The sequence below is a fragment of the Elephas maximus genome, chromosome 23, assembly GCF_024166365.1.
Source record: "Elephas maximus indicus isolate mEleMax1 chromosome 23, mEleMax1 primary haplotype, whole genome shotgun sequence".
NCBI lineage: Eukaryota > Metazoa > Chordata > Mammalia > Proboscidea > Elephantidae > Elephas > Elephas maximus.
This window is the reverse complement of record NC_064841.1, coordinates 25,717,940-26,871,372: the sequence shown is the minus strand read 5'-3', so window position 1 is coordinate 26,871,372 and position 1,153,433 is coordinate 25,717,940. Positions and strand designations below refer to the sequence as shown.

The 1,153,433-nt window shown below is 37.2% G+C and overlaps 1 protein-coding gene, 1 non-coding gene and 1 pseudogene across 2 annotated transcripts; all 3 read left to right on the top strand.

Annotated features, from left to right (window-relative positions):
* Positions 1–234,258: 234,258 nt before the first annotated feature.
* Positions 234,259–1,058,018, top strand: NLGN1 (neuroligin 1). Its single transcript, XM_049867484.1, has 9 exons — positions 234,259–234,274; positions 236,986–237,107; positions 249,645–250,458; positions 250,924–250,983; positions 505,785–505,844; positions 513,014–513,166; positions 1,051,452–1,051,637; positions 1,055,530–1,056,319; positions 1,057,196–1,058,018. Exons 3-9 carry the CDS (start codon positions 249,966–249,968, stop codon positions 1,058,016–1,058,018), a joined length of 2,565 nt encoding a protein of 854 aa, XP_049723441.1. The 5' UTR covers positions 234,259–234,274; positions 236,986–237,107; positions 249,645–249,965.
* Positions 266,642–266,703, top strand: LOC126066640 (U7 small nuclear RNA). Its single transcript, XR_007515218.1, has one exon. It is a non-coding gene; the product is annotated as a U7 small nuclear RNA (small nuclear RNA).
* Positions 906,271–906,459, top strand: LOC126066211 (guanine nucleotide-binding protein G(I)/G(S)/G(O) subunit gamma-5-like; annotated as a pseudogene).
* Positions 1,058,019–1,153,433: the final 95,415 nt, after the last annotated feature.

Sequence of the window (1,153,433 nt, the reverse complement as noted above, 5' to 3'; positions counted from 1 at the left end):
GACTCATTAATAACCTGTGATATGCAAATGACACAACCGCTTGTTGAAAGTGAAGAGGACTTAAAGTGCTTACTGATAAAGATCAAAGACTACAACCTTCAGAGTGGATTACACCTCAACATAAAGAAAACAAAAATCCTCACAATCAGACCAAGAAGCAACATCATGATAAATGGAGAAAATACTGAAGTTGTCAAGGATTTCAATTTACTTGTATTCACAACCAATGCCGTGGAAGCAGCAGTCAAGAAATCAAAAGATATATTTCATCGGGCAAATTTGCTGCAAAAGACCTCTTTCAAGTGTTAGAAAGCAAAGACGTCACCTTGATGACTAAGATGCACTTGACCCCAGCCATGGAATTTTTAGTGGCCTCATATGTGTATGAAAGCTGGACAATCAGTAAGGAAGACCGAAGAAGAATTGATGCCTTTGAATTATAGTGTTGGCAAAGAATAATTGAAGGTAGCATGGACTGCCAGAACAATGAACAAATCTCTCTTGGAAGAAGTATAGCCAGAATGCTCCTTAGAAGTAAGGGTGGTGAGACTTTGTCTCACATATTTTGGACATGTTATCAGGAGGAACCAGTCCGTGGAGAAGAACATCATCCCTGGTAAAGCAGAGGTTCAGTGCAAAAGAGGAAGACCCTCAATGATATAGATTGGCACATTGGTTGCAACAATGGGTTCAAACATATCATATTGTGAGAATGACACAGGAACAGGCAATGTTTCATTCTGTTGTCTATAGGGTGGCTGTGAGTCATAACTAATTCAATGACACCTAACAACAACAACAAATTCTTATGTTGCTGAGTAGTCACATCGTGGTTCATGTCTGATTCTGTGTTCTTGTAAATGCTGCCTCTGGCTATCACCATGCTGCCTGAGGCTTCTGCTCTGCTGCTGGACTACACTGGGCCTTGCCTCACTGGTGGGAACACCCCTGCACAGGATCATCGAAGCCTCTTCCTCTGGACCCTTCTAAGTCTCTGTCCTTCTAAGCCTCTGTTGCTGGCTTCAGCCATACTACTTGTGCCCCAAATTCCCAGGATGGGATGAATTCAACCACTGCAAGGGGAACACTCAAACCTCTCTTGTACTGTGCAAGCATTACAACTCTTTCAACTCCGCTGGCAAGCCTCCTGCCCAGAGACATTCAGCTCTGCCCTGTTGTAGGAGGATCGCTACATAGGATCCTTGTAGGGAACCTCTGCATGGGGCACACTCAAACCTCTGCCCTGCATAAGCAAGTGTTACAGATCTTTTAGCTCCTCAGGCAAGCCTCCTGTCTGAAGGCACACAGCTGTTGCTCCATTGGCCAGAAAGCCCACCTTAGCCACCTTGCTCCATGAGGCCAAGCCTACCACCATTGTCACTTGCCATCCTGTGCCATTTTCAGTGTTACAGCTATCTCTTCTGGTCTAGGAGGTTCTCAGCATAAGAACCCTGGGTCCTAGGTCCAAAGAACCCACTTTGTTCCAGACTCTTCTTGATGGTTGTGAGGCCACCTTCAGCTTCTGTGGGATTGGCTCTTACATAATTAGAAAACAAAAAAACCAAACCCATTGCCATTGAGTCAATTCCATCTCATAGCAACCTTATAGACAGAGTAAAACTTTCCCATAGAGTTCCTAAAGCTGTAATCTTTACGAAAGCAGACTGCCACATCTTTCTTCTGCAGAAAACTTGGTCAGTTTGAACTGCCGACTTTTGATTATTAGCCAAGTGCTTAACCACTGCACCACCAGGGCTTTTTATATATAAGTACACTCCTTGTCAATTTCAAGGCATGGTCTTCCCACCAGTAGTATGAGCTGATGAGTCCCTCTGGTGGAACGCAAATCACTCAATTTGCATAGTAAACTGACTAATACCTTGAAAGATTGTGGCCCAGTCAATCCTTTTAGGAGAGTTAGAAGGTTATGGCTAGAAACACCATAGAAAAACAATTCACTGCACTGCAAATGCTTTTTATACAGACTAATAAAAACTGTTTCATGGTCATCATAGACTAAAAGGGGGATGCACTGTAGCATGTATCCTCACTATATGTCCATATTATATTTGTTTCCAGAATTACTTGTACATAAAGGTTCAGTTAATGGCACACAGTAAGCTGGACTGAAGTTTGTTCTGCTTCCTCCACTTATTTAAAGCCTGGTCAATGCTTGAGCAAGAAGCCTATCTGTTCTTAACCATAACCCTTGAATGGTCACTTTGGTCCTCACAAAGGTCCATTCCATAAGTTTGTATTGAGGACGGTGCTCATTGAGATTCTTGGATCTGCTCAGATACTGACCAGAGGTGGCTTCAGTCTTTCATCTGATAGTGCATAAAAGGAGGTTAATGGTAATGGGTTCCATATCTTTGATGTTGTTCTTTTAGTCTGCATTATGAAACAGACTTGGGCTGAAGGATTCTGAGGGTGAGAGTTGCCAGAGTCATAACAACATGGTATGGAAAAGTGTGGAACTTAGGAGTGACCGTATGCCTCCAGCCTCTTCAAAAACACATTTCTGCATAGAAAACATGAAACAAAACAAAGCCTGCTTCAGATTGCTCTGTGCGTGAACATTTACTGTAATTAAATCTTGTAAAATATTATTTCATTAATCCATATTTTCATTTTGGTAGGGGTTTGTTGACATGTAAAAGCCATTTAATTATTATAGAAACAAGAAATAGTAGGAAAATAAATGTTTTTCTTAAAAAAGGATTATACAAACTTACTTTTTTATTTTTAAAATGAAATGTTGGACGTCTATGACTAATGTTTTTTCTTAATTTTACTTAAAATAAAATGATTAACTTAGCATCTTTCAGTGGGCTGTCTTGCTCATGAGCTCTTATCAGCTGAACACTGTAAACCTCTGATAGTTTTACCTGGGAATTTGCCTAGGTTCATCATGAAAAGAAAAAACTCAACATTTATTTATTTAGGTTCAACCAACAGTTACTGAGTGCCTGTTGTAAGTTAGGCATTACACTATTAACTAGCACTGTAAAATAAAAAAGATATGGACCTTGCCTGCAAGAAGGTTATAGTCAAATTCTATTCAAATAGAAGTATTCAATCCTGCTCAATGGGTGCACCAAATAAATAAGTCTGGTCCCTGACCTCAGAATCTAATGTGGAGGACACACAAATGAATAAGAAGTGCAATGTAGTGTGAGTGTGTATGTTTTAAATTGAGTAGGCTTATCTGGGAGAGCGTTAGCAAGCAAGTGGCCTCAAAGGATTGGATGACATGGGCTAACTGACCACAGTCCACATGCGTTTGTCACCCTTGCAGCCCAGAAACTGGACAATACTGATGGATTCACAGAGATGATCAACCTGTCAGGTAAGGAATCAATAACTATGTTCTCTGGAACCTGATAGATTGAAGTTTTTTTTTTTTTTTTTTTGTCATGATAGGAATGCCCCCTTTCCCGTTATCAAGAATAATAGCAAAGGCTTTCATAAAGCTCCCTCATTTGTCTATCATTTCGTCCTACTGTGGCGGCTTACATGTTGCTGTGATGCTGGAAGCTATGCCACCAGTATTCAAATACCAGCAGGGCCACCTATGGCGGACAGGTTTCAGCTGAGCTTCCAGACTAAGGCACACTAGGAAGAAGGACCCAGCAGTCTACTTCTGAAAAGAATTAGCCAATGAAACCTTATGAATAGCAGCAGAATGTTGTCTGATATAGAGCAAGAAGATGAGCCTCTCAGGTTGGAAGGCACTGAAAATATGACTTGATGAGGTGGTTGGAGTCGAGCTTTTGGGACTTTCATATGGTGATGTGGCACAACTCAAAATGAGAAGAAACAGCTACAAACATCCATTAATGATCAGAACATAGAATGTACAAAGTATGAATCAAGGAAAATTCGAAATCATCAAAAATGAAATGGAACAAATAAACATCGTATCCTAGGCTTTAGTGAGCTGAATGGACTGGTGTTGACCATTTTGATTCAGACAATCACGTGGTCTACTATGCAGGGAATGACAACTTGAAGAGGAATGGCATTGCATTCATCATCAAAAAGAACATTTCAATATCTATCCTGAAGTACAACACTGTCAGTGATAGATAATATCCATACTCCTACAAAGAAGACCAGTTAGTATGACTATTATTCAAATTTATGCACCAAGCACCAAGCACCAAGCCCAAAGATGAAGAAACTGAAGATTTTTACCAACTTCTGCAGTCTGAAATTGACCAAACATGCAACCAAGATGCATTGATGACTACTGGCAATTGGAATGCAAAAATTGAAAACAAAGAAGAAGGATTGGTAGTTGCAAAATATGGCCTTGGTGATAGACACAATGCCTGAGATCACATGACAGAATTTTCAAGATCAATGACTTCATAACAAATACCATTTTCAACAACATAAATGGCAACTATACACATGGATCTCACCACATGGAATACACAGGAATCAAATCAACATCATCTATGGAAAAGACGATGGAAAAGCTCAATATCATCAGTAAGAACAAGGCCAGAGACTGACTGCAGAACAGACCATTTGCTCAAATGCGAATTCAAGTTGAAATCAAAGAAAATTAGAATAAGTCCACCAGAGCCAAAGTACAACCTTGAGTATATCCCACCTGAATTTACAGACCATTTCAAGAATGAAACACTAAAGACCAAAGACAAGATGAGTTGTGGAATGACATCAAGGATATCACACATGAAGAAAGCAAGTGGTCCTTAAAAAGACAGGAAAGAAAGAAAAGATCAAAATGGATGTCAGAAGACACTCTGAAACTTGCTCTTGAACATCAAGTAGCTAAAGTGAATGGAAGAAATGATGAAGTAAAAAAGCTGAACAGAAGATTTCAAAGGGCAGCTCGAGAAGACAAAGTAAAGTATTGTAATGACGTGTGCAAAGACCAGGAGATAGAAAACCAAAAGAGAAGAACATGCTCAGCATTTCTCAAGCTGAAAGAACTGAAGAAAAGAAAATCAAGCCTTGTGTTGCAGTATTGAAGAATTCTACTGGGAAAAGATTAAATGATGCAGGAAGCATCAAAAGAAGATGGAAGGAATACACAGAGTCACTGTATCAAAAATAATTGGTCAATGTTCAACCATTTCAGGAGGTGGAATATGATCAGGAATTAATGGTACTGAAGGAAGAAGTACAAGCTGCACTGAGACACTGGAAACAAACAAGCCTCCAGGAATTGACAGAATACCAACATATGTTTCAACAATTGGATGCAGTGCTGGAATGCTCACTCATCTATGCCAAGAAATTTGGAAAACAGCTACCTGGCCAACCAGCTGGAAGAGAGCCATATTTATGTCTATTCCCAAGAAAGGTGATCCAATCAAATTCAGAAATTGTCAAACAATGTCATTAATATTACACACAAGTAAAATTTTGCTGAAGATCATTCAAAAGTGGCTGCAGCAGTGTACCAACACGGAACTGCCAGAAATTCAAGCCAGAATTAGAAAAGGACAAGGAATGAGAGATCTCATTGATGGTGTCAGACGGATCCTGGCTGAAAGCAGAGAATACCAGAAAGATGCTTACCCGTGTTTTATTGACTAGGCAAAGGCATTTGACTGTATGGATCATAACAAATTACAGACAACATTGCTTGAGAAGAATAGAAATTCCGGAACACTTATTTGTGTTCATGAGGAACCTGTACATGGATCAGGAGGCAGTTGTTGGAACTGAACAAGGGATACTGCATGGCTTAAATTCAGGAAGAGTGTGCGGCAGGGTTGCATCTTTTCACTGTACCTATTCGTTCTGTATGCTGAGCAAATAATCCAAGAAGCTGGACTATATGAAGAAGAACAGGGCATCAAGATTGGAGGAAGACTCATCAACAGCCTGTGTTATGCAGATGACACAATCTTGCTTGCTGAAAGTGAAAAGGACTTGAAGCACTTACTGATGAATATCAAAGACCACAACATTTAGTATGGCTCACACCTCAACATAAAGAAAACAAAAATCCTCACAATTGAACCTATAAGCAACATTATGACAAATGGAGAAAAGATTGTCAAGGATTTCAACTTACTTGTATCCACAATCAACACTCATGGAAGCAGCAGTCAAGAAATCAAAAGATGCATTGCATTGGGTAAATCTGCTGCAAGAGACCTTTTTAAAGTGTTGAAAAGCAAAGATGTTATCTCGAAGACTAAGGTGCGCTTGCCCCATAGTGTTCTCAATTGCCACGTATGCATGCGAAAGCTACACGATGAATAAGGAAAACAGAAGAATAATTGACATTTTTGAATTGTGGTGTTCACAAAGAATGTTGAATACACCATGGACTGCCAAAAGAATGAACAAATCTATCTTGGAAGCAGTACAACCAGAATGCTCCTTAGAACCAAGGATGGCAAGATTTTGTCTCACATACTTCGGACATTTTATCAGGAGTGTTCAGTCCCTGGAGAAGGATATCATGCTGGTAAAGTAGAGGGTCAGCGAAAAAGAGGAAGACCTTCAACGAGATGGATTGACACAGTGGCTGCAACAATGGACTCAAGTATAATAATTGTGGGGATGACGCAGGACTGGGCAGTGTTTCGTTCTGTTGTACATAGGGTCGCTATGAGTCAGAACCATCTCGACGGCACCTAACAACAACATAGAGCTTACTATGGTTTGTATATTTGCAAATTTAATCCTCACCACAAGCTTATGAGCCAGGAAAGATTATTGTTATTTTACAGGTAGGCAAAAATAAGAACAGAGGGTTAAGTAACTTGTCCAAGATTCGATGGCCAGGAAAAGGAAGAACCAGGATTTGAACTCAGTTTAACTTTAAAATTGATGCTTACAACATCTATTGCCTAAAAGAATTTTGAAAGAATTTTGAACTAATTTAAAAAAATACTTTCTTTATACAAGTTATTGTAACTAAATACAAATAGCTGTTTCAAGACATTATATCTTCACAAATGATGTGTTAATTTAAATAGTCTAAATTTTCAGAAGGAAACCTTATTTCCCTGGATCTTGTTCAAGATATACCTTGACTAAGAAGCAGAATAATAAAGGTGTGAACACAAGAACTATGGAAGCAAAATAGAAGACATAAATTTTGTTTTAAAGCCATATAAACCAACATACAAATTAGCGAATATCTCATGCAGTGGTTAAGATCTCAGCTGCTAACCAAAAGTTCGGCAGTTCAAATCCACTAGCCACTCCTCTGAAACCCCACGGGACAGTTCTGCTCGTCTTAAAGGGTTGCTATGAGCTGGAATCAACTCAAAGGCAACGGGTTTTTTTTTTTTTTTTTTTTCTTTTGGTCTCATTCCAATATGCCCATTACTGTCAAGTTGATTCCAACTCACACTGCCCTATGTGGCTAGTAGTAAAAAGTCTCCAAGTTACGACGTGAGAGTATATGCTGACAGTAGTGTCACTAGGGTTTGCGTCATCCAGTGCAGTAACTCCTGGTGTCACCCGCCATGCTAATTACCACAATATTGTAGCTAAAACACCAGAAAATTTGACATCAGTGACTATAAAAACATCGACAGCAATGAAAACAACAGTGCATGCTTATGGCACGTGCAGATGAAACCGGGTGATTCACAGCATCACTGTAATTGGGTAGTAATGACAGTTTTGACCAGAGCACATTAGAAGGTTCAAAAAGTAAATCAGCATAGAGTTTCAGCTTTGCAGGTGCAATGATACACGTAAACTGGGCTTACGAAAAAAATTTTCTGTTTTTATAGCTAACTATAGGGGTTTTTTTTTTAGATAATTTTTATTGTGCTTTAAGTGAAAGTTTACAAATCAAGTCAGTTTGTCACATATAAGCTTATATACACCTTACTACATACTCCCATTTACTCTCCCCCTAATGAGTCAGCCCTCTCCCTCTTCCAGTCTCTCCTTTCGTGACAATTTTTCCAGTTTCTAACCCTCTCTACCCTCCCATCTCCCCTCCAGACAGGAGATGCCAATACAGTCTCAAATGTCCACCTGATACAAGTAGCTCACTCTTCATCAGCATCTCTCTCCAACCCATTGTCCAGTCCCTTCCATGTCTGATGAGTAGTCTTCGGGAATGGTTCCTGTCCTGGGCCAACAGAAGGTTTGGGGACCATGGCTACCGGGAATCTTCTAGTCTCAGTCAGACCGTTAAGTCTGGTCTTTTTATGAGAATTTGGGGTCTGCATCCCACTGTTCTCCTGCTCCCTCAGGAGTTCTCTGTTGTGCTCCCTGTCAGGGCAGTCATCAGTTGTGACCAGGAACCATCTAGTTCTTCTGGTCTCTGGATGATGTAAGTCTCTAGTTCATGTGGCCCTGTCTGTCTCGGGCTCATAGTTATCGTGTGACCTTGGTGTTCTTCATTCTCCTTTGATCCAGGTGGGTTGAGACCAATTGATGCATCTCAGTTGGCCGCTTGTTAGCATTTAAGACCCCAGACGCCACAGTTCAAATTGGGATGCAGAATGTTTTCATAATAGAGTTTATTATGCCAATTGACTTAGAAATCCCCTTAAACCATAGTCCCCAAACCCCCGCCCTTGCTCCACTAACCTTCGAAGCATTCAGTTTATCCAGGAAACTTCTTTGCTTTTGATCCAGTCCAGTTGAGCTGACCTTCCCTGTATTGAGTATTGTCCTTTCCTTCACCTAAAGTAGTTCTTATCTACTAACAAATCAGTAAATAACCCTCTCTCACCCTCCCTCCCTCCCCCTTCTCGTAACCACAAAAGAATGTGTTCTTCTCAGTTTATACTATTTCTCAAGAACTTATAATAATGGTCTTATACAGTATTTGTCCTTTTGCATCTGACTAATTTCACTCAGCATAATGCCTTCCAGGCTCCTCCATGTTATGAAATGTTTCACAGATTCATCACTGTTCTTTATCGATGCGTAGTATTGCACTGTGTGAATGTACCATAATTTATTTAACCATTCATCCGTTGATGGACACCTTGGTTGCTTCCAGCTTTTTGCTATTGTAAACAGTGCTGAAATAACCATGGGCATGCATCTATCTGTTCGTGTAAAGGCTCTTATTTCTCTAGGGTATATCCCGAGGAGTGGGATTTCTGGGTTGTATGGTAGTTCTAACTTTTTAAGAAAACACCAGATAGATTTCCAAAGTGGTTGTACCATTTTACATTCCCACCAGCAGTGTATAAGAGTTCCAATCTCTCCGCAGCCTCTCCAACATTTATTATTTTGTGTTTTTTGGATTAATGCCAGCCTTGTTGGAGTGAGATGGAATCTCATCGTAGTTTTAATTTGCATTTCTCTAATGGCTAATGATCAAGAGCATTTTCTCATGTGTCTGTTAGCTGCCTGAATATCTTCTTTAGTGAAGTGCATGTTCATATCCTTTGCCCACTTTTTGATTGGGTTGTTTGTCTTTTTGTGGTTGAGTTTTAACAGAATCATATAGATTTCAGAGATTGGGCGCTGGTCAGAGATGTCATAACTGAAACTTTTTTCCCAATCCGTAGGTGGTCTTTTTACTTTTTTGGTGAAGTCTTTAGATGAGCATAGGTGTTTGATTTTTAGGAGCTCCCAGTTACCTGGTTTCTCTTCATTGTTTTTAGTAATGTTTTGTATTCTGTTTATGCCTTGTATTAGGGCTCCTAAGGTTGTCCTTTATGTTTAGGTCTTTGATGCACTTGGAGTTAGTTTTTGTGCATGGTGTGAGGTATGGGCCCTGTTATGCCAGCACCATTTGTTAAAAAGACTATCTTTTCCCCAATTAACTGACACTGGGCCTTTGTCAAATATCAGCTGCTCATATGTGGATGGATTTATATCTGGGTTCTCAATTCTGTTCCATTGGTCTATGTGCCTGTTGTTGTACCAATACCAGGCTGTTTTGACTACTGTGGCTGTATAATATGTTCTAAAACCAGGGAGAGTGAGGCATCCCACTTTCTTCTTCTTTTTCAGTAATGCTTTACTTATCCGAGGCTTCTTTCCCTTCCATATGAAGTTGGTGATTTGTTTCTCCATCCCTTTAAAAAATGTCATTGGAATTTGGATTGGAAGTGCATTGTATGTATAGATGGCTTTTGGTAGAATAGACGTTTTTACTGTGTTAAGTCTTCTAGAGGGATATTTTAGTAAAAAAATAATAAATTTCTGCTGAAACACTGCACAAAAAATTTATAGACAACCTTTTGGTGTCACCTCCTTAGACAATGTCACCCAGTGTGATCTGCACCCCCGCACCCCACTGGTGACACCACCTTATATTGATAAGAACATATTTAAGTTTTCTCTTCTCAGGGTTTGTCTGAAGGATCTCTCAGTGTCCTCTGGTTCTAAAAATGGTTATTATTCCATAAAGAACTCTTCCATTTCCTTGTGTATATAAAGTTTTTGTCTTAATTGCAGAGTTAATGTTGTTTTCTGTTGTAGCTATTAGTGTTAATCTCTATGTACAATTTGCTTATTACAGTAAAGCTTCGCTATCTGGAGACCAGGCATCCTAAAACCTTAGGCTTTGGTCCAGATCTGAAAACAACTGGAGAAAATATGCACATGCCTCTACCCACTTCCTTTTTATCATGGACATTTGTTTATTAAGCCTCTTGAAATAAACAAATGAACAAGCCTAGATGAAATGAAGACACCAAGGTTACAGCTTTATGTAATTAATTGATTAGAGGAAAAAAGGAAGAAAAAAAACCTAGATTAAAACAAGATTTTTTTGTGATGAAGAGTACCATGCAGGATGAAACAGGAAAAAGAGAGAGAAAGTAGGGAGAAGTGCAGAAAGGAGAAAGAGAGGAATGGAAATTATTATCATCTGGTTCCCTTACTGTGATCAGGGACAATGAGGGTGAGGATTGGAGGGGATGGTAATTGAATCAGAGAATCCTAATTAAAAACAATATAGTAAAGCTGGAGAAGCAAGCTCACCCGGAAAATCTACTGTAGACAAAGTCTACATGCTGGGAATGAGCAGAGGATTAGGAAAAAATGTTCCATCTCCAGGAGGCCAGAGGCCAAGATCAACATCAGTATGGATCAGTACTGGAATCAAAGAGCAAAGTTTAATACAAGCAAATGGGCATCTAAGGCAAAGGGGAGAGAAGTTTGGAGATTTAGTTTACAACTCAGTAGTGTTTGAGGCTTTTTGAATCAGTAGGAGCTTCTGGCAATGATGGGTGAGTATGGTAAAAAAGGCTAGTGATAGATTTACATGTAACTACAGTGTGACTAAATGTTAATGAAGAAATTGCAGGCTGTGTACAGCAGATACTTAAACAGTGCCCAATAGAGCTACAATAAAAGGACAAGATTAGTTACAAGGTGTTCATTATGCAATGATGGTGTTGGGAGACTTCCTAAACCTCAAATCTTTACTTCTTAACAGTAGAGGATGTTACTGTGTGCGTGTGTACGTGTGTGCATGTGTATCAGTGTATTAGCAGCCATCTGTGTGTCAAAACTGAGAACATCCTGACATCACTGACACCTCAATGTAAATTGGCTTGAAAGCACTGCCTCTTCATTAAACTCAGTTGAAACCACCTGCCACATGTACAATTGACCTAGTGAAGGGTGAGATCCCATGCTCAGTAACTGCAGTTTTAAGACCTGATAGCTGCCAAGGACTATAAGGCATGTGCTGACTTATTCTCTTTCACAAGCCCTCTCAAGCTAAGTCATTACCCATGTTAAGTCCCATCGTCAACCATTATGCTATTTCCTTATATACATGCTTGACTCCATTGCACACTCTCCCTTCATCATAAATACTTGACAAAACTACAACCCTGGTTAAACCCAACTTTTCACCAACTCCATGCCCATATATGTGCATCTGAATGTAGTTGGAGAAAAATGTGTAACCACACTGGCTAAAGTCATGACTACAAACCTCAAATGAGTCCTTCCTTAATACCATCTCGTAGTAATACTGTACTTCTCCAGTTCAATCACTAATTCACGCATCCAAAGTGAAAGTCATCTAAATTCTTCCAACTCATATCGTGGATCAGAAGCATCTTCACCACCTGGGAAAAGCATGTTAGAAATCCAGATTCTCATGCTTCATGAAAGAATTACTGAATCTGATCCTGAATTTTAACAAGATCCCCAGATGATTTGTGTGCACAGTAAAGTTTGAGAAGGAAAGATCTTCTTACCTCATCTTCTATTAACCTCTGCTCTAACCGCACTGGCCTCCTAGCTATTCCTGAAACATACAACTCCTGCATTAGTGTCTTTGTACTGGCTATTTCTTCTGCCTAGAATGTTCTTTCTTTGGTATCCACATGAGTAGCTCCATAACCTCCTTCAAGCTTTGCTCAAATTCAACCATCTCATTGAATTCTAACTTGCCCAATCTATGTAATATTTTAGCTCATTCACCTTGGCACATATGATCCCCCTTTTACCTTTTCTTTTCCATTATACTCATCACTTTTGAAATTATGTAATTTGTGCATTTTCTATAGCTAATTATCATTTGTTTATTTCCTGTATTCCCTCTTACTTGTCTGTCTTGCTTGTCTTATGCGGAGGCTTGCGTGTTGCTGTCATACTGGAAGCTTTGCCAGAAGTATTTCAAATACCAGCAGGGCCACCCTTGATGGACAGGTTTCAGTGTAGCTTACAGACTAAGACAGAGTAGGAGGAAGAATTCAGTCTAATTCTGAAAAAATTGGCTAGTTAAAACCTCATGAATAGCAGCAGAACATTGTATGATATAGTGCCAGAAGATGAGCCCCTCAAGCTGGAAGACACTCAAAATATGACTATGGAAGAGCTGCCTCCTCAAAGTAGATAGAGTCAACCTTAATGAAAAGGATAGAGTCAAGCTTTTGGGACCTTCATTTGCTGATGTGACAAGACTCAAAATGAGAAGAAACAGCTGCAAACATTCATTAATAATCGGACCATGGAATGTACAAAATATGCATCTAGGAAAATTGGAAGTCAAAAAATGAAATGGAATGCATAAAGATTGATTAGCTGAAATGGACTGGAATTGAGTCAGACAAAGATATGCTCTACTATACCAGGAATGACAAATTGAAGATGAATGGCACCACATTCTTCATGAAAAAGAACTTTTCAAGATCTACCCTGAAGTACGATACTGTCAGTGATAGGACAATATTCATACGTCTACAAGGAAGATCAGTTAATATGACTATTATTCAAATGTACATGCCAACCATGGAGGCCAAAGATGAAGAAAGTGAAGATTTTTACAAACTTCTTCAGTCTGAAATTGATCAAACATGCAATCAACATGCATTGATAATTACTGGTGATTGGAATACGAAAGCTGGAAACAAAGAAGAAGGATTGGTAGTTGGAAAATATGGCTTTGGCGATAGAAACAATGTTAGAGATTACATGATAGAATTTTACAAGATCGACGACTTCTTGATTGCAAATATCTTTTTTCACCAACATAAACAGTGACTACTCACCAAATAGTATACACAGGAATCAAACTGACTGCATCTGTGGAAAGAGACAATGGAAAGCTCAATATCATCAGTCAGAAAAAGGCCAGGAGCCAACTGTGGAACAGACCAGCAATTGCTCATATGCAAGTTCAAACTGAAACTGAAGAAAATTAGAATGAATCTACAAGAGCCAAAGTATGACCTTGGGCATAGACCACATGAATTTAGAGAACATCTCAAGAATAGATTTGACTCATTGAACACTAATGACCGAAGACTAGACAAGTCGTAGAATGACATAAAGGACATTGTACATGAAGAAAACAAAAAGTCAAGTCATTAAAAAGACAGGAAAGAAAGAAAAGACCAAAATGGATGTCAGAAGAGACTCTGAAGCTTGTTCTTAAAAGTCGAGTAGCTAATGCGAAGGGAAGAAATGATGAAGCTAGAGAGTTGAACAGAAGATTTCAAAGGGCAGCTCGAGAAGATAAAGTATTAAAATGACACGTGCAAAGGCCTTGAGTTAGAAAACCAGAAGGGAAGAACATGTTTGGCATTACTCAAGCTGAAAGAACTGAAGAAAAAATTCAAGCCTCAAGTTGCAATATTGAAGGATTCTACAGGGAAAATTTTTTTTAATAATTTTTATTGTGTTTTAAGTGAAAGTTTACAAATCAAGTCAGTCTCTCACACAAAAACCCATATACACCTTGCTACACACTCCCAATTACTCTCCCCCTAATGAGACAGCCTGCTCTCTCCCTTTTCGTGTCCATTTCACCAGCTTCTAACCCCCTCCACCCTCTCATCTCCCCTCCAGGCAGGAGATGCCAACATAGTCTCAAGTGTCCACCTGATCCAAGAAGCTCATTCCTTACCAGCATCCCTCTCCAACCCATTGTCCAGTCCAATCCATGTCTGAAGAGTTGGTTTCGGGAATGGTTCCTGTCCTGGGGCAACAGAAGGTCTGGGGTCTGTGACCAACGGGTTCCTTCCTGTCTCAATCAGACCATTAAGTCTGGCCTTATGAGAATTTGGGATCTGCATCCCACTGCTCTCCTGCTCCCTCAGGGGTTCTCTGTTGTGTTCCCTGTCAGGGCAGTCATCGGTTGTAGCTGGGCACCATCTAGTTCTTCTGTCGCAGGGTGATGTAGTCGCTGGTTCATGTGGCCTTTTCTCTACAGGGAAAATTTTAAACGATGTAGGGAGAATCAAAAGAAGATGGAAGGGATACACAGAGTCACTGTATGAAAAATAATTAGTCAACATTCAACCATTTCAGGAGGTAGCTTATAATCAAGAACCAAAGATACTGAAGGAAGAGGTCCAAGCTGCACTGAAGGCATTGGTGAAAAACAAGGTTCTGGGAACTGACAGAATATCTATTGAGGTATTTCAACAAATGGATGCAGTTCTAGAAGTGCTCACTCATCTGTGCCAAGAAATTTGGAAGACAGCTACCTGGCCAACCAACTGGAAGAGATCCATATTTGTACCCATTCCAAAAAAAGGTAAATCCAGCACAATTTGGAAATTATGGAACAATATCATTAATATCACACACAAGTAAAATTTTGCTGAAGATCATTCAAAAGCGGTTGCAGCACTACATCGACAGGGAACTGCCAGAAATCAAAGCCAGATTCAGAGGAGGACATGGAACAAGGGATATCATTGTGAATGTCAGGTGGATCCTGTCAGAGAGCAAAGGCACTCAACTGTGTGGAACATGATAAATTATGGATAACATCGCATTGAGAAGAATGGGAATTCCAGAACTCTTAAGTGTGCTCATGAGGAACCTGTACTTAGACCAAGAGGCAGTCGTTTGAAGAGAACAAGGGGGTATTGTGTGGTTTAAAGTCAGGAAAGGTGTGCATCAGGGTTGCATCCTTTCATTTTGCTTATTCAAACTGTATGCTGAGCAAATAATCCGAGAAACTGGACTGTATGAAGAACACAGCATCAGGATTGGAGGAACACTTATTAACAACCTGCAATATACAGATGACGCAACCTTGCTTGCTGAAATCGAAGAAGACTTGAACCACTTACTGATGAAGATCAAAGACTACAGCCTTCAGTATGGACTATACCTCAACATAAAAGTAACAAAAATCCTCACAATTGGACCAATAACCAACATCATGATAAACGGAGAAAAGACTGAAGTTGTCAAGAATTTTGGTTTAGTTGGATTCACAATCAATGCCCATGGAGGCAACAGTCAAGAAATCAAATGACTCATTCCATTGGGCAAATCTGCTACAAAAGACCTCTTTCAAGTATTAAAAAGCAAAGATGTCACCTTGAGGACTAAGGTGCATTTGACCCAAGCCATGGTATTTTCAATAGACTTACATGCATGTGAAACCTGGACAATGAATGAGGAAGACCAAAGAAGAATTGAAGCCTTTGAATTATGGTGTTGGAAAAGAATATTGAATATACCATGGACTGCCAGAAGAATGAACAAATCTGTCTTTCAAGAAGCCAGAATGCTCCTTAGGAGCAAGGATGGCAAGACTTCATCTCACATACTTTGGACATGTTATCAGGTGGGACCAATCCCTGGAGGAGCACGTCATGCTTGGTAAAGTAGAGGGTCAGCAAAAAAGTGGAAGACCCTCAACAAGATGGATTGACACAGTGGCTGCAACAACGGTCTCAAGCATAGCAATGATTGTGAGGATGGTGCAGGACCGGGCAGGGTTTCGTTCTGTTGTACATAGAATTGCTATGATTTGGAACCGACTCAATGGCACCTAATGGCAACATTCCTTCTTTAGAACATAAACACCACAAGAGTAGATTTCTTTTTCTCTTTAGCCCACCGATGTATTCCAAGCATCTCAAAAATTGTTTGGTTCATAGAAGATATTTAGGAAATGTTCGCTGAATAAGTGAAAGCCAGACAATATGGAAAAAAAAATGCCTGGATCTATTTCCCAAACTTTAGGCCTTTGGTTGAGGCATCGGTTGAATTCTGTTAGGTTGAAGTACCCTCCATTGTACAAGAGGCCGACAGGTGAAAGCTACCATGCCCAACTTTGCTGTTTTCCTCTAACAAGGCTCTTATCCAAGTATCTCCTTTTATCTTTTTTTTCTTTCACACAGCAGCAACACAAAGGTGAGTACTTCTTCTCTGACCTAATTTTTCTTACATTTTTCCTTGCCCTGAGTGCTTGGAATGCCATGATCAAAATATTTCTTTATGTTCTCAACTTTTTCTCAAAACATTCTCTCTACTTTCCAACTGAAACTTGCTATGCCCTGAGAACAACACATTCCCTGCAGGAATTCTCAGGTGGCTGATCTTTATTTTTTGCCAATCCACTCACCTCAGGTAATGGTGATGTCCTTGTTCCCATTAGCTAATTCCAGATCACTGTTCCTTCTCTATAATGCACAACTCCCTGCTGCTCTCACTTTCTCTCTCCCTCACTGCTGTTATATATTAACTCCTGATCCCTCCTTCTCACTTTTTAATGCTGTGGCATGGTCCACTGTGCAAGTCCAGACCATTGGGCATTCTGGCCTTCATGACTTCCAGATCTTTACCTCACCACCTCAGTCACTCAGTTTCCATGGTCACTCCCTTAATTTGTATTTCCCCAAACTGCTCTATTTATGTAGTCATTAATTCAAATATTTCACTCTTGTATGAAAACTTCCTACCTTCAAGATATCTGTTCATTATCTAATTCCACTACAAGTTTTCTGATCTCATCATGATTTCCCAACAATGGCTCTCCCAATGTTCTTTCTGTTAGCCTCCTTTGTTGCCAGTCCCATCCATATCAGTGTTGAGTCCATGGGTCATCATTTCAATCACTGCTTTGTCAATACCCTGAGCCCCCTTGGCCACTTGCCTGACCAGTTACAAACCTGAATAGAAGCAACTAACAAGTTTTCTTTTTCTGGTTTCTAGAATCCTACTTGAGAAAAATCACACCATTAAGATTTTTTTTCACTGAGTTCATCATCATGAGCTGATTCCTCAGTACTGCCTAGGAATTCTGGGGATTTTTTAATAGTCAGAACACATTCCATCTCCTCCAAAAATTATTTCTGTGATCTGAATCCCACTCCTCTCCCCTCTACTTTGATTGTCCAGTTCAAAATGGCCAATGCCAGTCCATTTCAGCTCAATAATGCCTAGGATATTGGTCTTCACGTGCTCCATTTCATTTTTGATGACTTCCAATTTTCCTAGATTCATACTTCATACATCCCATGTTCTGATTATTAATGGATGTTTTCAGCTGTTTCTTCTCATTATGAGTAGTGCCACATCAGTAAATGAAGGTCCCAAAAGCTTGACTTCATCCATGTCAATAAGGTCAACTCGACTTTGAGGAGGTAGCTCTTCCCCATTGTATTTTGAGTGCCTTCCAACCTGAGAGGCTCATTTTCCAGCACCACATCAGACAATATTCTGCTGCTATTCATTTAAAAAAAAATTTTTTTTTTTTATTCATAAGGTTTTCACTGGCCAATTTTTTCAGAAGTAAACTGCCAGGTCCTTCTTCCTAGTCTGTCTTAGTCTGGAAGCTCTGCTGAAAACCTGTCTACCATGGATGAGCCTGCTAGTATTTGAAATACCAATGGCATAGCTTCCAACATCACAGCAACACACAAGCCACCATAGTAGCACAAACTGACAGATGAGTGGTGGGTACTTTGCTTGGGAAATCATTAATAAATGCTAATCGTTATTAATAATCGGTGCAGTGTTTACTTGTCTAATGAGGCTGTTCTTCACATTAGCTTTGTATTAGAATCATTTTTAAACCTTTAGCTCTGACAAGTCTGAGTCATCATAGGTCTGCGGTGGAGTACCCTCAAAAACCATTGCCGTCGAGTCGATTCCAACTCATAGCGACCCTATAGCAGTAGAGTATAGGCATTTGTATTTTTTTAAGCCTTTCAGATGATTCTGATGCACAGCCAAGGCTGAGAGTTACAAACCTAGACTTTATGTGCAAAGTAGTTTTCAACTCAATAAAACTTAAATAGCATCTGTTTATCATCTTGGAAATTAAGACTCCTAGGTTCCACCACACATCGTTTTTGATTCAGTGTATCTAGAGAGGGCCCAGGAATGATCATGATGAGGAAGTATCCAGACCACACTTTGAAATACACTGGTCCTGACTGTGCTCTGTACTAATGATTCCTAATGAACAAATTTGAACATCTGGCCCATATTCACTGGAAGGATAAAATATCTTCATGAACAAATGATGATTAAACCATGTGATTTTTGAAAGGACACCTCAATGTTTCAAACCAAGACATAGCTCATGAAGGCCAGATTTTTTCTCATCCAGATGATCCAGAAAAGCACAACTCTATACTTTGTGTTATTTTTTATTTTTGCCAGTTGTCTACAAAAAGTGAGCACAAACAGCTAAGCAGGAAAAGAAGCTGGAAGCAATATCAGACGTTACAATTGAGTAATCTGGATTCCATGTTTTCGGTGGAGAGAGGGAGCCTTTGTGCGGTAGGAATCAATCTGGAAGCCCCAGTAAGTTTTTGTCCAACAGAAAATGGATGGAACTGCCCTCTTTCTGCCAGAAAGCTTTAATAAGCTGGTTTTATGCAGCCACAGCACAGTTCAGAGGGACCCAGAAAGAGTCAGAAGGCACAGGCCAGAGAACATGCAGAGCAGGAGGGCCACTCCCTGGCAATGAATGGCTGCGGCTGGTTATTTTTCCGAGCTTTTGGAAGAAAAGCAAATCTTCTTAAATCCAAGGATTATGCAGACAATGGAGTAACTACAGGTTATAGAAATACCATTGATAAAGCCTCCAAAGAGTCTGAATGTAAGGCAGATCTCTCCAGGGAGTCCGAGAATTCTCTCCTATTAAAATTAATAACCTCAATTCCTACCTAACATTGGGACACATAAAGTGTAAGATGCAGATGGCAGCACTACATAATGGGGTAAAAACAAAAAACAACCCATTGCCAAGGAGTGGATTCCAACTCACAGCTACCCTCTAGGACAGTAAACTGCACCGTACGGTTTCCAAGGAGCGGCCAGTAGATTCAAACTGCTGATCCTTTGGCTAGCAACCAATTTCTTAACCACTAGGCCATTAGATGTTTGTGTAGAGAATCCAAATGACCCAAGACAGAACTATTTCCTGAGGCCCCAATGGCTAAGGGTTTCACCAGCAGTGCACACACACACAATGTAATTATTTGTCGTTTTTGTATATATTCATATATTGATAGTTCTTTGGATATTATATATGGCTCTTTTTATAGTGCTTGTCTTCTCTTACCCTATACTAATCTTTGTTTCTTCATAAAGTTACATATAGGTGATTGCCTTAAAAAATTGATTCTTTTCTGGGTGTGCTGCCTTTACACAAAATCAAATCAAACCAAACTCATTGCCTTCAAGTCGATCCCAACTCATAGCCCGACTCATAGTGACCCTATAGGACACAGTAGAACTGCCCCATAGGGTTTCCAAGGAGCTGCTGGTAGATTCCACCTGCTAACCTTTTGGTTAGCCACTAAGCTCTTAGCCGCTATACCACCAGGACTCCGGCACTTTACACAAGCACAGTCCAATTGCTGACAGTTTTACAATGCGGACTAAAGCAGTCTGTTTTGGTATATTTAAAGAGAAAGAGGAAATTGACTTTCTTTACATGTGATACCAAAACCCATTGCTGTTGAGTCGATTCTGTATCATAGCAACCCTGCAAGACAGAACAGAACTGCCTCATAGGGTTTCCAAGGAGCAGCTGGTAGATTCAACTGTGGACCTTTCGGTTAGCAGCCATATCTCTTAACCATTGCACCACCAGGGGTGGTAAATGCTAAAAATTCTGTTACTGTGTTGGTAATTGTTAGAAAAGATCATTCTCCTAGAACTTTCAATTATGGCAAGCATACTTAAGAGACTTGGGGGTTGTTTACAAGGATGTTGAATTTTCCTATGATGATCGTGGGGTGGGGGTAGGGATTGTAATGGAAAGCAATGAGTAATTTTATCAAAATGTTCAATAAACAGAGGAAAGTAACCAGGTCATTGAGTGACAGTAGGTGGCAGAAGAGTGGAACAAAATATTACTCATCAAATGAGGGAAGATTTTACACTCAAAAGTAAATATGTCTAGAAGCAGCAAAGGTGATCTAAGAGATTGCCAACATGTCTTCTGAGCTATGGGCTAACAGCATCAGCTATGGGAGTATGAACAGTCTTTACTTGACAGGTTGTTAGGGAAAGCTATGCCCCACCTTGGCTTCAGTTAGTGTAGGATCAGAGACAGGTTACCCAATAAGTGAGGTATGCACAGGCTTACTTGTGCTTACTAATCTGTAGTGCACAATTTCACTTGTTTTGGTGAAATTTGTTTACTGTAAGCTGATGCATACCTTGCTTACTGGTTAATCCACCCCCGTGTAGGACATTTGAGGAAGCATTGAGTGGAAAGGATGTTTACCACAGAACTAGGATTCCAGAGAGCACTAGGGATGGATTGAGAGGAGAAGTAATTCGGATGAAAGAATCAAAATGGAGAAAATCACAGAGTTGTCTGTGGATAGCAGTTTTGAGAAAGTAGTTTATCATAGTGTTTTGCATTTTTTCCACCAACCAAGGGTGAGAGGATTAATACTGGTGATTCTTCAGGCTGCCATCTTGGAAAGACAGATGAGGTTATTAGATTCTGCACTTAGATAGTATATTCCTGAATTCATTTGCTAATTTGTTTTGGTTTGGTTTGTGTTTTGGGATTTTGAGGATTTTGTTTGCTTGTTTGTGGTAAATTTTCTGTAGGTAATAGCAAGAAAGATGTTTGGCTTCTGGGGTTTTTTTTCCTTCCAGGTACAATACCAGTTGCTCAAAACTCTGAACTATCTATTGGGGTATTGAACTTACTTGCATACAGTAGCCTTTAATTATAGTTCTTTTTGGGTGGTTGTAGGAAATTGGTTCAATCTTGAATTTTCACCTCATTATTTCATTTAACACCTAAAAAATCCAGCAATTCAGATATTATAACCCATTTTAGGGATGAGGCTAAACAGCTGTTTCAGTAGGAGAGGCCTGCAAATATGACCACACTCTTCTCAAAGGGGGGAAGACACTGGGGAGGTAGTCACTTGTACTTGGAGTTTTGCTCAAAGTCAAACGTAGGGAGATTCTGGAGAAAAGTGGGGCCTGCCATCATGTTAGCAGTAGTATAACTCTTCAGACAGAGATCAAAGCTTTGCTGCTTCTGGAATACATTTTTCTCAAAACGCCCAAACACATATTTTGCAATAAGGAGGAATATTTTATTTCCATACTTAGAACACATACACTTAGATAAGCATGCAGACTGATAAGGAGATAAACATGATCACTGTGTCACTGACATTAACACTATTGATAATTTTACAACATGATAATAAAAGCCAAGGGTGTGTGCACCAATAGTGAAGAAGGTTATTTTTAAAGAGTAAGAATGACAACACCTCGTAAAATCTGTTTAGACTTCGATTTGATTGCTAAATTTAAGTTATTCCTCCCAGAAAGTAGTTCAGCTTTCCTCATTATTATACCATAATGAAAAAAGAGTAAATCACCTAAAATCTGACATGTGGGTGGGGAGATAGCCAGTATTCTGTCAGATATCTGGCATTATCTGCAGTGTAGAGTAAAAAAATCAATCACCGTGGAGTCGATTCCAATTCATAGTGATCCCATGTGTGTCAAAGTAGAATTGTGGCTAATTTTTCAGAAGTACATCACCAGGCCTTTGTTCCTGGATATCTCTAGGTGGTTTCAAACCACCAACGTTTTGATTAGCAGTGGAGCATGTAACCATTTGCACCATCCAGGGACTCTCAGTGTAGGGTAGAGGTTTTTTCCTTCTATCTCCTAGCTGCAATGGGTCTTTTTCACTGGATGTGACAGTTTGCTGCCCGTCCTCCAGTTACTTAAGGTCTAGGTGCCGCTTTATGCTTTTCCTGCAGAAAAGACCTCTTCCTTCCTCCTGGCCTGTACCACTGAGAGAGGCTTTCTCCAGTCTCCAACTCAGCTAGCAATCTTTCTCATTAGCACCCATTGGAAGTCTATAGAGAAGAGCCTATAAATGGGTGAGGTTCTCAGGGGTTCTCTTCTCTTACCATAGCTCACACTCAGCCTTTATCAATTTGTTAAACTTTTAGCTGAATTCTCCTTCTCTGCTTGTGTGGCACTGGGCATCCATCACTTCCCCCCTTGCTTGCCACAGGTGAAGCATGCTCACATCCTCTCTCTCTTTCCTTGGATTTCAAGGTAGTCAGTTGCTCTGCAAACTTAGCCCTCTGATAGGCTCCAGAAAAGTTAAGATTTTGAAATTTATCTGGCTTTTTCTTATACTTAGGATAGAGCAACACTTTCCAGATTTCTACATCCTAGGCAGAAGCATCAGGCTAAGTAACTTCTTTCAATATTTAATATTTGCTCTTTCCCTTTCCCTGCTGTGCTTTAGGAGAGGTCCTAAGTTCTGTTTTTCATTTGTCCGGTTTAGAGTTTTTTTTTTTTTTTTTTAGTAATTCTAACTTTTTTTTGGTATTATTTATTTTGTCTGTTCTATTCACATCTGTTTGTTTTTGCTTCTTAATTTTTATTTTCATAGCTACCACTTTCCCTCTGTCTCTGAAAATATTATCCCGAATATGTTTAACTAAGTAAAGTAATAATAGAGTACAGGTAATAATAATGATATGCAATTTTACCAAAAAGGAATGAGAGTGTCTAAATGGACATATATCCCAGCCCCAAGAGTTACTAGCTATGTGGTTGTTTCTGACCCCTCAATTCTGAGACTTTACCCCACTGTCTCAGTTTCCTCAGGTACGTAATGGAGATAGTAAATAGTACCTACTTCATAGGATTGTTGTTAAGATCATATAAAGAAGTTAGAATAGTGTCTGGCATAGTGAAAGCTCTTGATAGATGTTGTCTATTATTGTTACTATTATCATTATTTGTTTGTGTGCTTATACCAAATTAAGGTTTCCATGAGTTGGAGCCGACTTGGCAGCAATCAACAACAACATGCCTATTTTTGCACTTAGTCATTTATTCCTAAAGCAAAGCCTGAGTAGTAGATCCGAGCAATCATAGCCTGTACTTTTATGCCTCGAAACTTTGTTTTCTTCATAACAGCTTTCCTGATTGCAAACATCGTGCTACAAGCTCTTCACTACTATCCATGTAAGCCATAAATCCATAATATACTGTCAAGTCCATTCCCATGCACACAAAAAGTTACTTAAATGTGCCTAATAAGATGTTATGTTCAGCTTTTAGTTTTAATCATGATTATGTATATACACACACATACATGTATATATATTTGCTGTTTCAGATATTGATTTTTTGGTCATTTTAAACCTTCAATATTCCTCAACACACACACACACACACCCACACACACACCCCCACACACACGTTCACACAAATTATTTACAGATGATGTTGAATCTTATGTCACTGAACAAGCAGAAACTCCTTCAGCACCCCAACAAATCTGTAAACCTACGTGTATCTGCACTTATCCCCTTGTTAGATGGACAATAGCCATTTTCTTTGCTTTAGCTTCTGGGCCTTTCTGCATTCTCAAGAATCTTATCAATCTTCCATCTCTGTTATCATCAATCTCGACTTCTCTTTTGGATTCTTTCCCTCAACAATTTCAAAATTAATATTTCCAGTATTAAAAACAAAAACACCTCCCCAACCCAATTTCCTTCTTTAGCTACGATTCTATCTTTACCCTCCCCTTTGTAGTCAAACTTGCTGAATGAAATTCCCATAATTTCCATTTCTGTTTTTCCTCTTTTCATGTATGATTCTACACACTTTAGTCTGGCTTCTGTCTTGACTGTTCCATAGTAAGTGTTCTCACTGAGGCCACCAATGTCTCCCACAGACACTTTCCAGTTCTCATTCTGATCTCTCTCACCGGCATTTGATGGTCTTCATCTCTCCTTCCCTAGGCCCCTACTCAGTCTCCTGCAGATTTTTTTTTTTTAACTAAACCCCAAAATAGCATTTTTCCTCCAATCTCTACCCTAGGTCTCTCTCTAATGATCTCTCATGTTCACTTTTACAGTTTTAATTACATATGTATGCTGACCATTCCCAAACACCACCCTTTCAGACTCCAGACCCATAATCAACTGCCTTGTTGATTTTCTCCACTTGAATATCTCACAGGCATGCAAACTTCAACACGTACAAATAAATGAATTATTTTTCTCTCACAAACTGCTGTTTCTTCAGAATTCTCTATCTTTGTAAACGGTATCATCACCTCCTCATGTCCTCCAGCAGGATCATTTCCTCTGCAAATGATCTTGGATGTTCCCTCTCTCACACCTTTCTGTCCATGTCCTACCAATTCTATCTCCTGAAAAGCTTTCATAATTTCCCACTTAGATTCATTTCCACTATCACCATACTAGTCTGTGCCACGACCAGTATTGGTATGGATGGTATGGACACCATCTGGATGACTGTGATAACCTCTTCACTGCCCTTCTTTCTTACATATCTGTTTTTTATTCATTTATTCAAGACTATTTCTGAAGCACTGAGATGTGCAAGACAAGCTATGTGCCAGGCAGTCTAATGTAAAACAAAAATAAAAACCAAACAAAACTTTATGAATCATTTCTCAAATAGTGTAGACAAGAAATGAATAAGAACTACTGTGAAACAAGTAGTGATGCTTGCAGGAAGGGTATTACAGATAAAATGCCAAAGAAGTTCAGAAAAAAAAAGATACTATTTCCATCTTGCAGGAAAAGGGAGCCAGTTTCATGGAAGCGAGAACATTTGAGCTGAACTCTACATTTTTTGGCTTGAGAGAAATGGATTGGAAAAGATAGAGGGAAGAAAGTGTATGGAAGGGAATGCTCTAAGGGAAGAAAACAGAGTGAAGAAAATATGTCCTGTAGTGTGCAAGTAGACAAATCACTGAATCTGCTATCAGGCAGGGTGCTTGAAGGGGTTCAATGGAAGATGAGTCTGACAAATAAATACTTAACACACTTCATGGGAGTCCATTGTTCTCTCATTCCCCAACCTCTGTACATTGCATCTCACATTCCCTACCCTCTGTACATTGCATTTTATTAGGAACATATGGCAAAAGAGAAAGAGAGATTTGAAACTCTTAAAAGCAGAGGGAGATCCCTCTGGCTTCTGCAAGAATGAGGTGTGGAGTTGCCTATCATATCTCACCACTTTAGAGTTACATTTCGTCTGGGAAATAGAATTCATCCCTCCACAGCCAATCTTTACAGAAGGGAAAATTTCTTTTGGGGGATCCTTCCAGGCAGCGCATTTCCCCCTGTACCTGCAGGAGCAAATATCTAGCACCTTCTAGTGATCAAAACATTTTAGTTGGCTCAAAGTGACTAACTACATAAACGAATAGAAATCTTAGCATGTAGGAATATGGGTTTATGGTAAAGCCTAAAAGACTGCTTTCTATAATTACATCGCAAATATTGAGTTCTACCACATTTTCCACTGTGAGAACACTAGAATAAATATGAACCTGGTACTTCAGGCTTGCAGTCTGGTTCATGAATTTCAAAACTGTAATTATTTTAGGTATCAGATGTAGTACTTTTATTCCTCTGAAACAGAGAAAATGGGAAAGAAATGTGAAAGGGCAATTATCTCCAGCTTGAATCCTAAGATACTTAAATCAACTCTTGTTTCCTTTGCATTAAATATTTATATTGATTTCCTAATACTGTAAGGGACTCTTAACACCTCTATTTATATATACATGACTGGAAGAACACTTTTATACTTTCCACTCAAGTAGATTATTAAGAAATAGGCACTTGTTATGACATGAGGAAATATCCTGATACTTTAATGTAGCCCATAAATTATAATTGAGTATATTTAAAACAATACACAGAGTTACTCATTACAAACAGGGAATTCTGAGCCAAACCTTTGCTGTTTTAAATTTAACCCAATCATTTAAGGAAAGACATTTTCCTATACCATCTTTTTAATCACTTATAATTTTTTTTTAAGAAAATAAAAGATTTGGCTTTAAAACTCTGTTTATCTTCTGAATCTCATACTCTTCATATTTTCCAGCCCTAAATCTTACATCAATCCTTAACATATTCCTCTTCTTCAAATATGCTCAGTTTTCCTCTAAATTAAAAAATATATATATATTCTTGACTTCACTACCCTTTTTGGTTAAAAGCCTATTTTTTTCTTTCTTTTTGATGATATAAATTTTTATGCTCTATTTGTTTTTCATTTACCTCGGTTCATTCATTTTGTTTTTTAAATCTATTCCTTCAAAACAAGTAAGTGCTGAATTTCAATCACTTTTAGGAGCCAAACCAAATACTTTCTTCTCCATAAAGTCTTTTCTGAAGACCTTCCCCTTGGTCTTTTTCGTCTTTAAATTTCCATTGTTTTATTCTATTCACTAGAGCTACAGCTGCAAACGAAGAGATAGGCAGTTCAAATCCACCAGCAGCTCCTTGGAAACCCTATGGGGAAATTCTACTCTGTCCTATGGGGTTGCTATAAGTCAGAATTAACTCAAACAGCAAAGGTTTTTGTTTTTTGTTTTTTATTCTATTCACATATAGCCAAGCCCAAGCCCAGTGCCGTCGAGTCGATTCTGACTCATAGCGACTCTATAGAACAGAGTAGAACTGCCCCACAGAGTTGCCAAGGAGAGCCTGGCGGATTCGAACTGCTGATCCTTTGGTTAGCAGCCATAGCACTTAACCACTACGCCCCCAGGGTTTCCTATTCATATATATATATATATATATCTTTTCATACTTTTGTTATTTGTGGAGCCCTGGTAGTGCAGCGGTTAAGAGCTACAGCTGCTAACCAAAGGGTCAGCAATTCGATTCCACCAGTAACTCCTTGGAAACCCTATGGGTCAGTTATACCCTGTCCTATAGGGTCCCTATGAGTCAGAATCAACACGATGACAACAGGTGTGGGTTTTGGTTTTGGTTATTTGTATATGGGTTTTCTCCAGACTTCTAGTTAAAATCTCTTTGAGGGTAGCAACTCTATCCTGTGTATCTTTGTGTCTCTTGAACACATTACTTAGATAATTTCCATTAATGACTACTCATTAGGTTTCTAACATATGCATTAGACGTTAGTTTCTAGAATTTCTACTTTAGTAAGCAGAGAAAGAGAAAGAACTCCAAATAACAAACAAGCTGAACAAAAACTCAGAGGCAAGAAAGGCATGAAATGTGGCTGAGCCATCTAGTAATCCACATTTGGTAGATTGAAGAAACTAGAAAGGGGCTAATGGGAGAAAAGGTGGAAGCAGAATGTGGTGAACTGTTATGGCTAAGTTTAAGTGTGACCAGAAAGTTTTTTCACCTCCTTCTTCTACTAACCTCTCTAGGCTTTTCCTGCAGTAGCCTCTGCTTTGCTGGTAAATCACAGTCGGATCCTTTACCCTGGTATTGGAATATGGCATGTGTCCTGGGCTTGGTAAATCAAATTACTCCCATCTAGTAGAAAGTATCATGTGACTCAATCAAGATCATTTGAAGTCCTTCACAGGATTTCTCTGTTGGAGTTAATGTGGTAATTTTCCCTAGTGATGCCTGGCTGAGAGGGTGTACCTGGAGTTGTGATATCTATCCTGTCCCTCACGCGAAAGAACGTGCCTGAAAATAAATCTGAGCCTAGCCAAAGAATGAAGAAAAAGAAAAGAAAAAACCTAATGACACCACTCAAGCCTCCAAGTACAGTTATGGTAAGAGCTAAATGCACTCTGAATTTCTCAGTTATGCAACCCAATAAATTATGGTTTTGCTTTTGGGGTGTTTGCTTGTTTTACTTAATTGGGCTTGAGTCAGGTTTCTGTTATTTGCATTGTAAAGAGGATGGATGATGTTGAAAGGTAGTCTGTGCTTTTACTGTAAAAATGGAAAACCATTAAAGATTTTTGAGAAAAGTCTGAGGTAATCAAAGTTACAGCAACTTTTTATTCATCCATTCTGTGATTAGTCTTCTTAACTTCAGCAGCCCTCCCCATTTTTCTACTCAAACCTTATCCCACTAGATTGTTGCTAGATTTTATGGCCTTTTCTCAGTTTGTATTTTCCTTGATCTCACTGCAGTGTGTGATGATATTGATAATTTACTGTTTTGATATAGTCTAGGGATAAAGAGAACGGGTTTTGTTGCAGGCTTTAGTTTGAATCCCAACTTTACCAGATTTTGGTTGGGTAAACTTGACCCTTCCTCCAAGTTTACTTGTAAGCTCTAAGAAAGGTATTCAATGGGGAGTAACTGAAATAGAGCTAATGTTCAATGTAGGGTAGCTATACCAAACCAAAACCAAACCCGCTGCCATCCAGTCGATTCCGACTCATAGCAACCCTATAGGACAGAGTAGAACTGCCCCATTCGGTTTCCGAGGAGCGTCTGGCAGATTTTTGAACTGCCAACTTTTTGGTCAGCAGCTGTAGCTCTTAACCACTACACCAACAGGGTTTCCTGAGTTAGCTATAGGGTATAAAAAGTAAAAAAGATAATAAAATGTAATTCCCCATTTTGTCCCCATGCTAAGCACTGATAAAGTGTTGGTGGTAAATGCTTTCATATACATACATATATATGCATATGTGTATAAAAATGTATATATGTGATATATGAATATATACATATATATGGCATATACATATATGGAGACCTGCTTGTGCAGTGGTGCAGTAGTTAAGCTCTCTGCTGTTAAAAAGCAGTTTGAGCCCACCAGCCTCTCCATGGGAGAAAGGTGTGGCAGTCTCTTTGCTTCCTTAAAGATTGCAGCCTTGGGAACCCTGTGAAGCATTTCTACCATGTCCTATAGGGTTGCTATGAGTCGGAATCGACTCAACAGCAGTGGGTTTGCTTGTTTTTTTTTATGGCTAACCACACCAAGCTCAAGCCCCTTCACTTCAGTTGCAATATCTTCCATAAGATTTCACATTAGCTTTTCAACCACTTACTTTTTGTTTATTTTTCCATACCTTTACAGGGTATAATTTTCAAACAATAAAATTCATCCATTTTAAGTGTAGAGTTCAAAGGATTTTAGTAATGTACTTAGTCTTAGAACCACTACCACAGTCAAGATATTGAACATTTCCACCAGTCTCAAAAATTCCTACATAACCCTTTGTAATTCATCTACTACCCCCAGCAAATGGCCTCAGGTAACCACTGACGTTTATTTGATTACTACGTAGAATTTTCTAGAATTTCATAAGAATGAAATCATGCAGTAAGCAGTTTTTCATGTCGGACTTCTCAGCATAATGTTTCTGAGATTTGTTTATGTAGCGCGTGTTTCAATATTATGTTATTTTTTGTTGATGAATAGTATTCCATAATATGGATGCAAAACAATTTGTTCATTTATTCATCAGTTGATGGCACTTGAAGTGTTTCCAGGTTGGAACTATTATGAAGAATGTTGCTATGAAAATTTGCATACAAATCTTTGTGTGAATGTATGAATTCATTTCTTGTGGGTAACTACATGTAAACGGAATATTGAGTCTCATAGCAAATATACACTTATCTTTATAAGAAACTGCTAATCACTTTTCCAAAGAGAATACACTACTTTATGTACCACCAACATTATATAAAAGCTCCAGTGGCTATTTATCTTCGAATATTTTTTTTCCTCCATTCTGTCACTCCTTTTCTTCTGGGTCCACAATTACATGTATGCTTCACTGATGTTGTTTTTAGGTGGCCTGGAGTCAATTACAACTCAGAGCAATCCTATAAACAACAAAACAGAGCACTGCCTGGGTCCTGTACCATCCTCACAACCGTTGCTATGCTTGAGCCCATTGCTGCAGCTACTGTGTCAATCCACCTTGTCGAGGGTCTTCCTCTTCGATGACGCTTTATTCTACCAAGCATGATGTCCTTCTCCAGGGAGTGATCCTGCCAGAGAACATGTTCAAAGCACATGAGACAACTGCTCCCCATCCTCACTTTTAAGGAGCATTCTGACTGTACTTATTGCAAGACAGATTTGTTCATTCTTCTGGTAGTCCTTGGCATATTCAGTGTTCTTTGCCAACACCGTACTTCAAATGCATCAATTCTACTTCAGTCTTCCTTATTGATTGTCTAGCTTTCACATCCATGTAAGGCAATTGAAGGTACCATGGCTTGGGTCAGGCGCATCTTAGTCCTCAAAGTAACCTCTTTGCTTTTTAACCTTTGAAAGGGGTCTTTTGCAGAAGATTTTCCCTGTGAGATATGGCCTTTGATTTCTTGACTATTGCTTCCATGGTCATTGATTACAGATCCGAACAAAATGAAATCTTCAAAAAATTTCAATCTTTTCTTCATTTATCATGATGTTGCTTATTGGTCCAGTTGTTAGGATTTTTGTTTGCTTTATGTTGAGGTGTAATCCGTAACAAGGCTATAGTCTTTGATCTTCATTTTCAGCAAGTAAGGTTGTGTCATTTGCATATCACAGTTGTTAATGAGTCTTCCTCCAATCCTGATGCCGCACTGTTCTTCATTAGTCCATCTTCTGGGATTGTTTGCTCAGCATACAGAATGAATAAGTATGGTGAAGGGATACAACCCTGACACAAACCTTTCCTGATTTTAAAACGTGCGGTAATATCCTCTTCTGCTTTTTGAACTGCTGCCTCTTGGTCGACATACAGGTTCTCCCTGAACACAATTAAGTGTTCTAGAATTTCCATTCTTTGCTATGTTATTCATAATTTGTTATGATCCACACAGTTGAATGCCTTTGGATCGTCAATAAAACACAGTTAAACATCTCTCTGGTATTCTCTGCTTTCAGCCAAATCAATCTGACATTAGCAATGATATCCCTCATTCCACGTACTCTTGTGAATCCGAACTGAACTTCTGGCAGTTCCCTGTTGATGTACTACTGCAACCATTTTTGAATCATCTTCAGCAAAATTTTACTTGTGTGTAATATTAATGATATTTTTCAATAATTTTCATATTTTGTTGGATTGCCTTTCTTTGGAATGGGCACAAATATGAATCTCTTCCAGTCGGTTGGCCAAGTAGCTGTCTTCCAAATTTCTTGGCATAGATCAGTGGGCGCTTCCAGCTTTGCGTCTGTTAATTGAAATGGCTTAGTATTCAGTCAATTTCTGGAGCCTCATGTTTCAAAATTGCCTTCAGTGAAGCTTGGACTTCTTCCTTCAATATTATCAGTTCTTGATCATATGCTACCTCCTGAAATGGCTGAACTTCGACCAATTCTTTTGGGAACAGTGACTCTGTATATTATTTCCATCCTCCGTGGATGCTTCCTGCATCATTCAATATCTTGCCCATAGAATCCTTCAATATTACAACTCCAGTCTTAAATTTTTTCTTCAGTTCCTTTAGTTTGAGAAATGCTGAACATGTTCTTCCTTTTTGGTTTTCTAGCTTCAGGTTTTTGCATGTTCCTTTACAATACTTTACTAATAGTCTTCTCAGGCCGCCCTTTGAAACCGTCTGTTCAGCTCTTTTACTTCAGCATTTCTTCCTTTTGCTTTAGCTACTTGACGTTCAAGAGCAAGTTTCATAGTCTCTTCTGACATCCATTTTGGTCTTTTCTTTCTCATCTTTTTAATGATCTTTTACTTTCTTCGTGTATGATGCCTTTGATGTCGTACCACAACTCATCTAGTCTGGTCATTAGTGTTCACTGAGTGAAATCTTTTCTTGAAATGGCCCCTAAATTCAGGTGGGATGTACTCAAGGTGGTATTTTGTTTCTTGTGGACTTGCTCTAATTTTCATCAGCTTCAAGTCGAACTTGCAGATGAGCAATCGATAGTCTGTTCCAAAGTCAGCCCATGGCCTTGTTCTGACTAATAATATTTAGCTTTTCCACCATCTCTTTCCACAGATGTACTCAATCTGTATTCCATCTTGCAGATCAACATGTGGAATCACAGTTTAGGTTGTTGAAAAAACGTATTTCCAATGAATAGGTTGTTGGTCTTGCAAAATTCTATCGTGCAATCTCTGGCATCATTTCTATCACTAAAGCCATGTTTTCCAATTACGGATTCTTTTTCTTAGTTTCCAATTTTCACATTCCAATCACCAGTAATTGTCAATGCATCTTGACTGACTACTGGATACTGTTTATGTAGCACAATTTTTTCTATCCTTCATATTGCTGTTGTTATTAGGTCCTGTTGAGTTGGTTCTGATTCATAGCAAGCTTTTGTACTACAGAACAAAACACTGCCTGGCCATGTGCCATCCTCACAATGGTTGCTACATTTGAGCCCATTGTTGTAGCCACTACGGCAATCCATCTCATTGAAGAACTTCATCTTTTTAGCTGAACCTCTGCTTTACCACCTGATAGTATGTTCAAAGTATGTGGGATGAAGTCTCGTCATCTTCACTTTTAAGGAGTGTTCTAGTTGTATCTTCCAAGGCAAAATTGTTCTCTCTTTTAGAAATTCCATGTATATTCAACATTCTTCACCAACATCATAATTCAAATGTGTCAGGTCTTTGGTCTTCCTTATTTATTGTCCAGTTTTCACATGCATAAGAGGCAATTGAAAATACCATAGCTTGGGTTAGGCACACTTTAGTCCTCAAAGTGACATCTTTGCTTTTTAACACCTGAAAAAGGTCTTTTGCAGTAGATTTGCCCAATGCAATCTGTCATTTGATTTCCTGGCTGCTGCTTCTATGGGCATTGATTGTGAACCCAAGTAAAATGAAATCCTTGGCAACATCACTCTTTTCTTTGTTTATCATGATGTTGCTTATTGGTCCAGTTGTGAAGATTTTTGTTTTATGTTGAGGTGTAATCCATACTGAAAGCTGTAGTCTTTGATTTGCATCAGTAAGTGCTTCAAGTCGTCTTCATATTTAGCAGGCACTGTTGGGTCATCTGCATATCACAAATTGTTAATGAGTCTTTCTCCAATCCTGATGCCATGTTCTCAGATTATTTGCTCAGCATACAGATCGAACAAGTATGGTGAAAGGATACAACCCTGACCCAAACCTTTTCTGATTTTAAGCCATTTAATGTCCCCTTGTTCTATCGGAATGACTGCCTCTTGGTCTATGTATGGGTTCCTCTTGAGCACAATTAAGTTTTCTGGAATTCCCTTTTGTCGCAGTGTTATCCATAGTTTGTTATGATCCACAGTCAAATGTCTTTGCATAGTTAATAAAACACAGGTAAACATCTTTCTAGTATTCTTTGCTTTCAGCAAGGTCTATCTGACATCAGCATTGATATCCCTTGTTCCACATCCTCTTGTGAATCCAGCTTGAATTCCTGGCAGTTCCCTGTCTATGTACTGCTGAAACCCTTTTTGAGTTGTCTTCAACAAAGTCTACTTGTGTATGATATTAATGGTATTGTTCAATAATTATCACGTTCTGTTGGATCACCTTTCTTTGGCATCTGCATAAATATGGATCTCTTTCAGTAGGTTGGCTAAGAAGCTGACTTCCAAATTTCTTGGCATAAGACGAGTTAGTGCTTCCAGTGTTCCATCCATTTTGTTTAAACATCTCAGTTGGTATTCTGTAATTGCCTGCAACTTTGTTTTTCACCACTGCCTTCATTGCAGCTTGGACTTCTTTCAATACCTTTGGTTCTTGATCATATGCTACCTCCTGAATTGGTTGAATGCCGACAAATACACAGTGACTATGTGCATTCCTTCCATCTGCTCCTATCACTAAGACAGTTGTGCTTCAGGATAGATCTTGAAATGTTCCTTTTGACTATGAATGCAACACCATTGCACTTCAATTTGTCATTCCAGCCACAATAGGCCATATGATTGTCCAATTCAAAATGGCCTATACCAGTACATTTCAGCTCACTAATGCCTAGGATATTGATATTATGTCTTCTGTTTCATTTTTGTTGACTTCCAATTTTCCTACATACTTTGTACATTGCATGTTCCGGTTATTAATGGATGTATGCAGCTGTTTCTTCTCATTTTGAGTCTTGCCATATCAGCAAATGAATGTCCTGTAAGCTCTACTCCATGTATGTCATTAAGATTGACTTTACTTTGAGGATGCAGCTCTTTCCCAGTCATATTTTGAATACCTTCCAACCTGAGGGAACATCTTCTAGCACTACATCAGACTACATCAGACAATGTCCTGCTGTTATTCATAGGGTTTTGACTGGTCATTTAACATTTTTTGTTTTGTTTTGTTTTTTTCACCAGGTCCTTCTTTCTAGTCTATCTTAGTCTGGAACTTCAGCTTAAACCTGCCTACTGGGTGTCCCTGCTGGTTTTTGAACTACCAGTGGCTTAGCTTCCAGCATCACAGCAACATGCAGGCTACCACAGTAAAACAAACTGACAGACGGGGGGGGTGGCTCTTCATATTGATAATATCTATTGTTCTACCTTCAAGTTCCTTGACTCTTTCAGTCATCTCCATTTCACTTTTAAATACATCCAGTGAAATTTTTATTTCTGGTACAGTACTTTTCAGTTCTAGAATGCCCTTTGGTTCTTTTTTTATCGATTTAATTTTTCTAATTAAATTTTCTGCTGAGTGTATTTTATTTTACTTCACTGACAGTAGTTACAATAGCTGCTCTTAAAATTCTTGCTGACTCCTTCCAACATTTAGATAATCTGGAGGTTGGTCTCAGTTGCTTTTCCTTTTTACTAAAAAGATATTTCATTTTCCTGGATTTTCATATGTCAAGTAATTTTGGATTATCTCTTGAACATTATGAATATTAGGTTGTGGATACCCCAAATCTCCTTTTTTTTTGTTTTTTTTAAGTATCATTTATTTTATTTTCAGCAGAGCATTACAGGGTTGGACTTATGTAACAAGCTCATTCTTTTTGGGCACTGTCTCCAGTCTCAGAGCCCTGATGGTACAGTGGTTGAAGTGCTTGGCTGTGAATTGAATGGTCAGCATTTGAACCCACCAGCTGCTCTGCAGAAGAAAGATGTGGCAGTCTGTTTCTGTAAAGATTTACAGCCTTGGTAACCCTGTGGGGGCAATTCTACTCTGTACTATGTGGAATTGATTCAATGGCAGTGGGTGAGTCATTAGGGTCTTTTTCCTCTTATTGAATTGCTGTGGATCTGTTCCACAGGTGTGTAGTTCAGGGATCAATAAAAGACAAGGATAGACAGAATTTGAGTGTCCTCTTCTGCCTCTTTTCTTTCCCCTGGGGATTCCTCCTCCCTTTTCTGGTTTCTTCTGAATTCAGTCTTCTGGTCTTCCAAAACAGAAAGACTTGGTGTTTCTACCACACTAACTGCTTCTAGCTGCGAACTTAACAACTGAAGAAATGAGAAGTCATTCTGTACAATCCACCTCCTTGGAGTATGGATTCTTTATAAGAATCTGCCTGCCTCTGTTTCTTTCAAGTACCTTAGGTCTTTTGTGTTATGTCCAGAGTTTATAGTTGTTATCTGCCAGTCAGGTAAGATCTTATCCAGCAATTAGCAGAAGCCAGTCCTTAATATAATAAGATATCATGATGACATGTGCAAAGACCTGAAGATAGAAAACCAAAAGGGAAGAACAGACACAGCATTTCTCAAGCTGAAAGAACTGAAGAAAAAATTCAAGCCCTGAGTTGCAATACTGAAAGATTCTACATGGAAAATATTAAAGGTTGCAGGAAGCATCAAAAAAAGATGGAAGGAATGCACAGTCACTATCCCAAGAAGAATTGGTTGACATTCAGCCATTTCAGGAGGTAACGTATGATCAGGGACCAATGGTACTGAAGGAAGAAGTACAAGCTGCACTGAAGGCATTGGTGAAAAACAGGGCTCTGAGAATTGACAGAATACCAATTGAGGTGTTTCAACAATGGGGTGCAGCGTTGGAAGTGCTCACTTGTCTATGCAAAGAAATCTGGAAGAGAGCTACCTGCCCAACTGACTGGAAGAGATCCATATTTATGCCTATTCCCAAGAAAGGTGATCCAATCAAATGTGGAAATTATCAAACAATATCATTAACATCACACGCAAGCAAAATTTTGCTGAATGGGCTGCAGCAGTATATTGACAGAGAACTGCCAGAAATTCAAGCCAGATTTAGAAGGGGAGGCGGAACCAGGAATATCATTGCTGATGTCAGATGGATCCTGGCTGAAAGCAGAGAATCCCAGAAAGATGTTTACCTGTGTTTTATTGACTATGCTAAGCCATTTGACTGTGTAGATCATAATAAATTATGATAACATTGTGAAGAATGGGAATTCCAGAAGACTTAATTGTGCTCATGAGGAATCCGTACATGGATCAAGAGGCAGTCATTTGAACAGGATAAGAGAATACCACATGGTTTAAGGTCAGGAAAGGTATGAGTTAAGGTTTTATCCTTTCACAATACCTATTCAATCTGTATGCTGAGAAAATAACCCAAGATGCTGGACTATATGAAGAAGAATGGGGCATCAGGATTGGGGGTAGACTCGTCAACAAGCTGCGTCATGCAGATAACACAACCTTGCTTCCTGAAAGTGAAGGGGACTGGAAGCACTTACTGATGAAGATCAAAGTCTACAGTACGGATTACACCTCAGCATAAAGAAAACAAAAACCCTCACAACTGGACAAATAAGCAACACCATGATAAATGGAGAAAAGATTGAGGTTGTCAAGGATTTCATTTGACTTGGATCCACAATCAACACCTATGGAAGCAGCAGTCAAGAAATCAAAAGACACACTGCATTGAGCAAATTAGCTGCAAAAGACCTCTTTACAGTGTTGAAAAGCAAAGATGTCACCTTGAGGACTAAAGTGCACCTGACACAAGCCATGGTGTTTTTGATCGCCTCATTTGCATGTGAAAGCTGCACAATGAATAAGGAAGACCAAAGAAGAATTGACATCTTTGAATTGTGGTGTTGATGAAGAACATTGACTATACCATGGACTGCCAAAAGAAAGAATAAATCTGCCTTGGAAGAAGTACAACCAGAATGCTCCTTAAAAGCAAAGATGGCCAGACAACATCTCATATCCTTTGGACATGTTATCAGGAGAGATCAGTCTCTGGAGAAGGACATTATGCTTGGTAAAGTAGAGGGTCAGTGAAAAAGAGGAAGAACCTCAACAGGACGGATTGATACAGTGGGCTCAAGCACAGTAACAATTGTGAGGATGGCACAGGACCAGGTAGTGTTTGGTCACTATGAGTCAAAATTGACTCAAGAGCACCTAACAACGACAACAGTCCTTAGTATTTCTTAAAAACACTAGTGTCTATTTAGATGAATTTATTTTGGCCATTCACTCTCAATTCTTTACTTCAAGTATTTAAATAAAGTTTATCCTATAAGCCTAACTATATGTTCCAGTCCTCAACTGAGCTTTTTATAGCTGCAAATTAGATTGTTCTCTTTCTCTCTCTACCTCCCTAAATGCTTATTAAACCCTGAGATAGTTCCTGACATTGAATATATACTAAGCTCCTATCAGTTAACTACACAGGCTCTCTGAACTTCAGGCATTTGCCAAAAGTCTTCAGCTCATTTTGTTGCTGTTGTTGTTGTTGTTCTGAACTCATATTAAATATCAACTTGAATCTACAAATATTTGAAAGCCATGTTCTCACATCTGTTAAAGTCTTTAAGTTCAGGAGGATAGTGTCTAACTGTAGTAAGTTAATTGAATGTGGAGTCAGAGAATTTAGTTTCAAATTCAAGGTGTTTTCCCTTGAATCTAATCACTTTACTCTTGAGTCTTGGTTTCCTTACCTATAAAATGTGTGTACTAGAAATCCCTACTTCATAAAGGCAATGTGATTGACAATGCCATTCATCCAGTTACTCAAGCTCAAAAATCAAGTGTTTTTTGGTCTTGGGGAACATCTAGCTCAATAGACATAATTTATACAGAAAATGTTCTATTTTCTACTTTGGTGAGTAGTGTCTGGGATCTAAAAAGCTTGTGAGCTGCCATCTAAGATACTCCACTGGTCTTATCCCGTCCGGAGCAAGGGAGAATGAAGGAAACCAAATACACAAGGGAAAGATTAGTCCAAAGGACTAATGGACCACAAGTACTACACAGCATCCACCAGACTAAGTCCAGCATAACTAGATGGTACCTGGCTACCACCACTGACTGCTCTGACAGGGATCACCATAGAGGGTTCTGGACAGAGCTGGAGAAAAATGTAGAACAAAATTCTAACTCACACACACACAAAAAAAAACAGACTTACTGGTCTGGCAGAGACTGAAGAAACCCTAAGAGTATGGCCTCTGGGCACCCTTTTAGCTCAGTAATGAAGTCACTGCTGAGGTTCACCCTTCAGCAAAAGATTAGATAGGTCCGTAAAACAAAATGAGACTAAATGGACACATTACCCCAGGGGCAAGGACAAGAAGGCAGGAGGGGACAGGAAAGCTGGTAATTGGGAAGCCAAGGTCAAGAAACGGAGAGTGTTGAAATGTCATGGGGTTGGCAGCCAATGTCAGAAAACAACATGTGTACTAATTGTTTAATGAGAAGCTATTTTGATATGTAAACCTTCATCTAAAGTACAATGAAAAAAGAAAATATTCTACATCCTAGTTTGATGAGTAGCATCTGGGGTGTCTGGGGTCTTAAAAGCTTGGGCACAGCCATCTAAGATACAACTGTTGGTTTCTACTCAACTAGAGCAAAAGAGAACGAAGGAAACCAAAGACTCAAAGAATAAACTAGTTCACAAGACTAATAGCCCACATGAACCACAGCCTCATATGGCTGGAGACCAGAAAAACTAGATGGTGTCCAGCTATCACTACCCATCATTCTGACCAGGAACACAATAGCAGATTCTGGATAGAAAGGGAGAAACACATAGAACAAAACTTTCATTCCTGAGGAAGGCCAGACTTACTGGATCAATAGAGACTACCAAAAAAACAACAACAAAAAAAACAAAACTCAAACCCAGTGCCGTTGAGTCGATTCTGACTCATAGCAACCCTATTGGACAGAGTAGAACTGCCCCATAGAGTTTCCAAGGAGCGCCTGGTGGATTCAAACTGCTGACCCTTTGGTTAGCAGCCGTAACACTTAACTACTACGCTACCAGAGTTTCCATAGACACGACAGCAACCCCCAAAACAATTGCCCTAAGATACCTTTTGAACTTGGAACTGAAACCACTCCCGAATATTTCATCCAAATAATACATTGGCTTATAAAATAATATCATCCATGAATACTTGCTCCCTAGATAATCGACTATATGAGATGGAACGATCACCTTTTACCCTAAAATGAAGAGGAGAAGCTAAGGTGGGGCAGGGAAGCTAGATTAATGGAAACAGTACAAAGAATGGAAATAATGAGGATGTTGAGACATCGTGAAAAATGTAACCAATATCATAGAACAAGTTGTATAAAAATTGCTAAATGGGAACCTAACTTACTATGTCACAGCTTTCACCTAAAACACAATAAAATTAAAAAAAAAATCAAGTGTTTTTAAACTGTTCAGCTCCATGGCTAATCTATTTCCAAGTATTTCTTGTATCAATGCATTACTTTTTAAATTTTTAAGTATACTTTATATTTTAGAGCAATTTTAGGTTTACAGAAAAAATTGTGCAGAAAATACAGAGAATTCCCACGTACACAGTTTCTCCTATTATTAACATCTTACATTGGTGTGGTGCATTTTTTTTCCCTTACAATTTATGAACCAGTATTGATACATTGTTATTCATGAAATGTCCTTAAAATGCTCTGTGCTTCATCTATTAAGCCCTACTCCTCTCTTCCTGAACCCCTGGCAACCACTGATCTTTTTGCTGTCTCTATAGTTTTGTTCTTTTTTTTCAGACTGTCGTACAATTAAGGATCCCTGGTGGTGCAGTGGTTAAGCACTCAGCTTCTAACTGAAAGGTTGGCAGTTCAAACTCACCTGCTGCTCTGTGGGAGAAAGACATAGCAGTCTGCTCTCATCAAGATTACAGCCTGGGAAACCCTATGAAGGTGTTCTACTCTGTCCTATAGGGTCCCTATGAGTAGGAATTGACTCGTTGGCAATGGGTGTAGTTTTCCTTCTTTCCAAAATACCGTACAATTGGAATCATATAGTATCTTGTTTTGCTAAGACTGGCTTCCTTCACTTAGTAATATACACTAAAGATTTCTCTATGTCTTTTTGTAACTTGATGGTACATTTCTGTTTATTGGTAAATAATATTGTATCATTTCTTTCTTATCTACTTACCTACTGAAGGACATCTTCCAATTTTGGACAATTATGAATAAAGATACTGTAATTTTTGACTTCCATGCAGGAGAATCAGGCTCGATATCCAGCCAATGTACTTCATGTGCAGCCACAACCCATCTGTCAGTGGAGGCTTGCATTACATTGCTATGATGCTGAATAGGGTTCAGGGGAGCTTCTAGATGAAGATGGGCAAAGAAGAAAGTACTGGAGACCTACTTCCCAAAATCATCAATGAAACCCTATAGATCATAACGTTCTGATCTGCAGCTGGTCATGGGGGTGGTGCAGGATCAGGCAGCATTGCGTTTCACTGTGCTTGGGGTCGCCATGAGTCAGGGGCCAACTTTATGGCAGCTAACAACAGCAAAAATTTGTTTGCAGGTTTTTGTGTGAATGTAAGTTTTCATTTTTCTCTCCTTTTTTGGGGGGGGGATACTTAGGAGCACAGTTGCTGGATCATATGGTATGCCTATGTTAAGCTCTTTAAGAAACTGCCAGACTGCCTTCCAAAGTGGCTGTACCATTTTGCATTTCCATCAGCAATGAACGAGAGTTCCTGTTGCTTCACTTTCTTACCAGCATTTGGTGTTGTCAGCATTTTGAACTTTAGCCATTCTAACAGCTAACAGGGAACTGCCAAAAATTCAGGCTGGATTCAGAAGAGGACATGGAACAAAGGTCAGATGGATCATGGGTGAAAGCAGAGAATACCAGAAAGATTTTTACCTGTGTTTTATTGACTATGCAAAGGCATTTGACTGTGTAAATCATAACAAATGATGGATACTATTGGGAAGAATGGGAATTACAGAGTAGTTAATTGTACTCTTGGGGAAACTGTACATAGACCAAGTGGCAATTGTTCAAACAGAAGAAGGGGATACTGTGTGGTTTCAAGTCGAGAAAGGTGTGTGTCAAGGTTGTATCCTTTCACCATACTTATTCAATCTGTATGCTGAGCAAATAATCCAAGAAACTGGACTATATGAAGAAGGGCATCAGGATTGGAGGAAGACTCATTTACAACCTGCGTTATGCAGATGACACAACCTTGCTTGCTGAAAGTGAAGAGGACTGGAAGACCACAGCCTTCTGTATGGATTACATCTCAAAATAAAGAAAACAAAAATCCTCACAATTGGCCCAGTAAGCAATATCACGATAAATGGAGAAAAGATTGAAGTTGTAAAGGATTTCATTTTACTTGGTTCCACAACTGACACCAGTGGAAGTAGCAGTCAAGAAATCAGATGATGCATCACATCAGGCAAATCTGCTGCAAAAGACTTCTAAAGTGTTAAAAAGCAAAGACATCACTTTAAGGACTAAGGTGTGCCTGACTCAAGCCATGGTGTTTTTCAATCACCTCATATGCATGTGAAAGCTGGGCAATAAATAAGGAAGACCAAAGTAGAATCCATGCCTTTGAATTATGGTGTTGGCAAAGAATGTTGAATATACAGTGGATTGCCAAAAGAATGAACAAACCTGTCTTGGAAGAAGTGCAGCCAGAATGCTCATCAGAAAAGAGAATGGTGAGGCTTCTTTCACATATTGGACATGTTATCAGGAGGGATCAGTCCCTGGAGAAGAACATCATGCTTGGTACAGTAGACAGCCAGTGAAAAAGAGGAAGACCCTCAATGAGATGAATTGACACAGTGGGATCCAGCATAACAACAACTGTGATGATGGCGCAGGACCAGGAAGTGTTTCCTGCTGTTGTACATAGGTTCTCTATGAGTTGAAACCAACTCCACAGCACCTAACAACAATAGGTATTCAGTGGTATCTCATTTTAAAAAATTTTTAATTCCCTAATAACAGATACTATTGAACATCTTCTCATATGCTTATTTGCCATGTGTATATTTTCTTTATTCAGATATTTTGCTCATTTTAAAATTGGGTTGTTTGCTTTTTTACGGTTGAGTTTTAAGAGTTCTTTGTATGTTTTGGATACAAGCACTTTATCAGATGTATGTTTGCAAATATTTTCTCCCAGTCTGTGCCTTAACCTTTAATTCTCTTAAGAGGATCTTTTGTAGAGCATAAGTTATTCATTTTAATGAAGTCTGACTTATCATTTTATTTTCTTTTATGGATCATGTTTTTGATGTTGTATCTAAAATCTCATTGCCAGACCCAGCATCACCTAAATTATCTTGTTTTCTTCTAGAAGTTTTATAGTTTTGCATATAACAGTAAGGCCTGTGATCCACTTTGAATTAATTTTTTTGAAAGGCATAAGGTCTGTATCTAAATTTCTTTCTTTTTTTTTTTTGCATGTGTTTCTGCAGTTGTTTCAGCACCATTTATTGAAAAGATTAACCTTGCTCCCTTTCTCCACTGAATTGTCTTTGCTTCTTTATCAAAGATCTGATTACCATGTTTGTGTGGATCTATTTCTGGGCTTTCTATTCTGTTCCACTATTTGTCTATTCTTTTGTCAAAACCTATTGTTTTAATCACTGTAGCTTTTTAGTAAGCCTTGAAGTCGGGTAATGTCAGTCATCTGACATTTTGTTCTTCTTCAGCATTGTGTTGTCCTTCTGGGTCTTACGCATTTCCGTATGAACGATATCCACACAATAACTTGTTGGGATTTTGGTTGGGATTGCATTGAGTCCATAGATCTAGTTGGGAAGAATTGACATCTTGGTAATATTAAGTGTGCCTATCCATGAACATGAACCATTTCTCCATTTAATTTAGATCTTCTTTTATTTCTTCCATCACAGATTGTAATCTTCCTCATGTACATATTTTGTTAGATTTAGACCTAAGTTTTTAATTTTTTTTAGTACTAATGTAAATGGTCTTCTCTTTTTATTTCAAATTCCAATTTTTCATTGCTGTTATATAGGAAGACAACTGATTTTTGTATATTAACCTTGTATAATCTTTCTATAGGTTATAGAAACCTATACTTGCTGCAACCTTTCTATAATCTCCTATTAGTTCCAAAAAAAATTTTTCCTTGTCAGTCCTTTGAGATTCTCTACATATACAATCATACCATCTGTGAATAAAGATTCTCATCTTTCCCAATCATACCTTTTATTTCCTTTACTTGTCTTATTGCATCATCTGTGACTTCTAGGAATTGTAAGAGAGGATATCCTTGTCTTGTTCCCTATAGCAGAGGGAAGGTATCTACTTTATCACCATTAAGTATGAGGCAATAGTGAAGGATTCTATGGGAAAATATTAAACGACACAGGAAGCATCAAAAGAAGATGGAAGGAATACACAGAGTCACTATACCAGAAAGAATTAATCGAAGTTCAACCATTTCAAGAGGCAGCATATGATCAGGAACTGATGGTATTGAAGAAAGAAGTCCAAGCTGCACTGAAGGCATTGGTGAAAAACAGAGCTCTGGGAATTGACGGAATATCAACTGAGATGTTTCAACAAGCAGATGCAGCACTGGAGGTGCTCACTTGTCTATGCTAAGAAATATGGAAGACAGCTTCCTCACCAACTGGAAGAGATCCATATTTATGCCTATTCCCAAGAAAGGTGATCCAACTGAATGTGGAAATTATAGAACAATATTATTAATATCACACACAAGCAAAATTTTGCTGAAGATCATTCAAAAATGGCTGCAGCAGTATATTGACAGGGAACTGCCAGAAATTCAGGCTGGTTTCAGAAGAGGACGTGGAACCAGGGATATCATTGCTGATGTCAGATGGATCCTGGCTGAAAGCAGAGAATACCAGAAGGACGTCTACCTGTGTTTCATTGACTATGCAAAAGCATTCGACTATGTGGATCATAGCAAATTACAGATAACATTGCAAAGAATGGGAATTCCAGAACACTTAATTCTGCTCGTGAGGAACGTGTACATAGATCAAGAGGCAGTTGTGCGGACAGAACAAGGCGATACTGGTTAGTTTAATGTCAGGAAAGGTGTGCATCAGGGTTGGATCTTTTCAACATACTTATTCAATCTGTATAGAAAAAAGCAAATAATATAAGAAGCTGGACTATATGAAGAAGAACGAGGCATCAAGATTGGAAGAAGACACATCAGCAACCTGCGTTATGCAGACGACACAACCTTGCTTGTTGAAAGTGAAGATAACTTGAAGCACTTACTAATGAAGATCAGAGACCACAGCCTTCAGTATGGATTGCACCTCAACATAAAGAAAACAAAAATCCTCACAACTGGACAAATAAGCAACATCACGATAAACAGAGAAAAGATTGAGGTTGTCAAGGATTTCATTTTACTTGGATCCACAGTCAACATGCATGGAAGCAGCAGTCAAGAAATCAAAAGATGTATTGCACTGGGTAAATCTGCAAAGGACCTCTTTAAAGTGTTGAAAAGCAAAGACGTCACCTTGAGGACCAAGGAGCACCTGACCAAAGCCATGGTATTTTCATTCGCATCATATGCATGCGAAAGCTGGACAATGAATAAGGAAGGCTGAAGAAGAATTGACGCCTTCGAATTGTAGTGTTGGCGAAGAATATCGAATATACCATGGACAGCCAAAAGAATGAACAAATCTGTCTTGGAAAAAGTACAGTCAGAATGCTCCTTAGAAGCAAGGGTGATGAGACTGCATCTTACATACTTTGGACATGTTGTCAGGAGGGATCAGTCCCTGGAGAAGAACATCATGTTTGGCAAAGTACAGGGTCAGTGGAAAAGAAGACTCTCAATGAGGTGGACTGACACAGTGGCTGCAACAATGAGCTCAAGCATAACAACGATTGTAAGGATGGCACAGGACCCAGAAGTGTTTTGTTTTGTTGTGCTGAGTCAGAACTGACTTGACGGCACCTAACTACAACAAGTATGATGTTAGCTGTTGGTGTTTTGTGTACTTTATCAAACTGAGAAAGTTCTCCTCTATTCCTAGTTTGCTGAGGGTAACACAGTACTCTTAATTTCTTTTTGTTCCTGCTGTTGTTGCTTTTGTTGCTGATGGGAGTGTAATTCAGACCCTTCCATCTCTTTTGTGTACTACTGCAATAATTTCAAAACTGGCGTCTCTGTCTTCATTTTTGCTACTCCTTCCCTAACCCACTCCCTATGCTGCTATAGACAGACCTTTCTAAAAGGCAAATGCAATCGTACTTCTTCCTTGTGTAAAGCTTTCCACTGCTCTGCCTGAAGGGTCAGGTCCAAACTTCATTGCCTGCTGCAGAATTTCCCTCATCATCTCACCATCCTTATCCACCAGCTCATTTCTTGCCACTCCCTTGCATGCCTCCCGTGCTCCAGGTGAACTGAGATGCTTGATCTTAAAAACCCATTTTTCTCTCTAGTGAGCTCATGACTTTGCACAAGTTGCTCCTATTTGGAATGCCTTTCCCTGAAAGATTTTCTTTTTTTTTTGCATGAAGGTATCATATGGTCTAAGCATAATCCCGATTCAGAGATGCTGTACATTTCAAGTGGGAAAGAATCATGTGTCATAGTTCTTTTGATCCTCCATTAATGCAGTGATAGATACAAAACAGGTATTCAAAGGGTTAATGAGAATTCATTTATTGAGTAATATAAAGCAGTCATGACTTACTTAAGAACTAAACATGTAGTATATGATAAATGTGATTTTTGCTTTAATAACTGTTTTTATAAATTGCAAATTTTTAAAAAAATAAAAAAGAGTTTTAGAACCTAAGAAAAATAACATCACTTATTTCCACTTTAAAATAATAAAACTCTGAGAAATGAGTACATACAGAAGCTAAGGCTTATGTAATAAAATGCCATTGGCTCTTAGGTGAACAAAGTATCTCTGGAAATAGGGTATTCTTGCTTTGTGAACAAATTTGGAGCTAATGTATGCTTATGTTAAACAGTATCTCAAAAAGTGAGACCCATATACTAAAATTATTCCTTTAATGTATTTTAAGCAAATCAAGCACTAAAAAGCTATTTTTCAAGAATATTGAGCAAAGTCCTATGCCTTCATGCTCAACTGTTGACTGAACTAAGAGGTAGCCTGTAATCATGCCCCCAAAATTGCTGTTAATGAACCAAGGTGATCCCATTCATTCATTCATTTATTCAATACTTATTTATAGAGCACCACAATGAGTCAGTCATACTTCTAAGTGCTGGTCATATAGTAGTAAACAAAACAAAGTGCCTGATGTCATGGCACTTACCTTCTGGGGATAGAAACAAATAATAAACAAATAAATATAATAAAGTTATAACTAATTTGAAGCAAATATAAGAAGTTACAGAGAGTGAATGAGGAGGAGAGTACTATTTTAGATAATGGAGTTAGGAAAGATCTTTTCTGAAGGTAACATCTGAACAGAGACCTATATGAACTAGAGAGGAAGACATATTAGAGGGAAGAGAGGCCTGGACAGAGGAAATGTTGATTGCAAAGGTCCTGGGATAAGAGATTGTTGGGTGTTTTTTAAGAATGTTGAGGGAATCAAAAGATCCAGAAATAATAATAACACAAGATAGCCTGTGTAATTGTATCATGGGAAGTATAGATTATGGACATTCAGAGTAAGTGAAAGTAATTTCTGGGTGAGGGAATCTTTGAGATAGTATCCTTGGTAGTTTTTAGTAGGTAGAGATGGTGCTTTGGATAGTACAAGAGAAGAAAGTATCAGGCTTGTCCTTGGAGACCAGGGAGTGACATTTTTTGGAAGAAATATAGAGATTAGAAATGAGAGTGAAGGGAGAGACAATGAAATAAAGATGTATGGGATAGAACGCTAGGATAAAAAGTTTATTTCACATGATAGAAAATATTTACTGAGAATTTTCAAAAATGGCTTTACTTGAACAGAGCAGATAAAAAAAGGAATGAATTTGGCCAAACCACGCAGATTGTGCAGGGCGGCAGATGGCTTCTGGGTAGACTATAGAGTTGAAGATCAGATGGACTGTGGTCAAATGGATACTATATCCTACCAGACTATGCTGGTGATCCTAAAAATCAAGATCTGTCTTTTCAGGTTAATAATATCTACGTTTTTTGTCTAGGTCATAATAAAACATTTCCAGGAAGCCGTACAGGTAATTCACTTGCCAACGCCACAACTCAACAGATTACCAGCCTCTGTCTTTTATTTCTTTCAGAGCAGAAATATGAGCTATCACTTTCCCTATAAACTCTCAGTATATTATTTATATTTAACTCATTTTAAGTACAATACATATAATTTATGAGAAAAGTTGCAGTAAAATTTCATCTACGTGTAAAATTTTATTAATACTTTTTCTTCCTAACTCCCTTGGAAAAGAAAAATAAAGTGCTAATCTCCTGCTGTGAATCTTTGGGATTTTCTAAACAATAAGTAATACTCTTGGTTTTTCTTTACTTTAGGAGAACATGCCATCTAATTTTCTTTATATATATATATGATTACTGGGGAAAAATATCTTCCCACTTAATGACCTTCTGAACTGAGAGCAAACTGAGCCTACATACTACTGTATTGAAGTGTCTGAAATTATTATATTTACCTTCAAGCCTATCCTTCTTTTCCAATATTTTCATTTTTATTTCTGGGAAAATAAATTTTCAAACCACAAAAATCAGGTAGTATGTATATACTGAAAATATAAAGGTGATTTTACTACTCCTCTAGTGCCCTCCCCCTCCTCCTCCCAGATTGTCAGCCAATATATTGGTTTTCATACTAAGGCTCTTTTAAGCCAATATTTCTAGAAAATGCAAAAACTTTATATATGTATTAAATTGAAGTCTTCTTCCAAATCACAGCTGAACAGATTTGCTTGCACAAAACTTCACAGGGTTTTTATTTGTATTTGACTTTACAGAGTTCCAATATTCATTCCAAACAACTCAACATGATAAACTCATGTACGTTTTTGTCATGGTTAATGCAAAACCAGAGGGCCATATGACTTACAATGTAAATTGAATTCATTTTCCTACATTGGTGTTGTCATTACCTGTTCACATTTGTTTTATGTTTTCTTTTTTCTATCTCATCGCCCACTTTTAATATGATCCCCTACACTAAAATGAAGTAATGACAGGCAGACACTGTATCACAAGAAAAAGAAAAGGCAGCGAGGGCTGGGAGTTACTCTCAACCCACCATTTCAACCAAATTTCATGTCAGTTTTCATTCCCAAACCCAAATGTCCCTTACATATACAGATATTTGAATCAGAAGAAACATATCACATGATACTAAAAATAGAGTGAACACTGAAGGATTCTTTACTTATGTGCCAGTTGTTTTACATGTATTATCTTGGATCATCCTCGCAGCAACTCCACCAGGTAGACACTATTATCTCCACTTTGCATAAGCTGAATTTAAGGCTTATGAAGGTTAAGTAACATGTACCAGGCAATACCAAATTAAGGGCATATTCAGGATTCAAACTCAGACATTTTGATTCCAAAGTCCCAGTTCTTAGCTACCTACCAGCAAAAGGCATGTAAAGAAAAGAAAGCACAAAATATCTTGCTATTTAATTGCTTTTGGGATCAAATGTTTTGGGGTGACTTTATTACCCTAAGAAGGTTTGATTGGGAAAGTGGAGAAAAATGAACAAGAGAAGTTTGGCTCATTTGCCTGTATTTACATGGGTGTGATAAATGCTGCTTGTGTGACAATTCTATTTTGTTAAAATTCTTGGGCTTCTGTAAGACTAACTCATAAAAATGAGATAATAATGCCCAGGTGATAAAGTGTAGCTGTGAAACGACAAATGGAAAAATACAATAGAACCTATTTAAAATAGTTAATCTCGTACTATAAATACTAGATATTAGAAATGAAAAATGTTCAGTCATTACTTTTAGGGGTCTGATATTAACCTCACTAGAGGCATTTGGAAGCTTTGGTGGCGTAGTGGTTAAAAGCTATGGCTGCTAACCAAAAGGTTGGCAGTTCTAGTCCACCAGGTGCTCCTTGGAAACACTATGGGGCAGTTCTACTCTGTCTTGTAGGCTTGCTGTGTCAGAATTGACTTGAAGGCAACCGACTTGGTTTCTTTTTTCTTTTTTTTTTTCAGGCATTTAGAAAGCGGTGCCTAAATGAGATCCCAAAACACTACGATGCATAGATTACAATAACAGATTTAATCATCATTCTTTTTTTAAAAGTTTGGTCTTGCAGTTGTCACACTGCTCCCCTTTTACAGGTTCTTTTTTAATTGTGTAGTCTGGTGAAAGTTGGAAGGATTCAATTAGGTGCTACTGATATTGAAATATATGCCTGTTTCTCACCTTTCCTAGGAAGTTTTAGAGAAGTTTCTCAGGATTTAGGTTTTCAAATTCTACAAACTTAGGCAGTATATAGAACCGTCACCAAGAATCAGATGCATGTTTTAGTAAGATGAAATTTCTCTTTTGGGGAACAATGTAGAAATCTGAATTTGTCGACACGTCACCCATAGATGGCTTCAGGAAAAAGCAAAATGACAAGATTGAATTTTAAAGCTATGTCACGAAAACGTGGTACTGAATTCCATTTAAATCCAAGGAATTACTCTGATGTTTAAGATTGTTTTTAAAGGTCACAGCAGCACTAGAACCTTAGGTTTCTTTTTTATTGCTATTAATTAATTAATTTGTGATAGTCCACGGCAACACAATGCTGTTAGTTAAATTAAATTTTAATATTCCTCCCTTTTACCTGAATTTGAGAGATTAAAGTATTCATGTAATTGAGAAATGTGAAGATCTTAAAGGATAAAAACAAGCAAACAAACAAACAGCAGCAACAACAACACACTTTTCTAGACCAAGGGTTACTGATGTCTGTAGGGATTTTTTTACTTGTGGATTTTTTAAAATGGTTATTGCTATCAATTAATTTCATTGTGTTGTTGGCAGGGACCTGTCCCCAACTCGCTTGCATTAAAAATTTGCGGGGGGAGAAACCTAGTGGGAGGCAGGTAGGTGTAAACAATGTGGTATAGTGAGTCGCAATCCTCAGGAAAGCCAACACCGATTAATTTTGATAAAATTTCAAAAATCACCTCTCCATTGGCAGAGAATGTGGGCGCAGCCAGGGGGGAGAGGCCAAGGCAGCGGCAGCAGCGTCGCATTTACAATACTCCCACCACACGAGGAGGAATACAACCGCTTTTGCGATCCGGGGCTTACTCTGCCTCCATCTGGAGAAAACAGAAAATAGGGGACAATTTGGTGGCAAGAGATCTACCAAGGAAGAAGAAAAAGAAGAAGAAAAAAAAAAAAAAACAAAACTGAAAAGGCAGAATGGAAGGCTGTCGTCTCCAACTCCGCGCTCCCTGTCATCAGGACGAAAGCGCCTGGAAGCGGAGCGCTATGACGCCTGGCACAGGGCAACTCAACGAGTGCGAGGCCTCGGGCCCCACTGCCGCGCCGCTTCACCCGCACGCTCCTCCCGGTGGCTTGGCGAACGTCACACGTGGCGCCCGGGGCCCTGAACCCCTCCTGCCGCCGCGGGCGCTGAGGGCGCTGCGGGCAAAGGACGCTCGGCGGCCGCGGGAGGTGGGAGGGATGAAGGGAGGGAGGAGGGACTGCCACCAGCTCCGCGTCTGCCACCGCCGGACTCGCGCCCCCGGAGCCCACCCTCTCCCCTTGTTCGCGTTTCGGACCCCGGGGGGAGGAGGCGTGCAGGAGAGGGGACGCCGAGCAATAAACCAAGCGGCCGGGGGGAGGCAGGGACGGGAATCGTGGCTGTGAGGGGGCAGGAGGACCGGCTGAGCGCGATTCAGACTCCCGCACCGACATCTCCGCGGAGAGGGGGGAGAGGAGAGAGGAGCTTGTGCTGTGTGTGTGCGCGCGTGTGTGTGTGTCTACAGGTAGCAGCGGCGGCGGCGGCGGGGACCGGAGCAAGGGACGCATCTGCAGCCACCTCCCCGCCTGTGATTTTCGGAGGCGATTGCTCACTTAGCTGACGGATCTGTGGCCCCGGAGATTGTCTCATCCTCTCCATTTCCACGCTTCTTAGGGCGTCTTCGAGTTGCCAGTGTGTGTGTTGAGTATTTCATTTTTCGATTACTATTAGCATTATTATTTTTATTCTCCCTCTAAATCTTCCCGGAATTCCGCATATTGAAGCAGGTGGCTCCTGGTAGGAAATCTTTGGATACATTTTGCTTGCCAAGTTTTTCTATACTCCGTCCCCTCCTGTTTCCAGAGGCATCTGTACTGCTTTTCTTTTGGGATTTATATGCAGAAAACGTATATATGTTTATATACTGACCGCATAATATATAAATACATATACGCGTGTCCAAGCGCCCGGTTTTCATCTCTCTTCCCGACAAGCGGAATGGTTTGGAGCTGATGGATAACGAGAACAGTACTAACATTCTTTCGAGCCTGTTTTTTAAAAAGGGGAGGGCGCGTGAAGAATTGTTCAGCATTCGGCCATCGTTTGGCTGCACACTAAGCACCACGAAGTATTTATGGTTGCAGATCAGGTGCAAACGGGGCTTAGAAAGGTAAGGGAGCATCCTGCGTCCTAGCTCCAGGCTTTATCTTAATCCCGGGAATTGCCAATTAACTTCCTACTCTGTGCCTCCCCCTCTCCTTTCCCACCTCCCACCAACCCTGCCCTGCTCTCGCTCTTCTGCACTCTCTCCCCCTTTTCCAATTTTATTGGGTTATTGGGGGAGGGAGGGTGATGGAGGTTTTGGTAGAGTTTAAGTATCATGTCTCTCTCCAGTTGGGTAACTGAGTTTTCCAATTCTCTTTTTAGCTGTTTTAAGAAATAAATTTTTTAAAAATAAGGCTGCCTAGATAACTGTTTTAAAGATCTCTTGGTGCCAATCCCTTACCCCTATCCGCTGACAAAAAAGCAAAATAAATAATAAAATAAATTAAAAAAGAAGAACTTTAATGACCTGGGTGGTTTCTTTAGCACTGGGGTTCATGGAACCTCCCAAACGCTTATTCTCATTTTAAAAGAAAGACCGAACGGCAAACAAACCGACGCCCCAGGATGAGTCCACAGTGGGGGAAATTCAGCTTCCGTTTCTATGTGGAACCAAGTCATTTCACTTGGACGGTCATTTACCAGACTTGATCGAGATGGAGCTGAGTCTGGCGTAGGGAAAACTACATGACAGTTAATTCCTTTTCAAGTCCACCCTTTACACCATGGCCAGTTCCCATTTAACTCCCGGTTTAGGGACGCGTTTTCAGACCCGACCTTTGGGAGAGAGGTGGGAACTTCCCTAGTCTTTTCCTCTCTCCCTTCAACCTCCTCGCTCGTCCGCGCAGCAGCTCTCGCCCAGGCAGTTTGTAATTGCCCATTTTGCCCACCCCTCCGGGTGGGTGTTCTCTCCCCTCTCCACTCCTCCCACCTCTGTCCTTTCTTCATTGGCGCGTTCAGAGCAGATTCCTCGCTTTTCTAGGGCTCGCTCTCCCGCCACCCCCTCCCCACCTGCCCCTGCTCCCCTCGCTCCTCCTCTCCGCCTCCCCGCCGCCAGCTGACCTTTTAATCCCTAGTCCCGGCCTGCGGGCGGGGGGCGCGGTGCCAGCGCGCCGACGACAAGGCGGTCGTGCGGGGAGCGCGCGGAGCTCGTGAGAGGAGACACGGCAGGAAAGGCGAGCCCGAGTGGGTGTTGAGAGGCCGGGAGAGCCCGTCCGAGCCGGAGAGACCCGGAGCAAAGGAAGACGCCGGGTGTGCGGCGCGCACGCTGCCCAAGCCCGGGCGCACGAGTGCAGTCGCCTCCAAATCCGTAGAGCGGCGCCCCAGTCACTGCAGCTTTTCATCCTAGAGCTGTGCCCTGGGACCACAGAGACCAAGAGCTGGGAAATCGGCACTGAGGTACCAAAGGAAAAAAAAAAAAAAAAAGATTACGAGCGAGCGGGGAGGGTTTCCTGGCGTAAGACCGAGGCAGAGCAGATGGAGGAACAATGCCGCCTCCAGAAGAAAATCCTAGCTGAAGCCGGCGGAGCGCGGAGGCGCTGCCTTCAGCCTTCTGCTTGCCCCAGACCCTCGGGCTAGTTGTGGGGCTGGTGCCGCCGCTTAGTTTGACAGGGATAGGAAAGTTGCTCTTCATCCCCACGACATTTCCTGCGAAGTGGGTTTTAGGTGTGCGTGGTTCAAGTCAAGATGTCACTGCCTAGATCCCCCGCGATGAGCAGCTAATAGATTATGCGTTATTGGGCAATAAACTCCCCTGGGAAGGGAAGGTAGTCCAAACATGTGAAACGTTCCCCCCTGGCTCCCGCCCGCCTCAGCATAACGCCTTGTGAGTAGAAATGAAAAACCACCTGCAGTGAATTTAAAATTATTTGGGATGAAATTTTAAATTGGGAATAATTTATTCCAGAGTTGGTTGTTAGGTTATAGGCAAGAGGGAAATTATGAGTCCACTATTTGATTCATTTGTGATTATTCTAAATCATGAGCAGTTGGCCTCCACAAAGGGACTATACTCTTTCTTTTTGCATTCCCCCAACCTTAGTGATGTATGCAGGACTTGGGAAACATGGATTCAGATAGCTAACACTGTATCTGTTACTCTTCATTTTTTTTTTTTGATAGACTCATCTTTCTTTTTATACTAAAAACTGCAGTAGACTGACTTTTGCTAAAATAAATGGAATCGTCATGCTGTACCTGAAAATTACAGGGTCTTATTGTATTTCTCAAGAATTAATTGTGCTCAGTTATTATTAGGATTATAGATATAAGAATGTTACTGAGAAAAGGGGTGGGTACCTGTGTTGGAGTCTAACACCTATGACATTTCTCAGTATTTCCATCAGCCTAACAGAATACCTCTTGGAAATGAGCTTAGTAGCTAGGGCTATGCATGTATTTAAAATATTAAATGTTAAGTACAAAAACATTAAGCTTACTGTATCTTTGGCCGAGAATGAGTCTCAGTCTACCTGCACTGCTGAGTGATTGAATGATTCACAGAGAAACTGGAAGTTAATCATTACCCAGGCCTTCTGATTACATGGTTTGATTAAAAGGAGTAACTGTTTTCTGTAAGCCTGTTATTCTACAGTTAGTCTTTCCAATCCTCTTAAGGAACTGAGGAGTTGATCTTTCAGCAGAATATACTGGCGTTCCTGTAGAGTACGGTAAAAAGGCTCTCTTCAGCGCCCCTCCTTCTCATCCCTCTCCTTCCTTCCAGCCCCCAGAGTGCTTTCCGTCAATCTTTTCTTTATTCCCTCAGTTGGGCTTCATCTTGGGAAACAGTTCATTTATATATTTAGGGGTAACATATTTTCAAATACAAACATTTCATAAAGCTTAAAGCAAGAATTGTTCTGAAATTGAAGGTGAAATATATACCCAGGGAAGGTAGGCCTAGAACCCCATTTGCTGCAGGTATGGTGTTGAAGTCTTGATGACTCTTTGCGTGGCTGGATGACTTACTCTGAATCACTCTTTGAAGTCTCTTCCAGTCCTGATATTCTTGTATTTTATTCAATTTCTATCATTTCACGTGGTTATCCAGTGACACCATCCATCCTCATACTCCTTTAAATTTCCTTCAATAGAGTTATATTAAGTGTTGATTTTTAATAACTGGTAGCTAGAACTAAAAAAAAAAAAAAACTAGAGAACACAAATATAAGATCTTGAAGTAGTTTTTTAAAAATTTATCACATAAATGTTACTGTTATTGACAACTTTTTGTGGAGAAATATTAGTATAAATATGTAATTGATAAATATCTCTTTGGTTTTCGTGTGTTGAAACAAACATTTTAAACATTTTTAGCAAAGCGTAGCAGTGGTTGTCTCTAGAATTATTTATTTTTATACAATGGAATTTTTTCATAAGTTATCAACAAATACTAATTTGTAGCTTTTGTGAGTAAAACACAATTGGAATTTACAGTAGAGATGGCACTGGGTGGGTAGAAACTGTAACAGTGTAACAATATATCCTTACCACATTGAAAGCTGTTAGAAGTTTGATGCCTATTTCCGTCATATTATAGAGGTTATAAATAGGAAGATAACATTCTTCAATTATATTTCAGTCATTTGTAAGTAAAATCACACAAGTCCAATCCACCAGACTTATTTTTGTCTCGAGTGCAGCAGTTCTAGCCTTTGCTCTATGATTAACAATGGACAGTGAGTGGTTCCTTATGCCCTAGAGGCTAAAGTCCAGAACCCTCATGGCATTCAACTTTTTCACAATTTGTTACCAGAATAAGGTTCTTACCTCTTACTGGTCAAGAATGCGCAGGTACGGTGTGTAGTTCACGAGCAAAGCTTTATTGAAGAGTCTGAAGAGGCTTGCAAGCTGAGATGAGGAGGGCCTAGAGCAATGCATACCCTGTCTCACAGAACAAAAGACAGGCCTGAGGTTTTAAAAGTTCTTGGGGTGGAGGGAAGGTTCATGTTTATTCATAGACACAAGGGGGGATGTGTTAACTAAGGTGCACACCTAGAGGCAGCTTTCCAAGATGGCTCCTGTTCCAGAGACCTCTGGGATTCGTAGCAGGACTTATTATGGGGTGTTGCGCCTGTGTAGTTTCTCGCTCCCCAGGTATGATTCCCTGGCTCCGGCTGTAGCCCCTCACTGCCCCTGGTGGAAGGTCACACAGCGGTCACAGGTGGATGTTCTGCCTATGTCCCTGGGCCTGGTTTTCTCCAGCTGCTTCTGAAAGGCAACTTTAGAGAACTTTTGCGGGCTATTTTTTGGTGCCCTGTCCCATTGTTGTGGGGAATGGCTTTGTTTCTGTGCCCTGGCCCATTTCTTGTTACTTTGTGACAAGGCTTGGGGGCCCTTCTGTTCTCTGTTTTACTAAGTCGTTAGGTATCACACTCACCTTCATATTACCTCCCTGATGGTATAGCCTCTCTCTCTTTTACTTGCTTCTCTAACCACACCAGTCTCTTCACTCTTTCTCAAACAGGTACCCTCTGATCTCAGGGCCTTTGCTCCCTGTCTTAAATTTATTCGACTTCCCTTTTTAAACTGGACGCTCCTCCACAATTCACTCTTTACTCCATTCGAAAGAGCCTTGTTTACTATTTTCCCCCACCCAACATACCTCTTTAGGCTTCTGTGCTTTCCTTATGCTAGTCTTTCTTTGTGGATTCCACCCGGCCAGCCCCCAACCTCACACTCGCAAACTATAGGACAGGAAAGCATTTTATTTCCTTGTGATGATCATCCTGCTTCCTTCCATTATAGTCTTACTCTGAGCTCCCACAAAACACTTTATTCACACCAGGACTAGCCCACTTTCCATACTTTTGGAGATTGGCTTCTTCATGAGGTAGTTGGTTCCCAGAGGTCAAAAACCATGGCTGATTTATTATTTCATTCCAAATGCCCAGCCCCATGTCTGAACATAAAGTAGACCATCACGAATTAATAAATGTGTCATTTAGAAGTACATTTGGCCACGAAAAGCCCATTAAAAAAAAACATTGCTGTAGAGCCGATTCTGACTCATAGCGACCCTATAGGATAGAGTAGAACTGCCCCGTAGGATTTCCAAAGTTGTAACCTTTACAGAAGCAGGTGGCCACATCTTTCTCCCAGGAAGCGTCTGGTGTGTTCGAACTGCCAACCTTTTAGTTAGCAGCTGAGCACTGGACCACTGTGCCATCAGGGTTCCTCTTTGGCCATGAAAGTGACAGAAAATTTGACATACAGTGGAGTAAACAAACAAGGGCTTATTTCACATAATAAAAAGTCTGGAAAGACAATTGCCTAAGTATGCAATCAGGGAATCAGCCTCTTTCAATTATTTTGTTACTTCTCAAGGTTGCAAGATAACTGCTGTGCCTCAGACGCCTTGTCTGCTTTCTTGGCCTGACGTAGGTGGGGGAAGAGACCAAGGAAACCTTCTCCTGGAGCATTTTGTTTTTTTATGTGCTGTGGAAGTTCTCGCCAGAGACTTCTATATCGTGACCAGAACTGTGTCACCTGGCAATTCCTAGGTACAAGAGAAGTTGGAAGATCTCATATTTTTAGTGTGGCAGATTGCTACCTTGACCAGAGCCAGATTCTGTGAGAAAGGAGGAAAAATTAATTTGGGGTTGAAAATTAGCAGTGTTTGCCACTGTCACAGAATAAATGAACATGGAAAATTTACCTAAATATTACTTTCTTTTTTTTTTATTAAAGAAAAAGGAACCCCGGTGGCACAGTGGTTAAGAGCTCGGCTGCTAACCAAAAGGTCAGCAGTTCGAACCCAACAGCTGCTTTGTGGGTGAAAGATGTGGAAGTCTGCTTCCATAAAGCTCATGGTCTTGGAAATCCTATGGGGCAGCTCTACTCTGTCCTGTAGGGTCATTATGAGTTGAAATATACTCAATGGTGGTGAGTGGAAGTAGCCATAACAGAAGGTAGAAAAAATATTGATAAAATAATTATGATAATAGTGTGATTTCTTTTTCCTTTGGGTGATCTTTTACTTGAAAAATAGCTGGGCATAATGGTGATGTTTTGTTTTTCCTGATATTTCTTTAATCAGACAGTGTCTCACCTATTCCAATCTATTGATTAAAGCAATAAACCTTGCTATTTGAACTGACAAATTAGTGATGAAAGGAGGCTAGCATGTGGAAATGTCAGAGGAGATAAAGATGTAGATCTTTTGTTTTAATACTCCTTTCAAACTTTTATATTTAGAAATACATGAAAAGTTAGGATGGTATTAGGTAAAATGATGGTTCCTTCATATAGATGTGTTCACATAGACTACCCAAAACCAAACCAAACCTATTGCCATCGAGTTCATTCCAACTAATAGCTTACCCTATAAAACAAAGTAGAACTGCCCTATAGAGTTTCCAAGGAGCAGCTGGTGAATTCGAACTGCCGACCTTTTGGTTAGCAGCTGAGCTCTTTAACCACTATCCTACCAGGGCTCCTTGTGGACAAAAAAACACATTGCCGTTGAGTTGATTCTGACTCATAGAGGCCCTATAGGACAGAGTAGAACTGCCCTATAGGGTTTCCAGGGAGCACCTGGTGGATTCAAACTGCTAACCTTTTGGTTAGCAGCTGTAGCTCTTAACTACTATGCTACCAGGGTTTCCCCATGGACTATAATAGCTTTAAATTAGTTTGCAAACCCATTTATCCCAGTGTGGTCGTAATTACCATTGGATATTGCTGTAGGAAAGAATTCTGACTTACAAAGTTGTATCAACATTATTGGAGATGATTAATGATCTTGTTTAATTTATTACAGTGTTCTGTTTTGTTTTTCTCATCTTTGATTATCTGTGAGTTTGTTGAATGCTAAATTTTTGCTCAGTTCTCTATGTTCTCTACAGAAATACAAAATACTGTGTCATCAGGAAACTTTTGCCTGCAAGTAAAGCTAAATGCTCAGCTAAAGGCATAAACAATAAGGACTTTCATTATCTTGTAGAGCAAGGATCCTGGAGGTGGGCAGGTCTGGGGTTGGTTAACTCAGCAGTTCAAGGATGTTAGGGCTCTGGTTTAGCTTCACTATAATTCTCTTGGCTCTCCATGTTGGCAGCAAGATGCTAACATAGAGTCAAACATCACCTCTTATCACCTCCTCTCACAGTCTCACTCAATGTGAGGGAGTGATACAAGAATGGGTTCTAGATAGAAGAATTGCAGACACTAAATTATGCTGTATTACATGTTTAAATCCAAAATACCTTTTAAATTTATACCTCCATCCTATAATACAAACTAGGATTGAACAAGAGCATGTTCTTAACAGTTGAAGTGGCCTCATCTCTTTGTCACGTGATCTTATCATACTTCAGGAATAGTGCGAGAAACGATTGAACCAATTACTGTGAGGAAGGGCTTGATATCAGTTATGCCCCAATACAATTTATGCCTATGTTTTTGATAACTGTTTATTAACTTAGTGGATCATTTCTCTCATAGAACATTATGAGTCTTTTTTTTTTTTAAAGGGAAACTTTGTTTCCATTCTTTTACCTCACTCTGTGCAAGCTCAGAGCCAATTCTGTACTCAGTTGAAAAGGTGACCTTAACTGTCTCCTTTTACCCAGCTTCATTATTTGAATCTGTTCTCTACCTTTGTCTTAAGATTTGATTGTATTTGGGCTTTTTATCATAAGTGGTTTCAAATTATTTTTGGAAGGAAGAAGAAGATAATAAATACATGTACAAATGAGCGCCGTTACCAATTGCTCAATAAATGTCTGCTTCATGAATGAATACATGTTCAGAAATGAAAAGATACTGTGTGCAGTAAACTTCTGAATTTATGGTACAGTCAATATGTGCAATAGGATTTCAGAGAGGGGAGAGATTAGAAATGCTTGAGTCATTTTGATGGAGATACATAGTGATACATATAAACAGGTAGAAAACTAGAGCCGAATAGGTGAGAGAACCTAAATAAGTAGAAATCATTGTACTTATTTTGCTCTGAGCTCAGGTATCAGCGGTCTTTCAAACTCTTTTTTTTCTTCTAGCCTTAGAATTTCAGTAGCCTCATTCCTATCCCATATTTCACTCTCCAATAGAAAGGGACAAATGATCTTTAACCTCAGAACAACAATATAAAGTAACCTTGAGCTAAGGAAAGAATGGGTTTGATATCTCACTTGTCACAAAGCAAAATTTTCAATGGATGTTGGCTATCTCCTCGGTTTACCTTCAGCATTTTAAGATCTTGCTTTCAGAATATCTCATCATTCTGTTGACAATGCTGTTTTCAGGCCCCAGGCCTAAAGCTGTTGAGACCTCAGCAACCGACCCCCTCTTAATTCGGCTTCTTGCCTCCAGGGGAATTGATTTTAACTCAGACTTAAAGTGATAATTAGTTAACTCCATCTGTGTTTAAGGTCAGAAACAGATGCTTTGCCTTTTTTATTTTAGTGGAAGGTATATTTGACAGCAGGGACATAGTGAAATTGGGTTTTAAATAAGTCCACATTTTAATGGGCACTGCTATATTAAGTAATGAACACCAAGAGAATATGTTTTTTAAGCATATATGTCAGCTTTTCTCATGGGAACCTCTACAGTACCTTGTAAAATAATTGTGGTCCAAAGTGTTGACTCTAAGGTATTGCAAGTTCCTGAACCCCTCTTGTTGTTGTTGTTAGTTGCCATGAGTCAATTCCAGCTCTTGGCGACCCCACGTGCAGAGTAGAACTGCTCCAAGGGGTTTTCAAGATTGTGACCTTTCGGAAGCAAATCACCAGGTCTGCCTTCCAGATTCCTCTGGGTGGGTTCAAACTGCCAATCTTTCCACTGGTAGTCGAGTGCTTAACCATTTGCACCACTCGGGACTCAGAACCCCTCTTTAGGAATAAAATATTTAAATTATATTTAATGTATAATTTTTCTTTAAAAATAAGGAGCCACTGATAACAGGGTGCACTATTATTTTACACATGCTTCAGAAGGAAAAATGTACCAATTGCATAACCATACACTGCTTTCCTGCCACTTAGAATTTTTATTTTATACTTTTTAAAAGAGCAATTTTAGTCTTAAATGGATGAAGATTTTCAAATATCAATTTTGTACATGGGTAAAAACTATAGTATTAGCAAAATACATTACGTATTCCAAAAACTTCTTCCTATTCGGGACAACACTCTTTTAGACTTTTTTTTTTTTGACTCAGAGTCATTCATATCCATGGTTTTCTGTACAATATTTTGTGTGTCTTGATGATGAACTGCTGCTTCTTTTTTTTAATTTTATTGTACTTTAGGTGAAAGTTTATGGCACAAATTTAGTTTCTCATTCAAAAATTTATACAGAGATTGTTTTGTGACATTGGTTGCAATCCCTGCAATGTGTTAATACACTCTCCCTTTCTGCCACAGATTCCCTGTGTCCATTTGTCCAGTTTTCTTGTCCTTTCCTGACTTCTTGTCCTTGCTTTTGGGCAGGCGTTGCCCATTTGGTCTCTTATACTTGATTGAATTATGAAACATGTTCCTCACTTTTGTTATTGTTTGTTTTATAAACCCCTTTAATCTTTGGATAAAGGTGGACCTTGGGAATGGCTCCATTTCTGAGTTTAGCAGGGTGTCCAGGGGTCACAGTCTCTGGGGTTTCTTTAGTCTCTGTCAGACCATTAAGTTAGGTTTGTGAATTTGAATTCTGTTCTACAGTTTTTCTTTTTTTCCCTCTCTGCCCAGGACCCCATTATTGTGATCCCTGCCAGAGCAGTCAGTGGTGGTAATCAGGCACCATCTAGTTCTTCTCGGCTCAGGCTGGTGCAGTCTCTGGTTCATGTGGTCCATTAGTATTGTGGACTAACATTTTACTGTCTTTGGTTTTCTTCATTCTCCTTTGCTCCGGACAGGATGGGACCAATAGGTGTATCTTAGATGACTGCTCACAAGCTTTTAAGATGTCAGATGCTACTCACCAAAGTAGGATGTAGAGCATTTTCTTTATGAACTGTGTTGTGCCAATTGACCTAGGTATCCCCCCAGGACTATGGTTTCCAGTTCTCAACCACAGTTCTCAATTCCTTAAGGTGTTCGGCTATGTCTAGGAAGCTTTCTATGACTTTGTCTTGGTCAGGTTGTGCTGACTTCCCCTATATTGTGTGTTGTCTTTCCTTTCACCAAAGCTGACACTTGTCTACTATCTAGTTAGCGATTTCGTCTCCCCATCCCTCACCTGCCTCATACTATCAAAGATTGTTTTTTTCTTCCACAAATTAGACTTCATCAAAATTAAAAACTTTTATTATATTTTAGATGAAGGTTTACAGAGCAAGTTAGTTTCTCAATAAACAATTAATACACATATTGTTTTGTGACATTGGTTGCCACCCCCGTGACACGCCAACATTTTTCCCTTCTGGATCTTGGGTTCCCCATTACCAACTTTCCTGTCCCCTCTTGCCTTCTCATCCTTACCCTTGTGCTGGTATGTCCATTTAGTCTCATTTTGTTTTATGGGCCTGTCTCATTTTTGGCTGAGGGGTTAACCTCAGGAGTGACTTCAGTACTGAGTTAAAAGGGAGTTTGGGGGTAGTACTCTTGGGGTTTCTCCATTCTCTGTCAGACCAGTAAGTCTGGTGTTTTTTTTCTGTGAGTTAGAATTTTGTTCTACATTTTTCTCCAACTCTGTCTGGGAATTTTTTTTTTTTTCTTTGTTTGTAAACCTTTTCTTGAATTTTTATAATAATGCTCTCATACAATATTTGTCCTTTTGTGATTGATTTATTTCACTCAGCATAATGCTGTCCAGATTCATCCATGTTGTGAGATGTTTCAAAGATTCATCATTTTTCTTTTTTATTGCATAGTATTCCATTCTTTGTATGTGGCATAATTTGTTTATCCATTCATCTGTTGATGGGCTCTTAGGTTGTTGCCATCTTTTTGCTATTGTGAATAATGCCGCAATGAACATGGGTGTGCATATTTCTATTTGTGTGAAGGCTCTTACTTCTCTAGATATATTCCTAGGTGTGGGGTTGCTAGATCATATGGTATTTCTATTTCTAGTTTTTTAAGGAGGTGCCATATCATTTTTCATAGCGGTTGTGCCATTTTTCATTCCCACCAGCAGTACGTAAGAGTTCCAGTCTCCCCACAACCTCTCCAACATTTGTTATTTTGTGTTTTTATGATTAGTTCTAGTAATGTTGGGGTGAGGTTGTATCTCTTTGTAGTTTTGATTTGCGTAATAGCTAATGATCCCGAGTATCTACTCACGTGCCAGTGGTCTGAATGTCTTGCACTATTTCTTAAGAGCACCCTGCGATTGTCTTCAGGATTTGATCCCAGGCTGCTGGCACCTTTCGAAAGATTTGTTGCTAACATTTTGTTGATCTTACCAGAATGTGACAATGGAAGATTTTCAAACAACAACCAGAGCTAGATATTCCTTCCTTAACTTGTCCTGAAATGTCAGGGATGGTGGTTTTCTGGTCATGCCAAGAGGAATACAACCAATATTCACATACATAGTCAATTGCAACTGTGTCTCCAGTACTGTCTGGCCATAGGGAATTATAAAATGCATCCTAATTTCAGACATGTCAAAGGTTAAAAAAAAAAGTCGATTAGAGTCAGTGAAGTATGGCAATTTTCATGATAGGTGTCCTCTTTTTTTAAAATAAGTTAATGCAATAATGCTAATAAATTAACCAAGCTACTTAATTAATCTCTAAGCATTGAATAAGAGATTACTATGTAATTTTCAGACAGTACGATTAAAATTTAATTCCATTGCTTTTTATTCTCTACTCATCCTCCCGTTATGCAATATATAAATTGTAGTTAGTCTTTGAAAAGGAAAGAATGATAAAGTGAGAGACCGAGAATCAAGAGTCCAGTGTTATAGGGAGACTCTTCTTTATTTTATTTTTTTATTGTATTTTAGATGAAGGTTTACAGAACAAACTAGTTTCTCATCAAATAGTACACACATAGTTATATGACATCGGTTAACAACCGCACGACATGTCAACATCCTCTCTTTTCAACCCTGGATTCCCTATTGCCAGCTTTCCTGTTCCCTCTTGCCTTCCAGTCCCTGCCCCAGCACTGGTGTGCCCCTTTAGTCTTATTTTGTTCCATGGGCCTATTCAGTCTTTGGCTGAAGGGTGAACCTCAGGAGTGATCTCATTACTGAGCTGAAAGGGTGCCCGGGGTCCATACTCTCAGGGTTTCTTCAGTCTCTGTCAGGCCAGCAAGTCTGGTCTTTCTTTTTGAGTTAGAATTTTGTTCTTATAGGCAGACTCTTCTGATGACTATTTCTGTCACTTCTTGTGATTCACTTTTTCTCTCTGGGCCTTAGTTTTTACATTTATAATGTATCAACCAAAATCAAACCCACTACAGTTGAGTTGATTCCAACTCATAGTGACCCCATAGGGATTCCAAGGTGTAAATCTCTATGGAGGCAGACTGCCACATCTTTCTTTATAATGTATAGGTTGGGCTAATTATAATTGTGTCTTTTGACCCTTAAAACAAAGATAATCAGTGATAAAGAATTTTAGTAATAGTAATGTATTATATCTTTTAAGATGGTAATTTGTTGTATAGTTTTAAGATTTCACAGACTTTTGGAAGCTTATACACATCTTATTTGTTCTTTAAAACAACTGCAAGCAATGCAGAAGGTTTAACAGAACAGTGTAAAGATTTAGGAGTCCCGCTCCTCAAACATACTGGATGAGAAAGATCACTGAATAAATCAAAACCAAATAAAAGAAGTAGAAGTGGGATGAGGCAAGGAGAAAATGCATTTTCTATCAACAACAAAGAAAACTTACCCAAGGAATTAGCTATCATTCTATATAAATGCTCTGCTAGAAAGAGCCATCAGTAAAAAGCAAGAGAAAACTGGCAGGTAGAAAATGCGGTTTCCCTTTTTTTTATTTTATCATTACTCAACCATCTACCACTGATTTTTAAACATAAGAATAAAAGGAAGAAGAGTCTATGGTAGTACCAGTCAGATGCTACTATTTGTGGATATATCTTGACAGTTCTTACTGTGCAATTCCACAGACAACAGTGTTTCTTCCCTGTATTGTATTTGAAAATTGCCACTGCGCTTAAGTGGTCAGAAAGCTGGGCACTTACTTTCTGATGAATAACAAGCTCTCCAGAGGTGTGCCACTCTCTTTTCTCTCATTGTAGCTGTAGTCACCACAGAGAAAATGCTGTGTTGCTTTTCACCTACCTGTTTTGATAGAAAAGTGAGTTGCTTTATAGAGCATGAAAAAAACTCTTTTTTATTTTTTGTTTTGACTACATCATCTTGAAGCTCCCTTTCAATGTGATTAAAATACAAAAAAATGCATAAGATATAGATATAATATGGTTGCCAGTGAGTCGTTTGTACTTGAATTATTAATAAAATTATCTTAATTGTCTACTTAGGCCACTTTGTCCAGGAGACTAATATTCAAAATACTAGTTATTGAGATGGAGAACATTATTTAATGGCTTAGACTCTTTGACCGTTAAATAGAGTTCTGAGATTCATATCGCCATCAGTTTTTTATGATTAAAGCGGAAAAATCACAAGTTTTGACCCCAGGTGATTTATAAAAACATATTATTCCTTTGGAAAGAGGAATAGTACATTTTTAAAAACTTTAATAAAATTTCCAGTGGTCTTTTCAGGTTAAAAGCTGAAAGGGCCATAATGGTTACTTAGACAGTTATAGGCCAGCTTCCTCAGTTTATGGCTGACAAAACTGAGGCCCAGAGATAAGAAAGACTTCTTTGTTTATACAATTGTAGAGCTTGAACCTAAACCTCCATCTTCATGTAATGCCTGCATGCATCAATTTTATTTACAGGACAGTGTTATGTGTATCAGAGCCCTGGTGGTGCAGCGGTTAAGAGCTCGGCTGCTAATCAAAAGGTCAGCAGTTCAAATTCACCAGCTGCTCCTTGGAAACCCTATGGGGCAGTTCTACTCTGTCTTTTAGGGTCGCTATGAGTCAGAATCAGCTTGATGGCAATGGGTGTGGGTTACATACACCAGCACCCGTATACCAATATGATATAGATATAATATTATTGATATTGTAGAAATATTTGAATTATAGGCAAGAATTGACAGAAATAATAAGGAAGGAGTTAAATTTTTAGAACGTTTAGTGGAGAAGTTATTACTTAAATTGGCCCTTGAAGAAGATTAGGATATGAATAAATGGAGAAGAGAAAGTATTACTTGAATAAAAGCCATTGGAAACAAGCATAAGGCATGTAGCAGAGGCAATTGGCTAACTAGACTTTTACAAAATTAAAAAAAATATATTGAGAAATAGTATTGTAGAGAAGAAAGAAAGGTAGTTATTAAAAAGATACATCTCATTCTTTGTGCAGTAGCTTGGCTTAAGACCCCTACAGATCATAATTATCAACTATGTATTTATCCTAAAATAAATGGGTCCTGTGGAAAATTGCTTTATATGACGAAACCTGTGAGAGCCGAAACTCAGTGCGACTGCCTTGTTTTTCTGGATCCTGAAAGCTTTCTACCTTTTACAGCGTGCTGTCTTACCACTTTTCTACCCTTCTATTAATGGAAAATATTTGAGTTTTCCTTCTCTGACAGGTTTCTGTCTCATGGTTTCCAGACTTTACAGGATTTACTGTAATGCTCCTATCAGAAGAAGCTCATTTCTGCCAGAAAACTAATTAAGTTTTTAAAATGGAAAATGTAACTTTCCGAGCATGTCTATTCATACAACTGGTTGAGCCAAAATCCATTTGATATCATTTGATTTCTTGTCTTCAGATAAGGATCGTGCCTATCATAAGCCCACCCAGGTACTCTTTTCTAACCTGGGTACTTCTGTCTCCAGGAGGTACTAGAAATACGCTGCCCCCTGAAATATATCTTCTTTTCCATGCTTCCTTTCAATACAATCCTCTTGAGTCCTTTCAGACCTGCTGATTACAACACATATATATATAATTAAAATGTTTTATTTCCCTAAGGGAGAGAACCTCTAGTTGGTGCTAATCTGTCTTTTAACACCTGGTGATCGTACTCACCATCATGTAAAAAAATTAAAAAAAATTTTAAGGCATAGAGATGCAATTTCAAGTGAGATACATTTTTTCTGTTTCTACTGAATTTTTACTGAATTGCACATGAAGTCAACACATCCCTCCTGACTCTCTTTGAATCAACTCTCTGTAAAAACAGCAGCTCATTTTGGGAGCCAGTGGCTAGAATAACCAGTACCCGGGGAACAGGGAGGGAATCAGTCAAAAGAGTGTGGAATGCTTTCTGTAGAGCTCCATAAACATGGCTGTAATTTCTCATGAATCAGTGCACTACAACTCTGCCACTCAGAAATATACTGGGAATAGTCCTGATAATCAGTTCTGAATGTCTTTCCCTCACCAGTCCTCTCTAAAACTCCGTGAAGCACCAGACTGTACAGAACAACCTCCCCTTGTCTCGACAGGACCTCTCTCCACCATGCAAAGCTGAGAACAAGAGAGTGATGTGTTGGTGCTATAGGTGCAGAAGAAATATGGAAAGGGATAATAGAAAGTATAGAAATACAGAAATGAGGTGTGATTACTGAAAATTGAACAGTCTGTTGGGGATACATAGAGAGTATAAAGAGCATTTTTAAGTTGGTAATATTCTGTAACTCTCCTGCTACATTTAACTTGCAAAAGAGTAACACATACACACACACACATTAAAAAAAAAAAAAAAAGCAAACCCTTGCTGTTGTGTTGATTCTGACTCATAGCAACCCCATAGGACACAGTAGAATTGCCCCATCGTGTTTCCAAGGCTGTAAATCTTTATGAAAACACACTGCCACATATTTCTCTTACCCAGAGGCTGGTGGGTTCGAACCACCGACCTTTCAGTTAGCAGCCGAGCATTTAACCACTGCGCCACCAGGGCTCCTTATGCATATATGTATGCATGTATGTATATGTACATGTATACCTGTTATTGTTGTTAGGTGCCATTGAGTTGTTTTCGACTCATAGCAACCCTGTGCGCCAGAATAGAACTGCCCCATATGGCTTTCTTGGCCATAATCTTTATGGGGAAGCAGGTCTTTCTCCTGCTGGGTGAGTTGAAACTGCCAGCCTTTCCGTTAGTAGTAAGGTGCTTAACCCTTTGCACCACCAGGGCTCCTTGTGTGTGTGTGCGTGTGTGGGTATGTGTGTATATATATATATATATATATATATATATATGATTTAATTGAAAATTATAGATGAATGCCTGATATGAGAAAGAACAAGAAGAAGCAAGTACCTTTTGTGGAAAGGTCATTCGTATTCCATACCCCCTATACATGAGAAAACAGAAAAGACTCTAGGATATTTGTTCCTGGCCACTGAGGAAATCAATCCAGTGTCCGTCTATTAGTGTGTATACTTTTTTCTTGTCATTACGAATATTCTTTCATTCCTCCATAGGATTGCCCCCTGACATCCTTTATGTAAGCCTAGAGCCCAAATTCAAAATTTTCTAGAGCACCTTTGGACTACGGTGAAGGTCTCCTAGCTGCTAGTGTCGGCAGTCAACACTCTAGTGTGAATACGTCCCTCCACCGGCTTGTGATACTTGGCTACACAGAATGAAACGTAAAATAGATAGATCTTGATGGGGAAGGGCTGCAAGGTCAGTTAAACTAGAACCATTGCCAGTGAGATGAAGCTGAAGTCCATTGCCAAGTGCTTACCAGAATGATGTGACAGGGCCCTAGTATAGGGAGGCCAAAAGGAGGCCTGATGGCATAGTGGTTAAGAGCCTGACTGCTAACCAAGAGGTCAGCAGTTCAAACCCACCAGCTGCTCTGCAGGAGAAAGATGTGGCAGTCTGCTTCTGTGAATATTATAGCCTTGGAAACCTTACAGAGCAGTTCTCCTCGGTCCTATAGGGTCACTATGAGTTGGAATTGACTCAATGGCAATGGGTTTGGGTTTCTTTTTTTCAGGGAGGCCAAGAGAGGATCTTTGGAGACAGTAGGGGATTGAGGAACTGGGGCATGGGAAAGGGGCTAAAAAAAAAAAAGGAGCAAGACTGAGAAAAACAAACTTGTTATGTATCACTAATTAGCCCAAAATGTGATGCTGTTGCTAAGTTAGTATAAGAATGTGTGATTCTTTGTAGACATCATCTTTCTTGGATTTAGTTTTTGTGTCTGTAAAACAGGGTAGATAATGCCAACTTCATGACTCTTGTGGGGGGAAAATGAAGTAATGTATTAAAGCACTTAGTTCCTGGCATAAAAAGTATTTGATGGTGTTTTCTATGATAACCTTTCACATGTACACAGAAACACACTCTTTGCATACTCTTTAATAGCTATTTATCAAACACTTTCTACACGCTAAGTCTGGCATGGTGCTGGGCACAGTGGGAAGGCAAAGATGAGTCAGACACTGTCTCAGTCATCGTAAGGATCCTTGTTTTTTCCCCTGGAGCCTTTGAAGTTAATACGTAAGAGCATTCTATAGCTCCGTGTCAGCTAATGCATGGAAGACAGGTCTGTTTTGATTTCACTAGCACATGGAAGGAAGGATAAAACATTTCGAAATGGTGAAATTGGTAGCTTGAAAACAAATTCACGGATGCTTTTTTATCAGCATTACAATGTGAAGCCATTTGAGTTACAGGCTTGCTAGGGAGCGAGTGTTTAATAGGTGCCTTTGTGAAATCTCCAAACTAAGCTGTATCATCTTCTATACATGCTTAAATCTCTTAATTACAAAGCTACTTTAATTACACATAAAGTATGCCTCTTCAATCATGTTTTAATCACACATGAAAAAAAAATTAAATTTATCCCAAAGTTATTTTCTGCATTTCAGTTCTGGTTTTTAAACTGTGGCATTTTCTGTACCAAAAAATTGCATTAAGCTAATGTTTATACTTGCACATAACCCCACACTTTCAAGGCAACACTTAAAATATTCAGAAGAGCTTCACAAGAGGGAGTCGTTTAAGTCTGTTGTTGACTCAGAGCCATTGTTCTTCACAGTTACAGCTCCACTGGCATAGGCTGCATATGGTCACTTGTTTTCTCAGTGTACAGAGTGATAATGCATTAACATTCTGGCTGCTGGTGGAGGCTATGCTGTGCTTTAGAGAAATCTATCAGGGAGGATGTGTTGCCTCTTGGGTAGAAAGGAGGACAAGATGACCATGGGAGAGCCTACAGATTGCTGTAAACTAATCACTGTGGCTTTACACTGTGATGACTGACCTAGGAGCCGAATCATTCCCTTATGGAGCCTAAATTTCCAACCCTGTCTGTGGGTAAGACTTCTATGGAAAGAGTGGTCATCAGAGACAGCTATTGATCACAGCAGTGGAAAGAGTTTATGCCGCCCTTCTCCACCACTGCTATTCAGAGATGATATTTTGGAGCCTTTGGTTGCCACGTGGAACAGATTTTTTTTTCGACCCCACTTTTGCTCTAATCATTGCTATGTCGGAAACAGGCCAAGTGGAGTTCTGGGCTAGGGACTGATGAGCGTATGTAGGTTCATTAGACGTATTCCAGTAGTTCTTAGGGCATTAGTCTTTTCAACAGCAAGCATGGGGGACTATGGGCAGGGTTTGGTGAACATGAGTTTTCTACCATTTGCAGTTCCCTTTTTTTTTGGTGTCTATGAAATGAAGACACAGGCCAAGGAACGTATTAAGTGACAACTGTCATATCAAAAATGACCTCATTCTTCTTGCAATTTGATTCCCTAGAAGAACTGCATCCCTAGAGACATTTCTAGTAATACAGGCCCTGAGAGCTTCTACTTACCTTTCCCTTCTAACCTGGATTGCATCTATTGTTATACATGAATGAAAAAATACTAGTAGTAGCGCCAGAGGGAGCCACTTACACAGTTTTGTCTCAAGCGTCAGCAAAGCTGACAAAAGAGGCTTTAAATGCAGAAATATTGAGATTTCATTGTGTTTTCTAAAAAAGACTGGCAGAAAAGTAGATGATATGTAAAATCTGTTAGCAGCAATTCCAAATTATGGGGCTAGTAGCAACCATTTCTTTTCTTGCACTTGAAATATTTGTGAATGGCAATTTCCTGGCTACAATCCAGAAAGTAAATTGTATTTCAAAATGTAAAATTGTATTTGGTGCAAGAGGTATTCTTTCTGATCCTGGTATTGTCCATCTGAAGAATATGGTTAGCAAGTTTGTACGTTTGAAACCTATGCCTGCTTATTGTTTTTGAAATGTAAACGATGCTACCAAAAATAAAGATGGAGGAAAAATAACACAAAAACAAAAACTCTTTAGATGTACATGCCAGTGCTCCAACATATTCATACTCTGTCTTTTTGTCTCTCTCTTTCACACACAAACTCACGCACACTTGCACCCACACATTTACACTAGTGATTTTCATGTCAAGCAATAGAACCAGAGTCGTTTTAAAGACATCAGGTAAGCTTGCTTTTGAGTCTTCTTGAAGGCATGAGTCTTTATTACATATTGATCTTTTTTCAGGAAAACAACAACAACAAAAAGAGTCAAATGCATACAATCTTCCGTGATATCCTGTTAATTACAACTCTTTCAAAATATTTCAGGAAAATGCATTGTTGTCATCATTCTCTTCTCTAAAGGGAGGTTTCCAGCCCTTATGTTCTTTTTGCTTGGCCAACTCTAACCCAAACCATAAAAATACTGGGAAGGTAGAATTGCCATAGTTCTTTTTTGAACAAAAAAGACTTATTCTGAATCGTCCTCAGCCTCTCCAGATTTGACAGCGTTCGGTAAATCCCATTACACAGAGTCACAAGGGAGAAGGATTCTGTAAAGTAAAACTATCTCCATTGGCTCAGGTGTTGTCTGATTATAATAGTTGTTGTATATCATGCTGACAACAAATGCTTTCTTAGGTCCCTTTCCATGTAATAGTGATTCTTTTCAAGAAAGTACTTGATTATTTGCAGTTTGTGCTACAGACAGAAAGGACACAATGAGAGTGCAGATTAGTTGCACTTGACTCTGGCAGTTTTTATCCCTTCCTGCACTTCCCACTCTCCACCAACCTGCTCCCCTTACAAAAGGCTACCCATATTTCATCCACTTGCAAGTGGAAGTGGTGGAGAGAGGGCTGTTGGGGGAATGCAGTGTGACTTTAATCAAGTGTCCTGTCTATGGGACTATTAAGTATACAAATTTACTATATTTTACTTTTGTTGGTCTTTCTGTCTATCTACCTCCCCACTCATCCATGTATTTTATTTTTTTTGGCGGTACTTCTTATTTTAGAAAGAGTGACCATTACTGAGGAAAGGGTCCAGAAGAATTTTGCCAACTGCCAGGAGTCTAGGAGGCATTCATTAGTCTTTCCCAGGAACTCTGGCCTTTTGGTGTCTAGAAATGCTCTGGAATGGCGTGGTGGGTAGACTCAGAAACCATGGACCTAATGACATCAGGGATTTGCTGACCCCATAGGCAAAAAGGTGGACAGGGGTCTCTTGTATCTATTTATCTGTCTATCTTGGAAGAGAATGAGGGTGAAAGCAGCAGTGGTGTGGCAGGTGGCCAGGGAAGGCAGAGGGTAGATAGGAGCTTCACATGGAGAGGGTTCCCTCACAATGCCCCAGTGGCGTTTCCATACTTAATGTGGTATTGGGATGTGTGATGTATGGGGACTGGAGTGGAACCTCAAAGAGGAGAGGGGCGTGCAGCACATGATATGGTTGTCCTTAGGCCCTGTCTCCAAGCTGTGTCTCGTCTCTGTATTGCTGACTGAAGAGAAAGACAGGGGGATGCCTGAATATTGATTTGAGTGTGAGAAAAAAGATCTTTATTATATAGTCCTCTTCTTGGTAGTCTGCAAAAGGCTTGGGGAGGGCAGGATAAGTAGAATACCAAGTAATGGTTACATTGCTATATTAGAATTGGACTGGAGGACAAGCAGTCCTCAGGGAGCTCTGATACAAAAGAATTTAAGGAGTCAGTGGTCCTAAATATATACAGATATATTTAGCAGAGGGCACATAGAGGCTCCAGTTTACTACCTCAGAGGGAAATCCGGACCTTTAGATAAGAAACTAGAACTCTATTACATGTTTTATAACTTTTCTATTGTTGGTTTTATTTTCCTCTATTGTTTATTTTGTTTCCCTCCAGTGATTAGCAGGAAAACCTTTGAAAAGAAAAATATCTACGTATTTATGTTCTTGGGGAGAGCAAGGACTTGGAGAGCAACTTCTCACTTTGAAGTTGGGTTTGGGCAAGCAGGACAACAGGGTGGAGTGAGAAGACCTAAAGTGACCTAAGAAGAAAACAGTAGAACTCTGGTACGAAGTCTAGCCTGAGAAGGGATCCTGGGTCAGAGCTGTGGAGGGACCCTAGGACACCCACGTGTGAAAGCCTTCATCAGAAAGAGTGCCTGAAAACCCTAAACAAATAAATTGAAACAAGAACTCACGGTAAGAAATAGAAAGGGGTCAATGAAGGAGTACAAGGCAAAGAGAGTGGAGCTTTCCATGGTCTTTGGTTCCATGTTTATCAAGTGATGTCAGATCATTTGGAATACCTTTAAAACCACACATGTTTTTCAAGCTAATTATGACTAAAGGGTGATTTCAAATACTTAGATTTAACATTCCTCCAAACAGTTATAGTAATTCAATGGTATATGTTTAAATTCTGGACCTTCAAGCAATGCTTTCGGCACAAACCTCCTTTGTCAAGTGCAAAATAGGCAAATTTACAACTCCCTATTTTATAGGAATTGCCTTTTAAATCTAATGAGATGGCAGGGGGCAGGAGGGGGTGATAATTTAAGGCAAGTGACAGGCATTATATCTCTTTCTCTGATCTTTATTTTTTTTTATAAGTAATTTAGCAGTATGAAGACAATTTTTTTTTTTTTTTTTTCCTACAAAAAGTAGGATGTAAAAGAGCTTGATGCAGTGGCTAGTGTTCTGGACTTGAAGTTGGATGATAGAGATGTGAGTTTTAACTTTGCCATGTATTGATTTGGTGGAGGCTATTTAACCTTGCTGAGTCTTAGTGTTTTTATATACAAGATGGGAAAGACAAGAAATTTCCTTGTCTGTTTCATATCGCAGCTGTAAGGATCTAATGACTCAATGTCTGGGAAGGCATTTTATAAACCGTTCATCTCTATATGAATTTAGGAATGCCGTGGAGTAAAGCAGAGCAAAAGTGTATCCTGTGATGGAGTCAGTACAGTGTAGGGGTTCAGAGCATATGCGTTAGAGGCAGAGGGGCCTAGATGTGAATTTCAGGCCTGCCATCAAGTTTTTTAGCCTTTCCGTGCCTCAATTTCCTTATTTGCAAAGGAAAATAAGGATAGTTCTACTTTTGGAGCGAAGGAGAATGCACATAAGGTGCTTGACACAGAGCCTGACACACAGCTATTACTAGGTGTGTTATTGTGGCTGACTCTACTGAACGTATATACCTTGGAAATAATGAACATATAAATATATATATATAATAAATCTATATAGCAACCTGTGTACAACAGAACAAAACACTGCCCAGTCCTGCACCGTCCTCACAATTGATATGCCTGAGCCCATTGCTAGAGCAACTGTGTCAATCCATCTCATCAAGGATCTTCCTCTTTTTCTCTGACCCTCTACTTTATTGTGCATGATGTCATTCTCTAGGGACTGATCCCTCCTGATAACATGGCCAAAGTATGTGAGACAAAATCTTGCCATCCTTGCTTCTAAGGAGCTTCCTTGCTGTACTTTGGCAGCTCATGGTATATTCAATATTCTTTACCAACACCGTAATTCAAAGGCATCAGTTCTTCTTCGGTCTTCCTTTTACACACACACACACACACACACACACACACACACACACACACACACACACACACACACACACACACACACACACACACACACAGTGGTTGGGCTTTGAGGTCCCTTATATGTTGTTGTTAGGTGCTGTTGAGTCAGTTTCGACTCACAGTGACCCTATGCGCAACAGAATGAAACACTGTCAGGTCCTGCGCCATCCTCATAATTGTTCCTGTGCTTGAGCGCATTATTGTAGCCACTGTGTCAATCCATCTCATTGAGAGTTTTCCTCCTTTTCACTGCGTCTCTACTTTACTAAACATAATGTCCTTCTTCAGGGACTGATCCCTCCTGATAACATGTCCAGAGTATGTGAGACATAGTCTTGTCATCCTTGCTTCTAAGGAGCATTCTTGTTGTGCTTCTTCCAAGGCAGATTTGCTCATTCTTTTGGAAGTCCGTGGTATATTCAATATTCTTCACCAACACCACAGTTCAAAGATATCAATTCTTCTTCGGTCTTCCTTATTCATGGTCCAGCTTTTGCAAGCCTATGAGGTGATTGAAAACACCATGGCTTGAATCAGGTGCTCCTTAGTCCTCAAGGTGACATCTTTGCTTTTCAACACTTTAAAGATGTCTTTTGCAGCCAATTTGCCCAGGGCAATCTTTTCTGCATTTATCATGATATTGCTTATTGGTCCAGTTGTGAGGATTTTTATTTTCTTCATGTTGAGGCATAATCCATACTGAAGGCCGTGGTCTTTGATCTTCATCAGTAAGTGCTTCGAATTCTCTTCACTTCCAGCAAGCAAGGTCGTGTCATCTGCATATCACAGGTTGTTAATGAGCCTTCCTCCAATCCTGATGCCCTGTTCTTCTTCATATAGTCCAGCTTCTTAGATTTGCTCAGCATACAGATTAAGTAGGTATGGTGAAGGGCTACGACCCTGACGGATACCTTTCTTGACTTTAAGCCATATAGTATCTACTTCTTCTGTTCTAACAACTGCCTATGTGTGTGTGTGTGTGTGTGTGTGTGTATATATATCACTCACATCAGTCTATTTAAATATATAATTTGAAATATTGGAGGAGTAACATCTGTATATTTTATAAAAAAAATTTTTTTTATAGCTAACAATATACAGAAAGTAGGGCATTCATATATATATATTTTTCACTTGGGGAATTTAGCATTATATTATTGGAATACCTTTGTCTGTCTGTCTGTCTCTATCTATCATCTACATATTTATGTATCTATGTATCTATCTATTTATCTATCTACCTCTCATCCATCTACCTACGTACCTTCCTACCTACCTATCTATCATCTATCTAATCTATCATCTATCTGTCTACCTACCTACCTACCTATCTACCTATCTACCTATCTGTCTACCTCCCTACCTCTCTCCCTCCTTACCTACCCACTCACCCTCCCTCCCTCCCTTCCTCCCTTCTTTTGGTTTTGTGGGTTTTGGTTTCAGTGTCCTTTAATAGTCATCCATTGTATGTAATGGTTATCAGGTGAATGAATGAACATCATGCTTAGTGGACAGACCTGTTTGACCACAAGCAAGGAATATTCGAAACAGCCCTTCCATATTCTGTGCCCCAACTGTGTTTACTAAAGCCATAAGGCAGCAAAATCCAGTGGTTCCCTTAGCAGGTGGTTTACAAAAGAGAAGGATAGAGGGTTTATTTTTTCTTTTTGTTTCTCTTTTCCTTCTGTCCTCTATATATTTTTTTCTGTCTTTTTCCTTTCCTACCCTTTCTTGGCCCTGACCACACAGGTACTTAGAGAGCTCTGGAGTTTTGGGATGCAGCAAGTTAGTGACAATTTGACTTCTGAAGCCTCATTCTTATTTTGTTGTACTGTAGTTGGTAAATGGATACCTGTTGGGATCTCTTTAAATAGATATCTAGATAGGGGATGGAATCCTCAGCCTTATCTGAGAGACTATGGTTCTGCTACCTGCTTTCAGGTTCTCCTCAAGCTCTCCTCAAGCGAAGTCTTCATCTGTGTGATGGTGACTGCTTATGACTTCTGCATTACCACCATGCTTGCCCCAGCATTGGGGTTTTTCACTGCTCCTGATTCTCTCCCTGCCCTGCCCTGTGCTCAAGGCTACTCTCTCTAACATCACTATGCATTACTGTAGCCCATTACCATCTGTCTCCCTAACCTCCCTGAAAGGGAAGACTTGTGACTTTTAGCTCAGTATTTCTAGTGTCTAAGTACATTAAGTGCCTGGTTTTTCTGGATTCTCAGAAAATGTTTGAAAGACTGTTGGGCCGTTTGATGCCTCCCCTAGTAGTTGGTTGCAGTGCTCCTGGAGCAGACTTCCTCTCAGCCTTTGCTGCTAGGTTTGCATAGACAAAGTGGTAAAATGCTACCTGGTGATAATCAGTGAATCCATGATAAGAAAAAAACCTAAATTCAGTCTTCAAAGAAGAATAGCAGTTCAGCAGATACTGGAATCCTGGAATGGGGTATTCAGATAAATAAAAACCAAAAAAACCAAACCCAGTGCCATCGAGTCGATTCTGACTCATAGCGACCCTACAGGACAGAGTAGAGCTGCCCCATAGAGTTTCCGAGGAGTGCCTGGCAGATTCGAACTGCTGACCCTTTGGTTCGCAGCTGTAGCACTTAACCACTACACCACCAGGGTTTCCTTAAGATAGACATTGCTTTTTCTGGACCTGTAAGTAGTATGTACAGCAATCCCTTTTTATTCAGTTATCTTTGTCATTTGGCTCCAAACACTTTTATTTTGACCTATAGCAGAGAAAAGGTATTGTTTTCTAAATTGCATAAGTGGTCTTTGAATTAGATATAGATTCTAATCTTATCTCTGTTTTTAACCATTCCTTGATCTCAGATAACTGACCTCTTCATCAGTTCCCTCATGTGTCACTTACATTAGTAATAAGGCCCAACATGTTGATGTAGGGTAAGTTCAACAGAAGTTCATTGCCTTTCGTTCTTAACTCAGCTCTCAGCTTTTCCTAGACATATCTTGACTCACTTTCTCAGAAAGTTTGTGATACTTTTCAGCAGCAGCTTGATAAGTTAAATATTCTGGGTGAAATCTGTTTATATTTAATTCTCGTTCCCTATTGTTTTGTCAAGATTTTTTATTATCCGGATCTTGAAACATTAATTTCCATGTCATGAGCATACATCTTTGATGATGGGCTTTTGTAAATAACTTTTTTGGGTTTATTTTTATCTTTACGTTTATCCTTCACTCTACTTGTTTTTCCACCAGATTCTCTCACACCTCACCATTTCCCTTTTGCTGTTTTTTTCCTTTGCTCGTAATTCTTCCTTTTTGAACATAATATAAAATATGGAATGTAGACATCAAGGTGGGATTCTCTAGAAATAATAAGTATTCATAGAAGATGAATATATTGTTATATTCATGTAATGTAATGATTCAATTGGTTAAATCATGGGCATTTTTTTTTTATTGTTGTAAAAATACAGGTAACACAAGATTTGCTAATTCATCATTTTTGGCTTGTACAATTCGGTGAAACTAATTACATCAATCATGTTGTGCAACCATCACCAACATCCATTGCCATATTTTCCATCCCTATATATAGAAATAAATTATGCCTTTTTTTTTTTTTTTAAATGACGATTCCATTTCAACTAAACTGTGAAGATTATGTTGTTGTTGTTAGGTGCCATTGAGTCAGTTCCAACTCATAATGACCCTGTGTACAACAGAACGAAACGCTGCCTGGTCCTTCGCCATCCTCACAATTGTTGCTATGCTTGAGCCCGTTGTTGCATCCACTGTGTCAGTCCATCTCATTGAGGGTCTTCCTCTTTTTCACTGACCCTCTACTTTACCAAGCATGATGTCCTTCTCTGGGGCCTGATCCCTCCTGACAACATGTCCAAAGTATGTGAGACGTAGTTGTGCCATCCTTGCTTCTAAGGAGCACTCTGGCTGTATTTCTTCTAAGATTTGTTTGTTCTTTTGGAAGTCCGTGGTATATTTGATATCCTTCACTAGCACCACAATTCAAAAGCATCAATTCTTCTTTGGTCTTCCTTATTCATTGTCTAGCTCTTGCATGTGTATGAGGCAATTGAAAACACCATGGCTTGGGTCAGGCACACCTGAGTCCTCAAGGTGACACCTTTGCTTTTTATCACTTTAAAGAGATCTCTTGCAGCTGATTTGCCTAATGCAATGCATATTTTGATTCCTTGACTGCTGCTTCCATAGGTGTTGATTGTAGATCCAAGTAAAATGAAATCCTTGACAACCTCAGTCTTTTCTCTGTTTATCAGGATGTTGCTTATTTGTCCAGTTGTGAGGATTTTGTTTTCTTTATGTTGAGGTGTAATCTATATTGAAGGCTATGGTCTTGGATCTTCGTCAGTAAGTGCTTCAAGTCCTCTTCACTTTCAGCAAGCAAGGTTGTGTTATCTGCATAACACAGGTTGTTAATGAGCCTTCCTCCAATCCTGATGCCCTGCTCTTCTTCATATAGTCCAGCTTCTCAGATTATTTGTTCAGCATACAGATGGAGTAGGTATGGGGAAAGGATGCAACTCTCATGCACACCTTCCCTGACTTTAAACCATGCCTTATCCCCTCATTCTATTTGAACGATTGCCTTTTGATCCATTATACAGATTCCTCATGAGCACAGTTAAATGTTCTGGAATTCCCATTCTCCACAATGTTATCCATAATTTGTTATGATTCACATAGTCAGATGCCTTAGCATAGTCAGTAAAACACAGGTAAACACCTTTCTGATATTCTCTGCTTTCAGCCAGGATCCATCTGACATCAGCAATGATATCCCTGGTTCCACATCGTCTTCTAAGTCCGGCTTGAATTTCTGGCAGTTCCCTGTGAATATACTGCTGCAGCTGCTTTGCAAAATTTTGTTTGCATGAGATTTTAATGATATTGTTTTATAATTTACACATTTGATTGGATCACCTTTCTTGGGAATAGGCATAAATATGGATCTCTTTCAGCTGGTTGGCCAGGTAGCTGTCTTCCAAATTTCTTGGCATGGACGAGTGAGCACTTCCAGTGCTGCATCCATTTATTCAAACATCTCAATTGGTATTCTGTCAATTCCCAGGGCCTTGTTTTTCACCAATGCCTTCAGTGCAGCTTGGACTTCTTCCTTCAGTACTATAGGTTCCTGATCATATGGTACTTCCTGAAGTGGTTGAAACGATTGAAGATTATAGAATTTGTGATAATCAGTTCAGAGGCATTTGAACTAAGGATACCATTCTTTTAGTGAGAGACTTACAAAAAGGGTAGGTGTAGAGAGTTAGGATTAATAGTGGAAACTGACTAGAATTTAAAGTTTGATTGATTGATTGATTTAAAAAAATGTTTATTCCACTCGGCTTGGAGAAGACTCTTAGGTTACAACAGTGAAGTAAAGAGACAAAAATTCCTTCACTCTTGGGGCTTACATCTTAGTTTGGGAGAGATAGACTATAAAGAAAATGAATAAAGTATGTTCAAAGATGATCAGTGCTATGGAGAAAAAATAAATGGGCAAAGAATATGAGCGGTGGGGGCAGGAGTGTTTTTTCAGCTCAAAATAGGATGGTCAGTAAGAAGATGATAGTTGGATAAGTCTTGAAGGAGGTAAATGAGCAAACCATATGTGTGTCTGGGAAAAAAGCTCTTCAGGTAGAGGAAACAGGCAGTGGAAAATCCTTACCATGAAAACATATCTGGTGTGTCTGGGAAAACATCAGGGAGGCAACTAAGAATGGAATGGGGGAAGTAAAAGGGAGAATATTAAGAGATGAGGTTTTAGAAGCAGACCACGTAGGCCGTTATAGAACTTTGGCGTCTACTTTTATTAAGATGAAGCCCTTGAATGGTTATGGTCAGAAGAATGATGAAATCTGACATTTTTGGAAAGATAATTCTGAGTGTTGTGTTGATTATAAAGTATAGGGAAAGCAAAATTTTAAACAAGGAGATTAGCTGCAATAATCCTGCTGAGATATGGTAATGTCTTTCACCATGGTGGTGGTGTGTTCAGGGTAAAAAGTGGTTGGATTCTGTAAATACTTTGAAGGTAGAACCTACAGGATTTGCTGATAAGCGGAAAGTGGATTCTGAGAGAAGAGTTGAGTCAAGGATGACTCAGGTTTTTGGTTTAAGAAACTGGGAGGATGAAGTTGCTATCAGCTGTGATGGATGAGACTGAGGATGGAGAAGGTTTGGGGAAGTGAATATCAGGAGTTCAATTTTGGACATGTTGAATTTGACTGTTTTTTAGCATCCATATAGAAATGCCTAAACTGTCAAGCAGGCATTTGGACAAAAGAATCCAGAGTTCATGGGAAGAGGTCCAGGCTGGACATAATATAAGTGGGAGTTGTCACTATAAAGGTGGTGTTTAAGCTAGGAAACTGGACTAGTTCACCAAGGGAGTAAGCGTAGATAGGTGCTCAAGATATGCGTTCCATCTCCAAACCTTATGCACTGTGTGTCCTTATGCAAGCGCCTTATCTTTTCAACCCTCATTTTCTTCATCTGTAAAATGGGCATAACAGTACCTTCCTCACAACATGAGAGGATTAAATGAAATAGTGTATATAGAATATGTGATAATGCATTGAACTGATTTCATTCTGTTCTTTCAATGGTAACCCAAAATACAGAGATGGCATTGAAAGACCGAAGGAAAAACGGCACCAGTGGCAGCTTCCTTCTCATTGGTTTCAGTGTATTGGTGATTTTCTTTGAATGCCATTTCTTATGCTTTCTCAATTTCTAAATGGTTCTCTGTTTCAGTTCAGAAAACATTGTCTTTGATCACAAAGCTGATTCCTATCAGATATAATCCTGAGTCTTTGACTAATAAAACCAAAATTAAAATGTAAAATGATGTGTTTTATTCTTTATTTGGCTATCATACCAGAACATGTGGGAATCAGGACTGGAGGTCAGAAGGGGAGGGGGGCTATATGTAGTTGCAAATAATAACTGTATCCTTTAGAATTTAGTATGGCCGAATGGACCTAGGCATGGTACAAGTGAAAAGATTACACCATTTTAAATGTATAGTTGAAGTGAGGCTAATGCTCTTTGACAGCTATATAAAGAAACTCAAGTGTTTATTTTGACTCTTCTACAAATATTTTTGAAATCGAACTGTAACATTTCACATTTGTTTTAAATCAACTCTTCTGTCAAATAATATCAATATATGCTCTTATAATTATAAAATCGAGACTTTTTGAAAGTACAAATTGGTGATCTTGGGGGTACATTTCTTTGAATTAGTGCTTTGTGTTATTTGTTTATAGAAAATGATCTACCTTTTTGGTAAGAAGTACTACATTTTAGAGTCACTATGAGTAAGAATCAACTTGATGGCGATGGGTTGGTCAATGTCATAGGTACTCTATGGCCCCACAGATGACATTTTTATTAGTCATTTATGCCACTGAATTTAAATATCCAATGTCAGTCCAAAGGAGTTTGTGGCAATAGGAAGCAAATAAAAATAAACTTTCTGATGCTGTTTTTAAAATGGACGTTTTCTGTTTTGAGATTATATAGGCAATCATTTAAAAGTTCACTAATTAAAATCATTAAAAATAGTTCTTATTGTGATACTTCAGCTCAAGTCTCAATCTATTTACATTGGAAAGAATGTTTTCTTATTTTGCTTAATTATCTGAATCATATAAGCATTTTTAATTTCATGGAAGCAATCATAAAAAAACAATCATACCCTTTATAAAATTAGTAATCCGTATTTTCTTTTCATTTTGTGGATTTAAATATTATCTTAGAAAATATGTCTCAAATACTAACGCTAATTCCTTTGGCCTGCTTCGTGTTATTTCATACCCTTGACAGAAGTATAATAATTTATAACAGATTGCTTGTAAACAATGACTTGCAATTTCAAAGATGTTTGGGTCTCTATTACTTATACAATTTTTATAACATAAATAGTCCTGCTACATATATATTACGTAACAGATACTGTAATGTAAAATATGAATAGATTGCACAGTACGAAAAATTAAATTAACTACATTTTTTAGAGTTTTATTTCTTTAAATTTTTCTTTTGTAAATTTCCTGCCTCCTTATTACTTCTTTAGATGAGATTTTCCTCATAACTTTTTTGACTTTTACTATCTTTATTAAATAAGGAATGCATATTCATTTTATTATATTTGGGAAATAAAACATGTGAGAAGATAGAAAAAGCCTACAGTCCTGTCATCTTGAGAAAGTTACTTTTATCCTTCCATTTCAATTGTCTTTTCCTTTCTCTGGCTTTCTCTTACTCTCTAATTCCCTGTATTTCTCTCCACCCGAGAAAACATATTTATACTTTTTAAATGCAAAAAATGGTCTGTAATGTTCTGTTATGCATGTATTTAATATGTTTAGATCAGAAATATTATATAACGTATTAGTTCATTGTTTGATACACTTAACACCTTTTATTAGCCTTTATTTTTTCCAGTTTTTTTTTTTTCCCCTTGTTATCAACAATGACCATTGCATGTGCATATTTGTCCACTTATTTATTTCCTTAGGGTAAATTCTTGATAGGGAATTTGAAGGATATACACATTTTTAATTCTTTCATATATATTTCCAAGGTGCCCTTCCAAGAGATTGTAGCCCATGTAATCTCTCTGGTAGAGATTTAGGGTGCTCTCCTCTATATTGGGCATTGTATTTTTTAAAAACTATTTGCCAGTTCAGTAGGTGGAATCTGCTTTCTCATTGCCTTAGCGGGCAGGTCTTCGATTACTAATGATGTAAAACATCTTAAGATATATTTATTTGCCAAATGAATTTCATCTTTGAGATTTATCTAGTTTTTCTTATCTGTTACCTCTTCATTCTCTTTATGTAAACAAAATGAGGATATCTCTCTTACTTTTACTCTGCCTTACCTGATTACTTTAAGACATGTTTGTTCAGTAAGGAAAAAGAAAGGGGGCAAAAGAGGCAAAAGAGGGCTAACTCTCCTTCTGTATCCTTCACTAAAATTTATACTTTTGTTTTCAGTTCTCTTTTATACTCCTAGCCATTTTGTATATTTGCTTATATTGTGAACATTTCTTTCTTTTTTCCCTTCTCTATTTTTTTTTTTATATAGCTGGCATATATAGGAAAGTTTTAATTTATATTTTGAGTGTTTACATTTTAACCAACTAACTTCTTGAGCTCTTTTATTAGATATAATCATTTTGTGATTTGGAAATCATAATTTCACCTTCAAAGACTGATCATTTTGCCCCCTTCTCACATGGATTTAATCTGACATTTCTTACATTAGTTTCCATATGGCTGTATGCTTAATGAGAGCTTTCCTAAACAGACATTAGTCTTTTGTAGTTGAGAAGTTTTGGGCTTAGGTGGTGTAATTTGTATTTATAGGAAAAAAAAAATTAAAGTGTCCATGAAATCTTATTGCTTAGTATTAAAAATCACGTCTGAATTACATATAAACTTATAAAATTTAAAAGAGTAAAGGCCTTTAAAAAAATTCTAAGAATCAGCTAAAATACTGATTGATTTTTAAGCCTAAATTTTGTTTTTCTACTGGACTGTTGAAGTGGAAAATCTCCAATTACACAGAGCCCTAGAATTGACTTTAATCTAAAAGCCTTATCCAGAAGGCAGGGGTGGAAATTATGAAATTAAAATTATTTACTATGGTTCGTTCATATATAAATTTGAGACATAATTGAAATACTGAAAATGTTTTTCCCTCTAGTTTTTACTTTTCCTAAAGTCTTCTAAAGGTATCAAAAGCATAGCAAAATAGATTCTAATGGTCACGTTCTTGTTCCTGAAATAATCCCTGAGGCCTTTGTAGCAGTCGTTTTCAAATTTTATGAATTACCTGAGTATGGGGGCTGGAAATTTGCATTTTTATCAAATATTTCAGGTGATCAAAGATGTATGGACCTCACTTAAGAAACACTGATTTAGAGTGAGACAATGCTTAAATAAATATTTCAACTAGTATATTTTGTTCAAAGTGGAGGATAAAAGTACAAGTATTTTTCCAGTGAGGATATCAGAATTCAGGGAATAAAGAGCATCCCTGAACTCTGATGTCCTGGACTCAACTGCACTCTATAGCTTTGCCTTGAGAACGGGCTGCAGATGACGTTTACCATCTCTCTGAGATTAAGAGCTAAATTCTGTTAAATCTTCCCATCCTTTCTGAAGTTCTTAGTAAAATGACACCACATAAAATAGTCTAAAAGAAGTTGCAAAGCCAGTCTATCTTATAGTCATTTGTCCAGTTTTCAGTGTTTAGGAAGCTGTCTTCTAGGCAAGATTAAGTTCAGGATTATCTGTAAAGAGCTACAAAATAATGGCTGTTGTTTGGAAGCTCCTAAGTATAGCACACGTTTTGGAGGAAATTATTTGGTCATTTGGCCAAATGTAAAACTGAAAGGTGGCCTGAAATTTGCCCAACAATTTTAAGATATGTTGGTGTTCAGTTCCCTGTAACTAATGCTCTCCTTTCTCTGTGGTCCCTTTGCTTTCTGTCACTTCCGAGGACCAGAGGTGTGACGCTTGAGGCCACTCAGGTTCCAAATTTGTGACAAATCCTCCAGGGCTCACTGCAGTGGCAGTAAATTCTCGCAGTTGGATTTCCTTTCAACCACTGAAGTGTTAGAAAAGTAGCAACAAAGTCTCCCACGGAAAACAGCAGTTCAGTTTCCTGAGTATCTGCCATAGTCACGACTTAGCTGTTTTGTTCCATTGACTTTTTGTTGACTAATTTTAATGTTTTTCTCCATATAACGTATGTTACAGTTATCACAAGCAGAAATAACCCTTTAACTGTGCTCTGAACATAGCCGTTATTTCTCATGTTCTTCCTCCTTCTACCCTTGTCATCTGCCATAGCAAAGTTGATTGTATGATTAAAAATTTTCCAACTTTTAAGCTTAAAAATATTTTTATTTAAAAAAAATAATGTCTTTGTAAATTTTGTTTTCTTTTAAGAGTATAGAGATATGTAATCTCTAATGCTCATAGAAGCATTATTTGTGATATTTTATCATCAGTTTCGTAAAAGCAAGTCATTTGTAGGGAAAAGTATAGTGTAACTCTAGGCTATGGATTCAGTTAAAAAGGAGGGGAAACATTTTTAATGAGGAAAGGATATAACAAGGAGGAAATAATGGGTTTGGAACCATTCTGGACTTAGTTACAAAACTGATTCCCTGTTCTTTGTAACTATACTCAAACAAATGGGTAAATCTACAAAAGCAAGAGCAAAATCAAACAACATGTGATCTACATTATTATCAGTATTGTGCTTACTTTTGAACATGTTTAAAACTTCTTTTTTATTTCATTTTATTTTTTAATAAGTTTTATTGTGCTTTAAGTGAAAGTTTACAAATCAAGTCAGTCTCTCACATATAAACTTATATACACCTTACTACATACTTCCACTTACTCTCCCCCTAACGAGTCAGCCCGCTCCCTCCTTCCAGTTTCTCCTTTCCTGACCGTTTTGCCAGTTTCTAACCCTCTCTACCCTCCCATCTCCCCTCCAGACAGGCGATGCCAACATAGTCTCAAGTGTCCGCCTAGATGCAAGTAGCTCACTCCTCATCAGCATCTCTCTCCTACCCATTGTCCAGTCCAATCCATGTCTGATGAGTTGGCTTTGGGAATGGTTCCTGTCCTGGACTGACAGAAGGTTTGGGGACCATGACCACCAGGATTCTTCTAGCCTTAGTCAGACCATTAAGTCTGGTCTTTTTATGAGAATTTGGGTCTGCATCCCACTGTTCTTCTGCTCCCTCAGGGGTTCTCTGTTGTGCCCCCTGTCAGGGCAGTCATCACTTGTGGCCGGGCACCATCTAGTTCTTCTGGTCTCAGGGTGATGTAGTCTCTAGTTCATGTAGCCATTTTTGTCTCTTGGGCTCATAATTACCTTGGTGTTCTTCATTCTCCTTTGATCCAGGTGGTTTGAGACTCAATGATGCATCTTAGATGGCTGCTTGCTAGCGTTTAAGACCCCAGACGCCACTCTTCAAAGTGGGATGCAAAATGTTTTCTTAATAGAATTTATTTTGCCAATTGACTTAGATGTCCCCTGAAGCTATAGTCCCCAAACCCCCACCTCTGCTTTGCTGCCCTTTGAAGCATTCATTCAGGAAACTTCTTTGCTTTTGGTCCAGTCCAGTTGTGCTGACCTCCCCTGAATTCAGTGTTGTCCTTCCCTTCACCTAAAGTAGTTCTTATCTACTATCTAATCAGTAAATAAACCTCTCCCACCCTCCCTCCCCTCTCTCATAACCACAAAAGAATGTGTTCTTCTCAGTTTTAACTATTTCTCAAGATCTTATAATAGTGGTCTTATACAATATTTGTCCTTTTGCATGTGACTAATTTCACTCAGCATAATGCCTTCCAGGTTCCTCCAGGTTATGAAATGTTTCACAGATTCATCACTGTTCTTTATTGATGCGTAGTATTCCATTGTGTGACTATACCATAATCTATCCATTCATCCGTTGATGGACACCTTGGTTGCTTTCAGCTTTTTGCTGTTGTAAACAGTGCTGGAATAAACATGGGTGTGCATCTATCTGTTCGTGTAAAGGCTTTTATTTCTCTAGGGTATATTCCGAGGAGCGGGTTTTCTGGGTTGTATGGTAGTTCTATTTCTAACTTTTTAAGAAAACGCCAGATAGATTTCCAAAGTTTTGGTACCATTTTACATTCCCACCAGCAGTGTATAAGAGTTCCAATCTCTCCACAGCCCCTCCAACATTTATTATTTTGTGTTTTTTGGATTAATGCCAGCCTTGTTGGAGTGAGATGGAATCTCATCGTAGTTTTCATTTGCATTTCTCTAATGGCTAATGATCGAGAGCATTTTCTCATGTGTCTGTTAGCTGCCTGAATATCTTCTTTAGTGAAGTGCGTGTTCTTATCCTTTGCCCACTTTTTGATTGGGTTGTTTGTCTTTTTGTGGTTGAGTTTTAACAGAATCATATAGATTTTAGAGATCAGGCGCTGGTCAGAGATGTCATAGCTGAAACTTTTTTCCCAATCTGTAGGTGGTCTTTTTACTCTTTTGGTGAAGTCTTTAGATGAGTATAAGTGTTTGATTTTCAGAAGCTCCCAGTTATCTGGTTTCTCTTCATCATTTTTAGTAATGTTTTGTATTCTATTTATGTCTTGTATTAGGGCTCGTAACGTTGTCCCTATTTTTTCTTCCATGATCTTTATTGTTTTAGTTTTTATGTTTAGGTCTTTGATCCATTTGGAAAACCTTTTTTTTTAATGACTTAACAAATAGTAAGTGAACCAGCCCTTGTCAAGAAAGAAGGACAGAAATTATTATGTAGCATTTTTAGGAGATTGGTTTTAAATGACCAGCATTAAAACCAAAACAGTTGTTCATGCTGACCATTCAAATATGCTGATAAAAAAGCATCTATAATGTATTTCCCAATATTTAAATTTTTTCAGAGTATTTAGAAAAAACAAAAAATGCTACTCATCATACATTTTCTGTTTGTTCTGATTAATGACTCCCATCCTTTTGGCAAATAATTCCTGGTACACATATGAGTCCTGAGATGTGTGTGCTTTTTTTCCCCTACTTTTTTTTTAAATTGAACTTTAGATGAAGGTTTACAGAATAACCTAGTTTCTCATCAAACAGTTAGTATACACATTGTCGTATGATATTGGTTAACAGCCCCACGACATGTCAACGCTCTCCCTTCTCAACCCTGGGTTCCCTATTACCAGCGTTCCTGTTCCCTTCTACCTTCCGGTTCCTGCCCCAGGGCTGGTGCACCCCTTTAGTCTTGTTTTGTTCCATGGGTCTGTTCAATCTTTGGCTGAAGGGTGAGCCTCAGGAGTGGCCTCATTACTGAGCTGAAAGGGTGCCTGGGGTCCATACACTCAGGGTTTCTCCAGTCTCTGTCAGGCCAGCAAGTCTGGTCTTTCTTTTTGAATTAGAATTTTGTTCTACATTTTTCTCCAGCTCTGTCCGGGACCCTGTATTGTGATACCTGCCAGAGCAGTCAGTGGTGGTAGCCGGGCACCATCTTGTTGTTCTGGACTCACTCTGGTGGAGGCCATGGTAGATGTGGTCCATTAGTCCTTTGGACTAAGCTTTCCCTTGTGTCTTTAGTTTTCTTCATTCTTCCTTTCTCCCGAAGGGGTGAGACCAGTGAAGTGTTCTAGATGGCTACTCACAGGCTTTTAAGACCCTGGGCACTACTCACCAAAGTAGAATGTAGAACTTTTTTTTTATAAACTCTGTTATGCCAATTGAGCTAGATGTTCACTGAGACCATGGTCCCCTCAACCCTCAGCCCAGCAATTCGGTCCCTCAGGGAGTTTGGAGCTACCATGGCCCTGCCTTGTGCAGGCTGTGCTGGCTTCCCCAGTATTGTGTACTGTTTTACCCCTCACCAAAATTACTGCTTATCTATTGTCTGTTAAGTGTTTTTCCATCCCCACCACTCCCCACCCTTGTAACCATCAAAGAGTGTTTCTTTTTGTATGTAAAATTTTTCATGAGTATTTACAGTAGTGGTCTCATACAATATTTGTCCTTTTGTGATTAACTTATTTCACTCAGCGTAATGTTCTCCAGATGCATCCATGTTACGTGATGCTTCACAGATTCATCGTTGTTCTTTAGTGTTGCGTAATATTCCACTGTGTGTATGTACCACAGTTTGTTTATCCATTCATCTGTCGATGGGCATCTAGGTTGTTTCCACTGAGGTGTGTTTTAATAACTCTGATTTCCCTCCCACTCATGGTCCATCTCTCATAATATGGAGATTCTTACTACAGGGAAGCCAAATGGGGAAGCCTATGTCTGGGGCCAGAAGAGTTGATTCCTAGGCATGGTTTAACTGTGTATCCCAATAATGCTATAAAATATCTACTGGTTCTTATCTAGTTGTCACTCCAGCTCACCAAGTCTCATGTTCTCCTCTTCTCTGTATTGTTCTGTGCCCTGGGAGGCTAATCTTAACCTCTATGAGCTGCATTTACCTAGGCTCACTTGACAGTTGGCTTACTGTTGAAATACAACAAATGCAAGTCAGCTACAGGAGACCAGAGGATAGGAAGACAGAGTTTGGATTATTTTTTTCCCCTCATTGATCCCTACTCTGGCGGTGATTTCTAGCAGTAACTGTATCCGTCCATGAGTACAACCCTGCTGGGTAGCCCTAATCCATGCCTTCACTTCTAACTGTACTCAAGTGACACAATTTTGAGCTCTTGCACTTTGGTCAGGTAACGACTTCCTTTAGTTGGTAGTCTCTGGGTGCTGCAACATTGCTTTTAGTTTCCTTAATTCTGCCCCAAACTCAATTAGTCATCATTTATTAAAATACCTTGAATTGGCTTCTGTTTTCTCTATGACTGACACAGTATGTAATATCAAGGAAATGCACTACATAAACACATTTGATTGTCACAATTTCATTCTTAGATATGGAAAGGGAGTGAGTAATACAGAAGATCCCCAAGATACGATATGCCTAGAAAGAACTTAACACTTGAAATAGCTTGCATCTTGCTCCCTACTGCATCTCAGGTCCTGCTTTCTCAGTTACTGCAACCATCTCCTCAGCTGCTGGCATTACCACCCCCAATACCACCATGCCAACTGTGGCAACAACTACTGCTTTTACTTTCACTCCTACTCCTAGGAACCCATCGCCTACAGTGATTGGAAGGATTTTAAGGAGGGGTAACAGAAGATGAGGCTTTTTCAGGAACATTAGTAAAAGACAATTGATGCTGCAATAAGGCATGTGCTGGAATTTATCCATTACTCCTGTGTGTGGCCCTCTGCCCTTTCTGCTACCGAACCGTGATGAATATGAGATTGGTTCTAACCTCAGTGTACATCTTGGTGCTTGGTTTGGAGCTGGCTGTCCCTACTCTGACTTGACTCTTTGTTTAGCTTAGTGGACTTACTTTTCCTCTCATTTGGCTGTTCACATTTAATTCTCTTGAAACCCAGCTCGCAGACTAAATATGTCAAATACCATGCAGGAGATTTTGTCACCTCCATTGCTCTTCCTGCCACCAGGGCTCTTGGCTTTGCCTCTGCTGCTGACTTTACTTTCACACCCTCTCCTTCATGTGTGCCTTCATCACTGCTGCCACTGCCTCTTGATCTGCCATCTTTTGCTTCCCTAACCTGCCTTTCCTACTACCAGTTACCCTTCAACCACTGCCACCATCATCTCCACCACCAACTCTGTATTTTCCACCAACAGACAATTTAACTGACTGTTTCCTTCTTTATTTCAGCCCTTAAGTGAGCTCCCGAATATCTTAGTCCCCACAGATTATGAAGTTTGGTATTTTGGTTTTTGTTTTTAACACTGTAAAATTCATTTAAAGGGAGGTTAGTCCTCAAGGATTCATTAGTTTTGGGTTTATAGCAGATGCACATGAATATATTTTTCTCTTGAGAAAATAGAAGCGTGCCTTTGATCGTTTGGCTATTTTGATATAAATTTCATCTTAACAGTGTTTTTTTGGTCTAGATTTTCAAATCAAAACTCTTTCCGTTCAGCAGTGGAGAAAATTTTATGTCTTGGATGCATAAATGTTTTGTGTAATACAGTTTCTATAGCAGAATTCCAATTTCCTGGTTAAAATAGGCATAGAGTTTAAATAAGGTGATGAAAAACTGAGTACTTATTACATATTATCTTTTCTGTGGAGTCCTTGAGTGGTGCAAGTGGTTAAGGGCTCAGCTACTAGCAAAAAGGTTGGCAGTTTGAATCTACCCAGAAGTGCCTAGGAAGACAGGCCTGGTGATCTGCTTCTAAAAGGTCACAGCCTTGAAAACCTTATGGAGCAGTTCTGCTCTGCACATATGAGGTCACCATGAGTCATAATCAACTCTAAGGCACCTAACAGCAATACCTTTCCTATTAAAACTATATAAGAAAAAAAAAAACTGACAGAATGAAGGAAAGAACAAAATGAAAGAGAGTTGCCAGCTTTCTTCAGAATCTCTTTAGATTATAGAATATACTGCTAGTGTGGGGATTACAGATCTACTATGTAATCTTTCCCAAGCAATGTTTAATATAATTTTCTTATTTAAAAAAAAAATCAACATTGTTCTGAAATTCGTAATTACAAATCCTTGAGATAAATTTTACTTATTTTTGTGTAGCTTTTTTTTCAAAGTTTAAGCCCCTAATTTTAAGAAAGTCATAGACAAACTGTATGGAATTTAGAAACATTAAAAATGGCTCAAGAATTTTAAAACGGGACCTCTGAGGAAAGCTTAAAAGCTTAGAGAAATTAGAATTATTCCGTAGAGATAAAAGCTGAAGATACAGCTGCCTTCACGGGGTTAATGGGCAGCGGATATCCTTTTTCTTCCTTGAACATAAGACAAGGGAATAGTGATATATGTTATGAAGAAAAGAAAAACCATAGCTGCTGCCTGGGCTTTTTAAGAATTCTCTTTTCTGAAGTTCTTCAAAAACAGACTTACCTGGAAAAATTTTTCAGCATTTCCCAAGTTACATTCAGTGGAACCACAATTTATCAGAACTCTTCACTTTTCTAAGATCTCCTTGGTCAAATTGTCAAATAGGCTTGGGAAATGTTGCATATTAAATTCCCTTCTACTGTATTAGCAATATACATTCACGTATTAAAGGCACTGAAGAAGTTCAGCAAAGGGAAAAAAAACACAAAAACTTGTGTGAGTCTGTTTAATGCTTAGGCAACCAAGTTGATCTGCACAAGGGAAAGATTTTCTCCCCCGTAGCGCACATCAGATTCTCCAGCACAGTTTTCCCTTAACACTTGAGAAGCGCTGGTTTGAAGCTTAGAAAATGAATCTCCATGTCTGTTGTGTCTCATTTGTTGAGTTTTATGATTATATTCAGAACTGGTTATAAACTTCTGGAATTTAATCCAAGGCATGAATGGAATTTTAAGAAGAAATAGGCAGGAAACTATAGGGAACAATTACCTCAAGGTTGAATAAATGCTTTATGACTCTATTCCCTTGAACTATGTGTCCCAGGAGGGAGAACAAAAGGGAAAATGGGTGGTTTCAAGTATTTGAAGAAGCTGAGGTCTGTTTCACGCTGCTAAGGGCTCCATCTATTCACCTACAAAATAATATATATGAAGTGTATGTTAACTCTGTTAAACCACCAGGCTATGACATAATGCTTGGATGCCTTCTGCATTAATCTAATTTTAGTATTTTGAAGTGAACTGAGAGAAATTTTGATTATAGAAAGTTGAGTTGCGTATTAGCCCTTTTAACTTCAAAATCATGACACTTCCACTCAAATTATTTAAAAATATGTGTAAGCAGTAATTTACTTAAATTTGGAGAAGTGTCTTTATAGGTTGGAAAAATGCCAGTAACATTTGGAAGCTTACTTCTGTTACCCAGTTTCCCCCATGCACTGATTTCTGTTCAGTTCATTGTCAATTTACTCTTGATTTAAAAAATATTCTGGACATATGAAAAGTATTGAGTTATGATAGCTGCATTTAAAATATGTCGAATGTTTATTTTTTCCCATGCAATTACTAATCAATTTTTTTTACGCCAAATTCTTTCCAAACTATTTTCATTCTCGGATTAACTCAATGTAGTCCCTCCATATAATATAGCAGATTACATTTTTCTTGTACCCAACCAAAAATAATGTGTAACATTCAATGTGTGCCGTGTTTCAGGGACTGGAAGGCAGGAGGGAAAAGGAAAGCTGGTAATAGGGAACCGAGGATTGAGAAGGGAGAGTGTTGACATCTCATGGAGTTGTTAACCAGTGTCATAGAACAGTGTCTGTACTGTCTGATGAGAAACTGGTTTGTTCATAAACCTTCATCTAAAGTACAATGAAAAAAACAAAAACAAAGTGTGCCATGTTCTCCAAGGAGAGACGCTCCTACAGACTTGTTTTTGTAATTTTACTTTGTTAGTACGTGAATGACTATATAGGGATGTCTGTGTTGAAGGGATTAAATTTCCCTTGAGTTTTCTTGTACATTTTCAGTAATTACTGATTCTTAACATTAGACTCATATCTATAAAACATTTTTATGATTATATTAAAACATAAAAATATATTATTTTTGGAAGGTGTTTGATTAATTCTATTAACAAAAATTTAGTGAGTACCTACCCTGTACAAGATATCATGGTAAGCTCTGTGGAGATAATATAACCTAGGGTTCCTGAACTTAAGGGTATCGATGAGTTGGCTGCTATTAGTATTAATTATAAATCATTTACAATTTTAGACTTCTGCCTGATTAATTATAGTATACCAAAACCAAACCAAACCCATTGCTGTCAAGTTGATTCCTACTCATAGTGACCGTGTAAGACAGAGTAGAACTGCCTCATAGAGTTTCCAAGGAACGCCTGGTGGATTCGAACTGCTGACTTTTTGGTTAGCAGCCATAGCACTTAACTACTACACCACCAGGGTTTCTCATTATAGTATAAGTTGGTCAAAAAAACTAGGAAATCTGTATCTATATCTCCATCTCGATCTCTGTCTCCATCTCTGTACCTGTACCCATATCTATATCCATATCTATATCTTTCTGTATATTATCTACTTCATCTCCTTAATTATGCCAGCCAGAGATCTTCACTCTTAACTAAATACAATATAATTCTCTATAATCAGTTCAGAGAAAATGACAGAATGATTTGAAGCCCATTGGTCTTTATAATTAAATGCCTGCATCACCAGTCTTTCTAGGGCAGGTAATTGGTTGTTTTCTTAGGCTGGGTTCTCCAGAGAAGCAAAACTAGTGAAACGTATATACACACACACACACACACACATATACACATACATAGATACATATGTATGTGTATATATATATGTGTATATGTTGTTGTTGTTAGGTGCCATCAAGCCAGTTCCGACTCATAGCTACCCTATGCACAACAGGACGAAACACTGCCCGGTCCTGCGCCATCCTTACAATCGTTGTTTATGCTTGAGCTCATTGTTGCAGCCACTGTGTCAGTCCACCTCCGTGAGGGTCTTCCTCTTTTCCGCTGACCCTGCACTTTGCCAAGCATGCTGTCCTTCTCCAGGTCTGATCCCTCCTGACATGTCCAAGGTATGTAAGACACAGTCTCGCCATCCTTGCTTCTAAGGAGCATTCTGGTTGTACTTCTTCTAAGACAGATTTGTTTGTTCTTTTGGCAGTCCATGGTATATTCAGTATTCTTTGCCAACACCACGATTCAAAGGCATCAGTTCTTCTTCGGTCTTCCTTATTCATTGTCCAGCTTTCACATGCATATGATGCGATTGAAAATACTATGGCTTGGGTCAGGCGCACCTTAGTCTTCAAGGTGGCATCTTTGCTCTTCAACACTTTAAAGAGGTCCTTTGCAGCAGATTTACCCAATGCAGTGTGTCTTTTGATTTCTCGACTGCTGCTTCCATGGCCGTTGATTGTGGATCCAAGTAAAATGAAACCCTTGACAACTTCAGTCTTTTCCCCATTTATCATGATGTTGCTCATTGGTCCAGTAGTGAGGATTTTTGTTTTCTTTATGTTGAGGTGCAAATGTATATATATATGTATGAATATATGTGTCTATCTATCTATATATGTAGAGAAAGAGAGAAGAATTTACCTCAAGGAAATGACTCATGCAGTTGTAGAGGCTGGCAAGTCCCAAGTTCATGGGTTAGGTGTCAGGCTGGAGGCTTCTCCTGACTGGGGTAGCAGCAGGGGCTAACGAACCTAGGATGAGTAGGTCAGATGGCAGGCCACTGGCTCACAGGCTGTGGAGGCTGACGAATCCCAAGATCAGCAGGCAATATAGCAGGATCAAGAACTGGAGGTCAGATGATGGTTAGCCAGATGCAGGATCCAGAGCAAGCTTTTTCAGAACATCCATATATATATTGGATGCCAGCCACACCCCTGAGGAAACTCCCCTTACAATTGGTTGGCTGATCACATCAGACCACAGCATGGGGGATGACTACATCATTACATAACTGCCAAATTACATCGTTATGTAACTGCCAAACTACATCATTACATAACTGCCAAACTACATCATTACACGACTGCTAAACTACGTCATTACATAACTGCCAAACCACTGTGAATCATGGCCTAGCCCAGTTGACACAAAACCTTAATCATCACAGTTTTATATTTTCAGTTAGAAACAGAGTATTTGAAATTGAATGATAAAGTTTTATTTTTCTCTTTGATAACATATGTATTCATAATGTGATAAATTGAAGCTTTGTGATTAAATTATTGTTTATTTTTTCTTAGAAAATGTGCTTTTCTCCCAGTTTTTTAAAAACTGTTGCCTATTTTTGAAAACATTTGATGAGAAATGGGAGAGGAGAAAACAACATATATTTGCATTTGCAGAATCAATAAAATTTGGCCCAACATCTCTGTAGATCACACAACTGACTGTACAGAACTATTGTACATTTGATTGCCTGTAGCAGATTTTTAAAATTTAGTTTCAAACTTAAACTTTAAGTATTTAATTCCCAACTTTCGGCAACATTTACTTTTCTGGTGATTTATGAGTTTCTATTGCTTTAGGAAAGGGAAAATGTATACATTATTGCTAAACTGGAAATATTTTAATGAATAACTTCATTATATTTTAGCCATAGAAAGGCTACTATGCAAGTTAAACCCATAACCATTAAATATTGGAAATTACAATGCTATACAGAAATAAAAAAAGAGGGATCAAATTCTTTCAAGTTAATACAATTTTTGAAATAGTTAATTTATACTTACTCATATTCATTCATTGATAACATGTTGCTCCATAAATAACAAGGCACTTAACTGAGCAGTGCACATGCTTTCTTGGGTAATAAGCTACATAAAATCGCATTGATACTTTTGTATTAATTTTCTCCTAATTTAAACTTCACTTTTTTTTTGTTTTTGTTTTTGGTAATGCTTGCATATAATTATAACAAAAAAAAACTGCAGATAATACCATTTATAAAACATAGCACATACTGGGCACTTTTAAAAAAATCTTGGCAATTACTGGAATATGATACTAAGACTAAAACCGCTATAAACAGAAAAAAACATACTCATTGCTGTCAAGTTGATTCCAAGTCATTGTGACCCTAGAAGACAGATTAGAACTTACCCTATAGGGTTTCCAAGGAGCGGCTGGTGGATTCCAACTGCTGACCTTTTGGTTGGCAGCTGAATGCTTAACTGCTTCACCACCAGGACTGAGCTTATAGAAATTTAACATTGCAGTCTTGTTCATAAAACCCTGACTTAAACATCTTTTCAGAAAGTTCTATGTCTGCTTTTTTAAGGTTAATATAAAATCTATTCCATATTTGACATTATGTTGCATGACTAGGTAAAGCAATTGATAGATTACCATGGCTACCTGTCTGTATAGCAGAAGCAGAGCAGGTAATGCTGCTCATCAAAGTGGATTGGCTCTAATACCCGTGCAATGGAGGATAAAACTTAGGCTTCCGCTTGAATTAAATGAGCCACTCCTGTCATTTCATGCAGGTCTGGCATACCTTTATTCCTTTAATTCTGCCCTTCTCTTCTTCCAATCCTGACAAGGCAACTTCTACATATTTGATTTATGATCTAGAAATCACAACGTTACTATTTTAAGTACACGTGTAGATTTTGGACTTTAAAAAGTACTTGCTCTTGATTCTTATTATTTTGTAAAAGTAAAATCAAAAGCCCAAAAAAATTACTGTCTATTTTACTTTCTTCAATTTGGTTTCCTGGAAGAAAATGGCTAATGTTGAAAAAATTTGAAAATGTCATTATCATACATTTATATTTTGTGCTTCCTATCAAATGCTAGGTGTGTGCAGCTATAGGCTGCAGAATCATATTGAAAGACTTAATTTTTTTCATATTTATGCATACATATATAAATTATATTTTATAGTCCTTTAAAATTATAGGGATTATAGAAAATATTTTCTTTGGTGTTTTGCTGAACCACTTCAGAAATGCAACACCTAAGGAAGCATGTAAAAAATTATTCATGCGAAGAACCGTTATGGTTCTCTGTCAATCAGTGTCTTCTTTATCTGGAATTGTAGTAGAATGACCTGTTCCGTATGCATGACATTCCCAGGTTAATTACAGTTAAATTCCCAGGCTTAAAACAACTCTTCAAGGAAGGCATACTTATTTCAACTTATAGAAGCAAAAAGTGAGACTTGGAGAGATTAGTATCACACTGCTAGTAAGTGGCTGAACTGACTCCAGTTCCTGAGCTTGTTGCCCTCCCCATGCAGTGAGCTCAGTTGTGACTCTCTGCACTAATACACCAATGCTTTTAGAGCCTGGTGAGGTGTGTTGGACAGTTTGCGTGCACACTGAATGGCCTCAGATCGCTAGACCTTTGGAGCCATTGTGCTTTTTACAGATTGGCAGCTTCCTTCCCCATTCTTGGCTGACCCCAGCAGGGTCTGCTTTCTCTGTGCTTGCACCGGGTCAGCTATGCACTGTTGGAGGAAATCAGAAAATAGGGAGGTTTGGGAATACTTTAAATTCACACTGACCAACCTCTGTGGGCCCTGGCAATACTACTGCCCTCCTCTGGTCCCCTGCTCTGTGCAATGAGGATTTCAGATCCTCTCCATCCTTTCCAGACACGTGATCTAGCTATCCTTCCCCTTACTGTGAGCAGATGACCCTTTATTCTGCTTTACCGAGAAAATAAAAGAGCAGATGTAAATACCTTCAGCTTTCCTGCCACCATTCAAATATTTTTGTTGCTGCATTAAAGAGAAGGTCATAGGTAAACTTTATTCTAGACACTGTGGGTACTCACATGAACAAGGTGAATGTCTTCCCTGTTCTCATGAGCTGTCATTCTGTAGTGGAGACAGACAGTAAGCACTGGTGGTACAGGGGCTAAGCCCTCAACTGCAAACCAGAAGGTCAGAAGTTTGAACCCACCAGCCGCTCCATGGGAGAAAGGTGTAACAGTCTGATTCTGTAAAGATTTACAGCCTTGGAAACTCCATGGGGCAGTTCTACTCTGTTCTTTAGGGTTGCAGTGAGTTGGAATTGACTCGATGGCAATAGGTTTTGGTTGTGAATAATTATAAATGATAAGTTTTTTTTTAAAAGATAAACTCTAGGAAGAGAATAAGGCAGGTTATGTGAAACAGTGACTGGGGTGGGGCAAGGCAGTGTTTGCTAGGGCAGCAGGGAAAGATGCCTCTTGGGAAGCAACTTAGCATGGAGGTTAAGAGCATAGACTCAGATCCAGATTCTACTTCCTATTGGCTGGGTAACCGTGCGTGAGTTACTTAAACTCTCTGTTCCTGAGTTTTCTCATTTGTAGAGCTGGAGTCTTAATAGGACTTTACATAATAGGGTTAATGTGAAGTTTAAATACATGTAATGTTTTTAGAACAGTGCCTGGATTATAGGAAGTGTTCAATAATCATAGCTATTGTATTTGTCAAAGATCACATAGCATACTCAAAAGAGTTCATCTGAAGAGAATTTAGCGAAGAGGCCATTTATAGAGATACGATTTTAGCTAAGGGAACCAATAGGAGATAGCACACCACCTGGTTGCCATCCTTAAACCTGAAGGGAGAAAGGGAAGGAATGGTTGTATTTTATTTACCACAGCCTGGTGGGAGCAGTATCTGTGGAGAAGGACCTTCAATGACAAGAGCCACTGTTAAAAGAGAGGCTTGGCAGGGAATAGCTGAGTGCCGGAGGGGACTGGTATCTTGACCTCTCTCTGTCCAATCTTCTACCAGTGCCTACTATCAATGAACCCAACTGGAATTCAGAGGCAAGGGCTTCTAGATGATGCTGTCAGTGGTAGTCATCCTCTCAAGACACAGAGCAAGGCTGAGAAGGGTGGAGAATGAATTGGTGAGGCAAGTAGTCAATCAGCTATTGTCATCATCATCATCATCATCAATTTTCATTATTTTTGTGTGATTTTTGAGCTGAGGCTCCTGTTTCCACTTTCCTGAGTAATCTCTAAATCCTTTAGGGGTGTTTGTGTGTGTAAATATCGTAGCAAACAGATTTGGACAGAATGTCTGATAACTCCCTTGTAACTAATGCATAAACTCTGTGACATTTCTTTGGTTAATCAGAGCCTTACAGCTAATTTCTCATTCTCAAGTTTGTTATGATAAGCAGAGATTGACAAATAAGTGGGTTTTTTTTTTTTTTTATACCAATGAGAGATTATCTTATTTCTTGTTGAAAATAAGATCATGGAAAATCATGGCAGACATTTCTATGCTCATATTTCTTTTTAAGTATCTGAAATAATCTGAAGGAAATTAATGTCTGATTGCACTTAAAGAAGCAAAATGAAACCATCACCATAATTATATTTATGATAATATTTATATTATAATGATAAGCCATCCAGAAAAAACACACCCATTTCAAGAGAGTTCTTATAATAGGTTTCAATGAGAGACAAGTCCTAAATAATTTGGAGTTAAACACTGTAATAACCTTTTTCATAAGAGTGCCACATACATATTTTTAGTTTATTAAAAAAGAAATGATAATCATGATAATCGGGGACCTTATTTATAAAGCAGTTACCTAGAATTATTGGGAATTTTTAAACCTTTATTTTAAATAAAAATATATGAGAAGCAGTTATATTTGTAGCATATGTAGATGAAAGTTGACAATTCATAGGTATTTTTGCCGTGAGAGTTCCTAGATACCCTAAACAATAATATAAAAAAAAAATTTTTTTTTAACATATTGTTAACAAATATTTAGAGAGCTGCTAATGTAGGCCAGGCACTATGGTAATAAGAGTTGATTGCAAATTTTGGAGTTAGAATATATATTTTTATAAACCATATAAGAATTTTCAAATGCTATAATTACCCTTTGGACTTATAATAGTGTATTGTAGGTATTCTTAGTTATTTGTAAAATACTTCTAAGATGGCTGAACATAGACAAGAAAAAGAAATAAACAGTATTAAAGGCACCTAAATGTTTCATAATGAAGACAATTTACATAGCTTCCAGAAAATTGTAAGCCTTTAGAGGATTTACATCTTAGTTGAGGAGATCAGACAAATGTAAAACAATTACCAAAAAAAAAAAAAAAAATGGAAAGCTAAAAAGAAAATTATTCCTCTGTGTCCTTTTCTCAAATCCTGACATCCCTTCCTCCTGGGAAGATGAACTAAGTGAGAACTATGAAAGTGTTGGGTGTTGTGACCCAAATATTACCCCAGAACTCAAAAGCTCAAGACATGCTTTATTAATTTTTCTTGGGAGCTATTAGGGTTGAACATACCAGTCAGGAGGAGCAGGCAATTGGTTGTTTGGGTTCTTTGTAATTGAATCATTTGCCAAATAGTTAGATGTGTTCTGTGTTTCAGAATTTCTACTTTCCTGGCCCAGACAAAAGTAGGGCCTATGAAGGGTAAAGAAATTTTAATTTGGTCATAATCAGTTTTTTGTTGTCTATTTTTTTTTTTTTATATGACTATACAAGAAAGGTTTTCAGGGACAAACTCTCTGTGGTGTAGACGTTGGGCCCAGCATCTCAACTTCCCTTCACAGTAATGGTCCCTCAGTATGAAGGGCTGCCTTGGAAACTCTCTTTCTCCAAGCTGACAGGCACAGTTCTGTCCACTCTGCAGTAATCTTGCAGAGTTGGGTTTGACAGGGGCTTAGGCTGTTGCCCAGGAGACATCTGGACAGCGTCCCACATGAGGATGAGTCAGAGAAAGCGGAGTATGAAGAGACAGGAGTCTTGCTCTAGGAATTATCGAACACCAGGGAGGTCCTTTACAAGCAAGCCAGATACATCTCCCAGTCAACTCCAAGCAATTAACACCTATATGATCCTTGATGTAAGGAAATCAGTCAAACAGATTGAACTGTCTATGCATGGCTGGAATCCTTGATTTTGAATTAGAAGGGTGGTAAAGTACTAAATTTAGTTAGAGCTTTTAGTGAGCACTTGGGGAATTTTATACTCTAGCCATCCATATGGTTATGCAATCCTCTTGGGAAAATAAAAGCTCCCAAGAGCACTAGTCCCCCATCCCATTTAGTTTTATTAATACTTTTTGAGTTCTCACATTAGCCATGCACTGTGCTGAGTTTTGCATGGACCACCCATTTAATTCTCAAGCGGGAAAGATTCTATTATCTTGACCATGATATAGATGAGGAAATGGAGGCTTAGACAGGCTATTAACTTAATTGCACCCAATTAGACTGTCACCAACACTAATGTTTGCATTTCTTCATAGTACCATGTCACACATGTAGCAGGCCTTTAATACATATTTGAGGAATTAAATAATAATAACTCACAAGTCAACATCAAAACCATCTTTCGAGTAGGTTTTTGTGTTGTTTTATAAACACTTGTCATTTAATTCGTAAATATTATTGAACCATATTGCAGGCATTCACAAAAGAAATTAGAAAGATTCTCTCCCCATGCGATGTTCTCTTTCCACCTTGAAAGGATACTGCAATATTCTGTGAAAGTGTTTCCCCTTCCCTTGCTATTCTTGTCTCCTCACCACTGTTCCAAATCTTCCTTATCTTTGTAGATTACATTTCTTAGCACTTAGTAGCAGTGTGAGTTTGCTTGTGCCTCAATTCTTTATCTGTAAAACAGGCATAATAATAGTACTTACTTGATGGCATAGCTATGAGAAATAAAGCGGATAAATCACGGAAAGCTGTGCATCTTCGACTATCTCTGGTGAATGACTACTTTGTATTGTTTATCATCCGTTATAGATGGATACTTTTGTAAAGTACCAAAAAAATGCATTCCAAGAAAAATAAAATGAGAAATAAAAAGAATTCATTATTATTGTATTCAGCAGACACAATGTTACTGTGTTGAATTGCTATGAATATGTCTCAATGCTTACTTTCATTTCCGTACTTACCTACATGCAGACTATAGCAAATAGTTCATTGGCAATAGTCCACTGATCTGTTATGAGTAGCATTAATACTCCTAAAAGAGTGCCCTGCACATATTAAATGCTTAATAAGTATTTGTATTTCCATTGAAACCAAGCAAGGTGCCAATGGCATGATTGGTTCTCCTCTTTTGTGATCTGATGCTTTAGGCAATATAATCTAGTGGTCATTTTGGCACTATGTATCTGCTCATAGCCTCTAGTTTTATAAATAAGAATAACTTCTATTTGCTGAGAGCTTACCACTGAGAGGTATGTTATGTACATTAGCTCTAATCCAATCAGTAACACTGCAAATTTGCTTCCTTATTCTAATTTTGAATATGTGGAAACTGAGGTTCAGAGGAATTAAGGAATTCCTCAAGTCTTCTCAGAAACTAAGTGGTAGAGTCTGAATTCACAACCCTGCTTGACTCCAAATCCTTACTATTTCTTACTATTTAACACTACCTTTCAAAAATGCATATCCCTCAAACTGCCTCCTGTGGTATCAGTTACAGTTCTATACCCAAGGAGGTAATGAGTGAAATGATTGTTGAATAGATACGGCTTTCAGAAGTCTTTAATGGCAAAGGTTAATCTTCAAATGGCATATTCACCTCTAGAACTATTCATTTCCCAACACTGTTTTTAGTTCCGGATTGTCGGCTATAGGCAGTGGGGTATTGGTTGTGGTGCCAATAGGTTTCGAAGAATGAACACAATTTATTCATCTTTTACTTAAAGTAAGCTTTTAGAGCTTAAAAAAAAAAATTTTTTTTAATTCACCTGTAGATGCTTAACTTAAACAAAAATATTTCATAATTACATTTCCTGATAATATGCTTAGTAATTTCTCCACAGAAGGAATTGAGATTTTCAAAGTTATCAGTACGTAATTAAGCTTTGTTCAGTTAACTGGCCAGCTGCCATGCTTGCAGGGCACTGTGTCCTGCAACCAGGAAACTGACATGGTACCACAAAGGATGTGGGCTTCCGTAGACTGAGCCAACACTGAACACATAATGTTTAGGTAAAAAATAACCTGAATAATCAATTTTATTTGTTCCTGAGAACTCCTTTGATAATTGAGCTCATCTTGTAGCAATGTGTAAACCTTATCCCGGGAAAGATCCTGGTAGATAAGATATCCCAGGGCAGCAGGAAGGCAAGAAACCCCTACCTAGTGTACAGAAAACACAGGAGTTATCTGAGGAAGGGAATTCGTACGAAAGATAATAAATTTTGTTGTTGTTAGGTGCCATCTAGTCGGTTCTGATTCTTAGTGACCCTATGTACAACAGAACAAAACACTGCCCGGTCCTGTGCCATGCTCACAATCATTGCTGTATTTGAGCCCATCGTGGCAGCCACTCTGTCAATCCCTCTCGTCAGTGGTCTTTTTAGATGACCCTCTACCTTACCAAGCATGATATCCTTCTCAAGGACTGGTCCCTCCTGATAACATGTCCAAAGTATGTGAGATGAAGTCTCACCATCCTTGCTTCCAGGGAGCACTCTGGCTGTACTTCTTCCGAGACAGATGTGTTTGTTCTTCTTTGCCAACACCATAATTCAAAGGCATCAGTTCTTCTTTGGGCTTCGTTATTCATTGCATGCTTCCGCATGCATACGAAGTGATTGAAAATATCAAAGTGACGTCTTTGCTTTTCAACACTTTAAAGTGTTTTTTCCGGCAGATTTGCCCAATGTAATACATTGTTTGATTTCTTGACTGCCACTTCCATAAATGTTGATTGTAGATCCAAGTAAAATGAATCTTTGACAACTTCATTTTGGGTTTAGCCAAATTTGATGTAAAGGCTGGATTTTCAAATGGAAATGTTAAATAGTCAGTTAGAAATCTCTGACTGAGCTTATGGAAAGAACAAGACAATTCATAGAAGTAAATGTTTTTGGATTAGATGTGAGAGATAAAGCTATACTTTTTTTTTTAAGGAAAATCATAAAGTGATAATCTCAAGGAGATGACTGCTAAATTGTCTATAAATTCCATTGTTAAACTGAGGGACTAATAAAAGAATAAGGTAAAAATGCAAAGAAAATATGGTAGGATATGCAATAAAGAATGTGAAGTGCTTCCAAGATCTAATGAGGAAGAATTTTCAAGAAGGAAGCTTCCATCAACAGTATGAAATGTTCCAGAAAAGGTAGAATAAAAAGGAGAAAGAATATTGGACTTGTTAATAAGGAGGTCATTGATGACTTGAGAGTTGTTGGTATGGGAGCTAGATTACAAATCAGTAAACAGTAGCTTGAGGAACAAGTGGAAAGACAACAATTATAAATAAAGAGGGAGAAAATGGACAAGGTTCTAGAGAATACTGGAGAGATGAAGTTAGGATTATGAATTGATGAGTTGAGAGACCAATTTCTTCACCTTCAGATTATCAACAAAAATGTGAAACATATTCATTGGATACCTGTGATATGCAGACACTGGTCTAGATGCTTGGAATCTACCAGTGAACAATAAAAACCAAGATCTGTGTGCTGTGGAGCTTAACATTTTTTAAAAATTCTTAACAAAGTCCTGGCCCTGGGCTAATTAAACACTATTAGAAGAGTCATACTGAGTTGCATGAGATGGTAAGCTGTAAAATGGCTCACTAAAAATGAAATAAATAATAAAAAGTCCTGGTATACAGTGACCGCCCTGACAGGGAACAAAACAGAGAGTCCCTGACGGCGCAGGAGGAAAGTGGGGTGCAGAACTCAAATTCTAGTTAAAATACCAGACTTAATGGCCTGTCGAGACTGAAGGAACTCTGGAAGACGTGGCCTCTGGATTCTTGGTTAACCCCGAACTAAAAACATTCATGAAGCCAACTCTTCAGACAAAAATTGACTGGACTATAAGACCTAAAATGATACTTGTGAAGGGTGTGTTTTTTAGTTCAAGTAGATAGAGGAGACTAAATGGACAGCTCCTGTCCGGAGGCAAGATGAGGAGGCAGAAAGGGATAGGACCTGGTTGAATGGACACGGGAAATCCAGGGTGGAAAGGAGGAGTGTGCTGTCACATTATAGAGAGAGCAACTAGGGTCATATAACAATATGTGTATAAATTTTTGTATGAGAAACTAGAACTGTAAACTTTCACTTAAAGCATGAAAAAAAAAAGTCCTCGTATAATGTTTGAGGGCTTTCTTGGTGTAAATATTCCCACAAGGGCCAATTTAAGCTGCCTATTTTTTTTTTTTTTACATGACAATACTGATGGAAGTTGGGGAGGACGTGCAGAATGGGCTTATGAGACAGTATGAACTGGCATCAACATACCACTGGTATTGTTTTATATTCTAGGTTTTTTTTTTTTTTATTAACACACAACTGCCTTACTTGATTCATCTGTAAAATGGGAGTATATCATGCAAATATTATGGGGAGGTAGTTTATTCTTGATTAGTTCTGGTAGAATCAAAATCAGGAGAATTGCAATCTGTCAAATTAATCACTGTAACACAGAACTATATCTTTATATGTGAAAACAATTTTAAATTTAGATTTGAAAAACCACAGACAATTAAAAAATAAGCTCGCAGATGGTAAACAACTTTTAGAAATGCTGTAATAACACCTCACTTATCTAACATCAGGGAATGAGCTGTTTCCCATAAGTGAATTTTCTAAATAAATAAAACATTTAAGCACTAGCGCTTTTTAATTTTAACAAGCTTATGCGGAAACCTTTTAAAAATGGATTAGAAAATTTCTTGCCTTCTTTATTTTTATAACATATATTTTGAGTTTAAAAATAACACATAATCATTATATAAAATTTTCAAAATACAGAGACATAGGGAGAAAATAAAAGTCTATTTCTAATCTCGTCATCTAGAGATAACATTAACAGGTTGGTTTAATACTTTTGCATTTTTTTATTTGTATTCATGTTTTAAAAAATTAGAATATTTTGTGTCAAGCATATGTCATGTAAATTTATTTGTAATTTCTGACATAATTAAATATTCTTGTATACTTTTTAATGGCTGCATAATATTTCATCAGATGGATATAGTTGAATTATTTTAACTATACATATGTGTTTGTCAGTTTGTCTCGAGTTTTCATAATTATAGTGTGCTGCAGTGAAAAACTTCGTACATCTCTATGTGATCTATAGCAATTCTAATAAATTTGTGTAAATGGAATTAATGGGTCAAAAGATAAAGTTGTATTAGGCTTTTTGTACAATTGGTTGAACACTTGTATTAAATACACTGTCTCTCTATGGTTTTACTATCAGCTGGCATTATTAGGTTTGCATTTTGAAACAACATGCAAAATCTAATAATTATTCAAACATAATGATGATATCATATACGTGTCATTATTAGCTGCCATCTAGTTGGCTCCAACTCATATGGACCCATGTACAACAGAATGAAACACTTCCTGGTCTTGCACCATCCTCACAATTGTTACACTTGAGCCCATTGTTACAGCCACTGTGTCAATCTGTCTCATTGAGGGTCTTCCTTTTTTTCACTGAACTTCTACTTTCCCAACCATGATATCATTCTGCAGGGACTGATCCCACCTGATAGCATGTCCAAAGTATGTGAGACGAAGTCTTGCCACCCTTGCTTCTAAAGAGCGTTCTGACTGTACTTCTTCCAAGACAGATTTCTTCGTTCTTCCAACAGTCCATGGTATATTCAGTATTCTTTGAGGACATCATAATCCAAAGGCGTCAATTCTTATTTTGTCTTCTTTATTCATTGCTCAGCTTTCCCATACATATGAAGCAATTGAAAACACCATGGCTTTGGTCAGGTACCATCTTAGTCCTTAAGATGACATCTTTGCTTTTTAACACTTTGAAGAGATCTTTTGCAGCAGATTTGCCCAATTCAGTTAGTCATATGATTTGACTACTCCTTCAATGGGCACTGATTGTGGATCCAAGTAAAATGAAACCCTTGACAACTTCAAACTTTTCTCCATTTATCATGATATTGCTTATTGGTCCAATTTGAGGATTTTTGTTTTCTTTTATGTTAAGGTGTAATCCATACTGAAGACTGTAATCTTTGATATTCACCAATAAGTGCTTCAAGTCCTCTTCATTTTTAGGAAGCAAAGTTGTGTCGTCTACATATCATAGGTTGTTAATGAATCTTCCATCAATACTGATGCCACATTCTTCTTCATGTAGTCCAGCTTCTCTGATTATTAGATCAGCATACAGATTGAATAAGTATGGTGAAAGGATACAACCCTGATGCACACCTTTCCTGATTTTAAACCCCGCAGTATTCCCTTATTCTTTCAAATGACTGCCTATTGGTCTATGTACAGATTCCTCATGAGCACAATTAAGTGTTCTGGTATCCCCATTCTTCAAAGTGTTGATCATAATATGTTGTGATCCACACGGTGGAATGCCTTTGCATAGTCAGTAAAATACAGGTAAACTTCTTTCTGGTGTTCTCTACTTTCCCATATGATCCATCTGACATCAACAATGATATCCCTTGTTCCATATCGTCTTCTGTATTTGGCTTGAATTTTTGGCAGTTCCCTGTCAATGTACTGCTGTAGCTGCTTTTGAATGGTCTTCAGCAAAACTTTACATGTATGTGATATTAATGATATTGTTTGATAATTTCTGCATTCAGTTGCTTCACCTTTCTTCGGAATGAGCATAAATATGGATCTTTTCCAGTCAGTTGGTCAAGTAGCTGTGTTCCAGTTCTCTTGGTCTAGATGAGTGAGCAATTCCAGCTCTGCATCCATTTGTTGAAACATCTCAACTGGTATTCCATCAATTCCTGGAGCCTTGTTTTTCATTAAGCTTTCAGTGCAGCTTGAACGTCTTCCTTCAGTACCATCAGTTCTTGATCATATGCTGCCTTCTGAAATAGTTGAACATCAACCAATTCCTTCTGGTACATTGACTCTGTATATTCCTTTCGTCTTCTTTCGATGCTCCTTGTAGTATCCTTCGCTATTGCAACTTGAGGCTTGAATTTTTTTCTCACACTTTATTCAGCCTGAGAAATGCTGAGCGTGTTCTTCCCTTTTGGTTTTCTAACGTTGGGTCTTTGCATATTTCATTATAATACTTTACTTTGTCTTCTTGAGCTGACCTTTGAAATCTTCTGTTCAGCTCTTTTACTTAATTTCTTCCTTTCTCTTTAGCTACTGTATCTTCAAGAGCAAGTTTCTGAGCCTCTTCTGACACCAATTTTGGTCTTTCTTTCCTGTCTTTTTAATGACTGACTTCTTGCTTTCTTCATGTATGTTATCTTTGATGTTGTTCCACAACTCTTCTCAAAACTATTCTTGAGATGGTCTTTAAATTCAGGTAGGATATACTCAGGATCATACTTTGGCTCTCATGGACTTGCTGTAATTTTCATCAGCTTCAACTTGAGCTTGCGTATGAGCATCTGACGGTCTGTTCCACAGTCAGCCCCTGGCCTTGTTCTGATTATATTTAGCTTTTCCATCATCTTTTTCCACAGATATAGTCAATTTGATTCCTATGTATTCCTTCTGGCTAGGTCCACGTGTATTGTCACCATTTATGTTGATGAAAAAAGGTATTTGCAATGAAGGTCATTGGTCTCGCAAAATCTATCATGTGATCTCTGGCATCATTTCTATCACCAAGGCCATATTTTCCAGCTACCATCCCTTCTTTGTTTCCAACTTTCACATTCCAATCATCAGTAATTATCAATGCATCTTGATTGCATGTTTGATCAATTTCAGACTGTGGAAGTTGGTGGAAATCTTCTATTTCCTCATCTTTGGCATTAGTGGTTGATGTGTAAATTTGAATAATAGTCCTATTAACTGGTCTTCCTTGTAGGCTTATGGATATTATCCTGTCACTGACTGCATTATACTTCAGGATAGATCTTGAAATGTTCTTTTTGATGATGAATGCCAAGGCTTTCCTCTTCAATTTTTCATTCCTGGCATAGCATACCATATGATTGTCCAATTCAGAATGGCTAATACCAGTGCATTACAGCTCACTAATGCCTAAGATATTGATGTTTATGCATTCCATTTCATTTTTGATGACTTTCAATTTTCCTAGATTCGTACTTTGTACATTCTACATTCCAATTATTAATGGATGTTTGAAGCTATTTTTTCTCATTTTGAGTCATGCTACATCAGCAAATGAAGGTTCCAAAAGCTTGATTCCATCCATGTCAGTAAGGTCAATTCTAGTTTGAGGAGGCAGCTCTTCCCCAGTCATATTTTGAGTGCCTTCCAACCTGAGGGGCTCATCTTCCAGCATTATATCAGACAAGGCTCCACTGCTGTTCATAATGTTTCGCTGGCTAATTGTTTCAGAAGTGGACTACCAGGTCCTTTTTTCTAGCCTCTATTCATCTGGAAGCTCAGTTGAAACCTGTCCACTGTGGGCGAGCCTACTGATATTTGAAATAGTGATGGCAAAGCTTCCAGTATCTTTGTCTCCTCAGCACTTAATATAGGATACTTAATAGGTACTCCATAAATTATGTTTGTGCTAATGAATACAGAAATAAATAACAAATGTACTTTTTGATCTGTTGTCTGCTTTTGTAGTTCATATTTCCTTCCGTGTGGCATCTGCTTTGTTCTTTTAGTGAGTCTCCCTCTACCAAGTATCATAATCTTCTTCAAATATCTAGTTCTCAGTGGGGCTGAAAAACTCTTCGTGACGTTACACTTTGGAAATTTAATAAAATTACTTTAAATGACACTTTCTTGCTTTCTCGTCTATGGTTATGTTCTAGGCAACTGAGACCATAAAAAAAGTAAATTTGAACTAGTGAGGCAAATTTATAAATCAGTGTAGGCAAATACTCTATTACCCCCAAAACTGGATGTGTATTTTCCTTATTTGGTGAATGATCCTCTTTCCTCAGCAGTAGTGTTTGGCATATTTGAATTAAATGTTTTCCCACATTTTGTGATCCTTGGGTAAGATCTTTTCTGCAGTAAAAGGAAACAAAGAGCACTTAACTAGGTTATCAAAGAGCCTATCCATTTCATGACTGTGAAAGTATATCAATATATAATAAGTGAGTTGAATCAACTCAATTTCATGTTGTGGTTAAAGCCTGAAAATAAAGGGTGCTGTGTTACCCACTGCAATTGAATTAAAAGTCAGTATGCAATAGGGGGTTCTCCTCTGTGTTCAGGAGTTGAGGAACTGATCTAACTCAGTGTATGACTAGGATGTGGTAGAAACAGCTACTTCTGTTTTCACCCCTACTTGATGTGTGGTCTTAGGGAGACTTCCATCTGAAAAATAAGTCTTATAATATCTCTTCTGCCTCTATTATGATGTTATTAGGCTTAGGTAAAATCAACTAATCACAAGAAATAAAAATGTTATAAAAACTGAAAGTAATACTACTTATTCTAAATAATATACTATACTTCTTGTTAAAGCCCTAATATTTACTTATCTGATTTTTCTAGCAGTTGCTGGTTTGGGCATATTTTATTCAAAATTCTAGTCATTTAATCTGGACACTACACAAAGATAATGCACCTTTAAAATAGCTGCTAAAATAATTTTTTAAAGAGAGCAGTTTTGTCAATTTCCAACTAGGCCTTTGACCACTTGTGGTCCACTAAAACAGCAATGCCTCCAGATTGTCAATTAGTTCGCCTACTCCCACTTAGGCTGATGATTGCCTCCTCTTCTCTAATGGCTCCTGGGGAATCAGTCCGATTACATAGGCCGTTGCATATTCAGTTGACCAATTAATAACTATGTTATTTCAAAATGCTCTTTGACTTGTAGTACTTGTGCCAGTAACCGTTAAAGATTCAGGAGAGTTTTCCTAGGCTTGGTGAATTGGACCTGGCATTTGGGGGATGTGTGTGAAGCAGCATTAATTCCGCAAAATGTTGAGATGTATATATATGTGTGTGTGTATATATATATATACACACACACACATACATATAAATATATATGTATGTGTATATATACCTATATATGTGTATATATGTGTGGGTAAATAAGTATATATACTTTTAAAAAATTTTTTATTTGGACATAATTTCAAGCTTGAAAAAAGTTGTAAAAATAGTACAAAGAACACCTATGTACCCTTTATCCAGATCCACCTATAGCTAACATTTTACCCCATTTACATCATCATTTACTCTCTCTTTATGTATAACCAAAAATAAATAAATAAATAAAGATCCCATTTCTGTCACCTCAATTCTAACTCATTGTGACCCTGTTATATTATATGTAATATTTATAATTTTATGAACCATTTGAGGGTGACCCTCAGACACCTGTGATCTCAGATGCAACTTTAGAACTGACTTGCCCTCTTCCATGAGCCACCAGGGCTGCATCTAAAACACAGACATGGTTGTGTCTCTCATATGCTCAAAACCCATTGGTGACTCCTTTTTTATACATAGTAATCTCCAAACGGTTTTGCAGGGCATTCCGTGTGCTCCACACCCTGTCTTCAAACCTCCTGTCCCTCCTTTTCCAAATAGATAGGCTTATGATTGCTTAGAGACCATGAACCTGAACTTTGCTGAAGCAAGCAGGTTTGCAAATTTTAGCAGTGTTGACATTCCAAGAAAGAAGGTAATGAATTCCAGCTTCCAGAAATTCACATCTGGTCATTAAGACAGAAGTGTGTTTGGGGTTAATATAAAACTCAGCAGAAGTAAAACATTTAGAGGAACTGAGGAGTCATCTTAGAATTTAGAGACATAGGAAGCTTGCAGTCCTTCTCTTAAGAAAAGGTAATTATATCCAAAGTAAAGCACACAATATTCCCAACCTTCCAAATGCAGAGACAAGATGTTGGTACATTAAGGTATAGGATAAATCTGAAAATGCTTAGCTTCCTACTGTGCCCACTGGTGATATCTCTTCTAGAGTTTGATCATACGTGTATTATTACTATCTCTTCCTTTTTTGATTTTCACCTACAGAGATCTTCCCCGTCTTTCTGTAATTTCATCCTCAGTCATAATGTCTTCATGAACAATTCTGTTGTTTTACCTCCTTAAATTTCTCCCTGTAAAGAAAGTTTAAATGTGAGTCATACAGGAAATGATGTTACTTGCCTGGAAAGGATTATTTCAAGAGTAAAATTTGCTTAACTCAGAGTTAGGAGTTATATTCAATAGTTAGAAGGGAGAATAGTTTCATTTAGCAAATTGTATTTGAGTTAACCCTAAGGAACTCCTAGTACCTGGCATTGTGCCTTGGGTAGAAGGAATTTATTAATATCACCAAACCCCTTGGACTTATTAAAATTATCCCTTGTTTAATATTTTGGACTAAAAATTAATATGTTGCTCTTTTGTTAATACTAATAAAGGGATAGGCTTACCTGGCATGGGAACACTTATAAAAATTGTCCTAAAGACACAAGTTCTTAAAGAATTTAATACCTGTGGCTACAGTATCTTATTCTTAGCAATTTTTGACCATCGACCTCAGGGGAAAAAAAAATTGTTCATACAGCATAAGACATTTTTGTTCAGCTCTTGGGTTTTTTACCCAAATGATATAAGCAAATTGTTTTCGTGTATCCTCCCAAGAACCTGGCTTGATGAATCTCACATCATGAATAATTAAACAGTGTTGGCTTGTAAATTCTAAGAGAAACACAATATCTCAAAGATTAGTATTTATTTCACCAAAGATGGGTATGTCGAGGAAGTACATCTGCCAGTTCCATGTAAAGTTCATTTTCAAGTGTGAAATGTGAGGAATAGTTTGCGTAACGAGAAGTCCAAATCCTTGATGGCCACTGTGTTAATAAATATATAACAGAAATGGATGAAAAGTACATTACCCTTTTAAAACCTTCCTCATATTAAGATTTCCCCATTGGTGAATTCATTTCTGTATGAAAATTTACATCTGATGCCTCTAAGAAAAAGAAATATATGAAATCTGTATTGATTATTATGCAAGTTGAGCATCTGACCTGTCTCAGCAAGAGCACCTGGCCTTTCCTAGAGTAATGAGAGACAACTTCAAAGAAGACATTATTCTCTCTGTTCATCTGAATTGGGTTTAAAGCAGGGATTAATTTCCCACTGTGGAAAATGAGCATTGAAATACCTAAAATACTGATTTACAGAAAAGTTTAGAATGAGTTCACCTTTCCCTGCTTTGAGTTTCAAATATGGACCTTGAATTCCAGGAAGAAAAAAAAAAATTGTAAACATTAAATTTCAGTGAAATAATTGCCACTTGAGGAATCTGAACTTTGTGCAATATTTCTTTTAGATAGTGATATAACCTGCTCTCTTGTGGAAAATTCATTCTCTCACTCCTCTGCATTCCCTCACCCCTGCAATTGTCTGTTAAAAATAGAAATATTATATAATAAAATAATGATTTCTTTCTTTTTTTTTTTGCACTGGGCAGTAATTTCCAGTCTATTTAAAGTGTGTGTTCTTTATTCAGTCCCCAAAGAAATATTCTCAAGTCGGCTTCTCAGCGTCGTTTTGCTGGTCAGGAGGACAAACCTGCTGTGTGCTCTACAGCTGCTCAGATGCCAGAAGGCTAATAAAGCAGTGATCCTGTAATTAGGCGGCAGATTTCCTACCTCTGAAAATTAGGAATGCTGGTCTCTGCAGTCATTTGGCACAGGGTTGCCTTTCCCTTGTAAACTTTCTCCTAGTATCGTTAGAAAGAGAGCCCCTGTTATTCTCAAAGTCAGAGCAAACTGCAAGTAAAATATGTTGTTAGCCTAGATTGGGTCTCAAGTGAAGATTATAGCACCCTGTGTAATTTTCTTCTTCTCTTCCTCCTCCTCCTCTTTTTGAAGTTTAGTTTGTTTTTATTTGGGAGTATTAAAACCTCCCTCAACTAGCACAAGGTAGGATCTTCAGTACTATTTAAAAGATCTGTCTTTCTTATAACTGGAAACAAACAAACCAAACTGGATCAACATCAGTTTTAACAAACAGTTCAAGAATTCACACATTCAAAAAAATCCAGTTAGTCTGTGGAACATTGCATCATCCTAAAAAAATTAATTCCTATACACTTTCTTAAAAATATCTACATCTATCTATATACTACAAGGGTAAGTAAAAAAGTATTGCTACTAGGATTTCAGATCATTCATACGAGTTTATTTCAAACAAAACATGTTTAAACACGTCTCTGTGATCAGTGGATGGCTACAGACAAGTTCTCTCAGTAATTCACTTGTCTTAGTCTCATTAGGGTGCCTTAAAAAAAAAAAGGATACTTTTTGTGCCGTGGAAAAAAATGATTTTGAGGTCAGGGCTAATACCAGATTTTTAACAATGCTTGAGTGGACATCTTCCCAAATCATTGAAGCTTTGTAACAAGTTTATGGGAATGCTGTCCCACATAAAACAACAGTTTTTAGATAGGTCAAACATTTTAAGGAAGGTTGGGATGATGTCAAAGATGAGCCAAGAGAGGGAAGACAGCTCAGAAGGTTATGGTGTTTTTTGGGATACCAAAGGGGTAATCTTGATAGATTTTCTCGATGGGCACAGAACGATCACGGGGGCTTATTATGAAGAAGTTTTAGGAAAATTGAAAACTGCGCTGGTGAGAAAAAGTCCAGGAAAGTTATGCGGAGGAATTTTTTTCCATCGTGAAAATGCGTTTGCTCATTCTTCAAGGATAGTGTCTTAGTCTGAGTTCTCTAGAGAAGCAACACCGATAAAGCCTATAAATGTATATAGAAAGAGATTTATATCAGGGAAATGGCTCATGCAGTTGTAGAGGCTGGAACGTCCCAAGTCTGTGGGTCAGGATAGAGACGTCTCCTGATTCATATAGCCACAGGGACTGGCGATCAGCAGGTCAGAGAGCAGGGCTTTTGCTCACAGGCTGCAAAGACTGACAAATTCCAAGATTGCAGGCAAGACTGCAGGTAAACTGTTAGCTCAGGTCACAAGAACTGGAGGTCAGATGAACAGGAGCCAGCTGCAGGATCCAGAGTGAGCGAAAGCCCCCAAGCCTTGCCAGAATGTCCACTTACATTTGATGCAGGAATGATGCAAGGAAACTCCTTTCAACTGATTGGCTACTCACAGCAGATCCCATTGTGGAGGTGATCACATTATATCAAATCTCGTCATGGAAGTGATCACAATATCATATGACTGCCAAAACCACTGAGAATCATGGCCCAGCCAAGTTGACATACAGCCTTAACCATCACAGGTAGCAAGGGCTGCCTTTGAGAATTTCATTGGGAAACCTTACCCATCCACACCCTACAGCCCTGATCTTGTCCCTTCAGACTTCTTTTTGTTCTCAAAAGGAACATGATTTGAGTCCTTCAAGGATGCCAAAACTGCAGTTTTGACGTAGTGTAAATAGAAGAGGGCAGAATTCTTCAGGTAAGAGAGAGACAGAAACACCACTGTCAGAAGTGTATAGACATACCTGTAATCTGTTGCCATCAATTTGATTCCGACTCATAGTGACCCTGTAGGACAGAATAGAACTTCCCCATAGGGTTTCCAAGAAGCAGCTGGGGAATTCAAACTGCCCATCTTTTGGTTAGCAGCTGAGCTTTTTAACCACTATCCCACCAGGGCTCCTGTGTATAGATGTACTTGAAGGATATGTTGAGAAACAATAGTTTCACATTTTGATATTTTTGTTAAATAAAGGTTTCTATGATTTTGTGGCAGTACTTTTTTACTTACCCTCATATATCTATCTATATATGAATACATGTATAAAGTATATTAAAAAGTATATATATTCATATACAAATATGCAACATTTAAAAAAAGTTCAACATTATTTGTGAAGACAGATAAACCTGGAATCACTTGTGTAAAATGATATTTTAGAGGCTATTCTGACATACAGTTTGATTAATGTGTACATACTGATTGCCACAGTTTCCTTGGTCGATTTAAACATAAAATATACCTGTGATTTATTATATATATGCATAAAATAGTCAAAGTTTTGAATAGTAAGTAAATGTTTTTTCTGCTAACATATTTAGATGCCCAAGTCATTAACTTCATAATTACCAAAATTTATGAAAATTAGAGTATAGTTGCAAAAGGTATGTCACTGAAATGACTTGTTAGTATAGTCAATGCTATGTATTATCAGTAAGCACACATTATATCTGTATAATGCTTTAAACTTATTCCAAAGTGAATCATTCTGTTGTTTGCTGATTAATTACTAAAGTCCCTCAGATTATAATCATATATAATCATTGTATGTGTGAATTATCATAAACAAAAATACCAAAACCATTGCCCTCGAGTCTATTCTAGCTCATAGCAACCCTATAGAATAGAGCAGAACTGCCCCCTAAGGCTTCCAGGGAGTAGCTAGTGGATTTAAACTGCTGACCTTATGGTTAGCAGCCGACCTCTTAACCACTGCACCACCAGAGCTGCAAGTATACATACATACATATATATACACACACACACACCAACATACATAAATACATGTATATGTATATAAAACAAACAAACAAAAAAACAAAGGTGTTGGGGTCGAGTTGATTCTGACACATTGCGACCCTATATGACAGAGTAGAACTGCCCCATAGGGTTTCCAAGGAGTGCCTGGTGAATTCGAACTGCAGACCTCTTGGTTAGCAGCTGTAGCTCTTAACCACTATGCCAACCAGGGTGTCATATATATATGTATGTATTTGTTGTTGTTACTAGGTGCTACAGAGTTGGCTCCGCAGTCCATGGTATATTCAATATTCTTCACCAACACCACAATTCAAAGGCATGAGTTCTTCTTGAGTCTTCCTTATTTATCATCTAGCTTTCCTTTGCATTTGAGGCAATTGAAAATACCACAGCTTGGGTCAGGTGTACCTTAATCCTCAAAGTGACATCTTTGCTTTTGAACACTCTAAAGAGGTTTTTGCAGCAAGTTTTCCCACTGCATTACAGACTTTGATTTCTAGACTGCTGCTTTTGTGGGTCTTGATTGTGGATCCAAATAAAATGAAAGCCTTAACAACTTCAATATTTTCTCTGTTGATCATGATGTTGCTGCTTGGTCCAGTCGGGAGGATTTTTTTTTTTTCTTCATGTTGAGGTGTAATCCATACCGCAGGCTGTAGTCTTTGATCTTCATCAGTATTTCAAGTCTTCTTTGCTTTCAGCAAGCAATAGTTGTGTTATCTGCATATCACAAGTTGTTAATGAGTCTTCCTCTAATCCTAATGCCACATGTTTCTTCATATAGCCACGCTTCTTGTAATGTTTTCTCAGCATACAGACTAAGTGTGGTGAAAGGATACAACACTGATGCACACCCTTCCCGAATTATTCCCTTCTTCTGCTCGAAAGACTGCCTCTTGGTCTATGTACACGCTCCTCATGAGCACAAGTGTTCTAGAATTCCCATTCCTCTCAATATTATCCATAGTTTAAGATCCAAACAGTTGAATTCCTTTGCATAGTTAATAAAACACAGGTAAACATCTTTCTGGTATTCCCTGCTTTCAGCCAAGATCTATCTGACATAAGCAGTGATATTCCTTGCTCCACATCCTCTTCTGAAACCACCTTGAAATTCTGGCAATTCCATGTCCATGTATTGCTGCAACAGTTTTTGAATGATCTTCAGCAAAATTCTACCTGTGTGTGGTATTAATGATATTGTTCGATAATTTCTGCATTCTCTTGGATCATCTTTCTTTGGAAAGATGGTTCTCTTCCAGTCGGTTGCCTAGGTAGCTATCTTCCAAATTTCTTTGCATAGATGAGTGAGCACCACCAGCCTTGCATCCATTTGTTGAATCGTCTCGATTAGTATTCTGTCAATTCCGGGAGCCATGTTTTTGGACAATGTTTTCAGTGCTGCTTGGACTTCTTTCTGTACCATAGGCTGATGACCATGTACTACCTCCTGAAGTGGTTGAACATCGACCAATTCTTTTTGAAACAGTGGCTCTGTGTATTCCTTCCATCTTCTTTTTATGCCTCCTGCGTCATTCAGTATTTTCGCATAAAAAAAAATTAAAAAAAATTTTTTTTTTATTTTCCCATAGAACCCTTCAATGTTGCAACTTGAGGTTTGAATTTTCTCTTCAGTTCTTTCAGCTTAAGAAATGCCAAGCATGTTCTTCCCTTTTGGTCTTCTAACTTCAGGTCTTTCACATTTCACGATGTTACTTCGTCCTTTCGAGCCACCCTTTGAAATCTTATGTTCGTCTCTTTTACATGATCATTTTTTCTGTTTGCTTTAGGTATACTATGTCCAAGGACATGTTTCAGAGTTCCTTCTGACATCCATTTTGGCCTTTTCTTTCCTTCCTGCCAGTATATGTATATACACATTATTCAGCCTCTGATTACTCAGATCTCTTATGGTACATCTCAATTCACTGTTATGCTTATCTCCTGTAGTGGTTAAGATCTATGGCTGCTAACCAAAAGGTTAGCAGTTCTCATCTACCAGGCAGTCCTTGGAAACCCTATGGGACAGTGCTACTCTGTCCTATATGGTCGCTAAGAGTCAGAATCCACTTGCTGGCAATGGGTTTGGTTTTTTTGGTTTATGTTTATCTCCAGATCTCTAACAAAGGTAGGAATTAAATCCACAGTTCAAAAGCAAAACATCTTCTATGGTATATGAATTTTTGCTTACAAATCTGTCTGCTACGTAGGAAAAAAAAAATTTTTTTTGGAAATAACTGTTACATCTTATCCACCATTGAATCTTCAGATTCTTACATGGTGACTGTTATATGATGGGAGCTCAACAAATGTTTGCAGTGTGAATTAATAACTGGTTGATTTGTTTGGAGAGCAAAATTTACTACTAATCATGCCTCAAGTGTATGTTCTTTTTTGACTAAGCATGTTACTCTTAGAAAGATTTATAAAATTGTGGAAGTGATGTTATATACTGTAATCTTTTCAACTGAAACAGCTTCTAAAAGAGACCAACAGCTGAATGTTGTTTGAGATCATTAATTGGGTCTATTTATTAACTAAACATGCATTGTGCTTTAAAAGAAGTGGCATTAAGTCCAGCTAATGGGATGAAAGAAAGGAAGGGAGTCTTTTTCTTCCCTGAGAAATTGGTAGAGACAACATGGTGTTATGATATTTTACGACTGCAGTTCTCTGCCTCCAGTGTCTCATAAATATTGATTACTTGAGGGCAGAGTGAGAAATAAGCTGTAGAATTACCTAAGGAGAAGGCCAAGAAGAGAATGAAAACCCCATGTGGCCGGAAGACATAATTCAACTCGGCAGCAAGCTGATGTCTCCCTTTTGACCAGCCGAGCACAGCCCAAGCAGGAACTCTATACTCTAGAGACAGTGGTATTGCTAGGAGTTGATGACAGGTTTCCAGGGAGACATTGGCAAATAATCAAAACTTTATCATAAATCATATAAAAATTTTATTTCTTGTATTAACCTGTATGTGGAAGAAAGATTTGAATAAGCTTAATATTATAGCTTTTAGGAGTTAAAATAATTAGACAAAATAACTACATGCATAATTATAAATCTATTTACCATCTATTTGAAAAATTGTTCTAAAGATTTGTCATTTTTGTGCACAGTAGTGTACTAGACATTGAGGTGGGGGTTTCAGAAAGAGCAAACAGGGTGCGTAGAGCCCTGGATGCATAAGAGAATATGGAGCACTTAGGGAACTGTGTAATGCATACGTGTCATAGTTGATGGAGATGAGACTGAAGACGTAGAAAGGGTTGGAGGGTGAAGGTCCCCGTGTGCTAAGTTAAGGAATTTGTGCTTTATTTATCATTAATGTGAAACAACACATTAAGGTTGCATTTTGAAAGGGTCATTCTGACATCTCTGTAGAGAGTGAGTGGATGGGGCATCACCAGCGGAGAGAGACTAGTAGTAGAGTGAGTATTCTAGGTGAGGCAGAAAATTTATTTGAATGTAGAAGGTAGAATCCATAGACTTGACTGTGGATGATTATGAATTGGAGAGAGAGAGAGAGAGGTGTGAAAAGTGTAACCTGCATCAAGGTAGCTGTGAGAGCAATTGAAAGAATAGTGGTGACATTGACCAAGTTAAGGAAGGGAGGAGGAAGAACAGGTTGAGGGGAGGGTGAGAAATTCATGATTTTAGTACTGAGCTTGAGGTATCTGTGTATCTAAGTGAAATGACCATCAGTAGCTAGTTAGATATATTGCTTAGAATCCAGGAGAGAGAAAAGGGAAGAGATAAAGCTAGTACCAGTTACAGAATACCAACCCAAAATATCAGAAGTCAGAAAGAGAAATTGTTGGCTCTTATAATTGGGTGGTTTAGGGATGAATGTGGCTTTTATAGAGCTGGAACCAGAGATCAAAGTCTTCACATCTGTGACAGTCTGTGTCCCATATAGTGCTGGCTTAATTCTGCACATAAGCTTGTTTTATGTCATTAGTTATGTGGCCACTGAGTGCTCCAGATTTCCCTCTGCCATTTTAGCAACCTCAAGGGAAAAGACTCTTCTTACTCCTAGCATTGTTGTATTCATCCACAGAAGTTTTCTCCTTGACCAGTCCTGGCTATGTGCCTGCTCTAGATCACAGAAAAAGGTGGGTGTGGGAAACCCAGTGAAGACCTCAAAGGAAGGGCAACAGGGTTAAGGATCTGGGACAGGGAAAAAAGAGGAATTGACCACAGCAAAGAAAAGAAAATTTTGTATGATTTGAGAGAGGGTCTACATTTGAAGGAATAAACATATGATCATTTTTCTTTTTGGGGGGGAATCTATAAAAGTGAGAGGGATTGGAGTCAAGTTAGGGACTGGAGATGGTCATGAAGATTTTCAGCTGTCATTGATGAAAACTAAAAAAAAAAAAAAAAATGCCGACTGGGATATATAAAAAAGATGAAGTTGTGGGGAGATTTTTGAAGAGTTAGAAAGACAGTAGATTCGGTTTAGAGGAACTGGGGTATATTTTATTGCTACTACTTATTTTTTTGTGAGCCTAGGCAACAGTTTTTTCTCTGAGCCTCATTTTTTTTTCTTTTTCTTCACTTGTGCAAATGAAATGCGCAAAGCATGTGAAGCTCAGTGCTGGCTACAAACTAGGCATTACACGTATAGGGGTTAGGATTCCAACAAATGTTTTTTTTGGTACACAATTCAATCCATAACAGAAGACAAATGCATGGGTTGCTTCTTGGAAATGAAATGAAAAATGGATTTCTGTTAGAAATTAATATTTAACTTTCACTGAACAGAAAGTTTAAAATAAACCAAAGTTCACTATCCTTCTCTGGTCTTAAATATATTAAAAATTAAGCTGCTGTATCTGTGGTTCTCTTTACACACACCCTCAGACTTGAATAAACCAAGGGAGAATGTAAGATGAATAGGTCCAAGAACGTTACTCATGGGGTCTGTGTAGATACTAAGACAGATTTATAGCAGCTACTTTCTGTATCTCATTACATAATTACCCGATCAAGGACATCAACAGGATTTAGTCTGATTAAATTGGTAGTAAATGTAGTGAATTTTCTAATTTATCACTAGGAAAGCTAGATAATTTGGCTAGGTGATAGTTCTTGCTATTTAATTATTCCACTTAATTATTCAATCACTTATCTGGGCCTCGAAGCTCTTTGGATAAATGCTACTTGATATAGTAACTGTGTAGGGTCTGTAAAACTATCTAGATTGTAGCTAAAGTCCAGACAGTTTAGTTCCTTTGTGTTCATCTCAGAAGTAAAATCAAATCGATTAGGTATTAAGTAATTACTGTTTCACTAGCACAACTAGCATGTGTATGTGTTTGTGTCTAAGTCCTTATATCACATTTGTTATGTGCCAGGCACTTTTTTTAATGCTTTACATATATTGTACTCATTTGACCTTCAGGAACATGCCTTGAGACAGATATTGTTATTATTTATTATTATTAGTAGTAATATTCTAAGGTCCCTGTGTGGTGCTAATTTTTCAGATGAAGAAATTGATGTGCAGAGAGTTAGTTTTCAAATGAAGGTAATCTCACTCCTGAATACATGTTATCAATAATACAATAAATTTGTTGTAAATCTATGCTATTGTAGAGAGAGTATGTATACAAATTTTTATTTTTTTGGAATTGATACAATTAGGTAATGATTCATAATAATGAAAGAAATATTTATACTGGAGCACCTCCTATTTTGGAATATGGTTTAATATTTTCCTTTTTACAAGTAATATAAACCATCAAGAGAAAGATCAAAAAGAGACTAAATATACACATGAAATACCCAGCTGAGCTGATAACTGTTACCAGCTTTGGTATCTTTCCTTCTAGCCTTCTTATTATGATATAAATTTTTCATTTTATAAAATTTAGATCAAATTTGAAATACATTTTTATGTATTTCTTTCATTTAACATTTGATGATGACAGTCCTCCCATGGTCTTAGAAATCCTTCAAATCAAGAATGTTCTTAGATACAACTTTTTCATATGGGTGTTACATAATATGTTTGTTCCTTTTCGATTTCTGGTTTTTTATTACCTTAAGTAATAATATCATCATCATTGTTACTTGTTTTGATTTTTTTAAGGCAGCTACTTAGATGTGGAATTGCTCGATTAAAAGAAATGAAAATTTTTAAAGCTCTTTGAAAGACACTCCCATATTACTCTCTGGGACTATTATTATACCAGTTTACATTCTCACCAGCAGAGTGTGAAAATACCCATCTTTTCATATTCTAATTAGGATGAATATTTTCACTTAAAAAAATCCTTGACACTTGGATAAGTGACAAAATTATATTTCATTGGTGATGTTTTTTAATTTCTTTGATATTAGTCAAATGAAACACTTTTTATGTTTGTAAATCATTTGTGTTTTTATTATGAATTGGTAAAGTGTTTTGTGTTTATCACTTATAAATTTACACATAGTGACTTTGTTTTTCAGATTCTTCTCCACTCTCTATAAATTGCCATTGGTCTTCTAATTTTGTTTGTGTTTATATTTGATGAGGTTCTACTTCTGTGTAATCAAATCAAGTGGTCTATTATGTGTTATTTTGGCTTCGATGGCATGTATGGAAACATCTTTATTGTAAGATTATATTTATCTGTATATATTCCTAGTACTTTTATGTTTTTAACTTTTACAATTAGATTTTAGTATATCCACATTTATTTTTTAGGTATGGTGTGAGGAGGGGCACAACATTTCTTTCCAAAGTTCTTTTGCAATTAATAATTTATCATGAAATGTGAATTCTTTAATACACTTGATTTTTCTTTTCCTGTGGATAGGCCTTTGTCTTCTGGTTTTTGCACTCTTTTAAATTCCTATACCCCCTATTCTCCACCAGCTTCACATCCCACAATGCACTATCAAAATTTTCCTGTATAGGTTTTCCTGTCTAAATAAATGATGGGAACATTTTTCTTATTATTCAAAATATAACATTAGGTATTCTATTCAAAATTGGTTACATCTCTTGGTATTTTGAATATGATCTATTGAATTTGAATATTTTTCCTGGAGACTATTTTAGGTGGTGTGGCCAGGGAAGGTTACTCTGACATTCAGTGACAATTGAGTAGAGGCGTGAGTGAGAGGGTGAACCTGAAACATACATGCACATGAGGAAAGATCACGCTAGTCAGTTAGGTTAAGGAGATAGTGAGACCTCATAATATCAGTAATTTACTGAATACTATAAGTAAATGCAGACAAAGTGCTTAATTATTTATAGCCATTATCCCATGGATGGAATTTTAGATTATTAAGAGATTAGAAGGAAAGCTAAATGAAGAAAAATTTATTAAGAATTAATTAGAAAGGAAAGCTAGTATTACAACTTCTTTCACTAGTATTCTTATCCGAATTGTAATGTTTTCTAGGTCACATAACCAGTGGTAGAATTTCGAGCAGAACTAAATCACCTTCTTCCCTCTTCCTTGTCCATTATTCTAAATCTCTCACCCTCCAGTAATTGACTCTGCAGTGGTCATGTGTTAGGAACTGTAGATTACTAATTATCCAGATATTCATGATAAAAAGTCCATCAGTAATTGAGCACATTGTTCTGATCTAGTTTACTTTTGCATCTCTGAAAGACATATTCCAAAGTTCCAAAGTGTAATTTTAAGAAGTTTTAATGACAATCCAATTTCCACGTCAGGATACAGTGGCTAGTATGCTTGTAAGATTTATGTTTCAGTATGGTATTTTTTTTTTTATGGTATTTTCCCTGCCCTGGTGGTGCAGTGGTTAAACCATTCTACCAGCTGCTCCTTGGAAACCCCGTGGGGCAGTCATAGTGTGTCCTATACGGTCCCTATAAGTCAGAATTGACTCAACAGCAATGGGTTTATGGTATTTTCCGTCAAATCTATAAAATATCAAGTGCTGTCCCCTCCTTCAGTATCACCCTTCCTTTGAGACACATGAAGAGACTTGCTTGATAGATCGAAGGGTATGCCCATCTTCACTTTTATTCAATATTGCCATATAGAATGCTAGTGGAATTGAATATCCTTTCATTAGTTTTGTGGCCTGTTTTTGTCTTTTATCTCAACCCTATCCTCTTTTTGGGGTTCATTCTCATTGGTTTCAGGAGTTTTTATGTAAATATTCTAGTTATTAAACTTTTAAAGGTTGTATGTACTGCACATAAGCTCATTCAGTCTGTGGACTGACTTATAGTGATTTTTTTAATTTATTCAGACATTTTAATAAGTCCTTATTTATTCGTATTTCTCATATACATTGGATCTTTTATATTTTAAGAAATCTATGTCTTCCCCAAGATCCAAAGATATTATTATTATTATTAGTTTTTGTAAAATATTTCAGAGTTTTGAATTTTACATTCAGCTCTTCAATCACTTTGATGTGATTTTATATATTGTAAATTAGGGATATTTTTATCTGTTTTGGAAACCCTGGTGGTGTAGTGGTTAAGGTCGGCATTTCAAATCCACCAGGTGCTCCTTGGAAACTCTATGAGGCAGTTCCACTCTGTCGTACAGGGTCGCTATGAGTTGGAATCGATTCGAAGGCAACGGTTTTTTTGGGTTATCTGTTTCAGTACAGAATGCTAACTATCCTAGTACTATTTAATCAATGAACCGTTCTTTTTCCATTGATTTATTCTGTGTCAAATATATATATAGGTTTAAGTTCTTTTTTTCTGTTTAATTGGTCTATTGTCCATAACTATGTGATACCACATTATTTAATTCCCTACAGTATGTAATAATCCATGTTATCTGTAGGATAAATCTCTCAGTCTCCTCCTTCAAAGCTGTGCATATATTTTACTTTTCCTCTTCTACTGAATTCCAGGATCAACTTGTCAAGTCCCATAAAAACTCATATTGGGAATGAATGTGAAGGAAATAGCCAAATTCTTTCATGAATATAGTTTATCCCTTAATATTTTCAGTTGATTTTTAGATCCTTCAATCCAGCATACACAATTATCTGCACAGAGTACTTGTATGGTTTTGAAAGATTTGTTTTAAGGCGCCTTAATTTTTTGTTGCTATTGTACGTAACACTTCTTTTACAATAATGGGTGTTGAATTTGCTAATAGAAATGAAATTGATTTTTATATATTTATATTGTATCTAGCACGGATTTTGTAGATTTTTTTCCTACATAGATAATCTGCAAATAATCTGCAAATGTCGCATTTATTTCTTTCCTTTTGCCTTTGTTTTCTTTTATTAATTTGACTAGATATTCCAGGAAATGTCACATTTATTTACTTCTTTTAGGTCTTATCTTTTTTTTTTTTTTTGGTCAATAACCTTGCAAAGCTCTCCAAAGTAATGTTGAAAAGTATGGGTGATCGCATCTTTGCCTAGTATCTAACTTTAGAAAAAAATGCTTCTGAAGTTTCACTGTTAGGTATGACATTTGCTGTCGGCTTTCAGTAGATACCTTGCTTTCAATTAAGGAAATGTCCTTCTATGTTTTCGTTTGTTAGAAACTTTTTAAAACCATGATTGGATGTTCAATTTTATAAAATTTGAAATAATCAAATGTTTTTCTTGCCAATCTGTTATTGTGGTGAATTAGATTAATAGATTTTTACTATTAACCCATTTTTTCACTTCGATAAAATTTACTTGGGAGATAAAGAAAAAGTGTGAGATTTAGTTAGAAAAAGTGTGATTTAGTTAGAAAAAGTTTAGAAAAAGTGTGAGATTTGTGAACTACATTTAGTTCACAGTTATTAGATTCATTCTTTTATAATTCTTAAATATTGTATATAGTATCATATTTAAATTGTATTTTCTACTTCCTTAATATTATCATATAAAAACAACAGAAATTTATAAATTAATCGTATCACCAGCCACCTTGTAAAATTATCTTACTGTTTCCAATAATGCCTAATAATCTAGTAATATATTCTTTGGAGTTTTCTACACAAATTATCATATAATATAAAGCAAAGACTGTTGTAACAACATTTTATCATTTTATTTCATATATTTTTTGCAGTGTTCCCTGAACTTGTCTCCCCTTTTAACTAAATGTTGCACCTACAACTTTTCAAGATAGTGTTTGAATTGTAATGACCTTATGTGCCTGAGAATATTTTTATCCTCCTTTCATATTGGCAGAGCAGTTTCAGTAGATACAAAATTGTTGCTTCTAAATATTTTCATTCAGTACTTTGAAAACACTTCATTGTTGTCTTCTTTTGTCTAGAGTTGCTGCTGAAAATTAGTCAATTTGGCTCTTGTTCTTTTGCATACCATTTGCTCCTTCTCTCTGACAAATTAAAAAGTTTGTTTTTGATTTTTAAATCTTACTATAATGTGTATAGGTGTGAATTTTCCTGATGTTTTCCTATTTCACACTTTATGGACCCTTTCAGTCTGAGGATTTTAACCTTTTTTAATCCAAGAAATTTAAATTCATCATTTTTCAAATATTTACTCATCTCTATTTCCTCCTTTCCATGTCTTTCTGAGGTTCCTGTTATCTTCATATTTGCATTTCTATTGCTATCCTCTATGTAACTCCAGGAATTGATGGAATATCAATTGAGATGTTTGAACAAATGGATGAAAGCCTGCACGTATTCATTCATCTATACCAGGAAATTTGGAAGACAGCTACCTGGCCAACCAACTGGAAGAGACCCATATTTGTACCCATTCCAAAGAAAGGCGATCCAACAGAATACAGAAATTATTGAAAAATATCATTAATATCACATGCAAGTAAAATTTTGCTGAAGATAATTCAAAAACAGCTTCAGTAGTTCATCGACAGGGCACTGCCAGAAATTCAAGCTGAATTTAGAAGAGGACATGAAACAAGGGATATCTTTGCTGATATCAGATGAATCTTGGCCAAAAGCAGAGAATACCAGAAAGATATTTACCTATGTTTTATTGACTATGCGAAGGCATTTGCCTGTGTGGACCATAATAAATTATGGATAACAGTGTGAAGATTTGGAATTCCAGAACACTTATTTGTGCTCATTGAAAACCTGTACATAAACCAAGAGGCAGCCATTCAAACAGAACAAGGATATACTGAATGGTTTAAAATCAGGAAAGATGTGTATCAGGGTGGTATCCTTTCAGTCTGTATGCTGAGCATATAATCTTACATGGTGGACCATATGAAGAAGAACAGGGCATCAGGATTGGAGGAAGACTCGTTAACTTTTGATATGCAAATAATACAACCTTGATTGCTGAAAGCGAGGGGTTGTTGAAGTACTTACTGATGAAGATCAAAGACTACAGCCTTCAGTATGGATTACATCTCAACGTAAAGAAAACAAAAATCCGCACAACTAGACCAATAAGCAACATCGTGATCAACAGAGAAAAGATTGCAGTCATCAAGGATTTCATTTTATTTGGATCCACGATCAACACTTATGGAAGCAGCAATGAAGAAGTCAAACTCTGTATTGTAGTGGGCAAATCTGCTGCAAAAGACCTTTTTAAAGCGTTAAAAAGCAAAGATGTCACTTTAAGGACTACGATGTGCCTGACCCAAGCCATGGTATTTTGAATCCCTTCATATGCGCAGGAAAGCTGGACAATGAGTAAAGAAGACTGAGGAAGAATTGATATCTTTGAATTATGTTGTTGTCAAAGAATACTGAATACTGCACCATGGACTGCGAGAAGAATGAACAAATCTTTCTTGGACGAAGTACAACCATAATGCTCCTTAGAAGTGAGAATGGTGACATTCATCTCACATATTTTGGACATGTTATCAGGAGGGAGCAATCCCTGGATAAGGACATCATGCTTGGTAAAGTAGAGGGTCATCGAAAAAGAAGACCCTCAACAGGATGGATTGACACAGTAGGTGCAATAGTGAGCTCAAGCATAACAATTGTGAGGATCCCACAAAACTGGTCAATGTTATGTTGTATTGTACATGAGTCGCTATGATTTGGAACTGACTCCATGGCAACTAAGAACAACATATAACTTAGATTTTTTTCATTTTCTCTTTCATTGTTTTTTCCTTCTGACTTTTTGGAGAATTCTTCTGCCGGTTCTTCTAATTTGCTAATCTGCTTTTCAGCTATATCGATTTGGCTCTTTAATCTGTCTGTTTTCCTTGCTTCAGCGAATGTTTCTTATAACTTACATTTCTCCTTTTATTCATTTTTATTCTTTACTATCCTCTTTCCACATTGCTAATATGTTCCCTTCTCTCTCTTGCTATGTTTATTGGGTTAATTTAAAACTCTTGATTTTTAAGTTCTAAAATTTCTGATTCTAGTGGAATTTGAAATATGTTTTTCCTTTTAAATGGTTGTACTTCTAAAATGTCTGTATTTTTTTCTTTTCTTTCCACCACCTCTCACCGCCTTCATTTCCCCCCAGGGATATTTCCTACTCTGTTAGGAAATTCTTTGCTTAGATGACAGCCCTTGTTAGCTATAATGAGACAGGAGTTGAGGTGATGGGTGAACCATAGGGTACAGAGCAAGATCCAGACAGCACAAATTCACAGAAAAATCTATCTGGCTCCACAGAATAAATTCTTAGGTCAAGGCTTCACTTTTTGACCCTGGGGAAAAGCAGCATTAGGAAAAAAACACACTTCAGATCAGGGGGCCTATGAACATATGAAACAAAACTACATCTTTTTTTAACCGCTTTCTAACTCAATTTTAGCATTTCTTTCAATAATGAATGTAGTCCTTACCACTGATACATAACACAGATGTTTTTATTAGGAGCTCTCACAGAAGCTCCTTGTAGAGCAGTAGTTAAAGGGCTTGGCTGCTAACTGAGAGGTCGGTGTTTGAATCCACCAGCCACTCCATGGAAGAAAGATGTGGCGGTCTGCTTCCATAAAGATTTATAGCCTTGGAAACCCTATGGGACAGTTCTACTTTGTCTTATAGGGTCACTATGAGTTGGAATCCACTTGACTGCAGTGGGTTTGGGCCTTTTTTTTTTTTTTTTTTTTGGTTATCACAGATGTTTTTATGCCATTTATAGTTGTTTGAGATATCTCAAGTATTATTTCTGCTTATTATTACTTATAAATTATAATAGGTATTAGACTTGCAGCTATTTTATTTAAAGCATTATTTAAAAAACATACATAACACCATATTACAAGTTTGTAATATTTTGATGGCTTAATTTCTTTCCTTTGTAGTGTTATATTTTATTATCTATATTTACAAATATTTAAAGATGAGATTTGTAGGCTTCACCAGATTATCAAAGGGTTTTATGACTCAAAAATTATCTGTTTAGGGATTTGCAGTGGAAGCTCTAGAGAAAGGACTTCATAAGCCAGGTAGTTTGCCTTCTGTCTTTAATCCCCTCATAAGCACTGTGCCATTTGATTTACTTCTGTGGACACCTAAACCACGCTCTGGGTCACTGAAGATCTTAGTCATTGCAGATCTTTGAGCAGGCATTGCTTAGCTCAGAGCAATGGCAGGAGAGAAGCAATAGCATAATTCTAATAGATCCTTAGTATTTTATCCTCCCACACTCATCAATAAATGTCTTCAGACCAAGATCCATATCTGAGCTAAACAGTGCTCTTTGGCTCTGGAGTTTCTCAGTTTCCTTCCAAATAATCATCTTTTGCCTGGCTTATCTTCTTTGTTGTAACTTAGCTTGTGTATTCCATTAATTTCTGCTTAAACAGAATTCCCTTCATTGTAATGATTTCAGATTGATGTATTTTAAAAATTTTCTAACATCTTCGGTTAGATTAGTTAATTCATTTTCAACCTTTCTTCTTTTCTGATAAAAAAAAAAGTTTTTTTTATACATTTAAGTCTATGAATATTCCTCTAAGTACTGCTATAGACATATCTCACAAAACATATGTAGTGTTCTAATTGACATTTCAGATCTATATTTTACTAATTTCTTTTGCAATCTCTTCTTTGACCTTGAGCTATTAAAAAGATGTATTTATATCTTTTAAAACCATAATATTGTTATTTTGTTCTGATATTGTTGCATTTTGGTCAGAGAATTTAGTTTGTATGATATCAATTCTTTGGTATTTGTTAAGACATGCTTTGCTATCACTTCTGGTGGATGTTCTACGTGTGTTTGGAAATAGTGCTGATTAATTGTTCTGACAAGAGTTTTGTACATATCTGATATCATTATTTGTCTTTTTCAGATAGTCCATATTCTGGTATTACTTTTTCATTTAACACATACTAAAAGAACTATATTAAAATCTGCATATTCAACTTTATGGTTAATTTTCTCATATTTCTTTTGTATTTTTATATTTGTTTATTTTCCTAGGGAACTTCTCTTTTTATCATTCTGTAATTACCCATTTTACCTCTAGTATTTCTTGTTGCCTTAAAGTGTATTTTGTCTGAAATTAATGCAACTGTACCAGTTTTCCTTTCATGACTAATTTCTCTTTTTCCCTCCCTTTCTTTATTCTACCCTGTCATTATATCTTAGTTGTATTTCTTTTAAACAGCCTTCATCTGTCATTTTTAATCAATTCTAAGAGTCTCTAAACTGGTAAGTTTAATTTATATCAATTATGGTTACTGATCTATTTCAGTTTCTTCCATTAAGTCTTATAATGTGCTTCCAAATTTTTAGTTTGTGTGTGTATATATATTTGTTTGTTTTGTTTACCTTTCTGCTTTGCTTCTTTATTTTCCTTTCCAGCCTTCTATTTGACTAATGACATTTTGTTGTTGTTGTTCTACTTTAGAAGTTATGTTCTTTTTTTCTTAGCGATTATACTCAAATTTTTAACATTTATTTGATGAAAGAGTGCCTAACAGTAAGCAATAGCTATACATTCCTTTCTAACAGTACAAGGCTCTTAGGATACTGTTTAATTCTAATCATTGCCCTCCCTCACTATTTTATGTATTATTGTTTCTGTTGGTTTTAAGATTTTAGCTTCAACTTATTTTTAAATCCCCTAAAATTAAACCCTATTACGTGCTTTTTTTCTTTGCAGTCAGTAATTTTTTATATACCCACATATTTTTTCATCCTTTGCTAGCTATTGTTTCTTATGTTCTACTGCTTCCTCCTGAATTGAACTTATTTTTCCTGAAGTATGTGCTTTAGCATTTCTTTTTTGTGAGTGTCTGTAAGTGGTACACATTTTGTAGTGTCTGTCTGAAAATATCTTTGTCACTTTCAGTTTTGAATTACAGTTTAACTGAGTGTAGACTTTTAGGGAAAACATTTTTCACAGAACACTTTGAATTCCATTGTATTCTGTTCCCTATTGGTGAGGATGAGAAATCTGGTGCTATTTAATTTTTCTTCAAAAGTAATCTGTTTTTGTCTTTGGCTGTCGTTTCATACACACACATATCCCAGGTGTGCTGCATTTTCATTGTGGTAGGTCTATGGTTTATTTTTATTTATTTTACTTAGATTATTTTGCATTATTCTACAGTTGTTCTGAATCTGAAAATTAATGCATTCAATCTCTTATGGAAAAATTCTCAATCATTATGTCTTTCAAGCTTTTCTTTCTCTCACATTTTGTTATTTTTTTCCTCTCTGGAACTCCCATTAACTTTAAGCTTTCTTTTAGTGTTCATCTCTTTATTTCTCAGCATTGGACTCTGGGCAAATCCTATAAATTTAGCTTTAATTTCACCTGCACTTAATCGGAATTTTAAATATAAATTTCTCATTTCCTGTTTGCTCCATTTCAGCTTTCTCTCTCTGTATGTATCTTAAATATTGCTCTCCTGGATTTTATCTCCGCTCATACTGTTTCTAGGACCTGTGTTTGTCTTACTCTTCAATCACGTACCCTATATTTAGCATGGCCCTGGTGGTGTGGTGGCTAAGCATTTGGCTGCTAACCAAAATGTCGGCACTTTGAATCCATCAGCCTTTCCTTGAAACCCTATGGGGCAGTTCTACTCTGTCCTATAGTGTCACTATGAGTCAGAATTGACTTGACAGCAACAGTTTTCATTTTGATTATATCACTAGGATGTTTCTTAAACCCAGTTCCTAAAGTGACTGCATCTCCCTTCCTAAATATGGTCTTATTTCACCCTTCTGTAAAACACCTGCCACCAGTTGCTGAAGCTAGTGTCTTAGATGTTGTCCTAAATCCTGTTCATTCTATTACTTGTTACCCACCTCTATTCCTTATTGTCTTAAACCAAAATCAAATCAAACCAGTTGCTGTGTAGATGATTCTGACTCTGTTGTGACCCTAACTGTTGCAGAGTAGAACTACTCCATAGGATTTTCAAGGCTGTGACCATTAGAAAGCAGATCACCAGGACTTTCTTCTGCAGTGCCTCTGGCTGGGTTCAAACTGCCAACCATTTGGGTTAATAGTTTAGCACTTAACATTTTTCACTCCCAGGGATTCCTTTCTTATTGCTTTAGCCTTTACCATTTATCACTTGATTCCTGGGGTTCCCTCCCTCACTGAGAGAGAGGTATGATAGTAGATAAGGGGCAGAATCTAGAAAAAGGCAGACTGGGTTTGGATTATATTTCTGGTTGTACTCTGTGACCTTTGCATAATTTCTCTAAGCTTCAGTCCTTCATTTAAAATGGGAGGATAATAACATTTATATCATGGGGTTTATATAAGCATTTATAGAGAAAATGCATGAAAGAGTTCAGTAATGTGTGGCATATGGTAGGTGTCAATGAGTGTTAGCTCCTATTACTATTATGACCTAGTCTCCCTGTGTCTTCATTCTGTGTAATGTAGAGCTGTCACATATAATCATTTAATGAGCTTAGGCATTTAATGTTAACACTTTTAGATATGATGCTTGACTCACTTATGAATAAAGACCTAGGCATAGTAATTAGTACATACACAATATTGCTAGATAGATATTTACCTCTTGTGAGTTAACCAAGAAGCATTTCAATGCAAAAGAGATAAAAGTTATAAATTATAGCATTTGTTACTTTAAGATGTCCTGTATACCTGGACTTTTTCTAAAAAGGCAAGGTTAAAATTAGTCTGCATATGTATGGCTCATGTTTATATTAAAATTAAGTAAATTATTAAAAAAAGACTATAAAAAATAATTGGTCACATATAATAAATAAAATTGGCAAAGGAAAATTTCTTAAAATATGTTAAATCACAATCCATTGTAAATGTAATATTTCACTGAATTAGAAGGCTAATGGAAAAGTAGAATAGGTTGGAAGAACATTTAAGGAGGCTAAAGGAACCTGTAACCTTTGGCTAAATTATATGCACTGAATTACTATGGAATATATTAGCATAAATATATTGATATTTAAGCATTGAGCAGCTAGGCAACAAGAATGGTTTCGTTCTGAAGTTGCTTGCTCATAAATGAAGAGTTTTTTTTTTTAATATACCCCTTTCAATATAAATATAATCATTTTTAAATTCTGAAGAACCAAATAAAGTACCTAAAAGCAAGATATCAACTCAAAGCAATAAGACATTCAAACGATATGAACATAAGCTATAAAGTTCCAAGTGTAACTCTTCTGTATTTCTCAGGAAACTTTTCAGACATTCCAAAATTTCTCTCTGTCAATTACTTACATAGTATTTTGATTTATTCTATAACAGTAAAAAAACAAAAATAAAAACAAAAACAGTAGGTTAGTTAAAAGACAGATAATATTGACAATTCCAGGAAATTTAGTTGTGCTAGTACAACCCTCTGTGATGAGTTTATAATCTATAATACCGGTGTTCTAACCTGGTGAATAATAGTGTTCCCCTAGGATTCCTGGGAGAAGGAACTTTCTGGATCATCAGTCCTGCCCTTCAGCTACAGATCATTGTCAGTGGTTTCTGAGATATCTCGTCATTATATATCAATAAATATTTTTCAAGTAGTAATAAAAATGAGAACTTGACTTATTGAATTTATATTACATGGCATACTTTGTACTAAAAGTTTTACGTACCTTAAATTTCATTTATTCCTTAATATACGCCTATGGGGTATTATCAACCTCATTTTACAAATGAAGAAATTGAAGTTCAGCAACATTAAATATCATGCCCCAGGTCACACAGCTGTTGAGCCACTTGCCTGAGAATTCAATCCAGGCGTGTTTATGAAGTATGAACCACAGGCTTCGCCTTCTGGACACATGCCATATTTTGCCTAAGTAGTGAAGGGACTCATTTTTACATGCTCCCTGGTCCAAAGAATATAAAATAACATCATTTCAGCATCTCATAACAAACTGCAATTTTTTCGTCAGTTGAATCTGCTTTTAAAAATGGGGATTAGTTACCAAACAACTTAGTGTGTACTCTTGCCTGTTGCAAGTATATATGAGGTAGATGATGTACGTAAGAGTTCATGTATATACTGTAAAATTATTACTATTTTAAGTGCTTACCATAGTGATAGGCAGATTCCAAGTACTTTACATGCATAAACTCTTTAAATGCTTACAACAATCTTACCAAAATGGGACCCTTATTAAACCCTTATTTTACAGATGAGGAAAGTAAGGCACCGAGAGGTTAAATATTTTGTCCAAGTCTACACTGCTGTTAAGTGGAAAACTGGTATTAAAACCCAGCAGTGAAGGACAAGAATTTAGGTGCTTAACCACCACTCTATGAGATAAGCACAGATAGAAAAAAAATTTAACAAACATGTAATGAAAGATTTAATTGAAATATTTAAAAGCGGTATTTCCTAATGGTTTACATTCTTATTTTTTAACAGTTTTCAGGGAAAATTTCTAAATATTTACAAAAGATGAAAGAAAACTGTAATAAAATTTTATATAGCCAACGCCCAGATTCAAGAATTACAGCAATTCGCTGTATTTTTTTCGTCTGTCCCTTTTAGCTCTTCACATCTCTTTGGTTTTCTTTTGCGGTGGTAGTTTAAAGCAAATTGATGGCAACAGATTACTTCGTTCCTAAATTATTCTGTTTGTATCTCTATAAAACACGGTCATTTTTCATATTCCCATTTTCACATGTTGTTCTTGTTGTTAGTTGCTGTCGTGTTGGCTCCGACTCGTGGTGTCCGTATGTGTAACAGGACAAAACGTTGCCAGGTCCTGCTCTGTCTTCGTGGTTGTTGGTATGTTTGAGGCCATTGTTAACAGCTATTGTGTAATGCCTTCCAGCATAGGGGACTCATCTTCCAACACTATATGGGACAATACTCTGCTGCGATCCGTAGGGTTTTCACTGGCCAATTTTTAGAAATATTTCCAGGCCTGTTTTCCTCGTCTGTCTTAGTCTGGAAGCACCCGAGACCTGTTCATAATGCGTATTTGAAATACTGGTTGGCATGGTTTCAGCATTTTTTTAATATGCAAGTCCCCGGAGTACAACAAACTGATGCAAGTTGTTGTACGCAGGTTGTGGGGTGGGTGCGTAGTCCTATATTTTTGTGGCTACAGTTTGGATTTGCCTGATGTCATGATTTGGGTACTTTGTCATGCACTTATTAACCATTCGTAGATCTCCTTGGTGAAGTGTTTTTTTCAAGACTTTTGTCATTGATTTTGTTTTTTTGTCTTTTTGTTATTGAGTGGTACGGGTTCTGTAATAGATTCTGGATCATAATTCTTTGTCAGATATATGTTTTACAAATATTGTCTCCCAGTTTGTTACTTTCCTGTTTATATTTTTCCAATGTTTTTTAATGGGTAAAACTTTTTAATGTGATGAAGCCCAACATATCATTGTTTTTCTTTTTTTGGTTTGCTTTTTGCAACCTGCCTAAGAAACACTTTCTTCCGTGTTATTCTCTAACCACTTTATATTTTAGATTTTGTATTTAAATGTATGACCCTGGTGGTGTAGTGGTTAAGAGCTATGGCTGCTTAACCAAAAGGTCGGCGGTTTGAATCTACCAGGTGCACCTTGAAAACTCTATGGGACAGTTCAACTCTGTCCTGTAGGGTCCCTGTGAGTTGGAATTGACTCGATGGCAATGGGTTTAGTTTTGGTTTGATTCTGCTACCTGCCTAAGAGACACATTCTTATGTGTTATTCTCTAACAGCTTTATATTTTAGATTTTATTTTTGAAAGTATGACTCTAATTATTTTAAATGTATGATTCGAAATAGGGGCCAAGAGTCATTTTTTCCATATGGATATCCACCTACACCAGCACCATTTGTTGAAGAGTTGCGTTTACTCATTTGATTGCTTTAGCATATTTGTTGAATGTCAGATGAGTAAATAAGTGTGAATTTATTTCAGGGCTCTTTATTCTGTTCCATTGATCTGCTTGTCAATTTTTATGCCAATAACACATAATCTTTTTTAACACGTAATCTTGATTACTGTTGCATTACAGTAACTCTTGAAGTCAGGCAGTGTGGGGCCCCCAACTTTGTTCTTTTTCTAATTTGCTTTGATCTTTTGCATTTCCATGTAAGTTTTGTAAGTAACTTGTCAATTTCTATAGAACATCTGCTGAAATTATGATTGAAATTGTGTTTAACCTATTGGCAACTAGGTGAGAATTGCCATATTAACAGTATTGAGTCTTCCAGTTCAGAAGCCTCTGTTTATGTTTTCCTTAATTTCTGTCAGCAAGGTTTGGTTTCTAACATCCAGTCCTACACATTTTTTTGCTAATTTTATTCCTAAATATTTTATGATTGTTGGTGATATTGTAAATGTAATTAATTTTTATATTCCAGTTGGCTGCTCCTAGTAAATAAAAATACAGTTGATTTGTATATACTAATCTTGTATCTTATGACATTTCTAAATTAACTTATTAGTTCTAGCCATTTTGTAGATTCCATAAAATATTCTACATAAGCTTTTACTTAATCTGCGCATATAGAAAGTTTTCCATCTTTGTTTCTGATATTTATAACTCTTATTTTTTTTCCTTGCCTCACTGGAATGGGTAGAGCCCCAGTAAAATACTAAAGAAAAGTAGTGAGAGTACATATCACCTTCCTCTGGATTTAAGGAGAAAAGTGTTCAGTGTTTCACATTAAGTTTGATGCTAGCTGTAGATTTTTCTGGATGCCTTTATCAGAGTGAGGAAATTTTCTTCTCCTAGCATTAAATTACTCCCAAACATTCCCTTATGTCCCATCCCAGTAAATTCCTATTCCTAATCTAAGGCTCTGTTTTCTGTCACAATAGGTTAGATTTGTACTTTCAAGAAGACGTATAATTTCATATAATTGGAATCACAGAGTTTGTACTCTTCTGTGCCTAGTTTCTTTTATTCAGCATGTTTTCTGAGGTAAATGCATGTTGTTGCATCTATCAGAAGGCTGCTCTTTTTTATCGATATATAGTATTCCACTTTTTTTTTACCATATAGATATTCAATCATTTCTCTATTGTTGATGGACAGTTGGCAGTTGGGCCTATTATAAACATACATGTATAAGTCTTTATGTGGGTATATGTTTTCTTTGCTAAAGATGACTATTTTCATGGTCTTATTTTCCATTTCTATATATTCTTCAGTGAAGTGTTTTTTTTTTTTTAAATAGTTTGCCAATTTAAAATAATTGGGTTTTTTTTTTCTTATGTAGGGTCACTATGAGTTGGAATTGACTCAGTGGCAGTGGATTTGGTTTGGCTTTGCTTTATTGGGTTATAAGAGTAACATAAATATTCTGGAAATAATTTCTTTGTCAGATAAATGTTTTACAAATATTTTTTCTGAATCTGTGAATTACCTTTTCATTTTCTTTTTTTATTGTACTTTATATGAAAGTTTACAAAACAAACTAGTTTCTCATCAAACAGTTAGTATACACATTGTTCTGTGACATTGGTTAACAACCCCACGATATGTCAATACTCTGCCTTCTCAATCCTGGGTTTCCTGTTACCAGTTTTTCTGTTCCCTCCTGCCTTCCAGTCCCTGCCCCAGGGCTGGTGTGCCCCTTTAGTCTTTTTTGTTCCATGGGCCTATTCAATCTTTGGCTGAAGTGTGAACCTCAGGAGTGACCTCATTACTAAGCTGAAAGAGTGACTGGGGGCCATATTCTCAGAGTTTCTCCAGTCTCTGTCAGGCCAGCAAGTTTGGCCTTTCTTTTTGAGTGAGAATTTTGTTCTACATTTTTCTCCAGCTCTGTCTGGGACCCTCTATTGTGATCCTTGTCAGAGCAGTCAGTGGTGGTAGCCAGGCACCATCTCGTTGTACCGGACTCAGTCTGGTGGAGGCCGTGGTAGATTTGGTCTATTAGTTCTTTTCATTTTCTTAATTGACTTTCTCAAAAAACAAATTTTTTAGTTTTGAAGATGTACAATTTTTTTTTCTTTTTTGGGTTTTTACTTTTTATGTCTAATAAAAGAACATTTTGCCTAACCAAAATAAAAGGGACTTTATTCTATTTTTTCCCATAAGATATATCCTTAATTTCATATGTTCATAAAATATATGACTCATTTTGAATTATTTTTATATATGCTGTGAAAGATAGGTCTAGGATAGTTTTTGTCACTTGAATATGAAGTTGCTCCAACACCGTTTTTTGAAAACACTATCCTTTCCCCTTTTAAATTACCTTTCTACCTTTGTTAAAACCCAATTGATCAAAAGTGTGTGTGGGTCTATTTCTGAACTCATTATTCTATTCCATTCATCTATATGTCCAGCCTTACAGTGCTTTGACACTCTTTGATTACTGTAGCTTTATACACACTTAGTGTAAGTCTTTCCATTCGTTTTTTCCAAAATTGTTTTGGTTATTTAAGGTATTTTGCCTTTACATGCAAGGTTTATAATATGCTTGTCAATTTATGTATACATGTATACTATATAATGTATATATTATATATACTTAATAAATTCTATTTGGGATTGCATTGAACCTGTGGGTTTGTTTCGAATAATAGACATCTTTCAATTAATGTCTTGTTTAATTTCTGTCTGCGATATTTTGTTGTTTTTAGCATGCTGCATTGGTTTTGAAAACCTTTTGTTAAATGTGTCTTTTAGTATTTCTTATTTTGATGCAACTATAAATGATATCTTTTAAATTTTGAGAAGAAACAGTTGCAAACATCCATTAATAATTGAATCAGACAATCATATGGTCTACTATGCCAGGAATGACAAATTGAAGAGAATGGCTTCACATTCATGGTCAAAAAGAACATTTCAAGATCTATCCTGAAGTACAATGCTGTGAGTGATAGGATAATACCCATATGCCTAGAAAGAAGAGCAGTTGATATGAGTATTATTCAAATTTATGCACCAACCAGTAATGCCAAAAATGAAGAAATTGAAGATTTTTACCAGCTCGTACAGACTGAAGTTTATCAAACATGCAGTCAAGATGCATTGATAATTACTGAAAATTGGAAAAAAAAAAAAAGGATTGTTAGTTGGAAAATATGGCCTTGGTGATAGAAATGATGCCAGAGAACTCATGATAGAATTGTGCAAGAACAACCACTTCTCCACTGCCAGTACCTTTTTTTTCAACAAAATAAATTGCGACTATATATGTGGACCTGGCCAGATGGAATACATGGGAATCAAATTGACTACATCTGTGGAAAGAGACAATGGAAAAGCTCAATATCATCAGTCAGAACAAGGCCAGGGGCCGACTGCAGAACAGATCATCAATTGCTCATATGCAAGTTCAAGGTGAAGCTGAGGGAAATTAGAACAAGTCCTCAAGAGCCAAAGTATGACCTTGAGTATATCCCACCTGAATTTAGAGGCGATCTCAAAAATAGATTTGACACGTTGAACACTAATGACCAAAGACCAGACGAGTTGTAGAATGACATTGAGGACAACACACATGAAGAAAGCAAGAGGTTATTAAAAAGACAGGAAAGAAAGAAAAGACCAAACTGGATGTCAGAAGAGACTCTGAAACTTATTCTAAAACGTTGAGCAGCTAAAGCAAATGGAAGAAATAATGAAGTAAAACAGCTGAACAGAAGATTTCAAAGGGCAGCTCGAGAAGACAAAGTCAAGTATTATAATGACGTGCAAAGACCTGGATTTAGAAAACCAAAAGGGAAGAACACGCTCAGCATTTCTCAAGCTGAAAGAACTGAAAAAAAAAATTCAAACCTCAAGTTGCAATACTGAAGGATTCTACAGGGAAAATACTAAACAATGCAGGAAGCAGCAAAAGATGGAAGAAATATACAGAGTCATTGTACCAGAAAAAGTTGGTCCGCATTCATCCATTTCAGGGGGTAACATATGATCAGGAACTGATGGTACTGAAGGAAGAGGTCCAAGCTGCACTGAAGGCATTGGCGAAAAAACAAGGCTCCAGGAATTGACAGAATAGCAATTAAGATGTTTCAACAAACCAATACAGTGCTGGCAGTGCTTACTCGTCTCAGCCAAGAAATTTGGAAGATAGCTACCTTGCCAACCAACTGGAAGAGATCCGTATTTATGCCTATTCCAAAGAAAGGTGATCGAACCAAATGCAGGAATTATCAAACAATATCATTAAAATCAGCTGAAACCTCCTCGGAAACCCTATGGGGCATTGCATAGGGTCGCTATGAGTAGGAATCGCAAGTAAAATTTTGCTGAAGATCATTCAGAGGTGTAGCAGTACATTGACAGGAACTGCCAGAAATTCAAGCCCAGTTCAGAAGAGGATGTGGAACCAGGAGTACCATTGCTGATGTCAGATGGATCGTGGCTGAAAGCAGAGAATACCAGAAAGATGTTTACCTGTGTTTTATTGACTATACAAAGGCATTCAACTGTGTGAATAATAACATATTATGGCTAACACTGCGAAGAATGGGAATTCTGGAACACTTAATTGTGCTCATGAGAAACCTGTACATAGATCAAGAGGCAGTCATTCGAACAGAACAAGGGGGTACTGTGTGGTTTAAAGTCAATAAAGATGTGGGTCAGGGTTATATCCTTTTAGCATACTTATTCAGTCTGTATGCTGAGCAGATAATCTGAGAACTGCACTATATGGAGAAGAACGGGTGGTGGGGGAGTGGGGCATCAGGACTGGAGGAAGGCTAATTAACAACCTGTGTTATACAGATAACACAGCCTTGCTTGCTGAAAATGAAGAAGACTTGAAGCACTTACTGATGAAGATCAAAGACCACTGCCTTCAGTGTGGATCACGCCTCAACAAAACAAAAATCCTCACCACTGGATCAATAAGCAACATCGTGATAAATGGAGAAAAGATTGAAGTTGTCAAGGATTGCATTTTACTTGTATCTTCCATCAACACCCATGGAAGCAGCTTTCAAGAAATCAAATGATGCATTGCATTGGGCAGATACGCTGCAAAATGTCTGTTTAAATTGTTAAAAAATAAAGATGTCACCTTGAAGACTAAGGTGCACCTGACCCAAGCTATGGTGTTTTCAATCACCTCATATACATGAGAAAGCTGGACAATGAATAAAGAAGACCAAAGAAAGATTAATGCTTTGAATTAAATGATGGTGGCAAAGAACATTGCATATACCATGGACTGACAAAAGAACCAACAAATCTGTCTTGGAAGAAGTACAGCCAGAATGCTCCTTAGAAGCAAGCATGATGATGAGACTTTGTCTCACATGTTTTGGACATATTATCAGGAGAGATCAGTCCCTGCAGAGGGACATCAGGCTTGGTAAAGTAGAGGGTCAGGGAAAATGAAGAAGACCTTCAAGGAGTTGAATTGACACATTGGCTGCAGCAGTGGGCTGAAGCATAACTGATGGTGAGGAGATGCAGGACCAGACAGCATTTTGTTCTGTTGTACACTGAGTCACTGTGGATTGGAACCAATATGATGGCACCTAACAACAACAATGACAACATAAATGATATCTTTTAAATTTTGATTTTCAGTTTGTTGTGTGTGTGTATATATGTATATGTTGTTAGGTGTCGCCGAGTTGGTTCCAACTTACAGCAACCCTATAGGCAGAATAGAACTGCTCCATAGGATTTTGAAAGAGCAGCTTGTGGATTTGAACAGCTGACCTTTTGGTTAGTGGCCGAGCTCTTAGCCACTGCTTCACCAGGGCTCCATACATATGTAGATGTATATACATATGGATGCATGAGGATACATAAAACCTACATAGACATCATAAAAATATATATATGTATATATATATACACATACACCTATGTGTGTACATGTAGGTGTATATATATATGTATATAGATGTATATGCACATAGGGAAACCCTGGTGGCTTAGTGGTTAAGAACTACAGCTGCTAACCAAAAGATTGGCAGTTTGAATCCACCAGGTGCTCCACCAAGCACTCAATGGAAACCATACGGGGCAGTTCTACTCTGTCCTATAGGGTTGCTATGAGTCGGAATCCACTCGACGGCAATGGGTTTGGTTAGGGTTTTTTATATGTACATAGATTTATGGGTATATAGATGTATATGTGTATATGTATATATATCCTGTTGCCATCAAGGGGATTCCGACTCGTAGCAACCGTATAAGATAGAGTAGAACTGCCCTATAGTTTCCAAGGACGGACTGATAGATTAGAACTGCCAACCTTTTGGTTAGTAGCTGTGCTCTTAACCACTATGCTACCAGGGGTCCATATGTGTGTGTGTATACACACACACACATATATACATATATATGTGTGTGTGTGTATATATAAAAAAAAAAACAGTGCTATCAAGTCAATTCCGACCCTATGCAAACATATGTATATATGTGTGTGTCTATTTATATATACATATTATGATGTCTCTGTGTCCTGTGGAAACCCTGGTGGTGTAGTGGTTAAGTGCTATGACTGCTAACCAAAAGGTCAGCAATTCGAATCTTCCAGGTGTTCCTTGGAAACTCTACAGGGCAGTTCTACTCTGTCCTGTAGGGTTGCTATGAGTTAGAATTGACTTGACGGCAGTGGGTTTTTTTTTTTTTAAAGTGTTCTGTTACTTTTCAAAAATCAGTTTTGAGTCCCATAGCTTTTTAATAGATTCTTTAGGGTTTTCTCTGCCAGCAATAATGGTGCTTATGAATAAAATTGTTTTACTTCTTTCTTTCTTATTTGTCTGGTTATATTATTTTTTCTTGCTGTATTGCACTGGCTGGAACTTCCACCACAAACTTGAATAAGTAAACAGATATTCCTGCTTTGTTCTCAACCTAAGGGGAAAGTATTTAATATTTCACAATTAAGTAGGTTGTTTGTGATATATTTTTTAAAGAGGCTTAGTCAAGCAGGAGTTTATTGTTTTTTCTATAACAGAACAGTCTGGAGGTATGTGTCTGCTGATACTTGTTTAATTGGTTGACTGTCCCAGAGCTGTTGTCAATACAGGTAGTCCCCAACTTACGATGCAGTTCCGTTTCAATGACTCCATTTTAAGTTGGTTCTGACATAAGTCAATACCTCACTTTTTTTTTTTTTCGTTTTCATTATTATTGCCTTTATTATCAATATTTTTATAAATCCAATCTTTATCTGTCTTTGGGGGTTGGAAACATTACATGTAAACTTACAGATATATTTTAATACACACATACGTACATAAGAAAATACACAAATTATAGAAATTTACTCCAACAATGAGGAATAGTTGGGTGATGCTGGCATTTTGTCAGTTGTGGTAATAACTCCATTTGTGGAAGGTTCTGGATCACCTGGATTATCCTTGTGAATGGGGATGGCGTTTCTAGTCAGAAAATCAGTGAGAGTTGTCTGTATGGTCCTTTTCTTTTTTTCCTCATATATTTTTCAGTAGCGTCTTACTGTTTCCTAAATCTGCCTTTTGACTTTACCAAGTGATCAGTGTTTGGGTCCTTGTTTTTAAGCAACTGAAGTTTCTTGTTTAGTTTAGAAAAAAACCCAGCTAATCCTTTCACTGTAAAAATTTTTTTGACAACTTCTCTCCTTCTTCCTCATTATTTCTTTTCTCCTTCAGCATTTCTTGCTTCTTCAAAAATCCGTTAAGTCCTAATATGTCAGTTCCCTTTCTTCATGATCTGTGAGGTGTTCCACATCAGTGAAATCAAGTTCTAAATTCAGTCTGGCCACATGGACAGCTTTTCCACAGACCTTTTCCATCATATCATCCTGATCAGATGGTTGGAGTGTGTTTACATAACTCAGCATTTTTTTCCATATCCCTTGTATGCATTTTCTCATAACATCCTTCCAGGAAGATGCAGCGTTCCAGATACACTGATGGTCCCAAGTGTGGGGTGTTGTAACTTGAATACGTCTTAATTTGGAAATTAGCTGTATACATTAATTTTTCATATGTTTTGTCCCAGAAATCAAAAAAGACGTCATAACAAGTTACACACTCATTTTTCATACATACTGTCTCAGAGTTGGATCTTTCTTTTCATGCATTTTGAAAAACTGTGTCTTTCGATTGCAGTGTTTGGTTCATTATCATTTATAGAAATTACTGATTTATTTGATGTTATGCATTCTATTTTATTATTTTTATGTTTGTCCTTTTTGTGTTTTGGTCTTTTTTTTTTTTTTCTGACCTGCCTTCTTCTAGATTATTTAACATATTTTTAGAACTTAATTTTAACTTTTCTATTGATTTTTTAAAATATTTTTCATAGTTGCTCTAGAGATTCTGATATACACCTCCTTAACATATTACTGTCTGCTTTAAGATGTTTTATCACTTCACATGAAAAAATGTAGACTCTGAATCCATATAGATCTGTCTATTCCCACTCCCACCATCCCTTAGTTATAGTTGTCATATATATTTATATATATCGTTAACCCCACAATTTAATAATCTAATTTTGCATCAGTCATATGTATTTTGAAGGAATTTAAAGAAAAAAAAAGTCTTTTATCATTACCCAAATATTTTCAGCCTCAATTCATTTCATCCTTTCCTAAAAATCTCAATTTCCCTCTAGTATGAATTATCTTAACCCTTAAATTTATTTAGTATTTGTTTTACCACAGACTGCTAACAACAAATTCTCTTTATTTCATCTTCATCCCTAAAGGATAATATTGTTTAATATGGAATTCTGGGTTGATAGTTTTTTTGTTTGTTTGTTTTTCCAGAATTTTAAAGATGTTTTTCCACTGTTTTCTGGCCTGCATAACTTCTGATAAGAACACAACAGTCATTTGGCTTGTTTTATGCCTATAAGTAATATATCCTTTTTCTTTGTCTACTTTCAAGATTTTTTTCTTTATTTTTGTTTTAGCAATTTGATTATAAAGACATGATTTTCTTTGTATGTATCCTGCTGTAGTTTGGTTTCATTGAATATGTAAAGTTGTATTTTTCACCCAGTTGTGAAATATTTGGCCATTGACCGTAATATAATTTCTGCCTTTTTCTCTCCTTTCTTTCCTTGCAGAACTCCCATGACATACATGTTAGACTTTCAGATATTGTCCCCAAGGTTCTTGAGGCTCTGTTAACTTTTTTTCTAATCTTTATTCTCTCTGTTCTTCAGATTCTTACATGTCTTAACAAAGAATAATTAGTTGTGATCTTTAGGGTGATATATAAAGACAAAATTGATTAAAGTTAAATTATTTCTGAGGAAATCCACATTCAGATGATATTTGAAGTAGAATTTTTATTCATCCAAAGTTCAAAAATTAATTAGAGCTATTTAGTTAAGACCTGTGCGTTAGACCCTGTGGGTTTTCTAAGAAATATAGGCTATAAGCTGTTTGGGAAGATAAGAATTATTTAAGCAAAAATATACGTAAATCTCAGCTGTATATGTTCCATCCTGTTTCATCATAGCCAAGGTCATACCTTATCTACATGATTATGCTACACTCTAAACATACCTCTACTATAGTATTTCTCACGTGACCTTCCAGCTTGCCACGTGCCTATCACTAGGCTTTGACTCTAAGCTTCTTGAGAGGAGACAGCTATTATTTACTTTCATACTTTCAACACCTACTTCAATATGTGGCACATTGTAGGTCTTCATTAATACTTGTTTGTTTTATAATTATTAATAGGGAGTACATATGCATACTGGACAGAAATTTAGTTAATTATTAGACCAGCAGATTACCAGGGATATAGAACAGGGCAAAAAGCAGAGCGTTGTGAAGTTGGCCCCTGTGTCCTCTCTTCTAGAGACAGTGCAGTCAGGGACCTCAAACCTTTGAGGGGAAAAATCAGTGAAGGTGCATAGGTCTAAGGATTTACTCTGCTGGTCATTTTTAACCCCCTACTCTCTGCCTTTTAAAATTTTATAAATATTTAAAACATTTTGAGTTTCATTTTTGTTACTTTTGCCTGTTTTATATTTTATTTGCTGTTCTATATATTTAGATTATTTTATTATTTGTATATACTTATACTATTTTTGATTATTTTATATATTTAGATTATTTTGTTAAATATTTACAATATATTTATATTTCATTTTTTAATTTTATGTTTAGATTATTTTGGTATTTATAGATTATTTATATTTCATATATATTTAGTATTTAGTAATAGCATTATGCCATTTTAATTTTTAATAATTTATATTATTGATTTTATCTGTCAGCTCTTTTTCACTTTTAACTCTTATTACTTTCCTTTATCTTTTTTTGGTAATAGTTTTTAAAATTGTCCGATTTCACCCTTTTGGTTTTGCTAATAAACTATTTAAAACCTAGTTTTTGGTGCTTGAAGCATTTTTATTTATTTTTTATGTCTTATTGCACTAAATTGTAGCTAATCAGCATGGATTTATCTTTCATCACTTATCATGGGGGATTGGTACTACTTTTATTTGACATCCTCCTTAATGAACATACCCTATGTATGCCATGCATACCCTGCCATCTTCCTCCCTGTTCTTCCAAATATGAACTCTAAAGTTTTAACCTGAGACCCAGAGGCCTTCCCCAACCCTCAGATAAAATAATAAAAATTAATATTTTATTTATTTATTTAAATTAATATTTATTAAATTAATAGGAATTAAAGGAGAAAAGTGACTGCTGTGAATTTTGTCTTTTTTTTTTAATTCAGAGTAAAACATTTTCTTAGTAAATACTCAGGTTATTGATTAGCCACTGAACAAGGAAGAGAAATATTATATGGATATTTCTATTCATTTTATTACCAACAAAACTCCATTATAATTCCTTTTTAGTTACCCAGCAAGAAATGGCAAGAGTTCAGTATTGAGACCCTACAACAGCCCCATTTTCTTTGTATCTGGTATAGAACCTAAAATTGTTCGTTGTTCTCTGGGACCTTATTGATAATTGGTGGATCAGCAATGGTTTCTGGGTCTGCTTAGATGGAGCCCTGGTGGCAAGTTGTTAAGCCTTCGGGTGCGAACCAAAAGGTTGGCAGTTTCAATCCGCCAGCCACTCCTTGGAAACCCTATGGGGCAGCTCTACTCTGTCCTATAGGGTCTCTATGATTCAGAATTGACTCGATGGAAATGGGTTTTTAGATAGTTGCTCTATTAGATCAGAATTTAATTTAACTGTAAAAGCATTCCATAACACCTGAATAAGCAGGGTTTGATATTGGACCAAATTCCTTTCTTTTGTTTTTAGTAGTGTTACCTCTGACTAAAGCAATAATTGAGATTTCAGTTACTCTTAATGTACATCTAGAAATATTGTACTTGTTAGAATAAAAACAAACATGTTCTTAGATTATGATGTATACTCTGCCTGCTATTTGACTTAACTCTGGAATTAACTTTTCCTGCCTGCTAAGGTCAAGCTTTTCCTTGTCTCTGAATGGTAGTTGATAAAATGATTATCCATTCTTTTGTACCATCTGCATTGTTTAGGACAGTTTTAAATGGGCCCTTGTCTTTCCTTCTGAATGCCTTTTTGTATCATCATGATTTGCCGTTGGCTCAGTATCACTCCTTTCTCCTTTTTGTCTTTTGCTCCTTCTCTTTTTCTCTTCCCAATATTTTTCCTTTTCCAGTAAGTCCTAGTAAAGTATAGTTTCATGACTTATTTTCTTTCTGCGCTCTTCTTATTGTAAATTCTGGCGGCAAAGCTAGTTTGACTTCCCTCTACCTTAAGAGTTCACAGTCCTCTCAATTCCTTACAAGGCTGAACTCTGTTCTTGTTCTCTTCTCCTTTCAACTTCTATGGATTTTGTGATACCAGTTATAGTTGGATTTTCATGTTTCCATATCTTTGCTTATACCTCCCCTAACAGCATTTCATTCCCTCTTCAACACCCAACCTTGAGAATAGAGAACATGTTTCTGTCATCTTTACATTAATTCAGTCAGTCATTTTTGGAATGCCTATGTTGTACTTGACATTGTTCTAGGCAGCCAGGGCACAGGGATGCTGTAGTTCCTGTCTTGGGTTTACTCGTACTTTTGTGGAACACACACTTTTTCATCCATCTTATTCACAACCTTCGTCAGTCCCTAACTTAGTGCCTTACATGCATGATGTATTCCTGAATTAAATAGTCATTAACGGTATAGCCTTATAATTAGATGTATTCTAAAACAGAACCTAGCCAAGTTATTAAGCAGCTACAAAGTGGTTTGTAAGCTACAAAAATTGTCTTCAAACCATTCCTTACATTTAGAAAATTCTTGAGTGCAAACTTGTTAGAACTTTTGACAATTTATAAATTGGTAGTCTATTCTAATTCAGTCATAAAATGAGCATTTGCATTAGAAAGAAAATAAAAAATTCTTATCATACTGCATATTCTTTTCATCGCTTTAATAAATAATTGTGAAAAATGTTATTTCGAAACTAAACTTCCAACTTCTATTGAAATCCTACAATTTTATTTAAATTTTTCCTTGTTTATACTTATTTTACTACCTTTAGCAACTCATCAATTGTTATCATTACCTTGTAAAAAGACAGTTGGAACATAGCTTGGTAATCAATTATTTATTATAATATTCAAGATTCTTATAAAAGTGTTTCAGAAACTTTAGTGTGCATTGAATTACCTGCAGATCCTGGCAAAATGAAGATTCTGATTCAGAAAGTCTGGAATGAGGCCTGAGTTTTTGCATTATGGGCTCCCAAGTGATGCCAGTACTGCTTGTTTAAGGACTACACTTTGAGCAGCAACTTTCTCTTCTGAGATGCGGGGTCAGGTGAAGATTAGAGAAATAAGTATTTCCCTATCTGACACCAGTAATAGATATAATTTTATGTAAGTAACTAAAATATTGGCGTTTATATTCAATAAGAAGGCAGAATATGCTGTAGAGGAACAGAACCAAATTGGAAATATCTACACATATCCTAAATTTTATTTTTCTTTATTTTTTATAAAATGGTAACCACCTAAGTGATACATATTCAATAGATACATTTATTTTACAAATAAGAAAATCTTGAGTCATGATCAATGAAATCATGATCAATGGTGAGACTATATGGATTCTTTAGTCAGAGGCACTTTAAATACTTAGCCTACCTGATTTTAACACAATTGACAGAAATGATTTGGGTATAAGTTTGGAATATGAATATAAATGTGATTGATGGAGAGAAAGAATGGAAGAATATATAAAATAGATTGGTTTAGCTAATTACTATCCATATGTTTAAATAGAACACACACTTAATTAGGGTAAGATTTAAAGGAATATGACTTCTTGTTTTAATTAGAGGTCTTATTATTAATCTTAATTACTAAATCCTTCTTAATCCATCTCTGGAATTTTGAAGCCTGGGGGCTTTTGTTTCTCTACCAGCAGCTTTTTTTGTCAGCTTTTCTGATAATTTTGTTTAATCTTTGTAATAAAGAGTACCAATTACTTCTAAAGTGCCATGAAAAGAAAGTTATGCAACAGTGAGAGCACTCTTCTTGAGAATCACTGTGATTACATTTCTCTAGAAGATGAAAGATAATTTTGACATTCTTTCTGTAAAGATATTGGTATTAAAATCACACACATAGACACATAGGCCTATTTCATCTCAAAATTTTTAATAAATAGTTAAACAGAACCTAGGCAAGTTATTAAACAGCTACAAAGTGGTTTGTAAGCTACAAAAATTGTCTTCAAATCATTCCTTATATTTAGAAAATTCTCAAGTGCCAACTGGTCAGAACTTTTGACAATTTATAAATTGGTAGTCTATTGAAATTCAGTTATAAAATGAACATTTGCATTAGAAAGAACATAAATCTATATTCAAAGCCCAAGTAACCTAGACTATTTTTAATATTTGCTTTAAAATAATGATTTTTATTAACATTTATACTTGTTTTATTTTATGCTGTCTAGAAAAATAGTCTATATAAACAATGCTGCAATAAATACCTTTATACATGTGTCTGAATTAACCTGGTGACTTTAATAATAAAAATTCCTTTCTTGGTCAAAGGATAGTCACTTTTTATAAGGCTTTAGCTATAATTGAGGTTACTGGGTGGCACAAATAATTCGCTCTTGGCTACTAACCAAAAGGTTGGTGGTTTGAAGGTGCCCAGTGGCAATGTAGAAGAAAGGCCTAGAGACTTGCTTCTGTAAAAACTATAGCCTTGAAAACCCCATGGAGCACAGTGCTTCTCTGTAACACATGGGGTCGCTATGAGTCAGGATCCACTTGATGGCAATGAGTTAGCTATGATTGATGTGAGGAAGCTGTGATTGCTTTTTCTCAAATTTGTGCTAATTTATACTCCTACCTGCAGGTTGGAGAATTCCAGTTTCCCGAAACCCTTCCCGACATTGAGTAGCATCATTCCTTTAAATAGTTAATTTTCCTAGAGAGGCCTTCTCTAACTCTCCAGTGTGGATTCAGTCCTATTGTAACAAGTTCCCATGATATATTGAACTTACACTTTCCATATCCCAGTACTCAGCACACACAATGATATCACTTGGCTAAATGTCTCTATTCCTCGCTCTACTATGAAAGCACGATCAGGTGTTCCTCATTTACCCCAACACAAACACAATGCTTGCTACATGGCAGACACTAGAGAAGATATCCGCTGATTTTTAATGCTTATGGAATGACTATGAGCCTATACTTCCCAAGCCAACATTCGTCAGGCTTGTTTAACCCTTTCCAATAAGGTACTATAGAATTAGTTTGGTGACCTTTGAAGGCTAATTCTCAGAATTCCATAGACTCCAGTGATAATTATTTTCTAAGAACCTAGAAAATGTTAAAAGTCAGCAACCAAATAAAGCAAACCTAAACCTAAAGTCCAAAGTGGGAGGGGAGTTTATCTACTCACTTGTAAGTACTCCTTTATACTACTCTAATGGTTCTGTTGCCTATGTACCATGTATTTACCACTATTATTAGTGATTTTGAGTGAATGATTTCATCCAATTCTGTGAGACAGGACAAAAAAAAAATAATTCATGAGATGGCAGATAATTCCAAGCATATTAAATTTTTATTTTTATATTCAGTTTATGTAAAGAAATTGTACTGGAAAAATAGATAAAAATACATGATTTTATTAAAGGAAAGTTGGTTTTTCCCTGGCCGGATAATAAATGCTGAGCAGTCATTTAAAGAAGACTGCTTGATAGGGTTCCAAATGTTAGGCTGCTCAAGGCACCCACGTGCCTTGGTACATTCATGTTCCTCTAATAATAAGATAATGTGTCTGACAGCATAGTTTGAAAGTTCTTGCCAGATCCTAACATCTCTTTCTCTCACTCATGCTTGACTTGACTATACCTATCATAACCTAGGCTTAGAGGTTGCTAGATACTTACACCTCTATAGTGGAAGTCATATCTATAATAATTTTTTCCACAAATATTTTTCTAAGTTTAGACATTTCAAATGGTAAGTAGTTCATCTTGACAGCAGTCAAACTCTATTATCAAGAGTGGGTATTATATTTTTCAGTATTCAGAAATGATAATTTTTGGCCACTGACATTAAATTCTAGTTCTTGGCAATTTTCCTAGAGACTTGGGAAGAGGGAATCTTATGTCTCAAACTCTCTAAAGTATATAAATAAATCTTCAGGCCTAGGGAAGTAATTTCAGTGAAATGTGATACCTTTTTTCATGTGTGAACTCTTAGATGACACAAATTAAGTTGATTTGAAGTTTATGCCATGTCAAGTGATGTATTTAATAAATGTTTCCAGAGACTCTAAACTACTGCTCTGATGTTGCCACTATTCTGTTTTTTCGCAAGAGGGCCATATGCATTTGCTAGCTAATGTCTTCTTCATGTCCACACGTGTGTTTTGTTTGTGTGCATGTGTGTATGTTATGTATGTTGTGTGTGTGTGTTGCCAGATACATAGGTTGATTCTTTATACTGAAAATAATATGTAGGGTTTCTTCTGTAAAATCACTCACTTGCAGGACAGGTATTAATCTGGGCACCAGGTATAAATACTAAGTGTAGAAGAATTGAGAAAGAGAAATAGCCTAATGGTACACACTACTAAATGTTAATCAACACTCTCTCCCCAGGCAGTGCTTACAAGTTCCTATATGACTTTCACAAAAGGATTTCATGTTAAGACATTCAGAGTAAGCAATGATCAGGCTAATCGCAGAACCTAGGAAATTCACTTCCAACTCTTGATGCCTCCTTGTATTGAATTACTGTTCTTTGTAGCTACATAAACCAAGGCTAAATTACATTACATTTATGAATTATATATAATTTTATGATCCTGTTTGCAACTTATGAAGCCTATTTAGTATCTCCTTTGCTCCCCACAATTAACATGCAAGGTGTGTATTACTAACCCTGTCTTACAAATGAGGAAACTGAGTCTCAAAGACATTCATCCTTGGGGCTTTTCAGTTAAGTTCCATCTACAGGTGCTTGGATACTTAGAATCTTGTTTAAAGTCTACTAAGTAAACATATAAGAATAAAGCGATATGGCAACAAATAGAACAAAACCATTGACACGTATTTGCTGAATGCCTACTACATGCAAAGTCATACAGAGATCTTATTTTCTCAGTGCTTTGCACACTTTGTAAACTACCCGGCTGTTTTACAGTTGCATTTTCTATCATTATAAAACATGACCGTCTCCTGGGCTTCAAGCCAGATACTGAACAGCATGAGATAATATGCAGAGGTTTATTCTTCTCATCTGATAATTTATAAAAGTGAATTTTCCATGAGAAAGATTTCTGTAAATATGTTTTATAGAAAATCATTTGTGAAAGATTTTACTTTTTGAATTAAACCTTTTTTTTTTTCTCCCTCTTACATTTTAAGATTGTTGATACATTTGGCCTACTGAGTTGTTACAGAATCAGACATTTCTTGTGCTTTACAGTTCTCCCTGGGAATGCTTGTCACTTCATAGGAACCACATTATCTTTTCTAGGCCACCTGGGGATAGTTTATTAAGTTGTTGGTTTACCAGCCTCTAATTATCCTGAAAGACTTAATGCCATTTCCAAAGGTGCTGCAGGGAGTAGCCCTCGAGATCTGATACTTGTTGGTCATTTTCACTTTATGGTACCTTTCATGGGCAACCCTGAATGTGCATCCAGAAGGGAGCCCTGGCTAGTGTTCTTTTCTCCTTTCCTTTTTATTCCGGGATGAAGGCTCTTTGCTTCCTTTGCTCACTGAAAAAAAGAAATAACACACGTGTTATTGGCATAAAAATTGGAAAATAGCAGCAGCAGATGTGGTAATTAGGAGGTTAATAGTGGCATATATGTCACAAACTTCCAATTAATCTTGATGATAAGATTAAGTACTCAACTTTAGTTACCAAAAACTCCCTCTTTCCAGAAGATCTTGACACCAGTCAGTAGTCTTTACAGTTTCTAACTTTGCCTCTGCTTCATCGGGCCATTATGGGCACGTCATTTTACCTCACTTCAGATTTTTCTTCTTTAGGCTATAGGTAAAGAAATATGTGGAATACATCCTGAGATTCTTAAACCGATAGCTGGTATGTGTGCGTCAGCATTTCCAGAAATCATGTTTTGATTCCCTTTAAATCAAATTTACGTTAAACTTACATTTTCATCATTAATAATTCAAAATCCAGCATACAAAGAGGAAAAAGAGAGCTTGTGGAGTACACATTCTGCATTTCAAATGCCCTTATAACATTAGGGCACTTGCAAACCTCTTGACCTGATACCCTGTCTCCATGCAGCCATTTACAGCCCAACGTTGAGAAAGACCTGTTTATACTCAAGATTTTCATGTCCTCACTTCCCACTCACTCTTTACCCACTTCAATCTGACTTCACATCAACTCTGCACCAAAGCAGAGCTTTCCAGAACTTGACGTTACCAAATATCATGTTTTAGTCATTTCATTCTTGATTTCTTAGCAGCATTTGACCTTCATTAACCACTTCTTCTTTCCTTTATCTTTTCTTCTTACCATTCCCATTTCTTCTTTCAGAATTCTCTGCCGGCTCATTTTCTTCAAACTGGCTATTAAATGTCAGAGTTCCTCATGACAGGTAACTTCCAGATTGGCCCCAATTCTGAGCACCAGGCTGAGATCCAAGAGCTGCTGGACATGTCCAGTTTGATGTCTCATAAATGCCCGAAGTTCAACAAGTGTCCCCTTCCCCATCCCTCTCAAGTCCCACACTCCCACATTATCTGTGTTTCCCCTTGGCTCTGTGCTGCAGTAAATGCCATTCCTTTTCAACCATGGCTTGAGTCATTTTGGACTCCTGTCTTGTTTTCATCCTCTTTCTAGTTATCCTTTTTAGTTTCTGACTTCTCTTTGAATCTGCTTACTTTCAGTTGCCACTACCATAATGTGAGTTCAAGCTGTTTTCATCCCATGCCTGGGTTAATGCGTTTCCTAATTAAACTCCTTGCATCTAATGGAGCCACCACATTGCAGCCAAAATGAACTTCTAAGAACGTAGATCTGCGGTGGCTTCCTACAATTCTTAGGCTAGTAATCAAGTATTTAATATAGCCCCTGATGTCCTGTAGAATTTAATTCCCACCTTCTTTTCAGCTTTATTCCGTACACTTCACCTCCTAAGTGCCTTCCAATGTACCAAGCTTCTTTCAGTCTCAGGACTTTGGCAGATTCTGTTCCTCTATCTGGAATGATTTCTGCATCTGCTGTCCCCTCTCATCCCCTTCACCCAATGAATATCATATTTTTCAAAGCTTGGTGAAAATGTCACTCCCTTAGAAGCCTTCTCTGACTATTCAAGACCCTATTGTTAAAAGGTCTCATTGGGTCTGTTCTTATTGTCAAATTTAGCACAGTTATTATTAAATAATGTATTAAATAACTATTTATTTGAAGTCTTTTTCCATTGTTAGTATGCTTCAAGGGAAATAAGAATTGTGCTTATATTGCTCACTGCTGTACAATAGCCATGTAGTGCTTTACTCATGACAGAAGTTCCATGCATATGTATTTAGTGAATAATCAAATAAACATCTAACAATTTAAACTATAATAGTTACTAAAAACCAAAACCAAACCCACTGCCGTCGAGTCGATTCTGACTCATAGCGACCCTACAGGATGGAGTAGAACTGCCCCATAGAGTTTCCAAGGAGCGCCTGGCGGATTCGAACTGCTGACCTTTTGGTTAGCAGCCATAGCACTTAACCACTATGCCACCAGGGTTTCCATAATTGTTACTAGGTATTTCTAAAGTCACCATCACATCCCAAACCCACTGCCGACGAGTTGATTCCGACTCATAGTGACCCTATAGGACAGAATAGAACTGCTCAGTAGAGTTTCCAAGGAGTACCTGGTGCATTCGAACTGCTGACCTCTTGGTTAACAGCTGTAGCACTTAACCACTATGCCACCAGGGTTTCCCACCATCACATAAAAAAAAAATAATTAATATAATATAACTATATTAAGTATACTATACTATACTATACTATACTATACTATACTATACTATACTATACTATACTATACTATACTATACTATACTATACTATACTATACTATTTTTTGTATAGTATAGTATAGTATAGTATAGTATAGTATAGTATAGTATAGTATAGTATAGTATAGTATAGTATAGTATAGTATAGTATAGTATAGTATAGTATAGTATAGTATAGTATAATATAATATAGTATAATAAAAAATATAGTTTTTCTTTTTTATATGAATAAAAAATGTTCCTGATAAACCTTGAACCCTGACCAAATTGTTAACTATACCTTTTATTGTCAAATGATGTCTGTTGCCTTTTGCTTTGACAGAGGGATTTGTCCACCTTCTTGAAAAAGTACTTACTATAAAAAAAGTTGTAGAATGCTTGGAGGTTAGCATACTAGGGTGAATGGTTACCATTTTATATCTAGGAATTTTCTTCCTGTCAGAATCCAAATATTTCAGATATTAACATAATGAGCTTGAATAAAATTTTCTTCAGCTCTTAGAGGTAACTGATTTTTGTCACTACATTATTACAGCTTTTTTTTTTTTTTTGACCCCAAGAGTTCATGGGTAAATTCTGTATCCTGTGCTAAATTGTAGCATTTTCTTTAATTGTGAATTTAGGCAGCAAACCACAGTACTATTAGCCATATTGTAATTTTATCACCTATATAAATCACAAACTTTTTCATATCAAATTAGAATTGTTGTAAATATATCAAAACATCATTTTCAGTCACCTCAACTTTGAAATTATGGTAGTTATTAGATTCGCTACTGTATTTTGTAGCAGTCACATAAATTACCATATTACAAGTTTCATCTATTTAAAATATTGATAACTGTATCATTAGTTCCTTTGGAACCCTATTTTATTATTTTTTAATGTATTTAAAGACATTATTTTGGGAAAGGATGCATATTTTTTACCAGATTGCCAAGAAGTCCATATGACAAAAATGGTAAATGACTCCTGCATGGTACTGTTTTTTTTAGTTGGGTCATTTGTTGTCTTTAATGTTCATTTAGGAAGACTCTTTAAAGAGGAGACTGACATCTTCAGAAGAAGGGCCAACATGAGAAAGAACAACCCAGGTCCCACTTTCAAATTCACTTGTAAAACCGTGGTTTTTCACACCGTTTTGTCACCTCCTTGCTTTAACATGCATAATTATTTTCAACCCCTGTCCTGCTTTGTGCCTAAACTATTCCGTTCAGGCTGAAACAGGTTCTGAAGTAGAGCTGGACACCTGAGCATTTCCTAGTTCACACTTCTCTGCAGGGAAGTGATTGCTTGGAATTATATTTTTCACTTCCGCCATAGAGAATAAATATATGTTTGCTGCTGATGAGAAAGAATTAACCTCCAGCTCAGTTGTTCCCAGCCGCCCAAATCTATGCCTCTGAATGGAAGGCGGATCCCAGAAGTACCCGGATCATTCAGTCATAGTGAGAGCTGGGGAGCTGGTCATGAATCTTTTCTTGTTTAGTAAGGGCAATCAAATCCATCATACTAAAAAGAAAAAAAAAATGAGAGCATGAGCATATTCTTTTCTTCTCTTGTTAACTGGGTTGGTGGTGGTGGTTGTTATTGTTGTTGGAACTGAAGTTTTCATTACTTATGGTTATTATGGCCACCCAATAAGACATCTTGTTGTCGTTGGATGCTATGGAGCTGACTTCAACTCATAGTGACCCCATGTGACAGAGTGGAACTGTCCCATAGGGTTTTCTAGGCTGAAATCTTTATGGAAACACACCTCCAGGTCTTTCTGCGAGGAGCTGCTGGGTGGGTTCGAACTGCAGAACTTTGGGTTAGCAGCTGAGTGCTACCTGTGGCACTGAAAGAGCTCCTAGCAATAAAAGATAACATATTTAAATTCTATGATGTCTATTGAAATGATTATAGCGCCACTCTGTCTTTTTATCATAGGGCAGTGGCCATAAGCCAATTAGCCATCAGTCATTCATTCAAGTAAAGTTTTTAAAATTTCCAGGTAATTGTTGATTGCAGACATTTTATTTCACATGTTTTATTGATGAAATTCCTTCTAATGCATTATATCTTTCCTTGGTTTCCCAAATATATGTATATATGTATTCTGTTTGCACTCAGCATGATTTAATTGGGACCCTATGTTCTGTTAACTTGTTAATTATGGTCCACTTTTCATGATACTCATCAGATTACCAAAAAATGAGAGCAAGTGTTGATTATTGGGGAGGTCACTGTGTTTGAAGTTAGACATCTGGGTTTAATTTCTGGCTTTTCTGTTTTACATGCAGTTTTGTGACCATGGGCAATTTATTTGGCCACAACTCAGTGTACTCAGCTGTAAAAAGAAGGTGTTAATACTACCTCATTAATTGAATGAGATAGTAGGTGTACAATGAGAGGTGTGTATCAGGTACCTAATAAATGATATTGATAGAATTAGTGTATTGTAAAATACTGTCTTCAGGACAACTGAACACTTAGTGTTTTTCCTATACTAAAGTTCTTCTCTAGTGTTCATTCTTTTGTCTGCTTTTAGTGGCTAGCATATGACTGCTGAAAGAGTATTTGTTGCTTGTAGCTCCCTTCCTTATTGTTGTCTTGGTTTTTAATTCCTCTGTTCTTTATTGTGGCTCATGATTTTTAACGATTAACAGTTCTTTTATAGCCGGGATTAGCCAATGTGAGTGTCTTTCCTATTTGATCCATGAACTAATGAATTTCATTATGATGCAAGTGATTTTTGTCTCACAGATTTTGTGGTCTCATGGGTGAGTTTAGGGTGCTCAGGGGCTTTTCTTTTTCATTCCTGTTTGGTCTTGTTTCAGGTAATAGAAACTACATGAATAAAAAAAACATGAATAGGCAAATATAATCCAGTGTCTCTTAAACTCTCCAGGTTATACATCTGAGGAGTGCCAGAGGATGTGCAATGGGGTGGGAGGATATGATTTTCCCCATAGGTTCCTGCAGCTCTACTTCCTCTCCTTTGGACCCCACTACTCCTGCTTTCCCTCTGCTCTGTGTGCTGGTGCTTTGGGACATTTGCCAATCTCCTGTGATTTGTGTACCCTAGTGTTTATGTACTGGTCATTCAGAGAAGTCCACAGCTCAGGAATACAGTTCTCCAATCATATCAGACTTTCCTCTCCAGGAAGACAGGCGTAGGACACGGTTAGGGAGGCAGGTTCATTCCTAGTGGGGCTGAGCCCATCCTAAACTCTGTGCTTAGACTGACTGCTAATTCTCACACCCTGACCCTGTTGCTCCAACTCAGCCAGCACTGCTCCACCAGAGGTCTTCTCCTAAAGGAAAAATTTTCCTTGAGAATCCTGAGAGATACCTTCCTGACATCTTCACTTCATAGGTCCATCAACCTAAGTCCATCAGAAAGTTGGTGCTTCTTGATTAATTTCAAGTTCTTTCCCACAGGTTCCATTTTTAAGAACACTGTAAGGCAGAAAGTTCCTCAAACATTTTCTAATAGTTAGAAAGTACCCTCCTATCTGCCAAGGCACTAAGTGTAATTCTATTGTTACCTATTCAGGTCTGGTTAAGCCGAAGTATGCTGTTAAAAAAAAAGTATGTGTGTCACAAATCTTGATGTTTTCAACATTTAGATATTTTGAAGAAAGATTTAAGAACTATTTGATCCCATTTATAGTCTTTACCTTACACAGTTCCTACTATCTTGTCTTCTTGAATTTGATCTTTTTATTTTCTAATTTTTGCTGTTGAAAATGTTTTTAAATTATAGTTATTTCTGTATTCATGGATTTTTTTTGTCCTTTTTTTTTTTCCACTAGCAAGAACAATTTAGGATATCAAACTAAACAACACAGCTAAGTATCAGCAATTTCAAAATTCTTAGATAAATCTGAAAACATTAGAAATTATACCTTATGTGAAGACGTACAGGTTCATGTCATTCATGTTTTGAATTTTACAAGTATTATCATATATTTTGCTTTTTCTTTGGACTTGTAAGTTGATCATATTGATATTTTTTTCACCAACAAGTTAATCTTAGGAGAATAATTTGCTTAAGAAGGATCGTTCAAAATTATCTCATTTTAATGTTCAAATGGCCCACGATGTGAGGGAGATAAGCACATGGAAGTATGTTCCATGAAAAGAGTAGTAATAGATTTGTTCGGAATCATGTTAGGCTCTAACAGGAATTTACATATGATACAACGTTGTTGCTGTTGTTGGGTGCCATCGAGTCCACTCTGACTCATGGCGACTCCCAAATAGAACTGCCCCGTAGGGTTTCCTAGGCTGTAATCTTTATATGCAGATCACCAGGTGTTTCTCCCATGGAGCCACTGGGTGGGTTCAAACCACCAACCTTTCGGTTAGCAGCTGAGTGAGTACTTTACCGTGGCACTACCAGGCTGGGCTCCTTATGGAATGATGTAGAAAAGTAAGTTCTTCACTTAAGGGATCAAAATGTTAAGTAGACTTAAATAGCATCTAGGTTTGCTGCATTATGCTAATTTTGATGCTATTTATCATCATTCCTTCCTAGAAATTTTCTGTGTGTGTCTATGTGAAGGACTTTTTTTTCCCTCTGTTTCTTATTTTAAGCTGTTTATCTTCTCATTAAAGTTTCCTGCTTTCATTCAACAAACATTTATTCCGTGCCAAATGTATGGAAAGTTTGTCAGGTTCTATGGAATGATAGAAAGGAATAAGGTATGAACGTGCACTAAGCCATAACCTAGTGCAGAGAGACTAACACATATAGAACAAAAAGAAGTAAGACCTTAAGCAAGTGTCCAGCTGGGGGTGTGGAGAGAGGTGTGCTTCATAAGTATATCCGTGAGGCAGGAGTGGGATATTTGGTTGCTGGACTTAGCTTCAATTAATACCTTGTAAATAATATGGCTTATTATTACAGATCGATTTTTTAAATATATTCAAGTAAGATGACAAAATTAAAAATTAAAAAATCTAAAAATTGTGATCAGCATAAAAATGCATATGAAGCATACATGTTGCATTTGCTTCTCTTTGGGAAGCAACATGAAGTTAAGTCAGAGAACAGGAGAGTTGCTATTAGATAAAAGTTTTTCTAGGAATTACTGAGCAATTCTAAGTTAAGACTAGATAATTATTTCCAATAAATAATAGCTTTCATCCCAATGGTTGACTTTGAGCAACTCCCCACACAATCTATCTAATGAATAGAAACGGGAAGTTTCACATTTTTAGACGTAGCCAAAGTAGAATTGCTTATTCTTGCCACTGTATTTGCCATTATAGACAAACCTGATAAACTTAATCAGAAAGTTTTGCCTTTTTTTTTTCTTTGAGAATATAACAGATTCTGAATGGCTTAGTTTTTTTTTTTTTTAATCATAGAGATGATCTTTTCCGTAAGAAGTTCAGGGTGTTTTATGGGCTTGATTAAGGTCATATTTAGAAATCAGAGAAGAAGTTTTAATAAACCATGTTTCATGGTATCTGTGTAAAGCTGTCACATATTCATTAGCTCATATACCAAAGCTGGTGCCATTTTGTGACGGCGGAGCTCTAATAAGTGCCTCATTCCCCACTTTCAATTGTTAGATCTAGATCTGAACAATATATTAATTTTCTTCAATACTAGAAAATTCTGCACAATATGATGTCATGTGGCCAAAGTCAGAAAAGAAAGCAGCAAAAAATGCAGAAATAAGAGCATTCCCGAACATTCTCTTCCTTCTCAATACCATGATAGTTTAGCATATTATATTTATTTCTGTACAGATTGTACAAACCTGCATACTCTTTGGAGTCCCTGGGTGGTACAAAAGGTTAACATGCTCGGCTGCTAACCAAAAGATTGGAGGTTCGAGTCCATCCAGAGGAGCCTTGGAAGAAAGACATTGTATCTACTTCTGAAAAATCAGCCATTGAAGACCCTATGGAGCACAGTTCTTTTGACACATGTTGGGTTGCCATGAGTCAGAATCAACTTGACAGAAACTGGATTTTACATGTTCTTTGGGGGCAAGGTTATCTTTGTGTTCTTATCAATAGATAAAAAGATCCTTGCACTTAAAAGACACCTGGGAAATATTAGATTAAACCACACATATTGCTGTTTTCCTAGGATTGGAAATAATAAAATACCAGTAATTTCAAGTGGCTCAATCTAAATTTGTTGAATGAATGAGGAAATTAATGAATGAATTATTCTCCCAACTTGTAAGCTATGGATTTTTATCATGTAACTCACGGCCTTTGCTGGATAGTGCTCATTAGTGAGTCTTGTTGCTCTAGAATAGTGCTCGACAAGCTCCTTTGATCACACACCCCCACCAATAAAACATATTTGAGGTGAAATACCCAAATAAATATTTTTATTATAATTTATATACATATGCTTTATTACCACACTAAGATATCATATAAAACAAAACTTGCATGAAATATTAATGTAAAAATATGAGATTAGACAGTAAACAGAAAAATTCTCTTGTTTTCTTCTTGTAGTTCTGTATATCATCTAGTACACCCCTGGGGGATGCACACCCCAGTTTGGAAAACACCACTGACTGTTGAGTTTTTTAATTCCCTCAAACAACTTCAAGTTTGTTACAACTGGTCTTCAAGATTAATGAAGACTTAATGATGGATACTAATCAAGGGGGGGTGGCATTTCTCATTGCCAGACATATTAATGAAATAACAAAGAAGAAAAGAAGGTTGGCTTATACAGTAAAGCAAAGTCACCCTTCTGTGAATCTATTTTAATTCAATTAAATGCAACCACTTTTTTTCCCAAGATATGTTGTTCTCAATTTGTATCTGTTGACTCTTTCATAAATAGCTACATATTATAGATTTTTTTATAGATAGGACTTACATTTTATACAGGTTATACTTTGTCATAAAGTGCATTAAATACGTTATCTTACATGTATTTCTTCTTAAAAATTCCGACGGCATGTAATGTCTAATATATACAACCATGGTCGTAATCATATACATTTTTTTGGTGGGAAATGTAAGGAAGGGGTAAAGGCTGTAATTGGATAACCTGCCAGGTTCTCTTTGATTCCTAGATTTGATGCTTTCAGTGGAGCAGATGTTTAAGTGCTCGGCTACTAACTGAAATGTTGGCAGCTTGAATCCACCCAGAGGGACATTGGTAGAAAGACCTGGTGATCTTCTTCCAAAGATCACAGCCATTGAAAATCCTACAAAGGGCAGTGTTACTCTGACACATATGGGGTCACTATGAGTCAGAGTTGGCTTGATGGCAACTGTTTTGATTTTTTGTTCAGTTTATAAAGGTTTTGAGGACTTGAAAATTGTCTTTTTCAATCTGTAAAAACCACAACCACAATTACGTTGTCGTTTGATTTTTTTAAATGAAAATTAAAAAAAAAAATTCTGGAGAACAATTAAGAAACTAAGACTTCAACTCTTTCTTTAAATTGTCTCCTTTTTTGGCTGGAGAAACCCTGAGAGTATGGCCCCCAGATACCCTTTTAGTAATGAAGTCACTCCTGAGGCTCACGCTTCAGCCAAAGATTAGACAGGCTTATAAAGCAAAATGAGACTAAATGGGCACACCAGCGGCAAGGGTGAGAAGGCAGAGGGGACAGGAAAGATGGTAATGGGAAATCTAAGGTCGAGAAGAGGAGAGTATTGACATGTCCTGGGGTTGGCAACCAGTGTCACAAAACAACATGTACAATGTTTAATGAGAGGCTAGTTTGCTCTTAAAACCTTCATCTAATGTACAATAAATAAGTAAAATGGATTATAGGAAGAATCTCAAAAAACAGTCTCCTTTTTTAGTGTGATGGTTGGTACCATTCACTTGTCATTTCACTTGATGCTCTACTCTTGGCAAGGGTGACTCTCCATTAGGCTCAGAGAGTGATATCATCATTGTCCATATGATTAAATGACACTTAGCATTTGACTGTGTAGATCATAACAAATTATGGATAACATTGTGGAGAATGGGAATTCCAGAACACTTAATTGTACTCATGTGGAACCTGTACATAGACCAAGAGGCTGTTGTTTGAATAGAACAAGGAGATACTGCGTGATTTAAAATCAGGAAAGGTGTGCACTGGGGCTGTATCTTTTCACCATACCTATTCAATCTATATGCTGAGCAAATAATTTGAGAACCTGGACTATATGAAGAAGAATGTCACATCAGGTTTGGAGGAAGACTCATTAACAACCTGTGGTATGCAGATGACACAACGTTGCTTGCAGAAAGTGAAAAGGACTTGAAGCACTTAATGATGAAGATCAAAGACTACAGCATTCATTATGGATTACATCTCAACATAAAGAAAACCCAAATCCTTACAACTGGACCAATAAGCAACATCATGATAACCGGGGAAAATATTGAATTGTCAAGGATTTCATTTTACTTGGATCCTCAATAGACAACCCATGGAAGCAGCAGTCAGGAAATCAAAAGACGCATTGTATTAGGCAAATCTGCTGCAAAGGACCTCTCTAAAGTGTTAAAAAGCAAAGATATCACTTTGAGTACTTAGGTGTGCCTGACCCAAGTCAGGGTATTTTCAAATGCCTCAGATACATGCGGAAGCTGGACGATGAATAAGGAAGACTGAAGAAGAATTGATGCCTTCGAATTATGATGCCGTCAAAGAATATTGAATGTACTGTGGACTGCCAGAAGAACAAACTAATCTGTCTTGAAAGATATACATTCATAGTGCTCCTTAGAAGTGAGGATTGCAAGACTTCATTTCACATACTTTGGACATGTTATTAGAAGGAACTAGTCCCTGGAGAAGGACATCATGTTTGGTAAAGTAGAGGGTCAGCAAAAAAGAGGAAGACCGTCAACAAGATAGATTGACATAGTGGCTGCAACAGTGAACTCAAGCATAGCAATAATTGCGATGATGACACAAGACTGGGCACTGTTTCTCTCTGTTGTCCATAGGGTCACTATGAGTCAGAACTAACTCAATAGCACCTAACAACAACAATAATATTGATTTCCCAAATTGTGTAGTATCTTCCAAGTATGTCATCACTATCTCCATTTTACAGGCAGAACATGAGTGAATTTGGCTCTGCAGTGAAGGGTTCAGATAGATAAATGGCAATAGGAGAAGGAGAGGTTTTAATTTGGCATTGGCATTGTTTAATGTTCATAAAACATTGTTATACTGCCCAGATGTTGAAAATTTATTAATTATATCACATTGGCTCTTGGGCCTGGTTCTTGCAAGAACTATAGTAGGTGCCAGAAGCTAAATAACCTTTTATCATTTTGCTGAATAAAGGATTGTTTGTGCTCTCCAGTTGATGAATTATCTCTGTGCCTTATCGTTATAAAAAGAAACTCATCTTGCTCACTGGCCTGGCAGGAGATGAGACGGCCCTAGAGAGATCCCAGAGAGTTTTTCCCTTCACAAATCACATGTAGGATGTATGCTATGGGTCCTTTCTAGAAATGAATGTGGAAAGAACCTAGGACAAAGCATAAGACTTTCATTGTTACTGCTTTATGTATGATAGATGATTACAAATTTGTAGGATTAATGTCTGCTTTACTCATACTGGAAACCCTGGTGGCATAGTGGTTAAGTGCTATGGCTGCTAACCAAAGGGTCGGCAGTTCGAACCCGCCAGGCAGTCCTTGGAAACTCTATGGGGCAGTTCTGATCTGTCCTGTTGGGTCGCTATGAGTCGGAATCGACTCGACGGCACTGGGTTCTGGATTTACTCATACAAAATTATTTTAAATTGAGCAACTGATTCTTGTACAGACAAATTACTTTTGTTTGTGCTTTGGAAAGAAAAGAAAGCTTAAAATTCTAATTCAGTTAAGATAATACCAATGATTTCATGATTATTATACTAGTTTATGACAGGGATTTATGAAAACATTTGATATAAAAGCATATCATTGTATGTTGAAGATAAAAAGCTAAGCTATTGCTTAAAACTACTGTTTTCCACTAACCAAAATGTGTCAAAACCTGCAACTGGACAAGTGGTTTTTCTTTTTCTTGAATTAGAAATAGTAGGTCCTCATTTTTTGATAAAAATCTTCCATCCATTTCAATAATATGTCTCAGGTTCACATTGCTATTTAAAATGATAGAATGATATTAGATTAAGTTACCCACTCTCCTCTAAAACATTGCAGTGACCACACAATCAAACAAATATGAGTACATAAGTACACAAGTCTAATGAATCCTGAGTGAATCACATGACATCACATTAGCATGTTTTAAAAATTATACTTGGTTATATTAAAGGTAATTGCTATTTGAACTTAGTTTTAGAAATGGATTCCTTTGCCAGCTTCCTTTTAATTTCTCAGATTGTCATTGAGCATCTACTGTATTGAGAGCATTATCTTGGGTGCTTCGAAGAACTTACTGATAAATAATGCATGAGAGGACTTTTTTTAAATGGGGTATATATAATCTTAAATGAGATGTGGAAGATTAGGAGAAGAAACTGAACATTCTCATCTACTTTTATTCATTGTATTCTCTAGCCCCTTTTTATTGATTACACCTAAATCAATATGCCTAGCCAATACAGCTCTTTTGAGTTCCAGTTCACATTTCCAAATACTGTCTTCATATATCCCCAATGGGTGGCCAGTCTTACCAAATTACAGATAACAAAAACAGAACTCATGTACGTCCTACAATGGGCCCCTCTTCTTGTATTTCTTTAGTCAATGAAAGGTAATTCCACCCTCCCCCTCAGACACTCACCCAAACTATTGAAATCACCTTCAAACTCATTTTTCCACCTCCAGTCACTTCTGTCTTCCACATAGATGCCAAGAATTATTCTTCTGTAATGTAAACTTGGTTATATCTATCTCCTCTTAAAAGCCTTTAATGTCTCCTCACTGCTTCAGAAACAAAGCCCAAACTCCTGAACATCGTATTCAAGACTCTGCCTACATACTCAGCTTCATGTATGTTCTTCCATTCAATGTTTGCATGGTTCTTTCCATGAAACTTTATCTCTCAGCATCCTGACACCAGTAGGGCTTAGGAAACAAAAGAGTGTTAGGAAAAGAGCATGAATTTTGAACTCAGAAGTAACTGAGTTTAAAATGTGACTCCAACAATCTGATAGTAATGTGACTTACACAAATTGATTAACCTCATCAATTTCATAGGATTATGTTGAGGATTCAAAAGACCCATTCTATGTGTGTGTGTGTGTATATATATATATATATATATATAATCTATCATATATCTATCCATTCACCTATCTATCTATCTTTAAATATTGGAACTGGCATTAGTAGACACTCAATAAATTCATTAATGTAATTACTGTTAATCACTTCCTTATGTTCTCATAACACCTTCTATCAGTTTCTATTAGTGAAATCACAAAATGAACTCTGTTCCTCTAAGAGAGGTGTACACACATTGTTTCCCATTATTTGTGTATGTTGCCTGTCTCTTCCACTGTGAACTTCTTTTGTTGCTTAAATGCGATAATGAAAAGGTAATGCAGGGAATTAGAAAAAGAGACTTATGGAGGCATTCGTTGGGGAAAAATAAGGAGCAAACCTAAGCCACTTATTATGGAAGTTCATTCATGGTTACTATTGTCTATCTCTATCTCTCCCTCTGTTTATCAGAAAACTTCTTACAAAAATTCTCTCATTCTCTGTCCTCTGCTTTACACCACTCTCACTTATTCCTTAACCAAATACTGTATAAGCTGTGCTCATATTCCTCATTGATGAAATTGTGCCAAATTCAGTGGTCAAATTTTTAGCCCTCATTTGTCCCCTTTCCTATATTTGACATGTACAGACTACTCACTTCATATTAATATACGCTCCTTTTCCTTTGCCTTCTGTGACTCTACACTCTCCTTATTTCCACTCTTATGTGTCTCATTTTTTATCCTCTCCTATACCATTTTTTTTTAAATCATGGGCTCCTTACAACTTTACTTTCGACTCTCTTCTCTTCTTCCTCTGTGCACTTTCCAGCAACAATCAAATCCATTTCCACGGCTTAAATTTCAACTTCCATAGTTATGACTTCCACATCTATACCTCCAGTTTAGATCAATCTCCATGAGTTGCAGGCCAGCATAATCCAGTGTTTACTGGACAACTCCACCAGGATATTTTTCAAATCCTCCAAACTCAAAATATAGAACATTGAATTCTAAGTTGAGTCCTTTTTCTTTGTTCCTTATCTCAGTGAATGGTATCACCATACCAAGTTGTTCTGGCAGAGAAATTAGGAAAAATTCCTAACTCTCCCCTCTTTCTCCTCTCCAGTATCCAGCCAATCACCAAATCTTGTGTATTCAAAGTTCTCAAAATCTTGAATCTATTCAATTTACCGCATATTTTCAAATCCCTGCCATGATCATCTGCAAATGGAATTGCTGCCATTATCTCTCAATTGGTCTTCCTTTCTTCAGTTTTTTTACCTTCAGATTTCCATCTTTCTTCAAACTCTTTAAAGGTCCTTGATTGAAGTTTTATCCACTTTAAAATTCTTTCAGAAGGGGCAGTGGATTCTCCCTCTCATCCAAATATATTTTCATGTTGTTTTCCTTCACTGGAACTTATTCTCTTGTCTCATGCCCTCCTTTTTATCTTTCTTGTCTACCTTAATGCAGTTTTCTAGGGAAATCATCAAAAAAGGCATTCCAAGTGTAGGCAAAGTATCCCTTCTATAAGCTTCCATATTGTCCTTTACATTCTGTATTGTAAAGTTCTTCACACCGCTTCATTGCTGCCTGATTAGTTGTCTCCCCCAATAGACTGAAAGCTCCACTAGAGCAGAGAACTTGGCTCTTTTCACTGTTGTGTCACTGGAATCCACCATAGAGCATGACACAGAGCAGGTACTTAAAAATATTTTCTTAATAGATGAATGAATACTAAGACAGCAGATAGAAAGCAATAATATTAATTGTAGGGGTTTTGTATACTTGTGTATACAAGTGTTTGTTTAGTATTTTTTGCACTTCTTCCCTCCAAAAATTTCTAATCTTTAAAGGCAGAGAAAGCAGCCAAAGGAGAGGGTGCATTTGAAGGTGGTGGGAAAGAAGGGATGCAGAAAGAGGATGCTTCTTAGAAAAGAGGTGCGGAGAAAATCAATGGAGAGAAGAAATTTCTCTTAATTTTACTTTAAATTTGAAAAATATTTCTGTATTTATTTATTTATTTATTTTTTAGTGTGCTATAGCTAATGTACTATACACATAGTACAAAATTTAGAGGTACAAAAGGATATACAGTGAAAATTTAATCTCCCTTGTCGCCTGTCACCCAGCTATTCTTTTCCCCACCCTGAGAACAACCCCAGTGATCAGTTTTCTTCTCATCCTTTCAGTCTGTGTACAGTCTGTGCATTTCTAATAATCTATATATAGGTATATAATTTTTATTTTGCATATTTTATACAATTGGCAGAATAATACACACTTTTATGTTTTGCAGTTTGTTTTTGCAGTTCTGTCTGTCTGTCTGTCTATCCGCCTACCTATCATCTATCATGTCTTGGAGATCTTTCTATGTCAGTAATATAGAATTGCCTATTCTTTTTTTTTAGATAATATTTTATTGTGTTTTTGGTGAAAGTTTACACAGAATGTTAGGTTTCCGTTTGACAATTTCCATTCAATTTGTTCAGTAACTTTAGTTACATTTTTCACAGTGTGTCAACATTCTCTTTAATTGTATTTTGGTTTTCCCATTTTCCATACTCTTGCTTCCCTGCTCCCTTATCATCTCATCTTTGCTTTAGAGTAGATGTTGACCTTCTGGTCTCATGCAGATAAGTTTTTAGTAAAGCACCATTCTTACAGGTAATAACGTTTATTTTGTGTGCCTCTTTGTTATTTTGCTAAAAGGTGATCTCGGTATGGTTTCGCTTCAAGGTTTAAAGAGTGTCTCAGGGCAATAGTCTCAGAGAGTTCTCTGGTCTCAACTGGTCCAGTTAGTCTGGACTTTTTAAAGAAATTTTTTAAAGAATTTCAGTTTTAAGGAGCCCTGGTGGCATAGTGGTTAAAACCATCGATTGCTAATTGATAGATGGGTGGTTTGAAACCACCAGATGTGGCAGTCTGCTTCTATAAAGATTACAGCCTTTGAAACCCTATGAGGTCACTGTGAGTCAGAATCAGCTCAACAGCAGTGGGTTTGGTTTTTTTATTCTACATTTTTCTCCCATCCTATTTGGGCCCGTCTACCATGGGGCAGTTATATTCTGTTCTGTAAGGCCGTTACGAGTCATAATCGACTAGACAGCAACAGGCTTGGTTTTGGTTTGATATTATGACCGTGGTCAGAATGGTCATTGGTGGTAGCTGGGCACCATCTAGTTCTTCTGGTCTCAGGGTAGATGAGGACATGGCTTCTGTAGGCTGTCAGTGCTGGAGACTTGTTTCTTCTCTGAGATTTTGGTTACCTTCTTACTCTTTTGCTTCTGCTGAGGAGAGACCAGTAGTTGTATTTTAGTTGGTGGCTTGCAAGTTTTTAAGACCCCAGATGCTAGTCACTTTACTAGGTTGCAGAACATGAACTTTGTGAACTATAGTATACTGATTGACTGAATTGTCCTGTGAGAATTCACCTATTCTTTTAAAATTTGCATGGAGTTTCAATATATGGACATGTCATATTTTGTTTAATCGGCCCCACATTGATGGACAGTTAGATTGTCCTCAATCTTCTGCAGTAACAAATATCCTTATACAAGCATAGTTTTACACACATGATGGAAAAAAATACTTAAAGTTAGAAATGTTAGATCAAAGGGTATGTGCATTCTTGAAATATCTTACTAAGCTGCTCTTCAGACAATGTGGAACAGGTGTATCTTCAACTATCTTTACAGGTATTTAGACCAATGTGGTGTATTACAGGAGCCCTGCTGGCCCAGTGATTAAGTTCTAGGATGCTAGCCAAAAGGGTTGGCAGTTCAGATCCACCAGCCACTCTGTGGAAACCCTATGGAACAGTTCTACTCTGTCCTATAGTGTCGCTATGAGTTGGAATCGACTCGATGGCAATGGGTTTTATGGGTAGTTTGTTACCAGGCAAGTTTTATTTTGCCAAACAGATAGGTTAAAAAATATCTCATTTTAGTTTAAATTTGCATCCTTGCTAATAAGTGAGTTTCAATGTCCTTCTAAGATTAATAGCTATTTTTTTTTTAAACAATTCATATTTTCTGTTCATTTTTTTCCCAGTGGGCTATAAGTCTTATGATGATTTATTAAAAGTTATGTATGGTTATAACCAACTAGTTGACATCAAGTCAATTCCAACTCATGACAACTTTGCGTGCGTCAGAGTAGAATCGTGCTCCATAGGATTTTCAATGGCTAATTTTTCAGAAGCAGATCGCCAAGGTTTTCTTCTCATGTGTCTCTGGGTGGACTCTAATTTTCAACTTTTAAGTTAGCAGCTGAGCATGTTACTGTTTACATCATCCAGGAGCTAGATAGTTACAAATACAATTCTATACCTATAACTTCCATCCTTGCAAAATCATATCTGTAAGACCCTGGTTCTCCTTTTTGTGGCCACCATATCCTTACAAGTATTGAACACTCACATAAGGGAGGCTCTAAAAGAGAGCAGCAAGGCACTTGGCCTTTACCCTAGGTTCAGCACTGTCATTATTGCCCAGTCTTTATATTTCAGTGATTTTCCAGCTCATAAATTGGACCTCTTTTCTGATTCTCCCAGTTCTTCTGCTGTCGTAGAAAATTTGAGCCCTTGCCCCTTAAGACTTTATTTCCTGAACCACCCGGCCTCGTTAGGAACTTTGAACCTAATAATAATAATGAGGATGATATTTATGTAGCATTTATTATTTGTTTGACACTGTTCTAAACCCTTTACACATTTTAATCTTCACAGTAATAATAGGCACTAAGTACTATGTCATTAGAAACTGAGTCACAAAAAGAAAGAAAGAAACAGAGTTACAGAACTTCTAATAGCAGAGCAGGATTTGAACCAAGATCTTAACAGCGAAATGAACAACTTATTGAGCACTTTCTATGTGCCATGGTGCCATAGGTCTTTTACCTGGATTGCTGTCTCTAACTTTTGCTACAACTCTGTGAGGTAGGCAGTATTAGCTGCATTCAGTAAATGAGGAAAATAAGCATCGTAGAGGTTAAACAACTTGCTAGTAGGTGGTGGATTTGGGATAATTTAAGCCCAGACCTGCTTAACTCCAAAACTCATGATCTTTCACTTCACCCACACCTGAAGCCTACCCAGGGGCAGATTATCCAATAGGAAAGGTAAGCATGGTGCTTACCTTGCTTACCAGATCATCTGTAGTGAACAATTTCACATTTTTTCACCACACAGGAGATTCTGCTTCTAGGTATAGCTGGCATCTCTCTCTGTCCCAACCCCACAGCACCTTCCTATAGAATCAAATTCTCTTTTCAAATTTACAGTTCCTGAGAAGGACTTAGTAAGCATGGGCTTACTTGTGCTTACTTACTAATCTCTAGTGAAAAATTTCACATGAGTTTCACTACATCAAAGATCATAAATTGTTCACTGCAGATGACCTGGTAAGCAAGCTATGCACCAAGCTTATCTTGCCTCTTGGATAATCTGCCCCTGAGCCTACTCCTTGTTCTGTACTAGCTTTACTCATCCACGCTGGGCTGTGAGACAGGAGAAAAAAAAGGACACTGGTAGGTTCAATGGGTAGTCATCCTAGGTATTAAAGGGGGATAGTGGGAGTGGGAGGGATGAATGGAACAGAAGTTGAAATCATCTAAGGGAGAAATGTTCTCTGATGGGCAGTAGTAGATACACCTTCAAACATGAAAACTATTTGTGAGGGTAATTTCCTGAGGCAAGCTTTAGTTGGATTTCTTCCAGATGTTTAACCACCTGAATGAATTAAGAATTTCCATCATCCTTTACCTTAGCTCTTATGACTGAGTACTGCCGGTGTTGGCCTTCTATCAGTAAAGAAAACATTATTGAGTTATTGTCATTTAAGGTGTTAATCTGTTAATTTCTCACCTTTCTAGTTATAAATCTGATTTGATGCTGAGCAAATGCTGGCCCTTTTTCTTTAATTCTGAAGATAGAGTCTAAATAATTACTTCATAGACTATTTCTTTACACTTCATCACTTCTCTTTTGTCGGTTGCTTAGTGTATAATTACATTTAAAATATTCTTTGGTTTTAGTTGAAATTCTTTTCATTGCTTGATGATCTGTTTTTAAATTTAGTTTCTTCAGGTATTTTTTATTGTCTTGGGTATTGTTTTAATGTACATAACCCCTCCAATTCTGCAACTTTTTGATACTTTTTAAATTCCCCACCCCCCCACACAAAACCTTTGCTGTCGTTTTTAATGTTCTGTGATGTACATTGCTTTTCAGTTTTACCATTGACTATTACCTGATTAGGAGTCCCTGAGTGGCACAAGTGGTTAGGTACTCAGCCCACCCAGAGGTGCCTTGGAAGACAGACCTGGTGAACTGCTTCCGAAAGATCACAGCCTTGAAAACTCTGTGGTGCAGCTCTACTCTGCACACGTGGTGTTGCTATGAGCTGGGATTGACTCAACAGCAACTAACAATAACAACAACAACAACATTACCCTCTTGGTCCCTGGGTTGAACAAGTAGTTTGTTTTCAGCTATTAACTGGAAAGTTGTCAGTTTGAATCCACCCAACTTTGCCCTGTGGAAAAAAGACCTGGCAATCTCCTTCCCTCACCACTGAAAACCTTATGGAATGCAGTTCTACTCTGAAACACTTAACATGTGGGGTTGCCATGAGTGCAAATTGACTACAAGTTTGGTGTGCTTTTTATTACCCTATTAGATAAATTGCGTAATAATCTTTAGTGATATTTTATTTTCTTGGCACTAATATGTATTCCAAAAAATTTTGCAATCTAGATAAATATTTTATTTTGCTTTCTTTTTTTATTACTATTATTATTTTTTCCAAATATTTGATGCCAAGATTTATGTGGAAAAATAGGTAAGAGTTATGTAGAAATATAATACTTGGAGGCTGTTTTAGTTACCTAGTGCTGCTGTAACAGGACTATCACAATTGAATGGCCTTAACAAAGAGAAATCTATTTCCTCACAGTTCAGGAGGCTAGAATTATAAATTGAGGGTGCCAGTTCCAGGGGATGGCTTTCTCTCCCTCTGACTTCTGGGGGAAGTTCCTTGTCATCAATCTTCCCCTGGTCAAGTAGCTTCTCATCACAGGGGCCCTGAGTCCAAAGGACACACTCCATTCCTGGCTCTTCTTGCTTGGTGGTAATGAGGTCCCTCACCTCTCTGCTTGCTTCTCTTTTTTAATATTTCAAAAGAGACTGACTCAAAATACAACCTAATCCTGTAGAATGCATCCTGTCTTATTAACATAACTGCCTCAAATCCTGTCACGTTAACATTGAGGTTAGGATTTACAACACATAGTATAATCACATGAGATCACAAAATGGAGAACAACCACACAATACTGGGAATAGTGGCCTAGCTAAATTGACACATATTTTGGGGGAACACAATTCAATTTACAAGAGAGAACTTGATTTTTGAAGTTTGGTATAAACTTAGAAAAAATAGTTAATACTGTTGACTGAATAACACGGTAGTATGTGAGGTATTACAAAAACTATTCTATAATTTCAAATTATTTCTTATTCTCTAGGACTTAAAAATCACAACCTGCCTTTATAGTATTAAATTTTAGGAAAAATGTCTCAATCTCAGTTTAATATTTCATCCTTTATTAATTATTCCTAGTTAGCATGATATCTTGATTTGGATTCATGTTTGTTTTTCTAAACTTTTTATTCATTCTAATGTGTATGTAAAAATATATACACATTTCTTTAGATATTATGTTATTAGTCAGTCAAGTTCTTATTTCCTTTATTCTTTCCAAATTTCCAACCACCTATAAATCCCATGTGCCCTTTCATTCAGTCAAACTAACCAATTATTTAAACTTGTAATTCTCAATAGATCAAAGATTTCACCTTTGATTGGCAGGCAGTTTAAAGCTCTACCTTACATTTTATTCCTTTAAGCCTCCAGATAGGGTATTTGATCCGGGTCTAAGTCCTCAGCTCGTTCTTGCCTTCATGCTACTCATCTGCTTCAAAAATCCTGCATTTAATTATTAGCTTCTCACAGACCCACAAATGGCTGTTTTCTCTCATTACGTTTCCCTGGGCTCTTCAGTTAAAATGGAGTTCTATTTTATAGCAATACATTTCTACTCTTACTATTAGTATTGCCTTTCACTCATTGCTTCAATTTCCTCTTCACAAGATTTCTTTTGAATTTCCTTTAATTTGATTTCTTTCCTCGTAAATTCACCAAAGCTATATTTCCAAATGTCACCAGTAATCATTTCCTGATAAAAACATAGAGCTTTTACTCTCGTCTTTCTTATACTCTTGAATATATGTATATATATATATTCTTTTTCCTCTAAGCACCAAGGCCCTATAGAGCAGATATTTGATGTCATCTTTTTTGGATACTGCCTTCAAACTTTTTTTTTTTTTTTAATCGATTCTATTACTTGACCTTTTGAGACCCAACTCTGGTTATTTCAAGGTATAGCTGAGTCTTCTATTCCTGTTTTCAGAACCTGGTAAAATGAAGAATAATTGGAACTACAAAATTCTTAATGGCTTGTGGTTTCTTTGTTCCTTGTTTTCTTACTGCCTAGAGAGCATATCTACTGAATAACTCACAGTCATCTAAACACAAACAAGAATTTGTCAACTCTCTGCTATTTCTGAACCACCTGCCTTACTGTATATATGTGTATTTCTTCAAGAAATCTTACTGATGAATTGGATACTATACACTATCTCTATCATTATTATAAGCAAAATCTTCTCTGCCTAGTCGGGTAGTCACCAGCTCACTTGAAAGGTGACTACTGCCACATGTTGAGATGATAATATTTTGGATATATTGTGGTTAAGAAAAATGTTATTAAAATTAATTTCACCTGTCTCTTTTTGCATTTTAAATTTGGCTGTCAGAATTTTTAAATTAAATATGTGGCTCACATTTTATTTTTTATTGGATAATACTTGGGTAGGTTATGTTGCAGTTACAATCACAAAATCTTAGTGGCTCGCAAATACGGAGGTTTAATTCTCCCTCATGGCACGTGTCTATTGCAGATTTACTGAAAGTTCTGCTCCATAGTCTTTTACTCCAGAACCCAAGTTAATGGAGCACCTGTCATCTCAAATTCTGCCAGTCAGTGGGGTAGAGGGGAAGAGCTCTGGAGATCTCGCAGTAATAATTAAGTGCTCTAGCCTGCAAGTAGCTCACTTTATGCCTCCACTCTTGATTCATTGACCAAGAAAAGTCAGATGGCCCCAGGCGGCAATAAGAGTATCAGGAAGTAAAATACTAATATGCACTCAGAAGATGAAGAGCCAAAACTGATGAATACCATGAGGTCTTTTGGAAAGCTCTTTCTAATTGCGTTTCTCCATTAATTATAGTCACTTCAGTGCTACAAAGAGTGGTCTCTATTGTCTGTTTACCCATAGTTGGTTACCTGGAAATGCTATTTTGGCAATTATTATTTTTTATAGCGTGATGACAATTGTTAGATTTAATCTTTAGAATTATCTTAACTACAATTCTAATTAGAGCTTAGTAATTGTTGGACAGGCTACACAGTACTGTTACGTTGTTGTTGTTGTGTGCTGTTGACTTGATTCCAAATCATAGCAACCGTATAGAGCAGAGTAGAACTGCTCCATAGAGTTCCTAGGCAGGAATCTTTATGGGAGGAGATCACCAGGCCTTTTCTTCTGTGGCACTGCTGGTAGGTTCCACCTGCTGACCTTTTGGTTTGCAGCCAAGCGCTTTAACTATTTTGCCACCAGGGCACCTAAGTATTTTGTTATAGTTCAATTAAATATATATTATAATATTTAGAAATACAAATTTTGGAAAATTATCACCTATCTTCTTTGCTTATAGATTATTTTCTTCATGTTTTTTTTTCCTAAAAATTTAAAGACTTCATATTCTTCAGACTGCTACAAAGATGTGTTTCTCGTTTATCAGAGACTCTATAGCAGTGAACACCGTTCACTAGAAGAAGACACTAAATGAACCAGATCACTAGAAGAAGACAACAAATATTGAATATTTGTTGCCCCTTGAACGTAGTACCAACCACTCTTTCTGTGAGACGTTGTTGGAGTGAACTGATTCTTCTGGAATGTAAAACCTGTGATCGTAGAATGGTCATGAGTCTTATACAAGGAGCCCTTTCTCCATGTGTACAAGCAAACCCATATTCTTGACGCAATCATCAAAAGGGGTCTTGTGAGATGCAATTATGTAGAGAGATAAAGGATGATAGTGAAAAGATCACAGGCTTTGGAACGTGGACTTTGTAACCAGGAAACATCCATGTGACCATTTTCATTAGCTAAGTGACTTTAAACAAAGCATTTAAGCTTTAGTGAGCCTTATCTTCTGCTCTGGAAAACAAGGATAGCTCTTACCTAGCAGAATTGTTAGAAATCTAACAGACTTTCTGGCACAGTGAGTTCTAGCTGCTATAAAAGAGCTGTAATGTAGCATCATATCCTAATTGGTGGCAACACAGAGATCATATTACTTTTCACAGATGGATTCCTTTGCGATGCAAGTGTTCTCATTATTAGTGTCTTCTTGGTAATTTTGTCTTTTTGCCTTGAAACTATTACAGTCTATTCCAGTCTGTTGTTCTACTCCGTCTTTACTATGTATTGTCAAACTCATTAGATGATAAAAAAAATATATATATATATTTTTTTTTTAGATGACTTTGGTTTAAATCACCAGAGGCATTTCTTCAAGCTGGCCCCACCCCACAGCTGGGTTTCTGACTTTGTTCATTTCTCTCTGCCCCTGTCCTCCACCAAAGCACTTTGCTTATGCCACTTTCATGGCATTTGTTACCTGTGTCCTTGAACTATAATCTTGGATGGATGACTTAAAACCAAAAAACCAAATCCACTGCTGTCAAGTCGATTCTGACTCATGGTGTATGACTTACTGCTCTCTAAATCTTAAGCCCTTTAGGGCAGAAACTATCATAACAAGAATTAACTAAAATGAATTGAAAACGTATTTTGTACTAAGATCTCTAGTGCCTTATCTCAACTTAAATCTCTAAGTGATGCAAAGAGCTAGGTGCTGTGTTATTTCTATTTTATAGATGGGAGTAAACGAGATGAAAACAGTAAGTGTCCAAGTGTGACAGCAACAGGATTCAAACCCAAATTTGTCTTTCTAAAACCCAATTTATAAACCACCTTCCACATTTCTTGTCCCCACACCTGCCTCAACACCTGCAACACTTAACATAGTACCTTGCTTCATGCTTCTATGTCATTAATAAATACAACTTTTGTTAACTCATTACTTTTATTACTAAACCAGAAAACTCAAACCCGTTGTCGTCGAGTCAGTTCCCACTTACAGGGACCTTAGAGGATAGAGCGGAAACCCAGGTGGCATAGTAGTTAAGTGCTACGGCTGCTAACCAAAGGGTCAGCAGTTCGAATCCACCAGGCGCTCCTTGGAAACTCTATGGGGCAGTTCTACTCTGTCCTATAGAGTCACTATGAGTCGGAATCAACTTGCCGGCAATGGTTTTTTTTTTTTTTTTGGTCTGTTTGTTTTGGTTTTATAAGACAGAATAGAACTACCCCATAGGGTTTCCAAGGAGTAGCTGGTAGATTCAAACTGCTGACCTTTTGGATCGCAACCAAATGCTTAACCACTGCACCACCAGGGCTCCACTTTTATTACTAGGCAACTCAAATTGAAGGGATCAAAAATGCTTACAGCTCAAACTACATAGTACTTTTCTCTGCCATTATCTTGGTGAAAGACCACTCTCAGCATCTGCTGAGGGGGACTGTTTTAACTAGCAGAAGCTAACTTCTAAGCTGTAGTGCCACAGTCTTGAGCTTCCTTCTCAATTCATGGCTAATCTACAATATAGATAATACTTTCCTGTTCTAATTCTCTTTCTCTCTTTCTTTATTACCTCCTTATTACTTATCCATTTTTAGCCCTGGTATGTTTTTGGAATTGTCAGAATACCAATTGAGATGTTTCAACAAACAGATGCAACTCTGGAAACCCTTATTCATCTATGCCAAGAAATTTGGAAGATAGCTACCTGCCCAACCAAATGGAAGAGACCCATTTTTGTGCCCATTCCAAAGAAAGGTGATGAAACAGAATGCAGAAATTATCAAAAAATATCGTTAATATCACACACAAGTAAATTTTTATGGAAGATAATTCAAAAACAGTTGCAGCAGTACATCTACAGGGAACTGCCAGAAATTCAAAGTGGATTCAGAAGGCGACATGAAACAAGGCAAAGCATACTGATGTCAGATGGATCTTACTTGAAAGCAGAGGCTACCAGAAAGATGTTTACCTATGTTTCATTGATTTGGCAAAGGCATTCGCCTGTGCAGATCATGACAAATTGTGGATTACATTGCAAAGAACGGAAATTTTAGAACACTTAATTGTGTTCTTGCGAAACCTGTACGTAGATCAAGAGGCAGTCTTTCAAACAGAACAAGGGGATGCTGCATGGTTTAAAATCAGAAAGATCATACTTATTCAATCTATATGCTGAGCAAATAACTGAGAAGCTGTACTATATGAAGAAGGATGCAGCATCAGGATTAGAGGAAGACTAACTAACAACCTGCAATATACAGATGACACAACCTTGCTTGCAGAAAGTGAAAAGGAGTTGAAGAACTTACTGAGGAAGATCAAAGACTACAGCCTTCCGAATGAAACAAAACAAAAATCCTCACAACTGAACCAGTATGCAACATCATGATAAACAGAGAAAAGATTGAAGTTGTCAAGGATTTCATTTTACTTGGATCTACAATCAATGCACATGGAAGCAGCAGTCAAGAAATCAAAAAACGTATTGCACGGGGTAAATCTGCTGCCAAAGACCTCTTTAAAGTGTTACAAAGCAAAGATGTCACTTTGAAGACTAAGGTGTGGCTTACCCAAGCTGTGGTATTTTCAGTCACCTCATATGCATGTGAAAGCTGGGCAATAAATCAGAAGCACCAAAGAATTGATGCATTTGAATTATGATGTTGGCAAAGAATACTGAATATACTATGGACAGTCAGAAGAACGAACAAATCTGTCTGGGAAGAAGTACAGCCAGAATGCTCTTTAGAAGTGAGGATAGTGAGACTTCTTCTCATGGACTTTAGGCATGTTATCAGGAGGGACCAGTCCCTGAAGAAGGACATTATGCTTGGGCAAGTAGGTCAGTGAGAGAGAGGAAGACCCTCAAAAAGGTGGATTAACACAGTGTCTGCAGCAGTGGGCTCAAGCATAGCAATGATTGTGAGGATGGTGCAGAACAGGGCAGTGCTTTGTTCTGTTGTACATAGTGTTGCTATGAGTCGGAACTGACTCAAAGGCACCTAATTACAATGGTTAGTTCTTAAGGGTACAAATCATAAGAAGCTGTACAATGAGTAAAGAAAGACTTGGAATTTGATGCTGACCTTCTTACCACCAAAGTAAAGTGGAAATGCAATCAGTTATGTAATTTAAGGTTCCTAATATGGAAAGGAGCACTGCTGGCTCATTGGTTAAGAGCTCAGGCTACTAACAAAAACGTTGGCACTTCGAATGGGAACCATATGGGGCACTTCTCCTCTGTCCTATAGGGTTGCTATGAGTTGCAACTGACTCAACAGCTACGGGTTTGAATTTTGGTTTTAATATGGAGAAAAAACATTTGTTCAATGGAAATTTGTTAATATACAGGGATACTTTTGATGTAGAGAAAAATATCCCACAATCAATACAGCCTCACTTCTTCCGTGGTTACTTGATAAGTTTTGCTTTGTGACATAGCAGCATAGCAGAACTCACTTATCAAGCAAGCAATGTTTGTTCTGTTTCTCAGCTACGTGCCCATTTTTTTTCCCCAACTACGTTCAGACATCACGCTACAAGTGGCAGGGCTGAGGTAAGTGCTTTGAGCCTTGCTAAGATATAAAATGACGTTTGAGAGAAAAAAAAAAAGTAAACTGTATTGAGGCTGCTGAGATTATCAAACACCACAACAGGGTGAGCTGGTCAAACCAGTGGCCACAAATGTTGACTCACTTACTTATGGGTATCATAACATGACTTGTTTTAATTAATGATGTCATATGTTTTTAGTGCTTACTCAGATTTCAGTATGATTTAAGCACAGCAAGCCTTTTTTTTGCGTTATCAAAATAAGTAGTAAAAACAGAAAATCAAATGGCTGTGGCATTTTTTACATCAAAATAGGACATTTGATTTAAACACAGCCAAGACCATGCAAGTAATCGACTGCTAACTGAAAGGTCAGCGGTTTGAAACCACCAGCGGCTCCGTGAGAGAAAGATGTGAAAGTTTACTTCCATAGAGATTTACAGCCTCGGAAACCCTGTGGGTTTGCTATGAATTGGAATCGATTCAAAGGCAGTGCGTTTGGTTTTGCTTTTTTTTTTTTTAAGGCTTGCACAGATGGGTTTTTATGGACTAAGAATACATTCATAGTCATCAGGTTAACTCTCATGATCTGAGCCTGGTTAACTAATTACAGCGTCATTATCACAAAAGAAGAGGAGTCTGTTGTTGTTAGGGCCCATTGAGTCAATTCAGACTCATAGCAACCCCTCGTGACAGAGTAGAACTGCCTGGTAGGGTGTTCTTAGCTGTAATCTTTGTGGAAGCAGATGGCCAGGTCTTTCTCCCAAGGAGCCGCCGGGTGGGTTTGAACGGTTAGCAGTTGAGTGCTTAACCATTAGGTCTTGGTATTTTTACACAGCAAGGCACTATGCCTGAGCAACAACAGGGAGTGGAGCGCCCATGAGATTGGAGAGTATAAACCAACTTGCCTCTGGATTCTCTCTTTGAGTGGGGCTGGCAGGGGAGAAGGGCTCAGGAAACTTGATTGGCTTGGTGGATCCCTTTTCTTTGATCAGTCACACTCCTGGAGGTGTCTATGGGGACTGGAGACTGGCAACTAGTCCATTTGCAGTCTCACCAATTACTGAGTTCTTCTGATATTTTTTTTTTTTTTTCTGATAGGTAACCAGGCACACCTCTCTAGTTCCTTCTGTATTTTAAGCACAGTAAATTCATGAGCTGATTGATCATCCTTGATAATGAGGATTTAATTCTATTTTAATTGTTATTTGGAGTCTTCCTTAAGTTCCTCTCAGCTTCCATTTCTATCACCTTTGTTCACTGAGAGTTAATTACTCATCTATACTTGGGGAGAAAAGTAAACAATCTTTTGAACTTCAGTGTGTGAATAGTAGAAATTAAGGCAGTATTTTTACAGTGTGTCTGAGGACCATCCACATCAGAATATCTTCTTGTGCTTGTTAAAATGCAAATTTCTGGCCTCCACTCCAGATTTACTAAAGTTTGAGAACCACTACTTTATGTAAACAAGCATGGCATAAAATAATTCTTACTTCTTATTCATGGCTTTAATAATTTAATACTTTACTCTGGTATAACAACATTGAATACTGGGTAGCTGCCTTTCCATGAGTTTCTGTGCTAACTCCTCATGGGGACTCTGGTCTAAGCAACCTTTCTCAATAGGAGTAATACAAAAGAATTAAATCCTAATGACTTAAGGCATCTATTCTGTGTAATGAATTAGCTTTTCTCTAAAATAATATTAGCTATGTACTTTTTTTTTTTTTTTAAACCCTGGTGGCATAGTGGGTAAGTGCTGTGGCTGCTAACCAAGAGGCTGGGAGTTCGAATCCACCAGCTGCTCCTTGGAAACCCTATGGGGCAGTTCTACTCTGTCTTGTAGGGTCGCTATGAGCCAGAATTGACTTGACAGCAACGGGCTTGGTTTTTTGGTTTTACCCTTGGGAGCATGGAAGAAATAATCACTCTGTTTTTTGTACTCTGAAGTTCAGAGAAGGAGCCTTGATGAGAAGGAAAATAAAAAATATTTTATTGCACTTAAGAACTTGGCTTTTTCCTTCATGAACAAAGAATTATGTCATTTATGTTGTTTAGGGCAAATTAGAAGTTTGCTATTTTTTATGTTTAAAAATGTCTTATCAAAGTAAAGCATGCAATGTAGAAAAAATCAAGTAGAATTCTGCAGCTGACTTTTGCTGCAGTGACAGGCAACTTCATAATTACAGTGCATTGCAATCGAGAAGGATTATTTCTCCATCACACTACATAGCTATCACTGGTTGTCTGCGAGTTAGCTCGGCCACGTGTATTCTCATTCTGGGCCTTAGACTGATGGATCAGCCACTAAAGCTTCTGACTGTGTTACAAAGAGGAAGTGAGAAGGTGGTGGATCTTGTGCTGTCTTTAAAAGTCTCCACCCTGCAGTGACACGTGTCACTTTCACTCACAAGTCTTTGGCTGTGACTACTAACGTTGTACCACTCAGTCCCACAGGGGACAGGAAGCACAGTCCCTCCGCCGCATTCTCAGAGGGCAGAGAGCTTGTCACAGTTGGTGAGCAGCACTAATGATCATTAGCAGTTATATTGAAAAACAACTGTTTATTGTCAAACTCCTCCCTTCTCCCATGCTCTACTCCCCAGTGACAACTACTTCTGTTTCTATTTCCATTCTTCTGATGCACTTTTTAAAGTAATATGTTCATATCACTTTTTTTTAATGGTACTTTAGATAAAGGTTTACAGGTTTACAGAACAAACTAGCTTCTCATTAAACAGCTAGTACACATATTGTTTTATGACATTGGTTAGCAACCCCTGTGACATGTCAACATTCTCACTTCTTGACCTTGGGTTCCCTATTACCAGCTTTCCTGCCCTCTCCTGCCTTCTAGTCCTTGCTCCTGGGCTGGTATGCCCATTTGGTCTCGTTTTGTTTTATGGCCTGTCTGATCTTGGGCTGAAGGGTGAACCTCAGAAGTGACTTTATTACTGAGCTAAATGGGTGTCCAGGGGCCATATTCTTGGGGTTTCTCCAGTCTCCTTCAGGCCAGTAAGTGTAGTCTTTTTTTGCAAGTTAGAATTTTGTCCTACATTTTTCTCCAGCTCTGTCTGGGACCTTGTATTGTGATCTCTGTCAGGGCAATCTGTGGTGGGAGCTGGGCACCATCTAGTTGTTCTGGACTCAGCCTGGTGGCGGCTGTAGTAGCTGTGGTCCATTAGGCCTTTGGGCTAATCTTTCCCTTGTATGTTGATACCACTTTTAAAAAATATATTTATACATATGCATTGACTTCCTGTTATGAAAGAAAAGGGTTTAGTTCACACCAACAACCTTCTCTCTCCTCCCTGCCTGTCCCGCAATATCTTACCTTCTTAGAACTTATTTGAAGATGTGTTTTTAGAAAAAGATGGACACATGATAATAAGGAAATAGTGGATTTTACTTAGGACCACAATGACATGCTGTCCCTGGATGATAACTGTACTACTGGTCTAGAGCATATAGACTTTGAAGGGAAGACTCTGGGAAACAGGATATCCATAAAAATGCAATGAATGATTAACATTGTACAACATTGAGAATATGGTACCAGTCAGGTTGACCCTGACTCATGGCAATCCCATGTGTGTCAGAAAAGAACTGCACTCCGTAGGGCTTTTAATAGCTGGTTTTTTAGGAAGTAGAATATGTTCTGGGTGGACTCGAACCTTTCAGTTAGCAGCCAAGTGTGCTCACTATCTGTACTGCCCAGGGACTACTTAGAATATAGTAAAGACATTTAATAAAAGATTAAAATGAAGAACTCATTCTAAATGAATGCCAGAAAGTATTTTCATTATAGAAGCATAGGGCCTATTGAATTTACAGAGCATAAAATATCCAAACCCATTGCTGTTGAGTTGATTCCAACTCATAGTGACCTTACAAGACTAAGCAGAACTGCCCCATGAGGTTTCCAAGGCTGTAACCTTTATGGAAACTGACTGCCACATTTTTCTCCCTTGGAACAGCTGGTGGATTCAAACCACCAACCTTTCAGTTAGCTACTGAATAACTCCTGAAAAAAATATAATCCTGGTATATAACTTGGAGCCCTGGTGACACAGTGGTTAAGAGCTTGGCTGCTAACTGAAAGGTTGTCGGTTTAAGCCCACCAGCTACCCTGTGGAATGAAAATGTGGCAGACTGCTTCCGTAAATCTAGGCCTTGGAAACACCATGGGGCAGTTCTACTCTGTCTGTAGGGTCGCTATGAGTTGGAACTGACTCCAAGGCAGCAATGTGTTGTTTTTGTTCATTTATCTGTTTTTGGTTTTATGTAACTCAGTGTTGCATCAAACTACATTTGTATCATCATCATCATCCTACTGACCATATTATTTATTGGGTTTTAAAATTTAGAACTAATCTGACTATGGTTTCAGAATGGAATGTAAATACAAGAGTAAATGAAGGCTGCCAAAGCTCCGCAGAGCAGAGCAGAGGGTGAGGAGCATTACTGTTTCCTCATCCTACAAAATGGAGAGTCAGTGCATATTGCCTGTGCTCCATCAAATCTGAAATGGAGGTTTAGCTGTGCTGTTTGAAACTGCACAAGTATCAAGTGGGGAACTGAGGATAGTGATTTAATTATATGTGGGTGGGGAAATTAACTTCCTATGAAAGGAAGCAGGAGCGGGTACTTCCTAACTCTTTGTATGTCTAAAAATGTCTTTATTCTGCCCTCAGACTCAGTGGATAGAATTCTTTTCTTTTAATAGCCCAATTGCCTTGAAGGTTTTGTTCATTTGTTTTCACACATCCTGTATTTCTAGGGTCCAGCCTGATTGTTGTTCCTGCATTGGTAACTTGTTTTTTTTTTCTTTACAAAGGAAAAAAAAACAAGTTACCAATGGATTTCATCTTAAGCTTGATGTTAATTTTTACCAAGGTATATCTAGATGTGGATTTGTTTTCATTTTTTGTTGGGTAATTAATGGACCCTTTCAATTGAAAAGCCATATTCTTCATCCTGGGAAATACTTTTCTAATATTTCTTGGGTAATTGTCACCCCTACATTTTTTTTTTTTTTTCTTTTTATCATCTCGTTCTTGACTTCTGGTTAATCAGGTATTGGACCTTTCTATTTGGACCCCTTTGTTAAATGTTTTCTCATTTATTTCATCTTTTCAATATATTTATTCTCTTTCGGAGATGTCTTCTTAAATTTGAGTTTTATATCTCTTAAAGAATTTTTTTTTTGAAGTTGTATTTTCCTTTTCAAAGAGCTCTTTCTTGTTCTTTAATTGCTTCGTTTTTGTTGACTTCTTATTTTTATGAATGCAGTGTCTTTCAGATCTCTAAGAATACTGTTGTTAGGTGCCATTGAGTTGGTTCCAACTCATAACAACCCTATAGGACAGGAGTAGAACTGCCCTATAGGGCTTCCAAGGACCGACCAGCTGGTTGATTTTGAACTGCCAATCTCTTGGTTAGCAGCTGAGCTCTTAACCACTATGCAACAATGAGAGAATTTTTGAAAGTCTTATTCTGTTCTCTAAATTTTTTCTGTTTTGATTTTTTTATTGTCTTAGTCTGACTTTTTTTTTCCTTCACATTTCTTGCTTTCCTCAAATGCCTGTTAATTATTGGTTACTTTTCATGGTTATAAATGGGGCAAGTAAATGTTTCCTAAAATCTCTGTAGGTGGGGAGGGGAGAGGATTAATCATTAGCTGTCTTTTTACAGTGAACAGGCAAGAAGCCAGCCCTTATGCTGGGAACCCTAAATGTCAGATGCTTAGTTTTCTTCATATGCCATATTTTTTTTAATAGAAAAACCCTCCAATTTTTTTTTTTTTTGGACTGAGACAACTGGTGGACTATTGGGTATTTTGCTGGATCAGGGGTTCTATTTAGAGACTGTCCATTAATTTCCCCCTCCCTTTTTTCAAGCCCTATGCCTCTACTGTGGCATTATTTACATACAGTTTTCCTTTATATTTAAGATGTTGCTGCTACAGTTATTAATTATTATTCTAAGAGTGACTGAAAATGCATGCCACATGTCTATTGTCCTTTCAATTCTGAATAACTATAGAATACATGCTATTGTCGTTAGTTACCTTACCTTGACTTTGACTCATGGCGATCCTATGTGTAACACGAGGGAGTGTTACCCAGTCCTGTGCCATCCTCGTGATCTTTAGTATGTTTGAGTCCATTGTTGTGGCTATATAGAACGCATCCTTTGTTCTGTTTAGCTGTTGTTGTTGTTAGATGCCTTCGAGTAGGTTCCGACTCATAGCGACCCTAGGCACAACATAATGAAATGCTGCCTGGTCCCGTGTCATCCTCACAATTGTTATGCTTGAGCCCATTGTTACAGCCAATGTGTCAGTCCATCTCGTTGAGGGTCTTTCTCTTTTTTGCTGACCCTCTTCTCTACTTCAACAAGCATGATGTTCTTCTCCAGGAACTGGTCTTTCCTGATAACATATAACTGGTGTAATTTGTTTCTATTGTTCTGATTATGTCCTCTTTAATTTTGTTACTCCATTATGCCCAGATGATCTGTCTTCAACCCGTACTTTGCAGTGGGTGGTCTAGTAGTGTGTACTGAAGAAAATTTAGTATTTACTTATAGCATTTTATCCATTTTTCTTGATACACAGCCTAGACACAACCCAGCTGAGCAGACCTTAGTTGCATATATTAAAAAAAAAAAAAACTGTAGCTTAATTCTGTTCAATTTCAGGACCATATATATTGGTTGTTTTTCTTGAACACTAAATTGTCAGAAAAGTTTGTCTTTGAACCAGAACTTCTCATCCAGAAAAAAAAAAATGTTTCTTTTATAGCTTCCAGCTAATTTCACAGCATATGCTCTGATTTTCTACTTTTGTCTATTAGCATAACACTTAACAATGTTCTGCATAGATAGGAGGAAAAAAAAAGAAAAAAACGGATGTACTGCTAATGAAATTTGTCACTCGAATATGGGGCTTCCCTGGCACAACTTAGTATAGAACTTTGAGCTTCTTCAAAATAGTGATTCATTCCCAGCACTATTTTGCCTTTTCAAAGTGGTGCATAAACTCCTGATGTATACTTATGAGCATTTCCATTAGGATAAGACTATTCTTGAATAATTGTCATGAAGATTTTTGATGACTCTGACAGTGTCCATTGAGTGGAAAGTTTATCAGAAGAGAGGAAGCATATTATAATATTATCCTGTGTTCTGAAACGTGACTAAAATAGATTGAATAAAGTTAGATATCATAAGTGAAATTCTTGTAAGAGTAGCCAAAGGGCCTTGGATTTCTGAGAATAAAACATTGATAGGATTGATGATGATTTATTCATTTATATATGCAATTAAAAATATTTATTGAACTTAAAATATGTGCCCTCATGAAGGCACATCCTTGCCCTCATGAAGCTTGGAGACAAGGAAAGTGAAAATTATAAATCTGATAAGTGCAACAAAGTATTATTGTTATGGGAACATAGAGAAGTAACTGTAAGCCAAGACTTTGGCAGAGAGATGGGGATGATGGAAAACTTATCAGTGGGAATAATAACTTAGCTCGACTATAAATTATGTATAAAACCATAAAGGATAGGCAAATAAGAGGTCCAAGTTGTGTGTTTTAGAGTAAGAAAAATATGTGGAAAGTTCTGAAGTATGGGCAGAAATATGGCATAATGTATAATTTTTTTTATAATAAGGATAATTTGAATGACTAGAATATTGTGTTGAATTTGGGGCAAGAGTAGCATAAGATAATGTGGTAAGTCATAATAAGGGTATTGCTTTTATCCTAAAAGTAAAGTACTGGCTTTATTTGTTTTCTGTAGGAAAACATCATGGTTAAATTTGTGTGTGTGAGTGTCTGTGTGTGTGTGTGTGTTTGTGTGTGTATGACTCTGACTTCTGTGTGGAGTCCAATTTAGAGAGAAGCTGTATTGGAGGGCTGGATAACAAAGGGATATGTAGTTATCTGTGTAATAAATAATGATGCCTTGTAATAAGGAAGTGACAGTGAGGGCAGAAAAAACTGGATGTCATAGAATTTACATAATTTTATATAGTACATGGGGAACCCTGATGGCTCAGTGGTTAAAAGCTCAGCTGCTAGTGTATTAGGCAAATAATCTTAGAAGAAATACAACCAGAATACTCCTTGGAAGTGAGGGTGGTGAGACTTCAGCTTGCTTACATTGAACACATCATTAGGAAAGACCAGTCAGTAGAAAACGACGTCACATTTGGCAAAGTAGAGGGTCAGTGAAAACGAGGGAAACCCTCAATGAGATGAATTGACACAATAGCCATAAGAACGTACTCAAACATACAAAGGATTGTAAGGATGGCACAGGACCAGGCAATATTTTGTTCTGTTGTTCAGGGATGACCATGAGTGTTAGCTAACTCAATAACAACAACAAATAATTGATGCGATGTAGTGAATTAGGAAAATGGACTCGAGGAAGCACCATATTTCTAGCTTGGGCACCTAAGTGGCTATCAGAAAAACTCTCTGAAAAAGAAAATTCAAGGAAAAGATTGGATTTGAAGAAATTTCTTGAGCCAGTTTGTAATATTTTGGGTTGGATGTATTTGTGGGACACCCAAATAGAGATATATAGTTAGCAGCTGGAAAAATAGGTTAAAAAGATTTGGCTAAGATATATTTGGAAATTATCAGTATATAGGTGGTAAATTAAGCCATGAAGTTGATAATAATTCAGAAAGAGAATGTAGAGTGGAAGAGGAAAGGGAACAGGAAAGAAAACAGAAACATTGAAGGGAAAGGAGACCAAGAAGGTCATAAAGTTATGAGAAAGAACAGAAGGTAGTGAATCACAGAAGCCAGGGAAAGAAAATGTTGCAAGAGGAAAGGAGAGATAATTAAGAATGTGGAATGATATTGATAGGTCAATATATGATAAAGAATATAAGTTATCTATTAGATTTATTAGATTTAGCTACAAGAAGGTCATTGATGACTCCGCAGTTTTTATTGTCAATGATGAACTGAAGCTGCGGAGGCACTGTAAAGGCAGAGAGGGAACCAGACGTACATTTCAGAAGACTTAAAATGCTAAGGAAGTATGTAGGAATTATATTTCTTAGAATCCCTGTTGTGGAAGAACAGAGATGGATTAAGCAAGCTAGCTTGGTAAATAAATTAATTTTAAGTAAAATTTGGGACCTTCTCATAAATGTCACAAGAAAAATTGCTTATAAATTATATTCCGTTAAATCCCTAAGGCCCCTGATTTCCTTCCAAGCTATGTCTAAGGTTCTATTATATTTCCTCTCTGTTATCCAAGGTGATGATAAGACTCGGCAGTTGCGTTGTACTATCAAATCTGCGCATTATTTCCAACTGACAATGAAATGATAACAAAGATCAAATTGCGTTCCTGTATACACACTTTCACCTATACACCTAAAGCTTAGCTGTGTTCAGAAATCTGCAAACAAACAAATTCTATTTTGGATAAATTTTGGATAAATAAGAAAATGAATACATTTATTAAGAAGTGATTCTCTTTCCTTTTAAATACTATTTTTAAATTAGATCAGTAACACATGCACATGATAAAAATAAAATAGTAAAAAATTAAAAGATATAAAGTAAAAATGTAACCCCTTACCATAGGCCCCTGGCTTACTTCCCAAAGGGAACTATGTCTTCAGAACTTTCCCTTGAATCTGTAAGTAAAATATGCATTTCAGGGGTGTCTTATCTACTTTGGAAAACTTGTTAATTTAATTTAGGGCTAGACTGGCTTGCATTATTTAAATTGTTCTTGGATACAATTACTGTTTTCTCTCACGACTACCACAGGTCGCCATCAACTGTCATTCGAGTTCTCTCATTCTGAACTGCAGTCCTGTAAATCTTTTATTCATTCAACAGGATTATAGCCCATACTTTGAAAGAAGTACTTCATCCTAATTAGTTCCACAGGTGCCTTTCTTTTAAAAAGGAAATAGTTTCCACACTGCCTCTGTAAGAATGTTTTTGGGTCATTGTGCCTTTGATAAATGAACTCAGCGCAGATTCAGGGTTTCCCTGAAGGGTGCCTGTGATACACAAAAATGCTGTGTAATAACTTTTGATCCATGATTGCCAAATTTTCCCAATTTATCCAATATAATATCCAGATATGCAGTCCCAGACCACCAATGAACCACACTGATGCTTCCTTGTTGATTTTATGCACTTATTTTTGCTCAGGTTGCTAGTAAACATAAGTTCTTCTCTTCATACTGAGTATTATATGTCAGCCTTTACAGAATTAGATGGTTTATGGCATTTGGTATGAGAATAAAGTACTTACAGACAATGGATTAGTGGTTTGAATTCTTCCCAGGCTATCAGTAATCAAAAGTTGTTAGTACTCTCTTGGGATCTATGTAAAATGAAGGTGGTTTGATTACAATTCCAGGCCAGCAGAAAGGCACATGATTTCTGTTACAGAGGACAGGAACAGAAGCCTTGATAAGGTGACCAGATGTCTCCTTTAAATGGCTTGTAAGAGCAAAACCTGAACATCAAAAAAATTTTATTTTCCAAAGCTCCATCTCAAGTGTAGTGATAAAACATTTCTTTCCCTCCCTCCAATCTTTTTCTCCTGCTTTAGTAATTTACTTGCTTATTCATTTACTGCTTTCTCCAACACTCGAAAGCTGGAAAAGTTCTTGGGTATTGTTTCTATTTTCCTTCTTCTGACACAAACAACACCTTTAGCCCATCATTTAATGTATGTAGTCGCCTTTTTACTGATGTTTCCCTGGATCTCATAGTTCATTACCTTGACCATTGGGGGCTGTGAATGTATCCTACATCTCTCTAAAACCAATTCCTGGTCAATACCTCAAGAAGCTTTGAGGTCTTTAACTAAAATATTTTTATTTATATTATGTTAATATAAAGATGAAAGAGAGCATTGAGGAAATTAGAGTAACCTGAAAATCGTGTTTAGAAACCAGAGAGTTTATATGAGGCCAGTGCCTAAACTTTTTTTCTAGATCATTTGACCCTTCTGCAGTGGTTATAGAAGTAATGTGGTCTGCCTCTAGAGTGAGTCTAAGGCAGATTTCTGAAAGAAAATAGTATGTAATTTCAGTTTAGTGATGAAGACTGGGGTTTAATATTGTTTATTGAAGCAGCTTTCCAGTGGGGCCACTAGGGTTAGTGTCACCTAGTGTAGTTAACTCATGTTGTCACCCCCCCTCATTGGACAGGACTGGCTGGCAAATCTTGCCCCCCTTATGGGGAGTGGCCCCTGCCCCTCCTGGCCCCACGTCCTTCAGGTCCCCACAGCTCCTCCCCTCTCCCATTGGCCAAGACGGAGACCTGCCTCGCCACCCAGTGGGAGGTGCAACAGCCTACTCACCCACACCGGAACGGCAGGTAAAGGTGGGGAGTGATTACTGCACTGGGCGACAGGTGACACCAACTCTAGTGCCACTGCCTCAGCAGACCCTCCCCCTACAGCACTGGCCCACCCACCCACCACTGCCACCACAACCTCTGACAGTGTGAGGGGTTGTAGTCCACACCTGTGGCACCGCTTTAGTGATGCTGCGACAGCTTTCAAAATTTTTGACCAGGATTCGCAAAAAGAAATACAGGCAGACCTCGGGTTACGATCGAGATGCGTTCCTAAGTGTGTCTTTAAGTCGAATTTGTAGGTAAGCGGGAGCAGGTGCACCTGGCTCCTATTTAGCCTTCCCTTTTTAGTGCAAGGAAAGGCTCAGAGCCTGTTCAATGATTTAAAAGCTGCACATGCAACAAATGAAGGTGATTGTGGTGAAGGAGTTGTTGCAAAAACGGGTTGGTTCAATCGTTTCAAAGTGAGGGCGAATTTACGTAACGTTAAAGGGCAAATACCAGTTGTCTGTAAGTTGGACATTTGTAAGCCTGTACACGTATTTCATATTAGGCTCTATTACATATATATCCACCATGCCCCCCCCACCACAATCTGCAAACAAAGAAAATTAAATTTCTACATTTTGGGTAAATAAGAAAACAATTAAATACCTTACACTTATTAAGAAGCAATACTCTTTCCTTTTAAATAAACCCAGAAAACCAAACCTGTTGCCGTTGAGTCGATTCCGACTCAGAGGAACCCTACAGGACAGAGTAGAAATGCCCCATAGAGTTCCTAAGGACTGGCTGGTGGATTTGAACTGCCGACCTTTTGGTTAGCAGCATAGCACTTTAACCACTATGCCACTAGGGTTTCCTTCGTTTTAAATATTATTTTTAAATTAGAAAAAAGAATATAACACATGCACATGATAAAAATCAAAGAAAAACAGTACAAAATTAAAAGATATAAAATAAAAATGTAATCTTTTACCATAAACTGCTGGCTTACTCTTTCAGGGAACCATGTCTTCATAACATGTTTGGATGTCTGTATGTATGTTTGTGTGTGTGTTATATATGTATAAAACAGATTTTATTAAACAATTATTACTTTAATATGTGCAATGTCCTCTGATACATTTATTCTCTGTATTATTAAAAATAACTGATCACATTGTGTTAGATTTATTTCATGCCCAACTAATGAGTCATAACCTACAGTTTGAAAAACACTGATCAGGATTCCTTGAGAACTGTGAATGACTCCTTGAGGATTGTGAATATGTATTTCTATGCATTCATTTCAGGGAAAGATAAGTCATGGCAATGCATTGGGGATTTTTTTCTTTTTTTTTTTACCATCAATTATGAATTTCTGTTAGGTTAAAGGCATCACATTTTACAAGTGAAGACTGCAAATATGTTCACCATCAGCATTGATTGTAATCATCAGTCTCCTTTCACACAACTACGTAGTAAATCTAGATAAGATATGTGTTTCAAGGAGTATCAAGATTTTTCTTTTCATTCCTACATATCTATTCCCTGAATAAATTAAAAGACTTGTCTTCCTAGAGTACTAATCCAGAGTTCTTATAAGCTCTAAAAATTCTTTAGCAAAAGACAACAGAAAACATCTCTAACTTTTCTTAAGCAGACAAGTTTCTGTTAACAGCTAACCTTTCCCACTGGGCTGTTATTAGTGACATAACCTTCTCTTCTACCCAATGATTAATTCCACCTTGTATATTTAATATAGTTTCAGTGAGCAATACATTTTTCCCTTGTTTACAGGCCCTTACTTCTGTGTCAATTAAAAAAAAAAAAGAAATTGCCCTCATTTTGTACTAAAATTTACCTTCACCATCAACGAAGCTTCTTCTTTTTTTATTAAATTATTTACAGAAAAAATGCTGAATCATGCAGTGCTTGTTATAAAAATTGTTTAGACCAGTGTTTATGATCTTACACTACTGGTGGAAAATGACCTTGCATATATATGAATTAAATTTGGCTCGCTGACAGCATTAACCCTTAGGATGTGGAAGACGAACCAATCTTTTGTAAATCGTTTTCATATTTCCTCTGCTTACAAGTCATCCAGCATTGTACACTCTATTATAGCAGTCAGTTGCATAGTCTCTCCTAAAAGCTAACCTTTCCCAGTGGGACATTATTAGTGACATAACCTTATCTTCTACCTCAATGATAAATTCCACAGGTCACTGGCAGATGGTGGTTTTCAAAATGCAGAAGGTTATGAAGAGATTATGAGGATCTTTGAGTTAGACTTTGAAAGCTGGAAAGAGCCATGAATCCCATTGTTGATTGAGTCAAGGCTTGACTTTGAACATCTCAGTTGAACTTATCTATACTGCCCCTGCCAGGCAGTGTTACAGTTTGTTGTAAGTTTTTCTTTAAGAAACTTGTAGATATTTTCCAACTGAAATGTGAATGAGAATTAAATTTAGCTGATTCAGATGGAGAAAGTTTTGTTGGTAATAAAGATGTGCATATATCTTGAGCAAAAATAAATCAAAATGCCCTCTTCTCCTCTCAGTTATGGAATCCAACATATGTCATGCTTTGATAAGTATCATTTTTAGACACATATGCATGGTGCCAGGGAAGGATTTTCTCTTGTCATTATGTCCTTCACCAGTCTTCACAAAGGACCAATATCAAGGAAAACAGGAGAATAAACTAAAAAAATTGACCTACCTGAGTTCATCAATAAGAGTTATGCTAGGTATTTATATTCCATTTCTCTTCAACACACTCATCACACAAAATTTGAAAATGACCTGGGACCCATCATACAGCCAGATGGTATTTAAGTACATTTCTAAAACTACTAAAAAAAAAAACAGCACTCGCTAAATAAAATACTTGGAAAATTCTGAAGACTCACAAACCATACTTGTAATATGCAGTGTCTTTTTGAGATCATTATGCTACCACATAGTGAAGTTAATTTTACTAATTAGACTTTATGATAGACCAGTGACTTAAACAATGGAACCTCAACTTAGGATACTGTCATGGAACATCTAAGATATTAAACAATTTTGACTTCTTAATATCTGTACCACAGTATTATAGCTTATGGCTGTATCCTATAAGGAACACATTTTGATTCAAACTCTAATATCCTTCCATTCTTTTCTCCCTACATTTATGATACCTTGTCTTCTCTCATCTCAAACATTTCTATAGATCTATTCACTTTTCCTCTTTTATTGTATTATCACTTTTTCTGAATAAAGTCATTCTGGTTCTTTTAATTTGGCTGCTAACTGAAAGGTTGAAGGTTTAAGTCTACCCGGAGGCTTCTTAGAAAAAAGTCCTGACCATCTACTTCTGAAAATTCAGCCATTGAAAACTCTGTGAAGCACTGTTCTACTTCAACACACTTGGGCTCGCTATGAGTCTGAGCCAACTCAGTGGCAACTGGTTTTTAATCACTCCTACTTTTGTCTTACCTTTTTCTGTAGCTTTTAACAGCAGACGTGTCACAGATCGGGTAGGCCTGGAGTTATGGAAATGAAGTGAAGTGGTTATTATGGAAATGAAGTGAAGTGGTTATTATGGAAATTAAAGGAATATCACTAATAGTTTAATTTTCAGAATTTTACCCCAAATTTTTATGTAAAAGAAGCAATAATTGGGAAAAATTAAAATTGAGGATTATTGCCTCTTGAAAAACAAACCTGAAAGCTAAGTCAGTTCAAGGGTAACTTAAACATTTTAGCTCTGGTAAAATCTATATTATGGATCCATTAAACTAGTTGGGTACTCTTTGCCACTTAGTTAATATGTGAGATTTAAATGAGTTACAATTGTAGTAATTGTTTTGTATTTCCAAAAGTATTGTGTTTGACAGGAGATCTTTTTAATGACTTCTGATATTAAGAAGATGTATTTATGCGCTTAGGACATTCTACTTTTAAAAAAAAAAAAAGATCCTTTTGTCTTTTACACGTACCCTAACATAATAGAATCCCTCAGTTTTAAAGTTTATTATATTATTTGCTTTCATAAGAAATATCTTATGCATTAATATGAAGCACCTGCCAAAGGCAGGCAGGGTTGTGTTGTGGTTCTTGGTTTCAGAGCCACCTGAGCCCAAGGACCAACTTCGCCATTTACCACTCATGTGACTGCAGCCAAGTTACTTCACATCTATGAACATTTGTTTCTTCATCTATGTAATGGTACCAATTATACTTACTTTTCAGAATTCTGTAATCATGAAAGATGTCAGTACTTTGCATGTAGTAGGCACTCTGTAAAGGGTGGTAGTAGTTATTATTGTTGCTGTTATTAAAAGCTCTGTATATAATTTCTAAGGGGACTTGGTGGCTCACTAGTTAAAGCACTTGGCTGCTAACCAAAAGGTCAGCGGTTTGAACCTACCAGCTACTCTGCAAGGGAAAGATGTGGCAGTCTGCTTCCATAAAGATTTACAGCCTTGGAAACCCTATGGGGTCGCTAAGAGTCGGATCATGGTATTGGCAATGGTTAAGAGTTCGGCTGCTAACGAGAAGGTCAGCAGTTTGAATCCACCAGCTGTTCCTTGGGAACCCTATGGGGCAGTTCTGGTGTGTCCTATAAGGTCGCTATCAGTCAGAATCAACTAGACAGCAACGTGTTTGTTTTTTTTTTCTTTTTTAAATAATTTTTATTGTGCTTTAAGTGAAAGTTTACAAATCAAGTCAGTCTGTCACATATAAGCTTATATACACCTTACTACATACTCCCATTTACTCTCCCCCTAATGAGTCAGCCCTCTCCCTCCTTCCAGTCTCTCCTTTCGTGACCGTTTTGCTAGTTTCTAACCCTCTCTACCCTCCCATCTCCCCTCCAGACAGGAGATGCCAACACAGTCTCAAGTGTCCACCTGATACATGTAGCTCACTCTTCATCAGCATCTCTCTCCAACCCATTGTCCAGTCCCTTCCATGTCTGATGAGTTATCTTCGGGAATGGTTCCTGTCCTGGGCCAACAGAAGGTTTGGGGACCATGACTGCCGAGATTCTTCTAGTCTCAGTCAGACCATTAAGTCTGGTTTTTTAATGAGAATTTGGGGTCTGCATCTCACTGTTCTCCTGCTCCCTCAGGAGTTCTCTGTTGTGCTCCCTGTCAGGGCAGTCATCGGTTGTGGCCAGGCACCATCTAGTTCTTCTGATCTCAGAATGATGTAAGTCTCTAGTTCATGTGGCCCTTTCTGTCTCTTGGGCTCATAGTGTTTTTTTCCTTTTTGGAGATACCTATTAGTAAATGGAGCCCTGGTGGCACAGTGGCTTAAGAGCTCTGCTGCTAACCAAAAGGTCAGCAGTTCAGTTCCACCAGCCACTTATTAGAAATCCTATGGGGCATTTATACTCTGTCTTATAGGGTTGCTATGAGTCAGAATCAACACACTGGCAACAGGTTTCATTTATTTTTTTATTTTTTAGCAAATAGTAGGGTTAAGTAAAGAAATATATATCCAAAATGATAGAAAATACTCTTTTACTCTTTATAAGTCGGCCATGAGAGGGCAATTGTCAGGCAATTGAGAATTCTTTGAGAAGAAAAAATTACTTCTTCCATATTGGAATAGACTCACTGGAAAATTCATGCTGTAACCCATGAGAAGACTTCTTAAGCATGTGTGCCAAATTCTCTGGAGAAGATATGCTTTTCCATCTTTGTGAATATATAGAAAAGGCCTTTTAATGGCAATAGTGGGAAGTGGCCACCAGGGAGGAGAGAAAGTCAACTTATGGAAATCAGACTCTTAATTAACCAGTATATATGGTGAGAGGAAGTTATGCTGATTTTAAATCACAGCAGAAGTTTTGAGCAATCACTGGCCTGTAAATAGGCCAAGATAATTTAAGAGAACTTTTTTTTTTTTCACTCAAAGCATCCAAACACCTAATAATAAGTGGTAGCTGTGGAGGACCAATGTTAATACTCTATTTTTCCTACAAATTTTAGGTTTTTGCACTAAACTACATAGTTTATTTATACGTGTGTGATAATGTAATTGTTTTGCCTTAATTACATGTTTACATAAAAGCAAATACTGTGGAAAAATACTATATTTTAAAAAACTTAGAGAGTGAAGGGAAGGAGTGTGCTGTCTTATTAGGGGGAGAACAATTAGGAGTATATAAAAAAAATTTTTTTTTTTTTTTAGGAGTGTATAGCAAGGTGCATATAAATTTTTTTATGAGAGACTGACTTGATTTGTAAACTTTCATTTAAAGCGCAATAAAAATAAAAATTAAAAAAAAAAAAAAGAATTCTCCCAGAAAACAAACAAACAAAGAACAATAAAATCTGTATAAGCAATTCTGTTTAGAGTCTTGTTCCTCAAAATGGGATCTGTGGACCAACAACTTGGGAGATTGTTAAAAATGCATAACCCCAGGCCCTGCCTCAGAACTACTCAATCAGATACTGCATTTTAATAAAATTTCCTGGTGATGCGTATGTACATTAACAGCTTGAGAAGCATTGGGTTAGATTACAAAGCTGTTCCTAACTTCAGAGGACTTTATACCTTCAAATGGATTACACTGCAAATGTAAATTTCCAAAGTGAATGGCATCACCACAGTTAATTAGTTCATTAAGCAACAAATCTAGATTAAAAAGAGAACTAATTTCATGTGGATATATGTGGAATGGGAATTATATTGTTAACTGAGCCTGTTATCAAGACTCAAAGAAATAACAGGAAGAGGTCATAAATATATAAAGGGCTGTCCATCAGAAGAGGAATTGAAATTACTCCACGTAGGTCCAGAGAGTATTACTAGGGCCAACAGGTAGAATTCACAGGAAAGGAGATCTTGGTTTCAGGTATTTGAATTGTTAAGCATAATGCCTTTCCCCACAAATACCTTCCCTTTCACAAGTAGAAGTTGTCCAGTTATCTGTCAAGGGCACTGTTGAAAGAACTTAGATAAGAGAATTAAGCTGGAAGACCTGAAAGGAATGACCTCAGAGGTCACTTTCAACTCTAAAATTCTAGGATTTGTCCACTTAGGTACTTGTAAATGTCTGTGAATAATTGGATATAGGTGACAAATGAAAAGAGAACTGTTTGACTGAACATAAGTGGTGGTTAGGTTTAACAACTAATAAGAATAATCAACTACCCTGCCTGTGCAGATTTAAGAGGCAAATTACATGTTTAACAAAGCTGAGTAACAGAGGTGCCCTTATGCTATTTTGTGAGGACTTGGAAATTCACTCACTGAACTCTCTGCTGTAGGAAGGGAGATTAAACTCCCCCCCACCCCTGGCATAATTTTAGTTGATATTTGTACATGAAAGAGAAGTGGTGAGAAAGGCTAGGGATAAATTGATTAGGAGGATTTATGAGAGCTGCAGATTACTTGGATCTTGGAAGCTTATTTTTGATTATCTTTGTAATGGCAGTTGGTTCAATTGCGGCCATATAGCAACACTAACAAATACATTTTACTTATTTAATATTTGAAATAACTGTTTTCAAAACCTATGTTGAGAAGTATACTTTCATAAAGCTTTTGAAAAGTGTAAGTAATAGAAGTTTCCTAAACTAAATATAGATAATTCAAAATTACTTTTGAAGAAACAAAACCGGTTCAAGTTTCTTCCTGTAATTCTGGATGTTTAGAAGTAGAATTTTTTTTTGGAAGACTGAATCGATATTGAGGTTAATTCACTATTATTTTCAAAATGTAGTGGTAATAGTGAAGGGGGATCCACCACATTGGACAGAAGTATATTCTAACATAGAGTATTTCCATCATCTCCGAATGTTCCTATTTTGTCCTTTTTTTCCAGTCAATCTCTAACACCTGCACGTGCCAGAAGACTACACTTCTGACTTTAAATGGCACTTTGATCACCATGGATTCCTTTTTTCTGTTTTTGAAAATCAATAAAATTAATTCATTTGTTGTGTTTGGCTTCTTTTGACCTAGAGAGTCACCCACGTTGTTGAGTTTACCAGTAGTTCCTTTTTTTTTTTTTGACAAATAGTATTCCATAATTTATTGATCAAGTCTCTTGGTAATGAACATTCAGTTTGTTTTCAGGTTTTAGCTACTAGGAAAAAAGCAGTTATTAATATTCTATTCTTCTCATTTCTCTTGTGTAAATAGCTAGGGGTGGAATATCTAGGACTCCGAGGTTCAGTGTGAAACTCTGTGATGAACTGGCCAAACTGTTTTCCTAATGGTTGAGCCTTTTTATATTCCCACCAGCAGTGTATGAGTATAGTTGCTCCATTCTTGTCAACATTTGGTATTTTCAGTTTTTTAAATTTTAGCCCTTTTGGGTTGTATCTCTCTGTGGTTTTAACTTACATTTCTCTAATGACTAATGGTATTAAAAATCATTTTATGTTCTTTTATTGGTTATTCATATGTCTTCTTTAGTAAGTAGTTAGAATATTTGGTTATCTTTAGTCATTTGTATGTACATATATGTGTATATATATATTTGATTTATTAGTATATTATGGATTTAAGTCTTTATCAGATCAAGAAAATTCCCTGTTATTGTTGATTTGATGAGATATATTTTTTAAATCATAAATGGCTATAGGATTCTATAAAATGCATTAAAATATTTTTCCCCATCAATTGCTATAATATATGTTTTTCATCATATGGGGAATTATTTTTAGTGATATTTAAATGTTAAATCTACCTTGAATTACTGGCATAAACCCTATACATTTAATCCTTTCTATATATTGAGGGATTCAGTTTGCTAATTTCTGTTAAGAACTCTTGTATTTATGTTTAAGATGATAATTAGTGTGTATTTTTACCCCTTTACAATGTTCTTGCCAGATTTGGTATCAAGATTATGTAGATGCCATAAAATGCTATGGGAAGTGTTTCATATTCTTCTGTTTTCTGGAAGAGTTTTTAAAAGATTGACATTATTTATTCCTTAAAGGTTTGATAAAATTCAACAGTGAAGCCTAAGGACTATAGTTTCCTTTTAGGAAGATTTTTTTAAAAGTATTCTTTCAATTTTTAATAGAAAAGGGGCCATTCATATTTTCTATTTCCCCAATCACTTACGGTAAGTTGTGTCTTTCAAGGAATTTGTCCGTTTCATCTAAGCCATCAAATTTATTGACACTGTTCTTAATATTCCTGTGTCTTCCTTCTGTTGTCTGAAAGTTTTTTTCTTGATTTTTTTCATTTTTACTTATGGCATTAATAGTTTGTGTCCCATATTTATTTTTCCTTATCAGACTTTTTAAGTGTTTTTGGATTTTTTTTATATATATTTAAATAAAAGCACAAAATATCAAAATACCTACCTGCTCATCATTTGCATTGGTAATAGGATGAAATACGTTGAAGAACACAATTTGTTATACTACTTACAGCTATTTAGCTGGAAAATAGAGACATTAAAATATTCAGCAAACTGTCATCTATACAGTGTGGGTTTTCTTTTGTTTAATCTTATATCAAAGAAAAGATTACATTATTCCTGTCAGTAATAGTCCATGACACCCCAGAACTAAGCAGTACTTCTTTCTGGGCATAGTTTCCAGCCACTGCAAAACCGCCTGTCATTACTTGCTAGGAGCTTTGAGTGGCCTCCCAGACTTTCAGTTTAGGAATGGCTACGCTCTAGGAAGGATGTCTTTGGGTCCTGCTTTAGCAGGCAAACCATCATCAGAGATTTTCTGTCAGAGGGAACATTGTCTTCACTCTGAAGTCTCTTGTGTCTGGCACATGTATTGGTTGCTTGTGTGGCAGTGATGTCAACTACTAGCATCTGCATATTCCCTTCAACATTTTTATACTCTTTGTTTCAAAAAGTCTCAGCCCTCTAAACCCCAGCTTAAAACCCTGTATCCAGCTGAATGCTGCCAATATTCTGGTTTTGAGTACAGATCTAAGAGGTTTATTATCTTCTGCCTGGAACAGGGATGAATGTCACAATGACTGTGGATACATCTCTGGCAACAAGATTCCCCAAGGGCCAAAAATAGCATAGGGACTTCCACCATATATTCAGAAAATAAAATTAACCAAAAAACCCAACCTGTTGCCATTGAGGTGGTTCTGACTCAGCAACCCTGTAGGACAGAGTAGAACTGCCTCATAGGGTATCCAAGGAGTGGCTGGTGAATTCGAACTGTTGACCTTTTGATTAGCAGCCAAGCTCTTAACCACTAGGCCACTAGATGATTGGGTAGAGAATCCAAATGATCCGAGACAGAACTATTTCCTGAGGCTCCACTGGCTAAGGGTTTCACCAGCAATACACACACACAATGGGTAGTGGGAATTACAGGGTCAACATCCTGCCAAAAGAGAAACCCAGCCCAGGATGATGATGATAGATAGATGGATAGATAGATAGATGGGTAGATGATAGATAGATAGATAGATAGATAGATAGATAGATGATAGATACATAGAAGATAGATGATAGATAGATAGGTAGAGAGAGAGAGATGATAGATAAAAGGAGTAGAGGGCAAAGTTGAACGGGATATCAGTCTGGGTTACATCCAGTATAAGGCTAGAGGAGGCATTGGAGGATTATTAGAACTCAGTCCTGGGAAATCATTCCTGTGAAGACGAGGAAGAAGACAGGCAGCCAGGTGAAGAATGCAAGACAATGTTTACCTCTAGGGACCCCAAGTAGACCCAGCAGAGAGAGGCAAGCTACACATGGGCGTGGCTGAAGTGGATATGAAGGCTAGGGCAGTGGAGCAGCATGTGAATGGGACAAGGAAGACTGAAACTAGAACAGAAGTGACTAGGATTTGGGAACTGAGCAGCAAAATGTTTTCCAAACCGTACTCAATCTCAGGACCTAAGCTTCTGAATCGCTACTTCTTTTACTTTGCTGAAGCTAGGGAAAAAGCAAGAGTTCATTGAGAAGGCGTGATGCCTGCTTCTCACGATTATGATGGGGCTGGTACGAAATGATAGAGGAAGAGAAAGGCAATTCTCCAGAGAGAAAGGTTTATTATTTTGCATAGGGAAGTAGAGGAAAGTTGTAAGATATCTGTCACCACAGAGAAAGAAGGAATAGTTCCAAAATCATGATTTTGAGGCCTGGGTCTGCAGATTGCTAGTTACATGCATTACTGTGTAAAGATGAACTGATTCAAACTATCACCAAGGTGTTTTGACAGAAATGTTCTGACAGACCTGACACTTTCAAATTCAGCAGAATTAATTAGAGTGAAGATGAAGCAGATGTTACAATGAGAATTTTATGAAGGCCATACATGTATGTATTGAAGAGCATTTCCTTTGAAAGAAAACAAGACCAATTAAAGCTATTTTATGCACATTAGAATTCAGTGAATTAAACCAATTTTTCCATTAATTGTGATCAGAGATTTAATCCCTGACTATGTTCACCCTCTTCAAACTCAAAGCAAACAGAATTATTCATAGAGAAAGAAGAGGGCTGAGAGTAGCAGGATTATGTAAAGAATAGCCTATGAGAACTGAGGCGTAATGGGGAGACCTAAGCCTGTGATTAATGACACTGAAAATGGCTGTTAGACCGTTGTTACACAATAGTCCTTTATCACTTCAAATTACTCTAAAGAGAGCTTGAAAATACTCATCAGCACACCTGGTTAGTGAATGGGTTAACCAAACCACAGCTTTCATGTGTCATAGTCTCAATGGGAAATAGCTTCAGCATGGAGATTGAAGTGACAAATCCCAGCTTCTTCCCTGGGCTTCTGATTTTTAGGTGTTGTTCTTCACCTTCTCTAACCTTATCTTTAACAGCTTTCAGGTAAGGTGGTTAATTCCATGGGTTAGTAGGTCATCAAAACAAGTGTAATTGGACAAACCTTACGCAAACCAACACTATATAATTCAGAAAATAAATAATACTGTCAAAATTGGATTCTTTAGTGACAGTCATTAATAAAGTTCTTTGAAATCTTTAAATTTAGGAAGAGAATTTACTTTCCTAAAATATTCTCACCGAGAGACAGTTTTCTGAATAGCCAGGAGGCCATTAAAAAAGGGCGCCAGTTACTGTAGTGATTCCTCTGTGAATATCACACCCTTCTGATTAGAGTCTGTAACACTACAGGCTCCCAGAGTGCTGGCACATGAAAAGTAGCTTTTACTGCTTACAAAAAGAATCAGCATCCCAGAACAAAGGCAGATCCATTTTTTAGCGTCCCCCTAATTCTAGACAGCTGTCAGGCTCTTCAGGTGGAGAAACCAAAAAAAAAAAAAAAAAATCCAAACCCAGTGCCATCGAGTCGATTCCGACTCATAGCGACCCTGCAGGACAGAGTAGAACTGCCCCATAGAGTTTCCAAGGAGTCCCTGGCGGATTTGAACTGCTGACCCTTTGGTTAGCAGCCGTAGCACTTAACCACTATGCCACCAGGGTTTCCTCCAGGTGGAGATGACAACTCTATTACCCATACCCCCACCTATACTATAGGTGAGGGACTTAAAAGGGGGGCCTATCATCTGCAGATCCCTCCTCAGACCAGGTAAGCTTAGTTACCAAAAAAATCAAACTCTGCCATGAGTCGATTCTGACTCATAATGACCTATAGGACAGAGTGGAACTGTTCCAAAGGGCTTCCAAAGAGTAGCTGGTAGATTCAAACTACCAGCCTTTTGGTTAGCAGCCATAGCTCTTAACCACTGCGCCACCAGGGCACCACTGCTGAAAACTTCTGCTGTGTGTGCCGCACCTTGAACCATACCTGAGGGGACCCTGATGTCTTTCATCCAGGCATTTTCATATGCCAAAGCCCACATTAACACACTACGTGGACAAATAGCAGGTCTCAGAGGGTAGGGGGCAGTAGGGTGGCTTGTCTTGTGGCCTCATCATGCCCCCCCAACCTTCTTGAGGCCCGATTGCCAAGGTGTGAGTCAGGGACTCTCAATTCATTTGCACGTGTTTAAGTGCTGTCTGGCTGTTTTAGACAAATAGACAAAAAAAAAAAAAAAAGTTACCCTCAAGGCAATTCCTCCTAGTGACCACAAACGGCAGAGTAGAACTGCCCCACCGGGTTTCCAAGGCTGTAATCTTTATGGAAGCACATTGATACATCTTTCTTGATTCTGGCTCATAGCTACCCTATAGGACAGAATGGAACTTCCCCATAGTGTTTCCAAGGATTCAAACTGTCAGCTGTTTAGGCTGGTGGGTTCTAATTGCTGACATTTGGGTTAGCTGCCTAGCGCTTAATCACTGCTCCACCGGGGCCCCTTAGACAAACAATAAAAAACAAAAACAAAAACCTGTGACCAGCAAGCTGATTCCGACTCATAGTGACCCTATGGGACAGAGTAGAACTGCCCCATAGAGTTTCCAAGGTTTGCCTGGTGGATTTGAGCTGCCGACCTTTGGTTAGCAGCTGTAGCATTTAACCACAGCGCCACCAGGTACCTTAATTGCTTGGGCTATTTTCGGAAATCAGGGACAAAAGTCCAAATTTCTTTGTCGCACATTCACTCTTGCCTCATCTCATATCTCATTAACTTCTACACATCCTCCACCTCAGCCTTTCCATAGTGTTTTCCCCAACTCTCTGTTTACCCTCATCCCCACAAATGATTAAATATTCACTTGTCTGTGTGTTACTGATATCTGCTTCAACAGTTATCGTATTGACTTGTTAGGTGCCACTGAGTCGATTCCAGCTCATAGCGACCCTGTGCACAACAGAACGAAACACTGCCCTGTCTTGTGCCATCCTCACAATTGTTGCTGTGTGTTGAGCCCATTTTTACAGCCACTGTGTCAGTCCATCTCGTTGAGGGTCTTCCTCTTTTTCAGTGACCCTGTACTTTACCAAGCATGATGTCTTTCTCCAGGGACTGATTCCTCCTGATAACATGTCAAAAGTATGTGAGATGAAGTCTTGCCATCCTTGCTTCTAAGGAGCATTCTGGTTGTACTTCTTCCAAGACAGGTTTATTTGTTCTTTTGGTAGTTCATGGTGTATTCAATATTCTTCACCAACACCACAATTCAAAGGCATCAATTCTTCTTCGATCTTCCTTATTCATTCTCCAGCTTTCGCATTCACGTGAGGTGATTGAAAGCACCATTGCTTAAGTCAGGCGCACCTTAGCCCTCAAGGTGACATCTTTGCTTTTCAACACTTTAAAGAGGTCTTTTGCAGCCCATTTGCTCAATGCAATACATCGTTGGATTTCTTGACTGCTGCTTCCATGGGTGTTGATTGTGGATCCAAGTAAAATGAAATCCTTGACAACTCCCATCTTTTCTTTATTATGAAGTTGCTTATGGTTGCAGTTGTGAGGATTTTTGTTTTTTTATGTTGAGGTGTGATCCATACGGAAGGCTGTGGTCTTTGATCTTCATCAGTAAGTGCTTCAAAAAAGTCCTCTTCACTTTCAACCTGCAAGGTTGTATCATCTGCATAATGCAGGTTGTTAATGAGTCTTCCTCCACTCCTGAGGCCCTGTTCTTCTTCATATAGTTCAGCTTTTCAGATTATTTACATAACATACAGATTGAATAGGTATGGTGAAGGAGTATAACCCCGATGCACACCTTTTCTGACTTTAAACCATGCAGTATCCTCTTGTTCTGTTTGTACCACTGCCTCTTGGTCCATGTACAGTTTCCTCATGAGCACGATTAAGTGTTCCAGAATTCCCATTCTCCAAAATATTATCCATAATTTGTTATGGTTTACACAGTTGAATGCCTTAGCATAGTAAGACATTGACTTATAACTGTTTGTGTCCATCTTCTAGATTTCATGTCCTTTAAGGAGCCACTGTACCTTAGGCATCTCTCTATCTCTAGGACTTGGCAGACTACCTGGTACGTAGTGTGTCTTCAAGAAAATTTTATTTCTTAAATATGAATGAAAAAATGAAATATAAAGAATTAAAATTACCTGTATTTTGAAAAGTTAGGAAAGAGATTTATGCTCTATAAGTAAATGTATAATGAATTTCCTGGTATCAAATGGGTCTATGAGATGACACTAAAGTAGAAGAGACATTGAACCTTCATTTCATTCAGTGCCCCTTTAGAAACTTAGAAAATTCATTTAACCCCTTTATCCTTGCTTAGCTATAAAATATGAGTGATAATATTTACTCCTCTTAGTTACTTTTATCTTGCTTCATGGTTATGAGGATTGAATAATTGTATGTTTTGTGAAATTCTGAAAACTGAGAAGTAGCATACATGTAAGCTACTATGGCTATATTAAAGATGGTCATTTTCTATAAAAGAAGATAAATTATAGAAGGTAGATTCATTAATTTCAACAACTCCCACTTGATGTCAATTTTGAGTGTATGAACTGTACATGTATTTAGTATTGAGTCCAAACCAAACTGATGTGTATATATATATATATATAATTTTTTTCTTTTCTTTTGAGTCAGTATCAACTTGACAGCTACTAAGAGCAACAATTTCAATAAGTCTGAGATATTGACAAGAAAAATGGAGATTTCTTTTGGTTTTCACTTTTTTTTAAATCTGTGTACTAGCTTTATTAAAATAACTAGAAATAAGGCACATTTGTTCAAATAAATATTTTAGGTTTTTTATGTCCTTCAAAATCTTTACAATTCAAATTCTTATGTTTTTATGTAATTGAAATCATAGCACAAATTTAATTTTGAATACTATTTCATTCACTTGACAGTGAATCTTGGACATTTTTTGTGTTGCTACATAATCTCATAATGTTTCATTCAATATACGTACCATATTTTGCTTAAAAATTCCACTATTTTTGTTCATTTTGATTGTTTCTAATTTTTCTATTGTAACTTACATGACAAAGAGAATCTTCCCATATAGCTTCCAAGTTTGGGATTATTTCCTTGGATTAAAGGATAATTAAATCACTTCAGCTATATTTCTCTCTCTCTAGCAAACACTTATAGAAGGGAAATATTTTCCTTCTTAATAAAAAAATCTGTTGAGCATCAAAACCCTGAAGCTTAATTAATGTCACTTAATGCTTTGATATTTTATGAATTATCAAAACTATTTAATAATAATAATATGAACTGGAGAAATAAAGATAGATCCAGAAGGAACTGGAGTTTCTGGAGTTTACTCCTTCAACACTATGTGTTTGTTTTCTCAGTGCTTTTGCCTGAGAGTTTAGCTCTAAGCCAAAAGGTCGGCAGTTCAAATCCACCAGATGCCACCTGGAAACCCTATGGGGCAGTTCTACTCTGTTGTATAGGGTCACTATGAGTCAGAATCAACTTGACGGCAATAAGTTTGGGCTTTTTTGGTTTGGATTGCCTAAGAGGAAAAATGCAGAAGTACAATGGAAATGTTATGGTTCTTAAAAAGTGCAGTAAAATTACTTTCCCAAACAGATTTTACACTAACGATGTACACATTTATTAATTCCATCAGTTTTGAGAGCATTGCACATTTGAAAGTATGTTTATTAGATATAATTTTTAATAAAATTATTTAAGGTTTTCTTGAAAGTAACAAACATACAAGAAATCAAGGGAAAACCAAGTGGAGTCTGAGCCTTAATATAAATGTTTCTTTACCATCTATTATGTAGTTCTTAAATGGGATATTTTCACTTCATCTTTCATTTTATGAATTAAACTACGGCCATATGCATTCCACTACTGAGGGTTTCTATCAAATTTTTTTCATTTCAGTATTCAAATGCTATAAGAACTCTTCATTTGTTCTCTTATGCATTATGTTTCCAGAGAGGCTTATTTTTGTTTTCTTTAAAACAGTGGTCCATCAAATCTCTTTAAGAATAACAGTATAAATTTGAAAAAAATATATTTCTTCCTGTTTCCTTGAGTATGTTTCCCCATCACAGTTATTTTTTTCTAATTATTTATCTGTTGTTTCTTTTTAATGCTATTGGTTTTCCTCAGACACTTTTGTTTCTGGTTTTCTGTTCATATTTATGAATAAAAGATTCAGTTGTTTATTACAGATTTCTGGCATGGTTTTTCTCTCAAGGTAATGGAAATTTTTAGAGCTGGGAATTAGGAGCTGCTGAGGACTATGGCTGCCCTATTTTTTTGTGGACACAATATAGCATATGCAGAACGTTGAACTGTAGACCACTTTTTTGGAATGCATACCACACTGTCCCACGTTCATTCTTATTGTAAGAAAGGACTTAGGCAATGGCAGTCATTTATTCTTGCATTTTTTAGTACGTTTTGATTGTGCCACTCTATGGGCTCAAAGTATAGGAGAAGAAAGGCAGAAAAAGTAGACAAGACACTGTCCCTCAATGAGCTTACAGTTCAGTGGAGGCAATTAGTAAAAGTGAAAGTGTGTTAAGAGATGAGAAAAAGTGTAATTGACTAAGAATACACCGGAACTGTAAGGTGAGGTAATGGAAGTGTTCCCTAGGTCAATGCTGTCTAAAGTAAGAGTTAATGGGTCTGTAGAATTTAGAAAGTTGAATTGAATGGGGAAGCGGATACCCAGCCAGTGAGCTTTGCAGAGAGAAAATCACACACAAAGGTCAAATGCTGGTGAAAGGGTGTGACAGGAGACAGGGGATATAGCTGGACAAAAAAGCAAGTGACCAATTTGGAGGTGATAAGTGAGGCTTTCTATACCCACATAATCTTGGAGACATTATAATATAGAGGAAAGAACCTTTGATTAGGAATCAAAACACCTGAAATCACTAGTTGGATGAACTAGACCAAATCACATGGTTTCTTAGGCCTCTGTTTCCTAGTCTTAAAGGAGCACGTAGTTTTCCAACAGTGGTCCAAGGAGTCCTCCTGGGTGCTGCTGCTGGTAGAGATGGAGAAACTTGGTGGGCAGAGCACCTGGTTCCCTCTTCCCTCACTTCTATAAGATTAGTTTTGTTTTCTGAATTATTTGCTTACAAATTCATGTGATTTTTTTTTTTTTTAATGTACCTCCCCAAAAATGTTTTGAAACCTGCAGGATATCTTAGGTCTTTCTGTATCCCATGCCAATTTAGGAAAAAAACAGCAATGTGTACTATTAGAAAGAACATTGGACTGGGAGTCCAAAGATTGGCCTTCTACAGTTGGAAAAAGCCTGTATAGCCATAAGGAGGTCAGCCTTCCTCTTAGTCAATTTCTTCAATTGTAAAAGATGAACAGATATTATCTGCCCTTCCTGTCTCAAAAAATTTTTCAAATGTCAAATAGAAGTATATGTATTAAAGTGCTTGGTGAATTGTAAAGCATTTTATAAATGATTGATATTCTTAAGGAAAATATCACCAATGCATAAAGGTATTTATATGTATAAGAATCTGTTATATAAAAGATGCCCTTGTCATGAAGGACCAGGTTATTTAATGGAGGTGTCACACTCTTATGTCACACTTTCTTGGCTCAAGTTCTTCAACCCAGAAGTAAGATAAAAAATCTCTGTACTGAGCAATTTTCTCCACAGCTTGCAAGATCTATGAGAATGAGTTTTATTAAAAGAAAAATGAATATTAATAAGCATTATATATTTCATGGGAACAGTATGTTAACCTTGCATTCCAGGATGTTTCCTGAGTTATTCATTCAGCCTATGAGCATGTATGTACCTGCTGTTCATAGTGTATGTCTTACGAAGCTCTGCAGAAGTAGGTTTAGATATTTGTTTGCTTCTTTTGTTACAGTGGAGCATTTACAAAACCAGTAAAACTTTCTCTTATTTATACTGATTGTTCCCAAGAGCAAAAGTTAGGTATGTGTTAGGTTAAAAAGTTTTCCCTATGCAGGGTGAACAGGGGAAGAATAAAGGGGGAGGGAAATAGACAATTCTGTCTTTTCACAAGTATTGCAACCACTCCCATATTGCGTATGAGGAAAGAGAAACTAAAATGAAATCTAATCTAATCTAGTGAAGGAATTATCACTAACAAGTGACTAACTCAGGATTTGAACCAAGGTCTATCTGAAAGCAAATCCCATGCCCACCTCACCATGGTAACAGGGTCCAGTTTATGAAAGCCTTCGTAAACATTTTATGAGGTCTAAAATGGATCTTCAGGGTCAGTGCCCTTAACCTTGACTGCACATAAGAATCATCTGATTATATTTTAAAAATGTTGATGACCTGGCCCTACTTACAAAAATTCTGATTTAATTGGTCTTGTAGGGAGGCCCAAGCACTGGTATTTTTAAGAATCTGGCTGCTAACCAAAACGTCAGCAGTTCAAATCTGCCAGGCACTCCTTGGAAACCAAATGGTATGGTTCTACTCTGTCCTGTAGGGTCACTGAGTCAGAATCGACTCGACAGCAACAGGTTTTTTTGTTTTTGTCCCCATGGAGTGATTCTAATGTGTAACCATGGTGAGGACTACTAATGCTGAATTCTGATAAGAAGCAGAGAAGTGATTTAATGAGGGTTGTATTATAGAAGGATTATTTTGGTGTCAGTGTGGGACATAGATTGAAGGCAAGTTACACGAGTAGAGGGAGGCCAGTGAAGAGGCTAGCACAGCCATCAGGCACGAACGGATGTGGGTCTACCTCAAGAATTCTCATGGACCCTTTCAATTCCTGGTTAAAGAATCTTTTTTTGTGACCAGGTCCTCTGTGATCTGCTTTCCTAGCCTTAGTTGGCCATTGTGCTGTCACAGTCTCTGACCAGAACTGAGTACACTAGTGGTACAAGTGTTTACCTGTGTTTTATTATCTATGCAAAGGCATTCAACTGTGTAGATAATAACAACAAATGAGAGTTGACATTATTTTTGTTATTATTGTTAAGTCTACATAGCTTCAAGTACACTGAGAGAGCAAGGGGAGTGGAGTAGAGAAAAATGTTATTCTTTCCAATAGCCAAATGGGGCTACATATTAAGAGCAAAGGAAGAGGGGGAGGGAGGAAGAGGAGGAGGAACAGGGGAGGAAGGCTATACTGAGATTTTATTCTCTTTTCTGCTATATTTTCATCATGGTCTACTCCTTCATATACTTTGGGAGAGGAGGATAGATCAACATCTTCTAATTGTGTCAGGATTAGGAGTAAAAAAATAAAAACATTACTCTTATATCATAAAAGTACATTTGAAATGTTTGCAGCCAAAATTAAGATTAGTGTTCATTGTATTTTGATTGATTTCTTTTTGATTAATTTTGAAGTTTTTATTAAGTGTATTCTATTTACAGTACAAAGTTCTTTGTAAGTCAATTAAATATCGTCAGTAAGAAATGTCTTTGGTTAATAAATATATAGTTAAAAAATAAATATATATAGTTAACCAAATAAAAATATTCGTGTTCTCTCAGGGAGTAAACCAAAAATAAGTAGGCCTTGATTTCCATATGGTAATAAGGAACAGATAAATTAAATGTTAAAATTTGATTAAACTGAGTTAAAATTGAATTTAATATTTCAGTTATTTAGATCACAAATTGTTTGAAAAGGAATCACTGAAAACACTAATTCTAAAAGCAGTTGATGGCTTTGTATAATCTATTTAAAGGGCTAAAATCTAAGACAGGCTCTTACTAAAGCCTGTCATTCATACTTACCATTAAACTAATTTGGTTAATGGACAGGCCTAATTTTAAAACAAATTCCATTAGAAATTTTAATTCTTAAAAAAAAAAAAGGAAAGAAGAGAACATGAAAGAATTTTGGATACTACGGTAGAATGACTGTGTTCGAAAGATGTACTCATCTACACTATTGGTAGCCCTTGTCTCCAGTTTTGTTCACAAGAAAATTATGAATGATTTTGATAAAGGCCCTGGGTGAACTTAAGTTAAGCAATGGAAATACTTCTTTTTATCTACTAGTTTGTTAATTCTTGTTAAAAAAAAAAGAAAAAGAAAAGTTTATTCTGATTTCACATATACCTAGTGAACACATGTGAGCATCAATTCTAGAATTTTGGTTAATGTCAAGATTAGTAATCTTCAGTTTCTGTGATTCTATTTGAAAATCAGGATAGTTACAATTTTCGTGCTAATTTTCCATGTTTCTTCAAAGATAATAGGTATTAGTTCTAAGAATACACCTTCCAGTATTTTTAGTGTTTTAATAGGTAACTGGAAACCCTGGTGGCATAGTGGTTAAGAGCTATGGCTGCTAACCAAAAGGTTGGCAGTTCAAATCCACCAGGTGCTCCTCAGAAACTCTATAGGGCAGTTCTACTTTGTCTTATAGGGTCACTATGAGTCGGAGTTGACTTGATGGCAATGTTTTTTTTTTTTTTGAATGGATAACTGATTTGGACCTGGAATCTTAGAACTGATTTAAATCACCTTCAGGCTTCTGTGCCATTTCCTCGCCATCATGCTAGTTTCCAGGTTGATCATCATTTTTTCTCCTTGGAGAAATTGGAAACTAGAGCTTAATAGCCCTGCTTTTCTCTTGGTCATTTGATCACATTGCATCTTCAGCCTCAAACAGTGTTATTCATATCCCACCTTGGTTATCTTTTTGCTCCAAAAATACCAAAGAAATTTCTTTTCTGTTATCCTCAGCATTTTTCACAAACTTGAGCCAACTCAGTTTCCTTAGGTAATTGTATTCTTCTTTCATGTTCTTTTTGATTCTGTGTTTCTTTTCCAATATTTCTTTTTAAATATTCTTCTCAAGCATAAAATTATCAGCAAACTGCTGGTGCAACCATCCTGATTTCTTTAGATGCATCTCTCACTTTCTTTATCCAGATTATTATAGATACTAGAATACCAGAAGGATGCTTACCTGTGTTTTATTATCTATGCAAAGGCATTCAACTGTGTAGATAATAACAAATTATGATAACATTGGGGAGAAAGGGTATTCCAGAACACTTCATTGTGCTCATATGGAACCTGTACATGGACTAAGAGGCAGTGGTTTGAACAGAACAAAGGTATACTGCAGGTATAAAATCAGGGAAGGCGTGCGCCAGGGTTGTGTCCTTTCACCATACTTATTCAGTCTGTATGCTGAGCAAATAACCCCAGAAGCTGGACTATATGAAGAAGAATGTGGTATCAGAAGTGGAAGAAGACTCATTAACAGCTTGCAATATGCAGAAGACAGAACCTTGTTTGCTCAAAGCAAAGAGGACTTGGAATACTTACTGATAAAGATCAAAGACTACAGTCTTCAGTATGGATTACACCTCAGTATAAAGAAAATGGAAATCCTCACAACTGGACCAATAAGCAACATTGTGATAAATGGAGAATATATTGAAGTTGCCCAGGATTTCATTTTACTTGGACCCACAGTCAATGCCCATGGAAGTAGCTGTCAGAAAGTCCAAGGACGTATTGCACTGGGCAAGTCTTCTCCAAAAGACCTCTTTAAAGTGTTAAAAAAGTAAAGACGTCACTTTGAGGCCTAAGGTGCTCCTGACCCTAGCCATGGTATTTTCAATTACCTCATATGCATGTGAAAGCTGAACAATGAATAACGAAGACCAAAGAAGAAGTGATGGGTTTGAACTATGGTGTTGGCAAAGAATATTGAATATACCATAGGCTGCTAGATGAATAAACAAATCTGTCTTGGAAGAAGTACAGCCAGAATACTCCTTAGAAGCGAGGGTGGTGAGATTTTGTCTCCTGTACTTTGGACATATTATCAGGAGGGTTCAGTCCCTGGAGAAGGACATCATGCTTGGTAAAGTAGAGGGTCAGCGAAAGAGACAGAGACCTTCAGCGCAGTAGCTGCAATGATGGGCTCAAGCATAGCAATGATTGTGAGAATGGTGCAGGACCAGGCAGTGCTTTGTTCTGTTGTACATATAGGGTCAGTATGAGTGGGAACTGACTCTAGGGCACCTAACAACAGAATAACATTTAGAAACATCTGTGGGATAATATGTGAATTTTAATTTACTTTGTATTGATTGAAGCCACACTTTCGAATATGGTAGTCACTAACAATATATGGTTATTGAGCGCTCAAAATGTAATTAGTCCAAATTGAGGTGTGCTGTAGGTGTAATATATACACTGGATATTGAACACTTAGTGTGAAAATATGCAAAATAGCTAACTTAACCCTGTTAGTGTTGGTTATATGTTAAAATGATAAAATTTGAAATGTTAGGCTTCATAAGATATATTATTAAAATTGATTTCATCTGATTCCTTTTTTTTTTTTTAACGACTGGTAGAAAATTTAGAAATTGCATATGTGGTTCACATTATGTTTCTATTGGGCATCACTGATTAGTCCCAGAATAAATGAAACCCCTTTGCAGTTTTTAATTATGGGCATTAGGCTTTTTATTGCTGCCGTAACAAATTACCGTGGCTTAGAAGTTTAAAACAACACAAATTTGTTATCTTACAGTTCAGGAGGTCATAAGAGCAAAATAAGTCAGCAAGGACTGAGTTCTTTCTGGAGGCTCTAAGAGAATCTGTTTCCTTGCCCGCATTCCATGGCTCACTGCCCCTTCCTCCATCTTCAGTACCAGCAGCAAATCTCTCTGTCTCTTCTCTCTCTGACCCCTGCATCTGTTGTCACGTCTCTTGCTCTCTGACTCTTTTGCTTTTCACTTATATTCTCGTGATTATATTGTGCCCATTTGAATAATCCAGGATAATCTTCCCAACTCAAGATCCTTAACCTAATCACATCTGCCAAATCTCTTTCACCGGGTAAGGTAACATATTCACAGGTTCCAGGGATTAAAACATGGGCATCTTTGGGGGATTATTATTCTGTTTATCACATTCAGTATATTTAATGTCATACTCTTGCTTTGTTCATTAATTACAATTTTAAAAATGTGGTTGTGGTCAAATATTTAAGAACAATGGAACTTTGACACCAACAACCAGAAATAAAAAGCAACAAGTCAGAGATAGCGTGGCATAATGACTTCTCAGCTAGCAATGCCACTAACCTGTAGTGTGACCTTGGTTAAGTCATTTACCTTCTTGGGCTTTCTCTACTTATTAAAAGATTAAGGTTGGGTTAAATCTTTGCAGTTTATACAAGGACCACAATACTGCAGTGCTGGCTGCTGTCTGAGTTATTTAAGGAGTCCTGCTGGCACAGTGGTTGAGAGCTAAACTGCTAACTTGAAGGTCAGCAGTTCGAATCCGCCAGCAGTTCCTTGGAATCCTGATAGGGCGGTTCTACTGTGACCTGTAGGGTTGCTCTGAGTCAGAATCCAGTTGATGGCAATGGGTTTGATGCTTGGGTTTGGAATCTTTCTGGGAGCAGATCACCAGGTCTTTTCTCCCAAGGAGCCGCTGGTGTTTTTGAACTGCTGACCTTTTGTTTAGCATCTGAGCACTTAACCACTGAGCCACCAGGGCTCCTCCACAAGTATAGGGGTTAGGATTTACAACACATATTTTAGGGGGACATGGTTCAATCCATTACAGCGGCCATACCTCAAAAGCACTCTACTTTTTTTAATGATTAGTTTGAGCTCTCTGGTAAGACAAATATCAGCTATAAGATGTTGTCTGTATCTCCACCTTTTTATGGTTGATAAGACTGTAAATCGTGAATTGATTTAAAGTACTGCGGATAAGCTGAAAATTGTTAACCTTTCTCTATCATTTAACAGGTAAATTTTCTGTTAATACAACTTTCTGTTAATACACAAACTATATTGTTAGTCTATTGACACTGTGACTCGTAACCAATCTTGCTTTGAAATTTTTTTTTAACGTTATCTTCTCTGGTAATCTACTTAAGGAACTACTTTTGAGAAATTACCCTCATCCATCCCTCCTTCTCTCCCTCTTGTCTGGTAGATTTTGGAAATAAAGGGTCAAGATTTCATTCTTTCATTAAAAAAACTCCATTTATTAACTTGCTTATCTTTAGGGAATTTTTACAGAAAAAGTCACAATGCTTAGGCTGAGGGGCATGAATTGCAGAATAGATGGTTGGGAGGTTGAATGGCTTCTCATGCATTGAGTACAATATGGCTATACTGTTCTATTTAAGGTATTGCTTCAGGGTCATCAGAAATAATCTTATTTATGTACAAGCAAAAAGCAAACTCTGAAACAAATGCAAGTGGTTTTAGAAAAATTCATATTTGAAAAACATTTGTAGCATAATTCCCCAGCTTGACGTAAGTAATAAAAATTAACTTAAAGAGGCAGATTTATGTGTTGAAAGATAGAGATCCACTCCTTTATGAAATGCCATATTATGATTTCCTTTATTGGATATTTTAGGAAATAATGGAACTAAATATTTTGAGGCAGGTAGAAGATGCTCACCAAATCACTAATAGAAAAATAATCAAAATTCAGGTTGGTGTTTATTTTTAATTATGTAATTAGTATAAAACCCTTTTCAGAATAGAAAAAGTACCCAACCCATGTTTGTGAAGTCAGTGAGGTGGGAATGGCTCTGGGGTATGACTTAAAATGTTCTTTTCTAGCTTAAACTACAGAATATTAATTTTCTCTGTCCCATAATTAGGTTGAATTTTACAGTAAGTTTTGCTAATATTGGAAACAGGGACTCAAACTAATACTCTACAATAAACTTTAATGGATGGTGAGCAATAGGATGGTTTTCAGTTTGTATTTGTTTCTGTGCTAAAGGTTTACTTAAAATCACTTTATGTAATTTAACTCATTATGGACTATGCTGCCATAAATTAAAATCAGTCATGATATGATGAAATCAAAAGCAGCTAAAATATCAAGAGAATTTGCTTCTGAGATTATTAGAGGGTATACGTACTATTCAGTCTCTCAAGTACTACAAATTTATGTTAAAAAATAACTAAAATATTCTGAAAAATAATAATGTATTAAACTATTAGCAGCTAAAATCTTTGAAGTTGAAAATGTATAAATCTTTAAGTGAAGAATAATTGTAACGATTAAATGTAAATAAATAGAAATATAATTGAGGATGTAAAAAGCAGAGCTCATCCAAAAAAAAAACCAAAAAAGATTCTTAATTATTAGCATAATGGTACCATAATTTGGCAGTTAGTTAATAGGTCAAATATGATTCGAGATTGTTTTAAAACTTCTTTGAATTTATTTCTGATTTGAGTCTCTGGGGAGTTCCTTTGAGAAAATGCTTCAGCTTCTCAAACCAACCTTGATGAAGGAGCACCCACTTCTCCAAGTGGAAGTCTCATCCTAAAATACCTAGTCTTGATCATTACTTCCTTGGTTTCTAATACTAGTCTTGAAACCATGGAATATAAAGATGCATCTGATAAATTTAGCATCCAGGCAGGTGTGTTCTCCCAATGCATACCTGAAATATTCAGTATCAGTCAAGTGTTTTAAGTAGTCTTTTCTAATTAAGCAGGATTGTGTCAGCAGATTCTTCCCTATAGAAAGAACCTCTTCGTAAACAGCCGCCTTTGCAGTACTTCAGTCTTGTAATGTTGTAACACTTTTTATTTTTATGCCTTTCATAATTCCCAATTGCCATTCATTTAAATTCACGTCTTGAGCACTTAATATGAGGTTACATCAAGGGAGTTCTGAAGATGGTAGAGGAATATTTTTCCCCAGACTTGCTTTAGAAATCTGTTTTATAGTATAAGTTATTTCTTCTTTTTTTTTTCAGATATAGAACACCAGTCTTTCACAATATTCTAAAATGTTTACAGCCAAGCAGAACTTAATTGTTTTGACCTGATCATAAAATATTTATTTTAATTTTTAAAAAAACAAACACTCCAAATAACCTCTTTTCATAACTCTTCTTATTTTAAAAGTAACAACGAAATGTTTGCTCATCTATGTTTTGGTAGAACCTTTGACATTTCTTCACTTGATTCACTTGATGTTAATAAGTTAATCATGTTCTATATTTTAAAAATATAAAAACAAAAATAGGATGTGTAATTGTACTGTATATTTTACTAGCACTGAAATAATATTGACCCTGTCAAATTGATATACCCTTTAGCACTTTTTTTTTAGCACTCAGGTTTCATCCACCAAACTTGGCCATTCATTTCCGAATAGTAGTAGTAATTTTTCTTTTCCGTCCTCTCTTAATTTCATGCTCTGAAGAAAGATCAGCAAACTTTTCCAATTTAGAGAAAAAAAAAATTTTTTTCTTTGTATACAAAGTAGTTTTATTGTTTAATCGATTAGGTCATTCATTCACTCATCATGTATACCATGAGGGATACAAAGATTAAGTAAGCTTCTATCCATGGTGTAAAATAAATCACCAGTGTGGGGCACATGAGTTGGATTCTTATTTTATCCTTAACCTCTCCTCTTCCCTTTCCTCTACCCCTCCCCTTTTTCCTATTTCTCCTTCGGTTTCTTTTCCTCTTCCTCCTTCGTTGACTTAAATTAAGTTTAAATTTCCTCTTAAATACGCTGGAAAGGAACCTTCAATTATATCATTAAAATTTAATACCTGATTAGTTTGTATGCTGAAGTATTAATTCAAAATAATAACTACTAATCATTAACAATCAACGAATCAATCATCAGCAGCACATCAATAGTGTACTAAGGGTTTGTGCTGGTTGTTTGTTTTAAATTCACATCTCCTGTGGGATGTTTGGGACTGTGCCCAGTATGCAGGACGTATACTAAGGGTTGCTGAAAGAATTTGTCAGCCTCTCCAAATATCAGAAATTTTACATCTACTTCTTCCCTCTTGTCTGTTCTATCATCGAAGGAAATTCAATTGTACTCTCACTGTTTCCTTATCGCAAAGGTGTCTTGGATATTTCCCAGGAACTCTCTTCTGATTTTCTCTTCTGAATGGTTGAAAACTGCTTGTTTGATTATTTATCCAGGCATCTTGCCTGAGTTCAATGTGAATTGAATGGTATTAACTGCTGAAATTGCTAATTTCACTTCTAAGATTTGGTTTTAAAATATTTCTTTCCTAATATTGGATATCTTCTCCTATTTTGCAATATTTATAAAAAATGTCCTGTGACTTTGAAATGCAATTTCCAATTCTCATATTTCTTATCAACAAAGCCAGAAAGCCAAAGCTGTTGCCATTGAGTCAACTCCGACTCATAGTGACTCTATAGGGCAGAGTAGAACTGCCCCATAGGATTTCCAAGGAGCGGCTGGTGGATTCGAACTGCTGACCTTTTTGGTTAGCAGTTGAGCTCTTAACCACGGCGTCACTAAGGCCTATTAATTTGAATCACACGTATTTTAAATATTCTGGAAGAATGTTTTTAAGTTGTAGTTTGGCTTAGGGCTACTCTGCCTTTGGTGGTTTCCAGTAAACTGGTCAAACATAATATGATCAATTGATTGCTTGCAATTTCAGATGCCCTGTGACTTCTGAAAGAGCTAGTTCAGAGTTACATTTAAAAAAAAATTTCAACCACTTTTTTTTTATTTAGGTGATAATTTTTGCCTCCTAGCTAGAAACTGTTAAACCCATCAGAGACGTAAATAAGTACCAGTGTATTTCCTCTTCTTAGAAATATAAATTAGAGGGACAGGGCTAAGATGATGGAGTAGTCAGATACTTCCTGTGGCCCCTCTTACAACAAAGACCCCAAGAAACAAGTGAATTGATTATATATGACAATCCAGCAGTCCTGAGGAAACACTGGTTGCATAGTGGTTAAGTGCTATGGCTGCTAAGTAAAAGGCTGGCAGTTCAAATCCACCAGGCACTCCTTGGAAACCCTATGGGGCAGTTCTACTCTGTCCTATAGCATCGCTATGAGTTGGAATCAACTCTACAGCAACAGGTTTCAGGTTCGGGAGTCCTGAATGTCAAAGACAAAGTCGAGGAATCAAACTGAGCTGTGGAGTGTGGGGGTGTGGGGATGGGGGAGGTGAGAGAGATGGTTCAGAAGCAGTAAGGAGTTGCCAGACTTGACCTGGTGGGAACCAGCAGCCCATAGGCTGGATCCCCTGGTGTGAGTGCAGTGAGGCAAGCAGTGGCATTCAGGACACATTTTACACATTGGAAGAGACCAAGCAGCGGAAAGTGTACTCATGCCTCCAGAATCAGCGAAAAGCGGCGCTTAATCAGCAAAAGATAAGTACGGGCGCAGATCAAAAAACACCCCTTTGGGAAAAACCTTTCTCCCACTTGCCTGCTCTGTTCCCGCTCTCCACTGGGTCCCAGCCGACTGCATCCTCTGGGCCTGAAATAGGACCTGTCACACTCCCTGAGCCATTCTCCTGGCCTTGGAGAGAGAACAAATTAAAAAAAATGGAAAAAATAACCTGCTGGCTCCCCTAAGCTGGGAACTCAGGGCAGAAACAGCTCCTTTGTCTAGGCACAGGCATAAGGGGTCCACAGACTTTGAATGCCTTCCACCTCTGCATAGACCTGTGTGGGCCCATTTCAACAGCATAGGCCCTCATTAGCACAGTTTAGCAGGGTATGTACATGAAGTCTAACATCAACTGTTTCAGCTGTATGGTGGAGATGCAGGTTTGTGATATTTGACACCACTCTTCCTGTTAAGCAGTGTCCTCATCTACCCACGTCAGGGGCCTAAGAACTAGTGGCTCCACCCATGCCACATAGCCACTCACGATCGGTCCAAGAATAAGTGGTGCTTCCCAGCCCTTAAAGCCAACAGCAATGGGTACTTGTAGTCCAGCTTTGAAACTCACCCACCTATGTGCTCTAGGGAACAGGGACATGCTTTCCTCACAGATACTTGGGCAGTTGTCAGCTCTTTCCCTTGCTCAGTGTGACTCCCTACTCCAGCCAGATACCTGTGCCTACACCAATCACCCCTAGTTATCTCGGACTGTAGGTGCAAGCCTGCACCACACACTTGGTGACTGACTACCTGGACACCTGAGCTGTATTCATACAAGAAAAGTGAACAGACTCCTGGGATTACATACAAGTCTAACTACCTTGTGACAGGATGTTAGAACTTCAAAGGTGCCAGTAATCAAAATAGTTCACTCGAGCAGCCTATTTGGGCATATCAAAACAAAACCAAGTAAAAGCTAAGGCATGGTAGGCAAACATTAAATAAATAAATGCAATAAATTATTGGTGGCTCAGAGACAACAGTCAATATCAAATCACATAAAGAGGCAGACCATGATGGCTTCAGAAAGCTCCCCCCCAAAAAGAATAAATCTTCCAGATGAAGAGAACTTCCTGGAATTACTGGAGATAGAATACAAAAGATTAATATACAGAATTTTTCAAGAGATCAGGAAGGAGATCAGGCAAAATGCTGAACAACCCAAGCAGCGCACAGATAAAGCAATAGAGGAACTTAAGATTAGAGAAGAGCATAATGACAAATTTAATAGGCTGCAAGAATCCATAGAGAGACAGCAAACAGAAATCCAGAAGATTAACAATAAGATTTCAGAATTAGACAACTCAATAGAAAGTCATAGGAGCAGAATTGAGGCACTGGAAGTCAGAATTAGTGAGGTTGAAGATAAAGCACTTGACACCAACATATGTGAGGAAAAATCAGATAACAGAGTTTAAAAAAAATGAAGAAACCTTAAGAATCTTGTGGGACTCTATCAAGAAGAATAATCTACAAGCAATTGGAGTACCAGAACAGGGAGGGATAACAGAAAATACAGAGAGAATTGTTGAAGATTTGTTGGTGTAAAACTTCCCTGATATCATGAAAGATGAGAAGATATCTATCCAGGATGCTTATCTAACCCCACACAAGGTAGATCCCAAAAGAAAGCCACGATGACATGTTATAATCAAACTTGCCAAAACTAAAGATAAAGTGAGAATTTTTAGAGTGGCTAGGGATAAACAGAAAGTCAGCTACAAAGGAGATACGATAAGACTAAGTTCTAACTACTCAGTGGAATCCATGCAGGCAAGAAAGCAATGGATGACATATACAAAGCCTTGAAGGAAAAAACTTGCTAGCCCAGAATTATATATCCAGAAAATTGTCTCTCAGATATGATGGCAAAATTAGGACATTTCCAGATAAACAGAACTTTAGGGAATTGGCAAACAAAACAAAACAAAAAAAACAAAAACCAAAATTATAAGAAATTCTAAAGGGAGTCCTCTGGTTAGAAAATAACAGCAAATAACAACCCAAGACTAGAACACAGGACAGAGCAACCAGATATCAACACAGGGAAATCACAATAATAAAGCTAAAATGTTCAAAACAGGAAAATGGAGATGTCATTATATAAAAGATGACAATATTAAATAAAAAAAAGGGACTAAAAAATAATGTAGTGATCTTTCCTATGGAGAGGAAGTCAAGGTGATATAAAGAAGTAAAAGTTTGGTTTAAACTTAGAAAATAGAGGTAAATACTAAGGCAACAACAAGGGAAACCAACAATCCTACATATCAAAATAAAAAACAAGAAAAACATAACGACTCAGCAAATACAACAATGAAAAAGAGGAAAAGACGATACGTAAAGAAAAATGACTCAGCACAGAAGATTAAGTGGAAAAAAGAAACTGTCAACAACACACACACAAAAAGGCATCAAAATGTCAGCACTAAACTCATACCTATCAATAATTACACTCAATGTAAATGGACTAAATGCACCAACAAAGAGACAGAGAGTGGCAGAATGGATTAAAAAAAAAACCACGACCTGTCTATATGCTACCTACAAGAGACACACCTTAGACTTAAAGACACAAACTAAATTCAAACAACATTCAAAAAAGAGCAGGAATGGCAATATTAATTTCTGACAAAATAGACTTTAAAGTAAAATCCACCACAAAGGATAAGGAATGACACTATATATAGTGACTAAAAAGTCAATACACCAGGAGGACATAACCATAGGGCTCCAAAATACATAAAACAAACCCTAACAGTATTGAAAAGAGAGATAGACAGCTCCACAATAATAGTAGGAGACTTAAACACACCACTTTCGGACATCCAGAAAGAAGCTCAGTAAAGACACGGAAGATCTAAATGACACAATCAGCCAACTTGACTTCATAGACCTATACAGAACACTCCACCCAACAGCAGCCAAGTATACTTTTTTTTGCAATGCACATGGAACATTCTCCAGAATAGACCACATATTAGGCCATAAAGCAAACCTTAACAGAATCCAAAACATTGAAATATTACAAAGCATCTTTTCTGACCATAAAGCCATAAAAGTAGAAATCAATAACAGAAAAAGGAAGGAAAAAAATCAAACAGATGGAAATTGAACAACACCTTATTCAAAAACTATTATAGAAGAAATGAAAGACAGAATAAAGAAATTCATAGAATCCAATGAGAATGAAAACACATCCTACCAGAACCTTTGGGACACAGCAGAAGCTGTGCTCGGAGGTTAATTTATAGCAATAAATGCACACATCCAAAAAGAAGAAAAGGCCAAAATCAAAGAATTAACCCTACGACTCGAACAAATAGAGAACAGCAAAAGAAGCCCTCGGGCAACAGAAGAAAGCAAAAAAATAAAAGAACAGAATTAAATGAAATACAGAACAGAAAAACAATTGAAAAAGTTAACAAGACCAAAAGCTGGCTCTTTGAAAAGATCAAGGAAATCGATAAGCCACTGGCCAAACTGACAAAAGAAAAACAGGAGAGGAAGGAAATACCCCAAATAAGAAATGAGATGGGCGATATCACAAGAGACCCAACTGACAGTAAAAGAATCATATCTGATTAGAAACACACTAAACTAACACAAACAGAAGTAGAACAGCTAAGTAAACCTATAACAACAGAAGAGATTGAAAAGATAATTAAAAACCTCCCAATAAAAAAAAGCCCTGGCCCTGACGGTTTCACTGTAGAATTCTACCAAACTTTCAGAGAAGAGTTAACACCACTACTACTAAAAGTGTTTCAGAGCATTAAAAAAGAATGGAGTATTCCCAAACTTATTCTATGAAGCTAGCATAACCCTGATACCAAAACCAGGTAAAGATACCACACACACAAAAAAAATTACAGACCAATATCCCTCATGTACTTAGACACAAAAATCCTCAACAAAATTCTAGCTGATAGAATTCAACAACATATCAAAAAACTAATCCACCATGACCAACTGGGATTCATACCAGGTATGCAGGGATGGTTCAACATTAGAAAAATAACCAGTGTAATCTATCACACAAATATTACAAAAGACAAGAACCATATGATCTTATCAACTGATGTAGAAAAGGCATTTGACAAAGTCCAACACCCATTCATGATAAAAACTCTCAGCAAAATAGGAATAGAAGGGAAATTCCTCAGCATAATAAAAGGCATTTATACAAAGCCAACAGCTAACAGCCAACATCATCCTAAATGGAGAAAGTCTGAAAGCATTCCCCTTGAGAATGGGAACTAGACAAAAAAAAAAAAGGATGCCCTTTATCACCACTCTTATTCAACATTGTGCTGGAGGTCCTAACCAGAACAATTAGGCTGCATAAAGAAATAAAGGATATCCAGATTGGTAAGAAAGAAGTAAAAGTATCTTTATTTGCAGATAATACGATCTTATATGCAGAAAACCCTAAAGAATCCACAGGAAAACTACTTGAACTAATAGAAGATTTCAGCAGAGTATCAAGATACAAGATAAATATACAAAGACTTATGCAAAGAAAACTGCAGGAAACTAAGAGACCTACATAAGTGGAAAAACACCTTGCTCATGGATAGGAAGACTCAACATTGTGAAAATGTATTAAAAATAAATACATAATTTTTTTTTTCCCAAAGTGATTTACAGATACAATAGAATCTGATTGAGGTTCCAATGGCATTTTTTAATGAAATGGAGAAACAAATCACCAACTTCATGTGAAAAGGGAAGAGGCCCTGGATAAGTAAAACATTACTGAAAAAGGGAGGCCTCACGCTACCTGATTTTAGAACCTATTATATACCCCCACAGCAGCCAAAGTGCCTGGCATTGGTACAACAACAGATACATAGACCAATGGAACAAAATGAGAATCCAGACATAATTTTTTCCACTTGTGAGGAGCTGATATTTGACAAAGGCCCAAAGTCCATCAAATGGGGAAAAGACAGTCTCTTGAACAAATGGTGCTGGCGTGCCTAGATATCCATGTGAAAAAAAATGAAACAAGACTCATACCACACGCTAGGCACAAAAACAAACTCAAAATGGATCAAAGACCTAAATATAAAATCTAAAATGATAAAGATCATGGAAAAAAAATAAGGACAATGCTAGGAGCCTCAATACATGGCATAAACTGTATACAAAGCATTACTAACAATACAGAAGCACCGGAATAGAAACCAGATAACTGGGAGCTCCTAAAAATCAAACACTTATGCTCATCCAAAGACTTCACCAAAAGAGTAAAAAGACAATCTACAGACTGGGAAAAAAATTTTGGTTATGATGAATCTGGTCAGCATCTAGTCTCTAAAATCTACAAGATACTGAAAAATCTCAGCAACAAAAAGACAACCAAATTAAAAAATGGGGAAAGGATATGAACAGACACTTCACCGAAGAAGACATTCAGGTGGGTAACAGATACATGAGGAAATGCTCAAACGATCATTAGCCATTAAACCTATTGCTGTTGAGTCAATTCCGACTCATAGCAACCCTATAGGACAGAGTAGAACTGACACATAGGGTTTCCAAGGAGTGCCTGGTGGATTTGAGAAATGCAAATCAAAACTACAATGAGATACCATCTCACCCCAACAAGGCTAGCATTAATCCAAAAAACACAAAATAAATGTTGGAGAGGTGGTGAAGAGACTGGAACACTTACACACTGCTGGTGGGAATGTATAATGGTACAACCACTTTGAAAATTGATTTGGTGCTTCCTTAAAAAGCTTAAAATAGAACCATACGATCCAGCAATCCCACTACTTGGCGTATATCTGAGAGAAATAAGAGCCCTCACACAAATAGATATATGCACACCCATGTTCGTTGAAGCACTCTCTACAATAGCAAAAAGAAACAACCTAAGTGCTCATCAATGGATGAATGGATAAACAAATTATGGTATATTCACACAACGAATACTCTGCAATGATAAAGAACAACAGTGAATCAGAAAAACACCTCATAACATGGATGAATCTGGAAGGCATTATGCTGAGTGAAATTAGTCAGTCACAAAAGGACAAATACTGTATGACACCACTATTATAAGAACTCAGGGTTTAAAGACAGAAGAAAACATTCTTTGATGGTTATAAGCGGAGGGAGGGAGGAAGGGAGGGGGTATTCACTAACTAGATAGTACACAAGAATCGTTCTAGGTGAAGGGAAGGGCAGCACAGAATACAGGGGAAGTTAGCACAACTGGAGTAAACCAAAAGCTAAGAAGTTTCCTGAATACAACCAATCACTTCAAGGGACATAGTAGCAGGGACAGGGTTCTGGGAACCATGGTTTCAGGGGACATCTAGGTCAGTTGGCATAACAAAGTTTATTAAGAAAATGTTCTGCATCCCACTTTGGTGTGTGGCGTCTGGGATCTTAAAAGCTAGAAAACAGCCATCTAAGATGCATCAGTTGATCCCAGCCCACCTGGAGCAATAGAGAATAAAGAACACCAAAGACACAAGGTAAATATGAGCCCAAGAGAAAGAAAAGGCCACATAAACCAGAGGCTCCATCAGCCTGAGACCGGTAGAAATAGATGATGCTGGCTACCACCAATGACTGCCTGACTGGGAACACAACAGAGAGTCCCTTATGGAGCAGGAGAAAAGTAGGGTACAGAACTCAAATTCTAGGAAAAAAACCAGACTTAATGGTCTGTCTGAGACTGGAGGGACCCCAGAGGACATGGCCCCCGAACTCTCTGTTAGCCCAAAACTAAAACCATTCCCGAAGCCAACTCTTAAGGCAAAGATTAGAATGGACTATAAGACAAATGATACTGGTAAGGAGTGAGCTTCTTAGCTCAAGTAGACATATGAGACTAAGTGGGCAGCTCCTGTCTGGAGGCGAGAGGAGAAGGCAGAGGGGACAGGAGCTGGTTGAATGGACACGGAATACGGAGTGGAGAGGAGGAGTGTGCTGTCACATTATAGGTGGAGCCACTAAGGTCACATGACAATGTGTGTAAGTTTTTGTATGAGAAACTGACGTGAATTGTAGACTTTCACTTAAAGCACACACACACACACACACAAAGATATAAATTAGTCATGAATTAAAAAAAAAGGAAACCTCTGTATAAAAAGCACATTATCAAATTCTGAAATCCCATACTGTTTTTTTCACTGCTACATATACTTATTCTAATTAGAAAATTTTATAATATTGTAAGGATTCACAGGAATCATCTACTCTAAGCCTTTCATTTTAAGCCTTTCGTTCAGGCATTCAAACAATTTTGATAGTAATATTATAAACTCCTCTGTACCCAAGATTCAGCTGGAAAAATAAAGCATTGCAATCAGTGGAAGCTTCTTGTGATTCCTTGCCAAATCCGTTAACGTCCATCCTTCCCGGAAGTAACCTCTACCTGAATTTGATGTTTATCATTATCATGTAAGTTTATATACTTCTACATACGCATGTACTCATAAACAATAGATATGCTGATGTCGCATGTGTTTAAACTTTATGTGTACATGGTGTCATCCCACATCATCCCATCTTCCTGTAACTGACTTATGTTGTTATCGTTGCTCCACATTGTATTTTCGAGATGCTAGGCTAACTCAAAAAAAAAAAAAAAAAAATTAATTTTTAATTTTTTTTTTAGGCTAACTCAAGTTGCTCTGATGCATTCCTTTTTCTTTTTACTGCTTCTAATATTATGGTATGTGAATATTCTGTAAATTATTAGTCCATTTATTTATCCAAAGGCACTTAGGTTATTTCTGTCTTTTGCTCTTTCAAGTAATTCTGCAATGGGCGTTTTCTGTACATGTGTCTGACTCATGTGTGAGAGTTTCCTGAGGAGAGGAAACACTGTATTTAGGATAAGAACAGTACCTCCATGGTTAAGCACTTGGCTGCTAACCAAAAGATAAGTGGTTCAAACCCATCCAGTGTTTCTGCAGGAGAAAGATGTGATGATCTGCTTCTGCAAAAATTACAGCCAAGAAAACCCTAAGGGCAGTTCTGCTCTGTCACCTAGGGTCACCGTGAATCAGAATTGACTCGAGGGCACCCAGCAACAATGGCATCTTCAACTATTGCTAAATCGCCCTCTAACGTTCTTGTACTATTGTATACTCTCCATAATTTCTCTACATCCTCATTAATATTTTGTATTGCTAGACTTTAAATGTTTTGCCAGTTTGATGGCTGTGACATGATATCATTTCAACTTGCACTTCTCTAATTACGGAGATTGAGTACCTTTTTTCAGATATTATTTGGACATCAAGAATCCTTTTCTCTCAATAGTCTCTTCAGCTCCTTTCCATGTTTTTATCATACCTTTGCCTTTTAAATATGTTTATAAGAAATTTATGTATTTTGTTTTTTTGTGTATGTTTATCCATTCATCTGTTTTTTTTGTTGTTGGTGTTGTTTGTGTTTGTTTTTAGTATACTTCCGATGAAGTTTTACAGAGCAAACAAGTTTCTCATTAAACAGTTAATACACATTGTTTTGTGACATTGGTTGCCAACCCCACGACATATCAACACTCTCCCCCTCTCAATCTTGGGTTCCCCATTACCAGCTTTCCTGTCTCCTGCCTCCTTCTTGTCCTTTGCCTCTGGGTTGGTATGCCCATTTAGTCTCCTTTTGTTTTATGGACCTGTTTAATCTTTGGCTGAAGGATGAGCTTCAGGAGTGACTTCACTACTGAGCTCTAAGGGTGTCTGAGGGCCATACTCTTGGAGTTTCTCCAGTCTCTTTCAGACCAGAAAGTCTGCTTTTTTTTTTTATTTGAGTTAGAATTTTGTTCTACATCTTTCTCCAGCTCTGTCTGAGACCTTCTATTATGAACCTGTCAGGGCAGTTGGTAGTGGTAGTCGGGACCATCTAGTTATACTAAACTTAGCCTAGTGGAGACTGTGGTAGTTGTGGACCATTAGTCCTTTGTACTCATCTTTCTCTTGTGTCTTTGGTTTTCTTCTTTCTCCCTTGCTGCAGATGGGGTGAGACCAGTGTAGTATCTTAGATGGCCGCTCATAAGCTTTTAAGACCCCAGATGCTACTCACCAAAGTAGAATTTAGAACATTTTCTTTATAAACAATGTTATGGCAATTGAGCTAGATATTCCCCAAGACTGTGATCCCCAGAGCCCTCAGCCCAGCAATTTGGTCCCTTAGGGAGTTTGAATATGTTTATCCATGACCTTGCCTTGGCCAAGCTGTGCTGGTTTCCCCACTAATGTGTACTGTCTTACCCTTCACCAAAGTTACCACTTGTCAATTGTCTATTTAGTGTTCTTCCCTGCCTCCTCTCCCCTCCCTTGTAACCATCAAAGATTGTTTGTTTTTTGTGTGTATACCTTTTCATGAGTTTTTAAAGTAGTGGTTTCATACAATATTTGTCCTTTTGTGATTCACTTATTTCACTCTGCATAATGCCCTCCAGATTCATCAATGTGAGATGCTTTGCAGATTTACCATTGTTCTTTATCGTTGGGTAATATTCCATTGTGTGTATGTACCGTAGTTCATCCATTCATCTGTTGATGGGCATCTAGGTTGTTTCCATCTTTTTGCTATTGTGAACAATGCTGCAGTGAACATGGGTGTACAGAAATTTTTATGTATTTTGATACTAATCCTTCTTCGGTTACTTGTGTTGCAAATATCTTCTCTCCATCTTAGGCTTGACTTTTTTGATGTACATTTTTTTAACTTTAATATATTGAAGTGAATATTTTTCTTTTATGAACTTGCTTTTTATGTCTAATTTATTAAACCTTTCTCTTCCTACCCATCCAAAATCATAGAGCTATTTCTTTCTGTAAGTTTTCCTCTGTATCTTTAGGTCTTTAGCTCACCTTAAGTACATATTTAGGTGTGATATGAAGTTAGAAGCTAGTATTATTTTTATATGGCTAATCTACTGTCAGATAATGCATCTATCCTCATTGCTTTCTTGTGTTACCTGTTATTTATCAAGTTTCTATAAATGCATGGCTACATTACTTCAATTACTATCACTTTATAATAAGCCTTAGTAGCTAAAAGGGGAACTCCCTTCATCTCCTTCTCCAAAATTGTCTTGACTCATTGACCCTTTGATCTTGCAAACATATTTTAGAATTAACTTTTCAAGTTTCATGAAACAGTGTAGTGGGATTTTAATTATAATTAATTTTATAAATTAATTTACAATATCGAGTTTTGTGATCCAAGGACATGTATATTTGTCCATTTATTTTCATTTGACCTTAATTTTAATAGAAAAATTAATGATGAACAAAAAAGTGACTACTCAAAGTCATAGCCAATTAACGGCAAAACCTTTGACAGAAAGAAGGTCTCTAGACTCAACAGCTCTTACACTGAAAAAGACATAATATTTAATCAGTTAAGAATGTAGATCTTAGAGTCCTTGCAGCTACTGCATCCATCAAAAGGAAAATGAACCCAACTTTCCTAGTTTCCTAGGTTCTTAATAATCAAAGTGTGCTCCAGGGACTCACTAGCAATGAAGAATATCAGCCCTCCCTTGGACCTACAGAATCAGAATCACATTTTTAAAAAGATCCTGGGGTGACTGGTAGGGACATTAAAGTTTGGGAAGCACTACTTTGCACAACTAAGTCCTGAAATTCATTATGTTGACTCTTTTTCTGTGAAACCTGTCAAAAATGCTAGTGATAGGATTCATGTAAGCAGCACTGAGGGTGATATAATGACACTATGTCTTGCTCTTCGACCACAGGCTCACAGAAGCCATCATCTGCTTTCCTGAATGAACAGCAAAAGTCTAAAATGAGAAGAGCTTGTCTAAAAATATATATAACTATAACCATATTCCTTTCAAGGAAGCAACATGTTAAAGGTTTTTTTTTTTAAAGGAGCATATCTCAGGAAGACTGAGGCTTCTTTTGATCTCTATGGTTACTCAGGAAATAAATACATTTACTTTGAAATCACTGTGCTGCCCTCAAATTGGCATTTTAGCTACTTAATGCCAGTGGGGAAAATTCTGAAGAAAAAAGATGGAATACTGAGAAGACAGAAGCACAGAAGATTTCAGTCTTTAAAACAAAAGCAGATCAGGCGATTTATTCAAGCAGTCATATACTATTCATGTTAATCTCGGTTCACCCTTCTTCGCGTTTAACTACTACAGCAGCCAGTTATCTACAGGGGGAGGGAAAAAAAAAAACGGGTGAGGAGAGGGGATGGGGGGAAAAAAAAGTGAGATCCCTGCAATATCGCCTCTAGCCACTAGGGGTATCTTTGTACCATTTTTCATACTGCACCGATTTGGAGTAGAAACCTGTATTAGGAGAAAACCAGGGTCCTCGGCATTTTTTTGCGAGCAGTGCACCCAGAATCCAAACAGATTTAAAATAAAAAATAAAAAAAAGAAAGAAAGACCACAGTTCTTTTGGTCACCCAAACAGGGCTACGAAATCGCTCCACCGGCCATCAGCGCCGGGAATTTATTTTTGAGGTCAATTTCCAATCGAGATAAATCTATTGGATTAGTAGGATTATCTGATTGCAGCTGAAAGAAGTAACGTTGTTTGATCATTCGTATTTCTTGCCTTATGGTCGGATTTACATGGAGGTGGCTTGGGGTCCCGAGGATTCTGGATCGTGGTTGCATCTGGCAAGCAAGAAGGATCAATCGACACGTTTTGGAAGTGTCCGTGGGTGAATAAAAAAAAAGCGGGGGGGGGGGGGCAAAACTGGGGTTGCTGCTGCTTAAAGGAAAAAAGAAAAAAAAAAAAAAAGCGTCTTGCATCCTTAAACAAGAATTGCCGGGTACTCGGGATTCTAAAAAAGCGCCTGGAAACTGGAAAACACTTTGACGATTTCAGCTGGATTTGACGGCGAAGTGTTGTAGAACTGTCTCCTTGAATTATTGGAAGGGGACTGGGGAACATGAAGGGGCTCCCTCAGTGGATTCCTCTTACACAGGGTAAGTTTGCGGCTCTCTTATTTGGGAGGGGGCTGCCTGGGTTTCTGTGCCACTGCACGGAGGTGCTGCGACGCGGTGCCTGTGAAATGGGGAGCGAAGGGGGCTGTGAAACCATCTCGCGCATCTCCGGGTGGATCGCTAGGGAGCTACCTAGATCGAACTAAAAAAAAATCTTATTTTGTGGCGTCAGTGGGGAAGCCAAGCAGCCTTCCAAGCGCTCAACTTTGCATTGAAAATCTCTCAGTTGGGAGATCCCTCTTGGATTCAGTGGCTTCTCCTAGTGATACTTTAAGGAGAGGAGGCAGCGGTGTCTGTAGGGAGGGAAAAGCCTAAGTGGAAATGACTGCTGCTTCGGCCGCGGTTTCGACGGGCGCCTGCCTTGGCTTCTAGGGGAATTTTGCAGGAGGAATTAGCCGCTTTCATATTGTCTGTAGTTCTCCCTTCCTCTTTCTCTCTCCCTGCCCTCTCCCGGCACCTCCTCCTCTCCTTTGAACACTAAAGGGTCACTGCATCAGATAGAGACAGTACAAGTGGGTGTCTGGCCACACACGTTGTCTTGTAATGCACTTGCACGACTTCCCATAATACAGTCCGAGGTAACTTTCTTCGAGTTGGACGAGTCCAAGACAGCGTTGCAACCTCTTTGCCAAGGGCCCAGGCTGGTGAGTGCGCCAGGCAGCCGGCTGCATTTCTGAGGCATCTCTACCCTGACTGCCTTGCCACTTAACTGGCTTTTCTTCCGACTGAGCGGTGCGCGCGCCTTCCCAGTCATTATCTTGCAGCTGAATTCAGGGAAATTGTTTTTCTTTTCAATTAAAAAAAAAAAAAAAAAGTGGCTCTCAAGTTAAACTCATCTTTATTTGCAGAAGGAAAACCAGTTTCAGCAGATAAAATTAATCATTCAAACGAGTGAATATTAATTGGCTTAGAAAGCTGAAAGTTGCTTTGAAACCCAGAAAAGCATATTATTCTGAACCAATTTTGGCGTCCAGAAGGCTTAAGAACCATTGCACATAAATAATTGATTTTTTTTAAGACATGTGTACAGACGTTCTAGCCTTGTGTTAAATAGGTTAATGTGAGGCCCCCCTCTTTTTCCTTCTGACACCTCAGCATCATAATTTTAGTTGGCTTCTTTTCTATGTAATGCCAATTCGTTCCATTTTAAGCTTTCAGACAATTTAAATGCATTGCAATGAAATGGAAATAGATAATTGTTAAAATATAAAATACTGTATTTTATACATTTTAATCTTTCAAAGTAAAGCATCAAATATTTTTCCAGGAGTTTTTGTTTACAGGTTATGAAATGTTAGTAAATACCTTTATGGTTTTAGCATTGAAGCTTTTCCATTATGTGTGTGTGAACTCAGGGAAAGGTAACTCTTCAATGTCATCTGAAGCGCACTCATAGTCCAAATACTTACTTCAGGAATTCCACATACCTCAGACATTCTGGTTATTAAAGGGAGCCTCACCAAAGTTTCTTCCTGGGTGTGTGTGTGTTTCTTAAATCCGATTCTGATTCTGAAGTAAAACCACATGTCATCCAAATATATATATATATATATATATACACACACACACACATATGTGACTCGATGGCAGTGGATGGGATATGATGAAACTGTAAAATATACAACTTTTTTGTCTCCATTCTAAAGAGCAAAAGTTAGATATTTCTTATTTCTATAGACTTTATGTAAGCTTTTCAAAAGATTATAGAAGTAGCAAGAAATAGTTTCTACAAGCCCAATTGTTGTTGATCTTTAAGGAGTTATCTGCAAGTCTCAGTTTGCCATTAGTTCACTCTGCTATATCATGTGGTTCTAGTCTAGCAGACTAGATCTAGAAGTAAGGATGCTATGTGTATTATTACATTATTACATTCTAGACACTGCTCCTAGCCACACAGTCCAGTAATATTTAATTTTTTTTTCAAAGTTTAACGAAAAAGCAGCTAGCAAATAACAAAACAGGTAATGAAGACTGAGTGTTAGATTGGCTGGGACTTCTCTTTTTGGGCTAGAAGAGAATGTGACTGTCGATAGTGCTTTTGAGAATATGAGTGAGCCTTGGGTTTTTTTTTTTTTCTATGATTCAAGACCTAAACAGTCCAAGACACTTGCACATTGATTTAAAAGTAGACAGAGAATTTAAAACATGGGAAAGAACTCCTTTGAAAAGTTGATTTCCATATTTTGAAGTCATTGAACCAGTGGTCATGGCATGTCCGATAGTGCCAAACAGAAGACTTAGCTGAAAGTCCCTTTGTCATGGCTAAACAATATATTTCTCTGTCAGGAATAATTGATACTTTCTACTCTTTCTTTATATTCTCTTTTGGCTGTGACAATGAAAAAGGGACATTTTGGCCTGCCCTTTGGTATCATCTGCTTGGTGCTGATGGTAGTGGTAGGGGTCTTTATTTCTAAAAGCAATTCCTACACAAGCACTAGATACACGTTATGGATAGTCCATCCACTTTGGACGGCCAATACAGATGGAAATAAACATAACAAAACCACGTACCACAAAATTCTTTAAGGCCATAGCCTGTAAATGAAGAGCAAGGTAACCAGCAGATAAATGTGCTTCACTAATAGTGTATGTCACGCCAAGAACTGTTGAAAACCCCAAAGAGTTCACTTAGAAAATTACATTTTGCTCTGTCTTATACAAATACATGTTTTTGTTTATGATTATTACAGAGAACATGGTGGCCTTGGTCAACTCTTCTAATTTTGCTTCAGATAACACAAAATGTGGTAGTTTGGTGTAAAGGAATGGAAGCCCTTAATTAGCCCTGAAAATGGCAAGCGCTTTTTCTAATGTAAGTAACAAGAAATAGTGTTGGATTCCCCAAAGATTATCACTGTGGAAAAATTGATGTTGCATTTGCTGGAGCTTTGCTTGACAGCTGCACCTGTCCCTCGAAAGCTTCCCATGTGTTTCAACTAGCCTAACATTCAGGGAAGGCTTGTGAAAGTTCCTTTCTATAATTTTGAGGTGCTTAACTACAGTTAAATGTTATTCTACATTAACTGATTTTTTAGAAAGGAAATTACTACACACGCTTAAATGAAAGCAAAATGAAAAGGGCAATCCTTTTTTAATGATTTGTTGAAATTTAACACATGGCATCCCAAAGTATAAATCTCCCTTCTCTTTTGCTTTATGAAGAAGTGCAAAAACACACTTCCAGTGATTCTGACATTTGAATTTGTAGTATCTCACATTTGCAAAGCACAGGGCAATAAAAATTTAAAATAGCGAATTAGCTTGATGAATCTAAGATATGCTTTTTAAATAACTTCTAAAAGATAATTAAAAAACATTTTGAGCAAAGTAGCTAACATCTCAACTTTGGGGACAGGAACATTCTCACCTGTAACAAGAATGGCTCCTTAATTGTCACAGGTTTGGTTATTTTTGTTTTGTTATTGACGGAATTACATTGACAATGTCAAGTATTTTTGTGTTGGTATAAAATGATGTGACTTCCTCTGCCTTCAGAACAGTTCCCCTACACACACACATACACACATACACACACACACTTCTTTGGTAGCAAACCTGGGTGCAAGTGGAAGATCGCCAACTCTCAGCTTAACTGAAAGCAGAGAAAACTAGTAAAGCACTCTAGGCATTTAAAATTATTAGACATTAAACTTTTGGGGGATTTTTATATGAATTCTTTTTATAAGAGTCAATATAATCTCTTCTGTGCCTATTTCTTTTGCATGTAAGAGAAATTCTAGTCAATGGCAAAACACTTTACTGCTGCCATCACGGCAGACTTTATAGATCAGAGATGTGTCAGCATGTTAGCTTTAGCAGTAATGCCTCTTTTGTGTGAAACCTTATGGGCCTTGCAGGCACTCTCTTATCCTGACACTCATAAAACGTTCAAAGTCTCCGTATTTATTACTTAATTTTCTTCCTATATATAGCAGCAGAGAACTTCAATACATGAATGTGTAGTCAAAAATTAACAGGCAAGCATGAATGGGACTAATGAGTTTTAATAACACATATTAGGGACTGCTAAAGGAAGTTTAATTATGAAAAACAAGTTAAGCATGAAATTCATTTTGGAACAAATACAAGTTAAGTTCCTGCTACAGATGTAAAATCAAAAACCACAGTAATACATCACAGGAAGGAAAGTTCCGGACCAAGGCGAGGCCTACATAATGCGTTGGCATCCTAGTACCTGCCTTTAAGTTGATGAGCTTTGGATTTGCCTGATGGAAAAGAAAATATGCACCTTTCCACAGTTTTTTCATATTTCCCTGGTTTCTATAGCAATTTTAGTCAGTATTTTAACTATGTATCTAACCACAGTTATTGTACATAATACCAGTTTCCTTGGTATTAAGCGCTGCAGAGTAATCTTTTCTTTTTCTATAGCCTACTTTTCTGACACTATATGCCTGCAATTAGAGCTACCTGCTGAAGCCCAGAGCGTCTCTTTGAGTGTGCTGAAGGTGATGGTTCGATAGGAGAACTACTTATTTAAAAATTTACCTGAATCTGTAATTCTGTTTAATTTTTGATATAATTTAGAAAAATAAGTAGAGTTCTTAATTTGTTTCTTTGCTTATTTATTTATTTGGTGGTGGCAGTGTGTATTAGAGGTAGGAGCTGGGGAGACATAGAATATTAGGCAAATATTTTCTGAGAATTGGTTTTCTTATATTTTGCCTGTATGTAAATAACATAGATACATTCTGGAAAAAGTGAAGAAGCCAATTAGTAATATGAAGGTCTTATACATGTTCTTCAACCCTTTGGAAATATCCAATTGATATATTGATTCATTCTTTATACAGATGTTTGGCATCACTTACATGTCACAGTTGTTGATGTTGTTAAGTGCCTTTAAGTCAATCTCGACTCTTAACAACCCCCTGTGACAGAGGAAAACTGCCTCATACAGTTTTCTAGGCTGTAATCTTCACAGGAGCAGACTGCTAGGTCTTTCTGTGGTGGAGCCTCTACCTGGGTTTGAACCACCAATCTTACAGTTAGCAGCCAAGCACTTAACAATTGTGCCACCAAGTCTTCTTTTGTGTAACAGTGGTGCTTTATTTTTCCTTTTTGATACACCCAATGACTATTGGTCTTCAGAGAAAATAGAGTTATTTGTAACATTTCCAAGTTATTTGAAAAGTTTTTCTTTTTTTTAATTACAGCGATGAATATGTTGATACTGTCATATGAAATACTATGCTTAAATTTAAACAAGGTCAAACATGAATTCAGGGGATATTCATTTGATAAAAACCAAGTTGGGAATATCACTAGTCTACATTTTCCCTATAGGACACCACCTCTCCTGTGACAGGACTGACCAGGAAAACAGTGATTACTACACGTGGTACTGATCAACAGTTATTACAGTATTCACACCTGAAAATAATACTTGGGCCATGTAATAGTTAACCATAGCACTAAAAACAAGAAAGGTTCATTTCAGTAACCATTATGTTTCAAGTCAGTGCATCTGTCATTTTTAGTTTTAATTAGCTGTACAAAACTTTACATACAAGTGACAGTGTTATCTGTCCTTTTTCTTATGGGTAAAAAAAGTCACCAGATCCAGGACCTCTTTAACTATGCCAGGTGTTCTAATGCATAAGTTGCTGTGAGACTGATGCCGAAGTATCTATTATCTAGAGCCTGGTCTTTAGTCAGATCATCTGAGGAGTTACTGCACTTACAAAGGTAAACCACTTTGTCTAGTTGAAAGAGTACTGTAACAAGTACCAGTTGCTAGCGAGTCAACTCTGACGCATGGGGACGCCACGTGTGTCCGAACAACCCTACTCCATGGGGTTTTTAATGGCTGAGTTTTTGGAAGCAGATAATCAGGGCTTTCTTCCAAGGTACCTCCGGTTGGACTTGAACATCCAGTGTTCTGGTTAGTAGTCAAAGTCTTTAACTGTTTATACTACCCAGGGACTCCATGGTAGTAGTCTGTATAACCTCCACGATGGCAGGGACTTCTGTCTGGTTTGTTTAATGCTGTGTGTTTCTCCCTAGAAAAGACTGAATCTTAATCAAAGATCAATAATTATTGAAACATTTTTATAATCTCTATGTAGCGTGTTTAATTTATTCTATTATATAATGAAGATTTCTATTGTGTAATGAGATTATTTCTGTAAAATTTACTAAAAAGGTGGGTTAGAATCCTTTTCCACCATGAAGAAAATATGCTATCCCAAGGAAATTTGGAATGATTAAAAATGACTTCAAGCAGGTAGAAAATGGGCACCAAGACAGCAAGATTTACTACATAATGAGGTCTGGAGTTTTTGACATTAATTAAAACTTTTTTCATCTCTTTCCACTTTATAATTTCAAAGTTCCTTATTATTCAATATTATTCAAGTGATGGTTTCATTTAGAAACTTGTACTCCATGTGTATATTAAATTCTTGTTAATGTCTATTCATTAATATCTGTATGCAAGCGGCCCATGAATAGAGCATTGTTTAAGTGTTGTAATTATTATTATTAGTGGAACTATATTATGATGGGAAAATAACAGATGTGAATACTGGAAAAAGATTGCTAATGTAATGTTCTTTCTACTGAGGGCACTGGTTGAGACCTAAGGCAGATCAGGAGTGACGGGACTCCATTATTACTGTTTGGCGCCTTATGTGGAAGGAGTTGGTGGTCTTCGTTTGGTTCCTAGTAGATGGTTTTTCCTTAAACAATAGTCACTGTAGTATTTGCCAAACCCAGCAGAAGCCTGGGACTGAATGAGCACAAAGGTTTAACCACCCTCTGTCTGCTAATCATCCTCCAAGGGGTCAAGATTGACACACCCTGGCACAGGGCCATGCAGAGAAGCTCAGCACTGCCTCTGCCAAAGTTGTCACTATTCTCTGGCAACAAGGGATTTTTTTTTTTAAGAGGGTTTTAATTAACCAGGGCACCAGGAATGGCAATACTCCACTCTTCCCAGGCACCAGCAACTCCCTAAAAACAAAAATAAGCTTAAAGAATGAATTAAGAATGTAGCACTGCGCTTAGGTTGGCCTGGCTTCTCTCTAAAGATGCTGGCAGGCATAATTAAGTTGCTTCTGAAAACAGTGACTTGTGACCCAAAGGTGGCCCCTTTCAGGCAAAACATCAATTTAGTATCAAGAGAAGTAATCAGTTCTACCTGGCTGTCTCTCCTGAGCTCTTGAATGTTACTCATTTTCTTCTGGGGGATCACAGGATTACCAATTGGTTTTTAAAAAGTGTCTGGAAGGATTTTAAATACACGTTAAAACTGTTGTGCATACCTTTTTTTTTTTTTTCCCCAAATTCTTTTTCAGTGATTCCTGCCCCTCTCACCTCCTTCATTCTTCTGCACATATGGAAGTTAAGACTCCTGAGTAGAATATAGATTTAACAATGAGTGTTCAGAGATTTTACAGGAGAGTAGGCTCAAAGTCAATAGAAACCAGAACTTATTTTATAGAGTTAAATGTTAAATGGCTTGTTTCAGCTTTTTAGCTAAGCACACACAGTTATACATGAAACCAAACCAAACAGAAGAAAACAAATAAATGAAAACCTCTCCAGTTGTTTAGCCATTAGTTTTAATGACAGTCATAGTAGAAATATTCAGTTATGCGTTGTTGGAAAAACTGTTACAGCATCTTAGAACTCCGAAGTGTGTCAGAGAATTACCGAATTACCCAGCAGTCTGAATGATGGCATAGGCATACCCCCTTATAATGATGAATTTTCATTATACTTTAATTTGTTCCAACTCGTTTCTGTTTCACCCCATTTTGCTGCAAATGTAATTAAGCTGATGTCTTCACAGAGGTCAGGCATCACAGACAGATAAATAAAATTTGGGAGAGCATTGATTGATGAAAAATAATAAGATGAATGATGGGTTGTTCATTCAAAAACTGTTTTCTGAGGACTTAGCATTGTGTAATGCATTGTGCTGGAGGTGATTATTAAAATCAAAGACTGAAAAGACTTTAAGAGTCATTTTTGTGTTTTAACTCTTGTTTTCATACTTGAGATAAGATCTCATATCCGTAAAATGGTCCACAAATTCTTGAGTTATCAGCCTCTCTTCTCTCCTGGCTGACTTTCCACCCTTCTCTCAAGTCACGCTAGTCTTCTCTCTGTTTCTGGAAAGCTCCAGTCTCCATGGCACTTGGATTTCCTGTTGCCTCTGCCTGACACACTCTGTTCCCTCCTCTTCACCTGCCAGCTCCTACCCATCCTTCTGTTCCCGTCTCACAGGTCACCTCCTCAAGAAGATCATCCCTCTCGCTCCAGGAATCCCCCTTGATCAATCCTCCCTGATAGTCACTCTTTTAGCACCCTGTATTATCCTTCTTGGCATAGTATTTATAGTCAAACAGTTATCTGTGTAATATTATTTGTGTACTTTGTCTTCCCCTTTGAACTGCAATTTCCATCAGAATCAACACTATGCTTGTCCTCTTCCTGTGGGTCTCCATGTGTCTGACACTATATACCTACTGAATGAATGAAGGGAGAGGGAAACTGAGATTCCACATTACTGTTGAGGGAAGGGGGTGTTTTTTAGCTAGAAGGATCAGGGAAGGAAGTACTGTCATTTGAACCAGGCCTTGAGTTATGTTAACTGGGGTCCCTTCAGGTGGAAACTGATGGGGGGAGCATTGCCGGGGAGAAAGCTCTTCGTGAACAAGTTGGGCCCAACTCGCTGACCACTGCTCTCAGTGTACTGTGTTGCCTTGCATTAGTGTTGTTTACTCACTAAAGATGGTTTGCTGCCAGGTATAATAAATTCTGCAGTGCACTCATGTTTTATTTTTCATTACTCCTTAAAATATTTTATTGGTAAAATTTGTTTCTCCTATTGCAGTCACAATTTTAGGTTGTCTTTTCTCTCTTAAATGGGGATGAGTTTCTCTCTAACATTCTGTTGCCTCTATTATTTTCTTAAATCATCAGAGAGGTACATTTAGAGTAGAAGTAGCTGAAGGGGTAAGGGGACAAATAGAAGCACTTACATTTTCCATAGGAGAAAGGAGAATGGGACTTAACTCTGGCCAACTATTGGGGCCTGCTCACCCTATCACCTAGAAGGAGGCTCTGGGCAAAATTGAAAAGTAGGCTAGAGTTATCTTTAAAAAATCTTTAGAATCCATTAATTCTTCTGTGTGTATCCCGTTCTATTTGTTGGAGCTCACTGAACCCATAAAACTTTGTTCTTATTTATGGAAGAATGTTCCATATTTGTGTTTTTGATCTTCAGTTTAATTATCTGTTATAAAATTTTTTTTTTTTTTATAGGGAGGTGATAATTATCTCTACCTCCTAATATCTAGAGACAGTTTAATAAGATGATGCAGTTAGCTCAGTGCCTGGCCACGAGTATGTGGTTAGTTGCTGCTAGCCATTAGTCCAGTTATTAATTAATGATGGTCGTGGACGAATATACTTGCCACCACATTAGGTCACAATAGCTGCATGTTGGCATGACCACAATATAGTCTATGGAGTCCCTTGAACTTCTACTTGATCAAGATCTTGAACTTTGATATTCTCATCTCAGAGGAGACACTTTTTCACCCTTGGTTCTTATTTTCTCTCATTTTTTTCTCCTTGTGCCCTACCCAAGTTTAGTTAACCCAGTCGTTAGTAGAAGTACCATTTCTTATAACCTTTGCTACTTGAAATTTTACCGTTCTTAATTTGTTTATCCCCAACCCTGACTTCTGTCATCTGCTGACTCCACCCCAGGCTACAGAGTGTTGTTGGAAAAAGCCTCAATACCACCCTCTTTGAAGCTGCTGCAAATTATGCCAATTAATTAACCCCAGCAAGCTGATCGGCAGCACTTTTCTTTCCCTCCTATTGCTGTCCTGTGTGTTTTACTCTCCCCAGATCCTTGTCCTGAGCATATGATTTCATTGCATTGGTCTCAACGGGGAGCAAAGCACGTTGGTCTGTGTCAGAAAATTTCAGGACGTGTGCTTTAGAGTTAGCCAATCCCAGTTTCTTTCATGGATCTGCCTTTTCCTAGTTTTGTGACCTTATCTAGCCTCCTAAAGTTTCTTCATCTTAAATAAGAGTCTTTGCCTCGTTTGTTTTGAGGACTAAATAACAAGAAGCATGTAAGGTACTTTGGAGAGAGCTTAGCAAATAGTTGGTGATTGATAATACTAGTTGTTTTTGTTATCATCGTGCGTACATAAGTGAACACTGGTTGATGTCCAGCGAAGTTATGTTCACTTCAGACTGAACATGAAAGTAAAGTAGTTTCTGGTTTCTTTATCACTGATGCATTTACTAAGGTAATGATCCCAACATCTTTGTGATCATGTAACTGTGTGTTTTTAATAACCTAACTCTAGTAAGTATAAAGTATATACATATACCCATTTGCCATAAGTCAATTCCAACTCATGGCAATTCCACATATGTTAGAATAGAACTGTGGTCCATAGAGTTTTCAACTGTTGATTTTTCAGAAGTAGTTCAACAGACCTTTCTTCCAAGGTGCATCTGGGTAGACTCAAATCTTCATATACTCCTTCATAAATATCTTTATGCATATTGCAAAACATAAGAAAAAATAGGCATTAAAAATATGAGAAAGATAAAAGAAATATTTGAAATGTCCCTTAATCTTGCTGTTTTTATTCCATCATTTATTTGTTAATATCCAAAGTCACATACTTTATAATAAGCTCAATGAATATAAATCCATATTTGATGTGTTCAAATATTTTTGTCTGATGTGTTATTGTATCTGATTAGATAGACATTGTTTTTAATCTTGTAATGTAGTTAAAGAAGAAGTTGTACTAGAAATAGGAGAAATTTCATTTCTGCCAGTTACTTGTTCTTTACTTATGATCATATTATTAGTGTTTTCTTTAATCATATTTATTTTATGGGAAAACGTTATTCCAATAGTCCATTGTTAGAGTATCTTTAATTTTAACTTGTTAAAAAAAATCTATAAATATACGTATCCAGTGATGTAAACCCTGATACATTGCTGCGCATTGAAAGTGAACAATAACAACAGCAATGTGGTACCACTGGCAAACCCGCTGCCCACCTTCCCCAGAGCTCCTCAGGTGCTCAGTGTATCACCTAACTAGGTGAAGACACTGGTATTGAATAATGTATTTGTATTAACAACGCTTAATTTCTCTCTCTTTTTGTTTTATTACAAATTATGATAAATCAAAGTTTAACCCGTTATTTCCCATCCTTCAATTCATCACTTTGTGGTGAGGTATGAACCCAGTGCTTTGGAGATTCCTGCTCCAAAATCCTGCCAATTTAATTTCCCTGTGAGTAAATTTGATACTATTCCCTTGCTAGGGATATGTTGTGCCTTTCCATCATCCAGTGAATAAAATCCAAACTCTCTGGCCTTTTCATGAAGGATTTGCTTGATTTGGTTCCAGCCTACCTTTCCTGCCTCATTCAATGCCCTTCCTCATTTACTGTGCTCTGGACACACTGACCTCCTCCAGCAAGCTTCTTCTTTCTTCTCTATCACAAGTTGGGTTTCCTGACTGAAGGAGGTGGGGAGATGCTGAGGTAGAGGTTTGTCTGTAGGAAGTTTTGTGGGGAGTGCCATTGGGAATTGTACCTGTGAGGAGGTGAAGGAATCACAAACAATTCCTCACTCTGCCCAGTTCCATGGGGAGCTCTAGAGCCAGGATGGTCCTTTCAGAGTTGTTCTGCATTGAGACAAGAATACTGGGTCTTTGTACCCTGGTTTGGACCAGTTATTGGAATGTGGGTCTGCTTCGTGGGTGGGTGAGCACCAGAGGATCCATTACGGATCCTTTCCACTATTCCTAGAATGCGACCTCTGGTTGGGATCCCTTCCATGTGCATCAGTGTTTGTTCAAATCCTGTTCATTTTTTGAGGCCTATTTCAGATTCCCCCTTATTCTTGAACCCTGTCCTGACCCACCAGTGGGAGATAGACCTGTCTCTTAAACTCTAACAATGTTTTGTGCATATCTCTCTTAGTGTGCTTCTGTTCATTTGTTTCTGCATCCTGTTTTTGTGTACGGACATTAATTACCATTAAGTGTGTTCTGTTGCTGAAAGGTCTCACAGGACACAAATAGTTATACCCATTTGGACATCTTTGTTGTAGCAAAGGATACAGTACAGCAACAACAGGAAAAGGATATGCATTGAATGGTGCTTGGAAATCTCAGACTCATTGCCTACCACTGTATTGCACAGGATATCTTTGTCTCCAGGTTTTGAACCACCACCAGAGTTCATGCAAAACTTCTTGGTACAAGGAAGCTGCTAGTGGTCTGGTTCTCCTGCACTGAGCTGGTCACATAGGAACTTTCAGCTATGCAACCAGTGTTGGTTGTCAAAAGCCCTCAGTCTTCACTGAAACCACATGCAAATGATAAATCCAGTTATCATTACTGAACACCGTTGGCAGGATGATATGTCCTGACCTCAAAACAACTTACAGACCCATGGTTACAGAATTTTATTTATCTCTAGTTTATATATTGTATAGCATTGGTGCCGTGGTTAAGGGCTTGGCTGCTAACCGAAAGGTTGGCAGTTTGAATTCACCAGCCACTCCTTGGAAACTCTGTGGGGCAGTTCTACTCTGTCCCATGAGTCGGTCGCTATGAGTCGGAATTGACTTGATGGCAACAGGTTTGGTTTTGGTTTATAGCACTGGCCAGGCAACGCTGGTGGTAAGCACGCAGTCAAACCAGATCAGCTGAGATTGCTTGCAGTATGTAAAGGGTATTTGGTAAAAAAGGGTGTTTTATATATATATATATACACATTATATCAAAATAAAATCTAAACATCCAATAAGAATAGGAGAGATTATTTAAATTTCTCTGTTTCTATGAGATTGTGAGGGTATTTACCTAGACAGTATCTTCTGAAGGAACATAAAACACTTTTACAATTTGATTTTAAATGCACTAAGATCAATTTTATTTTAAAATGTTAATTGGGAATTGAGAGACTGTATCATGTGCAATGGTTATGAGGATGGCCTTTAAATCAGATGCCAGTGGGTTTCTGGATCTGCTATTGATTAGCTGAGAGATATTGGCCAAGTTGTTTAATCTCTTCGTGTCTCAGTGCTTCATAAGTAAAAAAGGCATAATTGTTGAAACCCGTTTTATCCAGATTATTGTAAATGAGATATAAATGCATGAAAACTAAGGTTTGGGCATATACTAAGCAACTACTAATAAATAAAAAACAACAACAACAAAAAACCTGTGAACAAATTTGAGAATCTTTATACCTAGGAATATGTTTGTTTTTTTTTTTTTTAATTTTGAATACTGTAAACAAGCCATTTTTTAAAATATTAGACATGGATGACTGTTAGTTATAACAGCGACTTCTCAAAAATCTGTGGAGTCAATACCATAGGTCTCTATACAGGTAAAGCCCATGTAAAATGGAATATTTTGGTAACCTCAGGATGGAGCTGAACAGGAGCTAGCCATTCTTAGAATTTCAGAATTCACCGTGGCATGCAGCATTCTAAACCTCCCCAATTTGTGATAAAGTAGCACAGCAGTGGGAAACAGGAGCCCCTTTATTTTAACACACTTTAGGATTTGTGAGTACAAAAGAGGAATGTTATTTTGTTAACAACCAAACACGTGTTTTTATTATTAATGAGATACTAAGTGTGGGAAGAAGAACCTTTAGCAATTGCTGTGTTTGGAGTTTAGGCTGCATAAAAAATGGTGGTGGAGAATTTTAAGGCCTCACCAGGGGATCTCCATTTTAGGAGTCAAAATGTGGCTTTTTAACACTGAAAGGTAAGCTAGGGAAGACGCAGTCATGCTGTGGGCCACCATGACTCTGCACAAGAATAAATATAATACACTCTTAACAGAAATGGGTTTGTGTAGCTAAATCTTCAATAAATGCCAGAGATATGGAACAGGAATCAGGTGGGTCTAAGCCTGTCTTTCGTATGGTAATGTGCTTTCATAGCAAAGGGATTCGAATTAACACAGACTGAAGTATTCTTAAAGAGAGACATTTATCTCCTTACTGCCTCCTGAGATGGATTGTTGAGAGCTAGAGGAACACCAGGCCGGAACCAAATCTCTTGCTGCCCTATATAGTTTTTACAATCCCCTTTTAAATCATACCCAGTCAGCGCAGCCACACTGCCAGGGTGGAACTTCTTCACGAATCTTCCCATAATGTGACAGGGTAGAAACATCTCTAATACAAGTAAACATTATTATTTGCAAAGGAAGCACTTTAAAAGGTTGCTTGAACAAGGGGAGACACACTTTCTGAGTTACATGCTATTTTGTAGTTAATGTCATATCGCACTGAGAATTGCAAGGCACTGAATAGTACATTTTAATCTGTTGCTTTTTCAGTTGAACTGTGTAAACACTGTTAGATGTGTTTGATTAGTGTTAATATGCAAGGTGCAATGATTAGGTATTGTTGTTCTTTTAAACTACTGTACTCTTTTTTTGTATTCTCCCTTCCTCTCTAACAGAGAAAACAGAATTTGTGATTTAAAATATACTGACTTTGAATCATAAATTAATTTTCAAGTTGCAAATGTATTGATATTCAAAAGAATATGACCAGACGGTAAAATAACCTTTGTCTGCTAAAAAAAAAAAAATCACGTTAACTGCGGTCTCTTTTTCAAATTGTATCTAAAGCCATATTGTCTTTTAAATTACTGGACTTTCATTTAAGGTGGGAAACCTATAGCCAGTTATTTTTTACAAACGTTTGAGGGACAGCAAGGAGTCTGATTTAACGAGGATGTTGCACTTGAGTGATTACAGCTGAATGAGTGTTAATTTTCTTGTTTGAACTTCTGCTTTGCTGTTTCTATATAACATAGGCATGGTTAGGGGCCACATTTTTTTGGTTGTTTTTAGACTTATAAAGCATTCTTAGAGAATTTGTTTATGTCCCACTAATGCTGTACAATTTAAAAAAATAAGTTTTTTTCTGATATTGGATTCTAATTTTGAGTATGTTTTCTTTTGTCACTTGAAGCCATTGAAGACTATCAACACAGGCAAAATTTCATATCTTCAATATTTTAAAAATACTGTACCGTGAAATGCTCCTGAAACTATGTTTTGACAAGGTCTGTTTCCCCTTAAATGTATATAAAGTCAGCGGGCACGTTTCTTAGTAATCTAGTAATCAGTTATTTCATCCGTCACCTCATATCAAACCATAATATTTCTATGGTACTATTTAACTTACCTGGTTCTAGCCACTATTAATGCATTTCTCTAGCTTGTGAAACATCTAGTTATCACTCTATTTTAGCTTGTTCGTACTAATGATTTATTTTCACTTTCTCTAGGATATAGACCCGCAGCTAAATGGATTTGATTTATAAGAGGGAAATCAGCAGTCAATGGCCACTCTCACCATGACGCTACTATGGAAAACAGAATGGTCAATAGGATATGGTCTGATAAATAGTGATGATTGAAGATGCTGCTTCAATACATGTGAAATCAATGGGAGATACTTGCTGCCTGAAGAGCTTTCTGAGCTTTTCTTGACAAGCTTGCCTTTAAGAAATTGGAGGCGTATTCTACCACTATACAGTCTTTCTCAAGTGGATACAAATAACGTTTGCCTCACTGTAACCAGACAACTAGACAACTAATGTGGGACCATGGCACTGCCCAGATGCACATGGCCAAATTATGTTTGGAGAGCAGTAATGGCATGCTTGGTACACAAGGGATTGGGTGCCTCATTGACTCTCTGTGTGTTGGGATGTTTGCTTCAGGCTGCCCATGTGATCTCACAAAAATTGGATGATGTGGACCCATTGGTGACTACCAACTTTGGCAAGATAAGAGGGATTAAGAAAGAACTCAATAATGAAATTTTGGGGCCTGTTATTCAGTTTCTTGGAGTTCCATATGCAGCCCCACCAACAGGAGAGCATCGTTTTCAACCTCCAGAACCACCATCTCCCTGGGCAGATGTCAGGAATGCCACTCAGTTTGCTCCTGTATGTCCCCAGAATATCATTGATGGCAGGTTGCCAGAAGTCATGCTTCCTGTGTGGTTTACTAATAACTTGGATGTGGTTTCTTCCTATGTACAAGACCAGAGTGAAGACTGCCTATACTTAAACATATATGTCCCAACTGAGGATGGTGAGTTTATTGCAGGAAAAGAAAAAGAAAAAAAAGAAAACACAGGGAGATCTATTTATATATTTCTTTTCAATTCTAAGTTCTAACAATATTAATTCATGTATATTGGTAGCATGCATGGCTTTTCCTGTTGGCATGTAGACATAATTTACATGCGTGCATGTTGCTCTTTTTGTTTATGTGTGTTGGTGTATCTGTTCTTATTTTTTTCCTGTGCCTACTCATTTTCTTTCCTCCACAGCACGTATATTTAGGTAGAAATGGGTTCCTAATTTCCATTTCCTACCAAATGACTTCTGAGAAGATGCATCAATATTTCCCCATTGCATGTGTAGGCTCAACCAATTGGGGATCTTTCGCACTGAGTAAATACAGGAGTATATTAAGTTAGATAGCGGTGTTGCATGCTCCGGCGGTCTGTGATGGAGCGCCATGTTATTTTCTAGTCTTCTATTCATTTTTCAGTAAAAAGAATATCCAAGGAATGTGCCAGAAAACCCGGCAAGAAAATATGTAGAAAAGGAGGTATGTATAAAAGTGGAAATAAAAAATGGGGGAAAAGCTTGCAGAGGAAGAGCCAGATACTCTCCCTAAGGATGACTTGCTGATGCTGGGAAGTGGATGGTTAGGTGACACTTGGAATTTAATGAAAGCTACCCAGGAATAGAAAGGTGGTTAAGGAGGCTTCCAGCTGAGTAGGTAACATTGCCAAAGCTCATTATTGGTGCCTTGTGCTCTGGTGCTGATAGCATCCACAACCGTTGAATTTCTGCCTTGAGCTTGTGTATGGAGGAGAGGATACATCAGACAGTGTATTGCCTGCAAGGAACTCAATCTAAGCTGTTTTACCAACTGGTCAACTTTGATCTCTGAACCTTTTTCTACAGACGCAGATTTCTGTTCCTCTTAAAATTGATCAGTTCAGTCAGAAACCTAGCTTTCTTGTTTGTTTATTCTTACCTTCTTCTGAATACCCTGTGAACTTTCTCATCATGGAGTAAATTTGTCATTGTTATTGGGCAATTGCCATTATTAAGTAATGGTATTTTTGTCCTTACAGTTTTTTCAGATCTCGTTAATTTTCCAGAAGAGATTGAGATTTTGCAGATTTTATGCTAAATATTTACAGTCTTAGAATTTTTTATATTTATATTTATGTTAAACACTTTAAAACATAGGGAAGAGCATGATTCAGAAGCTACAATTTAATCAACCTTCAAAGCATCCTCTAGCCAGATTGAGCAAATGTAGACACTGACAGCTGCAAGCTTGCATCTGAATGTGGCTTGTCCACACTCCATTTTTATATAACATCCAGTAAATCACTCATAGGAGAGTATGATTTTCTATGGCAGTAAATCATCTAAGTGTTATTTTGACCTTATTCATAACTTTGTAGAATTTCCAATCTTCATACAGAAGTCATATTAATATTCTAGTGCTGCACATTCTATCTCTCCATGCACTTCTAATCTCGTGGCTGGACCAAGTTAGATTTCATTACAGCATCCTTGTGGGGTGGGAGAATGTCTGAAGCGTTCTGTTTTACTGGAATTGCATTATATGGAAGAAGCTTCATATAATAAAATTCTCAACAGCAGATCAGAAGTACTCGCATTAAGTTGAGTTTTGTTCTTATTGTTTTGTTTTTCTTATTTCTTTCTTATACTGGTAATAATGTGATTTAATCTTTTTTTTTATTGATGCCATGATTTGGGTTAAAAGCATGGTAATACTTAAGAAGATGAATATGGAAGCAAAAAGCATGTTTTAAACAACTAAAGAAAATTCTCTTGTTTTTTCCCCACATGAGAATAACTGCAGTAATTTACATGCCTTCAACTAATGTACAACACTGCAGTGGTTATTATTACGCAGCTCATCAAGCCTGTGTAATTAGCTAAGTGACTTTCGCCTCCCATCACAAAGATGTTGATTCACAAAGTCATAAATAAAGATGCTATTGAAGAATGCATAAATAGAACATAATACATAAAATATGTACAATCAAGAAAAAGATAAGGACACCTTAAGGTAAGCTAGTAAATCAGAAAGTGACCTTTCTTCTCATATACAACTTCAGAGGGAAAAAGATTCCTTAGCAAATTCAGCTTCATTGTGCTTTGGATTGTTGGTTCCAACTGCTTTATAAGGGAATGACCAAAGAGTTATATAGGCCTGTGCTATTTACTTTGGCAAACTATAATTAGTCTGTGGACATCTAAAGATACCCGCTTCAGCCTATGTGGTGTGTAGTTGCAATCTACAGTGCTTTGATATTCAGCATCCTACAAAATTATTTTGCTTTGGAATTTAATATCTGTTATTATTCAGTAAGTTCTGCTCACCTATTAATAGTATAGGTATTATCCTAAAATCCAAAGAACAGAGAATTTAAATGCAATTTTCCATATAAATAGTCTTAAAAATAAACAAAACTAACATTTTACAGCTTGGCTTTTAAGCACAGTAGTAGAAATTTGTTTTTCCAAAATTTTTACTGTGTTTCCTCCCTTCCCCCTCACTCCTTTCTTCTCTTTCATGGAAGGTTTATTTAGATGGCTTCAAGAAATCATATTATCCCAGATCAGGAGTTATTCATCATTTTGTATCTATATGTATATACACTAGTATATATTACGTATGGGTTATGAGTTCTTCAGCAGAATTCCAAGTGTATAAAGGCTGGTTCAGAAACTATAGGAGTAGTTGTGTTGTCTTCTGTCTACCTGTTACAACATTCCAGCTTGCTGTTATTTATGTCTTGTTTTTTAAGTGCCAAGTACACTATAATCTGTGTATATGATATTCATTCAAAATATTTCCTAATTGCCATTTATAAGCCAGTATTATTCAAGGGGGTCAGTAATGAATGAAGGCGACAAAATCCCTCTTCCCGTGGAATATACATTTTAGTAACTTTATACAGATTTTGTGCACTTTGGTTTGTATAAAAAAAAAAAAAAATCACTTCCCTCCTCCAAGAGATCCCTTGCCGTAATTTTTAAACAGAGCTTTTATAATGTTTTTTTCTGTGCAACTGAAGGGGGAAAAAAAAAAAAACCACATTTTTATCAATAAGCTGCCTCTCTTAAAACAGGTCCCAGTTGTACTTTTTAATCTATCTTTTTATATTTCCCATGATAGTTTTAGCCATATGTTAATTACTCTCTAGATATTTCTTCAGGGCTTTATCCTTGCTGAATTGAAAGGAAGAGCAAATGCTTAAAATAAGATGACTGTCAACACTTGGGCAGATAGGCACATAATATTGTGATAGGAACTGGGATTTGGATGGGGAGATAAATTATCTTTTTATGGGCTAGGTGCTTTGCATGATTTATTCATCTAATAATCACAACAACTTTATGAGGAAAGTGTAGTATTCCTATCCCTGTTTTATTATTAAAAAAAAAAAAAGAAGAAGAAGAAGAAGCTTCTGAGAAGCTGAGTAACCTGACCCAGTTTCTACTACTAGTAAGTGGTAGGGTCAGGTTTGGCCTCAGTTTGTGTTTATGTTAGATGTGTTTCTATTATATTAGGTCACTGACTGTAGATTATTTCTATAGCAGAGGCTTGTGTCTCTGCACCTGCCCCTCTCCCTTTCTTCATTGTTCCTTTTGCACCTACAAACGTACTGTGCCTTTTTTTATTGTACTCGTTGACACAATGACACAGCCTTAAAAAAAACAAACAAAAACCAAGCCCGTTGCCATCGAGTCGATTCCGACTCCTAGTGACCCTATAGGACAGAGTAGAGCTGTCCCATAGAGTTTCCAAGGAGTGCCTGGTGGATTTGCACTGCTAACCTTTTGGTTAGCAGCTGTAGCACTTAACCACTACACCACCAGGGTTTATACAGCCTTAATGCTCACCTTAATTAAATTAATCAAGCCAATGTTAGCAGCTGATTTCCAGAAAACATGTTCAGTGTTCATCTTAGTCAGTTCTCTGAAATAGCACATGGGTTTTCCCACAGTCCAGACCACAATCCCAACAGACTCCTCCCAGATGCCATAACAGAGTAGCTTTAACATGCTTCAGTTTTGCTTTGTTTCTCTAGGTTGCTGTCTTGTGAGAGTTGCTGACAAACAGTTAAGTGGCCACATCTTAGGCAATAAACATGAGAAGGAGGAACAGGGGACCAAGAGAGTCAACAAACAAATTGATTGGCTCATGGATACTCTAGAGTTGTGTGGCCTTATATTTCTCCAGTAGTTTGACTGTAATTTGCAGACCTCTTCTGAGATGAAAAAAGAATTAGCTTTCATTCCTGCAGTTGTGAGAACTGTGAACCTGCTTTTTCACTCACCACAATTTTTATTGTGCAGAAAATTAGAATCTTTGTAGACAACTCTAGTACAATCCTTTACTCCTTGGGCATTTTATTTCTCATTTTCATAAGTATTTTACTTTTTCATGCTCTGTTTAATAGTCCTTACCTGAGGCAATATTGAATTCATTCAAGAGCCTTTCCACAAATGTAAGGTTTACTTGGTGGTTTGTCTAGCATGGAGACAGATTTTTCCCTAATTAAGTATGTATAACCATGACTTCTATCACTATCAGTGTGTTTAGGATTTTAAAAGGAGATAATATTCCAGAATGCCCTTTCTTCTTGCTTTGAAATCTCTAACTAATTTAGGTACTTATTTAATATTTGTTGCTTGCTTACTGTGTGCTGGCTACTTTTCTAGGCTCAAGGGATATATCAGTGAACAACAACAACAAAATTATATCCTTGCTCTCCCGGAGGTTCTATCCTAATGTGTGAAAACAGATTACAAACAATAAACAACTATATTAGAAAGTACAAAATAGAGTATGTAGGATCAAGAGGGCTGGTGTGGAGGGTAGAGGTAATTTTAAATAGCGTAGTCTTAGTAGGCCCCATTTGAGCAAAGGCCTGAAGGGAATGAGGTGAATATCTGGGGAACAAGCAAAGAAAAAACAAGTGCAAGGGCATTAAGGTGGGAGTCTGCCTTGAATATTTAAGGAATAGCTAGGAGGGTAGTGTACCTAGAAAGGGAAGAGAGAGAATCAAGATTAAGACAGAGAGGAAGGAGTGGGTGCTTGGAGCAGATCATATTGGACCTTGTCTTTTATGTGGAGTCTGAGTTTTATTCTAGATGCCATAGGAAGGCATTAGATGATTTTAAGCACAAAAATCCCATCATCGAACTTCATTTTGAAAAGACTAATCTGGCTGATATATTCAGAGTGTTGTTATTGTTGTTAGGTGCCCGTGAGTCGGTTCCAACTCATAGTGACCCCAGGTCCTGAGCCAATCTCACAATCATTGCCATGTTTGAGCCCATCGTTGCAGCCACTGTGTCAATTCATCTCATTGAGGGTCTTCTGATTTTTCCCTGACCCTTTACTTTACCAAGCATGATGTCCTTCTCCAGGAACTGGTCCCTCCTGATTACATGCACAAAGTACATGAGATGATGTCTCTCCATCCTTGCTTCTAAGGAGCATTCTGACTATACTTCCCAGACAGATTTGTTAATTCTTCTGGCAGTGCATAGTATATTCAATATTCTTTGCCAACACTGTAATTCCAGTGCATCAATTCTTCATATCCATATGAGGCGATTAAAAAAAACATGGCTTGGAACAAGTGCACCTTAGTCCTCAAGGTAGCGTCTTTGCTTTTTTAACACTTTAAAGTGGTCTTTTGCTGCACATTTCCACGATATCATGTGTTGTTTGATTTCTTGACTGCTGCTTCTATGGGCATTGATTGTGAATCCAAGCAAAATGAAATCCTTGACAGCTTCAGTCTTTCCTCTGCAGCTTCAGTCTTTTCTCTGTTTATCATGATGCTGCTTATTGGTTCATTTGTGAGGATTTTTGTTTTCTTTATGTCGAGGTGTAATCCATACTGAAGCCTGTGGTCTTTGATCTTCATTAGTCCTCTTCGCTATCAGCAATGTCATAAGTTGTTGTTTTTCTCCAATCCTGATGCTGCATTCTTCTTCATATGATCCAGCTTCTCAGATTATTTGCTCAGCATACACATTGAATAAGTATGGTGAGAGGATGCAACCCTAATACACATCTTTCCTAATTTCAAACCATGTAGTATCCTCTTGTTCTGTTTGAACGACTGTGTCTTGGTCTAGGTGCAGGTTCCAAATGAGCACAATTAAGTGTTCTAGAATTCTCATTCTTCACAATGTTATCCATAATTTATTATGATTCACACAGTCAATTGCCTTTGCACAGTCAATAAAACACAGGTATACTTTTTTCTGGTATTCTCTGCTTTCATGAAAGATCCATCTGACATCAGCAATGATATCCTTCATTCCATGTCCTATTCTGAATCTGGCTTGAATCTCTGGCAGTTCCCTGTCCGTGTACTGTTGCAACCATTTTTGAATTACCTTCAACATGATTTTACTTCCATATGATATTAATGATATTGTTTAATAATTTCCACATACTCTTGGGTCGCCTTTCTTTGGAATGGGCACAAATATGGATCTCTTCTGGTCAGTTGGCCAGATAACTCCCTTCCAAATTTCTTGGCATAGAAGAGTGAATGCTTCTAGCATTGTGTTTGTTTGTTGAAACATCTCCGTTGGTATTCAGTCAATTCCTGGAGCCTTGTTGTTCACTAATAACTTCAGTGCAGCTTGGACTTCTTCCTTCAGTGTCATCTGTTCTTGATCACATGGTACCTTCTGAAATGGTTGAATGTTGGCCAGCTCTTTTTGGAACAGTGACTGTTTATTACTTCCATCTTCTTTTGATGCTTCTTGCATTGTTTAATTTTTTGTCCATAGAGTCCTTCAATATTGCAGTTGGAGGCTTGAATTTTTTCTTCAGTTCTTTCAGCCTGAGAAACGATGAGTATATTTTTCCCTTTTGGCTTTCTAACTCCAGGTCTTTGCACATTTCATTGTACTACTTTATTTTGTCTTCTCAAGCTGCTTTGCCTTTTTTTTTTTTTTCCTTTATTTCTGCTTTTCACATTAGCTACTCTGAATACAAGAGCAAGTTTGAGTCTCTTCTGACTTCAGGTCTTTTCTTTCTTTCCCATCTTTTCAATGACCTTTTGCTTTCTGCTTGTATGATGTCCTTGATGTCATCCCACAATTCAATCTGGTTCTCCATTAGTGTATTCTTGAGATGGTCTCTAAATTCAAGGTTGTACTTTGGCTCTTATGGGCTTGTTTTAATTTTCTTCACCTTTAACTTGAACTTGCATATGGGCATTTGATGGCCTGTTCGAAAGTTGGCCCATGGCCTTGTTTTGACTGATGATATTGAGCTTCTCCATCAGCTTTTTCCACAGATATAGTCTCTTTGATTCCTGTGTACTCCATCTGGCAAGTTCCATGTATATAAAAAACAAAAACAAAAGCCCAAATCCTTTCCCATCGAGTCAATTCTGACTGATAACAGCCCTATAGGACAGGAGAACTGCCCAAAAGGGTTTTAAAAGTCTGAAAATTTTTACAGAAGCTGACTGCCACATCTTTCTCTGGTGCAGTGGCTGGAGGGTTCAAACCCTGACCTTTCAGTTAGCAGTCAAGTACTTAACCACTGCACCACCACGTGTATAGTCACCGTTTATGTTATTGAAAAAAGGTATTTCCAATGAATAAGTTGTTGGTCTTGAAGAATTCTGTTACCTGATCCCCCAAGTTGTTTCTATCACCAAGGCCAAATTTTGCAACTACTGATCCTTCTTTGTTTCCAGCTTTAGCATTCCAGCTACCCGAAATTATCAGTGCATCTTGGTTGCGTGTTTGATCAATCTCAGACTGCGAAAGTTGGTAAAAATCTTCAATTTCTTCATCTTTGGCATTAGTGATTGTGCATAAATTTGAATAATAACCGCATTAGCTCATCTTCATTATCCCACCCAATAGATATATGGATATTATCCTATCACTGACAGCGTTATATTTCACGATAGATCTTGAAATTTTCTATTTGATGATGAATTATATGCTGTCTCTCTTCAATTTGTCTTTCTTGGACTAGTACACCATATGATTGTCCAATTCAAAACAGCCAATGCCAGTCTATTTCAGCTCACTAATGCCTAGGATCTCGATGTTTATGCATTCTGTTTCATTTTTGACAACTTCCAATTTTCCTAGATTCATATTTCATACATTCCACAGTCTGATTCTTAATGGATGTTTGTAGTCATGCCACATCAGCAACTTAGTTCTCAAGGTGACTTCTTTGCTTTTCAACATCCAGATCGTTAAGGTCAACTCTACTTTTAGGAAGCAGCCCTGCCCCAGTCAAATTTTGAGTACCTTTTTTCCAACCTGAGGGGCTCATCCTCCAGCACTATATCAGACAATCTTCCACTGCTATCCATAGGGCTTTCACTGACCAATTTCAGAAGTAGATCACCAGGTTCTTCTTCCTAAGCTGTCTTAGTCTGGAAGCTCCACTGAAACCTGTCCTCCATGGGTGACCCTGCTGGTGTTTGAAATATCTGTGGCCTAGCTTCCAGCATCACAGCAACACACAAGCGACCACAGTATGATAAACAGATAGGTGGTGGATATTTAGAGTAGATTATAGAAAAATATGAGAAAACAGAGAGAGCAATTAGTAGACTATTGTAGTCCAGACAAGAGATGAGCCTGGTCTGGGCTCAGACCAGGGTGGTACCAATGGAAGTGGTAGATTCAGGATATATTTTGAAGATCATATTTCTTAATTTTTTTTTCTTTGTAGACTGTGAAAGGATAAAAGGGACCAAAGAACCTTCCTAAATTTTCAATTGGAGTACCTGGAAGAATATAATTGCCACTAATTAAAGTGAAATGTGAGGAATGTAGAATAGTTTGGGGTAAGGCCTAGTGAAAAGATCACGATACAGTTTTAGACATGTTTAATCTGGGGTATCTAAAAATCTTTTCGACATCCAAGTGTAGACTTCAAGGAGTCAGTTTTGAATTTCAGGAGAGAAGTCTGAGTGGAGATAAAAATTTGGGAGTCATTACAACCTAAACCCACCAAAACCAACCCCACTGTGACTCATAGTGAGCCTCTAGGATAGAGTAGAACTGCCCCCATAGAGTTTCCAAGGCTTGTGTAATCATTATACAAGGAGATTCCCAAATCTTTTTCCTGTAGAGCAGCACATGGTTTCAAAATGCCAGCCTTTCTGTTGGCAGCTGAGTACTTTAACCACTTCATCACCAGGCCTCCCTATATTGCAATATCCAAAAACCAAATCAAACCCATTGCCATCAAGTTGATTCAGACTTATAGTGACCCTGTAGGACAGAGTAAAAAAAAAAAATAGAACTGCCTTATAGGGTTTCCAAGACTGTAAATCTTCACAGAAGCAGACTGTCACATCTTTCTCCCACGGAATCAGTCGCTGGCATGTTCGAGCAACCAACCTTTTTTGGTTAGCAGCCAAGCACTTAACCACCGCGCCATTGTTGTTAAGTGCCGTCCAGTCAGTTCCAACTCATAGCCACCCTGCGTACAATAGAACGAAACACTTCCTGGTCCCGTACCATCCTCACAATCATTGTTATGCTTGAGCCCATTGTTGCAGCCAATGTGTCAGTCCATCTCCTCGAGGGTCTTGCTTTTATTCAGTTACCCTCTACTTTACCAAGCATGGTGTCCTTCTCCAGGGAATGATCCCTCCTGATAATGTGTCCAAGAAGCATTCTGGCTGTACTTCCAAAGCACATTTTTTCGTTCTTTTGGTAGTCCTTGGCATATTCAATATTCTTCGCCAGCACCACAATTCAAAGGCATCAACTCTTCTTCCTTATTCATTGTCCAGCTTTCACATGCATATAAGGCAGTTGAAAACACCATGGGTTGGGTCAGGTGCAACTTAGTCCTCAAGGTGACGACATCTTTGCTTTTCAACACTTTAAAGAGGCCTTTTGCAGCAAATTTGCCCAATGCAATGTGTCTTTTGATTTCTTGACTGCTGCTTCTATGGGTGTTGGTTGTAGATCCAAGTAAAATGAAATCCTTGTCAACTTCAATCATTGCTCCACTTATCGTGATGTTGCTTATTGGTCCATAGTAGGTCAAATTTTAAAATCATGAGGCTGAGTGAGAACAACAGGAAGTAAATGAAGATAGAAAAAGACACCAAGGAATAATCAATGGAACACTCCAACATTAAGAGGTCTAGGAGAAAAGGAATAGGGAACAGAGACTGAGAAAGAGTTACCTGTGAGATGAGAAGTAAACCAATTTTTGTTTTTGTTGTTATCCTGGAAGCTACCTGAAGAAAACACGTTATAGTATACGCAGTACTCAACTTTTTCAAATGCAGTTTGTTGGGGTGATATGGATCTGACACAGTGTAGTGGGTCTAAGAGAGAAGAGGGGAAGTTTTAGATGCTGAGCATAACAATTTTAAGAAGTATTGCTCTAAAAGGGGGCATAAAAGACAGATGAATGAGGTCAGAGGTTGTTGTAGGTCAAGATAAAAAAATAAGGGAATTTTGCATATAGTAGAGAGAGAACAATTAACAGACATGGTAGAATTGCTGGAACAATATCCTCCCATAGGCGAGAAAGATGGGATCTTAATGTACAGTTGGAGGTTTTAGATGAAAAAGAACATAAGTAGATGATCCTAATTAATATGTAGTTAGGCAGAACACATGACTGCAAGTGTAAGGGTAGAAAGAGCAGTAGGGTTCCATCACGTACTCATCTGATTGTTTCAGTTTTAATTCTTTGATGTGTAATATTAGGAGAAATGGAGATAGAATTAACATTGGTGAGCTTTTACTATGTTCTAGACATTTGGCCTTGTTGATGCATTTAATATCACAAGATTTCTGTGAGGTTTCTTTTCTACTTTACAAATGCAGAAATAGAGGAGCCAAGAGATTAAGTGTCTTACCCAAAGATACATACTTCATTAGTATCCAGCTTTATTTCCTTTGAGAAGATTATTTTTGAATGGAGGGAACGAAACAAAAACAGTAACAACAATAATTCTTTCTATATGGGATCCCAGACCAAATAGGAAATGAAAGTGGTGGCCAATTTTCTAGTAGAAAAATCACTATGCACTGAAATAATTACAACTCCTGGTTCTTTTGGGGTTTGAAGATGAATGGGAAACCAGATTTAGTCAGAGATTTGGCTTCTTATCTGAATTAGTAGCCTTGGACAGATGTGATCAATTGTTTTTTAAAAGCTAAACAATCTAAGTAGGAAGTCTGAAATGAAGTAGACATAAAAGTTTATAAAATTTTAAAAGAACAACATCAATCGTACCATTGTTTACTGACAGGTGGAAAGAGTCTCCTGAAGAAGATGATTAAAAGACCATTATGGTTGTCCAATTCAGTTTTTCCAGAGAATAAATACTTTTTTTTTCTTCAGAAACTGGGGTTGAAGTTGAAAACATTTGCCAACAACAGAGTTATGACACAAAATAAATCCTTTGTAGAAACTGCTATTCTTTCTCCAGTCCTATTCCCGTCTAATGCAATACGTTTCCTTTTATATTGTTTTCACATAAAGAGCTTATTAGCTTAGTGATTATGATGCATTCTTTGTTTTAATTAATTTACTTAGCATGACATATTTTGTTGATGATCTTTTGGCCTTAAATATTTTTCAGTGAATGCTCCTTCTTTCTTCTCCCACGGTGGTACTTGCTAAAGTAGTTTAGGAAATGACCAACTTCAAAAATCACACCAGTAAGTCATCATTGCTGATGTCGAGTTGGTTCTGACTCAGTGGCCCCATGAACAACAGAACGAAACACTGCCAGGTCATCCTGCACCATCCTCACAATCGTTGTTACGCTTGAGCCATTGTTGCAGCCGCTGTGTCAGTTCATCTCACTGAGGGTCTTTCTCTTTCCTGCTTACCCTCTTCTTTATCAAGCATGATGTCCTTCTCCAGGGACTGATCCAACCTGATAACACGTCCAAAGTATGAGAGACGTGTCTCTGCATCTTTGCTTCTAAGGAGCATTCTGGTTTACATATATTTTAGTAACAATCACATAATCTATTCTGGATCTGATAACCTTAGACTCTGGACTAGATACAGAAACATAATTTCTACTAACGCATCTTCGTATAACCCTTTATAAGTGGACAGAGTACTCTATATAACATTTCCACTTACTTTTTTGCATGCACAATCTGCAGAATAAGCCATCAAAATGGTCCTATCATTATACCCATTTTACAGGTTGAAAAACTATTGCTCATTTGGGGTTAAATAGTTTGCTGAAAGTCACATGATTTCTAGTTAGAAGTGCTAGGGCTTCTGTCTAAATCAAGACCCCAAATTGCCTGTGACATCATATGGCTTTTATCACAGTGATCTTTCCTACAGGCATGGATTCGCTTTGCTTTCCCAAGAAGTTTCTTTAATTTGTTTTTAAGCATTTTTCTATCAAGGTAGGGTACTACGCATTAGTTCAGATGCTTTTAAATAACCAACTGTGATTCTATGTAGACTAAATGATACAGATTTTTTTTCTTTTCCCTGAATTTTAAACATTTCATCCAGATGGTCGCTTGCATGCAAACATGGCTTTAGTTAAAATTAAGATTAGTAGCATTGCTTTTCAATTCAGTTTCATTTTGTCATATTTATGTAATTGGACAAAATTCTTTTTAAAATAATTTTTAATTTAAGATCTATTTCTGTGTTTGCTGTAATACTATTCGTCTACTATCTGTGTAATGATAGCCTTACAGCAATTTAATTACAGCCCATAGGGTTCATTAAAGCGTGTAAAATGCTGCAAAAATCAGTTTTAAACAATGACAAAAAGAATTCTGAATAAAAGAAGCTGGGGTCATTGTAACCAGCAATGGAATTTTCAAAAGTAGACCATCCAATTAATCAACAGCGGTTTAAATTTCCTGCTCTCATTCCAGAACTTAAGGAAGAAAGTCTTCTGTCTTTCCTTCTTCCTTTCCATTTGAGATAAAGGTCTTTGAAGCATTTAAACCAAAAATGAAATAACATATTGTCTCCTAACCCTAGGAGGTTAACACAAAAACACTTTCCTTCTCTTCTCTTTTGGAAAACAGCTTCTATTCTGTTTTCCCCTAAAATCTTCAAGGCTCTGCTTCTAGGATCTTCTTTCCCAGTTCTTTAAAGTGGGAAGTGGGGGCCGGAGGACAAGGTGCAAGGGATAAGTATGAACAGCACAGGAATGGCACCAGGGCAAGTAATGTAACCTTGCCAAGTGGATAGGAAGCATTTGTAAATACAGCTGCTCCCAGGGAAAGGAAGAGGGATCTGTGTTCCTGGACCTCTCCAGGATAATTATGTTCCCATGAGGGCGATCTCTGAAAAGAGAAAAGCCAACAGCCAGCTCTAACCTCCATTCCTGCTATGTTCCCGTCCACCATCTTCCTCTACTCCCCATCTTTCTGGGCAGTGAACTGGCCATGTCCCAGTTCCAGCTCTAAGCTTTCATCAGAGAGAGTTGATATGTCACTGTGGGGCAGTAATTTACAAGCTGGGCAGGTCCTGAGATTCCTGAGTTGCCTCTAAGCTAAGCAGCCAAGCAGCCTGCCAATACCTCTCTTGGCCTACCCCTACAACTACCCATACTCTACACCACTAGAACAACTTGACTTTAATTCCTTATACATATATGGAGAGTCCACCTGCAATGTCAAGATTTTTTTTTTTTTTTAAAGAAGTGGGAACAGGGGTTCTGCTGCTTAAAAAAATAGGAAGTTGTTGGTTAAGGGACTCAATATCATTTCCATTAAAATAGTTTTATTTATAACTTTTCAGTTTGAGGAGAAAATTTCTTTTCCTAACTACTGCTTAAAATGTTTCATATTCCAACTTACTATGAAAGGCCAGGTATGAGTTTTTTTTTTTTTTTTCTTCGTCTGGTTTTATTTTATGGAGACCTCTGGCCTCCTGTACAGGTTAGCAAATAGCATTCTGAAGGGGAAAAAAGGAAAGAAAAAATAAAACTGTAGAATGGTTACTGGTGCTTCAGATGGTCATTAACTGGCAAATTTGACTGTCCCAAACAATGCTTTTTCTTATTTATTGATTGATCGTCATTATTCTTTTTGATACGGAGCCCTGATAGCATAGTGGTTACGACCTTGGCTGCTAACCAAAAGGTTGGCAGTTCAAATTTACCAGCTGCTCCTTGGAAACCTTATGGGACAGTTCTACTCTGTCCTATAGAGTTGCTACAAGTCAGAACTGACTTGGCAACAGCTAACAACAACAACATTCTTTTCGATGGTTTTGTCACTTTGTTTGGTACTATGTGTCCAAAAGGTGGTGCCTCTAATTTCCTTGCGTGGCTGTCCCCTCCGTGTCTTGCAGCCAGAGCATACTGTGTACAAAGCACCATGTCATCACTTACCGAGGGCACCATTGGGTAAGGTACATTCTTTGCCATCAGGGAGCTTACAGTGCCATTGTGGTGATCATGTCAATATTACCAAGTAAATGTAAGCCTGGTTTGTATTAAAATCTCAAAACAAAATGAAGGAATGGCTGTGTCTGTGGGGGGAAAAAAAAAAAAGGTAGTGATCCTGATATTTGGCACCTTTTTCCCTGTAATAAAACATTTAATTAAATCTTTAAATGTGTATGGAGCACAAAATATGCACATCAGAATAAAACTCATGAGGCATAACCAAAGCTATAATTATATCAGCCCTGTTACCTGAGCCCACCTTAGTTCCTCTGCCAAGAAGCAATGGTTTAAAACTTTCTATCCAACTGTTTTTTTTTTTTTTTGGTAAGCCTATATATTGTACCTGGTGGCACAGTGGCTAAGAGCTCAGCTGCTAACCAAAAATGTCAACAGCTCAAACCCACCAGCCTCTCCTTAGAAACCCTATGGAACAGTTCTACTCTGTCCTATAGGGTTGCTATGAGTCAGAATCCACTCGACAGCAATGGATTTTTAACGGGATACTGTGCCTGTACAAATCTCTTTAAAGCTTAGGAATGATTTGGCTACTAATACAACTCTCCAACAGCTGCTGAATTACAGGGCTACAAGCTGTTGCTTCTAGAGGTAAATCAACAGCTGCTGCTCTCGGGTCCTTTTCGCACTTTTGTTGAATGTCTACCCTGTGCGGGCCCAGTGGTAGGACCTGGAGATACAGAGATGAAAAGGGCATCACCGAGCTGCCCTCCAGGAGCTCACTGTCTCCAGAGGGAGGCAGATTCATAAAGAAATTGACAATGTAGGAAGTGCCCTGAGGAAGGGAAGCAAGGTCATAATTATGGGAACACATAGGAGATGCACTGTGGTTTAGGGGCATCGAGATGTTTTGTAAGAAGAAGCTGTTCCCGACATGAGTGCTCAAGCATGGATAGTATAGTCCTTCGATATCTTCAAAAGGGTAGTGCAGTCTGTGGGACCATTTTTACTCAATCCGGATTAAAAGATTTTTGAGTGCTTATTTAAAATATTTGTCAGCATGTTTGTTTATGTATGTGTGTATGTCTGCTCCTTTGCCTGCTATCTTAGTTGCCTCCTGCTGCCGTGTGTGACACAGATACCTCAAGTGAGTGGCTTTAAAGAATAGAAATTTATTTTCTTACGGTTTAGGTGGCTAGAAGTCTGAATTCAGGGCACTGGCTCCAGGGGAAGGCTCCATCTCAGTTTATTGGCTCTGGTGGAGGTCCTTGTCTTTTCCAGCGTTCTTCAGTGCCTTGGCAACCTTCAGGAGGCAACCATCTTTCCCAGTTTGTATTGGCTTGTCTTTGTGTCTATGCTGCTCCTTATAACTCAGGGTTGATTAGGTTTAGGACACACCCTACATTGCTATGGTCTCATTAGCATAACAAAGAAAACCCTCTTCTCAAATGGGATCACATCCGCATGTATAAGGACACATATTTTGGGGGAGACACAATTCAATTCATAACACCAGGATATCAGTTGTTTTCTTCTTAGTACTCTTATCTTGCCTGGCATTAAAACACAACCTCCCCACTTCTGATTTGCTGCATCTGATACACCATGTGTTGGGAAACTGAGTATCTACATTTTTTTAGGCTTCTTTGTGGGGAAAAAAAAAAGGCCCACATGAGGATCTCCACGGTGAGTAACACAGGGCAACTTAGATATATAGATTTTGTTAAAAGTCATTTTTTCCATTTGATATCCCGAGCTACCAAGGCTGCTAAAGAGCTAGCCTCCAGATAAGTGAGGTGTTTACTAATAATGAAGGTGTACTAATATGACAGCTCTTTTAAAATTTGTCTAGCAGATTTTCTGGCTCTTTCTGGAAGACCCGCTTAAAAAGGAAAAAAAAAAAAAATAACAACGCTATAGAGGTCACCCTTCTTCTCATGAGGGGACCTTTCAGGAGAGTGTGCGGGACAGCACTAGACACAATCCTTCCACCTCACTGCATCCCTTCTCACCTTCTTCACTTCCCTCAGCCTAATCTAGAGCCAGTCATCAGCATTTCCTGCTGAAAGACTCTAATATCCTCCACAGGTCGTCCTGTTTCTATTACCTACCTCTTCCATCCACCCTATACATGACAGCCACTGCGATCTTCACTTGAAAGCCTTAAATCAGATCCTATCACTCCTTTCTTAGCCTCTTCAGGGGTTCCTGTTGCTTTTAGAATAAATGTAGATCTTGCATGATGACTTCTGCTTACCTCTCCAGTCTCCTTCCAAATATCTCCCCCTTGATGTCTATTTTCTAGCCTTGCTGACTTCCTTTTGGTTACTGGCATTAGTCAATCTCCAGCTTACCTCAGGACCTTTGCACTTGTCATTCCTTCTGTTTTGAACATGGAATGTCTACTTGTTTTCATGTCTGACTAAGTCTTATAATTAAAGTCTTGGCAAAATGTCAGTTTGTCATAGCAGTGTTTGCTGACCACTCTACTGAGGTAACCTCACCTTCTCCCTCCAGTTATTCTCTTTTACATCACCTTGGGAGTTCCCTTCATTACATTGTTTTTCTATATGAAATAACCGTATTCATTTGTATCCTTAAGTCTTCACTCTCTCTCTGCTCCAATTGACCATTTCTCTCTTTTTACTGCTATATCCCTAGCACTCACTCCAGTGCCTGACACAGAGCAGAGACTCGATAAATATTCACTGAAGACGTAAACAGCCTTACAAAACAATGCACTTTGTTGGAGAGAGACTTCCATGTGCATTTATTTGAATAATACTCCACCTGCTATTGTTCCACACCAGACGTAGTAAATAAGAATATATTCTATTCTTCTGTGCTAGGCAGTCGCTGTTTGTTTATGGCACAGTGCTCCCAAAATGAAGGAAATTCCAAAGCCAACATCAGAGTCCTTAACTAAGAAATAACAGTGTTCAGTGGCTCAGTGTCTGACAGATATAACCTGGACTCTGTCACAGGGGTCCACGGGGCCGAGTGGCTGCCAACAGCCGAGGCTCTTGGCTCTCTGCCTGTGCACGTTACTGCCATCCTTAGTGCCTCTACACTGAATTTATATTTTAATATAGGATGCCAACAGTGCATTTGTGTAATAGGAGCACAAAGCATGATTCTCATTTTCCAGGCCAGAAACTTCATTTTCCCTTTCCACCTTCTAATTTAATTCCTTTTTCCCCTTACCCAAGCCCAACTTCCCTCCTCTGACAAATACCTCTTCCCTTCTAATTCTTTTCTTTCTCCTTGTTCTACCATCTACTGCTGTGATTGGGCTTCTTGACAATGATTCCACTAAGACATTTCATGTGGAGTTACCAAAAGGACATAGCATGAGTACAGGAGGACCTGAGAAGAGGTATAGCTGAGTTTGTTTAATCACTTTTCTACTTCTCATGAAATATCCTCTCTAGTGGTCTGTGTTGGGGATATTTTCCTTATGGTTTGGCCTTCAGTTGGTTTTTATCATCATTAAGATGTACATACATCCAGAAGGTTATTTTGCTCTTTTCTTCATTTGTTATGTATTAGCAACTACTGGCTTTCCTAGAAGGAGCCCTAGTGGTGCAGTGGTTAAGTGCTCAGCAGCTAACAGAAAAGTCAAGAGTTCCAACCCACCAGCTGCTCCACAGGAGAAATTGTGGCAGCCTTCTTCCTTGAAAATCACAGTCTTGGAAACCCCATGGGGCAGTTCTGTTCTGTTCTATAGGGTCACTATGAGTTAGAATTGACTCAGTGGCAGCAGATTTCAGATTTGGCTTTCCTAGGAAAAACCAGAAACCACTTTATAAAGTGAGGCAAACCAGGGAATGAGTGCTTACTGCATGCACGGTAGATACAGAGTTTTGAAACATAGTCATTGCCCAATAAATGACTGATAAATGAAGGAGCATTTTGGACATGAGAGATATGGGCAGTTTAGAATACTGAGAGAAGTGGAGGGGCAGTGGCTTTTCTACTGGACTTGGAGGCTGAATCCTAGACACTTGGGGGTATGAAGGCATAGTAAGATTATAGACTGGGACCTCTCAATCGAGGTTCTACAGACAAAGTTGGCAAGGATAGACTAGCACAGTGTCTCAGGAAACATTGCGGAGCAAAAGGACAAGAACGAGGTGTTAGCTTCTTAGCAGGGCTGGCTTCTTGGGCTGGTGATCTGTGCAGTCATATCATGCCCTGTGCTTTGAACAGCTCCATGCTTGGGTTAAGTACCTGCTGTCACTCTCTTGAAATTCATAACAATATTTGAACAAGGGGTTCCACATTTTCTTTTTTCACTGGGCCCTGGAAATTATGAGGCCAGTCTTGCTTCCTAACTTTGCTGGCATTTCCCCCATGCTGCGTACTCATAGATGCTCATATAATTCTGAGAGACAGTATAACAGAAACCCTCTGTGCATGTTGGATCATTAGATTAAAACTCTCAAATAAAACACTATGAACATTACTGTGTGTATCCTTGGAGTCCCTTTACATCTAAGGGGAACAATGAAACAGAGACATGTTGTGAATTGGGGGAGTAAAAAGTTTGTTTTCCTCTTATTCCTGTTTTATACATTTGTTCATTTTGCCATTAAACAGCTATTGAGCATCTAATATGTCCTAGGGACTATGCTAGACACTGAGCATAAAAACAGAAAGATGTGCTATTTGCCTGTGAAATCAAGCAAGGGATAATAAAAATCATTTTTATAATAGTACCGCTGCACAGTGCTTACCATGGGCTAGACATTGTTTTAAGACTTTTATGTATTAACTTACAAACTTAAGTACCCCCAATAACCCTATAGAATAGTTACTATTTGTAACTCCATTTTACTGATGAGAAATATGAGGCAGAGAAAGGTTATATAAAATGTGTAAGGTTACATAGCTAAAAAGAGGTGGAACCAGAATTTCAAGACAGGTAGTCTGGCTCGATTGACTGACTGTGTCACTAGCCAATTAAGTGTGACAAAATATTAGAGGTGCTACAGGGGAAGCAAGTAAAGATTATTTATGTAGGGTAGGATGCTGCCTAAGGGAAGGAATGGTCAGTTCCATCTTGGACAGGGGCTGATGAGAAAAGGCTTTATGGGAGTGGTCATGCTTGAAATAAACTGAAATAAACTGCTTGAAAGTGGCCCACTCACTGAGGGAGAGGATGCAAGTGGGAGGGAGTTTGCCTAGGAAGAGCATAGAATGTGATCAAAGAGGGCAGTGAGAGATAAGCATGAAGCTCTAGGGAGCTCTCAGCTCATCCTGTCTGAGGAAAAGGAAGTATATCTCTAGGTGATGGCAAGTCCTTGAAGCATTGATGCGAAGGCTTGACATGGTCAGGGGAACATTTAGAATGCTCTCTCTGACAACAGATAAATGATGGCATCCAATGATGAGAAACCATGGTAGGGGGTACAATGGTGTATGTTAGTGACAGTGAGGACCTTACAGAAGGCATCTGGTGGGTGACAAGGAAATGAAAGGTTAGAGGTGTTTATTGGCAGCTTGATAGGAGTTGGAGTTTGACCGATTGTTGAAGAGGGCTGAAGCAGGGATGGAGTCTAGGAGGGCTCCATGACCTCCTGTACTTATTTCCCCTAACTGGCCTCCTCAGCAGAACTTCTGCACCAGGACTTGAGAAGGAAGGACAACTTAGAGAGCAAATTAGAATAAATAAACAAAATGGAGGAAAAGGAAAGTGTTAAATGTGGAGAAGAAAGAGGAAGAGGGAAAAGGCTCCGGAAAACAAAGGAGTAGGATGGAATACGATATTTTTACACATATAATGTTTGTTTTCCGGTCGCTGCATCCCCCCAAGAGGTATTTTCATAAGTGAGCTATGCTAGTTTTTTTTTTTTTTTTTTTACAGCAACATGTAAAAAAATTGTCATAGTGGCACTTACGAAAATACCTTGTGAGGAGGGGGAACGGCTGGCAAACAAATATAGAACACACACATTTTTTGTGTAAAAATATGGTACTAACTACATTTTTAATCTCTCATATGCCAGATATAAGACAAATTCTTGAAAATAATGACACATATATAAATTTACGTTATTGAGTTATGTATTCAGAATAGAACCTGGAAGAGAGAGCGGTGTGTCAGAACAGGTCAGAGTCATATGACAGGAGAGTGTGGTAAGGAGATGGAGGTAAGAGTCCTAACTTGGTCAGGACAAGTTTGGAAAATGAGAAGGAAGACACAAATAGACAGGAAATCACAAACTGTCAACTAAAAATAAAAGAAAATCAGTTAAGTATAAATTGTTAAAAAGAACAGAGAGGTGCATAATTTATGTAGATTTGTATTAATGACTAGAAAAATGAACAAAATTTTTCAGAATACTAGTAACTCAGAAAATACATGTTGATTGAGTCCAACATGTATCTGAAAAAACCTGTTGCCACTGACCATTTATTTTGTGGCAGCCTTATGCTAGGTATTGAAATACAAATCCCCTCTGTACAAATTAGTAACACACATAGACATACGTATACACACTGCACTCAGGTACTTATAATTTAGTATGAAGGCAAATTATAGATAATCAGATAATTATGCAGCAAGACTAAAGACGTCCTTAGGGGAATGAAATTTTATGGATATTCATAAGAATGCAAAAACTCATCATGTTGGGGGTGAGTCAGGCAAGCTTCTTAATGGAGGTAATAATTTGAATTAGCCTTGAAGGATGGGTAGGGTTTCAACAGACAGATGTAGGGCTTTTGTCCAGCAAGAGTAAAGGCATAATAGTTAAGGAAATCTGGGGACAGTGGACAATAAGTGGCCAGGTGTTTAAATCACAGGCAATATTGTATTATGATGAAATATTGGTTGTGGTAAAATATTAGCGGGCCTAGAAGGCCAGATGGAGGGCATCGTACCTCATCAACTAGTAGGCATTAATAATTGGTGGGCAGGTATAACAGGAGGTTTGCTTTCAGAGGAGGGTGGGCAGAGTACAGGAATAGTGGAGGATCCACTACAGGAAAGGAGACTAGATAAGAAGGAATGGCTCTATAGTGCATATGCAGAGTAAAGGCTGACAATGGAAATGGAAAGATGATGGATTTGAGAGACATTTCAAAGCAGAAATTAACAAAATTGGAAATTGATTGCATGTGGGGGTTGAAGGTAATGAGGAAGCGTTGGCAAGGTTGGCTACAGATGGCAGCCTCTATGGCCGGGAGAAAGGTAGTACCATTAATGAATCATATACCCACATCTACCCCAGGGATGGATAGACTTCTGAAATGTTCAGCAAAATTGATCATGTGAATGAATTTACCACCCTTTTCTTTTATTCTTATCGATACGAGGGCATAAGAAAATCTATTTATGCTTCTGTAGTGTGTTCAAATAAAATATTAACCTCGTCAACACCCCCCAAAAATGCTCTGAAAATTCCTACATTCATTTTTTTCTTTTAACCAGAGAGGGAAAAAAAAGACGATGCATCTTCTGCACTAAAATTTCTCTATTACTGTCATTTCTGTGCTGTGTATAGCTGTAGATTTCCAAAAGAGAAATGAATAGGGTACATCGTACTTCTCTCAGAAAAAGGCCACCCACTGCCATAGGCTGTGTAAGTATAATTCTTGTTGACAAGCCAAGATTGAGGAACCTATACAAGGCCAATTGTACAGACTCGGCCTGTTTGCAAGCTCTTTAACTGTTCACATCAAGTGCTGTGTTTATTTGCATGAAAGTGGAATGGACCCAAAGAACTTGAAAGCAGCAGAGCAGCACGTCTTGCTGTGAGAAGTACAGATGGGACTGGTAAGGCTTTATTCTGAGACTCGTATACCTAGATCATTAAAACCACATAAACCTCAGAGAAAGACTGAGAATACAGAATGTGGGACATGGAGTAGAAAATTATCTAAAGCAATGGCATGTACATCTGGCAAGACCAGAGGATGATAGAGTGCCCAAATTGCTTTTTGATGCTGACCTGCTGGAAGAAAAAAGAGAAATAGTCCCAGGAAAAGGGAGAAAAAAATTCAAGCCCATTTTGAAATTTTAGGAACATGATTGCAAGTTTACATTTATCAGATGATTGTGCCGATGCCAGGACTGAATTGGAGAAGTTTTTTTTTTTTTTTTTTTTTAATTTCACCCTCTGCAGTCTTAAGTGGCACGTACCAAACCTGTGGTATTTAGCATTGTAGGAAATTATCTTTGGAAACACGAATTGTGAAAATATATGAAGAATTTTCACAATATAACTCAAATAGAAAAAAAGTACTTATTTCCTGGCATTTCTTAAAAAAAAGAAAAAGAAAGAACAAAGTTACTAACTGACCCAATTATTAAACACAGCAAGTTGCCGTATTTCCTGTCAAATAACAGATGCAGGCCTTAGGGAACCTGCAAGCTGCCTTTCAGATCACTGAACAAATGACTTCTTCAGTGCACTAATTAAGCTGAAAGAGTTAACAGAGCTTCCAAATGCATTCCACACCCCAAGGGAGTGTTTAGTCCCAGGGAAGCTCAGCTCAATGAAGAAGAAGGTTATGACTTTTCCTGAAACAAACAATGTCAGTGTGCTAGCTCATCTCTATTCTTTTCAGCTCACCTTGCTCGTCATGTCCCATGTTAGTGGCCTGTCTCTACCTTGGCTGCCCCATGAATCTTAGTAAAGGTTAACCTCAGTGAAGGTTATGTAATGCGTGTGTGTTCTGTCCTTAAAACCTTTTGGCATGGAAGTCAGCTATCCAGACTGGAGAGTAGTAGAAGCACAGTCTCCTGCCTGTGCCTCAAGGAGTTCAGGCTAATGAGAAAGGAAGATAAGACCATCACACATACAATGGGAATACAAGGAAGAGTGAGATGATTTTATGAAAGAAAAAAAAAAGCAGAGTTCTTAGAGGGTTAAAAGGAGGAAGGGATGATACACAATTGTGAACGTGTTTGGGATGAGTTTGGATGAGTAGAATTTAAGATAAGCTTTTTTTTTAAGATCAGATAAGCTTTTGACAGGTAGAGACAGAAGAGAATGAGTGCCAAGAAGAGAGAATAGCATGGGCAATGGAAGGCGTGACGGTGAGGAAGAATAAGGGCTGTACTATCATTTAGAAAAGGAGGTGGAATGAAGGATATCAATGCTGGTGTCACATGGATCTTGTCTAAAAGCAGAGCGCACCAGAAAGATGTTTGCCCGTGTTTTATTGACTATGCAAAGGCATTAGACAGTGTGGATCATAACAAATTATGGATAACATTGAGAGGAATGGGAATTCCAGAACTCATAATTGTGATCATGAGAAACCTGTAACAGACCAAGAGGCAGTCATTTGAACAGAACAAGGAGATACGGCTTTGTTTAAAGTCAGGAAGTGTGTGCATCAGGGTCGTATCCCTTCACCATACTTATTCAATCTGTATGCTGAGCAAATATCTTCAGAAGCTGGACTATATGAAGAAGAGCACGGCATTAGGATTGGAAGAAGAATCATTAACGACCTGTGATATGCAGATGACACCGCCATGCTTACCAAAAGTGAAGAGGACCTTGAAGTACTTACTGATGAAAATTAAAGTCTACAGCCTTTAGTATGGATTGCATCTCAACATAAAGAAAACAAAAATCCTCACAACTGGACCAATAGCAACATCCTGATAAATGGAGAAAAGACTGAAGTTGTCAAGGATTTCATTTTACTTGGATCCACAATCAATGTCTATGGACGCAGCAGTCAAGAAATCAAATGATGTATTACTTTGGGCAAATATGCTGCAAAAAACTTCTTTAAAGTCTTTAAAAGCCTCATATGCATGTGAAAGCTGGACAATGAATAAAGAAGACCAAAGAAGAATTGATGCCTTTGAATTATGGAGTTGGCGAAGAATATTAGAAGAACGAACAAATCTGTCTTGGAAGAAGTACAACCAGAATGCTCCTTAGAAGCAAGAATACCAAGACTTCATCTCACATACTATGGACATGTTATCAGGAGGGACCATCCCTGGAGAAGGACATCATGCTTGGTAGACAGTCAGTGAAAAAGGGTAACACCCTCAATGAGATGAATTGACACAGTGGCTGCAACAACGGGCCCAATCATAACAATTGTGAGGATGGTGCAGGACCAGGCAATGCTCTGTTCTGTTACAGGTAGGGTTGCTATGAGTCAGAACCAACTTAACGGCACCTGACATCAGCAACAACAAGAATATTAACTACACCATGGACTGCCAGAAGAATGAACAGATCTGTCTTGGAGGAAGTACAGCCAGAATACTCCTTAGAAACAAGGGTGGGGAGACTATCTCATATACTTTGGACATATTATCAGGAGGGACCAGTCCCTGAAAAAGGACATCATGTTTGATAGAGGCTCAGTAAAAAAGAGGAAGACTGTCAGCTAGATGGATTGACACAGTGGCTCCAACAATGGCTTAAGTACAGCAGTGAGTGTGAGGATGGTGCAGGACGGGGCAGTGTTTTGTTCTGTTGTACATAGCGTTGCTATGAGTTGGAACGACTCAATGGCACCTAATGACACCATCATCATTTAACTGGAGTTCGGCTGTGGAATAGGTATGAAGAGTGTTAGGAAGAAAAGATTGATTCAGACACATTGTGAGGGGCTTTGAATGCCACTGTGAGGGTTTTACATTTACTTTGGTAGCAAAGGGGAGCTCCAGATGTTTGTGCATAAGAGAATGAAGTGATTAAAACAGTTTTAGGAAGATTTATTTGGCTGTTGTCTTTGGTTAAGTTGATGTTGCAAGAGGCTGGAGCTTGGCCAAAGATAAAAAATTAACAGTGTCATATGACAAGAATTTAATCAGTAATTTAAAAATAAATCTTATAAATATTTAAATTTTCTTGTGGTCTCATTGCTATCTATTTAAAAGACTCCAAAGTAATAATAATATGATAAAGAGAATTATTAACCTTTTCCCCTTTTTTCCAAAGAAAGAAAGGCATGCTGGAAGAACACACAGTTGAGAAGTTATCAGGAAACATGTCTGGGCCCTCTGGCCTTCTCCCAACAGATCAAATGTGGAAAGAGCTCTATACCTATTTATGGCCCCTTGTTCTGACTCGTGGTTATGTTGCTGTGTGTTACTTTGAGCAAGTCATTTCACCTGCTTGTACCTCAGTTTTCAGTTCTGTGAAATGAGGGTTTGGGCTCAATGATCTCTAACATCATTTTCATGGAGTTTACATTTTCTGGTTCTTTATAGGAACAAAGGGAATGGCAGTGAGTAAAAGAGTTAATATCTGCTTGCATTTTCTTCTGCCTGTTTTACTGACTGGCAGAAAATTCTAGTGAGGAGGTTGAGTTGAAGACTTCACTCCCTGCCTGAATTTAATGTAGCATGAGCTTGTTTCATTTGTTGCAACAGTTTAAATGCCATCTGTAATGTTTTCTTGTCATGCTACTGTTGCTGTTTTTCCCTGTTTCCAAGAAGCTAAACTTTTGCAGATGCCTGTTGCCACATCCTATAATGAATTAAGGAGGCATTGAAGATACATTTTCTTCTTTATATTTAAGGAGACTTCAAATACCAATTTAAATAATTAGCTGTGATGAAATATTGGTGTATCTTAGTTTTGTCTTCCAGGGAATAATTTAAATCGGCTATCTGTACAATGTAGTTGTTTCAAAACATAAATGCAAGACAGCTACCATATGCAGTAAGAATGCACAGAAGCTATTTCGATTACATGTATTTAATTTTAATAGAAGAGAGAGCATATTAGCAAACCAATGGTAACGTCTCCCAGACTAATTTATAGTTCACAGGTTGTCTACCTTTTTTTTTTTTTTTAGAGAGAGATGATATGGTTTCTATTTCTCTTTTACGTTTTATTCATTCTCTCTTTTTTTTTTTTCTAAGAAGTTCCAAATAGTTTTGCAATGGTGTTATCTGACAAGATTTTGATCAGTAATAAAAGGTTTGTGAGGATGGCATGATTAATATGTATTCAGTGAGAATCTTCTTGAACTCTACATTAATTGCCAGAGATTTCATCCATGTTAGTTTAGTCAAACAGTTATAGAGAATGAGAGAATGAGTGAATCAAATAGTCTTACCTCTGCCCAATTACCATTTCCCTAACTCTAATTAAGGCATTGTCAACTGTTTCTAAATTTACTGTATTTTTATACAAATAAGGTTATACATTTTTTACTGACCTCACACTCCCTGTGTTATACTTCTGGGTGCATTATTTGTGACAATGTTTAAACAGTATTTAAGAAACAGATTATGTTTAAACAGTATTTAAGAAACAGAGTTTGAATCATCATGAAATTGGGGACACTGTTATTAGAAGTATTCCTTACCTTTTCTTTAATCTTACAGAAAAATGGAACAATGAGCTAGAATGGTGAAGAAGTAATGTAGGGGAATATACCATTGTATCCTTTAGGAAAATTTTTCCTCGATGTGGGTTTCAGAGCTAGGTTGATATGAACCATTTTCTTTTTTTTTTTTGACAGGTGTTAAGTATGTATTTTGTGACTGTACTTAATTGGAAAGACTGCTGCGCCCTATCCCTCCTACACACGCTCTGGTACTTCTACTCAGATTGAAGTTAAACAAACAGATTTGGATTTACTGATTGATTTTAGCAAATTTGGTGAACATGCACATTTATTCATGCTTTTGCAATTTCTTCCAAGTGGTATTTCCAAGGTAGGAGTGGTACAATGGTTTGCAGTTGGCTGCTAACCCAAAGGTTGGTGGTTCATACCCTCCCAGTGGGTCCACAGAACAAAAGACAGGTGAACTGCTTCTGTAAAGATTACAGCCAAGAAAACCCTATGGCGCAGTTTGTTCTACTCTGTAACACATGGGGTCACCATGAGTTGGGGGCCGACTCACTAACAGCTAACAACAACAACAGTATTTCCCAGTGGTTATGCTATGGTTAAAGGAGCCCTGGTGGTGCAATGGTTAAAGCACTTGGCTGCTAAGAGAAAGGTTGACATTTTGGACCCACCAGCCTCTATGCAGGAGAAAGATGTAACAGTCTGCTTCCATAAATATTTCAGCCTTGGCGTAAAAATGGCATAGTGGCAGCTATCAGCATCAACAGCCCAAGGCTGATTGCTAGGAGGCAGAGGTCAGACATACCTCCACCCTCCAGACTTTTTACCAATTCTCACACCAGCCATCCCTCCCGTGGTACTCTCTACTTCTCTGGTGGATTCAGTAATTCATTGCGATGGCCACACAGAACTCACAGAACTTACTTACTGCTATGGAGTTTATTAGGAAGTAACAGGTTACAATTCAGTATCAGGAACAACTCAGGATATATTAGTTCAGTCACGACAGCCTGTTCTCGGCTGTGCACACAGGCAGGCCTCTCTCTAGCCCTCTGCTTCTAGGTCCAGTCTCTGCCCTGCTTGGGCAAGTACTACAAAGCTCTTCAGCTTGACCGATACATGCCTGGGGACACCCCACTCCACCAGTAAGTCTCGGCCCAAAGGTGCTCAATGATTTTGTTCCATGGGTCAGCACACCCACTGCACCTACCTTGCCCTGTGGGCTGGGAAGCCTACAGTGCCGCCTCATGCCGTTCTCCTGGTTCCGCTACTGCTGTTTCTCTGCCACTACTTCTCATCATCTCACACCGTCTCCAGTAGTACAGCTCTCTGTCCCTGTCTCCTGGGCCTAGGAGGTTCTCAGTGCAGGGACCCTCGGCCCAAAGCACATGCTTCACTCCTGGTACTTCTTTCTTGATGGTAGTGAGGTTCCCCCATTTGACTCCGGGATGGCTCATTTTAAGCCTAGCAGGATAGTAAAACTACCAATCTCCTCGTTAGGGTTCCATATACCTTATTTGTATGTTCCTGCCCCCGCAAGGGTGCCATGCACCTTATTTGCATTATTAGCAAGCTATCCAATCCCCTTGCTGGGCCACAAGTGCCTTATTTGCATAGTCCACTCAGTCATTTGATGGGAGTTAGAAGACAATGATGAGAAAGGCCATGTAAAAGAGATCCATTACACAGCACTTGGAAAACCTATGGGGCAGTTCTACTCTGTCCTATAGGGTTGCTATGAGTTGGAATAGACTGATGGCAATGAGTTTGTTTTGGTTTGGGTTATAGTATGGTTGGGAAAGTCTCGATAGTCCCCTTCTTTCTTTGAGAAGACAGAAAAAACATGTTTGTTTCAAGCTATTAATTTTGAACTACTTATTGAACATCTCATGTATTATTTATGAATTAACTAATATGAATTTATGTATTAATTATTGATGAAACATGAAGAGAAATTATTCACTAATAAAATAATAAGGTGATTAAAAGTCGTTATTCAACTTGCCTAACTCATTTATCTGAAGCTGCCTAGAAAATCTTGGGCTGTTTAATATAATGAAAGAAGTCTTTGAAAAGTCTGTAAGTACAAATCAATAGACTTACCATAGTTAGTAGTTTGAAGAGTTAACTCTTCAATGCAAGTCTGAAATAAATTTAATTAAGTCTATGTACTTTATTATAATATAAAGGATTATAGAGACATTTTTAAAATTTAGTGTGGCTAATTTTTCTCATAACTAGAAATATGGCTTTTGTAATTGAATTTATATTAACAACTGTGTCAAAATACATCCAAAACGTATGAAGTATTTTCTCTTTTTATAATCTACAGATCAGTGCTATCCACTAGAACTTTCTGTAGTCAGGGAGATGTTCTGTATGTGCTTTGTCCAATATGATAGCGACAACTGCATGTTAAGGAGCCCTGGTGGCACAACAGTTAAGCTGCTAACTGAAAGGTTGGTGGTCGGAACCAACCCAGTAGCTCTGCGGGAGATAGACCTGGTGATCTACTCCCATAAAGATTACAGCGTTAGGGCAGTTCTGCTGTGTCACGTGGGATCATTTTGAGTCAAAAGTCACTTGGAGGGCACCTAACAACAACCGCATGTTAGTGAAACATGGCTAATGTGATTGAGGAACTATTTGAGTAAAACCCACTGCCGAGTGTACTTAATTTTAATTAACGTAAATTCAAATTTAAATAGCCACATGTGATTAATGGCTACCATTTTGACAGCACAGCTAGAGGTGACTATCAGTATCACCGGAAGAAAGATAAAAATAACCTAGGATTGTCAAATATGAGGAAAATTAAGATTTCTTCATTTTGCCAAGTTTTGAATTTTGAAAATAATAAGTAGAAATTTTCACAGGAAAGGTACTGGCTCAAATAAAGTACGCCAAGTATACTTTGTTTTTAGTTTCAGGCATCTTTAGAATAGGACGAGATAATATTCATTTTAACTGGCTCTTTGAAGTTTTTTTTTTTTTTTTGGCTAAAATGTTATCATCTGTGTTTCAAAATTAAAAAGCATCCAGAACAGTCTGCTACATCAAGGGCTACTTTATATAGGGTGTTCTTGCCAATATTTTTTTTTCAGAGAGATACGCAGCTAAGATTATTTTGGTTGCTTGTTTCTGGAATTGGTATTTACCATATTTCTCGAGGGATATACAGCAGTGTGGATCTCTTACCTCAGCTATTCTGGGACTGGTCCCTGATAAATGACTTCACCATTTGGAAATATTTTTATTGGTTGTTTTTAAGACTCTCTGATTACAAACTTGTAGCCAATTATGTTTTGGGTTTTTTTAAATTGCGCATTATAACTGTTGACTTTTAAAATCATTTTCTAAGACTGTGTTTCAAAAAGTAACTGTTGTCAAAAATGGCAAACCTATCCCCATTGGAGAGCAAGACAGATTTCCTACAGGATCTCCTGAAAGTTTTTGACTGGGAAACAGACTAGTTTGAGTAAACCCATATCATAAAGAGCGGTCGTTCCTCTTGCCCTTCTTTCTTTACTCTGACCTGCCGTGGCTTTAAGTTGAACACATGATATGGAAATTTTTGAAATTTGTGATTTTCTACCATATTAGCCCCAGAGCCAAAATTCTACTTCTTATGATGGCGTAGTGGTTAACTGCTACGGCTGCTAACCAGAGGGTCAGCAGTTCAAATCCACCAGGCGCTCCTTGGAAACTCCGTGGGGCAGTTCTACTCTGTCCTGTAGGGTCGCTATGAGTCGGAATTGACTCAACAGCACTGGGTTTGGTTTTTTTGGGTTATGTTTTATATCATGTTACTTAGTATTGTGTTTTTGTTTTTAGCAAATCAGTTAATTCCAACATTTGGTTCAAAACCTCTTACTTTTAAGGCTATTATTGTTTTACTCCTGATTTTCTAAACAGCAGCTTCTGTTTTTCCTAATCCTTAGTAGGATTTGTTGTTGTACTCTATGATTCCAACTCATAGCAACCCAGTTTGACAAAACAGAACTGCCCTCTAGGGTTTTCTAGGCTACAGTCTTTACAGACGCAGATGGCCAGGTCTTTCTCCTTCGGAGCTGCTGGGTGGGTTCAAACAGCCAGGCTTACTGTTAGCAGCCCAGCTCTTAACCATTGGGCCACCAAGGCTTATTTTACATGCAGTCCACATTACTTTTTTCTTAAAAGAACTTACGTTTTAAGTTACTCAAGTGACTGTATTTCATCCAGGTGAGTTTTTTTTTTTTTTTTTTTAATGTCTGTTCAGCAAAAGAATTCATTTCTGAAAACCTGTGTGCATTACATCTAATTTCTTTTTCTGTCTTCCCATATGGCTTTTGTTGATGCTGTTACCTGATTCCAGCATTTGTCCAGTATTTGTCCTCTCCTTTGTATCTTTCAATTTTATGTGAGTGCTTACTTCTCTTCTTGTCAGATGTTGCTCTTGTCTTCTACCCATTTGCATAGGAGTTAAGTGGTGAAAAATTGTCTGTACTGACTTGGGCCTGGCCTGCCTGGTAAGCAAGCTTCAGTAGACCCCGTAGTCAAATGAAAGAGCTTTTATTCCTCACATCTGGGATGACCTTGCTTTATAACATGCGCTTCTTAGTGGAGATTGTTTTTCTGAGCATTTGTAGACGTGAGAATGTCATTTGACATTAACCTTAGGGTGAGCTCAGTCAGCTGGAGAAAAAACAAAAACAATAACAAAACCAAGAAAACATTCTTTGTTTATTACTGAGTTCTGTGTGAAATCGTTGTGAAAATGCCTTAGGTTTTGCCTTTTAACAGTAGTCATTGAGCATTCAAACTGTGCAGTACAACGTACTGGGCCCTGTGAGTGGTTAGTATGAGGAGCCGGTAAATATGCACAGAGACAGGAGTTAGAAGATACTCCAAATGGAAATTTTAAATATATTTTCAATCAGTGTCCACAATATCGTATAATTACTGCCTAACAAAGTAGGGGAGAATTTTAGAGATATTAATCTAAGTCTTCAGTTTCTTAGGAGAGAAACTTATTTGGGGTTTGATGTAACTTAAAAAAAAAAAGTCCTAAGAAGTTTTATGTTACAATATTTTAATTATTTCAATGAGGTCAAAGCATTGCAGAGTGTTATACCAACAACTGTTACTGCTTTGGAGCCCTGGTGGCATAGTGCTTAAGAGCTTCGGTGACCTACGGCTGCTAACCAAAAAGGTTGGCAGTTCGAATTCACCAGCTGCTCCTTGAAAACCATGGAGGGCAGCTCTGCTCTGTCCTATAGGGTCGTTATGATATAGTCAGAATCAGCTCGACAGCAATGGGTTTTATTATTACTCTAAAAGCAATTTTAGGGTATGAATATACTTTTTCTTTAATCTTCTATTTACAACAATGAAAGTCATACCTATGTTGTAAAATATCTTATTGCTTTTTCTGTTGTTATCTTCTAGACAGATGGATCTAATTGTTTCTTCCTGCATGGACTATATCCCCAGACTGTGGCTGATCCAACGTTAATCAGATTGGCAAACACCATCTCTAAGATCCTAAAAATTAAAATGCAAGAATCGCAAAATGATCAATAACCAATTACCTTTATTAACTAGCTTTAGTCATCAGGAAAAAGGGAAAATACATATTTAGGTTGTAAGGAAGGGCCGTGTACCAACAGGCTATAAAATACCCAGTGAAAGGTTCTTTGAAATTTAGGAATCCTGAGATAAAGGGATTTGAGCAAGTAGTAGATCAAGTTTTTATTAGACAACTCCCTTTGAATCATTTCTGTATTAATAATCCCCTTATCTCCAGCTCCTACACATTTGTTCTAATATTGCTGGCATAAATGCACATACTTCCATCACTTAAAAAAAAAAGTAGCTTGACTGTGTTAAAACATTGATAAAATCAACTATCGTTTCAGATTTTATCAGGCTTATGTAATTTTAGTTAAAAAAAAAGCCTTAAAAATCAGTAGATTCTTTTTCTAACTTTTACAGAAAAAAATTTTTTTTTTTCCTAATAGTATATACCAAAAATTCAGGAGAACTTGAAAAATACTGAAGGTTAAAGAAGAAGGCAGGAGTTGTTTGAAAAGGATTTTCTATTTTACAGACAAAGGAAAACAGAAAAAAGTATGCATGTCTTCAGAGTAAACTATGTTTCTCAGTTACTTATGAGACATGCTTGGGAGAAGGAACAAAGACAGAGCCAGTCAAGTGTAATTGGGAAGCTAAGCTATTTTGGAAGGTATTGCCAAGTCTACACAGACAAGGAGAAAATTATTTTCAGGGACGCACTTAAATGGCTGACATTCTCTCCCAAGTATCAGGATGAATTTCGAGACACTGAGCAAACTTTCCCTCTCGTTGACACCGTGAGCAGTGAACCATAATCTTTATTTGATAATGAATATGAAGTTCTAGAATCTCTACCTGTAATATTCACACTTTTACCTGCTTTTTCTTTAATTTAGGAGTAAGTCTGAGACAGTTCAGGAGGCAGAAACCAAAAAATATTTCAAAATAAAGCTGGGTATGACCTAAAGATAATTTTTTTTTTTTTTTTAATTTAGAAAGCTTTGTTAAAATATGTGTGGATGGCCATGTTCTGCATTTCCTGGGAAATTAAGTGATTTGATATTTTTCTTTTTTTCTGACCTTTTTTAAAATTAGATTCATTTTTTTCAGTAATCTGTTTTATATCATTCTTATTTGATGTCCTCATCTTTAAGAAGTTCTTTAAAAACTCCTTCCTCATATGTTTCCCTAGCATGAAGCAACATTGCTCTGATATGCCTTTTTTGAATTTTCTTTGAAGTGCATGAATCTCTTGGCTTTGTTACCCTAGTTAACAAAATATTAGAGTTATTGGAGTTTGAGGATGGAGACTCTTGGGAAGGTGAGACTTGAGAAGCACCAATAATGGAGATGAAGGAGAGAAGGCATATGGTTTGGTAGAAGTTGGCTCAGATGGGGAGCTTCAGAGGAACTCTTGAGATGAGAATACTGGGTAAGTTGCCTCCTCAGAGTACAACGTGTGTTGTGAAGCCTCTGCTTTCTTAGTTATCTTTCTGTTGGTAACTGTGTAGTAGTTTAAGATTTAAGTAATTGAGGAAAGATAAGTCCACTCTGAAAGTGGCCCTTAAAAAAATGTGGTTCAAATCATTATCATTAGCAACAACCTATTAAATAACTTTTGAGTAAAGAAAATTCTGCTAAGCAACCAAATGAAGGATTCTTGGAGTGTAGAGAACACAAATTCCTTGTTTTGAGAAACATTGTTTATGATAGGATCTGTCCATTCTTCCTTAGCAGATCTGTGTTTTATTTTTAGGGCTTAACTTTCCATTAATTTACTTTTTTAAAATTCTGGGCCTTAACTTTCCTTTTACTCCTGAACAGGAAAAACAACAACAAAAATAACAACAGAAGCCTTGTGAGTATCAGTGTGTATCACTGTATGTGTATGTGGGTGGAGGAAAAGTAAACGTTATATACATACAGTACATGAATTTATGTATATATGTGAGAAAGAGAGAGGGTATTAGGTGCACTGGTTTCACTTCTATCTTTGTACTTCATGAATGCTGATTTTTGCCCTAGAGTTATTTTTGAAGCATAGTATCATTTGACAGCAACCATGGTTACAAGAGTAAATATAGTCTGAAATGATATAGTTTTTTTGCTTGAAGTTATTTTCTAACATTCTTCCAAAGTAGGTGAAAATGGGCTTCCATCCTGTAAATTTTTGCTCATTAATTTTCTCACATTGTTTATTGAAATTTAGTCACGACACAAAAGCCTTGAAAATTTTCTTTATAATTTTCAAATTCATGGAGATGGAGTTTAAAGTATTTTTTATTTCATAATGAACTGTAATATTTTTTCTTAAGCCAGCAAAACTTGATCTTGGAGCAGGTTTTTTACAGCCAGGTTATAAACTCTTGGAAAATAGTGTTTATAATAGAAATGCTGCCATAACTTTAAATCTAGCAGTGCTAGGAGGCAGCCTTCAATCTTCGTGATTTGCTGACGACATAGAAGTTTGTTTGCAGATACATCTGCAATGTCTATCTTGAGCATTCCAGACTGTGGGAAATGAAATGTCTTCCTCTTTTAGAAGAAAAAAGAACATATTCAGTTTGCTGAGGGCAGCGGCAGTGGAAATGGGTTTAGCATGCTGTACCTATCACTTACTGCTTCTTCGATTTTGTTAGATATTTTGGTTGCAACATGGGGCTTCCCAAATGGCGGTTGTGCAAACATTTATTCTGCTTCATTTTTCCCCCAGTGTTTGGGAAAAGTAGATGTGAAATTTCTAAGACTAGAATGAAGAATTTCATCTTGCTTCCGGTTTCGAAATTTTGATACATCTTTTTTGTTTTTGACTGCCAACAAGTCTACCCCTGAAGTAGGTCACCAGGCCATTTTTCCTAGACCACCTTTGTCTGAAAGCTCAGTGGAAAGCTGCTCAGCATCATAGCAACACGAAAGCCTTCACTGACAGACGGGTGGGTGGTAGCTGTTTGAGGTGCACTGTCTGGGAATCGAAACTGGGTCTTTCACATGGAAGGGTTTGATTGTACCACTGAACCACCACTGTTCCCTTTTTTAATCATATTCCCCCGTCTTAGTTACTGAGTGCTGCTATAACAGAAATATCGCAAGTGGATGGCCTTAACAAAGAGAATTTTATTCTCTCACAGTTTAGGAGAATGGAAGTCCAAATTCAGGGTGCCAGCTCTAGGGAAAGGCTTTCTCCTTTGGCTCTGGGGGAAGATTCTTGTCATTGGTTTTCCCCTGGTCTAGGAGCATCTCAGTATGGGGAGCCTGAATCCAAAGGACTTACTCCAATCCCGGCTCTGCTTTCTTGGTGGTATAAGTTCTCCCTATATCTCTGCTTGCTTCACTCTTTTCTATCTCAAAAGAGACTGACTCAAGATACAACCTAATCTTGTAGAGGGAGTCCTGCCTCATTAACCTAACTGCCTCTAATCCTGCCTCATTAACATCATAGAGGTAGGATTTACAACACACAGGAAAATCATATCAGATGACAAAATGGTGGCCAATTACACAATACTGGGAATTATGGCCTAGTCAAATTGACACATATTTTTGGGGAACACAATTCAATCCATAACACCCCTGGAACCCGAAGACTTCGGTTTCCTGGGAGTTTCTGGGTAGGTCATGGGAATAAAGCTGCTGTGTTACCAGTTGGCACCGTTTATGGTCAGAACTAAGAGGGTCATTGATTCTCTTTGAACCTGCAACTTTCGTACTTGGTTGTTTGTTGGTACATCCTAGTCTTGGGGAAAATTCCAAAGTCACTGTAAATTTACTTTACCTGAAGGGATGCTTGTCTTCATGGTCTATATATGCCCACTTTTTTTTTTTTTTTTAAAGAATAACAGTAAAATAAGTGCAGCAGAAAAAAGTGACCTTGGCTTACTCCTACCTCTGTCACTTTATCTTTATGTTCAGGTGAAGGCCAGAGAATTCAGTCAATCCGTCGTTAAATATTTGAATACGTACTAAGTGCTTGAATATTTGCATACCCTGAAAAGCTCAAGGCGTCAGGCTTTTCTTGCATCTGACTCCAAGGTTTCCCTCTTGAGATTAAGAGCCAGGGAAAACAACCAGACATTTATGTTTCCCTAACACTGTGGATTCACTAGATACATAGACAGGGTTTTAGATAACTACAGAGAACCCGCCTTGGGGTAGTTTTTGTAGTTGCTGGATCCTGAAGAAAGGGTGGGATTGGACATACTTTAGGATCTGACCTCTGAGAGCTGTATAGGACTAATTGCTTCAAGAAAATTATTTCAGTAGCCAAAAGTTTGTAGTTTGCTCTTAAAATATTGTTGACTTTTGATACAGAAACTTTTGTTGTGTAGAAGTATGTAAAGTATGGGGGAGGTAACTGTGAGACAAAATCAGAGGAGTAGGGGCCAGGTCATAGAAGGCCCTGTAGAGAATTGTATTTTGGGTGGTGCAAACAGCTAATAGGCTTGGCTGCTAACTGAAAGGTGAGAGACTGGAGTCCACCAAGAGGCAACTCGGGAAATAAGCCATCGAAAACCCTTTGGAGTACAGCTGTACTCTGACACACATGGGATTGCCATGAGTCTGGAGGTTTTTACTGTTTGAGATGGGGAGCCTCTTTAGGGTCTTAAGCCAAGGATTAGACATGAATTAACTTATGTGGTCCCCCTTTCAATCTGTCCTTACACTACATTCAGAGCTGATATCTTCATAACATGATTCTGATTATTTCACCATCTTTCCCTGGACTTCATAAGCAGTTAAAAACCTTTTTGTGGTTTTCAATTGCTCTTCATGTAAGATCCCCCATGGTTTGGCTTCTGCCAACTTTTCCAGCCTCACCTATTGCCACACTCACCCTTACTCTCTGTACTGTGGGCACATTGTCCTTCCTTTAGTGTTTCTAATGTGCCCCTACAATAGGCCAGTTTCCCTGTTATATGCTCTTAGCCACAGAGATCTGCCCTTTATATCACAGTGACAAGATGAGACATTTTACAATTGATCTGGGAAATGTTCCTGAAAAGAGGAATTACATGGCCCAGAAGCCGAGACAGTGGAGGAACCTCAGAGGTATCTAAGTCAAATTTTTTATCATAGCATTGAAAACTGGCCACAGGGGTTCTATGCGGACACCTGCAGTGACAGGCAGGGGACTTGCTGTCCATGAAAGAAGCCCAGTCCATTGAGGGTGAGTTCTACCCTTAGAAACAGCTCCTTTGAAAAACAGAGTTCTGGTGGGGTAAAGAAAATGATACTTTTTAGCCAACAAGAAAGTGAAACTTACCAATTCTCCAATCTTCTGATTTTCATTTAGTGGTACAGTATTTACGTGAAAAGAGAAAATGTTGACCTGGCTTTTTTTTTTCCCTCCATAACTCTTTCTGATCCCCACAGCTTGTTAAACCCCTTACGTATAATCCATTTATGGTAGCTTATACTCACAACAACACTGCAAGGCATTATTCTGTTGCCCACTTTAGTAGAATTCTGAGATGTTGCAATAAATGACAACCTGCTTATGTTACTCCTAATAGAATAAAGACAATTTACTCAAGATTGTAACCACTAATGAAGGTAACCTTGCTTAAATCCATATTTTTAATTAATAATGATATGGGCTTTAATTTTTTCAAATTACCAAAAATATATATGTTCTTTAATTCGGGAAAACAAAACCAAACAATACAGCATTGGATAAGATAAGTGAAAATCCCTATTCACATATTCGATCTCACCAGGTAATTTTTTCTTATATGAAAGATATGGGAAGAAAGCAAAAATGGAAGTTAAAAAAACATTATAGTCCCTTTTAAAATAAATGAATAAATGAAATCCCCTTCCCTATGTTCTACCAATGCCGTCCCAGAGACGTGATCAGTATAATTAATTGATGACCTCCTGTATTAACCTGCTTCATTGTGCCTCATGTGAGATATTTTTAGAAACATATTTCAAACACCTATCACATGCCTAAACACATAATTTATTTTTGACAGAATTGGAAAACATAATTCATACTGTTCAGCGATTTTCTGTTTTCAGTTAACAATAAATTAGAGACCTCACTCGAAACCAGTAATTCGTATCTTTTTTTTTTTTTTTTTACTAATTTTGAATATATGTGTAATAAAATGAAGGTACCATGGTTCATTTAACCATTCTGTGTGTATTGAAAATGTAGTTTTTAAATGAATATACCAACCTACCAATCCTGCTGCCGTCACGTTGATTCCGACGCATAGTGATCCTGTAGGAAACAGTAGAACTGACCCATAGAGTTTCCAAGGAACAGCTGGTGGATTCTAACTGCTGACCTTTTGGTTAGAAGCCCCAGCTCTTAACCACTGTGCAACCAGGGCTCCAAGTGAATATTAAGTATTATTTTATTTGTTTCACTTAATATTTCAGCTTGTTATTACTGCTTTAGGAAAATTATTCTGTCATCGTTGTGTAGGATGAATTGAAACTGGAAGAGATTGTGCACAGGAGGAGCAGTAAGACTTCTCCCGGTGATGATCCAGATCTGAGATGGAGAGAGGTAGACCAGGGTGGAGCAGAGGGAGGGCTGAGGCTGAGAGATGGAGGAAGCAGAGTGTGGGGAGGAGTCCTTGAGACCACAATAGAACATCTGAGTAGACATGTAAAAGGAAACAGGGGAGTACTTTGTTACACAATGCAGGGATGTAACCACTGGGACACATGAGTGGATTAATTTAATTTTTTTTTTTTTATTGTACTTTAGATGAAGGTTTACAGAACTAGCTTCTCATTAAACAATCAATATCACAAAATGCCATAATGTTTTGTGACATTGGTTACCAACCCCACTGTATGTCAACACTCTCCCCTTCTCGACCTTGGCTTTCCTATTACTAGCTTTCCTGTCTCCTCCTGCCTTCTAGTCCTTGCCTCTGGGCTGGTGTGCCCATTTAGTCTCCTTTTGTTTTATGGGCCTATCTAATCTTTGGCTGAAGGGTGAACCTCAGGAGTGACTTCATTACTGAGCTAAAAGGGTGTCCAGTGGCAGTACTCTCAGGGTTTCTCCAGTCTCTGTCAGGCCAGTAAGTCTGGTCTTTTTGTGAGTTTTGTTCCACATTTTTCTCCAGCTCTGTCCAGGACCCTCTATTGTGATCCCTGTCAGAGCAGTCAGTGGTGGTAGCTGGACTCAGTCTGGTGGAGGCTGTGGTGGTTGTGATCCGTTAGTCCTTTAGACTAATCTTTCCCTTGTGTCTTTCGTTTTCTTCATTCCCCCTTGCTCTCAGATGAGTGAGACCAGTGGAGTATTTACATGGCCGCTCACAAGCTTTGAAGACCCTAGACACTACCCATCAAAGTAGAATGTAGAATATTTTCTTCACAAACTATGTTACGCCAATTGAGCTAGATGTTCCCTGAAACCATGGTTCCTCACAGCCCTCAGCCCAATAATTCTGTCCCTAAGGGAATTTGGATGTGTTTTTAAGGAACTTCCATGACCTTGCCTTGGACAAGTTGTGCTGGCTTCCCCAGTATTGTGTACTGTCTTACACTTCATCAGAGTTACCACTTATCCTATTGTCTGCTTAGTGTTTTTCTATCCCCACCTCTCCTCCCTCGTAACCGTCAAAGATTATTTCTTTTTGTGTGCAAGCCTTTTCATGAGTTTCGACAGAACACAATATTTGTTCTTTTGTGGTTGACTTATTTCACTCAGCATAATGCCCTCCAGATTTATTCACGTTGTGAGATGCTTTGCAGATTCGTCATTGTTCTTTATAGTTACGTAGTACTCCATTGTGTGTATGTACCATAGTTTGTTTATCCATTCATCTGTTGATGGGCATCCAGATTGTTTATATCTTTTTGTTATTGTGAACAATGCTGCAGTGAACTTAGGTGTGCATATGTTTTTTCATGTGATGGCTCTTATTTCTCTACACTATGTTCCTAGGAGTGGGATTGCTGGATCATATAATTTCTATTTCTAGCTTTCTAAGGAGGTACCATATCATTTTCCAAAATGATTGTACCATGTCACATTCCCAGCAGCAGTCCATAAGCATTCCAGTCTCCTCAAAGCCCTCTACAACATTTGTTATTTTCTGTTTTTTTGATTTCCTACCAGTCATGCTGGGGTGAGATGGTATCTCACTGTGGTTTTGATTTGCATTTCCCTAATGGCTAGTGATAGCAAGCATTTCATCATGTGTCTGTTAGCTGCTTGAATGTCTGCTTTGGTGAAGTGTCTGCTCATTTCCTTTGCCCATTTATTAATTGGGTTATTTGTCTTTTTATCGTAGAGGTGCTGGATTTTCCTGTAGATTTTAAAGATTAGACCTTTGTCAGATTAGTCATAACCAAAAATTTTTTCACCATCTGTAGGTTCTCTTTTTACTCTTTTGGTAAAGTCTTTTGATGAGCATAAGTGTTTCATTTTTAAAAGACCCCAGTTATCTAGCTTATCTTCTGGAGTGTGTGAGTTGCTATGGTTTGTATCCAGTTAATGCTATGTATTAGGGCCTCTAGTATTGATCCTGTTTCTTCTTCTATGATCTTTATCGAGGGCACTGGGTTGGGGTTTTTGTATGATCTTTATAGTTTTTGGTTTTACATTTAGGTCTTTGATCCATTTTGAATTTGTTTTTGTATATGGTGTGATGTATGGGTCCAGCTTCATTTTTTTGCAGATGGACATCTAGTTTTGCCAGCACTGTTTTTTCAAAAGACTGTCTTTTCCCCATTTGGTGGACTCTTGTCCAAGGTCAGGTGTCTGTAGGTGGATGGATTTACATCTGGGTTCTCGATTCTGTTGCGTTGGTCAATGTATCTGTCGTTGTACCAGTACCAGGCTGTTGTGACTACCTGAGCTGTGTAGCAGGTTCTGAGGTCAGGTAGTGTAAGTCCTCCTACTTTATTCTTCAATTGTGCTTTACTTATCTGGGGCCTCTTCCTTTTCTGGGGCCTCTTCCTTTTCCACATAAAGTTAATGATTAGTTTTTCCACCTCTTTAAAGAATACCCTTGGTATTTGGATAGAGATTGCATTGTATTTGTGAATTGCTTTGGGTAGAATTGACATTTTCACAGTGTTGAGTCTACCTATCAATGAGCATGGTATGTTTTTCCATTTATGTAGTTGTCTTTTGCTTTCTTGCAGCAGTGTTTTGTAGTTTTCTTTGTATAGTCTTTTACATTCCTAGTTAGATTTATTCCTAAATATTTAATTTTTTTTTAGTGCTATTATAAATGGTATTGTTTTCCTGATCTCCTTTTCATCATTCTCATTATTAGTGTATAGGAATCCAGCTGATTTTATATGTTTACCCTGTTTCCTGCTACTCTGCTGAATCTTTCTATTAGTTCCAGTAGTTTTCTTGTGGAGGCTTTTTGGTTTTCTATGTATAGTATCATATCATCCGCATATAGGGACAGTTTTATTTCTTCATTACTAATTTGGATGCCCTTTATTTCTTTTTATTGCCTTATTGCTCTAGCTAGGACTTCCAGCACAATGTTAAATAGGAGTGGTGGTAAACGACGCGCTTGTTTTGTTCCTGCTCTCAAGGGGAATGTATTTAACCTCTCTTCATTAAGAATGATGTTGGCTGTTGGTTTTCTATAGATGTCCTTTATTATGTTGAGGAATTTCCCTTCTTAAACCTATTTTATTTAGAGTTTTTATCAGGAATGGGTAATGGATTTTGTCAAATGCCTTTCCTGCATCAATTGAGATGATCATGTGATTCTTTTTTTTTTTAATTTATGTTGTGGATTACGTTGATTGATTTTCTAATGTTGAACCATCCTTGCATACCTAGTATGAATCCCATTTGGTCATGATGTATTACTTTTTTTAATATGATGCTGAATTCTATTGTCTAGAATTTTGTTGAGAGTTTTTGCGTCTGTATTCATGAGAGATATTGATCTGTATTTTTTTTTTTGGTGTCTTTTCCTGGTTTTGGTATTAGGGTTATGCTGGCTTCATAGAATGAATTTGGAAGTATCACTTCCTTTTCTATGTTCTGAAAGAATTTGAGTAGTACTGGTGTAAGCTCTTTTCTGAATGTTTGGTAGAATTCTCTAGTGAAGCCACCTGGGCCAGGGCTTTTTTTTGTGGGGAGCTTTTTTTTTTGGGGGGGGGTTACCTCTTCAATCTCTTCTCTAGTTATGGGTCTCTTCAGATTTTCAACATCATTTTGTATTAGTTTGGGTAGATAGTGTGTTTCTAGAAGTTTGTCCATTTCCACTAGATTTTCAAATTTTTTGTAGTTCTTCATTATACTCTGTTATAATTCTTTTTATTTCAGTTGAATCTGTAGTAATATCCCCCATTTCATTTCTTATTTGGGTTTTTTACATTCTCTCCTGTTTTTCTTTTGTCAGTTTAGCCATTGGTTTGTCGATTTTGTTGGCCCTTTCGAAGAACCAACTTTTGGTTTTATTGATTCTTTCTATTGTTTTTCTATTCCCTATTTCATTTATTTGTGCTCTGATCTTTATTATATCCTTTCTCCTGATGGCTGTGGGCTTCTTTTGCTCTTCTCTTTCTATTTGTTCAATTTGTGTAGCTAATGTTTTGATTTTGTCCCTTTCTTCTTTTTCGATGTGTGCATCTATTGCTATAAATTGACTTCTGAGCACTGCCTTGCTCTACCCCAAAGGTTTTGGTTTGATGTGTTTTCATTCTCATTTGATTCTAGGAATTTTTTGATCCCATCTTTGATTTTTTCTGTTACCCAGTGGTTTTCTAGCAGGGTGTTATTCAGGTTCCATGTAATTGATTTTTTTCCTTGCTCTTCCTGTTGTTAATTTCTGCTTTGATTCCATTGTGATCAGAAAAGATACTTTGTATTATCTCAGTGTTTTGGATTTTGTTGAGGGTTGCTTTGTGACCTAAGATGAGGTCTGTTCTGAAGAACGTTCTATGGTTGTTGGAAAAGAAGGTATACTTTGCAGCTATGGGATGGAGTGTTCTATATATGTCTCTGAGGTCAAGTTGGCTGATTGTAGCCTTTAGTTCTTCTGTATCTTTGTTGAGTTCCTTTCTAGATGGTCTGTCCTTTACCGAGAGTGGTGTGTTGAAGTCTTCTACTATCATTGTGGAGCTGTCAGTTTCTCTTTTCAGTGCTGTTAGAGTTTGTTTTATGTATTTTGGAGCCTTCTCATTTGGTGCATAGATATTTATTATGGTTATGTTTTAGTGATGAATCATCCCTATAATCATTATATAATGCCCTTCTTTGTCTTTTATGGTGGATTTTGTTTAAAGTCTATTTTATCTGAGATTAAGTATTGCCACTCCTCCTCTTTTTTGGTAGTTATTTGCTTGATATATTTTTTTCCTTCCTTTGATTTTTAATGAATTTTATATCTTTGTTTCTAAAGTGTGCCTCTTGTAGACAGCATATTGATGGATCCTGTTTTTTTTTTTTTTTAATTTTGTCACTCTCTGTCTTTCTATGGGTGCATTTAGGCCATTTACATTCAGTGTAATTATTTTTTATGAGGTTTTTTTTTTATGAGTTTATTGCTGTCATTTTGTAGTGCTTTTGTGTGTGTGCGTGTGTGTGTGGTGCTGACATTTTCTTAGTTCCTGTTCCTCTCCTGTGCTGAATTCCTTTTGCTTGTGGATTTTTATTTTTCATTTCTTTTGTTTTTGTAGATTTTGTGTTTTCTGAGACTTTATATTTTCTTCGTTATTTTGATAAGTAGGTTTTTTCGCTTTCTTTGTGGTTACCTTGAAATTTACCCTTATTTTTCTAAGTTTGAACCAGGCTTTTATTTATTGGTATTGCCTTGCCTTCCTCTCCATTAGAAGTTCTACGCCTACTATTCCCTCTTTTACTGTTCTGACATTGTTGTCATTTACAGATTAACCTCTTTGGTTCCCCGTTGTCAATCTTTTAGCTTTTATTAACCCTTGAGAATTCATTACCTAGGTTGGTATCTGGCTGGTGCAGTCTTGTGTCCTAGATTCAGGCTGTCATCTGATGTTGCCTGTTCTCTAACCGAAGGACTCCTTTTAATAATTCTTGTAAATTTGGGTTGGTTTTTACATATTCCCTTAATTTCTGTTTATCTGGAAATGTCCTAATTTCATCATCATATTTGAATGAAAGTTTCACAGGATATATTTTTCTTGGCTGACAGTTTTTTTCTTTCAAGGTTTTGTATATGTCATTCTATTGCCTTCTTGCCTGAATGGTTTCTGCCAAATAATCAGAGCTTAGTCTTGTTTCCCCTCCATAAGTGACTTTTCATTTTTCTTGAGCTGCTCTCAGGATTCTTTCTTTGTCTTTGGTTTTAGCTAGTATGATTATGACATGCCTTGGTGATTTTTTGGGGGAGGGTTTATCCTAAATGGGGTTCATCGAGCTTCTTGAATGGTCAGCTTTTCATCTTTCATGATATTAGGGAAGTTTTTGTCAACAGCTCTTCCATGATTCTTTCTGTGTTTTACATTTTCTCTCCCTGTTCTGGAATTCCAATCACTTGCAAATTTTTACTTTTGATTATATACCACATCATTCTCAGGGTTTCTTAATTTATCTTTGTTCTTTTATCTGATTTTTCCTCAAACAAAGTGGTATCCAGGTATTTGTCTTTAATTTCACTGATCCTGTCTGTCATTGTTTCAGACCTCCTCCTCAGACCTTCTATGACACTGTCCATTTCTGAAATCTTGTTGTTTATCTTTTAGATTTCTCATTGCTGTTTTGGTATGATCTCTTTGTGAACGTATTTTGGCCTTTTGTTCATGTATTAGTTCCCTGAATTATTTCATTGTTTTGCCTGTCTTTTCCGTGATTTTCTCTGCCTTTTCCATAAATTTGTCTATTTTTTCTCATTTTTTTCTGCTTTTTCCTTCAACTCTTGAATAGCTCTATTAGAGATTTGAATTCCATATCAGGTAGTTCCAGTGCCTTTTCTTCTATTGGAATGTCATCTGGTGTTTTATTTTAGACACCCATTGGAATCACCCTGTCCTGTTTCTTTATCTATGTTGATATTGTCTGCTGTCTTCCAGACATTTAGTAGCCATTTTCTTCGTTTATTGATTGTAGCTTTGTTTGTTTCATCCTGATTTTTTTTTTTTGGTTATGTCTGACCAGGCTAGCTGTGTGCTCTTTGTTGTTTGCTCGCCTGTGGGCACAATACTTCTCACCTTCTCCAAAAGGTAGGGCCAGTTACTCAGCTGTGGTGCAGCAGGGCATGTCCAGTAGAAGGGGAGGGGCTGGGATGGGTTGTTTGTGGCATGTACTGGGGCCAGCAGGGCAGGGGTGAGGATCAGTGCAGGGCAGGTTCAGGTAAATCATGCCTGTGCTGCTTGGGGGAGAGAAGTTCATCATATGGTACAGATAGGCAGGAGGGAGGGGTGAGGTTGTCATGTATGGACCTAAGTGGGTGTGGGAAAGAAGAGAAAGAGAAGAGAGAAACAGGAACCAAAAAAAAAAAAAAAGTTCTGAGGGAACCTGCTGTTGGAGTCATGCAGAACTGTTGTGGTGGCTTTCTGGCCAGTGAGGCACAGCCCATCAAGAAGGGACAGATATGGCACACAAAACTAGGTAGGTGGTAAAAAGGAAGGAAGAAAGAGAGTTAAGAAGCTAGATTAAAAAAAAAAAGGAGAGAAAAAAGGCACATGTGGCTAGGTGGCCAGGAGTAATGAATGTTGAGACAGACAGGAAACCAAGAGGGGGGCGGGGAAAGTTGTCAGGTGGTTGGGAGGAAGGAAAGGAAGGGAGGTAGAGAAAGACAAAAAAACTGAGGAAAAAAAAAAAGAAAAAAAAAAATCCCTGAAGGGAGCCTACTGGAAGCGGGTCCCCAGCTTAGCAATGCTGCACAGTCTGTCAAGAAGGTTTGGATATTGGCACATGGAGCCGGGTGTTCAGGAGAAGGGTAAGGAAGGGAGGTAGAGGGAGTCAAGAAATCAAGAAAAGAAGAGAGAATTTTTTAAAAAAATGCCTCAATCTAAGTCAATTGGCAAAATAAATTCTATTAAGAAAACATTCTGCATCCCACTTTGAACTGTGGCGTCTGGGGGTCTTAAATGCTAACAAGTGGCCATCTAAGATGCGTCAATTGGTCTCAACCCACCTGGATCAAAGGAGAATGAAGAACACCAAGGTCACACGATAACTATGAGCCCAAGAGACAGAAAGGGCCACATGAACTAGAGACTTACATCATCCTGAGACCAGAAGAACTAGATGGTGCCCGGCCACAATGGATGACTGCCCTGACAGGGAGCACAACAGAGAACCCCTGAGGGAGCAGGAGAACAGTGGGATGCAAACCCCAAATTCTCATAAAGAGACCATACTTAATGGTCTGACTGAGACTAGAAGAATCCCAGCGGTCATGGTCCCCAAACCTTCTGTTGGCCCAGGACAGGAACCATTCCTGAAGACAACTCATCAGACATGGAAGGGACTGGACAATGGGTTGGAGAGAGATGCTGATGAAGAGTGAGCTACTTGTATCAGGTGGACACTTGAGACTGTGTTGGCATCTCCTGCCTGGAGGGGAGATGGGAGGGTAGAGAAGGTTAGAAACTAGCAAAATGGTCATGAAAGGAGAGACTGGAAGGAGGGAGAGGGCTGACTCATTAGGGGGAGAGTAAATGGGAGTATGTAGTAAGGTGTATATAAGTTTATATGTGACAGACTGACTTGATTTGTAAACTTTCACTTAAAGCACAATAAAAATTAAAAAAAAAAATGCCCCAAGGGAGCCCACGGATATGGTGGCATGGACCATGGAAGTGGCTCCCAAGTGGAGCAACACTGTACAGCCCATCTAGAAAAAGCAGAGATGGCACATGACCCCAGATATTCAGGAGAAAAAAAGGGAAGAATGGTAGAGAGAGAGAAGAAATGGAGAAAAGAAAAAAAAAAATCCCCAAGGGAGCCCACTGGCTTGGTGGTGTGGACAAGGAAAGTGGCTCCCAAGCTAGTAGGTGCTGTACTGCCAGTCTAGAAGGAGCAGAGATGGCATACAGCAACAGGTATTCAGAAGAAGGAAAAGAAGGGAAGTAGAGAGAGACGAGAAACCAAGAAATGAAGAAAAAGGAAAAAAAATGCCCTCAAGAATCCCGCAGGTGTGGTGGTGCAGACCAGGGAAGTGGTTTCCCATCAGAGTGGTGCTTCACATCCTGTTAAGGATGGACAAATGGAGCCAGGTGTTCTGGAGAAAGGAAGGGAAGGAGGTGAGAAAGAGAGAAAACCAAAAGAAGCCAAAAAAAAAAAAAAAAAAGCAACAGCAGCAACAAAGAAATGGCACTGAAGGAGCAGGCCTGTGAAGGCAGGGTGAATCCAAATGGCGTCAGCACCTCTCTGGCCAAGCAACTGTGGGCCTCCAGTAAGCGGCAGAGGCTGGGCAAAGGGAAGGAGGGTGGGGGGTGGGAAAGCATGTATCGCTGGTTACCAGGTGCTCTGTCTCCTGCTGGGAGCTCCATGAAGCTGCCTTCCCATGCTCTCTGTCCACCAGTCTCAGTGGCTGAGGAGTCCAAGATGGAGAATCCATGCCAAGTTAGCTGGTAGGGGACCTCCACTCCACATCTCTCTTCGCTCTCTGCTCTCTATCAGTTTCTTATTCCATTCAGTGCTTGGTTGAGTTCTTTATCTGTTCATTTGATGCTTAGGCTTCCAGGATTGACATTTGTCTCTATTTTACTTAGTTTTTCAAGTCTTTGCTGTGGACAGATGGCGTGGTGCTTCTGTCTATAGCACCATGTTGGTGCCTGGATTAATTTAAATTTGAATCCCTTCTAAAATAAAGCATACTTTAAAAAATAAATGTATTAATGGTAAAATTGTGCCTTATTTTTTATAGAATCTATGAACATTTCCTCTAAAAACATTAATAATTATGTTAGTAATATAAATAATAACAAAAATACTCACAGGTATTTATGTTTTCTCCACCTGCCTTTTGTTTGTTATAGACACATCATCCACTCCCATGAGTCCCCTGTGAGATCGGCATTATGACCCCTATTTTATTTTATCCTATCCACATGGCTCAGAGGTGTTAAGTAACTTAAGTTTGGAGATAGCTATTATCTCTTGTGCTGTAGTACCTGTACAGGCGAGGGCGTGATAGCTTCTGTTTGCTGTATTAATTCACAGTCAACTATGAGATAGGAACCATGGCAACAGAAGTAGAGACCTTCCTCTACTTTTGAAAATTCTTATTTCTCTATTTTATTTTGAATTGTAAGGTTGGGTTCATTCATTGTTTCTTAGAAGAGAAAATAATCACAAAAAATCTATAGTGTCTTAACTGTATGTCTAAGAAGAGGAATGCACAAATAACACTTTCTGAAGATCATTACCTCAGAAGACCTTTTGTGGAAGTAAATACTCAACAGGCCATTTGAGGAACCAACTAAAAATTGAATTCTCTTTCTTTGTTTGCATGCTTTCTACATTCAGAAATCATTTTTACTCTATTATCTTAATATTCTCACTACTGCTATTAATTAGAAGACATTTTATGGCAATGAATAATTTGAAATATTATTTCTTCTTCCTCAAAGTGGTTAGAGAATATGCCTATGGGGACTTCAATTAATTGGATAAAGCATTTTTGAAAGGAGTGAGTTTTACATTCAGTAAAATTAGACCCAAATTTCTACTGAATTCTTTTATTATTGAGTCTGTTAATAAATGAGTATGGAAGAAGATAGTGATCAAGAACATTAGCCAGGCTCCCAATGTGCAGTTGTAAAGCAGAGAACTATAGTTTATTTTTTGGTCATCCAAAGACATTAAGGGTTGAGGATTTTTATTTCCAAGTTCAGAAATTAATTTTGCATTTGGTAAATTGCCTACCCTAGCTTCTGTATTTCTATTTAAAAATTAAGAAAACAATTTGGCTATTGCATTTATAAATTTGTTGTTTTGTTGTAGTTGTTGTGTGCCATCGAGCCCATTCCAGGGTTTAGTGGAGTATAATTAATTAGTATAAGGAAAATTGCAAACCTAAACTATATCTGTGATTCCTCTTTCCACCCATGCATTTTTGCACAGAACTTCACATTTGGTTATTTATTTTGGAACTTCTACCAGTGCCAAAAAGAAAGAGAAAAAATAAAAGCTTTCTACTAACCACTTTTTCCACTGTATAATAACTAGGGAAAGTGAATCTATTCCACCTCAAGCCACAGAGAAAGCAAGGCTCAGTGTTGGAGTGGGAAAATCTTTAAAGCAAAGAATTATAGCTATTGTACAGATTCAGAAACTGAGATTCAGAAGTTAGGTATCTTTCTCAAGTTCACACGTTGTTGGCAACCTTCTTTCCCCTTTCTTCCCCTCCTCTCCCTTTCCCTCATTCTCTTCCTTTTCCGTCCCTTAACCAGAACACCTCTCATCGTTCTACCCTTAGAACGCAATATTTTTACTATTCACGACTGGGCCATTTTTTCCTATGTTATACATTTCTAAGCTAAGAGAATTGAATTCATGGTCTGGAATTTCAGAAAACAAGTATTGTAACAAGTATGGTTCCCTCTTTGGACTACTTACAAAATAATTCTGTGAGGATTTGACATTAACTTGTTACAACTTTAAGGATGGATAGGATAGTTGTCTTCTAGATAACACAATGATTCCCATACCCAACCCAGCGCCGTCGAGTTGATTGCAACTCATAGCGACCCTATAGGATAGAGTAGAATTGCTCCGTAGAGTTTCCAAGGAGCGCCTGGCGGATTTGAACTGCCGACCCTTTGGTCAGCAGCTGTAGCACTTAACGCTCTACACCTCTTGAATTCATTCATCACTGGGGCCATTATTAATATAATGGAAAAGATTATAGTAATAAACAAAATTAGAAATTTAAAATCAAAATTTAGGACTGAAAACTTTTGTGGTGAAAAGAGGTCAGCAGAAGATAATTTGGCCATCTTCTGACAGTGCTGTGCTTAAACTTCTATGAAAAATAAATTCTCAGTTGTTAACATTTAGATTCAAAGTACAAATAGAAATAAGATAAATTCTGGGAAAACTTGTTGTCTTCTTAGCGTAGTCCAATAGTTAATAAGGTAATTCAGGTTGTCTTGTGATTTATTGGTCAAAATTGTCCGTAATTTGTCTCTGAATAAAATTCAAATTAAATAGCCCACATTTTAAATGGCCTCAAAATTATTTTTACTACTATTCCTTCACATATAAGTTTTGATATGCTTTTGTTTTCCCTGGTGGTGTAGTGGTTAAGGGCTATGGCTGCTAACCAAAAGGTCAGCAGTTCAAATCCACCAGGTGCTCCTTGGAAACTCTATGGGGTAGTTCCACTCTGCCCTATACGGTCACTATGAGTCGGAATTGACTCAATGGCAAAGGGTTTGGTTTTGGTTTTTTTTTTTTAGTTCCCATGTAATGGTAAAAGTAGGAGATTAAGAATCTAAGCAAGTAACAGTATATTTAAGACCTTCACTTTAATCAGATTTGATTTGGATGATGACGCATTGCTTACAGAATGCTTTCATAGGCATTATGTGATATTTAGGATACTGAGGTACTGTGATATCATGCAGTATGTCTATAGTTGCACAGATATTTGTTCTCCAGAGGTTGAGGTCACGCAAGCTTCCATGATGCCTTAAAACTTAGAATTCAGTTGTGGGTGAGAAGATGAAGACAAAGTTACATTGACCAGGCATATTGTTATGCAGAACCATCACAATGGCTGCCTTTGTGCCTAAGTCACCATAGTGTGCCCACTGGATGTCAACTTCTATGGACACTTTTGCTTTTCTGCATCTGTACTTTACATTTGGCCCTCTGGATCCATACCAAAATCACTAGAAATACTGCTTCGTCCTTTATCTTTCAATGTTTGGAAGTGAAGGGCAGTTGAAGTTTGATAGTAAGCCACTCACTGCAGTTGAAGATGTATGTTATTAGGCATGTTGGTACAAATTAACAGAGATGTTTGCTTTCCCTGCCTCACCCAGTGATCTAAAATTTGGGATATGATTTTTGTTTCACCTAGGAAAAAACTCTGGTTTTATGCTACTTTATTTTTGTCAGTACAGTTTATTTATTTTTACCAGTGAATAGTTGGGGGAATATATTTGTTAGAATATAGTATTTATCTGTTTATTTTTTAAACAGTTTTGAGAATTCTGCTTCATTTTTTTTAATTTATTGTGTTTTAGGTGAATGTTTACAGTGAAAATTAATTTCTCATTCAAAAATTTATACACAAGTTGTTTTGTGACATTGGTTACAACCCCTGCATTTTGTCAGCACTCTCCCTCTTCCCACCACAGGATCCCTGTGTCCATTCATTTATCTAGTTTTCCTGTCCCTTCCTGCCTTCCTGTCTTGCTTTTGGGCAGGAGTTGCCCATTTGGTCGGGTATATTTGATTGAACTAAGATGCGCGTTCCTCATGTGTGTTACTGTTTGTTTTATAGGCCTGTCTAGTCTTTGGCTGAAAAGTGAGCTCCAGGAGTGGCTTCGGTTCTGAGTTAGCAGAGTGTCCAGAGGCCATACTCTCAAAGGTTCCTCCAAGGTCTATCAGACCAGTAAGTCTGGTCTTCTTGGGTGTTTGAATTTTGTTCTACATTTTTATCCTGCTCTGTCCGGAACCCTCTATTGTGATCCGTGTCAGAGCAGTCAGTGTACAGTATTTCTTTATGTAGCCATAAAGGTGGGATCTTGGCTGTGCCTCTGTTTTGATGTTCTGCCTGAGAAATTGTAATTATAGCTGTGAAATGAAGTGGGTGTAAAATGAGTTTGATGTCTCAGTCAACATCAGTAGACAGATGTTGATTTATCCTTCAATGGACAAAGGCTATGCAAAAATCATTATAAAATAAAAGGATAATAAATGCATGCATCTAAGCATTTTTGTAAGCATTATTAGAAGAAGTATATTTGGAGAATTTAAAATAAAATTTAAGGCCATAATCTTATCAGTATTTTGTTTTTAGTTTTTAGCAGTCCCCTACCGTAAGCCCCAAGTATGTGATTTCTCTTTCGTAACCCTTCTGATATTTATATTCCTCATTTGTAAAATGGAGATGATATCTACCCCACAAATGTTTGTGAGCAATTAGATGAGAAAATGTGGGAGATTTTTAAATCTAAGGCCACTTGCATGTAATGAATTATTTTATCAGAGATAGAACCTTCCTGAAGAAAGTCCTCTTTATGGAATAACTATAAAATATCTATTTTTATAATATACTTTATAATCTCATGACTAGGAGTTAATTTTGTCTATAAGAGTATTGTGAGAATTATCCAGAGTATCTTTGGAAGGAAGAGTTCATTTTTATGTACTAATTTTTTTGTACTTATTATAGGCATTAATTATTTACTGAGATGATGTAAATATAGAGTAGAAGAGGATATTTGTGATACAGTGAAGGAAATGTTGCATAACTTGGAAAAGCATATTCATAATATTAAAAACTCAAATAAGAGAGAATCAAAGGAAAAGTTCAACTTAGCTCTAGGTTTTATACCATCATACCTTTAAATTCCAGCATATGCATATTTACTGTTACCAAAGATGAATAATTCATGGAAATATGAGTTACAGGATTTTATTTTTGTTGAATAAATAAGGAGGAAGTGCTCATAAAAACAGCAAAAAAGAATTGAAATTTTAAAATGGGTGCTTGTCATGCCTTTGTATTATTTCTAGCTAGTTTTTCATGCTAAACAGAAATGATGAAAGATGGGGAGCATAGTGGGATGGGGGTAGTGGTATTGTTGAGCTTGAATCTTTCATACCAGATTCTTCACTCAGTTAGAATTTTATTTCACTATATTTGCTTTCCTACTCTTAACATGAATGAAACAGACCATTAAGAATAAAATACCTAATCAATAAGCAATTTTTCTGGCCTACATGTTCTTTCTGGCTCAGTAGGACTACATACTACGGAAATGCTGCCAAGCAACAATCTCTCTGATACCTACCCAATGGAATCAGGCAGTCACTTGGAGTCTTGCAATCCTGGAAGTTGAACCAGGCAGGTGGCTAGTTTGAGCTAAGAAGCATAGCAGATGTATGGATTTGGTCTGTTGTTGTTAGGTGTGGTTGAGTCAGTTCCCACTCCAAGGGACCCTGTGTACAACAGAACGAAAACACTGTACTATCCTGCGCCATCCTCACAATCATTGTTATGCTTGAGTCCATTGTTGCAGCCACTGTGTCAGTCCATTGAGGGTCTTCCCCTTTTTCGCTGACCCTCTGCATCACCAAGCGTGATGTCTTTCTGCAGGGACTGATCCCTCCTGATAATATCTCCAAAGTACGTGAGAAATAGTCTCACCATCCTCGCTTCTAAGGAGCATTCTGACTGTACTTCTTCCAAGACAGATTTGTTCATTCTTTTGGCAGTCCATGGTGTATTCAATATTGTTTTCTAGCACTACAATTCAAAGGCATCTATTCTTTTTCTGTCTACCGTATTCATCATCCAGCTTTTGCATGCATATGACACAATTGAAAACACCATGGCTTGGGTCTGCTAGCATGCAATATGGCAGGCAAGCCACCCTCCCAGGTTTTGTTGCAGGCTGATAGAACTGAGCCAGGTCTCTGCTGCTGGTTGGCCTTTCAACCCCCTAGTCTTGTTAAAGCTGATGGGCCAAGGTGGCATATATTCATGTGGAATGGGACTGGGCATGTTTTCAAGGCATGGTTAGACATAGGGGACTGGGATAGGTGTTTAAGTACAGAAATGTAGTTACTAGACCAGTTTTAAGGTGGTCAGAAGAGTACTAGCAAATGCATTGACCTAACTGAATCTTTTGAGCTTCTGGACTAAAAAAAAGTGTAAAGGTCAAGGTTAATGCCAGAATATGGGGCTGAGTGATCCCACAATTGGAAGCCCTGATTCTGGTTTATATAAGAGGTTTGCCATCAGGGAACCATGCATATTTTACAATGTTCACTAAATCTGCCTGCTTCCTTTCCTCTCATTTTCATTAACTTTTACCTCTTCTTTCTTTCTTGTTCTTCCTTTCTTCCTTCCGCTTTCTTCTCCCTTCCTCCTCTCTTTCTTTTCCCCTCCTCCTCCGTCCTTTCCTCCTTCCATGATTGGCTTTTATTGATCATTCAATATTCTAACTCATTCTTTGAAAAGCAAAAATTTTAATCACCCATCTTCATGATAATTAATATCTTAGTTATCTAGTACTGCTATAAAGAAATACTACAGTGGATGGCTTTAACAAAGAGAAGTTTATTACCTCACAGTAAAGTAGGTTAAAAGTCCAAAATCAGGGTGTCAGCTCCAGGGGAAGCCTTTCTCTCTCTCTTGGCCTTCTCATCAATCTTCCCCCAGACTAGGAGATTCCTTGTGTAGGAACCCTGGGTCCAAAGGACACGCTCTGCTCCTGGCACTCTTTCTTGGTGATATGAGGTCCCTAATTCTATGCTTGCTTCCCTTTCCTTTTTTTTTTTTTTCATTTTTTTATAATTTTTATTGTGCTTTAAGTGCAAGTTTACAAATCAAGTCAGTCTCTCACACAAAAACCCATATACACCTTGCTACACACTCCCAATTACTCTCCCCCTGATAAGACAGCCCACTCTCTCCCTCCACTCTCTCTTTTCACGTTCATTTTGCCAGCTTCTAACCCCCTCCACCCTCTCATCTCCCCTTCAGGCAGGAGATGCCAACATAGTCTCAAGTGTCCACCTGATCCAAGAAGCTCATTCCTCACCAGCATCCCTCTCCAACCCATCGTCCAGTCCAATCCATGTCTGAAGAGTTGGCTTTGGGAATGGTTCCTGTCCTGGGCCAACAGAAGGTCTGGGGGCCATGACTACCAGGGTCCTTCTGGTCTCAGTCAGACCATTAAGTGTGGTCTTTTTATGGGAATCCGTGGTCTGCATCCCACTGTTCTCCTGCTCCCTCAGGGGTTCTCTGTTGTGTTCCCTGTCAGGGCAGTCATCGGTTGTAGCCAGGCATCATCTAGTTCTTCTGGTCTCAGGATGATGTAGTCGCTGGTTCATGTGGTCCTTTCTGTCTCTTGGGCTCGTAATCACCTTGTGTCCTTGGTGTTCTTCATTCTCCTTTGACCCAGGTGGGTTGAGACCAACTGATGCATCTTAGATGGCTGCTTGCTAGCATTTAAGACCCCAGACGCCACTCTTCAAAGTGGAATGCAGAATGTTTTCTTAATAGATTTTATTATGCCAATTGAGTTAGATGTCTCCTGAAACCATGGTCCCCAGACCCCTACCCCTGCTACACTGGTCTTCGAAGCATTCAGTTTATTCAGGAAACTTCTTTGCTTTTGGTTTAGTCGAATTGTGCTGACCTCCCCTGTATTGTGTGCTGTCTTTTCCCTTCACCTGAAGTAGTTCTTATCTACTATCTAATTAGTGAATACCCCCTCCTACCCTCCCTCCCTCCCTTCTCTCGTAACCACAAAAGAATGTTTTTTTCTCAGTTTAAACTATTTCTTAAGTTCTTATAATAGTGGTCTTATATAATATTTGTCCTTTTGCAACTGACTAATTTCACTCAGCATAATGCCTTCCAGGTTATGAAATGTTTCACAGATTCCTCACTGTTCTTTGTCGATGCATAGTATTCCATTGTGTGAATATACCATAATTTATTTATCCATTCATCTGTTGATGGGCACCTTGGTTGTGTCCATCCTTTTGCTGTTGTAAACAGTGCTGCAATAAACATGGGTCTGCATATATCTGTTCCTCTTAAGGCTCTTATTTCTCTAGAATGTATTCCAAGGAGTAGGATTGCTGGATCATATGGTAGTTCTAACTAAAACTTTTTAAGGAAGCGCCAAATCGATTTCCAAAGTGGTTGTACCATTTGATATTCCCACCAGCAGTGTATAAGTGTTCCAATCTCTCCACAGCCTCTCCAACATTTATTATTTTGTGTTTTTTGGATTATTGCCAGCTTTGTTGGAGTGAGATGAAATCTCATTGTAGTTTTGATCTGCATTTCTCTAATGGCTAATGATCGTGAACGTTTCCTCATATATCTGTTAGCTATCTGAATGTCTTCTTTAGTGAAATGTCTATTCATATCTTTTGCCCATTTTTTAATTGGGTTATTTGTTTTTTTGTAGTTGAGTTTTTGCAGTATCATGTAGATTTTAGAGATCAAGCGCTGATCAGAAATGTCATAGCTAAAAACTTTTTCCCAGTCTGTAGGTAGTCTTTTTACTCTTTTGGTGAAGTCTTTGGATGAGCATAGGTGTTTTATTTTTAGGAACTTCCAGTTATCTAGTTTCTGTTCTGCATTCTTTATAATGTTTTGTATACTGTTTATGCCATGTCTTAGGGCTCCTAACATTGTCCCTATTTTTTCTTATGTGATCTTTATTGTTTTAGATTTTATATTTAGGTCTTTGATCCATTTTGAATTAGTTTTTGTGCATGGAGTGAGGTATGGGTCTTGTTTCATTTTTTTGCAGATGGATATCCAGTTATGCCAGCACCATTTGTTAAAAAGGCTGTCTTTTCCCCATGTAACTGTTTTGGGGCCTTTGTCAAATATCAACTGCTCATATGTGGATGAATTTATGTCTGGATTCTCAATTCTGTTCCACTGGTCCATGTATCTGTTGTTGTACCAGTACCAGGCTGTTTTGACTACTGTGGCAGTATAATAGGTTGTAAAATCAGGTAAAATAAGGGCTCCCACTTTGTTCTTCTTTTTCAGTAATGCCTTATTTGTCCGGGATCTCTTTCCCTCCCATATGAAGTTGGTGATTTGTTTCTCCATCTCATTAAAGAATGTCTTTGGGATCTGGATTGGAATTGCATTGAATTTATAGATCGCTTTTGGTAGAATAGATATTTTCACAATGTTGAGTCTTCCTATCCACGAGCAAGGTATGTTCTTCCACTTATGTAATACTGTTGTGTTTTCTTGAAGAAGTGTACTGTAGTTTTCTTTGTATAAGACTTTTACATCTCTGGTAAGATTTATTCCTAAGTATTTTGTCTTCTTGGTGGCTACTGTAAATGGCATTGATTTGGTGATTTCCTCTTCAATGTTCTTTTTGTTGGTGTAGAGGAATCCCACTGATTTTGGTATATTTATCTTGTATCCCAATACTCTGCTGAACTCTTCTATTAGTTTCAGTAGTTTCCTGGAGAATTCCTTAGGGTTTTCTGTGTATAAGATCATGTCATCTGCAAATAGAGATACTTTTACTTCTTCCTTGCCAATCTGGATGCCCCTTATTTCTTTATCTAGCCTAATTTCTCTGGCTAGGACTTCGAGCACAATGTCAAATAAGAGTGGTGATAAAGGGCATCCTTTTCTGGTTCCCAATCTCACTGGAAATGCTTTTAGGCTCTCTCCATTTACAATGATGTTGGCTGTTGGCTTTGTATACATGCCGTTTGTTATGCTGAGGAGTTTTCCTTCTATTCCTATTTTGCTGAGAGTTTTTATCATGAATGAGTGTTGAACTTTGTCCAATGCCTTTTCTGCATCAATTGATAAAATCATGTGATTCTTGTGTTATGTTTTATTTATGTAGTGGATTACATTAATTGTTTTTCTATGTCGAAACGTCCTGCATACCTGGTATGAATCCCACTTGATCATGGTGAATTATTTTTTGATATGTTGTTGAATTCTATTGGCTAAAATTTTGTTGAGGATTTTTGCATCTACATTCATGAGGGATATAGCTCTGTAATTTTCTTTTCTTGTAGTGTCTTTACCTAGTTTTGGTTCAGGGATACGGTGGCTTCATAGAATGAGTTTGGTAGTATTCCATCCTTTTCTATGCTCTGAAATACCTTTAGTAGTAGTGGTGTTAACTCTTCTCTGAACGTTTGGTAGAACTCTGCAGTGAAGCCATCCAGACCAGGGCTTTTTTTTGTTGGGATTTTTTAATTACCGTTTCAATCTCTTCTTTTGTTAAGGGTCTATTTAGTTGTTCTACCTCTGTTTGTGTTAGTTTAGGTAGGTAGTGTGTTTCTAGGAATTCATCCGTTTCTTCTAGGTTTTCATATTTGTTTGAGTAGAGTTTTTCGTAGTAATCTAATATGATTCTTTTAATTTCAGTTGGGTCTGTTGTAATATCACCCCTCTCATTTCTTATTTGGGTTATTTGCTTCCTCTCCTGTTTTTCTTTTGTCAGTTTGGTGAGTGGTTTATCAATTTGTTGAGTTTTTTCAAAAAAACAGCTTTTGTTCTTGTTAATTCTTTCAATTGTTTTTCTGTTTTCTATTTCATTTAGCTCAGCTCTAATTTTTATTATTTGTTTTCTTCTGGTGCCTTTGGGTTTGTTTTGTTGCTCTCTTTCTATTTGTTCAAGTAGTGGGGATAATTCTTAGATTTTGGCCCTTTCTTCTTTTTGGATGTGTGCATTTATTGATATAAATTGGCCTCTGAGCACTGCTTTTGCTGTGTCCCAAAGGTTCTGATAGGAAGTATTTTCATTCTCATTGGATGCTATGAATTTCTTTATTCCATCCTTAATGTCTTCTATAATCCAGTCTTTTTTGAGCAGGGTATTGTTCAGTTTCCAAGTGTTTGATTTTTTTTTCCCTGTGTTTCCTGTTATTGATTTCCACTTTCATGGCATTATGGTCAGAGAAGATGCTTTGTAATATTTCAATGTTTTAGATTCTGCTAAGGCTTGCTTTATGACCTAATATGTGTTCTATTCTAGCAAATGTTCCATGTGCACTAGAAATGAAAGTATAGTTGGTTGCTGTTGGGTGGAGTATTCTGTATATGTCTACAAGGTCAAGTTGGTTGATTATGAAATTTAGATCTTCCGTGTCTTTATTGAGCTTCTTTCTGGATGTCCTGTCCTTCACCGAAAGGGATGTGTTGAAGCCCCCTACTATTATTGTGGAGCTGTCTATCTCACTTTCAGTGCTGTTAGAGTTTGTTTTATGTATCTTGCAGCCCTGTCATTGGGTGCATAAATATTTAATATGGTTATATCTTCTTAGTGTATTGTCCCTTTAATCATTGTATAGTGTCCTTCCTTATCCTTTCTGATGGATTTAACTTTAAAGTCTATTTTGTCAGAAATTAATATTGCCACTCCTGCTCTTTTTTGATTGTTATTTGCTTGATATATTTTTTTCCATCCTTCAAGTTTTAGTTTTTTTGTGTCTCTAAGTCTAAGGTGTGTCTTTTGTAGGCAGCATATAGACGGATCTTGTTTTTTAGTCTGTTCTGCCACTCTCTGTCTCTTTATTGGTGCATTTAGTCCATTTACTTTCAGGGTAATTATGGATAGGTATGAAATTAGTGATATCATTTTGATGTCTTTTTTTGTGTGTTGTTGACAGTTTCTTTTTCCCATTTGGTTTTATGTGCTGAGTAGATTTTCTTTATATATTGTCCTTTCCTCATATTCGTTGTTGTTGATTTTGTTTCTGCTGAGGCTGTATTTTCCCCTTGTATTTTATTTTGATGAGTAGGATAGTTTGTCTCCTTTGTGGTTACCTTATTATTTACCCCTATTTTTCTAAATTTTAAACTAACTTTTATTTGTTTGTATCGCCGTATCTTCCTCTCCATATGGAAGGTGTATGATTTACATTTCTTAGTCCCTCTTTATTATTTGAATGTTGTCTTCTTTTATATAATAACATCACTGTTACCCTGTTTTGGGTTTTTTTTTTTAATCATTTTGCTTTGTTTTTTTTGGATTTCCCCGTCTGGGTTGACTTCTGGTTGCTCTGCCCAGTGTTCTAGTCTTGGGTTGATACCTGATATTACTGATTTTCTAACCAAAGAACTCCCTTTAGTATTTCTTGTAGTTTTGTTTTGGTTTTTACGAATTCCCTAAACTTGTTTTTATCTGGAAATGCCTTCATTTCATCTTCATATTTAAGAGATAGTTTTGTTGGATATATCATTCTTGGCCAGCAATTTTTTTCCTTCAATTTTTTAAATATGTCATCCCATTGCCTTCTTGCCTGCATGGTTTCTGCCGAGTAGTCCGAGCTTATTCTTATTGGCTCTCCTTTGTAGGTGACTTTTCATTTACCCCTCACTGCTCTTATAATTCTCTCTTTATCTTTGGTTTTGGCAAACTTGATTACAGTATGTCTTGGTGACTTTTTTTTAACATCTACCTTATGTGGAGTTCGAGGAGCATCTTGGATAGATATCTTCTCATCTTTTACAATACCAGGGAAGTTTTCTGCCAACAAATCTTCAACAATTTTCTCTGTATTTTTTGTTATCCCTCCCTGTTCTGGTACTCCAATCATTCGTAGGTTATTTCTCTTGATAGAGTCCCAGATGATTCTTAAGGTTTCTTCATTTTTTTTTTTTTAGTTCTTTTATCCGATTTTTCTTCAAATATATTAGTGCGAAGTGATTTATCTTCGAGTTCAGAAATTCTAGCTTCTACTTGCTCAATTCTGCTCCTCTGACTTTCTATTGAGTTGTCTAATTCTGTAATTTTATTGTTTATCTTCTGAATTTCTTATTGCTGTCTGTCCATGGATTCTTCCAGCTTATTAAACTTTTCATTATGTTCCTGAGTCATCTTTTTAATTTCTCACATGGCTTTATTTGTGTGTTGCTTGGCTTGTTCTGCGTATTGCCTCATTTCCTTCCTGATGTCTTGAAGGATTCTGTATATTAAACTTTTGTATTCTGCATTTGGTAATTCCAGGAACACACTTTCATCTGGAAGATCCATGGATTCTTTGTTTTGAGAGTCTATTGAGGTGATCATGGTCTGTTCCTTTATGTGACTTGATATTGACTGTTGTCTCTGAGCCATCTGTAAGTTATTGTATTAGTGTATGCTTGCTTACTGTGTCATAGCTGCTTGCTTTGTTTTGTTTTGCTTGAGTGAGCTAGCTTGATTATTTTCACCTTTGGAGCTCTGGTGCCCTGTCCCCAGCTGGCTAGAGCTGTTATCAGGTATATCAGTCTAGGAGTCCATTGAGTTTTCTTGTATGAATTCAGCTCAGGTTTCCAGGCATCTGATCATGAAGTGTGTGGTACAGGCTCTGTCCTACAGTCTTAGAGGGGCAGGGGTGATTGGTGTATATACCGGTATCTGATTGCCACAGGGGGTCATGCTCTGAATAAGGCAGGGGGCTGAGAACCGACCCCCAAGTGTTTCTGAGGAATACGTGTCTCTGTTCCCTAGGTGGATGAGTTCTGCAGAGGGACCATGGGCACCCAAATTTTTTGGTTATAAGGACTGGGAGGTACCAGTTATCTTTGGACCCCTGTCATAGGTGGCTGAGTGGAGCTACCAGTCCTTAGGTCCCTGATGTGAGTAGGTAAGGACCTTGTTTAATAGGCAAAGGGGGGACATAATTTAATTCATGATGCTTAGTATGCCACTTTCAAGGAGAATAGAGTAAATGGTATAATGATTAACAATCTGTCAAGTATGAATTACACATTTATCAAGCTATTTCTCACTAAAAATATTCAGTGAAATCACCTAGTGACCAAATAGATTCTAAAGTTAGTCATCTGAAGCCTATTTTTAAACAAGAAGGGAAATTTCACATTTTACAAGAAAGATCTGCGTTTTCCCCAAAATTTCATTTTGGACATTTTCAAACCTACAGAAAAACCAAAAGCGAACCCATTTCCATCAAGTTGATTACAACTCATGGAAACCCCATGTGTCACAGGGTAGAACTGCTCAAAAGGTTTCTCTTGGCTGTGGAAGAGTACAATAAATACCTTTATGTGCATCACCTAAATTCACCAATTGCTAGCATTCTCTTAAAAATGAGGACTTTCACCACTAGGACATCATAATGTCTAAGAAAATTAACATTAATTCAACAAAATAATCTAGTATGTAGTCCTTGTTTAAATAACACATAACCTATTGCCACTGAGGCAATTCTGACTCATGGCGACCGTATAGGACATAGTAGAACTGCCCATAGGGTTTTCAAGGTTGTAATCTATAACAAAGCAGATTGCCTCATCTTTCACAGAGTGGTTGATGGATTTGAACCACCAATCTTTCGATTAACATCCCAGCTCTTAACCATTGCCCCACATTTTGCTTGATTGTCCCCAATAGCGCATTTTACAGAGTGTTTGAACTTTTTTAATGCAATAAACAAAAAAAACCCTGGTGCCGTCGAATCGATCCTGACTCATAGCAACCCTATAGGACAGAGTAGAACTCCCCCATAGAACTTCCAAGGAGTGCCTGGCAGATGGCCTAGTGATTAAGTGCTACAGCTGCTAACCAAAGGGTTGGCAGATTAATGCAATATCCAATAAAAATTTATAAACAGTCAATTTAATATTTTTAATCCAGTTGTTCCACATTTTTTTTTACTGTTAGTATTTTAACAAAACACTTTTGTTAAGAATACCTGGGTGATGTTAGATGCTTCCATCAGAAAGCAAGCAGTGTCGGCATATCCTATTATTGATGATGGTACATATTTTAACACAATAGACAATAGACAATGTCTATTAAAGCACAACATTTAAAAGGCATTTTCTCTATGTAACTGTTATATTAACTGTGGATTGATATTTTGGGATATTTGAGATATTTCGAGACTGGATAAATAATCTGTTTTCTAGAATCCATTAATAATCTTTGAGTGAATCAAGTATTACTGTAAAAAATTTTAATTTTCTAATCACTCTGTATTTGGGATCCATTTTTATAAAAATCATATTATTTTGTTATATTCAATTGCAATCTTATTTTTTCTTACACTCTAATTTCTAAAAAGTGGCCATTGGAAGCTTCAGTTTAGCTCCTTTATGTCCTTTTGATCCCATTATTCTTTGAGTACTTTTTTGCTTCTGGAACAACAAAATGTCTCCAGCTCACTTTATACTTTTCCTGCCTCAGACACAGAACAAAGCATTTCTTCAAGAATCCCCAATTTCTTTTAATGGAAAGTGGTATTTTGAAAGCAAGATGTAAAAGCTAGGTTTGCTCATTGCTACCAAGATGGTATCATTCTAGGGTAGAAGTGGGCAAACTATGGCTTGTGGGCCAAATCAGACCGGTTTCCTGCTTTTGTAAATAAAGTTTTACTGGGGCACAGCCATGTTATTCACTTCAAAACCTGTTGCCGTAGAGTGGATTACAACTCATAGTGACCACATAGGACAGAGTAGAAAGGCCCCATAGAGCTTCCAAGGTGTGCCTGGTAGATTTGAACAGCTGACCTTTTGGTTATCGGATGTAGCCCTTAACCACTGTGCCATCATGGTTTCCTGCTATTCATTTATGTATTATCTATTGCTGCTTTTGCACTGTAAATGTTGATTAGTTGCGGCAGAGGCCACATGGCTTGTAAAACCTAAAATATATGCTATCTGACCTTTAACAGAAAAAAGTTTGCCAACCTTTTGTCTATATGCTTTCGGTGGATTTTTAGGAATGCTTTTTTTTTTTTTTTTAAATGTTATAAGTTCACTTCTGCTTCTGGCAAATATAGTGTAACACAGACTAAGTTTACCTCTGACCTGAAATTTAAAAACAAGCAAACAAAAAACAGTCACAACAGACTAAATATATGAAACAAGGGTTTCAAGATACTGGATATTAAAGAAGAAAAATGAAGGAGAACAATTCCTGATAAACAGGAAACAAGGTGAGCCCTATAACTGCCCCAGAATATTGCCTTGAGAGAATTTCCAGGTCTCAGCATAGGAAGGGGAACCCAGTTGTAATCCAATTGACTTTCGGAGTTAGGGACATGGAGGTAAGAATCCAGGAGACAAATATGGCTATAGAATACCAGAGATAACAGAGCTGAACAGAGAATCCCAGAGATCTTCAAGGGGTCTCATTTGGGTACTCAGCAGAATAATGATTAGAGCATGCATGTGTGGAAAGAATATGCCTGTGAGGAAGCCAACAGTGGCCAAGGGAAGAATTTTCCAAAAAGATTCAAGTGAACGGCACATGATGCACACACATGGTTAGATCATATGTGTTCCTACAAGCCAGGTTGTAAAAACTTAGTTCATAAGACAAGGTGTAAAGTACTTAGGAAGCTCTTGCGTCAGAAGTGGGAAACACTTAGCCCTAGACTGAGCACTGCTCCGGACCCACTCAGTAAACCTTAAGGCACAACCCAAAAGACCAGACTGTTTCCGTGTAAATTAATGGAGTCCCAGAACAAAGCTCAAGGGTATTTATAGGGATACAAACATATTCAGCACCCAAGAAGGTAACATTCAAAATGTTTGCCCTCCAATCAAAGATTAATGGACATGCAAAGAAATGGGAAAACATGACTCTTAATGAGGAAAATAATTAATCCATTGGAACCAAACTAGAACTGAAAACAATGTTAGAATTAGCAGACAAGGACAGTAAAATAGTTATTTTAACTGTATTCCAGGTTTTCAAAGGTTAAATAGAGATATTAAATATATATAAATATATAGACTTAAATCTAACTTCTAAAGGTGAAAACTATGACGTGTAAGATGAAAAACACATTGAATGGGATTAATGGCATATTAGCACTGCAGAAGAAAAAGATACGAATTTGAAGACGTAGACTATTTAAATTGAAACAGAGAGACAAAATAGAATTTTAAAATTCAAAGAGAGCACCAGTCAGCTGTGGGAGAACTTCAGTATGTCTAATATGCATGTAAGTGGAGTCCCCAAAGGAGAGAAGGAAGAGGGGTCACAGAAAAAAAAAAAAAAATTTTTTTAAGAAATAATGGTTGAAACATTTCCAAATGTGATGGGAATTCTAAGCTTATAGACCCAAATTGACTCCACGGCACTGGGTATAGACCCAAAAAGGTCAATGAAACCCAACCACAAGAAACATTAAAAACAAAACAAAACCACCAGGAACATCATGATCAAATTGCTCAAAACCAGTGATAAAGAGAAAATTGTAAAAACAGCAGAGAGAAAATGAATAAATAAATAAAACAGCCACCAACACTTTATACACAGAGGAAGAAGATTAGAATGACAACAGATTTCTCATCAGAACCAGTACAAGTGAAAGGACAGTGGAGCAAAGCATTTTAAAATACTTAAAAAAAAAAAAATTATCAAGCTAGAATTCTCTATGCCCAGTGAAATTATATAAACTAGGGTGAAATAAAGATCTTTTGGCACTGAAAGAATTCATTGCCAGTAGACAGGCACTAAAATACATGATAAAGGAAATGCTTGAAGCAGAAAGGTAATATCAAATAGCAACATGAGTCTGCATAAAGAAATGAAGAGCATTGAAAATTGTAACTACATGGGTAAATACATCAGATTTTTTTATTATTTAAATCTTTTTAAAAGATAATTGAATAAAGAAAACACTTGAGGCATTTATAACATGTATAATTAAAATGTATGACAATAGCATAGTGGTCACGGGGGAAGAAATAGAAGTATAATCTTAGAAGATTCTTATGCTTCAAATTAAGTTGTATAATTTCACTTGAATATAAACTGTGATAAAGATGTATAATGTGAGCCCTAAAATGACAACTAAAATAACGGAACAAAGAGTTATAGCTAATAAGTCAACAAATGATATAAAATGTCATTACAGAAAGTATTCCGTTAAATCAAAGGTAGGCAGAAAAAGAGGGAACACAGAACAGAAACAGGATATTTGCGTAGTCTAAAGTATCCTCAGGAGCCCTGGTGGCACAGTGGTTAAGTGCTCGGCTGCTAACCAAAAGATTGGCAGTTCAAAACCACCAGCTGCTCCATGAGAGGAAGAGGTGGCAGTCTGCTTCCATAAAGTTTACAGCCTTGGAAACCCTATGGGGCACTTCGACCCTATCCTAAACGGTCACTATGAGTGGGAATTGACTCAATGGCATCGGGTTTGAAAGTATCCCCAGAGTCTTTGCGTGGTGCAAATGTTTAGCCCTCTTGGCTGCTAACTGAAAAGTTGTAGGTTAGAGTATGCTTAGAGGCACCTCAGAAGAAAGGCCTGGTGATCTACTTGCAAAAATCCAGCCATTGAAACCCCTTGGAGCACAGTTCTATTCTGACATACATGAGGTTGCCATGAGTTGGAACTGACTAAACGACAACTGACCCTAGAAGGAGAAGAACTACTACCTGTCGTCAGTTTGTCGTACTGTGATAGCTTTCAACTTACTGTGATGCTGCAAGCTATGTTCCCAGTATTTCAGATGTCACCTATGGTGGACAGGTTTCATCAGAGCTTCCAGACTAAGACAGACTAGAGAGAAAGGCCTGGTGATCTACTTCCAAAAATTAGCCAATGAAAACTCCATGGATGACAGCAAAATATTTTTACAAATGGTTAAGTGCTCAACTACTAGACAAAAGGTGATGGTTCTAACCCACCTAGAGGTACCTCAGAAGACAGGCCTGGCATTCTGTTTCTGAGAACTCACAGCTTTGAAAACCCTAAGAAGCCCATAGAATCCTTCAATACTGCAAGTCAAGGCTTGAATTTTTTCTTCACTTCTTTCAGCTTGAGAAATGTCGATCGTGTTCTTCCCTGTTGGCTTTCTAACTCCAGGTCTTTGCTCTTTTCCTTATAATACTTTACTTGTCTTCTCCAGGTGTCCTTTGAAAGCTTCTGTTCAGCTCTTTTACTTCATCCTTTCTTCCTTTCACTTTAGCTACTCTAAGTTCAAGAGAAAGTTTCAGAGTCTCTTCTTACATCCATTTGATCTTTTTTTCCCGTCTTTTTAATAAGTTTAAGGGCCATTGGTATATCTTTTTCTCTGTACTGCCATTCTCTTAATCTCGTTCCTGATTCTTAGGTGTTAGAGAGATAGTCTTTATCACGACACAAGTCACGAAGATTTTATTCCAGTCATTTTTCTTTTGGTTTTGATTATGGTGTGTTTTACTAAATGAAAGTTTTTTCTCTTTTTAAATGTCATTGAATTTTTTAATGGACACATAGCCATAATTAAGAAAGCTTCCCCCCGCTTAGTTTATAAAGGAATTTATTCACCCTCATTTCAATTTTTTTGTAATTAAATTTCTGCTTTATATGGAGTTTATGCTGGTGTGCAATGTAAGGTTAGGACCCAAATAGATTATTTTACACATGACTATCTACTTACCTCAACATAATTTATTTAAAAATCCAACTTCTCCTAAGATATTTAAGACATCGCTTTTATCATATGCTAAATTTACCTGTGTTGTTGAATATATTTCTCGTCTTCTATTTTGTTCCATTTAAGCAGTATCATATGGTTTTATTTAAAGAAACTTTAGAATATTTATTTATATTATATATTCTTTTCTAGAGATTTCTTAGCTATTCTGACATGCTCATTTTCTTATGTAAACTTTAATACCAACTTGTTTATCTCAAGAAAACAAAACCAGAAATTTTATAGACATTGTAGTCAACGTATATTTTGATATGGTTGGTAGCTAAAACTTCTTGCTACTGATAGCATTGAGATATGGAGTCTAATTCGCCTTCCCTTGAGTCTGGACTGGCCATAGTGACTTACTTGTCTAATAGAATGTGGTAGAATTCTGGGACCTAGATAGTCTAGGACAGTAAAAGCCTTCCAGCTACTGCCCAAGTCTTTTGGAACGTCTTGGGACCAAGACACCAAGTTGTAAGAAAGTCTAAGCAACTTCGTGGACTTACATTGACAGGAACCAGACACCAAAAAGCCCCCTGGCCAACAATCCTGGCTTAGCCAAAAGCCACTATCAATTTACTCACCCTATGAATGTGTTTTTTTTTTTTTATGAATGTGTTTTTTTTTTTTTTTAAATGAGTGAGTCTTCATGGAAGTGGATCCTCATGCTGTAATTGATTTACCCCCACTGATTGCTATACGGAACAGAGATGAGCCACTCCAGTGAGCCCTGCCCAAATGTGTAAAGTGTGTACCTAACACACACTTATTAAAGATTACTGTTGTTTTTAAGTAAGTATTTTTGAGGGTAGTTTGTTACACATAAATAGATTCACAGAGCAGTTACCTCAGGGAAAATTAAAACAAGATAAATAATTTTTAACTTCTCACCAAGTACTAAGATATCATATAAAACTCCTTATAATTTATTTAACTACCTTATTCTATTAAAAAAAGAATATTGTGGTATGGTCTACTTAAATAAACATTTGACCTTAAACACATCAATAATACTAGTAATATCTTATGAAACATTGGTCTTGCATCACCACGGCTCCTAGCATAGCATTAGATTTCTTTTTATATAATGAATAATTTTTAACATTTAAGAGCAGTTTGTTATTTTTATCCTACCTACTTCAATAAGTATTTGAGGCAGTCAAAAAACTATATATATATATACACATATATATATGAGTGTGCCATGTATATATATAGAGTGCCATATATATATATATATATCATAGTCAGTACAGTGATCAAGAGCATAGATGCTGAAATCAGACTGCGTGGGTTCAGATCCCACCTTTTCCACAATTAACTATGTGACCTTGGGAAATTTTTCCTAGATTATGGTTTATGTGTGTATGTGTGTGTATATACATATATCAGGTCCTTGCTATAACAAAATAGAAAAGGAAACCCATGAAAAGAAGAAGGCATAAAAATTACTCCATTATTTTCTTGGTTTTAAGGTTCATCCTTTTTTACATTTTAATTTCTGAAATTGGATGCTTCTTATGATTGGCATGTATGTTTGATGTAGTGTTTCTCCTCCTCCAAAAAAGCTGTTATTCAACCAAAGGACTGAGGGACTGTGTATACATCTTGAAACAGCTTCCTTTTCTTTCCAAAAATAAAATTAGCCTGTTTTGATAGATGTCCAATAACTGCAAGAAGGTTTTTCAGGCATTTTATGTGAAGTCGCAAGGCTGGATGGGTATAACTCAATCTTCACAGCAGAGAGGAATTAATGTATGCCACTCCTCATTTTTCTCACTTAAAGCATTGCCTTTTGGCCATATGTATATAGCATGGAGTCAGTAGAGAGTACAGTGGTCAAGAGCATAGATGTTGAAATCAGACTGCATGGGTGCAGATCCCTTTCTTCCACAGTAACTATATGACCTTGAGAAATTTTGCCTATATTATGGGTTATTATGAGGATTAAATAAGTTAAAATTATAAAGCCCACGGGGAAGTACTTGATTCTAGTAAGCGTCATGTAAGAATTTGTTAAAATAAAATGTAGGCAGGACCTCAGAGACGGAAATAGCTCAGTAAATAGTTTAGCAAAGGAAAACATAGAACTGACAACACTGTAACAGGATTTATTGAAGCAGCTGCCAGTCATTTACATTGGCTCTTGTTCACGTACATGTAGCATCTCTGGGATACAGGAGGTATGAAAGGTGCTTCTAAAGAATTTTCAAGCCCTTAAAAGTTTTGAGGCTTAAATATACATGAACCTTTTTGTATTGCAGCAGGTTGCTCTATTATGTACACATTTTAGTGCAGATGGCTATTTTGAGAGAGTGTAAGCAAAACTAGTTATAACAAATGAATTTTGTATTCCCAAGGTTTGTTTTTCTCTCAGTATGTTATCATTTTGAGCTACATTTTTGGAAGCATATATGACAGGTGTACTTACCAACTGTGCCTGAAAGAATTATGTTTCAGAAAAAAAAAAAAATATGCCACTGCAAACCTCTAGCTCCCTGTCCTTTCTTCAGGTTGAAGTTATTCCTGCATAAATTTGTTTACTTCATATTTCTCAGGTGTATTTATTTATAATTTATACCTTGTCTACTTCCCAAATGATTTTGAGATGGCTTTTTAAAATTCATGTATAAGAAGACAAAGTAAAAATAGCTCAAACTCATATGTATAGGAGGCTATGTAAGAGCAAGGTTCTCAGTGGAAAAGTGCATATGCCTAAAAGCTTGATGACTTGTATTAAATTTAGTTTCGAACTTCCCAGTGGCCAAGATAAAAAAAAAAAAAAGAGTGCTGATTAAAAGAAGATTTCTAAGTTATTTAGAACTGATAACTATTTATTTAAAAATAAATATAAATAAATGTATGATGAAATAATGTATTGGGTGGTTCCTACCTACCCAGGAACAGTATCTTTTATAGCTTTTTGAAAAGCTGCAGAGATGTTCCTCGTATTTCCACCATTGATAAGAGTCAAGGGTGTACTTTGACAATGTCATTGAGTGAGGTATTACTTTTTTTGTGTGTGTGTCTGTTTTTAGTAAGACTTGGCTAATGTATTTCCTTCTGCTCTGGAGACAATTAGATGAGTGAAGTATTTCTCTGAGGATGGGCCCTCACTACCTGCATTAGAACCACCTGAAGAACTTGTTAAAATGCATATTCTAGACCTTCACCTCAGCCTTATCTTTGGGAATGAGTCATGTTCATTAGGCCCTCCAGGTGATTTTTATAATTATTAGAGATGGCAAATCACTTTCTTAGAAATCTATGGGAAGGTATCAGGGGGCTATTTAAGCTGTAAGGAATTTGAGATATGAAGACTTTTGTTTCCACTATCCCAGCTTTTACAGCTGGCAAGTTGATTAATTTCACCTCAGTGTCTTCTTCATCTTAAAATGAAGAAAATCCCTTTGTCTCATCTACCAGAGGGAATTTTTTGGGAGAATTACATTAGACAATATAAAAATGCATTGAAAACCATGAAATAAAAAATGAGAGTTGGTTTTCATTATTATAGAAAACGCATGGTTTAATAATCTAACTCTAAAGGGAGGTTGTATGGTATAGGAGCTTTGGAATGTCATGTTGGGTTTGACTCCTGAGTCCTTAGCTTCTGGGGGTGGGAGAATCTGGGGATCCTTCTGCTCCTTAAGTAGACTTTCAAAGGATCCTGCTGTTTTTAGATTCGCCCTCACCTCGCTTCTAACTACTTGTGCTGTGCTGCCAATTCCTGGACAATTTGGACTTCTTCAATGCAAATTGGGTTGTTTTTTGGCCTTCTCTAACTGCCAGCCTAGGAATCAACTTTCTTAGCTAAGCCATTTCTTGCCTTTCTGCTCTCTAGCTTCCAAAATACTGCTCTTCTCTGCTCTTCCTTATTTTGTTATTATGAGTTTTTGCCTCTATTAAAAACTTTGTATGCTGATTTTAAGTGGGTATTGGGAGGTAGTAGAGACAGCTAATCCATGATTATTGCTTTGAATATATTCTAAAATGTAAATTCTTTCTTCTTAAAATCATTAGTTGGAAACTTGATTTCACACTCTTGTTTTAGAATGCTTCAAAATAAGGTAGATGTATTTTGCTTCGGCTAAAAAAAATCAGAATTATCCCACCCACTCCAAAGCCCCAAATCCATTCACTTCATTCTCAGTAACGTAAAAGATAAATAAATACAACTATCAAGGCCTCCTGAGAGAGAGAACCATGAATAATGGATATTAATTTTGAAAATACGTGGTGGAGATCCTTGCCGGCAATGTTCTTTCCAAAACTTTCTTATGAGTTCACTTTTTTTTTCCATATAAAACCTGATAAATGGGACAGAATATGTATGCCTGAAGCTACCATGAGAGCTATAAGCCTGTGTTTGAAAGTCCGAAGAGACTTTCACCAAAACTCAGTAAAGGAAACTGAAAGAAATTAAATTTTAGTAATCCTACCAATAAAACATAGATAATTAAGAAACGAAAAACTTGTGTGTCTGAGTTAATGCAATTTAGTAGACATTGTGAGAACAGGGATGGATTACTCAATAAGCAAGACAAGCACGTGCTCAGGGCATCAACAAAACAGGGGCACCAGTTGTCCAAAACAAAGTTCCATAAATGCCAAGCAGACCGGACACAAAGAAAAGTGAGCACCTCAGTAGAAGGGAACTGGCAAGTATGAAATGAAACTGGTACTAGATCAAGTGTGTGAGAATGTCCCAGCCAGAAATGAAGTTCATGTAGGGTCACGAGGGCACCCATGCACAAGATTGTTTAAGCAATGAGGGGCCTACCACTTCAACACTTTCACTGATATCTGTCTCCATGGTTCTCTCCTGTGTTATTGAAACTCTTTATCTCTGCAGGTGACTTGAACGTATACTATTTATTTCTAATAAACAAGAGTTGGGATGGGCTATTGAGTCTAACCCAATATGCTTTTGGATCCAACATGAATAGTTACTGGGCAAGGAGGGATTATATTAATGGATAACAGGTCTCTGATCCCTTTTGAGAGAACTGTCTTGTACATCCACGTCTGCTGATTCAGCAACTCCAGCCTTGAGGGCCAGCAATGCTCTCTGACATGATACAGACACAAAGGTATGCTCTTGCGCACATTTTAGTAAACAACTAATGGGAACTCCAGTCCCAGATGACACGCAAAAGCAAAGGAACGCAAATAAGTCAACCATTGCAATGAATTCAGTAATTTTTTAAATTTATAGCATTTATGAACAGAGTTTGGCATACACACAGACACAATCTAGCATACATTTAATACAATATTAGCATGGGTCGTTGTGGTGGTTGTTAGGTGCGATCGAGTCTGCTCCGACTCATAGCGACCCTATGCACAACAGAATGAAACGCTGCCTGGTCCTGAGCCGTCCTTACAGTCATTGTTATGTTTAAGCTCATTGTTGCAGCCACTGTGTCAGTCCACCTCACTGAGGGTCTTCCTCTTTTCCGCTGACCCTGTACTCTGCCAAGCATGATGTCCTTCTCCAGGGACTGATCCCTCCTGACAACATGTCCAAATTATGTAAGACGCAGTCTCGCCATCCTTGCTTCTAAGAAGCACACTGGTTTTACTTCTTCCAAGACAGATTTGTTTGTTCTTTTGGCGGTCCATGGTATATTCAATATTCTTCGCCAACACCACAATTCAAAGGTGTCAATTCTGCTTTGGCCTTCCTTGTTCATTGTCCAGCTTTCACATGCATATGATGCGATTGAAAATACCATGGCTTGGGTCAGGTGCACCTTAGTCTTCAAGGTGGCATCTTTGCTCTTCAACACTTTAAAGAGGTCCTTTGCAGCAGATTTACCCAGTGCAATGCATCTTTTGATTTCTTGACTGCCGCTTCCATGGCTGTTGATTGTGGATCCAAGTCAAATGAAATCCTTGCCAACTTCAGTCTTTTCTCCATTTATCACGATGTTGCTCATTGATCCAGTTGTGAGGATTTTTGTTTTCTTTATGTTGAGGTGCAGTCCATACCGAAGGCTGTGGTCTTTGATGTTCATTAGTAAGTGCTTCAAGTCCTCTTCACTTTCAGCAAGCAAGGTTGTGTCATCTGCATAACACAGGTTGTTAATGAGTCTTCTTCTAATCCTGATGTCCTGTTCTTCATACAGTCCAGCTTCTCGTACTATTTGCTCAACATACAGATTAAATAGGCATAGTGAAGGAATACAACCCTGACGCATACCTTTCCTGACACTAAACCAATCAGTATCCCCTTGTTCTGTCCAAACAACCACCTCTTGATCTATGTAAAGGTTCCTCATGAGCACAATTAAGTGTTCTGGAATTCCCATTCTTCCAATGTTATCCATAATTTGTTATGATCCACACAGTCGAATGCCTTTGCATAGTTAATGAAACACAGGTAAACATCCTTCTGGTATTTTCCACTTTCAGTCAGGGTCCATCTGACATCAACAATGATATCCCTGGTTCCATGTCCTCTTCTGAAACCGGCCTGAATTTCTGGCAGTTGCCTGTCGATATACTGCTGCAGCCATTTTTGAATGATCTTCAGCAAAATTTTGCTTGCGTGTGATATTGTTCTATAGTTTCCACATTCAGGTCGATCACCTTTCTTGGGAATAGGCATAAATATGGATCTTTTCCAGTCAGTTGGCCAGGAAGCTGTCTTCCATATTTCTTGGCATAGATGAGTGAGCACCTCCAGCACTGCATCTGTTTGTGGAAACATCTCAGTTGATATTCCATCAATTCCTGGAGCCTTGTTTTTCGCCAGTGCCTTCAGAGCAGCTTGGACTTCTTCCTTCAGTACCGTCAGTTCCTGATCACATGCTACCTCTCAAAATGGTTGAACATCGACTAATTCTTTTTGGTACAATGACCCTGTGTATTCCTTCCACCTTCTTTTGATGCTTCCTGTGTCATTTGATATTTTCCCCATAGAATCCTTCACTATTGCAACTTGAGGCTTGAATTTTTTCTTCAGCTCTTTCAGCTTGAAGAACACTGAGGGTGTTCTTCCTTTTTGGTTTTCCATCTCCAGCTCTTTGCACATGTCGTTATAATACTTCGTCTTCTCGAGCTGCCTTTTGAAATCTTCTATTCAGTTCTTTTACTTCATCAATTCTTCCTTTTGTTTTAGCTGCTCGATGCTCAAGAGCAAGTTTCAGAGTCTCCTCTGACATCCGTCTTGGTCTTTTCTTTCTTTCCTGTCTTTTCAATGACCTCTTGCTTTCTTCTTGAATGATGTCCTTGATGTCATTCCACAACTCGTCTGGTCTTTGGTCACTAGTGTTCAATGCGTCAGATCTGTTCTTCAGATGGTCTCTAAATTCAGGTGGGATATATTCAAGGTCATATTTTGGCTCTCGTGGACTTGCTGTGATTTTCTTCAGTTTGAGTTTGAACTTGCATATGAGCAATTGATGGTCTGTTTCACAGTCGGCCCCTGGCCTTTTTCTGACTGATGATATTGAGCTTTTCCGTCGTCTCTTTCCACAGATATAGTCAATTTGATTTCTGTATGGTGCATCTGGCGAGATCCATGTGTATAGTCACCATTTATATTGGTGAAAGAAAGTATTTGCAAGGAAGAAGTTATTGGTCTTGCAAAATTCTATCATTCGATCTCCAGCATTGTTTTTATCACCAAGGCCATATTTTCCTACTACTGATCCTTCTTTTTTGTTTCCAACTTTCGCATTCCAATTGCCAGTAATTATCAATGCATAACTTTTTGTGTTAGATAAATATTAACATTTATAGTATTTCTTTAGATGTCTGCTATGTTAGTAGTATTAACATAGGTAACAATTTTATATAATACTAACATAGCAGACATCCAAAAAATACTATAAATGTTAATATTTATCTAACACAAGTTTTAGTTTATATATCAAGTGAGTTTCATTTTTTATTGTCTGTTGCATGGTACACAATCCTTGATATTACACTATATGTACTAATAAATGCAGTATGCATATATAACTCACATCATATCCCATTCAAAAGCATGAGAAAAAAGGGGGAGGGGCTTCACAGATTATCAGGTTTTTGGGATCCTCACATGCCTTTACTCGGCCCTGTGTGAGAATCTATATATTATCATTCTGCCATTGTCCAGTCGGGGTGGTGAAACTTTTGTAAAGGTGACTTCAAATGTTTATAGCATATTTATGAATTATCCTTACTGATAACTCATCATTTGGTGGCAGATTCTTTTTGCAATAGGTTGAATTTCTCCAGAAATAATCTGAGGAATGGTGAGGATGGCACAGCTGGATAATGGTACAGCTGGATTAATTTCAGAAGTGAAATGCCACTAAAAACAGAAGACGAACTAAGCTAGCTCTAAAAGTAGCTCCAAAAAGGATTTGTAGAAGATGTTTTGAGAATAGCTGTGACATTGGTTCAGAATGTTCTGGGCTGACTATTTTGAGGAAAATGCACATTTGTCTGTATCTGTCTAGTCAGTCTTATGAGACTGTAGAGTTAGAGGTGACTTTTTGAGAAAAATATCTCATTATACAGATTAGGTATCTGATGCTCAGAAAAGTCAAGTGACTTTCCCAAGCTCATTCTATTGGTTAGGGACTTTTAGTTTTGTAAAACAAATTAACTTTTAAAACTTTAATTCTCAGGGACTGTTAATCTAATAACACTTTAGGGAGTATACATTGAGGGAATATATGTTAGATGGAATTACCATCTTACTTTTGCACAAGGTGCAAAAAAATAAATCCATGGCTAATGTATTTTTGAGTAGATGCTTGGCTGTATCTTTCTAGACCATCAGTCCACAGATAACATATAATAAATCTGTTAGCAATCAGAGGGATCATGGGCCTTTGCAGAGTCAGGTTCCACTGCATCTTATTTTTCATTAAGTCTGTTGCTGCCAGGTTTGAGGTTAAAAGCCCAAATTACTTTTTGATTGACTTTCTACTGGGTATAATTCCATTAATTTTTTAGTAAGAGAGAGAAATATCTTGGGACAGATGAGTTTTGATGAGAATCTTGAAACACAATCTGTGGCTTAGGGTGGAATTCAGGATCCCAAAACCAAACCTGTTGCCATCAAGTTGATTCCGACTCATAGCGATCCTATAGAACGGAGTAGAACTGCCCCATCGGGATTCCAAGAAGAACTTGGTGGATTCAAACTGCCGAAGTTTATGGTTAGCAGCTGTAGCTCTTAACCACTATGCCACCAGGGTTTCTGGAATGCAGGATACTGACATATAAAAATGATAATCTGAATATGTGATATGCTAGGATAACCCTCCTAACCTCCACGTTGCAGCATTATGGCTGACTATAGCTTAGTTTGGTAATAGCAGTGCTACAGAAAAGTGCTCTTTAAAGTGGAAGTACCAAATGATCCGCTGGGCCACATATCTGTGTGGTTTATAATGTACATGGTAATTTAATCATACTAACTAGTGAACTACTTCACTAGTACATCTATATAATTTATATACATACATAACTACATCTATATAATTTATATACACATAGTATATATAAATGTTTATAAAACAATATTTTTACAAGTTATTTATAAAACAATTCTATAAAAGAGAAAAGTTATTCAAAGGGAATAAATCTTCTAGGTAGCTTTTATTGGCACCTCTGTGAAGACAGGCACGCAATCATTGCCGTCATCTCTTCTCCAGTGGACAAATGTAACTCAAAGAAATTGGAGCTTCGGGTGGTCTCATTAGGCAGGTGAGTCCCTTCCCATCCACTGCCTCTGTTTTTATGTTTTAACCGAAGAACCTTGGCTACTATTAGTGTCACTGTCAGCAATAACCAGTGTAGGTAACAATAAAATACCTGATGAAAATAAAACACAAGCATAGAAGAATCTGAGACTTCAAAAGGATGGCAAATAAAAATATATGCTTTCTCATATATTTAATGGTGATGTTTAAGCAATTAAAAACAAAGTAAATTAAAGAAAGAACATTTGCACTGTGAATTTTTAAATAAGCAAATGGTCATTTTTAAATCTGTTGCATTTACTGATTCCTTTTTTTTGCTGAAGTGCCAACTCTTTGTGAGAGCTGAAACGACAGTCACTGTCTGACATAACCCTCTACCTGGTATGTACAAGGGTTTGTCAGAAATATTAACCATGTGGGAGTCATTCATAAAGAAAGTAAGTATGACCAAAATCTTTTAGCACTTAGAAGCTTCCAGAGCAGCAGTTAAAAAAAATAGCCTTGGGCCACAGTGTCTTCCTTGTGAGCTAACATACTGGGTTTATTATATAAAAGGGACATTGTGATGCCTTGATCCCTGATTCAAAAATTTTAGAGCATTGCTGGCTTGAAGTCTTGATATGTGCATTGCTGTTGCTTGTGTGACTCTTTGGTCTTCTTTGTGTGCCTTATTTTGGATGTGATTTCTTCACTGCTTTCATTTTTTGCATGATTGTGTTTGTTTTTAGTTAGGAAGTACGTGTCTATGGTTCTGTGTTTTCTCAAAATTTCTTCTCACAACTGTCTCCCATCTCAGTATCCATCCTTCAGGATTTAAGTGTGATGCCTGGTGGTGTAGTGGTTAAGTGCTACGGCTGCTAACCAAAGGGTCAGCAGTTCGAATCCACCAGGTGCTCCTTGGAAACTCTATGGGGCAGTTCTACTCTGTCCTATAGGGTCGCTATGAGTCAGAATCGATTCGATGGCACCGGGTTTGGTTTTTGATTTTGCCTGGAAGAAGTCTCTCTCTCTCTCTCTCTCTCTATGTATATATATGTATATATATTTGTTTTTATTTTTTTTATTGTGCTTTAGATGAAAGTTTACAGAGCGCATTAATTTCTTACTAAGCAATTAATACACATATAGTTTCATGACATTGGTTGCCAACCCCACGACATGTTCCCCATTACAAACTTTCCTGTCCCCTTCTGTCTTCTCATCCTTTCCCCTGGGTTGATGTGCCCATTTAGTCTCGTTTTGTTTTATGGACCTGTCTAATCTTTGGCTGAAGGGTGAACCTCGGGAGTGACTTCAGTACTGAGTTAAAATGGTGTCTGGGGGCCATACACTGGTAGTTTCTCCAGTCTCTGTCAGACTAGTAAATCTGGTTAAAATAAGAGATTATTCTTGACATTCTATAGAAACCTATGATATAGAGAAATTGGAGACAGGTGAATTACGCTCCACTATGTGAGCCTCAAGCTAAATGGAGCATTATCTTTGCTACACAGTGAAAATATCTAGAGGGAATGAAAAGTAGTTCCCATTGTACAATGAATCACTCATTAAAGTCGTTGCTCATGGAACACTTGTTTAGATTGGGGGGAAAAACCTGGTTATCAAAGAAAGGCAGAATACCACATTCAACCAATCATACCTTTATTTTGTTTTCAAGTGAAAAAAACTATTTGGAAGGCTGTTAAAAGCAATTGTAATTTATGCCCATGACTTTCAGATGTTGTATTATAAGTATCTGAGCATATTTTCATTATTAAAACCTCTAGAAAGTTATTGAAACTATTAAAGGGCCTGAATGATGAAGGATCAACGTCATTAGAGTCAATTAATATGAGAATGCCATTTTGAATGAAGACCCCTGGTAATGTGATGGTTTATGTACTGATTTGGCATTAGGGCCTGAAGACAAACTGAACAGTTACATGGAACAAAAACTGCTTTAATATATTATTTAATTCCTTTGAATGAAAAATGATTTAATCATTTAGTCTTTGTGTAACCTCAAGTAATGAACTTCTCTGGGTCTGAGTTGCCTCATCTGTAAATCAGAAGAATGTGAGAGTGCTCATAAAAAATATGATTTGAAGAAACTCAGGATAAGCGTGAATGAGTAGTGTCCAGTTATGGATCTATTACAATAGCCCACTTGTGAATGAGCACACCTGTTATTAGGTTTGGTGGCAGCAAAGATGGAGGGAATTGAAGCTAATTAAGAAAGTGTTTAGATGAACAAGGTCAAGGTAATTCAAAGTAGAGCAGAGTGAGTGAGCTGAAAAATTTTGTAGAGTTTCTCTAGGATTCCCAGAGGAAAAATGTGGCTGATGACTCTATGATAATGCTATTAGGTATTGATATTATTATGATAATATTCTTACCCAATATTTATGAAAGGCTTACTGCTGTAGCACTATTACCCACATTTTTCAGATGAGGAAATTAAAGCCAAGGAAGATAATTACCTTTCTTAATGTTACATGCTGATAAGTGGGAGAATTTGAATTTCACTCTATATCTGCCTGGCTCTTGTCATTAGGTGAAGCCACCTCTCAATCTATATCGTAAGAGTACTTAGTGGTTTTCAAAATAACCAAACCCGTTGCTGTCAGTTCCTATGTTAGGGTATAAAACCAAAGACTGAACCAGTTGCCCTCTAGTCGATTCTGACTCATAGTTAGCCCATGTTTTGCAGAGTAGAACTGTGCTGCGTAGGGCTTTTAAGGCTATGACCTTTTGGAAGCAAATCACCAGGCCTTTCTTCTGAGGTGCCTCTGGGTGGGTTCGAACCTCCAACCTTTTGGTTAGTAGTCTCCCTTAAAATACTCACTTTATCTTTCACCGTTTGAAAAAAGAATTTCTTCTTTGATTAAATATTTAATTAAATGTTTGGCACATAGTCCTAGAACTATGTTTCATCAGACACAAGTTTTTGTTGTGATTAGAGAAATATACACTATTCCTTGTCTTAAACTATCTCTTAATGCTGACTATTAACCCACTGCCGTCGAGTCGATTCTGACTCATAGCATCCCTATAGGACAGAGTAAAACTGCCCCGTAGAGTTTCCAAGGAGCGCCTGGTGGATTTGAAGTGCTGACCTCTTGGTTAGCAGCTGTAGCACTTAACCACTACGCCACCAGGGTTTCCTCATGACTATTAGTTATCTAGAATCATTAAGTAGATGGCATATTCCAGCATATTTGGCCACTTAGTGAAGGTTGGTAGAATACCGCTTCATTGATTAAAAAGAATGGTTTACCCATATAGTTAATATAAACAGTGATATGTTAACGCCATACGCCTGGTAGCAGGGCAAATCAGAGCACGAAGCAGTATGTGCATTTCGGATCTGGCTAATCAAATGACAACAGCTCTTTATTAAGTTGCTGCGGATTGACTGCTGACGGCTTTGGTCAGTCAGAACTCAAATGACAAGACTCCGACAAGTGTTTGTATATAGTAAATTCCTTAATCGTTTCACTCTTTATTGTATGGCTTATAATTTCATTACACTTTCACTGAAGGATAAATCAGCTATCTTTCTCTTTAGCACTGGTTGCTGAAGGTCCCTTTCAGTTTCAAATGGATTCATGACAAAGATCATGATGGGATCTTAAGAAGAATGTCACCAAACCCGTTGCCATTGAGTCAGATCTGACTCATACCGACCCTATAGGGCAGAGCAGAACTGTCCCACACGGTTGTAATCTTTACAGAAGCAGACTGCCGCATTTTTCTTCTATGGAGCAACTGGTGGGTTTGAACTACAGACCTTTGGTGAACAGCCCAGCACTTTAACCATTGTGCCACTAGGTTTCTTTAGAAGATTAAGGGTGTCCAATTCCATTGTTAAACAGGCCCTTGTAGGGCTATTTATATGACTCCAAACTTAGTGGTATAAGGAAAGAATAAGGAACTGAGACTTACATATTTTGCTTCTAGGCATAATTCCAGACTAGTTCCACTCTAGTTTAAAATGTATATTTAGTTTAGGGTGTCTCAACCTCAGCACTATTGACATTTTGGACGAGATTATTCTTTGTTGGGTGGGGTATACTGTCCTGTGTATTGTAGTATGTAAAGCAGCATCCCTGGCCTCTTCCCACTAGGTACAAGTATCACTCCTCGAGTTGTTATAACCAAAAATGTCTACACACACTGCCAAACATTTTTTGGGCAAATTACCTCTGACTGATAACCACTGTTTTTTTTTTTTTTTAAAGAAAATTAATACAATTGTATCCTAATGAGTAAAACACATCCCAATTCCCATTGAGAATCAAATGTCAAGTAATATGTAAGGTATAAATTGATGTCGCCATCTTGCAAGAAGTGGATACCTCAAATGGACAAATTCTAAATCAGCTTTAAAATACATAGATTATTCCAGTAATTTTAATATATTTTAAGAAATTAAATTTGGGTGGGTAAGCAGATCTTAGGATATCATTAACCCCTTAAACTGCACACCATCCTTATTTCGTTTGTGGAGGAAACTGAGCTACAGTGACTTGGTCAAGGTTGTGGTGCTGCTAGATGGGCTCAAACTGAAAACCTTTAGGTTAGTATCTAGTTGCAAACCGCTTGTGCCACCTAGGGATCTTAAAACACCCTATGGGGAAAACATGTAAATCACTTAACTAAGCATTGCAAAAATTTCACACATTAAGTAATGCCTAACTGTAAATAATTCATTTCCGTTTCTGTGGAAGTAATATTGGTAAGGCAGTGGAATTGGTAAGAGCATGGACTCTGGAGTAAGCAGATGTGGGTTCATACCCTGACTTTACCATTTGATAGCTATTTGACCTTGGACAATTTCTCTTTTTTGAATCTCAATTCTCTCATCTGAAAAGGTATTTAATTATATCTTCCTTTCATTGTTTTAAGACTTAAAATAGAGCGTTAAGTGCTTATATCTAAAAGCTATTTAAAACTGACAGATGACAATGACTAAGTTAACAATGATCTTAGTGAGTCGTATGGCTTTGTTAATTGATTTTAGAGGAAATATTGTACGAATCAAACTTCTTTGCACCAAGTTCCGTGACTTATTAAGGTTATACAGCAGAAAAGGAATACCGAGATATGCTTGGGTTTGCCTGGGATGCTTGTTGAAATAAGAGGAGAAAATAGTCAAAAACAACTTTTAAAAAGTTTTCTTCCATTTTTTAAGAATATATGAAAAACTAATTTCATATGCAGTAAAAAAGCACTTGCATAGATAGAAACTGGTGCCAAAATAATAAGTAGCATTGAAAAGATGCTGTAAAGAGCTGTGCCGAACAAGAGACGCTCCTAAAGATATTAAAACCACCCACAAATGAAATCAGAAAAAAGCTGCATTGGAGAGAGGACTAGAAATGGGTTGGTAGATGAGCTGGGAACAGTCTTCAATATGACCCATTTCTAAACAGTCTATATTTTCTGCACTAATATTGCCTGCATGGGTCAATAACTGTAGAAAATGGTCAAGCATAGAGCCGAGGGATTCACTGACACCTGAGAGTCAAGCTCCTTGGAAATCATCACTCTTAAAATCTGTGATTCAGTGCTATTCTTTTCCATTATGAGCGGCCTTTGTCCCCAAGGAATTCTGCCTGTTGAGTAGGAGTGCATTGTTTGAAAGAACTGCAGAAGTACTTCTTAGCTGTTTTTCCCCTTTAGCAAACTGTTGGGAAGATGGAGGAGTATTCAGCATGAGGTATGCTGTCATTATATTTATTCTGGGCCTTTTCAGCACTGTAATTTATTTCTGTGCCAAAACAATATGAATTGTTAAAAAAAATGTACTTCTCCACAAAATGAAACAATTGGACTGGATCCCTATTGAATTATGCACATATCTTAGCTACAAGAGTGGTATTTTCTGAATAACAAAATTCACATCCTTTTGCAAAAACAAAATACTTAAAATCTTTACCAGCACATTTTTAAGGGCTACTATCCCAGTTGGAGGAGACCTGGTGGCACAGTGGTTAAGTGCTCAGCTGCTAACTGAAAGGTCGGTGGTTCAAACCCACAAGGCACTTCTCAAGAAAAAAGATGTGGCAGTGAACCGTAAAGATTTGCAGTTTTGGAAAGCCTATGAGGCAGTTCTACTCTGTCCTATAGGGTCGCCATGAGTTGCAATCAACTTCACGGCAATGGTTCTTTTTGTTTTTGTCTCCCAGTTGGACCTAAAATGAACTTTTTTTTCTGAAGGGCTCTCTGAAGGCTCACCACACCTTTAATTTAGAGCAGTTTATATCCACCATCTCTTTACTAGGGTTGTTCCTTCTGGAAATGAACACCTGAGTGAAATTAATCTCACTTTTAAAAATATAAAATCACTTTTTTTGTGTGTATGAACACTCTCCTAGAATAATTGTAGCCATATCATCCCCCTAATGAAAAGAAATGAGCAGCTTGGATGAAGGAAGAATTAAAAGTCTAAAAAATGAACAGTAGACAGTGCTGCAATTCTGACAACTGTGATCCTAAGGCAAAGGGAAAGAGAGTTTACATTCAATGAGTGGACCTTGTGGGTACGGCGTTCATTTGTTCTCCCAGAATCCTCAGAGTCACAGTGCAGGTGAGTGGAACTGTATTATGCGCATGTTACAGATGAGGAGACTGAGCTTCAGAGTAAGCTCATGCAACTAGTGAGTAGAAGCTGAGTTTGAATCCAGAGGTGCAGGTATCCAAAGCTGAATGCCTTTGCCTCTAAACCACACAGCTTGCATTATTTGTTGTTATTTTGTATGCATTTCTATTTAAACACTTGCCAAACTGCTTTGAATCTTCATTGCTAGATGAGTCTGTCAATGTCAGGTGCCATAACTTGACCAAATTCCTGTGGTCATTTAATATTCAGTAGGGGCCCTGGTGGTACAGTGGTTAAGAGCCCAGCTGCTAACCGAAAGGTCAGCCGTTTGAACCCACTAGCTGCTCCTTGGAACAGGGCAGTTCTGTTCTGCCCTATAGGGTTGCTTTGAGTTGGAGTCTACTCAACGTAATGGTTTTTTTTTTTTTTTTTGGTTAAAGTGACCAGTAAGGAGCCCTGGTGGCTCAGTGGTTAAGTGCTCAGCTGCTAACCGAAAGGTTGGTGTCTTGAACCCATCAGTGACTCCTCCAGAGAAAAGATATGACAATCTGTTCCTGTAAAGATTACAGCCTCGGAAACCCTATGGGGCAGTTCTACTCTGTCATATAGAGCCACTATGAATTGGAATCTACTCAGGGCACACAGCAACATAGTGACTGGCATATGGTTGTTGCTTATTATAAATATTTGTTAAGTAGATGCCAAGATTGAGAACATTGACAAAATACATCTTCCTCCATTTGTCAAACAAAGGTGGTAGAGTGGCATACCTGTCAAAGCATTTAGATATTCTGAAGATCAATGTTATATAAATGCATAGTTATATTTCTGCTGAAGTGCCAAGGTTTACATACTTGACACTGAAGACTTCAACATGTGTAAACAGTGCTTAGCTTCTGTCTACTTCAAATCACCTTACCAAAAAGAAAATAAAAAGGTTCTTTGAGTATGTATTCTGAAGTAGTATTTGTGGATGACAATGTGGGCAAAATAAAAACATAAGTATATCAAAGGGAAGCATTTACATTTTTTCTATGTGGTTGTGTGTATTTCTTAATGTGCACAGGGAAAAGTAGACTGTTATAAAGAGATCTAAAACAGTAGTGGCCAAAGGCTTTTGGAAAATTGTTTCCATAATATGAGGTTTGTTGTAATTAGTTACACTTTTTGAATCCTTAATTTATATTAGTTTCTAGCCCCCTTTGGTATTATAATGGAGTACTGCCCAACACATTTTGTTTATAGGACTGAATTTTCATGAACACCTGGAGGGTAGGGACTAGCTATTCATCTTTGTATCCTTGCAGGTGGTTAATGGGTGAACTCATACTTTACCATACTGTTGCATGTAACCTGAAAAAGTCTTAAATGTGTTTTGACTTTGGGTTCCTGATAAGTAAAATCATTGAGTTGTAGTAGTTGCCTCTTTCCTCTCTGACAGTGATATTCTATTGACATAGATAAACACAAGCTCGAGGATCGTCTTCATAAAAATTAAGTTTCCTCTTGCTGGGGTACAACTGATGTAATTCTGGACCAAAGCATAAGAATAATATCCATTTCTCCAAAAACATGTATCATTTAAAATGAACTACAATTGGTGAGAGTTAAAATTTACATTGTGAAGAGAGTTGCAAATACACCCGATGTATTGGTGTTAAAACAATTTACTTTTTTTGAAGGTAAATTGTGTTCAGTCAGGAACGATACAGCTCTGTTTTAATCAAGGATGGCAGAGTTTAAGGATCTCTTCTCCCACACAGAGATGTGACTAACAGACCAATCATTCCCTAACAGGGTCTCTCTTGATGGTGCTCCATTTCTTTGAACTTGATCCCAGTTCTTTTTGGATAAGTCACAGACTCATTGCTTTCCTGAGGGCAGAAACTCAGTGCTCCGGTGACAAATTCAAAAAACCTACATTTGTGTGAATACTAATTAAAATGACAATAAAGATAAGCAGTTTTTTTACTATTATTTTTCACCAAAATATCTCAAACTCTAAAAACAACAGCTTTTAATTGTACAATTAGAAATATTGAAAATACGGATGAACTAATACGCATTATCCTAATTCACAGAAAAATCAAATAACATTTTTTATTGTATTTTGTTCAAGTTAATTTCTTTTGTGCATACTGAGAAGTAGGAACTTTTTAGACTTAAAAATACAAAAGTTAAGAAAATGCATTCTCATCAAATAATAGAGTACACTTTATATGTATTTATTCTGTTTTGTCAGGTGAAAGTAGATTGCAAACATTTGTATGCTGCGTATAGCTTTGTGTGGATGTAGCATAATTTACTTGTTGGGCGTTTTAATTTTTGAACAATGCCATAATGGAATACAGACACACACACACAAGTGTGCATACAACACTGAGGGATTTTCTGATTCTGTATATGTATCCATGTATAGTCACTTTCTCACCAACTTTATTTTAAATAACTAATTTTAGACTTACAGAAAAGTGACTAAAATAGTATGTAGTGTTCCCCAACAGCTCCCATCTTCCCATAATAGTATAACCATATTATAATTATCAAAACTGGAAAAATCAAGTTTCATCAGTATTTTTTTTCTTTTTGTAATGAGTTTTTCTGTACTAGAATTTCTATATAGATTCCCACATTGCATTTAGTTGTTATTTTGTCTTAGTCTCTTCCAATCTGTGTAGTTCCAGTCTTTTCTTGCCTTTCATGACTTTGATACTTTTGAAGAATACCAATTGTTTTGTGGAATGTCCCTCAATTGGGGTTTGGATGATGTTTTCTCATTTTTAGAATGAAGATAAGCACTTCTGGCAAGAATATTGTGAAAAAGGTATGTGTCCTCAGTGTATTATATGAAGGATTCATGATGACCATATGTCTTATTCCTGGTGATTGTTCATCCTTAACACTTGTTTAGGGTAGTGTCTGCCATTTTCTCTACTGCAAAGTGACTATTTTCCTTTGTAGTTAATAAACATCTTGAAGGCGATACTTTGAGTTTGAGACTATGCAAATATCCTGTTTCTCCTTAAACTTTTACCCATTAATTTTGGCATCCTTAAGTAAATCCTGTCTGCCGCTATCATTACTGTAGCATTTGCCTAATGGTGATTTTTCTGTTTTCCTCTTTCCCTCTACATTAAAAAAAAAACATTTATGCCATGCTTTTTAAATGATCCATTTTGGTTTTTATTTATGAAATATATTCAAAAATAGAAACATACAGAAAGCAAAAAAAGATATATATGCACTCTTCATGCTGATAGGTAGTAATGTTTTTGCCACACTAGCTTCAGATCTCTTATTTTGTACCTGTATTTTTGTTTTGTTATTTCTTTAGAAATAAAACCAAACCAAACCTGACTATAGCTACCCTATAGAATAGAGTAGAACTGCCCCGTAGGGTTTCCAAGGAGCAGATGGTGGAGTTGAACTGTAAGCAGCAATAATGAGCAGGAGAAGAGCCAGGTAACTACCAGTTGCCTTCAAGTCTATTCCAACTCATGGTGACCCCATGTGTGTCACAGAAGAATTGTGCTCCATGGGGTTTTCAGTGGCTGATTTTTCAGAAGTAGAACCCCAAGCCTTTCTTACAAGGTGCCTCTGGGTGGACTTGAACTTCCAATCTTTCCATCAGCAGCTGAGCGCATTAACTGTTTGCACCACATGGGGCTCCTAATTCAGAGTAGGTTCAGAGATGGTGGGGAAGATGGTGGGGAAGACTGGTGTGAGTAGAGAAACAACACTGAAATACAATACAAATGAAAGTCGTATCAGGGAGGAACTTGTAAGTATTGTAGTGTTCACGTGGTGGCTAACTATCTGTGCTCTGAAGGAAGACAAGCTGAGGTGAAAGCCTGGCATGGCCATTCTCTAGTGAGGTGGCCTTGGACAATTCATTTCCTCCCTCAGTCTCAGTTTCTTTATCTTTAATATGAGCTTTAATATGTGAATACTAAATGCTTAATGCTTACTTCAAAGTATGTTATTAGAACAAAACAGACATGGCAAACCCTTAGCATAATGCATAGCTTATAGTAGTTTATCATTAATGTTAAATCTATCACCATTACATTTGCATGCCGTGTATAATTTGTTTTCCTAGAGACATTGGGAAATCATTACAGGGATTTAAGCAGGAGAATAAGATGATTACACTCCCAGTTTAAGAAAGAACCAAGTGGTAGCAATTGGAGGAATGACCTGAAGATACCTAAAGGAGAGTGAGACTTCTTAGGAATATTTTACAATGTGGGGAGTGTACAGAGTGCGGTGGTACAATCTTGTGAAACATTGTTCTTTCTAATGTCAGGGCTACATGACCCTCTTTAGGTGTTTCTAAGCATGTGGAAATGATTTACGGGTGGGATTTCATAACTATTTTTTCAATAGTAATATAACTTTTTGTAATTTATCTTAGTTTTGGAGTGCTACTGTAACAAAAATACCATACATGGCTGGCTTTAACAAACAGAAATTTATTTTCTCACAGTTGAGGAGTCTAGAAGTCCGAATTTAGGGTGCCAGGTCTAGGAGAAGGCTTTCTCTGTCGGCTCTGGAGGAAGGTCCTTGTCTCTTTGAGCTTCTGCTCCTGGGTGATTTTTATGTGACTTGGCCTCTCTCTTCCCCATTTCCTCTTTTGCTTGCTTGTTTAATCTCTCTTATATCTCAAAAGAGATTGGGTTAAAACAGACCCTACACTAATTCTGTCTCATTAACATAACAAAGACAAACCATTCCCAAATGGGATTATAATCACAGGCAGAGAGGTTAGAAATTATAGCATATATTTGGGGGGGGGGGGCGAACTCCATTCAATCCATAACACTCCACCCTTTGGTTTCCAAAAATTCATGTCCTTGCCACATACAAAACACATTCACCCTATCACAGTGTTCCAAAAAACCTTAAATCAACTCCAAGTCCAAAATCTCATCTTCTGAAGCATCTAAATCATATATGGGTGAGACCTTAGGTGTATTCCATCCTGTGGCAAAATTCCTCTTCATCAGTGAACATGTGAAATATAGAGTACAAGTTATCTGTTACCAAAATACAATGGTGGAACAGGCACAGGTTTTCATTACAGATGAGAGAAATTGGAGGGAAAGAAGGGATAAAGGGCACCAAGCAAGTTCAAAACCCAGCAGAACAATTTACATTAGCTCTCCAGGCTTGAAAACAATCCTCTGTTTTCTGACACCATCTAGGCAATGGCCCTGTCCTCCAGACTCTGGGTATTGGCCAAGCTCTTTGGATTCTGAGTGAAGGCCCCCTAGCCTTGGGCTTCAGCTCTACCCTCCAGGCCCAGTAAGACAGCAACTCTGCTCCCTTGGCCTTGGGTGGCCCCATTCTCCTAGTCCATCTAAGTGGCAGCCCCATCCCCTTGGCCTCTACAGGCCCCATTCCTCTGCCCCTTGGGCATGGCAGTCCTGCCCCTCAGCTTTAAGGAGTGGCCCCAACCTCTTGGCTAAACTGAATGGCGTCCCCACACTCCGGAACTGAATTGGTGAAGATCTGACTCTTTGAAACCCAGGAGGGCCATGGCTCCACATTTTGACACCCCAGGGGCCTTGGCCCCACCCTTGGAGACTGAGGCAGCTCTGCTTCCTGTGCTCCTTTCAACAGTTCTGCTGATCTCCAGGCTGCTCCAAGGAAAGTCTTTTTCTTTTTTTGGAGGACAACAAATGTAGCTTCTTTGGTCTGTTCCCTACCTGTAGAATTCCAAGAGACAGACAGCATTCTTTTCTTGTATTCTTTCTCCATCCCCTTCAGTCTAAGCTGATGTTTTTTTTTTGTTGTTTTGTTTTTTTGCTGTGATAGTTGTCTAGATCCATCAGTCACAGGCTTAATCTCTTTAACAAAAGACTGTGTAGCCATGTACTTTGTGAACATTCTAGGACACGTGTCCTTAGTTTGTACAGCAGAATTTTCCAAATCTTTAAGTTCTTTTTCATTTCGCACAGCTCATTTTTAAGTCCATCCCTTTCCTTTCACGTTTTACTATAAGTGGCAAGAAGAAACCATGCAACTCCTTTAAGATCTTGCTTAGAAATCGCATCAGCCAGATATCCAAGTTCATCACTTATCAGCTCTATCTTCCACCAAACATATAAATGTAATTCAGACAAGTCCTTTGCATCACCTTCCTCCATTGTCCAGTCACATGTTCATCATTTTCTTTTAATGCCGCACCAGAAGCACGTTTAACATCCATATTTCTAACAATGTTCTATTGCTGGTGCCATATGTATTCTCTAAGACAATAGAGACTTGCTGTATAGCTCTCCTCACTTCCTTCTGAGCACTTAATAGAATTGTCTTTGACATCCATAATTCTACCAACAGTCTCTCCAGGGCAATCTAGGCTTTTACTATTAGGCATCTTAAAACTCTTCAGCCTCCACCCATTACTCATTTCCAAAACTACTTCTACATTTTAGGTCTCCGTTACAGCAGCACCCCCATTTCTCTGTACCAAATTCTATCTTAGTTATCTAGTGCTGCTAAAACAGAAATGTCATAAATCGGTGCCTTTAACAAACAGAAATTTATTTTCTCACAGTTGAGGAGGCTAGAAGTCCGAATTCAGGGGGTTGGGTCTAGGAGAAGTCTTTCTCTCACTGTCGGTTGTGCAGAAAGTTCCTTGTCTCTCTGAATTTCTGCTCCTTGACAATTTTCATGTAACTTGCATCTCTCTTCCCCCATCCCTGCTTGCTTGTTTAATCTCCTTTATATCTCTAGAGAAATTGACTTAAGATACCTCCTACACTAATCCTGTCTCATTCACAAAACAAAGACAACTCATTCCCAAATGGGGTTATAACCACAGGCATTTTTTATATAGAGGTTAGAAATTACAACACATATTTTTCAGGGACGCAATTGAATATATAACAATGGAATCAGCTGCCTCTCCCCATTGATAACTGGCTGATAACAACACTCCCCCCCGCCATTCAAATATTGAATCCCAAGTGTGGTATGGTAGAAATAACTCTGGCCAAGGGTTCAGGAATCTTCTCCTTAGCCGTGTGAGCTTGAAAAGGTCACTTAATGTTCTGTTTCCTTATCGGTAAGATTTCTTTGAAATTTTCATTAAATTCCTTTAAATGTGGAAATTCTATGAATCTAAGGCCGGACTTTAATGTTCTTTGAGGACTATAACATAGAATGCAGATATGTACATTTGATTTACAATTATAACCCAGAGCAGCCCAGTAAATGATTTTTAGTAAAGATTTCTCTGCTACCTTAATGTTTAATTAGGCACAGAAATCATCATATTTTTCTAGAGCACCAATACTACATTGGTATTAATTAGTAGCCTGGTAAGCTCAGTGTTAGAAAATGCCATTTGCAACCAGTGGCTCAAACATACCTTTAAACCATTTATATCACTTAGCTTTGAAAAACACCTTACCGCACCCTCTGCAAAAGCAGATGCATGTAACTTCTATTTACTTATGCGTATATTCTTGAATCAGGCTGTTCAAAAATATTAAGTGATGTGAGGTTTTTAAAAAGCAAAATACACTTATTTACAGAATAATTAAAACTATGTAAGTAATATGCATATATATGCATGTCTGAAATATACTAAAAAGAAGAATTGATTTTATTATGGTGGCAGGATTGATTTTTTTTTCAAAATTGTCTTTAAGCTGATTTTTAATATAAATAAGGAAATTGGACAAACTCAAAACGTTAGCTGATATTAAAACTGAAGGCTTTGAATCCTATATTTTGATTTGCATGCAGTTTGAAAACTATCATTATTATTCTGAGCACATAGAAAGAATTTAATAAATGCTTCCTTGATGTGATTATTAATACGACATCTCAGATGTGACATGGAAAATGGGCAGAGCACTGGATGTGTAGCATCCATTTGGTTTTTAACTATTAAAACATTGTTTTACTCTGAGAGTTAACTTTAACCCCACTTAGCCTCATTTTAACGTAGAATGAGGGCGAAAAGACAATGTCCAACTCATCCATTTATAGGAGGATTATGAAGTATCATGCAGTGTTTTTTTTTCTGGAAAAATAAGTTTGTACTTAGAATAAAAATGCAGTGCTTTTGAGTGTGATGGGATGAAAAATACAAGTGAACCATTTTGTTAATTATGAGGTATTGGTATTTTCAGACGTTCTCCAAGTAGCTCTATTTAAAAATAAAAAATCGACGAAGGGTTGAAGTTATTTTTGGAACAAAAAGTCATTACTGAAGGTGTACTTTGTCATATATTGAACTAATAAATAGTTCAGAAAGTCCTTAGCAAATTTATCAAAATGTCATCTTTGGGTACTGGGTTGGAAAATTAGTAACTGCTAGAGTGTGTGACTGTTGGAAATTGTCGCTATATACAGGGAACCATCAGTTTTTAGCTTCTGGCATAAAGCAAAGATGTTAATCATTAGTGTTGAGATTTAAAATTCCAGATGTTCTTAGCATAAAAATAAAGCCAAAAGTTAAACATCACTTGTAATCCTGGTATACAAAAAGAAAAACTGAGTACTCAAAAAGTGCTTAAATAAGTACTTGCATACTTAAAAGAAAAAAAAAAAAGCACTCATTGCTGTTAAGGGGATTCCAACTCATAATAACCCTATAGGACAGAGTAGAACTGCCCCATAGGGTTTCCAAGGAGTGGCTGGTGGATTTGAACTGCTCACCTTTTGGTTAGCAGCCGAGTTCTTAACCACTACATCACCAGGGCTCCTTGAGTACTTAATATAAATTGCAAGAGCTAAATATGACATAAGCAGCAAACAGTGGTAATACAGTGGTAGATTAATAAAATACAATGGTTTGCCTTGGCTTTTATCACCCTTTTAAGACCCAGCTGTATTTTGCTTTTTTGTTTTTGTTTTGATACCAAATGTTTTCATTAATGGAAACATGCTGAGTCATGGACTGTGTTTAAGTTTTTGGTTGGTAATATGGATTTTGAGAAATTTTATGTGGCGATACATGGGTACCACAAGACTCAGGGGGTACTCGGGCACCATGATGAGTGGGTACCCATTTGTCCCAATGGTCTTTGGAAGCAGTATTTATTGCAAAAAAAAAAAAAAAAACCCACCAGGGCTCCCTAATTATCACACAGGGAGCCATAAATATGCTTACAAGGCATATCTAGCCTTAAGGAAACCAAAAGAGACAAAAGTTTTAACCAGTCACACTTCCTGAATGCACTAATTCACATTTCATTGATAATCCATTTATTTTGCTTCAACAAACCTTTGTTTCACCTATTGCCATTACACAAGTCCCCACTGGAGGGCAGCAAATATTTTCAGAGGGAAAAGTAGAGTTCCAAGAAACCTGAGAGCTGGAAAAAGTGGATGGGCAAATATACATCACAATTGTCTTGAAAAAGTTATAAATAATGTAGATGTTCTGAGGGTTGGTATATTATAGCACACTTTTCACATCTGTACTGTTCACTTTTAAATAAATATGTGGCCATTGCTGTGTTTGGGCAAATATAATTTGCATTCTTGACAAAACTCTTAGCAAGTGGAAGAAGTAGCATCAAAATGCTAATGAAATTATACAGAAATTGGATCATTTTACCTTAACATAGTTAATTACGTTGAAAGAGAAAACACATAGGAATAAAATAGCTTCATACTTCTCAATATTTGTAACAATATTTCTTCCACCACTTTACATTTGGCACTTTGTTCACTTTTCTGACACTTACACATGTATTTTACTCATGGCTGCTTTCCATGATGCAGGTGAGATTAGGTAGGAAATGGCCTTTGACAGGTGAGGAAACCGGGGCTCTGAGATTTTAAGTATTTGACCTAAGGGCAAACACAAGCTAAAGTTTGAAACACCTGGAATTGGAACAAGAATTTGGGTCTTACAGTTCTCCACTGTAAGTATTGTAGTTAAAATGATAATTCAAATCCACAATAATGACTTAGTGTTCGTCAGAGTTCAAATGAGAAAGGAATAGTTTACCTATAGCCATGAATCTGTACTGATCTTAAGGCTTTAGCAGAATAACAGTTGGGGTTTTTGTCACATTTCTTCCAAAGAAAATACAGGAATTTTTCAAATGTTATTTATCTATACCCATGAGATAGCAGATGTAGCTTTCATAGCCAATGAAGACTGGCCCAAATTGCTAAAGGGACCTGTATAAGTTCACTGCTAATGGCTGAGCCTTTTCTAACATGTGATGATGTAAAAAGCTTTGGATAGACCAAGATTAAATCCTGGCTGCATTCTCAGTGGCATTGGACAAGTTATTTAACTGCTGAGTGCTCCTGTGCTTCATCAGTAAAATGGGGGTAATGGCAATACCTCTTGGACACAGCTGACGTAAGCATTGAGTGAAAGAGCACATGTAAATTGCCAAAGAAAGACTGCCACATTCAAAAGACATAGTTTCTCCCTCTCTTCTCTCTACCATGTAAGCCACTTGTCTATTTCAGCATAGGTTACCTCACTTAAGCTTAGGTACTATTTACCTCATTACTATATTCATAATGTTTTTTAGTTTTGTTCTCAAGTTAAGTTTCTATTATAGTGTAACTCTTACAGCTGTACTATTTTATTCAATGCTGAAAAATAGTGATCAATGTCACTTCATAACAGCACAAATGATTATGCATTAGTCATCATTTAGGGAACATTTTAGAAGCAGACAGACCTTTAGGGAGTCACTGTAGGTTTTGGATACTTTAAGACTTGTCAATTAAGAATTGATCTATCAGAGTAAAGGGATTTGGAATGGCCGAGTTATATTTTTAAAAACTGCTAAGGTATGGCAAGGGAATTGGTTTGTGATAAAGGTTAAGACTTTTTTTTTTAAGGACTAAATGGAGATTTTAGGACATTACATGGATAATTCAAAGATTTATATTATCAGTATTTTTTTCCCCTTGTGATTAATCTGGGATAACTACATGAACAGAATGCCATTTTCTTAATGCTGCAAAATGTGCCCCCTGGATAATTGAGTAAGCTAAGTTGCTAAAAGGCATTTCATAATTGAGCAAGCTAAGACAGTAAAAGGCATTCCGCTTCATCAGTGGGAAGGTGAAGAATGATAGTGGCTTTAATTTGAGCATAACTCATACTGAGCCATTCTTTTGGCGATAACTAGGTACCAGTACTAGTTAACCTCTGATGCAACCCCTATTGTATAGTGATATGTCACTCACATGTTTTTGTTGTTGTTAGTTGCCTTCAACTCAATTCCAACCATGTGTGCAGAGTAGAACTGCTCAGTGGAATTTCAAGGCTCTGACTTTTCAAAAGTAGGTTGTCAGGCCTTTCTTTTGAGGTACCTCTGGGTGGTTTTGAATATTTTTTTGGCTAGTAGTCAAGCCCTTAAACATTTGTGCCATCTAGGGATGCCTGTCATACACACAGAGGGAGATAATTTCTTCCTATTTGCTATGGTGGAATATTTTTGCGTTTATTCTGAAAGCAGCGTCAGAGCATTAAGGTATACAATAAGAGACCAAAAAACCAAACCACTGCTGTCGAGTTGATTCCGACTCCTGGAGACCCTATAGGACAGAGTAGAACTACTCCATAGGGTTTCCAAGGAGCTGCCAGCAGCCAAACTCTTAACTGCTGTGTACCAGGGCTCCATACAGTAAGAGAAGAGACACTAAAATATGACCTATTTATTCCTTTTGAAATGGTAGTTTGGTCTCTCAAGGTAGCATTCCTGCTGACCATGATTTTTTCAGAGATTTTAAAATGCAAGTTTTTTAGAAGAGGAGTATCAGGAATGGTGCCAAGTATCTTAACTTTTTCATTAATGCATTCAGTTCTCAGAATAACCCTGTGAACTCAACGGTATTATCCCATTTTACACATGAGGAAACCAGGGCTTGGAGAGGAAAGTATCTTGTCAATGATACAGAATTAGTTAGGTATCGGAACACAATCTCTATCTGACTCCAAATCCTATGTTGTTGTATTTTTAATTATATGCACTCACCCAATAATTATTAGTGTCTGGAGATCTGTGTTAAGGCCACAACATTTCATTGCATTTTCTGGTGTAATGCGAGATCAATGAAAAGTGCACGAATCATAAACTGCTTTTGGAAGATTTCTATAAAAGGTGAAAGAAAATATAAGAGCATTCAATGGTAGAATTGTTTTCTCTTAAGTTTGCTTATCTCACGTGTGTATGTTAGTCATTGCATTAAGAATATTTGAGCCCTTATTATGTACCAAGAACTATAAATTCATTTTATTATTCCAATTTTACAGATGAAGAGACTGAGGGTTAGGGATTTTAAATGTCTTGCCCAAAAATACAAGACCATGCTGGAAAAACTAGGAATTGAGCCAAAGTCTGGATGACATGACTGCCTATGCCCTTAATTACTATACTACACTTTGGGCTGAAAGAAGAAGCTCAGTAGGAAACAAAAAAGTGTTTTGAACATATTCAAAACTATAGAAAAAAACGTTAAATAAATAGAGAACTGTTCTTTCAGAAAATGAGTGAATGATTCTTTGTATCTCTATGAGACCATCACAGAGGAATTTATTAGGGCAATACATTCCTAAATCCTTCCTAATCTTTTTTTTTTTTTAACTTGAGGTAAATAAAACAAAAAACCCCAAAAACTCAGTGCCATCGAGTCGATTCCGACTCATAGTGACCCTATAGGACAGAGTAGGACTGCCCCATAGAGGTGAGAGAATTTAGAAAGTCCCATTAGAAATGAGACATAAGTTGATGTACTTGGATAAAATTATTCAGTTTAGACTAGATTTTCTGGTTCCCAGGAGTGCTGCTAGCCTAAATGTCAGCAGTTTAAACCCACCCAGCAGCTCCATGAGAGAAAAGACCTGGCTATTTCCCCCAAAATGGTTATATCCTAGGAAAACCTACTGGGCAGTTCTATTGTGTCAGCGTAAGTCAGGATGTATGCTGAGCAAATAATCCAAAAAGCTGGACTATATGAAGAAAGCCATGGCGTCAGCACTGCAGGAAGACTCATTAGCAACCTGTGTTATGCAGATGACACAGCCTTGCTTGCTGAAAGCAAAGAGGACTTGAAGCGCTTACTGATGAAGATCAAAGACTACAGCTTCAGTATGGATTACACCTCAACATAAAACAGAAATCCTCACAACTGGCCCAATAAGCAACAACATGATGAATGGAGAAAAGATTGAAGTTTTCAAGGATTTCATGTTACTTGGATCCACAATCAACACCCATGAAAATTGCAGTCAAGAAATCAAACGACACATTACATCGGGCAAATCTGCTGCAAAAGACCTCTTTAAAGTGTTGAAAAGCAAAGAGGTCATCTTGAAGACTAAGGTGTGCCTGACCCAAACCATGGTGTTTTCAATCTTCTCGTATGCATGTGTGTACCTGGACAATGAATAAAAAAGATCAAAGAACTGATGCCTTTGAATTGTGGTGTTGGTGAAGAATATTGAATATAACATGAACTGCTAAAAGAACAAAAAAATTTGTCTTGGAAGAATTACAACAGAATGCTCCTTAGAAGCAAGGATGGCCAGACTATATCTCACATATTTGGACATGTTAACAGGAGGGACCAGTCCCTGGAGAAGGACATTATGGTTGGTAAATTAAAGGGCCAGTGAAAAAGAGGTAGACCCTTAACAAGATGGATTAACACAGTGGCTGCAACAATGGCTCAAGCATAACAACGACTGTGAAGATGGCACAGGACCAGGCAGTGTTTTGTTCGGTGGTACATAGGTTCACTATGAGTTAGAACCGTCTCCAGGGCACTTAACAACAATGAGTCAGGATTGACTGGACCACACACAACAACGACAATAACAACAAGAGTTTGTAAATGTGGTGGTAAGACTTTAAGATCTATATTTATTGTTAAATTTTTTTTCATACTTTTGCATGATAAAGTTAATTTTTCCCATATATTTGCATGATAAGATTATTCAGGGTAACTAAATTTCTTAGTGTTTACTCAAATTACATAACCAGTAAGGTAGCATTATTTTCCTCATGCTGTCCTGAAGTTTAGATGGCAAGTATTTGCCTTTAATTTTCTAAAGTAGAAATACATTGACTATTAATAAATGGTGTTTTTTAGTCTTTAAGAGCATAACGTCTTTGGGTTTAGAATGAAAGATGAGAGAAGCAATAAAGGGGAAGAAATCCTTGATGATTAAGTGCTTGGAAATGACTGCACTGATGTTTACATGGATCTTTCTTAATGAAACAGTTCTAATCTGACATGGATGGATGTCAATAGAATTACTTTTTTTGTTGTTGTTGTTGTTGATGTTCAAAATGCTAGAATTCCAGGCTCAATTCATTGCACATATATCTCTGAATTGACTAGCCAGTTCAATCTCCAGAACTGATGGTAATTTTATTGCATTTAGGAGATTCAGGTAAGAAATACAAACAGGGCAATATATTAAAACAAAGAAACAAAAAAGCTCTGCGAAGTCTAGGTAAAAGAACTCAGCCTGAAAATCAAAACCTTAGTTAAATAAAGCAAAGGTGATTGCAGCTAGGGAAAATATCACTTTGTTGTTGTTGTTGCCACTGAGTTGATTCTGACTCGTAGTGACCCTAAGTGTGCAGAGTAGAATTGCTCTGTAGGGTTTTCAAAGCTGTGACCTTTCGGAAACAACATAAATCTTTCGTTCTTGGTGGTTAATAATACTGTGTTAGCTACTATTATTAGTGATCCCAACATCCATGCTAGATACTTACTAAATATCTAACTTAATGTTCCCTCTCAAAAAAAATAGAGCTAAGTGTGTACATGAAAAAGAAGGTTAAATTAAATAACTAGCCCAAGGGTACATAATGTGGTATTGAATCCAGTGTAGTCTGACGCAAAAACCTATGGTTCATGCGGTTATGCCATTTTTAAAAGTAATATACTGAAAAATACAGCAGTGGTCCGTGCTTACTGTGGAATACTACTCAGCAATAATAAGGAATGAATTACTGCTACAGGCAACAACTGGAATGAATTATGCTGAATAAAAAAAAAGCCAATCTCAAAATAGCACATGCTGTCTGTTTCCATTTATATAACATCCTTAAAATGACAAAATTATAGAAATGGAGAGCAGATTAGTGGTTTAGGGCTTAGGGAAAGGAGCCGTGCTGGCGCATTGGTTAAGTGCTTGGCTGCTAACTGAAAGAAAGGTCATTGATTTGAACCCATCGATTGCTCTGCAAGAGAAAGGTGTGGCAGTCTGCTTTTGTAAAGATTTACAGCCTTGAAAGCCCTATGGGACAGTTCTATTCTGTTCTGTAGGGTCTGTATCAGCTGGAATTGAGTCCACAGCAAAGACTTTTGAGGGGTTCAGAAAGGTGTGTGTGGGGAGCAGAGGACAAGAGGCAGCTGGATGTGATTATAAAATTGCCACACAAGGAATCCTTCTGGTGACAGGATTGTTCTGTATCTTGACTCCGGCGATGGATACATGCACCTGCAGATGTGATAAAATTGTACACACATACACATACACACAGCAAATACAAGTAAAAAACTGGGGAAACCAGAATAAGATTAATGGATTGTTATCAACGGCAACATCTGGGTTGTGATCTTGTATTATAGTTATGGTATCACTGAGAGAAACTGGGTAAAGGGTGCGAGGGATCTCTCTGTATAATTTCCTACAACTGCATGTGAATCTACAATGATCTCCAACCAAAAAAAAGTTTCATAAAAAAAAATGATGTAGCAATGGAATTTGGAAAGTGAAAACCTTTGTAGCTTAAGGCGATGCTGTTCTTCCCTTGTTTCTAAATAATCAGAGAGCTGGAGTAGGGATGTCTTTGACAGATTGTAGAATCTTAGCAAGCTACCAGGCAGATCAACAGGGCTGCAGGTTAACAGGGCCCAGATGGAAAGTGGAACAAACAAGGCCTGGCAGTGGGGCCAGGGCACAGGTATTTTCTAAATCAATGCAAAGTCCAGGAAAAGAATTGTAACCAGTCCACCCTCCTATCAGGGCCTAACCCTGGCCATTCAGCCCGCAGTAATTAAGAAAGTGTAGAGAATATACTTGCTGTCTTTTCCAGGTAATGTGAATTTTTTGTGTGCTTCCCTCACTCAGCAGATAGTATGTTAAATGTATAACTGATTTTATTTATATACCTTTGGTATACTTTTCATGAAAATTTGAAAATATATTTAATTCAAATATGATTTGACTTGTGAAAATGTAATCAGGCCATACTAGAAAGATTAAAAATATCTATCCTTAGCCTTAATACTGCTTAAATTTCCACCATGCTTCTCAACGCATCCCAAATAAAGCAGTTGGTGTAATTATTTGCTTGTATCTTTCTCTCTACTAGACATTGTGTCCTAGGATTGTGGAACAGTTCTTTTCCATTGGTTTGTATCTCTCTTCATTTTACCATAATCCTTTTACCCTGGGCCCCCAGGTCTAGCATAATAATGGGCAAATAAACAACAACAACCAAAAAGCAAACCCATTGCCATCAAGTCAATTCCAACTCTTGGTGACCCTATAGGACTGAGTAGAACTGCCCCATAGGTGCTTGATAAATGTTTGTTGAATTAGTTTAAGAGTAAATTATGGAGAGAAAAAGCCTGCTGATATACCATGTATACTTTCCAGGGGATATTAGATTTCCCAGGAAGAAGAAAGGTAGTGATCCAGACAGAAGGCCTTGAGACTCAGGGAAAGGATATTTGTGTAGCCATCAGACAAGCACAAGCACATTGTCCAGGGACCAGGGCAGGATGTACAGATATCCAAAGATGTGTAGTGAAAGGAGGCTGTCATCAGGGCCAGAAGGGTCATCTGGATGGCAAGACTCACACATAGGGATACAATTGGAAAGCAGATTCTATATGGAAAATAATCTCCTGCCAGACCTAAAACTAATGCCACCTTGCATCTGCCTAGACCTAAAAGCTGGAATATCTTCCTGACCTCCAGGTTAGTCCAGAAACATGCACAAAATTTAGGCCTTTCTTGATTGTAACGCCATGCATCTAATTTATATTTCTTTTTCATAGCTTGGTTTTCATTTGCCTTAATTTACTAATACATTTTATCAGTTAAAATGTTCCAAGTTCCTTGTATATCATTGAACAGAGAAGCTGATTTTCTGCTTCCTAAGCTACAGTTTTTTTTTTTTTTTTCCAACTTGGACAGTTTCTTCACAGGTGGGCAGAAATACTATTGCCTGAAGACCACCATAAAGATTTTGATAATCATGCAGCCATGTATGCAACCACGTATGAAGCTCATGTATTCTAAACATGCATTCTTAATAAACCCCATTTTTCACACACACACACACACACACACACACACACACACACACGTTTAGATCCCTGGGGGACAGGGAGGGCAGAAAGGACTACCATAAATAGATTATCTACTATGAACCAGGCGCTATGCGTCAAGGACTCTCAGAGTCTTCATATTAATCCTTCCTGCAATGTGTACAGCGAGAATCAAGAAGAGGGACAGTGGGAGAACGTGTTGCTTAAGAAGATGTTGGAATTCTGGTTTTCTATTAAATGAAAGAGTACAGTAAGAGGAACAGAGTTTAGTCAGAAATGAAATGAGTTTGGTTTAGGTATATCGTTGTGTTTGAGGATACTCTGGAAACCACCAACTAGTAGTGACCCAGTCTGTTAATAAAAATGTTTCCATCCCACTGTGTTACAGAGCTTAGATGTAAAAACGTACAAGTAGATTTTAGAAGTGATCCAGAGTTGACGAAAGCCAAGCAGACAAATTGATGGAGATTTTTGGTGAGAATAAAATGTAAGTGATTCACCAGGGCTAGTAAAAAAGAACCAGGACAGGAAGAAATTTATAGATTGGCAGAAAATGCACAGTTCAAGGCATTAGAAGTTCCATGATTTTTTTAAAAAGACCAAGGCAATGGAGGAGTTGGAAGTAATTTTAAGATTTCAAAGGCAGAACAATTCTGAGTCATATAGTAGTCAATAGATTAAACTTATACAAGTGGATTGCTGAATGATTTGGGAGGAAATTTTGCTAGAGGAGAAGAAACGGAAGAACTGAGAACCTGAGAAATTGTACAGGTTATCTCCATATATTCAGATCACTCAAGATTGTTACCTGAGTTAGAATGGAGAGGGAGACTGTGACCCCAGAGCTTTTTTTTTTTTTCCCTATGAATGTAGGGGAATGGCCTGGAGGTGAATAGAAGAGATGGTTAGAGTTAGGAGTAGAGGATAATAGAGTAAAATTGTATTGGCCTCAAGGAAGAAAGACTTTAAAGAATGGATTAATTTTATTCTGAAAGTCAAAGCAAGAAGTCAGGAAAATGTGGAGGGCTGTCCCTCTGTCTGATTTTACTAATTGCTATACCATGATAGGAGTCCCTGGATGGTGTAAACGGTTAACAGCTCTGTCTGCTAACCGAAAGACTGGAGATTCCCGCACACCCGGAGACACCTCAAAAGAAAGGTCTGGAGATCTACTTCTGAAAAATCAGCCACTGGAGCACAGTTCTACTTTGACACATTATGGAGTTGCCATGAGTTGGAGCTGACTTGATGGACTGGTGGTGATATCATGATAAACCAACTCTATGATTACGATGCTGGATTCTGACTGTGGATGAAATGATGCATGGAAACCTGCTCTACATCCTAAACAAATATGGCTTCTTTTATCATAGACATTCTTTATAAAGTGCATTCTGAAGAAGCATATGATTGGAGAAGAGGTCAAGAAATGTTCTACAAAATAGAAAACACTAGACCAATAATTGGAAAATGTATAGGATTTTGACTGGAGGAAAAAGGAAGAAGGAGCAGGCAGAAATACTTTAAAATATTGACTATAAATCGCTAATGCCGTAGTGCTAGAATATTCTAGGGTAAAAGTAAAGATGGGAAGGTAATACCGTGATCTTTGGATTTATTTTAAACCATCAGTTTTCAAAACAGTGTTCTATGGGTTACAAAGGTGTTAAGCTTTTGATTTCTAAAAAAAGTAATTCATTTTAGATTCTGATTCTCCATGTGTCAAGCAGCAAGGTGATCAAGGTTACGATCCTGTGTTTGCTCAATAACACTCTTAGAACAATGACTATGTGTCAGCATACACAGGAAACGTGTTAATGGCAAACCACTGAAGGAGAGGGAACTGTCTGACAATAAATTTAGACCCCTGTCCCAAGGGAATATGTATGGAAACCCAGGTAACCTCAGGAGCTGAATTAAGAAAAATATAAGAAGAATATACATTTAGTTCTTGGTCCAGAGTATTCTTTGACCCGATAACAGCTCTGGACCAAGAACTAATACAAACGCACCCTTTCTGGCTCCAATTTAAGCAGTTTGATGGCTTTGGAATTGGAATTTGAGTTGAAGGAAGCTAGGTCAAATTTTCTTTCTGCTTCAGGCCACGTTAAAAAAAAAAGAGAGAGAGAAGAAGAAGAAACTAGAAAATCCATCTTAAAAACTGCCCATTTGCTTCATGTTAAAGTAGTATTTTTCAGAAAAATAATGTTTACAAGTAGGTATTTTAGGTACAAATTTTCATTTGAAATTTGTTAGGCTCTCAAATACACGATGACAGGATTGACTGTTAACTTTGTATATGTTCAGACTACAGTCTTCTGAAAATACATGCAGGATTTTCTGTCCTGTGAGATGAGATAAGCAGAATTTGTTTTATATGCTGAGCAGTGTTTTTTTGTTTTTTTTTTTAAGGAAATAGAAACATGAAATGTTTGCTCCAAGCCAAGGTAACAAAATGACTTTGTGGTCAGTGTTTGGGGTATGAGAGAGGAATAAAGATTGACTCTTAGGTGTTCTCACACTTGTAAAGGGAAAGATGGAATTGCACTGATGCTTCCTTGCTGTCATTCTAAATAATATATTTTTGTGGCTCAAGATGTTATCAGTAATCGTAAGTAGGTATTTTTGTGACAGTCTTCTGGAGCCTGCATGATGAATCCGTCCTTGGCCTCCCAACCCTCCCTAGCTGACGAGCTTGAGGTTGGCATCTGTGCATTCGCCTCCTCTCAGGGCGAGACCTGCACAGTCTTTCTCGAGCTGTCTTCATGGGGAACACCCTGGGTAAGAGACATTAGAGTGCTGTGATTAAGTGCTTGGATTCTGGACTCAGACTGTCTGGGACCACCTATTAGGTGTGTGCTTTGGAGCAAGCTGCCAGGCGCTCCTTGGAAACTCTATGGGGCAGTTCTACTCTGTCCTATAGGGTCTCTATGAGTCAGAATTGACTCGATGGCACCGGGTCCGGGTTTTTGGAGCAAGTTATTTAGGCTTTCTATGCCAGAATCCTCCCCTGGAAATGGGAATATTGACCTCACAAGGACATTGTTAGGTCTGTCCCAGCCAGCATGTAAAGCCCTCAGTACAGTGTTAATAAAAAAAGTGCCCAGTAAATGCTCATTATTGTACTTGTTATGTTGTTTTGGGAATCCATTTAAATACCCAGCCAGTCTCCTTATTCCCAAAACACTTGAATGTAATATTTGTGAAGGGTTTGGAAATTCACGAAAGGAGCTCGCTCAGAATTGACAGGTGGTGTAAGCCCTGTTTAGTAGGAACGTGATGGCTGTGAGGTCTGTTAGACCCAATTTGAACCTGATGATGCTATTTACCAGTGTTTGTCCCTAGGCACTTTGCTTAAACTATGCTTGGGCTCCTTCTTCAACTTCAAAATGGTGATAATAATGGTAGTGCCCGCCTCCTAGGTTGAAAGAATTTGATGGGAGAATGTTATATAAACCACTTCATATAGTGGCTGAAGTATAAAATTCAAGAAATGATAACTCTTGTTATTATTAATATTTTTTAAATTTTTCATTGAATGGTTTTCTTTGCCTTGTCTCTGCCCACCTATAATAATAATAATTGTTTTTACTATGTAAGCCATGATTTTCCCGATCTAAAAACTTAAGTCTTTTAAATTGCTGCCTGAGGCGTCAATGAATTACATACTAGAAAGTCATAGAAAGCTGAAACCTGAGGTTTATATCAAATTTAGATATCTCTTTGGATGAAGAAAGCAACCAAAGCTATTGTAATTTGAAGAGTTTGCTCCAGCATGAGAGACTATCTAGAGATTTTTATTAAATTGTCACCCTGTATAAGTTGCTGCTCTTGCAAATGTTGACAGAGATTAAAGCTGCGTTTTTCATTACAGCGCATTCTGTATACAGCAAGCATTTTTGTGGTTAGTTTTACAAAAATAAATTTAAATGTTGCTTCCTTCCATTTAATATTAATATGCAGCTGGCATGTATTTATAAATGATGTATAAGTAGCTATTTTTTGCTCATTCCAGAATACAGAGATTTCATTTGATTTGCTTTTCTTTCATGTTTATTCCCCTATGTTCTCAGTGGAAGGAGCTATCATTCCTGCCCATTTCAACTGTCCTCCTTCTGCTCACACCCCACCCCCCCCATGACTTTAGTACTACTTCCTGCATTGTGTGTTTGAAAACAGCAAGTTTAGTAAGTACTGCTGTTATCTTTCTGGGAAATAGACTTGCAATTTCCCCAAATCCTACTAATCCTTCCTCAGTCTGTCCCTGTTGAGGATGTGGAATCAACTTCCAATGCAGAGATCTGTAAGTGACAGGCCAGTAAGAGTGGCTGAGTTGTGTAAAAGGTGAAGACTTAGAGAAAGGACTGCATTTGATAACCTGGAAGTAGAGGTAATAAACTTAAAATATAATTTCCTTACCCTCTACTTCTCACTTCCAATTTTCATGGTAATAACAAACAAACAAAAATACTTTAGTGTATCACTTAGTTCCAAGTTCATAGTCTAAAGTGAGCAAATCACTAATTCCCCTTACGTAGTTGAGAGGGTCAAATGAGACAGTGTATTTGAGGGCACAGGGCAAACTGTAAAATTGGAAAGGGTGTGTCAGATTTATGCTTTATACATTGCATGTGTTTTGGAATTTAATCACCATTTCACTGTTGTTGTTGTTAGGTGTTCTCAAGTTGGTTCTGACTCATAGTGACCCTATAGGACAGAGTAGAACTTCCCCATAGGGTTTCCAAGAAGCAGCTGATGCATTTAAACTGCAGACCTTTTGGTTAGCAGCTGAGTACTTTACTACTATGCCACCAGGGCTCTAAGCTTTTTATAAAATTTGCCTATTATCACCATTTTGCAGATGGTGAAAAAGAGGCTAAGACTGCATGGCTAGTAAGTGGTTGTAGGGCTTGATTTTACCCCAGATGCATCTGATTCTAAAGCTAGTGGTTTTTATTTTTTATCGCAATATGCGAATATAATGTTATTATTATATAATAATACATAACGAGGGTAGACTTTCGATGAGATGGGTTGACACAGTGGCTGTAACAATGGGCTCAAGCATAGCAATGATTGTGAGGATGGCGCGAGACGGGGCAGAGTTTCCTTCTTTTGTAAATAGGGCCTCTATAAGTCAGAACCAACTCGATGGCACCTAACAACAACATGTAACAAGAGTACCTTATTTTATTCAGTGTATTGAAATTCAGACTTTCTAAAACAGAAAATAATTTGAAGTTATTATTCTATTTTCAAAAAAAATGCTTTTGGAAACAAATTATTGTCTTTTTAAATAGAATCTTTTTTCTAGTACAATCAAGATACAATTTGATTTTTATAGGCTTCATTTATATACAGCTTTCCAAGAACATACATTTTGGGTACACTGATGTACCTGCCCCTAAAGTGGCTTTTCACTTTGGGTTCAGGAAATAGATAAAGCACATTTGACATTGATAATTGTGAAGGTTAAAAGCCAGAATGCACATCGTGAGTAGTTTTCACGTTAGTATAAGTTTGAAATGTACGTAGGTAGTAAGATGAAAAAGAAGCTTATTACTCCAATTTACTTACAGGCCATTAGGTTTCCACACAACTGGGCTTTGAAGAGCTAGACCAAAGGAAATATGCTTGTAGGAAAATACCCTAGTGGTAGCCAAGGAACTCAAGTTTTAAAATGTGCTGAAACTATCTCATTAGATCCTTAAGCTCATATGACATCCAATTTAAAGCATAGTGAAAGTGTCAGTTACTGAATCAAATTATTGTCCACTTCTTGTTTGTTTTAAAATTTCATATTGAGAATTTGCATGGTCTAAGTGTGTCGTAAGGAGCCATGGTGGTGCAAATGGTTAAATGCTCAGCTGCTAACAGAAAGGTTGGTGGTACGAACCCACCCAGTGGCTCCAAGGGAGAAAGACCCAGCGATATGCTCCCCTAAAAATTACAGCCTAGGAAACCCTATGAGGCAGTTCTACTCTGTCATATGGGGTTGTTATGAGTTGGAACCAGCCGGCATACAACAACAACAAGTGTGTCATAGTGAAGATATTTGAATTTGAAGTTTGTGCATTAGGTTGATTGACTATATATTCATGTAAGTTCAGTATTTTACAGGCCATATAAGTTAACGTCATAACTAATCTATTCTAAAGCTTAATAAAATGAATAATGGAATGTTATTCAAACAGACTTTAAAGGTAAATAATCCTTGCTGTATGTCTAGTTTGATCATTTAGAAGTTATTTTTTTAATAAAGTTATTTTCCATTGTAGATAATATATTATTTCATACTGGTGGAACATAATTACTGGCTCCATTTTAATCTTCTGTGCCCAGCATGGTGCCAGATGATTCTTACCATGATGTTAACCCTCATTATTAGACCATCTAAGGGCCTTTCTCTTCAATGATAGAAAGTCATTTAATAACGTATGGTTTGTGTGACATAAAAGATAATTACAAGATACTTAGTAGTAGTTCCAGTTGAAAAATCAATTTAAATAAGTTGCTCCCAATATTATAATAGACACAAAATGAAGTTTATTGGTGATTACTAATTATGAGACTAAATCATTAAAAACCCTGTGGATAAGGAGAGAACAGATTTGACTAATTTTTTGTGCGTGACTAAGACATAGTACCAAGTTTTATGAGCTATGTGGGCTGAGGTTACTCATATCTAATGAAAATTAAGTGCTAAATGTGTTTTAATGCATCAATAATTTGAAGTGTCCTAAATACTCTGGTAAAAATTTTCCCAAAATTCCTAACCAAACAATTTTGCTGGGTGACTTTTGAAGCCTTAAGTTAATTGTTATTGCTGCCACACTTCAACCCGTGCGTAGAACAAGGACTGTCACGCAGACATCAAGGCTGAAGAAAAAAAAATTATATAAGGGTCCAGTTATCAAACATAGGTTGGAACTCAATGATTTAAGAAGATGCGCTATCCATTGATTGATAGGGCAGGGAATAGCTGTGTCAGATTAAGGACTCAAATCCAATACATTTAGTAAATCAGTTAAAAGTACCATGAACAGGTGATTGTGGGTGATTCAGAGCAAGGACTGGGAATTTCTGTATAGCCTAAGTCAAAAAGTAATCATGATGAAATGGGTTAAAGATAAGCATGAACAGATCATTTACTATTCCTTGACCTCAAATATCATCCATATGATTAAAATAAAATAAATACCACTCTCACTTGGTTGAAATGACCAAAACCTGAACTCATGGTGAGGTGTGGACTGTATCAAGCTACAAAGAAGGGTAAAAGGAAGAGGGAAAAAGAGAAGTATGACAGATTCTAACAATTACTGAACATGCTTTCTTGTGGAGGTGGCTAATGACCAGCAGCTTATATAAATTTTAAAACATTTTATAAGGAAATAAATTGAGTTACAACCCAGGATCAGCGCTTGTTCTTTTGGTCACAGTACACAATTGATTTTTCATAGCATAACTCTGGAGAAATACTTGGATAAGTGCAGAGCTGGAGAAATTTTAATCTACTATTCTTGCGTTGCTGAATTCAGATTTCTCTTAATATCTTTGCTAAGATGAGGAGATGAGCACAAAGTATTTTCCAAAAAAATCAAAGCAAAACAAAATAATCTCGACTGTTTAATGAGTGAAACTTCCTTTTACTTCCTCTCTTTTCTAGTGTAAAAAGGGTTATTAACTTTATTTTTATTTATTGCACCTCTCTTTAAAAAACTGAATTAAGTCATAATTACAGCATTTTTTAAAGTTCTTCAATTCTGCAACTGAACCAAATGGAAAGAAAATGAAGCAAATGGAGTTTTGTGGTGATCTAATCAAACTATGCTCCCTGGAGATTTCCCAAGAATGGTTGATTTTTTATTTGTTTTCATGACTATGTAAATTTCTTCCAACTTCTAATCATAAGTGCATTGTTGCTTACTCATGCTTTTCCCAGCCATATAGACCAGAGGATCAGTAACCACACCCCAACATCCTATCTGTAAATAAACTCTCGAAGACCTCAACGTATGTGGTATGGTGACATGTGTCAGGGGAGGTAGTGATAATGGGTGTGAAAGTGTGCAGTGCTAGGAGAGCTGCTAGTGTGTGCTTATTGGTTTCCCCTGTGGTTATAAAGCAACTCCAAATGGAATCCACAATCAAGGTTGTTTCTTCAGATTTTAGACTTAACCATTTGTTGAATCATGATGGAGTCCTCAGAACAGTGAGCTGTCAACCTGATTAGACCCAATACCCACTCAGTATAAAATCTTTTATAATGTACTTTTTACTCTACTGAAATGAAATTAATATTCCCCCCTTTTTTTTTTTACCGACACATGTAATTTTAGAAATTAATTTTAAAATATGTACTTTACTGTGTAAATGCATGGGATATGACTTCATTAGAAAATGCAGTGATGTATTCAGGTGCTATCACCTACACACAGAATATTAAGGTAGAACAGCAAAAGTACAGACAGATACAGCTGTGCTATAATGGTGAATCAAATACCACTAGCAGCTCTGTCTGCTCTGGGCCACCTGAATTCCCTAAACATTAACTGGCTCATGATAAAGTGCTGACAAATAAAATAGAAAACTTCCCCGGATTTATAAAATAGTTGTATTTGGATAATTCATTATATTAAACTGTGACAAAATTAAAACATTTTAATGTTATATGTAAAAAAAGGCTCAAACATAACAACAATTGGGAGGATGCAGCAGGACCAGGCAGTGTTTCCTTCTATTTATAGGGTCACCATGATTCAGAACCGACCCGACAGCTTCTAACGAAAATCAGATATAAAAAAAAGGAGTTAGGTTATGGGCTCAGACAACTATGAAGTTTTTTGTTTTTTTTTTCTTCATTTACATGGGTGACAAGCAAGGTATTGAAAACTTGTGTGAAATGTAGGATGATTCTTTACTGTACAGAATTGTTCCTTGAAGGCAGAACATCTGTTATCTCTAATTCCTACCCATAAAATTCAGTTAGTCTCTGGTAATCAATTAGAGAGCTGCCCAAATTAAAAACAAAACAAACAAACAAACAACAACAACAAAAAACAGGCTAGAGGACACTGTTACTGCCGGTGAGAACTGTTGCTCTGTATTATGTGCCAGATTTTTTTTTTTTTTAATTCCAGTTAAATTTCAGGAAATATCAGCTCTCTCTGAGGGGTTGAAAAGCAAGTGTAATGGTAAAGAAGACATGCTATAGTGTCTAAAGTATCTGATAGTATAATTATTCTGTAGTTCACCCATAGAAATGTACATGTTGAATTGGGCTGTAGACCTAGACAAAGCCTGAAAGAGATATTGCTCTCCTGGGGTAGTAAGTTTGAATAAGCTTAGAAACAGTTAACCATTTATTATGTTTTGGATTTTGACCTATAGAAACAAACTGTTTTCTTAGGACTTTGTATTCTTCTGAGTCCTGTGTGACTGGGCAGTAGAGAGACTAAAAAGGTCATTCACATTTTTTTTGTCACCTTAGCGATACACAGGAATCATAGAATTATAAGCTATTTAGTGAGCTCTTTAATTTATTTTAGTCATTAAAATAAAGCTGTATATTGTACGCTAAGAATATGCCCGACACTATCATTTTACAGATATTGTAGATGAGTCATGTCATCTAAGTCTTACTTCAACTTGTATGTATGGGAAAACTAATCTTGCCTTCTCTACTGGTAAAAAATTCACTGAGTGCCCAATCTTTTTTAACAGTCATTATGAACAGTCATTATAATCAGTATTCAAAATTAGCGTTCAGAACCTCATGGACAAAATTACTAATTTCTTACATAATCTCCTTCTTCTGCCCTTTTTCTCCCAAAATTGTATCAGTGTGTATTTGGGAAAGGAGATTTATTTATGAGATCTAATGGCTATGGCAAAAATTTGAACTCTGTTTCAGCATCCTGTTGCCTCATTTGGTCTCTGCACCTCCCACCTGGGTGTGCCACTTACTATGCTTGTATTCATGGCTTCCATCTGCAGCTGGCACAACTCATGTTCTGTCCTGATAAACCCTAGTTTGCTCTAACTGCCTTGGCCCATTTGCCCTCCATGGAAAGCAGATCCTAGTTCCTACCTAATTTGTTTCCAACCTTTGCTTTGGAGTGCTCCACAGTACTCTGGTGGACCATATAGTATAGTTGGTTCTCAACTCAATATCCTGGTCACATGGGATCATGTGCCCAAATGGCAAAGCCAAACCTGAGACCTTTTGTCTGACCACCTCTGCTTCCAAATGTGTGAGATTTAGCTATCACAGGACGATATGGGGCTAACTGTGAGGAGGCTTCTTCCCAAAGTTATAAATGGAGACTGGAGTAATTGTGGATATTGCAGCTAGGATAAGCCCTGGTCTGTTCTTAAAGTTACACTTACCTGATGCCCTTCTCCGTCCTTCAAATAAATATGAGAAAGTCAGGATACACATCTGCTAAAATCACTCTTATACTTTCCTTCCTTCCTTTTGTCCTCTGTCCAGAAATGGGAGAGTGGGATTGGGTCCCACCACCTCTTCTTGTTGGCACTGAAGGCTGACCCTTGTCACTCAAAAGGAGGAGCCAAAGGAATTTAAAGAATTATTTCTCCAGATAATGGCCTGGTTCACAAGGCTTATGTCTGATGCAAAATCATATTTTGGATGTCAAAAGCTGAATTTTATTTTGTTTTTCTGCTTGCATTCCAGCTATAACAAATTCTAATCTTCCCATTTTACCTTGCTCCATTCAATTAGGTGGTTGTTTTTGTTTTCTTAAGAGTTGGCTCTGACTCATGGCTACCTTATTATGTACAGCAGAATGAAACATTGCACAGTCCTGCACCATCCTCATAACTGTTGGTGTGTTCGAGCCCGTTGTTGCAGCCACCATGAAAATCCACCTCATAGAAGTTTTCCCTCATTTTTCACTGAAAGTACATTTTACCAAACATGACCTTGGATTAACTATAGTAGGCATCTTGTTCTAAAAAATGCAAATGAGAAGAACATTTTAATAATTTTCAAAAAGTATCCCCTGGTAAAACAGAGATTGGAAATTCATTTATGGAAAAGATAGACATAAAACCTCCAGCCTGTTTGTGGGTGATGGGCACACAATAAATAAATAGAAATAAAATAAAATGGGATTACTGTTACAAAAGAGTTAAATGGAATGTTGAGTTAGAGAATAACGGGAGATTTGGAGAGATTGGGTGGTTCTATGGTGGCGCAGTGGTTAAGTGTTCAGCTGCTAATCAAAAGATCAGGAGTTTGAATTTACCAGCCACTCCTTGGAAACCCTATGGGGGCAGTTCTACTCTTTCCTATAGGGTTGCTATGTGTTGGAATTGGTGTGATGGCAGCAGGTTTGGTTTTAATATTGTTTCATTTACAGTTGAAAAAACTGAGACCTAGGACCTTCCAAATATTAATCGTTTCATTGCTGGCAGGATCAAGAGTGGAGGCAGGACCCTAGAGTCTGTGTGATTGAACTCATAATTTATTTGTGATGCTTAAAAAAATTAAAATTAAGGTTTTGGTACCAATCAAGGTGACTTGTATTAAACACCATGCTGTACCATGTTCGCAAGGTCTCTATGCCAACTAAACCAGGCTGTTCACCACCCTCAATCATGACTTACATTTCCTGTCTCCATGTGTTTGTGCTTTTTGTTTCTCATTTTTGGAATGACATCTCCTCTCACTTCTGTGCATTGTAATTTTTTTTTCCAGCTCAGATACGTCTTTATTCATGAGTCTCACTCTAATTACCACATCTATAGATAATCTCTTATCTCTTGAAATTACCTTATAAATCACTGCCTGAATTGTTGTATTGTGATCTGGGCTGAAACCTGTTTGTAGTCCAAAATACGTATATACTGTGAATTTCGATAGTGCTTTGCTCGTGGGTTGCTCGCAGTGATCAGTAAATATTTGGTGAATGAATACACAAAGAGTATCATGAATTCCATAGAATCTCCTAGTACATAAATGGCTCAAGGACCTCATAATCATATCTAGTTAATGAAAGACAGTTTCTGCTTCTGTTTGCAGCAACATGGAATGAGTGCAAGGATAAAAGCACAAAGAAACATAAACACAGACTAATTGCAGTTGGTATATGGGGAGATCAGAGCCAAGTGTGGTTAGTGAAAGGGGCCAAAGGCAGAACAAACTGAGTTTTAAACCATTTTTGAAGTAAGGGCTGAACAGGTTGTGGTGCCTTAGGAAAAATGCCTTAGGAGAAGCTGCAGAAGTTGTAGAAAGGTGAATACACGTTCTGCCTAGAGGATATTAGGCTGATACGCCTGACTGAAGTATTAGCTGGGGAATCTAGGGGAATGGGGGATTGGAAGCTTTGAAGCCTGTGATTAGGAGTCTTAATTATATTCAAGGGATAACTGGGAGCTATCGCTGGCTTCTAAGAAGGGGAACTTTGGAATACATTTAGGGAATACTCCTACTCTTGCCCTTTGCTCATGCTGTTTTCCCATCTGGAAGATTTATTTTCCTTTCCTCCCAACCTCTCTTTAGCCCATCCTCCTTCAAGGCTTAGTTCAGGACCCTCCATCTTTGAAGATTTTTTGATGATTCTAGTCACCACATACTCCCTCATTTTCTCTGTCTCTTTCTCCACACCCTCTGCATTTATTGTTTGGAACACAAAATTAGTATCCTCTTTTCTTAATTCCTAATGGGCTATTTAAAATATTTGTTTTTCTTATTATATGCTCTTGTTTAGTAGTCCAGAAGTTCTTGTTTATATCCTGTGGAAAATAAGGTCTTTGAAGCTAGGGATTATATAATACGTTCTTATATATTCCGTCTAGCTTACATCTAGGCTTGTGGACATTTAACACATGCTCTTTAACATAAATTGTGAGAGCCTATGACCTAAATATTGACTCAGAGACAAAGTGTAAGGGTTAGAAGAGAACTTAGGGTTCCCCTCCCTGGCTTGTTTTGGAATCATGTATGAAATCAGTACAGTAGTTTGCATCACATTTTGGACCCCCAGTGGTGTTATCTGGCTTGACCAGATGCTAGATTTGCCATACCTGATTCTGAATGATATTGGTCTGCTTCAAAAATGAAACAACAATAGCAAAATGTGTTTATTTTTCCAGGTGAAATGTTTTCACTCTTGAAGACTTTCGAAAGGGAATTAGTGGCCTATGGGTGGTAATCGAAAAAAGAAGTTAAATTCCCATTTATGAAAGGGTTTTCCTCATGTGAAAGGCAAGATTGTCAAGCATGATGCATCTCTGTGTAACAATACAAAATTAATTTTACCGTTGTTAGTTACTATCCAATTTAACAGATCAGAAGTTAGTAGAAAATTAATTTTTCTGATAGCAATTTTAATCAGTAAATTAAATTTAAGTTAAATCTGGCATCATTGTGATTCCCTTCTTATTTAGTTGTTAGAGACAAGAAATTCTTCTATGAAATCAATATTTTGCTAAGTCCATTAGTGTTAAAAGAAGAAAATTTTCCTATTAACCTGGTGCATGTCATTACATCAGTTACTTATGTAATCACTGTCTTTTCCAGTATAAAAGGAGGAAGCTGTAAATCTTGTTTGGCACTTAAGAGGGTGTTTCTCTGTCCATGACAGAAGTACATTTCTATTCAATTAATAAGAAAACAAAAACAAAATTGCATTGATCTAATCACATTTGTACTTGTCTGTCAATTTGTTGTTCTGTGGTGGCTTGTGTGTTGCTATGATGCTGGAAGCTATGCCACTGGTATTTCAAATGCCAGTAGGGTCACCCATAGTGGGTACATTTCAGCAGAGCTTCCAGATTAAGACAGACTGGGAAGAAGGACCTGGCGATCTACTTCTGAAAAAATTGGCCAGTGAAAACCTTATGAACAGCAGCAGAATATTGTCTGAGGCAGTGATGGAAGATGAACTCAGGTTGGAAGACACTCAAAATATGACTGGGGAAGAGTTGGCTCCTCAAAGTAGAGTCGACCATAATGACATGAATAGAGTAAAGCTTTTGGAACCTTCATTTGCTGATATGGCATGACTCAAAATAAGAATAAACAGCTGCAAGAATCCATTAATCATTTGAACATGGAATACATGAAGTATGAATCTAGGAAAATTGGGAGTCATCAAAAATGCAATGAAATGCTGTAAGATCCATATCCTAGGTATTAGCTAGCGAGCCGAAATGGACCGGTATTGGCCGTTTTGAAGCAGACAATTATATGGTCTACTGTGACAGGAATGACAAATTGAAGAGGAATGGCATCATATTCATTGTCAAAAAGAACATTTCAAGATCTAATCGGAAAAACAACGCTGTCAGTGGTAGGATAATATCCATACGCCTTCAAGAAATACCACTCAATACGACTATTATTCAAATTTACGCACCAACCACTAATGCCAGATATGAAAAAATCGAACATTTTTACCAAATTCTGCAGTCTGAAATTGATCAAACATGACAAAGATGCATTGATAATTACTAGTGACTGCAAACAAAGAAGGACCAGTAGTTAGAAAATATGGCCTTGGAGAAAGAAATGATGCCAGAGATCTCATGATAGAAATTTGCAAGACCAATGACCTATTTATTCAAAATACCTTTTTTCAACAACATAAAAGGCAACTATAAATGTGGACCTTACCAGATGGAATACACAGGAATCCAGTTGATTAAATGTGCAGAAAAGATGATAGGGAAGCTCAATATCATCAGTCAGAACAAGGCCAGGGGCCGACTACAGAACAGACCATCCATTGCTCATATGAGTTAAAACTGAATCCGAAGGAAATTAAAACAATTCAATGAGATCCAAAGTATGCCCTTGAGTATATTCCACCTGAATTTAGAGTCCATATTTTTTTTTTATCAAGAATACATTTGACACATTGAAAACTAATGACTGAAGACCAGACAAGTTGTGTGGGATGATATCAAAGATATAAATGAACAAAGCAAAAGGTCATTGAAAAGATAGAAAAGACCAAAGTGCATGTCAGAAGAGACTCTGAAACTTGCCATTGAATACAGAATAGCTACCCAAATGGAAGAAATGATGAAGTAAAAATTGAACAGAAGATTTCAAAGGGCAGTTCAAGAAGACAAAATGAAGTATTATAATGAAATGTACAAAGACCTAGAGTTAGAAAACCAAAAGGGAAGAACACACTCAGCATTTCTTAAGCTGAAAGCACTGAAGAAATAATTCAAGCTTCGACTTCCAATATTGAAGGGTTCTATGGGCAAAATATTGAACAACACAGGAAGCATCAAAAAAGATGAAAGGAATACACAAAGTCACTGTACCAAAAATAATTGGTCAATTTTTGGTTATTTCAGGAGGTAGCACATGATCAAGAACTCATGGTTTTGAAGGGAAGAAGTCCAAACTACACTGAAGGCATTGTCAAAAAACAAACTCCAGGAATTAACAGAATACCAATTGAGTTGTTTCAACAAACAAATGCAATGCTGGAAGTGTTTACTCATTTAAGCCAAGAAATCTAGAAGACAACTACATGGCCAAGCAACTGGAACAGGTCCATATTTGTGTCCTTTCTAAAGAAAGGTAGTCCAACGGAATGCAGAAATGATCAAACAATATCATTAATATCATATTCAAGTAAAATTTTGCTGAAGATAACTCGAAAACAGTTACAGCAGCACATTAATAAGGAACTGCAAGAAATTCAAGCTAGATTCAGAAGAGGAGGAGGAATAAGGGTTATCATTGCTGGCATCATATGGGCCTTGGCTGAAAGCAGAAAATACTAAAAAGATGTTTACTTGTGTTTTATTGACTATGTAAAGACATTTGACTGTGTGAATCATGACAAATTATGGATACCATTGTGAAGAATGGGAATTCCAGAACAGTTATTTGTGTTCATGTGGAACCTGTACGTAGACCAAGAGGCAGTCATTCGAATAGAACAAGGGGATACTGCATGGTTAAAAGTCAGGAAAGGTGTGCTTCAGGGTTGTATCCTTTAACAAAACCTATTCAATCTGTATGCTGAGCAAATAATCTCAGAACCTGAACTTTATGAAGAAGAACATGGCATCAGGATTGGAGGAAGACTCATTAACAACTTGCAATATGCAGATGATACAACCTTGCTTGCTGAAAGTGAAGAGGACTTGAAGCACTTACTGATGAAGGTCAAAGACAGTAGCCGTCAGTATGGATTATACCTCAACATAAAGAATATAAAAATCCTCATGACTGAACCAATGAGCAACATCATGATAAATGGAGAAAACATTGAATTTGTCAAGGATTTCATTTTACTTGGGTCCACAATCCATGCCCATGGAAGCAGCAGTCAAGAAATCAAACGGTATATTGCATTGGACAAATCTGCTGCAAAAAAGCAAAGACATCACTTTGAAGACTCAGGTGCGCTTGACCTGGGCCATGGTATTTTCAATATCCTCATATGCATGAAATGGTGGGATAAGGAATACAGAAGACCTAAGTGTTGATGCAATTGAATTGTGATATTGGCAAAGGATACTGAATATACTATGGACTGCCAGAAGAATGTCCACATCTGTCTTGAAAGAAGCGCAGCCAGGATGTTCCTTAGAAGGGAAGATGGCGAGACTTCTTCTTATGTACTTTGGACATGTTATCAGGAGGGACCAGTACCTGGAGAAGGAAGTCATGCTTGATAAAGTAGAGGGTCCGTAAGAAAGAGGAAGACCCTTAATGAGATGGATTGACACAATGGCTGCAATAATGGGCTCAAACATGGCAAAGATTATGAGGATGGTGCAGGACTGTGCAGTGTTTCTTATGTTGTGCGTAGAGTCTCTATTAGTTAGAACTGGCTTGACAGCACCTAACAACAACAACTCTTATTTATGGCCTAAGTTTTAACTGATAAGTATTTACAGTCTCAAAATGCCATGTGACTGCTATATAATAAAGCAAGTGATCAGTTATTCCTTTGTGAAAATACAAAATAGTATATAAACGCAAAATATGACTTTCGACTACATTCCTCTGCAGTACGGGAAGTAAGATTGGACTTATCAAATATGTGCAGTGGGTGTTGAAAATCCTTTGTAACATTCTACTTTAACATTTATATTGAATATTTTAGAAATGTGTTTGATAGCTGAGATCTGGAAGTGCACAGAAAGCTACATGGCCCTGAAGGCAAAAATGAGCTGCTTGAATTTAGTATGAAATAAAATGATAATACCTTATGCTTAAAAGCTAACTTTGTTGCAAGATGCTCAGATGTCTTTTGTTGCATTACCTCTAAACCTCAGAACGTATCTATGAAGGTGAACAGGGTTAAGTGCGTCGGGAGCAACGCTGATGAAAATAAGGAGAGGTCACTTTCCCGTTACCAACAACATTATAGTGTTGAAAAGCACACGCCTGATCTCAGAAATTGCCGATAACACAATATCTTCTTTACTGGTGGGACAGTTCAATCAAAATCAAGTATACTTGCTGTCTTGTGTGGTAGGAATTTGCAGCCTAGAGAGATTTGTTACATGATCCCCTCAAGACTGCACTGTGAGTGAGAGGAAGAACAAGAGCTGTGAGAAGCTAGCTAAGGTATCTTTGTGAAGTAATTTTGTGGAAAAGTAATAAAGTGAGTGATTTTGACATCTTGAAGCACACTGAGGTGAAATCCTCAGGATCTTGCTGTATTAGATGGAATTTCAGATGACCGGTATGTGTTCTGTAAAGTAAGTTCTTGACACATTTTGAAATACGGGACTGTAACCATGAAATTCAAAGAAGAACTGAAATGAAATTTACCTATCAACTAGGCAAACAGGTGGCATTATTGCAAATGCCTTCACAGGTAGACAGCATAAATGTGTAACTTGATCAGAGTAGAAAAAATATGAAGACTAATGGAACACGTGGGAAAATGAAGAGTGTGTATCTCACCAACAAGTATTCAAATCCAACTTGCATTTTATAATTAGGCCAAAAGACAAACATCTGCAGGGGCAGTTTCAGAGTACAGGGCTCTGGTTTGAGGCCTCTAATGTATGCCAAAAGGGTTTGCCAGAGATATTAAGACTGTGATTAGGAAATGATATTAAGTGGAAATATTTAAATTATAAGCTCAAACTTGACCAATAGTGCTTAAGAATTTGCTTTAAAATATTGATACGATATTTATAAATTAACATGATCTCTCCATTGAAGAAAATCCCCTTTACTAGGAATCATTTTGACAATCTGGTTATATTCATATTTTATTGAAACTTTAATTCATATTAGCCTTTACTTCCTTCTCCACCCTTGATGTTAATAGCATGGATCACAGACTTTTTTTTTCTTTAGTTTGGTTTTAGAGTTTGGTCATATGTAAGTAATGTTTGGAGGGAAACATAGCAGGGAAATAATGAGCAATAAGAAGGAAGAATGTGTTTAGGAAGAATTAAAAAAAAAAAGGAAGAAGGTGAATTTACCAAAAAGGATAAGAAAGTAATCGTGTGTGTTTGTATTTATTTTAGGTCTCTGGAATGTCTAGAGCAAATATTTCTCATGGAAAGTTGGAGGTTAATGGATTGGAGAATAAGATTAAGGAGATTAGAAAGCTAGTCACACAGAGATGTTAGTTTATCCATGCTAAACAATGAAATTTATAAAGTATAAGAGAACTGGACGATATGCTGGTGATAACAGGAAGAAATTAGTTCTCTGAATGGAAAGCCCAGAGGAAATTGTATCTCAAAGTATCAGCCAGGAGACAGTGTCCTGAGACTGACCAACCCCATTCGTGATTTTATGTGACATATAATCATTGCTGGTCATTGGAGTTGTTGTGACATTCAAGGGTGTTTCTGTTTATGGTCTGAATTAAATGAAATTATTTGCCAATTGTATTTCTTCTTCTGTATGTTTAAGCCAATAATTCGTCGTAGACAGAGTAGGACAAGATGTGACAAGATGAACCACTGAATAAAACATTACATAATGTAGAGGTGCTAAACTAACTGAAAATGGTTTGGACACTTGGGGGCCAAGCAGGGTGTTGAAAGCTTGGGAACAGTGACAAAAGTCCCATTTAGTGTCGCACTGTATTTGGTTTATTGGTACACGTTGATGTGTAAATCATTGAGGCTGTCAAAGAAATCCAGGTATGAATTTATGCAACAGGACATATTATGCTATCATATTGCAGTACTACAAAAAGAAGCAGCATTGTACAAAGATATGTTTGTGAGAGTGTATGATTGGGTTAAGAAGACACGCTGTTGGGCGTAGTTTCTGGTTTCAAGAGTGAATACCTGGCGTTGTTGCATAGGTGCTGTTGGAAATACTACTTTCTCATAGAGTCCAGCCTTGACTGAAAACAATGTAATTAACCCAAGGTCCACAGCATAGCTATCCAGTGCTCTTTACTGGAAGATTATGCACAGGTGCCATTTTGTGTTGCTGTTCATTAATGATGACACAACATACACATGTGGCGTGTATACAGCAAATTCCTGCAAAGAATATTAGCAAAAAATGAATTCCAAGGGTGAAAAAGAGGTACCTTTTCCCTCCCAGCCAGCCACTGAATTGTAGATAGTTGAGATGTTGAAAATTTTCGGATTTATCATATCCCACAGATAGATTCTACATTTATCTTTATTTGCCCTCACTTTTCCAGCAAGAGTATTGAGGCATATAAAGAGACCGTTAGCTATATAGGAGCCCTGGTGGTGCACAGGTTAAGAGCTCGGCTGCTAACCAAAAGGTCAGCAATTCGAACCCAGCAGCTGCTCCTTGAAAACCCTATGGGGCAGTTCTACTCTGTCCTATAGGGTCTCTATGAGTCAGAATCAACTTGACAGTAATTTTTTTTTGGGGGGTGGGGGTGGTAGCTATAGATATATATAGGGCCTCATGTGGCCTTGGTGACTTCTAATTGAGCCTTTTAATTAATAAATTCTTTTACATTATATATTGTATGGCCTAAATAAAGTTGTCAAGAAATATTGTATTTCAAGATAAATTACTTTTTTCAAGAGAAAACTAGGATATCTTCCTTCAGTACCTAGAATTTCTTTTAAGATATAGCTCTTTAGCTTTAAATATTCTATCAAACTGAAAATTATAAATACAGTCAGTCCCCATGTTTGTGTTCTAACATTCACTTGTTAGTCAATAGCTTGGAAATAAAAATATATTTTTTTACGTAGGAAATGATGATTAGGTTGCCATTCTGACCCACAAAATCCTCCTCAAAGAACAGGACCACCAATGGGGATAGCTTCATACTCAGGCTTTTATAGCCATCCATTTATTGTTCTGAGTCACTGGTAAAGTTTCAGTTATAAAATTGGGCCTCATATTTGAATCTTTTGATCTAGTAATTTTCCAATGCCATTTGCACTGACATTCTGCTTTTAATATATGTATATATATAATCTGATATCTGTTAGTAGTCACATAGATTTTTTCCAAATCAATATTATATCTGCAAGCATACCTCAGCCTTTTCCTTTTTGTCATCATTTCCTTCAGTAAAACTTTTGGCAACTTCATCTCCCTGAACCTCATTCAGCTTCTCTACTTGTAAAATGCAGAGAATATAATATCTCCATCATGGGAGGTCTGTGAGCATTAGAGAGGAAGTTTGTGAAATACCTGGCACAGTTCCCAGCACATATTGAGATAATATACGGTAGCCTTTTATTCGAGATTATTTATGGTACCTGGGAAGAAACTAAATTCTAACTAGCTGATCAAGAAAAGGAAATCTGTTGGGTCATACCGTCCAAGAAAAGATTGAACAATGAAATAGTGGCAGGGGATAGGAGCAACTGGTCCTCAGAAATAAACACAACCAAAGATTTAAATGCTGACAACATTCTATCTTTATCTTTCATTTCTGCACATGTATCTTGACTTCAGTGCCTACTAGATCACTCTGACTTCTTTCCACTAGGTAGTGGGAAAATTGCTAAGTTTAGTTCTCAAGTTGTATATATTATAGTCATGGTTACCAAGAGATTCTTTCTCAGCTCCAGTTCTTTAAATCTTGGGAAATGACTTTGAGTGGTCCTGTTGAGTCAGGTGGACTAATCACTACTGAGACAAACATCTGTGGCCCAGAAAAGGAATTATTCTGAGCTAATGTGAAGATTTATATGCTAAATTCTGTAAGGAGGGAGTAGACTGAAGTTTCTAGAAGATGGAGGAAGATACTGGGCGAAGAACTGTGTTTACTGCACTTCCTTATTCTTTTTCTGTCCTTCGCCTTTCTTTTCCATGACCTAAGAAGAATATGACCCCTTGACAATTGAAAGAATACCAGTTAGGCTTTTTTTGTTTGTTTCTTATGCGTTTTAGCCACATGGAAATATCACCCTACATAGACAAGAAAGAATGAATTCCTGTAAAGTAACCACACTTCCATGATCACATCACGAACCTTTGTATTCACCTGCAAGGGGTTCTGCAGACATAGATGGACACCTGAACATGTAGTATGTTTCACAGAATTATTTTGCCATATTAGGTTAGGATTGTTATGAGAAAAAAAGGTAGGTCTTCCCTCAAAACGGACTTTAGCCATAAAGTAAAAACTGGTACCTGGCTATTATAGCAATGCTACCCTTCCAAATAATTGGAAAATTAACAGAAATAATATTGCCAAATTAGTTTTGGTCGTGGATGAAATTAAAAATGTTTTCTTCAGTTTTTATGCTGCCCTCTATTTATAACATACAGACACGCATTTAGTTATAGAATTGAATAACCTGGTGAGAGGTGACAATGCAGAGTTTTAACAACACAGCCTTGGGAGTGGGCTAGACCCGATATCAATTCTTTTGTGCTCCTTTTTTTACAAGCTGAATATCTTTGAGCAAGCTACTTTACCTTTCTAAGCCTGTGTTTCTACATCGGGGACACTGGTGGCATAGCGGTTAAGTACTATGGCTGCTAACAAAGAGGTTGGCAATTCAAATCCACCAGATGCTCGTTGGAAACTGTATGGGGCAGTTCTACTCTGTCCTATAGGGGCACAATGAGTCCGAACCGACTCAGTGGCAGTGGGTTTGGTTTTGGTTTCCACATCTGTTTAAAGAAAAAAATGAGGGTAATAGTAGTGCCTACCTCATATATATATATATATATTTTTACCTCATATAGGGTCACTATGAGTCAGAATCGACTTGACAGCACTGCGTTTGTAGTTTTTTTTTTTTTTTTTTTAACCTCATAAGGTAACCAAAAAAAACCAAACCCACTGCCATGGAGTCGATTCCGACTCATAGCAACCCTATAGGACAGAGTAGAACTGCTCCACAGAGTATCCACGGAGCGCCTGGTAAATTCAAACTGCTGACCTCTTGGGTAGCAGCCATAGTACTTAACCACTATGCTACTAGGGCTTCCGCCATGAGATGGTTAGGATTAAATAGAATAATGCATGCCAAGCATTTAGCCCACAGTGTTTCAGTAGAGCTTAGTGATGAGAGAGGTGATTATAAACGACCTTAGTGGCCATTTTTATATTTTCTTGCCTGATTTTATTAAATGTTCAATAAAATTAATAGAGCAACATGCAAATGTCTATACATTTGTTAGAGAGACAGGGAGAGGGAGATAGATTTTTAATCCAATACTATTTTCATACCTATTCTCCTTTTTAGACCAGCTTCTATCTGCGATTAGAGAGTAATTGCTTACTTTTAGTGGTACATTCGTCTTTTTCAGATAACTAGGGACTATTTTGTAAATGTATGCTCCAGGGCATTGCATGGTAACCAGTAGCCTAAAAGCATTAAGATAAGGCTTAAAAAGTGAGAAAAATTACTTTCGATATGCTTCATTTTCAAGATAGCTTAAAAACTATCTGCTTTCCCATGCTTTTTTTTTTTCCCCCATGCTTTAGTTTTCCATGCCCATAAATCCTAAAGAGAATCGCTGCTTTGTTGTGCAAAATGGCTTATTTGTGGGGCTCGGTATTCTATTCTGCAACTATAAAAAAAAACAATAAATGCTCCTTAATGATACCAGTGGTAGTGTTTTTTCCAAGAAATGGAAATCCAAGAAAGGAAGACGTCACATTGCAATAATAAATTATCAAATGGAGGATTTGTCCTATGCAAGTGAAAAAAATAAAATCGGGGCTCAGGTGTTCTTCCTTCAAGTATCTGTTTTCCACTAATGAGAGTTAAGAGACCCCTCAAACCGTTCTATTAAATATATTGTGGTCACCTGCAGGATTCATGTAGCTTCTAATGGGAGAAAGATCATATTCCCCTCTGATGTATATGGCTTTACCCACTGATTACAAAATGCTTTAAAATGATAGTTGTTTCTCAGAGTCAATCGGCCACGGTATTTATTCAGTTCTCATTATAAACTTTGTTTTATGGTATGCTCTGTGTAACATAGAAAAGAGATAAGTCCTCAAACAGAAACATTTTTGCTAGACAAATTTTCTGTTTTATGGAAAAAATATCTGAAATTCTGATTCTGTTGTCCGCATCTATGTAAGACATTCACAAATGAATCAATGATTCATTTCAAAAATAGGTATTTGAATTGGGAGATTGACAAGGTGATGATGAAACGTGGAGAAACATTGGACACCATACAGTTAGAAAAGAATGCTTAAAGACAAAAAAAAAAAAAAAAAAACTAGAAATCTCCACTTAATCATTGCAAAACCAGTTCTGATATTACTAATATATTTGAACAAACCCATAAATCACGATTGAAATCCTTCTTGAAATAGTTGATCATAAAGACATCTATTCATTGATATTATATAAAAATGTGACAATTTGGGCAAGTGACTATTTAATCCAGTTCTAAATAACAGTTACAGATGAATTGGTTATCCGATGAGGCTGACAAATATGTGTTTTGACTGGGACTGAAGAATTACCTCAACTGTCCGTTGTATACTTAGTTTAATAATATTATGAGCTATTATATCATCTGTCATAATGTTTTTTATGGGATAAGTAAAAGGGATTAATCTAAAATTAATGTAAACTTTTAAAATTTGGGTTAACTACAGTATGTAATTTGTAAAACACACTTATGACCTAACTATTGTAACTTGAAAGATACTTGCATATATATATATATAAGCCCACTGTCATCGAGTGGACTCCAACTCATAGTGACCCTATAGGACAGAGTAGAACTGCCCCATAGAGTTTCCAAGGAGCACCTGGCAGATTTGAACTGCCTATCTCTGGGTTAGCAGCTGTAGCACTTAACCGGTACGCCACCAGGGTATATATATGTGTACCCTTCTAGCCTGTCATCTTTTGTTCAAAACACGTTTTCTTCCTAAAAACATAATATAGTCTTAAAATATGGCATAAGTCATTAAAACAACACCAACAAAACCATGCAAAGCTTTACCTCAAGATAGACATATAACATAGTCTCAAAATACGGCATAAGTCATTAAAACAACACCAACAAAACCATGCAAAGCTTTACCTCAAGACAGACATATATAGGATTGATTTTTAAAATTTATGGCAATTTGTATATAGCATAGCTGATATTTAGATATTTTTAGTAAATATCTAAAACATACATAGATATTTTTAGTAACTTGAATATTAATTTTTACAATATATTGTTTTCTCTTTTCTTTAAAGATAAATACATTTTTCTTAACTTTCTAAGAGAAAAGAGAGACTCAAAATGTAGGCATCAGATCATCTTAATTTTATTCTATATTCTGTCTACCTTATCTATTTTTCTATTTCAAAGCCCGGATTTCATGGTGATTTACCAAGCATGAAGATAAGAAACGAGAAACCAAACTAAATATCACCAATATAGTTCAAAAGTGTACATCCATAAATTTTAGGGCAAATTCAAAATAACCTGACATTAAATATGTTAGCCTACTCTTGTCAAGCTCTCCTCTCTTGGCTTGTTTTGACCTAAATTTTCAACCTGATATTCTCACTCAAATGTGTCATGAGGGCAGCCAGATGGCCTGATTTTTTCAGCAGTAAAAGCTGTTCTGCTTTCTCATGGATTATTTGAAAGACATTGTTCTTGCAGTGAATATAAATGTAGCCTTCGTGATTCCGTGAACTAAACAACAGAATGGGAGTTTTAAAATCACAGGTTCAAATCTCTGTGTCCAGTACCGAGTCACTACATTGCCTCTGTAGATTTCTTGGCCTCTTGCTTTTTACTCTTGAAAATGAGAATCATAGCCTGCTAAAAAAAAAAAAAAAAAGCTAGAGAGTATTTATTTCTAAGTTTTGGAGAAAGAGGATGTAAAAGTTGTAGGAGGAGTAAAAGGTAATTTTTTGAGAAATGGCTAAAAGAGACCCTGTAAAGTGCCTCACAAGTAATGAGTTTTCCTCTCCCACCATGGGGAGGAAATTGCCCACCACTGGGAGGTTAGAGGAAAATAAGAAAAGAAGAAGAAAAAAGAACTGTGCTGCTCACGGACATATCATTTAGTGCACTGGAGCAGAATTTATTAAGTGGACCTTTGTGGTTAAAAAGAGCGAATTCACCTACCAAACTGAGAAAATTTACATTCTTCCCATCCAGATGATGAGACCCTGTGTAGTTAGTTATTCATCTTTTGGGAAATAACTGGGTAAGATACGGGCAATGGAGTAAATCAACAAAATGAAATGTATTCCCCAAATGCCAAAAACCACAGGCTCCTGGGAAATACACTAAAATATTATTGTTAATTGTATATCTACAAAAATTCTTGTAAATGTACTCATGTTAATCACTACTGCAAAAGTGCTATATTTCCTTACTTTTTATAATGTTCCATTTCTTGGAAAAATACAAGATAATTTTGAAAGCAATTAAGCAAGCCAGATTAGTTCATTTTAATTAAATCTTACAGAAAAGTGCCTTGTTATCTATGTGAACCCTGGTTAGTGACTTTCTGAAGGTGAGAAAAGATATGCCCACATCTCCCCATTACTGTAATGTACTTTGTACTCTACAGGTAGAAACAAATAGATTCCCCCATCATTAATACTGTATGAAGCAAGCTGAACACTAGTGGTTTATGTTTTCATAATGAGTTTCTTGTATCGCATGCAGCACTTGTGTCATATTTTCACTGAATTTGTGTAGCATCCATACATAATGTAATACCTGTTTTCTCCTTTCTGATGCATCATTTTTAGGCAGAAAACTACATTTGTGGTTTTGGTGTCTAGATGTTACCTGAATCTAATCTATTCTCTAGTGACTTTTTCCACATTTATTTTTTGCATGTGAAGTTTTTTTTTTTCTAGAAAATCTATAATAGGTGTCAGGGCAAGGCAATTATCTAGAAACTAATTACAGCGAGCGCAGTACTAATGTGTGTATTTGAGAGTGGCTCAGTGGTTAAGAGCTATGGCTGCTAACCAAAAAAGATCCGCAGTTCAAATCCAGCAGGCGCTCCCTGGAAACCTTATGGGGCAGTTCTACTCTGTCCTATAGGATCGCCATGAGCCAGAATCAACTTGACAGCAATGGGTTTGGCTTAATAGAAATTATTAAACTCAAGACCTCAGAAAGGTGCCAGAAATTCCCATTAAAATTTACCTAAAGTTGTGTGAAACATATGGGCCAGGCCCTGTAGTAAGCCTGTATCCCAGCCTGTGGTAGACAGGATAATACCCCACCAAGATGTCCATATCCTAATCTCCAAAACCTATGATTATGTTACCTTACGTGGCAAAAATGATTTTGCAGATGTGATTAAGGATCTTGTTTGGAAAGATTATCCTGGGTTATCCAGTGGGTCCAATGTAATCACAAGGGTCCTTGTAAGAGAGAGGGTCAGAGTAGAGATGTTGTGACAATGTAGAGGTTGAAGTGGTGTTCCGTGAGCCAAGGAATGAGGGCAGCCTTTACAAGTTGGAAAGGCACAGAAGGGCTTCTTTCCTAGAAAAAAAAAAAAAAAAAAAAACTAGTGCCTAGAGCCACCAGAAAGAATGGAGGCCTGCTGTCAGCTCAGTTTTAACCCAGTGAAACTGATTTCAGGCTTCTGACTTCCAGAGCTGTAGGATAATGAATTTGTGCTGTTTTAAGCCACTCAATTGTGGTCATTTCTTAATATCAACAATAAGAAGCAAATATACAGCTGTTAATCTGAATTTTCAGTTTTCGAATATAAAACTCATAGGTTTAAATTAGAACACAGTGACTGAGACACAACTCTGAGCCATATTCTTAGTCATTTTAAAACAATAGCAGTAGATGATATCTTAGTGAAGCAAGCTTATTGCACTTGGTTAACAAAAACTAGGGGAAATAATTATCTTGCTCCAGGTAGCAGAGCTAGTGATGGAGGTGAGACTAAATTTGGGGCTACGTAGGCTCCCAGACCACTATATAACGGAATTTCTACCACCCTGCCTCTATCTTGTGGTATGAAAACAGTTGCTTACAAAAGGTTAATGTTTGAGAACTGGTTTCAAATATTGTGAAAAAGAGTAGGGGTAAAAGTGAGGATGAGGGGCTAGGACTTGGGAGGGATCACTTCAGAACAAGCATTTATATATATCCTGCTAAATTCAGATTGGAAAAAGTAGACAATAAATTAGAAATGGCCCCTGATCTTTGGGTACCTGTTAGTTTGGCAGACAGACATCAACAAGTATGGTCACCATTCATTGATACAACACTTGCAAGGAACAAGGTTCTCCAAGAGGACATCTTAAATCATAATATGCAAGGGATGTCTTTTTTCATCTATAGGGTCTTTGAATAAGATGATAACCAAAAAAAGAATTTGGTTTCATCAGGAGGTCATCATATGGCCTTGAAATCTTATTCTTGGTCTGCAAATATTTAATAATCATCTTTTACTCTGGAGATGTATACGTGTGTTTTTCAATGTCTTTGGAAACATACTTATGTATATTTTAGAAGCCCAGGTTTGTTGATGACACTTCACTGCAGTGCCATCAGTTTCTATGGAGACACTAACTATTGTGCAGTTTGGGGGGGCAGGGAAGACACCTCCGCTTCCCTGTGGCTTTAAAGCTGTTTTCCCTTCTCTTTCTATTCCATGCATTCAGAAATAAAATAAAAACAGTTTTCTTTTTGACCAATATTACTCGAATGCCTGTAGAATTCTATTTTACTTACAAAGACTATAAACATTTACAAATTAAATCCAGTCCAGCAGAAATGAGATCTTCTTTCTTCATCCCATTCTAAGGGCAAAGATAGTGTTTCCTCTGCGTGGTTTATAAATCTAGAATTTTTCTGACATTATATTACTTGAGTTTTTTTTTTTTTTTTAATAACTTGCACACACTAAACACTACCAACAACTTAAACTTTGGTGTTTTGCACAGCTGTGGTGTGGAGATAACTTCCATTTATATTAACTGAAGGTACATTTGCATGTCACTAGAAAAATACCCTTTATAGAACCAAATAGAAACCATGTGACAGAACAAGTCTTGTCTACTTAGGAGAGGCATGGCATTTCCGTTCAATAAAGAAATCCTACATAGTGTTTGTTTCCTGGATTCTGGTGTGCACATTCTGTCTTTTTGTGGATCATTAATTTTAAGTAAGTCCTTTTTGTTTTTTAATACTTGGTAAATAACAAGTAGTATTCCCTGATCTGAGCTCCCTTTTTACACTGGCCTTATTTACTGGTTGGTTTTGTGGATTCACTTTAACTCTTCCCTTAACATTGGAGGGAATTAAAATATACCTTAGTAAAGGTTTTTTGTTTGTTTGTTTGTTTTTAAACTATTCCTAAAAATGATTTTAAGAATGAAAAGAAAAAAACACTCCTGAATTCATACATTCAAATGTATTTTGATATCAACATTAAATGTTAACAGTGAATCCATGGAGATAGTGTCAGACTTGGCAATCTAAGTACTTTTAAGGAGCACAAGGTCTTTCAACATAATTAGCACAGAATATTGAACCCCACTAGAAATATGAGATTCGTCATTAAATTTAGAGGCTTCTTTATCTCTCGGTCTAATCATATGTGCAGAGGACTAATTGTTAATGGCATGGTCTTTATTGCTCATAGCTTTCTTTTATTTTAAATGGAATGGTCTGCTTTGTGAGAAATAATTAGGTTTTATAGGCCTACCTATATAGAGCCTTTTGTTGAATGTCTTATGGTTTTGCCAATTCAGATCCTGAGAGCAATTAGCGGCTGTGGGGGAACTGTTCCTTAAATCACACACATATTGTGTTATTGCCTGCCTTTGATTTTTTACCTTCAGTAGCAGATGCAGAAGCTTCAGTTATTTTCGAGTACAGAGAATAATTGTTAACCAATGCAAAAACTTGATTTGTGGGGCATAACCCAAGAAAAACATGTTATGTTTGGCACATGGCAGTGTGTCCTGATGTCTGACATTGTCCCCAAAATAATAATTTCTTCAACTCTAGGGGAACAAGTCCTTAATCATTCTCTAAAGTGATGAAGTGGTTTCCTTGTTTAAAAGGATAGTCAGGTTTAGCCAAGCTGAAGTCTTTTGATAATTGTGAATTTGTCGAACCAGTATAATTTATTTTCTTTCCATAGTCAATTGGGAAATACTTGTTGGTCAGCGACCTTTTTACAAAAGTGCTCATAACAGTGGTAACAATCAGCATTGCTGAAAGAGCTCAATTTATATGATGAATCAGAGATTTGACTGGTGAGATTTGATAGAAATATTTTCTAAAACTGAATATACCACGGACTGCCAAAAAAATGAGCAAATCTGTCTTGGAAGAAGTACAACCAGAATGCCCCTTAGAAGCAAGGATGGCGAGACTACATCTTACATACTTTGGACATGTTGTCAGGAGAGATCAGTCCCTGGAGAAGGACATCATGCCTAATTAGTAAAGTACAGGGTCAGCGGAAAAGAGGAAGACTCTCAACAAGATGGGTTGACACAGTAGCTGCAACAATGGGCTCAAGCATAACTACAATTGTAAGGATGGTGCAGGACCGGGCAGTATATTTCATTCTGTGGTACATAAGGTCACTATGAGTTGGAAATGACTCAACGGCACCTAACGACATAACAACATTTTCTAAAATGTTGAATGTTTCAATAGAATTTTGAAAGAAATTCATGTTAGGGTAGATAAATTTGCTGAATTAAATTGATCACATTGCATACTTACCTTCTCTATGACACAGAAGAACTCAATGAGAGTATTGTTAATAATCTTTCAGATAATGAAAATCATTATTGTTTTTCCGTATTAGAATGCTTCTATAAACTGCATGTTACCTTGGCGTTGTTTGTCACCTAGTGGTAATGGGCTGGTAGTCACTTTTCCAACACTCTCTCATCAAGTTACAGTAAAGTCTGTTTGTCTATTTTTCCATTTGACTTGAACTTAACAGTGTTTTCTTCTCTCTGCATCTTCAATATGTTAGCCAGTTACCATTTGCTGAAACAACTGCCCTCCTACTACCATGTAATCAATAACAGTCAGGGTACTGTCAATCTTGACAATTTTCTTTAGTGGAAAATTACATTGCTTAGGCTTCTCACCAATCCAGCAGACAATCTCCAACCCATCTTCACTCAAATAGACAATGTCTGACATTATCAACCCGCAAAAATCACTGACATCCTTAGACATCTGCATGTAGAAATCAATATTATTTTTCAATTAATAATCTTTGGGAATTTTTTTTTTGCTGAAACAATAGAAGCTAAATAACTTTGTGGCTTAAATCTAGTGGTAAACCTGAAACTAAGTTTGAAAAATGCCATGTGAATTTTCAGGATCCACAGTGACAAAGACTGGTGGAGAGTGGGATGGAGGGGGCTGTCATTTTTTATATAAATAGGTCATGTGAAGATGTTTTCTAAGATGTTTATTTCATGATTTTTTTCTTTTAAATTCTGCCTTCCGGATAAGGGAACAAACAGGAAAACACCTTTGTGTTATCTGGTGGAATCAATTTTGGGTAATGAATTTCAGACAGGCAAAAATGCTTATTGCTGGTTAGAAGCATACTGAAGACTTTTGAAATCCTAAGAGGGGTATATAGTTATATAAGAAATTGGCTAATTAAAATATTGTTGAAAGATTATTTGAAGAAATATTCCCTTTTATGGATAAAGAGATGAAAAAATAGAAAACCCAAGAATAACCTTAGCAGGTACCATGTTTTATTTGAAATAATTGGACTTTTTTTTTTTTTCCTGTGAATAGGAATGGAATAATTATTCTGTCGTCATGGAGAAATCCTAGCCTACCTGTCCTTTTCTTTCTTATATGTGAGAGCATTTTACATTTAGAGCATGATCCTTTAAACCTGTCCCCGTGGCTTTTGGCATTTTGGTCACACGCACACACACACAACCCACCCCCACACCCATACACACACATACAACATCTCTTTTATATTCAAGGATGTAGCCTTATGAAAATCAGCTATAGTAATGCTATATATATGATCTCCAGAAATAAAACATAACCAGGGAAAAATTTTAAATGATATTGGGATTATTTGAGTAATTTACCCATTACATGTGGTGGGATTTGAGAGAATTGTGTGTTATGAATTAACAACAACTTAGATTTTTAAAATAACTGAAACAGAAATAATTTCCATGCTCCCTGCAAAAGATTAAAGCAGGATGAGTGTTAACTAGGACATGAAAATTCTTAGAGATAAACATTTATGTTTTGGCATAGACCTTTCCATACTATTCATGTATGTTACTATAGCTACTTAAATGCAAGCATACTTACCATATTTTTTGGGGGGGGTTATCATTTGCTCTCTTCTGTAAACAATATAATGACTTGTTAATACATGTAGATATTGTTGTTGTTGTTCAGTGCTGTCAAGTTGGTTTCTACTCATTGTGACCCCATGCGACAGAGTAGAACTACTCCATAGGGTATTCTAGGCTGCAATCTTTATAGAAGCAGATTCCTAGGTCTTTTTCCCATGGAGGCCCTGGATAGGTCTGAACTGCTAATCTTTTGGTTAGCAACTAAACTTTTTAAAATAGATGTATTATAATTTACTTAAATAATTCCACATGATCACTATTTAGACTGTTTTCATTTTCTTCAATAAACCACTACTATATAATAAATGTTCTTATGCATATACCTTTACATACTTATTCAATTATCTTGTTAGTATAGATTCCTAAATTAGGTTTGCAGCTCAAAAGCTTTCTGGTAGATAGTACTAATTGAGACTCCCACCAACAATGTATTAAAATTCTGGTTTCTACATAGAGCACCATTGTTCTTACCCCTCTTTTTTCTTCTGTGTTGTCTAGTAGATTAAAATATATCTCATTGGTTTTTAAATTTGCTCCCCTTTGTTATTAGTAGTTTAATTATATCTTACAGCAATCAAATTTAGCAGGCATTAACAAACCCTATAAATAGAGATAAAACCTACAAAAACCAAACCCCTAGCGATCAAGTGGATTCTGACTAATAGCAACCCTATACGACAGAGTAGAACCGCCCCAGTGGGTTTCCAAGAAGTGGCTGGTGGGTTAGAACTGCTGAACTTCTGGTTAGCAGCAGCCGTAGCTCTTAACCGCTGTGCCACCAGAGCTTCAGATATATATATATACACATCTATTTCCATGATTTTGTATATATATAAAATCATGGAAATAGATGCAGTAACACACAAGCATGCGCACACATGTGCACACACAGTTTTTCCAGTCATCAGGTTTGGCTTATGCTGTCTCATCTCCCTGGAAACCTTGATTTCTCCATATTCACCTTGGGAGATGTGATTCATCCTGGGAAGCAGAGCTCAGATTTCACTTTCTCTGCAGAGCCATTGCTCGTTCTGATTGCTCCTGCCAGAAGAAATCTTACCTCCTTTCTCAGAACTTCTCTGTCACCTTGCACTCTTCTGTGATGTTTATCTTGTTCTCTCTTTAATTTGACTTAGACTTATCTCAGCGTCAGTACTAGCAGGTGAGCTCCTTGGCTGCAGAAACAATGTCTTATCTTCTATCCTGCAAAGATACCTTATGGTTTGGCAATATTACTGATTGGGGAAAGTATTAAGTTAGTATTCTGTATGTGTAAATTTCCGTGGTTGTATAACACTAAAAGAAGTAATTTTTGAGAAGAAGTAGAGTGTTCTGGAAAAAGACATGGGATTTAGAGTCAGGACTCAAGACTTAATTGCTGTGTGACTTTGGGGATGTTCCTTATGGTCTCTGAACCTTATCTGTAAAAGAAAGGTCATAACAACATACTTCACAAAGTAGTAATGAGGAATAAACAAGATAATAGTTTTGACAAGTGCTTTGTCAAATTTTTCCATAAGCATTGATTTTATTATTATTATAGATAAGGTTTTTAAATTTTTATGTCAATAGAAAATAAATAAGAGGACCGAGTCCCCTCTCCCACCGTGTGTACCCAATGATGTGAATCTTAAGTACATGAGTGGATAACAAGATTCTGGATGTAAATGTTGTGACCATATGCATCATTAAAAATTGTTTAGTAAAAGCATAAAGAAAAATCAACTCACAAATAGGGTTATACTATCCTGTATGATAGAATAGTTAAATTAATGGCTAAATCTAATTAAGAAACTGAAAAATTACAGCATGCCTGCTGCCAATACTAAACCCAATGGACTGTGAGATAGGAATATGGTAACACTCCAAAATTACTTCACCATTGTTGAATATTAAGGTGGTTTTGCTCCCTAACGTTAGAAATAAAACGGCCCCTGCAATTACGTTTTGTAATTTGTTATTGGTTCAAAAATTAACGACTTCTACTGCAATAAATGGATCATCACAGGTGACAAAGCACAGCTTTAATTAACAGTGACAAGGTAAAGCTCCTTACAGTCAGATTTAATTTATATCAGCAATTTTATAAGAAATTATATTTTGATTATCACAGTTTTACATTGATGCCAAGAGTACTAATCATATATGGTCCTGCCCCTAACATTTTGTGGGTCTTGGGAAAATAAATAAAAATTATAAAATAAGCTAGTAAACCATTAAATACATTCTGCTCTCTTACCTTGACAAAACGAGCTTGGGTGGTGCAATGGGCTTGTGACTGGCTGCTGAACGAAAGGTCGGTGGTTAGAGCCCATCCAAAAACCAAAACTAACCCATTGCTCTCGAGTCAATTCCAACTCATAGTGACCCTATAGGACAGAGTAGAACTGCCCCACAGTGTTTCCGAGGAGTGGCTGGTGGATTTGAACTGCTGATCATTTGGTTAGCAGCTTGAACTCTTAACCACTGCACCACCAGGGCTCCCATAAAGATTATAGCCCAAAAAACCCTATCAAGCAGTTCTGCTCTATAACACTCGACTGCAGCTGACAACCGCAACCTTGACAGTACACTTTCATATTGATCTAAAAGCCCAGGTTTGGATTTTGACTTCTCTGACTCTTGGACTTCCAAGTCAGACCTTACATGCAGAGCAAGCCCTTCACTTAGGCTTAATCCAGTTCCTTTCCCTTTGTTAGCTCAGGGCTGCACCACAAGGGGCCTTGTGCTCACCTCTGGCGATTCACACTCCCAAGCTATGTCAACACCGTCTCCCAGATCCAAAAGGCTGTGTCTTGGTCAACCATCTGCTCTAGGGATGCGCACACTCGTAGAACATTCTGCCTTCAAGAGGACAGACCAGGAAAGAGGGCTGAACAGTCCCTGGGTTGGGCTTGGCGCCCTTAGAGCAGGAAATGTCAGTTTCTTGGGGATCTGTAGAATGTCTAAACTTATTGCTGTCTAGTCGATTCTGACTCACAGCGACCCTATAAGACAGAGTAGGACTCCCTCGTAGAATTTCCAAGGATCACCTGGTAGATTCGAATTGCCAGCCTTTTGGTTAGCAGCCATAGCACTTAACTACTACGTGATCAGAGCTTCAAAAAAGCCAAATCCATTGCCATGGAGTCGATTCCAACTTATAGTGACCCTATAGAACAGAGTAGAACTGCCCCATAAACCCCATAGGGTTGGAAAATGTCTAGAAGGTGATATTTTGAGCCCCCAGTGACCACATGTCTTTGGCTCTGCAGACTTCTTGTACCCTGAGGAGGAATGCATGATGGCAGAGAGCCATACTGAGTCCTTCCGAAGCATGGGGTGAGGGACTAACCATGCTCACAATCATGCAGCCTTGAGTATATTTCAGAGATAGTAATTAGATAATGGTATTAATATCTCAATAATAATACATCTACCATGTTGATTTCAAATGCTTTGGGAAAAGGTGAAGCTTTTATATTTAAGCCAGTGCATTAGTTGTATACATTAATTTTCTTTTAAAAACAATGTTCTCAATAACGTGATTTCTGTTGTGTTGTGCTATTGTTTCTTTCTAATATTTTGGGGGGAGCATTTAGTTGTTGGGAAATCTAGGTTTCTGGCTTTGAAAATGCAAACCATGCCAAATAATTTAGACATAATTAACTACAGCCATTAGTGTATTTGCCAGGCAGGAAAGTCTAGGCTTTGCTGTGGTAACAATCACACTAACTCAGTGATTTCAGAGGTTTATTTCTTTATCACACTATATGTCTATCATGAGTCAGTCCAGGGCTCCGTTTCACATCATGACCCTTCTAATTCTGGGATCCAGGCTGATGAAACAATTACTTCTTGGGTCTTAGAAGTTGTAGTGGATGAGGGAACGGAGAACCATGGCATTAGTGATTATAGGTTCAGCCCAGAAGTGACACATATTTCTTCAGCTCATAACTCATCTACAAAAATAAATCATAATAACCCTAATGTCCCCAAAAGAGAAAAATCAGAATATTTTATTTGATAATAAAGCTAATAACTAATACCATACACTGCAAACATAAATACAGCCAGAAAAATATTAAAAAAATCAGGAAGAATATGTAACAAATTAACAACGGTTTCTTTAAATGTGAAGTGGGAGTAGAGTCGGTACTTATAGTTTTTATTTTTGTGTGTGTTTTCCATAGATATATTTTAAGATTACAAATGCCTATAGCAATGCACATATGTTGAAAATTAAAATGTATTGTTCATCTAACATTAGTTTTGCTTTCATGCCATGACAGCGGTGGGCACATCTTCAATAAATTTGAAATCCCGTACATACAACTACTTTGGGATTTTTTTAATATTTAATGAATGAATATATATTTAATCTGATACTGTAAGAAAATGAAAATGAACATAGATATAGTAGAGGATAGTAGCTTTCCATACTAAGAAAAGGGCCAGTAAGGTACCAAGCTTGCCCTTCCTTAACTTTTTTGGCACACCATAGATCCTGGTATGTTTATCATTTAATTTAATTCTCTATTGTTATCTACATTCTTACTCACATTAAAAAATATACATATACATATACATAAATTTCACAGGATTCATGCATTTGTTTCTTATTTCACTGTCCTGCGCAGTCTTATTTTTCAGTATTTAAATATCCAAACTAAGTTTTCAGCACTGTGTTTCTACATTATTTCTAATTGTTACCTACCAAGTGTGAGCTATTGCTTAGAAATAATTTCATTTCCTAAGTCTTGGTTTAGGAATAGTTGGTACGCCTAGGCCTGCAACAACCATTGAATTCTCCGCCACATGCAAGTACAGTGTCTCTGATAGCAGGGGTTTTGTTAAATTAATGAAAACTTAATAATTACATATTTAATTGGATCTGGAAATTTTTCATTAACTGAAGACTTTTTAACAATGAAGTCTCTTTTTTAACTGGGACACTTTGGAAGTGATGCACACTTTTGGAGGCATCTGATTCAGGCTTATTACATTCAAAAGCATACGAGAACCAGTCAGGTACCACATGAGAGTAAATTGGGAATCTATAAGAAAATAGGGACTGGTGGGACTTGTGGTGACCTGGGAGTGCACACTCGTCTTAAACACATTCCAGTTGGAACTGTGTTAAAGTACTGTCCCAGTGAAACTAATCACTCTCATGGGCAATATTGGGGCATCTGACTCTTTACCTTAAACCAAAGACCAAACTGATTGCCATCTAGTTGATTCCAACTCATAGCAACCCTATAGGACAGCATATAACTGCCCCATAGGGTTTCCAAGGCTGTAAATCTTTACAGAAGCAGACGGCCATATCTTTCTGCTGTGGAGTAGCTGGTGGGTTCAAACCACTGACCTTTCAGTTAGCAGCTGAGCTGAACCATTGCACAACCAAAGGCTTCTTCTAATTGCCTTGGGACTCTAGAATTTAGGTCCTCTTTTCTCATGCAGGAAACCCTGGTGGAGTAGTGGTTAAGCGCTACGGCTGCTAACCAAGAGATCGGCAGTTCTAATCCACCAGGCACTTCTTGGAAACCCTATGGGGCGCTGTTCCTCTGTCCTATAGGGTTGCTATGCATCAGAATTGACTTGACAGCAGCTGGTTTGGTTTTTTTCTCATGCACATTTATTTATTATTCAACATCTACCTACTCACTGGGAGTTCCATAGATTGTCATGTTCTAAATTGGGAAGAAATGCAAACCATATCATCAAGAGTTGCAAAAACTTGACTAATGGACCACATCTACCATGGCCTCCTCCAGACTGAGTCCAGGACAACTAGCTGGTGCCAGGCTACCGCCACTGACTGCTCTGACAGGCATCACAATAAAGGGTCCCAGACAAAGCTGGAGAAAAAGTTAGAACAAATTTCTAACTCAAAAAGAAAGACCAGACTTGCTGGCCTGACAGAGACTGGAGAAACACTGAGAGTGTGGCCCCCGGACACACTGTCAGCTCAGTAATGAGGCCACTCCTGAGGTTCACCCTTCAGCCAAAGGTTGAACATGGAACAAAACAAGACTAAAGAGACGCACCACCCCTGGGGTAGGGACTGGAAGGTAGGAGGGAACAGGAAAGCTGGTAATAAGGAACCCAGGGTTGAGAAGGGAGAGTGTTGACATGTCGTGGAGTTGTTAATCAACGTCATAAAAACTGTGTGTACTATTTGATGAGAAACTGATTTGTTCTGTAAACCTTCATCTAAAGTTCAATTTAAAAACAAAAAGAAGGAAGGAAAAGAGTTGCAAAAATTCTCAGGAGAAATAATGGTATTGATTTTAATAAAGGTACATATTTTTTTGTTGTTGTTTGTTTGTTTTAGCTCATCCTGGCCATATTTTGATTATAAAGGACTTGGGATACGTATTTTACAGACATCTCAATTTAAATGTCTTATGGCCATGGACAAGCCTTGGGCTTGTTAGTTTTTTTCTGGACAGTGGAAGAAATGTCAGTGTATAGCTTGATTTTGAGGCCAGGGAGGCAAAGGGCAACCTCCCAAATCAAAACATAGAGCATAAAGAAAGAAGTCTCCCAGTGAAACAGGAACCGTTAAAGCCTACCGCTTGCTGCATGTCTGTGTTTCCTTAGCTAACACAAGAAGGCAGCAAAGGCTCATTATGTCATGTTTCTGGGGTATAGGGTTAACAGAGAAGTTAAAAGAAAAATGGGGTCTGAAGGGACTTGTCTTTTTGCCGGAGGAGCCTACCCATCATGCTTATCACTTACCTGCTCGTAGGGGTACCCATTAAGTGTTACAGCTGCTTATGCCTGTCACTGGAATTGGCCTACTAAGGCGATGTTGAGTCTCCTTGAAATGGCAGCCCAGCAACCAAAGGAGATAAGGCTAGAGACCAGAATCTGACTGAGAACAAGACTGCCTGGAAGCCTCCCAACATAACGAACAAGAGCCCTTTATATTTTCCCTCAGTAGGGACAGCCCTTGTTCCAGTTTAGTGTGGCATGGGGGCGGGGGGGGCGTTGGGGAGGTGGGGAGCATCACTAATTAGGCCATACATAGGTGAGTCTGACATTTGTTAATAGCCACAGTATACTATTTGCTGCCTGCTTTCAAGCAACTTTAAAAAATTAACAATATCAATCAGGAAATTCATGTCCGTATTTCTAAGGCTGTGCTTAATGACTTACAGGACATGTGGTAAGTGCTGGCCACTGTGTTGTGTGTTTTTCTTTAAGTTCACTGAATTCTTACATTAATTCAGTGAGGTAGGTTATACTTAGATTTCCAGGTGAGAAAACTGAGACTTAGAGAAGATAAGACGCTTACATAGCTAGCAAGTAATGGAAGAGGAATTGAAATCCATGTCTGTTGATTTCAAATCCTCAACTATCTGCTGCTTGTTAGCTAAGACTAAGCTTGCCAAGCCTAAGATTCTGAACCGCTAAGCTTGTCTAGAAATATAGCAGCAGAGCGTGTCTTGAACTATATAACACAGTGATTAGGATTTGGGCTTTAGCCAGGCTGCTTGGGCTCAGATCCTGATTCTACTATATACTACATGTGTGACTTCAAACAAATTACTTTTTTGTGCCTTAGGTTCCTTACTATAAAATGGAGATAATAATAATAAAATTGAATTCCTAGCTTCATGTGCATTAAACCAGTGAATACATGTGAATGTTTAAGACTTAATGGTGTCTGGCTCATAGTGAGTGCTCCATAAGTAGTAGGCATTATTGCTGTCATGTCATTACCATTATACTTATTAATTATTGAGCACCACCAATCCTACAAATAAGGACTAAACTAGCCTTATAAATAAATGAACTAGTTGTTTTTTTCTTAAAACCTGAGGTATTAAAAAAATAGATGTTTTACGTTAAAATGAGGAATGTATAATCCGTTAAATGAGTAAATAAATTAATTTAAATCTTCAAAACAGACTGATAAGGGTAGAGAGAAATATGAGGGCAAGAAAAAGAAAACGATAAAGGGACAGGCATGGAGGATGGGACAGTGAGTGACTGAGATAGCAGCAGCTGAATCAGAGACAATGAAAGACTTAAAGAGACAACCAGATATTTCAAGAGGCTATGTTTATCAAGTAGCACAATTAACCTGTGATTTCAAATGAACTATTACTTTAAACGGGGTTGCATTATCATATTTTTGAGCAGAAAACAAAATATCCTCTCTGTGTATTTACTCAGATGGAGGCTGAAATTAAGTTTTCCAAAAAAATAGCTGTCAGAAGGGTCACAGGATCATGGAGCACTCTGTGCTAATGTTGAATCAGGATGAAAACGGTCTCAAATAAGCAAAAAGAAAAGAAAACAGTTACTTTATCAGTTTCCTCTTTGCCTGATATTTCTATTGCTTAGGCTGAAAAACTGCAAAGATGCATGGCTTCATAATTTAGTTTTCTTTTTTTCCTTAAAATTAACTCTATTTTGTCTTTGTCTTTGGGCAGCAGAGCGATAATGAGTTTGTGCAATGGAACAACAGAACAGCTGAGGGAAGGAGAAGGCTTTGTATTCTCAAATTTGTGCTCAAGCCACTGAAAATTGTCCAATTTTCTTTTTCTTCACAATTTTAAATTATTGCCATCTACTCATGTCGTTGCTGTTGTTAGGTGCCATCAAGTGGGTTCCCACTCACAGTGAAATGCTGCCCGGTCCTGTACCATCCTCACAATCCTAGTTATGCTTGAGCCAATTGTTGCAGCCCCTGTGTCAATCCATTTTGGTCAGGGTCTTCCTCTTTTTTGCTGAGCCTCTTCTTTACATAATATCCTTCTTCAGTGACTGATCCCTGCTGATAACATGCCCAAGGTATTGTAACTTCTAAGGAGCATTATGGCTGTACTTCTTTCAAGACAGCTTTGTTCATTCTTTTGGCAGTCTATTGCATATTCGATATTCTTTGCCAACATCATAATTCAAAGTTCTCAATTCTTCAGTCTTCTTTATTCATTGTCCAGCTTTCACGTACATATGAGGCAATCGAAAACACCATGGCTTGAGTCAAGTGCACTTTAGTCCTTAAAGTGACATTTTTTTTTTTTTAACACTTTAAGGAGGTCTTTTGCAGCAGATTTGCCCAAAGCAATTCATCCCTTGATTTCTTGACTGCTGCTTCCATTGGCATGAATTGTGGATCCAAGTAAAATAGTGGTTAAGTGCTATGGCTGCTAACCAAAGGGTCGGCAGTTCAAATCCGCCAGGCGCTCCTTGGAAACTCTTTGGGGCAGTTCTACTCCATCCTATAGGGTCATTATGAGTCGGAATCGACTCGACGGCACTGGGTTTGGTTTGGCTTTGGGTTGCTTGTTGGTCCAGTTGTGAGGAGTTCTGTTTTCTTTATGTTGAGGCATAATCCATACTGAAACTGTAGTCTTTGATCTTCATCAGTAAGTGCTTTAAGTCCTCTTCAGTTTCAGCAAGTAAGGTTGCATCATATGCATATCACAGGTTATTAATGAGTCTTCCTCCAATCCTGTTGGCCCGTTCTTCTTCATGTAGTCTAGCTTCTCTGAGTATTTGTTCATCATACAGATTGAATAAGTATGAGGAAAGGATACAACCCTGACACACACTTTTCCTGACTTTAAACCACGCAATATCCCCTTGGTCTGTTTGCATGACTGACTGCCTCTTGATCTATGTACAGGTTCCTCATGAGCATGATTAAGTGTTCTGGATTCTCATGCATAATTTGTTATGACCCACAGTTGAATGCCTTTGCATAGTTCCCTAGTCATCTAGTGCTGCTATAACAGAAATACTACAAGTGAACGGCTTTATCAAAAAGAAAGTTATTATCTCACAGTCTAGGAGGTTAGAAGTCCAAATTCAGAGCTCCAGCTCTAACGGAAGGCTTTCTCTCTCTGTCAGTTCTGGAAGAAGGTCTTTGTCATTAATCTTCTCCTAGCAGGAACCTCAGATCCAAAGGATGCACTCTGCCCGCAGCACTGCTTCCTTGGTGGAATGAGGTCCCCATGTCTCTGTGCTCACTTCTATCTTTTATATCACAAAAGAGATATAAAAGAGATTGGTTTAAGGTACAACCTAGTCTTGTAGAGTCTTGCCTCATTAACATAACTGCTACTAATCCTACCTCATTAACATCATAACCCAACCCAGTGCCATTGAGTCGATTCCGACTCATAGCAACCCTATAGGACAGAGTAGAACTGCCCAATAGAGTTTCTGAGGAGCGCCTGGCAGATTCGAACTGCTGACCCTTTGGTTAGCAGCCGTAGCACTTAACCATTATGCCACCAGGGTTTCCCATTAACATCATAGAGATAGGATTTACAACACAGGAGAAAGTCACATCAGATGTCAAAATGGTGGACAATCAGATAATACTGGGAATCATGGACTAGCCAAGTTGAGAGAGATTTTGGGGGGGCACAATTCAATTCATTACACAAAGTCAATAAAACACAGGTAAACATCTTTCTGGTATTCTCTCCTTTCAGCCAGGATCTATCTGACATCAGCAATGATATCTCTCCTTCCACATCCTTTTCTGAATTCATCTTGAATTTCTTATAATTCCCCGTTGGTGTAATTCTGCAACTGCTTTTGAATGATCTTCAACATAATTTTACTTGCTTGTGATATTAATGATATTGCTTGACAATTTCTGCATTTGTTTGGATCACCTTTCTTTGGAATGTGCACAAATATGGATCTCTTCCAGTCCATTGACCAGGTAGCTGTCTTCCAAATTTCTTGGCATAGATGAGTGCATACTTCCAGTGCTGCGTTTGTTTGTTGAAACATCTCAGTTGGTATTTTGTTAATTCCCGGAGCCTTGTTTTTTGCCGATGCCTTCAGTGCAGCTTGGACTCCTTCTTTCAGTATCATCTGCTCTTGATCATATGCTCCCTCCTGAAATGATGGACTGTTGACTGGTTCTTTTTGGTACAGTGACTGTGTATTTCTTCCATCTTCTTTTGATGCTTCCTGCACCGGTCAGTATTTTGTGCATAGAATCCTTCAATATTGGAAGTTGAGGCTTGGGAAATGTTGATCACGTACTTCCGTTTTAGTTTTGGAACTGTTTGCACGTGTCATTATAATACTTTGTTTTCTTGAGCCACTCTTTGAAATCTTCTGTTCAGCTCTTTCACTTCATTTCTTCTGTTCCCTTTAGCTAGTCTACGTTCAAGAGTAAGTTTCAGAGTCTTTTCTGACGTCCATTTTGGTCTTTCTTTCCTGTCTTTTTAATGACCTCTTGCTTTCTTCATGTATGATGTCCTCGATTTCATTCCACAACTTGTCTGGTCTTGGGTCATTAGTGCGTTAAATCTATTCTTGAGATGATCTTTAAATTCAGGTGGGATATATTGAAGGTTGTAATTTGGCTGTCGTGGGCTTGTTCTAATTTTCTTCAGCTTCAACTTGAACTTGCATATGAGCAACTGATGGTCTGTTCCACAGTCAGCCCCTGGCCTTGTTCTGAGTGATGATATTGAGCTTCTCCATTGTCTCTTTCTATAGATGTAGTCAACTTGGTGTGTACGTATTTTAAGTTATATGAATACTGTACTCTGTAGCTAGATTTCCTGGCTTTGAATTCCAGCATCATCATTTACTATAACTGGCTATATTAGATTCCTGTTGCTTCTGTAACAAATTGTCACACACTTAGTGGCTTTAAACAACACTAATTTACTATTTTACCATTCTGGAGGTTAGAAGTTCAAATTAGTTTCACTGATAACTGTTATTATTGTTGTTGTTAGGTGGCGTCAAATTGGTTCCGACTCATAGCAACACTACACAAAAGAGAATGAAACACTGCCCGGTGGTCCTCACCATCCTCAGTATTGTTGCCATGCTTGAGCCCGTTGTTGTAGCCACTGTGTCACTCCATCTCGTCGACGGTCTTCTTTTTCACTGACTTCACCAAGCATGATGTCCTTCTCCAGGGACTGATTCCTCCTGACATGTCCAAAGTATGAAAGATGTAGTCTCACCATCCTTGCTCCTAAGGAGCATTCTGGCTGTACTACTTCCAAGACAGATTTGTTTGTTCTTTTGAGAGTCCATGGTATTGTCAATATTCTTTGCTGACACCACAATTCAAAGGCTACAATCCTTCTTCGGCCTTTCTTATTCTTTGTCCAGCTTTCACATGCATATGAGGCGATTGAAAACACCATGGCTTGGGTCAGGTGCACCTTAGTCCTTAAAGTAACACCTTTGCTTTTTTTTTTTTTTTGACACTTTAAAGAGGTCTTTTCAAGCAGATTTGCCCAGTGCGCCGCGTCTTTTGATTTCTTGACTGCTGCTTCCATGGGCGTTGATTGTAGATCTAAGTAAAATGAAATCCTTGACGACCTCAGTCTTTTCTCCTTTTATCATGGTGGTGCTTACCGGTCCAGTTGTGAGGATTTTTGTCTTCTTTATGTTGAGGTGTAATCCATACTGAAGGCTGTGGTCTTTGATCTTCATCAGTGAGTTCTTCAAGTCTTCTTAACTTACGTTATTATACGTGACAGTATGATACATAATATTATGTATTATCATTATGTATTATTAACTAGGCTAAAGTCAAGGTGTTAGCAGGTCTATTTTCTTCTGTAGGAAGAGAGAATCACTTTCCTAGCTTGGCCATCTACTAAAGGCTACCTATATTCCTTGACTTATTGCCCTTTCCTCCATCTTTAAAGCAGAGTAGCATCTTTCATCTCTCTCTGACTCTCTGGCGTATGGTTCTGTCATCACATTGCCCTCTCTGAATCTGGCACTCCTGTCTCTCTATTATACAGATCCTTGTGATATCATTTTTTTTTTTTTTTTTTTGTGATATCATTGGGCCCACATGAATAATCCAGGATAATCTTTCCATCACAAGATTCTCAGTCACATGTACAAAGTCCATTTTGCCATGAGAGGTAGCATATTCACAGATTCCAGGGATTAGGATGTGGGCACCTAGGGCATAATTCTGCCTGCCACACTGACTTGGACAATTATTTGACTGTTCTGTACAGCAGCTCCTCATCTGTGGGAATTAAGTGGGCTAATATATGCAAAAAAAAAAAAAGCCTTGATGATGCAATGGTTAAGCACTCAGCTACTAACCAGAAGGTTAACAGTTCGAACCCTCAAGCTGCTCCATGGGAGGAAGACCTGATAATCTGCTTCTGTAAAGATTACAGTGCTGGAAACTCTATAGGGCAGTTCTACTCTGTCTTATAGGGTCACAATGGGTTGGAATCGATTTGAGGGCAAAGGTTTTTTAAATATGTGCAAAGTGTTTAAAACAGTGCCTAGCATCCTTATGTGTTCCATAAATGTTAACTATTATTAGTAGCTGTTATGTACATGATTATGTTCTGTACAGTCTTAGCTTATTTTTATATTCTCTAACTTACTTTCTATAAAACAAGTTACATATGCACACACTAAATAGTATAAAAATGCTTAAATGCTTCATATGTGTCTTTATTCCCAAAGAACTGTGCTTTTCATTGTTTACTGTCTCCTACCAAGATAGAGGAGGTCAAGAAAACAAGGATAGAGGAGAAAGATGAAGGAAAAACTAGACTAAAGAAAAAAAAATTTTTTTTTTTTGAAAGCGGGGGTGAAAATGTTTGAATGGAAAGAATAATGGAAAAGATATATGCAACTACAGTTAACATGATTAGAAAATAATGTCTTTTGAGAATATTAACATGTTACAGTTCAAATTAAAACATTAAATTGGTTTTAAAGGTATTAATTTGGTTACAAAAATCTTGTAAAAATACTCATTTCTTAAGTTGCATTGTCAGCTCAGTTGAGAATGTCTTGGAATAGAAATACTAGTGTCTACAGCTCTAGGGATATAAACTTTTATTCACTTACTTATAAAATATTTGCTGAGTACTTTCTAAAAGAGGCAGTGTAGCATGGTGCTTAAGAGCATGGACTCTGGAGTCAAAGGGCTTTGTGTTCAAAATTCAGTTCCATCACTAAGAGCTACAACTCAGCTTAGCCACTCTGTTTCTTTATTTCCTCATCTTGAAAATAGAGCCAATGATAGTGTTTATTGCAGAAAGGTTGTTGTGAGATTAATTGGGCTTATACAGGTAAAGAACTTAGAACTGTGCCTGACATGTCATTTGCATCCAGTAAGTGTAGCTATTATTATACTGTTAGTCCTTAGGCTAGGAGAGGCAATGATGGAAAAAATGCCGTACTTGGTCCTAAGTAGTTTGCAAGTTAATCAGGGTGACTGAAGAGTGGACAGGCTCAAATATGGTGAATACTGTGTAGCTGATAGAGGTATAGGCAGGATGCTGCAAGAGCAGAGTAATGAGACCTCTTCCAGTTTAAGGGAATGGAAGACACCTTTCTGGAGGAAGTGATCTGTGCACTGGATTCTGTTAGAATGAGATTTAACTTGGAAGATGGTGGGGGAAGGTATTAAAACCTGATGGACTCACATGTGTCCAGAGTAATTTAAAAAAAGTTCAAGTACTTAAAATTGCCAGAGAAAAACGAGGGGGTGCGCTGAGGGGAGTGGAGGAAAAGGTAGAAAATAAATGAGCATGGTGAGATCAGGAAGGTCTTGTCATGAGTGTTAGGGAGGTTAGACTGCCAGGGATTCTTTGGAATAATCCCATGATGAGATTAAGTTTTAGAAGGATTATTCTACCTTCCTTTGGGATTCCAGATGGCATAGTGGTTAAGAGGTCTTAAGTTAGAATTTACTAGCCATTTCTTGGAAACCCTGGGGGGCAGTTCTACTCTGTCCCATAGGGTCAGGATGAGTCGAACGGCAGTGAGTTTGGTTTTTCTTTTTCTTTTTTTTTTGGTTTGGTACAATGTGGAGAGCAGATGAAGAACAAAGCTTCTGGCAGGGTAGCCATTCATTTTGGTGGTGCTACCTGAAATTTATATAGTCAAGAGGTGATGGTAGCCCCCCAAAAGGATAGTGTGGGGAGAGAAAGTGGAAGGACTATACAGACACTGAGGTGGAATCAAGAGGAACTGATGACTGATTACATGTCTCCTCTCTTATTTAAGTTAGGGATATAGGTCTTCTCTAAAACAATTATTTCACAATCCACTTTCACTTTACTTCCCGAGTTTGAATCTGAACACTGTGATTTATTTGTGTTCCCAGTAGGAACTTAAAAATTCTCATGTTTAGTGGTCTTGATATAAGCGTCGTTCATGTCCAATCCACAGCTATCATGTGGAATATTTTTACTTCAAATTTATTGTTAATTCCAGTACCAAGAGGATAATAAGCAAAATAAATATGCCTTTTCTTTTTTATCTTATTCCATATAGAATGAATAATTATCTTGGAATGTGATTTTCCTCATGTATTAAAGAACTTTTTTCCTTTTTTTTGCATTATGACAGAATAAAGCTAGCAAAAAAGGGAATAGGAAAGCTAAGTCCGTACATAGCAGAAAAAGGTTTTGCATCCCTTTTATTGCAAGCAAACTTGAGTTCAGTTTTCTATTCATTTTCTCCCCATTGAACAGTATATAGAAGTTCTCATTATGCTTCCTAATATGACATTGCTGTGAAAAATTCAATTACTTAAATGAGTATCATCCATTGTTTTTTCAGAAAGAAAGTTTATTAGTCAAAAGTCTATGAACTATTCCGTACACTGTTTCGGTTGATAATTTAAATTAAGAAATAAAATCCTTTTCTGATCACATTGATTTTTTTATGTCACAGCACTAGGAAAACACTAGTGTTTCAGACTTTTATTTATTTATTTACTTAGGCTGATTTTGCTTAATTATTTCAGCTCTTACTGAACAGAAAACATTGAAATAAAATAATAGAGGGTTGTATTTTAAATTATTTGGAATGTTTTTCATATGCCTAATAAATAAACATATTTACTCTTTTATAGCCAGAGATAGTCACAAAGAAATTCTACAATTAATATAAAAAGCTTTGAGTTGTTTCACAAGACAAAATTGAGTGAGTCTACCACTTTATTCATTTCCTGTCAAAAGTGGCTGTATGCAAGAGCTGGTAGACACAATGAACTTGAACTTTTACAAAAGGGATTTAAAGGCATTGATCTTACAGACATTTCTAATTTCTGAATTTAACTAAAATATTTTTCACTTTCTGAAAAGATGGTCACAGATTTTGTAGATATATTCATTGTGCCTAGATGTATGAGTGCTTATTGATAACACAGTTTTTTATTTATAATACATACCTGATATCATGTTTGCATTTCCATTTGAAGCATCATATATATAAGCTCTAAGAATGTGAATCATTTAAGCTCCAACCTCTCTCCTGCAGCCTCCTAAGTGCTACTTATATACAGGAAGCAAGAGGCAGCAGAGTCTTCCCCTCCAGAAGACCTTAGCATTGCGCCCCATTGGAGCTCATCAGAGCCCATTCAGGCTTATCCCGAGGGGTCAGTTGATGCACTGCCTGATAGCCCCTTTTCCAGGGGACTGAACGCACAGCTTCAGCAAGACACCCAACTCCTGCTGGCGTGAGAAAAGTGTTATTTTAATGATGATTATAATGAGCTTTAGTGTTGCTGGGAGCTGAATGTATCCTTACATCCGAGAGAGAACTCTGCAATCAGGGTGAAGTATAATGTAGCTTGAATTATCATTTTATAAGTTGGCCTTTTAATTAGAAGTTTTTTTTTCCCTTTCTTCTGCACTTATGTATTGCCTAGTGCTCCAAGGTGAATAATAATCTCCCTGTATTTTTATGAAGATATCATAGCAACTGAAGCACAGTGAATACTCAGAGAGAAGGAGTCTGCAACAGCCAGTTTATCCGACACGTTAATCAATGCAACTGCAGCTTTGATCCCAGCACCTGAATTCATTTCTCGTATTTGATTTCTCCTCCAACAGCCATTCCAAGTTACTTTTCATTAAGTGACTCTGGCCTTAGCAGATGGCTTTTAACCACTTCTTAAGCCTATTTTCAAACTGCATTTTCCTGAGTAGCTGATTAAGGAAACATCTAATAAAAGAAATTTTAGGGAGCCATTTTGGGTTTATGATGCCTTAGCAATCCTTACAGTTAGTGTACTTTAAATGAACTTTTGCTCACTAACGGAATTTGATATAATCTGGCCTGAAACAATTATGTTTATTTTGTCTTCATGCAGACTTTAATACAATTGAATATTTTATAAAATGAATAGTTTTTTTTTTATTTCATTTATTTTATTGTTGTTGTTAAGAAAATATAAATATACACAGGAAAACATACACTAATTCAACAGTTTCCATATGTACAACTCAGTACCATTTATTACATTCTTTGAGTTTTGCAACCATTCTCATCCTCTTTTTCTGAGTTATTCCTCCCCCATTAACATAAACTCACTGTCCCTTAAGGTTCCTATCTAATATTTCTAGTTGCTATTGTCAGTTTGACCCCATATAGATAGTTCTTAAAACAGCATAATGCTCAAGGCAGTAATTTTTCCCTAGTTGAACTAAACTATTGTTTGGTTTTAAGAAGACTTCAGGGAATATTTTTGATTTAATGTTTAAAGGTCATCTCAGAACAGTAATTTCAGAGGTTCATTCAGCCTCCATGGCTCCAGAAGTCTAGAGTCTGTGAGAGTTTGAAATTCTGTTCTACATGTTTCTCCTTTTGATCCAGAGTCTTCTGCAGAATCTTTGGTCAAAATGTTCAGCAATGGTAGCGAGGCACCATCCAGTTCTTCTGGGATCATGGCAAAGGAGACAGTTGTTCATGGGGATGATTAACTACACATTGCATTTCCACCTCCTATTCCTGACTCTGCTTTTTCCTCTGTTGCTCAAAATAGAGACCAATTGTTGTGCCTTGGATGACCCTTGCAAGCTTTTAAGACCCCTAGCACTATGTAAGGAACTAGGAGGTGGAACAGAAGCACAAAACACATTATTAGGCCAATTAACTGGGATGTCCCATGAAACCATGACTCTAAACCTCCAAATCAAGAAACCAAACCCCACGAGGCATTTGGCTATACATAAGGAGCCTCTTTATTTTTAAAATGGTTTCTATCTCTTAAGGGAAGTTCATTGACTTCATAGTTGCTCATTTCCATTTTTACCAAAAGTGTGTATATATATATATATATTTATTTATCAGGCTAATTAATATTGGGAGTGTATGAGAAGTAGGAATCTTGGGGTCTTAGTCCCAGGTTGCTACATAACAACTCTAGACCAATGACTTTCAAACTATTTAGGCTGTGATCCCTAGTAAGTAACATATTTACATGATGACACAGAATACGTACATGTGTGTTTGTGTGTTAAAAATTGAACAAAAGTTTCACAAAATACTACCCTTGGTACAGTTGGTGAACTTTATTTTCTATTTTCTTTTATTTAATTATAAAAATGCTTGTCGCAAATCACTAAATTGATTTCACAACCCATGTGAGTCACGGTTTGTAAAATACTGCTCTAGAGCACAAGCTATAAGCCTAGAAGAGAGATGGATATACAATAAATTTCTAAAAGTTTCTCTTGAGTGTAAAAATCTATGACTGTCACCAAAAAATGTGTGCAGATGATGGTGCTCAAGCATCATGTGATAGATCCAAGTGGATGACTATCCTGAATAGGCCAATAGATGAATCACCTCTATCTGATGCCTGTTTATAGACTAGGCGACCAACATGTAAGATTTTTTCAGGAACATTTTTTTAATTGTCACCAAAATATGCTATAAAATACCCAAAACACTCTTGTCATTATGCATTATGTGTGGGTATTAGGATTAGTGAATTGAATGTGAAAAAAATTTTTCTTCTTGAGCCATTAAAATAATTTCTCACACTGCTGAGCTAGAGATGAGGCAACCTATGTAATATGTACTTTTTATATCACTGTCATTTCCTCGGAAACCCTGGTGACGTAGTGGTGAAGAGATATGGCTGCTAAACAAAAATTCGGCAGTTCGAATCCACCAGGTTCTCAGTGGAAACTCTATGGGGCAGTTCTACTCTGTCCTATAGGGTCACTATGAGCCAGAATCGACTTGACGGCAATGGGTTTGGGGTTTTTTTTGGTCATTTCCTCAGCCCACAGCATTGACCAGGCTGGCATAGAAATTTCATGTGGACAGGAACTGTTCCTGTCTTTTGCAACCCTATTGACCATTTTATCTCCAAACCTGGGCATAGATCTGTGCTCAGTCCTGTGGCAATTGGTAGATATTTGTTGATTCTATGAATAAAACGAATAAATAGACGAATGAGTTAGTTTTAGTAGCACTTGCATTAGGAAACTGGGAAGTAGGCAACATTTTCTTCTTGTATCTGATTTTCTTTTCTGTCCATCCTTCCTGGACTTAATTCCCAAGGTCAGTAAATTCTGCACCATTGTTTACTGCCTGCCCTAAGCCCTGGACCTTTCTCTTTTCACATTTTCCTCACAAAACTGACCTGCCCAGTATCTGCTCCTTCAGACATCATTTAGTTATACAATAATTTCTATTAAGGAATGAAGAACACTTATTAACAGGTTGTAGTGTAACTGCTCCCAGGAGGATTTAAATCTAAACCAGAGCCTTCTGGGAAAGGGCATCATATTTGGTGGTAGAATTGCTCGCACTGTTAGATAGATATGGGAAAGCTAATAGAGGATATTTTACCACAGCCCCATAAATAACCTCATAAAGTTGATATTTGAACTTTCCTTGGGAGCTGAGATTATGTTGAGGATAGGGTTTAATGAGAAGTCTCAAAAATGCTGAAGTATTTATATACATAAATTTTTTCTTTTCCTCTTTCTATAATCTAGGAAGTGTTTCTCACACTGTGTGTATTTTGGGGTACTTCTAAAAAATGCCAATGTCTGAGTTCCAACCAGACCTATTAAATCAGAATTCCTGAACGTGGTGACCAGAAATCTGTATTTTTAATAAACTTTCTCAAAAGATACCCATGTATGTGAAAATGTAAGAATCAAATTTTAAATGTTTTTCTATTTTGAAAAGTGACTTGTATTACTCATTTGAAGATATGTTTCATTTTATCTTTATCAGATTTTGGGTCACTTATTTTTTCTCCTATGTCATAAATGCTCATTGGAACCATGTGAAGTGAAAGCAAAGCTTAACCAATAGAAAGTTTTCTAGGGAACTTTAGACTTCCTATCAAGGCTTATCCAAAGCCTATTCCCATAACGAGCAGAGATAACTTCCAGTATATCACAGATTATTTGCTTAGGAAGGTCAAAAGATGTTAAATGAGAAGATAGGAGTAGATGATCTTTTAATCCTGTTTAAGCTCTAGAAAAAAGTTATTTTTTTTTATTAGCCCACACATGATTAGGAAGTTAATTCCACAAAGGAGAAAATACAACAAAAATAAATGTTTTATTTGTATTTCTATGCAAATACATTTTGTATATTCTAACCCTTTAGATTTCCCTTTTGAGTCTCTCTATTAGCAAGGATGGAAGCCTAGTGGCACAGTAGTTAAGCCTTTGGCTGCTAACGAAAAAGTCAGCAGTTCAAATCTACCAGCCGCTCCTTGGAAACCCTGTGGGGCAGTTCTGTGCTGTTCTATAGGGTCGCTATGAGTCAATCCACTCAACAGCAACGGGTTTGGTTTTTGGTTTTCATTAGCGAGGGTAACTGAGAGTTAAATTTATTCTTTAAATGAATATTGTTGAATATGATTGAACTATCAGGCATAGGGCTAAGATCTGGAGATAGAGTAATAAACAAAGACTTTATACCTGGTCTTATGGTGATTTTGATGATTCTAGGGGGATAGTTATTCGTGAAATTAATTTTTAGTGTTATCTAAGTGCAGTTGTGATGACAGTAAGTAAAGGATATGTGAGAAGTAGATGAGGGCGTCCAGTCCGTCTTGGGGGTCAGGGAAGATTGCCTCAAGGAACGATACCGAAGAATGAACAGGAGGCAGCTGACCAGGCAAAGGATCAGGTGGAGCCTTTCAGGCACAGTGTAGCTGGAGTGAAGATTCTAGCCTTTCATTCTTTAAGTCTGTTTTTTGAGTGTTCATATTCAGCACAGCGTTACAACCTTAACCTGCTTTATAACATGTTTTTAAAGAAGCTGCAAGCTTCAGCAATAAAATCATTAACATGTTTATGAGTTATTTAGGGGAAAATTGTCAGAAACCGGACTTTTTACATCATGGCTCCACTAAAAAAATGACCTTAGTGTCCCCTGACCTGTCCTAAGTGACCTGTCTCAAAACAAAACTTACATCACAAAATTTGGCATAACTTGTGGTTTCTAATATAAAGTAGCAGGACCAACCTGAGTGTTTTTCTAATATCTTGAATAAGGCTCATTTAAACATATTTTCTAAGTAAACTCTATAGTTTAAATTGCACATAAACATTACTTTCTCCTTTCCAATTTCTCCATTCTAGTCATTAAACTCTAAGGTAAAACATAAATATGTAATAATGTACAATAACACCAACAATTATGCTAATATGCATAGGGTGATTACTTTGTGCCAGGTACTGCTCTAAATATGAGTTATGTACTTTCATCTTTACAACAGCTCAATGTATATATTTATTGGGTTTTTAAGGCAAAACACACAATGTAAATTTTATGTAATTATTTATGGACATTATTACCGAAGGCCTGAAGATAGGAGAGACTTTTAAAAGCAAGAAAATATGTTTATTGCTGTTAAGAAAATCTTAAAATGATTTTGTATCACCTCTGCAGCATAATGCAGCCACTAAAGCATAGCTTGCTCTTCACTATGCCCAGACATTTAATTATTCTAAGGGATTGGGAGAGTGGCCCTCATCTGGCCAGGATAAAGGACCAGGCGTGCCTTGGTGCTGGTTAGGAAGCCGATTTGACCTGAAGGACATCATGAAGCTCCCTTGGCCAAAAACATAACCCGGTAGACCTGAGTTAGATATTCAGTTATTAGGGTTTTAGAGTCTTTTGTCTTTTTCACAAGTCTGCTATAAAATTGTAAATGCCCTAGAATGGAGAAACATTTTAAACAGTGACATCTCTGAGGGATTAGGGAGAAAATAGAAGTGAATGAAAATGAGCTTAGAAGTTGCTGTCAGAAGACTGGGTTGGCATCCCTGTTGCCTCTGTAGCAAGCTCTGTGATAACCTCATGAAGGTCAGTAGCCTGTACGAGCTTTTCTTTCTTCATCTTCATAAACGACCCCAGACCTGCACTCATGTGTTACGTCAGGAGAGGCAGTGTTAAAGGAAGGCTAATTGTGTAGGCACTGCAGCCACACCAAGTCCTGGGTCTGTCACACACCTGCTTGTATGACCATGACCAAATTACTTAGCTTCTCTGTGTCTCACTTTCTTCTTCAGTGCAATGGGAATGATAATATTATGATGTCAATGATAATGTTAATAACAACCATAAGCTTGTTGTAAAGACCCATTCATTTGTTTATTCATTCAACAGATTTTTTAAGAGCACCTTTTTACTCTGTGCTAGGCATTCGATGGAGGGAAAAGAATCAGTAAATAAAAAAGGAAGAAAAGAATAGAGTGTGGAAAAAGTTAAATTGAGAGGTGAAGAAAGGGAGAGGTATTTTAAATAAGATATGTGGGGAATATATCTCCGCTATGACAACATTTGAGCAGAGACCTAAAAGAAGTGAGTGAGTGAGTTACACAGTTATGGGGGACAGAGAGTGTTCCAGGGAGGATGAAGAGCAGAGGCAATGGCTTTGAGACATGCATGCTTATGACATACGGATATTGTGGCTAGAGCTATGTGAGCAAAGGACAGAATAGTCGGAGATTAGTTCAGAAACATCAGCAGGGTAAGAGTACCTGAGGGCTTTGTAGAGCATGTTAAGGACAGGTTTTTGCTATATATCATCATGCTTTCCTTTTTTTTTTTTCCATTATTAGCATCACCATTATTCCCTACATGACTAAGGCTAAAATAAAAAACAAAAAACACTGCCACATGAACAATGGCACAAGGCTTCCTAATCACATGGAATTTTTATTTTGTGTTTATTTAAAGAGCTCATTTAGTCTTATTTAGGCAAAGATTCTTTTGATGCCACACTGCTCTGCCTCTCTGTCTTTTTGCATATGTGATAACTTCTCATTTCAATATTGAATCATAGTGGACACTATCCAAGACATTAAATTCAACATGTGTAGTTCCAATAGTGCATGTAATTCAACTGAAGGGATGGCACTATGAGAAGCTATAGCCAAGTTTGTTGATGCACAAGCCATGACCACTATGTCACAACTGCCACCTGGGTGACAGTGATTATACAATTATTGATTTCATATATGAAAAATAAATGTGTATTAGAATCCACTAAACATGGAAGCATAAGTATAAAGCCATAGGAGGGTTTTGAGAAGAGGGGTAATTACTAAAGGATCACTCTGACTGCTATGAAGAGACTGAAAGGAGCAAGGGTGGAAGCAGAGAGATGGCCAGGAGGTTTATTTTAATAACAACAATCCAGATGGATGATGTTGGTTTGGGTCAGAGTATCAGTTATGGAGGTGTTATAATGACATGATCAGACTCTGATACATTTTGAAGGTAGAACTGACAAGATCGCTAATAATTGAATGTGGGGTGTTATGGGTTGAATTGTTTCCCCCTCAAAATATGTGTGTTGTAAATCCTAACCTCTGTGCATGTGATTATAATCCCATTTGGGAATGGGTTGTCTTTGTTATGTTAATGAGGCAGGATTAGTGTAGGATGTGTCTGGAGTCAATCTCTTACAAAATATAAAATGAGCAGATTAAGCAAGCAGAAATGAGGTAAAATTGATGCGAAGCCACATGGGAATCTCCAAGGAACCAGGAAACAGAAGCTGAAAAGACGGGGACTTTCCCCTGGAGCTGAGAGAGAAAGCCATCCCCTAGAGCTAAACCCAGTGCCTTTGAGTCGACTCCAACTCATAGTGACCCTATAGGACAGAGTAGAACTGCCCCATAGAGTTTCCAAGGATCCCCTAGAGCTAGTGCCCTGAATTTGGACTTCTAGTCTCCTAAACTGTGAGAAAATAAATTTGTTTGTTAAAGACATCCACTTGTATTCTATTATAGCAGCATTGGATAACTAAGGCAGTTGGAGTATGAGAGAAAGAGAAGTCAGAGATGACTCCAGGTTTCTGACTTGAGATGGTGGGGGTGGTCCATGGAAAGATTAGGAGCCTAATTCTGGACATGATGCACTTGAATTGCCCATTATACATTCAAGTGAAATGTTGAATACAAGATTGGAAAATCAGCCTGGAATTCACAGAATAGGTACAGTCTGGGGATATAAAATCAACATAAAATGATAGAAATTAAGGATATAATATTCCATTATAGATGCAGTTTAAAACTATGAAACAAGATGGCAACACCTAGGGCAGTGTTCCTCAAATATTTTTAGCCAATATCCACCCTTAAAATAACATTTTACATTACTGTGTCACTACCCAGTACACAAACACATGCATGGGAAAAAGGTGTATTATTTCATGGAGCTTTTATCTTACTATACGTGATATATTTTGTTTCTCTTCTCTCTTTTGTTCAAAAACCAAAAATTACTGCACGTTCCCCAGATTGAAAAACATTGACCTTGAGCAAGGATGAACGTAGTTAAGAGATGAGATCCAAGGCCTGAACCCTGGAATTCTTCAATATTTAGAAGTCCAATTGATGTAATACACACAAAGATCTTCAATGATGCTTACTAAGTGCGTATTAAGTGCTCAAAAATGTTAATTTTTATTATTAAAGGGGATTTCCAAAAATGCTCCTCAATCTTTTTTTTTAATCAGCTTTATAGTTAAAAGGCTCAGGCTTACAAAAAATTGAGTAGGTAGGTGCATGACAAATTACCACAATCTTGGCAACTTAAAGCAACACACATTTATTATCTCAGTTTCTGTGGGTCAGAAATCTAGACACTGTTTAGCTGGGTCCTCTTTCTCAGAGTCCCACCAAACTGCAATGTGGGTGTCAGCTGGGGCTGCAGTCTCATCAGAGGTTTAACTGCGGAAATGTCCACTTCCAAGTTCCCTCAAGTTGTTGGCAGAGGTCACCTTCTGACGGTAGTAGGACTGAGGTCCTTGATTTCTTGCTGACTGTTGGCTAGGGGTTGCTCTCAGCTACTAGTTAATCCCTGCAGTTCTTTGCTCTGTGCTGCTCTTTAGAGACAGTTTATAACATATCAGGTTACTTTTCCAGGGCCAGCAGGTGACTTTCTCATGCTTTAGTCTGCTAAAATGAAGATTCATGGAATAGACAGATTACAAGGGTGAAATATAACATACCTTCATCAAGGAGTAATGTCAATTTTGCCATACTCTGTTGGTCAGAAGCAAGTCACTTCTTCTGCCCACACTCGAGGGACGAGGATCATACAGGGCCTGACTCACTGAGGTCATCTTAGGGCTGGCCTTTCTCAGGTATTTCATGGAAAACAACAGAATTACCTTTCTCCTCTTATCCAGCTATTTTCCATAGCATGGGACTTGTGGAAAAGAGTGAGATTTTTGTTCTTCATCTAGATTAAGAAATAGGAGAACACAGGCTAAAGATAAAAGGACCTAAGTGCTAATCTTTGTACTTTTTCTTTTATCATGTGAATATGTTTTCCAATCTTTAAAATGGTGATGGCAATGTTTTTCCAGCATCTTTTCTCACTGGACTGTCATGAATAGGACATGAAATAATTTATGTAAAATTAAGTGTTTGAGCTGCAAAGTGGCATAAAATGATAAAGTGACATTACTTTTTTTATGATGATCATACCCTATTTCCCTCAGTTTTCAGTGCCCATCTGGGAGGATACAGCGCTGTTATCAGTGGCCTCTGACCTTTCACCATGTTTCTAAACCTTGTCCCATAATAACCTCTCAAATATTTATTGAATTAATAAAGCATTTGGTTTATAACTAGATATTCTTTTTTTTTATTTCTATCTTGGGAACCATAGATAGTTTTACCTTCTTTTGTAAAGTGCGTTTGATTTTTAAAACAAACCACAAGTGTTGCACAGTTTGTACTAAAGGACTACTTTATAGCTTTTTTTATTACCTGCAAAATGCAACAAAAGTTTAAAATTAATAACAGCCAGAAAGAGGGAATAGGGATAATAAAAGTTATGTCCCTTGCTTCAGAGGGCACTTGCTTTCAATTTCCTTATAAAAAAAAAAAAAAAATGGATCCGAAGACTTTTTTTTTTAAAGTCAGGAGTCTTGTTAAGGAAGTTAAAAGAGAGAGAAAGAGAGGAAAAAGGGGAGAAACAGAGAGAGAGAGAGAGGAAGGGAAAGAGAGAAATGAAAAACTTTTATTGCTTAACTTTTCTACTCAGCATCTATCAACTGAGAACCAAATTGAGAATTTGCTTAGTTTGGAGCATTCCTCAGTACCCAGAAGTCCCCTAGCAAAACTTGGAAGGAGAAAGCAACAGTGAAACATCAAGGGAAAAACAGATTTGTTAGGGTATAGCAAACCTGGGTAACATAAGTATTTCATGGGACCACGGCAGTTGCTAAGTGGCGCAAGTTTAAATGACCATACCCAGATATCTTATGTGATATACAGCGCTGAGTTCCCAGGAGAGAAACATACTCTTCTTTGGAGACCAATATCTAGTTTGCTGTTATTAAAAAATAGAGAAACATTTATCAAACACATCTTCTAGTGCTACTCATTTAAAATAAGTAGTACTTTGCCAATATCCTCCATTTATGTCTGTCAGCGATCTATCTAGTGCTACAGTTTCATGCCCTTTTAGCATCTTAATTGATCTCTTAGAAATGATATTAACGCAGCCCAGGCTTGCTTTTCACCATCCACTGGGTATTTCCAGATGAATATTCTTCTTTCAATTGAATTCACTTAGGCAAAATCTAATTTCTAACCATTCACAAGAGCATCAACACCTGTCTTACACGTGCTCTGGGTTCCCAGTCCAGAACAAATGTATATTTCACCTCTTTATTCTCTAGTTAGGGACAACATCCCTGTCCATTTACAAATCCTTTCTACTTTTGATTTAATGTGCCTTTTGAGATGAAGGTAGAATTATTCTGTTCATTTTTTGGTGTTGCTGAAAAGGAATGTCTGTACTTCTATTGTTGTCATAGAAGAAGTGAAAGAGAGCAACACGATACAGTGAGCCAAGCTTACTGGAGATGAGATTTCCCACTGAGTTAAAGCAGGGAGTAAATTTGGGTAGGTGAGTGGGGCCAGATCATAAAAGACTTTGCAGCTGGTCTGAGAAGGTTGAACTCTAAAGAAACGGGTAATCACTGGTGGCTTAGGAATTACACAGAGATATGAAACAAATTAGGAAATCAATCTCTCACTACTTTTCCCTACAGACTAAATGTATTGACAGATGCTGTTTGAAGGTGCTCACCCTCATGCTAGTATGAGGTGGAGAAGTTGGGTAGAATTGGGAGTAAGAGAGTAGAATGGATGTGAGAGATGTGTAGTAGAGGAAAATGACTAGACTTTGTGATAGGATGTAAGTGACAAATGGATAAGATGTGGCTAGTTATATAAGTCCTGGAAAACAGTATAAAACAAACCAAAACTGCAGTAGCAAGCTCTCTTAAAGGCACATTTTAAAAACAGGGAAAGAAAAATATTTTTTACACTGCAGATCTAGGTGATCATTGATTGTATCTACGAGAAGTGAGGTTGTAACAGAGGGATTATCTCTTTTGCACCCAGTTGCCTTCTGCCTTTCTCTTATTTTGCCTAAAGCTACTTGAGCCCTAGAAAAAGTTGTAATTAACATTTATTGGACCATCAGTATGAGCTAGGTGCTATAGTAAATGCTCTATTCAGAAGAGTTTACAGAAACCCTTATTACAGCAGCTATTATTCTTAACTTTTTAAATAAGGAAACTGAGGCTTTGAGGCATTTTTGCCTGAGATTACACTTGCAGTAATTGGTGGAACCAGAATTTTTGCAATAACAATTGGACTCCAGAACCACCAAGCAAATCAGCCATTCCTTCTGCTGTTTCAATGACTCTTAGAAAGTATATTTTAAGCTTTCAGGCTCCTGAAATTTTTTTTTTCTAAATAATTTTTATTGTGCTTTAAGTGAAAGTTTACAAATCAAGTCAGTATCTCACACAAAAACCTATGTACACATTCCTACACACTCCCAATCACTCTCCCCCTAATGAGACAGCCTGCTCTCTCCCTCCACTCTCTCTTTTCGTGTCCATTTCGCCAGCTTCTAACCCCCTCCACCCTCTCATCTCCCCTCCAGGCAGGAGATGCTAACATAGTCTCAAGTGTTCACCTGATCCAAGTTCACTCCTCACCAGCATCCCTCTCCAACCCATTGTCCAGTCCAATCCATGTCTGAAGAGTTGGCTTCGGGAATGGTTCCTGTCCTGGGCCAACAGAAGGTCTGGGGCCATGACCACCAGGGTCCTTCTAGTCTCAGACCATTAAGTCTGGTCTTATGAGAATTTGGGGTCTGCATCCCACTGCTCTCCTGCTCCCTCAGGGGTTCTCTGTTGTGTTCCCTGTCAGGGCAGTCATCAGTTGTAGCCAGGCACCATCTAGTTCTTCTGGTCTCAGGATGATGTAGTTGCTGGTTCATGTGGCCCTTTCTGTCTCTTGGGCTCGTAATCACCTTGTGTCCTTGGTGTTCTTCATTCTCCTTTGATCCAGGTGGGTTGAGACCAATTGATGCATCTTAGATGGCTCCTTGCTAACGTTTAAGACCCCAGACGCCACTCTTCAAAGTGGGATGCAGAATGTTTTCTTAATAGATTTTATTATGCCAATTGACTTAAATGTCCCCTGAAACCATGGTCCCCAGACCCCTGCCCCTGCTACACTGGCCTTTGAAGCATTCAGTTTATTCAGGAAACTGCTTTTGGTTTAGTCGAATTGTGCTGACCTCCCCTGTATTTGTGCTGTCTTTCCCATCACCTAAAGTAGTTCTTATCTACTATCTAATTAGTGAATGCCCCTCTCCCACCCACCCTCCCTCCCTCCTCCCCCTCGTAACCACGAAAGAATATTTTCTTCTCTGTTTAAACTATTTCTCAAGTTCTTATAATAGTGGTCTTATACAATATTTGTCCTTTTGCAACTGACTAATTTCACTCAGCATAATGCCTTCCAGTTTCCTCCATGTTATGAAATGTTTCACAGATTCCTCACTGTTCTTTATCAATGCGTAGTATTCCATTGTGTGAATATACCATAATTTATTTATCCATTCTTCCGTTGATGGGCACCTTGGTTGCTTCCATCTTTTTGCTATTGTAAACAGTGCTGCAATAAACACGGGTGTGCTTATATCTGTTTGTGTAAAGGCTCTTATTTCTCTAGGATATATTCCAAGGAGTGGGATTGCTGGATCGTATGGTAGTTCTATTTCTAACTTTTTAAGGAAGCGCCAAATCGATTTTCAAAGTGGTTGTACCATTTTACATTCCCACCAGCAGTGTATAAGTGTTCCAATCTCTCCACAGCCTCTCCAACATTTATTATTTTGTGTTTTTTGGTTTAATGCCAGCCTTGTTGGAGTGAGATGAAATCTCATCATAGTTTTGATCTGCGTTTCTCTAATGGTTAATGATCCTGAACATTTCCTCATGTATCTGTTAGCTACCTGAATGTCTTCTTTAGTGAAGTGTCTATTCAAATTAAAATCTTTTGCCCATTTTTTAATTGCGTTATTTGTCTTTTTGTAGTTGAGTTTTTGCAGTATCATGTAGATTTTAGAGATCAGGCGCTGATCAGGGATGTCATAGCTAAAAACTTTTTCCCAGTCTGTAGGTAGTCTTTTTACTCTTTTGGTGAAGTCTTTGGATGAGCATAGGTGTTTGATTTTTAGGAACTCCCAGTTATCTAGTTTTTCTTCTACATTCATTATAATGTTTTGTATACTATTTATGCCATGTATTAGGGCTCCTAACGTTGTCCCTATTTTTTCTTCCATGATCTTTATCGTTTTAGATTTTATATTTAGGTCTCTGATCCATTTTGAGTTAGTTTTTGTATATGGAGTGAGGTATGGGTCTTGTTTCATTTTTTTGCAGATGGATATCCAGTTATGCCAGCACCATTTGTTAAAAAGATTGTCTTTTCCCCATTTAACTGTTTTGGGGTCTTTGTCAAATATCAACTGCTAATATATGGGGATGGCTTTATGTCTGAATTCTCAATTCTGTTCCTTTGGTCCATGTATCTGTTGTTATACCAGTACCAGGCTGCTTTGACTGCTGTGGTGGTATAATAGGTTCTAAAATCAGTTAAAGTAAGGCCTCCCACTTTGTTCTTCTTTTTCAGTAATGCCTTATTTATCTGGGGCCTCTTTCCCTTCCATATGAAACTGGTGATTTGTTTTTCCATCTCATTAAAGAATATCCTTGGGATTTTGATTGGAATTGCATTAAATGTATAGATTGCTTTTGGTAGAATAGACATTTTTATAATGTTAAGTCTTCCTATCCACAAGCACGGTATGTTCTTCCACTTATGTAAGACTCTTTTGGTTTCTTGCAGAAGAGTACTGTAGTTTACTTTGTATAAGTCTTTTACATCTCTGGTAAGATTTATTCTTAAGTATTTTATCTTCTTGGGGGCTACTGTAAATGGCATTGATTTGGTGAGATTTGGTGACTTCCTCTTCAATGTTCTTTTTGTGGTGTTGAGGAATCCAACTGATTTTTGCATGTTTATCTTGTATCCTGATACTCTGCTGAACTCTTCTATTAGTTTCAGTAGTTTTCTGGAGGATTCCTTAGGGTTTTCTGTGTATAAGATCGTGTCACCTGCAAATAGAGATACTTTTACTTCTTCCTTGCCAATCTGGATGCCCCGTATTTCTTTATCTAGCCTAATTTCTCTGGCTAGGACTTCCAGCACAATATTGAATAAGAGTGGTGATAAAGGGCATCCTTGTCTGGTTCCCGATTTCAGTGGGAATGTTTTCAGGCTCTCTCCATTTAGGGTGATGTTGGCTATTGGCTTTGTATAAATGCCCTTTAGTATGTTGAGGAATTTTCCTTCTATTCCTATTTTGCTGAGAGTTTTTATCATGAATGAGTGTTGAACTTTGTCAAATGCCTTTTCTGCATCAATTGATAAAATCATGTGATTCTTGTGTTTTGTTTTATTTATGTGGTGGATTACATTAATTGTTTTTCTAATGTTGAACCATCTCTGCATACCTGGTATGAATCCCACTTGGTCATGGTGAATTATTTTTTTGATATGTTGTTAAATTCTATTGGCTAGAATTTTGTTGAGGATTTTTGCATCTACATTCATGAGGAATATAGGTCTATAATTTTCTTTTCTCGTGGTGCCTTCACCTGGTTTTGGTCTCAGGGATATGGTGGCTTCGTAGAATTAGTTTGGTAGTATTCCGTCCTCTTCTATGCTCTGAAATACCTTTAGTAGTAGTGGTGTTAACTCTTCTCTGAAAGTTTGGTAGAACTCTGCGGTGAAGCTGTCAGGACCAGGGCTTTTTTTTGCTGGGAGTTTTTTTTATTACCTTTTCAATCTCCTCTTTTGTTGTGGGTCTATTTAGTTGTTCTACCTCTGTTTGTGTTAGTTCAGGTAGGTAGTGTGTTTCTAGGAATTCATCCATTTCTTCTAGGTTTTCAAATTTGTTTGAGTATAATTTTCCATAGTAATCTGATATGATTCTTTTAATTTCAGTTGGGTCTGTTGTAATATCACCCCTCTCATTTCTTATTCGGGTTCTTTGCTTCCTCTCCTGTTTTTCTTTTGTCGGTTTGGCCAGTGGTTTATCAATTTTATTGATTTTTTTCAAAAAACCAGCTTTTGGTCTTGTTCATTCATTCAATTGTTTTTCTGTTTTCTATTTCATTTAGTTCAGCTCTAATTTTTATTATTTGTTTTCTTCTGGTGCCTGTGGGTTTCTTTTGTTGCTCTCTTTCTATTTGTTCAAGTCATAGGGATAATTCTTTGATTTGGGCCCTTTCTTCTTTTTGGATGTGTGCATTTATTGATATAAATTGGCTTCCAGGCACCACTTTTGCTGTGTCCCAAAGGTTCTGATAGGAAGTGTTTTCATTCTCACTGGATTCTATGAATTTCTTTATTGCATCCTTAATGTATTCTATAATGCGGTCTTTTTTGAACAAGGTATTTTTCAGTTTCCAAGTGTTTGATTTTTTCCCCCGGCTTTTCCTTTTATTGATTTCCACTATTATGGCCTTATGGTCAGAGAAGATGCTTTGTAATATTTCAATGTTTTGGATTGTGCTAAGGTTTGTTTTATTACCTAATATGCGTCCTATTCTAGAGAATGTTCCATGTGCACTAGAAAAGAAAGTATAGTTGGTTGCTGTTGGGTGGAGTGTTCTGTATATGTCTACGAGGTCAAGTTGGTTGACTGTGGCGTTTAGATCTTCCATGTCTTTATTTAGCCTCTTTCTGGATGTCCTGTCCTTCACTGAAAGTGGTGTGTTGAAGCCCCCTACTATTATTGTGGAGCTGTCTATCTCACTTTTCAATGCTGATAGAGTTTGTTTTATGTATCTTGCAGCCCTGTCATTGGATGCATAAATATTTAATATGGTTATATCTTCTTGGTGTATTGTCCCTTTAATCGTTTTATAGTGTCCTTCCTTATCCTTTCTGATGGATTTAACTTTAGTCTATTTTGTCAGAAATTAATATTGCCACTCCTGCTCTTTTTTGATTGTTGTTTGCTTGATATATTTTTTTCCAGCCTTTGAGTTTTTGTTTTTGTCTCTAAGTCTAAGGTGTGACTCTTATAGGCAGCATATAGATGGATCTTGTTTTTTAATCCATTCTGCCACTCTCTGTCTCTTTATTGGTGCATTTAGTCCATTTACATTCAGGGTAATTACGGATAGGTATGAAATTAGTGCTATCATTTTGATGTCTTTTTTTGTGTGTTGACAGTTTCTTTTTCCCATTTGATTTTATGTGCTGAGTAGATTTTCTTTATATATTGTCCTTTCCTCATATTTGTTGTTGTTGATTTTGTTTCTGCTGAGTCTGTATTTTTCCCTTGTATTTTATTTTGATGAGTAGGATAGTTTGTCTCCTTTGTGGTTACCTTATTATTTACCCCTATTTTTCTAAATTTTAAACTAACTTTTATTTGTTTGTATTGCCGTATCTTCCTCTCCATATGGAAGGTGTATGATTTACATTTCTTCGTCCCTCTTTATTATTTGAATGTTGTCTTCTTTTATATAATAACATCGCCATTACCCTGTGTTGGGCTTTTTTTTTTTTTTCTTTACTCTTGCTTTGTTTTTTTTTGGATTTCCCCGTCTGGGTTGACTTCTGGTTGCTCTGCCCAGTGTTCTAGTCTTGGGTTGATACCTGATATTATTGATTTTCTAACCAAAGAGCTCTCTTTAGTATTTCTTGTAGTTTTGGTTTGGCTTTTACAAATTCCCTAAACTTGTGTTTATTTGGAAATGTCTTAATTTCACCTTCATGTTTAAAAGACATCTTTGCTGGATATATGATTCTTGGCAGGCAATTTTTTTCCTTCAATTTTTTTAAATATGTCAACCCATTGCCTTCTTGCCTACATGGTTTCTGCCGAGTAGTCTGAGCTTATTCTTATTGGCTCTCCTTTGTAGGTGACTTTTCTTTTATCCCTCGCTGCTCTTATAATTCTCTCTTTATCTTTGGTTTTGGCAAGCTTGATTACAATATGTCTTGGTGGCTTTCTTTTAAGATCTACCTTTTGGAGTTCGATGGGCATCTTGGATAGATATCTTCTCATCTTTCACAACATCAGGGAAGTTTTCTGCCAACAAATCTTCAACAGTTTTCTCTGTATTTTCTGTTATCCCTCCCTGTGTGGTACTCCAATCACTCGTAGGTTATTTCTCTTGATAGAGTCCCACATGATTCTTAAGGTTTCTTCATTTTTTTTTTTAATTCTTTTTTCTGATTTTTCTTCAAATACATTAGTGCCAAGTGATTTATCTTCGAGTTCAGAAATTCTAGCTTCTACTTGCTCAATTCTGTTCCTCTGACTTTCTATTGAGTTGTCAAATTCTGTAATTTTATTGTTAATCTTCTGAATTTCTTATTGCTGCCTGTCCATGGATTTTTCCAGCTTATTCAACTTTACATTATGTTCCTGAATCATCTTTCTAATTTCTTCAGTTGCTCTATTTGTGTGTTCCTTGGCTTTTTCTGCATATTGCCTCATTTCCTTCCTGATGTCTTGAAGGGTTCTATATATTAAACTTTCGTATTCTGTGTCTGGTAATTCCAGGAATGCACTTTCGTCTAGAAGATCCCTGGATTCTTTATTTTGAGAGCCTATTGAGATGATCATGGCCTGTTTCTTTATGTGACTTGATATTGACTGTTGTCTCCGAGCCATCTATAAGTTATCGTACTAGTTTATGCTTGCTTACTGTGTCGTAGCTGCTTGCTTTGTTTTGTTTTGGTATACCACTGTGGGTTGCTTGAGTGAGCTAGCTTGATTATTTTCTCCTTTGGAGCTCTGGTGTCCTGTCCCCAGCTGGCTGGAGCTGTTATCAGGTGTATCAGTCTAGGAGTCCATTCAGTTTTCTTGTGTGAATTCAGCTCAGGTTTCCAGGTAGCTGATATCAAGTGTGTGGTACAGGCTCTGTCCTACAGTCTTAGAGGGGCAGGGGTGATGGGCATATATACTGGTATCTGATTGCTGCAGAGGGTCATGCTCTGAACAAGGCAGGGGGCTGAGAGCTGACCCCCAAGTGTCTCTGAGGAAAATGCATCTCTGTTCCCTAAAGCTTGCTGGTGGGTGGGTTCTGCAGAGGGACCATGGGCACCCAAAGCTTTTGGTTGTAAGGACTGGGAGGTATCAGTTATCTCTGGATCCCTGTCGTGGGTGGCTGGGTGACCTGAGTGGAGCTACCAGTCCTTAGGTCCCTGATGTGGGTAGGTGAGGACCTTGTTTAATAAGCAAAAAGCAATGTCAAATGTCAAACACCCACCTCTCCACCGCACAGCTGAAATGGTTGGAGTTTGCCAACAAGGGCCTATTCTCCTGAAATGGGCCTACAGAGGTTCATGCAGAAGGGAAAGGTGCCCAATGTCCACAGATGGTTTATGCCTGGACAGGAGCTGCTTCTGCCCTGAGCTCCCCCAGTTAATGGAGCTAGCACATTATCTTTTCCCCCCGTTGCAAATATTTTGCTTCCCCAATGCCAGGAGGATGGCTCTAGGTGCTCACCAGGGTCTATCTCAGGCCCAGGGATTCAGCTGCTGAAGCCGGCTTGAGGGTGGGGGGACATGGTAAAATATATTCAGGTACTTAGCTTTTGCTGTGAGCGCTGCTCTCCTCAGGTTCCAGAGGTGTGAGGGGGCTGTGTGGCTGGCTGTTTCTCTCTGAGGAAACTGCAGCCGAACGTTAGTACCAGCCTGCTGCCGCCGCTGCCTCCACCGCTCTGGGAATGGTGCCTGAGGGCTCCCCACAATTCAGGTCCAGCAACTCCTCTCCACTTCTGAACAGCCTCTTCCTCCCCCTGCCCCTCAGTTCATTGTCTAAGCTTCCCTTTGATGCTCAGGGGTCCCAACTTGTCACAAATATACTCGGTTCACTTGTTTTTTTGGGTCTTTGTTGTAAAGAGGGCTTGACGGAAGCGTCTATTCCACCTTCTTGGCTCCACCACCTGAAATTTTTTTTGTTGTTATTCATTAATCAGCTTCAGCAAGAGTTGCTACCCAGATAAGATGTCTTATTCCTGTGTTTGAACATCTTGGGCCCATTGAGGGCCTCTGAGCCTCCGCAGGTTATGAAACCTTCATCGTTTTCCCCCACCTACCTGAGTTCCAAGGAGTCTGGTTGCTCAGTGGTTAAGCACTTGGATGCTAACTGAAATGTTTGCTTTATGGGAGAAAGATGTGGCAGTCTGCTTCTGTAAAGATTTACAGCCTTGGAAACCCAATGGGACAGTTCGACTCTGTCCACTATGGTTGTTATGAGTTGGAATTGACTTAGGAAAATGGGTGTTTACCCCAATTCTCCCAGCTTTGGTACCTAAATATCTTTATAATTTTTAAAATTATTTTACCCAGAGACATAAGGATGTGGGTAAAATAAACATACTTCCATAAATTTGAAGTCATGGTGAAGTAATATGCAAAATATTTAAGTTTTCCTAACAATTCTTCTGAATTTATCATAAAGCATTTGAGGAAATGCAAATCTATACCTTAGTGTTTCTGCTGTTCATAGAAGATATACACTGGGAAGTGAACTCTTCTTTCTTTAATATATATTTTAAAGAAGAAATACCACCAACATTGAGTAAGAAATTTAAAAATGTGTTTTATAGCTATAGTTGTTTATGTGGTGAGTGCAATCTTTAATTTTCCAGGCCATAAATAGTTGAAATAAATTTTAATAATATATTTTATTTGACCCAATATATCCAAAATGTTATCATTTCAACTTGTCTTAGTTATCTAGTGCTGCTATAACAGAAATATCACAAGTGGATGGCATTAACAGAGAAATTTATTCTCTCAACAAGCTAGGAGGCTGGAAGTCCAAATTCAGGTTGCCAGCTCTAGGGGAAGGCTTTCTCTCTCTGTCCACCCTGGGGGAAGATCCTTGTCATCAATATTCCCCGGTTGAGGGGCTTCTCAGTGCAGGGATCCTGGGTCCAAAGCGCACTATTCTCCTAGCTCTTATTTCTTGGTGGTGTGAGGTACCTCTGTCTTTCTGCTCTGTTCTCTTTTTTATATCTCAAAAGAGATTGGCTTAAATTGTAGATTAATCTTATAGATTGAGTCTACATAACTGCCGATAAGCCCATCTTGTTAACATCGTAGGGATAGGATATATAACACATGGGAAAATCACATCAGATGACAAAATGGTAAACAATCACACAGTACTAGAAATCATGACCTAGCCAAGTTGACAGATATTTTGGGGGGACACAATTCAATCCATAACACAACTATAGAAAATGTAAAAAATTATTAATGACATGTTTTACATTTTTGTGTACTTAGCATTGTAATTCAATGAGTATTTTACAATTACAGCATTTCTCCATTCAGACTAACGATATTTCAAGTGTTCAGCATTCAAATGTGGCTAGTGGCTACCGTATTGGGCAGTGCATATCTAATTTCTTGATTTTTTTTGTTTTTCTCCATTTGTGAAATGGGGGGATAGTTTAATTTGTAGCTGTTTTTTCAACATTCAGGGAATGGGGAAAATTTGAAAAAAAGAAATTTATTTTCTCTAATTTTTTAATATTTCAATTAAAAAAAGAGATACAGTTATTTATTTAAAATGATTTTTAAAATCTCAGTCTAAAAAATCTCCAGAGGCTTACTGACAAGAACATCAGATTTGGATTTCTAGACTAGAAAGTAACAACTCTGATGTATTCTCTTTGGAAATAATTGAGATAATACTATTTTCTTAGTTTAAAACTTTGAAGAAAAAGCCAGTGTGGGTAAATTTAGAGTAGGTTTCAAAGAAGCCACGATATGCTCCTTAAAAATTCTCTTGAGAGCTCCTCTTCCCAACCAAAAGGTTGTTCTTTCTCTTGGAGCAGCAGTGTACCGTATAGCCAATGACTGTTTTCATTCCAGTATCTTGCACATTGAGTCTCAAATGACGGAATCTCTTTTTCTCTGGCAGAATTCAGTACTATTTTATGCATAATTTAGCTTGCGATATTACTAGACAGCTTTCAAGAAATATATATTTTTCTCACCCTTAGTTTCATTTTATTCTTTTGTTTTGATGAGTTTTATACATCTGTTAATTAAATTTGACAATGAAATCCAGCAATGAGATTTGGAGAAGGAAAAAAAGAGAAGAAGTTACTTTCTAATTTTGTTTCTAGCATTTTATAAAAATCATTTAAATGCAGAAATGGACTACATTCCATTTAAAATATTTACCTCAGAGGTGTACAAATGGTATGAAAAAGTATGGGCTTCGAATCCTGAATCCTATTAGGATTATGTGTTTCCTTATTGTGAAATGGGAATCTTAGTATCTACCTTGCAAAACTGTTAAGAGGATTAAATGAAATAAATATGTGATGTTTACCATAGTGTGGCTATTACAGCAGGCTCTCAGGAAAGGGTTATTTACCCTTTCTCCCTTAATCCAATTACTGGTGATTTCTCTGTTAAAAAACAAAAAATAAAGTTCTTTCTTTATCTTGAAAAATAGCAGTTGAAGTATTTTTCCTTCTTAAGAAAACTAATAATTATAAAAAAGAAACTTGTTTTTAAAAAAATAATACATGGAAAACAAAATCCTGTCCCCATAATTTATGTAAGCACTTAAATGTACAAGTTAAACGTGCAAAATAATATGTATTTAGGTTCTTGCATCATGACTGATTCTCGAAGTAGTCCAAAAATCAAAAACTTTGATTAATCAAAAGATAACATCACTGAAGAATTAACTTGATAAAAATCATAAAAGAATTTTCATTATAGTTTTGGAAAAGCCAACGCATATTTTTATCAAGAAAAGTAGAGATGAAATAGTTGCGTTTATTCGCATACACACGTCCAATGCATCAGTGGTTAGGATCGTATTTTTAGCTCCTTAAGATAAAGTATTATCTGTCATTTGAATTGCTTAAGCCCTCTTCCTTAGGACCCTAAATGCCCTGGTAGGATATCTTAGCATAACTAGATGTTTTCCATCCTTTAATTACTATGACTAATTTTTTACAGCTTAGTTACAAACTCTTGAAAGTAATGAATATGGCGGCACCATCTTAATTATAATGGTGCAAATAGCATCACTCTACTACAGTGTGAGGCTTACATTGAAAAGGAATTTCCCCAGAATTGAGCTGCTCTGATTGCTTTCCACATCACGTTTTAAACAAACACTGTGGTGCTTTAGCCATTACTTGGTTGCCTAGGATACACAGTTAATGTAGCCCTAAGATGCTGCTACCAGTTAGGCTTTGAAGCCATGTCTGTAAGTGCTGCACATAGCTGCTATTTAATAAATTAGAAAAATTTAAGAGAGACTCTTTGGGAGGGGGTTTTTGATTAGTGAAATAACCAGCTGTATTTTGGAGTACTTACATTGAAGACAGTTATTTTGTTTAGCTTAATTATCTGCGAGAGAAGCAAAAAGTGACTGTTTTTAAAACAGATGCAAAATTGATTCAGTGACCTAATTCCAAGGCACATTCTCAAAGAATATAATTTTTTTGTTGTTGAAATACTGGCAAAGGTAACTAGCTAACTCGCACTGAGTCATTTCTGTAAGCTTCTTCATTTGATACAGCACCTTTTCCTGTTAGATTTTTATTTAGATGGTGTGTTAAAAACATGTCAGAGTTCATATTTATTAAAATGTTGAAAGGTTCATATATTATCATAAAAGACTGATTATAATAGAAATAAATATTAGCAAGAAAACCTTTGTAATAGTAATTAATGACGGTATTGATGCTGAACTACAGACATTTACAGACATTTGAACGTTATACATATATGTTACAGATCTTTCACGTTAACAAATTATCTCTCAAGTCCTGTAATAGTACATTTTTAATGTTTTGCCAAAAGTGGGTTTTGGTTTCAACGTGAGATAGAAATAGAAAGCTAGTTTCAAATATTAGCAGAACCTTAGGTTTTCTAGTTTTAAAACCAGTAGTCATTCAGCATTATTTCTATGAAAAATTGAATTGTTTTCTTGGTTGATTTGAAAGCACATCAAATTGGAATTGTTAACTGAGTGGGAAGATCTAGCGTTGCACCAGCAGGTGGTGCTTGAGTTTTAAGCCCATTTACAGCAGAGATTTTGAAAATCTTGCAAAACCTTCAGGAGTGGTTGCCCTTGTTTGCTTTTAATCCATAGGGGTCATTACATTTTAGAAGGGAAAATATTATTTGGGCGCCCCTGGGTTATCGCTGGGATTGGCTTACCTCCTTTCCATTCTCTGCCTCCTGTCTTCCCTCACGTTTTCCTCTAACCATTGCTCCCTGTTTCTGCAGTGGCTTTCGCAGCCGTACTCTCAGGGTGGAAGGATGAGGGATTTTCTCCAAGACAGAGCACCTGGGTGGTGGGAGCGGGACTGTGTCTTTTCTGCGTGCAGGTATACAGGGAGAGCTTCAGCCAGATTGCTTGCACATGCTCCACTTTCCTCACCTGGGAGAGAATCAAGGCGGTTCCTAACTTCACTTTGAAATCTTGGTGTATGTATATGGGTCCACTTTCCAAGTTTACTCCTCCTTGCCTGATCTCTCTTTCTGAGTGTGGTTGCCAGCATGCAGGTCTCTTCACTGTGGCTTCATTTTCTTAGGTCCTCAAACTCTGTATGGTTCAAAAGATAACAAATTTATGTCCTTTGGCATTTGTCACTGTAAGAAGAAGGGAGTTTGTTTGTGAAATTCCCCAGGAAAGGGTTGCCAATTTGGTCAAAATCAATGAGAGAACTGAAAACACTGATTTTGGTAGATCATTTTCTATCAAGATTCACTTTCTATTGTTGTTGGATGCTGTAGAGTCAATACTGACTCCTGGTGACCCCATGCGACAGAGTAGAACTGCCTCGAAGGGTTTGCTTGGCTGTAATCTTTATGGAAGCAGATCTCCAGGCCTTTCTCCTGCGGAGCCAGTGAATGGGCTCAAATCACCAACGTTCTTTAGCAGCCGAGCTCGGCTCTAGTGAACGTGCGTAGAGCCGAAATCACAAAGGGCACTATACTGCTAACTGCTTAATGTTACTTTTTTTTTTTAAGAGTATATCAAGTATACTTTACTATTATATTCCTACAGAAATAATCAGAAAGCAGTTTATAACTGCATATCTCCACCTTAGAGAATCTCTTTCTTGGTTGTTTTTATTGAATAATATTTTGCTTTGTAGTACTCATAGGTTTAGAATTATGATAATTTTAATGTCCTGAAGTCTATTTTATTTGGGCCATCAGATTTCTGACTTTTTAGCTTTGTATGATAACTATGGTATATTACTAAAGTAATAGGTGTGAAGTGTTCTCAATTAATTGTGAATTATATCAGATAATGATTAAATTATATGGATAATTAATTCCTTGTAATATCCAACCAGAATCAATCAACTTTTTTCCCTTCAAAAAAAGCTCTTTTCTTCTATGTTTCCTCAGTAGGAATTTTCCATGCCAGAGTTAATATCTTCAACCAATTATTGTAATGGCTTCTTCCTGAACTCTGATTCGGTCAAAGTGGTCAGAGCAGTTGGTATAAGCAATGGCAGAATGAAGTGGATAAAGTCACGGGCCTTTCTTTGGCCTGGGGACAAGCCTCCTTCAGTCTGATTAACATGGCATCGCATCTTTTTCTGCAGAGATTTTTCTTTTCCCTCTAAGAATTAAACCTAATAGCGTATTTGTCAGTTATAAATCAGGCTATGCAAATAGGGGTCTGCTAAGTCTCTGAAGAAGAGACTGAAGTTGAGTTGCCCCAGCGAGGTCCCCTGGTTTGCATATCATCTTAATGTTCCTCTCCCAAGTCTTTGTGATTATTAATGGGGATGAGATGCAAACAGAATGATTCATTCAAGCTCCAACTGCTATATAAAAAAATAATAATAATAACAGAAATCCATAGTCCTAACAATCTTGGAGGAGGGATTAGTCCCTGGAGAAGGACATCATGCTTGGTAAAATAGAGGGTCAGCCAAAAAGAGGAAGACTGTCAACGACATGGATTGACACAGTGGCTGCAACAATGGCTTCAAGCAGAGCAACAATTATGAAGATGGTGCAGGACCAGGCAGTGGTTTTTTCTGTTGTGCATGGGGTTGCTATGAGTTGGAACTGACTCGACAGCACCTAATAACAACAACAACCACCTTGGCCCAAGTAATGAATATTTTGTTCTTGTTTTTGTACATGGCAGCTTATTTTCATGTCCTTTTTTTTTTTGTGTGTGTGTATGTCAGGAGCCATGGTGGGGCAGTGGTGAAGGACTCAGCTGTTAACCAGAAAAGGGAGTGGTTGAAACCCACCAGCCGCTCTGAGGGAGAAAGATATGGCAGTATGCTTCTGTAAAAATTACGGCCTTGGAAACCCTATGGGGCAGTTCTAATCTGTCCTATAGGGTCACTGTGAGTCGGAATTGACTCAACGGCAGTGGGTTTTCTCACTATCAGTCTTGCACATCAGAACTGGGGAAACAAGTTTCTCCTTTCCCAGTTCATCTTTGACCACTTGAGTTTATTGCAGAACTAGGAAAAAGGAATGAAAAACAGTAATGAATCAGTTCCCTCTCCCATCCCAGAGTGCTTGCTGCAAGACAGACTGAAAGAATTAGGAAGAAGATGCCTCTCACCAATTTATAATAAACACTAAAATTTCTTACCAGTTCATGAAATATACTTAACTTTTCTCTCTTCTGCAGTGTAGAAAGCTTGTTGTCAGCTAACTGATTCAGTGCACACCAGGCTAACTCTTCTCTCTCAAATCTGCACAGAGATAAGTTTTGAGAGAAGCAGAGTCCCTTTGGGGATGAAATTTGCTTTTGCTATTTTTGTTATTCCTTTTTCACAGGAGGCTGTTTAATAATTTTCTGCTCAAGGGTCTTGAAATAACATTAAAGATTGACAATTCAGTTAGGCTTGTCACTGTCTGAGCCAAAGTTGACTCATATTACACAGGGGAACAGTGACATCCACATGGTATTTTTTTTTTTATATACCTTTTGCATATAAATACTATTTTTCCAATTACAGGTGGCATTTTGAGATGCATTCCTGTATGGTATATCGCTCAAATATGTTTTATATATATATTTTTATTTTTTTCCTGATACATACCTATGCTTTTCTTCAGGGCAATTTTGGTCTTCGAAATAGCTCATAGAAACTTTTTTTTCTCAGGCAGACACCAAGCAGATGGAAGCACAGAAAACTGGGAAGACTTCATGTTTTGGGAGCTATGCACAGACTGAAGGAAGTAGATGCCCTGGGTTAGAGATAACAGGATTTTGGGAACAAAGTAAAAAAGAATTCAGCTTCTTTTTTTTTTTTAAGGCTTTATTTTGGCTGCAGAAGACTAGTATACTTTTCATGTACTTCTTCCCCCTTCCCCCCGCTTCCTTCTTTCTTCCACTTTCTCTTTCATGGAGATTAGATTGTTCATTGCTTTCTGTGCTTGAAGAATTAGGAAATTTTTCTTGTCCCTTTCTCTCCTTTCACCAGCCCTTGCAAAGTGATCACTAAGCTTGGGGAAAGTGTATAGATTCAAGGATGTGCTCTTTGTATGTATTGTACCAGGTAGTGTAAAGTCCAGGAGGCATGATACATTTAACAGGTGTGCAGAACCAATATTAAAGCAATGGAGGACAGATGCAAATACACAGCAAGAAACCAGAACGTAGGTATGAGGTGTAATTAAATGTTCTCCTTTTTGATTTTTGTTCTTAAAATTTTTAAAACAAAAATAGTTCCTTTGTCACTCGTCATGGAGTCTTTTTTTTTTTTTTTTTTAAGAGGGAGGGGTGCTGGAAGCTTGGGGTTGATTGCAATATGAGAAAGGAGTTACTGCAGGTACCAAAAAAAGTTTTCACTTGGAATTCAGGTACCTAAAAAATATTTAACAAGGTTAGGTAGGCATCCATTTATTGAACCATAAAAAAATTTTGAAATCTCAATTTAATTCATAGTACAATATAATTGTGAGTTCAAAAGAGAAATGTACATGTGTATTTTCCATGTACATATTTTCTGGGTATTAGCTTGAAATGGTTATTATTGATAAATAAAATATATAAACTCTTATAAAATATTCCTGTTTAATTATGAGCAATGTTGGTGCAGATAGTTCATTTTAAAGCATATCTAAAAATTTAATGGCATGCGGTAAATCAGAACACCTATTTATGATTTCATTTTACCTACTCGAAAATAACTGTTAATTTTTATAAGGAACCATTCAAATTGTAGCCATATTTTTAAGCAGAACTTTTTGAATTAGTAAATGAGTACAAAAAGTCAAAATCTACTGTGAGTCTGTTTGGAATTCAGGTTTAATTTACCTGGGGGAACGGTGTAGACCTGTGTCAACTGAGTTTTTGCAAGAGCCAAATATGACAATTTCCTGTACTATTTGACCTCTTGACTCACCCAAAAAACACAGCTGCTAATATAGCACGTCCTCATGTTTTAAAAAATATAACAGCCATATAATTCACCCATTTAAAAAATTTTTTTAGTATATTCGTAGTTGTACAACCGTTGCCACAACCAACTCTACAAGATTTCAATCACTCCAAAAAGAAATTTTGTGCCCATTAGCAGTCACTACCCCTTCCCTTCTAGTCCCTCTAGCCCTATGCAGCCACTAATCTACTTTGCGTCTCTATGGCTTTGGCTTTTCTGGGCATTTCATATAAATGGAATTAAGTTATAAGGAGGTGGGGCCAAGATGATGGAGTAGTCAGACAGTTCCTGTGGTTCCTCTTACAACAAAAGACCCGGAAAAACAAGTGAATTGATCATATATGACAATCTAGGAACCCCGAACATCAAAGACAAAGTTGAGGAGTCAGAGTGAGCAGCAGGGGAAGGGAGAGACCGTTCAGAAATAGTGAGAGTTTGCCAAACCTAACCTGGCCAGCACCCTGCAGGCTGGATGGCTGGTGCATACAGGCTGAGGCAAGCAGTAGCACTGGGGATGCATTTTCCACATCAGGAGAAACCTAGCGGCAGAGAATCTGCACGAGCCCCTGGAACCAGGAGGAAGTAGCGCTGGATCTGCGAGAGTTTAGTGCAAGCATCTAACCTACCGCACAGAATGAAAATAACCCTTCCCACTCTGGGAAGTACCTCTTTCTCCTTCACTTGCTTCCTCCCCGCTTTGCTCTGGTCCCAGTCTGGCTGTGTCGCCTGGGCTGGAGGTCGGACCTGCTGCGTACCCCAAGCCATCCTCCCGGCTTTGGAGAGGGAACAAATTGACAAAAAAAAAAATAAAATAAAATAACAAACAGGAAAAAATAGTCTGCCAGCTCCCTTAAGCCAGGACCTCAGGGCAAAAACAGCCTCTTTGCCTAGGCACAGGCATAAGAGCTGCATGGACTTTGAATGCCTTTCACCCCTGCACAGACCTGTGTGGGCCCATTTCAACAGCATGGGCCCTCATTAGCATAGTACAACGGGTATATATTTGAAGCCTAATTTCAGCTGCAATGGCTAAGGGGAAATGGCAGATTCCTGACATTTGACACTGCCTTGCCCATTAAGCAGGGTCCTCACCTACCGACATCAGGAGCCCGAGGACTGGTGTCTCAACCCACTCTACCTAGCCACCCACTAGAGGTCCGAGAATAAGTGGTACCTCCCAGTCCTTACAGCCAACAGCATTGGGTGCCCAAAGTACGGCTGCAAAACCCACCTACCTACTCACTCTAGGGGACAGGGATACGCCTTCCACCCAGGCACTCAGGGACAGCTGTCAGCCCCCTACCTTGCTTAGCATATAACTGACTACTGCAGCCAGATACCTGTGCCTGCTCCAATCATCCCTACATAGCCCTGCCCATCTAGGACTGTAGGCGAGAGCCTGTACCACGCACTTGGTGACTGGTGAGGTGGACACTTGAGCTGAATCCACATAAGAAAAGTAAACGGACTTCTAGGCTCACATACCCAGTAGCAGCTCTAACTACCTGGTGACAGGACATGAGAGCTTCAAAGATGCCAATAATCAAAATAGCTCACATATTAAAACAAAACAAAACAAGAAGCTAGAAAACAGTAAGCAAACATAATATAACAACTTATTGATGGCTTAGAGACAATAAACTCAGTATCAAATCACATAAAGAGGCAGACCATGGAGGCTTCAGCAAGCGACCAAAACAAAGAACTAGGGAACCTCCCAGAGAAAGATAGTCTCAGAATTACCAGAGGTAGAATTCAAAAGATTAGTATACAGAGCTCTTCAAGAAATCAGGAAGGATATCAGGTAAAACACAGACCAAGCCAAGGAACACACAAACAAACCAATAGAGGAAATTAAGAAGGTTATATAAGAGCACAATGACAAATTTAACAGGCTGCAAGAATCCATAGAGAGACAGCAAATAGAAATCCAAAAGATCAACAACAATATTTCAGAATTAGGCAACTCAATAGAAGGTCATAGGAGCAGGACTGAGGCAATGAAGTCAGAATTAGTGAGATTGAAGATGAAACACTTGACACCAATTTATTTGATGAAAAATCAGATAACAGAATTAAAAAAAAAAAATGAAGAAACCCTAAGAATTATGTGGGACTCTATCAAAAGGCATAATCTACGAGTGATTGGAGTACTAGAACGGGGTGGGAGGGTGAGTAACAAAGAGATTGTTGAAGATTTGTTGACAGAAAACTTCCCTGACATTGTGAAAGATGAGAAGATAGCTATCTGAGAAGCTCACAGAACCCCACATCAGGTAGAATCTCATATAAATGGAATTACATAATATGTGACCTTTTATGACTAGCTTCTTTCACTTAGCATCAGCTCTTTTGCCCCTTTTTAAAACTGGGTTATTTACATCTTTTAATTAAGTTATAAGAGAGCCATATTCTAGATATAATTCCCTTATCAAATACATGATTTGCAAACATTTTCTCCCATTCTGTGGTTGGATTGATATTTCATTTTCTTGCTAGTATCCATTGCAGCAAAAAAAAAAAAAAAAAAAGTTCTTAATTTTGATGAAGTCCAATTTATCAATTTTTTAAAAAATCTGTCACTTATTTGTATGAATCCTTTGCCTCATACAAGGTCACAAAGATTTACTCCTGTATTTTCTTGTAAGAGTTTTACAGCTTTAACTCTTACATTTAAGTCTTTGATCCATATTGGGCAAATATCTGTGTATGGTATGAGGAATGGATCCAAATTTATTCTTTTGCATATGACTATCCAGGTGACCCAGGACCGTTTGTTCAAAAGACTGTTCTTTCCCCCCTTGAATTGTCTTGGCATCTGGGTCAAAAATCAGTTACTGTAAGCATGAGGTTCATTTCTTGATTCTCACTTCTATTCCATTTATCTCTATGTCTATCCTTATGCTAGAACCACAGTCTCTTATTTACCAGAGCTTTATAGTTTAGAAATTGGAAACTTTTACAAAAAAAAGTCATCTGGAATTTTGATAGAAATTACATTGAATTTGTAGATCTATTCAGAAAGAACTACCTTCTTAATCCCATAAATGTAGATACCTTTTTACTTATTTAGGTCTTCTTTAGTTTCTGTCAGTGATGTTTTGAAGTTTCTAGAGTGTAAGATTTGCTCTTCTTTTATTAAATTTATTCCGATGTTTTTTAATTTTATGCTATTGTAAATGATTTGTCTTCTTAAATTCATTTTGTGATTGGTCATTGCTAGAATATAGAAATGCAGCTTATTTTTGTATATTAATCTTATACCCTGCAAACTTGCTAAACTCATTTATTCTAATAATTTTAAAATGGATTTTTCAGGATTTTCTATATATAAGATATATCATTTGCAAATGTTGTTGTTGTTGTTAGGTACCAGCAAGTCAGTTCCAACTCATAGCGACCCTAGGAACAACAGAATGAAACTGCCTACTCCTGTGCCATCCTCACAGTCATTGCTATGTTTGAGCAGATTGTTGCAGCCACTGTGTCATCCATCTAGTTGAATGTCTCCCTCTTTTTTGCTGACCCTCTGCTTTACCAAGCATGATGTCCTTCTCCAGGGACTGGTCCCTCCTGATAACATGTCCGAAGTACATGAGACAAACATTTGCCATCCTCATTTCTAAGGAGCATTCTGGTCGTAGTTCTTCCAAGACAGATTTATTTGTTAGAGATAATTGTGTCTTTCTAATATGGATCCCTTTTATTCTAATATCTTGCCTAGTTGCCCTGGCAAGACCTTCCAGTACAATAATAAATAGAAATGGTAAGAGTGGATGTACTTGTCTTGTTTCTTATCTTAAGGGAAAAACATTCTAACTTTTACTATTAAGTATGATTTTTTTTTTCCCCCTGGGTTGTTTGTAGATGCCCTTTGTCAGGCTGAGTAAGTTCTCTTCTATTTTTAGTTTATTGAGTTTTTTTTTTTTTAATCATTATCAACATTGGTATTGGATTTTTTCAAATATCTTTGTGTGTTTTTGTGCATGTGTTAGAGAGTCTATTGAAATAATAATGTGGTTTTTGTCCTTTAGCCTCCTGATGTAGTGTATTACACTAACTTATGGATATTAAATCAACTTTGTATTCTTGGAATAAATCCCATTTGCTCCTGGTATCCTGGTATGTAATCTTTTTTTTATATAAGATACAGGTTTCTAGTATTTTGATGAAAAGCATCCTTGCTTTTTACAATGCGATGCATTTCTTAAAACAATGTTGAAAGACATCATTAAAAAGTAGACCAGGCATGCACACTTGCTTTAATTTCATCCAGCATGTTGGCATCAGCAGCAAAAATGAGAACATACAAATACGAAGTGTTTAATGTTTTCAGTACAACCGTGAATTAGTGACATAACAAAATACAAAGATAAAATACCCAAATCATACCAATCCTAAGCACCAGGATTGTAGCATGAATAAAACTCTATTGAATCTGAATCTATGTATTCTGGAAAGAAGATGCTCTCACCTCTATCATGAGGTAAGGGAAAAGCATTATAGATACAGATCTATCTTCTACCTGTCTATGTCTATCTGCCTTTCTATTTATCTCTGAATTAAAAAGTATTGAAGAACGCCATTTTCTTGGTCTTGCTTGGAGATCTAGGATTATTATGACAAACATCTGCCTGATAAAAGCACATGTTCTCTTTGAAGATATAAAACATTTAATATTAAGTCACCATAAACTATAATATGAGGTAGCATAAGTGCCATAAAAGATGCATAATGAAACCTCCCTTCATGTTCAAAGGTAACCAAAAAACGCATTGCCATGAGTCGATTCCGACTCATAGCGACACTATAGGCCAAAGTAGAATTGCCCAATAGCGTTTCCAAGGAGTGGCTGGTGGATTCAAACTGCTGGACTTTTGGTTAGAAGCCAAGCTCTTAACCACTGTGCCATCAGAGTTCCCAAAGGAGGAGATTTTTTTTTCCATAGGGAATGAATAAAGACTTCATGGATGAGGCTCTTCACTAAGTATGATGTAAACCTTGAGGTTACATACAATTTCACCAGGCTGGGTTGGAAGAGAAGGCCAATGGCAAGAACATTCAAGGGGGGAAAACATTATGAACAAAAGCTCACAAAGTAGAAAACCAGTTTGGCCAGAGAGTGGAATAGGAGAAGGGGTTGGGATAGACTCGAGGGCACTGGGTCTGGGTTAGTGGTCAAATATTTAGCTGGAAAAGTCATTAACAGAGGGCAGGAATACCAGTGTAAGAAGTTTAGTGTTTATTTGGGGAGTCAATGCAGAACCACTGCAATCTTTTGACTGAGGACACGTTATAACAGAGGCTGTAAAATCTCATTAGATGGGAAGCACATGTACCTGTAAATATTTTAACCCACACAAGAACTACATTCTAAAGGTCCAGGCTCTAACAACCAGCCTGGTAGATCCACTCCCGGAAAACAAAGGGAAGCATTGTTTATCTTGTCTACGGAAGCGGTTTGCCCATATTAATTCAGGATTTAATAGCAAGCTAAGCCATAGGGAGTTGCTGTCATGATGAAAAACACCCCTGGAGTCCTCACAGAAAGGGTACTTCTGATGTAAAAGACCTTAGGGAAAGGTTTCTGGGGAATCCATAATTAAATATCACATCATGGCAAGGGCAGAGAAAAAAAAATGACTTTACTTGGATAATGTTAAAACATGAACATCTGGTCAAAATATTTTTATACCTTATAAAAAAGATTGACTCTCTTCCTAGTGTCTCTGGATTTCCAATCAACTAGCCTCAGTAAATAAACCATTTATTAACAAAACAAAAGTTGTGGGTGAAGCTTGGCTTTGTTTGACTCCAGCTGAAACTTCCTGAAATCTGGGTGGAAATCTTTTATGCAAGATTGACGGACAGGAGGCTGTTTCACAGGTAGATGCGTCCAGTGATTTGCTGTTTAAAATGTAAAACCAAAAAACCAAACCCATTGCTGTGGAGTCGATTCCAACTCACCCACCCTGTAGGACAGAGTAGAACTGCCCCATATGGCTTCCAAGGAGTGCCTGGTGGATTCAAACTGCCAACCTTTTGGTTAGTAGCCATAGCTCTTAACCACTACGCCACCAGAGTTTCTGTTTAAAATATATTAAGGATGAAATTATCGAAGTAGTTGTTTCCTATAACTTACGTTGTTTATTTTAAAAGAGAGAAAACAAAACAAAACAAACAAACAAACCCTTAATTTGGCCTTCAGTTGTGTAGTCTGATAAGAAATTATTGTGATTCAAAAACAGTCCATTCCTCCAGGTGGGTCCAACTCGCTGCAGTGAACACATAAAACATGAAAGACGGTAAATTAATATGCAGTACTTACTCCTGGAGACTGCCACAGGAGCCAGACAATTGAAATTATTAGGCATCAACTGAACTAGGTAGTTGGAAGGAGCTCAGTGAGTTTTTACCAGACTAGCACACATACCTGTAAATATTTTAACCCACACAAAATACTACCTTCTAAAGGTCCAGGCTCTGACAAACAGCCTGGTTGCCATACATCTAAAGCAATTGAAAAATTACAACTTCTCTGTTCTTTAACATTGGATTACCACTTTCATCACCTCTCTAGGTGAGTTAATAGTTAAAAAATGGACCATATTTGCCACATGACCCATAAGAGGACAGTGTTATACACTATGAATACAAATCTATTGAAAAGGTCAGGATTTGCCAATGTAAAGCTCATATCCTGTCCAAGCTTTCCCCTAATTTCTCAACCCCCTTGTTCAAAGAGATGCTGAAAAGAGAAGAAACTGAATTATGGACAAAAAGAAAGACAAATACCAGGAATAGAAGTTAAAAAAAAAAATACAGTGAGGTTTGCGAGATTGAAAATATGAAAACAAAAATTATGGTGATAAGCAATGACACCTAAAATGAAAATGTGCCTTTTTTGTTTGTTTTTCTTCTCATTCCGTAGTTTGTAGGAAAAGAAATAACCATATGTTAAATTCTTAGATAATGACAAAGTTTGTGGGAGAATAAAGAAAGAATACGTTTTTCTCAAAATCCAGAAAAGCAATACGTAAGGTGGAAAACGTACTGGCTAAGGAGTAAGACTAACAAAAGAACCAAATGAAAGTAGATGAGACGTGCAATAAGTAGGAGTCATATTATTTTCTGTGACAATTTCCACGCATACAGAAAAAACAGCTTTGACCTTACAAAAACATACAATGTATTATTAGCATCCTGAAGCAAGCTAATAGATTTAAGATAATTATTAGCATATAGGTATGCAATTAGTTATAAGAATGACTAAATACACAGAAGTTTGATTTCGTCAACATTTTATAAACTAAATATGGTATAATTAAAATCATTATCAGGGCATGACTATGATATCTTAAATATAAAAAAATCAATACAGTAATAATCCATTAACTTGCTACTTAATTTCCATTAAGTGGCAATATCTGTATTCTGGTGTCTCGTGTGATGTCTGGCACATAATAAGCAATTGGTAACTATTTCTTGAGTTACTGTGTAAATACAGAACAGTGCCTCCACAGAACAAATGATAGTATTCTCCTTGATCCATCAAACATTTCTTATATGCCTACTATGTTCCAAATGAAAGAGATACACTGACATTCCAAGGTATCGGTAGTCTAAGAAGTAGCATAAATAAGCGCATTAGCAACTACTATATTTACTAATGTCTTTTATATTAACTTTACTACAGATCATGAAAACATAGTCATGATCCAACTTAGAAAGTCCAAGACACAAAGAATGAGAACATTTCATTCTCTGAGAAAGTAGACTACATATCCATACATTGCATCCCTCTAATTTAGCCTTCATTGATGGAAGCCAGCATTCCCACTCCCTCCAAGCCCTTCAGAGAGCAAGCAGAGTGAGTCTCCCTTCAATTCTTATGTCTCAACAAAGTCACAGAGGTATCTTATTTCACTTAGTGATGTTCTCCATCTTTTCTGAAACATGATTTGTTTCATCCTCCTCTCCCCTTTTCCAAGACCCCATTCTACTTCCTTCTGCCCAAGGGCAACTATATTCCCTCTTCTTAAGAATGTATACCATATCTATTTTCTGTTTATGAGGCTGTTGACAGTTTTATTTTGAAACTGAAGGCTCATGAAATCATCAACATAGAAACTGGGAAGAAGAAGGAGGAGCACAGAAAAGAAACTGAGATTTGCTTTTAATATAGGGTCAATGTCACTAAAACAGGTAGTAAATATATAATTTTCTATTTTTTCTGATTTATTAAATATAATGAACATATGTTCCCAAATATTTTTCTTAATGAAAAGGTGAGAGAAGTAAAATAAATATTTTCAAGCTCCAACTATATACTATACATGTTATATAGAATGTATTATTTAATCCTTACAACAATCTTTTTAGAAAGCTAGCATATTCTTTGGACCTATTCATTGTAAATACCTTGTTTCAACAACATAAAGGGCAACTATACAGGTGTATCTTGCCAGAGGGAATACAGAGGAATCAAATCAACTACATCTGTGGAAAGAGGCAATGGAAAAGCTCAATATCATCAGTGAGAACAAGACCAGGAGCCAAATGCAGGACAGACCATCAATTGCTCATATACAAGTTCAAGTTGAAACTGAAGAAAATTAAAACAAGTCCACAAGAGCCAAAGTATGACCTTGAGTATATCCCACCTGAATTTAGAGAACATCTCAAGAACAAATTTGGCACATTGAACACTGATGACCAAAGGAAGACAAGTCGTAGGATGACATCAAGGACATCATACATGAAGAAAGCAAAGGGTCATTAAAAAGAAAAGAAAGAAGAGACTCTGAAACTTGCTCTTGAACATAGAGTAGCTAAAGTGAATGGAAGAAACAATCACGGAAAAAGGCTGAAGAGAAGACTTCAAAAGGTGGCTGGAGAAGACAAGTAAAGTGATATAATGAAATGTGCAAAGACCTGGAGTTAGAAAACCAAAAAAGAACATGCTCAGCATCTCTCAAGATGAGAGAAATGACCAAAAAATTCATTTTGAAGTGTTCTATGGACAACATAGGAGCCTTGGTGGCATAGTGGTTAAGAGCTCGACTGTTAACCAAAAGGTCAGTAGTTCAAATCCACAGTTACTCCTTAGAAACCCTATGGGGCAGTTCTACCCTGTCCTATAGGGTCACTCTGAGTTGGAATCAATAGGTATGGTTACGAGCATGGGCAACATATTAAACAGCACAGGAAGCACCAAAAGAAGATGGAAGGAATACACAGAGTCACTGTACCAAAAAGAACTGGTCAACGTTCAACCATTTCAGGAAGCAGCATCAATGATATTGATTCTTGCTGCACTGAAGGCATTGGCAAAAAACAAGTTTCCAGGAACTGACTGGGTATCAGTTAGGATGTTTCTACAAATGGATACAGGCTGGAAGCCTTTACTCATCTATGCCAAGAAATTTGGGTGCTATCAAATATATCATAGCATTTACTCACACATTTGCCTCTTTCACATAGAGCTTGAGAACAAAAACAGCTACATGGCCAACCAACTGAAAGAGATCCATATTTGCACCCATTCCAAAGAAAGGTGATCCAACAAAATGTGGAAATTTTCAAAAAATATCATTAATATCACATGCAAGTAAAATTCTGCTGAAGATAATTCAAAAATGAATTTTTTGCAGTCCATTGACTGGGAACTGCCAGCAATTCAAGCCAGATTCATAAGAGAGCATGGAAGAGGTATATCATTGCTCATGTCAGATAGATCTTGGCTGAAAGCCAAAAATACCAGAAAGATGTTTACCTGTTTTTTTATTGACTTTACAAAGGCAATTGACTGTATGGATTATAACACATCATGGATAACATTGTGAAGAATAGGAAGCCCAGAAAAATTAATTGTGCTCCTGTGAAACCTGTACGTAGATCAAGAGGCAATCATTTGAACACATACTGCTTGGTTTAAAATCAGGAAAGATGTGTGTCAGGGTTGTACCCTTTCACCATACTTATTCAGTGGGTATGCTGAGCAAATTCCAAGAAGCTGGACTGTATGAAGAAGAATGCAGCATCAAGAGTGGAGGAAGACTCATTAACAACCTGCGACATGCAGATGACACAACTCTGCTTGCTGAAAGAGAAGAAGACTTGAAGCTCTTACGATGAAGATCAAAGACTATGGCCTTCAGTATGGATTACACCTTAATATAAAGAAAACAAAAATTCTCACAACTGGACCAGTAAACAACATCATGATAAACTGAGAAAGGATTGAAGTTGTCAAGAATTTCATTTTTCTTGAATCCACAAGCAACACCCATGGAAACAGCAGTCAAGAAACCAAAGGACGTGTTGCATTGGGCAAATCTGCTGCTGAAAAGACCTTCTTTAAAGTGTTGAAAAGCAAAGATATCACCTCGAGGACTAAGGTGAGCCTGAAACAAACCATTGTATTTTCAGCCGTCTCATATGCATGTGACAGCTGGACAATGAATAAAGAAGACTGAAGAAAAATTGATGCCTTTGAATTATGGTGCTGGCAAATAATATTGCGTATACCATGGATGCCAGATGAATGAACAAATCTGCCTTGGAAGAAGTACAGTCAGAATGCTCCTTAGAAGCGAGGATGGTGAAGACTGTCTTACATACTTTGGTTATGTTATCATGAGGCACCAGTCCCTGAAGAAGGACATCATGCTTGGTAAAGTAGAGGGTTAGTGAAAAAGAGGAAGACCCTTAGTGAGATGTATTGTGACACAGTGCCTGGAACAATGAGCTCAAGCATAGCAAAGACTGTGAGGATGGCGCAGGGCTGGGCAATGTTTCATTCTGTTGTCCCTTGGTTCACTATGAATTGGAACTGACTCAATGTCACCTAACAACAATAACAACGGCATATCCCCATTTTACAGATGAAGAAACTAAGTGTCAGAAAGATTAAGAGATTTCTCCAATGTTAAATAATTAGGCATATTATAGTCATATACCAAATCCTTATGTTTTCATTTATGAAACAGTATTAGCCATACAAGAAAATCAAAGAATTCATTATTCATATGATATATTGATGCATGTATTTCTCATTCACTTTTGAGTTGTTCTAGACTCCTTTGAAAAAGTGCAAAATTACAATTTTATTCTCATGAAAATGGTACTTCTTTGTTTATTCATTTTAGTTAAGGTTTTAGAAACCTGTTCCTACTGGCTATCTCTGAGATAATAAAAGCAAAAATAAAAAAAAATTGATGCCATTTTGAAAATACTATTCCTCTAGATTTGGGAGGTTGTTTGTATTATGATTACAAAATTATTTACATATATTTGAATCTAAACGAATTTTCCCCAAAACGATCAATGTAGAGATTTCTTGGATAGCCCTGTATTCTAATAGCAACTGCTTTGCTACAGCCCACTGGCGCGGGGTTCCTTTGGTTCCCTCAGTGTTCTGTGGCTACCAAAATTTGCCTGTATAATGGCTATTGAGACGTTTCTCTAGATGGACGTTTTCTTCTGTTGACCCTTAAAGACTCATAATAAACTCACATTTCAGCAATAGATGGCAACAGTTGAGTTCTGCAGTCTAAATTTAATTTGTTTGTATCATTAATATTTGATAACAGCTTTAATATTTAAAATCAGGTCAGTATCTAAGGAGGAGGGGTGACATGTATAGAATCCTGAGTAGCTTGTCCTAGAGTGTAGTCTAAATTATGTTCTCCTTGAGAATGATTTCGTAGTGACTAAGTATTCATCAGCTCGAGGGACAAATACACCATTTACTCTATCATTTTATATTTCCTTCTTTGAACAGCTGCTACTTATTATTCATATTACTTCATGTCAGTGCTTTGTGCTATCAAATATATCATAGCATTTACTCACACATTTGCCTCTTTCACATAGAGCTTGAGAACAAAAACAGGATTTTTTTTTTCCCTTCAGAATTTCCTCTTCATTCCTTTCAGCTTTGAAGCTGTAAAACTATTGCCAACATTCTGTTTTCTGTATCTAAGGTGAAGTGCTTTATCCTTGCTGGCACTACAGAGATGAAATAACAGAAGCAGCAAGCTGCTGACCTCTCATTGGACAATTTAATGGGGCGGGAGTGGGAAATGCTCAGAATTGGCTCCACCTCTCTGGGCAGGGCCCTGTCCCTCAGGTTAACTTCATCCTACTCAGTTGCTTTGACCGCCTATAGAATCTGAGGTCCAGAGAGAGAGACACTCAGATTAGACACAGATTATCATAAATTTAATTTTTAATCTAGCAATATGTCAGATGAGGCAGTTGCCAACACTCTGGTTTTGAAATACTGGAACATCACTTTTTTTTTCTTAATTTAAAATAAGCAGGTTAGGGATTCAGACAAACTTCTGGAACATAAAGAGGCAGGCTAAAAGAGTAAAGTCTGGTGAAGAAAGCATGGATTTGGGGGACAAAATTATCAAGGTTTAAATCTGTACTTCATCTATTATATAAAATGGAAATAGCAAGAACCATGGTGAAGGGTTGTCCTGAGAAATATATAACACATGAGTACAATGGATGCCACACAATAGGTGTGCAAAAAGTGGTTCTTTCACTTCCTTTCTTTTCTTCTTCTTCTTCTTTTAAATAGATGCATGTTGAACTCCCAGACGTTATGCTAAGATCTGGAGACAGAATGGGGAGTGAAAGCAGGGTGTGTTATCTCCTCACAAGAAGCATACTATCTAGTGGGGAGAGCTATACTAGATAAACAATCACAGATGCGAACTCTCACTGGGACAGGTGCTGAAGAAGAGAGGGACAGATGAGAGCATATATTAGAAAAATTTGACTATGTCATGAAGCTGTGGAAAGACTTCTGTGTGGGGTGACAATTGAACTGAGAACTAAAAGTTAAGGAGGAAACAACTAGGCGAAGTGGGGAGTGAAGACCATTATCGTCATCATCCTCATTACCGTCAATGTTATAAAACACGGTTTTATAAATTATAAGCCTCTTAATTGTTCAGAGAAGCCAAACCCATCAGAAATCTTGTAAACGATGAACCTTTGGCTGTGCCTCACATCTATGGTTTTCCTTCCAAACCAAACCTGTCGCCATTGAGTCAAGTCCAACTCATAGTGACCCTTTAGAACAAAGTAGAACTGCCAGAAAAGTTTTCCAAGACTGTTAATCTTTACAGAAGCAAATTGCCTCATCCTTATCCTACGAGCAGGTGGTGGATTCAAACTGCCATACTTTCAGTTAGCAAGCGGAGCACTTAGCTGTGCCACCTTGTTCTCCTTCCACTTTTCCCTTTACATTTCCTTGCCTTTGGTGTCTTGTGGAGGCCACTGATTAGCATGGCACTCAAGGGGCTGTTATTCATCTTTTGGCCTCTTCATTGCTCATTTGGGATGGAGACAATAGAACTCCATACGCTTCTCATATATCATCTATCCAATTAAAAATCTTTCTATCCTTAGCAGAGCCACATCAATCAGTCTTTGTCCACATCCCTAACTCTAGATATTCTCTGCATTAACAGGCCACCTGTCTTTTCTTGTCCTGCACTGAAACTGAGAGGTACAGCTGGATCAGTTAGTATATACCCTTTAACAGCCCGCTCCTAACTAAGGCAGATGAGCCCTGTGTATGGGGCAGACTGTGTCAAACAAGCACAATGGCAGTTGTTCTCATCTACCATGAAATGTCTGTAGAATTTAGTGACTTGATAATTCAGCTCTTACCATATTTTCTGTGCTCTGAGCTGCCTTATTACAGCTTGAATGAAATAAAAAAGGGAAAAGAGGAGCAGCTGACAGCTTTCCCCATGCACAGAAAGAACACTCATTTCTCTTTCTTTCTCCGTGGACTCACCCAAATATGTCCCCAGACATCATTTAAGAAAAAAAAAAAAATTCAGCCCTTGGAAATCCTATTTTATGCTTACTTGGATTACCATTTAATAATTGGCTATTTTAATTCAATTAATGATCTTATTTTCTACAGAAGTACATCTAAAACTTTTTCACAAGAAATATTTGGTTATTTATGTATGTGTGTATTTATTTTAAACAGATGTAAGTTCAAACAAAGCTAAATCTGCCTGAGATGCATCAAGGGTAAGAATAGAGAGGAAAGTAATATGTATTATTTGAATACTGGACGGAACTTTAAAGATCATGAAGTCTTCACCTATTGTTTTATAGATGAGATTATGAGACTTCTCAAAAATTGAATTTCAGTCATTCATGGGATATTTCAAACATTAGGCTAGATGTCTGGATGTAATTTGATATAGCTATTGGTAGCCATGGTTACGTAGTACCAGGGAACATCTACTATAGAAAAAAGGGGTCAGATTTCTATTTCTTTATTTACTTTTGATAAGAGTTTATTTGAATCATGGACCATTCATTTCAAAAGGATTTCAGAGCGCCGGTAAATCTGACATATTCACTTCACAGATGAGGGAACGGAGGCTCGAGTATTGTAGCCACTTAGGCAAGGTTATGTAACTAGTTCGCAGTCAGAGCAGTGGGCTTGCTCAAAACTGTTGTTGGTTGCTCTGGAGTGGATTCCACTTCATGGCGACCCTATGTATGCAGAGCAAAACTGCTCCATAGGGTTTTCAAGGCTGTGACTTTTCAGGAGGAGATCACCAGCCTTGTCTTCCAGGCTGCCTCTGGGTGGATTTGAACCAACAACCTTTCAGTTAGTAGTCCAGTGCTTAACTACTTGTGCCACCCAGTGACTCCCTGCTCAAAACTAACCAGGTATTTACTGAATGCTTTCGCTATGTGAGGCATCGTTCTAGACGGTGGAATATGAAGATCATTACAGGGTTTTCTCCCTGAGGATTGACTTCTTGTCTCCCTAATTCCCAACCAGCAAAAAGAATAAAAGGTTTAAACACATCCACTAAAAAGCAATCTCAGGTTATAGAGACCTCAGTAAAATCCTTCAATGTTTTTCTCATTTTCACTATAAAATTCAGAATCCTTAACCTCGTATCTACATGGTCTTTTACAGTTGGCCTTGCTTTTTTGCCATCCTGACTCATCTCCTAATATCTCGACTCACAGGGCTCCAGCCACACCTCTCTCTCTAGCTTGTATCAGGGACTTCTACATACTCTTCCTCTACACTGACTAATTTTGACTCATTCTTTAGTCAGAGCTTAAATGTTACTTCTTCAGGAAAACCTTTCCTAATTACCTAGATTAAGTCGGCTTTGTCATATGCTCCCATAGAACATGTTTACTCATTCTTGATAGTCACAGGTGTAATGGCATAATTATTTATATAATTATTTGCTCTGTCTTCCCCACCAGAAGATAAATAATCTCCATGAAACAGGGACTGTGTTCAAGTTATCACTCCTATCACAAGGACAGGGCCTGTGCTAGTAGGCCTTCAACATTTATTTGGTGAATGAATGAATGACTCTCTCTTTGGACAAAATGTTTGGTAAAGTAGAGGGTCAGGGAAAGAGAGAAAGATCCTCAGTGAAATGGATTGACAGTGGCTGCAGTGATGCGCTCACGTGTAGCAACCATTGTGAGAATGGCACAGGACCGGGCAGTGTTTAGTTCTATTGTACATAGGGTTGCTATGAATTGGAACTGACTCAACAGCACCTAACAACAACAACTCTTAGAATGACTTGCCTCTACCAAAACCTTTTGCCATCAAGTCGATTCCGATTCATAGTGACCCTTTAGGACAGAGTAGAACTAGCCTATAGGGTTTTCAAGGAGCAGCTGGTAGATTCAAACTGCTGGCCTTTGGGTTAGCAGGTGAACTCTTATCCACTGCCCCACCAGGGCTCCAGTTTGTCTCTGCAACCACTTAATTGGCAAAGGAGAATCCTGTTCTAATCTCAAGGGCATGTTTTCTCATAATCCCTTCCAAATACTTTAGGAGATATTTCTTCATGCACATGTCTGTTTTTTCATTGACATGTATTTGTTACCTGCTGATTAAAACTGGATATACTAAAACAAATGATACACTCTTTCTTCTCAAACAATTCACAGTCTTGTTCATTTAGGGAATGATCTTAAGATATGTGCCTACATTGGGGTATGATGGGAAAACTGTAAAACAAAAACATTTTTCTCTTGGAAACATGTATTTAAGAGCCCAAAAACATATTATTAGTTGATACATTACTGATCTGGAAATAACTGCATTGTTTTACTTTTGATTTAAGAATCAAGGAATGTTTCTTCTAGAAGGGTGCAAGTAATGAAAATTTCAAGTACAAAAGGGAGAAAATAGTTTATAAATACCTTAGATTTACTCTTACTGCTGACTTCCCTACTTTTATGGGGAAAATATTATATTTGGGTACATATTTTATGGGGAAAATATTATATTTGGGCACATAGGGAAATGTAAATTATAATGGAGGAAATGGCATCTGCATAGTATGTTCATAACAATCTTCAACTCCCGGTGATAGCTTCTGGGAAGAAAATGCACTAGTGGGATGGGTCTCCCCCAGAGCTATCCACCAATGCACATGAGAAGAAGCCAGTAGGAATCTTCATCTCTGTTTAAACACAGATTATTATTCCTGTATCAGAATAAGGAATGGAGAATGAGAAAAGAATGGTTGTGAGGAAGTGGTCTATGGAAGCTGTCTGTGTCTACATATTCTTAAAACATTCAAATGTAATATAAAAAAATATTTCTCCTAAGTTTACCCACTAAACCCATTGCCATCAAGTCAATCCCGACTCATGATGACCCTATAGGACAGAGTAGAACTGCCCCATGGAGTTTCCAAGAAGCACCTGGTGGATGCAAACTGCTAACCCTTTGGTTAGCAGCCATAGCACTTAACAACTATGCCACCAGGGTTTCCAAGTTTACCAATTAGCTACTGAATATTTCTTGACAGTGGTGCTTTTTCACTTTTCATCGGCATTATTCAGATATGTAGAAAGCTACCTGTCTATAAAAGTTGTCATAATACCATAACTCTGTAAAACATATTTGAAACACCTGTAACACAGCATTGAAATATTGACATGAAGTCGGAGAAGCAATTCAGGTGGTAGCTCCGAATTCTTCTTAGAGCTGGCATTTTAGTCTTTTTTTTTTTCCAATCTATCATGGACGGGTAAACGGCAATGATTTAATACTAACAATATTATCCTGCATTTGAATAATCTTTGAAAGTTTACAAAGTGTTTTTGAGTAAGTTTTCACATTAAATCTTCACAGTAATTCTCTGAAAGATGTAAGAATGAGTATTATCAGAAAGCTATTTGATTAAGGTGATAGGGTTAATAAACATTAAGGTAGGAATTCAAATTCAGCTTTTTAGTTGCCAAGTCTTATTCTCTGGGTATTATAATTTTCTTTAAATCCTGTCCCTCAAATATATAGCCAGATAGAGGATACTTTGAGAAAGTGTATACACTTTTAAAATATATGGTACATTCATGTTCTGCTGCTGCTAAGATCACCCCTGGTTAATACCAGAATTTATCTTGTTGAAGATACTATACAAATCATAAATGCTTTATACATGACTTAGAAATATTCAATGTGTTTACAAAGCTTAATGTGATATAATTCTTATTAGGATTCCAGGCACATTTTCCATATACATACTGTCAGCAGTAGGAATCTACATTATTGAAACCAGTATCTGCCAGTCTTTGGAAATATTTTAAAAGGCACAGGTAGAATGGGAAACTAATGGTATTCTATTGCACTTACAATATTTTGGTTTACCTCCAATATTTAATTGGAAATAATTTATCTTACCATTTAATGATTGCATTTTGATTAAGTAACTTTAAGTTGCAGCCATTTCTATTACAGTGAGTTTTACTTACATCTATCTAGGTTACCTATATTTGGGTTATTATATGTGGGTATGTGAGGGCAAAGAGTTAGCTGAAACATATTCTTTCCACACAGATATAGAGAAATGTGGCAATTTAACGATAACTGTCTAAAAATACTTGTGAAACAGTGTGAAGTATAAATACATACATGCAAGTACATACAAAGGAAAGGTGACACTGAAAAAATGTCAGAATCTCAGCTTACTATTTACATGCTTCATTATTTACACAGAGTAGCATAACTCACAGTGTATTTACTCTGTCCTCTGATGGAATTTCATGGCCTATGGAAAAGTGTACTTTGGACTCAGGCAGACCTGACTCTGACTCCCAGCCCCACACTCATTAGCTGTGTGAACTTGAGTTTTTTTTTTTTTTTAATCTCTTCTGTAAAATAAGGATGATACCAATGACTTCATGGATTTATATAGGGGAGAAAATAATTATTAACACACATGGTGTTATAATGTCCAGCATAGTGTCTGACCCATAGTCAGTGTTTAAACATTTGAAAATATATTCCCTTTTCTTCTGGTTTAAAAGCAAGAAAGAGACTATAATTCTTACAGTGGTAGCAAATACAGGAGTCTGTTCACAATGAAACAATAAGATATGGAACCAAGAGAACTGTATTTGTTATTCAAAAGATTATTAACTAATGATTATAATGCCGTATAAACAATTTTATCCTATACCTGGTCAACTGATTCTGGAAACTATCTAAAACACAAGTTACAAAAATGTTTTCAACTTTGATCAGAGTTTTAAAATAAGTGTGTATCTTTCCATGTTGCTGATGTGAAGGGATAATACCTATTCAGAATACAAATCCTTGTTTGTAGGTTAATGTTTTCATCTTATCTCAAGCCCCCTAGAAGTAGAGACTGAGGAGAAGGTGTTTGCAAGAACGATTTATTGAGGGAGTGCTTGCAGTAGAAATAGCACGAGGGAAGCAGGACAGAACAGGAGGTACAACTAAGCAAGGATGTAGTTTTGGCTGGAGCCAGCTTTAGATGGATCCTTGGGAAGTGCTGGAGAACATATGACACCACAGAGCTGGCACATGTTTGAGGTGAGGGTGTGGTCTTTTATACCACATGCCCATCAGCCATAGATAGGGCAGGTGCATTCCAGGGCTGCAGTGTGTAATCTCCTGGGCAAGGTGGTACCTATTTGCCCAATGACAACTCTTCAAAATAAGAGGAAACTGTGACTGTTAGCAGCCAACATAGCATCTGAAAGTGCACTAGTCTCGTTAAGAGGATCTGGGCAAAGGCACCACAATGGACACAGCAGTATTTCATTGTGTTATACTTGTATCTCATATGCAATAATTCTGTTCTTTAAGACAGTTTGCATCTTATCATGATCAATGCATCACTCAATGATTTATTGAGGTTGCATCCTCACATAAGTTTATCACAAATTAACTTTGATGTCTAGGTTCTCTCTCCTAAGTGTATAGCTCTTTATGGGTGTGATACAAGTTATCTCTACAGTTCTTATAAAGAAAGAGTCAGAGAAAGGTTTAAAGTTTCCGTAAAGGAGAGAATTTTGGTAACAATACCATTGAAAGAGGTGGGAGCTTTAGCTAAGTGGCTTATCTAGAAGTTAAGTTTGCATAGCAAGCCTACTGTTTGACTAAAATTGCTTATTTAGAGAAGTTTGAATTACAGAAAGGACAAACCAAAGGAGATACAAAGGTAGATGCTCCTTGGTGCTGCCACTGGATGTAGAGAATCCAGGTTGTCAGTGGACCTGCAATTGCAAAACACGTGGAGCCATGGTATGCATCTAGCATGATTGTGTCCATTATGAACGAAAAAAAGCAGATCTGTTCCAATGCATGTGTCTGTCTTGTTTGTACATATATGGCATCCTCAGTGTGTTTGATGCCATCATATATAGAGGAAGGTATGTGAATCACTTGCCCTCTCACAAAGTTTCTCGTAGATGGATTCTGGCTACTTTTCCTGTTTGACATCTAATTGAATCTGTGGTCTTTTCCCAGTCATACTCTTCAGCATGTTTACCTTAATCTTTCCCCCTTTCCTTTATTCACCTACATTTTTTGGTTTGATGTCTTTCTCTAGGATAGCAAAAAAAAAAAAAAATGCTATAGCAGAAAAAGAAAAACTTAGGTGGACTATTTATATTTTACTTTATGCCTAATACACTGCAGTTAATCAAAGACTAAAAAGCGAAAGAGGAAATATAAAGTGGGGAGCCTTATAATTTGATTAAACATACAGCCTGTCTGCAAAAAATGTTTCTTTTGCTTTTATTTATTGATTTATTTTTTAATCGTTGGCACCTTTTTGCCGTAGCTTAGGAAGGAAGCTTCAAATAAGTCATAGTGCAAAATAGGACGATGATTGATGGCCTGCTACATTTACAAAGTCATTTTTCTTTGTGATCAAATAGTTCAGAAGAAAGACTATTGAATAGGATCCCTATTGGTCCTGGATGGGTCCATTTTTTTGTCATTATAGGCCTCAATTTCTTCATCTCTAAAATGAGAAGATTGTCCCAGCTGAGTGAGTTCAAAGATTCCTTTCTAATTGAAATATTATACATTTTACATCCGGTTACATGATGTGAAAATTTGGTACTCTCCTGGCAAATTTTATCAGTGTAGACAAACAGCTTGAATGTCAATTAATCAAACCATATCTGATTGTTTAATTAACTGAAAAAAAACCCATTCCAAAATAAAAGACCTGCTTTCCAGTTTGAAACAATACTCAGTGACCCTTATTCTAAATGCAAGTACACCATTCTTTTGATGAGCACTTTTACCACAAAAATTAGTAAACAATATAAATATGTATGTTCACATACTGTCTCTTCAAACAAAAATATTTCACTTCCAACAAGATGATTGTAATATAACCTATTAAACATTTTTGTTACTCTTCAGTAATGTCCAGTATATATTAACTAAAAAGTGAAAGAAGTATTCTTCTATTACCTGGTTTTCGGGAAGTAACCCCCTTTGTAACTGGGTGACTATCTTACGATAAAATCTTCACAAACAACAATCAGTTGTCTGGGCAGTGGAAAAATTCCTGGTAACTTTTTTATACCTTTTTCTCATGCCTAGTTGGAGACAGAAACAGTGCTCAAGCTCAGTAAAACTATAATCAAATTTGTCCTCTGCCTTCTGTCTCTATGCTTTTCCTCTGCTGTGGTCAGAAAGTTGTCTAACTGGAACTCTGGAGACCTAGAAAGGGTTTATGCTCTTGTCCTGTCACAGGTTTATCCAGAATGTGGGACCTGCCCTGCCCCACTCTGTCCTATACCAAAGAATGTATCTTAGCCCCTTGCTCTTCTTCAGAGAAGCAGTTTATTCTCTTTTTCCCTCTCTTGTAGCCGCCATCATTATTTTGGACTTTCTGATGACATTGTTTCATGTGGTCCAGGCCCTGTGACTTTACTTAACTCCATACTTAATGATAGTCTATTACACAGCAACACTTTCTCACACCTTAGACCAAACCCTTTGTGTTTCCTGTATTTGTTTTAAACTCAGGTAATAAATTTCCGGTAAGCCTGTGTCACTGAATTGCTTCCCCTTTGCAAATGGGAGGATACTGAACTAAGATAGAAAACTCATTTCATTGGCATAATCAGAGCATTGTATTTTGTGCTTGACAAAACTTAACAAAACATTGATTTACCAGTCGAATAGGGTTTGCCAATTTTCCAAGAACTAGAACATAGTATGGTTCAAGTAGTAGTGGATATGTACCAAAATAATTTTATGTCTATTGAGATTTCAAAATGCACTTCCGTGCCTCAAAGGAATCATTATGCACACTAATTATTGTTGCACACTGCAGAAGCAGCAGTTAGTAGAGGTTTCTTTTGATAGAAGAGCAGATAAATCAACTTCCCAGTAGTTAATTCTTTCAATGGGCATAATCCTTTTATGCAAACGGTGGTCTTCCTGCACCTATGTGATAGATGTGTTCCTTGAATCTGTGAGTTCTGGCCACAGGCTATAAAAGCATAGCTTCGCATTTCAAAACAAAATCCCAGGACCGCCAGAATAGGGGCAAACCTGTAATATAACTATACTAGTTATATTATAATTATGTTTTGTGCAATAAATAGCTGACATGATCCAATTTCAAATGGCCTAAGTATTCTGAATTTCCACTTACTTCTTGTCAAGGAGGATCATGAAAACATGGGTATGTTTATAGATTATCCAGCATACATAAAGAAATGATGGTCATAACTTGTCGATTTAATCTACCACTTATCTATTGATTTTCTAGCTCTTAACAAAGGAATTTTACTTTAATCCATCTTTGTTAAATGTTTTGTATGAAGTCAAATCATGTAAACATAGCTATCACTTCTCCCTATCGCAGGAAGGATGCATTCATTCATCCAATTCATTCAAACGGGCCTTAACTAAGTTACTTTTATGAGTGAAGCTATGAGGTGCTAAGGATTGTACACTGATTGGGACGGAGACTTCCAGCCAAGACTTTAACAGTCTAGATAAGTAAATCAACAATTCTGGTATACACAAGAAAGGAAGAGCATATTCATTTCTCCTAAAGAAAAATAACAGAAGCAAAGTCGTGGAAGTATAAAAGTTTAAGAGATTTGAGAATAAATAATAATTTTAGCTCCTAAGCACTGTCTCAGGCACTGTACTAAGAGCTTTACACACATCGTCTTATGTGATTCCTATAACCACCTTTCACGTAAAATTTACTTTTCCTGTAAAACCAAACCAAACCTGTTGTCACTGAGTTGATTCTGACTCATGCCGGCCCCATGCGTTCCAGAGTAGAGCTGCTCCATAGGGATTTCTTGGCTGTTTTCTTTACAGGAGTAGATGGCTAGAGCTTTCTTCTGCAGTGTAATTGGGTGGGTTTGAACCACCAACATTTTGGTTAGTAGATGAACACATTAACCATTTGTACCATCCAATAAATGTTTCAGAAATGAATAAATACATCTCTGGATCATAAATAACAGTTCTGTCACAAATCCACCTCATCTAGGAAAATAAATATTCAAAGCTATCTTCCAGGTCTAAGCCCAAGACAGTACAGAACTTTTTAAACCCCTCAGCCTACACTAATATTTTCTTTTCTCCTTATGCTTTTCTTTTAATATTCTAGACCATTTGCAAAAAGCCAATCCTTTCTACCAGTTTTTTTTTAAAACACTGTATTCATTTCACTTTATTTAATTTTTTCATCAGTTTCAATATTTGTTACCTTCAATCACTCATTACAGATTTTTCTGTGAAATGTCATCTAAACATGAAAGACGGGAGCCATGACCTGTTTTTGAAAGATACAACTATCCAATCAAGGGAGCGTGGCTTGCTTAACAGAAGATTATTGGTGGGAAGGGGGAAGAGAGAGAGAGAGAGAGAGAGTGTATCAGTTGAAATTTTCCATGACATTATATGCTTTAGAAAAACTTCAAAAATCAGGAAAAAATCATAGGCTATATTTGTAGCAGTTTGATGATTTTGTTTAATCAATATCTTTATTGCCTTTTTGTAATAACTGGAGCAAAATTATACAATATTATAAAAGCTTATCAATACTATTTTTCTGGTGTAATATTGATGTTATCTATACATTATTTAATGCCAAATCCATGGCTGGGAAAAAAAAATTTTATTGTACCACTTATATGCTAAAACATGATCTATTTTGTTAACTAGTTTACAAAAATAGATGACCCTAAAACATGAGCAATTTTTTCGACAAAATATTATTGAAATATCACTGTTTACCATGTCTACGCCTTTGAAAGGCAAGACACATAACAAAATATTTTTTCATTCCCAATGGCATTTAATATGTAGGTTTTTACCTATTGCAGCCAGTTTTCAAGTCAGGCCTATGAAAATGATCAATTCTAGGATGGGGCAAAAGAGAGCTAAAATGAGAGCTGCTTTTGGAGATGAGGAGAAGTATTATTCATCCCACAGTATGGTTAGGGTAAAAATGAGTGGCAAGGTTAGGTGTTATTCTTCAAATAACAAATACATTGCCGCAGCCTGAGTGGGCAAATGACAAGGTACAGATCTAGTCAAGTGTATGTGTGTGGTGGTGGGGAATCAAACCCAACAGAAAAACAAATATAAAGAGCAGTGTAATATTGCCACACTTTTGTTTTGCTTAGGCTCACTTCTTCAGACTGCTTTGTTATTAAAGGCAGAGTTGATGGTGCCCAGCATACACAATGGGGGTGTTTAGAAAATTTCAATGCATTAACAATCTTCTTTACTGATTTCTACTGACATGTTCTTTAATTAAAATGTGGCTTCCATAATTGATGATTTTATGAATTGATTCAACTATAAGTTCAATAATATCCATTGGTAAAATATACTCATAATTAAGGCTTTTTTTTTATATATGGTCTTTTGATTTTTTTATTAAACTTCTTTTATTAAAAAGTATTTTCAGCAAGTAGAGCTGCAAAGAGATATTAAACTTCATTCAGTAATCTTATTGTTAATAATATATGCATTAATATTTTGAAATTATACACACTCACATTTGCACATTTATGAAAATAAACCAATAGGCAATTATGTTCACTTTGGAAGGATCCAAAAATTGTAATGTAAGAGAGATATAAGTAGAAAAATCAAAGACATTATGAATGAATTCTTTAAAGTATGAATTATAAACATCAATAGGAACTCATTTTTCTTTTTGAAAACATATGTATTATAACTCTATAAAGAAACGTCATATATTCATTAGTCAATGTTGATACGAAACAAAATAGTGTAAGAGAAAGAAAATGCAACTATAAAAAGTTAGACTTTCAGTGGAGATAGCTACAAAATTAGAAATATCACCATGAACTCATATATATATATATATTTTTTTTATATGTTCTACCCCTGTGCATGGAAAAGGTGTAGAAATAACTGACATCACAGGAGCAAAGATGAAAAAAGTCACAGTCTCTAAATACATTTTCCCATTAATTATTAGAATAATGTCTGATTTCCAGGTCTGGAACCAGAATGTATAAAATGAGTCAGGGGCATTTATTGTGCCAGAAAGCAAAGCAGGCATGGAAGACTAACAGAGTTAAGTCAAAGAACACAGAAAGCTACATGAAAGCTATCCCATGGGCCTGTGCTTTCTGAGTGTCAAAAGGAAAATTAACTGCAGCTGATATAAACGCTTCAAATATATATAAAATCTAAGAGTTCATAATGATATTAAGAAAGGGAAATTCAAAAAACAAAACTAAAATGTTAAGAACAAATACTAACTCATTGGTGGTAACTAGGACACTGACTCCTTCCTCTAAAAATGGTCAATTAACATGAAAGAATTAAACATTTAGAGCTAATGAGAAAAAGATCTTCTTTACAGAACCCTTTATATAAATTGTGGAATATGTTATAACTGACAGTAATCAACATTTTTGCAATACCCAATAAATGCTCTGATTCAGGCAAAATTATCAAGGGATGAAAACCATCTGATGAAATGTCGATAAGGAATCAGGATAAAGGAATCAGGGGACACTATCTCTACTCACTGTTGAATTGTTGTTGTTGTTAGGTGACTTCGAATCGGTTCGAACTCACAGCGTCCCTGCCCCGTCCTGAACTATGATCACAATCCTTATTATGCTTGAGTCTATTGTAGCTACTCTGTCAATCTATCTTGTCGAGGGTCTTCCTACTTTCTGATGACCCTGTATTTTACCAAGCATGATGTCCTTCTCTAGGGACTGATCCCCCCCTGACAACACATCCAAAGTGTGTAGGATGCAGTCTCGCCATCCTTGCTTCTAAGGAGCATTCTGTTTGTACTTCTTCCAAGACGGATTTATTCGTTCTTTTGGCAGTCCATGGTTTATTGAATATTCTTCGCCAACACCACAAATCAAAGCTGTAAATTATTCAATTCCCAGAGCCTTGTTTTTCATCAATGCCTTCAGTGCAGCTTGGACTTCGTCCTTCAGTATCATTGGTTCCTGATCATATGCTACCTCTTGAAATGGTTGAACGCTGGCCATTTCTTTTTGGTACAGTGACTCTGTGTATTCCTTCCATCTTCTTTTGATGCTTCCTGCGTCGTTTAATATTTTCCCCATGGGATCTTTCACTATTGCAATTAGAGGCTTGAAATTTTTCTTCAGTTCTTTCAGCTTGAGAAATGCCAAATGGGTTCTTCTCTTTTGGTTTCCTATCTCCAGCTCTTTGCACATGTCATTATAATACTTTACTTTGTTTTCTTGAGTCATCTTTTGAAATCTCCTGGTTCAGTTCTTTTACGTCATCATTCTCCCTTTTGCTTTAGCTGCTGGACATTCAAAAGAAGTTTCAGAGTCTCTTCTGATGTCTATTTTGGTCTTTTCTTTCTTTCCTGTCTTTTTAATTACTTCTTACTTTCTTCATGTATGATGTCTTTGATGTCATACCACAACTCGTCCGGTCTTCAGTCATTAGTGTTCAGTGCGTCAAATCTGTTTTTGAGATGGTCTCTAAATTCAGGTGGGATATACTCAAGATCGTACTTTGGCTCTCACGAACTTGTTCTAATTTTCTTCAGTTTCAACTTGGACTTGCATATGAGCAACTGATGGTCTGTTCCACAGTCAGCCCCTGGTCTATGTATTCCATCTGGCAAGGTCCATGTGTATGGTTACTGTTTATGTTGGTGAAAAATGGTATTTGCAATGAAAAAGCCATTGGTCTCACAAAATTCTATCATGTGATATCGGACACCATTTCTATCACCAAGGCTGTATTTTCCAACTGCCGATCCTTCTTATTTCCAACTTTCGAATTTCAATCACCAGTAATTATCAGTGCATCCTAATCTCACTTTCGATCAATTTCAGGCCGCAGATGCTGGAAAAATCTTCATTTCTTCATCTTTGGCCTTAGTGTTTGGTGTGTAAATTTGAAAAATAGTCGTATTAACTGGTCTTCCTTGTAGGCGTGTGGATATTATCCTATCACTGACAGCATTGTACTTCAGGATAGATCTTGAAATGTTCTCTTTGAGGATGAATGCAATGCCATTCCTCCTCAAGTTGTCATTCCCAGCATAGTAGACCATATGATTGTCTGATTTAAAACGGTCAATACCAGTTCATTTCAGCTCCCTAATGCCTAGGATATCAACGTTTATGCATTCCATTGCACTTTTGACTATTTCCAATTTTCCTAGATTTATACTTCATACATTCCACATTCCAATTACTAATGGACATTTGCAGCTGTTTCATCTCACTTTGATTTGTGCCACATCAGCCAATGAAGGTCCCAAAAGCTTGGCTCCATCCATGTCATTAAGGTCAACTCTACTTTGGGGAGGCAGCTTTTCCCCATTCGTCTTTTGAGTGCCTTCCAACTTGGAAAGCTCACCTTCCAGCACTATATCAATGTTCCGCTGCTATTCATAAGGTTTTCATTGGCTAATTCTTTTCGGAAGTAGACTGCTAGGTCCTTCTTCCTAGTCTGTCTTAATCTGGAAGCTCAGCTGAAGCCTGTCTGCCATGGGTAACCCTGCTGGTATGTGAATACCGGTGGCATAGCTTCCAGCATCACAGCAACATACAAGCCGCCACCGTACGACAAACAGACAGACATATGGGGGTGTTCAGTCATAGCATCACTAAAATCAGGAAGCCCAACATTATGTGACATATTTATCCTGATACAAAAAAAAAAAAAAAACCCACTGCCTTCTAGTCAATTTCAACTCATAGCAGCCCTGTAGGACAGAGTAGAGCTGTCCCATAGGGTTTCCAAGGAGCACCTGGTGAATTCTAACTGCCCACCTTTTGGTTAGCAGCCATAGCTCTTAACCACTATACCATCAGGATTTCCATTTATCCTGATATGTACGAGGAAAAATGGATTACACAGAATTGACTGGGAAATATTCTTGCAATACAGGTGATTGTGGAATAAAAGAGCCCTGGAAGTGCAGTGGTTGAAGAGAAATGGCTCCTTATGAAAAGGTCAGCAGTTCAAACCCACCAGCAGCTCCAAGAAAGAAAGGTGTGGCAGTCAGTACCATAAAGATTATCCCATAACCACTGAGTTGATTCCCACTCATAGTGACCCTATAGCACAGAGTGGAACTGCTCCACATGGTTTCCAAGGACCAGCACGTGGATTCAAACCGTCAACCTTTTGGTTAGCAGCCTAAGTTATTAACTATTGCGCCACCGGAGCTCCTCCTTAAAGATTACGGCTTTAGAAAACCCATGGGGCAGTTCTACTCTGTCCTATAGGGTAGCTATGAGTCAGAATAGACTTGACAGTTTGGGTTTGGGTGAAACACATTAAACGATTTTATGATAATTAAAATAGATATATTAAGAATAGAGGGCATTCAACAAAACAATGGCTTTGTTTCTTCACTAAGCCAATGACAAAAAAAAAAAAAGCGTGGATAGGAGAGAGGGTTAGATTATAAGAAATATGAGATATATAACATCCAAAGGCAATGTATGGGCACTATTTACATCCCAAATCAAACAAAGAACATTTAGGAGACAATCAGAATTTAAAACAGAGTTTGGCTGTTAGATAATACCAGTGAATTACTTTCAGTTTTATTGTGTATAATAATGGCCTACTGGTTATGTAAATAAAAGCCATATATTTCAAAATACATACTGAAGTGTTTAGGTATGAAATGATGTGCTGAGAATTGCTTTAAAATGGTTTCTAACAAATAAAGAAAATAAGGATACATGATTTAAGAGTGGCAAAATCTTGTTAGGTATCAAATTTAGGTGATTGATATATGGAAATTTATTATACTGATCTCTCTAATTTTATATATTTTTGAAAATTAATAAATTCTTCTGCTGAAAGTTTCTCACCCATGTCAATAAAAATAAAATTGGAATTTTCATTTTGCTATTCTTTGTTCCCTATCCCCAATCCATCTGATCTTGTAGGTTTCCTACTAATGTATCACCTACAGAATTTTACAGCCTACAAGAGAAAGTCTAAACTGTTTTCCCATAGTTGAGCTCCAAATGAATCTTTAAAAAAAAAAAAAATCTGTCTCAGCTCCCTGTAACATACACTATAATCCATAGAAATCCATTGCCGTGGAGTCAATTCCAACTCATGGCGACCCTATAGGACAGAGTAGAACTGCCCCATAAAGTTTCCAAGGAGAGCCTGGTGGATTCAAACTGCTAACCTCTTGGTTAGCAGCCATAGCATTTAACCTCTATGCCACCAGGGTTTCCACATATCCTATACTCCAACCAAAAGGAACTAACATTACTCCACTAAAGACACCTTCTTACCGTTTATATTTGTAGTGATCTACCTGTCTTTCAAGGTCAGCTCAATTGTGTTATTAAAATTAAAAAGATAACAGTTGCTATACCTGGTTATATGCAGTTAAATAAATAAAGGCTGTGTAGGTTCTGATATCAGCCTCCAAATTTTCCTTCCTAGGGAACTGGTAATAACCCTTAATCAGCGTGGCTAAGGGATTACTTTTGATAGAGCTGTAGATCCTTTCCTGTGGTTCTCACACCAGGAGTCCCATTGGTGCTGGGATGTCTCCTAGCTTCAAAGCCTTTATTGATGACTTCTTGGTTTTTCATTTAAGTATTTGTGCAACAGTCAGCCCATAAGTAGTAAGTGCTTTTATTTTTCCTTTACCCTCCATTTTTTCTTTCCCTCTGCCACTATCAGCTTTTTTTACACAGCCCTAGCACCTCGGTTTCGACTTGCTAATAGACATTTCCCATATTCTCTAAGTTCCTGTAATTATATACACACACATACATACATAAACAATGCAAATGTTTGGTTAACAAAATAGGGATGTTTCATATACACTTCTGTGCATTTTGTTTTTTTCTTAGCAGTTCACTATAACATGCCTCCAGCTGAAAGAAATATAACCCATTTTTAAAATAGTTTCATAATCTGTATCAACAGAAATAAACCACAATTTATTCAGCCATTTCCATGTTGAGGAATGTTTACTTTTTCTTTTTTTCTCTTTCCACCAGTACCTGTTGCCATGGAGTCGATTCCAGCAACCTTATAAACTCGTTGCCGTCCAGTTGATTCGGACTTATAGTGACCCTATAGGACAGGGTAGAGCTGCCCAATAGAGTTTCCAAGGAGTGCCTGGTGGAGTCGAACTGCAGATCTTTGGGTTAGCAGCTGTAGCACTTAACCACTACGCCACCAGGGTTTCCAATGACCCAATAGGAGAGAGTAAAACTGCCCCACAGGATTTACAGGGAGCAGCTGGTGGCTACAAACTGCCAACCTTTTTGTTAGCAGCCGTAGTTCTTAACCACTGTGCCACCAGGGCCCCATTTCACCAATAGCGTGCCTGAATGAATATTCTTGTACATAATAGTGATTTTACTTCTCTGGGAGTACAATCACTGGTATGTGTGTTTTTAATTTGAACATATGCTTCACGTTGCTTTCCAAAAAGTCTGTGATAGTTTACATTTCTTTAGGCAATATGAGAGTACAGTACTACATGGGGCACTATTAGATGTTCTTTGACCATATGCCCATCTATTGGTGGAAAATAGTTGTATCTCATTATTACTTTCGTTTGCATTTTCCTTACCCCCTGAGGTGGTTCATCCTATTTCCATATGTCTAAACCCTGTGGAGCAGGTCTACGCTGAAACGCATGGGGTCTCCATGAGTTGGAATTGACGTGACAACTGATCTGGTCTGGTGTGGTCTCTGTCCATTTGGATTTGTTCTGTAAATTATCTATTATCCTTTGATCTATTTTTCTATTGGGATATCAGGCTTTTGCTTGATTTAAGGCTTTTGCTCCATTTAAGCTTTCGAATATTAAATATAATAACCTCACTTATCATCGGCACTGCAAATATTTTTTCCTAACCGTTATTTGTTTATTGACTGGTTAAGATATGAGTTCCATGTACAAGTTTTAAATGTTTACTTAGTAAATATGTTCATCTTTTGTGTCATTGCTTCTATATTTTCTGTCTTGTTTATAATGAATTGCCAAGTGTCTAGTTCATATATGTAATTTTCTTCTAAGATTTTTATAGTTTTATAATTACATTCAATCAACTGGAATTGGGTGAGACATGGATCCAATGCATTTTCTTTCAGTAGTCAGTTGTAACATCTACTTACTAAATTAGATCATCTTTTCAAATGAATTGAAATACTTCCTTATTGATCCATTATAGTCCGTAATATATTGTGATCTATTTCTGAATTGTATATGCTTCTCTGTTAGTCACTTTAAAATTTATTTTCATATAAACTCTTCTTTCTCACAAGTTGAAAATTCTATCTCATTGTTCTGGAGTTTCGTAGAACTTTATTTCTTTTAAGGCAATTACCACTTCCAACCTCAAATTATAGTTGCATATATTCCAAAAAATAAATAAATAAATACAGTTGCTGTCAAGTCGATTCCAACTCATGGTGACTCCATGTGTGCAGAATAGAGCTGAGTTCCTTAGGATCTTCACTGCTGCGACCTTTCAAAAGCAGGCCTGTATTCCAAGGTGACTCTGGATTGGTTTGAACCATCAACCTTTGTGTTAGTAGCCACAGCACTTAACTGTTTGTATCACGCAGGGGCTCCTTGCATATATATGGGTCTCATCTATTCCTCTATTTAACTGTATAATCCGTGAGGATAAAATCCATGTCTAATTTATCTGTGAATCTTCCACAGTTCCTTGAGCAATTTAGAAACTTCTGACATACTTAGTGGATGAAAATACATGAATAATTAAACACAAATAGGGAAAGCCATAATAGATTCATGCAGTTAGAAATTTAAGGGGAAAGAAATATAACCCATTTTTAAAAATAACTTCATAATCTTTATCAACAGAGATTAACCACAATTTATTCAGCCATTTCCATATTGTTGAGTGTTTAATTTTTCTTTTCTAGTTTTTCCACCAATACCTCTTGCCGTGGAGGCAATTCCAGTGACCGTATAAACTCAATGCCAATGAGTTGATTCTGACGCATAGCGACCCTATAGGACAGAGTAAGACTGCCCCATAGAGTTTCCAAGGAGCTCCTGGTGGATTCACACTGCCGACCTATTGGTTAGCAGCCGTAGCACTTAACCGCTGTGCCACCAGGGTTTCTAGTAACCCTATATAAAAAAAAAAAATTATTTTTTAACTCTATAGGAGAGAGTAAAACTGCCCCATAGGGTTTCCAAGGAGCAGCTGGTAGACTTGAACCGCCAACCTTGTGGTCAAAAGAGGACAAATCTTGTTCTTATTTTACTTTTGAGGGTTTTTGCTACAGTGAATGGAGTTAAGCCAAGAAGTGATTTCTGTGTAATAGCTTAGTGTTTTATTCATTAGTACATAAATCCACTTTGTTGCACGATATGGACATTTAGTAGGTAGTTCAGCTTTATTTAGTGTTTTACTTATAAAGCCATTAATGATGTAGATAAGTTCATAGGTTTGGCTGATTCGGGAAACTTTAATAATATCAAACCAAACCAGAGGAAAACATATGAAAGGCAGTTTATTGTTTTTTTTTTTTCCCTTAATTGCCGCTTTTGAGATACAGATTTTGCTGTAATACAGTAACACAGATGATGCTCATAGCAACTAAAATGTCTCACTCATTAATGTGTTGGCATCACAGAAATTATGATATTCAAATCAGCAAAATAAAGCAATTAACAGATGTTTACCTGGAGCTACTTAAAGGCATGCAGCTTTAACTCTGGGCCTATAACAATTTGTAGAAGAACTGTTTGTGGTAGCCTCTGGGAAAAATAAAATAGGAATTTCTGCTTCGTTTTGAAGCATATTGTGCAGTACATTGAGAAATGTTGAGAGCTGGCTCAGTCTTCCCCTTTTAGCCATAATGGTTTCTTCCTTTATAATCAGCATGTTAGTTAGTGTGCAATAATTTTTAATATTTCCATTATCGTGCAATGGTAAATAACACTGATATGCAATCCTTGTGCAAACGACAACCTTATTTGCTTGTTCCAGTAGGGTGCTCAGAGTCCACGGGAGTGACCCATTACTTTCTTTTCTGTTGAAGAGCTCTCTCCCTGGAGGTGGGCATGGGTATCAACCAGCAGGAAAAATTGATCAGATAAACTATACCTAGTGGCTATGACAGGTGGACAGAGAGTACATGGGTAAGATGTCAGGGAGCCAATGGCAATGACCAAATGAGAAAGCAAAGCGGAGTTGAACTGAGGTAAAAACTGAGGGATTTTGAGGAGGCAGGTGGATTGGCAAAGTTTATGGAACACTGTCATTTTTAAAGAGAGTTGTTTAGTTCATTTTGGGCAGCTCTTTCAGAGATTTCTACCTCCTGTTCTTAAAGAGATCATAGTATTCCTGCAGTCAGGGATCCATTCACCAATGTTTTAGTAGACTCATTCCTCTATCATGACCTGGGTTTTCCACAGATATATTCCTTCTAGTCTGGTGGCTTCAAAATTAGCAAAATGAGTGAACAAGACCTTGGCCATCACTGTATGCACTGAATACTCTTTAAGTTCTGTTACTTTTCTTCTCTATGTAAGGGCCTTAATTGAGATTGAGCATGTCCACTTTTTACCAGGAACAAATCAGGGACATATGACCCACTTAATACAAATGAGCCTACTGTCATCTCTATAACGTCAAAGTCTTCAGTTAAATGCTAGAAATGGGCCAGCGGGGACATCTCATTCTCAGAGTTCAAAGCAAAGATACAATCCAAGAATGCTGTTTGAGGCTTTAGAGGAGGCTTCAAGAGAAACAAATCCTATGGACTGCTAGTAACTTTAGCACTATTCAGTACTATTGAGGCATAATTCTGGCTCAAACCTGATTATCTCATGTATTTCCTCTAAGATAGGAAATAAGCCAGGGGTAGGTTGGTTGTTCCTGAGCTTAGAAGAGAAAGTCAGAGAAATGGCTCCCTTGACAAGAAGGGAAATAAAAAAAAAGAAACAGAGTTGAAGACAGTCCCCAGATGATCATATTCTCTGATAATCGAACATGCTGGATCTAACCTGCCTTCACTGGTAAGAAAGCACTTTTTTTTTTTTTTTGTAATAAAGTGAAAAACGCTTTACTATACCAGTGGATTGCTAAACGTAGAATCCATCAGAAAGTGATGATAAAACAAATATTTGCACTTTTTAAAATGATAAATAAAAAGAAAGGGAAAACAAAGCCTTTGAGTATTTAAAACCTAAATGAGATGCAATATACTACAGACATATAAAGCTTTCGACTGATGCCATCTTTTCTTCATTTACTATGTTTTTTTTTAATGGTGGGGAAAAAAATGTACTTCCAATTGATACTAAAAAGAAACCATTTTATTATGTTTACTACACAATGAGCCTGCCTAAGGCATTCTCTAGTTATGTTATACATTATTAACTGTTATAAACCATTACTCTGAATAGTACCCAAGCGGCCTGGAAGTTAATGTATTTCTTTAAGTGCCTAGCTCACTACAAGAGAGTAACTTAGACATTGAAAAGTGAGTGCTTACGCATTTATTTTGCTTCTCCCAAAATTAGAATATAGATTGGAGTGGGGTTTGAGCTTGTCAGGAAATATAACAGGAAGAAGAGGGGAAAGGGTTAAACTCATTAAAACAGAAATTCCAAGTAATGTTTTTATGATACTCCCAGGTATCCATCTCGATGACTATTGTAGAGTTCTTCAAATCAAAGGCTTGTCACACTCATATAGACAGAGACACACACACATACATCTTTGCCAAGCATGTGGCCCTTTGTTTTATGATGCTCCAGAGAGCAACCTGTCTCTGTCACCACTGATAATAAGTGAATGATTGGAGAAATGGACAAGGCTTGGAGAGCTCACTTCCTTCTTTCTCTCCCCCAATCTGTTAAAACAATTTGGTCAGAAATATTGTCTTTTTTTTTTTTAAATAACTCATATACTGCCAAGGACAGAGATAATTACCTGCTGATCATTTAATGAGTATTATCCCAGAATATGACATAAGAGAAGTCCCCCCCTTTTTTTTAACCCAATCTCTGCTAGAATATATTAATACATACTCCTCTATCTGCTTGAATTTGTTTTTTTTTTTATTCAACAAGTACTTATTCACATATCTATTACATGCCAGATAATGTGCAAGGTGTAGGGTAAAAAAAAAGGGGAGGTATTTTCCATGCTCTTTCCAATAAAATTGGAAAATGCTTAAGAGATAGTCATGGTTTAGGGTTTGTTTTCTTTTTGGTGTTGCAAATACAATTTTGGTTTGATGGGGCGTTTATGGAACCTAGACCTGTGATGTCCTCTAGGGTCACTATGAGTCAGAATCAACTCGACAGCACTGGGTTTTGATGGGTTTAGACCTGTGAAGTATCTTTTGACGCTATAATGTTCCTTATTTTATTTTCATACAGAAGGTAGCTAAGGAGAGCTTGAGATTGGTTACCAGGTAGTAGAACCATCCCATGCCTTCAACTCTGTTCTTCCCAACTTTCTCCCCTGCAGACTCCTCTCTTCCACTGGCTAGGGACTTAAGAAGAAGGGAAGGTAAGAAGGTAAGGGAGGAATTGAAGAGAGAACCTCAGAAAACAGAAGGAAGAGAAATGGGAAAGAGAAAAGAAAGATATGAAAGAGGAAGATACAGACATTAAGAAATGGGGAATCAGAATCAGGGACGTTAAGAAAGAAGCATTCCCACTCTCATTTATGCCTTCACACATCCAACACAGCCATTTGCTGTTTTCTCTGAAGTAAATAACTATTTATATCTAAACATTTACAAGAAAATCTTTTACTGTGTCCAATATTCTAACAATTGTCCAAAAGATTGTATTTAAGAAATTACAAAATACTATTATTCATCTACTGTTTTTCAACCACCTTCTCATTGGGCATGATTACTCTTTGACGCTGCCTGTGAAATTTTTATATTCTTGTGGGTAAGTTCCCAATAAGCAACACAAAACAAACAACTCTATAGTTGAGGATGGAGAGAAGTTACTTAGCAAGAGCTCCTGAAGGAAAGGACTTGGGGATTGCCGTGGAGAACGTATCAAAAACGGGCTATATGTGTGATGTGCCCATTAAAAAATTTATGATCTTAAGTACAATATAAAATATAATGGGCAGAAAGGAGTGGTAGTTACACTCTACCGTCTCTGATCAGATCTGCTTTAGGGTTTTACACACACAGCAGAGGGCCATGGACAGACCATAGTTTGTTCATTTACACACACAGCAGAGGGCCATGGACAGACCATAGTTCGTTCAGAGGGTGTGATCAGGAGAGTGAGAAACTGCATCCTGTGAGGTTTGGCTGTTGATTAAACAAGAAAAAGCAGAGCCAGAGGGGACAGAATAGCTACTGTCTAGTCATCTAGCGCTGCTATAACAGAAATATCATAAGTGGATGGCTTTAACGAAGAGAAATTTCTTTCTTCACAGTAAAGTAGGCTAAAAGTCCAAATTCAGAGTGTCATCTCATCAATCTTCCCCCAGACTAGGAGATTCTCTGCGCAGGAACCCTGGGCCCAAAGCTGTGCTCTGCTCCCGGCACTGCTTTCTTGGTGGTATGAAATCCCTACTCTCTGTATGCTTTCCTTTCCTTTTATCTCCTGAGGATAAAAGGTAGTACAAGCCACACCCCAGGGAAACTCCCTTTACATTGGATCAGGGATGTGACCTGGTAAGGGTGTTACAATTCCACCCTCATCCTCTTTAACATAAAATTACAATCATAAAATGTAGAACAACCACAGAAGACTGTAATCATGGCCTAACCAAGTTAATACACACATTTTGAGGGGGGCATAATTTAATCCATGACAGCTACCTTCACCTTTCTGTGTAGTAGAGGTATGTTTGTTCATGTGGCCCCTCAGGGTTAGGGTGGAAGACTGAGAAATAGATTTAAACTCATTTTTCAGAGATCATTCTCACAGTTAGAGCTACCAATAGTAGATTGCGTTGCCCCAGTAGTTTCTATGCCAAAGTGCCATTAGTCACACTAAACGTAATCTGGATATCTACTCGGTAGAAATATTGCTGAAAGATTCACTTATTAATTAGGTAGTTTGAATGAGAAGAGTTCTGTGTCACTTTCTACTACAAAAACACAAATCACTGAGAAGGAATAGAAAATAGAGATACAGAGTTCTCTGACTTATCAAAAGATATCTATCTAAAAATAGACATTATTAACAAGTACCTTAATAGAGTTTTTTGAATAAATGATTTCTATTATCTCATGTCAATCCATCAGGCATTTGGTTTATGCTTAGAACACTACGTGGATGCCATCTGATATTTCTCCTTAAATAATTTCTATTTCTTATTCCTTAGAAAAATAAGTATCTTTATTTCTATCAGTAGGTCTTGAAGATGGATAGGTGAAGATATGTGCCAGAAATCACATATATGGGTTTGCGAGTATGTATACATTTTTGTGTGGTAGGGGTTGTTTATTTAGGAATAGAATTTCTTCTGACTGAAATAATTACTTCTGTCTCATGAAGATTAAGGAGAAAAAACAAGAGAACTGGGGCAGTAAAGAAACTTAATGAGGAAAGATATATAGAACAATGTGTTGCCAGAAATCTAAGAAAATGTGAAGGGAAAGTTTAATCCACTTGATAATATAAGATAATTGACCAGGCAGACAAGAGCCATTTCTGTCTTGTAGCCTGAGTAGATTAAGAGAAGCCAAGATACTCTCTCAGGAGAGATGCTAAAAATGACGTGCAAAGGAACAAAGAGAAAATTCACCAGTAGAGCCAGAGGGAGGAGAGGGAACTCATACCCTCATCCTCCTGTTTGGAAATTGGAACCTTTCCTCCTAGGCCCTTCCCCTTTCTCTGTGATCCAAAGGAGCCAAGGAGCCCCGTGACAGGACTGATATCCTCCCCTAGAGAATTGCTTATGCCTCTTCAAACCGTGCACTCCATTCTTCCGGTCCGTATCTATAAACTCAGTCAAGTTTTCCCCAACTCCCGGGATTTTGGAATGACCATTAGTGCCCTGCAGAACCCTAAGATTATATTATGTACTAAAAATGCCAAGGGAAGTTGTTTCTCACACTTTTAGTGGCTGCTTCAATGGGATAAGAAAAGTGGAGAGACTGCAGTTTCCTTTCAGTATATTTTGTGCTCATACATATTTATTTAGTATGAGTCACTCTTTCACCATCTCTTTCTGCCATTTACCATTCATTTCCTCCTCTCCTACCATATCCTCTGTCCTTTCATCCTTTGGAGGTAAGTCATGCTCTGGGCTAAGGTGGCACAATAAGGCTTGATGGAAGAGAACCTTATATTTTCTAAGTCACCATGTACATACAATCATATATGTGTGCGTGTGTATACGTATACCTACACACACACAAACACTTAAAATCTTGTTTTCCCTTTCTCTTCCTCCATCTTTTTTCTCATCCTTATTCTCCTTTCTCCTCTCCCTGTTATTATTAGTAGTAGCAGTATTAGTAGTTGTACTAATAGTAGGATTAGTAGTAATAGTAGTATTTTCTACTTATTGAACACTGACCATGTATTAGGAGTGTGCTTTTGATCTTGTACATATTGTGTCAGGAAATCCTAAAAACAGCCCTAAAAGTGATTATTTCTCCATTTTTCAAAGGTGGAAGCAAAGGAAAAAGAAGTTAAGTCACACAGTTAGCAGAGCAGGACCCCACATTGAAGCTAAAAATTCACAATTTATAAAGTTCGGAGAACTCGCCTCCATGAATAGTGAAAGAAGCAGAGAGAAATATATTTTTGCACATGTAAACAAACTTTTTTCTATTTGTATAATTAAGGAATAAATTTATAGGTTAAGGAAGAGTATGGGAGTATAGGTATTTTATGGTTACCATCTTATATACAGAGTATCATTATGTAAGTTAATAAAAAAAGATGGTTTTTACCAAATTTTTCTCTACAAAATAATGGTTTGAAAATTTGTTTTAAAGTTGTCTGCTGCATCTTTCCCTAAAATTACCTTCTATGTTAGCACACCATTCTCTAGATTGGTAATGCTAATAGATAAACAGTAATTATAGTTTATCTCGAGAGGGCACTTTAAAACTTCAGCTGTAAGTAGCTGTAAATGTTTATAATTATGATGTGGAAATAATTTAATAAACAGGAAAAACAAAAGAAAGGACTGGCATGTTTTACCATAACATTGAATGTTTGTCTTCCAAAAGACATGAACCAAGAAAGGTGAAATTGGTCCTTGAAACAATACTTTAAGCTTAAAAGGATTTCTTACACTTTGTGGCCAAGTTACAGTCATAGTTTCTCCCAATAAGACTGAATCTACCACACTAACTGGAACATAACTTGTGTCTAATGTATGTTGTACCAAAAAGCAACGTCATGATAAACAGAGAAAATATTGAAAGTATTTCATTTTGCTTGGATTTACGATCAATGCCCAGCAGTCAAGAAATCAAACAATGTATAGCTTCGGGAAAATCTGTTGCAAAATGCCTCTTTAAAATGTTAAAAAGCAAAGATGTCACTTTGAGGACTATGGTGCACCTGACCCAAGCCATGATATTTTCAATGGCCTTGTATGCGTGTGAAATCTGGACAATGAATAAGGAAAACTGAAGAAGAACTGATGCCTTTGAATTATAGTGTTGATGAAGAATATTGAATATACCATGGAATGCCAGAAGAACAAACAAATCTGTCTTGGAAAAAGTACAGACAGAATGCACCTTAGAAGCCAGGATGACGACATTTCTTCTCACTTACTTTGGACATGTTATCAGGATGGACCAGTCTCTGGAGAAGGACATCATGCTTGGTAAAGTGGAGAGTTGGTAAAAAAGTGGTAGACTCTCAGTGAGATGGACTGACACAGTGGCTGCATCAATGGGCTCAAGCATAGCACAGGACCAGGCAGCATTTAGTTCTGTCATACAAGACGTGGCAATGAATTGTAACCAACTCAACAGCACATAACAAAAACAACAACAATGTATGTTGGCGAATAAGTGAGTGATGGACAACAGAGACTGACAATTGGCTTGTACTTAGCAAAAAACAACTTTGTTTTATATGTAGGGGGTGATGGCCACAATTTTGAAAAACATCAAAATATTTATAAGAGCAGGCATTTTGAAATCAGAGGAAAGAAAAATTTAATTATACTACTGTAGAATTACTCAGGTCATTTAAGATACTGACTCTGCAAGACTTCTCCATGGGAATTTGTTATTTGGTTTAAATTATTCAGTTAATTCATTAAATCATGCAATTTGGTTCATAAGTATACAACCATTTTTAACTAAATAAGAAGATCCACAGTGTGGATCCATTCAATTTGAAGTAATCTTAGTAAAGCATACATCAATTGTTATTCTAATTTTATACATATTTTAAGTTTCGTAATTTTCTTCAAAACGAGTTGTAGATTCAAAATCTGGAAGATAATCTAGACAAATCAAGTCATTTGTCAAAATTCAACAATTAAAAGTATCTTCATGTTTTCATGCACTTGCATACATAATCATTTTGCATTCTGCCTTTGAAGAGTTAAGTTTAGAATTGTCATTTTTAACAATTCTTATAACTTTTAAACATGAATTTTTATTAAAATTTCCCAGATAATGTCAACATTGCCTAATTCACAGTTACTACTCAGAAATATGACATTAGGTAACCATTTATAAAATAATATAGTGTGAATTTGCAATACTTGAGCTGGTGGCTTAGTGGTTAAGTGCTACAGCTGCTAAACAAAAGGCCCCCAGTTTGAATCCACCAGGTACTCCTTGAAAGTCTATGGGGGCAGTTCTACTCTGTCCTATGGGGTCGCTATGAGTTGGAATCAACTCTACGGCAATGGGTTTTTTTGAGCTTGGCAAAAAGAGGAAGAAGGAGAAAAAGAAGTGTTAATGTTCAGAGGAAAATACTTCACTGAGTTTTAGAGAATATCTAATTCCTACTTTTACTGTGTGAGAGTGGAGATGCTTCCTTGAGCCGAAGACATTGTTCTTCTCTAATGAGGAAGGGATATGCTTATCAATTGCCAACTACTCCAAGTGTGATAACAGGAACTGAGAGAAAAGTTCCTGAGGCAATTCATGTACTAAGTAGGTTCTCAATGAATGTCTCTCCCCCTCCCCCAATCACAGTAAAGAATCCAAGTGTAATGGTTTGCTTCTTAGGCTCATAAGAAGCCTTTCGTCTCAGGGATACTGCTTCCAAGACGCACAAACTCTTGCAATGATCGCAATTCATCAGTTCACACTTTACGTATTATGCACTCCAAACATTCCTTCAACCGCCACTTTTTAATTTCTCTTATGACTATTTTTTAAATTATATATTATTTCTCCCATACTGCTTTTATTGTTTTCATTATTTTTCCACTTTTCACTTCCTGAACATATATAATAGCCAACCAGAACTGAGTTAGAGAGGCCTGATGTTAATAAATTATTATTCCAGTCAAAAGCAAAACAAAATCAAAACTAACATTTTATTCGATCTATGTAGGTCTCCGATACTTTGAGAATCCTCAGTGCCCCCCAAAATGCAAATTAGAGGCATAGTTTTGAAGGGATTATTAGGTTTTCTTTCCCCCCCTTCTATGCATCTTCTCCACATCTGCCGGATTATCATATGAAACTCCTCTGCCTAAAAGCTTCAGTGATTCACCATTTCCTCCAGGATAACTTTCAAACTAACTAACCAAGTTTACAAGGACAGACATGCCCTGGCCCATTTCTCATGTTCCACCATTGTTTGAATTATGCTTTATGCTGAAAAGACTCTGAACTACTTGGCGCTCCAACCCACACTTCACCTTCCAACATTATCCCCTGCTAGACACACTCCTCCTCATATTCTAACCTCAATTCAGGAGCTTCTTTTTACCCTTTCAGCATGTGTTCCCCTGACAACTCATGCATGTGTCTGGGGTAATACATGCTGTACATACAGAGCTGAATACTCCTCTGGGCTCTTAGCTTTTTGAATGCATCTTGTTTTCACAGCAGCTAATCCAGTGCTGGGCACAAAGAACATCATGGTTGGAGATGGGCTGTAGGCCAGTAGAGAGATACACAGATTGGAAAGATGGAAGAGTACAAGCCTGACCTCATCTACTTAACAACTTCCTTTATTCACCTGCCAATAAAGAAAGGAACAAGGAGCGTCTTGGTGGTTATAATTTAAGACATCTACAAAAAGAGTTCAGAGTTGGTTAGTTTCTGCTACACCTTTCCCTCATCTCACTCGCCCCATTGGAAATATCTAAAATTGGCATTTCCCTCACAGGATACTGGGAAATTATCCAGTGGTCTTGCACTTTATATTTACCTCACCCAGAATCTGAAATTTTCAGGGCTTAAGGTAAATGAATAGTGGTTTCCAAGCTTCTATTTTGTTCCAAAGATGCAGGAAAGTTTGGTAGTTAGTAAGTACAACCTTTACAGTTCACCTGGACAATGGCATACCTTATATAGAGAATTCTGGAGCTGGTAGGAACCTAAGTGATCTAGGGAAATCTTATTTTACAGATGAGGAAAGATTTGCTCATTTATTTAGCATCCATGCATGGTTTAGAATGCTAGGATAATGTCTGGTTCCAGGATAAAATTGAATAAACACACTCCTCCTCAGATAATTCACAGTCTAGTTAGAAATAATGGCATACAATAAGATAATTGTAGCACAAAATGTACAGAACTTAGACCCAAAAAGGTGAGTTGATTAACCCTCAGTTTTATGCACAGATAACTGGTATTTGACCTAAAGCCTAGGGCAGAAATGAGGAAGCCTAATCTCTGTCCTTTGCTCTTTCTAAAATCAATAGGTTTAAAAAGTTTTGTAAAGTGTAGAGTGATATACCAATATTTTGATTATTTTATTGTTACTCCTGCTACTTTTCTGTTGGTAGAATATTAAATTAATATTGCTGTTTCTCAAAAGAAATTGGGATTTCTTTTGAGAGGGAATATGGCATGTTGGTATGGAGAACACTTGATTCATAGCTCTGGTCTGCCACTTACAGGAAATACAACTCCAGACAAATGAATTGTCCATTCCAAATCTCAGCTGCCTCATCTGTAAAATAAAATCTGTAAAATAGGGTCTGTAAAATGGGAATGCCAGTATTCCTCCCACATATGGCTTTTAAGAGGATTCAATAACACAGTGCATTTAATACAACTACCACGTGGAAAGTACTTGATGAAATGAAAAAACCCTGGCCGTTTTTGTCATTTTGCCATGAAAAGCCCTTCAACCTTTATAGTACACGTTATGAATAAAAAAACATACTGTCAATAACATAGCTTTCCCCAACTGAAACTGAAGTGCATTCCGTTTATGAAGTAGAAATCCTTTGCTCACTCTGTTTCCTCAATTTGCAATGTTCTTTCACCTGTCTTTCACCTCTCAGAATCCCTATGATTTATCAGGCCTCATCTCAAATGACACTTCCACAAAGAAGCCTTCACTGAGACCTCACGAAGGACCCTAATCCAGTTCTTCCTCTCCCTTCTCATAATATTTCCCTTATATCACTTTTAGATCACTTATTTGAATCATCTTGATCTTAAAATTGCTTTCATGTCTGTCTTCCCATCATAAGATAAGATCTGTGCGCATACGGGGCGGGTTTGCACAATTCCTGTGCACAGTGGGTTCTTAAAAAAATGCTTGTTGAGTTGAATTGAACTGAATAGAAAATGAGGAACTCCATTATTTTTGTGACTCATCTTAATTTTGCAATTTTATGCCATCTTTTAAAATCAAATCTGTAAACTGAAATGCAGATGTGATGATTAGGGTATTTGAGCACATTGAGGGATATTGTAATTCTAGAAAACTGGAGAGGAAGTAATTTTCTTGACTGAAGAGCAATGATAAATTCATTCATTTTTAATTGGTGAGGCTAAAGAAATGCTCCTTGAATGAGTAAGTACTCAAGGGAATAACTGACGACTTGAATGGTACCAGGTTTGTATGTAACACTATATTTTAAAAATAAAAGCTAATAAACACAGAAGATTGGAGCTTCGTTCATTCATACTTTAATTTTTCAATTATTTATTAAGCTCCTAGAGGGACACTAGGATTTGAGAGATTATTAAGACCTCATCCTCTAAGATATCAATATTGTTAAATTGTGGTAGCAATGTTAGATTTGTTGGTTAGTATGTTTTCATCTAAAAAATCAAGTTTTCTATCTGTTAAACAAATTTATTTTATGCATGCTATACTGTAATTCTGGAATTCTTTTTTTTTTATATACTGTAATTCTGGAATTCTTATGGAAAGAAGACAGATATAATATAAACCCGTTCCTGTGGATTCCAACTCAGAGTAACCCTATAGGACAGAGTAGAGCTGCTCCATAGAGTTTCCAAGGAACGCCTAGTGGGTTTGAACTGTCAACCTTTTGGTTAGCAGCCATAGCTCTTAACCACTATACCACCAGATTTTCCATAATATAATATAGTATAAACCACACAAAAACCAAACCCTTTCCCATCAAATTGATTCCGACTCGTATCGACCCTATAGGACAGAGTAGAACTGCCCCATAGGGTTTTCAAGGAGCACCTAGTGGATTCGAACTGCTTACCTTTTGGTTAGCAGCCGTAGCTCTTAACCACTACACCACCAGGGTTTCCATACTATAATATAATATATAACATACAATATAATACAACATATCCTCAAAATAGGTAAGCATTCTAACTTTAACATGGTTTTAGTTAACTTGCAAACTTTTTTTTTTATTTAACCAAAAAACAGAAAAGTGCAGCCTTATTTTAAAAATTCTATAACTCCCTTTGATGAACGCACTGATCATTACTATTGATGAAAAGGGAACAAAATCCATGGCACATTTTTAATGGTTGCATAAATGTATTTTTCAATTATTTATAAGAAGTGAGCAGATTTAACATTTATTAGCTCATTTCCATTTTTGCTTATGTGAATGTTAACCAAAGTTTAACTAATATATTCTCACCTTAGATAGTATAAGGTAGAGACTGCTGTTGTTATTTATTGGAAAGAATACTTTTTTGTTATAATAAAGTAAAAATCAAACTTGTTCACATCTTCTACTATTGAGTAATATAATTTTTACAAGGTGTTCAGTTTAAACATGGAATATGAAAAATGAAAAAACAAAATTATAATCTTGTTCCCAAGTTAACACGAAATCAATTTTTTATATATTCATTTATTTCATAACAATGTAATGAATTCCGAATTTTCAAATCTCCTTTTACTTATTTTATTCTACTTTTGCAAAATTATAAGTACAAAGAAAATATGTGATTATATTGTGGTTGTAAAAATTCAAATCCTAAAGATAAAGCTTATCCAATCATCCCCAGAAACAACTCCTGTGATCAGTATGTCTTCCATCATTTCCTATACATTTACAAACTTACATATAGTCATTAAAATTGCATTTTACATATATTTTAAAACAGATTTTATAAACACCACCCTGCAACTTTTTTCTTTGTTTATTGTTGTCTTTTTTTACTCTTTAGTAAATTTAATAGCTTTATGTATAATGACATTTAAATTAAGCTTATAGTTTTGTTTACTGTTATGAATGAAATATTTTCTTTATATTTTCTGATTGCTCTTGTTATTATATTTGACCACCTTTGATTTTTTGTTTTGAAATTGCTAAACTCTTAGTAATTCTTATAGTTTGAAACTAGTTCTATTAAATTCTTTAGGTAATTGTTCACATTTTCTGTAGATATTGAAAACTTTGTTTTTTCTTTTCCTGTATGTACATCTTATTTTTTATTCTCTTTTTTCCTTCTTCTTCCTTTTTAGTCTAATTTTTTTTGCATACAGTTCCCCATTATTGAGTAGAATCAGTGATGGAGGTAATGACCAATTACACTGCAATCATAATGCCATTTCATTTTTCTTCTACCCTTTTTTTTTAACCCACTTGTTGAACTAGCCCTTACTCCTTGGATAAAATTTCTGCAGGTCACTCTAAGACAGCAAGCAAGCTTGATATGCCTCGACCATCTTAATTATCAAACCCCATAATTTATTCAAAGTGAAAGCTTTTCTTCCTCCCCAAGTGGCAACTGCTTTAGGCTGGAAGTCTGCACTAGGGAATAGGGATATGGTGGCCTTGTCTTCCCATTCCTGCATTCCCCACCCCCCAACCCAAAGACTCTGATCCTCCTACCCCACTCACTAAGTGTGTTATTCTGTACTCTGTTGAATTCCCTCACTCCTCCAAATGTAGCTTCCTCTCCTTCAGCCAGCAGCTTTTAATTTCCCTTAGTCTGCATCCAGGGGCATCACTTCAGCCTGTTTTTTGGAAAAGTTGTCCTCCTCTGCTAGATGCCCATTTGGGTAGCCTTTCTTTCAGGTGACTCCACGTCGTCATCCCTACCATGAATTTCATACTCAGTCACCTGGAAATATTCACCTTTGACCTTCCATCAGCGGATGTGCACTTACTGTCTAATCATAATGTCCCACCCAGCTGCCATAACCCACTAAGTCAACATTTGCCTCTACCTTATTCCCACTGTTCTCATGAAACTCCAAAGCACACACATTGAGCTTTCCAAGTCAACTCCTTAAAGCTCTTCATAGTGGACTGAAAGTGAGTTGAAATCTCCCTCTAACACCTTCAGTGAGGAGGAAAGAAATATGCTTCAATATACTGATAATTTTCTCCAAATGAATTCTCCCCAAAATAGATTCTTCCATGAATCTTTTATTTCTACATACTCAGTGTTAGTCCAGGGGTCACAAGCCAGCTTTTTGGTGACCACATTTGCAAGGTTTGCATAGGTGACCTAGCATCTTATTTGGAATTGTTTTGTTCTTGGTCTTTTGCAAAACAGAAAACGTTCACATTGACATCTTGTTAAAAAAGACACCCTTGTTGCATTCTCAGTTTTAATTTTTTTTCAATATGTTACCATTGAATGTTAGGCTTATTATAAATTTCAGGTAGATAACTTGTTGTTAGGTGCCGCCGAGTCGGTTCTCACTCATAGCGACCCTATGCACAACAGAAAGAAACACTGCCCTGTCCTGCGCCATACTTACAATCGTTGTTATGCTTGAGCTCATTGTTGCAGCCACTGTGTCAATCCACCTCATTGAGGGTTTTCCTCTTTTCTGCTGACCCTGTACTTTGCCAAGCATGATGTCCTTCTCCAGGGACTGATTCCTCCTGACAACATGTCCAAAGTATGTAAGGCGCAGTCTCGCCATGCTTGCTTCTAAGGAGCATTCTGGTTGTACCTCTTCTAAGACAGATTTGTTTGTTCTTTTGGCAGTCCATGGTATATTCAATATTCTTCGCCAAAACCACAATTCAAAGGCGTCAATTCTTCTTCGGTCTTCCTTATTCATTGTCCAGCTTTCACATGCATATGATGCGACTGAAAATACCATGGCTTGGGTCAGGCGCACCTTAGTCCTCAAGGTGACATTTTTGCTCTTCAACACTTTTAAGAGGTCCTCTGCAGCAGATTTACCCAATGCAACGTGTCTTTTGATTTCTTGACTGCTGCTTTCATGGCTGTTGATTATGGATCCAAGTAAAATAAAATCCTTGACAACTTCATTCTTTTCTCAGTTTATCATGATGTTGCTCATTGGTCCATTTGTGAGGATTTTTGTTTTCTTTATGTTGAGGTGCAATCCATACTGAAAGCTGTGGTCTTTGATCTTCATTAGTAAGTGCTTCAAGTCCTTTCCACTTTCAGCAAGCAAGGTTGTGCATCTGCATAATGCAGGTGGTTAATGAGTCTTCCTCCAATCCTGATGCCCTGTTCTTCTTCATGTAGTCCAGCTTCTCGTATTATTTGCTCAGCATACAGATTAAATAGGTATGGTGAAAGAATACAACCCTGACACACACCTTTTCTGACTTTAAACCAATCAGTATCCCTTTGTTCTGTCCAAACAACTGCCTTTTGATATATGTGAAGTTTCCTGTCAGTTCCCCCATGTGTCTGTCAGTTTGTCGTATTGTGGGGGCTTGCGAGTTGCTGTGATGCTGGAAGATAACTTGTTAATACTCAATAAATATTGAGTGAATAATTAAATGGAATACCTATTTGTGCCAGCCACTCTTTTTGTTGCTGGAAATATAACGGTAAGAAGAAAGAGTCCCCACTCTCAAGTTGTAGTGGGAAGAGAGTCATAAAATTAAAAATAACACAAATAATCATGTGTATAAATACATACAATGATGTCAGATGCTGATAAGTGCTATGAAGAAAACAAACCATGGTAATGTGACAGAGTGGCTGGGGGGTGGAATTAAATGAGTTAGAGAAGAAAAGACTTCTCTAAGGAGATGAAATTTAACTTGATTATAAAATAGTCTTAATTGTGTGAAAAACAAGGAAGAGAATGTTCCAATCAGGAAAAGTAACACACAAAAAATCAGAAGTTTGGAATGTGTTTGTATGTCTAAGAAACAGAATGAAGAACAGTATAGCTAGAACAGTGATCAAGGGAGCATTAAGAGTTTGTTTCAAATAGAAGAGCATGAGGACCATGATAAGGAGTCTGGATTTTTTTTTTTTAAGTAGTTGGAAGTTATTGGAAGGTTTTAAACAGGAGAGTAACTTAATAGGTGTAAACTGAAGTTGCCATAGGCAAATATGGTCGTGTAGTCACCCCAGTTATAAGGCTATGGGGGTAGCCAATGAAAGAAGTGCTAGTGCCTTAGACAAGGCTTTCAGTGGTAGATAGAGTGAACTTCTTATAATAAGTATGAGTGAGGGAAGAGAGGGAATTCTACCAGATGGGGTGCTTCAAAAACCTTCTGTCTATGGGTGCTCACTAATCTTTCTTTGAGTTTTCAGCCACCTGGTCATCCTATTTTTTCAACCAAAATCCTATATGCTAAGTTCTTTGGAGAGAGAGTCATTCATTCTTGCTGCTGATGCCTGGCCAAAGAGAGAGTTAGATGATGTGTAGAGGATTCCACAACCCCTCCTAATATACCTCAGGTAGCTATTTTGTCGGTTCTCTAGCCTCCCTTCTACTCCTAGAATGGTTTACCTCTGACCATGGTCTTCTCTTGGGGATTAATTCACTTTTTGTGGTAGTTTTCTGTCATCATTTTGTATAGCAATTTCTTTATTTCCAGTATAATCTGCTCCTATCCTTCTGGTATTCCATGATGTTACTCAGTGGGTCGGGAGTCTTATTCTTATTTTCCCTGAAATGTCTAGTTATTTGGGGAGCGAGCGAGGCTTCAGCTTTTCTTTAATTGCCTGGTTTGATCTAGAAACCTTTTAATACAATCTCTCAACACACACAATCACAGGATTTATTTTATATCCTATCAATTTAATATAGAGTGCTTTTCCATATACTGCAATGATCCATTCTAATCTTTTAACTATGCTTTTAGTGTAGTATCTACTAGTTTTGAAAAAGGTTCAGGTTTGCTACATTACAGTTAAATCTTCCTCAAGTACTGAAGGTGCTGTATAAATCTTTTGTTGTCAGTACATAAAATGATTTCGGACAAACTTAAGACAATATAATAGCTTATTTACCAAATTTCTTGTCTCTTTTTCATCAAAATGTGAATTAGTATAATCAGATATACTTGTAATTTCTGAGTATTTATCAGAAAACTTTGGTTTACTAAATCTGTGTTTAATTTGTAATAACTTGAAAGAAAAATTGCAATAACTTGAATTCTTAAAATATAACTCATTATTACACATTTAGATTATTTCATGACTGTACATTCTTCATTACTATTATGTTGTGAGTTTTAAAATGAGCATGTTTCTTCTTGTGTGTTTATTAATCTTTTAATGGGAATGTGCTGCTCCTCTCAGGACGTCATTCTTTGGAGCAAAACAGACCTAGATTTGAATCCTATGTCTGCCACTAGCCAGCTCTGTGACCTTAGGTAAAGCATTAACCCTTCTGATAACTTTCCCCATCCTACCATTGGTTGGGATCATGGCTACTTAAGGTTGTGCAAATTTGTGATATATCATGTGAAAGCTCTTTTCACAGGCCTAGTCTTCAACAAATCTTAGTTACTATTGTTTCCCTTGGCACCCTAGTGGTGCAGTGGTTAAGCATTTGGCTGCTAACTAAAAGGCTGGCAGTTCAAATTCACCAGTTGCTCCTTGGGAACCCAATGGGACTCAATGGCATGGAGTTTTTGTTTTATTGTTTCCCTTACTGACTTCACTTTGGGTTTCAGTTTTTTTTTTTTTTTTTAATCACTATATGTTAGTTAGGAGTCTTGGTGGTGCAGTGGTTAAGAGTTTTGCTGCTAACCAAAAGGCCAGTAGTTTGAATCCATCGGCTGCTTCTTGGAAACCCTATGGGGCAGTTCTACTCTGTCCTATAGGGTCACTATGAGTTGGAATTTACTTGACGGCAAAGGGTGTTTTAGGTTTATGTATTACTTGTCTAATCTTAGACAAGCAACTTAATCTTTCTGAAAGTATAAAATTTGGGAGTTAATTAAATGTGAGAATGGATATGGAAATACTTTAAAAACAATAAAGCATCACATAAATGCAAAGTGTAAAAAACAGAACTAGAGTGACACATTTTGTTAACTTAGGTCATTAGGTAACATACCACCTTTTCATATTTATAAAGACGGGGACATAGAAAAAGAGATCACAACTGTGTAAGAAATCTACACAGCACTGAGGCTAAAGGATGAAAATATCAGCATTAGTACCCCAGATGTGAAAACACTGACCCTTAGCTATCTACTTCAGATTTTCTGCCAGAGTTCATTACTGTGCATTGTAGTTTTTTTCTACCCAACAACATTAACTTGTCAATTCACTCAGTGGTTATTCCTAAAGGCTTTCTCCCCCTTGCTTCTCTACAAAAATATCTAGGTGAAGAGACCCACTAGTATTTTTCTCAACTAAATTTTTTCCTTGGCTGTCAGTCCCAAATGGGTGCAATTTTAAATAATTACAATTGTCTGCAATTATTTGAGAACCCAACAAGAAAACATATTTAGAAGCTGTCACATTGTACCACCTCCTGTCATTTGTAAACTATATCAACTGATTGTAGAGAGCCCCTAGGCTCCACATAAACAATATGAAAGTAAATGAAATTTAATTAGTATGAATTATAGGAAGAGCTGGTAAGATATATTAGAAGAATCATGGTTTGTTTAAAATTATAATTGCCACCTTTTGTCTCTCTTATTTTTAATATTTAGCAATATTAGTTACCTGAAGAGATTTAGTTTCCTTACCGTTAATAAATATAACCAATTGACATTGTTGGTAGTTTTCAATACACTGGAGTGTTGACAACCTAACTCACTGTAATTACTCCAAGAATGTGCATGGGAAAATCGACTTGATTGACTGGCTCTTAGCAATTGCCTTTGTGTGTCACATTTTCAATGTTTTAAATGTGAAAGAAGCAAAACCAATAAAATTATTGAAAGAAATTTCCTCAGACTTGACCATTCCAGGTGTTAAGTCAGATTCCTAAGGAAGGCACACGAGTGGTTTGGCTGTTATGTTTCCTCTAACACGAAAGTACTGTGGGTGACCTTAGAGTTATCCTCCAACAGGGGTGACAGATTTTGCTAAGGTAAATGCAGACACTTCTCTGATCCTTTCCTGTAAGTGACTGAAAAATAATTCTTACTGGAAAGTTGAATAGATGAGTTTTGTTGTTAGTTGCCTTCAAGTTGATCCTGACTCATGGAGACCCCATGTGCACAGAGTAGAATTGCTTTGTAGGGTTTTCAGAAGCAGATGTCAAGCCTGTCTTCCAAGGTGTCTCTGAGTGGGTTAGAACTGCCATCCTTTTGGCCAGTAGCTGAGTGCTTAATGACGCAGGCACTCCTAGATGAGTTTCAGTAACTGTGGAATAGTCATAGGGCAAGTTCAGTTGAACCCCATCCCTGTGACTCTGAATGTATTACTGCCGTAATCCCACCAAACAAACCAACAAATTAAGACCATGTAGGCTACATTTAAAATTTTAAAAATAAAACTCAGTAAAAACAGGTTATCCGTATAACTGAAAAATTATTAATCATGATTAAAAGCTCAAGTTCTGTAATCTTGTTTTAAATTCTGATTCTTGGGCCCATTACTTAAAATTTCTGTAAGGTTCAGTTTCCTCATCTATAAAATGGGGATAATGACAGTGCCTACTTCATAAGGTTGCTGAGTAGATAAATAAAGCCATTCATGTAAAGTGGTTCTCCTAGTTCCCAGAATATGATTTTTAATAAACATTAGCTTTTATTATAACCATGAAATATGACTTCAAATGCCCAAAATAGTGGTCTTATGGATTCTGTGAACAAATCTTTGTGAGTACATGGCAGAGTATATCCATGTACATTGCAATGACTGCTTTTGAAAAGCTTTCATTATTTACTACACTTTGCCAAAATCCATGGTTGTCTGGAAGTATCTGTTTCATACATGAAAATCCTAGCACATTAGTGACTGATAAAGAGAATGATCACATTGCATTTAAATAATCAATGCACCGGTGGTTATATGTGATTAACCTTAGTTGTAATATGTTCCTTAAGGACTATAACTGTGTGAAACATTCATCAAATTAGTTTTCCATTGATGTGTTAAAGTTGGTCCTTTGTACCTTCAGAGTCATTCGTGATATAGATGCTGGGGTTGTTAAAGTGTATTTTAAAACAGCATGACATTTTTATATGTCCTTTTTTAAAAAAATCACATTTTTCATTTTCTTTGAGCATATACTTAATATTTTCAAATCTAAACGCCTTGTTGATATGAAGCCACTTTATCTTACCTAGTTTCAGTGATCCATTATTTTAGCCGTTAAATTAGACTACAAATTGCCAGAAAGAAGTACCTCAGTATCTTTACCTTTGTTGAAAAATAAGAAAAATGGAAAAGACTAGAGCTGTGGGAAATATGCGGCAGATTTTATTAGTCATTGATTTTAGGAAAGAGAAGTGGATTTTTCTGTGTGCCAGTGTATCCATCTTGTTACAGATGGCTCTTGTTGGCAGAAGATAAGGGCAGAGGGAAGCCAATAAACTTGTGATCTTTTCCCTAAGAATATATGAATAATATAGCTTATTGATCTTAAAAATGAATTTTTGCCTTCCTTTACTAATATCTATTTCTTTTCTGTTATCTGCCTTATACAAAGACAAGATTTAACCTCCATCCTTCTTATGGAGAGAATAATACACCTACTCCTCACTTATTGACTCTCCTGTTATCTGTTATTTCACATTTATGACATTAGTAAAAAATTATTATCCAAGTATTTCGTGTACTAATGACATATGTCTGGCAGTAAAGAATGCCAAGGTGTGAAGAGAGAGTAATGCTGGCTGTGATGGTTAAGGTTATATGTCAACTTGGCTGGGCTGTGATTCTTTAATGGTTTGACTATTATGTAAGGATGTAATTTGGCAGTTATGTAATGAGGTAGTCATCCTCCATTTTGTGATCTGATGTGGTCATCCTCCATTTTCGCATTAAGCTGTTTTTCACATAACAACATGATCTTTGGAACCTAACCACATCTATAAGTGAGGAGGGGGTGTGTATTGCTATTGGGAGAGTTTCGTCTCTCAGTCTTTCCTTTCTTAACAATGAGGTTAATCACCCAAAAAGTGGATAGTAAAAATAAGTTTTAACTAGAAGTTGATATTTCTCAATAAGCAACATTCCTGTTTTTCAAATAGAGACAATAGTAGAATTCAGGATTACACATTAAAATAACAATAAGGGTAATTAATTAAGAATAAAAAACATTGTGATATTCTTACAATGATTTACGGTAGTAGAATTTTTCTTAATGGAGTAAGAGTAAATGTAAACTTATGCAAGTTTTTGTGTCTAATATAACCTTGGTATAATAAACAACTAAGAGGAATAGGCTAGCATCACATTTAATGTTTTATTCATTAAAATAGCAAATATTTTAAAAATAAGAATATTCCTTAAATAAGAGCTTATTGCATGCAATATATTTTGTATTCATATTCTGTGGAAATTTATAGTTGGATTATAGAAACATTGGAATTTTGATAAGGTAGAAAATTTTCAGGTTGAATTTTCTATTTAATTAGATATCAGTCCAAAAATTCTTTTTATGTCAATTTCTTCTTTGGTTCTAACTCATAACAATCGTATAGGACAGAATAGAACTGCTCCATAGGGTTTCCAAGGCTGTAATCTTTACAGAAACAGACTGTCACATCTTTTACTGCAGAGTGGCTGGTGAGTTTGAACTGCCAACCTTTCAATTAGCAGCTGAGCACTTAACCACTACACCATCATGGCTCCTTTTTTCCCATTGTAGCAGGTGTCAAATGCTTCGGGATCAACATTCTGAATATCAATTATGATTACATCAGGTGTTACCTGTAACTAATAAAGTAACTAATAGGTAGAGGAAATTTGGTTGAATCTTTAGAAGACATAGGTTTAACTGCAAGTTTGTTTTCCTTATGTTTGTTTCTTTTCTCATATTTACTTAACAAACCTTATTGAGTTCTAAGCTGTGTCAATTCTGAGCAGTGACTTAAGGTACGATGACGAATTTGGCATGCTCTCTCCTTAAGATGCTCACGGTCTATTAGAGAAACTGGACAGGCATCAAACCAACTGAAAGCAACATGACAGACACCATTAATGTGATCTGAACTAACTGTTACAGAGCACAGAATCAACCTACTTATAACAAAAAATGATAAGATTAAACTGATTGCATTCCAGTTAAGTAGATTTTGAGAAGAGTTGTCAGCTGGAAACCTAACTATATAGGTCCCCATGCACCAAGTTACAGACCTTAAAGATGGCTAGCAGAATATGGAATAAAACAATGAACAATGTTTCCCCTCATCAACTACTGTTTTTGCAAGATTACACAAAATGATCATAAACTAACTCTTCATTTTACAACTTCTTTTAACCATTTTTTTCAACTGTACCAGTTTTTTTGTTTTTGTCTTTTTTTTTTTTTTTTTTTTTGCCAAGAAGTACTGTGTATTTACCTACAAGGTCTGTGTGTCAAGGAATTTAAATACATGAATAGAATTTCAAAGTTGTATGCATAAAAAGCTACTCATTTTCTAGACAGCTGTCCATGGAATATATAATTTGTTCTTTGAAAAGTCCCTATTTAAACTTAAGGTTGATACTTTGTCCTTAATTCACGCTGCAGTGCTTCTCACTTCCTTACATGATAATGTGAGTTGAAGATTGTATTAAAATACAGTTGCTCCTGTTGTCACTTGGTTCATATACTTGAAGATGACTGACTACTGCATGCTTCTGTCTGTATGATATTTAAACATATGCATATACGTGTATGCTTTGTGGGGTCATGAATGGGTAAAAGCGTTACACCTATGTCCAAGATGGGAATCTCAAACCAGACTCAATAGTTTATCAACAGAAATAATTGCTTTGATGAGTGCAAGTAGCTGGAAGACTAAAGGTTCAAAGAATGTTTCACGAAAAGCACACTTTGAATTAACCATCTACATCTTTAATAGCATGTGCAATCAAGGTAATAGCCTGTGTCATGCGAATCCAACCACTATGTGATTCTGGGTTGTCATTTTATTGACAAGGTAAAAATCCAATACATTTATTCCCACAGAGTATGAGCTCCTCACTAGCATTGTAATTAACTGGAGAAATTATTTATACTGTGTCAATAAAGATTTTAGCACAAATCATGTGAAAGAATCAGGGAGCAAGAAGCAATCTAAGAGAACTAGACACTTTAAGGTATGCCCAGAGTATTCAATTAATTTGTCCCAGATTTAACAGTAAGTTAATTATTCTGACCATCTGATTTGTTTTTAAGTGATGAAAATAAAGTATGTTTTGAGCAAAAATTGAAAACCTTGAAAAGAGTGTAAGTGAGAAAGTAAAAGCCCAGCCCATCTCTCCATAAAAAAAAAAAAAAATTTATCATATACTGTACTCCCTCCCTATAGAAAATGATTTATTATAGTTTATTGGGTATCCTTCCAAGAGATGTCTATACATTTTAAACATGTGTGTGATCAATCCTTTTTCTATACAAATAAGGTGATACTGTTCATATTGTTCTGAAATAATTCTTCTTTCTTCTAATCATATGTCTTAGATAACTTTCAGTATCAGCACATACAGATCTACTCAATTCATTTTACCAGTGCATTGGATTTCATTGGCTCACTGGCAAGGATTAGCACTGATGGGCATTTTTGTTGGCATTTTGGTTCTTTATTATTTCCATTTTTTATTGACTTAATGAATAATACATTGCTACTAAGGTAAGTTGTTCATTTCTGGATCTGGGGATAGATTAGATTGGTCTCCATGAAAGACACTGATCAACACATGGGTGACAGAGATGCCCCCACTAGTTAGTGTTATAGCTTTGAGTGGGAGGCACTAACTCCCTATGTCTCAGGAATTTTGTTTTAAAAATGAATACATTTATAAAATAGGAACATCAGCCCTTGACTTACATGATAGTTAGGAAAATCCAGTGAATCAGTATATGTTGAAGTATTCTTTAAAAAAATTTTTTTTGTTTTTAATATGTTTATTTAGCAACCATGCCCTTGATAGACTCATAAATGATAAGCTCAAACCTGGCCATGCTATATGCCTCTTTTATGACAAAAGAACATGAGATACTTTAATTGTATTAGATTTTACTTAATCTGAGATTTAAAGGAAAGTTGAGATCCCACTGGGCAACAGGCAAGAGACAGCAGATGAATTTTCATCTTCTTGAGCCTTTAGTTATTTTTATTACAACGGGGCCTTCTGGGTCCCACCAAAGCAATTCTACTGTCAGGGGGCCTTTAGAAGTTTTTTGTTATCTTTGCCTACTACATATTTTGAATAGGGAGGAGGAAACCAAGCCACATATAGAATGTGGTTTTTGCTTTTTATTTGTTTGTTTGTTTTTTGCCATGTGGCAAATTGGAGAAAACAAAGATGTTGAAAGAGTTAAATAGGATAAAGTAAAGCACCTAGCAGCATTCCTGATAGGCTCATAGGCCCTCAAATGTTAATTCCCTAAGGTGATATAGATAGGCAAATTAATTAGAATGTTGTGAAGGCAAAGGGTAATAGAATTATAAAAAAAAATTCTCAGCAAGATACATTGGTTTACTCTTAAACTATAAAAATTTTGTAAGAAGAAACTGTATGTGTGTGCTCCTTGGTAAACCAATAACTTAAAAAGCAGTTTTGAGCACTGCATGTTTTCAAAAAGTTCAGTTCTTCAATAACAGCTCCTATTTTATGAACGTTTGTATTTTATGGACTTTTACTTCTGGGAGTGAACAGTAAAATAACTGTACGTATTTTATCTACTCTCTCCATGCCTCAGGCAGCCCCTGGGAGAGGAGGAAAGGGAATAGGTGTGACCAGGCAACTTTCATTGTGTGCTCAAAGCTTGCCTAGTCCCTTTTCTTTATGTAGCTCCTCACCATTCATGAATTAAAATTTGTATGGAACTTTTCCAAGTTATGGCCTTTATATCTTGTTATTTCATTTTATTCCCTCTCCCCAACTTTGGTTTAAACATTCACAACTAATTGAAGAACCAGAAAAAGAAACTTGTTGATGTTGAGTCAATTCCAACTCATAGTGACCCTACAGGACAGAGTAGAATTGCCCCATAGGGTTTCCAAGGATCAGCGGGTGGATTCAAACTGCCGACTTTTGGGTTAGCAGCCGAGCTCTTAACCACTGCACCACCAGGTCTACCACAACTAATTAGGTTTCTTAAAAAACAAAGTGAAACTATGCAGTTGTAAAAAGAAGCATAAGGAAGCTTTTCACACACTGATATAGAAAGATCTCCCCGCTATTATGAGTAGGTTTAAAAACAAGCAAGGAACAAAACAGTGACTGTAGTATATTTTATTAAAAAAAAAAAAAAAGAGAGAAGAAAAAATACATACAACATACATAGTTGATGGTGTCTATATAAGTAATTTCTATGAATTTGAATACAGAACACCGAAAGGATACACACACAAAAATCGGACCACATGATTGTGGTCCGGAGAGTTCTACCAGTGAACCACCACTGCCCTCACTTGATGCATGACTGAGCAGGGAGTCAAGGGCAGACTCTTTGGCAGCAAACAGCAAGGGAGACAGCACCAATAGGATTGGGAATAGGAACACGGAATAGGGAAGCTAGGGATTGATGGAGTAGAAGTGTGACTTTCCAATGTACCTTGATTCTTATCATTTTGATTTTTGAACTTCATGAATAAATCACTTACTCAAAAGGCACCATTAAATCAAAATTAAAAATACATAGAAGAGCCAGCAAAGTGCATTGGAAACAATGTAGGTGGTAAACCTGAGGAACATGGGTTTTCATAGCACTTCTGCCGCTGTTGACTGTACCTTGGAACAAATCACTGGGACTCAGTCTCCCTGACCCCAGCGGTCTTACCTGCTGCAACAGAGGAGGCTACAGTAGATTATCACATGCCCTAGATGACATTTGGAGCTATATTTTCAGTGAGGTAAGGCTGTGTATAATCCAGAACTCCTGGATTAGCGCCCTAGGTGACTGAAAGCATGCAAACAGGTTCTAATATATTTTTTCATCCAAGAAGCTGTCATAATATTTCTTTGAAGAGGTCCATTTTGTAATGTTAATCTGACTGAACTACTTTGGATATGAAATAATTTCTCTCAAAAATATTTGATTATAGAGCAAGTTTCTTTGTAGGAATCTAACTTTTCAACAAAATTTCAGCTTAGACATATTCCCTGATAAAAGTAATAGCACTTACAGGGCACTGACTATGTGCTAGGTAATAAATCAGGAACTTGGCATCTATAATTTTTATATCAGTCCTACAAAGAAATGGTTTTGTCTCCATTTTCACTTGAAGGAATAAGGCTTAGAGACATTTAGACCATGTAATACTTATTCAAGTTTAAAACTTGAGTGTCAACAGAATGTCAGGAAAGGTAAGGGAGAAGGAATGTTAGGCGTAGCTCTGTCTAGAAGCAAATAAAGAACTAAATGATTTCCTTGGGTGTTCTCACTGGAAGCCTGGATCTGAGAAAGGGTACATATCATGGGAACTTATCTTTTCTGCTCACTGTCCCACATGCGTACTCAACAGAAAGAAGTGGATACACTTTAACACCTGACGGGTGATGTAAACACAAGCAAGAAGGAAGAAGGATGGGAAGAAGGAAGGAAGAAAGGAAGGAAGGAAGGAGGGAAGGAGGGAGGGAGTGAGGGAGGGAGGGAGGGAGGGAGGGAGGGAGGGAGGGACAGAAAGACATACAGAGGGATATACACAGAAACACATGCCAACAGAAACACAAATCCAAAGGCACCCACTGTAGAACCTCTGAGACAGTGAGATGATCAGGGAAGTATACAAAAAGAAACACACAAAAATAGAGATACATGGGGACACAGGGTGTCAGAGACATTCAGAAGCAAAAAAGGAAAGACTTATAAATAGATGCACAGAGAAATACATACAACAGAAAAAGAGGCATGTACCTGATCAGAGAGCTACATAGGCAGAGAGAGGCATACAAATAAGAGAGAGGCAGAACTGGGCAGAGAGTCTCATACATTCAGAGACATTTGCACATAAAACAAAGTGAATGACATGTACCTCCACAAAGGAAGAATGACACATACACTTAGCTAGACAGAAAAATTCACATGCATTCACACACAAAGAAATACACAGAAGCAGATGTGACATCCATGCACACACGGATAGACACACACATATCCAATGGAGAGAGTCGTAGATACCCATAGCCTAGAGACATAAGACTTTCACTTTAGTTACTACTAATAATAGTCTAGACTCTTTCTTGCTTCCTTGGCTTCTACACTAGGCAGAAGGACAAGAATTTCTTGTTTCCCAAACCACAGATGGCACCATCACCTTTGGATCACTGTGTAATGTTCTTGTTATATTTTTCTTCTACTGTTTATTTCATTCTGTTCTGGGTAGTGAATTTCTCTTATTCTTTAATATTTATTCCCCTTAAATATTTCTTGGTGGTTTTTACATCTTCCTTAGATTCAAACAAACAAAAAAAGAGAAAACCAAACCCATTGCCATCAAGTTGATTCCAACTCATAGTGACCCTATACAACAGTAGAACTGCCCCATAGGGTTTCCAAGGAGCAGCTGGTAGATTCAAAGTGCCAACCTTTTGGTTAGCAGCCAAGGTCTTAACCACTACTCCACCAGGGCTCCTTCCTTAGATTATGTTCCTTATTTTTACTAAAGGACTCTTGGTGGCACAACAGTTAAGTGCTAGGCTACTAACCGAAAGAAATGTCTGTAGTTCAACCCACCTAGGTGCTCTGTAGGAGAAAAGACCTGGCGATTTGTTCCCGTTAAGTTTACAGCCTCTGAAACTCTATACAGCAGTTCTACCCTGTCCTATAGGGTTGTTATGAGTTGAAATAGACTAGATGGCACACACAAAAATTTTCCTAAAAAAAAGGAAGAAAAAAATTCTTCAGGTTGGGTTCATTGTTTTGTCTAAGAACGATTTCCTCCTTCCAACCTTAATCTTACTAAAGCCTCCTCTAATAGTGTACAAGATAGTAAAGTGATTTAATCATATTCTTGGTAAGGAAGTATGCCCCAAAGAATCTTGCATTTTATCAGGGTTAAATAAATTTGAAACCAATATGGTATGCAATATTTTGAGATAGAGATTATTTCTTGACTAGATTTCTAAATATGAAAGCACAGGAATAGAGACATTTAATATTTTCCATGGCATATGTAAGTATTATATATAATAAATATATACTATATACCATAACACTATATCTATATACTATGCAACATAGTATATAAATATATTATATTATATACTGTAAAAATAACAGTGTTTCCTCAGGTTATGTCTTCTCAAGGAGAAAGTAACATTTGAATTGAGTTTATAGTCAACACAAACATTTCTAGCTGATGGATGCCACAGCTAAACATGTATACAATATGATCAGTGTTCTTACATTTCTGTGAAACCTTTGTTGCCTCCCCAGTGAGAGTTAAAATAGGAAAAAGATCAAGATACTAAAAACGGAAAGAGTCTGGCTTCCAAGTTTTCTTCACACTGTGGTCCATAGACCTCATTCATCAGAATAGTTTGGAATGCTCCTTAAATGACTGAATTCTAGATTAAACCCCAACCAATCTCAAGGGGATAAGGGGGTGGAAATTGTTGGTTTTAATAAGCTCTCTAGGTATTTTTTAAGCACACTTATGTTTGAAAAGCACTGTCTAGAGAATTAAATTTTACTGTTTTTTTTTTTTAATACAGGGATTAATTCTGAAAGATATGCTCAAAAAGAAAAGGAGCAAGGTGTAGGGAAAGTATTCCAGCTATGAACTTCATACATTGAAATTGTCCTGAATATCCATGCCTATTCCATTGTATTTCTTCCTTTTTTTTTTTTTTATAAAATATTGAGCCATTTTGGTCTTTCTATGTTTCTATTCTCTTATGATTTTTTTTTGTGCACTTCCGCTTAACTAGGAAGGTCCAGAACAATCGAGCTGTCTGAAGGAACAGATTCCTATTGTATTTCAAGAAAATAATATTAAAAATTATTAATTCTCAGTGATAATTTCCTTTTGGTGAATCACAAAGGATATGTGAAACTATGTATCATACGTATGCATGTGTGTATATATATGTATATAATATTAATGCATAAAAATCAAGCATTACTATCATGTGTAAAATTATTTGAACAGTTTCTGGCCAGTTACATGTAATTAAATGTTAGATACTATTTCTTAACATGTGTCAGAAGAGATGACATTTAATACTAAATAAAATACAGATGTATTTATATGCAAAGGAAAAATACATGGGAATGGTAATTTATGAAACAGATATTAGAAAGATTATTCCCTTATGAAAGGGATTTATTTATCCCAATAACTCACCTCAGGGTGCTCCACATTGCATCCTCTCTTAGTGTATTTAAAATTGATTCATGTGCAAATTTTTGGAACACCTCTGTTGCCTAAAGTCAGTTGGATACTTTCTGTTGCTTTAAATTTTAATACAGATATTTCTAGCTTTCTTCATTAAAATAAAAATTCCCTGATATTCAGAATAAGGCTGTTTATCTAAATGTGAAATATTTTACAAAATCAAATGTGATTTCCCTATCTTTGAAAAAAAATGCACTTTTGTATACTGGAGACCAAATGGGAAAGCATTTGTATTTATATTGGTAAAGATTTTTTTTCTTCAAAGGCAATCTTGGCTGCCAATAGCTAAATATGACTATTAAGTATGCTACCTTTGATAAATACTATTATTCTGGACTATCTTATAAAAAGCAGTTTGATTCAAAGCATTTTAATAACTTAAAGGGAAGAATGAAAATGCAGAGAAGGAGAAATCAATATAGCATGGGGCCTCTTATCCTATATTGATTCTTGTAATCCAGCAACCATTAAATACTTGAAAGATAAGCCTCTTTTAAGATGGCATGTTTATATTTTGAAGATCAAATTTCTTAATTTTGCTCCTGGGTTCCCTCAAAACACAATTCATACTCAAGATAGAACATAAACCATGTTTCCTATTGTGGGTGCTTCTAACCTGATCACATTAATACGCATTGTGAGTGGGGTCATCCTCAAACAATCTCTTCCTACAGTGCTAGTGAGAGAAAACACTCCTTAAACATTTTCACAAATCATGAAAATAGATGTCAAACACTGGAGCAGGCAAGAAAGAGAATTAGCAAAAATATCTTAATATTCAAATAATTAAAAGTATGATTTCCACCAGAATACCTTTCCAAAAAAATTTCTGGCATTTTAACTTGATAAAGTATTAGAAATGTTACCTTGTCCCAAACCTGTCAACTCTCTCTCTAATGAGTATTATTACAATGGAAATAAAGAATTGCTGTGACATTCTGCTTTTAAATTTTCCGCACCTTTTTTTTTTTTCTAATGTTACAAACTCAGACCTGACATTTTGAAAACAAAATGTGTTTGTTTGTATCTTCGTTTGCTGGTAATCAATTTCAAATCTGTAGTGGTGAAATAGTAAATGGACGTACAAAGATGTTATTAAATACATGTGGAACCTTCACTTTTTTTAAAAGGATTTCACAAAATATCTATTTTTTTCTTCTGCAGTCATTTTAATGTTAGTTGCTCTAGTTTTTGTATGCGGTTTTTTGTTTGTTTTTAGTTTTTCATTTAATATATTGTAGTCCCCAGGTGGCAAAAATGGTTAAGCTCTGGACTACTAGCTGAAAGGTTGGCAGTTCAAACCCACTCAGAGGCACCTCAAAAGACAGGCCTGGCAGTCTACTTCTGAAAGATCACAGCCTTGAAAACCCTATGAAGCAGTTATGCTGTGCACACATGGGGTCTCAATGAGTCAGAATCGACTTGACAGCAACCAACAACCACAATAATAATTCTTAATATGTGTTGGGTGCTTAATACAATGCCAAATATTTTCTAAGACTTACACATGTATTACCACCTTTAATCTCATAGACAACCCTATGAATTTGGTATTATTGCTATTTCTGATTTATATTGGACAAATCTAGGCTCAATGTTGTTATAAAACTTGCCAAAAATCTTATAGCTGGTACAGCAGAGGAGCCAGGAAGCAACTCAGGAAATCTGATTCTAGAACCTGTGCTCTAATAGGCGGGTAAAGAAGCAAAAGTCTTAAAATTTGGAAAAATTAAATATATATGTGTACTTCATCTTGCCTTCCACCTTCCACCCACATTGTGATTGTTTCATTTATTTATTTATTTTTCATTTCAATGCACCCAATGCCATGTAATAAATTAACACCAGGGTTTATTACTCTGAGTGGCTAAAAAGCAAAAAAAAAAAACACCCACAACAACAAAATCCCAGTAACCACTGAGTCAATTCTGACTCACGGTTACCCCGTGTAAATCACAGTAGAATTGTCATCCATAGGGTTTTTAATGGCTGATTTTTCAGAAGTAGAACACCAGGTCTTCCTTCTGAGGGGCCTCTGGGTGGACTTGAACTGTCAACCTGTCAGTTAGCAGCCAAGTGCTTGAAATTTGCACCATCATAGGGAGTTCCAAATGTATACGTGGTCCAAGGAGATACTCTTTTGGATTTTAACTGTTATATTGATGAGCTCCCCCAAGACATATTGTGCCAATTTTATCATATTCTGTGGTAGAACAGAATAGTCCTGATGGTGTGTGTTCCAGAATAACACAGAACTGAACCCACATCCTGGCTCCCCCACTTATTACATAAAAGATTATCGGAAAATTGGTCATCTTTTTGAGCCCCAGATTCTCTCTTTACTCTCCAGAAAGTGGAAATAATAATAAGTCCTACTATTTGCAATACTTATGAAGATTAAGTGAGACAATCCATGTGAGTAGTTAGCGTAGCATCAGTTTTCTTGAACAAGTTTCTGAAACTTTATTTATTTCAGGAGCCCTGGTGGGGAAGTGGTTAAGAGCAATGGTGAGCTACAGCTGCTAACCAAATGGTCAGCAGTTCAAATCCATCAACCACTCCTTGGAACTCTACTCTGTCCTATATTTAGGTTGCTATGAGTAAAAAAAAAAATTTTTTTTTTTTTTTTTTATGAGTTAAAACCAACTCCACTGTAATGGGTTTTTTTTTTGTGTGTGTGTGTGTGGTTTTTTTTTTTTTTTTTGGTGTCACCTACTTCATAGCAATAGCTGATACTTTTCATAAGAATTTGCCTTGTACTCAGCACTCTTGGAAGCAATTTTCATATATCAATTACTTTCATCCTTACAACAACTTCATAAATAGTTACTATTATTAGTATCTCTATTGCACAAAAGGAAATGGAGGAGAAATTAAGATCACAGGACTTGTAAGTAGCACAGGCAAGATTTGAAACCAGGTAGTCTAGAACCTATACTTCCAATCATTGTGCTATATTGCTTTGCTTAGCATGATGATTAAAAATAGATGAAAATCAGTTATGTGTTACACACATAAAATAGGTGTTCCATACCCTTGAGTTATTGTTGTTGTTGTTGTTAGGTCCCGTCGAGTCAGTTCCAACTCATGGTGACCCTATGCACAACAGAACTGAACACTACCCTGTCCTGCGCCATCCTTACAATCGTTGTTATGCTTGAGCTCATTGTTGCAGCCACTGTGTCAATCCACTTCATTGAGGGTCTTCCTCTTTTCCGCTGACCCTGTACTCTGCCAAGCATGATGTCCTTCTCCAGGGACTGATCCCTCCTGACAACATGTCCAAAGTATGCAAGACGCAGTCTCACCATCCTTGCCTCTAAGGAGCAATCTGGCCGGACTTCTTCCAATACAGCTTTGTTCATTCTTTTGGCAGTCCATGGTATATTCAATATTCTTCGCCAACACCACAATTCAAAGGCGTCAACTCTTCTACGGTCTTCCTTATTCATTGTTCAGCTTTCACATGCATATGATGTGATCAAAAATACCATGGCTTGGGTCAGGCGCACCTTAGTCTTCAGGGTGACATTTTTGCTCTTCAACACTTTGAAGAGGTCCTTTGCAGCAGATTTGCCCAATGCAACACGTCTTTTGATATCTTGACTGCTGCTTCCATGGCTGTTGATTATGGATCCAAGTAAAATGAAATCCGTGACAACGTCAATCTTTTCTCCGTTTATCGTGATGTTGCTTATTGGTCCAGTTGTGAGGATTTTTGTTTTCTTTGTATTGAGGTGCAATCCGTACTGAAGGCTGTGGTCTTTGATCTTCATTAGTAAGTGCTTCAAGTCCTCTTCACTTTCAGCAAGCAAGGTTGTGTCATCTGCATAATGCAGGTTGTTAATGAGTCTTCCTCCAATCCCGATGCCCCGTTCTTTTTCATGTAGTCCAGCTTCTCGGATTATTTGTTCAGGATACAGATTAAATAGGTGTGGTGAAAGAATACAACCCTGATGCACACCTTTCCTGACTTTAAACCAATCAGTATCCCCTTGTTCTGTCCAAACAACTGCCTCTTGATCTATGTAAAGGTTCCTCATGAGCACAATTAAGTGTTCTGGAATTCCCATTCTTTGCAGTGTTATCCATAGTTTGTTATGATCCACACAGTCAAATGCCTTTGCATAATCAATAAAACACAGGTAAACATCCTTCTGGTATTCTCTGCTTTCAGCCAGGATCCATTTGACATCAGCAATGATATCCCTGGTTCCACGCCCTCTTCTGAAACCAGCCTGAATTTCTGGCAGTTCCCTGTTGATATACTGCCGCAGCCGTTTTTGAATGATCTTCAGCAGAATTTTGCTTGCGTGTGATATTAATGATATTGTTCTATAATTTCCACATTTGGTTGGATCACCTTTCTTGGGAATAGGCGTAATTATGGATCTCTTCCAATCAGTTGGCCAGGAAGCTGTCTTCCATATTTCTTGGCATAGAGGAGTGAGCACCTCCAGCGCTGCATCTGTTTGTTGAAACATCTCAATAGATATTCTATCTATTGAGCCTTGTTTTTCGCCAATGCCTTCAGAGCAGCTTGGACTTCTTCCTTCAGTACCATCAGTTCCTGATCATATGCCACCTCTTGAAATGGTTGAATATCGACTAATTCTTTTTGGACTGTGTATTCCTTCCATCTTCTTTTGATGCTTCCTGCATCATTTAATATTTTCCCCATGGAATCCTTCACTATTGCAACTCGGGGCTTGAATTTTTTCTTCAGTTCTTTCAGCTTGAGAAACGCTGATCGTGTTTCTCCCTTTCGGTTTTCTATCTCCAGCTCTTTGCACATGCCATTATAATACTTTATTTTGTTTTCTCGAGAGGCCCTTTGAAATCTTCTGTTCAGTACTTTCACTTCATCAATTCTTCCTTTTGCTTTAGCTGCTCACTGCTCAAGAGCAAGTTTCAGAGTCTCCTCTGACATCCACCTTGGTCTTTTCTTTCTTTTCTGTCTTTTCAGTGACCTCTTGCGTTCTTCGTGGATGATGTCCTTGATGTCATTCCACAATTCGTCTGGTCTTCAGTCGCTAGTGTTCAATGCATCAAATCTATTCTTGAGATGGTCTCTAAATTCAGGTGGGATATACTCAAGGTCATATTTTGGCTCTCGTGGACTTGCTGTGATTTTCTTCAGTTTCAGCTTGAACTTGCATATGAGCAATTGATGGTCTGTTCCACAGTCGGCCCCTGGCCTTGTTCTGACTGATGATTTTGAGCTTTTCCATCATCTCTTCCCACAGATGTAGTCAATTTGATATCTGTGTATTCCATCTGCAAGATCCATGTGTATAGTCGCCATTTATGTTGGTGAAAGAAGGTATTTGCAATGAAGAAGTCGTTGGTCTTGCAAAATTCTATCATTTGATCTCTGGCATTGTTTCTATCACCAAGGCCATATTTTCCAACTACTGATGCTTCTTCTTTGTTTCCAACTTTTGCATTCCAGTCACCAGTGATTATCAATGCATTTGATTGCATGTTCCATCAATTTCAGACTGTAGCAGCTGATGAAAATCTTCTATTTCTTCATCTTTCACCCTAGTGGTTGGTGCGTAAATTTGAATAATAGTCGTATTAACTGGTCTTCCTTGTAGGAGTATGGATATTATCCTATCACTGACAGCGTTGTAGTCAGGATAGATCTTGAAACTTTCTTTTTGACAAATGCAACACCATACCTCTTCGAGTTGTCATTCCCAGCATAGCAGACTACATGAATGTCCGATTTAAAATGGCCAATACCAGTCCATTTCAACTCATTAATGCCTAGGATATTGACGTTTATGCATTCCATTTCATTTTTGACGATTTCCAGTTCTCCTAGATTCATGCTTCATACATTCCAGGTTCCAATTTTTAATGGATGTTTGCAGCTGTTTTTTCTCATTTTGAGTTGTGCCACATCAACAAATGAAGGTCCCGAAAGCTTTACTCTGCCCACGTCATTAAGGGCGACTCTACTTTGAGGAGGCAGCTCTTCCCCAGTCTTCTTTTGAGTGCCTTCCAACATGGGGGGGCTCATCTTCCAGCACTATATCAGACAGTCTTCCGCTGCTATTCGTAAGGTTTTCACTGGCTAATGCTTTTCAGAAGTAGACTGCCGGGTCCTTCTTCCTAGTCTGTCTTAGTCTGGAAGCTCAGCTGAAACCTGTCCTCCGTGGGTGACCCTGCTGGTATGTGAATACCGGTGGCATAGCTTCCAGCATCACAGCAACACACAAGGCCCCAAAATACGACAAACTGACAAACACACGGGGGATTTTAGTTATTATATTGTACTTATGTTGGTTACACATTCAGAAAAGCTCTTTCTACCAGATTGTCATTGTCAAAATGTAGGGCCATATGTGGCTAAAAGGGAAACTGCTCTTGGGGAAAGGGGTGCTTCAACCTAACCTTTCTTGTGGTCATTTGTGGCAAGTAACATTTACATAGTCAACTACTGCTACACATCTTCTAGGATGCTTTGTAGTTGTAGAATAAATGAAGCTTGCAGGCTATGTCCTTCTGAGAAATATTTTTCTTTTGCAGGGTAAATTTTTTTTCTCAAAACTTTCCAACTTGATGTGAAATACTTTAATTATTATTGTTATTTTTTTGGCTATAACATTTGGTCATAGATTATGTGGAGAAAATGCAGGAATATCAAACTGTAATGAAATGTATCTACAAATTAAACAGTGTGGGCTGAGTCAAATATATAAGCTTGATGGAAATAGTTGTCCTGTTTATTCATTAGGTATTATTACATTTTAACAGATTCACAATTGGCAGTAATTATCATTACTATCATTGTACTCTCTTTACATATCAGGCACTGTGCTTGGTATTCTACTTTCCTAATCTCGAATCCTTATGTAACTCTGCTAAGTGTGTGTTATCCCTGCTTTCCATTTGAAGAAAATAAGAGAGAGGATAAGAAAATTACCAAGATCAAGTAGTGAGTAGGTGACTGAGTGAGAATTTGACTCAAGGTCTACTTAATTCTAAAGTCCTTTTTCATTAGTTCATATTATACTAGGGAGTTTATGTGTGAGTATGGAATGTGTGTTAATGATTTTGTTTGAGGCACTGGGGTAGTAGAGAGATGAAGGGCAAAACACATAAATAAACTTCTCTGGGTATGCTTTTAATTACCATAGCAATATTTTTAGGGGGTAGCATTGTCTCCCCAAATCTCTGTGGGATTAGCAAACATGTTGTTTTAGGCTGGGTTCTGTAGAGAAGCAAAACCAGTGAAGTGTGTATATAGAGAGGGTGAAAGAGAGATTTACCTGAAAGAAATGACTTATGTGGTTGTAGAGGCTGACAAGTCCCAGGTCCATGGGTCAGGCATCAGGCTGGAGGCTTCTTCTGAGTCACGTAGTTGCAGGGGCTGACAAACCCAAGATGAGCAGTTCAGACAGCAGGGCACTGGCTCACGGGCTGTGGAGGCCAATGAATCCCCAGATCAGTGGACAATATGGCAAGCTTCTGGCTTAAGTCCCAGGAATTGGAGGTCAGATGATGACAAGCCAGATTGCAGGATCTATAGCAAGCAAGCGAGCCTTGCCAAGATCTTAAATCATTACTTGCTCAATTTATAATTTAGTAATGCTGACGAGTTAAAGCATTTTGACAGTCAGATCTTGTTGAACAGGGTAAAATTACCTCTCATTCATATCCTGAAGACAGCATTTTAGGTTAAAACACACAGTAATACTCTCATTTTCAATGTGAAAAGAAAAAATGTACACAGTATTGTAGAGGAAAATCTTTTCAATCATCCAAGCTGATACCTTCCCTCTTCTCCATTTATAATTGTTTGTTTATAACTAAAAATGTAAGAAATCACCTATATGGGACAAAACACACAAGGTCAGAGTGTAAGGTCACTTTTTTGTACAACAGTGAGAAGATACAATAGAAATTAATATATTTTAGAAGCAGTGGAACTTACAGACAAAATCTGGATAGAGTAAGGACAGTGTTATGTGTCAGAAGGGGCGTTTTGTCTAAGACAATGAGGTTTAGGGAGGTAGCAAAGACCTTTAAACAGAGTAATGAAACAATGAAAGCAGAGTTTAAAGAAAATTAATCTACTGTACCACATTGTAAAAAATATTCTAAATGACTTGTTTTCATTTTGAATATAAAATATCTTATTTTTGCTCAGAAATTTCTAAAACATCAAAACTAGTGTTAGCCCATATTTAGTTTTCATCTGTCATGTTACAGCTATTTAAAACTGTCACCGTAAGATTCACCACATCTAGGTTCAGCTGCATATGCTTTTGAGTTCCTGTTCCTTTGGAGTGCGTGCAACTTTAGTCTTAGAAGGAGGTGAATGGGGGTACAGTTTAGCTGGTGATAATTTATGACAATTAAATTGTCTCTCTTTGTTTTGCCACTATTACCCTTTACAACTTCAAATCTGTGATATACAAAATGGCTTAGAAGAGAGCCTAGAGTTTGGATGATGATAGGGCCAAGAAACCAAAAAGACCAAACTGGTGGCTGTCAAGTTGATTCCAACTCATAGTGACCCTATATGACCCTATAGAACTGCCCCATAGGATTTCCAAGGAGTGGCTGGTGGATTTGAACTGCCTACCTTTTGATTAGTAGCTGAGCTGTCACCCACTGTGCTACTGAGGCTCCCAGGGCCAAGAGGCTACAGTAATAATTGAAGGAAGCAATAATGATGACCAAGGATGAGGCTGAAAATAGAGGATATTTTGAGAGTGACAGGAATGGGATTTCTCTTGGAAAACTGAAGTCTGGGTAATAACAGGATAAAGAGGGAATGATTGAACATTACTCTCTGTTTTAGAGTCTGGAAACTGAGAAGAGTTATATCTCTGAAAGAAAAACCCACATTGGAGGTAAAACTGGCTCTGGAGGTGGTCATGATGGGCAGCCTTCCTGCACTGAGATGCTAGTGAGACATCCAAACAGAAGTAGCTGGTATAATATTCTATCTTTATATAAATATAATAAGCTATGCTAATTCTTAGGCAAAGTGAATTTATGTTTATATATGTGTTTAATAGCATCTCAAAATATTTATAAAATTTCAGATGTTCTAGAGTTTTTGATTTTACCTTTCGGCAATATTAATTTTATTTGTAAACAAAATAGAATCAAGCATTGCAGGCCCCTAGTCCAACATTTAATTCCAGTCTAATAAAGCTGGTGAGAACATAATGCAGGCCTCTGTATAAAATATTCTTTGCCACTTTTCTTAGAAGAACCTTGCCTTTTTCTGATTTTCTGTTTAAGTTTCAGAAAGGGTGGTGTTATCAGTGTGTGCTTAAACCCTTTAAGTGGCTTCCCATTGCTTTCAGGATTAAGACAAAAATCCCCAGGCTAGAGGCGCTGCGTGCTCGGATTGATGCCCGTTGGCTCTCCATCCTCACACCCCACCCCTCTCTGTTCTATTCCTTGTATGCCGGCATCACTGATTTCCAGGTTTGATCTTCTTTTAGGGCCTCTTATATAATATTTCTTCTGACTAGACTCTTCTTCCCTCCTGTCTTAGTTTCCTAGCACTGCTGTAACAAAATACCACAACATGGGTGGTTTTAAAGAACAGGAATGTGTTGTCTTACCGTTTTGTAGGTTGGAAGTCTAGGCTTTGGCAGGCTCATGCTCTCTCTATCCACTCTAGGGAATGACCATACTTTGTCCAGTTTCTGGTAGCCGTAGATGTCTTGGCATTCCTTGGCTTTTAGATACATCTTCATGTGGGTTCTGCCTTTCCCCTGTGTGACTTTACTTCCATGTCTGTTCTCCCCTTTTATAACACACCGCTCAGAAAAAAACAGGACCCACCCTACTCCAGCATAACTTTCTTAACTGATAACATCTTCAGAGAAAGATCTTATTTCCAAATAAGGTCACATTCACAGGTACAAGGGTTAGGACTTCAGCATCTCTTTTCTGGGGACACAATTCAATCCGTAACACCATCCTACTTCTCCATCCCCAGCCTCTGTGCCTGCTTAGTGCTAAACCATCCTTCAGACCTCAGGTCACACTGTACTTATTCAGTGAAGCCTTCCCAGGTTCAGCCGGGTCTCCTAGTATAACCTCTCTTAGCACTAAAACGTCCCTTCCTTAACACTCATCACAATTCATAAGTATATGTTTATCTCTTTGATTATTTGTTTAATGTTTCTTTCCTCTAAAAAATTTAATTTTTATGAGGGCAGGAGCCTTGCTTGTTTTGCTCACTATGTAGTCTGAGCATCTAGCATAGTATATGTTTGTTGAATGACTGAATCACTGGATACAACAGCCCCGTTAGAGACGTTGGGCTATTGATGCCTTCTCAATCCTCAACCCTTACTAAGGCATCTCTGGGCATTGGTGAAGCTTGTGTCTTCACCAGCCTCCTGCTGTAGGTGCATCTTTGGATAACCTCTGTATAAAAAAAAAAAATTTTTTTTTTTTTTTTTTTACCTCTGTATAACTTCTCCAAAATAATGGCAATGAAGATCATGTCTTCACAAAGCGTAAAGGGTTTATACATCGTTCTTTCAAATAAGGAGGAATCATTATTTGGAGATTCTCTATGTTGTAAGAATACTGCATCTGAATTAAAAAAAAAAAAAAAAACACATATAGTGTTAAAAAAAAAAAAGAGCCTGAGCAAATTTGGTTATGCTCAAGGAAGGAATTAACTGATTTTATTTACTTTTTATCTAGTAATTATTATTATTGTTTTTTGCCCAGATCCTATCACTTTTATTCTAAACAGGTTTGCTTTTGACTTCAAAGTGTTGTAATCAAGGTAATTTTATAAAGGAAAACTTGTTTTTTATAAATATATAAGAGCTCTACTCACTGTACTGGACCAGAGAAGTTTTCTCTTTCTCCTTTTCCTGTCTTTAACATCAGATTTCAGTTTTTCTTAAAAATCATGTTTTTAGATGTGTCCTGTCTCTGAAGAACTATCTGAGGGAATGTAATTTGTGTGCATGTGGGTGTTTTCTTCCAACACAAAGATAAACATAGAGCGTGTCTGCTGTTTTCATACCCTTGGAAGCTGACCCCTTCCGTGGCATGAGCACATACGAGTCACTCCCCTAAACTGACAGCTCACCCTAAAAGACTCCCAGACATCATGATGGCAGAGTGTCACCCCAGAGATTTGCACAGATATGGATTCTTTTGAAAACTATCAGTGGTTCCAGAGTCTACTTCTACTATCTCATGGCAGTGGTTTGCATTATATTTTTATTTTAGTATAATTTAGATTATGTCTTTTTTATTGAAAAATTTCTCAATAATTTGGGAAGAAAATTGTTTTGCAGTTATGATTTCTTTATATCTGGTTATATGTATAATCGATAGTTTAAGAAGTGTGATAAATTTTAGTTAATTAAATATAACAATGTCAGGTTACTGAGTACTATTCCACATCAGTCACTTTCACTTGTTTCTATAGTCTCAAGAGATGTATATTCCAGTTATACAAATGTCAATAAAATTTCAGTGAGAAAAATTCAGTGGCTTTGCAATGAAACCAATTGTCTTAACATCTAAAATCTTAAAGTCAGGGTATTTTAATGTTCATCAATTTGGAAAAGTAATCAAAATAATATACTGTTGTTATTTAAAATGTCTTGAATTCTGGAATTTTTCTCTATAAGGAACAGACATAGTTGGATTTTTCATATTCTCGATCCAAGTTTTATAAACTAAATTTTGTCCCAAGAGAATACATCCCTGAAAATATTTACCCTGTGTCCAATTGCTCCAGAACAACAATAGCAAAATCCTTTAAATGTTCCCATTCTGTGAAAATGGCCTTAGGTATTCTTGAATCAGTTTACCTCAAAGGCTGCTGGGTAAAGAGGAAGGGCAAGGAGGAGAGCAGGTCATTAGCCAGGACTTTCCAACAATCATGGTGGGGCTTACTGAAGCCAAAACCAAACCAAAGTCATTACCATCAGGCAATTCCGACTCATAGTGACCCTATAGGACAGAGTAGAACTGCCGCATAATGTTTCCAAGGTAGATTGGAACTGCTGATCTTTTGGTTAGCAGCCAAGCTCTTAACCACTGCCACCAGTGCTCCCATTGGAGCCAGGAGCTTTAAATAATTCTGAGAATTTCAAAGACTTGTTCCTGAGAGGATATACTTCTCATCGCCAACTTTCTAAGTCAGGAGCTAATAATACCCTCAACCTACTTGCCTTTTACAGATATGTGTGACACAAAGTATGGATAATTTCTGCTGAATGGAACCTGTAATGAAGGAATTTATAATCACTTCTAATGTATTTGAGACCTAAAATATATTAGTCCTTCATCAAAGAGAATGATAAAAGACAGCATTAATATGGGTGGATTGTAATTATTTCAGGGCTCATAATTATTCTCCTGTTAACTACAGGGAAATGCTGATATTTTTATTCCTTTAAAAAAAAAATCATGGTCAGATTCTGAAACATAAGAAAGTATCCTATGTTCTTTGTAAAGGCTAATACTTTGAATTATGTTTAGGCTAATGGCAAAGAAACTATTTTGGGATTACATGAGTTCAAAGTTCATGGTTAGGAGTTCTGTTTACCTTGGGTAGTCGTGTTGTTTCAGCACTGAATCTATTTATTGCCTATAAAAAAAAAATAGGAGATATAAAATATAGTAATTACTCTCACTCCCTTTGAAAACGACATGATGTCTCCTTCCCTATTAACTTTAATGAGAGTTATGTGCACGTTCCTTAGGGAGGACAGACCCTACAGAGTTTCAAGGTAGGATAAATCATTTCTACACTCAGGTTTTAGAGGTCTCATTCGCTTTATGTTTTGGTGCTTTAAGACACCCATTTAAACTGCTAGTATTGAAAGTGCAATACATATAGTTTGAAAGAAGCATAGGCTGTGGCTGGAATGCTGTAAACAACTATTATTTCTGTTCGAAAGATAAATACCCAACCTTTTGGGGAAATCACGTGGCTCGATTTCCAGGGATATGTGGCCTCTAAAATTTGGTTGTCTAGTTTTAATTTTTATACAAAAATTAGCACTAATTACTTCTTACAGTATTTTCTTTATATTTAAAATGTTTTAACTTCGGTGGTTACATCTGTTGTAACAGTTTAGAATAAAGAAAGAATGAGCAGAGTTGCCGATGTCCTAGGAAAGAAAGGAGCTCAAGGCCGTGAGTTGTTTCGCTTCTAGAAGAGAATAAGGAATCTTGAGATCACGGAGGGATCTGTTTCTGTAATCCGCAAGTATGTATTTACTCTACTGAGGCTTCTTGAGAGAAACCAATGTTGAGTCTCTCAATTTTCAACCTTGGACCCTTTCAGATATTTATTCTCAGTGCCTTTAGGTGTAAGAGATAAAGGAAATCCGTTTCCTTCTTGTTCTAATCGGTTTTGCCAGAAACTGTTATCAGCCCTCCTCTTCCCAGGGAACCTTTAAAAATCAGATGTGTAGAAAACTCTTTGATGTTTAAGAAAACCCAGTTATGCTGGAATCACTTAAAAAGTGCTGGACCCCATGCTGTGGGAGCAATTTAATATCATCTGTAATAAAGTTTTACTTAGTATTCAATAAGTGAAATTCTTTAGTTGGGAGAACTTTCTACTTAATCTTCCTCTAGGATAATGATATTCTTACACACTTCCGGTTCTGAAGTCTGTGGTACTGAATACCTGTATGTGTTTCTAACTCTTCACAGGCACTACAGTAAAAGACGTCCTATGCAATGCATGTATGTAATCATTACCCCCTATCAGTTAAGAGGCGTGCAATTTCTTGAATAGGCAAGGGAATAACAGCTAAAGTCACGAACAGCTGGCCCAACCATTCCACCCATAGAAAAACTTTTTAGTTTATAAGGAGTTTGTAGGTAGTGCAAATGGTTAATGAGCTAGGCTGCGAATTGAAAAGTTGAAGGTTCAAGTCCACCCAGAGTCACCTGGGAGAAAGGCCTCGGGATTCATTTCCCAAAAAACAGCCACTGAAAATCCTATGGATCACATTTCTACTGTGACACATACGGGATTGCCACATGAGTCGGAATCAACTTGATGGTAACTGGTTTTATATGCAGTATCATTTCCATGGTCTCTCTATTTATGCAGATTCTGAGTCAAATCCCACTGTCATCGACTCATAGTGACCCTATTGGACAAAGTAGAACTGCATTATAGGGTTTCCAAGGCTGTGAATCTTTACAGAAGCCGACTACCACATCTTTCTCCTGCAGATCTGCTGGGTTCGAGCCCTCAACCTTTTGGTTAGCAGCTGAGGGCTTTAACCACTGTGCCACCAGGTTCCTTTCAGAGTCAAATAGAAACAGAGAATTATGTCCCGTTGCGAAGAAGTGGGAGATCATGTTTTAATAAAATGTATTTTGCTGTAGCATCTGCTGTAGACCAAGGAGCTAACAAATCTGTAGGAATGTAAAATATGTAAAACTACTGGCTCAGTTGCTGTAGAACCTGAATGATTTCCCAAAGATGTCATGTAAATTGTCGTGGGTAATCTAGGGGGAAAAGAAAGACACTCCTATCTGAATTGTCCACAAGATATACAACCTTTTGCAAAATGAAGGCAGTGATTTAATTTGATTGTGATAGAATTTACATGGGCTTTTTTATCCAAATATTAGTAAACTGATGATTCAGCAAAAAAATTTTGAGCTCACTTTCGTGTCTTAATATTGCCAAGAACCAAGCAGATTAAGTGATTTAACCGGAAAGTAGATAGTTGTTTTGGCATCAATAAATAAGAACTACTACTGCACTTATTCTGTCTTGCTAACCAATAAGTAAAACCATAATTTCTATATAACATCCTTGAAAATAGAAATGCAAGAAAACATATTTGTTGAAACCTATTCATTTACTACTTTAGGCAATTATTGAAAAATAAAAACCTTGAAAATATAATATTCTAAGTCCACTATTTTACGTGGTGTTTTAAAATCAGAAATATTTCCAATACAGTATCCTGATGCAGTGATTTTTAAATTTAAATTTAAAATATTTATATTTTTCAGGAATATAGCAACATTGTTACATAACTATCAAATAATCCCAAGGGTGCTTTTGCATTTTTACCAGGTCATATTCAAGAAAAGTAGGTTTTTGTAAACATGCAACTGAGCCAATTAACATAAACTATTACTTTCTTCTAAATTTTCTCTTAATGGAATGATTGCTTGCAGGCATGAATATAAAATGCTATTACTTTATTTATTGTATACAGTTTCCCAGTCTGTATTTGGAATGTCCTTGAAACCATGACATTTACTGTTGAGGGAGTCAATGGGTCCCTTTGAGTATGTCATCAATGTCTACATTTCCAGTCTTTTGCTCTATGCTAAACCAACAAACCAAAAACAGAACAAAACAAAAAAACCCACTGCTGTTGAATCTATTCAGACTCATAGTAACCCTACAGGGCAGAGTAGAACTGGCCCGTAGGGTTTCCAAGGAGCAGCTGGTGGATTCAAACTGCCAGTCTTTTGGTTAGCAGCCATAGCTCTTAACCCCTGAGCCACCAGGGCTCCTTGATCTCTGCCAGTTATTTTTCAAGGATGTCTCTCTGAGCTGATAAAACATTAACTACATTATATCTCACGTTTTTCCCTTGTTTTCTGGGGTAGTGTTTTTCATTCTTTGAGGGTTTCGATGGTAGTTTTGAATTACAAACGTAATGCACAGAAATTACTGGAAAGACTTAGAAACTTTTCTCAAAATGTTTAACAATCATTTCCTATGAAGCGTGCTTAGATTTAATGCCTGCTTCTCCACTGTTTATATTATTGAAATCAACACATGACGCTCAGTCCTTTTTGTTTTTCTCCTTTCCCTATGACTGCTATTTTATGCATGGCAAAATTTTCTTGCTTACGGTTGTGTGCTTGGCTATGTTTTAACTTGAGTGTCCTATGTTTGTAATGACTGCTTTTTGCATGAGGATTATGAAATGTCATATAAATTAAATGGTTGTGGAACAAAAAGAGAATGTGGGGCTTTACTTGCTTTTTAGTGTGCTGAATATGTCAATTCTGTGACAATTAAAATTACTTTCACATGGCCTTTGACTTCCCCTTTGGTGTGCTTCTTTATTCTAGCAAATTAGCATTGTTAAGTATAATAAAACATTTATTAAACAATCACAGTGTTTTAATATAATTATTCTTCTAAAACATGATCCTATTATAAATAACTATACTGGGCATGAAATTGCACCAGGGCATAATTCCATTACATTGCTAAATTAATTGTGAAATATAAGCCCTGACCCTGTAACTACCTTACTATCTAAACACAAACTTCCACTGATGGCACCTTTTCAGTGCCAAGTGATATGATTAACTGTTGATTTATCTGTCCAGGTGGTAAATGCCTTAAGCCCACAGCTAACATTTAAATTAAAATACAAGAGGAAATATTTGTGTAATGACAAGTAATTTTAAAGTCACAGTTTTGAAAAATGTACGATTTTAAAAAGTATGAAACTCAAATGTCAATACTTTTACGCACCCCCTCAAAAAAGAGTACCCTACAAAAGTTCATATTTCTGTTTTCCCTAATGTTATTTTATTATTCCAGATTAAAGAATGAGTTTGACCTACTTTATTATTGTCACCAATTTAAATTAGAAAAGACACTGAGGAAAGTAAGCTCTTTCAGCTAATCAAACTGTTTACTTTTTGGTATGCAGTGGATATTTTTAAAAAATAAGTTTGTTTATAACTTGCATTCCAAGCTATGTTTTTTTTTATGCTGGATAAATTCACAAAACAAAGTTTCTATGAGATATTCTAAGGAAAGGATTTTTTTTTTTTTCTTAAACAAAATAGATAATCAGCTGTGACATAACCACTTTTCCACTCTTTTTGGAAATATCCTTGAGAATTTTAGGATTTACATTGATTTTTGCCCTCAGTCTTGTTTATTCTTGAATTGTCTTTTTTTTCCCCTCCGTTTCTCCGTTCTCAATCCTAGGTCCCCTTACAAAGAAACAGGCAGATGATTTAGGTGATAATGACGGTGCTGAAGATGAAGGTATTTTTTTCCACAAAACTATTTGCATGACAAGGGCCTCGATCACTTTTTCCACCCCTATTTTTTTACTTCTTGTCTTTTTTTGAAGAGTTGTTTTTAATTCCCTTTTTGATGTGTTTTGTCTTCTTGCTTGTTGTTACATATAAGTACACATTTTTAATTTTTAAAAAAATGAATGTTAAGTTTTACATTTTGATGCCAACCATGAAAATGCTTTAAAAAGAGAGGCATTTTTTTTTGTTCTGTTTTCTTGAACTGACTCTTGATATGTGTCATCCCATGTTTTGACTGAAATTTGTCCGTATTCTTTGAACTAACAACCTCTCCCTTGTAGTCTTTCTGTAACCATTTTGCATGTTTTCTAATCTATGTAAATATTTTACCCAATACCAAACTGTGTTTCATTTTTGCATTTGACATTTGTTTAAAAAGAAACCCATGCCCAATAAAATGAAGGACAAGCTAAAAACTGACAGAAAGTGTTTCTTGAGCAATATATTTTAAATTAAACAATGCTGTTTTCTATTGATTTGATTAAATCAATGACACAAATGAGATTGTATAGATAAGAAAAGGCAGTATTTACATAACTATTTATAACCTATTTATATAACTGTAGTTAACATTGTATAGCCACTTAAGTACTGTGGGCTCATAACAGTGAGTATTTTTGGTAACGAATATAGGTTTTTTGTTTTTTTTTAACAAGATTAGTAGAATACCCTTTAGTTTCCCCACCCCCATTGCTGTCAAGTTGATTCTGAGTAATAGTGACCCTATAGGACAGAGTAGAATTGCCCTACAGGGTTTCCAAGGAGCAGCTGGTGAATTTGAACTGCTGACCTTTTTGGTTAGCAGCCATACCACTTAACCACTATGCCAGCAAGGAGTCCCCTTTAGTTTCAAAGGGATATAACTTCTAAGATTGGTAAATTAAACTGTTCTGATTTTCAAAGTATTGCCACCAACTTTAAACGATATAACATTTCCTACTTCATTAATATCAAAATTGTTCTCTTTCCAACTTCCCGTGACATACAATTCTGACTTATTCTTTGTAAATGTAACTGTTCACTAGATTGACCTGACATTTCTCATTCTGTTGTGTGCCTTTAACTAGTAGTAAATTGAGTATCTAGAAAGGCCATTGATCCTTTCAGTTCATCTGGGTTCTATTGAGGGATTTTTTTTTTTTTTCCAATGCCACAGAGTCATGATTATTCTAGAGGCAACTAACTTAATTCCAAATTCAAAAATAATTCCTACAAATTAAATCTCATAAAGATATTAATTACATGGTGGGAAAGGTTTTTTAAGATAAAATAACCCCAACCAAGCCAGCAGAAGTGCTAGTTTAATGAATTACAAGGAAACTATAAATGAATGAATCTTTACTCCACAATTTCTGTTGTTTTCATTGAGACACATACTTAATAAACCTCTTTCCAGTAGAAAATTAAATTGTAGAGGCAGTGTTTTGAAAATTTAAAATTACATTTCGTGTAAATATTTTTATAACATTTAAGAATTATTTTGATTAAATATAATTTATGACAATTGATTAAAAATTCATTGTCCATGAACCCCAGCAGTGGATTAAAGATTAAACACAAAGAAGTCATTAGTATTTGAAAGAAATCATTATAACTGCCCAAGAGTTATCATTCTGAATGTTAAATAGCTAAAAATAAGCTACTATACAGATTGGAATTTTTTTTAACACTTGTGAGAAATCATGACAGTTATTGGCTTTGTAGAACGTGAGTTTCTGTTCCCAGTGCTCTAAAGAACATTGCTTCCAGTGGAGGCTTTGGAATTTTCTGAACCATCTCATGATTCTTAACTCATAGACGTTGTTTATCTTAATAATGCCTGAGTATAAAGGACTTCTTAGCATGTAGCTTCTTAAACTCTAAATTTTCCCAAAGTGGCCACAAAATTCATATGCATCATTATTTCCCTATTTGAAAATTATTTTGATTGCTAATTCAATGTGATTCTCTTTTGCCTTTGGTAAAATATCCTAGAGTAAGACATTTTACATGTTCATGAAAGATACCTCTGAGTTACCATAGTGAACTAAGGCCTGTAAACATGAATCTATTTTATAGACTTGCTTTGAAGCACATTTAAGGTTTTAAATAGCCATTAAAAATATCCTAAGCCCCTATTTAAACTGGCAGGTAGTATTCAGCTTAAGTGCTAACTCAGTCACTCAGAAGAGTTATGAAATCAATAAACATTTTTTAAATGGTCCAAAGCTTAGAATGTCAAAGCAATCAATTCAAGTTGAATCTATTCTTCTATGTTGCTGTTTTGGATAATTGTTTAGAAAGCAAGAAAGATAAATTCAAATATTCCTCTGGGGAAAAAAATGAAAACCTTTCTTGAAAATTTTAAGCATTTTGTTTCTATTCAATTCCTTCATAATTATTTTGTTTACTTGAGTGTGAAGGAAAACTGAGGCCAGTTTTCACATTTAATTTGTTTCAGCTCTTGAGTCAATATCTCTGGGCATAAAGGAATACACAATTTACTTGATAAACTCCTTTTTTTACTTCAGTCAGAACCCCAGTTATTTGGTTAGTCATACAGAATTCTCCATTTTTTTCAATGCCCTGACTCCTATACCCTATTTCCATATCTCAGCCACTGCATCCAGAGGCTTCCTCAACCATCCACTAGAACCTGCCCCTCAGTCGTTTTACACACTGGAGGGCTTCTGGTGGAGCATATTCATGTTTGTGTCTCTACCATCACTCTGTTACCATCTGTAAGATGGACATAAATGAATTGTTTTTTATTTGTGCTTCATAATAATGAAAAAGAACTGTATATCTTATAGACTTTTCCCATGGTGTGGTGAGGTTTCCCATAGACCAAAAAAAAAAAAAAAGACTTATCTGAAGTGACAAAAATGATTCAAAGCAATATCCCAGATTTCCACCAGTTTATTTTGGGAATTTAAGAAATCTTTTAAAATTTTCAAAATTGTCTGTGCTACGAATTCCTTAATATTAATATTGACACTCTTCGGACACTATTTTAAATCAAACATGACAAACCAGTTGCTCTTGAAATCACACTGACTTATGACAACCCCGTGTGTGTCTGAATAGAACTCTACTCCATGGGGTTTTTACCAGCTGCTTTTTCAGAAATTAATTACCAGGCCTTTCTTCAGATAACTCTGGGTTGACTGGAATCTCCAACCTTTAGTCTAGCAGCCAAGAGCATTAACAAATTGCACCACCCAGGGACTCCATATCCAACATAGACCTTTTTAAAAAATCGCTCTTGTATATTTTGTATACCTTTTAACTAAAAGTGTACCATGGATTGTGTAAAGTTCAGTTTTATAAGCACAAATTTGACCAAATTTCTTTTGGTGATTCTAAATGATAACTGAGGTTCATAAAGAACTGAGAAGCACAAAAATAACCTGAAATGTCTTTTGATATATCAGGGAAAGGTTTAATTGAGGCAGTGCTTCACAATATAAAAGCTGTTAAATGCCAAAAACTCTACAACATGGGCAATTAAAACTTAATGATTCCTTTAAGAAGAAAGAAGCCAGTAAACACATTTAAGGAGTTATGTGACTAATAGTTACTCACTAGTACTGTTAAATGGAATTAGGATTCCAAAGCTTGGTTGTCAAGTACAAATAAATTCCTGTTAGCTATTCTAGATCTACTGACACTTGTTTCATCTGCTTAAAATTTTGGTTTATCAGAAAAATAAAATAGTTATTAAAATTTAGAAGCAAGGTGTCTACTCAGGTTCCAAGTTTATTTTTTTTAACATGAGAAACTTAGTTCAAATCCTTTCTTACCATGAAAATTTTAGAAGAAAAATAATCATTAGTGCAGTAAGTACTTTCCCCTTAATATCCCAATGTGCACAGAGACTTAGGTGCTTAGCAAGCCTTTAAAAAACTGCAAGTAACTAGAAAATTTGAAATGCTTGATGAATATTTGTAATTTTACTGGGACCCAGCCAGTGTTTTAAGATCTCTGAGAGTTTTTATGATCTTAGTCAAGTCAGTAGCAGCTGTTTAGGCAAAGTTAGAAATCTTAAATGAGTCACTGCCTCACAAATTGCTAGCTTCTTTATAAGGAAAAGTATGAGACAAATTAAAGCAATGATTTGTCACTAATAAATTCATTAAAATGATTAAAATACATTTAGTATATTTTCACTGAAGATAATCATCTTCTCCCTTAGGTTTTATTATTAAGATGATGGCATTAGTAAATATCATTCAATGGTAGGCTATCTGATATACACAATTTATTTATAAAGGTTCTGGTTCTTTTTAAGAACAGTAATAGAGATATAATTTAAACTGCTTGTATTTACTATTAACATTAATAATAACGGTATACTATGCAGAAAAGTAAACTATAAAATGCGTTTCTAGATTAAAACACTATCATAAGTAAAATCTAACATGAATCACTCTGATAAAACACCATTAAAAAAATTCCAGTAGTTCTGTTACAGAAACATTGCATTTTCCCAAATTTTATTAGCAATGTTTAGGGTTTTTATACATAAGAATTTTACCTCTGTTAGTAATTAATATTCCTTACGGCATTGAGCCCTGTTGATGCAGTGATTAAGCATTCAGCTCCTAGCCAAAAGATCAGCAGTTCAAATCCACCAGCTGCTCCTACTCTTTCCTATTGGGTTGCTATGGATCTGAATTGACTTGACAGCAATGGGTGTTTTGGGTATGGCATTAATCATGGATTTGCTTCAAGAGAAAATAAACATTGTTCAGAACATCACTGTACTTTTAAAGAACTTTCTAGGAAAAAATTGCTTGGTATATTAAATTCATAGGCAAAACTGAAATCTTTTAAAAGCTTGAAGAGACAAATTGAAAATTAGAATCCAACCCAATCTCTCAATAATCCTCTCAAGTCTAAATTTTTTAAAGAAAAATAAGGAGATACCCTTCAAATTAGCTTCCAGAATGTATTGTCGTATTTGTATTCTTTCCTGACAATGTCTACCTCATTTTATTATTAGGTATAAAATGTGGCAGGTCTTCTCAATGTTTGCCTGTATTGTTTTCCAGGTGATCAGAATGGTTCTACCAAGGTTTCATTACTGTTCACAGTTAGTGCTTTGTAATTCTATGTAATTTTAATTAAAGAAGAATTGTGAAACAGCCTCCCTCTGTGCTACCTCCAAGCATACAATTAGCAGAGTACAGTGTCTGCTGTGAACAGTCAGCTAATGATTTCAGTTTAATAATTTATTATTGCTTCTTCGGTGCCAGCCATACTAGAAAAATAAGAAGCTAAAGCTGTATGCAGCAAACAGGCATCTAAGGTGAATGGTTTAAGACTTTCAAAAAATTGTTTCCTCTGTACAAGTCTAACATGTCTACAAGTCCAACATGTCTACAAGTCCCCAAACCATTGCAAATGAGTGAATACCCTTTCACTCTCAAGTTTCAAGGAGAAGATAAATTTAGATTTCCCTCCCAAACGTAGCTGTGCCTTGTCCGTGGTTTCCGTGTCAAAGCATCCTCCGGTCACCACTTGAAAACAGGATGGTCTTCTCAAGTACACTCTCTGAGGGGGTGTAAGTTTAAAGACTGATAAGAAGTCAAACTTAAAATAATGTTTTAAAAAATCTCTAAGTTCTGCAATGAGCCATTTCTCCAGCTTGAAAATTTGAACAAGTTGAGCTATAATGCCTGACCCTAAATTTTTTTTTTTAATTTCAATAAGTCACTTTATTATAAAAGTTGAACACTCAAAGCATTTCTGTTGGTCATTCTTTTTATAGAAAATGCAAAGCAGTCTCTAAATAACCATCTTTATTTTTTTCAATGAGTTTGTATCATATTAGTCCATTCTGAAAGCTGACACCTCAATCATAAAGATGTAGAGAAGTTAAGTTTGACAAAAAAATATCAAAAATAAAGGAACAAAATTATACTTTCAAATGACTCTTTTCAATACTGGCGTTAAAAAAAATGATAACACACTTGGTGCAATTAATTTCAATCATGAATATAAAGAGATCATGAACTACTACATAATATTTATTGTCATTCATATTTTTACTATTCATATATTCATCATATTTATACTTATGTAAGATTTCAATCTCTATATAGTTAAACCAAATTAGTCAAAATATCATTTAATATTTGTATAGAAATCAGTGTATTTTTAATACTGACCAAAATTATTATATGTTTTTCTAGATCCTTGCTGTAAACTTCATGATTAGAGGGAAAGTACCTTAGAAAAGCAAGTACTCTTAAAATTTAGAGCTGTAGAAATCACTTTGCCACTACTCTAAATTCCGACAATTTACACTTGGATTTAGCTGTTTTGACGCATATCTACAACTTAAAAACATAGCCAGAGTGGAGCTAGGAAGAGTACAATAGTTACACCAAGAGGTGGAAAAATGTAATTTAGTCTGCTTTCCAATCCCAAAGGGTAAGTGTAGGTGAAACGAGTAGATGACCAACATCATTTAAACGATAGTCCCCTAAATGCAGCAACAGGAGCACAGATGCATATGACTTTACTGCCTAAACAATCACCCAACAGTTAGTACTTCAGCACTGAAATGAAACTTTTTGCAGCATATACACAATATTATATTATGTCCATAGATTACAGGATAAATGGTTGAGTGTTATTAGGTGGCGTTTAATACAAATCGTCACAGTAAATGAGAAATGGAAAATCAATGTGTTTTATTCACTATAGCAGTGATACCATTGTATTTAGTTTGTAGTTCATAAATTCAATGAAAGGCCTAGAACATCTTTAAAAATTAATTAAAAAATCATTTTCATTCTATTCTTTCTTTTGGTTTTACTGTTGCTTAGGGAATCACTCAAGAAGCACTAAAATTCATACCTCCTTTCAATTGTCCAAGTTTTGTAATTCAACTTATGATTTGTAAACAAATAATTTTTTTAATTTGATTGAAAACAATGGATACGTATTGCTCTCTTCTACAATAGCTATTCTTGATATGAATTGCTTAAGAAACACTTTAACAAAAGCAGCGATTTAAACAACCCTATTAAAATCATACCCTCTTGTCCCTACAATAGAAAATGTATTCTCTGCTTCCTTATGTGTATTTTCGAGGATAAGAACAATTGCCAACCATTTGTTTTTCAGATATTCGGGACAGTGGGGGTCCTAAACCAGTGATGGTGTATATCCATGGTGGCTCATATATGGAAGGTACTGGAAATTTATATGATGGGAGTGTCTTGGCAAGTTATGGCAATGTGATCGTCATCACAGTCAACTATCGACTTGGGGTACTTGGTAAGAAGTCTCTCTTTTTTCTTTTCTTTTCTTTTTTTCACCTGTAATCCATGAAGTATATAATCGTTTTGACTTGTTTTTGTTTTGCTTCACTTTGTTGTTCTATTCTTTTGACTTTGTTGGCAATTGTTGAATCAAAATCTTGTGATATTTTCAAGGAATTCTATGCATGTTCTCAAGTTACTTGAGGAAGGACAGCTAGAGTTGGTTTTAAGATTTGAAAACTAAAGGTGAAGAAATTATTCACATTGTTGAGGAGTATTCTTCCAGTCTGGCTTTATACAACTGTGAAAGGCAACAGTGGCAGGGCTTTACTAAAGAAGAGTTAGTCCCTGGACAAATTTTTCCTTCGTCTACTATTCTTTTTTACAATGCTATAAAATTGCCTGAGGTTTGCAATGGGCTTAGAAACAAGTTTATGTTCTTTCCAAGAATATGTGTATGTACGGGGGTGAATAGTTTATTGGCTATTGCAGTATATGTTGTGGGATTTTGATTTTAAATTTGGTCCAATAATAATTAGGAATATTTTGAGTGAATTCCTTTTGAAAGAATTATTTAATTTTGAAAATACGTATTGATTTCATAAAGTGACAAAGAGTCCAATTCAATAATGTATTCTGTTTCTCAAAGAACTGTAAAACAAAGTCAAAGTAGAGATCATATGGTATTGAAAAAAAGTACAGAGAGATACTATTTACAAAATAACTTAGTTACTCTGAGATAGGCGTGTTGTTTTATTGAGTAACCAATTTTTTTAAAGATAAACTTGTTATTCAACTTGTATAGATTCTTTTTTGATAGCACTGTCACAGTTTGAGACACTAAAGTTACTTTATCATTGAATAAAACACCTTTACCTGTGGCATTTTAGCTAACAGGATTTGCTAAAAGTGTACAATTCACCCCCAAAATATTTTGTTTTTCTATCTTAATTGTTCACAAAGTCTTATCTCATCCTATAGATGTAAGGCAGTAGAATTTATAATGTTATTTGGGTACAAAGAGTCCCCTCACTCTCCAAAACATTTAGAAAAAGGAAACCGAATTATATTCTCTTAAAATAATTGTAAATATCATGTATTTTTAACCATGTTAAGGAGCACATTTTTCTCCTCAGTACTAATTATTATTATTCTAGCTCATGTGTAATCATAATGTTATGTTATGCTAACCCTCCAAATATTTTTAAAAAAAGATTAAAACATTTTTATCAGTCAAATTTGTGTGTGTTAGAAAAGGGGATATTTTAGCAGTACAAAAATGCTGTCTTGATCTTTTCTATAGTTTCCTATTTTGAAATTTGGACTCTGGTGGATACTATAGATGCACTGTATCAATATGGATATAAAATATTTCTGTCGTATTGTTCAAGAACACATCGTTTCTGTGATGGTTTCTAATCCTGTGTTGCTTCAGATGTTGCAATTTCTCTGGGCAGGGATGGTTATCCTCCCACTGAAGAAAACAATATTAGGAGATGTATAAAGAGATTCATAATAATTATCAGGTATCTTAGTGTTGTCATTTGTTTCTCATGGTATATTTTAATGTGAGACTCTTTGATATCTTCAATGCATTTAACATTAATTATATTACTGTTAGCTTAGCTCTTTCGATTATTTTCATATTCATCTGAATTTCTCAAGTCGAAAATTCTGATGCTAGTGACCAGTTTGTAATTTCAATTTTTTAAATTAAATGCCAAATTGTAGTAGCAGCATTTGTGAGGACTTGAACATCCATGTAGTCACATATTTTAATTTTCTTTTTTTATAAATCTTTTGATCACATCCAGTGTTGCTTCTTTCTGTTACTGGTTGTATTCAGATAAAGTAAGGATTTCATTAAAATATACTGTGTTTTTATAAGTTTTTCCCATTTTATTTTTAAGATATTCCATGTTAGTGAGGCTCTGACCTTGATCTAATTTGGATTCTATATTCATGCCCATATCCAATCTTTAAATTCCATCCTCTGAATGACTGAATTGCAAGAAAACAGATTAACTGCCAAAAACCGAAGAGCTCAATCATTTGCTTGGTTTATATAATGGCAAACAATGTTGATGATGAATGATTTTCCCAGTATTAAATATTTGTACTGGCACCACTGCAATCTAGTGGTTTAACCTTTAGTCAGTAACTGTTCCTCAGTGATGTCGTACACTAGTAATCATTCCCAGGTATTTCCTTTACAGACCTCCTCTCAACAAGGTAAAGTACAAAACTCTGTGTTAGTGAAACAACTTTAGGGCCATCTTTGGGTATTAGTTCAGAATGGATGTATTCTGGTCACTTTTCTTTCTGAAACATAAATTGAGCCATGAAAAAATTCGTTTACACGAATTAATTCACGAAAAATAAAAGGATCAGAACATTTTTTTCAGTATGCTTGTATGTGTGATCAACAGTTCGTCTGACAGGGTAACTACTACTACAAAGTCTGTAAGCTGTTTTTGTTAATAATTTGCCTAATGGTGACAAGGTAAGCCAAGGTTTCTTGAATGTGGGATCCACAGTATTGCTACTTAGAAGTGTTGGCAATTAGTAAGTAAGTAAGACTTGATCCCACATCGAGAGAAAATCCCAAGCTGTGTTTGAGCATTTTTATATGAAGGAAATGAATTTTTCAGCCAAATGTACACTTGGCTAATTGTGAGACTATTGCTCTCAGGTGGTTGGCAGGCCTTAAAAAAATCAGAATGTCTGAAACAGGTAATGCAATTAATGTTGATTTGAATTTGACATTTCGGGGGGATATTTTATATAGTTTTAAACGGTAAGTTAAAAAATGACAATATTTAGTTATCTAGCAGTCAATGTTCCAGTTTAAAGCATTTCATATTAAAGAATATTTAATTCATTACAATTTGGGTCTGTTGTTGTTATTAGCTACCGTCAAGTCAGTTCTGACTCATAGCGACGAAGCACAGCCTGGTCCTGCACCATCCTCACAATCGTTATTGTGTTTGAGCCCATTGTTGCTGTTACTGTGTCAATCCATCGCCTTGAGGGTCTTCCAATCCTACACTGACCCTCTACTTTACCAAGCATGATGTCTTTCTCCAGAGACTGGCCCCTCCTGATAACATGTCCAAAGTATGTGAGACAGTCTTATCATCCTTGCTTCTAAGGAGCATTCTGGCTGTACTTCTTTCAAGACAGATTTGTTTGTTCTTCTGGCACTCCATGGTATATTCAATATTCTTCGCCAACACCATAATTCGAAGTCGTCAATTTTTCTTCAGTCTTCTTAATTCATTGTTTAGCTTTCGCATACCTATTAGGCTATTGGAAATACATGGGTCGAGTCAGGCACACCTTTGTCCTCAAAGTGACATCTTTGCTTTTTAATGCTTTAAAGAGATCTTTTGCAGCAGATTTGCCAAATGCAATATGTCATTTGATTTCTTGACTGATGCTTCCATGGGTGTTGATTATGGATCCAAGTAAAATGGAAACCTTGACAACTTCAATATTTTCTCTGTTTATCATGATGTTGCTTATCAGTCCAGTTGTGAGGTTTTTTGTTTTTTTTTATGTTGACCTGTAATCCATACTTAAGGCCGTAGTCTTTGATCTTCATTAGTAAGTGCTTCAGGTCCTCTTCTCTTTTGGCAAACAAGGTTGTTTCATCTGCATATTGCCAGGTCTAGCATACAAGCAAAAAAAAAAAAAAAAACCTGTTATGATAGCATTGCTATGAAGAAGCTGGTAATGGCTGAGAGATAATTCCTCAACTGTGACACTTCTGTGTTGTCCTCTGGAAGGCAATATATATAGATAGATGGTTGCCATGGAGTCAACTCTGACTCATAGTGTCTCTGTGTGCAACAGAAAGAACTGTGGCCCAATCCTGTGCCATTCTCACAATCGCCAGTATGTTCAAATCCATCCTTGCAGCTATTCTGCCAATCCATCTCACCATAGGTCTCCCTCACCCTTATTGACCCTCTACATCACTAAACATGATGTCCTCCTGCAGAGACTGATCCTTCCTGAAGATGTGTCCAAAGCAGGCATGTCAGACCAGTGACGTTACTAAGGTTGGTGTCACCTAGTGCAGTAACTCCTGGTGTCACCTCTCCCCCTTGGACCTCTTCTTGTACCAAAACATACAGAATCCTTAGTAATTTTTTTTGTACTAATATTACTTATAAATCATAATTCCTATATATCATCCCTCCTTTCCTTTAATTACTACTTCATTCTCAAAACAGTTATTTATATAGGTTCACAAATATTAATTGCCACAATATTGTTGCTTCCATTCCTGTTGCCGTCGAGTTGATTCCCACTCACAGTGACTCTACAGGACAGAGTAGAACTGCACCATAGAGTTTCAAAGCAGTGCCTGGTGGATTTGAACTGCCATCCTTTTGGTTAGCAACCGTAGCACTTAACCACTGCACCACATATTGTTGCTAAAACACCAGAAAATTTGACAAAATCAACTACTGTAATAACGTTGGCAACAACGAAAACACCAGCACATGCTTGTGGCATGTGCAGACTAAACTACGTGATTTGAAGCATCATTGTAATTGGGTAGTAATGATAGCTCTGACTGGAGCACATTAGAAAGTTCGAAAAGTAAATTAGCGTAGAGTTTTAGCCTTGTAGGTATATTGATGCATGTAAGCTGGGCTTACAAATAATGTTTTTGTTATAACTAACTACTGGCATATTTAAAAAAAAATTCTGCTGAAACATTGCACAAAAATTTTATAGACAGTCATTTTGGTGTTGCCCCCTCTGATAGTGTCAGCCGGTGTGGTCCACGCCTACTGCACCCTCCTTGTGATTCCACTGAGTCAGACAAAGTTTTGCGGTAATACAGACTGTCACTATTATTGTGTGTATGTGTTTTTTTTTTTTTCTCCTGGAATTGCTATTTGTATATGAAAGACCCGTTAATCATGTTGGAAAAAAGGCAAGGGAATAGTGGGATATACCCACTGGACTCATTTCTCCATTTTCATCTTAGAGTTCTCTGTAACCTTGTCATATTCAGTCTTATATTTCCTTATGCTCAAGTGTTCAGACTTTCTTTTACCTATGGTTATATACATTCTTTGTCTTCATCTAGTTTTGATGTAAACTCTTTCCTTATTTGAATAATTGTTAATGTAGGCATTTTTTTTTTAATACTATAGCATATGATCAATGCAAATTATCATATGGGAACTATTGTGAAAAATGCTTTGATTATGTGTTCTTAAAAAAGGAAAATAGTCAATATAAAAGGCTATGATTGTAACTACAGTAAAAGTGTTTCTGCACATGGACAAGAATTGAGAGAGAATGAAATAAATTGCTCACATATTGGAATGAGAGATTTTGCAATGAACATTTTTTGAAAATAGAAACCATCTAAATGATAACATATTCAAATTTTCAAAATGTAAAAAAAAAAAGTGCTTCAAGTAATTCAGTGTTAGAAAGTTTCAACCAGTTCTCTAAATTTAGAATAAATTCAAAGATACCTTTAGAGAAAAAGGAACATGTTTTTCCATTTTGAAGATCTAAGTTAGGCAAAGAATATTTTTATCTGATGGAAATATAACAAATTATTTTTATTTTGGTGTGTATATTTTGAAAGCATTATGCAAATATTTCACTTTGAGGACTAAGTTGCACCTGACCCTGGTCATGGTATTTTCAATCATCTTGTATGCATGCAAAAGCTAGACAACAAATAAGGAGGACCAAAAAATTGACGCTTTTGAATTATGGTGTTGGATAAGGCTATTGAATATACTATAGGCTGCCAGAAAAACAAACAGATCTGTCTTGATAAAAGTACAACCAGAAAGCTCCTTAGAGGTGAGGATAATGAGACTTCATCTCACATACCTTGGGCATGTTATCAGGATGGACCAGTCCCTGAAGAAGGACATTGCGTTTGGTAGAGTAGAGGGTCAGCAAAAAAGAGGAAGACCCTCAATGAGATGGGTTGACACGGTGGTTACAATGATGGGCTCAAGCACAGCAACCATTGTGGGGATGGGGCAGAACTGGGCAGTGTTTTATTTTGTTGTACATAGGTACATTTTGAGTTGGAACTGACTCGATGGCACCTAACAACAATGTAATTCATAATTTCAACCTATGTGATTTACATTAGAAAAAAATTCTGTTAATGACTTCAGAAAAACTAACATCTGGCAACTTGGCAATTTTTTGTGAAAGGGTCTAATTCACTATATTACTTAGTGATTGAATGTTTATGCCACCCATCATGGAAAAAATAATTGAAGTACTACCCCATCTACTTGTATTCAAAGAATTACATTTGGTTTACTTTATATTGCCATGAAGGGCTAAATTGTCTAAAACAAGAATACTTTTTGTTAATTTCAGTGTATATTGATGTTAATGAACACATAAATTTATTTTTATTCTATTAGACATGGTTAATAATATTTGTTGATTCTTATAACTACATTATCCATGCACTAATAATCTTTCAAATATCATCAGATTGATGACAGAAATAAATATAACTTTGGTGTAATCAGTCATCAAATATATAACATTGTATGAATACACTTGTTTCCAGTAATATACATTTTACGAGGGATAAAAAGGTAAGAACAACTTAGTCCTTATCTTTAAAACATAACTGAAGAGGGAAATAAATACTCTGTACAGAATAATAATATTCTACTTTGCATTTTATAATAATACGTGTTTATGTGCATAGTGACTTTATATAATATAAAAAGACAGATAAATCAGATCAACAACAACAACCAAAAAACAGCAGAAAGCACAGAATAATCAGACGAATCAATATGGATGTGGTAATTAGATTTGTATTTGAATCTGAGCAGGCTAGAAGCCAGCAGGTATACTAATGTGTACAAAATGTTCATGATTAAAACAAAACAAAACATACCAATTCCTCAAGTGGTACAATGCTCTGTTGTTATTCTTGTGTGTGTGTTTGTGCATGCGTGTGTGTGTGTGTGTTGCTTTTACTTTTGTTCCTGTTTGGCTCTAAATCCTAAAACATTATCCTAAACATGACCTTGTATTTGACAGGAATATATAATCAAATATTAAATTTTATAAGATGATAATGCCTATTATGCAACCAACTGTGTTCTTGATAGGTAGAAGGAAAGTCTATCCTTAAAGAAACAAAAGGGGCTTCATGGAATGGGTGATATTGTTGCTAGGTGCCATTGAGTCCATTCCAACTCATAGCTACTCAAGGGGACACAGTAGAATTGCCCCCTAGTGTTTCCTAGGCTATAATCTTTCTGGAAGCAGATCACTAGGTCTTTCTCCCAAGAAGCCAGTACCCATAAAACCGACCCCAGTGCCATCGAGTCGATTCCGACTCATAGTGACCCTGTGTGGGTGGGTCCGAACTGCCAACCTTTCAGTTGGCAGCCAAGCTCTTAACCCTTGTGCCACCAGGACTCCTTACGGAAACTGGTTGGATAAAAGCATGGACTGGATTATCTCAGGTATTAACCGAAGGAAAGAGAGCACATTCTTTCTTTTAATTTTTATTTGTCATACATTTTTCTGCTTCAAAAAAGTAAAGGTAATTTTTGACAAATATATAGGTTGCTAAAACCATATTTGAGCAGGAATATATATAATATAGAAAAAAAGGTACCAAAACTTAGGCCATGAATTACGTACTGTAATGGAGCAAAAATGTATACCGAAGTTGCCCAGAAGCAAGGTAAAAAGGATAATGAATTGACTTTTATAATCACATTATCAGGTAAAGGAAATTTACCCACTCATCAGAAAAAAATGTACACATATAAAACTTTTTATCACAGTCTATTATAGAGAGGAAACCCTGGTGGCATAGTGGTTAAGTGCTATGGCTGCTAACCAAATGGTCAGCAGTTCGAATCCGCCAGGTGCTCCTTGGAAACTCTATGGGGCAGTTCTCCTCTGTCCTATAGGGTCGCTGTGAGTCTGAATCGACTCGGCGACACTGGGTTTGGTTTGGTTTTGGTTCATTACAGAGAAATTGATCATATGAGTCATTTTTTTATTTGGAACTCTGAAAAATATATGGATCCTGTGGTAGTTTCTTCATATCCTTACAAGATGTCGATGCTCTAGCAAATTTGTGAGGTGGTAGTCAGGTAGGGCATGAACAGTAGCTAAAAAACAAAAAACCCACTGCCGTCCAGTCGATTCCAACTCGTAGCAACCCTAAAGGACAGAGTAGAACTGCCCCATAGGGTTTCCAAGGAGTGCCTGCTGGATTCGAACTGCCGATGTTTTGGTTAGCAGCCCTAGCTCTTAACCACTGTGCCACCAAGGTTTCCAATAAACAGTAACTAGGTGTATTATGGAAACCTTGGTGGCGTAGTGGTTAAGTGCTATGGCTGCTAACCAAAGGGTCCGCAGTTCAAATCCGCCAGGCGCTCCTTGGAAACTTTATGGGGCAGTTCTACTCTGTCCTATAATAGGGGCGCTATGAGTTGGAATCAACTCGATGGCACTGGGTTTGGTTTTGGTTTGGTTAGGTGTATTATACTTGTAATTCCTACAGACAGGGAGGCACAGCACTCCGTGATGCAGGGACACAAAGAGCTGCATTCTGGGACAAGGTAACAACAAGCTGGAATTGTAGGAGAGGGTTTATGTATGGCAGGTAGGCTGGGTCTAGTTAGGGATGGGACATTTGAATAATTCTGTATGCTCAGGGGCACAAGGATTGTCTCTAGTTGTTAGGTACATGAAAACCCTGGAGGCATGGTGGTTAAGAGCTATGGCTGCTAACCTAGAGGTCAGCAGTTTGAATCCACTAGGTGCTCCTTGGAAACCATATCGGGCAGTTCTACTCTGTCCTATAGGGTTGCTATGAGTCAGAATGGACTCCAAGGCACAGGGATTGGCCCTGGGCCAATAAGGATGAGTGGATAGTGCCCAGAAGTGTGAGAACCTGATAACGGGAGTGATTGAAGAAAGGATGTACTCAGCTGCTCAAGAAGGGGAAAGAACCAGCTTCCAGGCAGGGTCTCAAAATTGTGTCAAGATAGCATTTTAAGAATATGGTATTGTACTCAGTTTGTGTTATTAAAAGACAGAAAAAAAAATACATGTGAGGGTCATTCATTCATTTAGCCATTCATTCATTCAATATAAGTTTTGCAGTATTATGTATAATATATTCCATTGCTTATTGAGGACATTGCAAAACAAGACAGATGTGGTCCCTGCTATCTATGAAATTGCAAGCTGTCATAAAAACCAATAAAACAAACCCACTGCCATAGATTCTGACTCATAGCAACCCTATAGGACAGAGTAGTACTGCCCCGTAGAGTTTCCCAGGAGTGCCTGGGGGATTTGAACACGCCGACATTTCAGTTAGCAGCTGTAGCTCTTAACGACTATGCCACCAGGGTTTCCAAGCTATCGTAGAAGATAGGAAATAAATGAATGATTGCACAAATGATATACTTCAGATAGATAATGATTTAGTACAAAGTTGATTTCTTTACAATTACTTTTAGGATAAGTGCCAGGAAATGGTAAGTGCAATGACAGAGATATTTAGAGGTTTTTGTTAAGTGGTGACATTCAAGTTTCCATTCCTTATACTCTGAAAAAGCACTTGTCAAGATTCCTAAGGACCTCCACGTTGCCAATTTCTTTGGTCACTATCTGTTCTTATCTTACTTGATCTCTCTGGAGCACAGAGTACAGGTAACTAATCCCTTCCTGGCATGCTTCTTTTTTGGCATTGCCCCTTCATTTCCTCTTACCTCACTGTCTGCTTCTTCTCAGTCCCTTTGCTGACTCCTCTTATCCTACCCTGACCTCCTACCCTGGGGTATCATTAAACAGAATTCTTGGCTCCTTTCTTTTCTGTCTCTACGATATATCTCCCTAGGGAATGTCACGCATGGCTGTAAATTCCATCTCTGTGAAAGTGACTTCCAAAGTCTTCACAAATGGCTATTCCTCAGAGCTACAGACTTTTATATACTTCTGCCTTTTTACACAGGCATCTCCAGGTAGATGTCTAGTTAATGCTTCTGATTTAACATACATTGATTGTCACTCTCAGACTTCCCTATTTCATTGTCATCCACATCTACATTACAGTAATAATTGCAACAAGAACAATATTAATAGTCACAGCCATTAATCACTGAATATATTCCAAAAGATGCTCTGAGCATTTTACATAGATTATGTTATTAAATTCTCACAAAAACTCTATGAGGTAGAGTTGTTAATTTCCCCATTTTATGAACAGCAGCAAATGAGTAGAGAGCTTAAGTAACTTAATTGCAGTCCTACAGGTCTCATAGTGTCTAAAAGGGGGAGCCAGACGCAGCATTATAGTGCCGGCATTGGCACTGCCATCCGTCTAGATGATCAAGCAAATACTCTATGGATTTCCTTGATTTGTTTCTCTCCTTTATGTTCAACATCCACTTATCAGCTTGTCTTACTGAATGATTCCAAAATACATCCTGGTCTCTTTCTTTCCATTTCCTCATTTCCCAAACAAATCCAGCTCTCCTTAAACGTCATAGATTTTCTCCCTCTATCGCTTTTGCTCCCTAACTATAATACATTCTCTGAATAGCAGAGGCAGATTACCTTTTCAAAACATAAATTATACAACTTCTCTTCTCTGCTTAATACCCACTATTCTCTTAGAAGAAAATTCAGACTCCCTCCCTGTCCTGTGCCAAAACCCTGTGTGACCAGGTCCTGCACTGTGTCTCTTAGTTTATCTCAAAATGCTCTTCCTGTCTGTTGTAGCCCTCTTTCATTCCTCATACCCGCCAAATTCATTCTCATATTAGGGACTTTATGATTACTTTTCCCTCTGCCCCAGATCTTTGTGAGGCTGGTTTCTCATTCTTCTGATTTTGGTTTAAATGTCATCTGTTCTAAAAGCCATCCACATGCTTCCAGTCAAAAAGCAGCTACCAAGTCACAACTTACAATGGCTTCTCTGTTTGAAAATGTTCTACATTTCATTTATCATCTTCAATTTTTCTTTTTCTTGTTTATATTTAGATTGTTTGTCTTATTATTGTCATCTTCCTTGTCCTATTGCTCAGTAAATAATCATTGAATAAACTTTAAATCGGATCTGAAGGTTCAATAGCTATTGACCCAATATGGCCATAGAATGGAGACACAGGCAGAGTCTCAGGCAGAGAGGGGAGCATGGGTGAAAACCAGAGGAAGGGAGAAGCTTCAATTTTTATGAGTTGTACTTGCAAAAAGAAAAGAGAGCTCAAGGAAAAGAATATTTGTGGAAGTGAAATGTGAACTGAGGGTTACAGGTCAGGCCACTCTGAACCTCTTTTGCTAGCACTATTTTGGTTTTTTTCCTTTCCTCTTCATGCATTTACAAAGTAAAATTTAAAGGCAGATAAAATATTTTGAAATAATTTTAAAAGATATGTGGTAATTAGAAGCCAAACAAATTGTTGAAACAAGCAGCTGCAGGGATGGGGGGAATACAGAAATCCAAACAAACAAACAGACCACCCACAAACAACCAGGCCAAGTTCTCTCTCTGAATTAAATGAGCAAAACTGTCTGCTGAAATTCCATGTACAAAGGAAAGAATCCCTGGTGGGGTGACTAGCCCTTAGCTAGATGTTCTATTTGTAGAATGAGAGGGTAACTGCAGGACTTGCAGGGACTATGGATAGTTTTCTTCCTCACCCGGGCTTCCCTTCCTTAACTATGTTCCTGGCAAAAGCTATGTAATATGTTATGGGTTTGAATTGTGTCCTCCAAACTTTATGTTGAAGTTCTAACCCCTGTACTTGTGAATATGACCCTGTTTGGAAATTTCTTTTGTTTTGCTAATGAGGCCACACTGGACTAGGGTAGTTCCTAAACCAATTCCTTCTGAGCAGCATCTCATAACAAGAGCAGAATAGATACATACAGAGGAAGATGCCATGTGAAGAAGGAGCCAGATGCATGTACAAGCCCAGGGACATCAAGGATTGCCTGCAGCTACTAGGAGATAAGAGAGACGAAGAAGAACTTCCCATAGAGACGACACCCTGAATTTGGACTTCTGGCCTCTTGACCTGTGAGAAAATAAATTTTTCTTCTTTAAAACCATCTTCTTGTGGTATAGCTTGTTATGGAAACACTAGGAAACTAAGTCACAACGTAACAAATTAATCACAATACCAATTTTTTTTTTTAATGGAGATATGAGTCTTCTCCCAGGGTCAGTTTTTCTTCTCTGTTCCAAAGAAACATGAGGGCTTGACTTTTGCTGACAAATGGTCATTTCTTCCCTCTGAGTTTCCTCAACAAGGAATGAAGGAAGTACTTCCGCACCTTCTGGTGACCTAGAGCCATGGTCCTTGATGTTTCACCCACTGTCACTGTTTTGCTTTAAAAATGCACAGTAACTTCATTTGTCAGGACATCTTGTTTATTCTCTCTCTTTCCCCTTCTAACGTCTTTGATTGAACTACTCAATGTTTTAGCATTTGCATATTGCTCCTTTTTTCCCCTTTCTATTTTTAATTGGTGCAGCTTATTTTGTGTTTCTAAATACCTAATAATAGTTTCTTTCTTTCTATTCATATTGCTACTACCTATTCACCTTGAGTTACCATGGTAGCCTTCCAGAGCTTTTCCTCTGCTTCAGTCTCTAAGAGGGATCCATGGGAGATGGGACCCATCTCAGGCTTTCCCTGCCACTTCAGGTCTGCTGAAGTAGGTTGCTCTCCTTTTTAGCAAACATATCGTTTATTAGGTTCTGGAAAGATCCCACCATTCCAGCCAGGCCACCTTCCTAATTATCTACCAGGATCAGTTTTTTATCACTTACCGTAACTCATCTTGCCCAGTCTACCAAAACAGTACCTGTTGCCATTGAGTTGATTCTGACTCATAGGGACCCTACAGAGCCCAGCTATTGTTCTACCTTGTACAAAGCTACCCCAGGCCGAATTGATCTCCCTTTTCTCTAGGTTTCCGTAGCATTGGAAGCCTAGCCCTTACTTTGGCATGCATAAAGCCAACTCTACTTGTTATTGTTTTTTTATATATTCACAGCTGAGTATTGTAAATCCTTGCCACTCAAACTAGAAAATAAGCAGTGTATCTTATCTGGTTTCCCAATTCCTTCAAGACTGGCATTCTGCATATATAATTCAAAAGACATCAATAAGCATGTGAATCAATTCACTATGTCCTCTTCTTAAAATATGCTTATCTAAGGATGCAAGGCAGGTGGAGAGAATGGCTGGTAGTGGAGGATGTAGGCAGTTAAGCACACTAACCATGCACATGTACAGGTCTCATGTTCAGAGTCCCTTATAAATCAGGCAGTGTCTTCTTAATGGCAGCAATACTTTCCCCAATAGCAATGGCAAGAAAATTCCCTAGATCCTTTAGAGAAATACCTCATATATTAGTACTGTAATAAAGTCGTAATTTATTTAAAACTGATTAGTGATTTCTGCATTTACCATATATTTAATATTTGAATTATTCTCCACTTCCTGCTGAGCATGTGGTGAGTAAAAAAAAAAAAAATTGGTGCTTATGAGCATTAGATAAACATAAAAAATAATGCTGAAACATTGTTCCTTGTATTAAAATATATACAATACTACAGGAAGGATAACTATTGATTTTATATATGTAATGGACTATGAAACCTATGCATGTATTTTTTTCAGCCTAAGGTTGTTCTTTTGTAAAGACATGAAAAGAAAAAAAAATTTTTTTTTGGTAGTTCCTTGAACTTAACCTTTTGATACTCGAATTGAATTACCAGTGCTCAAGCTATTGCCACAACCAAGCTTCTGAGATAGAGGTTAGGGTGAGAGACCTTAAACTGACTCTTGACTATCCACACACCCACATATCCTCCTTAACGGTATAGTCAAGTCCACAGATTTAGTTATGATTCTTAGAAAAATTTCCCCAAACATAGAACACATAGAACAAGTATTGTTTCTCAGCTACTGATACATATATGAGTAGCTGAGAAATAGTGCTTGAGAATCATAACTAAATATATATATATCACCATTTAAAACACCAAAACCCACTGCTGTTGAGTCGATTCTGACTTATAGTGGCCCTATAGGACAGAGTAGAACTGCCCCATAGGGTTTCCAAAGAGTACCTGGTGGATTTGAACTGCCGACCTTTTGATTAGCAGCCGTAGCACTTAACCACTACTCCACCAGGGTTTCCTGTCACCATTTAGAAACCTTTATAAAAGCTGAGGTACCTCCCTGACATGGGACATGTATAAGAGAAATATTAATTTCTGTTCTGGTATTTGCTAGCTTCTTGCATTTGAGTTAAAAAAAAAAAAAGATCTTTTCTAGGGAAGAATGTTCTTTTAGAGAATACACAAAAATATCTAAACAGAAATACCTAAGTTAACAAAAAGGATTATTGCATAATATCACCATAATTAAGATCAATTTTTCTGACAATAGAGACTATGCAGTGATTCTTATTTAGCTATGCTAGAGCTCTCTAAGTTTTTTGACTTCATATGAAAATAATCTTTAAGAAATATGAATTATGCCTTATTAACAGAAATAAAATGATTGTTTCACTAATAGTATTTTCCTTTGAAATATACCACAACTTTATCTGTTTCAAGTCATAAGACATTTGTTTTTCGGAGTGTATAACTGCCTCTTTTATTTTAGAGTCAGTCTGTAATATTCACCAGAGCAGACAGTTGATAGCCTGTCTATTTGGGTTTCTTTTCTGAAAGAATGCCTTTAGAGGAATCACAAAGCGAGCTTGTATAACTTTCTTCTGATTCCTGGTTGGTCTACATTCAAATAAGTAAATTCCACATATTCCTTTTGTAGCATTTCCTCACAGTTTATAATCTCAGCATGTTGTTGTTGTTAGGTGCCATTGAGTTGGTTCCGACTCATAGCAACACTATGTACAACAGAACGAAACACTGCCTGGTCCTGCACCACCCTCATAATCATTGTAAGTGACCCCATTGTTTCAGCCACTGTGTCAACCCATCTTGTTGACGGTCTTCCTCTTCTTTGCTGACCTTCCACTTTACCAAGCAAGATGTCCTTCTCCAGGGACTGGTCCCTCCTGATACCATATCCAAAGTATGTGAGACAAAGTCTCACCATCCTTGCTTCTAATGAGCATTCTAGGTGTACTTTTTCCAAGACAGCTTTGTTCATTCTTCTGGCAGTCCATGGTGTATTCAACATTCTTCACCAGAACCATAATTCAAAGTCATCAATTCTTCTTTGATCTTCCTTATTCATTGTTCAGCTTTCACACGCATATTAGGTGACTGAAAACACCATGGCTTTGGTCAGGCGCACCTTAGTCCTTAAGAAGGTAATTAATGACATAATTAATTCACTTACTTATTTTTATCCTTCATTTTTCTAGAAAGTGTTTCTGACCTATTGTTAAAGGATATGCAATAAAATTATGGTCAGATATAAATTATGAATATGATCTAGAGGACATAGAAGACCTGGAAAAGGTAAATAATAAACACAGACTCAAAATATTTCCAGAGTTGATGAATTTGGGCTCTGAGCTGGAAGTTCTATCAAATTTTATTTATTTATTAGTATCAGGAAGCCTGAAACATGCCATATTTCTCTTCAGAGAAATCAAAGGTACTCTAGTACCTTAGTTTTCTAGTGCTGCTGTAACACAAATATCATAAGTAAAAAACTAAAACCCATTGCTGTCAAGTGGATTCTGATTCATAGCGACCCTATAGGACAGAGTAGAGCTGCCCCATAGGGTTCAGTGAATGACTTTAAAGAACAGGGATTTATTTTCTCACAGTTTTGGGGCTAAAAGTCCAAATCAGTGTCTTGGCCATCTGGATTTCTTCCTTGTTAGTAGTCTGGGGTGATCCTTGGTTCTTTAACATTCCTCGCCTTGTAAATTATCTTCATATGGCATCTGTCTTCCCCCATGTATGTCTCTGTGTCTGTTCTGCTTTTTTTATAACTCAGAAGCGGTTAGGCTTAGGATCCACTCTACACTGACATGGCCTCATTAACACCACAAAAGAAAAACCCTATTTCCAAACAGGATCACATCCACCAGTTCAAGAGCCAAGAGTCAACACGTATTTTGCAGGAACACTATTCGATCCATGACATCTAGCTATGAAATTTTTCAAAAAAAACTTCATGTTCCGAGGACAATTTTCAAAATAGAAGCATATGGTGAAAATGCTACAAAAGGAAAAATAAAAAAAGCAACAGTCCTAACCCTGTAGTTTAACTCATTTATGCATCATACTGTGGTGTGCTCTGTTTACCTGCAATTATCACTCTGTGGGTTACCTTTTATCTACCTGTTCCTGGAGTCAGACTGCACATTCAACTGCTCAGGGACTCTGACGGTTTAGAGAACCCAGCCAGGGGGATCTTCCAAATACAGAGAGGGTGGAAGTAGAGGCGACTGATAATAAAGCAATGTAAAGAGGTGGACTTACATGTTATACATGTACTCTATAAGTAAAATTTCTCATTGGACATTTGTTTTGTATGAGAAAACTACTGATTATTTTACTTTTCTGACGTGTGTGTATAGAAGGACTGAATGAGGATGTTTGGAAAAAATAGAACTTTCCTCTTGCTGTCCCAATCCTTCTGCTGTCCTAAAGAGGAAGTGATATTTTACCAGGTTTTCTTATTTAAAATAGATATCGGATGATCAAGAGGAGCCCTAGTGGCACAGTGGTTAAGCACTCATCTGCTAACCAAAATGTCGGTGGTTTGAACCTAACAACTGCTCCATGGGAGAAAGAAATGACAGTAAAGATTTACAGCCTTGGAAGCCCTATGGGGCAGTTCTACTCTTTCCTATAGGGTCGCTAGGAGTTGGAATCCACTTCAAGGCAATGGTTTGGGTTTTTGTATCATTTGATCGAGAAACCCAAATTTAGTTTTTTTTCCTATTATTCTCTTAAAAACATCAATTTGCTATGCCATCCTTTTTTTTTCTTTTTCCTGTCCTTTGCTTTTGTTCCAGTCTCTACATAGTAATAAAAAATCTGCTGTTTTTCTGAAATTGAGTTAAAATAGGGTAACTGCAATTTAACACCATGTCAGTTAATTGTAGTGTGAATTTTCTGTGAGGCTCAAGTGATATACAGAAGTTGTCAGTGGAAATTCTTACTTGTATTAAGCTCAGTTGTATTAAGCCAATTAAAAAATATCTTCCCACTATTTTAAATTGTGTGTAGTTCCTCAGAAATCCTATAGGGCAGTTCTACTCTGTCCTACAGGGCCACTATGCGTTAGAACCCACTCAATTTTTTAAACCTATGTATATAGGTTTAAAAAATTGGCCTGTTAGTCTAGCCCTAAATTTTAGATTAGTTATGTAACTCTTAAATGTTCTGTTTACAAATCTATCCACCACCTAATACCTGTAGACTAGCACTGGCCAATAGAAATATAATGTAATCCACATACGTAATTTTAAAATTTTATAGTGGCCACATTAAAAACTACAAAGAACTTGATTTGTAAACTTTCACTTAAAGCACAATAAAAATTATTTTAAAAAAAGTAAAAAGAAACAGAAAAATTAATTTTAATAATGTGTTTTATTCAACCCAATATATCTAAAATATTATCATTTCAACATGGAATCAACATAAAGTTTTTATTGGGATAAAAAAAACGTTATTTATACTTTTAAATATGATGTGTATATTCCACCTAGCAAACAACTAAATGCAGATGTTAACTTTTTAACAGCTAAAGTGAAACGTAATTCTAACTAAACAATACAGTGTTTGTACTGTGATTAAGAGAAAAAAAATTTTTTTGATACTGCTTCATTTCTTAAATTTAAATTAACTAATTAAATAAAATAAACGCTCATTTCCTTGGTAACACTAGCACATTTCATATGCTCAATAGTCACAGATGGCTAGTGGCTATAATATTGGATAGCACAGCTCCAAGACTGTCGCTACCAGCCTTTTTTAATTACATAGAGGAACATTGTGAAGCAAGCTCTCCCAATTCATGCACGTGTTTGTAAATTATATACATATACTATGGTACTAATATATAAATTACAAAATATACAAAGAAAATAGAAGTGTTAGCAATGAAATAGCATTTTTAAATAATATTTCTTTGTATTCATTAAAAAATCCCCCTTTTAAAGCTATGTGTATGAAAAAAGCTTCATTTAAAAAAAAATATATTACTGTGTTTTAGGTAAAAGTTTACACAGCAAATTAGGTTGAGCCCTGTTAGCACAGTGGTTGAGAGCTCCCCTGCTAACCAAAAGGTCAGCAGTTTGAATCCACCGGACGCTCCTTGGAAACCCTACGAGGCAGTTCTACTCTGTCCTATAGGGTCGCTATGAGTCAGAATTGACTCAACCACAATGGGTTAACAATCTTTATACAAATTGTTCTGTGCCATTGGTTACAGTTTTTACAATGTGTGAGTATTCTCATTATTTCCATTCTGTTTTTTCTGTTTCCATTGATCTAGCTTCCCTTCTCCTCCTTGCTGTCTCATCTTTGGTTTGGGGTAACTGTTGACTATTTGATCTCACATAGTTGATTGTTTACGGGAACACACTACTCATGGGTGATATTTATTTTATAAGCCAATCCATTACGCAGCCTAAAGGTGACCTGCAGAAATAGCTTCAATTCCAAGTTCAAAGGATATCTTAGGGCAATAGTCTCAGAGGTTCCTCTAGTCTCTCTCAGCCCACTAGGTTTGGCCTTCTTTAAGAATTTGGCTTTTATTCTACATTCTTTCTTCCATTCTAACTGGGGACCTTCTATCTGGAGCGGTTGGTGGTGTTGGATGGGCATCATCTAGTTCTTCTGGTCTTAGGTTTGAAGAGCTTGGGGTTCATGTGAGCAATGGGCTAATTTCTTCTTTGAATCTTTGATTTCTTTCATTCTTTTTTGCTCTGTATTAGTAGAGGACAATAGTATCTTAGATGGCCACTCTCAAATTTTTAAGACCCCAGACGCTACCCACCAAACTTGGATGTAGAACATTATGTTTGTGAACTATGTTGTGCCAGTTGACTAAATTGTCTCCCGAGACTATGGTCCCAAGCCTTTCGACAGAGTAAAACAATCCCACAAGTTGTTTGGGTATGTCTAGGAAGGCTCCGTAACTGTGCCTGCTATGGGGTTTGTTATATATCCTTTTCATGGCCTTTGGGATATTCTGGTGCCCACCAACATTTTCTTCCCCTCAGTTTTATTGGCGGGGGCCTTTATGACTGTTCAAAACTGAAGAAACATGCACGTGCCACAAATACTGTTTTCACAGAGTTCTGTATGAGGTGTCTGAATTTTGGGTAGGAAAAGTAGAAATTTTGTAAGTTTTTACTTGGTATATATATGTCCTAGTGGGCTCTGGGGTGTCTATGGGGGTAGAATTAGTGGGACAAGTGTGTCCCACTTGACTCTAAGGGATGGCTTGTAGGAGGGGGCAGGAAAAAAAAAAATCCAAAAACAAAAATTCAGACACACTCCATGATTTAGCATGCTTCCATTAATGAAAATACATGCAATCAACAAAAAATCCAAAGCAGAAAATAATTGGTTCTTGAAAGGAATATGTGGCTATACATGCAGCACACACAAACGTGTGTATAACATATGACTACAGATACACCTATACGTGCATGTGCATTTACTCGCATAGGACTTCCTATACACATATATGCATCCATAGCTACCTATGCAACCATGCACATATTTTTTGGTTGTTTTTACTATTGTTGCAAAGTTGTATATGTTAGAGCATTTACTGAAATTGACCCTTTTTTTCATGTACTTCTTAGTGTCTGTATTTACCTTGGTCAAATTGTGCTAACTTCACCGATATTTGGGATTGCCTTTCCCATCACCAAAATAACAAATGTCTACTATCTAGAAAGTGATTCCCCCTTCTCCCTCCCATCACTGGTAATCGTCAAAGAACTTTGCTTTCTGTGTGTATATCTGTTCTTGATTTTTTTTTATGATAGTGGGATCATAAAATATTTGTCTTTTGTGATTCACTTATTTCACTTAGCATAATGTCCTCCACATTCATCTATCTTATGTTTTGTGGACTCCTCATTATTCTTGATAGTTATGTAGTATTTCCTTGTATGTAGGTACCACAATTTGTTTATCCGTTCACCCGTTGATGGGCACTTAGGTTATTTCCATCTTTTTGCTGTTGTGAATAATGCTGCAATGTACATAGATGTGACTATGTCTATTCATGTCACTGCTCTTATATTTCTAGAATATATACCTATGACTGGGATTGCTGGATCATAAAGTATTTCTATTTCTACCTTTTTGAGGATGAATCACACTGTTTTCAATAGTGGCTGAACAATTTTCGAATACCACCAGCAGTGTATAAGAGTTCCAGTTCCCCTACAACCTCACCAGCATTTATTATTTTCTGTTTTTTTGATCATTGCCATTTTTGCAGAAGCGAGATGGCATCTCATTGTAGTTTTGATTTGTGTCTCTCTAATGATTTTTTCTAATGATTCTACTTTGTCCTACAGGGTTGCTTTGAGTCAGAATTGACGTGACAGCAATGGGTTCAGCTTGGTCTAATGGCTAATAATCAGGAGCATCTTTTCATGTATTTTTTGGCAGCCCAAATGTCCTCTTATGTGAAGTGCCCGTTCCTGTCCTTTGCCCATTTTTTGATTGGATTGTTTATCTTTTTGTTGTTGAGTTGATGAAAAAAAATGAGTTGATGAAGTTTTCTATATATTATTAAGATTAGACCTTTGTCAAATATATCATTGCCAATGATTTTGTTTCCCAAGTCTATAGGATCTCTTTTTATACTCTCCGAAAATCTCTTGATGATTGTAAGTATTTACTTTTTAGGAGGTCCCTGTTATCTAATTTATTTTCTGTTGTTTGTCCTTTTTTAGTTTTGTTTTATAGACTATTTGTGCAGAAAATTACTTTCCCTAGTTATGACCCTATGTTATCTTCCAGAGACTTTGTGGTTTTACCTTTAATATTGGTCCATTTTCAGTTAGTTTTTGTGAATTGGTGTGAGTTATGGATCCCGATTCATCTTTCTGCATATGGATATCCAGTTTTGCCTGTACCATTTGTTAAAGAGACTGTTTCTTCCCCATTGAATAGACTTTGACTCTTTGTGGAAGATCAGCTGCCTGTAGATGGATGGATTTTCTCCTGGGTTCTCAGTTCTGTTCCATTGGTCTATGTGTCTTTCATTGAACCAATACCATGCTATTTTGATTACTGTGGCTGTGTAGTAAGTTTTGACAATGGAAAGTGCAAGGCCTCCTGCTTTGTTCTCCTTCTTCATTATTGCTTTAGCTATTTGAAGACTCCTTCCTTTTAATGTAAAGTTGGAGATTAGTTTTTCTATTTCATCAAAAAAATGCCATTAGGATTTGGATCAGGATTGCATTATAGGTAGCTTTTGTAGTATTGACATTTTCACAAAGTTAATTCTTCCAATCTATGAGCATGGAATGTTTTTCCATTTATGTAGATCTCTTTTAGTTTCTTCCAGTAGTATTTTATAGTTTTCCTTGTTAAGGCTTTTATGTCCCTGGTTAGGTTTATTCGTAGGTATTTTGTCCTTTTGTAGGCTATTGTAAATGGCATTGATTTCTTGATTTTCTTTTCAGAGTCCTCCTTGTGAGTGTGAGGAACCCAACTGATTTTTGTGCATTGATCTTGTGCCCTGCCACTTTCCTGAATCTTTCTATTAGTTCCAGTAACTTTCTTGTGGAGTCGCTGGAATTTCTTACGTATGGGATTATGTCATGTGTGAATAAGGATAATTTTACTTCTTCCTTTCCTATTTGGATGCCCGTTATTTCCCTTTCTTGCTTATTGATCTAGCTAGAACTTCCTGTACAATATTGAATAAAAGTGGTGATAAAGGGCATCTTTGTCCCACTCCCTTTCTCAAGGGGAATGCTTTCAACTTTTCTACATTGAGAAGAATGTGGGCTGTTGGTTTTGCATATATGCCCTTAATTATGTTGGGGAATTTCCCTTCAATTCATATTTTGCTGAGAGTTTTTGTCAGGAAAGTGTGCTGGATTTTATCAAATGCCTTTTCTGTGTCGATTGAGATGATCATGTGATTCTTTTCCTTTGTTTTATTTATGTGGTGAATTACGGGTGGGTTGATTTTCTGATGTTGAACTATCCTTGCATTGCTGGTATGAATTCCACTTGATCATGACATATTATTTTTTTTGATATGTGGTTGAATTCTGTTGGCTATAATTTTGTTGAAAATTTTTACATCTGTATTCATGGGGGATGTTGTTCTGTAATTTTCTTTTTTAGTAGTGTTTTTGCCTGGCTTTGGTATCAGGGTTTGCTGGTTTCATAGAATGAACCAGGGTGATTCCTTCCTTTTCTATGTTCTAGAACAGTTTGAGTAGAATTGGTGTCAACTCTATGTCAATGTTTGGTAGAATTCTCCAGTGAAGGTGTCTGGGCTGGGGTTTTTTGTTGCTGTTGTTGGAAATTTTTTTTTTTTTAATGACATTTTCAATTTCTTCTTTTGTTATGGATCTGTTCAAATTTTCTACCTGTTTTGTGTTGGTTTAGGTAGGTAGTGGTTTCTGGAAATTTGTTCATTTCTTCTAGGTTTTCAAATTTGTTGGAGTGTAATTTTTCATAATATTTTGTTATGATCCTCTTTATCTTGGTTGGTTCTGTGGTAATGTTACCCATTTTATTTCTTATTTTGTTTATGTGCATCTTCTCATTTTTTCGTTTGTCAGTTTGGCCAGTGGTTTGTCAATTTAATTGATTCTTTCAAAGAACCAACTTCAGGAAGCTTGATTATGATATGCCTTGGTGACTCTTTTGGGGTCTGTCCTGTGTGGGGTTGGTTGAGCTTCTTGGATGGAAACCTTATCATCTTTCATGATATTGGTGAAGTTTTCTGCTAATAAATCTTCAAAAATTCTCTTCGTTTTTCTTTTTCTCCTCCTGTTCTGGAATTCCTACTATCCATAAATTATTCCTCTTGATAGTGTCCCACATAACTCAGGTGTTCTTTGTTCTTTTTTCTGATTGTTCCTCAAACAAATTAGTATCAAGGAATTTGTCCTCTATTTCTCTGATTCTTCCATTGATTCAATTCTACTTCTATGTCCTTCCATTGAGTTATCTATTTCTGATATTTTCCTGTTAATATTCTGGATTTCTAGTTGTTTTTGTGTGGTGTCTAATTGTCTTATTTTGTCATTGTGTTCTTGTACTGTTTTCCTAAATTCTTCTAGAGTTTTGTCTGTGTTTTCTTGATCTTTTATGAATTTCTTATCAAGGAGTTCTATTACTGTTTCTTCCCCATGAATATTTTCTGCCCCTTTATTTTGCCCACTTGTATGAGCCATCTTATCCTGTTTCTTCATATGATTTGTTATTGTCTGCTTTCTCCAGGGCATTAAGGTGTTATTTTATTTATATATTTCTTTATTGATTATATGTATGTTTGTTTTGTGCTGATTTTTTTTTAATTTGTTTTGCTGTATCCAAAGTTTTCTTTTTTCTATTTCTCTTTAGAATGTCTTTCTTCCTTTGTATTATTTTAATTGTCGTTGTTTTGTGTTTTCTGGTTCTGGTCTATGTTTGACTGTTAAGCCAAAAAAAAAAAAAAAAAAATTGCCATCAAGTTGATTCCAATTCATAGTGACCCTATAGGACAGAATAGAACATCCCCATAGGTTTCCCAAGGAGCAGCTGGTGGATTTGAAGGACTGACCTTTTGGTTAGCAGCTGTAGGGCAGAACCACTGTGCCATCAGCTGAGCATAATTTCCTCTTACTAGTGGAGATGGTGGTCTCATCCATGTGTGAGTCCTCTGTGGTTAGGCTTGTATATCTTCCCTTATTGGATTGAGTAGAGGTGGGAGAGCAGGTTTTTTCCCTGATATTTGGTGACAAGTGTTAGGTGGTCCAGGCCCTCCACAACACTTGTGGGACCATGGAGTCCTTCCAGGTTGGTGCCAGCAGTTAGAGTATTCTTTGGAGGTCAGGACAGAACATATCCATATCTGCTGTGACTGAGTGCTACCCAAATGGTCAGGGTAGGCCTGTGCATGAATGAATTGGTGCCTCAGTAGGTGGTGGGGCATCTAGGGTTTCAGTGCAAGTACAGAAGACCTGCAGGAACTTTTTAGGTGTAGTATATGTGACTTTGCATCCAGGAGGACATTGGATGGGGGCACTAGGATCTCCTACTTGTCATTTGGCAGAGGTGCAGATGGTGCCTGTCAGGGTGTGATTAGCATTCCTGATGAAGTGATGCCCAGCTTGTCACCGGGGCATGGGTGCAGGGAGCTTTCTTGGTGTTGCTGGATTGGGTGCTGTGTATGCATACCACCTGTTGCTGGGTGGTTGGGTGTGGGATTGACAGGTTGCTAGTCACTGGGTGGTTGGTGCGAGAACTCTCACCTCTCACTGCCAGTTGCCAGGCAGGCAGAGAGGCTTCTGGGTGGGTAGAGTGGGCGTGGGGCTCCTGTACCTCAGGGAGGTTTGGTGGATGTGGCCAGGCTTGCACACATCAGCAGGGCTTCCTGTGCTTCAAAGGGGGTGGTTGTGCATGACTGGCCTTATGCATGGAAGTGCCAGCCACTTGCACCTCAGGGAGAGGTGGTAGATGTGGCCAGGTTTGTATGCTTTGGCTCCCTCCTGCACCTCAGGGCACATGCTAATGCAGATCACAGGTAGGGTGACTGCTTTCACTGGGCCAGTTCTGGGGGAGAGGTTCTAGCTGATACTTTTTGGTTTGAAGGTTTGTTGCGTGGCTCTCATAAATGGCCAGTTGCCTCCACTGACAATCAGTGCCTGTACTAATTCTTAGCTCCCTCCCTTCTTGTACTCACCAGAAGGCCTGGAGCTCTCACTTGCCCCTCTGCTCCTCCCCTTTACTCACCCTCAAATGTGTACTCCCTGTCTACACTTTCTCCTTCTCTAAGGCTCCTAAGATTCAGCCTGTTTCGCTTGCTGTGGAGATACTTCTCTACAGTTCCCTGGTTTCAAAGCTATATCACTCCCGTGATACCCCCTCTCAGGGGTGCCGTGTCCCTGGCCATGTCCTGCCCACCCTGTAGTTTCTTTCCTGTGCTTTTTGCACAGAACCTCTGCCACCAGCTGTGCGCTCTTTGCAGCTGCTTTCTTGGGTTCCTCACTCCAGGTTGTTGTTTGATGCTGTCCCCGAATGACCACACTGCTCCCTCCATGTCAGCAGGCAGGGCGTGATCAACCTGGAAATCTGTTTTCCCGCTGGCCTCCTGCCTCTCCTTCCAGTCAGCGCTAAATCTGTTTCTTGAATTCTCTATTTGATGTTCTGGGATCTGAGACTGTTTTTTTGTGTCTGCTTTACTTCATTTCTTGAGTCTTTGTTGTCAAGAGGTCGTGACCGTGTGTTTATTTATCTAAGATACCACATTGACCGGAACTCCAGCTTCATTTTTTTTAAGCTATCAGCTTTATATTTGTTATCCAGAGATTTGGGAGACTGTGTATGTAATGTTTAGTTCTAATGGCTCTTACAGCTGAAAAAGATGATTCACAAGGACACAAAAGTACAGTAACATATTTAAGGAGCAAAAAACAAACAAACAAAAATTTTAAGGAGCAGTTTATTATTAATCATAGTATATTTAAATCCACGTAATAGTCTTCTTGATCATTCTTAAGGCTAAATTCTTGTCAGATAGGATTAAATTGTCATGGTTTCTACCTTTTAATGTGGTTGGCTACAAGCTCACTCATGGAGGAAAAAAAAGCATCAGTTTACCATTTTTACGTGGTTCATTGGTACTTGCAAGATCTTCAGTCTGTGTTTTATTTGCAGGAATCCTTTGAAGTCACTTTCCTCTTAGATAAATGCACCTAACTGTACTCATGTCATTGCAGTAATCCTGAAAACACTGAAAGTGAACAAGGGCATGAGGGGCTCCTAGGCAACATCCTCCCTGCCATCAGAACATCTCGTGTCAAGACACCTATGTGTGACATACGCTCTTAAGTCATACGTTTGATGTACATACCCAAAGAAGGCTTCTGTGTCATTTTGTAGATTAGAAAAGTAAAATTTCCTTTTTTTTTCCTTTGATACGAAAGTTAAATAGAAATCACGTTTTGTTATTTTTTTCCATACTCCTCTGGATCACACTGTGTCTCCCTTGGGTAAGTGCTTGCTATTAAGATGGCTATTGATCTGGGTTTCTGGGTGATCTAAGTTACATTGTCCTTATCATCATCAGGAGTATGATTTTATGGTTTGAGGGTTTTTTCTCTTACTGACCTTTGGCAGCAGTGTCAATATATTTAATATAAAAAAAATTTTTTTTTTTTTAACAATTAGAAATATCATTCACTAACATGGTTTTCTTAAAACAGGGTAGAAATTTTATGTGGGTTCTTTCAGCTCTGTGAGTATATAAAAATTCTATTTATCATCCTGGAAGTCTTAAAGTGGGCCCAAATAGCCACTTAGACCTCCTCGAACTATGCCCAAAGAGAAGAGAACAGAAAACTGTGCCAGCTAAAGAGCTCATGCAGAGTGGAGGAATTAAGTTCTATATTTTAAAAATTTTATTCCTCGTTTTCACTTCTTAAGAATTCAAATTATGCTTCTTAACATTTCAGACTATGATATTCTGTTGAAAGGAAATAAAAGAAGCTTTTTAGCCAGAAACTTTTTTTTTTTTTTAGGGATGTTTTAAAATGTTGATAACATGATTAAGTTTTATTTATCTAAAAAAATAAAATTTAAACTCTGACCATTTATTTTCTAAATGCTGTGACAATAATAAGCAATGTGAAGGAAGCTTCTTCACATTTTGTAGTAGACAAAGAAAAAAACTTAGAAGAATATGCCATTATTTTCTATTTCAGCATGATTGCAATTTTTATAGTCTGTTCAGCCATGTTATATTCAGAGAGGCTAATATTGGCAAAATACATTCTGTTACTTAAGGTTTTCCTTTTCATTTTATTTATTTTTTCTTCTTCAACATAAAAAAAAAAAAAAACCCACTGCCGTCTAGTCGATTCAGACTCATAAGGACCCTATAGCAACCCTATAGGACAGAACAGAACTGCCGTATAGAGTTCCCAAGGAGCACCTGGCAGATTTGAACTGCCAACCTCTTGGTTAGCAGCTGTAGCACTTAACCGTCACGACACCAGGGTTTCCTCTTCAACATATAGGGCCTTTTATTAATGAGAAAAATGTATGTATGTCTTTAAACCCTGTTCTTGTTCAGCATCACAACATACAAGCCTCCACTGACAGACAAGTGGTAGTTGAGCTTGAGGTACATTGGCTGGAAATCAAACCAGGTCTCTTGCCTGGAAGATGAGAATTCTACCACCAAACCTGCTTTACATTAGGTGATCAGAAAAGAATTTCCTAAAATGGTGCCATTCACGCTGAGACCTGAGGAGCCAACCAGTCCAAGATGTGTGGGCAGAGCATTCTAGGAAGGGGACTTACAGGCAAAAGGAAGGTGTTTGGCTTTCATTCTAGTAAAGAGATGTATGTAAGCATAGGCCATTTTGGGAGACACCAAACTGATTCTGTGATCCTAGGGCAGGGTAGGAGATCAGTGAGCAAAGTGCTTGGGGGAGAATATACATGAGCTAGATTTTAAAGGATGAGCACGGATCAATTGGTCAAGAAGTGTTGAGGGTCAGCCATGCAGGACACATTCCAAAACAACTAAACCTGTTTCTGTTGATTCTGACTCATAGTGACCCTACAGGACAGAGTAGAACTGTCCCATAGGGATTTGAACTGCTGACCTTTTGGTTAGCAGCCAAGCTCTTAACCACTATGCCACCAGAGCTCCACAGAGCACATTAAGCAGTACATTCCTATTAGAGCTGAAAATGAGAGGAAAAGAATGATTAAGAAATATTTGCCTGTGCCAAGAATTTGGAGACAAGGAAAATATAGAAACTACACCCTCTTAAGACCTCCATTTTAATTTGTAGCCCCCAATCAAACAGTTCACTGAGCCTACAAAATTGTACCATTTTCTGTCCAAAAAGAAAAGAAAACTAAAGGATATTTCATAATTTTCATTATCTTGAGTTTGCTAAAATTATTTATTTCATCCCTACAATATAAACTTCTTCATTACATGTATATATAAATGGCATGATTTGTGTTGTTGTGCCATCATACAGTCACTTTTTTAAACATTAATTTTGACATTGCAGTTCCATTTCTATCTTGTGAGTTCAGTACTATTTCTAAGGACTTAAACATTTTTTCTAGGCTCTCTTAAAACTTTTGAAATCTAAAAACTGGGCTTATGGTATTACACAGTACTGCTGAGTGTATATCTCTAGAAACAGGTGTACTCTTCTAAGTGATAAAGTCAGATGAGTTGGAGCTGCCCCAGGTGGTAAGAGTACTCCAATATTTTTTCAATTGATATTTACAGAACATCCTCCCATGTACTAGATGGTGCTCTAGGTACTGGGAACACAATGGCAATAAAAAAATACAAAATTTTCTTCCCTATTGTTCCTCATATTCTAGTGAGAAAGGCAATAGACAAGATAAATAAGTAATATATAGAGTACATTACATGGTGATAGGTAATGACAAGAAAATTAAATCATGAAAGATAGATGGAGTATTTGAAAAATGTGTAGCAATTTTTGACAGGGTAGCCAGAGAAGCCCTTCCAGTAAAATTCTGATTGAGGTGAGAGATTAGACCATATAGGTAAGTGGGGAAAGAGTGTTCTAGGTAGAGCAAAAAGCAAAAACAAAGGAACCGAACCGGGGAATGGGCTGGCATGTTTGAGAACCAGCAAAGTGGCTTGTAGTAGACGAGGTCAGATAGATGATGATGAGTCAGGGCAGAGGACATAGAACCACTGTTGGAAGGAATTTGACTTTTTTTCTGAGTAATATGGAAAGGCATGGAAGCATTCTGAGCAATAATATTATGACCTGAATTATTTTTGTCTGTAGTTCTTTGATTTCTATATTGAGAACAGAGTATGAGCAGGGAGACCAGAAGGGATAGTACTGTAATAATCCAGGCAAAAGATAAGGTAGTTTGGACCAGGGGGGTAAGTTTGGAGATGATAAGAAGTGGCTGGAGGCTGGATGTATTAAAGGTAGGCTTGACAGAATTTGAAGGATGGATTAGAAGAGTCAAGAATGATTTCAAAGTTTTTGGCCTTAGACACAGATAGAGTTTCCATTTCCTGAGAAGAAGAAGATGGCAGGAGAAACCACTTTGCAGTGGCAGGTTAGGAGCTCAGATTCGGATACGGTATATGACGTTTGAAATGACTATTCAGGTTCAAAGTGGACATTTCTATTTGGAAAATCTAGAGTTTAGGGCAGAGGTCCAGGCTAGAGATAAATATTTGAGAGATTATTTGTATTAGGACTTTGGTTTTCATTATTGAAATATGCATGACTTTTAGGGTATGAATTTTTTGGTAGGGTTTACCTGCTTTCTTTTCTCAAATCACTTTCAGTCAGAATTTTGTTTATTCTTCTGTTCTCTTCTAACAGCTAACATTCAGTCCTTCTTATTTAATTCTTGCCCTTGACCGTAGTCATGTCTCTAGTGTTTTTAAAAATCATCTGTGATGTTTCCTTTTTAGCTATAGAAGTTAGGTAATTGATCCCAAGTTGCCCTACTGAATATTATTTTTCAGATGAGTTTTAGCAGCATATAGAACTACTGTAGGTGGAGGGTATGTAGTTAAAAAGAAATGTTTTTATGTTCAACAAGTTTCTCATATGTTCCCATGTACTTAAATTATGTTTACTCGGACTTATCTGGTCATATTGAAAAGATACCTATTTAAAATAGTAAGCCATGCACACAGCTCAACCTGTACTCTTCAAGATTTATAATTCTCCAATTTTGTAGGTCAGTTAATAGGATTCCCATTTAGCTCCCATGCTGTCATAACTTACTACATTCAAGTGTGTGTTTCGGTATGGTTTTAGCCAAGGGAACTCATGTAGGCAGTGAAGCAGAAAGAGGAAAGAAGATTGCCATACTTGAATCTGTAACCATCAAAATGACAAAATGGGCCTATAATAAACAATAAGTTAGTGACTTGATATGCCTACAGTGTCAATTGCAGTGCACAACAGGCAAGTTATTTATTAAATGGGCCTCTTGAAAATATATAGCTCTTATAATATGAATCTCATTTCAATGTCCTTTCCAACAAAATAGATTGGCTCGATACATCTATTTAGAACACGTGGTTGCTTTATTATTTAAATATGATGATACCATATAGCTAGGACATATTGAGAAAATCCAATCCATATAACAAATGGAATGTATAGCTATTTAAAAAAAAAATCTGTGTTCTAGCATTTGACTTTTCACAATTTAGCAAAAATATTTTCAAGAACTCATATGTTCATATATTATGTATATAATATACAGAGATAATGCTAATGATGAATTAACTGCCACATACATGTGCTGGCTGTAAATGTGTAAATGTAGACAAATACTCTGGAGGGAGCATGTGAATAACTTGTCTATGTTTACCTTTTAATCCTACCCAAATCTTTATTTATTTAGTTCTACATGAAGACTGAAGTTCAGAACTATCCAGGAGTCTAATGTAGAGTACCATCAATGAAGAATATGCTTGAAAAAATATATCGCCCTCTCCAACAAGAATAGACAGATATTTTCAGATTTGATCAAGAGCTGTATTTCTCAACTTGGCCAGCTTTAATATCCCCTTTTAAAAGCAATAATTTGCAATGCCCCTTTAACTATTCTGGAAAAGAAATCATGTTCAGTATTGGATTACCTACACACGCATACATTAATATGTATATACATAGACAAGTATAAGTATATTAATGTATGTTTCCTATCTGTAAAATAAAAAAGTAAAAGAGAAGTAACTTTTAAAGAAGTATGTATTCTAAAATAAAGTTTTGGATCAGGACCATGCTGAAGACATGGAGAAATCAAATGCTTTCCCTTATACTTAGAACCACTGTGAACATAGCAGCTACAAAGGTAAGCTAGACCAACACTGTTGTGTTATACTGTTGGCTCACATATCACCAGTGGCATTGTCTTTGGGCAAAGTCATTTTCTGAAACAGTATAAAAGTCTTGATAAAGTTCTAAGTAAAACAAAGTAGCATTTGTGCTTATAGAAAGTACTGTAAATAGTTGTGTTTTTTGTCCTGTGGAAAACTGGGTAATTTTTCATTTTGCATGACAGTCTCATGCACTGTAAGGCTATTTAGCCCACTTAAATTATTCAATGGGATCACGAATTATTTATACTTTTAAATGAAAACCCTTGGTCTAGAATTTTCTATGGCTCATTATAGGTCATTGCTGAATGCCACAGCCATACACTGCTTACTGTAATCATGCAGTGATACATTAATCATCTGGAAGAAGTATTTTGGTTCTCTTTTCTCTTTAATGTTTTCCCTATTCATCTTAGAGAATGAATGGCCAACCCATCCTTATTATTAACATATTAATATTTTCTGTAAAGCTTGGTCTGTATTCCCCTTTCTTCTTCCTAGAAAGTAAATTCTCACTAAATTTCTCATGTTTCTTCTAGTGCGTATCCAACATTCTATATATATTGGAAAACGTCCCATACACTGTTTATTCAGTTGTTGTTTCTTGTACATTTCACCACATTATTCCTCTTCAGCTCTTTTCTGCATAAATTCAGATTATTATTCTTTATTTCATATTATTCTTTAGTTATGCCGTGTCTTGTATTTTTACCCCTGCAAAAAGATATCTGTTCATTTAAGGCTAATGGTTGCTGTTGTTGCTGTTATTATATGACTTCAAGTCAATTTTCGGCTCCTAGTGACACCATGTGACAGGGCAGAACGTCCCCATAGGGTGTTTAGGCTGTAGTCTTTACAGAAACAGATATAAAAACTATTATTATTAATCAAAATCAATTTATTTAAATTTTTTTTAATTTTAGGAAACTATGAAAAGTCGAATTCTAGCCACATAAAATAGAGCTTTTATTTAAAAAGTATTACAGGTGCACAGTATAAAGATATATGCGTGTTAGGAAATACATATGAGTAAAAATGAGTTTGCTTCTGCTGTAGGTTCACAGTTTTCCTCTCTTCTTAGCTTTCTTTGTTATCTGTCCAGAAATTCTTGCACCAATGGACCTTTTCAGTATTTCCCCCTTAAAGCATATTGGGGATCTTTCCAGTCAGTATGTATAGAGCCATCCTATTTCCTTTAATGGATGCATATTATTTCATATAAGGATTAAGCCATAATGTGTTCCCAGGTAATGAATATTTAGGTTGCTTTAGATTATTACAAAAGAATGAATTAAAAAAAAAAAAACTTCTTGTACATTACATCTTATGTAGACTAGTGAGCGTAAGAAAAATTTGCAAAACTGAGATTACTGGATTAAAGGGTAAGTACATTTATAATTTTCAGAGATTGTCAAAGGACATTCCACAGATTTTGCACCAAATTATCTACTCATAACCATCTAATTCTTAATTCCCCAAGACATACTCATGTGTATTTTCAAACTGTGTGCATCTCACCACTTTGGTTCATTAAGAAAAACAAAACAAGAGAAAAAAATTAAAAAAAAATCAATTTAATTGCATTTCTTTAATTATTAGGGAAGTTTATATCCATATGAAATTTAACATGATTTTGTTTTCTCCCCGGACTCCTGGTTTATACCTTTTGTCAGTTTTTAAAGTTGGATTTAAGTTTGTTTTAAAAAAATGGAATGAAAGATTTTGTAATCAAAATTTTAGCTGCCTGTAAATTATGGGTATGTTGCAAATTTATCTTTATTTTGGTTAAGGTACGTTTTACTATATACAACTTTAAAAAGATTTACATAATCAAATTTCTGTTTCGTTTGTTGTTGTTGTTTGTTTGTTTTCTCTTTATGGCTTCAAGGTTCTATGTCTTACTTCAGCATACCTTCTTCATTCCAAGATTATTTTTTAAAATAACTTCTTATTCTCTTTATGGCTTATGTTTCATTTAAATCTATTAGTGTTTTAGGATTTATTTTGATACACAGGAAATAAGAATTAAATTTTTCTCCAAACAGCATGTTTTCCTCAATCAGTGAGGCCAATGTCATTTATTAATCTATTTCCCACTAACTTAAATGTTAATTTACATATTGCAAATTTACATTATATTCACACACACACACTCATTCACACAAAAACACACATTTATACTCTGAACTTTCTGTTCTTTTAGACTATGTATTCATATGCTTATACCAAACTTATTTAATTAATGTAGTTTTATAATATGTTTTGATGTTAGGCATAATTAGTCCCTGCCCCCCATTACTCTTTAATTTTTAGAAATTTTCTTAACTTTCTCATGTATTATTTTTTGTACATACATTTTAGAATGAGCTCATCTACTTAAAAAAAAATCATTACACTTTTATTGGGATATCATTATTTACTTAAAAAGGGATTGGGTTCTCACAATATTGAGTTATCCTATAGCTAACAGATAAAGTTTCACATTTATTCAAGTAAAGCTTACTTGTTTGTTTAATTTTCAAATTTACAAGATGGCCTAAAATTATCCTAGAACGTCTAGTAACAATAATACCAATACTTAGGGAGCACTTTGTGTTTTCTGGATGCTAAGCTACAGTCTTTACACGTATTATTCGTTTAATTCTTATATGGTGCAATCAAAAAGTGAGGACAGTGAGGCTTAGAGAATGTAAATAATTTAGCTATGCTCACAGTAGTTGGCAATGCTGGTTATCAAACCCAGATCTGCATGAATTAAAAGCTCACACTCTCCTTCACTATGCTAAACTACATTTACCTATATTTAATCACTCTTATTTTTTTTATTTATCAAGGCAACAAGCAAACAAACAAAAACAAATTATAAAACTGAGCAAGAACTACAGAAAAAATTCTGTGCCATTGACATAGTTTGAGAAGGTATATCTCTCTATGTTCTCCATTATACCAGCAAAAAAACAGCCATTCATTGCTCTTTGAAGCCCTGGTGGCACAGTAGTTAAGAACTTGGCTGCTCACAGTAGGCAAAACAGCCTGGTACTGGCACAACAACAGATACACAGACCAATGGAACAGAACTGAGAATCCAGACATAAATCCATCCACATATGAGCAGCTGATATTTGACAAGGGCCCAAAGTCTGTTGAATGGGGAAAAGACGGCCTTTTTTACAAATGGTGCTGGCATAACTGGATATCCATCTGCAAAAAAATGAAACAAGACCCATACCTCACACTATGCACAAAAACCAACTCAAAATGGATTAAAGACCTAAATATAAAATCTAAAACAGTAAAGATAAGGAAGAAAAAATAGGGACAATGCTAGGAGCTGTAATACATGGCATAAACAGTATACAAAGCATTACTAAACATGTACAAACACCAGAAGAGAAATTAGATGACTGGGAGCTCCTAAAAGTCAAACACCTATGCGCATCCAAAGACTTCACCGAAAAAGTAAAAAGATTACCTACAGATTGGGAAAAGGGTTTTAGCTATGACATTTCCAATCAGCACCTAATCTCTAAAATCTACATGATACTGCAAAAACTCCAAAAAGACAAACAAACCAATTAAAAGATGGGCACTTCACCAAAGAAGACATTCAGGCTGCTAACAGATACATGAGGAAATGCTCAGGATCATTAGCCATTAGAGAAATGCAAATCAAAACTACAATGAGATTCCATATCACCCCAACAAGGCTGGCATTAATCCAAAAAACACAAAATAATTAATGTTGGAGAGGATGTGGAAAGACTGGAACACTTATACACTCCTGGTGGGAATGTGAAATGGTACAGCCACTTGGGAAATCAATTTGGCACTTCCTTAAAAAGCTAGAAATAGGACTGCCATACAACCCAGAAATTCCACTCCTTGGTATATACCCTAAAGAAATAAGAGCCTTCACATGAACAGATACATGCATACCTGTGTTCGTTGCAGCACTGTTTATAATTGCAAAAAGATGGAAGCAGCCAAGGTGCCCTTCAATGGATAAATAAATTATGGTACATTCACACAATGGAATACTATGCAATGATTGAGAACAATGATGAATCTGTGAAGCATTTCACTATATGGAGGAATCTGGAAGGCATTATGCTGAGTGAAATTAGTCAGTTGCAAAAGGATAAATATTGTATGAGACCACTATTACAAAAAATCTACATAAAGTTTAAACACAGAAGAAAATATTCTTTGATGGTTATGAGGGTGGGGAGGGAGAGAGAGGAATGTTCATTAACTAGATAGTAGACAAGAATTTTTTTTTTTTTTTTTTAGGTGAAGGGAAGGGCAACATATAACACAGGGATAGTTGGTACAACTGGACTAAACCAAAAGCAAAGAAGTTTCCTGAATACAACCAAAAGCTTCGAAGGCCAGAGTAGCAGGGATGGGGTCTTGGGACTATGGTTTCAGGGCACATTTAGGCCAATTGGTATAACAAAATGTATTAAGAAAACGTTCTGCATTCCACTTTGGTGAGAGGCGTGCTGGGAAGTGGCCATCTAAGATGCATAAATTGGGCTTAACCCATCTGAAGCAAAGGAGAATAAAGAACACCAAAGGCACAAGGTAAATATAAGCCCAAGAGACAGAAAGGGCCACATAAACCAGAGACTCCATCAGCCTGAGACAGGAAGAACTAGATGGTGTCTGGCTAGCACTGATAACTGCCCTGACAGAGAACACAACAGAGAATCCCTGATGGAGCAGAACAGTGGGATGCAGATCTTAAATTCTTGTAAAAAGTCCGGGCTTAATGGTCTGACTGAGACCAGAGGCACCCTGATGGTCATGGTCCCCAGACCTTTGATGGCCCAAGATTGGAACCATTCCCAAAGCCAACTCTACAGACAGGAATTGGCCTAGACTATAAGATAGACAATGATGCTGGTCAGCAGTGAACTTTGTGGCTCAAGTAGACATATGAGACTATGTGGGCAACTCCTGTCTGGTGGCAAGATGAGAAGGAAGAGGGGGACAGGAGCTGATTGAATGGACACTGGGAATACAGGGTAGAGAGGAGGAATGTGCTGTCTCATTAAGGGGAGAGAGCTGGGAGTGCATGGTGGGGTGTGTATGGCTTTTTGTATGAGAGACTGACTTGATTTGTAAACTTTCACCTAAAGCACAATAAATGAAAAATAATAAGAACTCGGCTGCTAAGAAAAAGGTCAGCAGTTGAAATCCACCAGCTGCTCCTTGGAAACCCTATAGGGCAGTTCTACTCTGTCTTATAGGATTGCTATGAGCTGAAATCGACACGACAGCAATGGGTTTGGTTTTTTTCCTGGTATTGCTCTTTGGGTAATGAATTTATTGTGGGCTGCCTAATTCTGGTAGTGAATGCTTACCTACATTTTGTGGTAGATTATAAGCCCCCTAAAGTTATCATAAGAGGAAGTGTTTCCTGATAATTCGTAGGGGTTTTCCCTACTATGTTTGTCTCTCTGTACCATCTTAATTTTGCTTAAAGTTGAAGCTGATTTTTGCAGATGACTCAGTATTAGAAATATTTTATTATAACTTTATTATCTTGCTTTAAAAATTATTTCAAAATGGCTTTTGCACTATTACATGTAGTTATTGTGTCATTATTATATCATACAAGAAATCATAAGTATTAGTAGTTCATAGACAAACACAAAAACAGGAGAAATTTCTCAATAAAAGATCTGTTTAATTTACAATTAATAGTGGATAAAATTTTTCTGCCTAAAATTTTCCTTGAGTGAAAATTTCAAATGACAACAGAGTGTTAACCCAGATGTTTTCTGTAGGAACATATTTCATTGTCAATAATCTAAGTCAATGTGACATCTATTTTAATAAGGAGTAGCAAATATAAATACACATGCGTACACATACACTTTCTCTTATCCATCTAGCTACAAAAACATTTAAACATTCAACATCTATCTATCTACAAAAGAGTTAAAATAACATTTGGACAGAACAGGTATATAATACTCAAATTCTTTAGTATTAAATTAAAATTACGAACTACTATCCAAGAAGACTAGATTTCGTCTTCTGGGGAGGAAAAAGAGAGGTGGACGGCTGCTGAATCTTCAAAATAAGAAATTTAGAAAAGCGAAAACAAACATAAATCCATAGACAAAGGATGTTAAAAGTTAACATATTTACTCCAGCTCTTATGAAGTGTTTTCACAGTTCTTTCCTCTTTTAATCTCATGATATCCTGTAAGGTGGCAAAAAAAAAAAAAAAAAATCCAACCCATCGCCATTGAATCGATTCTGACTCATAGTGACCCTATAGTATAGAGTAGAACTGGCTCTTAAGGTTTCCATGGCTGCAAATCTTTACCAAAGCAGACTTCCACATCTTTCTTCCATGGATTGGCTGGTGAGTTCAAATTGCCAACCTTTCAGTTAGCACCTGAGTGCTCAACCACTGTGCCACAAGAGCTCCTGAGGTAGTTTTAGTATTAATAATTCCCTTTTGTGTGTGTAGAGGTCTGGAACTTAGTGATATTAGCAAGTTCCCTAATGATAATCATTGCATGCCAGAGCTGGAACTTGGAACCAGGTATCCACACTCAGGATAAAAATGTAGTTTCCAAATGGTTGAGATAAATCTATACCATTATGACTATAAACAAAAGTCATGATGGGATTTTAAAGGCACTAGAATGTTTTGGAGTATAGCCCCAAGTTTATGATGCCTAATGTTAATCTGGATCCCTGGTGGCACAGTGGTTAAGAGCTTGGCTGCTAACCAAAAGGGTGGCAGTTTGAATCCACCAGCCACTCCTTGGAAACCCTATGAGGCAATTCTGCTCTGTCCTATAGTGTTGCTATGTGTCAGAACTGACTTGACGGCACATAAACACAACTATGGTAAGTCTCACTCGTTGTGACAATTCTTTTGTACTAAAGTGTGTCATAACGTTATCATAAAAAAATATCATAAGTAAAGTATAAATTAGAGTTTTTAAGTTTTATTCATACTGAGAAAGTGACTATTCCTTGGGGTTAACGCCATATTATTACTACAATGGCTGCTGCTATTATTACTATAAGTAATCTTATAGTAGTACTAATCGTAATACTAATGATAACAATAATAATGATTGTTTCTCGATTCACAAGCCTTATTTTACGTACAAGTCAGAGGATTTAATAAATTCACCTTGTAAAGAAAATTATATAAAATTCTGGCAATATATCCTTGTCAAAAGGAAAATTATATACTGGGAAAAGAAATAATGATTCCATGGAATTTTCTTTTGCAACTTCTTCCAGAAAATTTGAATTTAATTGACTTTGTTAACTTCACACTTTAATTTGGTATGAATAGCTTCATACAATTTTGAACTCTACTTCCAACTCTTCCATTGCTGAAAAATAGATGTTTTCAGGCATTCGTCACTATCCATGTATCATAATTTTCCTATGTGTGGTGCAATCCCATTGGTGGCATCAAAAGTTGGAATGGTATATCACTTCATATAACTTCAAGTTAAAACGAGTATTTCTGGTTTGGATTTTTCTAAGCCTGTCAACAAAATAACGGTGCTCACTTGGGGAAGGGGATCCTGAATGTATAATTACTTTCTAAATTGATCTAAAAGCTCCATATTAATCTACCGGGTAACATGATATTCATTTTTGAAAAACACTATAATATGTGTTATGAAAATCATCTAAAAGATATTTACATAATAGATGTTAATATCTCCTTTGGAACATTTGAATCACTTTTACATATTTACACAGTGGACTGAATAAATTTAAAATTGCATGTTGAAGAAACAATTTTCTTCTTTTTCCCAAAGTAAACATAAAAATGATAAGAAAGAGGAAATTAAAAGTACGCCATTTTCATTCTTAATTTACTTCTTTGTTGGCTCATACTATGGATACTTTATTCTTTAAAGACAAAAATGAGGTTTTAAAAATTCTTAATACATGAAATTAAGTAAAATCATGCATATACTTCAGAGTAATATTTCCGTTAAATTTTTAAAAAGTGTTTATATTTAAATGCATCCATAGTAATTATAAAATAAAGAAAAATCTGCTTTAAAACAGAAAACATAGGCAAGCCTCAGCTTTTTATGAGGCAATCTGAATTTTAAACGAATGGGTACTATAAAAGTATCTGAAGACCTGAAAAGCCTTTTGTTCTTAATGATATTCATTAATGTTCACTATAAAAAAAAAAAATTTTTTTTTTTTTTTTTATGTTGAGTAAAAGGAATGGCTGTCATTTGAGATAGACTGGTTATCCGAGACTTAGCATAGAAAAACAAACCCAGTGACGTGCTGTACATTCAAATTCAAATTCCACTGTATAAAATGTTTTATATTTGTATCCATATATTCAATTGCTAATTAATTCTTTCTACTACAGAGTATTTTCCCAGTATACTTCAGAATAAATTTATGTCATTTTTTTTAACCATGGCAAAGCAAAAAAATACGGAAAAAACAGCCAAAATCCATGTGTGTGGAGGGTCCCTATGCAGTTGGAAGGGGTGGAGGGCTGTAAGAATTCTAGACAATAAGTATTCCACACCTGATCTTTTTATATCCTTTCAAAAGTCATTAATTCAACTTGTATTTTTGAAATTTTGCAAAAGACACACTCATAGCTGGGGAAAAAAAAAAAACTAGTCTGATTTTGGTTTTAACAGTGCTACACGGAGTGATAGAAAGTGATGACAAAATTAAATCAAGGACTAGTTTTTTTTTTTTTTATTATTACACATTCAAGACTTGTTCCTTTATCCAGTGGCTGGTTAACCTGAGCATTTAACTTAGCGTGAGCATTTTAAAATTCATATCAGCAGGTCTAAATGCCATCCTGACAGTTTTGACAATTACAATTTGACCAGGGAACACTGAAAGAAATATTTTGGTAAGGTACTACATAAGTACAAAATTTTAATCTTATCTGCTTTAATATCAGATTTGGCTAAGTGTAGAGCCTTATAAAATAAGTATGTCACCACATTTTAGATAATTCATACTTATTATATTTGTATAGCTTTTTGTTTGACCAACAGCAGATTCACTGAGATATGTTATCTTAAAAGTTAACATCTAGTATTTATGTTATGGTTCATTATTACCACTAAGTAATGGTAGGTTATCACATTTATCCCACTACTCCTCTATCTTTTTTTTCCTCTATCAGTTTGTCATATTGTCAACATGGCTTGCATGTTGCTGTAATGCTGGAAGCTATACCTCCAGCATTTCAAATACCAGCAGGGTCATCCACGGTGGACAGGTTTCAGCTGAGCTTCTGACTAAGACAGACTAGGAAGAAGAACCTGGCAGTCTACTTCTGAAAAAATCAGCCAGTGAAAACATTATGAATAGCGGCAGAACATTGTCTGATATAGTGCCAGAAGATGAGCTCCTCAGGCTGGAAGGCACTCAAAATACAACTGGGGAAGACTTGCCTCCTCAAAGTAGAGTCAACCTTAATGATGTGAGGGGAGTCAAGCTTTTGATACCTTCATTTGCTGATGTGGCAGTATATGAAATGTGAAGAAACAACTGTAAACCAACTTCTGCAGTCTGAAATTGATCAAACATATAATCAAGATGCAAGGATAATTACCCGTGACTGAAATATGAAAACTGGAAACAAAGAAGAAGTACCTATAGCTAAAATATATGGCCTTGGTGATAGAAATGCCTGAGATTGCGTGACAGAATTTTGCAAGACCAATGGTTTATTCATTGCAAATACCTTTTTTTCAACAACATAAATGACAACTATACACACTGACCTCACTGGATGGAATACACAGAAATCAAATCAATTATGTCTCTGGAAAGAGATGACGGAGAAGCTCAAAATCATCTGTCAGAACAAGGCCAGGGGCTGACTGCAGAACAAATCATCAATTGCTCTTATGCAAGTTCAAGTCGAAGCAGAAGAAAATTAAAACAAGTCCATGAGAACCAAAGTATGACTTTGAATATATCCCATCTGAATTAGCAGACCATCTCAAGAATAGATTTGACATGTTGAACATTAGTGACCAAAGACTGGATGAGCTGTGAGATGACATCAATGACATCATGCATGAAAAAAGCAAAAGGTCATTAAAAACACAGAAAAGAAAGAAAATGCCATTATCAATGTTGGATGTGACTCTAAAACTTGCTCCTGAATGTAGAGTACTAAAAAAAAAAAAAATTTTTTTTTTTTAGAGTAGCTATAGTAAATGGAAGAAATAATCACATAAAAGAGCTGAACAGAAAAATTCAAAGGCAGCTTGAGAAGACAAATTAAAGTATTATAATGAAATGTGCAAAGACCTGGTGTTAGAAAACCAAAAGGGAAGAACACGCTGAAGAAAAGTTCAAGTTTCTAGTTGCAATATCGAAGGATTCTATGGAGAAAATATTGAATGATGCAGGAAGCATCAAAAGAAGATGGAATACACTGAGTCACACTACCAAAAAAACTGGTCGTGGTTCAATCATTTCAAAAATTAGAAATCAAACTGATTGCCACTGGGGGGATTCCAGGTCATAGCTACCCTATAGGACAGAGTAGAACCACCTCATAGGAGTGGCTAGTGGATTCGAACTGCTGACCTTTTGGTTAGCAGCTGAGCTCTTAACCACTGCATCACGAGGGCTCCACAACCATTTCAGGAGGCCACGTATGATCAAGAATCGATGGTACTGAAGGAAGAAGTCCAAGCTACCCTGAAAGCATTGGCAAAAAACAAGGCACTAGGAATTGATGGAATGACAATTGAGATATTTCAACAAATAAATGCAATGCTGGAAGCCCTCACTTGTCTATGCCAAGAAATTTGGAAGATAGCTACTTGGCCAACTGACTAGATAAATATTTGTGACAATTCCAAAGAAAAGTGATCCAAAAAATGTGGACAGTATGGAACAATACATTAATGTCATATACAAGTAAAATTTTGCCGAAGATAACTCAAAAATGGTTGCAGCAGTACATGGACAGAGAACTGCCAGAAATTCAAGCCAGATTCAGAAGAGGGATGAGGGATATCATTGGAGATTTCAGATGAATCTTGGTTGAAAGCAGAGAATATCAAAAAGATATTTTCCTGTGTTTCATTGACTATGCAAATACATTTGATTGTGTGGATCATAACAAATTATAGATAGCATTGCAGACAATGGTGTCTCAGTCATCTAGTATCGCTTTAACAGAAATACCACAAGAGAAATTTGTTTTCGGACAGTCTAGTAGGTTACAAGTCCAAATCGGGTCTTCGGCTCCAGGGGGAGGCTTTTTCTCTCTGTGGGCTCTGGAGGAAGGTCCTTCTCCTCAATCTTTCCCTGGTCAAGGAGCTTCTCAGGCGCAGGCACCCTGTGTCCAAAGGATGCGCTCTGCTCCTTGTGCTGCTTTCTTGGTGGTATGAGGTCCCCAACTCTCTGCTTGCTTCCCTTTCCTTTTATCACTTGAGAGATAAAAGGTGGTACAGGCCACGCCCCAAAGAAACTCCCTTTACCTTGCATCAGGGAGGTGACCTGAGTAAGGGTGGTGTTACAATCCCACTTAATCCTCTCAACATAAATTACAATCACAAAATAGAGGACAACCACACAATACTGGGAATCATGGCCTAACCAAGTTGACACATATTTTTGGAGGGACACAATTCAATCCCTGACAAATAAGAATTCCAGAACACTTAATTGTGTTTATGCAGAACCTGTACATAGACAAAGACGCAGTAATTCAAACAGAACAAGGAGATATGAGTGGTTTAAAATCAGGAAACGTGTGCTTCAGGGTTCTATCCTTTCATCACACTTATCCAATTTGTATTCTGAGTCAAGAATTCAAGAAGCTGAAATATATGAAGAAGAATGCAGCATCAAGTTTGGAGGAAGACTTGTTTATAACCTGTCATATGCAGATGATACAACTTTGCTTGCTAAAAGTAAAGAGGACTTGAAGTACTTCCTGATGAAATCAAAGACTATAGCCTTCGGTATGGATTACACCTCAACATAAAGAAAATGAAAATCCTCACAAATGGACTTATTAGCCATATAATGATAAAAGGAGAAAAGATTGAATTTGTCGAGGATTTCATTTTACTTGGATCCACAATCAATGCCCATGGAAGCTGAAGTCAAGAAATCAAACAACGGATTACATTGAGCAACTGTGCTGCAAAAGACCTCTTTAAAGTGTTAAAAAGCAATGATATAACTTTGAGGTCTAAGGTGCACCTGACTCAAGTGATGGTATTTTCAATTGGTTCATATGCATGGGAAAACTGGAAAATGAATAAGGAAGACCGAGGAAGAATTGATGCCTTTGAATTTTGGTGTTGGTGAAGGATATTGAATATACCACGGACTGCCAGAAGAACAAACTAATTTGCCTCGGAAGAAATACAACCAGAATATTCCTTAGAAGTGAGGATGACGAGACTTCACCTCACAAACTTTGGACATGTTATCAGGAGGGATCAGTCCCTGGAGAAGGGCATCATGCTTGGTAAAGGGTCAGTGAAAAAGAGGAAGACCTCAAGGAGATGGACTGACACAGTAGCTGCAATGATGAGCTCAAGCATAACAATGATTGTGAGGATGGTACAGGACTGGGCAGCATTTCATTCTGTTGTACATACGGTTGCTATGAGTTGGAACCAAATTAATGATACCTTTTAACAATGAAAAAAACAATGTCACATTTATCAAGTGAGAATTTGCTTAATGTTTTAGGGTGCTCTTGAAAGTTTAAATTCTTCATTTAGTCCATTAAATAGTTTTTACCAACTCTAGTCTTAAATTCTTTCCACCAGAATGTATGATCAGTGTGAACTGGAAATTTGTCTGCTTGACTCAATGCCGAATTCCCAGCCTCTAAAGTAAAAAAAAGTAAAAGACCAACAAAAAAGAGGAAGACCTTCAATGAGATGGATTGACTCAGTGGCTGCAACGATGGGCTCAAGCATAATGATTGTGAGGATGGCACAGGACCAGGCAGTGTTTCGTTCTGTTGTGCATAGGATCACTGTGAGTCAGAGCTGACTCAATGGCAACTAACAACAACAAATAACTCCCTGTCTTACAGGAGCCTTTCAAGAAATATTTATTGAATAAGTGAATGAATCATTGCTGCTTTTCTGTGGAATTTGTAGAAGAAAAAAATAGAAGAGGGTAATAATTTTGGTAGAGTTTCAGTTTTCAGAATATTTCCAAGAACTTGTGATTTGCTTAGTGAGAGAGAGAGAGAGAGAAAAAGGGGACTCATGATTGCTGAGGCAATGGATTCTGTACTTATAGAGTGAAATTGTCTCTATGTTTGGAATCCTGAGTGTGTGTGAATAAAAATGTGATGAGTAAGCAGTCGAGTTTTGACTGATGCTTCATATGAAATGTCTTACTGATATTGAACTACATTTCTTCTTCTGCATATATTCACCCAGTTTGGGATGCTAGAACGTATTGATAATTTTTTTTTACTCACTAAACTCTGTTTTTTTGTTTTCATTTCATATTTGCAGGAACGAAATTGTGAGGAAAAAGTCAGACCCTAACACTTTTCTTTCTTTAATTTCTTGAATTGGATGACTTTTATTTATAGGTTAGGATACAAACCAGCATGTAACATTGGTTTTTCTTAATTCATTAAAACTAACTCATGTAAAACAATAGTCATTATTCTGTTATTTGCCTACTTTTTTGTTTGTTTCAAGTTGATTTAGACAGCATTGACACTCTTTAGATGTACCTGAGATTGGTATATTCTTGAACAATGGGTTTTTTCCAAAGTTGATCAGCTAGATCAAATTATCAACATGCTGACATGCTGAAGACCTTCCAGGGGATTTAAAAACTACACTTTATGTCTGTGAATAATGCTTAAATCATCCAAATATTAGTGAAAATCAGGGAGAGGAAGATTCCAGTGGGCTGACAAAACCATTGCTTCACACCAGGAGATATGGTATTAGGGAGTAACTAGATAGAATCCTGGGTGGTGCATAATAATTAAGTTCTGAACTACTATTTGAAAGGTTGTTGGTTGCAATCCACCCAGAGATGCTTCTTAAGACAGGCCTGGTGATCCGCTTCCAAAAGTTCCCAAAACAAACCCAGTGCCGTCGAGTCGATTCCAACTCATAGTGACCCTATACGACAGAGTAGAACTGCCCCATAGAGTTTCCAAGGAGCACCTGGAGGATTTGAACTGCCAACCCTTTGGTTAGCAGCCGTGGCGTTTAATCACTACACCACCCCCATATATGCAGAATAGGACTGCTCCATAGGGTTTGCAGGGCTGTGTCCAAAAGGTCACAGCCCTGCAAACCCTATGGAGCAGTCCTGTCCTGCACACATGCGGTCACCATGAGTCAGAATCGGCCAGATGGCAACTAACAACAAGAAGTCGCAACAACAAGTAAATGATGTGTGTGGAGATCCGAATCCAGAGACAACCTAAACCAAAGATTACCACCCTAACTACTGTGTTTTACAAATTACAGTATCAGTACACTAGGAAATGCACAGAGCAATACACTGCATTTCATTGTTCAACGTAACAATTTTCTCTCTCTCCAGGACCTAAATCCAACACTTTTCCAAAGCTGCCTTAATTGGCAAATAAATATTCTCTCATTCAAGAAGGACATGACAAAGCCTTACCACTTCATTAATATTTAGGAAAAATGCATAATTTAGAAAAAATAATTTATATTATTTCAATATGCAAATTGGTGAGCATATTGAAATAATATAAATTATGGTCGCATTTGACTGGTGTTTGCTATGTGATATATATATGTATATATACACATCTATTATACTGGATACGACATCTATTATACTGAATTTGACAGGCAATGGAAATCTAGTGATGGTTTTTGAGACAGACAAATGTAGCCTGACCTGTGATTTAAGAAAACAATGGTAGGTAATGGTGGGAAACTATAAAGAGAATGTGCAGTTCTACAGAGAATGGAAGGAGGCCTGCACTAAGAAGAATACTAGCATGAAAAGAAGGGGAATTCATTGTTTATAAGAGACTCTAGGACACTCTATAATTGGATGGAGGAAAGAGAAGTAAAAAATGAAACTATGGTTTTAGTCCTGTACATTGAAAGGATTGTCCTTGCATTTATAATATATGTGAGGCAGGAGAAAGCTGTTGGAGGGACAGAGGACAAATTCAGTCTTTATTTGTTTGTTGAGTTTAAGGTTATAGTAATATGTTGTTGTTGTTGTTAGGTGCCTTCGAGTTGGTTCTGACTCATAGTGACCCTATGCACAGCAGAACAAAACACTGCCCAGTCAGTCCTTCGCCATCCTCACAATGCTTGCTATGTTTGAGCCCATCGTTGCAGCCACTATGTCAATACATCTCATTGAGGGACTTCCTGTTTTTTGCTGATCTTCTATCTGCCAACCATGATGTCTTTCTCCAGGGGCTGGTCCAAAATATGTGAGATGAAGTTTCACCATCCCTGCTTCCAAGGAACATTCTGGCTGTGAGGTGGAAATGTCCAGTGGGAAATAACAAACACTGGTCTAAAATTCTGGAGGGAGGTGTGGATTGAATGTACATTTGGGTGGCATCCACACAGGACATAGCTTTAGGTGCCAAAAACAATCCAAATCCATTGCCGTTGAGTTGATTCTGATTTACAGCAACCCTAGGGATCAGAGTAGAAGTACCCCATAGAGTTTCCAAGGAGTGCCTGGTAGATTCAAACTGCTGACCTTTTGGTTAGCAGCTAATCTCTTAACCACTGTGCCACCAGGGCTCCGCTTTAGGTACAAATGAGATTAAAGAGCGAACAGTACCTACTGCAGAAATTAAAAAAAAAACCAAAAAACCTTTAGAAGTAGGAAGAATCACAGCAAAGGAACTGGATCAACATAGATAAGAAGAAACTTATCAGTGGAGGAATGGAGAGCCAAAGAAAGAAATAGGAAGAAAGGTTAAATTCTCCAGGGAGACAATGGAAAAATGCTGTTGACTTTGAAGGTCATGGGTAACATTTGGAAGCATAGTTTCTATAGAATGATAGGGCCAAATTCAAATGGCAAATGATTAAGAAACATATGTTTAATCATTGTCTGGTATACCAGGGAGAACTCTGAAAATGTAACAGGTGACCCACAGCTCAGTGTTTCCGTATAAGTTGGTCCTGGTATTTCAGGGACACTTGTGAGGGACATATATCCAGGTGATGCAGAATGTAAGAGCAGACATGGGAATTACTCGGAGGCTCAAGGGTCTGGGAAGATGGGAGGAATATAGTATGAAATTCAAGCCTGGGAATATTCATTAGGCTCCCAATAAAACAAGGTGCAAGTTTCTTCATGCTAAAACAGAGACTGACTTAGAGGTAGGGAATCTGATCCCTTTCCTCAAACAATCTTGAATTAAACCGTACAGCATCCCGTTAGGGAGAGGTTGATAATATTTTACTTTACTGAAGAAAAAATTGAGACAAGGGAAAATTAAACCATTTGGTCAAGAGAATGAGTTACTGTGCTTACAGTAGTCTCATCAATGTATCACTCTACCTTCAATTCATTACTAAATGAAATGGAAGCTTTTCCTTTAACAGTCATGTGAAGAGTGGAAAAGCACAGTCCTTATGTCTAAATGAATCTAGAAACCACCTAGTAAGTATCTCCCTGATCTATCAATACCCAAACCAAACCAAACAAAACCCATTGCTGTTGAGCTGATTCCAACTCATAGTGACTCTATAGGACAGAGTAGAACGGCCCCATAGTGTTTCCAAGGACCAGCTGGTGGATTAGCAGTCCTAATTCTTAACCACTACACCACCAGGGCTCTGACAGATCAAATAGTTACAATAAAAAACAATAATAATAATACCTTCCCTTAGTTAATACCTGTTATGGGTTGAATTGTGTCTCCCAAAAATTATGTTGAAATCCTAACCTCTGAAACTGTAGCTATGACTCTGTTTGGATATAGGGGTTTGCTTTTGTAATGTAAATTGGGTTATACTGGGTTAGAATGGTGTTTTTTAAAAAAGAACAGAACAGACACAAATGTACACAGGGGAAGACACACCATGCAAAGCTCCTTCTACAAGCCAAGTAATGCCAAGGAACACCTAGAGCTACCAACAACAGGGACCCTCCCCTAGAACCAATGCCCTGATTTGGATTTCTACCCTCCAAAACTGTGAGACGATAAATTTTGTTCTTTAAAGCCACCCAATTGTGCTATTTTTTTGTTGTTGTTGTTAAGGCAGCACTAGATCACTAAGATAATACCTATTCCCTTTTTACTGTTTTATTAATGCACCAGGAAGGAAAATATTAAATTGCCTGTAATGTCTAATAATATTTCAAAGTTGTTGTCTTAAAAAGTATATTAAAGGTGCCACTTTTACAGGTCTTTCTTTATGTGATTAAATGTTTAAAAAACAACTATTTGAAGTGATGAAATTGCCGAAAGACAGTTAAATATGTTCTTGCTAAAAAAAAAATTACTGCAACGAGAAGGTTGTTTAAAAGATATCTTCAGATTGCATTCTGAGATGACAGCTGATGAATAGCTTTGTTTTGCTGTTTTTTTTTTTTTTTTTTTTGGCCAGAAAGACTGTTTATCCATTACTTAGATCTCTCAATACATTTTTTTTCTCACATCTTAAAGATGGTAAGATTTTTTTTTATTACTTACCAAATGCAAATTAAATACAAAGGGAAAGCAGAAATTTGATCAAGTCCTCAATTCTTCAAATAAATGTTTCCAGCATGACTGCTAACAGCTATATTAGAAATGTTATCTCTAAAAGGATGTGATTTATTCCAATGAAAAGTTAAAAAAAAGAAAATTAAAAAGCTGCATTATTTTGCATACTCCTAAAAGATATTTTCATTATAAAATTGTAAGTATGTATATCAAAATATAAAGATCTATCATATTATCAGATTCATCTGCTTCTACCTTTTTCTACTTACTTCTATGTAAAATACAGCCTTGACTGCATGGACATATTAAAAGAAACAAACAAATGAACAATAAAATTAACCGTATCAATTGTTCCCCATAAAAATAATCTGTTTATCTTCATTGAAGCAGTAAAATGCTAGTAGAAAATTTTATATTAGCACTATTTACTCATATAATTCAATAAACATTTATTAAGGAACTGAAACAGATTAGGTGGATATATTAACTAGATGAATAAAAGTCATCCAATAAACAAATGTTTTCTGCTCTCAGAAAGTTAACAGTCTAATGAAGGGAGTTAGTAACAAACAAGTACATTAGGTTTTCCTATATTGAGCATTCGAGCCCTAGTGGGCAGTGGTTAAGAGCTATGGCTGCAAACCAAAAGGTTGGCAGTTCGAATCCACCAGCTGCTCTTTGTAAACCCTATGGAACAGTTCTGCTCTGTCTTTATAGGGTCATTATGAATTGGAATTGATTAGACTGCAATTGTTTGTTTTTAATGAGCATTTACAGTATTTCAGCTATTATGTGGGAAGAGTATGATTTCTGGACCCTTATTAAAACAGTAAGGTTGCTTGGTTGTACAAGTGGTTTGTTCTCAGCTGTTAACCTAAACGTTAGTGGTTCAAACTCACCCAAGGGTGCTATGAAAGAAAGGCCTGGTAATCTTTCCTAAAGATTACAGCCAAGAAAACTCTATGGAACAGTTCTACTCTGTAATGCATAGGTTCTCCATGAATTGGAATTGACTCAACAGCAAATGTTTATTATCATTAAATTAGTTGCCATAGAATTGATTCCAACTCATAGCAACCCCATGAGTGTCAGAGTAAGCCTGTGCTTCATAAGGTTTCAGTGGCTGATATTTTGGAAGTAGATTGCCAGGTCTTTCTTCTGAGGCACCTCTGGGAGGACTAGACCCTCCAATCTTTTGGTTAGCAGCCGAGTGGTTTAACTGTTTGTACTACTTAGGACTGTGGAGCTCTATGACCTGAGTTCAATTTACAGGTTCAAATTAGTAACTATGAGACCCTGAGTATGTTACTTAGCTTCTCTTTCCCTAAAATAGGAATAAAAATAGTATCTAAGGTAGTTATGATAATTTAATAAAGCAATAAGGGTAAAGATCCTTGAAGAGTACTTGGCACATAGTAAGCAGGAAATCAGTATTAAGCTGTTAATAACACTAATCCTCATTCCTTGTCTATCTGGTAGGTATTATAATCCCTGACAGAGACAGTGGACCTCATAGAAGTCAAATCACTTCTCCAAGATTCTATCTTAGAAGAGGCCATGATTCCGTTCCATTTCAGCTCACCAGACTACCAATTCCACCTTGGTCTTCAAATCAATTTTAGCATTTAGAAATCTTTGGGTCATTTACCTCATAAGTTAGTAATATTATAAAAATACATATATTTTTCTCTTGAAAATGTCATCTTTGTGAATACTAAAATGTTTTACTCTTTTGTTGCTTTTAGCAACTTAAAAAATATATATATATATATGTACCTCTGTTGCCATTGTGTTGATTCTAACTCCTGAATTACTAAGAAAGGGACTATTTGAAATAAGCAATAGGCCTTTTAGAACATTGTCCTGCATTTATTGAAGCATAGACAATCACCTTCCAATTTGGAATACTTTGTTTACTTTCTCAGCTAATGTTTTCTTCTATTTTTGATAGATGTTTTACTTAATCTTTATGTAAATTGTTTTACCTTCTATGGTGTTTTAATGAGGTGTAGGTTATTTTATTTTCTTATTATTAAAATTAAATAGTATCTATTTATAGATAGTAAGGAGCTCTGATGGCACAGTGGTTAAGAGCTCGGCTGCTAAGCAAAGAGGTCTACAGTTTGATCCACCAGCCATTCCTTGGAAACCCTGTGGGGCAGTTCTACTCTGTTCCATAGGATCGCTATGAGTCAAAATTGATCCCATGGCAATGGGTTTGAATTTTTTATAGACATTAAAAATTAGCTAGAATTACTTGCAGTAGATTTTTTTTAAAACAAAACCGATACAGGAATTGAAAAAGCAGTTCTCTAGACATAAGATACCTAAGTCAGAATTGACTTGATGGCACACAACAACAATAGGCATAAGGGGTGTGTGTGTGTGTGTGTGTTGGGGATGCATATGAGATGAGAAACCAATTGAAGAATAACAATCTAAAATGTATCAGAGATGTAGCATTTTATGTATAGCTCATCGACAATTCTTTTCTTTGGACTATAAATCAAAAAACCAAACCTCTTGCCTTCAAGTTGATTTCAACTTATGGTGGTCCCCCAGGTAACTATTAAAAATATTGTAGAAGTATTGCAATAACTACTATATATAGCATTTTTTGTTATCTTTTTCTCCCTTCAACTTGATAAAGACTTTGTATTGATTATACTATAGTAATGTCAGACTGATATGCACTCAATTTTAGATTATGTAAATTACTTTTCTAAGTCTTTATTACACTTTATAAGCATCAAGAGATAAAATATCTGACAAATTCAATCCGCAGATGACTCATGAAGAAACCAGGTCTCCATGAGTGTCCATCAGTTAAAAATTATTTGAAAAACCATGGGACAAATTAGACAAAGCAAGAGACAGCAGAATACCCGTATGTCCTTATTGGAATATGTCTGAACACCTTACAAACATCATTGGGACTCTGGTGGTGTCACCGTTAAAGAGTCTGGCTGATAACTGAAAGGGCAGCAGTTCAAACCCACCAGTCACTCAGAGGGAGAAAGATGCAGCAGTCTGCTTTGGTAAAGATTTACAGCCCTGGAAACCCTACGGAGCAGTTCTACTCTGTCCTACAGGGTCACTATGAGTCGGAATCAAATTCAATGGCAGTGGTTTGGTATGTTGGTTACTAGAAGCTTGTTTGAATATTCATTCTATTTTATTAAGGCAAAATCTGTGGTGTGCAATATGTGAACTACTTTTTATACTTAGTAAATCAGCATTATTAAGGTATGTTCCACACTGTATTAAAATATTGCTTCCCAAAAAAACAAACCTGTTGCCATTAAGTCCATTCCAACTCATAGCTAGCGGCCCTACAGTATGAGAGTAGAACTGTCCCATAGAGTTGCCAAGGAGTGGTTGGTAGATTCAAACTGCAGACCTTTTAGTTAGCAGGTGAGGTCTTTAACTACTATTCCACCAGGGCTCCTCATGGACTATAAAACAAAAAACCCATTGCTGTCAAGTCAATTCTGACTCATAGCGAACCTGTAGGACACAGTAGAACTGCTCCATAGGGTTTCCAAGGAGCAGCTGGTGGATTCTAACTGCTGACCTTTTGTTGGCAGCTAATCTCCGAACCACTGCACCATCAGGGCTCCAAAATACTGCTTAAACCAATGCTAATTAGTTGACCTAGTTAAGGTCTAAGGAGCCCTGATGGTGCAATGGCTAAGCTCTCGGATGCTAACCAAAAGGTCTGCCATTTGAACCCACCAGCCACTCCATGGGAGAAAAGACCTGGAGGTCCAATCCCATTAAGATTACAGCTTAGGAAAACCTGTGGTGCAGTTCTACTCAGTCCTATAGGGTCACTGTGAGTCCGAATGGACTGGACAGCAGGCAACAACAACAGTTAAGGTGTATGGGACAGTGGAAGGAACATAAGAAGAAACAGTGTGATATGCTACGAAGGACACTGAGTTGGAAATTATCCCTTCTCTGACATTAGCCTGTAGTACAGTTTTGGATAAGTCATTTCTACTAATGGCAGTTAGACCACATGACTTCTACTTTCCTCCACTGTGATAATATTTCCTGTACCGTGACTATGAAAAATCTAACCATTTAATAGATAGATGTTCCTTTCAGAAGTGTAGGTGACTCATAGTTCATTTATATCTCCAAGTGTATTTGAATTCAAATGTAATAGAGTCATATATACTAATATAAAATATATCTACTTGGGCATAATGTTCTCTCTACTAACTTATTTTCTTTAATTATAAATATTACATATATACATGTAAGCATATGTGTGTAATACTTGCTTACTCTAGAAAATGCAAATAGTAGAGAAAAAATATAATGAAGAATGTAAATACCCCTAGCTTGGTGGTCTTCCTTCAAGCATCGATTCTTGCAGAGATACGTACTTGATAAAATACCATTTTACATAGAACTTTTAAAGATTTTATTTTGATTACTGTATAATGTAGTGCCAGACAGATAGGCACATAATATTAGTTTATGTAAGTTGGTCACGTGTCTAAACTGAACTTTATAAGCATCAAGAGAGAAAATATCTACCAAACTCAATCTTCAGATGGTTCACAAAGAAACTAGGCCTCTATGTGTGTTTATCAGTTATTTGGAAAATCATAGGCGAAATTAGGCAAAGCAAGAGATTGTGAACATTTGTCTGCAGTATTGTTATGCATGTTCTGATATTAGCCTGCAATATGGATTTGGATAAGTCATCTCTACTATCAGAGGCTCTTTCTTCACGTATAAAGATTATGGCAGCTAGACCAGGTAACTTCTATGCTCAGAGAGCGAGAGAGAGTGAGAGACAGAGAACGCCCTGGTGGCACAACTGGTTGAGTGCTCAGCTGCTAACTGAAAGACTAGTGGTTTGAACCTGCCCAGTGTCTCAGAAGGAGAAAAGACCCGGTGATCTCCTACCGTAAAGATTAAAATTACAGCCTAGGAAACCCTATGGGGCAGTTTTACTCTGCCCTATAGTGTCACTATGAGTTGGAATTGACTTGATGGCATAAAACAACAACAAATATATATATATATCCATCAATGTAACCATGACACCTCTTCATGGTAATGACTATGCATATTAATGATAACATGCAATAGCATACAATAACAATTCAAGGTGATTCTGATAGGACCCTGGGGGCAGGTTCTCTCCCTTCTTAAGAAACAAAAGTTGTTTTTGCATGAGTCTCCCTGTAGAATTGTTTTGTAATATCGTGTATTTGAAAAAAGTTTAATCAGCATCATGTTTTTTGTAAAATAATTAGGATTTTTTCATTTCTCTATGTTCTCTGTATTTCAGTGAAGCTTAAGGTCCTTGTTTAAATTTATAAAAGACTTTTATATTTTTGAAATTAGCAATAATTGCCTGAATAGATCTACCCAGGGATGTTCATAAATAAGAGCAATACATTTTACTCGAAAAAAACAATTTTTTTTTAAATCCTACCGTGACGATAGAGCATAAAGATATTTCTGGGTATTCGCAAGTGGATTTATTTATAGTCTTTGAATATGCCTATATTATTGCTATTTCAATACGATTGCTGATCACAGATCTCAGAGAATTGCCCCCAGTCCTCAATACACTTTTACTCATGTCTACTTCATTTTGCTCACTATTCGAGATTTGTAACATACCACCATAATCATGTGTAACCTGCTTCATTAGTCAGCTCCTGAGACTTTCTCAGACTATACGTGCAAGTTGTCAAGTTATCCACAAACAGGATAGCTACAGCAGTTACTTTTATAAGGTTTGTAAGGTTGTCCAGGTAACAAACTGTTTGTGGAATATAGAAAAAAAAATTTGTCTTCCTCATGTACTCACTACTCTCCCATTGCTGGTATTTACAGGCCTTAAAAAGAAGAATCATATCTAAGTATGAATTCCTTGTAAGACAGCCTCAGGGTATTTGAAGGGTCAGGAAACATAGTATGAACTTATTTTTATAAAGTACTGGTTAGACTTTTAAATAATAGGCATAATAGCTTTTTCTTCAGGCTTCTGTCACCTTTTTGGGTGAAATACTTCTGAATTTAAAGCAACAGACCCAATGATTAATCTATACAGAAGTATCATAAATATACTGCAAAACCAAACCTATTGCCGTTGAGTCAATTCTGACCCATATCGACCCTATAGGACAAAGTAGAACTGCCCCATAGGATTTCTGAGGAGCACCTGATAGATTCTAACTGCCGGCCTTTTGGTTAGCAGCCATAGCTCTTAACCACTGCGTCACCAGGACTTCAAAATAATGTCCAAAAAATCTGGCAACACTGGGAAAATTGGGTAATTATATTGTGTTGTCATGGATGGCCAAGGTTCACAAATGGAATGAATAAAACTCATGTGCTAGCTTTCGTGCATTTTACTGTCTTTGACTTCATATGAATATATGTCTTTTGACTAACCAATACAATCACAGAAATTTTCATTACTTTAAAAGACAGACTGTGTAGAGGCTTCATGTTTTCTGCAGAAGTTGCCTGTGCTATTGGAAATGCAATATTTTTAAACAGCAAAAAGGTCAGTCTGATAGTATGGTTAGCAGTAATAGGGATTGTGGTACCTTTTTAGAGTTGTAATTAAAATGAGTGTGGTAATCTACTTACAAATTAGTTGTCAAAATGTATGTACTGTTAATGGTGACATATCCTGTTTTATACAATTGATATATTCTTCCAACATATTGCTACTTATTATGCGTAAAAATACTGTATCTTTAATATATTTGGAAATGTTAGGTATGAAACACTCTGATAAAACAGTTAAGAAATGTAAAAAACAAAGTAGGAAAATATTTACCATTTAAATAGACAAGTTCTCGTTTTATCAGGTATATACTCTAGAATTTTAACTTTTTTTTTTTTAAGAGCACCTTTAATATGGCAAAACTCTGTCCATAATTCAGATACCCATTTTCCTTTGCAGAGTACACAGTATAGCTTTTAAAAATGATAGTTACTTAGGAACTCATTTTAATTAAAGTAATCAAATTATATTTGCTACCTAAATTAAATGTCCTATAACCATTCGGCCATTTCAATATGTAAAAAGGAAAATAGTGCAAGAATGCCAACTATAAGCCCTAAATCTTTTTGGCTTTGTCCAAGAAGACCATCTCCTTTGAAGCATATGTGAAGGTAATGAAAATTACCAAGGAAGAATGGTGGATTATGTAGGCACGAAGATGTCCTAGCTTTTTGTGGCTGAGTCTATATGACACCCACTTACAGCATAACTACGAAAGGAATGGCTAACTTTTTTCCTTGTCTACACAATAACAAATACCTCCTTTAACTCTTTTTTAAATCAGTGTTTAGACGTTCTTTTCTGTTCACCATGACAGCTAAGGAAAAAATTTGCATGGCAAATTCAAAATTGATGACTGATTTAAAAAAAACGGAAGTTCAAGGGATGGTTTACCATTGATGGTGATATTTACTGGGGACAACTTCTTTCTTCTTTTTATTGTGCTCCAAGTGAAAGTCTACAGTTAAAGTAAGTTTCTCACAAAAAGATTTATACACACTCTTCTATGTGACCCTAGTTGCTCTCCCTACAATGTGACAGCACACTCCTCCTTTCTACTCGTAACTTCCTGTGTCCATTTAACCAGCTCCTGTCCCTTTTTACCTACTCATTTCCCCTGCAGACAGGAGCTGCCCATTTAGTCTCCTGTATCTACTTAAGGTAAGAAGCACTCTCTTCACGAATATCATTTTATGTCTTATAGTCCAGTTTAATCTTCATCTCAGGTATTGGCTTTGGAAATGGTTTCAGTTCTGGGCTAACAGAGGATCTGGGGGCCATTTCTTTTGCGGTCCCTCCGGTCTCAGTCAGACCATTAAATCTGGTCTTTTTACTAGAATTTGAGTTCTGCACCCCACTTTTCTCCAGCTGTGTGAGGGACTCTGTTGTATTCCCTGTCAGGGCGGTCATTGGTGGTAGCCAGGCACCCTCTAGTTCTTCTTGGTTCAGGCTGATGGAGTCTCTGGTTTATGTGGACCTTTAAAAAAAAAAAAAAAATTTTTTTTTTTTTTCCTGTCTCTTGGGCTAATATGTTCCTTGTGTGTTTGGTGTTCTTCCTTCTCCTTTTCCCCAGGTGGTTTGAGACCAAATAATGTATCTTAGCCGCTTGCTAGCTTTTAAAACCCCAGTCACCACTCACTGAAATCAGATGCAGAACATTTTCTTAATAAACTTTGTTATACCAATTGACCTAGATGTCCCCTGGAACCGTGGTCCCCAGATCCCCGTGTCTCCTACTCCGGGTCTCGAAGTGTTTGGTTATATTCAGAAAACTTTTTTGGTTTTGGTTTAGTCCGGTTGCGTGGACTTCCCCTGTATTATGTGTTGTCCTTCCCTTCACCTAATTCTTATCAACTATCTAGTTAGTGAATACCCCTCTCCCCCATCCCCCACCGTTGTAACAATCAAAGAATGTTTTCTCCTGTTTAAACCTTTTCCTGAGTTTGTGTAATAGTGGCCTCATACAATATTTGTCCTTTTGTGACTGACTAATTTTACTAAGCATCACTGGGGACAACTTCATGGAGGAATTGATACTTGGGCTGAAGCCCAAAGGGTATGGAGCCCTGAATTAAACAAACAACCAAACCCTTTGCAGTGGAGTTAATTCTGACTCATGGTGGCCCCATGTGTTAGAGAGTAGCACTGCTCCATGGGTTTTCTTGGCTGTAATCTTTACAGAAACAGATGGCCAGGTCTTTCTTCTGCAGTGCCTCTGGGTGGGCTTGAAATGCCAACCTTTAGGTTAGTAGACAAGCACCAACCATTTGTGTCACCCAGGGACCTTGGTCCTGAATTAGAGAGCACCATTTTGCAAAGATGAGACTCAGAGCAGTTAAGTTATATCCCAATGATTGCAGTTTGTGAGTAGAAGAGTCAAACAAAAAACTCAGGTCTTTGTCAAGCTATTTTTACCATACTACACGATAAAACATCAAAACAAAAATGAATAAATATTTTGTTTAAAACCATGAAGAATTATTTTTTATAGCACACCATCCATAAAAACATGCACTATACCAAATTTTTACCATAGAAGAATTTTTTTAAGTCACATAGTCTGTCACTTTAGATGCTTTAAAACAGTATTTGTCAAAATGAGGGTGAATTATTTTACGAACGTTACCAGTAACAAATGATTGTGGTATTCATAAGAGTGGTGATAATAAGAAAATTTATTTTAAAATGTAGTCCTATCTATACCAAGTTACTAAGTTTGAATCCTTTGAAGGTTAATTACTATATAATTAATGTGAAAGCATCTTTCGTGTTTTTTTCCCCCTCTGTATGTATATATGTCATCATTTAACAGGGTATGTCTAAATAAAATTGTAAGTTTAAAAATTATGGACTCATTTTAAATTTTAAGAAATATCTGAACTTAAACATTGTCTTGTAAATATCTATTTTGGCAAATTAACTAGAAGCCTACTTATGAAATGCTCTTGATGTTTTAAATTGAGAAATAGTACTTGGCAAAGAACTATTATTGCACCAAGCCTACACATTTGAAACATTACTTTCAGATTTCTCTATGGCAACATAGAAGACCCCTGGTGGAGCAGTGGTTAAGTGCTCGGCTGCTAATCAAAAGATCAGCGGTTCATACCTACCAGCTGCTCCATAGGAGAAAGATGTGGCAGTCTGCTTATGTAAAGATTTACAGCCTTGGGGCAGGTCCACTCTGTCCTATAGGGTTGCTATGAGTTGGAATCGACTCATCCACAATGGATTAGACTACAATGGCCTCTTTCTGAACACTGTTGCAACATGTTTAGGCTTTCAGAATGGTAATAATAGTAATATTATCAATAAGAAATTAGTAGCGCCTTAGCTCTTTTGCTGCATATTTACTACTATGCTGTGCACTTTGCGTGGATCATCTTCTTTATTCTTAGAATAACCTTGTGGGATAGGTTAACTCTGAACTTTAAAGAGAATAAAAACTTCTTATAGCTCCCAAGTTTTAAAAATATAAGGCGATCTCCCTTAGGTAAAGAGTATCTGACTGCAGATCAAAAACTCAATATTTAATAACTCTGTCTGTGAGAGGTTGAAGAATAAAGAAAGTAGTACATGTAGATTTCTTTCATCAAGAACTTCGCTTCCAGTCAGTAGCTATTGTTCAACAAAAGCAACAGTGATGTAGTATGTCTCTGGTGCCTCAACTTTGGCAAAGCTGGAATTCAAAACCATCTCTGGAAATTCTGAGATTTTGATGGTCTTTCCCTGAATCTTTTTGCCTAGGTTTATGTTCAAGGGGTCTGTCCTAGTGGGGTCCTAAAGAAAGTGGGAGTTGTTTTGTAATAGAAGTCTAGGGAATGGTAGACTAGAGCATGGAGCAAATGACATGTGGCTCAAATATCATCTTAAAGACAGAAGTTGATAGATACAATTTCATGATAGGCTTTGTGAGACTCACTATAGGATGGACTGTTGAGTCTAAGAACACAGAGAAGTACAGATCGGAGAGGTAGGTTTGCCATTCCTCCGCACAGAACCCAATAGCATCCTGGCTCCTCAAGCACTGGAGTAGCCTGTGGAAGCAACCCTTGGCATTTTCAGAGGGCATTAGTAAATGTGCTCAGCTGCTAATTGAAAGGCTGAAAGTTTGAAGACACCCTGAGACATCTCAGAAGAAAGCCCTGGTGATCTGCTTCCAAAAAATCAGCCCTTGAAAACCCTATGGAGTGCAGTTCTACTCTCACATATATGGGGTGACCATAAGTCAGAGTCAATTGTTTGTTTATTACTAAGAGAGGCATTAGGAAACACGAAAAAAGTGAAGAAACTAGCTAGCTTATGTTCTTAATCAGGACTCATTCTTGAGCACAGGAGGAATTCCACCTAGAAACATGTTGGAAAAACTGGGAACAGCTTTGAAGTTGGTAGGATATGGGGTAGAATGTGTTTAAGTCAAGTGAATGGAAGCTAGAAGGCATGTGAATTTGAGTTGAATTATTACGGTTGATAAGATTTAAATTTACTGACTGCTGATGCCTGATACGTTTGGATTGCAAGAAAGTGAGAGTTGTTTTTGTATTTTTGAACTTCCACATTATTTGTGACAAAATTCTAAAAGAATTTTAAAACTACTTGTTTCTTGTATGTTCTAAATATCCTCAGCTTCACATTTTGTGAAGCCCTACCCAGTGGTTAAGAGCTTGGATGCTAACCAGACGTCAGCAGTTTGAGTCCACCAGAGGCTCCTTGGAAACCCTGTAGGGTAGTTCTACTCTGTCCTGTAGGGTTGCTATGAGTTGGAATTGACTCATCAGCAAAGGGTTTTTCCTTTTGGTTCATGTTTCGTACAAAATCTTCTGAACCTAAAATTCCCTCTTATATCTGCCTTTTAGATTTTATCCTTCATTTTTCAAAATCCACCTCAACTTCCAATTTTCCTGACTGATCTGATTGCTTTTCTCTCCCATACAAAATGAACACAAACACAAAAATTACTTTTTGAATTGGCAATAACAATGTTTTATAACAAAATAAAAACTGACCCATGTGTTTAAAAAAAAAAAAAAGAAAGAAAATCATGCTGCCATCTTAGAAAGACAGAATGTTTTAAAGACCGTGGCCTCTGAAGTACGTACTGGGCTATATTGGGCATCTTCAGGATGTCCCTAATCCCTTATTTTAGTATCAAGGAACTCCAAAATTCCTGTATTACTCATTATAAGCACATTTAAAAAATATTAAATTGACAATAACCAAGAACTAATAATAGAAATAATAGAAGAGGAAAAAAAGAAAAAGTTGAAATCTTATTGGTATATGTGCCCAAACAACATTTCTCTTGCTAATTTTTTTTTTTTCAAACCTCACGCTTTCAAATGAAAGGAGCCTTGGTGGTGTAGTGGCTAAGCACTGGGTTGCTAAACAAAAGGTCGGTGGTTCAAACCCATCAGCTGCTCCGTAGAAGAAAGATGTGGGTCACTACTGGATCTCTATGAGTGGGAATCAACTGGATGACAATTAGTTATTATTTTATTTATTTATTTGGCTTATTTCAAATGACCTCATTTTGCAATTACCCCGTTGTTTTCACATGCATAACGAATCTGGAAGGAGATTTTCAGCCTCTTCACTTCCATTCTGAATTCTTGAAGGACAGTATTGTGCTGGATTTTAAAAGATGCATGAGTGAAGAAAGATGAGTGCTGTCAGATTTCTCTTCCTGGGCTGAGTCATATATTTTCCCCATATCCATACACCAGACAAAACAGAAGGACAGAATGATTTGTCATTTCCTGTTCTGGGATGTTTAATTTCGGACACCTTTTTCCAAGGTCTGGAAAAAAAACAGTTACCTTCTGTTTTAAAATTATAATCTGGTAATCAAGCCTATGTAGGGCCTTCGTAAAGTGCGAAGATTTGATTTATTTCAGTGAGCACTGCCATTCGAATAGGTTTTTAATTCTGAATTTTCTTATTCAAGTTGTTGATTAAAACAGGTCTAGATTTCTATCATGGGTTATCCCTTTGTAAACACACAACTTTAATATCAAAAGGAGTCAGTGTGGATGTTTCCCACGATAATCTCTAACTCACACATTATTTGATTTCATTGCATTTGGAATGTCAGTTTTAAACCTTTAAATATTGAGCCCAAATGAAATTTTTATATGAAACTCCTTATTCATCATTAGCACTAAACTACATGGATAGTTCATACGGGTAGCTGTGGATTTTTCATTACTGCAACATCACTGAAAAATACTTATCCTAATTCTGAATATGAACTTCAAATAATTTATTCACGTCTTCACAATCATGGAAATCACATTAGTCTTGTCAGTGGTTAATTGAAATCATGGATCATGCCTCAGTTTGTCTACAATAAAATCTAAAATTTGGCATTACAGAAAATCGTAATAGAAATCAAATGTTTCCTTGCTTTTTAAAATATGTATATTTGATTATTTCAGTATGGTTTAATTTCACTATATATATATATATATATATATATTTTTCCTGATTGCATAACAATGATGCCTGAAATGCTTTAGGGGGAAAGTAAAGGAAAATATCCTCAGTTCAAGGGATTTGGTATTTTATCTAGTTTCACAGTTAAAATAAAAAATTTTGAGCATCATCTAATAAGTAACACTATGAACACGATATCATGCTCTCAAAGGGCATACAACCTAGGTATACTTTAAGTAACCGCTGTCTTTTTGTTGGTGCTATAAAAAGTTTGTGTTGTTTTGACTTGTTGTTGTTGTTCTGCACTCAGACATATATTACTTTGATCTAGCAAGTTTGTTTTGGGTGTTTGTCTGTTTGCACCATTACAGGCCACACCAAATCTATGCAGAGATCCATGAACCTACAGAAATCTTGGAAATTGTTTTTAAAGGCCCCTAGGCTCACTATGAGTCAGAACTGACACCACAGCAATGGGCTTATTTCACTCTAGAAGCCCTGCTGGCTTGGTACTTAAAGTGTTCAGTCGCTAACCCACCAGCGGTTCAAGTGCACCAGGTGCTGGGCAGGAGAAGGATGTGGCAGTCTGCTTCCATAAAGATTTGTTGTTGTTGTTAAGTGCCTTTGAGTCGATTATGACTCAAAACAACCCTATGCACAGCAAGACCAAATGGTGCCTGGTCCTACGCCATTCTTACAATCATTGTTGTGCTTAAGCCCATTGCTGCAGCCACTGTGTCAATCCATCTCATTGAGGGTCTTCCTCTTTTTTGCTGACCCTCTACTTTGCCAAGCATGATGTCCTTCTCCAGGGACCAATCCCTCCTGATAGCCTGTCCAAAGTATGTGAGACATAGTCTCACCATCCTTGCTTCTAAGGAGCATTCTGGTCATACTTCTTCCAAAACAGATTTGTATGTTCTTTTGGCAGTCCATGGTATATTCAATATTCTTCTTCAACACCACAATTCAAAGGCATCAGTTCTTCTTCAGTCTTCCTTATTCTTCATGCAGCTTTTACATGCATATGAGACATATCAGTTGCACCTTAGTCTTCAAGGTGATATCTTTGCTTTTGAACACTTCATATAGGTCTTTTGTGGGAGATTTGCCCAGTGCAATGCATCTTTTGATTTCTCGACTGCTGCTTCCATGGGTGTTGTTTGTGGATCCAAGTAAAATGAAATCCTTGACAACTTCAATCTTTTCTCCACTTATCGTGATGTTGCTTATTGGTCCAGGTTGGGAGGATTTTTGTTTTCTTTATGAAGTACAATCCATACTAAAGGCTGTTGTCCTTGATCTTCATCAGTAAGGGCTTGAAGTCCTCTTCAATTTCAGCAAGCAAGGTTGTGTCGCCTGCATCATGCAGGTTGTCAGTGAGTCTTCCTCTAATCTTGATGCCCCATTCTTCTTAATATAGTGTAGCTTCTCAGATTATTTGCTCTGCATACAGATTGAATAGGTATGGTGAAAGGATACAACCCTGACACACCTTTCCTGACTTTAACCCATGCAATATCTCCTTGTTCTTTTCAGATGGCTGCCTCTTGATCTATGTACAGGTTCCTCATGAGCACAATTAAGTGTTCTGGAATTCCCATTCTTTGCAATGTTATCCGTAATTTGTTATAATCCACACAGTCAAATGCCTTTGCATAGTCAATAAAACACATGTAAACATTTTTCTGGTATTCTCTGCTTTCAGCCAGGATCCATCAACATCATCAACAACGGTATCCCTGGTCCCATGTCCTCTTCTGAATTTGGCTTGAATTTGTAAAGATTTAAAGTCTTGGAAATCCTACAGGGCAGTTCTACTTTGGCCTATAGGGTTGCTATAAGTCAGAATGATTCAATAGCAGTTGGTTTGATTTTTTTGGTTGGTTATTTTACTCTTTTAGGAAACTACAGTGGTAAATGACAGGAGCTAGTGAGGCAACAGCAAACAAGGCATTTTGATGATGTTCTTTGATTCTGTTGACATAATAAGTAGCAAATACAATCAGTTGATTATATCAGACATTTTCCCCATTGAAAAATTGAATTTTCTTCTCTAGGCCTTAGATTTCTTATCTGTATATTGAGGGATTTGAAGTGGATGGTATATAAATGTGGTCTTTTGTTAGCTGCTAACCAATTGTTGGCAGTTTGAATCCACCAGCCGCTCCTTGGAAACTTTATGGGGAAGTTCTACTCTGTCCCATAGGGTGGCTTTGAGTCAAAATCAACTTCACAGCAATTGATGGTTTTTGAGGTATTCAAGATGTTATTCTTATCACACCCACACTAAATATTATCCGTTTCATTCAAAAATTAGATTTGTTACCATATAGTTGTTCTCCGTGTACTCATATTTTTAAATCTTAATCATGTTCACTGCTATGTAACCACTTCTTATTCCTACTATTTTGATTTATGCTTTCTCTCTAATTTTCTTAATAAGTCCTACCAGATTTTTTTTTTATAAATTTTTCGGAGTCAACTTTTTTGTTTTATTACTTTTCCCTATCTTGCTTCTTTGTTTATCTTATCATTATTTATATTTTAATCTCATTTTAACTTCCTTCTTCTAATTGGATAAATTAACTGTTCCTTCCTTCTAATAATTACTCTGTTATTGTTTTATAATATTTTATTGGAACACAGCACATTGTTTTAGTACTTCTTTTTCATTACGTATTTAATGTTATATTTCTTCATCAAACTACTGCTTTAGATGTATCGCAAATTTTTTTTATTGTTGTTCCATCATTCTAGATATTTAGAAATTCCATTATGACACTTTCTTTGATCCATACATTGTTTGGAAGCATTTTTTTTGTTTCTAAATTTCTGGAAAATTTTGGCTACTTTAATAAATTTTAATTTTATTGATTTTTTTAAGTATAGTCAATGAGTATCAATTATTTTTTATTTGTTCAAATTTCCTTTTGTGGGCCATTAAAGTTATGAAGTGGTTATTTACTTTTTATTCTAGGAAGTTTAAAAATAATTTCTAAAGTTAATAGACCAAGATGTTGATATATGATATAAACATGATAACAGGAGAAAAATGAGTGTCATCAACAGGCTATTTAAAATGTGATTTTAAAAAGCAACAAAACTGACCTTGTGGACAATGTCATCAGGATAATTCATTAAAGAATTTGAAAAGCAGGGACATTTGAGCCCAACCCTACCCCTGCCTTCACTCCTTTGTGCTAAAACAGAAAGACAGGCAATTAGGGGCTGTGAAAGATTCTTCTTTAAGAATAATGTATTAATGTATTAATATAATGTACTAATATTTTTTATATTTCATTTCTCTAGAGAGCAGTTCTCTTTATTAGAGAATAGAGTACATATTACAGTATTCCAACTGTGTAAAAAAATGCATGGACATACATGTTTTTTGCTGATAAATGCATGAAAATGTCCAGAATGATACACACAAAACTAATAATAGTGACTACTTGGACAGTGTTTTATTTTGTATTTCTTCGTATTATTTGGATAAATTTTTCACTCTATCATCCATTGATCGTATAATAAAAATTTAATGGTAAAAATTTTGAGACCTTTGATAACAGTTGCCTGGATATCTAACTTAATCTAACTGATCCTGAATCTCCATTAGTCAGGAGATCAGTCTGTAGGTAGAGGGATTCTCTATGCCTTGCTCACTGCTCTAGTCCCCACACCCAACTCAGGTTAGCCCCTAAACCCAAAACAGAAGCACAGTACATATTTTTGGAATAAATTAATGGACATAAGCTGAGTGCCTAGCGTGTTATGTGGCACATAGGTATGCAGTAGAAGCAAGCTGTTGTTTTGTTAAATAGTGTATTTAAATCTGTAAGACTTGCTAGCTTTTAATAACTAAAATTAAAAGCCACTCACATAACAATGTGACTGATGGGAAAATTTCTTTTTCTCTCTTCTTCTTCTATCATATTTCTATCTGTAGTTTCCAAATTATCTATTTGTGCACGCATAACATTTTTTAAAGTGCAAAAGGTTAAAAAAAAGTTACAGACTCTTTTGGCTCAAGATTAAAAAACAGAACATTCTGATTTGTGCCTTTGTATTTTCTTCCATGTCATATAATGGCTTCTCTTTGTGGTTCATATTTTAATCCAGATTTCTTCAAAATGGGTAATGCATTTCCTAAAGTCGCTACATTATGATATCAGCAAAGCAGCAGCAGAAATCTTTATTTACTTCCAGTTTTCAGAATTCTAGTAAGCAGAGTGATGCTTCATTTTTGTAAGTCCTATCTACAATGAAATCCATTTGATCAGAAGAGTTTACTATGGCGCTTACTTCCTCAATTAATTTCATTGTGAATACACTAGAACTTGTGTCAATGAAGTCATTCTGAATATCTTTAATAGATAATGAGCCTCAGTCATGATCAGAGTGAGGGAAAGGGACGGTATGCACATGGACAAATATGATAGTTATGGCTTCTAATGGATTTCTATTTTCCTTCAGGGTTAGAACTCAACTGAAAGAAAAAATAAGTCAAGGTTCTTGTGATTTCCCTACTCTGTGTTACTTTTATACAAATCAGTTGTGCACTGGAAGGTCTGGTACTCTAGATGATAATGGTGACCATAAGACAGAGTCCTAGAAGATGGGGAGTAGGAGTCTTCAGGCAAAAGAGAGCTTGATCAGCTGCCATTGGTCCTTCATCTTCTATTAATGAAGAGAAAGTGACAGTCCATTGCAGCAGATGCAGTTTTCTCCCCCTTCAGATCCAAAGTAGGAGCTGACAGCTGGTTCTGCTGTTTGGGTGATGATCCCATTTAGATTCTGACTCCTGGTAACCTCATATATTACAGAGTAGAACTGTTCCTTAGGGTTTTCTTGGCTATAATTTTTACTGAAGTGGATTGCCGGGACTTTTCTACCACGAGCCACTGGGTGGGTTTGAACCACCAGCCATGAGGTTAGTCGTTGAGTGAAAACCATTTATTTACACTGCCAGGGCCCTGGGTGATGGTTGTGAGTAGAAAATTAAGAGAATAATGGTCTGTCTGAAATGGAAAAGTAATGACCAAGGAGAAACATTGAGCCATTTTTGCTTGGTATAAATAAAGTTGTCAATCCAATAATAGAGTGTCCAATGGCTTGTTTAAGTGTAAGAATTTAGTTTAGCATTCATGAAATATGACAATATACCCCTTAGTTTCACAAGTATAATATGACAGGAAAAATAACCTCTTGTCTCCATTTTAAAAATGAGATATAACGAACGAATTATAAATTTCTCCTAGTTCATGGCTGTGACAGTTAATAAATGTACATATTGGCAATTTGCTTAGTAGATTATCATTTACTGTCAGTTTTTTAATTAGAATGTGATCTTCCATTGTCTTTAATCTATTTACATCATGGATGACAAATTTCTTTCCCTTAGGCAAAAGCTTTATTTATCATAAGGCAATTTTTACCAAAACTGCTACATGAAGAAGGAGGAAACCATAATTGGAATCATTTAGCTTTTGAATTTTGTGACCACTTGGCATCTTGAAGGCAAGAGTGAAAAATATTTTCTCCTATATGAATGATATCTGAGATATTTTCGTACATTTTCCTTCCCAGAACATTCTTAATTTTTTCCTTATATTAAATATGTGTTTTGTCATTAATTTTGCAACCAAGGCATGAAAGTGTTTAAATAGGTTTAGGCTCTGTTTATGTATGCAACAAAAACTTAAATGCAGGCTGTAGTTAAATATTTTTAATCAGCTATCGCCTTCATGGTTTCAACACCATCACATACAGCTCTTTAACCCATAAAAACCAAAAACAGACCAAACCCTGTCCCGTCGAGTCGATGCCAACTCATAGCGACCCTATAGGACAGAGTAGAACTGCTCCATAGAGTTTCCAAGGAGCGCCTGGAGCTGTTAAAGCAAACAGTTCTATTGGTATAAAAGGAGGGGTTATTTGTAGAGCAACCCTAGGAATGTGGGTTGTAGAGGAGGAAGATAGAAAAAGGAGAGTGAGAAAGTCTGAACTGCATTTTTTTTTGCGGGGGTGGGGGGAATCACATTGCTTTTACTGGGTATGCCTTTCCATCAGCTTCTGCTGGGAGGATAATAGTATACATAGATGATTTTTAACTATTAGAAATTTGGATTATTTATGATCAAGTTGCAATTAAATGGTATAATTGCTGTTGTCAGCATGCTCAATGGAACGGGAAGAAATGCTGCCCGGTCCTGTGCCATCTCCATGATCGGTTGCACGTTGGACTGTTGTGACTCATACGATTTTCACCGGCTGATTTTCAAAGTGGATCACCAGGCCTTTCTTCCTGGATGGAGTAGTCCGGAAGCTCTGCTGAGACCTGTTCAGCGTTATCGCAACGTGCAAGGCTCCACTGACAGACAAGTGGCGGGTGTACGTGAGGTTCATTGGCCAGAAATCAAACTCCAGTTCCCTGCATTAAAAGCGAAAATTCTACTGCTGAACTACCAGTCCTCCCAATGGCACTCAATCCAGAGTAAGCTTGTGAGTTCATGTGGTGTTTGTCAGAGTGAATCCTTCTCCAAATTAAACTATATTTTCAGCTTTCTTTTAGACATTTAGCGTCAAGTAAATATACCATCAGTTGTGTTAATCCTTCACTTTTACTCCGTGTATTGATTTCATTCAGTCCATTAAAAAAAAAAAAACAAAAAACCTCAACTTTTGAGTTTGACTCCAGCGCTTTAATCCTGAAATCAAGTTGTGTTATCTAATCATGTATGTACTATCATTTTATCATTTATGGTATCTAGGAAAGAGCCCAGGTGGCACAGTGGTTAAAAGCTCAGCTGCTAACCAAAGATCGGCAGTTCAAATCCACCAGTCTCTCTTTGGAAACCCTATAAGGAAGTTCTATTCTGTTCTATGGGGTTGCTATGAGTCGGAATTGACTCCACAGCAGTGGTTTTTTGTTGTTGTTGTTAGGAAAGACACTGCTTCAGCTCAAAAATATCCACCAAACAGCAGCTGTGCCTAGCTTCTATGCATAAATAGTAACAGCCAATATTTATTAAGTACGTATTATATGCTTGGCACGATTCCAAGTGCTTTATTGTTGTTGTGTGCCATTGAGTCAATTCCGACTCATAGCAACCCTGTAGGACAGAATAGAACTGCCCTATGGGGTTTCCTGTGCTGAAATCTTTATGGCAACAGATGGCCAGGTCTTTTCTTCTGCTGAGTGGCTGGTGGGTTCAAATCGTTAACATTTTCATTAGCAGCCAAGTGCTTAGACATTGCACCACCAGGGTTAATTAAACCTCAGTACACCCCTATGAAGTATGAGGTAGGTACTGTTATATTCTCATTCTTATAAATAGAAGGCCAAGGCACAGAAAGATGAGGAAACTTAATCAAGGTAACCCAGCTGGGGAGTGAAATTAGGGTCTAAATCAGGCAGCTTGACTCCAGAGACTTTGCCTTAAACTTAAAGCTTTGATATTTTTAAGATACAGGTGCCTCTGGGGAGGATGACCCTAGATGTGGTTATTAGGCATCATGCTATGATGGACATAAACTTGACAAGGAAAGAGACATGGCTCTTTGAGGAGGAAAAAAAGGCAAAGAATTAAAATGCTGCAATTTTAGAAACAAAGACCTTTTCTTCATAATTTTGATTAGAAACATGTATACGAGCTGCCCTGTGCTGTTGGCCATATGGATCTGGAATCTGAGAAGTCAGGGGCAGTAGGTTCCCTTTTCAGCTAACTCTAGTTCAACAGTGTTAGGTCTGCACAGTTGACAGAGCCTTATAATGGAACCAGACACCTGTGACAACACGATTTTTTTTCTTGAGGCTGACACCTGTTCTTTCATTGCAGTAGTATTGTAGTTCGGGAGAATCTGGTTACAAGAATATCTTGTGGGATGCTCTGCAAACAGGTAATAAAGGCAGCTAATTACCTGAGAATTTTTAGTGGTGGCAGGGGAAGGGGGCTTTTGAAAATAGTAATGACAGTATTATATTTTAACGCAAATAACATGTTCGTTATGTGTTTTTGCAAACCACACAACCTCCCGCGTGTTATTTTCATATGTGCAGTATACCAACATTTGTTTACATCTTCATTGAACAAGTTCATAATGGAAATGGACTGCCATGTTGAAATCAGAGTATGAATGCACAAAGAGCTAGAAATTAGTAAGAAAGAAAAGACCCTAGGCCTAAAACTATAAGAACAAGATATTTTTATATTTTATTGCTTTCATAACTTAAACTGAAACATAATTTTTGATAGCCTATGTCTTTGAAATCAACAAATAAAAGTCACCAGAAGAAATTTTGTTTTCATCTTAAAATAGGCCATTTTAGTTTATTCATTCATTATCATCATCATCATCAGACTCCCAGAACCCTGATCCCAACGTCTAATCCCTCATCACCATCATCATTGAAATATCTCAGAGCTGCCTGCAGATGCTCTTCTGTGACTTCTGAACTGATGTCATCATTATCACTGCCCTCAGCATCTTCGTCTTCATCATCAGTATTCTGCTGTACACAATCCCAACCCTTTCTGAAACCGTTGTGGATGGTTTCTGGGATTATTTTCCCCCAAGCAGAATCCATCCACTTGCAGACTTCTTTAAACACCACCCACTTAAATCATCCTAATGGTATGAGCTCATGAGTCCCAGACTGCATCCATTCATCCCACTCTCATCTCACGAAAGTCTAGAATGTGTGGTTGACCGCTATATCTGGCAGCTGCAGCTTGCAGGTAGGGCCACCTGGTATGACTGCTATGTGGACACCAGTTGATATAATTCTGAACACTTTTTTCTTTGTGAGCATCCATGACTTCAAAAATTAGTAATGACTTCTTTGAAATAAATCCCCCTGCTTGGCCCTATAATATTTATCTACCCATGCTTTCATAGCATCCCAGTACATGCATCTCTCTTTATTACAATGAACAACCACACTGGTGGGCAGTCCTTCACAGGGCATGGAAACTCTCCTGAAAATCACATTTGGCTTTAATTTTACCCTATTCTCAGTGCATCCAAGGACTACAGTGAAGCAAACCGTCTTGTCCCCAAAGGTCGTAATGGCGATAGTTTTTGTACCTGAAGCAGCTACAGTGTTGGTGGCCAGAATGTCAAAAGCCATCGGAACCGTGTCCATATTAATTATGTCCATTGCAGAGATACCAAATACGGAGATTTCTTTGGTGATGAATTTGTGGAAGTAGATCATCGTTTGCTCCCAGTATCTGGAAGTTGCTGGCCCACAGTGGTTCTCATTCTTACAGAAAGGCCATTCCTTTTCATGGATTTAGAAATCCAGGTAAAACCTGCCTTGAAATCTGAGATTCCTCTTTCGTTTGCCAGGAGGTTCAGTTTGATCTGAATTGTGACAGTAGAGACATCTTGATTTTGTTCCCTTCAAGAAACAATCCACTCTGTCAAGTTGTTCTCCAACTTTGGGCCCATGACATGGTCATTTTTGCAGATTTCGTTCTCTCCAGCTCCTTTTTCTCCTTTCTCCATTGTAGAATGGAAGACTCTCCAACCTCCAACCCTCTTCCTGCCACTCTGTTGCTTGTTTCTTCGGCCCTCACAACGACTTTCAGTTTGAGGTTAGCAATGTAGGACTTGAGTATAAGTCCTGCCATCATCCTAAAGGGTTCTAAGATTTAGATTTATAAACTGAAGAAATATGTAAAAATACCTATAACTGGCTGGTTCTAGTTAAGAGATTGAAAAATTCAAATGTGAGGTCTTTTTATATGCCTCCAAGCACATGACTAAGGTGACTCATGATCATTGATCTAAGACATTGGTGCTAATAAGACATAATTAGATTAAGAAACAAGGAGAACCTACGTAGCATAATAGTATCACTTAAGATAATCTGATAAGGTTTTCACATTCAACTATTGAGCCAAGGGTGATCATGTATCAGTTTTGCTTTGTTCACTCCTCAAACTAAAAGCTACAGTCGGAAGATGGCTGTGATAATTATATCAATGCAGATTGAATCAAGATCCCCATTGATAGCCATTCGATGCCATTTATGCCAGTGTGGTTCCAATTGATAGCAAGTGATTTATGGACAGGCTTCAGTAAGTTCAAAGTTTCCACTGATGACTCAAAAGCAGTGGGGCTATAATTATCAACTTAAATGAGTAGAAACAAATGCCCGATTTCAATTGTTTATTTCCCAATTACCAGGGTACTACTAAGCTCAATCCATGACTACTTGACCATGCTTTATACATTCATTATACAGACCTGATCAGAAGTAACATTTTCAGACTACTGAATGAGGATGAATGAGCCTGAAATTTACTTCTGGAAATGTCATGAGACATGTGCCAAACTTTTTTTTTTTACATAATTTCATCATTTCTGTGTGTTATGTGAGAGTGTGCATTATTTACGTGGGCACAGTTATGAATGAGATAGCTGTCATTTTTTTCCTACATTATTTAACTTATAGGAGCTAATGTATGCCTTTGTGTATATGAATGAATGAATGAATGAGAATGGAAGAAAGATAGAGAAAGAGAAAGTGATGTTTGCTGAGAAATTAGCAATGTGTTTGCTATTATTATTTATATGTAAAAATATTTTGGATATTGAATAATTTAAAATTGACAGAGTTGATTTTATATTCTCAACTAAGTGCTAGTCTATATCAAATTTGAAACCTCTGCAGTATCCATTTGACTTGTTGGTTTTAAACCACACAGAATCTTTGGAAATGCATAGCCACTGAAGAAACCACTTTTTTCAATAGAGGCATGTTTTCTTCTTTAAGAATATCCATTCGGTTGGCAGTAGGAATTTCTGTGATGGTGGTGTTAGTTATGTAGGTACCCTCTGGGGATGGCAAACCAAACCAAACCAAACCCAGTGCCATCGAGTTGATTCTGACTCATAGCGACCCTGTAGGACAGAGTAGAACTGCCCCCAAAAAGTTTCCAAGGAGCACCTGGCGGATTCGAACTGCTGACCCTTTGGGTAGCAGCTGTTTCACTTAACCACTACACCACCAGGGTTTTCTGGGGATGGTATACTGTCATAATTAGGTATAACAGAGTTTAGGTTATTCCAGAATGCCTTAGATATTTCTAAGTTCTCTAGGGGAGAGAGAGGTAAAAATGGAATAGAGCTAAAAAATAGAAAATTACACCATTCAAAATGGAAAGTTTCAAACTGTAAATCTGGAATGTTTATAGCTGTTTTGGACATGCTGCTGTCTCCCAACAGTGTAGTCTGTAATACTAGAAAGATCTGTGCATCGTCTTAAGGATCATTTTCTGATTGATAAAACATTCTTAAAACTGATCTCTGTGAAAATAATAGACTAAAATTTAAAATGTAACCCCCTTCAACCAAAATTTTTAGAAATAACATCAGAATTCAGCAAGTAATCAGTCAAATGTCTCTCCTAAATTTAGTTTCAAGCTGGCAAGAAATTTATTGCCTCATTTGAACCTGGAAGAAGGGACAATCTTAACCCCCTTCAACCAAAATTTTTAGAAATAACATCAGAATTCAGCAAGTAATCAGTCAAATGTCTCTCCTAAATTTAGCTTCAAGCTGGCAACAAATTTATTGCCTCATTTGAACCTGAAAGAAGAGACAATCTTAACCTATAGCTTGATTTCATTTATCACGTCAAATGGTTATAGTACATGAAGGCAAAAGTGCATTTTTTCTGTATTTGCTAATTTAAAGTTTTGTGCACAAGGTTCGAATACGGAATCATTGGCACCACCTTAAATATCACTTATTGGGTGGTTTTGACTTTTCTTCTATCTTTAAGAGGTAAATACAATTTTTCTTGGTAATTTACTGTGTATGAGTAATTCTTTTCTAGATTTAAATATTAGGAAGCTACTTTTCAGAATTTAAACAAACTCTATCAATTTTTAAATAAACATGTACAACCTGCGCACATTCTCTTGCCTAATGGCTTGTTAGTAAATGAAAATTTTGGCTAAGAGTATTCATCAGACAACTACTGATAATCAATGAACTTTGAGAACTTTGAGACGTGATTTATCATTGTTAAGTGGTGATGGTTGCAAGGATACATCAAATACTCTCTCAGTTATAATAATGTAGGCACACTGGACCCCCTAGAAAAATCTCCTGAAGAGGCAGGATGATGGGTATATGTGATAGGTTAGGATGTTTCAGATGGAACTGCAGAGACTACATGTATGTATATGTATTTTCAAAGTAAGGTAGGGAAATGATTCCTTTCTTTGAACTGAGAATTGGGCTTGCTGTAATCATACCAGCTACAACCATTGAGAATGTTCTCAAATAGCTTATTGCCTTCAAAAAAAAAAAAATTACTTGATATCCAAAAGCCTTAATCCCCATGTGGGCAATAGTTCAGATCTTTTACATACTTTAGCATTTTTATGTAGGTTGTAAACCTGTAACTTTCTGATATTTCTCAGTTGAATTTGTAAATGTCTTACGGTTCTTTTCTGTGGGTTTCTGTTCTTATCAGTGATTGGTAAATGGTTAGTAAAAGTACAACGTTGTGGATTTCTGAACTTTCCAGCAATTACCAAATCCTAGTGGTCCAAGCACTGAGTGCAGTTAAATGGATGAGTAGGGGCACTTGAGACGAGGAATACGAGAATCTATGGGGAACGGTTAACCAACAGGTTAAGGGAAGATATAAAAAGCAGTATTATCCTGATTGTTTGTCTATATATGTTCAATCAACAGCTATGTTTATACCTATAATTCAGAAACTGAAAAATACTGTGTTTTACCTACCAAAAGATTCTGGTATATATTGCACCATACAGAGTTTACTTGGATTGTTATATACAGTAAATCACAAATTAAAGTTATCCTGAATACAATTCATTTATTAGTGAATAAAAGATACTTGGGCATCTTTAATTCTTCCTACTCATTCTTTCCACATCTTTGGTTCTAGCTATGGTGAAAGGAGGGATTCATCCCGAAACCACGCAGGGCTCAACTGCTTGGAAGATTTACATAAAGATGAGACCAGTAACTCTCAAACTTCCCTGGGCATATCAAATATAAGGGAGAGGGCCTCAATATAAATACTTACTTACCAAGGCTCTATTGCCAAAGAATCTGATTTGGTAGGTCTGGTAGGACACAGCACTATCATTTTAAAACAGCTCCTCAGACTGCCTAAGGCAGGTGTTCCATGGACCACATTTGTAGGAACCCTAGTCCCTAATTGGGGGTCAGTGGTAGTTCAATGGTAGAATTCTCACCTTCTTCATGGAAGACCTGGATTGAGTTCTTGGCCAATGCTCCTCAAAGCAGCCACCACCCACCTGTCAGCAGAGGCTTGGGCATTGCTATGAAACTGAACAGGTTTCAGTAGGGCTTCCGGATTAAGACAGACTAGGAATAAAGGCCTGGCAATCTACTTCGGAAAGCCAGCCAATGGAGCCTAACTGTATAACTGTATGATCCCACTATGCATGAGGTCACCATGAGGCAGGGGCAAGCTGATGACAGCTAACAAAAACAGTCCTTAATATCAAAACCAATTGCCATCGAATTGATTCTGACTCATTTTTTTTTTCATAGCCACGCTATAGGACAGAGTAGGACTGCCCCATACGGTTTCCAAGGATCGGCTGCTGGATTCAAACTGCCAACCTTTTTGTTAACAGCTGCAACTCTTAACCACTGTGTCACCATGGTTGAGTGTAAACCTATTATACTTACCTGGGTTTTTGAAAAGCAATGAAATACAGAGAAAGGAAAAATAGAGAGAGAAAAAAACCCTTGTAAACATGCCCCATAGCTTAAAAGGCAAAAATTATCAGTAGATTCACAGAGCATGAGACAGTGCCGTCTCAAGTTAAACATCGTTTTTCATATCTTGAGTATATTTTTACTGAGTGATATTTCAAACTTTTAAGGAACATAGCAATATATCAGAAAAGGTTAATTTCAACTGTAGACAGTATCATTCCACTGCACCTTTTTTTTTTTAAACTTCAGGTAAATGGTGAATAGCATTAAGCATTGTAGTTTAAATGACAAAATCATGCATTTCTATTGAACTTGTTACCAGATTTAGGAGGAAATAGAAGTAAATCCTTTCAATGTGTAATTACTCATATTTGAAGAACAAATTCTCTACATGGAAATTAATATACGCCTTTAAAACTAATTCTGCATATGAAAATATTAGTAAAGAAAATCCCTAAATCTAATGAACATGATAAATAATCTTTAACTTTGTGAAATGATCAAGTAATTGCATATATGTGGTAATTAATGGCAAGGGCTATGGAATTTCATTCCTTGCATAACAGAAACCTGTAGTCATTCATATTAAGGAAACATGAAGATTCTCTTTAAATGCGGACCCAGAATCTATCCTTAAAAGGACCCACTTTCTATTTTTTAAGTAAGAAATGGATGAAAATATCTGTCTCTAGGAAGCCAGGGTTCCTGGTGATCAGGAACTGAACTGACCACATCAAAGAAGCACAGGCTTCTTGGTGAGAAAAACGGGGTGCTAGTTTTTTTTTTTTTTTTTTTTTAGATAGCACAGGAGGGAGCCCTTGCTGCCATGTCTACCCGCACATATTTTTACTGGGCTTTTACTTGGATTAAAAAAAATATGATGGGAGCCAGAAACTAATTCATTGTCTTTTCGACTGGTGTTCTGTTGCTGTCTGCATCAGAGGCTCGAGAGAGGAAAAAATACAATTTCAGACTGTATCGAGAATTCTAGCAGGCAGAGGCATCTGATTCGGATAAATTGAGCACGCATTTGAAAGCAAGTCTTTTATTCTGGGCACGGCTGACTTCGTTGCTAGCTGTGATGTTTGGCAATAGATTCAGAGGCTGGAGAGAGGAAATGCTGACCAGCACAAATGCATTTCAGTGTGTGAAGCACGCCTGTTTATCAGAAGACACGTCACACATCTTAGTAGCGATCCTTTTGTATCAAAGAGCTATTTTAGTTGGTTTACATGCTACCATGTGTCTCTTAAGACTTGTTATTAGGTTGCAGGACTATATTTTGCCCATATTTTTATCTTATTTTAAATCCTAGCTGATTAAGTAAAAGCTCTCACTTTCAAAATCAAAAACGGTAAATTAAAGACCACATCTTCACAAAACCCTTACAAAGTGTATCTCACCTATTTGGTGTTAATGACTCTTGAATGAATGACTGCTGGCTTTGTTGGAGCAGCTTAGAAAGTTAAAAGGAGCTAGAAAAAAGAAATGTGACCTGGAGGCTGGTTTTAGATAACAGAATTTAGCACTAAATATAGCCCTGAGTTTTCTGACAGTTCAGCAAAAAGAGGAACTGGTTTGCTTTTAGTTTAACCATCCAATAAAAAGGAGCACACTGGGTGAGACATTTACCTAGGTTTTTTTTTGTTTGTTTTGTTTTTTTAATTTAAGAGACTGTATCGAACTGGGATGTTGTTGAAAATGCATAGTTTTTTTTTTTTAAAGAGAAAAAAAAGCAATCTTCATGTTTCTTGTGTTGACCATCAAAGAAAAAAAGAGGGTTTGAAATTAATTTTTTATCAGTGAAGACTTTGCATTGAAAAACCACCAGAGGAAGAAAAGTCTTGATTTTTGTTTCCCCAGGACTTAGCAAAATGGCTGGCATATACGAGGATTTCAGTAAATGTCAGTTGGGTAGAAATATCCCAAACTTAATTAAAAAGCAAGTTGGAAATCTTGGACCACTGGTTTTAGTTCTGCAAAAGGGAGCATAGCTCTGCCAATGGCTAAGCATATATATAAAATATATGATCCCTGAAAAATAGTGGCTTGCCTGGATCACAGTCTTGATAAGGTCTTAGGGCAAACTCCCACCTGGGATGAGCCTGCCTGTTACTGCTTTTCGTTACTTTCATGTGTAAACGAATGGTCTAGATGGAGACCGTAGGCTCATGGCCTTGGGACTCGGGCAATGTGAGAGATGCCTAATCATTTTCTTGATTCAGACAGGAACTTTCAGAACCTTGGTTAGGAGATGAGTATTTTGAAACTTGGAGGACATTCAAATAAAATATGAAATATTTATTATCCACAGAACATTTTATTTTTAAAAACTCATGGCAGCTAACTGGAATTCATGAGAAATAAATTACTGAACAGCACCTTCTGCTTTTAACCTAAATAAATGAAAACTGATTAGATGATCCACCACGAAGAGGTGAGGCAGGGCTGGCTGTGGTGAGGATAGGCAGGAAATGAGACAGGAATATGAGTCATGTAGGCAAGAAATTGGAAATTGCCTCCCTCTTACGCATTGATGAGGGTCGGGTAGCCAAGCGAGTTCCCTGATCTGTGGCTGAGACTTACTTGCCTAAGCTAAACAAGTAAGATGACGATTTGATTTGACTTACAGAGTGACTAGGTGTTTAGTCTAAATTGAGCCTGTGGGCAATGGAAGAGTTTCTAATGTGTGCTCAGTGTTAGCCTGTGCTAGTGACTGAGCAAATGTGATTAGACTGAAGTATAGCCTGAACCAAGAGGGAGCAAAAATTCTGGAAATACAGAGGCCTTCTCTACTGTCTGTGGCATCTTCACTGAATCTCTGTGGGCAGAGAGGGTCTCTGGGAAAAAAAACACCTAAATGACTACTGGGTTTGCTCAATGATGTCTTAACAAAACAAATAATTTTTTTTTAGGGAATTTATGGAATTCATCTTTCTGCTACTTTTACTGTAAAAAATTTTTAGGCCTCTATGTGTGTATTCCCTGAAGCTCCTTAGTTCCCTGAAGCTCCTTAGTTCCCTGAAGCTAAACAGAGGCCCCATTGCATAGGATCCTTCAGTGTTTGAGATGAACTGAAGTGACTTTGGGATTATCAAAATGATGGCTTTTCTCTCCCACTGAGGCCCTGCAGCTTGCTTCAAGGGTTTGCGTGTTTAGTTTCTATGTGACTTCTCTAAATGTAAAGGTTTGAAGTGGGCTTTAAAGCTTTTAATCTCACTAAGTATCCCTAGATTCTCACCACAAAGTGCTATCATTTGAATACCTGGAAACTCCTCCCCCTTTAGAGATTTTGTTTTTTGTTCTTTATTACTTAGGGAGACACGGTGGGGTCACAGGGAAAGTAGGTGAATGCTTTACGTGAAGAAAATTACAAAGAAAACCAATTATATGGAAATATAGATAAAAAATATTTTTAATTGTGAAGTTTAAGATTATATGGGCATTCTTGTTAACATAGTGAATAACATCTAACGAGTGAGTGTAATAGCAAATGCCATTTCAAATTGGTGACAAGCCTAAACAACGTTTTGGGATATCTACAATGATTATAATGTGATATGAAAATATCTGTGATTTCTATTGATGACAAAGTCATGATACTGCTAATACTACTGTGGTCTCTTGCCTATATTTAAAATGGAAGAAAACGTAAAATCTTAGTTATAAATTACTAATAAAAAACGTGATTTTTTCTTCATCCAAGTTCACGGACCTGAAGTTAGAAACCTCTGTCTTAGACCAATAATGGGATAACATCCACCGTGTAAAAGCTAAGGAGTCAGGATCTCAAGTAATAAATTTGCACAGATCCCATCTCTAGTTGTTCACCTTTGTGACGAGTGGTGTGTTTTTTATAAGGTGGTGGAAAAGCCAAACCAAACCCACTGCCGTCGAGTCGATTCCAATGCTTAGCAATAGATAGGACAGAGTAGAACTGCCCCACGTGGATTCTAAGGCTTTAAATCTTTGCAGAAGTAAACTGTTGCATCTTTCTCCCAGAGAGTGGCTGGTGGGTTCAAACCTCCAACCTTTTGATTAGCAACTCAGCACTTCAACCACTGTGCCACCAGGACTCCACATGGTGGAAAGGAGGGAGTAATTTGTGATTACAAACAAAGAAAACCTAATCTGATCACTAAAATATTTACTCTTCATAATTTAATGGATTTGGGGGTTTGTGGCTAGGCCAGGAAGGATAGACACTATAGACAATGCAGCTGGTTATGTTTAGTAACTTTAGAAGGTCGTTAGGTTTTTGCTTTTCAAAAGTAAAGAGATATGTAGGCATACAAGCCATATCCCCTTGGTTCCTCATGTAGCAGAGCAAGAGCTTTTTCACAAGCCTCCTCGCTTCCTCTCAGATGTAGCTATCTAGGACATGACCATCACAAGGAACAGTACAGAGGTGTTTGACCACTGTTGGCACAGAGCACATGCTTTGGGGGGTAGTATAGAAATTTATGGAGTCACAGCAATTATTAGTTCTACAAGTGACAGTGATTTCCAACTCCCTCTTCTTGATGTCGTTGTTAGGTGACATCAGGTAGGCTCCAACTCATAGGGACCCTACATACAACAGAACGAAACACTGCTGGGTCCTGCACCATCCTCACAATCATTGTTATGCTTGAGGCCATTGTTGCAGCCACTGTGTCAATCCATCTAGTTAAGGGTCTTCCTCTTTTTTGCTGACCCTCTACTTTACCAAGCATGATGTCCTTCTCCAGAGACTGGTCCCTCCTGATAACATGTCCAAAGCACCTGAGATAAAGTTTTACCATCCTTGCTTCCAAAGAGCATTCTGGCTGTACTTCTTCTAAGACAGATTTGTTTGTTCTTCTGGCAGTCCATGGTTCAATATTTTTTGCCTATGCCATAATTAAAAGGTGTCAATTCTTCTTTGGCCTTCCTTATTCATTGTCCCGCTTTTGCATGCATATGAGGAGATTGAAAATATCATGGCTTGGCTCAGGCACACTTTAGACCTCAAAATAATATTTTGTTTTTTTAATACTTTAAAGAAGCCTTTTGCAGATTTTACCAATGCAATACCTCCTCTGATTTCTTGACTGCTGCTTTCATGGGTGTTGATCTTGGATCTAAGTAAAATGAAATCTTTGACAACGTCAATCTTTTCTCCGTTTATCATGATTTTGCTTATTGGTCCAGTTGTAAGGATTTTTGTTTTCTTTATGTTGAGGTGCAATCCACACTGAAGGTCCTGTCTTTGATCTTCATCAGTAAGTGCTTCAAGTTGTCTTCACTTTCAGCAAGCAAGATTGTGTCATCTGCATATCACAGGTTGTTAATGAGTCTTCCTCCAGTTCTGATACCATGTTCTTCTTCATATAGTTCAGCTTCTCAGATTATTTGCTCAGTGTACCAATTGAGTAAGTATGATAAAAAGGATACAACCCCTAACACACACGTTTCCTGACTTTAAACCACATAATATCCTCTCGTTCTGTTGGAACAGCTATCTCTTCTTCTATGTACACGTTCCTCATGAGCACAATTACGTGTTTCTGAATTCTCATAGAAATTTATGAAACCACAGCAATTTTTAATTCTGCGAGTGACAGTGCTTTCCAGCTCCCTCTTACTACCATCCAACTTCTCTTGCTAGAGAGAATCCACGTCTAGAGCCTTAACACATAAGATCGCACTCAAATCCTGACTCTGACACTGGAGAATTTCTTTCAGCCTTAGTCTATTCATTTATACAATGGGTATATAAAAATACCTGTTCAGCCTTCTGAAAAGATTTGTTTAAAGTTTCAGATATAATAGTACATACAAAAGCCATTGAATGTAATTTGTGAAATGCAATGCAAACATGAGAAAATAATGATAGTAAAAATAAACATAACATTATATTAAAAAATTTTTTTTTATTAGCTAGTAAAAATTAATGTAGCAGGACATTTCATTTATTCAAAACAATTTTAAACATGGGGTACCGCTATTTTTTTTTTTTAATGAGAAAGCATTATGATTTTAAAGCATTTGCAAACAACAGCAACAACAAAAAATTCTTATAATGGCCTGCATTCCTAGTGTTATATTTTCAATTGGTTTTATCATATGAAACAGGATAGAGTTCCGAGATCTAAGGAAGCTTCTGGCTTCCTAAAGTTCTACCTAGAGTTCAGCATTTCAACTGAATATGTTATTTGATCTAATGACAGACTTCTATTTTCATGTGATTAGGAAACAATACCTCCTATATGACTTTATAAATTAAATCTAACTACTAAGTAAAAACTTAAGAGATGTTTACAAAGAGTTTCGTACGGGACAGAGTGGGGAAGATAAAGAGTTTAAAAAGCTCTACATATGCCTTAAAAGCCTTTTAAGAAAATTCCGTGAGAAAAATTTTAAAACTGAAGATAGTGATTGATGAATGTGATCCAGTTCTAAGTATAGTAACGGTAATCAAGAGCTTAAAAATCAAATGATTCACATGAAAGGCAGGAACATATTAAGAAATGACAAGTTGGTAGGGGTCTTAGAGGAAACAAGATGTATAATTCTCGAAAAGTAGATTATGACGGCTGTGGAAGTGGGTAATTTTGACAGTACATTTGTAGTGGCTGTGAGTCAGAACAAGTCAATGACTTTTACAAATTCTTGTTCCCCCTAGTAACTTAAGTCTCAAATATTTATACTTCAACTTTTGAGATACTTTGGGAAACTTTATATTATTTAAAAAACTTAGCAAGAATTCATAATAATTAATTATCATTAATTAATTAATGTTTGTGGTTTTGTATGTTTACTTATCATTCTAAAACAATAAAAATTAATGTAGTAGGACATTTCATTTATTCAAAACAATTTTAAACATGGGGTACCACTATTTTTTTTTAAAGAGAAAACGTTATGATTTTAAAGCATTTGCAAACAACAACAAAAATTCTTATAATGGCCTGCATTCTTACTGTTATATTTATTCTCTCAATTTGGAATGATTAATTAATGAAGAGACTAAAGTTAAACTAACAATCTGAGGTTTTTACAGGGATATTACTGGTTTACATTGCTGTGAAAGAAATTTAGAAATTGGAATATATAGTGTAATTTTAAAAGTTATTTTTAAAAGTTATTCTATGATTCCACACAACAGAGAATCTCTGAAGGAGCGGGAGAATAGTAGGATGCAGACCTCAGATTCTCGTGGAAAGACCACACTTAATGGTCTGATTGAGCCTGGAAGGACCCTGGAGGTCACGGTCCCCAGACCTTCTGTCAGCCCAAGACAGGAACCATTCCCAAAGCCAACTCTTCAGACAGGGATTGGACTGGACTATCAAATAGAAAATGATACTGGTGAGGAGTAAGCTTCGTGGCTCAAGTAGACACATGAGACTATGTGGGCAGTTCCCATCTGGAGAGGAGATGAGAATGCAGAGGGGGAAAGAAGCTGGCTGAATGGACACAGTGAATACAGGGTAGAGAGGAGGATTGTGCTGTCTCATTACGGGGAAAGCAACTAGGAGTACATAGCAAGATGTATATAAATTTTTGTATGAGAGACTGACTCGATTTGTAAACTTTCACTTAAAACACAATTTAAAAAAAAAAGTTATGGCATGATTCCAGAGCTGCGGAAGGGAGAACGAAAGATGAGCCTAGGGGATTTTGTGGTGCCAGAAAATAAGAAAGTGCTAATCATCCCACATACTTTGGACATGTTATCAAGAGGGGCCAGACCCTGGAGAGGAACATCATGCTTGGTAAAGTAGAGGGTCAGGGAAAAAGAGGAAGATCCTCAACGAGAGAGACTGACATAGTGGCTGCAACAATGGGCTTAAGCATAACAACAATTATGAGTATGGCACAGAACCTGGTGGTGTTTCCTTCTGTTGTACATAAGGTCGCTTTGAGTCAGAACTGACTCAAAGGCACCAAACAACAACAATAAAAAGACATAGGCACTGCCCAAAAGAACTCCGAATGGCCAAAGTTGGAACTATTTGAGCAGCAAAATAAATAATATTATTGGATTATAACCCCCAAATAAAATAAATATCTATGAGCCCATGCTGACAAAATAGATAAGTGAATAAATACATAAATGGGGCAGAAGTAAAGACTTCCTTATGGAAGAATTCTGAGAAGTAAATGTAGAATGGGTCAAGGAAAAAGAAAATCATTGTTAGAATGCCAGAGTAATAATTCCTGTAGACAAGATCCACTGATTGGTGTTAAAATTAGTTGGCAAAAGTTTAAACACAAACAGGATATTTGCATAGTCTGAAAGTATCTTCTTCCTCCCAGATGTGTAATTGCAAAGGGAAAGTAATAACTTTATAATTGAGGGTCCTGGCAGGCACTTTATTAAGTGATCAAGGTTAATATCACCAGAAATACATATCAACATGATGTATCCCTGTTATGATGTACTGAGAAGGGCATATCAGTTATTTGGTATCCTTTCAATAATATATAAAATTAGTCTGATGATGAGAAAACAGTAGACAAGCCCAAAGTGAGGGGCAGTCTATGAAATAACTGACCAGTATCCTTCAAAAATGTCAAAGCCATAAAAGATAAGAAAAGTCTGAGGAACCATCAGAGATTGGAGGAAGCTAAGGAGACGTGACAATTAAATGCAATGTGGAATCCAGGATTGGATACTGGTACAGAAAAAGGAAAAAAAAAAAGGTCATAGTGAAAAAACTGGAGATATTTTCTGAACTTCTGTACAGTAGTTCCCTATGGGGCAGTTCTGCTCTGTCCTATAGAGTTGCTAAGAGTCAGAATCAACTTGACGGCAACCAGTTTGTTCGTTTTTGGTTTTGGTACTTTAGTTAACAGTATTGCACCAAGGTTAATTTCCAGTTTTGGTAAGTATTCTGTAGTCAGGTAAGATGTTAACGTAAGGGCAACCTGGGTGAAGATTATACAGACTGTATTAGTTTTGCAAGTATCCCATAGGTCTAAAATTGTCTGAACATAGAAGAAAAAGAAATAAAATCTAGCATAATAAAACTTACAAGCCTAAATGACATCGGCCCTTAAGACATTAGCTAAAAACTTATAAAGTAATATGTACCAGGATCTGTTTGAAGTATTTTACATATATGAATTCATATAATCCTTACAACAGTATGTTGTAACCGGTCTTAACATCACCATTTTTTCATATGAGAACAAAGACAAAGAATATATGCTCTTAACCACTATTTAGCTGTTTCCACGATAACTGATTTACCTTTAAGTTCACAGAGTTATCGTAATGACATTAACTTTGCTTTAAACACTTTGGAAATTTATTTCACAGTTTGTAGTACACTCCCTTGAATATTCTGAGTGTTAGCACGTGTTTGTCCTTTGAGAATGTGTTTGGTTTTTAAAAGAATCGTTTTGAATGAAGTAAACTAGCTATAAGGTGCCCCGGTGGCACAGTGGTTAAAGCGATCAACTGCTAAACGAAAGGTCAGCCATTGGAAACCACCGGTAGCTCCAAGGGAGAAATATGTGGCTGTCTGCTTTCGTAGAGATTTACAGCCTTGGAAACCCTACCTGGTCACTACGAGTTGGAATCGACTTGATGGTGGAATCGACTCCATGGCAGTTGGTTTTGGTAAACTAGATGCAGTGAAAAAAAAGGCCTGTCCTCCGCTAAAAGCCACAAAACTAGAAAATTTATCCAGTGGTTTTCCCTTTCCCACAATGTTGCTCTCGCTCTGGAATCTGCCTCTTTTAGGCTGTTCCCCATTGCTTTCAGGTAGTTGGGGTGTATGAGTGTGTGTGTTTCCCAGGGTTTATACCATAGTTGTATTCTATGGGACGTTTGTTCCAATAAGTTATTTGGTTATAAACAAAAACAGAATTTCATCTAAACTGTTTCTCTAAAGCAATTCTCACAAGTGCTGTTTTTTTTTAATGCTTTGAGTATTAAATACAGTAAATTAAGTTAATACTTGAGTATCAAGTATTAGTTTGCGGACAGAACATTATTTGGACATGTAAATTCCTTGAATTTTGTTTAAATTTCATTATTTTATAGATACATCAATTAAGTGAATACAGTTTTACTTTCTCATGTTTAAGCCTTTTAATGGGTATGATAATAAAAACAGGTTTTCTTCCTCATGTGAGTAGTTCAACATGAAAAAATAATACATGTAGGCAAACAACACTGAAACTGAGCCAGAAAATTTGTTAGCCTTAATTTTAAACAGATAATATATAACTAAACAAATACATAGCTCAAAAGTAAAATATATGGCTGACTGTATAATCTGGAATGTAAAATGAGAAAAAGATACAAGTGAAATTTTTTTTCTAACAATTTTATTAACTATATCATTGCCACATTCTAATTTAAACCACTCAAGTATGTTCATTAATTTGTAACGCCCATGTTGACACTTAAGACCATATTTTCAAAACCATCCTTTTATTAGTTTTAGTTAAAAGGAAAAATTCTCTGAAACACTTAGCTATGATCTTTAAAAATAAAAACCCTATCAGTTTAGTAATAGACATGGTGACACACACACATTGATATTTAACAAGAAAAACTTCCTTCCGATGTTTTCAATCTCTTTGGATGGCAATGTCCAATCATGATAAATTATCCTGTGTTTGAATACATATTTCCCTTTGCGTGTAGGAGGAGACCCTGGGTAGCACAAACGGTTAAGCACTTGACTACTAGCCAAAATGTTAGCAGTTCAAACCAACCCAGAGGCACCCTGGAAGAAAAGCCTGGTGATCACCCTCCTAAAGGTCAAAGCCTTGAAAACCCTATGGGGCAGTTCTACTCTGCACACATGGGGTTGCCATGAATCAGAATTCACTTGATGGCAACTGGTTTTGGATTTTTTTGTTTCGTTTTGTTTTTTCAGATTGGATAAAGAGCAAACTAAATATTGCTTACTGGCTTTTTTTTTTTTTAATGACAAGAATCATTAGCAAATAAATCATCTTAGGATGTTACTTGCGTTTTACTGTTAACTCAAAATTCTCTTTTGCGATGCCTTACTTACTCACGTTGCCTGTGGAAGGAATTCTCTGCTTTTTAATTGACAGGAATTCTCAGGGGAGATAAAACCGTAAATAGCTATTTTTTAAAGAATAAAGACAGAAAAGTAAGATAGAAGGGATCAAGTGTAATTTCCAACTTTGTTTCCTATAGCCTAATTTCCATTTCCCCCCACCCACCCCCTTTCCATCAAGTCAATTCCAATTCATGGAAACCCTGGTGGTGTAGTGGTTAAATGCTACAGCTGCTAACCAAAATGTCAGTAGTTCAAATCCACCAGGCGCTCCTTGGAAACTCTATGGGGCAGTTCTACTCTGTCCTACAGGGTCTTTATGAGTTTCCGTTTCTAGACATGCTCAAATGTCCTGTCTTAGTCTTAAAGTTTTATCCTCACGAGCTATTTGTAATGAGGCACGTAAGAATATAGATGGTTTCCTATTTACGCTGTGCCCTACTTCTGTTCGTAGGGGTCTTCACGTAAGAAGAATAAATGTAACACTTTCTGTAGTATCTGCTATTACACTGTTGACAGTGAGTGATGGGAGGTACTGATTGAGGTTACTTAATAAGGACCTATAAATTTGGGATAAGTTGAAATTTTATATCTACGGGTACTCATTTTATGTATATGTGCGTATGTGTGTGTATGTGTGTGTGTCTGTGTGTGCATACCAAAACCAAACCCATTGCTGTTGAATTGATTGTGACTCATGGCAGCCCCACGTGTTAGAGGATGGAGCTGCTCCATGAAGTTTTCTCGGCTGTAATCTGTATGGAAGTATATCACCAGGCTTTTCTTCCTCAGAGGCACTGAATGGGTTGGAACCACTAACACTTAGGTTCATATTTATCTATGTATTTATTTTTATCCCCTATGAATTAAAATCAGATAAACATGTATATAATCTACCAATACTTTAAGATTCAGCTACAATTCACCATCTCCATAAACCCTGAGGAGTCTAACAGATACTAAAGTTTACTTCGGAATTATGCTGAACATTTTTTGTTCCCTCAACTTTATTATATAATGTGTTTTCTCTAATCCACTCCCCATACAATTTAGCACATTGCTCATATAATTTGTTCTGCAACTTTTCATAAGTACATTATATCTGCCCAGATCATTTGAAGCACCTTACTTATATAAAAGAAACTCAAATTATCTGTGCTAGACAAAGTAGATGATGGAGAAGTGATTGAGGTTTATCACTTTGAAGTCTGTAATTGTTGCTATTGTATTAGAGTTGAGAAGGAAAGAGAAACACTTAAAACTAAAATACTTAAAATAGCATGGTGCCAAATAGCTAGCCTAGAAAGAGATCTATTATATATAAGAATTTGATATATACATACTATATTGAATATATGATAATAATAGTTATTATAAATCACTAACGAAAAGGAAGATCATTAAATAAGTGCTTAAGGGCTAAGTATCTAGAGGAAATAACATTTATAATACCACCATTATAAACCCACTAAATTTCATTCAGTTAAACCCTTGAATATTTTAAAATTGCCTACAAACACTTGAAAATATATATAAAGGGACATCAAAACTGAGGAAAGATAAAAAACACAGGGCATGAGGAATCTGCCAGGAAGAAAAATTGAAAATTTGCCTGAGACGTCATTTTCAGCAAATACGAAAAAGGATAAATATATTTATCAGCTAACCAAACCAAAAACCGAACCCTTTGCCGTCCACTCGATTCCGACTCATAGCGACCCTATAGTGGTTAAGAGCTCGGCTGCTAACCAAAAGGTTGGCAATTGGAATCCACCAGCTGCTTCTTGAAAATCCTATGGGACAGTTCTACTCTGTTCTACAGGGTCAAAATGAATCAGGATCCCCTCAGCTGTAACAGGTTTTTATCACCTAAAGCATTCATAAATACTGAAAAGATATTAAAACCTTCCAGATAAATAGACAAAGAACATGAAGTGATAATTATGAAAGATACAATTAATAAAGACATCCATAAAAAATATTTAGCCCCTCTTATATTCAAAGAAGTGTAAATTGAAATTACCTTGAAGATCTATTTTCCAATTCCAAAATTAACAACTGTTAAATAATACCTTTTTTTCATTATCTGTTGCAGTTTAATTGCTAAAAATTAAAAATGATTGGAAATATATATCAAGAACCTCCCACATGATAGCATTCTTTGTGCCATTATTTTCTTTACTAAGAATCTAATTACAGAAAAGAATCCAAAATATAAGGGAAGTTGTATGTGTGTGTGGGGGGGTGTTGCAACATTATTTAAAACAGAAGTATTCTATACTACCTTGAGACTAATCAGTACAAAAATACTTAGATAAATTATGGTACATCTACAGATAATGTTATATACCAAAAACAAACAAAAAAAACCATTGCCATCCAGTCAATTCCGACTCATCGTGATCTTATAGAACTGAGTACAACTGCCCCACAGGGTTTCCAAGGAGTGGTGGTATATTCAAACCTCCAAACTTCTAAAAACAAAAATAATTTTAATAAAGCATTTACCAAGAAAATCTTAACTATGAATGAATGTAAAAATCAAAATAACTAACGCAAATATTTCAGTTCTACAAATATCACTCTGGTATTTCAACTCAGTCAATTCCTGGGAAATAAAGTAGCCTCCTCAGCTTAAAAAAAAAAAACCCAGTGCCATCGAGTCAATTCTGACTCATAGCAACCCTACAGGACAGCGTAGAACTGCCCCATAGAATTTCCAAGGCGCACCTGGGGAACTCGAACTGCCAGCTCTTTGGTTGGCAGCACTAGCACTTAACCAGTATGCCACCAGGGTTTCCCTCTTACAGAAGGTATAATATGTGCTTGACCAGAAACCACCGATAGCAATAAAGATAATTGTCAATCCATTACATGGCTTTGCAATCTCTCCACACAAAGATTCCCCTCGTACTATTAAACAGACTAAATATAGGAGAGTTCAAGGCACAAATGAATAAGGAACATGGCTCTCACAGTTATCTTTCACAATTTGTGAGAGACAAAATATCTTTGCACTTTGTCACAAGAATCAGTCTTGAGATGTTTGTCTTGCAACATTCAAATCAAAATTTGAATAGTCAATATTTATTATTGCCATTTTTTTTTAAGACATAGTTTATTCATCTCATGTGATATCTCTAATCCTTAAACAATGCTCTTTTTGAAAAGCTTGTAGATACTATTCAAGAGTGGAGAGGCCTGTCTTTCTTATTTTCAGGGCTTGTCGCATTTGAGGAGCTTTTATTTGTGGGACTGTAGTTCTGTTTGGTGGCTCACAATGGCTCTGAAATCCTAAAAAGTTTAGAAATCAGACCTTATACTTCTTTTCTCAATTTTTTTTTTTTTTTTTGCCTTCTCTTACCATCGTAGCTAAACATTTGTATTGTAAAGACAAAGTCTGGGTTAAATATGAACTTTTTTTTGCTATTTTTACATGTAAAATTCAGTTACACTATTTACGTTCATCCTGTTGGACAACCAATACCACTATCCATTTCCACGTATTTTCATCACCCTTAGTCATCATGCAGAATATTTGATAAATTTTGTCTTAAATTACAGAAGTGAAAGAGATTTGGAAAATGTTGTCTAATTCCCACCCTCTATCTCTCTGAAATTTAAAAAACTTTAACTGACTCGTCAAAGGCCTATAAGACTGCATTAAGTTGTTGTTGAGCATACTGTTAATTCTAATGTCCCATAAAAAAAAAAATTTTTTTTTTTTTAGTTAGGTTTAAAAAACAATCATTTTCTAAATATGCTAGTGAACATATTTTTACCTTCTAAACATTAAAACCAATCTGTCGTGGATTGAATTGTGTCCCCCCAAAATATCTGCCAAGTTAGCTGGGCCATAAGTATTGTGTGATTGTCCACCATTTATGTGATTTCCCTATGTGTTATAAATCCTGTCACTATGAGGAAATGAGATGGATTAGTGGCAGTTATATTGATGAGATATACAAGATTAGATAGTGTCGTAACCCAATCTCTTTTGAGATATAGAAGAGAGACGTGATCAGAGAGACAGGGGGACCTCATACCACCAAGAAAGCTGTGCCAGGAGCAGAGTGCGCCCTTTGGACCTGAGGTTCCTGTGCCGAGATGCTCCCAGACCAAGGCAACAATGATGACGAGGACCTTCCTCCAGAGCCAACAACCTGGAGCCGGCACCCTGAATTCGGATTTCTAGTTACTGGACTGTGAGAGAATATTTCTGTTATAGCAGCACTAGATGACTAAGACATAAACCAAATTTACTGTCATCGAGTAAATTCTGACTTACAGTGACGTTTTAGGACAGAGTACAACTGCTGCATAGGATTTCCAAGGAGCAGCTGGCGGATTCACGCTACCAACCTTTTGGTTAGCAGCCATAGCTCTTAACCACTGCACCACCTGGGCTCCTAAACATAACCGACCCTAGAAGGAATCTTTCCAAGTTTACCATTCCTTTAATAACTGCTATTTTTAGAAATTATCAATCTGTATTTATAAAAATTTCATTCAGCAGATTCAATAAATAACAACAGCCCACATACACACACAAAAACACTTCCACCTCCACCACCATCACTAACAATATAGGTTCTTTTCAAGAAAATAATTTATGAACTTTAAATGGGACTTTCTAAATGACTTTTAACTGATCTTATAACTATAATCCATTGCTTAAAACAATGAGGCTATTCATCTAGCTGTAATCCATTGCTTAAAATAATGAGGCTACTTCAATGATTATTGAAAGTAACATTGGACCATGTTATACATATATAATTCACATACGTGAGGCAGGTAATAAAATCTTTGTGAGTCACAACACCATCTTTATTCTATTCCCAGGGCTCTGAATTATAAGCATATCTGAATCTCCCATCCAGATAACTGATTTAATAATGGATATCCTAAAGTAAAATAAGATAATGAAGTGCTTTTCAAGTCATCATAAGTAAACTATATTGAACATATTTTTTGTCTTATGCTTATTTTAATATATACTAATACTTTGAATATTTATAATGCATGTATAGCTGTTATGACATTTATTAATATGAATATCTGATTCTCCAAAACTTCTACCTAAAATAATAAATCAGGGAAATGTTGTGGTGAAATGTGTCCCCTCCTTCCCCATTATGTATTGAGCTATGGCTGCTAACCAAAAAGTTGGCAGTTCGAATCCACCAGGAGCTCCTTGGAAATCCTGTGAAGCAGTTCTACTCTGTCCTATAGGGTCGCTATGAGTCAGAATTGACTCGAAGGCAACAAGTCTGTTTTTTTTTGGGTTTTATTATGTATTTACATCCATATTTTTTAGGTGTTGAAGATGGCGTGAATATTTTTAGGAGTATTTCAACTCTGCGGTATCCCAATTAAACCCAAGACTCAGAGGTCCTCATTTGTTACTCTCTTTGTCATTTACATATGGACCTTGACAGCTCACCATTTATAACACGTGCACAAGACAGGGTTATCACGATACAGTTGTCAATTCACCGATTTGGTTGGAGCGTTTCTGTTATTAGGGTAGAATACTATACTTCAAAACTGCCATACAAGTTTTTTGTTTGTATTCACTATTCACATGTAGAATGATTTTGAAACTAAAATTGAAGGCTTCTAATTTTAGGCAGAATGACAGCCATGTATTTTCATAAATGTATGAGCTTTTTGATATGAAACTGTTATTTCTCATCTGAAGTCATAATTGTTCAGTGTGAAAGTAGGCCATGAGAGTGAATAATAATAATAATTTGCCTTTTTGAGATCATGGCAATAATAAGCATAATTTTCAGTGCTGCATATAAGCAAAAGGAGCTTTGCCTGTAGGCAGCATAACAGGACGGTTGTTGGGGGAAGCAGATTGTGAATTGCTGCCGTGTGGATTGCCCATCTTTGCAGCCATCTTGCCTCTCTGACCTAACTTTCTGTGTAACTGTAGCCTCTAGCCAGATACCTGCCACTGCTTTGCTAGAGACTGTGACAAAGAGCAAAATAGAGGTCAGTGTTGGAATCCCAAGAGGTTAATACCTTTTATTATAAAACTCAGTGGCATGACCATTTAGTTGTGACATGTCGTTTTTAAAGCAATCCATTTCTTTTCAGAGGAATCCATTTCTCTGGGTTGTCAAGAAGTAAAAAGGGTTTTTGTTGTTGTTAAGTGATGTTTTAAAATCCTGTCCAATTTATGTTAAAGAAGGTACCTACAATGGTTGAGGTTGAAAGGCATGAAAAGGAATAAAAGAACACAGCAAACACAAGGTCTAGCAAAGACCATGATATTTGTTTAGCTGCCAACAGTAGTAATAAGGACTAAGTTGTATTGGTTGACAAAGCTGTTTAATTCAGTTGCATCCAATAAAATATGCATCCTTCAAAAGGGATATGGTGCATACGTGTATATTTTTAAAAAGGACCATCACCAACTCCAGTTTGAATGATTTGAGGGGAAAAAAAAGATTTAAATTCTTCGAAGTATAGAAATAGGAAAGTATTATCAAATTGTGAAAACAGAGATTTTACCATAAATAAACAGCTTACTTTTTCTGTGTATGTGTGAGTACTTGTGTGTGTGCATGTGCGTGCCTATGTGTTTGATTAGGTACACTTAGGTACTGTTGCATTTTCTGGATGGAGCCCTGGTGGTGCAAATGTTAAACGCGTGCCCCCTGACCTTTGGCTGGTAACAGAAAAATCAGCAGTTAGAACCTACCAGTGGCTCCATGGGAGAAAAGACCTGGTGATCTGTTCCCATAAAGATTGTTGTTGTGTGTCGCTGAGTTGATTCCGACTCATAGCAACCCTATAGGACAGAGTAGATCTGCACATAGGGTTTTCTAGGCTTTGGGGCACAGAAGGAGCACTGATGGCTCAGTAGTTAAGCACTCGACTGTTAACAGAAAGGTTGATGGTTCCCACCAGCTGCTCAGTGGGAGAAAGATATGGCAGTCTACTTCTGTAAACATTTACAGCCTTGGAAATCCTATGGGGGCAGTTCTACTCTGTCCTATGGGGTTGGTATGAGTCGGAAACAACATGATGTCACACAACAACAACCACAGCAAGCATTTTCTGGTGACCTGGTAATCATTTTTCATTTGTCTATTTAGCTGAAAAGAGAACAAAGCAGGAATCTGAAATAAAAAAGCTGTTCTCTTTAAGATTCTATATATGTTAACCTAGTCATAACAAATTATGGATAACATTGCAAAGAATGGGAATTCCAGAACACTTAATTGTGCTCATGAGGAACCTGTACATAGATTAAGAGGCAGTTGTTCAGATAGAATAAGGGGATACTACATGGTTTAAAGTCAGGAAAGCTGTGCTTCAAGGTTGTATTATTTCATCATACCTATTCAATCTGCATGCTGAGCAAATAATCCAAGAAGCTGAACTATATGAAGAAGAACAGGGCATCAGGATTGGAGGAAGACTCATTAACAACCTGCATTATGCAGATGACATAACCTTGCTTGCTGAAAGTGAAGAGGACTTGAAGCACTTACTGATGAAAATCAAAGACCACAGACTTCAGTATGAATTACCCTTCAACATAAAGAAAACAAAAATCCTCACAACTGGACCGATAAGCAGCATCATGATGAATGGAGAAAAGATTAAAGTTGTCCAGGATTTCCTTTTACTTGGATCCACAATCAACAGCCATGGAACCAGCAGTCAATAAATTAAAAGATGCATTGCATTGAGCAAATCTGCTGCAAAAGGCCTCTTTAAAGTGTTGAAAAGCAAAGATGTCACCTTGAAGACTAAGGTGCACCTGACCCAAGCCATGGTATTTTCAATCACATCATATGCATGTGAAAGCTGGACAATGAATAAGGAAGACCGAAGAAGAATTGACATCTTTGAATTGTGGTGTTGGTGAAGAACATTGAATATACCATGGACTTCCAAAAGAATGAACATATCTGTTTTGGAAGAAGTACAACCAGAATACTCTTTAGAAGCAAGGATGGCGAAACTACGGCTTACATACTTTGGACATGTTTTCAGGAGAGATCAGTCCCTGGAGAAAGACATCATGCTTGGTAAAGTACAGGGTCAGAAGAAAAGAGGAAGACCCTCAACGAGGCTTAAGCATAACAATGATGATGAGTGTGGTGCAGGACCAGGCAGTGTTTCGTTCTGTGGTACATAGTGTCCTTATGAGTCGGAACTGACTCAACGGCACCTGACAACAACAACAACAGTCTGCAAAGGGAAATTCCTGTATTAAAAAGAAGATATTACTATTTACACAGAGAACTGTGTTTTATGTGTTCAAACCATAATACTGACCCTGGGACATATCCCTTCAGTTATTTTTCAGTTAATGGTAAGAAGTTTATTCAGAATCTCCTACACACGTGTGTCTAGTCCCCGGTGACCCAAAGAATGCATTTGTGTGAAGGCTGCCTGGATTGGAGACAAAGACTTTGTCTTTGGTACAGAGGTTTTCTGCAGTACAAAATATCATGGGCCTGTATGGATATTGCATTAGTATCATGCACAAAATATTCAACTGCCTTAATCTTGAGCCCTTTCCCTGACCTCAAACTAATGCTTTCTGGGGATATAAATGTGTGAAAGGTGGTCATTTATATAAACCTGGAGAAATACAAGGAGATAGCATTGGAAGAAAATTGTTTTTGTACTCTGATCTTGAAGGAAAATTGATTTATTATTATGAAATAACAAAGTACTGTTAAGGCTAAAACCTTTTTTGCCTGACTTCAACCTGATGAAAAGGTTTACTTCCAAGTTATAAACCTATCCAAAGCATGGCCTCTAATGGGAAATCTGAGCGTTCCTTCACACAAGGCAAAAGGTGCCACTGCACTAATAAAAGGCCTCATTAAAATGTGGTTGGAATCTCTGTACTATGGCAATTTTCAACTACAAAATGAAAAAGAATTGGTGCACCTGTAATGAGAGTTCAATGCAGTGATCCTGGGGGAAAAAAAAAAAACTGGAAGGCAATTAAATATTGAGTCCTTCATCGTTCAGTGTTTCTCTTGAAGGGAATAATGTATACACCACAGAAGAGAATAGTAGAAATCAGCAGGCATGGCTGGCCTCTTCTGTTTTTATTTTTATTGCTAAGTAGCCATTATCATCCAACATAGTCATTTCTTTCTCCAGGGTCACTTCTGTTGTGAACCAAGATGATACAAGGCCACATGTTTCATATAACACATAGACATCATAAAGGTTGACAGGTAATGCCAGCAAAGCACTCTAAACTCTCTGAACACAATAGTAATATTGTGCACTGCTCATTATCTCAACTATTGATCAAGTGCGATGACCTAACTGATTGAAAGTAGCAAATGCATACCTTGATCTTTCAGTTCCCACGTGGGCACATGTAGACTGAGAAAAATGTCTCCTGAGATTCTCATTAACCTAACATGATATTGTTTTGGATTTTGAAGTTATCTGCATAATAAGAGTACCCTCTTGGATATTTACACAACAAAGGGTTATTAAATCCATTCAGAGTACTGCATTAGCTCAAGGTGCAACCCTAAAGTATTCCCTCTTTACCTTGTGTATGTCTTTATCCATAGTTGGTCCTTTATGCTTAGTTTATCCTTTTCCTCCTTCTCTAAAAGCCCCAAATCCATGTTTTTCTAGGTGAAAAATCCACAGACATTGCAGAGTGGGGGTGATCTCCTCCTGGCCAATGTCCAGGATTATTTGTCAAGTTCCCCAGCAGAATTTCACATCTTACCAGGACATGGGGGTCAGTGATCCCCACTGAGGGATCCTTGGGACTTTTCTCAGATCCAACATATTCAGATTTAGAAAGGCTGGTCAACTCAATGGCAATGGGGTTTGGGTCCTTTCTCACACTCAGTGCTCAAGTGAAATCTAATTATGGTGTCCCTAAATAAAGCCTCCAGCTCTGTCCTAATCAAGCCACAGTAATGCCCATCATGCAGAAAAGGCAAAATTGCTTCTAGCACACTGCCTCACACCTTGCAGTGAGTAATAAATACTTGATGAATGAATATGCGGTAAAATGCCTTAAGTGGCAGAATGCGTATTCTGAGCCAAGGTCAGAGGGATTGTTTTTCTGGAAGCAGGTGGCACAGGGAAGTAATAGTCACCTGGATAACTGCTCTACTTCAGCCCCTGAATGAAATGGGTTTATCACAGAAGCTTGGTAGGTTGAAAGAAATAACCTGTTTTTACTTTACTGCTGTTTACTTTTTAAAGTATATTTTATGTCATTTAAACAATAGGAGTTTTCCCACACATATTTAAATACTTTTTTTTTTTTTTTGCAATTCTCTTATTTTTATGTATTTTCATATTGGTTTTCAATTTCTTCCTGGGCCCATGAAAAGTTACAAATTTTTATGTCTTTATGTTGTTTCCGCCAAAAGTTTTCTACCATCTCCGTTCTCTGTTTTTATTTTATAAAACTACTTTCTAAATGTGGGTTGATAAGATGAACAGTGAGAGGGAACAAAATGTTACTGACATTTCCCTACAAGCCTTTGGTATACATTCATTTCTTTTAACTTTCAGAGGACCACTGTTAGGTTACATTAGCAGCCCCAGTTTACAGATGAGAAGATTGAGTCTCAGAAAATGTAATTAACTTCCCTCAGGCTAGTAAGTGTCAGCACCACATTCAGAATTAGGAAAAGACAAAGCAAACAAAGAAAATGACAGTTAAGTAATAATAACAGCACATGTCAAAGTAGCAATTTTAACGCTACAGACTCAAACACTGGCCATGACTTTCACATACTGGACACTTGTGGGGTTCATAACCAGCTCTACATCCCAATTATGATTCAGGAGCAACTAGACAGGAAAATTTGAAGAAATAGAGAAATGAATGCAGCAGGAAGAGGGTAAGGCAAAGAGAGACATGCCAACGAAGGGCTTCCATAACCCCACAGTTACTTGGAAGATACATTTGTCTTTGACAGCCATTGCAGTAGGTGGCGACATTGTACTACCTTGGAAATTTTAGGAAGTTTTTTTTTTTTTTTTTTTTCTTAATCTCTGAAGTTAATCTGTGGTACAGCTATGGATTGTCATTTGGATATCTATTAGATGCATTAGCTTTTGACCCAGCACGAGAATCAGACAAGGAAGCAGGCATCTCCTGTCCACACTCTGAGAAATCAGACCTAGAAATTCAAAAACTCTTTGGCACTCCACTTGGATGTCTCATACCAAGAACCAAACCTGTTGCCATCGAGTCGATTCTGACTTAAACCCAATAGGTGCCAAAATTGTATATATTTGCCACCCTTTCCTACTCATCTCTCTTTTTTGACTTTCCTATTAGATTCAACCCTTCTACCCAGTCACCTAAGCCAGAAACTTAGATGTAAGTGAGCCTTGGGAAGGCATTGCCGTAGTGGTTAAGAATGTAGGTTTTGAAATAAATTCTGAGGCCAACTACCAGGGATTGATTGAGTTTCAGTTGGGATACTAACCATGTGACTTGAGCAAGTTGCTTAATCTTTTAAGTTCCACTTTTTATTCTGTAAAATGAATATAACAATTGTGCCTTCCTCATAGCATTGCAGTGCAAGCTGCGTGATATAATCCAATTCAAGTGCTTAACACAGTGATCAGCAAAAATTAATGATGATGATGAATGATGATCCTTGACATTTTCCTCAACCACCTCTCACCCAAAAAGTCACCAAATCCCGTGTATTCTGTTAACTGAATACTTTCAGATTTTCACCTTTGCCTTAGACTCAAATTATCTTTTGCATATACAGGTAGTCCCTGACTTATGACGGACTCCGTCGTAAGTCGATTCTGACCTCTTTATTCTTTTTAGTTTTCTTTATTATTGCCTTTTATTGTCAGTATATTTGTAAGTTGGATCTTTGTCTTTGGGGGTTGGAAACATTACATACAGACATGCAGATATATTTTAATACCTATATACATATGGATTACTAACAGTAAGTTGTACCCAAAAAAAAACGATTGTGAATTATGGTTCACCCTAACTTGAATATGTAGTAAGTTGGAGACTACCTCTAGTTACTGTGTTATGGCCTCTTAGCTTGTTTCATTGCTGCCTGCTTTACCCACCTCCATTTGTCCTTTACCCTGCCCCAGAACATAAGTACAATCAGGTTTTCCTCTGCTTAAAATTCTGTAGTAGCTCACTTATTGATTATAAATCCCAAGCTCCTTTTAATGTCTTAGCAAGTCTTGCAAGATATAGACCCTGCATATGTACCTAATAACATCTTTAGCCTCCTGCCACTCCCTCCCCCCCCACCACCTTTATTCCCATTCATCCAGGACGTGAATGAGAAGGAGCCAAAGTCATTTCACCTCTTCATGCCTTCCCTTATGCCATTATCTCTGCCTGAAATGTCCGTCAAATTTGACCAGCTTTCAAACTCCTATTCACTATTTAAAATTCCATGAAGCACCTCTACCTACTCTTTCCTGCCATTCCCCAGTTCCTTGAGGTGAGCTGGTTGCTTGTTCTTGTATGCCATCACTGGACTTGGTGTAGACTTCCATTACAACACTTATCACAGCACTCTCGACCCACCCATCTTATGTAGCATTGCCCCACTCCCTTTCCTCAACCTATCATCCTCTCTGCCTTAGCTAGAGACCTTGGCTTTCAATTTTTCTCATTTCATTCAAATAAATACTACTTTTGTTGTCACACACCCTTCTGCCCTTTCTTGAACTTTCCTGTCAATTAGTAATCCCGAACAGCCTTGATCCCCAAACCTACTACTAAATATATTTCAGCGATTCTTACAAAATGCTGTTTCCAGGGTTTGCAAAGATTTTTAGCCAGAATTGAAGTTCTTTTACCAAGAAGTATTTATCTTACTTCTCTTTTACATTTAGTTACACTGTTCTTGAAACTTTTTATTGCACTGACCACATGATATTTTACCCTCCTGGTTTCTACATCTTTCTAAATTCCTTACCATCTTTCTTGACTCTATTGCTCACAAAAAAGGTTCTCCAAGGTTCAATTTCACTACTCTTCCTTCTGGGAAACCTCTGTAGAGATCATCACCTGATGAGTACCTTGGCGCCTTTGCAATAAAACCCTAAAGGATCTACTGTCCTCCTAAATGACCACCATGTTAAATCGAGGAAGTGAGATTTGGTATCTTCCCTCAAAGATTGTATTTACATATTGCTACTGCCCTCAGAAACCCTGGTGGCATAGTGATTTAGAGCCAAGGCTGTTAACCAAAATGTTGGCAGGTCGAATCTACCAGACGCTCCTCGGAAACCCTATGGGGCAGTTCTACTCTGTCCTATAGGGTTGCTATGAGTTGAAATAGACTCACGGTCAATGAATTTGGGGTTTTTTGGTTTTACTACCCTCTTTAGCTCCCATGTCTTGGTCATCTAGTGCTGCTATAACAGAAACACCGCAAGCGAATGGCTTCAACAAAGAGAAATCTATTCTCTCATAGTCTAGTAGGTTACAAGTCCAAATTCAGGGTGTTAGCTCCAGGGGAAGGCATTCTCTCTCTGTCGGCCTTCTCTTCAATGTTCCCCCAGACTAGGAACTTCTCACACAGGGACCCCAAGTCCAAAGGGCACGCTCTGTTCCTGGTGCTTCTTTCTTGGTGGTATGAGGTCTCCAACTCTCTGCTTGCTTCTCTTTCCTTTTATCTCTTGAGAGCAGGCCATATCCCAGGGAAACTCCCTTTTCCTTGGATCAGGCAGGTGACCTGAGTAAGGGTGGTGTAACAATCCCACCATAATCCTCTCAACGTAAAATTACAATCACAAAATGAAGGACAACCACACAATACTGGGAATCATGGCCTAACCAAGTTGACACATATTTTGGGGGGGGACACAATTCAATCCATGACATCCCACAAATCTATCTTTAAACATATACTGTGCATTGATGCCTAGGGCAGGTTTTTGGAAACTAGAAATTGAGATTCAAGTATGAATATCGAAGACTGGATAAGTTGTTGACCTACTAAGTATGACTGCAGTCTCCCACAGACAAGGCTTATCCTAATGTAAGAGATTTTTACTTTTAGAATGTGCACCATAAATCCAGTGACAATTTACATTTTGATCTTATTATGTCTAGGTTCGTTATAATGTCATACTGATATCCTCATTTGAATGTTAAATAAGTAAACATCCTTGCTCCAACTAGTTAAGGAAAGATAAACAATTGATATCTTACAAGGGCTAAGTCTTGTTCACTGAGTTGGATAAGCTTTAGGGACTCAGTTTTACAAATAAGCCACAGATTTCTTCTCTCCTTGGCATGAACATCTACAAATCAATACTAATAGAATAGCATGGTGTTCTTGCCCCCTTTAGACTGCATGAATCACTGCAATCAATCAGATTTGCATTCATAAAAGCTGTGGTGTGCTGTAAAAGTTAACACTGGGGAAAAAAAAAACAATTTAAAAGCCACATATAAAAGAAACACATTTTGAGATTATACTTGAATTGCTATGATTGAAGAAAAAAATATCTAATAAAGGGTTGTCTTAAAGATGACTTTACATTAACATTTATAAGTGATCACCTCTCTGCTAGATTCTCCTCTCATTACATGTAATAATTCTAAACCTCACTAAAAGATGGGAAGAGTCAAGACCTTTATTTGTAAGTTATTCTGAAGATGCATTAACTAATCTAAAACATGGTCTCAAAAAAATGACGTCTTGTCATTTTTTAATCATTGAGAGGATTTCATTTTTATTCTAAAAATATGCATTTTGCAAAAGTAAGCATAAAGGAAGAGTTTGCTTTCCAGTTTCTCTTTTAGATATTGAGAGAAAAAAATTAGTCCAATTTCTTAGTACAGTATGAGGCAATGATATTTTGAAGCCAGCTCCTACTGGCTTGCAAGAGACAATTGTATGCATCTCTTCCTGATGATACACTCATGGATGTCACTTTGGTAGCTGGCAGTGGGCCAGAGTGGGACTATTTACACCATAAAGAACCCATTGCCATTGGGTCAATTCCAACTTATAGTGACCCTATAGGACAGAGTAAAACTGCCCCACAGAGTTTCCAAGGAGCACCTGGTGGATTCGAACTGCCAACTTTTTGGTTAGCAGCCATAGCTCTTAACCACTAGGCCACCAGCGTTTCCATTTGTACCACGGAAATCAGCAAATGCTACAAATTAGTGCTCTTCTCCCCACTGAGATGGTTTTAAGCGGTAACCAGCATACCACTGTTTTCAGAGTGCATATCACCTCCTGTAACAATGTGGTTAGGTGCTACATTTGGGAGCCAAGTAGACTGGTTGTTTTGATTGTTGTTGGTGGTGGTAGTTGTGTGTGTGTATGTGCATGTGTGTGAGCATGTATTTTTTACAGTTAACTGGGGACATTCATTTCTGCAGCGAAACTGCCGCTCTGAACTCTGAACCCCTTTTTAGTAGTAGAGATGTGCTCTTTAACATGGCATCAACCGCAAATAGTCACTGTAATATATAAACTATTGTTGCTGAATCAACACACTTTGAAAGAGACCTCATAAAGCACACCAAATTAATGTTGTCCCTGATGACTTTTAAACAAGCTAAACTTTAAGGGAAAAATGACATTGTCCTGTGGGCCATTCAAATAGCTTTAAAAGAACATTGAAAATTATAATCGCTATAAAAATCAAGTTTGATCAGTGGCCTAAGAAGTTAAAAGTTGTTTCTAAAAACAATAAAATCGTTGGAAAATATTACATGTTAAGGTCATCCAGCTTAGAGAGAGAATGATAAACACATTCATCTCTAAACCCCTTAGCAAAATAATATAGACAAGAAGCTGATTCATTCTTTCTACTTTTCCTGCTGTGTTTCCTTCCTCCATCAAACTGTGGGTTTCTATTTATTTAGCAGGCAGAGAGCTTGAGAGGTTTTAGGGTACACACACTGATGTAATCTAAAACATAATCTCAGAAAAAAGAAATTTTCGTGAACTTGATACAAAGTCAAAAAAGAGTCTGTCTGATTTGTATAACCTGTGAGCTAAGAATACCTTTAACCTTTTTAAACAGTTAAAAAAAAAAAAAAAAAAAAGGAGATGAGCTTGTGACATGTTAAAATTACATGTAATTCCTAGTGTCATAAGTCAAGTTTTATTGGAACACAGCCACACTCATTCTTTTATGTACCTGCTGTGGCTGCTTTCAGATAGGGTTGAGTTGCTGCAACAGTGACTGCATGGCCTGCAAAACCTAAAATATTTCATATAGCTCTTTACAAAAAAAGTTTCTGGATTAAACTATACCACTTTTGTATTTAATATTTCAATTCCATTCCTTTAAAGTGAATCATCAAATTAACAAAATCAATAATTTTTTTTTTTTTAAAGAATAGGAAATAACTACATAAGTTCATTAGGAAACATATGAGCAAAAAAATAGAATAAAATAAAATGAAGCTTATGCAGACAACTGAGTTTATAAGGGATTATGTGTCCGAGTTTCCCTTTGCTCTGTGATCTCCAGTCAAAGGCTCTTGAGCAGCTGGCGGATCTTCTGCTCCTCATGTTTCCTCTGCAGAACACAGAGGATAAAAGGACAGAGCGTTGGAACTATTAGAAAGAGCTTAGCAAAGATAACCTGTGGACAAGACACTAAAGAAGAGACCACATCAGATTGTGATATTATCTTTTTCTGACCTGATACATTTATAAAATTCACATAATTGGCTTACAAAACCAGAAATAATATCCATGGTATAGTGTGAAAATATTTTTAATAAATCCCCAAAGCATTCTGGGAGCAGTGTATTTGTAATTACACTTTATGTTAGTTTTTGGAGTCCTGGTGGCATAGTGGTTAAGTGCTACAGCTGCTAACCAAAGGGTCGGCAGTTTGAATCCACCAGGCACTCCTTGGAAACTCTATGTGGCAGTTCTACTCTGTCCCATAGAGTCACTATGAGTCGGAATCGACTCCATGGCACTGGGTTTTTTTTTTTAAGGCCTTAGTCAAAAGTAAACTTCTAAAATGTGCCCAAATTTTCAAACTGTTTGTGTGTTACTTCATTTGTTTTAATGTTAAGAACCTTAAGTGATTAAAATTATCTGGCCTTCTCAGCCTCTAAGAGGGCCTGGCTTTGGGTGCTTCTGTTACAGTGTGAATGTGAATATATCCAAATGTCATTTAGCCTGTTTACATGCAAATGTAGGTAACCAACCAGAGGAGAAGACTGTAATCATCTCTAGATTAAAGTTGGCCAATTAGATACAAAACATAGATTTTGAAAAATCAAGGCTTTTCCCAGTGAATCCTTTTTTATTACTTTTCTGATATTACTGAATGTTGTTTTGCATAACTCTTCACCCCTGTTCTGTTTAGGTTTTCAAAACTATGGGGGGAGGGGGAGAGGGCATTAACTTCCCATTTTTAACAGGCAAGAGTTGTTTAGGATTACCTGTCCAAATTCCAAACCATCTTCATGTCTTCAGAGTTCCTGGGGACGGCGGAGAAACAAAGTAGAAAGACCCAGAAGAAGAATTACTGACACAGAAATGGGGCAATATTCAATTTGACCCATAAAGTAATCCTAGAATATTAGTAAAACAATTCAGACTTTATTATCATTTGCTTAGCATTTTATCCTGATGAAAGCCATGATAGGAGAACTGTGATATTTTATCTCATTTTGCAGCAGAGAAAACTAGGTAATTAGACATAGAAAGTGACTTTTTCAAATGTGATAGTAGAGTCATGTTTTAAGGTCAAATCTTCTGACTTCAAATTCCTATATATTGAAACTACTCTTCATGAAAAACAGCATAGTGCTAAGAAAAGCAGGTAAGAATGTTTTCTCATGACTTTTTGAACATGTAATTTAAAGAATACTCAGCTAATGTTATTTGGCCTACTAGAATGTACACTTATTTTCCCCCACCTTACAGAGAAATTTCTTTCCCAGCGTTAACTGTGTAGCCCACCAAAGAGGATGGGGTGGGACGTGGAAGAGGAGAATTAATATATGGGCTTGCTTCTGAAGCCAATAAATAAATTTAGAACTAAACACAGATGATTTGAAACCTATTATGAGTTTTGGGGTTAAATATGTGATTTGTTTTTTGTTTTTTTATGTGTTTTCTTTCAGTGGCTTGGAATTCCTTTCTATTGCATATTAGATTTGAATAATGTAAAATTATGCTTAAATCTGTTTGCAGTGTCATTTTGGAGTTCATTTCATTTGTTAGCGGCCTTCTAAGGAATATTTCTTATTTTGCTTATTTGGGATTTGCATATTCTTTACATAAAACTTAGGTTTGATCCTTGTTTCTAAGATTACCTGTAAAATCACAAAGGTTCTATCTATTTTGCGAAACTGAGGTATGAAGTAGCAGTATCTCTCTCCAGGGTGCTTAAGACATTTTGATTTGGTCATTTCATTTTGGAAGCTATATTGGGAAACGGTCTGAATTTACACAGAGGGCTTAATTTCTTTTTCACGAATAAGCTGTAAAATAGTGTGGAATTGTACTGATTTACTCTGAGAATCACTGCACTGCCCTTCAAGAAATCTGCGCTGAACCGAAAGGACGAACGGCAGTTGCTGTGTCAGAGCTGGAGCCATTTGTCTCACAACATTACACAATATATGTGAGAACTTCAGACACATTTTGCTTGTCTAAAATGCAGCTTTTATATTTAAGTCATTTTAATGACAAGCTAATATAAAAACTAATGATCAGATCTTCTGGTGTGTGTGTGTGTGTTTTAATGACAAGTTTGCACTTAGCACGGTATACAAGGCGTGGTTCCTTCCACAGATAGCCCTTGACAGGGTGTTATTTGATTGTCCTAATCAGTGTTCCTATTTTTTCAAGAAAACTTCCAGTGTCCCTACTCTGCCATATCATATTCCCTACTTCTCATAGCTTAGATACTTTTTCTAGAACTTTTCTAAATCTCATAGGTTTCCTATTACTCTTGGACAAGGACCCATGAAACAGAGCTGAGTCCGCTTAGGAGTCTGTGGTGTTGGTCTTCAAACATGGCCTTCCCACACGGATGGACTTTACTGTTCCTGAAACATAGCGGGCCCACGTCTTCATTTCCGTCCTTGACTGGTAAGGATTTTAGGATTGATGGAGAAATAGCTGGCCTTTGACACTGAAAACGTGATGGTTTAAGACAGTTTGTGTGAGAATAAAGAAAAAAGTGATATCCTAAATTTACAGGTCAATCTGATTTCATTTAGTAGGATTTCCTAATATGTATTCTCACATACGAGTTCCTGTATAGTACAAACGGTTAACAAGCCAGCTGCTAACCTAAAGATTGGTGGTGAGTCAAGTCCACCCAGAGGCACCTCAGAAGCATCTACTCCTGAAAACTTAGCCATTGAAAACCCTATAGGGCACAGTTCTACTCTGACACACGTAGGCTCACCATGAGTTGGAGTCAACATGATGGCAACTGGTTTATTCTTATATACATTTGCTTTCCACAGGATAGAATAATTTGATTGTGTATATTATTATACATAATCTTTGAGTAATCAATAGCTATTTAACCCAGTTTTTTTTAGGCTAACAGACGTCTGGCAACTGTATTTTAACATTTTGATAACAGCCTTTTCCAACAGACTAGTTATTCTGACTCTTTTTCCCTCCATGGTGTTAAGCATAAAATACACATGGAATAATGCATTTTGGCTCTTAGAGATTATAACATCAAATCTGTAACTCCTTTCACAATGCAAAAAAGGAGGCTTGTTTCTGGGCCTCTGAGAACACAATAGCAGTTGCATGAGACTATTAACTGTCCCATGAACACACAGCCTCAAGTCTAAAGATGATATTGGCATCATCTAGTTAACAAACTTGTTTTATGGCTACTGTATGCCAGCCCATGCGCTAGGTGTTGGAAAGACGTGTGTGAGACTTAGCGCTTGCACTAAAGAACTCTCATGGAATAATAAAAAAAAAAAAGGAGAGATAAATCAAATAGAGTAATCATTAGTGCTAAAATAAAAGTACCATGAGAACTCCTGGGTTTTGCACCTGACTTAGCCTTGGTGGGCAAGGACAAGCATCAGAAAAAGTGACAGTTTCAATTAAACTGAAAGATATGTCTAGGGTTGCTGAGTAAAGCAAGAGCTGTAGAGGAATTGCAAAGAGCATCCTAAGCCGAGTAAATAGCACGTGCAAGGTCTAGGTAAACTCATGGTGGAGAAGAGACTTGTGAAGTAAAGAGTAGCCAGGTCACTAAGGACATTGCCTATCCTCTTAAGGAGTTTATCCTGGGCCAAAGGGATACCACTGACCAGCTTTCAAGAAGGTTAAGACCTTAACAGATCAGATTTGCAGCAATCTGGGAAAGGGACTGATGATTGGATATAAGGACAAAGAGAATAGTATGGAGAGAAGAGGATGGTTGGGAGAGAGAACAAACTAGACTTGGCTACTGACTTGAGGAAAGGAGTAAAGGACATGGTGGATGACTGTGATGAGGCTTTTACCTTAGAACATATATATTTAATCTGTTAGAGAACTGTTACATGGTAAAGATGTTTTAATTTTTTTTTTTTTTGCCATGACTTAAAATGAATAAATAAATATAACCACGTTTCTTTAAATTCTTTAAGAAGTAAAACTCTCTACTATTGCATTTTCACATTTCCTTATTGTAAGGGACAGATGGCAGCCCCCTCTTGGAAGGTGATTAAAAAGTGAGAATTATCTGTGAGTGAGGCTGGTCCTACCTCATCAAGGCAGCTGTATTCTAGATACAGAAGGTAGAATAAAAAAAAAAAAAGGTAGAATAGGAGATAGGAAACCATACCTGCGGGCAAGGAGCGATAGAGGGCCTTCTGAAACAATGCAGCAATTGCTGAAAGCTGGGACAGTTTGTCTTCTATTTTAAAGTCTCAAATGAGAGTCGGTGTCAGTCTCAGCCAAATTTCTTGAAATACTGTCATATATTTCAGGGAGCTGTAAGGAGATCTTTTATTACATCCTTTCAAATCCTGATGTGCCCTCTAGAAGTTGGCTTTAAAATACTTGTAGTCTTTTCTTCCCCAGCTCAGACTCAGAAGGCCCTTTTTCTTTCCTTTTTCCATTTTCAAGCAGCTACAAAGTTTACTTTTGAAGTAGAGATTTACTTTTCCAAGAAATTTTGAAGGTCTCCTATATGACAGTACAATTTAAACTTTAAGGACTTTGTAATATATTCAACTCCTGACTCTAGGCTGCCAATTTTATTTTATTTTCTCAACAGTCAAACTATTTGAGGCTTTTTCATTTGCATATGCATTCTGGGAGGTTTCCTTAAGGACCACATATTTCATTATTGTGTGGCCTGTTTTCAAATAAAAGAGGTATGATGTAAAAATCTCCCTTTCTCTCTCTCTCTCTTTTTTTTGTCTATCTCCTTTTCTTATCTTTCCATTTTCCTCTTTTCATGTTCAATCCAATAGATATTCATTCTTGGGCCAGTTACATTTAAGGCATTGTGCTAGCCCTGAGGCACAAAGAGAGTAAGAGTCTGTCCCTATTACAAAAGATTAGAATCTCTTTCTTCCCTTCTTTTCTCTTTTGAATTTTCACCACCTTGTTTTTTGTTTTTAATATCTTAATTTATTTTTTTTCTGCCTTTTTTCTCACAGATGAGCTATATTTTGGTACATAAGTATGTAGAAAGCATTTTTTGTGTTTAGTTTTCAAGTACACAAGCACAAATATTTTCATCTTCAAAATAGCAGCTGAAGGAAAGTGTGGATGGCAAATGTTTTCATTTCTTCTTCTGAGTCACTTCTACTTCTGGGTCAAAAAGGATTTGGGAAGGAATGGCTTGGACCAGCTCTGACCATATATATAAAGTCATGTTTGGTTTTGTAGCTCTGCTGGGTAGTCAACAAAGTGATGGTGATAAGATTTGACAGAAAAATTCCAATAGATGCTAGACAAGAATGAGTTCCTTTCAGGTAGATAAAGGATATAACCTACTACACATAGGCTACACAAAGCTGGAGACACTGTAGGGCTCCCAGAGAGAGGAAGAAGCTGTCCTAGCTTTCTAGGTCCTATGAAGACCCTGCTACTGCTCCTTCTGCCACCTTCTCCAGGTGAGAAACCCATCAGAACTTTGACAAAACTCTCCTGTCCTGTCTCATGTGGTTTTGAAACCCCCTTGATTCTTCCTGACAAGACAAATTCTGGCTACTTGCCTGGTACAAGTAATTGGTAAAAATGTTGCTGTTTCCCTAAGTGCTTGCTCAAGTTCTCTTTCCCAGATGGGCTAGCTCCATAGCAGGATCAGGCCTTGGGTCTGCCTGAGGTCTGTTCCTAAAGGTTCCAACTTCTATTATTTTCTACAGATGAATGGCAATGCACACTTCTATGTTATTTCCTTATTATTTTGCACAGTTTGAGTCTGCAACTTTAGCCCAGTTGTTGAAAAAACTCTAGAGCAAAGAGGGCCAAGAATTTCACATTAGTTTCCAACCCCAGTTTGTGTTGCCTGCTTAGAGCAATAGGCTAAGGAAGATTCCAAGGCTTCATGCTGGTTCAGTGAGAGAGCTCTGATCTATCAGGGATATATTCTATAGACAAGAAAAGGGAGTGATGACATGATGCATTCCTGACATTTCCCAGTTCTGGTCTAGCACTATCCTAAATCTTCAAGACAGAGGATGGTAGACCACCTATGCAGCCCTCCCTGGGGCATACATCATCCTTTTGGACTCTGGCATGAGTTATGTCACTAAATCTGCCAGTGATGATGGATGCAATAAGAAATACATCACTTGGGGCATTTTAAAGCAAGCACAGAAATGTTTGGTAAAAATAACAGGAGACCTAGATCCAGCAGCACTCTCTAGCAGATTTGTCTCTATGATTACAAAGGAATTCTCAATGCATGGGCTTGCCTTTAAGTAAAGTGGATGTCAGTGATATGGTAGGATTTGTGGGGGCTCCTGTCCTAACACAAATAAAAATATCTCCCATTCATCTGTAGGTGGTGCTTGAGATTTCATCATGGGAATGTATCCCTATGGTGTACGAAGGACATTGAACCATGCTGTGTAAACAGTGTTAGAATTAACCAACTCCTGCAGTAAATGAGTCGGAATTGACTCGACGGCACTGGGTTTGGGTTGGGCAGCGAGAAGGGATATTGGGATCACTGATTTCAATACTATTATTCTGTAGTTGAGGAAATTGAAGCACCCTAACTAACTGGCTCTCTCTAATTCTGAGGGGAAAGAAACCTAGTGTTTATTAACCAGTTACTAGCAACCTGTTTTATAGATAAGCTACCTGCAAAGTGGGGAATTTAAGTATCATTTTTAAAAGATCACACAGCTGGTTAACAGCAGAGTCAGAATTTGAATCCAAATTTGTCTGGCTCCTAAGCCTATGTGCTTTTCATGCACTAGGTTATAAAAAAAAAAAAAAAAAAAAACTGCTCTCTTTTTTATTATCATTCCTACCATACATTCTCTTTGTTACCCCATTCACCTATTGTACATCTTACTCTGCTGAAATTTGATCTCTGCTACTTAGGGAAGGATCTGATAAACTAATTTATGGCTTGTGTTAATAGTTAATAAGACTTAATGCCTTACAACCTTTATTGCGTACCTACTTTGTGCTAGACTCTAAGAATATAAAAAGATACTCAGCCCTGCCCTTAAAAATTCCAGTGTATCACTGCACTGCCTTGTATCTAGTCAATCTGTTATTTAAAACCAACAAAAAAAATTTTAATTATAACTGCATTTTTCACTGTTCCCAATGTGGAGGCAAAACAGCAGCTGATTCTTTGGGCTATTTCAAACTTTTTCTTCCATAATACTGCATTTTTTCCTTTTTTCCCCTGCTCTTTATGAAATACAAAGAATGTCCCTTTATTAATTCTCTCTTTGATTAATTAATAATGGCTTTAAAAGGTCCTTGATGCCTCAAATGCTGGCAAAACTGTAAACCATTTCTTCCTACAGCTTTTGGCCTTTTCCCTCCTAGGAAGAGTTGAAGGTCTTTTCCATCGTCTCTGCCTAGTCATCATTAAAACCTAAAGAAGTAGAACTGGTGGCATGAAATATCTACTTATTATTGCCCTTGGTCAGGCTTAGCAGGCAGAAAAAATTCAAAACCCAGAAAGCTCTGCTTCATTATAAAGAAATGCAACCACCAGCACTTCTCAGATACCTTTCTGAAGTATATACAAGTGTAAGGGATTTTTCTCTGCTAACTCCTCGTTATTCAGATTGAAATGCATGTCAGGTTGATACTCTCTGACTGTGAGGCACCATTTAAAATATCTATAGCCCCTTCAGGTTGGTGGAGAACAGTCCATTCATGGTATTTCCAGAGTCCAAGATTTCACAGAGAATTTCTTAACGGTCAAAGACAGGCATTTGACTTTACATTTCCCTACATCTCTGTCTTTAAGCTGTTGTTTTCTCTCTTCTTATCCCACGAAGAGGGATGAAAGTGACTAAGGAAGAAATGAGTAACTTAGAGAAGCAATAGCTTATAGCTGCATAATTATTTCTTTTACCTTTCAATCTGCTATAGAGCTAAAAGGAGAAAACAGGACACAATCTAAAAAAAAAAAAAAAGGACGCAATCTACAGAAATATTAATAAATATAGGACAGTTAAAACAACAAAAATAAGAGAATAGTAAGAGACCAGTTATACCTACTAATTAAAAAAAAAAAAGTATTTAAAAAATAGTACCCAGACTGGTTTGATCACAGCGAATACATCACACTCATCTAACCAAGCCAAGCCAAGCCAAGCCCACTGCCATCGAGTTGATTCCGACCCAAAAAGACCCTCTAGGACAGAATAGAACTGCCCCATAGAGTTTCCAAGGAGCACTTGGTGGATTTGAACTGCCGACCTTTTGGTTAGCAGCCACAGTTCTTAACCACTTTGCCACCAGGGTTTCCCACACTCATCTACTAAAATCAAGCTATGCATTAGAATCACCTGGGGAGTATTTGCAAAGCACTGATGCCAACTCCCAGCCCATACACTTGCTGATGGGGTAAAATAATGCTTTTTGAAAGCAATTTTCATAATATGTTTAAAGAGCTGCAAAAATATTTGCATTTATGAACCTCATACTTTCTATTAAATTATCTTTAAAATGATTCAAAATATAAAAAAGCTATATGAGAAGAGTTCAGAGTTATTTATTATACTTAAAATTTTAAACAGCTTAAATATTTAATGGGTAGTAGTAATTTCTATCCCATCGCCTTACATGTACTGGTATAACATAACCTCTGGAGGGTTTGAAGACTGTGTAGTGCAGGGTTGGCTCTGGGACTAGGAGGGATTCAGCTTAGTGGTGGCAGATCTCTGTGACTCTAACAGGGCTGGCAAAGTCATGTGCAATTAGTAATGATGTCATCGCTGAAATTATATTTTTTAAAAAATAGGCACTGCTTGTAAATGACCAGAAGGAAATAGATAAAATGAAAATGATTTGGCTTGTTGAGATAATGTGATCGTGCAATAATTGTTTTTCCTTCATTTTGAATTCTGTTAACATAATTTTAATGTCTGTACAAACATTTTAATGGGAGCTATTGGTAGGCTAAAGATATTTTTAGCTTTATTAATTTATGTAAAGATTGAAATGCAATAACATCAACTGGCCAGGCTTAAGTAGCTTAAATCCAGCGTTACCATTTGTCTCAACTGTCACGAAGTATCTCTTCCTGCCAGTAGGACAGGAAAATGGATCATTCTTGACACACATTTGGATTAGAACTTGTCCCTCAAGTTTAACATTATTCATTTTTAGGGAATGACTAGCATATGCATTTTATTATATCAGGTAGCCACTTAAGACAGCAAGTCTGATGAAATGATTCAAAGCATGTAAGATTTGATTGGGGAAAGGGCAGGATCAGTTAAGACGTAGAAAAAACCCAGGCAAACTCATTTGACACCTCATAGAAAAAAGAAAGGCAAATTTCATTTCAGTTTAACCTGAACTTGACTAGTGAACAAGGCTAGCAGGCTGTAGGTCTTCTGTTTCCTTCTGCTGTCATCGTTTTGATAAGTTGCCCCCAGGGCCCTACACTGCAGATCATTCTTTATTATAGGGCTTTGTCAAACAGAAGCATCACCTGCTTTGGGCCTTTCCCCGAACAAAGTTTAATCCAAAAAGAGAGAGCGTGTGTGTGTGTGTGTGTGTGTGTGTTCTGTGCCAGCTCCCTGGTCTCCTAGACCTTACAATCTCATATCAAGACACTCACTTGTTCAGTCAATGATCAGTTCACCAGAAGACTTTAATTGTTGCTTTTGGATGACATTGTTATCACACCCGCTAGTATTTGCATTTGACCATGGGCTCCTCAACCCCTTCCTCCCCACCAAAAAAAAAAACACAAAACTCTCATAGTGAAAACACCTTAAGTCAATGGGTGAGATGTTTACTACCTTAGGGGCCTCCTAGTTTTAAACCTTGAAGTCATGTTACCTTGATAGCAGGTACTTGAAATCACTGGGGTGGATGTCAGTTTCGTCCCTTGGCTCCCCTTACGTCTTTGGTAAAAGTTCCAGTAGATGCAGTGCTTCTCAAATGTTAAAGGACTCATGAATCACCTGGGGTCCTGCAAAAGGTAGGGTTCGGCAGGACTAGGGTTGTGGTTGAGATTCTGCATTTCTAACAAGCCTCCATGTGATCCCCTTGCTGCATATCCATGAACCCGTACTTTGAGTAGCAGTTGGTTAGAGTATGAACCAAACCCTGAAGGTGAAAGTGCAATCTATTTCTACAACAAACTGGGTATCAGCCTTCCCCCTCCCCCATTTCTAGTTAGTCAAGTGATTATTCTTTCTGAAATTTGAACTTATAGTGATTCTCTTTTTGATTTTCTTTACCAACACAAGATAAAATGCAATTAATAAATGTAGACAATACCTTAATACAGTCTGTGTTTCTTTAACCAAAAACCAAACCTGTTACTGTTGTTGTCAATTCCAACTCATAGCGACCTTATAGGACAGAGTAGAACTGCCCCATAGGGCTTCCAAGTAGCAGCTGGTGGATTCAGACTGCTGACCTTTGAGTTAGCAGCCCTTAGCTCTTAATCACTGCACCACCAGGGCTCCTTTTATTTAGGTTCTATACACGGATGTGTATGCTACTTCAGCAAATATATTCTACTGGACGTTTTAAGACTCTAAAATTACTAAATTTTTATAAATAAGATATAATGCTTTCAGCTAATTGTATATTATGTAAATACTTATGTGCTTGCTTGGGGAATGGAGAAACTGAATCATTTTGGTAATGATGTAGTAAAAAGAATTTATATTTGGAGATGGAAAACTTGATTTGAAGTTTGGAGTGTTTTAATTCCATTGGAACTTTGGCAACTTTCTTATCTTCTCTAAATGTTTTTCCTCATCTGTAAAATGGGTGTGATGACATAACAGTTTTTTCAGAAGCAAAAGGAAATTTATGTGAAAGCACCTTGTAAATGGAAAATACTTGACCTAGTTGCTAAAATCAATAATTCATTACATTTTCATGTACTTTGTCTGAAATAACAAAATGCTTTATTGCATTTCACACACCAATATCTATGAACCTCATTAAATTGATGTATGAGATAGAGTAAATTAAAAAATAAAAAGACTCATAAACTTCCCTGTACATCCAGAAAGAAAACAAACTGTTTGTTATAATATCCACACAGAATTTATTAAGCAAGGAATCCCCTAAACAATAAAAACGCACTAATTTTTGAGAAATAATTATTTAAGCTATTACAAGCTCCAGTGCTTTTATAGCTAACTTTTTTTCCCTCTAGCTTGGCTAAATCCAGCAGTTTATCTCAATTATTAAGTGACAGTAATATGTAAGTATCTAAGAGGTGAAATAAATACATATTAACCTGGCATAGAAGTGCTTCTAAAACAATGATCAAACTTCATGAGAATGCAAAAATACTCCTTAAATATGGTAATCATTCCGGAACACGTGCACGTGTATCTGAATCAAAAATATTAATTTCCTTTTTTTCTCTCCCCCAATGTATGTAAATGTTAGGAAGCCTGCCGAAAAGGTTGAGTCAGAGATTAGCTCAAAACTGTCAAGGAGAATATCAAAACGGCACCTTCCAGGACATGTAGGCAAACCAAATACTTAGCAGAGACAGGCTAATTTATCACAGTGCAGTTGCGATGGCAACAACAGTCCTTGGTGGCATGTGACCCAAAGCAGTTTCTGTTGACTGGCTGTAACTGACTGTCAGTTCAGCAAAGGTTCCACTGTTGCCAGCGAAAGGGAAGAGAGAGCATTGATACTTGTTGAAAAGACATAATAATAATAGTGTATCTCAAGCCATGAAAGCGTCCCTTTGTCTCCTTGACGTTTATTTTTATTCTAGCTAGAGGGACCCCTCTAATTTTTGTTACACAAAGTTCCCTTATTTATTCACAGATTAAATATGTGTTTCTCTGTTGACTAAGAATTCCATCTCTGCCAGTAGAGTTGCAATCAACAACTATTTAAATCTTTTATGGTAATAATAATACTTTATTTACAATGTGATAAAATTTGTGCAGCAATTTTTCTAACATTTTACCTAAATCACAAGAAATCTGGCTGCATGAAAGATGGAGCCGGTAACTGAATTTCCCTGCATAAACACTTTTTTTATTTTTTTCAAATATAAAAAAATGAGGCCTGACAACATTCCCCTCTGATCTGAGACAGCATGAAACCTTTAGGGAAGGGAAGCAATAGATAGGCTTGCACATGGTTTTTCTTGTCTCTCTTTCCCTGTTATTTTCATTGATGAGAAAGTAACAAGGGCCATAGAAGAAGTCACACTCTTTGATTCAACAATTCTACTCTCGGGATTTTATCTTGGGGAAATTCCACTAATGAAACAATCCTATGACACAGAATGAGACTTGGAGTCAGATAGATATGAATTTCAAATCCTGGTTCTACTGCTTCCTCACTGAGGGCCCCCTAGGGAGGTGTTTTACCTCTATGAGCCTCCAGTTTCCTCATTTGTAAAACAGGCTGGAGTGTACCCACCCTGAACGGTTACTGGGAGCCTTATAAATCATATGTGTTAAGTGCTTGGTACATGCCATGGTATCTCTCGGAGTTCTCAGTATGTAGTGCTTCTCAGTGCAGCATCATCTATGAAGGAAAAACTTGGAAACAACCCATATGCTCAGAATTAGAAATAGGAGTTAGTAAATTCTGTATTGGTGAATTAGGTGATCAACAAAATTAAATATGATGTGGTCATTTAAAGTTTTGATTTTAAAACCTCTGACATTTATAGGAAATTTTATGATATTATATGAAAATAACAGTATTACAAATAGCAGTATAAATTATGGACTTTATAATATATTATCACTACATAAAACATACACTCAAGAAGAGGGCAATTTGCCAAATGAAAGTAGTTTTTCCTAAGTAATATGATTCTAAGTGATTTGTTTTAATATACACTGTCTCTTTTAAGGTATTTGCAATCTTTTAATTATATTGGAAACCCTGGTGGTGTAGTGGTTATAAGTTTGGCTGCTAACCAAAAGGTCAGCACTTTGAATCCAGCAGGCGCTCCTTGGAAACCCTATGGGGCAGTTCTACTCTGTCCTATAGGTAGCTATGAGTCAGAATCAACCCAGTGTCAGTGGGTTTGTTTTTAATTATATTAAACTAAAAAATGTAATAGAAGAAAAGAGAGAATGTGGAAGTCAGAAGGGTAAGCAGACCATCTTCAGAGGCTTACATCAACACCAGCAACTATAATGTATCCTTAAGTTCATTTTCCTTTTTTACTTAATACCCACTCACCCAAACTCCATGAGAGCCAGAGGCAAAGTTAGTAACTAAAATATGGCCCTGCTATCACTTTGGTACATTTCCTTTGTCCCGAGAAGCTCTGCTTCAAGTGAGAAACAGAAAAGAATTTACAAGAATCCATGTGTAAAAGAATTCCGTTTATGCACAAAGGAGAAAGATTACATGGAAGTGGGAAGGTGAGGGCAATTTGCCAGTTTGATTAAAAGTTGTGGTTTGCAATTGCCATGCCTTTCCTTTGAAATGTAAGGATTTAGACTTTAGATACCATGGCATATAAGAAGAGCAGCTCGAAGTCCAAGTTCTAGCGTTTTCCATGTGACTAAAAGTTCGTTTTAACCTCCAACTAATGGCCACAGGAACTAAGAAACACAAGATTTTCTAGTTGAGTCTTTTCAAGGTCAAGGAGCAGTTGAGGAGCTCATTGAGTGCCAAGTTCAGTGTTGACAGCTCAGGAGGGAGTGAGAGAGACAGATAAGAAGGCATTGACAGGGGCAGCTGGTTAGGTCTCACAGTGAATGCAGAGATGCTTCCCTCTCTCAACATTCTAGCTAACCTGGCTAGTGTCCAGGCACTATTATCTACCCTGGCAAGGACAGGCCACATTTACTTCATGTAAAAAGTATGTCAAGCTAAGAGCTCAGGAATAGCCAAAAAATGCTTGATGCAGTATTATTCTTATCTAGACTTCTCAGCCTCTAACCATGAAGTGATTCTTAACTTACCTGAGGAGTCTCTCATAAGTTTCATTGCTGTTGTTTTACAGCAGAAAAATACATATTTAAAAAGATTGAAAATATAGGCTGAGCCTTCACCCTGCTATCTTAGTGGAAATTCCATTTCATTCATTGTTAGTGTCCGCTCCCTAAGCCAGAATTGCTCCTTGCTCCAGGGGACTTACATGTTATGCTCAAAATGAGGAAAGGATATCTAAACTCCAGTCAAATAACGTGGCCACTGGCATCGTCATTGACTAGCCAAAGTGTGTCCTTGAGATCCACGGGGCTTTTCACTTTCTTATCATGCAGGGTCCTATCTCTGGTAAGGCTAAAAGCCCATATGCTAGCCATCTCTCTTTGAGGCCTCAGCAAGTAGCTGAATTCCCACTGCAGCGTTATCCACAGGCTTCCACCCTTTCCCCAGTCCCTGGGAAAATCACTTTTTTAATCTGAGAAAAGAATTTGCTCCACTTCAACATCTCCTATCCTCTCTGCATCACCCTCAAAGGGTTTAAGCTTTTATAAAACAAAAGCCAGGACGACTTACAGGCTCTGCCTGATTTGTGCTCACTTCATACATCCCCAGAAGCAATGAAGTATGGAGCTAGTTACTTACTTGAATGGGAAAAAGGAAAAGAAGGAAATACAGGGAAAGAGAGAAAAATATGGATTATCAGTTATGACTTATAGCTTCATGTTGCAAGACAATGCAGAGATATTCTGGAAAGTGTTTATGTGTGCGTGTGTGTGTGTGTGTGTGTGTGCTGTGCAAAAGTGAAAGCGCAGAGACACTGAGACAGGGAGAGATTAAAGCAAACATGAATCAATAACCACAAGATCACCAGGTTGAGTGGAGTAACTAACGATTTGAGTCTCTCATACAGGCCCTTCAAACTAAAGCTAGGTCGGCTCTAAAGATCAGTGTTTCATAAATCGATATCCGTGTCAAGTGTATTTGTTTCGACTTTGTTTTAAGTGAAAAGAGTGCATGTACCATGTGCATGGTGTTGTTCATTAGATAATGTGTCTAAATTTGGATTTGGCATGAAATTTTAAATTAAATGGCATGTAATCTCTGATTGCGCATTTTAAAATAATCAATGCAATTATTAATTACCCTAATTATGACTTTATTTCTTTTATCAATTAAGTCTCCAAACTGACTTTGGCCCTTTAGATTAGCTGGTTTGGGTACCATATCAACAGGACCAAAACCACAGGCATGAATTTCTTGGGTGCTGGCTAACCTGACTCTGTTTCATGATTATAGATTGTACTTCTAACCCTAGGTTGCCAGTTTTTAAACACATTCTTCTGGTCTCGAGGAGTATTTTGTAAGAGGATGTGAACAAATAGATGGGTATCAGTTTCCTACTGGAAAAAACTCAAATTTCATGACCTACATCTCATGAATAACCGGTATTTTTGCATATGGAAGACATAAATCATTCATTCATTTTCAAACTTAGCTGTCTACAAGAACACCAGGGTAAAACAAATTTACATTAAAAACATTGTTTACTCTTGACAGATCAGTAGACTGAAGTCTATATCTGCAGGCAGGAAATTTATCGTTCTTGAATAATATCCAGTTAAGCTTTCCAACGTTCTCCAAGCACTTTCAAAAGGGGAAAAAAAAAAATATACTTGTCTACTAATGATTCTTTGTCTTACAACTAAACCAGGTAACTTCTAGAATTATTTTCACCTCTGGCAATACAATCTGTTAAATAATAAAAACAAAGAAGGCCCATTTCATTTTTTTAATCCATGCAGATGTTATTGTGAGTTGTAGTAAATGTTCCAGAAATACCAGAGGGAACCAGCAGTTTTAAAGACTCAAGTTGTGTAACTCTTTTTGTTGTCTGTTACTCCCCTATTCTGGCCTTAACTAGCCCTTTATTTTCTCAAGACCTATATTGCTATATTTTTTTCTCTCCTTTCCTTTTTGCTATCCATGTAGCTTTTTTTTTTTTTTTAGATTAATGCTCAAATTTGAAGCATATACTCGTCTTTCTTCTCTTTGGATTTCTTTTTTGGACTATAATATTGTAGTAGCTGAATCAGGATTGTGTGAGAAAGGTAGCAGTGTTTGCAACATGGGCTTTAATGAGAAACCCAAGGGTGTTGTGTCTTCTACCAACTGGGTCAGCATGAGAGAGTATTTAGCTCCTCTGGGCCTCTGTTCTTATATTTATAAATTTTAGATAATGATACACTTTATTATTATTTTACATATGTGAGAAAAAGACCACACAAGCATATTTTCAAACTAACATAGTGTTAGCTGGTAGCACATAACAAAAGTTAGTGCGATTTTTACTGCTTATTATAATCATCAGATATTGGGAGTTTTCATTTAGTTGCTTTTTACCTACCTTGTTATTGCTGAGGCTAATGAGTCACTTCTAATGTAGTATGGAGTTCAAGACAGTTAGTAAAACACACCTGTGGTGTGCTAGAAATATTTTGTTCATTCCCTCAAATATTTATTGATCACCATAAGTGGAGGGACACTGGGGACAAAGACGTATATGCTTGAACTCAAGGAACTATGTAGAAGAGTCACATAACTGCAATATACCAAAACCAAACCCACTGCCATTAAGTCAATTCCAACTCACAGCAACCCTATAGGACAGAGTAGAACTGCCCCATAGAGTTTCTGAGGAGCACCCGGTGGATTCGAACTGCCGACCTTTTGGTTAGCAGCTGTAGGACTTTCTACTTTGTCACCAGGGTTTCCAACTGGCATATAGTCTAATTGTAATATTTAATATCAAATATGTAGATAAATATAAAAGTTCTTTGTAAATATTGTCATAACAGTGACAATAAGGTCTGATTGAAAGTCATTACACATGATGACCAGTTAATTACTGATGCCCTTCAAAAGAACAATTTCAGTGGAATGGTTCCTTTAAACTGTCTTTTAATTATTGTAAAGCCTATAGAAGATACATATTTTCAAAAGGATTACACAAAATGTGGGAAAGATGGAGATGAGACCATCTTTTTGTAAAAGTGCATGAATTTGATAGGTTAAAATATAGGCCAGCCTGGAGCCCTGGTAGTGCAGTGGTTAAGAGCTACAGGTGCTAACCAAAAGGTCAGCAGTTCAAAGCCACCAGCCCCTCCTTGGAAACCCTATAGGGCTCTTCTCTGTCTTGTAGGGCTACTTTGAGTTGGAATCAACTCAATGGCAACGGCTTTTGGTTTGTCAGTATTGTGAGGTTGAAGGTACACAGGCTCCTGGAGGATGCTGAGAACAAATCTAAAACATTTTAATCAGTATAATTTTTTGAAGGAAAGAGCAAATGAAATTTTCTGGATGGTTCCTGTGATTGGACCAAACTGTCAAAGGAAGCAGAAAGCAGGAAAGCATACTTGTTTTGTGTCAATTAGGGATTACTTCTCCCCTAGTTAACACCACAATTGCTGAGTAAGCTGATTCTCAGCATACTGTTAATTAATTAGTGAGAATAATTTAGAAAGGGAAGGAGGCACACATTGCCGAAAAACTAGTTCTAACAAGCAACTCCAAATAAGTACACTCCAGAGGGAATTTGAGAATCTACATAATAGAAAGAAGTGCCAGCTTTAGAGAATAAAGATCTAATTTGCAGAACCTCTTGCTATTGCTTCATTCTGCAAGAGGAAAGTTCATGGATTTTATCATAAAGGAAAAATAAAAAATAGATAATAATAGTTTGAATTATTTCACCTTTCTCTGGGGTCATACATTATCATGAATATTGGAGTCAGTCACACCTGGAATTAAATTGATTGTATAATTTTGGACAAATTTTGTGAGCCCTTGTTACCTTTTCTGTAAAAATGGAAACACTACTATGTCTAAGATATGATTGCCTGGATTGAATTTGTTAGCATATGCGATGGTGGCTGACACAAGGCTAGGCACAAGGTCAATATTTATGAGATATTATTTTTGCTTCAATTTCTTATACAGATTCTGGTGTTTGACCACTTAAGAAAATGGCAATATCTAGAACATGGGTAGAACACAAAAGTAGATTTATATAAAGCAAAAAATCTAAACCTACCCTTTTTTCAATTTCCAGATTTTTCTAAGCTCTGACCTAGAATGTCCAATCCTGAGTTTTCTATGTATGGTTAGATCAATTGCTTCCTAGTTAGGAAGATGTTCAGACCAAAATTAGGACAGAAATTCTGGGGAAGTTGGGCATCAACAGACAGAGGGCCTGACTGCCTGCAGCTGATTGAAAAGCCTTGTAACTATGGCAGGATAAAATATTACCATCTGGAGTTATGAAGGAGGCACTCTGAATTTTTTCTCAAAAAGCGACCTCCTGTTCATTCGCCTTTTTTTTTTTTTTCCTTCTCCCTTATCTCAGTTTATCTTTGGTGAAGGCCATGGGGTTTTAAATCAATAGATCATGGTTCAAGCCCTTGCCCTTTCACTTTCTTTCAGTTTGTCCTTTTGCAAATCAACCTTATAAGTTTAGCCCCACATTGGTAAAACTGAAGTAAGAACACTTACCTCTCTGGTGGTTTCAAGAATTAAATGAGATAAATATGCAAAATGCTTAACATATTGGTGCATAATAACTATTCAGTAAATTGTAGCAACTCTTCTTATTAACATAAATAGTATGTTAATTATTATTAATATATTCCAAAGTAATCCAAGGTATTTATTAATATATTCCAAATTTGCGAGCAACCTTTTTTAATGTATTTCATATGGGATCCTAGTGGTCCTTATTTAATAATTCATGATATCTTGCAACACAAAATGGCCTATTTATCTGGTACCATCATAGTTCTTTGTAACCTGCCACTCATCTCCAAAGGGTATTAGACACCAGAATTTTAAAAAGCTTATTATTGTAGCCTTTTCTAGTCTATTTCTTGTCATATTAATTTTACTAGTACCCTTTCGCTGCTGTAACAAATAATCACAAATTTAGGGCTTCAGACAACACAGATTTATCATCTTACAGTCTTGGAGGTCAGAAATCCTAAAATCAGACTGTTGGAAGAGATGCATTTTCTCTGAGACTCTAGCGGAGACTCTATTTCCTTACCTTTGCTGGCTTCTAGAGGTCACCTGACTTTCCTTGGCTTGTAGGCCCTTCCTTAATCTTCAAAACTAGTCGTGCGGCATCTTCAAATCTTTCTTAGCTGTGCTTCTGTCATCACATTTCTTTCTCTGACTCTCCCTCTTCTACCTCTATCTTTCTCTTATAGGGATACCTTGATAATTGCCCATCTCAACATCCTTAACTTAATTGCATCTGCAAAATCCTTTTTGTCATGAGAGGGAACATATTCACAAATTCTATGGAATAGAATGTGGACATCTTTGGGGAGGAGCATTTTATTTTATTTTATTTTTTGCCCAGCATTTGATATACTAGAGTATTTGAAGAAAAACAAACAAAAAACTGTTTAACCCTTGTTTTCACTATGCACCAGAATCTGTACAGGATAAGTTATATAATTTCATTAAATTATCTAAACCACAGCCACTTTATTAGTAAGTTGCATTACCCCCATTTTACAGAAGAGAAATGAGGCTCCAAAGTCAATTTGAACAAAGTCATAAACTAGTGGTAGAATCAAGAATTTGGGATAATTACCAAGTCTACACTGCTTTAACCTAGGATAGGCTCAGTCTATAACTCATTGTATCTTACCTAGAAAAATTTTAAAAGATTTCTAAAAAATAAATAACATCTTTAAAGATTCCCCTGTTATTTCATGTGACTCATACATTTTACATATGATTTTATCTTCTACTGAACTAAAAATAGAAAAAATACAACCAGAAACAAAATACCATTACATATATGCTATTAAATGTGAAGAGTTTTTCTATAGATTCATTTTTCTTTCATAACAGAAAATTAATACTTTTTCTAAGATTTGCATAAATCTTACAAGATATGCAATCAATATTAAAAATGTTCACATGAATGCTGAAGAGTTTTGCTCTTTATTTAATCAAAGAACATATTGAGATTTTGTTTTGTTTTTTTTTAATTTTAGTAGAGGGATATTAGATTACCAACTGCCCAGAGTAGAAATGAGACATTGAGAAAAAGATAGCAAACCTAACATATAAATCTTGCAATTCTAAAATAGATTTTCCAGTGAATGGAAAAACCAAACACAAATACTTTAAGGACACTAAGGTGAAATGGAAATAATATAAAAGGTGATTGGATTAGCACTCATTGTTATGATATGTTCCACTTTACATATACACTAACCTAATCTACTGATATTTCCAGAAAAAATTAATACCAATTGAATGACACCTTAGATTGAATAACTCATTAACTATGAAAGTGGGTGTATAAGAAAGACACTAGAAATGTAAATCTTATTTCATCATAGAGGGTGTTCATATAATAACGGAAATGTTATTAATCTAAGTTAGAGTTGAAAACCCTAACTTTTTGTTCCCTTCAGATTTGTACTATATCTTGAATCTCATCATAAAAGAAAAATATGAAGCACAGCCTAGCACAAAAGCTACCCAAATGTCACAGGTACAGATTGTTCCTGGTTGAAGGGTGAGGGCTGGCATTACACCTATTATCCTGCTGATTGGACTGTTTTCATCCTCAGCCATCTTCAAACTTAGAAGATTGTGTATGTCCCACTTCATTTGTTATAATTCCCTCTAAAGCTTAAAATAGGGACCATTAACTTATCATACTGTTTTTGAGATTGGCCAACCTCCAGCCCAACTAATAATGACATTGGTTTTAAACTGTGTTTCCTAAATTAACGTAGAAGCCACATGGTGAAGCAGGAAGAATTGTTGAGAAAAGGAAGGCTTAAGTATTTGATATCTACTTACCTCTGTAAATCAGAGCTGATCAGCTTAGCCTGACTTGATTTAAACAAAATAGAAGGTGGGGTAAGAAAAACAGAGAGATGGAGAGATGTTTGAAAATCTCTGATCAAGGAGGGTCTAGCATCTTATAACTGTCTGACGAATATAGAAACATATTTTAAAATTAAAAGTTGCCATTTCAAATATTGAGTTATAAATACAAGGAACAGAGTAGGAAACAACTGGAGTTCAGCACTTGTTTCAATTTCAAGAGATAGTATTTATTTATTTATTCAACTAAGATGCTTTTTGGTTTTGAGAACTGAAATGAGTTAAACCTAAAAAATCCACCAAAGCAACTTGGAATTCATGTGGAGCTCATGGCAACATATTACATTCCATTTTGATACTTAATGTATGTTGTCTTTAGGTGCTGTCAAGTGGGTTCCGACTGATAGCAACCCTCTGTACAACGGAACAAAACACTGCCTAATCCTGTGCCACCCTCACAACCATTGCTGTGTTTGAGCCCACTGTTGCAGCCACTGTGTCATGATGTCCTTTTCTAGGGACTTCACCCTCCCGATAACAGGCCCTAAGTACATACGAAGAAGTCTCGCAATCCTCACTTCTAAGGAGCATTCTGGTTTTACTTCTTCCAACACAGATTTTTCCTTCTTCTGGCAGTCTGTGGTATATTCAATATTCTTTGTCAGCACCATAATTCAAAGGCATCAATTCTTCTTTAGTCTTCCTTATTCCAGCTTTTGCATGCATATAAGGTGATTGAAAACACCATGGCTTGAGTCAGGCATACCTTAGTCCTCAAGGGGACATCTTTGCTGTTTAATACTTTAAAGAGGTCTTTTGCAGCAGATTAAAAAAAAAAAAATCCCCAATTGCAGCAGATTAGCCCAATGTAATGATTTCTTGACTGCTGCTTTCTTGGGGGTTGATTGTAGATACAAGTAAAATGAAATTCTGGACAACTTCAATATTTTCTTAACTTATCATGATGTTGTTTGTTGTCCAGCTGTGAGGATTTTTGTTTTCTTTATGTTAAGGTGTAATCACTACTGAAGCCTGTAGTCTTTGATCTTCATCTGTAAATACTTCACTTTCAGCAAGCAAGGTTGTGTCCTCTGCATATCGCAGGTTGTTAATGAGTTGTCCTCCACTCCCGATGCTGTGTTCTTCTTCATAAATTCCAGCCTCTCAGATTATTTGCTCAGCATACAGACTGAGTAAGTATGGTGAAAGGATACAGCCCTGATGCACACCTTTCCTGACTTTAATCAATGCACTATCCCTTTGTTCTATTTAAACCACTGTCTCTTGATCCAAGTACAGGTTCCTCAGGAGCATAATTAGGTGTTCTGGAATTCCCATTCTTCACAGTGTTATCCATAATTTGTTATGATCCACACAGTTGAATGCCTTTACATAGTAATAAAGCACAGATAAACATCTTTCTGGCATTCTCTGCTTTCAGCAGAGATCCATCTGACATCAGCAATGATAACCTGTGTTCCATGCCCTCTACTGAATCCGGCTTGAATTTCTGGCAGTTCTCTATTGATGTATGGCTGCAATCTTTTTTGAATTATCTTCAGCATAATTTTCCTTTCATGTGATATTAATGATTTATATCCAGTATAATTTCTGCATTCTGTTGGATCACCTTCTTTGTAATGGGCAGTTACATTGATCTCTTCCAGTCGATTGGCCAGGTAGTTGTCTTCCAAATTCCTTGGCATAGATGAGTGAGTACTTGCAGCACTGCATCCATTTGTTGAAACATCTGAACTGGTATTCTGTCAATTCCTGGAGATTTGTTTTTCACCAATGCCTTCAGTGCAGCTTGGACTTCTTCTTTCCGTACTGTCATTCTTGATCACATGCTACCTCCTGAAATGGTTGAATGTTGACCACTTCTTTTTGGTACAGTGACTGTGCATTCCTTCCATCTTCTTTTGATGCTTCCTGGGTCATTCGATTTTTTTGCCCATAGAATCCTTTGCTATTGCAACTTGAGGCTTGAATTTTTTCTTCAGTTCTTTCAGCTTGAGAAATGCTGAGCATGTACTTCCCTTTTGGTTTTCTAACTCTAGGTCTTTGAACATTTCATTGTAATAATTTACTTTGTCTTCTCAAACTGCCCTTTGAAATCTCCTGTTCATCTCTTTTACTTTATCCTTTTTTCCTTTCAGTTTAGCTATCCTATGTTCAAGAGCAAGTTTCAGAGTCTCTTCTGACATTCATTTTGTTCTTTTTATTTTTGTCTCTTTAATGAACTTTTGCTTTCTTTATGTATGATGTCTTCAATATTATTCCACATCTCGTCTGGTCTTTTGTGGCTAGCATTTAATGTGTCAAATCTATTTTTGTGATGTTCTCTAAATTTATGTGAGATATACTCAAAGTCGTGCTTTGGCTCTCCTGGACTTATTTTAATTTTCTTCAGTTTCACCTTCAACTTAAAAAATAAAATTGATGGTCTGTTCTGCATTCAGTCTCTGGCCTTGTTCTGACTGATGATATTGAGCTTCTCCATTGTCTCTTCCCACAGAAGTAATTGATTTGATTCCTGTGTATCCCATCCAGTGAAGTCCACATGAATGAAGTCCACATGAATAGTCACTATTTATGTTGTTGAAGAGAGGTTATTTTCAATGAATATGTCATTGGTTTTGCAAAATTTTGTCAAATCATCTCCTGTGTCGTTTCTATCACCAAGTCCATATTTTCCAGCTACTCACCTACTTTGTTTCCAACTTTAGCATTCCAGTCACCAGGAATTATATACATATAATGTATAAAATAGCAATCCTGTTTGTTTTTTTTTTGTTTGTTTTTAGGACAGAGTAGAACTGCCCCATATAGTTTCCAAGGAGGGCCTGGTGGATTCAAACTGCCAATGTTTTGGTTAGTGGCCATAGCACTTAACCACTACGCCACCAGGGTTTGCATATAATGTACGCGCAGTAAAAAATAATGTAGTTGACTTCAGTAATCTGCTGACTTGGTTTTACTGATTTATCTTCTCTGTGTTCAACTTCAGTTGATACCAGGAACACATTTAGAGACTTCCAAAATGGCTTTCTTTCACCAATTTAAAGGCTTCATCTCTTTTCTTTTGACGGTAATCAGATCTCATTTATTTTATCCTGGAAAAATAATGATTTGCCAGTAACTCAAATACAAATGAATTTACACATGTAAATTTTCACTTCACTTAAGAGATTATGAAGTTATTTTTTCCAACAGAATTGTATGATCCTTATTAAAGGAAGTAACGAAATTGTGAATTCTTTGACTTGTCCCAAATCATATAGTAAATGAGTATCAAAATGAGAAAGGAAGCTGAAGGCTCCTACCAACTAGTATATATTCTCACCATGATGTTCCTTCTTCTATCCATATATTTGACCATACAAGTATCAGAAATTGATATCATAAAGAATTAAATGCTGTTGATCATTGCTAATTATAGTAGTTGGGATTATTTGAATCATTTATTTGATTGAAACAGACCCTGAGGGCATGACTGTTCTTATTTGACACTCATTTTCTATCCCAAGCAGAACATTTCTCCTCGTACAATTATACCATCACCTTCAGTAGGCCAAATTCAGGGCCTTAGCAACCAGAGCAGTGCTACAACCTCCCTAAGCCTTATTCAATGCCTTTGGTTGTTGGTAGTGGTGTTCTTTGATTATCTGCTAAATTTATCACTTACAAAATAATGTTTTAAGGAAACACCCACATTGATCCAGGTTAATACAACTAGAAATCTTTAGAGAAGAATATAGAAATAGATTTTCTTTCTGACTTGGAATAAAAATCAAGTTGTATAAAGGACTAAATATTTATGTTTTTATATTTGTGATCAATTTTCATTAGTAAACTCTCCTTGGACATCAAACAGAAAGAATCAGGCAAACATAGGTTATTTGCCAAGCAGGATAGAAGGGAAAATATAAATATAGTTCAGGCAATATGCCTCTAGCTGCATGTTTACTACAATAAGTTCAAAGAGAATTATTTAATGATTTGCTTGTATGGCACCTTCAAATGAGTGATTTAATTTACATGGCCTAAAGGTTTGGAGGAATTGTCTCATGGAAAAATGCAATAATTTTAGAATTTTTCAGAAATTGTGATCTCAGAGGAGGATTTGATGGCTTGTTAGATGTGTGTTTATAAAAAGTATCTAGAATAGCTCAGTGATGAGGCAATTATTTTAATCCGAGTTGTCTTTGGATAAAAACGATAAAGCGTAAATTGGCAACACGTGCTAATAAAATGTATATCAAGTGACCAGAAAATTATACCAACCCAATTGAATAATTTTAATCTTTTTTTGGTCTAATATTGAACAGCTCCTATGAGAAAAATAAAAATAAAATCCCTTGTCTGAGCTATTCCTTCAAACAATACCCATTTAAACCAAAATAAGGAAGCAAATAAGACCACTTTAAATGTCCAAATAAACTGATACTTTTCATGAAAATATCCAGATAGCCAAATCAACCCTGGTGGTTAATATATGCCACAGTCCAGTGAACCAAAGGTCACAAACTTGAAGCCCACAGACACACGTTGATATAGCCAACATATTACCCCTGGTTGCGCAGTGGTTAAGAGCTTGGCTGCTAACCAAAAGGATGGCAGTTTGGGTCCGCTACCTGCTGCTTGGAAACCCTATGGGGAAGTTTCTACTCTGTCCGGCAGGGTCGGTATGAGTCAGAATTGGTTCGATGGCTTTTTTTTTTTTTTTTTTTTAAATTGTTGCATAACAAATCATTGCAAAACACAGTGGCTAAAAACTATTTTTTTCCATCATGGTTCAGTGGTTGACTGGTTCTTGCTTGCGTCTCATGGGTTTTCGGTCAGAAGATGTCTGTGGTTGGAGTCATCTGAAGACTTGACTGGGCTTAACATCCAATTTAGCTTCTTCACTCACATGCAGGATGTCCCTGCTCCTCTGAGGTCACTTTTTGCAGCAGAATAACCTGGACTTCTTACATGGCAGCTCAGAGATCCAAGAAGAAGGAAGTAGAAATTACAAATCCTATTTAGGATGGGCTACATAATTTATGGGGCCCAATTCAAAATAACAATGTAGGACCCCATGTTCCACAATTATTACAAAGACGTTATTTGTAGTAATTATTTCAGGATGGTAAGAGGAGAGGATTAAACCAAGGATGAGGCCCTTGTAAGTACAGGGTTCTGTGAGACCTCACAAGAAGCATGCCTATGAAGCTGGCCTTGGTTTGATTAAAAGATATGTCTCAGAGTGTCACTTGTTCTAACTCTGAGTGGGAGGATGACAAGTATATACATTAAGTAAGGAATTGATAATTGTCACTGGAAGCTGCAAACAGTTAACATTCTTGGCTGCTAACTGAAAGATCGGAGGTTCTAGCCTACCCAGAGGTGACTGGGAAAAAACGTTTGGTGATCTACTAAAAAAAAAATCAGCCATTGAAAATTCTATACATCATAGTTCTATTCTGACATACACGGGGTCTACATGAGGCAGGACTGACTCAGGAGCAACAGATTTTTTTGTTTTTATCTTGGAGGTAAGCTAATACATTCTGTTAAAAAGAAATGAAGTTAGTGGTCAATGTTGAAAAAGCTTGAAGATTTTTTATTAAAAACAATCCATATTTCTGTCCTGAACAATAGAAAGCTATGGTAACAATTAGCTGTAGCTGAAAGTGGCTGCCTCTTTTAGACAGGGCTTGAAAACTCCATTCCTGATACTCTGTACCTGGCCTTATTCACACTTAAGTCAACTTCCTGGTCACTGCAGACATTTCAGTTTGAGACCTTTGTGTGTTTCTAACATAAAGTATAATTTGCTTATTTAATGGTGTAAATATATATTCTAATAACTATTGTAAAAAGTTGTGTATATTTTTCTAAACTGTTTCATGCTTTAAATTTGAATTTTAGGTGTCTATTTTTTTTTTTTATAACCCTTTGATTTCTTTTTGTTTTTCTTTGAAAAACATGAGTAAATTGTGAAGACTCTCATTTTCTTACAAAGGCTCATTCATACTTAATATTTTCATATACTAAAATGTATCATGGTGGTATAGAGTCATATCTATTTTAAGTATGACTGATCCTGTTTATGAATATTTACCCATAATGACACAGTGAGAGAAGCAAATGAGCAAAAAAAATAAAAATAAAAAATCTTGACCATTAGATACCTTACACTGCACACTCCATTGCTTTTCAGAGCTGATTGATCTGGTGGGATGGTTAAAAGAAGCCAGGAACTGGATATTTGAAAGCTAATATGACTATGTTAAAGTAGCCTGTGTTATTGCTAAGAGAGATTTACAAAGATTTATTATAATTCCATAAATATTTTATTAACTGTATTTTTCTTTATATATTTAATAAAAAAAATAGTACTCTCAAAATAAAAATGCTGTATAAAGGCTAAGGAGCTGCATATATGTTTGACCATATAACAGGTATGATTTCACAATTTTTTCCCTTTATGACTTCAACTAATTATAATTCGCACATGGACACTAAAAGTAAAAATGTGATCCAATTAAAATTGACCAAAAAATTGAATACCTTACAAGTACCCTATAATTTACTTTAAACCAATCAACTCGCAATTTAGCGGCCACGGCTAATTCTTTCTTAATAAATTTTCATATACAGGGTTATCTTTATTAGAGAATGTTAACACACATTTAAAAATAGCCATTTGTCTTCATGCATCCAAACATATTTGTTTACATTTTGATACTAAGAAGTTTTTCCTGGAAAATAAACACATTAAATATTATGTTTCATAAAGATTATCATTATTGTTGTTAAGTGCCATTGAGCTGGCTCCGACTCATAGCTACCTTGTACATAACAGAACAAAAAGTTGCCTGGTCCTATGCCATCTTCACAGTCCTTGCTATGTTTGAGCCTATTGAAGCCACTGTGTCAATCTATCTCATTGAGGGTCTTCTCTTTATCAAGTGTGATGCCCTTTTCCTGATTGGTTCCTTCTAATGATGTGTCCAAATTAAGCAAGACAAAGTCTTACCATCCTCGCTTCTAAGCAGGGTTCTGCCTGCACTTCTGCCAAGATGGATTTGTTTGTTCTTCCTGCAGTCCATAGTATATTCAGTACTCTTTGCCAACACCACGATCAAATGCATCAGTTCTTCTTTGATCTTTCTTTTTTATTGTCCAGCTTTCACATGCATATGGAAAGATTGAAAATACCATGGCTTGGGTCAGGCACACCTTAGTCATCAGAGTGACATATTTGCACTTTAAGATTTTAAAGAGTTTTTTTATTGTGTAAGATTTACCCAATGCAATACATTGATTTCTTGATTGCTGTTTCAATGGCCATTGATTGTTGATCCAAGTAGAATTAAATCCTTAGCAACTTCAGTTTCTTCACTGTTAATCATAATGTTGTTTATGGGCTCACTTGTGAAGATTTTTATTTTCTTCAAGTTCAAGTGTAATCTGTACTGAAGGTTGTAGTCTTTTACCTTCATCAACAAGTGCTACTTTCATAGAAATTATTTAAAATTTCATCCCAAGTGGACTTTGCTGAATATTTCCAAGTTAGTTCTTTTATATTAATTTTGCACAGCTCTTCAAGAACTGGAACATTTATTCTTCTCAGAAGAGGGATAATGGTAGGTTTTGATGAAGATAATTGGAAAAGAGCAGCTAGAAGGTCTTTATTGGAAATAAGTAATCACTTTGCCTTTTTTTTCTAATATAGCATATCTCTTCCTGGAAGGCAATTTTCCCAAATAATAGAGTGGAATTTTACAGAATAAAAATAGGTACATAGTCACAGCAGACTGACTGCTTGGGGTTAAATCCCAGGAACAATTTGCTTAACCTCTTCATTCCTCAGTTTCCTCAGCAGTAAAATAAAAAAAGTAACAGTGTCAGCCTAACTTATTGAAATTTAAATAAGTTACTATATATAAAGTATTTGTAACAATGCTTTACATCATCACTGTCATTATAGTGATTTTAGATAAATTGTATTATCATTTTTAAGCAGCCTTACCTAAAAGTCAAAAAAAGGAGAGAGATGATCTAATGCAATATTTCCAAACATTTTAACTATAAGGATGTTAGAAGTGATGAAGATCAAAAGGAGGCTGTTCATTACCATGGTTGCTAGGGTCTGGGAGAGAGGGAAAAGGACAGGTAGTTGAGACTGGATTTTTTAGAAGGTGGGCCTGTTGGATAGTAACTATGTCCTTCAAACTGTAGTCGGAAATCTCTGGAAGTTTAAGGAGACTTTCCAAAATCGGTACTTCTAAAGGAGCCAATGTCCACATCCTGAATGGTCATATATACTCTATCCTAAGATGGACCTGCCTGCAAATGTGGCTGCCATCCCGGTATCTTGCTGTGCTCCTTTCTATCTCCCTTTTTATAAGGGCACTTCATCTCTTACAAGGGCAGCATAAGGACCCATATCTCATGCTTCCTAAAGTTTACTGATCCCTGTGGTTTATAAATCTCTGGGGTAGGTTAACCCTTCTTCCAAGATGGACCAGTATTGGGGAAATATTTTTAAAGTGTTGAGTGACATATGATAAAATCTCCTTCTCATGTCTTGTGAAATCTTCAGTATAAAACTGAAAAGGGAATTAAAAAACCTTCAGGGCACTGAACAAAGAGAAAATTCAGAATACTGGTGATTGTATTGAGAAAGAGAATGGCTGAGTAAGAAATTGTTTTACAAATCACTTAATTTCCAGTTCTTTCTTTTAAACAAAATTGAAGATGTTAATTGAGTTGTCAGTTGAGGGATCGTTAGCAGTAATCTTTTATTAGAGATCACTATGTGATTTTTGGCATAACACTTGGAAGAAGTTCAAAGAATTGAATAACATTTCTAAAACAAAACTCCTTCCCTTCTCATTTTATTTTTGTGGATGAGTTTTCTCAGGACTGATATCTATAAAATGAAAACTAAGAATAAAATTTACATTGCATACAATGTCATTATAGCAATTAAAATAAATCCATCCATGAATGTATCCATTATAAATGTATTTATTCTTGATCAAAGTGTATACTAATAACAATTAAAATAAAAATGAAACATAGAAAAAATACTAACACTTAGATTCTCATGATCACAGGAATTTTTTATTTCAGTTTTATTTATGTACTTATTTTTGTTGCAGAAAGTTATAACGGGATGATCAATAAAGGTCATTGAAATATAATTTATTCCATTAAAATACAATGCTGAGGACTAAGTGAAATGAAAAAAAAAGTTCAAAGATAAAAAGAAGTAACATGAAATATCTTGTGTTTAAGAAAAGCTTGTTCATATATTTCATTTTTAATGTATGATGTTGAGTAATAAATTAGTGTGACATTTAGAATCAATTAGATATAAATATTGTTGTTCTTAATTGCTAAGAGTCTGCTCTGAGTCATGGGGACCTTATATATAATAGAATGAAATGTTGCCCAATCCTGTGTCATCTTCATGATCATTGGTATGTTTGAGTCCATTGTTGTGGCCATTGTTAGTGCCTTCCAGCCTACGGCACTCATCTCCAGCACTATATCAGATAGCATTTGGTAGTGATCCATAGGTTTTCACTGGCTAATTTTTGGAAGTAGATTTCCAGGCCCTTAGATAAATAAAAGAGTGAAAATTATTTTTAAATATGAATATTTACAGTATGTGGTAATTAAGTGTTTTCAAATGTCAAATTTATGATGAAGCATTTAAATGTTAAGTTAAATGTATGAAAGTGCATAGTTTTAAAATATGTTTTAGAAGGCATATGAGCAAAAGTGCTTCATAACAGCTGGGTGATCAGATCTTTCAAGGGATCATTTGATTTTAAGTTTTCATTATTATTTTGAAAATGAAATCATATTCATTGGGTATATTTAATAAAACTTTATTTGAAATCTTATCTAAATTTTTTTAGAAATATTTGGTGCTATGATCTCTAAAAATCTATTTTGAACTTTTTGTTTTTGTTTTACGGATATTCTCATAGATAACTTGATATTCTTCCTAAGGGGGGAAAAAAAGAACATAACCACACTCACATAGAAACACACAATGGCTCAGACCTTTTATTTGGGGTCGGGGCGAAGAATGGGAGAAGCCAGGATAGTAATTAAAATACTGTTTAGTATAGTAGAAAATTCTTTTTTGTAGATGTTAATAATGTGATCCATTTTAAGTACTTAATTAAAAAATGACATTTCAGAAAGCTATAAATGGATAATGAAAGTAAGCCACTGAGGTCTTTTGGGGATGTTGGTATTTGGACTAACAACGCATTGAAGGGGAAAATGAAAAAAAGTTCATTAAAAATTCAGAGTAGGAACTCCCTGCCAGTAAATGCAGGAATGAGGAGGGAATTCACTGGGGCAGCTGCTTTTTATTTCACCAATTCAGAACAATTTAAAAGATTCCTAGCTGGAGCCAATGAGGATCTTTCAGGGACATGTAAGGTAGTAACAACTGTCATTGCCCAAAATTATTTCTTAAACTGCTTACTTCACAGGACCACTGTGCTTCAAAGCCAAAACCAAACCCCATCACCGTGCGGTCGATTCCAACCCATAGGGCTGCTAGGAGATTGGGTCACTACGAGGCGAAACCACTCTGCTACTTGCTGCTGACTCAGGAGCTGGAGACATTAAGGTCCCTTTCTGGATGCAAAACAAAAGAAAGGAAGGGAGGACCTGCTCCCAGAGCAAAGGTTTGGGAAGTCCATCTACAGAATAGGCGATGATGCTGTATGTTTTTCTAGAACTATGGATCTGTTGACAAATGAATACTGTAAATATATGCTAAGACGACTAGTTTGAAACATTACTCTCTTTCAAATACTATTTTTAAATATACGGCACTGGGTATTGATATAAAAGTGTGAATAATGGGTATTTATAGTTTAAATAATAATAATGAATCAGCACCCAGATTAAGATATAGAACATTACAGCGTTCTTAAAAAGTTTATTTCTTTTTAAAAATAACATCTATGTCATTGTTCTGATTTTCCCCACTCCAATTAGGATGCAAAACTTTTCAAAAATTATAGATGTCATTCAAAACTTCTTTAGCTGTCAGTCATTTTTATTTTTAGTGCTGTCATTTTCATTAGATTCCTGGTGTACTAAAAACCTTAAGATTTTACTACAATTCCATTAAAAAAAGTTAAAAAGTGACTATGAAATGAAATATTTCTAGATCTGCAGACATAATTATATAGAAAAATAGTATCCTTTCATTAGCTTTAAATGGTGTTTTGTTGTTGGTGCTGTGTCATATTATCTATTAAAGACAGACAAATAACAATGTCAAAAAAGACTACCACTTTGTAAATACAAAAGAGTCATCTATGTTGTTCTGGAAAAGATACTGTAAATTTACTGATCATAAATTAAGTATTCCATGAAGCCTCAAAATTCTTTGTCTCTAACTCTACTTTTCCAAGCTAATACTGTTTTATTTCATTTTCCCTTTCTAACCATAAAAACAAAAAATAATTTATACCATCCCGTAGAGAATAAAATTCCCCTGAGTCTGGTTTGCAGGGATTCCTATAATTCTATCCTAACATTATTTCCCACTAAATCCTGCAAATAACCTGCTTCAAACAAGCTTACCTGTTTTATACATTTCCACCGCTGCCATTCTCTATCACCCATCCAGATTCTATGTACCTTAGAACAGTTGCCTCTCCAGAACTAGAACATCATGAATTGCACTTCTTTGATCTCATGAGGCTTTGATCACCTGTACTATCCTTGATTACCTGTACTTTGCAACATCTATCATGTTATGTATTGTAATGTTCTGTTATGTTTCATATGTATGTGTGGCTAATAGCCGACCTTTCAGTTACTGCCTTGGCTGATCTTGGGAGGATGAAAGTCAAAAGCTAATAGTTTTACACTTCCCCTTTTAACCAACTGGCAAATTATTTTTTTTTTTTCCCCATAGTTGAAAAACTACTTATAGCTTGTCTTATTTTTTAATACTCAAAGTCTAGTATAATCTAATAAAGGAGCCCTGGTGGTGGAGTGGTTAAAGAGCTCAACTGCTAACCCAAAGGTCAACAGTTCGAACCCACCAGCCGCTCCAAGGGAGAAAGATGTGGCAGTCTGTTTCTGTACAGATTACAGCCTTGGAAGCCCTGTGGGGCAGTACTACTCTGTCCTATAGGGTCTCTATGACTTGATGGCAATGGGTTTGGTTTGGTATAATTTAATATTGAAGCCGAAATTTCTTTTCATGTTTAAAACCTCCCTTCTCCTAATTCAGACCTGACCCCCACCTCAGGAACTTCCAGGGGAAAATGGCAACAATCTCTCCCCATTCCTTGTGCTAATTTTGGTTCTTTCCAAACTGTGGAGGGAGAGAGAGAATAGGAGAGAGGATGAAGTTAGAAAGAGCTCCCTTAGAACTATTAGCCTTTGTACATTTTTCAAGGGTGCCCTCACCGGAGGATTGGGGGAGACTATAGGGACTCCACTCTCAATCATGCAGCAGTATACAACATGTACACACATAAATGCACACACATGCCTACATATTCATATGCAATCTTTCTGTATCGTGTGCTAGGGAGACTATCAAAGTCCTTCACTCTGAGCCAAGGAACATCTGCTAAGCAGCCCTACCCCTTGTGACCCCTGTGACCTGACTATGCAGTGACAGGGAAGGGAGTTCCCAGAGCTTCTCTGAAGACCTGGTTGTGTCTACCACAGTGCTTTAAATAGAGGAACTGTAAGAATCCTCTCCTGAGTAGTTGGAATTCCCCAACAGTCAGAGTCATACACAGATTTCCAGGGATACAAAAACGTAGACAGTTCTCCATTATTTGTTTTACTACCACCACCAATAAGGAGTAATTTGTATTATTCTAAATAACTACCATACAGAACTTCAGAGTTTATACCCTGAGTTAAAAGAGCTACCTATTGCTAATGTTACCAATTGGTTGGTATTCATACCATTTTATATAAGAAAGCCAAGACTCAACAAAATTAGTTAATTCGCCCACAGGCATACATTGTAAGTGAGAAAGCCAAGACTTCCCCCTCTGATCCTCTGCTCTTTGGGATCACCACATAGTCTCGTTAATCAGTGAAAAACCAGTTGCCATTGAGTCAAGTCAGTCCCAACTCATGGCAATCCCGTGTGTGTCAGAGTAGAACCGTAATCCATGGGTTTTTAATGGCTGGTTTTTCAGCAGTAGATCGCTAGACCTTTCCTCCTAGGTACACCTGCGTGGACTCCAACCTCCAAACTTTAGGTTAGCAATCGAGTGCCTTAACTTTTTCATCACCCAGGGACTCCATAGGCTCTCTAATAATCCTCTAAACTTTGATTGTTTTCCATTTGGCCTTGTGAAGACGGATATGAGTCCCAGCTGATCAGTATCTTACCCTCTGTAATCATGGACAGACCACTTGAACTTTTTGAGTCTCAGCTGTCTTATCTGCTAAAATGGAATAATTACCTCACAGTTTATTATGACAATTAAGATCTACAATACCAAAGCCAAGGACTACATCTCATTGTGCATGACACATAAAGGGGTTGAAGTGAATAAATCTCACAGATTATAACAGGACTTTGCCTTAGTTTTCTACTTCATATTTGTTGCTGTTGTTGTTGTGTTTTTGCTTTTTAATCTACCATCAATGGAAGTGCTCTTACAATTGATGATGCAGCGATAACTTTGAAGAAGAAAGAAGTTTAAGAAGAAAAGGTCAAATGTTATTATAAATACTACTCTTAAATTCTGTATTAAAGAACTTTTAAGTTTCCTGGTGAAGTAGTCAGGTTCTATATACTTAACCCAGAGGTTTTATATCAACTTGGCAAATTAGAAACATCCCATTTAATTCATGTTTCATGTTTATGCGGTACGTGAAGTTCTTACTTTTCCCTGATTTGAAAGGAGCAAAGTGCTCCTTGCATAATTCACACAACGGCTTCAGATGGAGGAGAAACTTGTAACAGTTGCAAGATGATCAGCTCTTCTTGTCATCAGGGGTTCACAATCTGAGCACCATATGGTCGGTGTCATTTATTTTGCATTCCTGCATATTCTTTCTTTTTTTGCAAATTACCCGCTAAGTTGTTTGTTCACCTTAAAGGAATTCAAAGTATATGGCAGGCTGTCAGATTTACCCACACAGTATCAGATGTCAGACCACCCACTGAGAGTTTTAATTGGCGTTACCTTGTGCTGAATGGATGGGTATCAGGTGACTTTTGATTCAGTGGTTATAACGGAATATTTTATAGGTGATCACTGTCATTTACAAAAAGAGAAGAAAGAAGAACAACTGAAAGTTTCCAAAATGTGTTCTGGGAGGAACAAATCTTTTTTATTAAGCTGTATATCTATCCAATAAGCTTTTTTCCAACTAATTCCTCCCCAGAACTCCCCCCTGATGGCGCCTGATAGCAAAGGAACAAGTAGGTGCTTATCATGGTGAGAAGAGAATATCTATCCCAGCATCTGTCTTTGATGCTTTTAGAAATGATGAATGTTTTAGCTAGAAAACTCGGCACCTACTGGGAGATTTATACTTTAATGTCATCTATCAAAAATGTAAATTGCATATTACTCTGGTTTGGGGCCAATTATTCTAATTATTATTATTTATTATTTTTTAGCACCATCAGTGCTGTACCAGGTGACTCTGGTGAAAGTGTTCAAGTTAGAGGAGGAACTGTTATTTTCATATTTCCTAAGCGACATCAATTTGCATGGCTAACATTTTAGCAATAAAAAGCAAAATGTAAAACTGCAGCCCGCTGTGAAGGGAAGTCTACACATTGAATGAACACTGCAGGGACATATAAATATTCATTAAACAGAGTTTCATTGAAAATGAAACTTAAGTACTTAAGGTAACGCCGTACAAGTAGGTGAAACATTATCCCATGTCAGCTAAGGAAACAGGCTAGAAAGAGATAGTCTAAGAAAGAAGAATAGAATTTAGAGAATGCTTTTTGTACCCAAAAATATGAAATAAGGAAATAGTTAATTCAATTTTCATATTTTATCCAGGTGTGTCTGATGTCCAGTCTTCATAATAAGAGGGAACACAGTCTTGTGGGAGTAGAGCATTTCCAGACATTAGTATTTTGAACATCTTGTCATCATATGGGAGCCCTGGTAGTATAGCGGTTAAAAGCTGTTAACCAGAATGTCAGCAGTTCAAATCCACTAGCTGCTCCTTGGAAACCCTATGGAGAACAGTTCTACTCTGACACACATGGGGTCATCATGAGTTGAAATTGACTTGACAGCAGTCAACAACAACAACAGCATCATATGAATTTGGGAAGTGGTTGAAAACCTAGAGTCCCCTTGGAAAAGGTAATGAAATGTAGTGTAACGAAGATAGCATTGTTCAGGCACTCAAGTGGCCTTCCTCTTAAAATCTGTGTGGCCTCAATTAAGTCACTAAACTCTCTGATGTTGTTTTGTACCTATAAAGTGAAAATAATGCTACCTCCCCACTCATGTGGTCATTTTAAGGAGAAAGAGAGGGTATATGTACATAAAAGTGTTCTGTAATTTATGAAGTATCATGAAAATATCCAGCTTTATTTTAGTATTCATTTCAGAATATTTGTGGAGCCTTGTTCCAACCTCTATGTTATACTTAGTTATAATGACATTTTAACAGTCATTACTTCCATTCTCCTATAATAAGTGAGTTAATAAGTTCATTCACTCAATCAACAAATATTAAACAAGAACTTTTTATATTCCAAGCATCATTCTTGGGGCACAGGATATATCAATATACAAAACAAATCAAAATGTCCCACCCACATGGATCCTGCGTTCTAGTTGTAAGGGTGAGCGACAAGATGCTAGCACAGTAACCGAATAAATCATATAGCGTGTTTCTAGATGAGTAGTACTTTGGAGAAAAATAAAGCATGGAAGTGAGAAAAGGAGTGTGTGGGGATTTTACAAAGGTAGTGAGGGATGCAGTACTCTCAAAATAGCTCAGTACGGAAGACCTCAATAAGGAAATATCATTTGAAAACAGACATTGAAACAAGTGAGGACGTAATCTCTTTGAGTGTATGGGGTAGAGCATTCCAAGCAAAGGAAATAGTAAGTATAAAGGCCCTGTGGCACGAGTAAGTCCCAGGTATTCAAGAAACATCAAAGACACCTGAAGAATTAGAAATGTGCCTGTGTGGTAAATAGTGGGTGGAAATGGTGTCAGAGTATAGAAGGCCAAGTATCATAAGCACTTGTAAGTCATTGAAGAACTTTACCTTTTACTCTGCATAAGTAGGAGGGTGGAAATTATTAGAGAGCTTTGAATAGAGGGTTGACATCTTTTAAAAAAAAAAAAATCTCTTACTTCTGTTTTAATAGTATCATCCTGATTCCATATGGAGAAGTTAAGTGACCGTGTAAGAAAGTATTGCAATAATCCAGTTGGGAGAGGATGGTGAATTGGAAAAGTGTAGTAGCAGTGAGAGTAGTAAAAAGTGATAATATATTAAATACCTTTTGAAGGTATGGAAAGCCTGGTGGCATAGTGGTTAAGTGCTATGGCTGCTAACCAAAAGGTCAGCAGTTCCAATCCTCCAGGCGCTCCTTGGAAACTCTATGGGGAAGTTCTACTCTGTCCTGTAGAGTCACTATATGGTTGCTATGAGACAGAATTGACTCAACGGCACTGGGTTTGTTTTTTCTGGTTTTTTGAAGGTATGGCCAATATAAGGTACGGCTCATGGTTTGGATGAAAGCTGTGACAGAAACAGCAGAGCTGTGGAGGACTCCAAGGTTTTTTTGCCCGAGCAAATGAAAAGATTGAGTCTCCATTAACTCAGGTGGAAGTGTTTATTTATTAATTTATTTATATCTGGGTGAGGACATGGATACATGGAGTAACTGTTAGACCAGTTATTTGGTTATTTTTACCCAATTATTTATAATAAGTTTTTCTGTTCCTGCTATGATCAAGCTAAAAGTAGTACTATTTCAAATTGATTTATGTTATTGTGGAAATCAGGTTAATCCTTAGTTTTGTTTTAAAAAATGTTGATTCATAAGAACAAAAATTAGGACATAGCTCTTCTTTCTGTGTGTTTGTTTATCCTTAAACTAGAGATGTACAGGGAAAATATGCTTGCATGTTATGAATAATTCAATTATTCTGGAGAGCAATGAGATGTATTTAATCAGAACATGAGCCAAGTCTCAATTAGAAAATCTTTCTATGGGAGAGAATAGGGAGATGCATATTATTGAAAAAAAAAAAAGTGAGGTAAGATTTGTCTACAAATTAAATAGAAGAGAACACTGCAAAGAAAGAAGTTGGCTCCAATACCTAGTTAAGGACAACAATTGAAATGGTAACATCACGTGATGACTGAGAAGTCTGGGTGAGTGAACAGATTCTTCTGAAATCTGTTAGTGGGGTAGGGAGAGGGTTTGGTAGGACTATTTCCCAGTTCTACCCTGTCCTGTAGGGTCGCTGTGAGTCAGCAATGACTCAACGGCAAAGGATCTGGTTTTGGTTTATATCTGCTAAACTAATGGGATTTTCTGAGGTGGTTTTTCTTTTTTTAATCTTGCCTAGACTGATGGTTTTATCAAAATTTCTTAGAGGCCTAACAAAAGAATTAATCATTTAGTCTCCTTAAGGATGTCTACTGGGTGACTGGTTGAAGGCCAGGGAATGACTGAGTGCCTGAGGAGTCAGGTAGATGTGACTCATTCTAGATGGTGGCTGCCTCAGGGAGGTACTGTATTACAGCTTAGCTCATGTGTAAGTGTAGGAATACCTGCTAAGAGTCCTTTGGTAGAAGCCACCTGAAATCAAAGGAATTAAGCCTAAAGGTAGCAGCGGTGGTGAGATTTATTGGAAGGATGCTTGAAGAATGACAGGATGTCCTACACAACCAAGCCTTGAGTAGGGCAGGAAGCCCAGAAACTCAAGGGACCTTAGGGACAAGGAGTGTGATGTGGAGAAAGTGGTATCTGGGGGTCACTGAGTGATTCAATGAGGAAAGTAGGAGTCAGTGATAAAAGACATGAGATGGTAAACATGAAAAATTCAGCGGGACACTGGAGTCTTTAAGTTACTTGGGAGTAGAAAGGACCATGAATCAGATGGCAAAGTTTTTGGTGATTCATGGGACTGGAAGTAAGAGATTAGAAGTTCAGTGAGTGGCAGGAAACTGGAGTATAGAAAAGGAATGGTTTGGAAGCCTCATTATGGAGAAAGGGAATGTGGTTCCCACCATTGGACAGTGAAGTAAAATGAGCCTCCACTAGCAATAAACAGCATTTCAGTTAAGGCTAGACATTAAAAGGAACTGCAGATTAAGGGGATTTGATGGGATTGGGATTCTAGAAAGAGTGTACTGAAATGAAAGCGATAAGAAGAAGGAATAGGAAAACTGGCCAGTATCTGGGTGGTAAATAAAGATAGAGGTGTTTGAGATGTAGTTTATTCAGTTGCTGCAAAATTAAAAGTGACTCAGACCCACTGGTGCTTGAGAGGACCCCAAGCACTTTGGGAGAAGTCCAATTTTATGCAAGCAGTTATTCTTTCTTTTAGCCTTTCCTCTTCCCTCTTTCAGCAACATGTGATGAGATGATAATGACTATCAGATAAACCAACTGAGCTTTCTTGTGATATTTTTCTTGTGATACTCTCCTCTAATATAGATACAAACCCCATTAGGCAGTGACTAGGTTATTTCTGTGCTCTAAATAACATCAGGCCAACTCTCACTCTACTCTGTAAATGTTAATCTCATATATATCTCCAAACCTTAAAGGCTGAGTTTGGTTGTGATAAATTTTCTTTTTCTTAATATATCTGTTAGATCACAATTCTCGATATAAATATATTGTATTTGAGGAAGCTTGTTTTAGTACATAACAATAAATAAACATCCATTCACTGGAAGAGAAATGTTTAACACCTGAAGGACACACAGTACTGTTCTCAGTATTTGGGAAGGTAAAGAAGAAGGTTGCTTTCTAAGACTTTATAATATCATTAGAGAAAAACCATACATACAAGTAATGCAACTGTATGTAATTGTACAATTTTAAATAATCTTTTCAGTTTATAAAATCATGGAAAAAAAAGAGTTGAGATGTTTTACATTCTGTGGTAGATATATAAAACTAATTAATGCCTAAGTTGCTCAGCTTACTTTGTTGTTTAATAAAAAGGTTGCAAGAAAAAGTGAATGCCAATGTGAACAGTAAAGAACTTGCATTTGATTTATAAGGAAATATTTTCATTTTCATGCCAACCACAAGTTGCAGTGATATTATGATAAAACTCAAATGGCTTCTGCTTTTTCTAATGCAGGATCAAAATTACTTGAGTAACTATCCCTTCTCACTTGACTACTTAGCTTCTGATCTTGTCTTGAAATGGAGATAACATTGTGCATGCTTATCTTTAATTCTAAACCAAAACTCAAACACGAGTCTATCGCCAACTTATAACAACTCTATATGACACAGTGGAACTGCCCGTAGGGTTTCCAAGGCTGGAATTCTTACAGAAGCAGGCTGCCACGTCTTTCATCCATGGAGCGGCTGGTGGGTTCGAACCACCAACCTTCTTGTTAGCAGCCAAGTGCTTTAACCACCATGCCACCAGGGCTCCTTTCTTTAATTCTGATAACTAAGATTTTCTATCTTTTATACCCTGGAAAAACCATATTTGAGTAACAGTTCATATTTTGTTTTGTTTTGGTTTTTAATCATATTCTCAAAGTCTTTTCTCAGAAAGTTTCTTGATGGATTTGTCTTCATCACCAAATTAGCTTTCAGGTAAGGATTAAATCACAGGACTGGCTGAAGCCATAGTTTTGTAACAAACATGTCAGTACTTAAATACCAGATGAGGTTGATTTAAAAACTCTGGAATATATCTTTAGTAACATGAGAGATTATATGTGCCTATGGCAAATTCTCCAACAAAGCAGCACACGTTTGTTTTGTTGTTGTTGTTAGGTGCCTTCAAGTTGGTTCCGACTCATAGCAACCTTATGCACAACAAAACAAAACACTGCCCAGTCTTGGGCCATCGTCACAGTCGTTGTTGTGTTTGAGCCCACTGTTGTGCCACCGTGTCCATTCACCTCCTTGAGGGTCTTGCTCTTTTTTGCTTACCAAACATGATATCCTTCTCCAGGGGCTGGTCCCTCCTGATAAGATGTCTAAAGTACATGAGATGAAGTCTCACAATCCTCGCTTCCAAGGAGCACTCTTACTGTATTTCTTCCAAGACAGGCTTGTTGATTCTTCTCGCAGTCCATGATATATTCAATAGTCTTCACCAGCACCGTAATTCAAATATATCAATTCTTCGGCTTTCTTTATTCACTGTCCAGCTTTGACATGCATATGAGGCGATTGAAAATATCATGGCATGGGTCAGGTGTACCTTAGCCCTCAAAGTGATATCTTTGTTTTTCAACATGTTAAAGAAGTCTTTTGCTGAAGATTTGCCCAATGCAATATGTTGTTTGATGTCTCAACTGCTGCTTCCATGGACATTGATTGTGGATCCAACACATTTAATGAAGGTTTATTGCCAGGTCCTATATGAAGTGTTTTATTTTCAATATTTCATTGAGTGATCATAGAAACCTTGTGAGGTAGATACTGTTACTTCCATTTTACAGACGAGTAAGGTGAGACTTAGTGCTTTTTTTAAGGTGAGACTTAGTGCTTAGGCAGTCTGTCCTAGATCACTCCATTATTCACAACCAGAGCTGGCTTTAGTGCTAGCCAAAGCTTTTAAATTCTGTGCTAAATTCTTTCCTCTTGAGAGTTCTAGATTCTTTGTCTTCCTTTTTATTTCCACTGCCTTAGTTAAGGCCATCATTATTTTGCATCAAATCCAAACTAGTACTCTAGCAAGCAAAACCAAAACCAAACCAAACCCGTGTTGTCCAGTCAATTCTGACTCATAGCAGCCCTATAGGACACAGTAGAACTGCCCCATGGAGTTTCCAATGAGCGCCTGGTGGACTTGAACTGCTGACCTCTTGGTTAGCAGCTGTAGCACCTAACCATTACACCACCAGGGTTTCCTAGCAAGCAAAGCCTCTAATAATCTTGCCTGTCAGCTAATTTATAGTTTAACTATCTGAGGCTTATAGAGGCTAAAGGATTTGCTCAAGGTCATAACCAAAAAAACCAAACCCACTGCCATCAGGTCAATTCTGACTCATAGTGACCCTATAGGACAGAGTAGAACTGCCCCACAGAGTTTCCAAGGAGCGCCTGGCAGATTCGAACTGCTGACCTCTTGGTTAGCAGCCGTAGCACTTAACCACTACACTACCACGTTTCCCCCAAGGTCATACAGCTACAAAATATCAAATATGGGGTTTAGCTACAACTTAGTGAAAAAGGTGCAATTCTTAACTAAAAATCCTGGGATACTATAAAAATCAGTTGCAAAAGTAAAATCTAAAACTTTTCTTTTATGTAGTCCAGCATGAAAATATGGATTTTTGTATCCACCCTGAAGGTCAATAGATGCTAGTTTTACTGAAACCCAGGAGAAGCGAAAAATTCAATAATGCCACTGCTCCACAAAGTTAGTCAAGTTGCAGTCTTTTGAAGTTCAAAGTGGCTGGTCCCCTTGGTCATGAGAACATGGAGTATCTATAGTATGCAGGCATACACACACACACACACACGCATACCTTTCTATTAAATTGAATAAGACCAAAAGAATCCATTGAAACGAGAAATTAGATTTTGGATAAACAAGACTAACTAGTTTGTCTTAGTTTTTTTTACTTTGTGTATATGTGTTGTTGAGCCTTTTAAACCAATTGTTAGTGAAACAAGCAAATGTTTTAGATAACCAGAGCTCAAAAATTATTAGAATTGTAAACTAATAGAAAATATTGATTTATACCATGAGGAAGTTGGTAGCTGATATAGATTTTGAGGCTCTGAAGATATCCCTGATCCCTGTAGATAATGCAAAGCCTACAGCAAAAGCTGTTCTGAGCTAGTTAAAAACTCTTAGGCAGATTTTCAAGGGTCATACTTCATGGAGAATAGTGAACTAGTTGCCAACACTTCTTATAAATACAGGTTCTATTGTGCTCAATTATCGTTTACTTCATAAATATCTGAATTTCCCTATTAATATTAACCCTGTAAAAGAAATGGCATCTTTTTTTAAATGTCATTTTCATTTTTTCTCAAACATTTGTTATTCTCACCTCCACCCGCACAAGAAGCTCTAAGGGGAGGATCACCTGAGGCAGGTTCAGCAAACTACAACCTGCAGGCCAAATCCAGTGTACTGCCTATTTTTGTACAGCCCGAGAGCTCAGAATGGTTTATATATTTTAAATGGTTGGAAAAGATTGAAAGAAGAATATTATTTTGTGACATGTAAAAATGTGATAAAATTCAAATTTCATTGTACATAAATAAAGCTTTATTGGAGAAGAGCCCCATCCATTCATTTACTTATTGCCTATGGCTCCTTTCATATTACAATGGCAGTGTTGAGTAGCCCAAAATACTTGTTATCCAGGCCTTTACAGTAAAAGCTTGCCAACTCCTATTCTAAAACAATCATCTTCAGGTTTGCCAAAGTTACCTTTAACTGGGAAGGCTTCTGTTTTTCTTCTTTCCAAAATGTGAAACTCTTTTGGTTTACTTTTATCAGACCTCTCCCAAGACCCGGCATATTCACTGTATCTGGAAAGTAGGTAACTTCAGCCCTTAAAATGTTTAAAGATTTAAATACAAAAAAAGAAAGAAAGAAAAAAAAATTTCCTTGAGAGTGAAGTTTCTAAACAAAGCCCTCTGTTTAAAGGGAAGATTATGCAAATTTTTTAAAGAAAAAAAAAGATTGTTCTTCCTCAGACCATATGTTAAAATTGAAAGAATATGAACTTTAACTGGAATTCCAGAGTAAGCTATTTAATCTCTCTCATACGTTAAAAAAAAAAATTTTTTTTTTTTTTTTTATACGTTGAGTAATCATCATTTTTTATGAGTCAGATTCGACTCGACGGCCCTTGGTTTGGTTTTTATACATTGAGTGGGGCTAATGATACCAACTTTATAGTTTCGTCGTGTAGTACAAATGTATGAATGTTATAGTGAATCAAGTTCTGAGTGTGTTATTCCAGCTTGTAAGAGAATGCATTTTAATTCTCCTTCTATCTATCTACACAAATGCTGGATGGGCTTTCTGCTGTCTTAAAGCTCAAATCAGATCCAGAATCCCATGTAAAAAGGCTCTCTCAAAATAACATAGGAGTGAGGGGTCAGTTTCAAATATTTGTTCTGGATTTGTAATTTATAAATCCAGTCTCTACAACTACTTTCTCCTTAAGGGCACTGTTTTTCATCTTGAGAAAGGCCATATAGGTGCCTACCTCCTACACTTCCCCTTAGGTACCATGCATTTCATGTTTATTACTGTGTATTTAATTTGCATTTCTTCAGGGCCTTAGGCCATGGATTTAGGAATTTCAGATTAATAACATACTAAAAATTCTTTATCTTATTTATTCTAGCATTGTAAGAGTAATTATGTCTAAGCGGTGTGATACTGCTGTGAATCCATGTGGATGACCAGGGCTATGGTGGCAGATGGCAACCATGGACATTATTATTGCAGTTTCCTGTAGCATTTTCACGAGTCTCTACACTGAAATTTTCAACTGAATGGGTACCACAAGACTGAAGAAAGGACCTTTCAAATGAAATAACTTATGTGAGCTTTCACAAATCAGGACATTGATTCTGTCCTTCCTTTAAATCTTCAAGATACATGCCCCATTCTATTGCATCACTACCATTATAGTGTTATAGCCTCAAAAGTGAGACTTTTCTTGCTTCAGTTTTTATTCGAGAATTAGTATTCTTTTTTCAGCACCCACCATCATGTCTTAGGTAGTGAAATTAGCAAAGTGGAGAATTTTGAAGTGATTTGAGTTTTACCGTATGTTTTAGATTAACATTATTTATTTTCGATGTTCAGAAATACAACAGAAAGGACAATAGTTTTTGTTTTCTAACTAGAGTGGCCTGTAAATCATTCAAAATAAAACTCATGTGAACTCATGGACATACACATGCACAGAAAACCATTAAAAGTTGTCTGAATTAATTTGTGACAAAATTTCAAATTATGAACCAATAGTTTTCTTTATTCCTTTCCTGTCTTCTTCTACACGTTCCATCCTGCAGCTCCCTAACCACTTGGTGAGCAACCAGACCAACAAGATTGTTAGAACTATCACCAAAATGAGATATATCGGCTCTGAGTAAGGGCGTGTGCTATAAGTTATGAAGGAATAATCTTTAGTTAGCAGACTTTGTGACTGTGTTAGTTACTTAGGTGCCTTTTTTGGTTTCCTTCTTAATTATTAATTAAACTCCAGATAACTGAGTTTATAAAATAACTCATCAACCAATGAGACGTGTTGAGATATGCACAAATGAAATGAGGATTCTGGCTTCGAGAACAAAATCACTAAACTTTATGAATTTTAGTAGTGGCCCAAACTGGGAGCTGTGATTTATCATTGACTCAGAAGTTCTCAGTGATGATATTACAAACAAAAGGTGTGTCTTAAATCAGATCTTTACGTTACAATTGATTTATTACTTCTGAGAATTAAGTAACTGAAGTTTGTGAGTAGGTTTTTTTTTTTTTTAATTACTTAGAATAGAAAGTAAAAAGCGGTAACATGCAGAGATAAGCAATTAACCAGTGGAATTTTTTTTTTTATTCTTATCTATGTCATAGTCATTGGTAAACAATTGTTAGAGATGAACTATTAATAGCTACTATACAAGTGGCAAATGGTTTTATATCATCTGCAATGTCTCTGCTTAATTATCTCTGTAAAATATTGGGATATTGTCAGAGTGTGGTTAGTCCAAGGTAGGGTAGTAGCGTTACATGTCTTCCATCAACAATGCTCTGGTCAGTTAGGCAAGAAGATATGTTAGTCTTTAAATTTTACAAAATTAATTCTTGATGCTGTGCTGATATTTCAAATTTGAAAATGTAATATTTGTTGATGTTACCCAATAATATAGTTGTTCTGGTATTAAAAATACTGCTTATGGGACTAATATTAGATAAATATAAAATTTATACCCAACTAAACATAAAGAAATCATTAATTAATTTATCAAATATTTATTCAGCATCTGTGAATCTTCAGGGTCCCTGGGTGGCACAGTTTGCCCTCAACTACTGACCTAAAGGTTGGCAGTTTGAACCCACACAACAGTGTCAGAGAAGAAAGGCCTGGTGATCTACTTCCATAAAGATTAGTCAAGAAAACCATCTGGAACCGTTCTACTCTATCACACATGGGCCACCATGAGTTGTAATTGACGACAACAGGTTTGTTTTTGTTTTTGTTTTGCTTATGAATTGTCAAACTCTGGGGATACAAAGATAAGTAACAGACAGTGCTTGTCCTCAAGGAGCCCACTTTTTCAGTGCGGAAGACAGAAAAAAAAAAATGTATCCCAAGTTGAGTGTGGTTGAGTGCTGTCCACAAGAATTCCAGTTCCCTTCTTTTTTGGCTCAGGTAGAATTATACTTCGAAGTCCCTCGAACTTGGGTGTGGCCATGTGAATTGCTTTAATTGATTTCAGTGTAAGCAAAAGTGTGACTTCATAACAGAATATTAAAGAGCCAGATTATGACTCCTCACATTCCTTTCTGTCCCCCATGGTTAGGTCACATTGGTCATGGAAGCATGTATTGACCATGGAGCGTCAGCCTGGGTCACTGAGTCACTAGAATGAGCAGAGACCCCTTGATGATTTGCGGTGGACATGCAGGATGATCAAGAAATACACTTTTATTTATTTATTTTTTAATATCTCAGTCTATAGTACTGAGATCTTGAGCTTCTTTGCTATTGCAGTGTATCTTAGCCCACCTTGACTGATAATGCTAGTATGTACAAAATGTCAAGGAGAGGAAGAGACTGTCTAGGAAAATCAAATGCATAATCAACCATAAACCTGGTTTACCTAATGATGTAGCTTGACACCTTCAGATTGGAGGAGGCCCCTACCTGCCTTCTCTATTCTGCATCCCACTGATCAGCTCCTACATAGATAGGTGCTGAGGAAGGCATCACCCCAGGGCTCCCAGCATTGTGATTTGTGAAGGATGTGCTTAGTGGCAAGAGGAGAGATCAGGAATGGTGATGTATACCTCGCACGACTTTTCACCTCTCAGCTGAGTCAGAAATGATATTTGGGGGGTGAAATCAGTGTTTTCCGAATCTGGTTGGTTAACAGAGTAGGCCAATGAACCTATTTTCATTTATTTATTTATTTTCTGTGTGTGTGTGTGTGTGTGTGCGAGAGAGAGAGAGATATTGACAATGAGAAAAATGCAAAACATACCAAAAAGTTATAAAATAAAAAAATATAAGTCTCCTTCCCTTACCTAGGCTAAAAGTCTTACTCCCAGAATCACTATAAAGAGTTTCTACATGCTTTTAGAAATACACAATGTATGTATGTGTCCATGTAGGACATGGAAAAAATACATATAATCTTTTAATCTTTCTTTTTAAACAGGTTTATTCTATAATGCTATTATACACGTTGCTTTTTTCCTCTTAACGTATTTTTTTGATCTTTATTTGAGGACCTTTTTAAAGTACAGATTACCAATTCTCCTACAGGCTCCGATTGAGCGTATCTGGAGGAAAAACCCACGAATATTTACATTTGGAAATCTTTCCAGGTAATTCTGATGGTCAGTCATATTGGAAATTCCTGCAGTTGGTGATCTGTAAAACTTTTCTGCTCAAGGCTTTGTTATTTTAAGATTATGCTCACAAAGACTATATGGTTGTGATATTATGTTTGATTATTCACATAACTACCATTTATTTAATCTGGATAATTAAAGAACTTTGACCTTGAATCTTTTCTGTGTCATATTTGCTCTTAAGTTGGAGAGGCATTGTGTTGTGTGGGGTTCACAAACAGGGTTAAATTAACAAGTTGTTAATAGGACATTTTGTAAAAGCTTACCTCAAACGGCCAAATTTGCATATATCAGAAAAAATTACTGTGCACAATGTAGTTTAGACTTTCAGCTGGATATGTTCATTTATCAGAGTACATGGGATCAGAGCTCAACAGGGTTGGATTCAACCAGCAACATTGATTTTCCATGTTCTTCTCCATTCAGCTGAAAAGAGTCAAGTTAAATCTGTAGGGAATGAAAACTAAACAGCCCTTAACATGAAGGTCCCTGTCCCATTGCATTTATCTCATAGGTTAAAATCATTCATTGATCGCTAATCACCTGTGGTTGTTTACACACAACAGGTTCCCTGGGTAGCACAAAACCACAAGGAGGATTATGCATACCACAGGAAGCAATCAATAAAAAAGGCTCATAATGATCTCCCTGAGAGGAAACTGAAAGATTTTCCCCTTGTGACTGTCTGTATATATGTGGCAGGATTGTCAAAACAGACATAAGCGTTTCCAGCTGGCAGAAAAATGTTTTCAACTTTTGGTTTTCATATCCACTTTTCTTGTCTCCTCTAGTGATATTAAAGATGAAAAAAAATTTTCAAAATTTCTTTTAATAGAGAATTCAATTCTTGCTTTGTGTTCTTGTACAAATAATCATAAAACATGTATTTGTCACCTTTGGAATATTATTGTCATTTGGGGGGGAAGTGGAGCTGCTCATGTGTAAAGTATCCAGGCTAAAGCCCATTTTTATCATCTAAAAGAAGTTGGATGATATTTAACTTGGAATTCCTAAAAATGGTTCTGTGCATCTTCAATACAAAAATGACTATTTCATCTTAAACATAAAGCATATTGTATATAAAATCAACTAAAATATATTGAAACGTGTTTTAGGCACTGTTCTAGGAGCAAAAAAATAAAACTGTGAATGAATTAGGACTCATTTTAAAAATTTTTTACACTCCAATAGTTTGTCTTATAGATTGTTGGTCCACAGTGTGCATTATACCTAGTTCTCATCTGAGGAGATAATAGAACCAATTACAGGTATACCTATGATATATTGTGGATTTGTTTCCAGACCACTGCAAAAAAGTGAATATTGCAATAAAGTAAGTCACACAAATTTTTTGGTTTCCCAGTGCATATAAAAGTTATGTTTATACTATACTGTAGTCTATTAAGTATGCAATAGCACTATGTCTAAAAAAAAAAAAAAAAAAAATCCCAGAAAAAACCCAGTTCCGTCAAGTCGATTCCGACTCATAGCAACCCTATAGGACAGAGTAGAACTGCCCCATAGAGTTTCCAAGGAGCACCTGGCGGATTCAAACTACTGACCCTTTGGTTAAAAAGGTTAGCAGCCTTAAAAACACAATATACATACCTTAATTAAAAAAATGCTTTATTGCTAACAAATACTAACCATCATCTGAGCCTTTAGTGAGTCATAATCTTTTTGCTGGTGGAGGGTTTTACCTTGATGTTGATGGCTACTGACTGATCAGCAATCAGGGTGGAGGTTGATGAAAGTTGGGTTGGCTGTGGCAATTTCTTAAAATAAGACAACAATGAAGTTTGCTGCATCAGTTGACTCTTCCTTTCATGAAAGATTTCTCTGTAGCATGTGATGCTGTTTGATGGCATTTTACTCACAGTAGAACATCTTCCAAAATTGGAATCAGTCTTCTCAAGCCCTGCCACTGATTTATCAACCTAAATTTATGTTTTATTTGAAATCCTTTGTTGTCATTTGAACAATGTTCACAGCGTCTTCACCAGGAGTAGATTCCATCTCAAGAAGCCACTGTCTTTGCTTATTCTTAAGAAGCAGCTCCTCATCTGTTAAAGTTTTTTCATGAGATTGCAGCGTTTCAGCCACATCTCCAGGCTCCAATTCTGATTCTAGTCCTCTTTCTATCCGTAGTTACTTCCTCCACTGAAGTCTTGAGCCCCTCAAAGTCATCCATGAGGGTTGGAATTAACTTCTTCCAAACTCCTGTTAATGTTAGTATTTTGACCTGCTCCCATGAATCACAAATGTTCTTAATGGCATCTAGAATGGGGAATCCTTTCTGGAAGGTTTTCAATTTACTGTGCCCAGATCTATCAGAAGAATCACTATCTATGGCAGCTATAACCTTATGAAATGTATTTCTTAAATAATGAAAATTGAAATTATTCCTTGATTCATGGGCTGCAGAATGGATGTTGTGTTAGCAAGCATGAAAACATTAATTTCCTTGTACATTTCCATCAAGCTCTTGGATGACCAAGGGCATTGTCAATGAGCAGTAATATTTTAAAAGGAATTTTTTTTTTTTTTTTTTCTGAGCAGTAGGTCTCAACATTGACCTGTAAATATTCAGTAAACCATGCTGTAAACAGAGATCCTGTCACCCACACTTTGTTGTTCCATTTATAGAGTGCAGGCAGAGTAGAGTTAGCATAATTCTTAAGGGCCCTAGGATTTTCATAATGGTAAATGTGCATTGACTTCAACTTTAAAGTCACCAGGTGCCTTAGCCCCCAACAAGAGGGTCAGCCTGTTCTTTGAAGCTTTGAAGCCAGGCATTGACTTCTCTCTAGCTATGAAAGGCCTAGGTGGCATCTTCTTCCAGTATGTCTTAGTTACCTAGTGCTGCTATAACAGAAATGCCACAAGTGGATGGCTTTAACAAAGAGAAATTTATTTCTTCACAGTAACATAGGCTAAAGGCCCAAATTCAGAGTGTCAGCTCCAGGGGAAGGCTTTCTGTCTCTGTCTGCCTTTTCGTCAATCTTCCCCCAGACAAGGAGCTTTTCTGCGTGGGAACCCCAGGTCCAAAGGAGGCGCTTTGCTCCTGGTACTGCTTTCTTGGTGGTATGAAGTCCCCAACTCTCTGCTTGCTTCCCTTTCTTTTATCTCTTGAGAGATAAAAGGTGGTACAGGCCACGCCCCAGGGAAACTCCCTTTACCTTGGATCAGGCAGGTGACCTGAGTAAGGGTGGTGTTACAATCCCACCCTAATCTCCTCAACATAAAATTACAATCACAAAATGGAGGATTACTGCACATGGCCTAACCAAGTTGATACACACTTTTTTGGGGGGGGAGGGCTGGGCATAATTCAATCCATTACTGAGTGTAAGGCTGTTTTTCCCACACTGAAACTCTGTTGTGCAGTGCAGCCAATTTCATCAATTATCTTAGGTAGATCTTCTGGATAACTTGCTCACCTTCTACAACAGCGCTTACTGCTTCACCTTGCACTTTTGTGTTATAGAGACAACTTAAACCTCATGAACCAACCTCTGCGAGCTTCAAACTTTTCTCCTGCAACTCCCTTACTTCTCTGTCTTCATGGAATTGAAAAGAGTTAGGGCCTTGCTCTGGATTAGGCTTTGGCTTAAGGAAATGTGGTGGCTGGTTTGATCTTCTACCCAGACCACTAAAATTTTCTCCATATCAGCAATAAGATTGTTTCACTTCCTTATCATTTGTGTGTTCACTGGAGAAGCACTTTTGGCTTCCTTTAAGAACTTTTCCTTTGCATTCACGTCTTGGCTAAATGTTTGGCATAAGAAGCCTAGCTTTTGGCATATCTCAACTTTTGATATGCCTTCCTCAAGAAGTTTAATCATTTCTAGCTTTTGATTTAAAGTGAGAGAGTATGACTCTTCCTTCCACTTGAACACTTAGAAGCCACGGTAGGGTTATTAGCTAGCCTAATTTCAATATTGTGGTGTCTTAGGGAATAGGGAGGCCCAGGGACGGGGAGAGAGACAGGGGAGCAGCTGGTAGGTGGAGTAGCCAGAACATACACATTTATCCATTAAGCTTGCCATCTTATCTGGGCACAGTTCATGGTGCCCCAAAACAATTACAATAATAACATCCAAGATCACTGATCACAGATTATCATAACAGATATAATAATGATGAAAAAGTTCAAAATATTGTGAGAACTACCAAAATGTGACACAGAGACATGAAGTGAGCACAAGCTGTTGAACAAATGGTGTCAATAGATTTGCTCAACTCAGGGTTGCCACAAACCTTCAATTTGTAAAAAGCGTGATGTCTGTGAAGTGCGATAAAATGAAGTGCAAGAAAATGAGGTAGGCCAGTAATTAGATCAACATGAGTTTAAGTATCTTTCCTAAGTTTTGTGTTGAGTTCTTTAGCATATATATATAAAATGATGGACTTATTTATGTTTTGTTCTGAAGATCTGCCCTGAACAAATTAAATTGGGAAATGAAGCTTTCACTCCAAGTTTTAATAACAAGAATGAGGGTGACTAGCCTCTCTGAAAATATTTGCACATAGGGAGACAGAGTATCTCATCTAAAATTCTTCAAAGTTTTTCAACAGTCACTTTCTATTATTTCTGATTTTGAACAATTGCTTTATAATTTCTTCTCAGATATTTGATAGTGACATAATTCTCATAAATCATTTAAAATTATTGAATCTCTATGTAGGTTCTTGAAACCAGTCTACTGGTTACACTTATAAATTTATAATAGTAAATGCCAACTTACACAAATACTGATGATAAATTACTTAATGGTCACCATTTACCTTCACTACTTCTGAAACTGCACAACTCCTACACCATTTTTCACAATTATAAGAAATTTAAAAACATTTTACATGTTTATGTGGTACAGTTTGGTAAAGGGGCTTTTTGGGAACTTCTGAGGGTTAACTGGAAACCCTGCTGGCTCAGTGGTTAAGAGCTACGGCTGCTAACCAAAGGCCAGCAGTTTGAATCTACCAGGCTTTCCTTGGAACCTCTATGGGGCAATTCTACCCTGTCCTATAGGGTCGCTATGAGTTGGAATCGACTTGAAGGCAATGGGGGTAATGGAAGGGTTAACTATGGGGGGAATAAAAAACAGGCAGAAATTCCCTAATTGTGTAAATATATGTAGACTTTGAGAGTGAATGTCAATACTGCACAGTAGATAGTTTTTTCTTGCTGCTTCAATTATTTGAAGTTCACAGTATGGAATCATAATTTGCTCCCAAACTACCCAGGCCTACCAGAACACCGCTTGAAATTAAATCTTCTGCTTTTGCATAGCTTATGAAAAATTGAATGGCAGTTCATTTTCACAACACATGACAAACATAAAAGAAATTATGAATTAATTTTAAGCCCTGCTTAGCCGAGTCTTATCAAATTGATGGCACCCTTTGTCTCACTGAAGTCAGGCATCAGAGTTGATATGCTTAATTAGAATCTGGAATCTCTAAATGTTTTAGAGTGACAGCTCCGATCATCCCATTGGACCTCCCAGTGGTTTGAAGACTGAAACAAAACAATTGGCTTAAAAGGTTGACTGGATATGACTTTTACTCGCATACACTACATTAAGCACATCAAAATATACTAATATGCTGGATGTTCACATAAGCAAAAGCCAGAGGATTTTGAATGTTTATGTGGATGGATGGATGGATGGACAGACGGATGGATGGACGGGTGGGTGGATGGATGGATGGACGGACGGACGGACGGACGGACAGATGGATGGATGGATGCTTTCTTTTTGACCATTTCGCCACTCATTAGGAAACATCATTAAATATCCCCTTGACAGCACGCCATGGTTGTACAGGCATGATGCATTTTCATAGCACCCTACTTATAAACAACAGGCATCCACAGGGGCACTGGTTCTTTGTTCCCAATCAAAGTGCCAACACTGACGGAGAGAGCCGGCTACTCCTTTATACTTACAGAATTTAGAAATCTACTTTCAACATAATGCTAAGTGTATTCTTGGGTTTGGAGCATTTTCCCAGAAAAACATCATTGTCGGGAATATTGGAACAGTAATACCATATTTTGTTGGTGGAGCACTGCCTATATTTTTGGCAGCTTAGAATAAGACTTTTTTAGACAGAACGGTTCTAGAGCCAAGAGCTATGGTCAGTCAAGATTAGAGCCATATCTGCTGACTTAACTCACAAAACTAACAGAAAGAGAAACTCATTCTAATAGTACTGGCTCGATACAGGATAAAAATAATTAAAGCTGAAGTGCATTATTCTGTGAGGAATAGCCAATAGCCATTATAGGATGAGGGTGAGACACTTCAGGTGGGTCAGATGATTGTGATGTGGTTTGGATTTAAATGTATTTCTGGCATATTGTATCCTCAAAATAGCACTGACAAGTACAGAAAGTGTAGCATGAACTTCATAGTTTACTTTGAAGATTTTCTTTCCAACTTGGAAAGAAAATATATTTCTATTTAGTAAGAGGAGAATACAGTCAAAAGAGATGTAAAACTTTCTCGTACCTACAGCAACAGAGATGTACCTGTCTCCCTCTTTTCATAGTTTATAACAGTTTCAAATATCACCTTGTACAACTCACTTATCTTTTCATTAAAATAGTATTCACAATAAGCAGGGAAATATGAAAGACAATGGATCTCTGAGTTAGTGGTGAAACTAATTTTCATATATTAATTTAAATAAAAATGCAGTCTATTTTCTTTTTTTTGACTGATGGTTTAAACACTTGGTAGCTGTGAAAGTACCCTTGCCTTTGGGAGCACCTGCATATAAGACCTTATTAAGAAGGACCTTATGCATTTCTCTGGAAACTCTGGTGGCGTAGTGGTTAAGTGCTATGGCTGCTAACCAAAGAGTTGGCAGTTTGAATCCGCCAGGCGCTTCTCGGAAACTATATGGGACAGTTCTACTCTGTCCTATAGGGTTGCTATGAGTTGGAATCGACTTGACGGCACTGGGTTTGGTTTTTTTGGTATGCATTTCTCTAATTACTGCAGCTCAGACCTAACCGTTGCTGAACCAAGCATCCTTTCTTTGGATTTCAGAATCGGGTATTTTACCAGACAGTTGTCCAGGCTTCAGTTCAGGCACCGCCACCCTCACCAGGAACACAAGCCGGCTCAGGAAAGCCCCTAAGGCTAGAACTTGACCTCCGTGAAAGTCTGTTCACATCCAGTTACATCCCAGCTCTTTTCTCTTTGTTGGGCACTTTCGTGTCTGCTTCACCTTGAGTTGGGCAACACTTCCGTGCCATCTGCTTTGTCGGGAACTCTCTGAGAATTGATAACGAACCCGTGATTGAAGCTTTTGGAGGAATTTGGCTTCTTAGATTTGGGGTTTTGTGCTTTTGTGTTTTACAGCCAGATCTTCCCTGCCATCTTATTTTTCACATCCCCTGGTATTATTGCCCAGAAAAGCCAGAACAGCGTTTAGGGAGCCCAACAAAGTTTCCCAAGTGTGAAGCTGTGACATTTTGTTATTCCAAGACCACGTTAGGAAGCAACATTGTATTTCTACTTAACATTTAATGTTTTGCAGCTGCTAAAGAATTGTTCACTCAGTAGTAAAACAGAGGAAAATCAATCTTCTAACCTCATTAATAATAAATATGTGTGCTTACATTTTCCAAGGGAAGTGACAAGAAATGCAGATAATGAGTAGCTATTTGACAGACATATACAAATGTGCCAGCCAATATTAGACAAAGCAAAATACAAAATAAGGAACCAAACATTTTATCATTTCTTGTAATAAAACTTCATTTTAAATGTCCAGTTAATGGATCAGAATTGTTTGGTCCCTGTGCACGGAGGAGTAAAACACGAACCCCAAGAAGGATACATGGTACCTTCTTCTTAGAAATGGCTTGTCCTTGTAATAAAACGTATGTTCATGTTTTATTTTATGAGAGTTCCAAATTGAGCCCATTTTAAAAAATGATGAATAAGCATATGGAAGAAAGCTGCCATATTAAAAAAGGTCAAAAATTGAACTTCTGTCTCTAGCTTTGTTTGCACAAGCAATGTGAAGTAAGCAGAAACCTTCGCTGCAGCATCTACCTGATACTGGCACTGCAGAGAGAATCTGGGAGGAGCAGTCTCTCATGGTTCCAGAAAGGTTGATTGGGATGAAATGTTATCAGCCAGTTATCCATCTCCTAAATCCATGATGTCTACTGTCAAGGGTAGAGTCTGACTGGTGAGGCTAAGAGGGAAAGGGAATGTTACTTGAGCTAGAAAGGAGGTTGCTCCCAATCAAGTGTTTCAAAGACTTTTCTTACCATCAATTTAAACTCGGCTGGAAGTTGGTAAATCTCTCTTTTAAAGCCATCTATATGACTTTTTTTTTTTATTATGACTACATCTTTGCTCCTTTCCAATGCTTTCTAGTCTGATAACTTGATGCACTCTAATTATTTGTTTTGTGCCTCTCGGTTCACCCTGATTATCACCCTCTTGAAGGAAACAACAATGCCAAAATTCATATTGCTTGTCTCGTATCCGGTAATCATTATATAAATGAAAGTATAAAAAAGAAAAGCGCTTTAACTGAAGTTTTTTATTTGTTCTGTCTGTCTAGAATTCTCTCGGTAACATTATATTTGACAAACTTTGACAGTGACGAGAAAATGAGACCAAGGCCACTTTCTGAATAATTTAGGCTCTTAAGCCCCCTTTACCTGAATTTAAATGGAAATTTGATTGGATTGCTTTCATCCAATCTGGCCTTCATTTGACCTGATTTGAAAGTCAATAACATGGTCTGATAGAGAGGCTCTAATCTCTGCCTCATCTACTTGATTTCAGGAGTTTTTTTTTTTTAAAAAATTGTGAAATAGATGGGTATTTTCCATTCTTTCTTGGCTCCCTTTGGAAGGGGTGGTGGAAACAGGAACCAGAAACTGCACTCTCTGGTGATGTTGGTTGCATCTGTGCAGCTATCAGTGTTTCCTCCCACACCTCTATCTTAACAAATACATTGTGTGATGTGGGTGTAAACCTAATTTCTCTATGCATAATGTTAGTACCTCTGGAGTGTGTAGAGCTGGCTGGAATCTGCATTAAGTGGTTTGGGAATGAAGGCTTTCCGTGTCATTATTTGCACTGTCCGTTGTATTCAGCTGCCAACCCATGCCATATTATTTGTGTGATGCTTGGTGACAGTCTGTGTTGAGTTTTAGCTATGATACTTGACATAATTTAATGAGCTGGAATGCCATTTTCCCACGTAAGAAATAAGCAATGCCAATGAAAAGTTGTTTATTTTATACACATTTTTTTTCTGAATCCAGGATTTAGACCGTTAACACTTATTAACAGTATATGTTTAGTTCATAAAATCTACATTTTTTTCCACTTGCCGTTATGAGAGTTTTAGTCTTCAGCATAATTGAGAGAGGGAAATGCACCCACTTGGTTGCACAAGGCTTCCTTCTTTCCTACTCTTCCTAGTTAGATGTTAACAAGCTGTCAATCTCCCACTGTATATGTTGCATTGATAAGGAAAGGACAAGGATGAGTTGCAGTCTCCCTGTGAAAGAAGAATGTGCTTCTTAAGGGAGGAATATCCCAGCTGTCAGGGTGGGTTTTAGCACTTCAGCTTTGACTCAAATACAATATGATTTTTGCCTGGTGTCATAAACTGATGCTGAGCACATATTTATGTCTCTGTGTCATCTGCCCCTTTTCTTAGAGATGTTATCAGTTCCTGCCACATGGACCCACTGCAACATAATAGGAAAACAACACTCATTATTTTTATGTTTTTTTAAATTATATTTTAAAAAATAACATTTGTTTTTTTTTAATTATAGAGTTAATCTGCATTCAATGTGAAAAAATTAATTCAAAATATTATATCTAATAAGCCAGAATCCCCTGTTAATCTGCCACACAGGGATGGCCAATAAATAGTTTGGTGCAATCTTTTTAGAGTTTCTTGAATGTACTTTGTATGTTTTGTGTGTGTGTGTGTGTGCATATCTGTATACAGAAGTTTATTGTTTTCTTCTCAAAAAAGATTGTTGTTGTTCTTGTTAGATGCCATTGAGTCGATTTCAACTCATAGAGACCCCATATGACAGGGTAGTACTGCTTCCATAGGGTTTCTGTGTTGTAACCTTACAGAGCAGATTGCCAGGTCTTTCTGCCGTAGAGTTACTGGGTGGGTTTGATCTGCCAATCTCTTGCTTAGCAGCCAAACAGGGCTCCTTACAAAGAAGATAGCATTTATTTATTATTATGTAACATGTATTTTTATGTAGTAATATGAACATTTCCTTTGTCAGTAAGTATTGCTTGTAGCAGGATTTTTAATGGTTGATTTTTTTAAATATCATTTTCTCATGTGGTAATATGATAATTACTTTATAGATTCCCTGTGCACAAACATTTAGCTCATTTTTGGATTTGCTGTTCATAAATGATCTCTGCACATGTCTAGACCATTTCTTTAGGATATATTCCTTGACATAGAATTGCTTGATTAAAGGATACATATGCATGAAGGCCTTTCATGTGTATCATAAATTGCCCTATACAACGACTTACCAATCTCATACTTCTTCAAGCAGGAAATCAAAAACTCTTCTGCACTGGACTGTATTCACTGGGACCCTCAGAACAGCTAGTCATTGCCAAAATGACACATGAACACGGAACCTTGTATTTTTACTTACATTAGTAATGTTCAACAGTTATCATGTGTTTATTGGTCTTTTCATTTGGACAGGAAAACTCAATTTAGGGAGCAACTTAGTGTAGTGTTTAAGAGAGGGGGCTCTGGAGTTAGACTTTCTGGTTCTTCACAAAGTTTCCAAGCCATGTGGCCTGGGAAAATTGTGTTAACTTATCCATATGTTATAGACAATAGAAATAACTATCTCACAAATTTAGTTGTAAGAATTGATACATTCCTACCTATAATAATAGAACAATAGTGATATTATAAATATCTCTACAGTACTTATTATGATCCAGGCAGTGTCCTTAGTTACTAGTATCTCTTAACTATTTTACTCTATTATGAAGCTACAATAGTTACTTTATATATAAAATCTTGGCACAATGCTTTGTACATGATCGGTGCTCAATAAATATTAACTAGTTTTTGTTTTTGTAATTGTTATGCTTTCCTATAGCATGTGTTGCTAAAAGAACACATGGGTTAAGTTATGGGTGAAAAGTAATTTTATCAAAACATCTTCAAATTACCAACATAGAATTGCTTTAAATATCAAAGAGAGACACTAAATATCATGAATGACAATGTAAAATTTGTATTTAGCTTAATGTAAGGCAAAATTATGAGAAGAATGAACGTTTAAAAGATAGACTAGTAACTAACATAATTGTTACTGAAATACCAAATGCCAGTATCTTCATTCAAAATCAACTTTAGACTTGGAATATACAGATTTAAATGAAGGAAGGAATTAAGCAAATACCTAGTGAATTGAAGCAGTGGAGGCTATTCACCGGGATAGTCAAAGAGCCAATGGCTTCTCTGTTTTACTCAATTATAGTACCTGATGCTACAAAAATCAAACGACTGAAAGATGAAATAGCTAACTATGTTCATAAATTTCTCAAAAGCCTAGTATTTTGCTTCATGTGGAGATGTGTGACTGCTTTTTAAAATTAGCATCAATGTGTATGGCTTTGTGGGACAATGTGGGTGACCGCATAAAGGTATAGCTATAAGTGTACAATTTGTTTTCAGAAAAACCTGTCTTCTTACTGGGGAAGCCAGCACAACTTGTACAAGGCAAGGTTACAGAAGCTCCATAGACACATCCAAACTCCCTGAGGGACTGAATTATTGGGCTGGGACTGTGGGGACCATGGTCTCAGGCAACATCTAGCTCAGTTGGTATAACATAGTTTGTAAAGAAAATGTTCTACATTCTACTTCCGTGAGTAGCATCTGGGACCTTAAAAGCCTGTGAGCGGCCATCTAGGATACTCCACTGGTCTCACCCCTTTAGGAGCAAGGAAAAATGAAGAAAAATAAAGATACAAGGGAAAGATTAGTCCAAAGGAGTAATGAGCCACATCTACCACGGCCTCCACCAGAGTGAGCACAGTACAACTAGATGGTGCCCGGCTACCACCACTGACTGCTCTGACAGGGATCACAATAGAGGGTCCTGACAGAACTGGAGAAAAATGTAGAACAAAATTCTAACTCAAAAAGAAAAACCAGGCTTGCTGGCCTGACAGAGACTGGCAAAACCCTGAGAGTATGGCCCTCAGACACCCTTTCAGCTCAGTAATGAAGTCACTGCTGAGGTTCACCCTTCAGCCAAAGATTGGACAGGCCCGTAAAACAAAACAAGACTAAAGGGGCACACCAGCCCAGGGGCAAGGAGTGGAAGCAGGAGGGAACAGGAAAGAGGGTAATAGGGAGCCCAAGGTTGAGAAGGGAGAGTGTTGACATGTCGTGGGGTTGTTAACCAATGTCATAAAACAATATGTGTGCTAACTGATTAATGAGAAACTAGTTTGTTCTATAAACCTTCATCTAAAGTACGATAATTTAAAAAAAAAAAAATCCAAAGCCAAAAAAGAAAAACCTGTCTTCAAATAGCCTGCCACTTAGAATGGGTTGACACTGGGAATGTTACTTAAAATTTCCAGGCTGTAATTTCTTCACTTATAGAATGAGGAAATTTACCTCAGAAGTTTGTGAGAATTAAATGAGATGAGGAAAGTCAAGCACATAGCATAAGGCCTGAAACACAAGACACAGAACTAAAGTAAATTTAGTTTTTAACTTTGTAATTACACAGACCATGCCAGATTATCCAACATGCATTCTGTTGGTGTGTCAAGATTTGACTTCGAGGTATCTACAGAACATAAGCATGGAGATGACCAGAATCTAGATAGATATGATCGCTGGAGATTAGGAAAAAAAACTCTGGGTTTGACAACTAGATTTGTTTGCTATTAGTGTAGGAGTATAACTAAAATAAGAGATAAACTTGTTAAAGAGTGCACGTAGAGTGAGAAGAGGAGAGAACCCACAAACCAGAGAGATGCTAATATATAATAAATGGTCAAATAAAGAGAAATCTGCTGAAGAATTTAAGAAGGAATGGCTAGGGAGGTAGAGAAAGCAGAAGAAAGCAGTCACTGAAGTGAAGAAAAGATAGTCTTTTAGCAGCTCGGGGTATTTAACTCTGTCAGGTGATCCCAAGAAGTCAAAAGGCCAAGAACTGAAAAATATCTGTTGGTTTCAATGCAAAAGATACTGCTGACCTCGGGAGCAGTTTGGGGGACTCATGGCTGGAAGCTATACTAGGGTGCAAAGTAAGTGAGAGGTGAACCAAGTGAGAAGGTAATTATGGACATATCTTTGAAGAAGTTTGTTAACGAAGAGGAGTGGAAGAAAGAGACATTAAATGTGTAAAACTTCCTAGACAGTGAAGGACAGGAATATAGAAAGCAAGTGAAAATGTCTGGACAGCAATGTAGAGTTCAGGGAAAAGAGCAAATAAAGGGACAGAAAGAGAAGTTTCAGGAGAAAGATGGCCCCTGAAATAGTGAGTGGGTATAGAGTAATGAATAAGAAGAGGGCACCTTCCGTAGATAAGAAGAAGGACCTCTAGGTCATGGAACCAGGAGGGAAGACAAAAGATAGGTACAGACAGATTCATGAATATTTATATGATATTTGCCTTAAATAATTCTGAAACTCCAGTAACTGTGCTTATGAATGTTAAACATTAATACTTTCTCTCCTGATTCTTCCTGCGATTTTATTTTAAAATGATACTGTGTCTGGAAGTTTTAGTTGATTACAGTAACGCAAGTTTAGTGGCACTCCAAAAAGGCTCTAGTAAATTAAAGGGATTTAGCGAAATCCATAATTGATTTCTTTTTTTTTAAAGACTTTGTTTTTTTAATGGGAGATGCAGTTTGTTAAACATACACACACATGCATATATCTATATCTATCTATATCTATCTATATCTAATCTATCTATATCTATCTATATATGGAAACCCTGGTGGCATAGTGGTTAAGAGCTGTGGCTGCTAAACAAAAAGCCGGCTGGCAGTTCAAATCCACCAGGCACTCCCTGGAAACTGTATGCGACAGTTCTACTATATCTTATAGGGTCACTATGAGTTGGAATCAACTGGACAGCAACAGGTTTGGGTTTTTTAATATTAAAAAAATCTCAAAAAGGATGGCCTTATGTATAGAGCATCTCTTTTCTGTTTTTTAACCATGGTCAACTCTTGTCAGATAATGTACTTGCTCATAAGGAAGAGCTAATTAATCAGGTAATCAGTATAAATCAGCATTTGAAAAAACAGCTCCTAACACGTTGTCTCCAGACACACAGTCCCCTTTACATAGGGATAGCATTTTTCATATGCCTTTCATTATTTTTTTTCATTATAGTTGTAAATACTCAAGTACATTTTGAAACACAATTTTTAAATACTCTTCCTGAATATATTTAATTATTTCAATAATCGACTGCTAAAGAGGGGGCTGGGGGCCATGGGAGGGTTTTAGGTATGCTGCAGTCTTTAGTCATTCTTTTTCTCCTAACAGAAATGACCCATTTAAGAAATGTAAGATTTTTTTTTTTTTAAGATTTCTTAGTCTACAGGGTGGAAAAGAGTAAAATTGTAAATAAGATACAATCAGGAAAATTTATCTTCCTCTATGACTCGGGGCATTTTGCAAGTTCTTCTTCTCCTTATTTATATTTTCAGAAATCTTGTCTTTGCTCTTTTTAGACTACGATGAATTGAAAATAATCTCCAATTGGTAAAATCAAATTTTAAAAAATGAAGGCACTCTATAAATATTCAGCTTAAAAATACTTAAGAATTTTTGTATAATATTATAGTAGAAAATGAAGTGTGACATTGCAATAATTCTAATATAAAAATTAAATAAAACTAGAATTTATGAGAATTTACTCCAGCACGTTTACCAGGGTGTTGCTATACTTTAAGGTGTCAGAGGAGGAAATCGTTCATTACCTTTGTGGCTTCTAATAAATTTTGTCTTCTGATTTTGATGGATGTTTAGCCATCTGCTTTGGGAGAAATTTTCATTTATAGAGCTGGAAAATAATTTAACTGAGTACTTACTAAGCAAAAAAAAAAAAGTGTTAGCAACTGAAAAATACTAGTAGTTGTGTGGCTGGCTCAAACAAATGTTGAGGCATTTTCATTTATAGAGCTGGAGAATAATTTAACTGAGTACTTACTAAGTGTTGAAAAATACAAATACTTCATATTGAGACTTAGACAGTATCCTTTTATACCTAAGGAAAAGAAGGAAATTCAGTAAAATAATTGTTTTTCATTATTTATAAGTGCTACAAAGAATAGTTAATAATTCGTGCTAAATTCTAAACTATATTGAACAAATGGAACAATTGGTAAATACTATGAAAATTTGTCCCTGTGAATGTTGAACTTTTATTTTGCCAAGTTTGTTATTCCACTCGTAAATATTAAGTGTTTGCTGACATAAGAAAACATAATTACTGGGAACTATAGCATTTCTTTGCATAGTTACAAGAAATCTGGTATTATAATGCTTAGAAATAAGCTATAATTTAATCTTAATAAATAGGTGTATATGTAAAGGCAAGTTTAAATAAATATATTAATGCTTGGAATTATTCTAAAGGCATCATAAATAATAAAAAATAATTTTTATATGAATTGTATAAGTGTATTTTAACAGGAAATGTGTTTCCATCCCATTGAAAAAGTTGCAATTAAGAAAATAGTTGTTTGGCATATTATTTGTTAGTCTTTAAAATTATTCTCATGCATGCATATAACTTAAAAATTAGGCTATGGCTAAGATCTTCACTTGGCATTTTTTACATGATTGATTAAAAAAAAAAAAACATTATTAATACTGAAACCACAGCATAGTCTACCACCTATATTCCTCTTCCTATTTAGATGTAGCATCTTTAAGAGAAGGTATCATTCTTATCTTTTTATTCTACATCATACATGATTTAAAAACAGCAAAAAAAGTTGCCGTTGATTCCGACTCATAGTGACCTTATAGGACAGAGTAGAACTGCCCCATAGGGTTTCCAAGGCATAACTAAAGCCAACTGCCACATCTTTCTCCTGCAGAGTGGCTACTGGACTCAAACTGCTGACTTTTCAGTTAGCAGCCAAGCACTTAATCACTGTGCCACCAGGGCTCCTCGTCATATGTGATATCAGATACCAAAAACTCTCTACCATTGAGTCAATTACGACACATAGTGAGCCTACAGGACAGAGTAAAACTGCCCCATGGGGTTTCCAAAGAGTGGCTGGTAGATTCGGACTGCTGACACTTTGGCTAGCAGCCATGGCTCTTAAGCACTGCACCACCTGGACTCCTGGTCATATATGATAATGTCCTCCAAATAGTAAACAAAGCATCCTTATTTTGAATTTATATATTCTATAGTATTTTTGTAAATTTGTAAATTTTAATATAGGTCCCTATATAGTCACATGGAGACTTGGTGGCACAGTGGTTAAGCATTCAGCTGCTAACCAAAAGGTCAGCAGTTTGAATCCACCATCCACTCCTTGGAAACCCTGTGGGGCAGTTCTGCTCTGTCCTATAGGGTCTCTATGAGTCGGAATTGACACGATGGCAATCGGTATATAGTCACATAACTTCATCATGGTTTAGTGTTAAACCATTTTGTGTAATTCTTTCACAGGATAATTCACGAACAGTGCAGTAGAAAGCACATGTGTTTGAGAAGGGTTTACTATGGGGATATCTGATGTCCCTACTGATACTGCACCTGGCACTATTTCCCTTTCTTTCTGTAATGACATTGACTTTTTGGGGGGGGGGAGGAATGCACCTGTTTTCCACTTTATCAGTCCATACACTTTAGGCATGGCAAGCTCCTTTCTGCAGATCCACAGATGAGCATGTGGCCCAAATCTGGCCAATCTCTGTGTCCGACCTGCCCCCAACAAAGATAAGTCAGGAATGGGCACGAGGCCTGATCAGAACCAATGAGTCTCTAGTCCCAGGCATAGTTCAGACTCTTTCTACTGAGTCTCTGAGATGGGAAACGTAAACCTGGAGTTAGTGGAAGCCTTATTACCTTACAGTGAAGAGGTCCTACCTAAGAATGGAGACAAGAGGTAGAACAAGAAAGAGTCCTACTGACATCATTTGATTCCTGAATCCTGTGAGGTTTTAATCTAGTGATACCACGGACTTTTCAGTTACATGAACTAATAAATGGCCTTGTTTATGTTTGCTTGAGTTAGATTCATATCACTCACAACTGGAAAAGACTTGATTATATAGTAATTGGTATTATAAGGTTTTCATCTACAAAGCCAAGGGATTGAAAGAGATGTTCCATGATGTCCCTTTCAGAAATCAAAGTAGACATTGATAACCACATGGAATTAGTTACTGAAAACCTATGTGTTCTTTACATCAGGATAAGGCATAAATATTTATTAGTGCCCATCATTTCATTTTTTGTATTAACAGAATTTTTTATAGTAGTTGAATTTTTCTTTTTTATCTGCATATCTATGAGGACTTCTGTCATATTTATTACAGTTCAGAATGGTTGAAAATTATTTCTGTACTCACATTAATAATCATCAAATAAAACAACATTTCTATATCAGGTTATGTGCTAGGCTTTCTTAATGCTTGCCCAATCTTATTATCATTACTTAAGTTTTTCTATCTCAAGGCAAACTTGGTGTAAACAAAAGGTACGATTGGTTAATTATCTCACAGGAATAGCTTCCTGAAGAAGAAAGGTAAATGTAATTTTCTGAAGCCTTAAGAGAATTAAGCTCTGTTAATTTTTAGAGTTAATTATAATCCAAATGGGCACTAAACCAAGGTGACCATATGCCCTGGTTTATGTGGGACAGTCCTGGTTTGTCTGGGACAGTTTCGATTTATATGTGTTGTCCTGGTGTAACTACCAACAGTTCCCAATTTTACTATCACAAGTGTCTCAGTTTGGAGAAAAATTATATGGTTACCCCAGACATGGCCACCAAAACCACCCAAGGCCAAATTTTGGCGAGAAAGGCTTTGGTACATAGTGAGGTAATGATAAACCTCCAGACTTTGCCAATAATTGAAGTGCCTGACAGACATTTTATAAATATAAATGGTGTATATGGGTACAATTTATAAAGTCTAAAATAAAAATTAAAATGTATAAGATTATCATTATTCTACTGCAAATTATTAAGAAGAATGTAAGAAATGTATATGCCTATTGAGGACTTTTGCTCCATAGACATATACATTTCATACAGTAGATATTGTCAACAGACTAGAGAGAGGGATCAGCAACCTTTTTCTGTAAAGAGCTAGATAGTAAATGTTTTAGAATTTGTGGATCATTTGATCTCTTTTGCAACCACTGAGCTCTGCTCTTGTAACACAAAAGCAGAACATGGCTGTGTTCCAATAAAACTTTGTTCATGGACAGTGAAATTTGGTTTTCACGTAATTATCATATTTTTATCATGTTGTGACATATAATTCTTCTTTTGATATTGTTTAACTATTTAAAGACATAGAACTATTCCTAGCTCAGCTCACAGGCTGTACAAAAACAGTTAACAAGCTGAATTTGACCTACAAGGCATAGTTTGCTGGCCCTCATCATAGAGCATATGACTTCCCTCTGAGGAAGAAAGGAAATACTAAAGACCTGTGTGTGCCATTCTGCAAACTCTTCCAACTGTGCCTCAAGGTGCATGTAATATGTCTAAAAAGAGCTATTTTTCTTCTTTCCTTCAAAAATAGAGATTATTACGGCACTGGAAAATTGTACAAAAACAACTACTTCTAATTAGTTTTTAAATAAAAGAGTTCATGACAAATATACTGTCAGAAGAATACACTTGGCTTTGCATAGATATGATGTCTGTGCAGAACCAACTTCCTTGCCAATCAGCTAATGCTATAGATAGGTATGACATCATGTTTGGGCATAATCACAGTTTTGACTGATAGGTTGGAATATGGAATATAAACAGGAAACTGGAAAATAATTGCTTGACTTAAACTTTAGGTAAAAATAGTTGAAGAAGAGTAATATCACTAACATAAGAATGTATTAGGAATTACCCTAAAATTGTTCCATCTATAACTGTCAAGATAGGATCTAATGATAAGAGGAAGAACCCTGGAACTGTCTGATATCATTTGATGTGGTGTTTAGTCAAATAGCTCATTTTACATTTATTACTATTCATGCATATATCATCATTGTCATTAATAAAATTACAGACAATTCACAACTCTCAAAAACAAATACAGAATAAAGTAAAAATTAAAAAAAAAATCATTGATGTTCAATCAATTCTGAATTATAAGGACAGAGTAGAACTGCTCGACAGAGTTTCCTGGTAGATTCGAACTGCCGACTTTTTGTTTAGCAGCTCTTAATCACTCTGCCACCAGGGTTTCCAATTAAGTGAAAGAGTAAATAATGATCTGATGTCAATTATTAGCAACAAATAGAATTAACATTATATTTTCACCATCGAATGAGATTTTCTAGAGTTTATAGGGATCTTAAATGACATTAAAAACAAACTACCAAATTTGATAAGGCAGAGTTTAAATAGTCACTGCATTGTGTGGGGACCCAGGTGGTGTAGTGGTTAAGTGCTTCGACTTCTAACCAAAAGGCCAGCAGTTCAAATCCACCAGGCACTCCTTGGAAACTCTATGGGACAGTTCTACTCTGTCCTATACAGTCACTACAGGTTTTGTTTTTGTTTTTGTTTTTTTTTTTTGCATCATGTGGCCTGTCCAAGCCCTCATTTTAGAAAGGAGGAAGCTAAAGCACAGAGATGTAAAGTAACTTGTTTAAGATCGCACTATAAATTAGTGGTAAATCAGGACAAGATTCTAGTTTCTTACCATTAAACAATATTCCACAACCAAAGGAAGCATGAGAAAGCCAGTTTATTAATGAAGAAAACAATGTTTTAAATTGTCCAAAAGATCTCTCATCGTCATCGTTATCTTCTTTTCCTTCTCTCCCCTCCTTCTCTTTCTCCCCCACCTTTCTTCTTCTTTAATAAGCTATTCATAAATTATTAATGTTTTAATTGTTTAACAAAATGCACAATATTATTTGTAATGATTGCTATCCTGAAAAATATATTTTGTATATACTCAATTTTAAGTGCTCGGCTGCTAACTGAAAGCTTGGTGGTTTGAAACCATCCAGGGGCTCCAAAGGAGAAATGACCTGGTGATCTGCTTCCGTAAAGATTACAGCCAAGAAAACCCTGTATAGCAGTGCTACATTGTCACATGGAGTCACTATGAGTCAGAATCGACTCTTCAGCACCCAGTAACCACAAAAAATATCCTCGACTAAAATTTTTTTAAATGAAATATTAACTCTTACATGGTGGCCCTACTCGTATATTTGAATATTTCATATATTACAAAAGTACTGAATACACTTGAAATGTGACTTATATTTATGAATATGATAGTTCTGCTAAGAGTCGTCAGTGTAAATATTCTGAATATAATAAATCATGATGATACTTACTGTTCATGGTTGAAACTTCTTACTGATAAATGACATTAAACCCAATTCTCCCACCTATGAATTACAAGGAAGATTAATAAAATCCCCTGTAGTAAACAGACTTTGATGGGGATGAGAAAATTGATTTTCTCTGCTGATTAGAGAATATGGAGGATTTTCTTTCCTCCAGATTTCTCACTGTTTTCTATACAGCCAGAATTTTTTTTTAATGAGTTGTTAATATGGTGAGCATCATTAAATGGTGGTTTTAGACATCTATGTGAAAATCTACCAATAACAAAAAATGTGAGAGATACAGCTACAGAATAATATTCAATGTTATAAAATTACATTAAAAGACATTTTTGAAAAAGTAGCCCTACCTTTTGTGAAGTAAAATGAATTAATGAGAATCTAATATTATAAAAAAGAAATACATTTTAGATATATTAGCATTAAAAGTGTGTTTCTGAGAATAATAAATATGATCCTCATTTGTATGGTTAAGTCGTTTAGGTTAAACCAACACAAATTAATCATTGTCTATGTTAACACAAAAAAGGCAGTATTATGAAAAATGTCTCCCTCAGATAGGTGCTTCATACCCTACACATCATAATGCAGCTGTAAAATCGAATCTCATTGTATTTTAGAGAGATGTAGCCTATTGGGCATTTTGAAATATTATTCTCCTCTGCCTATATGCCCTTATGGGTTGGAACTAAACACTAACATGTAAAAGAAATGTGTTATGAGAGCAAATATTACTGGTTTTCTTCGGTATCCATTCTCCACTTCTTGGAGAACCTCTGATTTTTAGCCCAGAATAAAGGTTACATTTTTTAAACTCTTAGACAATCATTTTTAGACAGATAAACAATCATTCAATGAGGCATGTGAATAGTTTTTTGCCTTTGTTGTTAGTTGCCATTGACTCAGTTCCTACTCACTCTAACCACTGGGAATCAATAGAAGTGCTGTGTTCATTTTTCTAATTGGAAAATTGGACTCTTAACAGAAGGAACAAGCCTTCCATGTTCTTTCTGCCGCTCTCGTGTGGTCCTGAATATAGATGTGGCAGTGAGGCGTCTTTGTCCAATTAGAAGCAGGCAACACCTAGGGCTGGCAGTGTACAAGAGAGAAGGAACCTGGGTCCCCTATTCCTTGAAGCCATCATATGACCCCTGATGGCTTCAAGGAATAGGGGACCCAGGTTCCTTTTCTCTTGTTACTGAACAGGCCTACATTGTTAAATGACAGAAATAAGCTTTACTTTTATATAGTCTAACTTGTATATTTCTGTTATCTATGAAGACAATCAAATATTTTTTAATATAATGATACAAGGAATTACATGAATAATAACATTCTTAAATTCTTATTAGTCAACTTTGCAGCAGGTCCAATTTGCTAATATTTTGTTTAGGCTACTTACGATGATATTAAAAAGTGATATTAACCTATAAATTTTTTTAGTTTTTTTTTAATGTTTTGATATCAGAATTATAGTATACTCATAAATTCAGAAAATAAACTTGGGATCATACTTTTTTTCTATGCTCTAGAATATGTCAGGGGATTATTGATTCCTTGAAAACTGGAAAGTTTTTTTTTCCTTTTTTTTAACCACTTTGGTCCTAAACACTTCTGACAGCTTTTCCAGTTTCTTCCATAATAACTAATATCTCAAGAATTCCTGTTTTTCTTGAGTCAATTTTGTGCATTTACATATTTCCAGAATATCACAATTACTGTGAAATTTTGATATGAGTTTGCACACTTTTGCATATCAATTCTCACACTTTCAGATTTTGTATCTTCTTTCTCGTTCTTCAGATGGTGCTTTTGAGTTTTCTTTCTTTTTGTCATATTGCATAGTCATTTTGTTCAGTATTGAATAGACAAACTACTAAGGCAGGAGTTGATCTATTTGGTTGCTATGCCAAATAACTTTCACTTATTTTTCTGCTTTAAAGTTAATTAACTTATCACATACTGCAGACATGTTCTCTTCCTGCTTCCTTTGTTTTTTTTTCCTGTTGTTCTTTGGTTGAATTCATTGGTTTGTTCATTTATTTTTAGCCTTTCCTGCTTAGTAATAAAAGCATGTATGGATACAATTTTGCTTTCTGATTTAACATTTGATATGTACCACAATTTTTTTAAATTTTTAATTCTCCTTTGCTCCAACAGTGACTTTAGGGAGTGCTTTTGTTTTTAATTTCAGGAGATTTCAGAAGGGTGATCATTTTGTTACTAATTTCAATTTTTATAGCATGGGGTTCAGAGACCATGGCTAATGGGTTGTCTACCATTGGGAATTTATTCAAGTTTTTTGGTGCTTAATACAGGATAATTTTTTTTTTAATTGCATTGAATTTTGAAATGATGATATACGGTATGTCATTAACTATAAACCATATAGAAAGAATATATTACATATATACATTCATTTTATTTTTCATATCCTTGGCATCCTAATTTGTTGGTTACTTAAGATAAGAGAGCTAGTTATCTTCTGTCATCGTTGTAATATTTCTGTTCATTTATCCTTAAAGATTTAATTTTTTAATATAGTTAAATGCAATATTATTCATCTTGTAAATGTTCATGTCTGTTCTATCTTTAATATGCATCCTACACTTCGTGAATGTGTAGGATGCATATTAAAGATAGAACATCCATGTCTGAAATTTCACTTAAATTTGTAATATGCTAATTCCTGTTTTCTCATTTAATTTGCATGACATATTATTTCATGTCTTTTTTATTTTTAATCTGCCTGTGATACAGTCTTTATATTTGTGTGTGTGTGAGTGGTTTTTTTTAGAAAGGCATGTTCTTGGATTTGATTTTGTGAAACAAATTAATAATCTGCTTTCCATTTTTGTGATTCTTTAAAGTTTCTTATGTTTATTTTACTTTCCTTAGGTATATGAACCACAGTCTCAGTCAACTCTATGGCAACAGTTTATATATATATGTATATAAATATATATATGTTATATACATTCTTTTTCTTTTTCCTTTTATTCTTTCTAGTGCTTGGATATATGTAGCACAAAAATTATATAGTTCCCATATATGTTTGAGAGCAATATTAAATTCCAATTTTTCTAATTATCAAGATCAAGCTTTGTTTGTTTAATTTCTACTATTTGAAACGAGGAAAATCTGTCTTCAAAGAAGTACAGCCAGAATGTTACTTAGAAGCAAGAATGGTAAGACTTTATCTCACATACTTTGGATATGTTATGGGGAGACACCAGTCTCTAGAGAAGGACATTATGCTTGATAAAGTAGGTCAGCAAAAAAGAGAAAGAGAAAGACCGTTAACGAGATGGATTGATACAGAGGCTGCAACAATGGGCTCAAGCATAAAAACGATTGTGAGGATGACTCAGGACCTGGCAGTGTTTCCTTCTATTGTGCATGGGGTCACTATGAGTGGGAACTGACTCAGTGGCACCTAAAAACAACAACAAAATGAAGAATCCAAGGCAATATTACTTTACGATATTTGTCTCCACTCACATTCAAATCTTTTAAATGTTTCCTTATCTTCAAAAAGAGAATACAATAGTACCTGATTTATTGGATATTTATGAGAATTAAATCAATCCATATAAAACTCTTAGCAGTGTTCCTAGCTCATAGTTAGCACTAAATATATGTTAGTTACAGGATCGCTATGAGTTGGAAACAACTCCATGGCACATGATGACATTATCACTATGAGTCAGAATTAACTCGATGACACTTAACAATGACAACAGTATTATTATAAATGATGCTAAAAAGCAAAAATACATGCACAGAGATAATATAAACTTTATTCATAGTTCTACTAAAAAATGAGCTAGTCTGGCTGCCTAAAATAAAGCATTGATGATCTCCAACTTGTTAAAATATGATATATGAAACATCCTGGTGATTATCTTATTTTACTTAGTTTGTTTAAGATAATTAAGCATAGATTTCTGAAGTGACTTTTGGATCCAACTTTTGCGCAATCAGTACAACCTCATGGAACCTTGCTAATAAAACCCAAACCAAACCCAGTGCTGTCAAGTCGATTCCGACTCATAGCAGCCCTATAGGACAGAATAGAACTGCCCTATAGAGTTTCCCAGGTGAGCCTGGTAGATTCGAGCTGCAGACTCTTGATTAGCAGCTGCAGCACTTAACCACCTCGCCACCACGGTTTCCAACTTAACATTAAAAAAAAAAGATACCCCTAATATCCACTGAGCTGTCTTGAGCTCCAAAAGTTACTGCCAGTTACTCTTTCACCCATGGATGTCTGCTTTCTCAAACTGTGCTTTCTCCCTCTTGCTTTTAATTTTCCGCTAGACTCTGAATAGAAAGTAATAGGGAGACAGAAAATCGTTCTTAAAAGTCTTGACCCTTTGTGCTCAGCTCATGAACACTTTTTCCTAAGAAGAGAGTTTATAAAAATGAACTTGGACTTTGAAAATCAAACAAACACAAGACACTGGTTTTGCAGCAAGATGAAGCCTCGAATGTATGTGTTGTCATTAGGTGCCGTTGAGTAGGTTCCTACTCATAGCGACCCTATGTACAACAGAATGAAACACTGCCCAGTCCAGTGCCATCCTCACAATTATTGCTATGCTTGAGCCCATTGTTGCAGCCACTGTGTCAGTCCATCTAGTTGAGGGTCTTCCTCTTTTTCACGGACCCTCTACTTTATCAAGCATGATGCTGTCTCCGGGGACTGATCCCTCCTGACAACATGTCCAAAGGATGTGAGATGCAGTTTCAGCATCCTTGCTTCCAAGGAGCATTCCGGGTGTTCTTCTTCCAAGACAGATTTGTTCACTTTGTTGGCAGTCCATGCTATATTCAATGTTCTTCACCAGCAACACAATTTTATATATATATATATATATTTTTTTTTTCCCAAACTACCTCATCAAGAATTGGCAGAATTTCCTCCAATAGTCAGGCAATTACTTGTGTTAGGCTTAGTTTGTGTGTTAGGTGAGTTTTATCATTTTTTATGTCTTAGGAAGAATCTTGGAGGTCATTGTAGAGAGAGGTCAAATAAGGAGCTTCTTGGTCAAATGCCAGTTTAAATTCAAAGCCACATGAAGAGAGTATTTCATCCTCTATCTTCTAGTACAGCATATTAAGTCACACATCTTTCTCAGGTTAGCCTGGTGAAAGCTCTATCATAGACTGTCACACTTTGGTGAAAGCTTCCAACAGGGATGTTTTATTTTTCATTTTTACCTGAATAAACCAGAATGTAGTTGTCAATTCTAAAACAAATGCTGGAATGGCTCACATATTTTCTAAATAGTCATTTAAAAAAAAAATTCTAACAGGAAATTTAGTCCAAAAAAATCAGTGTTCTGAGAGGATAAAGATTTACTGTGTAATAAAGTAAGAAATTCTCCATTATGACAAATTTGTAAAAACCTAATGCCATTGAGTTGATTCCAGCTCATAGCTACCCTATAAGACACAGTAGAATTGCCCTGTAGAGTTTCCAAGGATTGGCTGATGGATTCGAACTGCCAACCTTTTGGTTAGCAGCCATATCTCTTAATCATTGCTCCACCAGGGCTCCAAATTGTGACAAAAGTGTGTGTTACTTTTATTAGCTAACAAATAACATTCTTGGATTTGACTTAGTAGTTACAAAGTTACCCATCTGATATCAAAGAGCCTAAGAAAAAAAACCCAGTGCCATTGAGTCAATTCTGACTCATAACGACCCTATAGGACAGAGTAGAACTACCCCATTGAGCTTCCAGGGAGCACCTGGTGGATCTGAACTGCTGACCCTTTGGTTAGCAGCCGTAGCACTTAACCACTACACCACCAGGGTTTCCAAATAGCCTAAGGGTGCATTCTAATTAAAAAATTGAAAACTGATGCTCAGTATACCATAAAAAAAAAAAAAATCTTGCTACAATTCTAAATTAAGCTGGAATCTCTTACGTTGAGTTAGTTTATAATCTTCTCTTTCACTGCAATGTAGCCATTGAAAAACTGCTAATTTAGTAAATCAGATCAAGTTCAACCCTAAACTGTTATTACTATAGCAAATAAAGTTAGTGGTAGTTATGGTCAAGTTACAATTTATGAAACCTCATAATCCTGCTAGTGATAAAAAATAATACCTCCAACAATAATAATATTTTACCACTTATTGCACTCCTGCTGTGTTCCAGGCCTTTAAATGCATTATCTCATCTGACTCCTGCCACAACAGTGTGAGGGAGTTATCATTTCAATGCTGCAGGTATAGTGGCTGAGGTGAGAAAATAGGGCAGTATCAACTAAGGCCAGAATGGGAGCCAGGGAGTCAGGTGGTGGGGGTAAAAGAGGAAGTTAGAAAACGGGTTGCATTAAAAAGCTTTTAAAATCTTATAAGTAGCATTTATTGCAGGTTTTTTAAATTACTTTAGTAGTACATATGTGTCTTGGAAAATATGGAGAAATAAAGGAAAACAGAGAAGAAAATTAAAATGGTCAGTTTCATTTGCACATGTAACAACATGCTTGGGAGATTCCCAGAAGGGATTGGCTTGCTAAGCAAGCAGTGAGGTATAGGAACCTAGAATTCAGATAAGAGCTCTCGGTCGTAGTTTAGATTAGGAATCATCAGCGTATGACAGTAGTTGAAGTTTGAGGTATGGATAAAACATCCTACAGGAGCTTTATCAAGTGAGACGAGGAGAAAAGATAGGATTAGGGGAAGATTAGTATTTAAACAGCAGTAGTAATTAGAGGTAATAGGAGAATGAGAACAGGATATTGCCATCAAAGCTAATAGAATGGACAATTTTAGGAAGTAGGGATTCACCAAAAATGTTTAATTCTACAGAGGAGACAAGTAAGATAAGGCTTGAAATGTATGTTTTGAATTGGCGAATTAGGTAGAGTCAACTGATCCTAGTGAACTAACTAGAGGCATGCAGGCTTGAGAATTCAGTGCTGCAGTGTGTTCAAGAGTGAGTGGTATGTAGGCAGGTGAGGACATGAATGAAAACTTTATAGAACACAGGTGGGAAAGAAGTCAATTAAGAGAACTCAGCAGCAACTAAAAACAACAGTGAAGTAGAAATCGAGAGACTAGTTTTATTAGAGAGATTTATCTACGGCGAAGGAGAAGATGGAAGCATAAGACACATCAATGTTATGAAGGGGGATGAGGTCCTGAAGGAAGTCGAATGCTTATATCCCACCAGGATGTCCAGGGAAGGCTGCCAGAGATGGTTGCATAGGGCACCAGATGGAGGAGACCCTGGATACTGAACACTCTGAGCCTCTTTTAATTGGAGAAAGGGGTGCACTTTTATTAACGTTCCCACCAAATGGGATGTCTTTTTCTATTTGTTGTACTCAGAGAAGACAAGTTTTACAACTTGCTTTCCTGGAAGAGATGCCTTTTTTTCCTAATTTGCACAAGTATTGGCTAGTAGCAGCTCAAACCTTCAGATTAGACTACCACTGTTTTATATACCTCTGAGTAGAGAGACAAATAATATCCTGCAGTTGATATCATTGCCATCCTAAAATTACAGAATGCCAGTGATAGAAAAGACTTTGGAAGTTATCTACCATAACCTTCATGTGTTACATTTATGCATATTTATGCCAAGATTCTTGCAAAACCAAGGATAGTGTTTGAGTTACATTATACATTTTAAGGTAGTATATGAGAATGGTACTGGAAATCATACGGGTTAGAATTTAGAGGAGATTTTTTGGTAGCTGTTAAGATATGACATCTACATGGCTGGTCTGAGAACATACATAGTCATAAAAAAAACATGCAGGACATCTCTGAAGAGTACCATGCTGTGCCTTGGTGTATATTTTCTGCCACTGATTCTCAAATTGTGTTCCTGAGTTGTTCATGGTGTTCTTTCAGTGAAGAAGTCTGTGGTCAAATAGTACCCCACTTTTATTGTGATCTCCCCCAACCTTGCTGGAAGATTTATAATGCATAAAGGCCAAAAAATTCTACAATAAAGAATCCCTATTAACTTTGCCAAACATGTGTTTTCCAATCTCATGTGACCACAAAACAATTTTTTCCCTCTCTGTTTTTCTCAGTACATCAATTACCATCTCAAAGATATGTGTTTCACAGATGGGTGAAAATATTCGTAGGTTAGATTCATTTTTCCTTCAGGATCTTTTATTCAGTGTCCAAGTTTTTAAGACCCCTTTTGAACACAAACGCCTTTATTTCCCTGAAGCAAAAGTACATTTACTGTGCCAAAACAATAATAAGAGTAAATAGCTAAAGAGAAAACATGACTTTTTTTTTTCATTTTGAATGTAAATTTTTTTGAACATTTTATTGTGCTTTAGCTGAAAGTTTACATAGTAACTTAGTTTCCCATTCAATAATTTATACACAAATTGTTTTGTGACATTGAATCCCCAAAATGTGTCAGCACTCTCCCCATTTCCATCCGGGATTCCCCGTTTCCATTTGTCAGGTTTCCCTGCCCTTTCCTGACTTCTCATTTTTTCTTTTGGGCAAATGTTGCCCTTTTGGTCTCATATAGTTGATTGTTCTAAGGAACACATTCCTCACAGATATTGTCTTTATTTTATAGATCTATCTATTATTTGGTTGAAATGTGATCTCTGGGAGAGGCTTTAGTTCCAAGTTAGAAGGGTATCTGAGGGCTATAGTCTTAGTGGTTCCTCCAGTCTTTATCAGACCAGAAAGTCTGGTGTTTTTTATGAACCTGAGTTTTGTTTTACATTTTTCTCCCATTCTAACTGGGACCTTCTATTGTGTTCCTGATCAGAACAGTCAGTAGTGGTAGCTGGGCACCATCTAGTTCTTCTAGTCTCAGGTAAAGGAGACCGTGCTTCATGTTGGCCATTAGTCCTTTGGACTAATTACTTCCTTTAATCTTTGGTTTTCTTCACTCTCCTTTGCTCCAGATGGGAAAAGACCACTAGTTCTATCTTAGATGATCACTGGTAAGCTTTTAAGACCCTAGATGCTGCTTAGGATATAGAACATTATCTTTATAAACTTTGTTATGCTAGTTGGCCTGGATGTCCCTGGAGACTATGGTCCTTAGCCTTCAATCCCAGTATCTCAGTCCCTCAAGGTGTTTGGTTATGACTAAGAAGATTCCATAACTGTGCCCCCTATGTGTGCTATTATATCTATGAACATACATGCAACACATATAAATATGTGTGTAGAAATATCCACAACCATACCTATATATGCACTGGAGTGTACTCTCGTATGATCTCCCATGCTTACTCAGCATACATATCTACCTATGTATCTACTTGTAAATTATTGTTTGTTATTACTGTTGTTGCAGGATTGTATATGCTATGGTATTTACCATAACAAAACCAAAACAGCTGCCATTGAGTTGATTCCAACTCCTAGCTACCCTATAGAACAGAGTAGAACTGCTCCATAGAGTTTCCAAGGAGCAACTGGTGGATTCAAACTGCTGACCTTTTGATTAACAGCTATAACTCTTAACCACTGAGGCACCAGGGCCCCAGTATTCAACATAAAAAAAAATCCATTGCCATCAAGTCGATTCCGACTCATAGCAACCCTACAGGATGGGGTAGAGCTGCCCCATAGAGTTTCCAAGGAGTGCCTAGTGAATTTGAACCACTGACCTTTTGGTTAGCAGTGGTAGCTCTTAACCACTATGCCACCAGTGTTTCCAGTATTTACCATAGTTGCCCTTCATTCTTGCATACCTCTCAGTGCCTTCCTTTGCTTTAGTCCCATTGTGGTGACTTCCCACGTATTGTGTATTGTCTCTCTCTTCACCAAAATCAACAGGTATCTACTATTTAGTTGGAGCACTGGTGGTACAGTGGTTAACAGCTCAGCTGCTAATGAAAAGGTCAGCAGTTCAAATCCACCAGATGCTCCCTGGAAACCCTATGAGACAGTTCTACTCTGTCCTATAGGGCTGCTATGAGTCAGAATCGACTTGACAGCAACAGGGTTACTATTTAGTTAGTGATTCTCCTTCCCTTTCCCTCCAGTCCCTGGTACCCATCAAAGAATGTTTCTTGCTGTGTATAAACCTTTTCTTGATTTTTTATAATAGTGGTCTGTCTTGACTCTTGGGCAGTGGGTTTAGTTATCTAGTGCAGCTATGACAAAAATATCACACGTGGATGGCTTTAACAAGCAGTTTCTTCTCTCACAGTCCAGTATGCTAGAAGTCCCAATTCAGGGCACCAGCTCGAGGCGGAGGCTTTCTCTTTCTGAGGGCTCTGGTGGAAGGTCCTTGTCATCCATCTTTCGCCGTTGTAGGAGCTTCTCAGTGCAGGGACCCAGGATCCTAAGGGTGCACTCTGCTCCTGGCACTATTTTCTTGGTGGTATGAAGTCCCTTGTCTCTCTGCTGGCTTTCTCTCTTATCTCAAAATAGATTGACTCAAAATACAACCTGAATTTGTAGATTAAGCCCCGCCTCATTAACACAACTACATCTGATCCTGCTTCATTAACATAGAGGTAGGATTTACAATAACTAGGAAAATGGCAAAATGGTGAACGATCACACAATACTGGGAATCATGGCATAGCCAAGTTGACACACATTTTGGGGGAACACAATTCAATCCTTAACATGGTCTCATGCAAAATTTGTCCTTTTGTGATTGATTTATTTCACTCAGCATTATGTCCTCCAGATTCATTCATATTGTGAGATGTTTCGTGGGTTCACCATTATTCTTTATCATTGCATAATATTCCATTGTTTGTATGCTCTACAATTTGTTTATCCATTCATCCATTGATGGGCACTTAGATTGTTTCCATTTCTTTGCTATTGTGAATAATGCTGCAAGAAACATATGTGTGCATATGTTTATTCTTGACACTGCTCTTATTTCTCTAGAGTATATACCTAGGAGGGGGATTGCTGGGTCATATGGTATTTCTATTTCTAGCTTTTTGAAAAAGTGCTATACCATTTTCCATAATGGTTTTACCATTTTACATTTCCCACCAGCAGTGTATAAGAGTTCCAATCTCCCTACAACCTCACCAGCATTAGTTTCTGTTTTTTCAATCAATGCCAGTTTTGCAGGGGTGCGATGGTATCTCATTGTAATTTTTATTTGCATCTGTCTAATGACTAATGATCAAGAGCATCTCTTCATATGTTTGTTAACTGTCTGAATGTCTTCTTCAGTGAAGTGCCTGTTAAGTCCTTTGCCCATTTTTATATTGAATTGTTTGTCGTTTTGTTGTTGAGGTGTTGAAGTTTTCTATAAATTTTAGACATTAGGCCCTTGTCAGATACGTCATATGTTCTGTGGGTTCTCTTTTTATGCTTTTGGAGAAGTCTTTTAATGAGCATAAGTATTAACATTTTAGGAGGTCCCAGTTATCTAGTTTATTTTCTGCTTTGTGCTTTTTTAGTTATTTGATAGTCCATTTATGCCATAAATTAGGGCCCCCAACTTTGTCTCTATGTTTTCTTCCATGAACTTTGTAGTTTTAGATATTACATTTAGGTCTTAGATCTATTTTGAGTTAGTATTTGTGTATGGTGTGAAGTGTGGATCTTGTTACATTTTTCTGCAAACGGATATCCAGTTTTGACAGCACCATTTGTTAAAGATACTACCTCTTCCCTTTTTAATAGACTTTGACCCTTCCTTGAAGATCAGCTGTTCATAGGTGGATGGATTTACTTCTGGATTCTCAATTCTGTTTCATTGGTCTATGTGTCTGCCCTTGTACCAGCACCAGACTGTTTTGACTACTGTGGCTGTATAGTACGTTCTAAGATCAGGAAGTGTGAGGCCTCCTACTTTTTTTCTTCTTTGTCTATGCTTTACTTATCTGGGGCCTCTTGCCTTTCCACATAAAGTTGGAGATTAGATTTTTCATTTTGTTAAGGAATGTTATTGGAATTTGGATTGGGATTGCATTATATCTATAGATTGCTTTGGGTAGTATTGACATTTTCACAATGTTAAGTCTCCCTATTCATTAGCATGGTATGTTTTTCCATTTATGTAAGTAACTTTGATTTCTTGCAGTAGTATTTTGTAGCTCCCTTTGTATAAGTCTTTTACGTCCCTAGTTAGACTTATTCGTAAGTATTTTATCTTTTGGGGGGTTATTGTATATGGTACTGTTTTCTTAATGTCCCTTTCGAAGTTGTCTTCATTACATTAACAAAGAGGAATCTGACTGATTTTTGTATATTGATCTTGTACCATGTCTCTTTGCTGAATCCTTCTATTAGTTCCAGCAACTTTCTTGTGGAATCTCTGGGATTTTCTGTATATAGGATCATGTCCTGTGCAAATAGGTATAGTTTTGCTTCTTCTTTACCAATATGGATCCCATTTATTTCCCTTCCTTGCCTTATTGCTCTAGTTAAGGCTTCTTAACTAGAATATATTGTATAAGAGTGGAGATAAAGGATATCCTTGTCTGGTTCCCATTCTCAGGGTGAATGCTTGCACCCTCTTTCCACTGAGAATAATGTTGGCTCTTGGTTTTGTGTATACGCCCTTAGTTATGTTGAGAAATTTCTCTTCTATTCCTGTTTTGCTGTAAGGGTGTTGGATTTTATCAAATGCCTTTACTATATCAATCAAGATGATCATGTGATTCTCTTCCTTTATTTTATTGTGACTTTTGTTATGAATACACGTAAATTGTATCAATGTTGACATTATAAAGAGTCATTTAAAAATATATCAGTATGCATGTTGTGGGTATGTGTATTTTAGGGGGGCAGCAGCTGTCATTGTAATTCTTGATTTTTCATAGGCTTACCATATCTTGGGAGTGCCTCTTTTTTTTTTTTTTTTACCTTTCAGCAGTATTTATCTTGACATTATTATTGAGAATGGGGGATCTGAACTTTGGATAGCATCAACTAATATTCAAAATAAATATTATTCTTATCACAGTTTGGTCACTTGTCCCTTTATGTAACAATAAAGCCAATGACTTCTTGCCTAAGATCTCTCCTTTCATGCTCAGTGTCTGCTCCACAGGAAAGTTCCCAACTCTGCCTTCCAAAGCTCAATTCAGTATATTTCCCTTTTAAATGACAACATGTTTCCCTAACTCAAAAACTTGGATGGCTTGTCACTAAAATAAAGATGTCAAGAGAGCCATTTTTGTTTTGTTTTTCTTTCATCTAAAATGTTATTGTGAGGTAGAAGGTCAAACTTGAAGGGGCTCCATCAGAAAGAGATTTACCGTGTAAACAAGCAATGGACATAAAGGTAATTGAATGATAAACTAAGGAAGTGCATCAAGCTTTCCATTCATTTTTTCCATTACATAAAACAATAGATGTCAATTTAAGAATCCCCAGATGCCCTACCTGGTCACTGAAGGTACATACACTTTGCATTCACTTACTCCATCTGCCATGGATTACCAGAATTAGTAATGGACAGCCTTTATGACTTGTGGTACTGCTTGATCAATAGAGTCAATTTTGATAATTTGCTAGATTAAAAAAAAAAAAAAGTTGAATAGAACACTATATAAAAATAAATGAAATCTTCCTCAATATAGTATTATTGTAGTACATTGCAACCTTGGTAGTTGACCTTGGAAAACTCAAAGATTGAAAGTGGTTCGATGAATCAGAATGTCTTTGGAAGGTTAGCATAGAGCCTATGACATCACATTTAAGTTCATTCAAAGACAAAGGCTTATTAGTAAATGATGACAATGCCCAAATTTCCCTAGTAGGTGATTTGGAGACTTAAATCTGAAAAAAACAAATAAATGAATAAAAAACGTACAGTTTCTGGAGCCATTTCATCAACTTTGCCTACAAGTCACTCTTAACATATAAGGGAAAGACAAGGTCAAAAACAGCAGGATCCTGGGACATCAGCATGGAAGTCAAGTTCACTGGAATTCAGATTTACTGGGCTGGACATGTGCGGAAGATGGATAACAGCAGGGTGGCGAAGCAGTTGATAGAGTTGCCGAAATGGAGTGATTGTAAGCACAGTAGGCAAAGGAAGTACTCTAAGGCCTTTAAGCAGTGTGGCATAACTTCTGACTGCTGGACAGTGATAGCAGCAAACAGACCGTGCTGGCTCACAGCAATCAGAACTGTGTGGGTCCCTTCCAGTGACTGTGCTACACAAACTCTAGGACTCTTGCCCGAACCACAATAAAGTAACTCTAATGAGATATATAATGGCATGTTCCTTTTTGAAATAGTTTAGATAGATAGGTCTTTATTGTGTTGATTTGAACACAACTAATATTTCTACTAGAAAAGAATTCCTGCCAGAATCTGTCTTTTCACGTCCTTACCACTGCTGTTTCTCACCCTAAAGTTCCTTGCAAACTTCTCTAATATTTTTATTAAGTTTTCCCATCACTACATAATTCATTTCCTCAGAAATGTATGTTTGCTTTCTGTCCTTTTGTTGTTGTTGTTGTTCTCTTTATAATCCTTCCTTCTTGCTTTCAAGGACTACTATTATTTTCAATTCTTCTGAAAAGCATTGCATCCATCCCCCTTTTCTCCACATGTTCTCTGCCTTATTATGTCTATGAACTTGTCGTGACCTTACCCATGAATCCATACTTTATAGGAAGTATGTGATAAGAAGAATATAGAAGAGGTTCTTGTGCACACGCTGTCTCATTTCATCCCCGCTGACACTTTTTTTCTTTTAAAACTAGATGTGAAGCCCATCCCTAGCATGAAGTCTTCTCAAACTAGAAAAGTTGACTAGAACATGTTCAAGTCTAAATTTCTTGCACCAAAAACCCTGGACTCAGGGCTGTGTAAACTCTGCAGGTGGGTGATATGTGTGTCAGTAATAAATAACCCAAATGTGACTGAAGCTTTCTGGAGTTTTCAGTTTACCTTGGTCCCTTAAAGTGTGTTTCACACTTGTGTTCGCTTTTCTCTAAATTATAATAAACTGTAAAATTTCACTTAGAGAATTCCACAGTCCTTAAAAACATCTTGGAGTCCTTCAGTTGTAGAGTTTTAGAACAGGTCACGTAATCTACATGAATTTCTCACGCCTACACTTCCTGATTCAGTTTAGTTACTATCAAGAGCATCTTGGTATCTTATAGAAAATGAATCTTGTCAATAATGATGACTGAATTTTGAATTAACATTTTACCTGCCACACAACTATGTAGTAACTAGAGTTTTGTTTTCACAATTAATTCAACTATTTTAACAATTGATTAAAGAAAATTATATACATATATATTTACATATATATATCTTTACATATATATGTATTTTTATATATATCATCATTTATACTATATTCTATTCCATATATTTATCAAACAATTCTAGTCCTATACACAATTTAGTAGTTCAAAAATACATTTTTATTTCCTTGACAAACTACTGCCTAGGGCTTGTGATAAACTGTGTTAACCAAATAAAATAAAACAAAATAAAATATAACCAGAAGACATATGACAAATCATTTGTTGAATGCTAGGCTTTCTGGAAAATTACTACAGAATTAACTTGTTGTTGTAGATAGGTGTATCGAATTTGTTCTGACTCATAGTTCTTGCTATGTACAAATAGAAGGAAACACTGCCCAGTCCTACACCATCCTCACAGTCATTGCTATGTTTGAGCCCATTGTTGCAACCACTGTGTCAATCCGTCTCATTGAGGGTCTTCCTCGTTTTTTGCTGACCCTCTACTACCAAGCATGAGTCTTCGTCAGGGACTGGTCACTCCTGATAACATGTCCAAAGTATGTGAGATGAGGTTTCACCATCCTCAAAGCATTCTGGCTGTACTTCTTCCAAGACAGATTTGTTTGTTCTTTTGGCAGTTCATGGTATATTCAGTATTCTTCACCAACACCATAATTCAAAGGCATTAATTTTCCTTTGGTCTTCCTTATTCATTGCCCAGCTTTCACATGCATATGAGGCAATTGAAAATATCATGGCTTGAGTTGGTCTCACTTTAGTCCTTAAAGTGATATCTTTGCTTTTTAACACTTTAAAAAGATCTTTTGTAGCAGATTTGCCCAATGCAATGCATCATTTGATTTCTTTACTACTGTTTCCATGGGTATTGATTGTATATCTAAGTAACAGAATGAACTTAGATGTAGTCATTTTCTCTAATACTTCACAATTATTGAGAAATCATCCAACATTACCAGATTTTTAGCTAGATAAGAGAAGAAAAAATACAGAGGTATAAAAGAAAAAAAATTGCTTTTTACTGTCAACGTAGTAATATGTATATGTATATGTATATACACATATATATTCACTATATTTATTTTATGGAAACCCTGGTGGCATAGTGGTTAATTGCTGTGGCTGTTAACCAAAGGGTTGGCAGTTCGAATCCGCCAGGTGCTCCTTGGAAACTCTGTGGGGCAGTTCTCTGTCCTATAGGGTCGCTATGAGTCAGAATCGACTCAACGGCACTGGGTTACTGGATTATATTTATTTTTGTATCCTACTTATAGATTAAACAAAAAATACTTGAGGATGATTTCAATATCAAAATGTGATAAAAGAAAGAGAACTAAAAATAAATTATAAGAAGTTTTGGTTTTCCTATAGTCAAACCCACAAAGACAATATGCCACACGTTACTTTAGTTATTTGGTGAAAGAGTGCATATCAGTTCATCTGGAGAAACAGGTTATTTCCTAGTACTGATTTCTGGGTGGAATTTGTCATATAAACTTTCACAAAGGAGCTTTAAGTAACATAATTGTCAATGTATCGTACAAAACCAAAAGCAAACCCATTGCCTTCAAGTTGATTTCGACTCACAGCGACCGTAACGACAGAGGAGAACTGCCCCACAGGGTTTTCAGGGAGCACCTGGTGGATTCAAACTGCTGACCTTTTAGTTAGCAGCCGTAGCTCTTAACCACTACACCACCAGGGTTTCCTGTATTGTACGGAGGAAGGGAAAAGTCTCTTCAAATATTCTCTATCATCATTTATAAAGGCCAGGAATAAAATTCTATTAACAAATGAAATTTGCATTATCTAAAATTTAGGTAATTTAGATTCTAAATGAATACATAGATAACATATAGAAAACTAGGGCAAGAATTAGTCTGTCTGTTAAGCAGTCTGTCTCAAATAACCTTGATTTAAGTGAGCTTGTTTTAGGATTAGGTTATAGTCAATTCAAGGCTGGATTTGTGATGAGTGTCTAAAGCGCCAATATTCTATTCTGCTGAGATAACAGCAACCCATATTCTTCAAACATAAAATAAGTCTGTGGAAGAACTAACATTTGGTATGAAAATTCTGAAACTTGATTTGTATTCTCACCACTTTCGCACAAAGGGGTGCCTATGGGTAGAATGAAACTTGTTTCCAAAAAAGAATTTTGACTCATCCCAAGTAATTGTCCAATTATTTATTTGAAATCTCAGCGTTCTGCTTCATGAAGCATGAACAGGAGATTTGAGCTTAAAAAATTTTGACCATAAAATAAGACCATGTAATGGCCTATTTTTATTATATCACTAAAATGAACTATATACAGTTATTTTAATGCATTAAATAGATGCATATCATGTGTTGCATTTTTCACAGTTACAATTTCTCTTTTAACTCTTTGCATAGGTTTTTCATATCTAAAATAGTGGGAACTATTAAGATAATTAATTTAGGTATTTTAAAATAGCATTTAGTTATGCATTTTCAGGTATAATATTGGGTATTTTCCTAATGCAGAACAAATAAAAACTACACTCTAGTATATTGAACACCTACTATGTGATAAGTGCAACCCTTGTTACTAAAGCCCAACAGAATACTTGTCTCGTGGAGGGTGAGATTAGCAAATGTTAGTAAACACTTGTAATATTCTGTGGTAAATGCTATGCAAGAGGGATGTGCAGAGTGTTTTGTGAGAATGGAGGAAGGTCACCTCACCAGTCTGAGCCCTGACGGCCATGTGGTTGTTGTTCAGGTGAAGGGTATTCTAGCCAGAAGGAATGACATTTTAACGAGGGGTAAATCCAAATGCAAGAAGTTTAGTGTGGCTGCTGTCCAGACGTTTATCGGAAGGCAGGAGGAAATTAAGTAGAAAGGATGCAGGAGTCAGATAATGAAGGGTTTTGCCTGCAATGGAAAGAAAGTTGGAATTTTTCCAAAGTGATAAGGTATGAATTAAAGCTTGAGATTTATAGAAGGTGTAGATTCCAGAGTTATTCAAAGAATGCAGTAGTTGAGAGAATCTGCCTAGACCTGGCTTTACATCCTGGCGTTGCCAACTCAGAGTTGTGTGACTTGGGTAACTTTTTTAACCTATATGTCCTTATCTACAAAACACCTTTCTGGCACATGATAACTACACAATTAATAGAAGCTGTTGCTGCTGATGCTGTTTCTACTACCACTTCTTAAAACAGAGTTGAAGACTGGATACTGGAGGTAAAGAAGGAGTAAAGGAAATTGGGAATATAGGAAGAAGAATAGACTGGGAGTTTGGTGTTTTAGACATGTTGGATTTGAGATGGCAAGTGGGGATTCAGTGGAGATCCACTTGAGAGTCATCAGCAATGTTGTGTTGAATGGTGAAACTGTGTGTGAATGGAGAAATTTCCTAGGAAGAAGGTACAGATGAGAAAATGTCAAAAGTCAAAATCCTGGTGCATGTTCTAAAATTTGAGGCATGATCTGGGGTAAAAGAAAAAAGTTAAGGTCCTGAATGAGAGAGAAACCCTTTTAAACCCATTGCTGCCGAGTCAGGGAACCATAAAAGTAACCAGGGAAGAGGCGTGTCATAAAGATCAAAGAAAGAGTTACAGGGAGGTAATTGTTAATAATATTGATTGCAAAAGAGAAGTCAGCTCTTTGACAAGGCCTGGGGGGGAAAAACACAGGAAACTAGAACTCACTGGTCAATTTTCAAAGAAAGAAAAGGGATAAAACCAAAATTTAGTGGGATGTGAAGTGACTGGGACCTGAAGAAATGGAGAAACAGAAAAAGAGATTTGGCTGAAAAGGGAAAGAGAGAAGGCATGATGCTGAGGGCAGAGGTTAAGGGTGTGTTTGATTTCATTTTGAGTATCCTATCATACTGCAGGGAAAGAGCTGATGTAGGAGAATAAGTACACAAGAAAGTGATGAATAATTTTGTAACAGAAGGTTTAGTTGAAAATTTCCCCTAAAGCACTGAGAAACAACAGATATGGAATTCCAAAATTGTATACCAGACCACGGTGTAGAGATGTCAAATTAGGTTTCTTGAGCTTGCCTTGGTCTTGAGCTTGTCCAACTCATGTCAAGAAAGTGAAGACTTCGCTGTGCGCATTTAGAAAGAAACTGTACTCTCAGAATTGTCCAGGGCCGAGGATGTGTGACTCAGGTATGGTACTTCTCAATCAGGTATGAACTACAACGTAGAGAAAGCTGGCATGCAGTCTTTCTGACTCTTGCCCAGGTGGACTGCCTGAGAGGATAACAAAATAAAGAGGTCTATGGAAAGTAGATTCCCAGGAAACCAGGAGCCAAGGAGCAAGCGGAAGCTGGTCCGCTATTCATTGGCCACATCGGGGAAGCTGCAATGTAAGGTTCCAAGCTGAGGAGTTTAAGAACTCACAAAAGTCCTCACAAAGAAAGTCAGCTTTAAACATATAACCAAACTTGAGAGTGTAAAGCATCTTACCAGTTGCCGTAAAGTCGATTCCAATTCATGGAGGCCTTTTGTGTGTGAGAGTAGGACTGTGCGCCACAGAGCTTTCAGTGGCTGATTTTTTGGAAGTAGATCACCAGGCCTTTCTTCTGAGGTGCCTCTGAGTAGTCTTGAATAGCCAATCTTTCTGTTAGCAGCCAAGTGTGTTAATTGTTTGCATCACCCAGAGACTCTATAAAGCATTAAACAAAACGAAACAAAACAAAAAACCCGTTCCTGTCGAATCGATTCCAACTCATGGCAACCCTGTGTGTGTCAGGGTAGAACTACGCCACAGGATTTTCTTGGCTATAATCTTCCCAGAAGCAGGTCATCAGGCCTTTCTTCTGTGGTACCTCTGACTGGGTTCACATTGCCAACTTTTAGGTCAGTCGTGGAACTGCAAACCATTGGCACTGCCCAGGTAAATTTTATAACAGTATTATTCAAGTAAGAATTGCCCACCTATCCTTTCCTAGTGGGAAAGAAGAATGTGCAAAAGAAAGAAGTCTATTGTATCTACCTTGTCCCTGAAGGCAGGGGGACTGCCTGTAGCAGGAGAAGCTAAAACTTGGGTAAAAGTTCAGAGTCTTGATTATTTAGGACTAGGTTATTATTTATTGGACACTATTTGTGATATAAGATGGTTAATTATTTTTTTACCTACAAATAACCAGAAAAGTCAAGAGGCTGAGTTTTCATAATGGTAGTGATGGAGGGGAAGGGCTTTCATATTGCCAGAATGTAAATGGGTAGGAGATGACAAAAATTATGTTGTTTATTAATTATCTACAAGTCGTACATATTCAACATGCTGGAACATGTGGTTGAATAAGGCCCAGTGGATGCGGGGGTGGATGGAATACATATTTAAGGAAACTGGCCTTAATCAGCAAACTTTCACTAATATAGAAGAGAAGATTTAGTTGGAGGAAGCGGGTGGGAGGACAGAAATATGCTGGGAGATATTCTACTCGCTGGGCTCTATTTTCTCTGTGAAGTGATGAGCTCCACTGTTCAGAGTAAGAGTAGGTGAGGTGGTGGTTGGATTTGGAAGATTGAAGTGACTGTTAGAGGTTTGGAATATTGTACAGCAGTGGTTCTCACTGGTGGGGCTTCGGCTCACATACTTTGGACATGTTATTAGGAGGGACCAGCCCCTGGAAAAGGACTTCATGCTTGGTAATGCAGAGGGTCAGCGAAAAAGAGGAGGACCCTCAATGAGATGGACTGACACAGTGGGTGCAACAAAGGTCTCAGGCATAACGAGGAGAGTGAGGATGGCACAGGACCAGGCAGTGTTTTGTACTGTGTACACAGGGTCTCTATGAGTTGGAACGAACTCCATGGTACCTAACAACAGCAACCATGGTTCTCAAACTGTGGTCCCTGGATCAGCAGCATCAACATTGCCCAGGAACTTAGAAATGCAGCTTTCAGGCCTCATCCCAGACTTACCAAAATAGAAAATTTAGATGAGAAGCCCAGCTGTCTGTGTTTTAACAAACCCTCCAGGAGACTGTCATGCACCCTAGGGTTTGTGAAACACTGTCATAGAGTACTGAGCCTGGTGGCACAGTGATCAAAAGCTTAGCTGCTAACCAAAAGGTTGGCAGTTCAAACCCACCAGCTTCTCTTTGGACACCCTATGGAGCAGTTCTACTTTGTCCTATGGGGTAGTTATGAGTTGGAATGGACTCGACAGCAATGGGTTTGTTTTGATTTTTGGTCATAGAGTACAGGGGCTTAAAAACACAAGTTCTGTGCTTAAATCACAGGACTGTCACTAAGTAAGTGAGTGGCTTTTGCAAGTTACTTAACCTCTTGGTGCCTGTTTCTTCATCTTTAAAATAAAGACACCTAATAGCATCTATCTCGTATGATTCTTGTAAAGAACATACAATTCAATTCATCTTAAGTCCTTAGAACAGTCCCTGAAAATGCTCAACAAATGTTAGTTAAACATTTGTGGGAAAGTGAGTTAAAATGTGTTAAAGTGAATTAAAATGTGTTAAAATTAGTCTAATGTATTGTGGTTTGTGACGATTTCCCGCTTTGTGGCAGCTTAGGAGCCCTGTCATCTTTTTTGTTTTATCCTGTGCAATACATCCAGCAGCATGTGGCACGCGTTTCGAAATTATTTGCTGAAAGGAATGGAGGGAGGGAGGAAGAGAGGAAAGAAATAGTGTGTGCAGAGCAATGCTGATAGAATTGGTCAAACTCTGTAGGAGTTTTCAATAAATATATGATATCTACTTTTGGAGAAATAAGAATATGCTTTTATTTTCTGGAAACACATTAAATGTGTCTTTGGAGAAATATTGCTAGGAAACCATATCAAATGTGGTTGTCTGGTAAAAGACAAATTTGGTGTTAACTAGAGAACCTGGTTTCCAGGGTATTTGAAAGAAAAGGCCAATTTTCATAGGTTATTTTTCCATTTACTTAGATTTACAAGGCTTCACTTACCAACAGTTTAATAATATTTTCGAAGACTCAGATCCTTTGATCTTGTGTTAGCCACATAGAAGAATCCCCAAGTAGTTCTGGGCTTAGTGATACACATTTAAAAATATCCTATTTATCTCCTTCTGGTTACCTTCTAATAGGCTGGAAATGTGTAATAAAATATCTTAATGACTACACCTTGAGAGCTAAACCCCATTCTAATTGCTTTGATGCATGGGCTAGCAGGATAATTGATTGACACTAAGACCACTCAGTAAACAGCCAGCTAACAGAATTAGATTAATGAAAACATATGGTAATTACAACTGTGCAGAACAACTTGGAGTCTGCAATGTAGCCTCAGGGTAAATAATCAAAAGTCTGATCAAAGAGCAATTAGAGTTAAAATAAAAGTCTTATTGTGCGATTAGGATTAAGAAAGGCTGAAAGATAAAATTGTAAAATTTTAGGAGGCTATTTGATTAAAGATTTACTTCATTCCTAAAAGTTTTAGTATTCCAGAGTAATCACTGAATTTTTGAGAGAGAATTCTCATGTGTGTTTTTCTTAAGCATTGCTTAAGAAACATTTAAGACTGCATTCTAGATTGATAGTTTTTATAGCACACATATAAACCAAAACAAACAAACCCATTGGCATGGAGTCATTCCAACTCATAGTGACCCCTAGAGGACAGAGTAGAACTGCACCATGGGGTTTCCAAGGAGTGGCTGTTGAATTCAAACTGCTGACCTTTTGGTTAGTGGCTGTAGCTCTTAACCACTGCACCACCAGGGCTCCAACACACATATGCTTTTATTTAAATGCACCCTTGAACCTCAACTCATTTCATTCATCTGACAAAAAATTAATAAGCACTTACTATATGCAAAGAGCTATGGTAGCACAGTGGTTAAGACCTATGACTGCTAACCAAAAGGTCAGCAGTTTGAATCCACCAGCTGCTTCTTGGAAACTCTATGAGCAACTTTTTTTTTTTTTTTAAACTAAACACTTTGTTCAAGAGAGGGAAAATAGTGCCTTTTGAGATTATAGTGTGGTGGAGAACTAAAGCGTGTACTTAGAAATCTAATTGAAGTTAGAAAGAGGTAAAAAGACTTTTTAAAAAGGTACAGATGAAGTACTTGAAGAGTTAAAAAGAAGAAGTAATTACTTCGGTGGGAACCTCAAAGAAAGCTTTAGAGTTGCCTTCTAAGTCTTGTAAGTTTGACAAATTTGCCACACATGTCAATAAAGATATAAACCTCTCCTTTAATTGTTTTTAACATATAAGGATGTTTTGTTTTATGATATTCTCTAGAGTGGACCTATTTTATGTGCATTGCCTTATAACTGAAAGTGTATATTTGATTTGGTAATCTCCTTGTCTTCTTTCCTAGATGAGTGAAACTAGAAGAAGCTGTTATTGCATCCCCTTGAATTAACTCCAACTCATAGTGACCCTATAGCACAGAGTAGAATTCCCCCCATAAGGTTCCTATGCTGTAATCTTTATGGGAGCTGACTACCAGGTCTTTTCTTCTGCAGAGCCTCGATAGTTCAAATTGCTAACCTTTTGGTTAGCAACCAGCCACTTAACTGTGCCACCAGGGCTCCTTAGAAGGAAAGCTATGGGTCATAATTTGTCACTATTAGGCCTTTAGCTTTTATTTTGACTCAAAAGCCAATAACCATCTTCTCACACACCATCCTGAATATTTATTATTAGGTTTAATAAGCTCAAAGTATAGTGGTGACCCAAGGTCACTTCACTCGAGAGCAAGAACAAACATTGGCTAATGGAGTTTACACATTTCCAGGGTGGTGTTGACATGGAAATAAATTATACCCACTTTCCGGAGGTGGGTACATTTATACATTCAGCTGCCTTGAAATACATTCATTGCTGCTTCCTAGATGCCTTGGGCTAAGTGTAATTTAGTTTAAGCTCTACCCTTTGGGGCTTCAGGGAATTTGGGAAGTGAACTCACATGGATATTTGATGGATGGGGCTCAGCAATGAGGATTGCTTCCAAATCTCTCCGTCTTTGTTCCTTCACCCCTGTCTACTACCTCTCTTCCCAATCAGTGGTGAGGAGTTGGCAGGGGAAAGGAACTCTGGGAGGGAGCCATTAGACCTATTTAAGGGAGAGAATGACAAGACAGGAATTATTGTATCAGAATAAGGTGACAGTTAGGTGCTATATAAATAATGGGAAAATATCGACTGCAGAAGGATAAGGTAAATTGATTTTCAAGGAAGGTGAATATCTTAATACTAGAACTTAAAAAGTGTAATAGTTCTTTGAAGTGTGAAAAATAAGTACAGAATCTCTTCTAAAAAATAAGGAAGTGGAGACTCAAAAAGGATACGTGACTTACCCAAGGTCACATGGCTGATACGAGCTGTTACTTTGAGATAATACCATCTGACTTCTCTTCCAGTGCACTTTTTACTCAAACTTGAATGATGAGACTTCCTCTGACTACCCTAGCATCTCCTTTCCATCCCAGTTATTGTCAAATTGCCCTTTGTCATCTTCTTTATGGTATTTATGTGTTTATGTCCTTATATGATTTATTTTTTCATGTATGTTTGTTTATTCACTGTCTTCCCTCACTAGAAAAGAAATTCCTTGAGGGCAGTAGTATGTCTTATTCACCACTGTCTCTAAATCTAGTCACCACTGCTATATACCCAGCACCTAGCACACTATTGACAGGCCCTCAATGTGTATATATTGACTATTGTATTTACTAATCAACTATTGATTTACTATACAAATTGGGTTGTTGTTGTTGAGTTGATTCCAAGCCTATGTGTACAGAGTAGAACTGCTTCATAGGGTTTTCAAGGCCATGACCTTTAGGAAGCAGATCACCAGGCCTGCCTATCTTCCAAGGTGTCTCTGGTCATGTTCAAACAGCCAGCCTTTTAGTTAGCAGTCCAGCGCTTAACTATTTGTGTCACTCAGGATCTCCTTAAAAACTCAGTTAAAAAAAACTCAGGTAGTGATAAATCAAGGTAATCCATACTGAGTGGTATGCGTGGAGTGCAACGGGAGTTATGGAGATAATATAAATATTATAAAACTCTGGATTTCTTACTCTTTTACTTGACTATATTATGAAAGCTGTTACTCATTTTTCCCCAGAAAAAAAACATAAAATATATACACATAAAATTTTGCATGTACTTTTATAAAGGATTGTTGACTTAAGATAAGAACATGAATTTGTTATAGAATAAACAATTCAGCAGACTTCACAACACAGACTACCCTAGGTACAAGGCTCTGTGCTAGATCCTGGGGGGTACAAAGATTAGTAAGATGTGATTCTTTCCTTTTATTAGTATAGTCTAATAACATGGAAAATTCTTTTAGGATGACGGAATCAGAATTTCAGACCTATTACAAACAATGTACTAATGAAGAAGGTGTGGCCAGACTATTCAGGTGACTGAATTAAAGTCAGACTGTGAGGTAATTGCAGAGGTGGAACTGGAACCCAGGTCCCCTGGTTCTCAGGTAAATATATCTTTTTACTATAGATGGCTATGTAGTCTTGGTTTTTTTTTGTTGTCGTTGTTGTTGTTGCTTACCTATCATGAATAAATGTGTCTTAAAAAATCTATAGCCATCAAATCAATTCTGATTCATAGCAACCCCATAGGACAGAGTAGAACTGCCCCCACAAGGTTTCCAAGGCTGTAAATCTTTATAGAATCAGACTACCATATCGAATTGCCAATCTTTTGGTTAGCAGCTGAGCACTTTAACCACTGAGCTACAAGGGCTTCTTAAATGTGTCTTACTGTGAGTCAATTTCTCTAATTTTCTTAACTTCATTTAGGTTCTCCAGGCCATACTCCAGAGCATGGCTCTACAAGCCAATGATCCTTTTGTTGGCATGTGCCCTGAAGGAATTTATGACCTTTCATGTTTCTTTAACTACCATTTTCGCAAGTAAACATTGGCGGTTCTTTTCATCTTTCCTTGTAGATTATGTTTCAACCACTTAATCATTTGATATTTTCTTAACCCCTTATAATTTATTAAGTGTACATGCTGTCACTTTACTGATTGGTGTCAAGTTTGGAGCAAGGTGTTCTAATCAACCTTCTGACAAGTATAGCAAAGAAATTCACTCAGTCAGTCATTCCTTTGTACATTCTTTCATTTAACAAATATCTATTGAATTTCTACCATGTGTCAGACGCTATGCTAGGCACTACAGATAAAACGGTGAGCAAAAATAGGTGAAGTTTATGCCTTCAAAGAGCTTCCAGCCTATAGAGAAGGAGAGATTTTAATCATATTTTTTAAAATGTGGTGTGTGGGTGCGTGTGTCTATTTCAATTGTATACTTGATTTCAATTGTGACAAATTTTAAAATAGATATATTTGTTATGTGAAGCTACCGTAGGCTATTTAAAAAAAGCAAAACCAAACCTGTTGCCATCGAGTTAATTCTGACTCATAGCTACCCTATAGACAGAGTAGAACTGCCCCATACAGTTTCCAGTGAATGGCTGGTGGATTCGAACTGCCAACCTTTGGTTAGCAACAAAGCTCTTAACCACTGAGCCACCAAAGCTCTGCCATAGGCTATTAGAAACTGCCAAATAGGACAGGAAAGGCTTCCCTGAGAAAATAACACTTCAGCTGAAATCTGAAACATGACCAGTTGGAAATTAGACAAATGGGGGAGGGAAGCAGGATTCAGAGAGGCTGGGAGGGGGTGGTACATAAGCAAAGATTCTGTGATGGAAGGATAGACTAAAACGCCAGGGTAAAAGTGCAGCCAGAAAGCAAAGAGTGAAAGGAGCTGTATCTAAGCTGGCAAGGTGGGTAGAAGTTGGATCATCCAGGATCATATACATATACTAAGGAGTTTCTTAACCCTGAAAGACATAGGCAATCACTGAAGGTTTTTAAGCAGGAATTTACCATTTTCATATTAAATGATGACGGCTGTGATGATTCTTGTTTGTGCACTTGGATATTTGGTAGAGCTAAGGAAAATCATGAATTCCGTTTTGGCCATGTTAAGATACCCAGGAGGAAGTAGACAGCTGGTTATACAAATTTGGAACTCAAAAGAGTATTATGGCCTGGAGATATAATTCTGTGAATCAGTTGTGACTAGATGATAATTGAGTCCGTGAGCATGGATGAAGTCTGCTGTTGTTTTTGTTGTTGCTATTAGGTGCTTTTGAGTCACTTCTGACTCATAGTGACCCTGCGTATAACAGAACAAAACACTGCCCAGCCCTGTGCCATCCTCACAATTGTTGCTATGTTTGGAGACCATTGTTGCAGCCACTGTGTCAATTCCTCTTGTTGAGGGTCTTCCTTTTTTTTTTTGTTGACGCTCTACCAAGTGTGACGTTCTTCTCCAGGGACTGGTCTCTCCTGATAACATCTCCAAAGTACATGAGACGAGTCTTGCCATCCTCTCTTCCAAGGAGCACTATGGCTGTATTTCTTCCAAGACAGACTTGTTCATTCTTCTGGCAGTCCATTATATATTCCATATTCTTTGCCAATACCGTAATTCAAAGGCATCAATTCTTCTTCGGTCTTCCTTATTCATTGCCCAGCTTTCACATGCATATGAGGTTATTGAAAATATCATGCACACCTTAATCCTGAATGTGACATCTTTGTTTTTCAATACTTTAAAGAGGTCTTTTGCAGCAGATTTGCCCAATGTGATAGGTTGTTTGATTTCCTGACTGTTGCTTTCATGGTTGTTGATTGTGGATCCATGTAAAATGAAATCCTCGACAACTTCAATCTTTTCTCCACTTATTATGATGTTCCTTATTGGTCCAGTTGTGAGGATTTTTGTTTTCTTTATGTTGAGATGTTGTCCATATTGAAGGTGTTGTCCATATTGATCTTCAGCAGTAAGTGCTTCAAGTCCTCTTTGCTCTCAACAAGCAAGGTTGTGTTATCTGCAGATCAGAGGTTGCTAATAAGTCTTCTACCAGTCCTGCTTCCGTATTCTTCTTCATATTATCCAGCTTCTCATTTTATTTACTCAGGATACAAATTGAATAAATAAAAAAAAAGCATGTGAAAAGACACAACCCTGACACACACCTTTCTTGACTTTAAACCATGCAGTATCCCCTTGCTCTGTTTGAACGACTGTCTCTTGTTCTATGAACAGGTTTCACGTGAGCACAGTTAACTGTTATGGAATTCCTATTCTTCACAATGTTATCCATAATTTGTTATGATCCACACAATCAAATGCCTTTTCACAGTCAATAAAACACAGGTAAATATCTTTCTGGTATTCTCTGTTTTCAGCCAAGACCCATCTGACATCAGCAATGATATCCCTAGTTCCAAGTGTTCTTCTGAATCCAGCTTGAATTTCTGGCAGTTTCCTGTTGATGTACGGGTGCAACCTCTTTTGAATGATCTTCAGCAAAATTTTACTTCCTTGTGATATTAATTATATTGTTTGATAATTTCTGCATTCTGTTGGATCGCCTTTCTTTGGAATGAGGTCACCTAGGAGAACATGTACAGTAAGAAAAAGAGAGAGCTAAGAAACAATTATACAGGAGAACATTCTGTGGCTTGAAGGAGGGTAATCCTGCCAACAGGATAGAAAAGAATGACAGAGAAATAGCAGAAAAACCAGGAGAGAAAGTCAAGGGAAAAGAGCATTAGCAGTATAAATGTTTCTGAGGGACTAAGTGAGGGACAACTATGGTTTCGCAAGTAACAAATAAATAGTGTTTATTAACTCTGATAATTGCAAAGTCCAGGTTTAGCTGACTTCAGGCAAGCCTTGATCAGACAGCTCCACTAAAATGATATGTCCCCCTCTCTGTGGCATTGGAACTCTCCTCACTCTGATTGATAGGATAGGGGCAGTGAGTGGGAAGGGAATACAAAGAAGAATCCAGGTTCAGACTTACATAACTGGTTATATATAGGAATCATTTGCTAGAATGAGTAATACTAGAGGAATGAAGGTTTTAGAGAGAAAGTTTGAGTTTAGTCATGAGTATGTTGAGTGTGAAAGATATTTGAGGCATCCAAGTGCAGATATTGAGTGGGCAGATAGAAATAAGAGAAGGTAATAATTGAAGCTGTGGGAGTGCACAGGATTGCCCATAAAGATAGTGTACATTGACAAGTGAAAGCAGTTTGGCACTCAGCATTGAGAGACTTCAGCATTTAGGAATAGGTGAAGATGGAATAGCCAATAAATAATAGCAAAAAGTAGCAGTCAAAAATGAAGAAGGAAAATCAAAAGAAGGTGGTGTCACTGAAGCCAAGGAAAAAGAGGATTTTTCAAGAAAAAGGGAGTGGTTAGTCTTATCAAAAGCTCCTGAGAAGTCAAGTAAAATGAAGACCCAAACCATTGATTTTAATCAGCAACTGATGATATCGGTGGCCTTATCAGGAGCATGGTATTTTTGAAGCAAGTAGGAGTTAAGTTAGATTGGAGTAATTAAGGGTGAATGGGAAAAAATGAAGTGAGGAAGTGTAGACTGTGAGGGTAGATAGATAACCTCCTTCAGAAGAATTAATTGTAAATAGGAAAATGTAAAAGAGTAGCTATAGTTAAAATTAGGATCCAAAGAGATGTGTTTGTTTGTTTGTTTAATGGGAGACATATGAACATGTTAAATGTAGATGGTGGTAATCCAATAAAAAAAATAGAGAGGGAGAAATTGAAAATATATAAAAGGAATGGATAGATAGGAAGGGATGGGATTCACAGCATAGGTTTTACATCGTGGGTACAATGTACAAGGCCAGAGGGTTATTAAACGTGAGTTTTATTAAAATAATGGCTCATAGGACCTAGGTTGAATAGGAAAGGAGTGGGGATACTAGGTAAGAAGCAAAAAGAAATGCCAGTGATGTGACGACTCCAAGAGACTAGCAGGTGTGGTTAGTGTAACTGAGCACTAACATTTAAAGAGTGCTCTATCCTAATGTATTATATACTGAACCTTGTACACAATGCAGAGTCTTTCGAGATAACCGCAAACTGGAAGTCTTTCCAAGGTACTGGAGGGACATATTATCTTCTTATACTCCCATATTACTTTTTTGTGTATCCCTATTGTAGTTTTTTTTTGTGTGTGTGCTAAGGTCCTTGGGTGGCGCTAATGGTTTGAGCTTATCTACTAACCTAAAGGTTTGCAGTTTGAACCCACCCAGTGGTGCTGTGGAAAAAGACCTGGAAATCTGCTTCCATAAAGATTACAGCCAAGAAAACCCTATGGCACTCAGTTCTATTCTGAAACACATGGGTCGCCATGTATTGGAATATACTCAACAGCAAACGGTTGGTTTTGGCTTTATTGGAGTCCTACTAGGAGCCCTGGTGGCACAGTTGTGAAGCACTCAGCTGCAAACCAGAAGGTCAGTGGTACGAACACACCAGCTGCTCTGCAGGAGAAAGATGGGGCAGCCTGCTTCTGTAAAGATTAAAAACCGAAAACCAAACCCAGTGCCGTAGAGTCAATTCCAACTCATAGTGACCCTATAGGACAGAGCAGAACTGCCCCATAGAGTTTCCAAGGAGTGCCTGGCAGATTTGAACTGCCGACCTTTTGGTTAGCAGCCCTAGCACTTAACCACGACTCCACCAGGGTTTCCTTCTTTAAAGATTACAGCCTTGAAACCCTACAGGGGCAGTTCTACTCTGTCCTACAGGGTCGCTGTGAGTCAGAATTGACTCAGTGGCAGTGGGCTTGGTTTTGGTTTGGTAATCCTAATATGATATCCTTTTATTGATTGCTTATGTATCTATCAAGATGAGTCTACATTTTGAGCCCTTAGAATATCCCTTCCTATTGTCCCTTTAAGCCTACATTGCTTTTATCCCCGTTTTGAATATAAGAATACTCAATAAATACGTTCAATGGATTGAAATGAAATTTTCCATTTGGCACTTTAATGATTCCTATTATTTGTACCTCTGAGGTTGATCCTCAGCTTGCAGGCAGTGGCAATAGCATCAATTTGCTTCCACTTCATCTTTTGGGTTGAGACATGGTGTCTTGAGGATATAGAGATTTAGAAGTGGTGTAGCATTGCCCCTCATTCAGGCCCATTTAATTAATACAAATGCAGTGGCTTGTACCTTTTAGTTATGCCTCTTTGACAACTTTAAATTTTTATCACTGGAGAGTGAATTTTAAAAATTATTCTATAGCATTAACACATACATCCCTCATTTAAATATACATACATATATATTAAACAAAAAATAAAGGAATAAAAGAATACTCTGAACAAAACCAATTAAAAGAGTATTTTAATAATTGAATATTTGCTATTTTTTGTTTTGTTTTCTTAAGGTTATTTTCAGCTTCTATTTATTTTTATATTGTTTAATCACAGTATACATAGAATATTTATCTCATTTCAATTTTCCTTTTATCATAAAAATTTTCCATGTTGCCATCTATATTGTCTGCATCTTTATCATTTTTAATGACTGCACAAAATGTCATTGGGTTGATGCATTGTAAGTTACATAGCCATTCCCCTTTTGTTTGACATTCAATTTATTTCTATGTTTTCTCATTATAATACTTTAATGAACATCTTTGGGAATATAGCTCTTCATTTTTGTTGAATCATTTCCTTAGGACATATACCTATGAATAGAATTACTAGATCAAAAGATAAAAGACACTATCATGAATATTGGGGTGCTTTCGGTTGTATAAAGCCATGGTTTCTGTGTCCCCGATTCATCTCATTTTGTCAACATTAGGTATTAAAACAGTAGCTAGTTTAAAATGTATAAAATGGCATCTCTGTTTTCATTTGTTTAGGTGAGAGTAGGAGTTATTTCCAATTAGTGTGAGTATTTCTCCAAAATCTGAGTACTATGACTGGTGCATTTATATTTTGAGGACTATCAATTATTTCTTATCTATTAGTGTAAGTTCTTTTTTAGAGAAACCAATCATTCATAATTTGACCCATATATTTTTCCCAGTCCAGACTTTCTCAGTTTATTATAACCAAACCAAAAGGCCAAACCCACTGCTGTCAAGTCGATTCTGACTCATAGCGACTCTGTAGGACAGGGTGCAACTGCCCCCATAGGCTTGCCAAGGCTGCAGACTGCCACATCTTTCTCCCTGTAGCAGCTGATGAATTCAAACTGCCAACCTTGTGTTTAACAGTCCAGTGCTTTAACCACTGTGCTATGAGGGCACCTTTATTAAAGTTCAGTAATTTTTATTATATATAATTCTAAATTAAATATTTTATTGATTAAAGTTATATCAAGTCTCTACTTTTTGCTCTATTTCAGAATATATTAGCAGTTGAGTCTGTGGGCATTGGAGTCACACAAAATTTAATGTGAACCCCAGTTCTGCCTCTTTAGTACTAGTGGAACAATAATAACTATTGCGTAACAGTTGGCATAGTGGTTATGTGCTATGGGTGCTAACCAAAAGGTCAGCAGTTCAAATCCACCAGATGCTCTTTGGAAACTCTATGGGGCAGTTCTACTCTGTCCTATAGGGTCTCTTTGAGTCAGAAATGACTCGACAGCAATGGGTTTGGTTTGGTTTTTGGTTTTAACAGTTATGTGAGGATTAAATACAAGGTCCTTAAGCACTGTGCTCAAAGAATATTAGCTATTCACTGATTTACATTACCAGCCAACTCAGGATAACTTTTATTTTATTTTATTTTTATCATACTCTTGTAGATTCATCAAGTTTTGAGTTGATAGTATTTGAATATTTCACAACAGGAATGAAAATATACAACGGTAAAACCTTTAGTAGGAATATCAACCAAGTTATATTACCCTGGGTGGCTAACCAAAATGTTGGCAGTTCAAAGCCACCCAGAGATGCCTCCGCAGGCAGGCCTGGCAACCGGCTTCCAAAAGTTCACAACCTTGAAAACCCTATGGAGCGGTTCTACACTGCACACATGGGGTCTCCATGAGTCAAAATCAATTCAACAGCAACTAACAACAACAACATATTTCCAAACAAGTTGTCTAAGAGTGCTGGAGAGTTTAGGTCATTGCTCACATATATCACTGTTGCACCACATAACTCCAACAATTTCTATGTTATACTAAAGTAAAAGTGTCATTTCATCCAATGGATGAAGTCTGCTGTTCAATGACATTTGCTAGATGTGTCTTTTGTTCCTTATATTGCTATCTAAACACACCCACGGATGTGCTATTTGTTTTGTTGGTGTTGGGTTTATCATTTGTTTATTTTTTAAAATTATATCTGTGTAGTAGGGTATCCTGTTTACATTTTATACCTCTTTGTATCCAGCATGGTATCAAGCATCCACTACATATAGTCATATTCTAACACTGTTGTTGCTGTTAGGTGCCGTCGAGCCCATTCCGACTCACAGTGACCCTATGGACTACAGTACAAAACACTACCTGGTCCTATGCCATCTTCACAATCCTGGCTATGTTTAAGCCCATTGTTGCAGCCACTGTGTCAATCCTTTTTTTCACTGACCCTCTACTTTACCAAGCATGATGGCCTTCTCCAGGGACTGGTCCCTCCTGATAACATGTCTAAAGTATGTGAGATTAAGTCTCCCTATCCTTGCTTCTAAGGAGCATTCTGGCTGTACTTCTTCCAAGGCAGATCCGTTCATCCTTCTGGCAGTCCATCGTATATTCAATATTCTTCGCCAACACCACAATTCAAATGTATCAGTTCTTCTTTGGTATTCCTTATTCTAACAATAACACACTTTATTTATATTGCTCTTTACAATTTCAAAGCATTTTGCAAGCATTCATTTTCTCTTTGATTAATGACTGTTACCCCACTCAAGCTATACACCTATGAGTGTCATAATATAGAGATCACCTGCCACGCTGTTTTCCTTTTGCTTCAAGTAAAATGCTTTTAATAGCCAACATTTAGGTACTATTTTTATGATTTTTGAAACACCTTCACTCTCATATTTAAAAGAAAAAAAAAACTGTTTTGATCTTCACCTCAAACATGGGAGAAATGGAGAACAGATATTAGTATCCTTAATTCATGGGTGAGAAAACTAAGGCTTCAAAGCTTTAAATGACATTTTCTATGATCATATAAATACAGTTGAAATAACCAGAGTTAAAACCCAGGTCTCTAACCATTAGCTCTCTTCTAGCTTTTCAAGGGTGTCATTCTTCAGTTTGGTATACATGTAAATGACAAAAGAGAGGCACCTTGGTTCCTGACAAATAAAAACGTAGGTAACTTTTCTGTGAAACATATCAAAAAGCTTTATGTAAAATAATAGAGAAAAAATATAGTTTATATTTTTAGTATTTTTAAAAATTATTCCATATATAGGTTTATTTGTTTGTTGTTTGTTTTCCTTGGGAAATGATAAGGCTAATGGGAAACAAAACATTTTTAGGACAGAAGAATAGAATTTCAGTCGCCCATCAGCCTAACTCCACCTGGTACCTTTAAAACCTTGGTCCATAGAACTAAAAGAACCTGCAGAGAAGGAGCCAGAGCACTTCATGGATAGTAAATTTAGAATAAGGGCAGTTAAGTCTATAAGGTGAAGGATTATTGATCATTCCAGAGAGTAAGTAAGTTTAGGAATGGTAAGTAGTGAATGAGTTGATTAATGCTCACAGCCAGACATACCCTGTATCAATTTCTTATTCAAACTGCTATCTGTCATATCGGTAAGCTTGATACAGTTTTCACCTCTACAGTGCTGAGAGTTTTCGTGAGGACAATGCAGATATGTAGTACCTGGAATTTTTTATATCATACCCATAATCAGACTCTCTTTCTGAAGTTTAGTTTGTAGTTTAATTTAAAAAGTATAGGACCCAAATTCAAGGCCATGATTTACATCCCTTGTGGATCCATGGTGGCTCAGCGGTTAAGAGTTACGGCTGCTAACCAAAAGATCAGCAGTTTGAATCCACCAGCCCCTCCTTGGAAACCCTATGAGGCAGTTCTACTCTGCCCTGTAAGGTCAGTGTGAGTCTTCGGAATCGATTCTACGCCAATGGGTTTGTTTTGTTTTGTTTTGGTGGCCAACAAGCTTTTGACTGTTGCATGGCAACTTGGTATAACTTCAAAGCTGGGAATATTTTTTTAAAAAAAGTTATCGGTCTGTAGAAAAATCTGTAAAGTCTGGGTAGTCATTTAAAGATACTTAGTAGAGTTAGGAGTAGAGACTATTGGAGTTCTACATTTTTTTCTCTTAAAAACATTTTTGTTTTTTCCTGTTATTCTTATTCTTTTTCTGTCAAGAAAAAAGGAACTATATACAGAATAATTAAATATTAAAAATACAAGTTATCGATATCTTCTGTTTTGGGTTTTTTTTTTCTTTATTATTTTGTATAAGCTCCTTAGCATGTTCCTCATAAATCTTTTCGATTTTCCTTTATTTCACCTTCATATTTGAAGGGCAGCACCTTACTTGGTCTTATATGGGCATGTCACGGGGTGTTGTCAATTGGCTCATGGAAAAGAAGGAACTTGTATGTTACTTTGCGTATAGCACCGTTACCTTCCCTTAAGATTCAGTATATCGGTCATTGTTGTTCTCAAGTTGTCCTGGGTATATGGAGTGTGGATACAGAACATGGATACTACTCTGCTCATGAAATATTTCTGGATTTCTACTTTGAGACCAGGGAAAACCCAAAAGATCAGTGCAGGATTTCCTAGAATATTTTCCATGAACCTCCTGAATCAGAAACACCTGGATCCTTGAAAGGCAGATTCCTGAGTCCATCTTAGGTCTATTGAATCAAAACCTCTGGGGTGAGACTCTAGGAATCTGACCTCAATACCCATCTCTCTACCCATTGGTCACTATGTTCCACTCTGCTCCTTTCAGTCTCTGAATCCTGATAAGTATATCTCCACCTAGAGGCCGGCACACAGCTCTACCCTCTGCCTGGTCTCTCATTTCCCAAACTTCTCATGGGTGGATTCTTCTCACTCATCATCCATCAGATATCACCCCCATAGAGAAGACTTCATTGACTACCCAGCCTGAAATAACCCCATACCCTCACCCCATCACTTTCTACCTGATGAATATGTTTTGTGTTCCTCAAATTACTCATTAATATGGAATGTTATTTATTTTTTTTAACATTTAGTGTCAATCTTTTTCTACTAAAATTGAAACTCCACTAATGCAGGGACTTTTCTTTACCTTGTTCATGTCTATATTTGCACAAGGAGCCCAGCTTCTTGAATAAATGACTAAAACTTTTAATAGGCACTTCAAGTCTTAGACCCTCAATTTGACACCAACAGACTAATATGTTTCTCAATTAAAAGCAAATCAGTGCAATAACTCAGGCAATTCCACTTCTTCTGAATAAGCAGATCTTCTCAGAAGAAAATTAATTTTTTCTTTTTTTTTAATTATGGTAAATACATATGTAGCAAATCATTTGCCTTTTCAACATTTTTCACACGTGCAATTCAACAACATTAGTGATGTTTATCGTGTTGTTCAACTATTACTGTTATCCATTTCCCAGTTTTTCCATTGCCCTTAACAGTAGCTCAGGCCAATAGTACATTGAGAAGTCCTGTGGCAGTGTGAAATTTCACTTACCTGAGAACCAAGACCTTAGCTTTGGGTTCTGGCTCTACTGCATATTATGTGTCTTTTTTAGGCCAAACAATCAACAATTGTAGACTTTAGGAATTTTTGTAGATGCTCTATCTCTTAAGACCTAAATTTCTTCATATGCAAACATGACAGTTAGACCAGATTAGTATTCTACAAAATGCTACTTCATTAAGGTCCTAAATATTGCCTTGCCAAAAAATTAACACAAAGAATTTAAAAAGTTTACATGGTCAAAATGTGTAGGATATTTGAACTACTATATCTTTCTCTTAAAGATTCATAGTTCACATGTGGTTTTAAAATACTGAAAATCCTACATATATAAATCTGTTTACATTTATTTAACCCAGTATTCATCAAACTTATCTGATAACAGCATTCTTTTTCACTGCAACAAAATCATGAATATTCCACAAAATTGATATGAAGTGATAGTCTCCATGATCCCAAAACTATTGTCTGGCTGTAGTGGTCCAAAAGTGTCAGATGTCACATTCAATGATGCCTACCATTCACTCTAGAGGCTCTGCAATGCACCTGCATCTGACCTCTGTTCTGTAGTTGGAGAGAACTATGACAAATAGAACCTTATTGCTTTCCATGTTGCAACCACTTCTCAGAACCCACAAGGCTTGAAGCCATTCTAGATGAGAACTGAACCAAAACCAAAACTGTTGCTGTTGAGTATATTCCGACTCACAGCAACCCTGTAGGACAGAGTACAACTGTCCCATAGGGTTTCCAAGGAGCAGCTGGTGGTTTTGAACTGCCCACCTCTTGGTTAGCAGCCATGTTCTTAATCACTGTTCCTAGATGAGAATACTCCCCTTCTATTAGAGGGCTGAATACCTTCCCACTCCTACCAGGCAAGGTTTTGTTTTGTTTTAGTTGTGGTTTGGATGAAGGTTTACAGAGCAAATGAATTTCTCATTAAACAGTCAATACACATATCATTTTGTGACGTTGGTTGCCAACCTTGTGATGTGTCAACACTCTTCCCTTCTCGAACTTGGGTTCCCCCTTTCCATTTATCCAGCTTTCCTGTCCCCTCCAGCCTTCTCGTTCTTGCCGCTGGGCTGTTGTGCCCATTTAGTTTCACCAGGCAAGTCTGAATCTCAGAAGTTGTGCAAGGATTCAGGGGTTCAGGTCAAAAGAACGCTTATCCTCGTGACAGAAACCCATTCTTGTTCCAGGTTATGGATTAATCCAGAGCCTTTCGTTTTTCTCTGCAGAAAATGTGCAGGGATAAAAAATAAAACAAGAAGTTTAAATGTGTCCGTTTGACACAATATTCCCATATTTCAGATGACTCAACTCATTCTGCTCAAGAAAATTTCATATAGCCCTGAAGCCTTGCATTTGGTAATAAATTGATTAGCGAAAAGAAATTACTGTGTTCTTCATGTTGTAGTCAGGTCTCTGGGTCTCATATAGACATCTACCTAATTGCTAGATGAATTCCTCCATCCAGAATACCCAATGTCTCAGTGGTCCTGGAGCAGGACAGAACAGATCAGTAGCCAGTCTTCTTCAGATCACGCTTTCTTTCCTTCTTGTGCCCTAGAATAGCTGTAACTCCAGTCTTGGAGTAGATGCCTTAATGACATTTTGATGAACCTTCCTTTCATGTTTGGGAGCATTTCACTTCAGCCGTAATAAACAAAGGTGGAAGAAATTACAAATATTTGGAAAGATAAAAGGTAATGAAACTACTTCCACACCCACTTTGTACAACCCCATAAGGCTGACCAAACAACATTTTTGGCAAAACTGCCTAGATTTTTGAAGTAGATATTAGAAGCAGGTAATACAGAAAATTGAAGGAAATCTTCCCTGAAATTACTGCTATCATTGCTACTGGTTTTGAAGATTGGCCTAATGGAATTCGAACCCTTTCACAAAGAGGTCAGAGCTTTAAAATGACACTTGTAACATAGGGAAGAGTCAAATTGCTCTTGTCACCAATTAGTTCAGATGTTACTTCAAATTGACTTTGGCCATTATTGAATCAAGAAATCCAAATATGAAGGAATCAACTGTGAGAATGCCACCAATTAGGACAATTAGATTGTCATTTGTATTTTGCAGTTAGAAAAGGGATTCAGTGCCCACATTAAAATTCTGTTTGACATGAATCTCAATATACAGGATTGACAAAAATATAGAAACGACTTAATTTTGCTACAAAAAGTCTCAAGGATTGAATTTGAAACTATGAAAATTGCCACACTTTTCTAAGTTTTATTTTTTTATTTAATATTCCTCCCTATATCTCATAGTCCACTTTACCATAGAAGAATAGTATCATTATCTACACCACCACTATCATCACCACTGACTTCAATTTTACCATTAAAATCATCATTCAGTGCTTTATCCATCTGAAGCTGTGCAGAGAGCAACGTGGAGACCCAGCCCTGCTATCCTATAGTTATTTATAAGTGTAAGATAAACCTCAATAAGAAAATACCCAAACTTGCTGTATTAATTATACGCCACACAGTGATTCAGTTGGACTTTTTAGCAAATGGCTTAATAGTTCTTTTTGGCTTTATCAGGAAAGAAGGTCTTACTTTCTAATTCTCACTGCATTGAGAATTAGTTAGATTGCCAACTGTAGTCATGACTTTACTGCCAAATATTCCAAATACCTTTCCTTATAAATGCCAATCTTTTAAAGTGTAAAACAAAACCAAAACCAAACCCAGTGCCATTGAGTCGATTCTGACTCACAGTGACCCTATAGGACAAAGTAGAACTGCCTCATAGAGTTTCCAAGGAGCGGCTGGCGGATTCGAACTGCCGACCCTTTGGTTAGCAGCTGTAGCACTTAACCACTACGCCACCAGGTTTTCCCTTTTAAAGTTTATTTACGTTTTATTAAAGCCAGCAGTTTCTACTCTGGTAATGTGATTAAAAAAGACACAGAGCTACATTTGGGGGAAACTCACTTTTTCTACCGCCTGAAGTAAAGAAAAAGAAAACTCAATTACTGAATATACCCACTTTTGAAAAGTTGCTTCACATACTCAAGAGAGCGTTTCTTATTTCGTTTGCAATAGAGAAGCAATTTTGGAACACAAGCATAGCTGTAAAGAGAAACAAGTCCATAAAACCTAACCTGTCTAGTCTGATAGGCTCAGTTGAGGGGCTGGGACCTGAAACCATCCATTTTGCTTCACTCGGTAGGAGAAGAGTCACAACAAATGGCAGATTCCAGTTTAAATGTTCTTTTCTTTGTGTGGATCCTGGTTCTGCATGAGTTAGGGACAAGCTCATTCTGTAAAAGGAAATGAAGGTAAAGAATTTTTCATTCTCTCACCTACCTTATCTCTGTCTTCACCAATCCGTTAGAATAATCTGGTGTGTTTTCTCAAGGCTTCCTATACCTGCTATTTTTAGCCAACTCCAGGATGAATGAGGAAAAGAGCAGATTGCTCTGACCTTAAACTAGAGAAACTAGAGTGGAAGGGTTGTACCTCCTCAGCGCAAGCCTGTCTGTCACCACTTCGAAGGAGTGCTAATACTTGTTCTGATAATTATTAATCATATTTCCTGTGAGCACAGCTGTCTAGGCAGAAGTTTCTCTCTCTCTTCCACTTTTTTTGTTCTCTGTTCGACTTTCCTAAAATCCATAGACCAGTATTTCTGTTTTGAAATTTTACTTATCCCTAAATTCTTTTTATCTAGTCCTTTCTTCAGTTTAGCTTCCTCTGTCCATCTCTGCTGCCCAATCTACTTTTTTCCTCATATTAGAAATCTGAAGGAAAGGTAAGGCAGGAGAGAGCAGCTAGCTGACTGCCAATATGCTGCATAAGGTGGCATTTAACTTGGTGAATTCACCAGGCTTAGGCTCAGCTAGCTTCCTTCTGTCAGCCCAGGACAGCTGACATCTCTCAGAGGTTGTCGCTCATTAACTTGGCCTGCAGAGCCCAAGGTAAAAGGCAGTTCCTTTCTTAGAATGAGGAACCCAACACTCACATAGACCCATATAACAGCATCAGTATAACTTAGGTATTCCTTAGCTGTAGGAAATATCTACATGGGAAATCACATGCTTGCACTCAAAATGATCTGAGTCTTTTTTTTTTTTTTTTTAAAGAAATAACCCTCTGTTAAGAGAGTTTGAGAAATTCTTGGCCCCTATATGGATAATGATCATCACTCTTCAAGTCTGTTGCCAAAATTCCTCCTCCCGGGGGCAGCACTTGGATGGGCAAAGTCAGGGTTTATTTTTCTCTCCGATGCGTCTTTTTATACACTTCTATGTCTTAGCAGCCTCACTTATGATTAGCAAATTCTTTATTTAATTATGGTGATACATTGAGTCAGGTTATAGTCCTAGGAGTCTTCTGTAACTTTAACATGACTTTGCATGCTTCACACTTCATCCACTGTAATGGTTAAGATGTGTTCAGACAAAAGTAACAGAAAATCCATTTCACTGTAGTTTAACCATAAGAGCATTTAAAAAGAACTCTGAGATTTTGCAGTCTCAGGGCAGGTTCAGAAACTCAATCATGTCATCAAAGTCCTTCTCGCACTCTTCTCCCCCTTCGTCAGTAGTCCGGCTTTGCATCAGGGCTTTGAACCTGTTCATTCTGGTTCAAACCTCTGCTGAGAATTTTGTATTTCCACCCCAGATATACTGAATCAGAATCTATATTTTAACAAGACCCCCAGGTGACGCTTATGTATCTTGTAAAAATGTAGATTCTGATTCATTATATCTGGGATGGAAATAAAAATTTTCAGCAGAGGGTTGAACCAGACTGAATTGGTTCAAAGCTTTGCTTTGGATTTTATGATTCTCACAGCATCGCGTCCTCATATGACAGCCCACAAACCAACAAGGCAAAAAGCCTCTCTGATCTTAGAGCACAATTATCAGAACCATTCCTTCACCCCACCCCAGCCAACCTGTACCTCCCACTTTTCTAGTTCATAAGCTTACTTCTAAATAAATTACTGGTGTAGAGGAATAGGACTGGCATAATTGCCTTAGAACAATCATGACCCATCCCCAGCAGCTGGGCACATTGTCTGGGGTTGGGGAAATGGAGTTCTCCTAATAAGCAAGATGGGGAGGTTGTTGTTAAACAGGCCACCAGGAATGACTGCCCGTGGGGTGATTATGTAGTTAGACCATAAGGGAAATGTGAATTCCTTTATTTCTGTGTTTTTAAGGTTCTAGGTAACCGCCCAATTTTTTCTGTTTACTACTACCGTTACCTTTCTTTTTTTCACCTAGACTCTTTGCCTGTTGACCATTTTCTTTACACTTCCTATCTTAGGTGAAAACATTTTTGAAAAAGGAATAGGTCAATAGTACTTTTAAAGGAAGGAAGCATTTTGTTTGGTGCAAACATATTTAACATTGCAACTGGTTCAAAAATTTTTGCAAATAAAACATACAAATTCTTAACATGACTTATGTAACAATTTCAATAGGATGGTCCATGTCCTTAAGTTTTATTTTTCAGAGGGTCTTAATATATTTTGACTATTATTTGGTGCAGCTAGTATCATGACTGTTGTTTACTCTTTTGGCAAGTTGATTATTCCACAATTATAATGGCAGTTCAAGCAGTATGTGCCTTCTTGAGATAATGTCATTATAATTTGAAGAGAAAATTAGTAAAAACCTCACAGCTGTTTTGATATGACATATGTTTGTATAGTTATGAATATTCATAAATATTCATAAAAATTAATATAGTAAAATATATTAATTTTAGTTTTTCTTAAGAAACATGGTAAAGGATATTAGAATACAAAAAAAGAAACCTTTTATTTTAGAGTATCTGTTTTATATTCTTACTAAAATAATTTTCTTAAGCTTATGCTTACTTTTAAGATGTTAAAATATACTCATTAACATAATATAAAAGACTTTTAAAATCAATACATATAAATTCTCTATCACAATTATACACATTTTAGAAATTGTATATGATGCAATGTCTTGAATTTAATATGAATGTATTCAATGTCAAAACAGTCTACCCAGTTGTATAATTCATTGAAAACCTTTAGAGCAGGGCTGTCTAATCAAACTTTCTGCAATGACGTAAATGTTCTGTAGCTACACTGTCTAATACAATAGCTACTGGCTAAATGTGGCTGCAGAGTACTTGATATGTGGTTAGTGTAACTGGAAGTCTTAATTTTATTTAATATTAATTTAAAGAGCCATATGTGGGTAGTGGCTACTGTCCTGGACATCACAGATCTGAAAGGACGTATGAAATAGAAGCAATGATACTTTTGCTTTCACGCATTATAGAAGGCCATGGTCACCACACGTGGATGGATGGATGTGCATGTATATGTATATAATGTGTGTGTGCCTGTGTGTGTACAAACACACGCGCAGACAGTACATAAATTACAAAAAAAAAAAAAATTACCTTTTTTGGTGCAGTAAGCTCTGATCTTTTAAATTCTACTTTTTTTCATTGTGTTAAACTCTGGTGGTGACCCAGTAAATTGATTTTTATGACCCAAAAAATGTGTTAGGGCCTACATAAAAGACAAAAACATTATGTTGGAAGGACAAGATTCAGGCTCTGGTGCTGAACATGGCACATGGGGGCAGAGGTACGGAGATGGCAAATGGAGAAAGTTTTTTTTTTTTTTTGCCCTCTTCTGCACTAAGCCAGGGGCATCCCCTACAAGGCTAAGAAACTTCTGATTTAGCAAATGCACCAATGCCCCTTTTATTTCTTTCTCTTTTAAGACACTGAAGAATAAACTTCATATTTATGGTCTAACTGCCGTAAAAAATCAGATATAAATGTCCCATGAAGAAATTATTTTCGAGTCTATATTTCTGTTCATTGTATGAACCTAAATATTTGTCATAGACCCTTAGGCCAAATAATACAGCAATATTTGTGCTTATTTGTTAAAAAATAACCTGAAGAGATTTCTGTTTATGACAATCTTCATCTATTTTTTCCTCCTGTTGGAATGGATCTTAATTTTGTCCGTGTGGGTTACAAATCGGAAGCAATTAAAATTAATGATTGTGTGGTTTAGTAGGACAGGAGGCTATTCAATCCCTGGGGGATAAATCGTTTTTCATTATCATTTATTATTCTTCCTGGTTCTTGTTAAAATATGTAAATAAATAGAAGAGGGACACCTTACAGGCATTTTCATTATTTTTGATGCCATGGGGACATATTTTAATACCCTCATAATCAGTGGCCTATACAGAGTCTGAATCCCGGATCCAGTGGTATAACATTTTCACAGAAATGCCTTAGGTGTTCTGTGGGAGCATGTAAACTGTCTGAAAGACCAGTGCCTCATGGATTTACTTGCATGTGGCCAGGGTAATTCACCAATTTAGTTGTCATGTTGCTGTGTGTGTGTGCTGCTAACTGTCTTTGTGGCATAGAGTCTGAATGAATCTGGACATACGGTTCACTCTCCTTCTTGCAGAACAGGCAGAAGTTATCATAGCATAAAATGAATATAGCTACTTGCTGTTAGGCCAACTGTTAAGTGTGTGTGTGTGTGTGTGTGTGTGTGTGCGTAACTTTGTGTGTTGTCCCTAAGCATGCAATGGTAACTTTTGGTCAGTAGATGGAGTTGCAGGTTCCAGACACGTTCATTTTCTTTGAACTTTGGCCTTATTTAAAACAGAATATATATAAAGATGTACAGTTCAGGAATTAACTAAATAGCTCAACTTTACCATTCAGTACTTTAAGAGTTACGTGTGTGTGTATACAGATAGATAGACAGACAGATAGATGATAGATAGATAGATAGATGGATGGATGGATGGATGGATGAATGGATGGCTGGATAGATAGATGATAGACAGATAGTAGGTAAACCTTTCAGATCAATGTAAGGTGGATTAAGAATTTTGCATGTTCAACTTTCCATGAAAAAGTAAATTAGAAAAAAGAAATGAGCATCATATTTCACTTAAATAGTTGTGCAACACGTAGAAGATGTATTGGTAGATATTACTGAGTGACGTATTCTTTTGTTTGAAATTTTCCATTTTAACATTGAAAAAAACGTAAATAAATAAATAAAAAAGCATTTTGAAACATTTTGTTTAGCTAAGACCCAGGCAAAATTAGGTGACAGCGTTAATCCTTTATTTCTCTCCACCAGCTTCTAAGTCCTCAGTTTTAGGTTAGAATCAGGGACATGTGCTTTGCCTGAAGGGGGCTGTTATTTTTGTTTTTAAAATTCTGAACAGTTTTTGGAACACCATGAGCACTCCACAAATGTCAAATAATCATAATAACACGAAGCAGAAGGCTAGACCGACGTCAACAGCTTTCCAGAGGAAATGTCTGAAACTTTACCCTTGCAAAGAGGAAACATAAGGAGAGGGATAAAAGCTAACAGAGTTGGGCACCAAACCTTCAAACACTATTAGATATTAAAAAAAATATTGACTTTCAGTGAAGGTTTCTCAGTTAGTGTTTGTCTCTCATTTACATGCTCACTTCTATGGGTTTTCATGAGCCAAAGCATTCATCTCTCCTGCTCCCAGATTGTAAATTTGAAAGGAGGCTTTGCTTCTGTAGGAAGGTGTCATGGGGTTAGAAGAGAGACAGATGCTAGACATACCTAGAAGCAGAATCTTTGATGTGGTGAAAAATACGGAAAATTGTTCACTACAGGTGATCTGGTAAGCAAGGTAAGCACTGTGCTTACCTTGCCTATTGAATAACCCACCCCTGGTTTTACTAGAATATTTTTCAGGCAGTGTGGAGCCTGGTTGCACAGTGGTTAAGAGCTCAGCTGCTAACCAAAAGGTCGACAGTTTGAGTCCATTAACTGCTCCTTGGAAATCCTATGGGGCAGTTCTACTCTGTCCTAGAGGACCACTATGAGTCAGAATTGACTTGACAGCAAAGGGTTTGGGTTTTTTTTTTTTTTTTTTTGATGAACCAAGGGTCAGACTATAGTTGTTCCCAAGGAAGGAACTGCAGCCAGGGACTTCAAGTTTGGGGAAACTCTCTGGCATCTCTGCTCCTTGCTTCTCTCCGTGCACCCGCCACATTCTCCTCTCTGTAAACCACCAGGTTTCTGTCTTTCATAGGCATATGGAAGAAAATATGGCCACCCCTCAGCTAGCCTGAGTTTATATGTTTCAATTCCAGCTGCATAAAGGGAAAATGAATGAATCTCTATGAATCTCAGTTCCAAATTCCTAAAAGAGAGACTCTGAGCAGGCATAGTCAGGCGCTTACTCCTGTTCCAATCCAATGTGTCTGGATGGCATTCCATTGTTCAAAATGGTTGTGAAGGACCTTCTGCCATGACTGAGGAGAGAATTTAGGAAAAGATTAGTCAGACACTACAAAATACTCCTGATAGACGGTAGATTTTGTTTTGTATTTTGTTTTTAATTGTAAAAATGACTATCATTAGGTATAAAATTTCAACAAATAGTTGATGAATCCCCAAAAGGAATAGCACACCAGTTTAAGTATTACTGTATTTGCGTGGTGTCATTTTTGTTAAATCGAAAAACAAGTTCAGAATCTCAAATGGTGCAAATTGAAAATTTCTGATTCCTGCTTCTATCCAATGGTTGTGGCTCAGCATTTGTAATTTATGTAGCGCTTTCTTGTCACTCCACATGATTCAAATCATTTCTATTTCTGTCTTAAGATTCTTGTTGTATATCTAGTGGTGAAGGGTTGCTATTTCCTTAAATTGGTGGCTTTCACATTTTCAAGAGCATCAGAATCACCTGGAGGGGTTGTTAAAACAGATTGTTCAGCCCCACACCCAGCGTTTCTCATTCAATGGTAGGTCTGGAGGAGGGCCCCAAAAATGTGGATTTCTAACAAGTTACCAGGTAATACTGAGAATGCTAGTCCTAGACCACATTTGAGACTCATTTCCTTAAATAAAATAAATCCAGCTCCTCCGAATTTGGCCAATGAAATAAGAGGCTCCTTTTAAAGCTGTAATTCTAACCACTGCTCCCCTGAAATTGGCTTTCTCCTTAGAGATTGCTCTACTAATTAGCACCATCACTATCCCACTGGCCTCAGGAGGTGCCCATTAATGCTTCTTCCCAGCTCATAATTTATATCTTAATCTGCAGGAATTCAATTTGAACTAGTTTAGACTATATAAACAAGGCATCACTCTAAAACAAGATAAAAATGTAGAGACAACAGCATGCAGCAAAATAATCTAGGATGCAGACTTTGGCTTATTCTTTCTCAGTTAATGAGAGATTGGGTGGGGGTTCCCATCAGAGATGACTTCTTGACTAACCGTCAACATGACTTCCTATGAAACACACTGGGAATTTCCTCAGCAAGACCACCATAAAAAATCAAAACCAAACCCATCTCTGCCAAGTCCATTCTGACTCATAGTGACCCTATAGGATAGAGTAGAACTGCCCCATAGGGTTTCCAAGGAATGGCTAGTGATTTGAATCTCCTACCTTTTGGTTAGCAGCCGATCTCTTAACTGCTGCACCAAAAGGGCTCCAAGACCACCATAACAGGGTATAAAATAATACTTAAATTCATATAACGTAATATTTTTTAAAACATTGGGTTGTAATGTGTCAGTCAGTGACGAAATTAATTTAGCAGGTTTTTTTATGGAATGGGTTGGAAAACATCAGAGTGTATCATACACTCAGAGTTATTATTATACAGTGAAGCTTTTGGTTCACAATACAGACCATAGTTATATGAATTTATAATAAACTTCATAAAATCATTTTTAGAAGTGATTGAGATATATATGATAAAAAATGTTAATTATATTGAAATGAGCCTACATTTTGTACAAAATGATGATGATGGAGGGGCAATATTTCCATCCTACAACTGGTCTGGTGATTGATTACTGAACAGAGGAGGCTTTGAGATCCGTACAAATTGATTAAGATCCTGTATATATGTTTCAAAAGTCATAGCACTTTTAAGCTAGATGCAATATTCAGAATCATTTATACCAGAGAATTTTATACTGTGTTTACAGAAGTCTAAGGGTTTTGTGGAGGTTTCCAGTGGTTGCTAACAATTGTAAATTAGAGGCCAAGACAGTGGGGGTATTAGTCCTTACTTCAATTAAAGTTCTTTATCGAAAGGATTCTAGGGCTAATAGGATTTACTGGGCTATTACTATATCCCTAGCACTATTTTAAGACATCCTCGTGGTGCAATGTTGAATACTCAGCTGCTAACCAAAGGGTTGGCGGCTAGAACCCACCAGCAGCTCTGCAGGAGAAACTCCCATAAAGATTACAGCCTAGGAAATGCTATGGGGCAGTTCTGCTCTGTAGTATAGGGCTATGAGTTGGAATCAACTCAATGGAACACAACAACAACAGCACAATTTTAAGCATTTATTTAATGCTCATAACAATCTTTAGTGACAGTAATATAATTATTAGCCCCATTTTTCAATTGAGATAACTGAAGCACAGAAAGTTTAAGTTTTCAAGATTACAGCTTGTGTTCTTAACCACTATACTAGGTCTACCTGTCATAGTGCAATTACACCAGAGTTTAAGACAAATAAACTCACTTTAAAAATTCTGTTCTTGTCCAACCACTTAATTTAAGAATGAGGCCTTTATAGCTGAATGAAATATGTTACTAGAACCAAGTTCCTTAGCTGCAGCAGATCCAGGGCTAAAATTGCAATCCACAGTATTGGGTGGAAACAATGCTGTATACATTAAACCAAGGTGTTGACCATTGCCAATACACCTTGACAACTAATGTCCCTGTGTGCAACATAATATCATCAGTAAAAACAGCTCTGGTGAACCACATGTGAGATTAGCTGGGGGTTCGCTACAGCCAGCCTTCATGGTGTGTAAAACCTTCTGGTAGGCATTCTTTTTATACCCATTTTACAGAGGAAGAAAGTGAAGCCCAACAAGGATACATAGCTTTTCCTGTGTTATTTTTTAGAGTTTAGGAAGAGGATGTAATTAACAATGTTATGCCTCCCCTTTAGCAGGTGGCTGAAATATATCCAATAGAAATGGTAAAACATAACCTTAGTGTCAAAATTCACTTTATTATGTAGAGCATATAAAAATCACTTTATTAAAGCCCGAATTATATTACTTTGATCCCTCCCCAACCTACTAGGAATTTAACCACCTACACCCTAGTAATTTCACAGAGTCCTCAGAATTTGACATGCATTTAGGATTAAGTCTACTCATACTGTTTTATCTTCTTCAGGGAGTCACTGCATGTCCTACCACTGCTCCCTCCAGACATCAATGGTTGTGCTGATTCCAGTTCTTTCAAAGCCACCAACCGCAAAGATACTATTGTGGTTTTGGGTTCTTGGTCCTGGACCAAGTCGGAAAGAACATCATTCACTTATATGCTCCCTCCAACTCCATCCTGCGAGCTATCACCTGGGTCCGAAAGCAACACTACCCGTAACAGAGCCTACTAAAGTCCCATGCAAACAGTCCCTTTCGTTGTTGGTCTTGAGTTCTTAATCTCTTATTTGTAGTTGAAAACACTGAAAGAAAGGAAACATGTTTACTTTCATAAGGACTAGAAATAATCTTCAGGCGTGGAGCACACTTAGAAACTTTTCTCTTTAAGAGTCATTATTTCCAGGAATGCAATGCAACTTGGGATGCCCTATAAAATAACCTCTTTGTTACCTGACAGAGAAGTTGAGCTCCTTGGAGCTACAATTTTCTAGTCTTATCCATTTCAGAAGAGGATGGCTGCTTGATATTCACATTATAGAAGGTCTGTTTGGTGGTTTTCCCAGAACACAAGAACAATCTGCCCTAGAGGGATTTCAAGGAGTTTTCAAGAAATCTTTTAGGTAACATTTTTTCCAACCCATCAAGGTTTTAAAAATTCTAGGACTGAATTTCATTTGAAGCCCTTGGTCATAAATAACATTAGTGAAGTTCTGGGAGATTTGACATTTGATATCTCTGAATCCATGTTGTAAAAAGCCAGAAACATAATTTGAACTGTACATCTTGTAATAATGAGGAAAAAATTACTCAGAATAATATGATGTAAATAGTGGAAGGTTCATACGATACAGTATTTGAAAAATTCCAAAAAATCACCGATAAAAAGAGTTAATATGCTTTTTAAGAGATATACGTGAAGGATGCCTTTATTCCCCTACAGTCACTTAATTTTTAAAAATTGTAACGGCATTTTGGGAACTTAGCTCTTCATTTGCCTTCAAAGCCAATTTATAAGATAAAGAGATTAATTTCCTTTCTAGTAATACTTCACTTTTGCCCAAGCCTCATATTACCCAGCATGATCACTATTTTATTCACAGAAGTAGCTTCAGTTGACATTTAACTGATACAGAGAAGTGAATTCACCCTCGAAGAATGAGAAGAAGCCAGTAATAAGTACACTGGGCAAAGCGTTTCAAGATACAACATCATTTTCTAAAGAAGAGTAGAAAAAACTAATTTTAAACAATGTGGTAATTGCTTGGCTTTCTAGAGTCACTAATTTGGAGAAATGGCAGAAATGCACTTTTCTGATCTGACTAGAGAGCAAAAAGCCCATTAAAGCAGGGAACCACAATAAAGAGCTACATGAATCCTTAAGACATTTTATTGTCCCTAAATACATAAATACAAATTATTTTGCTAACCTTTTGATATAGGACCAACTTTCCTCTGTGAACTGGCCCACTGATGGGCATCTCTCTCAAGCTTTCTCACTTATATTACACTGACTACATATTTCCAGCTTTCATTTCTTTAAAGTTGAGTACACTCTTAAAGAAAATTTCTCATCAATCTGAGAAAAGAATACATCTGCATTGTATTAATTTCTCCTTTTTTTTATTGTTTTATCTCCACACCCAACTTACGGAAACTTGAATTTTTCTAAAGCATTTAAATTAATTTTAAGAACAACAATTCTTGAACACTCATTTTTGTCATTATAAGAAACATTGAGTTACATACACAAAGTCAACTGGCATAAACAATGTTAAGAACAATTTTGGTAAATGGACAACTCAACTTGTGGGAGCAAAAGTAAGCAGGCAAATCAGAGAGAATCCTACTGCCTCCTGCATTCTGTAAGCCTTAGAAAGTGACTGGTAGGTTTTACAAAAGTAACAGAGGGCCTTGATTAACCCAGCAAGTTGCTTAAATCTAGGTTAGTTAAGAAAATCCTAGTATGTTTATTAGGAGATTATCTGTTTACCTTGTATAAGGAAAATGTGTTAAGCATCCAATGTGGTAGTCACACAATGAGTACAAGAATGCAAAGAAGAAAGAGAGATCCCATTGTATGGAGGTGCATACAGAAGGATTCATGAAGCTAATGTAACTGAAATGATGGGTAGATTTAATTATGAGTTGTCAACAAATAAATTCCAATTCATGACAACCCCATGTGTGTCAGAGTAGCTATGTCCTCCATAAGATTTTCAGTGGTTGATTTTTCAAAAGTAGATCTCCAGATCTTCTGAGGCCCCTCTGGGTGGACTCAAGCCTCTGACCTTTTGGTTAGCAACTTGGAGGTTTGAGTCCATATAGAGGTGCTTCAGAAGAAAGACCTGGAGATCTACTTCTGAAAAATCAGCCATTGAAAACCCTATGGAGCACAGTTCCACTCTGTCATACATGAGGCCACCATGAGTTGTAATCAACTCAACAGCAGTTGTAGGTTTAAATATGTAAAGAGAAGAGGGAAAGTGATAAGACTTGACTTGAGAGGAGCAATAAGACAACACGTGCAAGTACAGACATGTTTAAGGTGTGTTCAGAGGTGGCCCAGGGTTAAATGACTGAATGGAGGGGAGAGGGTGATCATTGGTTTTTTCTTGGACGTCTTTGAACCCCAGGAGATCAGGGAGCCCGATAAAGAACTGCTTGTGTTGTGTTTGTGGTGTGGCACTCCAGTTTAACACATCCCCACCTCCACTCCAATTCTATTTTGCATGTCAGGTTTAAATACAAGATTTAATTGTACAGAAGATTCACCAGCAAAAGACTTTTGGAAATTGCTCTAATCCATTATCTTCCATGAAACATAAAGCTGGAAAATCATACGAGGACAAGATTAAAACGGGCTATTAAAGTGCCAGGCTAATTTTTTTTTATTGTATCCATAAAGGCCGTGATAGAACAATTTATGTTGTTGTTGGTAGGTGCCATTGAGTCGGTTCTGACTCATAGCTACCCTATGTGCAAGAGAACGAGATACTGCCTGCTCCTATGCCATACTCACAATTTTTGTTATGCTTGAGCCCATCATTGCAGCCACTGTGTCAATCCATCTCAGTGAAGGTCTTCATCTTTTTCTCTGACTCTGCATTTACGAAGTGTGCTGTCTTTCTCCAGGGCCTGGTCCCACCTGATAACATATCCAAAATACAGGAGATGAAGTCTTACCATTCTTGCTTCTAAGGAACATTCTGGCTGCACTTCTTCCAAGACAGATTTGTTCCTTCTTCTGGCAGTCCATGGTATATTCATTATTCTTTGTCAACATCATAACTCAAAGGCATCATTTCTTATTCAGTCTTCTTTATTCATTGTCCAGCTTTCAAATGCATATGAGGTGATTGAAAACACCATGGCTTCAGTCAGGCACACCTTAGTCCTTAAAGTGACATCTTTGCTTTTTAACATTTTAAAGAGATCTTTTGCAGCAGGTTTGCTCAATGCAACGTGTCTTTTGATTTCTTGACTGCTGCTTCCATGGGTGTTGATTGTGGATCCCAGTAAAATGAAATCCTTGACAAATTCAAACTTTTCTGCATTTATCATGATGTTGATTATTGATCCAGTTGTGAGGATTTTTGTTTTCTTTATACTAAGGTGTAATCCATACTGAAGACTGTAGTCTTTGATTTTCATCAATAAGAGATTCAAGTCCTGTTTGCTTTCAGCAAGCAAGGTTGTGTCATCTGCATAATGCAGGTTGTTAATGCGTCTTCCTTCAATCCTGATCCCACAATCTCTTCTTCATATAATCCAGCTTCTTGGATTATTTGTTCAGCATACAGATTTAATAAGTATGCTGAAGGATACAACCCTGATACATACATTTCCTGATTTTAAAACACACAGTACCATCTTTTTCTGTTCATACCACTACAGATTTCACGTGAGAACAATTATGCTTTCTGGAATTCCCATTCTTTGTAATGTTATCCATAATTTGTTACAATCCACACAGCCAAATGCCTTTGCATAGTCAATAAAACACAGATAAACATCTTTCTGATAGTCTCTGCTTTCAGCCAAAATCCACCTGACATCAGCAATGATATCCCTTGTTCCACATTCTCTTCTGAATACAACTTGAATTTCTGGCAATTCCCTGTGGATGTACTGATGCAACCACTTTTGAATGATCTTCCAGCAAAATTTTACTTGTGTGTGATATTAATGATATTGTTCGATAATTTCTGCATTCTGTTGCATCACCTTTCTTTGGAATGGGCACAAATATGGATCTCTTCCAGTCAGTTGTCCAGGTAGTCCTCTTCCAAATTTCTTAGCACAGACAAGTGAGTGCTTCCAGCACCGCATCCTTTTGTTGAAACATCTCAACTGGTATTCCACCAATTTCTCGAGCCTTGTTTTTCACCGATGCCTTCAGTGCAGCTTGGACTTCTTGCTTCAGTACCATCGCTTCTTGGTCATATACTACCCCCCAAAATGGTTGAACCAATGCTTTTTGGTACAGCAACTCCGTGTATTCCTTCTATCTTCTTTTGATGCTTCCTGCATTATTTAATATTTTTCCTGTAAAACCATTCAATAATGGAACTCAAGCCTTGAATTTTCTCTTCAGTTCTTTCAGCCTGAAAAATGTCAAGTGCACGCTTTTCTTTTGGTTTTCTAACCCTAGATCTTTGCACATTTCATTATAATACTTTTCTCTGTCCACTCAAGCTGCCCTTTGAAATCTTCCATTCAGCTTTTACTTCATCATACCTTCCTTTTACATTAGGTACTCTGCATTCAAGAGCAAGTTCTGGAGTCTATTTTGACATCCATTTTGATCTTTTATTTCCTGTCTTTTTAATGACTATTGCTTTCTTCATGTATGATATCCTTGATGTCGTTCCACAACTCATCTGGTCTTCAGTCACTGGTGTTTAATGAATCAAATCTATTCTTGAGATGGTCTCTAAATTCAGGTGGAATATACTCAAGGTTGTACTTTGACTCTTGTGGACTTGTCTTAGTTTTCTTCAGCTTCACTAATACTTGCATATGAGCAGTTAATGGTCTTTTCCACAGTTGGCCCCTGGCCTTGTTCTGACTGATAATATTGAGTTTTTCCATTGTCTCTTTCCACATATATAATCAATTTGATTTCTCTGTATTCCATCTGGTTATGTCCAGATGTATATTCGTACAATACAGTGTTGTTGTACAGTCTATTTAGTGAGCTAAAAATCCAGGTTTTAAAAACATCTTTATTCAAAATGCAGTATGTATGAACAGGAAAAATACAAGAGGCAGAGAGAATTGTTAAAAGGCTGTTGGAAAGACCCAGGTCTGAGGTGACAAACTAAACACTGGGGGGCCAGCAAGAAGAGGACAAATGACAATTCATTACCAGAGTGAGGAACAGATGGGCATACCTTTGAAAAATGTTAGAAGATTGGGAATGGAGGTAAACTTTGAATGAAAAATATGAACTAATTCTTAGATACAGTTCAATTTGATAAATATTAATTTAGTACCCACAATGTGTGAGGAACTGAGGACAAGCCATTATGTGATAAGTAGCCAGATGACTTACAGTCTTATGAGATCAACAACTAAAGAGTCTACATATTACAATATATCATAGGTGTTAAGAGCACAGTAAGCAGCCCTGGTGGTACAGTGGTTAAGTGCTCAGCTGCTAACTGAAAGGCAGGCATTTTGAACCCACCAGTCACTACATGGTAGAAAGATGTGGCAGTCTGCTTCTGTAAAGATTACAGCCTTAGAAACCCTATGGGGCAGTTCTAGTCTGTCCTTTAGGGTCACCATGAGTTGGAATCAACTCTATGATAATGGGTTTGGTTTGCTTTTAAGAGCACAATCCCTAGAATCAATCAGAGAGATGTGGATTTGTATTCTGGATCCACCACTGTCCAGATCTTAGAGCTCTTGAGATTTTTATACCATTCCTGCCTCTCTGAGCTTCAGTTTCCTTGTGAGTAAAGTATGTACTTACCTCATGATAGCGTTTTGAGGATTAAATGCGATAGGTAAGTTGTGTACAACAGTTAGCCAACTGCCTGGCTTATGGTAAGCATCAGTTGATGTGGTGGTGGTGGTCATGCAAATGCAATGATGATAAGAGTGGTGTTTCTGAAGAGATTTTGCTGCTCAGGGGACATTTGACAATGTCTGGAGACATTCTGCATGTCACAGCTGCGGGAGTGCTACTTGCATCTAATTAGTTGAGGCCAGGGATGCTGCTGAACATCTTACAGTGTACAAGACCAACACCACAACGAAGAATTATCCAGACCAAAAATGTCCATAGTGCAGTAGTTGAGAATCCTTAATGTAGAAGAAATTCTATAATATGGGTAAAAGACAATACAGAAATAAAAATGAGGGAATTTTGTGCGAAAGTGCAATAAGTTAGCATAACTGAATCACCATTTCCCAGGGCCTACCTCAGTCTAATTGAACAGAACTGGGGAATGGGGAAGAAAATGAAAGAGGAGGATTGGGTCCAGGAATCAGTGTTTTTAAAGTCTTAAGTGATTCTAATGGCACAGCAAGTTGAGAATTGCTGGCCTAGATGAAACATCTAATAGGTTGTTATTAGGTGCCACAGCATTGGTTCCACCTCAGCGACACTACGTATAACAGAACAAAACATTGCTGCGTCCTAAGCCATCCTGACAATTGTTGTTATGTTTCAGTCCATTGCTGCAGCCGTGGTGCCAGTCCATCTTGTCAAGAGTCTTTCTCCTTTTTTCTCACCCTCTACTTTACCAAGCATGATGTCCTTTTCCAGGGATTTGTCCCTCCAAAGTAAATGAGGAGCCTTTATGAACCTGGACCTTGTATTTTTATTCCCCTGAAGCAGACGAATGTTAATAGGCACAGTGAATTTCTGGTGAAATTTTTCTCCCAGTGAAGGAAGTCATCCTATACACCATTTATTGGAAAGAAGTTTATGAGGAAGGGCAGAGGGGTGTAGTAAAGCTAACTGACTGGAGCTGTTTCAACTTTTCTCATTCATGGCTCTTTTACGATGAAGCAGGTAGAAGCTATTCAATGCAAGGAGAAGTTCTTTCATATTAGAATTTTAAGGCAGATGGGATAAAAATCTTTTGAGTAATTCGTTTATCCACAAATAGTTAATACATTAACAAAGTGGAATTAGAGATGTTTATAGGAGATCCTTGAGGCCTGTGATGAAGAAGAAAGAATAATACTAATAGGGAATTAAACGTTGAGGCTCGGGTAGCCATGACATAATGAGAGCAAACAAGTTTGTGAGCCCTTAATCAGAGAAATGGCCTCTCTTGAGCTGAAGGTGGTGGAAGAAGAAAGTGTTAATGTTTTAAAGGAATACTATGACGTCATTCAGAAGAATCGCGTCAAAAGATGCTGAAGGCTTGCAAGGAAGAGAAGATGGCTAAGGCTCTCTTCTTGTTTGAAAATAACTTCTTTTATTTTATCTGATATATTTACCTGGAATTTTTTAAAATACATAACGGCATCAATGAAGCGGAGTCCTTTATATCTTCTCTACTCAATGAGTGGTCCATGGATCAGCATTGTCAGTATCACTAGGGAGCTTGCTAGAAAGTGCACAATTTGAGGCCCCACACCAGGTTCACAGGTGCATTGTATGCATGTTTAAAATTTGAGAAGCACTGATCTAAATTATAGAGCTGAGGTTTTGATGGGTAGTTGTATGTCAGAGCTAAGTGATTTTCAAAAGCCTTTTGCATCACATTATAAATCCTGGTGAGTTTGAAAGTAATTTTAAAAGATTTTCATTATCCAACGACTATCCTTTCCTACAGGCATAAGGAAAGAATATGTATTTTTAAACTATAGCTTATTTCTTTATGTAAATTTTAATGTGAAAATGAGTTTAGTCCTTGTTCAAAAAAAGAATTGGACAGGAAAATAAGGCCCTTTGAAGCTTATTTGGTTAGATGCTTCCTCTGGGTTAATATAAGAACTAGTATTGCTTTGCAGTTGGACTTACCAAGATAATAATAATTTCAATAAGATGTACTTTTTGTATATAATCAAAGATTATGTGTACTATATTTAAAGTGATTTGTGTGTTAGAAGTATGCTCTAAAATAGTCTATACTTTGCACAGAATCATAAAAGTCTTAAGGCTGGAACGTCCTTTATGAGTGATCTATAATAATTCACATCCAATTCTGCAGTCATCCCTCTGTGTCTGTGAATAAGGTCTTGCTCATCCAAAAAAAAACCCAAGCCCATTGCCGTCAAGTCGATTCTGACTCATAGCTTATTAGTGTCACTTAAAATATGCCTCTCAAAAAAAAAAAATATGGCTCTCAGAGTTTAATAAAATGCCACTGTGACAAACAATGATTACTTTATGGAATTTGGAAACTGTGCTTTGATTTGCATAGCCTAAAGATTCCTGTTAGCTTTGTTATGACTTTATTGTTATTCGCATTATTTAGAGCCATTCGTTTAAAATTACATTTAACCAAAGCTATCAGAACAGTTTCCCATGAATTCTGGCCCAGGAGGTTCTCTACCAATCTAGATTTGTGCAGTTGATTTTTTTTTTTTTTTTTAAATAAAAACATAGCTAGCATGTATTGGTTATTTGGGTTTAGAGTAGCATGTCAGTATTTTTGTCAAGGTAAATTTGAACGTCGATTCTGTAAACTCTCATATCAACTATCCCTCTATATTTTGTGCCGTTTGTATATTTTATGTGCCTTTTTATATTCTTATTTAAATAATTAGCCAAAATATTCAAACCCTAGGGGAGTGTTCTACTAAAATTAAAATATTCTTATTCTCTGACTTAACTAATATAGTAACTACATTAAACAAAATTAGATGAGTTTGGGAGAAGGTTCTATGTGAGCCTATGTTGTGCCTTCTGCTCAGTTTTTTATTTTTTCTGAATGCAAAGATGCTACTTTGATAAGGAATAAGGTAAAATATTTTCTACTTAATCATAAAAATAGAATAAACAGGTTCAATATTTCAAAACACAGAAATATTCATGTATTTGGTCAGAGAACAACTCAATTCACGTCTTAGCATCTGTTGGGTAAGCAGAGTAAGAGACTACGTAGAGAGGGTGAAGTGTGACCAGGTATGGTTACTGTCGGAGTCATAATGACCTCTTGAATTATGTTCCTGTTAAACCTCAATCATCACATCATTTTACTAGATTGCTGTATTTAATTAGCTTCTGATTTTACAAATTATAGCTTTATTACTTCTGGAGAAAATGGTAAAAGTCTCTAAAGATTATTCAGTGTATTTAAAATAACGAGAATGCCTGAGTCAAATCCAATAATTAATATTTCTCTAATGATTTCTTGTTATTAAATAGTATAGTATGCTGTCTTCATTTATTAATATTGCTTTGCATCTCCAATGTGTCTTTTATCCAAAGGTATAATAGTCTGTTTTAATTTGACCTTTATTTCACTGATGGACAAACTGGGATATGACTTTACTTGAGTTGTATGTCCCATTAGTGAGGAATATTGTCTTCTCATAATCTACAACCTCCAGTATCAAATAGCTTGTTCCATTCTTTATCCATTTGCTGGTGATCCTTTTGTGTTTTGCTGTTGTTATTGGGTGCCATTGAGTCAATTTTGACTCGTAGTGACCTCATGTTTCAGAGTAGAACTGCCCCCATGGGTTTTTTGAGGCTGTAATCTTTATGGGAGCAGATCACCATGTCTTTCTTTCATGGAGCCTGTGGGTGGTTTTGAACCATCAACCTTTCAGTTAGCAGCCCAGTACTTAACTGTTGCACCACCAGGGCTCCTTACTAGCTAGAAAATCCATAGGCTCTGAGACCATGTCTGTATTGTTTCCCTTCATATCTGTAGGTTCTAGATCTTTGTTGAATGAAAGTACCAAAGAAGTGCAATATATATGGCCTATTCACTTAGAAAATTACTCATATGGCTATGGTCAAATACATCAACTTTACTTATTCCATCAACTTGCTCCTGTCTTATCTTTTACAATGACTACTCAGCATAAGCCCTCTGCTGCATTTGTGCTGAACTCGAAGTAAACACCTCTCTAACCCCTCACACACATAAACACACACCTTGCTCAGCCTTGCCCTTAAGAAGTTGCTCAGGCTTTTCTGGCCACCTTTTTACAACCAAACTAAATTTGTATTAAAAAAAAAAAAAAAAAGGAAAGCAGTTAAATATGTGTATTCCAGAGTGAGATGGCTCGGGGTCAAATCTAGCTCTTTCTTTGTAGCTTTTTGATTCACTAGTTAGTTATGAGATCTATCTGTATCTCATTTTCCCCATCTGTATAATGGGGATTGTGGTAGTATTTGCCTCATAGGGTGTTGTAAAAATTAAATGATCCAATAGTCAACACTTACTCTTATTATATCTTCTACTTTATTTAAGACTATTTATATAATCCTTTGTGCTATGTAGTCAAGCTCCTCTCTCCTGCCTCCATCTTCATCCCCCGACCCCAAGCTCTAGCCCTCTTCTTTCCTGGACTGATTGATAAAAGTTACCAATATTTTGCTGGTTGCCAAATATAATGACTTTTCTGAGAATTTATCTCTTCAATCTCTCTGCCACATAAACAGTTTTAAAGGCCCCAATGACTTCATAAAAGCTCTCTCCTCTGACTTGGTAGCTCATTCTAGGGTCTCTTTCTACCTCTCTAGAGCCTATTTCTAAGACTTCTATTTCTACTCTCTTCAAGAGTCTCATCTTTTTGTGGCCATCACAAAAATAAAATTGTTGATATTTTCATTTTACTGCTTTACTGTCCCCCATCCAATAGCTATTTGTTATGTCTCACATTTTCTCCAACATGTACCCTTTCTCTCTATTCCTGTTTTTGAGAATATTTGTCCTATCTCTCCCCTAGTCCTATACATCCCACACACAAATGCCAGATTAATCTAAATTACAACTCTAATTGTGTTCCCCCTCGAAAACATATTTTCAAGTATTTCCAGTTGCCACCAACTTTGTTAAGTCCATCCATGACTTCCTCTTACAGTTTCATGCTTTCACTGAAACACATTATTATTTCCCACTCTGTCTTTGATCCTCAAATGCCATGACTCTTCTCCCAACAATCTCCTCCAAAACCACTCCATCATGAGACATTTCCTGAATCTTTCCTGACTGTGACCTTTCATAGCACTTTGTTTTACCCTCCCTATGGCATATATTGGGAGCCCTGGTGACACAGTGGTTAAGCATTTGGCCGATAACCAAAAGATCAGCAGTTCGAATCTACCATCCACTCCTTGGAAACCATACAGAGCAGATCTGTTCTGTTCTATAGGGTCACTATGAGTCAGAATCAACTCGATTGCAATGAATGGGTTGGTTTTTGGTTTGGTTTATGGCATATATTACTTTATATCTTCGGGCAGGTTATAGCTGATCATGTGCATACTTATTTCCCCAGCTAGGAGGCAATCTCCTAGATAAGAGAAACCACATCTAACAAGACATGTGTGTATCATCCTCTATACTTAGCACACTATATGGGGCAAGGAAGTGTTCAGGATAGTGAAATAAGAACTATTTTTTCATGGCCTTAAGGTTTTCTATGTTTAATATCATCAATAATGTAATCCCTGGAAAGCAAGAATCATGTCTTCTCACAGAAGATATCTGGAGGTGCTTTTTGAATAAAAACAAAAGAAAACAAACAAAAAATACACTTGTTAACTTGTGAAAATGCGTAAAAAAAAAAAAAAAAAGATACTGGATACATGTGCATTAATTGTTAACTACTGAATTCTCCAGAGTGAGTATATTGATTTTTCAGACCCGACTAGTCTTGGGGTAAGAGGCTGCCATGGAAGTTTGCAAGAAGACCTAGTTACCACAACAATCAGTCCCAAAAGAATTCTGTATTAGCGTTTGCTGGGTGATGATATGGTAATAACTCAAAAACTCCATTCTTGCAACTCCAAAATTGTGGATTAGCTGTGCATCTGTTCCTTTTCCTGGTCATTTCTGCTAGACGTAAGGTAAGGGAAAAATGTCAGTGAAATGGCCATACACTCTCCATTAAAGCTTCTGCTCGGATGTGCCGTAAGTCACTACTGCTCACCTCCCACCGGCCAAAACAGTAAGCCTGATATCAGTTGGATGAGAATAATAGCCCCTCCCCATCCAGAGTGAGCCTTTTATCAATAGGTGCTTAATTTTAAGGAACATACTGTGAAAATTAGAGAACCAAAACAGGTAGAGACAACTCCTAAGTTCTCATTGCTTCCCACCTCAGCATTTCTGTCTCCACGTCCTCTCTCGTTTGCTCCTCACCTATGTTCTTGCCTGAAACTCATTCTCTCTTGGCTCCTCAGAGAGGTACTCAGGTTTACTTGTATAGAAAAGCCCACCACTACCGGAGGAGAAACCTTTCTGAATGTGCTGAAAATACTGATCTTTACTCTAAAGTATAGATCATGCTTTATGGAGTTAAGGAGATAACCCAGACTAATGTAAGGCAGGGGACAAGGAACACATTTTTTTTCTGTATACAGGCAGTCCCTGGTTACAAACATCTGACTCATGGACAACCTGTACTTGCCCTTTAATGTTATGTAAATTTGCCCTCACTGAAATGATTGAACCAACCCACAATCACCTTCACTTGCTGCAAGTGCATATTTTAAATCATTGAAAAGGCTTCGAGCCTTTTCTTGCACTAAAAAACCCATAGCAACCCTATAAAAAACCAAAAAACCAAACCCATTGGCATCCAGTTGATTCTGACTCATAGGGTTTCTAAGGAGTGCCTGATGGATTTGAACTGCTAACCTTTTGGTTAGCAGCTGTAGCGTTTAACCACTACTCCACAAGGGTTTCCTCTTGCATTAAAGTAAGGCTAAATAAACACCCTGTGCATGGAAAGACTGGTGGCATAGTGCTTAAGTGCTATGGGTGCTAACCAAAAGGTCGGCATTTCAAATCCACTAGGTGTTCCTTGGAAATTGCATGGGGGAAGTTTTATTCTGTCCTACAGGATTGCTGTGGGTTGGAATCTACTTGATGTCAGCGGTGGGGGGCGCAGGGTGGGGAGAGTGTTGGTTTTTTTTAAGCACCTGTTCCAGCTTACCTACTAATTCAAGTTAAAGACATAAAGACAATTAGGAATGGATTTTGTTCCTAACCTGGGAACTGCCTGTACTCACCTTCACAATGATGAAACAAATTTCTCCATAAAACTTAGGGTTCTCTCCTAGTCTCGGATATAGAAACAGTGCTTCTTGGAAAGAAGTTAAGAAAACAAACAAGCATAGAAAGTTCCTCAAATTAGAGCCTTTTTTTTCCTCTTTGTTGGTTTAATTTCATGTATTTTTTCAGTCATTCATTTAACGTTCAACTATCGAGCATCTACCCTGTGTTACATTCTGTGTTCCACTATGAAAAATGCTAGTTAACTATTAATGAAAATAGTTAACAGCTATTACATGCTTATTATGTGCCAGACACCATGATAAATGCATTCTAAAGTGTATTATTTCACCTCATCTTTGTAAAACCCTAACAGGTACACACTGTTTATGGTAGAAGACAAAAGACTTAAACTTGGCCTCACCTACTCAGCCAGCAATTGATGGAGTTAAGACATAAATCCTGGTCTCCTTGACTTCTAAGCCCACACCTTATCCACTAAGCGTACATAGTTTGCTTCCTCTAGAATTTTATTATCTTACTGGTGGATGAGTGGAAGTAGTGATTTCTGAATATCTAGGTTAAATACAAAGCAGAAAATTAAAACGTCACAGTATTTATGATCTAGGTCCTGTAAGACACTAGAAAAAAGTAAGTAAAAAAAAGCTTTTTTTTTTTTTTTTACTAATTCCAGTAGGTAACAGAAGGGGAAAGTGAGAAGCTGTCAGAGAGAGGGCAATGGCTCAGATGGGCGTAAGGATGAATAGGAGTTTAATAGGAAGAGAACGTTTATGTTTTGAGCGAAGTCAGCAAGACGTGGCCATGCAAAACGATCAGGACATAGGTTTGAGTGTGCTGTATGAAGAGGATACTGGTACCGCAAATCGCAGGTTCGAGTCACCTGCCACAAAGCCAATACGGAGACTGGAGGGAGGTAAGCAACAAGAGGGCTTTAATTGCATACCGGTATGCAAGAGACAGGGGGGATAGGTTCCTCCCAAATTCTGTCTGCCCCAAAAGGGCCAGCTGGAGGGTTTTATAGAGAAAGAAAGCCTAAGTCCGAGGACTCTGGAGAATTTTTAATTCTTCTTTGAGGTGGTCTTGCACACCGACTGCCAGATGTGATGATCTTTTCAAAGTATTCTTAGGGTCCCTTCTGGTGTCATTGAAGTTTGGTCTTCTGATATCACCCTCTCTTGACTCCCCGCTTCCCAGATCATATTGCTTGTTTTTCATCTTTAGAAAGAAAACATAAGTTAAATAAGTTAATCTTAAACTTTTACAATGTCATGAGAGACCAATCAGAAAAGAATCGCAAGCATGCTATATAGCTCACAGGGGTTTCATCAGTTCCCATAAACATTAACTATTCTACCATCAGGCTGTGCAAGCAGTATTTTCCCATTTCAACACCTAGTTAGGTTAGAGAAAATGTTGGAGTCACAAAGGATCTTAGGCATTAAGGTCAGTATCAACTTCTTAGAGATGTTCTAGGGAATGTGGAATTACAAATTTAAGGATGACTTAAAAACAGAACTTTCTCATTTTTATAAATCAAAACATAATACCTCTGAAGACAAACTGTAATGCTTAAGGCCAATTCAGTCTCTGAAGTTCAAACAAGCAGAAATGCAATTAGCCAGTTGCTTCCTTAAAATGAGGGTGGATCTGTCTAATGTAGTGTGTAATTAGCCAATCGCATGTAAACCATGTTCTCCTGAAATGCATGGAAGTTATACAGAGGGGCAGTCCTTTCAATATGTTGATCCTAAATGTTGACACTTAAAAACATTGCTATGCGGTTTTTGAATTTACAACACAATCCAAAGACATAAAACTGGTCTTGATTGAATTAAATATAATTGAAAGGCTTCAGGAATAAGTTTATTGAGGCATCTATTCCTAGTATTGTCTATTCCATGTGCTGCATTTCTTTCTGATTTGATTGTCCGTGTTTCCTACATACAGGCACCATTCTTTTTACAACAGATTTTGTATAATATCTGAATTGCATACCAGTTAAATTGTTTTATAGCAGGCAAAATACTGAATTAAAAAAAAATTGAACTGGCAAATTAAAGTTGGACTTCATCAAAATTTCTTTTTTCTGCATGAAAATTGATGAGTTTGTTGATGATTTATTGCATTTTCCATTTGGACGTCTTTTATTTAGTGTCATTAGGTTACCATATAAAATATAAAAAGCTAGAAAAACTAATATTATGTCTCTTTCAATTCTGATGATGGGATGCGAAGGTAAAATCTACACCTCAGCCTTCAAGGTCAAAAAGGAATTTCCTGCCTGATTCAATTACTGCTCAATTTGATAGCAGTAAAGGAATTAAAAGAATCTCTCCTATAATTTGGCTGGCTTTCATTATAAAAATAGAACACATTAACAGGAAACCATTAAATACAATTTATGTGTGAATAGCCCCCTCAGTGGAAGCTCTGTTTCTGCCACTTCCATGACAAGGTAAAGGTAACCGTTTCACATCAATTACCAGTCATTGCAGACAACATACTTTTATTAACTCCGTGGTCAAAAGCATTTATATTTATATTTTCAGAATGACACAAATCCATTCTTTTCAATATTAATCCACATCCCACACAATTACTGCCCTGACATTTATTGGAGTAATAAATTGGCTTTAGAGTTTGTTAGCATTTCCCCTCCTTTCGGTCATCTGGTTTTGCAGTATTGTGTAATGTGCCTTCATTTTTTAACTTACTGGAGGAAAAAAATGGTTCCAATTTCATATTAGTGAGTGTGGCCCATTTATTTTTATTTCTTTGCTGCCCCTAAGAGGAAAAAAAAAAGTCCTATATTCAGAGTTTCAATTCAGAATAGTGACTATAAACAAAAAATGCAACTTATCATTGGGAATTTGGTTTAAACCTTCCATTAACTGTCAAATTTTGGTTTCTGTTTATTGTATCCAAAACTGCTGAAATGATTGTAGCTGTGTAATTGTAATTAAGAGGTCTGGAATCAACTCAATGGCAATGAGGGGTTCATGTCTAGACTTTGCTTCTCTCTCACTCTATTTGAAGCTGCGGGACCCAGGCAGGTCTTTTAACATCTCCAAGTCTTATGTCCTCATCTGTAAAATGGGGGTACTAATATTTATTGTCTGAGTCACTGTGAGAATGAACTAAAATGTCATATATTCAACAATGATATTTATTGATCCTAAAATGTGCCAGGCATTGGTCTAGGAACAAATCACATCAGTGAAAAAATCCTAGTAAAAACCTTTCTCTCTTGCAGTTGACATTCTATCACATTGTTGCTGTTGGTAGGTGCAGTTCAATTTCAACTCACAGTGATCTCGTGTAACAGATTAAGTTGCTCCATGGGATCTTCTTGTTTATAATATTTAAGGAACAAATCTGCAGATCTTTCTCCTGTGAAGCCTCTGGCTGGATTTGAACCACCAATATTTTGGTTAGCTGCCAAGCACTTAACCAGTGCACCACCAGGGCTCCTTACATTCTATCATATAAGAAAGGAAAATGAAATTTTATGGCATAGAGATCACTATTCAGACCCTACCAGCCTCTGACCATAAATACACAAATTTTGAGAGAGGCAGGACCATAGCCTCTCCTCAAAGCACCCTTCCGTATTTCTCAGCTCCTTTTTTTAGGGAGCCAGCTAGGAAACTTTGGTGGTGTAGTGGTTAAGTGCTACAGCTGCTAACCAAGAGATTGGCAGTTCAAATCCTCCAAGTGCTCCTTGGAAACTCTATGGGGCAGTTCTACTCTGTCCTATAGGGTTGCTATGAGTCAGGATCGACTCAATGGCAGTGGGTAGTGGAGGGAGCCAGCTAATGTCGGCTCAGAGTATGCTCCAGTCTCTTTCTCTCCTGTGCTCCTCAGGTCATTATGACAGTGAGTCTGCACTGCTTTGTCTGTGCTAGGCACAGCCGTGTGTACTCAAGGTTTAAACCTTCCATTAAATGTCAAATTTTGGTTTCTGTTTATTGGCCACATACACTGTGGCCTTATGGAAGGCCAAATCTACATCACCCTATTTAGGCCCATTTCTTCCCCTTAGGCAGAAAATGAATTTATACTCAACCCTATTCTTCACAGGGCCCATCTCCTTAGTTCTTATTTTTTATCCCCGAAATTGGTCTTTTTTTTAGTATGAATGACTGTGAGAAATTTCACTCTGCTTTGACAAAACAATGAGCAGACTATAACAATACGTCCTCTATTGGTCATTCTTAACTAACACTGTCTGAAGGGTGCCTATTGCCCAGCCCATGTCCCCTCTGCAATTTCTCCTATGATGTAAGGACAAGTTCTTGCTGCTGTTCTTGCCTCAATTTCTCAGCTTTTGAAAACAATTACTTGAACTTTTAGAATCCTATCCTTACCATCATAGTTTCAAAGAAATGAGGGTCAAGTTCTGGTAACAGTCCAGCCCTAGGATGATAGCAGCAGATAGCCTATTTCCTTTTGCATATCTAACTCCAGGGAAGACAATGTTCTCCTGGTCATAGTCTTTTTTTTTTTTTTTTTTTGGTGATACTGTTAACATTGTTGAAACCAGCTTTAAGGGGTTTAGTAGAGATTGTTGCTCTTATTACTACAGAAAAGACTGGACTCGCATGTAATAATTTAACCAGGAGCTTTTCTTCATTCTCTAAGGATTTTTGGTCTGATGTGAATTTACAAAACCAGAGCACCAAGCTGAGAACAGTAATGCTGAAATCTGAGAATAAGGAGGGAAAGCAGGTGCTGTATTGATATTTTTATATGAGCAATAAAGCATCAAAATTGTCATCTTCTAATATGTAAAACCTCTTTTGCAAAAATGTGAGGGAATTGTAAATTCGAAAATGAAAGTAACTTTAAACTGTGAAGTGCATGACAGGTGAAGGCTTTCAAATAGGTCTTCAAGATTTTGCACAAAGCAATACCTTCACCACTTTTTGGGCAAGGGTATTATCTTTGGAGTCCTGGTGGCATAGTGGTTAAGAGCTCGGCTGTTAATCAGAGGGTCAGTAGTTCAAATTCACCAGCTGCTCCTTAGAAACCATATGGGGCAGTTCTACCCTTTTCTATAAGGTTTCCAGGAGTCAAAATTGACTTGATGGCAAGGGGTTTGGCTTGGTTTTGGTTTATTATTTTAGCATTTTGTTAATTTTTTATGATTTCAGCCAACTGTGTGAATCATACAACATTCAAAAACCAAAACCAAACCCATTGCTGTTGAGGCAATTCCAACTCATAGTGACCTTATACGGCAGAGTAGAACTGCCCTAGAGAGTTTCCAAGTAGTGCCCTAGAGAGTTTCCAAGTAGTGCCTGGTAGATTCCATCTGCAGACCTTTTGGTTAGCAGTCATAGCTCTTAACCACTATGCCACCAGGGTTTCTGTACAACATTAGAACCTTTCAAATTCTTTATAATGAAATATTAACAATGTGACAGCTGCTAGAATAAGAATTTTATCTAATAACTCTGTGAATCACAATTGTCTATTATCATCCCAAAGAAAATACCCTTGCAGAAACTAGTGAAGGTATTTCTTTGTGCAAAATCTTGAAGAGCTATTTGAAAGCCTTCACCTATCACACACATCACAGTTTAAAGTTACTTTCATTTTCGAATAAAAAAAAAATAATAGTACTTAGTAATTCAAAGGCAATTAAGTCAGTGAGTGAGAGTTTTATCTTCCAGAGCAAAGTCAATACAATGGTGTCAACTTTGAACTAGCTACGAGGTCATCTAGTAATTATTTGAAATTATTACTGATTGAATAGAAATTGAAATTCCAGAGTAATGGATGGAACCGAAACATGTGTGATGCTTCAAGCACATTTTTAAGCCTCCAAACACATCAGAGAAATCTTTATTTTCCTATTCTCATCTTCAATTTGGTGAGTTCTAAAGATTCCAGTTATATTACAAAAATATGGTTGATAATGCTGCATGTTTTAAGTGAAGTGAGAATTTATCCAAGATCTTGCAAGTGTTGAAGAACTAGCATATAGTTGACAGTGGTTCTCAAAAATGAAAACAGCACAAGCCATGTTTGTAAAAGCATAAAGAAGAAAAAAAAAGAGAGAGCGAGAAAATAGCCAAAAGGTATCCAAATATTGTAGAATTGGTAAACTACATTGTTTTATGTAAATAGGCAAACCTCTCTTTTATCTTATTTTTTTCCTACATGCTATTTTACACATTTCAGTATGTAAAGCCAACTTACCTTTTCATATTCACCCATTTTTTTCTAAGCTTTAGTCACAACTGGCAATTAATTGTCCTTGAACCCATCTATATTGTTCTTTACTTTTCATCATCTGTCAATGTTCTACTTGTCCTTCAAGGCTCTACTCAAGTGTTACCACGTTACCACTTTAGGAAGGAATAATCGCCCCACTTTCATCCTATACACTTGGTTCATACTCCCATTAAATACATATTACCATTTCCTCATTTGACTATACTTTACTCTTTACGTGTATCTCACACATTAAATTATTAGTTTCCAGAAAAAAAAAAAAAAAAAAAAGACTGTGTTTCACCCCTCTTCTTAATCTCTAAAAACATGTCTTGAAAGATGGAGGCTTTGGAGACAGACAAGATACAATTTTGAATCCTAGTTCACAGGTGTTACATCCCAGAGCAAGTCACTCAATCTTTCTGACCCTCTGTTGGTTCATCTGTAAAATGTGGGTAATATCATTCTTCTCAAGCTCGTTTTGGGAACCTAGTGAGAACCATACATAAACCACCTGGGTTGGCGCACAGCCCAGAGTAGAGGCTTAATTAGTAGTGATCACTATTCTTGAGGGAGGAACAGAGAAAAGGAGAACATTTCCAAATCCATCTGAGTAGTGATGACAGTTAAAGAGGGTAATGGCAATGGCTTCAGGGGCAGGGCTGGTGAACAAACTGGGTAGCTGGGAAAAATCCCCACCGAATCACACATATGGGTATTCTTATATGGATAAGAACATAGTTTTATTTACTCTCTGCCTCAAAGTGGTGTGCTTATCTTTATCAGCTATATTCTTGTTCTATTTATTCTTAAAGTTTTTATTATAAAAATATACCAGGACACTATTTTAATTTTATAACTATTATTTAAGAAACTGCACATTATGTTTTTACAGAATCTATTATCAAAGTACATGTTATATATAAAAATATTTAACCATAGGCTCAAAATAATTTTAGATTTTGAAGGGACTTATTTTCATTTAGCCAAAGTACCTCATTTACTGGGTTTTTTTGTTCTGTTTTTACCTCATTTTACACATGAGAAAACAAAAAACATGAGGGGTGAGAAAGTGTGCCCAAAGTGATTGTTCCAATTAACACATAAAATAGAACTGGAACTCAAGGTCTCTTTTTTGACATTTTTTAGGTTTTTGGAATGTTTTCAGGATGAAAGTAGCAGATAAAGCCACATATGTGCACAGAACACTAAAAAGGTGTATGCAGAGTGAGAATAAAGAAAAGAGAACAGATACTTTTGGAAGTCGAAAAAAAAGATGACTGAGTTTGATCGTCAAAGGTGTGATAGGTGTTGGAAAACAAGGAGAGAATAATGTTTGGGAAGGCAAAAGTACCCTTCAAGGAGTAGCAGTTGAGACCATAAGACAGAATTCTATATACCCAACATCCTAGGAATTACAGTATATAGTGTTACTTTGCAATACTATATTAAGTAGTGTTCATAATAACGACTAACAACTGGTCGTTAGAAGCTACCAGCTAGCAGATGCTCCAATTTGAGTCTCTATTCTGTTATCCTAAGTTTTGGACATAGCTGAGGCCTAGAAATGCAGGTTTGCCAGAGGAATTTTGGAATAAGAGTCAGAAAACTTCTGGGTTTTAATTTATTCTAAAGTATAAGAGACTGGAATTATATGGGCCAGAGTCCAAAGGCACAACTTCATTCAGCACAGCCCCTGTTACTAAGAATATCTTCTGACCCAGTTCCTTATGGAATCATACCCAACTCTCAGAACATTGTAATGAAAGTGTAAATAAGTCCCAGAAAAGATGTTACATTCAAGTGGCAATGGGACACTGAGCACACAAGGCATCAGCAGCATTAGTGCCAATGACAGTGACTGGAGGTGGTTCTCTTGACAAAGATATTGGGCCTCACCAGACCTGGGGGTGGGGGGCGGTGAAGGAATTAGCAGCATTTTTTGTTTATACCTGTAATTGACCTGCTGTTTTTGGCATTGGGAATTATAGGGACTATCCCCACCCAGCAGGAGAGGAGGAAATATCTATAGCCAGACAGCAGCCAAGAAGACTTGGTCACAAAGAACTGTGGAAATGCCCAGCTCAGGCCACTGGGGAGGAATTTTACTGGACCTTTATTTTGCCAAGGACATTGGATTGGGTTGGAAAGAGAGCAGAGAAGGAAATTATAGTGGAAAAAGCATCCAGGAAAATATCATTATGTGACTTATTTTGGCCAAGGAACAGGGAAAATGCAGAACAAAAGACACAGCTCTTAACAAAAGTGAGTAATTATGTGCTAAATTTAGTAGAAGTCTATATACATACAACATAATCTAATCGACAAGTAACTAACTCTTACCAGGTAGCCACCCCATTGCAGGAGGCAGGACCTGGATTAAGGCATGTGAGGGTGCTAAGAACTAGATCATCTGTGGTGCCCCCTCCTCTGCTTACTCATGCATTTGAATGGTATATCTGAGTTATATATATACACATACATATACGTGTGTGGATGTGTGTGTGTATTAGCTATCCATGATGTAACTTCCTTTTAAATGTAACTATAATATTAGTGATTAAACACAAAAGTGGTGAATGTCATTTTAGCAGAGCAAGATGAACAAGATTATGAAATTTTTAGTGAATGTGGGTTGCTAAGATTCTGACTATATACCACATTTTCTATAAAAAGAATATTCCACATATTCTACAACAAAGAAAATGAGTCAGTGAACTTAGTTGTTTCAATAATCAATTAAAATTCCGTCTATCTCCTGCAACAAAAATCGGCTTTTACCAATTTTGCTTTAAACAGCTCATACTTCAGTTTTGTTGTTTGTTTTGTAACAAATGCTATAATCATAAATGAACAAATGAAAATATGTCATAAAAGAAAATGTAATGATCAGAAAACAAATATTACAAAAATTACTATATTTTGTTTTTAGATAGATCTTTCATCTCTAGCATATTATAATTAAATACATTACTTTCTATGCTCTTGCAAATTCTTCAATGATTCCATCACAATTAAGCTACCAAACAACAGCTACTTCCATACATAATAAGGGTAATGTTTGCACTTCATTGGCAATATTTTCAGCTTCTCTTTTGGTATCTTCTTTGTGTCTGGTCTTCAGCAATATTTTCTGAAGCATCTAGAATATGAATGTACCATTCCAGGATTGCACTCATTGCTACAGCCTGCACTTCCCAACATGTATTAGAAAGACATTTTAGTAGTTGACCATTGTCTAAATATGTTTTAAGAGCTGCCCATTGGTAAGGCTGTTAGTCATCTAGTGCTGCCATAACAGAAATACCACAAGTGGATGGCTTTAACAAAAGAAATTTATTTTCTCACAGTCTAGTAGGTTACAAGTCCAAATTCAGGGTGCCAGCTCCAGGGGAAGGCTTTCTCTCTCTGTTGGCTCTAGAGGAAGGTCCTTGTCCTCAATCATCCCCTGGTCAAGGAGCTTCTCAGTCACAGGGACCCTATGTCCAAAGGATGCGGTCTGCTCCTGGTACTGTTTTCTTGGTGGCATGGGGTCCCCAACACTCCGCTTGCTTCCCTTTCCTTTTTATCTCTTGAGTGGTAAAAGGTGGTGCAGGCCACACCCTAGGGAAACTCCCTTTACCTTGGATCAGGGAGGTGACCTGAGTACGGGTGGTGTTATAATCCCACCCTCATCCTCTTAACATAAAATTACAATCACAAAATGGAGGACAACCACACAATACTGGGAATCATGGCCTAACCACGTTGACACATATTTTTGGGGGGACACAATTCAATCCATGACAGTGAGGAAGGGTGGCAAAAAAAGTGTAGAATAACTAAACAGTAGAAAAAAAAAAAAAAAGAAAATCAGCTGCTTCCACACAACAATCCACTGTACTACATCCTACAAGATTAAGAGAATGCACAGCACAAGGTATGAAAATGGCATATTCATTACATTCTAAAATTTTCTGTTGCCATTTTAATGCTCTGATATATTGGCAGCATTCTTATAGGACTGGGCTTTCCCAGCCCAGATTTTCCATCTGTTGGAGATATACACCTTCAAACAATACTGAGCTGATCTTTGTGAGAAAGATCAGGAGTGGAATCTATAGACAAACCGAAATATCCAGCTATGCTTATTTCACTGAAATTAGTTGGTCAAACTTTATCACTTATTTAAGTTTATTAATTCTTCATTTGTTGTTTTAGGCATATATGATGGGTTGCCCTTTCTGTGTTATCATATTTTGAGATGACCTGCTAAAAATGGATCAAACTGAGAAAAAATTTCAAGTAGACCCCCCAAATTTTCAATTTGTGGGGAATCAAACACTTCATTTCTTACCTGAAAAGACAGTCCACGTTCAGTAATTGTCATGACAGCAATGTGTTACAAAACAGCTTTCCAATCCTGACATTCTTCACTAATTTGCATTTCTAGTTTATGAGTTAACCAAAACCATTTCCCCGGTCTAAGCATGTCATTCAATCTCTGTGAACTGAACTGTTCTCATGTTTATCAATCATATTCAAATTACACCAATCACTAAATCCATCCATAGCAAATTGAGAATTAAATAATTTAGGATTGAATAGTTTGCAAACAAAACAGTATACAGAGCCAACTGATGGAGAATACAGTAGCCACTTCCTCTTATAATTTTCACCATTATCTTTGCACCCTAGAAATATATTCTGGCTACAGAACTTTGTTTGTTTACCATCCAGAAATTTTCTACACAAATCTACAAATGGCCCACTGAAATGTTGACAATCACTTCACTCATTTGATCTGGTAATTTACATTGTTAGAAGAAAAATTATTCCACAAAGCAGGATTTGTATTTCTGTTATTTATGGAGTCTGCCAATGTGACAATTTCAGATTCCAAAATAGTTTCACTTTCTACACCATTATTAATTTTTTTTTTTTTACTACAGCAAGGAATGGATGAAGAATTTGTAACAAATTTTGTTAAAAATTCATATTACTATTAGTAATTTCACCACTAGTGGTACTAGTGCTACAGTTTGCACCCATTAAACTCGAACATTCAAAGAAAGAAGTCTCTTCTGATTCACTACATTTTAAAAAGGAAGTTAATTTTGGAACTGTCTTAAGAGAGTCACAAATCCTTTTCTTTTTATCTTCTGCAAGTTTTTGTTTTTGCGCTCTACTTAGTTGTTGCTGTTTCATTTTACCTGGATATAAAATTATGCTCCTTTTTAAATTTGGTTCTATTGTAGCAAATACACTTGAGTAAAAGAAAATAAATAAAATCTATAAAATAAAATTTTCATTTGAATTTGGATATTAACACGAAAAATTCATATTTGAAAATTAGTAGGTAAAAAAATTGATTTGGAACATGTAATTTTGTTCTTTGGGGCTGAGATAGTCAAAAGAAATAGAATTTACAAGGCAGTAAGAAATAATTTAATTCATTTATTGTACAATGTTTGTTGCTGGGCCCTTTGCACAACTCCACAGTGTTTTTCATCTTCAAATAATACTTAAAACTTGCACACTCACATTTCATTCTTTGGTGCTGTGTCTTCACAGTTCATTGGACTATAATCACAAAGAGCATGACACAAAAAAACCAAACCTGTTGCCGTGGAGTCCATTCCAACTCATAGTGACCCTATAGGACAGAGTAGAACTGCCCCATAAAGTTTCCAAGGAGCACCTGATGGATTTGAACTGCCGACCTTTTGATTAGCAGCCTTAGCACTTAACCACTAGGCCACCAGGGTTTCCATAAAAAATAAAGGCACACTTAATCTGAAGACTCATTTTGTTTTGCTTTGCACAGAACAGGAGGAGAGACATCTTTAGTCAAGTGATTACACTGCCTGCTGGCACGCTCTTACGTGATCAAAGAGAGAGAACTCAATGTGAGGTTATACCTGATCTGTCTGAAATGAAAAGGAAAATGTAATTGTTATCATATACAAAATTTATTAAAATGTTCATTTTATTTCTTTGTGGAATTGTTCAACTCTTATATTCAAAGATAAGTACGTAATTGGTGTAACAATAGCACCACTTCACCAGCAAGTTTGTTTTGTGAGTCATAACAATATCGATTTCTTTAAAGAAAGTTATTCTAAGGGAAATGGAAAATAAAATACATTTATATAATTTTTATTACCTAAATATTCATTTAATTTATTCCCTTGAGGAATTGTTTAATTTCATTACACAGATATATGTAAATATTCTGATAAAATATAAATGTAATGTTCTGATAATGCCCTTTGTCACTTTTTTGGAAGACGAATTTAGAAACACACTCATTGTTGCAAAGCAGAAACATATTTTGCATGATAAATATTGAATTTTGCTTCCTCTTAACTTGTCCAATATCTCATTTACTAGCATATATAGAGTAATATCAAGCACCATGTCCCACACAACAGACAATAAAAAATGAAACTTGATACATAAAACATTTTGTGTTAGAGAAATATTAATATTTCCAGTGTTTTTGGATGTTTGCCATTTTAGTATTATATTAAATTGTTATCCATGTTAGTATTATCTTAAATGCATGCTAGATTGCACCCATGTGTATGCCAAACATATTTTAAAGTTAAAATTACAAATATTATTGTTTACAAAACTTAGGATCTAACTATACATAAATGCTATTCAGCTAAAAAGTAACTTGACTGAATTCATTGCAATGGTAGACGTGTTCAAGTTCCCTCGTCTTTGTGCGTCATCTGGGACTGAAGCTTCCATTAGCTGTTTACCAGGAAGCTCATAAGAGCATACCTTTGTGTTTGTATCATGGCAAGAGCATTGCTGGCCCTCCTGGCTGGAGTTGCTAGATCAGCAGATATGAATGTATAAAACAGTTCTCTCGAAAATGGATCAGAGACCTGTTATCTATTAATATATTCTGTTCTTGCCCAGTAACAATTGGATCCAGTTTCATATTGGGTGAATGTAGCAAGAGTTAGACTTCACAGCCCACCCGCATCTCTTGTTTATTAGAAAGAAAAGGAGTTTCAATTACACGGACCGAGACCGTAGATGACAGATGTCAATGAAGATGTTTAATTGGTAGGGGCCTCATAGCTTAAATAACCTCACACATGGATGTCCTTGTGACTCTGTGTGAACTTTTATTTCCAGCCAGCACTTTCTCACACGTTGGAGCTGGTATCAATTTCATTTAGTGCCCTGCCAGTTCCCTTCCACTGCAGTGCTCTCTTTTCCTTTTGTCCTTGTGCTTGGCATTTATGGGTCTTTGCTTTCGATAGCGGGCGCTCCTGTTTTGTTGATCCCCTAAGCACGTGCTTACCTTGCTTATTGTTCCTGGTCAGAGGCCTTACAAATAGTAGGCACTGAGTATTTGAAAGATGAACATATTTGAATGAATGGAAAGCCAAGATCACGGGTTCACATCATTAATGAGGTATTTAGCTTTCTTTTTCGTTCTTCTTTTGCCTGATTCTGAGTCTAGAGCTGTTTATTCATAATTATTACCTGGGACTTAATCAGGAATTTTTGGTCGCTTCTTGAATACGTTGTTCAAAGTCAGGTTATGAAACAGACCTCTGTTTATTAATCTCTGGGATATGTATAGTAAATCATTTCTTTGACAGCCTGTCAACATATTCCAATTAATTGACATCCATTCATATGATTAGTCTCTTTAGCAGATGTTGGGATGGGGTACCATGTGGTCAGTTTAGAGTGGATTTGTTGAGAAGGTTCTTTACAACTTCTCAGGTAGTGAGATTGCATGTGCATATCTGGACACAATCTTAAAACAAAACTGAAATTACCTTTACAGAATGTTTTTCACAAGAGTTCTCCTTTCAAGTCTATGAATTTGACAACTGATGCTGATTAATTTCTTTACTCTGCCTTTTTTCCTGCAATTTTATTTTCAGTTAGGAAGTACGGGTAGTCAAATACTACTATGCATAACTTAGATCCTATACAATGTAGAGTGTGTGTGTGTTTTAACTCGAAGAAAATATTTTTAAAAACATGACAAAATTAATCAAGATGCATATGTATTTTTTTTTTTGGAATGTAAGAAAGAAAAACTGAGGAACAGCCCAAAATATAAGCAAATAGTTAAAAGAATGATGACCTCAGTACTGTTTTCGATGTCAAAAATGGAAATTTCCAAATGTTTAAAAAAAAAAGTGTTAAATCAAAATCACGTGTTCAATACCACCAAATACTAAACTAAACCAACCCAAATAATATTGCTGAATGTAGGTAAGCAAAAAAAAAAAAAAAATTTAAAAGCAAATGTCTTCCCAAATATATTGATATATTATGCAAGCAGATTATAAAATTATGTGTAGAGCATGATACTATTTAGTTGCAAGTAAACACTTTAAAATATATACATATAGCTAGAAATAAGTACACAGAAAGGCACCAACATTGCAACAGTGAATATCTCTGGATATTAGAATTATAATTTCTTTTTTTAGTTATCTAGTGCTGCTATAACAGAAATACCACAAGTGAATGGCTTTAACAAACAGAAGTTTATTCTCTCACAGTCTAGTAGGCTAGAAGTCCAAATTCAGGGTGTCAGCGCCAGGGGAAGGCTTTCTCTTTTGGCTCCGGAGGGAGATCCTTGTCATCAATCTTCTGGTTTGGGAGCTTCTCAGGCACAGGGACCTGGGGTCCAAAGGACGTGCTCTGCTTCCTGAGCTGCTTTCTTGGTGGTATTAGGCCCTCCTGTCTGTCTGCTCACTTCTTTCTTTTATATCTCAAAAGAGATTGGTTTAAGACACAATCTAATCTTGTACATTGAGTCCTGCCTCATTAACATAACTGCCACTAATCCCACCTCATTAATATCATAGAGGAGGAATTTACAACACATAGGGAAATCAAATCGGATGACATAAGAGTGGACTATTACACAATACTGGGAATCATGGCCTAGCCAAATTGGTACGCATATTTTGGGGGGACACAATTCAATTCAAAACAATGGGTCACTTTTATCTTTCCTTTTTTCCTTACTCATCTAGATTTTCTACAATGAATATGCATCACTTTAATACTAAGGGAAAGGTGAAAGGTTGGCTTTCACAAAAAACAAAAAACAAAGAGCTTAATTTTTTTTTAACATCGCATTTAAACTGTTTGCATAGGTTTGCAGTAGAATGAATAACTGACCTTAACTAGAATAATAATACATAAATAGCAAGTGTGATAGAAACCAGTTGAACAATATACCTTGACTGTCACTGTAATTCGGCCCTCAGGGTCTATGTCATAAGGATGTATGTTGAGTTTAACAGTGTTCAATGACCTGGTTCTAAAACTTGAGGTAATAAAGCCTCTAGGTTGGAGATTCTTTTTACTGAATTTTGTGCCATAATATAATATCTTATGGTAGCTTCTGCTCCCTTTGAATTTTAACACACATTTTAAAAAACTTTTTTGTAAAAAAAAATGAATATCTTGGATTAAAGCATAAGTTTGTAGGTCACACATCCATCTGAACCTGTCATTTACCCAAATTACAAAGTCATCATGTGTAATTTCTCTCAATTAGCAATTTTATAGTTTGTAATTAACTTTACTGTTAATTGATTCTCTGTGTAAAAAATGCTTGAGGAAGTGAAATGAGCATGATGTGATTTTTTTGTCAAAGAGAAAAATTTTGAGTTGAGGTTTGAGCAAAAACTGCATTGCCTTGGAAGAACAAAAATGTTTCCTGCCAAAAATACCACCAAGTGATTGATGGGAGTTTGTATCAGGTCTTTTTTGAAGATTGAAAATTATATGATAGTTTTAGTATTGTTTTACTCTTTTTAATTTTTTTCTTGTTAGAAATGCAATTTTACCTTTTTTTTAACATTGGTGGCTGGGTCTTGATGTACATTTCTAAAAGATGTAATTAAATACGCTTTCGTAAGGAAATCTATTACAGTAACAGTTTGAGAAAGCCTCTATAAATTTGTAAAGGACTAATTTTATATTACATGTGAGTCATTCACTAATACAAATGCTTATTTGGAAGCCCAGCTTGCTGTTGAATGAATATATTTCAGTGTAGCTGTTTGCATTATACTCTTTAATGATGGGGAAAAATTTTCAGTTTGAAGATCTCCTGTTTAGGAATATGCGGGAAGGGTTGGTAAAAAGCAATTAGAAAACAATACTGGCAAATTAGCATGTGTATTCTTTCAAGAATATTTGGAATTCAAAGGTAAATCTGTGTGTTTTAATTGGTGCTGAAAGCAAAAAATTTAGGGTATGGTCTGTGTTTTCATCTGGTCCCCGGGTGGTACAGCTTAGTGCTTGATTGTTAGCTGGAAGTTTGGCAGTTCGAACTCACCCAGAGATGCCTAGAGGACTGGTTTGATGAACTGCTTCTGAAAGGTCATAGCCTTGAAAACACTATGGATCAACTCTACTCTGTAAACGTGGGGTTGCCACGTGTCAGAGTTGACTCAAAGGTGATTAACAACAACAACACGCAGATTCAAAGAGAAAAAGGTCCATAAAGGGAGGATGACCTTCACCCCTTTCCATAAATGATTTTACTACTGAGTATACTCAATTGTTGCTCCTCTATCCCTACCTCCTCTTTTATCTGGGCTCTCTGGGCTCTAGGCTCTAGTAAATTAATGTGTTGAGTATGGTGGAGGGTAGTGTAGATAGAAAACCTGAAAAAAGATTGTATGGAGCAAGAAAAATGTATTAAAACAGCAGGTTCCCACAGCAGTTGGCTTGTCAACTCTTGATATCTTTGAATAAAATTTTCAAGGCCTGGTGCTGATCAATCATGACACATTCATGGGTGGAATGGAAAAGAATAAGGACAATGTGATAAAGTTTTCGCAATGCTAAATATATTCAACTTAAAGGATGTTTTTTATCCTGAGATTATCAAATTCTTCCTTTTTTGACTTAAATATCCCTATATTTAGTGAAAAAATGCTGTTGGTAGAAAAAAGATTTTTTTTGTTTGTTTGTTTTATATCCCTTGTGGAAAAAGCAATGAGATGGAAATACTATCTTTTGTCTACCATTTTTTTTTTTTTAATTTTCCTATTCTATGAAATCTAAAGGAGCCCTGGTTATGCAGAGGTTAAGAGCTCGGCTGCTAACCAAAAGGTCATCGGTTCAAACCACCAGCCGCTCCACAGGAGAAAGATGTGACAATCTGCAACCATAAATATTTAAAGCCTTGGAAACCCAATGAGGCAGTTCTACTCTGTCCTGTGAAGTCACTATGAGTCAAAACCAACTTGACAGCAACCGGTTTGGTTTTGGGTATGAAATACAGTAATATCACAAGCAATTTAGTAGAGAACATTTCCAAGAGGACACAAACTGAAGCTGGGTAAAAAAAAAATGGGTAAGTAGGCTCATTATTATGTTTTTTTTTTTTTTGTTGCTAGTTAAAGTCAGCCCTTAGGTCACTTTTCATGAACATTGAGAACCATGCTTTCTTGTTTTTCAACTGAAATAGTCCTGCCTTCCCACCTCAATCATCCTTCCCTTTTTTTACACTGCTTCCTCAGCTTACTCTTGAGTCCAGGATTACAGCTTACCTAAAAAGCAGAGTATAAAACCAGTTGTCTTCAATTTGATTCTGACCCACAGTGACCCCGTGTGTGTCAGAGTAGAACTGTACTCCATAGGGCTGTCAATGGCTAATTTTTCAGAAGTAGATTGCCAGAGCTTTCTTCCAAAGCACCCCTAGGTGGACTTGAACCTCCAGTCTTCTGGTCCACAGCCAAGCATTTAACCATTAGTTCCACCCAGGGACTCTACAGTATAGCACAACCGTATGATATATGCTTACTCATCCCATTCCTATGACCTCATTCTTCTTTCCTTACAATGCAGTATAGCAGTCCAACACATCCTAACTTAAAACCACAATTTTCCATTCTTCTCTGCTTCTTCAAGTCCATTATAGACACAAGTCTTCTTGTGATTCGGGATTTGGAAAAAAAAGGCACAGAACAATTTCAGAGTCTTGGCAAAATGTATGGTGTTCTAGTAAAATCAAATGGTTTACAGATACCTCATTGGACATTCTATTACATTAACTAACAAGAGCATAAAGCTACTTTCAAGCAAAGATTATAGAGCTAAAAAAGCAGATTTTGAAGTCCTTTTCATTTTCTGGGACATAGCTAGTCTTTTATTTCAACTTGAGTACTTGAAAATATTCTTTATTACCCTTCATTAGCTTTGGGTTCTCTTGAATTGACTAGTCTTTCCTCTGCCTGCCATAAACTCAGACTTCTGCTCCAGTGATTCCTAAGAATGTATTTAAGCAATTGCTGAAAGTATAAAAACAAGTTTTATAAATTTGTATAAAAGCAATTATTTCTCATGTGCATATTTCAGTAATCAGGCTGAGGAGAGACCAAAGACCCAGTGGTACTTGTAGTCTAAGATGACGTAGTCTAAGGTGACACAAGCAGCTCAGAGCAATAGCGTACCTTTCAGGAATGACTTATTGCTGCTGCTGGAGGAAGACCAGCTATCTTTAGTGGAGTTAGTATTCCTTTTGATAAGTAGCTCAAGTTTCCCTATCCAGGGCTGAGAATGCTGAACAAGGTGACTGCTTAATGAGGTAAGGTGTTCCATTAATTGTGCTATAGAGCAATGGTTTTTAATTGTAGGGGACTTACAGTCTCTTGAGAATGAGATAAGACCTATGAAAAATGAACATATATTCCATATACACAAAATTAGGCATAATTCCTTTATAGCCTGTCCATGGGTTGTAATAATAATTGAGGAACTGCTCCATCTGTCCTGTCACTCCATCCATGTAGTCTGAGGCTGAGCTGTCAATCACTGGAGTATTCTGGCTGCTTGACCAGAGGGTGAGCAATGATCCAAGCTGGGTCAATCAGAGTACATTCCAGCCTTTTTAATAATGAACCTAAGGTACTTTATATTTTTGGTGATGGGAAAAGTAGCACCGAATTTGGATGTGGCGAGCACAGCTTGACCAAAGCAAACAATGTCACTAAGAAGCACTCGGGAGAAAAGGATGTTTGTACTAAAAAATTAGACATATATAATTTGGCAACAACACTGACAATGACCAAACGAGTGTATGGTCACGTATGTACATGTATAGGCATATAGTTATATGACTAGGTACAGGTGTGTGCACAGATAGAAGTATCTATAATATGCATGTAAATACAGTTATAACCAAACATCTTGTGAGATTAGTTTTCTAGGTTTGAAGGCTTAGGACCTTAATCTCACAGGACAACGCAGTCAACTGGCATAATATATTTCACAAAGTTCATGGTCTGCATCCTAGTGAGGTGAGTAGCATCTGCGGTCTTAAAAGCTTGTAAGCAGCCATCTAAGATACAATTACTGGTCTCTATTTTTTACTCATCAGGAGTAAAAGAGAAAGAAGGAAACCAAACTCTTAGAGAATAAACTTGTCTACAGGCCTAACAACCCTCACAAATCATCTACTCAGCCTCATCTCTTCTACCACTACTTACCATTTTGATCAGGGCCACAACAGCCGGACCCTGACAGAAGGGGAGAAAAATGCGGACCATAACTCAAATTCTTAAAAAGTCCAGAATTACTGGGCTAGTTGAGACCAAAGGATTCTAATTCTGTCACCCTGAGATAATCTTTAAACCTTGAATCGAAAAATCCCCAAAATCACATTTTAGCAAAATAACAGTGGCACAGAAAATAAAGGGTATTACCTGTTAGAACAATGCTCTATGAAGAACCATCTGTATAAGACCAAAAGGTCAACAATTATTCTAAAGCAAAGTTGAGAAGATAAGGGGGCAGGGAAACAGGAGTACTAGAAGTGAAACAACGAGAACACAATCAAAGTTAATGTAGACACATCGTGAAAAATGTAATTAACAACACAACAATCTGTATCAAAATTGTCAAACAGTAATCTAATTCACTGTGTAAACTTCCACCCAGAACACAATAAGATATGTTTTTTAAATAATAATAATGACCCTAAGAGAACGGCAGCTCCTCTCTGCATCCATGTGACGATGCAATCCTGGGAACTGCCCAAAGCCATGGTTCTAGCTTTATGGATAAAGAGTTCTGAGAGAACAAAGCTCATGCAGAGAATCAGAGATAGGTGATGAGAGAGAAAGACAAGAGTCAGAGGGCATTTACTGGTGCCATTTATCTCTGGGACCAGTTCTTCTTTTGAGTTCAGTTAAATGAAATAATACATGCTCCTTTTTGCCTGAAATAGTTGGAGCTGGGTTTCTGTCACTTGTAAGCAGTAGCATCTAGGTGAAGGAGTTTCTGGACAGGGCAGCCTCTTGCTGTCTGTGAAGGGGACCTTGAACATTTTCTAACAACAGCATTGTCTACAGTCTGATGTAGAGATGAGTGTCTCGACCTAGGGTTGAAATGGCATGAGTCTGAGAGAAGGAGGCCTCTGTGGCTCCCTCTTCCCTCCCTGGGTTTTGTTGCCTTGGTGTTCTGCAGATGGCCTGAAGGTGGTGGGAATCTTCCATCTTCAGCAAATTTCTGATGCTCTGTTATCTCTCTGGGTTTCTTGAAGCATGTTTGGTTGATTTCCACTTGTAGTAAACTTCATTTTTCAATTATTTTACTTTGGTATTCCAATATTTTTAATAACTCTCAGGGCATGTTTATCATCAGACTGCTGCTTACCTACCTGGACACACACTAGAACACTGTGGACGTTCGATGGTGACAAAGTATCGGCTACCCCAGGCAGTCAGGTGGGAAGCCCTGGGGTGTCTCTTCAACCCTAGTAAGACAGCCTTCTTTTCACAACTTTCTGCTCTGGGGCTAAGTTAAAATGTTTGTTACTGTTAACATAAATGCTCCAGAAAATCCCAGAATTGCAAGGTGAAAAGAAAGACATGAGCATTTAATATTTCAAAAGCTGGAAGTACAGAAATGAGGAGAGGTTGAGAGCTTTATGATTTTGAACAAATTATTTTCATATGTTTGTATGAGTCCCTATATTGGGAATCTTTTATTAAGGTATATTTAGTAGAGATTTGAGTACTTGGTGATACAAATGGTTAAATGTTCAACTACTGGCTGAAAGGCTGGTAGTTTGAACCCACCCAGAGGGTTCTTGAAAGAAAGACCTGACAATCTGCTTCAGAAAGACCACAGCCTTGAAAATTCTGTGAAGTGCAGTTCTACTCTGACACACATTGGTTCACCATGAGCTAGAATTGACTCACTCACAGCAACTTTTTTTTTTTTTTTTTAGAATAGGTTTAGTTACATTTTTCTGCCCTGCTCTTTTTCTTCTAATGAAACATAGTCCCTATACTTTAATTATTTTAAAGTCAATTAAAAAACAAATATCCTCCTTAATTCAGATTCAAGTAATATAGAATTTTTAATAAGTAAAATAGGGAATTTATTCTAATTTTATGTATCTGAAAAAATGTTGGTATGGAGCAAATATAAGCATGATTACTAAGAAGCCCTGATGGCATAACAGTTCAGCACTCGGCTGCTCACCGGAAGGTTGGCGGTTTGAACCTACCCAGTGGCTCTGTTGTAGAAACACCTGGTGATCTGCTTTCCATCTGCTTAGATACAGATTACAGCTTAGAAAACCTATGGGACAGTTCTACTGTCACATGGGGTGTCTCTGGGTGAGAGACACAAAGGCACACAACAACAACGTTAAGGTGATACCTCATTTTTGAAGCAAATTAAATCTCCATCTACATGCAAACAATTGATATGCTAATTTTAGAACATTCAGAGTTACCTCCTGAAAGGACCTTGATTTGGCTACAAAGTTCTCAAGATTCTTATGATGTGTAAACTCAGATGTACTGTGCGACCCTAATTATTCAGTTAGACCCAGGGTATGATTGGTGAGTGTCTGAGAAGTTTGAATTTTAGTTGTTACCACGCACATAAAAATCTTGAGGACATTCCACAAATAATCCTGATAGTTAGAGCTGATTTTTTTTTCCTGAATTATTTAACAGCGTTATATCAGAATCCATGTGTAATGAATGTCTCGTGACTAACAATTTTGTCCATTGATAGTCATCTTGCCTCTTCAAGGATGAATTTCCCATTACCAAGAGACCATTTATGGAATAGTCTGTGGGAAGATATAAGACAGTGTCATCTTCCAAAAAGAGCCAAGAATATTGACTGAGGAAAGTCAGGAAAGAAATTTCTGGAGTGGAAGTCCTGGGTCAATTGTTGAAACATAATTCTTGAAAAACAGTCATTTAATGTATGGTGTATCTTTTGTCCCTGGTACAAAATGTCTCAGGATCCTTTGAATTAGTTGAGTACACTCTGGCTCACAGCTGTCCTTCAAAACCTTACAGAATCTGGGAGGAACATGAAGACGATTTTGGAGGTGCTAGTATGATCTCTTCTAGATCTTGGTGTTGGTGTCGCAGGTTTGTTCACTTTGTGAAAGTTCATTAAGTTGTACACTTATGATTTCAACATTTTCCTCTGCATATAGTACACTTCAATAATATTTTACTTAAAAAAAAACTAAAAGGAAGCTGTACCTGATGTAAAAATAATAATAATAGCCAGTGGTATCCATAAATTATCAGGAGAGACAGTCTCCAGGAGACAAAAAGACAAAAAGGGAAAGGAGGCAAGAGAGGCACTATGTCATCTCCATGCACAGGTCCTTGTTGCAACTCACATTTCCCGAGCACCTATTAAGTACCATGAAAACGCTCTGTGTTCTACATATGACACCTCATTTAATCCTCCCAACAGCCTTGTAAAGTCAATGTAGTTACCTCCATTTTATAAATGAAAAACTGAGCATTCAGCAAACATATGTGACCCTAGAATCTCAAGCCTAGTATCCACAAGAGCTGGGGTTCGCCTGGGGACAGGCTCCTTCTCTCAGGATATATATGATGCTATTTTTTTTTTTTTATGTGGTAGCCATGGGAGCTCCTTCATCTCAGGCCTCCAAAAATGCTGGCATCTGCTTGCTGTTTGCAGGGTGAGGAATGGGATATGGGTAGAAAGGCGTAGAATGAGTATCGTGAAATCTCAGGGGGATTAATGCCCATTACTTCCTTTGAGGTGGAAATCCATCATCTCAGTGTGGAGAGGCACTGCTGTTAAATTCTCTGCCCTCTGCAAACAGCCATCTGTCTGAGATCTCCCTGAAGTGGCTGCCGTCCAGGATGACTGTGTTGCTGCAGTCTTCGAGTGTTTGGAGCGCTGTAATGTCTATGTTAATAGCTGGGAAATAGCAGCAGCAGCAGCCAGACCACTCCAATGGAACAATTTGAATCAGGGTAAGTTTGATTGAGCAAAAAAGTCATGCTGACTGTGTGATGAAGAGGCAGAGTTGATAACAGTGGCAGGCTCTGCAGTCAGCAGCTGCAGCTTTTATGTGAAGGACAGACTGATCCGGAAAATGGGGACAGCTGACTGCCAATAACACATCAGGGAGTTCTGTTCAGCATATCTCCCCATTCCTTGTCTGCCACCCATCACATTTAGGGGCTTAGGAAATAAAACACACTTGTAAACATCACAGGGTGCAAGTAAGTACATGTGTGTGCTCAAGTAGACAAAAGAGAGAGCATGTTTTCATTGCAAGAATCCAAAGGGAGCAACAGGGCCTCGTCCACTACATCTGGAAGTTCATAGATCTGTGCTAATCCTAGCATCCCTGTAAAAATAACATGAACTGGACCATAGTAAAACTGCCACTGTAGAGCACAGATCATCTGTAAGTCAGCAAATATTTCTGAGCACCTGTTCTGTATAAGAAACTCTGGTGGCATAGTGGTTAAGAGCTACAGCTGCTAACCAAAAGGGTGGTGGTTCAAATCCACCAGGTACTCTTTGGAAACCCTATGGGGCAATTCTGCTCTGTCCTATAGGGTCACAATGAGCCACAATTGACTCAGTGGCAATGGGTTCGTTTGGCCTTTTATTCTGTATAAGGCTAGGAGTGTTGAGTATTTTGTGAAACAGAGAGAGAGATGCCATGTGATTTCAGCTAAAAAAGTCTGCAGACTCAAAGAAATTATGTTTGTCAAGAAAAGATAACTAACAATTAAACCCAGTAAATGATAGCATGCCAAATGAGAAACACAGGGAATGAGGACTCTAGGAGTGAGTCCCGTGTCTCTCTTCAGGAGAATAGGTTTTCAGCTGGGCAGAATCAATTATATTTTAAGGGGCAAGAAAGAACCTAGGGTTGGGAATACTTTAGGTTTATGGCCCATGTTAAACAACTCACAGAGTTGCATTTTCTGTATCCCTCTGAGAGAAATTCTTTCCTTCTACACAGAAGGGCAGTCATTTGTGTTTGGTCCTCTATAGAGCTCCTGCAGCGCATTTCTGAAAAAATAAAATAAAAAGTAGAGTCATCATTCAGAGCCATGGAAGACTCTGAAGTCTTCTTTCAGAAGCATTGAATAAGCTGGTCAAAAGTCAGATTGCCCACCAAAGGGATGCCGTCAAATAGTCTTTCATAAATGCCCAATCATTCCATGGATCCTTTCATCTGCTTATTGACAGTATAAAATCACCACTGCTGACAATCTAGCTGTCCTTAAGTTGTTGGCTCTGTAGTAATGCCATTTGAATTTTGTGGCATCTTTCATTTGAAAATCTTTAAAATAAAAAATAAACACATTTAGTTCTCTCAGCATTTAACCGCACAAGCCAAAAAAACATAAATTAAATTACACTTCTAAAACACACCCACCATTTTTCATAATCCTAGGCTGTGCTTTCATTAGCTTTTTCTGATTAATATTCATCTAATAGTAATAATAATAACTGTACTTTAGTATACTCCTCCCATGGGCCAGAAATTAGAAGTGTTTTACCCAGACTATTCTACTTAAGTACCTTCTCAGTTCATATTAATCCTAAAGTTATTTAGAATTTTCTAGAAATCTAGCATTGAAAGACTAACATGTACCTTGGCCAAACTTACATTTTCCAAATAAAGGCCCTAAGACACAAAGTACCTAACCTAAAATATTTTTCATCTAGGGTTACAAAAGTATGACAAACAAGATCCAAGAAACACAAACCATAAAGCATTACAAACAAAAGATATGACTATAAGAAAAGTAAGATATTCTGTTCAATAAAGGGCATCATACAAAGCTAATAGAAAGATGACACTTTAACAGAAGATCTATGTAGCATTTAATTTGTTAAAAGGGATTATCATCCGATATATAGAAGGGGCTCCTTCAATTCAATAACAACAATAATGCTGGGGACTCCAAGAGAAAATAAGCAAAGTATTTATGAAGTGAAAATTGCTGAAAGAGTAGCCCAAATGGCTAACAATTACATAAAGAGATGTTTAAACTCACTAACAGCCAGGGAAAAATGTTAAGACAAAGAGACTCCATTTTATACCAATTCGACTGGCATAAATTAGAAAGGTAAATAATTGTTAGGATTGCTGAGGTAGTGGGAAGCTGGGAGCCCTCCTACACAGCTGAGAGGAATGTGAGCTAGATTAATCTTTCTGGAAAAAACAAAAACAAATTAAACAAAGAAAATAGCTTTAACACTACTCATAAATAAATTAAAAAAAAAGACTCATACATATTTTACAAGCATAACTTCAGACATCTGTTAAATATAATAGAGTATGGGGTGGGAGGAGGTTGAATTAAAGAGGTGGTCAGGAACAAAGGAGGGAAATTAAAGCTGAGCAAGACTTTGCAATTCTTGTTTTAACTCTGTGCCGTGAACTGTTTAGGATGGTTAATCTAATATTTCGTACTTGAGGCTTACTAAACAAATAAAATCCCTTCTTACACAGTATGTTAACACAGATGCAGAATTTAAAGTTGCAAGATTTTCTGTTCCTGATGTGATCCTCTTTCCAAATTGTGAGCTGCCTTTATACTAAATATTTACAGAATACGTTCATGCTATAAGAATTTTATAATTTAATTCAAGGACATTAAGTAGCAGCTGTGTGTGACATATTGATTGTCCTAGGTATTCAAGGAGGAGACAGTTAGAAATATAAGCCAAATAAAGCTTGGTGAAGAGAAAAAGAAGAGAAAAAGCAATCATTAAAACTAGACTCCGATCTGACACAGATATTGCAATTATCAGTCAGGGACTTTAAAACAACTATAATTAACATTGTTGGAAACCCTGGTTGCATAGTGGTTAAGTGCTATGGCTGCTAACCAAGAGGTCAGCTGTTCGAATCCACCAGGCACTCCTTGGAAACTCTATGGGGCAGTTCTACTCTGTCCTATAGGATCGCTATGAGTCAGAATCAAATGCACGGCAGTGGGTTTGGTTTTGGGTTTATGATTAACGTTAGGACAATTGCGGTTCTGTGGTAAAATTCTCATCTTTCATATGAAAGAGTAGGTTTCAGCAGAGCTTCCAAACTAAGATGACCTAAGAAAGGCCTAATGATCAACTCCCTAAAATCGGCCAATGAAACCTGATTGTCCAATCCAGTGTGTGTCTGATTACCATGAGCTAGGGACTGCCTTGATGGCAGCTAACAACAGCAAAGCAATAATGATTAATATACTAAGTGTTCTAATGGGAAAATTATACAACATGCAACAATAGATAGGTAATATAAGCAAAGAGATCCCACCCACTGCCGTCGAGTCGATTCTGATTCATAGCGACCCTACAGGACAGAGTAGAGCTGCCTGATAGAGTTTCCAAGGAGCACCTGGCGGATTCGAACTGCTGAGATAGAACTAAGAAAAAAGTTTTTTAAAATGCTGCACATCAAAAACATTTTAACAAACGAAGAATGCCTTGATATGGTCAAGGAAAGAATCAATGAACTTAAAGAGAGGTGTATGTTAACTTCCCAAACTAAAATGGAAAGAGAAAAAAGAATGAAAATTAAAAAAAGAACAGAACATTCAAGAATGGTGAGGCAATTTCAAGGGTGTATTTTACAGGTAGTTGGAATACCAGAAAGAAGAAAAGAGAAGGGAGCAGAAGAAATAGGTGGAGTCATAATGGCCAAGAACTTCCCAAAGTTAATGGCAGACACCAACCACAGATCCTGGAAGTTCAGAGAATACCAAGCAGGATAAATACAAACAAACAAGCAAAAAAAAAAAAACAACCCTACAACTAGACATATCACATTCAAAGTACATACAATTAAAAGTCAAAGAAAAATGTTGAAAGAAGCCAGAGGAAATAAGCACTTTTCCTATAGAGGAACAAGTATAACAATCACATCAGACTTCTCATCAGAAACCACACAAAGCAAGAAGAGAGTGGAGTGAAATATTTAAAATGATGACAAAACAAAAGAGCCACCAACTTAGAATTACATATTTAGTGAAGGTGCCCTTTAACAGTGAAGGAGAAATAATTTCACAGACAAACAAAACCTGAGGGAGCTCATTTCCAACAGACCTGCTCTACAAGAAATGTTAAAATAAGTTCTTCATAGAGAAGGAAAATGATTTAGGTCAGAAACTTGGATCTACATAAAGAAAGACTAACAGAGAAAAAATAATCAAAAGTAAAACTTAATTTTTTTATTTTCCTATTTTTAATTGATCAAAAAGGTAACTGTTTCTTTAAGCAGTAATAGTAACAATGTATTGAGGAATTATAACATAGGGATAAGTGAGATGAGTGACAGCAAAATCACAAGAGATGAGAGAGAGCCATTGGAAATACTCTGCACTACTCTTGTGATATAATATAAAATGTATATTGTAAGCTCTAGTGTAACCAGTCATTTTTTTAAAAAGAAGTATAATTGACACACTAAGGAAAAGTAAAATAGAATCATATACAGTGCTTCATTGAAACCAGAGTGTTCAAAAGGGAAGAGGTAAAAAACAAAGAACAAATACAATGAATAGAAAAGAGTTACAGACATGGTCGATATCAAGACAACTACATCAGAAATTGCTTTAATCATGAATGATCTAAAAAAAAACATACCAATTAAATGGCAGATTGTAAGTGTGGATTAAAAAAACAAGACTCAAAGATTCTGTCTACAAGAAAACCAATTTGAATATAAAGATTTGGATAGGTTAAAAAGTAAGGAGGGAAGAAAACATGCCATGCTAACACCAATCAAAAGAAAGCTGGAGTATCAATGTTAATTTCAGATAAAGCAGTTTCAGAACAAGGAAGATTATCAGGGATTAAGAGAGGCATTGCATATTAAGCACCTGCTGTGTGGCTAACCCCATGACAGATTCTTTTGCTTACATTATTATCTCATTCATTCCATGTGAAAATCTGATCAGTGGGTGGCATTTAGTCTTTGTTTGCATATAAGGAAATTAATAAAATGTGAAAAATATCATTATGTAGTGGTCCCTTCTTATTAAATAAATTACATTGAAACAGCAAGCAGAAAACCAGCCTTTGAAAACTGCAAACAAGAACTCAATTCCTACCATGTTTGTTAGTCTTGTATTACACTGATTATTGTCATAGGAGCCTATTTAAAACTGCTGGCAGTGTTGCCACTTGTAGGTAGGTGAGTGACCCAGGAAGACATGTGACTGGTAGAACCTTTGCCACCTGCCTGTTGCCATGTGTGGTCTGTAGCCATCTTGTGTCATAGACTACTGATGCCATCCAAACTCTGTCACATGTAATCCTGGTGGCAATTTCTATTGCTTCCCAGTGTCTCCCAGCTTTTCCACATGGCTTGATGCTGTGTTTAGTTTGTGTTAGGACATTTCGTCTGCCTGCCAAGTTGGGGTTTGCACTACTTTGCAGCTCCTGCCATGGTGTCTTGCTACCATTTCCCATCGGCAAACATCTTGCCCTTCAGAGCAGAGCAGAAGGGAGTATGGCTTCGGTTTTGCAGGTCTGGCTGGAATCCAAAGTCTTGTTGCCAGATATCTGCAAGTCCATTTAACAAGAAAAAGACCCACGGCGATGTAGATTGTGACAAGTCTACATTCTATCATCCCTGCCCTGTTTCAGGCCACTGATCTCGATCATGGGTGAGTGACCCTCTGGACTACCAACTCCATACACTTTGCAAAATAGATAATATATTATTTGGTCTGATGTAGAAAAATGGGGAAGGCTTTTATATCTTAGTAGTAAACAGACAGTTGATTTCTTTTTATCAAAAAATATACAAAGCAATTCATTAACTTATGCAAGAAACCAAAGCGTTACTGCTATGTTACAATTATTATTTTAAAAAAAAAGTCAAGTAGAGGACCTTACCAACTAAAATAAAGATTAGGCTTAAGGACAAAATATAACAAACAAACAATTTAAACTGAAGATTAATGTCACAGGCCTCCCCAAGCTTGCTGGGTGTCAAGGGGTTTTGTATATATTTATTTTATTTAACAAACTTCTTGTGTAGTGGAGCCCTGATGGCACAGTGCTTAAGAGCTTGACTGCTAACCTATAGGCTGGCAGTTTGAATCCACTGGCTGCTCCTTGGAATCCATATGGGGCTCTTCTACTCTGTCCTTCAGTGTTGCTATGAGTCAGAATCGACTCGACAGCAATGGGTTTGGTTTTCTTATGTAGTACTTACATGTCAGGTACTATTTTAAGGACTTTACAAATATGAATTAATTGAACACTCATAGCAACCACAGGAATTAGGTACTATCATTATCCCTATTTTATGGATTAAGAAACTAAAGTAAGAACAGTCAAAATAAAACCCTCAAAATCTCACAGCTAGTAAGAGACAGAGCTGAGATTATAACCAGGAAATGATGCTCCCTAATCAGATTGTAGCCACTTCTGACACACAGCAGTGTATCCCCACAGTTAAATTTCAGCTTTATTTCTAATGGTAATATGTTTCCTTCCTTCCTCTAACAAATAATGTTAAGACTATCCTAGGTGTTTACTGACTGCAGAGGAATTAGACATGACATAAAAATGTTTGGTTTTGACTTAAAACTAACAATTCAGTGGGGCAGTAAAAATCAGCCACTTGCTCACAGCAGCCAAATGAGACATGTAGAGTTAACAGGAAAAATCTGACGACTATTATATTGTTCAGAGTCACACTGTCTGGATCTTTTGAATAAACTTAAGAAAATAGCATAAAATGAGTCAGGAAGCCTGCTATAAGGCAAAAGACTACTGGCTGTTCAAAGTTTTAGCCCTTTATTGTGTCCTGAAACAACTGTGTTATTTTTGCAGCCAGAATATAATCCAGTAGTTTGTGGAGTTACATAAACCAAGTCTCTAATCCCGATTTCCCCGTGTCCTCCCTGTATGTCCTTGAGGTGTGGGTGTATCACCCCTCAATTTCTTTTTCTTCAGAGTAGGCATCTTTTCTACTACTTTTTTTTTTTGCCTAACAAAACCTAGGTGAACAAAGAAGGCTTTACATAATTGCACTTATTTATTCTGCCAGCCAAGGAAATTACAAATCCCTGTGTGGCACAAATGCTTTATGCTGGAATATTAACCTAAAAGTTGGTGGTTCAAAACCATCCAGTAGCACCATGGGAGAAAGTCTCGGTGATCTGCTTCTGTAAAGATTGCAGCCAAGAAACCCCTATGGAGCAATTTGACTCTGTAACACATGGGGACACCAAGAGTTGAAATCCACTTGACAACAATGAATTATGTACTTGGTGGAGTCCCTGAGTGGCATAAACAGTTAAGCACTTGACCGTTAACCAGAAGTTGGCAGTTTGAACCCACCCTCAGGGACCTCGGAAGAAAAGGTGATCTGCTTCCAAAAGGTTCCAGCCATGAAAACCCTACAGTGTACAGTTCTACTCTGTAACTCACAAGTCAGAATCAACTCATAGGAAACTGGTTCAACTGGGTATGTGCTTGGTACTAGGCTACATAACTAGGCCCCAGACTATATTATGCAAAAGTATCAAAGTCTAGATGTGTATCTTCAAGAAGCTCAGTCTAGTGGGAAAGACATATGTTTAAGGGTGCTTAGGTAGAGATAACTCAAAATTATTAGAGACTTACAAAGAAAAAGAGCATGGGGGAGGCTCACAAAGGAGAGAGTATACCAGCTGGCCTTGAGAAGTGAGTGAACTGGGTGGACCATAGGGAAGCAGGGAGGGCCTGAAGAGCTGTGGCCTGTTGGAGAAAAGTGAAAGCATAAAGGGTTTGAGGAGGAAGATAATGGTGGAAGTAGTCCTATGGAGTAGGAAAAACCAAAAAACCTGTTGCTGTCTGGTCCATTTTGACTCACAGCAACCTTATAGGACAGAGTAGAACTGCCCCATAGGGTTTCTAAGGAGCTGCTGGTGGATTTGAACTGCCAACCTTTTGGTCAGCAGGTGGGTTAAGAAGGTTGCAGGTTATTCATTTGGAAACACATGTTGGTTAATGATTTCCAAAGTGTGGTTCCCAGACAGGCAGCCTTGTCATTCCCTGGAAACTTGTTAAAAATGCAATTTTTCAGGACTTAACCTAGACCTGAATGATTCCTGAACCTAATCACTAGGGATGAGGTCCAGAAATCTGTGATTTAATAAGTTCTCCTGTTCTTTCCAATGGAGGCTAAACCGCTGAGTTAGGGTGAAAAGCAAAGCGCCTGATATCCCTCTTATTTAAACCTTATTCCATCAAGCCCTTTCCATTCAAATAAAGACCAGTACTATGATTCGAAGCCTTACTAAGCCTGAGGAAGTTTGAATCAAATTACAAGTCTGGAGGCAGAGAATTCCTGGGAAGAGAAATTAGGGAGTAAAAAAAAAAAAAAATTTTTATCTGGTCACTCTCAGTATTTGTGGAAAGAGGTTTTAACCTATAATTCACATTTTATAGACATACTTTCATTCACCTCTGTTTATGTTTCAAAAGTAAGTACTGTTGGTGATATTTTCTCCAAGCGCTCTATTCAAACACAGGTGTACCACCTTTCTGTCAAGGGGGCTGATCTCCACCAGCATGACTGAACTCCAGAAAACTGTCTATTGATGTTAGAGATAACAGTGTTGATTCAAGCGCTAGCCCTAGCAATATACTGTCCCTCAGAGTGAAAAGCTCTGCTGAACAAGTACATTTAAACATTAAGTGCCATAACACAAAAATACTATTTACTAATAACCACCCGTGAAGAAATAGGAAGCAAGACCATTTAGATATTAGCTAAGGCTTGTATTTAAGGATGGACTTGATTTTGGAGTGTGCTTAATTTAGGATAGTTATTTTTGTTTAATGATAAACATGTCACAAATGCTATTTTGCATATTTCAGCACCTTTTCATTCCTCTGAGGTAAAAGCATGAAAAGAGTAATTAAATAGCCATAGATGAAGGTCAAGACATGGCTTTGAGCATATTAATTGGGTGGTAATTTTAATGATAAAACAGTACAAGTGACAGTGTAGTGAAGCAGGTTATTGAAGAAGGGTGTTGTGAAGACTGGTTTTAATAGGTTGAAGGAGAAAGTGTTGATGCAAGAAGTAAGGGCAGAGATTATGCCTAATATTAATGCTTCCAGTAATGATAAAAATATATTGAATGACTTTTATGACACAAATACATTTGCCAATATGGAAAATTATGTTTCTTATTCAAAGAACGTTATGAGGCATGAAGTCTACTGAAGAATATTAACCAAAGTAAGGTAATAAAGAGAACGTGGTCTAGGCGGTAAGACTCTGTAGAATATAATTCTCGTCAGACTTATTTTTCTCTCAAGTCAAACTGTATCCACCTTTATCAAAGATTCTTTGCATAAACAATCATGGCATTTCAGGCAGGACATGGGCAGGCAGTCATTAACAGTATACAACAACTTTCAAACTCCCATCTTCGATGGACTACCAAAATCAAAGCCACTATAAAACCCAATGAAGTTTTCATTTGATGCTACAAACAGAGTGAGGGTTGACATTTCACAGTTAGCATGTCGTTTAACAACTTTTCACGAGCCATCCCTGACTTTCAGGAGATTAAATGAAAATGGTAGAATTATCAGTCTGAAGATCCACAATCTAAAGAAGGGAGCCATTGCTCTTTTGAGGGGAGCCATTGAGATGACATCACTGGAGAGTCCAGATTGCCTGACATACTGGTAACCAAACTTCTGCGGTCAGAACCCAACAGGTCTCCAGGTTTACGGGAGGCAAGTTTATACCGAAAGAAGAGAGGGAGAAGAGAACATGAGGTAAAAACAAATTTTAGGTTTTCTACACCACAAGGCATTTGTGCCAAGGTGGTTACTATGTGTCATTGTCAGGGAATCCCTTCTCCTGGTAAGCAAGAGGAAGGCTCTCAAAACTAGAAGGGAAAGATGTTTTCTTCCACATCAATTCAGTTTTAGAGAAATTGTATTAGTGGCATTTGCTCCTTCTCAAATAAACAACAATGAAGTGTTTTGTGTGCTAACAACATAGCTTAAACAACAAAAGTAAAACACAATTCTGCATTTGTATAAACCTTGATAAAAAATAACATTTCAAACCATACAGTCACCAGAAGTACACAGTTATAAAAAATGCACACCTTTCACTTGCCATCTCCAGCACCTTCAGCTGTCTGTGTCTGGTCTGTTTTTGCATCTCCATTTGTTGCAGGGTTTTCCCATCCTCGCCAGCATCAGCTTTCTCCTTTTTCCCTTTGGGTACCTTCTCCCCCTTCTTTGCAGGCTTAGGCTCTGGCTTTGGAGGAGGAGTTTCAGCAGATAACCTTGTGGATCTCCTCTGCGGTTGGTCCTTCACCTTGGCTTTATCTCCCTTACATCCCTGGATGACCCAAAGCATTCCTCTTCTTTGGCATGGTGATGAAGGCAGTGGGAAGCAGGCACTTGAGCTTTGGTTGATCCAGGGGTCGTTCTTGCCTCTTCTTCACACTACTCCGATTTTTGTTTTATACTCTGTAAATTTCAGTTGGCTTCTGTGAGGGAGCCACCGAACTTCACTGTCCACCGAATTGGTAGGTTTAGGTCAAAACTGAAATGTGTTAGGCCATATCTACCGTTGTATAGATAGCCTGTTTTATTCAGTGTAGAAGGTTGATTCATTGAGGGGTCAGCCATTCCATCCCTGACTTGGTTCTCAACTCATTCACCATGTCAGCAAGGATTCTAACTATATCCTTTTCCCTTTTTGTAATGGGAGCCAGGATTGTACATTTAACATCTTTTCAGAAAAAGATTCTCGGCAGCAACCCTTTTCTATAGCTTAAGCTAAGAATGGTATTTGAATGATCGAGGTATATACTATAGAGGAAGTTTAATGGCAAACTTTCTACAACTTCCTTCTACAAGGGCTTTTCAGAAAGCTCCTGCACTATATTTTATGTTATGGAATTTTTCCTCTAAGCTTACCCACTGAGTCCATCACTAATTAACTTAAGAAAATCCCTTCCTTTCAAATAAACATAACTGTTATTAACAAGATTTAAAATCTTTGGGTCTAGGGGAGTCCTAATTATCTTGTGTTTCATTTTCTGAATGTTCAAGTAGCCTTTCATAAAGCCTACACCTTTTTCAAAGTGATTTCCTCCTCCTCTTCTAAGAAACTTAAGGAAAAACTAAGGAAATATACTCCAGGCCCTGTAGTTCCTTCCCTTCCATATCCACAGTAGTCAGTGTTGCTTGATTCTTCTGTGTTTTGAATTGTTCTTTAATTACTTCATATATATACTCTTCAGGAAAAGAACATGTGGCATTTTCCTTTTGTATGCTCCACAGGACCTACCACAGCCTTGAGCATCAAAAAATGCTCATTGGATGTGAAAGTAATTCACCTCAGCTAGCTGCAATTTCAACCGAGGTGGTTTTTCACTTAGTACAAGGCTCCATGGACATGACCACAACCAAAGGGGGTCCCTTAGGAGCCAGTCATTTGGGAAGGAGGTATCCAGTCTCAGATGCCAGTTGCCTCATCCCGTTGTAACCTCAGATTCCGAGCATAATTTCTTACCTTACAAAAGTGATCAAGTTCTCTAGGTTAGTTTTTGTATTCCCAAAGCCCTTTCATTGGCTCTTAGTGATTTTCTTTTTTCTCTTGAGGATGAAGAATTCAAAGGCATCAGGTAAGAAAGATAAAACTCAGTAAGTTAGTGACACTATTGAAGCCCACTGCAAAGGACAAAATATATACACCTGAAAAAGTGAAAACAGCAATAGAGTGATTTCCAGGGGCAAAGAAGTGGTTGTTTCTGGCAGGAAAGTTGGGATCGGTGGCGAGGCATTAGGAATCATTCGTGTTCACGGTTCTTTTGTAGCCCTGTGACTGCCTGTGCTTAGGAAGATAAGGAGTGCCAAGAGGCAACAATTCACTGCCTAAGAATGTGAGAGACAAAAGTAAAATAGGTAGGACCATCATCATTTTGCAGCCACGGGAGCTGGAAAGCTGGTCAGAAATTGAGTTACTGATAAGCACAGCGTAGAAATAAGGCCAAGCCTCTGATGGCATGACCATATTCCTGAAAATGGTCTTTCTTAGGACGATATTCACAATCTCACAATTCAAATGTATTTCCCTCTATCCCCAATTCTCCTTGACTTTCTTCCAGAGCATTATACACTGGCTCCCTACTAGTCAAAATCGTCTCTAATTTGACATCAAAGATGTTGCATTCTTCTATTCTCTTCTTTTCACCTATTCCTTCTCTGATTTAAGAGATAAGATAGAGGAGGGTCCTGAGGAAGGGTAAATGCCCACCATGGATCTTCTTCTGATTAGCTCTGTGTGCTGCGAGGGTAGTGAGAGAGAGGGGAGTCTGTTCCTAGGAGAGGTCAAGGACGACCTCCAAAGGAGTTGCAAGCAAGCAGCTGTTTACCAACTATGTACAGAAGGGATGACAAGTAGAAGTTACATGGGGAAATCTGAGTGAACTCTAGAAACTTCTGAAAGGCATTTCCTGTGACACTGAAGGGGAAAGTAGACAAAGTAAAGGAAAAAAAGAATCAACTTACGTTGAAGACTAAGTCTGTGCTGGACACCCCACACATGCCTTATCTCCTCAGAAAAATTCTTTAGGTAAATATAAAAAATATATAGGAAACGTAATTTCCTCTTTTTCAGAAGATGAAAGAACCTCAAAGAGTTTTAATTTTTTTTCAACATATTACTGTGAGAATTATCAAATACCAATAAAGCTGAATGAATTTTACAGTGAACATTCATTTATTCATCACATGAATTCTATCATTAACATGTTATCATGCTTGCTTTCCCACATATTTATCCATCTCTGTATCCATGCCAATCCATCTTAGTTTTTGGTGTAGTTCAAAGTATATTACAGAAATCAGTACGTTCCCCCCCCCAACACCTCAGCGTGCATATCATTAACTAGATTCAATATTTGTTAGCATTTCTTTTCCTTTTGATGTCATATATATATATATATCTGCACAGACACATACACACACACAATCAAATGTGCAAATCTTTTGTCTTTTGTATATGTTCCGAGTTTTGACAAATTTAAATACCTGTGTAACCCAAATGGCTATCAAGATACAGAACATTGCCGTCACCATCATGCCCCATTTCAATCATCACCTACCCCTATCTCCAAGAGGCAACCTCTGTCCTGATACATTTTCACAATAGTTTAATTTTTCCTATTTTAGGAGTTCTTGTAATTGGAATCAAACAGTGTACAATTTTTTTTTGTCTGTAAAGCTTCTTCTACTCTGCACGATTATACTGAGATCTATTCATGTTTTGGTATATTGACATTTTTTCCCTCTTTATTGTTTAGTAGTATTTCATTAAGTTAAACCACAGTTTTTTGTCTTGTCTCATTTTTAGTCCATTCTCCTATTGAACATAGACTGTTTACAGTTAAAGTTGCTATGGACATTATTGAACAAATGTTTTTGTGAATATATACTTTTTATCTTTCTTGCATAAATAGCTAATAGAGGTTGTACAGTTTGCATTCCTACCTCAATGCATGTAACTTGCAGTTGCTCCACATGATAGCCAACATGTTGTGGGATCAGTCTTTTAATATTAGTCATTCTGAAGGGGTTTGTAATGGTATCTCATTGTAATTTTAATTCTCATTTCCCTGGTGACTAATGATTTTGAGCACTTTTCATGTGCTTATTGGCCATTTGTATGTCTTTTTTTTTTTTAAGTTTGTTGAAATATTTTGCCCATTTTTTAAATTGGGCCATTGGATTTTTTTTTTTTTTATTAAATTGTAAAACTTATTTGTATCCTGGATACAAGTTCTTTATCAGATATAAATTTTGCAAATATTTTCTCTCATTCTGCGTCTTGCCTATTCATTTTCTTAGTTGTGAGTGGAAGTTTTAAATTTTGATATACTTTAATTTATCAATTTTTCCATGTATAATCATTGCTTTCTGTGAGCTAAGAAATCTTCATCTACCTCCAAGTCACCTAGACATTGTCCTGTATTTTTGTCTACAAGTTTTAGGATTTTTGGTTTTACATCTGGGTCAATTATCAAATTATTTTTGTGTGTGTATGGTGTGAGGTAGGTATTGAAGTTCACTTTTTCCCATATAGTTATCAAACTGTTCCAGCACCATGGTTTGAGAAGACTTATCTTTCTCTATTGGATTGCTTTGGTTCTTGTCAGAGACTGTTAAATAAATTAATAAGATCTCACAGTGGGTAGGCAATAGAACGAAGAGTCCAAACTCATATTTGATTGCAAAAGGTCACATACATTTTCTCCTAATTAGTGGCTAATAAAAAAATAATGCTAATAAAAATAGCCCTAAATTACTATCACTGTGCTAAATTTCATAGCATGGATATTTCATTCAATTTTCAAAACGATTCTATATACTTATATTACACTCACTTAACAATAAGGAAATGGCGTGATAGAGTTGACAAGAAAATAATAATTTGTCAAGAACACACAGCTCATAAGTGATAAACCAAAACTTGACCCCAAGTCCGTTTAAATCCTGAAACTGCTCTCTCACCAGTGTGCAGTATTGTTTCATAAATGAAAGTCAGTGTGCTGGTCAGACATTTCACCTGGCAGAAAGTGATTGAGGCTTTAGCTAAGATCCCTTCTACTACTTAGAAAACAGACATATTTGAAGCTACCCATTGCCCTTGGGAAAACAGTAATTTCAAACCAGTATTCATTTAAATGGTATCTTGATGTGATTTGCAACTTAGATTTATAACCTTTGCTCTATATTTCACTGACATCATTTAAATAAATCTGCTTGCAGATGTCATAAAAATATTGTAGCAGAGAGTAAGTGCAGAAAGTTGAGATTTTTAAATCTTTTTGTTTTTTGCTTCTACATCCATTGAAACAAAACAGGTTTTCAGTCCTCTGGAATAATTTCTATAACCAGAGTTTGGATCTCTAATCATATTTGGTTAGTTTTAAGAAGTCTGGAAAAAGTCACTTGGATTTAGAGGACTACTGGGTAAAATCACAAGCATATTTGTTTGGAGAATATTTGGTCATTATACTCCTAGTGTTGCAACAATGACTTAAAACAAAGGTGCTATCTCAGTATGCGTGAAATTTATTACAAGCATATTCGTAAGAAGAACTGTAGTCTACTATTTTGTAAAAGCTTGTGAAAAATTGAGGCTGCATATATTTTCTTAAACATAATTTAACAGTGACTTGAAATTGGTTTTATATACAAAAAGATGACAATAACATTTTCTCAAATGGACTTGAACACAGGGTTTTGTTCTTTAAATGATAATGTAAAATTGAAAATCAGCAGGATAACATATTTTCCTTGCTTTATTAACAGCAGAAAATATTGCCTTTAATAGAAGGAAACTGACTTCACTTTTACTGTTTACTTTTGTTTGTTTTATGTATCCCTGCCAGTAGCTCTATAGAAGGAGCCTTGGTGGCACAGTGGATAAAGCCCTCAACTTCTAACCTACAGGTTGGCAGTTGGAAATCATAGCGGCTCCATGGGAGAAAGATGTGGCAGTCTGCTCTCGTAGAAATTTACAGCATTGGAAACACTACGGAGTCAGTATGAATCTACGGCCCTGGGTAGCTCTACATAAGTAGCCCTGGTGGCGCAGTGGTAAAGCCTTAGCTGCTAACCAGAAGGTCTGTTTGAACCCAGCAGAGGTTCCTTAGGAGAAAGAGGTGGCAGTCTGCTTCCGTAAAGATTAACCGTAAAAAAAACAAAAAACTAAACCTGTTGCTGTCGAGTCTGCCCTTAATGGTGGATTCAAACTTCCAACCTTTTGATTAGCAGCTGAATACTCAACCACTATTTTTATGCCACCAGGGCCCCTTACAGAATTGGAAACCCTATGGGGTAATTCTACTCTGTCCTTTAGAGTTGCTATGAGTTGGAGCCTACTCTATGGGAATGTTTTTTTTTGTTGTTGTTGTGTTGTTATAGTTGTGTATTTTTTGCCTACTCTATGGGAATGGTTTTTGTGTTGTAGTTATCGTTGTTGTGTATTTTTTGCCTACCCCAATGGTTTTGTTGTTGTTGTTGTTATTGTTGTTGTGTATTTTTTTAATGGGTAACTCTGTATCAGTGCATGGGAAATGGGGCTGTACAGAATTTCTAGGGTCTGTTCATGATTTTGCAGGCACAATGACACTCTGTTGGACTCCAGTTCCCTCCTGTCTCAGTGTGTGCACTCACACATGTTCATCTGTGCTTACGCAGAATAGAGAAAACAATCTCAATTCAGTATTCTGTTTATCTTAGGAAACATCTATTTCATAATGTTACTCCCCACAACTATGTTTCCCACTTTATAAAGCTAAGGTGAGGATCAAATGATATTGCTGAATAAAAATATTTTTGTGAAGTGATTGAAAACCCTATGGAGCACAGTTCTACTCTGACACACATGGAATTGCCATGAGTCAGAATGGATTTGGCAGCACCTGGTTTTATCAGGGGTGTTTTTTTTTTTATCCCATGGCTAAACAGGGAATTGCTTTCTCATTCCATAATTTTATTTAGTGCTATATCCTCCATTCAGCAAGTTTTACAGGAGCTAGTAAAATGGAAACCCTGGTGGTGTAGTGGTTAAGTGCTACGGCTGCTAACCAAAGGGTCGGCAGTTCGAATCCACCAGGAGCTCCTTGGAAACTCTATGGGGCAGTTCTACTGTGTCCTATAGGGTTGCCATGAGTCGGAACCGACTTGACTGCACTGGGTTTGGGGTTTTTTTTTTTAATTATTTTAATAGAATCTATGTGAAAATCAGACAGTATGTTTAAAATGATTTTTAAAAATGTTTTAAAGAGTTAAGAACAAACCTACTTTTGAATGTGAAATGTAAATGGTTAACAGAAGTCATCAGTGATGATGAAAAGGAAAGATTTCTAAACTTTTAAAGATTTCTACTTTTACATTGAAAGCAATCTTAAAGATATTAAATCTGAAAACTAGATATTTATTAAGTCAGAGAATCACGAATTCTTTCTACCTTTACTTACTATAATTTTTATACTTAAGCACAAGATAATGTTACTAATATTCTGAATATTATTTTGCATCTTAATGTTATCATGTTGCCTTAATTTTAAATACTGGCTGCATTTTACGTACACTCTTAAGAGATACACGTTTTTCCATTTTCCCCAAGCTAGTGAGAAGACAAGATTCCATTAACAGAAATTCATTTTACAGTTAACCCTGAGATTACATATCTATTCTATCAAGTAAGAGATTACAGTTTTAGCCAAGGTCAGATAGATAATTCCATATACAAGTGAGATGGTGCATGAGAATTGAGATATGGAGGTAGGGTCTAGTGATTGATTTAGAATCTCATACAAGTCCGTTTATTGAGTTGTCACCATATGCTCATACTATTATATTTGCTTTAGAAAGTTGCAAAAATAAAAACTTAAAGACAATTCCTGTCCTTGGGGGTTTTACAGTTTTATAGGAGAGAGAAAGTACGTGAATATACCTTAAACACACACACATACGTGAATATAGCAATATGTATCAAGTAAATATAAAGATCAGCCAGGAAAGACATGGTGTGGTACTTGGGAGTCTAGAGACTTTGTATTATGTCCTACCTCCATTTTATTTGCTTAGTAAATATTTACATGCTGCTTTATCCCCCCAAAATATTTAAGATGGTACACTAAAATAAATATATTTTACAAGTTTTTTTTATTTTTCATAGAGTTTTTTTTTTTTGAGCATCTTTGATTTACAGAAAAAAATCATCAGGAAATATGTAGTTCCCATATACCCTCTCTCTCCCCTGAAAACTGTTTATCTTATTATTAATATCTTCCATTCCTGTCAAATTACTTTTTAAAGACAATGGTAATTGATGAAATTTATATGAAGAAATATTTTTGGTAGGAAAAAGTAATTAGAAACCAAAAGGGACTCTAGGTTTTACAACAGATTTTCTGAGGTGTTAAACACTTGCAAAAATCTTGGGTCTGTGCTTTCTAAAAGGCAATAAATACAAGATCTGATCAGGTCCACTAAACTAGTTGTGCAAGAAGAATCCAGCTATTTCCAGGACACAGCATTGTGAGAAGTGTTGTCTATCCACTCTCAAGAAGAGAATGTTGTGGAAAAGGGTCAACATCCTGAGCACATCATTGCTGTAAACACAACAGATTTCATAGGATTGTTTTTAGACATCCATCTAGATGAGCTGCTTGTTTCATATTAATTTAATTTATATTCTATAAAAAGTGCTACAAGCAAAAAATAAACAGAGAATAAGATGGACTATCACAAATGCCAAAAGACAAGCAAAAATTTCTGCACCTTTGAAAAAGATAGAGAGATTACACCTGGTTAGAATACCTAGGATGGGTTTCATTTCACAGATAATATTAGAGCAGGAAGGAGGAGGCAAGTGTATTTGAGCACCAGAAACAGCACAGGCAAATGCTTGGATGTGGGAATATTTGGGAATTGAGGAAACAGCAAGTAACTATGTTTGTCCACATAGTGTTCATGTAGGGCAGTAATCTTAATATGTTTGAAAAATAGGTTGGGACTTTCAAACAGTGGAATAAGAAAGTTATATATTTTATTTTATTCTTATTTTGTGAAAATACACACAGCCAAAGGCACACCATTTCAACAATTTCTGCATGTACAATTCAGTGACAATGGTTATATTCTTCAAGTTGTGCTATCCTTTTCCAAATTATGTCACCACCATTATCTTAAGTTTGCTGCCCCCTAAGATTCGCATCGAACCTTTCAATTTGCCGTTGTCAATTAGATCTCACATAGATATTTCTTTTCTTCCTTCTAGATTGTATTTACTTTTTGTCGTTGGGAATATACACAGCAAAACATACACCAATTGAACAGTTTCCACGTGTACATTTTAGTGACATTGATTACATTCTTCTAGTTGTGCAACCATTCTTACTCTCCTTTTCTGAGTTGTTCCTCCCTTGTTAACATAAACTCACTGTCCCCTAAGTTTTCCAGCTATTAATCTTTCAAGTTGCTGTTGTCAGTTTGATCCCATATAGTTCTTAAAAGAACATAATGCTCAAGGCAGAACTTTTTTACTAGTTAAGCTAAACTATTATTTGGTTTTAAGACTACTTCAGGGGATATTTCTGGTTTAAAGTTTAAAGATTATATCAGTGCAATAGTTTCAGGGATTCCTCCACCCTCCATGGCTTCAAAAAGTCTTTAGAGTCCATAAAAATTTGAAATTCTGTTCTGCATTTCCCCCTTTTTCATCAGGATTCTTCTACAGAATCTTTGATCAAAATGTTCAGTAATGGTAGCCAGGAACCTTCCAGTTCCAGTCTCACTGCAAATGAGAGAGCTGTTCATGGTGGCAATTAGCTACACATTCCATGTTCTCCTCTTATTCTTGACTCTTCTTCCTCTGTTGCTTCAGGTGAATTATTATTGTGCCTTAGATGGCCACTTGCAAGCTTTTAAGACCCCAGGTACTATGCAGTGAACTAGGAAGTAGAACAGAAGCAATGAGCACATTATCAGGCCAATTAACTGAGATGTCCCATGAAACAATGACCCTAAACCTCCAAACCAATGAACCAAATCCTATGAGGTATTTGGTTGTACGTAAACAGCCTCAACAGCTACACTTTTTTTTTTGGGGGGGGGGTGGGATTGTATAACTTATTGACAGCAATTACAATAGTTGGCTGTGTAGCCCTGGCCATAATCAATATGATTTTTCCATAAACATTAATCCCCCTTTCCCTCTCCCTCCTGTCCCTGGAAACCACTAATGAACTTAGACCTCTATTTTTCTTTTCTTTTTATATAAGTGAGGTCATACAATATTTGTCCTTTTGTGATTGGCTTATTTCCTCAGCATGATATTTTCAAGCTCCATCCATACTATAGCATATATCAGGACTTCATTTCTCCTACTGGCTGAGTAGTATTCCACTGTATGTATGTATCACATTTTGTTTATTCATTCATGTGTTGATGGGCATTTAGGTTGTTTCTACCTTTTGGCTGTTGTGAAAAGAGCTGCAATTGGTGTACATGTCTCTTTTTGACTCTCTACTTTCAAATCTTTTGGGTATATACCTAGGGGTAGAATTGCTGGTAGTTCTACTTTTACTTTTTTGAGGAATCATCACACTGGTTTCCACAAGGACTGTAGCATTGGATAAGTGCTACACCAGCAATGGATAAGTGTTCTAATTTCCCCACGTCCTCATCAACATTTGTTATTTTCTGTTTTTTTTGTTTTATATTAGCCATCCTAACCCATTGCCATCGAGTCAATTCCAACTCATAGTGACCCCATAGGACAGAGTAGAACTGCCCCATAGAGTTTCCAAGAAATGGCTGGTGGATTCAAACTGCTGACCTTTCAGTTAGCAGCCATGCTCTTAACCACTGTGCCACCAGGGCTCCATCCTAGTGGGAGTGAAATGGTATCTTATTGTGGTTTTGATTTGCATTTCTCTGATGACTAACGACACTGAACATCTTTTCATGTGTTTGGTGGCCATTTAAATGTCCTCTTTAGTGAAATGTCTATTGAAGTCCTTTGCCCACTTTATCATAGAATTATCTTTTTGGTGTTAGTTGTCAAAGTTTTATATATGTTTTGGTTATTAGATTCTCGTCAGATATGTGGTTTCTGAAGCTATTCTCTCAGTTGGCAGCTTGTCTTTTCACTTTTTTGGTAAAGTCTTTCGATGAACAAAAGTTTTTAATTTTTATGAGGTACTATTTATTTATTTTGTCTTTTGGTATTTGTGCTTTTGTTATCGTATTAAATAATCCATTGCTGCAAGCTAGGCTTGACAGCATTGCCCCTGCTTGTTCTTCTAAGAAATTTATGGATTTAGTTTGCACATTTAGGTCCTTAATCCATTTTGAATTTTTTTTGTGTATGGTGTGAGGCATGGGTCCTTTTTCGTTTTTCTGCATGCGGAAATTCAATTTTCTCAGCACCGTTTATTGAAGAGACTCTTTTTACCCCCTTTGGATGGACTTAGCACCCTTGTCAAACATCATTGGACCATAGATGTGTGGGTTTATTTCTGGACTCTCAATTCTATTCCAGTGGTCTACGTGTCTATTGTTTTACCACTACCAAGCTGTTTTGATTACCATAGCTATATAGTATGTTTTAAAATAAGGAAATGTGAATCCTCCTAATTTGTTCTTCTCTTTCAACATTGTTTTAGATTTTTGGGACTTCTTGCCATTCCATATAAAGTTGATGATTGGTTTTTCTATTTTTGTAAAGAACGCTGTTGGAATTTTGATTGGGGTTGCATTGAATCTATGGATCACTTTGGATAGTATTGACATCTTAACGATATTAAGTCTTCCAATCCATGAACATGGACCATATTTCCATTTATTTAAGTCTTCTTTAATCTCTGTCAGCTGTGTTTTATAGTTTTCATTGTATGAGTCCTTCACATCCCTGGTTAGATTTATTCATGGGTGTTTTATCCTCTTAAACACTACTGTAAATGGAATTGTTTTCCTAATTTCCCTTGCAGATTTCTCATTGTTGGTGTATAGAAATCCAACTGATTTTTGTTTGTGGACCTCGTACCCTGCAAATTTGCCAGATCCCTGTATTAGCTCTAGAAGTTTTCTTGTCATATACGTGGTTGTATCATCTGCAAATAGAGACAATTTTACTTCTTCTTTTCTAATATGTATACCTTCTATTTCTTTTTTCTTGTCCTATTGCTCTTGTTAGGACTTCTGTCTTGTTCTGGATTTCAAAGGTAAAGCTCACAGTCTTTCTCCATTAAGCATAATTTTGGTTTTTCATATATGCCCTGAATCATGCTAAGGAATTTCCCTTCTATTTCAATCTTCTTTGGGGTTTTCATCAAGAATGGGTGTTGAATTTCATTAAATGCTTTTTCTGCACCCATAGTGTGTTTTTTTTTCTATTGATATGGTGTATTTTGTTGGTTGATTTTCTAATATTGAACCATCCCTGCATTCCTGGAATAAATCTCACTTGGTCATGGTGTATGACTTTTCATATGCTGTTGGTTTCTACTAACCAAGAGGTCAGCAGTTTGAATCTACCAGGCACTCCTTGGAAACTCTATGGGGCAGTTCTACAGGGTCGCTATGAGTCGGAATTGACTCAACAGTGGTGGGTTTGGCTTTTGGTTTTCTGTTCACTAGTATTTTGTTGAGGACTTTTGCATCTATATTCATAAGAGATAGTGGCCTGTACTTTTCTGTTCTTCTGGTGTCTTTGTCTAGTTTGGGCATCAGGGTTAGGTTTGCTTCATAGAACAAACTAGGGAGTATTCCTTCCTTCTTTATTTCTCCCTTCACTCTATCGCTATTTGTTTTATATATTTAAATACCCAGATATTGGGTGCATAAATATTTATGATTGTTAACTCTTCATGACTAACCATTTTATCATTATATCATGTCCATCTTTGTCTCTTCTGACAGATTTTGTCTTAAAGCCTTTGTCTGATATTAAGATTGCCACCCCAGCTCTTTTTTTGGTTATTAATTGGGTGGAATATATTTTTCAGTCCACTCACTTTCAATCTATTTTTGTCCTTGGGTTTAAGATGTGTCCCCTGTAAACAGCATATAGGTAGACCATGGTTTGTTTTTTTGTTTGGTTTTAATCCATTCTGCCACTCTCTGCCTTTTGATTGGAGTATTTAGTCCATTTATGTTTACTGTAGTTACTGATAAGAAGTGACTTACTTCTGCCATTTTGTTATTTTTTTGTGTGTCTTATACTTTCTTTGTCTTTTTTCCTTTAGTATTGCTAGCTTTTGTGTTTTGTTGGTTTATTGTAGTGAACCTTTTTTGTTCCCTTCTCCTTTCCTCTTGTGTATTTTTTAATATAATTTCTTAGTGGTTTTATGAATATTACTTTTAATAACTTGTATTTGTAACATTCTAGGGTAAATTGATGCCAGCTTAATTTCAGTAACATACAAGAAATTCTATGTATATACCATTCCTCTTTCCCTCATTTTGTTGTTGTTAGCACTAATTACATCTTTATATTTCATGTGCCCTGTGACATAATTTTGTCCTTGCCTATTATATATTTGTTATTAAAAAATATAAAGGACTAAACATTTAGAATTATCAACCATGAATACCTTATTACTATCCTTTATACTTGGTCATGCATTTTCCTTCATTAGGAATCTTTTTTTTTTTTTTTTTTTGTATAGCTTTACGTAACTTTCTAGTATCTTTTCCCTTCCATCTACAGAACTCCCGTTAGTATTTTTTGTGGGGATGTTTAATTTCACCATTATTCTTGAAGGATAATTTTGCTAGGTATAGCATTCTTTGATGACAGTTTTTATTATTTATTTTTGCACTTTAAAAAAAATTTTTTTTTTTTCTGTTGCTTTCTGGCCTCCAATGTTTCTGAGGAAAAATTGGCACTTAAATTTATTGTGGATCCTTTGCATGTGACTGTTTGATTCTCTCTCACTGCTTTCAGGATTCCCTCTTTATGTTTAATTTTGGGGATCCTAACTATGATGTGTCTTGCTGTAGATCTCTTTGGGTTTATCCTGTTTGGGGTTTTTTTGAGCTTCTTGGATTTGTACAGTCATGTCCTTCATTAGATTGGGGAAATTTTCTGTCATTATTTCTTCAGATATTGTTTCTGCCCCTTTCTCTCTCTCATCTCTTTTTGGAATTCACTTCATGTGTAATTATGTCTGTTGTTGTTGCCCCATAATTCCGTTAAACTCTGCTCAGCCTTCTTGAGTCTTTCTTGTTGCTCTTCAGTGTCTGTCATTTTAATTATCTTACCTTCTAATTTTATGGTACTTTCTTCTGCCTAATTAAATTTATTGGTAAGTCTTTCTATTGTATTTCTCATTTCAGTTATTGTCCCTTTCAGTTGCAATATCATTTTTTAGATCTTGTTTCATTCTTGCATAGTTTTCCTTATTTCTTTTAGCTCTTTGTCTATATTTTTCTTTGGTTCTTTAATTATGTTTAAGGTGGTATTATATTCCTCCAATTTTTTTTTCATTATTTGGTCATCCCTAACTGTGCTTTCTCTTGCTTTATCATGTTCATTTGAATGGGCCATCGTTTCTCTGTTCTGTGTGTGTCCTGTGGTTTTTTGTTGGGGCACTGGAATTTTTGAGGGTGTTAACTTTCTCAGTTTTCCTAAGTATTTGATATTTTTGCCAACACTAATACCTGCCAGAAACTCTTAGCTGGACAGAGCTTTCAGCCTTTGCTTACCATTTCCTCTCCTCTCTGTTATAGCTCCTTTTCCCTCCCTAGTTAATTACGGCTCAAAAGTTTCAGATCTCATTTTTCAGCTTTCAATCTCTCCCAGACACACCAGAGAACATACTATGGTCTATCTGTCCACCAGCAGGCACAGTCCCTCAGGTGAAATATCATGTACTAATTAATCTGTCTATCAGAGGGGCACAGTTCCCTCTCTGGTTATGATTCCCTTCCCTTCTCTGTTTCAGCTATCATGTTTTCAGTCTGAAAACGCACAGCCAGCAAGCCCCCTTCAGGGCTGGGTGTTGCCCTCCTATTTTGCCTGAGGTTTCCTTCCCAGCTCTGTGGGGGTTGCTTATATCTGAGCTGGAATTCAGGGGAGGCACAGGAAGACTTTCCTTCATCTCAGGAGGAGGAGGGGCTGGCACTCCCCAAAAGGACCTCTGAGAAATCTGTCTGGTTATTTTCAGAGCCCCAGTGGCCTGTGGTGGTTGGGGGAAGGCGCCTTCACTTAGGTGACCCACCTCCTGACACCATTCGAGGGAATGTTAGGTAGGAGTTGGTTTTACTCCAGCAGCCAGTGGTTACAGTTTGGAAGAGAAGTAGTCATGGTGCAAATGGACCTCCAGAGAGGCCCACCTTGTTGCTATCAGAGCCCTCCCTGTAGTATGTCGGCTGTGGGTGTAGCCTCCACTAAAAATGCCTACTTCTTAGCACATAGGGGGAGAAGAAAGACCTGAGGTGACTCCTCTGGAAGCCTGTCCTGTTGGTTTCAGAGTTCTGAGCTATGTGATGCCCAGGGAGACCAGTAGAATATTGACCATGAGAATAGACTCCACTGCATGGGCCTTCTCTAGCAATTTGCAGTAGGCTTGCAACCAACAGTGTCTGGTTGGAGGAGGTGCTGGCACACTCCAAATGGATCACTGGGGAAGCCTGCCTTGTTGATTTTAGGGCAGAAGCTTGGGGTCCTGTCTCTTTGTACAGGTAGGGATTGTGGTGGTTAGGGAAGCAGGATCTCTTTCTGAGGCCACTATCCCAGTTCACAGCAGCCAGTGGCTGGGGGAGGGGCAGAAACATTGGGAGAGGTGTTTTTCCTACTGTGTGCAACTCATTGTCGATTTGTTGACTCTTCCCTGATTGCAGTTCCCTGCTGCTTTCTTCTCCTCAATTCAGAGTTCTTCAAACTAAGCACTGTTTCCCTGTTGTATTTCTTGTTGTATTTGTGGGGGAGGGTTGAACAATGGTTAGTTTATGCCACCATCTTGCAAGAATCCTAAGAAAAGTGATATTTAATTAGTTGAATGATAGGAAGCTATTGGAAACTTTTGAGCCAGTAAGTGGCATGATCAAAGAGCTTCTTTAGGAATATATATCAGCAGCAGCAAAGAATAGGACAAAAGAGAATAAGTTTAGAGCAGAGAGAGGCTGGGATAGGAGGTCTTATTAGGAAGTGTAGTTATTGCAATAGGGTAGATGGTCTGGACTAGGGAAATCACAATGGATATGAAAAGAAGGGAATTGAGAAGGGTAGAATAAAGAAGACAAAATGGGCAAACTTGGAGGGCAATTGGATGTCAGTTTTTAACTACTGGTAAATGACAGTGTGATCTAAGGCTGATTCCCTATTTCCAGTGCCATCTTTCTTGCTTAGTAAAAATGGATTACGATGTTTTGCTTCTACTTGTCTCAGAGATGCTGTCAGAATTTATTATACATATTTCCCCAAAGTAATCTAAAGTGCTTTAATTCTTTGGAACTGGACACTATGTAAATACAATTATTCATTATGTATAAAAGAGGAGTACAGAATGATGGATGTGGATGTGGCTAGCCAAAGTACGAGAACTGTTTAAGAATACTGAGAGAAAAAGAAGCCAGGTAATCAATATGCTGCTTAATTTGAAGGGCTAAAGATATTGATAAAAGGATACTGAGTGAAAGGGAAATAGACAGAAAAGGATACTACTTAACTCCTTAAGACTGATGAGAGATGCTATGATACAATTAAATAATTTCAAAAGAAAAGGTGAATAGTTTCGGTTTACTGTCTAATATTAAACTTTAGTAAGAAAAGAGTTTAAAATAAAAATTAAAGGTGAGTTGCAGCATTTATGAAAAAGGATTTGAGAGCAGTATGCATATATGTGTGTACATTCTGAATCTTATATCAAAGGTGAACAACTTATATATACAGCTGAATTATAGAGTCAGTTCCAACTCATGGCAACCCTATAGGACAGAGTAGAACTGCTGCATAGAGTTTTCAAGGCACGCCTGGTGAATTTGAGTTACCAACCTTTTGATTAGCAGCTATAGTGCTTAACCACTAAGCCACCAGGGTTTCCTTGTAGAACATAATTGCATTTAAAAGGCAAGTGACTAGAGTTTAAAATAATGGACACTGTTATAGGCTACATTAGGGAGGCAGACACTTGGAGGCCCAGAGAAATCACTTTAGGATCAAGGTTTCACATGATGGGTACCATATTTTTACACAAATAACATGCATCTTCTACCTTTGTTTGCCAACCGTGCCCTCTCCCACAAGGTATTTTTGTAAGCTCACTATGCTAATTTTTTAGAGCAACATGTAAACAAAATTTGGCATAGCTGCACTTACAAAAATACCACACGGGGGTAGGAAGCGTTTGGCAAACAAACATAAAAAGTGCATATTATTTGCATAAAAATTGTTGTTAGGCACCATCAAGTCACTTCCAACTCATAGCCAGACTATGTACAACAGGATGAAATACTGCCCTTTCCTGTGCCACCCTCACAATCTTAGCTATGTTTGAGCCCATTGTTGCAGCCACTGTGTTAATCCATCTCATCGAGTGTCTTCTTCTTTTTCAATGACCTTCTACTTTACCAAGCATGATGTTCTTCTCTAGGGCCTGTTCCCTCCTGATAACATGTCTAAAGTATTTGAGATGAAGTCTCACCATCCTCATTTCCCAGGAGCACTCTGGCTCTATTTCTTCCAAGACAGGCTTGTTCGTTCTTCTGGCATGGTCTATTCAATATTCTTCATGGACACCATAATTTAAGGGCAAAAATTCTTCTACAGTCTTCCTGACTCATTGTCCAGCTTTCACATGTATATGAGGTGATTGAAAATATTATGGCTTAGGTCAGGCGTACCTTAGTTCTCAAAGTGACATCTTTGCTTTTTAACACCTGAAAGAGGTCTTTTGCAGCAGATTTACCTAATGCAATGTGTCATTTGATTTCTTGACTGCTGCTTCCATGAGTGTTGATCGTGGATTCAAGTAAAATGAAATTCTTGACAACATCAATCCTCTCTCCATTTATCATGATGTTCCTTTTTGTCTAGTTGTGAGAATTTTTGTTTTATGATGAGGTGTAATCCATACTGAAGACTGTAGTCTTTGATCTTCATCTGTAAGTGCTTCAATCCTCTTCAGTCTTAGCAAGCAAGGTTGTGTTATCTGCATATGGCAGGTTGTTAATGAGCCTCCCACCAATCCTGATGCCACGTTGTTCTTCATATAGTCCATCTTCTGTGATTATTTGTTCAGCATACAGAGTGTATAAGTATGATGAAAAGCTACAACCCTGATGCACATCTTTCTTGATTTTAAACCATGCAGTTTCCTCTACTCTGTTAGAATGACTGCCTCTTGGTCTATGTACAGGTTCCTCATGAGCACAATTAAGTCTTCTGGAATTCCCATTCTTTGCAATGTTATTGATAATTTGCTATGATCCACACAGTTGAATGCCTTTGCATAGTCAATAAAACACAGATAAACGGCTTTCTGGTATTCTCTACTCTCAGCCAAGATCCATCTGACATAAACAATGATATCCCTCATTCCATGTCCTCTTCTGAATCCAGCTTGAATTTCTGGCAAAGATCTGTTGATATCCTGCTGCAGCCACTTTTGAATGATCTTCAGCAAAATTTTGCTGTGTATGATATTGTTCAATACTTTCATCATTCCATTGGATCACCTTTCTTGGGAATGCATACAAATATGATCTCTTCCAGGCGGTTGGCCACGTAGCTGTCTTCCAAATTTCTTGGCATAAGCGATGAAAGAAGTACCTTCGGTGCTACATCTGTCTGTTGTAACATCTCAATTGATTTTCTGTCAATTCCTGGAGCCTTGTTTTTCACCAACGCTTTCAGTGCAGCTTGGACTTCTTCCTTCAGCATTATCGATTCTTGATCGTATGCTACCTCCTGAAATGGTTGAACATTGACCAATTCTTTTTGTACAGTGACTTTGTGTATTCCTTCTATCTGTTTTTTATTCTTCCTGTGTCATTCAATACTTAGCTCATAGAAATCTTCAAAATTGCAACTCGAGGCTTGAATTTTTCCTTCAGTTCTTTCGGCTTCAGAAATACTGGCCATGTTCTTCTCTTTTGGTTTTCTAACTCCAGGTCTTTGCACATTTCATTATAATATTTTACTTTGTCTTCTTGAGCTGCCCTTTGAAATCTTCTTTTCAGCTGTTCTACTTCATCATTTCTTCCGTTCACTTTACCTTCTCTACCTTCAAGAGCAAATTTCAGAGTCTCTTCATACATTCATTTTCATCTTTTCTTTCTTTCTTGTCTTTTTAATGACCTTTTGCTTTCTTCACGTATGATGTCCTTGATGTTATTTCACAACTCTTCTGGTCTTTGATTATTATTATTCAATGTGTCAAAACTGTTCTTGGGATGGTCTCCAAATTCAGGGAGGATATACTCAAGGTCATATTATGGCTCTCATGGACTTGTTTTAATTTTCTTCAGCTTCACCTTAAACATGCATATGAGCAATTTATAGCCTGTTCTGTATCCAGCCCCTGGCTTTGTTCTGACTGATGATATTGAGGTTTTCTACCATCTCTTTTCACAGATGTAGTCTATGTGATTGCTGTGTTTTCCATCCAGTGTGGTCCACAGGTGTAGTCACTGTAAAATATCATAAAAAAGACTGCACATCAAAAACCATGAAAAGATTTTAACTGTTAGTGGAATTTGGACTCACAAAATTCTATTTCCTGCTGTTTCCTGACATGATTAGGAACCAAATTGACCTTGTATTTATTATATACTAAGTGCACAATTTTGCTTAAAGTGAGCTATGTCACATTTTGACAACAAATGCTGTGGCCTGGTGCAGGGGAGGCTCTGCTTTGGATTCAAATAACAGGTCCATGAGGTTGATCTTTTTTTCCTCATCCACTTCTGTTGGAAACTTACCGCTCCAACCACTTGGCTTCTATCTAATCTAGGATTTTTGTTTGTTTGTTTGTTTTTATTTTGTCTGCTATTAGATGATGATAACTTTAAAATTAAAAGGGAACCCCTGCATGTTGAAAAGCATTCTAGAATCTGAAGGATAAAACTATAAGGGTGAAGTGGTAGGGAGCAGAGCTAGTGCCATGGGGAAAGAAGTGTCAGTTCTATTTGTTTGGCCAGTTGACCTCTGTGACTGCAAACACCTAGAGAAGATTGCCTTGGGATGAAGGGTTAAATATGGTAAGAAAGGGAGCTAACTTTGCTAACTTTCAGATTTTATAATCAGGGAAGCATTGTCAGAGTGTCCTCACCAGTGCTTTTACGGATATTGTTGATATAATTACCAGAAACAGCAGGGATATTTCACAGGGAGTTAGGTCATGGTGGGTTTTAGACTACTGAGCCTAGGGTCCCTTAGGCTTCACTCACAGTCACAATGCAGAGGACAAGAGATCAAGCAGGAGGGCCTTCAACCCCTAGTTCTGCTTCTGTCATACCAACAATGCTTTTATCTATTTTATATAATGGAATTCTAGGAATTACTACATTTAGAAATAAGATGCCACTCTTACAAAGTGTTTCAAAGTGACTGAGGCGTTCCCGAAGGCTTCTTTCTCAGATACAATAACTGAGACTCAGAGAGGCAAAGAGGCTTGTCTAAGTTCTCACTAGTCTCCCATTCCAGGGTGCTGCCTGTCATGTTATCACACTGATATGTGAAGAGATTTCCAAGTAGGCTCAGTCCCATAGTCCCAGTTTGAGAGAAGATTTGGCATGCCACCTCTGAAAGGGTGCCAAGCTCTGATTTTCGGGGTTGAGACCATTCCAGTCTCACCTTTGTGTGCTGGTTGGCTGCCACATGCACCAAAGAGAGCTCTCATTTGCTTTATGGGAATCGGCTTTTGCTATAGCAGAACTAACTGGCTGCAAGGCAGATTTCTTACAATCAATTTGGGATGGCTCTGACTTTCTCTCACCCTTATGTGTGGCAATCAACTCTACACGGAAGCCTGGAGGATGCTTCAGGGACTGAAGGATGTGAATAGGACTGAACAGCCTATAAACCCGGGCATGTCACAAAAACGAAGGAAGAGGGTAATTATGGTACTCAGGGCTATGGGGAAAACTAATGGGATCAAACTAATAAAATGAGATGTTTCTTGAGAGCAAGTGACATTAGCTTGTGTAAGAGCCTCAAAAAAGACTGTGCAATGATGTTTGTGTCATTAAAACCCATACCCCACCTACCCAGAAGACAAAGTATACCCCTGGCAGACAGATGGGTCTCATATGCTTTTGCTCTATCTAATTTTCTGTTTGTCTGAATAAAGATGCAATACAATGCAATTGAAAAGAGATGTAGATTTATATGCTTGACAGTAATAGCTCTTGGGTTCTCTTTAGTGCAAATAAAACCTCCCCTCTCCTCTCTGTGGAGAAACTTAGTTATTCATGTAGCTCAATATGCTTTAACACTTAGCTCAAGGCTCACAAACCCCAAGCAGTTCTGCAGTAAGATGTTAATTTCTTCTTTTACTTGCAGCCTCACACTTATATTGAGATGTCTCTGGGCTTTTTCCTCCTTGAACCTGTTCTGAGATTTTGGCAGGTGGGAAATGTAAAATGAGGATGTCATTTCACTCGGATTGGAAGGGGAGGGCATGTGTTGGGTAGGGACAAAATTACTCAGTGCATAAATCTGTAATCCATGTTTAAGAAATCCTCTGAGATGATTTTGGGCTCTATAGGTAGCATGTTCTACTTTTCCTTTTTTTCCATAAGAATGGTAATTATTTTCTTTGAAGAATTCTTTAAAAAATTGACAAGAGAATTGGTGAGAGTTGTTTTTGTTGTTGTTGTTGTTGCTGTTGTTTTTAACTAAGCAAGAGATATATTGTGAATCCATAATTAACACTAAATAAGCATGAAAACTTAGGAAAGTGATGAAACATAGTTTACTGGAATTTGCTCATTTTTTAACTGGAATGCATTTTAGCAAATTACCATATTTCTTATTATAGCATGTATTTCAATGTATTGAATAAGGTGATATAATAAAAAAACAAAAAACCCATTGCCGTCAAGTCAATTCCGACTCATAGTGACCCTGTATGACAGAGTAGAACTACCCCATAAGGTTTCTAAGGAGCATCTGATGGATTTGAACTGCCAACTTTTTGGTTAGCAGCCAAGTTCTTAACCACTGCACCACCAGGGTTCCAGGGTGTTATAGAGACATATTTAAATATGCCAGTAAAAATCAAAAGATCTCAACCAAATTTATGTGATGGGGAGCCTGGAGGCTAATATTTTACTGTTTCATTTATTAGCTCTCCTCTTATTAGTCCTTATTGGAACAAAGGCGAGGTAATTAGGGGCTTCTATTACATTCTTTTTTTCTATTACATTTTTTTTTAATTACATGGCATATAGTATTAGTGTCTCTATCACTGACATTAATGGCAAGCATCTGTGTGGTTTTCAGTACTGCAAATTTGACAACAAAACTCGCAATCAACAGACTTCTAATAAGATTCTCAATTTAGCTTAACTGGTAGAGATTATTACTTTACAGTGCTGACTGCTTTGTGCAAGCAGCAGCGATGTGCTGTCTAACAAAGATGTTTCTAACAAAATAGCTGTGGCAGTAAACATTGTATAGCTAACTAATTGCTACCTTATCCAGTGAGGACCATTGTGGAACAAGATTATTTGTACTCCTGTTTATCCTTACACTATTCCTAAAGCACATGTACAAAAATTTGGGGTTTACCACATCTATCAGCACCATATCTTCTTTTGAGATGGATAGTGTAAGGTTGAAGAAAGTGCCCTGAAATTGAATTTTAAAAACTGGGATGATTTTCTTGCCTTCACAACTTACTGTCATGTAATTTGGGGCCAATACCTTAATATCCCCAAGGCTTTGTGTGCTCATCAATAGAATAGGAGTAAAATTCCTACTCAGGTAACAAGGTTGTTATGATCATTAGAAATGATGACAAAGGTGAAAGAAAGTATTCTCTGAGCTGTGATGCAAGAGACAAATGCTTCTGGGGAGCTTGCAAACACAATTTTTATTAACTGTAAATGTACTATTTGAAATTATCTCTATAAAAAAATAGCAGTTCATATTTGTTTGTTCCTTTTTAATTTGGTTTCCTTGACTTCTATTACATTGGATCCATTCCAAATAAACCTTTTTATACTCTTAAAGCAGTTTTTTTGTTTTGTTTTGTTTGTTTGTTTTTGATGGATAAATTTCTAGAAAAAGAGCAATAAGTAGTGGGGGAAGCTAAAACATCATTGACCTCTAAGTGCTAACATTTGACAATTGTTTCATTTTTGGCTTTAGCTTTTCCTTCCCCTATTTTCTTCTTCCCTAGTACCATCGTTTCTATTCTCTTCTCCTATTCCTTAATCCATGTTCTTCTTGCCCTTTTTTTTTCACTCTTCAATTCCTCCTTTATTTTATCATGCCACATTGTCCTTGTGTGTCTAGTAATTAGAGAAGAAAATTTACAGCATTGCCTAAAATTACATACTGCAAAAAAAAAAAAAAGTGCCTTCCTGTGCTATTATTGAAAATTCTGAAATTTTCAATATAGGGAATATATTTACTCCAAGCTTCTTGAATATTTTCCCATATCCGTCATAAACCTGAACAATTCCCTATCAGCAGTCTTACAATAGTTTTCCAGACTTTTGGAAAAAAAACTAATTTGTTGAAAATAAAGTTCCACAGGAGACCTGGTGGCATAGTTGTTAAGAGTTCCATTGCTAACCAAAAGGTTAGCAGTTCAGATCCACCAGCTGCTCCTTGGAAACGCTATGGGACAGTTCTACTCTGTCCTGTAAGGTCCGCTATGAGTTGGAACCGACTCAACGGCACTTAACAACAACATTAACTACAGGCATAACCCATTCATTTGTTTCCACTGAGTTATGAGCAACTAGAGAGTAGGAACAGGGTCTCATCCATGGTTATATCCCCAGTGCCTAGCACTGAGCTCTGAGTAACTAAACAAAACAGAAAATAGAATTGGTATAGGCCTTAAGCAATTTTTTCAAAACAACATAGTTGCACTAATACATCAAAGAGCCTCACTACAGGGAGTCAAACCAGGCTCTTGCTATTCAACAAATCAAGTGCACAAAAATAATTTTATTCAAAGATTGTTTGGCAATATAGGCCTGGACAGTTGTGAGTAATACAAAGATACCTAAAATAAAATCTGTTATTGACAGAGTTACAATCTTGATGGAATGAATTAAATACATTCTATAATAAAAATTCATTATGTTGGCCCACATGACCCTCATGATCTAATCCTCCCTGTCCCAATTCCTCTTAAACCGCATTTCCTTTCCTAAGCTCTAGGTGTTCTACTCAGTGCTTCTCAAACTGTGTGTGTGTGTGTGTGTATGTGTGTTTTATTTCTAATCTGCTCTAGACCTAAATGCAGTCCCACTGTATGTGACTAATACACCACTCATGCCACACGTGACTTACCTTGTGAGTTTAACAATAAGAGAATTGGTCTATGCCTACTGAAGGAATGATGAGTCCATTAATGCTTTGATGTCGTCAAACAAACAACAGTCAATTCTGACTTGTAGAGACCCCATGTACCAGAGTAGAACTAGAGCCACCCCATGAAATTTTCTTGGCTGTAATCTTTAAGGGAGCAGTTTGACAGACCTTCCTTCCTCAGTGCCACTGGGTGGGTTCAAACTGCCAATCATCAGGTTAGTAGATGGGTGCAAAATGTTTGTGCCACCCACAGCAGTGACAAATTGCCATAAAAGTTTCTAAATGCTTATGCCCAATTGTGAACGTATCTTCTTGGGGACAATCAGTTTGCCAGTGAGTAGGTGGACTCCCTTTTTAAGTAACATTGTTCTAAATCTCTTGGAGTTTGCTAAACAGATGGTGGCCTCTGATGTTCCATGTGTGCTTCTGCCTTCCTAGAATGACCGTGGCTTCTTGCTCTGATGAGCAATAGAGTCACTGCCTTCAGCAAGCCTTCCAAGACTGTGATTTGAAGACCCATACTGTGTTCATCATATACACACATCTATTATCCAAGCACTCGGAAACCCTGGTGGCATAGTGGTTAAGTGCTACGGCTGCTAATCAAAGAGCCAGCAGTTCGAATCTGCCAGGCGCTGCTTGGAAACTCTATGAGGCAGTTCTACTCTGTCCTATAGGGTTGCTATGAGTCGGAATCGGCTCTATGGCCCTGGGTTTGGTTTTTGGTTGGTTTATCCAAGCACTCATCACCTGGACTTGAGCATGTGGGTTCACTTTTCTGACTATGTTGTTGTTGTTATTGTTAGGTGCCATCAAGTCAGTTCTGAATCATAGCAACCCTATGTACGACAGAATGAAATGTTGCCCAGTTCTGTGCCATCCTCACAATTGTTGCTATGTTTGAGCCCATTGTTGTAGCCACTGTGTCAATCCATCTTCTTGAGGGTTGTCCTCTTTTTCAGTGATTATAAACCCCTTAACTCAGGGCCTATGTTCTCTCTCCATTGCCCAAAAAGTGCCTGGTGGTCATCCTTGACATTTTATATCTAATTACTGAATAAATAAATCATCAGACAAAGTAAACGATGTGTTAAGGTCTCTTGCAATGCAAAATAGGGAGATATTAATTCCAACTGAGTGATCTGGGGAAGGTGTCATTGAATGGTATTTGAACCAGCCCTGGAAAGAAAAAGAGGAAGTTGGCAGGCATAGGGACAAGCAACATATTTCAGGCTGCACAAATAAAAATGAAAAAAGAGCTCTGCATCATAAATTCATGATATGATGAAGAAATGGTGATTTGTCTCATGTGGCTAGGATGTAGGGCCTGTGGAAGATAAAGCTGAAGAAAAATCTAGACAGGGAGGCATTTGGACTTAACTTGTAGGCTGTGGGAAGTCATTGAAGATTTTGGACATTTTAGTGTCACTGCAATTTCACGGGTCAGAGCCGCCTACCGCAGATAGCCAATTCCTGAGACAGGGGTGTGGTGAGTAGCAAGAGCTTTGATGTATATCAATTCACAGGAGACAGAGGGAGATGATCTCCTCCAAAGCCTATCTCACCCCACTGGAGACTGGCTAAAAATTGTATAGGGCAAAATCAAGGGTTTCAGGAACTTGTGGAATGTCGTTCTCTCCTGGGTTGGTTTTGGTGATCCTGTCCCAAGGTATCATCTCATCTGCCCAGGGGGTGACTGGTCTCCTACGGTGGTTTCAATGGTCATAAGACTTTCTTAGATCATATCACTTGTTTTCTACAGTCTGAATAGGACATTAGCCCTTAGCAAAAATTTAACAAGGAAAAAGGAACTGAGCAGTCAAGAATAAGTTTAGAAGAGAGAAAAATGGCGTAGGTCCTGTTCATGTCATGGCCGGGCAACCTGTTCCATTAGGAAGATAATTTATGTATGCAGTTCACAGGTCCCAAGAAACAACTGAATGTCAGGTGCTATATTTGGTCCTGTTCCTAAAACATAACCTCCATCTTAAACAGCTAATGGAGTAGACAGACAAGCAAGAATTGAACCTATCTCAGTATTTTTTGTTTATGACAATTAAATGAGTTCATATGCATAAAACACTTAAAAGAGTGCCTGGCACACTGCAAGCACTCCATAAATGTTAGCAATAATTGTCCCCATACCTAAAATTATTTTTCTTAATCTTATTATAAATAAATTCCTGATTTTCTTAATGCCAGGTATAAAATCTATCCAGTAAAACTCAACTTCAAATTTGTTTTGTTTACTGCTTTTAGAAGTAGGTTCCAGCCAATTGTCTTTGTCCCAGGAGAATCTAAGTATAAATCGTACTTTCCAGTAAAAGCTAACATGTAGTGAGAGCAGACTATATGCCAAGTATTGCACTCAGGGCTTCACACATGTTACATCTTCAAATTAATCCTCAAAGCTCGAAGTGGCAGATACTTTTTATTATCCTCTTTGTAAAGATGAAGAACCTGAACCCAGAGGGGTTAAGTTACTTGCCCAAAGGCATTTGAGCCCAGGTTTATCCCCAGAAATCAAGCTCTTAACCATCATACCACATAGCCTTTTCAACCTGAAATACATTTTAGGTATTTTGCAGTCATCTAAAAACTGCAGTATTGAGTAATTCCTCATATCCATGTTACCTCCACACTCTGAGTCATTCTTTCAAATGTATTTCCTTACTAAGGGCAGAACAGTCCCTCTGTCTCCCTTTTTCAGCTTCAGGCTCTGGGGCTTTGGAAGCTGTACATATGAATGGGAGGAGACAAGGGCTTGAGAGGTTTTCTTTCTTTTTTTTTTTTTAACACAAATCTTTACTTTCTGGATATATATAATTATTTTTTCTCCTTACCAAATTATACGTAATATAAAATTGTTATCACTCTCATGTCATTTTAACAAACAGGCCTATTCATTATTTTTTCTACTAAGTTGGGGTCATAATTTCCTCAAAAGATGAGTAAACTTTGAATCTTTCATTGGATCTGTTTTTACTTTCAGCACAAAGGAGAGTTCAAAGTTTTCGCTATAGATGTTCTCCAATACCAGTGGATATGGTGGGATTTTTTACAGTCACTCCTCAAAGATAAATGGCCATTTCTGCTTTTATTTTCTTGTAATGAGCCATTTAAAAGAACATTAAATTTCTGTATGTCATTTGCAAAGAAGCTCAAGTGCTATATTTCAGACTTAAGAAAACCATTCTCCTTTCAGGCAATTTTAATAAATTGAGATGCTTGGTCATTTATTATGGTAAACATGAACTCGATCAAATTAATAATAAAGGGTTTCTAATCCATCTTTGGATGTTTTCATTCCCTTAGGGGATACAATTTTTATAATATGACTTTTCAGCCACATATATATATATATATATACTTTTTTTTCATTTTTCTACAATAAGATTAATTACTTGCTGATTGACATTTTGAGTTGGGTTCTATTTTCCTCCCGCCTAATTACATCCAATCATTTCATTATCCTTCTGTAATTTCATGACAACTCTTCTGAAAGTATTGTGACTGTAGATTGATGTTCCACAGCTTCTTATATACTTGTAATTTAGGGCCTATTAGTGGCAGACTGGGGGAAAAAAACCCAAGGACTTAATTGGTTTTAAATTGGCCTTTAATTGCAATTACAGAATAGAAGTAAGTCATAACTCAGGTATTCTTTATCACAACAAAATTTAGAGGCATTGTTCCGTCAGGGCACTGTATTTGATGGGGGAGGGAATTTCCTGGTAATTTCACATGTGTGAGTTCTGCTACAATAAAAAAAATTGCTACAATGCTTAGGGTAAAAAGGAAACAGCACCTGTAGAGATGCAAAGAACCTGAATCTGGCAGCAGGGACTCTTGAATATTTAATACCAGCAGTGCTGCTTCAGGTGTGGGGGTGGCCAGGCAGAAAGGTGAAAAGTATAATTTGATATATAAATGAAACCTTCCCACAAGGTTAGCTGCAGTTGCATCAACGCCGACTCATGGAGACTTTAAGTATACCAGAACAAAACATTGCCCAGTCCTCCGTCATACTTATAATCATCAGCATGTTTGAGTCCATCATTTCAACTGCTGTGCCAGTCTAGCTCAGTGAGGGTCTCCCATGCCTTCACTGGCCCTTTACTTCACCAAATGTGGTGTCCTCCTCTAACATTGCCCCTTCCTGATGACATGCCCAAAGCAAGCAAGTCGGACAATGTTCTGTTGTGATCCATATGGTTTTTATTGGCTAATTTTCAAAGTTAGATTGCCAGGCCTTTCTTCCTAGCCTGTCTTAGTCTGGAAGTACCACTGAAACCTGTCCACCATAGGTGACCCTACTAGTATATGAAATACCAATGGCATAGCTTCCAGCATCATAGCAATATGCAAGCTACCACAGTATAGACAGGTGGTCATGACTGCTCATATAGTCTTCTGATCTTGCATATATATTTTTGTGGTCACCCAGAGGACCAGTTTGGCTGAAAGTATCATTGATTCTGCAATGCTCTTAGAATGGATATAGATGGGAGAGCATCCTGGCTGTCACATCTATCACCTCATGATTCTCCACAGTTGGTCCTACTCATCTGGCTTGCTAGGTGAGGTTCCCTATCTCTCTCAACCCTCCATCTGCGTCGCTCCCAAAGCTCAATAAAAAAGGATGACCTTGCCAGATAGAGCAGAAATCATCTTCCAGCAAGGGGATTTGAGTTATTGAATCCTCTGGGTATAATTATAAAACTAGCTCTGCTTGTGAGGGGTAGATAGCTTCTTTTAATTTGCTTGTCATTTTGCATTTTTTTAATAATAAAAGAGAGAGTCTTAGAAGTGAAAGAAAGTCATTGTGAAGTCAGATATAGAAGAAAGAGTATAAGATTTAACATTGGCGTTCTCCCAGGGCGTTGGTTGTGATGTTGAGAGAAGAGGCAATTGTAGCTAAGATGATTTTTTTGCACTGGCAGTGAAGTGACTGTAGAAATGCAGTAACAATACAGATGGCAAGCATAACAAAACAGGTAAAAATATATTTACCAGTATTTTTTATACCTTCTTTGTCAAGTGAATGAGTTCAGAGCTTTTCATATCATTATTCATGTATAAGCAGTCTGTATATGGTGAATTAGCAAGAGAGGAAGTTTTATTTTCACAGATGACATTTTAGAATTATGAAAAGTTAACTTCTTTAACTCCATTTGCTTGTACATCGTTTTGACACATTCTGTAATGAAATTTTATGGTAAGGTAAAGCATTTAAACTGGAGAGAACCTGTCTCATCTAAATTACATAAAAGTGCATGAATTGGACATACTTCCCATCCCATTGCAGATGAATCTTGCCTTTACAGACTTGTAAAAGAGCATTAAGAGTGCCACGTTGCAATACAAATGGAGTGATTCATGTATTTCATCATACTTCTTTCTTGCCATTTCCCAGTGTCCATCAAATTGCCTGACACACGATAAGTACTCATTTGTTGAAGAATTCATAAATAAATAGACAAACAATAATTTGAAGCTATTTGAGAAATTTGCATTATAAATCAACTTTGCGTATATGCTTTAAAATATTAATAATTATAACTTTACCTATCATACCTCTGCCTGGATAGTGTAAGAATATTTTAGCAATAGATACGTGCTTTGACAGTTATTGTGAAAAAACTTAGTCCTTATTAAAAAAAAAAAAAAAAAAACAACCCATTGCCTTCAAGTCGATTCCAACTCATAGAGACCCTAAAGGATGCAGTAGAACTGCCCCATGGAGTTTCCAAGGAGCACCTAGTGGATTCGAACTGCCAACCTTTTGGTTAGCAGCCATAGCTCTTAACCACTATGTCACCAGGGTTTCCTTATTCCTTATAGTAATCCATAAATTTTTTTTCTGAATTTTAAAGCAATAAATACCTTTGCAGAAATGTATAAAACAGTGAATATGTTGATGACTCCATGGCTATAGATAATTTCTGTCACCAAAGGTTCAGCATTTCCTTGGGCAAGGTATTGAGAACTCTTAAAGCAAATGCCAGCTCTTTTACATTTGGCTGTGCAGTCGTGAGGATGACATGTGAGTAATCAGATCTACAAATATATTTGCAAATGTATATAATGGTTGTATATGGGAAGAGATGAACAGTGTCCCTTTGCTGTTTAATTCCTTTCTGAGCTCCCACAATGTGCCTGGTGCTGACTGGGCACCTCAATTATTTTCCATCTGTGCTCATTACCAAAGCTGCCAGACATCACATTGCTTGGGCCCTGGAGCTGAGGGCAGAAAGCCTGACAGGGAAAATGGTACAATCTACTATTTCTTTCCGGGGTTGCCTAGCTAATTAATCTAGTAAAGGGATGACTTGGTCTTTGGTATTGACTTAGATTGTTAAATAAAGCTAGTGGGCTGTCATGGCCTCAAAGACAACTTTGTATGGGAAGGATGATGTTATTGTTTTTAGTTGCTGTCGAGTTGATTCCAACTCATGAAGACCCCATGTGTGTAGAGTAGAACTGCTCCATAGGGTTTTCAAGGCTGTGATCTTTTGGAAGTAGGTCTCCAGGACTGTCTTTCAAGACACCTCTGAGTGCCTTCAAACCACCAACTTTTCGGCTAGTAGTCAGCAGTTAGCCGTTTGCACCACCCAGGGACTCCTATAGGATGGATAGTATGCTAGAACTCCATAGAACAGTGTCGTCGGTGTAAAGGGATGGATTGGCTTAAGAGTGAAGCCACTATATAAGGAAGGCTTTTTTCATAATCAACTTTGTGGATGGGATATAAAATGCATCAGTCTCTATTGCCAATTTCATTTCCTATCAAGTAATGTGCTAAGCTAACCCAAATGGCCTTTCCTGCAAAGACTTTGGGAAATCACAATTTTCCTTTAAGCTGATAGCCATTTTTGCTGTTATTGAGACTTTCCTTAGTGCAAATGGACATCCATGGCTTCTTGTAATATTTGAATCAAGTCAAATGCCTTATGATGACTACAATTATCATTTACTGAGATTCCATTAAATGGCTAGCTCTGTGCAAGAAGCTCTATATAGATTATTTATTTCTAATTCTTTTAACAACTGTGCAAGTTAGGTGCTATTACAAATTGACAGAAAGGAGCTAAGGCACAGGGAAGTTAAGTAATTATTCACATGGCTAGCAGGTGTCTGAGCTGGACATTTAAACCTGGCTATTTTATTTTATGTGTGGCAGCATAACCCACATTCTTATTTCATTTTACTTACTGTGTCTAAGGACCCAAGGCCCTCATGGATTTGAAACCAGTTTCTGTGGCTTCAGAATTCTTGTTCTTGCCCTCTGTCTTAGCCATCTAGTGCTGCAATAACAGAAGTACCACAGGTAGGTGGTTTTAACAAAGAGAAATTTATTCTCTGACAGTCTAGTAGGTTACAAGTCCAAATTCAGGGTGTCACCTCCAGGGGAAGGCTTTCTCTGTTGGCTCTGGAGGAAGGTCCATGTCATTAGTCTTCCCTTGGCCTAAGAGCTTCTCTGCCCTGGAACCTCAGGTCCAAAGGACACACTCTGCTCCCAGCACTGTTTCCTTGGTGGTAGGAGGTCCTCATCTCTCTCCTAGCTTCTCTCTTTTATACCTCAAAAGGGACTGGCTTAAGACACTATTTAATCTTGTAGATCTCATCGATATAACTGCCACTGATCCGTCTTATTACATCATAGTGATAGGATTTACAACACATAAGGATATCATATCAGATGACAAAATAGAAGACAATCATACAGTACTGGGAATCATGTCCTTGCCAAGTTGACAGATATTTTGGGGGGACACAATTCAATCCATGACACCCTCTCTAAGAGTTCTGGTGAATGTGTATGTCGGGGAAGGGGTACACATAGAAATCATGTACCTTCTTTAAAAGCATTAAGCATAGGCAACCCTTTCTTGAGGTTCATGATATCACCAATGTTGGACTGGAAGTCTTCAATTCAAAGACCTTTTGTGTGTGTGTGTGTGTGTGTGTCCACATGGTACTCAGTATATACTCTACAATAAAATTTTTACTTGGGAGGGTGAAATTGAGGGGAGGAACCATGAGTTGGAATGTGTCCTCTTTTCACACTAAGCCTGAACAGTCCACTCCATTTCATGTGTTAACAGATCACACAGCCACAGTCATGGATAGCATGGGCTTTTGAAGTCAATGTGAAGAATAGGAAGAAGAAATTGTAGGGCAGGAAAATGGAAAATGAGAAACAACCCAGTAACTGATTTAAAACTACGAAAAGAAGAACCAGAACATGTATCTCCCTTTACTCTGCTTGAGCAGTTAAGATTTAAAGCAAGTGGAACTAAACTTTATTCTCTCCCTCCCCAAGGAAATATTCACTTTCTTGAAGGGGATTGCTGATCAGAATCAAACCCTCCTTTCCTTTCTCTTGCCACGTCCCATCCTGCCCTACAATTCAACTTGCTTACTTCTATGCCTTCAAGATTCTTCCACTTCCAGTCAATCAATCATATGAAGAACCATGGTGTAATTTTGTGCTTTTCACATCCTCAAGTTATGTTACAATGAGATTTTGAGGGGCCTTTTGCGGGTACAAGCTGATAAGAAAAATATAAGAATGTTGGCTTCTTGAGCTTACATCAGTGTTGTGAGTTATATAGTGAAACCTGTCTGGGTTGGAATCCTGAAACCATTACCCTTGTAGCACTCAGATAGGAGCCATTTAGTATCTTTTAGCCATTTATAGCTTGGAAAATCAAGTTCTTTTCCTCTTAGAAAAGGTTTGTTGTGGGTAGTTATTCAACTTATCACATTGTCAATATTTTGCATTATCAACCCTTGGGAGACTTACTGAATCCTAAGGTATGATTTCTCCATAAGGTTATTCTGCCTCTTTAAATGAGGTTTCAATATCTATTCTAGTGGTGTTTGAAAAGTTTTCACTTGGGATCTTCTGTGACCTTGGTGTTGTGTGCCATTTGTGCATCATTAAAAGGTTGTAATGAAGTTCTGCCGCACACAGATTGTAAAAGGTCAAGCAGAAAGTTGGGAGCCAATGAGGTTGGGAAGAAAAATTGTGCTTGCTGCAGAAGTTGAGGGATTCATTATATTGATGCTATGGGGTTTTCAGCAGAGTAATAACTAGGTTAGCTATAGAATGTAAATCTTCTCAGCCACTTAGTCTGAATCTGCTTCCTCTTGATTTGTGGGGATATATTTTTAACAGAGTACAAGGAAAGTCATTACACTCAGAGGAAAGCCAGTGGAATTGGTAAATGCACTCTAGATGGGCCAGCCAAAGGAAGAGCAGAATTAGAGGGATAAACCATATCAGCCTTCCTAGTTGCCACTATAAGAAGCATTGTCAACCCATATGAAATAATTATCTCAAAAGGACTTTGCATAAATGATTACTTTAATTTGTAAAAGGGTATAAAGTACTGTTTTAGCTTCAATGGCCCAGAGGTACAAGTATAGCTAATTAAAATGCTTAAAATAGCTATCAGCAGAATTAAAATGATTCAAGGTAAAAATAACATCAAAATAGTAGTGCTTTGAGCCAATTTATTTGGAAATGACCAGCAAGGTAATTTAATAAGGTCTTGGCCCTTCTAAAAGGGGCAACAACTCTAAAGTTATTGGTTCTCCATTGAGTATTCCCTGGATGCAGTGTCTTAAAATGGAATTCTAGAAATTATGTGAAAAAAGTACAGCAGTTGATCACAAGTCTCACAAACTTACATATGGAGTGAAACAATTTCTTCTTTAAACAAGCCTCAACCATCTGTTGACTTAAGTCAACTCTCTGAATTTTACTTGGAAATAAATCAGAAACCTAGATATTCCACAAGATTAGTTAGTGCGTTTCTTGAATTTACACACGAGCTTTTAGATGTAGGATGGTAAAAAAGCTGTTTCTAGAGAAGGGATCAAGGGCTGTGGAGATATGTCTTATAAAATTAAGACTATTACTAGGAATTTCCACTTGATTCGGATCCACTGATCTGAACTGGTTGATTAAAAGATTTTAAGAGCGTAAATCTGTCTTTTCAGAAAGTTTTTAAAGTTTGGGAATGAAGGTCAGTAGAAGATTACTGATGATTATATTCAATAGCCATGTCGTAATTACCAACTTTAAGTCATCAAGGCATATAATCTAAGGTACAGGGGCTGTCTATAATTCTTTTCTTCAATAGGCAGCACACTATTTCATAGAGAAATTGATTTTTTTTTCTTTATCAACATCTATTAAATGACTTCTTCAGAATAAATGGAGCTTGAGTATCTCTTGCTGTTGTTCACATATAATAATTCTAAAATATCTTAAATTTTTATTTTCCAAAAATTCTAACTGATTGAATATCAACTGAAAAGACAACATAATTCAATGGCTTGGAAAGCATTCCTCAAAAGGAAAAACAAAATAATTGTCTTAACTAGAACATCGTATTACAGTCCTTCAGAACTAGAATGACCTCTACATAACATATGTATCACTCACTCACATAGCCTCATTTTTTTAGAGGGGAAACTTATTGGCTGTATCTACATTTTCTTTTTCTTCCAAAATTTAAATCCATACCTTTGTGATGAAAGAAGCATAATTATTTATTAATACATTATCTCTTTATCACTTTAGAAACTGCCTTTTTAATTAAAATGTATGTACTCTGTATTATGTTCCTTTCTCAGTATGACATTGTATTAGGTATTGCTAATAACAGAGACTTCGCTGTGGCAATAGTGCCCATCTCATTCATTCACTCATCTAACAGTTACTCTGCAAGTGCTGAATAACTCTATGCTAGGCTGTCTCCATTCCCTCTCTGAGAGACGTACTTATTATCTAGCAAAGAATAAGATATGTAGAAAAATAACTGCAATACAATAGGGTAATGTATGTAATGAAAAGTCCATGCATGGGATAGCAGAATAGTTATCAAATGTGTAGTTGACTCCATATAGGAAATCAAGGTGGTTTTGAGAAATAAATGAGATAATTTAAGGGTATATCATTCATTTTTTTTTTTTTTTTTTTGGTGTGGGTATCATTCATTAAGCCCTCAGGACTCTTGGCGTTAACTTGTTCATCACCTCCAAATATTTATTGAAGCTCTGTTATGCACCACTCATTGTACTCACTTTTCAGATGTAAAAATAGAGAAGGAAAATCCTTACCTTAACAGCTTACAACCAAGTGGAGAAGACAATAGAAGAACAGAGAAAATAAAACAATTATAATCTCATATGATAAATTCTTCAATAAAACTACGATGGTGGCAGCCAGATAGTGATTTAAACAACAGAAATTTATTGTCTTACAGTTCTGGAGCCTAAGAGACCGAAATTGGTATGTTGGTCATGTTGACTCCTTATAAAGCTTAGAGGGAGAATTTGCGCCATGTCTCTTTTAACTGTTGGTAGCTTCAGGCATTCCTTGGCTTTCAGCTACAGTGTCACATATCCATCTTCCCTGTGCATATGTGTGTGTGTGTGTGCGTGTGCGCACGTGTGTGTTTCTTTTCCCCTCTTTGTTTAGACAGCAGTCAAATGGAATTAGGACCTACCTGGCTCTGGTAAGGAGCCTTGGTAGTACAGTGATTAACCGCTTGGTTGCTAACCAAAAGATTGATAGTTTGAACCCACTAGAGGCTCCTTGGGAGGAAAGACCTGGTGATCTGTTCTTGTAAACATTACAGCCTAGAAAACCCTATGGAGCAGTTTTACTCTATCATATAGGGTAACTATGAGTTGAAATCAACTCTATGCCACACAATAGCAACAACTACTTTGGTAAGGAGCCCTGGTGCTCCAATGGTTTAAACATTGGCTGCTAAACAAAAGGTTGGAGATTCAAACTCACCCAGCTGCTCTGTGAAAGACCTGGCTATCTGCTCCCATAAAGATTCCAGCCAAGAAAATTCTATAAGATACTCCTACCCTGTCACATGGGGTCACTGTGAGTCAGAAATTAGGTTGACAGCACCCAGCAATAACAATTATCTGATATGTCTTCATGTTAACTGACAACATCATCAAAGACTCTATTTCCAAGCAAGATCATGTTCACAGGTTATGACTTCAACTTATTTTTTGGGGGTAGGGGGAGGAACACAATCCAATCCATGACAATGTAAAAGAATAATTCCAGCATAATATAAACATTTTAAAGCACCAGTTTGAATCCCCTAGTATAATGATCCTTACCTCCTGGTTTTCACGTTCTTGTATAATTCCACTCTCCTTGAGTGTGGGATGGATGGAACTACTCACTTGCTTCTTGTGAACAGAATATAGTTAAAGTGGTAGAATATCACTTCCAAGAATGTACCCTTTCTTCCTCTTTCTCTCTCTCTCTCCCGTGCATGTGAGCGCACACATGATCTTGCTCTCACTCTTGCTCTTCTCACTTACTTGCTCTAAGAAAGGCAGCTGTAAAATTGTGAAGCTGCCTTATGGAGAGGCCCATGTGGCAAGGAACTAAGGGCACCCTCTGGCTAACAACCAGCAAGAAACTGAGGCCTTGAGTCCAACAACCCAGAAGGAGATAATTCCTGCCAACAATCACACAAATAAGCTTGGAAGCAGATCCACCAGCATTTGAGCATTAATACTACTCCATCTCTGGTCCACACCTTGATTCAGAAGTTGTGAGATAGTAACTGTCAATAAGTCATGAAGTTTGGGGTTAATTTGTTATACAACATTAAATAACTAATACACCTGGATTTGTAAGAGTGTTTTTTTTAATTTTTTAAATGAATTTGAATAACTAAATGCTTTGATAACAGTTTTGAGATCTTAAAAAGGCCAATGTAGCAGAGTTAATGGCAACTTCACAACTGTATAAATGATTTTTAGGCTACTTATTCATGGTCTGGAAACCCTGGTGGTGTAGTGGTTAAGTGCTATGGCTGCTAACCAAGAGGTCAGCAGTACTATTCCGCCAGGCACTCCTTGGAAGCTTTAAGGGGGCAATTCTACTCTGTCATATACAGTTACTATGAGTCAGAATCAACTCGATGGCAGTGGGTTTGGTTTTTGGTTTTATTCATGGTCTCACTAATACAAACCTGTAGAGGAAGTTTATCCTTTACTTTTTCTTTTCTTTTTTTTGCCCATTTATGACAAATGATCTAATAACTAAAGTAACTTGAAAATTATGGACTGTTTTATTTATTTATTTTTTTAAAGATTCCATAATTATTTAGCAATAAAGAAAATGAAGTGATATCAAGATAGGGTATTTGACATCTGATCAATTTATTTCAAATATGTTTAAATAACCTGCCAATCTATTCCAAGGTACCATATGCTTTAATTTTTTTTCTTTTATTACATGGCTTTTACCATTGACTCACATGTAAATTCCATGTAAATTCTAAATACAGTTTTAAGATGAATTATAGCAGTAAATCTGTGGATGTGTTTACATGCATCTTATAATTTTGAGCAGGGCTTTGAACTGGTTTGTTCTGGTTGAAACTGCTGAGAATTTGCATTTCTAACAAGTTCCCAGGCAATACTAACCACTAGTAGAGCAGCGGTTCTCAAAATTCATTATACATAAGAATCACTTGAGGATCTTATTAAATTGTAGATTCTTATTCAGTATATTTGGGGTGGAAATGCAAATTCTCAGCAGGTGTTTAAACCGGAATGAACTGGTTCAAAGCCTTTGTTTTTAGATTATGGATAGTGAACTAAGCTAGTAAGTTGTCAACAGGGATATATTACACAAGCTGGAGGTAAAATCATTTTATGATGTCTCTGTGACAAGGTCCCTGTGACACTCTTCCCTAATTGCTGAACTTGCTAGGAGCAAGGTATATTTTGGTAAGACTTCATATCTGAATGACTTGTTTGTGCTGGAAAATATGGCCTATGCTCAAAGTCTCAGAACCAACAATTTGTTCAAATGACTCGTCTGGTATCTGATAGAAGAGAAATTTGATGGCAAGTAAGTTCTTCAAATATTCCACTGAAACTAATACATTTTATCAGACTGTGATACTCTTGATGATAAAAATAAAAATGCAGAGAAACTTATTTGACACATTTAATCTCAAATCCTTTTGTGACACTGTATTTCTGAGTTTTTTGTTCAACAAACATTATACCTGTTTCACTGTTGCACTGAGAGAAGTTGCCTCGAGTAACTCCTTCAGACAAAGAAAAAAAAAAAAAAACAGTCACAAAGGAAAATAGGTAAATAATGATACTATGTTAAAAAATTTCAGAGTTGGCAAAATCTTGATATTTTTTCTTCTGTTGTTTTGCGAGTGAAATAAATTTGATAAATCTACCTTTCTACATCCCAAGCCCTATTAATTAATCATAGTACAAACAGGAATTTAGTAAAACTGGAATATATTTTAGGGATGCATTATTACTGATTATAGAGGCAGTCTGAACTGTAGTAACTTTTCCTTCTACTGACTGTTTAGAAACCATAGATCAGTAATTGCAAATTCAATATCCAGAATTGATTTCCTTCTATTTTAAATTAGAGAAGAGATTTACAATGACTTTTTTTAAAAAAACGTGGCTTAAAAGTCCACATGGAAAGTCAGTCTCAGTGATATTACTGAATTAAAGGAAGTATTAACTGTTGTTAAGGTAGGAAGACCTTAGTAGATTTCTATGAAAATAATTGTTCTCAGCTCTCCTCTATTCTGATGGGCATGCAATGTTACACCAGAGGAATTTCAGCTGGTAAAGGTGTTATAAATCTGTGTAGACCAGCTCTATTTTCCAGTTTAAGTCATCTGTTATACCCTGTGCTAGGGACACCCAGGTGCCTAAACGTGTTGTTGTTAGGTGCCCTCAAGTCGGTTCTGACTCATAGCGACGCTATGTACAACAGAATGAAAATACTGCCTGGTCCTGCACCATTCTCACAATCTTTGTTGGGCTTGAGCCCATTGTTGCAGCCACTGTGTCAATCCATCTTATTAAGGGTCTTCCTCATTTTTGCTGACCCTGTACTTTACCAAGCATGATGTCCTTCTCCAGGAACTGAACCTTCCAGATAACATGTCCAAAGTATGTGAGACATAGTCTTGCCAGCCTTGCTTCTGAGGAGCATTCTGGTTGTACTTCTTCCAAGACAGAGTTGTTCGTTCTTTTAGCAGTCCATTCAGTATTCTTCACCAACACCATAATCCAAAGGTATCAATTCTTTTTTGGTCTTCCTTATTCATCGTCCAGCTTTTGTATCCATATGAGGCCACTGAAAACACCATGGGTTGGATCAGGCAGACCTTAGTCTTTAAGGCGACATCTCTGCTCTTCAACACTTTAAAGAAGTCTTTTGCAGCAGATTTGCCCAGTGCAATATGCCATTGGGTTTCTCGCCTGCTGTTTCCATTGGTGTTGATTGTGGATCCAAGTAAAATGAAGTCCTTGACAACTTCGGTCTTTTCTCCATTTATCGTGATGTTGCTTATTGGTATAGTTGTGAGGATTTTTGTTTCCTTTATATTGACGTGTCATCCATACTGAAGGCTGTGGCCTTTGATCTTCATCAGTAAGTGCTTCAAGTCCTCTTCACTTTCGATAAGCAAGGTTGTATCATCGGCATAATGCAGGTTGTTAATTAGTCTTCCTCCAATCTTTATGCCCCATTCTTCTTCATACAGTCCAGCTTCTAGGATTATTTTCTCAGCATGCAGATTGAATAGGTATGGTGACAGGATACAAACCCGATGCACACTTTTTCTGACTTTAAACCGCGCAGTATCCCCTTGTTATGTTTGAACCACTGCTTCTTGGTCTATGTACAGGTTCCTCATAAGCACAATCAAGTGCCTAAAATTAAAATTAGGCACCTTTAAAAAATGGATAGTCAAATTCATCTATTTGAAGAAAACAAATTAGGGCATTTGGGGGAAAATTCAAAATGTTGTAAGTTTTAAATCAGGTAAAATATGGAATGCTGAAGTACAGAGAATTGTCTTGAGAATCAGGACACAAAAATGTTCTAGTATTTGTTCTTTACTTTGAAGCTGTGTAGGATTACCTCTCAGCAGGTTGGCCTGAGGCCAAACTGGGAAGTAGGTGAGGTTGGAGTGTGCTTTCCTCCTTAGGTCATTCCCTGTAGCAATGTGTGTGCATTTGGATTTTACCTAGGCTTCCTTGCTTTAAAGGGTGCAAACTGGCATTTCAGGCATTTGGTGATAGCTGAGAGGAAAGTGTTTTTGAGTAGGCTAGCCTTATAGAGCATCCCCACTTTCAACATAACAACCCACTCTCTGCCTTGTCTAAGAACTCTAGGGCCCAATCTTGAAAGATAAGTTAGGTAGCACAGCAAAAATGTTGCATGAAATCCAAACATTATATGAAATACAATGACATCTATTGGAAAGTTTTGGGTCTGTTCCACTCCCTTTCAGAGGAACCCTTGGGTGACATAAAAGATTAAGAGCTGAAAGGTTGGCAATTTAAACCTACCAAGAAGTGCCTGGTGATCTGCTTCGCTTCCAAATGGTCACAGCCTTGAAAACCCTATGGAGCAATTGCATGTGTATAACACATTTTCCTACCGGATATGATTTTTTAAAAAAATCTGTTACTTATATAAATGCATATTTTCTGGAGCAAATGAATACTTTGAGGTTGGACAAGGAGAAACTGAATCAATTGGGTTGTAGATAGTAGGGTATAGAAGAAGGAAACCGGACTACACATGTGACAGTGTTGGAAGCTCATGGATTTATTCATCTGTCTAGACAGCTCTGGCCTGGAGGTCAAGGGAAGACAAAGAACCCATCAGAGTGTCAGAAAAATGTCAGAAAAGTAATTTGGGCTGCAACCTTCATGTTATTTCTGGGAAAGCGTTATAGCAGAGTAGTTATTAACACAAACTTTGGGATCAGAAAGATCAAGTTTTGAGTTCTAGTTTTAAAATTTAATGCCAATGTAACCTTGATTGAGTGACTTAGACATCTTTAAATCACAATATCATCATCTGTAAAATGGAAAGAATAATGAAACCCAAACCAAACCCATCATCGAGTCAATTCCAACTCATAGTAACTCTATAAGACAGAGTACAACTCCCTTTTAGGTTTCCAAGACTGTAATATAGGGTCACTATAAGTCAGAATCGACTCAGTGGCAATGGGTTTGGTTTGGTTTTCTTGGTTTAATCTTTACAGAAGCAGACTGCCTCATCTTTTTTCTGCACAGTGCCTGGCAGGTTTGAACCACCAACCTTTCAGTTTGCAGCCGAGTTCTTAACCACTGAGACACCAGGGTTCCAAAAGAATATTAGTATACCCCATAGAGTGGTTGTGAGGATTAAATCAGATAGCTAATCTACAATGTATGTTATTAGACAGCTAATCTACAATTTTTTTTTTTTAATCTACAGTGTGTTTGGCATGTAGTAACTGATCTGTAAATGAATAGTAGCTATTCTTATTATGGTGTTGTAGTTTTTATATGGCTGAATAAGCATGGAATGACAGATGGGAAGGTATTTAGAAGCCAATATTGGATGTCTCACTTCTTCTGCAACCAAGGTTGTGAAAGCCTTTATTAAGAGAACTTAGAAGATTCATACATAAGATTTTTCTATTTAATTGGGGTAAAAACCTTGTAAATATGCATTGTAGTTGTTTAGTATTTGCCAGATAATTTATAAGATGTGCTTCATAATCCCTGACATTTTAATATAAAAGTTATTATTTTAAATATTAGAACATTAATTTTAAAATGATGATTTTAAAAGGAGTGACTAAATATATACGCTGATAAATTACTAAAAAGTTGGTGTGCTCATTAAGAGTAAGAGGCAAAGATTAGAAGTAAAATTTTTAAGAAATTAAAGACTAAAGAGGAAAACTCCTTTGAATTCTTTGATGACCACAAAGAAGAATGATAGAGAATTGAGCAAGATTTCTCTTTTTTATTATTGTATCATCTGATCTCTTTTTTTTTTTTTTTAATGACTGAGTATTTCCAAGCCTGGTAGACTGAGAAATGTTGGTTGAATATTGAAAGATATTCATTGGGAACTAGGGTTAATTTAACAGGCAATGAACGTTTAGAGTCCCTGGGTGTTGGAAATGGTAAAGCATTTGGCTGCTAACCAGAAGTTTGGGGATTTGAGTCTACCTAGATGTGTCTTGGAAGAAAGGCATGGCAATCTACGTCTGAAGAATCAGTCCCTTAAAACTCTATGGAGTGCAATTCTTCTTTGACAAACATGAGATCACCACTAGATAGATTAGCTTGACAGCAATTGGTTTTAAATTTGGATGAAAATTTAGGTTTGTTTCTTGGAGGTTGTTGCAAGAGTAGGCTATCTCACCTGAGATGATATCAGGTAGGCAGTTGGAAGTATATGTCTGGCAAGCAGGTAAGACGTATTCGAAGTTCATCAATGGTTTATCAAGCACATGCTTTCTGTTAGGAATGGTGCTAAGAATTTCCATGGGTATATACAAAAATTTTTTTCTCTAGTGGCTTATATACAGGTTAGATTGAGTTGCGGGAAAACTTTCTGAAGCAGCTTTTCATCTTGAATGGCCCTTCAAGAAAGAACATTTTGACAGGAAGAGATTAGAACACATTCCATATAGAAGGAATCAGAATGCATTAAAGAGACAGAAGAGTCTCACTGGTTGCTAACAGAGAAGTAAAAATAATTATGCTACTGTGTTGCAGTGTAGTATTTTTGAAAGAAATTCTAGAGTTAGCAAAATATTTTCACATTATTGCATTAAATACTCACAGCTACACTGAGTGGTACCTGCTTCCTCTTTCCATTCTATAAACGTGAAAATGAGAGTTGATTGATTTGGTAAAATCACCTAACCAACAAGTGTGGTATGAGGACACCTAATCCCCAGGAGAAATTGTATCTCACTGGCGTAAGGGGAAAAGAAAGAGGAGATTTATTCTTGGGTGAATTGAAATATGGTGTTGTTATACAGAGGCTGGGGAAAGCCAGCAGAGAACTAGCTTTGGTATGAAGATGAAGAATTTGTTCTCAGATTAAGTAATAGGTGCCAGTAGGACATCCGAATCAAGGTTGGAAAATGTAGACTTCGGAGTTATAAGATGGCAACTTACAATAATAAAATTATGGAAGCTATGGGCACATCAAGGCTGTTGAAGGCAAAATAAAGGATTGTGTACAAGGGTGAGGTCTGAGTTGAAACTGAACAACACAAATGTGAAGCCAGCTGCTTCTATAAAACTGTCTTATTGCTTGTCTATAATGTTTTGTGCTCCAGGGCAGTGACAGACACAGCAGACACTGTGTGTGACAGAGGAAAATGTATCTGCACGGCTACTTCAGCCTAAAGTAAAGATTCAAGGATTGGTATTGGAGCCTCATGGAAGCCAGTGATCACGGGAGACAAAATGATTCTTGGCCAGGGTAGCTGAGGAAGCTAATGTTTTACGAGTGAATAGGGAATGGATGAGTGAATCATTACCAGAATCAATATGTTCATACCTGTGAAGTAGATCTGAAACATAAATGCCTGCAATTGAAGACATTAAGATATATTGGTGCTCACAATGTAAAGGCTAAAACATTCCCTTATTAATAAAGTGAATGACTGAGTAAAACGTGCCTTCTTGAGTGGAATTTCATGTAAGTATTAAATGGCTTCATTACTTAAATAACTCCTTAGGTTATGTTTGTATGATATTAATATAGACTATATAACTCAGCTATCTAACCAGATTCTCCAGAGAGTAATGAAACGATAAAAATAAAATTTCAGATTTAATGGGTTCAAGAATCAGAGACTGATCTTAGGCAACATTAATCCAACCCTTTGGTTTTTTCAGATGAAGAAAAGGAAATAAATTAGGGGTGCAAATGGTATTCCTTTAATACTAAACAATAGCCCATTCTATCAAAAAGTTTACCAAAGTTTTATAAAACTTATACAAATTGTATGTAATCAACATTAACTAAGAGTTTATGTGGCATAAATTTCAATAACTTTTCAAAGATAGGGTTTCAGAATTTTGGGAGAGGGAGATGACTTTAAAATACCTGAATTACTTAGGTATGAACTTCTAAGAACATGTTTTTTGAGCGTAGAGCTGAAGAAATTTACCTAAAATCATTTCCTCCACTGGTAGAAGATTCTAAGCCTTTAAGTTACTCCTTTGGGTTAAGACAAAGATTCTTTCTAGAAGTCCATAGAGGTATCAGTGAAGCCCAAAATGATTCAATATCTCATAAATACTAATGAAAATCATAATTTACTTCTTTATATTCAGTTGAAAGTATAACAAGTCTAATCTCATGCTAATCAGAAGCTCATATTAGCTGCTAGTGAAATCACCAAAAATTCTGGGATACGGTTGATGGAGCAGACACATCTACCTGAATCCTATGCCCGTTCCTCAAAGTGCCCGTATTGATGAGTTATTTGCACAAAAGACAGATCTAGGGGAAAAAGAAAATAAAGGTAGCCTTTGTTAAAAAAAGAGAGAGAGAGAACCACTATTTTTAAGTACTAATAAAATCCTGATTTAAATGAATTTAATTGCTTGAAATGAGGTAAGAAAACTGTTAGCTCACACCTTCCATAAACGTTGTGATTGGTTTATCAGATACGCTAGGAGAAAACAGAGATGGAGACAATGTGAAGGAAAGATGTCAATCAAATTGAAAGCAGTGAAAAGGTCTGGAACAGGTCTGTATGGGAATGTTTGTGACCTAAGTTTATTTGGAGTCCAGTGCAAAATGAGCATCTCAGTATAGAAAGCTTGATTTCAAATGGAGGATTGAGGATTTAAATGATAAAACTCACGTGCTTCTGCCTAAAATGGGTTCCTTTTAAATATCTAGGGAAATTAAGAGAATCAAACAGATTTTATAAACCACATTTATTGCTCATTTGTTATTGGCAAAGTTGATGATGGCCTAATATTTATGATTAAGCTTTCATGGTTTGGGTGTTGCTTGTGATTAAAATTTCACTGTAATTTAAACAATGTTTACTATAGTAGACTCATAAATGTGAAAAAGGAAATATTTAATACAAAACTTATTTTCATATCTGTAATTGAAAGATGAGAAGAGTGAGCGTAAATTTTGGGATATTAGTTACTTTTTTGTTCGAAGCATATTGAAATCTGAGATAAACTACAAGTCATAATTGTATTGTTAGGTGCCATCATGTTGGTTCCCACTCATAGCAACTATATGTACAACAGAACGAAACACTGCCCAGTCCTGCTCCATCCTCACAATCATTGTTATGCTTAAGCCAATGGTTGCAGCCACTGTGTCAATCCATCTTGTCGAGGGTCTTCCTCTTTTTAGCTGAAGTCTGCTTTACCAAACATGATGCCCTTCTCCAAGGACTGGTCCCTCCTGATAACATGTCCAAAGGACATGAGATGAAGTCTCACCATCCCTGCTTCCAAGGAGCACTCTGGCTGTATTTTTTCCAAGACAGACTTGTTTGTACTTCTGGCAGTCCATGGTATACTCAATATTGTTTACCAACACCATAATTCAAAGGCACCCTTCCTTATTCATTGTCCAGCTTTCATGTGTATATGAGGCAATTGAAAATATCATGGCTTGGGTCAGGTGCACCTTAGTCCTCAAGGTGACATCTTTGCTTTGGAACACATTAAAGAGGCCTTTTGCAGCAGATTTGCCCAGTGCAATACATCTTTTGATTTCTTGACTGCTGCTTCCATGGGTCTTGACTGTGAATCTACGTGAAATGAAATTCTTTACAATTTCAAACATTTCTCCATTTATCGTAATGTTGCTTATTGGTCCAGTTGTGACAATTTTTGTTTTCTTTATGTTGCGATGTAATCCATACTAAAGGCTGGAGTCTTCGATCTTCATCAGTAAGGGCTTCAATTCCTCTTTGCTTTCAACAAGCGAGGTTGTATCATCTCCATATTGCAGGTTGCTAATGAGTTTTCCTCCAATCCTGCTGTCACATTCTTCTTCTTATAGTCCAACTTCTGAAATTGTTTGCTCAGGATACAGACTGAATAAGTATGGTGAAACAATGGAACCCTGATGCACACCTTTCTTGATTTTAAACCATGCAGTATGCCCTTGCTCTATTTGAACCCCTACCTTTTGGTCTATGTATAGGTTCCATGTGAGCACAATTAAATGTTCTGGAACCCTCAGGCTTCACAATGTTATCCATAATTTGTTATGATCCGCACAGTGGAATGCCTTTGCATAGTCAATAAAACACAGGTAAACATCTTTCTGGTATTCTCTGATTTCAGCCAAGATTCATCTGACATCAGCAATGATACCACTCTTTCTACGTCCTCTTCTGAATCCAGCTTGAATTTCTGGCAGTTCCCTGTCAATGTACTGCTGCAACCACTTTTTAAAGATCTTCAGCAAAATTTTACTTGTGTGTGATATTAATGATATTGTTCCATAATTTCTGCATTCTGGTAGATCACCCTTCTTTGGAATGGGTACAAATATGGATCTCTTCCAGTCGGTTGGCCAGGTAGCTGTCTCCCAAATTTCTTGGCGTAGATAAGTGAGCACCACCAGGTCTGCATCCTTTTGTTGAAGTATCTCAATTGGTATTCCATCAATTCCTGAAGCCTTGTTTTTGCCAATGCCTTCACTGCAGCTTGGAATTCTTCCTTCAATACCATTGGTTCTTGATCATATGTTGCCTCCTGAAATGGTTCTTTCTGGTATAGTGACTCTGTATATTACTTCCATCTGCTTTTGATGGTTATTGCATCATTCAATACTTAGTCCATAGAATCCTTCAAAATTGCAGCTTGAGGCTTGAATTTTTTCTTCAGTTCTTTCTGATTGAGAAATGCCAAGTGTATTCTTCTCCTTTGGTTTTCTAATTCCAGGTCTTTGCACAATTCATTATAATATCTTATTTGTCTTCTCCAGCTGCCCTTTGAAATCTTCTGTTGAGCTCTTTCACTTCATTTCAGGTCATAGTGTTTAGGATCAAATATGAGTGTAACTGTGGCAAATCATACAAGGTTTACTTTTCTAAAGGATAGAAAAGAAAGTCAGCACAGTCAAAGCTGACAGCAAAGAAATCAGCAACACTATTCTATGGCAGACACACTGTAAGCTTTTGGGGTTCCCCAATGCGGCCTCATCTGTGGGAACATAGGTTGATTCTTAGTGAGTGAGGATCCCATCAGACTTTCTGAAAGTGCAACTGCCTTCTTCAGTCCACCATTAAACACAGGAGGGTTAACCAGACTGGGACATAGCCTTATAGATACATGGTGGAGACTGCCACATCTGAGTCAAGAATATCTCATTAATCTAAGCATTGTACAATGCACAATATGATTGCTAGTGTATGGAAGGTACATTGTTTCACCTAATTCTGAACAAACTTCTTATCCATTCCTCTTCACCTTTCTAAGATTTTCCCACTTAGAATAAGTACATTCCTCAATTGGCATAACAAAATGTATTAAGAAAGTGTTCTGCATACTATTTTGGTGAGTGGCTTCTGGATTCTTAAACACTAACAAGTAGCTACCTAAGATTCATCAGTTGGTTTCAACCCACTAAGAGCAAAAAAGAATGAAGAACACCAAGGACACAAGGTAAATATGAGCCCAAGAAACAGAAAGGGTCACATAAACCAGAGACTACATCAGCCTGAATCCAGAAGAACTAGATGGTACCTGGCTATCACCAATGGCTACCCTGACAAGGAACACAACAGAGAATCCCTGACAGGGCAGGAGATCAGTGGGATGCAGACCTCAAATTCTCGTAAAAAGACCAGACTTAATGGCCTGACGGAGACTAGAGGGACCTGAGGGGTCATGGTCCCTGAACCCTCTGTTAGCCCAAGACTGGAACCACTCCCGAAGCCAACTCTTCAAATAGGGATTGGGCTGGAGTATAAGACAGAAAATGATACTGGTGAAGAGTGAACTTCTTGGCTCAAGCAGACATATGAGACTACTTGGGCAGCTCCTGTCTAAGGTAAGACAAGAAGGCAGAGGGGGACAGGAGCTGGTTGAATGGTCACAGGGAATACAGGATGGAGAGGAGGAGTGTGCTGTCTCATTAGGGGGAGAGCAGCTAGGAGTACATAAACCTAGCAAGGTGTATATAAGTTTTTGTATGAGAGACTGACTTGATTTGTAAACTTTCACTTAAACACATAAATTTAAAAAAACAGAATTAAGTACCTTCCTGAATTTAGTGTCGTTGATCCAGAATGTTATGGATTGAATTGTGTTCCAAAGAAATACGTATTGAAGTCCTGGCCCTTGTACTTGCGGTTGTGATCCTGTTTGAAAAAAGAATTTTTCTTTTGTCACAATAATGAGGTCATACTGGAGCAGGGTGAGTCCTAAATTTAATTGCTTCTGGTTTAAAAAAGAGCAGAATAGACACAGAGACACAAACAGGGGAAAGACAAACATCAAGGAATGCCAAGGACCTCACAGAGCTACCAACAAAGAAGGACCTCCCCCAAGGGCCACATCCTGAATTTGGACTTTTAGCCTCATGAATTGTGTTCCTGCTCTCTAAAGCCACCCACTTGCCATATTTCTATTAAGGCATCACTAGGTAACTAAGGAAACCCTGGTGGTGTAGTGGTTAAGTGCTATGGCTGCTAATCAAGAGGTCAGCAGTTCGAATCACCAGGCGCTCCTTGGAAACTCTATGGGGCAGTTCTACTCTGTCCTATAGGGTCACTATGAGTCGGAATCGACTGGATGACAGTGGGTTTGGTTTTGGTTTTAGGTACTAAGACACAGAGTGAGGTTTAACTACCCAGATATCTCTTGGAATCATGCTTGAATGAGCTATAAGAGCTATTTGACAGAGGAATATAAACACTATTATGAATTAACATCCCAAATTTGAGTGGCATTTAAAGAGTGTTCTTATTATAGTCTAACTTAATTTTCAACTCTTCTAAAAGATAAGCACAAACATTTCCATTAATATTTGAAAAGAGATATATTTTCATGTCCCAGAAGTTGTGAAATTTAGAATATAATTAGTAATTATTTTAAAGAAACATACTGTCATGATCAGTTATTGCATGAAGATAATGATTTTACATCACATAATATTGATTGATATTTTAATCAATATGTATGAATAATCTTAGTAAATCGATTTAAATGATAATCAGAGCCCCTAGATTAGAAACAATTTTGATTAAGTGGACTTTTAAAGTAAATGCCAGACATCATTGAAAATGTCACAAAAAGGAATCAAAATTTACTTGTGATACTCATTTTGGCAGTAAGACTTGCCCAGGAATTACCCATTCTAATTGAAGGCAGAATGGAGCCATATACGAATAGACTTTTCTGCAAGTTCATATGTCTCTTCCTTCTGTTTTTAATGCTAAGTCTGCTAAATGTTTGTGTACTGGTAACAGTCTTAGAGGAAAAATTAAAATAACATCAAGATATTTATTTCTTTATTTTACCCGTAGAGCTAAAAAGAAAGTAAAGAACACATAAAAATAAATCAAAGGCAAATTATCGATTCTTGTGGATATCAGTATTTGGATATAAATCTCAGCTGAACAGAAAATAAGCTATTAATATTTTAACTTCATTACTTTAATTAACATTATCAATATTAACTCATGCATGGAAATAGCTAATTTCACACTACAAGTATACATTTTACATTGTTTTATGTAGAATCACTATGGATGTAACATCGTCTAAGATCATAATTAAACTAAGAAATAGCACTTTATTTTACACATCTCTGCCCACACTGTACCATTTAATTAGCTCTTAATTGCTAACACTATTATTTTTTAATTTTAATTATTTGTCCAATATGTATCAATATTTTATGTATAAAAAATCTGACTAGTGATTTTAAAGAAAAATATTTTATAATTTTTGAAATAATTCTTTTCAAACAGATTTTGTTACTTTTAGGAATGATCCAGACAATGACCTAATTCTAAATTTTAGAATATATTTAAGATCTAGTTCCCTTAATCATAATTCAATTAAATTGTTATATCATCTATGAAATCTTTCCTGAAGCTGCCAGAGAGAATTAAGTGCTCCTCTCTCCTCTGGGACCATAAAGGGTGTGTGTGTGTTCATTTTCTCACATGCATGTGTGTGCACGTGAGTTTTTATAAAATACTTGATGGTTATGGATTTAAAATTAATAGCCCAAATATTCATTACCAGGAATAACTTGTAATATTATTGAGGTGCACCTGACTCATCCACATTCAAAGACAACTTAAAACCCATTGCCGTCGAGTCAATTCTGACTCATAGTGACTCTATAGGACAGAGTAGAACCAGCCCATAAGGTTTCCAAGGCTGTAAATTTGTACAGAAGTAGACTGTCACATCTTTCATCCAAAGAGCAGCTGGTGAGTTCCAACTGCTGACATTTTGTTTAGCAGCCAAGTTCTTAACTACTGCACCACCAGGGCTCCTTCAAAGACAAAGCGCATGATGTTAAAGAAGCTAAGAGTCAAACCTTTGCGTGGGCCTCTGTGAGTACCGGGAGTTACTGAAAGGTATAGAATATTTTAGATTGAGAAGAAAAATCTAGTTCATGAACCATTTCTTAATAAGTGTTTCTGGCCAAAGTTGCAAAAAGATCTCAGTAAGAAGGTATATGAATCTCCCAGGTTTCAAGATTTGTTGTTTTATTTTCTCATTCTAAATACATACTTATTTTGTACCAAAATTATTGATTGTATTTTTATTATTTTGTTGAGAAGCGCCACAAAACCTGAATCTTTCCTTTTTACAATCTCTGTGTAGACGCAGGAGAGCAAGTGACCTTAGCATTTGCTTTCTACTCATCACGGCATTCATCCGGTCTCTGTGGTCTTGCTGAGGTCCCGTATCAGAACCATTAGAGCTGTCCGTATGTGATTTTGCAAGGTGCAAGTGTTAAAGACTGAAAAATAAGGGTATTCTAGTAGGAAAGAAGCAAACACATTGAAGCCAAGGAGGTCGAAATCCAGTTACAAATCCCAAACCTGGCTTTATTAGCTGTATAACCATGAACTAATCAATTGAAAATTTCCGAACTTTTATTTTCGCATGTGTATAATGCAGATAAGGAGCCGTGGTGGCCCAATTGCAAATGCTCAACTGCTAACCAAAAGGCCTGCACTTCAAACTCACCAGCTACTCTGTGGGAGAAAGATGTGGCAGTCTGCTTCTGTAAAGATTACATAAAAAAATAATAATAATAAAAAAAAGATTACATACAGCCTCGGAAACTCTTATGGGGCAGTTCTACTCTGTCCTATAGAGTCACTATGAGTCAGAATCAACTTGACAGCAGTAGTTTCTTTTTTATATAATGCAGAAAATGGTACCTATCTTTCAGAGTTTGGGGAACATAAGGTCCCTAGGTGGTGCTAGATTACTAACCTAAAGCTTGGTGACGTAAACCCCCCCAGTGGTGCTGCAGAAGAAAGGCCTGGTATCTGCTTCCATAAAGATTACAGCCAAGAAAACCCAACAGAGCAGTTCTATTCCGTAACACATAGTGTTGCCATCAGTTGGAATTGGTTTGATTTTTTTTGTTGAGAAGTGTTATATTTATAATTTGGGGTACATCTCAGGTAATCAAAAAATTACATAACTGTCATTAAGATTATTTATGCACTAAGCAAAAAATGCTTAGAAAGCTGTTTCTACCTGCATCTCTCTTTCATTATTTTGAGTGTAGCCAAGGAAGAACTTCAACACAGTGCTAACATACTTTCAACAGCTCTTTAATTGCTGATAGCCCTGGTGGTGCGGTGGTTAACAAACTCGGCTCCTAACCGAAAGTTTGGTGGTTCCAACCCACCAGCCACTCCACAGGAGAAAGAAGTGGCAGTTTTCTTCCATAAAGATTTACAGCCTTGGAAACCCTATGGGGCAGTTCTACTCGGTCATATTAGAGTTCCTATAAAAAAAAAAAAAGCTAGAACTAACTCAGTGGCAATGGGTTTAGTAATTCCTAATAGTCTCCAACAAATAAGGACTACTAAATTCCATTTTTATAAGAGAGCCATGGTCTTTGTTGGCTCAGGATTCATTGTGCCACTGAGAAAGTACCAGACAAAGGGCTGTTAGAAGATCCAGAATATTTTAAAACAAAAAAAATAAATAAAACATGTGAGCCCAGAAAAAGCTTTCTTCTTTAGTAACATTTCCTCTCTCTAGATGACTGTACATTTTGGATATAGGCAAGGACTAATGCATTCTATCTATATCGCCTGCTGCTTTTTAAAAACCATTACATCTTGGTTGAGAAGGCCATGAGATTGTTTGAGTCGCTTGGAAACAATTAACATTGATTGGTATCCTAATATTTCAAATTTCTCCTCTCCAAAGCATCTCTGTGAATGTCCAGCTGGTGAATAATTAACCTACAGAATTCTTTACAGCTACCAACAAATGCTGATTCATTCAAATAATTAGACATTTTAAACTGATTCTCAAGAGAGAGCTTACTTTATGTATTTTATATGCATATTTTTGCTGTGAAACGAACACATCAAGTGACAAATCATGGAAAAAAATAGTTTTATTTTTAAAACTTATTCCCATTTTTAAAATGAGATTATGTAGAATAAATCATAGGGAGAAAATGAAGCATTATATCACTTAGAAAATGATATTCCATTAAGATCGGGATGCATCAACCTAGATACCCTAACTAATTTTACAGGAGTTGAATGTGCTACTCGAACACTGAAATCTGTGAAATAACTTCACCAGCTTGGTTTTTAGATGAAATTTGCCTTATTTAAGAGAGCCACTTTTCTCTCTAAAGTTGTAATAAAAGAGTAGATAATGTAAAATTACATGTTGTTGTTTTTGTTGTTAGGGGCTGTCGAGTCCATTCTGACTCATAGCGACCCTGTGTACAACAGAACTAAACACTGCCCGGTCCTGCACCATCCTCACAATCATTCCTATGCTTGAGTCCATTGTTGCAGCCACTGTGTCACTCCATCTCTTTGAGGGACTTCCTCTTTTTCACTGACCCTCAACTTTACCAAGCATGATGTCCTTCTCCAGGGACCTATCCCTCCTAGTAAGATGTCCAAAGTACGTGAGATGTAGTCTCACCATCCTTGCCTCCAAGCAACACTCCGGTTGTACTTCTTCTAAGACAGACCCTTCTTTTGGCAGTCCCTGTCAATATTCTTAGCCAACACTACAATTTAAAGGTGTCAATTCTTCTCTAGCCTTCCTTATCTATTGTTCAGCTTTTGCATGCATGTGAAGGGATTGAAAATACTATGGCTTGGGTCAGGCGCACCTTAGTCTTCAAGATGACATGTTTGCTTTTTAACACTTTAAAGAGACCTTTTGCAGCAGATTTGCACAATGCAATGTGTCTTTTGATTTCTTGACTGCTCCTTCCATGAGTGTTGATTGTGGATCCAAGTAAAATGAAATCATAACAATGTTAATCTTTTCTCCATTTATCATGATGTTGCTTATTGGTCCAGTAGTGAGGATTTTTGTTTTCTTTCTTAGTGAGGATTTTTGTTTTCTTTATGTTGAGGTGTAATCCATACTGATCTTCATCAGTAAGTGCTTAAAATCCTCTTCACTATCAGCAAGCAAGGTCGTGTCATCCGCGTAATATTTTCGCCACAGGATCTCTCGTTCAGTATTGCAACACGAACCTTGAAATTTTCTTCAGTTCTTCCAGCTTCAGAAATGCTGAGAGTGTTCTTGCCTTTCGGATTTCTATCTCCAGGTCTTTGCACATGCCATCATAATACTTTACTTTGTCTTCTCGAGCTGCCCTTTGAAATCTTCTGTTCAACTCTTTTACTTCATCATTCTATCCTTTTGCTTTAGCTACTCGAGTTTCAAGAGCAAGTTTCAGAGTCTCTGCTGACATCCATTTAGGTCTTTTCTTTCTTTCCCGTCTTTTTAATGACGTCTTGCTTTCTGCATGTACGATATCCTTGATGTCATTCCACAATTTATCGGGTCTTCAGTCTTTAGTGTTTGTTGTGTCAAATTTACTCTTGAGATGGTCTCTAAATTCAGGTGGGATATACTCAAGGTCATACTTCAGCTCTCGTGGACTTGTTCTAATTTTCTTCAGTTTCAATTGAACTTACATGGGAGTAATTGATGGTCTGACCCTCAGTTGGCCCCTGGCCTTGTTCTGGCTGATGATATTGAGCTTTTCCATTGTCTCTTTCCATAGATGTAGTTGATTTGATTCCTGTGTATTCCATCTGGTGAGGTCCACATATATAGTCACTCTTTATGTTGATGAAAAAAGGTATTTGCAATGAAGAAGTCATTGGTCTTGCAAAATTCTATCATGTGATCTCTAGCATCATTTTTATCACCAAGGCCGTGTTTTCCAACTACCGATCCTTCTTCTTTGTTTCCAACTTTTGCATTCTAACTACATTGCTAGTAGCGAATGAATGCTCAGAAAATATTCAAGTAACATGAAGACAGTTGATATACTTAGACCTTTACTTTCATTGCTCAATTTTCTTGTTAACAGTAACCGACAAGGAAGGCACATTTTGTGTGGCTCATCTTACCAAAAATTTGGGCTCTACAGGAAATAAAAAAGAAAAAGTCACAGAGATGTGCAGTTACTTTCTAATAAGTTCCAACACTATTTCCTAAAATTGAGAGCTATATTGAGGGGTGGAGGAACAAAACCAAAGAATTAAAAATTTTTCTATGTATATCCTATGTAGCCTTTCATCTACAGAGGAAAAAAAAAAAAAACTCAATATTGCTAAAACGAACTTCTCTGTTAGATTTCAACAATCACACTATATAATGACTGTATTGCATTTTTAGGAAAGATATACTATTTGATGAGGTTTTTAAGGAGAGTAACACATGGAAGACAGGTCATTTTGCTAATTGATTTATAACACATAATAATGAGAAAGAATGACTAGCATATGGGTTAGATTGGCCCCTTTTAGAAAAAAAGTTTGAAAATGGCTCATTTCATTCTGTCAATATAGTTCTCTGACTCAGCAGTTTACTCAGTGATTGGTACTAAGAGAAAATACAGAGGAGTAAAGTAGCATTAATTAGGAGGATTAATAATGATCAACTTTCCATCTGAAGGGTTCTGGGGAGAAATTTAGGCTCCATGGTTTCTGAGGCCACTTACAGCTCTAAAATTCTGTTGTCTGAATTTTGCTTTTCTATTCATATGTGCAGAAAGCCTGGTGCAGAAAGCCTGGTGCCATAGTGGTTAAGAGCTATGGCTGCTAACCACAAGATAAGCAATTCGAATCCACCAGGTGCTACTTGGAAACCCTACAGGGCAGTTCTACTCTGCCCTGCAGGGTCTCTATGAGTTGGAATCAACTTGACAGCAATGGGTTTGGATTGTTTGGTTTATTCATATGTTTATAGGATTCCTTCACACAAGATAGTTTAGAAACTTTGCAAAAAATGAGAGGTAATGACCTAATGTAAGAGTGTGCTCTTTTGGTTGAAAAATACCAAAACTTAAATACTGACCTGTAACTTTAGGATATGATCCAGTCTTTGAGACTCTGTTTGTTTTTATTTTCATAAAGTAGTCTTAAGGATGGTAATCACTTTCTCTATTTTGGTTTGTATTTTCTCCAAAAAACAAAAAGTGACTGGCATTTTTGTTTACTGTGATTTTGCAGAAGTAACATGGGCTGTATTACTTTTACGGAAAGTTAATTTCAGTCATGCTTTGCAACTTCCTTTTCTGGGAGTATCTTGTACAATCTTGATTTTTCCTCCCTACAAATCCATAGAACGATTATTTTAATATCAGCTGCTTTTTCTATAAAAGGAAATTATATTTTCATTATTTCAGTGAAACGAAATAATATAACATACCTGGGGGTGTACAGGTAGTATGTGTGTATGTAAATGAAAACATACTTTTTCCCCTTCTTCCTATACATCAGGTTGCAATTTTAGTGCATTTGGTTAAAGACTGCACATGCTCTCCATATATTACAACTGCCTTCTCTCACAATTTCTGTCTAATCAAACATTTCATCGAAAATACATAACCAATGGAACAGACATGCTAGATTATAACAGACAGAATAAATGAACCTTTTCCTATGGTTCTGGTAAGAAATAAATATCATAAATCTAGTTGCTAGATAGTAGACAAAAATTATCTTAGGTGAAGGGAAGAATATCACACAATACAGGGAAGTCAGCACCACTGGAGTAAACCAAAAGCTAAGAAGCTTCCCGAATACAATCGAACACTTCGAGGGACAGTGTAGCAGAGGTGGGAGTCTGAGAACCATGGTTTCAGGGGACATCTAGGTCAATTGGCATAACAAATTTATTAAGAAAGTGTTCCCTATCCCACTTTGGTGAGTGGTGTCCAGGGTCTTAAAAGCTAGCCAGCGGCCATCTAAGATGCATCAACTGTTCCCAACCTACCTGGAGCAGAGGAGAATGAAGAACGCCAAAGACACAAAGAAAATATTAGCCCAAGAGTTAAAAGGGGTCACATAAACCAGAGACTCCATCAGTCTGAGACCAGAAAAACTAGATGGTGCCTGGCTACCACCAATGACTGCCCTGACAGGGAACACAACAGAGAGTCCTTGGCAGTGCAGGAGAAAAGTGGGGTGCAGAACTCAAATTCTAGTAAGAAGACCAGACTTAATGGTCTGACTGAGACTGGAGGAAGCCCAGAAGACATGGCACCTGGGCTTCTGTTAATCCAGAACTAAAATCATTCCCAAAGCCAACTTTTTAAAGAATATACTGGACTGTAAGAGATAAATGATACTTGTGAAGAGTGTGTTTCTTAGCTTAAGTAGATACAGAAGACTAAATGGGCAGCTCCTGTCTGGAGGTGAGATGAGAAGGTAGAAAGGGATAGGAGCTGGTCGAGTGGACACAGGAAATCGAGGGTGGAAAGGAGGAATGTGCAGTCACATTATAGGGATAGTAACTAGGGTCACATGTGTGTAGAAATTTGAGCTGTAAACCTTCACCTACAGCACAATTTAAAAAAAGAACTCTAGTCGTTGTGTGCAGTGGGCTGCTGAGTCCGAAGATCATGTTCATCGGTAGGTAGGCTGCATCCCTCTGCTGTGTACTTAACCATGGGCTTGAAGTGGACAAGAAAAGTCTATAGTGTTCCATGTTGGTGTACATCGGAATGAGAAAGACACACATCATATTTATTTATGGCTTAGAGAAGGGCAATTTTAAACTATAGAAGCTCACCTTGAATTACTTAATAAAATTAAAGTTTCACTCTCTAGTTAAGCTCCTATCATACCGCAGTTGAGGGCTCTAACATGAGCTATTTAGGCTGCAGGATTGATATTGAAAAATACCCAATGGCTACAATATTATTATTACTTGACTGGCAGTGTGCATTAAAATGAGAAGCTAAGAGCTAGATTTCATTATCCAAAGTAAAATTTTCTACCTGGCGGAGTGGTTAAGAACTTTTTGCTAACAAAATTTCCGCAGTTTGAGTCCACTAGCTGCTCTTTGGAAACCCTATGGGACAGTTCTACTCTGTCCTATAGGCTCATGATGAGTCAGAATCGACTGGATGGCAACGAGTTTGTTCGTTTTTGGTTGTTTGTTTTCTCTATTTAAAGTAAAAACATTGAGCAATTGTAATAAAGCCTTCAATACGAGGTGTCCTGATGAGGCAAAGCAAGCATTTACATAAATGTACCCATTATTCTCAATACTTTCTTCGTATGACTACCCACCCTTCCCTCTGTATATGCACGTCTTAATATTCTTTTATCTAAGAACTTATTTAGATCATGGCCAAGTGGAAAGGTCATTTTAAAAAGGATAAAGTAATAATTTAAAAAAGGAAGGTAGATTTTTATATTTCTTGTGCTTATTGATACTAGCTTTAGAAATCATTTTCCTATGACTTTTGCTTGAAAATGAACCAACATGCAAGCAGGTGGTGGCACGCTGTTAGAAAATAATCAGAAAGGCTATATAGTAGGTGGATCAAGAGTTTAAAATAAGAGGATATATATACAATATATTAAATATTACTAGAACTTTGTTTTTAGAAACTATGAAACTTTTTTAAAAATAAGAAAATATCCAAAGATATTAAAATCATTTGTTTTCATGTGTATGGCAGAATTCCTAATTCTTCTTTTCTAATTTTTGCTATTTCCTTGTAAATTTTTAATGAACACAAATTATGTTCTTAAAGAGAAATAACACATATATTAGATGAGTATTTATTAATGTGAAGTTAAGTAGTATAGCAAAGGAGTTAAAAGTGTAAACTCTGGACCCAGACAGAGTTCAAATGGGGATCCCCTCTCAGTGAGTTGCTTCAACTCTATATATGTCCGTCTCTATGTGTTAAATGGGGATAATTGTTAACCCACAGGGCTTCTGTTGTGAGGAAAGGTTGTGTGAATAAAGCATTCAAATAGTGTCTGACACAGTCGGTAGTTAAGACTATTAGCTACTATGATTAAATTTGTAATAAAAACACATTAAAATGTGAGGACAACCTAACATCCCGTGTTTTTTGACTGCGCATAGTTCACACATGGTTGAAGTATACGGCGACGCCTCATTTCGAGATCACTTAGTTAACATCTTTCATTGTTTGGGAAAATAGTTAAAAATATGGGTTATTTAAGTCTTTGAATATTTAAAAAATAATGTGAAAAAGTTCATAATCTGATGCTCATGTAATCAACTCTTTCAAAACTCGTAAACACTTATTCAGATAGTTTGCTTTTATTTTGTACCCAATGATAGTACGTGATCTCCATTTTTTCCCTATGACCACAATGAATAAGGAACAGGTGAAAAGGCTGGGGCAGAAATAGGCTCCCTGACAGGATTGAGGAGAGAGAGCCGATACCCAGATAATGAAGACAGAGACAGACCAGCTGTGCATTCATGAGAAAACAACAGCAAAAAAAAATATCAAGATCCAGCCATACTGTGGCAGGACAAATAGCCCTTGGGGGAAAAAATCATTTTAGATTTTGCAGTACAGTAAGTACAAAAAGTGATGCTTTGGCTAAATTATTATCATTAAGTTATGATTAGAATCCACTATTTCACAAAGCAGGGACATTTTTCACACATTTTCAGAGGATTTTTTTTTTTTAATTTAGTACTTTTGTGTGGGATGCGGTGTGGGAAGAAATAATTACATGAAATAGCTGATTCCCTAACACTTGCAGATAATTGAGCACTAATACAGAAATCCCAACACCATTTTGTTTTTTTAAGTTTTCTACTTAAGAGCTCTTTATGTATTTTCCAAGATTGGGCAAACACTTACGTTACAGCTATAGTCAATTAATTGAACTAACAGTAGTTCTTGAAGAGGATTTACTAATGGGTAAATTACAATGAAAATCCACGTAACTTTTCATAGCCCTTTTTCTCTGAGTTTTACTCATAAAAAAAAAAGTCCATCCACTCTCTGGAAAGATAACAAAGAATAGGGAACTAGAATCAACAGAGACTGAACATATAAGTTATATTCTTACGTTCTTTGTGCTCTAAGAATTCAGAATACAAAAGAACTGAGATAACGAAAATAAGGGAGAGATTAGGTTATATTTATCAGTATTCGAAAGTCAGAAAGTGGTGAAAAAGATTATCCTGTCCTAAATAAAGTGATAGTGATGTCAACGTGTTAATAACTTCCCTGAGAAAATACTCTTCCTGACATTTAATGCTCCAAAAATCTTCCTGTAATCTTTGTTCCACATTTTATATGCCATAAAAGTCTACTCTTCTATAATTCAATCATGATTCATATACTTATATTGGAATGATGAACTTCAGTCTTGATGTCTTGCTAAAGTTAACTCCAAATATTTCAAATAATATAAAATTTGTCTTTTTTAAAAAACTTCAGAACTTAGGTTTTATTAATAGGAAGGCAGATTTGCAGTTTAGCTTCTTTGCTAAAGCTAAGATTATATTTCCTCAATTACAAAACATCTTTGATTGTAACAATCATGACCAATTTAGTGAAAATCATTGAAAAAGAAATAAACACCACTATCATATTTGCAATGTACATTAATTGTGAGATGCAGTTCAATTTCATAAAAGTTAAAATGAATGAGCCTAAATGGGCAGCTCCTGTCCAGAGGTGGGACAAGAAGGCAGAAAGGGATAGGAGCTAAATGAATGGACACATGAAACCCGGAGTGGAAAGTGGGAACATGCTGTCACACTATAGGGATTGCAACTAGGGACACATGACAATACACACATAATTTTTTTTATGAGAAATTAACTAGAGCTGTAAACTTTCACCTAAAGCACCAAAAAAAGGTAAAATTATAAAAATTGTTTCTTAAAATAAGCAGATGATGTTTTTTGTTTGATATTGAGACATTTATTTAATTATTAATGATTAAATACACAATCTTAAGGAAAAAGTCACACATGCAAAAAATTTTATTACAGCCTTTACAATGATAAGGATAAAGCCTCAGTAGAAACGTGGAGTATTGAATACAGCATAAGTTAAGTTCAGAAAACAAATTTTGTAATTCAATGTAAGCAACTATATAAATCATCTACTTAGGCTGAATGAAAAAGACAATCAAACATTTTAATAGCCTTTATATCTTTGTGGTGAAAGTCAAAGGGCTAATTGTTTTTCCCACTTTTCCTACCCCCAAAAAATCTGAAAACTTTTTCAAAATATTAATATATTTATAGTAAATATTAGAAAAATGCAACCTTAAGTTATAAGTACTAAGTTGTTTGTTGTTAATTGCCATTGAGTCAATTCCACCTCATAGCAACCCCATATGTTATGGAGGAGAACTGCTCCATAGGGTTTTCTTGGCTGTAAACTTAGTGGAAGTAGATCGCCAGACCTTTCTACCATTGTACTGTTGTGTGGGTTCAAACCACCAAACTTTAGGTTAGCAGTTGAGCAGAAACTGTTTGTGGCACCTATGTACTATAGACATCCTTTTTTTTTTTTTTTTTTTTTGTATTATACATCAAAAGATGATAGCAGCATGTCTGCAAAAATAAGTTCCAATTTTGCCATGTCCTCATGTGTCTGTCAGTTTGTCATACTCTGGTAGCTTGCATATTATTATGATACTGGAAGTTATGCCACTGGCATTTCAAATACCAGCAGGATAAGCCATGATGGTCAGGTTTCAGCTCAGCTTCCAGAATAAGACAGACTAAGAAGAAGAACCTGGTGGTCTACTTCTGAAAAAATTAATCAGTGAAAACCTTGTGAATAGTAGCAGAATAGTGTCTGATATAGTGCTGGAAGGTGAGTCCCTCAGGTTGGAAGACACTCAAAATACAACTGGGAAAGAGCTGCCTCTTCAGTGTTGACCTTAATGATGTGGATGAAGTCAAGCTTCCAGAACCTTCATTTACTGATGTGGCACAACTCAAAATGAGAAGAAACAGCTGCAAATACCCATTAATAATAGGAACGTGAAATGTACAAGATATGAATCTAGGAAAATTGGAAATCATCAAAAATGAAATGGTATGCATAAAATCAACATCTTAGGCATTAGTGAGCTGAAATTGACTGTCATTGGCCATTTTTAATCAGACAATCATATGCTCTATTATGCATGGCATAAATAATTGAAGAGGAATGGCACTGCATCCATCTCCAAAAAGAACATTTCAAGATCAGTCTTGAGGTACAACACTGTCAGTGATAGGATAATATCCATATGCCTACATGGAAGACCAGTTAATACAACTATTATTCAAATTTACACACCAACCAGTAACACCAAAGATAAAGAAATTGAAGATTTTTACCAACATCTGCAGTCTAAAATCGATCAAACATACAATCAAGGTCTATTGATAATTAACTAGTGATTGGAAACAAAGAAGATGGCTTCGTAGTTGGGAAATATGGCCTTTGTGATAGAAATGACACTGGAGATCACATGATAGAATTTTGCAAGACCAAAGACTTCATTGCAAGTACCTTTTTTCAACTATATAAACAGTGACTACACACATGAACCTTGCCAGGTGGAATACACAGGAATCAAATCAACTACATCTGTGGAAAAAGAGAATGGAAAAGTTCAATATCATCAGTCAGAAAAAGGCCAGGGGCTGACTGCAGAACAGACCATCAGTCCCTCATATGCAAGTTCAAGTTGAAGTTGAAGAATATTAGAACAAGTTCACAAGAGCCAATGTACAACCTTGAGTATATTCCACCTGAATTTAGAGACCATCTCAAGAATAGATTTGACACATTGAACACTAATAAACGAAGACCAGACGAGTTGTGGAATGACATCAAGGACATCATGCCTGAAGAAAGTAAGAGGACATTAAAAACAGAGAAAAGAAAGAAAAGGTCAAAATGGGTGTCAGAAGAGACTCTGGAACTTGCTCTTGAACATAGAGTAGCTAAAGTGAAAGGAAGAATTTGTAAAGTAAAAGAGCTGAACAGAAGATTTCAAAGGACATCTCGAGAAGACAAAGTATTGTAATGAAATGTGGGAAGACCTGGAGGTAGAAAACCAAAACAGAAGAAAATGCTCAGCATTTCTCAAGGTGAAAGAACTGAAGAAAAAACTAAAGCCTTGAGCTGCAATATTGAAGGATTCTACAAGGAAAATATTCAGCAAAGCAGGAAGGATCAAAAGAAGACAGAAGGAACAGAGAGTCACTGTACCTAAAAGAATTGGTTGATGTTCAGCCATTTCAGGAGGTAGCATACGATCAAGAACTGATGGTATTGAAGCAAGAAGTCTAAGCTGCACTGAAGGCACTGGCGAAAAACAAACCTCCAGGAATTGACTAAATACCATATGAGATGCTTCAACAGACAGATGCAGCACTATAAGTGCTCACTAGTCTATGCCAAGAAATTTGGAAAACAGCTACCTGGCCAAACAAATGAAAGAGATCCATATTTGTGCTCATTCCAAACAAAGGTGATTCTACAGAACATGGAAATTATCTAACAATATAATTAATATCACACACAAGTAAATTTTTGCTGAAGATCATTCAAAAGCTATTGCAGCAGTACATCAACAGGCAACTGCCAGAAATTCAACCCAGATTCAGAAGAAGATGTGGAAGGAAGGATATCATTGCTGATGTCAGATGGAGCTTGGCTGAACGCAGAGAATACCAGAAAGATTCTACCTGTGTTTTATTGACCATGCAAGGCATTTGACTGTATGGATCATAACAAATTAAGGATAACGTTGCAAAGAATGAGAATTCCAGAGAACTTAACTGTTCTCATGAGGAAGCTGTTCATAGACAAAGAGGCAGTCATTTGAGCAGAACAAGGGGATACTGCATGGTTTAAATCCAGGAAAGGTGTGTGTCAGGCTTGCATCTTTTCACCATACTTATACAATCTGTATGCTGAGCAAATAATCTGAGAAGCTGGACTATATGAAGAAGAATGTGGTATCAGGATCGGTGGGAGACTCTAACAACCTGTGATATGCAGATGACATAACCTTGCTTGCTGAAAGCAAAGAGGAAGACTTGAAGGACTTACTGATGAATATCAAAGACCACAGCCTTTAGTATGGATTACACCTCAACATAAAAAACAAACAACAAGCACACAGACATAAAGGAAACAAAAATCCTCTCAATGGGTCTAATAATCAACATAACAATATACAGAGAAAAGTTGTCAAGGATTTCATTTTACTTGTATCTACAATTAATATCCATGGAAGCAGCAGTCAAGAAATCAAACTACCCATTGCACTCGGCTCCAAAAGACCTCTTTAAAATGTTCGAAAGCAAAGATGTCACTTTAAGGACTAAGGTATGCCTGACCAAAGCCATGGTGTTTTCAATTGCCTCATATGCATGTGAAAGCTGGACAAAATAAGGAAGACTAAAGAAGAATTGAAGCCTTTTAATTATGGTGTTGGCAAAGAATATTGAATATACCATGGATTGCCAGAAGAACAAACCCGTCTTAGAAGAAACAAAGCCAGAATGCCCCTTAGAAGCAAGGATAGTGAGACTTCTTGCTTACTTTGAACATGTTATCAGGAGGAACCAGTCCCAGGAGAAGGATATCATGATTGGTAGAGCATCAAAGAAAAAGAGGAAGACCATAAACACTATGGATTGACACAGTGGCTGTAACACTGGGCTCAAGCATATCAATGATTAGGAGGATCGAGCAGGACTGGGCAGTGTTTAGTCCTGTAGTACACAGGATCACTATGAGTTGGAACCAACTAGAGGGCCCCTGACAACAACAACAACATCTTTTCATGTTGTTTTATTTTCCTTGTTATTTATATCCAAAAACAAGATTCGGAATCCCTTTTAGCATACAAAATGTAAATAATCTGGAGATGTGGTATGAAGTCTGTCCTGAAGGATACTTTTCTCTTTTCATAGACAAACTATTAGTTGTTTTTTTTTTTTTTTTTCTTTACTAATGTATGGGGAGTTTGAGGTCTCTTATTTCCTTATACACAATTTCTTTAATATTTGCTTTATATTTACTGTAGTAAGAACAAGCTGATAATCCTATCTATAGTAGCTGAAGTGTAAAATTATAAAACTGTCAATGGGTACATAAATTGCTGCTGTCTCAATGAAAGCTAGAAAATGCCTCCATTATCTTGAGCCATCCGGAGAGCAAGAAAGAAAATAATTGCAGTCTTGTTAAGTAACATAAACTACCAAATATGCTCCAGCCTGCCCCACTCTCAAAACTCAAACATGTGTCTTACACCTTTGAATATACCCATTCTCTGAGATTTTTCATGACTGTGTATCCTGGAAGGAGCGCTGGTGGCGCAGTGGTTAAGAGCTTGGCTGCTAACCAAAAGGTTGGTGGTTTGAACCCTTCAACAGCTCCATGGAAGAAAGATGTGGCAGTCTGCTTCCATAAAGGTTACAGCCTTGGAGACCCTATGGGGCAATTATAGTTACTGTATTCTATAGGGTTGATATAAGTTGGAGTTGACTGGAGGGCAATGGGTTTGGTTGTTTTGGTGTATCCCAGCACTTAAATGTAGTGAAAAGCTCTATGCCACAGGCTATATCTGTGGCCACGACAAAATTAATTTCAGTATGTTCATAATTGTCCATATTCTTATACTATTATTCACAATTAATTGTAAGGATCCATAGCCCCATGCTTTTCTGATTTTAATAATTAGTTATGCTGAGAATTGTGGTGTATAGCATTTTTCTTAGTCCCCAGCTACATGTGAGGGAAAGAACTAAATAAGTTCTGCATTTCTGAAAGGATTTATTATTGTCATCTTTTGCTTTGTATTCCTGCAGTGTGGCAGCATTGCAGCTTATGGCAGAGACTTTTAAATCATTAAGAATGTGAGCGAAGTTTTAATAGGTTTTTCTACATAATATGTATTTATGTATATAATATATTTAGCATTCATTACACTATGGAATTTTGTGTTTTTCCCTATAATGCCATAATGTAAAATAAAGTAATATCATAGAATAGTGGAAAAAACAATCCATCTTGTTTCAAGATGTACTGTGTGTTGACATCAATAACATAACTAAATGGTTAATTTTAAAGTACAGGTAACTTATTCCAGGGGCTAACAAATGTTAGCTACTTTAGGAGTGAAGGATGTTAGTTTCAGAGGCAAGTAAAAATAAAAAGGTGACAGGTGAGAAAAAAATAGCTTACTTAGAAGACAATGACCAAAAAAAAAAAAAAAAATTGTGGGATGACATCAAGGACATCATACATGAAGAAAATCAAAAGTCATTAAAAAGAAAGAAAAGACCAAAGTGCGTATCAGAAGAGACTCTGAAGCTAGTTTTTGAATGTGGAGTACCTACAGTAAAAAGAAAAAATGATGAAGTAGAAGAGCTGAACATAATATTTCAAAGGGAAACTCAAGGAGTCAAAGCATTACATGTATAATGAAATGTGCAAAGACCTGGAGTTAGAAAACTAAAAGGGAAGAAAGTGCCTGGCATTTCTCAAGCTGAAAAAACTGAAGAAAAAATTCAAGCCTCCGGTTGCAATATTGATGGATTCTATGGGCAAAAAATTGACTGCCGCAGGAATCATCAAAAGAAAGTGAAAGGAATACACAGAGTCATTGTACCAAAAAGAACTGAACAATGTTCAACCATTTCAGGAAGTAGTATATGACCAAGCACTGATGGTGCTGAAGGAAGAAATCTAAGCTTCGCTGCAGGCATTGGTGAAAAACAAGGCTCCAGGAATTCTTGGAATATCAATTGAAGTATTTCAACAAACTAATGCAATCCTGGAAGCACTCATTCATCTATGCCAAGAAATTTGGAAGATAGCTACCTGGCCAACCAGCTGGAAGAGATCCATATTTGTACCCATTCCAAAGAAAGCTGATCCAAAGAATGTGGAAATTATCAAACAATATCATTAATATCACATGCAAGTAAAGTTTTGCTGCAGATCATTTAAAAATGGTTGCAGCAGTCCATTGACAGGGAACCACCAGAAATTCAAGGTGGATTAGAAGAGAACATGGAATACGGGATATCCTTGCTGATGTCAGATGGATCTTGGCTGAAAGCAGAATACCAGAAAGACTTCACCTGTGTTTTATTGACTATTTAACTGGGTTGATCATAACAAATTATGAATAATATTTCAAGGAATAGGAGTTCCAGAACAGTTAATTGTAGTCATGAAGAACCTGTACATAGACCAAGAGGTAGTCATTTGAACAGAACAAGGGAATACTGTGTGGTTTAAATCAGGAAAGATGTGCGTTAAGGTTGTATCTTTTCACCATACTTATTCAACATGTATGCTAAACAAATAATCTGAGAAGCTGGACTGTATGAAGAAGAACATGGCATCAGGATTGGAGGAAGACTCATTAACAACCAGTGATATGCAGATGACACAGTCTTTCTGGATGAAAGCAAAGAGGACTTGAAGTACTTATTGATGAAGAGCAAAGATTATAGCCTTGGATATGAATTTAACCTTAACATGAAAACAAAAGTCTTCACAACTGGGGCAATAGGCAGCATCATGAAAAATGGAGAAAAGATTGAAGTCGTCAAGCATTTAATTTTACTTGGATCTGCAATCAATGCCCGTGGAAGCAGCAGCCAAGAAATTAAACGATGTATTACATTGGGCAATTCTGCTGCAAAAGAACTCTTTAAAGTTTTAAAAAGCAAAGATGTCACCTTGAGGAGTAAGATGCGCCCCACCTAAGCCATGGTATTTTGAATCCCCTCATATGCATGTGAAAGCTGGACAATGAATAAGGAAGACTGAAGAAGAATTGATGTCTTTCAATTATGGCGTTGGAGAAGAGTATTGAATATACCATGGTGCCAGAAGAATGGACAAATCTGTCTTGGAAGAAGTACAGCCAGGATACTCCTTTGAAGCAAGGATGGCAGGATTTCATCTCATATACTTTGGACATATTATCAGAAGGGATTAGTCCCTGGAGAAGAACATCATGCTTGGCAAAGTAGAGGATCAGTGGATTGACTAAATGGCTGCAACAATGGGCTCCAACATAGCAATGACTGTGAGGATGGCACAGGACCAGGCAGTGTTTTGTTCTCTTGTGTATGGAGTTGCTATGAGTCAGAACCCACTCGATGGCACGTAAAAACAACAACATCAGGAGACCTTGACAGAATATGTGAATGAAAAGCACAAAGTTCCCATTTTGCAACCTTTATCGCCACAGACAAGGGCCTTGTTTATCAAATTGTCAAAAGAAAAGGGAAGAAAAAGATAAAGACAAATCATTAATCAAAACAAGATTATTTTTCATCCCTTAAAATTAAATGAGTACCCAAACCTTTTAAGACACATTAAGGAAGGTGCCTAGAGCATATCACCAAGTGCTGGTCCCTCAGCACTGAGTACTGATTTTATGACAGATTTGAAATAGAAGTTGAGGATGCTATAGAATAGCACTACCATCTCTTAAAAAAAAAAAAAAATAGCTTTTAAAATCCCAAACATTCTTACCGCTGAGATTAATATGGACCTAGAATCCATCCTGAACACATACAATGACTTCTATTACAAAAGGAAAAATGAAAATGCCGCTATTACTGACACTGCCAATAGATCCCACCTCAGTGTATACTGTACTTTCCATATTTTTAATTTAAATGCATATAGTCCTGGGGACCAGAGCGTGATTAGCATTCATTCGCTTCAGAGTAGAATGGAAGATGTGGAAGTTCATCCCATAAATAAACATATAACCTGTCATGGGTACCATTTGCTTAAAATATTTCCCCTGGAAACTTACCTAGCCGTCCTCAGTGTGTGGTTCTTCCTCTGGCCTGCTCTTTATTACTGTTTCCGTCTTTCACCAGGAAGTCTGAGCAGAATATCGTGAAATTGTGGTATTCTACTCAGGTGTGAAGACACGTACCCCAGAGTTCACAAAACCAGCCACAGTGCTGGAAAACAGGAGAGGATACAAAAAAGTCTACATTCAGAATTTCATTAGTTTGAAGGAACACACAATTTTATAACCACACAGATTTTCCTAAGTCCATGGAAATATTTCTTACCCTTTGTGTTTACGAACCCTTGATGTAAAAGAGAGCGCTACTTTAAAAAAAAAAAAAAGTAATAAGTAGTTAATATATATTAATCTAAAAGATCTTTCACCAATGCTTTTTCTTATGAAGGGTGAGGGCCTCCAATAAATCATTCAAGAGGGTTCTGCAGTATTCATGTGAAGTGTTTAGCACGTCCGTTTAATCCAGTTAAGTTCAAGAAGTAATTCTCTCACTGACAGGCATCCAGAATTTCTATGGGAAATTCACACGTGCATTCAGAGGGTAAAATATGCTTTACAACACTTGCCTTAGACAATGCACAAACAGACACTATTTTTTTTTCCAAGATAAAATGTGGCAGGCCCAGGTTTTAGTGAGGTACATTGACTATATCCAAATTTATCATTACTTTTCTTCAACCAGTTATCCCTTTACCAGCCAAATTATAATAATTAGCTTTTCATTAAGAATTTATCACCATATGCCTCACAACATACTGAACTGATTAATACATTAATTTTTGAACTGAAAAATAAAAAAAATGCTTTTCTCACATATCAGACCAGAGTTGTAAAAGTAGAGCGAAATCAACCTGATCAGAGACACTGCCTATTGCAAAGAAAAGGATAGGTTACTTACGTGTGATTATCTGGTTTGTGTGTGAAAGCCAGCAAAATGTTCCCATTTAAAAAATTATTTTTGTGTTAGAATTTTAAATATAAAAGAGAAATTAAAAAATTGAACAATTAAGACTTGTTTATAGCTATAAAAAGGCCCAGGAAAGATATTTTAGGGAGAAAGAAAATTTGGATGGATTCATGTGATGAGAGTTGTTCATTTGGGAACCAATCTAAAAGGAATTACCTGGAAACAAACCAGTAGAATGTGGATTGAATCTAGGGCACATAAGGATCAAAAACCTCAGAGGACTGGCAATATACATACACAATTCACAGCGATATTTAAGAGAACAAAAGTTTTTTTTTTTTTTTTTCCTCCAAAATATCATAGCAGACTTCGAGAAAGTTCAGGGACTGTTTAGCTACTCAAAGTGTGGTCCTCAGCCCGGCAGTGTAGGGATCCTCAGAGAGCTTGTTAACAATGCCAAGCTCAGGCCCCAGTCTGGCCCAATTCAATCAACGGTAGCAGTTTTTCAAGAGACCCAGGTGCATCTTATCACTGTACCGTTACTGAAGTACTATTTAGCCTTTGAAAATATTTGCCATTTCACTAGATTTTCTCAGTTGTAAATAATGACATGACATTGCTGTATTGCTAGACCATAAGCTGTTGAAGCCTGAGAAGTACAATGTAAAAGCTAGGAGACAGAATTTCTCTTTTCCAAGCAGCTCTGACCTGCCCAGAGCAGTGACCGATCTTAGATTACCTGGTGCCTGAAGGAAATTAACCTGCAGCTATGGGGTCACAGAAACCCTGGTGGCGTAGTGGTTAAGTGCTACAGCTGCTAACCAAAAGGTTGGCAGTTCAAATCCGCCAGGCGCTCCTGGAAAACTTTATTGGGCAGTTCTACTCTGTCCTATTGAGTCGGAATTGATGTAACAGCAGTGGGTTTGGGGTTTTTGGTATGGAGCCACAGTACAATTTGTGGTGGTGATCTGTAATCAATCTGGCAAATGGTTGATTCAGGGGCTTCAAAGTTGGTCATCTTTCAATATTTTATAATAGCTGTAGGGTTGCTATGTGTCAGAATCGACTCGACAGCAATGGATTTTTTTTGTTTTTGGTTTCATTTGTTTTTATAGTTTTCTATTTTCATCACAGGTGCTTTATGTTGTTTCTATATTTATTCAACAATTGTAGAATATATTCCCCTCCTTGAATCTTTAAAAAAAAAATTTTAAGTGACATATGCTGATTTAAACCTGATAATAAGAAATATTTTTCAATAACTTTAAAAATAAAACCCAAGTTAATAATAAGCCTGTCTTCAAACTTTCCTGGTTGCAGAAACATTTTCTTTAGTTAGTATAACACAGTGTCTAGCCAGAGACCATACTAGATCCAAAACTATTTTTTTAATCTTTTATAGTGTTTTGTTTTTAAATACAAACCAAGAAATCATGCTGTGGTTATTATCATTTTTAATCTAGAATTATCATTCTTTAACACAGCTCAATAAATCATTGATTTTTTTTCTCCTGAGAAACTGAAATACATATTCTGAAGTATGTATTTGTAACAGGGCAAAACTCCTGCATTTGTAAAAATAATTCATTTGTGTGTGTGTGTGTTTTCCGTTTAAGTTATCATAAAACCTTAAGAATTCTAATTACATATGAACTTATGAATCTGTTTAAGAGGTAATTCCTAATTTATGAATTGCTAACTAATGGTTCCTTCACCTCTTTTTGCCATCTAGGCTTTGAACATTTCATTACAATAAACATTTCATTACAATAACCCTCCCCAGATGTGGCCAAGTCCCAAAGTGAAGAGCAAACTAATTAATCAAATCTATCCTCAGTCCAGATCACTGGACTGAGAAAGTTCTGGAGTAAATAAACTAAAAAAGAAACCCTTGGCCTCACGGAGCATCTAAAAGGACAGACAAATCCACTGAAATTACAAACAAAAAATACACAAAATATAAATATGTATGAAAAGAAAATCAAAATTAATGTATTTATACAAGGCATTTGTTCAGTGGCTAAAAGCCACCTGAGGGTGTGCTGTAAATTAGAGATCATCTGAGAAGGCACCAAAACAGGTGACTCGGTAGAACTGGAAGTACAGTAGTAGACCGACTAATGGAAGGAGGAAAAGATGAGTGGGCGGGGAGAGACATGAGATGAACCAGACATAAGAAGATATGCAGGGAAAAAGATGAAGATTTGCTAGAAAGAGACAAAGCAGAGTTTCACAAATAATGGACAGGTTTAGGAGCTATAAGAAAAAAATTTGTATGAGATGAAATGAGAATTTGTGGAGCAAAGTTAAGCGCTCAGGTGCTAACTGAAAGGTCAGCGGTTCAAATCCAGTCAGTGGCTCTGCAAAAGAAAGATCTGAGTATCTGCTACCATAAAGATTACAGCCTAGGAAACACTATGGGGCAGTTCTACTGTCACATGGGGTCACTATGAGTGAAAATCGACTAGGTGGTACCTAACACGTGCATCCCAAGAGCTGTGTTTACTTCCTGCTGAGAACTGTTATCAAAATAAGTTGCCACTGGGTAACTTAGAAAAGCCAAGTGAACCTGATATCAATGGCAGGATCCTGTGTTCCACATTTCTGAAGCAAACAAAAAAGTGACATCATTCGTTACATTTCTCCTATTTTTTTCACTTTGGAGTAAGGAAAAGTGGATCTCTAGAGCCTAGTCTGTTGCCACATAAGCATTTTGATGCATGACAATACTGGTCACCTCATGAAGATAAAGAGAATATGAACATTCAGCTTAATGGTTATTCAAAAGTTATGGACAATTGCCAATTCAAATGCAGACCACGGATTCCAACTTCAACTCTATTCTCTATCTCACTCCCCCTTCCCCTTTAATCTATCAAGTCTTCACATTTCCTGAACCATTATCAAGACGAACTGGATCTGTACCAGGATTCTAGAAGGAAACAGCCCTATAGCTCTTTGTTATTCCCTGAGCTAGCCAGTCCCATGGGCTTTACCTAACAACAGCGAATGCAAAAAGTAAACCAAGCCTTGGGATAGCTTTAAAAAGCTCAGTTTTCTTACGAGAATGAAGCTTTAACCTTGCCTGGCATATCAGGGATCTAACGGAACACAAACTTCCATTTATTTGTGTTAGCCAGAACGGCCACGTGCCAACACCGAGCCTTACTTTCAGCAAACACAGTTTTGCTGAAGAGAAGGTGAAGAAAGAATTGAGATATCTATTTTTTATCTGAAGTAAACTTAACCAGATACAAGGATCCCGTTATGGCTAAATAAGTGCAAGCAGTAAAAGTGCAGGTTTTCAGAATAGTGCTTTGTTTAATAAGTTAGATTCCACATAGTCTGCTAGAAAATGAGGGTGTTTTAAAAGCCCAGCTCCCAGCTCAGCAGCTGCAGTACATACCAAAGCTGTTCATGAAACAGTGGTGAGAGGAAGAAAGTAAAGGAAGATCTCAGAATATTACGGAGAACAAATTAAAACAGTAGTTTGTCTTTCTGAAGCAAGCTAATGAGTTGTTACACACAAGCTCCTCATCAACAATGGTGATGCCTAGAAATAGGTTAATGCTTCGCATTGGCTTATTTGATATAAATGACACCATGGGAAACAGATCGAAGGTGTGAGTTTGCTGATGTGATGGCTTCTTTCCCAAGTTTTACCTTATAATTAAATTGTTTATACCTCAAATATCATTTTTTCCCCTGCTATTTGGTGTATATTTAATGTTTAGACAATCCTTCAGCCAATGACGGACTAATTTAGGTAGTATTCACTACTTCTTAGAAAGACTAAGCCTCTTTGCTCTTTCTCGGCCCCAGCATATACCCGTTTTAAAGTGTTTCATTAATTTCCTTTTTTTTTTTCTTTCCTAATGGTCTTTTTTGCCTATAATGCCATATAGCAAATGAAGAAAATACATTAAAATTTACAATTACAGTTTTGAAATATAAGTAAGGCAATTCTATTTTCCTTTGATAGTAAGCTGGGCAAAACAATGTCTTTATTATATGAATCTATAAATCTGAACAATATGGAAGAAAGTAAAAATATATAACCTAGTGGGTTTGGTTTTTGTTTTGGTAGTGTTCTATATAAGGGGCCCTGGTGCAATAGTTAAGTGCTTGGCTGCTAACCTAAGCTCATTGGTTTAAATCCACCCGCTGCTTGGAAGGAGAAAAGACCTGGTGATCTGCTCCTGTAAAGGCTGCAGCCTAGGTAACTATATGGGGCAGTTCTACTCTGCCTGTAGGGTCACTGTGGGTCAGATTGACTCGGTGGCACACAACAACAAATGTTCTGTATAATGTAGACTAGATTCAAGGTAGTAGTGATGCTAAATCACAAACTAGGACTGTCAAGGTGACTTTATATATTTTCTCAAACTTTTTAGCTACTTAATGCCACGTAATTATCTAAGGAACAATTTAGAAATTATATCATCAAAATAAGTGGTGTAGAAGCATACATGGAAAAGTAGTTCTACTTTCTGTTTTCTGTTGCACATGTTCGAACATCTGCGTTTCACGGGCTCATGTCTCATAGAAGCCTGTAGCTAAAAAGAGAAGTCAGTATTCTGTAGCCTAGCCAGATGGAAGCTAAGGTGCATTGAGGCTTAAGCCCTTTCATTCACTTTGCTTCAGCTTCTTTATATGTGAAATGGGGCATTTGTCATTAAGATTCAGTAGGTATCCATTGGGTTTCACTTTAGTTGAACTCACATTTGAGGGTTACAATATATATTAATCCACAACAAATCTTTATTGAAGTGTAACTGTATCATGGAATAAATGTGGGATTTGGGGGACGTCCGAACTTTACCCACCTACTTGTATTATGTTGTGAGCTATTTTCTTCTCTCTGTGCTTCAGTTTCCTCTCTATATATCTAGATAAATATATAGTTATAGATATCCAATTTCAGTTGGCTTAGAGTAAATTCAGGCTCATGGCAACCCCATGTGTATCAGAGGAGATCTGTGCTCCATAGGATTTTCCATGGCTGAATTTTTGGAGATAGCCAGACCTTTCTATCGAGACACATCTGGATATGACTCAAACCCCAACCTTTCAGTTAGCAGCCAATCACTTTAACTATTTGCACCACCCAAGAACTCCAGATAGAGATAAAGATAAAAATATAGACATCACTAGATTGTTGTATGAAATAAATGAGTTGTGCAAAGAACTCTATGAATTCTAAAGTTTACTGTATATGTTAAACAATGTCACTGTGAAAATTACTATTGCCGGTTTTATATCGTGTTTTACATAGCAAACTTAAAACATTTGCATTCACATTTGAAAAAGCAGATCTTAAAAATATGCATTGGTACTGCCTCTAAACACATGGCTTCTGGCTTCTCTACCGTAAGAGCTCACAGATACCTTCGCCTTTCCTGTGTCCCAGCACAGACCCATTTTCTTCAATGAGTCACTGTTCATCACTTCATTGAGATGCTTCAATATGGGAGGTGGAATGATGCTAGTTAAATTTTTTTCATCTTTCCAAAGGAGTCCTTCGTTCTGAGTAACCTTCTAACCTCTTTCTGGTCACTGACCCAGACTAGCTTCTTACCTGACATGTACTTGGCATCTTCACTAAGCTGTCTCTGCCACTGCAAACTTAACATGTCCATCACATTCATATCACCCCATGCTGTTTCTGAATACCTCAAATAAACAAGCTCTTGTGGGCCTCAAGATCCTCACAAATGTTAGTCTTACTGCCTAGGATAATCTTCACAAGTCCAGCTCCTTCTCAACTTTTTCATCTCAGTTAGATGTCACCTCATCAGAGAAGATATTCCCAACTACCCAAACTAAAATACATCCCATCTATTTGACCCTTTCTTTTTTATTTCAGAAGCCATCTCAGAATATTGGTTTGGGCGGTCTTAATTGCAGACAGGACACCTCCCTATGGCTCTCCTGCTAACATTTTAAAATCAGCATGATTTAGCTCTGTTGTTGTTGTTGTTGTTGTTAGGTGCTGTCAAGTCGGTTCAGACTCATAGTGACCCTATGCACAGCAGAACGAAGCACTGCCCGGTCCTGCTCCATGCTTACAATCGTTGTTATGCTTGAGCTCATTGTTGCAGCCACTGTGTCAATCCACCTTGTTGAGGGTCTTCCTCTTTTCCACTGACCCTGTACTCTGCCAAGCATGATGTCCTTCTCCAGGGACTCATCCCTCCTGACAACATATCCAAAGTATTTAAGACGCAGTCTCGCCATCCTTGCCTCTAAGGAGCATTCTGGCCGCACTTCTTCCAAGACAGATTTGTTCGTTTTTTGGCAGCCCATGGTATATTCAATATTCTTCACCAACACCACAATTCAAAGGCGTCAACTCTTCTTCGGTCTTCCTTATTCATTGTCCAGCTTTCACATGCATATGATGTGATTGATTGAAAATACCATGGCTTGGGTCAGGCACACCTTAGTCTTCAGGGTGACATCTTTGCTCTTCAACACTTTAAAGAGGTCCTTTGCAGCAGATTTGCCCAAGGCAATGCGTCTTTTGATTTCTCGACTGCTGCTTCCATGGCTGTTGATTGCGGATCCAAGTCAAATGAAATCCTTGACAACGTCAATCTTTTCTCCATTTATCATGATGTTGCTCATTGGTCCAGTTGTGAGGATTTTTGTTTTCTTTATGTTGAGGTGTAATCCATACTGAAGGCTGTGGTCTTTGATCTTCATTTGTAAGTGCTTCAAGTCCTCTTCACTTTCAGCAAGCAAGCTTGTGTCATCTGCATAACGCAGATTGTTAATGAGTCTTCCTCCAATCCTGATGCCCTGTCCTTCTTCATATAGTCCAGCTTCTCATATTATTTGTTCAGCATACAGATTAAATAGGTATGGTGAAAGAATACAACCCTGATGCACACCTTTCCTGACTTTAAACCAATCAGTATCCCCTTGTTTTGTCTGAACAACTCCCTCATTATTTCTCTTTTCCTTCTCCTCTTCTCCCATCCTGCTTATCCTTATGCACTGCCTATCACCTTTAATGGCTCCACCCTGCTATCTAAGAGTCAACTTGGGGGGTCATATTTAGGTTATTAATCTTCTGCACTTTATACATCCAAGCAGATTTCTCCTTAGACTCTCTTTTATTCACACTTATTTCATATTTATTTCTTACCTGAAAATGTACATTTACCCCTGGCTGGTTGACATAGCTCTAGAGCTTCTCCATTCTTATTTACATACTAGAAACTCTGGTGGGGAAGTGTTTAAGAGCTACAGCTGCTAACCAAAAATGTCGCCAGTTTGAATCTACCAGGCACTCTTTGGAGACCATATAGGGCAGTTCTACTCTGTCCTATAGGGTTGCTATGAGTCAGAATTGACTCAACAGCAAAGGGTTTGGTTTTTGGTTTTTATTTATATACTAACATCCCCTAGTAAATTATAAGACTTAAGAAGAGAGATTTTCCTAGTTATTGCAGTTCCTGACATGATAATACAACCATGGTTAATTCCTACTAAGCGTTTATTGACTTATCCCAAGATTTAGTAGTTTCTATAATCTTTGTAGGGCCAAGTTATAATCTGTAATGACAATGACATATTTGTAACTTGCTTTTCAAAATATCTTCACATCTCTTGTCTCATAGCTTAGCTCTAATTTGCTCATCGTTCAAATGTTATCATTACAAAACCTACAAAGCCTGATTATTCTCTCTCTTTTAGGTGGTCTACCCTGAGGGTATAAACAAGATTCATTATTTATCTTTTGGGAATCCCTTGTTATACCCTATTAAACTTTGATAAATATTCTCCCTCTGTGTTTCTAGGAAAAATAAATTGCTTTTCTGCTCAGCATTCCTTGCATCCCCCTCCCCGACACACACACAAAGAGTTGGGGATATATTTTCAGCTCGAAGAGAAAATGTGGTGAGCCTGTCTCAAAGACTGTAACTTTTTTCATCTCACCTTTGGGATTTGAACAGCAGAGGTTCCTCTTCTAGAAAAGTAGCTGGCCTAATCAGAGCAGAAAGAGGCATAGGGATTGGGGTGATCAGAGAGGATTTGCTGGTAAGACCTAGCCATTCCTCCTCCACAAGAAGGGGCAGAGAGAGTTCATCAGGCTTACAGCCATCATATCAAATGCTCTGATTTTTGAGACACTTGTTGGAAGAAAAAGGGAGGAGTTCACAATCAGACAAGCCCTTTCTTGCTTCTTGACCATTGCCATATTATTTCTTCACAGTCACTGTGATGGAAATAAAGTAATGTGTTAAGGGTGGCTTGACAGGGTCCAAAAAATAGACAAATAGACCTGAACATGCTTGAAGAAATTTCAAAAATAGAAGCTATAAGGCTGCTTTGTGAAAAAAAATTACATGGCTCCAGAGCTGGATAAAACTCAAGAAAGAAGAATTTAATTGTACTAACAGGTAGCCAATGAAAATCAAATTAAAGGCAGTCTTCACACATCTTGCATATTACCTTCCTGAAAAGCCACTAGCAATTGAAATGATGTTTGCTAAATCAGACTGTATAACATGACAGGAGATCACTTTCTTGTGCAAGAGCTTATACATAACCATAACATTTTATAGATATTACAAGTAGGTTTTTAGCAGCAGAATCATTTTTGATATGACCTTTATAATGAGCATATAAATATAAAATAGGTAAAGATGGAACTACCATGATCAAAACAGTTGTGAGGAAGAACTGAGAGCCACACCCACTTAGCTTTACCCCGCATCTCCCACCGTGGCTTCTGAAGAGTCCTCCCCAAAACATGGATTGATTTAAAAACTCACTGAAATGATTTAAATTACATAATCCTGGAAATATCATTTAATAGAGCATCAATATTCTGTACAAGTTTGGATCACCTACCTTATTTTTTGCAATAGCAAATCAAAAAGTCTGTAAATATTTTCACATAATGTATTGAATTCAGAAGGGCTTCTTTAAAAGAAATGAGGCTCTTGGTAACTTTATTCCCATTATAACTTTTCCTAGAAGAGCATGGGCATTAGAGAGCAAATTGTTTCTCTGTGTTTAGCATTAGAACTTCATTTCCTGGAACCTGGGTGGGCAATACAGTCATCTATTTGCTCCTTGCACAATGTCACAAAGAATACCACAAGGGTTAGGACAGCTTGGTGTATTCACAATGATCTACGGTCAGAAAAATCTGGAATTAGAAAATCAAAGGAGACCAAATAACAGAACTAGGAAACGCTGTTTTCTTCAAGCTGCTCAATATATTCAGCTACTCTGAAGTAAACTTCAAAAGCCCGAATGTGCAGTGCTTTGGAAATCGTATTAAACTTCTCTTGGTATTTATAAGGCCGAATGACAAAGCTGGCCACACACTTTGGACTCTTGAGGGAAGTTAGAATTCATTCCCATTACTTCCACCCCCCAAGAGAAAGAACAAAATAGATTCCTTCTTTGCCTCATGCCCTAGGCATGGAAAGAATTCTCAACCTCAGAACTCAATGTGGACTCGGAAACAGGAGTCAGAAGGCAGACTGTTCAAGTTAGGTGGACGGTTCAAGCTAATTCACTCTAGCTTTCAGCTTAAAGTTTTCTGGGGATAATACGTAAATTTGGCATAGCTTTGGGATGCAAGATTATACTAACATTTGGAAACAAAGCAGGCAATAGGGAGGTATTTCCCAGTTTGGATTCATTACTAATCTACCAGAGATGCAGGGTGAAATTTACACTAAGCCCCAAATTCCTAGTGGGGGCTTGTTTAAGATTTGGGCCTCATTTCCCTTCTCAGCAGTTGCTACTAACAGTAAGCTCTTTTAGGTTCCTAAAAATGAGGGCTACTATATTTTCAGGACATGAAGAGAATAAGAAGTATATCCAAGGATAAGTACATACCAAAGGCTAATTATTATTAATTATCATCATGATCAAAAAAATCACAAATGTGTTTTCAAACTGAGATGAAAGGAGAACTTGAAAATTGATGATTCATTTTGCTTCATAGTAATATGAGATCCTATTATGTGAAAATCATTTCCTTTGGGAAACAAATCTGAAATAATTTAAAAAAGAAGCCTCTTCCCAAATTGACAAGCATTTGTTTTCTTCTTTCCTGGTGTGTAACAAACAGTACTAACCTTTTCTTCTGGCTTGGACTTTCAAGTGGCTGGTTGCAGGCAGCTTCATTAGGCTGGCTGAAATTCCCCACTTAACCTGCCTGACCACAGAAGCTTGTCTTTAGTCAGATACTGTGAGTGCTGGCTGGCTGCTTCCTCTGCGTGGATGATTATGTAACCAACTGACTTGGAACATTAAAGAACCATGAGAGATTTAGGAACTTTTGGCTTCATGTCCTTTGTTCTGCTTTGCTGAGAAATAGCAAAGCAATTGTAATTAAGTATTGATATCTCCTCTGACCCCATTAATACAAGTACTCTTGCTCTGTCATTCCTTTTTCCAAGGTGGTTTCTCTGAGTACTTTATTAATTCTCTAATTCCCCAGGCTTGGTCATCTGCCTCTCTTTTCTACTCCTACATCCTCTAATTTTTCCTCCATCTTAATGCTTCTCACATGAGAGCTACATGAGTGTTTATCAGGGTCCCCAGTGGACTACAGATTCTTTGAAGGTAGAGAGCATGTCATATTGTCACTATATCCACAGCATCTAGCACAGCTTCTTGGCCCAGTGTAGGCACTCAATTTTACGTCAATATAGAAACATGAATTTTATGAATGGATAAATACAGCTTATGCCAAAAATTAATATTCTTGATAAAAAACCTAACTCCTTGCTGTCAAGTCAATTCTGACTCATAGCGACCCTATAGGACAGAGTAGAACTGCCCCATAGAATTTCCAAGGAGCGCCTGGTGGATTCAAACTGCCGACCTTTTGGTTAGCAGCCATAGCGCTTAACCACTACGTGCCACCAGGGTTTCCTCTTGATAAATAAGCAAGTGAATAAGTTCCATTTGAAATACGTTTACACCAATCATTTATACAGCTGGTCATAATTAGGTAACACCCTCAACTGTTGTGGAGAGAGCAACAACAACAACAACAAAAAAGCAGATGTCACTGTTCCCTCATTCTGTTCCTGAGAACCGCTCTTAAGAGAGCTGGCTTTTCTATTATGGATGCATCCTACCATCAGACTCATTTATCCAGACTCATTGTTTTTTTCTTTCTTTTGCAATCTGGATGTCTAGATGAAAGTCAGCAGAGCAGCTACTTTTCCATTGTATACCATATATTTATTTACAGGTGGCTACAAAAAAAAAAAAGAAAAAAAATTTTTTTTTTTTTTACACTAATACAAGATAATTAGCCAATAGGTGTTAGTAATAACAGCCTAATACCTAAGTCTCTTTCTTTCTTGCAAACAACATGTACGTGAAGAGGGACCTGTAATAGTCAATGCTTTAATCAGCAGGAGTCTTCTTAAGTGTTGGGTGCCAATGAGAGGCAGTAGTAAGAGATTAGGGCTATACCACTTCTACCCAGAATAAAAGAGTAGATGGAAGGTCAGTTTGAAAATGGGTAAGTTTTAAAGATGGAAACCCCCAAATAAATATGTAATAAAGGGCGAATATTTGACTGAGATGGAATTTCTAGTAAAATTTAGTTGTCGTATTTTTCAATAACAAAACTTAATAACAGTGGAAAACCATGTGGTCTCTTTTAAAAAACTTAGATTTTTATTAAGAATGATCATATTTAAGAAACATTATCAAAATACATTATTTTAGTGGGCACTCTCAATATTGTTGTTGTCAATTAAGAATATTTCTTAGAATATTTTTTAACGTGTTAGAATTTACATAAATCATGGCAGCAGCAGTATTTAGAAACTCTGTCACTTTCAAAGGAGCCCAGTGGCACAATGGTGATATACTGCACTGCTAACCAAAAGGTCAGCAGTTTGAACCCACTAGCCAGTCCCTGGGAGAAAGACATGGCAGTCTGGATCTGTAAAGATTACAGCCTTGGAAGCCCTATGGTACAGTTCTACTCTGGCTTGACTACTTATGAGTCGAAATCAACTTGACACCAACGGGTTTGGTTTTGGTTATGAGACTGTCATAGTGATCTTAGAAAGCAAAGCAACATCTTTCTGAAATTAACATCAGGGAATAAAATACACAAATGCATACATAAATATGTAAGTCCGTGTGTGTGTGTGTGTGTCTGTCTGTCTGTCTGTCTGATTTTTTTTTTTTTAAACCAAAGACTTGTGCCTTTCACCATCACTAAAAATTCGAAGGGCCACCATTTTTCCTCCCTAGGAATGATTTGAGGGTTAATGAGACAATGGACCTATGAGAAGCATTGTAGAAAGATGCTAGCTACATATAAATGATTATAATTATCCAATTTTCTGAATGTTTTCTTAATAAGCAGATGGGAAATTTCCGTTCATGGCAAGGAATTTCAAGGGCTTAATCATTCCATTTTTGTTGCAATATTGAAGGAGTCTATGGGCAAAAAATTGAATGATGCAGGAAGCATTTTGTAACTATTCAAAATTTCAAGTATAGCTGTGTATAGAGATTAGAATCATTTTTTAAAAGTCATTCATGTTTATTCCTCTGAGAAAAATTAGTGAATGGGTGTGAACAAGTAAGGACCATCTACACGCCAACCAGCAAACTAAACACTTGGCAGTTATTCAATTTCTTTGGTCAGTGTAGATTGTCAGATGGAATATTCATGGCCCAAAAGAGCCTTTAAAGTTGTTTGGATTTAGATCTGCAACTGGAGGCTTGAATTTTTTTCTTCAGTTCTTCCACCTTGAAGAATGCTGAGTGTGTCCTTCCCTTTGGTTTTCTAACTCCAGGTCTTTGTACATTTCATTATACATGTAATACTTTGTCTTCTCACATTGCCCTTGGAAATCCGTTCAGCTCTTATACGTCATTATTTCTTCCTTTTGCTTTAGCTGCTCTATGTTCAAGAGCAAGTTTCAGAGCCTCTTCTGGCATTCATTTTGATCTTTTATTTCTTTTTAATGACTTTTTTCTTTCTTCATGTATCATGCCCTTGATGTCATCCCACAACTTGTCTGATCTTTTGTCATTAGAGTTTAATACGTCAAATCTATTCTTGAGATGATCTCTAAATTCTGGTGGGATATACAAGGTAATTCTTTGGCTTTCATGAACTTGTTTTAATATTCTTCAGCTTCAACTTGAACTTTCGCATGAGCAATGGATCATCTGTTCTGCATTGACCCCTGGTCTTGTTCTGACTGTTGATATTAAGCTTCTCCATCATCTCTTTCCATAGATGTAGTCGATTTAATTCCTATATATCCCACCAGGTGAAGTCCACATTGAGCCACTGGTGGTGCAGTGGTTAAGAGCTATGGTTGCAAGCCAAAAGGTCAGCAGTTTGTTTCCACCAACTGCTCCTTGAAAACCCTATCAAGCAGTTCTATTCTGTCCTATAGGGTAACTATGAGTTTGGATCAACTCAATGGCAAAGGGTTTTGGTCACACATATAATCACCCTTTATGTGTTGAAAAAAGGTATTTGTGAAGAAGAAGTTGTTGGTCTTGCAAAATTCTATCATGCAATCTCCAGCGTCGTTTCTATCATCAAGGCCATATTTTCCAACTGCCAAACTTTCTTCTTTGTTTCCAACTTTTGCATTCCAGTCACCAATAACTATCCATGCAGACTCATTGCATGTTTTATCGATTTCAACCTGCAGAAGTTGGTAAAAATCTTCGATTTCTTCATTTTTGGCATTAGTGGTTGGTGTGTAAATTTGAATTGTATTCATATTAACTGATTTTCCTTATAAACGTATGGATATTATCCTATTACTGACAGCACTACACTTCAGGATAGATCTTGAAATGTTCTTTTTGACAATAGATGCAACACCATTCCTCTTCAATGTGTCATTCCTTGTGTAGTGAACTATATGATTGCCCCATTCAAAATGGCCAATACCAGTCTATTTCAGCTCACATATGCCTAGGATATAGATTTTCACGTGCTCCATTTCATTTCTGACAACTTCCAATTTTCTTTGATTCCTACTTCATACATTCCATGTTCCAATTATTAATGGATGCTTGCAGCTGTTTCTTTTCATTTTGAGTCATGCCACATCATCAAATGAAGGTCCTGAAAGTTTTACTCCATCATGTCATTAAAGTCAACTCTACTTTTAGGGGGCAGATCTTCCCCAGTCATATTTTCACTGTCTCCCAACCTGAGGAGCTCATCTTCCAGCACTGTATCGGACATCATCCACCTGCCGTACTTTGGTGGCTTGTGTGTCGTCGCGATGCTAGAAGCTACACCACCAATATTTTAAATACCGCAGGGTCACCCATGATGGACAAGCTTCAGTGGAGCTTTCAGACTAAGACAGACTGGAAAGAAGGATCTGGCAATCTATCTGAAAAAAATGGCCAGTGAAAACCTTATGGAGAGCAGTGACAGGGATGCTTGCTCACCAGTTCAGCCTAATAAGGCAGTGATTCATTTTCAGTGAGTGAGTGGTGAACGGTTACCAGCATAACTGCCCACCGTTAAATGAATGTAGCTCTAAACATGTGTCTGGATTAGCTGTTTTATCAGCCAGTCCTCCAAGCACTTTCTCTGCAGCATTTCACTGAGGTGGTATTAGCGTTCATCTGATAAACAACAAAGCATTCCCACATAAATGTTGGGCCAAAGCAAACACATTCACAGAAAAAATAAAAAGAAAATTTAAATACAAATCTCCTTCATAATGTTGCTAATTTGTTGCTACTTGCAGTAAAGCTCTTAATGAGATTATCCAGGATTGGGGCTGTTTCCACTGAGAGTTTCATTAGCCTCCTGAACACTTTTCCCTTCGTTTGTAGCTGTATACTTATTATATTTGATTGCCTATATTTCACATGTTGTAGTTCACACTTTTTGCAACTTTGTAAAATTTGTCCTTACAGTAAAAGGAAAAAAAATTTAAAGGTAATTATGAGTATGGCTAAAATTTTCTTTGTATAATAAACATATTTTTATACACTATAAAATTCACTGACATGTCCACTTTCCTCTCTATCCACCTAGCAAGGTGGTCACTAATAGTAATAACAGGTGCAGTGGAGAACTTTTTGTGTGTGTGTGTATGCTTTAGGTGGTTTACAAAGCATATTAGTTCTCATTAAACAATTAATACACAAATTGTTTTGTGACACTGGTTGTCAATCCCGTGACTTGTCAACACTCTCCCCTTCTTGACCTTGGCTTCCCCATTTCCATTCCTCCAGCTTTTCTGTTCCCTCCTGCCTTCTCGTCCTTGCCCCTCGGCTGGTGTGCCCATTTAGTCTCATACACGTGGTTGAACTACGTGTATTGTTTGTTTTATAGGCCTGTCTAATCTTCGGCTGAAGGGTAAACCTCAGGAATGATTTCAGTACAAAGGTAAAAGGGTATCTGGGGCAAAAGATATGAACAGGCACTTCACTAAAAAAGACATTCAGGTAGCTAACAGATACATGAGGAAATGCTCACGATCATTAGCCATTAGAGAAATGCAAATCAAAATTACAGTGAGATTCTATCTCACTCCAACAAGGCTGGCATTAATCCAAAAAACACAAAATAATAAATGTTGTAGAGGTTGTGGAGAGACTGGAACACATATACACTGCTGGTAGGAATGTAAAATGGTTCAACTGTTTTGGAAATCGATGTGGTGCTCCCTTAAAAAGCTAGAAATAGAACTACCATATGATCCAGCAATCCCACTCCTTGGAATCTATCCTAGAGAAATAAGAGCCTTTGCAGGAACAGATATATGTGCACCCATGTTCATTGCAGCACTGTTTACAATAGCAAAAAGGTGCCCATCAATGGATGAATGGATAAATTATGGTATATTCACACAATGGAATATCACACATCCATAAAGAACAGTGATAAATCTGTGAAACATTTCGTAACATGAAGGAATCTGGAAGGCGTTATGCTGAGTGAAATTAGTCAGTTGCAAAAGGACAAATATTGTACAAGACCACTATTATAAAAACTCAAGAAACAGTTTAAACAGAGAAGAAAATGTTCTTTGATGGTTACGAGAGAGGGGAGGGAGGGAGGGGAAAAGGCATTCACTAATTAGATAGTAGACAAGAACTATTTTAGGTGAAGGGAAAGACAACACACAGTGCAGGAGAGGTCAGCACAACTGGACTAAGCCAAAAGCAAAGAAGTTTCCTGAATAAACTGAATGCTTCGAAGGCCAGTGTAGCAGGGGCAGGGGATTTGGGAACCATGGTTTCAGGTGACATCTAAGTCAATTGGCATAAAAAAAATCTATTAAGAAAACATTCTGTAACCCATTTTGTAGAGTGACGTCTGGGGTCTTAAATGCTAGCAAATGGCCATCTAAGATGCATCAGTTGGTCTCAACCCACCTGGAGCAAAGGAGAATGAACACCAAAGACACAAGGTAATTATGAGCCCAAGAGACAGAAAGGGCCACATAAACCAGAGGCTACATCAGCCTGAGACCAGAAGAATTAGATGGTGCCTGGATACAACTGATGACTGCCCTGACAGAGAACACAACAGAGAACCCCTGAGGGAGCAGGAAAGCAGTGGGATGCAGACCCCAAATTCAATAAAAAGACCAAACTTAATGGTCTGACTGAGACTAGAAGGACCCCAGTAGTCATGGACCCCAAACCTTCTATTGGCCCAGGACAGGAACCATTCCCAAAGCTAACTCTGCAGACAGGGATTGGGCTGGACACAGGATAAAAAATGATACTGGTGAAGAATGAGCTTTTTGGATCAAGTAGGCACATGATGTTGGCATCTCCTGTCTGGAAGGGAGATGAGAGGGCAGAGGGGGTCAGAAGCTGGCTGAATGGACATGAGAAGAGAGAGTGGAGGGAAGGAGTGTTCTGTCTCATTAGGGGGAGAGCATTTAGGAGTACATAGCAAGGTGTGTATAAATTTTTGTATGAGAGACTGACTTGATTTGTAAACAAATAAAGCACAATAAAAATTAAAAAAAAAAAAAAAGGGTATCTGGGAGCCATACTCTTGGGGTTTCTCCACTCTCTGTCAGACCGGTAAGTCTGGTCTTTTGTGTGTGTGTATGAGTTTGAATTTTGTTCTACATTTTTCTCCAGCTCTGTCTGGGACCCTCTATTGTGATCCCTGTCAGAGCAGTCAGTGTTAGTAACTGGGCACCATCTGGTTGTGCCGGACTCAGTTCGGTGGAGGCTGTGGGAGATGTGGTCCATTAGTCATTTGGACTAATCCTTCCCTCATGTCTTTGGTTTCCATTCTCCCTTGCTGCAGAAGGGGTGGAACCAGTAGATCTATCTTAGATAGCTGCCACAAGCTTCTAAGACTGCAGTAGAGAGCATTTTTACCAAATCCAGGTTATCTGCTGCCTCAAATGCTTTTTCAAATGTGGAAGACTAAGAAAATAAATAAACATTGGATGTCTGTTAATCTCAGATTTCTGTGGCACAGTGATTAAGTGTTTGCCTGCTATCCAAAAGGTTGACAGTTGAAATCTACCAGCCGCTCCTTGGAAACCCTATTGAGCAGTTCTACTCTGTCCTATAGGGTTGCTACAAGTCAGAATCAACCAGATGGCAATGGATTTGGTGTTTGTTTTTTCGTAAGTAGAGTCTAAGAATCCCTGGTGGTGCAGTGGTTAAGCACTCGACTGCTAACTGAAAGGTCAGTGGTTAGAACCCACCAGCGGCTCCTCAGTAGAAAGATGAGGTAGTCTTTTTTTGTAAAGATTTGCAACCTTGGAAACCCTATGGGGCAGTTCTACTCTGTCCTGCAGGGTTGCTTTGAGTCAGAATTGACTCCATGACAGTGGGTTTGGGGTTTAAGTAGAGTCTTTTCCAGTTTAAACAACTGAATCTAAAACAGAGGAGCATTATAACCAAGAAGTGAATAATGCTTGAGAAATACAGAAGCCATTAGAAAATTCATGACACAGGGAACTGGTTATGCATTTTTTGTGAGTTTAAACTTTGTTAAATAATATCCCATTAAATGAAAGAAAATGCCACAAAATAAAACTATCAACTAAATTGGGCTCCCGGCTTTGAAATTCTTATAATCATATTAAAGATAAATTACTTTATTAAAACTGGACATTTCCATTAAAACCAACAATAGGCCTGAAAAACAAGAGTGAATGTGGAAGGGAAAACAGTAGGCATTATAAAACAGGCATTTTAATCCCAGCCCTGCCATGAAACCAATTTTCTTTATCAATAAATTGAAGATGAGAGATACCTGGCCCAAATCTCGCAAATATGTAGTGAGATCTAAATATGATGATCCATACATAAACATTTTGGAATAGTTTTAAAACATATCTGTAACATTTTTTGAATTGCACACATCATTTCCTGCTTTAGATGCCAGGCCAAGATATGGGCCATTCTGCTGTACAGCCTAATATGCACTGTTTATGTTTGATTATGATCTCCAGGTTATAAGGTATGTGAGGGAGATGGTGGTCAATTTTATCTGGTAACAGCACTTTAAAAAATTCCCTGGTTTCACCTGAAAATATACATAGAGATTGCCTCTGCACGGATTCCATTTAAATGGTTGGTAACTGTCCTAGTTATCCAGTGCTGCTATAACAGAAATATCACAAGTGGATGGTTTTAGCAAACAGAAATTTATTCTTTCACAGTTTAGGAGGCTAGAAGTTCGAAATCAGGGTGCCGGCTCTAGGGGAAGGCTTTCTCTCTCTGTTGGCTCTGGTTATCTCCTTTCAACACCAGTGAGCTTGGCGTTACTTGGAGATCTTCATGTGTCTTGGCATCAATTTTCCCCTGGGTCTAGGAGGTTCTCAGCACAGGAACCCCAGATCCAAAGGACACACTCTGCTCCTGGCTCTTCTTTCTTGCTGGTAGTGGGATCCCTCTCTCTCTGCTCTCTTCTTTCTCCTTTCATCTCTTGTAAGATAAAAGGTAATGCAGGCCACACCTCAGGGAAACACCCCTTACTTTAGTTTAGGGCCGTGGCCTGAGTAAAGGTGTTTCATCCTACCCTAATTCTCATTAACATGATCTAATCCATCCTCATTAACATAATAGGCCACTCTCAAATGAGACGATAACTACATGCATAGAGGCTAAGATTTACAGCACATCACAAAATGGAGGATAATGAGAATCACAAAATGGAGGACAACCACACAATACAGGAAATCGTGGCCTAGTCAAGTAGATGCGAATTTTGGAGGGACACAATTAAATCCATGACAGTAATGTTGTTCTTGTTAAAGCCTTCATGGGGTTCTGAGGATTAAGGGGGAGAATATAGTCCCATATTTGGGTTAATAGTTACAGAGATTAAAATTTATTCAGCAATAATAGGTATCAATAATTGGAGTCCCTGGGTGGTACAAATAGTTAACATGCTCAGCTGCTAACCAAAAGGTTGGAGGTTCCAGTCCACCCAGAGGTGCCTCAGAAGAAAGACCCAGCTATCGACTTCCAAAAAATCAGCCACTGAATACCCTATGGAGCACAATTGTGCTCTGAAACCCATGTCACCATGAGTCAGAATTAACTCAAAGACAACTGGTGTCAGTTTATTTTAACTTGCAATATATGTGTCATCATTTTAACTATTTAGCATAACACAGTAAAGGAATTAAAAGGGGGAGCTTAATTAATCTCACAAGTAAAATCTTCAAAAGATTTGCTAGCATAAAATAGGTTCCCTTGTGAAGAGAAAACTTTCTCAAAAAGAGATAAGCAGTGAAAAAAAAAATCTATGTAGTAAATTCCCTTAGGCAATGGACTTTGTTCCAAAACTTATACAGTGTTTCTTGGTGTTCACATACGGATATAAGGCAGTTCTGATGTCTTTTGCTGAGTCAGGGATTCCTCATGGCAACTGTTTGACATGGTTGATCTATTATCTTTAAAGAACTATCTTAGAACTTCAGTATGACCGTTAGTGGCCCTTAGACCTCTCTGTATAACATAGAAAGTATAATTTAATTTATTCACTCCTGGCATGAATTGAACAGGAGTTTTGTTTCTTATTGAGAAAAAGCATGAAGAAATATCTTCCTTGAGTTTTCAGAGTTTTACATAAAATGAAAACCCACAATACAATCTAGTGCTCTGATTTTTGTTTACATTTTTCAATGCCAAAGAGTATAGATAACTAAAGAATCCTGCAACATGACTTCCAGTTTTGCATGAATCAACATCTTTTTTTAACTTTGATTTACAACAATTCCTACAAGTCAACGGCATTGATTACATCCTTCAAGTTGTGCTAACATTCTTGCCCTCCTTTTAGAAATTATTCCTCCCTCATTCACATAAACTCACTGCCCCAAACTTCTTTTCTAACATTTCAAGTTGCTGTTGTCGGTTTGATCCCATATAGATAGTTCTTTAAAAGAACACAATGTTCAAGGTAAACATTCTTTACTAATTAAGCTAACCTATCATTTGGTTTAAAGACACCTTCAGGGGATTTTTTTTTATTTAAGTTTAAAGTTTAAAGATTACCTCAGGGCAATAGTTTCGGGGGTTCATTCAGCCTCAGTGGCTCTAGAAAGTCTGGATTCCATAAGAACTTAAAATTTTGTTCCACATTTTTCCTCCTTTTGATCAGAATTTCTCTATAGAATCTTTGTGAATCAACTAATTCTTATGTTAAAGGAGTTTAATTGCATGCTATTATATAACACTTACCATGAAGTATAATTATTTTAATTAATTTAATTCAACATATTGAGTTCTGCCTCACTACTGGAGTAATCTTTCAAGAAATGCATGGCTGATCTTATCTCTACTGGTTTTAAGTCCTGCAATTACTCTGATCTCCAAAACTTTTTAACAGAGTTAAATATTCTCAGTGTGGAATACAAAACCACTCAAGATCTGGCCCTGACTACCTTGATTTATTCTCTCTTCTCTTTCTCATTTCATGTCCTGGCTTCCAGCCATTCTGAATTCTTTGTATTGTTCCCACAGTGGGCCATTGTTTCCCAAGCCACCAAGCCTTTACAAAGGCCTTTATGTCTAAAAGCCACTATTATTTCTTTCCCCCAAATTCCTCAATTTCAGTTCAGAAGTTACCTCCTACCAGAGATTTCTAAAATCCCCATCAGGAGGAAGTAAGGTGTCCCTTGTAGGGAGAGTAATTATTTGTCTTTGTGTGCTGTAACTTGTTGCTGTTGATTCCGACTCATAGCGACACTATAGGACAGAGTACAACTGCCCCACAGGGTTTCCAAGGAGCGCCTGGTAGATTCAAAGAGTCTCAATTTATGTATATTTTGTCAGCACCCAATTTGGTTAGTAACCCCTTTCCCTCACAATATAATTCGTTGTCCTGGTTTAACAAAAATATTACATGTTCATCATACTTCTAAATTTTCATAGTACCCTGTGCAGCAAGTGTGAGGCTAAGATTATAATTGTTTTGGAGTAGGTCAGGTTTGGATATAAAGTCTACTTCCAACTTCAATCAACTACCTCATGTCAACATAGGCAGTTACTTCATCTCTTTCTTTAACTGGAACAATGATACGTAACTTCTGGTGTTTTTTATTTTAAATTCAATCATGCATGCAAAGTATATAACTTAGTGCCAGGTACATTGTAAGCTCTCAATAAATGACAGCTTTTTTTTATTGTTAGTAATGGCAGTGTGTTATAATTACATTATCTCCTCCACTGAACTGTGAGCTTCCTAAAGACAGAGACTGTATTTGTCTTTTATCCATTTTTCCTTGGAGCCTAACACAGTAGCTACACATTAAAGATTTGGAATAAGGGTTGATCAAATGGATGAATGATTAGAAGAATCACTGACTGATTGACTGAATGACTGAAAGAATGAATGAATGAGATATATTACTTGTTCTCGAAAATGAATCCCTGAGTGGCACAAACCATTATGCTCTAAAGGTTGGTGGTTGGAACTCACCCAGAGGTGCCTCGGAAGAAAGCCTGAGCAATCTGCTTCTGGAAGGTCACAGCCATAAAAACCGCCGTGGAGGACAGTTCTACTCTGCACACATGGGGTTGCCACAAGTCAGAATCAACTTGACTGCAACTGATACTGGTAATTAAGGATAAATACTTTTAATGTAAGTCATGCTAAATGTCATAAGTGCCTTAGTAAACAAAGAAAAATAGGAGCAGTGAAGAAATAGTACTTGTTTCTACTGGGGAGATCAATGAATATTCACAGAGAAAATGGCACTTGAGTAAGACTTAAACAGGGAGAAAGATATGAGAAGAATGACATTCCAGTAGAAGGCATGCTTACCGTATTTTCATTGAACAACTAATATCTTAGTACATAATGTGTACTGTAACTTTAAAAAATAACAAAGAGCACTTCTAAAATTGTCTGCAAAAATTCAAACTTTTCACCGTTCAAAATTGGCTTTGTCGGTGCCCTTCTTTTCAATGATGGAGGTGTTACTGAGTGTGATTCCTTGTAAGTTTTTATGTAATTTAAAACATTCACAGCTAAATTTCTTTTTTTTTTTTTTCTCTTGGTTTAACTGTTGCATGTTCATGATGTGTATGTGGGGCGGTGGGTGAGATACTCACTTTTTCCCCTTTGCTTTTTAATACGATAATCATCTCTTAAAACTACAGTTGAAATTAATAAAAATCTTTTTTCTAAAATTAGAAGGATCCATTTGCTTAAACAAGTTCTCACTGTTTATAGTGTCAGATTATTTTCAAAATATTACATACGTGGAAAAGGGGTAAAATTAGTTTTGAGTAAAATTATGGCTTGTCGGCAGATAACACAATCAACCTTTCAAAAGCAAACACCTGTTTCCAAGTAGCGTTGTTCGGAAATGAAAGCCTTATTCAAATGCTAAATAAGAAAAATGACTATAGGGATAGAGACTTCACTGGAGAAAAATATAACACAGAACAAATTTTTAGGCCTGGTTTTGAAAGAACTCCCCACTTGCAGGTGCTACGCGGCGGTTGATTGGTTGATTGGACGGCTTTTGCAGTGTTCACAGTCCCTCGGAGCAGGGAATTCAAGTTAATGAACAACTAATATGATTGAATGGCGTCTGATCTATTTGAAGATGGAAAATCAATAGTCTATTAGATTTGTCAAGAGAAGAGGGGGAAAAGGAAGCGTGTGGTATTGGCCTGCATTGTCCCAGCTACACTAATTAAAGCACCGCCTCAAGATGGAGGAGAGTTTTGGAGGCTGAACTCCTGATGAGGTTCAGGCTTGAAGTAAATGAAGCAACTTCACCATAAGGCCCACTGACAGACAATTAAACCTCTTTATCAATGCAGCTTTCATCCAGAAATAAAATCTCATATGGCAGCTATAAAATAAATGGGGGACTAGGAGGAACTGTAAATCTATCTCTCAGCTTCCAGTTGTAGTTATATCTTCCGTATTGTTTTGACATTTGGCTTTATTTGCATTAGAAGTTAGAGTGAGTAACATTTCTTTTTTCTACATAGAAGTTCCCAGTTTGCCACATTTATGGAAATGTTTCAGAAAAGATTTTGATGAAGGATAAACCTGATTAGAGAGAAAAAGCAATTTTCTCAAAAAATTTTGGACTGGAAATGAAATATTCTGGAAAGTAATAATTGCCGTTAGGATCTCAAAAATTCTTTTAAAATATCTCCAAGTAGTTAATTGTATAGGAAAAACAAAAAAAGCCAATTCTTTCTTATCTCAATATCACCGTTCCCTCAGGTTAAAAATTCTCAGACGGGAAAGGTCATCCATCACATACCGCCAGAGAACCTTCCCATCTGTTTTCTCAGAACTGAAGCGGGGTTTATTTTCACCACAAGGATGGATTTTTATCGGCAATTAAATGTTCTGGTGAATGGATGGTTATCAAATATGCTATTGCAAAATAGTAAAATAACCCAACTGCATTTTATAAGAAAATATGCCTTTGAATCAGAGGCCTTTTGTTATGTTGCAGTGTTAGCTGTACGTTAAATTGTACAAAATGTAAAAATAAGAGTTCCAATTAGAATCGCCCCTTAACCTCTCTCCATCCCATATTCTTGAATATGCTCTGTACTGCGTGGCATAGCTGTACCTTTGCCTGTTAGATTTATATCCATGTACCCTCAGGTTTTGAGGGGAAATTGCCAGGGTATATAACACCCTCCCCGCCTTTCTCCAAGATACCTAACACTATGTACTTCACACGACTGACATTTATTATTTTCCTTTTTGTGTGCATGGGTTCTTGGTAACATTTTCTAGTTTATCTTTTGTGTAAAGGTGGAAAAATAAAAACAGCTGGCTGTTTCTTCTCATCTTGTAGAGTAACGATATTTCACTTTGTCTTTTGCTTACTCTCATATTCGTAATACAATTTTCCATTTTCCAGCCTTTCACTATGGTTTCTCATTTCTTCTTTCAGCACTACAAATCATCCATGTTTAAGCCCTTGTTCTTTCCTTATTTCTTCCATAGCTATTTGGTTATTTGTCCTTCTATCCATGTTCTAGGGCTTGGCTATTTTAGCTTCAAAAATATTATAGTAATACTTCACTCAAATTGACCATTTCAGCTTTAAAAAATACAATAATATTTCACTCAAAACTATTTTACTCAAATAGCTTTTATTGAACAATTAGTAGACATATTGCACTGGGGTATAATTTTATAGCAATACAGATGTGTGCAGTCATCACTCATTTATTCCAAAAATATCTGTTGAGTGTTAAGAACTGAGTGTTCCACATGCAATTGACACCTTGGAGAATACTGGGGATTCAAAGATTGTTTTATGAGACATAGATCCTCCCTCCAAGTATTTTATAATATTTATTTAAAATTTTCAATGCATAATACATACTAGACATATGAAAATTAAATATTATCTATGTAAGAATGAGAGAAATAATAAGATAGAAATATATTTGATGAACTACAGGGTTCTATGAAAAGTTTTTTGTTTTGTGTTGTTTTTGTTCTCAGCCTCATTTTTTTGGTGAGGGTCTAACTCGTGGGAAAAGGCAGCTTCAGGGAGGAATTTGTATTTGAATGCAACTTTCCAGATGATTAGGATTTGGGCCGGTAGCGGAGAAATGGAAAGAAATTCAGATATTTGTGGAGGTGTGCAAGCCAAAAGGATAAGATTAGGGTCAGATCACTGAGTGTATAAAGTGCCACACTGAGGACCTTAGGCATTATTCTTGAGGGAATGGAAAACCACCAAAGATTTCTTCTGGTCAGGAAATCACATGACTTTAAATTTTCATGCTCTAGCAAGAGTGGTAGGAAAGAGTGAACAGCATAATATGTGTTTTCAGGATCTAATTAGCAGCAAGAGCAGGAAAGGATGAGGAGTCATGGAGATTAGTGGGAACTTGTGTTCTGGCAAGTGGAGTAGAGCTACGACATAGGAGAATCTAGTCTTTGGATCAAAAAGTTTTGCTACTGGTGTCAGTGACACCAGGTCGTTATCATTCTGGGCAAGTGTCTTTACCATATTGAGGGGTTATTTTTCTCCCTTGGATGTATGACTCTTTTAGTACTTCTACCTTTTTATTCTTACCTGGTTAATTCCCGTCACTTTTTTAAGAGAATGTAATAGTACCCAAGACATTTAAGGGCCCATAGGAGCATTTATTATCAGAAATGTTAGATTTGGAGCTATTATATGAATGACGATAAAATCCATGCTGGGTAACATTGATAAGCTACTCAAGAAGCTGGAGGATCAGCCTCTGCTCAAGATCCTTGAATCCCTGAAAAAATAAAATAATTGCAATTGATTGAGAATTTATTTTGGATCTGACTCAGTAGAATTTACACAAAATATTTCATCCAATCCTTGTAACAACATTAGGTAGAAATCATTAGCTTTGTTTTAAAGATACGAAAAATGAGGTTCAAAACTGTTAAATTAGTTGAACAAAGTTTCACAATTAGAATCCCAGAGAAAGGGTTTGAATTAGTGTTCCACCAATAAAATAAAATAATTTTATTTTAAAAGTTTTTAAACTGAATTGTTAACTTTTTGAGACTAGAGAGCTCTTTCATATATAGATATATATGTGTGCATGTGTGTATTCCTCCAAGGACTTCTCATCATGCCTTATGTATATTAATATCTCAAAAATTCAGGATGGGTTGCAAGTTCCATTATGAAGTAAAAAAGCTTTTCTATCTGATTTCTTATGTCAACATTCTTTGATCAAGAAGCATTATTAGCAATGGATTTTTACACACCATATGTGTTAATTATTTTATTTTGAGATAATTATAGATTCACATGCATTTATAAGAATTAATACAGAGAAACCCCATGCAGTGTTTACCCATTTTTTCACAATGATAGCGTATTGTAAAACTGTAGTACAATATGACAGTCAGGCATTGAGATTGAGACAGTCAAGAAACAGAACTGTCCCATCACCACAAAGATCCTTCACGTTGCCCTTATAGCCACACCCACTTACCACCTCTCCCACCCCCTCCTTAACCCATGAACTAATCTATTGCCATTTCTGTAATTTTTCTATAATTTTGTCATTTCAAGAATGTTATATAAATGGAATCATACAGTAAGTAACCTATGGGGAATGGTATTTTTTACACAGTATAACTCTCTGGAGATTCATCCAGGCAGTTGCATGTATCACTACTCCATTCCTTTTTGTTACTGAGTAGTATTCCGTGATATGACTGTGCCACAGTTCGTATACCCATTCATCTGTTGAAGGACAGCTGGGTTATTCCCAGTTTGGGGATGTTACTAAAAAGGCTGTTATAAACATTTACCTACAGGTTTTTGTGTGAACAACAGTTTATTTCTCTGGGATAAATGCCCAGGAATGCAATTACTGGGTCATACGGTAGTTGCGTGTTTAGTTGTTAAGAAAATGCACGCTGCTTCCCAGATTTGCTGTGCCATTTTACATTTCCACTGGCAATTTGAGTGATCCAGTTTCTCTGAATCTTGTCCAATATTTGCTGTTGTCACTCTTTTTTATTTTAGCCATTCTAAGGACAGAATAATGATATCTCACTGTGGATTTTGTTTGCATTACCCTAAAGGCTAATGGGAGCCCTGGTGGTGTAATGGTTAAGAGCTCAGCTGCTAACCAAAAGGTTGGCAGTTCTAATCCACCAGCAACTCCTTGGAAGCTGTGTGGGGACAGTTCTGCTCTGTCCTATAGGGTCACTATGAGTCAGAATGGATGCAAAGGCAACAGATTTGGTTTATTTATTTTTCGTTTAAAGGCTAATGACATGGAATATCTTTCCTTGTGCTTATTTCTCATCTATATACTCTTTGGTGAAATGTCTCCTCATGTTTTTGCTTGTTTTCTTATTGTATTTTTTTTTTTTTTTTTACAATTGAGATTTGAGAGTACTTTGTATTTTCATATTCTAAATACTAGTCTTTCATCAGATAGGTGGTTGGCAAGTATTTTCTCCCATCCCTAGCTTATCTTTTCATCCTCTCAGTTGAGTCTTTCACAGAGTAAAAGTTTTTAATTTTGATGAAATCAAATTTATCGATTTTTCCTTTTATGGATCCTGCTTTTGATGTTAAGTGTGAGAACATTTTCCTAGCCCTACACCCTGAAGATTTTCTTCTATGTTTTTTTCTAAGTGTTTTGTAGTTTTGTGTTTTACATCTAAGTCCATTATCAATTTTTAGTTAATTTTTGTATAAGGTATGAAACTTAGATTGACATTTCTTTTTCGCCCATGAATGTCTAGTTGCTCGGCATCATTTTTTGAAAAGGCTATCTTTCTTCCACTGAATTACTTTTGCTCCTTTGTCAAATATCAGTTGGACATATTTGTGGGGATTGATTTCTGGGTTCTCTAATCTGTTCCACTGAACCCTGTTTGTATGTCTCCCCAATACCACACAGCCTAAATTCATAGAACTACATAATAAGCCTTGAAACCTTGATAGACTGATTCCTCCCAGTTTATTTCTCTTTTACAAAATTGTTTCTGCTCTAATTCCTTTGCCATTCCTTGAACTTTTAGAATAATGTCCTATACATCTACAAAGAAACCTTCCTGGAATTCTGACAGAATTTCATTAAACCTGAATATCAATTTAGGGAGAATGGACATTTATGTTTTTGATTAATGCATTTGTTTTTAAGGAGCATTGTTGGTTTTAATGGAAATGCTCAGTTTCCATAAAGTGTTTTATGTTTAATATGATTAACTATAACAATTCCACAGAAGGGAACCCCTCCACCCCCACCCCAGACCAATGAATTAGAATCCCTGGGTAATGGATTTTGAGTAGCACCATTAAAAAAGAAATTCCTTGGATAATTCCAAATGTGCAGCCATGGATGAAAACCACTTATCAATCTAATAAACTTATTTTCAGGTTTAAGAAAATTGTCCCCTTTCTCATTTGCTCCAAGTAGGATGGGACCCATAGATGTATTCTAGATGGCCACTCGTGGGGTTTTAAGACCCCAGACGCTGCTCACCAAAGTGAGATGTAGAATATTTTCTTTATAAACTATGTTATGCCGATTGACCTAGATGTCCCCTGAGACTATGGTACTGAGACCCCAGCCCCAGCTACTTGGTCTCTCAAAGTGTTTGGATGTGTCTAGGAAACTTCTATGCTTTCTCTTTGCTCCAGTTTTGTTGACTTCTCCTTTATCGTGTGTTGTCCTTTCCTTCACCGAAGCTGACACTTATCTACTATCTAGTTAATGATTTCCTCTCCTGCTCCCTCCACGTTCTCATAACTATCAAAGAATTTTTTTTTTCTGCGTGTAAACTTTTTCTTGAGTTCTTATAATAGTGGTCTCATGTGATATTTGTCCTTTTGTGACTTATTTCATTCAGCATAAGGCCCTCCAAATTCATCAATGTTGTGAGATGTTTCGCGGAATCGTCATTATTCTTCATCATTGTAGAGTATTCCATTGTGTGCATGTACCATAGTTTGTTTATCCATTCATCTGTAGATGGGCATTTAAGATGTTTCCTTCTTTTTGCTATTGTGAATAGTGCTGCAATGAACATGAGTGTACATATGTCTATTAGTGTGATGCCTCTTTTTTCTCTAGATATAGTCCTAGGACTAGAATTGCTGGATCATATGGTATTTCTATTTCTACCCTTTTAAGGAAGTGCCGTGCCATTTTCCAAGGTTGTTGTACCATTTTACATTCCCACCCATAGTGCATAAGTGTTCAGATCTCCCCACAACCTCTCCAACATTTGTAATTTTGTGTTTTTTGGATTAGTGCCATTATGGCCAGGGTGAGATGGTATCTGGACAGAGTAGGAGAAAAATGTAAAACAGAATTCAAATTCACGTAAAAAGAACAGATTACTGGTCTGCGAGAAACTGGAGGAACCTCCTAAACTATGGCTCCCGGATGCTCTGCTAACCCATAACTGAAACCATTCCTGAAACTCACTATTTAGACAAAGATTAGACAGGCCCACGAAATAAAAAATAACACACGTGAGGAATGTGCTTCTTCATGAAATCAAATATACGAGACCGAATGGGCAGCTCCTGTCCAAAAGCAAGACGAGAAGGCAGGAAGGGGCAGAAGCTGGATGAATGGACACAGGGAACCCGGGGTGGAGACATGGAGTGTGCTGTCACATTGTGGGGATTGTGACTAATGTCACAAAATAATACGTGTATAAATTTTTTTTGTGTGTGTGCTTTAAGTGAGAGTTTACAGCTCGAGTTAGTTTCTCATACAAAAATTTATACAGACATGGTTATGCGACCCTAGTTGCTCTCTCTATAATGTGACAGCACACTCCTCCTTTCCACCCGGAATTTCCTGTGTCCGTTCAACCAGCTCCTGTCCCTTTCTGCCTTCTCATCTTGCCTCTGGACAGGAGCTGCCCATTTAGTTTCATGTATCTGCTTGAAGTAAGAAGCACACTCTTCACGAGTATTACTTTATGTCTTCTAGTCTAGCCTAATCTTTGTCTGAAGAGTTGGCTTTGGGAATGGTTTTAATTTTGGGCTAACAGAGAATCTGGGGGCCATGACCACTGGGGTCCCTCCAGTCTCAGTCAGACTATTAAGTCTGGTCCTTTTACTAGAATTTGAGTTCTGCACCCCACTTTTCTCCTGCATTGCCAGGGACTCTCTGTTGTGTTTCCCACCAGTCATTGGTGGTAGCTGGGCACCATCTAGTTCTTCTGGCCTCAGGCTGATGGAGTCTTTTGTTTATGTGGCCCTTTCTGTCTCTTGGGCTAATATTTTCCTTGTGTCTTTGGTGTTCTTCATTCTCTTTTGCTCCGGGTGGGTTGAGACCAATTGGTACATCTTAGATGGCTGCTCTCTAGTTTTTAGGACCCCAGATGCTACTCACCAAACTGGGATGCAGAACAACATGTATAAATTTTTGAATGAGAAATTAACTTGAGCTGTAAACTTTCACCTGAAGAACAATAAAAATAAAAGAGAAAATTATACCACATTTTACCTAGTAAATTTCAACCTTTGCTACCTCTGTATCTCAAATGTTTCCTTTTATTCCAGAAGATACCTTGATGCTTTCCTTATACCCTATTTATTTATTTTTTTTTTAACCTGGAGTTCATTTAACTCCAGTCTTTGAAATTTTCAATATTGATTAGCTTTACCTCACAAATACTTTTTCTCTAGCTAGTCCTATTTAAAGGGTTCTATTGGGTCTTGGGGTTTTATCCCTAGGACCTACATCAAGGAGAGGTATCTTTAGCTACACCACTTATAATACGATGGTGATTTGTATACAGCAATAAATCAGTTGAGATCTCAGTCTTCTTCCTAGAAGAATCAAGGATCAGGGACCCTTTGGTTCTCTTACTTTCTTCCTAAGCCCCTTTTTATATAATCAGTATTTTTCACTGGTAGGGATCTCATGCAGAAAGAATGTGGAACAGGAAATAGTGATTTCCTGTCGTGTTTAGAGTTCTTGAGCCCTACAATGCATTAATTTGTCCCCCAAAAAACGACATGGTTCCTTGGAAAATACCTGTTCACTCTTATCTTGGGGCATGTTATATTTTGTTATTGGTCTAAGTAATCATAAAAACTAAAACTATTGATTATTTTTTCCTCCTTTATCCCCAGTTATGACCGCCCCCCCCACCATTGTTTTTGTTGTTAAGTGCCGTCAATTTGGCTACCTCTCATTGTGACTCCATGAACAAAACACTTCCCTATCCTGTGCCATCATTGCCATCATTGCTATGTTTGAGCCCATTGTTGCAGCCACTGTTGACAGTCTTCCTCTCTTCCACTGACCCTCTACTTTACCAAGCATGATGTCCTTCTCCACCGACTGATCCCTCCTGATAACATGTCCTGTGTAAGAGAGATGAAGTCTTTCTAATCTCACTTCTAGTCAGCATTCCTGTTGTGTTCATTCCGAGATAGATTTGTTTGTTCTTTAGGTGGTCCCTGGTATATTCAATATTCTTCTGCAACACTATAATTCAAAGGCATCAATTCTTCCTACAGCTTCCTTATTCATTGTCTGGATTTTGCATGCATATGAGGTGATTAAAAAATACCATGGCTTGATCAGGTGCACCTTAGTCTTCAGGGTGACATCTTTGATTTTTAGCACTTTGACGAGGTCTTTTGCAGGAGTTGTGTCCAATGCTGTATGTCATTTGATTTCTTGACTACTGCTTCCATTGGCTTTGATTGTTGACCCAAGTAAAATGAAATCCTTGACAAATTCGATCTTTTCTCCATTTATCATGATGTTGCTTATTGGTCCAGTTCTGAGGATTTTTGTTTTCTTTATGTTGAGATGTAATTCATGCAGAAGGCTGAAGTTGTTGGTCCTCATCAGTAAGTGCTTCAAATCCTTTTCACTTTCAGAAAGCAAGGTTGTGTCTTCTGCATATCACAGGTTGTTAATGAGTCTTCTGTCAATCCTGCAGACAAATTCTTCTTCATATAGTCCAGCTTCTCAGATGATTTATTCTGCAAACAGCCTAACTAAGTATGGTGAAAGGATACAACCCTGACACACACCTTTCCTGATTTTAAACCACAAACTATCTGTTTGTTCCATTCAAATGACTGCCTCTTGGTCTATGTACAGATTCTGCATGAGCACTATTAAGTGTTCTAGGATTCCCTTTCTTCACAATATTATCCATAATTTTTTATGAACCACAGTCTAAGAATGCCTTTGCATAGTCAGTACAACACAGGTAAACATCTTTCTGGTACTCTCTGCTTTCAGCCAAGATCTATCTTACATAGGCAATGATATCCCTCATTCCATGTCCTCTTCTGAAACCACCTTGAAGTTCTGGCAGCTCCTTGTTGATATACTACTGTGACAGTTTTTAATTATCTTCAGCATATACTAATTGTATTTTTTGGTAATTTCCTCATTCCGTTGGATCATCTTTCTTTAGAAAGGCTACAACTATGAATCTCTTACAATTGGTTGGCCAGACAGCTGTCTCCCAAATTTCTTGGCATAGACAAGTGACCGGTTCCAGCGTTGCATCATTTGTTGAAACATTTCAGTTGGTATTCCGTGAATTCCTGGAACCTTTTTTCCGCCAATTCCTTCAGTGCAGTTTGGATTTCTTCCTTCAATACCATCAGTTCTTGATCATATACTACCTCCTGAAATGACTGAATGTCAAACAATTCTTTTTGGTACAGTAACTCTGGGCATTCCTCCTACCTTCTTTTGATGCTTCCTGTATCATGCACTTTTTTTCCCTGTAGAATCCTTCAATCCTGCAACTAGAGGCTTGTATTTTTCTTCAATTCTTTCAGCTTGAGAAATGCTGAGCATGTTCTTAATTTTTTAACTACAGATCTTTGGATATTTCATTATATTTATAATACTTATCTTCTTGAGCCACCCATTTAAATCTTCTGTTCAGCTCTTCCACTTCATCATTTCCTCCTTTCACTTTAGCTACTCTATATTCAAGAGCAAGTCTCTTCTGACATCCATTTTGGTCTTTTCTTTCCTTGCTGTCTTTTTACTGACCTTTTGCTTTCTTCATGTATGATGTCCTTGATGTCATCCCACAACTTGTCTGGTCTCCAATCACTAGTGTTCAGTGTATCAAACCTGTTCTTGAGATAGTCTCCAAATTCAGGTGTGATATACTCAAGGTCAGTTTTTTGGTTCTCCGGGACATGTTCTAATTTTCTTCAGCTTCAACTTGAACTTGCATGTGAGCAATTGATGGTCTGTTCTGCAGTCAGACACTGGCCTTGTTCTGACTGATGCTCTTGAATGTCTCCATTGTCCCTTTCCACCGATGTAGTCAGTTTGATTCCTGTGTATTTCATCTGGTAAGTCCCACATGTATAGTCGCTGTTTATGTTGTTGCAAAAAGTATTTCCAGTGAATAAGTTGTTGGTCTTGCAAAATTCTTTCATGTGATCTTCAGTGTCATTTCAATCACCAAGGCCATATTTTCCAACTACCGATTCTTCTTTGTTTCCAACTTTCACATTCCAATCACTAGTAACTGTCAATATACCTTGATTTAATGTTTGATCAATTTCAGACTGCAGAAGTTGGTGAAAATCTTCAATTTCTTCATCATTGGCATTGGAGGTTGGCATATAAACTTGAATAGTAATCGTATTAACAGGTCTTCCTTATAGATATATGGATATTATTCTGTCATTGACAGCATTGTACTTCAGGATACATCTTGAAATGTTCTTTTTAACAATGAATGCAACACCATTCTTCTTTAATTTGTCATTTCCAGAATAGTTGACCAATACCAATCCATTTCAGCTCACTAATGCCTAGGATACTGATTTTTATGCATTCCATTTCATTTTTGACAACTTATAGTTTTCCTCAATTCATATGTACATTCCACATTCCAATTACTAATGGATGTTCGCTGTTGTTTCTTCTCATTTTGAGGTGTACCCCATTATCATATGAAGGTCCCGAAAGCTTTACTCTATCCATGTCATTGAGGTTGACTCTACTTTGAAGAAGCATCTCTTCTCCTGTCGTATTTTGAGTGCCTTACAACCTGAGGGGCTCATCTTTCAGAACTAGATCAGATAATCTTCTGCTGCTTTCCATAATGTTTTCACTGGCCAATTTTTTCAGAAGTAGATTACCTGGTCCTCCTTCCCAGGCCATCTTAGTCTGGAAGGTCCACTGAAATCTGTCCACTATGGGTGACCCTGCTGTTATTTGAAATACCGGTGGCATAGTTTTCAACATCACAGCAACATGAAAGCCACTACACTACAGCAAACTGACAAAGAGTGAAGACCCCTTCCATTAACCCCTACCAATTCTACACCCCATATTCTACAGTTCTACAAGCTCCTCCATAAAGCTTGGCCTCCCTTACATTTCCACAGCCCTGTCTTCATCACAGATTTTCAGATTTGTAGTCAGCTGTAGGTCTTGGTGTCCTTCACAAAACTATGGTATACCTACTATTAGATATTAAGTCCTAATACCTTTTAACCTCCCCTCTCACGATCTGATCTTAAGTATTTTATGCAATATTTTTTATGAGTCCAATAAGTATTGTCAAATTTAATTCTCCAAGCAGCTCTCCCCTTCCAAAATATAAGTGATACTTATAGTTAAGAGAGCAAAGTATTTACTAACATAGTGTGGACAGCCAGTCCAGAATATTCTATTATTCATTCCAAAATAGTGCTCACTAAACATTATGATTTTGATGTGACCAATGAAATGTGAGTGGCATGCACATTATTGACTCTCCCATGTTTCATCTGGTCTTTTTCATTATTTCTTTGCATCTACAGTAATTGACAGGGGACCCTAAGTGATGCAAGATGGTTTCACATTCTGCTTCTTCTGTTCTTCCTTCTGCAAGCAACTGATCTTCTTAGGCTAATAAACATGCTTAGCTTTTATTTCAAATTTATCTTTGTTTTAATATTGATAAAGTCAATCAAACCACTAAGTTGAGTCTTGTGTTTAGTGATTGGAGATGTAAAGTTTTTACTTGTATTTGTCAAAGCCTATGTTTTCTGTTTTACCATTGAAAGATATATAGGATCACGTTGAGTTGTTTTTCTATTGCTGGATTTGAGAACAAAAATAAGAATTGAAGACAAAACTTAAGAGACAAGAGGGAGACAGTTTCTGGTAATCCTTAAACATTGCATAGCTATTTTGTTTCTTCTCCAGGAAAAGAATGTTCTGTTAGCTCCAAGTGTGTTTTGCTAAAATAAACATTCACATAGAAGATACATTCTAAAATCATTGACAATTTCATCACTTAAATAAGTGCTTCAGTGTTGATAGTGGACCCATCACCATTTCCTTTTACTCCCACTCCACATGCTTTTCACAACTAACCTATCTCTCCTCTCCCGACTCCTCGAGAGCTTATACAAATATAATTTAAATTTATGAACAGGAACAATTACTTTTGTTGGCTTACTAAAATTTAAGCAGTGTCTTCAATATTGGGTAAATCTATGTATTTTTGTAAAAGTGAATATTTGATATATTTTCACCAAACTAAAATGCTCTGCAAATTTTTAATAGAACTGTTTGTATAGTTGTATGCTAAATGGCATATAACTGGCAATAGGTATACTCTGGGCATGGAAGTGTGTCAAAAGAATCCCCTGTCAATGATTGGTGACACATAAAGAAATAATAGAAAACACCAGATGAAATATTTGAGAGTTAATTCTAATTAATTCAGTAGGGTGAGTGAAAGGAAAAAAAAAAAAAACTGTGTTAGGGCAATTCAGCCTAAAGTTTTTTTGAAATATTTAGCATACGAGTTTTATTGAAATTTTATTTGGGTGTAAATTTATCAAATATTCACATTTACAAAAATACATAGTTTTCACCTATATCTATTTACAGTCTCCAGGTCTGCTATGTGTAGGAATTGATTTGATGGCAACGGGTTTGATTTTTATACAGCGTATATATAAGGAGCCCTGGTGGCACAGTGGTTAAGTGCTCAGCTGCTAACTGAAATGTTGGTTGCTTTGAAACCACCAGCAGCTCTGTGAGATAAAGATGTGGCAATCTGCTTCCATAAAGATTTACAATCTTGGAAACCCTATGGGACTGTTCTACTCTGTCCTATAGGGTCGCTATGAGTCAGCATCTACTTGATGGCAACAGGTTTGGTTTTATACATTGTGCATTATAACTTACGCACCACTTGTTAATTGTAGACTCAACTACTTTTGAAAAGGTCAGTTTTACATGCTGTAGAATGGCCAAAATAGCTTTTTGGAGATGTTTCACAATTTCTATCCTTTATGCCTAACTTATAAGGACTTCCTCTTCTTGTTTGACTGTGCACATTTCATTAAGCCACCTAATTTTCTTTAACCTTTTATTTTGCCCACAACTGTCAAAAAAGGTTCCCTCTCTTTTTCCTTGATAGGATTTTTCTCATTGCTGGCATTATGAATCCATAAAGAAACCAACATATTAAAATTATTCTTGTATCCTCCATTATTTTGGCTCAGTTTAGTTTTTATCTAGGGTGGAAAAAAGTGTCAGCCATCAATGTACTATACCATACTGGAATATTTATATTAAGGCAAGATGTGAAGATTTTATGCACCTAAAGATTCCTTTCAGTGTCGCATTTGCTATTGCTCACTGGGAACAGATCCTTTGAAATTTAAATTTATATTCAGAGTATTTTGATGCTGTAGCATCCATGACTGAAGTAAAATCAGAAGCTGTCCTTAAGGTCCCAAACCATGTCTGACTTGGTCATTTGTCAAGAGAAAGAATGCAAAGGACTTTTTGTGATTTAAAGATGTTACCCCATTGCCGTCGAGTTGATTCCAACTCACAGCGACCCTGTGGGACAGAGCAGAACTGCCCCATAGGTTTCCTATACTGTAATATTTACAGAAGTAAACTGTCACATCTTTCTTCTACTGACTGGCTGGTGGGGTTCAAACAGCAGATCTTTGGGGGTTAACAGTCAAGCACTTAACCACTGCACCACCAGGGCTCCTTCAAAGATAAAGTTAAAGAATTGTGAATACCTAAAACACTTTGTCTTCAGTGAATCCTGCGGAGTGTTCCACATTGTATGGTTTTCAGAGCGCCATACACTTGATTTGTCATTTTTAGAAGTGAGCATTCTGCTAGTACATACTTCCCCAGACTTGCTAAAGCTTGAAACTGCAGATGTTCACTTGGGTGGCTTCTTCTGAGCGAACATTTCCCTGATTTGTAGTTATTTAATTCTCTATTCCTTCGGGTACTATGTTACATTTGCCTTTAGATTTTTACTTCCTTTTCCACATCTCTACCTCCCGAATGTCTAACCACAGCATTCAGTTTGGCTGCTTGCATTATTGCTATATCAGGGTTTTACTTCTATGTGGCTATTTTAAAGGGATGCTTATTTCATTTATCTTTCAGGCATAGTAACATATTGCTCCTATTGTTCTTTGGATCTGACATCCGAACAAAAAGCATTAAAACCTGAAATCACTGAGAAGCAAGTGTTTTTAGGCTTGCTAACTGGCTCTTCAATCATTTTCTTCTTTGAGTTTTAATCACATTGTAAAAGTAAATAAATAGTATTGAACGAGAGTTAGAATTGTGACACCAGCCCCCAAAAGAGTGTCTGACATATAGAAAGTACTCAAAAATATTTCAGTGGGTGAACAAAGAAGTAATTGAAAGGAATAAAAACTGTTTGCTTGATGTAGGGAAACCCTGGTGGTGTAGTAAAGTTCTACAGTTGCTAACCAAAAAGTCAACAGTTCGAATCCACCAGGTGCTCCTTGAAAACTCTATGCGAGCAGTTCTACTCTGTCATATAGGGTTGCTATGAGTCCGAATCGGCTCGACGGCAGCAGGTTTTTTACAGGCTTGATGTAGACTACAAAAATATATAACCTTGACCATGGAATTAGTTTCATAATATCACAGCTCTTTGTGTAAATTATCTGAATAAGTACCTCAATCTTTCAGTATATTTTGACTATGTAAACATAGGGCCTTAGAGCATTTTCTTTTAATCCAGAGAGACCTATGGTTAAATATAGATGGGCTAAACAAATTTAAAGCACTAAGCAAGAAATACATTATCCAGAGAACAATCCTTCTATGGCTTTTGGTAAATAGTTACCGATGATTTTTAAAGGTCACGTTCAGAAACACCCAAGGCAAGTGTTGAGAAATAACGTATTGTCAGTCCTTCTTAGGCATGCTTGGACACCACCCCTCACTGAATAGCAGCAGCACTTTAATCCCCATGCATCAAAGTGGACAATATTTTAAGTTATTATTTTAATTTAAAAAAGGCATTGTAAACAGTTGAAATTCCATGATTTTTTTAGTTATTAGATTGGTTAAGTGCTGGACTACTTATCAAAAGGTTGGCAGTTCGAGCCCACCCAGGGACGCCTCAGAAGTAAGGCCTGGGGATCTGCTTTCAAAAGGTCACAGGCTTGAAAACCCTATGGAGCACAGTTGTACTCTGCACACGTAGGGTCACCATGAAAACCCTATGGAGCACAGTTGTACTCTGCACACGTGGGGTCACCATGAAAACCCTATGGAGCACAGTTGTACTCTGCACACGTGGGGTCACCATGAGTTGGAATCAACTCCATGGCAGCCACCATCAATCATATATACTACATTTAGTTACAGTAACAACTATAATTATAAAATAGCAATATTTTATAATAATACTAATAGTACCTGACATTGCCATGAACCTTCAGTTTTTATAAAGCCTACCCATATTTGTTACCTCAATGGTTCTCATCAGAACATCATGAGTTATGGCAAGTTGGTTTCTATTATTTTTATTTTACAATTAAAGAACCGGAATATCGGGGCCGTTCAGAGCTTTGTCCACCAGCACATGTAGGACCAGACAAAAACCTAGGACTGCTAAGTAGGAAACAGTTAGCTGAGGAGAAGAGGTACCAGATCAGATACCATATCATGCTCAGGTAAGGTAGCTGGGTAGGAAGGGGTAGGACAGAAGGAAGTGGTGTGGCCTGGGAAGCTCAAGCCCCGTGGAAAGTGGATAGCTGCTACTCATTTCTGACTCATTGTTCAAATTGATTGATTATCTCCAAATCTCCCAATTGTTTTAGAAAGGCTGGAACTGTGGATTTTTATGTGAACCCTCCTCTCCCAATTTTTAAATGTTGGCAATTTCTTTACATATTTTAAGACCTGTGTGATCGAAACATTTGAACTATAGAAATATGCAACAATACAGATAAAACTTAGTAATATATTAAGTGAAAAATATAAGTCCCCATATAATAGCCTGTTACCCATTTTGTTAAGTTTAACTTTGTAATATGTAAAACCCAGTGCCATCGAGTAGATTCTGACTCATAGTAACCCTATAGGACAGAGTAGAATTGCCCCATAGAGTTTCCAAGGAACGCCTGTCAGATTCGAACTGCCGACCCTTTGGTTAGCAGCCGTAGCACTTAACCACTACACCACCAGGGTTTCCTTATAATACATAAGTATATATTTATACAATTTATAACATATATATATATAATTTATAATATATAGTTACTATGAATACATTTTTATGAATACATACACATGCATTTTTTTTAGAGAACACATGTATGTGTGTATATGTGTGTGTCTAGAAAAAAGGAAAACAAGGGAGTGATGAACACGTAGGACTCAGAATGGTAATTACATTTTGCAGCGGAAGGATAGAATAAACGACTAGATACAGATTATTATTAAAGTCTTATGTTCTGAGCAGAGGGCTCCTGAGTGCTATTACATTATTAAATATAACCAATAAAAAAACAACCAAATAAGCGAGAGTCACAAATGAACTTACAAGGAAAGTATGTTATCCACCATGGATTAAATTCTGTGCACAGTAAGTACAACTATAAATATTATATATATGTATGTAGTCCCTGACTTACGATGAATTTGATTTATGATGAACCACACTTATGACGTTCATAGTTTTTTTTTTTACATTTATCATTAATAATATGTACTACCTACAGTGCTGCAATACATAATTTGCTGATATTATGGTTCTCAGGTGTTCACTCGAAGGTGTTCAAAGATCAGATTTACAAAGATGTTGATAATAAGAGCAATAATAATGAAAGCTAAAAAAAAAATGAGGTTTTTGATTTACATCAGAACTGACTTAGCACTGAGTCATCAGAACGAAACCCGCTGTAAGTTGGGGACTACTTGAGATATATATATAGTCCTAAAGCCATCAGTTCTCAACCTCTAGTCCTGAAGTCATCAGTTCTCAACCTCTGTTCTAAGAGAAGGACCCATCCAACAAGATGAATTTGTGGGTGAGAAGTTGCTACAGAAGATAAACAGTTCTAAATGACTCAAGTAATACCTGAGTAATCACCAAATTAATACATAGACTGTTGGCACTAGATCATGAATTAGGTAAAGCTCTAGTAGTTTAGAAAGATTTTTGAGTATGAAGTATAAGAACTAAATCTTGATATTTGAGTCGTTTATAGACATTTCAGAAGGTCAAAACATTCAGTTGAAAAATGAAGCCACCTGGATATTGAGATAGTTAGAAAGATAGGTAGGTAGGTAGGGAGGGAGGGAGGTGAAAATCAATTTGGACATTCTCTTTCTCCATTATCATATCAAATAAATTAAAAAATAAATCATTACTTTTAAATTTATATTCTCCCTATTCAGAAGCTGTTTTGAATATTAGAGAATGAATTCACAAGATCAAGTTTGAACTTCATGCACACACTCATTAAAACATATTTGGGAGAAGTCGTATTAATATTACTATTCTGAACTGGCCACTACAATTCCTCTTTCTCTCTTTCTTTTTTGACTCAGTGCCATTTCAGTGATATTTGCTAATACTACTCTATTCTGCTCACCGTTCAATAGATCCATGACACAGGCTAACTGCCCAGGTTGGATGCAGAATGTACTTTACATCTTCAGTTATATTGAACAGTCATTCTAAAATGTCACTCATTATTCCTGCTTCTCTGTTAAAATAATGAATTCAAATGGTAGAAGAACAGATTAAATTGATTTAGAAGTCCTTACTCATAAAACAAGAACTTTACATTCTTAAAGATATGTTGAATCAAATGTAAATATCATTTATTCTTAATTTTGGACCCTTTTATTATTGATTTTGAATTTGGCACAGTGTTAACGTATAGTACCCACTGCCACCCACTGCTACTCAATAAATAGTTGGTGAACAAATGAATGTCTGGGCTTGGCCTTTTTCTCCTCTAATGGAGCCTCAAAACAACTTGATACAACCCACTGGCATGTATGGCTATACACAGCATACATGCATTTGCTATTTTTTGGAATATATATAAATATGCATACCCATATATGCACATAATACTGTCTATAATTTCTGCATCCTCAGTTTTCAAGATACTAATTTTTCATAGGATATGACGGTTAGTAAAGAAAAGAAGAGAATACTCAAGAATAATCCTACTACTCACACTAGATTTAAATGTCTATTTTTTAAGTTCTATATCATGAGCAAATGCTTTGACTTTTTTTTTTAACCACGAATGTGTCATTCCTAAGAGAATTTGCTTATCAACCCTATGTAATCTCCAAAGACACATTTCACATCCTAATCCAGTAGATTAGGATATAAATTCCATGTACTTTCAAAAAACTCATATTCAAAGAACCAAATAATAGCATACAATGATGTTGAGCTCCAAATGTTTCTGAGGAAAAAATTATAAAGTCGAAATAATGTGAATATAAGGATATGTCTTATTTTCAAAATGAGACAAAGTTTTATGTGACATATTCTTTACTGTTCAATTTAAATATATTTCACTCTAGTATTTATCATAGGAAAGTATCACTAAGAAGTTTTTTGAAACTTTATGGAACGATGACTTTCTTATCATTCATGCATCCGCAAGCTAAAACGAATTTAAATTCCCTTTTTTTCTGAAAACTTTGCAGCAATTGTTGCCATAACAACAACTGGAGATGCTCAGTGGTGTTTCCTATCTGGCAATAAGAGCTAATAAGCATGACTTCTACATCGTTAAACAGTTGCAGTTAAGAGTCAGCCTTCTTGGGTTTGTATCTGGCCTTGCCATTTACTAGCTGTGTGACCTTGGAATAATCCCTTAACTTCTCTGAGCCTTACTGTCTTTATTTAAAATGTGGATGAAAATAGCATTTATGTCGTGGGGCTGTGGTGTAAATTTAGTAAAATGATTTTTACATAGGTCTTAGGACAGTTAGTTCCTATTATTAGAAAAAGGATAACAACACTTTAAAAATATCATTTCTGATATTTTGATTAGTCCACTGTTAACTTTTTATGTATCAGTAACTGCACGTTGGTGAAAGAACTTAAAACTTCAAGGCTGAAAGTCTGAAGGGTCTCTATCACCACGTTTATAGTCACACTACAACCTTCTGGAAATTAGAATTTCTAACATTTATAACAACAACACAGCAGTACTAGGTACAGCTTTAGTAAAAATAATTCTTCATTTTGCCGGAAGCTTTCTTTTCTAACTTTATCCCCCCTCCTCCATTTTTAAATTAACTGGTACAAGGATTAGCCAGAAATTTTCAACATGTGCAAATGAAATTACTCTTGTATAACAGAAATATATTTCTGGATCATGTTTATTTAGGCTGTGGTGCTGGTTTTAATTTTTCAGCGTGGTGCATACACAGGCTTTGGTTTTCATGCCACATGATCCAATTTGCTTGTGTTTCCTGACTGTTTCACCCACATGGCTTTCAAGGTATTAGAAGTATTTAGGTATTTAAGTTCCTAGAAACACAGCTGGCAGTAACAAATATATGTTATAAACATTAATGGGAAAGACTTGTCATTCATTAAAATACCAATCTATGAGTATCAACCGAAAGCCCACAGTAATATGACAGAAGTTGTAAAAATGATCTCTTTTCCCGTTTTGCATAATCCCCGGTTTTAAAAAGGCATATAAACAACTTCAAAACTCCCAGGAGCGCACTCAATACTGCAAAGTGAATGCTTCATACTAGTTTTTCTGATGCTTTAAGTTTCCACTAGGCCAAGTTACAAAAATAATTAATCTGTCAAAAAAAAAAAAAAAAGTAAATGTAAGCACGTTTTCTTTCTTTCAAAACCCGTTTCCTCTTAAATTACAAATTTAGTAAACACAATTTCACTCACATAGCCCCTAGTTAGGTTCGACATACATTATATAATGCTGCCTAGTTTTCATGGGGCAGTTCTACTCTGTCCTGTAGGGTCGCTATGAGTTGGAATCGACTCGATGGCACTGGGTTACTGGGTTAGTTTTCACCCACTTTTACATTTTCTCTAAGGCTATCATTATCTTCCTCACAGAGGAACCCCGCAAACTCATCTCTTTCTCTCCCTAATATGCATTTTTCACCTCAGCTTGTAGATAACCTCTAGATCTGTTCGTCTCAAGACTATTTCACCTCGAATCTTCCAAATCTCAAGAATCTCTGACTCTCCAAATACCTTAATCTCAGAACTGTTCTACAAAATGGTAGGCATCATTATTCACATATTAAAGGTGAGTAAACTGAGATTTGGAGTGATTTGCTAAAGATTATGCAGTGAATAATGGGTAAATGTTCAACTGGAACTGAGGTTTTCCAATACTTGAAACATTCCTGCTGCCTAGTTACTGAGGACTATTGACTGCACTAATATCTAAAATGGTCCTGGGATTGCAAACCATCTTACGTAAAATTAATTCTGATTGTCATTCTCCTATTTGCAAACTGGAGCCCTGGAGGCACTACGGTTAAGTGTTTGGCTGCTAACCAAAAGTTGTCCGTTGGAATACACCAGCAGCTCCTTGGAAACCTATGGGGCAGTTCTACTCTGTCCTATAGGGTAGATATACAGCAGAGTCGACTTGACAGCAATGAGTTATTTGCAAATTAAAAATAAAATCAGTAGACCATGGCCAGTGGAGCAGTACACTGAAGTTAGATTTGGGTTCAAATGCTGTGTGGCCACTTGCTAGCTCTGTGACCTTGGAAAGCTATGTAATCACCCAGAGTTTTTTCATTTGCCAATGAGATTAAATGAGATAAATAAAGTGCCAAGTTTAGCACAATGACTGACACTTAAATCTCAATAAATAATAGCTACTATTATTATTGAAGAGCCCTGGTAGCACAGTGGCTAAGGACTTGGCTGGTGACCAAAAGATTAGCAGTTCAAATCCACCAGCTGCTCCTTGGAAACCCTATGGGGCAGTTCTACTCTGTCCTATATGGTCACTATGAGTCAGAATCAACACCGGCACTAGTTCGTTTTGTTTTTGGTTATTATTGAGGAGCCCTGGTAGACCACAATTAAGCATTTATTTGCTAATGGAAAAGTTGGTAGTTCAAATCCACCAGCAGCTCCTTGGGAGAAAAGCCTCAGCAATCTGTTCCCATAAAGATTACAGCCAAGAAAGCCTTATGGGTCAGTTCTACTGTCATACAGAGTCACCATGAGTCAGAATCGACTCAGTGGCACACAACATCATTATTATTATAAAAATTAATACACATGGGGAAATGGGGCTAGAAATCAAGAGGTTCGTGATGTCACTAACTGCTGCGTGACCTTGCACAAATCTTACCTCCTGGGTATTATTTTCCTCTTATGTTAAACAGAGATATAATACCGTATAACAGAATCCATATAAAGATAAATGATTCATGGAGCAGTCCTTGAAATAAGACTTGAGGCTAGGAGTCGTGGAGATAACTGTGGAATTGTTGATCCAGGAAATGAAAGGTATAGACACATCTAGTGTAGATAAAAAGGGAAAGAGTGGTAGGGGTAACTTAGAAACTGGGAAGAGATGAAGGAAACCTGGGATATTGTTACATTTTAGATGAGGTAATGAATAGGACCAAGCCCTAGGGTTTAGAAGTTTGAACTACAATTTCTCTTCTACCACTAATTTGTTGTGTAGCCTTAAAGATGTCACATAACTTCTCTAAGCTTCAGTGCTCTCACCTGTTCAGTGACGGTATTGAACTAAATGCCGTGTGACTGTGGTCCCCTCCAGCACTAAGGTTCTATGTGACTCTATGTTAAACCAAAGCCAAAAACCCTGTTGCTGCTGAGTGGATTCCGACTCTCTACATTAGATCACCCCAAAAAGCAAAGCTACTGCCATCCAGTCAATTCCAACTCATAGTGGCCCCGCAGGACAGAGAAGAATTGCACCATAGTGTTTCCAAGGCTGTAAACCTATACGGAAGTAGACTGGCATGTCTGTCTCCCATAGAATGGCCAACTTTTCCATTAACAGATGAAGCACTGCACCACCAGGGCTCCTATACATTAGATTACAACAACAAAACAACAACCCATTGCCCTCAAGTGGATTCCGACTCATAACGACCCTACAGGACGGAGTAGAACTGCCCTCACAGGGTTTTCAGGACTGGCTGGTGAATTTGAACTGCTGATCTTCTGATTAGCAGCTGAATGCTTAACCACTGCACCACCTGAACTCCATATTAAAAAAAAAAAAAATCCCAAAGTATATTCCACTAAACACTTAATATTCTACTTAATGTTCTGGGGTGACAGGAGGAATGCTCCTGCATATGTCACCCACCTCCTAAAAATTCACAATATAAATCATATATTAAAGCTCTGAGAAGTCCAATACAAAAAGAAAACTATTAACCCCTCAAATCACAAATGTAATAGCCTTCATGGAAACAGTATAAAAAACAAAACCCATTGCCTTTGAGTCAATTCCAACACATAGTGATCCTATAGAACAGGGTAGAACTGCCCCATACAGCTTCCAAGGAGCACATGGTAGATTTGAACTGCCACCAGGGTTTCCTTATATCTGCTGCATTACATAACATTAGGGCTTTGAACTGTACCAAATTCTAGCTGAATGCAAGGCATTTTTTCTCATCATCCTCATCACCATCATCAAATCGCTATCATCATCATCAATGTCACTATCATCTTATATTTACCAACAGCACTTTTGCAACCTGCAGTGTAAATTGTGACAGGAAGATTTTTGTAACTTACAGGCCAAAGTAGCATTTGAAAACTGTGTACTTGCGTACCAGAAAGCTGAATTTTCATTGTGGACTTCAATATTACCTCCGTACCAGTATAGAATTGAAATGTTTTTTGATAATGGCAATCAAAATAGAAGTTATAGGAGCCATATTACAATTCAATTTCATTTCAGTGCTGCATGACTTTTGATTATTCTATTTTCTCATTTCTTACAAGATTTATGTGAAGTGATTTCTATTCTATCAGGGGGAAAAGTATGTGCTGACATAGACAGCCTTATAATCTAATAATACACAGTGTTGAAAGCACTTTTACATCCATTGTTTTATTTGATATTTGTAACAATGGTATGAAAGTGGGCTTTGCAGGTATTATTTTATCCATTTTATGGATGAGAAAACTAAGGACTAAAGAAGATAAATCACTTCTTCAAGGGCACAAAATAATTTTGAATTTTTATTGATCATTACTTCTTAAGCTTTATATCCTATTCTATTTTGCTACAATTCCCTTCAACTACATCACCATCTGCAATAGGCATTTGTCAAAAAGTAGGTTTGTATGAAAGAGTGAAGATTTCAAATAGTATATCAATGTTTTTAAGTTTTGGTTTTTTTATATCATAGCACACAAAGAAAAATCACTGGGATAAATGAATCAACCTGCTCATGTCTGGTGAGGAATGGGCTGTGAGGACTGAGAGAGGATAATACCTAACATACCTGTCACCTCTCTGTAACACATTACTGTGTTGCTGCCCACCAGCTGGGAAGCTCTGAAACCTATCAAAATATATGACTGACTTAACCACAGATTTGAAGGGAACTCTGTTACCTTCGTTTTCATAGATCGCTTTTTTGTATTACCCATTATAAATGTCCTTTATTTAACATACAATCTTAACAGACACTCAGGTCCAATACTCTATTTCAGGATCTGAACTAATCTGGCTTCAAAGGGAACAAAGAAATCCTATACGCAGGGAATAAATTTGCTTTACAAAGAGTTTTTTTTGTTTTGTTTTTTCCTCTGCTGATTAAGGATATTATGTCAATACTTATTTTTTTGTTGTTGATTTTTCATCTACTTTAAAAACTGCTTTTTTTCTTTTAATTTATTTTTTCTTTTTTAAATTCATAAATTGAGCCTTGCTATTTCCCACTGATTAAGTGCCCCCCCACCTTGGAAAGGGTAGGTAGGGGAAGAAATGCATTTCTTAACAATTCCTATTAAGACACTAATCACATTCTTCTTAGTGTTGTATTTATCTGTTTGTGTTTCACATTTTCCAAGAGGGAGAATGCATGCCTACTTCAACTTCAGAGCCCTGAAAACCAAAAAACCAAACCCACTGCATTGATTCCAACTCATAGGGACCTTATAAGGCAGAGAAGAACTGCCCCATAGGGTTTCCAAGGAGCACCTGGTGGATTCAAACTGCCGACCTTTTGGTTAACAGCCGTAGTTCTTAACCACTAAGCCTCCAGAGCCCTCAGAGGACTTAATTTTGCTTGTAGTAGCCTAAACTCATGGCTGAAGCCACTGTTTTCTAAACCCTTCATTGGGTGCCAAGTATGAACCCTGCTTTTTCCAGGCTCTGGTACTGAAAAAACAAGCAAATGAACAAAAAATATGTGTTTTGGGGAGTGCATAATTTAGTGATAGAAGCTAAGATTATACTACGGTTTCAACACATTGTAATAAGTGCTAAGGTTTAAAAACCATCATTTGTTCACTTGTTGATGGAGAAGGTGCTAGTCAGGAAATGTTGAAATGAAAGAGAAAAATCCTCAAGTTATTCTTGAAGGATTTTAGATGTTCAATAAATAGATATGGGAGGAGTTGGGAGTAGAAAAAAAGGATGTTTCTACCATGGGGAACTATGATCTAAAAGAGATATAAAAAGTATAAGTATTTAGGAGGCTCTAAAAATTATATAAGTGCCAAGGAGTTATTTACAAGTGGAGTGCACGGTGGGGAACTGCTGGAAAGTGATGCAAGAAAATTAGTTAAAAAGAGTGAGAGTAGAAAAGACCTTGTGTTCTATACTAAAATCAATAATACAGCTTTTCCCATTTGCACCCCTGACTTATGAGTGTTACTTGCCATTTTCCAGAATATATAGTAAATAACCCTATGCACTCTTAATATTTTTCTCTATAATCTTTTTAAAAGGTAATGATAGCTAGGCAGAGCTCATAGGAAAAAAGCAGTGGAATATTTTTTCCATATGCTTAGAACATATATGGTTCGATTAAAATAAATTATTCCAAAAGTAATACAGTTTTTTTAATACAAAACTCAAATAATACAGACTTTGTTAGAGTAATAACTGAATATCTTCCTTCATCCAGAACTCATTATCCACAATTATCTTTTAGAAGAAAGCCACCATTGAGAGTTTTGTATGTGCATATCCAAACTTATTTCTATGCATTTTTAAACGTACAAGTATCTTAACATCATAAATGGAACCATTATATATGCATTTTCTGCAATTTGCTTTTTCTTCACTTGACAGTATGTCATAGATGGCTTTCCTTTTCAGTACACATAGGCTAATCTCATTCTTTTGAATCACTTCAAAATTCTTCATAGATTGGATTTATTATAATTCATTAATTTAAACCTCTCTTGTTTTAAAATGTGCAAACCCATTAAATGGGCAGAACTTTATAATTTCATATGGATCTATGAAAACTTTGACATGCACCTAATTATTCTGCGGACTTACATTGGAATCAGCTGATCTATGCCACATGCTATTGCTTGTTAGTTGTTACATGCCATCGAGTGGACTCTGACTCATAGTGACTCTATGTACCACAGAATGAAACACTGTCCAGTCCTGCGTCACCATCACAGTAGTTGTTATGCTTGAGCCCCATTGTTGCAGCCAGCGTGTCAGTCCATCTCATTGAGGGTCTTCCTCTTTTCTGCTGACACTGTACTTTACTAAGCATGATGTCCTCCTCCAGGGACTGAACGTGTCCAAAATATGTAAGACACAGTCTCACCATCCTTGCTTCTAAGGAGCATTCAGGTTGTACTTCTTCCAAGAAAGATTTGTTCATTCTTTTGGCAGTCCATGGTATATTCAATATTCTTCACCAACACCTCAATTCAAAGGCACCAATTCTTCTTCGGTCTTCCTTATTTGTTGTCTGAATTTCACATGCTTATGATGTGATTGAAAATACCATGGCTTGGGTCAGGTGCACCTTTAGTCTTCAAGGTGATATCTTTGCTTTTCAACACTTCAAAGAGGTCCTTTACAGCAGCTTTGCCCAGTGCAATGCGTCTTTTGGTTTCTTGATTGCTGCCTCCATAGGGGTTGATTGTGGATCCAAGGAAAATGAAATCCTTGACAACTTCGATCTTTTCTCCATTTATCATGATGTGGCTTATTGGTCCAGTTGTGATGATTTTTGTTTTCTTTATGTTAAGGTGTAATCCATACTGAGGTCTGTGGTCTTTGATCTTCATCAGTAAGTGCTTCAAGTCCTCTTCACTTTCAGCAAGGAAGGATATATCGTCTGCATAATGCAGGTTGTTAATGAGTCTTCCTCCAATCCTGATGCCCCATTCTTCTTCATATAGTCCAGCTTCTCGGATTATTTTCTCAGTATACAGATTGAATAGGTACGTCCCTGTTGCACACCTTTCCTGAATTTAAACCACTGAGTATACCCTTGTTCTGTCCGAACAACTGCCTCTCTATCTATTTACAGGTTCCTTATGAGCACGATTAAGTATTCTGAAATTCCCAATTTTGCAATGTTATCTGTAATTTGTTATGATCCACACAGTCAAATGCCTTCATGTAGTCAATAAAACACAGGTAAACATCCTTCTGGTATTCTCTGCTTTCAGCCAGGATCCATCTGATCCATGCTATTGCTAGGGGCTTTAAATTGGTCTCAAAGCAAGGGTTTCTTACTTGGATGACTACAGACTTACAATATGACTTATTTAGAAGCAAGCCCTCAGATAATAGCACATCCTTTTGACTTAGAAAGTATTTTCCAGGAACCCCAAAACTGTAGGATTTATCTGGATTTGAATTCCTCATATTGTGTTCTCTGGAATATTAGTGTATGACAATAGGTGTTCAACCATAAGGAATTTCTTTGCCAAAATAATATAGTACTATGCTATTTCCCCTTGGGTATTCATGTGCACTGACTATTAATAAAGGTTGAAAACTTCCTGCCATAGAGAAACATTTGTCTTTTTTTAACTAAGCAATTCTCAATATGAATGGTTTTATCATTAATATCCATATCTTAAGAAATACTGATAATCACAGTTTGATAACCATTGATCTAAGCTTAGACACTTCACAAAAATGTCTATTAACATAAACACCAACACTGACAAAGTAAAGTCCAAATAACACAAAATATTAGAGCTAGAAATCTCATTAGAAATAATTGTGAAGTTGTTGTGGGGACTTAATGAGATAATTACGTAAAACAATTAGCATGGAGTCTAGCAGATAGCAAACGTTTTAGTTAATGCCAAGTCTTACTATCATTGTTAGATTTACTTCTCTGGTCATCTCATTGATTCCTTCATCAGTCTGACTCTGTAGAAAATATTTACCAGTAACCCACTGAGAACTAAAACAAACAAACCCATTGCCATCAAGTTGATTCCAACTCATAGGAACCCTATAGGACAGAGTAGAACTGCCCCATAGGGTTTCCAAGGAGCACCTGGTGGATTCAAACTAGATACTGCATTTTCTCTGCTTTGGAGAAGCTCCTAGTTGAATGGAAAAGATAGTCATGTAATCTATTAAAACAGAAGGTGAAGTCAGTGCTTGGAAATGCTGAGACAGGAAGGTGGAAGAATCTTACCATAGTGGAGGCAGAGAAGGGGAGGAGAAAAATTTCCACGGGGGTGGCATTTGCACTAAATCATGATAGATAAGTAGGAATTTTCAAGGCAAAGGAGAGCCTCCTGAGAAGAAAAATATATTTTACAAAGAAAGTAAGGAGAATTTAAAATTTACCAACACAAATGTATTGAACAATCACTGATGCCTACCTTTGGGGTGTGGAATGGACAGAGCTTTGTGTACAACAAGAGATTGCTGAGCTAGTTTGTGACCAAATCTAGTTATACAAATTAGCACACACTTATACTTAAGACTTGAAGCAATAACTAAAAACAGCACCTCAACATAAAGAAAACAAAAATCCTCACAATTGGACCAATAAGCAACATCATGATAAACAGAGAAAATATTGAAGTTGACAAGGATTTCAGTTTACTTGGATCCACGATCAACGCCTATGGAAGCAGTAATCAAGAATCAAATGACGCATTGCACTGAGCAAATCTGCTGCAAAAGTTCTATTTAAAGTGTTCAAAAGCAAATACGTCACTTCGAGGACTGAGGTGTGCCTGACCCGAGCCATAGTATTTTCAGTTGCCTCATATGCGTGCAGAAGCTGGACAATGAATAAGGAAGACTGAAGAAGAACTGATGTCTTTGAATCATGGCGTTGGTGAAGAATATTGAATATACAATGGACTGCTAAAAGAACAAACAAATCTCTCATGGAAGAAGTACAACCTGAATCCTCCTTAAAAGTGAGATTGTCGAGACTTCATATCATGTACTTTGGTACTTTGGATGTGTTATCAGAAGGAACCAGCTCTTGGTAAAGGACATCATGCTTGATAAAGTAGAAGATCAGCAAAAGAGAGGAGGGCCCTCAGAGAGATGAACTGACACAGTGGCTACAACGATGAGCTCAGACACAGTGAGGATGTTTTGTGCCATTGTGAGGATCGCACAGGACTGGGCAGTGTTTCTTTCTGTTGTCCATAGCATGGCTGGGAGTCAGAACTGCCCTGATGGCACCTAAAAACAACACCACCACCACCACCATTTGCCACCTCTACCCTCCTCACATTAAAATTAAAAAAAAGTTGCCTTTGAGTCAATTCCAACTTATAGCTACGCTATAGGACGGAGTAGACCTGTCCCATGGAGTTTCTAAAGTGCACATGGTGGATTCAAACTGCTGACTTTTTGGTTAACAGCCATAGCATTTAACCGCTACTCCACTGGGGTTTATCCTCCTCACGTAGAATGTTGAAATTTCAGGCTTGAATCATTCCTTAAAATTCATCTATCCAAATCTCATATTTTACAGATGAAGTAAGATCCAGAGTGATTAAATAAAAGCGTGATAATGTGATTTGAAGCTAAAACAGAAATAGAATTCATTTTTTAAATTTTATTTAACTTTACCTTCTTTTTTCCTTTCTTACTTAACACCTATTGATATATTTCCATGGAGATAAAAAATAATTTCTTTTAAACATGTATTTCAATTTTTCTTTTCTCTTTCTATAGTTCTTTCTGTAGACATTGGGTGAATTTCCATAGGACATTGAGGTTTGTAAGTGACAATGTCATTGTCTGCAAGGGTAGAAGGTGTTCCATAGCTTAGGGATAAGGAAAGGAAAGGTTTTGTGATAGTTAACAAGGGCACGCTTGGAGAGAAATATGTGAAATTCAATTACTTTTTTAACCTTTGCTCAAAACAAATCTCCGAATATAAGAATTAAAAAAAATAAAAACAAATCCGCTGTCCTTGGGTCAACTCTGATTCATAGCGATGCTGTAAGACAGAGTAGAACTGACCCATAGGGTTTCCAAGGAGCAGCTGGTGGATTTGAACTGCTGACCTTTTTGTTAGCAGCCAAGCTTTTAACCACTGTACCACCAGGCCTCAGAATATAAGAATGAAAGGGTAGAAAAGAAAAAAGAGCAAAGCAATTAGAGGCTAAAATGGTATGAAGAAAACAGATAATGAAAAATTTTGTATGCTTTCCTAAGGAATTTGGACATTTTCTTGTGACACTGAGTAACTGTTAGAATTTTTATCAGGATATGACATGGTCATGTTTGTACTTTAGAAAGATCTCTCTCTCTCTCTCCCTCTCTCTCTCTCTCCTTTCTTTCTCTCAGCAATGTAGAGGTTGGAATGACAGAGGACATTCAAGCCACCAAAAGATAAGTTAAAGCCTCAAAAAGATAAGGTTTCTTGAAGAAGGTAACACAACCTGAAAGTGCTAGACGTGAGACTAGAACTCAGATCTACTTGGCTCTGAATCCAGGTTTCATCCCACACCACTGTGGTGGCTGTGTTCTTGTCTCAGATAACATGAAGCCGGCAGTCATGACTTGGCCTGCAGTATATCTAAATCTGCAGAATAACAGGCCTTGTTACTTCAGCCATTTTCTTCAGTAACCTAATAGTCTGCAACTTTTAAATTCTTCTAACTTTCACACTGGGAAGTACCTTAGAGCTGAGGAAATTCAAGTTCAACTTGAATGATACATTTAGAGTCAACTGGGTAGCCTTGTATGTGCCCTACAGTTGGTAAAACATAGAAGGTTCAGGCCAAGCACATATACTCATTATTTCTGCTGCTTTGGAACAGTGACTAGTGACAGCATTTGAAAGAACAAATATAGTCAGTTCTGTCTGAGAGCCACTTGATCTTTTCAACTCTACTTGACCTCCACTCTGTCCATAGGTCCTAAGTGGAATGAGTGTGCCCGAGAGTGCTATTGTCTACAGCATTTTATTTTAACATTACTGACCAGACACATTTCCACCCAGTAGGGTGACCTGTGCTTTGTGTGAAAATGCTTTGTGCAGAGCACAGGGCACACACTGCCACACTGGTCCACATTTGTATTCTAGACAAACTGACAAGTGTATGAAATTAGCTAATGCAATCAGTGACTGGGATATGAGCTTCAAGTAGCCTTAGAAATTACTTCTACAGTAGGCTCCCAGCACAGGAAAACAAAAAAATAATAAAATAAAATAATTTTGTTTCTCCGTGACTATGGGAATAAAGGAAAACCTGGTGGCATAGTGGTTAAGTGCTAAACCTGCTAACCAAAGGGTCGACAGTTCGAATCCACCAGGCACTCCTTGGAAACTCTATGGGGCAGTTCTACTCTGTCCTATGAGTCGGAATCGACTCTACGGCACTGGGTTTTGTTCACTGGGTATGGGAATAAAATTTAGTTCTGAATAGATTCGTTTCAGCATACTCACATCTCCAGTCCTCACCACAGACTTTTTCATCAAATATAAACAACTAGTTTTCACTTCAGACTTCCACTCCTCCAGGATCTTACACAATGAGAACTATACATCCATATATTAAAGCCCCCATTGTTTAAGATCCATGAGATTTTGGGGGGGCAAAAATCATAAACTAGAAGGTACTACCAGGACATGTTTCCAGTTTCTTTACTTTGTAGAGATGAGCCTACACGAGCATATGAGAAGCCGAACCACTATTCTTGCACTTGTCATTCTCGTCTTTAAATCAAGCAGACATTTTTGCTTCTAATTTATGTCCACACTCTCCTTCATCTATTCTTTTATTCAATTTCATACATGTGAAAAATTTTCCCATCTTTCATAAGTAAAGACTTTTCTTTCCCCTCTTTGAAATCTCTTCACCTCAGTGCTGGCTCTTGATCATGCTGCCTTGGAATGTCTTGTGTAATGAAGGAAATAGACAAAAGGAAAAAAAAAATCAGTAAACATAATTCCCAGGCTCAGACATACTGCCCATTTTCAGTCTCCATAAACACATTGTAAGTTGTTGAATGCGATCTGTATCTAATTATTTTTCCCCTTTTAGGAGGTGAGTTTGTGGAGAAGAAAATTATTTTCCCCTAAAGTTTTAGCCCATTTTGAAGACTGCCTTTCTGCATGTTCTGTAAGAGGCTGAGCATGCAGGAAATGCTTAATAATCATAAAATAAAAATACAGGGTTATAGGAAGGAAATGTAACCTTGTCTGCATTCTTTTTTGCTTTAAGTGGAAGAAGGGTCATGCCCTCTGTTAGCTGAAAATCCACCAGGATCCCTTACTCTTTTATTATCTTCTACCTAGAGGGTGAGATTATTTTTTCTACCTCTCTGATGACATTTTCAAAATAATTCTCATTCTATAATAGCCTCTTCAGGGAGAAGGAAAGAATGTAATTTATGACATCCCCATAATCATCATGTGACAAATTTGCCCTTTAGATTTAACAATGACATTGTTTTTAAACCAAATCTAAAGCTAGATCTCCCAGAGCAATGATTGTTGCTCTGGCTTCTCCCTCCTATGGAAAATCATCCTTAGCCTTGCTTATTTTATTGTCTTTAAATAACAAAGGTTTTCTTCTTCTTATGGCTGGATCTGCCATGCCTGCATATCCTGGTAACCTTGGTAGCCAGAGATGTATAAAGATGGTCTATTTCAGTTGCATGCTACTTAAAAGTAAAGGAAGGAAATACATATATACATACATAAATTCATTTTCCTTCCTTCCAATGAGATAGGGAGAAATCTTTCCAAGATGACAAGCATATATTCAAATATCCACTGATATTTGGGTATAAATTAGAACTGCTGAGGATGGGGATGCCAAATCGTACCAGTTAAGCATTTAGGTAGAAGACAAGTGGAACCATGGTTGCTCAATCTATGACAAACTCACTTAATGTAAGGTTCTGTGATGTAGACTCAAACTTTCAGGATTCCTAACTGGGAATTCCAAAGTAAAGGGCAGAGAGCCATGGGCAGGTAGGTTTTGGAGATGAAAACCAGTGACAGCAGATAGAAAAAAGATGACTGCTTGAGTAAGAACACTGGGATTTGTTGCTGGTGAATTAGAGGAGATAGAGTGCTGAGACCCATGTGCCAGTGTGGTGGTCAAAGATTTCTCCTGCAAGTTGATCAGTGCTGAATTTGTATTCAAGTAGCTGTTGTTTTTGTTTTTGTTTCCAATCTTGCCTCAGGGTCTCTTCCCTGATTTAAAAAAGATGTCCCCAGAACCTTCCTGTTCTTATAGTACTCTTTTCACCCTCTTGCCTCATAGGCATAATTACTTTTTTTTTTTTTCTTTCAAGCTGTCATAGCTTTTTTTTTCCCTTGGAGTTCTCCTAGGATGACTCTCTTCCGTCAATTCCCACTGCCATTACTGAAGCTCTTGGTTCCATGCTTCATCCATAGGTTACTCTCATAGTCAGAAATCATCGGATCCATTCTTCCCATAGCTGCTGTGCTAATCTTCCTATGAAATTATATTGGTCAATGTATAAAGCTTAAGAATCTGCAGTTATTTCATAATGCCTTCTGCACTAATAAGCACTTTCATTGGCTTTTCAAGAAACTTCTGTGAATATACCCTATATTCTTCACTTGCCTTCTCACCAATATATATTTTGGCCCATCTCAAGTCTTATCACTTTCATGAAACATCATCACTAGTATCACTGCTATTGTTCTATTAATAGAACAACAATTTGTTGAGCATTAATTCAATCACAGGTATTTCTTGAGCACCTATTTTGACCAAGGAACTGTACTAGAAGATAGATACGTATATAGATAGATAGATGATAGGTAGATGATAGATAGTTAGATGATTGATAGATGGATGGATGGATGGATGGATGGATGGATGGATGGATGGATGGATGGATGGATGGATGGATGGATGGATGGATGGATGGATGGATGGATGGATGGATGGATGGATGGATGGATGGGTGGATAGATAGATAGACAGACAGACAGATAGGTAGATAGATCGATCCATGAATCAATGTGTGCATGTATAATTATGAATGTGCTAAGTGCTAGGAAAGTGAAGTACGGTGTTCTATATAAGCATGTAACAAAAAGATCCAACTTAGTTTAGAAGTTTCTAGATGTTTCTCTGTGAAAGTTTAAGCTAAAACTTGAAGTTTGGCCAAGCAACAAGGTAGCTGGAAACAATAGGTACGAAGAGCCTGACTCAGGAAGGAGCTTGGGGCCCTTGAGTAACTCAAAAAAGCCCGTTCTAGCTGGAGACTATTGAATGAAAGTGAGAACAGCCTGAGATAAACCTGAAGATATAGTCAAATGTTGATTACAACGTGGCTTTTTAGTCAAAAGCTAGGATTTTTATCTTCATTCTGAAAACAATGCGTAGCCATTACGGGTTTAGCGTAGAGGTCTAAAATGAGTAGATGTTAAAAAGAACTCTTTGATGGACAATCAGCCCAACTCTCTTGTTCACCATGTCTGGCTCTTCCAGCGTCGTTGCTATGAAGAAAGTGGTTTAGCAGCTCAACTCCATGAAGGTTTCCCAGGCAGCTACAGACTTGCCACATTTCTGTCTGCAGAATGCTCAACATGACCCCCTGCTGACTGGAGTATCTTCAGATACAAATCCCTTTAGACCCCAGAAAGTCTGTTCACCTTTTTAGTGAAATGAATCTTTCAAAGGCTTCCTAAACCACTTTTTATGAACAAGTGAATATTCAAAGGAGAGTTAAATTTGAAGCCTGTTCAAAAGCTTATCCCTATAACATGTGTGCTGTCCTATACAAATTTCTACTTTTGTCAGTCCTTAATGTCTACCTCTTTGAATTTCATAAATTTCTATTTCACAAGGATAATTATTTTACATATACTGACAGCTGTATATAATAAAATACTAGTATAAACAAAATTAAAAAAAAAAACAGTTTTATGGCAGTGTGGGAGTTGATTAAAATGGAGAAAGATCAAGTAAGTTTCACTAAACCCACTGCCCTCAAGTCTATCCTAACTCATAGTGAGTGACCCTATAGGACAGAATAGAATTGCCAATACGGTTTCCAACAAGTGGCTGGTGGATCCGAACTGCCAAATTTTTGGTTAGCAGCTGAATGCTTAGCTACTGCACTACCAAGGCTCAATAGGAAGGTGAAAACTTGAGGTTTGATTTAAAATATATTTAAGAGGCAGTTGTAAAAGACTTGGTGATGGAGTGGATATGGCAGTAGGGAAACCAAGAGTATATAAAGATGATGCCTGAACAGCTAGGAAGGGTGGTGCTGCCATTTACTAAGAAGACAGGAGAAAGAACAGGGGAAGGGAGTTGAGGATGAGGGCAGAGGGCTAGTGTAATACAATGGGTTCAGGTGGGGACAAATTCCCCATAGGGCTCTGATGAGATAGTCAAGTGAAGATACTGAAAAGCAGTTGTATATTCTAGTTTGGAACTCAGAAGAGAGCTACATGTCTGAAATATCACCTAGGAAGTTGTCAGAATATACCTATATACATCATGGGTGTAAATGAGATTATGCAGGAAGGGGGTACACATTCATAAAAGAATTGAATTAAGGCCCAGCACTGTGCCCTGAACGAAATCAAGAAGTATTCAAAAAGATATGTGGGGGAAAAAAAAAAAAATCTTACAGGCAGTAGAGTCCCAGGTCACAAAGAATGAGGATGCGTCAAGTAGTTGTGAAAAACTGCTACAAGGCAAATAATGTGCAAACTAAAACGGCTGTTGGAATTAACAATGCTGGCATTCTACTTAGGGGTGGCACCGTGCAAGGTTTTTTTTATGTCTATGTTTAGTTCTCACAGTGCACTAGGTATTATCATCATGCTGTAGGTGAAGAAATTGAGGATCAGCCTTCAAGGTCACACATTAAGAAGGGGCAGAGGCTCAACAACAACAAGAACAAAACAATCCAATCAAAATATGAACAAAGGAATTTAAATACACAGTCCTCCAAAGAAAATTTGTGAATGGCCTACAAGCGTGTGACAAAATGTTCAGCATCATTTGTCATTAGGGAAATGCAAATCAAAACCACAAAGAAAGAGTATATTACATCCACTAGGATGGCTATGATCAGAAAAACAGAAAACGATTGTTGGTGTGATGTAGAGAATTGGAACTCACATCCATTCCTGGTGGGAATATAAAATGGTGCAGCCACTGTGGAAAACAGTTTGTTGGTTCCTAAAAAATTAAACAGAACTGCCATAAACCAAAATCAAACCCAACCTGTCGCCCTCAAGTCAATTCTGACTCATAGAGACCCTACTAGACAGAGTAGAACTGTTCCATAGGGTTTCCAAGGAGTGCCTGGGGGGTTAGAACTGCTAACCTTTTGATTAGCAGCCATAGCTCTTAACCACTACACCACTCCTAGCTATATACTCAAAACCATTGAAAGCAGGTACTCAAACAAATGCTTATATACCAGTATTAACTACAGCACTATTTACAATAGCCAAAAGGTAGAAAAAACCCATATGTTCGTCAATAGATGAACAGACAAACAAAATGTGGTACATACGTAAAATGGAATATTATTTAGCCATGAAGAGAAATAAAACTCTTGTATATACTATAATGTGAATGAATCTTGGAAGCCTCATGCTAAGTGAAATAAGTGAGACTCACATGGCAAATACTGTATGATTTCATTTATAGGAAATATCTAGAGGAGGAAATGCAGAGAAAATTTTATCAGTGGTTACCAGAGGATGGTAATAGGTTTCTGTTTTGGGTGATAAAAAGTTTTTTGGGGGGGTGGGGGGGAAATGGATGGTAGTGATGGTAGCATAACAAATGTGATAAATGTCATGGAATTGTACACTGAAGACACGTTGAAACACCAAAACTTTTCATGATATATATTTTACCACAATAAAAAAAAGAAACAGTAAGGGGAAATCTAAGGTTCGAACCCAGGCACAAAGTGCTGGAGAGATGGAAACTCGTATTCTATACTACTGTATACTCTGCCACTTAACCCACATCAAGTCTCCCTTCCCTTTACTGGCTTGGTTGTCATTGTTGCTGCTGCTCTTCCTGTTGTTTGTTGGCCTGTTTGTTTGTTTTGGCAGTAAAATCCAGACCACACCACTAGATTCTGCTTATTCTGTTACTGCTTTATGTGTAGCAGCCTTGTCTCTCCCCTAGATTTATGAGTTCACTGAGGGTGAACACCAGATCATAGTGTAGGGGAAAGAAAATAGACTTTGCAACCTGAAAGGCTTGGGTCATGGTTTAAAAATTATAATGTTTGTAAAGTGTCCAGTGGAGTGACAGATAGAAACAAGCCAAGCATTGAATGGCTGTGAGTTTTATTATTTCTGTGGATCCCTCTCAGCCCAACCTGCTGCACAGAGTAAGATTATATAAATATTTATCAGATTTCGCTCTTAGGATACTGTAAGTGATAATAAATTCTTCATCAGTTAATTGTACCCATCATAACTGCTAATATAGCTTAGGAGTCAATCCACTCCCGATAATGAAAACTTGCCTTACCCTGGGACTGAGGGAGAATAGAAAATGAGGTACCCTGCCTTTCCTTAAACCTGTGCAAATACCACGTTGAAAAACTAGACCCCTGAAAATCATGAGCTCCTTGAAGACCAGCTCCGTGATTTCTCTAAGCTGCCATTTCCATTGTACCTAATCTGGTGTTATGTGCATGGTATTTACACAGTATTTACTAAAATAAAATAAATAAATTTGATGTTGATGATGAGGAGATTTCTTGGCCTCCAAAGACTTTAGGAGCTTTCTTTCTTGAACTACAAAATGTCATGTGCTAGGATGGCATTCTAACTTCTTAACTACTGCTATTATAAACTCTATTGGTTATATACATAATTATGATAGTTTACGTGCATACAAAATAGGGTATATCTCATCATCCTTCCCCAAAATGTCATGAGATAATATTATTTCAGAAGTCATATCTGACACATGAAGAAGCTAAAAATGTTTTCTAGACTGAAGTCAAGACTTAATAAATATTTTTACCATTATGACTCAACAAGCTTAATAGACTGGAGTACTGTGTAAGAAATCTTATTGAAATGATGCAGTCTTGCCAGAGTATGTGAGAATTTGATCAGATCAAATAATGTAAATATTTTAAAATTTCTAAATTGTTTTTTGCCATATCAAAGATGCTTGAGCATAGTAACAGTTTCATGATCCAAAAGTGTTCTCGTTTTCTGTTATTTAGACATCACGAGAACATAACATTTTCAGACCATTTGATTCTGTACTATCCTTCTGTTATTTTCTGAAGGATTTGTTTACCTGTAAGAGCAAATTCTTTGGGGAGAGTGACAACAGCACCTGTACCTTTTGGATTGTGTGGATTGTGTATAGGGCTATAAAATCCTTGGTTCCTGCCAAACTCATCTCTTCAACATTCTCAAACAGGCCAGTTCTTCTATCTTCTCCGAACAAGCCCTTTCCTTCCCTTGCCCATGCATTCTACTGTGAAAATTCCACTCCTTTTGTTACTGGAATAAAGTTCTTGCCTCTCACTGGTCAAGAACGAGCAGGTAAGGAACAAAGAATTTTCCACACAAGCAAACCTTTATTGAAGAGGCTTCCAAGCAGAGACGAGCAAGGCCTAAGCAACACTTACCCCCATCTCACAGAACAAAGGACTCGCCCAGGTTTTTAAAAGTTCTTGGGTGGGAAAAGATTCATGTTTATTCATAGGCATAGGCAGGGATATGTTAATTATGGTGCATGTGCAGCAGCTTTCTAAGAGGGCTTCTGTCCTGGAGGCCTCTGGGATTAGTAGCAGGACTTATTATGGGGTGTCGTGCCTGTGCAGTCTCTCACTCCCCTAGTTCAATTCCTGGATGCTGCTGCTGCCCCTTACTACCCGTTGTAGAAGGTCACACAGCAGTCACAGGTGGATGTTCTGCACATATCCCTGGAGCTGGTTTTATCCAGCTGCTTCTGGAAGACTACTTTAAAGAACTTTGTAGGCTATTTTCTGATACCTTGCCCCATTGTTCTGGGGAATGGCTTTATTTCTGTCCCCTGGCCCGTTTCCTGTACTTTGTTTGCAGATTTGGGGAGCCCTCTGTTAAGGAACCTTACTTTCAAGGCTCAATTCCAATACTACCCCCCAAGGAAGCTATACATAGCAGATACTCAGTAGAGTCTTGAATTTAATAACCATAAGCCAATTTCTATCCAAATGAATACTTCAAGTCCTATTTGGAATGCAATAAATTAGGCCCATTTAAAGTCTCTTTCTAGAGCTTGAGTGAGTACATATAAACAGCAAGTATAGTCCAGGGGCCAAAAACACTAATATTTACAGGATCCAGGCAGTTAAAATAAATGAATACAGTGGGTCTGGTAGTCAGAATATTATGTAGAGCTGGTGGGCACTGTTGTAAAACCAGAGAGCGTGTGCTTGTTTATACAGACATGTCCTGTCAGTTTTAGCTGATTTTTGCCAGACTTTGTTCTTTCATTTTCTCAATCCTTAGAAAAGTTCCTGGCGCAGAGTAGAATCTCAATAAATATTTGTTGAACGATTGACTGACTGAATGCATGAATTAATGCTAAATGGGAGATCATTGCTGCCAAATCTTCTAATTTTTAAATAAAGAAGAGAAATCTAAAGTTTTTATTGGAAACATCCTGAAATCCACATTTTGATAACTAATCCATTAAAGCAAAAATCTGTTCTGACCAAATACATCTACAGACCCAGCTTGACGTAAGAGCCAGTGGTTTACTACTCATCCTAAATTTAACTTATTAGACTTATTTCTAATAAGCTTATAAAGGGTAATAATTCAAATTTTACTTCCACTTTCCGTCTGGCTGGAATCATGATAAATAGTAAAATAATCATAGAATGGTAACATGTAAGATGGATAGGGATTACACTTAACATTTTCTGAAGTGTTTTCAATTGGATTCTCACTTGATCCTTACAACAGCTCAGTTAAATGGAAAGAAAGTGGCTATCACCTCCATTTTACTGCCTTTGAATACGTTCACTCTCTTCTCTGCTGTTCTGATTCAATGGTGATTATTTATTGACCCAATTTAAAAGCAGCCCCAAAGTCCATGTAGTTCTTGTCTTTGCACATTTAGTCACAGGAAGTGACCTTGGAGAAGCCATAGTGCAGGGCTTTTACTTGATCAGTTGGTAGCTTGTAACTTGTCCATTCTGGGATGAGCTATTTCAGTGAGCTTCACAAAGGAGCCACCTGCTTGGACATTTAGGAAGGCTGGCTTCTTTAGATATGGCACTGCATAAAGCAACCTGAAAGGAACGTCATAAAGCATGTCTTGATTTTTGCCTTCTTTGCTGCCTCATCTGGAAAATGTGTCTGCCTGCCAAATACAGCAGGACCTGGAAATCAAAAAAGAAATGGGAAACAAAGGAAATTAGAGAGGGAGGCTGTGCCTCACCCTGTGAAGGGCAAAAGAACACTCTATCCCTTTGAGGTCATTACCAAGGCATTATTGGTTACAATTCTCAGTTAAAACCTAAAAGATCATAAGTTCCCATTAAAAAAAGTTGGAACATGTATGGTTATCCGGTTGTTAAATCTGAAGGAGAGAGACCTAAAACAAGCAGGTAAATACCACGTGCAGGTAGATGTCTTTCCAGTCCATATGAAGCCCTCATTTTGGTTTCCAAGTTTTAGACCTGGCAGGGAAAAATTTTCTCCTTAGAGGTGTTTGGGTCCAAAGAGTCACATTTTTTGTTTCAGATTTTAAAGAAGTATGAGTGTCAGACAGCTGGTATGAAATGGATAAATGGATAGATAAGTGTGCTTCGACATTGCCACCTGCTCCTCCTGCTCCCCGCACCACATACACACACACACATACACACACATGCATAGAGGGAGAGATTCATTAATTGCATCATATCTAATAACACATGTGAAGATGGGCTGAAAATATTCACAGACCACAATCGGTCAACGTCTTAGCTGTTGTAAGGATCAAGGGAAAAGTCAACTAAAGACATTTCAGAAAATGTTAAATGTAATTCCTATCCATCTTACACATTATCCTTCTATTATTATTTTACTATGTTCATGATTCCAGCTGGAGAATTTGCTAGAGGTGAATTAGTCCCGGTGCATATGACAGTGGGGTTGGAACAAGAGCTTTTAGGTTCTTAGAAGACTTTGACTTTTTACAGTTGGCACCAGCCAGACCTCAACTGTATTGTTTGGTGCAATATGTCAGCCTCCAAAAGAGTAGAGGTTTATCTTAAGTCTAGGATTGGGAACTAACTATGTCATGCCACTATGTATGTGAAGAGTAATTTGTGTTCATTTTTTTTTTTAATTGTGCAAAGATAAAGCCATTAATGTGTGTAGTAAAATAGGACACCTAACTGTATTTAACTATTGTCCTAGTCGCGCAGTCGTTAAAAGCACTTGGCTGCTAACTGAAAGGTTGGTGGTTTGAACCCACCAGCCCCTCTGTGAGAGAAATATGTGGTAGTCTGCTTCTATAAATGATTTACAGCCTTGGAAACCTTATAGGGCAGAATCCACTCGAGGGCAATGGGCTTTTTGTTAACTATAAGTAAAATGGGTTACAGTGGGTCCTAAGAATAATTTTTCATTGTCTGTTGTAACACATTTGCCAAAGTTCACATGTAATTTTCCAAGTACACAGTATCTTTAGATTTGTTGCTGATAGGACTGCATTGGCCATTGAATCCACACATGTCTCGTAACCATCCACGTCTATATGAGCCTGTTTGTTGCTAGTTTGCTGAACACAGCTCTAGCCCACATCGAGAAGATTGAACACCAGGACACAGGCCGACACTACTGTCCTGATATCAAATCATCGTGTTGCAGGCCCACCCACATGCTCCTAAATACTTTCCCAGTTTCCAAATCAAAATCTGTTCCTTGTCTATCAAAATCTCTTGGACGCTTACAGGGACACGTATAATACAATAAATAATAAGTACTATACAAAGATAAATAAGTGCGTTCATATCTTTATTCATGTCTTTCTCACCTATTATTTCTTAATTTGTGTCAGACAACGTGATATGCAGAAGATACAAAGATAAAAAAGATAATTGGGAGATGGCGGGTAGGGAAGAAGGTCAGGAGGGTGTGCCATGCGGAGCAGGCAGCAACAACAAAGGCAAAGGGAAAAGACAGTACATTAGGAGAGTTTCACGCATCATTATGGCAGAAGAACAGAGCATAAAAGGGGAAGAGAAATAAAAGAAGATAAAGAGTGAATTTAGAAATTTGATTTTTATACTGGAAGTTAAGAGCATGCAGATCCTTCTTTAGTCAATGGCAGATAATACCTATTCTGAAGGTACTTGCTAGCAATTGTGTTATAGCAGGGGCTGGTATTCAGTTCTTCCAAGGGCTCGCTGAGAAGTATTCAAAGAAAAAAAAAACTGTCACTGGGATGCAGGCATATATTTTGAAAGATCCTTGCGTGATTCTCATTCATTATATGCTCTTCCTAATATAAGAAAAATGGTCGAATAGATATATTAATCATCCATTTGTTAAACTTCATCTCTATATTAAGCCTGGTCACTAGGAAGTTTTAAAATATCATCATGCACATTGACTCCTCAATCAGAAAACATGATACCCTAGCCTCTCCCCAAGCCTCATGCAGGAGATTATCGTGCTTGAGAACATGCTGCAATGTTCATACTATTTTAAAAAAGCGTATTGTTTATTACATTGCCCAGGGTGATTCACGTAATGGTTTTCACTGCTTGTTCCTGTTAGCTTTCTGGGTTTTTCTACTGCTCATGAGAAGCCTTTGTAATCCACTCTGTTTCCCATCATTGTGGGTAAGGAGAAGCACAGAGCCAAGTTTTTATTTCAACAGCCATACCATTTTTTTTCTCACATTAGTTGTATGATTTGGAGCAGATTATGTAAATTCTTTGAGCTTCAGTTTTCTCATGTGGAAAATGGAAATTATAATATTAATAGAAATAATAATACATGTTATTGGAGCCCTGGTGGCACAGTGGTTAAGAGCTATAACAAGCTACAGCTGCTACCCAAAGGGTCGATGGTTGGAATCTACCAGCCATTTCTTGGAAACCATATACGGGCACTTCCACTCTGTCCTATAGAAAAACCCACTGCCGTCGAGTGGATTCTGACTCATAGCGACCCTATAGGACAGAGTAGAACTGAACCATAAAGTTTCCAAAGAGCGCCCGGCGGATTCGAACTGTTGACCTCTTGGTTAGCAGCCTAGTATGTAACCACTATACCACCAGGGTTTCCTGTCCTATAGTGTCGCTGTTAATTGGAATAAGCTCCACAGCAGAGGTTTTTTTTTTTTCCTTTTGGTTATAGTATCTGTGGATAATTTCCTTTTTAAAACTATGGTATAAACAGTGTAATGTGTGTGCATGTGTATCTGTGTAAATAAACTATAATCTATTTCCCAGGATTTGAAGGGCTCTAATCAGAAACTGGAAACCCTGGTGGCGTAGTGGTTAAGTGCTATGGCTGCTAACCAAAAGGTCGGCAGTTCAAATCTGCCAGGCGCTTCTTGGAAACTCTATGGGGCAGTTCCACTGTGTCCTATAGGGTCGCTATGAGTCGGAATCAACTAGATGGCAGTGGGTTTTTTAGCTTTAATCAGAAATCTACACTCCAGAGGTCTCCATTTAAGCACTTCAAATATTATTATTGAAAACTACAGCAACGCTTTCATTGATTAGCATGAAAGACGTTAGAAATCTATATAGTGAAGTGACAGATGTTTAAGATTTGTGTTTGGCTGGAAAGATTGTAAGGACCTCGCTGCTCTGTCTGAAACAAGGTGTTAGAACACAAGAAGCTCAACAACTTAATATCTTCAGAACAGTGCTCAAGGTCTGGGTGCCCATTTGGTCCTGTGTCCCCCATTTCATGGAGACATTTGTTGCCTGTGTCGTCATAAATTGACTGGTCATGCCTTGTTGCATCAACAACTCAACCAGAAATGGAATTTTTATTCACAGAGGGTGTGAACTTGCAAGAAGAAGATATATGACAATGTTGTATCCGCTTGATAGTCAACTTTTGTAAAATAATTTAGTTTAAGACTTGCTTTCCTTGTACCATACCACCTTCCAGTCTGGAAGAGACATATAGAAATCCATGTGCCTCAGCTTAGTAAAGGCTAAAGACATTTACAAAACAAACTGACAATTGAGGGTGATGTCTAGTTTACCATTCTGGTAAATTTGTAGAATCATATGATATGCTATATGATGAAAAAGTATTGTAGAAACTACATTTAGGCAAAACAAAATTAAATGAGTCTAAGTATGTATCAATAAATTAAAATGTATCAAAAGTAGTTGTTTGTAGCCCTGTATGTTTTGACTTAGCCGTTCTGTTTCTAGGAATTTTTCCAGAGGAAATCATAGTACAATGTACAAAAACGAAACGCAGAAGGATCACTGCTGCACAGTTCACAATAGTGAAAATTGGTTAATGCCCTAAGAGTCTCTCAATAGATTATTGATAAAGAAATTATGGTCTATATATGCAGTGTAATAATTTTTACCAATAAAATGCTAATATAGAACTTTATTGTTGACACAGGAAGATTCACATAATACGCATTACATGAAAAATCAGATTACAAAAACAGTGTATGATAGGATTTTTGTTAAAAATATGTATGTACACAAAAATATATTGAATGATATACACCAAAATAATAAAAGTGATTATGTCTGGAAGGTATAATTAGGGATGATCTTTATTTTTCTCTTTATAATTTTGCATGTTTTTGCTAATGGCATATTCACTTTTTATACTCAGAAAAAAATTCTGATATGATAGTAAAAATAAGATTTAATGTGAAAGGGAAAAATTATGATGGAAAGGTTCGTATTTCTCTCTCCAAATCATAGAACTGGAAAATAAGCTTGAGAAATCACAGGCTGACAAAAACACTTAGGTAGCTCTAACTGACAAACTCAGATGACCCTGTACTTTTCAGTGACTCAAGGAGCTTCTATGTGTTTGTGCTCACTCAATCCTTGGTTTTGGTAAAGTGTTAAAAAGGTCTGCACTAGAGAAATTAAAGAATCCTTCCCATTCTCAGAGATACCCTGAGGTCTTTCTAATTTAAGTTACTTCTAGAATCTTATTCAAATGTCAAAAGTTTTTACTGTTTGTTGTCCTCCCCTTCATCCCATATTAAGTGCTTAGCTACTAACCAAAAGTTGGTGGTTTGAATCCACCCAGAGGCAACTTGGAAGAAAATCCTGGTGGTCTATTTCTGAATGATTTCACAGCCGTTGAAAACCTTGTAGAGCACAGTTCTACTCTGAAACATATGGGGCCTCCATTAGTCAGAATCTACTCAGTGGCAATTGGTTTGTTTCTTTTTCTTTTTTTTTAGTAGTAGGGGCAAACTGACTTTATGTGCCTTCTGATTTGATGTGATATGAAATACAAAGTATCATCTATGGAGTATTCTTGTCAAGAGTGTTTACCATAAATCTACCCAAGCCTTTGGATCTAACTTCGCGTTCACCAGATATCCAGAGGACAGAGGAACAGGTTAAACAACACCAAGAGAAAGAAGTCAGAGAAATTCAGATGTGGGCCATTATGCAGTTGGCTTAGTATCTTCAAACAATCAAAGTCATTGGGAAAAAAGTGGTAAGGGACTGTTCTAGACACAACATTTTTGAGGGTCTTGGTTTGGAAAAAAAAAAGCTCTAAAAGACATTTTTGGTACAATTGAGAATATTTGAATATGGATAGGATATAATATTAGAGGATTGTTATTTTTTCCAATAATGATACTGTGATTACATAGAAAAATATGCTAATTCTAGAAGATGAGTACTGAATTGTTTGGGGGAGAGACATTATGTATTAAATGTACTTTGAAATAATCCCACCTAGGAAGAGGGAAAAAAAATTTTTTGGGGGGGGTAGGAAGAGGGAGAGAGAGCAAATATTGCAAAATATTAATAATTGTTAAATTTAATGATAGGAATATGAGAGCTTATTTTACTACTGTTTTAACTTTTCTTTTGTTTGAAATTGTTCCTAATAAAAAGTGGGAGAAGGGAAAGTAAAACCAAAGAACCCAAGTCTTTTATATGATTGCTTGATATTCTGATTGCATTTGCAAACCGATGTCAGAAAGGTGAGATATTTAAAAATTTTTTTCATGGTTCTTTTCTTTTAAAACTGCTTCAGAGAAAACAGTTTGAATACTCTTGTAAATCTGACACTGTCTTGAGGGATTTATGGATTTTTTCAGTCTGTTTGTAACCTCCTGTAAAGCCTCTGGAACCTTTTGGATTAATCATCAATAAACATTTACTAAGGACTTCCCAGAGTTCAAGGCATTCGACGAGTCACAATGGACTTAACAGCATTTAGGGTAGACTCAGTCACTGCCTCAGGTGTCAGCAAAATGAATCTGTTCTTTATCCAGTAATGAGATTATTTTGTGTAATCTCAACAAGGAAATTCAATTCAATGAATGATTAAGAATGTTCTAGATATGAAACTCAATACTCTGCCAAGGGAGTAGATGAGCTTGTTAAATGGGCAAGTAGGTTGACAGGGCCATAAGGAATGTTTACTACCTGTGTAACCCAAGGATCTAGGGTACTCTGCCCTTTGGCCACCAGATAAATTAGGCCCAACCCCTATTCCATAATTTGTGGAAAGATCAGTATCCTCCCCAAAGATGCTGTGAATTCCTAGGTATCACAGATTACTTGCAGAACTGGTGGCATAGTGCTTAAGGGCTTGGCTGCTAACCAAATGGTCAGCAGTTCAAATCCACCAACCACTCCTTGGAAACCCTATGGGACAGTTCTACTCTGTCCTATAGGGTGGCTATGAATCAGAATCGACTCTACGGCAATTTTTTTTAATATACATTAATTAATAAATCACTTCCAATGAATTAATTCAGTTATGGATCATCTCTTCATACTGCCTTGCGGTTCTTCTTCCATCCACGTCAACTTTACCCCACTCCTTGATTTTCATATAAAAGCACAAGGACTTCAAGTATTTGTTAGAATTTTTTAAGAAATCTCATGTTTGATAATATTGTGTGTAGGAAGTGGAGAACTGTGAAACAAAGGAAAAACACCCAAGAAGTTAAAACCTTCACAGGTCATCCCCCTCAAAGGAGGCTCTAGATCTTAACCTATATTGTTATCTTCCGATTGAGTCTGTCTTGGAAAACATCTTCTGTTTCTAACCTTTGACATCTAGATCTCCAACTACTTTTCAGGAACCTCCGCCCGTTTTACCCCTCCTTCAAGATCCGTCTTCCTTTTCCCCAGTAGTACAAGTGCCAAGGCAGAGAAATTCAGTACGCTTAATGCCCTGGTTGTTTGCGAGTCAAGTTTTAAATGTCTTTTGCCCTTTAAATTGAAAACCATTTGGTTTTTGTTGGCAGAGTGGTGGAGGGAAGGGTGTGAAGGAGATGGAAGGTTGGGGCAAGAGGCTTTGGCACTTTGCTTCAGGCAAAAGAGTCTAGGATGGACACTATCTCTTGAAGTCCAGTCATCTTCAAGGTCTTCCTTCCAGTGTGAACTGGAGTTCTTCTTCATTACTCTCTGATTGTAAAATCAAATCACACACTTCCCAAAGGCAAATAGTATGTTTTTTAGAGATAAATTGTCCAAAGCTTCATGAGAGAAAACCTTTTCCTAATGACCTTCTTAATTAGCAAGCCCATATTTCTCATGGTGGAATATTTCTTGTTATCACACAAAATAATGACTGTGCCATTCCTTCATCTCTCCCCACTCCAACTCTTGAACAACACAACCAAGAAAACTCATGGTGACCCCACATGTGTAAGAGTAGAACTGTGCTCCATGCAATGGCTGATTTTTCAGTAGATTTCCAGGCCTTTTTTCAGAGGCAACTCTGAATACACTTAAATCTCTATCATTTTGGTCAGCAGCCAACTGTGTTAAACTCTTGTATCACACACACACTCATTCCAAATTGGAAACAGACCTGGACAATTCCCCTAGTTACTCCAATACCTAGACAAAGCTTTGAAGCCACTGCTAGTAAGGTCATAGATTGCGAATGAGTTCTTAGACAGAGGCTTGCTCCTGATCTTTTTATCTTGAAGGCGAGGGAAGAGAATAGTTGTATTTTATCACAGCCATCAGACCAAGAAGACATGGTTGTGATTAAAGGACAGAAACAGGAGAGCACAGGCTAATGTAGCCAAAACACCGAGAGTCCAAAATGGTCATTTTAGAAAATGGCAAATACGAAAGCCAGTTTGCAAAACACTAAGGAGTGAACAGATCATGGGGAATTGGTAAGGTAAAAACTATCAGTGCTTTTACAAAGTCTGAGGGTGATACTGTGAGAGGAATGGGAACTCAACACGGCCTCTCTTGTTTGGTTATCACGGCAACACTTTGCAAATGAAGCAATTTACTTAGCAAAAAAAAAAATGTATTATTATTTTGAGGAACTTTATAATTCAAATTATACCTGCAGTTAGGGCTTTAAGGATTTAAAAAAAAAAAAAAAACTATATTTCTTTATAAACATGAATGAGATGTTCTGGGCCCCTTCCTAACTTGGTACTGAGAGGCTAAGAAACCAGCCCCATGGTGGGGGCTTGGTAGGATATTACACAAAGAAACTGAAGCGTGTGAAGTAGTAGGATAAATTTGATTTATCCTGATACTTCTACATAGCCCCAGAGGACCCTGTGGCTTCCAGGTATATGACTTGAAGCTGAACATTGTTGGCCCTGGCAATTCTGAGGAAACTCTTTTATGCCACCAGGGGTGTGAAGACTAGATCAATTTATCATACACAGTGAAAAGCTACCTGCCCGGTAGAGATACAGCTGGGTGCCCAGGAAAAGCAGAGGCCAGGGTCTAATCCTACTTTCCTAGGTATCAAGCAAATTCTCGGAAGAGTATGCAAGAGAGATCCAGGGCAATGCCTTCCTCCTGTATTCCTGGAGGTCCTGGCATCCTTCCCCCAGTAGCCTGGTATTTATGCTTCTATTCAGAATCAATTATAACTACTTCTAATGCAGAAAAAGGTAATTCAATGTTCTGCCAAAATTCTGAGATTATTAAAACCATTTCTATAATGTCTTTATTATAATAGCTATCTTTCTGATCATCCCACATGTGACATTATTGTTTCTTAAGATTTCTAATGCGTCTTATTAAGACGCTTGGCTTCCTAAGTTAACTGCTTTTGAGGTAATTCTATGAAGATTATATTTCTCAGAACCTTTATTTTAAAGAGTTTATTAGATAAATGTCTAAAATGAATGAGGTAAAACTTTTATTTTTTTAATTAAATTATGAATATTTGGCTATAGCATACAGCAGGCTTATTTTTTGTTATAATCCTAACGTCAGGCAATGACAGCAATAGGATTCCCTGAGTGGTACAAATGTTTAAAATACTTGACGGCTAACTGGAAGGTTGGAGGTTTGAGATCACCCAGAGGTTCATCAGAAGAGAATCCTGGTGATCTATTTCCAAAACTTCAACCATTGAAAACCCTATGGAGCACAGTTCTGCTCACACACATGGGGCTGTCACGAGTCGAAATCAATTCAACAGCAGTTGGTTAACGACAAGCATATGACATGAAGGTGTGCTCTGTCTTTCAAAGTAAACAGTATTAAATATGCTTTTGTGGAGAAGAGGCAGTTGTTAGCTAGAGAATACATGCTTGACAGCAAAGACTTTTATAATCTTAAGAAGGTTTATTAATTCCTATTAATAATCCAAGTAAATCTTTGAAATAGTGAGATTCATTATTCACTCTAATGGCATCATCGAGGGGGCGTGGGGGATGCTGACTGCATCGGGTGACACTCTCAAAGGGGGGTGACAGCAAAACTATCTATAAAATTTTTGTGCTGTGTTTCAGCAGAAATGTATTTTTTTTAATAAAAAATATTCCTGCAGTTAGTTATAACGACAAAAACATTTTTCTTAAGCCCAGCTTACATATATCAATACATCTACACGGCTAAAACTCTACGCCAATTTACTTTTTGACTCTTCTAATGTGCTCTGATGAGAGCCGCCATAATCACCCAGTTACAAGGACCTTTGAATCACATGGTTTCGTTTGCACAAGCTACAAGCAGGCGCTGCTGTTTTCATTGCTGCCAGTGTTTTTATAGTCACTGATTCTGTCCAATTTTCTGGTATTTTAGCTACAATATTGTACTAATAGTATTTGTGAAACTGTATCAATAACTTTTTTTGAGAATGAAGTAGTAGTTAAAGGAAAAGGAGAAAAATCAAAAAAGACTTCCGCTTGGTTACTAATAATGTAACTAATAATATTGTAGTTCAACGTAGAAAGATTTTACAATTTTGTTAGTATTCGTATAATCTAGGAAATATTACATTTAAGCAATTCACAACTACATTTATCACATATTATTCTACAATTAAAATTGATAATAAACATTACTAAGGATTCTGTGTGGTCTAGTACAAGTGGAGGTCCAAGGCGCGGGGGGGTGGTGACACCATGAGTTACTGCACTGAGTGACACCAACCCTAGTGACACCACTGATTCTCTGTACATGAATTTAAAGCTCTAATCATTTTGACTGTTAAAATCATATCTGTCATCTACAGATCTTCCATGGAATTGAATCTACCCACCAATGGAGTTCTAAATACAGCCTATAAAATACCAGGGGATTCTAGACCCAGTGCTGTAACAGTCGCTGTGGTCATTTGATGTTTCAGCTTCATTAAAAAAAAAAAAGTTTATTGCTAAGTATGTAGCATAAAATTTACAGATCAAGAACTATCTTGACTCAAGTAATTCTTAATTATTTGAACTAGAAGCTTCAGTACAAAAAAATAGCCGTTTTTAAGATTTAGACCTAGATCAAATCTGGCTGGTGTAAGAACGAAATGGAAAATTTAATTAGTGTATTCTTGGAAATTAAAATTTAATAAATTGAAAAGTGACTATTATTTATAGACCATAGTTTTTAAATTTTAAAGTTCTACCCCTTTTCTTCTGTTTTGTCCCTAAACATGGCTTAGTTTCTATTCTAATATGTTTAAATCTACACTTGTATTTAGAGAGGGCTTTTTTTTTTTTTTTTTTGATCTTTGCTCAATCTGGCAATAGTTCCAAAATTGCAAGATTGAAACAGTCCCCAATTACTGAACATTTGCAGTTCACAGGATACAGCAGATCTCTGTAAGCTCTAATTATACATATACAATTTTAATACGTGTGTGTATATATATTTACCAAAGCAAAAACCTACACCCATTGCGATGTCAGGTCAATTTCAACTCAAAGTGACTATCTCAGTTATCTCGTGCTGCTACTTAACAGAGAGAAATTAATTATCTCAAAGTCTAGGAGGCTAGAAGTCCAAATCCAGGGTGCCAGCTCCAGGGGATGGCTTTCTATGGCTTTCTATCTCTGTTGCCCCTGGGGGAAGGTCCTTGCCATCAATCTTTCCTGGTCTAGGAGCTTCTCAGCACAGGGAGTCCAGGGGGCCCAAAGGACTCACTATTCTCCTGGCTCTTGTTTCTTCATGGTATGAGATTCCCCTGTCTCTCTGCTCACTTCTCTCTTTTACATCTCAAGAGATATTGACTTAAAACACAACCTAATCTTGTAGAATGAGTCCTGCCTCATTAACATAACTGCCGCTGATCCTACCTCATTAACATCATAGAGGTAAGATTTACAAAACATAGGAAAATCACAGCAGATGACAAAATGGTGGACAATCACACAACACTGCAAATCATGGACTAGCCAAATTGACACAAATTTTGGGGGAGATACAATTCAATCCATAACAGTGACACTATAGCACAGAGTACAAGTACCCCATAGGGTTTCCAAGTAGCAGCTGGTGGACTAGAACTGCCAAATTTTTGGTTAGCAGCCGAGCTCCTAACCACTGCTGCTTGACGGAATGCTCATATTAATATTCAGAACAGGAAAATAAATGGCATATAGCCATATATCATACCACTGTAGTCTGTTACTTCCACTTTTCAGATACTATAATAAGATAAATCTAAATGAATAATCAGGCCTATTTTCATGAACTGTGTTTGTAAGCTGATAATGTCTTTTAATATTCTCAAATTTCGACTTAGGCCACCATATTGTGAGTCTTCAAAGCTTGATAAGATATAGGAAAATCCTGACCAGATAGCTTGACATTTATTGGGGTAGACAAAGCAACATTATTTTGACAGTGAAGATAACCCAATTATCATTTTTTAAGATAAACATCCCTAGTATAGACCATCTTAATATTAATAGGAAGCTGGGGAGGAAATTCTCCTAGAGATAGAGAAGATATGTGGTTTTCTTGACAGTTTTCATTAGATTCAGGGTAAACAACCCTATAAAATAAATAAATAAATAAATAAACTCTCTTCCATTTGAAAACATGTCTGTTCCAGGTGGGTCTGCTGACTGAAGCCTTGCAAGAGACTTTAGGACCAGGAAATGGGTTTCTGTATTAGGTCAACTGTCTAGGCTCCTCTAGAGAGTTAACTATCTCTAGAGCCAGTTATTGCCAAGCAGGACCCATCATTCCTGATTGAAATAGTACCCAAAAGCCATTTTGGCTCTGGCCCACTAGCATAGCTTGCGGTAATCTATCTCTGTGATTATCCCACTGTGCACCTCCATGCCTGAGGATTTAATTAGATACACATTATTGTGTATTAAGTCAATGTGTTTGTACTCTTGGTTGGAGGATAGTTTTCTGTAAACTTATTCAGTGAAAACAAACTATGAAAGAAAACAACTGGAGTTTTTAACTAAAGGTCCTCTTAGATCTCTGACCCAATAAGAAAGCTCATCAAATTATTCTGAAAAAGATAGAATCTTTCATTCACCCATTTATTCAACAAATGTCTACTGTATGTTGATCCTCAGCCAAGCTCCAGGTACTGTGTAGTGAAGAAAATACCTGGATTACCTTGAGTAAATAAGTCCCTGCCTTCAGGGAATTTTAGTCATAATGTTCTGTTAAGGATGTTAAAAGCATTATACTTAACGTTTGAAGATCTACACACTTTCTATCCTCAAAGTGTCCTTCAATCAATACATTATCCCCTGTATTACTTTATTCTGTGCATTCATCTTACTTATAAAAAAAAGTGTGTGTGTGTGTGCGTGTGCACACGCCTATGTGTGCAGGTGCACAATACTGGAACCTGTTTTCCTGTGATCAGATGGAGACAAGGGAACCAGCATTGTTGACTCCTCTTTGTTCTCTATCACAGAATAAGATGCTTTTGTATTCTCATCTGAGAATAGAAGAATAATTTCATGGCCAAGCTCTGATCTTCTTTCTTCCTCATTTATTTAGTCAATACTATGAAAATTACTACGAATTATTTATACATTTAACTTTTAATGTAATGACATTTTCCTCATAGCAACTCAATAAGTAACATATAAACACTTGCATTTATATAGAATTTACCTATATATGGCAGGCAATTATTAATTAGTGAGAGCCACAAAAATGAGTAGAGTCCCTGTCCTCTAGGGACTTAAAATGATGAGAATTTAAGAAATAAAAACCAGTAAAGAGTCAAAGCTTTACCCAGGAAAAATAAAGTAAAAAAAAAAAAAAACTAATTTGTTTTTCATTAAATTGTCTTTAAAGCAGTACTTTACAAATTGTGTTCCAAGGTCAATTATATACTCATTCATTCCAGGAGAAAAGAAGCTGATGACAATATTAATTTAGGATATATCAGGTGTAACAGAGTTAAACAAATAGCTTTACTGCAGAACTTATCAGTATATTGACTGCTCAAGAAGTGTCGATATTTCAAGTTTCCCAAACTGAACTGACTGCAGATTTTTATCCTTCTAGAGCACCCAATAACTTCTCACAGAATGCAGGTGCCTCACTGAACACAGGTTGGGAAACAGTGCCATAAATTATATTTCATTGGGTAATATTTCCTGGAATAAGGTTTCTATGTGATCTTAATAGAAAATGAAAAACCCCAGCAAGCAAAACAAATACATAAATAAATATTTATTCTAATTCTACATAATTTCCTAGGCGATTTAAACATTAAACTCTAACATTAATATTGGAAAAAACATCATTTTGTAGCAAAGAGGTTTGGTTAAGCACTTGACTATTAAAGAAAAGGTTGGTGGTTCAAACCCACCCCAAGGCACTTTGGAAGTAAGGCCTGGCAATCGGTTTCTAAAACGTCACAGCCTGGAGCCTTATGAAGTACAGTTCTGCTCTGTACACATGAGGTCATCATGAGTTAAAATCGACTTGACAGCAACTAATGACAAAAAATTAAGTTTTAGTCTAGGCTATTTTTTTTATACCTTTTTATTATGTCCTTGGGAAGCAATATCAACTTTCTGAACCTTGATTTATTCATCTGTGCAATGGGAATGCTAACATCTATTTTGCCAGCCTTGCTGGGTTGTTGGAAGTCTCAAAAAAGGTTATGAATATAAAAGGACTTTTAAAACTTTTACACCAAGGAGTTGTTATTTATGATCTACCAGATAGATAAAGTGTGTCATTTAACGCCCTGGGAGAGCAAAAGACACTGTAAACATGCTTAATGAATTAGCACAGCTATGTTAATTTTGGCATTTGGGGAGAAAAATTATTTATAGATCCGTGTTATTTCAGCTATTTCACATGCGGGGACACTTAAATGTTAAAAAGTAAAATCATTATTTCTGGTCTTATTGGACAGAAAGGGGCAATAACTTCTATTCCAGCTCCTGATTTTTAGAAAATCACAAACAGTCTTTATTTGCGCATATGGTGCCCAAACTGTTCTGGAAGCCATTTATCTGCTAACATTTGGTCAAGTGTCACTCTTCTTGTTAACACCATTAGCAGGGAAGAAATTGATCACTGTAGTTGCACTGATAATCCGTTTTGACTCAGAGTTGGCACAGTTTTCAAAACAATCTGTCTGTTAATTTATAGGTATCATTCCAAAACACTAACTAGGAAGTTTGGGGTCCCTCAAAATCTAAAATAATTCTTATGATAAAATGTGAATAACTTGATATCAGAGAAAATAAAATAATTTAACAAACAGCATGTTTGGTTTTGATAGAATTTGGCTGTATGCTATGTATTATCCAGTCCTTAGAAATTTTGCATAAAAATTTAGTTTTCAGTATAAAAGGTCTCTTGGTGAATTAATTCAAGTTAATAGAAAGAAAGCTGGGTTGCTGAAATTATGCTAATTATTTTAATAGGGTTGATTTTTACCTTCTGAAGGCTTAACTCTGGGTCGCAATTTAGAATTAAATAATTATTTTTAAGTTATAATTTAGTCTACATTCACTAATATTACTAATTCATAGTAAAATTGGTTGGCTTAAAATTTAGTTCATTCTGCATAGCTGTCCATATTTTATAAGATAATGAGTATACCATTTTAATTACCAATCTTTATTTCCTCATTTTTGGATGTTTCCAAAGTGGTGGGGGAAAAATCATCTAGTTAGTCTGATTCATTAATTCCAGGCAGTGAATTTGAAACTTTTTTGCTTGTTTATTTGAACTGAATTTACTAGTTGTTTTATCCTCAGAACTAAAGAGTATATAGGCCAAACATACTATTAATATCTAGTTCTAAACTTCTTCTCTAGGAAAATTGAAATATATACTCTACTAATACTATGCATGTTGCTTAATCAGTTTTCACATACTGGATAATTTCCTTTGGTAAAAATATTAGCTATGCCTTTAAGATGGCTTATCATATATTATTTACTTCAACCAACTTTGAAGAGACTTGCAGTTTTGGGCAACAAATTTTATTGTAAAACTTTAAACATGAAATTAATCTAAGGTTTTACGAATCTTCAATAAATATAAAAAAAATATACAGCAGATGAATTTATATTCTAACTTGAATATTTATGGTACATGTTCTAAATTTATTTCAGATATGTTCATTGCTTAGAGTAAAGCTTAAATAGACATTTTATAAGAGATGCATCATTTCTTACACACTGCACATAAGAGTCAAAGAAATTAACTTTTATACTCAAAGTTTCTTATTTTAGGTAAAAGCCTTTGTCATCAAGTGGATTCCGACTCTTAGCGACCCTGTAGGATGGAGTACAACTGCCCCATAGGGTTTCCAAGGAGTGCCTGGTGGATTTGAACTGATGACCTTTTGGTTAGCAGCCATAGCTCTTAACCACTACGACACCAGGGTTTCTATTTTAAATAGTCAGTGGTAAAATTATTGAGCATATACTATATGTTGGGGGTGCTTTAAGTAATTTATAGGTATTATTTCATTCAACCTTAAAAACCCTATAAGACAGGGACTATTTTTACAATCCCCGTTTTATAGATGAGAGAATGAGGCAAAGAGAAAGTAACTTGCCAAACAGCATATAATCTGTTGGTAGCGGGTATATTGTTCAAACCCGAGAAATACAGTTCAGCATCCTTGGACATACCCACTGCATCATATTACTGTATGCTATGTCTCTCCCCCCGAAATATATAATTTTTTTTTATTGTACATTGGATGAAGGTTTACAGAGTAAATTAGTTTCTCATTAAACAATTAATACACATATTGGTTTTGTGACATTGGTTGCCAATCCCTGACATGTCAACACTCTCCCTTTCTTGACCTTGGGTTCTCAATTAACAGCTTTCCTGTCCCCTTCTGCCTTCTCCTCCTTACTCCTGAGTTGTTGTGCCCGTTCAGGCTTGTTTTGTTTTATGGGCATGCCTAGTCTTTGTCTGAAGGGTGAACCCCAGGAGTGACTTCAGTACTGAGTTAGAGGGTGTCCAGGGCCTTATTCTTGGGGTTTCTCCAGTCTCTGTCAGACCAGTAAATCTGGTCTTTTTTGTGAGTTATGGTTTTGTTCTGTATTTTTCTCCTGCTCTGTGTGGGACCCTCTATTGTGATCCCTGTCTGAACAGTCTGTGGTGGTAGCTGGGCACCATCTAGTTGTGCTGGACTCAGTCTGGTGGAGGTTATGGTAGTTGTGGTCCATTAGTCCTTTGGGCTAATCTTCCCCTTGTGCCTTTGGTTTTCTTCATTCTCCCTTGCTCCAGACAGGGTGGGACAAGTGGAGTATCTTAGATCCTCGCTCACAAGCTTTTAAGACCCCAGATGCTACTAACCAAAGTAGAATATAGAACATTTTCTTCATAAAATATGTTATGTCAATTGAGCTAGATGTCCCCCTGAACCATGGTCTCCACAGCCCTCAGCCCAGTAATTCGGTCCCTCAGGGAGTTTGCATGTGTCTATCAAGCTTCCATGAGCTTGCCTTGGTCAAGTTGTGCTGGCTTCCCCAGTATTGTGTACTGTCTTACCCTTCACCAAATTTACCACTAATCTATTATCTAGTTAGTGTTTTTCTCTTCTCACCCCTCCCCTCCCTAGTAACCATCAAAGATTGTTTCTTTCTGTGTGTAAACCTTTTCATGAATGTTTATGAGAAGTCTCATATAATATTTGACCTTTTGTGATTGACTTATTTCACTCAGCATAATGCCCTCTAAATTCATCCATGTCGTGAGATATTTTACAGATTCATCATTGTTCTTTATGGTTGTATAATATGAAATATTATAATTCTTGATTAACCTTGATTAACAGGAAAATAGTTTTCTATCTTGTAAACTATTCCTGGTGAAATAAAACCAGTGATTTTTTTACGGAGATTAAATTGAGAGGAAATATTTGAAAAGGAATATATCACTCCAGTGAGATTATTTTTTCCAAAAGTGTTCATAAATTGCATAACTAAAATCGGCACTGTCTTTGTGATTTGGAGAAAAAAAGTATATTAGCTAATGATTAAATTCTTGGCAATGATGTTAGGAATTTATCTTTAATCCCTACATGAACATATTATCATTTGTTAATTCTAAAATAAAAACTCAATTTGAGTCAAAGCAAAATTTTAGAATACTTATGCTAAATGTTGCTTAATAGCTTCTTAGCTCATTTTATAATTGTTGTTACACTTCATTTATCATTTTTCTAGTCTTCCTTTACTAATTAAGTACTTCAGGCTTTTCCATACTATTTAAGTAATAAATTCTACAATGAGTTTCATTAAGAAATTAATAAGAAGAAGATTTTCCTTTAATACAAGCAAATTATTTTTCCGGCAGTTAACACAAATAGGATTAAATCTTTCAGGAAATTTACAAGCGTTATGGATTGAACTGTGCCCCCCAATTACATGTGTTGTAAACCCTAACCTTTATGCCTGTGGTTATAATTCCATTTGGGAATGGGCTGTCTTTGTTATGTTAATAAGATGGGATTAGTATAGGGTATATCTTGAGTCAATCTCTTTTGAGGTATAAAAGAGATTAAAAAGTAAGCTGGCAAGCTGAGATGGGGGAAGAGAGATGCCAAGCCACGTGAAGACTGCCAAGGAAGTAGAACCTGATGAGACAAGACCTTTCTCCAGAGCCAACAGAGAGAGAAAGCCTTTCTCTAAAGTTTGGACTTCTTGCTTCCTAAACTGTGAGAAAACAAATTTCTATTTGTTAAAGCCATCCATTTGTAGTATTTCTGTTATAGCAGCACTAGATGATTAAGACAATGAGTAATTTTCCTATCCAGTGATAGAGTAGTTGAAAGAAAGATTGCTGAAGTGTTTCTTAATATTCCATCACGCTGTATTAGGTTTTATTTAAAACACAAAAATTCAAAACACCTCCTGTGTAGAAAATAAAATCCAACATGTCAATAGCCAACCATATGAGGATGGGCAATTGGTGTATCTATAAGAAACACAATTTGACAAGAAAATAATTTATTCACTTAAGGTATGTAATGTTGAACAAATCCAACTAAAATATAAAGCCTTTAATGGGAAGGTACATATGTACCTAATAATGTTTCCCTCAAAACACTATGTAGTTAGTAATAAATATCTGTTGGCAATTTGTTAAATCAACACATAAATATACTTAGTGTGCTAGGCCCTATGGGGCAGTTTTACTCTGTCCTACGGGGTCACTACGAGTTGGAATCACCTTGACTGCAATGGATTTAAGCACTAGGCACACATTACACTACACACACACACACACACATTATTTATGGTATGTAGAGTCAGAATAGACTCAACGGCAACAGGTTTGGCTTTGGTTTGGTTATATATAAAAAACAATTTTACCACTTAGATATTTTTAGGATATTATCTAGTCTTTTTTAAAGAGAGTTTTATAGTGTTATTGGAATAGAATCAAATACATTACAAAATGTAAATAGCAAGCCCAAAAAACAAGACAGTAATCCAAAAGTAGATAAGCCACATGGAGATCAAAGACTATAACTGTGGTATGGAATGGTTTTACCATGTAATTAATACTACTGAATTTCTAAACCTCTTTTAGAATTTACAGGACTAAAACCCACTGCCATCGAGTTGATTCCAACTCATAGAGACCCTATAGGACAGAGTAGAACTGCCTGGTAGAGTTTCCAAGGAGCGCCTGACATTCGAACTGCCGACCTCTTGGTTAGCAGCCTTAGCTCTAAACCACTATGCCACCAGGGTTTCCTTTACAAGACTAGCTGTCTAGATTTTCATTGTTTAACATAGTGAATAAAAAAATTAAACAAACAAAAAAAGCCATTGTCTTTGAGTCTATTCTGACTCATAGTGACCTTATAGGACAGAGTAGGACTGCCCCACAGGGTTTCCAGGGAGTGGTTGCTGGATTCAAACTGCCAACCTTTTGGTTTGCAGCTGTAGCTTTTAACCACTGTACCACCAGGACTCCAACATAGTGAATGTGCTGCTTAAATTACCCATCACGCTCACAGTCCAGTTTTCTTTTTGGTTTTTAATGCTACAGGCTGCTTAAATCAGGGGTGCACCTGAAGCCACTGTTAGCCACTGGGAAACTTTTGTTTTATGAAAAAGTCTATTTGGAGTTGTGAAACTGAAGTGAAGAGAATCACGGACAGCAAAGGTTCTATGAAATTTGGTCATAACATCCTAATTATTGGGCCTCCAACCTCAAACACAGTTGGTCTCCCTCAGGATGTCACCTCCCACCATCTCTGTGCCACAAATGAATTTGGTAGATGTGTAGCCAGAGCAGCTCTAGACTTTTCTACCCTAAAGCAGCCAGCACATTGGATTTTGTGAAAAAGAAAATTCAGTTTATGAAAATTATGCTTTAAAAAGGGTGGGAAATACTTTTTCAAGCAGAATTGAAAATTTCTTTTCTTCAATGGCTGATGTATATAGATACCCAGTGAATGTTCCTGATAGTTCAGATTGGCCTTATTGTACATCCCCAGTTAGAGAAAAGGCATTCTAGTGGTAAAAAAAAAAAAAAAAACCATTGCCATCGAGTCAATTCTGACTCATAGTGACCCTAAAGGACAACGTAGAACTGCCCCATAGGGTTTCCAAGGAGTGCCTAGTAGATTTGAAATGCCAACCTTTTGGCTAGCAGCCGTAGATCTTAACCACTACACCACCGGGGTTTCCATATCCTAATCATAGACTGTATTTATATGTATATATATACACATATTCAACCAGGTATATGGTTTCAACAAAACTGCAGTCAAAGCTATAGCTTATCAAGTGGAAATGGAGTGTAAAATAGGATGTCATGGGTAGCATCTGTAAGTGTTCCCAGGGCTAGATGAAGTCCTTTTTAGGCCAACAGGAGACAAATCATGTGTGGTGGAATCAGTGCATGGGCCTCACCTATGAGTCTACCCGGGTACAGCAAATCATTCCTTGTAGAAGTACAGACTTACTGTTGCCACTGTTCTGTTTTGTTTTATTTTGTTTTTTTAAGGGCTGAAAATCTGAACATTTGAGTAGTAGTTCCCTACTTTTAGATTTTGGCAAATAATTTAAAAAAGTAAACATTATGTGGGCCATGCAAAATACATTGCTGGCTGAATATGGCCTATGAGGTGCCAGTTTAGAACCTGTGATACAATTCAGCCTGCAGATTCACACTTGCTGCAACCAGAGAAAGACAGGGTGTGGGAATTAATTAGATTATTGTGAATAAGAGTTTCTTAATATATTTGGAGAGACCTCCACTTCAAACACTGCATATGAATAATACATGATAATGACATGAATATTATTATACTTTAAACATAAAAGTATCACGACATTAAAATAGCTTCTAAATCCTCCTCTTGTTCTTAGTTGCAGAACAAATTTGCATGCCCCAATTACCAACAGTCTGGTGTGTGTTTAGCAGAAGAGCGCTTCTACAAAAGAATGCATGTCATTCAGTGATGAACGTGATATATAGGGTTTCCAGCTACTAAACTGAACAATGAATTTTTAATTTTGTCAGTGACAAATATCAGCGATTCACCAACTTGATTAAGGAGTGTGGGTGTTTTCCCACTGGTTGATGTTGTATCCTTTTTTTCTGGTTAAAATGTGACATCTGTGAATGTGTTAGTTTTCTGTACAGTTAAGTAATTTAGATTACATTAAAAAATGACCCAGTATATCTGGGGTAATTCAAACTTACAGAAGTCATGCATTACCTGTAGAAGTGATAGAACATAAATAATTATATACCTAAGTAATACCCCATTACTTGCAGGTGTCTAAATAAATATACAACATCTCCCCCTCTACTAATTTGGAAATATATGTCAAAATTGCCATGATACTAGAACCACACTTAACATTTTTTCTCTCCTACCTATTTTCCTTCAAATCAATTATCAGTAACATTTCATTAATACTGAACCACATAACTGAATATACCGGCACTTACTCTGGACCTCCTAAAGTAGATAGAGCTGTTTGATATATACACCATCTACATTTTTCCATGTATTCTATGAAATTTTACTTGTTAGAATTCCAAATGGGATTATTATGTAGGCCTCAGAGAAGTAAGCCATAAGAATTATTGAAGATCCTTTAATAATTGTTTGTGTAATTTCATTCCTTCATTTATTCATCAAATATTTACTTAGCACCTACTACATGCCTGGCTTTAGGCTGGGTGTAGGCGATACAGAGTAAAGCGTTTATTTCTTGAGAAACACGTTTTCCCAATTATGTTGCTCCACTATTACAGACCTTCCACGGACCTACCAAATGAAGTATAAGCTGCCACTGTGTACTATTCAAAACTATAGTACCCAATCTCTTTCCAGCATTCGTTACCACTAATGCTACAGTCACATCTGATCAGATTACCAATTAGAAAGTTTTACTTGCAAGTACCAGGTGACCAAGGAAGTTATCAGGCGTGACTTTATTCAGCTTTCATACATTTATACTTAAACCAAAAAAACCAAACCCATTGCCGATGAGTCAATTCCAACTCATAATGACCGTATAGGATAGAGTAGAACCGCCCCATAGGGTTTCCAAGGAGCGGCTGGTGGATTCCAGCTGCCAACCTTTTGGTTAGCAGTGGAGCTCTTAACCACTGTATTACCAGGGCTTCGTTAATACATACTAGGAAGGAAAAAAAGCTTTCAAAGTAGCACCAACCCAAACATGAATGTCTTGCAGCTTTCATTCAACCACGTGACCAAATTTATCCATTCTCTCTTGGCTCTGAATCTTATGCTATTTCTTTGAAATATCTTCTCCTGGCATTAATACCTGCTAAATGCATACATTTTAGTAACCAATGTTATTAAGAAGCATTCATAATTCTTCTACATTCCAAAGATGAATGACGTGTATTTTGAACACTTAGTCATTCCCTATTTTCTTCTCTAATTTGTCTGCTTTGTTAGGAGGTTATTCGTATGCTTATCTTCATTTACAGATTAAATTGTAAGCATCCTTAAATGTAGAGTATTAGGTTCTTTTTTTTTTTTTTAGGTTCTTTTTTGTGGTGTTCAAACCTATCACCACTTTGTGGAAATGATACAGGCACTGAACAAATATTTGATAAACTGAATAAAATGCAAAATTTTTAACCCACAGATCTCTAAAACTATTTGAAGTCCTATACAGGTTAAAAAATAGAGCCGTATACAATAGGAAATAGTAAAATGCGACAGAGGCTATCTTAGGAAAAAAAAAAAAAAAAAAACTCAGTTTGGTACCACCAGACATCTGGATGAGCAGATCATTGAGGCTGCGTATTTGAGAGTCTTTGTAATAGCAAGGAGGAAAAAAAAAAAATGTTGAATTACACAAGTGTTGCTTTCTGTCAAGTGTGACTTACAAATTTATGTTTTCCTGTAAATAAACTCAAAATATTGGTATTCGGTATATGTATAAATTCTAACCCTTATTTATTAAAAAAAAACTATTTTATCCCATTGTCCAAATAAACATAAAAGCATTATTTTTTCCTTGTCTTTTTAAATTCTCTAATTGGAGACTAGCCAAATAGTCACAATGCAGTTAACATTGTTGAAGGAAATCAGCAGGTAACTTGGACCACACATAGGCTGGCAAATCTATCTGCTAGAAAATTGTTATTTCTCTAAAATATCACCAATCAGTCCACATAGTGAACGTTGTTCATATTTTAAGTGTACATGTATACTAAACCTACCAAAAGTATTTAGTTCGCCTCCCCCCCACACCTTTTTAGAATGAGATTCATGTGTCTCAACAAAATTGACTGTAAAACAAATGCCTCTGCAACAGGGTTTTTCAACCTCAGCACTACTGACATTTTGCACTGGCATATTATTTGTTTCCGGCAGCTGTCCTGTGCATTGCAGGATGTTTAGCAACACGCTTGACCTCTCTACTCCCTAGATGCCAATAGTACCCTCTCAGTTGTGACCAACAAAAATGTCTCCAGACATTGCCAAATATCCTCTATGGGAAAAAATCACTCATGGTTGAGAATCACTGTTGTAGAGCCAGTCGTATGTCCCCAAGGTCATGGGACCAGCTAGAACCAGGAAAGTCACTCACATAATATAATATGACACCATATGAATACATAAAGCCTCTTATACAATTTATGTTGAGCCTGGAGTACAGGGCATGGCCAGAATCTAGCAGAGATTCAGAAGATGTATATTAGGAAGGGATGATAATTTATTAGTTTTGTTTAAAGTGGAAACCATAGGAATGGAAAGAATAGAAAGTCCTAATATTGGAGAACACAATGACAAAAGAAAATATGAAATAATCCACGATTAAGTTCTTGCTAATAAGTATTCTAAAATAGAAATCTATTCTGTAGCATGCCGGCCATTGTAGTACAATAGTTACATTTCCTAACGTAGTTCTCTCCAACTAGCAGGATTCAATCTAGCAGGTCATTTGTGTCCCATAACATATATACCCACTGCCGTTGAGTCGATTTCGACTCATAGCAACCCTATAGGACAGAGTAGAACTGCCCCATAGAGTTTCCAAGAAGCACCTGGTGGATTTGAACTGCCGACCTCTTGGTTAGCAGCCGTAGCACTTAACCACTACGCCACCAGGGTTTCCGATATATATATATATTATAATATATAATATAATTATATATTATATAACACATATATTGTATATATATGTGTTATATATATATATGTATTTCCAATTGCAAGCATTTTCCTTTAAATTGCCTGGATCATAGATATTTCCCTTCCAGCCTGAAAACAGCTCTACCCTTCACATAATTCTTCCTTTCTCTTCTAAGTGTGCGTGTCTAACAGAGCTGGACTACAACATCATTTAACAAAAACTGGTTAGCCTTTCCACGTACAAAACAACAAAAACAATCTTCCTTCAGTTTGAAACATTGAGTTATATAAAATAATTCCTCATTATACAAGTTTTTTAAAAAGTTGTTGTATTATAACTTAAAAAAGATATTAGTTAACATAGAGATTGCTATCTATCAGCATTGTTAGTTGCCACCGAGTAGGTTTATGGCAACTTTATTTATGACAGAATGAAACAATTCCCTGTCCTGTGCCATCTTCATGATCGTTGGTGTGTTTGGGTTCATTGTTGTAGTTATATCTACCAATAGATTGACAGATCTATTTGTATACAGTTGTTAATATTGCTCTTATTTTACTTTCTACATTCATTGTCTCCCCATTGTCTCTGCAGATTTTTAAAATAGTTGCTGCACTATTGAACATGCTGGTCATATGAACAATTTTTCAGAATTCTTCTAAAATTTCTGCCATGTTATGTGTGTTTGCATTTCTCTGGAATGTCGAATTGTCCTCAGGTCTCTAAGTCTGAGCAAATTTATATTCTAAAATTCTCTGAAGTACTTATCACAGGCAGGTTAAGTTCCCATGAATCTATAGAATATTTTTTTCTTTGTAAACCTTTACTTAGCCTTCAGAAAACATACACAGCTTGGTGCTGATTTATTCAGATTATTCTGTTATGTTGATGGATTTCCTTTGCGTAACCTAGTTCTACAAAGGTTCTTGGCATTAAGAGCTGAGTGACTGATTTAGACCAAATACGCTGCCTAAACCATTTGTGCATTAAATCAGACCCAGATACTCCTAAAGTCTTTAGAACAGTTAGGGTTCCTGTTCTGATTTTCGTAACTGATTCTTGCAGTACAGATGGACAAATTTATTTCAAAAACCCATTTCTGAGATAAAAATTACTAGAGGAAAAATATCCTGTGAACATTATATAGCATTTTTTGGACCTGATCATGTGCATAGAAAATAAAATGGCTATAAGTAAAAGAATGCAGTACAACAACATCTCTCTTATTCGTTTTCATATCAGAACAGCATGAAAAGGCTTTCATCACATGCAAAAACGTTCAACCAGAACAAGTGTGATTTATGTATTCTTCTGTATTATAGAATAAAACAGTGGGAAATAAAAATTACCAACTGAAACTCTACAGCATTTGAAGAAACATAGAACTGAATTTTCATCTAAAATTATTGCAAATGTTCCATGTCCTACACACATACTAAAAACATATGTAAACATATTTCTGTCTATCTACCTACCTACTTATCCATCCGTCTAACCATCCATCCATCCATCCATCCATCCATCCATCCATCCATCCATCCATCCATCCATCCATCCATCCATCCACGTATATGCATATTTTTAAAATATATCATCTGAACCATATTTAGGGTGTGTAAGATTCTTCAGAAGGAAAAAACAGATATTCTCAATTTTATGAAACAATAAAATAACTTAAAGATGAAGATACTTGTCAAATATACTAGTTTTAGAGGACATAATGTTTAAGCCTGAACATAGTATTCACTGAGCATCTAATGAGTGCTATCATATTATGGGGTAACCTTTTTTAACTTCATTCCCAAATAAGAAATCCAGATAATTAATTTAACGTGATGATCTTAAGCTCTTCACTTCTGTCTGCCACCTCCACTACTGCCATCTGTTATCCATACAGCAGCCAGTATGATCATTTTTAAAAGTTTATCCAATCACTTTTCTCATTTGCTTAAAAGTCTCTAATAGATTCTAGTGCATTTAGAATAAAATGCAATTTGTTTGCCAGGCTCCACTAGGTTCTCTATGATCTAGCCCTTGCCTACCTTTCCAACTTTACCTTATGCCTCTCATCTCACTCTCTCACTCTGTTCCAAGAAGCTTTAAAACAGAGTTCAGGTCCTCTACACAGGCAAGATGGTCCTTCTGTTGGCTGACTTTCAGTCCTCAAGTCTTTTAACAGCATCTCCTTGAAGGGACTTTCTGTAGCTCCCTTATTTGGTTTCTGCCTCAGTACTTCACAGAACTCACTAGAATCTATAATTTTGACAAACGGTGACAGTTGCATTTTATAGGGTCAATGTGATGAATGTACTCAATGTAAGCAAGGTAGCATTTCAAAGACAATTTTAACCTCAATTTTGCTCAGGTTTGAAAAAATAAGTAAAGGCACACATGGTGATATTTACTTTCCCATACACATGTAAACCTATACACATGGAAACCCTGGTGGCATAGTAGTTAAGTGTTACAGCTGCTAATCAAAAGGTTGACAGTTCAAATCCACCAGGCACTCCTTGGAAACTCTAGGGGGCAGTTCTATGCTGTCCTATAGGGTCACAGAGTAGGAATTTACTCGACGGCAATGCATTTATATATATATATATATATATATATACACTTGTAAAATACCCACATGAGTGCAGTGGTTAAGAGCTTGGCTGCTAACCAAAAGAGCAACAGTTTAAATCCACCAGCAGCTCCTTAGAAATCCTATGGGGCCGTTCTACTCCGTCTTATAAGGTTGTTATGAGTCAGAATCAACTCAATGGCAACTTTTTTTTTTAATAGATATATGTAGCATTTTGTTAACAGAGCAAATAGCACCAAAAATAATATATAGTCTGGTTAGAGGTCTCAATAAATTTTTTCTTGGTCTCTGACATTAACTCCACAACTTAATAGTCATATTTATACTTAATTTTTTCATGATTTTGAAAATAGCAAACACCTTTGAAATGCTAATTATTCCATTAATTTTAAGTTAAGTTGGTACAAGGAGCCCTGGTGGTGCAAACGGTGAAGCACTCGGCTGCTAACCAAAAGTTTGGGGGGTGGAATTCACCATTGGCTCTGCAGGAAAAAGACCTGGCAATCTGCTTCCCTAAAGATTACAGCCAAGAAAACTCTACGGGGCAGTTCTACTTTGTTACATTGGGTTGCTATGAGTCAAAAACGACTTGACAGCACCTAACAACAACAAAGTTGGCATATCATAACAGAGTAAAACCAAAATATGTGGTAGTATGATGTTTTCAAAGAATCAGCTGTATGTTAAATCCTAAGACGTTTAAAATTTTTGTTGAAAGTTATTTTAATTTTTTAATCAGATGTATTTTCAAATACCATGTGGTAACTTTTACAGTTTTTTAACAGAAATTAATTATAATACTTTATGATATTTGAATACAATCAAATTATCAAAATAATTTATAAGTGTAGTTGGCTTGAGTGAATTCACCTGAATTTTTTTTTTCCAAAAAGTGATCAAAAGAAATGGCTGCCCATGTTTTTTTCTACTTGTGTTTTCTACTGTCTTTGGCATCTACAAAAGAGGAGTCACAATGTAACCAAAATCAAATGTAGATGTGATTCATTTCCATACATGGTTAATGGCAAAGCTTTAAACTTTTTTTCACTGAATTATATTATTGGAGAACCAGGAAGGAGTCTAGAACCAGGATTACTCTTAAGATGGATATCATTATCTCTCGAAGCAGATCAGCAGAAGGCATCCTAGAGAGAAAATGGATCACAAAAGAGAAAGTTTATTCTTTATTTTATAAAGTACCTCAATATTAGACTGATTTTCTACATACATTTTAATATTGAGTGGGATCATTTAATAAATGCACTTTAAGATACCATAACGGAAAAATGGGATTATGTATGGGTTGGAATCGACTCGACGGCACTGGGTTTGGTTTTTTCGTTATCTGTGGAAGCAAGTGGTAATCTTTCCAATTTAATCTAGGGCCCTCTGTCCTCAAATAAATTGGTCTGTAGGTGACACAAAGTAAGTGGTTTTGTCCTTCTACACAGCATTTTTCAAATTGCGCTCCTCTGAAGGAATATTACTATAAGGAATTTGACTGAACCAGAAAGCGCAAATGAAGGATCATTGATGGAATGTGCTGAGAGGAGAGCAAAAATGTGAAATGCTGCTGAACTGCAATGAACTTTGCTTTGTCCCTAGGGCTGCTGTGACTTAATGAAATACAGCTGTGAGCAGGATAAATCAGACTTTGCACAGAAAATGGATGATAAAAGCAGTAAAGGAGAAACAAACCTCAGTTGCCCAGAATAGATTACATATGTGTGTATATGTATATATATATGTATGTATGTTCATGTATACATGTTCCTGTATATGCATATGTATGTGTGTCTGTGTGAATGAATGTGTATGTGTATAACAAAAAGATTTTCCGTTTCTCTTCATAAATACACCTGAGATATTTGGAATATTTTTGTTCTATAATTATTGAGAGATCAAAAGCCCATCATTTTAACATCAAATAGCATAACTTAGTTTTTTTTTTCTTTTTCCTGTTAAAAAATGCTTGCCCTTACTATGTCTTTTCTCAAAGACAAGACATTGGTACTCTAGGTGGATACTGTTTATGTTTCTTTCTTTCAAGAGATGCTTGACAGCTGCTCCCTGGAGAGGCTCTCGGACTCTTTAAATTTTTATTAGGCTATGGTATTTGAAATTTGGAGTGTAGACATTAGCCTTTGAGGTGTAGTGTTTGATGGTATGAATCTTTTAAGCTGTAGTTCTGTGAGAGAAGATTTTAGAGATTTGCTACAGACCATTTGTCAGGGGACAATGAAGCATCTGTGAACGATATATAGTGAAAATATGCTTGAAAATGTTTCATTAGACAATACAGGGAAATCTTACTGGTATGTTTTTCAGGATTCAATGATATGTCAAAAAACATAGTTACTATGTATGTAATGGTTTTTTTTTTTTTTTGCCCATTTAGTTCTTATTTTCAGACAAAAGAAATGTCTCCCTGGTGAGAGCTGCTCTGTATTACAGAAGTAATAAATAACAGAAATCACAATGAAAATATAAGCAAGAGCCTGCAAAATGAATAAAGAAGTATCAAAATGAATAAAGAAATCAGGGTGGCAAGAATTGGGGTGTGTGCATATTCACATTTTTTGCTAACGGAAAGTGCTGCATTGTTTCCAAGGAGCAATGCTGATCTTAGTGAAATCCCTTTTACGAACCTTACAGAAAGGAAAATCGTGTCTTTAATTTTTTTTTTCTTAAAAGTTTTTCTGCCTCCGTTTTTCTTCTAGTTTCAATACCTGTCACTGAAATACTTTTCGGTGATAACATAAACTGGTAGGAGGCCAAATTTAAGGCGCACATTGATTATTTTAAGTAGCATAGTATGCAGGGAGTGAGAGAAAAATTCACTCATGTTAACCAGTCAAGGTATTAAGAGCAGTAGTAGAAGTTTTGATGAAAAAGCTGCTTTTTTTATTTGTGTTATTGTGTTTGTTTCTTTTTAAAATCCTCTGCTTCTATTCTGCTCCAAGTGCTGTATGGAGTAAAGTTAGCTGATAAATTCAACACGTTGTTTGCTAGATGGTGAGTTTAAAAATATCACTTTAGCCAGTAGGCTGCCTTAATACCTTTTAAACTAGTAGCTAAATAGCCCCAGAATAATTTATTTCTCTGGGAAAGCTGCCTAGATTTTTCAGTCAGGGTCATTTGGGCTTCTAGAAATATGTTCATCCTTGTTGCCTGGATTTCCTTTTTGACCTAATATTACTTTTTATTTTGTTTTGTTTTTTTATGCTCCTTGTTTTTTTGAATAAAAATAAAATGATATAATTTGAATGGAATATTTAGAAACCTTTATCTCTTGTAACTTTGTATAATTAATCCTTTGCCAATGAGAAGAGTGAGATTTTTCTGTAAAATTGTATCACTGGTTCACAAATAAGGTTCTTTATTTAATGTATCAGTCCTAATTGTTTTAAGAGTGATATTAATTAAGAAATAGTCTGATAAACATGAGGGGATATCTCACTTAAAGGGGTTCTGATATTCAAGAGGTAAAGTATATTTTGTAGTCTGCAAATTTGGCAAAAGTGAAATATCAATAATATCAACCAAGTGTGATTTTTGCACAGAATTTACAATGAATACAAATATTGAAAACAAAAACCATAAAAAATAACATAATTGCAAGGCTAGTTGGTGAAGTGAATTGTAAACTGCATTTGCTCTATTTCCACAGAACAGTATCACTTTAACTGGCAAATAGAAATATTTCACTATCATTTTTAAGGAATAACTTTAAATCATGTGATGTTTAAAATTACACCATTCCTTAAATGAAATGTAAATGCTCTGTATTTTAATTACAAATTCCATTAACGCATGAATTTCCAAACCATTTGGTGAGAGGTAGAACTGGGGAAGTGTTGGAGAGACAATGGATGCTTTTTTTCAAAACCAAGGTGACCAAAGTGATGTGAACAAGATATTTAGATCATTTATGTTCAAGGATGCTTCATAACAAGACTCCTTATTTAACCAAAAATATCAGCACAAGAACCAGTACAATTGGTAACTTTAAAAGACTTTTCTTTTTCTCCTTCACACCATTATACATTAACGTATTAAAGAAACTAAGCAATAAAGTATATTTTTATATGATGTGTTTACTTTTGCTTAATAAAAAGCATTACAAGTCATATTATTTGATATGATTTGATAAAAGATTTTTAAACAGCACTTTCTTCCCTATCATCAAGAGATTTACATAATTAAAATGTCATTTTTTATAAATATGCTTTGAGATTCCACCCAGGCATTAGTTTACATAAAACTTCCTGAAATTAAAAAGGGATAAAATGCCTAATACATTGGTGGCTCTCAATAAATGTAAGATATTTGTTGTGAACGTAGGGCAAGTTTTTAAAAATGAAGCTTCATACATATGTATGTACGTATGTATATGTTGCTGTTGTTGTTGTGTGCCGTCGGGTTAATTCCAACTCATAGCGACTCTATAGGACAGAGTAGAACTGCCCCATAGGGTTTCCTAGGCTGTAATCTTTACCGAAGAAGATTGCTACTGCTTTCTCTCCCAGAATGAATGGTGGGTTCGAACTGCTGGCCTTTAGGTTAGCAGTCAAGCACTTTAACCGCTGTGGCACAGAGCTCCATATATATGTATGTATGTATATGTACATATGTATATGTATGTATGTACGTGTGTGTACATGTATACATATATATATATACACACAATATAAATACAGAGAAAGAGAGAACTATATAGACCAGAAAACCAAACCTGTTGCCCCTGAGTGGATTCTGACTCACAACGACCCTAGAGAACAGAGTAGAACTGGCCCATAGGGTTTCCAAGGAGTGGCTAATGGAATTGAACTGCCAACCTTTTGGTTAGCAGCTGTAGCTCCTAACCACTGTGCCACCAGGACACATATATGTATATATATTGTTGTCTTGTGCTATCGAATCGATTCCGACTCATGTCAACTCCATGTTACAGAGTGGAATTGCTCCATAGGGTTTTCTTGTCAGTAATCTTTATGGAAGCAGATCTTCAGGCCTGTTTCTTCCGTGGTGCTGCTAAGTGGGTTCAAACCTTCAACCTTGCAGTTACCAGCTGAACACAAACCATGGTGCCAAAATATGTAGTATATGTATCCTATACGTAAGTTTGGACTAGATAATTGCAAATGTCTAAGCTCTAAGTATCTAAGGGATACTGAAGTATTTAGGGGAAAGAGAGCATCGTGGTTTATAGGTCTACAACTTCATCACACATGGCTTAGAAAAAAATAAGACAGAAAATGCAAATATGATAAAATGTTAACATTTGGAAAATCTAGGTGAAAGACATATAGAAATTCTTTGCATTATTCTTGTAACTCGTATTTAAGTTTGAAACTATTTTAAAACATAAGTTAAAAAAAAAAAGAATGGGTTCTATTCATGGAGCCTGTCTGTGTGTGTGTGTATGTGTGTGTGTGTTTATTCTGAGGTTCTGGGGCTGAATTAAAAGGAAAAGAATCTGCACTCAAAAGCAGGGAACAAACTGCAAGTATGTTGTGCAGAGAAAAGAAAATCCCGTAAGAAACGGATTTCATTTGGCCTACTCCAAGTACTTACGAAATGATATTGCTGTGGCTGTAATACTGCATCTAAGAGAATAAAATCAATCCCCCATGGAGACTGTCAAGGCATCTTGTTAAATGCCTACTGAAGGTTGAGCATAATAAGAATAGTTGAAGAGCAGTGGCTAGTGGATAATTGCTGAAAAGTTCATTGGAATTTCAAAGGGTAGGGATAACAGGTGATAACTTACTTCGATGACTATAATACAAATAAACTGTGCAGTCAGACCAGCAGCCTAACTTGATTAACACATCAACCTCATAGCCTAGGGAGCTTGTCTCTTGCTGCCTCTGTACATTTCTTCTCTTCTGTGCAATCTTCTCTTTATAAATATTTCTTTGTCTCTCCATCTTTCTCACAGAATCTCTTTCCTTATTGGGCTTTCTTTCTCTTTTTGTCTGTAGAATTAGAACAAATTGGACTTTAGAAAAGAGTTGTTGCATTTAGTTAATATACTGTGAGCCTTACAATGTTATTTTAGAGCTGAATTTTTAAAATATTTCTCACAATTAAAAACTTTAAGTTATCCTGGAAACTTCTACCTGCAACCCAAAACCCTCCACCTCCTGCTTAAAGACTGAACTGATTGCACTGGTCATGATTTCCAACCATCTCCAAAAGTAGAGAGTAAGCTAGGAACATGTTCTGCAAGGGGTTTAAAAACAGAATGTAGGCAAGGAAGAGGTGGAAGGAAGGTTTTAGAAGAAACATCACAAATGTTAGTAATGTTGTTCTTAAATCCTTTTCTTTCTTTTATCCCTCCTTCCACCCTTGGAACATTCTTGGAGGTCGATGGCATAGTGCTTAAGAGATAGGTTGCTAACCAAAAATGTCAGCAATTTGAATCTACCAGCCGCTCCTTCGAAAACCTATGGGGCAGTTCTACTCTGTCCTGTAGGGTCACTATGAATCGGAATGGACTTAATGGCAACAAGTTTGTCTTTTTGGTTTTGGAACACAGTTATTTACTTTTATACAATGTTCTTCACTACTTTTAGCCTTAAAAGACAACCCAAGACTTCACCACTGCTCGCTAAAATTGCTCCTTTTTCTTTGCCCTAAGTAGAAAGTACATTGTCTAGGCCACTAATCTCTACTGCTGTGGGTCTTCTGTAGGGGGTTCTTGGATGGAAGATATGTAACAAATAAAATGCTATGTCTAAATAGCATTAAGATTAAAGAAAAGAACAGTATTCTGTTTTGTATTTACTTACCTGTTAAACATGGTTTCCTCTCCTCAAATCTGTGATAATTATTAATCTCCTTTATTTTGTTTCAGGGAGTAACCAACAAAATTACACATGTGAGTTTCTCTAAGTATCTAAAGAAGAACATTTTTATTCAAAGATAATGTAAACTGATACAATTTAAAGTGCCTCTTGAATGATTACTTGGTATCCGGAATCCTAAGATATATTGAGTGGAGATAACGTATAAGTAGAAGCCAAACTCCCAAACAGTTTATAAGCCTCAGGAGGAGGGGACGCAACATTACAGCCATATAAGCATTAGAGACAATATGATAGCATATCATTGAAAGTCACTAAGGAAGCATTGTGGTAGTCTTACTGCGCAAATTGTGGTCGACAGGCTAGATGCACTAGGTGCCCATCTGGTAGCTTGTTATAAATGCAGAATCTTAGACTCTCCCAGACCAACTAAGTCAGAATCTGCATTTTAGCAAGATCTCCAGATGATTTCCATGGACATGATGTCTGAGAAGCACTGATGTTGAACAGTGTTTTTGAGTGTGTGTGTATATGTATATGTACATATACATATAAAAATGTATATTTCATAAGGGAAATATGGGAAGTGGGGGGAGGGCAGGGCAGGATATATGTACTGTAGTTTGAAGAAGCCGTGAATCATACTAGCAAGGCTGACTTAGTATAGACACCTGGCTTATCGTGTCTTAGTTCCTGAACTTTATAAATTCACTTCCTCCATTCTTCAGGCCTTTCCCATCACCTTCTGTGTTAATTTAGGCCACGGTAATAGACCCTCACAACTAGTATGCTCTCATCTATTTTTTTGTCTCTGTTTCTAAACTCATGTTTCTGAAGTCTGCAGAATATAGGTGAAAAGATACCAAAATCTCCTTTCTGCAGGGTAGAAATGAATTCCTTACTGAGTAACAACTGGGTCAACTCAGGGATAACTAGGTTAACATTCATTCAGTATGAACTGAATACTGTTGTATCTGGTGCAAAATACTTTGGATATCTCTCTAGGGAATGGTCACTGCCATGGAAGTAAGGCTCCTTCATCTATGTCCATGGTTATCTGAATTCAACACACTTGGAAAGCCAAGTATCAATTAAGATAGTTGAGAGATTTTTCACATGTGGTGCTTATACCTAGGTGAGTAAGGTTAAATTTTGGTCCATTTTTTAAAATGCTAAGTGCCACTAACCTATAATCAATAAAGGGTCAAACGCGAAGAAATAGTGTGCTCATCCTTACATTTATGTGAAGTATTTTGCAGGAAATAACTGCAAAGCATAAAACTTTTGAGTGAATATTTTGCTTCCTCCTCTAAGTTTTCATTCCCGTCTCCTCCCTGAACTCCAGGCTTGATCTTACAAACAGTGTGATGCTGTTTCACCTTGAAATAGACTAATATGTTACACAGCTTCAACCATGGTGTCCAGAGAACTGAAACAAGGTTCATTTTGGTCTGCAAATGTCACACTCTAGAGCCAAACTCTTTCCATTTCTAACTTCACTGGAGTCATGTTAACTTGAACGTCTACCACATAAGGTCGTTGTGAAGATTAAAAGTTAATAAATGTGAAACACTTAGAATAAAAAAAAAAAAAAATTTTTTTTTTCTGGCAAATGGTATGCCTTGTATAAAATCTGCTATTACTATTATTGTTGTGAATGTCATTTTTATTGTATTTATTATTACTATATCAAATTATTCCTCAAAATCAGTATCCCCTGATGTTATTTTCCTATTTCTCTCCATGGTTATGTCATTTTCCTAGCCACATAGGTTCAATCTCTTAGAGTAACAATCAAATTTCCCTCTTGTTCCCTGCCACCTTGCCCTTACTTCTACCCCAGGTCTGATTATTTCTGTTTTTCTGATTACGTTTGTTCCTGCTGCTACTGCCAACAGTCTGGAATAGGCCTCACCACATCATGTCTGTGCTGTAGTGTTAGTACCCAGGTTCTAACTTCTTCCCCCATTCAATCTTTGTATTCAACATTGCCAGATTACTTTTCCCAAAATCTGCTTGAAAACATAGCATCCTACCTGAGCATCTTCACCCACATTGCCCCTTTCTATGGGGATGTATTTTTTGTTTTTCTCTACTTATCCAGTAAATGAGAAAGAATATTTGCGAATTACTTTGTAGAATATAAAGTCCTATGTGGGTTATTATTATTATGTTACATTAACTTCAATATCTCTCGCTTGTAATCAATTGTTAAGAGAAATTTCTGTTTAGTGTTATCTATAGTTTCATTCTTGAGTCAGTGAAGACAGTTAAAATTGGTATTTTTTAAAGGGTTAAGTAAACTAAAAGTCAATGTATCATTTCATTGTATTTATATTTTGTCACTACCATTTTCATGGAGATAATATTGGCCAAATTTTAAACAAATTGGTTATGTATATCTATGTTTTCTTGATCTTTTCCTTTTTTCTACTTAGTTGAGTAAAGCACTATGAAATCAGCTCTGAATCTGTGATGGACAACCTTACGAATATTATTTAGGCTAATGGATCATGACTTAAGAACACAATAACAACAAAACAATTTACCTGAAAACCATTATTCAATGTCAGAGTTGCACTTGTCAGAACTACAACCTCTACTTAAGAAAACATGACTTTATTTGGGCTCCATGCAAGCTTTGACAGCATCTACGTGAAGTTTCTGGAGGGGATCAAGGAATCAAAATATTCGTTGAATACTTATGATGGACTTGATAAATATGTGCTTACACATTTTGGTGTGATATAAGATTTTCATCACTGTGAGCCTCAGCTTCTATCTGTTCTCATAAAATCAGGAATTTCAGCTTTGGAAGGACTTAGATGGCTGGTTCAACTATCCATCCTGCACAGAAATCTTCAACATTTAGTTCAAAAACAATCACATTTGACCCCTTAGTAATCATCTAAAAAAGCAGTCTAAGGTATTTCTGGACACTCTAGTGTCTAAATTTAGGGACTTTTTGGCCCCACAGTGTTTTTTGCACATGTATTCTCGCTGTGCCTTTTTCAGCAATGTAGATGTGACTACATACTCTCACCTGTGAATAGAAATAAGATCAAATGCCTCTTAGCTTTTTTGTTTGTTTGTTTTTTACTTCTTTAGGTTCTAATTAGCTGATTGTTCCATCCTTTGCTAACATGAGATAATTTGCAGATTCTAACACCATTCTGTACTTTGTCAAAATGAAATAGAACAGAAATAAGCCAAGTAATCCAAGTATGGGTTGAGTTTGGTAGAACTATGTTGTTATTTTTAGTTGCTGTCCAGTCGATTCTGACTCAGGGTGACCCCATGACCTCCCACTAAAAAAGAACTTGTTGCCATTTTCTTCATTTCTAGAGCAGTTGCTTCATAGTGTTTCATTCATTACAAACCAAACCCATTGCCATCAAGTCAATTCAATTCCGACACATAGTGACCTTATTGGACAGATAGGACTGTACCCTTGTGTTTCCAAAGAGTGGCTCTGGTGGATTCAAACTGCTGACTATTTGGTTAGCAGCCAAGCTCTTAACTACAGTGCTCCAAAGTAGAACTGCCCATAGTATTTCCAAGGCTGTAACTTTTATGGGAGCAGAATGCCACATCTTTCTTCCGAGGACTGGCTGATGGATTCTAACTGCCAACCTTATGTTTAGCAGCTGAGGGCTTTAGCCACTGTGCCACCCGGCTCCTTTGCAAAGTGATCAATAAAATATTATCAACTGAATTCTTTCCAATTCTATATTGTGTAAATGAGTTCTTAAATTTACTTAAAATTTTGGATTCATTTATCTAAATCATACTTGGTTTTTTCTCTGAAGAAACTCTTCGATTTCCCTCAAGTAGAGAATGGCTATGGACACTGAACATGGATTTGCACCAAGAAATAGGACAAGTTCAAAGCATTCTTATGTCCATTCTGCCATCCTGTGAGTATGCCAGCTCTCCAAGGACTCACGTCAAGTATATTATAATAGCCTGCGATTCAGGAAGAGACAATCCGATTAAATAGAATTAAAAAAAGAATCACTTTAATCCTGCGGCTGCTCTCTGTCAGGTACAGGGCTAGGTGTATGAATTATCCCTTTTTATAGAAACCCTAAACCTTACCACCACTTGGGGGTAAGTTTGTCATACTAAGGTGGTGTCTTAGGCTGGGTTCTCTAGAGAAGCAAAACCTGTAAAGCACATATGTATAGAGAGAGAGAGAGATTTATATCAAGGAAATGGATCACATGATTATAGAGGCTGAAACGTCTCAAGTCCGTGTATCAGGATAGAGGCTTCTCTCAATTCACGTAGCCACAGGGGCTGGAGAACCCAAGATTGGCAGGTTGGAGAGCAGGGCTCCTGATCTCAGGCTATGAAGATTGATGAAGTCTAAGATCCACAGATAAGTTGATAGCTCAAGTTCCAAGAGCCAGAGGTCAAACAGGAGGCAGCACAGGGTAAGCAACGAAGCCAGAAGATCTGCTTATAGTTGGATGCAGGCCACACCCCCAAGGGAACTCTCTTTCAACTGATTGACTACTCACAGCAGATTCAATCATGGGAATTATCACATATAAACACTGAGAATCATGGCCCAGCCAAGCTGACATATAATCTTAACCATCACAGGTGACTTCCATATTGCTGTGATGCTGGAAGCTATGCCACTGGTATATAAAATACCAGCAAGGTCATCCATGGTGGACAGGTTTCAGTGGAGCTTCCAGACTAAGACAGACTGGGAAGAAGGACCTGGCAATCTACTTCTAAAAAAATTGGCCAGTGAAAACCTTATGAATAGCAGCAGAACATTGTCTGATATAGTGCCAGAAGAAGAGCCTGTGAGGTTAGAAAGCAGTTAAAATATGACTAGGGAAGAGCTGCCTCCTCAAAGTAGGGTCGACCTTAATGACATAGATGGAGGAAAGCTTTTTGGACCTTCATTTGCTGTTGTGGCAAGACCTAAAATGAGAAGAAACAGCTGCAAACATTCCTTAATAATCAGAATGTGGAATGTATAAAATATGGGCTTAGGAAAATTGGAAGTTGTTAAAAATGAAATGGAATGCTTGAAGATAGATATCCTAGGCATTAGTGAACTGAAATGGACTGGTATTGGCCATTTTGAATTGGACAATCACATGGTCTACTATGCCGGGAATGACAAATAGAAGAGGAATGGTGTCACATTCACTGTCAAAAAAAAAAAAAAATTGCGAGACCTATCCTGAAGTACATGGCTGTCAGTGATAGGATAATATCCATACGCCTACAAGGAAAATGAGTTAATAGGACAACTATTCAAATTTATACAGCAACCACCAATGCCAAAAATGAAGAAATTGAAGATTTTTACCAACTTCCATTATCAGCAATTGATCAAACATGCAATCAAGATGCATTGATAATTACTGGTGATTGGAATTTGAAAGTTGGAAATAAGTAAGATGAATCAGTAGTTGGAAAATATGGCCACAGTGATAAAAATGATGCAAGAGATCACATAATAGAATTTTGTAATATCAATGACCTATTCATTAAAAATAACTTTTTACAACATAAACAGTGATGATATGTATGGACCTCACCAGATGGAATACACAGAAACCAAGTTGACTACATCTGTGGAAAGAGGTGATAGAAAAGCTCAATAGCATCAGTCAGAACAAGACCAGGGGCTGACTATGAAACAGACCATCAAACGCTCTATGCAAGTTCATATTGAAACTCTAAAGAAAATTAAAACAAGTCCACAAAAGCCAATATACAACCTTGGGCATATCACACCTGAATTTAGAAACTATCTCAAGAATAGATTAAACGCATTGGACACTAATGACCAGAGGCCAGACAAGTTATGGGAAGACATCAAGGACATAATACACCGAGAAAGCAAAAAGATATTTTAAAAAGACAGGAAAGAAAGAAAAGGTTAAAATGAACATCAGAAGACTCTGAAACTTGCTCTTGAAATCAGAGTAGGTAAAGCGAATCAAAAAAATGATGAAGTGAAACTTGATGAACAGAAGATTTCAAAGGGTGGTTTGAAAAGACAAAGTACTATAATGAAATGTGCAAAAACTTGGAGTTAGAAAACCAAAAGAGAAGGAAACTGTATTTCTCAAGCTAAAAGAACAGAATGAAAAATTCAAGTCTTGAGTTGCAAAACTGAGGGGTTATATGGGCAAAATAGTAAATGACACAGGAAGCATAAAAAGAAGATGGAAGGAATACACATAGTCACTGTACCAAAGATAATTGGTTGATGTTCAACCATTTCAGGAGGTGACATATGATAACCGATATATAAAGGAATGAGTCGAAGTTGCGATGAAGTCATTGGTGAAAAATAAGGCTCCAGGAATTGATGGAGTACCAACTGAGATGTTTCAACAAATGGATGCAATGCTGGAAGCTCTCACTAGTCTATGCCAAGAAATTTGGAGGACACCTACCTGACCTGGCCAACTGACTGGAAGAGACCCATATTTGTGCCCATTCCAAAGAAAGGTGATCCAACAGAATATGGAAATTATTGAACAATATTATGAATACCACAGTCAAGTAAAATTTTACTGAAGATCGTTCAATAGTGGTTACAACAGTATATCGACAGAAAACTGCCAGAAATTCAGGCCAGTTTCAGAAGAGGGCATGGAAAGAGGAATATTATTGCTGATGTCAGATGGATCTTGGTTGAAAGCAGAGAATACCAGAACGAAGGCATTTGACTGTGTGGATCATAACAAAGTATGGATAACATTACAAAGAATGGGAATTTCAGAACACTTAATTATGCTCGTTAGAAACTTGTACATAGGTGAAGAGACAGTGGTTAGAATAGAACAAGGGGATACTTCGAGGTTTAAAATCAGGAAAAGTGTATGCCAGGGTTGTACCACTTCAACATACTTATTCAATCTGTATGCTGAGCAATAACTCCATCTTTAAGTTCTACTATATAAAGAAGAATGTGCTATCAGGATTGGAGAAAGACTTTTTTTATTGTACTTTAGATGAAGATTTACAGAACAAGCTAGTTTCTTATCAAATAGTACACACATTGTTCTATGACATTGGTTAACAGCCCCACAACATATCAACATTCTCCTTCTCAACCCTGGTTCCCTATTACCAGCTTTCCTATTCCCTCCTGTCTTCTAGTCCCTGCCCCAGGGCTGGCGCACCCCTTTAGTCTTGTTTTGTTCCATGGGCCTGTTCAATCTTTGACTGAAGGGTGAACCTCAGGAGTGACCTCATTACTGAGCTGAAAGGGTGTCCGAGAGCCCTATTCTTAGGGTTTCTCCAGTCTCCATCAGGCCGGCAAGTCTGGTCTTGGAGAAAGACTTATTAACAACCTGCAATATGCAGATGACACAACCTTTCTTGCTGAAAGCAAAGAGGACTTGAAGTACTTACTGATGAAAGTCAAGGATTATAGCTTTCGATATGGATCACACCTCAAAAGAAAGAAAACAAAAATCTTCACAACTGGACCAATAAGCAATATCATCATAAACAGAGACAAAATATTGAAGTTGTTGAGGATTTCATTTTACTTAGATCCACAATCAGCACTCATGGAAGCAGCAGTCAAGAAATCAAATCTGCTGCAAGAAGACCTCTCTGAAGTGTTAAAAGCAAAGATGTCACCTTGAGAACTTAGGCGCGCCTTATCCAAGCCGTAGTATTTTCAATCGCCCCATATGCATGCGAAAGCTAGATGATGAGTAAAGAAGACCAAAGAATAATTCATGCCTTTTTGAATTACATTGTTGGTGAAGAATATTGAATATACCTTGGACTGCCAAAAGAACAAACAAATCTGTCTTGAAAGAAGTATAGCCAGAATACTCCTTAGAAGTGAGGATGAGGAGACTTTGTCTCATGTACTTTGGACACCTTATCAGGAGGGACCAGTCCCTGATATAGGACATTATGCTTGGTAAAGTAGAGGATCATAGTAAGAGTGAAAGACCCTCAACAAGATGAATTGACACATTGACTACAACAATGGTCTCAAGGATAACAATTGTGAGGATGGTGCAGAAATGGAAAATGTTTCTGTTGTATATAGGGTCACTATTAATTGGAACTGACTGAATGGCACCTAACAACAACAACACTGAGAAGATCTATACAGATTTGTTCTCTTTCTATTTTACCAAAAGCCCAGGGACATAGACTCACATCTTTTATCTACCATTTGTTAACCAGTGTTCACAAGAAAGTTCCTTCAATCTTCATTTTACAGTGTAGAAGAAGAGATGTGATTAATTTTAAGGGGATTTTGTGTTAATACATGCTGTGCATATTTATATATTATTAATAACTAGCTACATCAGTATCTGCTAAGCTAGAATATTTTCTATGCAGGATTTGGGAAAACATCAATCTTCTTCTGCAAGTTTAGAAAGCTTCCCATTTTCTTTTTCCTTCTTTCATTAGATCATCGATGACTACTCATGAACATTTCTAAGCCTAATCTTTCTAACTGAACTTAGATTCTTCCTTTAATATGGAAAATCAATTTCCTTATGAATCAGAACCTAGATATATTATTGCCTTCCCTTCTGTAACACCTTCAAATTTTGTTCAATTAGCCCATCAACATTTCTCACTTCCTACAAAATTTCATAACACTTTTTAAAATTAAACAAAACAAAAAAATCCAAACTGAGCTTTTCCCTGGAATTTTTGGTCCTTTCAAAGTTGCTTTTTTGTGTGTGTGTCCCAGCAATGGTACATTACAGAGCACAGAGGCACTCAGAGGATCCACAGCCATAATCTATCAGCAGGGATCCCTGGCTCCATGATGGATTATCGTATTACATCATCAGCCCAAGGGCTGACAGGAGAGAAAATGCATCAAACAGATCTCTTTCATATATTGTTTTAGTCCTAATGAAAGAAAAAATTGTTCGAAAAGGTATGGATGAGAAGGAAAACTCACTGTCCCTTTTAGCTCTTTATTGAATTATATACGTATGAGAGCAGCAGCCAAACGTTCTTGGTTCACAAGGTAGAATTCTCCGTTTTAAAAGTATGATGGCAGTCAATGTGCATAGTGATTAAGTATTCTGCAACATCCTAAAGGGATTTGGGATCATCTGAATCAAAGACAAGAAAAGATTTAAGCAATACCAGTGTGTTTGTTGTTGTTAGATGCCGTCCAACTCATAGCAACACTTTGTACAACATAACTAAACACTGCCTGGTCCTGCACTATCCTCACAATCATTGCTATGTTTGAGCTGATTTTTGCAGCCACAGTGTCAAGCCATCTCATTGAGAGTCTTCTTCTTTTTTCACTGATGCTTTACTAAGTATAATGCCCTTCTCCAGGGACTGTTGGCCATAGGTTTTATTGTATGTACATTTTGGTTCTTCAATAATGTGTCATACATTCATGGTGTTGCACTATTAACCTGAATATTCAATTAACCACATGCAATGTTTTCTATCCTTGTCAGGCACCATAATTATCACTGAACTTAAATGTAACCATTTACATATTTGTACATGAAAAATGTGAAACAGAATTTTTTATTCTTATCAAGGAAATCAATCATGAACACTGTAATCCATTAACTCAATACTACACATTTATTAATTTATTTTTTTCAGTAAGTTTTTTGAAAGAATAGAGGGAAACAAATGATTAAACCTCTAACTTCACTTCTGTCTTTTAAAAAAAATTACTTTTAAATGCACGTTAATGTCATGTTTTTTTGAGAGCAATAAGTCAAACATTTTTGTGAACAAATTAAATTAAATATCGTATACAAATCTATTTGAAATAATTTAAAATCAGGCATCTAATTTGTTGTCATTAGGGAGCTATATGGAAAATGTGGGCTTCGCAAGGCTTAATATGCATTTTAATTTATCTATGTTGCTCTTCTTTATTTCTAAGTTAAATAGCATCATGAACAAAATGAATTTTAGGACAAAGCCCATTATTTCTATTATCCTGAATACACCCCTCCTGCATTATTTTCCGATGGTAGGATTTGCTTGTTAAAAAGAAATAGCGACACTCTTTATGATATTGGCAGAGAGAAATCTGATCTAGAATATGAGCTTGCAAACTAGTTTCTACCCTTTTCTAATAACTCATTTAGTGTCCTTAAGAGATCTTTAATGTTGAAAAATTAAAAATTAAAGCCTTTAATTTCCTTCTGAGGCAGCTAATAAAATTGGGTAAAATGAGTTCATAAGCATTTTTACAGAGGTCTCAGACTGCCAGGGCTGTAAATCATATAATTCTTTGGGATTTTGAATTTTCAGGTACTACATTACACCTAAACTGTGAAGCATTCTGTTACCGAAATTCATTTCTTCTTTAATAGTTCCAGGTCCTCCTCCTTGTCACCAATTTTCCCACCTCTTGCCCCAAGTTCTGTGATCTTGAGAAGCTCATTTGTTCTACATGTCAGGGTCACCAACTTGGGTGACAGTAACTCAATCATTTCATTCCTCCCCCAAAGTTTTCTTTCTTTGCCAGATTGTTAATGTAATAACTATTTCTCTATATTTACTTACTAAGCCCCAAAATCTACTGTAATCTTTAGACAGGATTTAAATTCAGACCTTTGGATCTTTGAATGCCAAAAATTTTTACCATGGCTTTCTTTAGTCATAGCAAGTATCTCTTATGAAGTCCTCCTGACCTTTGAAATATCCACCTAGTACTTTAGTGGTGTGACTATTACATGGAAAATTATCGTTACAATTCCACTCCCAGAACCCTATGGCACCTATTAACCTCCTCCAACTCACACATGCAGAGGTTTTTAGCATTTATAAAGTGTCTTAATATTTAATCACATTAAAAATATGTGAGGTGCCACAGATCTTTTTCAACATATTTTAGAGTGAGGAAAATGAGACTTAGAGGAAGTTAAGAGACTTGCCCAAAGTGACATGATCCTGGCCTAGTCAAGAGTCACAGCAGTCCTGTCTGGCCCCATGCTAGAGATATCGCATTGTTTTGTTAACAACTCTGCCATGCTCGATATTGCCCTAGTTGCCATTGAGAATGTCTTTGGGGTATTTCTCAAATAATGGATGTGCTTCTCATCCACCACACTGAACATATGTTTTCCATATTAAGATCACATACACCTATACAAACAGCTCAAATCATGCACCGTAAAGAAGACTTTTATACCCATTATATATCCATGAGTTCTATTTTCAGGTCAGGTTTCTTGTCCTGAAATCAAGTTTACTGAATATTTCATTTTACTATGGGCTTTCCTGAGACAGAATCGACTCAACAGCAGCAGGTTACGTGGGGTTGACAAGTCATCTGTGGAAATGTTGTTGTTCTTGCTGTTGTTGTGTGCTGTCAAATTGATTCCCACTCATAGTGACCCTAAATGACAGAGTTAAAAAAAAAAAAACCAAACCCACTGCCGTCGAATGAATTCTGACTCATAGCGACCTTACAGGACAGAGTAGAACTGCCATATAGGGTAATCTTTACGGGAGCAGATCACCAGGTCTTTTCTCCTGCAGAGCTATTGATGGGTCCGAACCATAGACCTTTCAGTCAGCATCTAAGCGCTTAAACATTGCGCTACCAGGGCTCCTTTTTGTGGAAACAGGATCTTACAAATGTACATTTTTTTTATGTTAAAACATTGTTTCTTTAATATGAAAAGAGGTTATTCAATAGATCTATAATTTTTATTTTTTTAATAATTTATTTCATTTTCTGTTGTTGAAAATATACACAGCAGAACATACAGCAATTCAACAATTTCTACATATATAATTCAATAACATTGATTACATTATTTCAGTTGCGTAACCATTCTCACCTTCTTTTTCCAATCTGTCCCTCCCCATTAACATAAACTCATTGCCCCCTAACTTTGTTATCTAATCTTTTGAGTTGATGTGTTAATTTGATCCTATATAGATAGTTCCTTAAAGAACACAATGCTCAAGCAGACATTCTTTACTCGTTAAGCTAAACTATTTGGTTTTAAAACTTCAAGGATGTTTTTGTGTAAGGTTGTTTTAGGCTGGGTTCTGGAGAGAAGCAAAACCACCATTGTGTGTGTGTGTATATATATACATATATACATACATATATATGTGTATGTATATAGATATAAACAGAGAGAGAGAGAGGGAAGAAGAGATTTATAGCAAAGAAATGGCATACAAGGTTGTAGAGGCTGTGAAGTCTCAAGTCCGTGGATCGGGCTGGAGGCTTCTCCTGACTGAAGTAGCTGTAGGAGCTGACGAACCCAAGATTGGCAGGTCAGACAGCAGGCCTCTACCTCACAGGCTGCAGATGCTGGCGAATTCCAAGGTAGGCAGGTAAGCTGTTAGCCCAAGTCCCAGGAGCTGGAGGTCAGATGATGAGGCAGATGCAGGATCCAGAGGGAGAAAAGACGATGAGCTTTGCCAGAAAGTTCACATATATTGGATGCAGGCCACACTCCCATGGAAACTCCCTTTCAACTGATTGGCTGCACATAACAGATCTCATCATGGAGGTGATTACACTGTATCAGATCTCATTATGGAGGTGATTACATCATTACGTAGCTGCCAAATTGCATCATAACTGCCCAACGACTAAGAATCATGGCCCAGCCAAGTTGACATACAACCTTATCACAAAGGTTTAAATATTATCTCAGGCCAGTAGTTATGGGAGCTCATCCAGCCTCCACTGTTTCCAGAAAATATGGGTTGTATGAGAATTTGAACTTCTATTCTGCGTTTTCTCCCTTTCGATCAGAATTCTTCTATAGAATCTTTGATCAAAACATTCAGTAATGGTAGCCAGGTACCATTCAGTTCTTCTGGTCTCATGGCAAAGGAGGCAGTTTTTCATGAAGGCAATATTCTATTTCTTTCTCTTATTCCTGACTCTCTGTCTTTCTCTGTTGCTCCCGGCAAGTGGAGGCCAATTTTTGTAACTTGGATGGCTGCTTGCAAGATTTTAAGACCCAGGCACTGTGCAACAAATTAAGACAAAGAACCAAAACGAAACCCAGTGTCGTTGTGTCAATTCTGACACGTAGCAACAGTTCACAGAGTAGAACTGCCTTATAGGGTTTCTAACTTGCTACACAGTGGGTTCAAACTGCTGACCTTTCAGTTAGCAGCTGAGTACTTAACCACTGTGCAACAAAGGTTCCCTGAAAATGGAACAGAATCTCTAAATACAATATTAGGTCAACTAACTTGGATGCCCCGTGAAACCATGACCCTAAACCTCCAAAGCAGGAAACCAAATCCTCTGAGGTGTTTGGTAGTACATTAGCAGACTCAGAAGTTGCTCTTTTTGTTGTTGTTGTTGTTGTAAATATATCTGTCACACAATTTTCCCAGTTCACCTTTTTACAGGTGTACAACCTACTGATAGCAATTTCTTTCATCAGTTGTGCAACTCTACCTTTAATAAAATGCAGTTGTACATTTTTTGAGTGCAAAATACCCTTAATCTCTTATTTTAGGGCACCTAATATTTTTTTTTAATATATGGGTCGCTATGAGTCAGAATCGCCTCGACGGCACTGGGTTTGGTTTTTGGTTTGGAATAAGGGACTTGGAAACCCTGGTGGCGTAGTCGTTAACCATAGGATCGTTAGTTCAAATTTACCAGGTGCTCCTTGGAAACTTTATGGGGCAGCTCTACTCTGTCTTATAGGGTCGCTATGAGTCGGAATCAACTCGACAGCACTGGGTTTTTTTTTTTTTTTTTTTTTTTTGGTTAATAAGGGACTTATTAAATACATTTATTTTGACTAAATATAGAAAGAGGTCAAAACAAGAGTTTTTGTAAGGTGTCACAGTGGTTAAGAGCTTGGCTGGTAACCAAAAGGTCAGCATTTCAAATCCACCAGCTGCCCCGTGGAAACTCTATGGGACAGTTCTACTCTATCCCATGAATCCCTATGAGTCAGAACCAACTCTAAGGCAATGGGTTCGTTTCGGTTTATTTACCTACACGAAACACTCAAGATTTTTACAATAAAAATCTTCAAACAGTGTTTGAAAGTTTACTGTCTTTGGTTAAGTCTAGTTGTATGTAGATATAAAATAAATAAATAAACAGTGCCATTTAAAAGTCCCAGCCCTGATCCATGATGCATGGAACAGCAGAACTTTGAATTTACAGTGAATGGCTGTTCTTCAGGCCATCAGGTGTATGACTCCCTCTCTCTAATGAACACACTGCCTCCTTGGGGTGGAGGGAGGTATTACTGTTCAGTGCTTTGCTTTTTTTTTTTTTTTTTTTAGAGGACTGTAAGTTGTTTTGTGCGTTCAGGTTCAGAACAGTGAATGACGGCTTTGGGAAACAAATTGCTGTCCAAAGTAACAGAACAGAGACCAATGAGCTCGTTTTACTCGGACCCTAAAATCAAAATCATATACTAAAGAGTGTGCATGCAATCTCAAAGACACACAAGGCCACACAGCTATAGCATTTGGCTTTATCTTCAGAAATTATTTACATAGGGTACGTATAGATATAAAAGAGAGTCCCTAGTAATGTCTATGACTTGCCTCAAGCAAAAGGAACAAGGAGTGGGCTTTCTTAGTTTTGATAACTCTCACTATTAATTCATGCATACTCATAACTAACAGTGATAAATGTTGTAAAACACATCAAATAAAGAATTATCTGGTTAGACCTAGAGTTAGATTTTTTTTTTTAATCTGGCATGCTAGGGATTTAGATACTGAGTTTAAAATGAGGCTATTGTAGAAAATAGACTTGATGGAGAGAGTAGAGAAACCAAAAAGAAATAAATAAGCAAGCCTGTTGCTATCGAGGTGATTTCAGCGCTTGGTGATGCCATGTACGTCAGAGTAGGAACTGTGTGTCAGAGGATCTTCAATGGCTGATTTTCGGAAGTAGGTTGCCAGGTCTTTCTTCTGAGGTGCCTCTGGACGGACTCAAAATACCAACCTTTTGGCTAGCAGTGAGCGTGTTAAGCATTTGTACCACCCAGAAAATAGAGTTAATGGAGATAACAGAGAAAACATACTAATATAATTTAACTGAGTTCACATCTATGCACTATACTCAAAATGTGGGAACTATTTTAAAGTTTTTAACTACATAGACATCCTACTTCGAGAACATTTTCTTATTAAAATATGCATGAAAATACAGTGGTTGAACATACACCAACTGGCACTTTTTCTCTAACTGAGGATATTACAGGTAATTTTTCCTTTTTCCTACATTTCTATTATCAGTGAAAACTAAATATTAATTAGTGTCCTGATTTGAAACAATAACCATATTGATTGGCAATATATTCTGCTTCATTCCTTTAATTGTAAGCTCTATTATTAGTTTTACAGTCAAATATATATCACCTATGATAAATACAAAGAAATAACTAATTACCGGTCAGTGTTTTCAGCATTTTATGTTTGTGAAGAATGATAACTTGGTCACTAAGTAAGGGATGGTTCCTTGATTAGCAGATCTCAGTATAAAGAAATATAATTTTGACATTCAATTATATATGCACAGTGTCAAAATATCATAATTTATCTACGGCCTTATTGTCTTTCATTGTAGTATATTCTATTTAAGAAACTTGAGTGCTCTTGACAATGGAATTTACAACACAAGCACAATTAATAAGCTTTTAATTGATTCTTCATGTTAGAATCAGTCTTTAACCACGGCTGAGGAGGAGTCACTGGATGGTGCAAATAGCTAAGTGCTTGACTACTTGAACCCACCCAGAGACATGTCAGAAGAAAAGCCTGGTGATATGCTTCTAAAAGGTCGCAGTCTTGAAAACTCCATGGAGTGGAGTTCTCTGCAACACACGGGGTCACCATGAGTTGGCATGGTGGCAGCTGGGCTTTGTATTTGTTTGTTGCTCTAAGTATAACTGGAGCTTGATGGAGTTTGGCTCACCATGGGAAGGTCGAAGAGTGCAGTTATACCAAGACAGGCTCCAGCGTTAAGTCTGACATAGATTCTTCGCTCAGCTGCCTACTAGATTTCATCTCTTTGCCTCAGTTTCTTCATCTGTAAAATGGAGACCAAAAAAAAAAAAAAAAGTAGAATTCCTAGTACTACCTAGAACAGTAGGAGGTTCACAATGAAGACTAGCTATTATCAGACTTATAATTCGTAATTTCCACAAATTATGGCTGTTGATAAAGGCAACTCATGCATACTATGTGGGATAATCACAAATTATTTATAAAATAGGCAGTTCATTTTTTTTTTGTTTGTTTTTTAAATTTATCACAAAAAAAGGCTGTCTTTGTACTCAAAAGAATAAATAGAAAAGAGAGCAAACTATCTAGCTAATTTAGGACAAAGAGCTTTTGGCTTTGATTTATTCAGATAACTGACCCCAGAGGGGTCTTTGCTTTTTTATACTTGAATTACAGTCATAATTTTCTCCACTCTCCACACAGTGTGTGTAGTCAGCCTAGGTGTTATTCAATAAGACCTGTTCTAACATCTACTGCGATTGATTTATTTAGAAATACCCCCAGGCCAAAATGAGAATGAAAATAAATGGAACAGATGAAAGTGCCCTGCCGCAAGCAAGAGCTACAAATTGAGGTTAGGAGTAATTACTTTGGCATAATTGTTATTTGTAATTTTAGAACAAATGCAAATCTCCTAGCAGAAGCAGTAAATCTGGTGCTTAAAGTAGAAGATGAGTATTTCACTGCCTAGCCATGGGAAGCCACAGCTGAATACTGAATGCAAAGACCCCCTCAGGTCTCTCATTCAGACTGTTGATGTGCGGGTTATGGTGGACACAGGAGGACCTCGGAAAATGAATGTCTGATGGTACGATTTATTTGCTCCTATGTACTTTCTTTTTCCAAGACATTTTAGAAAAGCTTAGTCTTTATATTTATAAACTTGTAATGCACTCTGTGTTATAAATATATTTATACTAAGCCTGGCTTCCCAAAAGCCTGATGTACTTTTTATGGTTATTAGTCTTCACACCTTCATCACTGAGGTAGATAATAAGGTGAAATTATTATCTGTGTTTTACAGAGATGAGAAAGAGAAGCATAGAGAGGTTCAATGACTTTCCCAAGGTTACGAAATTATTCTCCAATAGGTCTGGGAAGAGTAGAAAGAATACGTGATTCAAACTTATTTTAACGACCTCATCATCTTTTTTCCGATTATTTTTTAAGCCAGTAGGTTATTATTACCGACGGGGGTTACAGTAATTATAGTGATAAACCAAAGGTTGTCACAGATTCCCCAAGTATCCAACAATTGCAGAGCCAAGATCATTACAAAAGAAATGCCGTATTTATTTTAAAATGAATTGCTTGCCTCACAAGGGAACACTATTTTAAAATATTAAGTTAAAGCCCAGACAGGATTAAATTGAGTTCTTTGCTGTGTACCAGGTTACCTTGTAGCCTTTATTATGCAGAAATAATGAAATTCTAAGGACCATGTACACCTGCAAGAATATTTAGAAACATGAGAACTTGCAGAGAAAGAGTGGATAGGTAAAATTGAATATGTGTGTTTGATAAAATGGTGGGTGCCATGCGAAAGAAAATATATTGTAGTGTTGCAATAGAATAATGGAAAACATCAGTGCTCAGACAGTTTCTGATGTATGCCTGAAAAAAAGCCTAGCAGAGGTCAAATATCAAGCGGATTGTTTTTAGTCTCCCTGGCTGAGATCACACCACCTGAGTGTTGGCTGTTATATGTTGGCAGGAGGAAAGTTTGCATGGTACAAATGTATTTTTAGCTTAAAACCTTTATTTTGTAGATTTTTTTAAAGACAACCCTTAAAAGGAAAGTAGACAATGTGTAATCTGTTGCAAAGCCAATATAGTAAACACAAAAACAGAAAAAGTAAACACAGCTTTAGACAAATGGATATTTTTGAAGGCTAGAAAAATTGAAAGGAGCCCAGGTGGTCCCTGGTGTTTGGCTGCTAACTTAAAGGCTGCCCCAATTCCAAATCACACACAGGTTCTTGGCAGAAAGGCCTGGCAATCTGCTTCTGTAAAGATTACAGCCTAGAAGACCCTATGGGGCTGTTCTGCTCTGTCTTGTGGGGTGGCTGTGAGTTGAAATTGACCGGAAGAAACCTATCAAAAAAAGGAGAGAAATTGAACCTTTTTTTTCGGTGGGGGGGGCGGTTATTATTCCACAATTCCTATCCAAATGTGATCTCTGCTTTCCTACACGATTTTTAATAGTTTCAAAATAGAGCTTCAATTTGAATTCTATCTCTAAGATGTCATGTCCACAAGGCCAGCCTCTGATAAATTCTTTTTACCTGTGACCTCTTCCCATAGAACCCACATCATGACCCCTTTTGATCTGCGCTCACACTTAATCATTTGTGATGTCCTGGATTGGGAGGGACTTTCTCTCCAAAACAGTGACAGAATTATAGCAATATTATCCCAAGCTGATTCAGTGAGGCCACCTCTTTTTCTTTAATAAAATAAAATAAAAGAACTGTCGAGCACTATTTATGCTCCCTGCTGCCATTTCTGTATGAGAAGAATACAGCCCCTTCTTTCAATTTAGGAAGGAGGTGAAAGAGTCACAGAGGAGTTGGAGATGAAAGGAAAATTAAACACAATGCGGAAACAGGAGTGCCTTTTAGCATACATTAGGGAGACGAGAATAAAATATCAAGGACAACGGTATCCATGGCAATTGTTCTCTCCCAGAAAGAAATCACCAGTGATAGGGAAGGTTGCAGCTCCATCACCCTTTCTCTTTCCTGTAGGCTACAATGTGTTGTCCAATTTTAGTGTGAAATTGACCTAGCCGAGTGATTGAATTTAGCTAACAAAGCAAATTAACAAGTGTAATTTTATTTTCGAGCTGTTTATGGAGAAACGTCATGTGATTGTAGCAAAAGCAGATATGGAGTCCGGAAATATTTTATAGGGTACAAACAGTTTTAATGTAGTGGCAAAGGTTGCTAATCCTTTAGCCTTAAAGCTAGTTTTGATTTCCTAATGATTTATACACAGAAAGCACATTTAGGAAACAGTTCACTTTTGAGTTCATTCTTTTAGAGATGATAATTCTCATGTTGACTACCATTTATGTACCAAACTCTATAATTAAGAATCCAGTTAATTGTTTGAGATAATATATTCTTTCAGTGGTTATTCTGTGCCAAGCACTGTGTCAACTACAGACATATTTATAAAGAAAAATAAGATAACTGGAGATACTGGAGATGGCAATGAAGTAGAAGACTCAGACTTCAGAAAGGGAAAAGGGTCATTCATGAATAATGAGGTACAAAGAAGAGTGGAACTATAGAAAAGCGAGAGGAGACAGGAGGTGGCAGCAGCTCTTTCTCCCCCTCCTCTTCCTCCTTCTTCTTATGAAGTGTTTACATGAGTTTTGAAAGGCCAGTAGGAGCCTAACAAGTGATGGGAGTATGGAGAAAACAGATTTAGATTTGATTTGCCTCATGCAGACAAGGAGCAAGGATAACATTACATTTCTGTGTTCTCCATGTGGGAGGTACGAATTGCAAAAAATTTCTGTGACCGTGACCACAACAGCCAAATTGGTAACACCTTATAGTATTTTTTACCTGTGCTTTTTAAGAAAGCAAACCTCCTCCTGGTCCTGTATGCTGTTGCCACAAAAACTTACTGAATAAACCATACATGCTCACACTCCCAGGCCTTCTCCACATGATTTGTTTTGTGCCTGGAGGTCCACCCCAACGTACTTTCTTACACACTGGACGTGTGTACAAACACCTATTTATTAGGCCTTAAGAACTCACTGTCAGCAAAAAAGAAGGAAACCCTCAATGATACGGATTGACAAAATAGCCAAAACGATGGGTTTAAACATACCAATTATCATGAAAATGGCACAAGACCTGGCAATGTTTTGTTCTATTATACATAAAGTCTCCATGCATCAGAGCAGACTCCATGGCATCTGACAACAACAATAGTGACTCATTTTGGGAGCCCCCCTTCTGGGAAGCTTTGTCTGACACCACTAATCCCAAATCGAGATTAAGGATTTCTCCTCAGTCCCAGCCAGGCCCTTGCTGTTACCTTATCATAGCACTTCTTTCATTGTATTTCAATCACCAGTTTATTTTTCTGTCTCCTCCACTACACTCTAAATTCCTTGAGGGCAAAGACCAAATAATATCAGATGAGCTTTTTTATCTACAACACCTGGAACAGGGCCTGCCCTGTAACAGGCACCTACTCAATAAATATTTTTTGATGGGAAAAAAGAAGATGGCTTTGAATTAACTTGGAATAATCCAATCTTTAGCTCACCAGTCAAATTGGTGGGTGATTTGACTCACCTCACCCATCTATATTGTACTTATCTCTCATCTTCACTTTTCATATACTTAATAAGCAGAACCTAACAACCCTTTCTTCTAAATAGACCTTTTCCATTTCCTGTTCTTTTTTATCTCTGCTATCATTGCCTTAATGCAAGACCTCGTTTTTCACCTGGACAATATTGCAATAACCTCTTAACTGGTCTCCCAGTTGCAATAAATGTCTCTTAAATTGAAATGGTCGAATTGTTTAAAGTAGCATTCTTATTTGGGAAATAAATCACCAGCAAGTACCTGCTGAGCACCTACAATATTACGTGCTATGGGGGAGTCAGAAGAAGCAGAGCATGGGAACTACTACTCCATCCTCAAGACACTATAACACGGGCATGCAGACCTGTGAAACAGTGCTTGTCAAATGCATTGGGCATATAAATCACCCGGGGGATCTTACTAAAACACAGATTCAGATTCAGAAGGACTTGCATGAGGCCTGAGATTCTGCATTTCTAATAAACTCCTAGATGGTACAGGTGCTGCTAGTCTGTAGACCACCTTTTAAGGAAAAATATATTAAAACCTGCTATGTGCCTTATGTGCCTCAGAATGAAGATTCAAAGGGCAGGTAGTTTCGATTCTGGACCAATGCACCTCATGTGAGGCCACCAGCTGATTGTCAGTGCATAATGACATATTGCTATCATGCTGAACATGTTTCAGCAGGGCTCCCAGAATAAGACAGCGGAGGAAGAAATGCCTTGTGATCATCCAAAAATCAGCCAATGAAATCCCTATGTATTACAATGGTCTGATCCACAACCAATCATAGTGATGGTGCAGAACAGGACAGTGTTTCATTCCATTGTGTGTGTGGTTGTCATGAGTCAGAGGTCGACTAGACAACAGCTAAAACCAAAGGGCAGGCAGGCTTCATGGAGGCAGTAGGTCAGGTAATGGAATAAGGCACCAGGCAGGGAGAGAAGATGTAAGCTCAGGCACACAGTTGACAGCTTTTTGATCAGGTGACATCCACACTTCTAAGGAGCATTCCGGTTGTACTTCTTCCAAGACAGACTTGTTTATTCTTTTGACATATTCAACACTCCTTACCAACACCATGATTCAAATGCATTGGTTCCTCTTCGGTCTTCCTTATTCGCTGTCCAGCTTTCACATGCATAGGAGGCAATTGAAAATACCATGGTTTGGGTCAGGCATATCTTAGTCCTCAGAATGACACCTTTGCTTTTTAACACCTTAAAGAGGTCTTTTGGAGCAGATTTGCCTAATGTAATATGTCCTTTGATTTCTTGGCTGCTGCTTTCATGCGTGTTGATTGCGGATCCAAGTAAACTTAAATTCTTGACAACTTCAATACTTTCTTTGTTTGCCATGATGATGCTTATTGGTCCAGTTGTGAAGATTTTTTGTCTTCTTTATGTTGAAGTGTAATCCATAATGAAGGCCGTAGTTTTTTATAAGTTCTTCAAATTCTCCTTACTTTCAGCAAACAAGTTTGTGTCATCTGCATGTCACAGGTTGTTAAAGAGTCTTCCTCAAATTCTGATTCTACGTTCTTCTTCATATAGCCCAGCTTCTTAGATTATTGGTTCAGCATACAGATTGAATAAGTATGATGAAAGGATACAACCCTGATACACACCTTTCCTGATTTTAAACCACCCGGTATCCCCTTGTTCTGTTCAAATAACTGCCTGTTGTTCTGTGTACCAGTTTTTTATGAACACAATTAAGTGTTCTGGAATTTCCGTTCTTTGCAATGTTATCCATAAATCATTAAGATCCACACAGTTGAGTGCCTTTGCATAGTCAATAAAACACAGGTAATATCTTTCTGGTATTCTCTGGAATATCTTTCTGGTATTCTCTGCTTTTAGCCAAGATGTGACATCAGTAGTGATTTCTCTTGTACCAAGTCCTCTTCTGAATCCAGCTTAGATTTCCCACAGTTTCCTATAAATATACTGCTGCACCCATTTTTTAATTATCTTCAGCAAAATTTTATTTGCATGTGATAGTAATGATGTTTGATAATTTCCACATTCAGTTGAATCACCTTTCTTGGAAATGAGCACAAATACGGATCTCTTCTAGTTGGTGTGCCAGGTAGCTCTCTTCCAAATTTCTTGACATAGACAAGCAAGCAAACATTTCCAGCATTGCATCTGTTTGTTGAAACGTCTCAATTGGTATTCTGTCATTTCCTGGAGCCTTGTTTTTCACCAATGCCTTCAGTGTAGCTTGGACTTCTACCTTCAATACCATCAGTCCTTGATCATATGCTACCTCCTGAAATGGCTGAACATCAACCAATTCTTTTTGGTACAGTGACTCTGTGTATTCATTTCATCTTCTTTTGAAGCTTCCTGCTTTGTTCAACATTTTCTCCACAGAATCCTTCAGTATTGCAACTCAAGGCCTAAATTTTTTTCTTCAGTTCTTTCAGCCTGAGAAATGCTGAACATGTTCTTCTCTTTTGGTTTTCTAACTTCAGGTTTTTGCACATTTCATTATAAGATTTTACTTTGTCTTCTCATTTCTTCTGTTGCTTTAGCTATTCTAAGTTCAAGAGCAAGTTTCAGAGTCTCTTCTGATATCCATTTTGGCCTTTTCTTTCTTTTTAATGACCTTTGGTTTCTTTACACATGATGTCCTTGATGTCATCCTACAACTCACCTGGTCTTCAGTCATTAGAGTTCAATGTGTCAGATCTATTCAAAATTCAAATGGAATATCCTCAAGGTTGTACTTTGGCTCTCGTGGTGCATATATTTGAATAATAGTTGTATTAACTGGTCTTCCTTGCAGGTGTACGGATACTATTCTATCACTGACAGCTATGTACTTTAGGATAGATCTTGAAATGTTCTTTTTGACAATGAATATGACATTTTTCCTCCTCAGTGTGTCATGCCCAGAATAGTAGACCATATGATTGTCCCACTCAAAATGGCCAATACAAGTCCTTTTCATCTCACTAATGCCTAGGATATCAGTCTTCAAATGTTCCATTTCATTTTCAACAACTTCCAATTTTCTTTGATTCATACTTTGTACACCCAGGTTCTGATTATTAATTGATGCTTTAAGCTGTTTCTTCACATTTTAAGTCATGCCCCATCAGCAAATGAAGTTTCCAAAAGCTTAACTCCATCCATATCATTAAGGTTGACTCTACTTTGAGGAGGCAGCTCTTCCTCAGTCATATTTTTAGTATATTCCAACCTGAGGAACTCATTTTCCAGGACTGTATTAGACAGCATTCCACTGCTATCCATAATGTTTTCACTGGCCAGCTTTTTCAGAAGTAAATCACCAGGTCCTTCTTCACAGTCCTTCTTAGTCTGGAAGCTCCACTGAAATCTGTCCACCATGGGTAACCCTGCTCGTATTTGAAATACTGATGGCATAGCTTACAGCATTACAGCAACTAGCAAGTCATCCCAGTATGACAAACTTACTGGGTTCCATAGCACCTAATATTTCAGTGGTAGAATTATTATCTTGTATGTGGGAGACATGGATTTGATTCTCAGCCAATGCACGTCATGTACAGCCACCAACTGACTATCAGGGTGATTTGTGTGTTGCTATGATGCTGAAGGTGCCCAGATGGCACAATGGTTGACAGTTATGACTGCTAACAAAAAGGTCAGTGGTTCAAATCCACTAGCCACTCCTTGGAAATGCCATGGAGCAGTTCTACTATGTCCTATAGGGTCACTATGAGTCGAAATCAACTTGATAGTAACGGGTTTTCTTTCTTTCTTTTTTTTTTTATAGTGCTGAACAGGTTTCAGTGGAGCTTTCAGACTAAGACAGATTAGGAAGAAAAGCCTGGGTATCTACTTCCAAAAATCACCTAGTAAAAACCCTATGCTCACAACAGTCCTATTTGCAACTACTCATGGGGATGATACAGGACAGGGGAGTGTTTTGCTACGTTTTGCATGGGATCACCATGAATTGGGGCTGGTTCCATGGCACCTAACAATAACAACAAAAATTATTGAATTCTTTTGTTTTGAATCTTTCCCACTGATTCCATCACTACATTATGAGCCTCCGTTTGGAAGGATCTTAATCTCATCTTTCTTTTTACTGATAAGGTTATCTTCAAAATATAGAGGATTCTTCAGTACTATTGGTTAAAAGATTAAATGTGCGAATAAAGCCTAAGTAGTTACTTACTCAAAGAAGCCAAATTTATTTTATTCCATTCCTGTTTATTTAAAAAAATATATATTTTATGGCAGCTTTAGTGAAATAATGATAAAAAAAAATGATAGTATGATGAAATTACAATAGCTGTGGAGATAAATGTTGGAGTGAAGGTGGAGGACAGATCGAAGGTAGAGGAAGAAAATGCTAAGACACACTGCAATGAGGTGAGAGAACAGATATCAGATATTTATTGCTTACATGCTAAGTCTCTGCTCACCTCTACAAAAAAAAGGGGGGAGGGGCATTTGGAATCTAAACACCCCTAAAAAACTCTACCAAATTTTAGCTTATTTACAGAAAACACAGGTGTGAACACACCTTTTCAAGTCATTTCATTATTTGCCTGGGTCCTGGAAGTTGTGTCTCAGATATTGGATTGAATTGAAATGAAAGAAGGTCTCATGGTGAGAGCAGTCAATGTTCCTCCTATTTACAGAAGGCATGGTTGTGCTTATAAACAATATATGTGAATTACTGTTTTTTAGTTTAAAGTAAAGCTCAACCTTGAATGACAGGGAACAATTCAAAGATGATCTTGAATAAAAATAAACCATTGCCCCATAGTAATTCATGAGAAAACCACATAAATGATGTTATCAGTAAAAGAGTAGACTGTCTTTAGAATCTTCTCTAGACCTCTGCTCACTAAAAAAAAAAAAGATTCTAAAGACCTCTGCTAACTAGGAAAATATAAAATTCGAAAACATTAGAAAAGGTGACAAGTAGTCAGTAACTTACACTGAGTAACTTGTGTCAGAATTATTGTTATTCAGGTATATCACATTATTAATATAAAAGGAACTTGGCAATGAGTAAAATGACTAAAAATTATTCAGTATATTCCACCTCAACATGTAAAAACACTAAACCAAATATTAAGGTAAACACAAATGTCAATGGACAGTTGTTCAAGTAGTAAAAAAATAGTGTCACATTACGTAAGGATTAACCTCAGGATTTTGTCATCCTTTTATAGCAATTAAGTATATATAAATTAGTTTGTCAAAAATATTATCATATTACTTTTCTAGATCATACTCAGTGCTCATCATTTTATTCCTAGGACTTTAGCGTGCCTAATAATGTAAATTTAATATGTTTTAAAGTCGAATAAGATCAAGTTATAATTAGTTAAAATATCAGTCAGTTAGCCAGGGGTTCCAGCACTGTATGCTCAGTATTGCTGTAAGGGAAATAGAAGCGACAGAGAACATTGACTCTACCCATCTACTTGGTCATTGGAGTGTAGTCAAGGAAGCAATATAAGCTATACACATCCCTAAAATTTCTGTAGGAATTCAGAGTAGAGAAGGTTCTATAATTCAAGGATAATCTTATGGATTGGAGATGGAAGGATCAAAAAAAAAAAAAAAATTCAAGAGGAACTAAACATGAAATGCAGTCCATAGTGAAGAGATATGAGAAAATGTAAAGATCTCCAGATTCAGGAAACAGCATGTTCACAGACCCAGAGACAGGAATGAGTATAGTTCATAGCCAGACCCCTGTAACATAACTAAGATAGGAATGTGACGCTTACGAATTATGACATACACAACCTGCCCAACTATATTTGAAGGTCTTGGTGTACTACTGCTCTTTGAACTTTCTCCTTGAACTTGCTTGATTCTATTCTTTGAAACCCAAAAGATACTGTCTCTGTGAAGCCTTTCCTGATCTCTAAACTTCCATAGCACTCTGTACAACTCTTTAGCAATTCTTTCCACGTGTCAAAATTATATTGAACCTTCATTTCCTCAGCTTCATCACCACCCTATTCTCACCAGTATTATCTGATATAACTTTCTGTGACGATGAAAATCTAGTATAACTTCACTGTCTAATACAAAAAGTTCTAGACACATAATGCTACTAAGTACTTGAAATGTGGCTAGTATTACTGAAGAGTTGAATTTTTAATGTAATTTTTAATATACTTTAATTAAAATTTAAATGACAACATGTAGCTAGTGGTTACCACATTGTACCGTGCAGTTAGTTCTGGACTATAAGTATCTTGAGGGCAAGAGCTGTGTATTATCATCCATATATCTCAGTATATTCAACTGTAGTATATATTCAATAAAGGTTTATTGAATAAATAAGTAAATTGAATTCAATAAAGACTTATTGAATAAATGGATCACCAAATCTGAGTGGATCACAGTGCTTATTTGACAAAGTAATGAATACAAAGATCAGGTACACAAAGAGGTGACAAATTTTAATTACACTCAAAGATAAATATTGAAACATGAGAAGGAAAATAGTAGCATGAATGTAGTTTACTAAAAAAAAAAAATTGTTGGTTGTGGTGTCCTATGATAGAAATCAACTGAAATAAATATCTATTGAAATCGTGATGTTCTAGTTTTGCACTGCATTTGTGTCTTTTTATTGTACTGCCCAAGTTCTCACACACCTCTTATGGCCTCCTTGAGAGCAGGGACTTTTATTCTCACTATATCCCACTTTCTAGCATAAAGTCTAGAACACAATAGGCATTCAATGAATGTTTATTGGTAAGTGAGATTAGTGATAAAACAGAAAATAAACAATTTTAATAAAACTAGCACAGTTGATTTCAGAAAGATAGCTATTACAAAAGCCCAAAGTGGTGATCATCAAATACAGCATTCTGCAACATCTATTTTATGTGTACATTTGCACCTTGTGTTTGAAAAACCTGCGTCATTTCACTCTCTTAGCCCCCCAACCCTTTGTCTTACCCAGTCCCATTTGCTTTTAGTTTTAAATTTCATTTCAGTCTCTTTGGTTCTTTTACTATTTTCTTTTAACAATTCCAAGGCCTTAAAAGAGTTGAAAGTAGTTTCTTTTACTTTCTCGTGGTAGGTGGTTAACAGCATGCAAGGCAAAAAATGTCACCAAAGACTAATCAAAACAAATTGCAGCAGTTTTGCCTAATGCTTGTGCTTCACACCTACCACGTTGACTAGCGTATGCAATTTATCATTTATGGTAGGTTACAGATTCTGGTTTATATTTGCCAGCCGGTGCTTCTTCACAGAGCATTGTTTTGTTTGTTTGTTTTTACCTTGTCAAGTTAGAAGGGGTTGTTTTTACTTCTCCCTTGGGAAGCGCCAAGTTTGTCTAACATCTTTATCTCTTTCCTTTTCGCCAGGTAGCTCAGGAATCAATAAAGCAGGTCTTTAGTTCATTGTTGATGCTTAAACTAAACTTAGTTATTAAAAAGGTATTCATTGGGTACTTTCTATGCAGACTATGTTCTAAGTGCTTTGAGGGGTGTTAGTGGTATATTGTGCATGAACCCCAACCTTGAAGAACATGGTCACTTCTGGAAGATAAGTATATAACATAGGAAGCAGGAATTGTTAAGCTGAGCATAACACTTAACAGCACAAACCTTAGAAACCAGCCTTGGATTTGTATATTCACTCCCACATTAGGAGATGTTCGACATTAGACAAGATATATTAACCTCTTTGAGCTTTACTTTCCTCCTCTGCAAAAGGGATAATACTGGTTTTGTTTCAGTATTATTGAGCTGTAATCTGAACAAAGCCAAGCCCTCTGGTGGAGGATGGCAGCAGCCAAGAACATGCACACCTTAACATTGTTCTGACCCTGGCGCCCAGGTAAAACACTTAGCCAATGCCTGGCACAAAACAAAATACTTTCGGAGTTTAGGGAGATAATACTTTTGCTTTACCGGTAACCTGAAGATTTTCTGAATGAGATGGCATGTTATCTGAGACTAAAAGAATGTTCAGATTTAGAAATAGAAAACGCAAAGGCAAGCCATGAGGGAAGGGCATCAACTATACATAATAATTCAAAAGGCCAGCAGATTCAGGGTTACCCATTGCCACCAAGTGGATTCCGACTCATAGCGACCCCATAGGGCAGAGCAGAACTGCCCCATAGTGTAGTTCAGGCTGTAATCTTTACAGGAGCAGACTGCCACATCTTTCTCCTGCAAAGCAGCTGGTTGGTTCAAACTGCCTACCTGTCTGTTAGCAGCCTACTGCTTTAGCCATTGCGCTAGCAGGGCTCCTCCAGATTCAGGGTAGATTAGTAATTTTCTTAATAATTATGTTTATCTAAATGTTGAGAGCCTACCGTGCGCAAAGAACCGTACTACATGTCTTGAGAAGGGATGACACAAACATAAACTCTCTCTGCTCTCAAAGAAGTAATTGAAATAGTAGAGGGACCAACGTACAGACAGATCATGGAGGGAATGGTGCAAGGAAAGAGGACTCCAGGAAAAGTACTCAGAGAGGACTCAGAGGGGAAGTAGCCAGCCTCGAGATCCCAAATCAGGTCAGGAGCTTCATGATGTATCCTGTGTTATATACTGTTTCTGCAGCATGGCCAGTGGTTGATTGTTTTATTCTCATCTAGGAACCAGAGTGTGGGCCAGAGAAAAGAACAACTTTAAGTCCCATCAGTTGGGCAACTGTAAGCATTTAGCTGCTTAGGAAATTAGACAACCCTATTAGGGGATCAACCAAGTCCAAGAGAGTCCCAAAAAAGAGCCTGTTGGGTCTGGGGTGGAACTTCTAAGTGGAGACGTTCTTAGGTCAGAAATGCCATGGACTTCTAGCCTTATCTTGACTTGATGGGGTCCTGGGAGAATCACTCCCTATGTTTAACCTATATCTTGGTTTTCTCATTGGTTAAGGTAATATAGTGGGTTTGTTGGGACTGTAGGTTCCTGGATGTCAGGGACTGTGCTTTAATTACCTTTGTATCCTCCACTTATCCTCCACACCAAGCACAGCTCCTGGCACACAGTAGGTACCCAATACATATTTACTGAATGAATGAATCAATCAACATATTATTTAATAAATACATTCCAGTGCTTCTTGTTGTTTGTTCCTACCCGGTCAACTTCAACTCATGACAACCCCAGGAGTTATAGAGTAGAACTGTTCTGTAGGGTTTTCTTGTCTGTAATTTTAAGGGAAGCAGATTGCCAGGACTTTTCTTCAAAAATGTCACTGGGTGGGTTTGAACAGCCAACTTTTAGATTAGTACTCAAGAGCACACCATTTGCGCCACCTAAGGACCTTACCAATAGTAAAATTGAAAGATTTGTAAAATAGTTTTTAATAACCATTTGAGTTCTATATTGTTAATACTTAAATGACACTTATCAAAGAGATGACATTTATCAAAGAGAATAAAGTTTTGAATTCAAAACCAACACCCGAAGAATTATGTTAATAATAAAAATAGTATCCTGCGTGCTTGTTCAGCACTTTATGCTTTTATAAAGTTCTTTTGGGTATTTTTTCTGGGTTTTAGTTTTTCATGTTATATATTTATGAGCTATGGTTTATATGAATATGTATAAAATAAATATCTGTTCACCCAGAGTATTTACAGAAATTAAGATACAAAATAATAGCCAATAATAGTAAAAATAATAATAACGACACCGGAAAAAAAAAAGATGGGCTACCATTTATTGAGTAGTTGCTATATTTGAGTTACTACAATAAGTACTTTATGTGTGTTACATTTTTTAACCCTTACAACAATCCTACAAAATAGGGATTATTACAAGCCTCTGCTACCAAGAAAGAAACTGAGAGTTAGAAACCTTAGAAAAGATATCAAAATTCACACATTAAAAAAATGGCAAGACTAAGACTGGAACCCAAGTCAATCCAACTTCAGAGTCCATGCTCTTAGCCACCTCACTAAACTGCCTCTCCAGCCCCAAGTGAAATAACAATAATGATAACAAGCATAATTAATACTGTATATAAAGCCATCCTACATTGCAGGACTGGATCTTCATTTTATTATTTATTCTCAAAACAACAGTAGGAAGTTGGAGACTTGGTTATCCTATTTTTCAGATGACAAAAGTGAGGCTTAAAGAACCTTGGTTCCTGAAGATTAGACAGGCCCATAAAACGAGACTAAAAGGGCACAACAGCCCAAGGGCAAGGACTAGAAGGCAGGATGGGTCAGGAAAGCTGATAATAGATCAAGAAGGGAGCGTGTTAACTGTTGTGGGGTTGTTAACTAATGTCATAAAAAAATACATGTATCAACTGTTTCATGAGAAACTAGTTTGTTCTGTAAACCTTCATCTAAAGCATAATTAAAAAAAAAGGAATCTCGGCTCTTGCCCAAGTTTACAAAGCTAGTTAGGGGCAGAATAGAGAATGGACTTAAGTTCACTTCAAAGAGCCAGCAGGGTTCTTAATCACCATCTTATGCCTGTGATAATTAAATATTCTGGTTAGAAGAAAATTAGTGGAGTTAGAATATGTGAGTTCATACTATAGCTAGAATAAAATAACCCGCACTAAACATGGAAGTCATACCAAATATAATTTCTCTTTCCACAATGATTAGAAACACACTCCAGCATCTTGAAGTGCCTCATCATCAAGCACATAATTAGCATATAATAATACTATTTTTAAATATGAGTAGTGGAGCTACTTGGCTATTTAGCTTCTGAATATGTGGGAGTTTGCTTTAAATGCTTTCTTTTACTGAGGCAGTGTCTGAGTGAATGATTTTGAAAATAAGTTTGAACGGAAGACCCAGAAAAAAGAGTACTCTTAATCTAAACCCCACACCATCCCATGGGAAAACCAACACCTTTCCCTTGTAAGATGGAAGCACTATGTGTGAAGGGGAGCATAGCTCTGGGTTTTTTATTTTTAAATTACTCTTCAGCACCTATTTCAGTTCCTTCAACTATTACACCATTTGAGTGATTGATAATGATCAGAAAAACTTCCCCGTCTTTCAAAACTATTTCACGAAAGTAAAATTTTCCCTTGCGCCACAGCAAACAAAAAAATTTTAAGTTGTATAATGTGAAATTGCTTGCCATTTCATTTCAGAAACTGGAATTTAAATCATATATATGTCTGTCCATCATTCAGCATGTTTCCAAATCTGCTCTGTATTATCTGTTTTTTACAACTAATAGAACTCATTACACTAATAGTCTAGTATTATGTAAATGTGTTTTATCCAAATATCTAGTATCCATAAGTAGTTTATTCTCTACATCCCTAATGTAATATATCAAACAATAACTCATTTGTCAAAGGGAGACATTTCATTAAAATTCAGCAACCATTTGGCCAGGATAAAACAGCAACAGTATAAAAATTGATGTTGCGAAACTTAACAAATGAGGGAATAAGGAAAGTGTGAATCAGGAAATTGCAGGCCAGCCCTCTTGGGCCATTTTTGGGTCACTTGTCTGAATTTTAATATTACAATTGTTTTACAAAAGTCTCCAAGTTATTAGACTGGGAGGGAAGCCAATTTACAGCTAGGTGACTGGAATATCAGGGGCATTCAATAAATGGGAACTTGATGCCACTTGGGATTTAAGGGTGGAAAAGGTACAACACTTGAGCACTGTGCTGCAACTCAGTCTCTAAGAAAGTAAATTATTATATGACTTGGAAAGCACAATTCCTACTTTGTTGAGTTGTATTTAAGTAGGATAGCGAATAAGAGCTTTAGACTTTTTTCCCCAAATGCAGAATTTGCTCCACTTTTTTAAAGACAGAGAAAGTATCAAGCACAGAAATAGCACCTAGCAGAGTTTTGGACATTTTAATAAGAAAAAAACCTAAACCTGTTGATCAGCTAACACCAATCCTACTGAGAAACTTAGAGTATTAGAAATGATGATCCAATGGCTCATTTTTAATTTTAGAAAAAATGAAAACGTGCAAACTTTCAAGGTCCTAAGAGAGATACATTCGTCATTTGAGATGTAGCCATACAATTAGTTTAAATTTTAAAATACTTTAAATTATAAAAATACGAGATCTATTTTTGATAAAGGTTATAGTCATCAAAGTGATTTTATTCAAATAATTAAGATGTGTATTTATCTGTGCATGCACGTCAATAAGATAATTTCTTTATGATTGCATACAAGTGTTAGTTTGCATATGTGAATGCGATTTATTAGTTAGTTGTATAACTGTTAAGAGGGCATTGGTGCCAGGGAACACAAACACAATTCTAGTTAAAAGGCCAGACTTAATGGTCTGACTGAGACTGGAGGGACTCCAGATGTCATGGCCCCTGTACTTTCTGTTAGCCCAAAACTAAAACCATCCTCAAAGCCAACTCTTCAGACAAAGATGAGACTGGACTATAAAACAGAAAATGATACTGGTGAGGAGTGTGCTTCTTAGCTCAAGTAGATACACAGGTTTATGTAGGCAGCTCCTGTGTGGAGGCGAGATCAGAAGGCAGAGGGGGACAGGAGCTGGTTGAATGGACACGGGAAGTACAGGGTGGAGGGAAGGCATGTACTGTCACATTGTAGGGAGAGCAACTAGGGTCACATAACAAAGTGTGTATAAGTTTTTATATGAAAAACTGACTTGAATTGTACACTTTAACTTAAAGCATAATAATTAAAAAAAAAAAAAAAAGAGGGCATTGGCGGTTCAGTGGTAGAATTCTTGCCTTCCATGCCAGAGATCCTGGTTTGATTCCTGCCCTGTACACTTCATATACAGCCACCCCCCATCTGTCAGTGGAGGCTTGCCTGTTACTATGATGCTGAAGAGGTTTCAGTTGAACTTCCAGACTAAGGTGAACTTGAAAGAAAAACCCGGAACTCTGCTTATGGAAATCAGCCAATGAATCACAATGGTCCGACCCCCATCCAATAATAGGGATGGTGCAGGACTGGGCAACATTTCCTTTCTTTGTGCATGGGGTCACTACAAATGGGGGCTGACTTCAGGGCAACTAACAACAACAACTGTTAATCAAATAAGTTCTCAGATATTACCCACCCACTTCCACAACTTCCCTTCCCTTGCTATCCTCACAGGCTCTTCTTCACATACAGTGAACAGGGAATATCATATTTGACTTTCATTTCATACAGCCAAAATGAACTGAATTTCAAGAAATCTATTTTTCCAAAGGCAAATGTTAAGGGTTTGATTGGGGCTCTCCTCCATTCCTGTTAACTGTAACATGCATTTACATGCACATAACCCTTAATCAGATTTATATACACAGAGATCTCCTTAATATATTTTTCCTGTATCAAATTTCCACCTGCTGTTAGAAAGTAGCATTGAATGTCACAAACACTGCTCTGTTACACTTGTGAAAAGCAATAATCACAGTGTATAGTTGTTTATTAGTACATAGTGCAATGGTACAACTGGGTTTCCTTTTAAACTCTGTCAGTCAAATTATACAGCGATATTTTTTAAAAAATTATACAGTAAATAAGCAAAAGAAAAAAAAGAACAAAGCTATTTTTGCTCCCCAGTTTTGTTCTTGACAGAGATCAAAGAACAAGGCTGATTTGCAACTCTATGACCTGTCATTCTGTGAAAAGTGTGCCTCTCACCAAAAATGAAATTACAAATCATGTCTTTTGATGGTGTTCGTGTAGTTGTTGGAACAGGCCACCTTGTTCACATTATGAAGAAAGTGCTGACAGGTGTTATCTGCTTTGCAAAATTACAACTGCAACAAAGCATCATGGAGTAGGATCATTACGAATACTCAGGTGCTATGTCCCAGGCTTTGCAACTTGTACACATACTTTCCGATCTTTTTTTTATTTCATTTTTTCAATTAAAAACATTTATCTTCAAATAAAATTATCTGAGCTGCTGAGCACTGTACATAACTATGAAATGTACTTTAAGTAGGTTTCTTATTCAACCCTGAAAATACTGTAAGGTCAATGAGAATTTCTTGTTGGCCCTCTTTTATACCTGTCTGTTAAACAAACAAACAAAAATAAATGTGGCTTATTCAAAGTCAATTACTATCATACTCCAACTAGGCTACTGAGCTTAAACCTCTGAAGTTTCATTGTACATTGACCATATAGCTGGATACCTACAAAAAAAAAGACATATATATATATATTTAGTGGTAGAGAGTGAAAAATGTGTTTGTGATGAAGAAGGCATTGGTCTTGCAAAATTCTATCATTCAATCTCTGGCATAATTTCTATCACCAAGGCCATATTTTCCAACAACCAATCCTTCTTCTTTAGTTTCCAACTTTCCCATTCCCATCACCAGCAATTATCAATGCATCCTGATTGCATGTTTGATCAATTTCTGACAATGGAAGTTGGTAAAAATCTTCAGTTTCTTCAGATTTGGCATTGGTGGTTGGTGTACAAATTTGAATAGTTGTCCTATTAACTGGTCCTCCTTGTAGGTGTATGGATATTATCCTATCACTGACAGCCATGTACTTCAGGATAGATCTTGCAATGTTCTTTTTGACAATGAGTGTGACATGGTTCCTCTTCAATTTGTTATTCCCTGCATAGTAGACGATATGATTGTCCCATTCAAAATAGCCAATACTAGTCCATCTCGGTTCACTAATGCCTAGGATATCTATCTTCAAGCATTCCATTTCATTTTTAACAACTCCCAATTTTCCTAAATTCATATTTCATGCATTCTACATTCTAATTCTGAAGGGGTGTTTGCAGCTGTTTCTTCTTATTTTGAGTCTTGCACGTCAACAAATGAAGGTCCCAAAAGCTTGACTCCATCCACATTGTTAAGGTTAACTCTATTTTGAGGAGGCAGCTCTTCCACAGTCTTCTTTTGAGTGCCTTCCAACCTGAGGGCTCATCTTCTGGCACTACATTAGATAATGTTCTGCTGCCATTCATAAGGTTTTCACTGGCTAATTTGTTTTCAGAAGTAGACTGCCAAGTCCTTCTTCCTAGTCTGTCTTAGTCTGGGAGCTCAGCTGAAACCCGTCCACTATGGGTGAATCAGCTAGCATTTGAATACGAGTGGCATAACTTCCAGCATCACAGCAACACACAAGCCCCCACAGTACGACAAACTGATAAATGCAGCTATACAGGTGGACCTCACCAGATGGAATACACAGAAATCAAATCTACTACGTCTGTGGAAAGAGACAATGGAAAAGTTCAATATTATCAGTCAGAACAAGGCCAGGGGCCAACTATGGAACACAGCAGCAATTACTCTTATGAAAGTTCAAGCTGAAGCCGAAGAAAATTAGAACAAATCCACCAGAGCCAAAGTATGACCTTGAGTATATTCCACCTGAATCTAGAGACCATCTCAAGAACAGATTTTACCCACTGAACACTAATGACAGAAGGCCTGACAAGTTGTGGAATGACATCAAGGACATCATACATGAAGAAAGCAAGAGGTCATTAAAAAGAAAGAAAAGACCAAAATGGATGTCAGAAGAGACTCTTAAACTTGCTCTTGAATGTCAAGTAGCTAAAGCAAACAGAAGACGAAGTGAAAGAGCTGAACAGAAAATTACAAAGGGCAGCTCGAGAAGACAAAGTACTATAATGACTTGTATGAAGACCTAGATTTAGATAACCAAAAGGGAAGAACACATTCAGCATTTCTCAGGCTGAAAGAACTGAAGAAAAAATTCAAGCCACCAGTTGTGATATTGAAGGATTCTATGGGCAAAATACTGAAGGATGCAGGAAGCATCAAAAGAAGATGGAAGGAATGTACATTCATGGTACCAAAAAGAATTTGTTGACCTTCAGTCATTTCAGGAAGTAGTGTATGATCAAGAACCGATGGTACTGGAGAAGTTCAAGCTGTACTGAAGGCATTGGATAAAAACTAGGCTTCAGGAATTGACAGAATACAAATCGAGATGTTTAAACAAACAGATGCAGCACTGGAAGTGTTCACTCATCTATAACAAGAAATTTAGAAGACAGCTACTTGGCCAATGAACTGGAAGAGGTCCAGATTTATGCCCATTCCAAAGAAAGGTGATCCAACCAAATGCAGAAATTATTGGACAATATCATTAATATTACACACAAGTCAATATTGTTGAAGATCATTCAAAAGTGGTTGCAGCAGTACATTGACAGGGAGCTGCCAGAAATTCAAGCTGGATTTAGAAGAGGGCATGAAACAAGGGATATCATTGCTGGTGTCAAAAGGATCTCAGCTGAAATAAGAGAATGTTGGAAGATGTTTACCTGAGTTTTATTGACTATACAAAAGCATTTGACTGTGTGGATCATAACAAATTATGGATAACATTGAGAAGAATGGGAACTCCAGGACACTTAATTGTGCTCATGAGGAACCTGTACATAGATCAAGAGGCAGTTGTTCGAACAGAACAAGAGAATACTATGTGGTTTAAAGTCAGGAAAGGTGGGCGTCAGGGTTGTACCCTTTCACCGTACTTATCCAATACGTATGCTGAGCAAATAATCTGAGAGGCTGGACTATATGGAGAATGCAACATCAGGTTTGGAGGAAGACTGCATTAGGCAGATGACAAAATCTTGCTTGCTGAAAGTGAAGAGGACTTGCAGTACTTACTGATGATCAAAGACTACAGCCTTCAGTATGGATTACACCTCAACATAAAGAAAATAAAAATCCTCACTACTGGACCAATAGGCAACACCAAGATAAATGGAGAAAAGATCGAAGTTGACAAGGATTTCATTTTACTTGGTTCCACAATCAACGCCAATGGAAGCAGCAGTCAAGAAAGCAAACAACACATTGCATTGGGCAAATCTACTGCAAAAGACCTCTTTAAAGTGTTAAAAAGCAAAGATGTCACTTTAAGGACTAAGGTGTGCCTGACCCAAGCAGTGATATTTTCAATTGCCTCATATGCATGCGAAAGCTGGACAATAAGTAAGCATGGTGGGAAAAAAATATCCATTCATTTAATTTTAAAAGGTCATGAAGGATATGTTTTAATTGGGTTTTTGAAAAATATTTCAGAAATTTTATCTTGAAATGTTTAAAATCTTAAACATAAAACTTGTTTAGCCTAATTTTTGTTATTGAGAAAGGGTTGAATTCAGCCAAGAAACCAGGGTTTTGTTTCTTGTTTTTTACCTACTTGTTTTTGAGTGAGAATTATAATAAAATAATTGTTTTGAGTGAGGATTACCTTTTCAACTAGCTGTTTTGGTGTCTTAACATGCAATTTAAGAGAAGATCAATTTTTGTTCCAGAAATCAGTGATACTGTGCAGAAGTTATAATTATTGGATTTTGTTCTCAAGAATTTAGGGCAAAGACATTTATTTTTTTATATTTACTTATGTATGTATTCAATATGCATTTATTAAGTGTCTACCCTGTGCTTAGTATTGAACTAGGTTATTGAAGAAATGGAGAAATACATAAATAATGTATGCTATATAGTTCCTGCTATGATTTACCATTACTACTTAATTTTTAATTATTTTTGGCTTGTCTTCCGCATTGGCCTATAAGCTCTTGGGGATAGCTATTTAGTCAACATGCTTCCCACTCAATTAATAATTTTTTTTTAATTTGCCAATGAGAAGCACATATTATGACCTAATTTTCTTCCTTCATTTTCTGCTTCTGTCCCACTCTCCAGCAATGCTCCTCTCTGTCCACATGGAACTTTTCACTATTCTCTGGACTGACTTATATTTTTGTGTTTCTTTGCATTGCTAAGCTCTTGCTAAAAAATCTCATTGCCACTTTGTTCATAAATTTAACTCTTCCTTCAAAACCCAGCAGAAGTAGTTTTATTTTAAATACCCCACTTTTATAGCACTCATTTCATCAGTTTGTAATCAGCTATCTTTCCTCTTCGCTAAACTACTGAATATTTAGTACAATTTATTTTTCATCTGGTATTGCCAATCCTCAGCAGATTGTCCAATGCTTAGGAGGTACTAAATAAACTTTTTTGAATTTAATCTAGATGTTCAGACACATAATTACTCTTCCAATCATTCAAAAACCATTTATTGAGCATGTATTATCTGCCAGCAGCTATGGGATACATGCTATTTTGATGCCAGAGTCATTCTGAAGCAAACAAAAATAAATACATAAATTTCACAAGTAATTGTTAACAAGTAATTTATAAAACAGATGTCCATATATTGACTCCTGGTCATCACCCCATTAATGACCCACACTACGGTACGGGATAGGTTGAGGGTAAAATAAAGTTCAAATATAGGGTGACTAGGTAGAGGTTAGGGAGAAAGTGAGAGTAGGGGATGGACTGAGCTTAAGTGATATCTATTTGCATATTGATGATTTTACATTTTGATATAGCCTCGTTCAAATGACCATGTCAAAATATTCTGCCACATATGAACATTTATAACATGATATGCACCGTGGACAGCCAAAAGAACAAACAAATCTATCTTGGAAGAAGTACCACCAGCATGATCTTTAGAGGCAATGATGGTGAGAGTAATTCATCGCATATACTTTGGACATGTTATCAGGAGGGATCAGTCCCTGGAGAAGGACGTCATGCTTGGTAAAGTAGACAGTCAGTGAAAAAGAGGAAGACCATCAATGAGAAGGACTGACACGGTAGCTGCAACAATGGGGTCAAGCATAACAACTATTGTGAAGATGGGGCAGGACTGAGCAGTGTTTTGTTCTGTTGCACATAGGGTCACTATGAGTTGGGACCAATAGCATGTAACAACAACAACAACAAAGGAACAAATAAGATGACATGTTACAGTTAATGCAAGTTGGGTACGTTTCAGCCTTTATCTAAGAATTAGCCGTTGCCAGCATTAGCTAAACTATTCAGCATGTGGAATCAAGACGATCTAGCTAGGAGTATTGCTCATGCCCAGACACTTAGACTGTCATGTACAACTAAAAACTTTGGAACCTGGAGATTTCTCTAAACCCCCACTAGTCAAGTTCAAGTTCATGGTCTGAATTTGTCTTGCGGGACAGTCTCACAGGCAGGCTTTAAACTCTGCAGTTTTTATCCCTGGCTTATTACCCTGCTTCTTCAGGTCTCTTTTGGAGTATTAATATAATAAATCTTCAATAATTCATAAATATACTTTTAAGCTTATATTTTAGTGATACAATGGCCGCAGATACTATGAATAATGCCTCTAAAATATCATCAAAGATATTTGAAAAAGTCTTCATATGCCAAACAGGAGAGATCATAAAGTTACCCATATACTCTATTTTAAAACATAGCATCCCCAAAAATATTTTATATGACAGAAAAGGAATGAATCTAAGAATTAGAACCTTTGTGTTTGGGTTTAGATTTGACAGCTAATAAAAACTGAACACTTCTGGGCCTCATTTACTTTATTTTTAAGTGAAGAGGCTGTACTTTATTATCACCAGTGTTTCTTTTGGGTCTAAAAGATAATGCTCTATCTATCTATCTATCTATCTATCTATCTATCTATCTATCTATCTATCTATCTATCTATCTATCTATCTATCTATCTATCTATCTATCTATCTATCTATCTGCCTGCCTGTCTATATTTTTTAAAGAAACATAATGTCATTTTGTGCTAGTCTTTCTTACAAAGAGCTGTGTTTATCAAAATTTAGTTCTTTTTCTACAAATAATCTTGTGATTTCGTACATCTGGGTTTACGTTAGCTCTATATAGCCTAAATAAGTTGATTTAGCTGCAAGCAATGAAAATGGACGTGTGGAATATATAAACAAGAGAATGATGAAGGTTATTTCTTGAAATTTGAGTAAGATTTTGAGCTTTCGGTATTTTTGAAAAATTCTAGAGAGTGAACGTTATATCCAATGAGGAGATATTGTGGTTCTTCTAGTAAGAAAACAACAGCTGTAGAGACACACAATGATCCTGCGAATGAAAACATCATCTAACAGTGGTGTGATGTGAAGCCTCAAGGGTAAATGTAGACAAAGAAAAATGACAAAACTATTAGTTTTTAAATTAATTAAAAAAAAATTTGTAGAACAAATGCTAAATGCTACAATACAATATCAGAGAATATTTTTAAAGCATAGTTTGTGGGCCAAGGCTTAAATTTAGTAATCTCATACAACATAGCACAGTGTGTTACTTTGAGAAATGATAAATGGATAATCTTTTTGGTTTTCCGTTTAAAAAAAAAAAAAATCCATTCAGTCTGCCCATATACCCATCTACACTAATTTTCCATGGCAGGATGGAAAAATCCTATTCATAACCCATTTCCTGTGTAACAATAATTCTGTGAATTTTTAATAAGTTTTTGGGTTGTGACATTGGGCCTCTGAGAAATCTCCTATTTCCCTTATTTCTGATATTGCACAAAAGTCCACAGTTCAAAATCTGCTTCTTTGGATTATGGTATCTTAGCTCTCATTGGAAGGAAAACACTGCTAGGAAGAATATCATGCCTACAACAATGATCCTTTTCTCAACTGTGGTGTGAAGGGTTTTAAGAAGACAAGTTTCACAGCAGAGAGTGTGTGGGGAAGTCACTCTGGGAAATCTGAAGAGCAGAGAGCTCTAAAGAAAAAACCAAAAAAAAAAAAAAAAACCATGCTCAGTGCCATCGAGTCGATTCCAACTCATAGCGACCCTATAGGACAGAGTAGAACTGCCCCACAGAGTTTCCAAGGAGCGCCTGGCAGATTCGAACTGCCAACCCTTTGGTAGCAGCCGTAGCACTTAACCACTATGCCACCAGGGTTTCCTCTAAAGAAAAGGGAGTGGGAAGTAACCACTAGACAGAAATATTGTACTGAATCACCTTGATTCCACATGGTTCATCTTGGCTGGAAGAGAAGCCACTAAAGAGCTGGGGTGTAGGAAACATCATTCAACTTTTGAAAACCATCAGCAATCCAAGCTTAAATGTAGAGGAATTCACCTGCCTCAGAAGGGAGATGAAGTATAATCAGAGGTCAAGGTAGAAATCTATGAAAACAGACAGCAGAAACATTTATAGAGATTGGCTATTCTGTGGGAGTATTCCAGACACACCAAGTACCACTTTTTCTAATTCCTGGACCCCAATCACTGAGGTCTTTGGGCTCCTCCTAATACTCTGCAAAGATTGATGAGGATTAACCAGAAAACAAGACCAGGCAACATTTTGTTCTGTTGTACGTAAGGTTTCTATGAGTTGGAGCCAAGTCCATGGCAACTAACAGCAACAACAGGCCAATCTGAACATGTAGGTTGAATCTTGGGTAAACTATAGATAGAAGGTATACTAGAAAGCAGAGACTGGTAATGACAAACTTAAGAGCTTTCACTAGTTTAATGCATTCACTTAAGTAGCATCATTTTAATTCACTAAATGTCTATTGTATGCCTGGAAATAATCTCTAAACTTGTCATAGGCCAAGATCCTATCCAAGTCATTTTTTATCCCCAGAACCTAACATACTGTCCAGCACATAACATGCATTCAAATGTACTGTCAACTTTATAGCTATCGATACATAGAGGGTGTTATGGATTGAATTGTGTCCCCCCAAATATACATTGTAAATCCTACCCCCTATAAAAATGCTTAATGGTTAAGAGCTACATCTGCTAACCAAAATGTCAGCAGTTCGAATCCATCAGGTGCTCCTTGGAAACTCTATGGGGCAGTTCTACCCTGTCCTATAGGGTTGCTACGAGTCAGAATCGACTCAATGGCAATGGGTTTGATTTTGGTTTTATACCTGTGTACCTGTGAGGCAGTTCTAGCCTGTCCTACAGGGTCTCTATGAATAGGATTGACTCAATGACAGTGCGTTTGGTTTATACCTATGGTTATAATCCCACTTGGGAATGAATTTTCTTTGTTATGTTAATAAGGCACTATTAGCATAGACTATATCTTCAGCCAATCTCTTTTGGGATATGAAAAGAGCAGATTAGGCATAGAGAAGCAAGCAGAAACGAGGGAAGGGAGATGACAAGCTACATGAAAATCCCCCAGGAACAGAAACTCAGAAGAGACAAGGACCTTCCTCAAGAGCCACCAGAGAGAGGAAGCCTTCCCCTACAGCCAGCACCCTGAATTTGGACTTCTAGCCTCCTGAACTAAGAGGGAAAAAAAAAAAAAAAATCTGTTTCTTAAAGCTACCCAGGTGTGGTATTTCTGTTATGGCAGCACTAGATAACTAGGACAGAGGGGAATTCTGTTCATCAGTTTTTCTCATCTGTTAAGTGATAATAACAAGCATAGTGAATACCTGGTAAGTTTGTTGTGAGCATTAAATGAAATGATACACAAAGGGCTTGGGATAACGTTTGACTCCTTGTAAGTGATACATATTAGCAATTATCAGTAGCACTAGTACTCAGAGTAATAAGAGTGAGAATGGATGTGTGGTCAAGGTTGTAGTTTTTCAAAAGCACTCATTTCTAATTGTAGGAGATCTGGATGAAGGAAACTAACTTGCAGAGGGAAATAATTATAGCCAGGGTGGAAGGGCTGTGCTAGAGCTCAAAATCAAGGTGCTACCCTTCAGGTTAATCCTATCATTGGGCAAATACCTGCACAAGTGAAGGAATACAGCCAGTTAAGTGAGATTTGCCCGGCAGTTAGAGAAGCTGGCAAATACATGCTCTGAAAGACTCTGGAAAGAAACTCTGTCCATATTACCACTGTGATGCCACAAATTCCACCATTTTACTTCTTCAGCAGAGATTGAGATTCCACTGGCATTCCTCGGGTGCCTACCATGTGATAGGCACTGTGCTAGGAGCTTCTCAAACTCCTATTTCGATGTCAAACAAAAATATACTCAAAAGCTGGAAAGGAAGTATTATTATTTATAGAATATTATTATTTGCAGCCAAAAGGTTGATAGTTCAAGTCCACCCAGAGGCACCTCAGAAGAAAGGCAGATGATCTACCTCCAAAAAAAAAAAAAAATCAGCCATTGAAAACCTTTGTGGAGCAGCTCTATTCTGACCACATGAGGTCGCCTTGAGTTGGAATCGACTCACGGCAACTGATTTTTTTGGTTTTTACTATTTGCAGAGGAGAAAACAAAATTCATAAGCCTTTAATGATTTAACCAAAGCCCACGGTTATAATCAAGTTAGCCTGGCATTTTCTTCTTGCCAATGGCCTTTTCTGTGTATCTCGGCAGGGAGCGAGAGCTCTCCTGGATTTTGTAGCAGAAGTTTTGTAGTTCCTCGTCTGACCAGCAGGGTCAGTGGATCCAATACTAGTACACCAGCAGCCTGAGTTTGAATTCTGCCCCTGTCAAAATCGACTCCACGGCAGTGGGTTTTGGTATTGTTTTTTTTTTTTTGGCCTCTGACTCTGGCAGTGACCGTCAGAACTGACTCCAGGGCAATGGGTTTGTTTTTTTTTGTTTGTTTGTTTTGCCTCCAACGCTTACTCATTTTGTCCTCATCCATAAAATGGAGATAATGACAGCTACCTTGCAGTGTTAATGCAAGGAGGAAAGGTAACTTCTCTAAAGCTTCCAGCACATAATAGGCAGTGAGTACCAAAAAACCAAACTTGTAGCCGTGGAATCAGTTCCGACTCATAGTGACCCTATACGACAGAGTAGAACTGCCCCATAGGGTTTCCAAGGAGCAGCTGGTGGGTTCTAATTGCCAACATTTTGATTAGGAGACAGCTCTTAACCACTGCACCACCAGGGCTCCAGGCAATGAGTAGTTGATAGTTATTACTAATAATGACCTAGACACAGGCTATTCACTTCTAAGCTTTGAGCATTATGTTCTCAACTCAATTACCTCAGAATTAGCACATAGACAAAGCTTAAGCCCTCACATCCTGACCTAGAAAGAGACCCTGCTTCACTCTTTCTGCTATTTATACACTAGATATAAACTGAGTTCTTCGTATGCACAAAGCTCTGTCTAGGTGCTGAAGAGGGTACTAAGATCAATTAGACACAGATTCTGCATTGAATGGCTTTACAATCTAGCAGACAAGATGAAGTGTGACGTTAATAACAGGTAGACAGAGTACCAAAAAAACCAAATCCACTGATGTCGAATGGATTCCAACTCATAGCAACCCTATGGTACAGAGTAGAACTGAGCCATAGAGTTACCAAGGAGTACCTGGTGGATTCAAACTGCCAACCTTTTTGGTTAGCAGCTGTAGTTCTTAACCACTACATCACCAGGGTTTCTGGTAGACAGAGTGGAAAGTGGCAAATGCTTCCATAGGATAGATTTCAGAGGAAGCATTATAGGTGTTGAGAGAAAGATTAATTTCTGCTAATAAAGGTCATATGGAAATAATATGAACGATCCCTTTAATTTATATGAGTTTTTACCTGGGACTAAAATCTTCCTGCAGCCTTCCTCTCAGCCACTGAATTTGGGCAACTTTATCTCACTTGATCCTAAACAGGACATTTAGCCCTCCTCTCACTTTGTATCCTCTTTAGCAATTAGATGTGAATATTACAATCGCATGGGGTATAAAGTCCTGCTAATCTTTTTCTCTCATCCTGGAAAAATAGTGTTCTCCGAATCTGTAAGTGTGTACGTCTGGATGGAGGGGAGGGTTTGGAATTGGGCTTGGTTTGTTCTTGGTCTCACCTAAAGTCTCATATACTTTGGCACTGCTGGGATTGGTTCTCGGTGTCCCACCTCCCAGCTCTGCCGTCTCTTCACTGCACCACGCTGCCTGCCCTCAATAATGATAGGTCATTTAGCCTGAGAATTAAAAAAAAAAAAAGTCACCCCAAAGTAGACTCAACTCTGACTAATGGGGACCCCATGTGCATCAGAGTACAACTGTGCTCCACAGGGCTTTCAATGGCTGGTTTTTTATAAGTAGATCTCTAGGCCTTTCTTGTGAGGCACTTCTGGGTGGACTTAAATATCCAACCTTTCTGTTAGCAGCAGAGAGTGTTAACCATTTGCACTACCCAGAGGCCCCTAGCCTATGGATTAAAAAAAAACCCAAACCCTTTGCTGTCAAGTGGATTCCAACTCCTGGTGACTCTATAGGACAGGGTAGAACTGCCCCATAAAGTTTCCAAGGAGCACCTAGTAGGTTCGAACTGCCAACACTTTGGTTAGTAGCCATAGCACTTAACCACTATGCCACCCAGGGATCAAAACCAAAAAAAGCCTGTTGCCATCAAGTCGATTCTACCTCATAATGACCCTATAGAACAGAGTAGAACTGCCCCATAGAGTTTCCAAGGAGTGCCTGGTGGATTTGAACTGCTGACCTTTTGGTTAGCAGCTCTAGCACTTAACCACTGTTCCATCCAGGGATAGGGAGGTTAAAGTCTGCAGCCTGGGGATCTGGTGGTTTTGAGTTTCAATGGATGAAGTCCGATCAGAAGCAGGAATCAAGAAGTCAAAAAAATACTCAAGTTCTTCTCAGAGTTTAAATGAAAAAAAGACAGGGCAATATCAAAGGAGACTTCTCCTGTATAAATATCTCTCACCAGGATTGTCATTTGTTCCCAAGTAAACCTTGTGCCTAGGGTGTGAGATAAAGAATCGTCATTCAGGTGGATGAGATAATGAGTCCATGAATCATTTTAATGTTCCACTGACTTACTTTCCTCTTTACTTACTTTTCCTTTCCCTAATTTTCCCAGACCTTTCAAGTGAAGTTTCTTGTTGAAAGCAGACTTTTTCCTTCAAATTCCTTCCCATCCAGTTTCTTTCTCCCCTCTTATTCTTTGATCAATCTCTCTTTCTCTTATGCTTGCCTCTCTTTCCATTTCTCCTTCTTTCTTTCTCTTTGTATGCTTTCAGTCCACTTCTTTCTTCTTTTATTATTGTAACATGTCTTTGTGTGTGTCTCTCTCTCGCTGCCTTTGTCATTATCTCTCTTTCTTGAAATCTGTATTTGGTACACAGTATATCCATGGTATGTGAGGAATCGGGATAAAATGACCTGGGAGCAAATGCAAACCCTCTTACCCTACTAAGCTAAACTCAGAAGGCTTAATATTTCATTCTTGCTCCCTGTTCCTCTTAAGTAGCTACATCTACTTCCAAATGAGAAGTCTGCTAATGATCTTGCAGGTTCTCAGCAAACATGGAATCCAATCATCTGTTTTTTTGGGCACAACGGCCTTTGTGTCTGCCAGCTGTGCACCAAGTGCTGAAAATAGTATGTCTACATTATTCCATAAGCATGAAGGTGTTTTTCTGCTAAAAAAAGTCTCGGAAAGTAGTTTTGAAACTCAGAGTATTTTATCCAAAAGGTCAGAGATTCAATGGAATTCTATTTTCTTTTTCTTTATTTAAGTTACCATTTTTCTGTAATATTAGCTGCAGTGTATGTATGTTTTCAACCTGGGTTCTCTCTGTCCCCTACTATTACATTCTGCTCTAAACTCATCATCCCGCCTGCTTTTCAGAATGTTCATTTTTCCATGGCAACAGAAATGCAAAAAAAAAATTGTGATGTTACTGTGGGAAAGAAGTGAAGGAGAACCTGAGAATGACTCATACAAAAATCTGTTATTCAATAATATATATGGGCAGCAGCCATAATATAAGGTTAGCAATCTCTTCTCACCAAGAGAGGTCAATGAGAGTTGCTTACAGGCAGCTGAGGGCAGGATTTTAGCCCTCAGCGAGTGCCAAAACTTATTTGTCAAGTAAATTGTCCCCCCTTTTATTCTGTTAGAAGTTCTAAATACAAAAGGAAGACATTTGTTTTACAAGTTTCTGAGTTTTTTGTTTGTTTTTGACAGATTTGTGACAGATTTGAAAGTATCACTGAAAGGTATGTGGCCAAAACAAATTATGTCTGTAGGATGTGCTTGCTTACTGAAGCACACAGCGAAGCTCTCTTATGCCATGGTTTTTAGAGTTCTTGGCCATGTCTACCCACCATCTTGAATCTGTGACACCGGTAGGAACTCCCTGATGCTTCAGTGACCTAGACAAGAAGAGTCATTTTCAGCCCCTGTGCTGTATGCCAAAGGTTACTCTTCTAATTGCTACTAAGGATTTCTTTCATGGAGACGTGTTTCAACTTGGTTGAAAGGTTGGAACACAGATGGGCAGAGGAGACAAGGAGTGTGTTCATTGCTTCTTTAAAATATATACATTCACCCCTCCAGATTAGTTGGTTGCATATTTGTTCTTGGACAACTTACAGTGGAAGAGTTTTAGGAGAGAGGCGAGCCATTATAAACAAGTTGTTCTGGGGTGTTCTGACCAGGGCTTTCTTCTGTTGCCATGGGCACTGCTATTCCACCATCAACCATGCTGTTTCAGCTGCAGAAGGCAGGAATGGAATATGATACCACCAGTGTAGCAAGATATATGAAGGAAATGGGTGAAAATCCGTAGAACACCCTCTCATTACCTCTTCTGCATCACCAACACAGCATGCCATCTTACATGAACACGGACTAGAAAGTTGTGGAATTGTAGCCCATGAAGCAGGACATGAAAGGGGCAGAATTTCTAGATTCAAATGATATAGCTGAGGCTATTGTGTTATTAATGGAGCCCAGGTGGCACAGTGGTTAAGAGCTCAACTGATAACCAAAACGTTGGCAGTTCAAATCCACCAGGGACTCTTTGGAAACCCTATGGGGAAGTTCTACTCTGTCCTATGAGTTGAAATTGACTTGATGGCAATGGTTTAATGGAGCCCTGGTGGCTTAGTGGTTAAAAGCTCATCTGCTAACCAAAAGGTCAGCAGTTTGAATCCACCAGCCTCTCCTTGGAAACCCTATGGGGCAGTTCCACTCTATCCTGTAGGGTCACTTTGAGCTGGAATTGACTTGATGGCAGTGGGTTTTTCTGTTATCATTAGAGACTTAATTCAATCATTCTTTATTTAAAAAAAGAAAAGGAAAAAGATTTCCATAGCAACACAGATACAAAAAAGATTTCCTGGGTAGATATTTTAATTTGATTCAGATAATATAGAACTTCTACTGGAGTCATTATTTTAAAATTATAATGATTGTACAGACATTCTTCTCAAAGCATTAATATTAAGGGTTTTAGGGAAAGGAACATGAGTTCCAAAAAATACGTTTTTGTATCTTCCTGTTAAACATAAGAGACCACAGGCTTCTGCCTACATAAGTAAAATTAAACCAGGTGTTAATTACGAATAGAATATGGGCTGGTTCTCCAGATCTCTAATTTCTCTCTTGCCACAGGCATGTTTTGATTGCTTGTTTTGTTTTTAAATTTTTATAAAATTAGCCTATCACTAGCTCAAGTCTTTATGCAACAACTTCGACTTCCAGAGCAGATTTGTTGTTCTTTAAGGACAATGAATCTGAATATATTTTAACATTTTTTAACATTCTAGACTTGTTTCCAGAGGGAGAAATATTCTCTGCATATCCAAAAAACTTTTCTGTTTTAACTTAAAATTTAATTAAGCAAGGGCGTGGATTAATTGTGTCTCCACTGAGGTAAAGAAATCTTTATTGAGCCTTCCGGCTGATCAGACGCTGGATTACTGCATAAGATAAACTCACCTGTAGATGGTAACTGAAGTCTTTATGTGTTTTAAGTAGAGTGTGTTGAATTCTGCTGGTATCTGCTCCACTAAACATAGGGTTTCTTTTTTTTTTAGTAATGAAGCTTGGGGTCAAAGTTCTGAGACAGCATTAGCTTTAGAAGAAGTAAAAATGTAGTACAATTAGTAGGATTTGTAGCTATGCATGGTAAATTAAAGAAGGTTGTGGTGTCTCCATGACTAATGTCTTAGAAGACGTCACAATCAGACTTTGGTTGTTAATGTGGGTGCTTTTCCAACTCTGAGACAGCTTAGTGTATCACCTACCACAACTTTATAACTTTTGAATTTCTAGGCAGGTAAAACATTAAAATGCGTTATTAACGAAACTTCAAACAGGTTTTTTTTTTTTTTAGATGCCACCTGTAAATCCTTTTGGATTACCCACCTCCAGATATCATATCTTAGTCTTCAGGGGTTTATTAAAGAAGGATTTAAATGTGATAGCCAGCAATAAGTTTGCAGAAATAGAATTTAGAAAACTGGGCACATGAGCATGTAGTAGTAAAGTTTCAGGGTCCACAAATTATGTAATTGTGCTTAACACAAAGTAGTTAGCAAACTATTGTGGTACTTTTATTAATTTCAATGTGATTCAAAATAAAGAACCATTATTATATGTTCAACAAATATCTCAAGTGACACGAAATTATAATTGCAGTAATTCTACCCTTAGGAAGCCACTAAATTTTCCTCTTAAGAAAACTAAGATATTCAAAACAAAGCACTTGAAGATTTAACATTGATTCTGTCATCTTCACTTTTCAGAATACAGTTAGCCTGAGGTTAGAAGTAAATATTATCACTACAGTTTCCAGAAAGAAAACGGAGATGTTTAGAATTCCATTACTCACTATTACTTTATCATTTCTATACAGTTCTTCAATGTTACTGCCAAATGAAAATGTTAATTTCTGTTAACATTTAATGTTATTTTAGTCAAAAGAATATTTTTATGTTTATTATAGTAAGTCATTCTTAAAGTTTTCAACTCCTAGGACTTTAATATTTTTTGCAATCATAAGATCTTATATATGTGTGGCTGTCTTGTATTTCTTTTTAAACTACAGTGAAACCTGTGAAAGCCGGAACTTGACTGGACTGCCTTGTTTTTCCGGGTCTCACAAGTTTCCTGCCTTTGATAGGGTGTGGTCTTGTCACGTTTTTATCGCTTGTTTTGGTGGAAAATATTTGAGTTTTCCTTCTCTGACAGGCTTCCACCTTACATAGTTTCCAGCTTTCGTAGTTGCTATTGTATATTAATATAGACATCTTAAAATTAAGTTTTAAGTAGCAAAACAATAAGTTAAATCATCTGAAGAAATGTCCCTCTTTCTTATTGCTGTGATTGTGCCTATTAAAAAAAATACTGAGATAGATGACTAAGTTATACATTTTTTTTAATAGATGATACCATGGCACTTAAATTCTGATTAGAAAATGTGTGCTGTTTTAATTATGATATGTTTCTATGATAAATTCTAGAAAAAGACTTTACTTTTAAGATTGCGTCTCAGAACTTCTATATTTAATTTTAGAAGGTTCTTGTGAGAATTACATGAGCATTTTTTTTGGTGCTAACCAGGTTTCAGTGTAGCTTCCAGAATTGGAAGAACAACCTGACCATCTACTTACAAAAGTCAGCCAATGAAAACTTTATGGATCACAACACTCTGATTCCTTTTGCGAGGGGTTGCCATGAGTCAGGGGACAAGTCCACAGCAGCCAACAACATTATTATTTTTATTAACTATTTTAATCAACATAGATGAAGTGGGTGTGAAATTATGTGGTTAGTTTAGTGAGTCTACAGTCCTAAAATCTACTTGAGCAACTAAAAAAGAATGTCAATTTTGAAATTCCAGATGAGGTCTGCAAAACTGTCCAGATACAATGATCATATTTGTTTCAAACCAAAAATTACAACGCTCCATCTGATTTCAAAAAAAATACAGCATGCATTATCAAAATAACCACAGATTATCTCCCGAGCAGGCATCTCCAAAGACCTGGAGGTGGCATCATGTTCATTTCTTCTTTTGGTCTTTTCTGTGTCTGCACTGGGAGCAGAAAACTCAGGTACTGAGCTCAGGACTCACATAAGCTTCCAGCCTCTAAGGCTTGATCCAGGTCAATGAAGCATGGAAGCAGGCCAGTCTTTGGCAGAATTATGAACTGTGTTCAGCTAGAGTGCCTTTCCATCTTTCCTGGAAGAGCCCCTCAATTATGTCACAACACTTCCCATAGGCTTTCCATTCCCCCAGACCCTTTACTTACTTAGGACCTCTCATTACTGCTGTCCACCAAGATCTCCCACTCCCAGACAAGGATTGCCTTGTCTTCTAGACTCATCCTCTCCCTGCTCTTTATTTCAAAGTGCCTTGGAAATCCGCCAGTGCTCTATAGAAGTAACCTCTGCAAGTATCCCCAGGTTTGCTTTTTAGTTCTCTGGCAAAATAATTTATGCTAAGATCTTTGCTGAGATCCGCTTCCTGTGCTTCCCATATTAACTAGCATTCCATACACCTGTGTGCATTGGGGGAAAGAGCAGTAGAACCCAGGCAACACCATATGTTCCTATCCTTGCAAAATCAATAGGCTCTGGAAGACAGAGACGTGTCCTTGTTTACCCAGCAAGACCTAGTATAGAGCCTACAAAACGTTGATACTCAATTGGTATGAACCTCCTGGATTGTCCAAAGCAACTATTTCAGGTTGAGGGTTGAAGTGTGACATCCTGCATACTTCTTTCCTTCTATCCCCTCCTCAAGCCTTTTAGGAATTTTCTGGACTAGTAGCAGGATTATAATGGAAACCCACATATCATAGACTCACAACAGTAAAACAGTATTGTGCCCAGTCCCTAACTGCCAACTGAGCGTTTGTGGGAGAAGCGAAAGGATATTAAATGGTCTCTTCCCCTTTCTTCCAGAGTGGTGAGGTTTTGAGAGTGAATGGTGCTTGTGTATTGAGGTTTTAAACAATTGGAGAATTAACTTGAGTCTGAGCAGGGTGGAGGAAGCAGCAATTGAGAAATATCCGGCGTTCAGGCCTTTTATGTTATTTCTAGACATTAAAGAAAGAGAGATAGAAGGTGGTGCCTGAGGGCCTAAGTTGCTTGGTGTAGCTCATCCCTGATGAAGAAGCACTCATGGTTAAGAAACAAAAGGTCTAACAATCAATAAAGACAACATATCTGACTGGTGTGCCTCCCCCCCCTCCATTGTATTTCCTGGTGGTGTGATAGCAGAGACAAGGAAGGACAAAGATCCTACTCGGGAAGGGACCCTAAGGGTAACCCATATCTTTAGCCACAGGCACAAGGCCTGGTATGTAGTAGAAAATCAATACGTATTTGTCAAATGAATACACCAGTATAAGGACCCAGACAGAACGCAGTTTTGTTCTTGGCTCAATTATAAATAAAATGCATATTTTTTCCATTACAAAGAAATTGATTCATGTTGTTTAGCCAAGCCTAATGTGTGAAGTGAGTGATTTTTATTACAGTCCAAATATATAAAACTTCCATACGGGTGCCACAGGCTATTTCTGCTATAAGAATATTTTATACTCCAGAATACTTTTCTTATTCCACCTTCAAGTAAAACAGTAAAAAATAATTGTTCCCAAAGACGTTTGCTTGTACCTTTTCATGTTCTTGTTGTGTCGTTGTTAGGTGTCAGTGAGTAGGTTCCACTCGTAGCAACCCTGTGTACAACAGAACACTGCTGGGTCCTGTGTGTGTCATCCTCACAACCATTGCTATGTTTGAGCCCATTGTTGCAGCCACTGTGTCAGTCCAACTCATCGAGGGTCTTCCTCTTTTGTGCTGACCTTCATTTTGCCAAGCATGATGTCCTTTTCCAGAGATTGGTCCATTCTGATAACATGTCCAAAATACATAAGACAAAGTCTCTTCATTATCCCTCTAAGGAGCATTCAGGCTGTACTTCCAAGACAGATCTGTTTGTTTTTCTCGCAGTTCACAGTGTATTCAATATTCTTCAACAGCACCATAGTTCAAAGGCATCAATTCTTCTTCTGTCTTCCTTTTTCATTGTCCAGTTTTTACATGCATACGAGACAATTGAAAATATCATGGTGATACCTTTCCTTTTAAACACTTTAAAGAGGTCTTTTGGAGCTGATTTACCCAATGCAATACATCATTTGATTTCTTGACTGCTGCTTCCATGAGTGTTGATTGTGGATCCAAGTAAAATGAAATTGTTGACAGCTTCAATCTTTTCTCCGTTTGTCATGATGTTATTGGCCCAGCCGTGAGAATTTTTGCTTTCTTGATGTTGAGTATAATTCCTGCTGAAGGCTGTGGTCTTTGATCTTCATCAGTAAGTGCTTTCAAATCCTCTTTACTTTCAGCAAGCAAGGTTGGGTCACCTGCATATTGCACGTTGTTAATGAGTCTTTCTCCAACCCTGATGCCACGTTATTCTTCATATAGTCCAGTTTCTCATATTACTTGCTCAGCATACAGGTTGAATAAATATAATGAAAGGTTACAGCCCTGACGCACACCTTTCCAGATTTTGAACCACACAGTATCCCTTTGTTCTGTTCCAATGACTGCCCGTTGGTCTATGCCGAAGCAGAATCTCTTACTCCTCTTTGAACCCATCAAGGTGCCAAGAATAGAGCTTGTCACCCTCTAGACCATCAGCAAAAGCTGAATTAATATTCTTGTTAGAAACATACAAACGAATTTCTCTTAATTCAAATATATGCAAACTAGAACTGCATGCCAAATTCTAACTGGTAAATAATGCAAACACTGTTGTGTGTTTGCTTTTCTTCTTTGAACACTTCCTATATTTTTCAAACCCCTTGACACAATATAAAACAAATCTTTACCACAAGGCAAATCAATTTATTTTAACAAAGATTTCTTCAGAGTACCTTTTGGGGACATGAAAGATTGATAAAAAAGGGGCATCCACTCCCCATGATTTCCAGATCATGAAAATATCATTCATTTCTAATTCTATGCTTCCTGCATGACCACCCTAAGGAAAGCAGCAGTCTGACTTTGCATTCTCATTTCAAACAAGGATAGTTTGTAAGCAGTGGGGAGATGTGGTTGAATTAGATAAGGTCAAAATTTATTTCTCTTAGCAAAGCTTGTACAAAATGGACAGAGCAAAGAGCAGGGGTGGGGCTGATCCAATTTGCTACCACAACTTAACAATGAGTCCATTCAGACATGAAGGAAAGACAGAATAGGTGGTCATCCATGTGGTAGGTCAAGGCAGATGAAACACCATTACTGGAGATGACATGACCACCATTTCAATCACTTCATTTAAATCTGATCAACATTACTTTTGAGAGCTAAGGTTGTGATCATATACACGCTAGGCCCTCATGGAAAGTTCTCTAACCCTCTCTAATATTGTTGGCACATAGCCACCCTTAAGTATCTTGCATTTATAAATCTGACAACCTATCCATATGTTGCCTTCAGTGGTGTACCATTGTTGCAAGATAATGCTGTTGCAGGGAAAAAGGAAAATCATAATTTATCGATCATGAGAGCCAAGAAAATAAGCACAAAGCCTAGGACATCAATTCAATCAGCACAGGCCCAAAGGAAATCGGCAGCAGACCTGAGAGAACTGGATGTTCATCCTTCCCTCTTTTTCTGTATTTGGGGAGATCATTAGTATGTTTGCTGCAGGGAGAAACGTGTATGTCTTAGCCTAGTGAAAAAAAAGCAGGTAGTAATTCTATGTTTTTAACTTAGGTACTGCTACTTTTGTTTTGATGATTTGTTAAATCCTTTCTGCATACTTCCCTCTTTCTTCACTGTTACTCTATTTCCTTTTTATTGCGATCCTTAGCACTGTGCATTATACATCAGCATGTGGAAAACCATCGCAAAGTTTGTTGTTTCTCCATACTTGTTAGCACAGAAATAGTATCCATCCTCTATTTTCCAGTGGGTCGCTCCATCACACAGTGGCCTGTAAATTCCTGCTGGTAAATGCCAACCAAAGTAGTTGGGTCAGATGAGAATATGTACTTATTTGAATAGACACATGTCATCACTCCAGAGAAAAGGTGATGTTCACCACATTGATGCATACTCACTGCCTATTCTGATGCCTGCCTATCTTTCTACATTCATCTCCTACCACCCTAACCCAGAGAGCCATGCCTCAGATACCCTGGCATTCCTTCTTTTTCTAGAGCACACCAAGATCATGCCTACCTTAAGGACTTGCTGTTGCCATTTTCTGGAATGATCTACCCCCAGATTATCACATGGCAGTCTCCTCATCATCTGGATCTCACCCTCCCACCTTCTTCCTCACACACTAACACCAGTTTTTATGTCACATTCTTTTGTTTTATAATCTTTATATCTGAATTTTCTTCTTTGTTACCTATGTACTTCTCCTTCTCCCACCGTGAAAGCTCTGTAAAATCAATGGCCTCATCTATATTGCTCACTGTTTTAACCCAGCACCTAGAGAAGTCCCTGGCACACAATAGATAAGCAACAAATATTTGTTCAATAAATGAATGTGCTACAAATAGTATTGTAGACATGATTAAAGGAGGTGACTGATGTTAGCAAAGGTGGGTGGAACTGCATTTTCCAAAATGACTAGATTTTCTGAGGGTTTGAAATGTCATAGAATTTAGAAGCTGGAAATAGTTTGAGGTTCAAAGACGAGATCCTCAGTCTCTCAGCTAACAATTAGCAGAAGAGAGACTAAGCCCGATGTCTCCTCAGTGATTTCACTCTCACTACGGCCCTCCCTTCAGTGCTTAGGGCTCTAAACTGTGCTTTCCTACTAGATTCGTAATAAGTGGCATTCAGCAAATATAGAAAAGTTATCAGTTTTCTATAGCTTCTGTAGCAAATTACCACAAACTCAGTAGCTTAAAACAAAATAGTTCTGTAGGTCAGAAATCTGACAGTGTGTTGACAAGGTGTCAGCAGGACTGCATTCCCTTCTGGAGGCTCTGGGAAAGAATCCATTTCCTTGCCTTTTCCAGCTTCTAGAGACCATTTGTGGCCCTTTCCTCCATTTTGAAAGTCAGCAACAGCTAGTCAAGTTCTCCTTACATCTTAGCATTCTGAACTGTCTTCCTCTTCCACTTTTGAAGGAAACTTGTGGTTACGTTGGACTCACCCAGATAATCCAAGATAATCACACTATTTTGAAGTCAAGGACTAAAAACTCATTGTGGCATTTTTGACTCATAGCTACCCTATAGGGCCAAGTAGAACTGCCCCATAGTATTTTCAAAGAGTGGCTGGTGGACTTGAACTGCCGACCTTTTGGGTAGCAGCCAGGCTCTTAACCACCGTGCCACCAGGGCTTTTAGCAAACAATTCCAACTGCTACCTTATTTTCACTTTGCCACATAAGGTAACATAATCACAGGTTCTGGGGATTGACATATGGACATCTTTTGGGGGAAGCGGGATGGATATTCTGTCTACCACAAGAAACAGTATGGAAAAAAAATCGTGTTTACTCCAAGATAAAGATGGTTTATATTTTGGAGTATTTTCTTCCATTAGAGTATCTGAGTTGTGGACAATTTTTAGTATTCATAAATTCTGATGAAATAGTTGCCCACATCCATTGTTAATTCATTGTTAAAGTATAATTTTTCAAAAATTAAAAATAAAAATCTCATAAATTTTAAACATGTCAAAGGTTTTATTCAACTTATTACTTAATGAATGAACTGTAACGGCATGGGTGGTTCAAAGTAGGATTTGAGGAACAGAGATTTATATAATCAGTGAGTCAAAGAAATACTGAAATGACTTCATTAATGTTAAGAAAAACAGTATTTAATGTTCTATAAAATATATATATATATATATAAAAGTCCTATAGGACCATAAAACTGTCGCCTTTGGGGTTATTCTTTCATACCAGACAGAAATCTATAAATTAACAATTTATTTTACAGTGCCTGCAGTGTAATTAAATAACAAATTCAAATACCTAGGTATATTCTCTTAGATAATTTTGTAATCCTTGGGTGAGCCTGTTAAACAATGCCATTGAGAAGAACTTCAGTCATCTTCCTGTATTTCCAAGTTCTGGATAATTTTTCTTAACACTTCTGAGTACATTCTAGAAGTAGCAACATTAGATTAAACATCACAGTCACAGTTTACTTTTGATGTTGGTGATGAGTCATAGAGTTTGTCTCCCTTGGATTAAAAATTAAGGAGAAAACCCTGACTGTTCTCAGCTCCTGCCAATAACTGGCTTTGTGATGCTATTTTACCATATCTACTTACAATAACTTGTCTTAAAGGGATTTTATTTTTTAAGGATTAACAAGGCAATATATTTAAAACATTATTTTAGCGCTTTTTATAGCTAATGATTAGCAATAAATCATAGGAGGCAATGTTACAGGATTTTGGATTTAGGTTATATTTTTGGTTATTCTAAGTTTCTAGCTATAGCTGTGTGTCTTTTAGAACGTTTGCATTTTTTTCATCAAAACAAACCAGAATCCTGATTATCAGAAATGAAATTAAGAGACACTTGTGATGTTCTCAGAATTTAAATAGCCCTACTGTCTTCATTTGTTCTCCAGGATTGTTGTATTTTTCATGCATTGAGTTTCTGAATTCTGGAGTTATTACCTGGGTTTGCATTAACTATTCTGAAATGTTTAGTAAATTGCTTTGAAACTAGTTTATAGAAATAAGCAATTATTAGTGAATTCTTAGCCTTCTTTGCCCACACAGCTGCAATGGTACCTACTGAAGTGTCAGTAAGTACTTAACATCCTTATGGATACCCATTTTAGAGTTACCTTCTGCGATAATGTTCATAAGAACAGGCCCACACTCACACCCCTTTGGCACCCCTGTTGTTTATCCAAGATGAAAAATATCAAAACATTCAGTTACTTAGTTTTTAGAAAACCTCCTGTTGTTGTTGTTTTTTTAACATAGCAATAACCTAGCGTAAAATTAGAATTAGGTTTGGCTATATATAATATCAGGAGTCCTGGTGGTGCAAACGGTTAAACACTCGGCTGTTAAGTAGAGGTTGGCGGCTCAGAACCACCCAACAGCTCCGAGGGAGAAATACCTGGTGATCTGCTTCTGTAAAGAGTACAGCCAAGAAAACCCTATGAGGCAGTTTTGTTCTGTCACGTGGGGCCACTATGAGTCAGAATCAACGTGATGGCCCCTAACAACAACATATGTAATTTAAAAAAACGTAGTGCCGTCAAGTCGATTCCGATTCATAGAGACCCTATAGCACAGAGTAGAACTAGAAAATCCAACATAACAGTGGCTTATAATTTGGTGATAATTTCTTCTTCAAGTAAAAGAAGTTCACAGAGTGTTAGTGGAGTGGATCCTCAGGTATCGGGGATGTGGGATTCTCTAATCCTATCCTGGTTTCCATCTTTAAGGTCATCTTATTGTCCAAGATGACAGCTTCTTGGAAATCCCACAAAATCGTATACATATATTACTATATCTAAAACTTACCTGGGAAATGCAGCTTTGGATTGCATGTATTCATTTCTACCCACAATAAAATCAGAAAAAGGGGACAATGGACATCTAGTAGCAATAAGCAGCTTCTTAACTAGTTATTAATTAATAATTACTTATTAACTGATCATTTAAGAAACTGTTGTAGTTGACAGAAAGCAGGTCAAAATCAAAAAAAGTTCTAAATTTAGGTTCCAGCTGTTATTAACTAACAGTTTTCCCCGGTCGAGTTGCCTAAACCTTGAGCCTCAGACCCTCATCTCTGTCCTAATGGTAAACATCTCCTAGGCGCCTTCCATTTCAAAAAGTCAATGATTTCATTATATATTGTAATTACATTTTCCTATTTTTATCACTTCTTGGCTTCAGAACAATGATGGTTGGATTTAACTGGAGTAATATTTAAGGACAAAGTGTGCCACTTGCTGTCCCACTAACAAAAACGTGACACTTTCAGAAGCATGTGGGTAAGCTTCAAAGCAGAAATGTCTATTTAAAATTATATTTCCTGCCTATAATTGAGCCAAGACACTGAATGCTTCCCTTTGTCTGAAACTTTGGGGACTATTTGCATATTCAGAGTATAAATCTTAGGTAATCCAGCAGGAGGGAAAGTATTTATTTTGTACTGTGAAAATTTTGTTTCAGGCGGAGTGAAGATATTTGACTGATGATTGTCATCTTTTATATGCCTTGTAACTGTGATAGATGGTCTCGAGCTTCAGTGATTCATAATGGCATTTGGAAGCATGTAAAAAAAGCAGCTAATTCAAATGAAGGAATCAGTAAAACATCACAGCAAATGTAGGTCGCAGAAAACCGTGGAAACCTAACAGAAGGGCAGTGTGTTGCCAGTGAATATACTTGAGAACGGTAAAAGAAAGCTATTTCTACACTCATCACTGACTCCAAATAAAGTGGCGTTTTTATCTTTTGCACTGCAGCCTCCCAGTGTGACAACCTTTCTCCCTCCATTCCTTTCACCCTTCCAAATCTTCTCACCCCACAGGACCAAATGGCCTTATGCTTGCTCCCTCTTAAATAGTCAAATCTCCTTAATTTTCAAAGGAGAAAAATGTGACCTAGAGGAGATTCATGATGACCTCAAAGGGTGATTTTTTGGCAGTACAGAGATTAGAAATACAATTTTACTGGATTTCCATCCACTTTGAATTGCAGTACTGTGTTCTTTCATAATTCCTTTTAAATTGTGCCTTGTCCAGGTTTGGGTATCTGGTTAGTAGCTAAGCTGAGGCCAGAATCTGGACTCTTCACACTGGCTCCTTAGGGTCACTTTCTATACATCATGGATTTGCATCCGAAGATAAATGGATTGCATCCTAAAATCATTTATCAATGGATTTTCATCCTAAAATAAAAGAAAGTTTTAAGGAACGAGAGAGAAAGAGATAAACAGATGGGCATAGGGCTCCCCCAGCACACACCCATGAAATCACAACATATGGTGGCTTCCTGTCATAAGATTAAACAGTTCAGGCTTTCTAAAGAGATCATTATTTCATTCATTCTTTCAAGTAGTTGTTGAACACATACCACGTACTGTGCACTGTGCGCTGTGCTGGTGCTGGGAATTCAAGAGGAAAAGAATTTAAGTTCTTCCACCTTCTAGCTGTGCTGGCCTCGAGCAGCTGGGTAGATGGGCAAGCCCCATCTTGGACTGGAGAAGTGCGTATGTGAAGCCAAATTGCAGGAGAAGAGCAAGTATAGCAGAGTGCCAGACACTGTACACACTCAACCTACCGTGGCTACTTGCCTTGCTGTGTCCCTCTCTGTATTTCCGATACCTAAGAACTGAAATTTTTTTTTTTTTTTTTTAAGAACTGAAGTTCCAAACAGGACAGTTTTAGATGGCAGGTTGTGATGCTGGGTCAACTCAGAGAATCCTGAAATTAGGATCTGTCATGTGTAGCTGATGGGTGCCACACATTCTTTCCCATATCAAAATACCTTTTCCATTGACCTGTCAGGTACCCGAGCCACATCATTAGTGGTATTACTTCCTTTATGTCGTTGCCTCCTGAAGGCTTTATTATAACAGACATATGTAAGTTATTCGGAAATAACATTTTAATGACCCAGACCCCATTAACACATGGAGTAGTTAGTTGTCAGGTTAGCTAGGCCTCAACCAGCTGGAGGCAAGAACCCTGAAGGAATGATAAACAAGGCATATGATTTTTTTATAAAGGGGAGAGGGGATGAGAAGGCAGAGAAGAAATACAAAGGAGCATAGAAAGAAGCCAGTAAGGCAGTCACAAGTGAGATATAAGCATGGGCAATTTTTAGTCAGCCAGAAGACCATCTAAGTATACCAACAATTGGAGGGGAGGTACCAAGAGAATATGGCAGCAGAAGGAGGGGCATGAGGAAGACAAACTTCACCTACTTCCTAAGTTTGCCTGGGCCAAACAATAAATGAACTTTAGGAGCAGGGTTTTGCCATTTAAAGTAAATTAAGCCAATGAATAATTTCCTCTGAAAATTGTGATGGCCCTCTCACAGCTCTTTTATGGCTTACACAAGGTTTTTCATGGGAAAAATTAATGCTTTAGACAAGTCGAATCCATACCACTTAAATTCCCCTTAAATAATCAAGCAAGGTTAAAATGAGAATATTCATGGTAATAGAATTGGCCTTGTGGGGAGTATAGCTTACTGAGAAAACGATGACTAATGCCATCCATGGACTACCCCTTATCTTCCCCAGAGTAATAAGGTAGAATTGCAGTAGGGAAGATTTAAGGCAGACAATAAAAATATTCCCAGTGTAGGTTTTTTTTTTTTTTTTAAGTATTGCTGCATCATCTTTCCCTGAAGGAGATTAAAGAACAGGAAGGAGATTATCAGAAATGATGTAAGTCCGATGCTGCATTATTTCTCTTAGACTTAGAGATTTTTCTCCGTTTAACCAAAATCCTTCCAACAACGAATACTCTTTTTCTTTGCCTCTCAGCACAGAGACCAGTTGCTTTTTTCAATAAATAGCTTGTATGTCCTTGGAGACCTCACTTCACAATGGTATTGTAGTCAAAGTCCATGTCTGGGACCTCCTTAAAGATGTGGCATCCTCATGTTTGAGGATCTCTTGGATGGGGGCTGAAGAGACCATTGAAAATGGCACCACACTGCAAAGGAGTGCATCAGAACAGGGTATTTGAGGCCTCACTTGTTGAGCCTTGTATTAGATAATTGGCCTACATTTCTCAAGTCATATTTTCTCCCATGAGCATCGTAATTTTTTCTTTCTTGGTTCCAAGCTTCCCTCTCTGTTCGGACATTCAACTGACAGCAGCTCATTTTTTCTTGTTTGGGAGCATTTCGTCAGTACCCTAAGGTGGGAGGATTGCCTCCAGGCTGTTCTTGCCATTACTGAGATTGGAATGATGCTCTAGTTCTGACAGAACAATCCTGGTCTATGTTCGCCTGGTGATTCACTCTGACCTAGATCATTTTCTGCCATATTTGTTCATACTCAGTTGTCCCTCTTAAAAATAAGTACAAAATATCCAGGTATATTTCACGAAACTTTTCAAGATATTAAAAAAAAAGTTCCCTATTTTATAAAAGGTTAGCAAATGCTCTCAATAGTACCAGCTACTGACATAATTATAATATAGTGTCTGGGAGACCCCCTGGAAAGGGAGCCAGAAACCCATGGGAAACACAAGTAAAAGCTTCTGCAAAGGAGTGGAGTGGAAATAGCCAGGGTTTTCAATCCATATAGAATAGGTTTGGACTCTGTCTTTTCCACTCTTCAATTGGAAAAGCCACATAACTTTCTGGTCTCAGTATCTTTACCTGTAAAAGGGGGATTATCAAACCTACTTTATAGAGCTGCTGTGAGACACCATTTACCCAGACATGGTCTTCTGTTCTACCTGCTACATAAGCACAGGGTTGTTTGCTAAGGCAGATCCCTAGACCCCATCCCTAAGATTCTGATCCAATAAATCTGAGATGGAGTCCCAACTCTGCCATTTTAGCAAACATTTCAGGTTATCACTGAGCCTGCCAAACATAGAAAGCCATAGCTATGAGACTTAAGTGTAAACTACCTGGTAAACCAAAAAACCAGACCCATTGCAGTTGAGCCAATTCTAACTCATGGTGGACTCTACAGGACAGAGTAGAAGTGCCTCATAAAGTTTCCAAGGAGCACCTCGTGGATTCCAACTGATGAGCCTTTGATTAGCAGCTGTAGCACTTAACCACTATGCCACCAGGGTTTTCAAACTACCTGGTACATAACCAGAAACCAGTTGTCATCGAGTTGATTCTGACTAATGGTGACCTCATGTGTCTTAGAATAGAACTGTGCTCCACGAGGTTTTCAATGGCTGATTTTTCAGAAGTATGTCATCAGGCCTTTCTTCCAAGGTGCCTCTGGTAGATTTGAACACCCATCCTTTCAGTTAGTAGCCAAGTTGTTATATGTTTGCCCCACCCAGGGATTCTACCTGGTACAGAGTAGGAATAAAATAAATCAAATCTATCACTGGGAAAACCATCAGCTCCTTGAAAAGAGGGCGGGTTTCTATCTACCCTTCTATCCCCGGTGTTTAGTCCAGTACTGTGCCACATAGCAAATGCTCAGTAAATGTTTGCTGACATGGATGGTTAGAATCACTAGTCCAAGTTGGAGGCCAAGACCAGGAGTGACAGGACATTTGGATCAAGCGAAACAGAGTAGATGTATGACACACACAGGAGTGCTGACTGCAGGGCAGTTGTTACCATTGTCAACACTTGGATAGAAGAGCAGCTACCAAGAATCAGACAGCTACAAGCCAGCAGAAAGGCAGTGGAAAGGATAAGTTAGAAAATACAATGGATACTATAGAGGGAAGGCACCAGGCAGGGAGATGATGCAAAACTCATTGGTAATAAGGACTAAGGAGTCTACAATGTCTGAAAGCAAGACACCACAAGAGACCTCACACCCTGAGAGGCTGAAACAGAAAACTCAAGCACCAAGCTAAGTTTGAGAATGTGGGTAGATTCTGGTGGGCACAACTCGGTAAATTCATGGGTAGCATCAGACTAAATCAAAACTAAAAACATAAGGAAGGAAAATACAAGCTTTACTAGTTCAATGAGGAAATCAGACAAATTGAGCAGATAAACTCAGTCAAAATTTGGGTTGTAAATCAGTATGAGGATCTCCTGCAGAAATACATCTCCTCTTGGCGGCCTATTTCACAAGCTCTCCATCTCTAGTCTAGACCTGTTGTTGTTAGTTGCCATCGAATCAATTCCGAATCATGGAGACCCCATGTGTGCAGAGTAGAACTTCTCCGTAGGGTTTTTAAGGCTGCGACCTTTTGGAAGCAGATCACCAGGCCTATCTTCCCAGGTGCCTCTGGGTGGGTTTGAACCACTAACCTTTTGGCTGATAGTCAAGCAGTTAACCATTTGCACCCACCAGGGGCACCTAGTCTAGGTCCAAGAATATTTAATGAATGTATTAAACTGGAGCTAGCAGGGTTGTTATCAGAACCATATATAAACACTGATTAGAACCTTATGTAAGAGAAAATCTTAATAAAGCTATTTTTTGGCTATCCATATCACATTTGAAGACAAATTTAAATAAATATTTATTTTAACAAATTTAACAAATATTATTTCAAAAATAATAGTGAATTGACCATGTGGAAATGACCTTAAAGATTTGAGAAATATACCTGTGTTTATATAAGCCTTTATCCCTCTTGCTCTTTGCATCTGATTACCTCATATATCATCCTTAATGATAACGTTTCCACGTTCCTAGTCTTAACATAATACAGTTTTCCAGGATAGCACTTTACACCTGGTTGTGCTTTTCCAGTTTCTGAGTTATAGCCTTATATCTTATTACACATATGAAATATTTAGACAGCAATTAACCCAATGGTGCAGTGTATTAATTACTTGCCTTTTATAAAGTAATATGCCAGCAACCTGCTCTTTGCACCACAAAAGGATTTCTATGACAATACAAGCATTTGTGTGTTTTTACAGATAAGTCCATTACATAGGATCATTCATGGAGAATAAATGGGAAGCAGAAACAAGATTTATCAGGGTAGAGCCCTAAGGGTTGTAGACAACACAGGAAAATCCAATTAGAACTGCAGGAAGTTGGTTCAATCTCTTAATCGGCACTGCGGCACAGCAGATTAATATTATTGCCTACTATTTAAACTTTATTACTCCATTTTTCTGTCTGTGGTTCTCTGCTTTGCCAGCCCACCTTGAAAAGATGGCAGGCAGAACCATATAATACTTTTTATGGCCTTGGCTTCAGGACTGTTTTGTGACTTGAAAGATAAGTACCATTCTGGAAATGATGAGGTGAGGAAGCCGGCGACACTTTAGCTTGTTTTATAAGCCAGAGTGTAGGGCTGTTTGCCCTGAATTCTAATCACGAAAGCCATCAGCATGAGCACTTTGCCAGCGCCTACTGACTGACAGCAGAATTTACAGGAGTCATTTTTCCACAGAGTTACCCTCTTAAAGTCAGAGGCAGCAGAAGCAGTGACTAGCGGGAAGACTCCTTACAGTCCTGAGTTCCGATGACAACAAAGACACAGATTTGCCAAATGACCGTGGGCAAGTTGTTCAACATCTTGGTGTCATGATCAAGCCCTGAAACTTATTAAAAGCCAGATAACTGCATAAACAGTACTTCCATAAATATACATGAACATTTTTTTTTTCTAATTGGGGTATTAAAGTATATATCCCCCAAATCTTTGGATATTTTGTGGTGAACAGCCATGAGTATTCAATTAACTAAAATCACGCGTCTTTTCATTAAGAGACTCTAGTATATGCATATTACACATAGAACAGACTTCTCAGGTAGGAGTGGATGCACCCTGTACTCAGTTGGCTTGATTTTATGGCATATTAACTCATGCAGCAAGCATTTATTTTATTTGAAATCTCTTAGGTAGTTAACTACAGTAGAAACAGATTGTATAATTATTCCTTGTAATTTATTTTGCAAGCACTTCAACTAGCAGAAGATTGCTGGGGTTAAGAGTTCATTCTTTGCTCTAGACAGACTCTGAAATCTAATTCAAAGTTTAGAAAACTGATAAATCAGAGCCTTCTCCTCCCACCAAAAAATCAATGCCCACATTATTTTATATAGCTAACTAACGTAATATGTGGTTTGCAAAGCAAATGATTTGTTATTGCACAATAAACATGCTTCTTTCTCACTCACTCATTTTAAGAAGAAAGGTTCCTAGGTTAGATTTGGGTGCATTTTGCATTGGTACAAGAACTCATTAGATTCAGCTCAGTCGATGTATCTTGCCAAATAAGATTCCTGTTTGGGCAAGTAAAGTTTTCTTTCCTCTGAGTTTGTAATTCTCTTCCATTTTTCAGGCTCACAAGACACATGTAAATGTAATCTCCCTTCCACACACCACTGGTTCATTTCTTTCTTCTGTTTATTCCCAGGTGTTGATTAGACCATCCCAGTTGCTGTTTGTATCCATTTTATAGCATGGAGTTGTTGAATTGATATAAACGGAAGTGTTTATTTGAAAATATAACTTTTTTATCTTTGTGCTTTGAATATTCCAAAGATATACTTTATTTTTTAAAGTCTACCATGAATCATTTTTTGCTGTCAAAATCAATTCTCACATTTCCTCTCATTTATTTACCTAGATGCTTACGTGCTTTTTGCCACCATAGACAGAATAAGTCCATCACAACTCCTTCTGTGATTTTAGACATTTCTTCTGTACATCACTGAGAATATTTTAGCTTCTCCTAGCAGGGTTTTCACATTGATCAGAGTAGAGCTGACAACTTCACATTGTTCTCATCCCTTGCAGCAGCTCCCACGTTGCCTCGTGTCCTTGCCTTCCTATCTAGGATGTATTTTATGTAGCTTACTCTCCCTTTGTGCCAAATTAATGTGTCAATTTCACTTTTTATGTTTATTGTTAATCCCGTCAATGACTTTTTGGTCCTTGATGATAAGTTCCTATAGGAAAGCTCAAATCTTTCTAATTTTCTTGGCAACAAACTAAGCAAAGTATCACACACAATTAAGTTTCTGACAAGCTTAGCCTTCTCCCAACTTTCCGGACCATGTTTCAGTCTGTTTTCCTGGCTTCCTTTTCCTCTGTTCCTTAATATTAGTATTCTCTGAGGTTTTTCCCTTCTCATTTTTTCATTAGCTAATCTCACCCACTTGTATACCTTGTGAAGGTTCAACTCACACCTGTGCACTGCCATCTCTCAAGGAAGTGTGTTCAGCCAGATGTCTTCTTCTGACTTCTAAATATGTATCCTAGATACAAAACCAACACGTTGTTTTGTCAACAACTGCATTTGAATACCCCAGGCGTATCTCTTAAAGGAAAGTGTTTCAAATTTTGTTGACTGCTGCTGACAGAAATAAACACATTTTGTATTTCAATTTCTTAAGTATTCCTACAATTTGGTAGGTCCCCAAGACCACCTTCAGGTTCAGGCACTCACAAGAAGGACTTACAGAATTTAGAAAAGCCATTATACTCACAGTTATAGTTTCTTGCACCAAGTGTGCACAAATTGACATAGGGCAAGATCTAAGAGAGACAGGGCACAGGGCTTCTATTTGTCCCATGCAAGTAGAGTGTGTGAACGGAACTTATTTCACCCAGCAGTGATGTGTGACAATATATACAGAGTATTGCAAACCAGTGAAGTTAACCCAAGCCTTGGTGTCCAGCATTTTATGGTTAATTGTCCACATGGCCAACCTTAGTCTGCAGCCTCTCCAGAGGTCAAGCTGATGATACCAAGTGGCCCCAGGCCCCGATTGTAAATCATATTATTAGCATAGACTATATGACTTGACCTGAAGCCCCCAGGTAAACAACAATACTTTCATCAGGCAAGACATTCCAAGGGCTTAGAAGTTACCTCCTAGGTGCTGGGGTCAAGGGCCAAACATTTCTTTGAGCAATGTTAATTCTTTAGTGCATAATACCCAAAAGCCCAAAAGGGCCTCTTAACTTGATGCCCCCATTAGCTCAACAAATTTAACAAGTCATCATTACCTCCCACACTTGATCTTTCTTTTGTATTTTCTCTCCTGCTTGATAAGACCCCAGTACAGAAATCTGGAAGTTATTTTAGATTCTTCTCTTCCTCTTATTTCCTATCAAGTTGGCCATAAAGTCCTAAGTATTCTACTTCCTAAATATTTCTCAAGTTTGACCATTACTCTCCATCCCACTGCATAGACCTCTACTACACAATAATCTTAATAGTTCTGCTTCTCTCTTATCTGGCTCAGGAGCATTGAATCCATCTTCCACACTACTGCATAAATTATTTTCCATCACCTTCTCTTTGCTTATCTTTCTCCTTCCATATAGCAACCACTTTCTAGGTTCTAGTGATGACTAAGAAATAATGCCTCTCCTGAGTTACTTACAATCCAGTGGAGGAATAGAATTGTAAACCAATAATTACAGTACTATATGGAAAATATTTTCATAGGGGTATGAACAATTTCAATCTCACAACAAAGGAATGGCATGGGAATCCAAAAGAATCACCCAACATAAAGTTGCTATTTGGAAGAAGTAAATCTATACACTCACCTGCCATCTACCACATCTACTTATTCCTTTAGAGGGTTCAAGAGACAAAATGAACTTTCTTAAGCTAGTCTTTCACCCTTGGAAGATCACTGAAACACCTTCTCCAAACACTCAGGACTTCAAGGAATACACTGAACATCATCAATCTTGTCCAACACATTCATTTTAGGGATAAGGAACCTGAGACCAAGAGGAGTCAATTGATTGGCCCAAATTGATGGGTGATAATTCCGAGGGGTTAAGTGAGAAAACCCAAACCTTCTGAGTAATAGCCTTGTTTGGGTTTATATTTTTATATTGTCTCTCTTTGCCCCTCCTACTCTTTTCCCAGAAGAGAAAAAGACAACTATCCTAATTATCTCAGTAATTCCATACCTGGGTTGGGAAGGGCTACTGTGCAGTTTAAAATTTTGGTTACATGTGTATTCTCAACACATTCCAAGACAGGAGTTTTAAATCTTGTTTGAAATCATAATGAAAATTGTGGACATTTTCTGCAGATAAACAAAATATGCATGGAATTTTCTTTCAGATCCCACTAAGGCTCTTCCAGTGCCCCAGGTAAAGAATCTCTGCCCTAGAGCTTAGTGGATTTTCAGTTTGTGTGTTAGGCAAGGGGAGGAGAAAATTCAACAGCCAGCATCTGCTCCAGCCAACCTACACGAATATCCAAAGCAATATAATACGGAACATGAACGTCTTGTACCTTCAGTTTACTCCTGTTCTATGAGATTATTCCTGCAAGTCAGAAATATAAGGTGGGGGAAAAACGGGTTTATAGTCAGGACCATGAAGCATCTTTACTTCCTCAAGTATTTTTTTTTTTTTAATCATTACCATCAAATTCTAGAATGACAATGTATAATAAGCAAGTCAAGGAAAAGATTTCTAGAGTGGAAATATCAATTTGAAATATAGCAAGAGTAGAAGAATCTTATCTTATTAGAGGTTATAAACATGATCACAAATCCCCATTGTTTCCTCTCTGTAGCGAATGTCACATTTCCTATGTAAACCAAAACCGAAACTCGCTAATGGCTGCCAAGAATTAATTATCCCCTGGATCATCAAAGTCTGTTCAAAGAGATGATTAAGAGACAGATGGTTGGAATTGTCTCATCTATGAAGAAAATATGAAATCCTTTGTGAGCACAGCTAGGCAATAACTGTGGGTACCAAGAAAGTGTATGGTTTCTAATTAAAGGCGCACACACTGAGTCTTAGGAAGAAGAGATGGACCTTTAGCCACTCCCCCCTGGTTACCTAGGTGCGCTTGTAACCATCCATCTCTCACACTGTGCAAGAGCCTGACCTGCCTCTGAATAAAGAGCTAAACAGGTCATGGTTTGGGAGAGAATTTCTCCAGGGATTTTTCTTTTCCTTAGTTGTTTTTTTCTCGGTTCAATTAGCACACCACAGAGAGGTGATCTTAAGTTCCAGTCTCTATATGACTTTCCATTCTGCTGTTAACATTGGGGGGGGGGCTATTAAAGATAATACATAGGACGCTTTTGGCTAGTTTTTGTTGAGCTCAGCTTTTACAAGACTCGTGATGCATCGAATTTTATTGTTACTTCCTCTACTTTTTAAGTATCTTGCAACATAAGAACCAGGTGCTATATGTCTGTCACTTAATTAAAAAGGGCTATATACCATCCACTAAAATTTAAAACAACACGAGAATGAAAAAAATGACTTGCTGAAATGTTCCTTCGTGAATACTCCCACCATTCCTTGGACTGCCTGATTATGGCCATTCTTTCCAAATTGGCAGTTCAGAGAGTTGTTCAATTCTGAGGTGATGGCTTTTTCCATTTGTCCCAGCTGCAGTGAAGGTATGTTTAAAGACCTGGTTTATTTATTACTGTTATACAAGAAATGAAAGCAGATAAACTTAGGCTCCTGATTTCATTAATTCCAATATTGAAAATGATTCCAAGCTTGACCTAGTACAGATTATAATAGGTGAGCTGCTGAGAGCAACGAGGATTAATTACATAGGTTTCCCGGGATTTGTAAATGTGGAGAAGTGGTTGTTATAATTATGTGCCAGGTTCTTATAGCCTTTATGAAAAACGTAGAACAATGTGTTTTGTTACCTACACAATTAGCTGCTTATACACTTAAGAAATTTTTAAAAACTATGGATTCATTCATTACATTAAACCAAATTCCTGTGAAATTTTAAGCCTTAAAAAATACCCATCTAAAGGAAATCTTGGTATGCAATGGAACAAAAAATACACTTAAAGTTGTTATACCATTTGAAAGATGAAGCTTCTGAGGCTTAGAAAGGTTAAGAGGTCACAGGACTCATAAGCTTTACACCAAGGATTCAAACACGATTCCCTTTGATTCTTTAATCTTATCTTGATTTTCTGTGGCACTTAACAGTGATACCACTTAATATAATAACGTATCATTAGGAAACATCAGTCACTAGAAAAGGACATCATGGTTGGTAGAGAGTCAATGAAAATGAGGGAAACCCTCAATGAGATGAATTAACCCAACAGCCACGACAATGGACTCAAACACAGCAACAATCATAAAGATGGTGCAGGACTGGGCTATGTTTCCTTTGGTTATCCATAAGGTCACTATGAGTCAGAGCTGACTCAACAGCACCTAACAATAATGAGTCTATTTTTACTTACAATTATTTCATAATTTGTTAGTGCAATCACAGTTTAAGCAATATAATTTTTATAACAGGAAAAAGACCTCACAGTTGAGCTAGTTCAGTTCCTTTATTTTGCAGATGAAGAAACTGACCAAAAAGAAATGTTCCTAAGGACTCATCGACATCTGGTGGCAAACATGTCATGTGTTTGGGTCTATTTTCAATAACCTTCCACAAATATTTATTAACAAACATTTTTGAATTAATTGAACTGAAATTATATTTCAGGTACAGATGATAAATTAATGCTGGCATAATCTAATATTTAATTAACTTATATACAAATATACAAAGTATGTTAAAAGTATCGCTTGGCTAAAAAGAACCAAAAACGAAACCCACTGCCATCAAGTTGATTCCAACTCATAATTTGGCTAATCGCCTTTAAATCCGGCCATTGTATGAGCAAGGATAACAGAATCAAACCTGACATTACTTGCACATTATATATAAGTGACTTTTGATGTAGCAGTTTGTCCATACCTTTAAGAAAGTTCATGTATCATACTTGATGGTGATGAGAAAGTTCCTTATTTGCTCAGAATAATTGTACTTTTACCTCTTTACTTTCTCACATTGAAATAATTTCTCAATTGGCTTTCCAAAGAGAATTCTTCAGTTAATTATGTAGGTATTTATTAAGATAATTGATTCATGAAATCAAGATTACCTTTTGTTCATTTGATTTTGGAGGAGCGCTACTGTAAAAAATGAACATCTCATCTGCTACTCTTTTTTCCAGTGGGTGCTCATGAAAGAAATTAAAATGATACATCATCAGGGTACCTTCCAGTGTAAAGTAAGAAGGGACAACTTTTGTAAATCGAATAGCATACAGTTCCACATAACAGAGGTGTGGTTCAATTATGAGTCTAGTCATGGTTCTGTTGGCATAAATTGTCCACCTTCATCATCAAGGCACATATTTACAGGATACCTACTACGTGGTAGGGACTAAGGAAACAAAACTAGAGTTAGCAATGTATTCTCTATACTGTGCATATAAGGGAGTAGAGGGATAAAATTTCTTTTAGAAACTAAATGTGACATAAATGCTATTCAGCGTGGCATAACTATAGAGCTGTTATTTTACTTCCAAGTTAATATATTCCTGTGGGGAGTGTTGAGGGGATCCATTTGCGCTTTACCTGCATCAGGCAAAAAAGAAAGTTTCATTTCCAATTACAGGGTATTTGCTCTTAACCACTGTAACACCAGGATAAATCATAATTCCCAACACATAGAATTACTAAGAAAATTAACTGAACTTCAAATGGTATAGAACTTATAAAGGGGCTAGCATACAGAAAGTAAAATAGAAAGAACAAGGACTCCAATGGCAGGTAGAAATAGATTTTAATTATGAGACACCATTTTACTAGCTGTGTGATCTTGGGCAAGTTATTTAAAATTTCTGGATCTCAATTTCCTCATCTAAAAAATAATTCTGATATACACATAAATCACATCTCCTAGAAGAGACTTATCCTATTCCTTTTCCCATTCTGCTCAAGCTCCTGGTTTACAAACATTATTACTTGTGCCAGTATCAAATTACGCAATCCTGAAATTAAGAAAAGTATGCTTGTTTTAGTTTGTTCAGTTGAAGTATAAGACACTTGCTTTCAGGTCTTTGTTTCAGGCAAAGGCCCTCTAATAACGAACATTAAAAAGAATTCTGGCAGATACATGTATTTTTGAGATTTACTAGATCTTTTTGCTGAAGATCTTTCAAAAGTGGTTACAGCAGTACATCGACAGGGAACTGCCAGAAATCCAAGCCAATTCAGAACAAGACATGGAATAAGGGATATCATTGCTGATGTCAGATTGACCCTGGTTGAAAATAGAGAATACCAGAAAGATGTTTACCTGTCTTCTATTGACTATGCAAAGGCATTCAATTGTATGGATCATAACAAATTATAGATAACACTGCCAAGAATGGGAATTTCAGAACACTCAATTGTGCTCATGAGGAACCTGTGCATAGACCAAGAGGCAGTGGTTCGAACAGAACAAGCGGATACTGCATGGTTTAAAGTCAGGAAAGGTGTGCGTCAGGGTTGTATCGCTTCACCATATTTATTCGATCTGTATGCTGAACAAAATATGAGAAACTGGACTATATGAAGATGAGCGCAGCATCAGGATTAGAGGAAGACTTATTAACACCATGTTATGCAGATGACACAACTTTGCTTGCTGAAAGTGAAGAGAACTTGAAGCACTTACTGATAAAGATCAAAGACTACAGCTTTCACTATAGATTACACCTCAACATAAAGAAAACAAAACAAAAAAAAAACCTTCACAGCTGGACCAATAAGCAACATCATGTTGAATGGAGAAAAGATTGAAGTTGTCAACTACTTCCTTTTACTTGGATCTACAATCAATGCCCATGGAGGCAGCAGACAAGAAATCAAAAGACACATTGCATTTGGCAAATCTGCTGCAAAACACCTCTTTAAAGTGTTAAAAACAAAGATGCCACTCTAGGAACTAAGGTGCACCTGACTCAAGCTGTGGTGTTTTCAATCACTTTATATGCATGGGAAAGCTGGACAATGAGAAAGACTATAGAGTAGAACTTCCCCATAGGGTTTCCAGGGAACAACTGGTGGATTCAAACTGCTGACCTTAACCGACCGAACACTTAACCACTGTACCACCAGGGCTCCGTACCTTCTAGTACCATCATATATTCACACTCTTGTGCTTCTCTAGTTCTTTGTGAGATAATCTGACTCTAGCTGAGAGGTTTAAAAAAAAAAAAAAAAAACTTTTCAGTTGCATGTCACTCAGTTATTTTCTTAATGTTATCCTGGTCCAATGCAACATAAGATATATTCCTAAGACCCATAAAAAGGTGAAATAGAAAAATTTCCCTTAATAGGCTTAATATTATTTTTATCTATGTTCTTTTTGGTTCTAAATAAAACATATGGTTGCTACCTTCATACAAAAAGTGTATATTTGTTAATTTACCCACTGTGCTATGGTCTGATAGCTTATATAAAATAATAAAGAAACTCAATTCTAAATAGAATGATGTCTTCTTAAAGAACAGAGCTTACAATAGCACAAACCCAGTTAAGTTTGAGAAAAATGGAAAAATACAAGAAATGGGCTTGACTGTTCCAAAATTGGAAACCCTGGTGGCACAGTGGCTGCTAACCGAGACTTTGGCAATGTGAATCCACCAGTTGCTTCCTGGAAACACTATGGGGCAGTTCTACTCTGCCCTGTAAGGTTGCCAAGAGTCAGAATCTACTCAATGGCAATGGGTTTAGGGTTTTTTTTTTTTTTTTTTGGTTATTTCAAAATCATCACCCCCGATTCACCTTACTCTTCTTGAGAAATCTTTGTAGCACTTTCTACCTTTTTTGATGTACAATATATTTACTGGTTTATTTGTTTTTTCTTGTTTCCTCTACCTAAAATGTAAATTCCAAGAAGGCAGGGAGTTAATCTGTTTGGTTACCTGCTCCACTGCCAATGTTGTAGAGGGCTGCCTCATATTAGGTTCTCAATAAATATTAATAAATGAATGATTGAATGAATGTAACTAATTTGCTTCTTGGAATCTATAAATTTTTGTGGCCTTCAGTATAATCAGTTTTGGAAAAAATTTTATGACATAGGCACTCGAAAAAAACTTGCTTTCTCTCTGTTCTACATATGGTTCAATACAGACCTGTTAATTCAACGTATAATTCAAACAATATGTAATTCAAACCATGTAATTCAAATTATCTATGCCCATATATTTTCCTACATAATCTGTCAAATGCTAAAAAAGCTATATTGAAGTCTTCTAAAATAATTGTGCTTCTACCAGTTTCCCTTTTTTATTATTAATCTTTTATATTTCTGAGTTTTCTTTTACATATCTTAATATTATCTCTTGTCATGTAACTATTCATGACTTCACTATTTTCATTATGGCTTACAACTCTGATCCAAAAAAGTCTCTCTTTAGAAAAAAAATTAAGTTGTTTAACATTGATTTTCTTGAATTTTACTTTGTCTAATTAAATTCTGCCCCACACTGCCTGTTGCTATGTTAATCTTTGTCAGTCCATTGATTTTTACATACCTTTGTTTCTGAGTTCTTTCTTTTTTCTATTGTGTTGCTTGCAAACATCATGTATTTGGAATCTTTCTTACCAGCCAGGACTTCTTCACCTTTTAACAGTAGAACTTATTCCATTTATATTTATTATCATCACTACTCTGCTTGGCCTTACTTCAATTTTATATTTTTTATCTTGGTTGTATTTCTTGGCAGTTATCTTTATTTTCTTAGTTTGTATGGAGTCTGTGGTTGTGCTTTTAACTTCCTAGCAAGTTCAACTATTTCCATATCTATAAAAGTAAATACATACATATATATACACTGTGGTTCCAATACAGTAAGTTTATTCATTCATTCATTCAACCTAGAGTTATTGAGCACCTACTATGTGCTAAGGAATGTTCTAGGCAGTTAAGATACATCAGTGAACAAAACACAAAAATCATGAAACTTACAATCCAGTGAGTCGCTTTTACGAAATTTTTTAAAAATTGTTATCTAATAGTTAACTAATTGATAAAGTCAAAATGAAATTGATCGTGTTTTCTTTCCTAATTTAAAACAAAAAATTTTAAAGACTAACTTCACCTGTATCTCCTACCTCTCAATAAAGGATATCTGCACTTATGTGTGTCTGCCACTCAGTAGGGTGGGTAGAATGTCTTGGCTCTCGTTATTGACTACTTGGGAGCTGGTCAGACATGTACTACACTGATCTTCTTTCAGCCTCTCTGATATGGAAACCATGCAACAGAGAACCCTGAAAGCAGGGCTGTACCCCTGGATCTAGTCATGTCTGATGCCATTACTTTTTAGTTATTTAATCATATGACTCAATAAATGCCTTTTATTGTTGCTGCTCCTTTTTGCTTTAATCATTTGGAATCTGTTTCTTTATATAGACTGAAAAGCTCATGGCTAATACAATAATTATTATTTCTTCATTTGTTTTAAAATGTAAGAGAGAATCACTATAAAATTGTAGTTGCTAAAAATTAGATCAACTATCCAGCTTTAGACCCAAGAAGGAAATTTTCTCAGTTGACAATTAACTGAGTAGAACTAAGAGCAAGTCAAAACTAATAACAAGTCAAAACTCACATTTTGACAAATTCCAGGTCTGAATATATTGATGAAGGAAAAAAAAAAGAAAAATAGGTTCTTCTATTTAAAATATTATCAAGCAAAAAAAAAAAGAAAAATAGGTTCTTCTATTTAAAATATTATCAAGCAAAAAAAAAAAAAAAAGAGAGAACATCATACTAAAAAAAAGCAGAACTTTGTAGAAAGTAGAATAATATTTCAAAAATTTGATACTGTTCATAGAATGTATATTACCACTGAAGCAGAAGTATAAATCAACTTGGAGAAAATAGATTGAAATAAAAAGACAGCAGACATATTAAAAAATGAATGGGTGAGATAAGGAAGGATATCAAGAGAATTAAATAGTAATGGCAGAGGTTAAGTCTACATTGATTGACGTTAGTAAAGAGTAGAATCAATACTGTAGAAAACTGAATCATTGATATGGAAATCATACTTGAAAAGCTTACCCATAATATAGAAAAACAAATAAAGAGTTGATAATGAGGAGGGAGAAAATGATAAGCATGATATTAAAAATATGGAGATCTAGCTTTGAAATAGAAGATTTTTCTAAGAAAGATGCTATAAAAAATGGAATACAGTCATAATGAAATGCAGTATGGAACAATTTTCCTGAGTGAAAAAAATGGACTGAGTTGGAAAAAAAAAAAAAAAACCTCTCCTTATTACTTGCAAGAACTAACAAAAGTTACACACGTTTGGATAAACCCTGAATTTTTTTTTTTTTTTTTTAATTACAAAGAGGGAAAAATACACATGCTCAATTGTCCAGGAGGAAGGGGGAAAAAAAACAGGCCAACCAACAAACCATGGAATACACAGAAAGGAACAAAAATCGCACTGGCCTCAGCCCTCTCTGCAACTTTGACATCAAAAGGCAACAGAGCACCATCCACAGGGTTTTAGGTGAAACACTGTGATCCAAGAATATTACACTCATCAAAATTCCCATTTGTTCGATAGTCAAGGGCTCAGAATATACCCTACTCCTGCATTCTTCTTCAACCAAAATTAAGGATCCAAGTATAGGATATATATAGGAGAATTTGTGGGTCTTACTTAGTTTGACCCCAAGCTCAGGAATACAGGTGGATTATACTTTGTCAGGTGAATTCTACACTCCAGGGGAGATGCTGGGCTCTACCACTTTGCTCAGTCATTTCTCTTTTGCTTCCGCATTCCACCAATATCCAAATGTATGTTCTTTGTCTCACATCTTCAACTTTTAAACCAAGGTGGCCTATCTTAACTTACTGATGGCCACTTAAAACAATAACAGGTGGTATGCTAGTCTAACACTTGCTAACAATGATTGAACTTAGTTTCAAGAGTCATACATGGCTTTGAGCACTAAGTATTTTTTTTCTTAGTTATTTCTTAGAAAAATAAAATAATAGAGGTGAATCAATCTCATTATAATTGTATTAATTGCTAGGAAATTTGATGAGTTTAACACTCTATGTCTTTTATAAATTCTTATTTCATAGCCTAAGTCACTGTTTTTTCTGTCTTTCTACCATGAAACTGTTAATAAACACCAGGATATTACTTATTAGCGAGTTCAGCTTAATTTATATCTTCTTTTTGTGACCTGTGAATATACCTATGTTAGTTAGGTTTAAAAAGCAGTAAAAAAAGCATGAATAGGAAAAAATACTGTAAGAAATATTTCAAAAGATTAAGAGTCATTACCTTTTACTGGTGGGATTTTGGTTGATTTATATTTTCTTACCATGTTTTTGATATATTTTATATCATCTAAGATAAATACTACTATAGTTAAAAAAAACTATACAACAGTAAAGATATATAATTTTTGCAGTAATTAAAATTATGTAAAAATACACTTATGAACAATAAAAATTCAGAGAGAAAATATACTAAAATACTGAAGCTATTTTTCTTAGATGTTAGACTATGGGTAATTTATTTTTTCTCTACACTTTTTGCAAATTTCAAATTCCTCTGAGTGTACTACTTTTATCATAAAAAATAAGAGACTTGATTAAAATTTTACCAAGAAACACACAAGTGAGAGATGAAGGTCCAACTAGATACAGACCTTGGACTTGTGAGCCAGGAGTCTTGGAGGCAGAATTTTCTTCCATCGTTTAGGCATGCATTTATCCAACAATACAAAAAATATACGGACTCCTTTCTGGTAATTAGAATACAGAGGAGACCAAAATCAACATGGCCCTTGTCCTCAAACATCTCATAGTCTTTCGGGGAGATGGGTAGTAAATCAATAAATCTATCAACACATACATGCATCCACTTTAACTAGCGTGTGTGATAACAGAGCACAGCAGCTCCTCTGTATCATGAAGCAGTCCTTAACCTAGTTTCTCAAGGCAGCAGAGCATAATGGTTTTGAGCATGGACTCTTGAGTTAGAGTGTGTGGGTTCAAATCCCGGCTCTACCACTTACCAGCTGTGTGATTTTGAGCTGGTTGTAACAATGCTGACCTAATAGGGGTAATCTGCATTGACTGAGCCAACATTTGTAAATTGCTCAGATTGCTCAGTACACCATAAACGATATTCGTGACGCAGGGCAACCCCATGTGTTTCGGAGTAGAATTGCGCTCCACAGGGTTTTCAATGTCTAATTTTTCAGTAGATCACAAGGCTTTTTTTCCAAGGCACGTTTAGGTGGACTTGAACCTCCAACCTTCCAGTTAGTAGGTGAATATGTTAACATTTGCCTGTTTCAGGGACTTCAAATGGTATATACATGTTAAATAAAATTAAGCTTGATCAACTTCATGATCAGTTCCAAGCCCTTCAAGATTCTTGTCGTAGTATAACTCTCAGCCTTGACTTTTGGTGTCATTTCAAGCTTTTTATTTTCTTTATATCTCTCTCTCATTATTTGAGGGAAAGTTGAAGGAAGTTATATTGGGGGTTGTTTAGTTAGATACCATTTTTAAGCATAAGACTTGCAAAGCTGAATAGAGTAAGCAAGCTCAAGGCACCAGTGTATTTAAATGCTCACTTATAGACATTTCTAACATCCAAAAAAAAAAAATTTAAGCTCTTTGCCTATTGCTTTGATAACCCTTTTCTTCAAGGCAGAAGGCGATCATATTTAAAATCCTCCTTTCAACATGCTTGTCTTCCCAGATCCAGGGCTCACAGGATGACTTAGCATGGCTTCTTAGGTTCGTGTGTGGGCAGGCTGGAGACTTAGTCACTATGGCAATGACAGTTTTAAATAAATAGTGTCAGAAGTCTAAATAAGCTGCTGCCACAAAGCAGGGATTCTAAACCAAACACAGAACCACATTTTAATGACTCAGGAATTTTTACCTCATGCTGTATTGGGTTGGTCCTTTCTCCCGGGCTTTTCCTTTCTTGAAATCTCAATAATATCTCCCTCTATAAACTTTTTCTAGTCCTGATTCTTTTTAAACATTCTTAATATATTCTCTAGGTCCTTGGCAAACCTACAGGTTGACATTCAAACCCACCAAGAGGCACTGTGGAAGAAAAGCCTGGTTATGTTCTTCCATAAAGATTACAGCCAAGAAAACCCTATGGAGCAGTTCTACTCTGCAACACGCAGGGTCGCCACGAGTCAGAAATGACTCAACGGCAAAGGGTAATGTATTCTCAGCATGTCATATTAGGCTGGTCATATTCAGGCTCTAACCAAAGACAAAAACCAAACCCGTTGTTGTCCAGTCTATTCTGACTCAAAGCGACCCTATATTCAGGCTCTAGCCAATTATAATTTATATGATTCCTGACTCTTAAGAACCACACAATATTGTTACAGATAAACATTTTAGAAGTTCTTATGGAATCCTATTTGAATAACTCCCTAAAAAAAAACAATTCCCGGAGTACACAAAGTCAATACATGTTAATATAGCTAGCCCTCACAACAACATATTGAAGTGTTGCCCCATTCTTCAGAGAACACTGAGTTTTACAAAGTCAAAGAACACACCCAGAATTCAAGTCCCTGGTAAGTGACAGACTCATGTCTGGATTCAGACTTTCTGCCTTTAGGAGGCCCAGGATTTCTGATACTTTCCTCATTTTGGGGGAAGAAAAAGAGCCAAACTTGCTACACTGGTGCTTAATTTTACTCTTTCATCTCTAATAAACAACTAATAACTGAAAATAGAACAAATTCTTTCCTAATAAAATAATTGTGGGCTTTCTTTATGGTTCAGCTTATTTTTCTTCAGATAATATCTGAAGATGGGGATGGGAATAATGGTTTCAGTAAAGCCACATTTAGTCCTTCTTCTTCTTTTTTTTAATTCAATGTTTCTTAGCCATGTGTTTAAACACTTAAAGGAGAAAGTGCTGATTTGGGAAAAGATAATCAAGTGATAATCTTCCTGCTTAATTTGTGGCGAGTTTAAAAAGGCACAATATTATAACCAAAATTTTCCACCCAATGATCGTCATCTACTAAGACTTAAAATTTTAGTTTTTGGAAAACAGTAATTAAGGAACTGGTCTCTCTTCACGAAAAACACTGCATTTTCTCACTGTTGCAAGTTAGTTATGTTTGCTCGCTGAGGCGGAAATACAATACGGAGTATTTGAATAATAACACTATCCAAAAGAATGTCTTTTTACTGGAGAAAATGCTCTTTAATGCCAAGTAAAATTAGAAAAATTGAAATAAAAGAAAAAAAGAGTGGGTAAAATAATAGAAAAATAGGAGATGATTAAAACTCATTATTACCGCAAAGCAGTTGTGGTTTAGGAAATTTTAAAAAGGGGAAATCAGAGATGTGTAAAATAGGTCTACTGAGTCTTTCAAAAGGCAGATTTCAAGTGCTGCTAGTTTCTGACCAGATATTAGGACAAGGGGTGACAGAGAGACCCCCATTAAAATGCTTGGTGAGTACTCTAGAGGCTGCCTTTGAGTTAATCGGTAATTTTTCACAGATGACATCTAATCTATGAGTATAAATTACTCTGCACTCTTATTATTCCTTAATTGAAGTGCACCAATGTGAAATTGCCGTAGATGTTGCAGGAGTGATTCTAGCCTCAATTAACTTGGGTGGAATTGGAGCCTTTTTTTCCCCTGAACTGGGACTATTTTCTGACATCTTGTATTTATTTAAATTGTTGCTAGAAAATCGGAGGGAGACCGTGTGTGACTAGGTGTTTTATAAGGGTGTTCTGGAGCCAAAGGAGCAACTATACAATTTATTTCTATTTTAATCTATACCCTTCTTATGCAGCTGTTTTGTGTAACAGATGTGCTACCAGCAGTAGCTTAATCTCCCCAGATTCCATTTGGGAAGCATAGATTAATAGCACTCATTTTTTCCAAAGTGGCATTTAGAGTCTCTGTGATTTTTAATTCCAAAGGCAACCACCCTTACGATTTTTTTAAACTAATTCTCCTATATAGCTGCTGTTGTTTAATATATGAAACATGACCTAAGCATTCTGTCTAGATGGTGAGGGAGTGCAACACAAGTAGACCATACTATGCATTCCATTCTACCAGTTCTAAAAACGTACACCCAATAGCTGTTGAATATTAATAGCTATCTGATTTAAACATATATTATTCTGTTTATTCCTAACACCAGTTTCTTTGGGGAAAATATTCTGAGTTTATTAATTTTTACCTGGAGTTAAAAAACCATGAAGAAAATAAATCTGATGGCCAATTGCATAGTAACTAAATAGATACAGTGCAATTAACTATAAAAGGCTATAAAGTACTGATGAAATTACTTTCTGATTCTCTACATTCTTAGTACATACTATTAATATCGAGGATATATAGCTCTCAATGTTTTCTAAATATAAGTTCTACAAGCCTTGTATAAGATAGTAACAAATTGATCAATTTAATTTTTGCTTCAAATATTGTGCCAAATTATTTTTCACACTTTAAAGACCTACAATCAGCTTTGGCAACCCCATGTGTTTCACAATAGAACTGCGCTCCATAGGGTTTTTAATGGTTGTGATCTTTTGGAAGTAGGTCGCTAGGATTTCCTGCCAAGGCACCTCTGAGTGGACTCAAACCGCCAACCTTTCAGTTAATAGCTTGGAGCTTAACTATTTGCACCACCCAAGGACTCCTAGTGACTAGTAAATTGAAATAATCTAACCTACATGCCCATGTTTCCTTAACCTCAGCATGTTGTACACCAGGCAGGCATATAAAACAGAATTAAGTCTTAAGAACCAGTAGCACAGGATCCTATTTAATTGGAGAATTTCCAAATCTGAAGGCCGATACATCGTAAGAGTTCTGTAAGTTACTACGAATCAATCATATACTGGGAAAGATTGTACATGCCTCTTTATGATGCCAATAAAATTTGCAAGTGGTTACTGTTTTTGGCATTATTTGGAGACCAGCCTCAAAGGTGGTTCTTCAGCCTTGACAGACTTGTGTCCATTTTCATTTCATTCAATGAACGTTTATTGTCTATTATGTGCCAGAGCCCTGGTGGCGCAGCATCCTGCTGCTAACCTAAAGGTCAGCAGCTCGAATCCAACAGCCACTCTGGGGGAAACCCTATGGGACAGTTCTACTCTGTCCTGTAGGGTTGCTATGATTTGGAATCAACTCGATGGCCATCTGTTTGGTTTTTGTTTATCATGTGCCAAACTCTGGGGATACACATCACCTGGAGATTATAAATAGAGTCCTTAACCCTAATGTGCTCACCACTTGGTAAGCATCTTCTTAACATGGATTTTCTATCCTTATCCGGCAGAAGATACGTCTGGAAATCTGTGAGAGAAAAGCCCACCTCCATTTCTCTGTTAAGAATCTGTCTTTCAAAACCCTTATGGAGGGCCTTATGACAGGCCCTTTTTGTCCCTACTGTCTCCCAGAACTCTACCTTTTATTCAGACTTCTCATCTAAATGATTTTATCAGTGCCGCCAAGAAGTTTCCAGTCTTTTAACTTTACTTACAATTCTATAGCCCCTCAGTAGCTGACAGCTGTCTGCTAACCAACTCGCATTCATCATTCACCAATCAAGGGATCCCATTCAAGAGCAAGATAGGAAGCCTAAGGCAACAGTCCATTAAAGCCTTCAGGAAGGCACTAACAGCCATCTCAGCTGGAAACCTCCCCAGCTGTGAAGGACTAGGCATTTCTAGTCTCTACACACGGTGCCTGCTGCTCTGCTTCACCCCAATGTCTCTGAACTCCTTTAAATAAGGACTGAGAGCGGCTGTAAATCTGCCTGAAAATTTGCAGATGTGTGATATATCCTAGCTTCGGACTCTTAAAAAAGTAATAATCCACAGGACAAGTTTTTAGCCTGTGTCTGTATACGAGAAATCAGCAGAGCCCAACGTTCATATTGGATGTGTCTGTGATTGACGTGGATCACTGCACAATAAGTTCAGCTTCAGCAGAAGCCAGACTTCTAGCTCCACCTTCAGAATTGCAAGAGGAGCTCAACTAGATCATCAGCAAGTGAGGGGCTAGACAGGGGATGGGCACCGCCAAGGACTCCATTTTGGTTGACAAGAATTGATACCCAACGCATTTACTGACTTGTTCATTCGATGTGCTTGTAAGGAACCCTGGTGGCAGAGTGGATAAGCACTCAGCTGCTGACCGAAAGGTTGTTGGTTTGAACCCATCCAGCAGCTCTGCAGGAGAAAGCCCTGGTGATCTGATTCTGTAAAGATTACAGACTAGGAAACCCTGTGAGGAAGCTCTCTGTCACATTCAGTCATTATGAGTCGAAATCAACTTGACAGCACCCAACAATAACTACATGCGTTTGTAGTTATGGCCAAATATGTGCTACAGGCTGGCCGGGAATACAGAGACGAATTATTTTTTTCTCCCCTAAATACCCCTCTCAGGAGCCCTGGTGGTGCAGTTCTTAAGAGCTGCTAATCAAAAGTCGGCAGTTCGAATCCACTGGCTGCTCTTTGGAAACCCTGTGGGGCAGTTCTGCTCTGTCCTATAGGGTAGCTATGAATCAGAATTGACTTGATAGCAACAGGTTTAATTCCCCTCAAATGCTTGTCATCGAATAGGGAGGGAAGTCATGCATATGGATAATTATTTATAAGGATTATCCACAATAGTTTTAATCACCAATTCAGGGAACATTTATTAAGCTTTGGCTGTATGTTTGGAGGAGCCCTGCTGGCACAGTGGTTAAGTGTGCAGCTGCTAACCAAAAGGTCAGCAGTTCGAATCTACCAGCTGCTTCTTGAAAACCCTATGGGGAAGTCCTACCTACTCTGTCCTACAGGGTCACCATGAGTCAGAATCAACTCAATTGCAACTTTTTTTTTTTTTTAATACTTTAGGAAGTATGCTAGGAACATATCATATCATCAAAAACTCAAATTGTTATTGATTGAACTGTGTCCTCCCCAAATGAAGTCCTGGCCCCTATGACTGCAAATATGAGCCTATTTGGAAATTGGATTTTCTTTGTCATGTTAATTAGGACCTACCCAAGCAGTGTGAGTTCTAAATCTAATCACTTCTGAGTTATAAAAAGAACAAAATGCACGTAGAGACACATACAGAAAGACAGACAATAAAGACAGATGCATCTACAAGGATTATTGGCAGCTACTAGAAACTGCAATAGACAAGGAAGGACCTCCCCCTTGAGCCGCATGCTGAAACCAGACACTAGCCTCCAGAACTGTGAGAAAATGAGTTTGTTTTCTTTAAAACCACCCACTTGTGCTATTTTTGTTATAGCAGCACTAGGAAACTAAGACACTAATATAGTGTATATTGGGTTATGGGGGTGGGTGGTTGGAACTAAAAATAGGCACTGTAATCCAACATAAAATCTTTATACTAGAGTTCTTTTTATTACTTCCATTACTATCATTTTCCCCATCCCTGCTCCACTAACCCCTACTATGTGGCTTCTCCATGTCAAGAAGTTTTGTGACGGCACTCCATAAGTTTAAAAGCTTAAGGTGAGAGTTGTGAAGAATCCTTAAGGAAATATAACAATTGTATTAGTGCCCATATATGTGTCTCTTCATGATACAGCCTCCTTGTAGTTATTGTTGGGTGAAGTCAAGTTGAATTTCAACTGACAGTGACCCTATGCGACAGAGCAGAACTGTCCCATAGGGTTTCCTCGACTGTAATCTTCACGGGAGCAGATCACCATGCTCCTGTGGAGCCAAGGGGTGGATTCAAACCACCAACCTTTCGGTTAACAGCCAAGCACTTAACCATTGCACCATCAGGGCTCCTTGGTACAGCCTTAGGCACTGAATAAAATGATGCAAACCTGAAGTCATATTATCTAGATGTTAAAAACATACCTATTGTAAGTACTGAGCTCCACCTTTATGTTATATCATTGCTTCATTTATAGACAGCGATAGCCTGAGAACTGCATTTATTCCTTTATCTTCCATACAATGTGATTGCTCTAATTCATATGTTGCTTATTTCCCATACCTCTCTAAATGTGGTGCCCAGTGCAGTGCCTGTCACATGCTGCCAATAAATTTTCCTTTGAACTGAATTCTAAGGCACATTCTGAATGTAATTAAGCAAGTCTCTCCCTACCCACTTAGAGCCATAGAGTACTAGAGAGAAAATACAAGGAATGGCACACTCAGCAAAGACCAATGTCAATCTCTTCAAGTTGCATGACTGGGAGCTTGGCCCTTTCTGGAAATAAGACTAGACAGTTCTGTCCCCAGGAGCTCTAACTGACAGCTGGCTTTCTTTGAGATGAGTGTGCTCATATCAACTTAAGCTAGTTCCCATTCCCTTTAAAATTAATGTAGAATTGAATGAGTACTTTACCCACTTACCTACTTTATGAAAAGTGAGTTTTATTCTACTTAAATGAAGGCTGAAGAAACTACAAGTCATTAGCCTGGAAATACTTTTGATGAAAGACAAATTTCCTATTGAGTTATGTTTAAAACCAGGGGAGTTTTCTGTCACTTTCTTTTTTTGCTTAGTTATTTTTCTCTTCTCTGATTGTACCCTTGTATTATAAGAAGGAGGCTGCTGTGTTTCATTGTCACAAATGGGTCATGCATTTGTTCCAGTGTGTGACCTCTGGAAAGGAGAAGATTACATATATTATCAAGGAATAGAAGGAAGCTATGTAGGCTGGATGACTTGTTAAGGGAGAAAAAAGTTAAATGTCCAGAAGAGAGGTGCTTAGAAGCATAAGAAAAGTCCCCTTTAGGTGGCTACAGCAGATGAATATTTTATTTAAAAAAAGATCATAAAGGCACACTTTATTATCAACATGTTAAGCACCCAACTTTTTTTTTTTTTCTGACGAAAAAGCCTTTAAATCTTACTTTGTCATTAATTCATTAAAGTCATTAATTCATTAGGCAACCTCAAACTCTTATCTACTTATCAGGGCTATTGTATGGAAATATGAAATATGGTACACAAAGCACTTAGCCAAGTGCCTAGCATAGACTAAGTTTCTCAATAAATTCTTGTTATATTGCATAGAACCAATCATCATGATTAGTAATTGCTATATAATAGAATGGGCATTACTAAAGTCATGTAATTAGTCTATATTCTAGAAAAAATAGACACATATGGGTTAACGTTGTGTTTTTAATTTGAATCTTACTTAGGTGTTTTGAATTAAAGGAGTTTATTTGTGTTCATGGGAAAGGGTTGTAAAAGAAACAGATTGCTTGAGGAGTGAGAAGCTGATGCAGAGAAACTTTAAGATGGCAAAGGTACCGCAAGTAGAAGAACCCTGGCATAAATGAATGCCTGGAGGAAGACTCAGTTCTGGAAAGGAAAGGAATAAAAGTTAGCACTGCTGGAATCAAAAAGGTGAAGGGAAAAGGAGGCCATATTAGTGGAGCCAACTTGGTACTGGGCCCAGAAGCTGAGTTTAAGAAGTTAGCATTCTCTACTTCTGATCATAAATTATTTAGAAAAAAAAACTACGGTCCAGCTCCGAAAAAGTAGCAGCTATGACCTAGGATATATGGATAGTCAAATATTGATCACTCCTTCTACCCTCGGGGCTTTACCTGTTCCTCTGAGTGAGGTTTCTCTGGGCAGAACCTGACATGCTGTTTTTAATAAGGAAAGGTCGTTTTTGTTTTACTGTTGAGTATAGGACAACTATACCAGCTTAGCTTAGTAGGAAATCAAGGTTTGCTCTATCAAGCTCGCACCTCTCACTAGTGCTAACCATTTTTTATTAGTAACCTACCCTGTGTGCTTTCATGCAATTCTTCATCTATGATGATAGCAATATCAGCCAAATCTAATTTTTTAAACAAAGCACGAAAAAAAGAAAATTACTGTTTTTATAACTGTAAAATTCTCAAGGAAATAGTGAAAAAATGAAGAAAATTTTCAAACAAGGTTTATTTACTGTGGGAGCAATTTACAATTTGCGATATATCACTAGTGTTTTTATTTATTTATTGTAAGAAATGATGGGAGATGGCTTTCAGCCTATGAATAGAAAAAAAGACTAAGCCTGTTTATCCAGGAGTCTGATGTTGAACACGCGACCAAAGCTTATTGTGGACCTCTTGAACAGGTCCTCCACTAATTCACAGGTCACCTTTGTGCAAATTAGACAAAGGCACCTTCTCCAGGCAGACTCCCTTGTATCCTGACAATCTGCTCAACCATGAGGAGGTCCTGTCTGTGGGCTAACCTGTGGCACGTGGGCAAATCTGGTTAACTCCAATTTGTGGACAGCCCTGTGCTCTTAGATAAGCTCGTAGGAGTTTTTAGCATGCTGCATGATGATATATGTCTTTTGGCATGGCAAACAGATGAAAAACCTAAAATGCAAATTCTTTTCCATAGATTTTATAACTATTGCTTTTGTTATAATTAACTTTATTCAAATAAATTGAAAATTAAACTACTATCACTTGGCTCTAATCCACAAATATCTATCTGCATTATGCATTTACCCATTAAGATCAGAGTTGGAGGACAGTTCCATACAATGTAGACAAAAAAAGAATTGGTTTATTTTGCCTGGAGAGTAAAGACAGTATTTGCCTTGAATATCCTGCCAGAGGAGACTGCCAGATGTTTTCCATCTTCTCTGAGCAGAGAACAAAAGGAACCTGGCTGAAGCTACATGGATATTTTGGCCCTGAGAAGAATTTCCTAGCAAAGAGAATAATAATATTAGTTTCTAAGAGAACTTTTTATCTAAGGTAGATAACAACAACAAAAAACCCATTGCCGTCGAGTCAATTCCAACTCGTAGCAACCCTACAGAACAGAGTAGAGCTGCCCCACAGGGTTTCCAAGGAGCGCCTGGTGGGTTCAAACTGCTGACCTTTTGATTAGCTGCTATAGCTCTTAACCACTACACAACCAGGGTTTCCTCCAAGGTAGATGGACCTTTGAGAACAAAAATAAGGATTATATTGGCCAATATTTTAAAATCTAGGTACCCCCCCTTCTTTGGAATTAATAGGGATAATTTGTAGATAAAAATCAGCATTTTTTACTGCAAGAAAAATCAATAAAGTCATATAGAATAGGCCTCAGACATTCATTCCTTGTTGTGGGAGACCTGATTTTTGCTAAGGAAAATACCCGTATTTGCCTAGAGATGTAGGTGAAAGGTAATCTGGGAGGAAGGTCTACAGAGTTGTTGTTGTTGCTGCTGTTGTTGTTTGTTCCCATTGAGCTGATTCCAACTCATGGTGACCCCGAGTATGCAGAGTAGGACTGCACTGTGGAAGCAGATCATCAGATGTTAGTTCTAAGGTGTGTCTGATAGCTTCAAACACTAAACTTTTGCTGTCATGGTCCTGTTAACACAAAATACTATTCCATAGAAATAGCTGATTAGTAAAGCAAAATAGAGGCCCCAAAAGGGAGCACAAATTGTTCACATTCAACTGCTAAAGATTGACAGTTGGAATTCACCCAGTCATACCATAGAAGAAAAGGCCTGGAGATCTGCTTCTGTTAAGATTACAGCCAAGAAAAGTCTATGGAGCAGTTCTACTCTGTCATACATGGGATCACCATGAGTAGGTTTCAACTCATTGGCAAACAACAAGAGGGAAAAAGCAAAAAAGAGAGGAAATGTATACAACATAGTGAATTATTTGAGTAAAGAAATCAACAACCTAATTCTGATCTTTATGTACTATAGGCAAGAGCATTGGACTAGGTGACAAAAAACTGGGATCATAATCAGATGTGTGACATCAGGCAATTCATATTCACTCTCTCACCCTCAATTTTTCTTATCTGTAAAATTATATGGTCACACTAGTTACCGAACTTTTAGCACTATTACTGTTTTATTGTTTGTAATAATTCCTTACATTTTTTATGTTCTCAAGATGTCAGGGTTCTCAAAATTTGTCGTTGTTGTTGTTGGGTACTGTCAAGTCAATTCTGACTCATAGAAACCACATGTGGAGTAGAACTGCCCCATAGGGTTTTCTTGGCTATAATCTTTACAGAAGCATATTGTCAGGTCTTTCTCCCGCAGTGTCACTGGGTAGGTTCAAAATGCCAACTTTTCCTTAACAGCGCAGTGCTTAGCTCCTTTCTCAAAATTTAGTGTACATCAAAATCACTTGGGAACTTGTTAGAAAAGTGCACACTCAATGCCCATAGATTCTGAGTTCCTCCCCAGAAATTTTGATTGAGCAGGTAGGGTACAAAGGTTCTTTTTCCACAGGGTTTTCCCATGGTAAGATTGCAGGGAGGTCAAGGAATACATTTAAGAAACACTGGACTAAAACGTAACAACCTTGAGAACAGGGACCACGACTTCTTAGACTTTGTATATTGGGTAACTAGCAGAGAACCTAGCAGGGAGTAAGTACTCAGTAAATGTTGATTTAATAAGCTATTTCCCACGAAAAGATTCTTTCATATTTATGATATTAATCGATCTTCTTCATTGCACGATCCCATAAGAGGAAGAAGAGAGATTTCTAATAGTGAGAAGAGAAGATATACCCAAGTTCCTTCCTCAGTAATGAAGTCTCTGGGTGGCACAGTTAAGTGGGATTACTTGCCAAAATGTTGGCGGTTCAACCCTTCCCACCGTTGTCTCGGAAGACAGGCCCTGTGATCTGCCTCCGAAAGGTCGTAGCCTTGAAGACCCTACAGAGCAGTCCTAGGCCGCAGACAAGGGGTCTCCGTGAATCAGAATGAATGTGTCGTTGCAACAACTTCCTCAGTAGCCTCACACCAACGTAGAATTGCTTAGTAAAATCAGCAAATTAAAAAAAAAGGCCAGACGTTCTCCTTCTATCCTCCATGTAAAAACAACAACAGCAAAAATCTAATTCTGTACATGCATGCTTTTTGCTAAGGATGATTCTTTTTATTCCGAGAAGGCCTAACTTAACGTTGAAGTGCTAGGAAATCAAGGCGTCACTTCAAGCCACGGCAGCTGTCTCTTCACCCCCGCTGCCAAACCTCACCCTTCTTCTCCGGGCTTTGATTCTGCTACCGGATCTGGGGGAGGAAGCCTCGTTGCACGGCTTGTAACATCAGTGCCTGTGCTTTCCAGTCTCAGATTCCTTCTTATTTCACCTCATGTATATTAATACAGAGATTAGTTTCACTTTTTTCTTGAATAGCTAATCACCTGGCAGCCAACACCCAACTGTGGCATTGCAGGTCCAATCAGCTGAAAAGGACAGTGATTTCAAGCTGGAAAATATAACGCTGAATGAAAACTGCACCCAGGAAAGGACCTCGGACTTCTCAACCGAACATCAAAGATTTATTTTCAATTACAAATCCGAGCTTAATGTGAGGGCGCCCCGGGAAAGATTCAGATCATTGCTTCTTCTAAATTGACCTTCTACTTGTTTCAGTATTTCCTTCCTTCGCTATTGAGCAGCATTCCATGACCCTCTCAGTTGAAGATCGGTATTAGCTGCTGTAGGAATTGCAGGGCTAGGAAAACCTTTGAAAAATTTCTCTAACTGAAGGCCAAGTTACATGAATAATTTCCTACTTGGTGAGCCTTCAGTAGTTAACACAGCAATAGATCTGGGGCTTCAGCCAACCCTTCTAATGGATCGCAGAGGCCGATACCACTGTGTCACTTAGGCTGGAGTAGAACTCAAAAGTAAAAAAAAAAAAAAAAATTCCAATTTTCAATATTAGGTGGATTAATTGTTAACAGCTAATTAAAACCTATCAGATATCCCTTTGGCGTTAGCAAAGATTACCCGAGGCTAGCTGCTGGTGCTGCTACACAGGTCGCTGGAATTAGTGGTTTGCCTCGGGATATTCAAGGTCCCTGTTCTAGTGGATTAGCAGCTGTACTAAAATGCCTGCCATATGGCCTAATACAGGGTTCAGAAGCTTGGTTTTTTTTTTTTTTTGAAGGAGCTATTAATTGATACTTCCTGGGAAAAGTTGTTTTTCTTTTCTTTTTTTTTTTTTTTAATAATATCATTGTAATTTAAAATTGGGGGGAATGAGAAACTTGGAGGAGAAACTTATCAGAGATCTGATGACTGGGAAGTAGCTTAAATGACTTCTGGCCTGAGGCTTTTTCTCTTTTTACTTGTGTTTCTAGAGCATCTGTTGTAGAATATTTAGACCCTCCTTGGTTTTTACCTTTGAACCTAAATATTTTGCCCATAACCATCTATATATGAATTAGATGAGAATAAACATATTGCCATCACTCAGTTTATTATTTGGATATTTACTTTTTCCTTAGTGATTTTGTCTACATAGTGTTTTGTTAGTGTTAGGAATGGTGCCTGAATTTCTAGTATTTGTAAACACAGGATGTATGTATTCAGTCTGGGCATAAATGGAAATAACTAACTAATTATCTTTTGTTTTATGTATTTCTGTTTTTGCCTGGAACTTAAAGATGTTTATAAATATTAACCTTTAATTCCACAGGTATTTACTACACACCCACTATATGTGTAAGAGCCCTGGTGGTGCAGTGGTTAAGTGCTTGGTTGGTTCGAACCCACCAGCTGCTCTGCCGGAGAAAGATGTGGCTGTCTGCTTCTGTGAAGATTACAGCCTTGGAAACCCTATGGGACAGTTCTACCATGTCCTATAGTGTTGCTATGGGTCAGAATTGACTAGATGGTAACAGGTTTGGTTTTGGTTTACTATACATGTGGCACTGTGCTCCATCTGGCAATAGGATTAAATAAATAATTACAACTCAATGTTGGTATGTACTTACAGAAAACTTAGAGTTATCTGGGAGTTTAGAGAAAGGTTGACTGAGTTTGAAATCTTCCCAGTGGAGAATATTTGAGCTCAGACTTGGTGACCCGAGTAGGACTTTACTACTTAAATAAGCCAAACAGCAGTGGTACTCTGCAGAGAAGACTCTGTGGGTGAGTGGTGAAGTGATATAATCAGAGCCAGGCTCCCTCTCACTACAATGATTAGTTTTATGACTCTGAGTTTTAAAGAGAATATTCAAGATTATTATAGTACTTAGACCTTTTCTTGAAGAAAAACTTTCTATTCAAAAATTACAAAGGCTATTCTGAATACACACGAGTGTTAGTGCACATTAGTATTCTCCTAGTCCCATGATATTTTGACAACCAAGCTGGAGTCCAAGTTCATTTAGCTACATGCTCTGTCAGATAAGGGAACACAATGATAGAAGTGCTACTAGCAAGTTCACTCATTTGTATTTGTTTATTTTCTCATTCATGTAATATTTATTCAACAGTGATTAAGCACTAGGGATCGTGCTAGCTGTGTCAGGGACACAAAGATGTCCTCTTTTTATTCCAGGAAATAGGCCAACTCACCAGTGGTGACATGATGTGTTAAGAGCTGTGATGGAAGTAAACCCAGAGATTAAGCATTAAACTGTCTTGTCTATATCATTCTCATCTTTCCCAATTTCAAAGTGCATGTGAAGTTTCAGGATGGAGTTGTTTCTTGTCCCATTCCCTTGTCTTTACCCTTAAAATTTTATCAGAAAGCCATGCTGTGATGCTATTTCCATGATTCACAAAATTTTAAAGCATTATGAATATTTTTAGCTAGGACAAATTTTACATTGCTGTTGATTTTGTTGTTTGGCACGTTCATGTGTAGGGGGGTGGTGTTTCAGTACTTGCATGTGTGCCATTTGTGAGGTTCTTTAGTGTTGCTGTTCTAGCCAGATTAGTGGTTTTATCTCTTTTTGCCACTTTTTCACGAAGGAGCTAACCCTATATCCCAAAATTTAGGAATAAACTTCATATTCTGGGTTTGTTTTTTTTCATAATTACTAAGAGAGTGATTTTTTATTATATATTTTTATTATTGTTTTGCAAATGATCTCTCAAAAATTTTAGCCAAACAAAGGGAAGCCAAAGATCCCAACTGCTAGCTAGAGGTTTCTTGCAAAAATTCTCAAAGATGATAAGGACATGCCAAAAAGACTTTAAGAGTCAGGTTAAAGAGGTTCCCTCTGGCCAAATATGGGATAATTTCAGCAAAAAATAAATAACGATAATAACAGACTATAACCCCTAGAATAAAATAAGAACCTATGAGTCCGTAATGATATAAATGAATGAATGTATGAAAATCCAAGAAAAGGGAAAGCTTTTCTTTATAATTAAATCTTTTTTTTTAGAAAAGATGAAATTAATATTTATTTCAGGAAAGAATCATTAACAGGTGCTAAAATTAGTGGGTAAAATAAGATGAGAAACAGGATATTTACATAGTCTCAACATAACTATTTATGTTTAATAACAGGATTCTTTAAATTCTGTTAAATTTTACATTTGTTTATGTGATAACAAATACCCTTCCTACCTGATTAAAACTTAGAGGGTAATGTATGCATTTTGAAGTGTCTTGCCAACTACTATCTATGGAAGTTTTAAAACCTCCATTGTATACTTAACTCTGTTGTCTATATACATACTTTTAATTTTTTTGTGTGTGTAATTTTCAAACAATTTTCCTTTTAAATCATTTGGAATTTTTATGTCTTTTCAATAAAAATGGAAAAATGAGTTTTTTAAAAATAAAATGGATGGTAATGAGTAAAAGATCAAATTTAGTTGATCAAAGCAAGACAAAGTATTTTTCCCCAACATATATTAAGTTGTACTGTGTATCAAAATATTATTTCTTCTAATAAAGATAACTCTGTAGGGTAGGTACCATTATTAACGTTGCCTATTAGGAAACTTATGCATGTGTCTGTCAATATGTCATAGTATGGTGGTTTGTCTGTTGCTGTGATGTTGGAAGTTATGCCACAGATATTTCAAATACCAGCAGATTAAGAGAGACTAGGAAGAAAGACTAGTGGTCTACTTCTGAAAAAACTAACCAGTAAAAACCTTATGAATAGCAGCAAAACACTGTCTGATGTAGTGCCAGAAGAAGAGCCTCTCAGGTTGGAAGGCACTCACAGTACGACTAGGGTAGAGCTGCATCCTCAAAGTAGAGTCAAACTGAATGACGTGGATGGAGTCAAGCTTTCAAGACCTTCATTTGCTGATGTGGCACAACTCAAAATGAGAAAAAAAAACAATTGCAAACACCCATTAATAATAAAAAAAATAGGAACATGGAATATATGAAGTATGAATCTAAGAAAATTAGAAACTGTAAAAAATGAAATGGAAGATAAACATTGATATCTTAGGCATTAGTGAGCTAAAATGGACTGTTCTATTATGACAGGAATGACAAGTTGAAGAGGAATGGCGTTGCATTGATCATCAAAAATACCGTTTCAAGATCTATCCTGAAGTACAACTCTGTCAGTGATAGGGTAATATCCATACACCTACAAGGAAGACCAGTTAATAAATACAGGCATTATTCAAATATACAAACCAACCACTAAGACCAAAGAAATTGAAGATTTTTATACAGCCTGAAATTGATCAAACATGCAATCAAGATACACTGAAAATTACTGGTGATTGGAATGTGAAAGTTGGAAACAAAGAAGAAGGAACAATAGTTGGAAAATATAGCCTTGGTGATAGAAACAATGCTGGAGATCTCATGATAGAATTTTGCAAGACCTATGACTTCTTCATTGCAAGTATCTTTTTCACCAACATAAATGACAACTATACACATGGACCTCACCAGATGAAATACACAGTAATCAAGTTGACTACTTCTCTGCAAAGAGACAATGGAAAAACTTGACATCATTAGTCAGAACAAGGCCAAGTGCTGATTGTGGAACAGATCGTCAATTGCTTGTATGCAAGTTCAAGCTGAAGTTGAAGAAAATTAGAACAAGTCCACAAGAGCCAAAGTATGATCTTGAGTATATCCCATCTGAATTTAGAGACCACCTCAAGAATAGATTTAACTCATTGAAAACTAATGACTGAAGACTAGACTAGTTGTGGAATGACATGAAGGACATCATACATGAAGAAAGACAGGAGAGAAAGAAAAGACACACAAGTAATATAGTAATTATAACACACAAGTAAAATTTTGCTAAAGATCATTCAAAAGTGGCTGCAGTCATTACTGACGTCAGATGGATTTTGGCTAAAAGCAAAGAATACCAGAAAGATGTTTACCTGTATTTTATTGACTATGCAAAGGAATTTTACCTTGTGGATCATAACAAACTGTGGATAACATTGTGAAGAATGGGAATTCCAGAACACTTAATTGTGCTCAGGTGAAACCTGTACATATACCAAGAGGCAGGCATTCAAATAGAATAGGGGACACTGTGTTTTAAAATCAGGAAAGGTGTGTGTCAGCGTTGTATCCTTTCACTGTATTTATTCAATTTGTATCCTGAGCAAATAATTTCAAGAAGCTGGACTATATTAAGAAGAATGTGGCATCAGGATTGGTGGAAAATTCATTAACAACTTGGGAGATGCAGATGACACAATCTTGCTTGCTGAAAGTTAAGAGGACTTGAAGCATTTACTGATGAAGATCAAAGACTACAGTCTTCAATATAGATTACACCTTAACGTAAAGAAAACCCAAATCCTCACAACTGGACCAGTAAGCAACATCATGATAAACAGAGAAAATATTGAAGTTGTGAAAGATTTCATTTTACTTGGATCTACAATCAATGCCCATGGACTCAGTAGTCAAGAAATCAAAGGACACATTGCACTGAGCAAATCTGCTGCAAAAACCCCCTTAAAACGATAAAGAGCAAAGATATCACTTTTTAGACTAAGGTGCGCCTGACCTAAGCCATGGAGTTTTCAATAGTCTCATATGCATTTGAAAGCTGGACAAGGAATAAGGAAGACTGAAGAAGAATTGATGCCTTTGAATTATGTCATTGGCAAAGAATAGTGAATATACCATGGGCTTCCAGGAAAACAAACAAATCTGTCTCATAAGAAGTACAACCAGAATGCTCCTTAGAAGAACTGATGGTAAGACTTTGTCTCACATACTTCGGAAGTGTTACCAGGAGGGACCAGTCCCTGTAGAAAGACGTTATGCTTGGGAAAGTAGACACTCAGCTAAAAAGAGAAAGGCCATCAACAAGATGGATTGACACAGCGCCTGCAATGATGTGTTCAAGAATGGCAACAATTGTGAGGATGGCATAGGACCGGGCAATGTTTCATTCTGTTGTACATAGGGTTGCTATAATTTGGAACAGACTCGATGGCACCTAACAAAAACAACAACAAATTAGGAAACTGGTCTCAGAAGGAGAGACTTTATAACACAGTAGTTTGCTTATACACTCAAGTTGTGCTATCTGGTGTTCTTTTTGACAATACTAAATATTGAGTGAAGGAGCTCTGGTGGCACAAGGGCACAACGGTTAAGCACTCAATTGCTAACCAAAAGGTTTGTGGTTCAAACCCACCGGCTCCCTGGAATAAAGACCTATAATCTACTTCTGTGAAGATTACAGCCTTGGAAACCCTATGGGCAGCTCTACTCTGTAGCGTGGGATCACTATGCCTTGAAATTGACTTGACACCAAACAACAAATATTGGGGGAATCTCAAATGCCTCTCAAACTTTATATATTTAGGCCAATATTCTAGGCTATGCCTGCTAGTCCATGTGTCCTCTTCTTTTCCCAGAAAGTTCCTATTGTTCTCCCTTTTAAGCTACAGCCACCCACATTATGTCTTAGAGCACTTTCCCCATAAAACTGGCTGTATCTCAAGTCCCTACTTCACTGCTGCCATCAAAGGGAGACACATAGACCCATTTCATTTAGAAGGTTTCATTGTTGGTCTCCATATGGTAACAAAAAAAATGATAAATAGATATTACTGTTTTGCTTCATTCAAAAAACATGTACAGAATGGCCATTTGGGGTCACGTATGATGAATCTCCCAGACTACAGAAGAATAAAAAGATGAACAAATCATAAATACATTACAAAGTCAGTACACACACCCAGGTTACAATGGGAGCTCATAAGAAAGACAGAAATAAACATTAAAAAGTTAGAAATTTATAGATTTTTTGTAGTTCTTGGCATCCCTAAAGACTTTTCTTATGTAGTAGCCATTACAGCTCCTCAGAGTCATGCTTTGAAACAAACTATGCATTCAAATCCCTAGATACATTCCTGCATAATGAGAAAAAACTATATAGGAACAATGTGATTTCTTTTCTCTCAAGTAGCCCCTTTAAAGGGGAGATTTTTCCTTTTTTCACTTCTTTGTGAGAGCAGTTATTCATAAAACATAAGATATTGTCAGTTTTGATACCCAGTTTGTTGCCCAGATTGAAAAGGATAAGAATTACAAAATAACCAAATCAGGAGAGGCTGGTTAAACTTTTCTTGACAAGCAGACGGAGACCTGTGAACACTAGCAGGCTTGGGTGTTGGAGCGCCAAGTAGAGGAGATGACCATGGGAGCTGGATCTGGGGGTTACCTTACCTTTTCGCCAGTATCTTGGGCCATTCTTGAAATGAGAATGGCATACATGATTCAGAGCAAACCAAATCACGGTCTATTTTCTCCCTGTCACCATCTACATTCGGAAGAAATCTGGTTAAAATCAGTATTTTAACCTTATTAGGGGGAGAGAGGCACAAAATGTTAAGATTTAATTTAATAAGAGGATGAATTTCACTCATTTTCCTTGGGGATAGGGAAATATGGGGACTTAGGAAACTGAGAAACAAAGAAAAACACACAGGTGCTTTCTTTCCAGGCATCCGGAAGCAGTCAACTTCCTTCCCATTAAATGCTTCCAGATCCAGCTGTCAGGAGTCAGAAGCCTAGCCCCGTAACTCTGTTGGCTTTTCTCAAAGATAAGAAATTGTTGTTGCTGTCAGGTGCCATCCAATCAGTTCCGAATCATACTGACCCTGTAGGACAGAGTAGAACTGCCCCATAGGGTTTCCAAGGAGCAGGTGGTGGATTTCAGCTGCTGACCTTGACCTTTGGTTAGCAGCCAAACTCTTAACCACTACATCACCAGGGTTGATGAAAAATTAATGAGCAAATAATCTCAAAATGAATTAATTTTAAGAAACAAATCCACCAAAATATACAATTTTGGAAATACAAAAAATTTAGTTTCATGTTAAAACATCAGACTCATTTCGGAGCCATTATTTTTGCAGAGCCTACATACAAAAAAGAAATAGTTTTTTACTTCTCCTTTGTCGCTTTCTGCAAAGAATTTAGACAGGAGCTCTCAAGAGAATACAACAGCAAGGAAGCTAGCTAGAGTTGATGGGTAATTGAATGGTGTTATGCCTGTCCTTTCCCCTGCTAGACCCCAAATTGTCCAATTTGGGGGATTTTAAATCATCATATTTTAAACAATCTTGACTCAAAGAGAAGTAAAGGGAAACTAATCAGACATGTCTTAACATGTGGATGTTATTTTGATATAGCAGTGTACCCCATTGTTGTTATTGGGTGCCACTGAGTCAATTATGACTCATATCAACTCCGTATGACAGAGTAGAACTGCCCCATGGGGTTTTCTAGGCAGTAATCTTTACAGGAGCAGATCACCGGGTCTTTCTCCCACACAGCAGGTCAGTGAGTTTGAACTGCCAACCTTTCGGTTAGCCACTGAGCACTTAAACCTTGCACCACCAGGACTCCTTGTACCCCATTAGAGAAGATTATTTTTCAAAAGTGAAGCCAGTGACAAAATAGAAGGTAGACATGTTTGTTGGATTTGAAGGATGAATGAATGACTAGTAATGAGGACTTCACTAGTCTACAAAGACAGAGTATGTAAGTAACTGACATGAAGCAGAAAGCAGGAAATGGACAGAATGCAGAACTGATTGGACTTGGCAACTGAGAAGATCCGGAGAGTTAGCACATGGGATTTCCAGTTGGATTTTCAGCGGGGAGGATTTGAGGTTTTTAATCCACAGTTTTAAATCCTTTTATTTTTAAGATGCAAAATCCTTAATGAGCTATTTTTCTGATCCATATTCCCAAGTCACTAGAATGATGCCTCACTATCATTCAAAGACTCATGTTTTCAAGGATGGCTCTTTAATGCTCAGTATGTTCTCTATTTTGAAGTACTTATCAATTTGACTCAAAAAGCCAACCGCAGTCATCTGTATCCAGGCAACAGCACTGATAAACACTGCGAATTTCTTTCCTATTTCTTTATAGCCTGCATACATAATATGGACTCTAAAAATATATTAAATTTAATGTTTCCAAAAATGACACACATAGATATTTAAATCTGCTCCCTGCCCCCAAAGGAAATCACATTTACAGTACAGAATCACTGACATCTTAAATTTCTGACATTCTAGATATCATCTCAAATATAAACAGACTGATTATTTCCTCATTCCAAGTTCCTCCCCGAATCCGTTCAGATTTTTTTTTTTCTACCAAGAAGTACCCTGTTTCCATTTTGTTTTACATTTCAAAGATATTGCGTGTAAGATTGTGTTGCAAGAGATTTGAGTACAGAGTTGGCCAACGAATAAGTTGTTGGGCTGTTGTTGCCAGATCATTTAACTTAGCTCCTCCCATAAGCCTTAGAAAGGTGCCTATGAGAGCTGTGTGAGGTGCATCTCAGTAGCCTGAGCAAATACTTTGCCAGCAGTAATTATCTGTTTTTATTTCTTTTCCCCTTGCCCAATTTATTTTAGGCCTGATCCGATTTTTCTATTCCAAGGACTTGAGGCCCGTGTTCAATTGCTTGGTTTTCTCTAACACATGAAAGTAATCCTAGTTGTTAGATCAGGTAAACATCAAATTGAGGCTAAGCCTGCTCAATAAATTTAATCAGATCAGTAAAATTGAGTTCCATGTAGGCACAACAGTTGGAGATCATTTTAAGGTGAGAGAAATGATATTAAATAAGTTCTCTCCAGACAATTTAATGACAATTGCGGTCAATACATGGATTAGTGAAGTAATTCTTAGCTTAACTGTAATTATGAATTTTGAAAGTCAGTCTTAAGTTTAAAAGCAGTTATGTTTTTAAGGTTTTATATTGATGAATCAAGTAAATAGTTGACTATTTTTGTGGAAAATTCTGCTTGCATCTCCAAAAAGGAAAAGGGTTTGCTTTTATTGTCTTTAGTGTTCTATAATACAAAAACTGAGTGCAGTGTGTTACTACATCAATTACATCAATTAGTAAAACAGTATTCAGTTGCTCTCCAGACGATTCCGACTCATAGTGACCCTATAGGACAGAGTAGAACTACCCCATAGGATTTCCAAAGTTTTAAATCTTTATGCAAGCAGATTTCCACATCTTTCTCCCACATCAAATGGTAGAAAAAACCCAAACCCACTGCCATTAAGTCGACTCCAATTCATAGAGACCCCATAGGGTTTGCAAAGCTATAAATCTCTGAGGAAGCAGACTGCCACATCTATCCCCCCGAGTAGTTGCTGGTGGTTTACAAAACCACCGATCTTTCAGTTAGCAGTCAAGCTTCTTAACCTCTGTGCTACCAGGGCTCCTGTCAAACAGTATAACCAAACCAAAACCAAACCTGTTGCCGTCAAGTCGATTCGGACACATAGCAACCCTGTAGGACAGAGCAGAACTGGCCCATATGGTTTCCAAGGAGCAGCTGGTGGAATTCAACTGCCAAACTGTTGGTTAGCACTGGTTAGCTCTTAACCACTCTTAACCACTGCACCACCCGACCAAACAGTGTAGGAGCTTACAAATAAACATTAAACCAACAAACTGTTAAGAATTATTTAATGACCAAGGCAAAACCAAACCCATTGACGTCCAGTCAATTCTGACTCATAACGACCCTAGAGGACAGAGTATAACTGCCCCGTAGGGTTTCCAAGGCTGTAAATCTTTATGGAAGCAGACTGCCACATCTTTCTCCCCTGGATTTAATGACATTAAGGAGAAAACCCTCTTCCCCAAAGCAGCACTTTCAGGTTTCTGCAAAATTTAGTTCTTTTTTTTTTTTAAGGCTGGATTGGAAACCCTGTTGGTTAGTGGTTAAGAGTTACAGCTGCTAACCAAAAGCTCAGCAGTTCGAATCCGCCAGGTACTCCTTGGAAACACTATGGGGAAGTCCTACTCTATCCTATAGGGCTGCTATGAGTCTGTGTTGACTCAACAGCAACGGGATGACTGGATTGGACCCTGGCAGCACAGTGGTTAAGAGCTCGGATGCTAACCAAAAGACCGGCAGTTCGAATCCACCAGCTGCTCAGTGGAAACCCTATGGGACAGTTCAGGGTCACTATGAGTCAGAACGAACTCCAAGGCAGCAGGTTTGGTTTTGGTTTTGAATGGCTGAACTATAGTTGGTGCAGTTCAAGGTAAAGTTCCAACTAGAATGATCTGAAATGATTCTTTTGTTAAGGATGTAGTATTACAAGTCAATTAAAAAAGAGTATTGTCAATGGACATCACCTGGGTAATTAGCAAACTGTGTTTCTATTTACCTGTCCCCATTTTGTGCCCTTAGCTGAGCTACAGCCTATTGTTTGAATATAGCATCAGGAACCAAAGAAGTCATGCAAGCATGTGGCATCACTTTACCAGGTCTGAAGAGATATAATTTGATTTGCTGGCTGCCCTAGATAAAGACAGCAGATATCTATTAACTTTTCCTAACATTAAACTCAAAGTCACTCTATAAATTCACTCTAATGATCAGTTGAAATACCTATGTATGTGTATATATAGATGTATCTGAACCCTGGTGGCGTAGTGGTTAAGTGCTACGGCTGCTAATCAAAGGTCGGCAGTTCGAATCTACCAGGCACTCCTTGGAAACTCTATGGGGCAGTTCTACTCTGTCCTATAGTGTTGCTATGAGTCAGAATTGACTCGACGGCACTGGGTTTGGCCTTTTTTGGATATATGCATGTACATGTATTATAAGTATATGACATATATATGAACATATGATAGAAATTAAGAGTGATGGAAATTTAGTACTAAAGTGTAAAAATGAAGCTTGACAAAATAACATTGGACGTTCCAAGCCTAAAACATAACTAATTTTACCTGATGATCTCATCTATTCCATGCTATGATGTAAAAGTGCAATTTTGGAATTGAATTGATTTTGTCTAAAGCTTTTTTCTTGAAAACATTATAGGATTTCTTCAAGCTATATATACAGGAGAGGTTATTCATCAGAGAATTGATATGTTTTTGTGGTATTGTTATATTAACACAAAACTATTTGACCAAATCTACTACAACAGTTAAAATGGTGTTGCTAACACTAGAATTATAGAGGTGATACTCTTCAGTTAATGCAAAGATAATTATTTCATTACTATCGTTCTCCACATGTCACACATTGAATTATGATTATTCTATCAGTTAGTAAGTCAATTTTATATAGAAAATTCAATATTATTTAAAGAGGAATTAAAAAATCCTAGGTTTTGGCTGAGTGGCATAAGCTGTATCTAGAAATCACATTTCTATCTGAATATATTTGTCGTGGACTAAATTATGTCCCTCCAAAAATGTGTTTATCAATTTGGCTGGGCCATGATTCCCAGTACTGTGTGGTTGTCCTCTTTTTGTGATTGTAATTTTATTTTAAAGAGGATTAGGGTGGGATTGTAACACCCTTACGAAGGTCACCACGTCACTGAAGCAAAGTAAAGGAAGTTTCCCTGGGGTGTGGCCTGCGCCACCTTTTATCTTACAAGGGATAAAAGGAAAGGGAAGCAAGCAGAGTCCGTGACCTCATACCACCAAGAAAGAAGCACAGGGAGCAGAGGGTGTCCTTTAGGCATGGGGTTCCTGAGCAGAGAAGCTCCTAGTCCAGGGGAAGATTGACAAGAAAGACCTTCCTCCAGAGCCAAGAGAGAAAGAAAGACTTGCCCTGGAGCTAACACCCTGAATTTGGACTTCTAGTCTCCTAGACTGTGAGAAAATAAAATTCTCTTTGTTAAAGCCATCCACTTGTGGTATTTCTTTTATAGCAGCTCTAGATGACTAAGACAGAATTGGTGACATACAAAGTGTTCTCATTCCCTCATTCATTCTCTCTCAGACACACACATACTCACACTCGCACTCATACCTCCTTCATCCTTCAACATTCCTTTCTATCGAACGCACAGTAATCCTCCCATAATGTGGTTTTCAGGGTTCATGCACACTGTAACGAATTTGTGGGATGGTAAGTCAGGTGTAGTGTGGGAAAGAGTAGTCAGGGAAGCCATGAAAAGTAACTAAGTTCATTATACTCACAGCTCCCAATAAGGGTAGTGGTTGGAGAGTGGACTTAAGCAGCTGCTCAGGAAGGGGAGCCAACAGGCCTCCAATGAGAGCCTCCAAATTGTGTCAAGACAGTATTTTAAGAAAATTATATTACAATGCCATCAGTCTGTCTTTATAGATCAAAATATTTGTAACAGAATCCTTCAGGATATAAATTAATTTTTCTTTCTTACAGCAAAACTCAATAACAAAGTTAAAAGAATTCTCTACGACATTTTCTGTTTTGTATTTTATTGTGTTCTCATTTACATGAATTTTGTTTATATGAAAATGCTTCTATGTAAGGAGACACCATAAATACTTCCTTAAATTTTTATGCAGATTTAATAAAAAATAATGGGTGTAACCAGAAAGATATGTTTATTTGGAACCTATTTCTTTTTTTAATTTAACTTCAATTGCAAGGATAATTTAGTATTTCCATGGTTATATACATAAAAACACACACGAAAATGAACTAGAGATTGTATTTTTGATTTTTAGAATTTTTATTCTTGTAAGAATAAAATTTCTGACCATTTTAATTTCTTTGTATTTCAGAAGCTTATTCAGGAGAATGTTTATCTTCATCTGTTGCTGCTCGAATAATCTAGAATAATCCTAAACATATTCATTTTGGTTATAGATTTATTTATTCATTTGATAGCTACTGTTATCACAGTCTGGTTTTCACAAACGTAACTGACTTTCTAGATTATTTTATTTAAAAAGGAGGTATATATCAAATTGAATAAAATGATTTTTATCGAAAACATTGACCAGTTACGTTGATTTTCTACAGCAGGTCTGCAATAAGAGAACAAATCTGAATTTTTTTTTTTTTAATTAGCTCTGTAAATATTTTGAGATTCGAAATTACCTCCCTGAGTATAATTTACCAATTTACATGTAAAATCTCTAAACATTTTCTGCAAAATATACAAAGAGTTCGTATAAATACTTTATGAAATATTTTTTACTTTTTCATTTATATCAATGCAGGAATAGGGAGTAGAGTTTTATTTTACAAGTTATAATTGACACACTGTGAAAGCTTTTTAAGAGCCCTGGTGACACAGTGGTTAAAGTGCTAGGCTGCTAACTGAAAGGTCAGCAGTTCAAACCCATCAGCCACTCTACAGGAGAAAGATATGGCAGTCCTCTTCTGTAAAGATTTACAGCCTTGGCAACCCTATGGGGTTGCTATGAGTCAGAATTGATCCAAAGGCAGAGGGTTTGGTTTCAGTTTAAAAGCTATTAAGTCAGCAAAATGAATGAAGTGTTACTAAAGTTATATCTTTGGCTCTTCCTTTTACTATAATTTCCATAGCTAAGAAAGTCACGTAACTTCTACACCACAATATTTTTTCTGTTCGTCTTCGTTTTTTAATTCTCTTTGCCACACTGTCAGTTAAGATCCTTATAACCTCTCCTTTACCCCATTCTCTCTATTACTCAACATATGCTTCACATCATTATCAGATTCAATATAAAGGAGAGCTTTGAGTATTCCAGAAACAATATGAGCCTGAAATTTTCAAAAACTGCAATTACTCTACAAGCGTTTGCTAATTGAGCAAATATCCCGTTTGGCATTTTAAGGTTAGGCTGTAATATGGTCCCAAATTACATCTACTGCAGTGACTCTTTCTTAATCATAGACCATGAAAACAGTTACCACACTCAGCTGCTAACCAAAAGGCTGGATTTTTGAGTCCACTCAGAGGTGCCTCGGAAAAAAAAATCTGGTGATCTACTTCCAAAAAAATCAACCGTTGACCCTGAGTCAGAATCAACTCCACAGAGAGCTTTTTTTTTTTAATCATTAATAAAAATGTTCATATGCATATGCATGAAAAGTTTTGCATGTAATTTTATCAGGGTTTATAAAACTTCTTTTCACAAGTCCTAGAAAAGTACTCCTGCTCTACACCGTCAAGTCCTGCGACCCTGTGACACACACCTTAAACTCCAGCCATGTGAGACCCTGAGCGACTTGAGGACTGACACTGTATTTTATGCAAAACGCACATGTTCTCATATGTCCCATGATAATATCCAAATGTCTCCATCAAGGAACTTGGCCTCTTCAACGGCTCCCTTGAGGTCTTTCAGAATGTTTTAATTCCTTTTATCTTCCCCCTGTTACCTGTTACCTGGATAACTTAGGAAGCATTTGGGGAAGATAAACGTCATTTTTAAGGTTTTAGTCACTACTGTTGTTCCCAAAGCAAATTATTTTATCCTGGTGGAAAACGGTTTTTACATAAGAACTTGAACTGTACTCACCTTGATTAACACAGGCTCCAGTTATATTTAAACTTGATGCCCATTTAAGTCATGTCAACTCAAAAGGGTATTCTAAATGTTTTTTTTTTTTTTCTTTCTTTCTTCCTATTTTTCAGGTTTCTTAAGTACAGGGGATCAGGCTGCAAAAGGCAACTATGGACTTCTTGATCTCATACAGGCTCTAAGGTGGACTAGTGAAAACATTGGATTCTTTGGTGGTGACCCCTTAAGGATCACTGTTTTCGGATCCGGCGCTGGGGGTTCATGTGTCAATCTGCTGACTTTATCCCATTATTCTGAAGGTAACCGTTGGAGCAATTCAACCAAAGGTATTATGCAGGTTGCAAATTTTGACAATTTTGGTGTCTGCATGCCACCACCATCAGTAGTATGTGATGCTTTGTATCTATTTCTCTGTTAGAACTGAGTATTAGGTTGAACTCAATCACTGTTCAAAACTATGTTTCTTCAGCTTTTTCTATGCATGTTTAAATTTTTGTCGAATTCTTTTCTTTGTCTCCTGTGTAGTTTGGTAAGGATGCCCTTTCAAGCAGGCTTCAGAATAGTTAGAATTATAGTTACTTTTCTTTCCTCCAAAGGGTGATTCTTGTGTAAATCAAAGACGTTCACAGTTCTGTCATCTCTGCTTATTCAGTAATCAAGATCAAAGAGAGAATTTTTTTTTTTTTAACGTAGGGATTGTATACAATCTATTTTCAAGACAATAGACATTTGAAACCTTTTATTAGTCTGAAGATAGGGAGGCTGTTGTAAGCTAGTTTGTCTGGTAACGTGATTTTCACTTGTTGTCTGAGTAGAAAATGGATGTTTGATTATTTTGCATGCATGATCCAAAATTGTCAAAGCATCAAAGTCAGTAGTGGAGCTTTTGATTAAAAAGAGAAATACATTTGATTATGTGCTTTTTCTATTTTCAACTCCAAAAGTGTTTTTTTTCTTCCCCAATGAAGCCTGACAAAGCAGCATGGAGCACTGAGGCCGCTTAAATTCGTGAAATATTTTTCTGTCTCTGTTTTCTGGCCTTCACATCCTTTTTCTAAAGTGCCTGCCCAGAAGTTATCAAGCTGTCCTTTATGGACTCCCATTTTACCATGAGTTTAATCACCCCCTGTAACCACATTATAAATTTGCAATATCCCAACAACAGAAGAGTTTTGTTGGAGAAGTCTGCAAAAGCAAATACTTTCTCTCCATTATTTACACATAATAGACAGGAAGACAGGGGATATATGGCAACATAGATCAACTTATATTTTCTTCCTTTTTATTTTATATATACATATATGTGTGTATATATATGGTATACACTATCAAACATAATTTGTGAAGCATCTTAATTTATAAAACTTAATCTTATGAAATTAGCACCAGGCATAAAATATTTATTTTTGGTATCAAAGGTACATTAAGGTGAAATTTTCCAAAGAATAGCCAGTCCTTAAATGAGCATATATATTTGAAGAGTCATATATTATTATAGACTTAATTTATTAAAATAGTTTATATAACATCTCATTTATACTGGTAGAGTCCTGATCGAGATGACAAAATGACACATGAATATTTCTAATTGCATAGAGATTTTGGTCTATAATGAAATGGCTTGTTTTTAAATAACAAACTTTGGATTTTTTGTTTGTTTTAATTAAGTGGATTAGATTGTTCTAGCCTTAGGACCGTAATAATGTGAATATTTAGTTACATTAACATTAGGCAACCTGTACAGACTTCTTGGAGCCCTGGTGGCACAGTGATTAAGAGCTTGCCTGCTAATCAAATGTCAGAAGTTCGAACCCACCAACAGCTCCTTGTAAACCCTATGGGGCAGTTCTACTATGTCCTGCAGGATCACTAGGACTGGGAATGACTCAACAGCACCTAACAACAACAGCAACAAAGTTCTCAGGATCATTTGATCTCAACTGTTATTTCCTCCTATTTTTCTAAATGAAAAACAATAATGGTCACTTAAAGGTAGTTTCAGCCATTATTAAACTAAAAAAAAAAAAAATCTGTTGCTATCAAGTGGATTCCAACTCATAAGTGACCCAATTCATTGGATAAAGAAATTAACCCGTTAGTCCATCAGTAGCATTGCTATTCATCAACTGATGATGTGGGGAACTGTGGCAAATGGCTATATGAACAGTTATAACATTCAGTTATGCTCTTCAGTGAAATGTGTCCGTGCGTTGCAGAGACACAGGCGTATAGTTGGCCCCGTCCTAAGCCCATCTCCTCAGACATAGCTACCTGATTTGACCAGGAGATGCTCAGGAGTTTTCCTGGAATCAGTATGCCAATTCCATGTTTCCAATGCAAAACTGCACACAAAGGGCTGTAGCAAAGCTCAGGCCTTTATCTACCATAGGTCAACCACATCTTGCACAAATATAACAAGCAACTCTCGCTAATGATAAAATACATGATTTTCCCAATGCCATCTAGATGGTATATTTCAGAGTATATTTTATATGATGTGTATTTTCCCCTAAATCTTTCTTTTTTTTTTTTTTGGTATATTTAGTCAATATCTTTGAATGCCTGAAATGGGAAGGAATATTGTAGAAACCATCAGGTTTATTTTAATCATAATGTTTTCCCCTCCCTCCATTAGTATCAAGTCGATTCCAATTCGTAGTAACCCTATAGGACAGGGTAGAACTGCCCCATATGGTTTCCAAGGAGTGCCTGGTGGATTCGAACTGCTAGCCTTTTGGTTAGCAGCCATAGCTCTTAAACACTACACCACCAGGGTTTCCGGAGTGTTTTCAGTTGGTAAACTATATCTCAGAGCAAATATTAACAACTAAACACACGGCATATATGATTTTTTAAATGATATGCATTTGTGTGGTTTGCTATAGCGTACTTTGCTTTAGCCAGCTAAAATGTGTTCATCAATACTACGGAAAACCAAAACAAATTTAGATTAGTATTGCTTAGATTTTGCATACTTTTAGAATTATCTAGGAACATGATACAGACACATTGATTAAATATTCATGCTTGGTGAAAAATCTAAATCTTAGCTTCTAACTCAAAAACTGCTTTAGTGCTTTTCTGAAAGAGTGCTTATCTCATTTACACATACAAATAATCGACCGTGTGTTTAATAGCCGAACAATAAAGCTGTAGCTGGAAATTGATTAAAAAATACAGTATTAAAAGAAAATAGATAAATTATATCTTAAACAAGAATTTTATTAGAAACTATCCTAAGAAGTAAATAAAGAGCATTCATAAGTTTGAATGACATGTAGCTCTTATCAAACTGCCTATGGGGACCTGATTTGCAATGCCTAAATACAATTAAGTGAATAGTAGTGGGCCATGTACTTTTCATCTTTTACGATAAAATATAACTGTTCACATGTAACAGAGGAGAAAGTGAAATCACCCCCCACTAAATCACTCTGCCAATGGTTCTTTAACCTAGTGAAAACACGTCAAATGTTATGTCTTCTTCTGAAAGATGAATATTAAGCATACTATGTCTGAGTCAAAATCAACTCGAGGGCACTGGGTTTTTGGGTTTTTTATGCCTGACACAAGGAGCTGGAAAGAGTATGTCTGAAGTGCTATTCTGTTTCGTGTTCTTTAAGGGCCATCCCCAGGGCATTATCAAAAATTCCCCCACCACCCAAGTAGCTGTGTGAGCCCTCAGCTTTTCTTGTTCAAATAAAATCTGCTTAAAACAAACAGAAAGAGCCATGTTGAAGGACGAAAGATACAGGCAAACAAAGATATATTCCAAAAAGACAATACAGAGCCTGATGGAGAGTTTTCAAAAACGGAGAAGGTTGGCACCATCTGGCTGGTTGTGACAATTACATAGGTGGTTTACATGATGATTGGAGGAAACCTGTGGGGCTCTTACCACTAGTATTTACATCTTTTCTTCCTCTCTTGCTTATCGCCTTCTTGAGACACTGCACAATTTAGATCTCCTGATCCCTAAGGCAGTTGCCAAAGTACAAGACTTAGGTTCAGCTCTCTGATGTGTTAAACCCTGGGGATGGCTTTGTGTACTCCTCTTAAGCAAAATGTCTCTATATCCCTGTTTCTTGAGTTGCACCTGAGTTTTTATACATGTCTAAAATATCAAATATCATTATTTTACACAATATTATTCGAAGGTCATCTGAAAACTGTTTGTCATTTTCTTCATAGGACTTTTTCAACGAGCAATAGCTCAAAGTGGAACAGCCCTTTCCAGCTGGGCTGTTAGTTTCCAACCTGCAAAATATGCTAGAATGTTGGCCACAAAAGTTGGTTGCAATGTTTCAGATACAGTAGAGTTAGTGGAATGCCTACAGAAGAAGCCTTATAAAGAACTCGTTGACCAAGATATTCAACCAGCGCGATACCACATAGCCTTTGGACCTGTGATTGATGGTGATGTAATACCAGATGACCCACAGATACTGATGGAGCAAGGAGAGTTTCTCAACTATGATATAATGTTAGGAGTTAACCAGGGGGAAGGGTTAAAGTTTGTTGAAAATATAGTAGATAGTGATGATGGCATTTCAGCTAGTGATTTTGACTTTGCTGTGTCCAATTTTGTTGATAATTTATATGGATATCCTGAAGGCAAAGATGTTTTGAGAGAAACCATTAAATTCATGTATACTGACTGGGCTGACCGCCACAACCCTGAAACCAGAAGGAAGACATTATTGGCTTTGTTTACAGACCATCAGTGGGTGGCACCAGCTGTAGCTACAGCAGATCTTCACTCAAACTTTGGTTCACCTACATACTTCTATGCCTTTTACCATCATTGCCAAACAGATCAGGTTCCAGCCTGGGCTGATGCAGCCCACGGAGATGAGGTTCCTTATGTGTTGGGAATTCCTATGATTGGCCCTACAGAGTTATTTCCTTGCAATTTCTCCAAAAATGACGTGATGCTAAGTGCAGTGGTAATGACATACTGGACCAATTTTGCTAAAACTGGGTATGTACCTAAGGAATGAAGTTTGCTATGATTTTAATTTAAAAATACCAATTTATGCAATTTAAAACATACTTTGCCCAAAGATTTAATACCAGAAATATATTTTCTTTCATTCAAAATCAATTCTACATTGTGTTGTTCAAAAAAATCACTGCTGTATTAGTTCTTCCTTTTAGACATATTATAAGTTTATTATGAAAAGTTTATGATCTCTACTGCATTAGTTGCCAATTGAATATATTTTTTGTTTTTAAAGCACATTGTTTTTTTTTTTTTTTTTTAACTACACAGGATTAGTTATAATTGGTGTTCAATAGTAACAAATATTATAGTGCTTTCCAATACATGGCATTTTACACCCTTTAATCCTTCCAATTACACGGTGAGGTGGGCAGGCCAAGTAGTATTATTCCCATTTTACAGAGAAGGCACATGAGGTTCTGAGGGCCTCATATAGATATTTGGTGGGTTAGTATATACTAGTACCAGGACTCAAATCCTTATCTGCTGATTCCAATTTCCACATTGTTTCACTACTTCATGCTGTCTCTGCTAGTGTGCCTATGAGACAACTCGTATGAAAGTCTAGTATAAAATTTTAAAAGAAATATTTAAATGATTTTTAAAATCTTTGGGTAGATAATAGCCCATTTCAAAATGGGTAGAGAGGACCAGAATATAAGGCTTACCTGAATTACACTGTAAGCCATCAAACAATCTGACTTCTATGGAATTGATATTTCTAAATTAACCCGTTGATATTAAAACATAAAGTGTTGATGAGTTACCTCTTCAATTAGACTTTAAACTAGCATCATTTTGATTAAGAAAAAGATAACACAATTTTGTTCTCATAGTTTCTTTTTTCTTTCCTAGTGACCCAAATCAACCTGTCCCTCAAGATACGAAATTTATTCATACCAAACCCAACCGCTTTGAAGAAGTAGCATGGACCAGATATTCCCAGAAAGACCAACTTTATCTCCATATTGGATTAAAACCAAGAGTTAAAGAACATTACAGAGCCAATAAGGTTAACCTCTGGTTGGAGCTGGTACCTCATTTACATAATCTCAATGACATTTCTCAGTATACCTCGACAACAACTAAAGTGCCATCAACCGACATCACTTTCAGACCTACGAGAAAAAATTCTGTACCTGTCACATCAGCCTTTCCCACTGCCAAGCAGGATGACCCCAAGCAACAACCAAGTCCATTTTCAGTGGATCAAAGGGACTACTCAACAGAGCTAAGTGTCACTATTGCAGTTGGAGCATCACTGCTGTTTCTGAACATCTTGGCCTTTGCAGCCCTTTACTACAAAAAGGATAAGAGGAGACATGATGTTCACAGGAGATGCAGCCCTCAGCGCACTACTACCAATGATCTGACCCATGCACAAGAAGAGGAGATCATGTCCCTTCAAATGAAGCACACTGATTTGGATCATGAATGTGAGTCCATCCATCCACATGAGGTGGTTCTTCGGACCGCCTGCCCCCCAGATTACACACTAGCTATGAGGAGGTCACCTGACGATGTTCCCTTAATGACACCCAACACCATTACAATGATTCCCAACACTATACCAGGGATTCAGCCCTTACACACATTCAATACATTTACTGGAGGACAGAACAATACTCTGCCCCACCCCCACCCACACCCCCATTCACATTCAACAACCAGGGTATAGCCAGATAAGAGAAACAAACTCTATTTTTTTGATGGATTGCAGTACCTGATTACTGAAGATTCCTTGGTTTTCAACCTAGAAGACTCTTAATATTTAAGTAAGGAGGAATATTATGTGAATATACATATCAAGGATTTTGGGGGTTTTCGAAATATGAAATGTACATATATACACAAATCAACTTTAAAAATGGATTTCAATTGCTGGAAGCAATTGCTCTGAATGATACTTTTTCATTCACATTCAAGAATTAATTTTTTGAAGATTTACGTTATGTAATGGAATTAGGCATGTGGAACACCAAACAGGAAAGAACTATGTCTGAAATATAAAAAATAAAATTAAAAAAACTATGAATATGCACAAGGGACACACCAATGGAATGTCAGATAAATTTCACCAGTTTTTATTTGGAGCCGTTTTATTGTGTAGACCCTATTTACATATTTGGATAAGTACACAAAGCACCAATGCTGTTAATGGCCTTAGCCAAGGCTCATGCTGAAATTTGCCAGTAAAACAACGAAGTTTAAAGACTGGCAGGTACAACATTATCACATAAGTGCTGTCAGTATAAAGTTGTGGGGATAAAGGAAACTGGATATTTTTAGCACGATGTGCATGATAATTTATATGCTTGGTGGCTGTGCTGCTGATTAAGCCGCAATTAAAATTCTTCTCATCCCATTGGAGTTTTTAATAGAAGCTTCCTCCATCAATTGGCAGAACCTAAAGAAGATTTTAAGGGGCAAAAGTAATTACAATAAAATAATTCATAGTAGTTTCAATAATAGAAGGAATTAGTTATTAAAGGTATTTGAAGAAACTGTAGGTATAGTGGTGAATACTCACTGATCTGAACCCCAGGGGGAAAAAAAACAAGTCCTGTGTTTTTAATGTTCTTTTTATTTCCATCTAAATAATTTATAGAAGTAGTACCCTAATTGGACATGTATTACAGGGTCTATAATTTGCTGTGATTTTTGTTACTCTGTATTTTTGTTCCTTTTGGTAAGGTGAAGTGTGTCCAAAGAGTTATTTGCAGTGGTATTTTATGATATAAGGATGCCCCAGTATTACCACTCTGATTACAGTTCTCAGTTAATTGATTTACTCATGTTGCATGACAAAATGTTTACTAACAACAGTTCAATATAAAGTTATGTCCCTGCTCACGTCACTTATCTTTCTCACTGAGGCTCATTCACTGGAATTTACTCAAGCAATCTCAGTAGAGTAAAACGTAGATACAGAACCTAGAAAGAGAGTCAACACCTGGAAGATTTTAGTCTTACGTGTGTGTGTGATTTTAAAGGAATATTCTAAGACCACTGGAAACTCTTCATCCCCTTGTTGTTTACCGGTAACAGTATATCACAGACCTTTCCAAATGTTTGTATATGTAATCAGATGTACATTTATATTAAAAAAAAAATTGAAATGGACTTAAAGAGCACATCCCTGATAAATACTTTCTCTCTTACCTGTATTATATTTCTATTAGACTAAAGTTATGTGATTTTTTTTTACATTTTTTCAGATGACTAGCAATTTTGATAGTTTGTAAGATAATGCAAAGAACTTTCTCTGACAAACTAACTGCAGTAACAGAAACCTTTCTTTTCAGTTACTCTTTTTCAAGAATGAAAGATTATTATACAAAAAAAAAAATTGTATACTACTTGATGGAAACAACTTTGTACATCTTGGCCATGTCACTGGCCATTGCGTGAAATAAAGGTAATCTGGATAATGACTATTAGGTCCAATGCTAAGAGACATGATCTTTGCTCATTAAAGAGCTAAAATGTTTATTGCTGTTTTGTCTTTTTTTTTTTTTTTTTAAAGAGAGAGAGAATATGACTGTCTCAAAGGGTCATTTTTCTAGACCAGTCGGGTTTTTGAAGACATGTAGGTAACTTCTACAGAAAACACAACTGCATATTTAAAGGCAAGTCTCACCTAAAATGATGCCTGATGAATACTTTAACATGATGAATCTAGAAGCCCCAGGAACTCATGATTAATATAAGTTTTGTATTTTTAGGTACCTACTATTTTACTATGTTATTACTATGTAAAGGGTAGGAGCCCTGGTAACCCAGCGGTTAAAGCGCTGGACTGCTAACCAAAAGGTTGGCAGTTGGAAATCACCGGCGGCTCCTCACGAGAAAGATACGACAGTCTGCTTCTGTAGAGATTTACAGCCTTGGAAACCCTGTGGGGTTGCTATGCTATGAGTTGGAATCCATTCGATGGCAGTGGATTAGGTTTATTATGTGAAAATATAACCAAACCCATTGCTGTCGAGTTGATTGCAACTCACACCAACCCTAAAGGTCAGAGTAGAACTGCCCAGTAGGGTTTCAATGGAATGCCTGGTGAATTTGAACTGCCAACCTTATTGTTAGCAGTGGTAGCTCTTAACCACTACACCACCAGGGTTTATTATGTGAAGGTGTTGTAAAAATAAAATGTGCCACTGGTTTTCAGCTAGAAATAGGTTCCGTTACTAATCATCAAGGAAAAGGTCTATTGGAACTAAACGTTCAATATTTCATGGAACGAAAGTAGCTAGGTTCATAACATAAGGGTGATTAAACTATCATAAAGTATCAGAAAGTTATCCTTCTAAGATGATTTAAAAGTGCTGAGCAAGACATTAACCTGACACTAAGTGGTTAAAACGTATTTCAAGGAATTTCTTTGCTTATAATTCCCCCTCCCAAGAATATTAACTAGAAGTACTATATGTAGATATTGTTTCACAATTTTAAATACAAATTTCTTTTACAAGCGAAGTCTTCAAAATCCAGTGCAGTCTACATACAGTTTTTGCCTGATGTGGTTATGCTTTTAGGCTGTGAACTGCCAATGCAAATTGCTAAAAAGTATTGTTTGGCATCTTAAATATTGTTTAATCAGAAAACTGTCTTTTACTATATTGATTGAACAAATGACAAAAACAGAAATAGAAATGTCAACAAAAGATATGAATGAATACTTCTCTTGTGCATTACTTCACTTGGCAAAACCAGACATTTTATTATATTTTGGTCATATTTATATATCTATTGCTCTACATGTATCTATCAATCAATCAATCAATCTATACCATAACTGACATGTGCTTTCTATTAAATTAGGGAAAGGGTTTTGGAAAACAGCATGGCCCTGTTCTTCTTTTAAATTAATTTCCGTAACCCTATAGTATCAGCTTTGTGGAGGGTAAAACAGCCTAGGTTTTATTACTGTTCTCAAGTCATGTGATAAAGTTATTGTGAATGAACTGTTAGTTGCTAGTTTTATAATTACAGCAGCTAGTTTTCTGAATGTAAAATGATAGCCCACATTAAACAGAATATTAAGAACTGTTTTTAAAGCTGAAACATACTTTTTTAAAGTTGAGAAATATTTTGAATATTGTTATCAAATTTTAACCAAGATGTTTAAAAAGTATTTGTGTAGATGATCACATTCTTTAGATAAAAACAGAAAGCCACAAAATTAAAAAGAATTTTTTTGGCATTATTTATTAATTCATATTTTCCTTTCTGGTATTAAATCGCAAATAGTAAAGGCCGTTTAAAATTTATACAAAAACTAAACCAAAAAAAAAAACTTTATTTCAATGTTTTGCTATTATATAAAATGATTGCCAAATGTTTATCAACAGATTCATGTTGTTTTACAGTATGAAATTAGAAATATAAAAGTCACAGTCCTAAATTTCTGATTGAACATGTTGACCTTGAACAAAATCTAGTAGACTAGTACAGATAGATCGCAAGGTCCATCATTAACTTTTATGCAGATTAGAACTTCATTTGCTAAATCACTGAAACCATCCTATTTGGATTTGGAAATATTATGATGGCAGTTCAAAACAGAAAGTTCATTCCTCATTTCAAACTGAAAATTTGACCATAATGATGCTTTAATTCAGGTCCTTTGATCTGAACAACATGAAAATAGCAACAAAACTTCTAAAAACCAAACAACCATGTAGTTCTAAGGAGGTAAACAGGGTGGCACCAATTTTCTTACACAGAAGAAATGTCAAAACACAATTTTTGTACCTACAACATATTCTTCTGCAGTTATTTCACCTGTTGGCCTACTCGTACTGACACATATTTTAAGACCATGAAGTGATACAGAGAATGTGGTAAAATGAGTTCCAGCTTTAAAGACACCGCTACCTAGAAATTACGGGAATTCTTTTACTTGGCAAGTTTCACTGAAATATTTTCACAGGACAAAATGATAAATGGAATTTTTAGGAAGCTGTCAAACACCATGGCAGTCCTTTGATGTTAGTAATTTTGTTTTCTTCTGTGTTATTGGTTCAAAGTACTGGCCTTTTCGTTCATTTGCAGTAATTAGTTGTTATAGACTATCACATTTTAATGTAAGCAAAAATTAGATAATTTGGTTTTACTTGTAAAAACATGGTCCCAAATAAATTCAATTAATGGGCACTTCCCTGCTGAGATTTTGTTATCATTCATTTAATTATCTTGTCAAGCTTTTCTGTTACAACAATTGTCTTGGCCTTTTAGTCAATAAACTAAGGGAATTTCTCCAACAGCCTTATACCCCTCCTGCACTTCATATGATAACAACATACACTTCAGATTTCCATCAGAGGTCTCTAAAAAAATTTCCTACTGATGGGAAACATTTGGTAGCCAACTTGATACTTTTTCATAAGCATTCTGATTTGATTTCATTCTGGCGTTTTGCTGTATTTATATGCAGGCCAAAAATCAGTTCTATTCACTAAGGGCTGTGGAGAATACAGACTGGAATAACCACATGCAGGGCTTAAGTGCCTTTCCTCCTGGGGCTTTATTTATAAAACTGAACCATAAAAATTATTTTTTAAATTTGCAGATCCCGATAATTCAGTTTAAAGGTGCAAGCAGAGGACCATGTTGTAAGTTGCCAGTAAGAACATTTTGTTTAGGAAGGCCTTTTTCTACATTTAATTTGATTTTTGTGTGATGTCGAATGTGTACAAATGACTCCCGGAAAAGACCAAATGAAATAAACTTTTGAAAAGTGGCAAATAATTATTTAGGCATCTGATTTAATGGTACTTACATATGGACACATAAATCCCTAACAGATTTAAAATTTTTGCCGAATATTTAAGTTTAAAAGAAATTTTGACTGAAGGACAAGTATTAATTGGACAGGTATATAATTTTTTCTGGTCAGCTATTATATCTACTACAGGGTATATATACACCCTATGTATTTTGCTGGGTATATACTGTATGGCATATGGGATATTTGCAATGGCCCATTTAAACACATATACTTTGAATGATACTGTATGTCTCCCAACATATGTTCTGATCTGACAGAATGTAGTCCTCCGTGGAAAGTCACGCCAAAGTGCTAGCATTTTTATGTTGAAATTAATAACAATTAAAGCTTTAAATAAACTTGTAAAGGTACAGTAAAAAAAAAAAAAAACTCAGCAGATGAAACTAAAGTAAAGGGACTCTTTTTAAATGCCATTTTCAGAGTCGGTATCTATATTAGATGGTGTGTTTAAAAGGATTTTAGTGTTTTTAATTCATCCTTTCTCCTCACTCATATTATTTATCCAACTAATGGAACATATATCACTGATTTTGTAAAAAAAAACAAAAAGGCCATTGGGTTGTCATGACTCAGTTTGTGTTGGACATCCATGGCTTTCATTGAAAAACACGTTTACTATCACAAATAAATATTCTCATGTTTTCCAAGTTGTGTTGACTATTTTTAAACTCAGAAATAATTTTTTTTCATGTTTGACACATACACAAAAATATTTCCAAGATGAAAGTTTCTTTGCAACTTCTCATATTGCCCACACATAAAGCTGACTGTCCTGATTTGATGGAAACAATTACATTTTACAGTCTGTTCACCTCTTGTTTGAATGTAGGGAATTTACAAAGATTGGGAGCATGGATACAGTTATTACACAACTTGTCAGAAAAGAGAGGAAGGAAAGAAGAAGAAGGAGAAAGAGAAGAAGGAAAGGAGGGAGAAAGGAAGGGAGAAAAAAAAGGAAGGGAAACTCAATTTTAAATTGACAACTTTTTGCCTCCAAATAGTTTTTTAATAGAGATGTAGGACAATTTATCAAAAAGAGAGCAAAAAGTTTCAAATAAACCCCTTTAAACTATAATATGTTATCCTTAGAGAACGAACTAATAGTGTTTAACAAGACACAACAAATTTAATCATTGCTCCAAGTCTTGGTCAAATTGTGTCTGGATACAAACAAATCAAAAATTCTAGAGGGATATAAGATCTCGGTAAAGAAGAATAAGTGAAGTATGGTTATCTCTCAACCATATATGGCCTAAGAATACAATAAATAGATAGGATATCACAGAATTATCCCATACATGGCCTATAGATCAATATTTCCAAACTGCTAAATGAAAGAATTAGCACTGCTTTGGAGGTCTCTGAGACATGTAGCCATCAGCACCCAGTGAATTGAGCAATTCAAAAACATATTCTAGAAATTTCAGTTTATATAAAAAATCTTTTGGCATTTTGTAGGATTTGGTTTTGTTTAATATGATTATATTTTTAGTATAATTTAACACTTCTATACAGGTTACAGAATGTTGTATCTTATTTCCAAAAAATAAGTCCCATATATTTTCTGTAAAATGTGCATATGAAAGCCGTATTTTCCCATGAAGTGTTATAATTGAAATATTTGCTACTGCTGCAATCCTGTATAGTTGCCTTGACTATCCAAAAATACTCAACTCTCAGAGCTGCCACTCTGCACTAGAGATGATCTTCCAAGTAGTTACTGCAACTTCTGCTTCCATGACTTCTCCCGTTGCTGATTTTGCCTTCTTCTCCAATGTTGTGGATTCATGGAGAAAGTCTTAAATGGCAATTGGTGCCTTGGGAATTGTTTTCCTTTTTTCCTCAGGCCAGTTAGAAGCTAGTGAACAGCAACCAAGCAAGGAGAGAAATTTTGGCCATTCTTTCACTCAACAAATAGTGCCATCTGTGTGCCGGATAACACGGTTGGTGTTACACACAGGAGCCAACTCTATGATCTACCCACTAACATACAACTATTGGCAAGTTTGGAATAGGTTCAAACATTTAGACTGATTCAGATCATATTCTTTGCTGTCTATCATGACACACCACCATGGCCTGGGGTTCTAAAGCAGCTGAGTACGTTTTGAACAACCTGAAATTTCTTCCCTATACTGACCTATTGTTTTAAACTTTTCTTTTGAGGTTTTTAAAGAAAAAAGGCTTCATAACTTGAATGCTTTCAAATAAGTAAAGATTGCTATCTTTTCTTCCATGAGTTATTTTCTCTTCAAACCAAAAATTCCCATTTCCAATATAAAATAGCTTACTCTTTTCACCATTCTGGTCATTGTTTTTCCAAGATGCTTTCATGCCGATGTTTCTTGGGAAGTATGATGTCTGGGGTTGAGCATAATAAATACTTCAGGTATAGATTGATCTCTGCCTAATAAATCACCACGATCAACTTCCTAACTGTAGAAACTATATTTATTTTAATATAGGTTAGGATACCATTGCCATCTCTGGTATCAATAGTATACTAGTAAATCAGATTGTGAACTATTCCCTATAAAACCGGTTGCCATTGACTCAATAAGAACTCATAGTGACCCTATAGGAGAGAGTAGAACTGCCCCATAGGGTTTCCAAGGAGTGGCTAGTGGATTCAAACCGCCAGCCATTTGATTAGCAGCTGAGCTCTTAATCACTGAGCCACCAGGACTCCCCATTCTCTAAGAAATTCCCTTAAAATGTCTACTTGTGCTACTATTAAGCAAATTCGGCCCTTCATTCTTTCCTTGATCTTTTGGGTTGACCCCATGTTCAAGATATTAAACATTTTAAAATTCTACCTCATTAAATTAACTTTACTCCAGCCTATGAAGACCTTTCTATTCTTTCCATAGTAATGAAATCCAATAATGTGACAAACATCCTTCAGTCTTCAGCCAAGTTATTAGCAAAAAATACTGTACAGAATTGGGTTGAGGACAAAGCTCTGGAGTAATAGTAATAAAGATAGCATGTACACTACTAAGGAAAACAATCAGTGACTTTTACGGAGCATTTACTATGTTCTGGGTTCTGTATCATGACCCACACAAACCATTACAAATCTCCCTCAAAATATCTAATTCAGCTATTCTCTAATTCATTCCCTATAAGATACATATTCATAACCTATTATGTGTGACTCACTATGCTACTTGTTGGTGATAGAAAATTGAATAAAACTTGGTTGTTGTTCTCAACATTGTTAGCAGCAGTTAGCTGATCAGTGCTTCATCTTGTCTACACATGAACGATGATGGCACAGTGGTTAAGACCTCAGCTGCTAACCAAAAGGTTGGCAGTTTTAATCCATCAACCACTCCTTGGAAACCCTTTGGGGAAGTTATACTCTGTCCTATAGGGTTGCTAGGAGTCACAATCAACTTGACAGCAACCGGTGTGTCAACATAGGTAGCACAAGAGACATTATCAGATGCCAATGCAGAATATATTTTCCTCCATTTAATAGATTTGAGTGACATCATAGCCATCCGTAGTAAGAAAATCTGAATAACCACTGTAGGGCCTCTATTTGAGAGTTTCTGAGTTACTGGTGTTTTAAATATATGATAGAACGTATCATAAAAATAATGTAGCTTTGCCACTGTAATCCTGCCGCCCCCCTCCAGTTATCATACCAATCACCTGTCATAATTAGGATTCTGATTAGGCCAATTAAGTGTAGTCTTTCAGTGGGATTTTTAATAGGAAAAAGTAAACAATTCAAACAGGATAAAATATTTTACAGTAAAATGTAAATGCCCATCCCACCTCAGATCCTAGTTCCTTACTCCCCTCCCCCAGAAATCGTCACTGTTACCAGTCTGTATACATATTTATGCAAATATTTAATTCACATTCAAACATGTGCAAATGTGTTTTATATCTGTATGTATGGGGGTCATTACATGTATATATTCTATCTTTTAACTCACCTGAAAATACACCTTGGAAAACACTGTATGTCTGATTTATGGAGAAAGTTGAGGTAAATAAGTCTTAAATTTATCCACAAATCCTCTGTCATTCTAAAAAAAAAAAAAAAAACACCACAAGAGTTTGCTTCTTACAGAGCTCAAAACGGTAAAGGTTCAGGAATAACCAAGACCATTTTGAAGCAAAAAATAGAATAAGGATCAAGTACTTCACCTACCACATTTCAAGAGTTGTTATAAAGCTATTGTAATTAAACAGTGTTAAATCAGTACAGAAACCCTGGTGGCTTAGTCATTAAGTACTACAGCTGCTAACCAAGAGGTTGGCAGTTCGAATCCACCAGGTGCTCCTTGTAAACTCTATGGGGCAGTTCTACTCCTATAGGGTCGCTATGAGTCAGAATTGACTTGATGACAGTGGGTTTGGTTTTTTAGGTTTATATCAGTACAGGAAACCCTGGTGGCATAGTGGTTAAGTACTATGGCTGCTAACCAAAGGGTTGGCAGTTCAAATCCACCAGGCACTACTTGGAAACTCTATGGGGTGGTCTACCCTGTCCTGTAGGGTCGCTATGAGTCAGAATCGACTGGACGACACTGAGTTTGGTTTTTGGGGTATATCAGTACAGGAAACCCTGGTGGCGTAGTGGTTAAGTGCTATGGCTGCTAACCAAAAAGTCAGCAGTTCAAATCCATCAGGTGCTCCTTGGAAACTCTACAGGGCAATTCTACTCTGTCCTGTAGGGTTGCTATGAGTCGGAATTGACTCGACAGCAACAGGTTTTGGTTTTTTATATAGGTACAGGATAGACAAATGAAACATGAAAGGGAAACCATAAACAGAGGCATGCAAAAGGGGAAAATTAATATATACCAGTGTGACATTACGAATTAAAGGGAAAAGATAGACTCTTCAGCCAAAAACAGGGGAAAAATGATTGCTATATCACACTACATTAAAAAAATGAATCCCAGATGAATAAAAGATATGAATGTGAAAAGAAAATTTAAATTTTTTGGAAGAACATACAGGAAAGTATTGTCATGTTCTTGAAGTAGTGAAAGATTTATTAAATAAGACACCAAAAAGCCTAAGCCCTAAGGGAAAAGAATAATAAACTGAAATTAAAAATTCAATACATCAACAAGATAAAAATATGACAAGACAAACACATGCTGAAAGTAAGCATTTGCAACACATACAAGAAATAAAGAATTAATAAATGAGTTTAGTGTAAAACTCCTATAAATCAATCAGAAAAAGAGGAACAACCCATAAGAAAAATGGGACTGATTAATTCTTGTAGATCAAACAGATCCTTTATCTTCCATCTTCTGAATCCTAACAAAAACATATGAACAGGAATTTTAAATATATAAACTCACAAGAAAAAGAAAAAAACAACAGATAAGTTCTGACAAGTTTTTGTAAGACAGAAATTAGATAAACTAAAGAATAATAAAATAATAAACAACCTATAAAATAAGAACATAAATCAGTACTGGAAAATTAGAAAAGAGATGTACTGGAAGTTAAGAAAGAATTAGAAAGAAAAGATAAAGAATTTCAAAAATTAAGATTAAACTAAAAAAAAAACACAAGAGCAAAGGATGCTTTAAGAGATATAGAAAACATCTAAAGAGATAGAAGTTAGAAAGGAAGAAAGTGCAAAAATAAAAAAAAAGAAAGGAAGAAAAAAATTCAAGAGTAAGTAACAAACAAGATTCAACATACATATATTTGGAATTCTCAAAGAAGAAAATAAAAACAAGGCAACGGAACAAATAGAAAAAAAGCTATAATTCAAGAAAACCTTCAAAAAATAAAAGAAAATTATTTGAAATAACATTTTTGAAAGGACATACACAGTATCAGAGAAAACTGATCTAAAATGATTAACATCAAACAGCTGTCTGCATGGTACAAATGGTTAAGTACTCAACTAGTAGCTGAAATTTTGGCTGTTCAAATCCACCAAGAGGTGCCTCAGAAGACAGGCCTGAAGATCTGCTTCCAAAAGGCCACAGCCTTGAAAACCCTGTGAAACAATTCTACTCCGCACACATGGTGATCCCATGAGTTGGAATGTAATCAACAGCAATTAACAGCTAACAACAACAACAAATCTAATGGGAATGTAATACAAAATAATTGTTTTTTAAATGATCAACATCAAGATATATTCTAATAAAATCACTATATCAAAGAAAAAAAAAATCTTGGGCACTCACATCCAGGTTAAAAGATCAAGTCTCATAATTAGAAAACCAGATTTTCATCAGACTTTTCAACAGCAATGTTTTGTATAAGATGCTCAGGGAAAGAGAATGGGAGCTAATGATTTTATACCCAGCCACAAACTAACCATTCTCAACATTCAAGTATAAAGTTCATGTTGTTGATAGGTGTCATTGAGTCAGTTTTGACTCATAGTGACCACATGTGACAGAGCAGAACTCCCTAATGAGGTTTTCTAGGCTGTAACCTTTACAGGAGCAGATCACCAGTTCTTTCTCCTGGAGAGCCATTGGGTGGGTTCGAACCACCAACATTTCAGTTAGCAGCAGAGAGCTTAATTGTTGAGCTACCAGGGCTCCTTATGGAGGTCATGTTGTTGTTCTGAGGTGCTATCAAGTCAGTTCTGACTCATAGAGACCCTATGCACAACAGGACATAGCACTGCCCTGTCCTGTGCCACCCTCACAATTGTTGCTATGCTTGAGCCCATTGTTGAAGCCATTGTGTCAATCGATCTCCTTGAGGGTCTTCCTCATTTTTACTGACCCTGTACTTTACCAAGCATGATGTCCTTTTCCAGGGACTGGACTGTCCTGATAACATGTCCAAAATATGTGAGATGTAGAATCGCCATCTTTGCTTCTAAGGAGCATTCTGGTTGTACATCTTCCAAGAAAGATTTGTTCGTTCTTTTGGCAGTGCATAGTACTGGGTTTAGTATATTCAGTATTCTTTGCCAACACCACAATTCAAAGGGATCAATTCTTCTTTGGTCTTTCTTTTTCATTGTCCAGCTTTCACATGCATATAAGACAATTGAAAACACCACGACATGGGTCAGGTGCACCTTAGTCCTCAAAGTGATATCTTTACAACACTTTAAAGAGGTCTTTTGCTGCAGATTTGCCCAATGCAATGCTTCTTTTTATTTCTTCATTGCTGCTCCCATGAGTGTCGATTGTGGATCCAAGTAAAATGAAATCCTTGACAAACTCAATCTTTTCTCCATTTATCATGATGTTGCTTATTGGTCCAGTTGTTAGTATTTTTGTTTTCTTTATTTATGTTGAGGTGTAATCCATACTGAAGGCTGTGGTCTTTGATCTTCATTCGTTAGCGCTTCAAGTCCTCTTCACTTTCAGCAAGCAAGGTTGTGTCTTCTGCATAACGTTGGTTGTTAATGAGTCTTCCTCCAATCCTGATGCCCCGTTCTTCATATTGCCCAGCTTCTCAGATTATTTGCTCAGCATACGGATTGAATGGGTATGGTGAAAGGATCCAACTCTGACACAAGGCTTTCCTGACTTTAAACCATGCAGTATCTGTTTGTTGTGTTCAAATGACTGCCTCTTGAACTATGTACAGATTCCTCAACAATTAGGTGTTCTAGAATTCCCATTCTTCGCAATGTTATCCATAATTTGTTATGATCCACACAGTCGAATGTCATAGCATAGTCAATAAAGCATAGGGAAACATCTTTCTGGTATTCTCTGCTTTCAGCCAGGATCTGTCTGACATCAGCAATGATATCCCTGGTTCCACATTCTTTTCTAAATCCGGCTTGAATATCTGGCAGGTCCCTGTAAATATACTGCTGCAGTCACTTTTGAATGATCTTCAGCAAAATTTTGCTTGAATGTAATATTAATGACATTGATAATTTCTGCATTCTGTTGAATCACTTTTCTTGGGAGCAGGCATAAATATAGATCTCTACCAATCAATTGGCCAGGTTGCTGTTCTCCAAATTTCTTGGCATAGATGAGTGAGCACTTCCAGCACTGCATCCATTTGTTGAAACATCTCAATTGATACTCCGTCAATTCCTGGAGTCTTGTTTTTCACCAATGCCTTCAGTGCAGCTAAGACTTCTTCCTCCAGTACCATTGGTTCTTGATCATATGCTACCTCCTGAAATGGTTGAATGTCAACAAATTCTTTTTGGTATAATGACCCTGTGTATTCCTTGTACTTTTAATACTTCCTGCATCATTTAATATTTTCCTCATAGAATAACTTCAATATTGCAACTCAAGGGTTGAATTTTTTCTTCAGTTCTTTCAGTTTGAGAAATGCTGAGGGTGTCCTTCCCTTTTTGCATTCTATCTCCAGGTCTTTGCACATGTCATCATAATACTTTACTTCTCTCGAGTCACCCTTCAAAATCTTCTGTTCAGCTCTTTTACTTCATCATTTTTTTGTTTTGCTTTAGCTACTCGGTGTTCAAGAGCAAGTTTCAGAGTCTCTTCTGACATCCATTTGGGTCTTTTCTTTCTCTTCTGTCTTTTCAATGATCTCTTGCTTTCTTCGTGTATGATGTCTTTGATGTCATTCCACAGCTCATCTGGCCCTTGGTCATTAGTGTTCAATGCATCGAATCTATTCTTGAGATGGCCTCTAAATTCAGGTGGGATGTACTCAAGGTCATACTTCGGCTCTCGTCAACTTGTTCTAATTTTCTTCAGTTTCAACTTGAACTTGCTTAGGAGTAATTGATGGTCTGATCCACAATTGGCCCCTGGCCTTGCTCTGATTGATGATCTTGAGGTTTTCCATCATCAATTTCCACAGATGTAGTCGATTTAATTCCTGTGTATTCCATCTGGTGAGGTCTATGTGTATAGTTGCCATTTATGTTCATGAAAAAAGGTATGCAATGAAGAAATCGTTGGTCTTGCAAAATTCAGTCATGCAATCTCCAGCATCATTTCTATCACCAAGGCCATATTTTCCAACTACCAATCCTTCTTTGTTTCCGAATTTCACATTCTAATCACCAGTAATTATCAATGCATCCTGATTGCATGTTAGATCAATTTGAGACTGCAGGAGTTGGTAAAAATCTTCAATTTCTCCATCTTTGGCCTTAGTGGTTGGTGCATAAATTTGAATAACAGTCGTATTAACTGGTCTTCCTTGTAGGCATATAGATATTATCTTATCACCAACAGCATCATACTTCAGGATATATCTTGAAATGTTCCTTTTGACAATGAATGCAATGCCATTCCTCTTCAAGTTGTCATTCCCGGCATAGTAGACCATATGACTATCTGGTTCAAAATGACCAATACCAGTCCATTTCAGCTCACTAATGCCTAGAATATTTATGTTTATGCTTTCCATTTCATTTTTGACAATTTCTAATTTTCATAGATTGATATTTTGTACATTCCAAGTTCCAATTATTAACGGATGTTTGCAGCTGTTCTCATTTTGTGTCATGCCACATCAGCAAAAGAAGATCCAGAAAGCTTGACATTGATCACATCATTCAGGCTGACTCTACTTTGAGGAGTCAGCTCTTCCCCAGTCATCTTTTGAGTGCCTTCCAACCTGAGGTGCTCATCTTCCAGCACTATATCAGACAATGTTCTGCTGCTATTCATAAGGTTTTCATTGGCTAATTCTTTTCAGAAGTAGACTGTCAGGTCCTTCTTCCTAGTCTGTCTTTTCCTGGAGGCTCAGCTGAAACCTGTCCACCATGGGTAACCCTGCTGGTATACTAGAGACATAGCTTCCAGCATCACAGCAACACACAAGCCCCCACAGTACAACAAACTGACAGATGCATGGGGGTATAAAGGTCACAGGCAAATTGTTGTTGACATTGAAGAAATGAGGGAATTTTTTTTCCAAGAACATTTTTTGAGATATTCACTAGAAAATGAGTCTCAGACAAACAGAAGAGTACTGTTGATGTAAGGACTAATGGTGATCATTAAATATATACTTACTCAGAGAACTTAGACTAAATTAAGGTCTTTCGATAAAGAGTACAGTTTGTAGCAGCTATATGCTTTGGCAATATAGACACAGTGTAACTATAAAAAATGGATAGGGCTGAATAGGGAAAGCATATGCAAAAAACAATAGGATTTTTTGTTACTGAAAAGAATTAGTTTTTCAGTAATCATATTGTTGGTGGTGGTAGTGCTACTGCTGTACTGACTTTTGGTGTGTAATATAGGATAAGCAAAGGAGTCATTTTGTGATATGCTAATTCTATTACTAAAAACAAAGATGCCACTTTGATGACTAAGGTGCATCTGACCCAAGTCATTTTTTTTAAATCACCTAATATGCACACAAAAATTGGACAATGAAAAAGGAAGACAGAAGACTTAATGTGTTCAAACTGTGGTACTGTTGAAGAATGCTGACTATCCCATAGACTGTCAGAAGAAAGAACAAATCAGTCTTAGAAGAAATAGTCTGAATGTTTCTTAGAAGCATGGACGGGGAGACTTCAACTCACTCACTTTGTACCCATCATCATGAAAGACCAATTTCTAGAAAAGAACGTCATGTTTGGTAAAGTAGAGAGCCAATAAAAATCAGGGAAATCTTCAAGGAGATGGATTGACACAATAACCACAACAATGAACTCAAGCATACCAATGAGTATGAAGACGGAGAAGGACTAGGCAATGTTTCATTCTGTTATACACAAGGTCACCACGAGTTGGAGCTGACTTGATGGTAACTATCAACAGCAACAATTCTATCACCGTCACTGTCCACAGTGTTGATCTGGAAGAAATGTGTTCTGATGCAGGAAAGAAGAGGCTAAGCAAAAACCTTAGGGTTTCACTGTAGAATAGAAGTATCAGCCTGAAAACTAAAAGCAGGTACGCAAACAAGGACCAAGTCAGCAGCCATGAGCATTCCTATGACCCAGATTGTGGCCTTAAAATAACATTCCCCACCTTAAAGCCCACACACATGCACACACACATGCAGGTTTGGATCACAAACTCTCCACGATAAATTTGGAATATCTTGCCATATAAAGACTACTAGGATTGTGTCAAAAGGACTTAGGAGTCAGCTTGAAGAGGCTCCCACTATCTAAAGATGGGACAATTAGAGCATAAATATGGATAATAATTTCAATTAATTGAAACAAGTCAAGTTTAAATTCATAAGCTAATAATGATTAAAAGTAAAACTCTTCTGTCACTTATGGAGGATGATTTGAATCCACCTTTTGTTTTGAAAACTGGTAAATGGAAAGATTAAAATGTTTGTCCTGACTTTCCTCTAGAAACTCTTCAACAAGGTAGCCAAACAGTAGACAAGGAGAATTCTACTCTTTGTGGAAGTATTTCAGCTAATAAAAGAAGGAATAATTCTATTAGAATATCACCCTTTCATCACTCTTAATAAATTATTAGACTTAGATATTGAATATTGAATATACAATGGACTGCCAGAAGAATCAACAAATCTGTCTCAGAAGTACAGCCAGAATGCTTATTAGAAACAAGGATGGTGAGACTTCTCTCACGTATTTTGAACATGTTATCAGTAGGGGTCAATCCTTGGAGAAGGATGCCGTGCTTGGTAAAGTAGAGGGTCAGCAAAAAAGAGGAAGACCCTCAATGAGATGGATTGATGCAGTTGCTGTAACAATGGGCTCAAGCATAACAGTGATCCTGAGGATGGCGCAAGACCAGGCAGTGTTTCATTCTGCTGTACATAAGGTCACTATGCATCGAAACCAACTAGGAACAGCTATTGAGCATCAGTAGTATGTAACATCACACAAAAAAGAGTGGGGGGGGGTCTTAGATGGAAGTACATAACACCACCTCTAAAGAGGTTGTGCAACCGAACATGTACTTGTATCTGATAAAGTCTCTACGTCCAACTATCAACTTCGAGGAAATACATGTGACAAAGGAGTAAGTTAAAACACACCAAGGAGATGAAGCCCACAAAATTCAGACCAAAAAAAAAGTAAGATTGCCTGGTTTCTTCAACAAATAAATTGCAAAAAAAAAAAAAAAAAAAAATGAGAAAACTTGTAGGTTAAAACAAAGTTATGAAAAAATATTTTAAAAATATATACTCTTTAGTGGAATACTTAGATGATAAAGCTATAAAGAAAATCAAGGAACTAATTATTACACAAGTCCTAAGATAGTGGTTTATTACAGGCGAGAAAAGGAGTCGCAGTGATTGATATGGGGATGTGGAGAACTTTTGGGGTGGCTTGCAAAGTTCTGTGTCTTAATCTGTGTGCTTTTTCCAGGGTATTTCTCTTATAATGATGTATCAAGTCATACATTTGTTTCATGAGGTATTCTGAAACTGTGTTATATTTTACAAGAAAACAAAAAGGATTTTAATAAAACAGAGTACATAAAATTTTCCAGATTTAAAGGAGTAGTTATTAACTACTCAGTATAATGTATGGAAAAATACCCCATCAAGGCAAACCATCAGCAAATGTCACAACATTGGAAAAAAAGAAAAGTCACTAAAGCTTCCAGACGTGAAAAGTACATTTTCAATAGCAGCCTTGGAAACTAAGATATTGAATAGATGCCTTCAAATTTTTGAGAGAAAATTATGATGAAACTAGAAATTTATATCTAAACAGTATCTATCTAAAATACAGTGTATCAGTCCTGGAAAACATGGGATTGTATTAACAAGAAATCCAATCCAGGGGAAAAATCAAGGGACAACCCAGGACTACCGCTCAGGAGGCTGGAAAACAAACAGTCCAGCTCCGAGCGGGAAGCTCAGTCACCCTAGGAGAATTGTCTCTGGAAAATTAAAAAAAAAAAAATGAAATGAAATGAAACTTACTGAGAATCAGATGTGTTTGATCATGTGGGGGAAAAAATGTTATTTGTATGTATTTTAATTTTTTTTTTTTTTTTTGCTGAATGTGAAAATAATACCAGGGATATAGAGAATTAAGTAGTGAACAAATAGAATGGTAATTGTTTAATGTGGAGAAAAACAAAAAGTATAATGAGAAGCCTAATGTAATCCTTGAATACATATTGCACATACAAGGGGAAGTAATACAAATGTACTTCCTTTCCAATGGAAAGGCTGGATCAAAAGGTATTTTATTTATTTATTTATTTCCTTTTACCTAATTGACTTTCAAAGATGTTATACAAATTTACACTCCCCCAACAGTATTTGAGGGTGCCTGTCTCCCTACACTCTGTCCAAAAATATTAGCAAATTTTTATCTTTGCCATTTTAATATAAATGGTAAGTCATTACTAATGGTTTTTTTTTTTTAATTGAGGCAAAGAATCTTTTCTTATGCTTATAAAGCTTGTATTTCTTTTTATATTAAACAGTTATTTCCTTTGTATATTTTTCCCCTGGTTATTAATCACTTATGCAATTATAACAGCTCTCACCAGAAAAATAAAATCAGTATATTTTTGTCATGTGTGCTGTAAATAACTTTGTTCAAATTTTCTTTAAATTTTAAGTTATTTTGGGCTGGGCAGAAATATTTGCCTTTTATTATTCAAATTATCATCATTTCCGTTATGTTTTCTGGGTTTTATGTCTTACTTAGAAAGACTTCCCCAATTCCATTTTTTTTATTCATTCATATCTTTTTATTTATAGCCTCATTGTTTATAGTAAGATGTTGCTTCATCTGAAATATATATTGGCATAAGAGTTAAGGAGGGAGTTTAGGATCATTTTTTTCAAAGAGTTTAATAAGTGGATTGTGTTTTATTGTAGAACTGAGAAAATTTTATTTTCAGCCACTGAAATCTAGAAGACTAGAAGAGCAAGATGCTAACCAAATAACTTGTGGATTTTTACTACCTCTGCCTATCTTCTTACATGTCTATGACTCAAATCTTCCTGGTCTCTTTGTATGTGACATTCTATTTCCAAATTCTATACCATCTCAAGGAGTTCAAAGACTGTCTAGCTATTGAAGGCTCTCTGATTTATGATCCTCATTTGCAATCGGGTACTCTCAGAAAGCTTTGGTTTATGAAGTATATTCACATCTAAAGTCCGTTTTTTTTAAACTGTCACTCAATACTACAATAACTTAAGGATAACAAGTTTATTGAGCCATATAATCAAAATAAAACCAATGGCAAAAAAAAAAAAAAACTATGATGTGTAAATATTTTGATATATGGTGGAGTCAAGAAACAGCCATAACAACAAAAATAAATCTTCAGCTGCCTCCAGAAGTAGAGATCTAAACCAAATGCTTGTTAGATACTGCCATAGGATTGCCAGAGATTTTCTATCAAGTAGGGCGTCTTCAGAATGACAATGGTAGTTTTGTTTTTGTGTGCCGTCGAGTCAATTCCGACTTACAGTGATCCTATAGGACAGGGTAGAACTGCCTCATATGGTTTCCAAGGAATGGCTGGTGGGTTTGAACTGCTGACTTTTTAGTTAGCAGCCTCTGCTCTTAACCACTTCACCACCAGGGCTCCTATGGTAGCTGTGGCATCTTTAAAATACCCTACTCAGTTGTACAAAAATAGACTGTTCTCTGATTTCTTTTTCTCCTGCTACTGAGAAGAATCTAACTTAGATGTTTGTCTAATTTCTTCATCTATTGCACAAGACCTCTCCTTTACCTCTGGTCTCTGTTCATCATTTTTTGAGGTTGGTTCTTGGGGACCACTACTTTGTTACATGACTTATTTCTAGGCTTTTTTACTCTAAGTCATAAAGATCCTAGGAACAACTATTTAAAATATATATGTAAAAGGAAGTAATAAGAGGCTGTACATTAGAGTTGAAGAATATTAAACAGAAACTATTTTTGTTCAGATTTCTATGAAGCCTTTTAGCAAAGATGAATGAGCTCATGCTATGAAGCTGTGCATGTTTTAAAAGGTGATAAAAGGTTAATTGGGTACTGTGTGGGCAAGACTGTATAGAGAAAAACCCTTTAGTTGATGGTCTAAGTGTACTTAGCAAATGTTCATATACCTTAGGTCTACCACCAGGTTGCCTTCTATATAAAGTCTACAGAATGTTTTCGAAAATTATTAAAAAAAAAAAAAAAAAGAGCTTAGCAATGAGAATACAGTATCTAATAAAACATTTTGGGGGATGGGGGAGTTGGATGATGAGAGGTGGAGGGAGAGACAAGTAGGTTATCCAAATGAAGTGAAAAGACATGTTAAAGAGGGAGAATTATTAGTTTTTCCCCCCTCGGACAGCCAAAAAAAAAAAAAACTAAAGTAACAAGCACCTACGTTTGTTTCAAGGGCCATAAATCCATGGGAAAATATTGAGGATCTCAGTAATAAGGGCTGAAGCTGAAGGAATTGTTACAGAGAAAAATCTTAGAAGGGAAGAAGTGGTCACAATAATGTTGATCAAAAGGAGTCAATCCTGTCAATTCCCCCTTGAGTTTTCAACAGTTCAAATCCTGTGGGAAACTACATCTTCTTTCCCTGTCCTGAATCCATAAATTCTTCTTTTCACCAAAAACCAAGAAATGTAAAAGTACGTATTTATATGAATTTAACACTGAGATAATTTAACTGTGCTCACCAACCAGGAAATACATCCTTCTCACTTTGCTCTGTGGACCAGCAATCCAGTGAAGGGGAGAGGCACTTTGAAGCATTTGAGTTTTTTTTATATGAGAATACAGCCTTTTAAATCTTGGCTAAATCACTTAACCACTATCCTGCTGTTAGATTTAAAAAAAAAAAAAATCAAGTTGCTTTTACCAAGCTGACTTCATTGTAAAGGCAACCTTCCACCTTGTTCTGCATACACAGGCCTCTATGCGAAAAGAACATCTTGTTGCAAGTTCAGTGTGTTCTAAGTTCCTCCTTTACTTCTCCTGCCATCCATGACCCTCAACCTTTCTTCTCTTCTTAATCTTGCTTTGTACTTTCTCCTTGGATGTACCACCTAGTCTTTCTCATTTTCTATCTTATATGCAGTCCTGAGTGTGTTTTCTTCTCTTGTTCTTTGTAGGAATATATTCATGGAGATATCAGGTGATAAAACCCCTCCCAATTAGACTAAGTCCCTAGGGATGTCTTTCCCATATACATTGTATCTGTCTTATCTGTATTCCTCTCTCATCTGTATTTCTCTCTCTGCTGCCATTTCATAGTTTTGACTTCAACCTCTCTTTCTTGCGTTGTTAGAATAGCCTCCTACCTAGTTTTCAACATCCCGTACAGTCCAGTTGCTGTTTACCTCCATGGGCTTTTCTCATCCTCTTCCCTTGTAGCCTGGGCTCCAGACTCAAAGGAACTTTCTGCAGTTCCTCAAATGTATCGTGCTCTTAGTCTCTATGCTCTAGGTCTTCACAAAGATTCTTCCATCTTCCCTGTCTTTTCTTGGCCAACTCAAAGTCATTCTGCAGGACTCAGTTCAGATGGCATCTCCTCCAGATAGCTCTTGTTGGTCTATGTTGCTCCAAGGTTAGGTTAAAAACATGGCTCTCTGTTTTATCTCTACCACTACATAAATCACACATCGTTTTAATTTTTGGATTCTATGTACTCCCTCAAGGCTTTAAACTCTTTGAAAATCAAGACTATCTTATTTGCTATAATACCCTCTATGCCTACTGCTTAGTTCATACTTGAGAAAAAAAAAATGTCATCCACAGTTCATGAGGAGCCCCTGGGTGGTGCAAATGTTTAACATGCTCAGTTCCCAACCAAATGTTGCAAGTTCAAGTTCACTCAGCAGCACCTTGGAAGAAAGGCCTGATGATCTACATCCAAAAAAACACCATTGAAAACCCTGCAGAACACAGTTCTACTCTGACACACATAGATTCACCATGATTAGAAATCAACTCAATGACAGCTGGTTTTACAGTCTCTGAAAAATCTTGGCTTTCCTACCTCCGTATTGTCTCATGTTATTCTTTTTCCTTGACCTTTATTCCTACCAATTTGCCCTCCCTCCTACTCTATATAAGTGCCTCGATCTATTATAATCCTATTTATTCTTACAGGCCAGACTCAGGTGTTGCCTCTTCCATGAGCATTCCCTCCTCATATTCACTAGAATTGATCTGAATTCCTACTCTTCTATATACTAACCATATAGCAAGAATTACATATGCTATGTTGTTGTTGTTAGGTGCTGTTGAGTCAGTTCCGACTCATAGCAACCCTATGTACAACAGAACGGAACAGTGCCCAGTCCTGCACCATCCTCACAATGGTTGTTATGCTTAAGCCCGTTGTTGCAGCCACTGTGTCAATCCATCTCACTGAGTGTCTTTCTCTTTTCACTGACCCTGTACTTAACCAAGCATGATGTCCTTCTCCAGGGACTGATTGATCCTGACAACCTGTCCAATGTATGTGAGAGTCTTGCTGTCCTTGCTTCTAAGGGGCATTCTGGTTGTACCTCTTCCAAGACAGATTTTTCGTCCTTTTGGCAGTCCATGATATATTCAGTATTCTTCGCCAACACCACAATTCGAAGGTGTCAACTCTTCTTCATTCTTCCTTATTCATCCCCTAGCTTTCACATGCGTAGGAGGAGACTAAAAACACCATGGCTTGGATCAGGTGCATCTTAGTCTTCAAGGTGATATCTTTGCTTTTTAACACTTTAAAGAGATCTTTTGCAACAGATTTACCCAATGCAATGCGTCTTTTGATTTCTTGACTGCTGCTTCCATGGCTGTTGATTGTGGATCCAAGTAAAATGAAATCCTTGACAATTTCAATCTATTCCCCGTTTACCATGATGTTGCTTGTTGGTCTGGTTGTGAGGATTTTTGTTTTCTTTATATTGAGGTGTAATCCATACTGAAGGCTGTGGTCTTTGATGTTCATCAGTAAGTGCTTCAGGTCCTCTTCACTTTCAGCAAGCTTGTGTCATCTACGTAACACAGGCTGTTAATGAGTCTTCCTCCAATCCTGACACTCCGTTCTTCTTCATAGAGTCTAGCTGCTCAGATTATTTGCTCAGCATACAGATTGAATAGGTATGAAAGGATACAACCCCAACGCACACCTTTCCTGACTTTAAACCACTCAACATCCCCTGTTCTGTTCCAACGACTGCCTCGATCTATGTACAGATTCCTCATGAGCACAATTAAGTGGAATCCCCATTCTCTGCAATGTTACCCATAATTTGTTATGATCCACACAGTCAAATGCCTTGGCATAGTCAATAAAACATAGGTAAACATAATTTCTGGTATTATCTGCTTTCAGCCAGGATCCATCTGACATCAGCAATGATATCCCGGGTTTTGCATCCTCTTCTGAATCCAGCTTGAATTTCTGGCAGTTCCCTGTCGATATACTGCTGCAGCCATTTTTGAATGATCTTCAGCAAAATTTTCTTGCTTATGATATTGGTCCATAATATCCACATTCGGTAGGATCACCTTTCTTGGGAATAGGCATAAATATGGATCTCTTCCAGGTGGTTGGCCAGGTAGCTGTCTTCCAAATTTCTTGGCATAGAGTGAGTACTTCCAGTGCTGCAACTGTTTGTTGAAACATCTCAATTGGTATTCCATCAATTCCTGGAGGCTTGTGTTTCGCCAGTGCCTTCAGGGCAACTTGGACTTCTTTCTTCAGTACCATTGGTTCCTGTCCTTATGGTACCTTCTGAAACAGTTGAATGTCAACCTATTCTTTTTGGTGCAGAGACTCTGTGTATCCTTCCATCTTCTTTTGATACTTCCTGAATCATTTAGTATTTCCTCCATAGAATCCTTCAATATTTCTTCATGCTTTGTAGTGTACTCGTATCTGTGTTTCTTTCCACACAACCCATTGCCAGTGAGTCGATTCCAAATCATAGTAACCTTATAGGACAGAGTAAGACTGCCTCATGGGGTTTCCAAGGAGTGGTTGGTGAATTCGAAATGCCTACCTTTTGGTTGGCAGACAAATTCTTAACCACTAAGCTACCAGAGCCCACACAAAATGGATTGAAAATAGGGACTGTGTCTTAAAATCTTTGCATTCCCCACATCATCTATCACAGCACTTTTCAGAGAGTTGCTGCTTAATGTGTACTGAATGAATTATTATGGAATAATTTCTCAAGGCTATAAAGTTTCCTGTGTTTTCTCTAGAAAATGTTTAGTAATAGCACTTTTTCTCCCTTTGTGAATTTCTTCATCATTGCTATTCTAACAAGGAAGCACGTGATTTATTTCTACATCTTTCCCTTACAGCACTGCGGCAGAAATCCTTTTGAAGGCTTGGTAGAAGCAATGGGAGTGCGTGAATAATTCTGTTTGGTAGAGGTGAAACTGTAATTAGAATTCACATCTCTTCAGTCGCTGCTGCAAAGATTCAAAGACCTTCAGCAGGAACTTTTTCTCCTGTACTTAAGAGCAATGTAGAAATATGTGCTTTTTTTTTTTTTAATGTTCTTTTCTCTCATCACCAGCATGACCATAGCTTAGAGATCCCAGCTCAAATCAGACATCATTCATGAAGTCTTTCCTACTTTTCATAATCTCAAAATATTTCCTTTCAGCCCTGAATACGTGGTGTACTATATCTGTATCTCTCTTATGACAGTCATCTCTTTCTGCCTCATGTGTTTGGGAATATCTATAACTATGTCTTACATTCTTTCTAAAGTATATGTTCCCAGAAAGCAGAGTAAGTCCATCCATGCCTGGTGACTTTTTTTCCTTTGCCAATAGAAAAGTGCCTTACTCATGTCTTGGTTCTACCTTTTACGTATCTGTTGAATGGTATAGGACATATACATAAAGAATATGAATACAACATATTTATTTTTGGAGTCGAACTAATATCTATGTCAAGCCAGTCTGATCATCATTGTAAAACTAATAGAATAAAATTGACTGATGCTATTAGAAAGTAAATTGCTGCACCAGCCTTAGGTAGTGGCGGTATTATCGCTCCTAAAACATTGCAGGAGTCTCAAAAAGAATTTTAATCATATGTCTTAGACATCACGTCTTCCCAAAGCCTTACTTGACCCCCAAATATTTCATATAGTTTTCATTATAATTCCATAGCAGGCTGTTTTGTATTTGATTGCCTTGAGTGTAGGGACTACAACATCATATTTACTATTTGTAATACCATGCTTAGGAAGGTAGCTATAGTAGGAAGAATAATAAACTTCCAAAGATGTCCACATCCCACTGCCTGGAACCTGTGAATATGTTTGTTACCTATTATGACAAAAAAAAAGTTTGAAGACATGATTAACTTAGGAATATTGAGATGAGGAGACCCTCCTAAATTAGCCAGGTGAATCCAATGTAATCACAAGGATCCTTGTAAGCAAAAGTAAGAGGCAACAGGGTCATGCAGAGGAGATGTGATGACAGAAGCAGAGGTTCGTGTGATGTGATTGCTGGCTTTGAAGACGGAAGGTGGCCACAAGCTAAGGAATACGGACAGCAGAAAAGCGAGAAAAGGCAAGTAAATGGATTATCTTCTGCAGTATCCAGGATCACAGCCTTGCCTAAACCGTGATTTTAGCCCAGCAAGATCCATTTTAGACTTCTCACCTTCAGTAGTGTAAGATAATAAATGTGTTACTTTAAGCTAGAAAGTTTGAGAAAATTTGTTACAGCAGCAGTACAAAACTGATATGTGCTGCAAACATACAATAGATGCTCAGTAAATGTTTGTTCAACAAAAGAACCACAGGATAGTAGGCCTGCAAAATATCTTAGAGAATTAATTTATGCAGGTAACTAATTTAAGGAGGTCTTAAGGGAGAAGTACAGATGGGGAAAAAAATCATTTTCTGGCTTAGGCAACTGAATAAGTAATGCAAAATATATGATAAAAGCAGGTTTGAGGATAGGGGTTGTGCACTTGGTTTCCAACAAGTTTGGTATTAGGGTCCTGATGAAACAACCAGGTGGGAATGTCTGGGACACAATTGAAAATTTGGTCCTGAAATTCACTGGAGATATGATGTAACCCAGTAGCATGGGAACATAATGTTCATTGTTGTTGCTAGGCAGCTTCTCATTGGTTCTGGCTCACAGGGACCCTATATACAATAGAGTGAAACACTGCCAGGTTCTGCGACATCCTGACAAGCATTGCTGTGTTGGAACCCATTGTTGCAGTCACTGTCAATCCGATGCATTGAGGGTCTTCTTCTTGTTCGGTGACCTTCTACCTTACCAAGCGTAATGTCCTTCTCTAGGAACTGGCCCCTACTAATAACATGTCCAAAGTCCATGAGATGAAGTCTCTCTATCCTTTCTTCCACGGAGCTCTCTGGCTGAATTTCTTCCAAGACAGACTTGTTATTTCTTCTGGCAGCCCATGGTATATTCAATATTCTTTGCCAATACCATAATTTGAATGTATCAATTCTTCTCTGGTCTTCCTTATTCATTGTCCAGCTTTTGGATCCATATCAGGTGATTGAAAATATTATAGCTTGGGTCAGGTACACCTTAGTCCTTAAAGTGACATCTTTGTTTTTCGACATTTTAAAAAGGTCTTTTGCAGCAGATTTTCCCAATGCAATACACAGTTTGATTTCTTGACTGCTGCTTCCGTGGGCATTTATTGTGGATCCAAGTAAAATGAAACCCTTGATAACTTTAATCTTTTCTCCATTTATCATGGTGTTGCTTATTGGTTTATTGTGAGTATTTTTGTTTTCTTTACCTTGAAGATGAAATCCATACTGAAGATTGCAGTCTTTGATCTTCATCAATAAGTATTTCAAATCTTCTTCGATTTCAGCGAGCAAGGTTGTGTCATCTACATATCGCAGGTTGCTAACAAGTCTTCTTCCAATCCTGAAGCCACATTCTTCTTCATATTGTCCACCTTCTCAGATTATCTGCTCAGCATTCATATTGAATAAGTATGGTCGAAGGATACAACACTGATGCACGCATTTCCTGATTTTAAACCACGCAGTATCCCCTTGTTCTTTTCGAATGACTGCCTCTTGGTCTATGTACAGGCTCCGCGTGAGCACAATTAAGTATTCTGGAAATCCTATTCTTCACAATGTTATCTATAAATTATTATGATCCACACAGTTGAATGTCTTTGCATAGTCAATAAAACACAGGTATACATCTTTCTGGTATTCTCTGCTTTCACCCTAGATCCATCTGGCGTCAGCAATGATAGCCCTCATTCTACATCCTCTTCTGAATCCAAATTTAATTTCTGGCAGTTCCCTGTCAATGTACTGCCACAACCAACTTTGAGTGATCTTCAGCAAAATTTTAATTATGTGTAATATTATGATATTGTTTTACAATTTCCACATTCTGTTGGATCAACTTTCTTTGGAATGGGCACAAATACAGATCTCTTCCAGTTGATTGGCCAGGTTGCTGTCTTCCAAATTTCTTAGCATAAATGATGAGCGTTTCCAGTATTGCATTTGTTTGTTGAAACATCTCAGTTGGTATTCTGTCAATTCCTGGAGCTTTGCTTTTTGCCAATGCATTCAGTGAAGCTTGTACTTCTTCCTTCAATACCATCCGTTCTTGATATATGCTACCTCTTAAAATGGCTGAACGTCAACCAGTTCTTTTTGGTACAGTGACTCTGTGTATTCCTTCCATGCTGTTTTTATGCTTCACGTTCATTGAATATTTTGCCCATACAGTCCTTCAAAATTGCAATTCAAGGCTTGAATTTTTTTTTTTTTTTTTTTTACTTCTTTCACCTTGAAAAATGCTGAGTGTGTTCTTCCCTTTTGGTTTTCTAGCTCCAGGTCTTTGCACATTTCATTATAATACTTTACATTGTCTTCTAGATTTGCCCTTTGAAATCTTCTGTTCAGCTTTTACTTCAACATTTCTTCCATTTGCTTTAACTACTCTATGATCAAGAGCAAGTTTCAGAGTCTCTTCTGACATCCGTTTTGGTCTTTTCTTTCTTTCCTGTCTTTTTAATGACCTTTTGCTTTCTTCATGTATGATGTCCTTGATGTCATCCTACAACTCTACTGGTCTTCAGTTATTAGGATTCAACGCCTCAAATCTATTCTTGAGATGGTCTGCAAATTCAGGTGGGATATACTCAAGGTTGTACTTTGGCTCTCCTGGATTTGTTTTAGTATTCTTCAGCTCCAACTTGAACTTGCATATATGCAATTGATGGTCTGTTTCTCAGTCGGCGCCCTGGTCTTGTTCTAACTGATGATATCGAGCTTTTTCATTGTCTCTTTCCACAGATGTGATCAATTTGATTCCTGTGTTTTCCATCCACCCACATGTGTAGTTGTCATTTATGTTGTTGAAAAGAGGTGTTTGCAATGAGTAAGTCATTTGTTTTGCAAAATTTTATCATGTGGTCTCCAGGGTCACTTCTATCACCAAGGTCATACTTTCCATCTATCAATCCTTCTTCATTTCCAACTTTTGCATTCCAATCACCAGTAATTATCAATGTATCTTGATTGCATGTTAGATGAATTTCATACTGCAGAATTTGGTAAAAATCTTCAATTTTCTCATCTTTGACATTAGTGGAATAATAACTGTATTTACTGGTCTTCCTTGTAGATGTGTGGATATTATCCTATCATTGACAGCAGTGTACTTCGGAATAGATTTGAAATGTTCTTTGTAATGATGAAAGTGATGCATTCCTCTTCAATTTGTCATTGCTGGCATAGTAGACCATGTGACTGTCTGATTCAAAATGGCCCATATTAGCCCATTTCAGCTCACTAAAAAAAAACCCAAACCCATTCCCATCAAGTCAAATCCAACTTATAGCAACCGTATAGGACAGAGTAAAACTGTCCCATAGGGTTTCCAAGGAGCACCTGGGGGATTTGAACTGCTGCTCTTTTGTTTAGCAGCCGTAGCTCTTAAACACTACACCACCAGCTCATTAGTGCCTTGGATATCAATCTTTATGCATTCCATTTCATTTGTGACAACTTCTAATTTTCCTAGATTCATACTTCATGGATTCTATATTTGCAGCTGTGTCTTCTCGTTTTGAATCATGCTATATCAGTAAACGAAGGTCATGAAAGCTTGATTCCATTCACATCATTAAGGCTGACTCTACTTTGAGGAGGCAGCTCTTCCCCAGTCATATTGTGAGTGCCTTTCAACCTGAGGGGACTCATCTTCTGGCACTACACCAGACAATGTTCTGCTGCTATTCATAAGGTTTTTACTGGCCTTTTTTTTTTTTTTTTTTTTTTCCAGAAGTAGACCGCCAGATCCTTCTTCCTAGCTTGTCTTAGTCTGGAAGCTCCCCTAAAACCTGTCCACCAAGAGTGACCCTGCTGGTATTTGAAATACTGGTGGCATAGTGTCCAGCATCACAGCAACAGGAAAGTCACCACAATACCACAAACTGACAGACATGTGGTGAAACATGATGTTAGAGGAGGAAAATAGCTGGAGAAAGGGTTAGAAAGGCAATGTGATATTTGTTAGAAGTCAAAGGAAGTCAAACACAATCCATGAAATGGAGGTTGGAATGGGTATTTAATGGTTTTTGAGCTGGGAAATGATGTAACCAAAGTGATGCTTTCAGAAAATTAATTCAGTAGCCTTCCCAAAAAAATGGAAGGAGAGACTTAAGACTTAGACTCTAGAGATCACGTTCAAGTCACTGTCTCATTTGACACAGTAATCTTTTGAGGCGGATAAGACAAAGCATTATCAAAGGCTAACTTTTTTTATATCATCTCTTAAGACCACTTGTATCATAAATGATGATTATTTCAACCTATGTAAAAAGTTTTAGATATAATTTGCAATGTGCTAAACTTCTCACTACTGTTATAGTGCATTATGGTGCTTGGTCAAATTCAAAGCACATATTAAGTCATTTACCAAAAGAGAATCAAGAGAAAAAGAAAAAAGAATGAATGGTATTCATCCAATGAAAATAGTTCAATCTTTTCACGAGCCAGATTTTCCTGATGGGAAAAAAGAACATTTTATTATTATTGAATGCAAAAACAAAAATATTACTATAAACTGATAAGCATTGGGTGTTTTATTACAAATAGCCTTTATTATGATGAATTCACATTAGTTCAAACTTGTTAACAAGGAAGAAGTGTTTCAATGATCCTAAGGAAACTTTCTCTAGAAGGTTTCTCACTTGGTACCTGAGATTTCAATGTTGATCCTAATATCCATTTGACAAGGCTTTAAAATCACAGAGCTTAAAATCATATACCAGGATGAAAGAGTTTCTGGGGCTATATTTAAAAAAAAAAAAATATTTAGATGTTGTTAAATCACCAGGAATGATTTGGCCAGAACAAGAGAGAGTGCCCAGGTAAATCAGTTAGGAGCTCAAAATGTCTCACCATTAGTATTTGCAATTCAGTTCTCTCCCTTTGATTTATAGGAGGCTGCTGTGAGGTATTCACATGAATTATTCAACACTTAGAGACATGAGAAACAACAACGTAGGCCTATCTTCACAGGGATTAAAACAGGTTCTAAGGCTGATTTCACCATGAAACAAGCTTGTCCTAGGTTTCACTTTTGACTCATGAGTTGGCTCCAGCACCATTAATCCAGACATCTTTACTGCTGGCAATGCATTTTTTTCAAAAATACAAATGTTAGCAATTATTTATGGCATCTCAGAGTTTCCAGTAACCAGTGGCCACCAAGTTGGTTCTGACTCATGGCAACCCTGGGTATGTCAGAGTAGAACTGTGCTACATGTAGTTTTCAATAGCTTATTTTTCAGAAGCAGATTCCCAGCCCTTTCTTCAGAGGTACCTCTGTGTGTATTTGAACCTCCAACTTTTCTGTTAGTAGCCTAGTGCTTAAAAGTTTGCACCACCCAGGGATTCCATCTCAGTGTTTCAGTAACCCAGAAATGGTCAGCACGGTCTAAGGCCTTACCATTGAAAGTATGGGTGATTGTTTTGTTAAAGAAGAACCTAGAGGCCTTCCGCAAGCAGACCTACAGAACTAGAATCTACATTTTCACAAGACCCTTGGAGAATTCATATGCACATTCCAGCTTGAGACACTCTGATCTAAAGCATGCTTAAAGTTCCAAGATAGCTTTATTTTATTTCCTAAAACCCTTCCAGCAAGTGTTTCTTTGAAATAACAAGACCTCCAAGCCCCTCTAAGTTTCCTAAGTCTTTTTTTCCTTCTGGCCACTTTGCAGGAGGTCATAAACAGCCAATTGTCTAAAGGGTTTTCAAGTTCCTAATACTGGAGCAGAATGGTCAAATGCATGTGAGGGTTTCTTCTTTTTGCTTCTTGCTTGACTATACACATGCTATGTTGCCTTTTTTTCAGCTTAATTTCACTTTGTTTAAATCTCTGCAAATCGTAATAGGGGTCAAAGGAAGAAAGCATTGGCAGAAAGAATGAGTAGGGTGAGTAGAATGCATTACAGTTCAATATCTATTTCTCTCTGGTTCTGCTTCATGGGTAATAATTTCAATTACTTGAGGTAAGATTTTAACAAATTTATGTTAACCAGATATTCACTCATGGGCAACAGATAAACCTCTGCAGTTTCATAAATCACTAACAATTTTACTCTCTGCATGTCCTTACTCAGAGATGAGTGTGGCATAGCCTCTCTAGTAGAGCAGGTGTGCCTAGTCTTCCCTACCATGGACTCTTAAGCTGTGTGAGTATGCATGGCAGCAAGATGACAGCAAGGACAAGCTGTTTTCAGCTTCTTACAGAAATGTTCACCCTTGGCCTAGAGTTTAGGCAAAAGCAGCCAGACATATGCATACAAATAGAGCCAGTACGCCTAGATTCCAGTCCTAGCTTTGCTACTGTTTGCCATTTTTGCCCAACCGCATGGCCTATCTGAGCCTTGAGTGCATATGGAGGATGATGGGGAGGAAAACTTCACTTATATCTAGTGACTACTATTTGCCAGGTGTCTTCTTTACACGTATTTGTCATACATTTCACCCAACAATTCTATACAGCTGTCTCTATCTTTAATATAAGAAAACTGAGGCTTATAGAGGTTAAAGAAGTTTCCCCAGATCTTATAACCAGCAGGTAGTTAAGCAATAATTAAACTCAGGTCTATCTGACTCCAATGCAGCCTACTAACATAGGATGCTGTGAGGTTCAAAATAATATATGTAAAACAACTTTAAAAAGAGCAAAGGGCCACAGAGATGTGTAGTTGTAAAACTTTCATTAATGGCATTTTTTACTGGATTACAGCAGTCAAGTGCCAACCTCTGTCCAAAACTGCTGAAAGGTGGGCTGTGACAAAGCCTCAGAAAACAGACAATGAACAAGTTATATTACATACATTCAATTCAATGACGTGAACATCATAAGTAAGAGTAGCTGGGTTGAATTGTGTAGGAGGTGCAAAGATGAATAAAATAGGAACCCTCCCTCAAAGAACAGACATCATTCTATAGTAAAGTGTATACGTAAAGAGCTTACTGTGAAGAAAGACAGAGTGAAATGGGGGTTATGTAGAGGTACAAGAAGCTTATCAAGGGAGTACAAAGAACAAAATGCTGACTGACCGTGTCAAGGGAGAATTTAGAGAGTGTGTCACTATTACGAAGAGCCTGAAAGGTGGGCAGAGAATGTGAGAACTCATGCCAGGTTGAGAAAAAATGGTAGGCCAAGGCACAGAGGCATAAAGGTTCATGAGTGAAGAACTGTGGGGTTGAGGTTTTTACATCTGGGAGTGAAGTGGCCCTAGAGAAGAAAAAGATAAAAGTCTTGCTCTTTTAACTATTTTTCCTTTATTTGAGCTTTTTGGAGCATGCATATATTGTTCTCATAATTTTTTGTTTCAATTTAAAGATGTCAGATCTGACGGGTGGGAAATGAGCTAGTTGTACATTAGAGAAAATGTAAATAAAATTTTCCTCTGTAGACTGTGCTAATTACAGGTACCAACAGTAAAAACAAAGAGGTTAGAAAAGGCAGAGGGTTCTCAAAGAAGGACCACTTCACAAAGGAAGTGGGATATGAATTGGCCTTAAACTTTAGGTTAGGCATGACCAGATAGAGAGAAGAACTGAAAGAGAACTAGAATGATTTGTCGTTCCAATCATGCCTCGTTGCCTGACCCAGTTTGCCTGAGTGGAATTGGGCAAACAATACTGAAACATCTCTGCCACCACGAGCCCATCTCTCCTTGGTTAAGTTTAAAATGCATGAAATGAAGCATGCTACACTGAAATGAGGTGTTTTTTGGTTAAAGTTCCTCCTTAGTCATCTATGTCCTCTCTCCAAAAGCTTAGAACAAATTTAAAGTCACGGTGTTTAAGTTCACCTCTTTCTGTGGTTTTTCTCTCACATTCGGCATGAATAGCGAACTTCCCGTGAGTAGAAAATCTGGGAATTCATATTTAAAATTTTTAAACGAAGTTTTTATGGCATCATTAGTTGTTTACAAATACATAATTAAAGACAAAAAATAGTAAATTTTACTAGGAGAATTGAGTAAAAAAAAAAATGAACCCAATTAATACAGTTCATTGTTGTTATTAGGCAGTTCCTTAAGTGACTGCTTATTAAGTTAAGATCATACTGGAACACTAACTAAATTGATCCAAAATAAAAATTATTTAAATCTATGTTGAGTATTATTAGTAGGATCTAACCCATTGTCATGTTTGATGAATAGTTAAGTTAATAAACTTCTATTGAATTAATAGGTACTGTTAACTGTTTTTTGGGTTAACTACATTTATTTTTTACATAATGCTTCATTCTGCTCAGAGAAAAATTAGAATTTTATTAGCTTAGCTCTTTTTAAATCACTGTTTTTCAGCCGAATTATTGCATTTGTGAACTTGAATCCAGATTTTTTAGGCCCTAGCATGGTCCTGTCCCCTGATCAGCAAGTGGGTCAGAATCTGTATATGGGCCTTACCATCTGCAGAAGGCAAACCATCTGGATGGAAAAGAAAAATGACCTTAGAAAGCCAACTCTTTCTTTAAAGTTGGATATCCTCCAGACAACTTTTCTGTATTGCTGACGTCTAAGGCTTGCCCTAGAGGCCAGGAGCAAGTGATAGTAAGTATATTTGTTCATTAGGATAGCAACCCAAATTTAGGTCCTACTAGTGAGCTGGCTGGAGGAATGTTAGATGCTCTGATAATTTCCCAAATATGTCTACACAAAACTGAAAGAACAAAACATGGCTGTGGGACGCTAAAGAGAACGTTACCAGTGCGCACCTCACCTAACCACTCAAATATGGCAAACCGTAAAAGACCTCTTCCTCCCTTGGTGTCCCCTTCTGACAAGAATCTTTTCTAGATCTGCCCACAAATACAATGGCATCCCTCTGCCTCTATGTCCAGTGGTCCATCCTTAAGCATGACCTTACCCAAATCTTGCCCCTGGTACCTCAGCTAGATCTACAGCTCAGGTCAGTCAGGTCCAATCAGGGAAACAGAGCGCTTTCTAGGTTGCTTAAAAGGGACCTAAATACAGGAAACCAACCAGTTACAAAGGTGTTGAAAGAGATGTAAAGTCAAAAGGAGTGGTGAGGAAACCCATATATTAGCACCAACAGAAAGCCACTACGACCCCTACCACTGCAGGGCTAAATAAAGAATGTGAAATATCCACAGCCCAAGATCCAGGAATGCCCAATAGGAACTGGGGCCATAGTGGAAAGAACTGAATGGTAAGCTGGTATCACAAGAAAAGCCCAGGCACTACTAAAAATATCTCCCAAGGCAGAGAGCTAGAAAGGGAATAAAACTCTGGCTTCTTGACTTCTCTGCCGACCAGTCTCCTACATCTTCCCTCCACTGGCTAAACCATATGGAAACCAATGGAGTCAACTTCTTGTGATACGAACGGAGCAGAAGGGTGGGAGTGAATTTGAGAGCAAATGCTAAATAACTGAAATATTCCCCTTTTCATTCAAGACTAGAGATCAGGCAGTTATTTCACCTCCCTACCCCCACCCCATCCCTGGGGCCTTCAGGAAGGGTTCTGGGTCCCAGATACCAGAGTACTCTGGAATAATATATTTTATGGGCTTCTGACTTCTTGAGCGAGTGATATTTCTCTCCCAAAGTAGCATCTGAAGTTTGCTACTGGATCTGGTACAGGGTAGCATTAGGTCCACCTAATGCTGCAGCCAGGAACCACAATCTAGTCACAGTTGAGAAATCTTTGCTCTTAATTGAGAACTCAGCACCCTTACTCTGCCAGTGCTTGTGAAGTCCCTAATGGTATGGTAGCAACCCACTGTGGTCCTGGAGAGCTTCCATTTCGTCTTCTAAATCATATTGTATTTTCAGCTGCCCCAATAAATATACACAAAATTCCCAGTAGCCTAACATAATACAGGTTTATTTCTTATTTGCAAAAAATCTAATGTTTCAGGAGATTTCCATCTTGAAGCAAAACCATTTGAATCACATGGCCTCCAAGGTACCCAAAGTAGGGGAAGAAAAGGTTGGAGGAGGCATACTGTGTCTTATTTACTTCCTCTCATTTATGCTCACAATCTATTGGTTAGAACCAGTCATATAGCCATAACCAGAATGCAAGGGAGACTGAGAACTGTAAGGAAGTACATGAAATATTTGGATGGGCATTTACTGTCTGTGCCAATGACACCAAGCTTAAGTTCAGGTAAAGATGATTTCTTGTTGGGTGGTTAATGCAGAAAGCCCAATGAGTACCCTGCCTAGACGAAGTTTCTTTCTTGAGGACAGTCAAGACCTCCCTCTGATCAGCACTGAGCTGCAGCCTTTGGGAATCTATAGTCATAAACCCACTGAGGTCATTTACCAGCTTTGAAAGGCAGGAAGATCAGTGACCAATGAAGCTGTGCGGTTCTGACATCTCATGTAGAAGCAAGAATGGAATAACGGAGCAGAAAAAGGTAACTGGCAGTCCAGATTCAGTGGCCCTAGAAAATATCCAGCAGCATCATGGTCAAAACCTTGGTCATGTAAGTTTAATCCTCCTGTTGAAGCTGGTGATCTTTCCCATTAATCCACATGTAGGGAGCATGTCAGCTACTTGGTTCTATCACTCACCCATTACCCAAGCTACTCAAAGATCTAATGCTTTCCTTGGCTATCACTTTTATGACCACATTAGTTCCTGGAGGACTCCAACTCTCTATGCTGCCCTTTTGACATTCACTACCATCGTTGCCTACATTTCCAGCTCATCTAACCCACAGCCAAATAACCTGTTAAACCTGTGCCAAGTCTCCAGACACATACTGTCTCCTCAGGAAAGGGTTCTCAGGTAAAGAAATCAAACAACTAAGCCCTTTGAGTTTTATTTCCATATAATCAACCTGTACCTGAGTCCTTTATTCTCACCAGAGAGTTTACTTCCTTTTAGAAATAAGACCTGAGGCCATTTAAAAACACATTGATATAAATTTTTAGGACACAGAGGAGCTTCATCAAGGAATTCCCTTCCTCAAGGACCTGTGTTTTTAGTTAACGAAGAACATAAACATCAGAATGGGGAGCTCTTCCCCATCGCAATCATATAATGTGACTGTAGCCTCCCTACATTTCTCTACCCACAATAAGCTCTTCCTCCAGGATCTTGTTGATCTCTGACTTCTTCAACTAGGATCAGTAATTTAAAAATTAGTTTTCTAGGACTCCTACAACCTATCCAAGAAGCTGACTAATAAAAAGTGATCTTTAAGACATAGCGAGTCAGTAAAAATGTCTAGTGATGTCATTTTACTTGTGAAATGACTGAGGCCATCTAATTCACAATGAATAAATTATCTAGTATTACTTACTAAGGAATACTGAATTGAGGGTCCATAGGGAGTGATAACCTCTCCCGACCCCCCAAAACTCATCACTGTTGAGTAAATTCCAACTTATAATGACCCTATAGGACAGAGTAGCACTGCCCCATATTGTTTCCAAGGAGCAGCTGATGGATTTGAAATGCCAACCTTTTGATTAGCAGCCGAGCTCTTAACCACTGAGCCACTAGAGTACCTATATTTCATTTCTGACATTCTCCCTCATATGGATATTATTCCCTCCCTGGGGTGATCAAATTCCTCATCTAGATGGTGCACTTGTATTCCTTACATATGAAGATAAAACTGTTCCAGCATGTTTATAGAGAGCTTTTCTGATTACACAAAACCTCTAGCTATCTGATCTTCCAGTTTGTCTATTTGATTTTTTTTTCTTTTACAGTCAGTGTTCAGTTTTTGTCAAAGTGATATATTCACAGGATTTTAAGACTCAAATAGTACTAAAAGTCACATAATGAAAAGCAGCAATTGGCCTCTGTTAACAGAATCTTCTCCGTAGAAGTAATCAATATGAACTCTTCTGACTATTTTATCTGTTATTTACCTCCATATTTCTAAATACACTATATTGTTTCTTTTACTCTCCATCTTGTATTTTCAAAAATTTCCATACCTACAGAATCATTGACAGAATGGCACTTTTCACCGAAATTCACCAATTGTTAACATTTTATCACTAAATGCTTTGGTGCCTAACTCCTAAAATAAGGGCATTCTTCCATATAATATATCTAGTTTTAATTACACTGTTTAAGGACCGCAAAGTCTGCTTTAACAAATCCACAAAGAAGAACTTAAAGGCCAGGGGCCTAAAGAAGCATATCTACTGATCACAAGAAGATCTGTATTCTTATATTGCCTAATAGCACATTCCTGGTCCATCTACCTTGATACCATAGAATTTGAATATAGCTCCCTCTATTCTTCTACCCACAATATTCTCTTCCAAAGAACTGATGAGTTTCATTTCCACAGCTTTTCCTTCAATCCTCAGTACAACCTATGTCTTTTAGATTCACTATGGGAGAAGTTAGACTACATGAAGAAGAACTTGGCATCAAGATTGGGAGAAGACACATTAAAAATATGTGATATGCAAATGACACAATCTTGCTTGCTGAAAGTGAAGAGAACTTGAAGCACTTACTGAATATCAAAGACTACAGCCTTCGGTGTGGATTACACCTCAACATAAAGAAAACAAAAATCCTCACAAGTGGACAAATAAGCAACATCATGACAAATGGAGAAAAGATTGAAGTTGTCAAGGGTTTTACTTTACATGGATCTGCAATCAATGTCCATGGAAACAGCAGTCAGGAAATCAAATGATACATTACTTTGGGCAAATCTGCTGCAAAAGACCTCTTTGAACTATTAGAAAGCAAAGATGTCACTCTGATGACTAAGGTGTGCCTGACCCTAGCCAGGGTATTTTCAATTACCTCATATGCATGCAAAAGCTGGACTATGAAAAAGGAAAACCGAAGAAGAATTGACACATTTGAATTACAGTGTCAGTAAAGAATATTGACTATATCATGGACTTCCAGAAGAACGAACAAATCTGTCTTGGAGGAAGTACAGCCAGAATGCTCCTTAGAAGTAAGGATGGCAAGACTTCACCTCGCTTAGTCTGGACATGGTACCAGGAGGGACCAGTCACTGGTGTAGAACATCATGCTGGGTAAAGTAGATGGTCAGTGAAAAAGAGCAAGACCCTCAACGAAGTGGATTAACAGAGTAGCTGCAACAATGAGCTCAAATACACCTACTATTTTAAGGATGGCATAGGATCAGGCAACGTTTCATTCTTTTATACATAGGATCACTTGATGGAGCCTACTAGACATGTAAGATATATTGCACAGAAAATAATGCTGTCTGTGACTTGTATACCTTGTGGAGCAGCAGTAAGAGTCCTTCTCCCTTTCCAATTTGGAAGACTTCTTAGAGGATTAAGAGATTCCACCAAGGAATCTGTGTAGTGTCTGGGGTCTTAAAAGCCCATAAGCAGCAATCTAAGATACATCTATTGGTCTTATCCTAGCTGGAGCAAAGGAGAGTGAAGAAAACCAAAGACACAAAGGGAATATTAGCCCAGAGAACTAATGGACTACAAGTACCATAACGTCCACCAGACCGAGCCCAGAAAAACGACATGGTGCCTGGTTACCACCACTGACTGCTCTGCCAGGGATCACAATAGAGGGTTTGGACAGAGCAAGAGAAAAATGTAGAACAAAACTCAAATTCACACACAAAAAACACCAGGCTTGTTGGTCTGACAGAGACTGGAGAAACCCTGAGACTATGGCTCCCAGACACCCTTTTAACTCAATACTGAAGTCACTCCCAAGGTTCGCCCTTCAGTCAAAGATTAGACGGGTCTATAGGGCAAACCCTGGTGGCATAGTGGTTAAGAGCTACAGCTGCTAACCAAAGGGTCAGCAGTTTGAATCCACCAGGCGCTCCTTGGAAACTCTATGGGGCAGTTCTCTGTCCTGTAGGGTCGCTATGAGTTGGAATCAATTCGACGGCACTGGGTGGGATAGGGCAAACAATAACACACGTGAAGGACATGCTTCGTAGTTCAGTCATGTGTACGAGGCTAAATGGGCACGCCAGCCCAAAAGCAAAGACAAAAAGGAAGAAAGGGACAGGAAAACTGGACGAATGGAAACTGGGAACATGGGGTAAAGAAGGAGAGAATGTTGACACATAGCAGAGTTGGCAACCAATTCACAAAACAATTTGTGTATTAACTGTTCAATGAGAAATTAATTTGCTCTGTAAACTTTCATCTAAAGACCAATAATAAAAAGGATAAATATAGGTAAACATTCTAAAAAAGAGAGATTCTACAAGAAAAAAAAAAAAAAAAAAACCTGGCTTCTACTGCATGTAAAAAACAGAATAATAAAAAAAAAAAAAACATTGCCATTGAGTCGATTCTGACTCATAGCAACCCCATAGGACAAAGTAGAACTCCCCCATAGAGTTTCCAAGGAGCGCCTGGTGGATTCGAACTGCCAGCCTTTTGGTTAGCAGCTGCAGCACTTAACCACTATGCCACCACGGTTTCCAAAACTTGTTTCCAACCATGGCAATTCCACCTCATGGTGATCCCATTTGTGTCAGAGTAGAACTGTGCCCCATAGGGTTTTCAATGGCTAATTTTTCAGAAGTAGGTCCCCAGGTCTTTCTTTTGAGGCTACTGGGTGAACTCGAACCTCCAACCTTTTGGTTAGCAGCCAAGTGCCTTGCTGTTAACACTACCCAGGGACTCTCTAAAACCAAACCTGTTGCCATTGAGTCGATTTGACCTCTAGCATCCCTATAAACAGAATGGGGAAATGTAATATCAGTCAGATTTGGAACCCTAAACTGCTCCTTCTCAGAGCAGAAGTTCCAGGTGCCTCCTCAATCCTTCTTCTCTTGAGTATGCAGGAGGGGGAGGGAGTCTACAGAATAATGATCCTTAAGAAAGTAATGATCCCAGAGAGCCTGAAATGTGTCCTCAGCAGCAGGGATGAAGTAGGGACTTACCTGTATCTAGTCAGAGACCAGAGAAGAAACCAAGTGAGGAACAAGAAAAAGAATATGTACTGTTGGGATGTTTAAGAAAATAAATCTGAAAACTTAGGTCTCAGGTGGGAAAGCGTTTCATCTGGAGTCTAGCCATAGAAAGTCAGGGTGAAGGCAAATTCTTAAGCGTGTTTTATGGACAAGAAAGCTGATCTTTGATTTTCACTTTTCTTTTATATGTTTGGTTGCCAAACATCTCTTCTGGCCAGATTATCTTTTTGGGTCAATAGAGATTTATAATGCCTACTCAGGTTGTTTTTCAACGTCTATTTAAACTTTTCTTGAAGAGGGAAAGCATTTTTTCCCCTCTAGTGAGAAATATATGTTTTCATACAACTTATAAAAAGTCAGTTATTAACTCCCCCGCACAATGATCCTTCTACCCTAAGAATTTTGGCCGACGAATAGCTTGGCTTTCAAAAATCTCCCCACTCATCTTTCATTTTTCTGCCTCTCTCTCCACAGGCAGAGTCAGAATGAGAAACTGTAGTATTCCAAGCATTTCTCCATCAGGAGAATGATTTTCTTTTTTCTTTTTTTTTTAAATCAGTAAGAGGAATGACTTTCTGTATTTGGCTACCATTTATGTTTTCTAGGGGAAATTCAAAATCTATCCATTCCTTCCCAATGAGAACTTCAGCTGTGTGCTTTATAAAATTAAATATTCATTTAATAATTCCCATACCAGATATCATAGATAGGATTATGGATAACTACTTTTTAAAACAAACTCATCCTAAAAGAGTTTTACATGATTAAACTTCAATTTATACAATAATGTAGCACCTATGAAAACCCTGGTGGTGCAGTGGTTAAGAGCTAAGGCTGATAACCAAAAGGTCAGTGGTTTGAATCTACCAGGCACTCCTTGGAAACCCTATGGGGCAGTTCCACTCTGTCCTATAGGGTCTCTATGAGTCGGAATCGACTCGATGGCAATGGGTTTGAGATAGCACCTGTATTTCCCTTATATCAAACTTAAAAGGCATTTAAACAGAGAAAAAATATGAAGAATCAACATAAAGGCAAATGACAAAGTTATATTGATGAGTTCTAAAATTTACCATGGACATGGAGAAAAACTTTAAAGGTGGCCTTCACATGAAATACTTTCCTTTTAGCTCCACCAAATGACTTTGAAACTCTAGTTTGAATTTCTACACTTGTGCTTCTCAAAATATGCTTCTCAAATCAACAGCATCAAAATGTGCAGATGTGTGCTTAAAATGGACATTTTTTAGATACTTTCCTGATGATTTTCCCCCACACTAATATTTGAGAACAATTATTGAGGGGAAGTAGGGGAAGTGGAGTAATTATTTGAGACAAATGATTTTACAAAAATAAAACCTTCTTAACGGTAATTACAAAAATGACCATAAATGTCCCTGTATTTAGAGATTATGCTGAAATATTACTTACTAATGATATGGCACAGCGCCAGGCAGGCACAACTGTCCTGAGTTGATCATTGACTATTTTATTTTTGTATATATTTTAAATTTCTCACTATATAAAATCTTTTACCATGTTGTTACAAAACATACCCAAAATAAAGAAGAGACATTGGCCATAGGAGTAGTTTATGTTTTTTTACATGATAAACTAAGAAATATTAATCCTGGGTGCCCTGAAGCCATTTTCTGTGTGCCTGATATTTCATCTAATTTTGACTGAATTCTGTCCAGTTAAACACACACAAGCTTATACTAGAAAGTATTTTTTATTTTGAAAACAACATTCTAAGTTATAAGAGTCATTTAAAAGTATGCTTTTACCTTCTGGACATTTCCCATAGTGGTTCCAATAGCGCTTATTAATTATAACTACTCTGATGTGACATCACCTTTCATTCTTTGCTCTTATTTTCCCCATATGACCTTGTCTCCTTTGAAAAATAAAACTCTTACTTTGGAAAAGCCACTTTAATATCTAGGATCAGTGGAAAGGGTCATGTCTCATTTATTAATGTGTTGGAGTCTTTGTCCCTTTAGTCTTTTTCGATCTGAGGAAAAATAACTTCATTTTTTTCTACTAGCCCCAAATACTCTGAGGCATTGAACTCTTAACCTCTCTATGCCCGGCAGCTGCTTTTTAAAGTCTAAACTCTTCTTAGATTGGTTTGTACAAGTAAAACAATCTGAAGTACATCCATAGGGTTTATGAGATCAATACAGTGGTCTACACAAGAGATGGCAGAATAGTTCTAAGAGCTTCCCATGCCACAACTTTCTTTCAAACGGCTCAACAGTCTTTATAGATATCACCAAGATTAAATTAGTCAATACCTCCCAGCTTTTGCCAATTACACTGTTACACTGTTCCGCAAACAAACTGCAGTTGACTGATTTAATCAAAGTTACGGTTGGAACAGTCTACAGCCATGAATATAGAATTAGTGTAAGTTTTTTAAAAAAAGTTATTATGAAACTGCATTTTGACATCTACTTCTAGTGGCTTTTTTTAAAAGCCAGATAGACAAAATAGACCACCATGCATCTGTCAGTTTGTCATATTATGGTGGCTTGTGTGTTGCTGTCATAGTGGAAGCTTTGCTGCCAGTATTTCAACTACCAGCAGAGTCACCCTTGGTGTACAGGTTTCAGCAGAGCTACTGTACTATGTCAGACTAGGAAGAAGGACCCGGCAGTTTACTTCTGAAAAAATTGGCCAGTGAAAACCTTATGAATAGCAGCAGAACACTGTGTGATATAGTGCCGAATGATGAGCCCCTCAAATTGAAAGGCTCTCAAGATATGACTGGGAAAGCACTGCCTCCTCAAAGTAGAGTTGACCTTGATGACTTAGATAGAATCAAGTTTTAAGGACCTGCATTTGCTGATGTGTCACGACTCAAAATGAGAAAAAATAGCTATAAACATCCATTAATAATCAGAACGTGAAATATACTAAATATGAGTCTTGGAAAATTGGAAGTCATCAAAAATGAAATGGAACCCATAAAGATCAGTATCCTAGACATTAATGAGCTGAAATGAACTGGTATTGGCCATTTTGAATCAGATAACCTTATGGTCTACTATGCCAGCAAAGACAAATTCAAGAGGAATGGTATCGCATTCATAGTCAAAAAGAACATTTCAAGATCTATCATGAAGTACAATGCTGTCAGTGATAAGAAAATATTCATATGCCTACAAGAAAGAGCAGTTAATACAACTATTATTCAAATTTACTTATCAAACACTAACGCTAAAGATGTGGAAATTGAAGATTTTTACCAACTTCTGCAGACTCAAAATTGATCAAACATGCAATCAGGATGTATTGATAATTACTGGTGATTGGAATGTGAAAGGTGGAAATGAAGGAAAAGGCTTGGTAGTCGGATAATATGGCCTTGGTGATTGAAACAATGCCAGAGATCAAATGATAGAATTTTTCAAGACCAATGACTTCTTCACTGCCAATACCTTTTTTTCAACAACATAAATGGTGACCATACACATGGACCTCACCAGATGGGAAACACAGGAATCAAATCGACTACTTCTGTGGAAAGAGACAATGGAAAAGCTCAATATCATCAGTTAGAACAAGGCCCGGAGGCAACTGAAAAACAGACCATCAACTGCTCATATACAAGCTGAAGCTGAAGAAAATTAGACAAGTCCACAAGAGCCCAATATGACCTTGAGTATATCCCACTTGAATTTGGAGTCCACTTCCATAATAGATTTGATGCACTGAACACTAATAACCCAAGATCCGACAAGTTGTTGGAAGACATCAAGGACATCAAACATGAAAAAAGCAAAAGGTCATTGAAAAGACAGGAAAGAAAGAAAAGACCAAAAATGGATGTCAGAAGAGACTCTAAAACTTGGAGTCATTAAAGTAAATGGAAAAAATGAAGAAGTGAAAACTGATGAACAGAAGTTTTCAAAGCGTGGCTCAAAAAGACAAAGTAAAGTACTATAATGAAATGTGCAAAGAAGGAAAGGGGAGGACACAGTCACTATTTCTCAAGCTAAAAGAACAAATGAAAAATTCAAGACTTGACTTGCAAAATTGAAGGATTATATGGGCAAAATATTAAATGATGCAGGAAGCATCAAAAGAAGATGGAAGGAATATACATAGTCACTGTACCAAAAAGAATTGGTTGATGTTCAACAGTTTCAGGAGGTGACATATGATAACTGATATATGAAGGAATATGTCCAAGCTGCACTGAAGTCATTGGTGAAAAATAAGCCTCCAGGAATTGATGGAGATGTTTCAACAAATGGACGCAATGCTGGAAGTGCTCATTAGTCTATGCCAAGAAATTTGGAAGACACCTACCTGGCCTGGCCAACTGATTGGAAGAGATCCATATTTGTGCCCATTCCAAAGAAAGGTGATCCAACAGAATGAGGAAGTTATTGAACAACATCATTAATATCACACACAAGTAAAATTCCACTGAAGGTAATTCAAAAATGGTTGTAGCAGTACATCAACAGGGAACTGCCAGAAATTCAAGCTGGATTCAGAAGAGAACCTGGGATGAAAGATGTCAGATAGATCCTGGATGAAAGCAGAGAATACTAGAACGATGTTTACCTGTGCCTTACGTACTATGCAAAGGCATTCAACTGTGTAGATCATAACAAATTATGGGAAACATTGAGAAGAATGGGAATTCCAGAACACTTAATTGTGATCATGCAGGACCTGCACATAGACCAAGAAGCAGTCATTTGAACAAAGCAAGGGGATATTTTGTGGTTTAAAATCAAAAAAGGTGTGCATCAGGGTTGCGTCCTTTCACCATACTTATTCAATCTATATGCTGAGCAAATAATTCCAGAAGATGAACTATATGAAGAAGAACGTGGCATCCGGATTGAAGGAAGACTCATTAACAAACAGGGATATGCAGATGACACAGCCTTGCTTGCAGAAAGCAAAGAGGCCTTGATGTACTTACTGATGAAGATTAAAGACTACAGCCTTCAGTATGGATTCACTTCAACATAAAGAAAACAAAAATCCTTACAACTGGACTAATAAGCAACTCATGATAAATGGGGGAAAGATTGACATTGTCAAGGATTTCATTTTACTTGGATCCGCAATCAATGCCCATGGAAGCTGCAGTCAGGAAATCAAATGATGTATTACACTGGGCCAATCTGATTCAAAATTTCAAAATAAAGTGTTAAAAAGCAAAGGTTTCATTTTAAGGACTAGTGTGCCCCTGACCCAAGACATGATATTTGTATTGCTTCATATGGGTGCGAAAGCTGAACAATAAATAAGGGAGACTGAAGAAGAACTGACACCTTTGAATTGTGGTGTAGGCCAAGAATGTTGAACATATCATAGACTGTTAGAAGAATGAACCAGTCTGTCTTGTAAGAAATACAGCCAGTGCTCCTTGGAAGCAAGGATGGTGAGACTTCATCTCATGTACTTTGGACATGTTATCAGAAACACATCATGCTTGGTAAAGTAGAGGGTTAGTGAAAAAGAGGAAGACCCTCAATGAGATGGACTGACACACTGGCTGCAATAATGGGCCCAAACATACCAACGATTGTAAGGACGGCCCAAGACCAGGCAAAGTTTCATTCTGTTGTACGTGGGGTCACTATGAGTAGGAACCAACTCAACGGCATCGCTCAAAAACAAGACAAAATAGAGTCAAGAGAAAAATCAGTTGAAACAGAAAAAAAAAGTAAAATGCATGATACAAGAGTTACTTTAAAATCAATTAATTTCTTGTTAATAAAGGAAGTGGTTAGGCTGTTTTGGGGAGCACAATTTGTTTCTAACACTGTCAGTGTGTCATATTGACTGTGCTTAATAAATACTGAATGGTGATGACCAAAATAAGCCTGTCACTGAGATAGGTCTGGACTTTCTGCATATGCCAAGTCATGTCTAGCCAAAATTAGATTGTCTTCATAAACAGCAAAACTAAATTCTACTGTTTAGGAATGTATTCTTTGGTGTTAAAATTTTACAGCAAAACAAAAGAGTGATTACTATGGAAGCTGGATTAGCAGTTACTTCCAAGAATGTGCCAGACAGTTGAAATTGAGAAGGGGCTAACAGAGGGCTTCATGCTGCCAACAACATTCTCTTCCTTAAACTAGGAAGCGATCACTCAAGTGTTTGCTTTTATGTAATTCATTAAGCTATACATTTACATTTTGAGAATTTTTAATAGGTATTATAATATACAATTTTTTAAATATCTTTGAATAAAACAACTACCCAAGCAACTATGGTTTACATCTGGTTTGCTTACCATGGCTGTGATCAGTCTGGAGCAGAAGGCAAATCCGAATTTCCAATAGAGGCCTTTGCCCTGTTAAAAATATTGTACATATATAGGAATACACATGCAAACAATTTAGCACCATAGTTTATTTTTTTAGTAAAGATGTTCTACTTGAAGCAACATTTCTGGCATCTCAATAAATCCTGAGGAATCCAATTTCACCTAATGTCCTAGACTGAACTTTTTGGTTTGAATACCCTTAGACTCTAAATTTTTTCCTCAGCTTTATATTCTTTCAGAATATGACTTACATTTCCTAATCAGCCTTGCCTTCTTCTATAAGGTCTCCCAATCCAACCATCAAGGGCAGTTGGTTGGACCCTCACCAAACATGAAATAACATCACAGTAACTGTATTCCCTAGTCCGGAATAAGGTAAAGACCAGATAGTGTGACTTATACATGACTACAAGTCAGGTCTTTTGAGGCCAAAAGTAGTACTCCTATCATATTACACCCTAAAATAAGTCTTACTAGACTATGGATATCTCTCATGTAATTCTAGGCTTTAATTTTTGCCAATAATCAGTACCCATAAAATCAGTTCAATTACAAGAACCTTTAACACTCTTAAACCTGAGCTCAGACGTTACCAGGCAAATTGATCCCACTAATATCACACCAAATAAGAAATAGAGAAAAATGAAAGCAGGAGAGAGAAAAAAAAAAAAAAAAGAGTGTTTTCTAAAGAAAACTACATTTGTAATTGTGGTAGAAGGTTAGTAAAATAAAGTAAAAGAAGACATGTATGTTGTGTTGCATAGGACTGGACTAAAGTCAGTGACACACAATACTACTTAGTTATTATTCACTGCCTTGATTAATAACTTTTCCTTCCAAGCATCTCAGTCAGTTGCTGCTCTCAAGTTGTCTCCCAGTTTCTGACAGTCTCCACGTTCTAACCCTCCTCATATGCTAACCCCTCTCATTTAGTCGACTTCCTTCATTTTCCCCTAATTCTATGTTCAGGACCACAATCCCTCAATGTTCATTCACTCAGAGCTACTCATGGACTATAAAATAAGATGCTTCTAGAGCCCAGATCTTAATTTACCCAATGAAATAGTGAAAATATGGTGATGTTAGGGTAGGGAACGTGCCCAGGCAGACAGGTGGATAGGAATATCTCCCCAGTCTCATCATGGAGGTGTTTCTTGCTCTATGCGTGTGAACATGTGGGTTGGCCATCGACCCCAACCTCAGCACTAGACAGCCTAGAACTCTGAAAACCCAGGCACCCTAAGAGGAGCCATAACCAAAAACTAAAATAAAAACCCGTTGCCATCAAGTTGATTCCAACTCATAGCAACCCTAGAAGAAAGAGTAGAACTGCCCCATAGAGTTTCCAAGGAGCACCTGGTGGATTCAAATTGCCTACTTTTTAGTTAGCAACCTTAGCACTTAACCACTATGCCGCTAATTTTAACATTTGAAAAATTCTTAGAGAAAATTACTGTTTCTCCATAATACCCCCTTTGCTGTTGAGTTGATGTGGACTCATAGAGACCCTAAAAGACAGAGTAAAACTACCCCCATGGGGTTTCCAAGGCTGTAATCTTTAGAGAAGCAGGCTGACTCATCTTTCTTCTGCAGAGCCACTGGTGGGTTTCAAACTGCCAACGTTTCAGATAGCAGCCAAGTACTTTACCACTGCGTCACCAGGACTCTTTTCTCCATAATAAGGCCTTGGTAAACTGTTGTAGACAGTTTGTCTGGAAGACAAAATATTTGTCTGAACATCAGTGGGAGACAAACTTTAAAAAGGGTCATTGAAAATGTTGGGAAAAATTGCTCCAGGGAATAGGCTATTGGTATTCCGAACAGAATCTAACATTTGAGAACTCTGTAAATATCAAACAACTGCCTTTCAGAAGAGGCATTCTGGTGAGTAGGTAATACTTTGAAAGTGAGTAACAAGCAGTCCTAAAAGAAATCATTGATCATATGTCACCACAGGATGCTATACCAAAAAAACAAAAAACAAACCCAACCCAGTCAAGTTGATTCCGACTCATAGCAACCCTATAAGACAGAGTAGGACTGCCCTGTAGGGTCTCCAAGGAGTGGCTGGTGGATTTGAACTGCTGACCTTTTGGTTAGCAGCTGAGCTCTTCACCACGTGCCACTAGGGCTCTGCTACAACAACTAGCCTCCATATAATACCAGCTGAAACACCTGGATAATACTCTATTGCAAGCCTTACGAGATAGGACAAACTGAAGTAACAATTACCTCAGGGTTGGCAATAAAGTTTGGTTATGCATGTTTCTATCTATTTATTGTTGTTAAGGATTGTTTGATTTTAGGAAAAAAGGGTAATTTTGCTCTGCTGCTCAAGAGTGAATGAGATGTTTTATAATATACCTATTGAACAGACAAATTTTAAATTGTGCCTTTGGATGATCTGAGTTCAATTGAAAGCTTTACTACACCTTTAAACTGAGTAATACTGGAACATTTGCTTAACTCTCTGAACCTCTGATTCCAGAAAATAATAATAATTTTCCTAATAATAATTATTATTTTTCCTGCTTTAATTATTTAAATTGATTTATTTCAAGTTTATACATTCTGCCTTTCAGTCAACAAATTTCTTCCACTGTTCTTAGGTTTCTTAAAAAAACAGCCATTTTTCAAAAGCAGAAAAGAAAATCCTTCCCCTCCTCTCACTCAACTACATTTTTCCTAATCATGCATGGAATTTTCATATATCAGTTTCTCCCGGGGTAAGGTTAAAGGGTAGGAGTTCTGGAGGTTTTAGATTTCTGTCAAGACTGCAGGATTGTTCTGGAGGCTGAGACTTCCTCAAACCTGCCCTGAGGACTCCTTGTTCTAAGTGGCCTTGAGAACACCCTATCGTGGGGTTTTGTAATAACATCTGCAGCCTTCCCTGAACACCTGGAATCGTCTTTCATAAACAGAGCCAAATATCCTCCAATCAAGGATAGATTTTTCTTCTAAAAAGGGAGCAGAGCTTAGAAGTTAAAATGGCCCTTCTTTTCCTGAGGATCGTTTGCTCACTTGCCTAGTTCTTGGATGACCCTCAAACGCCACAAAAAGAGCCTTGGGAAGCCAGGAGGAAATGTGAGGAAGAGATAAGCAAGGATATAGTGGAAAGATCAAACAACTAATAAAAACATGTGAAAGCATGTTGCAAACTCTAAGAGCAAAATTTTTATAAAGAGCAAAAAAAAAAAAGAAAATTTGCCATTGTTATCGGCACCGTACAGAATCATTGTTTTGTTTTCTCCACGAACTTATCTTATTAGATATGCTATTATTCTGATCAAGTTTAAGAGGGAAGAATCAGCATGATTTGTCACCAAAAGCAGTGTGTATCAGTTATGTCACAGTCAAACATAAATTTAACTTCCATGTATATAGTTGTAAATCTTTTTCCTGTGACTAGTCAGGATAAAGGCTTTCCAAATTAGACATTTAAAGATTAGATACAAAGAGTGTACGGGTACAGAAGAAAAGGCTTTTTTGGTAACAAAGAAACCCTTTCATAGAAATAAACTTACTGTAGTTTTAGCATATAAATATTAGATACTTAAAATATGCAAAAATATCAATATTAGCATTAAAGCAGATTATTCTTGAAACTTATTTGAATCAAATTAAAAATGATTTTACATATTGTTTTTATGACTTTAAAACTGCTTTCATTACTGGGGGCTGAGAAGCGCCCAAGGAATAATTGACATATATGTATTTTCCATTCTTCTTCCTTTTCTCTTTTTCTCCCCTCCCTTCTGGCTCACAAGCTGCTTCTAACTTTTTCAAAAAATGTTCTAGTCTTTTATTTCACTGAGGAAAACCACAAAAACATTATAACATTCAGAGAATATTAGGGTCAGCTACCAGCTTTATTAGAACAGAGGCTTTTGCTCAAATGTCTGACTTCTCTACAGCACTAAAATTACAAAAATCCATATTTTCCTTGAAGAGAAAAATAAAATACAACACTTGCAAATAAGCTGAAATCTGAAAATAGCCACTCGAGGGACTTGGTAGGAAATTGACTTTTGTAATGCCGTGTTAGTCATGTCTCCAAACATGGGAGCTCTTGTGCCTTCTAAGCTTAAGACATGGGTGTCACTCTTTCCTTTCCAAACCTCATGCTTCTTACAAATGCACTGGCTTTTGGATCTGAACGGCTATGGCATACAATTATTCCTGGTGCACATGTTCATCGGTGGTGGGAATCTTAGAACACACTTGACAACGCAGACAATTAAATCCATCTATTTTTTTCAGATTCAACAAACATTTACTCACACCCATCAAACACCAGGCGCTGTGCTAGTTGCCGGGAAAACCAGATGAAAATGTGCCTTCAACGTACTCAGTTAAGAGCACTGAGTGCCCTCATGTAACCAACTATTACAATGACGTGTGATATGAGCAATGACATAGGTGTTAATAGTTAAGTTTTTGCATATTCCCTACATCTAATATTTATACACTAAAACCATAATAGTTTTATTTATATGGAGGGGTTTATTTGTTATCAGAAGAGGCTGTGGAGAATAGAGGAGTTGCACATGAATCCCACATGCGTGTGAATTAAAAAACCATCATTATCAAAGCCATGTACCTACCAAAACATTTATTTAAAGACCCAAATTCGGACACTTGTCTAGGTATTTTGCTTACATCATTCTGAAGATCCAAATGTTTTAAACTACCAATATTTCAGGGTTAAAAAAAAACCAAACCCATTGCCGTCAAGTTGATTCCAACTCATAGCAACCCTATAGGACAGTGTGGAACTGCCCCATAGTTTCCAAGGAATGGCTGGTGGATTTGAACTGCCGACCTTTTGGTCACAATGGTAACACTTAACCATTATGCCCCCGGTTTTTCCTAGTATAAGCATAAATTCAAGCAACTTTGTGCTTTTTGTTAATTTTTTTTCAAGATGTGTGAGCACAGCTCTGTTGGATCGGCTTTGTACAAAAATGCACTACAAGCCACACATAACTCTAAATTTTCTAGTAGCCTCATTAAAAAGGTGAAAATTAAGTTTAATTATGTACTTTATTTAAGTGATCATATCCAAATACTATCATTTCAACATTTAATCAATATTTTTATTTGAATCATGTATGTATTGAATCAGTATTAATAAAATATGTTATACTTTTTCATGCTAAATATATGAAAATCTGGTATGTATTTTACACTTAGACACAGCTCAATTCACACTAGCCACATTTCAAGTACTCAACAGCTGCACGTAACTAGTGGATACCGTATTGTACACCAAACCAAAACCCACTGCTGTCGAGTCGATTGCGGCTCATAGCGACTCTATAGGACAGAGTAGAACTGCCCGATAGAGTTTCCAAGCCCGATAGAGTTTCCAAGGAGTGCCTGGCAGATTCGAACTGCGACCTCTTGGTTAGCTGCCGTAGCACTTAACCACTAGGCCATTAGGGTTTCTGTATTTTACATGGTGGCTGTAAATTATGTCATAATTGTTAGGATAGAGGTGCATATATGGTATTAGAAGAATTCAGAACTGACTCACCTAAAGCAGCCAATGGGATGGGAAAAGTTTATAAGTGAGAAGGTTCAGGTGAGCCTTGAGGGAATCATGGTAATTTTCTGTCAAGCACAAAACAACAGGCAAGACCAAGGCTAGGGCCAAGGACAAGACCTGACTGACTCAGTTAATAAATATACAATGAGCTACTTTTACTTCAAAGAATTTTTCGTGCTGTGATCATTAAGGTTGTGCGTCAACTTGGCTGGGCCATGATTCTCAGTGGCAGTTTGGCAGTTATGAGGTAGTGTGGCAGTATTTTGATGAATGACGTGATCTCTTCCATGATGAGATTTGTTGTAATGTGTTCACCTCCATGATGGGATCTGCAGTGAGTAGCCAATCAATTGAAAAAGAGTTTTCTTGGGAGTGTGGACTACATCCAACATAGGTGAACTCTCTGGCTTTTGTTTGCACTGGATACTGCATCTGGCTCCTGTTTGTCTGACGTCCAGTTCTTGGGGCTTGAGCTAGCAGCTTACCTGCCACCTTGCCTGCCAATCTTTGGATTCGCCATTCTTCACAGCCTGTGAGCAAGAGCCCTGCTGATTGATCTGCCGATCTTGGGTTTACCACCCCTGTAGCTACGTGAATCAGGAGAAGTCTTCAGCTTGACCCACAGACTTGGGAGGTTCCATCCTCTAAAACCATGAGAGGCATTTTTTTGATATAAATCTCTCTATATGGATATTTATATGCTTTCCTTGTTTTGCTTCTCTAGAGAACCCAGCCTAAGATACTTAAATCGACAGTGAAAAGAAGACTATCCAAAGGTGCTAGCTCCCTGGGTCTTTGTCCCACACATCAAAAAAGATGACACTAAAACAAAAAAGAGATTGATGACAGTAACACATATTAGTGTTGAGTACCCATTGCTAAGGAGCCAGCTTCAGACTGCAGCTAAGGGGTTTTAATAGCCTTTAGCTGTACCCTGGGAGGTGGGACGGAAAGCCTTATACTTCACAGTGTAAGAACTGATGAGAAGCTGTCTCATGACAGACTCCCAGAGAAGATAGGGAGGTGAGTGAGAGATGGCTTCATGGCAGTGCCTCACAAGCCTACTATACTCTTATGTTGTGGATAGACCACAAGGCATTCTACCAAGATTCAGATTAGCTGTGATTCAAGCCTTTGCCCACATGGCCTAGGTACTGTATTTTTATGTAAATAATGCTCACCTTCTACCTTTGTTTGCCAACCACACTCTCCCACCTCCCGCCCACCCAGGTATTCACATAAGTGCCACTATACTCATTCTTTTACAAGTTGCTGTAAAAAAAATATTAGCATAGTGTGGTTTACAAAAATACTTTGCAAGGGGAGGGTGTGGTTGGCAAACAAACATAAAAACCAAACCAAACCCATTGCCATCAAGTCGATTCTGACTCATAGCAAACCCTATAGGACATAATAGAACTGCCCCATTGAGTTTCCAAGGAGCGGCTGGTGGATTCAAACTGCCAACCTGTGGTTAACAGATGAGCCCTTAACCACTGCACCACCAGAGCTCCCGTTATTTGCATTAAAACATGGTAGATATGTTAGATGTTGCCAGAGCACCATGGCAGAGCCATTCTTCTTTATTAAAGAAGAGAAGGCATCCCAGAAAATTAAACAGCATGTGGACAGGCAAAAGGATAAGGAGTTTGGTTATAATATGACAGGCATGTGGCAGGGGTGTGAGACGGGAGACCTGAAGTAGGCACAGGCTAGCCTTGAAGAGCCTTATATGTCATGATGGTATCAAATCAAAATTTGATCCCAAAGACAAAGAAGATCCTTTGAAGAAGTTTTAGGAGAGAATGATAGGATCACATTTAGGTTTTTGAAAGAACCTCCTGATTGCAGTGGGAAGGAATGGCTGGAATGAGCCTGCACTGGAAGTGGAGCCCAGGGCTCATCTATTTTTCTCTCCTCTCCCCACTCCACTAATTCTGAACAACTCCCTGAGCAAACCAGGGATTTTCATATTCCTGAGTGTTTTGTCCAGAATTTCTCTTGCCCTGGAATTATCCTTTCTATTTTGTCTGATAAGCAAAACTTTTACAGGGGAAAAACAAAACAAAACAATCTTTGATGTGGAATTTTATGTTTTTGATGCAAATTTTAATTTATTGTTATGAGCAAAACCCTGCTGATCTTTTCCTCCGAATCTTTCATACATTGATTTTAACTTTGAAAGTATGTCCCAATCAAATGTCAAATAGTTACCTGTTGTACTTTCTTCTATATTTTGTATAGCTTAATCAGAACTTTTAACTTTTGGATCCATCTAGAATTTATTTTGTCATATCACAAGTGATGAACATCTAATTTCTTTCAAAATCATTAAAAAATTTTTTTCTTCTGCTCTGATGCTACCTAAATCATATTCTTAGTTCTAATGTATACCAGAATCTACTTCTTATTTATTTCTGATGATCTCTTTATTCTTGTACCAGTACCACACACAGATGTTATTATTATGGATTTCTACAAATTAAAAAAAAGATTTGGTTAGCTTGCTTGTTTCTTTTTTAAGCTCTGCTCACTTTTTTACTCCTTCACATACATTTTAGGATAACTTTGTTGAGTTCAGAAAAACAAGTCCATATGGAATTTTAATTGTTATTTAATTAAATCTGTGAAAATTTTAGGAAAGACCAAGTTTAAGTTCAATATTAAACTCCCCTAATTTGAGACTGTCATATGCCTTATGTCTTATTTTGTTTTTCAGTAGAAGTTTTATAGGCCTGAACATTTTCTTTTAAGTTTCTCCTGAGTAGTTTGTGTGTTTGTTGCTCTTATAAATGTGGTCAGAAGGGAAGGAAGGGTAGAAGGAAAGATGGGGAGAAGAAAGAAAACAAAAAAGGAAGGGAGAGAGAGACAAAACTAATGGTGTCTAAACAAAGAGGATTTTATTTTTCTCACATAACAAGAAGTTGAACACTCATCAAAATGGCTAAACGTAAAAAAAAAATCAAAAATGTTAGTGCGGATGTGGGGCAACTGGAAAATTCAGAGTGCTTATGGAGTTTAAATTGGTACAAGAACACTGGAAAACTGACAGTATCTACTAAAGCATAGCATGTACATACCCTATGATCCAGTGAGTCCAATCATAGGAATACACGCAACAGAAGTATGTACCTATGTTAATAGAAGCTCTATTTGTAATTGCCCAAAACTAGAAACAACCCAAACAAAAAAAAAACCAAACCCAGGGCAGTCAAGTGGATTCCAACTCATAGCAACCCTAGAGGATAGAGTAGAACTGCCCCATAGAGTTTCCGGGAGCACCTGGTGGATTTGAACTGCCTACCCTTTGGTTAGCAGCTGTAGCACTTAACCACTATGCCACCAGGGTTTCCAAGAAACAACCCAGTTGTCCATAAACAGTAGAATGAGTAAAGAATGACATATTCTTATAATGCTATTGTTTGGTTGCCTGCTCTTCACCCTTTTGGTGAGGGAGTGATTCCTAGCCTAGGGTTACTAAGATGGCCAAACACAACACATCCAACACTGGAAAAATGAGATTAACAGCCATTTTCTAGTCAAATCTCCTCATAGCCCAGGAGAAGACCCTTGCCACACAGGGCCACATGGGGGGGTTGCACTTGAATGTACAGTGAACAGGCAGGGGCTGTAGGAGACAAACTTTGTAGTAACAAGAAGGTATAAAATTACCTGACCTTTACTCCATTTCATAAAATTTAAAGCTTCAAACCTCTTCTAGTATTCAAGCCATCACTTATGAATTGAATTATGCCCCCCAAAAGATACCTAATGCCTGTGAACATGATCTTGTTTCAAAATAGGGTCCTTGAAGATATTATCAGTTAAATTCACATCAGATCATACCACAGTAGATTGAGTCCTAATCCAATCTGAGTGCTAGCCTTATACAAGAGTAGAACAGACACAGAGAAACAAAGGAGGAGGAAGCCCATGTGAAGATGCATCTATACGCCAAGGAAATCCAAGAAACACCCAGGGCTACAAGAAGCTGGGAGAAATAAGAAAAGATTTTCCTCTAGAGCTGTCCAAGAGAACGTGGCCATGCTAACACACTGAATTCGAACTACTAGCCTCCACAACTGTGAGATAATAATTTTCTCTTGCAGAAAGCCACCCACGTGTGATATTTTATCATGGCAGCCCTAGGAAATTAAAACATCAGCTAAACTACCTAATGCATATTTTTTAAAGTAGCTAAATGTGCATAACTCCTCCGGGCCCATTTTCCTCCTATTCTGCTCAGTCCCAGTCAGAGAGTCACTGGTCGGAGTCTGAATCTCTTTAGCAGCTACAGTTAGAGCGCTCTGTGACAACCTCCAAAATTTGATGACTTCAGCTACAAGATTTTCTTATGGATCTTCTGTACTTCAAAGTCAGAGTCATAAGAATATCTTAGTAGCACATCCACAGATTTTTAAAAACACAATCCCAAAATAAAGTTAACGATTATAAATGGCTTTTAATTTATGTAATATTTCTCTCTATAATAATATTTTCCATTCAAAAGTTGAATCACAGATTTCAATGCATCTCTTAATGTCTAGGATAATAATTAAAAATTTTCAACATCAATACACCCAAGTGATTGTATCTAATTCCGTCAGTAAAGTGGCTTACTTCAGCAGTGATTTGGGGACATGGAGGTGGGTGGGGGAAACCAAAGGGAAATTCATGGTAGGATTGTATAACCACACAGAAAAGACATGTGTTTTGAAAAAATAATGCTTACACTATTTGATACTTACGCTCCCTTTGTCTTAGGCTGGGTTCTCTAGAGAAGAAAAACCAGTAAAGCATGTAATACATATTTATATTAAGGAAATGGCGCACACAACTGTAGAGGCTGGAACGTCCCAAGTCCATGAATCAGGCTGGAGGCTTCTCCTGATTCATGTAGCCACAGGAGCTAGTGAACCCAAGATCAGCAAGTCAGACAACAGGGCCTTTGGCTCACAGGCTGCAAAGACCAATGAAGCCCAAGATTGGCAAGCAAGATGACAGGCAAGCTGCTAGCTCAAGTCAAAAGAACAGGTGGTCAGATGAACAGGAGCCAGCTGGGGGATCCAGTGCAAGCAAAAGCTCCAAGCCTCGCCAGAAAGTCCACCTATATTGGATGCGGGTCACAACCCCAAGGGAACTCCCTTTCAACTGATTGGCTACTTATAGAGGATCCCATCATGGAGGTGATCACATCATATCAAATCTCATCTTGGAGTTGCTCACATTATTATACAATGGCCAAACTACATCATAACTGCCAAAGCAAGAATCATGGCCCAGCCAAGTTGACACAAAACCTTAAGGATCACATCCCTCCTGCTGGAGAATTTGAATAGTAGATCAGAGAATTTGTGATTAACTGAATTAGGGAAGTACACAGTTCTTCAGAGGCTACCACACGCAAACTTTAAAAACATTTAGAAGATATACATCCCAAAGGAATAAATTGTGACAGTGAGACTTCCATATACATGGTTTAAAAAAAAAAAAAAAATTCTATTCAAGAAGACATCTTCCTCTCTCAGATAATGGTGTCTATAACATTTTTCCCATGAAATAAAAATTGGAAACTTTTAGTAGTGAGCTCTCCAGTTGCTAGCTCTTTCTTCATGTCCCCTACCATAATCTTAGTACCCATAAAGGAGACATAGATCTTGACAAAATAAGTTTGCTGTCAGAGAGTTAACTTATGACTTGAATAATTGATGGGTGTCTTAGTCATCTAGTGCTCCTATAACAGAAATACCATAAGTGGATGACTTTAGCAAAGAAAACTTTATTTCTTCACAGTAAAGTAGGCTAGAAGTCCAAACTCAGGACGTCAGCTCAAGGGGAAGTCTTTCTCTTTCTATCGGCCTTATCATCAGTCTGGGAACACGGACTAGGAGATTCTCTGTGCAGGGATCTCAAGTTCAGAGGATGCATGCTGATCCTGGCACTGCTTTTTCCTGGTAGTTTGAGGTACCCACTCTCTGCTTGCTTCCCTTTTCTTTTTATCTCTTGAGTACGGTGCAGGCCACACCCCAGGAAAACTCCCTTTACGTTGGATCAGGAATGTGACCTGGGTAAGGGTATTACAATCCCACCTTAATCCTCTTTAACATAAATTTACAATAAAAAAATGGAAGACTACCACGCAATACTGGGAATCATGGCTCAGTCAAATTGATACACATATTTTTTTAATATGTTAAATCCATGATAATGGGCGAGACTAGAGATAACCAAAGACAGTTCAAGGAGATAGAATGACTGTAAGGACAGCAATATTTGTTTCTGGTTAAAAAAAAAAAAACTTTAGTTAATATGACATCTTAAGAGGATGTGGTCATAAATGGTGCATAGCACCTACCACAATCAAAACAATTACAAGGGAGAAGTACATCTGATGGTTATTTTATTAAGTAGATGGCAATAGAAGGAAAGGAAATATTGTGTAGAGGTAAATAAGATTGAGTAGAAGTCCTTCAGGTCTACGTTCCAATACTGGTTTACTACTGAACAGCTTACTCTGGAACATTCATATTTTTCTCTCTGAAATAAGGCTAGTAATATCTATTTCATAGGGTTTGCTAAAATGAAATAAGGCATGTAAAATGTTTATCAAAATATCTGACTTAAATTATGCACTCAATATTAAGATGGCCCCAAGATTCCTGGCCTCCATGTACATGCTCTGTGTAATTACCTCACCTTAAGTGTGGAAAGAAACAATGAATATGATGAAATATCACTCCTGTGTTTAAGATTCCTAATCAATTGACTATATTTAGTCAAAAGGAAGATTATCCTTGGCAGGCCTGACATAATCAGGTGAGTCCTTTAGTATTAGAAAAATTCTCCTGCTGGTACCAAAGACTAAGAAAACTGCCATGTTGTAAGAGGAGGAGCCATAGATGACTTCTAGCTGCTGAGAACCCTCCTCAGCTAAGAGCCAGCAAAAAATTGTTGGCCCCAGGCATAGAGCTGCATGGAAATGAATTCTGCTGATAATTGGTAAGCTTGGAAGAGGACCTCAAATCTCAGACGATATTGTAGCCCTAGCTGACATCTTGATTTAATTCTGTTGGGACCATGAATAGCGGACCCAGTTAAGCCATAGCCAAACTCCTGACCCACAGAAACAATGAGATAATAGACAAGTTGTTTTAAGCCACTAAATTTGTAGTAATAGTCTATACCACTATAAAGAAAAATAATACAAGTAGTAATTGCTGTTGTTGTAATATTGTTATTACTGTTATAAATTCAAATCATATAGCTATACTCCTTTTTTTGAGTCTAGGATCAACTTTCGTCTTTCTGTTGGCATCTCATATGCCTTGTTTATAGGCAGGCAGTGGTGATCAGGCTAAAATGAGTATACAGTATATTTTTTATTTACATTTCAAATCAATTGGTAAAATCTGGAAGGTCACAGCTCCTTTGAGAAAGAAACTATTGAATCACTCCATTTTTCTCTTTTTCTATCTCAACTGTGTGACTTCACTCATATAATGGTTACAGTTTTAAGGCCACCCAGGAGGACTGGTTATGATCTGGGTTGTAGTAGACAGTAATACTCACTAAATATTTCTCTTGCTATTCTAAAGGGTCATATGTCAGTTTCTATCTGTTAAGATGTGATTAAAAATAACACAAATTATTTGTAGACTGAGAAAATGAAAAGCCCATGAGCAATTCTCAATTCTTTCTCTTCACTGGCTAAGCCATCTGGGGAGAGCACGTGTACCAGATGGTGTAACTACAAGACAGTGAAGTCACCATCAGCAAAGGTCTCTGAGTAACAAAGTGGAGCAGTATTCCACGTTAATTCTCACTGAACAGGTAGCATGAATGAGAAACAAACATTTGTCGTCAAACGTAAGATTTCAGAGTTAATTTGTTACCACTGCAGGATCTGGATTATTCTAATATATAGGTTAAATAAATAGAAATGGATGGGAAAGTGTCATTTATTTCAAGTTCTCTATCTTTCTCTTATCTTATGTATATCTCTTCTTTTTTTCTAATATTGCTGATTCAATAGTATTGAACCTGATGGAGTTTCTTGTTTGGCTGATGCCCTTTCCACTAGTAGGTAAAGCATACAACAGCTAAATTTGATAATTCAAGTTCATTCATCCTCCGATTGTGCAAGCATGAGTTAAATGATAGCCAGCAAAAAAGATGTCAGTCTGGCTGTCATATTTCATGTAGCTATACCTAGTTTTTTTTTATACCTGGTAAAAACTAAGGGTAGGAAGCAGCAGCTATATCGTCAACTGATGATTGAAAGAGATTAGAAGTTTAGGAATCCTGGCTATATATCCTTTAGAAGTGACAACCAGAAGATGTCCTTATTTTGTTCAAGATTTTTAAAGGCAATCTTCCAAATGTTTTACCATTAAGTATGACATAAGCTGATGGTCAAAGATTGATGTTGTTTATGATTTTAAGTAAGCATTTTTCTTTCTGAGTTTTCTTAGAGATATTCTCAGGAAATAACTTTTGAGACTCTATTGGGATGATCATAAGACTTTTTATTTTTTCTTTGACACTTCAAAGTGATGAATTATATTAATAGATTTCCTAAAGTTGAATCATCTATACTTTCCTGGAATAAACCTAATTGATCATGATGGATGATATCTTTTAATGTAGAGTTTAATTTAATGTGCTAATATTTTATTTCTAATTTATACATATACATTCCTAAATGATATTGGCTACAGTTTGTTTTGTTCTTTGTCAAGTTTTAGTATCAGCATTTTATAGTTTCAAAAAAAAGTTGAGAAGTCCACTCTTTTTGCTATGCTATGTAATACGAATATTACGTCTTTTGAATCATATAAAGGATCAGCCATCTTGCTTCAGAGATACGCTAGAAATAATCCTTTTATAATATTTTCTATTCCCCTATAATCCTAATTCTATTTCTGAATGCTTCCTCATTCAAACTTGACAATTTGTACTTTTCCATAAAATTATTCATTTCATGAAGATTATTCAGTTTATTAAAACTTTATAATTTTGTTTTCTTCTTAATTTTAATTTTGTTGATGTTTTCTTTGTTTCTTAATTAGAGTTGTTAGGTAACTGAGCTTTGTAGGTATTCAGTCTGTGAAGTCAGTCAAAACTTTCACTGTTGCATCTATGATAATGCAGAATATGGCTTATAGTGTTGGATGAGCTTGATTTGCAAAAGTATATATTGACATCATTCCTTATCCAAGCAAAGCATCAACTTAAACTGTCAAATTACAAAGAGTGGTAAGAACTGAATATATAAAGGTGTTGCAGTGCAGTAAATCACTTAATATAGCCCTTCTAGCCATAGTTTTTGTAACTCCCACCAAATACCTGTGTGGAACTATGCAAATGAGGTACTTGTGGCCCACCAAGAGGATAGGGTAGCTTGCTAATAATGTAAATAATGGGCATGGAACCCTTGTCTGGGTGGGACCATGGAAATAAGGTGAATAGAGCCTTAATAAGGGGATTGGTCAGTTTGGCCATTCTGCCAGACTTAAAATGAGCGATCCCAGATGCAAAAAGGGAGGATCTCAATGCCACAAGAAAGAAGGGCCAGGATTGGAGCATGTGCTTTGAACCCCAGATCTCTGTCCTGAGAACCACCTACATTCAGGAGAAAGGAGCTATAAGCAGAAGACAGAGAGAGACAGTAGTAAGGGACAACAGGAATCAGTAGACCAGCACAAGATAACTGCAGTAGGGTGTCAAGGCCCAGGGAGCGAGAAAGCTGAGCGCTTTTGGGTACGAGCCTTACTGACCAAGTGGGGTGCCTCCAGGCACTTATTGGCAGAGCTAAATGAGCTTTGTAACATTTGCCCAAGCAGAGCAGAGGCTAGGCTGAGGGGCCAAGAACCTGAGGAGCCGGAGAGAGCTGTGCCTGCAGGCATGACTGAGAAGAGGTTGTCCTGATTAAAGAATTGTATACTGAGCATTCCTCAACCTGAATTGTAACCTGTTACTTCCCTAATAAACCCCATAATCATGAGAATAGTCTGTGAATTCTGTGTGGCCATTGCAACAATTACTGAACCCAGCAGAGAAGTATAGAGTGCCACGGGAGGAAGAGATGGTGTCAGAATTGGTAAAAAGGTTGGAGGGTGGAGGCGTGTCTGACCTCCATCTTATAGGAATCAGCCTTGGGCTGTAGATCTTGGTTCTCCTTTCTCTTTGTGAAGTTAGAGGAGGTCAGACGCTGCTACCACCATGCCATGCCTATGGAGACTTATCTCTGTCTTGTTTTGTAACACGTAGGAATGCCAAAATTCATGCAAACTGTAGTTGAAATTTGGAGGAGTATTCAAGGAACATATTCTGTTTCTTGACAAAGGAATCATATTTCATGAGAATGAAATTAAACGGATGTAAACACTAACATGGCCCTAAATTGTGTTGCTCGTTTTATACGTATTCCTTTCAGATCGTAAACAGCATAAAGAAAGATCAACAAGTATCATATAGTCTAAAGCAAATCAAAGATAACAGCTTATAGTCATGATATATTCATCTGGATCATTGGTAGAATTCTCACCTTCCATGTCGGAGACTCAGGTTCAATTGCCTGCCAAGGCACCTCATGAGCAGCCTCTACCTGTCTGTCAGTGGAGGCTTATGTGTTGCTATGATACAGAACAGGTTTCAGCAGAGCTTTCAGACTGAGGTGAAATAGGAAGAAGGGCATGGCAATCTACTTGCCAAAAATTAGCCAATGAAAACCCTACGGATCACAAGAGTGTAATACTCAACCAATCATGGAATGGCCTAAGATTGGGCAGCTTTTCATTCCATCATGCCTGGGGTTACCATGAGTTCAGGACTAAATGGATGACCACCAACAACAACATATTGAGATATAATGTGGAGTAAAATAAAAATTAATGTCTTACTAATCTGATTAAAGTATAACATAAATGAATGGGCACATCAAATGCCAAAAATAATTATTTTTTCCCAGGAGAGCTATTTACAAGAAAACAGCCCTCTACAATATCTGGCAGTATCATTTCAGAAATATTATCTTCTTGATATATTGATTTAATAGTTTAATAAGCTAATTAAAAATGAGCTTCCTGATCTCATTCCACTATTTTCCACGTAAGAGAGACAGAGAATGTCTGTGAGTATTCAATTTGTTTTAATGGAAGTAAAGGATTATTAAAGTTAACAAAGCTACTTTCTGATAGTAGGAAGAAGCTTTCAAAGATACACTGTGAAAATATAAATATAAAGAGATAACCTAAGCAAATGCCTAGACTGTAGATTTTCAGGAACTTAAAAGATATCCAAGAACTTCTAAAAGGCAGAATACAATGAGCTAGAAATTGTGAGATTTAGTATAAAAGAGCCATGCATATAGATGTTGAAGTTTTCAGAGTGACAGAAGAACATGCTGTATATGAAAAAAATGTGTTTCATGCATCCAAAACTTGATTAGATGTTGGGAAATAGCCAGGAACTTGGTCAATGATAGCCATTAGGCAGGATATAGATTCCCATGTACCTCAAAGAGGTGAGGAGTTTTGTGTCAAGACAGAGAGGTAGTTTGTAAGTGATAGTGATGGGCAGTATGAATTAGAGGAATGACTGGGTTCAGGGAAACAGAAGTCTATTGCAATAGTACATACAAAAATCAGTGAGAATTTGATTCAACTCAACAAATATTTATTAAGCCACAACTATGTGCCAAGTTCTGTTCTAGGTGCTTAGGCTATGATAATTAAAAAAGCAATCTAAGATTTCTGCCCTCTTATATTTTAGCAATTGAGGGCAAAAGCAATAGGAAAGGAGGCTATGACAAAAAGAGATATTAAACTGATAGGACTTATCTTGTTAGGGATGGTGGAGAAGAGGAAGAATTTCAAGAAAATTCCACGGTCTTAAATCTGAGTAACAGGTAAAATAAAAGGCCATTAATTGGGGAAATTTATTAATTCAGCATATGTTCCAGTGCCAAACACTAGCGATGGAAGAATGAATAGCACAGGAAGAAACACAGGGCTGGAAAAGTAGATAGGCTGTGTGATGATGGTGGTAGTTCTGGACAAGTTGTAATTTTAACTCAGGTAGGACATCCTTGTGAAATGTTCAACAAAATAGTTTAAAAGTGGGTTTTGAAATTCAAGAGAAAAGTTTAGGATAAGAAAAATCTAATTAGGAAGTAGTAGTATAAGTTATTATGGTATATGAAATCTCCAGAAACAGGAGAAAAGAATAATAACAGACTATGCCTAGAGACAACAGCTAGGAGGACATTGATATTTATGAGTGTACAGAGAAAACACATAAGACTAAGAATAATAATAAAGATGGATATAAAAGATAAACAGAAAGAGAAAAATACTGGAACATTTTTATGGATTGAATAGTGTCCCTCCAAAAATTATGTTGAAGTTCTAATCCCTTGACATATATAATATGACCTTATTTGGAAATAGAGGCTGTCTTTTTTTATGCTAATGAGATAACACCAGAGTAGGGTGGCTCCTAAATCTAAACACTTCTGAATGGTGTCTTATGAAAAGAGCAGAATAGACACAAAGACACACACACAAAGAAGACAGAAGCCATATGAGGATTGTCTACAAGCAAAGTTACACCAAGGATCACTGACGTGACCAGAAAGCAGAAGAGAGATCCACGGAAGGAATTCACATGGATGTGATCCCTTATCTGGACTTGTAGCCTCCAGAAATGTGAACAAATTATTTTTTATTCTTTGAAGCCGCCCACTTGTAGTATCTTTTGTTATGGCAACACTAGGTAACTAAGACAAACATCATCAAAGTCTACAGAAGAGAAAGACTTTGGGAAGCAAAACAATAAGCAGAGATTGAACAAAAAGAACAAAGGCCAGAAAGAGAAAAGTTTCGGAAGGAAAGTGGTGTTTCTGGGAGGAAAAGCCAGAATGCAAGGGATTGTGAGTTAAATGTTAGAAATGGGGAAAGACCAAAGAAGGAAAAGAGGGGAGGGTCTGGGAAAGAAAGGGACATGTGCCTAAGGGAGATAATGAAGAAAGATCTGCAGTAAACTCAAGGAGGAAAAAAAAAAATCTGCTTTTCAATTTATTGTAGGATGACTTTGGAGGATGTAAATATTAAAAAAAAAAATATGTCCTAGAAAAAAATTCATATGAAAATCAGTAAAAATAAATAATTAAACACACAGGATGCATTTTCCACCACACTAGCTGAATGAATATGTTCTAGGATTTGTCTGCTCTGGTAGTCATCATATATTATCATCACATACATTTGTATTAATTTAGGGCAATAATAGCATCATATAAAATGTTTAGATATAAAAAAGGAAATTTGCTCTTAAAAACCAAGATTTTATCTAACAGAAGAATTAACAGGCATGGAAATGTGACAAATTTACATTATACTGGTGCAGAGGAAGGTGGATATTCATATTCATTTACTACAGCAATCATTGCTACTAATGGCAATTGAAAAAATTTATTTGTATTTCACTAGGTAAGACAAGGGGAGTGTTTTATATGGATTACAATACCTAAAGAGAGTATCTGAATTTGTATCTGCTAGATTGTTTTTCAAAGAGTGGCATAATCATGAGGGAAATTCACTGCATGCCTGATTGCAAATGACTTAGTTGGAAGGTACAAATTTCCTTTTTAAAGTGTTTAATACTTCCCACAATGCAGACAAGTTTTAGTTGAATGATGGGGTGATAGGCTAGAAAATAAAATATGAATAAATCAAGGTCACTAAGCTTAAAAGTGAAACCCTATGTTCGGAATAATTCTGAAAAATTGTTGTCAAAAAAAGCATTGAGTGTGTTCCTTATTATGGTGTTTTTTTGTTTTGTTTTCCATTTCTCCTTTCTCTTCATAAAACAAGCCTTTGATTCTGTGTTTAGACGATAACCAATGATTGAAAACTACAACGTCAATTTCAGCATAAGTGCAGTCTGTAGCATTTTTTCATGTTTTTTTCCATGATCATCGTTATGTATGACTGTCATGGATTGACTTGTGTTCCCCCAAAATATCTGTTAACTTGGCTAGACCATGATTCTCATTATTGTGTGATTGTCTACCATTTTGTCATCTGGTATGATTTTCCCATGTGTTGTAAATCCTATCACTATGATATAAATTAGATGGATTAGTGGCAGTTATGTTGATGAGATCTACAAGATTACATTGCATGTAAAATCAATCTCTTTTAAGATATAAAAGAGAGAACTGAACAGAGAGACAGGGGGCCTCATACCACCAAGAAAACAGCACTGGGAGCACAGCTAGTCTTTTGAACCTGAGGTTCCTGTTCAGAGAAGCTCTTAGACCAAGGAAAAATTGAATTGATGGCAAGGACCTTCCCTCCAGAGCCAACAGAGAGAGAAAGGCACCCTGAATTTGGACGTCTAGCCTACTAGACTGTGAGAGAATAAGTTTCTCTGTTAAAGTCATCCACTTGTGGTATTTCTGTTATAGCAGTACTAGATGACTAAGACAATGACTAAAAGCAAAATGTGGTCAATATTCATGACAGTTCATCTCAGTGAAGAATGTCTAATATAAATCTAACAAAATAGAGCACAGATAAAAAAAATGACATTTTTAATGATGAAATCTGAACAATCAACATAAAAACTACTGTGTAGGATTTTATCTCAGAAAATCAATAGAAAGATACTCAGGTTTGTCATGCATAAATTCGCTTCGTTTATTGCAAGATAGTCATGGCAACGGCAAGGCATGCAGGATCTCACAACACTCATTTAGTGGTCTCTGGAGGAAGGCTTGACCATAGCTCAAACTCAGCAGAGATCCCATGTAGCTAGGATCCAAGGTCATCGGCGTCGGTGGGCAGGGTTTCAGCAGACACTTAGTGTTTACCTCTGCCTTCTCCATAAGATCACTATAATTCAGGATCTACTTGATAGCAATGGGTTTTTGGTTTCTCAGTGAGTGAGCAAAAATTTAGGGTTTATATGTGAATTTGTCACCTTGGCCCCACATGACAAGGCCAGTGCTTTGTCAATGACTAGTATGTTATGTTTTTTTCTCCAAAGTTAGAAATTAGCCAAGTAATACATTTTTTTTTAATCAAAGTTAGAGATTAGGATGATTGTTTAGATTTATGCCTCAAGGCTTGTTTACAGAGATTAACTATGTTAAATCTTCTTTCATCACAACATATCAGATCAAAGTCAACATAAAGGTTTTATTTACTACATTCTTCACATATTTCTGTCTTCATTCAGAAACTTCCTAAATAACTTTCTCATGACTTACAGGGTTCTAATGATGCATAGTTAATATTAGAGAGCCTCACAAAGACAGGTATATTTTTATTTCTAATTTTATATTATGAATGTGTATACATACATATTTTGAAAGTAGAATAGTGATTGATACCTTATTGGATTTGAGATCATTATAGAAACATACAGAACAAAAACTCTTCAAGAAAAGTGATTTTTCTATGACATTTGTCTTTTTGTTTTTGTTTTGTTTTTGCTGTTTTTATATTTCACATTCAAAGTTACTTTACATTGAAATCATTTGCTACTTTCAAGGACTAAATAATTTAATTCTCAAATATTTTCAGAAACCCCACAGCTCTCACACTGAACAACAATGCTGTGTGCACAAGGCTATTGTTAAGTGCCCTCAAGCTGATTTCCAACTCATAAGAACCCCATATGACAGAGAGAATTGCCCCAGACTGTAATCTTTATAGGAACAGATCAGCAGGTATTTTCTCCTGGGCAGCTGCTGTGTGTGTTCAAACCACCAACATTTTGGATAGCAATGAAGCTCTTCTTAACCATTGAGCCACCAGGGTCAATAGCTTATGTGGCCACACCAGACTGATAAGACCACCATATAGATTCTAAAGCCGTAGTATTTCTTCAATGCCATTCTACTTTTTGCATACATCAGAATCACTGCTAAAATTTCTGTTTCTGGGTTCTCACTAAGAACTATTGAGGCCTACTGAGCCAGAGTTTGTAAGATATGGTAGTTAAGAATCTATGAATCTAATATTTTTCCCAGGAGACTCATATACACTTAAGTTTGAGAACTACTGTCTAATACAGTGAAACCTGTGAGAGCCAAGACTTGACCGGACTGCCTTATTTTTCCAGGTCTAGCAAGTTCTCTACCTTTTACAGGGTGCAGTTTTACCACTTTTGTATCACTCATTTTAGTGGAAAATATTTGAGTTTTTCTTCTCTGACAGGTTTCTGCCTTACACAGTTTCCAGCTTTCACAGGTTTTAGTGTATAGTTCCACAGTTAGAAAATTTTCATGGCAGTGGGGTAGGGGGAGGACGGTGATGGATAAGGAGAACAGGTTTGAAACCTGGAGTAATGTTTCCCTTGCTTGAAACAGAGGTGGTCCACAACTTACCACAGGGTTCCATTCTGACGACTCAGTTGTAAGTAGTTTCTGTGTAAGTTAAATACTTCATTTTTTTTTTTTTTTAGTTTTCATTATTATTGCCATAGCCTGCTATACGACAGTGTTTTGAACAGTAAATCCTAACATTGAGCATCTGTGAGTGAACATCTGAGAATGATAACATCAGCAAATTACATACTGCAACATCGTATGCAATAGATATTACTCACATAAGATGTACCAAAAAAAGAAAGAAAGAAAAATGGTCTTAACTGCAGTTCCTCATAAATTAAATACATCATAAGTCAAGGACTTCCTGTATATACCATTGTAGACTTGGCTGCCTACCTTTAGGTCAAAGAAATATATTATTCTACCCTGAGGTAGGCAGGATTCTAAGATGACCTCTGGGATCCCAGCCCCGGATGTAAATGGCCTGCACAATCCCTAAGACTATGAACATGATGAATTTTACTCACATGATTAGGTTATGTTATGTGGAAGGATCCAAAAATCAAATCCATTGCCATCAAGTCAATTCCAACTCATAGCAACCCTATAGGACAGTGTAGAACTGCCCCATAGGGTTTCCAAGAAGTGGCTGGTGGGTTTGAACTGCTGACCTTTTGGTGAGTAGCCATAGCTCTTAACCACTGTATAAGCTTGATCTAATCATGTGAGCTCTTACAGAGGACTAGACTCTTTCTGAAGTCAGAGATTCAAACCATGACAGGGATTTGACACAAGAAAGATTCTCCATTGCTGTTTGTGAAGATGAAAGAGGCCATTAGGCAAGGAATACAGGCAGACTCTAAGAGCTGAGAGTGGACCCCAGTTGATAGCCAGTAAAGAAACAGGCATCTTATTCCTACAACCTCAAGACATTGAATTCGGCAACTACCTGAATGAAGTTGGAAGCAGATTCTTCCCCAAACCCAAAAACCAAAACCAATGCCGTCAAGTCGATTCCAACTCATAGAGTTCCCCAAATGAGAATGCCGCTGGACAACACTGTGATGTCAACCTGAAAAGACCCTGAGCAGAGAGTACAGCCATTTCATGCTCATACTTCTGATTTACAGGATGGTGAGCTAATAAATGGGTGTCAAAGCCTGTAAATTTGTGGTACTCTCTTATGCAGCAGTAGAAAATGAATATGTACCTACTTTGCATTTTTTGTGCAAAAGTGACTCTGGCCTATGGCGATAGGTGCTATGTGCACATGGCTACTCCTATGCATACTTTGATCTCCCTGTATCATGCATATGAATGAGATTGGAAGCACATAGTATTGGTGTTATGAACCAACAGATTTAACATAACAGAATCGATGTATAGTGTCACCAAGATCTGTTAGTGCCTAGGCTCAAAACAAAAATCATTAATTGGTAGTAATTGGTGGGAAGAACAGAGCCCTAATTAATTCCAAACTCACCTATCAGAAGTAATGTTAAAGAACTTTGTTCAAGTTTATATGTTGCAATCAACATTATAAGGTAGATTAATACTTTAATTGCTATTACCAAAGAAGCATAAGGACTTAATTGGCATTGATAGCCCAGACTTGAGCACTAAAGCTGCTAGCATAAGACTTCATGCCCAGAAGGTTTTTTTTTCCCCCTCAACAAAGAGAATCTCATGGTTCCATCTATTTAACCAAAATAAATCAATCTTTTTTCTCTTAATGTCTCCATAAGCAGCAGCTACTTTCCATTATTTCTTGTGGCCACAAGAGCATTTCATTGGATGTTTCTATAAATAGTTCCCACACACCCATGCCTCCTTTAATGACTTTGTGATTCTAATAAAGTGATTAGAACTCCTTATTCCTGCTGTGGCCTCTGTGAAACGATGTGAAAATACTCCTCCTGCTGGGGTTACCCCGCCAGCAAAATTCAAATGACCCACCAACAAGTACATCTGTTGTAATTTGCCTTTCCTTGCCCTTGTTACTTTTTCTACCATCTTATACAGTCTTTAATTTTCCCCTTGAGGCTTTAAATTCCTTTTTTAATTATTTATTGAGGGAGAATCTGTTTCACGGATAAAATCAGGTTGATTGGTCTTCGAGTTTTCATCTACTGGAACTCTAACGTGTCGCTTACTCTCATTGCTTCCTAATTAATATGTGTTCAAACACAACAGGGTCAATCAGTTTTGCCTTAGATATTCATTAAGTGTCTGATTACGGATCCCAATATCCTGCTCGACAAGTGCACAGTTGTGATCTCCCTGAGGAAGAACGTGGCAGTGAAACTCTGAAACACTGAGTCAATAGGTTTTTAACAAGCAGTTTTTGCTAAACCCAGGAGGTAATTCATAGCAACAGCATGTTTAACACAAACTGCTAAGTGTTTTATAAATCTTCAAGATATAGTAATCCCAAAACTGGGTTTTGAGACACAATTTCTCTTTTTGGACTCTGACTTACATGTTTCACAAGGGTGAAACAAACAAACAAAAAAAAATTGGCCATTTGCGGTTTTTGCCTGTCTAGCATCCTTCATCAACATGAGGATTATTGATGAAGAATATTGAATATGCCATGGGCTGCCAGAAGAAAGAACGAATCAGTCTTAGAAGAAATGCAAACAGAATGCTCCTTAGAAGCCAAGACAGTAAGGCTTCAGCTCACTTACTTTGGACATGTCATCAAGAAAGATCAATCGCTAGAAAAGGACATCATGTTTGGTAAAGTAAAGGGTCAGCAAAAACAATGGAAACCCTCAGTATGATGGATTGACACAATGGCCAGAACAAAGGACTCAAACGTACCAACGTTCATGAAGATGGCACAGGATCAGGCAACATTTCCTTCTGATATGTATAAGGTGACTATGAGTAGCAGTTGACTGGGACAATAGCATCTAACAACAACCACATCTTTTGCCGTTGTCCTCTGGTAGAAGTGAAGCCTTGGTGGTGCAGCGGTTAAGAGCTCAGCTACTAACCAAAAAGTCAGAGGTTTAAACCCAGCAGCCGCTCCACCTTAGAGGTTTATGGCCTTGGAAATCCTATGGGGCTGTTCTACTCTGTCCTACATGGTCACTATGAGTTGGAACCCACGCAACGGCAGTCGGTTTTTTTGTTGTTCTTGTTGTTGTTTTTTCTGGTAGAAGCACCTGATTTTCCTTGGGGCATTTGGTCCTTTCCCTTTTGGTCTATGGATCATACAATGGTGAAACTGCCTCCTGGCGACAGGATACACTGGTGACCCCGTTCTGGCTAACAAAGAGGCCGCATCTCCCTGACCCTGGTGAGGTCACATCTCCTAAGCTGGATCAATAATACTCTGGAGACTTTTATAAAGCTTTCAGGAAAGATAAACTCTTTCTTCCTCTGGGATTTCCATATGGGTTGAAAAACATCTAAAGCTGCTAGTGACTAAATTTGCTGTAACATAAGAGAGCCTATCTAAGAATGGTAATAACACATAGGAAATCAGAACTAAGAAAAGAGTGACCATTTCTTTAAGCCATCCTCTGAGACTGTACACCTAGCCATGCCTAAAATGATGCCACCCCAGGCTTTTCAATTACTTGGGCCAATCAGCTTCCTTGAATCTTTAAGCTTTCTTTGGACTGGATTTTCAGGCTTGCAACTGAAAGAATCCTGCCTTATAGAAAAGGTCTCTCTCACAAAAGGTGATTTAATTCAAGACTCTACCCTTTGAATCTAGTAAAAATGACATTATAAAGCTAATTTATTGACTTAATAATTTTTGAATGAAATGCAATCAAATTCCTGAAATATACCTTTGGTGATCATTTAAAAGTCATAACCATTTATATAGTTTGAATTTTTTCAGTATTTAAAGGTATTTCAATGATATAATCTCATTAATTCTTACAATGTCCTTTTGAACTAGCCAGGGGACAGGTATGCATATCTAATAGTATAATAGTTCTATTCTCTCTTGCACTTCATGAATGAAGTTTGAATAATAAAGCATGAGGCCACCTATGTAAGCACTGAGAGAAAACAGTAATTACTTCCCCAATGATGTAAATATGAGATCACTTTGGAAAATCAGAATAAATATTACAGCATGAATTCATCACCTGTAAAGAACTGTCTGGTCAATAAGACCTTATAATAATGTAGATAGATGAATATAAAATTGACATTATACATATTATACACACTATATAAGTTCGAATCCACCAGGCACTCCTTGGAAACTCTTAGGGCAGCTCTACTCTGTCCTATAGGGCCGCTATGAATCGGAATCGACTTGACGGCACTGGGTTTGGTTTTTTTTTTTTTTTTTTAATATATAAGTTCACCAAGAGTTAGAGCCTAACTCTAGGCTCTAACTTTTGGCAACTAACAAAAATATATTTAATCAACACATTTTAATGAAAGTCCTTCTTTTTGTACTTCATTATATGTATATGTTATACATCCATATCTATATGCCTATGGGGAAACCCTGGTGGCTTAGTGGTTAAGTGCTGTGGCTGCTACCCAAAAGGCTGGCAGTTCAAATCCACCAGGCATTCCTTGGAATCTCTATAGGGCATTTCTACTCTGTCCTATAGGGCCACTATGAGTCGGAATCTCCTCGATGGCAACAGATTTTGTTTTTTTTGTAGATATAAAAAAAAAAGATATATAAGCATATAATTCATAAATATGATATATTTATTAAGTGGTCCTTGTATAATATATATTTAATGTATATGAAAATATAAAATTGAAACGTGCTAATGTAAGTTGTATTATTTTATCCCATTTCTCTCTCTCTCTCAATAAAATAGCTATTTGGTCTCCTCAGAGAAGCAGGACAAGGGTAGAAGATTTTTCATATTGCTAAGCATTTTTCTTATTAGGATCCAAGTTGTATTTTAATTTTTTAATGAACGTTTTTCTAAAATGTATTACACGCTCGTGTCAAATTAACTTGCTCTTGATGGCTCAGCAAATGGCTCATGAATACCCTTCTCGGTATCTTATAAAGAAAATCAGCTGATTTGACACCACTAAGCTTTCCTTTCAGAATGGCAACAGTCACATAGGTCTGAGCAACTTGGTGCTTATAGAATAGGGCATGCCCTCTTCAGCCTACCACAAGCCACACCAGCTGTCCTACATTTAGACTGAGGGGTCAGCTGCTATTTTGCCATGCAGTGTTCAGTTAGTTTTCCTTATAACTCAGCCACAGTACTCATTTTTGTTATATATGTGTCCCCTTGTAGCCTTTGTGATTGAAATCTGTGCAGAATCAGAGGGTTGAGATGAGGGAATCCCTGATGGAACATCAAATTTCAGGATGGGAGAGCTTTGAAGATCCAAGGAAGAAGCCTGACAAGTCAAAGAAGAGAGGAGATGAACAGGAAAGCCTGCCAGTGGGAACAAAGAGAAGATTTTTTTCAAGAAAAGGAGTTCATTACTATGATCAAATGTTGAAAAGTGATCAAATAGAGACTGAGACTGTTGGATGTTGCAAGTGGGAGTTTAGTGATAACTTTAGGAAGAGCTCTTCCAAATGAATGGTGGGAGTGGAAGCCAGATGGAAGTGGGCAGTGGAAAGAATGTAAAATCAAGAGATGGTAACAGTGAGCGAATTCAAGAAGCTTTTCAGGGAAGGGGGTGAAAGCGATAGTACAATAGGGGTACACAGGGTCTCAAAAAGATAAATTTTTTAAGAAGGGAAAGACTTGTGCATATTTGTATCGACTAAGTGCCAGGTGTCCCTAGGGAGTCACTCAGCAACCTTCTGCAGCTGTTCTACAGGAGGCTCACCTATATAGACTGCATCAATGGGCTTTCTTGCCCCCTGGCTTTTGGTTGAGCTTGATCAATGGGAGTCGCCAATAGAAGACAAAGGGTTGTTGAAGAGTGAGGTTGAGGTATTTATTTCTCGGCCTCCATCCCTGTTGGGCTACTGGTTACCAAAAAACAAACAAACTCGTTGCCGTCAAGTTGATTCCAACTCATAGAGACCCTATAGGACAGAGTAGAACTGCCCCATAGGGTTTCCAAGGAGTGCCTGGCGGATTTGAACTGTTGACCTTTTGGTTAGCAGCCAAACTCTTAACTACTATGCCACTAGGGTTTCTGGGCTATGGGTTAAAAGTGGCTAATTTCTTCTTTGCAGCTCTTATCTGGTAGTCCTCTCCCATGGCTACGGTCCTCTCCTGGGAGGTAATCCCAGAAAGTGAAAGTAAGGTAATGGAGGAGAAAAGCCAATATAAAGTACATTATCAGGGTTACTACTATAGGCAGCAGGCACTGCAATATATGAGAAATGAACAGAATGCCTCCAAGAACTGTCTATCCAAAAGATAAGAATTGGGGCAATTATCTACAGCTCCTGTCACCATTGTTTTTTTTTTTTTTCCTGTCACCATTGTAAGTGGTTTGCACTTGGCACATTTTTTCATTGATGAACAGGCTCCTACAGCCCTGGAACAGAAAGTGGAAAGATACAAGATATGCAGCACACCTTGGATTGGACCACTCCCAGGGCAAGGTGAGTCTGAACTCTCATAGAACTGCTCATTGCAGCTGCAGCTAAATTCAAGATAGTCCAAAGGGAGGTGATACAGAGAAACAAAGCCATCAGCTACAGATAAAATGTGAAAAGGCGTAGCCAGGGTACCTACCCAGGTCTGTCTGACTCCAAAGCCTATGCTTTTAATTGTTATGAAATATCATCAATCATGTCTACCAATGTTATGGATTGAATTGTGTCCCCCAGAAATATGTGTTGTAAATCCTAGCCCCTATGCCTATGCTTAAAAGCCCATCTGGGAATGGGTTGTCTTTGTTATGTTAATGGAAGGATGAGTATAGGGTGTATCTTGAGTCAATCTGTTCTGAGACATAAAAGAGATTAAACAAAGAAGTGAGAGATGCAGAGATGGGGGAAGATTGAGTCCAAGCCACGTAGAGATCTCCAAGGAATGAGAAAACAAACTGAAGAAACAAGGACACTCCCCCAGAACCTACAGAGAGAGAAAGCCTTCCGCAACAGCCGGCACCTTGAATTCAGACTTCTAGTCCTCTAAACTGTGAGAAAATAAACTTCTGTTCATTAAAGCCCCTCATTCATGGTATTTCTGTTATAGCAGAACTAGATAACTAAGACAATTATAAAATATAAATTAAATTGTGTCTCTCTCCTTCAATGTCTTCAGTGGCTAACATCACCTTTACAGTGACATTGTCATTACAACAGCAAACTAGGCACCTCAAAATCTGGCCCTGCCTGCCTTTCCCATATACTCTTTCCTTCTTTGTACCGTATAGCCCTTCCAAACCACTGTACTTCCCCTAATGACCCTGCACTGCTCTCATCAGTAGCCAAATAAAAATAGATGACAGCACATATATATACATATACTGGAAACACTGGTGGCTTAGCAGTTAAGAGCTATAGCTGCTAACCAAAAGGTTGCCAGTTCAAATCCACCAGGCACTCCTTGTAAGCTCTAATGGGCACTTCTACTCTGTCCTATAGGGTCGCTATGAGTCTCGACTCGATGCTTTGGTTTATATACATCTATATATACATGTATTAAAAAATAAAAAATCCCTCTCCTTATTCTTTTGAGCAGAGGAAATGGATAAAGACAAGCTCCTTGGGACTGTGTATGGGTGGCAAGTGGGAGGTTTGTCCCTTGATGAAACTGTCATTTGAAAAAGAGAACGATTTGATAGAAGAAGAGACAAGGAGGGATATACTCCAGTTTGGCAGGTAAGTGGCAAAAGTAGGGCTGAGGCTCAACGTCTCTTCCACCATTTGGAGCATAGTTAGAATGCTCAGGCCTCCATCAAGTGCTCCTCTTTTGACTCAGGGCTTCTGCACATTCAGCAGCTTCTCTCCATAAAGCAAATGAACACGCGCGCATGCGCATACAGCTATGTTTCAAGGCTCAGTTCAGAACACCATCCTTGATTATGCCTTCCCGCTCCTCCTCCCTAGATGGATCACTCTGCTTTCTCTTTACTGCACGATAGCAACCCAGTAGTTATCAGAGTGTGTTCTTACTGTTAACTTATCTATTTTTCCTATGGCTATGAGCTCTACAAGGAAAAAAAAAACATTTTTATCTTGGCATCCTTATCATCTAACACAGGGCCCGATACAACTGAAATAAATATTTTTAGACTAGATGAGTAAATAAAGAAGGAACAAAGGCAGGAAGGATGGGAGAGAGAGAACATGGTAACGATAGAAGGAAGGAACGGTGAAAGTTCATTTGATTTGTAGCTTTTCTGAGGAGGAGCTAATGCCAAGTTTAATAGAATACTAATACCCCTCAACTTCCAATCCCCACCCCTCAAGCAACAACCCTGGCTGTGATGGTGGAGTTTAGTTAGCTCAAGGATAACACAGGACATAAGATGAACGACATTAAACTGCTCATGGGTTCATGCCCAAACCAATTCCCTCTGCAGGGAGGTAACATTTCTAAAGCCTTCTGTGGTACTTTTAGAATCTCTCCAGGCTATGGTGGCAACAGATTTAGTAGACAATAGGGATCTAGCAGCACATCACATGAACTGAACTGGAAAATGTCCTGGCCAATTAACAGCAAATGTCTCTGGCAATTAACAAACAGCCTGGGAACAAAGATTATCTATGTTGTTATGCTCAGGCCTTGGAATGTTTATTGTCTTTGGTTTTATAGTTTCAACATTTGAAAGATGTATATTCCATTCTTTCACTAGTTTGCAAGCTCCCTCGAGGACCCAAACCCATTTAATATATCTTTTTATTCACACAACACCTAGCACAGTGTTTGGCTCAAAGCAAGAATGCCATAATTATTTTTGAAATAAAATTTTCTACCCCAAACCTGAAGCTACAGTTTAGATCTCCTGCCCCCAAGTGTTTGCAGCATGGGAATGGGCATACAAATTAAATAGTCTGGTTTATCAAAATAAAAAAAAATAAAAAAAAAAATTTTTTTTTTTTTTTTTTAAACACGGTTAAACTTAGGTTTATATTAGGAATGACATTTGGAGGTCATCTAGTTCAATGCTTCTCTTTTTCAGATGAAAAACCTGTTAAATTGACTTGTCTAAGGTCATAGAATAGGGAACATGGCAGCACTGTAATCGGAAGCCAGCTCTGCAGACCTTGGGTCCAGTTCTTTAATCCCTAGTCTTCTCCTATTACTTCTTTCTAGTAACAAAGACAATAGGGCATTTTTATAATAATGTTTCAAAAAACATATAATACTTTGGTACATTTTTGGTAGCTTTCCACAAACATATCAAGTAGCCTTGAATCTTTGTTAGCTTAGATTCAAGAGTCACTTTTGATAGTTAGTCATCAACCCTTCCCTCCCACCTTCTTGAGAGTGTAGAGGTCATCAATCATGGTCACAATTTACTTCTGATTTTCTATCTACAAACTTAGGTACATCCAAGTACATCAGACTTACCTCTTCTCTGTTAGCCTTAGAGAACGAGGTGTTCCTCCTCTTTTTCAAGGGCGAATCTTATAGCCTTGAGGTTTTGCTCTATATTCTATTCTCTCTCTCTCCTGAGTCTTTGGCCTCTCCCTAGCTACTCTCTAGCTAGCATAAACAGACTCAAGTCTCTTCCCTTTCAAATCCTCCTGACCCTATCTCTATGAATAACTACCATCCAAGTCTGTCCTCTACTTCTCATTCACATATCTTGAAAGAAGACACTCAGACTCATTTTATTACCTTTATTTCTCAGTCAACTGCATTCTACCTTCTACCCCCAGCACTCTACTGAAACAACTCTAACCAAAGTCACCAATCGCTTCCTAGTTATCAAACACAAGGAAAATTTCCAGTCTTATATTATTTCATTTGTTCCTTCTCAAAACAACTCCCTGTTATTTCAGCTTCCATGACTCTGCACTCATTTGATCCGCTGAGATGCTTCTGATCACTCTTCCTATTTGTTGTGTTGGTTCCTCTCCTTCTGCCTACTTTTTAATGTCAATTTCTCCCAGAATTCAGTCCTTGGTCCATTGCTCCTTTCATTCTACGTACTATACCTGGCAGCCTCAGTCTCACCTATAATACATACAACGATCATTTAAAATACAAATAGCGTATGTCCTGATGACCACCAAATCTGTATTTCCAGCCCAGCCACTGCTGATATTCAGATTCAGGTGTTCATCTACCTATTAATGAGTTTCATCTCCATGCCTGCTAAGCACCTCAAACTCAATCTAAAGTTCATTTCAATATCTTTGGCCCGATCCCCCACCTCTATGTTAGAACACCACCAAAATACTATATACCAAAAAATTGTATTACCTAAAATGCAAGGTCACATTATTGCAAGATTTATTAAAATAGTCTATAAAACTGCAAACGGCACAAAAGTAAGGATAATGAAACATATATTGAAAGCAGGTGACCATATCCCAACTGAGAAAGTTCCAACTGATTACAAGGCATTCATTTTATAACTACTCCTTGTCCTATATTCCTCTTGCAGAGAAGAAAAACTTGGAACTTCCTGTTTGAGAACTCGGACTAGGAGGAGAATAGCAGCCAATCACAAATTCCATTATTTTGAAATCCATGTCACAGAGCAATTTTAATGAATACCTCACCTAGCAGTATCACCATCAACTCTCCTTTCATTACAGCCAATTAATCACCAGGTCTTTAAAACCACACGTCTTTAAATTTGTTGATTCTGTGCAGTGTTTCCATGTTTCCTAATCCAGACCTTTCTTTTTTCTCTAGACTACCCAAGCAGTCTTCTATCAGGTGGCTCTACCTCCAGGTTGCCCCACTCAAACTTTTGAACTGAGATTGCCCAGAAAATTTAATGTGCTGAGGCCCTCCTCCTTCCCTATAGCTCATGATCCCACTTATGATCTCAAAATATGCCAAGATTTTTTACTCTGTGATTTGTTCCTGCAGCTCACTTGCCTAGAATAATGTCTTTATTGTCCACTGGGTAATCACCCACTGGTCTGCTAAGATTCAGTTCCAGGGGTGGTGGAGCCAACATGGCACTGTAGGCAGATGCACCATGCCAACCCACTGCAGCAAAGACCTGAAAAACTAAGTAAAACAAATACAAATGTCAGTTTTGGAACCCTAAGTATCAAATGAAGGGATAAAGAACGGGATCAAACACAGAATGGAAGGAGAAACTGACAGAAAATGAGGAGAGATATGGCATGGAAGTCCTCTGCCAACTAACATGGCACAGTGGTGTCATCTTGGAGAACAGCCAGCAATGATCCTAGAGAGGGAATATGGGAAGGCAACTTCAGGGAGCTCCCAACAGGAGACGGTGCACCCTGTAACCAGAGAAACATGCTTTCCCAGCACTCACTCTTCTGCCCTGTACGGAACCTCTACCCCTTCTTGACAGGCCACACCATGCCTCTCAGCTAGAGAGATATCAGCCTGCCACCACCCAGGGTCTGTGCCAGCTCCTGCCACACCATTTTTTTTTCCATTTCTTTCTTGTCTTTTTCCCTCCCACCTAACTCTGTACACTTCCTCCACCCCTTCCAGTCAGGCTATGCCATGCTGCTCAGATAGCCACTGGCCCACCAGCACCTCAGGTCTGCCACTCCCCCACCCTCTGACTCCTGCCCTGTCACCATTTTTTGGGTTTTTTTTTTTTTTTCACTTTTTTTCTTTTCTTTCTCCTCCCCACCTTTTTTTTTTTTTTTTTTCTAGTACCATCAACTAGACCCGTACATTACCTGCTCTGTCTTCTAACCAACCCTTGGGTCCTCCCTGCCCTCACTCACCAGCCACACCATGCTGCCAGTTTTTTTTTTTTTTTTTTCCTTTTCTTTTTCCCTCCCACCTAGCCCTCTACACCACCTCCCTCCTCTGCTGCTGGACTCTGCTCCACTGTGACAGGTAGAGGGTCACCTGCCTGCCACAACCCCACATCCACCCTGCCCCTACCCACCTGCTCCCACCATGCTGCCATTTTTTCCCTTTATTTTCTTCCCCTTCCCATGCAGTCCTATGAGCCACCTCCCCTCCCTTGCCATCAACCCTTGGGTCTGCCCCACCCCCCCTTGCCAGTGCCAATACTGCAGCCTGGTTTTAATTTATTTTTATTTCTATCTTTTCTCTTTCTTCCTTTTCTTTCTCCATCCCACCTAGCCCTGTATGCCACTTTCCCCCCTTCCAGCTGAACCTCACAGTGCTGCTGTGGCTAGAGAGCCACTGGTGCACAGGCCTGATTCTGCCCTAGGTCTGCTCTTCCCCCACCAGTGACCCCCATTATGCCACAATTTTCTTTTCTTTTCTTTTTTTCTTTACTTTTCTTTCTCCCTCCCACCTATCCCAGTACATCACCCCCACCTTCCCACCAGCTCCTGAGTCTACCACACCACCACTGGCTGGGCCCCGCCCTGCCACCATTTTTCTCTTTTTCTTTTTCCTTCTTTCTTTTCTCTTTCTTCCTTTTCTTTCTCCTTCCTGCCTAGCCACATAAGCCACCACCCCTCCTTCCTACTGGCCCACACTGTGCCACTGTGGCTAGACAGCCTCCAGACCACTGCCACCCTGAGTCTGCCCCACACCCGTCCACCGGCTCCCATCTTGTTGCCATCTTTTTTTTCTGTTTTATTTCTTGTATTTCCCCCTCTCACCTAGCCCTGTAAACCACCTCTTGTCTCTTCCCACTGAACCCTGGATCCGCCCCACCCCCCTCACTTACCTTTGCTGAACTGCCATTTTTTTCTTTTTTCATTTCTTACTTTTCTTTCTCGCTCCCACCTACCCCCGTATCCATCTCCCACCCTTGCTTCAGGCCCCCACGGTGCCACCACGGACACAGTGCGTCTGGCACACTGGCCCACTGCTTCCCCACCCAGGTCCACCCTATCCCCACTTGCCAGCCTCAACTGCATCACCATTTATTTTATTGTTTTTCTTATTACTTCTTTCTTTTCTTTCTACCTTGCACCTAGCCCCAAACACCACCTCCCCTCCTTGCCGCTGTGAATGGAAACAGACTTTGTGAGGCTGAACGTGGATGCCCCCTTGTGGTCTGCTAGTTCACTACAGCTTGCATTCTTATGTAAGCCCCTGTCATGGAGCCACTACTGTCCACCACCACTACAAAACCTCTGCCCTCCCGTTTCAGGGTGCAGGGATTTGCTCTGGTCCTGCAGCCACACAGGATTTCCTTCGTATGTAATTCTCCCTAATATACTCCTTTGCTGCCCCATTGGAGTTGCCCACCTCTTTCTTTGGTCTCTCAGAACCCTCCACTTTTGCAGAAAAATTTTACATTACTGGTCCGTGCCTGGACACACCAGTCCCCAAGTCCAAACTGCCCACACCTGCTGGCTACCTGTTTTTTTTTTTTTTTTTTTTTTCTGTCTCTCTTTTTTCTTTTCTTTTTTCCCTTTCAAATAGCCCCATACACTACCCCACCTTACTACTAGACCCCACCCTTCAGCATCCCAGCTCTCAGGCCTGCTGCCAAAATGGGCCCTCTCACCCCCTTCTCTCCCACCACTCAACTAACTGCTGAACAATGGGAAGCAAGCCTGTGCCACTCCCTGTCCAACATCCTTGCTTATCTGGTGTGGAACCATAAGCTCCCACACCACTAGACCAACGTCAGAAGGCAGACAGCACCCACCCTCAGCCACCTCACCAAACCAGTGTACAGCAAAGCCTGCTGCTGCCCTGTCCACCCAGACAAAGCAATGAGAACTATCATGCCCACAGATGAGCAAACTGCAAAATACACCTGGCCGGCCTGCCCAGACATACCAAAACAAAACAAAAAAGCAGGATGAAACAAACATATAATCAATAAATAAAGAAAATATTACATTAATCTCTTGGAGAGAGCAGACAATATCAAAACATATTTAAAAAGCAGGACAAGATGGCTCCAGCAAGTGATTGAAATGAAAAATCAGGTGACATTCTGGTAGAAGAAAAGGCAATGGAACTACCTGATATAGAATTCAGAAGACTAAAACCTAGAGCTTTCCAAGAAATTAGGAAAGAAAGCAAGGAAAATACAGACAAAACTAAGAAAAACACACACAAAACTAATGAAAACATAGACAAAATCAAGGAAAACAGAGATAAAGCAATGGGAGAATTCCAGAAAACAATACAAGAACAAAATGTTAAAATAAACAAATTAGAAATCATACAAAAACAGTAACTAGAAATCTAAAAGATAAACAACAAACTTTCAGAAAAGGACAACACAATAGAAGATTTTAGGAGGAAATTTGAAACAATGGAAGACAGAATCAGTGAGATTGAAGACAAATCCATGGATAACACTTTGTTTGAGGAAAAATCAAAGAAAATAATGAAAAAAACCTAAGAATTATGTGGGATACAATCAAGAGCAAAAAATTGCATGTGATTAGAATTCCTGAACAGGGGGAGAAAATGGAAAACACAGAGAAGGTGGTTGAATATTTGCTGGCAGAAAACTTCCCAAATATTATGAAAGACAAAAAGCTGACCATCCAAGAAACTCAACGAACACAGTACAGAGAAGACCTCAAAAGGAAATAACCAAGTCATATCATAATCACGCTTGCTAAAACGAAAGACAAAGAATCCTGAGAGCAACTTGAGAAAAATGAACAGTCACTTACAAAGGGAAAACAATAAGACTAAACTCTGATTACCTGATAGAAACTTTGCAGGCAAGAAGGCAATGGATGATATATAAAAAACTGAAAGAAAAAAACTGCTAACAAAGAATAATATATACTGAAAAACTCTCTCTAAAATACGATGGTAAAGTTAGAATATTTCCAGATAACAGAAATTAAGGGAATTAATAAAAATCAAACTTACAATAAATATTAAAGGGTCCTTTGGTTAGAGAACTAACAACATCAGGCAACAAATAGAGTATAGAACACAGAACAGCATCAGTGAGATACCAACCTAGGTAGAGAATTTACAATAATAAAACAAAGCCGAAAGACTCAAAACAGGGAAACAGAGATGTCAAAGTTTAATTGATGACAAGACCCAAACAATAAAAGGAGTAATAAACAGTGTAGGTATAGAACTTTCAAATGGAGAGGAAGTCAAAGCACTAACAAGTGATAAAAAATGGGTTCAAACTTAGGAAGACAAGGGTGAATTTCAAGGTAACCACAAAGAAAATTAACAAATCTACTCATCAGAATAAAAAAAAGAAAAACATAAAGACTCAGTAAACATAAAATCTATAATAACGAAAGAAAAGAAAATCAACAAACAAAAAGGAATTCAGCAGAGGAAACTAAGAGGAACAAAGAAAACATCAGCACCACAAAAATAATAATAATAATAAATCACAACAATACAACACCAATAAACTCATATCTATGAATAATCACACTGAATGCAAATAGTTTAAATGCACCTGTAAAGAGACAGAGAGTGGCAGAATGAAGGGGAAAAAAAAAAAAACTACCCATCAGTATGCTGTCTAAAAAATACATACCTTAGACACAAAGACATAAATATATTAAAAAAATCAAAAGATCAGAAAAAATATATCAAGCAAACAGTAACCAAATAAGGGTAAAGGTGGCAATACTAATCTCAGATAAAATAATTTTAAGGCAAAATCAACCATAAAAGACAAGGAAGGACATTATGTAATGATTAAAGGAACAATCTATCAAGAAGGCATAACTTTAAAAAGTATCCACACACCCAACCACAGAGCTCCAAAATACATGACACAAACTCTAACAGCATTGAAAAGATAAATAGTTCTACAATAATACTAGGAGACATCTAGAAATTCAACAGTGATATAGAAGATCTAAAGGCCAAAATCAATCAACTGGACCCCACAGACATATATAGAATGCACCACCCAAAAGCAACAAAGTATATATTCTTTCCAAAGCACATGGAACATTCTCCACAATACACCACATTTTAGGCCACAAAGCAAACCTTAACAAAATCCAAAACATTGAAATAATATACAGCATTCTCTCTTATCACAGGGCCACAACAGCAGAAATCAATAACAGGAAGATCAAGGAAAAAAATCATATACACGAAAACTGACAAATACCTTGCTTAAAAACAACTGGATAATAGAAGAAATCAAAAACTCTATAGAAAAATTCCTAGGATCAAACAAGAATGAAAACGCATCATACCAAAACCTTTGAGACACAGCAAAGGCAGTGCTCAGAGGTCAATTTACAGCAATAGACGCACACATCAAAAAAGAACAGGCCAAAATCAAAACGTTAGCCCTACAGCTGAAACAAATGGAAAGAGAACAGCAAAAGGAGCCCAAAGGCACAAGAAGAAAGGAAATAATAAAGATTAGAGCAGAAATAAATGAAATAGAGAACAGAAAATCAATAGAAAAAATCAACAAGACGAAAAGTTGGCTCTTTTAAAAGATCAGCAAAATTGACAAACCTCTGACCAAACTGAAAAAAGAAACACAAGAGAAGAAGCAAATAATCACATAAGAAATGACATAGGGGACATTAAAAAAACACCCAAGTGAAATAAAAAAAATCATAATGGAGTGCTATGAAAAACTGTACTCCAACAAATTTGAGAACCTAGAGGAAATGGACGAATTTCTAGAAACATGCTACCTACCTAAACTAACACAAACCAAGATAGAAAATTTGAACAGACCTGTAACAACAGAAGAGATTGAAGAAGTAATTAAAAAAAAAAACTCCTAACGAAAAAAAAAAGAAAAAGCCTGGCTTAGACAGCTTCACTCAAGAATTCAACCAAACATTCAGAGAATAGCTCACAAGAATATTACTCAAATTATTTCAGAGCATAGAAAATGAAGGAATACTCCCAAGTTCATCATTTTAAGACAACGTAACCCTGATACTGAAATCAGGCAAAGATACCACAAAAAAAGAAAATTATAGACCAATATCTCTCATGAATACAGATGCAAAAATTCTCAACAATGTTTTACCCAATAGAATTCAGCATCATATCAAAAAAATAATACAACACAACCAAGTGGGATTCATAACAGGTTTGCAAGTACCGCTATGAGTAGGAATCAACTTGATAGCAATGGGTTTGTTTTTTTAGTTTTATGCAAGAATGGTTAAACATTAGAAAATCAATGTAATCAACCGCATAAATAGAACAAAAGGAAAGAATCACATGATCATCTCAGTTGACACAGAAAAGGCATTTGATGAAGTCCAACACCCATTCCTAACAAAAACTCTCAATAAAATAGGAATAGAAGGGAAATTCCTCAATATAATAAAGGGCCTTTATACAAAACCAGGAGCCCTGGTGGCACAGAGGTTAAGACCTTGGCTACTAACCAAAAGGTCAGCAGTTCGAATCCACCAGCTGTTCTTTGGAAACTCTATAGGGCAGTTCTACTCTGTCCTATAGGGTCACTATGAGTCAAAATTGACTTGATCGCAGTGGGTTTTGTTTTTGTTTTTTTATACAAAGCCAACAGCCAACATCATTCTCAACGGAGAGAGGCTGAAAGCATTCCCCCTGAGAACGGGAAAAAGATAAGGATACTCTTTATTACCACTCCTATTTAACACTGTACTGGAAGTCCTAGCAGCAGAATTAAGGCAAGAAAAAGAAATAAGGACATCTAAATTGGAAAGGAAGAAGTAAAACTATCCCTATTCTCACATAATATGATCTGATACATAGAGAACCCCAAAGATTCCACACGAAAACTACTGAAACTACAAGAAAACTACTGGAACTAATTGGAAGATTGAGCAAAGTAGTAGGTTAAAAGATCAGCATGCAAAATTCTGTTGGAAAGAACCCCTGAGGGAGCAGGAGAACAGTGGGATGCAGACCTCAAGGACTGACTGAGACTAGAAGGACCCCGGTGGTCATGGCCCCAGACTTTCTGTTGGCTCAGGACAGGAACCATTCCTGAAGCCAACTCTTCAGACATGGATTAGACTGGACAATGGGTTGGAGAGGGATGCTGGTAAGGAGTGAGCTTCTTGGATCAGGTGGACACTTGAGACTATGTTGGCATCTCCTGCCTGGAGGGGAGATGAGAGGGTAGAGGAGGTTAGAAGCTGGTGAAATGGACACGAAAAGAGAGAGTGGAGGGAGACAGCGGGATGTCTCATTAGGGGAAGATTAACTGGGAATATGTATCAAGGTGTATATGAGTTTTTGTGTGAGATATTGACTTGATTCGTAAACTTTCACTTAAAGCACAATAAAAATTATTAAAAAAAAAAAAAAAAAACTGTTGGATTCCCATACACCAACAAAGACAACTTCCAAAAGTCAATCAGGGAAACAACATTATTTACGATAGCCTCCAAAAAGACAAAATACTTAGGAATAAATTTAGCAAGGGACATAAAAAACCTATGCAAAGAAAACTACAAAACACTACTGCGAGAAACCAAAAGTGGCTTACTTAAATGGGAAAACATACCATACTCATGGGTAGCAAGACTCAACATTGTGAAAATGTCAAATGTACCAAAGGCAATCTACAGATATAATGCAAATCCAATCAAACCCCAACAGCATTCTTTAGCATTATGGAAAAACAAATCACCAGCTTTATACGGAAAGGAAAGAGGCCCTGGATAAGCAAAGCATTATTGAGGAAGAAGGACAAAGTAGCAGTCTTCACACTACTTTATCTCAGAACCCACTATACAGCTCCATTGTCAAAACAGCCTGGAACTGGCATAACAGGCACTGAAACAAATGGAACAAAATAGAGAGCCCAAACATACATCCATCAACCTACAGTCAGCTGATCTTTGACAAAGGATCAAAGTCCATCAAATGGTGTCTTAGTCATCTAGTGCTGTTATAACAGAAATATCACAAGTGGATAGCTTTAACAAAGAGAAATTTATTTTCTCACAGTTTAGTAGCCTAGAAGTCCAAATTCAGGGTGTCAGCTCCAGGGGAAGCCTTTCTCTCTGTTGGCTCTGGTCTTTCCCATCAATCTTGCCCTGGGCTAGGAGCTTCTCCATGCAGGGACCCCAGGTCCAAAGGACATGCACTGCTCCCAGTGCTTCTTTCTTGGTGGTATGAGGTCCCCCCCGCCACCCCCTCTGCTTGTTTCCCTTTCCTTTTATCTCTTTTAAGATAAAAGATGATGCAGGCCACACTCTAGGGAAACTCCCTTTGCATTAGATCAGGGATGTGACCTTAGTAAAAGTGTTACAACCCCACCCTGTTGAGTAACAACTCAGTGGCGTCTGGACCCAAGTTCAACTGCATCACCAAGAGACCAAAGAAAGACTCCAGAACTAGCGATTGGGACATATAATTTACTAGGGGAACTTACATACAGTATGGTCCAGGGTGGCAGCTGGACCAGTGTAGCACCACCTAGCAGGGGACACAAGCTTACATACTGTTCCAGCTGGGACTAAGGCTTATTGTTTTTTCTTCCAAGTCCTTGGGTATCCAATGTTCCCAGGGACTTCACATCCAGGACCAGATGTTTTTGTTCTTGTTGATTAGGTGTTCCTCAGCCTTGGCCATGGGCCCAGTCACTCCACTCCCAGCCTTGTACCTTAGCCCGAGTCCATCCTGAGTTCACTCCCAGCATGTTTTGAGGAAGAGCAAAGGTGACTCCATTAGGAGGGGATGCATATAGCTGAATAGCTTTGCCCTACACACTGTAATCCTCTTTAACTTAAAATTATAATCACAAAACAGAAGACAGCTACACAATACCAGGAATTATGGCCTAACCAAGTTGACGCATATTTTAGGGGGACACAATTCAATCCATGACAAATAGAAAAAGTCTTTATAACAAGTGGTGCTGCAAAAACTTGTCCTTCTGTAAAAAAAAAAAAAAATGAAACAGGACCTATGCCTCCTCACACCATAGTACAAAACTAACTTGAAATGGATCAAAGACCTAAATGTAAAATGGTAAATATTACAGAAGAAAAAATAGAGACAACACTAGGGGCCCAAGCACATGGCATAAACAGAATACAAACCATAACTAACAGTGTACAAACACCAGAAGATAAATTAGATAAGTGGGAGCTCCCAAAAATTACACTTATGCTCATCAAAAGACTTCACCAAAGAGAAAGATAACACACAAAATAGGGGAAGTCAGCACAGCTTGACTGAGGAAAAGTCATAGAAGCTTTCTAGCCACATCCAAACACCTTGGGGGACCTAGTTACTGGGGCTGAGGTCTGGGGACCATGGTCTTGGGGATATCTACATCAGTCGGCATAACATAGCTCATAAAGAAAATGTCCTTCATCCTACTTTGGTGAGTAGTGTCTGGGGGTCTTAAAAGCTTGCGAGCAGCCAGCTAAGATTTCGGAGATTTCTACAAACAAAAATATACTCCAATAAAACAGTGAACTTGCATGACAAACAAGTCTTTCACACAAGTCTCTTAGCCCCTGATTCCAGCCAAATTCCTGTTTCCAAGTACTCTCTATGTAGAAATTTGGAGTTGTCACTGGTTGCATTATTTCCAAGGAAACTTCCAGTATTCCAAAGGAACAGTCAGAGCAAAGGAAAATGAAATAAAGCAAAAACACAAGGAAAATGTTAGTCCAAATGGCTAATGGACTACATGAACCACAGCCTCCACCAGCCTGAGCCTGGCTACCATCACTGACCACTCTGACAGGGATCTCAATAGAGGATTCTGGACACAGCAGGAGAAAAATGTAGTACAAAATTCAAATTCACAAATAAAGATCAGGCTTAATCCTCAAGCTGAAACTGGAGAAGCCCCCAAGACTGTGGCCCCTAGACACCACGCTAACTCAGGACTGAAGCCACTCCCTAAGGAAGTCCACCATTCAGCCAAAGATTACACAGGCCTATAAAATAAACGACAACACACGTGAGGAATGTGCCTCTTAATTCAATCAAGTATATGAGACCAAATGGGCAACATCTGCCCAAAAGCAAAGAGGAGAAGGCAAGAGGGGACAGGAAAACTAGTTGAATGAACACGAGGAACCAGGGTGTAAAGGGAAAGAGGGGCAGTACTGACACATCGTGGGGAGTACAACCTATGTTGCCAAACAATTTTTATATAAATTTATGAATGAGAAATTAATTTACACTGTGAACTTTCACCTAAAACACAATAATTTTTTTTTTTTTTTTAATTCAGTTGCAGTTTCGTCTACGAAGCCATCCCTGTCCCCTTACCCCTCTTCACAACAAAGAGAGCTGGTCATGCCCTGTTTTTTGTCACCACTGTTCATAGGCACATACTTGTCTTTTAAAGTTCCTATAACAACACTTTGTTATACTTACTCACTTTTTTCCCCCCCCAAAACTGGGCCTAGAAGGTGATTACATGGCGTTCATATTATATTTTTAAACTACAGTGTTTTATTCACTTTTCTGCATATATATCTCACAATTGTTTAAAAAAGGGGGAGGAGGGAATACAAAAGTATCGCACAGTGGCTAAGATCACCTGAAAAGGCAGAAGTCAAATTAAAAACAAGCAGTAGATAGGGAAAGGGAATCTGTGGTGGACAATCCTAGACAGGGTAAGGAGACATCATATGTTTGCTCTCTGTCACTTCCCAAGCCATTACCCCTTTCTGAAATAGAACTTTGCCTTGTTTCCTGTTCTTTCTTTCCCATTTACCAAGTGAGAAAAAGCTCCCACTGGGCAGAATCATACACAAACACTAATTACCCAACTCCATATACAGATAAGGTAATAGTAAAAATATGAAGTAAAAGAGTATTTTTCCCCAATATGAAATCCCCTAAAATTACTTAAAATGAGTGCTATCACATAAAATTGACCTTATCTATTCTTTTATTCTTTTGTCCAGTAGTTTCTATTCCAGAACTTTTTGGGGACTGACAGAATTCTGACTTGACTTTTACATCATAATTTAAATCACTGATGATTACGAATGGCAAATATACAGACCTAATATCTGTCTTGTTTCTGACAAGTTTCAATTTGAAGAAGTAGAAAGCTTTTACAGACATCACAAGTTCCTTTGGAAATAATACAACCAGTGGCAACTCCAAAATTTCTGCATAGAAAGTACTTAGGGACACTAATTTGCCTGGAATCAGGGACAAAGAGACTTGTCTGGAAGATGTGTTTGCCCGGCACATTCACTGTTTTATTGGAGTGTATTTTTGTTTTAAGAAAACTTGAGGAAAGGAGTGTGGTGGATAGAGATTGTGAAGGGGATAACTCTCCTCAAGTCGTTCATGTGTGCTAACACCAAACACTCATGTACCTGGGTAAACGGGATTTTTTATTTTGTTTTTCACTTTATAAATGCATCAACAATAATGAAGCAAATAATTCATAAATTAAATTAAACAAAGAATTAAAATATCTGAAAATGAATATGTGTGATCATAGTCGTTGCTATTTCTCCACTGGAAAAATTAAAGTAAATATATGTATATATATTTTTTTAATTTACATATATATATATAGCAAGAGAGGGAGAGAAAGAGCACTGGTGGTACAGTGGTTAAAGTGCTCACCTGCTAGCCGAAATGTCAAAGTCACAAGCCACTTGACGGGAGAAAGATGTTAACAGTCTGCTCCCATAAAGATTACAGCCTTGGAAACCCTATGGGGCAGTTCTACTCTGTCTTATGGGGTCACTATGAGTCATAATCAACTCAATGGCAACAAGGCTTATACGTATGTGTATGTGTGTTTGTATATATTAAAAATGATAACGGTGTGAATCAAAGGTAAAGGTTTCCTTCATGCTACATTTAAAGTCACAGAAAAACTAGTAAATGAGCCCTACCTCCACCTCCATTTTCAAGTTTTATGTATAGCGATGGGGATGTATCTCTCACTTCATGTCTTTTGAATTGAACGAAGGACATTACTGCTTATATTGCCTGAGGAAACATTATGAAGCTGTGGGAGTCAAAGTCCTGAACTTCATCTGAGGCACAATAGAATGGGTGGAAGCTCTCACTTATCTTAGATTTTATTCGAAGAGAATTTGAAGCGCGTGCCATCAGACAACCACACATTTTCCCTAAACAATCGTTTCTATCCCCTAAACTCTTTTTAGTTCTGGGGTGGTATAACGTGGCAGTAAGTGTCTCCAAGTAGTAGTCAAACCAAATTACACTCTTGAGCCCGTGCATGACCTGCCTGTTAATGCCAATGTTCCTGTTTCTGCCATCCTTCCTCATCAACTGTCTTGCTAAAATGTACAGTGAGAAATGATTACAGGGTGATATTTAATAAAAACGCTACCCATGACTCTGAGCCAAATGTGACCCCTACTATTCTACTATTAAAGAATAATTACCCATTCCCGATACGATTGCAATTGTGAGTGCCAGAGATCTCATATTGCCAAAACATGCCAGTAAACCATTCAACTCTCTAAATTTTTCAATATCCAAAGTGCTGATAATGATATAAAATGCATGGGAAGTAAAAAGCCTGGCTCTTGGGAAAATTAAATATAAATAACCTTGCTTCCACTCATTTGGGTGAGAAAAACACAATCTTTTTTTTACTAGCTTTTCTCTTATACAGAAAATGAAGATGCCAAAGATTAAGGCTGTCAATTTCAAAAACTAGCGTGTATCCAAAAGATAAACATATAAATCTAAAGCAAATAGAAGTGTATTGCTTAATTTCTGGTTATTATTCATTGTACAATTGCCAGGACGTTAACAGTTACATTTTCCAAATCCATCACTTCTTAAATTCGTCTTGGAGACATTCCTTCTTCTATTATCGTATTGGGCTTTTATGGACCTTTGATGGCTCTCATGGTAATCAGCACTGGAGAAACTACAAGATTAAAGTGGACTCAAGTATTGAAAGAAAGATGAGTGTATTCTCAATCGTGCTGTAATTTTTTCCAATGCCTCAAAACTATGGTCATGAACTCTTAGTCTGGGCATGTGACACCTTGCTTTCAATGACCGTAATTCCAACAAGAAAATAACTTTAGGATTTTCAGACACCTGTTGATCATTACACACAAAGTGATAAGCAAATTATAATTTTTCATAAATGTTTATGAAATAGTTTTTCACAAAGCCAAACATTCTTAGCATTGGAAGAAATGCTTTAATGTCATTAAAAAAGTAATTCCACTTTGTAATAAATAAATGTTTTTAAATAATCTTCCTTTACAAATGCTCTCATATTAATTATCTGTTATTACATTCAATTCATTATTTATCCAATTAATAGACTTTTTTTTCAGTCATAGGGCTAAGTAATTGGGCTAAAGAAAAGGTTAAAGAAATGTTTCCAGCTTTTAAGAAATGTACACTCTAACAGGTCAGACAAACATAAACTAATATAGACAAAAAAAAGTATCGTACATGCTAAAATAGAAGCAGGTACATGGAAGAGCAGAGCTACAATGGAGCAAAGGGTCAATTTGAGAAAAGGAAAGGCATAAAGTGGAATGTGAACATGGTCCAAAGGACTCATGACTGTTGAGCTGAGCCCTGAAAGATAACAGATACTTGATATGTACATGTGGGAATTTAAAAACATGTCCACCTATTCTTTAAGACACCTTCCACTAAGAAGTGGAATCTAATTCCCCTCCTCTTGAACATAAGTTGCCCTAGTGGCTTGCATCCAATACACACATTGCAGCAGAAGTGACAATATTTGACTTTCAGGTTATCCATAACATATGATATGCCTTCCACTCGACCTCTCCGACTCAATCAATGCACGCATTTTTGAAGCCTTTGTGCTACCGTGTAAGAAGTCTGACTCCCCTGAAGCCTCCATGCTAGAGGGGCCATGTCAACAGTCAACGTAGAGAAAGAGATGCTCAAGGAACTCTAGTTGTTCCAGACCCCAACAGTTTGAGTCTTTCAAGCCCAGGCACCAAACATACAACTTAGCCAATCTCAGAGGATTCCAGTTACAGCCACCATCTAACTGCAACCACATGAGTGGCCCCACTGATGAAGAACTACTTAACCCAGTCAACTCCCAGAACCACCACTAAGTTTTGATGTGATTTATTACAGCCGTAGATAATTTGCAGAGTAGATAGAAGGGGCAGCATGTGAAAACCTCCACAGGCTTGACACATTTTGATGTTTCTAAGCAAAAGCAAGTAGATGAGTACGATGAGAGGATAGAGTATGAGTTAAAACAAGGCTGAAAAGTTAAGCAGAGGTCCCAGTGTGTCATGCCATAGAATTTTATTTTTATTGTGGAACCAACAGATAAATAAAAACTCACCCATAATTTGAGACATACCTATCTATAAAGATTGGTTTTGTTTCGTTTTGTTTGTAAAAATTTTGTCAGAGTATTTACTGATTAACCTGTGGATACTCACACACACACACACACACACACACTTGCACTTTTTATTGGCAACTTACTACACAGCATGCTCTGTACATGTGTTTGTTTTGTTGGTATGCATTCTCTTTAGTCTCTAGAAACTCTAGAGAACTAACTGCTTAGATTAGCATTTCACTTTACTGAAATCAAAGCAACACATCCTGGATAATGGCTTGTCCAGACATTATCAGTCAGGGGTTATTTTCTAGTCAGCAATGCAATGGCTGTGGCTTTATTTAGGAGGATTTCAGTGCTCTGTTGAAATGGTTTGTCTAAGCATTGTGTGCATGGCTAACCTTTTGTGGCTATAAGGGTTATTAGTAAGAGTCTTTAATTATAGGAACCCTGAGTGGAAGAGAGGTTAACGTATTTGCCAAGCTCAAACGGCTATGTAGTACTAAGGCCAAAAATAAGACCCACACCTTTTTTCAGTTATCTCTTCTTTGCAGAATGCTTTAGGCTGACCAAGGAGTGGCCATGCTGGAAATAAATCAGAATAAAGTGGTAAAGTCTTTAATGCTTGCTTGAAACTATTTCCATAAAAAATGTTACTTAAAAAAAAAAAAAAAATAGGTTTGGTAAATACTGATATTTTAACAATCTATAGCTGAAACTCAGTATTATATTTGTAGCAGAAAACATGTACCTTGTGGGTCATAAAAGAAAACAGAGGTAGAAAGGAATTTTACAATATAAGGATATATATATGTAAAAAACCCCCAAAAATATGTATATACATGTATATGTATGAGCAGCTGGTGGATTTGAACTGCCAATCTTTTGGTTAGCAGCTGAGTTCTTAACCACTGAGCCACAAGGGCTGCATATCTATGTATCTATGTATCTATGTATCTATCTATGTATCTATCTATGTATATGTATCTATGTATCTATCTATCCATCTATCTATCATCTATCTATGTGTATGTGTATACATACACACACACATATATATAACATCTATATAGTCATATTGAACTTCTAAAGTGAACAGGAATATTTGAAGATTGTGAGTAGATCCATCTAAGGTGGATTTTAGGAAACTACATGGTATAGTGAAAAGACCATGAACTCCTATAACAAGAAACATATCAAGATGTTAAATGGGGCTTGTCTTATTGCTTCTGACTCAGCTGAAGCCCGAAGAACGAAAAAAATGGGTATTTGGTATTCCCTACATTCGAAAGAAAGGTGTTAGACTCCTCTATGTGGGACTACTAAAAGACAGCAAAATGAGTCCAGCAATTGACCATCACATACTAGTTATATAAAGGACTGGTTCATCAAAGAGGTTTATAACAGTAAAGAGTTATGGCTTTGTTGAGGTACTGCCCCCCATTCGAAGGTAAGTGAGAAGCCTGACAAGAGAATTGTCCTAAATATTAGAAGTGCCTAAAGAAAAAAACTAGCATCTTGCTCCTCAGCTTACTATTGGGTATTTGAGAGAACCTGACATATGCATGAAATGGCATATATAAATATGGACACGGGTCTCTATCTTCCACCTGGAGAATGCTGAAGGCAGAGGATAGCTAAGCTGACTTGCCTGGCAAGGCAACTTGAATG

Bases quoted from the DNA above. Each gene is read 5' to 3' on its own strand.
- NLGN1 (XM_049867484.1), top strand. From the start codon at position 249,966: ATGGCACTGCCCAGATGCACATGGCCAAATTATGTTTGGAGAGCAGTA. The intron at 250,459-250,923 runs GTGAGTTTATTG...TTCATTTTTCAG, and splicing joins ATATGTCCCAACTGAGGATG to TAAAAAGAATATCCAAGGAA. The intron at 513,167-1,051,451 runs GTAAGAAGTCTC...CCTATTTTTCAG, and splicing joins CTATCGACTTGGGGTACTTG to GTTTCTTAAGTACAGGGGAT.